The 1153433-nt window shown below is 28.6% G+C and overlaps 32 protein-coding genes, 3 long non-coding RNA genes and 1 other non-coding gene across 76 annotated transcripts in view; 18 read left to right on the plus strand and 18 right to left on the minus strand.

The window, feature by feature from the left end:
* LOC127283981 (zinc finger protein 629-like) overlaps positions 1-28777 on the plus strand; it is a 103951-nt gene extending 75174 nt beyond the window's left edge. For all 6 annotated transcript variants that reach the window (XM_051309205.1, XM_051309209.1, XM_051309208.1 and 3 more), the window contains one exon: positions 13411-28777. In XM_051309205.1, the coding sequence (XP_051165162.1) occupies positions 13411-14361 (951 nt within the window). In that variant the 3' untranslated portion in view covers positions 14362-28777. The remainder of the gene's footprint in view (positions 1-13410) is intronic.
* LOC127283982 (uncharacterized) lies at positions 12855-37718 on the minus strand. Its single transcript, XR_007843414.1, has 4 exons — positions 37472-37718; positions 36373-36579; positions 35463-35536; positions 12855-13060 (listed from the first exon to the last, which is right to left on the minus strand). It is a non-coding gene; the product is annotated as an uncharacterized LOC127283982 (long non-coding RNA).
* Positions 37719-40635: 2917 nt separating this feature from the next.
* On the minus strand, positions 40636-45911 carry LOC127283983 (ras association domain-containing protein 4). Its single transcript, XM_051309211.1, has 10 exons — positions 45698-45911; positions 45179-45273; positions 44730-44860; positions 44309-44384; positions 42592-42732; positions 42249-42425; positions 41674-42174; positions 41209-41491; positions 40871-41090; positions 40636-40719 (listed from the first exon to the last, which is right to left on the minus strand). The coding sequence occupies exons 1-10, from the start codon at positions 45735-45737 to the stop codon at positions 40659-40661; spliced, it is 1725 nt and encodes a 574-aa protein (XP_051165168.1). The 5' UTR covers positions 45738-45911; the 3' UTR covers positions 40636-40658.
* A 591-nt stretch (positions 45912-46502) lies between these two features.
* Positions 46503-53226, minus strand: LOC127283929 (prosaposin). Of its 2 annotated transcripts, none has more exons than XM_051309070.1 (14): positions 53059-53226; positions 51258-51363; positions 50670-51039; positions 50157-50450; positions 49774-49962; positions 49505-49624; positions 49199-49429; positions 48780-48914; positions 48462-48629; positions 48069-48303; positions 47540-47854; positions 47178-47317; positions 46946-47102; positions 46503-46756 (listed from the first exon to the last, which is right to left on the minus strand). In XM_051309070.1, exons 1-14 carry the CDS (start codon positions 53096-53098, stop codon positions 46731-46733), a joined length of 2526 nt encoding a protein of 841 aa, XP_051165027.1. In that variant the 5' UTR covers positions 53099-53226; the 3' UTR covers positions 46503-46730. The 2 variants fall into 2 exon arrangements, with proteins under 2 accessions (XP_051165027.1, XP_051165026.1); XM_051309069.1 differs by having other exon boundaries at positions 46878-47102.
* A 1388-nt stretch (positions 53227-54614) lies between these two features.
* On the plus strand, positions 54615-88824 carry LOC127284020 (receptor-type guanylate cyclase gcy-23). 5 transcript variants are annotated; one of them, XM_051309287.1, is made up of 14 exons: positions 54615-54757; positions 61307-61601; positions 74767-74864; positions 77617-77769; positions 82915-83040; positions 83577-83816; positions 84859-84987; positions 85986-86115; positions 86392-86514; positions 86712-86801; positions 87354-87477; positions 87915-88133; positions 88484-88575; positions 88684-88824. In XM_051309287.1, the coding sequence occupies exons 1-14, from the start codon at positions 54750-54752 to the stop codon at positions 88822-88824; spliced, it is 1968 nt and encodes a 655-aa protein (XP_051165244.1). In that variant the 5' UTR covers positions 54615-54749. The 5 variants fall into 5 exon arrangements, with proteins under 5 accessions (XP_051165244.1, XP_051165245.1, XP_051165246.1 ...); XM_051309288.1 differs by lacking the exon at positions 54615-54757 and adding an exon at positions 57386-57510; XM_051309289.1 differs by lacking the exon at positions 54615-54757 and adding an exon at positions 57386-57510 and having other exon boundaries at positions 61312-61601.
* A 132-nt stretch (positions 88825-88956) lies between these two features.
* On the plus strand, positions 88957-91152 carry LOC127284021 (uncharacterized). The gene has a single exon (XM_051309293.1). It carries the CDS (start codon positions 88957-88959, stop codon positions 90901-90903), a length of 1947 nt encoding a protein of 648 aa, XP_051165250.1. The 3' UTR covers positions 90904-91152.
* Positions 91153-93378: 2226 nt separating this feature from the next.
* Positions 93379-119193, minus strand: LOC127284022 (probable serine/threonine-protein kinase DDB_G0267686). 7 transcript variants are annotated; one of them, XM_051309299.1, is made up of 12 exons: positions 118585-119191; positions 115417-115563; positions 114673-114801; positions 114206-114372; positions 113900-114116; positions 111398-113830; positions 110855-111133; positions 107474-107857; positions 103626-106154; positions 101858-101975; positions 101400-101713; positions 93379-99091 (listed from the first exon to the last, which is right to left on the minus strand). In XM_051309299.1, the coding sequence occupies exons 3-12, from the start codon at positions 114797-114799 to the stop codon at positions 99033-99035; spliced, it is 6627 nt and encodes a 2208-aa protein (XP_051165256.1). In that variant the 5' UTR covers positions 114800-114801; positions 115417-115563; positions 118585-119191; the 3' UTR covers positions 93379-99032. The 7 variants fall into 7 exon arrangements, with proteins under 7 accessions (XP_051165256.1, XP_051165255.1, XP_051165253.1 ...); XM_051309298.1 differs by having other exon boundaries at positions 110855-111187; XM_051309296.1 differs by having other exon boundaries at positions 110855-113830; positions 119035-119193.
* Positions 119194-120225: 1032 nt separating this feature from the next.
* Positions 120226-121728, minus strand: LOC127284028 (uncharacterized). Its single transcript, XM_051309312.1, has 3 exons — positions 121481-121728; positions 120556-120713; positions 120226-120465 (listed from the first exon to the last, which is right to left on the minus strand). The coding sequence occupies exons 2-3, from the start codon at positions 120711-120713 to the stop codon at positions 120378-120380; spliced, it is 246 nt and encodes an 81-aa protein (XP_051165269.1). The 5' UTR covers positions 121481-121728; the 3' UTR covers positions 120226-120377.
* Positions 121729-122083: 355 nt separating this feature from the next.
* Positions 122084-132002, plus strand: LOC127283970 (uncharacterized). 2 transcript variants are annotated; one of them, XM_051309179.1, is made up of 9 exons: positions 122084-122704; positions 124206-124383; positions 124886-125125; positions 125703-125942; positions 126030-126125; positions 127553-127824; positions 128100-128478; positions 128981-129225; positions 129466-132002. In XM_051309179.1, exons 2-9 carry the CDS (start codon positions 124243-124245, stop codon positions 129623-129625), a joined length of 1773 nt encoding a protein of 590 aa, XP_051165136.1. In that variant the 5' UTR covers positions 122084-122704; positions 124206-124242; the 3' UTR covers positions 129626-132002. The 2 variants fall into 2 exon arrangements, with proteins under 2 accessions (XP_051165136.1, XP_051165137.1); XM_051309180.1 differs by having other exon boundaries at positions 122084-122676.
* Positions 132003-132776: 774 nt separating this feature from the next.
* Positions 132777-140219, minus strand: LOC127283971 (serine/threonine-protein phosphatase 2A 65 kDa regulatory subunit A alpha isoform). Of its 2 annotated transcripts, none has more exons than XM_051309182.1 (7): positions 140132-140219; positions 139883-140053; positions 139310-139501; positions 135758-136761; positions 135387-135630; positions 134933-135176; positions 132777-133168 (listed from the first exon to the last, which is right to left on the minus strand). In XM_051309182.1, the coding sequence occupies exons 2-7, from the start codon at positions 139964-139966 to the stop codon at positions 133164-133166; spliced, it is 1773 nt and encodes a 590-aa protein (XP_051165139.1). In that variant the 5' UTR covers positions 139967-140053; positions 140132-140219; the 3' UTR covers positions 132777-133163. The 2 variants fall into 2 exon arrangements, with proteins under 2 accessions (XP_051165139.1, XP_051165140.1); XM_051309183.1 differs by having other exon boundaries at positions 139883-139981; positions 140132-140205.
* Positions 140220-140748: 529 nt separating this feature from the next.
* LOC127283973 (ubiquitin carboxyl-terminal hydrolase MINDY-3 homolog) lies at positions 140749-146305 on the plus strand. Its single transcript, XM_051309185.1, has 5 exons — positions 140749-141331; positions 141646-142015; positions 143886-144154; positions 144296-144593; positions 144693-146305. The coding sequence occupies exons 1-5, from the start codon at positions 141238-141240 to the stop codon at positions 144994-144996; spliced, it is 1335 nt and encodes a 444-aa protein (XP_051165142.1). The 5' UTR covers positions 140749-141237; the 3' UTR covers positions 144997-146305.
* Positions 144918-151818, minus strand: LOC127283972 (chitinase-3-like protein 2). The gene is made up of 6 exons (XM_051309184.1): positions 151609-151818; positions 151007-151267; positions 149188-149469; positions 148532-148768; positions 147950-148373; positions 144918-147654 (listed from the first exon to the last, which is right to left on the minus strand). The coding sequence occupies exons 1-6, from the start codon at positions 151665-151667 to the stop codon at positions 147523-147525; spliced, it is 1395 nt and encodes a 464-aa protein (XP_051165141.1). The 5' UTR covers positions 151668-151818; the 3' UTR covers positions 144918-147522.
* Positions 151819-152098: 280 nt separating this feature from the next.
* LOC127283974 (transmembrane ascorbate-dependent reductase CYB561-like) lies at positions 152099-156046 on the minus strand. 4 transcript variants are annotated; one of them, XM_051309187.1, is made up of 6 exons: positions 155722-156046; positions 154989-155050; positions 154232-154450; positions 153805-154007; positions 153362-153531; positions 152099-153155 (listed from the first exon to the last, which is right to left on the minus strand). In XM_051309187.1, exons 2-6 carry the CDS (start codon positions 155026-155028, stop codon positions 152990-152992), a joined length of 798 nt encoding a protein of 265 aa, XP_051165144.1. In that variant the 5' UTR covers positions 155029-155050; positions 155722-156046; the 3' UTR covers positions 152099-152989. The 4 variants fall into 4 exon arrangements, with proteins under 4 accessions (XP_051165144.1, XP_051165143.1, XP_051165146.1 ...); XM_051309186.1 differs by lacking the exon at positions 155722-156046 and adding an exon at positions 155274-155567 and having other exon boundaries at positions 152100-153155; XM_051309189.1 differs by lacking the exon at positions 154989-155050 and having other exon boundaries at positions 152101-153155; positions 155722-156038.
* Positions 156047-156303: 257 nt separating this feature from the next.
* On the plus strand, positions 156304-159963 carry LOC127283976 (HIG1 domain family member 1A, mitochondrial-like). Of its 3 annotated transcripts, none has more exons than XM_051309192.1 (3): positions 156304-156559; positions 157777-157887; positions 159288-159963. In XM_051309192.1, exons 2-3 carry the CDS (start codon positions 157788-157790, stop codon positions 159488-159490), a joined length of 303 nt encoding a protein of 100 aa, XP_051165149.1. In that variant the 5' UTR covers positions 156304-156559; positions 157777-157787; the 3' UTR covers positions 159491-159963. The 3 variants fall into 3 exon arrangements, with proteins under 3 accessions (XP_051165149.1, XP_051165148.1, XP_051165147.1); XM_051309191.1 differs by having other exon boundaries at positions 156304-156482; positions 157749-157887; XM_051309190.1 differs by having other exon boundaries at positions 156305-156559; positions 157749-157887.
* Positions 159964-160138: 175 nt separating this feature from the next.
* On the minus strand, positions 160139-162975 carry LOC127283977 (asparagine-rich protein-like). The gene is made up of 2 exons (XM_051309193.1): positions 162728-162975; positions 160139-162664 (listed from the first exon to the last, which is right to left on the minus strand). Exon 2 carries the CDS (start codon positions 162661-162663, stop codon positions 160582-160584), a length of 2082 nt encoding a protein of 693 aa, XP_051165150.1. The 5' UTR covers position 162664; positions 162728-162975; the 3' UTR covers positions 160139-160581.
* An 81-nt stretch (positions 162976-163056) lies between these two features.
* On the plus strand, positions 163057-168933 carry LOC127283978 (glucose-6-phosphate isomerase). The gene is made up of 11 exons (XM_051309195.1): positions 163057-163294; positions 164186-164279; positions 164460-164651; positions 166049-166129; positions 166267-166482; positions 166571-166810; positions 166903-167083; positions 167497-167615; positions 167712-167940; positions 168159-168225; positions 168495-168933. The coding sequence occupies exons 1-11, from the start codon at positions 163164-163166 to the stop codon at positions 168616-168618; spliced, it is 1674 nt and encodes a 557-aa protein (XP_051165152.1). The 5' UTR covers positions 163057-163163; the 3' UTR covers positions 168619-168933.
* A 1070-nt stretch (positions 168934-170003) lies between these two features.
* LOC127283979 (uncharacterized) lies at positions 170004-175179 on the plus strand. 2 transcript variants are annotated; one of them, XM_051309196.1, is made up of 9 exons: positions 170004-170292; positions 172420-172539; positions 172612-172729; positions 172895-173150; positions 173538-173654; positions 173976-174066; positions 174173-174309; positions 174708-174843; positions 175002-175179. In XM_051309196.1, the coding sequence occupies exons 1-9, from the start codon at positions 170149-170151 to the stop codon at positions 175053-175055; spliced, it is 1173 nt and encodes a 390-aa protein (XP_051165153.1). In that variant the 5' UTR covers positions 170004-170148; the 3' UTR covers positions 175056-175179. The 2 variants fall into 2 exon arrangements, with proteins under 2 accessions (XP_051165153.1, XP_051165154.1); XM_051309197.1 differs by lacking the exons at positions 174173-174309; positions 175002-175179 and having other exon boundaries at positions 170006-170292; positions 174708-174831.
* Positions 175180-175365: 186 nt separating this feature from the next.
* LOC127283980 (apidaecins type 14-like) lies at positions 175366-181178 on the minus strand. Of its 5 annotated transcripts, XM_051309198.1 has the most exons (14): positions 181021-181177; positions 180576-180669; positions 180318-180398; positions 179817-179894; positions 179595-179675; positions 179368-179442; positions 179117-179197; positions 178650-178733; positions 178398-178478; positions 178178-178258; positions 177952-178032; positions 176152-176238; positions 175896-175976; positions 175366-175723 (listed from the first exon to the last, which is right to left on the minus strand). In XM_051309198.1, the coding sequence occupies exons 2-14, from the start codon at positions 180654-180656 to the stop codon at positions 175715-175717; spliced, it is 981 nt and encodes a 326-aa protein (XP_051165155.1). In that variant the 5' UTR covers positions 180657-180669; positions 181021-181177; the 3' UTR covers positions 175366-175714. The 5 variants fall into 5 exon arrangements, with proteins under 5 accessions (XP_051165155.1, XP_051165157.1, XP_051165156.1 ...); XM_051309200.1 differs by lacking the exons at positions 179368-179442; positions 179595-179675 and having other exon boundaries at positions 181021-181178; XM_051309199.1 differs by lacking the exons at positions 179117-179197; positions 179368-179442 and having other exon boundaries at positions 181021-181178.
* A 3784-nt stretch (positions 181179-184962) lies between these two features.
* On the plus strand, positions 184963-190650 carry LOC127283935 (dolichol kinase). Its single transcript, XM_051309079.1, has 7 exons — positions 184963-185307; positions 186326-186579; positions 187626-187846; positions 189327-189515; positions 189655-189864; positions 189945-190272; positions 190477-190650. Exons 1-7 carry the CDS (start codon positions 185228-185230, stop codon positions 190608-190610), a joined length of 1416 nt encoding a protein of 471 aa, XP_051165036.1. The 5' UTR covers positions 184963-185227; the 3' UTR covers positions 190611-190650.
* A 2272-nt stretch (positions 190651-192922) lies between these two features.
* On the minus strand, positions 192923-230924 carry LOC127284025 (synaptotagmin-11). Of its 2 annotated transcripts, none has more exons than XM_051309308.1 (5): positions 230789-230924; positions 200164-200861; positions 199933-200091; positions 196127-196444; positions 192923-196002 (listed from the first exon to the last, which is right to left on the minus strand). In XM_051309308.1, exons 2-5 carry the CDS (start codon positions 200797-200799, stop codon positions 195883-195885), a joined length of 1233 nt encoding a protein of 410 aa, XP_051165265.1. In that variant the 5' UTR covers positions 200800-200861; positions 230789-230924; the 3' UTR covers positions 192923-195882. The 2 variants fall into 2 exon arrangements, with proteins under 2 accessions (XP_051165265.1, XP_051165264.1); XM_051309307.1 differs by lacking the exon at positions 230789-230924 and adding an exon at positions 202311-202514.
* Positions 203918-212023, plus strand: LOC127284026 (arrestin domain-containing protein 17-like). Its single transcript, XM_051309309.1, has 7 exons — positions 203918-204379; positions 205669-205824; positions 208649-208860; positions 209060-209242; positions 211132-211343; positions 211442-211674; positions 211817-212023. The coding sequence occupies exons 1-7, from the start codon at positions 204265-204267 to the stop codon at positions 211945-211947; spliced, it is 1242 nt and encodes a 413-aa protein (XP_051165266.1). The 5' UTR covers positions 203918-204264; the 3' UTR covers positions 211948-212023.
* On the plus strand, positions 213077-219863 carry LOC127284023 (arrestin domain-containing protein 17-like). Of its 5 annotated transcripts, none has more exons than XM_051309305.1 (8): positions 213098-213412; positions 213601-213791; positions 213973-218326; positions 218433-218653; positions 218761-218940; positions 219081-219298; positions 219367-219461; positions 219572-219863. In XM_051309305.1, the coding sequence occupies exons 3-8, from the start codon at positions 218239-218241 to the stop codon at positions 219703-219705; spliced, it is 936 nt and encodes a 311-aa protein (XP_051165262.1). In that variant the 5' UTR covers positions 213098-213412; positions 213601-213791; positions 213973-218238; the 3' UTR covers positions 219706-219863. The 5 variants fall into 5 exon arrangements, with proteins under 5 accessions (XP_051165260.1, XP_051165258.1, XP_051165262.1 ...); XM_051309306.1 differs by having other exon boundaries at positions 218198-218326; XM_051309304.1 differs by lacking the exon at positions 213601-213791 and having other exon boundaries at positions 218198-218326.
* Positions 222322-229442, plus strand: LOC127284027 (arrestin domain-containing protein 17-like). Its single transcript, XM_051309310.1, has 7 exons — positions 222322-222680; positions 223779-223907; positions 224194-224402; positions 227411-227590; positions 228128-228336; positions 228499-228662; positions 228944-229442. Exons 1-7 carry the CDS (start codon positions 222566-222568, stop codon positions 229078-229080), a joined length of 1143 nt encoding a protein of 380 aa, XP_051165267.1. The 5' UTR covers positions 222322-222565; the 3' UTR covers positions 229081-229442.
* A 537-nt stretch (positions 230925-231461) lies between the features above and the next one.
* On the plus strand, positions 231462-251751 carry LOC127283958 (chromatin assembly factor 1 subunit A-like). The gene is made up of 10 exons (XM_051309166.1): positions 231462-231754; positions 231831-231961; positions 232330-233123; positions 233201-233319; positions 233400-233836; positions 233901-234073; positions 245908-246056; positions 246139-246184; positions 246269-246407; positions 250321-251751. Exons 2-10 carry the CDS (start codon positions 231886-231888, stop codon positions 251442-251444), a joined length of 3057 nt encoding a protein of 1018 aa, XP_051165123.1. The 5' UTR covers positions 231462-231754; positions 231831-231885; the 3' UTR covers positions 251445-251751.
* On the minus strand, positions 235319-245292 carry LOC127283963 (transcription factor Sp1-like). 2 transcript variants are annotated; one of them, XM_051309175.1, is made up of 5 exons: positions 244816-245292; positions 237297-237552; positions 236869-237096; positions 236514-236662; positions 235319-236301 (listed from the first exon to the last, which is right to left on the minus strand). In XM_051309175.1, the coding sequence occupies exons 2-5, from the start codon at positions 237550-237552 to the stop codon at positions 236002-236004; spliced, it is 933 nt and encodes a 310-aa protein (XP_051165132.1). In that variant the 5' UTR covers positions 244816-245292; the 3' UTR covers positions 235319-236001. The 2 variants fall into 2 exon arrangements, with proteins under 2 accessions (XP_051165132.1, XP_051165131.1); XM_051309174.1 differs by lacking the exon at positions 244816-245292 and adding an exon at positions 239202-239683.
* Positions 251752-252360: 609 nt separating the features above from the next.
* LOC127283968 (uncharacterized) lies at positions 252361-255734 on the plus strand. The gene is made up of 2 exons (XR_007843410.1): positions 252361-252901; positions 255364-255734. It is a non-coding gene; the product is annotated as an uncharacterized LOC127283968 (long non-coding RNA).
* Positions 255735-287576: 31842 nt separating this feature from the next.
* On the plus strand, positions 287577-292644 carry LOC127283936 (cilia- and flagella-associated protein 43). Its single transcript, XM_051309080.1, has 4 exons — positions 287577-288877; positions 288972-290389; positions 290455-291161; positions 291238-292644. Exons 1-4 carry the CDS (start codon positions 287577-287579, stop codon positions 292642-292644), a joined length of 4833 nt encoding a protein of 1610 aa, XP_051165037.1.
* Positions 292645-360212: 67568 nt separating this feature from the next.
* LOC127283956 (zinc finger protein basonuclin-1-like) lies at positions 360213-888481 on the minus strand. Of its 3 annotated transcripts, XM_051309165.1 has the most exons (6): positions 869458-870802; positions 780343-780528; positions 686762-686864; positions 372370-372737; positions 364180-366556; positions 363736-364057 (listed from the first exon to the last, which is right to left on the minus strand). In XM_051309165.1, the coding sequence occupies exons 1-6, from the start codon at positions 870028-870030 to the stop codon at positions 363879-363881; spliced, it is 3786 nt and encodes a 1261-aa protein (XP_051165122.1). In that variant the 5' UTR covers positions 870031-870802; the 3' UTR covers positions 363736-363878. The 3 variants fall into 3 exon arrangements, with proteins under 3 accessions (XP_051165121.1, XP_051165120.1, XP_051165122.1); XM_051309164.1 differs by lacking the exon at positions 869458-870802 and adding an exon at positions 888265-888481 and having other exon boundaries at positions 360213-366556; XM_051309163.1 differs by having other exon boundaries at positions 360213-366556; positions 869458-870795.
* Positions 508098-621516, plus strand: LOC127283969 (uncharacterized). Of its 3 annotated transcripts, XR_007843412.1 has the most exons (10): positions 508098-508230; positions 524748-524825; positions 548325-548755; positions 550047-550669; positions 550918-550983; positions 581605-581682; positions 585744-585877; positions 605781-605925; positions 617282-617715; positions 620583-621516. It is a non-coding gene; the product is annotated as an uncharacterized LOC127283969 (long non-coding RNA). The 3 variants fall into 3 exon arrangements; XR_007843411.1 differs by lacking the exon at positions 508098-508230 and having other exon boundaries at positions 524654-524825; XR_007843413.1 differs by lacking the exon at positions 508098-508230 and having other exon boundaries at positions 524654-524825; positions 620588-621516.
* Positions 568782-572331, minus strand: LOC127283960 (uncharacterized). Its single transcript, XM_051309170.1, has 3 exons — positions 572050-572331; positions 570860-571190; positions 568782-570753 (listed from the first exon to the last, which is right to left on the minus strand). Exons 2-3 carry the CDS (start codon positions 571172-571174, stop codon positions 568819-568821), a joined length of 2250 nt encoding a protein of 749 aa, XP_051165127.1. The 5' UTR covers positions 571175-571190; positions 572050-572331; the 3' UTR covers positions 568782-568818.
* LOC127283966 (uncharacterized) lies at positions 667329-668780 on the plus strand. Its single transcript, XM_051309177.1, has 4 exons — positions 667329-667543; positions 667656-667727; positions 668136-668462; positions 668576-668780. Exons 1-4 carry the CDS (start codon positions 667405-667407, stop codon positions 668683-668685), a joined length of 648 nt encoding a protein of 215 aa, XP_051165134.1. The 5' UTR covers positions 667329-667404; the 3' UTR covers positions 668686-668780.
* Positions 727918-728035, minus strand: LOC127284029 (5S ribosomal RNA). Its single transcript, XR_007843425.1, has one exon. It is a non-coding gene; the product is annotated as a 5S ribosomal RNA (ribosomal RNA).
* Positions 888482-936814: 48333 nt separating the features above from the next.
* Positions 936815-941117, plus strand: LOC127283959 (probable serine/threonine-protein kinase nek3). 2 transcript variants are annotated; one of them, XM_051309167.1, is made up of 4 exons: positions 936815-937072; positions 937375-937452; positions 938347-940766; positions 940863-941117. In XM_051309167.1, the coding sequence occupies exons 1-4, from the start codon at positions 936961-936963 to the stop codon at positions 941073-941075; spliced, it is 2823 nt and encodes a 940-aa protein (XP_051165124.1). In that variant the 5' UTR covers positions 936815-936960; the 3' UTR covers positions 941076-941117. The 2 variants fall into 2 exon arrangements, with proteins under 2 accessions (XP_051165124.1, XP_051165125.1); XM_051309168.1 differs by having other exon boundaries at positions 940868-941117.
* Positions 941118-1070399: 129282 nt separating this feature from the next.
* LOC127283961 (spermine oxidase-like) lies at positions 1070400-1073170 on the minus strand. Of its 2 annotated transcripts, XM_051309172.1 has the most exons (9): positions 1073096-1073170; positions 1072729-1072884; positions 1072367-1072625; positions 1071974-1072184; positions 1071663-1071899; positions 1071461-1071583; positions 1071187-1071389; positions 1070992-1071106; positions 1070401-1070868 (listed from the first exon to the last, which is right to left on the minus strand). In XM_051309172.1, exons 3-9 carry the CDS (start codon positions 1072615-1072617, stop codon positions 1070746-1070748), a joined length of 1263 nt encoding a protein of 420 aa, XP_051165129.1. In that variant the 5' UTR covers positions 1072618-1072625; positions 1072729-1072884; positions 1073096-1073170; the 3' UTR covers positions 1070401-1070745. The 2 variants fall into 2 exon arrangements, with proteins under 2 accessions (XP_051165128.1, XP_051165129.1); XM_051309171.1 differs by lacking the exon at positions 1073096-1073170 and having other exon boundaries at positions 1070400-1070868; positions 1072729-1073085.
* Positions 1073171-1113687: 40517 nt separating this feature from the next.
* On the minus strand, positions 1113688-1117973 carry LOC127283962 (lipase 3-like). Its single transcript, XM_051309173.1, has 7 exons — positions 1117763-1117973; positions 1117542-1117627; positions 1116973-1117150; positions 1116782-1116896; positions 1116379-1116715; positions 1116042-1116266; positions 1113688-1115724 (listed from the first exon to the last, which is right to left on the minus strand). The coding sequence occupies exons 2-7, from the start codon at positions 1117623-1117625 to the stop codon at positions 1115542-1115544; spliced, it is 1122 nt and encodes a 373-aa protein (XP_051165130.1). The 5' UTR covers positions 1117626-1117627; positions 1117763-1117973; the 3' UTR covers positions 1113688-1115541.
* Positions 1117974-1130022: 12049 nt separating this feature from the next.
* LOC127283964 (uncharacterized) lies at positions 1130023-1131474 on the minus strand. Its single transcript, XM_051309176.1, has 4 exons — positions 1131260-1131474; positions 1131076-1131147; positions 1130341-1130667; positions 1130023-1130227 (listed from the first exon to the last, which is right to left on the minus strand). The coding sequence occupies exons 1-4, from the start codon at positions 1131396-1131398 to the stop codon at positions 1130118-1130120; spliced, it is 648 nt and encodes a 215-aa protein (XP_051165133.1). The 5' UTR covers positions 1131399-1131474; the 3' UTR covers positions 1130023-1130117.
* Positions 1131475-1153433: the final 21959 nt, after the last annotated feature.

The following is a 1153433-nucleotide window of genomic DNA, read 5'->3' on the forward strand; positions in this document are numbered from 1 at the left end:
ATAGCAATAAACATAAATAAATTAAGGCCGAGCGGTCCAAGTGCACCGAGCGTATAATCTCTTTAAAATTTTAAAGATTTTTTGTTTCCGAGTCAAAACCGCGGTGCGCTTTCACCCCTTGGGCGACTATATACTATATACACACTATACATATATAAATAAAATAAATAAATATATATTATAAATATATGAAAATATATATATTATATGTCAAGAGATATTTATACTAGTATTTTAATAGTTTAGCACGTAAACACAATATAATATATATTACAAAAAAAATATATATATATACATATATGTATATATATAATATTATTATTAAAAAAAAAAAAAGAAAAGAACGGATGTATTATACGCGAGAGAGTGATAGTGTTGAAAAACCGCTGTAAATATATACGATAAAAAAAATAGGAAATACTATTCTGCGATATATACATATACATATATATTTGCATTAGATGTACAAATATGTATATGTATTTATATCCATCGAAGTATGGATAAAAATAGTGATAAACAACGGATATTGCATATAGAACTATTATATACACATGGCATATTGACATAATTAAATAAAAAATTATGTGAATAGGAGTTAATCTCACTAAAAAAAAAAAAAAAAAATTAATTAATTAATTAGGCATATGAGTATATGTAGATCTAAGGTGCAAAACTTTATTATATGTAAATCGCGCAGCATCTACATAGACAGTACCACAGCGACGCGTAATCACAATTAAAGACATTATAATAGGGGAAAAATTAGGCGAGATAGTGCCATGAGAAAGAGCGTTGAGACTTAGCTAGATTATAAGTTTTATTGTTTTTTTTTTTTTATATAAATATATACGTACGTTGGGCACGATGTCACGAAAAAGAAATAAACGACGTGATATATGTCGTTCAAAATTTTAGAAAAAAAAGAAAAAACACCATACGTGGCAGAGAATGATTTTACATTTTAATGGCACTTGAAAAATTTCTTCTACGATTTGCAAATTTTTATTTAATTTCTCTTTTTAAGGTATAAAAGAACAAATAAATATTGAACATAGAAAATATTTTAAAAACAAGTAGATTTTTTTTATACGTTATTTATTGTTTGTTCATTTTTCATGAAAATAAATATTCAGTACCAACAAATAATTTTTTTGTAAAAAGTTTCAAAATTCTGTACACTTTAATTCTCGATTCGTTATCGAGAATCCCTTTTTTAAATTCATGTTTCTATTTACATTTAAACAATTTCAAAAATAAGTTTTTGAACTATTTGCTGGTTTTAATATTATATTTATATTTATATTTATACATATTTGGTTTTTTTTAATTTATCTTCGGGATTTTTTTCAAACCAATAAATTTCTGCAGTTTTCAAACCAAGAAAAAAATATTTATTAGTTTTTGATTTTAAAAAAATGTTAAAAGACAGATTTCGAATTTTTTAATAATGATACTTTTTATTTATTTTGATGATGATTTAGAAATATTGTAATAGTAATGAAAAAACTTATCTTTTATATAAAAAAAAAATACATGTACCTTAAAGCCTTAATTATTTTAAGTATACATAAAAAATGTAGAAACTAAAAAAATGGCAAATAGTAGAAGCTATTTAATAAAGTGACAAAATAAATGACAAATCTTTTCTTGCCACGCCCCGCAAATAAACTCATTCAGAATTCATTTCCTTCAAATTTTCATTTTTAAATTATATATACAGCCAACCCTGATAAAAACATTGTCAATAATAATTGCAATCACATGGAATCTCATTTCACAGAAATATTCGGTGCTCTTAATTATAGATAATAAGAATTTAACAATGAAATAGAAAAAAAAGAAATGATTGTTAAGCGGCGAGATTATTTAGCAATTTTTAAATATATATACATACAGTGAAACATATTTTCACAAAATGTGTTTTTAAATAAACATTTTAAAAAACTATTTGTGCACTTGTGTAAAAATAACTAAAACATTTTTATAATATTAATAAAACAAAAAGAAAATAGAAAAAAAAAATTGCACTCAATTTGTAATATATAAAAAAAATTAAGGGAAGAAGTGACTAAAACAAAAACAGTTTTTAACAGTACACTGACAAAAAAAATTTGATTCAAATAATCGGTTATTTTATTATTAAATAAAGATTTATTTCATTATTATTTGAATCAATTAAATGGTATTTGTTTCAAGTACAGAAATTATTGGTACAAATACAATTTATTTAATTCAAAATAAAAATTATTTAGTTCAAGTAAATATTTATTTGCTAATAGTCGAGTAATCGATAATTTGAATTAAATAAATTTTTTTTCATTGTAGCAAATAGATATAAAAATTTGGATAAATTTGATACTTTTAAGTTAACTATGAAACAAAAAATTAAAAAAAAATATTAATTAAATTATTATTTTGCTTTTATTAAATAAATAAATAAACGAGAATTTAATAAAATATCTTTTGAAGAAAGACTATTAATCATTATATACGAACTGAGTTTTTAAAGAATATGAAATTATATAAGATACAATCTGTGTTGATCAAGATATATAAGTAAAGCAAACTAATAATTAGAGTTATGAGTTCATCCTTCATTCTCGGTTTCCCTCAAGCGAGATATTATCAGTTTAAAAGAAAGTTATGTTTTCAACAAGCGCACAAGCATATTTATTGTACTTATGTTACACTATACATATATATGCAATGATAAGAATATATATATATGCAATATTCTCGCCAGCTTGACAACCCTTTTGAAACTGGACAGATATAGTAAAACCCATGGCATGTATAATCGTATATAGTCACGTTCCTTTTATTTCCGCGGTATAAAAAAAGAAACCGATTATCTTTTAATATAAAACACCCTACAATACTATAACGATAAAGGAAACATTGTGCTACCTCGACGAAAATGTCATTCAAAATTTATATTTATATTATTGCGAAGTATAATGTGTATAATTTTCATTACGATGATTATGCAAAAGTTTATTAATATAATCAAAGAGTTGCTTTACTGTTTTAGTGTCAATTTTCTTTGAAGCCTTTTAAATGGTTTTAAACCTCTTTGTCTTATAAGACACACAATCGACATAATATTATTTATTTGCTTTTCCTTGAGAAAAAAAAATTTGTTTTAATTTTCATTTATTTTCACATTTAAATTTTGTAACAAAGATATTTTGAAAAAAAAATTATGTTCACACATTGAGAGAAATGATTGGCTGAGAGTAGACTATATTTAGTTAGTAAAAAGGTTGTTGCTAAATTTTTTTTAGTTTCTCTTAAATAGTGGGAATTGCCGGCGAATCTTTTCAGTAAGATTCCCACTGAAATTCAGTAAAATGTGACTGAAATTCAATCAAATTGTTACTGATTTAAACATTGAAATCTGCATTATCATTGACCGGTAAAACAGATTCCGCTGTTTCCATTAGTTAAGAATTCTACTAATTTTCAGTGAAATATAACTGAATTTCAGTGGACACTGATAAAATTTAGTCAGTTACTCTAACCATTTAGTTAGTAAAGTAACTAAACATAATTTAATAGGTATTCCAAACAAACAAAACAGTTAAATTAACTAACAAAATAGTTAGGCTAATAGAAATTGTAACCCTAAGTAGTAAATTAGCAGCAACAAATACTAACTAAAGATATTATTAGTAACTCCTAATCTTTTCTCTCAGTGTGCATTTGTGGAGAAGGCTCTTTTAATTAAATTTTATACCTTCTCTAATATTTTTATTAACGGTATATATGAGAATCATTTCTGTAATATTTATTAATATTGACAATCGCGTCAAGTTAAAAATAATTTTTTTTCCTTTAACCCAGATTCCATTGAGTCTAACCATAATGTCAGGGAGACACATATATATATATATATATATGTATATATAAGAGCCAAATGTGATAATCGAGCCATGAATTTGTTATTAGCCGAGAGTTGACATGAAAACTTTTAACGAGTTGTATGTATATGTAAATCAGCAATGCGTATATAATTTGGCAGAGATCTCGACTTTTGGTGCGTTATTGGTCCCAAAGAGAGAGGGGTGAGTATCAGACAGAGCAACCCCTCTCGCATGGTACACGGCTACACACATTCACATCAACATCCGAGAACATCAACCCAATGTCAGTGTACTGTACTAGCTAAATTTCCCTTCACACACCGATACTTAACCACATATAGATATATACATATGTATATTTACACTCGCAGAGCAGGTATATATATATATATATATATATATATATATATATATATGGGTCCTGCCAAATTGGAATTTCCTCGCTGTTTCGAGTGCCCTAATTTGTTATTGCGTCTCTACTCTCTAAAACATTTCCGATATACGTGAAATGCGAATATTATTCCCGACTTGTACTCGATTGTGATAAATTATTTTCGGATCCCTTAGCTAAAGTATATAAACTGAAATGGCACATGCAACCGTATCTGGGGATATATATATTGAAAGTAGTGTTTCTGTAACTGAAATCAATCAGGAAATAACGGATTATGGGGTATATATATACGGAGAGGCTAACAATAAGACAAAAGGTCCAAACGAAAGTGTCCATTAAAAAGTTAATAAAATATAATCAAAGCATCATATTCATCTTAAATATAATATATTGAAACAATTTGCGTTTGTCTTTTTAGTTTGGACATTTTGTTCCTGAAACGAAATATCTGCTACTGTCCAATTATTTCAAAACCTAGAAAAATTATTTTAATTTTACAGGAGAAAAATTCCTTGAAAATATATTTTAGAAGTTTAAGGTCAAAAAATATAATTTCAAAATCTATTTAGTATTATATCAAATAAATTTTCAAATTATTTTTGGACTGTTTCCAACTTTTGAAACATATTTTCAAAAAAGTTTTTCTCCTGTGAAATTTATTTAAATAGTTTTACTAGGTTCTGCATAAATGGACAGCGACAGCACATCCATTTTGACTAATTGTTAATAGAAAACTACTAATTAAGCAAATTAGTAGCTTCTTACTAAAAATTAATAATTTTTAATAAAAATTGGTCAAAACGGTTACTAATTCAAAATGGAGTTTCTGTACTATTTAGTCGTATATAACACAGTTTCTGACCAAATACTGAAAACTAGTATGAACCATATTAATTATCTGTATTATTTGGTTAGAAACTATATAATATTCACTTTTTCTTATATCCACTTTCGTGTCCATATTATAGAGGACCCAATAATTGTTTTTCGTTAATTTAATTAATTATTTATCCTCAATATTAAACACACTTTTCTTTTGAAAACTATTGTTTAAAGTATTTTGGTGCGTATTGCTTTCGTGTATTCATTTTTTAGTGTTGGCAATTATTCTTTTGATTGGGTTGTTAAATTATTTAGTGACATACTTAAAAGTACACTCTTGTGTACTTCATACTTCTTTGTATTGACAAATAGCTTGAGCCCCCCCCCTCGCGCTTCACTTTTTCTTATATCCTCTTTCGTGTCCATAGTATACTGGACCCAATAATTGTTTTTTTTAATTTAATTATTCATCATTAATATAAAACAAACCTTTTCTTCTGAAAACTGCTTCAAAAAGCCGTTGTTCCATTAACAATTCCAAGTATTTTGCAAATCGCATAGAACATATGAAAAAAAAATTTGACCTGGAAGACAAACTATGCAACCATCAGCTGAGTCTATTTGTCCCATACTAAACTTTTGTCATCTGTAACAAACTATTTTCTATTACAATCCTCTACATAAAAATAAGTATTTCTCTACCGAAAATAAAAATTACAAGTATAGATTTTGATTCTTCAGAAAGTACTGCCTTCCTTATTTCATGGTCATTGTCATACATAGTTTCTGCATATGTATATGTAATTTCACTGTGTATTTTACATGATTTTAATGTGACGCGTGTCGTTGGGGTCAGGGGTGTATTTACCTGAGACCGCCCTAAGGCACGCCTACCTGCGCGATTTTCTACTAAAGTAACGCCTACACACCCACGCACTTACACACTAATAAAACGTTTGTGCGCCTACTCTCCAGTGTATATATATGTATATGCCTATATGTATTCTGTACCGAGGCGCCTACACACACCTTTCCCTTCTTCACCCATGGATTTAACTTCGTGTCTCGTCGTCTCTCCTTTTTCAAACTCACCCCCCAACACATACAGAAGTCACTATTTTCATTCTCCTCACTATATATCTGTATATATATATATATATATATATATATATATATATATATATATATATATATATATAACTCCCACCCATAAACCTTGCAGACACAGAATTCGCAGGGGTCGCTATACTACCCCAGTTTATACACCATTTGCTCCATGAGTTTAGAGATCAGGTCACCAGGGTAACATTCAACCATGTCAAGAGTCTCACATTTTACAAATATGACAAATATTCATCACATATTGATTGTACTTTCAAAACTTCGCTTCTCGTGTCAAAAAAAAGCGTGAAATCAATCTTTTGTTTAAAAAAAGGTGGAAAGTAATTATTTAAAAGAATAGTTTTTTTATGAAATCTGAAAAATTATTGGTAATTTCTATATAAAATATCATATTAAAACTATATATACTAAAATTGTGAAAAATGTCCACACACACGCACGAAATCATGTATGTAATTGGCTACACGGGATTCGAAAATAATTGAAGCCTTTGTTTGACAAATCAAATGTAGATGACAAGCTCGAAAAAAGCTTCCATTTCAAGAGAGGTTTTATATTTATATACATACATACAATACATGTTACGGAATGAAAAAAGGGGTCTAAATACATGACACGAGAGCTTTTTTCCAATCAAATGTTTTTTCATTTTAAAATAAAAAAAAAAAATTTCTCTACAACCTATTTTGTATGATACAGCTTTTCATTTTGTTAAATCTTACTACATGAATTGTTATATTTGTTGGTTATAAATACACAATTTTTTAACAAAGAAACAAATAGTAAGAAGTGAAGTTGGCTCCATAAAATCGACAGAGGATTTTTAATAATTCACGTCTCATTCTGACTTTGCAGAATCAAAACTCATTTTTTTTAGCGGTGTTACAGAAATAATACTAATTTTCAAAAAACTCGTATTTCAATAATAAAGGCATAAAACAATGAAGCACACTATTCTCTATATCGGAGATAAAAAGAAAAAAAATCGCTGAATAATTCACTAAAGCACAAAGTTTCCTTATCGTTTGTGAAATTGTCTCCGCCATCTCTATATAAAAAAAAAATTCTTTCACCCATTTATACACACTCATAACTACAAGTACACATTGATGCACATATGTAGTACTATTTGCAAAAGATTATAAAAAGAAAAAAAAAGTGAAGAAGAATTAAATAGGGTTTTCCGTAAATGTAAAACGATAATATGATGAAACCTAAGAATTGTTATGTTTTTCTACGCAGTAACGTTTGTACCAATAAATCATGCAACAATATTTGTACAATATAAATTATAAAGTGTATACCTATACGACATAGGTTACCCAGATGCAATAACTTTTTTAAACGGTGTTACCAATGGAATATTTTTCATACCGAGTACTACTACTACTACTATACCCCTACTACTAACAGACGATTTATAATCCACGGGAAAGCAAACACACGCACCCGTCGATAATAAACCTATACACATTTCGTTTTGTGCCAACCAATCTTTAAATGAAAAGAAAAGAAAAATAAAAAACACTTCAGTTCCAGATTATAACATACCTCTATCCGTATATGTTACATTATCATCATTAATCATCATCACGGTCATTATAATTGATATAATTAATAGTCTGCTCATAGATATCATTATAATAAGAGAAAGTACTCTTGCTATATATTTGTTATTATAATTTTCCCATAATACATTAATGCACAAAAAAACGATATTCTAATATTTTAAGAATTATATCTATTAATATTTTATCAATATTTCACTCTTTGTCAACAGCAAAAAAAAAATGAGAAAACTTTACAGGTATTCAAACAGGAATGCATTAATACTTCACACATTAGACCTGTCGGAATTTTTATGGTGTCTAATTAAAAATTATCGAATTTTATTTAGCAGAATTTTATAAAGTGTATTTTTTAAAGAGGATTTTATAATGAGCCTAATTTTCATATCGAAGAATTTTTATTTAACTAAATTCTGATTTAACAGAATTTCCCTTTAACTGAACTTTTATGAACCAGATTTTCTTATATAACGATAATTTTCGAATAACACACAGAAAAAAGTTTGAGTTAACAAAACTTTTTGTTTAATATACGTGCAACCAAATTTTTTATTAAGTCAACAAAATTTTGGTTATCCCAATCAGACTTTAGTTGACACAACAAAATAAAAAAAAATTAAGGAATTTTGTTGTCTTAACCAAAATTTGATTGGGACAACCAAAATTTTGTTGACGCAACTTAAATTTCTATTTATCCGAATTTATTTTCCAAATATTATTTTCAGTAGCTGAGTTCCCATTTAACAGAATTTCTATGGGTATATTATAAAATTATTATTTAGCAAAACTTTTATTAAAGAAAATTTCTTTTCCATTTCATGTTTATTTAATAGAATTGTCATTAAACATACGTAGAAAAATGAAAAAACGAATAAAGTAACTTTTACTACTTTAAAAGTAAAACTGGAACTGTCCGTATAGTTTCTGTCAATTTTTACTCCATAAATAGTAAAATTTACTATTTTCGGAATAATTTTTACTATTTCAGGAGTAAATTTTACTGTTTCTGGAGTAAAAATTGTCAGAAATGCGCAAAAGTTGCGGATAGTTCCGGTCGCAATTTTATTGATAATTTTTGATTGGTGGATTTTAAAACTCCCGCTGAAATGTTTCGGCCAATTCGGACAAGTGAAAGTTCGGTCAAATGGCGTTTCAGTGAAATATATTATTTGAAAATTCGATATATTCGAAAATCTGCTTTATGAAAGTTCAGTTAAATAGAAATTCTATTAAATCAGAATTTAGTTAAATAAAAATTATTCAATATAAAAATTAAGCTTATTATAAAATCTTAATAAAATCTGCTGAATAAAAATTTGTTAATTTTTAATTCGACTCCGCAAAAATTCCGACAGGTCTGAAGTGGGGAATATTTATGCGACCCTCTTAATCCACTTTTATGAGTTTTATTTTTAATTAAAAATTGATTTTTTTTCAATTTTCAATTCATTGTGAAAATAAAATATTTCAATTTTAGTTAATTTGGAACCCATATATAATAGAATATCGTCTTTTTCAGTGCATAAAATTTGGAAACAATTCAATTTTTTCAGACATGCATTTTATCATTGCAAGACGAGAGCCATTTTCCATTATAATTTTGAATATGCGAAATATAGAGAAATTTTATATCCTAAACCGAAGACAATACCAGTTCTTAAATAATTCTGCAAAATATCATGCAATGTTACAAAAATTTTGGCACTACGTCTTGCATTGATATATATTCAAATTCAGATCCAACGAACAATTATTGTATTAGAGATGATGAATGAAAGAATTACTGTATATCATAACGCAAATAATTTATACAATTGTATTTTTCTTGCGCGAAAGATATATAAGATCCAGCGGAAACGCATGTGTATTTTTTAATAATACTAAAAAAAAAGTACATTTTCTTCTTTTATCTGATTATTATAAACGTTTACATATAGAGATAAATCAATTTTTTTTCCTAACAGTTTCTATTTAAATATATATTTTTTTTTTTAAATCACAAACTTGCAAAGTTTAGTTCCCCTCTGGACATGAAGAAAAATATATCGAAGAAAAGATCGATTCTGAAGAACACATTTTTCTCTTTGAGAAACTTGACATTTTTGTTCGATACTTCTGACACCTTTGGGAATAACTTCGTGTGAACATAAACTTTTGTATATCTCGGACAATGTATTTTCACTACTCGAAAAAAGAAACAAAAAGAAAAAATGGAAATGCTTAAGAAACTAAAAATACATGAAAATTTAGACATATATATATATTATATATACATATAGTTGCATTCGTTTCCGCGGAATTTTAAATACTTTGAATTTAAAAAAAAAATTTAATTTTCAAAAATGTATCAATCCGCATTTACCCCTCTGAATGCACTTACGTAAAACTCGAAATTTACATATTGTCTAAACAAAAAAAAAAAAAAAAACAAAAAACACTCTAAAGCTCGTCCCAAAGTACTTGTAATCACTTAACTTGTAAATTAATTTTTTAGGAATACGCGTATCTTTGCGTGTCAACAAGAACACAATGGTAAAATTAGACACAAATATTTATTGTAAAATATATTTTTTTCTTAGAAATATATAATTCGTTTTTTCAAAAAATCATCTCTTAGCAATTTTTATTGAGTTTACAAATTCATTACCAAAAAAAAAAAAAAAAAAAAAAAAAAAATACAACTAAATTTTCTAGAAAATCCAGAAAATGCTATTATAAAAAAAATTAAATATGGAAAATTTTTGTTGTAACAATTTAAAAAATTATTTTAATGTGTGTGTTTACTCGTTCATTAATTCACCCGCACGATACGCGCTTTCCTTGCTATATATGGGTACTATTAATTATTAATTTGAATTAAGACCATTTATTTCTGTTCTTAGAAGAACGAATGCATATCATAGTTGTAAATTAACAATTTGTGAAATAAAACTGCAAACTGTTTGTGTTAATTTCATTTTGATTACTGTTTTTATTATATTATTCCTATATATCCCTCCTCATTCGCTAAATAAAAGTAAAAAAAAAAATAAATAAAACTACTACACTTAAGGAAGAATTAGACAAAAATCGGAACAAAATTTAGACCAACTGTATGTTTGTATTTTTTAAAGAAAAAGATGATTTAAATTTTAAAAAAACTTCGGTGAAATTTTAAATAATTTATGTTGAAATTTTTAAACAATTAGAAATGGCATTTAAATCAAAAGTAAAAATTTTTATGCACAGGAAACGATTAGGTAACATAACCTATAAAAACTACGCATGTAACGCATAACGCTTTGGTATGATCTTTTTATAATAAGATCTTTTCTTTTTGCCAAAAAAAGTAGAAAAACAATTGTATGTAAATTTGTAAAAAATATAACACTAACCTTAGGCTGCAATTGATGTATCATATGATTTGGACGATAAGATCTGACGGAAACACAAACACACGCGATTTAAAAAATTTCGTACACTCCCGAAATCACGTGTTTAAAAATTAAAAAACAAAATTACTTTTTATAAAAATTTAAACGATCGCGATTTTAAGAATTTCGAACACTCCCGGAAAAAAAACATTTACTAAAAATAACAAAACAAAAAGTTTCACACTATAAAATTTTTTTCGTTCATTAATTAAATAATTTCAACACTCCCGTAGCAATTTCGTTCAAATCTGAAAATAACAAATAAAAGACGATAAAGAAAAGAAGAAAATCAGACAAATTTTGTTTTTAAAAATTACAAAATTTACATCTATAAACAGGTCAAGACACAAATTACAACTTATTTAATTACCATTAAAAAATAAATACTAAAAAAAAAAATTAGAGGGGGACAAGGGGGTTAAATATTAAAATAGGGGTTAATTTTAAAAAACAATGGGATCGAAAAGAATTTTTGGTGACATTTTTCTTCTCAGAAAATGCGTTATATATTTAAGAAAAATTGAATATTAAATGTTCTTTTTTTAGTTTTGTAAATTTCTCAGGAAATAATTAAATTTTTTCAAGTCAAAGTAAAAAATGAAAAATCTGTCTTTTACATTTCAATGGTAATTAATTATTAACGGTATTCAATTATTAAATACCACCGAATGATAAATTCAAAAGTTTTAAGAACTTTCATACCTGGAAATGCAATTAAAAATTATTTTCTGAAAAAATAAGCCATCATTTATTTGAATCTGATCATTTTTACAAAATTTTTAGTAAGCGGTATGAAGAAAATTTTGATTATATGCAAAATGTATTTAAATAATTAATTTTTGTAAGATACAAATTTTTTTCTTGAAAATTGATATCTGTCTTTCCAACGTATATTACATTAATAATAATAGAATTTTAATTTTTTAAACGTCAATTAAATAATTATTTCTGAAGATCTGCATTTCTGAATATGAACGTTCTTAATTATTAGTAAATTTTTCTCTGCAACTAGAAATTTAAAAAATTTTAATTTTAATTTAATTTTAAAAATTAGAAAATTCGTCTAAAAAATAATTATATCTAACAAAATTATTTAAAATTAAAATTCTAAAATTAAAAACAAATGAAATTTAAAAAATTAAAATTCACTTTAAAAAAATGATATTTCCCTTTTAAGAATTAGAATTTTATTTTAATTATTATTTTTTGAAAGAAAATTTAATTTTTTAAGAAAAAAATTTCCAATTTAAAAAAAATTGTTTATTCACACATATTTTTAGATAATCAAACTTATTTCTTATTTAGCAATTACTAAATTTTTTAAAAATGATACAATTTTAATTTACTGTGCCGTATTTTCAGCATAAACATATCAACTACAACTTTACAGAAGAGAATTTCCAAAAAATGCACCGTTTCAAAAATATGATTATTTGTTTAACAAAAAAGTGCAATTTTCGTAAAAAATTTTGAAACAGTGCATTTTTAGGTAATTTTCTTCGGTGAAGTTGTAGTTTATAATCTTATGCAGAAAATAAGCCATAGTAAACAAAAATTGTATCATTTAAAAAAATAAATAAACAATGTTTTTAAATTAGAAATTTTTTTCTTAAAAAACTACATTTTTTGTAATAAAATTTTGTTAATAAAATAAAATATTTGCCTTAATAAGGAATTTTCAGCTTCAAGGAGATTCTTTCAAACTAAATAGCCCTCGGAGATCCCTACTTTCAAGTTAAATTTCCATTCAGAAAATGTGAAGAATAACCGTAAAAATAGACAGAATTCTAAAAAGTCTGTAACTGTGTCCTTCAAGATACCCTTTTTTACTTTTGCCCTTATCTTTGAAGTACGTGAGACACAAGCCAATTGAATCTGCAAAAAGAAAAATTAAAGTAGAGTCAGTAAGAAAAATACCTTAATTCAATGAAATGCAAGCAATTGCATTTTTGATTAAAACTTTCATTCTAGTGTTTTTGGTTTTGATTTTTAACAGAGTGTATATAGGAAAGGGACTGATCTATGACATTTCCGAACTTTTAAACTTAAGTTATTAATTTTAATACTAGTTGAAAATTTGATATTTCACAATGAAAAAAACAAGTCGAACCTGCTCTATAAATAATAATCATTAAAAAGGACCCAAAAATGGTAAATAACACGAAAAAAAAAATTCTCAAAATTTTCTAACAATAAATAAAAATAATAAAATTTCTATTTCACAGGTTTCACTTGCTTTGGGCTTGGATGCAAGCAGTTGGAACGCTTTGATAGAACGTACAGCATCAGGAATTGCTGGAATCGCAGGTTTTGCTCAAAGATGTGGAGTATGTCTCGCAGCATTTCCCGATGCCCTTCTTCTACAGAGGCATGCAATTCTTAAACATCCATGTCCACCTGGAGATGACAAGCCATTTACATGCGAGCAGTGTGGTCAACGTTACCGCTATCGATCAGCTTACGTCAAGCATCGTGAGCAAAATCATCGCGCTCGACTTCCTGCCGATAAGCTTTTCACATGTGAAGTTTGCGGCATGCAATTCAGGTATCTTAAGTCCTTTAAGAAACACAGGTTAAATCATCACCTAGAGCGCCTTCAACGAACGCCCGAATCCCAAGGAGCATTGGCCGCCGATAGAAGTGATCAAGTCTCAAGTACTGGTGAACCATTCCAAATGGAAATTGGAGGTGATCTAAGTCCCGTTGATGTCGAGGATTGTTCAGGTGAGAATTCCGAGAATACATGTAAGGAGGAAAATATTTCCGAAACAACAAGTTTACAAGGTAATGCAGAAACAGCTGATACAATGATTGGTATTAATGAAACAATAAAAACAGAAAATGGTAATATTCACGATGATATTCGACCAAAAAATATGATGAATTTATCAAGGACACGCGAACCAGATCGAAAGGATAAACGATTTGCTTGTCTCTATTGTGGTAAATGTGTGAGATCTAAGGAAAATTTAAAATTACACATTAGAAAGCACACTGGCGAAAAACCCTTCCAATGTCTTTTTTGCCTCAGGGCATTTGGTGGTAAAAGTGACCTCACTCGACATCTACGAATTCACACTGGTGAAAAACCTTATGCATGCGAAGTCTGCGGAAAAAGATTCGCCCGTGCGGATTATCTTTCCAAGCATCTTACAACCCATCTCCATCAACGCTGATATAAACAAAAATCCGACTAGCTCCTTCCTTCCACTTCATGCCAAAGCACCGGATCTTTTCGCTTGGGCCACATTATTAGCATTAAAAAAAAAGAAAATGCTTTCCTCAAAGCCTCTCAGCTCGGATGTACTGTTCCTTGAAAAAAAAGCGCAAAGATCAATAACAGCAGAGGGAAATTAATTTTAAAATTTATCCACAGGGAGGAAAAAGGAAATTTTTTAATTTCTTAGAAAATTACTTCCAAAAGTCTCTAAAAATAATTTCTAAACAGATTTACAAAAATACAAGTTCCTAAAAGTTAAATAATTTTCAAACTGTCACAAAGACATTACAGATATATTCGACATGAAGGATAAAATTTGAATCCGCTAAAAGATAAAAAGCATTCTAAAAAGAGAAAGTAACAAAAGGCATAAAATGCCAACGAAATCATAAAAATGATAATTTAAGTGAAAATAATTACTTTTTCCAGAATGTGCACTAGTATTTATCGTTAAATACTTCTAATGCTTTCTATGCTCCAAACCCATAATTGTGAACAATAAAAAGACTAATAGAACCATTAGGTTATTCACAATTGGATTCAACAGATAGTGCATTATCCATGTCGTGTCATTGCATAATAAATGTGACATAAATGTTTTAGTTTCTGCAAACATTATTTAGTAATGCTCACCATAAAATTATTTTAAATAAAATTTCCATTGTATCTTTTGGAAGTTTCTAATCTCTAAATTCTTCAGAAGCAAAATTTAATTTCAAACTTTAAAAATTCGTCATCTTTTTTCCTCCCATGATAAATATTAAAAATTCTTTGTCAATTGAAGAAAAAAATAATCCACAGCCCAAGCTTTGGCATCAATTGGAAAGTTTGAGATAGACGCGGAAAACAATAAGTAATACCTAAGAGAGAAGAAAACGGAATCGTATCCATCCAGCCAACGGCCCAACAAGACGCGTCAATTACGAATTAAGTAAGTGATTAAAAAAAAAAAGAAGAAGAAAGAGCAAACCCACACAAAATGTCGTGTGTCCTCCGACTTTTGTTCCTAGCGGCAAAGGCCAGGAGCCTCTAAACGTAGGCATCAGAAAAAGATTTCTATGTACATACATATAATATATGCTAGTGAGAATAATTTGTGATAAGGATTTAATTAAACCAAAGAACACGACGACGCGGCTAAACAAGACGATGATGGTTATAAACTCTATTTCCTCTCCTTATATTGTATAATGATCAAATACAATATTAGTTTCTCTCTTTTTTATTTTTTGTCGTTGTTGTTATATCGGTCTTCTTCTTCTTCATCATCTTCTTCTTCTTCTTCTTCGTGTAACGAATATCTCGAAGAGTGATATGTATATGTTATTCTACCTATCCTATAATAAGTACTTGTATATTATAATCGAGTGTAACTCGTAGTTTCTCCCAACGAAAGATCCGATCTAATAATTGGAAGTAAAAAAGAAAAAAAAATTGGATCGGTAGCGATTTTAGACATAAGGACGAGGTCGTGGACAAAAAAATAACCGCGACATGTGCACTAAAACGGAAGTACATATAAAATTAGGTCTTCCAAAATTCTCCGTTTTACTTATATGTATGTTGTAAAAAAAAAACAAAGCAATGCTTTACACTATTGACACTAGTCAAACTTTTGTGTCATCTAAATCTGAATGAGAATCGAAATATATAGTTTCAATTACTGTACTTCCGGAAAATGTGCCGGTGCCTTTTAATTCCAAATCAATCCCCCTTCTATCAATAAATTCATTTTTCTTCAATATTCGTCTTCAAAGTAGATTATTGTAATTCGCTTTATCTAATATATAGATTCGTCGTCAAAAGTCGCAAAAAATACGTCTTTAACTGCACGGTCTATAAAATCCTTTATTCCTTTATTGTTGTCCGTTGTAATATAATAAAATTGCCGCTAAACGCTCAAACAATTTTAAAAAGTACCAACTATTTTTTTTTCCTATTTTTTCGGTTATAAAATGTCTTTCAATTCTTTTACAGATTTTTTTTCCGGTTTATACTCCGGAATGCATTATGTCCTTAAATGTAAATTAATATTCTTTCCGTAACGATATCAGATTATCGATAGAGTAAACTTTTACCATTTACCAAAAAGAAAATTCTTAGAAAAAAAAAATAGTTGGTGCCTTTTAAAAATAAAGTCCAACGCGTTTTCAAAAAAAAAAAGCGGCAAAAAAATTGAATCACGAAGGTGCTACCTAATGATTAGGGTCACTCGCGAGATGCCGGTCAGTTCTTGGGGTTGCAAAATGAAAAGCAGTGCCAAAGAAAAAAAACGAAAAAAAAAAAAAAAAAATAGTAACGGTTTCAATTTGCGAACAAGTGGAATGAAATTATTTTCCTCCACTATACATAAAGACTGACCTGGCTTTGCGAATGATCACACTTTAAACTAATTAAACGTCCTATGGTCTTAAGATTGTAAGAGAAAACTTTTTTATCCTCGCTTCGCAGGATATATAGCTACATCCGCTAAATTATAACAAAAAAACTGACGAATCGAGAAAGGAGAAATTCAATAATCTTAAAGCAGATACTAAAAAATCATTTACAATTTTTTCTGATCATTTGAAATATAAATTCGAAACAAAATTTTATGAATCAGAATTTAAGCGAACAATTTTGTTGATTGAAATTTTACTAAGAAAATTGAAGATTTCAGAATTCTACAAATGGAAGGTCTTAAAAAAGTTCAATTTCTCCATTTTCTTTTCGTCGATTTTTGTTCATTATTCGTCCCTAGTAATAAAAGAAGTAAAAAAAAAATAAAAATAAAAGCAGCAACGAAACAATCGCGACAATGCGACGAACGAGAAACTCAAAACGTCCGTCGTTTAGTCGTTTCTTGAGGCAAAATAAGAGACGATTCCCTGGCGCCTGGAGTCTGACATTTTCGATCATTAATTCAACTTAACGTCACTATACATAGCTGCACACCGCATCCTTTTCTCCATTTTCCCTCTTTTGTCAAGAAAACTCAGCACACACACACACAAGCTATACCTTTTCCTGCTGCACCCAAATAAAATCGCCACTATAAACTTGTGACAGGATATTTCTCATGCGGTAATAATAATTACAGAATGAAGAATAACCTACTTCCTCCCGATCGATATTATTTTCAGTGTGCAGCACGAAAGGATAATATATATAATCTTTATCTTCTAAGGAAAAAAACAAAAAAAAAACTATGATTAAAGACCTTTTTGAAATATATATATATATATATATATATATATATACATCTGAGGAAATCCCTTTGCTTCAGGATAAGAATAAGATCTCTTCAATCTTAACAATATTATATAAAAGTAATAATTCTTTCGTAAAAAAAAACCAGAAATTAAAAAAAATAATTTTCAGATAAAATTGTGAGAAAAAAACACTTCTGCCTTTTTGTAACGCAGTTTTTTTCACGCAAGATTAAAAAAAAAATGATAAAGTACAAAAAACTAAACGCACAAAAAGACATTTTTGTACATGATCGCAGAATACGGGTGCTTTTCTATTTTTAGCAATAAATAATAATTGATATATAAAACAAGAATAATTCGACTAGATATATGTATATACTATAGAAAACAATTTATTTTCCCTGAAGCAATGAGATTTGAACAGATGTTTTTTAATCGAATAAAATCTCGACTGATGCTGATCAAAAAATGAAAAAAAAATGAGTAAAGGCAATTTATTCCAACCACTGGTTACAAAAAAAAAAAAAAAAAAAAAAATCTGTTGACGGAGATGAGTCTGCGAGTGATTGTATATATGTGTGAATATCAAAATCAGAACCAAAGTCATTGTGAAAAAAAAAAATTTTTTTTCTTTGTCAGTGTACTCTATATAAACGGGTAAATCCACTCTCGACATTACTCTATTAACAAGTGACAATCCAATTGCGTTAATTGCAACAAACGCACAAACGGTTCCTTTCTCTTTTAATCAATTGTCAAATCGTTAATTCATTATTCAATTTCAAGTATTATACTTTAAACACTTTACTGCTTATTAATTTAACATTTGTCTATAGGCAAATGCAAAGAATTTTTAAAAAGTTAAAAAAAAAATTAAATTAATTAAAATCTCTATTAAAATATAAACACGGAGAAAAATAGAAAAACGTATAAAGTAACTTTTACTATACTTTAAAAGTAAAACCGGAACTGTTCGCAATTTTTGGGCATTTTTTGGCAATTTTTACTCAAGAAATAGTAAAATTTACTTATAGAATAGTAAAAATTATTCCGGAAATAGTAAATTTTACAATTTCTAAAGTAAAAATTGCCAGAAATGCACAGAAACTGCGGACAGTTTCATTTTTACTTTTAAAGTATAGTAAAAGTTACTTTATTCGTTTTTCCATTTTTCTTCGTGTAGATTCTTTAAAAATTATAATAAAAAATAATTCCTCCTCTTTTTTCTATAATTTTTTTTTTCTTAATTTTTAATTAATTTCATTATTTATAAAATCAATTATTCATTAAAATTATCAATAAAAATTAACATAAAATTATTTCAAAAAAATAGATATAAAATTTGCTTACAATTAGTAAAAAACAATTTTATATATTCTTTATAGACAAAAGAAAAACGGAAATTCACATTAGATGATTATATCTTTTGCCTGTCTTGTGTGGATTGCGTGATACCCAATCGTCTTTCAAAATAAAATTAGCGAGTATTGAATCACGGTTTAGGAATTAATTTGAAGATTGCTCAATTCACTTTGCTTTCCTATAGGGAAAACGCAGTTTTGCAATTTTACCCTATATATATATTATCACGGTGGAGAAATAAAGTCATTGTTTTAGTATATATATATATTTGTATAAATTTCAAAGTATATGTGCCTTTTATGGCGAAACTTGTCAACGATTTAACATACAACGAGTATTCAACTTTTTACAATAAAAAAAAACAAAAATAATTACAATGAAAAAATTTAAATTCTATATTGTACGAGAAAAAAGAGACCAAAACCGCAACGATTTGATATTTTTTTTTACAATCACTCAATGACTTATTCCTCAATAATTTCAGTACCTGATTAAAAAAAAAAGCCAAACGATTTCAACTATTAGGAATTATTTACAAATTTACAAACTCAAGGAAAAATTAGAAATATTTGAAAAGGAATTAGGTATTTTTTGAATTTATCTTAAATTATCTTATTGTAATAATGAACTTGGACGAATTAAACTATAATTACGAATTATGAATTGATTATAAAATATACAATTAATATTCACAACAAAATGAACGATCCAGGCGCCATGGAATTTATGGGCATTTTAAATAATTAGCTGATTATACAACACCAAATAAGTTGTATATATAAATAAAGATAATATATACAAACGAGAAAAATTCTAATATATATAAATATTATATTAAGAAAAAAAATTATCTATTACTGAAAGCATTAACTCTTTAATATTTTTTTTATAATTAAATAACATTATAATGTAATTTGATTTCACTTTGACGTCAAATTCACAGTTTTAAATTTGTATCTAAATTCAGTTTACAACTTATTTTTTTCATTAGATTTTCTTTAATTTAATAAAATTTTTACCTTTTAACCTCTAAATTTAAATTAGTGAAGATATCATAACTAATTTGAATTAATCTATTAAATTAAAATTTAATTTAAAATTTAATTAAATTAAATTTTAATTTCTTTCAATAATTTTTCATAAAATACTGAATGGATTGAGTTAATATTTTGTGAAGATGTCTAAAATATAATGAAGCATGTCTGTTATGTGCGAAAATTGTAATATTTGTTGAATTAAATATTATAAAATATTTGGAAATTGTTTAAAAAAATTTTGAAATTAGAAATGACGTTCCTTCGGATTTTTTTTAATGATTTCAAAGTATTTATTGAATTAATTATTATAAAATACGTTTTAAATCGTTAGAAAATCCGAAGAGACGTCACTTCTAACCTCAAAATTTTTTTAAACAATTTCCAAGCATTTTATAATACTTAATTCAACAAATATTACAATTTTCGCACATAGCAGACGTTCCTCATCATATTTGAGACTTCTTTACTAAATATTAACCCATGACTGCGGTCCAAAAAAATGACTTTTGACGTTAAAAATTGTTAAAAAAAATAATTTGTTTAAACAAATTGTTATAAACAAATTAACAAAATTGATGTATTTTCAAAAACTAACAACGCCATTCAATTCTACGGAAAAAATTGCTAAAGGAACGTGTAATCATACGTCGTTAGTTTTGAAAAATATATCAATTTTTGTTAATTTGTTTAGAACAATTCTTTTAAACAAATTATTTTTTACCAATTTTTAACATCAAAATTAATGATTTGGATCATTTTTAAATATCTAACCTTTACTTTATGATATAAATAAAAAAATTTCTAACAAAGTTATTATCACTAGAAGTGAGTTTAGATTAAATTTAGACAAATAAAAATAATACCTTCTCATTATGATGAGACTGTAAAAATTGAATTTGACTTTAGAGTGAATTTTAATTTTACCTCAAAGTGGAATCAAATTACTCAAACGACAGATATTATGTATTTATACAAATAAAATATTCCATTAATATTATATTTTTACACCCGCAGAGAAATGATATATTTGTCTCACAGCCTAATAAATATTTATTTGATTTAAATAAATTTTTATTACAATTCAAATAACAAAATTTATTTACGCCAAATAAATAAGCTATAGTATGCTGTGAAACAAATAAACGTTTATTTAACTCAAATATATTATATTTGGTTCAAATAAAACATTTCTCTGAGTGTACAATACCGAAAGAAAAAAAATTCACCTAAACTATTTGTCAATTAAATTAATGATATTAAATTAATTTTGTTAGTTAATATTTCTCTTTTTCCAAAAAAACAAAAAAAAAAATTAACGTTTTCAGTAATAGAAAAAATTTTGTGAACAATGACGATGACGGGGATAACTTTATTACATATAAAGATATATTTAATGAATGTTCCTATATTTATACTATAAGTACATAATAAGTGTATTGAATTAATATTCGATGGTGATTTCAAGTTTTTACGACAAGAAAAAAAAATTGAGTGTCTCTCTAGATAATAGCCGACGTGATGTTAGTATGTAAAAGCGCAAGTGATGAGTGAAAGTTGTTTAAGAAAAAAAAAAAAAAAAAAAAAAAAACAAGTGGAATCCTAGATATGTGTATAGGTAAACTATATATAGAAGAAATAGAGGGGAAAAAATATTTCTTTTTTCTCCCTTTTTGAAAAAAAAGCGGTTGGCGCGTAAAAAAACGGGGCATAGGGCGAAGCGAGGGTCTTCCTATACTGACTGAACGATCAGATGTGATATACGCGTAAGAAATAATTAATTGATAAATATTTACTGTAATCGTATATATATAAATATAAATATAAATATATAAATGTAATTAATATAATTAGTATGGTTACGATATACAAACATTATATCTATATATTGTGTATAGGTAGATAGGTACATATACAATGTTTTTAACCAGTTTATCGATGTTCCGAGGATCTAGCTATTACACTAATAAGTGGTTTTACTCGTGATATTCTCACATTTCGCGTTTAGAAATTTTTAATAGCCAATGATCTTTCAAATCACGTTAAATAAAATTGTTTTCAACATTTCAAAAATTATCCAAAAAATTGAAAACAAATAATTCAAAATAATTGAAAAATTTCAAAAATGAATTTCATTTTTAAAATTAAAAATAAAAAAACGTCCATGACTTATTGTCAAAATGAAAAACGTGTTCGGTAGATCGTTGGATATTATGGAATATTTCGAGTTGATTGTAAAGAGTGGTTGATTATTATTAATAATAATAATAATAAATTAATTTAAACAAAAAAAAATTGTTCTTCAGAAAAGAAAACTCAATGTCCAAAATGACAAAAAAAAACAAAAAAAAAATATGGCGATTTAGGCGCTCCGTGCAATAACAATTTGCTCAATCCTCAGCGTCCGTCGGTCCGTCCTTCCGTACGGAACGGCTAATATATTAGAATGACAGATCTTAGGCAATTATAGTAGAAAATATATAGCGAATCTTTAATATAAAATATGACTTTAAACGTAGCTGAACGAACTTTTCTCTCTATTTTCATTCTCCTCCAGTCTCGGTGTCTTCGATGTCTACTATTCTAAAGAAAGATAAAAAAAAAAATAAAATAAAATAAAAAAAGTTTAATATTCCCCGTGTCTGTGTATAGCGGAGTCGATTCTCTTACGCAGCGCGGTTGCAAAATGTGTGTACCACCATTGAAAATGTTGCACCAGCCACGCTTCGTAAAATTTAACGAATGAAAGTTTTTCTTCTGAAAATACATATAGCTTTCTCCACCTCCCCACCCCTACCCTCAAAGGACAAGCGACAAAAACACTAAAAAAAAAAAAAACAAACTTTCCTTTCTTCCAACAATGCTCGGTTGAGACTATCATACCTAAGAATTTTTGCAAATTTTTTTTTTCCTTTTTTTATATCATTAAAAAAAATTCCATTATTTTTATAGAAAATAGTTTTTTTTTTTTTGCATCAAGCCAGAGAATTAAATAAAACAAATGACTGAAGTCGATTAATGAAATATATTAATTACCGACTATAATTGAAGGAAACTATTTTTATCATTTAGAAAAAAAAACCAATTAAAGAAAAGCTAATATTTTTTTAAAATATTATTAAAACACATAAATAACCATTAGCTATCTCAGATAAATATTAATTTTTCTATACTGGGATCACTTGCCATAAATTTTATAAATAAAAACTAACATTTAAATCTTGATTTCAAGATATTTTCTCTCCTTAAAATGAAAAAAAAAAAAAAAAAACCGAAATACAATATTTAAAAAACATTTTTATGATTACCTCAGAAATAGAAATAGAAATTATCATAAGAAACAATCGAATATTTGTCACTTTTTATCCAACGTGTATTTTGTATAAAAGTTTATGATAGTCTAGACCTTGCTATATAGGTTTGATAAGCCCAACAAAACAAAAAAAAAAAAATAGAAAAATAGAAACGACCACTAAATTTACGTTTCATATGACCAAAATAGTTAAAAGAAAAAAGAAAAAACCAAAGTGCAAATACTCTATGATATAATAATGGCACTCGTGTCTTCCGCAAATAATCTTCAACAGTAAAAAATCATCGTCGTTTGTTTCTTTTCCTAATATTTTCGAAAGTCAAAAAAGGGAGAATTTTTTTTTAAGATGTTAAAATTATTAAAATAACTTAATAATATAATTTTACTTATTATTATTGTTAAAATTATGAGAATATAATTTTTTTTTTAATAATTAGCAGAAATTATAAATTAATTAGTTTTAGTCATTCACAGTGCCACCAAAAAAACAAATTTTTTTTAATTTTATTTTTTCATATCTATTTGTAGAATTTTTAGATATGGATGCGGGTGTTTACGGTATTTCAAAATATTGTCGACTTTGACATTTTTGATTTCACTAAAATTGTTTTATCTTTTTTTGTACTTTTACGAAGAAAATTTGAATTTTTTTAATCAAGTCATTTACGAGATATGAAGTTTTTAAAATTTCGAATTTTTAAAAATGAAAAAAAATTTACTTGAAACAACCAAAGGTTTCACTAGAATAATAAATGATTTAACTGAAGCAATAAAAACTTTTGCTATTCCAATGAAACTTTTCGCTATTCCAAGTGATTTTTTTTTATTATTTATTTATTCAGGGTATCTAACAAGGATTGACAAAAAAAATTCCCTGATTTTTCCCTGACATTTTTTGATTTTTCCCTGACTTTTTAATAACCTTAATTCTGCTTTCTTTAGACAAAAATATGGTTACTGACATATTTAACAATAAATTAATTTCTAATGGTAGTAACAAATGGTAATAATAAACATTAATGTTTTTTTTAGATTAAAAAATTTTTAAATTCACAAAAAATTTTAATTTTTGTAGAAATTTACAGAAATGTCTCTGTCTTTGAATGAAATTTTCTGAAATTCCCTGGCTTTTCCCTAACATTTCCCTGACCAACAAAATTCCCTGACTTTTCCCTGACCGCTAGACACCCTGTTATTTTATTCCTCAAAAAATTTTTTTGAAATTCTTATAATCTCGTCTCAAGTCCCGTATGGGAGCAACAAATTTTTTTAATTTTTTAATGCTTTCGAAAATTAAAATTTTTTTTCAAAACTACCTCTGACAGGATTGCTGCTACAATTTCTCTCGAACAAAATTCCATGATTTTTCCAAGTTTTCCAGAAAATAATATGATATTTTTCTATACTCCATAAAACTATGATTTATTTTTTAAAAAAAGTTATTAAATGTACAAAATTCAGTAAAGTTTATTATTATAATAAATATTTTTTAAAAATTAATTTTTTGATTTCTCAACAAAATTTTAGCTTAATCTATATTAAGTTTTTTTGCGAAAAAATCTGCGGAGAATATTTTCATCTAAAACCACAAGAATCACATGACCTTAATGAATTTTATGACTTAATTTTTTTTCAAATGTTTTATACTTTTTCCCTGACTTTTCCAGGTTTTCCAGGTTTCGAGAAAGCGTAGAGCAACCCTGTCTAATTTTATATCCTATTCTATTTTAAAAGTTTTTTTTTGAGTAAAAATTTCCGAAACGTGCCATCTAAAACTGAAAAAATTTATTTTTTGTTAAAATGTTATTTTTCTTATAGTACTTTATTTGCACAATCACCCCTTAAAACGATTTTATAAAAAGAAATTTTTTGTTACTAAAAATTAGATATTTTTAACTCTTTTTTTTAAAAAAAATTAATTACAAAGAAATTTATCGATCGATTTTAATGATCAAAATTATTAAATAATTATGAAATAAACTCTGCGAAAGACTAAAACTACAGTTATAACTTATCATTTCCAAAAAATGTTCCATTGTAAAAAATAAAAAATGATAATGTTTACAATATTAATATTAAAAATTAATTTTTAATTTAAAAAAAATACTAAATTAATATTGATTTAAAGGAAGAGAAACAACGACGACAAAATTTTTGCAATCACTCTGCTATAATGTGAAGAAAAGAAAAATAGAAAAAAATTTGTGGCCGTACTATCATTGTTTATCGTACCTATATTAGATATATTTACACGTATATATAGCATATGTTACGAGTCAGATTGTAACGTACGAATATACATTGGGTGAATTTACAAAAAAAAAAAGAAAGAAAGAAAGAAAAAAAAAGCAATTTCCCTTTGTATATATCGTAATACAAACGTGACCTGGATGTTAGAGATATTTTTCAACTTGTATTAAATGTGATAATTGATGAATTGACAATGAGCAATCTAATTGTAATATATGAATAATATTAAATATAAATATATATTATAAATATATAAATATATATAAATATATATTATATACATAAATGTCAATGTTTATCGTACAAGTCGTAAATATAGATTTTAAATTTAGCTAGTACGTGTGTTATGTGGTAAGAGAAAAAAAAAAAAAAAACCGAACGCGATCAAGGAAACACATTTTGGGAGGTTGTAATTTTTTCTTGCGTATCGATTTTATATCATACGCCAATGTCAGATCTGTCCACAAAATTAATCCATTGACGCGAATTCTGTGTTGATTATAAAAAAAAAAAAAAAAATTTAAATCCATTCCGACGATTTTTGTATTATTTTATAGGAAAAGACCAGTTTTGCTTTTTGATCTTCAAAACACAACTTCTGTTAATTTTATTACTAATATTTCAAAAATTATCACTTATTAAAATTCAGTATGTGAATTTTAAGGGTAAGAAAAAGAAATTTAGTCAAAAGATCTTTATAACTAAAATAAGATCTTTTACTATATATGTAAATTTGTAAAACATTGATTAATTAAGAAGATGTGATTTGAAGAATAAATGAAAAAACTTTGCCTTAAAATCGAATAAGAATATAACCGTATATGTACAAAAAAAAAAGAAATGAGACCACAGCTTGCGTCAATGGATTTAAAAAAATTAAGATAAAAAAATAAAAGTACATTACTATAATAAAAATCCTATTATTACCGGTATATTATTAAATACAATTATAACCAATTGTTGTCTACGATATAATGTTATTTTTCTAATTCATATTCAATTGTTATTGTTGAGGACGAGCACACATCGAATTTTAGACGAACAATACGAATGCGATCTACGCAAAAAAAAGCTCCTAACGTTAAAATATTTGAGCATGCTTATTTAAAAAAAAAATAAATAAATAACCACCAAAAGAAAGTAATGTCGACGGTAATTTTCAATATTTTTTTTTGAATTCACTAATTAATCGACGTCCTTTCAAATTAAAATTAACGAGTGATTCCAGTGCCAAGAATTTCACAGCTTTATATTTGGTAAAAATGATACAAATTTTACATTATTTTATTAATTTTTATTTCATTTTTCTCATGTAGAAAAAATAGTAAATTATAAAAAAAAAGTGTATTTTTTACCCAATATTCAGCTGGATTGGAAATATACTTGTTCGATGTATTAAATAATTCAAGGGATTGTTCAACATTATTATTATTATTATTATTACGAAATTGGTTAGATGAAAATGTAATTTATTAATTGCAATATTGTGAATCAACCCTTGAATTTCTTTTATAATAATAATATTTTCATTTTCGTACGTTGCAGTAGAAATGAGTGTAGAAATGTTTGAATAAAACATAAATAAGAAATGTGAAAAAAAAAGAACGGAAGCGAATTCTTATTTGAGGTTGCGGACGCGTACTGTATTTTTTGTAAGGTCCATTTTGCCAGATTGTGATAAGCGAGTCCGCAGCTTCATCGAAAATCGACCTGTTTCTGGCTCATTATAGCTGGCTATTTATAACAAAGAATGCAAATTTTTTTTTAAACTCAAGAATAAGTAATGATTACAATATATATCTGCAAATATTTATTTCCTCCAATTTTTTGTTTTCCAAATCCACAATTTTTCTTTAAAAAGAAAATATTTTTTTATCTTAAATTTGACAAAATCATTACTTATTCCTGAAGGGCAAAAAAAAAAAAAAAAAAAAAATTGGCGGCAAAGATTTTTTTTGAAAAATGTAACATCGACTTTAAAAAGGAATTGTGTATGATTAAAAATTTTTCTAATATGCAATACACATTATATAAATAAGGCTTTTTTGGCGATCGTTTGGTATATAAATTTTCCCAAGCATGAATAATTAGCGTCTATTTTTTCACTTTAATATTGGATTCGTCTAACAACGAGAATTCTGAATGTGATCGGGAAAAGATGAGCGGATTCCGGAAACAATTGGAAAAAAAAAAAAAAAAAAAAAAAGAAAAAATGTTTCAATGGCCAAATGCATTCTCTTCCCCTCCGAGAGGTAAACCAATAACTACTCCTCGATTCGGTTGTACTTGTGTAACTCTGTCGAAAACACCAAAGCGCACTCCAAACTTTCACCAAACAACGCCTATAAATAAAAGCGCTCGAGTACTTTCAAAAATGTTATTCTAGTAAATGCGGCGGCACACACACACACACACGAATACAAAGGTGGAATTGTTTGGATTAACTGACCACTTGCTCTATTCTATACATATATATATCATTTTAAAGATATATCCTTTTTCAATTTTCTCTATACTCAAATGATGATCTAAATGCCGCATTTTTAAAAAATTTCTATTCATTATGAAAAAGGAAGTAAAATTAATTTCAATTTTATGTTCATTTCAACAATATTCTTCTTTTCATGTTAAATAAAATTAAACAAATTTTTTTATCTTCAAATATTATATAAAGACATTTTTTCCAAAATTTAATTTTTTCAAAAATAAAGAAATCTGTATAAAATTCTATCGAAATGGAGCTGAAAATTGAAGTTATTTTACATATTGTTCCTCCAATATGAAAAAAAGTATTTAATCGAGAAAAAAAAAAACACACACACACAGTGGGAGTTATGACGATACAAACGAAAGTAGAAATGTATATTGATGTGAGACTATCTGGTCCTGGTAATTGTGATGCCAAAGACAAGTCATGCAGTATATGATAATGCCTATGATACTAATAAAAAATATATATAAAAAAAAAAAAAAAAAACAGTGATTTAATCGATGGCAATGGTGATGATAACAATCGTTATTATTATCGTGTAACATTTTTCGTATATAAGTGTCGTGCAAAAAAAAAAGGGCTGAAATGGCCCTTCGGTGTTGTGGGTATGCATACTCGTTCCTAGCAACTCGTATGATAATTACTACTCATACTACTCATAACATTGCATTGATCTACTTTACTCTACTTACTCTAAAGATAAATAAATGCATTCTGTCCAACCTGAAAAAGTTGTTTTTTGTCTCCTTTAATTCCCTATGTCCGATTTATCCGTTATTTATCATTTAATTTCCCTTTGTTTTCTTTTAATTGATTTTTTTTAATAACATTAAGGATATAACCATCTCTGGCTTCGAAGCGTAGTAAGAGACTAAGTATGAAAGAGTATCCCCAAAATTTAAATAAAAAATTAAATTAAATTAAAATTTACACAGATTTCTCTAAAGCTTTCGATAAAGTTGATCATGAAATTTTATTTTCTAAATTATTAGATTTACATTTGCCTAGTAACTTTATTAAAACGCTCTTTTCTTATCTAACTAATCGTAATTGTTTTGTTCAATATGCTGGTTTCTCTTCCCCCCCTTTTACCCCTACTTCTGGAGTACCGCAGGGTTCTACACTTGGGTCAATCCTTTTTACAATTTATTATATTAATGACGTCGTCGAAATTATCAATGTAAATAATTCACTTTTTGTTGACGATTTAAAAATTTATCCAGTTATTAAGTCTGATGCAGATTGTCGTACTTTACAAAAAAACATTATTAGTTTGCTCCAATGGTGTAATATAAATAAACTTGATCTTAACCCGTCTAAATGTTCCGTTGTAATATTCGCCATTTCTAATAATGTCTTTCTTTTTTATTACAAGGCTTCCGATGATTTGATTCCTAGGAAAAATATTATTCGTGATTTAGGTATTACTTTCTCATCCAATCTATCCTTCTCTAACCATATACAAATAATTTATAAAGAAGCGTCCAGATCTTTGGGTTACCTTATTCGATCAACCAAACATATTAAGTCAGCTGACATTTTAATTCTTTTATTTAATACGATCATTAGATCTAAAATCGAATATTTAGCCTTACTTTGGGACCCCATCTATGATAAGGATATTTTAATGTTTGAAGGTCTACAAAAACGATTTTTAAAATATTGCAATTTTCGGAAATATAATTTTTATCCGCCTAGAGGGTCGGATTATCTAGAGCTTTGTACCAAATTCAACGTTGTTACATTGAAAGAAAGACGAACAATCGCCAAATGTAAATTTATATATGCTTTATTAAATTATAAAATCGATTGTTCTGAATTACTTAATATAATTAATTTGAGAGTACCTCGCATAACCAGTAGAATGTGGTTACCTTTTTAATTTACCGAGGCCTACTTAATCTATAGGTTTTATTTCACCAATGTATGTCATGTGTAATGAATTGAATGAGATTTGTAGTAATGCGCAATCCGACTTTGATTTTTTCAACACAAATATTAGTGCCTTTACTAAACTTATTGTCGCCTACATGTTACAGAAAAGATAGGATCACCTTTTTTGAGTTTTGTTTAATATTTTACCTTTATTTTTTGTTCTTTAAACTGTTTCTTTTTTATCCTTATTTTTTTTCATTAACTAATACTATTTGGTTATTACTGTATTTTTCATTTTTTTTTTTTTTTACAAATTATATGTTTTTATTTTTATTATCCTTTCATAAATTAATGTATACACATAGTGCCGAAAATGGTATTCCTACGGCTGTATTCTTTGCTACAAATAAAAAAAATAAATAAAATATCAAAAAAGTCGCATCTTTAAAATGAAGTTTAGTTAATTCTAAGTTTGAAGTTAAAGTGTAAATATTTTCTTGTCTAAAAAAATTGAAAGAAAAATTCTGAGGAATAAAAGTAACATCATTTTTCTCCTGATTATTTAAAAAAAAACTATCTATTGTTAAATTTCGATTAACTTTTTGTTTTTGGCACAACGGTAGTAGCGTGTGATTATTCCATAAAAATGATTTTTTACTTAAATTTTTATTTTACAAAATAACATTTAGTATAGAATTTTTTTTAACGGAATTTTTAAAGTAACGAATTTTTTATTTCAAAAATTTTTATTTTACAAAATTTCTCTTTACCCAACTGTTTCTTGAAAATAATTCTATTTTAACCTATTTTTAATTTATTAGAATTCTCATTCAGTAGAATTTTAAGTAATTTGAATTTTTAAATCCTAGAACTTGGAATCGGAGGCTTATATAAAATATTTAGTATTTTAAAACAACAATTTTAATTAAAAATTTCCAAAAATTTAATTATTTCTAAAAATCTTAATCCAAAATTCATTTACTTTTTAAAATTTGTATCTAAAATTCTTTACTAAATTAATAATTTCAATAAATGTTATCCAATTATTTAAAAATTCAATTAAATAAAACATTTTTTAATTAAAAATTCTACAAAATTCAATTACTGTTTGAAACTTTGTTAATAATTTTCAGCAATTCTAATTTATAAAAATTTTAATTCAAAATACTACAAAATTCAATTATTGTCTGAATTTCGATTAAGCCATTAACGCCCATGCTTAGACACATGGAAATATCTGCACAATCAAAATTGGAAAGAGGACTGCGATCCAAATAATGACTTTTGACGTTAAAAATTGTTTAAAAAGTAATTTGTTTAAACAAATTGTTATAAACAAATTAACAAAATTGATGAATTTTTAAAAACTAACAGCGCCATTCGATTTTACGGGAAAAATTAAGTAAAAGAAACTAAAAGAACAAGTATGACTTTTTCAAAATTTTCACGCCATTTGTTATAAATAATTTATAAACAAAAAATGCACTGTGGTGCACCCATCAGAGCCCATGCTTAGACACATGGAAATATCTGCAAAATCAAAAATGGAAAGAGGACTGCGATCCAAACAATGACTTTTGACGTTAAAAATTGTTTAAAAAATAATTTGTTTAAACAAATTACTTTTTAAACAATTTTTAACGTCAAAAGTAATTGTTTCAACCGCAGTCCTGTTTCCAATTTTCATTTTGCAGATATTTTCATGCGTCTAATCATGGGCTCTGATGGGTGCATCGCATCATAGTGAACTTATGGTTAATAAATTATTTATAAAAAATGGATTGAAAATTTTGAAAAAGTCATACATGTTCCTTTAGTAATTTGTACCGTAGAATCGAATGGCGCTGTTTTTTAAAAAAAATTCACCAATTTTGTTAATTTGTTTATAACAATTTATTTAAACAAATTATTTTTTAAAAAAATTTTAACGTCAAAAGTCATTGTTTGGATCGCAGTCCTCTTTCCAATTTTGATTTTGCAGATATTTCCATGTGTCTAAGCATGGGCTCTGATGGGTGCACCACAGTGCATTTTTTGTCTATAAATTATTTATAACAAATGACGTGAAAATTTTGAAAAAAAAATACTTGTTCTTTTAGTAATTTTTTCCGTAGAATCGAATGGCGTTGTTAGTTTTTAAAAATTCATCATTTTTGTTAATTTGTTTATAACAATTTGTTGAAACAAATTATTTTTTAAACATTTTTTAACGTCAAAAGTCATTTTTTTGGACCGCAGTCCTCTTTCCAATTTTGATTGTGCAGATATTTCCATGTGTCTATGCATGGGCGTTAATGGGTTAAATTAGAATTATTCTTTAAAAAACAGTTGGGTAAAGAGAAGTTTTGTAAAATAAAAATTCTGTCAAAAAAAAATTGCCAAATTAAAAATTCTATTGAGTAAAAAATCGTTTAAAAAGAAATTATGTTAAATGCTATTTTGAAAAATTAAAATTCGTGTAAAAAATAATTATATAAAGCAGTAGTTCACGCGGTCAATAATAAATCATCAACTTGTTGAGCTTTTTGGAATCAAAAAAATTCTATAAAATTTAAAATTCTTGAATTCTGTCATTTTTAAAATTATTTTTTGAAAAAAGTAGCATTTAGTGGCTTTTGGCCAAAATTATTGGTAAAAAAGTAGTCTTGTTGAAAAAGTATCAAAAAAGTAAAAAAGTGTGTTACTTCGAAGCCTGCCATATCTAACACAACCAATCCACCATTTTGAATTTTTAACAACCGACCTCAGATTCGTAATCTGCGACTCTGAAAACCTCCGAGTAACGATTTTCGAGTGGATCCGATAAATTTTTAACGTTTATGTCCGCCATATTGGATAGGCCATTTTGAATTTTTGAAAATCTACCTCAGATTCGTAATCAACGACCCCGAAAACCCCCGAGTAACAATTTTTAAGTAGATTCGATATTTGTTTTTAAAAATTAAGCTTTAATCGACAATATTATTGCGCCATTTTAATTTTTTTTAAATCTACGTCACCGTGTCAAAGGTAAGTGTACTAATTACGGCGCGTTCATAAAAAATAATTATTACTACTATTATATGTAATATAACTGTTGCAAACTGATTAAAAACAATTATTTTAATCTTTTTTTGATACAATTACTTATAAAGACGCACGTTTAAACAATTATTAATTTAATTATTCAAGATCAAATTTTTTCCCTCGCCGTAATTGAAACATTTTTAAGATTTCCATTGGCTTCAATTACGGCGGGTAAAGTATCTTCAAAATACACGTAATTTTGGTCACCGAAATTGATATACCGAAACTGATACAAACGCGCCGTAATAGAAAATTACGGTATTAGTTTTTATTTCTCATATTTGTTTAAATAATCGATTTTTATAAAATTACATTTTTTTTAATATCTAAATAACATAAGCTCTTAGTTTAATAAGTCTTCAATTGACTTTATACAATAGAAATATCGAATTTTCTATTTTAAAAGTATTTTGACTCGAATCGCGCCTTAATTAGTACATTTACCCTAACTAAAAATTTTGCTATGAAAAAATTCGTATAAACAGAAAATCCGTCAAATTTTAATTTGAAAATTTAAAATTCGTCTAAAAAATAATTATTTCTAATAAAATAGGGTCAGTTTGGGTAAATGGGGACAAGAGGTTTTGGAGCCTTATTTACAGTTTAAAAATTAAGTTCAACGTCAATATTTTAACCTCAGATCACCTGCAAGAGGTTTTGAGTATTGCCAAGCTTTTATCTTGACAATTGGCAGCAAGATCAAAAAAGTTATCGCTCAATGCATAAAAACTTGAAAATCAAAGTCAAACTGTTTCAGTATTTTGTCGAGCATTTCAAAAAAAAGACTTAAAAATCATATCAAATTTTTTTCTTATTCCTTATGACTCCTATAACAGAAATTCACTTGAATTTTTTATTTTTGTCATTATTAACCAAATTAACAAAAAATCTAAAATTCAAGTGAATTTCTGTTATGGGAGTCATCATAAGGAATAAGAAAAAAATTTGGTATGATTTTTAAGTCTGTTTTTTTTTCAAATGCGAGACAAAATACTAAAATAAAAAAAAAATAAAAAAAATCTCAATTGGTTCAACTATTATATATCTACTACAAATTTTTTTCAAGTTTTTTCATCCCTTAATACAGTAATATACTTAAGGAAACTTTTTTCTTAAAACTTTCTTAGAAACTATGCTGTCCGCATTTACCCCAAATTTTATGACATTTTCTAAATTTTGGGGTAAATGGGGACAGTCAGTTTCATGCGTTTAAAGCTTATCTAAAATTTTGTCTGCTGCATAAAATTAATCCTAGGAACGTAAATAACAACTTAAAAAAAATAAGCCAGCAAAATTTACCTTTTAAAGGAAGAAACTTACGTAATTTGTGAAAAATAGCGATTTTGTCCCCATTTACCCCAACTGACCCTACTTTAAAATAAAAATTCTAATTAATGATTTTTGTAGGATAATAATGCACCTCTTTTTAAAATCTTTAATTTATAAATTTTTAAAAAAGAAGACTTGTGTTTTTAAATTTTTTAAACTTTAAATTAATAATAAATAAAAATGTTAAAAATTTGAATTATTATTGTACATTGAATTTTTAATAGAAAAAATAATGTTTTTTAATAATAAAATGTCAATAAAAATTAAAATTTAATATTTTTTAAATATTTTACTAAATATATAATAAATTTGTGATAATACACTTATTTTGTTCCATTTTTTCTGTTTTTCATTTCGTTTGGTGCAGAAATAACACAAGTCCAAAAGTTAATTTAATTTTTTTTTTATACTTTTATAATTATTAATTAAAAAATGAATAAATCATAATTGATAAAAATATTCTTGTATTTAAATAAAAAACAGTTTTTTATTGATTCGTCAATAATTTTATTTATGAACTTGTGCTGTTTCTGCACAAAGTGCCTCCGTTATAAAATTAATTTCTTTTTTAATTTAATTTTCTTTAAATGTTCTTTCATTTTTAACTTATAAAAAAAGTATTATAATTTCAAAAAATTCTTAAATCATAATTTTAATTTAGTTTGAAGTTAATTTAAATTTTATAATTTTTTTTAAATTTTTAAATTGTTCAATAATTTACTCTCTAAATTTATATTAGTAAAAAAAATTTAATAATGTGAATTATTCAGTAACTTTTAGATTTTTAATTAGTTGAACTTTACTAATTCAAAAATGAAAAGTCACGTCAGACGTCACTAATTTAAATTATCTAAATCTTTTACTAGATTCAGGTTTAGAGATAATTTTTATAATCCTTTACTTTCAAATTTTTAAATCATATTTTTTTACATGTTAAATAATATTCAACTTTTACTGTTTTCATTCCCTTTGTCCATTTATTAGAGAAAGAAAATTTGAATTTATTTGTATTTTAAAAATTGTATATATTAGAAAGTAAATTATTTTCTTTTAATATAAAAAAACTTGCCGGCTTTTTTTCTATATATACCTATTTGCAGAATTTTGAATATTTTTTTCATTGAGTTAAATAATTGAAAAACTAACCTTTTTTGAAAAATTTAGATGTAACATTTGATATCAGTAGGAATTTTTTTTTGTCACTATCTTCATTTTTAAACCTGTTGAAAAATATATAGAATATTATTTTTGTTAGACTTTTATCTCTTAAAGTATAAATTAAAAAAAATAATATTTTTTGTAGAATATTTATTTGTATATTAATTAAATAATTATCTGACAAACAGCTTCGAGCTGGAATTGTGTATTTTTTAGTTTTATTATTTTGAAATAATAATTAATTAATGATAAATAATAAAAAAAAATAAAGAAAATAATTGTGTATATATAATTAAAATTATTTTCTTATTTTTGTTTGCCAGTTAAAATAAATAAATAAATAATAAATATGAAACTACATATTAAAAAAAATTGTATTAAAATATAAATTTATTATATAAATATATTATATTAAACAATAATATGTTTTAATATAATAATCGTGAACTATTCATATTGAAAGTCAAACGTTAGTAAATAAATTAATGTTTAGAATGTTATTCTTTTTTCAGTGGTAACAACGTAAAATTTTTTTTTTTTTAAATTATTTTCAACATGTTCTTTTTTTCCACTAAAGCAACAATATAAACAATTTAAATGTTAAAAATAGGGCGAATGATTATGATATGATATTTATAAAACTTTAACAATGAAAAAATAAAAAAATTAATATTAATATTTAAAAATTGTAGTTTTAAATTGAACATTAAAAAAAACAGGTATGATAAAAATAATTTTATTTATTTTCTTTGTTTTTAAAAATTTTTTAACTTATTTTAAAATAAATGAACAATAATAATTATAGTACATATTTAAATAAAATGAAAATAATTAATAGTTAATTGATATTAAAATTTATGTAATTTAAAAATTAGTTATTAAATTAATAATTACTCACCATTTCAATTTATTCCCTCTAACGAAAAAAATCAACCCCGGCTAAATAATAGTCTTCAAGTTATTTGTCCCCGGAGATCCCTCCTCTAGATTAGAATCCAAAAATTTGGAAAATAATCCTTTCAAGGAGACCGAGTTCTAATAACTTGAATTTCTCATTTTGCTATCGGAAGTTGAATTTTCCTAGAATTTTCAACAATAAAGGGAACTGAAACAAAGAAAATTAACAACTTAATTCATGGGAAAATCCTCGAAAATTTGAGAGAAAAAAAAAAAAAATTTTTTGTTTTTTAATCTATAGGCATTATTTAAGTAATATTTAACCTCAAAATTGCATGTGAAGATAAAAAATTTTTATAGAATATCAAGAAAAATTAAATTAAATTTATTTACTATTAAAAAAAAAAAAATTTCAAGAATTTTTTTTCAAAAATAATTTCAGAAAAGAAAATTGCACAAAATACCATCAATATATATTTTTCAGAATAAATTGAGATATTAAAATACCTATTAAATATCGACTGTAAAATGTTCGAAATTATTGAATTTATTTATTATTATTATTTATTTATTTATTATTTATTGAGAAAAAAATCGAACCCACTGAAGAATAAGTGTAAAAAAATCAAATATTTCATGACTTGATAAACTTCTATTCTACATTTATACAGGGAAAAGAAATTTAGAAAATTACATTTCTCAAAAAAATGAAAAAACTTGAGTCATCGAACTATTAATCAAATATTTCCTGTAAAATAGTTCGAAATATTCTTAAAAATTCGACAAAATATAAAATATAACGCGTCATTTACATGCCGGTGATCACATGGCAAAAAAAAAAAAAGAAATCTAACCTATACAAAATACGCGTTATTGAAATTGAACTTAATTTATTTGTACACTTTCAAAAAAGAAATCCTCTCCAAATTTTTATGAAATACATTTAATATTTATCTCAAAATTCACATTGTATGATCAGAAATAAAAGTCCGGTAGCGGAAAAGGAGAGGAAAAAAAATTGAATACACAGAAAACAAGTCTATTTTTCACGCACATTTCCCGAACTATTACACATTGTCAATATAAATTATTCTACTCACCAATTGAAATGATTATTATTTTACTCAGAAAGTTAAAAAAAATTTCACAAATCATCTTATATTCACAACAAACTAATAGTTTTTAACAAAATTTACGCAGGCACTTTGGCGTCACTATGGCGAAAAAATGCAAATGGCCGCCGCACTCATGACTGGGAGACGAGTGTCCATCTTGTTTTCCCGCCATTCTGTTTAAATTGTTACCGACGGTAAAAATTTTACCTACAATTTTATCACTTTTCATATTACCGACGAACTCTTCAGTTGTATTTTAGCGGGAAATTCAAAAAATTATTATTTTTAAAAAGTGAAAAAAGAAAAATAAAAATAGTTTGAACAAAGATATTATTAATATAAAATTAATATTTGTAAATTAATTAATACATCTATTACGAAGCAACAATTATTTATTACTCGTATACAACTTTTCAATACAACTTTTTCAAATAAAGAATTCATATATAAATTTTTTTCACTTTTTTTTTTTTTATATAACATCCACTAGTTAATTTTTGTAGGTACATGTCAATTGGAATTCGGTAAAATTGTCATTATGGAACGGAGTAATTTAAATTGACTATACTTGCTCAAAAATTCGATGCTGATTAAAATAATTTTTTTTTTATAATATTCGCCGTACAATATTTCTCGGTAAATAAAATTTCCATTCTTTTAATTCCAAAAATTTTATTTGCATTTTTTTCCAAAGAAATAAAATTTAATTTTTGTTAAAATTTTTTTTTTATTAGACAATTTTGTATTTAATTCCTGACGGCTAGCCCTCAAAAAAAAAATATCGAATTAAAAAAAAATCTTATACAAATTATATTGATCAAATTTATTGACTAGAAACCAGTAAATAAAAAACAGATTTCCGCTACGAATTTGCTTTAAAAAAAAAATTACTAATACATATATATGTTAATAAAAATCATATTACAAAATTCTAATTCTATAAAGATATGAAATTTGTTCAATTATCTAAATTTCCTCGTTTAATAACGAGATTTAACTACAATATGAGATTCAATCAATTACAAGAAAATTGATTAATCAATATTGCTTAACTATATAATATGTATATTTTTTTAAATTATATAGTAATTTTTTTGTTTCACAATGATTTCTTCCAAAAAATAAGAATTTTAATTTATAAATTAAAATTTTGTAATTTTTAAATTAAAAAATTAAATTTCCAAATTATTTATATTTAATTTTGAAATTTAATTTTGAAATTTATTTATAAAAATTAAATTTTAATTTTTTTTTAATTTATAAATTAAATTTTCCATTTAAAAATGAGACATAAAATCATTTGATTTCGTTTTTTTTTTTTTTTTGTACAATTAAACACTTTCAATCGTATAATATTTTAAAAAAAAAACAACTTTTACAATAGTCGTAACAATTTCTGAAATTATATTCAATGTTCACTTAAAAATTGTTCTAAAAAAACTATTATCTAACGATTGATAATATATTGATAAATGTTACGTTTTAAACTATTCAGCTGATTGTTAGTAAATGCAGACAGTCAAAATAAAAGCGGCAGTGTTACAAATAATAATATATAATAAATCGTAAAATTAATTTTACAATAACGAATCTTATAAACTTATTTTAAAAAATTTTCCAGTACTTTTCTTTTTTTCTCTAAATCTTTTACATAATATATATTTATATATATTTATCACTAAATATATAATCAGCTGTAATTATTAAGCGTTCCACTGACCATACAAGTTTCGAGATCACAGGTTGTTCTTATTGTAGAAAAAGAAAATCTTGAAAATTGAATTTTAAACAAAATGAAATATAATTTTGCATCCAGTATTGGATAAAGTACAAAGAAAAAAAGTTAATTATTTTTTTTTTTATTAACTAATTTAATTAGATAATTAAAAATTATTAATATTCTTTAAAGTGGAAGTTCTTTAAAATTCTTTAAAATGGAAGAAAATTTTTTTTTTTTAATAATATGGAACAACTTAAGATTAAAAAAAAAAGTTACGATAAATTCGATTATATTTGTTATAAAAAAAGAAAATAAAGTAAATATGTTAAAAAATCGAGACATTTAGCTATTTTATAAAATGTATAGTTATTCAATTTTTTTTTAGTAAAAAAATTTTAGTATCAATAAAAATAATTTGGATCTTTCATTTATATGTATTATCTTGAAAAGTATCGGTTTTTATTGTACTTTCAAGTTTTTTTTTTATGGATTTTAAGTAATGGATTTGCGTAATCACAGTTGTTTACGTGAAAAAATTCATTTTCACAGACCACATTTTCGGTATTATTGAAATAATAATTATTATTACTTTTCTGTAATATATTAAATTTTAAGAAACGAGATAATTGTATTGTAATAGGGAAATGATTTTCAATTTAAATTTATATCAAAATTTTTAAATTACAAAAAATATTTAATTAATATTATTAAACTATATATTAATTATATTAATTATTATTATATTATTAATATTATTATTAGTAATATTTAATAATTAATTATTTAATAATTATTACTACTAATAATATGAAAAAGTAAAAACAAGAGAATTATGAAAAATTAGAAAAAAATTAATTCAATTTAAAATTGAAAAGCACCAATTTCATTTTTTTTCTCTGGCATAAATATAAATTTTATCGTAGAATAAAATCAAGTTCCCATGTAAGGTTAATTTTCAAATATATGATAATGTTATCGATGTAGACATGCATTTTTTTTTTTTTTTTTTAATCGCACATAAATCTAAACTAGATTAAATGTTCCTGTGAATAATTATTATAATACACGTATTTTACTAAATGATTGTCGACTCCATGCCAACAATAATTGTGCAAGAAATTCTACTTTCTTCTATAGATAAAAAATTCTAAAATTTTCTCACAATTATATATTAATAATATTGTGAGTCAAAAAATCTATGTTTGGAATTCAATAAAATTGGAGCGTTTTTTTGTTTGTATCAAATTATTTGGAATTGCGATAATTTAAAACCTTTTTCATAGGCGAATTGCACTCTTATTTTGTTTTTTTAAACAAAGAAAGAAAATTAGAGAAATGTACAATAATTATTTTTTGAGTCTCCAAATATTTGAAAATATTCAAAAAAAAAAAAATATTTCAAGACTTTTTTCATACGTACGTCAATCCATTTGTTTTTTTTTTTTTTTTGTCTTATAATCGAACTTTAAGATCTTCCATTCTTTGTTTTATTCGTCGACGCATTTCTTTGTATCTAAAAATAAAAAATTAATTAATTTTTTTGCAAAATTAAAATATTTTACTAAACATAAAACAAAATTATTTTTTTAAACAAATTTTTTATTTCTTTTTATTGTAAAATGATAATTATTTGAAAAATTAGCCTAAAAAAGGGGGAAACTTACTTTTCTTTAAGAAGCAAAATATGTCTTTCTTCCTCATGATGATAACGTTGTAAAATTCCTTGACACTCGGCGAGAGATAAATTCAAAAATTGTGCAACATCGGAACTTATTTCAGGTGTTGAGAGTTTATCGACAAGAAAAAGGCGGGCAATATTTTCATGAGGTCCCAAAACAACTCTTACTTCCAATGGATATTCTTCGTCACGCAGTCTTCGTTGTTCTAAAATAAAATTTCAATTTTTAAACAAATAAAAAAGAAATTCCAAGTTTTCAAAAAAAAAAATAATTTTTGATTTTCTTAAAATATTTCTTTCGAGAATGAAAACAATAAATCTCACCTCCATTATCACGAATGACAAAGAGAGCAAAATTATCAGGTTTAGCATCGACCTTGTATTTGTCAAGCATCAAATTAATAACTTCCTGAGAGCTTACGAGACTAGTGACCCAAACGGACATTTGTGATCCATGTGGTGGTGTAAAAAAACTTGTTTCACGATTATAAAAATGTCCATTAATCGAACAACGTCGTCGCAATCGATTACGCGATTGACGTCTTCCTCCGGGTCGACGTCTTATTGCTGTCGATCCTTGTTTTCGACGCAAAACAACGCCGTCCAACTGAAAATAACAATTGAAAAAAAATTGCTTATTTAACTATTTTAATAAATGAATTCAAATTTTGTAAATTGTTCCGTAATCTTATATTTAACGTTAAAAATAATAAATCAATTATTAATTCTTTTAAAAAAAATTAATTTTTGTAACTATGTATGATAGATAAAATAAATTTAAACAAGAACCTCTAATCCACTGTCAGTTGACATGGTCATATTATCATCGTCACGAAATTGAAGTGAATTCACCGAATCGGTATCGCTGTCGTTTCGATGCCTCTGTAAACAATCGGGACCTGACATTGATCGATTTAATCCCTTTTCTATCCAACTTTCATCACTGTCAATCGATCTATTACTAGCTATACTTTTGTCTAAACTATCAAAATATTCGACTTGACGTAGTGTGCCATTTTTATTTGGTGTTCCATGATAAATTGGCGTATCAGTACTGGAAGAACTATCACCAACACTATGAGTTGGTGTACTGCTAATACTACTTTCACTTCCTTTATCCAATTTATGATTTGGACTATTTGTTATCGAACCATTTTTCACGTGTGTTTCATTATTTGAACGAGCAATTTGCGGCGATGTTATTTCATTACTGGAATGTGAACTTATTGATGGTAAACTTTCAGGCATTGTTTGATAAAGTTTATTACCCTCCTCCACTTTTCGTTCCACCTGAAAAATATTTCAATTTTCTTAATTAATTTTCATTTTTAAAAAATTATTTTTTTAATTGACATAAAATTTACCTGAAGAAGTTCATCGAGTTCGTCCCATTCTGAAGTTTTAACTTCCAATTTCATGGGTAGAGTTAAACTTTTTAAATGATCAGGAGATGGTGGAACTGATTCTGATTCACTTTCCAAATTATTTTCAACTGTTGACAAATTCTTTGTTGTGTCTATTATTTCACCTTTATCAACTTCCTAAATTGAAGGAAAAAATTTATTAACTAATCAATTGTTATGAAATAATATTTTAATAATTTATAAATATTAAATATTCATAGAAAGTTAAAAACAAAATTTTTTTTTCCTTTAAAAACATAAAATCTCTATTGAATTTAATTAGAGAAAAATGAAAAATACAAACATCAGCAACACTTCGTCTACAGGAATTTCTATGTCTAGCAGTGACAACCGTTCGTTGATCGTCATCTTCCTTTAAGTGAATAACACCTCGTACACCCCAATAAATTCTTAATGCTCCTTCCAAAATTAATCGTCCATTCACCTATTAAATATAAATTATTTATTATTTTATCAGGGTTTTTTTTTCTTTTTTATCAAATGTGAATTCTATTTTTAAAAAAATTGTAATAAATGAAAATTTGATCGAATGAAAATTATCTTAAACAAACATTTATTTATTTATTAAACAAATATTTAAATATTGTATAAAAAACATTTCAAATTCTTTAAAAAAAAAAAAAAATCAATTACACATTTTCAAAAGTTTTAATGAAATTCTTTTTAAAAATTCCATAATTTTCAAAACTTACAAAAAAATTTTACGAATTTCAATTACTTACAATTCTTTTAATTCAATATATTCGAAAATTCTATTATTTTCAAAATTACAATTTAAATTATAATAATAATAATTTATTTCATTGCATGTCCTTTTCATGGACCTTTACAATTTCCTTTAAATCCTCCTCCTGCCTTACAATTTAAATTATTGTTATTTAAAAAAAACTTAATTATTTCATAATTTTGAATAAATTCTTCGATAATTGAATTATTTTTGAAATTTTTAGTTTAAAATCTGTAAAATAGTAGAAAAAGGTCAAAACTTTTAATAGCAATTCTTTTAAAATTGATTTATTTCTATTAAATCCATATATTTATATTATTTACAAATAAAAAAAGTTGACTAAAACTCTTTGCAAATTTTATCATTTTCAAAAAATTCAATAAACTTCTTCAATAATTTAATTTTAAGCAATAACAAACTTAAAATTATTGCTTTTAGCACATTAATTTTAAATTCCAGAATTTATTTGTAAAAAAGTTAAATTATAAATTTTTCAAAAATTCCATTATATTAATAAAAACTTTGATTGCAGCTCTTCGAGATATTAATAATTTTCAAATATGTACATCGAAAATAACATTTTTACAAAAAATTTGTATCTATAAAATTTTTTATTACTTTCAAATATTTTCTAAATTTTCAATTGTAAATCTTTTATAATTTAGTGATTAACAAAAAATTAATAATAATTTATACTCAATTATTATAAAAAATTTGTAAGAAAAAAAAAATCTTCAGCCATTGAAATTTACTATTTTCAATTTCAAATCTTTTGAAATTCAATTAATTCTAAAAATCTTAATAGGAACTACTCCAAAATTTAAGTATTTATAAATTTTTATCTAAAATTCTTCGCCAAATTAATCATTTTTAATAATTTTAATAGTTTTTTAAAAAATTAATTATTTACAAAAATTTTTAATCCAAAATTTCCTAAAATTTCATCATTGACTGAAATTTGTATTAAAAAAATTCAAAAGTATAAATTTACAAAGAATTTCAATTTAAAATGGCCTGAAATTCAATTTTTTCCGAAAAAAAAAATAAATGTTAATTTTAAAAAATTTAATTATTTTGATAGATTTTGAAAAATTTCGTACATTTTTGTATGCTAATAATTGTAAAAAAAAAAAAATTAGTCGATTTGTTGTTGGAAATCAAAAAAAATAAAATCAGAAAGAAATTTGAAAAATGAATATTCTTCAACATTAGATAATTATTTCATTATTTTAATATTTATTTCCTAAAAAACGAAATAAATTAATTAAAATACCTCTCGGCTTCGGATTCCTCCACTTTTTCCTTCATAATATTGATTAAAAACTTTTAGTTTCGATTCCAAATGCGATCTAAAATATAAAAAATAATTTCCCAAAAATTTGATTAAGATAAGAAATTAAATTTTTAATTGTAAATAGATATTTTTATGTAATATTTAAATCTCGAAAAAATATTGAACAAATTTTTTTAAAAATAAAATATATACAATTAATTTACATAAAATAATAAAATGCACTATAACATTTTTAAGATTAAAATCTAGAATATTTTTTATTTATTTTTTTTTAACAAATTATTTAATTTCTTTCAACAACTTCTATTAATTTTACTTTTATTTAACAAGTGATTAAAAAAGTCGATTTTTTGGGGGGTAAAAGGAGAGAAAAAAAAATTATAGCTTTTAAAAAAATTACCTTGGCAATGTCGAGCGAAGTTCTTTTTTTCCAAAACTAGTATGAGATTCAACTCGTGTACCATGACCAAATAATTGAGGACCAAAAAGCGCTCCATAACAAGGGACATGACAATACGGAACACCTTTATGCTAGTAAAAAAATATTAATAATTTTTAAAAAATTGTACAGAATAAAAACTTATTCATAAACGAAAAATTACGAAAGAATAAAATGTATAATAATAATAATAATTTAAAGTATTAATAATAATTATTAATAATTAATAAAAATAATAATTATAATTAATCTTTAATTTAAAAATAATGATATAGAAAGAAAAAAAAATATACATTTTTAAAACATCTATTTTATTTATTTTACTAACATCTATTCCATTTAAATAAGATCGTAAAAAAAATCTTTTAATTTCGCCCACAGAATAAAATTCAAAAATAACAATTAATTACCTCTGCATGCTGTCCTGGATTTAATCGTTTTCCACACTCCTCACATCGTAAACACTCGGGATGCCAATCGTATCCCAATGATTGTTTACGTTCCGCTGAAATTACATTTTTATTTTCTTAAACATATTTTCCCCCCTCAATTGAATGTTATCATAAACTTACTGTTTTATATACAATTAATTATATTTAATATAATATTCCAATAAAATATTTTTATTACCGATATATCTAGCATTGAAATGATATATTCGACACTCAGACAATAATATTCAAAAAGCAAAATGTATAAAATTGCAGAAATTTTGACATTCCGAAACGTCAAAAAAAAAGATAACCTAGAAAATAGTACATTGACCTGAATTTTTCAAACATTGTTGCATATTTAATTAATAAAAAAAAAGAAATAATAATAATCGAAAGAAATGTTGTCAAATGAAAATTTAATTTAATAGATTTGTTAAAATAATAACAAAGAATTGTATTTTTATAATTAAAAGAAAATGGATGGCAATTACTAACCAAAGTAAACGGGTTTTCCACATTTGTGGCACTTCCACATGCTGATAAAATTATTTTTATACTAAAAAACATTCGTTTTAATTAATTTTTTTAATTTACACATTCACTGATTTGTTCGAAAAAAAATTCTATTCATAAAATAGTCATACACACACACAAACAATCACAAAAGAAAAAAGAATGATTATAAAGATCTTTTTGATTGATAAAAGAATTCACTGAGTGCAATGAGCATGCGCGAAATGTAGAATTTCCAAAGTATGACACAAGGACAATGCGCATACTTCACAACAATTGCGCTCATTGGTCACTTTTGGCGCACGAAACTATAAAATCTCCATATATTAAATATAATGAAAATTAAATTTACAACCTGATAATAATTTTTTTCAAATGAATTTCTAAAAGGTAATGTATTTTTATTTCGTTAATTTTGAAATATTAAAAAAATTAGATAACATTATTTAAAAATATTTCCCCAATTTTTGCGCTTTTAATTGAAAAAAATTAACAATTACTTTACATTTTAAAAGAATTTTTATTTATTCATTATCACAGTAAACTTACAGTACTAAAAATTGAAAGTACATTTTCATGGATTCTTATGCTTCCGAAAATTAAGTGAAATAAAAAAAAATTGTTTTATTAAAGAAAAAAGTAATTATTAAAAATTTATACCTAATTTTTTTTTTTTTTTGTATAAATTATTAAAGAAAATTGGAAGAGAACTTAATTTAAACAATGTCTACTAAATAAAATTTCTAGTTTTTTTTTACTTATACGTTAATGTTAATATATATATATATAAACGATATAAGATTTATTAAGTAATTGTTATACATTGATGCAAAAAGTTTTCAAATTATGAATTACTTTTTTCATATTTATTTAAAAAAAAAACGTTTTTGTCATCGAATTTTCATTTCAGTATAAAAATTATTTTAATATTTGATCTATATTTTGATCGAAAAGTTATTTTCGCATTTCGCGTTATTGCGAATTTGTTTCTTTAGATGTTTTATCATTGAATTCATTAATTCTCCTGCAGTACTCTTCGACCTGTAAAAAATAATTTGTTTCATTAAATATTCTAAATTAAAGTAAATTAAAGTGAAAAAAAAAAGTTTTTTCTTTTTTTTTTATTATATTATTAAAAGGTAAAAATATTTGAAAATATTACGTCGCATTTTTTTGTTGCTTCTTTGCTGGAACACAAATAACTAATACCCCAAGTGCAATCTTTATTACCTTCAATGATATCGCGCCTTTCTCTATGTTTATCGACTAACATCAAATATTCATTTTTTGAACAAAGGGCAAGTTTACTACAAATTTTTGGCGATTCCTCATAATTATTCATTATATTAATCATACTTGGTTCGTATATTTCCATCATCATCGTACACTGGAAATTAAAATATTTTTAATAAATTTAAAGAAAATAACAACAACAAAAATAAATAATTTAATATTTACTCACTTTATGTTCATGAACTGGTGATAAATATTTACAAACTTTGGAAATAATTGCCTCAATCTCATCAACGTCTTTTGTATCGCCAACTTTTTTGTAAATGTGCGATTCAATATCCATACATAGAGCACATTCGCTAACTGATTCTAAAAGAAAAATATTCCATTTAATTTCTCAAATTTTTTCTTAAAAAAAAAAAATTTCGACAAAAATTACTTTTAATTCATTAAACATTTAAGAATAAAAAATGAGGAAATAAAAAAATAGAGAAAAGCATCAGATAAAAGAATTTAATGAAAAACGTAATTTTTGTTATAGAAATAAAATTCTTTAAAAAACTAAAAATAATTGAATAAAATTTATTTTACTTTTAAAATCTTGCATAGTCGTATTGCAAAGGCTAATCATTGAACAAACTTCCTTGGGACTAACGTCTTTTGATAAAAGATCAATTACAACTTCCGCATAATCATCAACAAATTGATTACATTCCTTGGATACTGTTTTTGGCAAATGATTACAAATCACATGTACAACGTGTTCAATTTCTTCTTTTGTTTTTTTATTACTCAATGCTTTCTCCAAGTATTGCATAATAAATTCACAAATTACACATTCGGTGTCATCTTTCAATGATTTCTTTACAGTTGGATGTAATGAAAAATTGGGAATTTCATTTGTAACTAAAGAAAATGAAATGAATGATGTTTTTTATTTTATTAATATTATATTTTTATTTTATTTTCTAAATTTTTAATCGATTAATATTAATATTAAAAAATTTTTAATACAAATAAAAATTAAATAATTGATAATAAACTAAATAAATAAGAAAATAAAATGAAAATTCGATTTAAATTGAAATTAATTAAATTAAGGTAAGATTTTTGTACTCACTGATTTCTCCATTTTTATCAACTGGATAAGAATTAATGACAGTATCAATTGTTGGACCAACGTGTTTTTGAGGATCGCATAATTTAATAGAGGTGCAAACTTCTTGTGGTGTAAGATCAGCGAGTAACATTTCAATAAGTTCACGACTATATCCCTTAACTAAATCATTGCATTCTTCAACTAAACTCTTTGGTAAATGAGTACACAATCTACTTAATTGATATTCAATATTAGCCTGCAAACAAAAATTAATTTGATTTTAATTTTGTTTCAACAATTATTATAAAATTTATAATTATAATAATATAATAATAATAATACAATTAAATTGAATATAATTCAATTTTCTTGAATTGAAAAAGAAAAATACAAAATATTATGTAGTTTTCTCACCTCAGTTTTATTATTTTTAATAGTATTGTAAATTTGTTCCAAAGCAAGTAAACAAAGTGGACAACTTGGTTTGTCATTAACTTCAGTTTTTATTATCATTTCAGATGGAATTTTTTCCCAAAATTCCAATTGTTTTTGTGAGGGACAGACGTTAATCATTGGACATATCTATAAATAGAAAAAATCGAAAAAAAATGTTATTTTTTTTAATATTACGTTTTTTTGTATGTAAATTGTAATGAACTATTTTTCAAAATTATTCTAAAATAAAACATTTAAATTAAAATCATCATAAGAGTAAAAAAAAATATTATTTACTTTTACTGGATCGATTTCTTGAACGAGAATTGCTATAACAGCGTCGCCGTAAGCGTTGATAAATTCATCACATGTATCTTTGACTGACGATGGTAATTTTATGCAAACTTTGTCAAAAACTTGCTTCACTTCCTCCTTAAAAAAAAAAAAAAAAAAAATGTACATAGGATATATTAATTTAATAAAAAATATTGTCATTCAAATTAATAAAAATGAAATTCACATAAATTGAAAATTCAATTTTTTAAAAATATTTTTATTATTTAAATATATTTAATTTTATTAATTATTAATGAAAAAAATTTAATTTATTTTCTTATTTTAATTTAAAAAGAAAATTAATTTCTTAATTAAAAATCTATAGATTATTTGTTTTAAATTTTATTTTAAAAAATAATTTAATTAAAAAAATAAATTACCTCGGTTTTTGGAGTCGTGAGAACTTCTTGCACGTAATGTATAAGCATCTCGCAAAAAGCACAAGTTGTTTTGCCTTCAACGTCCATTCGTGGTGATAAAATACTAGAAAATGACAAATGTCTCTCAATTGGCAATTGCATTTCTTCAGCTTCTGAGTGATGTTGATTTTGGACAAATTTCTCAGCAATTATTCTCGTTGTTTCAGGCAAAAGAGGTGCAATTGGTCCATTCTAAAATTGATTATATATATATATATTTTTTTATTTATAAAATTAATTTTTATTTTTCAATTTTTAAATACTCACATAAACACTTTTATCGGGCATTGGACAAATTCCAGCTATTAAACAAACTTCATTGCCATTTAATTTTGACGTTAGGAAAGAATAAATTTCAGGATAATATTGATCAACAATTGATTTACACTGAAAAGAAATAAAATAATATTTTGTAAATACTAAAAAAAAAGAAATATTTTTTACAAATTCTATATGTAAAACATAATAAGACTAAAAAATACTAAATACTTAATAACAAAATTTACTAAATAATTTTAAACATTTTTTTAACTTACTTCAGGAGCAAATGAATGGGTCTGTTTGCAAAGTCCATCGAGAACCGTTTTAAATTCAGCCTCAGTTGTATTTGCAACCAAAAGTTCTTTTAAATGTGTAACTAATTGTTCGCACAATTTGCAAGGCAAATCATCGCCGATTTCAACCATTCCAACACTGGACAATGGACGAATTTCAACTTCCAAATTCTATTTTTGAAATTAAAAAAAAAAAATTATATATAATTTAAAAAATATATATTTATTTTTACAAATAGTTTAATTTTAATTAATTTAAAATAAAATTCTAACAAATATATTTTTATAATTTAAATTAAATGTTAACAGAATTTTTATGCTTTGTGTGTCAGAAAAATATATATCTATATAATTAAATCAATTACCTTCTCGTCATCGTGTTTGTGGAATTTACTGCTACATTGTCCGGAGAGATGACAAATATTTTGAGCTTTCAAATTATTTTGCAAATGATCGTAAATAGTTTCAAAATGCATTAAAACAATTGATGAGCATGCATCTGAAAATGAACTGAATTGTCCGCAAATATTAAGTAAATGTTGAAGGAAATTATCGCGTGACGTTGTGTGAAATTTATTTTCCATATGAGTTGCAATTGTAAAGCATTTTGAACATTCGTTTGGATCAAGTTCATCATCACCAAATGGCCTCTTCTCTACCTTTAATTTCAATAATATAGAAATAAAAATTATGCAAAAATTGACAAAAATAAATATTTTAATATGAAATTATTAAAAATTCGTTGCCAACTAAGTTTAAAGAAAATTTTACTATATTTTGGAAATTAGAATGTAAACTTTTTTTTCGAATAGTCTGCAACAGTTTTTTTTTTTTTTTTTTTTTTGGATAAAATATGTAAAAATAAAACGTTTATTTGCCTTTGTTTCGGTATTGGCTTCTTTATATTCAAGTAGCAATTGATCAATATGAGCCGAATTACAAAGACCAGCGACTGAGCAAACAACTGATGGATCCATTTGTGATGCCAATGTTTCAACAAGATCGGGAACAAATTCATCGGCAAGTTTAATGCATTCCTTTACAATTGGCTTGATGTGAATTAATTTACAACTACCCTCAAAAACATCTTTTAAATCTTGTTGTGTTTGATTGCTTTCCAATTGATCACGTGCCTGCGTAACCATATCCTTACAAATACCACAAACACTGTCATTATCCTCAGGTACTTTCATGTGTATCCATTCTTTTTGTATACAATGTTTCGTCGCTCTACATCCTGCCGAAGTCCTGTGAAAAAAAAAATTCCAAAATTACTATTTCTCTATTATTTAATATTTTACGTCCAAAAGTGGTGAAAATATACAAATTAATAAAAATTGTTACTGAAAATTTTGAAGTAAATTTCTAATATAAAAATAATTTTCATTTATTTTTTTTTAATTTAATCGAAATTTTTTAAATTAAAAAAAAAAAAAAAAATTGTTTATTAAATTCAAAAAACGTACGTGAGATTCTGACACCAATAAGAAGGTCCCCATGTGCAAGCCTTTGCACCCAAAAGATGAGGTGTCTCTTGTCCCTCAGCTTTGATTATCACTGCTGCCGATGAGACTGAAAAAATATATTTTTTTTTTTCTCAAAATTTTGAACTTTTTTTATTATTTTAAAAATTTAATCGAAACTAAAAATATAAAATAACCAATGAAGGATATAATTAAAATATTACCTTCGAAAAAAATAAAAATTCAGTCATTTGGTGAAAATGAGATAATTTATTTACATTTACTGCATTTGACCCTATTTCTGAGTATTAAAAATAGTTTAATCTTATTATTCTTAATTCAATTACGTAAACATATTATGATAATTTATTATTCCTCCAGAAACTACTACATAGAAAAAAATTAATGATAAAAATAAATTTATAATAAAGAAAAGGAGAAAATTAAAAAAAAAAAATAAAATAAAAATTCAAAATAAAAAAATGGATAAATTATTTAGAAAAGGAAAAAAAAATTATATAAATTTAAAAAGTTATTAATGGCATTTTTTTTTGCGCACAACTTCTAAAAGAATGTTCTTTATAAATACTTAAAATGAAATATAATACTACCTAATTGATAAATAATCTTTTTTTTTTTTCATACAAGAGATTTGTCATTCTTAAAGAGTGAATTTCAAAATATTCTCATGTTTCAAGAATCTACTTCCCCTTATCAATAACTCGTGTGTTATCAAGTATTATACTCCCCTTTCCGTGTATGTGCATCCAACAAAAGACTTTGTTTTGAAAATTAACAAGTTCCTCTTTTTGAAAATTACATTATACGATTTTTTTTTATTTTTAATTCTAAAATATTATTTACCTCAGAATAATATTTGTATTCATAGAAATAATAAATTTAAAAAAAAAGTGGTTTTTTTTATCTAAAATGACCTATAAACATAATATGTATATAAAGAAAAAAAAATTAGAGCTACAAAAGTTTTAAAAATAGTTCACTTTTAAACGTAGTTTCATTCTATATTTTTAAAGATGTGATAACTTACAAGAACTTTGGACTTTCTCGCAATCCTCGATGAATAAACTATATTATTTATTATCGAAAGTAAAAGTTGCATGAGAAATAAAAAAAATTAATATTATAAACAATTGATTTAACTATTTTACAAAATTAATTCGACATTTGTATGAAAATTAAATATTTTTTACTTATATTTAAAAAATTTTTTTGCTAAAATATAAATTTGGTTAGTTTAGAAATTGAAAAATAAATAATTAAATATTATTCTTAATATGCCTTTTTTGTGATTAGTCATGAAAGTAATTTTTAAAAAACTTTAAAATGACGAAATTTCTTCATCTGGTAACAATGAAGAGTTACTTGAATTTCTGAGAAACAGAGAAAACAAGTTACTTTTTTCTGAATCATCTAACCACAGGTTATAATATATGCTCAGTACTTCCGGGGACGAATCCAGTTAATAAATAAATTATAGAAAAAAAAATAATAAAATAAAAAATTCTCGAAACTCTAATATTAATTATTACAAGTTGCATAATTTTCTAGAAGAAAAAAAAAATTATAAAACAAATGATCATGGAAATCAGAAAGATTTGCTAAATTGATTAATACAAATCGTTCATAAATTCAGTGATTTCTCACCGGAAACTACTGAAGAATGCAAGTATTTATGTAGTTCATTAATGAGCTTTTGTTTAAAACAAAGGAAATACAAAACAAAAATAGTGCAACTAAATCTTAGGTTATAGTAAAGGGGCAAACAAACGAAAAAAAAACTCACCAGCTATAATCGCGAATAACGCGATTAGAATCTCCTTCATTTTTTTTCCACAAGCACACAGGGATTTTCTTTTAATGGAAAAAAAGTATTCAAAACAAGACGTAGTATGTTCTTTTTCAATCGAATCAGTCAAAGAATCACCAAAGAATGACGTAGTATTTAAGTAGATTGACAGATGAATGCAAATGTCGATAATACAGATGTTTACTTAAACTCGAATGGTAACATAATTGAATGTCGATAAAACAGATTTTTCGAAAGCGCATCTCGAATGATAACAATTATTTCGTTTTCAGTCTCAGTCGGTTCAACAATATGAACAAGATCAAACAAGATTGAACGTTTCTTTTAGAATTTATTCTTTATTTTCTCCATAAAAATCATAAAAATGATTATTTTTCACAACTATTGGTTATGGTAAATTCTTTATATTTTTGTATAAACTAATATTTCTACTAATTATTTAGTTATACAAATAACTATCAATCCTATCAATTAAATTACATTCGTTTTTAGGTTATGTGAAAATTGAAAAAAATTTCGGTTATAACTTTTAATTTATTTTCAGTTAAATTTTTACTGATAATTATTTAATTTAATAACAATTTGGCTTTCAAAATACAACTACTTTTTCATATATTAGTGCTGCAATATAAATATATATATAAAATTTATTATATATTTTTACTATATTTAAAATTTAAAAATCATATTTGAAAATATAATTTCGTATTATTTTAAAATTATTTACTTTTCTAGAATAATTTTGTTGATTTATCGATTTTTATTTAATTAAACTTGTATAGTAAATTAATTTTAAAATAATCGAATTTCAAATTTAAAATAATTATTAATTTTAAATATTTATGTGAATTTATTTTAATTTAAAATTTTGTAAAACAATTTAATTTTTTAGTACTTCAAGAGAAGTACTAAATTTATATATATTTATTTTTATAAATATTTAAATTATTCATCAAATTATATTTTTTAAAAATTACAATCTCATCAGTCAATTATCCTTTTAACTATTTTTAACTGTTAAATTTTTTTTCAATTCATTTTTATTATGGATTTTGCCAAAAAATTGCAAAAAAAAAAAAAAAACGTTTCTCCTTACAGCTCAACAGAAAAATTAAAATACTACGAGAAATTTATAGAATATTTTATAAAATAATTGACAAAAATGTATCAATATTAGATACACATTACAATACAGGACATTCCAAAAATCTATAAAGTAACAAAAGTTTCTAAAAAAAAAAAAAAAAAAAAAAATATTCGGCAAAGACTTTGACATATATGGAATATAAATGAAGTGACCCTGAAAGGTTAAAAATTCAAATACTCATTTTTACTTTTTTAAAAATATAACATATTGAAGGTGAAATTTTAGAAATATATATATATATATGTGTGCTCGTGATTTCGGATGATCCAGCTCATTGTTGTTCATTATATGTCTCCTCTACTTCTATATATATGTCTAATAATCACAAACGCAAGGGACAGTGCCGCAAATGAGTGCGTCGACAGTCAGGAAAAAGCAGGAAGAAGCTCTCGAGCAGTGATTTGCAGCATTTGTTGTTTATATCATAGAGAGAGAGAGAGAGAAGGAAAAAAAAAGAAATATACATATATTCAATTTCTTCGCGCAATTAATCATTTTCTCCAAAAGTTAAAATAATCAAATGTTTGGGTAAATATAAAAAAAATTTATTATTATAATTATATTATTATTATTATTATTATTATTATTATTATTATTATTATTATATTAAAAATTAACATTTTTAATAAACAAAGCTGAAGTACGCAACGTTTATGATAAACGAATTTTAAAGAAATAATTTTTTAAAATGAAAAATTCTATAATTTTTTGCCTAAAAAATATTTATTGTATTTTTCATTAATCAACAAATTGTAAAAAAATATTTTTTAGGCAATTAATTAAAGAATTTTTCATTTTAAAAAATTATTTCTTTAAAAATCGTTTATCATAAACGTTGCGTACTTCAGCTTTGTTTTAATAATCCATGAAGAATTATAAAGATAATATAATTAAAAAAGCAAAGAAAGTTTAAAAAAAAAAAATACAGAAAATTTTTTTCTATATACTTAAAAGAAACTTATTTTATATATCTTGAAAAAACTGTTGCAAAATAGGTTCAATTTATAAATTATTATTTTTATTTCCTTATTTAAAAAAAAAAAATAATAATTTTTTCCGACTTTTTTTTCGAAAATATACGACTTTTTTCGAGTTAATAATTATTATTATTATAATTATTAACATTATTTTTAAACAAAATACGCCTTTTTTAGTGTACCATGCTGATATTCTTCAGGACTTTTTTTATTTCAATTATTTAACAAATTTTTAACTTAAATTCTTCTTTTAATTTATTATTTTTAATATATTTTAATGAGCTTCTTCATAAATTAAATTATTTTAAAAACTATTTTTAATTAAAAATTTTTTTTTTTAAAGAAATAATTTTTTGAAATGAAAAATTTTATAATTTTTTGCTTAAAAAATATTTTTTTTTATAATTTATTGATTAATGAAAACTAATTTTTTTGGGCGAAAAATTTTAGAATCTTTCATTTTTAAAAATTATTTCTTTAAAAAATCGTTTATCATTAAACGTTGTGTACTTCAGCTTTGTATTATTTTCAATTCTTTTTATAATATTCTTCAAAAATTAAATTATATCTGTAAATATTTTTTAATTAAAATCTTTTAAAATTCAATTTTTTTCTGTTATTTCTATAATAAATTCTTCAGCAACAGAAAAATTACTGAAAATTTCAATAAAAAATCACTTAAAAATTCAATTGTTCTCAAAAATCTGAATTGTAAATCTTTAAAAATTTAATTATTTTCAAAATAGGGTATTTTTAAATAATTTGATAAATTATTTTCAATTCTATCAAATTTAATTATTATAGTTTGAAATTTTACAAAATCTTTTGAAATTCAATTATTTCTAAAAATTTCAACTGTAACTTTTTCAAAATTCATTTATTTTTAAAAAATGTTATATTCAAATATTCAATAATTTAAAAAAGTTTCAAATAAAAACTCTGACATTAAATTGTTGTCTGAAATTTGAAAAAAAAAAAAACTATAGCAGTTTAAATTTACAGAAAATTTATTTCAAATTTCAAATCTTCTCCAATTTAATTATTAAAAAAGAAAAAATTTATTTAAAAATCTGTAAAAATTAATTATTCTCTAAAATTTTAGTGATAATTAAAATTAAAAAGTATGGAAAAATTTTAAATTCAAATAAATTGCTTAAATCAGATTTAAAAAATTTATGAAAATGAAACATTCACTGAAAAAAAATTCTAGTTAGAATAACCAGAATTCTAGTTAGAATAACCAGAATTCTGGTTAGGGTATATTTAACATTTTGATTCTGGTTAGGTTAACCAGAATTCTGGTTATTTTAACGAGAATTCTAGTTAATTCAACTAGAATTCTGGTTAACATAACTAGAAAGTAATGTTAAATATACCCTAACCAGAATTTTTTTTCAGTGTTAAGAATTTTTTTTTTTTAGAATATCCTACTTAATTAAAATTTTGAAAATTTGTCTCATTTCGATTCTAAAATATTGGATATAAATTTTCTTGATAATAATCTTGTAGAATTATTCTTATTAAGAAATTAATAAAATGAATTTAACATCTATTGACATTAGTTGTTTAAAGTAAAATATTTATTAACTAATTAAATTTAGTTAAACAATGTAGTTTAAATATTTTTGCAACATTTCTCAATCAACAATTTTAAATAAGAAAAAATTGAAATACAAAAATTTATTCATTATATTTTCCGAATAAAAAATATTTTCTTTTCAATCGTATAGTGAACTTGTGAATTTCACTGATGTATTTAGTAAAATTTGAAAATTACTACATTTTCATTAAAAAGTTTTCTTTTATTCCGCGTCAAAATAAAAGGATTTAAGTTAAAAATTTACCTCTAATGAAATTCTTTTTTTTCAGCTAAACAAAAGACAAAATTTGTTTTAGAATTTTATGAGCAATTTACAATAAAAAAAAGGAGATTTTTAAAGAAATAGAAAATAGAAAATTGTGTATACATATAATAGAATGTGGAAAATAAAAAGAAAAGCCTGATGGTTTGTATTCTTTTGTAAAAAGTAAACTTTGTTAGGTAAACAAGAATCGACCATCAGCGAACCAGAACGAGTTCATATAGGCAACCAAGGCAAAGGGGTGGTTTTGTTGATACCGGTGTGGTTGCGCGGTAGACAGAAATTCTCTCGCATCATCACCATTCTCAGATCACCTTGCTCCGTATATTTTCAGTCGACGATCGCGCGTTACTCATGAAAAACACACCTGTTCACTTTAAACAAAGTATATAATATAGTCGATTTTCGCTATCTTGACATCGACTGCCCTCATTGAAATCACGTAATAACGCGTTTTACATAAAACTACAAATCTTTTTTTTTTTTTACCGAAAACGAATTTATTATTTTTTGCTTTTAATTTAATTATTTTTTACTTAATTTCTTTTTTATTTAAACAATTTTTTAAAATGAAAATTATAAAAATAATCGAAGAATAATTAAATGTAAATATGCTGATGAGGAATATTGGAAAAAGTAACTTTTAAAATTGGCGCGTGCGAACAAATGACGCCTGTTGCTTACTTTTAACATATATATATAGTATAGATACTTGGAAAGAAACTTATTGAAATAGTTGAAGATTTTCCTTTTTGTTCGTAAACTCTTTGAAATAAGTGATTGATAAATTTTAATTTTTGCAAAAATTATTAATTTTTCATTTTATTGAAATAATATTAGGTGTTTTTTTTTTTTTTTAAATTAAAGAAAAATATTTAATTATTTTTGTCTGGAATATAATTTATTTTATTTTTTAATATTTTTAATTATACTCTTTTTTTGAAAAGCGTTTTATTAATTTAAAAAAAAAAATAATTTAAATTTATTTCAATAAACGCTGTTTTAGAATTTTTTTTTTATTAATTTCACTTTTTATAAAAGAATATTTTATTAAAAACTTTTTTAAATTCTATTTTTAAATTTTATTTCAGATTAAATTAAATTTTATTTTTTGTTTTGCAATTTTATTTCATTTTAATGAAAGGCGTTTTTTTAAAAACCTTAAATTTTTAACCACATATTTTTTTTTTTTTATTTAAATAGAAAATCACAAAAAAGCAACATAATTTCAGTTTTTCTCATTCCACGTGTTTGACATTTTTATATTATTATTATTATTTTTTTTTTTTGAATAATGTGAGAAGAGAGATGAAAAAAAAAATATCGTGGAACATCAGCGACATTTTATACATATGTATGTGTGCGTGTATAATAAGCCGAAGGATTAAAGTGATGACTTATATATAAAATATTTATAAAATAGAACACACACACAAAATGTGAAAAACCTTTAGAATGAAAAGAAAAACCTGTTTTAAATAAAATAATTATAAAAAAAGAGAGGGCTTTAAAAAAAAAACATTTTCAAAAGGGATTTTATCGAAAATAATTTTTACTATTAAAAACATGTTTACAAGAGAATATTTTTTATATAGAAATTTCTATATTTCAATAGGGGTGTTTTTTTTGCAATAAAAAGAGAGCAACCGATTCTATTGCACTCACAGTGTTCCGATTATAGAATTAGATATGTATGTTATTTTCAAGGACAAATCGAATTCAAGAGATGAAAGAGAATCTTGCGTGGATCCATTTACTATTATATAGATTCTCGATAAAAAAAAAAAAAAAAAAAAGAAGTCAAAGAATGCAAAAGACTTTTGTAAAAAAAAAAAATTCAAATTTTCTTATACTCTCTTTGAATTATGAAAAAAAAGGTGAATAAAAAATTATGAAATTAATATTTAAATAAATATTTATTTATTAAATAATTAATAAATTAATTTTTAAATATTTATTTATTAGATAATTTATATGAATTTCAGAAAAAATTCAATAATTTATATAATTACAAAAGTGGAAAAAAAACTGTCTTTAACACTCGAATTATAATAATTTTTTTTTTTTTATAAAGGAAAAAAAAGGTTTTTTTCTAAAAAGAACAACTAGAATTAAATCCATTATTTCATTCCAGTAAAAATTCCACGAAGAACATAGAGGTTCGTTAACATCAAAGGAAATTCACATTTTTGTCTGGGCTCATAGTTAACAGGGTGAAATGGTATAATAATTAAAAACTCATCGTTTCATGTCAAGCGATTTCTTTCTTTTTTTTTTTTCTTTTTTTCTTCTTTTTTTTTATAATCAATTAATTTTAGCGCGCGTGTGTTTTTCTGCTCTGCTTTACATTTACATTATTTTAATTGTCTGCTTCATGAAGCATGTGACAAAAGGCAGCAAAACTAATTTACCTCGACAGCTTAGAAAACATATTAACCCACGTATTTTCGCTGCAGTGAACTTTACTCTTAAAAAAAAGAGAGAATAATCATATGTATTTATTTATATAAAAAAAAAAAAAAGAAAAAGAAAAACTTGTACATCATTTGACAAAAAAAATGTCATTCTTTATAAATATAAAATGTATGATATTTAAATAATTGAATCCTTTGATACTGACACATTCGTTCGTTAATATAATCCGATTCGATGAAATGTGGAAAAGAAAAAAATTTCGTTTTAAGTTTAAAAAAATATTTTTCCAATTAGCTAATTTTTTTTTCTTTTTTACTGATTTCGATTATCAATAAGTGACAATTTTTTACATTTATGAATATTTTGATATGAAAAAATTAATAATAATCGTATTAATAATAATAATAATAATAATAATAATAATATTGGTAATATTATTCGAAAATATTTTATCTAATGGAAGAATTTAAATTGAGTCTGAACTAAAATAATTATGCAATATATTATATATTAATTTTATTTATTTATGTATGCAGGATTGCTTTAGCTGAAAAATTATAAACAAAGTTATTTAAAATTTTTCTCATATTCAAGGAAAATTTGATTAAAATTGAAATTTTAATCCAAACATTTCAATAATTTTTTAAAGGAGGAACCGATAAAATTTCAATTTATCGAAATTAATTTTGTTTAAGGTTGTCAATTTTTTTTTCCTGACAATATTAAGTATTTAAAATTATATTATAATATGAAAAATTAAAAAATAATTAATTTATTAATATTTTTTTGAAATAAAAGTAAAAATTTTCCAAAATAAAATATTGAACTTCACTAACAATTTTTTTTTAATGTTTCATTGACGATTTTTTTTAATTATTTAAAATTATCTAATGAATGAATTATTATCAATTAAAAAAAAAAATGAAAATATAATTTGAATTATGATTTTTTTTCTTCTTTGAATTCTTAAATCTAATAAATGTGCAATCAATGGCAATTTATTTTCAAATATCAATAAAATTGAAAATCAGGTCAAAGTAATCGAGATGAAATAAACTTAACATTGTCAGGCTCAATTCATATTTTAAATGGAAAAAGTTATTTCTATTGGAAAATATTTGATTTTTCTTTTTTTTTTGTTTTTTAATTTAAATATGTCAGTTGACAGTTTGAAGGTAATTTTCAAACTTCATTGGAAGACGGGCGACTATATAAATATAAATCTTATTATACCATCTTGTGTCTTGAATCGAAAATTGACGACAAGAAAAAATTATAGTTCTTGGAACCGAGACGCGATTGAGTCCGCCGATGGGAAAAGTGACATTTGCGTGTCTCCCACTCTCTCGTAGAAATATTAATTAAAGGGAGGAATGTGATTCGCAATAACGCCCTTTCAATTTTACAAGGTATACAAAAAGTGATCATATCGAAGTTCAATATTCAGTATACCCTAACGATATTGTATTTTCATTCGTTTGTGGAAAAGTTTTCTCCAAACACGTTTATTTCCCTTGAATTGTTACCGAGAGGACGCAATATTTCAAACCTTTGTTGACATACACTATAGAATATATATAATAATAATAATAATAATAATAATAATAATAATAGAATCTCAGTAAAATAAAATTTTTAAAAATTTCTTCATTTAAAAAAAAGGTTTTTTTTTTTGTAATTTCATTTTTGTTTTCCTTTTCAATTTCTTTTTTCCCTTAAAAACTTTATTTTAATTAAATATATATTTTATTTCTCCATTGTTCTTTTATATTTTTTTTTTTTTTAATAATAAAAGTTCTGTTTTTTTTTATTTATTGTGTTAGAGAAGAAGATTTCTTTGTGATTTGTAAAATGAGCCAGCGAAATGGAAATTATATAACTGAAGTAAGTTCCGTGAGAAGTCTTTCGTCAGATGATGTATCGCCAACTAAGGGAAAGAAGAAAAAATCATGTTGGGCGAGAGCAACAGATCCAGCCCATCGTCGTGGCCAACGAATTCAACTTCTTCAAATGCTCGTTCTTCCATTTATTCCAATTTTGGCACTCATTGTTCAGACTGCCAATACACTTCACGATATTCTTATTTATCGTCAAGAAGTTTCTGACATCGAAACGCAGGTAAGATTTAAAAAAAAAAAAAAAATATTTTATTTTTATCAAGATTATAATAATATTACAGACCTTGTATAGTAGACGACTTTTTCCGATTTTTTTTCGATTTATTTTAATAAAATGCGATTTTTTCGATTTTTTTTTACATTTTTTTTTTTTTTACAAAATTTTTAAACAAAATACGTTTTTTTTAGTATACAATGCAGATCTTCTACAGATCTTTTTTATTTCAATTATTTAACAAATTTTTAACTAAAATTCTTCACTAAATTAATTATTTTTAATAATTTTAATGAAATTCTTAAAAATTCAATTATCTTAAAACTATATTTTAATTCAATTTTTTATGAAATTTAATAATTGTTTATAATTTAAAAAAAAAAAATTAGCAAATAAAATTACCAACAATTTTTAATTTAAAATCACTTAAAATTTAATTATATGCAAAAATTTCAATTATTTTTTAATGATTTTTATAATATTCTTCGAAAATTCAATTATCTGAAAGCATTTTTCAAATTAAAAACTTTTGGAATTCAATTTTTTTAAGTGATTTCTAATAAATTCTTCATCAACAGAAATCACAAAAAATTTCTCTTATTATAATTATTGTTTGAAATGTAATAGAATTAAATTCAATTATTTTCAAACATTTCAATTTAAAAGCTTCTAAAATTTAATTATTTTTAAAAATTTCTATCTAAAATTTTTTTGAAATTTAATAAATTCAATTATTTTTAATGATTTTTACAAAATTCTTCGAAAATTCATTTATCTGAAACCATTTTTCACTCTTTAAAATTATCAAATTCTATTTTTGTCTGCAATTTCTAATAAATTTTTTAGTGAAATCATCAAAAATTTTAAATTAAAAACCACTTGAATTTCAAATTAATTTCAAAAATCTAAATTCTAAACCTTTGAAAATTCAATTACTTTTAAAAAATGTTATATAAAATTATTTGATAAATTATTGTTAATTCTGTAAAATTTAATTATTGTCTGAAAATTAACAAAATCTTTTGAAATTCAAATTATTTCTAAAAATTGCAACTTTAACTCTTTTCCAAAAAGATTTACTATTTAAAAAAAATTTTTAATTACAAATCTGTAAAACTTGATTAAGTATTGCCTGAAATTTTTTTTGACCATCAAAACTAAAAATTATGACAAAATTAAAAATTCCAATAAATTGCTTAAATCAGACTTGAAAAAATTATAAAAATGGAATTTTAAGAATTTTTTTTAGAAATTTGTCCTACTTAAATAAAATTTTAAAAATTTATCATACAATTAGTTCGATTCTAAAATATTTGAAATAAATTTTCTTGATAATATTTATTATAGAATTATTCTCATTACGGAATTAATAAAATGAATTTAATGTCTAATAACATTAGTTATTTAAAGTAAAATGTTTATTAACCAATTAAATTTTGTTAAAATAAAAAAAATCGACTTTTTTTACTTCTTTTCGAATATAAATCGACTAAAATGTCTTTTTTGTGCTTCTTTGAATCATTTAAAATTCCTATTGGATAAAAATTAAAAATTTCAGTATAAAAAATGATAAAAAAAAAAATATATTAAAATTATTTACTAATCAGAGAAATTTTTTAAAAATGATTCGAACTTTCAAAAATAAAAATTGTTCAAATTTTTACTAAAATACATTTTTTAATAATATGCAATTTATAAAGTCGCTTTTTGATTGAAAAATAAGAAAATAGTTAAACCAAATTTTGATTTGACTGTCTATTCCATTTCTCTTTAAATTCGATCAATTTTAAAAAAAAAATCTTCTTTCATATTCCTACAATTTTGAATAACTGACATCGAATTCATATTCAACGATTCCAAAATCCCCTACTTAAATAAAATTTTGAAAATTTGTCTAACAATTAGTTCGATTCTAAAATATTTGAAATAAATTTTCTTGATAATATTTATTATAGAATTATTCTCATTACGGAATTAATAAAATGAATTTAATATCTAATAACGTTAGTTATTTAAAGTAAAATATTCATTAACCAATTAAATTTTGTTAAAATAAAAAAATTCGACTTTTTTTTAATATAAATCGAATAAAACGACTTTTTTGTGCCTTAAAGTTGATCCGAGTCCTGAGCTAAAAATTTAATTAAATTAATTGGATATATTGATATTCATAAAAAGGAGAAATAAAATATTTGATAGATCCAATATATGTATTGCGGATGGAAAATTTATCTTTTTACTTTTTCTTTCAACAGAGAAGCTTATTATATTATTAATAAATACATGAAAATAAAAAATATGTATCTATGAGAAAGGATGATGACCTGTTATGTAAATATTATAATAGAATCATAATTCAAAATGAAAAAAAAAAAAGTTATATATAAACTCTCATGATACACTGTGTTCCTTCATCAAACTAATTACGATCAAGCTTGAGCTTTTATTGAAATCGCTCAATTACTCTGCACTTCGTACATTGCATTCGATTTCACGTCCTTGTGGAAACTTACCTCTAATTAAAGACTTCAGAGGTGGTGATACGAATAGAACTCAGGGGGGTGTGGTGTGTTTGTTCGGTTCTCGTTATATTACGATTCTTTATCGATCGCTTTGAGTTATGCGAAACCAATCTGCTTTATAGAATATATATATATATATATATATATCATAGGCAATCTGCAATCCTTTCCTCACCATCATTATTATATATCACTTTATTAATATTTATATATTATTATTGTTAATCCAATTATTATTTATTATTCAAAACTAATCTCTCGACAATATTTCACTAATACACACTCTATAATATATATTATTATAATGAATTATGCAAAATTTATCTCCATAAAATAATAATAATATTAATAATAATAATAATGACAATTCAATTGCTATATATTCGTTTGAAATATCAGAAATGATATCAGTATGTTATTAAATAACTAGTATTATTTCAATAGTTCGCTTATTAATTTTCCACACAAATGCTTCTTGTTAATTTTGTATTGCTCACATTTAATTTCAATATATATTGTATATAGATGGCAGAGAAACGTTTTGTAAAATTGTCTATCAAATTGTGAAAAAATAATAAATTTACTCAATTAAATGCTTTCGTTAAATATACTTTCGTTGAATAAATATTCAATATTGAAATATTAATTGGATTATGAGAAATTTGGAGTAATTATACATTTTTTTTTATAATTCAATTTCATTTAATTAACATTTCATTTACTTTTGAAACAAAAGTTCTGAGTTTCATTTAAATTTCAGTAAATTATTAAATTTATTTAAAAAGAAAATTTTGTAAAAATTATACATTTCTGAATTAAACATATTTGAATATTTAAAATCAATAATATTTATATAATTTTTGATAAGAAATTATTTTTTAAAATCAGAAATATGAGAATGGAAATTGAATTTTTTTTTCTTTTTGTTTAGAAAATTTATGTCTACTAGTTTTTTCTTTTTCCAATTTATTTTTAAGTTTTCTATTCTGCATTTTTTTTTTTTTTTTTTTTTTTTTTTTTTTGATAAATAATTGTAAAAATTATAAATTCTGTCAAATAAAAAAAAAAAATTGATTAAATAAAAATTCACAGATAGAGTTTCACTTACATTTATTTTTAATTTTTCATAAAAAACAATCACCGAGATATTGACTATATTATAAAAGTACTTTCAAGGGTCAATGAACAATATTTTTTTCCAATTTATTTTTAATTAAATTACCTGATTTATTTTTATCATTTTATAAAAATAAAACTAGAATTCAACCAGAGAAAAATACGTTACATTGTTTTTTATAATAATAATAATAATAATAATAATAATAATAATAATAATAATAATAATAATAATAATAATAATAATAATAATAATAATGTAGAGGTGAAAATGATCTCTGTGAGAATTATAATATTAACAATTATATTTGACTAGCATTTTGAAAAAAGGCTTTTTATAAATTATTTTATATTATTTTTTTTTATTTATTTGAATATTTAAAATAAATATATACGAGGAAAAAATATTGTTACTTTATTATTTATTAAAAAAAAAAAAAATAATTCAGGAACTAGCCTTTAGTAAATTTATCAGATTTATTTGCAACTCGTTATACTCAGGGGGTTTTGGAATCGTTGAATATGAATTCGATGTCAGTTATTCAAAATTGTAGGAATATGAGAGAAGATTTTTTTTTAAAAATTGATCGAATTTAAAGAGAAATGGAATAGACAGTCAAATCAAAATTTGGTTTAACTATTTTCTTATTTTTCATTCAAAAAGCGACTTTATAAATTACATATTATTAAAAAATGTATTTTAGTAAAAATTTAAACCAATTTTTATTTTTGAAAGTTCGAATCATTTTTAAAAAATTTCTCAGATTAGTAAATAATTTTAATATATTTCTTTTTTTCATTTTTTATACTGAAATTTTTAATTTTTATCCAATAGGAATTTTAAATGATTCAAAGAAGCACAAAAAAGTCATTTTAGTCGATTTATATTCGAAAAGAAGTAAAAAAAGTCGATTTTTTTTATTTTAACAAAATTTAATTGGTTAATAAACATTTTACTTCAAATAACTAATGTTATTAGATATTAAATTCATTTTATTAATTCCATAATGAGAATAATTCTATAATAAATATTATCAAACAAATTTATTTCAAATATTTTAGAATCGAACTAATTGTAACACAAATTTTCAAAATTTTATTTAAGTAGGACAAATTTTTAAAAAAAATTCTTAAAATTCCATTTTTATAATTTTTTCAAGTCTGATTTAAGCAATTTATTGGAATTTTTAATTTTGTCATAATTTTTAGTTTTGATGGTCAAAAAAAATTTCAGGCAATACTTAATCAAGTTTTACAGATTTTTAATTAAAAATTTTTTTTAAATAATAGTAAATCTTTTTGGAAAAGAGTTAAAGTTGCAATTTTTAGAAATAATTTGAATTTCAAAAGATTTTGTTAATTTTCAGACAATAATTAAATTTTACAGAATTAAAAATAATTTATCAAATAATTTTATACAACATTTTTTAAAAGTAATTGAATTTTCAAAGATTTAGAATTTAGATTTTTGAAATTAATTTAAAATTCAAGTGGTTTTTAATTTAAAATTTTTGATAATTTCACTAAAAAATTTATTAGAAATTGCAGACAAAAATAGAATTTGATAATTTTGAAGAGTAAAAAATGGTTTCAGATAAATGAATTTTCGAAGAATTTTGTAAAAATCATTAAAAATAATTGAATTTATTAAATTTAAAAAAAATTTTGGATAGAAATTTTTAAAAATAATTAAATTTTAGAAGCTTTTAAATTGAAATGTTTGAAAATAATTGAATTTAAAAAGATTCTATTAAATTTCAAACAATAATTATAATAAGAGAAATTTTTTGTGATTTCTGTTGATGAAGAATTTATTAGAAATCACATCCAAAAAAATTGAATTCCAAATGTTTTTAATTTGAAAAATGCTTTCAGATAATTGAAATATTAATTAATTAAAAAAAATTTTTGAAAAAAGACGATAAAATTTTTTTTTTTGGTTATTTTCAAAATCCTTTGGTCAAATTTGAGATATTAATATGATAAATGAGCCTACCAAATTTTATCTAAATCCATTAAAACCTGTTAAAGTTATCTTCTAAACAAAAAAGGGATCCACACACACACACACACATACATACATCCGGACAATTGATCAGGATCTCATATAACATGTTTATATAAAGAAAAAAATTTGTTTCCACCACTTTGAAAAGTTTTATAAACGAAAGGACTACAAAGCTTCCTCCACGAGGAAGCAAAATAATTGAAATTTTTGCAAATAATTAAATTTCAAGTGATTTTGATTTAAAAATTTTTGGTAATTTTATTTGCTAATTTTTTTTTTGTAATTATAAACAATTATTAAATTTCATAAAAATTTTCATTGAAATATAGTTTTAAGATAATTGAATTTGTGAAGAATTTCATTAAAATTATTAAAAATAATTAATTTAGTGAAGAATTTTAGTTAAAAATTTGTTAAATAATTGAAATAAAAAAGATCTGAGTAAGATCTCCATTGTATACTAAAAAAACGTATTTTATTTAAAAATTTTGTAAAAGAAAATGTAAAAAAAAAGAAGTCGAAAAAATCGCATTTTATTAAAATAAATCGAAAAAAGTCGTATTTATGAAAAAAAAAAGACGGAAAAAGTCTTATAATCGGAGGCGTGTTAATTGGACAATTATAAAAATTGTGCCAAAATCTTTCTGTCGATTGTTTATTTGGCAATTTATAATTTCGGATAAATGAAAATTCGACTTCTATAAAATTCTATCAATTAAAAATTCGTATAAATCAAAATTCAGTGAATTGGTATTTTTGTCATTTAAAAATTCGAATCACAAAAAATTATTAATTCAAGTACAATTTATTTAATTAAAATTAAAATTATTTGGTTCATTTAATTATTTATTTGATAGTATTAATTTATTAACAAATAACAAATATTGTTAAAAGCAGAAAAAAAATTTGAAAATTTTTTTAATTAAATCGTATTTTGTAAATATTTTATCACTCTAAATATTTAAAAACACTGAAACAAAAATTAACAGATGAAAACTTAATTAATCCCATATTGTATGAGAATAAAAAATCATTATTATTAATAATTAATTGTTCTAATTTGAATTTTTAAACAATTTGTAGAGGTCAAGGTCAAGTACGTAATTGTTTTTAAAATTTTTGAATTTTATAAATTGGAATTTTTATTTTATATGATTTCTTTGAAAAATTTTGTAATGAAAACTTTTTATCAACTTTATCGTGTTTAACTTTTGTTTTAGATTTGAAAGCATGAAACATTTCTCAAATTTAGTTCCATTAAAGGGTATATATGATAACATACTCTCGTCTACTAAAGTGTACGGTTTTATATATATATCTTTCTCATATATGTATTAAGATTCTTTTTTTTCTTCTTTATCATCATTCTATTCACACATACACTATACACATTATATAAATCAGTATTTTATGTTCTTACTTTCTTTTTTGCAGATTTGTAGTTTTTCAGGTTACAAATAGAAAAATTTCTCATTTAATCGTTTGAAAAATGGATATCAATAAAAAAAGACCTACATCGAATAACTTATTGAAAAATAATTTGTGAGGATTGTCTATACAAAAATTTGCATGGAATAGAAAAATTATTTTGCACTAAAAAAAATAACAATGATTATCTATATTTGTAAATTCATAAGTATTTTATGAACTGAATGCGTCAATGATTACAGATTTATTTATTTCTTTCTTTAAGAATAAATAATCGATATGGAATTAAAATTATTGGCAAAAATTTGGAATTCGACATAAAAATTAATTTTGGTAAATTAATTAATATTAATTAATTAATTTTTTGTGGCTTTATATCAGGAGTAAAAAAGATTTTTTTTTGTTCAAAATTTAAATCCAGTGAAGTAATGGAAAATCAGATAAATCATTGAAAAAAAGGCGATTTTAATTTAAAATATTAATTGAATATAATGATAAATATAAACAGAAACAAATTTCTATTGGGATATTTAAAAAAAAAATTAAATTAGGATATTTTTATTCAGCTGGTGCATATTATATAAAAATAAGTAACTATTCTTTCAATCTTCTCTTCGCTATATAACTCTCCTAACAGATACATATTAGATATATTTTTTTCTATCCATTATCCTCAGATTTCTTTAAAACATTCCCTTATATTATGCTTTACAATGGAGGATATTATTTTTCCTGTAAAATTTGTCCTCTATTTTATAACGAAAAATGAATTTCAACCCATTTTTTTTTTTTTATAATCTTGTATAATAAGGGAATTTTATTTCTCGTCTCTCTTGTAGTAAAAAGTCCTTCATGTTTATCTCTCCCAAGGAAACAAACAAAATTTATGATCGATATTATATTATATGCATATATTATTTTCAATGAAAAAATTATTATCAACGAGAGATTTCTTTTTATTTTTTTTTTTTTTTTCAAGAAATTTAAATTTCAAAAATGAAAAAGAATAAAATTATAATTATTACATTATTTGCAATCATTTTGGGCACATAAATATTTGCAATAATTAGAACATTTCAAAGAATTTTATTGAATAATATAATTATTTTTTAAAAGAATTTTCAATTTTCTTATTAGCATTTGACACAATCATAGAAATATTTTATTGACGTTTGTTTGAGACAAAATTCATTTGAAGGAAATAAAAATATATTTGTCTCAAAAGCCTAATAATTTTTTATTTATTTCATAATAAAAAAAAAATTTATTTAGCAAAAAATAAAATTTTATTTTAGCGCGAGTAAAATTTTTATTTATCTTAAATTAAAATTTATTTGACAGTTGAGACAAATATTTCTTTTCTCTGAGTGCAGAATTTCTTTTTAAACAAATTTTTATTTGACAAAATTTTTCTTTTCCAACTTTTTGTTTAAAAAATTATAATTTAATGTTGAATATTAATTTAGTTGAATTCTCATTCAACAAAATTTTATGGGATTCAGATTTTTTAAATGACAGAATTTCAAATTCAACAATTATTTATTTGTGCAAATTTTTTATTTGCACAAATATTTTTATTTGATAGAATTTTTAAAACGACGAATTTCTATTTTTTTCAAAATTGCAAATAGCCGAGAAACAATCGATAATTTTTTTTAAATTCGCACCGAAATCTTTCTGTCGTTTGTTTTTCGGTTATTTAAAATTTTGGACAAATGGAAATTTGGCGTTTTTTCAAATATATATTTTTTATTTTTTTAAATATTTTATTATCAAATATTTTTTTTAGTCGTGTAAATAAAAATTCAAATGAAGTTTCGGTGAATTAGAAATTCTGGTATTTAGAAATTCGAATACCTTAAAATTAACTTGATTGAGAATTCTGCTAATTATATAATAATAAAATGCTTGGTCTGTCCTTATGTCCTAACTTGAAGTTGGCCTTTTCTGATTTCACGTGTTTTTTTGAATAGTAATAAGTAATCTTATGACGTGTCAAATTTTGACAATTATTTTTCTCATTTTTGCCAAAGTTGTATAATTGTGTTTCCAAATTTCGGAATAAGTTTCTTTAAAGTTCCAAATTCAAAAATTCAATTGACGAAGCTGAAGTACACAACGTTTACCAACGAAATTTTTTTTAAAGTTGTATATTGATTCAAAAATTGTATACAAATACAAAAAATTTATGATGAGAAAAAAGATGCGCCAGGAAATTTCGTACAAGATAGTAATTTGAAAAAAATTTATTTTTAATGTACCAGGGACCAACGAATACCTATTAAATATTAATTATAAAAACACAGGCCTCGAATCAACTTAAAGACACAAAAAGTCTTTTTAGTCGATTTATATTCCAAAAAAGTGGATTTGTTTTTTATTTTAACAAAAATATTTTACAGATTATTAAATGAAATTTTTTTTTTTAATAATAATCTTTTTCGAAGGGTTAAAGTTGAAATTTTTAGAAATAATTAAATTTCAAAAGATATTGTTAATTTTCAAGCAATTATTAAATTTTACAGAACTAAAAATAATTTATTAAACAATTTTTGGAGAATATTTTTTAAATTTAATTGAATTTTCAAAGATTTAAAATTGAGATTTTTGAAATTAATTGAAACTTTAAGTGATTTTTAATTAAAATTTTAGATGATTTCACTAAAAATTTATTAGAAAATACGGACAAAATAAAATAATTAAAAAATCATTTCTAATTGAAAAATGGTTTTAGATAGTTGAAATTTCAAAGAATATTATTAAAATAGTTAAAAATAATTAAATTTCCTTAGAGTTATAATTGAAATTATTAAATTTCAAAAAAAAAAATTTTCGATAGAAAATTTTAGAAATAATTAAATTTTAGATGCTTTTAAATTCAAATTATTGAAAATTCAATTAATTTTGAATTCAAATTTTTGAGAATAATCAAAATTTTATTTGATTTTAAATTTGGAAAATAATTGAATTTCAGTTCATTTTTAATTGAAAATTTTTGAAAATAATTGAATTTTAATTGAAATTTTGGATAATAGTTTAATTTAATTTCATTTTTGATTGAAAATTTGGATAATTAATTTTGAATAGAAATTTTAGAAAATAATTGAATTTTATTTCATTTTAAATTGAAAACTTGTTAAATAATTAAATTTTAAATTGAAAATTTTAGATAATTATTGAATTTTAATTGATTTTGAATTAAAATTTCGAGTAATAATTGAATTTTAGTTTATTTTGAATTAAAATTTTTAAAAAATAATTCAATTTTATTGTGATATTTTTTTTTAAATAATAAACAATTGTTAAATTTCATAAAAATTTTAATTAAAAAATAATTTTGATATAATTGAATTTGTGATGTATTTCATTAAAATTATTAAAAATAATTAATTTAGTTAAGAATCATTTTAGTTCAAAATTTGTTAAATAATTGAATTGAAGAAGATTTGAAGAAGATCTACATTTTATACTAGAAAAATGTATTTTATTTACATTTTTTTTCAAATGTAAAAAAAATGTCGCATTTTATTAAAATAAGTCGATAAAAGTCGTATTTTTGAAAAAAGTCAGAAAAAGTCGTATAATCCGAGGCCTGTAAACATATAATTTTCATTATTATCATTTAATATGTAATAATATTCTAATAAATTAAATTATTATTAATAATATTAATCTTTAATTTCTTTATAATAAACAATCAAATACTCAATTTGGCGCGCGTTTAATTTTGCTAGTTTAATATTAAAAAATTAAGAGAAATTCTGTAAAATAAAAATTGAGTAGCAATAAAATTATATTGAATAAAAATTTTAAAAAAAAAAATCTATCAAATGCTAATTTGTGCCCATATCAGTTATGAAAAAATTTAGTCTATTATGTAAAAGGTTTTTTTCAATTAACATAAAATATAACCAAAAGATGCTCGTGTTGCTTTCAAACAATATTTGTTATTGCTATGTAAATATACCTATATATATAAGTGATGAAGGTAAATCTAAAAACCATTCGGTATTTATTGAGAGTTTCCTGGAATTTATGACCACAGTGGGAATGTAGTTTCAATACCATAAAATATCAATAATTTGTGCTAGGATCATGTCGATCGATTTGACAACGTGACGAGAACAGGAGTTTTCCTCAATTATTTCACATTCTATATATGCAAATAACTTTGATTAGAAAAATTTTTGACCTAAATAAATTTATTATTTTTTCATTTTTTTAATTCGTAAGATATTATCCGAAAATCTTATATATACTGTTTTTTTTCTCTACAAAGAATAATTCTCTTATTTTACGCAATTATCTTTCATTGAAATATTTATTATTATTATTTTTTTTTTTTAATAAATAACCATTTCCTGTGTATTATTTATAATAATTTATTACATCGATGTCATTCTCGTTTATAAAATCCTTATTAAAATAGAAAAGCAAAGATAATTCTTATTGAAATTTCCCTGCAATACAATTCAAAGTTCCGGGCAAAACAATACCCACTGAAGTTAGGTGGACAATATATAATTCTTATTCAAATGCCAGTGCACAAATAATCCTTATATATTATATTCTCGACAAGATAATTCCTATTTAAAAATAGCTGGTGAAAAAGATAATATTAATTATTATTATTATGTCAAAAGAGATTGATAGAAATTAATTTCTTAATTAAGATGTAGAAAACACGTATCTTTTTCAATTAGCGTATTTTGCGATTTTTTAATATATTTTTTTAATACAAAAATACATTTTTTTTCTCCTCTTTTCGTAGAGCCCAAAAAATTAAAAATTTATCATAAGCAAAAATTTTCGAATTAAAATGTAACGAAATAAACTTTTTTTTTAAATATTTTTTAAATGTTGTTTATTATATATATATATATATATTTTTTTTTTTTTTTGAAGAAAAATAATTAAATGAAACTATAAAGAAGACAGAAATGTTTTTTTATTGCGATAACTCACGAAATGCGCGAAAAAAGAAAAAAATTTTCATACATCGATGGTCAGTGTTAATTAACAGAAATTGTCTCATTGTTTAATTAGTATTATGAATAACTCAAGGACAATGTTATCAGAATACATTAGTTTAATAAAAAAAAATAAATTCAATACTTCAATATACTCTGATTATCACAGTTTTAGAATAATATTTATTATATAAAGTTTAATATCATTTTTTTTTTATAATTGATAATTATTTATTTTGAAATAATATTATATTTTTGATTTATTTATTTAATTTATTTATTTATTTATTATTTATTTATTATTTAATACATGTATATTTTAATTTTAAAAAGATTTTTTTTTTGTAATTTTTGTAATTTTCAAATTTTTAATAATTCGAACATTTGAAAACTCAATCTTTTGATAATTTGTACTTTTAGAAATTTGATCCTTTGATAATGCGAACTTTTAGAAATTCGATTTTTGGGAAATTTGATCTTTTTGTAATTCGAATTTTTAAATATTCGGATCTTTTTGTAATCTAAATATTTTAAAATAATATATTTTCAATAAATAAATAAATAAATAAAATTCAATCAACTAGACATTCGAATTTACAATAATTTTTTATCTTTTGATAATTTGAATTTTTAGAAATTCCATTTTTGGAGAATTCGAATTTTTGGATATTCATTTTTTTTTTTGGTGATTCGAACATTTTTAATAATTCGAATTTCTAAAAATTCAATCTTTTTGCATTCTGTATAGAAAATAAAATTCTAGATAATATTATTTTTACAGAATAGTAATTTTAAAAAAAAATCCTAATTTTGCAAAAAAGAAATTATAAAGAATTTTAATTTTACAATATTTCTATTTTAACCAATTATCAATTTCGCAGAATTTTTATTTAGACATTGAAAAGTTTCACTAGAATAGTGAAAGATTTAATTAAAATTTACTTTGACTATTTAATTAATTTTTACTATTCTAGTGAAATATTTCGCTGTTTTAAGTAAATATTCTTTTCTGTATTGTATATATAAAATTGTCAAATTAAAAAAAAATAAAAAAAAAATTTGTTTTTGAACAATTAATCGCATTTTTAATTTTTGAAATAAATTAATGTACTATTAATTTTTTACAGGTGACAATAGCAACAGATTTGGGTAAAGTGGTGACAAGAATGCAACAAGAAAGATCAGAAGTGGCATTCTACATTTACACAAATGGAAGTACCTTGAGGTATAAAAATAATGTTGTATTATTATTTCGGACTATAACAGAGAAATCCGTATGTCTGTAAATATTTTAGAGGGAATCGTATTTTATTAGAGTCAACATTTTATATAGTATAGTCGCTATATATATAACTATATTACATTCGTCCAGATGATACATCTTGTCTCATTATTTTTTCCACTATCGCGTTTCAATCTCGATATATATATATATATATATATATACGTATATAGTAAACGATCAATTAGAAGGGAGTTCGTATAACCTACTGCTTCCGTAAATGAAAATAGATGGAATGCTGCAACTTTTATTTAGAAACTGAAGCGTCAATGGTGTGTGCCAATAGAAAAAAGAGAAAAAAAAGAAAAAGGACAAAAACAAAAGCTTATAAAGAAACTTTTATGTAGGTGTGATTGCTTCAATTAAAAGATCTTATCATGTAACTTGAGAAGGTTACCCTTAAAAACAACAACGTCCCCTTGAGAAATCTAATAAGAAGCTTTTTTTTTCTTATACAAAAATTTTTACTAAAGACTATCCCAACATCAAAGGTCATTGACATCAATTAACTTTTCCAAATGATAAACATTCTTTTCTTTTTTTCACTATAAACACTCAGAAAAAAATTTGTTCGAAACAATCAAATTTTGCTTGCATCAATCAATAGAGTTTACTTGGTTCATTCCAATTTTTTTCTTCAATTGCAAAATTTATTTAAATAAATCCATTTATTTAGAGCAAATAAATATTTCTTTGATTTCATTTTGTTTGAAATATACGAAAAAATTGTGTACAAAAAAATTGTATATTTGATTCCAAAAAAAATTTTTTTCGTATATTGAAAAAAAAAAATGTATTTGATTTAATCGGTTACTCGTTAATTATCAAGTAAATATTTACTTAAATTAAATAATTTTTATTTGAATTAAATAAACTGTATTTGAATCAATAATTTCTGTATATTTGAAACAAATACAGTTTAATTGATTTAAATGAAAATTATTTGGTTCAAGTAATTATTTAATTTGATAATTGACAAGTAATCGATTCTTTCAATAAAATAAATTTTTTCAAATTAATCTTTGTTTCGATCAAATTTGTTAATTTTTAAATAAAGTAATCGGCGAAATTTCAATCCAACGAACTTAATATTATTTAGAAGGTATCAATTTTCTTCCTGAAAATATTTAGTATTTAAAATTAAAGTTTATAATTTAAAACATTAAAAATCAAAAAAATTAATAATTTTTACCAAATAAAATTCGTAATTTTTGCAAAAAATTTCAATTTTTCTCATAATTCCTATTATTTTTCAAAAATGGTAAAAACTAATTTTTTTTTGTTGAAAATTTTAACAATATATTTAATAATTCTTGGTCCTAAATAATGTCAGAAAAAAATTGACACCCCTAAACACCATTAATTTTGCTAGATTGAAATCAAAAATTTATATTTTTTTTTAAATTTTCATCCATATAAATATACATTTTCCCTTGGCCTCTCAAGTTTTCAAATCCGTTTAGTTGGAAGTATTACTCATTATTGAATTGACCTCGAAGTAACTCTGATTCATTCAGTTAAAGATTTCCTCTCCTTTTTTTCATAATGCTTTGCCTGATTAAATTGATATTACGTAAATTTAAAATTATATAATTTTTATTCTCAAATTAAAAAAAAAAGTGTAATTTTGTTTAATATAAAAAATAAAATAAATAATATATTTTAAAAAAAAAAAATTTTCTTTTCTTGTCATGAAAAGCGTATAAAATATATATAATATATTGAGTGGCTTATTTTTGATATGAGCTTTATCATCCAAGTTTTTTGATCCTTTGTAAAGGATTTTCACACATATGTTCTATTGCATATGGATTGAGATATATACACATCTTTAGAACGTCTTCATCCTTTTTCATCTAAAATATATAAGGTCACCCAACGAAGACGATCACTGATGTGTTATATACTTATATCGACCCAGTCTCTCCACGTGGACACACTATAAAATCAATACCAACGTCTTGCTACAATGTAAATATCTACCTGTGGATTCATGATAAGAAATGTGTCTTCATTAACTCTGGAAGGCTTCTTTTTTTTCCTCCTTCTTCTTTATCTTCATTTTTTTACTTCTTCTTTTCTATAGTAAAACAAAAACATTTTTTTTTTATTTGCAAAAAAATTGAAAATTAATTTACCAAATTATTAAAATAAAAATAATAAAATTTCAGATTAGGAATAAAGTTTTTTAATTTGATTCTTTTTAAATTGTATTTTTAAAACGGTTAAATTAAATTTAAAAATTCAAATATTTTACAAAGGAAGATTTAAAGTGCTTTTTTTTGGCAAAAAATTCGAATTTAATTTACTCTATTTTATTAATAAATGATAACAGTAATAATATATCAAAATAGGAATAAAATTTTTTAATTTGATTTATTTTGAAATGAATTTTTTAAAACGACTAAATTAAATTTACAAAGAAAGATTTAAATTGCTTTTTTTTTTTTTTTTTTTGCTTTTCTTTGCAAAAAATTCAAATTTAATTCACTATTATTAAAGTGATAATAATATTTCAGAGTAAAAATAAAAATTTTAATTTGATTTTTATTAAATTGTATTTTTTAAAAACGGCTAAATTAAATATAAAAATGCATAAACTGAAAATTCTTAAAAGTAAAATTAAAATTATTAATAATTTAAAATAATAATTTAGAGAAAAATATTTACTTTAAATTTATTTCAAATTTTCCAGGTCCAATTTAACGCAACGTTTTTTAAAAACTGACGAGACACTTTACAACATGACAACATGGCCATTGGTTTCTGTACCAAGTGATGAAAGCAAAACTGCAACCTATGATGTTGTTACGAGAGAAGCATTTCTAGAGCAACTCAATGATTTCAGGTAATTTTGAAAAATAACAAATTTTTCATTTATTTTTCCCTTGTAAAATATACACAAGAGAGTATAGAAAAATTTTATTATAAAGTAAATATTTACATTTTTGTAAAATATTGAATTCTTTTATCATATATGGTATTGTGGTTTTATTGATATATTAAAAGAGTAGAGAGAGAGAGAGAGAGAGAGAGAGAGAGAGAGAGAGAGAGAGAGAGAGAGAGAGAGAGAGAGAGAGAGAGAGAGAGAGAGAGAAAACGCTTTAAAATTTCAATTAAATGCCTGAATTTGCAAGAGCAAAAACGGAAAATTGATGAAATAAAAGTCCAACAAGCTTTGAAAATTAACAAACAAAAAAAAAAACAAAAAAATACGCACATATCAAAGGAACATGAAAGTTCAATTTAGAAAAAAAAAATTTAATATATTTTTGAAAATTGATACAATGACATTTTAAACAAAAACGTTTATATATACGTGTCGAAATCGACATTTAAATATTTATTTTTAAATATTATTATAAATAAAATATATGGGTCAGAATTCTCCAAATGGATCACTTAAAACTTTTAAAAAGTAATTCATTTTCAATGGTAAATCTTTTTTTTTTTTTTTTACTTTTACTGTGATCAAAATAAGTTTCCGAAAATAGATCAAAAAATTTGCTGTTAAAGTTACAGACAATTTGCAATTTTTAGCTGTGTTCGATAAAAAAAAAAAAATTTTCTCGAGAGATCTAATTGACAAATTTAATAATAAAAATTTGGTTTTTTTTGTCAGCTGGATCTCGAGAATTTTTTTTTTTTTTAATTTAAAACAACTAAAAATTTTAATTGTTTATAACTTTTAGCAGGTTTTAGTTACAAAATTACGACACGCTGACCAGAACTACTAGAGTCATTCGGTCTGACTATAAATCCGTTACATCACTATATTGAGGCCTCTCTCTTCATCTTACGTGCAACTCACCCAAAAGTTCGATACTTAATTATCCGTGACTAATTAAATTAGTAAACAACTAGCAAAATTAAACGCGCGCAAGCGCGCCAAATTGAGTATTTGATTGTTTATTATAAAGAAATTAAAGATTAATATTATCAATAATAATTTAATTTATTAGAATATTATTACATATTAAATGATAATAATGAAAATTATATGTTTACAGGCCTCGGATTATACGACTTTTTCTGACTTTTTTCAAAAATACGACTTTTATCGACTTATTTTAATAAAATGCGACATTTTTTTTACATTTGAAAAAAAATGTAAATAAAATACATTTTTCTAGTATAAAATGTAGATCTTCTTCAAATCTTCTTCAATTCAATTATTTAACAAATTTTGAACTAAAATAATTCTTCACTAAATTAATTATTTTTAATAATTTTAATTAAATACATCACAAATTCAATTATATCAAAATTATTTTTTAATTAAAATTTTTATGAAATTTAACAATTGTTTATTATTTAAAAAAAAATATCACAATAAAATTGAATTATTTTTTAAAAATTTCAATTCAATTATTACTCTAAATTTTAATTCAAAATCAATTAAAATTCAATAATTATCTAAAATTTTCAATTTAAAATTTAATTATTTACCAAGTTTTCAATTTAAAATGAAAGAAAATTCAATTATTTTCTAAAATTTCTATTCAAAATTAATTATCCAAATTTTCAATCAAAAATGAACTTAAATTAAATTATTGTCCAAAATTTCAATTAAAATTCAATTATTTCCCAAAATTTCCAATTCAAAATGAACTGAAATTCAATTATTTTCCAAATTTAAAATCAAATAAAATTTAATTATTCTAAAAAATTTGAATTCATAATTAATTGAATTTTCAATAATTTGAATTAAAAGCATCTAAAATTTAATCATTTTTAAAATTTTCCATCGAAAATTTTTTTTTTTGAAATTTAATAATGTCAATTATAACTGTAAGGAAATTCAATTATTTTTAACTATTTTAATAATATTCTTTCAAAATTCAACTATATGAAACCATTTTTCAATTAAAAGTGATTTTCAAATTATTGTATTTTGTCCGCATTTTCTAATAAATTTTTAGTGAAATCATCTAAAATTTTAATTAAAAATCACTGAAAGTTTCAATTAATTTCAAAAATCTCAATTTTAAATCTTTGAAAATTCAATTAAATTTAAAAAATATTTTCCAAAAATTGTTTAATAAATTATTTTTAGTTTTGTAAAATTTAATAATTGTTTGAAAATTAACAATATCTTTTGAAATTTAATTATTTCTAAAAATTTCAACTTTAACCCTTCGAAAAGGATTATTATTTAAAAAAAAATTTTTATTTAATAATCTGTAAAATATTTTTGTTAAAATAAAAAACAAATCCACTTTTTTTTGGAATATAAATCGTCTAAAACGACTTTTGGTGTTGTTAAGTTGATTCGAGGCCTGTGTTTTTATAATTAATATTTAATAGGTATTCGTTGGCCCCTGGTACCTTAAAAATTAATTTTTAAAAATAAATTTTTTTCAAATTACTATCTTGTACGAAATTTCCTGGCGCATCTTTTTTCTCATCATAAATTTTTTGTATTTGTATACAATTTTTGAATCAATATACAACTTTAAAAAAAATTTCGTTGGTAAACGTTGCGTGTACTTCAGCTTCGTGAATTGAATTTTTGAATTTGGAATTTTAAAGAAACTTATTCCGAAATTTGGAAACACAATTATACAACTTTGGCAAAAATGAGAAAAAGAATAATTGTCAAAATTTGACACGTCATAAGATTACTTATTACTATTCAAAAAAACACGTGAAATCAGAAAAGGCCAACTTCAAGTTAGGACAGAAGGACAGACCAAGCATTTTATTATTATATAATATAATTATTAAAAATCACCGTTTTTTTTTTTTTTTTTTTTTTTTTGTGAAAAGAAAAAATAATAAAAAATGACGCATTTTCTCTTACTTAAATATTTACAAATTTAATTTTAAAAATATTTGGGAAAATGAATATAAATGTTAAGAAGGGGAGCATAATTATTCCCATAAAAATAATTAGTTACAATTTTCATCTCCAAGAATTTTATTAGATATCATTTTATTTTTTAAATAAATTTTTCTTTTTCGAATTATCATTTAAGAGAATTTATTTTTAAACAAAAAAAAATTATATCAAAAAAATAAAATTTAATTAATGAATAATTTTACACTTCCAATAAATTTTTATTTGTTAATTAACTAAAATTATATTATATTGAGCGAAGATGTTATATTTGATTAGTGTTTTAAAAAAATCTCGTGGGGATATTTAATGTGTTTTTAAAAACGTAAATTTGTCGAAAATTGATCGTTTCATGTATACACAACGGGGCGTAATAAACTCGTTCAAAGAATTACTCTCTATAGTGATGATACTTTCGAGTAGACCAAGAGCATTTATATAATCAATGTATTCGTTGTATATAATCTTTGTATATATATATACAAGTGAATATTACAGACACATTTTTAAGTTCGGAGGGGTGTTATACATGATTGCACATTCGGAGCATCTGACATATATTTTTAGAAAAATCAACCCTTCTCTATGATTGGTTGTTACGTTATTAATTTTCGTCATGCGCTTATATTGTCGTCGCACCAAGTTATATCATATAAGAATAAAATATATAATAAATTTTTGGTCGCCGTTTCATATCATTTTGTAATTAGGTTTTTTTTTAATATAGAATTTTTCTAAAAAAAAATTTTTTATCCAAAACTCATTTTAGTAGAATAACAAAAATTCAATAACAAAATATCATTTATCACAATTTAAGGCTTCCAAGTGACACATTTTTTTTTTACTTTTTCGCTATTTTTTTCCAACAAAGCTACTTTTTTACTACTAATTTTGGCCAAAAGCCACTAAATGCTACTTTTTTCAAAAAATTAATTTTAAAAATGACAAAATTCAAGAATTTTAAATTTTAGCGAATTTTTTTGATTTTCTAAAAGCTCGCCATGATCTATTATTGGCCGCGTTAACTAATGCTTTGTATAATTATTTTTTAACACGAATTTTCATTTTTCAAAATAGCATTTAACATAATTTCTTTTTAAACGATTTTTTACTCAATAGAATTTTTAATTTGGCAAATTTTTTTTGACAGAATTTTCATTTTACAAAATTTCTCTTTACCCAAACGTTTTTTTTTAGAAATAATTCTAATTTTACCGAAATTCAGACAATAATTGAATTTTGTAGTATTTTGAATTGAAAAATGTTTAAAATTAATGAAATGTCAAGATCTTAATTAAAGTTATTAGAAATAATTATTTCAACAAAAAATTTGAATCAAAATTTTTAAGAATTGAATTTTAGGAGTTTTTGAATTAAAATTTTTGTAAATTAAAATAATTGCTGAAAATTATTAACAAAGTTTTAAACAGTAATTGAATTTTAGAGAATTTTTAATTAAAAAATGTTTTATTTAATTGAATTTTTGAATAATTGGATATGAAATTATTAATTTAGCAAAGAATTTTAGATATACAAATTTTAAAAATAATTGAATTTTGGATTAAGATTTTTAATTAAAATCTGTTGTTTTAAAAGACTAAATATTTTCTATAAGCTTCCGATTTCAAGTTTTAGAATTCAAAAATTCGAATTACTTAAAATTCTACTGAATGAGAATTCTAATAAATTAAAAATAGATTAAATTAAAATTCTTTTCAACAAAAAAAAAACAGTTGGGTAAAGAGAAATTTTTTAATATAAAAATTCGGTTCTTTGAAAATTTTGTTGAGTAAACATTCGTTTAAAAAAAATTCTGTTATTAAATGATATTTTGTAAAATAAAAATTTATGTGAAAAATAATTTTTATGGAATAATTATTCGCTCCTATACCGTCGTGTCAAAAACAAAAAGTTAATCGAAATTTAACAATAGATAGTTTTTTTTTTTTTAAATAATCATGAGAAAAATTATGTTAATTTTATTCCTCAGAATTTTTCTTTCAATTTTTTTAGACAAAATATTATTTAACGTCAAACTTAAATAAAATATAAATAAATAAACTAGAAATTACAAAAAGTCATTTAAATTTCAAAATTTTGAAATAATATCTCTCATCTTTTAAAATAATAAAAAAATTATTTAATTCGTTTCAGAAAGAGAATCAGTTCCGAGGAGAAAAGCATAACAGAAGTGATGACTTGGTATACGAGTGTAAACGCAGCAATGCTAGATCATTTAACTAATCAAATTAAAGAGACTGATAATAGTGGTGTATGGAGGTAATATTTTTCATTTAAAATAAAAATATATATTATATCTTAAATGAATATTCTGATAAAATTCCACTTTTTCGAAATTGAATTTTAAAATACAAGATTGATTTATACTCAAGGGAGAAAAAAAAAGACTATGAAGATGAGCGAGTCAAGTGACCATTCATCTGTGAATACTTACGCTCAAAAGGTTACAATGTCTAGTATATAAGCTGGAAGAAATTGAACAAAAAAAAAAGTCCCGAGCACGTCAGAGAAAATGATCTATTAATAATTGAAAAAGTCTCTTACCTCTTCGATTAGAGGAAATCATTAAATTCAAAAGATTTGAGAGTAAAATAAGAAAGGATTTTTTTTTTTTTATTAATTTATCCTTTTTTTATTTAATTATATATTTTCACCAACTTTTTGCAAAATTTTCTCATTCTTTTTTTTTATTCAAACAATAAAATAAATTTTCTTTTTATAGAAAATTTTGTAATTGAATTTATCTGAATTAAAAAGAAAAACAAAAATAATATAAATTTTTTTTTTGATTTTAGATATCTTATTGCGTTCAAAAATTTGTTACGAAGCATCGAAAGCCTTGGCATAGCCTCGGTTTACGGAATCAATTACTTTGGCCGAGGAATCCTTGTGGGTGAAAATTATGTCAGCTACGTACGCCACGATTCAATTGGACGAGATCTTCTTAACGGATCTCTCACCTACGTGCCAGGCCTCAAACAATTTTACAGTAATCTCACTCGTACTATGGATAATTATGGACTTATTAAATCAAGGCACGTTTACAATCGTTTTCTCGAATAAAATTCAATTTTTTGATAAATAGACGATTTTCAAATTTTTTCAAGTAATAATAATAAATGAATATTTTAAATATGAAAATATAAAAATATGAAAAATTACAGGAATTTTTGTCTCAAAGATATTTTTTAATTTATTGATAAAAAAAATTATAAAAAACATTTTTTTTTTTTTTTTGAGAAAAAATTCCATAATTTTCCCTTTTAAAAAATAATTTCTTATAATCGTCGGTCATAAACGTTGTGGACTTAAGCAACGTAATGAATGCGCTTTCAATTCAATTCATTATATATCTTTTCATCTTTTATATATATATATATATATTTATATATAAATGAAATCAGAGAAATTATAAGAGAGAAAACCATTTATATTTTTAAAAAAATCAAATTTTTTATAACAATTATTTTTCTAAGCTTCTAAAGAGATTATTTCCTTTTTTTTGTATATCAAAAATAAAGATTTTTAAAAATTTGTAATTTAAAAAATAATTAAATTTTTAACAATTATATTTAATTCAGGGTATCTAACATTCAGGGGAAAAATGTAAAAGTCAACGGAATTTAAATTTTTAGTAAAAAAGTCAGGGAATTTAAAAATTTTTTTTTTTGCAATTTCCGGTCCAGCGGACCTTGAAATCCTTTGAATTTTTGTTTTTTTGACCTTGAAAATTCTTGCAATTCCTTGAATTTTTGTAACAAAATCTTGAATTATTAAAATTTTTTAAACTAATAATATTTATTTTTAAAAAGCAAGACATTACCTTATTATTTTCACCTCTTAAATTTAAATGATCGTAGAAATTTGTAATATTTTATTTTGTGTCATTAAATTCCTAAAAAAAAAATAGTCAGTAAGAGAAAATATTAATTTTTGACCATTTTCGAATTTATAATCGAAAAATTTTACATAATTATACTTTTTCACAATTTTTACTATTTATTTTATTGACATTTTTTTTTGGGGGGGGGGGTTTAATGACGTAAAAAAATTAATAATTTGGATTTTTTTTTGCAGACGTGAGGAGATACTGAAAAATCGAAAACGAGAGCCGAGTGTAAATGACGCCATCGATTATTTTGATTCGATGGCTACATATATTGACGAACTTCGTAAACTTCAGAGAGAACTACGACGTATGATAAGGTATATGCTTTGGCTCACTTTGAAAGTTCAGACTTGTTAGAAGGAAGGGTTGGGGGGGGGGGGTAGGTAGGGTTAATTATTTCAAAAACATAGACCACAAATTTCCTATATATGCACCCTGCAGGGATGAAGGATGAAAATTGGAGACCACCCTTCTCAGTATATATATATATATATATATATATATATATATATATATTGTTTTCAGTTTAATACAATTATTTTTAAAAGAATAAAAATTTAAAGAATATTTTTAATAAACACATAGACTCAATTTTTTTAATTAGTTAATTATGTATATGAAATTAAAATTCATTTTATTAGTTTAAAAAAAAAAATTATTGCGATATATTATTGGTAAAAAGTTTTATTTAAAAAAAAAAAACCATAATAGAAAATATTTTTCTCCTTTTTTTGATATAAAAATGTCAATTTATAATATATAAATTCAGAAAAAATGCAAAATGGTTTTTTAAAAATATTTTTTTGTTTGTAAACATCGTATTGGTAAGATTTTAATTTTTTATTGTCCTTTTATTATACTGTTAATAAATTTATAAAAATTGAAAAAAATATTGTCTGCCTAAACCCGACGTTAGCTACTGTGATATTAAAATTTTAAGAATTGATATCGTCTGACTAAAATTGATTTTTTTTTTTTTTGGTAGTGATAAAAAAATTATTAGAGTGTAGAAAATTTATATGTTTTAATTAAATTATAACTTTTATCCACAACATCATATTTAGAAATTACAAATTATCTTTCTTTAATTACAAATAATTTAAGAATTTAAAACATTGTCTGACTACATAGCTGACTTTTACTACTGAATCTGGATAATGAATGAGAAGAGTAAAAAATATATAGAGAAATATTTATATTAATATATATACATATATATAAATAAATTTGTATAATAATTTGATATATACAATTTATATTAATTATATTTCACTGAAATATTTAATTATATTAAAATTATTTTTTGAAATAACAGAGAGTACGTTAATTCGAATCTGAAAGATGCAAGCAGCAGTGAAGTGGCTGGAATCGCAATAGTGGTCCTGGTTTTAGTAGTTTCACCAATTATTATATTTTTAATGCGAAATGCTGTTGGCACCATTCAGGTAATACTTTTAATTATAAAATTAATTTTTTTAAATTTAAAGTAACGAATTTTTTTTTCAATTTTTCTTTTTATTTATAATTACTTTATTGTTATTGTCAAAAATTGCATATATATATATTAATTTATTTCCGTATATGCGCATTTTTTTATTTCTTTTTTTTTAAATATTATTTTATTTCTTACAGAATTTAATAATTTAATCGCGAATATATATATATATATATTTTTTTTTAATTAAATAAACGGCTAAAAATATTTTTCTTTTTTTAAACAGATGTATGCTGCAAATTTGGCGCAAAAAGCACGTGAATTAAAACGCGAAAAAAGAAAGAGTGATACACTTTTATTTCAAATGTTACCACCAAGTGTTGCTCAACAATTAAAGCAAACTCAACAGGTATATATTACATGAAATTTAATTTCAAAGAAAAGGAAGCAAAAGCTTATAAATTTTTATTTTTTTATTTTATTCATTTAAATAAATTTTATTTGTCTATTTTCAATATGATATTTGCAGGTCATCTTGAAATTAATTATTATCGTAGTATTATATTAGCTGAAATTAATTGAAAATTAAGACAATTTAATTTACAGGTACCTGCCGAGTATTACGAAGCTGTTACTGTATATTTCAGTGACATAGTTGGTTTTACGGAAATTGCTGCAGAAAATACACCTCTCGAGGTATGTTGTATTTTATATATATATATAGAGAGAGAGAGAGATAAAAAAAAAAGACTCTGGTAATTTGAGTATATACCTATGTGTCAAGAAAAACGGCATGAATTCTTTTTGAAAGAAGACACGCACCTGAATTTGATTAGATTTATCAAAAGTTTTATATTACAGGCTTTTTTTCGCTTTTTCATTATTTTTTTTTTACTATACAAGCATGTGACCTATTTATTAATATTTAATATGAATTTTAACGAATTTCAATTTAATTTAATTAAACAAATTTTAACAATAAAAGAAAAATGCTAGGAATTTGCAAAACAATGTTTTGAAAAAATTATTTTAATTAAATTCAAATTTTTGATTTAATTTCATTGTAAAAAAATTGAAACTTATTTAATAATATATAAATATATTTAAAAATTAATTAAAAATTTATTTAAACGTCAAATTAATTGAATTCATAAAAGAACGATTATTATTTTTTCTTTTTTTTTCTAGAGCATGAGTTTTAATTAAAAATATATAAGGCTTCAAGGTTCTTTTTACACATTTTTCTAGGTTGTAACATTTCTCAACTCAATTTATAAACTCTTTGACGCGCGAATTGAGTGCTACGATGTTTACAAAGTTGAGACAATAGGCGATTCGTACATGGTCGCTTCAGGCTTACCAGTTAGAAATGGTAAGAGAGGAATTCTTTTTTTTCTATTTTTCTATTTATAATTTAATGAAAAAGAATATAAATTAATATAAAAAAATTAATTAATAAAATTAAAAAAAAAAAATTATAAAAATTAATTTATGAAATTATTTTTTAACAATTTTCACTTAACAATAACAATTATTATTTTCTTTTAAAATATTTTAACTTCATTTTCTTATTATTTCTTTAGTTCTTTAATTTTTTTTTTATTTTTTAATTACTTTGAACAATTATTTTCTTTGGTAATTAAATGAATATTAATATTTCTAATAAAAAATGAAATGAATTTTAATACCTATCTATACATTTAAATATCTATTTATAATATTTATTTTTTGTTAAATTTTTTAAAATTGATTTTTATTTTTTTTTCAATATTTAATTTATATGAAAATAATTTGAATATTCTTTTAAAGGTGATAAACACGTTTCGGAAATTGCAACAATGGCTTTGGATCTATTGGCAGCATCTTCTGTATTTCAAGTACCAAAACGACCTGGAGAACGACTACAAATTCGAAGTGGAGTACACACGGGGCCAGTTGTAGCTGGCATTGTTGGGACAAAAATGCCACGTTATTGTTTATTTGGTGATACGGTCAATACCGCGAGTCGTATGGAATCGACTGGAGAAGGTAATTTTTTAATTAATTACTATTTTTAATTATTATTCAGTCTTTTTGTAAATTTGAAATTAAATTTAATTTTCGTATCTTTTATTATTTATTTTTGTTCGACTTTTTTTTTTACAAAATTTTAAAATAAATTACGACTTTTTTTTAGTATACAATGAAGCTCTTCCAAAATTTAATTATACAAATTATATACAAATTTTTAACTAAAATTCTTTGCTAAATTAATTTTTTTTCTTTAAAATTCTTCATTTAAAATTAAATTCTTATAAATATAAATTTTCATACAGAAAGAAAAAGAATTTGAGATAAGTTTTGATTAAAAAAAAAAAAAAAAAAAAAAAAAATTTCAGCTCTGAGAATTCACATCAGTTTGGAAATGAAGAAAGCATTGGATGCAGTCGGTGGATTTAGAATTGAACATCGAGGACTTGTTGACGTAAAAGTAAATAATTATCTTATAATTAAAAATAATTTTCAATGATAATTTATTATTTATTTGAAAAAATTGAAATATTTTTATTTGAATTAAATATTTTTTTTTTTTTCCAAGGGCAAAGGATCAATGGACACTTATTGGCTAGTTTGTAAAGACGGTGGAATTGCACGAGCAGCTGAATTAGATTTACCAACATTTTTCGAAGATGTAAGGCCAGTTTTTATGCGTCGTCTTCGTGAGGAAGGCACTCTCTGATGTGAGCCATATTCCCGTCGGGATCTTTGGTATTTAAATCTAAGACCACTACCTCCAAATCCATGTATTCGCCTATCACAACCCAATCTTGATGATCATTTACGAAAGTACCAAGGCACCGGACGAAAGGGAATGACACGACTCTCACATCCCGATCTTCATCCTCTGCCGGAGAATCCACGAACACATCTCGAAGTTGAAATTGAAGATTCCTCATGTACAGCAATGAGCAATTCCGAAACAACAAGTCAACAATCAGTATCACCATCACCCGGTGGTGGTGGTGGTCGAAGTCGTCATTCACAGCCAAATCTCACAAGCTTCCTTGGTCCCTATACCGATAGTCGTCGTGCCGATCGACGATTTCGCATGTCACAACCAACACTATGTCCCAGCAGTTTTCCCCTAGCACTTGATTGTGCAATTGGAGCTCGTCAATCGTTCTCCAGTTTACAAGAAGAAGATCGTCTACTCACCGTCAAGGAACCAGAACGTGGAAAATTAATGAGTCCACGTTTATCGCGTGTTTCACGTAGCAATATTCAAGGTGGCCGGCGAGAACGTCTCTCACAACCAACATTAGTTACTGGCGATTATTATCCCGTTAGTATATCACAACAAAGACTCTCTCAACCAACATTGGGAATTGCCGATCGTGATCTACAATCATTTTTACGTTCGCCAACGTTTGCCAAACAAAAAAGATTCCCCGCCTTTACAGCCACATCGCAAGGCACTCATATTTCAAAACGTGAACGTCTATCGCAATTGGATTTTGGATCTGTGGCTCGTTATCGAGTACAAAAAGACTGGTCCAATTATTTGGTACAATTTAATCGCGATCGTTTTTCAATACCCGAATTGGAAACACAAAATGATTTAGCAGCAATGGCTGGTACGCCAAAGCAAAGATTTAGTTTGGATAGCCAATTAAATCCACAAACAGGAAGACGTAGATCGTCACTATTACCAATTGCAAGTTCACCAGTTGATAATGTACATCAAAATAAATTATTTGGCACGGCACAAAATTTAAAAGCCAAAAGTCCCACTGTTGAGGGACTTGAGAATGTTTTAAAAATTACAACAACACCCATTTTACATCCGTCCGATCAAAAAAATATTGTACCATATCGTAAGCATTCGGCAAATTTACCCCTATCATCGCCGCCAATGCTTATTTTACCAAAACCACCGCCAAGAGAGAGGCTCTCAGTACCGGAAATAAGAAGTGCAAGTCTACGTCGTCTTCTCGATCCACCGATATTGAAACAAAGGCATAGCATCACTGCTTGTACCTTAAGGCAAAATTCACTTTCACTTGCACTTGGTAAAGTGGCGGATAAAAATGCAAGAATGTCAGTAAGTGAGGAATATACAATTGAATCATCTGGCAAAAAGGAAAATCGTGGAAGAAAACTTTTACTTGGCAGAAAGGAAAGTTCAGAAAAGAAAGACTATTTTTTAAAACGTGAAAGTACATTAAAAAATGAAAATACAGTTAAAGAAGAACCAGTTCATATACAACGTCATTTTGCCTATACTTATGAAACAGAAACAAAATTTGAAGGCGGACGTTCAACAACTGGATTGGCTAAAGTCAATAAAGTAACAATACCAAAGAAAAAATATCTTGAAAGTAATTTTGATGAAAATGAAAAAGTCATAACAACAGTTATTGAAACTGAATGTCCATTAATTTTATCGAGTCCAAAATATACAAAAAAAACTCATGCCTATGCAAGTGAACCACCAAAATGGATGAAAAAATATTTAAATGGTGATACATCGCCAAAAAATGGTAAAACATCACCAATATTGGATATTAAAAAAAATGATGGAATTCTATTAAAAAAAACATCAATGAAAAATACAAATAATTCATCATTGAGAAATAAAAAAACAAAAACACCCTATATTAGATTGGAGACTGCTGATAATTATGAAAATTCATCAACAGTTTGTGAAATTGTTTCAACAAATTGGCCTGAGAATAGTAGTGTTTTAAAAAATATTAATAATGAACGTCGTAGTGATGGCGACACGGACACTGATTCAGAGCCCTCAACTTCCATTTGAAACTATCATTATCATCATCGTCATTGTATTAAAAAAATTGGAATTTGGATTTTGGTCAATTTTTTGGGGCCTACAAATAAATAGGCAGACGCTAATTTGGGAAAAAAATAAATAAAATAAATGTGTGGTATAAAAACTGTATTATATGTCAAATAAGTATAAAAGTCACTGTCTTTAATATCATTGAAAAAAAAAAAAAATGTTTTTGTCTATCAGAAATGAAAAATAAATTAATGTTAGTTTTGTCAATTGTGAATTTTTTTTTTTGTATTTTAAATTAGTATTTTTTTTATTAATCCGCTATGATCAACGATTATAAAAAAAACTATTTTTATAAAACGGAAAAGTTCTAAAATTTTCTATTTAAAAAAATGTTTTTTTAAAGTAATTATATAGCAATAAATGTGAAAAATATATTTTTGTGACGGAAATTTGTTAAATTTTTTCATTCAAAAAATATTTCTTTAAAAATCGTTGATGATAAACGTGAATTTCAGCATTATTTTTTAATGAAAATTTTTTCGAAAACTGAGTAATTAAGAAAAATATATTTATATTTTCATAATCATAATGTGTCAAAGTTTTAATTGAAACTTTTTTACAATTAAATTATTACTATTCTATATCCATAGAAATATTTCAATTTACAATAAAAATTTAAACTAAAAAAGTTCAACGTACATTAATTTTAATTCACAAAGAATTTTAATTTATTAAAAAAAAATAAATAAATTTTTTTTATAAATTTAATAAATGGAAATAGGGATTTTTTTTAAAAAAAAGATGAATATTAAATTTAGACTTCATTAAATAATAAATTTTTAATATAAACGGAAAAAAAATTAATTGAAGAAGGTTAATTATAATAAATTGTATGGAATAAGAATATAATTAAAATTAATAATATTATGTAAAAAAAATTTTTTGGTATTTTAAAAAGTAGCAATAAAACAGTTTGAAATTTAATTAAGGAGGAGGTAAATTTATTTTTTTTAAATTTAAAGTAAATTTATCAAAATTTTTCCTCTACGTCACAACAATCACATGACCTTAAGCAACATTGACGGTAAGTTTTCTTCATTTATCTCAAATAAAACTTCAAAATTAATTGAATATTTTATTGTAATTGTCTATTTTGAAAAAAAAAAATTATATTTTTGGCTTTGCCGTATATTTTTCAATAAATAAATAACTATTTCAATATTTAATTTCAATAATCTCGTTAAATTTTTTAATATACATTTTTAAAATTCTTAAAAAAACGTTAATTTAAAAGAATTTTACATATTTAAAGAAATGCATTTATCTTTTTTAATATTTTTCCTTTTTCCTGTTGGTATGTCAATTTTTCAGAATTTTATCGAACTTCAACAAAATTAATTGAAATATAAATTCATTAATTTAACTTACCTTATTAATGGCAATTTCAATAATATCCAACGAATTTTTCTTCAAATTTTTGAATTTCGACTAATGTTTCTAATTGTTATGTAATGCAGACTTTTATTTTATAATCCTTTTTTAAATTCAAGTAAATATATATATATATAAAATTTCAATAAAATTAAAACGTATGAATTTTTAATTGATAATTTATATTTAATTTATTAATTAAAAATTAAAATAAAACTGAATATAGGGAATAAATTTATATAATTTCTTTTTAAAAGGAAAATATTAATAATATTTTTAATGAAAATTGATAAAAAAAAAACCATATATTTACAATTAAAAATTATTTCTTTACTTGAAATCCGAATTTAAACTTCAAAACCAAAAACATAAGAATATTTTCTTTTTAAATTTCAATTATATTAATTAATTTAAAAAAATTGGAATCATACAATTAAATAAAATTAATATTTACAAAATCCCGATGACCTAATTATGAATTGTTATTAGACAAAAAAATTCTCTTTTTTTCAAACAATCGCAATAAAAGAGAAAAAAAATTATTTTATATTATGATTAATGAGCAACAATATGTAAATTAATTAAATAATTTATATCTATATTTTTCATGATATACAGTACACAATTAGAGACCAAAATGAAAAATGAAATGTCTGTACGTTTTAAAATGTTGTGAAAAATAAATAAGTACTTCGCAAGGATAATAATATTAATATTAATATTAATAATAATAATAATAATAATATATCGTATACTCTAAAAATAAGCGACAATTATTGAAATATAGTAATCAAATATAACATTTAACCATCGCACAAAAAACAATCGACTCTAAAAGAATTTATAAAACAGTGTATAATAAAAAATTCCAACATTATAACATATTATAAATATGTTTCTATATAAGAATCGAGACTTTTTTCGTCGTCTATATATTTAGGAAAAAAAGAAGAAAAAAAAAAAGAATTTGTCCCGCACTTTTATTATTGTTTTTTGGTCGTTTTGAATTTTTTCTTTTTCTTTCTGTGAAATTGGTGGGAATGTGTAAGACAGAACAAGTGATTGTAATTTTTTATAACACTTTTTTTTCATTTTCTGATAAGTCTATGGTAATTAATAATTAATAACAAGAAAAAAACCTTTTTTTCATCAATGTGTCTACAGTAATTATTAAAAGGTACAATTAGCAAATTACTATGTTGTGTATTCACTTTGTGTAATAATAGATAATAATATAATCGTAATATTTTTTTTTTTTCTTTATAATTATAGCGCGATTTTTTCTTTTTTTTCTCACGTGCTCGATCATTTCTACAAATATAATATTGTATCTAATATTTTAGTTTTTTTTTTGTTTTTTTGTTGTTGTTGTTGTTTTACATTATCCTCGTGGATTATTATCAATCAATTTTACCTTCACACCTAGTTGTTGTTGTTTTATCATTTAATCGAATACTAAAAATACAAATTGTTTTTTTTTTTTTTTTTTTTTTTGCATATATAATTAGCATCAAAATCATCGGAACTTTTATTCTCGCTTTATAGTTGTTCCGGTGCTTTTGTCGCGCATTCTCCTTACGCAATTATAATATTTATATTTATATTTATATATTTATATATATAATATATATTTTCAGTAATTCTTATAAAATTAAAAGGCTCGAGAACAAAAATAATGTTTTTTTTTTTTTTTATATATATAATAAATGTTACTTCGCACTTGTCAAGATTTATTTACAAAGCACTAAATTTGCGTCGTACAATTAATCGCGTGCTTATTTTTGTTGCTTCTCAATGAAAAGAAAAAAAAAAGTTGTTATTCATCTCTCAATTTGATTTATTTTGCTATTAAATCATTTGAGATTTTTCTTTTTTTTTAATAAATTTTATTTGTATAATTTTTGTCCATTTTCAGAGAAGCAATTCACGAGCCTCTTAATATTATCTAGATTTCTCGAATAAATTCACTTATATCAATATTAATTATTTGTATTTACAGGTGAAACTTATCCTCTGTTTTTTTTTTTTTTAATGGTTTATACAATCATATGTAATGTAATGTTCAATAATAAAATTGTAACATAATAATGCCTAACCTACCTATAGTGTCAAAAAAAAAGAAGAGAATATTTTACAACGAAATTACAATTCTTTTTTTTCTCGTAGCGATCCTTCTTAAATTTAATTTTCTTTTCTTTTACTTCTTCGAATAATATAATCCTAGCACTAGATTTTACATTACACTTCATCCCATCACAATGTAGAGTATGGACCAAAAATTAAATGTGATTCTCTCATTTCTCATACAATATACACACAAGCTCTTTTTTGCGGATCGATTTCTTTTTTTTTTTTTTACTTTTTAATAAAATAAGCACGCTACTATTTACAAAAGTGGATTTTATTATATAATTAATATTATAATTATTATCATTATCATCCTCACGATTATCATCATCATTATCAAATTATTATATCATCCTTGTCATCGTCATTATTATATTATATTCTTATATTCTCAATCATTATTATTATTTTTTTTTTTTTATCATCGTCATCATTAAAAAATAATAATTTTCCGATGACGAGTGATGTAATAAACTAAATAATTTAAGCTACTATTCGTGGCGGGAGAAAATTATATATATATATATCATGTATATATATATATATATATATATATATATATATATAGTGACTCGACTCGAAGTGATAAAACCGCTTCAGTCTCAGTATTAGAACGAATCAAAGAGTGCGAGTCAAAAATCTCGTAAAAATTCACCTAAACGTCAATTCTAGATCTCTAATTAGATTCAGTTCTTAATAACACTTTTATTTCATTTTTTTTTTTAGAGACCACGGCTCTTTAGATATTATGCGATACAACGATTAAATGTAAACCTATATTGGAAATCAAAAATCACATCAAAAACCAAATTTTACAAAAGAAGATAATAAAATCTTTCCAAATTTCTTGTTAAAATTACAAATTGAAAAAATATTTTTTTGCCAAAAAGAATACTTTGCAAAAAAAATATATTTTATTTATTTATTAAATATATCAACAATATTCAAAATCTGATTTTGTTCAAAATTAATTATTTCAATATTAAATCTTTTCAGAAAATTAAAAAAAAAAAAAAAAAATTCACAAAAAATTAAATATAACAGTTGTAAAAGCTGATAACAAAAAAAAAAAAGACAAAAAAGTAAGAAAAAATAATCAAAAAAAAAAAGAAACCATTAATTATACTAATTCAAATCAAATGGAAAAATTTGGAAAGATTTCAAAATTCTATACAAAAATAATCATCGGAAACAAAAAATCTATACAAAAAAATAAATTCTAAATAAATTTTGAAAAAATCAAAAAAATTTTAATGTAAAGAGAATTTTATGAATTTAAAAATAAAAAAAAAAGTAGTGATACAATTATTAATAATAATGAAACAATGAGATTAATGGCTTTCGAAGCTGCTTCGATCCGTAAAAACAGTTTTTTTTTTAATAATCTTTTTCACTATATGTTTTATTTTTCTTTTTATAATAACATAAATCTAGTTTCGTCTATTTACGAAAAACAACTATACATCAATGTGCAATACGTATACACATACATACGTATCGCAAATATTGCTCGTCTGTATATATATATGTATATAATTAATAAATTGATGCTATACGCGAGGAAGATTTCAAAGATTTGTAAACTCTAAATATAAGAATATTACGAGGAAAAAAAAATAATAATTATTATTATTATCGACAAAAAAAAAAGTTGCACATTTTTTTTTTTTTTTAATTTTAGAGCTACTTCAATTATTTTTTTTTTTGTTTTTGTTTAATAATAAAACTTTTAAACAATTTTTTTTTCTGCATATATACAATGAGAAGTGCTCTTGTGTATATGTATGTGTATGTGTGTGTGTTTATGTGTGTGTGTGTATTTTTGTGTAAACTTTACAAGAAATTATTTACAAAATATATTCATTCATATATTACCTATCAAATTAACATTGTATTAATTATTTTTTTTTTTAATAATAATTATTCTTATCATCATCTCCGTATTTATTTATGCTTGATTCATACCAACGTTCTATTGTTTTTTTTTATATATAAATAAAATAAATCCTTTTTTTTTTTAATAATATTCCTATATGTCCCACTGTTGAATAACTCAAGACGACATTCTAACTGAAAGACTGTGTTTACAGAGTTGAATTTTTTTTTTTGACTAAACAAATAAATTATTTTATTTTATTTTATTTTATGTATTAACGGACATTATAAAAAAATTTTATTAATTTTCTTTTTGTTTTTTTATTATCGAACGAGTTTTTCTCAGTGACTGTATCGAAATAATTTTGACAACACACTTAGAATAATAATAATAATAATAATAATAATAATAATAATAAAAAGACAATTTTCAACATGAGATCTTTCGATATTGTGAAATATTTTTCATTTATAAATAAATAAATTGACAAAAAGAAATTCGAATGAAATGGGCGATTAAAATACGTAACAAATGAAAAAAGCGAAAATAACAAAAAAAAAAACAAATTAATTTAAAAAAATATATGATCGAGAAAAAAGTGATAAAAATTTTGAAAAATTAACATCAAACAAAAATATAAACAAAAAATAAAGAAAAATAATAATAATAATTTTACTATCTGCAATTTAAAAAAAAAAACAACTTTTTTTACAATTCAATTTCATTGTTTCAATCTTTACCGCAATTATTGACAATTAATTTAATCAAATTTTTGCAAAGTTTTCCAATTTTTCCAAAATTTATCAATTTTTAGAAAAATGTTTCGAATTTGTTAAAGTTTCTTAATATTATTATTATTTATAGAAATTGTTTTATCAAGAACTAATAAGATCGTTTTAAAATAAAAATGTCTAGAAAAAAATTTTTTTTTTTTTAATGAAACAAAAAAAAATTATTATTTTCACTTTTAATTTAAATCATTTTAAATTGATATTGTCTAATTAATTGGAATAAAATGTAATCAATGATATTTAAGTTTTTTTGATGAAAAAAAAAAAATTTCCCCAATATTAAGAGATATACACAAATTTATGAATCAATAAAGAAACCCATTTGCAGTTCGAAAGTCAAAAATTCATTATTAAGAAAAAAAAAAGACATTGAAAACGGAGATGATTTAAAAATTTTGTACTAAAAAAAAGAGAATATTCTTAAATATTTACAATTATAAGGACAAAAAACAATCCAAATGGACATTTAAACTGAAATAAATAACACAGAAATTATTATTTTTTTTTTTCTAAATGGAAACAAAGTCTGACAGTGTGGAGTCGTCAGAAGTCTTATTAAAGTCCCCAGCGGTCAATAAACATTATTATTTTTTTTTTTTTTTAAAGAAACATTTTTGTTTTACCTCCAACAATTCATTGGCAGTAAATTTTTTGAATTATTCACACATTTTACAGCTCACATTGATTTCTACTCGTATAGAAGAATACAATTGGCTTTTTATTTATATTTTGTTAATTAAATATCGAAAATTCTTTGATATAGAATTATATATATATAATATAAATTGATGACATTATTTGCAAGATTCTTTGATTTATTTTTTTTCTTTGTTTCTTTTTTTTCATTGTTTTTTTTTTTTTTTTTTTTTTTTTTATTATTATTATTTTTTCTTGAAAAAATATACACATTTGAATCTCGGCAGATGAGAAACCACCGCGAACGTCTTTTTTTCTTCTCTTTTTTTTTTTTTTTTTTATTTTAATAATCCATTTTTAATCGAAAACGTTTTCAAGAATAGAACGTTTCTAATGCACTGAAGTCTACAGTCTATTAATTACCACCACACACACATTTTTTTCTCTCTCTTTCTTTCTTTCTCTCCTTTTTTTTTTATTTTAAAAAAGAAAAAAAAACGAGAAACGCTTACGGGAAAAAAGAGACAAAAGAACGGAACGATGCACGAACGGATGCATTCAACAATAAATTTTGAATCGACTTGGCAGTTTTTGCGATAAAAGATTTAGTTATTTAATTTTGAAAATATTCGTCGTCCATTACAATATTTTTTTTTTTTTTTCTTTAAAGTTTGAACTTTTTTTTTAATTTAAATATTTATCATTGAATTAATATTTTTCTTTCAATTTTAATTTAATATTTTATTATAATTAAATTTTAAACTAAAAGAATTTAAAAATACTTTCTCATTTATGATGAGAATGTAAAAATAATTTTAATAAATTGAGTTGAGAATAATTTTTTCGCTAAATAACTAAATCTTGAATTTTAGAGCAGAGAAGATTAAAGCATAACCAGAGTTTATTTGCCGTGCAAAAATCCGAATTTTCATTTGTTCGTTTTTTTTTTTTTATTTTTATTTTTTTTTTTTTTAATAATGAATGAATGAATTTGGATTTATTTAATTCTATATAGAATGTTTTTTTTCTTCTTTTTTTTAAAGTCTCTGGAGTTCCTCTCATTTTTTTTTTTTTTTTTTTTTGGGGCTGCTCTTCTCTCCAGGGACTTGGTAAGCAACATATATATGTTTACATTGTGCGCTAATGACAGATTCACCGCATGTGGGGTCCAGCCACGCAGTGATCATCGAATAATCATTTGATAGCAGACAGACAACCAGAGTGTCAGGGCCTTGACGAGAGAGGAGCAACGGTAGCTAATCACTGTCAAGGTCACTTTCCGAACGTCATTTGTTTTCTCGAGATATTCGCCTCCGTTTCGCCTGCTCTGCTGTCTCAGCTGTCACTAAAAAATCGTTCCCGCTGTACGAGGTGTTTTAATTAAAGAAATATGCGATATTTATGATATTACTATAAGCTATATTGTTATTATAATTATCATTTAATATTATTTTGCAATATTTTTTTTTTGGTTTTATATCACAATCGATGGAGAAGCTATACAAAAATGTATCTTTCAAAACAAGAACAAAAAAAAATAGGGAATTCACTATTAAGTAATGAAAATCGAATAAACAGTTTTAGAAAATTTATCCAATAATTTAGGTACTAATTATAAATATTTTATTTAATTATTTACAAATTCTTTCACTTTTGCAGCTTATTCATCGAATGGCAAAAAAAGTTATTAAATACCAAAATAATTTATTGTACAAAAATTATCGATAATTTCTATATATTTTCTTTCCTTTATTATTTCTTTTGACGAATCTCGTAATAATTTACAAGAAATGAAAATTTGAATTAAAAAGTTTAAATTAGTTATTAAATTAAATTTTGTAAAAAAAAGATTCAAATGATATTTTTTATATTTTCATTAGAATATTTCCGTTCATAATTTTATATTCATAAAAAATGTTTATGTAACTCAAAAAAAAAAAAAAAACAGAAACTTTTCAAATGTAAATTCAAATTTTTTCATTGAAAATCATAAAAATTTCAATATTTAATTTCATGAAATTCAATTAAATTTTTTGTAAATAATCAAATGAATAGAACTTTCAAAGTTAACATTTGAGGATCAAATTTTTTCTTTAAAAAACACACAATTTTTTATTTTGAAACACATTATTTTACTAATAAAAGTTTCTTGTCTGAAAGACAGAATTTTAAATTGAAAATTTACTAGAACAATGAATATTAAGGAGTTAATTTTTATCGTTGTATTAAAATTTAATAAATTGTATTTATTTTTAATAATAAAAATGATGATGATTAAAATGATTTTATAATAATTAACGTTATTCTTTTTGTGTATATTTTTATATTTTTCTTTTTCTAGTATTTTTATAGGAATTAACTATCTCAGCACGTGTGTATTTTGTTAAATAAATAAATGAGAAAATTATACAAATTACCGATAATCATTGTAGATATAAAGCGCATGATTAAATAATAGAAAAAGTTAAATAAAAGAATATATATAAAAAAAAATATATTTGTAACAGTCATTTTGATTATTATATTTTTATCAAAGTTTTTATCCATTAATTTTTTTTTTAAATTATGATACTTTTAAAAGAAAAATAGAATTTTTAAACTTTATTATCTCTACATTTTTTTCTTACTGATTACAATTCCGTAAATAAAAATGTTCTATGTTTCAGAATAAATTAATGTCAAAAAGTAAAAAAAAAATAAAAAGAAAGTGATTCTAAAAAATATGTGATTAAAATTTTATTTTTAAAACAATTCAGATTCAATTTGTTGAATTTTATTCTTCATTTTATTATTGAATTAATTATATTATTATTATTATTATTATTATACTTTTTTTTTAAATTTTGTTCATCTATTTACATAGTTTATTTATGCGCGTGCTATGTATTTAATTAAGATTCAAATATTCTTAAAAACTTGTAAATTTGAATTTAATTTAACTGTTTAAATATAATTAATTATATTTAGATATTTAATAAAAATATAATAAATATTTTGTATTTTATTTATTCAAAAATATATCTTTTTAATTTACAATTATAATTTTAATATATTTTTTATTTTGAATAAAACTATCAATACGATTCTAAAAACTAATTCATTTCCTGACTTTTCCCTGATTTCTAGTTAGAATTAAATTTTTTTTTCCCTAATCCTAATAAAAAAAATTTGAAGAGGTTTTCGATTATAAAAAATTAAGACAATAATTTTTAGTTGCAAAAATTTGATTCGAAAATTTGAAAAATTATAATTTTAGTAACATTTATTAGAAATTTGATATTTTTCCAGTTAGTTTCATAAAATTCACTGATCTTTGACAATCCTGGTAAATTATTTTCAATAAAACGAAATTCAAAATTTAAAACGATTAAAAAGAATATTTTCAGTTTTTTTTCTTTTAAGATATAAAATTGTTTCTTGCACAAAAGAAAATTTTTGGTTTTACTTTCTTATTACTTGATTTTTTAAAAGAATTTATTTTTATTTTTTGCAGTATTGCAATCAGTGCAAAAAAAAAAAATGTATAAAAAAATTATTATCGGACAAATTTTTGTTTAAAATCACTTTTGAGATTATTTGTTTTTTCGACAAATTTTCTCTTTTTGTACAATAATATAAATTCGAAATTATTACAAAGGCAACAATTCACTCACCAGCTCCACTACGAGTTTTTCTTCTATTTACATCTTCCAATGATCGGGAAGCGCCTCTTGTATTGCTCGCTGGAGTTGCTAAAGGCGAGGCTGTACTTTGTCGAACAGACCTTCGCGTCGTGACTTCGCCAATCGATTCGTTACTGGATACAGATGTGCCTCTTAGTCTTTCTTTGCCAACAGTTAATGTTGATGTCGTGCTCGGCTGTTTCGTCGTTAAAAGACGACTTTCTCTTTGCACTCGATTACTGGCACTGAAATTTTGCACACTGGAATGAATTTGGCTACCAGCGACATTTGTACCAGATTGAGACCTGAAATTTATCATTATTATTTTTCTATATGAGCAAATTTTTTTTTTTTTTTAATTAATAATTTAAATGACGAACTTGAAAATAATATTTAAAAGCAAATTATTTTCAAATAATTAACATACTATTTGTTGTGATACGACTTACTTTTGATCTTTGGGCTTTGGAGATCCTACCGACGTATCTTCTAACGTTCTCTTCATTTTTCCCGCGAGTTCAACGAGAGGTTCGTCGTCTGATGAATCAACTTCAACGACAATAGGACCTGAAATTTGAAACAAATAAAAAATGTTAATCAATTGTTACTTATTTTGTCAATTTAATCGGTATTTTAATTTATTTATTTCAATGCGTTCTTTTTTCAGTTTTTTAAAAAATAATAAAAAATAAAATTTTTATTGCAACGAATTTTCATTTTTTAGAATTAAAATTTTTTTAAATATGTAAATTTTTTCTAATATTTCGAAAAAATATCTTTTTTATTTAACTGAATTAAAATTTAACCAAACCAATTTGACTTGAATTTGTTTCTGGATTTTATTTTTAACTAAATTGTTATTTAATGAAATAATGAAATAATTGAAAAATAATAATAAAAATAATAAATAATAATAATAAGAAATAATTTTTATTTCACTAAATTTTCATTTTTCGAAATTTTTCATATATGACTAATTTACTTTTTTTAGCGAAATATAAATTTAACTTAACTCAATCGATTCAGTAAAAATTTGCTTAATTAGGTATTTTTTTTTTTAAAAAATAAAAATTATAAACTATTATTAGAATAAAAGAAATAATTATGAATCATTTTTGAAAAATTATTTTTGAGATAGAATATTAAAAATTTTTTATTAGTTTAAACCTGGAAAATTTTTTTTAATTTAAATTTTTTTGTAATTATTTGACTCAACAATTTTCTATAAATTAAGCTTAAACAATCTAAAATAATTCTGATTTATCATATAAAAGAAATAAAATAAAATAAAATAAAATAAAAATCCATTAGTACCAATTTGATACTATAAAAACCGAAATAAGACTTATTTTTTAATACAAAAGTAAAAAAAAAAAAAGTTGAAAAATCGAATAATTTGAAATATTTGTTGATTAAAAAAAAACGACGACATATTTTCATTTTTACTCAAAATTACGTAATTTTCGTACTTTTTGTTAAAATTTAAAAATTACGTACTTTTCGTTAAGAAAGAATTAGACAATGAATCGGAACAAAAGTTAGTTCAATTGTGTATTTCTGTAATTTTAAAGATAAAAATTATTTAAATTTTAAAAAAGCTTCGGTGAATTTTCAAATAATTTAATTAAAAAAATTTTAAACAACAAAAATAATGAGGCAAAAGTTTTGAACGTTCAAATGAACAAAATATTTTTTCAATCTTTAAATTATTAAAAATTATAATGGCAATGTAAAAAAAAAAAACATTAAATTAAACAATTATTAAATTAATAACTTCTTTTTAGATATTTAAAACAATATTTTGTAATAAAATTTGTACTTAAAAAAGTTGCAAAAAAAATTTCGTTCCTTTGAACCTACAAAAAGTTTTGGCTCATCAAAAATAATGTTTTCGGTTTTGTTACCTAAATCCTATGCATAAAAAAATTTTAATTTATTTCTAATTGTTAACAAAATTTAAATAATTAATTTGTTTGAATATTCACCCAAGTTTTTTTTTAAATTTAAATAATTTTTTTCTTGAAAAATTCACAGTTGAACTAATTTTTTTGGATTGGAATCTTTTAAAATTTAAAGAAATCAAATTTGAATTAAAATTTTGTCATATTAAAAAGAAAAAATGTTTTGTAGTAAGTACAAAATTTTTTGTTTTTCCAAAATAACGTTGCTTTTTTTTCTTCGAAATCTAATTAAATATAAAAAAAAAAAAATAAAAACCTTTCTTAGCCTTGGCTAATATGCCAAATCCCTTCTTCGATTGTTCCTCCTTAATAGGTACTTGTTTCTTGAGAAGTCCACTTTCCTCAACACCCATGCAAGCTTTAATAAGCTCAGCGGCATTCTCCGAACATTTTCGTTTACCAGGTCTTGGTTGTGAATCGTCAGCAGTACTCGACGCCACCGAACTCTCGCTCTCTTGACGTTTTCTTTTACCACCTTTACCCAATGATGTTGTATTTGGCGATAATTTCGATGCTCCCAATTTTGGACTTGCTTTTGCATACGGTGAAATACTTCGTCTCTCTTCAATTTTACCAGTCCCATGTGGACTGCTCTTAGGTGTTTTACTAATATCAGGACTATTAAGTTTCTGTGATCTTGTTCTCAATGATCGTTTCTCATTATTCTCACCGGGTATATCAATCAATAATTGTTCAAGTAATGATTTATGTGGCCTTTTCACATAATCATCAGCATTATTTGGATGATTTAATCTCTCGACAAATTGTGCCGCCGTTGTTGTTGTTGCTGTTGTTGTTGTTGTTGTTGTTGAATCATCATTATCCTCTATACAAATAACATCCTGACGTCCTTCCAATTCTTGTTTTCGTCGTCTTTTACGTTTTGCGTGCTCCGATTCACTGCCACCTGTATTATCAGGATCGGGATTATGTGACGCTGGACTTGGTGTATCGTCACGTGAATGTACAACTGGATTTGAATATGTATACAAAGGTGGCGTTATCCTGATCGGTTGTGGATCATCGGCCAGGGGAGATCGTACGCCATCATTTGTATCGGTCACTATTTTTTTTACCAAATCATCCGTTACTTTTTGTAAATTCACTGACGATTCCCTTATTAGCTGATGACTTTGTACACTAGCTTTTTGGTTTTCATCTTCCTCGTGTGTATTTTCAATTTTATTAATTTTTTCAATTTTCTCTAGAGGATTATCTTCTTTTATTTCTTGAACAATTTTCACATCGGCAATATTTTCCATTTTTATTTCCTGCCTTGTATCATCGAGTTTTGGTTCTATTTTAATCTCTTGATAATTGGGAAAATTTGAGCAGGATCCAATGTCTTTCTCTTGTTTTTTATTATCGGTACTATAAACGTGGTTCTGAACTACAGGCACACTTTTATTATTGTTTTGTCCATGAGGTTCATCACTTAATCTAATTACATTGTCACATTTGTCCTCGACAATGTTGTCACTTTTACCCTGATCGTGTTCTAATTTATCATTATCATTCGCGCACTTTATTAGTTTATCACTATCATCACCAACACTTTCACTTAGAGAAGAAGAAGAAGAATTTGTGATAATTGTTGTTGTACCAGTGATTAATGGACACGATGTAATTGTTCGCAAAGAATCCCTATCAATTTGTGTTCTTGTTATTGAATCGATATCATTGTCTTTGCTATTTATTTCGGCAATAATTGCCTCGTGATTCAAATGATTCTCGAGGTAGTTGGCAATTGGAACGGGACTTGATGATGAATTTTTTGTTGAATCACCGCGAGTTTTATTAACAATGTCCGAATGCGAATTTGAACACATATCAACACTAGTTGAGGAAGGCACGTTGTTCTTATTGATGATTTGCAGAGGTGGTTCCCCCTGAATTGGATTTTTATTTTGTGTCACTGTTTCCGTGGTGGAAGCGGGCCTATGTAATGGTGATTCACCTTGATTTGGTGATTTCTCCGAAAGTGCGTCCATTGATTCAATTCCTGAATCTTCACCACCACCGCTACCGCCACTTCCACTGCCACTTCCATTACCAACTCTCTCTGTATTTGTATCAACAATTCCAACAACAGATACCGTTGTCGTTGTCGTCGTTGTATTTTCCAAAAGTTTTTGTTTAACTTTTGCCTCGGTGACATTAATTTCACCAATTGGAAGAATTGGTTTATTCAACGATAAATCAGAATCCTTCAATTGATCCGAAACTGATGGAGTTGTTTTTAATAAACTTACACGTTGTACATCAACAACTTTATTAATCGATGGAACACGATCAATTTGTTGTTGTGGTTTTACAACATGATTTTGAATAATTTTCTTATGTTGTTGTATTTGATTATCTGCTTTGTGCCTATTTACAGGAACAACAACGTTTGCATCATTTTTTGTGATTATGTGATTTTTCATTTTTTGCGAAATACCCTGAACTTTTGATGATGCAAGTGTTGAATTTTTTTGTATACTTTCCAATTCTAATTTTGTTTTAGCTGGCACAAGCCTTGTTAATGACTGTTGTTGTTGTTGTTGTTGCTGTTGTTGTTGTTGCGATGTTCCTTTAACGGCACTTTCATTACGCGATGTTACTTTCACATCGGCGTGTGGATTATTTTGTAATGGTAAATTTGGAGCTTTTGTCGCCGCTGTTGGACTATCATTATCAAACGATGAATTGGTGTTTACTTTCAAGGCGGTAAGTGAATTTTGCGTTGAACACTCTGATATTGTCTTTTGACTATGAAAATATGAAGCCTCTACGTTTTGAGATTCTGTAAAAATAAATTTTATCAATTAATATAAACAAACTCTTAATTAATAAAGAAATCAGACCTCGGTTTGAGTTTAAGAATTTTTTATTTTAAATTTAATTAGTTAATAAGTATTTTACTTTAAATAATTAATGTTATTAGATATTAAATTTATTTTATTAATTTCTTAATTCTATAAACTTTTTTAAATAATTAAATTTTTAAAGAAATATTGAAATTTTCAGAAAAAAATTAAATTTCAAAAGATTTTATTAAATTTTACAAAAATGAAAAAATAATTTATCAAATAAAATTTTTGATAACATTTTTTAAAAGTAAATGAATTTTCAAAGATTTACACTACAGATTTTTGAAATTAATTGAACTTCAAGTGATTCTTAATTTTGGTGATGAAAAATTAGAGATTACAAAAAAATGGAATTTCAAAAGTTTTTAATTGAAAAATTCTATCAAATATTAAATTATAAAATTATTATAATTATTAAATTATTAAATTAAATTATAATTCAATTTTGAAAAAATTGTGTAAAAAAACATTTAAAATCATTAAAATTTGATATTTTTAAAAATAATTAAATTTTAGAAGATTTTAAATCGAAATTTTAGAAAATAATTGAATTCGAGTAATTTTGAATGGAAATTTTTTGATGATTTCTGCTGCTGAAAAATTTATTAAAAATTTAAGAAAAAAATTGTACTTTAAAATTTTTAAATTGAAAAATCCTTTCAGATAATTGCTTTTTCGAAGAATATTATAAAAATCGTTAAAAAAATGAATTTCGAAAGAGTTATAATTAAAATTATTTAATTTCAAAAAATTTTAAATAGAAAAATTTTTAAATAATTAAATTTTAAAAGATGTTAAATTGAAATTTTTTGTAATTTTATTTGATTTTTTGGAAAATTGTAAACAATTATTGAATTTCATAAAATTTGTAATTGAAAAATAATTTAAAATAATTGAATTTGTGAAGAATTTCATTAAAATTATTATAAATAATTAATTTAGAGAAAAATTTTATGTTAAAAATTTGTTAAATAATTGAATTAAAGATCTGCATTGTATAGTAAAAAAAACGTATTTTGTTTAAAAATTTTGTAAAAAAAATGTAAAAAAAATCGAAAAAGTCGAATTTTATTTAAATAAGTCGAAAAAAGTCGTATAATCCGAGGTCTGAGAAATAAATAATAATAACTAAATAATAATAATAATAATAATAATAAGAAATTAGTAATAATAATTAATTAATAATTGATTGATTAATATTTAAAATTATTATAGAAAAAGGAAAACAATTATGTTAAAAAAATATATCTACCAGATAAATTAAGATCCTTCTCGTCAATCAAACTCGAGCGTCGTCTTTTTTCTTGATTAACGAGATCCTTTCTGATTCCATTGACTTCGGCCAATCTCGATCCAACTGCATTGAGAACATTCGTTTTCTCGCTCATTGATCGTGTTAAATCGCCATCGCTTGTTCTTCGAATTTCACCAATTTTTCTCGTTGCACTTAAATCATTGCTGGATAAAATTGTATCTGTTTTCTTTATTCCCTGTGTGGCAGCATCACCTTTATAACCAAGTTTCTTCCACTTTGATTGATTATCAACAATTCTACCACCGGACAATAAATTTTGCTCACGATGCTGATTATCGCCTGTTTCCGATTTTTTCTTTGAATCTCTTCTTTTCGTCTTGCCTGCAAAAAACACAAAAAAAAATGATTCGAATTTTACTTTTTAAAAAACAAAATTTTCTTTTTCCTTTCGTTGTCAATTTTTAATTTTCTTTGAATCAATTTTGATCCATTTGTTGATAAATGAATATTTAAAAGAATTTTACTATTATTACTAAAACTAATTGTTAATGTGGATTTTAATTAATTCTGCACAAATTTTATCATTAAAATCAAAAACAGCTCGGTAACTGATATATTCAAAAGTTTTTGGTTGAAATTACAATTAAAAAATTTAATGTACTGTGGTGGGAAAAATTTTTTTTTTTTTTTTATTAACTATTTTGAAAAATCAAAGTTTCCTCTGTCTCAAAAAGAATGGAAAAAAAATTGTCCTTGGTGGAAATTAATGTCAAAAAATTGTTTTCAATAAATTGCCTGTTTTTGTCTAACTGTAAATTGTAAGTCTTAAAAATTTATTTAACTATTCAATCAGATTTTCAAACCCTGTATAATATGTAAAGCTTTAAAACCATTGTCCGAGACGAATTATTTTCCAAATTTTAATTAACTAGCGTTTAATTTACTTTAATTGACTAAAATAATTATTTTTTTATTTCAGCTACTTTTTTCGAAGTTCACAGATTTTTTTTCCCACTATTGAAGCTTTGAGAATTTACATTTAAAACAAAGAATAAATTTTACATTCTTTGGTAGAAAAATGAATTTTAATTTTTTAAATTTATTATTACGATTCTTTTCTTTTTAATAAAAATACGACAATATAAACTTGAACTGCCTTTTGTTATGACTGTTCATTCGATTCTTTTTTTTTTTTAATTTTGAAAAATCCTGTCTAAAAAAAATTCTATTTTTTTTTTAATAATGGGTCAGAATTTCTTAAACTGAACTAAATTTTTCAAAAAAAATAATTAATTTTCAATGTTAAATCATTTTTTTAATCCTGGTATCATCGAAATAAATTTTTAATAATATTAGTGAAGAAAAATGTTTTTTTTTCTTCATTTTTTTGAAGTTGATAGAGAAACTTGCAAAAAAAAAAATTATAGATACAAAAATATTTTTTCTTCTAAATCATTAATTATAAACGTTGTGAACGTCAAGGATGTTAATTTTTAAAATATCATAAAAAATAGTATAATTGTGGAGATTCTTTATACCGAATTGTAAAATTGCATCTTTAATGGTTTAAAAGTTATTTAATTTACAAAAAAAATTGTGAAGCTCGAATAAAGCTTAGCAACGTGAATTTCTAAGCCCAATTCATGACCTTTTTTTAAAGATTAAATAATTTTTAAACCATTAAAGATATTTTATAATTTGGTATCAAAGTCTATAAAATTTCAGCTATTTTTTACAGATATTTTTAAATATTTTAAAAATAGTCAAACTGTATGAAATATTTGATTTCTTTTTCAATTTTTGAAATTAAAATTAATCTAATCAAAATTAATACCACGACGGCAAGTCATTAAATTTACTACAAAATCCACATTTACATGTGAAATCACAATCACATGACCTTAAGAAGAGAGACCAGTAAAATTTCAATCCATCGAAATTACTTTTGTGCATAGGGTTGTCAATTTATTTTACAAAATTTCTCTTTACCCAACTGTTTTTTCTTGAAAAGAATTCTAATTTAATCTTATTTTTAATTTATTAGAATTCTCATTCAGTAGAATTTTAAGTAATTCGAATTTTTGAATCCTAAAACTTGAAATCGGAAGCTTATAGAAAATATTTAGTCTTTTAAAACAACAGATTTTAATTAAAAATTTTCCAAAAATTCAATTATTTCTAAAAAAAAATCTTAATCCAAAATTCAATTATTTTTAAAATTTGTATATCTAAAATTCTTTGCTAAATTAATAATTTCATATCCAATTATTCAAAAATTCAATTAAATAAAACATTTTTTAATTAAAAATTCTCTAAAATTCAATTACTGTTTGAAACTTTGTTAATAATTTTCAGCAATTATTCTAATTTACAAAAATTTTAATTCCAAATCTCCTGAAATTCAATTATTATTAAAAATTTTGATTCCAATTTTTTGTTGAAATAATTATTACTAATAACTTTAATCAAGATTTTGGCATTTCATTAATTTTAAACATTTTTCAAATCAAAATACACTAAAATTCAAATTATTGTCTGCATTTCAGTTAAATTAGAATTATTTAAAAAAAAAGAAAAAAAACAGTTGGGTAAAGAGAAATTTTGTAAAATAAAAATTCTATCAAAAAAAATTTGCTAAATTAACAATTTTATTGAATAAAAAATCGTTTAAAAAGAAATTATGTTAAATGCTATTTTGAAAAATGAAAATTCGTGTAAAAAATGATTATACAAAGTATTAGTTAACACGGCTAATAATAAATTATGGCGAGCTTTTAGGAATCAAAAAATTTGCTAAAATTTTAAATTCTTGAATTTTGTCATTTTCAAAATTTTTTTTTTTTTTTTCGAAAAAAGTAGCATTTTGTGGCTTTTGGCCAAAATTAGTAGTAAAATAGTAGCCTTATCGAAAAAAGTATCAAAAAATTAACAAAAAAAAAAGTGTATCACTTTGAAGCCTGCGTATGGATTTAAACAATTTTAATTTTTGCAAATAAAATTTTCGAAACGAATTTTTTTCAGAGATTCGCATTAGCCAGCGTAAGGCTCGCAAAATTCAAATAACCATCAAAAATAATCTTTTCTAATTTTACTAATATATAATAATTTTAGATTCTAAATAATGCCGGGGGAAAAAAAAAAAAAAATTTTGCACTTCTTATTTCAATAGGCTGAAATTTCACTGGTTAACAGAAAAAATTTAGTTGGTCTAATATTTTCAGAAACTTATTTTGATCACAGTAGAAGTAAAAAAAAAAAAAAAATCTAACATCAAAAGTAAAATTTTTCAAAATTTTAGTCCTTCTTTTGAAATAAGAATCCTAATTAATTGATTTCCTAAAGCAGGACATTTTTTTCTTTTCAAAATAAAATCCTTACCTCCGCCAATTTTATGTTCATTCGTATGATTTTGAACATCAATGTCTACTTGACTTTTGGTTAAAGCTTGTTGTGGGTTTGTTGTTGTTGTTGTTGTAGTAGTAGTAGTAGTAGTAGTTGTTGTTGTTGTGGTTTGATTTAAAATAGTCATTTTGTGCTTCAATGGTGAAGGTATTCTACTGTTCAATGGTATATCATCAACATCACCACCACTACCAACACCACTTTTACTCGAGCTTGCTTTTATATTATTTCCACTTTGTATCATCTTTCCTGCATCTAAGTTGACATCCGATTTTAATGTACTCAACGTTTTAGTCGCGATATTTTGCACTGATGATGATGATGTATTATTAATTTTATTAATTATTGATGATGATGATGATGATGATGATGATGATGATGATGATGATGATGATGATGATGATGATGACGAAGTAGAAGAAGAAGTAGAAGAAGAAGAAGTAGTAGTAGTAGTAGTGGTAGAATTATTAATTGCAAGTGAAGAATTTGACAATGGTAATTTGTTCGTTGCTGACGTACCTATTATCATATTCAATGGTTTCTTCTGCAGTAATTTATGTCCATCGACACCGTCCTTCATTTTCTTAAGTTTCCCACGGCGTTGTTTTAAATTAGATGATTCCTCATCGGTGATGCCCTCTTTTAATTTTTTCTCCTTTTTTCTTATTTGCACCACCGATGCATTACGACCACGCAATGAAATATGTAATGGAGGCACACGTGGTTCTTCACCACCCGATCCTGAATTTGATATATTTGTAAATAATTTCGATGATGTTTTATCAACTTTTCTCAATGGTGGCGTATTTACAAATGAGACATCAACCTTGTATGCTGGATTAAATGGATCTGATTTTTCAACTTTCATTCTTAATTTTATTTTTTCAGCTGGCATTGGACTTTCACGTGATGATTTAATGCGATTATGTTTTAAACTACCTTCGCTTGCTGTTGATTTAACAGTTGCTTCCGAATCAGATTGATCTGTATTTGTTGTTGTATCATTGCGTCGGGAAAAATTACTATCGGCATCATCATCAGAGAACATTGAATTTGAACGATCGTTCGATGGCGAGGGATATGAAAAAAAATCATCTTGATTGTCAACAGCACTTTCTGGTTCCGAATCGGAACTTTCACTTGGCATTGGTTCTATTTCACCAGAGAAGGGATTTATTAAAAATTGTCGTATTTTACCCGTTGATGTATAAACAGGTTCCGGTGGTTCCTCCTCTTCTTCATCTTCATCTTCCTCTTGTTTTAATTCATCTTTAATTTGATCTTCGGTTTTTATCGCCGAGACATGATTCAATGTTGAAAAAGTCCCGGCTTGATTAGAAAAACTTGTGGTTGGCAAACGTTGTTGTTGTTGTTGTTGTTGCGGCTGCTGTTGCTGCTGTTGTTGAGGAGTAGCAGTTACCTGCGCACCTTGAGGAACATTTGTTTGTACATTCCACGTGGTCCCATTTGCATTATCCGATTGATAATTTCTACTGAGAATATTTTGACTCTGTCCATAACGAAAATCGCTCGTTGTACTTGTATTAACGTTTATATTTTTCACTTGATTGTGATGTAATTGTTGTTGAACATTTAAATTTTGTCCCGTGGTGGCTGTGGTGGTTGATTGCCGTGGATATGGAGGCGGTGTTGGTTGACGTTGATTATTAAGAAATCCAAGTCTCTGTTGATTTACCAAAATTTGTTGCTGATGAATTATTTGATTTGTTTGAACTTGATTTTGAATTACTGGTGAATTTTGTTGGGATAGCTGCTGCTGCTGCTGCGTGAGAAGTTGGTGTTGAATTAAAAGTTGTTGTCGTTGTTGAAGGGGTGTACGAACTTGTTGTCCATTGACAGGATACCTGGCGGCGAGATTTTGCGTTGTTCTATAAGTCAGTTCCTGTCGAACGGGAAACTTTTGTTGTATTTGTACTTGCGTTGGGATATTTTGAGTTATGGCTGCGGTGGAACTGAGAAGTTGTGTGGTTGCTGCTGCTGCTGAAACAACGGGAATTGATGATGATGATGATGATAATGATGATGATGATGATGATGATGGAGCGATAACACTAGTAGCCGAATGCTGAGGCACTGTCGAGGGTTGGCTTGCGTTAACCGTAGCGAACGCAGAGGGATTTTGCGATGATAAATCAGGGACGGCGGCAGTTGTTGAACCAATTAAATCCTCAGTTCTTAATGAATCGAGATTTGGTGGCGATTCATTAGCCAATGATACATCTTTCCTTCGTACTGGTTTCTTGGTGGGTCGGACACGATTTCCAATTGCTGAGCCATCGACAACGGACGCTGGCGGTAGCATTTTTTGATCGGGAACGGAAATATTGTTTGGATGTGATGAGCCATCGTTTTGTAGAAGATTAACGAGAAGTGGACTCGAGAGAGCGACTTGGTTACCACCACTGCTACCACTTCCGTTTGATGTTCCCGTGAGAGAGCCGGCATTGTTGTTGTTGTTGTTATTACTGTTATTGTTATTATTATTATTATTATTATTATTACTCGGCGATGGACTAGAAACCATAATGTTTGGCGACTTGTACTGTGCTTGACTGACAGTTGAAATGGACTGCGTTGTCGTTTGAATGATGGTCGATGATGGGGAGGCAGTAACGTTTGCCACGGTGTCTTGAGCTGGATAAGGCGGTGGGGGTTGTGTATGATGTTTAAATTGCACGGCCGTTTTTACGGCTTGCGATTCACGTGAATGAATCGCTTGTGCCGCGTGTGTCATGCTTGCAAAGGGAAATGGCCCATTGTAATTTGTCCGTGGCGATGGATTTGAATTTTGTGTCACTTGATTACCAGACGCTCCACTACCGCCGGCCGTTGATTGAACTGTTTTTGGGAGGAGTAATGGAATCGGATCACAGTCTGTTGGTGCAACAACATTTGGAGAACGAAACTGGGGTGATTTTTCGGCTGATGTACCTACCAAAAAAAAAAATACAATTAAAATTCAGTTTTTTCAATATCAATAATTCATTTAATATTACATACCGGCTGTTATTATCTGAGCAACATTCCTTAATGTGGAGGAAAAACTTGATGCATTACTAGGACCAGGTATTGGAGCAGCGGAATCTCCATCTGCACTTGATGCACCATTCGCGGGATTATTTTGGGTTTTATTCCCAGTTTCCTGAGATGGCCCTGAATGCAAAACTATTTCTTGTGCCTCTCCTCCGAATCGACTTGCTATCCTCAAAGAGATTACCTATAAACAAAACAAATTTTTCTCATTATTAATAACTGTTAAAAATAATTTTGGAAAAATTTTTTTTTCCCAAAATTAATTAATTTTACCTGATCTCCTTCGACTTGAACTGAGAGGATACCCAATTGAGTGAGTGTCGATGATCCCTGCGAAGCTAATTCTCGCAATCGGAGAGCAGCTTCCTTGGGAATAGAAAATGTCACTCTCACTGAATTCCATGGTTCTACTTTGTCAATTCTCAATTTTTCACCCTTATCTGAAAAAAGGAACAAATTATTTTCTCTAATTTCACAAAATATTTTCTACAATATGTATTTCAATATTTTTATATTTGTATAATATTTCATTAATAATTTCTATATTTGTATAATTGTTAAAATAAATTAATTTTCTTGAAAAAAAAAAAAATTAAATCGATTTATATATAATTTTCAACAAAAAAAAAATTTCTTCTATACAATTAAGAGAACGACATTTGAAATAAAGATTGATGATCCTTGTAAATAATAGAAAAAATAAAAAGAAGGCAATAGATTTAAAAGAAATGTTCGTTTACCTTTACAGACAAGGGAACTGAGACGATTAACGATGACATGAAACTTGCGTGGAAAATCTGGATCACCAAGATCTCCTTCACACGTTACCACCGTCTCAATCAGATCACCATCACTGTCAGCCGCCATGACTGTAGAACAAAATGTGCGAAATTGATGTTAAACATTCCTCAAAAAAAAAAATTACGAGAAAAAAAGACAACAAAAAAAATGTATTTCATGTTTAAAAATTAATTAATATAAAAAAACATTTTTACAAATCGAAAAAAAATGATTTATTACACAATTAAATTATTTAAAAACATAAATCAAATTTACCATTTTTTTCATAAAGATATTATTTAAAAAAAATTGATTTTGAAAATATGTAAAATTACATTTTTTTCCCTTTTTAAATTGGTAAAAATTTTTCTTTTTTTAGTTTTCTTTTTCTAATGATAGAAAATTTGGTATTTAAATGCAAATCATGAAGTGAAAAAATAATAAATAATTAAAATGAATTATTTATTAAATATTGATGGATTTTTTTGTGTTAAATTTTGAATTTTTGAAAAATTAATAAACCCAATGTACAAATTGAAATAGACAAAAGTTGAGAAGCTGGAAAATTGCAGAAATTATCAAGGATATAAAAAGGAAATGTGTGCCATAGAAATAAGAAAACAAAATAAAAAAAAATAAAAAAAAAAGTTGAAAATGAAGTTTCATTAGAACGGAGAATGATTAATGATTATATGGTTACTTACCAAGCAATAATCACATAACTACCCGGGTAGCCTGGGAACGTCTATGGATATCAGTGCAATTTCTCTGTGACGAGATGTCCGTTTGACGAATATCAGACAAAAATCCCCAAAACCACTCCAGTGCAATGTAACTAACACCCTTTTTTACTGTCAACAAAAAAAGAAAACAAAAAAATTAATAAAAATTATCTTCAAAAATTATTTCTTTAATAAATAATGTAAATAAAAAAAATTTACAAAAAAAAAGACAAAAATATTTTTAGAATAATAATTATTCTGTAATAATTATTTATTTTTTTTTTTGGTTTAAAAAAAAATAATAACAATAAAAGTCAGACAATATTTTTTACGTAATATTTCAAACAAAATAAACTAAAATTGTAAGTTTCTTTTTCTATTTATAAATTTTATATTTTGTGACTTTTCTTTAAAAAAAAAAAAAAAAAAAAAAAAAAATGTTCACAACTGCTGCAAATATTTAATATTATGAAGATTAAAAGAATTTCATTGAACAAGCTTTAAATACAGAAAATGAATATTATAAATACAAAATTTAAATATAAAATATATAAATAATAATATATTTAAACTATAAAAATAAAATTTAATAATAAAAATATAACAAGATAAAAAAAACAAATATTTGTAATATTTGTTATATGAAAAAAGTTTTAAATAAGTTGGAAAAAAATAAATTTTAAAACAAACGTAGAAAAAAAAATTATGACATAAAACAGAAGTAAATGAACAGTTTGGTAATTAATTTTTACTATATGGGTAAAATTTACATCTAAACATAAAATACGGATATCAAAAGGATGTAAATTTGTTTAAGATGAACAGTAAACAACTAATTACGTTTACACTAATTATTTGCTCGTTAAATATCATAAGTGAATTAAATTTTCTTTTTTTTTTTGATCAAATCTTTATATAAATAAAAAAATTAATATATTGTTTTAATTTTATAAAAAAATGTAGTAATATTCTTTTATTTAAAAATTAAAAAAAAATTTATTTTCATTAATTAACTAAAATTCAATAAATTACATAATTAGCATAAATAAAATTTAATAACATGTTATCAATTTATCTGTATCGATGATTTAATTTCTTCTTTTTTTCATTTATTTTTAAATATTACATATCAAAATGACTGTAATAAAATAGTTTTAAACTTTTTGAAATTATTTAAATAAAGACAAAATAATAATTCAAATTTTTAAAAGAGAAAACGTTACATGAACGTTTACCTTCAAAATACAATATTTAAAATGTTTTTTTTATTCAGTAATTTCCTTTGGCAAAATGATAACAAAAAGTATTAATTTTTTTTAGTTCATTTTTTAAAATATTAATTTTTTTTAAACATGTTATCAAATTTGAAATTAATACTACTTGACCAAAAAATTATCAGTCTGATTAATTTCAATAAATATATATATATACAATTTACCGACTTAAAAAACTGTATTTGAAAATTTTTGGCATCACAATTTAAGGGCCGTTCATATACCACGTGGACACTTTACAGGGATGGGAGGGGGGTGGGGGGGTTAAAAATTACTAAAAATGTCCACGATTCAATAAATTTTAATAGAATTTTAGTTAAAATAAAATTTTTTTGAAAATAATATATTTATTACATAAATAATTAATTAAATAAGTAATTAATAAATAATTAAATTTAAGGTAATTAAAATGTTTAATAATATAAAATAACAATTTGATTAAAAGATTAATTTAATTTTGTAAAACATAACCATTTTTTTTTTATTAATTTATTATACAAATTTTTAATTATATTATAATTAGTTTAAACCAAAATGTAAATTAAAAAAACTTTTTAAGAAATAAAATCTAAAAAATAAATATTTAATTAAATATAAAATAATTTGAATATTTTCAAAATAAATTTTAATAATGTCTATTTGACTCTAAATAAAAAGAAAAGACTTAATAACAATAGACAATAATTCACTTAATTAGTCACGTCGTTAATTTACAAAATTTTAATTACCTTTAAATAGAATTTAATTCTCAATGAAAATGGCAAACAAAATTACATCTATCTTTAACTAATAAACACAATATTTACTGTTCATTCTTAGAAATTTTCTATTAATCAAAGGAAATAAAAACAATTGACTAAATAACATTTCACAAAATTAATTATTCTTATTTAAAATTATTTACATATGAAATTATTTTTATTTTCATCAAAAAAAAAAAAAAAAAAAAATTAATTTATATCTAATTGTCCAAATAACCAAGTTGTCTATAAAAAAAGGAAATAAATAATTTTCCAAAAAAAAAAAAAAAATGTCAAAACCAATCATCAATCGAAAGGGTAAATAATCAGACAAGTATAAAATTAAATGTTTACATGAAATGAATATAAAAATAAACAAAATAAAACAAAACAAAAAATATTGCAAATCTGATAATATATTTGTTCCGATTTGCCAATATTACTAAAGTCACTGATAAAAGAAATTCATATTGCGTGATAAAAAAAAAAAAAAAAAAAAAAACTATAGCTTTTATAAGTTTTATCACAAAACGTGACGAGGTAACCGGGTAAGAAGCTTAGAAACTAGAAATCCCTCCCACCCCTCTTCCAAAAAAAAAAAAAAAAAAAAAAACGAAAAAATTATTCTGAGAAAAAGTGCACAAAAACTCTTTTTTTTAATAAATGAAAAAAAAATGAAATTTTACCGACATATGATTACCACGCCTCGATTTTTTTTTTTTTTTTTTCATTAAACTCTTCAAATAAAATGTAAAAAGTAACAAGAAGTACAGGTGGCAGGTAAAAATAGTTCTATTTACGAAAACAATCACAAAAACACAGTGCATAAACACACAAGTGAGGCAACCGTCGCGTACTTAGGTTATACCTTGATGACGATTTTTTTTTTTTTTTTTTTTTTTTGATTTTAATTAATTTAATCAACAGAAAATGACTAAAGTTTAAGAAAAAATAAAGAGACAAGCGACTAAAGAGATTTTGAAATATGGCAAATTCACCAAAATCAGAGAAAACAGTCTGGGTGGTAAAGCTCATTGCATTGACGAACGGCAATTAAAATCTTTTGGGCCATAAGACAGGGGCTCGGGGTTTATCATATACACGATTAAAATAGGTTATAGGCAATAATTTCTCACTCAGAATTTTTAATCCGAAGATTTGTTTGGCTGAAATGCACTTGTTTATCAACAAGAAACTCCTGTTGCCGAGGTTTTTCGCGTTAATTTTCAGCAAAATAAGGCTCCCAGACCATTGGATATCGGGGGGCCACCATTTTGTCCCGTCGGGGGAGGTGTCGTGAAGTGGACTCAAGCATGCTGAAAACTCCAAAAAATTGTTGTTCCACAATAAATTTGCGACAATCGCACACCAAGTATACTAATGAAACTTGATAGCATAATCGCGACGTGCCTCACTTGGGTCCTTGTAACATCACAAAAAATTTCAATACCGTATGAGAACACCAGGAAAATTTAACGTTACCCCATTTCTCCTGCAATTCCGTAAGGGATTTAACGCGTCCAAATAATCACCACAAAAACATAAAAACACTTCTATTCACCTAAAGTACACAGAACTTAACTTACTGCACTTTTTGCACAAGGCGCGCGGCACAAATCGCGAAAAAACTCGACATAATCGGCAATATAAAGGGACAAGTCATAAAACGCCAGGAACAATAACAAGGTGCCGCCATTTTGCAATGCGAGCATTTGACATGCGCAAATCAATCGCGCGGGGCACACTGGGTAACTTATGCGCCATCTTGCCAATCGTTTAAAACCAAAGTTGTTGGTGAAAAAAGGTGATTTTTTGAAGACATTTTGTTGTTGGAAATTATTTAGCCAAAGACGCTGGGTGAAAGGATTTTTCAATATAGAAGAATAGTGATTGGTTATTGTTATCATTGATAGCCAATTAAAAATTTTCTGTCATTATTTTCCATTAGATTGTTATTTTGATTTTGTTCTTTGCTTTTTCGATTGTTTACACCTTTTTTTTACTTCAACTTTGTGTCTTGATAGCTGTCGAATTTAACCTCAATTTTATTTGTAGAGACCTTTGTCCTTTATTATTTAAATAATTTATTTAGAATGATTGCCAGAAAAATATCTACAAGTTTTAAGTTCTTTTGGATTTTATAAAAATTTTACTCTTTTTTTTTCTTGCAATAATTGATAGTTTTTGAAAATTTAAATGTCAAATGCAATTTAAACACATTTCTCTTGGAATTCAATTTTTTTTTTACACGCATATTAATATTATTATTAAATCGTGATGTGAAAAATTAAAATTATTATAAATAAAGAAAATTGATTTAAACGATTGCGATCGATTTTTTGTTAAATTATATTTTAAATCCTATCAATTTGTATTTTTTGGTTTCATAAAACAATTTTAGAACCTAAAAATTTTTTTTAAACATTTAAAAGTGTCTTTTTCAATGTTTTAGTAAAATTGGAATTACTCGTAAAATAATAAACGGTTTTTACAGTTCTTGATCTTATTTTAAAGGTAATTTTCCACATAATTAAAATTACTATTAATTATCGTGTAATTTTTTTTTCTGAAAAAATATAATAATAATTTTCAATACACTAATAAACAAATTTAATAAGATGGAAAAGTTGTTGATCAGGAACTCATATTTAAAGATAGATTTTTTATTACAAATAAAATTAAAAATAAAACAAACATAAACTATTTGATAATTTCAAATTCACAGAATTAAATATATGGTTATTATAGAAAACTAACCTTAAAACTAATAAACAAAATTTCAATTTTTATAATCCTGTATATTAACAAAAAATTACATTTTACATAGAATGGGAATAATTTTTTATATTATTTACTGACAGAAATAACAATAAATTATTCATAATATAGATATATATTTCTAATGTTTGACTTTAATGTGAAATGTTATTTAATTTCTTTTAGCAAGATTTTCTGGTGACGATCGCATATAACCGGTTTTATTCAAACGTTCACAAGCTGCCTTCGCGTCGTAGGTACTAAAATGAAGAAAAAAATTTTTAATTTAATTTAATTACAATAAACATAAATAAATAATAATTCTAATAATAATAGAAATTTTCAATTACGCGTAAAATTCGTCATATGTTTTCCTTCTTGCATCCATGACAAAGTGTTTAAATGTAAATCCACTCAATAATGCTACTGCAATTCCTGCATAGATACCTTTCGTTACATATGCTATATGCATTCCTCGCATTACTGGTTTTGCAATTGGCCCAGGCATCTAAAATAATTGTTAAATAATAAGAATAGCAGTTAAAAAATTTAAATTAAAATAAAAAAAATATCGATGTAGAAAAGGTAGAAAATTACTTGAATCATATATAAAATGGTAATTTATTTTCATTATATATAGTTATAAAAAAGAATTTAACAAAAATTTACTCCAATTTTACATTATTTTCGTATTTTAAAATTTTAAATAACCATTTATTTGTAAATGTAAGAAATATTTTACGAGTCATAGAAAGTTGTATTTGTATATAGAAACGGAAATTTTAGGTTATGTTACCTAAATTGTTTTAAAGGTTTTAAAATATACTTTTAGGAAATTTAGGAAAATTAATAATTATCTATTCGTTGTCATAAGGTAACAAAAATTGTTATATTATTAAATAAATTCATCTGTTATATATAAAAAAAAAAAAATAAATAAATTATTCAATTATTACTTATTAACAATAATCTGTTAATATATAAATTTGTTTCCCTTGATAATAAATAAATATAATGATCGATCATAGAAAAACATTTTTTGCATAGAAAATATAGATATTTAAACATATTGGAAACTATTTTCCAATAATTATAAAATTATACATAACATAAAACAAAGTCTTTGATCTTTACAAAAAATCATTATATTTTACAGTGTACCTTTAAAATTCCTTAAGATATCACAAAAAAGTTATGTAATAATTATTATTAAAAGTATTCAACAATTAGTAAAATTGACAATTTATAAACGATATCATATATTTTTAAACATACCTTAATTGAAAGATTGCCTTTTATATTAAAAAATAATCACCAATTTAATAAAAACACTGTTGAGAATAAAGAATTGTCACGCACACGATAATATATCCAGAGTTACAAAGGTGGGTGAGAAGAAGGGATTTTTTACCCCCTCCTTTTTTTCTCTAACTAAATTACAAAAATTATTTCCAACAAGTTTTTTATTATTATTTTTTAACAATACATTGATGAAGGATAATTTTAAATTTACAACAAATAATTAGCATTAAAATTCGATATTCATATTGTCAAAACAAGAATGGAATATAAATTATTATTTCTCTTGTATTGTATTCTACTGTACTGTGATTGGTGGATTTTGTTTTTCCTGACAAATTCCACTGTCAAATGAAATTGTTTCATTCAATTTCTTTTATTTTTCTTTATCAAATATAGTTTGTTAAACAATTTTTTTTTTTAATATAAATATACTTGCAAATTAAAAAGAAAAAAATGGAATAATTATTTAATATGTAAAAAATGATTGGTTACAGTATTGGACAAGTGATTTTTAATTTGTCGAATTAATGGACAAAATATTTCTCATTGGTTTAGCAAGTAATTGTGCGCAGTCTTCATTTTAGAAACAAATGAAATTTCTTTTTATTAATTTTTGAAAGATATTTTTAAAAAAGTACATAAAAAAATCAAAATTATTGTTACAAAATTAGAAATTAACTAAAAGGAGAATAGGAAGAATAACATGTTTTAGAAAAGTATTTTTGATTCGTGCATTTCAAGTGTCAAACACATACACACGTTTACATGTGTATATACACAAAGAAAAGAATTGTGTTCACATATGCAAGCAAGAATTGCATATATGTGTTTCAGTTTAATCAGTAAGCGTATATGAAAAGTAGTGGTGAGTTCTTGTACGTGTTTTATTCTTAAAATCGTCAGAAGCAGTCACAAGTCAAAAGTTGATGGAAGTCAAGTTGACGTGATTGTGATCGCGTAAATGTCATATCTTTTTTTTTAGTGGATTTTTAAGATTATTTTCCCCTTGTGTGTAAAAGATAAAAAAAAAATTATAAAATTGTGTTTCATTAAAAAAAATTTGTGTTGTGTGTGTGTGACAAACCAGAAGGGAGTTCTATAAATAAAAGGAAACGAAATTATTTTTCCCCAAGATTCAACAAGACAGCTGACGAATGTGAACCAAAGTGGTGACTAGACTTTTATAGTTTTCCATCGGTACTTATGCACTCAATTTTTATTTATAGCAATGAGAGTTTACTATATATTACGCATATAATCATTAATTGTCTTTTAAGGCAAATATTTTAATTTCTAAAATTATCGTCATTTTTTTGTTGTTTCGATTTTCTTTTTGTTGCATTCTCTCTCTTAATTGATCTCTCCTTTTTTTGTGTGTTTGTTTTGATGACAATTGTGCATATACATATACATATATGAAAGAGGCAAATTGATAAGAACGTCATTGCTGCGTTAAATGTCCTTCATCTGTACTTGTTTAGATTGAGTCTGTATAAAAAGTGTAATACGCTCTTTTTTAAAGTGAGGATTTCCTGTTTTCTATATATTTTTTCGGAAAAAGAAACATATAAACAATGGCGTCCCTTTATGTATACAAAGCATTATTTTGCTTTATTCGGAACATGAGATTAAAAAAAATAAATAAGGAACTACAATTTTATTTTATATTGACAATATTAATTTCTGAGATACGATAAGAAATTGTGAAATAGTAAAATTTATTATCAATATCAATTTTGGAATTATGTTTTTAGATATACGAACAAAGGAAACTATGGACCATTTTTTCTATATTTTTAATTCTCCAATTTTACGAAATATTAGAATTTTTTTCGAATAATTTTTTAATGTAGAATTTTTACTACTTTTTTTCTTATTGCACTGTTATTTTTATTACCTTTTTTTCACTGTACCGTTTTTTTTTAACTATCTTTTAATGTTTTACAAACAAAAGTACAAATGAAGGACATATTTATTTAGTATAAACATTTCACTGTTTTCTATTTTTTTTTTATCTGTTTCGTTATAACAATTAAGATTTTTCTTTACTTTTTTTTATGCGTTAACGTATCTTCGTTTTCGTTATTCAAAAACGTGTATTGAATATATTAAACATTTCGAGAGTCATTTTTCAATTCAGAAAATAAAGTTTCTAATTTACATCGATTAAAAGTTTTTTTTTTTTTTTTTTATGTAATGCAACACGCAATTAATTATATTTTGTTGGTCATCTTCCTCATTAAAGTTCCGTGAGAGAACAAAAAAAAAAAGAGATATACAGTGAATAATTAAAAAAAATGACTTCATTACATTTTTGAATAACATCTTTTTTCAAAGCATAATTTAAATTCAAGTGTAGAGTGTAAAAAAGTTATTAATTTTATTATAAAAATTTTTTTTTCTCTTGTAAATATATGAAGCTGAAGTACGCAACGTTTATAATAAACGATTTTTAAAGAAATAATTTTTTAAAATGAAAAATTCTATAATTTTCTGCCTAAAAAATATTTCTTGTAGTTTCATTAATCAACAAATTATAAAAAAATATTTTTTAGGCAAAAAATTATTTCTTTAAAAATCGTTTATCATAAACATTGCGTACTTCAGCTTCGTGTAAATATTATATTGGTAGATTAACAATTATAAATGATTATTATGATAATTTAACGTTTATTTATGTAAAATTCTTTTTTTTTAGCACTGCTGTTTGGCAGTTCAGATTGAAGGCAGTGAAAATGGATCAAATGATTGCTTTAAGCACTCAAAATCCATTATCACTGCTGATGAAATTTGGAATGATGGCGTGGAATAATACTTGCGGGATAGGAAATTGCTCCGGTCATGGAGAATGTCATAATGGCACTTGTCTCTGCGAGGTAATAATAATAATAATAATAATAATAATAATAATAATAATAATAATTCTCCTGTTTAATCATTTTTAATAATCTATATTGTCTATATGATACTGTGAAATTTCCCAATTATATATTCTTTATTAAAATAGAAAGTAAAATGAATAATCAAAAACACGATCATATATTTTATTTCCCAATGTTCAAAGTTCGTGAGTTTTTATTCTTTTTTTTTTTTTGAATTAAATTAAATTTAAACCAATTTCTCAATTTTATTTTAAATACAATAGAATAGTTTTGAAAAGACTAAAATATAAAGGATAATAATACATTTTTGAAATTATTTAATAAAAATGTAAATATTATATTTTTGTTTAATTACAAATTTTGAAATAATTTATTTTTAAACATAATTTTCTTATTTTTACTATAAAAATATAATTTTATTTTTATAAATTAAATTAATAATAATTTTTATGTTTTTAAGGAAAATATTGTTAATTTTAGAGTTCTTTATTTACAGATTCAATTCGATGGATCAGAATGTCATGTTCCGAACTTCAGCTATTATATTGGATTTGCATCAATGTTTTTCTTACTTGCCTTTGTTTGTCTATTACAATTAATAATGTGTATAGTTGCCGAATGGCAGAGAATGAAAACCCCATCTCTTCTGCGTGCTTGTCAAGTGACAACGCAAAAAGTTTTATATTTTGTTGTTTTTCTCGCCTCAATTATTCGTGGTGCTTACTTTACATCTCCTGTAAGTATTTAAAATTAAAAAAAAATGAAATAAACTTTTAATCTCGTTTTAAGAAAAAGATATATAATTTGATAAATTACTTAATTTTTTTAAACAAAAAGAAAAAGTAAAAAGAATTTTTTATTACGATATTCGTTTAAATTGTTGTTTTCTTTTTTTACTTTTATCGTTTTATTGATTTATAAAAATAGTTAAAATACCACGTTTTAAAATTGATATGATTTGTATTTATTATTTTTGGAAATATAGTTAATTGACTTTTATTATTTTTTTTTTACTGTTTTATCCAATATTTGAAATTGATTCGATTTGTATTTATTTGGAAAATAGTAAATTGACTTTTTTTTTTATTGTTTTATCAAAATTGAATTGAATTACGCTTATTAAATAAATGATCAGTATTTTAATTTAATAATCAATATCAATGAAATTTTCAATAATGATAAGAAATAATTTTCTTTTTACGTTTATTTATTTTTTTTTTTATTGATTAAAAATGCTATTTTATGAAATTGAATTATTCTTTGTAAATTATCAGTAAAATTAAATAATCAATGGAATTATTTTTTTTTTTAAGACTGCATTTGAAGAAGGATGGTCAAGAAGTCTTTTATCAGCGTACTATCCATTTCTTTTAAGTGGATCATCGTTAATTGTCTGTTTTTGGGCAGAAGTATTCCACTTACGTGATATTCGTTACGATAAACCACAGTTTCTTTCGAAATCATTTTTCGGTTTTCTTGTATTTAATGTCATTACATACTCATTATTGGTTGCGGAATTTGTCATTGTTCAAATGAACACGGATGTTGATAAAGTAAGTATCAAAATAATTGAAAATATATAAAAAAAAAATTTTTTTTGAAAGAAAGAAAATAATTTTTTCCCCTCTTTTTTTTTGCAGAGCTTCTACACACATGTTTTTAATGGGTGCTATGCTGTTCTTCTTTTTATTGTCGTTATATTTTTTTTGATTTATGGAGTCGAAGTCTTTTTCAAGGTAAAAAGAAAAAACAGTCATTAATAAATAATTAAATTAATTACATGAGTAAAGATCAATTTTATTGATTAGAAAATCGTATGACTGGGAGAGAAAAGAGATAATTTTGTCAGTGAAAATTTTCATTTTTATTTTTATTAGAAATAATATTTAATTTTTTTTTTAATTTAATGCAGGCTTTTAAAGCGAAAAGTTACACACTTTTTTTTACTTTTTTTTCGACAAGGCTACTTGTTTACTACTAATTTTGGCCAAAAGCCATTAAATGCTAATTTATTCAAAAAAAAAAATAAATAATTTTAAAAATGACAAAATTTACGAATTTTAAATTTTAGCGAATTTTTGGATTACTAAAAGCTCGCCATGATTTATTATTGGCTGCGTTAACTAATGCTTTGTATAAATATTTTTTACACGAATTTTCATTTTTCAAAATATCATTTAACATAATTACTTCTTAAACGATTTTTAACTCAATAGAATTTTTAATTTGGCAAATTTTTTTTTGACAGAATTTTTAATTTACAAAATTTTTTCTTTACCCAACTGTTTTTTTTTAAATAATTCTAATTTAACCGAAATTCAAACAAGAATTGAAATTTAAAGTATTTTGAACTGAAAAATGTTTTAAATAATTTAAATGACAAGATCTTGATTACATTTATTAGAAATAATTATTTCAACAAAAAATTGGAATCAAAATTTTTAATAATAATTGAATTTCAGGAGATTTTGAATTAAAATTTTTGTAAATTATAATTGCTGAAAATTATTAACAAAGTTTCAAACAGTAATTGAATTTTAGTGAATTTTTAATTAAAAAATGTTTTATTTAATTGAATTGAAATTATTAATTTAGCAAAGAATTTTAGATATACAAATTTTAAAAATAATTGAATTTTGGATTAAGATTTTTAGAAATAATTGAATATTTGGAGATTTTTAATTAAAATTATTGTTTTAAAATACTAAATATTTTATATAACCTTCCAATTTCAAGTTCTAGGATTTAAAAATTCGAATTACTTAAAATTCTACTGAATGAGAATTCTAATAAATTAAAAATAAATTAAATTAGAATTTTTTTTTAAGAAAGAGTCAAATAAAAATTTGGTACTTTGAAAATTCTGTTGAGTAAACATTCGTTTATCGAAATTTAATAATAGATAGTTTTTTTTAAATAATCAGGAGAAAAATGATGTTAATTTTATTCCTCAGAATTTTTCATTCAATATTTTTAGACGAGAAAATTGTTAACTTCAAACTTTGAAAACTAATTTTACTTCATTTTAAAGATTTCACGTTTTTGATACCTTTTTCAACTTTGGGGGTACTTTTTAAAAAAAAAATTATACTTTTTCATACTTTTCTTAGTCTCGAAGCTTCGAAGACAGTTAATGTTTTTTTATTTATTTTTTTTTTTGTAGGTTCGAGGAGGCTTTTTATTCGAGGATCATGTAACATCGATAGCGACTAAAAATCATATTCCTGGAGAGACGGCAGCAACGGAGGAGGAAGTTGTGACAGCGAAATTATTCGAAACTACTCCAACGAATGGAGAGACATTAAATTTAAAAACTCACGTCAATACATCTCAATTGCATCAATCTAGATTCGGATTAGTTTTTCAAGCTTTCATGTTGCTCATTGTTGGAGGATTTCTTTTTAGTGAAATGCTCAGTGATATTTGGAAGACCAAGTATGTTTATTTGGAATTATTTTTTTACTATTTAAAATAATTAAAATATATTTTCTCAATTATTAGTATATTTAATTATACAATTAATAAAATATATATATATATATATATATATATATATATATATATATATATATATATATATATATATATATATTTTAAATGAGTTTCAATTTTTTTTCACTATCAAGGCAGAAATATATATAATTCTTTATTATTAGAAAAAAAAATGGAAAAAAATTGCATTTACTAAAAATATTCTCCTTTTTTTCCAGAGTTCCTGTATATAGTAGAAATTGGCATGACGTTGTGTTTCGTGTAATTGAATTGGCAGTGGCAGTTTGGTTTCCTTGTGTTTTATGGAATTGCACAAGTCCCGAGAGATTGTGGATATTAAATCCAAAGCGATTGTTAAAAAAATTGGATCTCGATCAGGGAAAAGTTGCAAATGAATTTGAATTAAATGATAAAAATTGTTCACCCGATTCGGAATTATTGAAAGACGGCGCATGCAGCAGTGGCAGTAGCAGTAAAGATTGTTGGATTTGCTACGATAGTTATCGACAAGATGCTGGTCCATTGATTCAACCTTGTCAATGTCGAGGAGATGTGAGTGCCGTTCATCATGATTGCCTGCGTCGTTGGCTTGTTGAGGTAAATTTAAATTTTCATTCTTTTCTGTATATACATATTAGTTACACTTGACTTTTTTTTTCGTTCGTTAAATCACAACAATCTTTTCTTTTGTATTTTTAAGTTCAGTGTCGTGTTACTAATTTCTTTTCATTTCATTGCTCCCTGATTAGTTTCTCGGCGAAAAAAAAAGAAAGGAAAATATCCTCACTTACATTTTTAAGTAAATTTATATTTTTTTAGAATTATTATTATTATTATTATTTTTATTTCTAAAATATTATTATAAATAAAATAATTTAAAAAAAATTAAGAAATAATAAATACTACCTATTTAAAAAAAAATATTTATTAATGTTATTAAAATTGACATTTTCGACTTTTCAGTTTTTTGATATTTTCTATTTATTATTTAAAATGATTTAAATTGCATTTTTATTATTTATTTTTAATAATGTAGGATTTAATTTAATTTAATTTTGTTGTTTAATGGAGAATTATGAAACAAATTAAATTGTTTTAGAGCTCAATGAATTCGGATAGTTTGATTTGTAAAGTGTGCGGCACAAAATATAATGTGGAACATTCGAGAAGATTAGATTGGCAACATAGTTTGACACCTCGACATTGGCTTCAGACTTTTGCCATTGTCACGACAATGTGTGGTTCTGCTGCAGCTGCATGGATTCTTATTCAACTTGTTGAAAGTCCATTTATAAGAATGTTTTCAGCAGGCACTACATTATTAATTATTTATATTTGCATAAGGTTCGTTAAAATTAATATTAAAATAGTTTTTTTATGAGTTTTTTATATTAAAAAAAAAAAAAAATTTAATTGTAGCATATTAATTTCTCAAAGAGATTAAAATTTTTTTAATTCGCCTACAATTTTTTTTAGTTATTTAAATTATGTTCAGAAAAAGGAATTCTTGTATTTAAAATATTTAAATTCTAATTTTTGAAAAAAATTCTGTATTAATTCTTGTTAACTATTTTTTTTTTGCAGATTTTTAAGTTTAAACACAGTTGATGCGTATGAACGAGCCAAAATTTCATCGTTAAATATCGTGAATGCAGACATTAGTTCAACAAAATCAGATCAAGTTTCAATAATTAGCAATGTTGTCTGCGTTGATTTGGCAAAATCCGATGTAGCGGCAATTTAATTTTTAAATATTCTATAAATTTTAGTTTCAAATAATGATGATGATGATGAATCCTTTCAGGTAAGGATTACAAAAAAGAATGAGAGAAAAGAAAATACTAATATTGAGAATTGGTAATATTTTTTTGAAATTTTGACAACAGTATGAAATTAAAAAAAGAAAAAGAAAAAAAAATTACTAATAATTGCAATACCGGGAGAAAAATTGAACTTTCGACAGTTCAATTTTGTACAAATTGAAAGACTTTTGATGACAATGAAATGAAAAAAAAAAATTAATATAGCGTGAAAGATAGTATTCTATACTTTCTAGGACCCCAGTAAGGAATTTGTTCCTTATAAAATCAGAATATAGAGTGAAAAAAAAAATTTGCCTTCTTCATAAGGCAATATATATATAGTATATATAAATATAGCCTTTTATTTTTGTACAATTAATTTTCAAATCAATAATGTGCAAATTGATGAGGCATTTCTAAATTCAAGTCATTTAGAATTTAATTTTTATTTGTTTTTTACTTTTTCGAAGGGAGTGTAATTTCTTCACAAATTCTACTTTGATTTTCAAAATAAGAATTAAAAATTTTTCTTTCAAACTTTTTTATAAAATTATTTTTTAATATATTTTTCAATAAATAAGTAAATAAATATTGAAAATTACACGGTAAATAAGTAATTTAACAATATTAAAGAAAAAGTTGATATTTACGTTAAATAAATAAAAATAAAAATAAAATTTGTGATAAAATTAAAAATTAATTATAAAAAAGGGAAAAATGAATATAAACAAATTTTTTTTTTTTTTAAAAAAAAAGGTAGAATTTGTGTTTTAATATCATTCCGAATTGTTATAGAAAAAAATTATTAAAGAAAAATAAAAAAAATGGTTCTAGGCTTATTTATAGAAATTAGAAATTTAATTGTAATAATGATCCAGCCAAAGTATATAATATAATTAATAACGAATCCTTGACTTATAATGCGAGAGTGAGATCTTAATGTTTGAATTGATATTGTGCGTTCAATTTTCAGAGTTCATTTTTTTTTTTTTTTTTTTTTTTTTTAAACGTGACATTTCAATATGCTTTTTAGGTTTTATATCGAATTTTTTCAATAATGCTTATCATTGAAGAATTTTCTTGTTCAACTGCTTTACATAAATCACAATACATTGACCCTTCAATGTTGCATTTCCATAAAGCATAGACTGATTAGTTGAACTTGACACACCAATTATAATTATCAAATCGAATTTTATCGTTTTATCATTTTTTTTTATTTTATTATTATTTTATTATTATTATATTTAATTAATATTATTTTATTTTTATTATTATTATTATTATTATTATTTAATAATTACATCCTCAAGGATAATAATTTTTCAATAATTGAATTTCTCAAATGAGACATTTGAAAAAAAAAAAATTCTCTCTTTAGAGAATTCACAATCACTCGACTGTTTTGCACTTGTTTTGAGATGCAACATTAAAGGTGAAAATCATTTTTCAATTTCGTATGTTTGATTATTTGCGAACATTTTCAAATACTCGTATATACATAAAAATATTAAAATAGACAACTTTGTACCGTGTAAAGATATTATTAGTGATAACTATATTCAATAAGTTCTGTATTTTTTTTTTTTACCTAAAGCTGAAAATTAATTGTTTTTTTAATATTTAGATTTTTCTTTTGTATATTTAAAAAAAAACAAGTTAAAATTCAGAAAATGCAAATAATTTTGCCCTCTTCATATTTAATTGAGAGAAAAAAAAAACAATTTTTTTTCCCCTTTTACCTGCGTACAGAAAAAAAGTAAGTTACTCGAAAAATTCTTAAAATATCTATAGATAATAATAATGAATACAAGTATAAAATAATAGAAAAAAATTGTAAGTAGCAGTTTTTAAAAACAAAAAAAAAAAAAAGTTTTAAGCCTCCCCTCCCCCATTCTCATCTATATAATAATACACAATTAAATAGTTGCTCGTAGAATTTCATTGTTAAGATTTAAAAAAAAAAAAAAAATTTCGCGATTTTTCATATAATATGCTCGATATCAATTCTCTATTATAGAATTATCTACGTATATAATAAACTAAATTTTAATCTTAATTCAATTCCTTCAAGTACAAACGAGATACGAATTCTAACACTGAGAATTTGATTTCAAAACAATGTCTGGTACTTTTACTTTTTATTAAGTGTTAATTATTAATATTTCATTGTAATATATATTATATTTAAGGCTTACGTAAGTTATTACTTTTAAAAAGCGAATAAAACATAGAGATAAGCTGTGATAATATAAAATGTACTAAAAAAAAAACTCAGTAGAAATGTCCCTCAATAAATGCCATATAATTAAGTGTAAATATTGACTTTTTAATCTTTCATTACACAACATTTTTCTATTTTAGGTAAATTACAAAATTTCATCATTATAATAATCATAATTAATATTATTATTATTATTATTATTATTATTATTAATATTATTTCTTAATTATAATAATTATAAAAATAATTTTATTATAATGAAAATGACAATTTATTTAATTCAAACGATTTTTGATTTTCTGAAAAAATAGAAAATTTTAAGTTTCTATTTTATTTTTATATATTAAAAAAATATTTTTTTTAATTTTTATATAATTTTTCAAATTAACGTATTATAATATTTGCATTATTCATTTATTTATTCCATTATTTTTCATAGGAAATGTAAAGTTCATCGACCACGTAAATTTCAATTAAATTTTTTAAATTATATTGAAATAAATTTTAATTTACTTCAATAAAAAATAATTTAACTGCAGGCCTTGAATCGACTTTAAGGCACAAAAAAAAAGTTGTTTTATAGTCAAATTTATATTTCCAAAAAAGTCGGATTTTTTTTATTTTAATAATATTTATTTTTTAAATAACTATAATGTTATTGGATATTAAATTCATTTTATTAATTCTGTAATGAGAATAATATTATATAAATGGAATAAAAATTTGTAATATATAGTAATTTTTTATTTATTCTAAAAACAATGTAATGACGTGGAAAATTATCATTAAATTTGAATAAAATTAATTTTCAAAGAAATAATTTCAATGAGGCTTTGGAGGGGAACAAAATATTTTAAAACAAAACAAAATTCTGAGTCATTTTCTTTATTAATCGTTAAGACTTAAGTAGGTACGAGAGATACATGATACCAATAATTAAATTGATTATTCGACCTTAATACATCATTATAGATATACAAATACAACAGAACTAAAAATATTATTCAACGGTTAATCGCTAACTCGAAAAATTTCATGTTGGATTTTAACCTGCCTGTGCAGTTAATAATATACGCTTTTTTCCGTGTATAGCGAATGGAAATAGTGTGATCAGTGTATCTGCTTGTTTATTAATTATTATTATATATTTTTGTTTTTTGTTTTTTTTTTTTTTACTTTTTTTTTTCGTTATGTATTAAATCTGATGTCGCATGTTGTTCGTTACTCATACAATGCACTCGGTTGTCCTATTTCAATTATGCTGAAACACAAGATTTTTTACGTGATAAATGTTTTTTTATTTAAAAAAAGAAAAAGAAAAACTAAAAAAATATTTCTGTAAAATTAGATTTTTGATAAATTCCTGTAGAATTAGAAATATGAAAATAAATAGATCTTGAAAATTTTGATATAAAAACAAAATAACTGTTAGAATAATTTTACCGGATAATAAAAATTTCTTAATCATAATTATAATGAAATTAATAATCATTTAAAATCTCGATTCTTATTGAAAATAGAAAATATTATTATAATTAAATTAAAAATTAAATTTTCTAATTCTAATTATTAATAATTGAAATGATTTTTTTAAATTATCAGTAAAAAATTAAATTGAATAATAAATTCTCTTTCTATTAGACAATAATTTTTCTAATTTATATATATTTTACTTTATCATAAAAGTGTTTTATTATATGATTTCTATATTATTAATATTATAATAATTTCTACACTACTAATATAATATAATTCCTTAATTATATACAGAATTAAAAATTATGTTAGAATTACCCTTAAAAATCAGTGCAAACAATCAAATACAAATATTGTGATTATTAAATAATTTTACTTTTTATGTGTTTTATTTGCATCTATGTTATTTAAAAACAAAAAAAAAAAAAAAAATTGTTACCATAATATTGCAAAAGTATTCAAAGATGAAATTTACATAACCGGTAACTTGTTCAACTTGTTCCTCGCGATCAACGAACATTAAAGAATAAACTTGTTCTTTCTTTTCAAACATTCGTTTTTTCATAATTATATATTTATAACACTAAATTAAGCTTACAATTAAAATATTCATTTTTTTCAATATTGTAAAATAGAATTTCTTTTCCATAAGATAAGGAAAAGTTTTTAGAAATTTTCTAAGACAAAAATTTATAAATTTATAATAAAAATAGGAATTCACAGTTTATATTGATCCTCAGAGAAGAAAATATTAGATTAGATATTTCTTGTAAATAAATTTTTAATTATATTCTTTTTTTAAATTATTTAAATTTCCCCATTAGAAAATTTCTATTGGGTAAAAATTCTGTAATTAATAAATTTTGGAGGAAAAAAAAAATTTATAAAAAGGGATAAAAACAATTTTGCACTGATTTTTTGTTGTTATTGTTGTAAATATACAATTTGTATTTGTGAATATCAAGCAACTTATAAAATGTTGACCATGCACAAGAGAGGTTCAATACGAAACATCATATAAACAGAGGATGGGAATACAATTAGTAAATAGAAGGCAGCATGCAAGGATAATGTTGTTATCGCATCACGGTCGAATGAATTCCTCGAATCGCTAAAGTCACACACAATTTGTTTTGTTATTAAAATTCAAAACGCTTAGTCGCAAGGGAGACGCGTGACTATAATTACTAAAAAAAAAAAAAGAAGAAAATTATTTTCCCCTCATTCATTTATTTCACAGTTTAAAATTCTATTGTAATTTTTTTCAATGTTTTTAAAAATATTTCAAAATTCCGCAAATCGATTAATTTTCAACTTGAAAATAATGAAAAATTTGAATTAGAAAATTTTATTATTTAAATAAACAAAAAAGAATTGTAGAAATTAGTAAACAAAAATTGAAAATTTAATTAAATAAAAAATTCACAGTTATAATAATCATACGTCTCAATAAATTATTATTGAATAAAAATTGAAGCTAAAAAAAAAGGTATTATTTATAATAATCACCAATTAACATATTATTATTGAAATTTATTTATTTTTTTACCTGCAATTCCGGCGATTGCTTCCGAGGCAAAATACTTTACGTCGACATCACTGTCAGTGTTGAGTTTGTCTAGTACGGGTTTAACTTGCGTTTGCACAGCGTTAGGTTCTAGATAAGGTCCAATACGTTGAAGGGTTTTGGCAACATTAAACCTGACATTTGCTACATTGTCATTTGCCATCGCTAATACAGTTGGAAGCATCACTTTTGTTGTGATTTCTGGACCGCATACTTCAGCTAATACCTGCGTTATTAATTAAATCAAAATTTTTTACTAATTTTTATATAAAGCTAAAAAAGAAAGAAACATTTAAAATTATTTTACTTTTTCCAAATTCTAATTGGAAAATTCATCAATAACAAGAAATAATTTATTTTAAAAAATATTGATAATAAAAATTATTTTCACATTTTTGGTGGTGAAAACAACTAAAATTAAAAAATTTTTACTCACATTAATGCAGAAAAGGCATGTCATTCTATGAAGATAATTCTGGTCCCTTGACATTGCTAACACTTTGGGTATGACTGTATTCTGTGCCCATTCTGAACCGAATTTTTCTACTAATTTCTTTAAGTTGAGTGTCGCCGCTTCTCTGATCGCGTAAACATGATCGACGAGCCAAGTCATGCATAAAGAATTCAATTTCTCGTCAAAGAATTCAACGCCCAACTGACCGGCCAACAATGGCATATATCTAAAAAAAAACACGAAAAAAATAATCATTAATAATAAAAATAATAAAAAAAATTAAGAACAATTTAATTTTTTTTTTTCAAAATTCGTAATTAAAAATACGAAAATATTGTATTAAAAGAACTCACTCAATAATCGCCAAACGAACTCGCCATTTCGAATCCTCAGCAAGTTCAACAATGGCTGGCAGGAGTGATTGTGACAATTGTTGAATTCCAATGACTTCATTAACACAATCCAAATGACTGATAATATTAAGACGTACCTCGGGACATTCGTCTTTTAATTGCGACAAAAATAATGGTAATAAATGCTCAATTGTATTATGTTTACCAAGAATTGGACTGAGACCCATAATAACACTGGCCAATGCTGATTTAACATGTTGATTTGGATCGGCGACAAGCTCTTTGATATAAGGTAAAATATCAGTCATTATAATTGATTCTTGTTTTGATGCTTCTAAATTTTGACAAAAATCACGAACTTTATCGGCGGCAGCTGCCCTCACCTCAGCCTCAGTATCTTTAAGCAATAATTGAAATGCCGAGACTAAATCTGTTTTTGTTATTTCAGGACCAACGGCTTTTTGTAAATCTGTAAATTTATCAGCGACCATATAACGTACACGCCACGATTGATCGGATGCACATTGACGTAATGTTGGCATTACAAGCTGTTCAACGTCCTCTTGTTGTAATAATGTTGCAATATTAAAACATGCATCAACTGCCAATAGACGAACTGAATCCTGTTCATCTTGAGCGAGTATTATAAACATTGGTATCAAATCAGATTTTAAATATTCAATTTCAACGACTTTTGCAAATTCTCCTAATTTCGATGCGGCTGAACGCCTCACCATTGGTGTATCGTCTTGACATAAATTACGAAAATGATTTCGTAATTCTGCTTTTATTGTTGGATTAACACGTGGATAACAAACACTGAATAATCCACATGCTGATGTTCTCGACGTGAACCAATCGCCTGATGCTAAACGCTCAACAAGATGAACAAAATGTTCTTCCAAATCAGCTGGACTGTGTTGAAGAGCAATATTACGTAAAGATTCAACTGCTTTATCTCTTACAACTGTCTCTTCAACTGTTGCCAATGATTCCAATGGTGGCTGAAATTTTATTTTTCAAATTTTTATGGTATAATAATAACAATAATTGAATTTTATTTTCACATTGTAATGCGAAATAAAAGTGATGTAATTAATACTAAATAGAAAAATCAGTATCATATGAAAATATAGAAAAAAAAAAATTGTAAATAACAGGCATCATAGTACCTTTTACCTTCAAAGTAGGTGAAAAGAGTAAATTTTTATGCACCTAAAATTTTGAACGTTCAAATGAACGAAAAATTTATTTACTACTTTTTTAAATTCAAATTAAATAAAATACTTATTGCTTTCTATATCGAAAAATAAATTAATAATTTATTAAATGTTTAATGTAATATTTATTTTTTATTGCTGTAGTAATTTTTACAAAATTTTTAAAGAAAAAAAAATTATTTCCCTCATTTTAACGTTCAGGCATAAAAATGTTTTTTTTTTCAAAACAGATTTTAAATTTTCAACTTTTAAACTTAAATCATTTAAAATTTGAATAATTTTATAAAATTAGGTAAATTAAAATTTCGATAAATTGCAAAATTCGGTTAATTTAAAACTAAAATCGATCAATCCCAAAAATAGATGAAAATTTCGTTTTAAGATTCGATTGATTTAATTTGCATTTTGATTAAAATTTTAATTAATGAATTTAATTTGACAAATAAAAATTGGAATTGATTAAAAATTTCATCACCTAAAATTTAAATTAAATTTTGAAACGATTACAGGCTTCGAAGCGTAGTAAGAGACTAAAAAAAAAAGTATAAAAAAGTATCATTATTTAAAAAAAAGTATCCCCAAAATTGAAAAAAGTATAAAAAAAAGTAGCATCTTAAAAATGAAGTAAAATTAGTTTACAAAGTTTGACGTTAAAAATTTTCTTGTCTAAAAATATTGAAAGAAAAATTCTGAGAAATAAAATTAACATCATTTTTCTCCTGATTATTTAAAAAAAAAAAAAATTTCTATTATTAAATTTCGATTAACTTTCTGATTTTGTCACAACGGTAGAAGCGTATAATTATTCCATAAAAATGATTTTTCACATAAATTTTTATTTTACAAAATTTCTCTTTACCCAACTCTTTTTTTTGAAAAGAAATCTAATTTAATCTATTTTTAATTTATTAGAATTTTCATTCAGTAGAATTTTAAGTAATTCGAATTTTTAAATTCTAGAATTTGAAATTGAAAGCTTATATAAAATATTCAGTATTTTAAAACAATAATTTTAATTAAAAATCTCCAAAAATTCGATTATTTCTAAAGATCTTAATCCAAAATTCAATTATTTTTAAAATTTGTATATCTAAAATTCTTTGCTAAATTAATAATTTCAATTCAATTATTCAAAAAATCCAATTAAATAAAACATTTTTTAATTAAAAATTCTTTAAAATTCAATTATTGTTTGAAACTTTGTTAATAATTTTCAGCAATTATAATTTACAAAAATTTTAATTCAAAATCTCCTGAAATTCAATTATTATTAAAAATTTTGATTCCAATTTTTTGTTGAAATAATTATTTCTAATAACTTTAATCAAGATCTTGTCATTTAAATTATTTAAAACATTTTTCCATTCAAAATACTTTAAATTTCAATTATTGTCTGAATTTCGGTTAAAGTAGAATTATTTAAAAAAAAAAAACAGTTGGGTAAAGAAAAAATTTTGTAAATTAAAAATTTGTCAAATAAAAAATTCTATTGAGTAAAAAATCGTTTAAGAAGTAATTATGTTAAATGATATTTTGAAAAATGAAAATTCGTGTAAAAAATATTTATACAAAGCATTAGTTAACGCAGCCAATAATAAATCATGGCGAGCTTTTAGTAATCCAAAAATTCGCTAAAATTTAAGATTCTTGAATACTGTTATTTTTAAAATTATTATTTAATGGCTTTTGCCCAAAATTTTTATCAAAAAAGTAAAAATGTGTCTCACTTCGAAACCTGAAATTATAAATAATTAATTATTATTAATTTTTTTATTTACATGAATTATTATTGAATAGAACTTCTGAAATCGCAAATTTGGTTAATTTAAAAATTTGCCATTTAAAAATTTTGCTGATATGGAAATAAATAAATACAAATGGAAATTTTTTCAAATTAAAATGTTCTATAATAAAAATTTAGTTAAATAAAAATTATGTTAAATTGAATTTCCATTAAATCAGAAATAAATTAAATAAAAAATTCTTTTATGTGAATATTCGTAAAGAAATTTTATTGAAAAAAAATTCCTATAAATAAAAATTTAATTAAGACAAAACATTTTTACAAATAAAAATGTTTCGTAATAGAAATCCGATATAAAATTCATATAATTTCTACTTTATAAAAATTCGAATAAACAGAAAATCTTAAATTATTCACTTATTGAATGATTCATTCGATAATAAAAATTTTATATTTTTTAATTAAGTACAAAATGTTTAGAATTATAAATATATAGACAAAAGTCAATTAAAATTCACCCCTCCAAAAATAGAAAAACAAATATAAATAATTAACATGAAATAATTCAAAAATAAATATTTCTCTTACCAATAAATGATATACAAATTCCGGTCCACCGATGTAAGGCGTGAATGTTCCCAATTGTTCGGCAAGTGCCAAAAGTACTTCATCTTCATCATAAATTGTTTCTGTTAAGAATGGAATGAGCTCACTGCGTGTACGCTCAACACCCAAAGCAAGAGCAATCGTAGAAAGTTTCTTGATAGAATTCAAACGTAACTATAAAAAAAAAAAAAAAAAACAAACAAACAAAGAGTACATATTACAAAAATTATTATTTAATAATATATGAATCACTACAACAATGACGCATTCAATTTTATCAAAAGAAAAAGAAAATCATCTACAACTGTTATATTGATAATTAATTTGAAAAATAAATAAAATTAACACTTTTCTCTTAACGCCGCCAAGTAAATCTTTTTAATGACGTTTGAATAAGCGTTTATAACAGTGTCTGCAAACAAGGTTCTATATAATCACAACCTCAATCAACACATTGAAAATGACCGGTAAACTTTCGCTTCATCAATGCATGCTAGATGTTGAATAATTAATGCCGGAAATAATAGAAATAATAAATAATAAAATGCATAATACCTGAACATCCTCATTTTTTAATTCGTCAATTAAAACGGCAATAGGATAAAGGCTCTCATCCGATGTGGACTCGCTTGCTGCCATTTTGCTGCTATCACACTAATACGGTTCCAACGATTGTATATATAATAAACCGCGAAGCGTGCCAAGTTTAATCAATTTAAAACGCGGCTTTAACGCCAAATAATTCAATGAAAAATTAGATTTTTGAAAAACAAATATTAGTTATATACGTTACAGCATTATTACATGTGAATTGTTGATTTTTATCACCAAACGACAAAGCACCACGAACCTCCATGAAATCGTTGACCATTGATTTTCATTAAACTCGACAGATGACGCTGCGCTCGCCGAAAAAAAATGTTTAAAAAAAAAAATTTTTTTTTCTAATTTTTACAAAAAAGAAAAATAGAAAATAACTATTGTATAATATTTTAGCGTTAATAAATTCTTAATTTTTTTTCTTTTCTTTTTGTTTTTTTTGGTACATATTCAAAAAAAAAAAATAATACTTTTCCAATGTCACGTGACTAACGTAATTTCCAATTTGAAAAAGAAATTGAAAATATCTATATAAAAAATTTGTAATAATTAACATTTTTTTTTTTGTTTCTTTTTTTACAATAGATTTATTTGTTAACAAAGAAAATTTACAAATATAATAGTTTTTCCACATATTTCTAGGTTAGAATAAACATATTATAAAATACCTCAATGTTTATTGGTTAAATGTAAAAATATTAACCAATAAAATTGTATATTCCATTGAAATGAACGAATGGCATTGATTGTTACTTATCTTCTAATTTTGAGCTTTTCTTTTCTTATGAAAACGAGCTTTTTGCCCATCTTGTCACATAGAGAAGGACACAGTGATATGGATGATCTTGATATGATCACGTGGTCGATTAATCAAGCTCGGAGCTTGGATAAATCTGCGTTTCGAGCAAATTTCAACAAAATTTGATAGCAAAAAAAAAAACAAAAAAAAACAGTTAATTTATTTCTATGTAAGGTGTGGCAAGCGTGCGATAATTCTAATTTTTAATCAAAAAATCGTGGTCACTGAAAAAAGAGGGGTTTTTCTTTTCCTTTTTTTTTTGCTGTTTTTTTTTTTTTGGCATGGCGGCGTACTTTGCTGTATGTGCCAAATAGGTTATCAAACATTAGTACACTTGGAAAATTGAAATTTTATTTTTGACTAATTAATCAGTTACACTGCATCATGTCCCTTATAAAATAGAATAAAAAAGGGGAATACAAATTGTGGTCTTTTTCTTTTTGTAAATTTGTAACATTAGAAAAAAATAAACAAAAAGAAAATAATATATAATTCGTCCACGAGTTCGATAATGGCAGAGAATGCTGCAGAACTTTTAGAAAATATCAAAATCCTTCTTTGGGGACCGAGTGTTAAGGAAGATGTCTTTAGAAGATGGGCACAAGGTGAGTGTTATTTTATTTTTGCTTAAAAAAAGTAAAAAGAGGGAGAAAAAAAAATTCTCGTAATTTTATTACATAAAATGATTCACACATTTTGTTGTTACTTCATATATGTATATAAATACGGCTTTTTTCTTTATTACATCACTCCTCTTTCTCTGTTCGGTACCTCTATTTTGTATAATTCCAATACTCTTTTTTTTTTTTTTTTTTTTTGTTTATTTTTCATTTGTTTTTCATTGTATTTCAAAATATGTCTTGAAAAATTAATATTTAAATAATAATTATATTTTGAAAAGAAAATTTTTTTTTCGCAGGTTTTTATTTCAGTTCGGATGAACCGACTGCACTCGTACAAAGAGAAGGTGGGCCATGTGTTGTGATTGCTCCTGTTCAAGCATTTATAATAAAACAATTATTACAAGAATGTGACATTTCAACGTGGAAAGATATAAAAGCTGAAAAATGTGATCAACTACTTGTGAAAGCTATTACTGAAATTGTTGCACAGGCTGCTGATGTACAAAATCCAAAGTATTCTATCGTATTTTTAAGCGACTCTAGTGATATGGTTAATGGAGAAGTGCCTGAATGTTCATCGAAATCAGAGACTAGAATTCCTGTCAATGTCCCAAGCACAAGTGAAGGACAAGAAATTCTCTCTGAAAATTTTCATTCACGATTAAGGTATACAAATAAGTTTATTTTTAATTTATTTCAAAAATTTGTCAAAAATTTTGTACAATTTTTTTTTTTATTTTAAAAAAGAAAACAGCGATCACAAATTTTTTATCTATTCATCATTTTTTATACCTATATCGAAAATACAAATTTATTCTATTAAAATTCTGTTAAATTAAATTTTAATAATATTATACCTTTTTTTTTAATCTTTTTTTAAATTCAATTAATTTGCGGATTATTTCAAAAATAATGAAATTTACAAATTTAAAAACATTGTTTTAAACTACAGAAATAATGAAAAATAATTTATTAGTTTAAAAAGAATTTTTTTTTAACATTGTTGATCTTGTATTATAATTTAGAAAACATAAAATTATATTTTTATTTCTTTCTATTTAAATAATTCAATTAATCCACGATTCTATTTATTAATTTAAAAATTATTTAGCCTTAATTTTAATAATTTTTAATTTCTCTAAAGTTTTAAACGCTTAAATGAATGAAATTATTTTTCTGTTTCGATATTTTCAAAAAATTATTTCATTCTTATATAGGTAATAAAAAATAAATACAATATTTATTAAATAAGTCATTTATTTTTTACTGCGTGTAAATTAATATTTTGTACAAAAATCCAAACTTACAAAAAGTAAAAAAATTCATTCATTTAAACGTTCAAAACTTTTAGTATACATATATTTTAGTATCAATTAATTGAAGCAATTATTAATTAAAATTATTATTTAAAAATTATTATTTAGGCTAAATTTCAATAAATCTTAGTTTAAATTAATTGAAGCATTCATTGATTAAAATTGTAATCAATATAAATTTAAATTCGTTCTATTTCTAATTAATCATAAATTCAATTGGAATTCCTTCAAATTTTAATTAATATAAATTTCAATTAAATTTAAATTTCAACTGATCCAACTTTTAATCAGTTTTAATTTCTTATTGGTAAAAAAAATTAATTAAAATTTCAATCAAATGTAAATTAAATCGATCGAAATGTAAAATTAAATAAATTGTAATCTAAATATTAATTGATTTAAGTTTCAAATTAATTTGATTTTAATTTATTAAAATATTAATTGAGTTAAGTTTAAAATTATCAGAATTCAAAATGATTTAATTTAACAATTTTCTAAATTTTAACGAAGCTGAAATACTCAACGTTTATGATAAATGATTTTTAAAGAAATAATTTTTCATTTTAAAAAATTTTTTCTTTAAAAATCGTTTATCATAAACGTTGTTTACTTAAGTTTCGCAAATTTTAATTAATTGATGTTTCAAATTATTCGAATTTCAATTTATCTAAATATTATTTGATTTAAGTTTTAAATTATTTGAATTTCGATTTGTCCAAATATTAATTGATTTAAATTTTAAACTATCCAAGTTTTAATTTGTCCAAATATTATTTAATTTAATTTTTCAATTTATCCAAATATTAATTGATTTATGTTTAAAATCATTCAAATTTTAATTGGTTTAAGTTTTAAACTATTAAAATTTTAATTTGTCCAAATTTTTAATTGATTTAAGTTTAAAATTATTCGAATTTCAATTTGAGTAGCAGTTTTATATTTAAAATTAAAATTGATCAGCAAAAATTATTTACCATAAATTATTTTATTATTAATATAGAAAGATAATCTGAATTTAAAAAAAAAAAAAAATTATAAATTTAAATCTTGAGAATTATTCTATAACTCAAAAAAATTTTTTATTTGTACCAAAGAATACAGTCGTTAAAAAAACATTATTGGCATTATTATTATTATTATTATTATTATTATTATTATTATTATTTTGTCTAATGAAAATCTATAGAAATTTTTCTCTAAAAATCTAATAAAAATTTCAGGATACTTCCGGTAGAGAGCATTGGCGAAGTAGAAAATTTTTTTATGGAAAGGATCAATTTATTAAAAGAATCATTTGGTGTCTTTGTGTTACTTTATACAGTAATATGTACAAAGGGAATGGTTGGAATGCAATCGGAAATGTTAGACTCATCGGAATGTTTAATTGAATCGACTTTTGGCTACGGAAGTCAGAGTTTAATAAATCTTATGCTAACTGGTCGAGCAGTTGGTCACGTTTGGGATCATGAGCAAGACGTCGGTGGACTCAGTAAGAATTGAAAAAAAAATAATTTATCTCTCTTTAAAGTTCATCATTTTTTTAAATTATAAATTATTTTTTAAAAATTTAATTTTCTATTATTATTAACTTTTTTCCGATTTTGTTTTAATTTATTTTTATTTTTTTCAGAATTGCTTGGTATCGAGAAACAAAATTCCGTGGGATTTTTAGCGTATCTCGAACATTTGCAATATTGTGAAGTGGGCGCATTTCTCAAATCGCCAAAGCATCCAGTTTGGGTTTTAGGATCAGAGACACATTTGACAGTTTTATTTTCGCCCGAGAGAGATCTTGTGAGGCCCGAAACACCCGCGGAGAAAGCTAAGCGAATTTTCAATAAATACAGTCCGGATGGTAATAATTTCATTCAAACAACTTTATTACAAGATGTTCTCGCTGAATTGAATTTAGTTAATGATTCTGAATAGTAAGTATTTTGTTTTATTCCCAAAAAAAAATTTTTTTTTAGAAAATAATTATAAATTATTTATGAAATATCTAAAAAAAAAAAAAAATTCCCTTGCAGCGTGGATATAATAAAACAAAAATTAGACAAGGAGAATCTAGGAATAATTCTATTTAATGCATTCATGGAAGAATTTTTCTCAGAGCAACAACCAACTGATCCTGATACATTTACACTTTATCATTACAATGGTTTATCGCGTAGTAATCCTGACAACAAAATTATTTATCACAAAGGTCAAGTGGTGTTACTCGAGAGTAATTTAAAATGCGTTTCAAATAATAGTATGTTAACGGTTCTGCAAACAAAGTGGCAAAATCTCGAAGTTGAATGGGACAATAATCGACAACCGAGTTTAAATTGAGAAAGACTGTAACAAAAAAAAAAGAAGCAAAAATTCAGAGGCCATTTTAGATGAGAAAAGATGAGAAAGATCATGAATATAGAAAGCAAGATTTTATCTTTCAAAAAATTCTTGCTTCTTAAATTTTTGCAAAAAAAGAAATGGACAGTCTGGCGGAAGGATCGGCAAAATTGTCCATTATATTAAATTTCGTTTTTTTCTATTTTTAAAATTTTTTCCCTCCCCTTTCTATAAATAGGTAAATTAATCTTAGAAACACAAAAAAAAAAAATTAATAATTGAAAAATTATTCAAATGAAAATATAATCACCTACTTTTTATAGTCTTTCTCTCTATTTTCTGCATGACATCTTAAGCCGCGATTCTTTCGCCTATCCTTTGTAGACTGAAAATACAAAAATATATTATAGCGGTATAGAAAAAAAACGCTGCTTTAGATTCACAAAGTAATATAACACACAAAGAGCGCCTTCTTAATAAAGTAACGTAATTATTTAAAAAGAAAATGAAAAAAAATTTGTTATAACTTAGGCTGTACAGAAATAATTCCTGGATGTATCTCAAAAAAAAAGTAATGTGATTGAGAGAAAGAATTGTGAAAAAATAATGAATGTTGAGAAACTTTCGAAAATTCGATTTAAATAGAACTTTCTGTATAAAATCAATTAAAATATATTCTGCAGAGGGAAATACGTAAATTTTAATTAAGTATGTATAGTAATTTCTGCCGAATTTTTTTTATACAGAAAGAACTACCTTTTTTTTAATCGAGTATTTTTCCTATGGAACAAATAATTATTTCTCATAAATGTTTGTAGATAATAATTTTATAAGAAAACAAAAATTATTACTTTTCAGTAATGATTCTATTTTATTGTCGATTCCACGTGAAATTCATCCATGTCTTTTAAATTATGTATACTTTTAAATCTTATATTTGAAAAAGCTCTTGACTAAAAAAAAGTCAAACACATTAAAATAAATAAAAAAAATTTATTTTACTATTATAATTAAATAATAATAAATTATAAATATAGAATTATTTGTGCAAAATTTAACAACGACTTTGTGTGAAATAATAATATGGATTCCATATTGAAAAAGAATTGTTTCTCGCAAAAATCACGAAAGTATTTAAAAATTACCGATTCCAGGACTAATATGGATATTTTAATAATAATAATTATAATAGAATTTTTTCAATCGTCGTGTTCATTTTGACATTATATATTATATATATATACCTCTCTGTTCGATGTGAAAAGCATAATTATTTCCTAAAAAAAAAAAAAAAAAAAAAATAATTCATCCTACACATTCTTTGTAATTTTCAATTGACCTAAAATCGCAAAAAAAATTAGTATTTATTTTAAAATTTAATATTAGTCAAATCTGTCGTCAAAAAGAAAATTCGAAATGATAATTTGGTAAAATAAAAAAAATGTAGTTTCCGGTAAAATGAAAATACAAAAATTCAGGATTTATTTTTGCGTCTCTTGGATGTTTCCTTAAAATTCCCTTATTATAAAGTTTTTTTTTTTTAGTGAAATTTAATAATAAAGCAGTTCCTAGACTTTGTCAGCACTTTTTAAGTTTATTTCATATTTAGTGAAATTTTACATATTTTTTTTTTTTTGCTAGAGGAAAAATTCTCTTTGTTAGTTATATAAAATGTAAATAATGTCTTTTTTTCCACGAAAATTTCTAATATACCCAAAATGTGTAACAAAAATTGATGAATATTTCCAAGATTTTTTTTTTTTCAATGGTAATAATTTCTTATTGTAGAAATTAATTAAAAATATAAAATGACTATTTTAGAAGAATTGAAAAAAAGTACTTTTTTTCTGGCTTGTATATATTTCCTTCAATGTAATGACGATACATTTTTTATTTTATTTTTGTTTGGTTTCAAGTTCAATGAATCTGAAATAATACTGTGATGGACTTAATATACGTACAAAAGTACATAACAATTATTTATGGGAAACGAAGATTTTTATACTTTATTTTTTTTTCAACTTCCCAATTCCTATTATCCTAAACATTAGATATTTTCAATAGAAAATGGCAAGAATTGAAAGATTTTTCTTTCGAAAAAAAGTGGAAATTTTCCAAATTTTTGTTGTTATTTTCAAAATGTGAAGTATTTACATGTTTCATTAAATAGTAGTAGTAGTAGTAATAGCAAGTAGAAATAAACTATTTAATTTTATCTATATAAATATAGGAATAAATAGATAAATTGGTAACATTTTTTTTTTTCTTTGGTTGAGTTTTTTTTTGTTGTAAAAAACAAAAAAAGAAGAGAAAATAATATACAAATTGGAATGATTAAATTAATTGTGTACGTGAAAATTTTCACGTATCACAAAAAATATAATACTGTCTATATATATATATTTATATATATATATATATATATATATATATATTTATATATAAATTAATTTGTACGGATTTAACTGCATTGAGAGTTGAATCACAGTCTATTATAATTTAATTTAATATAATTGATCTAAATTTTCAATTCATTGCAAATTTAATTGCTCGAATCAAAGGAAATGTTTCATTTTTCGAACATGTCGAATTCCAATCCTCACAGTTTAATGAAAAAATCATTGCACCTCTGTAGTCATTTGACTTGATCCATTTTGCCTGCGAGAGAAAAAATAAAGCAAATTAATAATATAATTTTTTCTCTTTCGACAAAATAAAAGTTTAATGACATTTTCAGTTGAATAAAAAATTGAATAAGTTAAAAATTTATCAAATTGAAAATATAAATAAAAATTTTTCATTATAAATTAATTGTTTTTTTTTTTTAATAAAAAAGTTGAATAATTAGAAATTTTGTTAAATAAAAATTGAACATTAAAAATAATTTTTCGCATTGAAATGTAAAATAAATTATCTATTTTTCTTTCTGAAATTAATGATATTAAAAACTTACTTTTTTAATTACACTATTAATATCATCGTACGATATCCATTCGTCATTTTGATAAGCGTATGGCACGAGACTGTCATTAAGAAATTTAAAATTGGCACCGCCCTGAAGAAATTGACAAACCGTGTAATATGGTACAAAACTATGACGACCAAGTGTACCAATTCCTTTTGCCGGTGCTTGCACATCATGATTCAATGGATTAGTTAATTTATACGAATGTCCATAAGTTGGAATTCCAATAACAATTTTCTCTTTTGGCATACCCTTTGATATCCAATAGTTTGCCGAATAATTTACATTTAAACTTGCCAAAAATCCAATTTCCGTTGAACGATGAAAAAGTGGCGAATTCAAACCAGTCACTGGATAATACCACACATAGGAATGATAATCGTAGGACATTAAATTTATAAAATCAACATATCTGAAGAGAAAAATTTTAATTAATAATATTATTTTTTTTTTTTAAAGGCGTTTTATATTTTCTATTTTATTTGCTTTTTTTCTCAAAATTATTTTTATATATCCATTATTATTAAAATATTTTATATACGATTATTGATTAAATCACGTTTGACTTACTTAGCTATTTCTGGAACATTATAACTTTGATTAATAATAGAATCAGGAGCAGCGACAGCTGCTGAAAGAAGTAATTTTTCATCACTTCGTAAAAATTCTTTTTTCAATTCTTGAAGAAGTTGAATGAAATAAATTTTTTCACGACTATTTGCTCCATTCCATGCAGGAAATTCCCAATCGATATCAAGTCCATCGAGTCCAAAAGTTTTTGTGATATTTAACACTGATTTAATGAAACTGTAAAATATTGTCCAATATTATTTATTATTATAGATTTAGAAATTATTATTTTTTTTTTAAATAAAATAAAATAAAATAAAATAAAATTGCAAAATTCCATTCTGATTTTTATCTCAATAATAAATTTATCTTTTGATAAACATTTCTTTCGACATTCATTATTATTTACTTCCGCATATTATTGACAGTCGATTAATTTTTTTTTTTTATTCTCATGTTTGATAAATATTTTCCTTTTTCCTTTAAATAACATATTTCAATAAAACGTAATTTTCAACAATTTTCTGGATAATAATAATAGCAGCGATTAAAAAAGAATTTATCAATTAGTAACAAAATTAAATAGTTAAATTCAACAAAGATCGAAAAATTTAAAGATCTTTTAAAATTAAATAGTAATAATTAAAAATTCATACATTTTTCTATTGGCGTGTGTTCTGACCATTTCGGGAAATCCTGCATTGAGCTCATTTATTCCGCCTGCACTTATCATCACCTTGAGATTGGGCTCTTGAATTCTTAGATCGGCAATTTGCCGATAAACCCAAGAGTACTCGCCCAAGTTGAGACTGCAATTTACCACGCTTGCAAAACCCACGATAATATGCGTACAAATATGAGGGTCAACGTGCGACGGATTGAGCTCTTGCGACGTGTTCATGTCTTGTGATATGGAGAAATAGCAGACCATGATTTTCCTAAATATATAAATATATAATTTAAAAATATTTCATTTTTTTTTTGTACAAAAAGAAATTTTACAAATTTCAGACCTCGGATTGATTTTAAGGCAACAAAAAATTCGTTTCAGTCGATTTATATTAAAAAAAAGACGATTTTTTTATTTTCACAAAATTTAATTGGTTAATAAATATTTTTCTTTAACTAATGTTATTAGATATTAAATTCATTTTATTAATTCTGTAATGAGAATAATAATTCTATAAAAATATTACCAAGAAAATTTATTTCGAATATTTCAGAATCGAATTAATTGTAAGAGAAATTTTCAAAATTTTATTTGACAAATTTCCAAAAAAAATTCTTAAAGTTCCATTTTTATAATTTTTTCAAGTCTAATTTAAGCAATTTATTCGAATTTAAAATTTTTCATAGTTTTTAGTATTGATGATCAAAACAATTTCAGACAATATTTAATCAAGTTTTACAGATTTTTAAATAAAAAATTTTTTTTAAATAATAATTTTGAAAAAGTTAAAAGTTGAAATTTTTAGAAATAATTGAATTTGAAAAGATTTTATTAATTTTCAGACAATAATTAAATTTTACAGTAACTAAAAATAGTTTATCAAATAATTTTAGATAACATTTTTTAAAAGTAATTGAATTTTCAAAGATTGATTTCAAATTGAAATTTGAATTTTCAAATTTTGATTTTGGATATTAATTAAAAAAGTAATTTTTAATTTAAAAATTTTGATAATTTCACTAAAAAAATTTAATAGAAATTGCAGAGAAAAATAGAATTTGAAAATTTTTAAGTGAAAAATGGTTTTAGATAATTAAATTTTCGAAGAATATTATAAAAATCATTAAAAATAATTCAATTTCAGGAAAGTTATAATTGAAATATTATTAAATTTCAAAAAAATTTTAGATGGGAAATTTTAGAAATAATTAAATTTTAGAAGCTTTTAAATTGAAATTTTTAAAAATAATTGAATTACAAAAGATAGTGTTAAATTTCAAACAATAATTATAATAAGAGAAATTTGTCAATTTTATTTGCTAATTTGCTTTTTAAATTATAAACAATTATTAAATTTCATAAAAATTTAAATTGAAAAATAGTTTAAAATAATTGAATTTGTAAAATTAAATTAAATTTGTAATAAATTAAAATTATTAAAAATAATTAATTTAGTTGAGAATTTTAGTTAAAAATTTATTAAATCATTAAAATAAAAAAAATCTACATTGTATAGGTACTAAAAAAACGTATTTTATTGAAATTTTTTTTTTTTTAAATGTAAAAAAAATTCGATAAAGTCGCATTTTATCAAAATAAGTTGAAAAAATCGTATTTTTGAAAAAAAGTCGTATAATCCGAGGCCTAAAATATAAATTATATTTACAAATATAAATTATATTTACAAATATAAATTACAAATAAAAATAAAATTATTGTAAATTACAATAAATGAAAACTAACTAACAGTGAATTTGAAAATTGTCAAAAAAAAACAAAAAAAAAACTATGAAATAAATAATTACCCTGAGGGATCTTGGGCATAATCATTGGTTGATTTAATGTTTGCATCCCGGGACGAATTCTTGTTCTCCTTCGTCGATTCGGCATACATCCGTGCCCGATGTAACCACGCAGTAATCTGGGCATTTTCAATTTTTTCACCAACAACAAATTCCCTCGCTGATCGCGCTGTTGAAATTCCAATCCAAATACGAGTTATGAATAATGCCCCAACTGTTGAAAATGTTAGGGCAAGACAAAGGACTTGCTTGCTCAAACGAGGTCTACAAATACAATATATATATATATATTTTTCACACAAAAGGCAATTTAATTTAATCAGTTTCCGCATAAAACATTTTATTAAATGTTCATATAAAGCCGAACTGTTTTTTTTTTAAAAAAGATAATACTAATTTCCAAGGTAAACAAAATGTGTCATAATAAACTATCACTATTGTCATTCACATTTTATCAATTCAATCAAGTTTTAATTCATCTATTTTTATTTATAGTATCACATAAATTTATAATAATTAAGTAAAAGTGTATCAAATCAATAATATTATATATGGAAAAAGTAGGAGATATTTATAGTTTTTTTTTTTTTTATGTATATACTTACTTTTGTATGTCGACTAATAATTCATATTTTGATTGAGGATCAGGTGTTTGATTAACCATTGAATTGTAATTTTTTTTAAATTACAGCTAATAAACAACAACAACTTCAATTTAAAACAAGACAACAATGATACAACACTTCTTGACACGACTCTTCTTCATTTGTGTCTGCTTCTGTCAGTGTCATTCGCAGCTGATTGGGAATACAAAACGACAATAGCCAATCAGAATGCTTATGCAAGTATTACCAAATTATAAACCTCAACATTGCGCACGCGTGCGTGATTTCTTAATTTCAAGCGCGTATTTCAAATTCTATTATTAAACGTTTTTGTTTTACTAAAAACGATTAACCTTAAAAAGTGTAAAAAGATTTTTAGGCATATATTGGATCAACATTAGTAGATAATAATAATATAAAGTTAATTTATAATTGAAGAACTAAATTTTAAAAAAAAATTAAATTCTGTTAAAATTTTTAATACAGATTTTATTTCGACACAGTTTGTTCACAATGAACAAAAAAAAAAAAAAATTTTTTTTAATTACAAATAAAATATTTGTGTATATTGTAAATAAATATTTTTTGTTTGTAAATAGTAAAATTAAAAGCACCATCAGTCTCTTAGAAACTGTATAAATCACAAAGAAACAGAAACTAAAATCACGAAATAAAAAAAAACGTAAATTTAAATACTAAATACATTCTAAATAATAGAATGTATAAGAAAAATATTTCAAATTTACGTTTCTTTTACAATTATTGCTATAATAATGATAGTAATTAGTTACCGTTGATAATTAAGTTTAAAAAAAAATTTGTTTTTCTCCATATAAATCAAATATAGAGAATTTCATCTATAAATTAAAAATAATTAATAATAATGACAAAAAAAAACAAAAATATTAATCAATAACCAGTCAAAAATTTCACGATATCGATGATACTTTGATTACAATCATTACGTGATCTTCTTATCACTTTTTCACAGTTATAAATCTTTCAAAATTCTGTCAAAAGTACATAATAAACATTGATTTCTATCTTGTGATAATTTTACATTTTTCAATATATTCAAGAATATATAATAAACTATATTATATATATATACATAATGCATATAAATATAAACACTTTTGTTTTTTCTTCGAACTTTTTTTCATATTCGTAAATATTTAAAAATTTTTAAATATTTTTTAAAAATATTTTTTTTTTTATAACGTAACTTCAACTTTCTGTTATATATTAAAAATTAACAGGTAAAATACTTTCACATTGAATTGATTCGTTGTTTAAAAAATGACAGTAAATTGAGAAATAAAAATTAAATGAAATGAAAATAAAAAAGTTTGCGTTTTTAGTTAGTTGATTTTTCCTCTTTTCAATTTGATCGGCTTGATAATAAAAAATCATCTTCAGGTCGAGGTAATCGTTTATAACGCTCTTGGGATGATAAATAAACTGTTAGGGATCCAAAAATAACGAACAATAATCCAATTACATTGACAAGAACACCTTCGGGTGGTAAATTTTGATATTTCAAAGCACTAAAAAATAATTATTCTAATTAATTTTTATATTGTAGAAAAAAAATATAATTTAATTGTTTATTTCTAAATTTTTATTTGTATTATATTTTTTTAATTTTATTATTATTATTTTATTGTTTTAACTAAAATATATTTTCAAAGTAATTAAAAAGTTAATAATTATAGTTAATTTTTTTTGTTTTTAATGAAATTATGATACTTACGATTCTTTGCCGAAGTCAACGAAGAGAATTTTTTCAGTAAGTCCCAATAAACAAGAAGCAACGCTGGCAATGAAACCAGCAGTTCCAAAGTAAACGTGAATTGGCATATAAGCAGCTCGCAAAGTAATTTGAATTCCTGGATATAAGAATGAGACACAACCAGCGATCCACTGCAAATGAAATTAGAGAAACAATAGAAAATTTACTTAGGAAATAATAAATATTATCAAATGAATTTTGAAAAACTATTCATTAATTACTATTGCAAAATGATTATTTAAAAATATTTCTTTACTAATATTATTATTGTAAAAAGCGATTTTTTCTACTTCAACTTAATTTTATTTTTAATAATTTAATAACTTCGATTTATTTTTTTCTGTAATTTTTTTTTTTAAATTACAAAATTTTTATAGCAATTTATATTCTCAATCACTGCTCACCTGTCCTGCAAATAGAATAACAGCCGATAATCCAACCCAACTGTGCAATGAATATAAATTTGGAATATTCATTTTATTATGAAAACTGAAAACTGCAACTAAACCAATAATCGTCATTATAAGGACAAACAACATTATTCCACCGTGAATTAATTTCAATCGCCTTTTACGAACATTTCTTTGGGTTCTGTAAATTAGCATTCCTAAAATATATGAAAAAAAAGAAATTAATTAATTTAATTAGAATAAAAATTATAATAATAATTTAATTATAATTATTTTCTTACAATTTTTCTATTGTTAAAACAAAAAAAAAAAAATTTTTTTTTCATAAATAGATTAAAATATAAAAAATGGAGGTATTCTACGTTATATTTTTTTTTTTTTTTTTTTGATAAGAATTGTAAGTAAAAATTTTTTTTTTTACCATTAGCGTAAAGAAAGACAAGTCCAAGTGTCATTAACATTGGATGCCAATTAAATTGTAATTTTGGATCTGAAGACCATGCAAAACCATCACGATAACAAAAATTCCATGTGGCCATTAAAATAACCAAAAGAATCCCAAAGGCTTGAGTCACAATCACTAAATATTTAAAACCCTCGAGTTTTTGCGATTGGGCTGGTTCTCCTATTTGATCCATTTCTATATAAAAAAAGATCGTAACGTCAAAAGAAAAAAGTATATAACCAAACGTTTCTTTAAAATAATAATAATATAGTACATGTGATGTGATAAAAAAATGCAAGATAAAAAAAATAGATTGAGAGGTCAAATGTCTCTCATGTGAAATACTGACAATAGAATAGATTGTACTAATTAATAATAATAATAATAATAAATTATTTTTATATTAAAAAATAAATTAAGTAAAAAAATAATATAAACAAAAATAAAAAAATATTCAAATTAAATATTTAAATAAATTATATTTTATAATATTATTATTATTATTTAATAATAATAATATTAAATAAATATTTAAATTTCTCTTATTATTCTGTTGATAAATATTAATGAAAAAAAAGAAATTACATACTTTTATCGCTAAATAATTAGAATTCTATTTTTAGTAACGATTATTCAAAAAAATATATAAAATACAAAAGTAACAGAAATTTTCGTAAGTAAAATTTTTTTTTTTAAGTGCAATAAATAATATTTAATAAAACTAAAAACATACCTGAACACAAATGGTATTGATAAGGAAAATTTTGGGACATATATTTTGCAAGCAATGATTACCTAAAATTATATAATCAAAAGGGAATATAAAAAATTTATTTTAAAAAAGCGCAAAAAAAAGCGCAAAAAAAATCACTTGACAATTAAATAAGACATCTGTATAAAATTATACGTTTGTATAAATTAAAAAAAAAATCCGCTTTAATTTGTTTACAAAAAAAACACAGTAATGCAATAAAGAAACAAGTTTTTGATTAATATAGAAATAAGAAATTATAAAAACCTGATGTGAACTTTTTAGAGAAATTTTCACAGTTCCAAATTCAACAGGTGCGGTTGCAAACCTTGCGAACTAGTTGTATATTATGATGATAAACTATATAGAAAATATATTCTGACGTGCGCTAAAAGCTTCTGCGTTTTCATTTTATTGATTTTCTAAACGCCCGGTTGTATTCTTTATTACTATTTATATGAGGAGCAATAGATTAAGAGAGAAAAATTCTTCGCATTCTTTTAAGATAGTCTTAGAAATCGTTAAAGTGACTTAAAATTGCGCAGGAGACAATAAATTGAAAAAAATTTCTATTATAAAGATTATTATCAATTATACGTTGTGATAAGAAATTTTTGAGGTTAGAATGCAATTTTTTTTTTCTTTTTTTTTTTAGTGATTATAAAAGTTAATTCTAATTTTTAATAGAGCTTAGAAAAAATGAAAATGTTTGTACCTTATTATTTTACAACAATTAAGAATCTCTTACTGCACGAGATGCTTTTGTTTAAAAATAAAGATTGACGTTTGTGTTTATTTTGACAGCTGTCTAAGTATACGTTTACTATTGCACTCATATGTCAGTCATTTAGTTTATATTACATGTTTCTTATATACACTTTTAGAAATAAAAATAAAACAGAAAATTTCTTTCTGTATTCTATTTGCCAAAAAAAAGGTTTTCTTTTTAAAATTTAAACTTAAAAATTGTTTATAGAAACAGACTATATGATAAAAATAAAAATATGAAATTTAATTAAAAAAAGATATAAAAAGTATTTTATTAATTATACAATTTTATACTTATAAGAGTAATAAATAAGATATAAAAAATAGGTAAAAGAAAATAGAAAATTGTAAACAAATATAAAGGCTTAAGCACAATAATTTTTATGATGTCATTAATTAGGGAAATTATGAGATAGAAAAGAAGAGATGTATATTTGTGTCCTTTTTAGTACTTTGTAAATGACCTTAATTGCTCGTAACTTGTATTTATACGTAAAGAGCATTTACGTAGGTTTACCTAACGACGTGTATTTAGCTGTACCTATCCAACCCTGTCGGCACTGTGACCTTGCTTTCCTCCTACCTTTTTTTTTAATTATTATTTAGTATATATTATTAGAAGAATGTTAACTTTTTTTAATCCCACCTCCTATTTTTAAAGTAACTCTTGGCAAAAAATATATTTTAATTATTTTTAACTTCTTCTATGTGAGTACTTTGTTACTTCAAACAAATTAAATAATCAATCATTTCTCGATTTTAAAGTGCTGCATAAAATTTGACAGGCAAGGACACTTTTCCTATAATTTTTTGATTTAAAATTGCATGCTTTATTGAATGATTTAACAATTTTTCTGAATTACACAGCATTTCTAATATTTTTATGTAATAAATAATTCTTTTAATTTATACTTTCTTATTAGAGAATTTTTAAATAAATTGCTAATTTTTAATCACGTTTTAGCATATTTAATACACGTCATTTTATTCACTAAATTATTTATGAAGTTGGCTATAATTAATTATTGTTGTACTTTAAAATAGATAAATTATAACTTTTGTTTGAATTATTTTTTCTATTAAAGAAATAATAAATAGTTGTATATGTCATTTTTATTTAGATAATAAAATAAGACCTCCACGGAAGGTGATCCACATTTATTTGAAATCGAATTTATTAATTTAAAAATTTATTATTTTTGCACTTTAGTTGAAATAACGATCTATAGCAGAATCAATAAAAAAAAATCATGTCTCCTGTAAAATTCCTCAATTTTTTCATTGATTATTGTTATTCCGTAAAGGTCCTTAATTATAATTTTATTTGGAATAAATTGATTAATAACATGTGACTGTTAGCTAACATGTAATGATTTACAAATTTTTCTCATAAAATACTTTATACATAGACTACCAAGCTAAAATTTTGCGAAGTAGTCAAAAATAGTATTACGATTCACAGTCATGTTAAGAGTATAAATATTTTACCAACAAAATTTATTTTCGAAAAAATCAAAATAGTATTTTAAAAAAGTTCTGAAAATCACAAGGCCGCCATATGTAATTTTCCATCATTTTTTTTAAGAATAAATTTTTTGAAAAAATATCAAGCCAATTTTTTTTTTTGTTCACTATTTTTTATTTCTCCATTAAATTTTAGCTCAATCGCTATTATATTTGAAATATTTTATGAGAAAACTTACGAAGAATATTTACATGTCTATAAATCTTGACATATTTGTCCTCCATTCATTATGAAATATGACCTAGTAATTAATGTTTATCATTTTTCGAGAATGGGATTCCTATACAGTTTATCTGTATCAGGAAAAGTGTATTTTCAAAAATAAAATATTTAAAAAGTGACGCAATATAATTTCACATATATTATTTATCGCAATTTTTATCGCAATTTTATTTATATTTAGTATGATATATATGAAAATTATATAATTAATTATATTATTGTTACAGTTTGACAAATTTTTAATTAAATTAACAGAAAAAACAAAAATGAGTGACGATCCTTATGATTTTCTCAAAGAGGAGCCTGAAAAGTCGTTTACAACACGAATTGTTGAAAAATTTAAGAGACAACCGTTTCTTTTTGCTGGTAAGTACAGTGGCAAAAAAATTTATTTGAACCAAATTGAATATTATTTGAGTCAATTAAATGGTATTTCTTTCAAATATAGAAATTATTGGTTCAAATACACAATCGAATAGTAAATTTCGAAACTCTGAAAACCGTAATTGTCATTTTCACTATTTATTGTTATGTGAAAAAGGAAACTTATGCTTTTTCAAGTTGACCCCTTTTCGAAATTCACGATTCAATTTATTTATTTCAAATAAAAATTGATTATTTTAATCAAATAAATGTTTTTTCAGTGTATTATTAATTTTTACAAATTAATTTGTTTTGTTTTTAATTCTGAATAATTCCAAATTTATTTTATTACAGTGAAAATTAATTATATAATTTCTATAATTTCAGGCCTCGGATTATACGATTTTTTCCAAATTTTGTTTTTTTTCAAAAATACGACTTTCTTCGACTGTTTTTAATAAAATGCATCTTATTCAACTTATTTTTTTTTACATTTTTTAAACAAATTTTTAAATAAAATACGGTTTTTTTAGTATGCAATGCAAATCTTCTTCAGATCTTCTTTATTTTATTTGAACCATTTTTCACTTAAAAATTTTCCATTTCTATTTTTGTCTGCAATTTCTAATAAATTTTTTAGTGAAATTATCAAAAATTTTAAATTAAAATCACTTCAAGTTGAATTAATTTCAAGAATCAAAATTGTAAATCTTTGAAAATTCATAGACTTTTAAAAAAAACTTATCTAAAATTATTTGATAAATTATATTTTTAGTTCTGTAAAATTTAATTATTGTCTGAAAATTAACAAAATCTTTTGAAATTCAATTATTTCTAAAAATTTCAACTTTAACTCTTTCAAAATTATTATTAAAAAAAAGGTTTTATTTAAAAATCTGTAAAACTTGATTAAGTATTGGCTGGAATTTTTTTTCACCATTAAAATTAAAAACTATGACAAAATTTTTAATTCGAATAAATTGCTTAAATCAGGCTTGAAAAAATTATAAAAATTGAAATTCAAGAATAATTTTTTTTTTTTTTTTAGAAATTCGTCCTACTTAAATAAAATTTAAAAAATTTGTCTTTCAATTAATTATTTAAAGTAAAATATTTATTAATCAATTAAATTTTGTTAAAATAAAAAAAAATCGACTTTTTCTCCTTTTTTTTGTGCCTTAAAGACGACCCGAGGCCGGTTAATTTTTACAACTATAGTATGTTTTGTTGTTAAATCTGAATAATTCCAAATTTATTTTATTATAGTCAAAATTAATTATATAATTTCTATAATTTATTAATAATTAATTTTATTTAACTTGAGCCTATTTCTATAATTTATTAATTATTTGAAAAAAAGTAGTTTTCATGACTAGGTATTTTATTAAAAATTTAATTTTCAGGATGGTTGGGAACAATAGGTGCTGTTAGCTATGGAATTCACAGATATAGAACAAAAGGTCCTACAGCAAATACAAGTGTTTTTGCCGTTCAATTAAGAGTTTTAGCACAAGGAGTAATTGTGACAAGTCTCTTTTTGGGTATGCTTAATCATTTTTATGATGAACATTTTGCAAAGAAAGAAACACAATTGAAAAAGGATTGACTTTCATGAGATTTAGTAGTAAATTCTAAAAAAAAGAATATAAATATACCTACACAGCACCTAAACTTGCAGCAATATTCTAATATTTCAGTAACACTTGCAAAAATAATGGCAATATTGATGAAATTTTATGTGCTGTGGTAGTAGTAAACTCAATTTTATCGAAACTTAATCTCATTGGTCTGTTGTACATTTATAGAGTTAAAAATAAATATTTTTGCTATATTTTTTTATTCAATTCCAAAAAGTACAAAGAAGAAAACTGTAATCAACTGTATGAGAAGTACAAAAATAGAAAAAAAATTTTTTTTCTTTTAATAATTTATAACAACCATTGTATTTTAGTGTACATAAACAGACCTTTTTAACATGATACTCTATATTGCAATAATTATGAATTTATGTAAAAATATTATTTATTAACTGATGAGTGTAAATGAAAATTAGAAATAAAGAAATATTATTTTAAAAAATCTTGATTTCGAATTAATTTTATTTCTTGTTACAAATTTTATTGGTTTTTATTTTTAATTAATGATTTATAACAAATATTTATTAAAAAATTGTACATAAAATATTATAAATAATTAAATTATTAATTATAATTGAATTAATTGTTTAAAAAAAAAATTTTTTTTGTTGTTTTATGATTTTTGATAATGTGATAAAAAATTCTGTTTTTAATACGTTTTTGCATTTACGCGCCGTCATTGTTTTTAATTGTTAGGCTGCGTTTACATGATTTAATTCAAACCGCTCCGTTTTACGTTGAACAATGAGTGTAATAAGGATGAAAGTATATATTTATCTTTCTATCTGCCTCTTTGTTCAAGTACAAAGTTTCATGCAAATTTAAACATTTTTAAAAAAGTTAGTGGATTATCCCATAAAAATCATTAGTTACAATTATTTTTGATTTGAAAGAATTATATAAGATAAAATTATTTTTTAGAGGAATTTTCATTTTTTGAATTTTTATTTGACACAATTTTTCATTAAATGAATTTTTATTGTACAGAATTCATAAAACACTCGAATTCAATTTGCCCTAAATCAATTGAAATATCAACAAAATATTTTTTTACTCTCTATTACTTTTTCTTTTTTTTAAAAATTCTAAAATATGGTTTAGATTTTTTTTTCTTCCTCACTGTTTGATCATGAGTTTCTAATTTCTTTTCTGACATACTATTAGTAGCTGTCGATTGAAAATTATTGCAATTTTCTTCTTTATTTACTTGCAATAATTCATTTAATTTCATTTTCTCTGAAGAAAATTCAAAATTTTCTAAATTCAACCAAGGTATTGGAACCAAAGTTGGTTTTAAATGAAAATAATTTCTTTTCAACAAACATTTCAAATTCTTTTCAACTTCCGGTGATGAGGAATTGAATAACATTATTATTTGATTTTCCGGAATTTTCATGCATGAATATTTTAAATCACATGTATTAATTGTTTTAGATTTTGGAGAATGTGATAAATATTTTTCAGTAGGCGAAGAATTGACTTGTCTCTTTTTTTTCAACTTCATTGGCAAATTAAATTGTTCACAATCTGACGATTCGGGAAAACTTGAATTACTCGTCGATTCAATTGAATAATTTTTTTTTCTTTGATTTTTTTTTCTATAATTTTTTCCTCGAAACCAATTGTGCTTTCTTATGATTTTTTTAAAAGTTTCACTATTGAATAATTCATCAGTTTGTGTGGAATTATTTTGAAATTCACGTAATTCCCTAATGGAATTTTTTTGTAATAATTCATTTTTTTGGGGATATTCTTCTAATTCTTCGGGTTTTTTAAAAATTCGTTTTCCAATAATATAGTCATTTTTATTAAATTCTATATTTGATGATTCTTTCAATAATATTTCGCCTTCACTATTTTTATAAATTTTATATAAACAAAAATTTTTCGAATCAATAATAAATTGAATATTATCAAATTTTTTAAAATATTCAAAATTTGGACTTTTAATGAATTCTAAGAAATTATTTTTCATTTTTGTTATTTCATATTTATTATTAGTCTCGTTAAATGATTGCTGATCGTTAATTATTTCACAAGTTTGTTCTTTTATATTTTTTAACGAATCGTATCCACTACTTTCACAACTTGAATCTATTTTTATATTTTCCTTAATTTTTACACAGGAATCAATTTTAGAAATTTTGTAATTTTTACTATTGTCATCAATTTTTTTATTATCTTCATCGTTAATTAGTTTTCGTAGAAAATTCACCAGTTGAGAAGTTTTATTATTATGATTTGAATATTCATATTTTCTTTTAGTAATTTTATTCTTTTTGGAAATTCTTGATTTTATTTCATTTTTGTGATCTAAATTTTTTGAAATAATTTCTTCTTTATTTTTTTTTTCATCGTTTATTTTATTTTTTAAATTATTTTCCAATGAAAATTGTTCTTTCGACAGTTTTGATTTTTCTACATCATTTTGAAATGAATAATCGCTGGATGATTGACTTTTATTTGATTTATATGAATATTTTGTATTGAAATTCGTTAGTTGTTGATTTGAAAGATCAAGTAAATTTTTAATTTTTTTAATTTCTAAAATTTTAGAATCACATGAATTAATCGAATTTATTGAATCTAAATATTTTTTTCCTTTTCTACGAGAATTGAAATCTTTTGATCGTTTTTCAAAATTTTTCTTTCGTTGATTGTACAATTTTGACGCGTTTTTCAAATTCTCAAGTGAATCTTTTTTATTTTGAATTTCAAATTTTTTCTTTTTAGGAGAATAAAATCCTCGAGTTCGAGCTGATCCTTCAAAATTTTCTAATTTATTCTCTATATTTTTATTAGAAGAAATAAAATTCTGATCCAATTTGAAAAATTCATTTTTCTCCTCTCTCTTTTCTTTTTTTCGATTTTTATTTTCATCTTTCATCAAATTTGAGAATTCACTTTTTGATGAATTATTTTCTTTTGATTTTATTTTATTGTCATCTGTAAAATGATGTAGGAAATAATCATTGTACCTCAAATTGTGATGACAATTTTTTCTTAATAATTTATCACAGTATTTTCTAGAATTGAAATTTTTATCTATTACTTTTTCGTTTTTATGATTTAGAAAACAATTTTTTCTTTCTTTATTTTCTCGAGAAGAATTTTCTTTATCGATTTTTCTTCTTTCGGCCATACTGAAAAAAGTATTTGAATTTTAAAAAATTAATTTCTTTTACAAATGTTTGATTACTATATACCTTGAAACATTGTGAAAATATCCAACCTATTTCAGTCATTTCGATCAATCAAAAGAATGAAATATTTATTCTTTTTCTCAAGAGTCGAATTCATTGCGCTTAGAAATCATAAAAATTGATTTTCATATGAAGAAAAATATTTACCATACAAAAGAAAATGAATAAAAATTAAAAAAAAAATCACATTAAATTGATACATAAAAAAACAAAAAACATTCTAATTCACTTTTCTCAACATTCAGAGAATTAAATTTGAAATACGTGCCTCCTGAGAAGAGAAATTATCACAGCGCGCATGCTTCACTTTTACTGATCACAAATATCACAAATATTCTTCTCTTCATTCACATTCGTTCGTGACTCTAGTCTCGTGGTGATTGAGCATTTGAATTATTCAATATAATTAAAAGGAATTTGTTTCAATATTTATTTAGTCATGGAGACAAAACCAAAATTAACCGAAGAACCGGTTTGGAGTAAATTGCAAACATATTTCAATAATAATGGTCAAAAAATTAAAATTTTGGATTTATTTCAACAAAATCCAGGACGTTTTGAAAGTTTAAGGTGAGCTGATCATCCTTGACATGTAACCTTGGAATGACCTCTTTTGAATTCAATTCAAAATTGCTCTATTCGTTCTTTGGGTCATGGAACTTTGACATCTTAATAGTTATACGTGTCATGTGACTAAAGTGTAATTTAAATCATTCTTTAAAGTGAATTTTTATTAGATGATTAAATTTAATTTTATTCATTTGCTCTAATACATTGAAATTTAAAAATTATTTTATTTTTAATATTTGTAAAAATAATTCAATATTTTGAATATTTTTTCAATTCTATTTTTTTTAATCAATTTTTTAGTACAAAAATTGTTTATTTATTTAAATTATGACAAAATTGCATCAGCTTTATACAAAATCATAATCATTTTTTGAAATTCTATCAATATTTAAAAATTTTTAATTTATTAAAAATTTAAAAATAATTTCATTTATTTTATTTAGAAAGTAATAATAATTTTAATTAATTAATTAAATATTTATAGAGATCATTTCAATTATTTATTTGAATTGTAGAATTTTAATTGTATTTTATTGCATAATTACAATTTTTCATAATTTAAGATAAGATAATATAAGATTTATTTTCTTTTACATCTTTATAATTGAAATTCAACAATATTTAAATACATTTCTCACACAATCGTTTAATTTCACAGTTTTTTAAAGATTTTTTTAAATCCAAAAAAAAAAAAAATTTTTCATTATTTTTTTTTTGTGGTAAAGTTTTAAAAAAAATTATTTTGTCACGTCTTGAATAGTATTCTAATTTAAAAATTATTTTAAATATTTGAAACTTTTAATTCTTATTAAAGAATCAACGAAATTAATAAATATTTAATATTTAACTAAATTAAAGTAAATATCTTACATAATTTTTTTTTTTTCTAAGCTTAAAACTTGAAACTCCCGAAGATGGAACAATTCTTCTCGACTACTCGAAAAATCGCATCGACTCTGAAGTACTCGGCCTCTTATTTGAATTGGTATGTTAATTTAAAAATTAAATTAAAAAAAATTAAGTTTTTAAATTAAAAATTTAAAAAAAATTTTAAATCATATACAATATTGTGTAACTTATTTTTATTAGTATAATAAAATATGCATTATCTTTAAATTTTCTTGTATTGAATTTTAATTTTCAAATTTTTTTTTTTGTCAATTAGGCTCGGGCTCGTAAAATTGAAGCAGCTCGCGATGCAATGTTTTCTGGACAGAAAATTAACTTCACTGAGGGAAGAGCAGTTTTGCATACAGCTTTAAGAAATAGAGCCAATACTCCTATTTTGGTTGACGGTAAAGATGTGATGCCTGATGTCAATGGAGTTTTGGAGCATATGAAGCAATTTACCAAGCAGGTATAAAATAACAAAAAAAAAAAAAAAAGAATTGGGTTCTTATTAAAATTTAAAGTTAATAATTACTTAAAGTTCAGGCTTCGAAGCGTGAATATTTTCTTTTTTAAAAAAATTGAACGAAAAAATTTTGAGGAATAAAATTAACATCACTTTTTTCCTGATTATTTAAAAAAAAAAACTATCTATTGTTAAATTTCAATTAAATTTTTGTTTCTGACACAACGGTAGGAGCGTATGATTATTCCATAAAAATGATTTTTAACATAAATTTTTTTTTTACAAAATAGCATTTAGGTAATACAGAATTTTTTTTAAACGAATGTTTACTCAACGGAATTTTCAAAGTTCCGAATTTTTATTTGACAGAATTTTTATTTTACAAAATTTCTCTTTACCCAACTGTTTTTTCTTGAAAAGAATTCTAATTTAATTTTATTTTTAATTTATTAGAATTCTCATTCAGTAGAATTTTAAATAATTCGAATTTTTAAATCATAGAACTTGGAATTGGAAGCTTATATAAAATATTTAGTATTTTAAAACAATAATTTTAATTAAAAATCTTCGAAAAATTCAATTCTTTCTAAAAATCTTAATACAAAATTCAATTATTTTTAAAATTTGTAAATCTAAAATTCTTTGCTAAATTAATAATTTCATATCCAATTATTCAAAAATTCAATTAAATAAACTTTGTTAATAATTTTCAGCAATTCTAATTTGTAAAAATTTTAATTCAAAATCTTTTAAAATTCAATTATTATTAAAAATTTTGATTCAAATTTTTTGTTGAAATAATTATTTCTAATAAGTTTAATCAAAATCTCGGCATTTCAATTATTTAAAACATTTTTCAATTAAAAATACTCTAAAATTCAATTATTGTCTGAATTTCGATTAAATCAGAATTATTAAAAAAAAAACAGTTGGGTAAAGAAAAATTTTGTAAAATAAAAATTCTATCAAAAAAAATTTACCAATAAATTAAAAATTCTATTGAATAAAAAATTGTTTAAAAAGAAATTATCTTAAATGCTATTTTGAAAAATGAAAATTCGTGTAAAAAATAATTATACAAAGCATTAGTTAACGCTGGCAATATTAAATCATGGCGAGCTTTTAGGAATCAAAAAAATTCGCTAAAATTTAAAATTCTTGAATTCTGTCATTTTTAAAATTATTTTTTTTTGAAAAAAGTAGCATTTAGTGGCTTTTGACCGAAATTATTAGTAAAAAAGTAGCCTTGTCGAAAAAAAAGTATCAAAAAAGTAAAAAAAAACTGTGTCACTTCAAAGTCTAAAAGTTTCTACAGTTTTCAAAATTTCAAAAAAAGAAAAGAAGAAATCACATTTATTTTGATTTGTGGAAAGATTAATAAAAAAAAAATTATATTTCAGATTTTATCCAAGGAATGGAAAGGTTTCACTGGCAAACCAATTGAGGATGTTGTCAATATTGGAATCGGAGGTTCCGATCTGGTAAATAAAATTTAAAATAAAAATCAAAAAACTACATATATAATTAAATAATACAAGAATAATAAGAATAAAAATAAAATTAGAAATATAAACTTAAAAATTGAATATAGAAAGATTATTTTTAAATTTTCTTAAAGGGACCCTTAATGGTGACTGAAGCTCTGAAACCATATCACGTTGGACCACGAGTTCATTTTGTCAGCAATATCGATGGAACTCACATTGCTGAGACTTTAAAAAAACTTAATCCCGAAACTGCACTCTTCATTATTGCTTCAAAAACTTTTACGACTCAGGAAACAATTACAAATGCGACCTCAGCGAAGAAATGGCTTTTGGAACATTTAAAGGACGTTAGTATCTTAATATATATTTTTTTTTATTTTTGTGTCAAAAAATAGACTATTTTTTGAGATAAAAAAAAAATGTTTTATTTATCAGGACGCAGCAGTGGCTTTACATTTTGTTGCTCTTTCAACAAATAATCAAAAAGTGAAAGAATTTGGAATTGACGAGAAAAATATGTTTGGTTTTTGGGATTGGGTTGGAGGTCGATACTCTCTATGGTCTGCAATTGGATTATCAATTAGTTTATCAATAGGTTTCGAGAATTTCGAGAAATTACTTAGTGGAGCTTTTTATATGGATCAACATTTTCGCTCAGCTCCTTTGGAAAAGAACGTATGTTCCATTATTATAGAAAAAAAATCCAAAACATGCTCTAGTTTTTAATTTTTTTTAATGTATGTTTAAGAACGTTTATTTATTTGCAGGCTCCTGTAATTCTTGCCTTACTCGGTATTTGGTATCATAATTTCTATGGAGCGGAAACTCACGCTTTACTACCGTATGATCAATATCTTCACAGATTTGCTGCTTATTTTCAACAAGGTGATATGGAAAGTAATGGAAAATATGTCACACGATCGGGAGATACTGTTAATTATTCAACTGGTAAGTTCTTTTCTTTTTTCACATTAAAAAAAAAAAAAATGTAAGTGTTAAAGAAAACGAAATATTTAAATTGAATTAAATTTGAAGATAAATTTTTCCCTTACATAGTTTTATTTTCTAAACGAAGCAAAACATCTTAGTCAAATTTTAATAGAAGATAAATAATATTACTAAAAAAAATTATGTGCAAAATCTCAAATTTTTTCATAAAAATATAGTGCCAATGAAAATTCAAATAATTTATAAAATAATACTGAAAAAAACTTGGGAAATTTAATTTTATTCTTTATTCTACATTTATATAAGTAAAATATAATAATAAAATTAGAAAAATCATTTAATTCGACTTTGTTCTCCAAGCAAACGGATCAATATTATAATTTTGTGAAATTATTTATTAAATAAATATTCAGGTCCAATTGTTTGGGGAGAGCCCGGTACAAATGGTCAACATGCATTTTATCAATTAATTCACCAGGGAACAAGACTCATTCCTGCTGATTTTATTGCTCCAGCTTTGTCTCACAATAAGGTACAATTATTTTTTTTTTCTTTCATTCTCCTGGCATTGAAGAAGTAAAACAAAAAAAAAAAAAAATTATAAAATGATAATTATTTTTATTTTAAGGTCCAAGGTGATCTTCATCATAAAATTCTCCTCGCCAATTTCCTTGCACAAACAGAGGCGTTAATGAAGGGAAAAAATAAGGAGCAAGCTAAGGAGGAACTTGAAAAATCCGGAATGTCTTCCGAACAAGTTAATCAAATTCTTCAACACAAAGTGTTCGAAGGCAATCGGCCAACGAACAGTATTGTTGTAAAAAAAGTTTCACCATTCACATTGGGTGCTTTGATAGGTATGTAGATTATAAAACTGATTATTTAGACAAGTGTCAGAAATTTTAGGCTTTGAATCGAATAATAATAAAATTTTTGAATCGAAAACAATTCAAATTCGAATTAATTAAAATTTTCTACTACGATGATTTCAATTCGAATTTTGCCGATTCGAATTTAATTCGAATTATTTCCATACATTTATAATTTAGATATAAAATTAATTTTTCACTTTCAGCAATGTATGAACACAAGATTTTCGTTCAAGGAATAATTTGGGATATTAATTCCTACGATCAATGGGGGTATGTGCAATTTTTTAATTATTCAATTTATTATATTAAATATTGATAAAATTAAATAATCATTAACGTTTCGAATCCTGTCAATTTTTTTTTATTTTAAAATCGAAATAAACAAATAAAATTCTAGGTCTAGAATTTAATGATTATTAATATATTAATTACATTTAAATAAGTATTAAGATAAAGAAAAAAACTTTTATGCACCCAAATAAGTTTTAGATTTAAAAATTTTTTAGTTCTTAAATTTTATATTAAAATTTCTATTACAGTGTGGAATTGGGTAAACAATTGGCCAAAGCAATCGAGCCAGAATTGAATAGTGCTGATAAAATCTCAAGTCATGATTCCTCGACGAATGGATTAATAGCTTTTATCAAAGAAAATAGTAAATAAAAAAAGAATGATTTACGTAGCATCGCATTGAGAAAAAAAATTAATCAATTTTAAATAATTTATGCGCGAAAAATATTTGACAAGAATCTGTATAATTTTCACAAGTGGCCTAATCGCCTTTTATTTTTAACTTTAAAAAATCAATTATAAGACTTTTGATTTGCGATGTTGACGTTAATTATTATTATTTGTTAATTTACAAATATCTGTGTCAGATGTGTTGTTATTGTATATTCTGTGTTGAAAAGTATAAAAATTTGTCATAAAAATAATAAGAAAATTTGTGCAGTATAAGTATATAATTAATAATTAAAATGACGAATAATAATAATTAATTTACAATTTTTTTTTTTGTTTTTAAAGTTTCAAATATTAGTCAAATTTTTAATTTTTTATCAACATTATTCTAGTCACATTTTATTCATATATTGAAATTAAATTTCCATTTTAATTTATTTATTTGTAAAAAAAAAAATATTTATACAGTTGTTGTGCATAAAGGAACTCGGAAAATTTATTTTGTAAACCTTATTCTTAATGCTGATATTTTTTAAATTGAAAAATGTTGAGAAAAATATATACATCATTATTAAAGTTGTCGATCAGTCACACAAAGTTGTTATATATATACAATAAAAAATTACGATTTGAAACAACTTTTCTCATTTCAAACTATTATATATTCTCTCAATTTTAGATACGAAAATTTGTCGCGTTTATTTTTTATTTTCTTTTTTGTATCAATTTGAACTTTGCTTAATTAACGAAATAACACAGGAACATAAAAAAAAAAATTTTTTTTGGCCCAGATACTGTATTTTCGCCCGCTGAATCCAAATCTGCAATCAGAATTGTCAAATTGTTTCAAATTTTACAGATAATCTCAAAAAAATTGCTCAAAAACACAAATCAAAGGAAAATTTTTTTTTCCAAATGAATTTCTATAATTTTACCCACTGAACCTGAATCTGATGGCAAAATTGTCCGATTGGCTCAAAATTTTGAGATAATTTCAAAAAAAAAAAAAAGAACAATTCCTACGTTAAATGTTGCTTTTATAAAAATTGTAAGACAACTGATCCCTTCTTTATTTTAATCGACAGGATCTAGGGACACTATAAGAGAATGATATTGATTAAATTCTGTTCCTTATACATAGGTAAAATCTATTCGACATGTAATTATTATAATTACAGTGTGTACACTCTTTAGGCGTATAAATGTCGAAATGACAATTATTTTAATTGCAGATGTACTTTTAATAATTCTTCGGTAATACTTAATAAATATTTAAATAGAAATTGATTCACACAAAGAGTAAGAACAAGAAGGACTATAAACATTATTTTTTTCTTAATATTGCGAAGGACAATTATTTTAATTACACGTACTTCTAACAATATTCTAAGAAAACACTTTAACTTAAGATAAATGTTTAAGTGAATATTGATTCATATCAAAAAGTTAGGGTGCAGAAAAGAAAGACTTTATCATACGAAATTTTGCAAATATTCTGTATGCATCGAAAAGATGGACATAGTTAACAAATCATACTTTAATGTTATTAAATATAGTATAATTGTAACAGGTTTGAGTCGACATCATCCTATGTGGTTCAATTTCTTGGCAAAATCATTTACTTTTTTTCTAATTTTTTCATTATTAAGTGCTCAGGTATATATATTTAATTTTTTATTTTTAATTACCCGTGTGGAAAAGTGATGTGGGCCCCCAGCGGGGGCCCTTATGGATCGCCCTCATGCCATGAGGGCCGCATATGGATGATCCATAGGGGCCCCTCATGGAAACGACATGCTCATCGATGAGGGCGCCCGCATGGGCGATCCATGAGGGTGCCCCTACGGGCGCCCTTATGGGCCCTCACGTTTGCCCTCATCTTGCCCTCAAGTTTGCCATAATGTTTTTTAATCAATAATATTAATAATAAAAGTTAATTAATAATAAATAAGCTTAAGTTATGAATAAATAACATATTTATTTAATAATTATTCAATTTTAAATTAAATTCTTACTCAAATTCAATTTATTAATTAACGTTCTAATTAATTAACTGTCGGATATAATTAAAAGTAATAATAAATTAATTAATTAAAAAATTAAAAAATATTTAATTTATGCATACTATTAACGGATATTTTCATTTTTCAATTAATTCATACATAGAATTAATGATTAAACGCAAACCTGAGAAATAAATAAATCTAACGCATGGGGGGAATCGAACCTACGACCTACGGACTATGAGTCTAACGCTTTACCAACTACGCTACGTACGCTACTTCAAAACGAATGCTAACTTCTTGATGCTATTTAAACTTCAAAAATACCTAACAAAGAAAAGTGCTTAACATCATTTAGTTAAATTAAGATATTAAATTATATTTTCCAATCAAATGCAATTTATAAAATATAATTAATTATATGCTTTATGATTATTATCATGAATCATCTCAGGCGAATTTTCAAAAAAGTGTAAATATATTTTTATTAAAAACGCGTTTTTCGTTGTTTTAAATCATTGGAAACATTCATTTTTTGTTGATAAAAAAATATTTGATTTTTGGACTTAGAAAATTTTGCTAATCGATCATGAGGGCGATCCATGCGGGCCCCTACGGTGGCCCTCATCTATTTTGCCATAAGTGTGAGTGTTATTTTCAAAAAAGTGTAAATATATTTTTATTAAAAACGCGTTTTTCGTGGTTCTGAATCATTATAAACATTAATTTTTTGGTGATAAAAAAATATTTGAATTTTGGACTTAGAAAATTTTGCTAATCGATCATGAGGGCGATCCATGCGGGGCCCCTACGGTGCCCCTCATGGATTCGCCATAAGTGTGAGTGTTATTTTCAAAAAAAGTGAAAATATATTTTCATTAAAAACGCGTTTTTCATTGTTGTGAATCATTATAAACATTAATTTTTTGGTGATAAAAAAATATTTGATTTTTGGACTTAGAAAATTTTGCTAATCGATCATGAGGGCGATCCATGCGGGCCCCTACGGTGGCCCTCATCTATTTTGCCATAAGTGTGAGTGTTATTTTCAAAAAAGTGTAAATATATTTTTATTAAAAACGCGTTTTTCGTGGTTCTGAATCATTATAAACATTAATTTTTTGGTGATAAAAAAATATTTGAATTTTGGACTTAGAAAATTTTGCTAATCGATCATGAGGGCGATCCATGCGGGGCCCCTACGGTGCCCCTCATGGATTCGCCATAAGTGTGAGTGTTATTTTCAAAAAAAGTGAAAATATATTTTAATTAAAAACGCGTTTTTCATTGTTGTGAATCATTATAAACATTAATTTTTTGGTGATAAAAAAATATTTGATTTTTGGACTTAGAAAATTTTGCTAATCGATCATGAGGGCGATCCATGCGGGGCCCCTACGGTGCCCCTCATGGATTCGCCATAAGTGTGAGTGTTATTTTCAAAAAAAGTGAAAATATATTTTAATTAAAAACGCGTTTTTCATTGTTGTGAATCATTATAAACATTAATTTTTTGGTGATAAAAAAATATTTGATTTTTGGACTTAGAAAATTTTGCTAATCGATCATGAGGGCGATCCATGCGGGGCCCCTACGGTGCCCCTCATGGATTCGCCATATGGATCAGCCCTCATGGGCCCCCGCCGGGGGCCCCGAACTCTTGAGGGCAAGATCGTGGCTTTTTCCACACGGGTAAATTTAAAATTAAATTAATTTAATTAATTAAAATTTTAATTAAATTTAATTATTTTAATATTTAATTTAATATTAATAAAATTAGATTGCAGGTTTTGTAAAAGTATACGGTGATATTGATTTGGTTTTGGGATGCTGTCCACCAATATGTTATTCTTCAATAAGTGCAATTATTTATGTGAATAGCAATCTGCATGTGAAACAAGTAATCAGTTTAAATTCTTTGCTTTGCTTCTGTAAAGGAAAAAATTAAAAAAAAAAAAAATTTTTTTTGTAGATAAATATTGTTTTTGAAAAAATTCGAGAAGACTGGAACCTATTGACATCGGAAAGTGAACTTGATATTCTTCATAAATATGGAAGAAAATGCAGAGCCTATAATTTACTATACACTTGTAGTTATTTTTTTTTATTATAAAAATTTTTTGATATTTAGAAAATTATATTTAATATTCTTTTATGTTTTTATAATTATAATTTAATTATAATTTTATAATATTATTTTTATATTATTATTTATTTTATAAAATATCTACTTTTTTGATAATCACAATTTTTAGATGGATTATTTATACAAGTTGTCCTTTATCATTCAGCACATGGCATTCCTTTGCTGATAAATATTTTGAAAAAGAATAATAAACCTAAACCGCTTATGCTTCCCGTTGAGTGTGGTTTAGATTCAGAAAAATACTTTGGTTTAATAACTCTTCACAGTTATGTGTTTGGTTATTTTTCCACAACTGGTATTGCAACTGGGGGTACACTTCTTGTAATGTTTCTTGAGCATGCTTGTGGAATATTTGACATTATAGGGTAAATTCAAATTATTTTAGATTTGAAAAATAATTTTAAAAAATTTTAAACTGCATTTAACTGCTGTTCATTCAAATTTATTCTATTAATAAAAAAAACCATCAAAACGGCTAATTTTGAAAAAAAAAAATTTTTTTCGATGAATAAAAAAAAATTGTTGAAAATTACTTTTTTTTTTATTTTTTATAGTGAAAAAAATTTTTTTTTTTTAAATTTTGATAAGTCATAATAATTTTAGATCACTAATAATGCCAAAAAAAAATAATTGACATCCCTTAACAATACATTAATTTCGATAACCGAAAAATGTTTATAACCATATATAGACCATAAAGAAATTTATCATTCAATTATTAAGAATTTTACATAAATATTTTTTCTTTACAGACATAAATTGATTCATGCCATAAAAGAAAATATCAATTCTACAAATAAAGTTGTTTCTAAAAAAAAATTCCGGCAAGAAATTAAAATTTGTGTTGCAATGCACAAAAGAATTGTATTGTTTGTATAAAAAAAAATTTTTAATTTATAAAATAAACTAAATTATTAAGACCATGAGATTTAATCAACAATAGACAAATTTTTCTTAAAATGCAATATATTTTTTTTTTCTTATCAATGCAAAAAAAAAAAAACTAGCTGCATCAGTAATAATTAAGAAAAATTCATCTATTGTGGATTTAATCTGAAATACAGATTTTAAAATGACGAAATGCTTTTTTTCATTTCTGAAATGCAAATTGTTCTTGTGTAGAGATAATTTTACATTTTATTTCATATTTTATATAGTAATTAAAATATTAAAATATTTTACTTTTCAAGATTTATCACTGATATACAAAATGTTTTTTCAACTGCTTATCTTTTTGTATATGGAATCAAAATAATTTTGCTAAGCGTCACTGCAGTTCAAGTAAGTATTTTTGTTTTATATAACAAAAAAAAGGGTTTTTCTTCCATAAACATGTAAAATTAAAAACGAATATTAGTTTAGATTCTAATCTTATACTATGATTTAGTTTGTGATGAGTACAAAAAATACTGAAAATAGAGTAAGATTTGGATTTTTTGGATTGTTTCAAGTGATGCATATTTTCTTTTTAACTATCCCAACGCAACATTTATTGGATAACAGCTTAAATCTTTCTACATGCATGTACAACTCATTTTTAATCAATTTAATATATTTTTTTTAATTAAAAAAATTTTTTTTAAATTAATTTTTATACTTTACAAGAAATCTAGTTTTGTACATAATTTTAAATATTAGATAGTCAGTATTTCAAACAAACATGTTTGCGAAATTTTTTTTCTTTAATTAATATTTTAACACGCGAAACACCAAGGTGATATCTTCGGTCGTCCAAAAAGTCGCGCCTCAGCTAAAAAAAAATAAAATAAAAAAAGAAAGAAAAAAAAAATACAAACTTGATTATAAATTCATCTGAATTTTGTTATTCGGGGATTTTTTGATTATCAGTTTTCCAAAATTCAAAATACAATGAAATCAGTATTATAATTATTAAAAACTAAACTAAACATTAATTTTATTAGATACAACAATACAGATTGGTACCATTTGCCAGATGAATCAAAAAAATTGTTACTTATAATAATGAGAAAAGGATCTCAACCCGCTACATTTACCGTTGGCAAAATATTCGTACCTTCGATACAGTTTTTTACAAAGGTATATAGAAATTTTTTGAAATAAAAATGTTCCAATCGCGAAAGATGGGGGAGATTATTGCAAAATATAAAAAAGTAAATGGAAAAAATGTTGGCAGATATTTTATTAAAAATTATTATTAAAATTGTTTTTATTTATTATGAAATTTGTTATTAAAGGTTCTTCAAACATCAGTGTCATATTTTACTGTATTGAGATCTGTGCAAGAATAGAAAAAAAATTTCTACTCCTATATTTAAGGATAATGGTTTAAATATTTGAATAGTATTTTTTTAATTTTTTAGTAGTAGACAACATCCTTAGAGTATCACAGATTGTAAAAAAATCATGTAAATAAAATCAATTTACATAAATTGGCATTGAGTTCATTAAACATTAGTTTCCATTTTAAATTTTCATATGAAGAATTAAAAAAAAAAAAAATTTGTAACGATTTGTACCGTGCCAGAATTTTTTTTTAAATAATTAAAAAATTGGTTACAATTTTGGAATCAAGGGATAAATTTATTAAACTAAAAAATATTATTTTCTCACTAAATATATTTTTATTTCAATTAAATTTTAATAGAATTTTTATTACAAATATTTACCATATTTACAATATGGAATTTATAATCTATTATTTTTTCAATTAAATTTTAAAAGAATTTTTATTACAAATATTTTACCATATTTAAAATATGATAATTATAATCTATTATATTTACAATATACACCTTCGTTGAAAATTGAGCCATAAATACTGACAAATATATTACATTTTTAAGTTTTCAAAAAGCGTAAAACTTTTTTAAAGAATAAAATCAATTCACAAACTTACAGCTTCTTGTAATACAGATCTTCAAATACGTATGGAAATAATAATGTCCATTTAAAGACGCTGAAATAAAATAAATAATAATAAAATATATAAAAGTAATTAAATTTTTGTAAAGTATGAAAAGAAAGTATAGGATAAAATTGAAATAGGTATAGATAAAATATTGAAAGAACATTTAAGGAAATTAAGAGAGATTTAAAAAAAAAATAATAATAATAATTAATAAACTTACCGGATGTGGTGGTCTAGGTCTAATTGGTATCGGACGAGGTCTTGGCATATTTCCTGGTCTACCTGGCTCCCGTCGAACGCGCTTAAAAAAATTAAAATTTATTAATATATTAATATTTTTTTTCGTTCATATTATAATAAAGAAATTAACTAAAAACTTAAAAATTTTCCTTAATTTATATATAAGAAAAAATGATAAAAAGAAAACGAAAATTATTAATGTGACTAATATTAAGATATATAAAATTTCTTTTCACCTCCAAAGCAAGTAAGGACTCTTCTTCATCTACAAAACTTTTGAATTCTTCATCTTTTTCTTCCTCCTCAGCTTCACGGCGAAGACGCTGAAAAAAATAAAAAAAAATTTATTTTTACATTCGTTCTATAAAAACAGTTAGTATAAAATGTAAATCTTCTTCAGATCTTCTTCAATTCAAGTATTTAACAAATTTTGAACTAAATTGATTCTTCACTAAATTAATTATTTTTAATAATTTTAATGAAATACATCACAAATTCAATTATATCAAAATTATTTTTCAATTAAAATTTTTATGTAATTTAACAACTGTTTATAATTTTAAAAAAATATATCACAATAAAATTGAATTATTTTTTAAAAATTTCAATTCAAAATAAACTAAAATTCAATTATTACCCGAAATTTTAATTCAAAATCAATTAAAAATCCAATAATTATCCAAAATTTTCAATTTAAAATTTAATTATTTACCAAGTTTTCAATTTAAAATGAAATAAAATTCAACTATTTTCTAAAATTTCTATTCAAAATTAATTATCCAAATTTTCAATCAAAAATGAACTTAAATTAAATTATTATCCAAAATTTCAATTCAAATTCAATTATTTCCCAAAATTTTCAATTCAAAATGAACTAAAATTCAATTATTTTCCAAACTTAAAATCAAATAAAATTTCATTATTCTCAAAAATTTGAATTCAAAATTAATTGAATTTTCAATAATAATTTGAATTTAAAAGCATCTAAAATTTAATTATTTCTAAAATTTTCCATCGAAATTTTTTTTTTTGAAATTTAATAATTTCAATTATAACTCTAAGGAAATTCTATTATTTTTAACTATTTTTATAATATTCTTTGAAAATTCAACTTTCTGAAACCATTTTTCAATTAAAAATGATTTTCAAATTATTGTATTTTGTCCGCATTTTATAATAAATTTTTAGTGAAATCATCTAAAATTTTAATTAAAAATCACTGAAAGTTTCAATTAATTTCAAAAATCTCAATTTTAAATCTTTGAAAATTCAATTAAATTTAAAAAATGTTTTTCAAAAATTGTTTGATAAATTATTTTTAGTTCTGTAAAATTTAATAATTGTTTGAAAATTAACAATATCTTTTGAAATTTAATTATTTCTAAAAATTTCAACTTTAACCCTTCGAAATGGATTAATATTAAAAAAAAATTTTTATTTAAAAATCTGTAAAATATTTTTGTTAAAATAAAAAACAAATCCACTTTTTTTTTTATTATAAATCGACTAAAACGACTTTTTTGTGTCTTTAAGTTGATTCGAGGCTTGTGTTTTTATAATTAATATTTAATAGGTATTCGTTGGCCCCTGGTACCTTAAAAATTAATTTTTAAAAATAAATTTTTTTCAAATTACTATCTTGTACGAAATTTCCTGGCGCATCTTTTTTCTCATCATAAATTTTTTGTATTTGTATACAATTTTTGAATCAATATACAACTTTAAAAAAAATTTCGTTGGTAAACGTTGCGTGTACTTCAGCTTCGTGAATTGAATTTTTGAATTTGGAATTTTTAAGAAACTTATTCCAAAATTTGGAAACACAATTATACAACTTTGGCAAAAATGAGAAAAAGAATTGTCAAAATTTGACACGTCATAAGATTACTATTCAAAAAAACACGTGAAATCAAAAAAGGCCAACTTGAAGTTAGGACAGAAGGACAGACAAAGCATTTTATTATTATAAAATTTGTTTAAAAGAAAGCTAAAATAAAATAAATAAAAAGAAAATTAATATTTTTTTTTGTACTTACGGGATGTGGTGGTCTAGGTCTAATTGGTATTGGGCGAGGTCTTGGCATATTTCCTGGTTTACCTGGCTCTCGTCGAACACGCTAAAAAAGGCAAAATTTATTTATAAATTCATTTAATATTTTTATTATTCTTGATCCAAATTTTCAATTTTAATCTCTTATATTTAACAAAAAAAAAAAAAATTATTCGATTCTCCAATAATTAGGTTTTAAAATTTGTTTTCACCTCCAAAGTATTTAAGGATTCTTCTGCCTCGTCAAAATTTTCTAAAGCTTCATCTTCTTCTTCGGCTTCACGACGAAGACGCTAAAAAATTGAAAAGATTTTTACTTTTATTTCTTTTTTTCAATAGAAAAGTTTCATTAAATTTCAGAAAAATTAAAAAAAAAAAAAACTAACTTTACTTAAGTAATGAGAAGATTAATAAATCCTTTTTTTTACTTACTGGATGTGGTGGTCTGGGTCTAATTGGTATCGGACGAGGTCTTGGCATATTTCCCGGTTTACCTGGTTCTCGTCGAACACGCTAGTAAAAGAAAAATTTTATTTAATAATATTTTTCGAAATAGTCCAAATATCGACTAAAATATTTATTCAAAAATCGGATATTTAACAAAATAAGAAGAAAAAATTTTTTAAATTCTAAAAATTTAGATTATTTGGACTTCTGAAATTTAGATATAAAATTTATTGTCACCTCTAAAGTAGTTAGAGATTCTTCTGCTTCTTCAAAATTTTCTAAAGCCTCTTCTTCTTCTTCTTCAGCTTCACGACGAAGACGCTAAAAAATTGAAATGATTTTAACTTTTATGTTGGTTTTATTTCTTTTTTTTTTCTTGAATAGAAAAAATTCATTAAAATTTGTCAAAATCTTAAAGAAAACAAACTTTTCTTAATACATTGAAAAAAAATTTCCTTATCTCAAATAATCGGTATCAATATCTAAAATAAATAAATTTATTTGAACCAAATAATTTTTATTTGACTTAAATAAATAATATATTTGAAATAATTTCTGTATTTGAAATAAATACCATCTCAATAATTATTTGGTACAAAAAAATATTTATTTGATGTCAAGTAATGGATTATTTGAATAAAAAAAATTTTTTTTTTTTAAGTGTAATTAATGAGAAAATGAATAAATCATTTTTTTTTACTTACTGGATGTGGTGGTCTAGGTCTAATTGGTATCGGACGAGGTCTTGGCATATTTCCCGGTTTACCTGGTTCTCGTCGAACACGCTATAAAATTGAAAATTTATTTAATTAATATTTTCTCGTTTACAGTAAATTATAAAAAAAAAAAAAAATTGGAATATCATCAAAGTGATGGGTTTTTAAAATTTTTTATTAAAATATCGTTAAAGATGACAAAATTGAATCTGATTTTTAGATATTCAATTTTTATTCACCTCCAAAGTAGATAGAGATTCTTCTGCCTCTTCAAAATTTTTTTCCTCTTCCTCCTCAGCTTCACGACGAAGACGCTAAAAAATTGAAAAGATTTTTACTTTTATGTTTGGTTTTTTTTTTTATATTTATATTGTTTTGAATATAGAAAAGCGTTAAATTTTACAAAAAAAAAGTAAAGAAAACTAAAAATAATTAAGAAAATTAATAAATCCTCTTTTTTACTTACTGGATGTGGTGGTCTAGGTTTAATTGGTATTGGACGAGGTTTAGGCATATTTCCTGGTTTACCTGGTTCCCGTCGAACACGCTATAAAATTGAAAATTTATTTAATTTATATTTTTTCAAAATAGTTGAATGATAAAATATTTATTCAAAAATCGTATATTTTACAAAAAATGAAGAAAATTATTGGGTTTTCTAAAATTTAGATATAAAATTTATTTTCACCTCCAAAGTACTTAATGTTTCTTCTGCCACTTCAAAATTTTCTAAAGCCTTTTTTTCTTCAGCTTCACGACGAAGACGCTGCAAAAACAAAAAGATTTTTACTTTTTATTACTTTCGAAATTTCCAAAATTGGTTTTTAATTTTTTATAGTGAAGAAAGACTCCATTGAATTTATTATGAAATATATTTTAATGAAAACCAAATATTGAATATTGAATAAATCATAAGAAAATTAAATTATATAATGAAAAAAAAAAGTTTATTTGATTCTAATACTCGATTACTAGACTATTATCAAATAAATATTTATTTCTATCAAATAATTATTATTTGAGATGGTATTTGTTTAAAATACAAAAATTATTGGTTCAAATAGAATTTATTTAATTCAAATAAAAATTATTTGTTTCAAAAGTGAATATTTATTTGATAATTAGTCAATTAATCGAGTTTTTGAATCAAATAAATTTTTTTCTCAATGTATATATTTTTTACACTTACGGGATGTGGTGGTCTAGGTCTAATTGGTATTGGACGAGGTCTTGGCATATTTCCTGGTCTACCTGGCTCTCGTCGAACACGCTAAAAAAAAAAAAATAAAAATATATTTTCTTTTTTTCATTAACAAGAAATTTGAGAAAAAAAATGTCAAAATAAGTAATTTTAATTTTTATTCAAACATTCTGTATTTAACAAAAATTGTAAAAAATTATTAACTTTGTTTATACCAAAAAAAAAAGATGTATTACTACTGTTTACCTCTTGTGGTTCTGCATGAGATGCTAAGACGGCAAATGCAAAAAGTGCAACTACAATTAAGGCACCAGTAGTTTTGGCCATGTTGAATTTTGTTCTATAAATTAAAAATAATTTAATTATTAAAAATAATTAAATAATTAATTTATTAAAAATAATTAAATAATTAAATTCAATATTTAGCAAACGATAATTATAATAAAAAATTCTTTAAATACCAAATTAAAAATTTCTCATTTTTATTTATAAATTAAATTTAATATCCACAAAATATTATTTTTTTGACTACAAAATTTTTTATGCTAAAAAGTTTAATGTACAATAATACTTTTTCAATAAAATTATTTAATTAGAAAAAAAACCATTTTAATTTAAAGAAAATGTTTTTATTTATTTATTTTTTTAAATAGGAGTTTATAAAATATTAATTAAAAACTATTATACTTACTATTTAGCACTTTAATGTAATATGTTCGCTCTGTCGTAAATCTGACTTTAGAATAATCTCTTTATTGAAATAAGAAGCTTTATATATAGTGTGAGAACTATCGAACATTTATATGTATAGATATAATACATATGATGCATTTATTTGTATGCACAGCTTAAACTCTGCGAATCGGGGAATCACAATTCTTGTGAATCATTTTTATACAAATTAAATGAATTTCTTTTAAAAAGTTTTCCTTATTGCTCTTATCTGACAGACATCAAAAGTAATTCAATATTATTTACACTTCAGGGGATCCCATTTATTTGTTTATTAGAATTTATTATTATTAATAATAATTTTTTTTTTATTTTAAATTTATAAATAATCTTCGTATTCCATTAATTTCGTCTGATCATAATATGCATTTATTCTGTTTTTCCCATTTTTGAAGTTTATCATAATTGATAAATAAATAAATAATTACATATGCTTTTATTTTTGATTTTTTCAAAAATCAAAATTTCTAAAAAATATAAAAAAAAATTATAAAATTACCCGTGTGGAAAAAGCCACGATCTTGCCCTCAAGAGTTCGGGGCCCCCGGCGGGGGCCCATGAGGGCTGATCCATATGGCGAATCCATGAGGGGCACCGTAGGGGCCCCGCATGGATCGCCCTCATGATCGATTAGCAAAATTTTCTAAGTCCAAAAATCAAATATTTTTTTATCACCAAAAAATTAATGTTTATAATGATTCACAACAATGAAAAACGCGTTTTTAATTAAAATATATTTTCACTTTTTTTGAAAATAACACTCACACTTATGGCGAATCCATGAGGGGCACCGTAGGGGCCCCGCATGGATCGCCCTCATGATCGATTAGCAAAATTTTCTAAGTCCAAAAATCAAATATTTTTTTATCACCAAAAAATTAATGTTTATAATGATTCACAACAATGAAAAACGCGTTTTTAATTAAAATATATTTTCACTTTTTTTGAAAATAACACTCACACTTATGGCGAATCCATGAGGGGCACCGTAGGGGCCCCGCATGGATCGCCCTCATGATCGATTAGCAAAATTTTCTAAGTCCAAAATTCAAATATTTTTTTATCACCAAAAAATTAATGTTTATAATGATTCAGAACCACGAAAAACGCGTTTTTAATAAAAATATATTTACACTTTTTTGAAAATAACACTCACACTTATGGCAAAATAGATGAGGGCCACCGTAGGGGCCCGCATGGATCGCCCTCATGATCGATTAGCAAAATTTTCTAAGTCCAAAAATCAAATATTTTTTTATCACCAAAAAATTAATGTTTATAATGATTCACAACAATGAAAAACGCGTTTTTAATGAAAATATATTTTCACTTTTTTTGAAAATAACACTCACACTTATGGCGAATCCATGAGGGGCACCGTAGGGGCCCCGCATGGATCGCCCTCATGATCGATTAGCAAAATTTTCTAAGTCCAAAATTCAAATATTTTTTTATCACCAAAAAATTAATGTTTATAATGATTCAGAACCACGAAAAACGCGTTTTTAATAAAAATATATTTACACTTTTTTGAAAATAACACTCACACTTATGGCAAAATAGATGAGGGCCACCGTAGGGGCCCGCATGGATCGCCCTCATGATCGATTAGCAAAATTTTCTAAGTCCAAAAATCAAATATTTTTTTATCAACAAAAAATGAATGTTTCCAATGATTTAAAACAACGAAAAACGCGTTTTTAATAAAAATATATTTACACTTTTTTGAAAATTCGCCTGAGATGATTCATGATAATAATCATAAAGCATATAATTAATTATATTTTATAAATTGCATTTGATTGGAAAATATAATTTAATATCTTAATTTAACTAAATGATGTTAAGCACTTTTCTTTGTTAGGTATTTTTGAAGTTTAAATAGCATCAAGAAGTTAGCATTCGTTTTGAAGTAGCGTACGTAGCGTAGTTGGTAAAGCGTTAGACTCATAGTCCGTAGGTCGTAGGTTCGATTCCCCCCATGCGTTAGATTTATTTATTTCTCAGGTTTGCGTTTAATCATTAATTCTATGTATGAATTAATTGAAAAATGAAAATATCCGTTAATAGTATGCATAAATTAAATATTTTTTAATTTTTTAATTAATTAATTTATTATTACTTTTAATTATATCCGACAGTTAATTAATTAGAACGTTAATTAATAAATTGAATTTGAGTAAGAATTTAATTTAAAATTGAATAATTATTAAATAAATATGTTATTTATTCATAACTTAAGCTTATTTATTATTAATTAACTTTTATTATTAATATTATTGATTAAAAAACATTATGGCAAACTTGAGGGCAAGATGAGGGCAAACGTGAGGGCCCATAAGGGCGCCCGTAGGGGCACCCTCATGGATCGCCCATGCGGGCGCCCTCATCGATGAGCATGTCGTTTCCATGAGGGGCCCCTATGGATCATCCATATGCGGCCCTCATGGCATGAGGGCGATCCATAAGGGCCCCCGCTGGGGGCCCACATCACTTTTCCACACGGGTAAAAAAATTTTTTTTTTCATTTTTCATAGTGAAATATATAATTTCTAAGTTCTAAAATTTTTTTTTTTTAATTGTTATCGCTAAATAAGACCAATTATTTTTTGTTTAAATTTTATATCAATAATTCTTTAATAATTGAACTTCTTCATAACAATTTTTATTATTTTTTATCGGCACAATTTTTTTTCTCGATTCTGAACAATCGCAATTGTATGGATTTTTAAAAATTTTAATATTTTCAAAAAATAAAATTTCTAAAATGGTATAAATAAAAAAAAAAATTTCTTTAAAATTTTAATAATTCACAATAATATTTTAGATCCCAAATATAATGCAAGAAAAAAATTGACACCCCTTAACAACATTAATATTTCGATGAGCTGAAATTTCACCGGTACCTTCCCATTAACTTCAATTTTGCATTTACATCTCAAATTTTTTTGAAACTTTTTTTTTTGGAACTATAATAATTGAGACACTAGTATTCAAGATTTTTTTCAATTTTTTTTTTAGCAAATCGTTTACGAAATATAAATTTTTCAAAATCTCCGAAATTTATGATTTTTTATTTTTGAATGATCATAATTTACTCAAAAATGTATGAATAAAAATTTTTTTTTTTAAATTGTGTATTTTTTGTGAACTTTTTCGAAAATTCGGTGCTAAAAATTCTAGAAAAATAATTTTCTATATATTTTTTGAAATTTAAAAATTAAATATTCTTTTTTAAAATTGTAGTGTTCAATTTTTTTTTCAATATTTTCAAAAAAAGTTCTTCAAAAATTTTAAGTCTAGTCCGGTCGTGGACAAATTTTTTCAATATTTTCAAAATTAAATTTTTTTTTTTTCAAATTACCTCTAATTCTTTTTTGCTACGTACATTAATATGTATTTTGATATATTTGATATTTCAAAAAAAATATAAAAAAAATAAAAAAATTGAACACTACAATTTTAAAAATAAAATTTTTATTTTTAAATTTCAAAAAATATAAAATTACTTTTCTGAAATTTTTTACACCGAATTTTAGAAAAGTTTACGTAAAAAAACATACAATTAAAAAAAAAACTTTTAAAAATGATGTATTTTTAAAAATTTTATTTATCATAAAATTTATTTTTTATTATTAATTATATTTTGTATAATTTTTATTTTACATAATTTGTAAATGTTATATTTTTTACTTCATCGAGTTTTTACATATTTAGTATATATTGTTTATTTACTGTAATAGAGTTTCAATATTTAAATCTCTATTTCGTCTAATTTTTCATTTAAATATTAGTTAATTTTTGAAATTACCGCGCTTCGACTTTGTAATTTCTGGTACTTTTTTTTTTTTTTACTTTCAAAACTAGAACTTTTTGCGGCCACCTTGTTGGTCACCCTGCATTGCACCAACAAATTGCAAAATGCAACAAAAATGTTGATTTTCTAACTTTGCATTTTCATATATTAGTGTAGGTGTAGATATATGCGAAGTTTTTTTGAAGAAATACCGCTGATTTTTATAAATTCCTTACAGTCAACTATTTGCTTACATGTATTTTTTACACACATAGTGTGTGGGTGTAATATATTGTGAATGAATCCCCATATATAGTTAATGACATTGTCATTTAATCATTATAATTAAAAAAAAAAAAAAAAAAACACCATGGATGCTGTAACCAAAATATATGTAAATATGGGAGAAACAATTATAAAAAACTTGGAATTGAACAAAATACGTCACCGGTATGTATATTTATATATATTTCAGGCAAGAAATTTTTTTTATTTCTATAAACAAAGTTAACATAACCTAAAAAAGTATTATTCATTCATAAACTTTTTTATTCGTGATATAAAAGTTTTGATTTGCGAAAGAAAAATTCATTTGGTATAATTGATACAGTAATTTGTGTACTTAATTCTCAATAATTTATTAATTTACATTAAATTAATTATCTTTCGTTGCATATATTATTGAAATTTTTATCAATGCTTTTACAACTGCGAAAATTGTGAAATTTAGAACTCAATTGAATTACAATAATTTTGTTATCGCCAAAATTGATTTACATATGTTTAATTTAATATTTATTATTTATTCTAATAATAATAATAATAATAATAATAATGATTTTATTTATAGTTTTTAATAATGAAGTATGAATATAACGATTACTTCGAGTGAATGTAAAAAATATTATGAAGGAAACTGCAAATTTATTAAAATAAAAAATTAAGTTGTTAATAATAATTTATTACTTTTTTTCAATTTTGAAGAACATTTACAAACATATTTTAATATTCATTTCAAACATAATTATTTATTTCAAACAGTTTTTTTTGTTATTGTTTTATTTTATATCTTTATTCATCGAACTAAATAATAATAATAATAATAATAATAATAATAATAATAATAATAATAATAATAATAATAATAATATATCGATGACTGCACTTTGTTATATAAATGAAAACGATGCTAATTTATACATTATAATACCTGCAGTTTTTTTTTTATTTGATGAAAAACAACTTTTTTTTTCTGAAATAATTTTCTTTGTCAGATTTTGTATGAAACAAAATGTTATTATTTAATTTCGATAACAAAAAATAATATTAAAAAAAGAGAATAATAGTAATAAAAATAAAATTAACTCACAAATATGAAAAATAATTTTTTTTTTAATCTAAAAAACTTTTTTTTAATTATCTTAAGGTATGATTAATTTGAAAATAATTATTTTTAATTTTTTATTAGAACAAAAAATAGTCCTGGATTATGGATTGGTCCATTAATGGGTTTTTGTGCGACATCAACATTGTTATATGAAGATCATAGTTATTCTGAAATCTGTTTATTGGAAGGATTGACTGGAATTGGATTAATTATAAGTTGTTTCATACTCTATATACTTTTATCCACAAAAAATGTAGTGGTTAAAGATTTTCAGGTGGTTTACTTTCTTCCCTGTATCGTAACATCCACATTGTTACTTCTTGTTGCTAACAAAGGTATATCCACTCAAAAGCTTTAATTTATTTTCAGCGTTCTACTAAATATTAAAAAAAATAGATCATGAAGAATCTAATTTTGTGATTTAATGAAATAGAAAATTGGAAAATAATTTTGCATTTAAAATTAAATTAGATTGGAGCGCATTAATTTCCTATAAAAATAATTAATTCGAATTTTTATTTTACAGTATTTTATTAGAAATAATTATTTTTTCGATGAATTTTCAATTTTCAAATTTAACAGATTTTCTTTTTATACAAATTTTTACATAACATTTTTAGGTACCGAATTTTTATTTTACAGTTATTTTCTTTACATGACTTTTTATAAAAAAGAATTTTAACTTAAGCGAATTTTAATTTGACAAAATTCTCATTTAATCGAATTTTATTTGATTAGAATTTTTAAATGACAAAAATTTCAATTCACTGAATTTTTATTTATACGAATTTTTAATTGATAGAATTTTTAAGACGCCAAATTTTTATTTATCCAAAATTACAAAAAATTGCGCCAAAATCTTTCTGTCGATTTTTTCTTCGGACATTTGTAATTTCGGATAAATAAAAATTTGGCATCTTAAAAATTCGTACAAATAAAAATTTGGGCAAATTAAAATTCAATGAATTGGAATTTCTGTCACATAAAATTCGATCAAATTAAAAGTCTTTTAAATAAAAATTCATGTAAATTAAATGACTATAAAATAAAAATTCTGCTAAACAAAAATTGATATATAAAAAGCAATTGCTAATTTGGAAAATGAAAATTTATCTAAAAAATAATTATTTCGAATAAAATTCTTTAAAATGAAAATTCTATTTAACGTTTTTTATGTTATTCCAAATATTCGCAACATAAGATTCTTTGTGAAAAAAAAAATTCAACTCTCAATGAATTTGTGCCTGTTCCCTTTTTGATTTTTTATATCCAAATAGTATAATTATAAATATTTAATTATATTAATGTAATTTAAAAGACGACATCAAATTACGTTACTTTATTTAATAAAACTGTGATATATTTAATTAATCAAGAGCAGGATTGCTAGTGAGTGTAGCATGGGGTTCAAGTGTTGGAAGTTTAAGTACCTGGGGTGTTGTTCAAGTGATGTCAAATTTTCCTGGTTGTTTTACTGTTGGCGAGGCTACAGCAGTGACACATGGACTTGTCCTGTTTTTATTATCAGCCGCCACAAATATTCCCCTTAGATATCATTTACCACCAATTCATGATAATGATATTGCCACAGTAATATTGCAAGTGAGTTGAATATTTCCAAAAATATTCCCATTAAAAACTCAATTTTTACAATATTAAAAAAAAATAAATAAAATCCACTGTTATTAATAAATATTCTTTTTTTAAAAATAAAAATTTGCAATTAAAAAAAATTTTAATTTAAATTCAGGCCTCGGATCGACTTTAAAGGGCAAAAAAGTCGTTTTAGTTGATTTAAATTTCAGAAAAGACGATTTTTTTTTATTTTAATTTTTAATTAGTTAATAAATATTTTACTTTAAATAACAAATTTTATTAAATATTAAATTAATTTTATTAATTCCTTAATAAGAATAATACTATGAGAATATTATCAAGAAAATTTATTTCGAATATTTTAGAATGGAACTAACAATTTCAAAATTTAATTTGTTTAAACAATTATTATTTATAAACAGTTAAAATTTAAATACAATAAAATACAGGTAATTCTATTTTTGATTTTCTTTTGGATTCATTAGCTAATTTATTTAAAAAATAATTAATTTATCCTTAAAATTTGATGGAACAAAAAAATTTAGGTCAATAATTAAGTTTTACAGATTTTTAATTAAAATTTTTTTTTTTAATAATTGAATTGCACAAGATTTTAAATTTGAAATAAATTTTTGCAAATTTAAACTGCTGTAGTTTTTTTTAGATTTCTTATTATAATAATTCAATTTTAGAGTTTTTGTTTGAAACTTTTTTAAATAATTGAATTTTTAAAGAAATATTAAAATTATTAAAAATAATTGAATTTAAAATCTTTTAAAATATTTTGTTAAATTTCAGACAATAATTAAATTTTACAGCTAACTGAAAATAATTTATCAAATAATTTGAGATAAACTTTTTTTTTAAATAATTGAATTTTCAAAGATTAACAATTCAGATTTTTGAAAATAGTTAAATTTCAGAAGTGTTATAGTTTTAATTATTAAATTTCAGATAATTTTAAATGTAAAATTTTGAAAATAATTAAATTTTTGAAAATAATTGAATTTCAAGTGATTTTTAACTAAAATTTTGGGTAATTTTATTTACTAATTTTTTAAAAAATTTTAAACAATTATTGAATTTTATACAATTTTTAAATTGAAAATTAATTTAAAATAATTGAATTTGTGAGGAATTTCATTAAAATTATTGAAAATAATTCATTTAGAGAAGAATTTTAGTTAAAAATTTGTTAAATAATTAAAATAAAGATAATCTGAAAAAAATCTGCTTTGTATATTAAAAATGACGTATTTTGTTTTAAAATTTTGTAAAAAAAAAGAAAAATATAAAAATGGTCGAAAAAAAGTCGAAAAAAGTCGTACATTCCGAGGCCTGTAAATTGTACAAGATTTACTGAAAAAAATAATAATAAAACATACTAAATCATTTTGTTTTGTTTTGAATGCACTTATAAATAATGCATGATCCTCTTTAAAAACAGGTTTTTTCATTACGTTTGAATTTTTAACAAATCTTTCAGGTGGGAATTATTTATGTACTGTCCCTTTGTTTAGTGTGTAAAATTTTCCCTCAACTACGACAAACGAAACAATTTTACGCATGGATTTTCATTACAATATCATTATGGATATTTCCATCTCTACATACTCTGTTAGATCGGAGTCCAATTCTATGGATATTCTTTTATATATTCAGCAAGTCGTCAAGAGTAAGTATTTAATAATATTTTATAAAACCAATTATCATGAAAATTTATTTTTCCATTTACTGATTACATTTCTTTTTTGTCTTTTTTTTCTCTCTCTCTCTCTCTCTCTCTCTCTCTAAAAAAAAAACACATTTTTCAGATATTCTTGATGATCTGCTGGTCAATATGCTTTTTATTGGCATGGTGTTTTATAATGTATAAACTTCATTCAAAAACAAAAGCAACAACTTCGGATAGAAAAGTTTTTCATATTTTAGCGTCAATAGTTTTTATAACAGGACTAATTTGGGAACCTGTCTTACTGTACATGGCTAGTGGTGTTGCTTTTGCTCTACTAATTGTGTTGGAAGTAAGTTTTAAAAATATCCAATTAATGTGAATTGTGTAAAATTTTTTTTAAATATTAATTAAAAAAAAAAAAAATTTTAGCTGCTTAGATTTTTAAATATACCACCATTAGGGGAAATTATGCGTCAAGGATATAATTTGTTTGCCGATGAGAAGGATGAATTTATTTCTTTAACACCGCTCTATTTGCTGTGTGGTTTATCTTATCCTTTATGGATGCCAGCCAACGATACAGCACTTTTACCATTACTCAGCGGTGTTCTCACAGTTGGAATTGGAGACGCGGCTGCCAGTTTTGTTGGCAGCAATTGGGGCAAACATAAATTAAATGAATCGAGAAAAACAATGGAGGGTTTAGTTGCCTGTATTATTTCACAATTGATTTTAATTTATTTTCTTGCATTTTTTGGTGAGTATTTTCTATTATATTTTAAATTTTATTCAAAATATTAACAATCGATATTTTTTTTTTTTTCTATCTAAACAATAAAATTTCCAAATTTAGATACAATTTTTCAATTGAAATTTCGAAAAAAGCAAAAGTTGAGCTAAATAACCAAAAAAATTAGAGCTTTAAATATTTTATAATTATGAAATAATAATTTATTTTTAGGTTTAATTGAAGATAACAGACATTTGCTTAGAAGTACATTTGCTGTGATTGGAGTTTCTATTGTAGAGACAAAAACCGAGCAAGTTGATAATTTGGTTATGCCACTTCTTATGTACCTTTGTCTTTTGTTGTGAAAAAGAAAAAAAATTTGTCTGTTATATTCTTGAGTTAAAACTCGTTATTTATACATATATAAACATTTATATTTCAACACGTTGCTTTTGAATGAAAAATTTTCATTTCTCGTGTATAATAATTTTTATGTTTTTCTTTTTTTCGAAAAAACATGTTTAAATATAATATTTTATACATTTTATTTTTTTAACTGATATAATTGAAAAATTTTACTATAGTATCTAGAAATATATGTACTACATTAAGTATATATATATGTCTAATTTTAAAGGCTGATAACTACAAAAAAGCTTTTAAACTTTAATACAAAGATTCATCAACTTGCTTGCAGGTTGAAAAATAATATTATACGCTTAAAATTTGAAATCTGCATTAATAATTGTAAAAAAAAACATGTGCCAGATTTTCATTAATGAAAACTTTAGAAAAAAATCGGATTTAAAAAGTGAGTTTTATTTTAATATTTTTGTTTAAAAAAATTTTTTTTGTCAATTTTTTGTCCGATTCTTCCTTATTAACTTACTTTCTTTGAATAATCGATGCTTTTTAAAATATTTTTTGTCGTAATTAATGTTTTTAATATTTTTTAATTTTTGTAAATTTTTTAAAAATATTTTTAACATTGAAAAAAAAACAGTGTGAATGATTTATGAATTTATTTATGAATGGTTTGAAAGAATCAGTTTATAACAATATTTGAGCGTCATGTGAAGTTATTTAAAAAATCTTCATATTAATATTTATTGTATAGTTGGGTGAATAATGATAATTTTTTTTAACGTTTATTGTATTTTCTGATTTCTATGTTTAACAATAGTTTATAACAAAGAAAGTGTTTATTAATGATATAATCTAACTGTTGCAACGCAGCATTCCTTGTGAAAATTTTGTTATATACATATACATATATATATTTCGCCAAAAATTTGTAAAGAAAAATGATAAAATTTAAATAAAAAATATTTTTCTACTTCATATTTATACTGTTTATGTTATTATTGAAACCATTGTTGAAACAAATTTTGGAATTCTGAAAATATCACAGGATCACAAAATTAAAAAAAAAAAAAAAAAAAAAAACTAAAATAATACAGGCTTCGAAGTGACACACTTTTTTACTTTTTTTGATACTTTTTTTAAACAAGACTACTTTTTTACTACTAATTTTGGCCAAAAACCACTAAATGCTACTTTTTTCAAAAAAATAATTTAAAAAATGACAGAATTCAAGAATTTTAAATTTTAGCGAATTTTTTTGATTCCGAAAAGCTCGCCAAGTTGATGATTTATTATTGAACGCGTGAACTACTGCTTTATAATATGTAATTATTTTTTACACGAATTTTCATTTTTCAAAATAGCATTTAAGATAATTTCTTTTTAAACGAACTTTTACTCAATAGAATTTTTAATTTGGCAATTTTGTTTTGAAAAAAAATTTATTTTACAAAATTTCTCTTTACCGAACTGTTTTTTTTTTTTTTTTTTAATAATTCTAATTTAACCGAAATTCAGACAATAATTGAAGTTTAGAGTATTTTGAATTGAAAAAATGTTTTAAATTATTTAAATGCCAAGATATTGATTAAAACTATTAGAAATAATTATTTCAACAAAAAATTAGAATCAAAATTTTTAATAATAATTGAATTTCAGGAGATTTTGAATTAAAATTTTAGTAAATTAGAATTGATGAAAATTATTAACAAAGTTTCAAACAGTAATTGAATTTTAGAGAATTTTTAATTAAAAAATGTTTTTATTTAATTTAATTTTTGAATAATTGGATTGAAATTATTAATTTCGCAAAGAATTTTAGATACAAATTTTAAAAATAATTGAATTTTGGATTAAGATTTTTAGAAATAATTGAATTTTTCGAAGATTTTTAATTAAAATTGTTATTTTAAAATGCCAAATATTTTATATATAAGCTTCTGATACCAAGTTCTAGGATTTAAAAATTTGAATTACTTAAAATTCTACTGAATGAGAATTCTAATAAATTAAAAATAAAATTAAATTAGAATTCTTTTCAAGAAACAGTTGGGTAAAGAAAAATTCTGTCAAATTAAAATTTGGCACTTTAAAAATTCCGTTGAGTAAACATACGTTTAAAAAAAAATTCTGTATTAAATGTTATTTTGTAAAATAAAAATTTATGTGAAAAATCATTTTTATGGAATAATCATACGCTCCTAACGTTGTGCCAAAAACAAAAAAAGTTAATCGAAATTTAACAGTAGATAGTTTTTTAAAAAATAATCAGGAGAAAAATGATGAAGGATTGTTAAAGAAAAAAAAAACGACATATTTTTAAATTCTTTATTGACCGCACAGCCTTAAAATCTGTTCACACAGTTTTACAGTTCGCATTGATTTCTGTGTGTGTTGAAGAATTTTAGGAAGCAATTCATCAAACCATTCAGATTGAAAGAATATACTTTATAGAATTTTATGATTTTTTTTTTCAATCAGATTAAGAATTTTTATTATTTAATAATATGCAAAAAATCACTTATTCTTTTGTTTTGAGAAAAAGTTGAAATCAGTGAAATAAAATAGTCTAAATGGTTTTGATGTTTCCTAAAAATTCTATTTCAAAAATCATTGAGTGATACAGCTGAATTATTTTGTGATTTTGCAGAGTGAGATTTTTTTTCGTTATTTTGCAGAATTTTTCATTGAAAATCTTTATAATTACTATTATATTATCTCAAACTCTGTAAAAGCAAAAAAGATGAAGCACAATTTTTATCTAAAGTAATTATTTCTACTTGTTACAGTCGTACCTTGTAATTGTTTTTTTTTTTCATTATTAGCAATTAATTAAGTAGGTAAATCTTGATTACAATACATTTTTTGCACTTCATTAAGTTTTTTTTTTTTCTTTTTCTTTTAATTATGTCTATTGATATAATTCAGTATTTTGTTTTCTTTAATCGTTTATTCGATAAAATCCATTGAGTCTTTTTATGATTTACATTTAAACATTCGACTTATACTTTCAGCTTTGTTACCCTCAAAGGTACTTTTTATTTTCTTACCAATACAATGACTAGAGTGACTCGTCCCTCTCCAATAGAAAATCTATTCTTCTCTTCATATATATTAATTATTTACCAATATTATATTTAATTACCACTTAAAGCAAAAAAAAATAATTATTATAGTTCTTAAATTTCAATTAAATTGGAAAATAGTGCTAAATTAATTTAGCTTCTGTACACTTATTTACCAACTTTCTTTTTTTCTCAAATATATGCGAAATTAAATAAAAGAAAAAATTATTTCTTCCTGGTAGCGTAAATCTCATTTTTCTGCAATAAACTGCAAACAATTGACTATATAAAAAATACACAAGAGTGTTTATTTCGTAAGATGCGTTGCTATGAAAATTGACATTCGTGTGAGAACAAAAAAAAAAAAAAAATGAAAATTTTCATATTTTTCCATAAAATAATTTTCAAATATTTCATTTGTGTTAGAAAAACTTTTCAGAAATTTTACTCATTAAAATATTTTGATCCTTGCGATAAATGTATTCTAGAGATTTACAAAAAAAAAAAAAAAAAAAATCGAAAGAGTGAAAAATATAGATAAAATGGACTTAAAAAAAAACTTATTTTTCTATTTAAGATTAGAAAACAGTGTCAATAAATATATATTTATATATATATGTTAGAAAATAAATTAACAAATAAATAATTTTCAATATCACTTACATATTTACAGAAATGGTTGCCTATATATTATTCAAGAAAGGAAAGTTTCAACCTTTCGAAAATTTTCATCTCTCAAATTTTGCATTCAGAAGAAATATTCACCTTCAATATTTTATCACTTTAAAATTATTTTCCATATTGAGAAGTAAATATAAAAAAAAATTCTCATTTGATGAGACAATTTTTTTTTTATATTTAAATGAATTTATTTTAAATATTTTTTTCAAATTAATTATTAAATGAGTAAATTAAAAAAAAACTAATCGAGATAATAAAAATACAAAAAAAATTATACAATTTTAAAATAGTGATAATATTGGCCATTGATATTTATTTTTATTCTTCACCGTTAAAAATTTCTCCATTATTGATAATCGTCTTGTTTATAAACGATTTTTATCATCTTAAGCTTAAATTGAAAATTCGTCTCATCTTAAAATTTTATTTTCACTAACAGGGGAAAGAGAATTGATTCTCACTAAGGAGAAAGTAATCTCTGCTGATTATTTAATTATATATATAGTAATGAAGTAACACTCTTGGAAATAATTTTTCCAATTTGCATTTAGAATTTTTTTTTTTTTTTTTTGCGTCACATTGATTACTATATATATATTATTATTTTTTTAAACAGCGAGTGATAAAAGTTTTAAATATCTCTTACAACATTATTCCAATGACTAGTGGAATTAAAGGGAGTTTCGCATTATTATTAATATCATCATTGAAACTCCCCTTTGACAAGACACCAATAGAAGTTATTTCATCAGTGAAGAAAATTATTATTTGAAAATTAATAAATTATACCTATTTACAAATTAAAATAATTTATTTAATAAATATTATTAAAATTCTCAGGAATAGAAAATAAAAACAAAACAATAATAATTTATAACAGTAAGAATATATAAAATATAAATAAACTATTTTTTTAGTTTAATAATAATAATAATAATAATAATAATAATAATAATAATTAAATAATTAATAATTGCATATAATCGAAATAATTTTCTTCAATAATGGAACAACTTATGAAAATTCGAGACAAATTTTATTTTAATTTTTTTTTTTTCAAAAATGATTGCGCTTCCTGATGGTCGTGAATCCTTTCAAATCTCAAGAGATGGATATATTTTTCTTATTTATTTCTATAGAAATATTTGTGACGTCGTAACCTTTCAATGTGTTAGGCATTTTCTTGGAAGTCGACGCTTTTCTCTATTAACCTTCATAATTTTTTGTTATTCTTCGATCGACCTTAGCTTTCAGTATATATATATGATATAATATCTATTATACAATCGGAAGCTGCACAGATCTTGAAGCCTTAATATCGGTTTACACAACGAGTATAGTATAGGTTTATAAAATAAGACACCTTTTTTTTTTTTATCTGTGCTCTCCAAGAGATGAAATCACCATTGTTTTCACGGGTTTTCTTTTAGATATGGAGAAATGTTTTGGGCGCTGATGTGATTTTTTTTTTTTACGAAACTGATAGAGAATAACTGTGAAATTTCTTTTTTTTTTTTTTTTTGTTTTTTTATTCCCTCAACTTGTGCCAATCAGCAATTTGACGTTTTGGCGATGTACAAACTTCATTCCAATGATTGAGAGCCGATCCTTGACATTTTGGACCACCGACATCCAATCTTCCAATGACCTGTGGAATAATGATGATTTGTAAAAATACTATTTATGAAAAATTCCCTTTTTTTTATTAGTTTCCTCATAGAAAAAAAGTATTTTTAAAATTAATGTAAAATAAAGAAATTTTTTTTTTTCACCTCATTCTTTGTAACACGGTCCCAATCAAGAAGAGCAAATTCAAGACTTGTCTTGCTGAGTCCCTCGGTGCCATTTGGTATTTCAAAAACAAAGGATTCATTGAAAATTGGATCCAAAGTGCGTTTTTTCACATGAGTCTTTCTCTTGGCGATGCGCTGTGAATTGTAGAGAAGATAAATTTTCACATAAGGATCAGCCAATCCAGTGACATCCATTTTTGGTAAATTGCGAGCTTTCAAAACAACAACTGTTAATTTACTTGCCGCTGGTTGCCAACACAATGACACCAATAATTCTCCCCTGCCCTGAGATTGTATCTGGAATAATGTTTTTTAATTTGTTAAAGTCAAAATTTCCACTTTTCGGATGATTTTAATTTCTAATTTTTGCATTGTGTTAGATTTTAACATCAATACAATTTACTAATATCAGATTCGTAATCAGCGACCATGAAAACCTCTGAATAACAAGTTTCAAAGCAAAATAGTCAAATTTAAAAAAATATATCCACCATATTGGTTCCGCCATTTTGAATTTTGAAAAAGAAACATCAGATTTGTAATCAGCGACCCCAAAAACCCCCGAGTAACGATTTTCAATCGATACCGACCGATTTTTTTAAAATTCTTCCGCCATATTGGATCCGCCATTTTGAATTTTGAAAAACGGACACCGGATTCGTAATCAGCGACCCCGAAAACCTCCGAGTAACAATTTTCAAGCGAATATGTTGAAGAACATGAAAAAAAAGTTGTCTGGGTCCGAGGGACCCAGCTTAGGCACGCAACGATTAAGAATGTTTTTTTGGAACAAACATGGTTTTTTACCCACTACACTGAAAAAGTCTTAAGCGATCAGCAGTTCCAACAGTGGAAATGCAGTAACTCTTTGCTTTGGAGTATCTGGAGCATGATTTTGAGCAACCTCTATGCTAAATGTTTGGGCGAGCAGATGTTCCACGTTATTGTTACCAAGATTTGGTGATGCTGCAGCATCAGACTTAGGCACTCAGAGCACCCAAGATGGGAAACAGTTAGCCCCACAATGAAGTTGTGCAGAATCTCTTTATTTGGTGCTTCTCATACATGTGTTGGGAATTCTAAATGCCCAAGACTTCTTCAGTGTAGGAATGTTGCCAATATTGCTGCAAATTTAGGTGCAGTGTGGGAAAAGCGTTACTAAATACAGTGTTACTGTGTTTTTGTTTACAATAAGAAAAGTTAAAAAAATCATTTCATAAAGATTCAATATGGATTCTATGGGACTGAACGGATTATTTCTGTAATCACCGTTACTGTACTAGAAAATCCATTCTATTTAATTTTTGTCGGCAGACATCGACACCGATTTCCCCGGAATCACTAAAAATTTCGTAGGATATCCTGAATATTCAAATACTGTTAGGGAAGATTTTATGAAATTTTTGGATCACCTATACAGATCCTCAGGCTTTGTAGATGAGGTTTTTTCCCTTACACGATTCTTCAATACCGTTCTTGTTGCTTGACCTATTTCTTTAGGGTATTTGCGAAAGTTTTATTTGCTTCCTCTAAATTTGACCTAAAGTCTCCGTATCCTGCACTGCCTGTAATGCAGTTGGAATTCTCCTTTCCGTACAATTTTTTCTCTACATAAGAAACAGTTTGGGCTCTTCTTGTAATCTATCAATTTATGGTCGGCTTTTGTTCCTTGATGAAAATACCTGTAGATTTTACGAGAAAATGTACAAGTCATCAGCAGCTGAAGTTCTGGTCAATAAAATGTACAATTTCGGCATACAAGGACTTGTTCCAAATTTGTAGATTTTCTGTACCAGAACTGGTACAAGTTGATGACTTATACATTTTTTTGTAAAAGATCTTGTACAGGAATTTTCGGTAGGGTTTGCTGTCTTAAATCTCTTCTTTTGGGGCTACATACCAAATATGGTACAAACAGTACTTTTCCTCATCGGGCAGCATATAAAATCAAATTTTCCAATCTGTCCGCTTGTTCTTGGTCGGAGACTATAACTGCTTGCTTTATTCTCTGGCTATTGAGTCTTAAAACTATCACCTACCTGCTTTTCTTTGACGTTACAGTCGAAGCTTTTATTACTGTTCTAGTGTAAGGTGAGGCAGACATTTGAATATTAGTAGAAGCTTTTATACTATGATCGTTAATTACTGTGTCAACTTAAAGCATTAGCATCATCAGTGCTTTTTAATGCTATATGCGTCTTTAAACCTACGTTCAGCGTACTTTGTAGTCTGTTCTAATTTTCCATTACACTGTCTTTTACGGTTCAACTATTTTTTTCCTGTACCTACTAAACTTCTGCTTCTTGGGAAAAGCAATACAAGACGCGAATCTAAAAAATTACTTTTTAAACCACCAGTTGCACCATTACTCATGCTAAAAGGCAACTAATAAGGCCAGGCTCGAGGCTTGAATAAAATCCTCAAACTGGTACTCGTACCAGAGTCTAATGGTACCACGGGGATCGGGTGCCCACTTGGACTTGTGTTTGCTCTGGCAAATACATCGCTCCTTGTTCTGGTCATCTGGTATTGGACTCGTGGGGCAGTGGTTAAAAACTCACATCGCTTAAAGCGAGATATTAGAGAAGAAACTGATCAGATTTCTTTAAAACTGTCGACATGTGAGTTGCGGCATAACAACTAGAGCAAGAATCTTGTAACGATCGAAATCGTTTTCTTTTTTTTATGATAAATATGCTGTTCCTGGTGGTTTTTCCCATTTCAGAACTCATCGCGCCAGGCACTAGCCTGATAGCTACCGCGACTATTGGTCGTTGAACTAATTAAATATTCGGGTGTTATCGGACCCCACACGAAGGGTCTTAAAGATTGCGATTATGATTGCGCTTGATTTTAAAAATCAGAGAGAAGCGTTTGTTTTTTTTATTAATTTCTGCGCCTTCATTAATATGGATTAATGATAAAGGAATCACCAGCGAAACAGCGATCTGCGAATCGGTAAGTACGATCAATCAATATTCTTATTCGCAACTGCTCAATGGATTTCGCCGCTGGTCGAATCTCTTTTTAAATCACATGGATTTCAGGAGTCTTCGTTCAAATACATTGTGTCGATTTTCATGAGCTAAACCCTTATCCTCTAAAATATTAATTAAAATCAAAATGTCGCGAAGTTCCCCACAACCTGCCTAGTTCCTAGGGATTGGAAAAGTCCCGCCCTCAATCGAGGGTGTTCGTGGTGTCCTATCCTTACTATTGGAAAACGATCACTTTAATTTACAAACTGATAGTCAGTGTTGTAGAACGATGACTATGTTGAACGAATGTTTGAACGACGATATATACAGTAAGAGACACGAATAATCAATTTGCGAATTTCTGAAGAAAAGAAATAAGTTGAACGAGGATTATTGTCCACAGGAGTCATACCGTTCGCAAGCCGATAGACCAGGCCAGATACCGTCTCACTTCTTTTTCGAAAAAAGATTTTCTACATTGTAACGCAATTTCCCGCTGTCCTTTCAAAACATTCTATTTGATATAAAAGCAACTAAACCGTTTTGGGTTGTGACTAGTAAATTTTTTTTGTCGAACCGTTAATAACTTTCGCTCGAATTATTTAAAAAGCGTAACCTAATTTTTTCAGTTCAATACATAAATTAGAATAAAACAATGTTTCGTTGGCGTAAATAAAGTTTAGTTAAAATTTAGGTTCGGGAAGAGCTCTAATGTCGGAAACATCAATAACGATATTACTATATTCAATTCCATTAATTTTAACCCAAGATACTAAAATTCGTGTTTTTATTTAGAGTTTCAATTACCTTCAAACTTCGAGGGCAAATTTCCCGACACAAAGATATTTGTCGATTCATCGCTTCTTCCAAATCGCTCACCGATAGCAAAGGACAAATTACCTCGCCAATCACATCATCTCGTGAGTATCTATCAAAGCTCATGATGACAAAGTGGAGACTAATTTTCTGCAAAATATTTTATTATAGTTTGGCTTTAAAAGTAATATCTTTAAGAAAAATTTTCTTTTAAATTAATACCTGGAGCTGACTCTTTGAGATTCCAAAGAATGTGAAATCCTCATCATAAACTGGATCCCGGGTATTTCTCAAGACTCGTGTTTTGGTTCTATGTTGCTTGTCCGGTAGAAGTTGAAGTTTCACATAAGGATCACTGCTACCACTATGTTGACCTCTTGCCGGTAAACCTTTGCACTTGACAACAGTGACGGCAAGTGCATTTTGTTCGCTGAGATAACGTAATTTAAAAACCAATTGTCCAAGACCATCCTTTCCAATATCGGGGAAATTTCCATTTCCTCGATCAACCTTCTCGCTATTCTCCAATTCAGCCTTGTCCCTTTCATTTTCAATGGCCATTGTCGTTTCACCAGATGGCGTTTGAATTGGTGATCTCGAGTCTTGAGGTGAATGAACTTGTGGTCCATGACCATTGGATTGAGAATGCTGAGAACCTGGAGGACTCGGTGTTTGACCACCTGAACCGGGAGGACTCTTTGACGGGCCAGTGGGACTTGGACTTTTCTTTAGATAATGAGTTGTACTTCCTGGACTCTTAACAGCTGTTGGTTTCCGATGTGGTGGTCTAAATGCAAGGGACTTGTCGGAATTTAATTTTGTATGTTCTCTACGTCGTCGGCAGAGCCACCAGGTCATTACTACGGCACAGACGACGGCCGATGTACCGAGGCATGCTCCAATGAGTGCCGCTGTTGAGACTGTAATAATTTTTTTTTAATGAATTTTTCTTTTCATAAAGCGCACTTGTATTTCTCACAAATTCTGAGTATTTTTGAAAATTGTCAGAAATTTCATTAATTTTCATCGAATAGAAGATTTCTAAATTCTTTACGGAAAATTGAAATTAGTAAAATCTCTGCCAAATTCCGAGTATGCTCAGAAGAATCTGAATTTAGTATTCTTTAAAAGAGATAAAAACTGCAAATAACTGGTAAATTTTTTTTTTTTATATATTCTGTTCTAATTGGGTTTATTATGCACAATTTATTATTAGGCATTAAAGCCACAAGCAGAAAAAAATTTTTAATCAAAATTATTGGAATTTTATTGCCTTAAAATTTAAAGCCAAAATTTTGTGTTAGAGTTTAAAAATTGGTAATTTTCGAACTGTATTGTAATTTTACTGCCTTCCCAGTGGGCAAAACTCCATGTTCGTTCGCTAAAAACGTTCATAAAACGTTTCATGTCCGTCAAATAATGTTCTAAAACATTTTAAGAACATGGATATTTAAATAATGTTCTAGAACATTTTTTGGCTGGCATGAAACATTCTAAAAATATTTTTGGAACGAACATGGTTTTTTGCTCACTGGATTAAATATTTAGAAGGCTTAAAAAAATATGTTTGTGTATCATAAACTTTGTTTTTTAGATATTTGAGCCAAAATTTATTGTTGAAGTTAAAAAAAATAACAAAAAATTGAGCATTTTTGAACTGTATTGGAATTTCAGTCCCTTATTAAATTTTAATTAATTTTAAAAATATCTTTCGCTGAAAAGTGCAATAGAGATATTTAATAAAAAAAAAAATTATAATTCATGCTTTAAAATCATTTTATTTTTGAATAAAAATTATTTTCTCATTTTTAAAATTGAATTTCAGAAAAATAATACAACTCTCGTGTGATATTCAATGAAAAGTTGAGTGACATGCACCTTTGACATATGCATCAAAGGGTGGGTATATATATAATATTGTAATGGCGACGTCTTGAAGTTTTCCATGTGTTATTGCCTTCAATAAGAAATAATCCCATAAAATATACAAAATCACCCAAAAAAATTCATTTTAAAAATTCATTTCCTATTACGTAGTCTCAAAAATTATTATACAGTTGCAAAAAAAAAATTCTCCCCTTTCAATAAATGACTCATCCAGGGAATTTGCGGGTACAATATATATCCCACGCAGACTCTTTGATTTTTTTTTCCAATTGAGTTTAAAGATGATTTTTTTTTTGAAAAATAAAGCGAAAGTAATTTGTACCAAGAAAATATGCCAGTTCTTTTTTTTTTTGTCATATTGAGAGATCGATGTGCCACTTATTTTTGTTTCGATTCTTATATTTGCCATGTTTTATGTCATGGTTTATCATCAACCGGTTGGTATTGTAATATTTTATCAGTATCATCATAAATAGACTCACCGGGCTCGACAGGTTTGATGCTTGGGCCGTCATCAAAAAACCCACCGTCAAAACCCCCCATCGTCGTTCCTCACACTTTTTAGGAGACACTTTATCCTTAAAAATTTGGTTTTTTTTAATTCAATTTTTATTTTTTTCCAGAAACACAAGACTTGATTTTTAGAGCGTACACCTTGCACTGGCACAAGATCATATAGAATGTTGGAAAAACGGATCAATAGGCCGTCTGAGCTTGCGCGCGTGAGCTTTCCATCAAGAAAAAGATATACTCTTTGAGACGCAATGTCACTTATATGACAGTTTTTTTTTTTTTTTTTTTAGAAAATTGCTCGTTAAAAAAAAAATATGATACATGAGAGAACTAAATTTTCACCCCCAAGGAATGTTTGAGTTAAATAATTTCTCTAAAAAGTATACCTATGGTTTTTGAAACGAATTTTATTTTTTCTACAAAATTTTTTCATAAACGCTTTGTCTGGGGTCAAGCATCTAAAAACATATATAGAATTTTTTCTCAATTCACAAGTAGTTTTTAAAATGTAAACCGATTTTAATCCCCAAAAAGATTGGATTAGTAGAAAAATTTTGTTTGTTAAAAAAAAAGTCTTAAAATTATTTTTTTTTTCAGTCTAATATAGTAATTTCAAATCAAAATTGAAATCGATTTAGCTATTTTATATTTGTATGTAATTTAATTAGAAATCATTTTGATTTTTTTAGTATATAATATTTATTGAAGAGAAAAAAATTTTTTCTTCCAAGTTGCACATCAATATTGGATTTCAATTTAAAGAGAAATTTAATGTTCATTAAATCATACTCGCACTAATTTAATATTCTTTTAATAATCTGTGACAAATTGATTGGAAGAGAATATTAAGTTAAAAAAGCAGATGAAAAAAGTTTTCTTTTTATCGCTAAATGTTCTTTTTTTATAAATAGATAACAATTTTATTATTTTTTTCTAATCTTTTTTTATTACTTATAATAATAATAATAATAATAATAATAATAATAATAATAAAAATAATAACAACAATAATAATATTGTGTTGGTGATTTTCATGGGCTTTAGGATCCAAATAATTAAATCAAATAATTATTGTTCAAACGTTTCAATTCATATATGTAGATCTTCATCAGTGAAATTTTTATATTATTCTGTTTAGATAATAAAAATTTCACTGATGAAGATCCACATATATGGATTGAAACGTTTGAACAATAATTATTTGATTTAATTATTTGGATCTTAAAACCCATGAAAATTACCAACACAACAATAATAATAATAATTATAAATTTTAATTTCTTTAAAATTTGGGCATTTTTTTAAGAATAATTTTTAAAAATAGAAATAATAATTATTTTTTAAATAAAAAATACAAATAATTAAAAAAATTTCGCATTTATTTATATCAATAGATGAAAAAAAAAAAAAAATGAAATGCAAAAATTTTTGGAATTGTCGAGAGCGGTCAGTGACGTCAATTTCATAACACATCACATTTGTCTCTCATCTTCTTTCTCCTGCATCTAAGTGGGAATACATTTTATTTATCACTAGGTTGACTGACGTCATGGTGTAGAGTATGCGCAGAAAAAGAGAAAAGACCCTCACCCAAGTTTGCTTATACGACTAACTCCGAGCTGCATAGTTACACATATACCCACTATTGATATAGTAAAATACTAAAATTTTTACCTCTAACAATTTATTTAGTTATAATTTATTTAAAAAAAAAATAAGCACATATGATTCCATTTTTTAAAAAAATGTAACTTCAGTGCTCGGCGAGATATAGTAATTTAAAAATTTATATATTTTTAAAAAATAGTATATACGAATTTATGTTTTTCAACATTCGGTGTATATATAGTGTGTGTGTTATGATTGTATAGAAAGACACCGATAATAATTTATAAAACCGGTTGAGTGATATTTCAAAAAAATATGGGATTAAAAGATTTTAAAATTCTCTTCGATAATCCCTGGAAAACTTATTATCCTGGACAAAATGTCACGGGACGAATTCTATTAGTTTTAGATTCACCGAAAAAAATTCGTGGTTTGTATTGATATATTTGTTTACTATATTTTATTTAATTATAGTATAATAATTCTCATATTCTATTCTTAATATTATGTTTTTATTAAAAAAAAATATATATATATATATATATATTTTATTCGACATTTAAAATTAAATGATTAAATTCGAGTTTAAAAATTCATGCTATTTACTCTCTAAATCTGAATTAGTAAAAATGTTTACTAATTTGAATTAGTGACGCAATTTTTGCTTCTGAATTAGTAAAATTTTACTAATTATTAGCAACTTTTACTAACAATTAGTAAAATACTAACTAATTCTAAAGCAAATAGTGCGAGTCATTAATTTAAATTAGTAAACATTTTTACTAATTCAGATTTAGAGAAAGAAAATATTTCTTAATTTTATTAATTTAATTTATTAATTGCCTTTCTTTATCAAAAATATATAAGATTTTCGAGGAAAATGAACATTGAAAAAAAAATTCTAATTAAAGTTACTAGTTAATAAAACTAGACTCTGTAAATCTGAATTAGTGAAAAATGAGCTACTAATTTAAATTAGTAAGAATTTTCACTAATTTTTTACTAAAACTTTAGTAAATCAAAAAGTAATATTTTACTAAAAATTAGTAAAACTTCTTACTAATGAAAATTAGTAGCTCACTTTTCACCAATTTAAATTTAGAGAGGACAGTTCTATAGTTGAATAATTATGGTTAATTTCTGGTAATATTAACTAGAAGATATGTGAATAAGTAACCAAAGATTTTTTTACTAGAAAAATTTTGGTTTGTTTAACAAATTTGTACAATTTATCAGAAAATAATAATAATTAAAAATAGTCATTACCAAATATTCTAATGATGATAAAGAAGACAATAATTGCATTTAAAATTTAAAAGTTAATAAATTATTCAGTAAATGATTTTCAATTAATGATTAAAAAAAATTACATTATTGAACAAACAATATATGTAAAAATAATTCACAATCTAAAAATACATTATTGTCTACGGTATAGACGTGAGTAGTTTTCTATTTGTCGAATTCCATATACTAAATTGTCGGAAGTAGGTAGCAAAAAGGTAATAAAATTATTCTAGATTTAGCTAGAAATCATAAAATTTTATTAGTTTCCCAATGCTTTCACTTTTTTCAAATAGATATAATATTTCAAAAATTGAATTTCCAATTTAGTTTCAATAAATAAGTGCAAATAAAAAGAAAACCATTTTTTTTATTTCTATTATTAATTAAAATTTAGAAATAAATAATTAATTTTGTTTTACATATATGTATTAGGAATATGTGTAAAGATGAAAGGAGAGGCCAATACTTCTTGGACAGCGGACAAACAACAATTGAATAACGAAGGTCGTTACGAAAATGAACAACAATTGCTTACTGGTCACGAAGAATATTTTTCTATAAAATATAATGTCGTTGGACAATCATCTGGTGAGAATTGCATAATTATATTTATTTCTATTTTTCTAATTAATGATTCATTGTATTACATAAATAATTATATATACAGATTGTAATATGAGTTACATGTTGATTTATTTTATCTTTTAGTTCTCATCTTTTCTTATTATAGATATATTTCTTCTTTAAGTGTTGATATTTTTCATTGAATGCTGATGATTTAAAAATTTTCAAGATCATAGAAAATGATAAAGATTGTAAAGATATACACTCAATCTGATCTTTATCGCTCACTAGATTGATCTACAATTAATTGCCTTTAAATGTAAACAAATATTTTACTATTTCCTTCTTTACGATTCTGTAAATACTGAATTAGCAAAATTACAAGAACACATAAAATTTTTTGGAAAAAGGTTTTAAAAATGGAGAATTTTTGTTAATGAATCCAAGTTTATTCTCATTTTACATTCACTATACGCGGAAGAACACGTGTCTTCAAATAAAACTAAATAATCAACTTCTGCATGGGGCTGGTATTGTTTTAACATCTTGGAATGCACCTTAATAGAAGATTAACCTAGAAAGCATTTCTGGAATGAACGAAACAACTTGGATTGAAACTCCAAAACTTATAACCTACCAAGAAAAATTAAAAAAACATTCAAATATTCAGGCTACAAATTTTTTGCAAAAACAATTTATTATAAAATTTTATTCATACAACATTTCGATTGTTGACTTTGTGAGTTAGGAAAAACACGTCATTACAAAATTTTATTTATGGAACATAAATCCTCAAGGAAGATATAATTGTACTACTGACACACTGATCAATCATTGGGAGTACTGATTTTGGACCATTGCTGAAAACTTGCCAACCATGGGAAAATTAATTTTTTAAATTTACAGTTTTTGGACCATTGCTAAAATCTTGCGAACCATGGGAAAATTATTTTTCTTAATTTACGGATTTTTGACCATTGCATTGCTAAAATCTTTTGAACCATGGGAATTTTTTTTTTAAATTTACGGTTTTTAAACCATTGCTGAAATCTTGGAAACCTTGGAATATTTTTTTTAATCGTTATCGGTCTAATCGTTTTTTCCTTGGCAATCGATTTCGCCCATGGTTTTTATGATTTTGTTTCATTTCCACATTGTTATATCAAAATCTGCAAAAAAATTAATTAATTTTTGTTCCTTGGAAAAAGTCTTTAAGGCTTTGTGAGATAGAAAAAACACCTTATTATAAAACTTTATTTATAGAAAAATTCGGTTGTTGGCTTCGTGAATTTGGGAAAACACATTACGAAATTATTTCTGTGGAACAATTCGGTTGTTGCTTTTGTGAGTTAGGAAAAACATTTTATTATAAATTTTTATTTATATGGAAAAATTCGGTTGTTGTCTTTATGAGTCAGGAAAACCCCCTTATTATAAAATTTCATTTATGGAACAATTCCGTTATTGGCTTTGTGATTTAGGAAAAACATCTTAATATAAAATTTGATTTATAAAACACTTTGATTGTTGGCTTTGTGAGTTAGGGAATACACTATTATAAAATTTTATTCTTGTATGGAACAATTCGGTTATTGGCTTTGTGAGTTATAAGTCACTTTAAAAAGAATGTAATAAAATAGTGCCGATTTTAGGTATCAAAATAGAATAACCAAATAACAATTTGTACCTAAAGTCGATATTAAATTAATACTTTTCGTTTCACAGTGTAACTAAAGACCAAACTATAGAAGATTAAAGAGATTTAAACTTTCAGATTTGTCGAGCAGATTTTAGTGGACTATTTAGTTATAAAAACAAAATTCATCTTTAAAAAAACATTTGGAAAAAAGTAAAAAATCAAATGCGCGTGTCGTTTCGGTATTAACAGAAAAGCAGTGTACTGTTAACATACACGTTTGATCGTACTCAGATCAGCAACATCTACACTGAGAGAAGAAAAGCACGGAATCTGAAATAGAGAAGTTCAGCATCTGTACACCAAGTTGAGCGCAGCAGCAGCGTCACTGTGTGATAGACGCCGTACTAAAATGTGAAATGAATGTTGTACTTGGCTTGAGTATAGATACTGTACACAGTTATGAACTGTTCAGAAGTACAGTATCTGTCGGTCGCTATGAGACAGATTCCGTATAACTTAGTTCACACCGCTGCCGCGCTGCTAGAGCTTAGTATCTGAACTATGAACGACACCAACTGAACAGAACTAAAGAACTGATACTGACACCCTTATTACACGGCCGGCGTTCGTCACAGTACGGATTCTGTGCTTTTCTTCTCTCAGTGTACTTGCTGTCAAAAAATACCTGCCCACAATCGGCGCACTTCCCCTACCTATATCTCTAGGAAGCTCGATGCAAAATAACCTACTCAGATGTACGTCCTTTTTCAGAAGGCCAAAATCTCTATAACTGAGAGACTATGAATCCATTCTCGGTCCATAAACGCTTGTGCCCAGTATTGATGTCTAATTGCTGCAAAGGCAGTGACATACTCTCTAAATTTGAATTCGCTGATTACTAGCGAATAGTCGCTATTTTAATTATCCCAGAGTATGCAGCTGGGAATCAGCGAATAGTTATTAATTCAAATTTAGAAAGTAGAATTTGAATCGATGATTCTTCATTATAATCACAAAGTCTGCATCTTGATGAAACTTGTCTACCTATTTTGTGCTGATGGTATATCTTGTTAAGTTTTAGGAGATCGACAGCAAAGTTCCTCTTGAATTTTGATTCCAAGAGAGTCTGTTTTCCTAACCGAGCTCATAGATTTCATCAGTAATTAGCCTTAATTGAGCTAAAATTAAAATTAAATCTTTATTTTTCAGATGGTGAAGTTGAATTAAAAGCTGGTGAACATTTCTATCCCTTCATGTGTTCATTGCCACCAAATATACCCAGCAGTTTTGAGTCGGATTTGGGTTACGTTAGATATACAATAAAAGCCATTCTGGATCGACCTTGGAAGTTTGATCATGAAACCAAAGATGCTTTCACAGTTGTATCATCTTTCGATCTCAACACTGAATCCAGAGCAATGGTAATATTTTCATAATTTCTATATACATTATATTTACTTTTTTAGATTACAAATCAAAATATTATTCGGAGAAAAATCAAAGTGATTTTTGAAATTTAAAATAGAAATAAAAAAAAATAAAACAATACGGTAAATTTCTACTTGATAAAATTTTTACCAGGTATTTTTTTTAACAATTTTTTTTTTATTTTACACTCAGGAACCAATTATGGAGGAAAAAACAAAAACTTTTTGTTGTCTTTGCTGTGCTTCGGCGCCTCTTTCCGTAAACATTTCACTTCCAGTGCGAGGATATGTTCCAGGACAATCGATGCCAATTAAGGTCAATGTTGAAAATCAGTCTGGTGTTGAAGTAACAACTGTAAAACTGATACTTCAGAAGGTACACACATTTTCCTTGTAAATAATTTTTTTTTTGGTCAATTTCAGATTTTTGTTTAGAAACTATTTTTCAGCCTTAAATAAAAGGGAAAATACAAAAAAGTTAAAAAAATTAATTAAAATTTAACTAACCCTTGGGTATAAATATAATTAAAATCCTCTAAATGTAATGTTAAGTTTGAGATTGAATTTGAGAGAATGAGTTTAAATAGTCCTTTGTCCAGTTGATGGACAGTTTGGTCACCTTTGGTGCAGCTGCACTTTTACTACATGGCAATAAATAGCAATTACTTGAATGATTGTCGGGCTTCTATAGAACGTGGCTACCAGTGTTCTGAGTCTGAATGTTCTTGATGAAATGCAAAGTTTATTTTAACTTTGTTAAATACATTGTTGTTCTTATAGAAATAATCCTCTCTGTAGGAAGTTGATTGGTGCCACACTGTAGAGAGAACGTAGTCACAGACCCAGAGCTTCTACCATTACTTAAGTCCTGCCTATAGTGTAAGGAACTTCATACTGGATAATTTAATCGGCATGATGAATATCCACATGAATGGGCTTAAGAATAACAAAAGCCAAAGTCAGAGATCGGATTACCAACTTAGCAGAACAGAGATAGCTACCAAACTTTCTAACGACCTCAATGTCAGGAGGAAAAAGGAGTTCGTTTAGAGGGACTTCATTCGTTTCCAAATTGGGACATCTTCGTCTCAAAAAACTTAAAAATTTCGGTCTAAACGCTTTCTACAACGCATTTCTTCTTCGGTGGCTCAAGTTTTGGGCAACTTATTTTTAGAACTGCAGCAACGACCATTTCGGGCGGTCAGCCTGCTCAAGCAAGAAACATTGCTTTTCCAAATTAAAGTCGTGCTACACTTCGTGCATTTTCGTCTCATTGGAACATTTATTCGCCCAAAATTTTTTCCGTGTATAAGAGAAAGAACTTCAGGATACCAAGGGCTCTAGTGTCTCGATTAGTAATTTGCTTTACATGGGAAAGTTATGTGAGTTTTCTATTTAAGAATAATATCTAGATATTTCAATGTAAGCGGAGCGTAGTTCGGAGACGGAACCTCCATGAGGTCCTCGCTGGGTACTTTGCCACTCTTTTCCTACTCAAGATCCTTGAATCTTGTCTGAGCGAAGGACGACAATACTAACCATTTCCTCCTGGAAGGGCGCTCGGTCTTCTTAATACCACTTTGGTCTTAAGGCCATACAGCAGCAATTTTCCCATGAACGTTCCCCTTCATCGGTAGTGAAAAGGCTTGCTAAATCACCGCCGTTTCTCTATGTCGTGTAGTGGTTTCGCTGAAAAGTAGATACTGCTTCAACATCGGGATTATAGTCCTACATGGGCCCAGGTATCCCGCAGTCTGTGTCACATCTGATAAGAGTATTTCCTATATGTGTATCCCGCAGTTCTCAAAAAAGAGTCTAGATCTTGAGAAGATGCAACAGGTTTTATTAGGAGCAACCTCCATCTCCAAATCTCTAACAATAAGCCATAAATTATTCAGGGCAAGAGAGACCTCCTTAGATATATAGAAGCAAAAATTTACCAATATGAAGCTTGATGAATCATTGGCTAAACTTTAGGATGTCCACACTGTTGCGAATCATTGGCTTCCAATGTTTAGCCAATGGTAAATTTCCCACACTGAAAAAAATGCCTAGGCTCCTAGTCACGAGAGGAACCCACTAAAAATCAGAGTTACATTAACTAGAATTCCTAGTTATTATGGCAAGGAATTTGTTGCGATAACTAGGAATCCTAATTAATGTGACACTGATTTTTAGTGGGTTCTTCTCGCCTAGCTAAATTGCCTAGGAATTTTTTTTCAGTGCATAGTACTACTTTAATGTTAATTTAACTTGTTTCCATAGGTTGTTACTTATCGAGTTAATACTCCTCATACGGATACAAAAACAGAATATATGACAATAGCAGAAGTAAGCAAAGGTCCAGTCGACGGTAATGGAAACGTTAGCTATGAACAATCTTTGGATATTCCCGCACTGCCACCTTCAAATTTAAATAATTGTGGTATCATTGATCTTAAATACGAATTGAAATTTGAAGCTTGCGTCGATGGATGGTAAATTTAATATATTTCTATAACTTATTTTTAATTTATGTCGAATTAAATAATTATTAATAATTGACAACAAAATTCATGTGGCATTTTCACATTAGGTATCGCAAAAACTTAAGAAAGAGTACTCTAGTCTTTATTGGAACTGTTCCATTGGCGAATTATCAGTCTTTAGTGGCTCCTGCAAAACCGGAATATCCAATAAAAGATAATTCTTATGGATGGAATCCAGAGAAAACAGCTGCTGGTGATTTTACACCGTCAGCTCCACAATTAGCTCCGGAGTACGCTGTTCCCGACAGTTCACCAATTGGAAATCTTTATCCCAATTTGCGTAAGTGGATTTTTTTTTTGACACTCTAAATTTTAATCAGTGAAATTTTACTGAATGATTTGGTGGTAGAGTTTTCATTATTTCATCAGTAACTTTTAAAATTTAGAGTGTATATTATTATATTTTTTTCTTTTTTATTCAGCTCCACCATCTTATGAAGAATCAATGAATGGAGCACGAAGTCTACGTGATCGCGATGAATCCGAACATGTTATGGGTACCAGAAATCACTTTGCACCTCGATATCCGGTTTATAATTTTGCCCAAACTTAATAATTTCAAAGTTAATCATAAAATCATTAATTTCTATGGAAATTAAGAACAATTCAATAAAAGTGATATTAATTTTTTCGTTATAAATTTTCATTATGAATACATGACAGAATTGATTGCTTACGCTTAATTAAAAGAGCTTAAAATGCAAAAAGAAAAATGCACAAAGAAATTTAAAAGTTTATTTACTATTTATTATACAATAATAAATTTAATGTGTTTTTTTGATACGATTGTATATAATTTTTTATATGGTAACAAAATTAATTGTTATTTTTGATAATTGAGTATTTTATTAAATTTCTTAAATATATTATAAATATTCAAAAAAAAAGACTTTTATTACATAAATAAAATTGTACTGGATTTAATAATTATATTCAAATAAGGGACAAAAATTAATGAAAGTGTATTATTATATTTTGACACATTAGATACAAAAAAAAATCTTTAAAGATGCTTTAACTGTCACTGCCTTGGGGCTTTTATCACAAAAAGAAAAAGCTCAAAAATATTTTGACACAAAAAAAAATATATATATAGTTTATACTATTGGTATGTTCTTTTTACAAAATTCTTTCCTATTTGTTGGATATATAAATGTAAAATAATTTTTGATAACATTTTTGACGTAGAATAATTTTGTATTAAATAATGAAGCTTAATATATACGTTGTTGTGTTTCCAAAGATATTGTTTTCATGATAACAATAATTTTCTTCAAACTAAATTATAAGAGTGTAATTGAACTATTAATAAGTCATTAAATAAAAAAATATAAAAAGGCTGAGAAAAATTGCAGATTTTTTTATTTATTTACCATTTACCAAAGAAGGATTTTTTTTATTTATTTACCATTTACCAAAGAAGGGAATATTAATTAATTAATTACCTAATTATATTAAAAAAAAAATTTTTTGTTTTATTTTTAAATTTATGTTTATACTTAAAAAATATTTCTATAAATATTTCCAAAAACTCTTATTTAAATATATTTTTTATTTTATTGAATGTAATTGTTTTAGAATATAAAGATATTGTAAAAAAAAGTCAACAATTAACGTTTTATCTATATGATGACATCATATGAAAATAAATTGAAGAATATATACTAAGAGTATGCGCAGAACTTTAATGCGACAATTTAAGTAAAAATACCAATAGATAGTTTGCAGTTTTATTTGATCCGAATGCAGTATGAAAAATATTAACTCAGTTATATAATAATATCATTTTTTTATATATATATAAATTTCTGCAAATATAAAAATCAATTCATTAATTTTACAATCTGAGCAATATTATTATTTTTGTTTATTTACCTATATACACTTCTTTATATATATTAAAATGGGAATAAAAGAATTTAAAATTCTCTTTGATAATCCTGTTAAAACCTATACTCCTGGGGAAACTGTAAGCGGACGAATTCTATTAGATTTAAATTCAAGTAAAAAATGTCGAGGTATGAACAACAAAATTTGTATTGATGTTTAAAAGCAGTGATAAATTATGGCTTTTTCTTGACTTTGCTTTTAAAAATTGATTGTTCGATTTTGTATTTTATGTAAATGTGTAGTAATTTTATTTGTTCAATAAATAATTATTTACTAATGTTATTTAATAATAGATAATTAATTGTATATTGTTTAGAATTTTAATGTAAAAATCTTAAAGAAAGCTATGTCGAAAAATATTAAAGTTTAGTTCAGACAAACTGGCGCCGATATTCTCATTTTGTATCTCTGCGCATATCCTGTTGTAAAAACACAGGAAAAATAAATGCAGCTTGCGCACATGTGCTTTTTATTTAAAAAAAAAAAAACTTTTCATTGGCTTTAAATGTAAGTATGCAAAATTTTCAAACAAAATTTTAGAAGTAAGTTGTAGATCTCATTTAAATACATTTTTTATATCCTATGTACTTTTTCAAAATTTTTCATATTTTACCCCACCTCCCCAAAAAAACCATAAATTTTAGCACTTTTTTACGGTATTTAGAATAAAAAAAAATTAAATTTGCAGGTATTTTTACTATGATTTTTGCAATCAGCGAATCAAAAACTATAGATATCAAGAAAAACTGTTCAAGTGATACTCGGCAAATTTTTGATTCTAAAGTTGGATTTACATGTTAATGTAAATGCAGAATGCAAATCGAAAATAATGAAAGTGAAAAGGATAGTGATATATCCCTGTCCTTTTCACTCTCATTATTTTCGGTTTTGCATTCTGCATTTACATCAACATGTAACTCCATTCTAAGAGTAGAAATAATTTTTATTGAAAGAAGGGTTGAAATAAATGAATTTAAAAAAATTATTAAATTCGCTTGAAATTTAATATTTAGGGATTTTTGAGGTAGCTGATTACCATTCTGAAATCAGATTTTAAAAATTCCAAATGTCGAATACAGTATGGTGATAACAAATTTAAAATCTGATCAAATTCGCTCAGAATTTGGTTACATTTAAAATTTGGCATCAAATTTAGATTCAGTGTCCCTAAAACCACCTCGATTAATAAATTTTGAGCGAATCAGATATGAAATTAAAATTTTTTTTAGTCGACATATTGGATCCGCCATTTTGCATTTTTGAAATCTAATTTCAAATTCATAATCAGCGAACCCAAAAATACCCTTAAAATCGAACTTTTTGCCGATATAAAAAATATGTGTCTATTTTTTTTATATTTTTGATTGCAATCGAAGCATAACACTTGGGTATAGCTTTACTGATTAGTATAAAAAAATCCGGAGATATTTTTTTAAAAAATTTTTTCTGTAAAGATGGACAAAAATATATTTAGCCGAATTTAAAAGGTTGATTATTTTGTTATATATAGAATCGCCCATATGTGTTAATTGATTTTTTCATATCGAACCATTATTTTTACGATTGTTACTATAGAGACCATTCAATAAACAAATATAATGAAAATCAATCCATCTTTTAAGGTTGAACTATATTATTTTAATAATATATTGTTGCTGTAGCAATTTTTTACAAACATAAAGAAATAAAATCAATAAAAGAAAAAAATTTCCTAACTTGATAACGAAAAACTACTTAGGATAAAAATGTAATATACTTTTTTTTAAATACAAAATATATTAGGTCTTCCTGTAAAGCTTATACAATAATTAACAGTAAATCATTGAAAAAAATTTGTCTTATTGAATAATTAACGAAATACTTCTCTTTTTGAATTTAATTTTATAATATTTAAAAAATAGCACATTGGATTTGAATATTAAATTGAAAGCGCGCGCTCTAGTGATAGCGTCGGTGAACTAAAATCTTAATTCCCTTCTCGGAAAGAGATTTACTCAGCAATAAGAAGAATAAGAATTTACAATTACTATATACTGTAAAAAATATTAGAAGAATATTAGTATTATTTTTTGAAATTATTATTTTATATTATTATAAATATAGCGGAACCGATTCGAATTAATTTAAACTAGCGATGTATTCCTCGCTCGCTAACGCTCGCTCGGTTAAAATTGTACTTATTGTTGTTTACTTATTGTAGTTTATGTATATTATATATATAATTTATGTTTTAAATTAATATCTTATTAATATTGTATAAAATTTATCTTAAAATTGAAAAAAGATGTTACATAAAAATAGTTTGTAAGATTTTTTAAAAGCATATATGCAAAGTATTTTGATTTATTTGAAAATAATTGAAAATAGATTTTTCAAGGACGGTGTCGAGGTCACGGGGTCGGTGTCGTTTTTCGAAATTTGTTAACTTAATATAATAAAAGATATCATTTTTCAGGAAAACTAGTTTTTTCCAAAAGACCAATTTTAATTTAACAATATCGATTTAATTTTTTCTCCCCCTACCATAGAAATGAAAAAAAAGGTTATAAGTTCATGGATTTTCGATTTTTTTACAACACAAAAAGTAGTTTAGATATTTTGATAAAATGGCAAACATTCTTTTTTTTAAATTAAAGAAGATAATCAGAAAACAAGAACATTTTTTCCTTACATTAAATTCCTTTCTTTGAAATAAAAAAAAAATACCTTTCAAGTTATTCCTTCTATAAAACTTGAAAGAAATAGTTCTTCTGTTAAATGAATTTCACCAAAGTGTATTATTTTGCTTCCTTATTTTGTGCAATAGAAAAAGAGATTAGAATTATTTTTAAAAATAATGAGAGCAAATATATTTTAATTTTTTTCCAAAAAGGTGAATTTATAGAATGATGCTACAAAATTTGGCATTTGTGTTCTCTTTAATAATCTTGACATCTTCTTTTCCAAATGGTTCTACAAATTTATTTTGGCTAAATCATTTGACAAAGTACATAGAGAAAGATTCGAAAATTTCACAGGTACTTTTAATTATTGATGATGACAATAATGTTACAACAAAACATTACATAATCGATAATGTTGTTGAAAAACTGAAATTTGTTCCACATAATGTAATTGGATTGAAAAATGCTACATTACAATATGCAAAGAAAATGTCTCAAAAGACACAATTTAAAGATTTACAGTCAACAACATTAATTCTAACAATTATCTTTCTTGAAAAAAGAAATTTTTCTAAAGTTTTTGAATTAAACAAATTTTTAATTCCTCTACATGCATATGAATCGCGTACAAAATGTTTAACGATAATTTCAGCCGGATTTGAAAGATTTAGATACAAAAAATTTCTAGAGCAAATGTGGTTAAATGATTTTTTAGATTTTACAATTGTTGAAATTAGTCAAAATCGATCAGAAAATATCAAAATTCATTGGTACAATCCGTTCACTAATGTTTATAAAGTAAAAAATTACAGCGAAAGAAAGCAACAAATCTTTGTCAATAAATTGCAAAATATGAATGATTTTGAAATGAAAATAGGAACATTTAATTTGCCTCCATTTGTTTTTGTAAAAAGAAATTCTACTGGACATCCCATTCAAGTTTCTGGACCAACTGTAAAGATAATACGTGAATTTGCAAAAAAAATGCATTTTAAAATAGTAGAAGTTCCATCACAAGAGGAATGGTTTGGATGGATCAGTAAATCAAAAAACAATAACAATGTTACAAGTCTTATTGAACAGTTATTAAACAAAAAAATTCGATACATTACAAATTGGGGAACTTATCTTGAAAAATCAATATTTCCCAGAACAAAAGTCATTGATTTTGATCGATTCTGTGCTTTGATACCAACATCCGAGAAATCAAAGTGGAACATACGCTATCAATGGTCTTTTATTTATTTTGTAATTTTTATATTAATTCTAAAAATGGTGACATCGATTATCAAATTTGATGATCAATTTTGGTCTTTTGACTATATACTACGAGGAACGCTTGGTTTCACTGTACCTGGAGAACCTCGAAATATAGGTGAAAAAATTTTCTTTACATCAATGTTGATTGCCGTAATGATATTTTCATCTTCGATTTTTGCAATTCTAACAGATGTAAAAATGACAATGGATCCAATGATAATTGTAGATACATTAAAAAAATTAAATGAAACAAATCTTACGCCAATGATGAGACAAAGTTATGCATTAGGATTTTCTAGGAGTAAAGAACAAATTATTAGAGATTTAGTGAAGAAAACATTGATTTTAATGAAAGAAGAGGAATGTGTGGAAATTTTAATTCAATACAAAAATGTTATTGTTTCCTTAGACAATCTATGGCAATGTTGTTCATTAAAAAGTATAAAAATTCTGATGGTAGTCCACAAATGAAAATAGTTGATGAAGCTTTCTCTTATTTACCCCAAAGTATGCTTCTAGAACCTGCATCAACATTTGTTAATGATTTTAATAAAATTATAACAAATCTCTTAGAATTTGGTCTAATATCACATTGGATGAAACCATTTGATGTCATTTTTATAAGAGATGATGTAAATTTGCTAAACCTAGAAGAATTTTCTTTATTACCTTTTTTGCTCCACATTCTACTTGTTGGATATTTCATTTCATTTGTGATTTTCGTTGGCGAAATTGTTTCAAACTACATTGAAAGGATTCGTTAATATTCTGCTGGTCAATCAATTTTTTTCAATTCCAAAAGAAAATCGTTTCTGAGATTGAAACCAATGGTGCTTTAAATTAGGAAATTTATTATTGTTTGATAAATTGATTTTCAAAATCATAGCAATGGGTTAGCTTATGCATGCAGAACATAATTGTTTTTAATTCTTTATTTAATCTTATTTATTGAAGTTATTTAAACATTGTTCATGCAACACATTTGTTAAGGTATTAAAATTAAAATAAAAGGAAAAGCTTTGACACGTTGGATGCTACCATCGGCCAATGGAACCCAACAAATTCGAGGTCGTGAAAAATACTTTTCATCCAAATTTTACATTGCTGGAGGAGTATCAGGTAAAAATTTCGATATTACATTTTTAATTTCTTATATTCGAAAATTTTGTTTAAAAATTGTATTCAACAAACAATTATGTTGATATTAAATATTTATTTCTTTTAGGTGAAATGGAACTACATACAGGTGAACATACATTTCCATTTGAATATGTTTTGCCACCAAAATTACCAACTAGTTATGAATTGAAATTGGTGAATACTGAAGGACATATTCGATATATTATTAAAGCTATTATAGATCGTCCATGGAAATTTGACAATGAGACAGAAGCTCCTTTTACCGTTATATCTAAATATGATCTTAACGCTGATCCTACTGCATCAGTAATATATATATATATATATATATATATATATATATCTAATTTAAATTTAGTTTTAAATTAGTAGAAATTTAATTAAAAATTTAGTTTATGTGGAAACTTTTTCAGGAACAAGTTTGCGTGGAAGAAACTAAAAAATTTGGAATTTTTTCAAATTCACCACCGCTGAGTGTTACTTTGTCACTACCATTTAGAGGATATGTGCCAGGTCAAATAATTCCTATCACAGTTAATGTAAATAATCTATCAGGCGTTGAAGTTAATGATATAAAACTGAAATTAGAAATGGTGAATATTTGTTAATAAAATTTTCTTTTTATCAGATAAAGCAAATTCCATTAGTAGTAGTTCTTTAGGCAATTAAATTTCTGCAAATTTTTGACTATATTTTTGAGCAAATGTTTGATGAAAAATTATTTGTATTGTAGTATGCCAGATACTTACAAGTAGAAAATCCTTATCGATCACTGAAGAAAAATGTTAATATAACAATTATCGAAACGAAAAGGACCAAAAATAATGAAGCTGTGTTTAGTTTTAATCATGAATTTCGAATTCCACCGATTCCACCTTCAAATATTGGATACACTTGCAGTATAATTTCCATTGAATATGCAATTGAACTTGAAGCAGAAGTTGACAGAATGTATGTTTAATTATTAGAAAAAAGAAAAAATATTTTGACACATTTTTTAAAATTTTTAATAATTTTAGGTTTAGTAGAAATTTGAAAATTTCTACTCCCATTGTAATAGGAACTGTGCCTCTAGCGAATTATCTATCATTTGTAAATCCTTCGTTGTTAACAAGTAAGTTACATATATATATATTTTCTAACAATTGTATACATAAAAATGAATATGTACGAGAAGACGCACGTAATGGAAAATTTAAAATTACAAAACTAATTTTTTTTTAGTTACGCCAGTTTATGAGAAATCAATGTTTGTGGTTGAAAATCTTTGGGAAGAAGACGATTCAAAGCATGTGATGAATAAAATAAAATATGCACCAAAATATCTTTTTTATAATTTCTCTGCTTTTCAGGAATGATAGTACTTTTTTGGTTTGCTTTCACTGAGAAGATACCAACAATTGCGAATCAAGTAATTAATGTTCTATAACTGCTCTCTCGAAAATTTTCTGTTAAATTGTATTTTTTAGGGTTCACTTTGATTGTATAAGATATTTAATAAAACATTACACAAGCACTTAAGTACCCATTAAATTATTATTTTGAACCCTGCGCTTAAAATGTCGGATAAGAACAGGACACAAAAGTCGGATAACATTTAAGACAGAACCGTATATAAAATAGTCTTAAATTTTGTCCGTTTCTTGTAAGGTTTTGTCTGTCTTTAATCTGGTTAAGAGATTTTGTAATTAATTTGAAAACACGACATTTTTTCGGTTTAACACGAATCCTGTTCGTTAAAAAACATCTAATTCAGATGAATTGAAATGAATTATCTTTTTATGGCAAGGTCCAATTCGTATTTGTTGCTAAGCAATATTCAATGAAGCCCAAAGTGTATTTATTTCAATTCAATTGAATTAGCTTTCATTTTCTGGGTCCGAAAGTTAAATACTTTTTGTCCGAATTTTGTACGATCTTATTCGAAAAGTAATCTGACGTTTGTGTCCGTTTCTTATCCTGCATTTTAAGCCAGGTAATCATTTCTGAAGTATACAAAACCCCAAGTAAAGCAGTCTGCAGGGCTAGAAATAAAAATGCACCTTAAAATTATTTTAATTTCATGAACTCTTCAACTACGAGTTACTAGTGACAATTAACAAGGAGAAAAGGAAGTGTTTAATTATTGTCAGGTATCTTTTAAATCCGGAGGACAACCTGGTTTCCAGTTGTATTTTGATTTTTGAACAATATTTCTTTGGGGAAATTTTTGTTAAATAAACTTTTTGAACATCCGGATGACAAAAGTACACAATTTGGTATCCAAGGGTTTTCCGGACAACTTCTTTGATAAGTGATCTTTTGTTAAATCGAGCTTTTTGATGAAATAAATAGACTGAGAAAAATATGCTATTGAATAAACAGCATTTCTGCCAAAGACATAAAAATTATTGATTTAAAATCATATGCTATATAGAATCTATATAATATTTTACAAATTCTATAGCATATGCTTCAGAATCAATAGTTTTTATGTCTTTAGCAGAAATGCTGTTGATTCAATTGCATATTTTTCTTAGTGTAATAGTTAAACTGGTGTCCAGGGGTCTTCTGAACAAACTCTTCGGGAAGTTTTTTTTTTTTTATTAAATCGACTTTTTTCAAAACATCCAGAGGACAAAAACAGTCAATCTGGTATCCAGAGGGGTCTTCTGCACAACTTCTTCGGGAAGTTTTTTGTCAAATCGAATTTTTTCAACATCCAAACGACATTTAAAATCGAAAAAAAATTTAAATAATTCCTAATTTCTAAAATGCGTATACATTCTACATAATATTATTCATTTCAAAACATCTGCGTCTTTGTGCGTATATTTTCGTCAATAACCGAAAACTACCGAGAAGAGGCATAAAAATTGCTTTCACGAAGTAGTGTATAGAAACATATACTTATATCTATATACATACATATATGTTCATTTTCCAGCAAGCTTATAATAATCTATGACTCATATGAGAGATTCTTTTTCAATCGCCCCAGCCCAAAAAGTCAATGTTCTGGGATTGGCTTCATACTTTGGTAAATTGTTGTCCTATATGATAGTAATAAATCCCTAAAATATAAACTCATTAAAAAAATATTTGTAGAAAGTAGAGGGGGTTGAAGTTTTGACGTTAAGGGTAACCTTGTCATTTTCAAATCCGTTTAACTATGACAAAAGTTAATGGATTTTAATTTATCTATAATGAATTTTATTGCATTTTTCACGTACTTTTCAAAAATGTATACAAAATTTAAAAAAAAAAATTTTTGACCCCTTTTTTTCAAAATGAACCCTTATTTTTCGATTTTCACCCCTTCGGGAATTTTTTTTTGTTTTTTTTTTATTTTCATTGGAAAGCTGAGGTTTTTTCCCATGAGCTATGTAAATATAAAAATGGGACAACAATAATTTTGTGAGAAACATAATATTAAATAAGGCGGTGCCTATCTAAATCCTCAAAGATGATCTCCAGGTACACCCCTTATCGGCACCGCCTACTTTAATATTCTGTTTCTCACAAAATTATTGTTGTCCCATTTTCATATTTACATAGCTCATCGGAAAAAACCTCAGCTTTCCAATGAAAATAAAAAAAAAAAAAAAAAAAATACCCGAAGGGGTGAAAATCGAAAAATAAGGGTTGATTTTGACAAAAAAGGGGTTAAAATTTTTTTTTTTTAATTTCGTATACATTTTTGAAAAGTACGTGAAAAATGCAATAAAATTCATTATAGATAAATTAAAATCCATTAACTTTTGTCATAGTTAAACGGATTTGAAAATGACAAGGTTACCCTTAACGTCAAAACTTCAACCCCCTCTACTTTCTACAAATATTTTTTTAATGAGTTTATATTTTAGGGATTTATTACTATCATATAGGACAACAATTTACCAAAGTATGAAGCCAATCCCAGAACATTGACTTTTTGGGCTGGGGCGATTGAAAAAGAATCTCTCATATATATATAGTTATGTTTTGGCATCGAACGATTCAATACAGTATACTTGAAGTTTCAGTACTGTGCTGACAATGTGGTCGGTAATGTTGTGTATTAGCTACGTATTGTAATTTAACATATATAATTATGTTTATACTTCAAATTTATAATACATAATTAAGTGACTTAAAAAAAAACAAAAACAAAAAAATGAAACAATTTTGAATTTTTAAATTATAATAAATTAATTTAAAAATTCTTTATATTCCAAATATTATTGAATATATTTTACAATGGGAGTAAAAAATTTTAATATTATTTTTGAAAATCCTGTGAAAACTTATTATCCTGCAGAAATTGTCAGGGGTCATATTTCTCTAACTCTCGATTGGCCAAAAAAATGTAGAGGTTCGTACATAAATAAAATAGTAAAATATAGTGATAAAACTATCAATAATTTATAAAAAGAAATTAATAATTATATAAATATTAATATAATTACTATAATAATTATATGATTTAATAATGTAAATGTAAATCGATTTTTTTTGTGACCCAATAAAGTTTTCCATAATATAATAAAATTATTATTATTTTTATTATTATAACTATCCTAAATATATACTGAGAAAAATATGCTATTGAATTAATAGCATTTTTGATAGAGGTAAAAAAAAAATGATTCAATATGCTATAGAATCTACATTTTTACAAATTCTATAAATACTTTTGAATCAATAATTTTTATACCTTTGTCAGAAATGTTGTTGAGCCAATAGTATATTTATTTTTCAATTTATAACATAAATAACCCATTTGTTAGTTTAATATAAAAAAAAGTTTTTATTTCATATTTTATGACATTTTAAAAAAATAATAAAATTCAGGAAATTTTTTATTGAAGTTCTTAAGATAATTAAATAATAATTTTTCAAATAAACAAATAAAATTTGCATATTTTTTTTTTAATTGAACTTCAATTTTTAGTTACAAATAATTTCCTACATTTAAAATAAAAACTTTATAAAATATTTTCCATTTACTTTTGAGTTAATATTATAACGAATGTTTCTTTAAAATGTGTATATATATATATATATATATATATATATATATATATATATGATTAATATTGTATGATTAGATAAGAATAGAAAGAATTATTGTTATTAATATTACGAGGAAATAAAAATTTTTTTGCAGATAACGGGAAGTGTTATTTCATTATCAATAGGTTTAATTATATATGTAGATATATAATTAAAAAATTTACAATATTTTAAACATTGTATTTTATATATATATATATATATATATATATATATATATATATATATATATATACCCAGTGTCGTATTTACCATAAAATGTATTTTTCTAAAAAAAAAAAACTGTAATAATCTGCTTATTAAAATTTTCTATATCTGACAATGATCTTTTATTTTCAATATATATATATTAATTTATTTATAATTTTTATTAATTTATTATTTGTTTCTAAATAAGGATTAAAGATAAAAGGAAAAGGTGAAGCAAAAACTTCTTGGAATACAAGTGCGGGTAAAGGACAAACGCGATATACAGGTCACGAAGAATATTTTTCTATAAAACAATATCTTACTGGTGGTGAAAGTGGTAAGTTAATTTTTTTTTTTTTCAAAACAAAATTTTTTAATTACGTATTAATTTATTAATAAATAATGCTGTAATGGCTTTTTAAAATAAATAATTGTTAAAATAATTAAAATAATTTTTTGAAAGCAATAATAATTTAAAAGTATCAAATTTGATACAAAAAATATTAAAAATGATATAAAAATTTGTATCAAATTTGAATATTTTAAATATTAATTTGATATTATTTAAAATTAGTGTGAATATAATAATGAGTAAATAATAAATTTTCTTTATAAATTCACAGATGAAGTGGAATTGGCTCGTGGTATACATTCTTTTCCATTTGAATTTATTTTACCATCAAGATTGCCAAGTAGTTTTGAATCGAAATTAGGATACATCAGATATACATTAAAGGCCATAATTGATCTACCTTGGAAATTTGACATTGAAACAAAATCTCCCTTCACTGTGATTTCTAAATACGATTTAAATACCGATTCTAATGCTTCCGTAAATATTTTCTTTATCATTCTCTTCGTTTCTTTGACATTATGTAATGTTCTAAACTTTAATGTCCGCATTATTAAGTATCTCTTTAAAAAAAAAGTATAGATTTTTTTTTATTTTTGTTATTCTTTGACTACTTACTATTGTTGAAAAAGAAACGATTTTATCTAAATATTCTTCAAATTTTAAGAACCTATTCAATTTCAACTTCTACACTGAAAAAAAAAATTTATTTGATTCAAATAATCGGTTACTTGATTATTATTAATTAAATATATATTTACTTGAACCAAATAATTTTTAATTGAATTAAATAAACTGTATTTGAAAGAAATATCATCTCAAATAATAATTATTTGATACAAATAAATATTTAATTGATAATAGTCAAGTAAGTAATCGATTATTTGAATCAAATAAATTTTTTTTTCAGTGTACGACCGTTAAAATTGCAATCCTAACATTTTATTTTTACGAAACTGAAGTACACACAACGTTTATGATAAACGATTTTAAAAAAAAAAATTTTTTTTTAAATAGAAATTTCTATTAATTTTTTACCTAAAAAAAATAATTCTCGTAATTTTTAGTAATCAACAAATTTGTAAAAAAACAATTTTTTTTAGATAAACAATTAAACAATTAATATATTAATAATAAACAATTTCTTAAGGTCGTTTATATCCACGAAGGCTAAGTTTTATTAAAAAAAATTTAAACTTTCAAAAATAAATTTATTTAATTTATATTTTGCAAATAATAAAAATTTTCTTAATATCGTTTCTTAAAAAATATGCAAAATATATAAATAAATAATTTTTGAGTTGAAAATTTTTTTTATTAAAACTTAGTATTTTTTTCTTTCAGCAGATATTATTAATAATAATATATTAATTTTTTAAATGCGTCAAATAAATATTTTTTTTAGAGGTCTGCATTCCCTGATACAAAAAATTCTTAAATAATAAATTAAAATTCTTTATCTTTGAAGAATGGTCTTCAAATTAAAATATTATCAAAATTTTATTATTTACTAGCAAAATAAAACGCGCGCCAAATTGAGTATTTAATTGTTTGTTATAAGGAAAATTAAAGATTAATATTATCAATAATAATTTAATTTATTAGAATATTATTACATATTAAATGATAATAATGAAAATTATATGTTTACAGGCCTCGGATTATACGACTTTTTCCGACTTTTTTCAAAAATACGACTTTTATCGACTTATTTTAATAAAATGCGACATTTTTTTTTACATTTGAAAAAAAATGTAAATAAAATACATTTTTTTAGTATAAAATGTAGATCTTCTTCAGATCTTCTTCAATTCAATTATTTAACAAATTTTGAACTAAAATGATTCTTCACTAAATTAATTATTTTTAATAATTTTAATGAAATAAATCACAAATTCAATTATACCAAAATTATTTTTCAATTAAAATTTTTATGAAATTTAACAATTATTTATAATTTAAAAAAAAATATCACAATAAAATTGAATTATTTTTTAAAAATTTCAATTCAAAATAAACTAAAATTCAATTATTACCCGAAATTTTAATTCAAAATCAATTAAAAATCCAATAATTATCCAAAATTTTCAATTTAAAATTTAATTATTTACCAAGTTTTCAATTTAAAATGAAATAAAATTCAACTATTTTCTAAAATTTCTATTCAAAATTAATTATCCAAATTTTCAATCAAAAATGAACTTAAATTAAATTATTATCAAAAATTTCAATTCAAATTCAATTATTTCCCAAAATTTTCAATTCAAAATGAACTAAAATTCAATTATTTTCCAAATTTAAAATCAAATAAAATTTCATTATTCTCAAAAATTTGAATTCAAAATTAATTGAATTTTCAATAATTTGAATTTAAAAGCATCTAAAATTTAATTATTTCTAAAATTTTCAATCGAAAAAATTTTTTTTTGATATTTAATAATTTCAATTATAACTCTAAGGAAATTCAATTATTTTTAACTATTTTTATAATATTCTTTGAAAATTCAACTTTCTAAAACCATTTTTTAATTAAAAATGATTTTCAAATTATTGTATTTTGTCCGCATTTTATAATAAATTTTTAGTGAAATCATCTAAAATTTTAATTAAAAATCACTGAAAGTTTCAATTAATTTCAAAAATCTCAATTTTAAATCTTTGAAAATTCAATTAAATTTAAAAAATGTTTTTCAAAAATTGTTTGATAAATTATTTTTAGTTCTGTAAAATTTAATAATTGTTTGAAAATTAACAATATCTTTTGAAATTTAATTATTTCTAAAAATTTCAACTTTAACCCTTCGAAATGGATTATTATTAAAAAAAAAATTTTGATTTAAAAATCTGTAAAATATTTTTGTTAAAATAGAAAACAAATCCACTTTTTTTTTAATATAAAACGACTAAAACGACTTTTTTGTGTCTTTAAGTTGATTCGAGGCCTGTGTTTTTATAATTAATATTTAATAGGAATTCGTTGGCCCCTGGTACCTTAAAAATTAATTTTTAAAAATTAATTTTTTTCAAATTACTATCTTGTACGAAATTTCCTGGCGCATCTTTTTTCTCATCATAAATTTTTTGTATTTGTATACAATTTTTGAATGAATATACAACTTTAAAAAAAATTTCGTTAATAAACATTGTGTACTTCAGCTTCGTGAATTGAATTTTCGAATTTGGGATTTTAAAGAAACTCATTCCAAAATTTGGAAACACAATTATACAACTTTGGCAAAAATGAGAAAAAGAATTGTCAAAATTTGACACGTCATAAAGATTACTATTCAAAAAAACACGTGAAATCAGTAAAGGCCAACTTCGAGTTAGGACAGAAGGACAGACCAAGCATTTTATTATTATATAATTATTTGTTTTTTGTATTAATAAAATTATTAATTGATTATTCGATTATTCAAAATTACAAGAAATTTTCCATTTGGATTAAAAAAAAAAAAAAAAAAAAAATCATTTTCTTAATTTTTCAGCGTCCCATTGTTGAATCAAGAACACATAATTTTGGTTGTTTCTCAACTACACCACCTCTAACTGCTACACTTTCCATGCCAGTTGGAGGATACGTCCCAGGACAAATAATTCCAATTAATATAAGTATTAATAATCAATCAGGCGTTACTATTTATCATGTGAGATTAAAATTAATAAAGGTGAGATACAATTATTTTTTTTTTAAGGACTGTTATTCACTGAAATGCAAACCTCCAGAAAAAAATAATTTATTAACATTTAAATAATTTAAATAATATTATTAATTATGTATATTTTCTGAATGAAAAAGCAAAAATATCAATTTTCAAGAAAAAAATTTAAAATCTGCCAAATTTAAAAAAAAAATTCTGTAGAAGCGATATAACAGAAAATTTCTATCTAATGCAACAATAAACAAATAAATTTTTTTGGTTTTCAATTTTTTTCTTTAAAATTGATATTTTTTCTTTTAGAAAATAATACAAATAATAATATATTATTTTAATTATATATTTAAATGTTAATTAATTATTTTTTTCTGGTGGTCTGCATTTCCGTGGATAAACGTCTTTGAATTCTATTTTTATATTCAATTTGTTTTATATTTATTTTTCTATTTAATTTAATTTCTATTTATAATTAAATTAATAATTTAAAATTAATTATTTAAATAAAATTTAATTATTTTATACAATTTATATTTATATTTATTCTAGAAAGTGGTTTTTAAAGTGACTAAACCACGTTCACAAAAGAGAAAAAAGAAGACGACAATTAAAGAAATTCATGAAGGTAAAATTGAAAATAATAATGTCAGCTTTGATGAATTTATTGAAGTGCCTTCTCTTCCGTCTTCTAATTTAAATCAATGTGGTATCATTGATGTTCAATATGCAGTAGAATTGAAACTTTACATTGATAAATTGTATGTATTATTTTATTTCTTAATTTTTACTATTTTTTTTTTTTTTTTTTTTTTTTTTTTTGATATTCCTTCGTTTTAATATCAATTTAATTTATAATAAATTATTCATAATTATTATTAATACTATAATTAATTAATAATTAATTAATTTTCTTTCTATAGATGCAGTCGTAATTTGAAATTTACAACTCAAGTTTTAATAGGAACGGTTCCATTGAACAATTGTCCTTTTTTTACATCAGTACTTTCTTCGGTAACACAATCTTCAATTTTACCTTCTTCTTCTGCGCCTCCGAATTACTCATCAGTTATAAACTTCGAATTACGTAAGTATTTTTCTATTAATTTTTCAATTTATAATTTTTTTATTAGATTTTTTTTGTTAGATTTTTTATTATATTCTTTTATTATATTTTTAAAACGTACGCTTATTTAAATAATTATTTTATAAATTACCTTTAAAAATTCAAAGTACATTATAGGAAATATTATTTTTTCTATTAAATTGAAAAAAATTTTTAAAATTTTATTTGGGTGAAATTTTTTGATAAATCTCATGAATAAATTTATATAGGTATTTTTATTAATATTTAAATATTTTTTATAGCTCCACCAACTTATGAAGAATCTATTTTTGCCGCTGAAAATCTTCAGGATGACGATGATTCTCAACATGTGATAGGAATTAATGATCATTTTGCACCACGATATCCAGTTTATAAATTTCCCTCACATCGTCCATAAAATATATATATATATTTTTTTTTATGAGCCAAAAGTTCTAAACGTTCAAATGAACAAAATATTTTTTTCAATCTATAAATTATTAAAAATTATAATGTCAATGTAAAATAAAACAGTAAATTAAACAATTATTAAATTAATAACTTCTTTTTAGATATTTGAAACAATATTTTGTAATAAAATTCCTACTTAAAGAAGTTGCAAAAAAAAAAAATTTCGTTCAAAACTTTTGGCTCATTTTTTTTTTTACCAACATATTTTTTAAAAATACTGCAATATAGTAAATATCTCAGGGATAAAATTAAATTTTAATTTTTTATCATAATTATTTTAATGATGAATATAATTAGGTTTTGCAACTATAATATTAAAATAGAATTATACTATATTATAATAATATATTATAATATAATATAATTATTTATTATTATAAAATATCAATATTTTTTCTTGCCGAAAATTTTTTTAAATTATTAAAATATTAAAGTTTTTAATTTAATGTCATTAATGTCAAATTGTATAATTAAGAGTAAAACAAGAGATTTTATATAATACATTATTTTTATACTATTTACTTTTTAAAGATATATATTTTATAATACAATTTTAAAAATTGAAATTGTATTGTAAAGAAATTTTATTTACAGTCTAAGTATACGTATAAACTATAATTTTTATTTTTATATTATATATATATAATTTATAAACATGTTTGTCATAATTTATTATATTATAATAATATAATTTATTGTATGGACAAATCTCAGGAACTTTTAATGTTTGTATTATTAAAAACTTTTTTAAAAATTATTTTTAGTGAGCATATATTTTATATATTTATAATATTATTATTTCTTATTGAAACAAAAATTTTTTATTTTTCATATATTTAGTAGATTTTTCTAATAAACCCCTATTTATTTTGTAATCAAAAAACTTATTTTTTTATACGTTTAATATATGTAAGAAATTTTTATTTGGTTAAATTAAATAAATTTTACATTGCCTGTCAAATGATATCTTTTTTGATTTTTTTCATTTACTCTTTAGTATTTTTCTTTCGATTTTTTTTTTGGTCATTAATTTTCTTTCAAAAACTAAATGTAGAGTCAAGACCATTATATGTTTCGAATAATTTCGATGCGGCTTAATTTGAAAAAAAATAATACTTTCAAAAATGAATCTGTATAATATCTAGGGAACGAAAGAAAAAGAATTCTGTTAAAATTTTTCTTACTTTTCTTAAAATATGCGTTTAAAGTTGAAAAGTTGCGCAAAAGTGTCACTTATTTTTAGCAATTAGAAAATATACAAAAAAAAAAAAATAGAAAAATTCTTAAAAATGTAAACAGAATTATTAATTCATGTTTAAAATTAGTTAATTATTTTTTTAAATAATTAAACTAGTGAAAAAATCATAATAAAAACATATTTCTAAAGTTGGTTTGTAAAATAACCTAAAAATTTTTACGATTTTTATCAATTAATTACAAGAAAGTGAAATTATTAAATTAAATAAAAACTCACCGAATATAGAATATTTGTGATGAACTTTCAGGTTTTCTTAGAATTTTCTTCATTTTTATTTTAAATATACAAGAAATATTAAGTTGAATGTACTCGATTTCTGAATTTTTGTCAACTTTTGCATCTCAATATTTACGTGTTAAAGAAAAATAAATAAATTTAACATTCTCACAACTTTTACCTAATTCGACATCTGCATCAAAATTTTCCTTTTGGTCCCAAATCTAGTTTAAAAGATATAAATGTTTAAAAATTGTACTTTTTTTCAGGTTAAAACTGTTTATTTGCTTCTAACTTGAAGTTAAGATTATTTCTCCTTCAGGATAAAAAACCAACTTCAAGTTAGAAGCAAAAATTTTTTTTTATATTTCATTCCCTGGATATCATACAAAATTATTTCTGTTATCAATTTTTTTTTTAAATTACTAATTATTTTTTTGTATTAAAAACAATTAATGAATGTCAAGTTTAAAAATGTTTTCACAAATTTTGTTTCTAATTTTATTTTGAAATTTCGCGCCACACGTTTCAGGGACGCCAACTGTGCGGCTATTTTCCAAATAATTTGAATTCTTGAAATTTGAAAATCTCATAACAAAAAAAAAGAAAGTAATAAATTAAATTTACAAAGAAATTGATAAAAGAATAGCAAAATTTTGTTCGTAACTTGTAAAATTTATAAGGAAGTTAAAAAAAACTCTTTTTTTTTTTTTAAATAATCGAATACATTTTCCCGCCTTTGCGATTTTATCGACTATAGATATTAACGTTTTAATTTTCAAAGATGTCGCTGCAGAGACTTATTTTACCCATACACAAACCCCTCTAGATACTATTGTATTTATGTGTTCCCACCTCAAAAAGTTGTTTTCCCGCGAATTTAATAAAGTTTATAGTGTTCCGGGTGTGTGACATTGATAAGTTTTGTTAATTTATTGAAATAGATAAATATTTTGTTTTATTATTGTTTTTTGTTGATTGTCAACGTTAGTCAACATTGTTTAGATGAAAATGCGCTTTCTGGGATAGATGAAATTTGTGTGTATATAACAATTTTCAAAGGTTATGTCAAGTTTAAACACGTCAAACATACATTAAAAAGTTTCTTTGTGTGTCTTATCATAAAATATCCTTTTTTTTATGAAAGGTAAAATTTTACAATTGGTTACTTTATTGTAAAGTAAAGAATAATTAATTGTTATAGAATTACTCTTTTTTTTTAGAACAATTTTTTTGATTTTCTTTGGTGTCCTTGAATTTAAAGTGATTTAATAAATTATGGAGGAGCCTGTTAAAGTTGAGGAATCCAGTGCAGAAATTGTTGCGATGCCGAAAAAAAAAACTCTAAAGCAGGGTAATTAAATGTTATTTATTAATTTAATAATTTTTCTTTTAACTTTTCATAATTATTTATCAAAATTCATTTTAATAAAATAATTATATTCAACATTCTTTATGTAATGTTTACATTAATTTATCTGCCTTATTTTTAATAGATATTTCATATAAAAATTTTAATAATAATAATTAATAATTTTGTTAAATTAACTTTTTAAAATTTTATTTTAATTTTATAATTAGCATTTTTTTTTATATTAAAATAAATCATTGGCTTATTAAATTCCATTTGTTTTTCGTTAAAACCGTTTTTTTTTTAATATAAAATTTTCATTTATTTATTTTATTATTTTATTAATATTAAATAAAAATTTAATTCACCAGCACGATTATCATTTCAAATGTTGAGTTCTGCTGAATCGCCAAATGTGAACAAGAAGCGTAAACTCGCGTCTCCAACACTTGTTGAATGTAAAAGTCCAAAATTATTGAAAACAATGAATAAACAAAATTCATTTGACTCGCCAAAAACAAATGTAGTAATGGAAGTTATCGATCTTGATAATGACGATGAAAAGGCTAGTGAACAATTAAATAATGAGAAATCAGTAAATGATGAAACAATCGACAATAATGAATCGTCAAACATACAAATTACTCCAAAGTCAAAAACAAAAAAACCCGATGAAAAATCAACTGTTAAATTGGGTTCGCTAACACGTTATCTCACTAAAACTGAGAATAAAGAGTTATCGAAAAATAAATCTGAATCACTTAAAGAAAATGTAAAACCTAAATTGACGAATAATTCTGAATTGGAAGAAATGAAAACACCAATTGTAATTGTCGAAAGAATTTTGGATAATACAAAAGTCACCAGTGAATCAACAATAGAGGAGAATATTGAAAAAGATGAAAGTGAAAAAGATGAAATTGATTTGGAACAGGAGAATGATATTTCGAAATTTGAATCGGATAGTGAAAGTTCTGATGATGATCAAGTTACGGATAATAAAACAGATGTGGATGAATCTGAAGAGAAGAGAAAAAATAATGAATTATTGACACCACGTTCAAAAAAAGAAATTGAATTGAAACAAAAGAAAATGACACCAAAACAATTGGAAAAACAAATGGAGAAACAAAAACGTAAAGACGAGAGAAAACAATTAAGACTGGTAATTTTTTTTCAAATATCCATCCAAAAAAATATAAAATTACTTTTATTAATATTTCTTTTTTTTTATATATATAGGAAAGGGAAAGAAAAAGAGACGAGGAACGTGAAAATCGCAAGAAATTAAAGGATAAATTAAAGGAAGAAAAAAAGAAAGAGAGAGAAGAAAAGGAATTAAAGAAGCAAATGGAAATTGAGTAATAATTTGTTTTTTTCAAATTCCTAATTTTTTGATTTAATTTTTTTTTTTAATTTATAAAAAATATATATTTTCCAGACAAAAGCAAAAGGAGAAGGAGGCAAAAAAAGAAGATCAACGAAAACGCGAAGAGGCAAAAGAAGAAGAGAAACGAAGAAAAGAAGAAGAGAAATTGGAAGCCGAACGAAAAAAGCAAAAAGCCGCTTCAACTTTTGTCAGTTTTTTTGTGACAAAAAAACCATCATTAGAAATCAAGACTGAGCAAAAAAAGATTATAACAAATAATTTTATGCCATTTGAAGTGAAAGCCGATATGAGAATTGCACCGGTTTGTCGACGATTTATAACTAACGATGAGAGGCAAAAATTTGACGAAAATCATGAGAATCAATCATTGGATAAATGTAAATTATATTTGGGTGAAATAAAAAATAAAGAATATGTTAGAAGAAAATCGGGAAAAACATGGCCACCGGAGACAAAAGAGGAAGACGACGATGACGTTGTAATATTAGGTAAAATTAAAATAAAATTTAATTTTCTTTAAGTATGTTGTAATTGTTTTTTTAATTTCCATAGAGAATGAAAACAAGGAGGAAAAATATAATGTTGTGGATCGTGGAAATGTCACCGTGGAGAAACATCGTGCAAAATTGCTCATGTTCAATGAAAATCGACGACCTCCCTATCGAGGAACTTGGAGGAAGAAAAGTTCTTTAATCACTCCACGAAAACCATTCACCAAAGATGTGGTAAGTTTTTGTTTTAAAGAATTATTATTTAACTTTTTTTTTTTTTTTTAATAAAGCAATGATTTTCTTTTCTTGATAATAAATTTTCATAGACAAGAGGAGAAAATATTCTTTAGAGATGTATGATTACAAAAATTTCAATAATTTTACTCATTATTTTATTCACAACGTTTATGATCAATGATTTAGAAGGAAAATATATTTCCATTCAAATTATCATATTTTATCGCTAAAAAAAAAAATTTGCAATGTTTCTCGATCAACAATTTAAAAAAAAACAAATTGTAGCTAAAAAATAATTTCCAAAAAAAAAAAATCAGAAATTTTTATTTGATTTTTGGTAAATTGTAAAATAAAAAAAATTTTTGGAGGGTAGGAAAAAGAAATTCATTTATCGATTCTAATTCAATATTTTAATATAAAATAATTATTTAAAATATTGAGTTTGATTATATACAGAAAAAGTTTTCAATTTTTATGAAAAATATTTTCCATACAAAAATTTCCGTCGAGTAAAAATTATTTAGAAACAATTTATGAAATAGAATTTCGTTTTTTAATTTTAAAGTTTTTATTTAAAATTCACATAGTTTTTTGATAAAAATAATAAAATTTTTGAAAAACTATTAAAATTATTAAAAATAATGGATTTTGCGAAGAATTTTAGATAAAAATTTATAAATACTTTAATTTTTGTATAGTTCAAGATTTTTATAGTTACTATTAAGATTTTTAGAATTAATTGAATTTCAGAAGATTTGAAATTGGAGTTTTATGTAAATTTGAGTTGCTGAAGATTTTTTTTATACAATTTTTTTTTAACAAAAATTGAGTTTTAGAGAATTTTTAATTAAAATTTTTTGAAAGTAATCGAAATTCCGAAGAATTTTCGTTAAAATTTTTTAAATTAATTTTTTAAGGTTTTTCAGCTAAATTTTTGGTTAATGATAAAATTTAAAACAATTTCTAATTGAAATGATTTGAAAATAATTGAAATTTTAAAAAGAATTTCATTAAAATTTTTGAAAATATGTAATTGAATTTTTTTTTAACAAATTATACATTGTTTGTTTAACATAATTTTCATTTGATCGAATTTTCATTTATCACAATTTTTATTTTAAAAATAGAATTCACATTTAATAGAAAAAAAAAACAAAATTCGAAAAGTTGGGGAAAAACGCAAAATATTATCTGGAAGTCAGGGAAAATTATAAAAAAAATTTTTGGCAACACTGTATCTAATTTAGATTTTTTGTTTTTTTTTATTTCTTATAACTTATAATTCACTGTAAATTTTTTAATATTCCAAATTCATCATTACAAAGATTTTATTTATTTATACATAATCTCTTGTCACATACAAGCTAAAAACGATTTTTATATTTTTTCATTCTTTGCGACTTTTTTTTTGTATTACTTAAAATTATATTCTCTGTAAGTATAACTGCCGCAAATGGAATCACTTTAAATTAATTTTTTAAAATACGATGACACTACCATTCGGAATAATATCGCGCTTTATTTTTAGCATTTAATTTCATCGAGATTTATTTAATTTTATTTTTAAAGTTCAGTATACATTTTATAAAAACTAACTATAGATTTTTAATCTCAATTAATTATTTAGAAGAATGTATGATTCTCATACATAATTATAAAAGGCACTTTTCACGCTCCTGTTTTCTTTATTATAATTCTAAAAAACAGAAATCTACGAGCAGCATCGAAATTCTATCACTGTCTACAATACTTTTTTTTCTAGTTTACAAAAAAAAAAAAAATTAATTTTCTGGCACAATTTTATTTTCTCATTATTTTCTTATATATTATCAGTTAACTAGAGTTTTTGTTTTCAAAATCCATTTCGCACTTGTCTGCATTTCTCTTTGGCAAATTTTTAACTGTGGTTTGCAAATTATTGTCTGTTAATTTTTTGCTGGTAGTAAATTTATTTTTGAAGTGCGAAAATTTCTTCCCCCTTGAAACACGGCAAAGGAATTTTTTCGATGAACCTTACGATGTTTCGCTAAATGATCACTGCGGGCAAATCGTTTTGAACAAAGTTCACAGGGATATGGCTTAACTCCGGAATGTGATCTTCTATGCCTGGCTAATTCGTCAGATCGACTAAATCGCCAGCCACATCCTGCCCACGTGCAAGCAAATGGCTTTTCGCCCGTGTGTCTTCGTAGATGAGCTTTTAAATGTGAAGCTTTCGCGTAAACCTAAAAAGAAAATAGTTTTTTCATTTATTTCTATTTATATCTGTTTTTTTTCGATTATTTAATTCGATTTTTGTTAAAATTTACATTCGTATTTAAAATTTAAATTAAATTAAATTTAAATAGATTCGAATAGAAAATAATTCGTTTGATTCTGTGTTCTTTGGAACAGAAAAAAAAAAAAAAAAAAAACGAAGAAATTTGATTAAAATTACCTTTACGCAGCCTTGATATGTGCAGGGAAAGCAGCGATCTTCAGCCGCTTGCGTTAAACTTCGATTCGTATAATCGTGAGTCGCTAAAGCCACATCCGCAGATGAGGGTACCAATTGATTATTTTCTTCTATTTGATTGTTATTGTAATCTGCAATTAAATTCTTTTTAGAAATCCAAAAAATTAAATTTAGATTTAAAAAAGGGGAATTTTTCTAATTTTTTTTTTTTTTATAATGAATTTACCTGACGTAATATTTTTCCTATTTTAATATGCAAATTAAAATTATTTACAATTATTAATTATTTAATTTTGAAATTATTTTTCACATTAATTTTTCTTTATTTTAAAATCACCTATTTCTGTGGAACTTAAAGAATCCTCCAATGTCCTGAGATCGATACCAAGAACTAATAATGGCTCATCATGCTGAAATGGCTGTTGAGGTTTTGGTAATGGAAGATGCAAAAATCCCTCGCATCCTGGTGTACAAAGTGGTGTTCTTTCAGGAAGTCCCACATTCCATTCTCTGTCTAAACACCAATCTAGTTCTGTATCAAGTTCACTTAATTCACTGAAACAATCTGTAAAAAAAAAAAAAAAATTCCAATGAAAAAATTAATTAATTTTGAAATTTTTAATTTAAAAAAAAAATTAATTTTTAATAGATATTTCTTCAATTTTGAAATTAATTTTAAAATAATGAAATTTATTAAATTAATTGAATTATTTAGTTGATTTAATAATATAAGTGAATTAATTTTCAGTTATAATTATTATTTACTTGAAGAAGTAAAAGTATTTGTTGACCAATTGCTCCATTGTACTTCAGGTGAATATTTTATATCCGTGTAACACTCGATTCCATTATTATTTGTTAGACTAAATGAATTTTCCGTAAATTCTGAATAATCACTAATTGATGTTGTGCAGGAAGTTTCATATTCATATGAAAAAGACGTTGTTGGAGATTGTAATTGTTTTTCATTGAGAACATCCATATCCAATCCTAATGCCGAAAACAGTAATTCGTCTGTCATCTGAAAGAATTGAAAAAATTCATTGTTGAAAAAAAATTTTCTAAAAATTATTTTTCATTATCTTATTAATTTCGATTTTTTTTCAAGGAATTTTATTTTTTTTTTTTTTATTAATAAAGGCAGTAGATTTAAAATTGAATGAAATTGTTCTTTATGTATAAAAAACAAATTTCTTTTTTCAATCATTAACTGGAAAATAAAAATTATTGATTTCGAGAATACAATCGATTGGCATTTCTATTATTTATATCTAATGGGAATAATGGACATTTTTTTTATTTTTAAATGACTAAGAACGTGTGATTGTCAAGTCACTCGATATACGTTCGCCGTATGTGGTAAAAATTAATCGTATAATGAATTACGCGGCTTTTAATATCGTTGAAACAAAGTCATTGCTGCCACGTTGTCGACCTTTCTGATATATATATAATATATTTCATGACATTCACGCCAATTAATTAATTATATCGTGGAAAAAAATTTAATTTCAAAACAATATTTCGATTTAAATAATACAGACAATTTTACACATTATAGGTATATTATTAACTTTTTTTTTATTTTCAAAAATTAAAAAAAAAATCCGTATGCTTTTTAAAATCAGTACAATTTTTTTTTTAATAAATAATTTTTAAAATTAAAAACTTTTTTTTTAACATTAGCATTTTTAGAAAAAAAATTTTTGTCATGAAAAGCTTAAATGGAGAAAATATAACAATAATATTAATTAATTTTAATTTTGAATGAATCACCAATGGGAATTTATTTTAAAAAATATTCATAATAAAAACAAATTTTTTTTATTTTTCTTTGAACAAATCAAAATAAAATCTTTCAAATGAAAAAAATTTGCTTTTGTTTATTAAAATTGGTTAAAATATATGACTTTACCAAGATTTTAAGACAAATTTACAAAATATGGAATAATAATGATTATTATTATAACAATCATTGTAAAGTTGGAACTATTTGTTATTTTTTAATCGTTTTGAAAGTTCTTTCAAAATTTTTAAGAATTAATATAATTTTTTATTTTTCAGTATAAAATCTTTTTTTGGATATGCGCCATTACGTTTTAGTATTAAAATTCATTAAATAAAATCAAAAACTAAATTAATTCTATAATAATAATAATAATAATTATTATTATTATTATTTTTATAATTGTAAACGATTTTTATGCAGTAATATTTTTTATTTAAAAAAATTTCTTTTGAATAATTTTTAGTAGTTGAAAATACAACAATACTCATTTTTCAAAATTTGTAAAAATATTATTTTCAATTAAAAAAAATAAGTAATTTTGAAAAATGATTTTTGTAATTATTATTTTTAACTATTTAAAATTATTTGAAATTATTATTTGAAAATAATTTTATTTTTTTAAAATAAAAAATAACAAATCATTAGAAAAATAATCATAGTAGGTAAATTTCAAAAAAAATATTTTATATTACTTTAGTTTTTTTTAAAAAAAGTTTTCAAAAAATTGTTGAAGTAATTTCGAAATTATTAAATTCAAATATTTTACAATTTCTGACTTTTTCATATCAAATTTAATTTTGAAATTCCAAACTTTGCGCTCTTTTGAATTTTGAATAAAAATTAAATGTCTTTTGAAATTATTAAATTCGCGCAGTACTTACAGTAAAATTTGAACTATCCTCGATCATTTTGAAAATGAAATATTCCCAATTTTACTATTGAATCACCAAATTCACTTGAACTCAAAAAATTAAATAAAAAAAAAAATTATTTTATTTTTTTAATTGAATTATTTTTCTTTTTTTCATTTATTCGAATTCAATGAATTAAAATTTGAATTATTAATTTATTATTTTTTTTTAAAGGAATATTATTGTTGATATTTTGTTTCTTGATAGTCGGGGGATTTTAGTTGTTGTTTTCACGTTAGAAGAATATTTATTAATACCGAATAACGAATACCATCTCGCTCGAGGGTCGTTTGAAAACTGGAGGGTTCGTCAACGGAATTCAAGGAGAGACGATCTCGCTTCGAGATTTGTGATATCGGTGTTTGTACCACCCGGTACCGTCACCATAATCTCCCCTGGGACCAGAAATGGTCCAGGCTAATCCCAGATCTCAGGGACCATGCGAGACTCCAGACGCGTGGTACCATCGTCGCTCCATCGTCTCTGCTAATTATTGGAGAATTAATTTGCAATATTTACGAGCACAATTTCTCGATAATTCAGAGCGTGTGTCTCTCTATCTCTCTCTCATGCATTCGATTCTCATTATAATCATTAATTTGACATCTGTCATTTTTTTTCCACCTTCATATATTCAATCAAGCGTCTAATCTTCCGGGGCGCGTATGAATATCCCCCCCCCCCCCAAAAAAAACTCATTAAAATTTCCATTTCAAAGAATTTTATTAGAGTTTTTCTTTTAGCCGAATTTTTTTTTTTAATTTGTGTTTAATTTGAATTTAAATTAAATTTAAGAATTCTTCTTTATCCATTTGGTTATTTGAAAGAATTTTAATTTCACCGACATTTTTAGCAAAATTTTCATTTCTTTGAATTTGTATTCAATTTGAATTTAAATTAAATCCGAATTTTTATTTGGCAAAATTTTTGTGTCACCAAATTTTTATTTTAACAGAGTTTTTTTTTTATCCATTTGTTTATTTAAAGGAATTTTTAACTTTATCAATTTTTTTTTTAGCCGAATTTCTGTTTAATTTGAATTTAAAATAATATAAATTTTCCAGAATTTTTGGGACACTAAATTTTTATTTAACAGAATTTTAAATAATTGTTGTAAATAAAAATTCAAATAAGTGAAGAGATTTGATGAAATGAAAATTTGTGGAATTTAAAAATTCATCTCAATTAGAATTCTGTTGAAAATTCTGCAAAAAAAAAAGAAAAAAAATTTGCTTCATAATTAAATAAATAAATTATTCATAAATAAATAAATATTAAATTAGTTAATAATTTAATTTATAATAAATAAATTTATAATAAATAAATTAATAATAAATTAATAAATAAAATATTTAGTTTCTATAATTCTGAGTATATTAAAATTTAATTACGATTCTTTTTCTTATGGAAATCGTTTAATGAATTGAAACTTCCATTTTATTGTTTTCATTTTTTTTTCTTATATTATCAATAACTTCGTTTTTTGATTTAAATTTAATTGAATACTTGATAATTACGTTGAAATTGTTGTTTGTTATTTGCCGAGAATTTTTTTGGAAATACACACTAAAATAGAGTTTATATAAGATTATTATTTAATGATATTTTTAATCTGCATTTATTAATGAGAATTACGAAGAGAATTATGGCTCTGATTGTAACAATGTATGATAATTTCTTTTATGAAATCTGAGTATCGCAAAATATTTCCAATCAGTTTTATATATATATATATGCATATAGTAAATTATTATTATTTATTAAAATACCAAATATCTAAATGAATTTCCAAATAATTTCAATGAAATTCAATGCCACATCGGATTTTCGGAAAAAATTAATATTTTGCTGTTTTTTTTTCATTTCAAAAAAAAAAAAAAAAAAAAAAAACAGTTGATTTTTATTAAAAATTTATATTTAAAGTTTTGTTTTTAATTGCTGTGGATTATGAGAGTAGAAAAAAAATTTCTACTTAGTCTGATTTGTTTTCAATTGGCTCGTGACTGATCATCAGCACGTGGATCTCGATTTTTTTATCTACCTCATAAACACCCATGCTATGAGTTTTATTTTACGATTTATAGAAGCAGGATATGAAATATAAAGATAATTTTCTTGTTTAATTCAAGTCATTTAATTACAGGATGACATATATGTATCAATGAACGATACGAGATTATTTTTATTCCGCAAATGATTTTTAAATTAAAATTTTAGTGAAAACGTTTTGTTTATATATATTTTTTTAAATAGTTTTTTAATTAATAGTTATTTTACTAATAGTAATAATAATTTTTTAAAAGTTTTTTAATAAATTAAAAAAATAATAAATATTTTTATTAATATATTATATATTATTATATTAATATGAAATATTTATATTAATAATATAATAGTAAAATTAATAAATTAAAAAAATTAATCAATTTTTTTTCAAAATTAATTTTTATATTTTTCATATAAAATTTTCACTAATTCTATTTAATTATTTTAATAATTTAATTTTAAAAAAAATTTATTTATTTATTTATTAAAAAAAAAAAAAAAAAAAAAAAAAAAAAAAAAAAAAAAAAAAAATTGTCACAAATGATGAAATATACATAATGAATAAAAAAATGTTTCTTATCGTGAAAGTTTTTAACGTAAGTTTGAAGTAGCACGTTATAATTTATTATTTACTATATGTGTTGTCACACGCCGGGCCATCTGTAATGACTGTTTTATGCCCTATTGAGATTAGTTCTGCTCCTCTTAGTGCAAGGCTGATTAGGTCAACTAATCAACTCTGAGTAATTGCTGAATACCTCCAAAATTCCCTGCGATATCTCTACATAGACATTTAACAAATATTAAAAAAAACTAAATTAATCATCAATTTTATTAATAGAATATTTATCACCGACTTTTTTTCCATAAATTTATATTTTATATTTAATTAAAAATATTAAAAACGGATATTTCGAAAAAAAAATGAAATTTAACGTTAAAAAAATATATTTTTTTTTAATTCTTCGACAAAATTATTTATATATATATATATTATTTTTATTTAATAAATAAATAATATTACTTTGAAAATAATAATTTTATAATTTATAATTTTTATAAAAATTATAAAATTATTGTAGATATTAAAATTTTGAATTTTTTTTTTATTTTTATCAAAAAATTGAAAACGTGGATAAAAAAAAATATTTATTATTTCAATAGTAGTAATTGGTTTATATTCTTTATTTATTGGAAAATGTTATTTAATATCTAAAAGCAAAACTATTAGAAATATAATTCCTTTTTTCTAATGAAAATTTTTACATTACAAAGTTTTATCGGTTTTGTCTCACTTACATTGAGACATTACAGTAATGCATATCTGGCTCGTACGTCATATTTTTTAAGTTGATTGCATCTGTTTCTATATTAGTGTGTTTCAAGGCACTCTCTGGTACATTTTTTTTTTTTGGAGGCTGATAATTATAATTTTACTGCACTTCAGCCAGACGATAATCACTTAATATTATAATATTAATTGGAAAGAACAATTTTTAATACATTTTAACTATAGGATATATAAATAAGTCTTTAAATCTTACAAAGAATTATAAAATAGAGGTGTCAATTTTACTTCAATTATTTTCATATAACAAAAACTAAAAAAAAATCTTGAATTTTCGTGAAAAAAAGAAAATTATACGCAACGAAAAAAATTATTTTATTCAAATAATTATTTGAATATCAAATAAATATTTATTTCTATTAAATAATTATTATTTGTGTCAATTAAATGGTATTTGTTTGAAATACAGAAATTATTGGTTCAAATAGAATTTGAAATATTTATTTGATAATTGTCGAGGAATCGAGTATTTGAATTAAAATTTTTTTTCAGTGTAATTACAGTAATTAAACGAATTCGATCGAAATTAAAATTTTTTATTTTTTGATAAGGACTGAATTTGATAGAAACCAAAATTGACATTTTAAGTGGATTGCATCTGTTTTTGGTATTTCATGGCACTTTGATATTTTTTAAGGAGGGTTGATATTTAATACTACTTTATTTAGACGATAATCATGTCGGCACTAACATTAACGTCAAAGGGTTTTGTAAAACATAATTTCACTACGTCGAAAAATTATTATTATTATTATTTTTATTTGTCTAAAAGTAACGATATCTGATTACTTAAATGGATTAAATAAAAGAGGATTAAGAATAATTTATTTGATTAAACTAAAAATTTATATAAAAAATAATGTAGAATAATAATAATTAATAATTAGTAATTAATAAAATAAAATAATGGTATAATTATAATTACATTATATTATTATATTATTATAATTATTATAATAATTATTATTATTATATAATAATTTACTAATTTAATTAAAAATAATTTCATCAGGAAATTCTGCATTAATATATATTTCTATTTCACATAAAAAGTTTTTGTCTTTACTAGTTTAAATAAAAAAAAGAAAAAATTATGAAATTAATTTGTTTTTGTAGAAATTATTTGGTTTAATTTATTTATTTCTAATTATAAATATTTACTTGTCAATACTTTTTATATTTGTAAAATCAAAGAATTATCAAAACATGTAAATATTTTTTTTTTGCAAAAAAAAAAATGCGATTTTAAAATTAGCATTGTTTGGCAGGATAAAAATTAATTTTTATCTCTTCGATACTGTGCATTGACTTCATCCCACTGACTCGGGATGTTTCAAGCAGGACGAATCTAATCTTGTCTATAAATGATAGCAAAAGAAACTTTTCATGGTCATTGTAAAGATTGGAAACTTCACAATGATAACAAACGCTAATCATATATTATTACATCCCATAAATTCCCATAATTGTTTTTTTTCCTCCTTTTATTTAGACAAAAAATAATCATTAAATAAAAATATAAAGTTGATTTTCTATTTAAATTGCAAATAATTAAATTTCAACAATAAAAATCAATGTTTTTTTTTTTTTTTGTAAAAATGAATTTTTATTTAGAAATCAAAAGTTCTTTGATTACACCAAGAGAAAAAATATGTTTCTTTCGGAGCGAAATAAATATTTATTTGTTTCAAATCAAATAAATTTTGTTTGGGTTAAATAAAAATTTCATTTGTTTTAAATCAAATAAATTTTGTTTTGGTTAAATAAAAATTTTATTTGTTTCAAATCAAATTTTGTTTTGGTTAAATAAAAATTTTATTTGTTTCAAATCAAATAAATTTTGTTTTGGTTAAATAAAAATTTTATTTGTTTCAAATCAAATAAATTTTATTTTCGTTATATAAAAATTTTATTTGCGCTAATTAAAATTTTTTATTTAAAACAAATAAAAAAATTATTAGACTCTGAGATAAATATATTTTTATTTTCTTCAAATAAATTTTATTAGAAGCAAATAAAATTTATTTAGAGCATATAAAAATATATTTGTCTCAGAGATTAATAATTTTTATTTATTTTTATTCAAATAAATTTTATTTGCTTCAAATAAAATATTTCTCTGGGTGTAGATTCAATTTATTCATTTTTCATTTGTTTTCGAAAATAATTAAATTTAAAATATAAACTTACGGTATTTTACTTCCGAATGATGCACTTGATTAAAAAAAAAAAATCTAATATCCTTGTACAATTGATGGCAACAGGAAAATTTCAGAAAAAATTAATTCACATTAACACTTCTTATTTTATTGTCACTTGTACTAGTATTGTAAAATAAAATTCCAAAGAAAGGAAATTTTATTTTGCTTCTACATTTTTTTGCTCCAAAAAAATCCAATGATTGTTTTGTCATTTATTTTTAATTAAAAAACTTTGGATATTTAGTAGATAATATTCTTTTTTTTTTCTTTTTTTTTCATCTTTGGGAATTATTTTGGAAAATTTCATTTTTTTCGCAAAACATTGTTATTGGCAATGATGTCATTTAAATTTGTTATGTTTGTTTATATAGAGTATGTCACGAATGTAAAATTGTGCTTTTCAAGACGACAAGATGTTTGCTGTATCGCGTGTCACACATGAGTTTGAGTTGTGAACTGCTTTAAGAAATATTATAAAGTCTTCGACTATTGTTTCGTGACTAACGAGAGAGAGAGAGAGAGAGAGAATCGTTATAAACACGTGCAAACTTGGAGCACATAAGCAGATATCAGACGTCAAGGAAGTGGCTCTGATACCGACGTCCTGCTTATTCATGTTCGACTCCATTTATGATCTCAACTGAAATTCCAATTAGATAAAAAAAAGCACACTTCTTTAACAGACGTGAGCTTTTAGTTAAAGAAGAGAAAAAAAAACTAAATGTCTCATATATTCGCGTAAATTTTGAATAACACCATTTATTTTTTTTACTTCATCAGAGAATCGTAGAAATTTATTTATTATATTTTTGTAATTGCAGAGTAACCTTGAATTTTTCAAAAATTATATTTCGATTTTTTTTGTACATTTTTTTTTTATCAATTTTTTGAAAACCTAGTATTAATTTCCTAATTAGGAAATCCAAAAATCCCAGGGCAGCAAATTTGAAGCAAAAAGAAAATCTTCCCCTATTCACAAATTGAAATATTTTATAATTTAATTTTTTTGTTTTTTAATAAAATAATATATGAATTTTGCAATTTTTATTAAATCGTTTTTTGGTTTGATTTTATTTTACAGAAATGGTTCGACTATGAAGTTGATTCCGATGAAGAGTGGGAGGAGGAGGAACCAGGAGAGTCTCTACATGGTTCGGATGACGAAAAAGATGAAGAGAATCCTGACGATAATGAATATGATGTCGATAATGAATTCATGGTTCCTCATGGGTTGGTTTTTTTTTTAAAATATAAATATATATTTGAATTTTCATAATTTGCAGTATATTGTAAAATAATTTATATTTTTCAGATATTTATCAGAAGAAGAAGCACAGGCGGAAGATGACGAGGATATGGTAATTTTATTTAATGAAAACTTATACTTTTTTATCTAGATAGCAAAAAAATATGATTTATTTTATTTTTATTTTATATTCTAGAACCCGGAAACACAAAAATTCAAACTCAAAATTTTGGGTGAACAATTTGAAGCTGAAAGAAATGCTAAAACAACTCAACTCAAGCCAAAAGTTATTGGTTGCATTTGGCAAAATTCTGATAATTCGTATGCGTCAAACAGTAAGTACTATTTATTTATATCTTATTAACTTTATCGTTAAATTATAAAATTTCAATTTTTTCTAAGTTTCTAAGCAAAAAAAAGCGATTTTTTTTTAATTAGGGCCTTTTTTGACAATTAATTCCTTTTTTTCTCAATTAACTTGTTTATAATTCATAAAATTTAATTAATACCTATTGTTATAATAATTTTTGGTTTTCATAATTATTTTTCATTTATTGTTAATAAATTGTTTATTCACAGAAACAATTAAAAAGTTTGCAATTGTTATTGGATTTACATTAAAATTTTTTTGTTCTTTCTAATGCATAAGGATCTGAAAAAATAATTATTACTAATAAAAAAAAATTGTTCTTATTCTAACATTTTTTTTTTATCGTTTACAACTTAATTATTATTTTATATTCGATTTAAATATAGAAAAAAAATTTATTTTCCTAATTTATCAATGTTGGATACAATTTGTCGTGAAAAAATTTTATCGACAGTGAATGATGTAGAAAACTTCCGTTTTATCTGTTAAAGAAATGCAAAATATTCAAATTTTTTTTTAATTTTATTTTATTTTCTTAAATTATTATGTAGTTTTGTGAAAAATAATCTGAAAAATATATAATTCGTCTGTAATAATTTAAATTATTACAATGGTAAAATATTAAATTCTATGATAAATTGAACGCTCCTTAAAGTATGCAACCACAATTACACGTGTGTTTTCCAGCCTATCACCTAGCAGGCTTTCATATTTTATTAGTATAAAAACTTTAATTTACTAATTGTAAATATTAATTTAAATATGGTTATATTATTCTAAATCATATATTTTTTAAACATTTTTTCATTATCTCTTTCAATTTTATTTTCTACTAAATTTTACGAATTCCACACAGAAATGTTAATTACATTTTTGACGAATTTTCAGAATATTTGTGAGGGAATCATTTTGTGAAATGTAAATATTTTAATGTTTTTATTTAAAATTCACATACTTCTTTTTTTTAGTGAAATGTTTAATTAACATTTTTTTCACTGACACAATTTTTATCTTCCTTTTCAAAAAAAAAATTTTTTTTTAAATTTCTAAATTAAAACAGTATTGTCACAAATCAGGAAAATATCAGGGAATTTAAAAAAATATACTGGAAAAATGTTGTAAAACATAATTAATGAAAATGACGAATTAAAAAGAAATATAAAAACTGCTCAAGTAGCTTTAGCATCATCATTTGCTTGCCATAACATTTCTATTCATGTGGTTTGAATTTTAGTAATTCTTCTAAAAAATAATTTTTTAAAGATTCAAAAATTGATGTGGGGATAAATTTAGAAAAAACGAAATGTGCACAAATTATAAAAAAAATGTTTTAAGTAAAAGAGTTGAAGGAAAAACAGTAGTCTTTAAAAAATACTAATTTTTCTGTATTAATAGACGAAAATACAAAAATTGATGAAAAACTTTTATACGTTTTGGTTCAGTATTTGTCTCCGGAAAAAAATTTTTATAAAATTTGTGTGATTTAATAGAACTGAATGCTAAAGACTGCAGAGCAGAAAATAATTATTTTCAAATAATTTGATGAAGTTGAAGCGTAAATACTTTTTTGAATTATTTGAATTTATTTAATTTATTTAATTATTTTTGAATTACGCGTAAATTTTAACTAATTTAATGCTGAATTTCAGTGAGAACGTACTCTCGTTGACAAAATTTCAGAACGCAATGGATTCTTAAACTAGAGTAAAATTTCCTGATTTGTCAAATGTATCTATTTTTTTTTTGATATTATGATGAAAATGATTTAAAAGAAGAATGGAATGTTTTACCTCAGTTATTTTAAAATAATTTGGAAGACGGTTCACTCAAAAATGATTTAGTTAAATTCTGGTCGAAAATAATTGATTTGCGATTAGTAACTGGAGAAATCATGTTTTAAAATTTACAATTGATAGTAATAAAAGCTCTCAGTTTGTCCAATACAGGCGCAGAACATTTATTTTCTATTGTCACAGATGTGTGATCAAAAGAAATAAATAAATTGAAAAATGATAAATGTAACTGCACTTTGCAGATTTCGAATTAGTTTAGAATGTTTAGGTTTAGAATGCACCTTTTTTCAAATAAATAATTGGCATTTAGAACTCATGGAACGTTCAAACTTATTCTAATTTTTCTCAAATATTTCTCAATTATTTTAAAATAAATATTTCAAAAATAATTCAATTATCGAAAAATTTATTCAAAATTATGATACAATTAAGTTTTTTTTTTAAAATAATAATAATTTAAATTATATTTTTGAATAAAATTGAATTTTCGAATATTATATAATAATAAAATGCTTGGTCTGTCCTTCTGTCCTAACTTGAAGTTGGCCTTTACTGATTTCACGTGTTTTTTTTGAATAGTAATCTTATGACGTGTCAAATTTTGACAATTCTTTTTCTCATTTTTGCCAAAGTTGTATAATTGTGTTTCCAAATTTCGGAATAAGTTTCTTTAAAATTCCAAATTCGAAAATTCAATTCACGAAGCTGAAGTACACAACGTTTACCAACGAAATTTTTTTTAAAGTTGTATATTCATTCAAAAATTGTTTACAAATACAAAAATTTTATGATGAGAAAAAAGATGCGCCAGGAAATTTCGTACAAGATAATAATTTGAAAAAAATTTATTTTTAAAAATTAATTTTTAAGGTACCAGGGGCCAACGAATACCTATTAAATATTAATTATAAAAACACAGGCCTCGAATCAACTTAAAGACACAAAAAAGTCGTTTTAGTCGTTTTATATTCCAAAAAAAGTGGATTTGTTTTTTATTTTAACAAAAATATTTTACAGATTTTTAAATAAAAAATTTTTTTTTAACAATAATCCTTTTCGAAGTGTTAAAGTTGAAATTTTTAGAAATAATTAAATTTCAAAAGATATTGTTAATTTTCAAACAATTATTAAATTTTACAAAACTAAAAATAATTTATCAAATAATTTTTGGAAAACATTTTTTAAATTTAATTAAATTTTCAAAGATTTAAAATTGAGATTTTTGAAATTAATTGAAACTTTCTGTGATTTTTAATTAAAATTTTAGATGATTTCACTAAAAATTTATTATAAAATGGTTTCAGATAGTTGAATTTTCAAAGAATATTATTAAAATAGTTAAAAATAATAGAATTTCCTTAGAGTTATAATTGAAATTATTAAATTTCAAAAAAAAAAAAAAATTTTCGATGGAAAATTTTAGAAATAATTAAATTTTAGATGCTTTTAAATTCAAATTATTATTGAAAATTCAATTAATTTTGAATTCAAATTTTTGAGAATAATGAAATTTTATTTGATTTTAAGTTTGGAAAATAATTGAATTTTAGTTCATTTTGAATTGAAAATTTTGGGAAATAATTGAATTTGAATTGAAATTTTGGATAATAATTTAATTTAAGTTTATTTTTGATTGAAAATTTGGATAATTAATTTTGAATAGAAATTTTAGAAAATAATTGAATTTTATTTTATTTTAAATTGAAAACTTGGTAAATAATTAAATTTTAAATTGAAAATTTTGGATAATTATTGAATTTTAATTGATTTTGAATTAAAATTTCGGGTAATAATTGAATTTTAATTTATTTTGAATTGAAATTTTAAAAAAAGAATTTAATTTTATTGTGATATATTTTTTTAAATTATAAACAATTGTTAAATTTCATAAAAATTTTAATTGAAAAATAATTTTGATATAATTGAATTTGTGATGTATTTCATTAAAATTATTAAAAATAATTAATTTAGTGAAGAATCAATTTAGTTCAAAATTTGTTAAATAATTGAATTGAAGAAGATCCGAATTAGTTAATATTCTTTAAATTTATTAATGTGACATTTTTTTTTTTTTGTAATTTTCAGTTCACTCTCAAGTTTTACAATTGCTGAAAGATCGTGAAATTTGGATAAACGAGATACCAATAAATTTACAATCGACAGCCGACAATGAGAGTTTGAATGGAAGTGAATGTGGAACACCATCGGGACGATTGAGTACGGGTCCGGGTGCAAAAAAAACCCGCGTCCCCGAAGAAGCATTACCTGATTTAATTCGATTAGTTCATGGAAATGTAAATGGTCGTGGATTTCTTGTTAAAGAATTCATGTGCTTTTGGACAAAGAAAAATGAACTTCGCGTCTCAAAAGTGAGTGTATCGAAAAAAATTCGCGAAATAGGAAGATGGACCGCATGCCTTGAAGAGGGTCCAATGCATCAAAAAAATTGTTGGATGGTCAATGAGGAGGTACGTAAAAAATATTTAAACACTGAAGATTGTGGTTTGCCAAATCGATGGAATTATATTTTAACACCGAAGCGACGAATCGAAGTTGTGACAGCGGCTGTGGCAGCTGATCTTCCGGAAAAAATTGAGAAAGACGACAAGGAGAAGGATAAAGAAAAGGAGAAAAAGAGCGTTCCACTAATTACTCAATTTACTAAGAAGTTCACTCAGGAAGAAATGAAGAAACAACTGTCAGAGATAACGGCTACAAAATCAACAACACCAACAGTAAATAAAAAACGAGTCGCTTTGATTTCCGTTGGTAGAGGTGAAAAATTTCCCAAATCACCGCGAATGAGTTTACTTAATAAATTTATGGTTGGCGATAATGCAAATCAAAGTAAAACAAATGCAAAAAAAATTGATGACAATGATGATGATATTATGATAATAGAGGACGATAAGAAGACAAATGAAATAAAAAATACTATTGAAAAGGAAAAAAAATTATCAAATAAAGAAAAAGAAGAAGAAGAAGAAGAAGTAGCAACAAAGGTGGAAAATACTAAAGCAAAGGAAATTGAATCAGAAGATGATTGTATAATGATTTTGGATGACTCGCACGAAGAGAAGAGCGAAAAAGCAAATTTAGATATTATTGATAAAAATGAAAGCTCTTTAAAAATTGTTATTAACGATAGTGAAAAAATTAATGAAACAAAAAAGGATGAATGTAAAATGGAAACATCGACTTCTGAATGATATTAAATTTAAAAAAAATGATAAAAAAATTTTTTTTGTAGAAGATCAGAAAAAATGTTTTTAAGTTGGAAAAAAAGAAAATGGCTTCTTTAAAATTGCTAACACGATAAATTACTTTTTTGTATATTATATTAAAGTGTAAAGCGATTTGTTATTTGTAACAATTAGAATATAAATGTTACTATTGTTTTGTCGCATTTACGTCGTTAAACGTAAATTATGTATAATTTTCAATTTAATTATATAGTTATTTCTTCAGCTTCATCAATTCGATTACAGTTTATAAATGTTATTTTATTAGGTGTTATATTCTTCTTTTTTCTTTAAACAAAATTCATTTTTTAGTTATTTAGATTTCTACATCTTAGACGACATTTCATTGCTTTTTTTTTGTACTCGTTGCAGTATATATTTTTTTGATATATGCGGATATTTTTAATAGATGTCTGTCGTTTACTAAAATATAATAATTTTAACAGAATATCATGAAATTAATATGTATGAAATTTTTTTTTTGTGATAATTGGTTAAAATTATTGTCATATAAACCCGATATTATTATATATATATATATGTATATCTAGACAATACATTTTTTTTTAGAAAATTATTAAATATTTCAACTATATATGTTTTATTGGAATATAGCATAAATCTTTTAAGATACGATAATTTTAATTTGTAAATTAAGAATTTTACAAAACTGAACATTTTTTTTTTTTTACTGAAAATGATAAAAATGGCCTTAGTTTTAAAAAAATTGCCAATTTTCAGTATTTTCTACATTTTCAACAATTTATATTTTTAAGAAATTAAATAGTTTTATTATAATGTATGATAATTTGTTTTAGACCTATCAAAAGAAATATAGTTCGTATTTATTACTTAAAACAATGAATATATCTTATATATTAAAGAAATTCATATAAAATATTAAAAGATTTACTACAATTTATTGAAATATTAAAAATTTATAGGCCTGCCATTTCGGCCTTTAGAATTGAATGGACGTATCTCACCGCGTGTCGTAAAAGGCGACTAAAGGGAGCACGAAATAAAGTTTGACACTCAAATATAGATAATCCTCTAATTGCTAAAATAATTTCGTTGTTGAAATAGTTTTGTTAAGTTTTAAAAAAAAATAATATTAATTCTTAATATTAAACATGATGCCAGTTAAATACATTTTTGTAATTTAAGGTGATAAACAAAAATATAATCATAATTGTTTTAATTTCGACATGACTAAAATAGCTGATGAATTATATAATATAGTTCGATTCACAAATTTGGGAATTAATTCGTCAAACTCTATTTCGCGAATTAATTGATACCACAGTACATGGGCTCTCAAATTCAAGAAAACTTATCACTTGCAATATGGCTATAATCTTCTCTTTTTTATAAGATGTCCTGTCAATGATGAAAAAAATGATCAATGATATTATATTAGCAAAGTAAGTATGCATATGATTCATAAATAAAGTCACTTTAGAAACATCATTTTTTATCCAAAGTAATTGAATTAATATTTGCAATAAAAAATACGTATTACCCCTCATAACAAAAGGATATTCCTAGGATATCCATAGGATATCCATATCAATGGTCGATATCCTAGAATAGTCCCCAGGATATCTTGGGATATCCATAGGATATCCAAACCGCCGGTCGGTGGGACATAAACAGGATATACACAGGATATCCCTAAGACATCCACAAAATATCTATTGGATATTATATCTATTGGATATCTATGGGATATCCTCAGGATGTCCGTGTGATATTCTTAGGAATAAAGGAATGAATCAAGAATGAAAAAAAATTAGTTAATAATTTTTTAAATTAAACAACTTTCTCGAAAAACAAGTTGCATTTTATTTTATTTATATAAAATTCAATTCACAGAATATTCTCACTTGTAGTCTCATAATGGCTTTAAAAACAGTATCCTGAGAATATCTTCTTGACATCCAGAAGATATACTGAGAATATCCTGAAAATATCTGTGGGATATCCTGACGATATCTATGGGATATCTGGAGGACATTTATGAAAATCTATAGAGATATCCAGAAGATATCCTGTAAATATCCTCAGATATCCATGGGATATCCAAAGGATATCCAAACCGATTTTTTGGATATTCTTAAGAGATCCTTTTGATATCCATAGGACATCCCTAGGATATCTGCGGGATATTATCAATATATCCCAAGATATCTTGTGTTATTAGGGTTGGTATATATCACCGTCCGACAAAATTCAACTTTTTTTTCACACACGAAAAAATCAATGATTTTCAGAAACTAGGACCAAAAAAAAGATACCCGTGTCTGGCCGTTTTGCTAGATCAGGTCATTTTTTGCTTTTAGGGGTAAAAACAACCCTTAAATGAAAGGTGATAGGAAATATTGTACAAATTAATAATTTTTTATGAAACCTGGTATCTCGGGGTTTTTGGGGTCGCTGATTACGAATATGATGTCAGATTTTCAAAATTCAAAATGACGGATTCAATATGGCGGTCGAAATTTATAAAAGTTCATCGAATTCACTTGAAATTTGTTACTTGAAGGTTTTTGGGGTTGCTGATTACAAATTTGATGTCGGGTTTTCAAAATTCAAAATGGCGAATCCAATATGGTGGTCGAATCTTTAAATCGTAAAAATAAGCGTTTAAAATTTACAGAAACGTAATACAAGAGTTGTTATGAAATGTTTCTATTAATTTTATTTTATTGCATATTTGTTTAATAAATTTTGATTATAAACTTTTGAATTTATTGATTCTAATAGAAACTTAGTTAATAAATATACAAATTTTCAGATTAAAAATCACTTTAAATAAAAATTTTAAAATGTTGGCTTGCAAATTTTAACAAAAAATTGATCGAACATTTAAATTTTCCAAATTATTTTTCAGATTTGTGATCTTTACCTTTATTATATTTGGCGTTTTTATTATTCTTATCTGACATCATTATCGTACTCAGAGACGCCGAAAGCCCTTAGATACCAAGGTTTTATAAAAAATTAACAATTTTTATAAATTTCAACCGTCATATTGAGTCTGCCATATTGAATTTTAAAAATCTACAATCAGATTCGTACTCAGCGACCCCAAAAACCCAGAGATACGAAGTTTTATAAAAAACTAATAACATTTATAAATCTCGACCGCCATATTGGACCCGCCATTTTGAATTTTCAAAATCTGACATGATATTCGTTATCAGCGACCCTAAAAACCCCTAAGTAACAACTTTCAAATGAATTGGTGAATTTTTATAAATTTCGATCGCCATATTGGACCCGCCATTTTGAATTTTCAAAATCTGACATCATATTCGTTATCAGCGACCCCAAAAACCCCTAAGTAACAACTTTCAAATGAATTGGTGAATTTTTATAAATTTCGACCGCCATATTGGATCCGCCATTTTGAATTTTGAAAATCTGACATCAAAATCGTAATCAGCGACCCGGAAAACCCCGAGATACCAGGTTTCATAAAAAATTATTAATTTGTACAAGATTTCCTATCACCTTTCATTTAAGGGTTGTTTTTACCCCCAAAAGCAAAAAATGACCTGATCTAGCAAAACGGCCAGACACGGGTATCTTTTTTTTGGTCCTAGTTTCTGAAAATCATTGATTTTTTCGTGTGTGAAAAATCGTGTCGGACGGTGTATTAATTGCATCATTTTAAATGATGTAATTAAAAATCTGTTTCTTTTCACTTGTTTTTCAATAAATGTAAAAGACGACGGAGAATTTAAACTTTCAAGTCAGACTTGCGTTTTAACGAGTACTGACGATTATTATTGGTCATTTGAAAGTATCTAGATATATATCTGAAGCTCGTTTCAATCTCAGAGCTGTGTTGCTGATGGTTCAGAACTCTTGGAAATTTTAGTTGCAGGCGAACAACATTATCGTAAAAAAGTCTTCTTACACCTCGTTTACCAGTAGACTTTGGCTGTGTTAAATATCCAAGGTGATTCCACTGTGGCATTATAATCTTCGTCCTAGCGTAACGCCTAACGCTCTATCTCAAGGACTGCTATAAAAGAAGTGAGGATAATATTCCTTCTTTACAGTGAATTTTTTTCCTGCACCCAAGTGAAGTGGAGGAAGTGTCTTTAGTATAAATTTTTCAATTGTTGACGAAAGAAAATTACTCTCGAGTATAACTATACCAGTATATTATTTTGTACATCAGAAGGATTAGCTTTATTTTATCTTTGTCCAGTGATTTAAAATAAATATATAGTTCTTTTTTTATGACACCATCGTTTGTTTTGAAAGACGCATATCTGCAACTGAATTTTCCAATATTTTGGAAATTGTTCTTTTTATAATCCATATATAAACATTTTTTTTATATTAAGTTTTATTTAATTAGAGCTTTAATTAAATAAAAATTTTATATATATATATGGAAATTTTAAATTTAACTTTTCCAGAGACTTTTTTTTAAAAAAAGCAAATAAAGAGTCAACCATTTTAGTTTATTGAGTAAAAATACCAATGAATGTAGTGGACGAGTGGTGTTCCACTAATTTGAGAATGAAATTCCAGTGGAGAGTTTAGCGAGATTCTCCTCTATGGTCTTTTCCCAATGGAATGGTATGAAATGGAATCACAGCAGTCTATGGAATTAAACGAGGAATCATTGGATTTCCAGATAATTGAAAGTTGTTGAAAAAATCCTGTTATATTTAGTGCTTGAATGTTATTCAAAGAATGTTGCCAACTAAAATCACAAAATAAATGAAATAATTAGTTATTCATAAAATTCGTCCATAATTAAAATTGATAAGTTAATTAAATTGAACATAAATTTAAAGAAGAAGTAAATAACTAATTTTTTTTTTAAATTTTCTAAAAAATGCCAAAGCAGCATAAAATGTAATGAATTGATGATCAAATGATTGAAGAAATTTTACCTAGTAATTAAATTATTTATGTTTGATAAATATATGTATATATATTCACTTGCAATTTTTTTTTTTTTTTGCTATACTGAAATTAAACTTTTTTAAAATATATACATTGAAGTTAACTACCTGCAATAAATTCACATTGTAGTATCTTCACACTGTCTAATAAATTGATGTTAAACAAACAAATGCAACAATAACTCAATTCCTAAACAAGTAACACACTCGACCATCAATCATGACGAAATTCTGACCATCAAGCATAAACCATCAAACCCAACAAATTTTTTTCCACAAGGATACTATACTAAATTCACCTGTAACTCAGCTAATAAAGCATCAATCAAATTCTCCGTCTCTTGTATTTCTTTTTATTCTCTCTTCCTCACTTTTTTTTTCATCGGATGGAGAGAGGTCTGAGGATCAGAGAATACCTCCCTCCACCCTTATCTACAGATGTCAAGAGCGAGAAAGAGTCAGAGGGGAATTGCAGGGGTTTGAGAGGGTGAAAAGAAGTTGGTCTCCACCCTGAGGAGGGAGGACATTGCCGGGTCACGAAAGAGAGAAGGAGAGAGAGAGAGAGAGAGAGAGAGAGAGAGAGAGAGAGAGAGAGAGAGAGAGAGAGAGAGAGAGAGAGAGAGAGAGAGAGAGAGAGAGAGAGAGAGAGAGAGAGAGAGAGAGAGAGAGAGAGAGAGAGAGAGAGAGAGAGAGAGAGAGAGAGAGAGAGGAGAGGAAAAAGCATAGGATGAGGTGGATCAGGATACGCCAAGTGCAGGTTTACTGGAGGGGTAAAAAGGAGAGAATGAGAGAGATGGAGAAAACGAGCCAGCGAGAGATATCTGGACCCCACGTAGGAGACGTTCAATACTGTAGCTGAACGACGCTGAGCCAACGCCATTGGCTACCATTTTCTCTATCTATATCTTTCTAGGTGTACCCCCCAACTACCTATATATCTTTGCTATGACTCTACTCTAGGGTTCCATGTCCTGAAAGCTTGCTCTCTTGGTCCTGCGTCCTTCCTCGGACGTTCTTTTGACCCTTGGACCGCAGCATCCAACGAACGGGGGAAAAGTTTCTTTTTTTTTTTGTCTATTTTTCTTCTCCTATATATATATAGCTGTGCGGGTATTATTTGCTGTTCAGATATATTTTGCAGTCTGGGTGTATAATATTTGTCCTGAAAACTTTCGACTATAGTTCTCGAAAATATTTTTGATTGTATTCTTTTTTTGATGTAAAAACTATATATTTTGAAATTTCTCAAATTTCTAATCAGTATAGATTATTTATTGAATAATGGCAATTGACCGTAAAAGATTCGGTAATATGACGATTATATAGCATTCTAAAGAATAAAAGCATCAGTGGAACTGCGGTTCGCTATTGCTACCGACATGAAACATCAATCGTATCCTATCCAAGTATTCAATTATAAGCATCGACCACCACCCTTTTTAAAGCCGGAGGCACGGTTCTTATACACACATATAGAAAATTTGAAAGGGTTTTCTGTACACTGTATATACCGCAGTTATATACACAAGACCTCCTAAGGTTATATGTCTATAATGATATTAATGACTAATATGAGACAGGATTTAAAATACAAAAATAAGTGTCTGCATAGGACGAAATGAAAGCTTAAACATTGCCCTTTAAAACCCAAAAACAAAAGACTATAAAGAGAAAAATTTCTGTCAATTTTTGCTCTGGAAATAGTAAAAAATACAATCTCCAAAGTAAATTTTACTTTCAGAAGTAATTTTTCTATTCCTAAAGCAAAAATTTCCAGAGATGCACTGCAAAAAGAAGTATATCTCATATTTAAGATGTTTTGGTAGTTATATTGAAGATATTTTGGTAGTCATTTTTTAGTTATATTTGAAATGTCTTGTATCAAGATGTTAATAGTACTGCCAAAGTACTTCATATTTTAGTAACTTACATTTATGACGTATATACCCGTGTAGAAATTGATCTAGTTATATCCTATTTGCTATATCTGGCCCTGATAAGGTTTGCCTCATTATAGCCTGATCGGGGAATTACCGGGACCTGATAGGGCCCTAGACTACAAAAATCATTTTTAAAAAAAGTAATAAATGAAGTCTTTGGTATTTCTTTTTTTAATGACCACATTCAAGTAATAAAAATAAATGTCAGATTGTCAGTGAATGTCTTTCCTGAATGTTTAAAATAAAGAAGTGTTACAATAAAATGGCAAAGGAAAAAAGTACAAAAAGAGTGAGGAGATATCGATTTATAAAAGGACTTAAAAATTTAATGCAAAACACTAAAGAAAGTAAGTAAATATTTTTAATTAAGATTTTCTAACAATTAATTTTAGAAACTTATTCTATAATTTTTCTTTATCTGAATATCATGTTGCAAAGTTAAATTACACCAAAATTATCTATGCGGCCCATTTCTATGACTGGAAAAAATTATTTATTTTTTAAAACATGTTTCTTGAAATTATTTCTCTTTAAGTTAATGATACCTTTTGAAATTTTGCAAAAAGTTATTTTTAAACGAAACAAAATTATTTAATTTTTAAATAAAATATTTCAAAAAGCTTTAAATTTGCATTATATTCATGAAATTAATATTGCTTAAGTATTTAACATTTTTTAAATTACAAATTGTTGAAACTTTTTAATTTTCTTATCATTAAAAAAATAATTCTAATAAGTAATTATATAAACATATAAAATTTTATTTTATTAAAATTTAATCGATGATATTTATTTATTGAAATTTCGAATTTTTTTAATTATTCCAGATGTACTGATGAAAAAATTTAACTTGAGCGATGACAGCGTTCTATAGGTCTCTTCGCAATTGCGTTTAACAATGCAAAAGATATATTGCATCCTCTATAATCTCATTTTGTTTGAAAAAATAAAAATTTACTATAACTAAAATGAAAGGATTAACAATTTTGTTCATTTCAGTATTTTATTTCGATTTTCAATAATTAATAGTAAAAATAATTTATATAAACAAAATTATTACAAAATTTAATTGTATTGATTATAAATTATAAATAATAATTATTATTTTAATATTTTTATTCATGAACCAGATATATAATAAAAGCACTGATTTAAAACTTTACCAATTAGAAATTAAAGTAAACAAACATTTCTTTATATAAAATTTATATTTTTCAGTCTAAGGAATCACTAAAATTTCAATTATTAATTATAATTTGTGATTTAATTATCTTTATATGATTAAAATGTTATTGTTGAGCAGGAAGAAACATTTGTAGTTTTTTCAATACTGTCAAGCCAAACTATTTTTTTGTAATTTAAACAAAATGTTTTACTTACTATCAATACATCATAATTTATATAATTTTTGTTCACTTAGTTTGTAAAATCTCAAATAATTTTAGGACGAACGGCACTTTATTAATTGCTGAGCTAGAAAATACATGCAAACGTGTCTTTTTTTAATGATGTTATTGACAGGAAAGAGGTTATTAACTGAATTAATTCAACATAAAAATGACATCTGTGGCCCCTTTGATAACCCTATTTGGCCCTTAATTTCAAAATGTATTGTCAGGCCCAGTTCAGGTAAGGTGTTTCATTTGATCATTTCCCTCACTAGGGCCATATTTCGCCTAATCTGGTCCTGATCTGCACCATGTTTCAATTTCTACACGGGTATCTTAATACGATTCACAAGTGTCTTATTTCCAAAACATCTTATGAAGACGCAAATATCTTAATCTAAGATATAGAGTGTATCATTACAAATACTTTTAAAACTTCAAAAGTGAAAATCAAAGAATTAGAAGTTTTCTTCAAAGTTAAAAAAAGCGTAAACAGTAAAGATTTGCATACATGTGCTGTATATATGTATATAGGAAGAAATACGTGAAGTTTTAGAGAAAGGCACATATATATACAATGCAGATGGAGCATGTGGGAAGGCCAGAGGCGTGGGGTTATTATGGAGATGGATCTTCCTTCGAATAAAGCCTCCTCGTGCGGCAAGGGTAGTTTGAAGTGGCGGCGAAGGCCTCACACAGGCAAAAGGCACATATGGATGAAGGGTATAGGAGGGGGTATAGTTCGCGGTAATATATCACCCCCTTGTCGTTCGAGAGACGCGAGTATAAGCCTGTCGACCAATGCCCACCTCTTATTTCCTGCGTCTTTTTCTTCAAGACCTCTTTTATACCAAAGATAACATGTTACAGGAGCAAATGAATCGATACATCTAAAGAAAAGTTTTCATACTTATATATATCTCTCGAACTCTTGATTTTGTTTTTCTCTTTATCTTTTTTTAATCTTTAATTTTGAAAAAAAACTCAACTAAATAAATGCGATTGTAATTACGAACTAATCATGACCAATTATATTGTTTCTTAGAAACTTTTGGTCAATGATCCATCATCCTCTCTTCTCATTTTTTTTTTGGTAGCGTGCCAAGTGGACGTTTTAGGTATTTGAAGAGTAAGGAACGCACGAGAGACATGAAGAGGAAGAGAGAATAAATATACTTGAAGAGGGAAGGGCAAGAGACCTATTGGCAAGTGGAGAAGGGATAAAAAGCCCCCGCAAAATGTCTCCCGCGACCTATAGCGCATCAGCCTCTCTTTCTCTCTCTCTCTCTTTCTTCAGAGAGGTAATATCTACATTTGTCGGAGAGTAGGATTCCACGCGAACCTCTCTTAAATGCTTGCTGCTCGACGTTCTCACGCTATACACAGGGCGCCTTGCTCCTCGTCGTTCTTAACTACTTGTTTTTCGTTCTCGTCCACACTGGGACACGAACCAGTCTATAAGGACTATCCTTTTTGAGTTTGTTTCCTTTTTTGCAAGTGGTTTTATAATTGTGAGAATGTGAAGATCGAAGAAGCTGATGGGTATTTCGTCCCGGGGTTGCACCAAATTAATAACCTTATAGTTTGCTCCTCGCCATTAGCCTACGGTTAGCCTATACTATCACTTTCTCCAAGCATCAGGCAAAAGCATTTATACGTAATTAAGAACACAAGGCAAGTGCCCAAGCAATTTACCTGATTTTTTTTTCAATAATTGCTCTCGCATCTTCAAAAGAGATTTTTTTTCTTCTATCTCTTTTTAGAATTATTTTTTGAAAGACGAATTTTTCATGTAATAAAATATAATATGGAAAATTGTATACGCGCGAGGGTAAAAATTTGAATGTATCGAAATTCGAATACGCAATTATGAAAATCATGCGGCAGCCAGAGAATATGACGTTACAGCGCACGATGAGTGTGGTACACCTGCCGCCGGAGTTTTCCGCGGTAAAGCTCGCAAGAGAGGCGGCTAACAGATTAAGCTTAGGAACGAGATTTATGGATGCGTGAGTAACGAGCACCTTTTTCATACAATGAAACGAGGAGGGTTAGCCTTCAGGGGGTGAGATTAGCATAAAATTCAACAGCTGCAAATACTGCCCGCGCGCTCGTATGTTGAAAGATTTTACACTGTTTTGAATGACGCGATTATACCATGATGACCTCTGATATTGTTATTCTCATCAGCATGATCTAAAAATAAAATTATTTTTTAATGCAGTTTCTGTTTTTAATGCAATTAGATGGAATTTATATTTAAAGATTCCGTAAACAGGATCTGTATATATCCAAAAAGCTTCTAAAAATTAAGAACCATATCCAAGGGATGATCCTAAAATATCCGTTACCTTAAGTACGATTGCAAAGATTATATGGTCGCATCAAATCTTTGCCATCATATATACTTAAGGCCAACGGATATTTTAGGATCATCCCTCGGAAATGGTTCCTAATTTTTAGAAGCTTTTTTGATATCCAGATCCGTTATGGAATCTTTAGATGTTTTTAAGATTTAGGTCATCAAATCTTTTCCATCGTACTTAAGGTAACGGATATACTTTAGGATCATCTCGCGGATATGGTTCTTTTTGGGACATCCTAATTTTTAGAAGCCTTTTCAAGAATCTTAAGGTCGTTAAATCTTGGGCCTAATTGAGAATTCAGATTCGTATAATATTGGCGTCATTTTCCATTTATGTTGTATACATAAAGCCATACAGTTATTGAAGGGGTTGGGGATGATGGCATAGAGCAGACTGATACTTTCGTAAAAGAAAACCAAGGCGAACGCGGTTTAATCAAGGAAAGGAGACGGAGGTGGAGATGTGGCGAAGAAGGAGGTATATGAGGAGAAGGTAAAAGAGGTGGAGGTTTGAGGTATATAGAAGTACCTCTATATAGGAGGTTGAGGTTGTAGAACCGTGGATCGATGTGTCGCCTGCTCGTGTCCAGTGGTCGCAGGCGCTTGCGCTCTTTTCACCTGAAGGACAAGATGGTTTCTGATTCGTCGGTTAAGACGACAGTCCTCAGGCTTTTTGTCACTCCCCTCGCATATTGTTATATCTCTGTCATATATATGGTTAGTCCTTTTTAGTCATCAAATTTTTTATTTTGATACTGTTTGCAATTTTTTATCGCATCCCTATATAGTTCTCCATATATTCATGATGAATGCGAATATACATATAATTGATTGATGGTCAAATCCTAGATTTTTCAAATGATAAAAGATTATTTAACTAAATTATGACAATAGATGTAGAATTAATGATTCAGAAATTGAATTATTTAGTTGAGGGTCAATGGTCTTGGAATGTATGTGCGAGAGCTATAATCGTTTAACTCCAGGAGAGTATATATTAATAATAACCGGTAGCCAGTGACCGATAATCTGACCCCACGTGAAAACGAGCTATCTAAGACGCTGAGCTTCGACACGCTTTGCTAAGTACAAGTTAAGCTTCCTTATAGAAATTATCAACTATATCAAGTATATGTTCAACCAAAGGTTAGAGATCTTGTGGCTACTATATGCGCGCCTCTAATATATAAAAGCAAATATCATTCCTCTTTCATTTATTTAGTTTTCTCATTTCTATTGGAAAAAGAATGATATATAGTCACGCATATAGTCATTAATTATTTTACAATTGAATTGAAATTAAAAAACTGGAGATAACTTCTGTTTAGGATGTTTGTGGTTTCTTTTTTTTTCATCTTATAAAAATAATGAGATTTCATGAGAAGAATAAATAATTTATAGTTTCTCTTTTTATGAGACACTTGTTATGATCCGCCTACCACCCTTGAATCGAAAACATGTAGTGAGGGAGTAGAGGTGGGGCAAATGTCGTGTTTCCATGGGGGACGGAGTGAGAGGAGTTGAAGCTTCTATATAGAGACACAGTCTTTCTTTCTCTCATCATGCTTTCATCCTCTTCGACTCGGGAATGTCGTTTCTCGCGTCGCCACTGCAGGGGGACATCAGGCGACAGTTCTGGTTGGTTACTCATGGGGACAGAGGCGTGGCTAACCTCCATTGCAAACTTTCGATAATTATCTCCTTTATAAATTCTCAAATTTCTTCATTTTTTTCATTAGGTAAATAATATTTCTCATCTTCTTCTACTTTTACTATAATTTATTATGAAATTATCCATCAAATTTCTTCTCTTTTTTTTATAATTTCTAAACTACCGTTCGATTAATAAAGTACTCCTTTCAGGTCACAATATTTTATTTTCTCATGTATAATGTTTATAGGTATATATATTTCCTTGGGAGGTCTTAGGGCACATTTTGCAAATGACGTACTTACTGATTCATATTTTTGTCGAATCTATGTAATTTTGTGATAATAATTTGTGCACACGTGTGAAATCGCTACCGACCCGCACCGATATATGCGCATAATGCAGCCGCGTGAACATTGCGAGAAGGTCACGATTTCATCAGTGATTGAAGCACAACGATTACCAGCGATTTGCGCGCGAAATCTTCGCGTGGGTTTTCACTTTAAGTATATTGCTACCATCCCGCGCGTATATATATGAATATCGCTATAAACATGCAAAATAGTCCTTCGAAGAAATCTATACCTAATACTATATTTGCGGGATGATTAAATTCAAATTACATATCTACTGAATCAACTTTAAATGTATATCTATATTTATATATATATACATATCCGCGTATATGCGCATCAGACATGTGTATTGACATTAATTACACTTAAATGACAGGAAAAAATTGATGTAGTTTCTGTGAAAATCAAATTGAAAATTGTTTCTTCTAATGAAATTATCATATATATATATTAGAGATGTTGGTAAAATTGTTATTTGTCGTAAAATTATTTATTAATATTTATTTATGCAAAAAAGATGTAACTAGAAATTATTGTCAGGATGTAATTATTTGATTTTTTATTTTAATATCATTTTTATTTAATTAATTTCTGTTGTAATGTAACGACAAAATCTTACTTGAAAAAATATATATTTATCAAGTGCGGAATAGTTGCTGCCCAGTAAGAAGCGAAAAATTAACCCTCATATATAGCACCGAATATTTAAGAATTTCCCTGAAACATCCACAGGATATCAATTTGCTTGCGGCAGTTTGGATATCCCTACTAGGATATACTAATGATATCTTAGGATATTCAAACCGCCGGAAGCAAATAGATATCCATAGGATGTCCCAGGGATATCCTTAAATATCCGATGCTGTGAGGGAAAAAGAATTTAAAATTATTACAGAAAATAACAAATTAAACAATCTTTTATTGAATTCCGTTTCGGTTCAATTCTTATTTATTTTCTGTTTTGGAATTAATGTTTCACATATGCAAATTCATTCCAAAATTTATTTCATTTTAATAGTTCCGTTAAATTTTTAATTCTTTTGAATTCCACAACACTAAAATAATTAACTATTATTATTATATGATTAATGATTAGACCATACCAAAATCTGAGATATTGTATAAATAATTCATGCAAAAACACGATTACGCAAACTTAAAAACAGGAAATAAGTAATGTAATGACAACTGTGACTTTGTGCTCCCTGCATACTTCTGCCATCTGACGGCGACTGGACGTAATGACAGTTATACTTTGATATACTTTTTGGTATTCTAAAAAATGATCCCAATACTTGGATGAATGAAATTTTAATTCTAATTTGATACCAAAGTATCGAATCAAAACGTTTTATTTCAAAATTAAATTAAGGGGGAGTAATTAATAATTAGTAAGCTTTGAAGAGTAATTTTAACTGTTATTTTGTGAATTTTTGATTTTTTGTGCCTGGTACATATATAGAAGGCGCAAAAACTGTCGTTTTGTTTGCCCCGGCTCTCATTGCTGCGGGCATGATTGTCGTTGAACAATTAATATATGAGCTGAAACAAAAATACAAAGTTTTTTCTGAATTTATAATAAATTTAGCAATACGTAGGATTTTTAAAAAATGTTTATTTTTGCGAAAGTGATGATGTAAACTTGAAAAAATCGGAATCTGTTAAAAATTGTGAAGGAGTTATTATCATGCTCGCACCAACTTGAAAAATGTTATGTTTCAAGAAAAAATGCATATGTATAGGAATTTATGTTTAAAATCTCAAACAATAATATGTTATGCCTCTGTGAAGGAGATACTTTTTGAGAAAGGCATTTAATCAAAAAACTATTTTTTGAAAGCTTCCGTTATACAATACACATATCAATAAGTATATAGTGCGGTTTCGCGTATACCATAATTTAGTAGCATATTATTGAAAACCAAAATTGATTCCAATTAACTCTTTTTTTCCTATATATATATATATATAGTGGTACTATATACATTTAAGATTCTTATTTTTTTGTTTAAATTCCTGTGGGTTTTTCTAGTTTGTTCCAGATTCTCACGGGAACCCACATCATTGAATGACTAGGCCGCATTTACGTCTTTTTTCATATATACATCATCCAATTCCATTTAGACATTTGGCCTTCATCTTTGATTTGGATAGTGGAAAAAAAAGAATCTCGAAAACGAAACCAATACTCTTTCTTGCATGAAAGAGAAAAACCGTCTCGCGGCAAAAAACGAAAACGCAGCGCACACGCGAGAATAATTCTCGATTCTAGAAGTATAATATTGGTCTGAACGACGTGCAACCGAATATATGCGGATGAGTCTCATCATCATCATCATCTTCATATATATAATATTATAAGGTTACAAGAACAGTGGGTGTCCGGTTTGGTAAAGAGAGGGATTATAACCCAGGAGGAGTTGAAAATACTCTCACGATATATATATATATATATATATATATATATGACCATATAGTATATGTCGTGTTGGAGGATAATTGGGACACTGTGTATTATCGCTTGCGTGCCATATACGCGCGCGGGGTGCATAGTGTGTGATTGGATAGGCGGAGATGGGTCGCGCGAGATAGCTGACCCTAACTAAGGTAGAAACGGAGGGTATATCTCTGAGGACCATCTTCTCCATCTGCAGCAGCGTTATACCTATCTACGTCACGCTTGATGCATGGCGTGGGCGTTACTACCTTCGTACCATCCAGAGGTTCTCATTTAATTACTATCTATATCTTTTGCGTTAAGGAAATTTCCTTTTCTTTTCATAGGGTCGCAACCATTGAAAGTGTTAAAAAGAGTTGATGTAGAGCTAAAACAACCTTGGGTTAACCTTTAGACACTTTTTACTTTTTTATTTGTATGCGTCATTCGCTCTATATATATACATACATATATATATATATATATATATATATATATATATATATATATATATATATATATATATATATATATATATATATAGTGAATGCGTTGGAATCGCAACTATATTTGCGACATACCCTCACAGCACCGGATATTTAAGGATATCCCGGGGACATCCTGTGGATATCCATTTGCTCCCTGTGGTTTGAATATCCCTATGATGTTTAGATTGTATCCTAGAACTTCCGTAGGATATCCTAGGGATGTCCAAACCGCCGGAATCAAATAGATATCTTTAGGATGTCCCAGGGATATCCTTAAATATCCGGTGCTGTGAGGGTGTATTTAAATGTGCTATTTAGAAAAAGCACAAAGGAATCATTTATGACCATATACACATAGAAAAAGTTGTGGGTAAAATTTTTGATCGATGACCAGAATCTGAAAATCCGTTACTCATCTATCAGAAAATTCTTAGAAAAATTTATTTTTTCAATTTTATTATTGAACATCAAGTATTTCTTTGTTATTGTCAAAGAAGAGAGAAATTAAGACCACACAGAAAGCCACATGTGTGAAGCATCAATTAACCATCACTTATGTTTTTTTTTCTTGACCCTATTATAATATACCAAGGCAGTAAATATCGTCAATGTGTACTGATCTATGTATATGTGGTCATATATATATATATATATATATATATATATATGTATATATATATATAATAGAGTATACAGAATAACAAGTGAAACGCCATATACCAAAGATGTTGCCACGATGACATATGGAGCTACCGGCGTCTTTGTGTCTTACTGAATACCTCTTAAATTGAGGACCATCAGAATATATATAAGCTACTGTGAATATCGTTATATTCCATTTCTTTTCTGCGATTTATCACTTACCAAAGATGATGCGAGAGTCACGAATATAATATATATAAGTTATATGCGTGGCGTATTTATGGTTGAAGATTATACTGACGTTTTCTCTTCTCTTTTTGATGTATTTTATTTTGTGCACTGGATTTTCTTTAGAGATGTATATAGACAAATGAGAAAGTACAGTGACGAGGGAAAAATAATACAATTAGTGTTAAGGAAGAATTATAGATAAGTGCGCGCCTTCAATTTTATTTAATTATGCATGGTAATTTTCTCTGTGGAAAATGTTAATGTCTACTCTAGTAGACAACTATTGGTATATATTACTAATAGTTTAAGAAAGCAAATAATATATATATAGGAAAAATCTGAAATTATCAACAAGTTCATTAAAATAAAAAGACTATATAGTTTTAGAAGATAATTATCATACAAAAGTATATATTTCGTTTGGATATATATTATTATAAACAGAAGGTCCAAACCAAAAGATCCAATCCTAAAATTTCAAAAATTTAAAGGTTTCACAAAAAATGTAATGATGAAAAAAGTAGTTCTCCATTTTAGTGGTTTCGTACTAATAGAGTTTCAATGAATTTTAAGGAATCAGTGTAATTTTACAAAGTGTTATTATATATTCCGTAAGTAGTCCGATGGCCACAGAAAACCTTTTCGGAACGTACTTGGGACAATGTTAAAAAGACGTTCTAAAATATCCCACGGATATTACGAAAGTAACCTCAAAAAGGCAACTAAAATTTAGATGTCAAAACGGGAGATGCAAAGAAGTTCTGTACGAGTTCAAAGAGTTTATTACAAAGAAGTTCATTGGACATTTTTAGAACATGTTTGATACATTCTCAGGAACATTCTGAAGACATATTTAAGACTTTTCAAGATATTCTTATTCTATAGAGATGTTATTGGGGCAGACATAGAACATACTTTGGGGGTTTTTAATTTGTCTTTTTTATATGTCTTCGAAATAATGACTCAATTTCGTAGGACACTTTGGAACGTTCTAAAAGTCATCTTTAAGGCGTCTTGGTGCCCATTAGTAGCGTATATAAATTAACAATAATTAAAAATTAATTTAAAATTTATGCCATTGTATTTTACTTATAATAAAGAAAATTGTCTACTCTTCTCTCTTTGATAAGTATCAAATAGTTGTTACATTTCCCCGACATGCGAACACACAAGTCGGTTCAAACAACCAGCAATCCATATTAATTGTCAACCACCGGAATAAATATATTTAGGTTATCCTCGATGCTCTTTCTTGACTTGAATCTGTAAATACAGATATGATGATTCATTCAATTTTACGAGATTCTCTTCGATTGTTAAGGGGGGGAAACCACATTACGGGGTTCAAAAAATCGAATTGTTTTTTTTTTGCATAAATAGTCAGCTTATGTATTCAAAATAATAATAGAATTTATATAAAATGTGAATAACCTTCATTTTTTGCTTTTGGCTCAAATTTGTGGACTCCACCTTGCACAGCAATCATAAACTCAGACGCCACAGCTCCAGGTTTAATGGCTGCTAACTTGGAATGTTTTTAATAAAAATGCTTAAATAAATTGTGAGACACAGATAAATATATGTGCAACATAATGTCATTCTTGCATTTCATGTAAAAAATGTTATCCCTTTTGAAAAAAACCCCGAAAAACGGCTAAAAACCAGCGTCATAATGTGGTTTCCCCCCTTAAAAGAATTAGGCTTTTCTTGTTGTAAAAGATGTAGAAAAACTACACGTTGACGGAAAGAGAGTATTAAATATGTTGGCGCAGAGAATACCGAAATGAGAAACGTATATCATATAATTTTTGGATGAAACTTGGATTAATACTGGTGAGATATTTGCAACAAAGTTTAGTATGATAATTCTATCACATCAGGAAAAAATGCTTTTCTACGAGCACATTTTGAGGACAACCGTATTGGGCAATAAACTTTTCTGCAAAAGCGTTTGCATAGAAATAGAATCGATTTTTCTCTAGAGGGATTGCAACAGAATATTTTGTTAAATTATCTTGAATATTCAAAATATATTTATTGTTGTTTTCTGTTTCAGGTAATGGACCTACGATGTCCATTTCGATTTTTTCGAAAGCTTGTGAGGGTGTGTCCGTGATCGTCATCGGTTGTCGAGTTTTTACTATAACAAACTTATTCATTTTACAGGTTTCGCAATTACGAACGAAATCTCTATAATAGAATTTTCTTATCACTCCGTTAAAGGATAAAAAATACCATAAAACTGCAATGGAAAAAACGACATCCTTAAGTGAGGCTTTTAGAAAACGAAGTGACCTTTAAAGTGTCTGCAAATTAAATCTCATTGAAATAAAATGGTCAGTTATAAAGGGATATGTAAAAATAATAATACAATTTTTAAGCTTCCGAATGTATTAATAAATTCGGAAGCTTAAAAATATTCCATAAAAGAATACAGCGAGTTACTCTACAAATCAAAAGTAACTTTGTCAATCATGTTAAAAATTAAATAAACTAAATTCTATACATATAGATAACGGATGTGCAATATATATATATATATATACTTGATATGTTAAGTTTTTTTTGGTAATAATTAAGTCGATCACGTGGACGTCAAAAAGGGGCACCGTATAGTTGTTATAAATCCCGTTTATGAATGTGCACTTATAAATATATATATATATATATATATATATATATAAAACGTATGTATGTGTTAAGGTAGATAGATTGATGTATATTGTATCATGTGGTGAAAGTATATGGTATATTCAACCCTATTCGTTCGTCCCAAGTTGCACGCACGCATATATGTACAATAACGATATATATACAAAAGGGGGAGGTCCGTGAATCCTCATTAACGGAGTTATTAATAGCTTTCATGGTTCATATTAATGACAGACGCATCTACTCCTCGATATACAGATCCGACACAGCTATATATATAAGTTTCATTCTTTTCTCACATCTTGCAAAAAATTATCTGATTTTTGGCGTCGCGTGACCACTGATGAGATAAATGCAATCATATATAAGAAGAATTTTTTTTTTTGATTTGGACCCTATCTGGTGTTATAAGCGATTGAAACTATAACGATGTTGATGAAAAATAATAAAAAAAATTTTCCTTTTTTTTATATATTCCTCCGGTTAAGAAATTAATATGCATATTTTTTTCTGAAAACATTTTTAGACTCCGAAATACTTATCTAATTTTAAAGAAATTATAATTATTTTATCGTGAATAATAGTGGAGAAAAGTACAGAATATATATGTTAGATTGCAAAATGAATTTAACTTTTGCTTCCCCGGTGTTGTGTGCGCGAGGTTTAGTGCAATTATCGAACTGTCACTGTCATAGCAATCGTCGCGATAAGTTGTTCGAAGTAAAATCCTTATTTCCATCGTGTATATGTAACTGACACAAATATATACATACACACACAAGAACGCACTCGCGGAAAATGTCGGGGATTTTGCTGTATATCGTTAAATTGCTGACTGCCATTCACGCGGAAAACATGTAAGTTGACTGGTTCGTGAGAAAGACACGCCTGTAGCTGCATTGCATTATTATGCGGATAATGTAGACGTCAACTAATCGCCGACGGGATGTTTTTTTTCCTTATACTCTTAATTAGATATAACATTTGATAGAACTATTAGTGCATCGTATAAAATACAATAATATCTCTTGTGTCATATATGTCTTATGTAAGACATTATGTTTTTGAGTTATCATCTTTTTTGATATTTAATAGTGACACCGGTCACTGTAGAGGGAGTAACTGGGCAACAGCCAAATCTATTTTGCTTCATAACCAATGGGGAGTTTTTCAAAGGTACAGCGAAATAGTGGCAAAGTAACTTTAAATTCATTAAAGTTGGGTAAAGAGAGAGAGAAAAACGATTGTTTGATGGTTTAATTAAAAAAAAAAAGAAAGTAATTTGTACTCTAATATCGAGAGGAAACCAACTCGATTATGTGTATCTGTAGTACAGCCGAGAGGAAAACCAGCTCGGTAATGTAGGTGTGTAATGTATCCGAGAGGAAAACCAGCTCGGTATTATGTCGTACAATATACTACTATTGAGAGGAAAACCAACTCGATATAGTAGTGATGTGTGAGAGGAAAACCAACTCGACACTGTGTATGTGTAGTGTAGCCGAGAGGAAAACCAGCTCGGTAATATGTTGTACAATATACTACTATTGAGAGGAAAACCAACTCGATATAGTAGTGATGTGTGAGAGGAAAACCAACTCGACACTGTGTATGTGTAGTGTAGCCGAGAGGAAAACCAGCTCGGTAATATGTGGAATATACTGATATTGAGAGGAAACCAGCTCAATATAGTATGTGTAGCTAGGTATCGAGAGGAAACCAACTCGATACCGTGTGTGTGTAATGTATCCGAGAGGAAAACCAGCTCGGTACTATGTTGTACAATATACTACTATTGAGAGGAAAACCAACTCGATATAGTAGTGATGTGTGAGAGGAAAACCAACTCGACACCGTGTATGTGTAGTGTTCCGAGAGGAAAACCAGCTCGGTCGTAAGCCTATTCGAGAGGAAAACCAGCTCGATTTTGGATTGTTGAGAGGAAAGCCAGCTCAACAATGAGTGTAGAAAAGCTCTAGTATCGAGAGGAAAACCAACTCGATACGTAGAGTGTTTTGCGGCTGAAAGTGTAAAACGTTAGAGTCGGGGGGGGGGGTAGCGTTGATTGAAACGAGTCAATGTATAAGTGATCGTTTATTTCAAAATTACAATGTGTCGAAAAAGTTTAAGTCCCACAAGGGCGAAAATTTCTAAGTATCAATATCGAAGAAATATTCTAAGTCGAAGATTCGGAAAAATTTCTAAGTTCGATGACTCGAAATTTTTCTAAGTCCAACAACTCAGAATTTTTCTAAGTATTGAGTAGTGTTAGCGGTAGGTCAGGCTAGGCAGGGGAGGAAAGCCAACCCCAAGTGAGCTCTAAGGAGAACTGACGTTTTGGTCCAGTGCATGGACTTTTATCATCCGCGACTTTTCCAAAAACGGCAAAGTGGGAGAATTTTAGAGAGAGGGCAAAAATCAGCGTTCGCGTTTCTTAGGCCCGGCGCAATCCGAATGCGCGTACGGTTCACGCGTTTCGCTTGAGCCAAGGGTCAAGTCGCGCGTCTTTTCGCGAGACTTGCTCTATCTTCAAGATTCTCTCACATCCCTGCTTAACCATTCCTAATTAACCTAATTAATATATCTAATTAATTATTAATCTTACTTAATAAGTGTGATATATGATAATAATACATTTATATTAAAATATAGTTTATGAATATAATATGTTACAAATACCGATATGTATGTGTAACATATTACATATTTACCATAAGTTAACAATATAATATTATCCATATTAACACACACACACACACACACACATATATATATATATATATATATATATATATAACATTATAAATTATAAATCACTATAACAATAATATCTACCATTAACAATTAACAAATTATAATTATTGTAATAACAATTATAATTAATAATTAGTTAATAATAATTTATTATGATACAATAATTATTTATAATAAATTATGCTATAAATGATCTACAAGATATAAAAACCACATCTAACTTCGAACATAACCTTTTATTTAAATAAATAATTGAAAATTCGGCTCGGAAAAGTATCCGGCGAACAGAGGGTTAAAAGAAGTGGCGCGAGGAAAGCAAAGGGCCTGTCGCGTTGAGAGTGGGAGGTGCAAGGATGAATAGAGATGGGCCGTAAGGCGAAAGTGGAGAGAGCGAATGGGAAAAAGAGTGGAAAGCGTAGAGTGAAAAAGGGGCGCGCCGATATTTGGAAAAAGTATAGAAAACGCGTTACCAATGACTCGGCTAAGGACAAGAAATTCATGAAGATATAGCAACGTGTTTTGCATTCTTCATGATTTTCTCGTTACCCCCATCAGTGACATGCATCAATCCCCCCCTTAGGAAGGCATTGGTCACGATTGGTTACTAAAATTTACTAAAGGTTGTTCGAAGTTCGAGTGATGTCGATGTAACAGAATTTTTTAGACATGATTTTGATGAGTACAAAATTTTCGGAGTTGTTGATCCCTTTCTGCATCTGCTGAATGGATGTTGAGTGGTTGGCTGCTTGATAGCTGAGCTTTTTCAGCCACAGGTATCGCTGTAGTCATCCCCCTTAAGAGAGCGTTGTTCGGCCTTTTCCATGAAGATGGGTGATGGAATTTGTTTAGAGATGTGCAACGAGCTTGTTCAGCTGCATGTGTTGCAATGGTCGCCTCGTCCGAGGGACCGAAAGCTGCTCTATCCTAGTGTTGTGGGATGGGCAACTGCGCTGGCAGGGGCAGGAGTTGTCCCGGTTTAGACAGGGGGAGAGAGTCGACCCGCAGTCTAAGGCTGAGAACTAGGAGTAGAGGCGCTTGTAAATTGTGAGGATTGACGGCTTAGGCTTGTTCAGCTTCATGATAAGATAACCCGTCCGGGTCATCTGTCATCCCCCTCAATTTTGATGGAGTCTCTTAGAAATTACTCTAGCAGGAGTAACAACGTAATGGTGGTGATTTGGCCGTCGACAAAACCTTATCATAGGTTCGTGACTCGCTGGTAGATAATAGAAATGGGATCGATCTGTAACTACAATGGTACGTGTTTTGAATGTTACTGATGAAGTCTTCTGCATCCGTTCCTTATTCAGGAAATAAGACTAAGAATGTTCGTGGTAACACTGTTTGACATTGAAGAAAAGAAGATATAGTAAGCAGAAGTCTCAATTGTTGGTAACTATCTGGCATTGAACTATCCGGTTCCTGATGTCCAATCGTCGCAGGTGAGTAGGTCATCGAACTTGTTCAGCTCATTGTGACTTTTGAAGTTTGGACCATGCTTGGCCCAACGGAAAGGTAGAGATAGCTACGTCAAGCTGGCGTGCAAGGAAAAGTTCCGAACAGAACAGTTTCGCTTGGCCATGAGCCGTGTAGGCGATATCCCCCCTTTGCCGGAGTTGTTGATAAAAGGTACCTTTGAGGGTGATTGGTCAGGGTAGCCAAAATTTTCAATCACAGACGCATGAGATAGAGTTTCCAGAAGTTGGATTACTCACGCCTGCTTAGGTATAGAACTTGAGTTGAGGTATGGTGAGAAGAGAGTGTGAAGAGGTGAGGTTTGAGTGCTAGGGCTCCTCGACGCATGATGAAGAGATCGAAATTTCTTAATGTAGACATAGAAGAAAGTAGATTTTCTGACTGGAGAAAAGCTCTGGGTTGAGATAGAAGGAAGAAGCTTTTCCGACTGTAGAAAAGGCTTTTTAGTAGAGATAAAAGCGAAAAACTCTTTAATAAAAGAGATTTGTTTGAGAGATATAGTGGCAGAAACTTTTATAACATGAGAAAAGCTCATGATTGTGATAGTGGTCAAGCTTTTCTAATTGGAGAAAAGCTCGTGATTGAGACAGAAGAAAAAAACTTTTCTGACTGAAGAAAAACTTTTCATGGAGATAGAATCAAAAGCTCTCTAATGAAGAAGCTTTCGGTTGAAAGAGATAGCGACAGAAACTTTTCTAACACGAGAAAAGCTCACGGTTGAGATAGTAGACAAAGCTTTTCTAATTGCAGAAAAGCTCGTGGTTGTGATAGTAGACAAAGCTTTTCTAATTGGAGAAAAGCTCGTGATTGAGATCGAAAGAAAAACTTTTCTGACTGAAGAAAAGCTTTTCGTGGAGATAGCATCAAAAGCTCTCTAATGATGATGCTTTTGGTTGAGAGAGATAGCGGCAGAAAACTTTTCTAACATGAGAAAAGCTCATGATTGTGTTAGTAGACAAAGCTTTTCTAATTGGAGAAAAGCTCGTGGTTGAGATCGAAGAAAAACTTTTCTGACTGAAGAAAAGCTTTTCGTGGAGATAGAATCAAAAGCCCTCTAATGAAGATGCTTTTGGTTGAGGCAGATAGCGGCAGAAACCTTTCTAACATGAGAAAAGCTCCTGATTGTGATAGTAGACAAAGCTTTTCTAATTGGAGAAAAGCTCGAGGTTGGGATAGAAGAAAAACTTTTCTGACTGAAGAAAAAGCTTTTCATGGCTATAGAATCAAGAGCTATCTAATAACAAGCTTTTGGTATAGAGAAATAGACGCAGAAAGTTTTCTGACTGGAGAGAAGCTCGCTATTGAGATAGATGACACGGATTTCCTGATTAGAAGAAAGCTCGTGATTTAGATAGAGAGAAAAACTTTTCTGACTTAAAAAGAAGCTTTTTGGTTGAAATAGAAGCGCAAGCTTTTTAATAAAAAAAGCTTTGGGCGAAAAGAGATTGAAGACAAAGCTTTTCTAATTAAAGGAAAGCTCGTAGTTGAGAGAAGAAAAAAAACTTTTCCGACTGCAGAAGAAGCTTTTTTGAAGAGAAAGGGGTAAAAGCTTTTCCTTATTGAAAAAGAAGCTTTTCATGGAAAAAGTGTAGACAAAGGGGGAAAATGTTGAGCGCCACCGGGTTTTAGTGAACACTCCCGGAAGTGTATTCTTGAAAAGAGTGGGGTTAATGGGGTCAGTCAAAAGACGACTGTCCCCCCCCTTAAGAGAAAGGAATAAACCTGAAAGATAGTCAACGTCAATTTATAAACTATTTGAGACATGGGTTAGGTTAGCTCAGCAAAGGTTGTGAGACATCTCATTGATGGGAGGTCCGTCTGAACATCCGTTCAGACCCGAAAGAAATTCGTAGCCCCACGTTGGGCGCCAATATTGACACCGGTCACTGTAGAGGGAGTAACTGGGCAACAGCCAAATCTATTTTGCTTCATAACCAATGGGGAGTTTTTCAAAGGTACAGCGAAATAGTGGCAAAGTAACTTTAAATTCATTAAAGTTGGGTAAAGAGAGAGAGAAAAACGATTGTTTGATGGTTTAATTAAAAAAAAAAAGAAAGTAATTTGTACTCTAATATCGAGAGGAAACCAACTCGATTATGTGTATCTGTAGTACAGCCGAGAGGAAAACCAGCTCGGTAATGTAGGTGTGTAATGTATCCGAGAGGAAAACCAGCTCGGTATTATGTCGTACAATATACTACTATTGAGAGGAAAACCAACTCGATATAGTAGTGATGTGTGAGAGGAAAACCAACTCGACACTGTGTATGTGTAGTGTAGCCGAGAGGAAAACCAGCTCGGTAATATGTTGTACAATATACTACTATTGAGAGGAAAACCAACTCGATATAGTAGTGATGTGTGAGAGGAAAACCAACTCGACACTGTGTATGTGTAGTGTAGCCGAGAGGAAAACCAGCTCGGTAATATGTGGAATATACTGATATTGAGAGGAAACCAGCTCAATATAGTATGTGTAGCTAGGTATCGAGAGGAAACCAACTCGATACCGTGTGTGTGTAATGTATCCGAGAGGAAAACCAGCTCGGTACTATGTTGTACAATATACTACTATTGAGAGGAAAACCAACTCGATATAGTAGTGATGTGTGAGAGGAAAACCAACTCGACACCGTGTATGTGTAGTGTTCCGAGAGGAAAACCAGCTCGGTCGTAAGCCTATTCGAGAGGAAAACCAGCTCGATTTTGGATTGTTGAGAGGAAAGCCAGCTCAACAATGAGTGTAGAAAAGCTCTAGTATCGAGAGGAAAACCAACTCGATACGTAGAGTGTTTTGCGGCTGAAAGTGTAAAACGTTAGAGTCGGGGGGGGGGGGGGGTAGCGTTGATTGAAACGAGTCAATGTATAAGTGATCGTTTATTTCAAAATTACAATGTGTCGAAAAAGTTTAAGTCCCACAAGGGCGAAAATTTCTAAGTATCAATATCGAAGAAATATTCTAAGTCGAAGATTCGGAAAAATTTCTAAGTTCGATGACTCGAAATTTTTCTAAGTCCAACAACTCAGAATTTTTCTAAGTATTGAGTAGTGTTAGCGGTAGGTCAGGCTAGGCAGGGGAGGAAAGCCAACCCCAAGTGAGCTCTAAGGAGAACTGACGTTTTGGTCCAGTGCATGGACTTTTATCATCCGCGACTTTTCCAAAAACGGCAAAGTGGGAGAATTTTAGAGAGAGGGCAAAAATCAGCGTTCGCGTTTCTTAGGCCCGGCGCAATCCGAATGCGCGTACGGTTCACGCGTTTCGCTTGAGCCAAGGGTCAAGTCGCGCGTCTTTTCGCGAGACTTGCTCTATCTTCAAGATTCTCTCACATCCCTGCTTAACCATTCCTAATTAACCTAATTAATATATCTAATTAATTATTAATCTTACTTAATAAGTGTGATATATGATAATAATACATTTATATTAAAATATAGTTTATGAATATAATATGTTACAAATACCGATATGTATGTGTAACATATTACATATTTACCATAAGTTAACAATATAATATTATCCATATTAACACACACACACACACACACATATATATATATATATATATATATATATATAACATTATAAATTATAAATCACTATAACAATAATATCTACCATTAACAATTAACAAATTATAATTATTGTAATAACAATTATAATTAATAATTAGTTAATAATAATTTATTATGATACAATAATTATTTATAATAAATTATGCTATAAATGATCTACAAGATATAAAAACCACATCTAACTTCGAACATAACCTTTTATTTAAATAAATAATTGAAAATTCGGCTCGGAAAAGTATCCGGCGAACAGAGGGTTAAAAGAAGTGGCGCGAGGAAAGCAAAGGGCCTGTCGCGTTGAGAGTGGGAGGTGCAAGGATGAATAGAGATGGGCCGTAAGGCGAAAGTGGAGAGAGCGAATGGGAAAAAGAGTGGAAAGCGTAGAGTGAAAAAGGGGCGCGCCGATATTTGGAAAAAGTATAGAAAACGCGTTACCAATGACTCGGCTAAGGACAAGAAATTCATGAAGATATAGCAACGTGTTTTGCATTCTTCATGATTTTCTCGTTACCCCCATCAGTGACATGCATCAATAGTTTTATTTTGTAATTTGCATATATACAGTCCAGTGGGAAATATAACAATTGGGTTTGAATTTTTTATTAAAAAAATTATTTGGTATGCAAAGAATTATTTTAAGTCTATTTCTTTAATGACTATAAAATATGATGATGATTCATAGAGCATATTAGCCTCCACTCTTTAAAGGTCATACTCCTTTTTCTAAAAGCCAGTTAAGGATGTCGTTTTTCTTCCATAGCATTTTTGGTATTTTTTGTCCTTTTACGGAGTGATAAGAAATATAAGATTATCCAATGACAATGACATAGTTTGCATCTAAAGAAAGTAATATTTCTTCAAAGAATTATATTTAAATGTGTCTACTATTCATTTCGCGTCAGGGTAATTAGATGAATTCTACTTTGAATCGAAACATTTGGTAATCCACCGGGAACAAAACCTCCTGCTTCACTGAAAATGTTTAAAATAATTAATCTCTTGCCCCCTCCAGTTGGATTCGGTGCATATAGATATCCCGGGATAAAATGAATAGTATTCGAATAAGTATACGCAGTAATCGGAATATTCGAAATAGTATTCCAAACGTATTGAAAGTATATAAAGTATATCAAATAGTATTCTAACTTGTATACATAATCTCCAATGTATACCTGAAAGTCTTCCGTAATATTCGAAACGGATATGACAGTACACTGAGAAAACTAAGCTGAATCTTCAAATGGATCATCTTAGTTTCCTAAGTATACCAAAGTATTCAGAGTAATTTCGAAGGTCTTCAGAAGTCTCTTAAAAGTATGAATATCTTCCGGAGTTAATAAAATGAATACTGCAGTCTCTGAATTTTTGGATACTTAATTGGTGATACAACACATAGATGGCAAGGGTTTCTCGATACAAGAGATCCTATTTTATGAGTTTTTCGGTACTTTTTTTTTCTTATAGATTTATTTAGATAGAAAATGTGTGAATTTTGAAGATGCAAAGAGAGGAAGAAAGCGTTTTTAAATGTTTAGTATTTTTCAAAAATTTTCCTAAGGCAGACCTGCAAGTTTTCAGTTGCTTTCTATAGCATTTGCCAGGAACGAAGGGGAACCTACAATCGGTAGTTAGTGAGTTAAAGTGAAGAATTTATTGAGAATTTATTTATTAATTATTATTTTAAGGTAATATTTAAAGTTTTTTATTAAACGAAATAATTTGAAGTGTAAGATAATTCTTTAACTAAAAAAATCGTGCACTAAGTGACACAATTCATTAATGACAAATTACCCATCGAATGGTACGAAATCATACGCTGAAAAAATTATAAGCAAATCAAGTAAGTTTTTCATATATTTTTTAATTACTTAAACTAGAATTTTTTATTTTATTAAATATTATAATATAATATTAATATTATAAATGTTAACCTTGTATTTACTGCCAATTGTAATAGTTTATTTAATAAATTATTGTATAAAATATTATAACAAAAAAATTTTTTATAAAAAATAATTTAATAACATTAAAATATTTAAATATTTCATTGATTAGAATGCAACTTAAAGTTGACATTTTTTTCAGTTATGGAATTATGAGTTTTATAAAGGATATACCATATTACTTATCGCTTCAAATATTTAATTCAGATAGTTATTTTTCTTTATGTTTATCTATTTATTTATTTAACTTGTATATTAATTAATTAAGTATTACATATTATGTATAATTATGTTATTTAAGAAAAAATTTTGTGTATATTTGGTGTTTATATGTTTAAAAAAATATTCAATGAATAAATTAATTATCAATTAATATTATTTATTTCTATTCACATTTATTATTAAGAAGAATTTTTGTCGATATGACAATGCGACATCTAGTAGACACTATTAGAACTCTATAGTTGGAGTTCATTATAAAATAATTTGGAAAAATTCATATAATATCCCAATATGTATACGAACGGTATACTCTCCTCTCTATGTGTTAAATCTTAGTATACCATCAGTTTACTTTAGTAACTTTTCTCAAACTATTCCACAGTCTACCTTTTGGCACGGAGGAATACTTATTCGAATACTATGTGACTCAAGTTTACTTTTGGAATACCTACATTTTTCATCCCGGGATAAGGCTCGTAGAAAAGCATTTTTTCCAGATTTGATAGAATTATATCATACTAAACTTTGTTGCAAACATCTCACCAGTATTAATCCAAGTTTCATCCAAATAATATATGATACATTTCTCATTTCGGTATTCTTTGCGCCAACCTATTAAATCCTTTCAGTCATTGTAGTTTGTCTACATATATTTTACAATAAAAAAAGACTAATTCTTTTAACAAACGAAGAGGATCTCGTGAAATTAGATGAGTCATCATCTGCATTTACAGATTGAACCCATAGAAAATGATCAAGGAACCTAAATATTTATTCTGGTGGTTGACAAATAATGGATTACTGGTTGTTTGAACCGACATAGTTGTATGTTCGCTTCTCGGGGTAATGTAACAACTATCTGAATTATCAAAGAGAAAAGAGTAGACAATTTTCTTTATTATAAGTAAAATGCAATGGCACAAATTTTAAATTATATTTTAATTATTGTTGATTTATATATGCTCCCAAAGGTCACCAAGACGTCTTTAAGAAGACTTTTATAACGTTCCAAAGAGCCCTACGAAATTGCGTTAATATATGTTTCGAAGAAAAGACGACTAAAAGACGCCCAGAGTAAGTCTTATGACTGCCTCAGAAAAGTCTTTAGATCGTCTTAAGAATTATTTGAAAATATTTCCCTTAAAAGTCTTAAATATCTCTTTAGAAGGTTCCCAGACCTAAAAATATTCCCAGAGTATCAAAAAACGTTCCTAAAATCTTCTAGAAATGTTCTCAGAGTATCCTAAAAATGTCCCAACCATGCGTCTTGATAATGTCCGAAACATATATGTCCTGAGAATGTACCAAACATGTTTTAAAAATGTTCAATGAACTTCTTCGTAATATCTTGAACATGTCTAAAAAATCAACGGAAAAATTCAATTTTTTTTTGATATTTGCAAAAAAAATCCATAAGGCTTCTTTAAGGGTATTTTTGTTACGTCTTTTGGCCAGATAAAAGACGTCTTTATACGTCAGTAATTTGACATCTAAATACGTTGCCTTTTTGAGAATATTTTCGTAATATCCAGGGGATATTTTTTGAACGTCTTTGTAACATTGTCCTAAGAATATTCCGAAAAGGATGTCTCTGTGTCCATTGGACTACTTACGGAATATAATGACATTTTGTATAATTACACTGATGCTTTAAAATTCAATAAAAGATTATTGGTACAAATCCATTGAAATGGAGAACTATATACGATATTCATTGATCTGATGATCTTCTAAGATTTTTGAGCTTGCAAACACGATGCAAGCACTAAAATTAGGTTCTTGAATTTTACTATTTCTACATTAGACAAATTATACAATATGCAAATAAAAATTAATATAATTGGCTTTTAATAACTTGTTTATTATATTCAGTTAATAATAAGGTGAATATGCCACAATTATTGGCAATGTCGTGATCCACCAATGGTGATCTATTAATATATCCCCGCAATATGGTATAACTATTATTAGGCGATTTTCTAAAATTATTTCCGAATTTGAAAAAAAATTCCAAAATATAATATTTTGGAACAATCAAATCTATGCAAATAACTAAAAGTGACTAGTATTTTTATTTTACTTAATTTGCATATATTTTATTTTCTAGAAAAACAAAACCACACAGATGGCACCATTTGGTATCTATAACTTATACATATATAAATAGAAGGCAAAATTAGTGAGATTTGAATGTTGCGTGATTTTTGAAAATAGAGATTATAGAATAAGGCTCTCAGAAAAAATAGTCAAATATTTAGGATCTCTACTATATGGAAATTAGAATTTTAATGCAGAAATTGGACAAACGCCTACGGTTAAATATATATATATATATATAACCTAATACACACGAGACCGCCTCTCTATATCTTTTGTCTGTCATGCTGTGTGTGTATCTCATTTTCTCTTTCGCGAAACTTCCAATCAGTCATTGGGTCAGCGCCATGAATTTTAATCGTCTCTATCCTTCTCTCTTTTAAAACGTCTGTCAACGATGTTGGATATATATCTTCCCCAAAAAGGAGAGAGAGAGAGAGAGAGAGAGAGAGAGACGTGTGAGATTGTAGAAATCTAGGAGGCAAAAAAAAGGAAATTAGAAAAGATTCTTCCCTCCCCGTGTGTATATGGCAGCTGCATTTTAGCGTGTTGCATGCGTTCCCGAGGTTTCGAATTGGCTCAAGATTATAGATGCGTCGCGGCGATCACAGACAAACGTTTAAATCGCTAAACGTCAAATTACGCGGTTCTCTCGTTCTGGCAACCATAAAAAATAATAACATGCTCCGTATAGATTCGAATAGCTTTCTGTCGGGTTGTCTTGCAAACAGCTGCCATAAGAATATATATGTATAGTCGACAGAAAAGACGCTTTTAGGACTTTTTTTTCACCCGTTTCGAATTCCGTATATATCTATGATTATACCTCTCTACTGTATATCCAGAAGTTATATAGATATGATGAAGTCGCTCTTGTATATAATTGCAATATTGAATCTTTATGTCCCTGTAGATAAACGATAAACTTGCGGTTTTCAAATGGAGGCATCAACTTTCCAAATGGATAAATGTACATCAGCGATTTTGTATGTGTCTCTTTATAATATCTAATGTTGACCAATGACATAATGATAGTATATTCAAATTTTGAAATGGCAATTCAATAAGAGTTATGTTTCATAAATGCGCCTTTTATCTTACGTAACGTGAATTGACCTCTGTGAACTAGAAGCTCGAAAGATGTTTTGCAATTTGTCAGGAATTTATGTTATAACTGATGATGAAGTGGGATATAACACTTATTGAAGAAAAGGAAATTTTCATTGAAGAAGGTGTATAGACATATATACTTTATAAGACAAATTGAAGAGTTCTTCTAAGATCTGATATATAGAAGGAGGAAATATTTGCTTCGGATGAACTCGGTACAAATCGGATTTTTGATGTTTGTGTGCGGAATAAATAAACCAAATAGAAAAAAATACGTAAATTAAAGAAAGTTTTTTTAAGGAAAAAAATGGTAATATTCTTAATATTTTGAGGAATACTATATATAGATGTTACGTCTCCTTATACTACTTCGAGCTTAACTCCAATAGGTAGGAGCCAAAGAATTTTCCTTTTTTGAAGCAATTTTATTTCAGACCCTATTAAGAAATTGACAATTACCAATGAGAAATAATACAAATCATCAAATTTTATTTCCATCAGCCCGGGATGAAAAATGTTGGTATTCCAAAAGTAAACTTGAGTCACATAGTATTCGAATAAGTATTCCTCCATGCCAAAAGGTAGACTGTGGAATACTTTGAGAAAAGTTACTAAAGTAAACTGATGGTATACCAAGATCTACCACATAGAGAGGAGAGTATACCGTTCGTATACATATTGGGATATTATATGAATTTTTCCAAATTATCTTGTAATGAACTCCAAAGATAGAGTTCTAATGGTGTCTACTAGATGCCGCATTGTCATATAGACAAAAATTCTTCTTAATAATAAATGTGAATAAAAATAAATAATATTAAATGATAATTAATTTATTCATTAAATATTTTTTGATACATATAAACACCAAATATACACAAAATTTTTTCCTTAAATAACATAATTATACATAATATGTAATACTTAATTATTTAATATACAAGTTAAATATATTACCATATAATATTTAATAAAATATAAATTTCTGTTTATGTAAATAAAAAATATATGAAATACTTACTTGTTTTTTTAATAATTTTTTCACCATATGATTTCGTACCATTGGATGGGTAATTTGTCATTAATGAATTGTGTCACTTAGTGCAGGATTTTTTTAGTTAAAGAATTATCTTACATACTTCAAATTATTTCGTTTAATAAAAAACTTTAAATATTACATTAAAATAATAATTAATAAATAAATTCTCAATAAATTCTTCACTTTAACTCACTAACTACCGATTGTAGGTTCTCCTTCGTTCCTGGCAAATGCTATAGAAAGCAACTGAAAACTTGAAGGTCTGCCTTAGGAAAATTTTTAAAAATACTAAACATTTAAAAACGTTTTCTTCCTTTCTTTGCATCTTCAAAATTCACACCAGATGTGGCAAACCTTTAAAAATGAAAAAATACTCCAATCTCTGCTTTAGAGTAAAAATATTTTGCAGTATTAATAAAAAATCTTTCTTCTTGTTATCAGTTATGTTTAGTAGTTCTTACTCAAAATATAATACTAAAATTTAAATAAAATACTGTAAATCTCAGTTCATTATGTATTATTTTATTTATTTATTAGTGCCATTCTAATTTTTTACTTCTGCTATCTATGTGTTGTATCACCAATTAAGTATCCAAAAATTCAGAGACTGCAGTATTCATTTTATTTACTCCGGAAGATGTTCATACTTTTAAGAGACCTCTGAAGACCTTCGAAATTACTCTGAATACTTTGGTATACTTAGGAAACTAAGATGATCCATTTGAAGATTCAGCTTAGTTTACTCAGTGTACTGTCATATCCGTTTCGAATATTACGGAAGACGTTCAGGTATACATTGGAGATTATGTATACAAGTTAGAATACTATTTGGTATACCCTATATACTTTCAATACCGTTTGGAATACTATTTCGAATATTCCGATTACTGCGTATACTTATTCGAATACTATTCATTTTATCGCGGGAGACACCACTTTTGAAGACCAGTTCCATCTCCGCACCTTTGCGGAAGATTTATCATATCAGACACACCATCTAGATCAATCCTCATATATACTACTTGAAAGATTCTCTGCGGGGTTACTTCCATAGCTTCCTCAAGCACAGTAGAAGAACATACATATATATATATATATAAACAACAAATGTAGGTACTACTTGTATCGAAGGTTGGAGGAGGGATGATAGGAGAGGGTAAGTGGTAATCTTTTTTAGTCGTGCCTCCCAAGCACACTATGATTATACACACGAGTTACTGCAGGTTCTAAGTTGGTGTCCGTCTTTTCTGGACCCAATCCAACACCAGGCAGAAGTGAAAAGGGAGGAGGACACAGTGGACCTGAGAAAAAGGGAGAGAGAGAGAGAGTTAAGTAGAAGGGGAGTGAGTTTAGGTCGTGAGGAGGAAGCGGGAGGTCAAAGAGGAAAGACGAGGAGGAGAAGAAGAAGAAGGAGGAGGATATTGGAGGAGAGGGTGCACAAGAGCAGAGGTTACTTTTAATGTCTCGCGTCACGCAGCCCAAGGCACAAGAGTGAGCCTCGCCTCGTCTCCTTACTAATTTGGCGCCAATTTCCAAGCAACCACCCAAGCAAAAACTAACCGAACCATATACTGGTACTCTCACTCTCTCTTCTTACTCCCTGGGCTCTGATTAAATGCTACCCGCCAATGCCTGACTGTTCCCACACTCTCTGATATTTATAAGTATTGCTGTGTGTATATATCTGTGTGCATCATGCCCTTGCTCCTGAAGAGATCTCTTTCTTGTGCGTGTTGTGTGTACTATACTCTCAAGAGTCCAGGACACTGCACCGTGTACCACGTGCGTGCAAACCAAAACTTAGTGTACTACTACGATCCTCCCTCTTCTTTTGCTTCTCTTTTTCCTCCAGCCACCTCCTCTTCTTCTTCTTCTTCTTCTTTGGTCTCCAAGCGACCCGGATTCACGACCTTGCCCTTCTTCATGCCCGCATAATATATATTCCCAGATGGTCTGTTCTATTGGTTGCAATTTACATTTATAGAAATTGAATTTATTTTTTTCTTTGATAAGACTGAACCAGCAGGGAGTCATCTAGAGCGAAAGATATTGCGATTGAAAACCTATACAGCCTAGAGTTGTTTGTGCGGTTTATACCTCTGATTCTATCCTAGCGCCTGCTTGACTGTTTACCCATTTTCAATGCGTGCATGTTCTTTTGCCTGCTTATGTATTCTCATCCTCTTGAAATGTGCCTCAAGCTTAAACCTTGATTCAGAAATATACTACTATATGCGCGGCACCATTACAACTCTTGGAGACAGGATTGCCATTAAAATTGCGCCTTCTGCTTTTGTTATTTGCATAATCATCAATATCATCAAAGATCATTGTGTCGAATGACCTCTAATTTTTTCTTATTTTGTAACTGATTTTTTTTTTTAAATAGTTGCCGTATGTATATCTTTGAGGCAAATAACTCTACAAGGTTGCAGTTTTTTTGATTTATTACTGATTGAATCGGTATATATTTAAAGATTTGAAAATTTTAACGACATTGTTAGAAAATCTGGAAATCTATAAATACACTATTTTAAATATTATGAAAATAATAAAATTTAATTAATTGTCAATATGAAGTTGACTGACGCCAAAGAAACCAATTATTAAATTTAAATATTTTCGTAATATGAGACAATAATAGAGATTTTAAATGTTAATTTTTGAAATTTTCTATTTTAAAAATTTTAAAGTCGCATCCAGTGTTAAATTCAATTTCAACAATTTGCAAAATTTAACAATCGATAATCGACTGTCAAAGGGAGGTTAAACTTCCATCAAAACGTAAACAAATATTCGTTTAAAGAATGACAACAAAAGAAAATTGGAAACCAAATTGGCACCGAGGTGGTAAAGCCACAGACGTTACATGGATTGGAAAATACACAATGGCATGGTGTTCTGGTTTATATATTATATTTTACAATATTAAAAAAAATCAACAATTTCTACGATGGTGTTCAAAATCGTCAAATGGCGAAGGTGCTTGTTGTATATCAAGTCATCCAACATTAAGTATTTTTGCATATGCAGAAAAAATTATCAATCCTCGAATACTTGTCTATTCATATCCATCGATGACTAAAATAACGGAATGCAATGAAGCAAATAGAATAGGTTATTTGGCGACAATATTTACAGAAGATTTTCTAATATCATTGGATACTTATCCAAATTTTACTCTCACTATTTGGTCCTGGAGAACGGGGGAGCAATTAAAATCAATTAGTACCACGATACAAGATGACGAGTGTCAGGTATTACGTAAAAATTATCAACAGACAATTCTTATTGCTCAAATGGGTCAAAATTTGGGAAAATTGTGTATATGGGACGTTGCTGTTGTGGGAAAGATGATAATTTTAAAAGATTATAAAATTGTTTTACCCAATGAGGCATTAGTGAGTGACGTGAATTGGTGTCCAAATTCTGATGATTTACTTGCCATCACCGATAGAGATGGACATATTTATTTGTCAAATCGAGATGGCAGTGTTATTGAACGAATTGTCCTGTCGCAACATTGTGGTGTTTGTCCAACAATTGAACCACCGGCTATTTGTTGGTTTGCCAATGGTATTGTTCTTAAAACAACATTTTGTCAAATTCGTTATTATAAGAAAATTAATGATTCTGTTTGGCAGAAAAAGTGGTATGTTAAAACAACAACAAAACCTTGTGTTCTAACTTCGTTGCCATTTAGAAATGATAGATTATTTTTTCATACTTTGGAAGGACACTTGATGGAATTATCTTTTATCGATGGTGAAAATACACCTTTAATTGAAACAAGAATTTTTTACGGAGGATTTGTAAAATATGTTGATTTCATATATCCCTGGGGACATCATTTGGTGATTGTTGATAATTTTGTATCAATTGCTATTATTGATTCTGATGGTGGTATGGAAATAAGTAGATTCGATTTAGATTTGGAGAATATTACTTGTGTTACATCACATCCGGATTATCCAATGGTAGTGGTGACATCTGAAAATGGAGAAGTAATTTTGATAAGTGTACTTGATCCATTGAAACCGAGGATATTTGCTCGTTTTCATTTGCAAAAGGAGAAATTGGATTTATTGAAATTTTCCCAATCTGGCAGGTATTTATATTTGTAATAAATATTTCCGATGTTATTAATATTAATATTCAGATTTTTTTAAATTCCTCAGAATTTGAAAATCTGTTCTTTACAGATTTTTATTAGTGGGAAATAAAGAAACTGGAGTTTTATATTGTATCAAATTGTCTAAAAAAGAAACCTATTCAATAATTGGAGAATTGTCAGTAAAAAACTTAATTTCCGATTTGTTTGCATTCGAAACAACAAATTCGTTGAGAGTTTATCTTCTACAACAAACAGAAGATATACCTGCTAGTAATCAATTATTTGTCTACGAAATTTTCCAAAATGAAACCAAATTTAGAAACAGTTTTAAAGTCATAAACTTTAGGGATTATTTTTGTAATTTGGAGTACGTTCCTGAAAATCCGTTTCTACTGATTGGTACACCTTATCTAACAAAGCAGCTTCATGTTTTGAATCTCAAAAATTGGCAAGATTTAAGTATCGACAGTGTAATGAATTCTTGTCATCAGATGAAACAAAGCTCTGTGTTTTCTGATCGAAATTGGATCACAACTAGTGGAGCCGATGGACTTGTTATTGTACGAGATAAAATGATAGAAACTGCAAAAATAATTCTAATGACTCATCATAGAAAAGATTATGGTGTTACAAAATCAATGATGAAACCTTCTGGTGATTTATTAATAGCCCTAGGAGCTGATGGTTCACTTGTAGCGTTGAAATATTCCGCAAAGGATTCAAAAGATAAGGAACAATTTCATGAAGTATTTTACAATAATTATGAGAATTCGAAAAATTTTACAGATTATCGTTCCTTGGATTCGGTGATATTTGATATGCTTTCACGACCTCTTCAGGAATTTGCACCATTGGAAGAGCGTCAAAATCTAACATGGCGGGAGTGGATTCAAAAAAAGATAATCCAAGAAGAAGAACTTACGTGTGCAAACAATAGAGCGGCAATTTTATCAGAGTTTGAAAATATCAAAACTAAAATCGTGAAATTAATAGATGAAAATGAGAAATATTTGGATATTGAAAAATTACCGATATCGGCTTTTGATTTGGATAAAGTATTACGTGAACAAAAGACAAAAACCGCTAAGGATGAGAGAGAGGACACTCGTTTGGAATTGGAGTACAATTGTAAAAAAATGGATGAATTGTCCGATTGGCTAAAGGCTAAATATTGGGATTCACAGGTGAATTTGTCAAAATCGATATTTTCCATTTTTGGTACAACGGAAGTGGAGAATTACACTAATGACTCGTTTAAGCCATATCACAAGGAACAACAAAGATGGGCTGTTTTTAATAATGATATAATTAATCAATTGAGAAAAAAAGATTCATTTGCCCCTTGGCGTTTGTATACTAAAATGGAGCTCAATTTAGAATTGGAAAAAGTTGGAAGACTACCAATAGAAGATGAAAAAGAACGAATGGATGCTCTTTTAGAAGCTCATGATGAAGAGGCTAAAAGTCAAAAAAACAGAGAATTGGAAAATCAATTGGATAGTGAAGGTATAAAAATTAAATATATTTTTTTGTATAAATATGGTGAATTATTAATTCATTTTTGTTTTAAGGATTAACAACTCATCGTTACGTGGAGCCATGTAATCAAATTTCTCAATTTGCCTGCTACAGTTATTCGCAATATTATTTAGAGAGTATATTTCAAGAAATTGATGCGACAAAATTACGTGATTTTTGGAATAGTCAATTTGAAGAAATGTTTGAAATGAAGGAACGCGAGATGTCATTGATTCGTGAGAGAATAGAGAAAATTGAATATATTGACAGTGAATTGAGATTAATGTTTAGTCAAACTGTACCCGTAATGCCAAAATATCCAAAATGGGAATTGAAAGAAAATCCTGAAAATATTATCACTGTTTACGATTCTGAGGTATCAGTAAAACCCTATATTTCACCATCGGAACAGGAAATTTTAGATCAAAAATTAGCCGAAGCGGAACATATTAGACTTCTTTTGTTGGCTGATGATTTTCGTGAGAAGGCACTGATGAAAATGATGGATGGTGTTTTGGAAGTTCGTTGGGAAGATATTATCAAAAAAGATATTCCAAAACCAGCCTGTTTGCTAAAACCTTCTGATCAGTATACAAAAGAAGATATTCTCACCATTAAACAATACGAAAAAGATGTCGAAATTTTAATTCAAGAACGTGATAAATATCGAAGAATTTTAGAAATGGATTTTGTTAAAATTAACGAAATACTTTGGGAAGGAATTGATAAATTTAATTCTCGTTTGGAAGAAGCATTTCAGGTGAATTTTCTAAAATTTTTAATTTTATTACTATTATTATTATTATTATTATTATTATTTTTTTCCCCCCTTATAGCTAAGAATGAAAGTCGAATCAGCAATAAAACAACAAAATTTAAAAAACGTTCGCTATTGTTTACGACATTTACATCGACTTGATTTTACAAAAAAAGAAGATGAAATTAGGGATGAAATTGAGATTGAACAAAAATTATTGACTGAATTAAATAATGATATTCATTTAATTCAAAATGAAATTCATGATCTACAGATTGTTGAAGATAATTTTCATCTTCGTGAGAAAACAATGGAGAAAAAATTTAAATCCGAATTTCCAGGACTTAAGAAAGGTGTCTTGGAAAAACTGAAAAATCACTATAAACGAAGACCTCGTATAATTTGGAAATATTTCAGTCCTAATGATTTTGTCGATCTTGGAAATGCCATTGTCATGCTGACAAAACTAGTACAATTATCCCCTGAGTGTATGGATTATCTGAAGGGTCTCAATCATTTGGATACTAAACCAGGAAGTTTACCATCTTCAATAACTGATAATCATTGGGAAACTTTTGTTCATCTACGGAGACTTAAGATTGTCATTGAGATGAATATTAAAGCACAAGAATTAAAAATCAGCAGGGCAAATAATATACTATTGGATTTTAATAAAAAAGCAACAAATTGTCGACTTCAAATTGAAAATCTCAAGAAAAAATTAAATGCCTCAAAGCAAGAACGAATTGATTATGAAAGTAATATTGAAATACAATTGGTTTTAAAAATGGGACAAGTTGAAATTAAATCACAATTAACGAGTCAAGATACAATGAATAGTGTTTTAATTCCAAGATCAGAGATTTTGATGGTGAATGAAAAAATTTTAGAAATTGGAACACAAAAGTTGAATGCAATTAAACGAACATTGAATTTTAAAAGGGGTATTTCACTTAAAGAATGGGAGCATAAATGTTTAAAAATGAAAATTGACGATTTAAAAGAAGAATTACATTCAATTGAACGAATTCAAGTTACCAAACAAATTCAATTGTTTCTCAAGCGTAAGGCAAGGGGTTTTCCCGATGATAAGACACCACAAAATTTAGAGAGACAATTGGAAGTCACGAGACGAGCTTCGGAAAAAGTTTTAAACGATTGGATTATAAAATTGAAGGATGTTGAGAAACGAATAGAACAGGTGCAAATGAAGAATGAAACGCTCGATAGTATGATTATGAAAATGAATGTGGTTAGATGTGAGATGGAGATGAAACGAGATCTTATCGGTGAAGCTAAGCATCGAGAAGTGTTGGACAAAAAGATGACGATATTTATGAAAAGATCAAATCTCATTCAAAAATTACAAGATGGTTATGTTGAATATTTGTCACTTCAAAAGGAACAAGAGTCGTTGAGAATGAAACAATTTCCTGAACTTATTTGTAAAGCATTTGATAATAATGAAAATGTTGATAAAGTGTGATATAGATGTGTTAGTTTTTCATATCATTTTAGAATTTTGAAAATTATTAAACTTATATTTTGAAAAATAATTTTCTTTTTCTATTACAATAAATTTTTTTCAACCATCAAAATTGATAAAAAAAAGAAAATTGAAATTTTTTTCAAAGTATGAAGAATAAAATATGAGTGTTGAATGATGCAAATGATGAGAGGCGTAAAAGTGTTATGCTACATATCAATTTAATCTGAGAAGTTCCAGGTGTTCCAGCTACTTTATAAAAAAAAAAGTGGAACATCATCCTAGGACGATTAGATCTTAGGGTACCACACAGATATATATATATTTTTTTTCACTTTTTCCTCTTCTTCTTCATCATCTTAATCTAAAAGCCTTGATCCGTTGATCGAGTGACCTTAAAGACACATTCCATCATGAGATTGAAGGTAAGAAATATATTATAAATAATGTTATTAACGATGATATGATTTTTATTAATGATCATATCGTGATAAGCGTTCACGCTATAAATATTTTGGTTGTTGAATTCTTCTTTGTCGCGTCTTTTTCATTCACTGGCTAAGTGACACTCTTTATAGAGGGCAGTCGTTGTCGTCTTTCGATTCATTTATTACCACTAGTTCCCTGTCAACAAGCGGACAATGTAGTCACCGACCGGAAACATGAAAGAGGATTTTGAAAAAGGCTTTAAAAAAAATTTTTTTTTTTTTCAACCTTGGCAGGTAGTTTATATGCGTATACATCAATTTAAATGTGATATATAATTTTTTTTTTTTATCAATTTTTCAATTGAAAACGTTATAAGCTTAAAGTTTATTATATTGGAAAAAAATTTATTTTTTCAGGATATATATATTTGATACAAGCAGCCTACCACCATAGGCAAATTTATTTAATTTTTATCTTTATAGTGCTTTTCAATATTTGAAAATTTAGGGTCAGCCGGGGTAAATCCGAACGCTTTTATTTTAGTAAGTTTCAACAATAACATAAGTTTTTTCTTTTAAAAGACAATACTTCCGGTATACGAACGCCGCACTGTATTTCAGAAAAATCTTAGGGAAAATAAATTTAAAGTATTGCAATTGTTAAACTTATATAAAAACTCAAAAAAAAAAATACGATAATAAACCTATTATGTAATAATGCATCATATATAAATACAAAAATCAAACAGGTTAAAAATTAAAATGCATTACACAATTAAAACCTTCAATGACTTTATCAAATCATAAAGGATTTTTGCAAAACTTGGTACAGAAAGTATTTTGGAGTGATTGAATGTAAATACAAAAATAAAAGTCAAATTTTTTAAATTCAAAATGGCGAATTCAATATGGCGGACTTTCCTAAAACTTGTTTTTAAAAATGATCAAATTTGCTAACACCAAATTCGTAATCAGCGACCCTGAAACCCCCCGAGTAACAATTTTTGAGCGAATCCAATGAATTTTTTAATTCTCGGCTGCCATATTGGATCCGCCATTTTGAATTTTGAAAAACTGACTTCAAATTGGTAATCAGCGACCCCAAAAACCCTAGAATACCAAATTTTATTAAGATCCTGAAAAACTTTTTTCTATAAACCATTTGGCAAAAAAAGTGGAACACTCCTTCGAGAGAACAGAGATTAAGTTTCTGCTTATTAATTACTAAATAGTATACATATAGAAAGAAAAACTTTTTTCTATGTACTTTTATAATGTTAAAATAATAGTGTAATCAAATAAAAACAATTTTTGATATAAGAAAAAATTATTAAAAATACCGTTCGGATTTACCCCGGTTTTCCAATTTTCCGGGGTAAATACGAACGGTCTGATATTATTAATAAAATTTTACAGAAGGCAAAAATAAAAAATAGTTTCTGTTCTAGTATTCATAACAAACAATTATAAATAATAAAATGAATTTTTAGCTTCTTTTTCTTCAAATACGAGACAAAATACTGAAAGAGTGTCATCTTTGATTTTCAATCTTTTTTTGCAATACTCGTTATCTTTGTTTATGCTGCTGCTAATTAACAAACGAAAAATGGGATAATACTTAGAATCTCTTGAAGAGGATCTGAGATAAAAATTCTCATGTCTAACTTATTTTTTTTTAAAATTTTAATTAAGCTGAAATAATTAGCGTTCGGATTTACCCCGACTGACCCGAATTTTTAATTAATAGAATTGTTAAGACACCGAATTTTTATTTATCCGAAATTATACAAATGACCGAACAGAAAAAATCGACAGAAAGATTTCGGCGCAATTTTTAAAATTAACTAATCACAATTTTTCTTGATAATTTCTATAATTAAGTTAATTTTTGAAAATTGTGTCGAAATCTTTCTGTATTCATTTTTTGTTCGGTCATTTGTAATTTAGGACAAATAAAAATTCAGCGTCTTAAAAATTCGTCTAAATAAATATATGAATTTTTCTTTGTATAGTCATATAGGACGAATGTCATAAATAATTTAAAAGTTTGAAAAAGAATTTTCGTATGGTAGACAGCAAGTGGGTTTAGTTAAACGAGTGGCCTGGATTTGCAGTTTTCAGTTTGTGTTTCCCAGTGAATATATATATATATATATATATTTCCTATGGGCAAGTATAGCTGTGCGGATATATCGGAAAACCCGCAGCACTGGCACGGCACTCCAATCAATGCAAATCAAATCGAGAGCCGTGAATACGAAGCGCGTATAGTCAAATCAACCGTATAAAAGCTTCATGAATGTAAAAGACTGGTGAATGTTAACCGTGCGAGCCAATCTGGTAATGCGGCTCCCCCCCGGGGAAAAATAACGCGTTACTGCGAACTTAACACCGTGGACAAGTACCCCATAAAATGTAGAACCTCTCTCGACTTGCCTTGTCTGTGCCCGAAGCGACCTTCATATCGAAAAGAGTTGTACTCCTTGATTCAGATAGCTGCCCTGCTCACTTATTTATATATATATATTATAGGTATAGTGATACTTGAAAAATTTAATATATGTGTCATTTTAAATTAAGTTCATGCGGTACTTTTGATAAATATATATATATATATATACTTTATTTCATAATAAAATTTTGTTTTTTTTTACTAATATCCACTGGAAAAACTTATTGAAATTATTTAGGATAAGTGTATGAATTACTGCTGATGCGCCAATTACTGCGATTTTTATAAAATTAGTAAAATTTAGTAATTGAGAACATAAAACTGTTTCAAAATGACTTTAAAACTTATTACAAATGATATTTGATATTATATCCACTAATGATGCATATTTCGACTATTATCAAATTATTTATTCAAGTTACAATTGAACCTATCACAGTAATATTAGAGAATGCGTATATTTTTCGCATTCTGCTATTACTGTGGTCTATCCAGTCAACCTAACCTCTAAATCAACACTTTTAGCGTTACAGTAATTGGTCCGCACCATTCGCAGTAATTCATGCAAACTTGCAGTAATACCAGCATATGCCATTTTTAAAAAAGTTAATATTTTTAATAATATATTTGTTATTTCTTCAAGTTTAAAGTATCGTTTTTATTTTAAAATAGACACTAATAGTGATTTAACAAAAAGAATTAAATCATTATTTTATTTACACTTTTATTATTTTATCATTAAAGTCGGTCTTGGGTTGTACATCACAGTAATTGGGACATTTACCCTACCTAATGTGTAGGGAAAAAAAGATTTTTCAGAATTCTTAAATTTTCTCTAAAATGAAAAAATATTTCCAGAGGTACAATTATTTAGAAATGATAGGTGATGAAAGGAAGAAACATTGCTTTTTTATTAGTATTTCGCGCAAAAATTATAAAAAGAAAGCAGAAAATAGTAAACTGTGTTCTTTTCTAGTTCATTCAGTGGCCACTAGCTTACACTGGCGCTGCCTTCTTGACTACTGCAACGTCTGTTATTCGCCTCCATGTTTATTGTTATTTTCGCTAACAGTTCTTTACAATAATAGAAAAAAAAATTTATTTCTTAACTTTACTGCCTTTTTTATTTAAATTTACCATTTTATTAATATTCATATTTTAAATTTAAAGTAATTCTTTAAATAATTTCATTTTCGTTATTTAACCATTAAAGTTTGGTGGTTTAATTTTAAAAAATTTTAAACATTGCATTCAATGAAAAATTAAAAAATTATTAAAAATTATTAATCTTTATAGGAGCATTCTTCATAATCGCATTTCCAAAATCTAATTCTCCTCTTATTGGGTGGAACAGTGTGAAAATCAGTAGCATCCTTGTCAATTTTTTCCACTGCCATTTCGCCTTCCACTTGTTGATAATAATCTTTTTTACACAAAAATCACAAATGAGAAAAATATTCTATATATATATATTATATACACACGCGTGTGTAATAATGAATATGAATTATTTTAATTTTAATTTTTTTTGAAAATATTTTTTTAAAAGCCATGGATAATATATGTAAAGTACCGTTTTCAGGCCTGTATTTCAAATTTATGTCCTGCTTGTTGCAAACTATGTTTGACTCATCTTCCACTGACTTATTGTGAGTTGTACTCCACCTTACTGTGGAAAGAAAAATGTAAATGACAGTGTGCAATTATATGGGAAATTTTTTAAAATAATTTTTACTATAATAATTATTATTATTCATAAATATGTAATTATTATAGTACATCATGAAATTTATAATTATATATTCTAAATTATAAAAATATTTTTTCTTAAATTGCAAATCATATATAATATGTAGATATAGAAATCGTATAAATGAAATTTTTTATATTAATTAAGTAATTTAAATTAATTTTTATTTTATTAAATTGATAATATTACTTTTATTACTATTTTTGTAGGGAACAAATCGGAAAATTCTACTAAGAGATTGCATTTTAAAACTGTAATTTTTTTTTGGTTATATTGCCAAATTGTCAAAGTATATATTTTATAATAACTGCGACGTTTGACGCAATATTGAAACAAAAAAAAATTCAAATTAAAAAAAATTAATTTGTTTATAAAAAATTGCTTTTTTTTAATCCCTTGGCTATCCATGAGATTTCCACTGTTTGGGCAAAAAGTGTGTTGAAAAAAAATTTTAATAGATCTTTTTGAAACTTATCACTCTAAATTTGAATCAGTGAAAATTTCACTGATTTCAATTCAGTGGACGAGTTTTCTTTGATGAATCAGTGGAATTTCACTGAGAATCAGTTAAAACCACTATAATTGTCAGTGAAATTTTACTGATTCATTAAAAAAAATTCGTCCACTGAATGGAAGTCAGTGAGATTTTCACTGATTCAGATTTAGAGTGAGCATAAGAAAATTTAGTTAATAAGAAATAAATTATTATTTAAAATCGAAATCATTTAACAAATTTACGCAATAACATTTTTACTAAATGTTAACTTTTAAAAACTTAATTAGTTTGAATTTTTTTTAAACCAGGAAAACTGAAAATGCCCTTGACAGGGCCATATATGGAATACCCTATTTAGAATTTTGGTCGTGAATTCTGGTGAAAACCCTAAAATAAAAAAATATCTATAAAATTCTTGTAAAACTATTTTATTTGATTGTTAATAACACTTTATAAAAAAAAACTTTTTAAAAAAAATTTAATTTCTTCACATTCTACTTCAACAGGGAAAACTGATGAGGCCCTTACCAATATGCATTACCTTCAAATAGGGCAAAGTCAGGCAATTTCTACATGGCCGAAGGCCGTCAGAGGTGCTAGTATTAGGATAAAATGAACAGCGAATTAGGATTTTCATAATTTATTCAATATTTTTCAAAAATTTTTTACAACCAACCCCTCAGTTCTCTCACGTAGAATTTGAATGATTCTCCTATTACCCGTGTGGAAAAGTCGACTGGGTCCCAATCTTGGCCAGACTGGTTTTCCTAATGTCCAAAGTGGGCAACCCAGACAACGCCCAAACTGGGCGCGTAACGCTGATCCCAAAGATTTCCCAAGGTTGAGAAATCCCAGCTGGGGCCAGATTGAGTTATTCCATTTTTATTTATAATTGTTAATTAAGTGTTTGTGTCCAAATTTTGAAAAATTAAATTATAATGTTAAAAGAAGGATTTTAAGAGTGACAAAATTTATTTAAGAGAGTCAAATGATCTCTGAAATTTTTTGGCATGAAGAGACCTTTAATTATCGCTCTATAAAAACGGCACTAAACGTGAAAATAATAAACATTGATTTTAAAATACTTTCTTCTCGAAAGACAGACACTTTTTACAAAAGCAGCTAGAGATCCTTATCTTTTATAAATTTTCTAAATCCAAAAGATTATGCGAATCCATACAAAAACACGATTGCAAAACGAAAAGTAATATAATGACAGCTACATTACCTCCTGCCGCCGTCAGATGGCAGCAGCATGCAGGGCGCACAAAGTCGCAGCTGTTATTAGATTACTTTTCTACTTTTTGTTTTGCAACCATGTTTTTCTATAGATTCGTACAGTCTTTTGGATTTAGGAAATTTATACGATGTGGATTTTGGCTGATTTTATTAAAAGTGTTCGCGTTTCGAGAAAAAAGTATTTTAAAATCAATACTATTTTACGTTTAGAGCGATAATTAAAGCTCTCTTCGTGCCAAAGAATTTCAGATACCGTTCGACACACTTAATGCATAAATATAAAAACGAAACAAGAAAATAACTTCATTGTTAATAAATTTATATGAACTCAAATCTGAAACATCTATTATCTAAACGTATATAAGTATACATTAAACAAATTTTGGTTCCTCGCATAAAACACTATTTTTAAATATTTAAAACTCAATTTTATTTAAATCGGGCACGTAAACTGATTTTAAAAACTATTGAGAAATGTTTGTTATTCATCTAAGAATCATAATCAAAAAGAATTTTTAAATGCCAATTCAGTTTTATTTAAACCTCCTTCTGGCGCACCGTGGGTTGGGTTGACCCAAACTTTGCTCAAGTACAATGAAAAACAAAAATTTTTTTCAGCTTTTCACAGTTGCGCTTTTTTGTATATTTATTCAGTATATTATTTAAAAATAATAATTTAATTAATTTAATTCTTTTATTTCTTCATTCTTCAAACTTTGGGAAGCCAAGTTGGGCCCTGATTGGCGCTCAGTCTCACATTGTGCGACTTTGGGAAGATTTCCACACGGGTATATACATACCGCAACAGCGGTACATATGTTGCATATGAGAGAAGTTATTTTGATGGCAAATATATCGTAGCAGGTGAGGCCATATAGGCTTGTTTGTGCATAAAAATTTTTGACACCGTGCCGTACATTCTAGCAGTGGCAAAATAAGAAAAAGAAAATCAGAAAAAAGGTTTTAGAGAGAGCTTTTACGGCTTGCGCGCCTATACATGCGCTCGCCCCATTCTCGAAAGGGACCCCACGACAACGAAACTCGTTATTATCTGACCGTACTTCTTCGTCGTGGCGTCGTCATACCATAGCTTCAAGAAGAGACTCTTCTCTTCAGCTTGAACGGTGAGCTGAGTGCACTTGGGCTATGCTCGAAGCAACCTCGCTGCCCACTTTCAGATCATAAAGAGACAAAGAAGCGTTCCAAAGTCCTACCTTGTGGAAGGCAGTAAACTCTCATTTTCGCAAAAGAAGAAGAAGACGAAGAAGAAGAAAAAAAAAGTAACAAATAAAAAAACATTACCGCGCGCGACCGAGCGAGCAATGAGCGTACAACCAAGTATATATATATATATATATACCAAGAGCCAAGGAGTCTAAATCGTCGCGATCCACACGCGGACCTCTGGGGGATGTCCAGAGGTCCGTTTTCTTTCTTTCCTTCTCATTATTTCGAGTCTTTCGCTCGTCGCCTCTTCTTTTTTTCCTTGGCTGCAATAAAATAAACGGAGGTAGAGAAAATTGCGAGTGCACACAACTGATCATTTTCAAATGCAGTATGTGTATATTTTGCTGACTTTAAAAAAATTGCTGTTATTTACTCGCAATTTATATTTTCGTCTTGTGTCTGTTGTTATATATATATATATATATATATATATATATATATATATATATATATATATACATCTATATACCAAAGAAATACTCTCGATTCGACGAAACCAAATGTTTCAATTGTTTTTCCTTTTTGTGATTTATCCATACAAAAAAAAGTTGTTTATTCATGGGAATATATATATTTGTATGTGGTATATACTGTAATATATGGCTTGCATATATAAATATATATAGAAAGAAATATGTTGAGCAAGAATATCGAACTTTGTATTTACGTGTAAAAATTAATACAAAAAAATAGAACATTTCTTTGTATGAAACCCCTGATATTGATAACTTCACATTTTTTATATAAGAGATTTTATAAGTGAAATAAGTAAACCTCTTAAATTAGGTAATATACATTTTTGCTTCCTCGTGGAGGAAGCTTTGCAGTCCTTTCGTTTATAAAACTTTTCAAAGTGGCGGAAACAAATTTTTTTCTTTATAGAAACATGTTATATAAGATCCTAATCAATTGTCCGGATGTACGTATGTGTGTGTGTGTGTGTGTGTGTGTGTGTGTGCGTGGATCCCTTTTTTGTTTAAAAAACAACTTTAACAGGTTTTAATGGATTTAGATAAAATTTAGTAGGCTCATTTATCATATTAATATCTCAAATCTGACCAAAGGATTTTGAAAAATACTACAAAAAAAAAATTTTATGGTCTTTTTTCCAAAATTTTTTTTTAATCGAAAAAAATTTTTAAATAGAAAAATTTAAGGATATATATAATAAAATCGTATTCTTTACATCAAGACGAATCTATCGATATATATATATATATATAAAGTATTCATTTGAGGTAAATTTAAAAAATTAATGAAAGTTAAAAAATCAAAAATTCACATTTCGTCAATAAAATTTTGCTTTCTCCACGAGGAATCAAATTTTTTTACTGATCGTAAAGAGAAAGCAAAATGTTCGTGTAATGAACATCTGAATTTACAAATTTTTTGTAAGTTTTTTATGCTTTTGGATGCGTTTTTGTTTATAAAAAGGGTGTTCCTCTACTCGGATCTAAGTGTCAATTTTTTTCTACACATTTCGGTGTATTCTGTGAAAGAATATGCAATAAAATCGTCAGCCTAAGAAAAATTGAATTTTTTTGGTACGGTTTTTATGCTTTCGGATGCGTTTTTGGTCATAAAAAGGGTGTTCCTCTACTCGGATCTAGGTGTCAATTCTTTTCTACACTTTTCGGTGTATTCTGTGCAAGTATATGCAATAAAATCGTCTGCCTAAGAAAAATTGAATTTTTTTGTACGGTTTTTATGCTTTCGGATGCGTTTTTGGTCATAAAAAGGGTGTTCCTCTACTCGGATCTGGGTGTCAATTTTTTTCTACACTTTTCGGTGTATTCTGTGCAAGATTATGCAATGAAATCGTCTGCCTAAGAAAAATTGAATTTTTTTAGTAAGTTTTTTATGCTTTTGGATGCATTTTTGGTCATAAAAAGAGTGTTCCTCTACTCGGATCGGGGTGTCAATTTTTTTCTACACTTTTCGGTGTATTCTGTGCTAGAATATGCAATAAAATCGTCTGCCTAAGAAAAATTGAATTTTTTTAGTAAGTTTTTTATGCTTTTGGATGCGTTTTTGGTCATAAAAAGAGTGTTCCTCTACTCGGATCTGGGTGTCAATTTTTTTTTACACTTCTAGGTGTATTCTGTGCAAGAATATGCAATAAAATCGTCTGCCTAAGAAAAATTGAATTTTTTAGGTAAGTTTGTTATGCTTTTGGATGCGTTTTTGGTCATAAAAAGAGTGTTCCTCTACTCGGATCTGGGTGTCAATTTTTTTCTACACTTTTCGGTGTATTCTGTGCAAGAATATGCAATAAAATCGTCTGCCTAAGAAAAATTGAATTTTTTTAGTAAGTTTTTTATGCTTTTGGATGCGTTTTTGGTCATAAAAAGAGTGTTCCTCTACTCGGATCTGGGTGTCAATTTTTTTTTACACTTCTAGGTGTATTCTGTGCAAGAATATGCAATAAAATCGTCTGCCTAAGAAAAATTGAATTTTTTAGGTAAGTTTGTTATGCTTTTGGATGCGTTTTTGGTCATAAAAAGAGTGTTCCTCTACTCGGATCTGGGTGTCAATTTTTTTCTACACTTTTCGGTGTATTCTGTGCAAGAATATGCAATAAAATCGTCTGCCTAAGAAAAATTGAATTTTTTTAGTAAGTTTTTTATGCTTTTGGATGCGTTTTTGGTCATAAAAAGAGTGTTCCTCTACTCGGATCTGGGTGTCAATTTTTTTCTACACTTTTCGGTGTATTCTGTGCAAGAATATGCAATAAAATCGTCTGCTTAAGAAAAATTGAATTTTTTAGGAAAGTTTTTTATGCTATTGGATGCGTTTTTGTTTATAAAAAGGGTGTTCCTCTACTTGGATCTGGGTGTCAATTTTTTTCTACACTTTTCGGTGTATTCTGTGCTAGAATATACAATAAAATCGTCTGCCTAAGAAAAATTGAATTTTTTTGGTAAGTTTTTTTTGCTTTCGGATGCGTTTTTGGTCATAAAAAGAGTGTTCCTCTACTCGGATCTGGGTGTCAATTTTTTTCTACACTTTTCGGTGTATTCTGTGCAAGAATATGCAATAAAATCGTCTGTCTAAGAAAAATTGAATTTTTTTGGTACGTTTTTTACTCTTTCGAATGCGTTTTTGGTCATAAAAAGGGTGTTCCTCTACTCGGATCTAGGTGTCAATTTTTTTCTACACTTTTTGGTGTATTCTGTGCAAGAATATGCAATAAAATCGTCTGCCTAAGAAAAATTGAATTTTTTTGGTAAGTTTTTTATGCTTTTGTATGCGTTTTTGGTTATAAAAAGAGTGTTCCTCTACTCGGATCTGGGTGTCAATTTTTGTCTACACTTTTCGGTGTATTGTGTGCTAGAATATGCAATAAAATCGTCTGCCTAAGAAAAATTGAATTTTTTTGGTAAGTTTTTTATGCTTTTGTATGCGTTTTTGGTTATAAAAAGAGTGTTCCTCTACTCGGATCTGGGTGTCAATTTTTGTCTACACTTTTCGGTGTATTGTGTGCTAGAATATGCAATAAAATCGTCTGTCTAAGAAAAATTGAATTTTTTTGGTACGTTTTTTACTCTTTCGAATGCGTTTTTGGTCATAAAAAGGGTGTTCCTCTACTCGGATCTAGGTGTCAATTTTTTTCTACACTTTTCGGTGTATTCTGTGCAAGAATATGCAATAAAATCATCTGCCTAAGAAAAATTGAATTTTTTTAGTAAGTTTTTTTTGCTTTCGGATGCGTTTTAGGTCATAAAAAGGGTGTTCCTCTTCTCGGATCTGGGTGTCAATTTTTTTCTACACTTTTCGGTGTATTCTGTGCAAGAATATGCAATAAAATCGTCAGCCTAAGAAAAATTGAATTTTTTTGGTTCGGTTTTTATGCTTTCGGATGCGTTTTTGGTCATAAGAAGGGTGTTCCTCTACTCGGATCTGGGTGTCAATTTTTTTCTACACTTTTCGGTGTATTCTGTGCAAGAATATAAAATAAAATCGTCTGCATAAGAAAAATTGAATTTTTTTAGTAAGTTTTTTTTGCTTTCGGATGCGTTTTTGGTCATAAAAAGAGTGTTCCTCTACTCGGATCTGGGTGTCAATTTTTTTCTACACTTTTCGGTGTATTCTGTGTTAGAATATGCAATAAAATCGTCTGCCTAAGAAAAATTAAATTTTTTTGTACGTTTTTTATGCTTTCGAATGCGTTTTTGGTCATAAAAAGGGTGTTCCTCTACTCGGATCTGTGTGTCAATTTTTTTCTACACTTTTCGGTGTATTCTGTGCTAGAATATGCAATAAAATCGTCTGCCTAAGAAAAATTAAATTTTTTTGGTAAGTTTTTTATGCTTTTGGATGCATTTTTGGTCATAAAAAGGGTGTTCCTCTACTCGGATCTAGGTGTCAATTTTTTTCTACACTTTTCGGTGTATTCTGTGCAAGAATATGCAATAAAATCGTCTGCCTAAGAAAATTTGAATTTTTTTGGTACGGTTTTTATGCTTTTGGATGCGTTTTTGGTCATAAAAAGGGTGTTCCTCTACTCGGATATGGGTTTCAATTTTTTTTTACACTTTTCGGTGTATTCTGTGTAAGAATATGCAATAAAATCGTCTGCCTAAGAAAAATTGAATTTTTTTGCTAAGTTTTTGATGCTTTCGGATGCGTTTTTGGTCATAAAAAGGGTGTTCCTCTACTCGGATCTGGGTGTCAATTTTTTTCTACACTTTTCGGTGTATTCTGTGCAAGATTATGCAATGAAATCGTCTGCCTAAGAAAAATTGAATTTTTTTAGTAAGTTTTTTATGCTTTTGGATGCATTTTTGGTCATAAAAAGAGTGTTCCTCTACTCGGATCGGGGTGTCAATTTTTTTCTACACTTTTCGGTGTATTCTGTGCTAGAATATGCAATAAAATCGTCTGCCTAAGAAAAATTGAATTTTATTGGTACGTTTTTTATGCTTTCGAATGCGTTTTTGGTCATAAAAAGGGTGTTCCTCTACTCGGATCTGGGTGTCAATTTTTTTTTACACTTCTAGGTGTATTCTGTGCAAGAATATGCAATAAAATCGTCTGCCTAAGAAAAATTGAATTTTTTAGGTAAGTTTGTTATGCTTTTGGATGCGTTTTTGGTCATAAAAAGAGTGTTCCTCTACTCGGATCTGGGTGTCAATTTTTTTCTACACTTTTCGGTGTATTCTGTGCAAGAATATGCAATAAAATCGTCTGCCTAAGAAAAATTGAATTTTTTTAGTAAGTTTTTTATGCTTTTGGATGCGTTTTTGGTCATAAAAAGAGTGTTCCTCTACTCGGATCTGGGTGTCAATTTTTTTCTACACTTTTCGGTGTATTCTGTGCAAGAATATGCAATAAAATCGTCTGCTTAAGAAAAATTGAATTTTTTAGGAAAGTTTTTTATGCTATTGGATGCGTTTTTGTTTATAAAAAGGGTGTTCCTCTACTTGGATCTGGGTGTCAATTTTTTTCTACACTTTTCGGTGTATTCTGTGCAAGAATATGCAATAAAATCGTCTGTCTAAGAAAAATTGAATTTTTTTGGTACGTTTTTTACTCTTTCGAATGCGTTTTTGGTCATAAAAAGGGTGTTCCTCTACTCGGATCTAGGTGTCAATTTTTTTCTACACTTTTCGGTGTATTCTGTGCAAGAATATGCAATAAAATCATCTGCCTAAGAAAAATTGAATTTTTTTAGTAAGTTTTTTTTGCTTTCGGATGCGTTTTAGGTCATAAAAAGGGTGTTCCTCTTCTCGGATCTGGGTGTCAATTTTTTTCTACACTTTTCGGTGTATTCTGTGCAAGAATATGCAATAAAATCGTCAGCCTAAGACAAATTGAATTTTTTTGTAAGTTTTTTATGCTTTTGGATGCGTTTTTGGTCATAAAAAGAGTGTTCCTCTACTCGGATCTGGGTGTCAATTTTTTTCTACACTTTTCGGTGTATTCTGTGCAAGAATATGCAATAAAATCGTCAGCCTAAGACAAATTGAATTTTTTTGTAAGTTTTTTATGCTTTTGGATGCGTTTTTGGTCATAAAAAGAGTGTTCCTCTACTCGGATGTAGGTGTCATTCTTTTTCTACACTTTTCGGTGTATTCTGTGCTAGAATATGCAATAAAATCGTCAGCCTAAGAAAAATTGAATTTTTTTGGTACGGTTTTTATGCTTTCCGATGCGTTTTTGGTCATAAAAAGGGTGTTCCTCTACTCGGATCTGGGTGTCAATTTTTTTCTACACTTCTCGGTGTATTCTGTGCAAGAATATGCAATAAAATCGTCAGCCTAAGAAAAATTGAATTTTTCTGGTACGGTTTTTATGCTTTCGGATGCGTTTTTGGTCATAAAAAGGGTGTTCCTCTACTCGGATCTGGGTGTCAATTTTTTTCTACACTTTTCGGTGTATTCTGTGCAAGAATATGCAATAAAATCATCTGCCTAAGAAAAATTGAATTTTTTTGGTAAGTTTTTTATGCTTTTGGATAAGTTTTTGGTCATAAAAAGGGTGTTCCTCTACTCGGATCTGAGTGTCAATTTTTTTCTACACTTTTCGGTGTATTCTGTGCAAGAATATGCAATAAAATCGTCAGCCTAAGACAAATTGAATTTTTTTGTAAGTTTTTTATGCTTTTGGATGCGTTTTTGGTCATAAAAAGAGTGTTCCTCTACTCGGATCTGGGTGTCAATTTTTTTCTACACTTTTCGGTGTATTCTGTGCAAGATTATGCAATAAAATCGTCAGCCTAAGACAAATTGAATTTTTTTGTAAGTTTTTTATGCTTTTGGATGCGTTTTTGGTCATAAAAAGAGTGTTCCTCTACTCGGATCTGGGTGTCAATTTTTTTCTACACTTTTCGGTGTATTCTGTGCAAGAATATGCAATAAAATCGTCAGCCTAAGAAAAATTGAATTTTTTTGTAAGTTTTTTTTGCTTTCGGATGCGTTTTTGGTCATAAAAAGAGTGTTCCTCTACTCAGATCTGGGTGTCAATTTTTTTCTACACTTTTCGGTGTATTCTGTACAAGAATATGCAATAAAATCGTCTGCCTAAGAAAATTTGAATTTTTTTGGTACGGTTTTTATGCTTTTGGATGCGTTTTTGGTCATAAAAAGGGTGTTCCTCTACTCGGATATGGGTGTCAATTTTTTTTTACACTTTTCGGTGTATTCTGTGCAAGAATATGCAATAAAATCGTCTGCCTAAGAAAAATTGAATTTTTTTGCTAAGTTTTTGATGCTTTCGGATGCGTTTTTGGTCATAAAAAGGGTGTTCCTCTACTCGGATGTATGTGTCAATTTTTTTCTACACTTTTCGGTGTATTCTGTGCTAGAATATACAATAAAATCGTCTGCCTAAGAAAAAATTAATTTTTTTGGTAAGTTTTTTATGCTTTCGGATGAGTTTTTGGTCATAAAAAGGGTGTTCCTCTACTCGGATCTAGGTGTTAATTTTTTTCTACACTTTTCGGTGTATTCTGTGTTAGAATATGCAATAAAATCGTCTGCCTAAGAAAAATTGAATTTTTTTGTACGGTTTTTATGCTTTCGGATGCGTTTTTGGTCATAAAAAGGGTGTTCCTCTACTCGGATCTGGGTGTCAATTTTTTTCTACACTTTTCGGTGTATTCTGTGCAAGATTATGCAATGAAATCGTCTGCCTAAGAAAAATTGAATTATTTTGGTATGTTTTTTATGCTTTTGGATGCATTTTTGGTCATAAAAAGAGTGTTCCTCTACTCGGATCGGGGTGTCAATTTTTTTCTACACTTTGCGGTGTATTCTGTGCTAGAATATGCAATAAAATCGTCTGCCTAAGAAAAAATTAATTTTTTTGGTAAGTTTTTTATGCTTTCGGATGAGTTTTTGGTCATAAATAGGGTGTTCCTCTACTCGAATATGGGTGTCAATTTTTTTCTACACTTTTCGGTGTATTCTGTGCAAGAATATAAAATAAAATCATCTGCCTAAGAAAAAATTAATTTTTTAGGTAAGTTTGTTATGCTTTTGGATGCGTTTTTGGTCATAAAAAGGGTGTTCCTCTACTCGGATCTGGGTGTCAATTTTTTTCTACACTTTTCGGTGTATTCTGTGCAAGAATATAAAATAAAATCGTCTGCCTAAGAAAAATTGAATTTTTTTGGTACTTTTTTTATGCTTTCGGATGCGTTTTTGGTCATAAAAAGGGTGTTCCTCTACTCGGATCTGGGTGTCAATTTTTTTCTACACTTTTCGGTGTATTCTGTGCAAGAATATAAAATAAAATCGTCTGCCTAAGAAAAAATTAATTTTTTTGTAAGTTTTTTTTGCTTTCGGATGCGTTTTTGGTCATAAAAAGGGTGTTCCTCTACTCGGATCTGGGTGTCAATTTTTTTCTACACTTTTCGGTGTATTCTGTGCAAGAATATGCAATGAAATCGTCTGCCTAAGAAAAATTAAATTTTTTTGGTATATTTTTTATGCTTTTGGAAGCATTTTTGGTCATAAAAAGAGTGTTCCTCTACTCGGATCGGGGTGTCAATTTTTTTCTACACTTTTCGGTGTATTCTGTGCTAGAATATACAATAAAATCGTCTGCCTAAGAAAAAATTAATTTTTTTGGTAAGTTTTTTATGCTTTCGGATGAGTTTTTGGTCATAAAAAGGGTGTTCCTCTACTCGGATCTAGGTGTTAATTATTTTCTACACTTTTCGGTGTATTCTGTGTTAGAATATGCAATAAAATCGTCTGCCTAAGAAAAATTGAATTTTTTTGGTAAGTTTTTTCTGCTTTTGGATGCGTTTTTGTTCATAAAAAGGGTGTTCCTCTATTCGGATCTGGGTGTCAATTTTTTTCTACACTTTTCGGTGTATTCTGTGCAAGAATATGCAATAAAATCGTCTGCCTAAGAAAAATTGAATTTTTTTGGTATGTTTTTTATTCTTTCGGATGAGTTTTTGGTCATAAAAAGGGTGTTCCTCTACTCGGATCTGGGTGTCAATTTTTTTCTACACTTTTCGGTGTATTCTGTGCAAGAATATTCAATAAAATCGTCTGCCTAAGAAAAATTGAATTTTTTTGGTAAGTTTTTTCTGCTTTTGGATGCGTTTTTGTTCATAAAAAGGGTGTTCCTCTATTCGGATCTGGGTGTCAATTTTTTTCTACACTTTTCGGTGTATTCTGTGTTAGAATATGCAATAAAATCGTCTGCCTAAGAAAAATTGAAATTTTTTGTACGGTTTTTATGCTTTCCGATGCGTTTTTGGTCATAAAAAGGGTGTTCCTCTACTCGGATGTAGGTGTCAATTTTTTTCTACACTTTTCGGTGTATTCTGTGCTAGAATATGCAATAAAATCGTCTGCCTAAGAAAAATTGAATTTTTTTGGTACTTTTTTTATGCTTTCGAATGCGTTTTTGGTCATAAAAAGGGTGTTCCTCTACTCGGATCTGGGTGTCAATTTTTTTCTACACTTTTCGGTGTATTCTGTGCAAGAATATGCAATAAAATCGTCTGCCTAAGAAAAATTGAATTTTTTTGGTATGTTTTTTATGCTTTTGGATGCATTTTTGGTCATAAAAAGAGTGTTCCTCTACTCGGATCTGGGTGTCAATTTTTTTCTACACTTTTCGGTGTATTCTGTGCAAGAATATTCAATAAAATCGTCTGCCTAAGAAAAATTGAATTTTTTTGGTAAGTTTTTTATGCTTTTGGATGCGTTTTTGGTCATAAATAGGGTGTTCCTCTACTCGGATATGGGTGTCAATTTTTTTCTACACTTTCCGGTGTATTCTGTGCTAGAATATGCAATAAAATCGTCTGCCTAAGAAAAATTGAATTTTTTTAGTAAGTTTTTTCTGCTTTTGGATGCGTTTTTGTTCATAAAAAGGGTGTTCCTCTATTCGGATCTGGGTGTCAATTTTTTTCTACACTTTTCGGTGTATTCTGTGCAAGAATATAAAATAAAATCGTCTGCCTAAGAAAAAATTAATTTTTTTGGTAAGTTTTTTATGCTTTCGGATGAGTTTTTGGTCATAAAAAGGGTGTTCCTCTACTCGGATCTGGGTGTCAATTTTTTTCTACACTTTTCGGTGTATTCTGTGCAAGAATATTCAATAAAATCGTCTGCCTAAGAAAAATTGAATTTTTTTGGTAAGTTTTTTCTGCTTTTGGATGCGTTTTTGTTCATAAAAAGGGTGTTCCTCTATTCGGATCTGGGTGTCAATTTTTTTCTACACTTTTCGGTGTATTCTGTGCAAGAATATGCAATGAAATCGTCTGCCTAAGAAAAATTGAATTTTTTTGGTATGTTTTTTATGCTTTTGGATGCATTTTTGGTCATAAAAAGGGTGTTCCTCTACTCGGATGTAGGTGTCAATTTTTTTCTACACTTTTCGGTGTATTCTGTGCTAGAATATGCAATAAAATCGTCTGCCTAAGAAAAATTGAATTTTTTGCTTCCTCGTGGAGGAAGCTTTGTAGTCCTTTTGTTTATAAAACATTTCATTTGGATTAAAAAAATAAATTTAAATATTCAAATATGTACAAATTGTAAACTTATCTTTAATATGTTGTGACAATCATCAAACAGAGGTTAGTGTATATTCGATTATATCTTCTAAAAAGTATAGGGGAATATACTCAGGGTTGGACACTTCGTTTTTTTAAAAATAAGAACACTAGCGCCATCTATGTAGGGACTTGTTGAAGGTTCTCGTAGTAAAACCTAACTTTTTGTGCCATTACATTTTTGGAGGATCAAAAGTAGCGTCTGCTGTGACGTCGGTGCATTTGTAGGAATGAAAAAAGTTTTGTGAGCGATGTGATTAAACATAAAAATTGAATAAAGAAAACAAAAAATCGGCAATGTAAGTTTATTACATGTATTGTGGGGTTCATGATTGAAGAAAAAATGAAGTGACAAATCGAATTGCAAAACATGTCTCGTTATGGTTAGCACAATTCGAAAATGTTACTTTTACTAAAGGTTCTCTAAGTGTTTCTCTTTTGTACATCTTTCTAACAATATAACTCAATTGACTAAATTTATTTTTTTAAAAAAAGATTATAAACAAATTCCAAAACAGTGTACAATCCTGAGTATATTCCCCTATTTTTTTCGACTGTTTATGTTATAAATTTTTTCTTTTGTTTTACGTCTCTAAATAAAAATTTAGCTACCTCATTGTAGCTACCTACATTGTATAATAAATATAGACTGAATTTCAGGATTGAATTAATATTCTATTTTTTGTATTTCTGTGAAGTTTTTGAGGTTATGTTATGCAACTTTACCAATAATAATAATAATTCAGTATTTAATTTAGCCAAATAATTAATAATAAAATAAAACACTAAATCCTGTATAATATATATATATATATATTACTTAAATTTTTCAAAGGTCAATTATCATTTTTCAAACGAAAAGTTCAAGTTTTATTTATGACGATGATCTTGGGCGTTGAGTCAAGACCTGAGGCGATGTAGAGTGGCAATTTTCGCTGTCCAAGGGTTCCTCGAAACTGTGGGAAATTGCAAAATAATTGAAAGGGTCACTACAAAAACAGAGTAATAACCTGACATTGCGCTTAGTACGTATATAAGAATAAAGTGGAACCCAATCGTAATTTTATTTTACCTTGTAGAAGCTGAAACTGAAGGTTTTATTGTTCGGCTTTCAAGAATATATATATAGAACATTATTTAAGGGCACGAATTCTAAGCTTTAAAAGTGTAATATAATATTGTAAATTGAACGTCAGCCTCTTTATTGAGATTCCATCATTTTATTTGCAACTGCAAAATAATCTCGATATAAAAGCAATTGAAATGTAAAATGTTTTTTTTTCTATAATTTTTGCATGACCCTCTATTGTGTATAGCTTCAACATTTTATTGTCCAATTGAATTTTCTATAAGAATAACATTTCCTTAACGACATATACAAAGAAATGATATCTTTTATAGTCCATAATGCTAAAAAGATAATATTTATACTTTTATTGTTCATCAATTTATAGAAAATAGTAGCAAAATTTTATTTCCTTTTTTTGAAAAGCAAATTTTCTCACCTCGTATATATTGCCATATATCAATTTAAATGCTTTAATGTTGTATAACATTTACAAATCTTTCTATTATAAATATGAAAAAATATAGAAAAAAAATACATTTTTTAAGAAGGAAAAATCTGATATATTAATGAAAACGATTTTCAATGAGGAAGCAGCGTTTATCAATCAAATGATTATAATTAAGATACACCCTGAAATTTCGTGATCTTCTGATAATAGTCAATATACACTATCTTTCACATATATAATAATTATTATTCCAATCCAAGTATTAATCATGAAATATATATATAGCAACCGTTATCATCATTATATATATTAAATTTTTCACGAAGGAATATTACGCACGTATTTTAAAAAAAAGAAATGACTGCGAATTAATAAGAAAAATAATAATTATAATTACGAGTATATATATATATATATATATATATATATATATATATATATATAGAGAGAGAGAGAGAGATCCGCGTATTGCACCAATGAGTTTAGTATACACGCGTCTATCATTTTCATCATCATGGTAGAATTTTTCCGATTGGAAACAAGTATCTTGCGATACTTGAGTTGCAATATGACGCCTCCTTATATGCGATTCAACTACAATTCAAGCAATCCGATTCCAATTCGATATCACCGCGCCCTTTCAGTTTCTGCCAGGTTGCGTTTCCTTCATATATATATCTATATATATATTTATCGGTCATCGGTAATAAATTCCAAAATAAATTGCCATAGCCCCGGCGACCTGAACGAGAGATCAAGCAAAAGCAAACAACAATAATAATTATTTGATATAGGCAATAAGTTAGATCCGCGGCCGCTGTCGCGGTAGAAAACCATAGCCAACGCGATTCTCTCTTTTTATCTCATTCAACATGATACTTGGTAATATCTATAATGGGTTGTTCTACTCGAGTGACCTGTCGGTCGATTCAAAATTAATGGCACTTGAGATTTCGCGAGAAACAATGACCTTAAGGACCAAGGATGCTCTTTTCTGCAAAGAAGAAGAAGAAGAATCTATAAAGATGGGGTTCAAGAAGCAGATTGTATTCACGAACTAAAGGAATATGTAATATATTTGTTTGATAAAACGAATTTTAATATTCTTTTTTATTTATCACTGCTAATTTGTTGGTATTATTTTGAAATGCAATGTTTTGATTCGATATATATGGTATCAAATTTATTCATAATATTGGGATCATTTCTTAGAAACGATCTGGAAATTGGGATATATTTTTTGTTAACTAAACGCCTGAGCAGAATAGAAACGTAATCGGAATCGTAACCGGAATAATGACTTAGAGAAGGACAAACAATATATCTATCTTTCTCTAACTCATTCTCCCCGTTGCGTTTACGATTACGATTCTGGTTACGTTTCTATTCTGCTCAAGCCTTAACCCCTTCGCAGTCCCAGACCTAAATCTCATAAGTGGGCCCAAAATGTCATTAAATTTTTGGAAAATTAAAATTTGTGCAACCGATTATACTACTATCTCTGAGGTTGCTGATTGCGAATCTCGAATCAGATTTTGAAAATTCAAAATGAAGGATCCAATATGGCGGGCGACTTTTTCAAAAATTCATTGGATTCACATAAAACTTGTTACCTGGCGGTTTTCTGGGTCGCTGATTACGAATCTCGCATCAGATTTTGAAAATTCATAATGACGTATCCAGTATGGCGGACGATGAATTTTAGAAAAAGTTGCCCGTCATATTGGATACGTCATTAAGAATTTTCAAAAAGTGACGTTGAATTCGAAATCAGCGACCCCGAAAATCCTAGAGTAACAAGCTTTGAGTGAATCTGATGAACTTTTAAAAAGTTGTCCACCATATTGGATCTGCCATTTTGAATTTTCAAAAAGTGACATCAGATTCGTAATCAGTGACCCCGAAAACCTCCGAGTAACAATTTTGGGACAAGTATGTCTGTTTATCTAGCCAAAAATCTGCTTGCGTGTATACACGTCATCGACAGTTTGAGACCACGTATTTCATGACGTGCGTATACACGTCATCGACTGCCAAGGGGTTAAATTGGTATCAATGTATAACTGTCATGGCTGACATGTTTATGTCATAATTCTCAGTCAACTACCGCACCCTGCTCTAGTGAAAATTTAGTGACTTTATAGTAACTTTTAATTTTACGTACACATGGAGAAAAATAGGATTGTTGTATAAACAATTTTTGTATTGTTGTCAGTAGTTTTGTTGATATTACAATTCGAAATGTTAATATTACAATTTGGATTATTGTCAATACAAATGTATGTTGTTTTAAAAGCAATACGAATTTTTTGTTGTCAGTTTTGTTCAGTTTGCAATTCTGTACAGTTGCAGAAGCAAACTTTCTGTCGATTGCTGATGGAACAATCCAGATTTGTTCAGCTGACAGGTTTATTGTTCCATGTCACGTGATCATCTTGAATTCTCGCAAACTGGCGTGCAGATCGCGGCATCGTTTGCTTCTGGCACATATGCTGTTAAATAATGAATCGCGGTTAAAGTGAGAAATCTATTGCAAGTGTAGTGAATGGATGAAATGACAATTTCATCGTTTATCGGTAAGTTAAACACGGTTACTATTGAACATAACCTCACCTTAAAAAGTACAAAATGTATTTTGAATATTATTTAATAACAAATTTTAACTCAAAATAATTTTTTAAAATTTCTAGGTTAAAGCCAATATATTTTAATTAAAAGATTTTTTTTTATTTTTGGCCTAAATGGCAATAAACTAAAAGCCATTTAGGCCAAAAATGAAAAAAAACATCTTTTAATTAAAATAATTTTTTGGTTTCAGGTCAAAGAATTTGATTCAGAAGCTGCATGTTCCATAGATTTTAATGCAAATGAAACTGGTGATATGACCTATACGGAAATCTACTATCAATTATTTTAGAAGGCAAAGGAACAGAACAAATTGTATTAGACGGATTAAAGCTTTGTTAATACAACAAATTGTATTGACGATTTAACAATTTAGTTTTGTTATTTCAACTGTTCCATAACAATCTTCTTTGTTTATCAAACAATTTTGTTTGTTCACCGAACAATCCAAATAGTTGTAATAACAATCATATTTTAACAATTTTTTTTTTGCCCTAAAAACAAATAGAACTGCTGGTTCTATATTGACAATCCGGTTTTATTGCGTGGACTTAATTTTTAGTAACCACAACAATTCTTTTTTCTCCGTGTAGAATTTCACTAATTTTTCACTAGAGCAGGGTGCGGTAGTTGATCTAATTATGATAAATAGCATCTTTCTCAAAACAGTTGAAAATTTAAAATTATTTTTATGGTTCAAATGGCTATCAGTTCAAGTGCGCAGGACGCGTTTTTTTTTGTTCTGCGCATACCAATCAGGGATGGGTAGGTTAATGTTCTGCTATATATAGTTGAGCATCCGAAGTGTGACACACAGTCTTTAACGTTTCGAATTTATGGAAATGATTGCAAAATGAGTTTAAACGGATGAAATTTAAAAAATGAAATCTAAAAAGTGTCTACAAAAACATCTTTAAAAAAACTATACCAAAATATCTTAAATTAAAACAATTTTTTTTTGTGCAATGGCATCCAGAAAATATTCAATTTTGAAAAGAAACATAGACATATAGAACTCATATTTATATTACAGTTACGATTCCAAGGCTGATTAGATGGTTTTGCACTGGTATTTATGTCGATAAACTCAATAAAGCGTCTGTGCTTTTTGGACTCAAGAAATAAGAAAGACAAAAAAAAAAAAAAAAATAGCGGTTCTCACGTTTGCGTGCCGCGGGAGAAGGACGCTATGAAAATAAGAATGAAACGATTTGACTCATCCTTAGGATCGCGAGGAGGGCTTCACGACTTAAACACAGGTCACGTGTGCGATCACGCGTGTGCTCTCCGTTTTTTTTGTCTGTATATATATGCCTCTTTCATCTTTTCTCACCCTCTTACTCAAACGACCCCCCTCTATCTTTTTCTTCCCTTTTCTTTTTCTCTTCATGTATACATTAAAGTCATAGTTAGAAGAGGAGAAGATTCCACAAGTCTTCCCTCTGATTTCTTTCCTCTTTTTTTTATTATCCCTTTCCTTGTTTCTGATTTTGTTTCCTGGAAACGATATCATGGACCATGGGATCCGCCTGAGATCACGAAAGAATAAGGCATTCCCAAAACGGTGGGAATCACGCCTCTCTTTCTCAAAAGAATGATGCAAATTACTAATTCTCATCATCATCATCATCATCATTATCATGAGTAGTGCGGGGAGGATATTTAATTAAATTGTCTCGATTTTTTTTTAATTTTTAGTTTTTTATATTAACTATTTGAATCTTTTTTTTTTCTCTCTTCTTCTAATTTGAAGAGCGCGTTATCTTATGCTTGAGTGAGATTTAAAGAAAATAAAAGCAAAAGATTATGTCGGCAAATAAATTAAAAAGAGATAAGTTCCGGTTGAAAGTTACGTTACTTATAAACGCAATAAAATAAAAAGTAATAAAGAGTGAGTACACGCTGCAATATCGCACGAATGCTCAGCATCTTGTGATAAAATTTATGTCTACGAAGTTGCATCTGCCTTCGTGGCTATGTACTTAAACCGCGGCAGGTAGATGCCCCATGATATACTCAACTTATACTCATCGAACGAACCCTAAACAGCATTTCACGCGTGGCAATGTAATATCTATCTATATATATATATATGTATATATATACATACACATTTTCTACGATTATACACATGCACTTGATTTTCTCGAGTTGGCAATATAGAAAAAGTCACAGATCCAGGAACAAGTCGCGGACATGACTGAAAGCAGGGTCAGCGCAAATATCTAAAGTCTATATACTTCGCCTATCACCTTATGTAAGATGTAATAATTTAGTTCACATAGGGTGGAAATAATTATTTAATAACTAATATTGAATGACATTGAAAAAAGTGTTAAACATTTAAAAAATATTCGAGATTTATTTATTAAGTAGAAATTAATGTTGAACTTTCTGAAATCATCATTACTCTATATCACAGAAAAAAAGGTGGGTAAAAAGTTGTAAAGATAGAGGATAAAAGTCGTTAGGATACAGGGTAAAGGACAAATTTGTGGTGGATAAAAATGTTACTAAAATATTACTAGAAAAATGGATGTCATATTTGAGTAAACTGTCTAATATTAATAAAAATATTAGTAATTTTACACTTAACTTATTAAATCCACAAATTTTATATAAATAACACTGAGAAAAAAAATTTAGTGTTTGCAACAAAATTGTTTGGTTAGGCAATTTTGGTTCTTGTAACCAAATTTTGGTTGTCTGAAACTAACTCATAGAGTTATCTCAAACAAACATTTGGTTAGGCCAACCAAATTATTTAATTGAACATTTTTAAATTCCAACCAAAATTTTGGTTACGACAACAAAATAATTTGGTTAAAACAACAAAATAGTTTGGTCTAAAAAACCAAATGATCGTATGTTGTCCTAACCAAAATTTGATTGCGACAACCAAATAATTTGATTCGCTCTCAGCTTATAGCTTAAGAGAGAACTGTTAGTTTAAATCTCTCACAAAGATGGGTAGTCCAGTGGTCAGAGCTCCCGACCTTCAGTTTTAAAACAGAGGTTCGATCCCAGGCGGAGATAAGATTTTTCAAATTCCACACAAATATTACAATTGGATAAATATAAATTTAATGTTAAATTCATAATAAATGAATAATTAAATAAATAAAAAAGAATAAAAAGAAAAGAAAGCAGGTAGAATAAAAATTTTTAATTTTACAAAAAAAAACTATTTGTTTGATCAACCAAACATTTTTGTTGACCTAACAAAAAAATTTGGCTGAGCTAACCAAACATTTTTGTTATGTCAACAAAAAACACTCAACCAAATTTTTTGGTTGACTCAAACAAATAGTTTGGTTGCTTAAATACCAATAAAATTTTTTTGTTGGCCCAACCAAATTTTGGTTGCTCTGACTAAACATTTTTCTCAGTGAAGTAATTGCTCGTGGGAATATTTTTCCTATAATTATTGTCTATTGTCACGTCACCGTAACTTTTACATTCATCCTTTTAATCAATACCGAGTTATATGTCTCTGCGACAAGCACACGTGTGCTTTTCTCTTTCCGCCCCTTTTTTTTCGTGTAACTAAACATCTTTCTTTTATATATAAAAGACCCCTGCGTTTAGTATCCTTCTACGACAATCTACTGTATTTCTATTTCTGTATACATACAAATAGAAGCGAGAAATCTTTTATGATACCAGAAGAGCTCACACCCCCACAAAACAAAATGATCCCTTTCTAATTTTCCCTGTGCTAAAATCAAACGATGTAATAAATGCGCTCTTTCCAATTATCCTATGTGACGAACCCCTGTGGTATCACCACATTAGAAGAGTACAGCTGCAAATAATCATAGTCATACTTTCGTATCCTGAAGAAGCTGGTTCACACCCCCCTTTTTACGTTCAACTGAGAGAGAAGGACTGAACTTTGACTTCCAAAATTAGGGTGAAAATATATAGTAGGACAATAAAATTTTATCTATTCTCTTACGAAAACTCAGTATAAAAGGGCTACATTTTCATGGAGAGATCAGTTCTGGGATCCTCTTCATACGTATAACATCAACTAGTTCTGGGATCCTCTTCATACGTATAACATCAACTAGTTCTGGGATCCTCTTCATACGTATAACATCAACTAGTTCTCAAATTATCTTCATACGTATCAATCTCATTCTTGGTGCCAGTCGACGTCTTATAGTACAAGTGCATAATTCTCTTATATCAAAGTGAAAATCAAGCATCAATACCCTCTACATAAAACGAGGATCATCACTACTTATTGCATTGGGCAATTATCTATTTATTTGGAAGAGACTCATTATTCGGACATTCGTCATGCCTAATAGAACTCCGGACCTGCGGTTATACCTGGGCCCGTCAACCTTCCGGACGTCATAACTCACGCTGGTACCAGCTCTTTTTCCTGTGTCAACAAAGGACACAGCAGTGGTCCTTTTCTTTATTGAAACTTATCTACTACTGAATTTTAAGGTAAGTGTCTTATATTTTTACTCCTAACTTTCTAAACTTGTCGTATATTTGTGGTAACCCTTACATTCCTTATTTCAGTTGAATGCTGAACTCATTTCCTGGATTGGTTGGTTTGAGATTCCCTCTCTCTCGCATAAGAACGAACTATTTTAACCCTAAAAATTTGTCTAAATAAAATTGTAACTTAATTATAAAAATTTCTATTCTCTTTCTTACCTGTACCCTTAGTTCAGAGCCTTCTGCTCTGTAAATGAAACAGGATTACCCTGAATCACCGAAGCGGAAATAAATAAAAATAAAATATAATTTCTGAAGTTATTTCTTATATTTGAGACGTAACAGAGGAAGTATTATTTTTGGTGCATCGGCCGTTGTGAACAGGAAAGAGAATATAAATTTAAAATCTATGCACTAAAAATATAATTTTTGGTGTATTGTCCGTTGTGAACAAAAAAGAGAATTTAAACTAATAATATAAAAATCGATGCATTAACAGTATAATTTTTTGTGCATCATTTGTTGTGATAAAAAAAAGAGAAATTAAAAAAAAAAATCATTTTTCCTTAAATAATTTCAAATATATAAATGAGAGAGAAAAATATTCTTGAACCAACAAATCTAGAAATTCCTTTATTAATTTTTTTTTTATTTACACTCATAAACACAAATCAAAATTCTAAATGAAAGTGATACAAAAGTGAAATAAAAAGCTTAGTTATGTCGTTACCTAATAATCAACAAGTATCTCTTCGCGACGCGTTAGAATTAGTGCCTGTGTTCGATGGAAAAAATATTCCAGTAGTTTCATTTATAGAAGGTTGCCATGAAGCAAAATTAATGTTGCCAGATTCATCCCAAGTGGAGGAAAATTTAGTAAAATTAATTCGTGGAAAGTTAATAGGAGAAGTTAGAAAATCAATATCGGGAAATATTTTTAAAACAATTTTGGAGTTAGAAGCTCATTTAAAGAAGATATATTTACCAAATAAAAGTATCTATCAATTGCAAGGAGAGTTAGGAAATATTTTTATGAAGGAAAATGAAAGTGTCATATCGTATGCGAATCGAGTAAAAGAATTATCGGATCAGATTTTTGACTCATACAGATTATCGAGTAAAGACGGTAAATTATCCAAAACGATGTTAGAAACTTTAGAAGTAGATATAATGACCTGTTTTCGTCGAGGACTACGTCCAGAATTAGAAATTCGAATTCCAGATTGCATAACTTTAAAAGAAACAACAAACAAAGCATTAGAGGCAGAACGAAAATTAAATGCGGTTGTAGAGCTTAGAAAAGAAAATTCTTGTAGGCCAAATAATGCAAAAATTACATTTGCTAGTGCAGATATAGTAGTATGTCAAAATTGTAATGTAGAAGGACATACTTCACGCACTTGTCGTAGGTCAGAAAAAAATCAATACTCATCACAGCATAGGTACCAGCGCTCCGTATTCCGCATGAAGCAGAGACCACCTGTCTATTATCTAAGAAGAGGGATGTCCCCCTCGTTTAGTGAACAAAAGCATTCCCCTTTACAATTACGATTCTCGGGTTTTCCCCAAAATTTACATAATAAAACAAACTCACAATTTCCAAATAAAAATGATTTTCGTACTAATCAACAAAACAGATTTTTTAATGTTACTTGTAAATATTGCAAAAATCGTGGGCATGTTATTAAAAATTGCAGAAAAAGAGAATATAATAATTATAATCAAGGTCAACAGTATCGATCATCCACTTTAATGAACCAGGGAAACGAATAATACCTTCCCATATCAGGTACGATGGGACAGGTGCTAAAAGAAAAAGCGTGCCTAAAAAGCAAATATCTGAACATTTAGAAACCATTCAAATCAATTGTACTAAAGGAAATATGATACCATCTATTTATGTTAATACAGTTTCTAAACCACTTCATTTAATGATTGATACAGGAGCAGGATTAAATCTTTTAAAAGAAAAAATGCTTGATTCTACAATGACTTTAAATAAATTAAAGAAAATTCAATTAACAGGTATAAATGAACACCCAGTACACACATTAGGACAAACAAAATTAAATATTTTCGGTTATCCCACAACTTTTAACATAATACCTAATGAAGTTCCCATAGAAGAAGATGGAGTTTTAGGATCAGAATATTTTACAGATAATAATGTCAAAATTAATTATGCTAAAAAATGTTTAGAAGTTAAAGGAAAAATGTTCTATTTCGCATCAAGAAATTTTATTACTCTCCCACCTCGATCAATATCTGACATATTTTTATTTGTTGAAAATTCTAATTTAAAAGAAGGATATGTTCCACTTTTAAATACTGAACCTGGAGTTTACATAGGAAACGCTATAGTCACAAATAATAATGGTAAAGCATACGTAAAAGCAGCAAATACACTATCAAATTCAGTAAAAATACAAATTCCGAAAGTAATGTTACAAGAATATGACGAAGTTTTTAATAACTCCTCTGATTCAAATCAAATTAAAAATAATAAAATAAATATTGAAAATAACACCGCGGAAAAATTATTTGACAATTTTGTATATTCAGAAACCTTGTGCGATAAGCAATTTGGATTTTATAATATTACGGGTAAAGAAAGAATTGAAAAAATATTAGATTCACTTCGTTTAGATCATTTAAAACCAGATGAATTAAAACATGTAGAAGCATTAATCGTGGAATATTCTGAAAGATTTCATTTACCAGGTGAATATTTAACAGCTACCAATGTTCTCCAACATAACATCCCTACTAAAGACGACGAACCAGTATTTACGCGACAATACAGATTTCCCCCAGTGCATAAAGAAGAACTTTTAAGACAAACAAGTGAACTTTTAAAAAATAAAATAATCAAACCTTCTCAATCCCCATATAATACACCAGTATGGATCGTGCCTAAGAAAAATGACAGTCATGGAAATAAAAAATGGCGAATGGTATTAGACTTTCGCAAATTAAATGAAAAAACAATAACCGACTTTTTTCCCCTACCGAATATAAACGAAGTGCTCGAGACCCTTGGAAATGCGCAATACTTCTCTGTGTTTGACTTAGCTTCCGGTTTTCATCAAATTAAAATGAGCCCAAAAGATTCTCACAAAACAGCCTTTTCAACCCCATATGGTCATTATGAATTTGACCGTATGCCTTTCGGTTTAAAGAACGCGCCAAGTTGTTTTCAAAGATTAATGAATTGTTGTCTATCCGGTCTTATTGGTACAGATTTATTTGTATACCTTGATGATGTAGTAATTTTTGCAAATACTCTTGAAGAACATCAAGAAAAATTTGATAATTTTATGTCTCGACTGTGTAACGCGAATTTAAAATTGCAACCAGATAAATGCGAATTTCTCAGACCCGAAGTAGTTTATCTTGGACACATAATCGATAAAAATGGAGTCCGACCTGATCCGAAAAAGATAATTGCTGTTAAAAATTTTCCAGTTCCCAAAAACGTAAAAAATATAAAACAATTCTTAGGTCTTGCCGGTTATTATCGAAGATTCATTAATAATTTTTCAAAAAAATCAGGTCCTTTGACGCAACTTTTAAAAAAGGACGTAACTTTTCAATGGACAGATAAACAACAAGTAGCTTTCGAAATTTTAAAAAATGAACTTTGCGAAGAACCACTCCTACAAAGACCAGATTTTGAAAAACCTTTTATACTTACAACTGATGCATCCGGTTATGCTATTGGCGGCATATTATCACAAGGCGAAATTGGTAAAGATAAACCCATTGCTTATGCGTCAAGATCTTTAAACGAACATGAAGTAAAATACGACACTTATAATAAAGAGGCCCTCGCGATTGTATATTGTGTTTTACATTTTAGACATTTTCTCTATGGTAGGAGATTTAAAATTGTTACCGATCATAAACCATTATTATGGTTTCAAAAATCAAGTGATCCTTGTTCTCGCGTAACAAGATGGAAATTAAAATTAGCTGAATACGATTTTGAGATGTTATACAAGGCAGGAAAAATGAATGTTAATGCGGATGCATTATCCCGAAATCCAGTAACTTATGTGAAAAAATTTGATCGCTGCATCCCAGAATACGAAGAAGAAGAAAAAGAAGAATATGACGAAGAAGAAGACGACAATGAAGAAAACGAAAATTCAGATGAAATCGAAGATGATGGTGTTTATTGTAATGAAGAATTTACTGACAAAATAAATGTTGAAAGTGTATCTACGAATAATGAATTAAATCTTGTTAAAAAAATAATAAGTTTGATATCTGAGAGTACGAAAAATAAAAAAGTTAAAAAACTTTGTGGAAAAATTAATAATGAAGAGTATCCGATAAATCTTGAAAGTGATAAATGTATTGCAGTGATGACTAGAAGGAAATCGAAAAAATTAAGAGAAGAAGCTACTAGTTCCAAGAATTTAAAAGGAAAAGTGCAACGTTCGTGTCAAAAATCAAGTGAAAAAGTGAAAAATTCAAGTGAAGAAATGAAAAATTCTAAATCAAAGAAATCTAATTCTAGTAATAAAATCGATGAAATTAAATTAAGGCGAAGTGAAATCAATGTGCGAAATTCGAAAAATGTGAAAAATGCAAAATCTATTCAAAGTCCGCGAAATCAAGAAATTATTCAAAAATCCGTTCGAAATCTTAGAAATCGCGAAAATTTGCAAAAGATAAATTATAATGAAGATTTAATGACTGATGAGGATGAAAATTTCATCAAAAGAAAAAGAGGTAGGCCTAAAGGATCAATTTCTAAACAAAAAACGCGTAAAATTAGTGAAGATAATCAGTGCGAAAGTGAAGATTCAGAAGAAAATTCAGATCCAGAATATATTAAACAAAATCAATTTTATCAACCTTTTAGTGCGGAAGAATATGTAAGTTCAAGTGATGATAGTGTTGAAGATTTTCCTCATGAAGAAATTATTGAAGATAGTGCGAAATCGAAAAGTAAAGAATATATAGAAGAAGAATATGAAAGTGATTCCGATGATTTAGAGGAAATATATTTTCCTTATGAAATTTCAAATTCAAAACAAACTCAAAGAAAAATCAATAATGAGCATGAATGTCAACGCCCTCCTGCCGAGCCCCCTCCTAAGTTCCCCCTCGACCCTTTTCTAAACGAACAAAACGTGGGTGAATTAGAAAAATCAATTGATGGACCCTTATGTACTAATGTAGTGGAATGTAAAGACCAGTTAAGAATGCGGAAAGATAATTATGCGTACTTTTTATCTACAACAGGTGTCCCTTTAGATAATGGTTCTCGAAGTCTAAATAAACAAAATGAACTTCCTCAATTCAAAAATTTGTTAATTAATGAAGCTAAAGAAATTAAAAAAGGAAATTTTTTACACATTGCTTTACCAATTACTACAGAATCAAGTGAAAGTCTTACTCAAATAACAAATAATATCAAATTAACAATTAAATCATTCAAAAATTTAACAGAAAAATTAAAATTAAAATCAGTTAGTATTGCAAAAACAACAGTCATTAATCACGTAAATTGGCAAGATATCGAATTAATTCTTAAAGAAACTTTTCAAGATTCTTGTACTAAAGTTATAATTTGTAAAGGTTATGTTCAATATGCAACAAATGAACAAAGACAAATTTTGATTGAAGAAGCACATTCCTCTGCTATAGGCGGTCACAAGGGAGTTACGAAAACTTATAACAGAATTCGGCAAAAATATTTTTGGGAAAATATGAAATTAGACATTCAAAAATATATTCAAGCATGTTTACAATGTCAGTTGAAAAAGTTAGTTCGAGTAAAAACTAAAAACCCAATGGTTATTACTGATACACCAGGAACCGCGTTCGAAAAAATTTCTATGGATATAGTAGGACCTTTGCCAGCAACAGAATCTGGAAATGAATGCATTTTAACTATACAAGACTGCTTAACAAAATATTCTGTAGCAGTACCTTTACCAAATCAGCAGGCTAGTACAATTGCAGATGCTTTTGTAAAGAAATTCATTTGTACTTTTGGCTCTCCAAAAGGCGTTTTAACAGACCAAGGTACAAATTTTTTGAGCAATCTTATGAAGCGATTAGCAAAACGATTTCGTATTCGACAATTTAAAACTACTTCTTTTCACCCTCAATCAAATGGTTCATTAGAAAGATCGCATCATGTATTAGCAGAATATCTTAAACAATTCATCAATAAAAATACTCAATGGGATGATTTATTAGAATTAGCTATGTTTTCTTATAATACAAGCGTCCATGAAGGTACTAAATGTACACCCTATGAGTTAGTTTTCGGTAGATTACCAAGATTACCTTCAAGTTTACCACTTTTGGAAGAAGAAAAACTCGAGACTTATGATGACTATTTAGTAAAATTAGTTACAAAACTACATGATATTCAATCCCTCGCACAGAAAAATCTAATCGAATCTAAAGAAAAATCAAAAACTTACTATGATCGCAAAGCTAACCCTCAAAATTTTAAAATCGGAGATAGTGTATTTTTATTACAAGGTCCTAAACCGAAAAAATTAGGTAATCAATATACAGGACCACATGAAGTGTTAGAAATATTGAGTAAAGGAAACATAAAAATTAAAATAAATAAATCACCAAAAATTGTACACATTAACAGACTTCGCTTGTCTCATATTCATCATGCTAACCAAAATTAATTTAAACATTTATATAAAATATAACAAGAATAGTGAATTAATTCAAATCTTAATACATATCCTTCAATATATTCACTAAATACACATAAACAAAACAATTTGCTTTTGCAACATTACTGTTTGCTCTTATAATTATAATTCTCCATTAATACAATTAACTTTTTATTAAAGTAAATAATCCAGTTTTGCATATTCTTAAGCATTAAAATACGAATAAAAAGGCATTGTCAGTAACAACATAAATAAATATTATAAAAAATATATAATTATCTGTAATAAATCAAGATGACTCGAATTTTATATTGAACAACTGGAGTATTTTCTTAAGCATACATTTTAATTTTTAGATATAATAAAAAAGAAACATTAAATAATTGATAATAATATAGAGATATTTCTGTTTCAGGTGATTAAAATATATTATGGACATTCATTATATTAATATTTGCTATTTTTCTTCCAGGATCTATTTTTACATTATAAAATTTACTTCTTTTTTCTTTTAAATATTTCATATAAGAAAGTTTCATATTAATATTTTGTTTTTTTTCCTAAATTCAAATATTCAAAAATTAAAAAAAAAAAAAAAAAAAAATCAATTTTTTTTAAATTCTTAAACTTCATTTTCTTGTAGTTCGTATAAATACCGAAATTTGATTACCACAATGTGACACGAAATTTTGGAATCTAAAACATGTAAATCGAGATTGAATTTTTTTTTTCCAAATTCAAAATATTCGAAAATTTATATAAAAGATGCCAGATAAAATCGTAAATATCTCGTAAACTATAAGCCTAATTGAAAAATGTCATCGATTTAAAAAATTATTTATTTTAAAAAAGAAAAAAAAGAAAAGAAACATGTAGTCTTGAAAATGAGAACAACGTTACCTGATAGAATCTTATATTCCTTTAGGTAATATGAACGGGCATGGTAAAAATAAATAAATTTTCCAATTCGTGTTATGGAGAATTTATCAATCGAATTTAGTTTTTTAAACCAATATATTGATTACCGAAGTCGAGAAATTAAAAAATAGCAATATGTCATTTAAAACATGGAATGATTATATCGAAATCAAAAATTGAAAAAAAATTCTATTGATAAAGATAAAAGGAAGGATTGCAACTAATGTCACAATGAGTGTGTAAACAATATGATTATAATATATCGACACTTAGAGTAAAAAAAGAAAATTTTAATTAAGCAAATGCAGCTTATCTTGTGAGCAATGTTTCGAAAAATATCATATAGCAAGAAATTGTTACAATAAAAAAAAAGAACGAAAATTATCCAATTAATTAATATTAAAGCAAAAATTCTTTAAATCAATGTTGTAAATTCTATTCATGTCAAAACTTCGAATGCTTCTCGTTTTTCTCTTAAAGGAGGGAGGGATGTATAAGCTTATATAAATCTGTTTCAAAAATTATACCTGCGTTCAGAAAGGAAAATGTTAGAAATTTTTTTTTCTGCCTTCCTCCTTTTCGTAAATATATGTGGATGAAAATCTTTAACAGAATAATATAACATTTCAAAAGTATAAATTATGTATGAAAAAAAAATAGTTGAACTCTGTCATCATCAGAATGTAATTTATCTGTATGCACTATTTATTGAAAACTTATATCTTATTCTAAATTAACCAATGTGTAAAGAGCAAATAATAATAATGCATCCTTAAAATCTTGTATAATACATGGTATGAGTGTCTTTATAAATATAATTAAAATTCCTTTTTATATACTACTTCTACTAATTCTGTGAGCTTTTACGAAAGTATTTCAAATTTGTATATGCTTCTATACATAAGATTCTAATCTCTATAATTAAATCAGTTTTAAATCACGTATGATTATTAAATCAAAAATGATAGTATGGGATATGTGTGAAAATCTTTGAAATCATTAACAATAATATTCGTATGTATTTTTCAATATATATAAACTTGTATCTTAACTTGGTGTGAATAAGGTGTGAAACTATATCATGTGTATGACGTATTTTCTCTTAGGCCTTTTAAACATTGATGTCTAAAAACTTTACATAATATAATCAAAATTGTAAGTGACATTTCCCTCAAATAACTTAACTCTTCTCAAAAACTGAATTCGTAAATTATTCAACTTCATTTCTAATTTCCGAATTTTAAAGGGGGGAGGTGTCACGTCACCGTAACTTTTACATTCATCCTTTTAATCAATACCGAGTTATATGTCTCTGCGACAAGCACACGTGTGCTTTTCTCTTTCCGCCCCTTTTTTTTCGTGTAACTAAACATCTTTCTTTTATATATAAAAGACCCCTGCGTTTAGTATCCTTCTACGACAATCTACTGTATTTCTATTTCTGTATACATACAAATAGAAGCGAGAAATCTTTTATGATACCAGAAGAGCTCACACCCCCACAAAACAAAATGATCCCTTTCTAATTTTCCCTGTGCTAAAATCAAACGATGTAATAAATGCGCTCTTTCCAATTATCCTATGTGACGAACCCCTGTGGTATCACCACATTAGAAGAGTACAGCTGCAAATAATCATAGTCATACTTTCGTATCCTGAAGAAGCTGGTTCACACCCCCCTTTTTACGTTCAACTGAGAGAGAAGGACTGAACTTTGACTTCCAAAATTAGGGTGAAAATATATAGTAGGACAATAAAATTTTATCTATTCTCTTACGAAAACTCAGTATAAAAGGGCTACATTTTCATGGAGAGATCAGTTCTGGGATCCTCTTCATACGTATAACATCAACTAGTTCTGGGATCCTCTTCATACGTATAACATCAACTAGTTCTGGGATCCTCTTCATACGTATAACATCAACTAGTTCTCAAATTATCTTCATACGTATCAATCTCATTCTTGGTGCCAGTCGACGTCTTATAGTACAAGTGCATAATTCTCTTATATCAAAGTGAAAATCAAGCATCAATACCCTCTACATAAAACGAGGATCATCACTACTTATTGCATTGGGCAATTATCTATTTATTTGGAAGAGACTCATTATTCGGACATTCGTCATGCCTAATAGAACTCCGGACCTGCGGTTATACCTGGGCCCGTCAACCTTCCGGACGTCATAACTCACGCTGGTACCAGCTCTTTTTCCTGTGTCAACAAAGGACACAGCAGTGGTCCTTTTCTTTATTGAAACTTATCTACTACTGAATTTTAAGGTAAGTGTCTTATATTTTTACTCCTAACTTTCTAAACTTGTCGTATATTTGTGGTAACCCTTACATTCCTTATTTCAGTTGAATGCTGAACTCATTTCCTGGATTGGTTGGTTTGAGATTCCCTCTCTCTCGCATAAGAACGAACTATTTTAACCCTAAAAATTTGTCTAAATAAAATTGTAACTTAATTATAAAAATTTCTATTCTCTTTCTTACCTGTACCCTTAGTTCAGAGCCTTCTGCTCTGTAAATGAAACAGGATTACCCTGAATCACCGAAGCGGAAATAAATAAAAATAAAATATAATTTCTGAAGTTATTTCTTATATTTGAGACGTAACACTATTAATAAAAATATCTTTGACTAATACAACTGACAGCTGACGACAGTACGTAAATAATCAGAACTGGGAAATTACAACTCAACGTCTGTATTGTTGCACGAAAGCAGAGTTGGGTAGTAACTGAATTTTTTGTGCATATTAGGCTTTGTCACTTGTGACGTCAGAGTCGATTCTACGTGTGACGTCAGAAGCCTGGAGGGACAACAAACAGACGACACAATGTTATTCTTATGGGGAAGAAAATTAGTTTCCACTTTCATCAATTTTATTCATACTTTAAACACGGAAAACGCTTGTTGACATCTAATAAAATTAAAATGTGTGTTGATAATTAATTTTGTTAAATATTTGATTCATTTGCATTTATAGATTCTCTGAATTCGTGATAAAATATAAATTTTGAGATTAGAGGTGTTTGTTTACTAAATTGTAATCTTTTACTGCTGCGGTAATTCCCACTTAAAATATATATTTTATATCTTTTTTAATAACATGCATACTGGATATTGTTTAATAATGGTAAAATGTGATTAGTAAACAAACTTTTCTAACCTCAATATTTATATTTTATCACGAATTCAGAGAATCTATCAATGCAAATGAATCGAATATATAACAAAATTAGTTATCAACACACATTTTAATTTTATTAGATGTCAACAAGCGTTTTCCGTGTTTAAAGTATGAATAAAATTGATGAAAGTGGAAACAAATTTTCTTCCCCGTAAGAATAAGATTGTGTCGTCTGTTTGTTGTCCCTCCAGACCTCTGACGTCATATCTTGAACTCGAAATATCTCGATGAACCGACACAGCCTAATATGCACAAAAAATTCAGTTACTACCCAACTCTGCTTTCGTGCAACAATACAGACGTTGAGTTGTAATTTCCCAGTTCTGATTATTTACGTACTGTCGTCAGCTGTCAGTTGTATTAGTCAAAGATATTTTTATTAATAGACAATAATTATAGGAAAAATATTTCCACGTGCAATTACTTATTTATATAAAATATGTGGATTTAATAAGTTAAGTGTAAAATTACTAATATTTTTATTAAAATTAGACAGTTTACTCAAATATGACATCCATTTTTCCAGTAATATTTTAGTAACATTTTTATCCATCACAAATTTATCCTTTACCCTGTATCCTAACGACTTTTTTTCTCTATCTTTACAACTTTTAACCCACCTTTTTTTCTGTTTATAAGTGAGCCTAATAACGTCCATTTCCGCTTACATATTCATTACACAGCCATAAAAAACATAGGTCTAATCAGGGAGACAAAAAAATGTGTCTTTCCTAATCAGGGCCACATTAGACACGGCGTTTCATTCCCTAATAGGGCAGCCTAATACAGCCCCGATCTGGGCCCTGGCAAAAATGCTACACGGGTACATATAGTATCAACTTGAAGAAATTTTGCCAGGGCCCAGATCGGGGCCGGATTAGGCTGCCCTATTAGGGTATGAAACGCCGCGCCTGATGTGCACCCAGAGAAATGTTTTATTTGAATTAAATAAAATATATTTGACTTAAATAAAAATGGATATTTGTCTCAGAGCCTACTAAAGTTTTCTTTGTCTTAAATAAATTTTTATATTTAAATTTGAGACAAATAAATTTTTATTTGCTACAAATATATTTTATATTTAGGACAAATAAATAAAAAGTTTTGAATGTAATATATTTAATTGCAAAATTGCCTGGTATTCAGACAAATATTCTGGAATTGATATAATTAAAATTTATGATTCAAATTGAAAATCTTAAATTTTTACATTTCGTGGTTATTTTTTTGTATGTTCCGTGGATATTGTTGAAACATAACAATTTCCATTTCTCTGCGTCAATGATAAGTTCATTTGAATTCTGCTTCACATTTAAGACACAACAGGGAGAAAGGCACTCAAAATAAAAGGAAAGTGTGATTTAATTAATAAACACTCGCGAATAAAAACATTTCTTTAATTATCCTGAAATTAGTATTTGTTTTAATCAAATAATAATCAATCCTTGTACAAACAACTGCTTGGTCGCGTTAATCTGTCACCTCGTTTTCACTACGTCCGACATCTTTAAAGTTATATCGTATACAGTATTCTGCGCATGCTTGCGTTCAACTCGAATAAACTTTTATTTGAATTAAATATATTATTTATTTGCCACAAATGTACCTTTTTAAAAAGTACTAATAAAATTGTTTATTTGTAAGAAACATATACGACAATTTCAAACAAACATTTATTTATTTAATTTAAATAAAATATTTATTTGAAATAAATAAAAATGATTTAAATATACGTTTTTATTCAAAACTAATAAATTTTTTCTCTGGGTGTGGCCCTGATTAGGAAATCCACATTTTCCGGTCGCCCTAATTTGGCCCTGATCAGGTGTGGAATTTCATTCCCTACTAGGGCTCTGGTAGGGCAATTTCTACACACATATATATATATATATATATATATATATATATATATATATAGCTTTTTTCACATAACAGAAACAATAAAAGAAATTGTCTTCAAATAAATAATGTAAGAAAATGTCAACAGTGATTATGGCAATAAATTTCAAAATTCACATTACACACTCAATTCATGCATATAAATTTTCAGTGAAATGATGGATCTTTCACAGAATACATTAAAGTGTGTATATATATAATTCTTGAAGCATATATAGTATATAGTAAAATCAGAGGAACTCCTCTCTATCACTCTCATATGAAATTCCAGATTCGAGAGAAAAATCGATTTGAGTAAATTCACGAACTGAAACATGTCAGACAATCTAGTGGTTGTCCGAGTTTGACACTTGACATTAATCCTCTGTAAGTCGGACAGTGTGGCGGTATTACCATATCGTAGCATTACGTATGCGCGAGCCAATATGCCCTGAGTCGAATATGCGGGGTGAATGGAAGGAAGAACAGTCACCCTCATCGTTTTCGGGGGATTTCACTAAATTCAAGCGATGCTTGTGTATTTTCCCGAGTAAATGCGTGCCCTCTCTATATATATCTCTCTCTTCTCTCTCATTTCAATTCGAGGGGTGAGTGTCGGTTATATAATGCATGTTGAACTAAATCAGCTTACATTTCATTTTCTACTTATTCAAATTAAGTACCATGCAGTAAAATACTCTTGAAAAATTGTTTTTGAATGAAATTATCCTCTTATATATATATATTCTACATTGGTGACATCTTTTAAGAAAATTTAGCGGAAAAATTGAAGGTAAAAAATTGAAATTAAAAAAAATAATTATTTGACACTAGGATGTTTTGACTCAAGGCCATTCTTTCTGAAAGAAGTATAATAACTATAGATCTTCCAAAATTGATTCAAGTTAATTTTTCTTATATTTCACCGTCCGACACAATTTTTGACCCACAAAAAAATTTAACATTTTCGGAAACTAGGACCCAAAAAAAAAATACCCGTATTTGGCCGTTTTGCTATAGATCAAGTCGTTTGTGGTTTTTAGGGGTGAAAACAACCCCTAAATGAAAAGTGACAAGATATCTTTTAAAAATTATTAATATTTTATAAAACTTAGTATCTGGGGGTTTTTGGGGTCACTGATTTATCAATCTGATGTCAGATTTTCAAAATTCCAAATGGCGGATCCAATGTAGCGATCAAATTTTTAAAAAGTTATTAATTTTTATTTTATATCCGCCATTTTGAATTTTGAAAATTTAACATCAGATTCGTCATCAGCGACCCAAAAAACTCCTAGATACCAAGTTTTATAAAATATTGATAATTTTTAAAAGATATCTTGTCACTTTTTATTTAGTGGCTGTTTACACCCCTAAAAACCACAAACGACTTGATCTAGCAAAACGGCCAGACACGGGTATTTTTTTTTGGATTAAAAAATTAATTATTTAAAGCTTTTTGTTTCAAACGCAAATTTGAATTTAAATAGTTTTCGCGCCACAATAGAGATGTCTAACGTGACGTCACCATGGTCGGTAAAGTTACAAAAAGTAGAGCGATTACCACCGTGGCTCCAAATTTTCATTGGCATATTATATTAGAGATTTCAGAAATTAATTATTTTCTCTGGAATAAGAAAATAATTCATAATAATTATTTTTGTATCAAATAAAGTAATAATTTATAATAATATATATAATATATATTATATTTTGATGTTATTATTATTATTATTTTATTATTATTTTTTTTCATATTATTATATTTATTTATTATAATTTATTTTTCCCTTGTAATTGCTTATAATTTTGTCATAAATGTCTCAAAGATTAATTTTGAAAATTTAACATCAGATTCGTCATCAGCGACCCAAAAAACTCCTAGATACCAAGTTTTATAAAATATTGATAATTTTTAAAAGATATCTTGTCACTTTTTATTTAGTGGCTGTTTACACCCCTAAAAACCACAAACGACTTGATCTAGCAAAACGGCCAGACACGGGTATTTTTTTTTGGATCCTAGTTTCCGAAAATGTTAAATTTTTTTGTGGGTCAAAAAAAAGTTGAATTTTGTCGGACGGTGTTTTAGGTTGCGTTAGTAACAAATAGTTAAAAATAGTTTTTTAATTTGATGTTATGTTGCGGTCACCATTCACCTTATACATTTTACAGTGTTACAATGACTCTTCTATATATCCTCTTAGAAGCAAACTAGTTAGCCTGAATTTTATTGTAAGCAGGCAGCATTCTTAGTCTTATGATGGTTTTTTTTTAATACTTATTCTATATAGCATGACAAGGCCTGTAATAAGTGTCTATTGGATTTTTCGAAGAAGAAATAATCGTAACCTCTAATATAGGTACACTTGGTAGTTTTATCATTCAATAAGTTTATTTTCTTTCACATTATATTTTCTTCAATAAAATATTTCCTCTCTGCCTATTTCACTATATATCTAAGAATGCAATAACAAGCGATGACTCGAAATATTTGTTACTCACAGAGGTTATGTTTTTATGAAACATAATGCAATTTTTTTTTAACAATGTATAGTAATTTCGGAGAAGTTGGACAGAGTTTTTTTTTTAATGTCCATAAAAATAAAACAAACGCGATTTTTGTATTTATTTTTATTGTTAATTAAAATTATTTAATTTAATTTTGAAAATGTTTAGAAGGTTGCCATTGTACACACTCGTTATTTATTATAATTGTCATTAACTACCCCACCTTGTTCTAGAAAAAAATTTACTGACTTTATAGTAACTATAATTTTAATTATAAAGTCACTAGGTTGATTTCCATTGTCCTCACTCGCCAAAATCCCCATTCGCCATTTGTCATAATTCTCGTCAACTACCGCACCTTGCTCTAGCGAAAAGTTAGTAACTTTATAGTAACTTTTAATTTTAACAATAAAGTCACTAAATTTTCACTTGAGCAGGGTGCGGTAGTTGACGAGACTTATGACAAATGGCGATTTTGGCGCAGTGTTGTTAGATGCCTATGGCGCTTTCCCCCTAGATGGCTAGATATTTTCCACTAAAAAAAAATTTTTTTCCCTAATTTTCACTAGAAAAATAAAAAACGTAAAAATTCTTAACTCAACGCAAAATTAAAAATTTTTGACACTAATTATGCAAAAGTTATTTAAATTTAGAGAATAGTTTAATAAAATTTAATATAGTTCAAGGTAATAAATATATAACAATAATGATAGACATTTTTTTGGAATTTCATTTATTTAAATATTAATTCCAGTTACAATTTATTTATAAAAATTTATGAACTTAAGAACATGGAATAGACTTTGCATTAATAAAATAAACTTCACGAATAAACTGTACTAAACAGCAGTGCAGGGCTTGGCACGTAAAAGAGCATCCTTTCTTATAGAACTATGTGACTAATTTTGATTGGCCCAGTCTGAATTGCCATCAGTGTAACCAATCAAATTCACTTAAATAGTTTAAACTTAGTGACCACACTTTTAATACTTCAGATACAATTTACGTAGAAAAAATTACATTTAGGTAAAAACACTAAAAAAAAACCAGTAAAGAAAAAAAAAGATACTAAATTTCCTATTAAAATATTTCTCCTGCTAAAAATGTTACTGAAGGACCAAAATCTTACTAAATTTTGTGGGAAAACCATACTAACTTGGCAACACTGTTTTGGCGAGTGGGGACAATAGAAACGAACCGTAGTGGGTTGGTTTCCATTGTCCCCACTCGCCATTTGTCATAATTCTCGTCAACTACCATACCCTGCTCTAGTAAAAAGTTAGTAACTTTATAGTAACTTTTAATTTTAACAATAAAGTCACTAAATTTTCACTTGAGCAGGGTGCGGTAGTTGACGAGACTTATGACAAATGTCGAGTGGGGACAATAGAAACCAGCCATGGTGTTAGTGTATTCTATTTATGCGCGAAATTCAAAATCAATATATAGAATTTTTTAATTATGCGCGCAAGTAGAATCTACTATATATGGCTATATAAAACATAGAAAGTAAACTCACATGAATAAAAACTGTCGAACTTTTGCAAACATTTGAAAATGCGATCTTTTGATAATTCCTACTTTTAGAAATTCGATTCTGATAATCAATAAAAACTGATTTTGATATTACAATAACTTATCGAAAATACTAATATTTAAATTTTCTTCTAGTAAAAAAGAAATCCACCATATATACATTGTGTATGGTGTTTCACTTGTCTTTGAGAAAATTTTTCAATTCTTTTTTTTTTTATCTCCCAGCCACAGGAAATTATGTTGAATTGTGAAGGCAAAGAGGGTATTAAAAGATTTCGTGTTAAGTGACGAGACACTTGGAAGTCGTAGGTCGCCGAGTGGTTTTGCTTTTTAATGGAAATCACATCAGGTATAAGTTTTGGAGGGTCTATTCAAGATTGCATGGTGATCATCCGCAGGGCGGACACGCACGGGCGTCTCTCATTGCATGCAATTGGTAGTATATATATATATATATATATATATATATATGTATATAGATAGGAGAGGTACGTCCAACTTGAGTATTTGCAAGAGGGCAATGAAAATCACATGTGGCTTGATATTTCCAGTGATCGGTGAAGTGTGACAATTGTGATCACAAATTTGTCAAAGGAAATCCAATAACTTGGCGAGTCTTCTCTTTTAAGGATTTTGCAGGATTTATCATAAGTCAATTTGAGGGTGAGTCAATTTTGTTATTTATTTAAATGTATATTTCCATTGTTTTTCCTATTATAGAAATTATCTTTGATAATTTTTTTTTGTACATTCTCAATTCGAAATTCTTTTCTGAGAATGAAAAAAATATTATTGTAGAATAATAAAAAATCAGAATCAGCAGATGAAAATTTCGTCTGCTAGAACTGATTTTTTGTTATTTTTTTAATCTTTGAAACATTAATGATAAAATTATAAGCAATTAAATATTGCACAAATTAGTAATTTATTCGAAATAATGGAAATTTAGAGCCAGTGTGGTAATCGCTTTACTTTTGGTGATTTTACCGACCAGGGTGACGTCACTTTAGACATCTCTATAGGTGGTGTGTGTGTGTGCGCGCGCGCTTCAGATTAGGTTAGGCAAAGATTTTCGGTGACCGGCGTCTTGGTGAAAAAGTTGCACGTGCTAGACATTTACTATTCTTGTGATCACAAATTTGGAAAAGGATTCTAAATAACCTGACGAGTCTTTCCTTATAAGGATTTTTGCAGGATTTATTATAAAAAGGTGAGTCAATTTTGTTATATTTATATAAGTGTATATTTCCATTGTTTTTTGTTAATTACGGGAAGTTTTCTTTGGTAATTTTTTCTGTAAATTTCCAATTCGAAACTCTTTTCTGAATGTGATAAATTCTTATAACAAGCCAATATTATTTTTGTATCCGGTATAATGATTTTGAGTTTTTTTTTCCTTGTAATTAAAATCTTTTCAGAGTTATTTTTTATTGTTGTTGCTGACATGACTCAATGATGAGTCTGGCGCACAACAATTTTACGGTTTTGTGAATTTTGATGAATAAATAATAATTTTAATTATTTTTTGACATTTATTTATTATAGGTTAAAATTTATAAATTTTGCTAATTGTCACTTTCATAATATTTTAGATTAATTTTGTCATTTTTAAAAACTATATTACTGTGTTATAATTTTTTTAATAATTTTAATTTTATTGTTTTCATAATTTTTCTTTATAATTGACGTAATTTTATATTTGTCATATTAAAAATGTACAATATTACATATAGGTTCCTAATCAAAAATTTGGAAAATAACAATAAATTGCAAAAAATCATTAAAAAATATTTTTTTTTTATTGAAAATTGAAAAATAAAAATTTTTTCTTTGAAAAAAAAATTATTTTGAATAACTTTTCAAAATAAGAATAATTTTATAAGTCGGGAATTTCACATGAAGTGATCAAAGGGGAAAAATGGCTTTTTTTCTTGTTATTATTTTTTTTCTTAACTATTAAAATAAATATTTTTTATTAATATCAGTTACGAAAGCTTTTTTGATATTCTTTCGATTGGTAATATAAATTTTTGAGAAAAAAAAAATGTTGACCAAAAAAAATGAAACTCAAAAATACATTTTATTCTTTCGTGGTGAAAACTACGATTTTTTTTTCAATCGAAAGCTGAGGTTTTTTTCCTACAAAAATATATATAGTTGGAAAAATGGAACATGAATTTTTAAATATTGATAATTAACATTTTTTCCTTTTTTTTTACAAAATTTTGGTATTTTTTGTTAATTTTTACTATTTTTTTTTTAATATTTAAACATTTTTGTTTCATTTTTTCAACTATATTTTTTTTATAGGAAAAGACCTCAGCTTTCGATTATAAAAAAATCGTATACCTTTCACTTCAAAAAAGTTAAATTTATTTTTGAGTTTCATTTTTTTGGTCAAAAAACTTTTTTTTTAAAAATGCATATTACTAATCGAAAGAGTATCAAAAAAGTTTTCACAACTGATAGTAACATTTTTTTATTATAAGTAATAATTCAAAAAAAAAAAATTATTAAATTATACGGTGTAACCCCCTACATAACCTCAAAATTTATGTGAATTTCGATTGTGAATATAGCTGCAAGTCCTCAAGATTATCGCTAGGTTCAATACTATGTCCGACAAACATAACCTTAAATTCCCTTTCATTGTTAACTTAAAAGAATCAAATTGCAACGAATTGATACCCAAAATGTGGATCAAATAAAAAATTGATACAAATTTTGGTATCAATTTGATATTTTCAAGAAAACTATGTAACCAAGAAACGAACATAATCTGAAAATTACGAAGCTGAAGTATACGTAACGTTTACGATAAAAGATTTTTAAAGAAATAATTTTTTAAAATGAAAAATTCTATAATTTTTTGCCTAAAAAATATTTTTTGTAGTTTTCATTAATTAACAAATTATAAAAAAAATATTTTTCAGACAAAAAATTATAGAATTTTTTCTTTAAATTATTAAATTATTATTATTATTATATTATTATTATTATTAAATTATCTTTAAATTATTTCTTTAAAAATAATGTATCATAAACGTTCCGTACTTCAGCTACGTTCAAAATTTAGGTATAATTTTAATAATTTTAATATTTGCAAACCTTTAAAAAATTAAGCCTTAAAGTGTAAAGTAATGGAGCTTAGCTCGAACATATATATACAACGCTTTAAAAAAAAAATAAGTTAGCAGAAAAAATTTTTGAATTCAATTATAAAAGAAGACAAAGGGCTAGCATATAAATCAGAGCAAAAAACCTCCCACGATACAAGATTAAAAATCTGTCCCAAAACCCTTAATTTTAACTGCGCGGCAACCCAAAAAATAATAATTTTCAATATAGAAAAATGATGACTTTCTAAAAGCCAGCAATTTCTCATATATATATATATATATAATATAAATGTTGCTTCCCTTTTTTTTCTATATGCATCTCCAACAATATAAGTAATTGAGAACCATTTCCAAGTACTACTTGAGTGATAGCGCTGTCGAATGATTTCTTCGCGCAATCTGGCATATACGTGGCCCACAACGCATTCACAGGACTAATCTCATTTTAATGACGGGGTCCCACGTGGTACGCGAATAATGAAGTGTCAAATCGGTTCTTGGTGGGCGTTGTTGTTTTCCAACATCTCGTGTCCATGAACCAAGGTATAAATTCCCCGGGCGAATTTTAATTAACAGCGGGAGGATCTCGTTCGTTACCGTACACACACACACACACACACACACACATTGGTCCCATATATACTATCATATATATACGTCTTTTCTTCTTCATGAATATTGGTGCATTTCGGAAACAGGCTGCTAGTTAGCGTGCAATCCACTCGTCACGCATCAGAAAATCGAACTCTGAAAAATTTTCCCATTGACGCCTCTGAATCTAATATGTTGCAGACGGGAAACGAACATGTGATGTAATTAATCAAAATGACGCCATATCTATTATATATACAAACGTTGAATAACCGAAAGGAGATGGATTTTGAGATTTTTGGAAAATGTGTTTATTATTTCGTTTCTCAAATAACAGGTGTTAGGTATTTCATTATAGATTATCAATCATATATATATGTATGTGACTTACTAGAGACGGGTCCACAAACGAAGAAAGAAAATATACATATTTTCGAAACATACACGGAAAAACTTTGTTCAAGAATCATTCCTGAATTTGTTCAGGAACTGAGGACGCGAGAAAAATTCTGCAAAATTTACAGAAAAATACATAAATCATTCAAGAAAATACTTGTATTTTTATTATGACATTGGAAGACTTTTTGTTAATGCCGCGATCGGAATATCTCAGTCACTGGGTGTTAAAAGTTTCTTGAACTGTTTTAGAAGACAAAGTTCAGCAACCAAGCACTAGGCAGGGATTGGTTGCGTCAAATATGTTTCCAATGCAAAATACCATAAGCTGCTAAGGTAGCTGAGAAATGTAAAGCGGAGTTTTTGGACTCTCGAGGACGTGGGATCGAGTCCTTTTAGAGTAAATTTTTTTTCTCGCGTATTCTAAAACAAGTTCAAGACAATGTGTAGTGAGTTTTGGAAGTTTTCTTGAATTTCTCTACAATTCTTATAGAAATACTGCTTAGAATTTTTCAAAGAAAATATAAATAAGATTTCTTAAATTATTCTCATATCCTCAGTTCCTGAACAAATTTAGGAATGATTCTTGCACAAAGTTTTTCCGTGTAGAGGAAATATAGTTCTTTCAATTAAAATTTGAACCAATGATTAAACAAAATTTTTGAAGATTTTTTAAAGTGTCTACACTGAGAAAACTGTTTGGTACCATGTATCAAAGTTTGGTTGTCCCTACCAAATTTTTTATTTGATATATGTGCAACTAACCCGTTTGGTTGGGAGTACTAAATTTTTTTGTCCAACCGTTAAATTTCGCTCAATTGAATTATTTAGTAGGTGTAACCAAATAATTTAGTCTACGTAATAAATACATTTATTAGAATGAAAAATAATGTTCTGTTGACGTAAATAAAATTTAGTTATTTCAACCTACTGTTTTCGTTGATTAAAAAAAATTTTTTTGTAGAAATAACTAAATAATTTATTTTATATAAAATAGTTTATTTGGTCATTTTTACGATTTTGTATAAAAAATAAGGTATTTTAATTCAATAGAGATGAGATTAATAATATAACTTTATTAAATTCATTATGCTTAGACATTACAAAAATAATTTATCTTCCCGTAAGTACACACTACGCGCGTTTCATGAAATATCTCAAAATGATATCGCATAAAATTGAGGAGCAAGTTTTCAAAAGTTGATACAGAATGCCACGAGGCATTCTAACCCCCATTCTCTTAGCAAACGTTTTGTCACTTCGTCAGCCATTCTTTCGAAATAAAAGAAACACTTTCAGTACACTTTTAAAAAATAAATATTTATAAAACTTTAATGACACTGCTACGATAATAGACCAGCCGAACAATAAAAACACATGACATAAATGATCGGATAAGCATAACGCGGAAGAGGTCCACGACTGACTAGGCCCTACGACCGACGCCACATTTTCGAGAACAGCGCGTGCGCAATTCTGCGTGCCAGCGATTTAGTACGGCGAACCAAACTGTTTAGTTCGTAGACATGAAACCTTCAAAAATATTTTTTGGTAGAGCAAACTAAATTTTTCGATTGATTGCCACTTTCTTTTCTGTTGTGCCAACCATACTTTAGTAAGGCCAACTAAAAATGCTTAACTAAATTATTTTCTTATTATTACGATATTATTTTTCTCAGTGTAATATTGCCAAAAACGGCATTTTTCACGCTTTTGAGTTATAGAATATCTCAAAACGCTGACGTGATGGAACAATTTCGTTGTCATTTTTGGATTTAGCGTGACAAAATACATCGGAAATGACTATTCCGGTTTCTGGGTCTGAAATTTGTAGACATGTGTAATGTATTTTTAAATGTTCTATTCTTAAAAATCAATCAAAATCACTCAGAATCTGCTACTCCGGGGTTTATGGGGTCACTGATGACGATTTTGAAGTCAGAATTTCAGAATTCCAAATGGCGGATCCAATATGGCAGACAAGTTTTTTGAAAATCGCTCGAATTCACAAGAAACCTGGTATTTGGGGGGTTATTAGGTTCAGAATCGTCATCAGACCCAATAACCTCCGAGTACCAGATTTCGTTTGAATTCGAGAGATTTTCTAAAAACTTGTCTGCCATATTGGATCTGGCATTTGGAATGAGCGAAAAATTCATAATAAGGAATTCTGAAATAAGAATCGTCATCAGGGACCCCAAAAACCTCTTACAATTAGTAACAGATTCTGAGTGAATTCAAGTGATTTTTCCAAAGCTTGTTCACCATATTTGATCTGCCATTTTAAATTCTGGAATTCTGACCTCATATTCGTTATCAGTGACCCCAAAAAACCCCGGAGTAACAGATTCTGACTGATTTTGATTGATTTTTAAGAACAGAACATTCACAAAAACATTATTTTTTATGTCATTATTTTTCAACTTTGAGTTACTGTATAGCTAAAAAACTGGCCATTATTTTGAATTTTGTCATTAACATTAATGCTAAACGATATAAAAAGTGGCGCCACCAATTTGACTCATTTTTGTTGCACTACAAAATGAGTATACGCTATATATTTTAAGTTAAGGTTTTTTCTTGGAATGAATTAGGAAAATTTATTTAGAAAAAAGTTATTAAAAAAGATGGTTTTTAGGAATATGCAATTAGAAATCTAAAATTAGGAAATTCGTTTGGAAACGAATTGGGAACATTTACTTTAAATATATTTCATTTTATAGAAACTACAAAATGACAAATATATACCCTTGATCTTCTTTTGAAAAATGAAAAAAAGAAATACGTTGAGAATTTTTGCGCATAAAAAAAGAATATAAGAAGGCGCCAGAGTATTTTGAAACGTTATACTGTACCTATTTATTGTATATCCTGCGACGGTCTGATGTTTCTTCTCTTTGGCAAAGGGGTATCCATTATATAGTAGTAAATATCGTAACGACTCCTCCAGCCAGGCCGACTATAAGAGAAGTACAGGGGTCTGACCGCCGCAGTAATTATGTAATTGCTGAAGAATTACTTACCGGGGATGGTCTCGCGGTCCGTCATTCAGTGACATTCCCGGTGCCTTTTTTACGGCCTCTTGAGTGGCGGGTCGTTGTCTTTTCGAGAGTATTCTTTGCGTGATAACTCGACGTTGCTGTGGACGCAATGGCTCGAAAGGCGGCAGCTGCAACGGTTTTTCAATGTTTCGCTGCTGCTGCTGCGAGAGAGAGAGAGAGAGTTTAGCTTCTCTCGCGCGTCGCAACTAACTCCTTCCCTCTTTCTCATCCCCATTTACTTGGGTTTTATACCAGCACTTTTCTAATTTCACGAACGAGAACCGAAACGAACGTACACCGCGAGAGACAGAGTAGAGCCCGAGAGACAAAGAAATAACACTCAGAAAAAAGCGGATAAGGTGTGCAAAAGAAAAGAAAGGAGATACTGATTTTTTTTCCCCCATCCAAGCAGAAATACAATTGCTGACTGTCAGAGAAGTCATTTTATTTCTGTTCTAAGTGATCTTTGTATAGAGAAAGCTGATAGCCATATCTATAATATCGGTAAATAATAATTGATGCTCTATTTTGAAATAATTATTCCAAAAAAAATCTCTTTTTGGGTTAAAATTTAAAAATCCAGATTGAAACGTCGGATCGTAATTTTTCGAACAAAAGAAAATAAATATATAAAAAAAAAAAAAAAAAAAATATGCAGCAATTCCATAGTAAATATTTATAGGTCCGTCGTTAAAGTCAACGTTTCATGTTCGTGCAAGATGGTAGCTTTTGCAATGGCTTTGACAGTTAAAGTGAGAGACGACGAGATAGAGTCTCCTCTTTTCTTCTTCGTTGGAAGCGCATTTTCCATAGAGAGGAAAGAGAGATACGACACTATGGCCTACTACTCGCCTCCTCTCTCGCTTATATGCGCTTGAAAGTGATGGTGCTTTTAAGCCAAAAGATAAGATCGGCCCCTCGCGAAAGGACTGCGGCAATTTTACTGTCAAAGCAAACCTCCTTACCTTGATGCATTAGAGCGATTAAAGAACCCCAATTTGTTGCTGTTACGGATAGTGGCTCGTTATCGGTTTAACTATCGAAGAATTTCACGCAAAACACGAAACGAGAGAGAATAAGAGAGAAAGAGAGAGAGAGAGGGGGGGGGGGTTACATCGGTGTGGGGACCTATTGAGTTTTTTGTTTATATATACTGTAACAAAGTAATAACCACGTTTTGTACAACATTCTTGTTGTGTTAAAGAGTTTTTCCGCTTAAGTGTATATTCTCTTGGATTTTAAGTTTCATTTCTAAAAAAGAAGAACGAGTTCCGTGTTGAGGAAAATCAGTATCGTGATTATTTTTATAAGTGGAGAATTAATTTTATTATTTCTGATTTAAGAGAATTAGTCTTCAATTGAAAATCTGTAGAATCGAAAATTGAGTTTTGTACAAAAAATTTTAATTTATTAATTTACGTAAACGGAAACAGATTGAAAAACTAAAGGTTATGTTGTTCCGCGTCACAACTGACGTTCGATATCTCGATCGATTGTAAACGCTGATTGGTTCTATCTCGCACCGCAATCACGCTCAAAGAGAAAAGGGTCCTTAAAGGTAAAGATCCTATAAGGAGAGTTGGAGTTCAACTACTTTTTCGCCTAACCGGAAATAGAGTTCTGTAGAGTTAAAATTTTATCTAAATTTTGAGGTTATATGCGTTTCTTGATTAGGGGAATTTGAAGTTATGTTTATCGGACATAGCCTCAAACCCAACGGTCTCTTGACCTATGTCCTTGAATTTTGAGGTTATCTTTGAACTATAAGGCCTTGAATCCTAGAAATCTACGCCCTTGAATTTTGAGGTTATGTTCGATCCATGACCTTGAATCCTGGAGACTTAGGTCCTTGAATTTTGAGATTTTGTTGGTTTAATACTATAATTCCACGTCAATTCGCTGCTGGGTTTGAGGTTAAAATCAGAGCTAAAATACTAATATAGGTATATATGGGTCATTCCATGTCAAGAGTAACGAAATTGTACTTTCCTTGTGAAAAACATGGGTCTTAAGTTGGTTACTCTTGACGTGGAATGACCCATATGGAGACAGAGATAAAATTTTTCTGTAATATATAGAAAGATAATAACTTTATATACACGGAGAAAAATGGAAAAATGAATAAAGTAACTTTTACTATACTTTAAAAGTAAAACCGAAACTGTCCGCAATTTCTGCGCAATTCTGACAATTTTTACTCGAGAAGTATAGTAAAATTTACTATTTCTGAAATAATTTTTTGACTATTTCAGGAGTATATTTTACTATTTTTGGAGTAAATTTTACTATTTCTGGAGTGAAAATTGCCAGAAATGCGCAGAAATTGCAGGACAGTTCAGTATTTACTTTTAAAGTAATAAATAAATTACTTTATTCGTTTTTCCATTTTTTACGTGTATGTATTTGAAATTTGTTGTAATTCCCGCGCAAATATAAGATCTTTTGTTTCCGGTTAGGCGAAGCCAATCAAATTCAATATGGATAATTTGTCTCAACTCTCCTTTGCAGAAACTCTACTTAAAGGTAAAAAATTTTAGGTTAGGTTTAGTGATAGTTTTAGCTTGATCTTATGAAGTATTAGGAGCTCTCATTGTAGAGGCAAACTCCAAAAAAAAAATGGTGAATAATTTTCTCTTTTTATTTTAACCTCTTGACTGTCGGTGGCCCATATATGTCCAAAAAAAAATTGTCCCACCTTTGTGATTTTGGATATATATGTCCATATTAGAAAAAAATACTAAACATAATTAGAGAGTGTCCATGTGTATATTAAGGGTTTCGGGGTCGCTGAATCCAAATTTGAGGTCAGAATTAAAAAATTCAAAATGGCAGACCCAATATGGCGTCCAAAAAAATTTAAAAATTACTTGATTTTCCTAAAAATGGTTCCTTTAGGGTTTTTGAGGTTGCAGTATCCGAATTTGAGGTCAGATTTAAAAAATTAAAAATGGCACACCCAATATGGCGGAAAAAATTTAAAATTGATTCGATTCGTTCAAAATTTGGTACCCGGGGGTTTTTGGGGTTGCTGAATCCAAATTTGAGGTCAGATTTGGATTCAGCAAGCCAAAAAACCCCTAAGTACCGAATTTTGAACGAATCGAATCAATTTTAAATTTTTTCCCCCATTTTGGGTCTGCCATTTTTAATTTTTTAAATCTGACCTCAAATTTGGATTTAGCGACCCAAAGAACACACGAGTACTAAATTTTTTAACGAATCGAATCAACTTTAAATTTTTCCTCCATATTGGGTCCGACATTTTGAATTTTAAAAATCTCACATTAAATTTGGATTCAGCGATCCCAAAAACCCCCGAGTACCGAATTTTGAACGAATTGAATCAATTTTTCCAACATATTGGGTCGCCATATTTGATCCGTCATTTTGAATTTTTTAAATCTGACATCAAATTTGGATTCAGCGACCCTAAAAACCCCCGAGTACAGAATTTTGAACGAATCGAATTAATTTTCCATTTTTCCACCATATTGGGTCCGCCATTTTGAATTTTTAAAATCTGACCTCAAATTCGGATTCAGTGAGCCCAAAAACCTTCAATATAATGATATAAAATTTTTTTTGACCGTTTTGGGCCCTCAAATGATTTTTCTACTCGACTCCAAAGGGGTTAACAATAATTCTGAAATATATAATTTCAATTTTTGGATTTCTATATGACAATAACGATGAGAAAATAACAAACACAATGGATGTTTAGATGCCTCTGTGCATCAAAAAAAAAAAAACTTCCTGTCTTGATCTACGATACAATTGTTGAGGTTGACCCTTTATTTATAAGCAGAGTATATAAGCGAAATTGCAAATCAGTGTTGTGGGTTTCCGCAAAACTTTTATTATAATATTTCCAAATAAAAGGAAGCAAAAAGAGGATATATATATACATAAATTGCGTGTGCCCAGAAAAAAATCGAAGCTTATCCGGAATTGTCGACGATTACAAAATTTGTCGCGTCCTGGAACAAACAATTGACGAGAGCTGCGACAGATGGCCTCTCTTATTGCCTTTGCATGCGATGTCATTCACCGGTGACATTGAAGACCCACCGGAAAAAAGTGGTCTCGAGATTTTTGTAAAACCTCGAAACCAAATCGCATGTCAATTACTCACACGGGACAGTCACAACGAAAATTTTCACTTTTTATTATTATACAGCAAAAGGGGTAAAAAAAAATATGAGAGAAGCAGGCACATGGCGCCTCCATTGCAGGGTTTTGTAGCCTGCTAAGGTAACGTTCAATACCATGGTAACGGTTGTTATGGAAACGGTTGTTATGGTAACTGTTGCTATGGAAACGGTTGCTATGGTAACTATTCCCAGTAGGAAATTTACCATTGTCAAAAGAGTGGTCATTGGTCCTATAATGGCCCAATGGTTACCATTGGCAATTTCCCACTGGGTTGCTATGGTAACTGTTTCTATGGCAACTACACGATTGTACGACAGACAGATGGACGGACGGACACCAAACGAAACTATAACGCTTTCGGGCCTGAGCCATGAAACCCTAAAAAGGATCTAAAAAGTAGCACAGAAAATTAAAAGGCATTGAAATAAGCTGCAACGCTTATTATTTTAATCCAATTTTGCTTATTTTAATACCAAAATGGATTAAAATAAGCATAATTGGATTAAAATAATAAGCGTTGCAGCTTATTTTAATGCCTTTTAATTTTCTGTGAGATTAATGTTAAATTTTGTTATTGTCATGCGCGAATCTGGCGCATGCGTACGTTGGATTACGACGATTTCTGCTTTAGGCTGATAGGTATATATATTTTTTTACTGAATTATCATCAAAAGAAAAGGATATGTCTCATAGTTTATGACGTAGATAAAATAATAAAAACTATTGAGGTAATTGTTCAATAATTTAGTTTCTTGGTATTTTATAGACGAGATGATTTTTTTTTCTTCAAGTCTATATAACCTTTGGGTTATTTCGAGAGTCTGTCGCTGCTTGATGTAATTGTGTTCGTGGCATCGTTGCGTCTCGTCGCTCTAGAATAGATCCTTGGGGCGTTTCAGGTGCCAATGGAAAAAGATCCTGGATTCTGATTAAGTGTATATAAGCACGCTTCACTCTTCTCTCGCATAGATCGTTCGTCGTCATCTTCTTTTCTTGTTGGTATAATTCGTTCGTCAGAATAAGCGGCTAATTCAGTTAGGTAGCAGAGTGTATACGCGCCAACCGGATGGACTCATATACGACATGTGCACGGACTCCTAAAATTGCCGTGCAAGATTTCTATCTAAGTCAAGATACCATAGGCCGATATTCACGGTTCGACATGGAACTTCGCCCCACAGTCACTGATTAAACGGACCACTGACTACATAATATTGTAATATGTAGTTATAGAGTCCTAAAGACCTTAGGTGAAAAAGCGTATAATATATTTAAAAAAAAAAAAAATAATAATAGAAATATGACAACGCCAAAAGTTAGTCATTGCCTAATAACATATGAGAGTGAATTTATAGACACGATGAAAATTTACATATCTACCATTGTCGGCATAAATTAAGGTCCTTTTTGTGTCACTTTTTTTGAATATATTGAAACATAGGGTGCGTGTCAAAACAGTGATACTTCCATTTCTCTTGTGTACTATTTAATTATATGTTATGTTTTGTTTTTTTAATTGATAAACAATTTTTGAATTTTAATTTTTGTGAAAATTTATAAATTTACTTGAGAATAATTATTATAATTATAATAGTAATAATAAAAATACTATTAATAATAAAAATAATAATAATAATTATTAGGTACTAATAAAAAGATGTTATATGAAGCTGAAGTACGCAAAACGTTTATGATAAACGATTTTTAAAGAAATAATTTTTTTAAAATGAAAAATTGTATAATTTTTTGTCTAAAAAATATTTCTTTTAGTTTTCATTAATCAACAAATTATAAAAAAATCTTTTTTAGCCAATAAATTATAGAATTTTTCATTTTAAAAAATTATTTCTTTAAAAATCGTTTATCATAAATATACGTTGCGTACTTCAGCTTATTCGTGTCTAATGTCTTCATTACTTTTAAAATAAATTAAAATATTTACGCGTTTTGACAAAGTAAATTGTATCTTTATAAGACCTTTAAATATTATCATATGTCCTCCATATTGCATCAGCCATTTTGAATTTTAAAAATCTGATGTCCAATTCGTATAATTAAGAACCCTAAAACCTATATAAACTTAAAAAAAAGTCCGCCATGTTGAATTTTGAAAATCTAATATCAAATTCGAAAAATTAGCGATCTCAAAAAACCCTTTAAAACATAAAATGTGATGAATTTTTAATCATTTTTCCGACATATTGGATCAGCCATTTTGAATTCTGAAAATTCGATTTTTGATTCGTAATCAACTATGCTGTGAAAATCCACCGAGTAGTGAGTTTCAAGTTTTGTGTTAAATTTTTAGGTTAGGTATTTTTTTAAAAAATAATTTATGAATTATTTATGAAAAAACGACAAATTAAAATATAATAATTGTTATTTCACAATAAAGGATTCTTTAATTATAGCTTTGTTAAAAAATTTTATTTTATTTTAATTAATTTTAGAAAATTAAAAAATTTAATTTCAATTTAATTAATTTTAGAAAATTAAAAAGTTTAATTTAAAAAAACTATTATTAAACAATTTTGTATCTTTACTGTGAAATAACAATTGGAATTAATTAGTTATCTAAATAATAATTTGTCATTTTTTTTAAAATTATTAAAATTTTTATAAATAATTCTAGTTCTTCCTTTATTTATCAGGGTGGCGCCACTGTCAATTTGCCTCGCCGATTATTTCTCGGGAAATTTTTTAAAACTTCTTCTTCTCTCTCGCTCTCTCGCTCTCTCTCTCTGTCTATATATCCAATATATATTGTAAAAACGAATATATATTGTAATTTACTAACGTGATGGCGCGCGCAGTAACTTATAATTTGTGGGAAATACTGTAAAGTAAGTACACTTTTCATTTTGAAAACATTCCATAAAACTATTTACAAGTGTAAAATGATACCAATCTTTGTAAGTTTTATTAAATATTACTTTCATAATAGCAGTAATCGTGAGGTAAATAAAATAACTTTATGAATTTAATTTACCTTCCACAGTGCATACTATCTATATATATATATCTATAATATCTATATATTATTATTATATTCTTCTATACATTTTTCACCATATGCACAATTTTTGTGCATTTTCAAGTTGCAACTGGAGGTATATAGTTAAAACTTCACTATATATATAAATGAATTAGTCATTATAATTGTTTTTTCAACTATAAAAAAATGATAATATTATATATAAAATATAATATTACAATTATAATATAAATCTTATAATTAAATTTCTATATAACGCGATTTTTCATAGTATACAGAAACTTTTACTTAATCGAAAATTTATTTAACAGAATTTCTATTTGATCGAATTTTTATTTGATATAGAACTTTCATTTGTTTTGGAATATTAACATTTAGTAGAAACTATATTTGGTGCGAATTTTAAAATTAACCAATTAACCAATTAAAATTTTCTGATTGGTTAATTTTAATATTCGCACCCAAAAATTTTTGACGGATGTTAATTCGAACAAATGAAAATTCGATAAAATAGAAATTCTGTTAAATTAATTTTCAGTTAAGTGAAAATTTAACTGTAATATGAAAATTCGGTTAAATTCGAACAAATAGAAATTCAGCTAAAAGAAAATTCTATCAGATAATAATTCGTTAAAAAAATTAATTTTATCCATTATTCATATGGCGCGCTTCATTTTTTCTTTTTAAAAAAAATTTTAGAAGCTCCCAAGTTCTAAATATATTATATATATATATATGTACGACTTTAAAAATTAATTTTAATTTCCTTTTTTCATTTTAAATTTCTCGTGTCATATATTTCCAAGATTTACAACCAAAAAAAAAAAAAAAAAAAAAAAAAATTCTTAAAATCGGTTTTAGAACAAAAAATCAGGTCCAAAGGGAATATATATATATGCATATATAAAAAAAATCCAAACAAAAAACTTGAAGAAGAATAATCAGAAATGTCTTTTCTTTTTCAAAAGAGACGACTCGTCTCCTATATATGAATAATTCTCCCAACTCACATATAATATATTTTTTTAGAAGCATTTTTATTGTTAAGAGACTAGTTTTCGTGTGTATAGTCTTTAGTGGCACGTCAATTTTCGTTAACGACTGGGTGTCTATATAGAATGACTCAAGTCAAAAATGTGTGTTTGAGAAGGCGAGTATGGTGGCCGAAATCGATATAGGTAATCGAGGTATGGGTCACAATTTTTCGGGGTCTAGACAGAAGCCAGGTGCTTTTTTGGACATTATAGTAAATAGGTAGGTGTATCATGTATATATATATATATATATATACATATGTGCGACCTATGAGAGAGAGAGAGAGGGAATGCTCAAGCACGCGTGGACCCATACACACACATATATGATCACAATGGTACAAAATATAGTTTTATAGCTGCCTATTCTTTATAGTTTCGACACGCCCATTCACGTCATTACAGGGTCTACTCCTAATTTTCAAACAACCGACACGTTCGCTAAAGCGACTCTAACTAAGTTTTGCCCTGAGGCATTTTGTGACTTTATGAACCTGCCATTACGAATATATATAGTCGTTGCGCGCGTTGGGAAGAAAAATCTTATTTTCATTCTCCTCGAGAGTGGTAGCCAGAAGTTGCATATATATATATATTTTACTTTTGTATTTGTGGCGTGAAGTTCATATATATATATATATATATGGGAATTATTATGTCTATATGAAATTTGCTGTCAACTCACCTATATACTTAAATGCATATAAGTGTTGGTAATGACAGTATTGCCTTATACCTCTAATATGGCACTTATTGCCTGGGAAAATAATAGGGAACTGACCGATCGGCGAAAATGACGAGCAACTATATATATATATATATATATATATATGTATAATGAAAGTGAAAGCGAAATAGAAAAAGTCTTTCAACTTGCCGAACTTCTTATTATTATGTATACATGCGCATAAGAAAACGAAAAGGAATTTTGCGTTGCTTTTCGTTTATTATATATATGCGATTCTTTAAAGTAATTTGTTTTTGTTGTAGACGGAAGTATTATTCCGAGGTATTTTATAAAATCAAAGAAATATTTCTTTGAGTCAACAAAAAATAAGTATAAAGTAATAATTTCTTTAAATCAAAGAAATTTTTCTTTGACCCTATAACAAAATGCACAAAGAACCCCGCACCATTTACATGGGAATTTGGGGTCCGGTGAAATTTTCTGCAACTTTGAACTTTTGTAGTATTTGACCACCTGAACAAAAAATGTAAATGGCAAAATTCCAAAAAATGGACAGATTTTTTAAAAATTGAGGTTTAATTTTAAAAAATAGTGTTAAAAGCGAAAAAAATTCAAAAATGAGAATTAAACAAACTTTCTTAAAACTCGCTACTTGGGGGTTTTCGGGGTCGCTGATTACGAATTTGATGTGAATTTTTGAAAATCCAAAATTGCCGACGATTTTTTTAAATATACATTGAATTCCCTTAAATCTCGTTACTGGGGGGGTTATCGAGTTCGCTGATTACGAATTCGATGATAGTTTTTCAAAATTCAAAATAGCGGATGTAGACTGGCGAAAAAAGGTTTAAAAATTATTTTTTTTAACGAGTTTTAAGAAAGTTTGTTTAGTTCTTTTGGTTTTACTCATTTTTGAATTTTTTTCGCTTTTAACACTATTTTTTAAACTTAAACCTCAATTTTTAAAAAATCTGCCCATTTTTTGGAATTTTGCACATTTACATTTTTTGTTCAGGAGGTCAAAAACTACAAACAGAAAATTAAAAGGCATTAAAATAAGCTGCAACGCTTATTATTTTAATCCAATTTTGCTTATTTTAATCCATTTTGGTATTAAAATAAGCAAAATTGGATTAAAGTAATAACCGTTGCAGCTTATTTTAATACCTTATAATTTTCTGTGTGCAGGTTAGATCTAAATAACTGTTTGGTTTATTTTAATAAATTTTTTGAACAAAGAAAAAATTTGATTGAGGTAAATAAACGTTTGGTTAATGCAACCAAATATTTGGTTAACTGTATATCAATGCATTTATTTTGTTGATTTAACCAAAATTTAGTTGCTTCAAACGAATTTTTTTCTGAGTTGTAGGTTAAGTTAGTTTAGGTTAGAAGTTATAGGTTAGAAATGGTTAGGCATGATCACAATTGTTAGTTAAACAAGTTTCTAACCTAAAAGTTTTGTTAAAACAATTTTAAGTAAAAAAAATTTCTTAAGTAATCTTCTATATTTGTATTAAGTTAACAAATTTCCAATAGCGACACCGACATCGAAAAATTTTTTTTTCTCGATGTTGTAGTACCGTCAAGTCATATGCATGTATATAATAACACTTGATTATGGCTATTATGAACAGCAAAAATTTATATTGTTCTATAAAGTAGAGCGAAATTTTTTTTAATAGCTTTTCGGTATTTAGAATCTCTTATTTATATTTCTGGAGTAAATTAAAAAAAAGGAGTAAAAAATAATTTTTTAAACGGAATAATATGCAACAAGTTTAGAAATAGTCGTCGATTGAGGGCAGAAACACGCCAATTCAGGCGAATGTTGAGAAACATGACAATATAAAAAATATTATAGGGAAACCTGCCATTCCAGTGAAGATTTCAAAAACATGCCATCTCAGATATGTCAAATTTTTGTTGATTGTTTTAAGTTGGTAACACTGTAAACGAAAAATTGATAAGACAAAATAATTAATATTTTGTTAAATATTGATGCGGTTAAGTCGGTAGAACCTTTAATAATTTTATTATTAATAATTATACTTTTCTTAATTTTTAATATTGATTTCAAGAATAAAATTTTGTTATAACTATAATATAACATTCACAAAAAAGTTTAAAAAATTCTCTAAAATTTGTTTAAAAAATTTTAACATAAGTTTAATATATTTTCAGTATATTATACTAAATATAAAAAAATTTTTTTTTAAATCAAATATTTTTTTTTATGATTTTTAATAAAAAAAAAAAATTTTTTTAGCAATTTTTTTAATGTTTGTTCATTAGAAGCAATAATTCTAATTCAAATTTTTATAAATTATTATTTGATGACAATTGTTTGAGCTTTAGCGAGCGAGGAATATATGACTATATATATAGTTATAATAATAAAATAAATAATCTTTGCATTTGTCCGAATTTTATTTGCACAAATTGTTATTTGATAAAATATATTCTCAAAACGCCGAAGTCAATATTTGTCCGAAAGTGCAATTTCTGGCCAATATAAAATCGACAGAAAAATTTTGGCGCGAATTTTAAAATTAACCGCAATCACAATTATTTTTTTAATATAGTTTCTGATTGGGTGGTATATTTTTAAAATTCGTGCCGAAATTTTACTGTTGATTTTATATTGGCCATTTGCAATTTCGGACAAATATTGAAATTTCTTAATTTGGAGAATTCAATTAAAATAAATAATTAGTGTAAATAAAAATTCGGACAAAAATGAAAATTTGCGTGGTAAATTATGAAAAAATTATGTTATGACATTTAAAAATGATCGAATCACTTAAAAAATTATCTATTTCATTGTCAAAATGCTTGCGAATACAAAGTCAGTGCAAAAGTGACCACACGAAGGTTTAGGTGGGGTTGAATGGTATTCCATAGCGAAGTCGGGGGTAAGAAAAAGGATAGGGGGACCAAGAGGGGTCGATGGGCGGCCAATGATAACCGAAGACCGCCTTCTCGTTCTCGTGCAACTCTCTCTCTCTCTTTTTACTCTTTTGCCTTCACTATCTCAGAGAATTCTCCCTCTACTCCCTGGTATGTGTGTGTATGTAACTCTTCTCTCCTCTCCTCTCATTCTATATCCATCTTTGTTCCTACCTGTCTTTCTCACCCTCGTTCTCCCACGCTACACCTGTCGTGCGCACGACGAGAGTCGCAAGTTAGTAGTGGAGCTCTAGGCGCGAAATACGTATATATATACATATATATATATACTCTCGATATCTTGCTAAGGTCGATGCCACGACAAATCCATTTATCTTTCATGTAAGTTTCACATCCATGAGCTTGTAGCCTTTACTGTGTCTACAAACTTGTAGAAAATATTGTATAAGTATGAAAAAAAAGAATGAATAATTTCTTTCCTGATGATGTACATTGAAAACAAATGATATATTAAAGCTCATCTCTTTAACTTCATCAATACCTAAAAAGGAATATTTTAATAGACAGATGGAATTGTATATACCTTAGGGGGCGCATTTTATTTGATTCAAACGTATATACTAAAAGGGTATATAGGACTTTTTAACATCAGTGCTATAGATTTTATCACTGTAAAAAAAGGAGTTGAATTTTAACTCCCCAGGGGATACTATAAAAGTCCCACCCATTGGGGAGTTAAAGCAAAGGGAGTTCAACTTTAACTCCTTACACGAGTTGGAGAATATGATCCACCATTATAAAATAACTCAAAAGGGAGTTGATACTGAACTCCCGAACCTAAACTCCCTTCCACTCTTGGTTAACTCCTTTTTCGAGTTGATTTTTAACTTGAAAAATCGAACTCCCAACTCCTATAGTGCTGTTAACTCTCTAAATTTTTTACAGTGTAATACAGTAGTGCGCAATCCTTTAAAACTGAGAAGAATCTTTTAAAATTTTGAGATATTAGTGTGAAGCTAATTTTTTTTTTTTAACTAAAACCGTTTACTTAAGAGTAAATAAATTTTATCCTTCACAACATAATTTTAATAAAACGGCTGATATTTTCAGTCATTTTAGGTTTAAGATTTAAAAGGAGTCTATATGTGTAATGTTATTCGATACGAATAAAAGCTCAACACCCTATAATAGCATCTGGATTTCCTACTGACGTGCTAGGGATATCATTTTGTCCGGAGGAATTAGGATTTCCATAGGAAGTCCACCAACATCCCTGTAGGACATCTTAGGGATGTATCCTAATTTCCCCCAGACCAAATGTTATCTCTAAAGGATATCCTAAAACCAAAATTAATATTAAAATATTCACTGCAAAAATAGGTGATTTATTTGGTATCTCACAATAAGATGTAAGATGGAAAAATTATAACTTCTATTTTAGAATAAGATATATATGTTTTGTAAAGTATTTTATTAATCCCTTTAAGATACTTTATAAGTTTAATCAGAAATTAAAATGTTTTTTCCATCTTAAAATGTAAGTTCCTTTGGAAAGATTCGTAAGATATATACGTCAGAATTGTAAGTTACTAAAATACAAGATACGTACGTATATAGAGTATTTTACATAACAGCCTATAGTTAACCTCAAAAATTTTTTCATCAAAAATATATGCAACTCTTTATGGCAAAGTTACACTATTAATATCTGAAACTAAGATATTTAAAATAACTAAAAAGTGGCTATACCAAAATATCATAAAAATGACTACCAAAACATCTTAAATTATAAGATATACTTCTATTTTTGCAGTATTGCTATTAAGCAGAAACATCAAAAACATATAATCAAAGAAAAAACGCTGCATACGAAAAAAAAGAACTTTTACCCCAAAATTGGTATAAAAATTAACTGCAACAAATTTTATCCTATTTGAGCGCGTCACTTCACTATTTGTGAATTAGCGCGCATTGATTAAAATTACCCGCAACAAAATTTACTTTTACCCCAAAATAGGCATAAAAATTAACTACAACAAATTTTATTCTAGTTGGGAGCGCGCCACCATCTTTGTGAATTATCATTGATCAAAATTATCCACAACAAAATTTATCCATGGATAAATTTTGTTGTGGGTAATTTGAATGCTAATTCATATATACATAGACGGTGTAGCGCTCGCCCAAATAGAATAAAATTTGTTGTATAGTTAATTTTTGAGGTAAAAGTTCTTTTTTTCTGTGTGATAATTTTAATAAATTCTAGTTTTTATTAAAGTATAATTATTTACTCTCTAAATCTGAATTAGTAAAAATGTTTACTAATTTGAATTAGTGACTCACTTTTTGCTTCTGAATTAGTAAAATTTTACTAATTATTAGTAACTTTTACTAACAATTAGTAAAATTTAATTATTAGTAACTTTTACTAACAATTAGTAAAATTTAATTATTAGTAACTTTTACTAACAATTAGTAAAATTTAACTAATTCAGAAGCAAAATGTGAGTCACTAATTCAAATTAGTAAACATTTTTACTAATTCAGATTTAGAGAGTAAATAATTATAATTTAACAAAAACTAGAATATGTTAAAATTATCAGGGGCCATCCATAAATAACGTTGCACTATTTTTCACCATTTTCGACTCCCCCCCTCCCCCATGTTGAACATTTTGCATAGATAAGCGCCATTTTTTCTATTGAATGTTGCAAATTCTTGACCCCCCCTCCCCTTCAAGCGTAACGTAATTTATGGATGACCCCTCACACAGAAAAAAAGAACTTTTACCTCAAAATTATTAGTAACTTTTACTAACAATTAGTAAAATTTAACTAATTGAGAAGCAAAAAGTGAGTGACTAATTCAAATTAGTAAACATTCTTACTAATTCAGATTTAGAGAGTAAATTTATAATTTTCAACTTACAAGTATAAATATATGTGTATATAGCATATTTGCATATTCTATTAATTGCTTTTTCTGTAGTACCTTTACTAATGAGTTGGTGTGTTCTCAGTTAAAATACATATTCGTTATTAATGTAAAATAGGAGGGGGCGTGACCGCAATTATTATTAATCCTATAGAGACGAAACTGTGCATCAGATTATATCTATTTACACTGTAAATGCCCTTGTAGAAATTGACCTATTTTTCGCCCTATTTAAAATAGAGGGCTCTATATGGTGAGGGTCATCAATTTTTGCAAAAAAGTTATCAATTATAAAGGGAATCATTATACTAATTTTTAATTATTTTTTATTTTATAGGGATAGGCTGCATCAAAGGAAATACTTCAGCTGTTAGTGCGCCATTAGTAGGCCGAGATTCGTCTCATCATTAGAAAAGGTAAGATACTACAGATTTGCATGAAAATCTAATATTTTTTTTTAATAGTCCGCCATATTGCATCCGCCATTTTGAATTTTGAAAATCAGAGATTCGATTCGTAATCAGCGACCCCAAAAACCTCTGGAACGCACACAGAAAAAACGTAATCTCAAATTGAGTTCAAAATTTATACTCAATTTGAAACGCATCAAAAATGAGACAGGCAGATGTCGCCACGTTCTATGTCATTTAACAAGAATTCATTTTGAGATGCAACAAATATGAGTCCAACATTTTTTTTTGTGCAAGCTCACAAAAATGTTGAGTTACTTGTTTGATTAGACATGTTTTTTGAGGTTAGAAAAAAATCCTAACCTCTGATGGAACAAATCGTATTTCAAATTCGTGTCCACACCGGATAAAAATATACGTTAGAAAATCATATTCCGCTTTGCCGTGGAAAAAAGTTCCATTTTTTTTTTTTTTTTGTGATCCTGTGCGTACAATTTTATTTTTCCCTTTAATATTTTTTTAATAATTCGTTATCAATATAAAAGTACAAGAAACTCACTGAATTCGATTTTAAGGGTAACACCTGTTATTATATATTCTTTGCGGCGAGTAGAGGAGAGGTTTACTATATATATATATAGGTATATATAGAGGTGTCGGAGAAATCGAAGGTGCTAATCTAATCTCTTTGGGCGATTAAGGCCCTGGCAATATAAGGGTATAAGCGAAAGAACTGAATTGGAAAGAAACTGACGAGAGTATATAGAGAAAGAGAGCCCGCAACTTACGTGTAATTAAGTATCCTGGCTCAAATTACTCGTGGACCGAGATTCACTCCTAATTATCGTCGTCTCGACCGATGTCAGTGTTTTGCTTTTATATACTTTTTGTTTGTTTGCAGAAGAATTTAAGTGTTGTTAGCTTTCGCGAAATATATATATATATATATATATATATATATATATTATTTTTTTTATTATTTTTTTTGTAGGCGTATATATCATTCAAATTTAAGCCCCAAAGGAGATCACTGATAAATGAGAGGTTATATTTCTCATTTCCAAAAGACTCGCGCGCTATATGGATGGATCTTTATAAAAATGAGGGCAGGTCTTGGGTCGAACGTAGGCGTGTTCTTTCGATTTATTTCGTCGTGACCTTGAATCAAAATTGTCTTCTTAAATAACTTTGGTTGCATACTTTTCAAAATAATCGGAAAAAAATTTTCACATATAGAAATATCCAAAAATTATAGAAATAATCTCTCTTTAAATTTGAGTTAGTGAAAAGTAAGCTAATAATTTAAATTAATAAGAATAATTTTTACTAATGTTTAGTTACTTTTTATACCCAGAAAAATGATATATTTGTCTCAGAGCCAAATAAATATTTATTTGATTTAAATAAATTTTTATTTGATTTAAATAAAAATTTTTATTTACACCAAATAAATGCGGGCTGTAGTATATATAGGCTCTGGGACAAATATACGTTTATTTTTAACTCAAAAATACATGGAAAAAAATAATTATAGCTAAAACAGCGATAAGTTTCACTAGAATAGTGAAAGATTTAACTGAAACAAGTATAAAACTTTTGCTACTATAGTGAAACTTTTCGCTGTTCCAGGTAAATTTGTTTTCTATTTGGTTCAATTAAAACATTTCTCTGGGTGTGTGATAAAACTTTATGTATAAAACTTACTTATTTAAATGAAATAGTAATGTTTTACTAAAAATTAGTAAAAAAATTCTTACTAACGTGAATTAGTATATAGCTAATTTTCACTATAATTCAAATTTAGAGAAATTTTTTGCTTTAAATTAATCTATCATTTTAATTAACAGACGAAAAGTATATATAAGAGAAATAAAATAACAAATAAGAATAATTTTTCATATAGATATTTATTTTCATAATGATGAGTGTTTTTTTTTTTTTTTTTTCTTTTTGTTGTTTTATAATTGTTCTATATAATATACACATCGTAGCGTTTCAATTTTTATACATAATTACAATTGTAGAGTTTTTTTTTCGTTCGTTCTCCTTAACATTTATAGTAAGTAGTGTGTGTGAAGTCGATTTTTTTTCAATAACCGGGTTTCGATTACACAAAAAATTAACGTAAAACTCAGGTAAACACGTTTAAAAAAAAAAAAAAAAAAAAAAAATTGTGAAAATTTGATACAAATTATAAAGCGTAATTCCATAAACATAAAGTTAAACGGAAATATATATATATATAATATTAAATACAATATTCAAGTGATTAAGAAATTCTTCGAAAGAATTCTTAATTTTTATATATATATATATAGATATATTTAGCATTAACAAGCTTGGCTCAGGGTGATTCAATAGACAATAAATAATAATAATAATTATAATAATAATAATAATAGTAATAAAATACATAGCACCGAAATGAAAATTTTGTGTCCGATTTGTTTTTTTTTATATATATGTATATAGTACGTGCTACCACAAAGTTTACGATTTAATTCTATTTAGAAAGGGGGAGGAAGTTCCGCGCGGCAGTGCCCGCTACTGGCCGCTGTTTTTTTTTTTTTCTTTTTTTTATAATCAAGAGTATCGTGTTGCAATAGGCTTGCTAGGAAACAATAAATAAAATCTATCTATTCTCATTTATCTATATATATAGCGTGAGACGCTCGTCCGTCACTTTGATTCACTGGTCGATCTTTCTTTTTTTTTTTCTCCTTTTGTTCTAATATAGAAACTGCACGACTTGGGACCACGAAATGATAAAATATATTTACATCAGGAATTTCATGATGAAAAATTTTTTTTTGTGCTTAAAATTCAAATTTTTTAGTATTCTAAAAATGCAAGTTTCTTTTTGAAAAAAAAACTATTTTTAAGGCCATGAAAATAAATAAACACGTAACAATTTTTTTGAGCACAATTGAAAATTTTCATCTGGAGCAAACTCATCGTTGAGAAATCATTTTCTAAATCCAAAGTTGAGCAGTTTCTTTTTTTTTTTTTTATCAACATTCTTTAAAATGTAAACAAAAAAAATTCGACTTCTTAACGAGTATATTGTGTCGTTGAAATTTTTTTTTTTTTTTTTTTTTTACAAAATATGCAATGAACATTATATATGTCCAGGCTAGTCTTATTATTTTTATAATACGCGGATACATCGATTAGGTAATTTTATATATATATACAAGAGCAGTGCTAATTGATTTTTTCTTTATAGAAGGATTAAATATTAACATATTTATTATTTATTATTATTATTTTTTTTTTAACTATAACGTACGTTATCACAACGACGATAAATTTACCGCGCGCAAGTCGTGACCCGATGCGGGGAAAGTAACGACGCGTCGCAATTATCGCAATCTTCTTTCTCTCATATACATATATATATTTATATATATCTCTTTTTTTGCCTTTTCTTTTTTCCTCTCTCTCTTTTTCTTATCACGACGCGCTATAAACAAAACGAAGGGAGTCACGAAATCAAGTCGCGAAATTTGATTTTCTTTTTCTTCGGGAGAGGGAGAAAAGAGGTGGGGGTTTGCTATTTAAAAAAATTCTTCGTTTGAGAGGAAATTTTCTCTTTTTTAAATTTTTTTCTAATTTTTAATTTTAAAAATTATTTATTATTTATTATTTTTAGAAAAAAAGAATTTCCTAATAATTTTCTTGAAAAAATTTACATTTTTTTTAGTTTTGGGAATTAAAATATTTGGTGCCGACACTGAAAAAAAAATTATTTGATTCAAATAATCGGTTACATGACTATTTAAATAAATGTTTATTTGTATCAAAAATAAATACACGGAAAAAAAGAAAAAGTAATTTATACTACTTTCGGAGTAAAATGGAAACTGTCTAAAGTTTCTGCGCATCTCTGGCAACTTTTACTTCAAAAATAGTAAAATTTACTCCAAAAATAGTCAAAATTACTACGAAAATAGTAAAATTTACTACAGAAATAGAGAATTTTACTATTTTTGGAGTAAAAGTTGACAGAGATGAGCAGAAACTTCGGACAGTTCCCATTTTACTCCGAAAGTAGTATAAATTACTTTTTCTTTTTTTTTTTTTGTGTATGTATTTGTATCAAATAAATATTTATTTGTATTAAGTAATTAGTATTTGAGATGGAATTTTGTTTCAAATACAGAAATTATTGGTTCAAATACAGTTTATTTAATTCAAATAAAAATTATTTAATTCAAGTAAATATATTTATTTGATAATAATCAATTTTTTTCAGTGTAGTAGACATTTTTCGCTTTGTTTTAAAATATTTAATTCAAAAAGAAAGAAAAAATCGTTTCAAACAAAGAATTATTTTTTTCCGCTCACTTTTGGGAGAAGAATTTCTTTTTTTTTCTCACAAAATATATAAATATTTGCACAAAATTCAGGAATGGACATAAGACATTGAATATTATGCTACATATACTTTCCTTTCTTTTTTCGTCTAATAATCTCAAAAAGGTAAATGGGTGATTAGATATCGAATATTACAACAATTATTATTGAACACTTTTTTTTTTTTTTTTTTTTAAAAAAAGCAACAAATTTTCCTTAGGAAATACTTGCTTTATCCATTCCTGATCACAGTATACATAAAAGCATATATGATTTTAAGCACCCTGTGCAGTCCATTGTTTTTTAGTCCCCCCGAAATAAAGAAAATAGCTAACACTTTTGATATTGCACACGTGGCTTTTTTTTTTGAAAAAAAAATTAAGCCATTCGGGCGACAAAATTTTGGCATCACAGCAAAGAGTAGTCTTCTCGGCCAAAGGCACGATAGGACAAAAGTGGTCACGAACCACTGGTCGAAAGAATTGGTAGATCACGATGTGCTTGAGGATCACGTGAATGGGCATCGCGAACAGCACGTGAACCAAAGATTCTGTTACATCCTGGAATTGTGCATTTATTGGCCTCTTGTTTTTGATCGTCGGGAGGTGGCGATGATGAATTGGAACGGAGATTTAATTGATGATGTGTGGTGAGACCATTGAGACCGGCAAGATGACTGGCGAACGTTGAGAGACCTGGAAAACCAAGATGAGGAGGTAGAAGTAGAGGATGGGGTGGTGGAATTCGCGCTGCAAGATCAATTGCCGATGGTCCAGTTAGTCCACTAAGGGGAAATGTACCCAGTGCACCGATACCAGCGTCAGCGTAGAGTCTAGCGAGAAATTCATTGTGAAGTAAAGGATTTAAGGAGTCTTCAATTGAATGATTTGATGTTAATGTAGTGGTGGGATTGGTAATTAAAGGAGGACTCGTTGATGTGGATAAAAGTTTTCGATGTAGATTCAAATTTGCCGAATGACGATCGCGAGATCTTTTTGATGGAAATGCTGCATTACAACCATCAACGCTGCAACGATGCATCAATTTTAGATGAACATTTTGATAATGTGTCTTTACCCCAAAATGATTTTGAAAAACTTTGCCGCATGCGGTGCAACGACGTGGATTTTCCCGATCGAGTGGCACCTCCTGAGTGCTGACAAAGCCGCCATTCTCATAGCGTGCATAGGTGATGAGGCTATTGTCCGTATCCATGGCCACTGGGGAGGGCGAGCCGCTTGATGAATGTGAGCCATGAGAGGAGTTGTCCAGTGTTGTATCCTGGTGCATCGTAAGGCTGACGGGGCTGGTAGAAACTCGGCCAGACCTCGATGGCTGCTCCTGCATTCCCGTGGTGTACGGCATCATGATGTGACCCTGCGACAAGGACTCGAGTTGACGCAAAGCATTCGAGGAGTCGAGGGAGAGGTCGTCGGCAGTGGTTGGATGGCTGTCGATCGAGCTCGGGACACGGGGGGGATCATCATCGGGACGCTCACCTTCTTGATTGCGTAGCGTTGTTGCGACCTCCTCATCCTCCTCGATTTCCATTGGCTCGTCATCGTCTTTCGGCATTAGTTTTGGCAATTTTTCCTCTGGTTCACCATTGTCATCATTCTCGTTACGTTCCTCCCTTGATGGTCGTGGTGAAACAGCCTCGGAATTAGGTGAATACTTTGGTTCGGGTGATGTGGTTTGTCGTTTTGGTGATCTGACACTGCTTGCTCTGGAACTGAGATCCCTGGGTTCATCATGATTGTCATCTGATTCACGTCGATTTCTTGTTAATTCCGGAGAACGTGAATTTGATTCATTATCAAAGGACGTTGAATTTCTTGGCGATGGGGAATTTTTTCTCTCCTCTGCCTCGAGACGTGACATTGACATGTCCTCGGGTTGATCTTGAAATACGGCGTCGTTTGATGAATCGCCATCAGTTGATGAGGAATGTACCTCGGCGGGAATTGTACATCTTGTTGGATGTTGGGATTTTCTTTTTCGAACACCTCTATTGTGGAAGGTTGAATTCATTGTATGGGGATTTATTGAGAAGGTATTGTGTTGATCGAACCTGCTTATTGAGTCATTGTCTTCGTTGCTTTCGGCATTACTGACTAATTCCTCATCGGGATTATCGCCCAATGAGAGTTTTGTTCTTCCGGTTAGACTAAAATCAGCGGGCTGATCGTCGTCGGACAGTCTTGTGGGTAAATTGCACTCATCCTCGGCTACAACGACAATTCCACCGTCATCATTGTCATCGTCGTCATCGTCTTCCATCATACCGGCTGTTTGTGAAGAGGGCGAGACACCCGATATACTTATTGTACTTGTCGAACCTTTTGACATTGTTGACGTTGCCGTTGTGGTTGAAAATGCCAAACTTGCACTCGATGATGCTATCGAGACTCTTTGCTGTAAGGCTTCTTCGTAGGATCTTACATTTGATGATGAATCAAGATGTTTGAAATCGAGACCGCAGAGGGATGCCGGTGAACGGAGATCTGGTGGTGGTGTTAGTAGAGGGAAGGATCCAAAGGATAAATGATTCAATCCACTTGATGGTACGGGAAGGCCAACTTGTGGTGGTAGTACCAGTGCGTGTGCCATTGATGATCTTCCATCGTGTGGTGATATTTTTCTCCTTAAATGCGGTGAATGTAATTTTGGATTTGGATTGGCGCTGTGTCGATTTCTCGATCTTCGGGAACTGAACATCATGCTGCAACCTTTTACGGTACATTGATGCATTTCACGTAAATGAACCGCACTGAAGTGTATTTTCAATGCTCCCTTGTCACAAAATGTCTTGTAACACACGTTACACTGAACTCGTTTCTTGCCAGTCGCTGGATTAATGAATGGTGTACCAAGATTTGGTGGCATGTTGTGTGCAGCACCCCATTGATGACGTTTACCAGGTGAATGTGGTTTTCGAATACCTGAGGGTCTTCCCAATGATGACGCTTGCAATGAGAGGGATGAGACTCGATGAACCGTGTGTTTTGAGCCAGAATCTCGTCTACTGAGATTTAGAGCGCTGCCAGAATTTTCCTCATCGTCTTCGTCGTCATCGGAATCGAATTCACTGCTCTTTTCACCGCCACTGTGTGTGTCTAGGCCGGAACCACTGAGACCGCTACCAGTACTGTTTGCCGATGGTTTGCTGAGTAGGGGATAGTGTCCTGGAAAACTGGGTGGTAATGCTCCGGATGAGACAGCAACAGCTAGGGAGTGACCGTAGGTGAGTCCAGATGTTGAAACTGGTGCAACTGGTACAGAGTGCCTTAATTGTGACGCCGAGGTGAGTTGAGTTGGACTCTGTGGACTGTGTTGATGTCGTGATTTTCGTGATTGATGCATCATTGATTCGGATGGTGGCGGTGGTAGGGGAAATGCAGGTAGGCCTAGTGTGCCTAATTTTCGAAAATCGAAGGGTTGCATATTTTGAAGTCGATTTAGAGGCGAGGGAAGATGTGAATTTGATTCTAGTTGTCGTGGTGGTGAACTGGCGGTACTCGTTGGTCCATGATGATTGCCAGCTGATGATGGATAATGCTTTGGGGTTGTTGGTGACATGGAGTGATGTGACACTGGTGGCAGTGGCGGTGGTAATGGATGTGGTAATCTTGAGCTTGGTGGCAAACCACAATGAAGAAGATGAAGAGGCGGTGGAAGGTGTGCTAGAGGCATCGTCGGGGGCGAAGGTCGTCTGCTAGGTGACATAGCATCCGAACCTGGCGTTCCCGCGGCCAGTAGCAGGGGATGCACGAACGGACGCGTCTCGGCGAACTTGAGGAACTGCTGAACGATCAGCGGTTCCTCTTCAGCCGAGCAAATACTCCATCGGTCCAGCACCGGGCCGTTCTGCGAGTCCTGTAATCAGAAAAATGGAAAAAAACATTTATTAATTATTTTAAGTAAAGTGCTTATGCCATCTGTATCGGGTATTATTTTCATTTTTATTAAAGAATTTCAATTATTTATGACGAAATAATTATTCAATGAAACTTGCCGGACATAATTTTTAATAGTCTTTGTAAGATTAGAAAAGACAATGAAACGGGAAATGGGTAATTTAAGGAGTTATATATATGTAAAATATAAGTGAGACGGGAAACTACAAAGTCGCGCAAGTATAATGTGTTATATGCTTCTTGGTATTTGGAATACTAACTCGTTTTCTAAGAGTTGTATTTAGATCCCATTCTTTATTTTGATGTCTCAGTGTAATGTAAATAAATTGAATTTATTGCTTTGGGAAAATTTTCGTTGAAGGCATATGACGTGAGGTCCTTTATAAATTTCGAGCTTCAAGTCTCTTTTCCCTTTACTTTCTTGCTTTTGTTTATTTACACACATTCCAGGCCTGACTCGCGATGTAACGCAGGACGCCTTGCGCCGCGACGCTTTTTCGTCTCGTGTATCTTTATTGTATATTGCTTTAACGTATATATATAAGTATAGAAGCGACCGCACACGATTTTAGCTCGTGCGCGTGTGTATTTTGAAACGGAAACTCTTATAATCCCATTATGATTTCCGTTTAGAACTATTTCTAGATGATTGGCTAATTTTTTCAATAGGACACGAAATTTCCAATATATTCAAAAGAGAACAATTTTTTTCTACTATATATTAAATTATAGAATGAATACTATTTCTTTTGTTAGAGAAATAATATGAAAGGATTGACTTTCCCATAGTGTTTTTTTTTTTTTGTTATTCTTTTGAGATTTGGATTGATCGGGTGTGGAGGTGCGTGACGCGCACACCCTGAATGATTCGCGCAGGCAGAAGAGTTCCGCGAAACAGCTAAACGCCATAGTTACGTAAAGGTGTGCATATATATATATATATATATATAGTGGAGGAACTTAAACGACCCAAGTCTGAGAATGCAAGAGGACTACCGTACCGTGGGACTTGAATTTCAATCTCGCACGCGAATGAGGTTCCTTTCAGAAAACGGCAGCGCATATTCGTCACGCGCGACAAGAGAGGCTCTCCTCGAGATATGGAATTCGGGTCGCACGCTGTATGGCTGCGTAAAAAAAAATTATATATACCTTCAACTTTGTTTCGCCAAATAGAAAGATTTTAAAAGTCAAAAATTATTTTCTTTAATGAAAAACAATAATTATATGGTATAATTTGCGCATAAAGTGAAATTCAATCTTCGTGATGAAAATAGAATAATTTTTTTTTTTTCGAAATCAGGGAATATTATCTTAATCCAGTTTTGATTTTAATTTTATATAAGCGTTTATATAGTTATAAAAATAATATTCAGATTACCTAAGACTTATTCTAAAATTGTTATCGTCATTATTAGGAGTGAAGCTTCCTTTGATCAAATCTGTCAGAATTATATGTTGCGATCATCCAATTAGAGATAAAATCATCCACTTAAATGTTTATCGTTAAGATGAAGTTTGCCGTCGGGTGAATCAATTGACTCATGAACATCTTTGTGCGCATCTCGGGAGTTTCTGTGCAAGAAGCGGGCGTTTTTAAAGATTTTTAATAAGAAAAAAGAGAATAAATTTTTAAAATTCACTCTTGGAATTTAAAAACTGAATTTGTTTTTTAATTTCAAAACGCAATTCTAAGAAAAATGATTTTTTGCGGTAATACAATATCGGTAAAAAATTAAGAAAAAATTACTTTTTCCAAAAAAGTTGTATTTAGTATGAAAGTTCCAGTTAGTGGCGCCAACTGGTGGTTTCATGTGACGGTGTGTGTGCGACTGTTGAGAGAGCGCGTTTTCCCCTCAACGCGAGAAAGAGAGGCAATCGAAGGTGCCACCCGTGACTGGACATTGCATATGATTTTACGCTCGCTAGTTCTGTCTTATTCGTGTGTAGAAATCGTGAAGATCTTACTTGGATATCCGCCTTTAAATTGGATTGCAACCACCGCTCGTCCTCTCTTTCCCTTCTTTTTTTTTTATCCGTCATGCGGTCTTCCTTCTTATATACATATTGTATATTTCATTTATTCCCTTTATATATATGATTCCCTCATTACAAACGGAATAATCTCACAAATATAAAAATTCATTTTAAAAAAATTCTAATTTTACAAAAACTGATTTTTTAAAAAACTAAAAACGAATTTTGAATAAATTATCAATGGGCCTCGGAAACGGAAGTATGTATACCAAGCGGAGCGAAAATGAGAAACGAAAATAACCTTCCGTAATTTTAGATGATCTTTTTCCGCGTTTTAGGTAATCGTATACATATAGGATAAAACGAGGGTATTTTATTCTTTTTTTTCTCCTCAGAGTGCGCGCGTCACTGGGAAAGGCATTTAATTCTCCAATGTCATTTTTACAAGAACAATTTTCCGTTTCTTTCCGGTAACCGCGCGCGGTCATAAAGATTTATTATCCCCGTAATAGCAATGTGCGCGTTTAAATCGTTAAATTTTATTATCCGTTGAGTATACTTGTTTTTTTTTTTTTTTTTTGCTGTTTTCTTCAGTCGCGTCGTCTGATTACTGTTTTTTTGCGCTTTTCCAAATGAGAATTTGGTTCCTTTTCGCGAATCTCTGTGAAGAATCAATTTTAAATATATTGATGCATTATAAATTTTAATAGCCGCGGGCTTATAATCTCTTGAAAAACGTAACTGGCTGATAAAAGACCCGAGACACGCGCATTTACATATAAAACACGTTTTTTATTTCTCAAATGTTCGCTCTATCTTAAAGGCGCGCGTACTTTGAGAATTGATTAAAAAACACTTTTTTTCACCCTAATTAGTATCAGTAACGTAAACAACGCATTTATCATAATTTCACGCATTTTTAAAAATAGCATCAAAATTAAAATAGAAAAACACTATAAGAAGAAAGTACCGATTTTAGGTATCAAAATAAAAACCAATTTAGTACCTAAAATGTACCGTATACCTTTTGTTTTATGATCTAATTTCCAAAAGAAAGAAGAAATTTTGTGCTATAATGAGATGATTGCAGAAAGTGGTAACAGTTGCAAAAAATGGCTTACTTTTGATAAATTTATAGGATTAGTCACCATGTTACTATATATATATACAGAAAGAAGAAAGTTCTCATGCAATTTGGATATAATAATTTTTCAAGAATTCTCCCGGAACTGAATTGTATTTTTATCTTCATCTTTGGCTTGCTCTGGATCCGTTATTAGGTTCTCTTCAATGTGCGAAAAAGCAGAAAGGAATCCTATTCAAAATTCCTTGGGGTTTTATCGCGCAATGCTGGAAGCACCGTCGATTCGTGACGCGCGTATACAGAGAGCAGAGCGCAAAACGAGCGTATAACAGTCGATACGTTCGCTCGTAAATCTTTTTCTCTCTTTCTCCATTGGGGAGCAGGGAAATGCGCGACTCTCTTTTATACTTCCATCCGCTTCTTCTTCTTCTTCTTCTTGGATGGACCAACTCTTGCAATATAAATGGCCACTTTGCCGCGTGTAAAATCTCTGAATTCCGCTCTGACTCTCGTGCGAAACTGGTTTTTCACCTTCTCTTGTGTGATTCCTCTACATATATATATATATAAAACGCGCAGCACTATTTTTCGCAATCATTATAAAGGGACCAATTTCCTCTTCCGGTATCTTCCACGAAATACGATTTTGGTATTAAAAATTGCAGTTTTGTAGGAGAGTTGTGTGTAACACAATTTTTATTACTGATGTATCTTTCTTCATTGGGTTTATCATAATTGTGTCCTTATCGTCAGGGTCGTGAACGATATTTTTCGACTCTTTGCGTTTTTAGATGATAGAAAACTGGCGAAATATTATATCTTGATGATAAATTCCAACCGGCAGGTAGTAGTACAGTATATGTACCAAGAAAACCGGTTTTTCATACGCTTAATTTCACGCTAACGTCAGCGCAATTCAGTTTACATGGATATACTCCCCGTTTTCTAATGTTCCTCGGCGCGCACGTTCACTATATCCTCCGTCCTAAGGATCGAAGTGCAAAGTCTTCAAAGGGCATGAGAATCCTCGGCAAATTCGCTTTGATCCTTCGAGGATGCGACGACATCCAATCTCCATTGACATGCCATAGTTTTTATGATGATCCGAATACACTATCTTCATGCAATAACTATTGGAATTTGACATCACTTTATCACTAAATTTTGTATTTTATAGGTAGTTTTGTCATCGAATTTCAAATTTATTGTTCCCAATTCTGTGTTATCACTTGTTGATGATATTCCGTAACTTATTCCGATGGAAATGATAAAAGAGAACGCACTTATTATTTGCTCCGTAGGGTTTGGTCATCACTCGCGAATTATCCAAAACTTTGGGGGTTTTGTTTTCAATGAAACTTAAGGCAATCATAATCTGCTTTTGAGAAAACTTCTGGGTGATCCAAACTTAATTAATCTGCTAATTTCACTTAAGTTACTTAAGTGTTAATTCACTTTCAAAGTCATGTTAAAATTTCTGCCAATTGCATTTGGTGACAAAAGGGAAAAGTCATTTTTGAAATTTCTGCCAATTTCCGTTGGTGACAATACAAGGGAAGTCACTATAGGATTTACAATTTCTGCTAATTTCAATTATGACAATAGAAGAAAAGCCACTTGAATGATTCTAAGTTTTTGTAAATTTCACTATTGGTGACAATAAGGATTAAAGTATCATCTGGATGAGTTAAAATTTCCCTCAATTTCAATCGGTGTAACAATTAGGCGAAAAATTACCAGGAGTAAAAGTGAATTTTAATTAGTGACATCAAAACCAATTCTGAAGTTTCGCCATATTTCCATAATACTTCAAATATCGATCATTTGAAAAAAATTGTGGCAACTTACCGATCTGTTCATAATCTGCAACTTTTTGTAAACACTTTCACTACTATCTGAAATTGACAAACACGCACACAATTTTTCTAACTTGGACCCCAATTTGGATCACCATCAGTATAGATTTTTCCTTTGGTAATAATTGTTCCCTCTTATTTCCAATCAGCTACTAAATTATGATATACATAATTCGTCTTACAATTCCTACAATATATCTTGAAAATGTTGTTTTTTCCTCGACATTTGTCTTCTTATTCATTCGACGACTATACCAACCAGTTTTTAATCTTGATAACTATTAAGATGACGATGTATATGTAAATTCCCAACAATTGCACACATAATTTTGTATATAGTAAAAAAGTAGTTTCCAGATTCAAAACAGTGAAGAAAGAAACAAAAATTCTTTTGCACTTGCAGAATTATGACAATCCAAATCCAAACCGTCGGGTGATAAATCCCAACTATGAATATATATGTGTCTTCAAAAAGAAGAAATCTACCATCCGTCGCTTACTCTTTTCCTCTTCTTAATGTCAACATCCGGATTCTCATGTGGGGGAATTTAAATCCCTTCGTTGCACAAAATTCACTTTTGAAAACACTCTTTCCATTATCATGTCATGTCACTAAAATTTCTCCCCTAATCTTCACTCGCGAATAACACAACACTATTGGTCCCTTTCATAAACGAATCCTGACTCTTGTTAGTATAATTAGTAAACGAAATTTTATATGAAAGTTACAAAAAATGAAAATAGAAGTTTCTAAAGAAATTAGTGATTTAAAAAGTGTTACAGAAATGATTGGACAGACAGAAAGGAAAAAGTTGGGGGAAAAAAAATTTAAAAAAAAAAAAAAAGGAATCTCACCTGCAGTATGTATCCTCGAGAATAATCCTCGTGAGTCCAGCCAAAGGCGGCTAGTAGTCCCGTAACTTGTGTGTGGGGCAATTGGTTGAACAACTTATCGAGTAAATTCTTAAGCGGTGTGCGTAAAGCGCGCGAGCCGTAGAGAACGAGAGATGCAACGTCAAACGCGGCCGTCGGCTCGACAGTCTCTGAAGCCGGTGGCCTCTCCTTCTTCTCCGTGACATCAGTTGGCTCCCCACCACCAATGCCACCGGCTGCTTGCCTTACCCTCCCGCCGGCGCTTTTATCCTCCCCACCAGTGACTCGTGGGCTGGAGGCGACATCCCCACCAACGCCGCCTCCACGGAGGCTTGACAGTCGCGCGAGCGCTGCAACACACAAAAGAGAGAGAAGTTATACATATATATATATATATATATGTGTATGTGTGTTGATTTGACCCCCCACTCCAATTGAAAATAACCGAGTCTCTTCTCTCCCACGTCCGCGCGGAGCTGTCTCACATTCTCTCTTTTTCCTTTACACACGACGAGAGGGAGGGGGGGAGGGTCATTCTCTGTCACGCACACACATTCTCTTTTTCATCCTTGTTCTCTCTCTCTCTCTCTCTCTCTCTCTCTCTCTCTCTCTCTCTCTGCACTACTATACTCTCTTGGTGCCACCTAGGATCGTCGTAAAGAGTCGTGCCATACAGATACTCACTTACCCCCCCCCCCTCCCCCTTCCCTCTCCCACACGCCTTCGAGATGGCCATCCCCCCACACCCCCACTACCACAAGACTTTGTCATCGTATCCCTACCACATGGATTTTCTCATGAGAAGACGGTATCCATCAACCTGCTGCTGCCCCCAACGCCAATGGACCAAAGGAGCTTCTTTATCGATACTCCCCGACACTTTGAGTATATATATATTACAAGAACGTTTTTTAGACATATATGATTCTTTTTTTTTTTAAATTAATTTCAACAGAAATTGGTATTTTGGAAACATTTAAAAAATTTTATCTCTCCTTTGAATTGGTAGAAATTTTAATAAGTAATTTGAATTAGTAATAAGACACTTTTTGCTTTGGAATTGGTAAAATTTTCTGTGATTTCAAAGCAAAAAGTGAGTCATTAATTCAAATTAGTTAAAATTTTTTGACTAATTCAGATTTAGAGAGTATACAGGGAAAAAAAATCTTCATATGAAGTTTCACTGGAAGCGCGATATGTTTCACTAAAATAGCGAAAGTTTTCGTTAATCTAGAGAAATATATATCGCTGTTCCAGATAGATTTTTTTCCGATACTCTCTAAATCTGAATTAGTAGAAAACATATTCTCGCTAAGTCTGAATTAGTAAAAATGTTGACTAATTGAAATTAGTGACTCACTTTTTGCTTTAGTATTAGTTAAATTTTACTAATTGTTAGTAAAAGTTACTAATAATTAGTAAAATTTTACTAATTCAGATTTATAGAGAGTACTAATTATAATACAGTAAAACCGTGAACGAATCGGCCCTATTTCAATTAGTAAATAAATAACTAATTTTAAGTAGAAAATAACTAGTTTAACAATCAAATTTTACTAATTATTTTTAAAAATTATAATATAACTTTTCATGTGATGAAAATGGAATATTAAAATAATTGGTAGACATAAATCTACTATTTTAGTCATGTGAAATAACCTAAAAAATAGATTAACTATAATGAATTAGTTAGTTTTTACTAAAAATTAGTCATTTACTGTTACTATAATTCATTTAATAAAGGAATCAGTGCAGTTAAATTAGTCAAAAGTGACTATGATTAAGATTTACAGAGTATTATTATTGGTGCACCAAAAACGAAATTTTTAATTTATAAGAATATACAAAAAACGACATTTTAAAAAAAATATCCTCTAGGCGCCTATTCAATGGAAAAATTGCATCCGCGCGCACTTTAACATGACCGCATAAGAATATTTCCCCAATTTTGTTCATAGAATAAAAAATATACTCTTAAAATAAGAAAAAATTCGTTTTTGAATTATAATATATATCTTAATTTAAGAATTCTTATATATACATATTTTAAGCGCACAGAAAATTAAAAGGCATTAAAATAAGCTGCAACGCTTATTATTTTAATCCAATTTTGCTTATTTTAATACCAAAATGGATTAAAATAAGCAAAATTGGATTAAAATGAGAATCGTTGCAGTTTATATTTTAATGCCTTTTAATTTTCTGTGAGAGTATATATTTTATTCTAACTTTAAGAATAAAATGCATGGAAAATATTCTTAAATAAACGCCAAGAAGATATATATTCTTAAATCTAGAATTTCGTTTTTTCGCTCAAAAATTCTTGCAATTTTTTTGTATCAGTATAGTATAAAAGACCCCGTTTCGGCCAGACAAAACTGTTCAAATTGTTATAAAATATATCTAAAGTAGTAAAAATTTTAACTATACTTTGAATTAGTACACTTTTTGCTTTTGAATTATATAATTATAATATAGTAGAAAAAAACTTGTATTACTAACAAATTAGTAAAATTTAAATAATTCAAAATCAAAAAGTTAGTCACTGATTCATTATGTTAAAATTTTTTACTAATTCAAATTTAGAGAATATACATAAAAAGTGGATTATATATGCATATATATATATATATATATATATATATATATAGTCCAACTCGCGCCACTTTCTTATTATAACTTATAAATATATTATAAGTAGTAAAAGAAAATTTTAGTCAGACAGAACGTTTTAACTTTATAACGCAATATATTGTAATTTATTACAGTTGTCAGTATAATTATATACTACGGTTTTTTTTCGGACAAAACATTTTAAAATTTTGTCATTTGAGAATCATATGCGAATTTCGTACACTGAAAAAATTATATTCTAAATTTAAGAATATCTTCTTCGCGCCTGTTTGAGAATATTTCCCATGAATTTTATTTTTACATTTATAGAATACCTATATAATATTCTTAAAATAAGCAACACTTTTTAAATTAAGATAATATTTCCTTTGTCGTGTGTAGAATATTTTTTAATTTAAGAAGTGTTTTTTTTTATGAATATTATATTCTATAACTATAAGAATAAAATGCATATGGCAAATATATTTAAATAGGCGCCAAGAAGATATTCTTAAACTTATAGAATATAATTTTTTCAGTGGTGCAAGTGCGTTTTCGTTGATAGTATCACTTTAAAAAAATTTTCCAAAATTTTCGGACAGGGACGAAACAGAAAAAGAACGGAAATTTTTTCACAAAAAAATTGTGCTATTAAAAAATGATCCGAAAATTTCTATATCAATTTGATACTTTTAAATTAACTACGTAAATTATAATTTACTATAAATATTCCTTTAAAATAACAAAACCACATATTCACAGTTCCATTTTTAAAAAAAAATTTTATATATTAAAAGCAAAAAATAAACTGTCACTATATGTGAATTGTTATATTTATTATTTTCCAATTTAAAAAAAAAGGAATTTTTTACACATACGCATTTTTTTGACATTTTAGTAGTACATGAACCGATTACGCACGCTATTAATATATATATATGCTCATATACATATATATTGAAACATACATATATATACAAAAAAAACTGTGTGAATAGATTCGTATGTGCAAATGGATGGATTATTTGTTTTTACAAAGAGCCATCGTATTTAAAAGTCCAGTGAGGATTTATAAAAAAATATATATATATACATATAGTAGTCGACGAGAAAAACAGAAAATATTGTGAATTTTTTTAAAGTCCTTTAATAATAACAACGAATTATCTTTTTTTAAATTAATTTTTGTTTTCAAATCCTTTAATAACGATGAATAATTTGAAATGACACAAAATAACATCGTCATTTTATTCAATATAAATAATAATTATTTTCTTTTTTTATTAATTTCTTTGTGTGAAGATGATAAAAAAAAATGTTAGAGCATTATACAAATCATTAATTTTTTAAATCAGATTTAGACACATCTCTCAGTTATATATATATATATATATATATAGGGGAAATACGTATACACTTGAGTGCGGAACGTGGCGCCATCTGGATAGAAAGTTCTAATTGGACACTTGCACACACACACTCAATATGCGGATATTTGTGTATTAGCAAAGGGAACATTTCACTATCAGTTCGAGTAGATTTTTTCATTATCTTAAAAATGTTTTTCATAAATATCCGCGCAGGTGGAAGAATTATCAATAATTTACGCCTAGAGTGCGACTATATATATATATATATATATATATATATATATATATCGATAATTAAAAAAAAACCCGATAATTTTTCAGGGAATATTGTAAAACGCATAAAGGAGAAGGATTTATTTTTTTGACATGACATTTGTAATTACATGACCTGTTTTATATATTGTAAAATTTAATTATTAAAAATTCAAAAATTTACTATCATAAATTTTGAAATTTACAATAGTAAATTTTTAAATTTTTATCTATACGGAAAGAAAGTTATTATCATATAAGTTTTTTTTAAGTTTAGTATTTCTGATGAGCTTAAAACTTCGCTTTGTCGCATTTTGTCCCATATACAATTGTAAAATACTTTTATTAAATTTGATATTAACTTTCTTTCTGTGCTCTTTACTAATTTAAATTAGTGACTCACTTTTTGCTTTAGAATTAGTCAAATTTTACTAATTTATTAGTAACTCCCAATTAGTAAAATTTAACTAATTCTAAAGCAAAAAGTGAGTCACTATAATTCAAATTAGTAAACGCATTTTTACTAATTCAGATTTAGAGAATGCGATTTATTTGTTTCAAACAAATTATTTTTTGATTAAAAAAAAAATTATTTTTGTTTCAAAGAAATATTTATTATTTAATTCAAATAAATGCGTTTCTTTGTCCCTATATATATCAATGTTAGAATTTCTTTAATTTAATGAACAAATTTCTTTGATACAAAGAAACTTTTATTTTGAATGAAAGAAAACATAAGTCAAAGAAATTGGTTTCTTTAAATCAAAGAAATTTTTTCTCTGAGTGCATATATAGAATAGTACAATAATTATTATATATAATATGGTCACTCCTAAAATTATCGATAACTTTTCCTCTCGTGTGTAATGAATAATAACATTAATTTTACAAAATAACAATATTAATACTAAATGTTTTTAATTTTTAATACTATTATTATTATTATAAAAATAATATAATGATAATAATAATTAAAGTGATTTCCTGTACTATATGTTAGTTTAATTAAAAAGAATTATTTACTGGTTAATGAACTTTCGGAGGGGGGAAAAGAAGTATATATATATATTTATATGACCATGCGTCCTTGTCTGACGATATAGTGTAAAAGTCGCGTCTTGAAGGCACCTGGACGCTTGAGGCGCTTTCCCTCGAGAACCGTCACGCTTTTCGCGCGTTACGATTCCATCGCGAAAGGCACGAAAGTTTACGGACCCTTCCACCGCGCGTAAGAAGCCGCGATATTATCGTTGCCGTTATTCGTTTGCGATGAAAACACCTAATCGGATGCACGCGCTAATCTTTTTCGTTGAATGTTCCTCACACACACACACATCCACACACTATATATATATATATATATATATATATTTGTATATCTCACTATATCGATCTCTTTATGCGCGCCTTCAACATTCGAGAGATGTTCCTCTGCGACTAACTTGTTCTCGCCATCACTCCTTTCATCTCTCATATACATACCTATATATACATATATATTCTTCGCGCCAGTCGCACATTCTTCAATATTTTTGATAAGAATAAAATTAAATGCTATTATTCATATATAATGTAAAGAATTTTTTTTTTAATATGACACGAAAATATATTATAAATAATTTTTAGAAATGAAAAATACTTAAAGTTTTACTAGAATATATATAGTGAAAGATTTAATCCGCAAGTAGAAATTCTGACACTATTAATATATATTTTATTAATGATTTGTTAATTTTTTATTTGTTTAAACGATTTACTGTTAATAATTTATAACTTTTTCAAATATACATATATAGAATACCCAAGTGCGAAATGCCACTCTCTAAATCTGAATTAGTAAAAATGTTTACTAATTTGAATTACTGACTCACTTTTTGCTTCTGAATTAGTAAAATTTTACTAATTATTAGTAACTTTTATTAACAATTAGTAAAATTTAACTAATTCAGAAGCAAACAGTGAGTAACTAATTCAAATTAGTAAACATTTTTACTAATTCAGATTTAGAGAGCAAGACTGCCAATACAACATTGGTCCATAGTAATGTCTGCAGAAGTACGACAAACATTATATTGGATCAGTACTGGCGATCAATTCGTCCCATTATTGGGTCAATATTGACACCGATTCTCGGTTACTCTAATTTGCCATAATTGGACCGAACTCCGTCACATATTACTGGATCAATATTGGCACCATTATACAAATTTTCAAATGTTTAAACAATTGCGTTTTCTGTCAGGACTTATATTATAAACGTAATGGCGTCTGACACCTGGCTGCCGACGTCTAACCGCAGTTAACACCACAAGAGTCGGCCCAATATTGTCTGCCAAGGCTCGGTGCCATCATTGCCAATACTGGGCCAGTATTGGACCGTTTTGGTTTCCGCTGGCAATTTCATTAGTATTATAGGGATTAATTTCTTTTAAGTTAGTTAAAAAAAATTATGAAAAATAAAAACGAAAAATTGCGTGCTTTTATTTAAAAATTCATGAGTTATTTAAATTTTAATATATTATGACTTAAAAATTTAAGGTTATGATGTATTATTCTTTAAGGAAAAAAATTACCACAACAGCAGGACTTGCAAAAAAAGTATTTATTTTGCAGAATAAAATGTAAGTTTTTAGGTTAAAATTAAAAATTTATAATTATTAATGTTTGAAGCTAATTTATTCTTCTGTATCGAATTAGTTGTATTAAAAAACTTAGAAAATTACTAAGAATATGTCAAACTAATATATATTAAAATATAAAAAGTATTCAAAAGCTACACATTCAATTACAGCTTGAAAAAATGCTCAGGTCTACTAGACCCATGGTGCCAGTTAAAAGTTAATTACTAACATATAAAAGTTAATATAAATATTATTAAAAAATAAATTAAAAGAAAAAAGAAATAAAAGACAATTTATTTACATATAATCTATATTCAACAAATAATAATCGTTAATTATTACATTCCTGAAGGTTCTTTTCACAACAATGAAAAACGATATATATAAGAAAGAATTTGAAATGTCTGAGAAAATCTATTTCGATTTGTAGATTCGATTTGGGGTTTTTTTTTCTTCTTCTTTTCTAAAAAGAGGATTAAAGTGTGTTATTTTTTTTAACCTGACATCATATTGAAAGAAGGTGCGGTACTTATATATACAAAATGGTATCTTTGCTATTATAGCTCTACGTCTGTTATTGTCATCGTCACTATATATATTGGTGTGTTATTGCGTCGGGTCTCTCTCAAACCCATAATATCCACTCAACAATCTCAGCGTGCGCTCCTAATAGAAAACATTGAGTCATCGCGATTGGGCGCCACTTGTCATTAATGACTCTCCGATTTTCGATTTAATTAAAGTCTCGCGATGACGATCTCGCCACCTATTGCCTGCTTTCAAGGCACCTTGTTCCTCCCCCTTCTTTCTCTTCAAAAAGAAATTCCGTGTATATTATGCTCGCTTTTGTGTCGCATCATATATATATATATATATATATATATACTAGGGGGCTATGCCCCCTGCGCGCTTCGCGCGCCAACCCCCATTCCCCCTCCTCTCTTCCGCTCCCCTACCCTAAATTTAAAGGTTAAGATCGTTTCAAGACTCTGAATATAGCCTCAAGTCCCCCCCCCTTCTCTTCTACCCCCCTTCTCTTGACTTGCGGCTATATTCAGAGTCTTGGAACAGCGGCGGCGTTGGCGGCGATATCTTTTTGTAATATAGGTAGATATATATATATATATATATATATATATATATATATATATTATACAAAGATTTCGCCGCTGTCTCCAGTATGGGATATTCCATGTCAAGTGTACCAACCTGTGTTTTTGATAAGGTTAGGTTAGGTTAGTTACTCTTAACATGGAATTACCCATATAAATATACCTATATTAGTATTTTAGTTCTGATTTTAACCTCAAACTCACAGGCGAATTGACGTGGAACGACCCACATATATCTAACTATATATTACTATTAAAATGAACATAACCTCAAAATTCAAGGTCCTAGGTTTCTAGGATTCAAGGTCAGGGTTCAAACATAATTTAAAATTCAAGGGTACCCGATTTGGTATAGGGTATAGGTTTTTAGGATTCAAGGCCTTAGTTCAAACATAACCTTAAAAATCAAAGGTCATAAGTCAAAAACATACCCGCCGTGTAGAAATTGCCATATTTAGTCCAAAAATTGCTTGAAACGCCGCACCTAATTGGCACATATGGGCCAGACCTGGGAAGCGTCAAAATGTGGCTTCATCTTTTGTATAGCCCAAATCGGGTAAGGCGTTTCATGCCAATTTTATGAACGCCCGATTTAGTCCAGGTTTGGACCATGAAAAAATTTCTACCCTGGTAGGTAATACCGAACATAACCTTAAAAATCAAAGTCATATGTCAAAAACATAGGTTAAAGACGAACATAACCTTGAAATTCGAAGTCAAAAACATAAGTTAAAACGGATACCTATATATAATCTCAAAATTAAAGGTCGTGAATACAGCCGCATAAGTCTATAATACCATCACTGATTAGTGACGTGAATATAGTCACAAATCAAACATAACATCAAAATCAAACATAATTTGGGATCTTATAAGCGATTCTGTTAATAGTTCAAAAACTACCATCGCATAGTTCAGTTCAAAAATCACAAAACATAACCTAAAATTTTTTTCTCATCCCTTTTCTCATATGGAGCGTCAAATATTTGGCGTGACAGATTTTTTTCCCCTAAAATATATAGGATGACCCATAAAAAATATTTTCAGGGATTTTGATTAACATAAAAATTTTTTTATATCCCCAAAAAATTTGTAGATTAAAGTTTTTCCATTAATGGTATTTATATATATATATATATATATATATATAAATTAAATGCGGAAATCGTTAAATAGAAGTAAAGTTTGTAGCGGTGGATAATGGCTTTAACGTGCCGTGGCAAATGTAGTGCTCCAATTAAAAAACGCCGCGGGGTCGAAAATATATATATATATATATATATATATATATATATATATATATATATATATATATATATATATATATATGTATACATATATATAGAGGGAGACAAAATCATATTCCACGAACAGTGTAATAAACAAACAGGATTACGTAGAGGCATCCAACCACAATTTACTGAATTGTTTGGGTATTTTCTTTTTTTTTTATGTATGTGTAGGTGTTTTTTTTTTGTTTTGTTTTTTTCATTTGGTTTTGCATCAGAACATTTTGCGGTGCGATAGGACACTGAATTTTCCATATACGAATATCGAGTTACCCGATGGCGCGCTCAGGATTTACTCTCATGTTATATACAGGAAAAGCCAGATTTTTCCAAAAGTGTTATATATGTGTGTGTATGCATTGGGCGCCCATACCGCTGTAACCAAATATCGGATTTGCAAATTCTATATGTGTCTCGAGTATCTGTCACTACACATATATATATGTGTAATGCTGTACCCACTTCCCCCACTCCAATTCATCACTCACCAACAGATAGAAAAAAAAATTCAATGATATAGAATGGAATCCAATTCTCGATGGTATATCATTGCTTTTAATTACTGCGCTGTGTAACGGTCTTGTTTCAATTTGTAGAAATCCAATTCTACAGATGTTTTTTTTTTATTTCCAATTAATATTTTGACAGGACTTTTCAAAAGTTTAAAATGTAAAAAATAACAGTAATCTTTATATATATATATATATATATTGTTGAAAGTACATTCGTGGTCAGATATGGGTACACATTTTTGTCCTTTTCTTTTACGCATGTATTTTGCCATGACAACAGATGAGTTAGAAAAGGACAAAAATGTGTATAGGCTTATACGCGGACAAAAGTGTATATTCATTTGGCCATATAGTAGAGTATAGAATTTTATGTTTCAGAGGAGCATGCATTTTCTCTAAATTTCAAATGGCCTAACACTTAATTGACCTAAATTCAATTGGCCTAAAAGTCTTATGGACTAACTATTACTTGGCCTAATCTGTATATGACCTAATTCTTATTTAGCCTAATCCGTATATGACCTAATTCTTAATTGGCCATATCTGTATATGACCTAATTCTTATTTAGCCTAATCTGTATATGCGCCCAGAGAAATGATTTATTTGAACCAAATAAAATATATTTGATTTAAATAAACGTATATATTTGTCTCGGAGCCTACTAACTTATTTATTAGGCGTAAATAAAAATTTTATTTGTCAGAAATAAATTTTTCTTTGGCTCAAATAATTTTTTTTATTTCAATGAAATAAAATATATTTGCAACAAATAAATGAGTTAGTAAGCTCGGAGACAAATATACCATTTTTCTGAGTGTGACCTAATTCTTATTTGGCCTAATCTAGATTTAATCTAATCCTCATTTGGCATAATCTTATAATATAACCTAATTCTGATTTAACATATAATATTTAACTGCCCTAAATCTCACTTGGCCTAATACTTTTTTAGCCTCATTTTTATCTGACCTATAATTATTACTTGGCCTAAACAACCATATTTACCATAATTATCATTTAAAATAATTTTCATCTGGTCTCATTATCATTTGGATTAAACGCCGCTTAAACTAAAATTTTCATTTGATCTAATAATCTTTATAAAACCTAATTCTCATTTGGCCTAATCTTACTATAACCTAAAATTATTATTTGTTCTAATATTTACATGACCCAATTCTGGCCTAATTTTACTATATATCATAATTTTTACTTGTTCTATAATATTATTCTAATCTAATTCTCAATTCGCTTAATTTTAATTGTAATTTAATTCTCATTTGGCCTAATCTTCACTTGATCTAATTCTCATCTATGGTCAAAATTTTATTAGTCACCAATAAGGTTAGGTCGTTATCATCTATATAGTTAAATTGTCTAGTGATTTTTCCTTCTATTAGTTTTTATTACATATACATTCGGTAACAGATTTTCGAAAATTTCAATATTCGCGGTAAAAATGCATTCGGTAGAATGGCTTTCGGAAAAAAGATTTTTGGTAAAATGAATTCGGTAAAATGTATAAATATACGGTAATAAAAAAACGTCTAATCACAATTTTTTTTTTTAAATGCCCTTTTGTAAAAATATATCAAATGATAAAATTTTTATCTTGTATATTTTTCATCAAAGAAAATGTTTGAAGTGAAAAATCGATTCTAAAAAAAAGTATCAAGATTTACAGTAGTGTTATTATATAAATGTATACAATAAATTTGACAAATATTTATATATTTGACAAATGTTAATCTAATGAGTTAAAAATAAATCGAATGAGAAATGAATTAAAGTCACTATACTGCGTCGCATATATTTGAAGAGAAGAAAAACGCGTTTCTAAATTCCTGAAAGAATATATTTTTTTTTTTGTGTCAAAGCAGAAATATTATGATCATCCATTGGGAAGCGTACACAATGACAATGAGCGCCATTCAGATTATTTGAAGGGTCGGATATGCATTACATCGGAAAAAAGGCTATACGAATCCAGAGTTTACATCTCTCGACTTTTAGGGCGTGAGTCAGGGGGTTATATACATTTGACGACTCTTCTATATATATATATATACAGCCATTGTAACTCTATACACTATGCACTTGAGAAAAGAATGACACCCACAAGAGGTTCCTTTTTGGTGCGGATGCATGCATTGTATTCCTCGAGTGTATCTCGTTATGTGCATCCTAGAAGTCACTGTTACTTTTACTACTATACTACTACTATTACCACCGCATCCAAAATGGTAAACTGTCACCAGGATTTCTTTTCTTCATAAATTTACATTTTCTTCATTTTTATTCTTTTCCCATTTATATAATGCGGATCTCGATTTCAGTCTGACAACCTCGACGTATTGTCTCACGTGTAGCGCGCACACTATTGTTAATGGTACTTCCGTCCATTGTTGGTGAGAGAGAGAGAGAGAGGAGTCCTCTGTCAACCTCTCTTGCTGACATTATATTGTATAGAAAAGTCGTCGACACGCCGCGTTTTCAAACAAATCGCGCGCGCAATTCCCAAAAGTTATTTTGCATTTTTAGACAATATAAATTCTATGCACCTGCTAAAATCGAGGTCCATTGACACTTCTGAAGGACTCTTGAAAAGGTCCCACACAAGTGGATATTTCGTTACGCTCGTTACGCATCCACTATATATATATATATAAAAATACAATAAAGGGATTCCCCTTCTTTCTCTCTCTCTTTACTTTTGTAGCTATTCAAAAAAAAAGAAACGGCTAATTATTGAAAACTATCATTTATTATATATATAGACAAGATATTTTCAGAAGAAATAAAGAGAAATTGAAAAATTCTTAAAAGTTCGCGGCTATACATTTTAAAAAGTATATATTATTTTAAAATTATTTTTCTTTTCAAAAAAACAGTTTTCGATTTTATATTTTTTTTTTTTTTGAAAAATATTCTAAATTGGAATAGTTTTTCATGTAAAATTTGCTTTCGCATGTATATATGTAACGCTTTATGGTGAAAGTGACCTTAGTTGAAAAACAAATTTTAGGTTATGTTTGGTGATAGTTTTACCTTATTGATTAAACGTTTATTTTTAATTATAAGCCTATTTTTATCGTGTGGATAAATTTAAATATCTTCCGAGAGGTTAAAGGCAAATAGATATATATTCTGTGTCTGCGCAGAATGCTTGTATACAGCTTCTGCGCAGATGCAGAATATATTTACTGCCTTTAACCTCTCGGAAGATTAAATTTATATCCCCACGATGAAAACGGGCTCATTATTAACAAAATAAGGGAGCGTTCACAAATTACGTTAACGTTTTTTTTTTTTAATTTTGACCCCCCCTCCCAATGTAACACGTTATTGCATACATTAGCGCCATTTTTTCTGCTGTCGGGAACAAAGTGCCTTGACCCCCCCCCCAAAAAAATGTTACGTAATTTTTGAACGCTCCCTAAACGTTTAATCAAGGTAAAACTATCATCAAACATAACCTTATTTGAACTAAGGTCCCTTTTAACGTAGAGAGTCACATATACCTAAATTATAAATAAGTATTCAAAAGATTATTATTATTATTATTATTATTCATATTATTAGTATAATATTAATAATAATTCTAATAAAATAAATAATAATAATAATAATGCAGACAAAATGCATAACAAAAGCCTTAGAAAAATTCACATTTATAAAAATTATAAAGAAAGCAGAAACTATATTATATATATATGTATAAATATAGACAGATTGGCGCCGAGAAAAACATTAAAGATTTCTAAGATCAAACGCGTTAACTCATCCTATTCGAATTATACAAAAGTAAGTCGAATTGGGTCGGTTTTGAAAACGTGGCGCGGCGCGCGATGGACAGAATGGGTCTTCCATCTCATCTTCGCAGTGAACAATTATTTTGCGGGTCCTTTTCTCTTTCTCTTTCTCCCTCTTTCTCTCTCACTTGAGTTAGAGGTCCCGCAGCGCGACTTCTCCGCCGACGCAAGGGAAGACAAATGGCTTCGTGACGTCGGCGATATTACGTTTTAAAACTCGCCTAATCGTCGGCTTTCGAAACAAGAAAGAAACTTCGATACACCGGACAAAATCGGGCACATCGTTACCACCAACAGCAGGTTGTTCCTGGTGGGTATACTATATATATATATATATATATATATATATATATATATATACCTGTGCGCCTCGCGCGCGCGTGTATATATTAAATCTTTCTTTCTTTTTATTATTATATTTATTTCATTTTTGTCTCATTGTTGCCGTTTTTTTTTCTTTTTCTATACAAGACTCGGGAAAAAAAGTTTTTTTTTTTGGACTCAATTTTTGCTACTAAACAGGAAAAATAATGAAATTTTTAATCTATTATATAGGTTTAACTTAGGTTCAATGTAGGTCGACATTAGGTACAAAGTAAGCCCATAGTACTGCAGTACGATGGAAATACTTAATTCAGTCATACTATAACTTAACCAAGCTTAATCTAAATCGTAAAAGTAGGTTCAAAGTAGGTTCAATGTAGATCCAATATACGTTTAACGTAGGTCGAAAGTAGTTTAAATGTAGATCCAGTATAAGGCCAACTTAAGGTCAATGTAGAAGTAAAGAAGGTCTAATGTAGGTTTAAAGTACTTTCAATATAGATTCAATATAGGACCAACTTAGGGTCAATGTATGAGTACATTAGGTCTAAAATAGGCTAAAGTAGACGTTTAAAGTAGTTTCAATATAGATCCAATATAGGTTTAACTTAGGTCTAACTTAGGATTAATGCAGGTTCATAGTATAGGTGCATAACAGGTACAAACTGAATTCATAGTTGATCCTATAAGTAAGTCCAAAGTATGTCTAAAGTAGGTTCAAAGTAGTTTCAATGTAGATGTAATATAGGACCAACTTAGGGTCAATGTATGAGTATAAATTAGGTCTAAAATTGGTCTAAAGTAGATTTAAAGTATAGGTCCAACATAGGTTCAATGTAGGTCCAAAGTAGGTCTAAAGTACGCTGCCACAACAAAATACTATTTCTATATATGCTTGTGAAAAAATAAATAAAAATTTTAATTTCTTTTTTATTTAATTAAATTTAATTACTTGTATTTTGAAAGTTTTTTCCTATTATATATACCGCAAATGATATTTTAGATATATGACTGTGATCGATTTATCATTTATTATATAGATATTAATTTTTGAGAGTGACAAATCTATATTTTCCGGTTTAAAATTATATGAGACTTATTCTATTCCTCCAATTTTACATTGTTTTAATATAAACGATTATCATTTCAACTAATAGGACCTAATGACTAAAGTTTTTTTAGTGTATACTATTGTTTAAATATTTTGAAAATAAACATCATTATTTATTGTAGATTAAAAAAATTAACGATGACGAGTTATGAAATATTTTAAATGTTACATTTTTTAATCGACTAATGAGATATTGGAAAGTAGATAAAAAAAAATTTGATTTAAAGTTTCTTCCCTTCTAATTAAAATATTATGCTATAATAGTTATTAAAAAAAAGAAATTTCCTCGTTCATCTATTAATTTATATATATATATATATATATATATATATATCTTCCTATATTACAAAAAGATATCGCCGCCGCCGCTGTTTCAAGAATTCTTGACCTAGGAGGGGGGAGTCCTAGGAGGTTATATTTCGTTTCAAGGCTCTGAATTTAGCCGCAAGTCCCCCCTCCCTCCTCTCATTTCCCCTCTTCCGCCAAAATGGCCTAAATTTTGAGGTTATATTCGTTTCAAGACTCTGAATATAGCCGCAAGTCGCCTCCCCTCCTCCGTCAAAAATGACCTAAATTTTGAGGTTATGTTCGTTTCAAGACTCTAAATATAGCCGCAAGTCCCCCCTCCCTCCTCTCATTTCCCCTCCTCCGCCAAAAATTGACCTAAATTTTAAGGTTATGTTTGTTTGAAGATCCTAATAAAGCAGTAAGTCCTTCCCCCTTCCCTCATCTCTCTCTATATTTCCAACCAAAAATGACATAAATTTTAAGGTTATGTAAATTTCAAGACTTTCAATATAGCCGCAAGTGAAGGTGGAGTTTCCGCCAAAAATGACTTGAATTTAAAGGTTATGTTCGTTTCAAGACTTTTTAATAATTTATTGGTTTTTAGGCAATTTCATTGAAACTATTTTTAAAAATAATTTTTTAATGTCGATTTTAATTTATTTAATTATTTATTTATTATTAATTTAATTAATTTATTAATTAAAATTTAATAATTTTAATTTTAATAATATTTATTCAGATTTCAATGAATTTGTAATAATAATTCTTTGAAATAGGTGGTTCATTTGGAAAAATAAGATCAATGGAAAATTAAAAAGAAATGATTAAAATAGGGGGGTTGGCGCGCGAAGCGCGCAGGGGGGCCTAGCCCCTCTAGTATATATATATATATATATATATATATATACTAAAGTTTATTTTAATCGAAAAATAAGTTAAAAATTATGAAAGCAAAATTCTTACAAATATTTAAAAAAAAATGTAATTAAAGGTAGGATAAAGTAAAAAAATATTTCTTGAATAAAAAGTAATTAAAGATGAGGATGAAGAGTAATTTGATATGAATTTATAATAGAAAATTCTGACAATGAGTTTGCGAGTATAAGTTTTAGATATATCCGGATCTAAAAAAATAATAATAGATAATCAGGGCGACCAGAAAATGTGTATTTCCTAATCAGGGCTACATCAGGCGTTGCGTTTCATTCCCCAATAGGGCAGCTTTATCTGGCCCCTGCAAAATTCGCCAACCTGGCCCTGACCTGGTTGAAACAGGGATCCCGACTAGGCTCTGATCGGGCCCCTGTTTTAATCAGTCTAAAATAGGGCTTTCGTTGTGGTCCCTAACGAGTTCTCTATTTCATAAGGATTTGGAGCTTCCCGACGTGGGCCCTGCCAGGTACGTCCCTTTAAAATTTTCTGCACGGGTTATTACCGAAAATCCTGAAGTAATGTTTTTTTTTTTTTTTTTTGCAACTTTTGCTCAGGAAATAGAAAAAAATTAATATTAAAATAGTATAAATTTTATTTCGAAAATAGTAGTTTTCACTATATATTTACTGAGAAAAAGTATATTGCAAAAAAAGCGTACACGGAGAAAAAGAAAAAGTAATTTTTACTACTTTCAGAGTAAAACTGGACCAACTCGAAGTTTCTGCGCATCTCTGGCAATTTTTACTCCAAAAATAGTAAAATTTATTATTTCTGTAGTAAATTTTACTGTTTCCGTAGTAAGTTTTACTATTTCTAGAGTAAATTTTACTATTTTTGGAGTAAAAATTGCCAGAGATGCGCAGAAACTTCGAGTTGGTCCAGTTTTACTCTGAAAGTAGTAAAAGTTACTTTATAAAAGAAATCTTTTTTCTCCGTGTAGAAATTCCGGACTCCTTATAGAATTTATAGTATACAGAAATAGTAAAAATTATTTTATTTTTGTTCTCAATTTTTCTCCGTGTAACAGCAAGAAGTAAGTAAAATTTCGTAGGCCGAATTTTAGAAACAGCGATTCTAACATTTGTTTCTCGAAAGTTTCCGCGGATATAAACATATGAAAATCACAAAAACAATTGAAATGAAAAGTATATTCTGAATAATTTCTCTCTGTTCTGCTGTTTTTACAATATATATAGATGTATATATATAGTTATTTATCAAGTTGTAAAATATGGAAAGTTTGAAGGTTCGTTATATTCGTTGGACTGAAACTTAAGTTTAATCAGAGTGGGTTGAAAAAACAAGAGCACAGGAAATTTACTCTCTCTCTCTCTCTCTTGTGAAGGTATATAATAGCAGTAGCGAGAGCGAGTTCTAAAATACAGCCACAATGAGAAATTCGCCGGACGAACAAGAGATGCGAGAAGCAGAGAGAGAGAGAGAGAGAGAGAGAGAGAGAGAGAGAATAGAGGAAGGTAATATCAATACGTTTATACGAAGGCTTGGAATACATAGTCGCATCTGATTTTCCGAGCGCATCGGCACGTGCATAATGTTTTAATGGAGTTTGTGGAGCACGCCGCGCCACGCCATGCCCAGGGTTGAGGCCAAGGGTGAAGTTGGAACGGTTTACATACCATTTACTCGCGCTCTGTAAGCTCCACGGCCCCTGTTTACAGTGCTGTACAAACCAAACCTCCAATTGGTATACTACTATCCTTATATATATATATAGATATATATCTCACACGCTTTTTCCCCTTAAATCTTGAATCGACACACCTAATAATTTTTTATCTTTCAGAAAGGCCAAACTGAGGATAAGGAATTATAATGTATATCTTCCTCAAATATTTCGAGGTCATTAAATCATCTTAAATGTTGTAAAAATTAAATCGTAAATCAGTATGAAACGAGTTTTAATCCTATGACGGTTAAATGTTGGTTTCGTTTAGGTACAAATTAGATCCAAAAAATCTTAAATGTAGGTGCAATAAAATACACGCAATGAAGATTAAACGTATAGGTTCACAGTAACTCCAAAATGTAGCTTTAAATTAGGCTTAATCGTAGTTTGTATGTAAGGCAGGTTCAATATATAGGTCTAATAAGGTCAGTTTTTAGGTAGGTATAGGTCCAAAGTAGTTTCAATGTAGATCTAACATCGGTCCAACCTAGGTTCAATATAGGTCCACAGTAGGTACAAAGTAAGCTCATAGTACTGCATTGTAAAACTAGGTTAAAAGTAGGTTCGTATTAGGTCCAAAGTAAGTCTAAATTAGGCTAAAATAGGTCCAAATTAGATTCAAAGTAGTTTCAATGTAGCTCCAAAATATAGGTTTAACTTAAGTTCCACATAGGTCTAAAGTAGGCTAAACTAGGTAAAAAGAATAGGTTCAAAGTAGGTCTAAAGTAATTTCAATGTAGATTTAATATAGGACCAACTTAGGGTCAATGTAGGAGTAAAGTAGGTCTAAAATAGGTCTAAAGTAGACTTATAGTAGGTTCAAAGGTTTTTTAATGTAGACCCAATATAGGTCCAACTTAGGTTCAATGTAGATCCAAAGTAGGTTCAAAGTAGTTTCAAAGTAGCTCCAAAATAAGTTTAACTTAAGTTCCACATAGGTCTAAAGTAGGCTAAAGTAGTTTCAATGTAGATTTAATATAGGACCAACTTAGGGTCAATGTAGAAGTAAAGTAGGTCTAAAATAGGTCTAAATTAGATTTAAAGTAGGTTCAAAGGACTTTTAATGTAGACCCAATATAGGTCCAATTTAGGTTCAATGTAGATCCAAAGTAGGTTCAAAGTAGTTTCAATGTAGATCCAACATAGGTCCATCTTAGGTTCAATGTAGGTCCGTAGTACAGGTGCATAATAGGTACAAATTAAATTCAAAGTAGGTCCTAAATAAGTCGAAAGTAGGTCTTTAGTAGGCTAAAGTAGGTCGAAAGTAAGTTTAAAGTAGTTTCAAGGTAGATCCATTATAGATCTAACTTAGGTTTAAAGTATAGTCCATAGTAGCATATACTTATAAATAAATTTTTTATCGATTACGAAATTCGAAATTTTTGTACATAAGTTAAATAAATTTTTTAAATATTATGGTACAAAATTTGTTATACGGACGAAATAAATGAATAACTAAAAAAATAGAAATTGAAATAATAGAAAAAGGTTGGAGATTTAAACAAATATATAGGTACATGATTCATTCCTTAAGGAATTATTATTATCATCATGAAAGGGTTAACGACTGCGTATATATCCTATTAACAGGATGCCTGCGTGCGATTTTATGCCTTTTTTGCTCCATTCATTTCGTAACACTTTTTAAGTCGAGGATAAAGGCCATATTACGCAAACGGCAGTCATTTAACCATATAGTTAAGAATCTTCTCATATATATATATATATATATATGTGTAAACACTGTACGATTATATATATAGGTATACGCACATATATGACGATCACATCGATTTTAGTTTCAAATTAAAGATTTCAGAAGAAATTATCACTCGTAAGAAAATCAAGATCAATATAAAAGAATTATCTTGAAAATCTCGAATAAAAATGTACAACATTAAGATATGGTTGTTTTAGAGACACACTTATATATTGTTACAAAAGAAGAAAACTGAAATAGTAAAAAAAAAAAAAAAGATATTTTCTTCCACCGGTTTAGCTCTTTAACAAGTCAACCAGATTTGTCCAACAAAATTGGCTTTAACCGCGCGCTCAATGAAAGGTATATATATATATTTTTGTCCGACTCACAATATAAGAGAAAAAAATATCTAGTGGAAAATCCGGCTAATCCAGATTGTCGATGTTCGTCGAGAGTTGTCAAGCAAAAGAAAACAGGAAAAGAAATGCAAAACAGCGAAAGAAACATGACAAAAAAAAAAAGAATCTCTTTTCTGCCCGATATGCAACAAGTGGAGAGAATGATTTTGAAAGTGTAAATATGTGGAAAAATCGAGAAAGACATCGGCGCACGTCCTTAAGATATAGTCTTTCCAGACAATTTAAGAAGAATATATATACACATACATATATAGTTTAAGCTTGGGACGAAGTTAAACCTGTTATTACCATACTTCATCCCCCGTAGTGAAAATGTCAAACGGCCATCTTGCATCAACGATTCACCTTTCCTGAGGGGAGATACCAACAGGCGGTTTCATCAAAGCACCGTTCATCTCGCGACCGTCACGCGACACTCCATATATATACAAACCATGGGAACATAGTATATTAAAATCTACCTGTGTCAGTTTACCAGTTCACCAACTAAGTCCAGAGGGATACAAACGACTTGATGACTGTCAAGGCAAATTGAGCTTAATGATAATAACCCTTTTAAAAGAGAGGAATCTTTTTTCCAAAGACCCGCTTTTCGACAATGAAACGTTTTACTTACATGATTTTAGTTTCACTAAAGACACACACATCTTTCTTTTTTTTTTTTTTTTCTTCTTTTTTTTTTATTAGTTTTTAAATGTGTCTAGACTTTGGAATTTCCGCTCGTTGCGGTTATAAAGATAATTTAGAATATATATATATAATAGAAAATGCAACAAAGATGTTTTTGTCAAAAAAATTTAGTTATACTTAATATTATACTTTCAAGGAGAAACATGTATTTTTTTTAATACAAAACAGTGACGCTTTTAGCTGATTTTTGGTGCTTCCAATTTTAAACTCAGTTTTTTTTTTAAGTTGATACCGGAATTGGATCAAATTGATAGTAATATTTTGTTCAAATTATGTTTTGATTATGTTCAAATTAATGTTAAATAGGTCAGAGTGTTCTATATATGTATAAAGGAGCATAAGTTTTGACTACACAGAAAATTATAAGGTATTAAAATAAGCTGCAACGTTTATTATTTTAATCCAATTTTGCTTATTTTAATACCAAAATGGATTAAAATAAGCAAAATTGGATTAAAATAATAAGCGTTGCAGCTTATTTTAATGCCTTTTAATTTTCTGTGTACAGTTGAGGCATTGTTTTAAAAAGTACAATCGGTAGAGTTAAAAGTTACTAAAATTTTTAAAAATTATTTGTGCTGAGTCACGGAGTGTCCAATTTAGCCGAATAAAATTCAACTGTGTAGGAATTAAAATTTTTTATTTTTTTAATCCTATACTCTCCAAATCTGAATAAGTGAATTTTCACTTATCAAGATTTAGAGAGTAAGTATACAATTGGGGTACGAAAGTACCCCATAGAAATTTGAATTAAGGACCTGCCTCTGCTCTCTAAATCTGAATTAGTAAAAATGTTTATTAATTTAAATTAGTGACTCACTTTTTGCTTTAGAATTTAGTTAAATTTTACTAATTGTTAGTAAAAGTTACTAATAATTAGTAAAATTTTACTAATTCAGAAGCAAAAAGTGCGTCATTAATTCAAATTAGTAAACATATTTACTAATTCAGATTTAGAGAGTGTAACCTTAACTATCATGCACGGAGAAAAATGAAAAAACGAATAAAGTATAACCTTTTACTATATATTTTAAAAGTAAAACCGGAACTGTCCGCAGTTTTTGCGCATTTTTTACTCAGAAATAGTAAAATTTACTCCTAAAATAGTAAAATTTACTTCTGAAATAGTATACAAATTATTCCGGACATAGTAAATTTTACTATTTTTGAGTAAAAATTGCCAGAAATACGCAGAAACTGTGGAAAGTTCTGGTTTTATTTTTGAAGTATAGTGCGATTCCCAGATGAGATTTTGACTTTTTCGGAGTAGGTTAACCGATTGTAATGAAACTTTGGAATTTTGTTATATATAGTAAAAGACTAATCTTTAACGTAAATTTCAGCTTAAAATATTTGTTAGTTTACGAGATTTGCAATAATAACAAAAAATTTTTTAACTGCTATATCTTCCGTTCTATAATATAATCGGATTGAGGTCTACTTTTTTTTAAAATGTCAAGGAAAATGAGAGGAGTAAATCTCTTTTAGAATAATTTTTTATAATTTTACAACTAATAAAATTATTAAATAATAATTGAATAAATTTCACGCGACAATCTAAAATTCAATCACTTAAACGCTAAAATGATCTTACCAGTGTTTTCTTTAATGTTCCAAAGGAATCCAATTGTAAATGCAAGTTTAACTTATTTAATTTTAATAATTTACGAGTATAAACAATAACGATATCTGCTATAGTTGACGACATTTATTCCTCTCATTTTCCTTGACATTTTAAAAATAAGTAGACCTCAATCTGATTATTATAGAACGGAAGATATAGCAGTTTAAGATTTTTTGTTATTATTGCAAATCTCGTAAACTAACAAATATTTTAAGCTGAAATTTACGTTAAAGATTAGTCTTTTACTAATATATAACAAAATTCCAAAGTTTCATTACAATCGGTTAACCTACTCTTAAAAAGTCAAAATCTCACCTAGAATCGCACAGTATAGTAAAAGTTACTTTAGGATATTCACTGTAAAATGAAAGGTATTAACGGCATGTGGGAGAAACCCACGTGACCTAGTATGGGAAAATGTGTTTTGCAATATTCCAACTTTTTCTAAAATGAAAAAAGATTTTAGGCTAAAATTTTGAGGGTTGATAGATTTGGGTACAATGCATCGCGCTGTTCTCCTGAAAAACTTAATTTTGCGTTAAATTGTTAAAAAACTAAGTTTAAAAAGTTTAATTTTTAAACGAAAATAACAAGAAAGATGGCGGCGCATACACAGACGTTACTTGAGTTTGTCAGTGCTCCAGTAAACAGCGACAATTCGAGCAAGTGGCCGCTAAATCAACTATGATATATAATACTTTATTTTCATGCTTTATTTTCATTATTTTTACGTTAAGTGAAGAACAGCCCTATGTTTTGCACCTAAAATCGGTACTGTTTTAGTACTTTTCAGTACGGTTTTAGTACCTTTTTTTACAGTCTTCGTTTTTCCGCATTTTTCTCCATGTGGCGACTCATCCCTAACCTTAATTCAGTTTAGTTACCAAACTATTGGTTGAATTTTGATTTTGGTATATATTAAATTTGATACATTGTCATTTTCGTAAAGATTAAATATTTTCACAGATACGTGTGATTTAAAATTTAAAATAGTTATATAAGTAAACTTGTTTTTTCATACATTTGTATAATCCTTAAATATATAATTAAAATTCTAAGTGTTCAACAAGTGGCATCACTTGACACAGAATGTTCTCTTAAATACACTGATTGTTGATTCATATGTACACAATTTTTTTTTTTTTTTTTATATTGAAGAAGCGTATCGACATTCTTTAGATGTGATACAAAAGAAAACAAGGCTGTTAAACTATATGATGGGGATATATATGAGTCTAGAATAGGTGTCACGGTTCTTAATTTCTGCTCTCGAGATTTTTCAAGTGTTCCCGAACGAGTTTTGGATCATTTTTTTTTTTTTTGTGCTGAGTCGCTGGCTTATATATATTACAATATCGTCGCGCACTTATCCGGCAGTCGGTAGGTCTCGGCACCCATACATATATAGCCCTCTCGTAGACAATGAGAAACAGGGGCCAAGGAAAGAAATCAGAACCGAACCTAATAAAAAGATATGGAAACGATAATGCAGTCCCAGAAGGTCCTTCCGAGACACAATGGGGTGTATCATGCCGGGATGACACGGCTGTTTCTGTCAATGGCTACCCACAGACTTTGCATTGTACTTAAGGTCTTTATATCTCTACTCATCTCAACATCTCTTTGATAAATCACGTGTCATTCTGCAAATTCTCTTTCTCCAATATATATGACTTTCTAACTTTTTTTAGGGGGGAAATTAGAAAATTTTCCCCTTGTATAAATAATTAATTTGGAATTTTTTTGAGGTTATGTACGTAACATACTTTAAGATTAAGAAAAATTTTGAGGTTATACCAAAAATTTAAAAGTATTTCTTGTTTCGTTTTTATATTTATGCATTAAGAGTGTCGAACGGTATCTGAAATTCTTTGGCAAGAAGAGAGCTTTAATTATCGCTCTGAACGTGAAATAATATTGATTTTGAAATACTTTTTTCTTGAAACACGAACACTTTTAACAAAATCAGCCAAAATCCTCATCTTATAAATTTCCTAAATCCAAAAGACTGTACGAATCCATAGAAAAACATGGTTGCAAAACAAAAAGTAGAAAAGTAATCTAATAACAGCTGCGACTTTGTGCGCCCTGCATGCTGCTGCCATCTGACGGCGGCAAGAGGTAATGAACCCCTCATTATATTACTTTTCGTTTTACAATCGTGTTTTTGTATGGATTCGTATAATCTTTAGGATTTAGGAAATTTATATAAGATAAGGATATCTAGCTGCTTTTGTAAAAAGTGTCCGTGTTTTGAGAAGAAAGTATTTTAAAATCAATGTCAATCATTTTCACGTTAAGTGACGTTTTTATAGAGCGATAATTAAAGGTCTCTTCTTGCCAAAAAATTTCAGAGACCATTCGACTCTCTTAAATAAATTTTGTCACTTTTAAAATCGTTCTTTTAACATTATAATTTAATTTTTTAAAGTTGGACACAAACACTACAGCAATATAATTATTTATATGTAAAATTGAAAATAAGTAATTACTTTATCATTTATTACAGTATTGGTTTTAAAACCAATTTGAAGATTGTAAAATAAATTTGAAGGTTATATATTATCATTAAAGTTTTAAAAAACCGTGAAGGTTGTAAACCAAATGTTTTACAATAAAGGTTGTAAAACATCAAAATTCTATAACAAACCTCAAAATACTGTAAAATAAATTTTGAGGTTATGTAATAATTACGTTTTTTTTTTTTTGCTTAAATTTTAGGCAAATATATTAAAATAATTCACCTATTTAAAAGTGAGATAGGGTAAAATAATAATACAATACATTTGAACGATAATAATGGCTAAGGCGAGAGCATGAACTCAACAGTATATCTGGGTGTTTATATATATATATAGGTATACCTTGTAAGTATACAAACTTACATTGGGTCTCGAGTAATAACGTTTCTACAGGTTTTACTCAGTGAGAAGATCCGTATCTTTCTACTCGGAGCCGCGTTCTCTTGCTGCGTGCTCGTGTTGCTAGAGATGGAACGCCGACAGCTTGACAAATTACTCTCTGATTCGCGTTTTCGCTAAAATCAATCACCCCACGAGGCCTCTTGTCACCTTTGCACTTCCCGAGTCACGATAATTGCTAGATTTTTTCCTATCTTCCGTCATTAACCAATTGCCACTTAGCCTCAAAATGCCGGAAGTGAATATAGCGCTAAAATCATAAAATTCCTCCGACATTTACACTTTTGTAATAATTAATTTTCAAAATTATTTTTCTTTTCTAATTAATTTAAAACGAATAACGACATTTAAGTAGCACATTTTTTTCTATTTTTGTAATGTAAAATTCGAATCGAAAAATTTTAATTATATTTTCCTTTTTTTACTCTCTAAATTTAAATTGTGGAGAATTCGTTTATACTTATTCAAATTAGTAGAAGTTTTCACTAATTTATTACTATTATTATTATTACTATTATTTGATATAGTTATATTTTTTTTTACTTAAGTTTTACTAAAAAAATGACTAAAAATTAGTTCGAAATTTTTACTAACTAATTTTTATTGTTATTATTATTACTAGGGGAGCTACGCCTCTTTTTTTTAAAGGCATGCAAGTATTACAATTATTAAAATTTTATCTAAATTTTGAGGTTATGTTCGTTTCTTGGTTAGGGGAATTTGATATTATATGTTATTGTCGGAAATAGCCTCAAACCCAACGGTCCCATGACCTATGTCCTTGAATTTTGAGGTTATATTAAAAATAAGGCGTTGAATTTTGGAAACCTATGACGTAGAATTTTGAGGTTATGTTTGTTTTAATACTAATATTATACTAATTAATACTAATTTTTAGGTAATTGCATATATGCTATATTAAGTATAAATAAAGAGGCTAATAAAAAATTTTTTATTCACTTGTATTTTGGTTATATCCCATAGTTATTATTCTCAATTTAAATATGATTAATAAGTAAAAACAAATTGTCTTTTTATGACCAAATTAAAAATAAATATTTTAATTCAAAAATAACATTTACAAAGTAATAAAATAATGAATTAATTAAAATGCTATAATTGGAAATAAGAATTTGTTCAAAAATGAAATAAGGAAAGATGTGAAATTCGATATCTATCGAATACCTATATATATGTATATATAAGGTAATGGAGTATAGAAAATAAAAAAATAAATAAATTTCCTGCAGATGGTCGCATAACAAAACCGCATATATATACATAACATTCGATAAATCGACGGTTTTGCTATTAATTTTTGTTATCAGTGCCGGAAGTAAAGAGCGTCGATACAGATGGCGTGCGTGTGTGACGTCATTGCCGGTCAACTATAGAACAAGTATTTCGCATTAGAGCGACCCTCCGCAAGTTCGACTGTGCTAATTAATTGAGTTAAAAAGACGTTAGGTGAATTGATCGAAACTATGCCGTTCATTCAAAGTTCAATTTCAAATGTCCAATTTTCAGATAAAGTTATTATTCAACCATTTCTGCCAATTTATTTATATATATAGATATACACTATCGATATATACGTATCAGAAAATTATTGAGGCTTTCTTTCTCAAGTCACTCGTGGGAAAAATAATTTTTTATATCATACTTCCTTAATAAAAAGAATAAAAATCGAAAAAATATGAAATTTTACTCTCTAAATCTGAATTAGTAAAAATGTTTACTAATTTAAATTAGTGAGTCACTTTTTACTTTAGAATTATAGTATTGTTAGTAAAAGTAAAAGTTACTAATAATTATAGTAAGATTTTACTAATTTTTAGTAAAAGTTACTAATAATTAGTAAAATTTTACTAATTGAGAAGCAAAAAGTGAGTGACTAATTCAAATTAGTAAACTTTTTTTACTAATTCAGATTTAGAGAGTACATTATTAGTTTTAATAGAAATAAAAATAGTTTTTCTATATTTTGAGGTTAGGTTTGTATATCTTAACAATACAGATTTATTATCCACACCCGCAGAGAAGAGATACTCTTTAAATTTGAATTATAGTGAAAAGTGAGCTACTAATTATATTAGTAAGAATTTTTACTAATTTTTAATGAAATTTAGTATACTATTTGATTTAGTAGTTTAAAATTTTTTTACTATAAAGTTTTAGTAAAAATTGACTAAAAATTAGTGAAAATTCTTATTAATTTAAATTAGTAGCTCACCTTTCACTAATTCAGATTTAAAGAGTATATATGTATATTTATCTCAGAGACAAATAAATATTTATTTGTTTCAAATAAATTTGATTTGCGCTAAATAAAATTTTGTTCTAAATAAAATTTTATTTATACTAAATAAATTTTTTTATAAATAAATAACAATTTTTTCAGATTTTGAATACTTTTATTTGCTTCAAATAAATTTAATTTGTCTCAAATAAACGGCAATAAATTTTTTTCCTGTATGCAGATATATTTTTAATAAACAAATTAAATTTTTTTTAACTTTGTGCCATATTTTTTATTTTCACATACCTATGTAAATACTAAGAATATTTTTCAAAAAGTTTAAAAGTGCGTCTGATGATCCTTTTCTGTTTTTAAGTAATTTAAAAAAAAAATATTCGTACTATTTCCGCAGGTACGTAAAAATAAAAAAAAAATGCCAAAAATTGGACTCAAATTTAAAAAAATTAATTTGTTTATAAAAAATCGTTATTTTTTATCTAAAAATTCAAAACTTTTCTTTTCGTTAACATATATACATATTTTGAAAATCGTTGAAAAACTGAAATTTTTTCTCTTATCAATAATTTCTAAATTTAATACTTTTAGAGTTAGATGTCATTAAAAATTAAATCTATACTTAAAAAAGAGAACTTTGAAAAACCCAGATTTTTGAAAAATAACTCTAAAATTGGGACACTTACAAAAAAAAAAAAAAAAAAAATTAAAAAAATACCTATACTACTTTTTTCTGCAAAGAACGAAAATAAAATATATTTATCCAAATTAAAAATGTCTAAAGTATTATTTTCACGTGTAATCGTCCGTATGTAAAACTGATTATATTCCAAAAAAAAGAGGTATATTAAAAAAAAATGAAAAACGAAAAAAGAACTATTATAATAAATATGACGAAATAAGAAGAGAAAAATCGATACAAAAATACAAAGCTGAAAATTTCAAGGTGGCGTCTATGATGGTTATATATATGTTTTTCATTGGGAACCGGTCTCGCGAATAACAAATAACAAAAAAAAAAAAAAATGACAATGGAATTAGCAAATTACCGAAGAGCGACCAAAGTATTATATATATATACTGGTGGAACCAAAACACTCGGCGCGCGGTATTTCATCTTTTATAAAGGCACTCCCTGGGTTGTAGGGACAATCGTAGCCTGCTGCTATGAATTTTGGAAAACAGTGAAGCGCCCGCAAAAGGCCCCTTGGGACCTATAAAAAGCCATTGTCTACCTGTCACCGTATCCAGAAGGGATTCAAAAAGATCGAATCTTTCCTCCATCCTCCTCCTCTATCGGCATCTTTCAAAAGAAAAAGAAAAAAAAAATCATGTCCAAAGTCGGAAAAACCCCTCAAATTCAATATATACAATTATTATATTGTACCTATACAAAAATATTACGTGTAAAATATAAAAACAGTGATTTTGTACAAATAATTTGGCGTATACAAAATTTTTATATTCTCATCATTTAAATATTATGCATTTTAAAAATGCGCGCAGTAATTTTACTTTTCTTTTCTATTGTAGGTTTTTTATATTTTTAAATTTATTTTTAAATGAATTTTAAAATTAATTAATTTTTATTAAATATACGTCAATAATTATTAAAGACTGGTGTATCTCTTTTTTAATGGATTAAAAAACAGTGGTCGTAAAAAACGACAATAAAAACAGATACTGATTATGGTAAAGAAAAATAAGTGAACAATTATCAATATTTTTTTTTTTTCTTTTTTAATTGCAAAATTATTAATGTTGACGCGAATAGTGTCGACTTAATGGTCGCTAATAACAAACCTTGCGTTTACTATATATATTTCATTGTTGGAACATCGTGTATCATGAAAAAATTATTGTTTTCCGCGTTTAAATTTAAATTTGCATACCGTTCTTGCAATGACGACGATACATCCCGACTCGTTGATTTGCTTAATGTTTAACTATATACATATATACACTCGCATAAATAATTGTTAGAGAAAAGTCGCCTTATTTGAATCAAAGATACCATTTTTTTCTATTAACACAATTTTTTGGGTTATTTTAAACAAAAAAATTTATTTGATTCAAATAAATATTTATTTGAACCAAAGAAATATTTTTTTAATTTAAATAAATATTTATTTAAACCAATGAAATATTTTTTTAATGTAAATAAATATTTATTTAATTTAAACAAATATTTATTTGATTTAAATAAATTTTAGTTTGGTCAATTAAATCAATCAACCAAATCCCAGTGGGCAATTGACAATGATAACCATTGGCCCATTATATAGGACCAACAATGATGATGGTCCAATATTGGGCCAATGCTCCCAATATTGGGCCATTCTTTTGCCAATTATAAATTTCCCATTGGCATAACCTATGGTTGGTTTAACAAAAATTTTGGTTAATTATGTATATATAGCAATACTCTAATTTGGTTGATTCAATTTGGTTGTTATAAACAAATTTGTTTCAGAGTACATTTGTATATATAAATCGAATTGAGTGGCTGCGTTCAAACACCATAAATTGTGTTAATTAAATTTCACATATGAGACATTTCACGATTGTGTATGTATAAATAAAATTTATGTATAGGAAATGTTCACGAATCACGCATATAATAGCGGTATATATATATATGTAAAGGATTCTTATCTGTACGCTTGTAACATGGTGTCAAGAAGTTAGTCGACACAATGGGGGGTGTTTAGGGGTTGGAAAAAAGTGAGTGTGAACCTTTTTTTTCCGGAAACCCCCCGGTGTCTTCGCCACAACCATTAGCACCCCCTTGTACACTATATCTTCAATCAGAGTTTATTAAAAACGAAATGTGATGAAAGCCGACTATATATAATATATATATAACAAATATTGATTGGATTTCCTATATGTGCCTTCGACTGCCGTCTGTCGCTGACTTTGTATATATAAAAATGTATCTAATAGAAATTTGTTTAGCACATATATTACAACATATTTATATTATAATTTTTTTGTTTCAGGAGATTCAACATCATTGATACAAAAAACAGGTATTTAGAAAACTAAATCATCAATTTTTCCTTAAATATAATCAAATAAAAATTGTCTAAAACACACTTATTAGGTTAAAGATTAAAGAACCAACAGTAGAACTACATTGACCCTACATTTGACCTATCAAATGTAGGGTTAAAGTGGGTCTAATGTTGGTCGAATTTAGAAGTTCAATGTTGGTTCTAATATAGGTTCGACGAATGGTTAAAGTAGGTTTAATGTATAGGTTTAAAGTTAGTCCAATGTAGATTCAAATTAGGTTCAACGCGTTCAATGTACACTGTTAAAAAAATCTGTATATTAGATTTAATAGACATGCGTATATGAAGCGAATATGCACTACAGGTATTGAAATCTAAGATACATATATATTTAATTTAATGTGCCAACATGGCGGCTGTAGATACCTATTTCACCAAACGGTCATTATTTCCTTGATATTGAAAATTTATATTTCAAATTGAAATAACAGTGCTTAATTCTTTAATTAATATGTTGTTCGTGTCAAACAAATAATGTTTCATAAGGTAAATTTTTTCAAAAAATCATTCTAAATACCAGAATTTTAATGCTCATACGTGACATTTAGGTTAAGTACTCTAAATGTCGAATTATATGCATTTTGACAATGTAAATTGATTTAAACTTGAATTTATATGAAAGAAATTATTTTGCTTTATTAATAAAAACTTATTTTGTACACAAGAACATGTATAAATTGAGTAAAATGCAATTTTTTAATTCTGATTCCTATAGGTAATGAAATTTAATATACTTTATATATATAAATTCGCTTTAATATACGCAGTTTCTTAAATTTAAGTACTTTATGTATAAACTACGAATATTTTTAACAGTGTAGTTTCAATGTAGAGTCAATATTGATACAATGTTGGTCCAATGTAGGTTTAATATGGGTTCAAAGTTGGTCCAATGTAGGTTCAACGTAGTCATAATGTAGAGCCAAATTAGATTCAATGTTAGGTTTATTGTAGCAGTTAATTGTAGGTTCAAAGTAAGTCTAGTGTTTGTTCAAAGAAGATCTAATTAAGGTTCCTTGTAGTTTCAATATAAAGTCAAACGAGGTTTAATGTAGGTTTATTATATAGTATTAGTTAAATGTAGGTTGAAATTAGATCTAATGGTATGTAGTCCAATATATAGGTCTAATTTATATTCAATATAAGTCCAATGTATATAGTATCAAGGTAGCTTTAAAGTTGTTGGAAAGTAGATTTAAAAAAGGTCTAATAGCACAGAAAATTAAAAGGCATTAAAATAATCTGCAACGCTTATTATTTTAATCCAATTTTGCTTATTTTAATACCAAAATGGATTAAAATAAGCAAAATTGGATTAAAATAATAAGCGTTGCAGCTTATTTTAATGCCTTTTAATTTTCTGTGAGTCCATTGTATAGGTTTATTTTAATAATTAAATGTAGGTCCTTTTATGAAGTTCAAAATAGTTCCAATGTTGGTTGGTGAAATACATATGCAGATTTAAGTTAGAAAATTATTTTTATAGAAAAATATTTTAAATGCGCAAAATAATAATATATAGTTTAATAAATATGAATCGAGTTGAAAGTTATATTTGTTATTGATTTTGACAAGAAATCAATAATAAGTGATTTCAATTGAGAGATGTTACAAGAAAGTGATAATGAATTTTTTTTTTTTTTTAAATCATCGAATTGCGCGCACATTAGCTCTTATAATGGGAGTCGATGGCCATGTCGTTGGGTCCATTAACACGATAATTAATGAGTTGCGTCGCCATGGTTATAAATATGACACTCTTTGCAATATGTGGTCCTGCGGCTGAACCAAACTGCGCGTATATATAGTGTCACATTTGAATAACACGCCGACAAGCTAGTGCATAAATTTCTAATTACAAGAAAGATTTTTCTGTCCGCTCAGTTGGCCCCTATACCTCATTCTATATTATTGCCGTATATCTCGTCGTCTCTGTGCTATACTCGAACCATTCGAAGACAATATATATACATATATTAAATATTTGTATATAATATCATATCGTTTGTATATTATATATGCAAACAACGAATTTCTCCATATTAATTAATTTAAGAAAAAAATATTCAATATATTTTAAATAAGTAAATAACATATTGAAAACTCTCTAAATATGAATCAATGAAAAAATGACTGGTCTCAAATCAGTCGCTAAATTCTAGCTATTTGAATCAGTGGTTTTTACTGACAGTTAGTGACATTTCACTGGAGAATCAATTACTTTGACTGAAAATCAGTGAAATGTTACTGATTCAAATATAGATAGAATTTAGCGACTGATTTAAGACCAGTGACTTTTTCACTGATTCAAATTTAGAGAGAAATAATCTAAATATTACTAAAATATTTTAAAATCTAAATATTTATAATTTTTTTTTTTTAAAGTTCATTTTAACTGTTACTAATACAAATTTTCATCTATACTAACACGCATAGAAAAAATTTGCTGTGGCAGTGAATTATTTGCTGTCACATCAATATACGTTATATATATATAGCTATATAATATAAGAACATAGCGAAAAAATTTTCTGTGGAGTCAAAAAAAGTTCGCTATATGTGACAGTAAATTTTAAAAAATTAAGACTGATATTGTTTATCATAGCAAACTTTTTCGTTGTCATAGCAAAGTATTTAGCTGTGGTTTACTAATTTTGATAGATCTAATAGCAGACATTAGTTAGCATCTGTAAGCAATTCCTATTTTTTCCGTGTAATTGTAAGTTTTGAGAAGCAGTAAAATTGATTCTATATAGTTTTAGGCAAAAAACAAAAAAAAATTTTAGGTTAAGAACTTGTGAATTAACAGAGTAGGCGCGTTACATAAAGTAGAAGAAAATAAATGGCGCCACTATCTAAAAGCCATGAGAATAGTGGCGCCAAATTTAAATATCATATACAATTTTCTACATTTGATAACTAAATTTTCTGCAAAAAATTTTTTTAAATATAAAATTTTAATCAAAAGAGAAAAATAAATAGGAAAAAAATTCTTGGCGTTTAAGTATATATAATAAAAATTCAACTGCATATAGGTTTACAATAAACGATGTATAAGTGTGTGTTAATTCGTATATTTACGATTTAGGTTATATATGCGCGCATACGGTCCTATATATATATAATAGTAACTAAATTAGGTATAAAGGTATTTATAAAATAAATACGCATTAGATTTTACGGGGGCATTTTTCGAGAATCTCATAAACAGTGGAGGTTATGAGGACTAGAAAAAGAATCGAGTGACACTAAAAATGGTGAGTTTACACACCCGTATAACCAATCTTAACGGTGCGGCTTTGATCGCAGGCCGCCATTGATGTCTCTGTCATCCCAATTAGGATCCTGTAGAATTTCCTCCCTTTTTTTTACCTCATTGACCCAACCATTTTTTAGGGTTGAATTCGACGAGCTCACTATATATACATATATAGATTTCTTTTTTCATGTATTATTATTATTATTATTATTATTATTATTATTATTATTATTATTATTATTATTATTATTATTATTATTATTATTGTATGTGTATTTCGTCTATACAATATACAGAAAATAAGAATCAATTTTCCACTATATTGTATACACTTACATTTATACTTCTGTTATATATTTTCTATTATTTTCGTTAAAATATAAATTCTATATTCTTTTCACCAAAGTTCCAATGATTTAATTAATTGTAAAATTTATCTTTCTCTATGATTATACTCTCTAAATCTGAATTAGTATAGAAAATTACTAATTAACAGTAAAACTGCGTGAACGAATCGACCCTATTTCAATTAGTAGAAAATAACTAATTTTTAGTAGAAAATAACTAATTTAACAGTAAAATTTAACTAATTATTTGTAAAAAAAATTATTAAAATATTTGGTATAAATCTACTACTTTTTTAGTCATGCAACATAACCTAAAAATTAGATTAACTAATGATAATTACTCTTTAAATCTGAATTAGTAGTTTTCTACTAATGAGTATAGAGTGCGTATTCGTTTACCAATTGAATTAGTAAAAGTTTTGACTAATTTTTAGTAAAAAAAAAACTGGTACAAAACTACTAATTTATAGAGTATAAATCGGCTTACTAATTTGAGATAGTAAAAAATACGACTCACTAATGAATTAGCAGTTTCCTACTAGCAATTAGTAGTTTTTTTTTACTAAAAATTAGTCAAAACTGTTACTAATTCACTTGGTAAACGAATACGCACTTTTTCATTGGTATAGAAAACTATACTAATTCAGATTTAGAGAGAAGTCATTTTTGACTTTTTATGATTATTATAATTTTTGTTATTATTATTATTATTATTATTATTATTATTATTGTTATTATTATTATAAATAGTAACAGTATTCTACAATTTTTGCTATAGCAATATAAAATTATAGAAGAAATTACTTTATCTTGCAGTACAAATTGCCAAAAGAATTATTTTTTTAGAAAAATAAATGGTGTTGCTAAATTTTTGGACATGTTTAAAATTACTTTAGAAAGTTCTGCGCATGTGCAGTAGATCATGCTTATATAATAGAGTCAAATATGACCTTTCAGAAAACCAATTTGTTTTATGTTTTTGTCTCAAAAGAAAATATATAATAACAATTTTCACATGAATAATAAATTTGCGAACACTACTATATATATATATATATATATTCTATTTTACATTGAGATATATAACAATATATTCTGTCAGCGGTGTAAAATCATTGAATAAAATTTCAAAATCCAATTTATATATTATATATATATATAAGGATGTGCGTCAGACAGAGAAATTGCATAAATCGTGTTGAGAATATTGTACTATTTTGCGAAAAGTAGAGTGAATGTGCGAGATTAGAAATTCAAACGTCACTGCACGCGCATAAGATCGGCGCGGTAACCTTTGGAGTGATTTTCCCGCGGCAGGTTCAAAAAAAAGTAAAAAAAAAAAAAAAAAAAAAATCATCAAGAATGAATCGCGAGTATACACTGCGGGGGTCTTGAACAGAAAACAGGATCTCATCATAGATAAGAGAGGAGAAGCTTGCATATATCGAACATTTATATGATGGGTGCGAGCCTGGTCCCTCTTTTCTTCTTTTTCTTTTTCTTCTTTGCAACTGCCATGCAGCCATTAAACGATGAGACAACAAGGAAACTCGTTGAAAAAAAAAAACAAAAAAATATTTATATATTACGATTGAGCTAGTCACTTTTCTTTTTTCTATGCCGGTCGATGAATTTTTCACGAGATTCTTTATATATATATATATATATCGATAATATACATAATTAGGGGCTTGGCCTGCTCCAGTCATTATCCAGCCAGCTGTGAATCCTTAATAATCATAGAAAGAATAAGGAGATCGAGGCGAGTTGTTCTTTTGTCCCTTTTTCGGCTTTGTCATTAGGAGTGAGAGTGACAAAGCCTTTTGATAATATCATTCCATATATACATAATAAATTGTGTTAAAAGAAAATAATGGAGATATGTCTTTTAAATTCGAAGACTAATATAAAAATATTGATTTTAATAATTGTGGGCCTGACAAAAATTCTTTAAATCTGAATTAGAAAAATTTTAACTAATTCGAATTGGTGACTGATGCATTTTTGCTTTTGAATTAGTAGGGTAGAAGTACCATTTGTGGACACCTTTTGTCCCGACACTTTTGAACACAGGTTTTTTTTTTTTTTTTTTTTTTTTATTAATATTTTAGGTTATTATTTCAAAAATTAATTTTTTAATTTAGATAGGGGAATATATCCATGAGTGGACCAGCTTTCCGATTTTTATGAAACCAAATGCGAAATATTTAATATGAATTACGGTGACCAAGATTCCCACCGTAATTGGAGCCAATGAAAATCTTAAAAATGTTCCAATTACGGCGAGGAAAAAAATTTGATCTCAAATAATTAAATTAATAATAATTGTTAAAATCAGCATCTTTATTAGTAATTGATGCACTTACCCTTAGTAGAGAGTAATAAACATTAAAAATATTTAGATTTAGAAAATAAAATTTGCAATTTTCATTTTTGTTTAATTTTTTTAAATTTCAATTGACAAATAATTTGGAAAGTCGTGCGAGAATATAACTGTGACAATATATATGAAAGGAAAGAATGCACATCAGAATGGAACCTGCGAGAGTGGCTCTCGAATGTATATATATACATATATATATGTATATGAGATGTTATCTTACTTTGGTGGGAGGAATCAACTGATGTGTATACAATATGTAGAGGAATATTACAGCCTTGACAAATTGCTGTGCTGAAGGCCGACCCTGGTAATTATGGGGCAGAAGAAGTAGATATGCCCCTATATGTGGATGCCTAGTTGGTATATATATATATATATATATATATACTGGAATATCTACCGCAACTATATAACCAACGTTCGAAATCGACTCTCAAACGCCTTACACACATATATACATATACATGTATGTGTATACCTTCCGACGCTGATTGGCGTCAATTTTTCCTCTTGCGGGAAATAACATTTCATCCCTCTTCAAACTTTTTTAAGCATTTTTTGCCGTTTCAATGAAAATAGTCCATTTTCTTCAGAGGAAATGAAAAAAAATTTTTTTTTTTTATTGAAAACTTTCTTTTCAAAAAATGTTTAAACATGAACCTTAAATTCTCTTAACAAAGAAACGAACGTAACCTCAAATATGTAATAGGTAAAATTTTAATAATTTTAATATTTGCAAGGTTTTAAAAAATTAACCCTTAAAGTGGAAAATCATGGGAGTTGGTATTATTATACATATATATATATATATATATATATATATATATATATATATATATATGTATATATATATATGTATATATATATATGTTTATTATACGTTTGCAAATATAATTTGCGATGGCCTCAATTTTAACACAAGTTTTGCAACTAAAAGATATAATATTTGGGAATTAATAATATTTGAGGACAATAATTTTTTTCAAGGTTTTTTTTTATTTGTTTGTTGAGGACTCAAGGATGCGTGTATACATATATATATCAATATAAAACGCTCATAGGAATTGAATTCTCGTCGTGTTTCAGAATTTGTGGAGGCGTTGTTTACACGAAAATCGACCCCGCAACCGAAGAAGAAGCTTAAAGTATATTAGAGGGTATATATATATATATATATATATATATATATATATATATATATATATATATATATATATATATATATATATATATATGTGAAAGGGTCACGGAATTATTACCTGCGCAACGAACCGTTTTTTTTTCTCCATAACATATTTCCTATATATATATATATATATATATATTTCAAGAGTGCGTGACCTCGTATAGGTCGACAGTTTCCTTCTTGAATTTTCAATTAACGAAAACCGGAAAGCAAACTTAAAATAATAATAATAATATTATTATTATTTAAAATGTTTAAAAATTATTTTCATTTTTAAATTTAGCGCCATATTTATACAAAGATTTGCATTACAAAGTTGGCACCCGTGTACTATATGCGCCATAATTCACAAAGATTCGCCTAACCTCTAAAAATAACAAAATTTCAGAATAAATAAAAATTCAAATTTTATACAATCAATCGCGTTCATTGTTCCCTCGGAGGGTGTCAGGAGGGGGGGTGGGGGAGTTTGAGAATAATTATTCCTTGTCTTTTCTCGAGTTATACATATCTCGACCTCGCGCCATTAGCGAACCTAATTTATGCATCATCAACGTCGACGGGTCCAACCCTTTCTCTTTCCTGCATCCATCTTTCGACTGAAAAGTTTCTAAAGATTTTCTCAACTCCGGAAAGCTTTTGGTCGGTCTTGTATATCTTAATTATGTGAAAATTACATCCTTTCATGCTATATATATATATATATATATATATATATATGATAAGAAAACAATTTTTAACTCTTTCCCTCTTTTTTTGCCTATAGCAAGATTTTTCTTTTCGATAATATTGCTCCTCTTTTTTTTCAAAAGACTGAACAATGTATAAGGTTCTAATAAAAAAAATCGTTTGGTACCTGTTCAGCTTCCGCAGGTCTATGTGAATATATACAAATATTACATCTGTAAGAGAGGCTAAGCCGATGGGACCATAAATTCATAAAAGTGTCACAGAAGCAAGATTTTTCTAAATTGTGAACGTCTGTGACAATGAGCTCGTAAAAGCGACCCACAATTATATTGTATAAATATATATATATATATATATATGTATACACGCCATTTGTGAAGACTGATCAAACAACATTTGATGGACTTGTGTTCCAAAAAACCGAAAGGTTCGGGACGATGCAATTAAGGACAAGAAAAAAAAGAGAAGCAGAAAAGAAACCGAAATGCTGCATTCTTACACGAATTGTCAATTTACACTGAATTTACACTTTGGTTTAAATGCTTACTAAACTGTTTAGAAGTATAGCGAGAGACAAACTTTGAGACCATTTAAGATTTTCAAATTTTTTTTTTCTCAACTCGACGCAAATTCATTCATTCATGAGTTTAAGTAATTTTGTAAATAAGAAAAAAAAAATATTTTTAAATGGTAACAGAAAAAAAAATAATAGTATTTTGAAATGGATTTTATGTTTTTTTTCTATTTTTTATATAATATTATTTAAAAGAGATACAAAAGATAAAACTCTAAGGAAAAGACGCGAAGTAATATTGGAATATTAAAATTAAGAAACAGCAATTTTAAATTTAGCGCCATTTATATAGTTTTTTATTGCAATGTTGGCACTTATGTATGCGCTAATTCACAAAAATTCCTAACCTAAAAATTATACATATACGTCAAGTAATTGAGTATTTGGATCAAATAAATTTGTTTTCTGTATAAATTCTTTAGTATACCACATAGTATCAGAGATATTATATTACATTCGGAATGAAGATTTTGATAAATATAAAAATCAGCAATTCCAAATGACATTTTAAGAGATTTTTCCGACAATATTCTTGTGTATTATATTGTTATGAGAATATAAACCCCCCCCCCCCCCTAAAAAAACTAGGAGCTGGCTACAGATGTTACTTGCGTATAAAATGAACGTGAAAAGTTTCTCTCTCTTTCACATATATAAAACCGAAGATAGGACTTAATATTATGAACCAAGGACCGCCATTTTTCTTCCGAGCTTAGAATCCCTGCATAAAATTCATGTTTTCGTCAATCTATATATACGTGTGTGGATACAAAGTATATATATACGCATACATCAGAAAAAAATAATGTGTCAGAGAGGTTGGTGAAACCCGACGTCCTTGTTAGCAGCTGCGTGTATAAACATATATATATATGAAATATAGCATCCCCCGCTTGTTATATGCGCGGTACAATGGCCTCACTCCCCCGAAAAAAACCTATACATATATAAATTTATATATATGGGTGGATTATAATGACGTCACATGATCCAAAACACACCTGGCTTTCACTACAATCCCACCAATAGGAATCCGATATATGTGACATCCAGCCCTTCAATTTGGTGACACAAAATGGCTCTTATATATACATTCGCCAGCCATTTGATTGCGTGTTTCTTTATTTAATTTTACTACTATTTTTTTCCTATTTTTCGCATATATGCTTTCTTTCTCTATTCTTTAAGCTCTATTGTTGTTTTTTAATTAGAATTTTTTTTTAAATAATTAAAAAGTTGTTTTTTATATCAGTGAAATTTTAAAGTTGAAGATAGCAAAAAATAAAATGTTAATTATAATAACAAGCAAAAAAATTAAATAAACATCTCATTAGAAAAATTGAACTCGTACTAATAAACAATTTTTTTTGTTTCAGATGACTATGAGGACACGAAAGGGAATATAAGAAGAAATGAAGCGGTTTTCAAAAGAAAAAGGTTTGTTTTATATAAATGATGAATAAAAATAATATTAACGAATAACAAAAATTAGGTCCATTTTACTATTAAAACGAAAGAGGATATAAAAAAAGGGAATAGCTTATTCTCAAAAAAAAAGTTTGTTTAATATTAATGATGAATAACAAATAACATTAACGAAAAACAATAATAATTAGAACCACATAGGGTAAGTGCACCAATTACGGCAAGTGCATCAATTACGGCGCGTTCATAAAAAATAATTATTATTCTCAAATAGCATGTAATATTACAGTAACATTACTCAGTAATATTACTGTAATATTACAGAAAATTTCAAAAAACACTTAAAAATATTTGGCTGATTAATTCTTGTCTTCTTGTGTTTTATCATAAAAAACTTTGAAATTGTTGTGTATTTCAAATAAATGTTTATAATATTACCGTAATATTTCAGTAATATTGTTTGGTAGTATTACTGTAATATTACAGTAATATTTACCGGTAATATTACCATAAGGCGGACATTTTAATATTACCGGGTAATATTACGTATACGTGTTATATGTATACTTGCGGGTTACTATTATATTTAATATATAACTTGTACAAAATGATATAAAAAAAATATTTTAATCTTTTTTTTAATACAATTACTAATAAAAGATGCACATTTAAACAATTATTAATTTAATTATTTGAGATCAAATTTTTTCCCTCGCCGTAATTGAAACATTTTTAAGATTGACTTCAATTACGGTGGGTAAAGTATCTTCAAAAATACACGTAATTTTGGTCGCACCGTAATTGATACACCGAAACTGATACAAACGCGCCGTATAATAGAAAATTTAGTTTTTGAATAATTTAATAGTTGCTTTGTCGGCGCATATATGCATCCGTCACTTTATCAATTTTATTCCGAAGGCTATAAATCAATCTTCCTATATCGCGTATATTTTATATGACCATAAAGAAGAAGCACTAGTAATAGATATCTATAATTTTCAATATACATTTATAGAAACCTAGAAGGGCTTCTACGATATTTAATATCGAGAATGAGAGATAGAGAAAGTAAAGATAGCGAAAGGTTCGATGCAAATCGTGAATTAATAAAGTTGCCATCATCCATATATATCGAGGGTCGTCCCACCATCAGAGGGACATGAAATGAAAGACTTAATACTCCATATACATTTTACATCCTATAAGATCCGTATATGTATATATATATATTGAAATCTAAGTGTATATTTCTACTTACGATTTGTGAATGTAGTGTCATACATACGTGTGTGTGTTGGTATTAATATATTTATATTCGCATGTGTATGTGAATATAAACGCAGATGCACGCGAGCATTGGGGGCTTCCTATATGGGAAGGTACTTACAACCCCGCGAGTACGAGTGATTAGCGATATTTTATTTCGCATGGGAAAGCAGACAGATGAGAAGTAGTTGAGTGGGAGCTCAGCTCTCTTTCATTAGAGAGACCCCTAAGCTTTGCTCTCTCTTTTTCTCTCTCCCACTTGCTCTTCCTTTCCCTCATATTTTCTCTATATATATACGCGTATATATGGTGTATATATGTATGTCCCCTTACAATACACCCCAATATAGTTCTTCTGACAAGTTACGTCCCACCGACCACTGTCACGATGGCGTGTTATATACAATCTGCCATGTCCTAAAAATTTTTTTTCTCTCCCCTGCAAAAAAAAACACTGAAAAAGGCGCGTGATTCTTTCCCATAAATCCCGGATCCTCTTTCATTCACGCACTAAAATACATTTAACAACAATCATCTTCTTTCTTTCATTCCAGTAACACGAAATAAAAATGGCGCCGAGCAATCAGCTGATCTCTCTCAATAACGACAAATCATTTTTTCTCATTAGAATTGATTTATGTTTATAGATTTTTTTTTCTCCATCGAAAAAGGAAAATTTTTTATTTATTTAAAAAGGTAAAAAAACTAATAGAAGAATTGTTTGAAATATATATTTTACTTTATTTTTGTATTTGAAAAATTTAAAGGAGACACAAAAGATAAAAAAAAAACTCTATGAGGGAATAAAGCGATAAGTAGGAAAAACTAATTTCAAAGTAGTTTCTGCGAAGACCAGATGCGTCTTCGATTCCAAGAGAGCGTGTGCGCGCACACGGCCAATGCAATGTACGAGTACTAAGTTTTCCTAATAAGTTGGGAGGGTCGGGAACATCGCGTGGCAGAGTAACGTTTCCTATGGTGAAACGAAACGCTTTCGCGATAAGACCTTTCGCGCTATTCGTACCTACCGTATATGTAGCTTATTTAGATATACTTTCGAGACTTACTTCTCCCTTTTTTTTCTCTTCTCTCCACCTCTCCGAGAGAGAAGAATGAAAAAAGAGTATAGAATGAGGTGCGGTGAACGAAAAAAAAGGAACGAAGGGACTCTTAACCTCCATTCGAAGGCCACAATGACCTACGACTTTACACAGTTTATACCTACCAACGGTATTTTAGGAAAAGTATAGAGGTCGAACTTTTGTTTCAAACTATAATATGAAACACGTCATTTGGCTAAGTAAGCGAAACTCATTCTTTACTCGTGTTTTCAAGTGTATAAGCGTGCGAGCATATAACTTCTAAACTAATTTAATATTAGAGAACCAATTTAGAGAAAAAGACACTTTTTTTTAAAGAATTTAAAAGAATTTTTTTCTACTATATAATTTACAAAGAAAATTATTCATAATTTTCTTTTTCTTATTACTGTACTTCCTGGTATTATTTATTTTTATTTTTTGCAATTATTATACGTATTGTTATTACGATTATCATAAATTTGTTTTTTTTTTGCTATTTTTAATTTTGTTAAATTTTGTACTATACGAGACCGATCACACGTATTAGTTACTTTGACAATTAATAGTAAAAAATATTTCGCAATTTATTTTAAAAAATAATAATATTTTGCCAAAAAAATATAGGGTAGCTCGATTCGAGTGAAAACACCTTTGAAATAAAAAATCCAACATTTCTATTGTATAAAGTAAATTTAAGACTTATTAAACTAAAAAGTTACCGTAATTTTCTATTATATAAAGTATGGAATATGTCAAATGTAACACTTTTTGGCATATCATATTCCCCGTATAGAAATTTCCCTATCAGGGCCCTAGTAGGAAATCATAATCTGGCCCCGATCAGGGCCAGATTTGGGCCAAGAGAGAATCTGGATTTCCTAATCAGGTCCCGATCCGAGCCATGGCAAAATTTCTACGCGGGTCTATATAAACTTGAATCAATGGAAAAGTCATTGATATATATATATGTCAAATTATTCGCTAAATTCCAGCTATTGAAATCAGTGAAAACCATTAATTCAAATAGCTGGAAAATCTTGTGGAAAATTGAAAATCTTTATTTCGATCCTCTAAATTTAACCCTCTTATTGTTTTTTCCGTATGTATAAAAAATTCATCTCTTAGACAAATGAAAGTTGTATTAATAAATAAATTTATTTTTGTTTCAGATGAATGTAAGGACACGAAAGGGAATATAAGAAGAAGTGAAGTGGTTTTCAAAAAAAAGGTTTGTTTTATATTAATGATGAATAAAAATAATATTAACGAAAAACAATAATTATAGTTCCACTTTAAAGTGAAAAAATTGCCCTAACAGGGCCTTATTAGGGAATGAAACGCCACTCCCGATCAGGGCAAGATCAGGGCGACTAGAAAATGTGGATTTTCTAATCAGGGCCACACATTAGGTGCGACGTTTCATTAATAATAATGAATTAGGGATGCCTTAATAGCGGCATTCCAATTTGGGCCATGGCAAAATTTCTGCACTGGTTACTATTGGACCCGAAAGAGAATATAAGAAAAAGTGAAGCGATTTTCAAAAGAAAAAGTTTGTTTAATATTAAAGATGGAATAACAAATAACATTAACGAAAAACAATAATTAGGACCACATAAATTTTCTTGGAAAATATTATTTATTAAAATGTATTGCTAAACATTTTTTTTACTATTTAATGTTAAAGAAACTAATACGTGTGATCGGACTCGTATATATAGTACAAAATTTAACAAAGGAATGAGAAAAACGTTTTAATTGCAAATAATATACCACATATAATTTATTTAATTTTTTTCGACCTGTTTTTTTAAATTTGCTAATAAATATACCACATAGAAAGTTTAATTTTTAATCACACATATACTTTTCTTTCTCATTAGAAAAAAAATGCACGCATTTCTTTATATTAAAAATTATATGCCATCAATGGATTTTCACAAAAGAAATTAACAATGCTTCTCCTGGGTCAAGAACAATAAAAAAATAAATTCTATACACAAATTGAATCATTTTATAATATGAAAGTTTACGTGCTCATATATATATATATATACAATTATATAAAAATCATAATATATGCGGGAATCGAATGGATATGACTATATATTTCATATATATAATATAAAGTAAAAAAATTTCATTAACCCCCTTTAAAAAAATAGGAATAAAATATACTTGATTGGTTTTACAACTAGATCTTAGATTTAATTAAAAATTCTCTGTGCAAGCAATTGGGTCGAAGTAATAAATTGGGTATGAGAGTGCGAGTATATTGCATGATCATACACTGTAAAAAATTTTGGGAATTATCACCAACTTTTTTTGGTGAATATTTCATATTTTTGGGGAAAATGTTTTCCCCAAAAAAATAAGTGATTGTTTTCCTAAATTTTGGTGAAAATTTCCTAAAATTCTAATGTATATATTTTCCCTAAAAAGAGTTGGTGAAGATTTCTCAAAATTCCAATGAATATATTTTTCCCCAAAAACAAGTGGTGAATATTCCTCAATTTTTTTGAAATCCTTCTTCAAAAAAGTTAAACTTTAAACTTACTTAAGTTACAAAAAGTTATTTGTAACTTGTAATATAATAAATTTATTCATTTCATAGATAAGTTAATTATAACTTAACTTAATAAGTATTTTTAAGTAGACAAAAATTTATATTTCTAAAGAATTAAATTAAAATTTAATCAATATTTGTTTAACAGATCTTATTTTATTTATTATATAACATAAGTCACAACTATTTTCAACGTGTGTTTCCTTTTTTTAAAGTTACAAAGCATGTTTACATAGTTTCATCTTATATATTGAAATTATCATTTTATTTTCATGAGCCTCCGTGGCGTAGTTAGTAGAGCGTTAGACTTCTAAATCTCTCCTAATGACGCTTACGTTCGAGACCTCATGATAATATTTGATAATTTTCAAGAAAACAAATTTTCATCAATAGGTACCAATAAATAATGTAAGTAAGATATAAATGCTACATGAATCAAATTTTTAAATTTTTATTTCAATTTTTTAAACTATTGATATTAATCTTTGGGAAAATTCACTAATATTTGTGGAATATTCCCTAAAATTTTAGGGAAAAGTTTCCCCAGAAAATTTTAGGGAATTTTCCACAAAATGCCCTGCAAATTTGCGTCACTAGAATTTTGGGGAATTTTAACCAAAAAATTTTTTACAGTGTATATATATAAACATATAGTTCTTGAAATGCATATATTATATATATATGATTCGTACTTGATTTCGCATATTTTGCCTCGATTCTAAATTCATAATGAAACAAATTAAAATGTATTGGGTCGACACAGAGGCAGCAATTATTAATTCTCCCGCAATTAGAATATAATTTATTTGGGTCGTTACTTTTAAATATATATATATATATATATATATATATATATACGTTTCTTAAGTTCATTGTCTGCGATTCATATATATTTTTTTCATCACAGATGAAGAATCTGTAATTAGCGCTGTACGACTAAAGTATATATATATTTTTTTTTTCAAATATTTTAATTATTGCAATTGACGTAAGAAAATGGATTAGGAAATAATGAAATATTAGTGATTAGTATTAATTTTTCTATATGCTGAGGTACTTGTATTGACATGCAATTAGTTTTGTTTAATATTATATATATATATATATATATATATATATATATATATATATATATATATATATATATATATATATATATATATATATATATATATATATATATATATATATATCTTTAGAGGATTTCTATATAAAATAGTTTTACAAATTAACGACTTTTAGAACCTGAATTCATCACGATTATACGGCGATAATAAATAATAATATAACAAATTAATAACTTTTCTATTTGAAATTCTATATTCAATTAAATCTTAAATTCTCGATAATATAAATTAGGGTCCCAGAGAAATTACTATTTAGTAACAATTTTTTTTTTACTAAAGTTTTAGTTAAAAAATAACTAAAAATTAGTGGAAATTTTGATTTCTTTAAATTAGTAAATATTCTAATTTACTTAACTTTTTTAGGTTATAAAATTAATTTTAATTAAATATAATATAACTTTTCGTGAAACTTAGTTAAAATTAGTTTTTATCAAAAATAAAAAAATACCTGTCTCTTTATTTTTAAACATATTTCAACGGCAGTTACATCTGCAACTTGAAGTTAGCATAATTTAAAATAGATTCTGCACTGTAAAACGAAAGGTATTAATTTAAGACCTAATATTTTAGGTACTGAATTGTAATTTGTTTCTATTTTGATATAAAATCGATACTATTTTAGTAATTTCTTTTTACATAGTGTGCCATTAACATTAAAAATTTGCTTTTATATTAAAAAAAAAAACTTTCAAAAGTATATGCGTGCTTCATTTCATATGCGGTATCTATAACAAGTAAGAGATAATGATTATTTTACCTCTCCCTTCACCCCCGGGGGGCATTATTTCAAAAATAATTCTTCCAATCAGACCTGCACCATCAGAAAAGAAATAATCACGATGCGATATTGATCCGGGTCCAATTTAGGCGATTTTAATATTCGGGCATACACAGAGAGAGAATGAGGGACACATCGCTAGTGATTTTACATAATGGCTGAGAAAAATCGCATGGCCGATTAGCATTTGCTCCACTTGGCATTTTTTGGGTGCCCTTTTCACGTCAATATGTCATCAACAATACACGCGGACGCAAAAAATCGTTTTTTAAGCCATGTGTCGAGATGAAAAAAAGGGGCGCGCGAGGGAGGTTTTTTTTTTGCAGAGACCTAGTTATGTATATAGTTAGCGAGTAAAAATAAGGAAAGAGCGAGAAATGATTTTGAATATATAGAGTAAGAGAGAGATGCTTAGTAGCGCGGTCTGTGATGGCCGCTTTTCTGTTGGACGAATAAAAAATTCAGTATTAAAAACGAAGGCAGAGCGTATAGTATATAGCTCGACAACCCTTTGTGTGTAAGGACATAAGGGCGCCCCTTCCGACAAGAATACAATGCAAAGGGCGTGTGTCTCTTCGTGTGCCCTATTTACTCAACGACAGCGAGAGCCCACACCCCTAAAAAACCCCCGCAAGGCCTATATATATAGCTCTCTTGTAAAAGCAAAGTGTGTATTTGTGTGGACAAACCCATATAATGCATTGTGGGGACCCCTCAAGCGATCCCAGCCAATCGTCTCCTCACGTCGTCGATTTTATTATGAAAAAAAGAAAGAAAAGTGAAACGATATAGGGTGCTTTCGAAGGACCCCTCTTGTATTGCAATGAACTTCACTATATATATATGTCCCCACTGTATGTTAAATGCTCCTATCAAGAACTGGTAATAAAAAGAGCTGCAAAGATATATATATATTCAGGAGTTGAGGACCTGTGAACATAATCTCAAGATTCTTTCGTATATGACAGGCGTTTTTTGTTGATGAAATTTATTTCTTTGTTATCGAAAATAATAAAAGAAGAAAAAAATGCGTTTAGAAGAAAATTCCGTTGCAGAAATAGTGTGCGTTCTGAGGAAGATTTTAAGAAATTTAAAAAAACGGAATTTATTAATCGCTGCGTTACTAGATGATTGAAGTTTTTTCTATTAATAATAAACATTCAAATTGATAAACAAAAAAAACAACAACATATTGAATACAAAATTACTGCATTAGAAAAAACAATATTTTCTCACCACGCAATTTCAAGTCTTTATAATATACATCGAAATTCGTCGTGATAATTTGAATTTCTCTTTGAATTTCAAAATAATGCGAGTGAACATTTTTGTTAACATTTTTCGATTTATTTTCTCAATACAGACAATATATATAGTTTTCGCGGTGTAGAAAATAAATGGAAGTTGTAGTAATAAATAATTTTTTCTGTTTCAGATGACTATACAAGGACACGAAAGGGGATGTAAAAAGTGAAGCGGTTTTCAAGAGAAAAAGGTTTGTTTTATATTAATGATGAATAAAAATAATATTAACGAAAAAAAAAATTAGGTCAACTTTACTGTGGACACGAAAGAAGATATAAGAAAATTGCGGCAGTTTTCATAAGAATAAAAGTTGTTTAATATTAATGGTGAATAACAAATAACGTTAACGAAAAACAATATTGTGACGCGATCTGAAGAATGGGATCTCAGAAGCGAATCACTTTAAGGTTATGTTTGTTTTAGTTTTTTTTTAATTATTGCAAATTAAAATCAGTGTTTATTAAATATTTTAATTGTAGTGACGACTTAAAAATATATATCAATGATTTATATTGACAGTTGATCATTGTTTTATATTTTCATTTAAAAAATTTTGCAAACATAACCTATAATTTTTTGCTTCTAAGATCCCTTTCTTCAGATAATCGCGTTTTCAAATACTCTCGGTTTATTTGACTATTATCAAATAAATATTTATTTGTATTAAATAATTATTATTTGTTTCAAAAACTGAAATTATTGCCTAAAACAAAAATTTATTAGATTCAAATAAAAATTATTTGCTTCAAATACCAGATATTTATTTGATAATAAACAAAAGTAACTGATTATTTGAAACAAATAAATTTTTAAAGTACAGGATTCAAAAAGAGGTATATATATCGCGGTAACTGATGGGATATATAATGTTTATACCGCAGCAAAAGGGTTATTGTACCGTTTCGCAAAGGCGCGCACCTGCCAACTCAACGCGATCGATGAACGATGATAAATAATTTCAAGTTCGATATTTTCTCGTCCCTTTCGCATAACTTGCGAGCACACGTATATAATATACACGCGCTCTTAAAGAATATATTTTCAACTTCTTAATTCTCTCTTTTACACACTAATACATATAACAATGCATCGTTTAATAGCGGAAGCGATAAGCATAAAAAATAATAACTGGGGACCGCGATTGCCACGTGTCATCTTTCCGGTGACGGTCAAATATAATGTTTTACGCTTGCAAGGTGGGCCTTGTAAAAAATCAAAACTCCATCTCATAAACGTATTTATTTTCATTTCTTCAAAAACCCACATTCAGAGTTTATTAATTAAGAGATAAACTTAAAAGTTTCTTTCATTTATTTTTTCATCATACCCAAAAATTAAAAATTAATGCTAACGACTTTTCTCCTTTGCTCTTGCGCTCTCTTCAAGATTCATAAAATTTAATTTATAATCGGTTAATATTTAATTTGAGAGACATTGAATCATCTTTTTTGGTTTATCTCATCTTTTTGGTATATATATATATATAGCGCCTGTTAAATAATCACGTCATATACAAATGTTCTTATAGATTTTATGATTCTTGTAAAATAAATTTTTTTTTCTCTCTAAGAATGAATAGTTAAATATTATAGTTATGAACAATAAATATTTTTTTGAATTTAAATATTCATGTAATTATATATACATACAGATGTAATAAATATATATGTATTTACGATAATAGATAAACAAAATCTGAATTAGTAGAATATTTTTATTTTTTCAATTATATACAGTGCATTAATAATTTACCATAACGAATTTTTATAGATTTCTCATCTTTTACTAATTAATTAATGGAATGATTATGAAAAAATATATAATTAAATAAAATTAGTAAGAATTTTTACTCTTTTTAATTGGATATATAATATTATAGTTTTGACTCCGTCAGTTATATTAGTGAAATAGTCACGTGACGCGGAAGTAGCGCTCCTGGTGTTCACTATCGGTAATACTAAACGTCGTATACAGCTCATCGTCAAATGGATTATTCTAATTTTGGATCGCAAATAATTATAGTAATATAATAATAATAATAATAATAATAATAATAATAATAATAATAAAAATTATTATTATTATTATTATTATTATTATATTACTATTAGTAAATACAGTTTGTGTATGTAAAAAATTTCTAGTCAATTTTGTCGCCTTTTGAAATTTGGTACCCGGGGAAATTACTCTATTATAGAGTCGGTTTTGATTATAATTAAAAAAAATATTGGTTTGGCCGAAGAATAATATTTCAATCTTTACTTTTGTGTTCCAGTTTTTGAAATCATTTTTAACAAATTATATATGAATAAGAAATAATTTCATCAACTTTGTATATATATAATATCTATATTGAAAGCGGAGTTTTGAAGAATGCAACTGGCGTTCGCAAACAAGCGATTATCAGTAAATAAGAAAGACCACAGGACGCCTGTCGTCACAGTAGTGTGTATATATATATGCTCTGAAAAAAGCAAGCAAACCATATGCGCCCAATACAAATTATTAACTCCTTCATTCTTTGCGACATCTGCTTGGCTTCTCGAGACTCGTGCTTTCCGGTTTGAAAAAAAAATATATATATATCCTTAACCTGGGATGTCAGGACCCGGCCCCCAATATTCCAAAAACCGATAATTAGAGGCCCTGAGTAATTGGACTTAAACAGCGTGCGATGAGTAGTGTTCCACAAAATTTTGCTGACAAATTTTTAAAAATCTCTTCCGAACGTCTGCTGTCACTTATATATATATTAGGTTTATACAAAATGTATATAAGGGAAGAGTGTCTCAATTCTATACTTTACGAAATGATACATATTTTCTGCTACGGAAATTACTAGTTTTGTATAATATAGTTCTGTAAACTCATTAAGAATGAAGTATATTATATTGCGAACCTTTTTGGTTTTATGTTTCACAACATAATTAACCGAAAGTTGTGTAAATTAGAAGAATTTTCTTTGTTTTCATTTTTATACGAAGATCCAAGGTTTGAAGTGACAAACTATATATAGGCAAAATCGGTATACTTAATTTTAAGGTAATGTTTATCTAGTCTCAATTTTAAGGTTATGATCGGCTATTAATTTGTTATTGAATATTTTTATATTTAATTATTTAATTTTTAGGTTATATTCTTCTTCATTGTCACTAAATTTAAAGATCTAATTTTTGAAGTCATTTTGTTCTTCTATTTTAAGTAATTTTTATTTTTGAATTTTGAGGTTATGTTCGCTGGCTTTAATCTAAAACCTAGCGGGGCCTTTGAAATTCGACCTTGAATTTTACGGTTATATTCGTCCCTTAATCCGGACCTTTGACCTAATTTTAAGGTTATTTGACTTTAACCTCAGATTTGTCAGCAGCATCTTGCGACCGATGACTTTAGACATTATAATCTTGAATTTTGAGATTATCTTCTTTTGGCATTAAATTTTATAGTCAAAATTTCGAACAGTTATATTCACCCTTTGGCCTATGACCTTAATCGACCTTAAATTTTGAGGTTATTTTTGTCCCCTTGATCCAAATCTTTGACCTAATTTCGAAGTTTTGTTTGCCGGTTTTAACCTACTGTCTCTTGATTTATGATCTTGAATTTTAAGGTTATTATGTTTCTTCGTTTTTTTGCCCTATAATTTTTGAGGTTATGTTCGCACAATGACCTTGAATTATATTCAATGTTTATGTTCATCTCTTGTATTTCTATTTATATTTCAGAGAGAGAGAGAGAGAGAGAGAGAGAGAGAGAGAGAGAGAGAGAGAGAGAGAGAGAGAGAGAGAGAGAGAGAGAGAGAGAGAGAGAGAGAGAGAGAGAGAGAGAGAGAGAGAGAGAGAGAGAGAGAGAGAGAGAGAGAGAGAGAGAGAGAGAGAGAGAGAGAGAGAAATGAATATGACGCTAGTGAAAATTAAAATCTAGAATTCAATTCAATAATTTCAAAACTAGAAATATGGTTTTGAAGTATTAAAATTAATTTCGTTTGTAATCAGTTGTAAAATATGAAAAACCGAAAGCTGTAAAATAGTATATAATATAATTATTTTGAATTAATGACAAAAGGGTTTATTTTTCGTTAATTAAATTGTTCGCGAGACATGTGTATATATATATATATATATATATATATGTATACCGTGAACTCGTTGGCAACTTTTCCGCTATATATACGTATATACATATATATGTTAAAGGAAGGGGTGGGGGTACATGTGTGTTGTTAACTTATCGAAACAAACGGACAGACATTTAATGAGTTTTGTTCCGAGGTTGTTGTTCCCGTCGTTCGCCCTACGGGCCACCAACGGCAAGATATATTCGTGATTGCTAATATAGGAAATATTCTCCTCAACAAAATTAACCATAAGTCCTACCCGGAAGACACATCACGGCACTCCAATAACGAAAAACATATATATATATGTATATATAGTCAATTCCCCCAGTGAATTATTATTGAAAAAAAAAAATTAAAATAAGTCTCAATTATTATTTCTTATGACATGCTCTGAAGACAAAAAAAACTTTAACAAAAAATTATACGTTATGTTTTGAAATTTTCAAGTGAAAATATAAGTTATTACAACTGTCAACAAAGTTGATAGAAAATCAGTGATTTTAGGCAAAAACACGGGTTATGATACTGCGCGGCGTATCTGCGTAATTGCGTAAAATTGGAACAACGCTTTAAGGCCAGATCCAAGTGAGGCAGCGCCATCTACATTGATACTAAAATTTTGGAAAATTTTCAACATTTTTTTCTTGAAAACAAGAAGGTAAAATGCTTTTTGCTTTTTGGATAATTGATTATTGGCAAGATATACACTAGCTAAAACTTTTTTTGAGTTAAAATAATGAAAAAAATTTCATGTCGTTAAATTAAATATGAGCACTTTTTCTCACAAAAACTGTAACAGTATCTTTCTCAGAAATTACAATCAAAAATGCAATTTCCATTTGGAAAATTAATAAACGCTAAAAAATACACCACCTAAGATTTATCAATCACGAAAATAACAAAAAAAAAATTTTATTAAATATTTAACATGTTGATACTGCTTTACTGATTGTGACAGCCCTTTGGTAGATTATGTATTTCAGGTGGTTAGCAACAGCGCCAACCTCCTCCTTTCGGCAAAACCGAGAAACGTCTGGTGACATATATAACCTGCCAAACGGCTGTCATAATGAGTAAAATATGTTATGTTAAAAAAATTTTTTTTTTTGTTATTTTCGTGATTGATAAATCTTAGGTCGTGTATTTTTTAGCGTTTATTAATTTTCCATATGGAAATTGCATTTTTGATTGAAATTTCTGAGAAAGTACTGTTACAGTTTTTGTGAAAAAAGTGCTCATATTTAATTTATTTTGATATGAAATTTTTTTCATTATTTTAACTCAAAAAAAGTTTTAGCTAGTGTATATCTTGCCAATAATCAATTATCCATAAAGGAAAAAGTATTTTACCTTCTTGTTTTCAAGAAAAGTCTGTTGAAAATTTTCCAAAATTTTAGTTTCAATGTAGATGGCGCTGCCTCACTTGGACCTGGCCATAATTTTTCATTATACATACTATGTGTAATGTTTTTTCCTTTTTTACATTTTTACAAAAAAAATTTGTTTAAAACGCTTACGGCAAAAATATCACCTAGTGAGTATTTCCGGTATTTCTAAAGTTCAGTCACGTGACATTGACCTAACCTTCATTTGGCGGTAATTTCAAAATCAAAAAACACGATAAAATTTTAGTTTATAAAAACCTCTGCTTAAACAATCAAGATCTTTATTATAAACTATATAGTATAAATAATACCGAAAGTTAGTAAATAAATAAATTATAATAATTATTTTTTTTTTTTTTAAATTATTCAAAAAAATTACTTTTCCATATAGAATCTCGGTAGAAATCGATATAGTTATATATATATATAGTTTATGATATATTTTTCCGCATATTTGCTGAAGCCAGTAAGTACAACTTCTAATATTGAAACTGTCAGAATTGTATTTTATATAAATCACCGGCGAAAGGTCAAGCGAAGATAATTGAAGTTATGCGTCGCGTGAGAGCCTCAGGTTCTTTTAGGGCATATAATAATAATAAAATTGAAAAAAAAAAAAAAATGCGTCATTCGTGGTCGCACGATTCTGGTGGTCAGGTTCTGGGATATGTCACCTGTCTCTTACATATATGTAAATATAGATACCAAAAAAAGGGAATTCACCCGGGGTTTTAAAAAGACGAACTTAAAAATATATCGAGAACGAATTTACGTGAATATCGAGCACCGCCTCATAATCTTCAGGTGACTTCAGGTCAAGGCACGACTTTCTCTTATTTTATCTTTCTTTTTATATATTTTTTTTAAAGTCATCAACTCATTTTCATCACGACAAAAAAATATATATATATGTAGGGTCAGAATTTTTCAAACGGACCATCTAAAATTGCAACGCATGATTATATGTTTTAAAAAAATTATTAGTTAGATTTTCCATTTTATGGAACTTCATTTGTCATAATTATTTTTGAGCCGAATTTTTATTTGTTCGAATTAGTATTATGCAGAATTTTCATCAAAACGATTTTCTATATTACACAATTTTTATATATCCGAAAATTGATTTGCTCGAATTTTTATTTGTCACAATTTTTATTTGCTCGAATTTTCATTTAACATATAATACGCATTTTAAAGAATTTTTATTCAGTAGAATTTCATTACATAGAATTTTCATTTTATTCTTTTAGATGAATTTTCATTTGTTCGAATTATTATTTAAAATAATTTCCATATAACCGATTTTTCATACTACCGAATTTATACTTAACCGAAAAGTCATTTAATAGAATTTCTAATTGATAGAATTTTCATTTGACCGAAATTGCAAATGGCCGAAACAACAATCGATTTTGGCATGATTTTTAAAATCAACCAATCACAATTTTATGAATAATTTTTAATTGGTTGATTTTAAAAATTGCGCCAAAATCGAATGTTTGTTCGGCCATTTGCAAATTCGGACAAATAAAATTTTTATCAATTAGAAATTCTGTTAAATGATTTTAAGGTAAAGTAAAAATTCTGTAGTATGAAAAATCGGTTATATGGAAATTATATCAAATAATTCAAACAAATGAAAATTCATCTGAAAGAAAATTCTATGCAATGAAATTAAAATAGGTTTTTGGAAATATTAGAACATAAAAACAAAAATTGTTTGTTAAAATTATATTACCCATAGAAAAAATTTCTTTGATTCAAAAAAATCAATTTTTTTGACAAATTTTTCATTGATACAAAGAAAATTTATTTATTTAAAACAAATTATCTTTGATTCAAAAAAAAAAAAATTATCTTCGTTTCAAAGAAATTTTTTTATTTAATTCAAATAAATGTTTGTTTGATCCTATATATCAAGTTAGAATTTCTTTGAATTAATGCAGAATTTTTTTTAGAAACTAAGAAGTTTTTTTTGTTTTAAATACAAATTTAATTTTAAATGAAAGAAAACAAATCAAAAAAATTAGTTTCTTTAAATCAAAGAAATCTTTTCTCTTGTTGTAACTATTACAAATTCATTAATAATCTATACAATTTCAATTGTATAATATCTAAAAACTGAACCTGAAATTTAAAAAAATAGTACAAAAAACAGTTTGTTATCATTATATCCGTTAAAATGACAAAATGTCTTGGTTCCAATTTATCTTTTATATATAAACGTGTAAGAGTATAAAGGAAACCGCGCACGTTTGGTAATAAATTGCTAATTTCCAACGAAAGACAGGTTTACAAAAAAAAAAAAAAAAAAAATTGAAAAAAATAAAAATTTTGATGCTGCCGCAATATTGAGCTGTCGTCGAAGATAAATGTATTTTGTCATATACTAATATTTAGCAGTGCATCATTTTTTTTCCCAACTGAAGCTGTTAATTTTTTTTTCTTCGTTTTTTTTTTTTTTGACCTCGCTAGTTGCCTTACAGTCGTTAAAATCTCATTGTCAGAGTTGGCGTGACAACGCTCTCGAGAGAGTCGTTGACGAATTGCCCGAGGCAATCTTATGTCATACCCGACAAAAATTTAAATTTAAATTCGATGACACAGAATCCCAAAATGAAAAGAAAAAACAACAAAAAAAAAAGAGAATGATTATAGATGAAAAGAAAATGTTGAACAAATATATAACTTTTTGAAGATTGATAAATATTTCAAAACAAATATATATTCAGATTCAAGGTTCATATCAATAAATTGACGTTTTTTTAAATTCTTTTCGGTCTAGTATAATTATTTTAATGATTCTATAATTGGATTTATATCTATAATTTATTTTAAAAATTAAATTTTGATTACAAGAATTATAAATACAGAAATTATTAAAAATTCCAGGAAATATTAAAGTAGATTTTGTCAATGTTTATTTTCTTAAAAAATTATGTTGTTAATTTCTTTTTTTTTTTGAATTTATATACATGTCAGCGGGATATTCATAATTTTTCTTGAAATCTGTCGACTTGTCCACGAGATGAACGCGTGACGAACATATTATACGATTATTAACGGCCATCGTAATCTGCGCCAGCACACGTTTAATGCGACCTTATTACGTTGAAGCTGTACCCAATACTTTAGTATATTGATGCTCAGAAGCGTAATTTCAAACACCGGAAAAAAAAATTCATTTCAATAAAAATACATCTCGACATAGAAATTGTATATATGATCGCAATAATATAATCAGTGACTAAGAAAATAAAAATAATTGTCTCACGATTTTTACCTTATGTAAAAAAAAAAATAAATAAATATGCGTCAGAATGTTTAAATTTCAAGAAAAGAAACCTATTTTCAAAGCCTCGAAATGTAAATCGTTTTCCTAACTTCAAAAATAATTTACATATGAAAAATACTTGTATTTTCTATGAATAAAAAAAAAACATTAAAATTAAAATGAAAATATTCGCACTGTAAAAAATATTAAAGATTCAGATAGTTTTGCGAATTCTATAACGTTTTAAAATCCGGAGATGCGGCGTTTTTAAATTTGCTTCTGTATGAAAAAAAAAATCGAAAAATATTAGCAAAATGTTCACTCGTACTCTTTTGAAAATTGAAGAGAAATTTAAATTATCACGAATTTTGAAGAATTTATAAAAACTTGAAAACGCGAGGTGAGAACAAGTTTTTTTCTACCGCAGTAATTTTGTATACAATGTGTTGAATGTTGTTTTTTTTTATGTAGCGCAGTAATTTTGTACACAATGTGTTGAAACTACTACGCCATTGAAGTTGCTTATCGATGGACTATGGATAGGATAATAACAGCCGGTGGGAATTTAATATATGCGCGATGTGCGTATATGAGGCCTCGTATATATCGAGTATAATATATATATATATATATATATATATATATATATATATATAGAAAATACTCGACACGAAGCATCAATCAAGCAAACTTGTTCAGGCGCCTCATCGCGGGACATAGTCACGAATAAGTCGCGGAACTTCCGAGCACTTTTGCGCCACACGACAATCTCCATTTCCCAGGGAATAAATTACAGATGGCTGATTCGTTTTATGCCGCCGGTTCGTCCCTCTCTCATCATCAAAGATTGAACACGATTGTCTGTATCTCACTTTTATCATCGAAGGATGTCGATTCAATATTCGCTTTTATATATATATCTATATTGTATATATATATATATATGTATATACACCTAGACGCGAGTTACTGGGCGCCGTTTATATTAATTATTTAAAGAACATAATGAATGGCTACACATCCTTATATGGCTGCTCGATAGAAAATCGAGAAAAAAATTTTCTATTTTATTATACAATATATATATATATATATATTGAATGAAATTAATTGCCGACTATTATAATTAGGAATAAATATCCCTTTTAACATTTAGAAGTAAAAAAATAATATATCCTATATATGTATATGAGTTTATTTCAACACTATATATATACTATTCTTTGGGGAGTTCTTCTATAGTTATTTTAAGACCAAAATGAAAATAATCGATGGAAGGAAATTAAAATTATCTTGATTTTTAACTTTTTTAATAGTGATTTTAAATGATTTATCAAAAAAAAAAAAAAACTTTATTTAAATTTTTTTCTTAATGAAAAAAATGTATTTTGATGCTAATAAAGAATATCTACAAGAATTAGTCGATTAAAATCACAGAAAAAAACTGAGTTCAAAATAAGTCGATCCACCGACTCATTTTGAATTGCAACAAAAATGAACCTCGAGAAACTCATTTTGAAATTCAGGCAAAAAGCATTAAAATGAGCTAGATCCGATTCATTTTGAGTTGAAGTTAAAATGACAATTATAGTCAATTAAGAAGCACTTTATCATAAAACCATTAATCAAAATCATTGTTTTCAATGAACAAACAGATTACACTTGAAAAAACTTTGTTTCTTAAATCCGATTCATTGAATTTAGAGAAAACAAAATAAATTATTTTTAGGTTAGAAACTTCTGAATTGACAGAAATTAATACCAACCATGCAACACGAAACATGAACAATTTAACGGCGCCACTGTCTAAAAACCAAAGATAATGGCGCCAAATTTAAACTTGAAACTATAACCAAAAATAAAGTGTTATTCATTATAATAATGTAATGATTGTTATAACATTCTTCAGTTTAAATATTTTTAAATTATGTAATATTTTTAATTTTAAAAATAATTAAATAATTAATTTAAGAATATTATTATGTGACAGATTATAATTACTACTTTATGTATAATTTAATTATTTTACATCCACAGTCCAGTTTTGTAATATATATATATATATATATATATTAATTTTTATTTAAACTTATTTTAATAAATTTATCCCATACCATTTTTTTAATTGTAATTCTTGTATATTTTACAATTATTATATATTATCTATTATTATATTTATATTATACTATTTTAAAATAAAATACATATAATAGTTTGTAAATAAATATTATAAATATAATATATAATAATAATTTACATTATACATTAACTATAATTATTCAAATTTATTGTTAAATTAAAGTAAAAAATATTTCTACTATTTCAATTTGAATATTGCGCCAGTGTGGCGCTGCATACATAAGTTGCAGTTGTTGCCAACATAATAATCTTAAAATCTTGAATTTCAACAAAATCTAACATAACCTGACATTTGATCTGGGTCCGGTTCATTTTGAGTAACTTGAAGTTAGTTGTTGTTCATTATTGATACCGAATTAAGAATGAACTGCAACAAAAATGAACTCAGTTTTTTTCTGTGATATTTTAAAATATTAATTTTTTTAAAAATTAATGAAAAACATGTCTTTTTTACAGTTTTTTGAAAGTAAAACTTCTATTATGCATTTTACACTAAAATCGTAAAGAATCGAATTAAAGTACATAAAATTTTTTGTAAAACGAAACAAAATAGAAAGAAAAGGTTCATTAAGAAAAAGGGCATTAAAGAAAAAAAAATTGAAATTGACCTCCTAAATTAGAATTCTACATCAAATATTAAGTTTAAACTGTCATATTTATGAAACGATAAAAATTAAAGCAGTCTATTTTGTTTCGTTTTACAGAAAATTTTATGTACTTTAATTCAATTCTTTACGATTTTAGTGTGAAATGCATAATAGAATAGTTTTACTTTCAAAAAACCATAAAAAAGCCATGTTTTTCATCAATTTTTAAAAAAATTAATATTTTAAAATATTTTAATCGACTAATTCTTGTAGAAATTCTTTATTACTATCAAAATACATGTTTTGCATTAGGAAAAAAAATTAAATAAAGTTGATAAATTATTTAAAATCACTATTAAAAAAGTTAAAAATCAAGATAATTTTAATTTCCTTCCATCGATTATTTTCAATTTGGTCTTAAAATAATCAGAAGAACTCCCCAAAGAATATCCAAAAGAAAATGTCGATGTTCATTAACTTTTGGGTTGAACTTCATCCAAGCTCACCGTGTAGGGAGTAAAATAACCTTTTTTTGTCCTATAGGGAGGAAAAAAAAATACATGCGCATAGGGCATTGATTCGAACCCCCAATTTCCTGCGCTATGCGCATGCGTTGCTAGGACACTGATTCTTATTGGTTGTATTAGCGCAAGCGCAGTAATTTCTATTTAATGAATTATAAATAAAGATTAAGGTTACGTAATTCTTGTAATTTTACGCATATGTAAATAATCTCAGTAGGTTTTCTCACAAAATATTTGACAGATTGAGAAAACCTTCGGCGAATATTTACATGTGAAAATACAACTATCACATGACCTTAACGATAGAAAATATTTTCAAAAAAAAAAAAAAAAACTTATTATTTTTGCTAAAAAAAACGATGTGAAGTTTTGGAACTTTCAATGGAGTGTATAAATATATTCATATATGTGTGATACTATTTATGACTTGTTAAGATTATGTATATATTAAAAATATAGCATTTGTTGAGAATCATAAGTATATACGTATGGAACATTCATCAATTTATTCATAAATAAGAACATTTATAGCTGATTGATGAATGGAAAAAAAAGTTTTTGCTTATATTTTATATGACTTATTATCCACGTAACCAATTTATATGTATATATATAAATTATTAACTTCTATTTCACTGATTATTATTGCCATATAGTTGTTTTTAAATACACGCAATATATATGATATATATATTGATCGTCATAAAATTTCTTTCTCTGACACTGAAACCTGCAGTGTGTGTATATATATGTATAATACTATAACATTGTATGTATGTGAAAAATTTTTTCCCACCAAACACCCTAAATCTTGAAGTTTTGAGGTTATGTTCATAATTTACTTTTGAATTTTGACCTAACTTTAAGGTTATGTTTAGTGATTTTTATTTCGTGATAATAACTTGAAATTTTCCCTTAAATTTTAAGGTTATGTTCGCTCTCGTAACTAAGAAATTGAGTGCTATTGACCTAATTTTGAGGTTAGGTTTGCCGATTTTAATCTCAAACCCACCCACACAGCACCGAAAGTTTCCTAAACCTGTATTAAAGCTGTGCGTGCCAAGTTGGAAAAATTTACCGTAAAGCTTAGCACAGGTTGTGTAAATATGTAAATGTCCGCAATTGAGTAAATGTTTAGCGTAAAACTGTACTGAATCTTTAAATTACGTATTTAGTACAGGTTTAGCGTAAAACTGTACTGAATCTTTAAATTACGTATTTAGTACAGGTTTAGCGTAAAACTGTACTGAATCTTTAAATTACATATTTAGTACAGGTTTAGCGCAAAACTGTACTGAATCTTTAAATTACATATTTGGTACCCCTATCGAAAATTCCGATATCGAAACCTATATAGGAAACTATATGGGAAACTATATTGTTTCCCATATAGTTTCCTATATAGGAAGCTATATATAGCTATATATAGCGTCAATAATATAAAAAAAAAAAAAATTCTTCCGACGTGTTAACTCTGAGACGCGAACCCTCGACCATCATAGCTCTCAACCGCACTGGGAGCGCCTTAACGGGCTCGACCAGGGGAGGCTATGAAATATCTTGAGAAAATGTCTCTTATAACGAAAATACTTTAAACAGATACTTATATTATTTTTTAAAGTCATCAAACAGTTTTTCAGATGTTTATTATTACAAAGAGTATATTATTGTATACATATATTTTTTTCCAATGGTATATGCGTTTTAATACCCAATTTTATATTCGGAGTTTATTAACTTCAACATTTTAATTTAGAATGACATGAATTTAAATTTTAATCAAGTGAACTCTACATAAATTTCAATTTTTTTGGAAATAAATTAAGTAACAATGTTCGTATAGCAAATTTTTTTTAATAAACTAATGTAAATTCATGTCATTCTAAATTAAAATGTTGAAGTTAATAAACTCCGAATATAAAATTGGGTATTAAAACGCATATACCATTGGAAAAAAATATATGTATACAATAATATACTCTTTGTAATAATAAACATCTGAAAAACTGTTTGATGACTTTAAAAAATAATATAAGTATCTGTTTAAAGTATTTTCGTTATAAGAGACATTTTCTCAAGATATTTCATAGCCTCCCCTGGTCGAGCCCGTTAAGGCGCTCCCAGTGCGGTTGAGAGCTATGATGGTCGAGGGTTCGCGTCTCAGAGTTAACACGTCGGAAGAATTTTTTTTTTTTTTATATTATTGACGCTATATATAGCTATATATAGCTTCCTATATAGGAAACTATATGGGAAACAATATAGTTTCCCATATAGTTTCCTATATAGGTTTCGATATCGGAATTTTCGATAGGGGTACCAAATATGTAATTTAAAGATTCAGTACAGTTTTGCGCTAAACCTGTACTAAATATGTAATTTAAAGATTCAGTACAGTTTTACGCTAAACCTGTACTAAATACGTAATTTAAAGATTCAGTACAGTTTTACGCTAAACCTGTACTAAATACGTAATTTAAAGATTCAGTACAGTTTTACGCTAAACATTTACTCAATTGCGGACATTTACATATTTACACAACCTGTGCTAAGCTTTACGGTAAATTTTTCCAACTTGGCACGCACAGCTTTAATACAGGTTTAGGAAACTTTCGGTGCTGTGTGGGCAGCGTTTATTTAATTTGTTATAGGATTTTTATTTGGAACACGGAGAAAAATGGAAAAACGAATAAAGTAACTTTTACTATATACTTTAAAAGTAAAAACCGAAATTGTCCGCAGTTTCTGCGTATTTTTGTCAATTTTTACTCGAGAAATAGTAAAATTTACTTCGAAAATAGTAACATTTATTCCTAAAATAGTAAAAATTATTCCGAAAATAGTAAATTTTACTATTTCTGGAATAAAAATTGACAGAAATACGCAGAAACTGCGGACAGTTTCGGTTTTTACTTTTAAAGTATATAGTAAAAGTTACTTTATTCGTTTTTCCGTGAACTTTGACTTAATTTTGAGATTATGTTTCAACGTCAGACCTGGCGGCCGCGTTTGTCTTATGACCAGTCAATGTTAAAGGCCAAAATATTAACAAAGCTGAAAACATAACCTCAAAATTAAATCAATTTTTAGTTTAAGAGGCCGCTGGGTTTATTTATATCGTTTACAGACCAAAGAATTCCATCCAAAGTAAAAAAAAAGAGCGTAAACAACAATGTTTGTATTATTGATTTTTTTACTTTCTACAGCAAAGAAAAAATGAATATAAAAATAGAAAATTAGAAAATAGAAAAATAAAATAGAAAATATAAAAATATAAATAAAAAAATAGAAAAAAATGAAAGATAACAAAAATCTAAAGTAACGCATTAGACATGTGTCACGTGACCACCGACAAGATCACGTAAAACCACACGATTTGATTATCGTATTCTTTCTATATCTTTTTTCTCTTTTTTAAAAGGACCTTTTTTGTTATATGTATAGGAAAAGAAAAGGGGAAATATATAGAGTTACCACCTGCGGCACGTATATATATAGTATACGAGAACATCATTGGTTTTGTATTGTATAAAAGAGAGACAGAGTGCATTGGATGCTGGTGATGGTTTGATGAAAGGATTATATATATATATATATATATATATAGAGACAGAGAAGAGAAGGAATGGAGAAGATGGAAATAAGAGAATGAGAGAATCACCGGATTGTCGCCGCACAAATTTCTCTTGGTAGCGGTGACTTTTATTCCCGATAATAACAGAGACCGGGTACATGGTGAGGTATACGTGATCAATTTTCAAGCCCTCAATGTGTATGCGGGGTATATATACGAATACCCCAACTATATACGATTTCGGCATAATTATATACGTCCGAATGTCTGTCTCGATGCGACGAAGACGACGACCACGGTCACACAAATATATATATATATATATATATATATATATATATATATATTGCGGATAAAAAAATAAACTTGGACCCATAAATACGTGGAATTTATACAACATAGAGTATAGGGGAATTTTTTTTTATTGAAAAAAGACTAAAAATTATTCAAAGAAATGATGGAGTAATGTTATTGAAATCCCTGAGGAATTCTAGCTGCTTTTCTTGGTATCGAACAGTAGGCGAACAAGAACCTCGGTTATAACAGTAGCATAATTAGAACAGGAACCTAGGTTGGAACAAAAGACTAGATTGTAATAGATACCTACATTGGAACAGAAACCTAAGTTGGAACAGTAGCCTAATTGGAACAGAAACCTAGGTTGGAACAGAACCCTAGATTATAACAGTGGCCTAGGTTGGAATAGAAGCCTAAGTTATATTAGTAGCCTAAGTTGGAACAGAAGCCTAATTGGAACATAAACCTAAGTTGGAACAAAAGCCTAGGTTGGAACAGAACCCTAGATTATAACAGTGGCCTAGGTTGCAACATAACCCTACATTGGAACAGTACATATCAGTAGCCTAGGTTTAAACAGAAGCCTAGTTTAGAACAGAATCCTATATTGGAACAGAAAACCTAAGTTGCAACAGGAGCCTAATTGGAACAAAAGCCTATGTTATAACTGTAGCCTAGGTTGGAATAGAACCCTACATTGGAACAGAAGCCTAAGTTAAAACAGTAGTCTAGATTGAAACAGAAACCTAGGTTTGAAACAAAAGCCTATGTTGGAACAGAGCTCAGTTTGGAACAGAAACCTAAGTTAAAACAGTAGTCTAGATTGGAACAGAAATTTAGTTTGGAACAGAACCCTAAGTTGGAATAGTAGCCAAGATTGGTACAGGATCTTAGGTTGGAGCAGAAGCCTATAATTTATATCTGTAGCCTATTTTGGTACAGAATCCTAGGCAATTAGTAAAAACTTCTATTTCCGAAGTAAACTTTACAATTTGAGTATAGTAATTTTTTCTATCCCCATTGCAAAAGTTGACGACTCTTTCTTAATTATTATTAATTCAATTTAAATAATAATTATTCAAAAATTAAAATGTAAATTCCCATTAAATTGACAATATCAAAAATGATATTGTCAGGGAATAGAGGTATTGTTGAAGTGTATTTTTATATATACTCTCGCTCTTTTTCTTTCAGTTCTTCTTATTTTTTTATTTTTTTTTTTTTTTTTTGTTCCCTCGAAAACATTGGTTGGGCAATAACGATCGGTCAGAAGGTGGCGAATCGAAGAAGATGCGGGAATGATGCCGAGAAGGAATACGCGGTCATGATGGTCTCCTGAGTAGAAAAGAGCAGATGGCCACGAGACGAACGTAATTGGCGAGAGCCATCCAGATTATTGCCTTTTGCTCTCTTCGCTGAGCGCGCGGCGACCAAAAAAAAGGATATACATCGATATAGTTCAGGTTCTCGAATCTCGATACCAATATAAGAGAGTTCGAAGGACCCAAGAGATGATGACGAGGAGTCTTCTTTATCTCTCTCTCTCTCTCTCTCTCTCTGTCTCTCTATACTGTATATAAAAGGTCGTGACGATCAAAATGAAGGGAAAGAATAAGAAATAACAGAAAAGGTCAGAGTCCTCGTCAGAAATTAATCATCAAAAACATATTTTTTTGGCGATATATTAAGCAAAAAAAAGGAGTCACATTTTTTTGAGCCACGTGATTACAAGGTTAGAACTAGAAAATTTTTACCGTAAACTATAGATGAGTAAACTTACATATTAATATAACATATTAATTTCACTTTGTCACATAATTTTACTCTACATTAGTAATATTAATTTTAAAGTCTACATTTGATATTGAACACTTAAATTTTTCTTATAAAAGAGAAGAGTAAAGTTTGATTATAACCAATTTAATGATGTAGAATTTAATAATTTTTTATGTAATTTTTTGTATATGCATTTTAGTCTGTGTATGCAATTAAGTGGATGACAATCTATAATAAAGAAGAATTAATTTTATAAGAAAAATTTAACAGTGTTATATTTCAAATGTAGAGTTTAAAATTAATATTCATAATGTAGAGTATAAAATGTACAAATTAATCGATAGAAATAAAGAATGTAGAGTCTAATCATGGGAATGTGAAATCGCTCAAAAAAATTTTCTTTAATAACTCTACATAAATAAATCCTACATCAGTAAACACTACTCATTCATAGAAAATAATGAATTACTTTTTTTATAATTCTACACAATTAAACTCTACAAATAAAAAAAATAATAAAAACTCTACATGTTATAAATTCTACAAATTAAATGAAAATTCAACAAAAAAAAACTCTACACATGGAAACTGTGTGCACAATAAACATATATGTAAGTTCAATACAGTTAAACCCTACAGATATTTATTTCAAGAAAAGAAAATTATTATCATAAAACTCTACACAGTTAAATTCTACAATTTAAAATTATTTACATTTTATTAGATTTGTTAAATTTTGCACTGTTAAACTCTACGCACGCTTATAAAGTAAAAAAAAATAATTTTGTTCACTTCTGCACGCAGTTCAATTGCAGACAGTTAAACTTAAATATACGTGTGTAGAGTTTAACAAAATTAATTTTTTTTATTATATAGAGTATAGAGTTTATCAGTGCAGAATTTAACAAAGCTAATAAAATGTAAAGAATTTTAAATTGTAGAGTTTTAGAAAAATAATTTTCATTTTTTGAAATAAATTTCTGTAGAGTTTAATGGTGTGTTGAATTTAAATGTGTATTCTGTACAATTTTCATGTGTAGAGTTTTCTTGTATCGAATTAAATATTTTCAATTAATGTGTAGAATTTATATAACATATAGAGTTTATATTCATTTTTTATTTTATGTGTAGGGTTTAGAATTGTGTAGAATTTTACGAATAGTACAAAATAAGGAAATAATAATTTTTATATGTAGAGATTAATTGTGTAGAATTTAACAAAGCTAATAAAAATGTAAATAATTTAAAAATTTAGAATTTAACTGTGTAGAGTTTTTAGGAAAATAATTTTAATTTTTTTTTAAATTTCTGCAGAGTTTAACGGTATTTAATTACTGAAAAGTGTAGGATTTAAACAAAACTAATTTTCTTATTAATTATAGTAAATGCTTTTAGTGTTTAATCATGTGCGATTGAATTGTGTAGAATTTAAACGATGTAGAGTTTAAATCTGTACTATTTGAACCGCGCCAAATTTTTAATGTGTTGAGTTTAAAAGTATTTAGTGAAATTGTGTAGAGTTTAAATTTGTAGCATTTGAAACGCGCCAAATTTTTAATGTGTAGAGTTTAAAAATCTTTAGTTAAATTGTTTAGAGTTTAAATTTGTAGCATTTGGACCGTAGAGTTTACTGATAAAGGATTTATTTCTGTAGATGAATTATTAAAAAAAAAATTATTTTCATTTTTATATTAATTTAATATAGAAACTCTACAGTTTGCGATGAGAATTTTGTATAGTTTACATTTTATTGTAGAATTGTCGATAGTCGGTAGAATTTTTGCCAATTTTGAGCCGTGTTAAATTTCACACTAGTTATAGTGAAAAGTTCCACTTTGTCCCAGCTACTACAATTTTTCTATTTAGATTATTTATTACAATTTAAAGTTGAATTGGGTATAGCAATTACTGCAAAACTCGTTCGTAGAAGAAAATGAGAGTTTAAAGAGCACACTACACCTTTCGCTCGATCATTCAAAGAGAGAAGTTTTGATTATTATTTTTTTTTTGTATATATACATATACACGCCTCGCAGATATCCTTCACTTTGTGCGAGCGCTTTTATTCTATTTTCACAAATGTCAACCATGGTCACCTGTCCCTTATTGCTTGCGCGCTGAGAACGTGTAAAATGGACTTTTACGATGTGCGCGAGCACAGTCATATTCAAACTGCGTGAATATGTCCGCAGGAGGTCCCATCGCAATATGTCTGACCTTTTGCGCGGCACAACGAGGTGTCTCGTTCGATTCCTCCTGACACCAATCTCGCACCAACTACGTAAAACGTCCTATAAATTTTATTCGGTGGTTTTTATCGTTCACAGCTGCTCGATAATTTACGGGTGTTCATAAACCACTTTTTTTTCCTACCCAAACAGTTTGTATGCAGTCGACATATATATGTATACACACACACATTGTTAAGAGAAGGATAATTAGATACCCTTACTTCGCTTCTTTTTTTTTTGTTATTCAGCGAAATTCCCTTAAAAAAAAAAAACCGTAACTGAAAATTCCCCTCAATTTGAACGAAAAAATCAGCCAAAAATGGCGCCATCTTACAAGATGGCAAAAAAAACCTCTCACTTCGAGTTTTCAAACTTATGTAAAAATTACAAAACAAATCGAATTATTAATTTCTGGATATTTTTGTTAAAATTGGAAGTGAACATTTCTGAAAATATAAACTTTTTTTCAATTAGAAAAAAATTTTTGTCATTTTTAGGAAAGAGAAAGAAATTCTTAAAAAGAAATGCGAATATCTAAACGCGAAACAATGCATATATCCGGAGAGTAAAAATATAATTTTCAAGAAAAAAAAAAGTATATATTATTCCCTTTATGGCTGTTCTTGAAACGGTCTCATTGCTCCCTGCTCGCAATGTCCGGAGAGTAACTCCTTCACTCCTTTGGTCTCTTTGATGTTCTTTTATTGCAATGTTGGTACGTGAGCCGTGAAAATATAATAGTCGGTTGTTTTCTCGACTTTAGAAAACTCATAGTTTTGTATATGGTATATATATAGTCGCGATAGCAAAATAATACGCGAGTCGTGCGCCATGCTCGACAAGCCATCCGATTTTATGAGCCTCGTGCGAGTGAAGCTTGCCGCTTTCTTGACAAGGACATTACGAGCATAGGCTACAGGTAGATATGGGTAGGTGTTGCGTACAGGTAGGCAGGCTGGCCATCCACCAGTTGGTCACAGTGGTTACTCTCTTTCTCTCTCTCTCGCTCTCTCGTTCTCCCTCGACTATCCATCAAGCATACATACAATTTCCATACAATGCCATATAGTCCGCCATATTTCCATACGCGAGGCTATAAATTGCGTTCACATGCGCCACACTTCTTTTGCAACCTGTCTGTCGTTTTAAAGTCACACAAGTAGCGGCCACTGTTTCCCTTTTTTTTACCACAACTTTCCTTTTACTCTATATTCTTCACCTATTCCATCATCCAAATATATGTATACTATAAGAGATTGTAAAAAGTCGTTTCAGAAAAAAACTTAGTGAATTTTTAAATAATACAGGAAATAATGGGCATCAGTGGGCCACTTCCATTTTTTAGAAAATTATTTAAAAAATTTTTACCAAAATCTATACATATTTGTTTGGTATATTTATGTTTTTCAAGTTTAGAGAAAAAATTTGTTTTTTACTTTTATGCATTCGATTATTCTTATTATAAAATGTGACCCGCTCCAAGGTAAGGTAACTAAGAAGCAAATCAGTTTAAGGTTATGTTTGTCGTAATTTTATCTTAATTAAAAGTTTATTTTTTATTATGTAAAGTAAAATCAGTTTTTATTGAATATTTTCAATGTTATGAAGATTTAAACACCAATAATAATTTATATTGAGAGTTGATTCCCTTTGTGTATTTTTACTTTAAAAATCACAAACATAACCTACAATTTTTTGCTTCTTAGGTACCTTTCCTAGGAGCGCGTCACAAATATTTGCTTAATATTTATTAAGTGACCCATTGTACACGAGCAATAATAATTTTTAAATATATGAAGTCGAAAATTTTTATAACCGTCTAAATTGTAATTTATTTTTAAATAATTTATTTTTTTAAAATTAAAAATTCTGTTACAATTATGTTATTTATAGGAAAACTACCAAGGCCCGGACCAGTTTTTCTCTAAGTTGAATTTCCGGTTTAAGAGTAAGTAATATAAATTAAAAATAAAAATTATGTTACCATATAGGATACTTTAAAGGAAAACTAACAAGGCCCTGATTAGTTTTTCCCTAAATAGGCGAAAAGTAAACAAAAGGCTGTTAAAAATAACAGCTTGAATTGTAATTTATTAAAAATACAAATTATGTTACAAAATTAGGTAATTTAAAGAAAAACTAACATGGCCCTAAACAGTTTTCCCCTAAGTAGAATTTTAGTTTAAAAATAACAGCCTAAATAGTTATTTAGTCAGCCTAACAAGGCCCTGACTAGTTTTTCCTTAAGCAAAGTTTCGGCTTAAAAGTAACTGTCCAAATTGTAATTTATGATTAAATAATTTTTATTTTGAAAAATGAAAATTATATTAAAAACTAGGATACCTTATAGAAAAACTAACAAGGCCCTGACCAGTTTTTCCCTAAATTAGGTTTTGATTTAACAGTAACAGTCTGAATTTAAATTTGTTCAAAATAAAAATCATGTTACAAAATTAGGTACTTTAAAAGAAAAACTATTAAGACACTGAACAGTTTTTCCTTAAGCAGAGTTTCGGTTTAAAACTAACTTGTAATTTATTCTTGAATAATTTTTATTTTTAAAAATAAAATTACCAAAAAATAAAACTAAAACTAGTTACAAAATAGGGTTAATTTTAGGAAACCTAACAAGGCCCTGACTAGTTTTCCCTACTTACAACTTTGGTACAAAAATAACAGCTTCACAGAGGGCGCTGTTATCAATTTCTCTATCGTGGTCCATATTGGAGATAGGGAAAACTGGATAGAACCCTATCAGTTCCACATTTTAATTTCAACAAAAGATTTCTTAAGCGTGTCCGTCGAAATTCGTCGAGCGTGTCTACTTTATATATATATATAAAAGTTCGATGTCTCAACCAGCGTGAAAGCGACACGGGCGCAATTCCTTTTGGTGCAGCATAGTCACCATCATTATCATCCACCTCATCATCATCATCATTGTCATTACTATCGTCACGATCATCGCCCGTTTCGTTTTCACACGCCGATGCCCCACGATCAACACTTCAACACGAAATATCTCCTTTTTAGCTCTTACGCAATTGCGGTAGTCAGTTATACCAAGACATGCTCCACTTCGATTCGTTTCTTACGAAATTGCAATTTTTTTTTTTTTATAAACCAAACATATATATCGAATTTTTACTTAAAATTTCATCATCGTTTATTCACTTTATTATACTCTTCTTTAGGTCAATTTGTTTTTCTTTCATCTCTATATCTGAATTAGTAGTTTTTTACTAATGAAAGAGTGCGTATTCGCGTTTAACAATTGAATTAGTAACAGTTTTGACTAATTTTTGGTAAAAAACTACTAATTGCTAGTAGGAAACTAATAATTCATTAGTAAGTCGTATTTTTTACTATTGCAAATTAGTAAGCCAATTTACTCCATGAATTGGTAGTTTTCTACTAGCAATTAGTTGTTTTTTTTACTAATAAATTGTCAAAACTGCAACTAATTCAATTGGTAAACGAATGCGCACTCTTTCATTAGTAGAAAACTACTAATTCAGATTTAGAGAGTATATATATATATATATATTAATTTATATATATTTTTTATCATTAATTTATTAAGGAACTTAATTAAAATAAGAGGAATCCTCTTAAAACAAAGAATATTTTTTTTCGGTGTATTAATTTTAGTCCAAATAATTATAAAGCCGCACATTTAGTTCCGCACTGAAAAAAATGTTGCCGAGAAATTCAACTACCATTGGGTAGTTGACTAGAAAGTAGTTAAAATAACTACTTTTTTAGTTAATCTAATCATGTTCGTAGAAAAATTAACGTTACTAACATTACTAACGTTACTAATATTACTAACGTTACTAACGTTAGTACCAATAAAAAAATTAAGAAAATGTTTCTAAATTGTATTTTTGCAGAAACTTGTCGAAAATCGACCACCAGGAAGTATTTAATGTTCTTTCCCGCACTTTTTATAATTTTCATTTCTATTATCACTTCCACTTCTTTATTTTCATTACCGTTTCCACTTTCACTTTTTCTAATTCTCATTCGCACTTCCATTCCCACTTCCACTTTTTCTGATTCTCATTTCCACTTTCACTTCCACTTTCACTTTTTTATTTTCATTACCACTTCCACTTTTTCTAATTTTTATTCCCACTTTCCTTTTTCTAATTTTCATTCCCACTTCTACTCCCATTTTTTCCACTTCTAATTTTCATTATAGCTGTTGCCATTTTGACTAAAACTATTTCTAATTACCATTTACGTATCCATTTCCACTTTTTTTAATTACCATGGATGGAAATTAGAATAAGTGAAAGTGATAATGAAAATTTAAAAAATTAGGAATGGAAGTGGGAGTGAAAATATAAAAAAGTTGTAATGAAAATAAAAAAGTGGAAGATGAAATGGGAATGAAAATCGGAACAAGTGAAAGTGAAAGTGTGAATGAGAATTAGAAAAAGTGGTAGTGGCAATGAATATAAAAAACTGGAAGTGGAAATAGGAATGGGAATGAAAATTAGAAAAAGTGGAAGTGGCAATGAATATAAAAAAGTGGAAGTGGAAATGAGAATGAAAATTAGAAAAAGTGGAAGTGAAGTGGGAATGAGAATTAGAAAGAGTAGAAGTGAGAATGGAAGTGCGAATGAGAATTAGAAAAAGTAGAAGTGGAAATGGGAATGAAAATTATAAAAAGTTTAAGTGGAAGTGAAAGTGGTAATGGGAAAGTAGTGGCAAAGTTTCTGTGAAAATATATTTTAGAAACTCTTAGAAGTAGAAGTGGGAATGAAAATTAGAAAACGGGAAGTGGGAATAAAAATTAGAAAAAGTGGAAGTGGTAATGAAAATAAAAAAGTTTAAGTGGAAGTGAAAGTGGTAATGGGAAAGTAGTGGCAAAGTTTCTGTGAAAATATATTTTAGAAACTCTTAATTTTTTTATAGGTACTAACGTTAGTAACATTAGTAATGTTAGTAACATAAGTAACGTTAGTAACGTTAGTAACGTTAATTTTTTCACGCATGTAGTTAATGTAACTATTTTTAAGAAGTTAATAAGTAATAGTTGATTTTAGGTAAATATGTAGTTAAAGTACAACTACAGGTCGGTAGTAAAATTAACTTTCTTATAGTAAAAACAAGTGAAATTGTAGTCAACTAAGAAGAGTATATAGTAAATCCAACTACTATTCATCAGTTATATGAAATGTAGTAAAAGGAATTATTTTCTTTAATTAATATAACTGCTTTTTAAGTAGTCAATTTTTTATTAATTTCTATGATTTTTTAGGCTTCAATAAAATTTCTTGTTGTAGAATTAACAAGTCGTCTGTAATTAAAACTACTACTTTAAGTAGTAGATTTTTACTATTTTAATTAATTCGATAAACTTAAGGAAGATTTTTGATGTAGAATTTACAAATCGTTTCCAGTTAAAACTACTACTTTAAGTAGTAGATTTTACTACTCAAAGTGGTACAATATAGACTTTAAGAATACATTTTTGTTGTAAAATTAACAAATCCTTTGTGATTAAAACTACTACTTTAAATAGTAATTTTTTACTATTTTAATTAATTCAATAAGCTTGAAAAACGTTTTTGATGTAAAATTTATAAATCGTTTCCAATTAAAACTACTACTTTCAGTATAGTAGCTTTTACTACTTAAAGTGGTTCAATAGGCTTTAAGGCCAGGTCCAAGTCGAGTCAGCTGTTCCTTTGAAGTTTCAATGGAACAGCTGACACGACTTGGACCTGGCCTTAAGAACATTTATGTCGTAGAATTAAAAAATCCTTTGCAATTAAAACTATCACTTTAAGTAGTAGATTTTACTGCACTATGCAATTAAACAACTTATAATATAATTAAAAGATGAAAAATTTACAAGTCAAAACTTAAGAAGGATAGTTCTAGCAACTAATAAAAGTAGTAAAAATGACTACTTTAAATAGTTAAATTACCAATTGGACAAGCAGAAAGTAGTCTTCGAGTAGTTTGCAGAGTGTCGTAGCGAGCGTGCGTGGTCAGTCGGTTAAGGTATCGGATAGCGAGCGTTAGGGTCGAGGGTTCAATTCCCGTCGGTTAGAAATTTTGTCTGTTAGTTACATAATCGTTAGGGCATAAAATAAGCGTCAGTATAGGAGAGAGGATGAAAAAGTCAATTCTACTGATAATAAACAATTATAAATAAAAAATAATTTTATTTTCCTATTTTAAGTAGTAAAATCTACTACTTAAAGTAGTAGTTTTAATTGCAAAAGATTTATTAATTCTACAAAAAAATGTTCTTAAAGCCTATTGAACCACTTTCAGTAGTAAAGTTTACTACTTAAAATAGTAGTTTCAATTGCAAAATATTTATTAAATGTACCAAAAAAATATTCTTAAAGCCTATTAAACCACTTTAAGTATAGTAAAATCTACTACTTACATCTTGAGTATAGTTTTAACATTTTTAAATTGAGTTAATACAATCACAAAATGTCATTCTACCAATTACATTTTTAATTTGTTTAACTATTTTTATATAGTTAATAGAACCGTTTAAATTCAGTTGAGGATCTATTGTACTACTCAGAGTATAGTTAAAAAGTAGTAAAACCTACTTATAGTTTTGTTTTCAGTGCGTAAGCTGAAAAAATTATTTATTTGATAATAAATAAATAAATAGTCAAGTAACTGATTTTATTTGAAACAAATAAATTTTTTTTCAATTTATATATTGCATATATACCTATATTTTTTTTAATACAAGTTTTTACACCTCATTTTCACACTGATTTCTAATCATTAATAAGCACCTAATTTTTCACAGAAGCTGATTCATAATTGTAAAAAAAGAAAGAAAGAAAAAAAAAATGAATATTTCATTCCGTTTAAAGTTACAGAGAGTATAATTATTAACTTTGTAGCAAGAATATTGCTCTGGGCTCGTATCTTTTCTTGAAATTAAATCACATGTACACACGCACTTTGGCACGCGATACTACTCGTCGCCTCATTCCTCCAATGGTCAAGTTGAATTTACAATAATTTTACATTTACATTTGTAATTCTTATATATATTTCCTTTATACAGAAATATATAATATACAATTTAGAGAGAAAATTTATATAATTTTTGGTAAATTATAAATTAATAATGTAATTACACTTTAGTTGCGTGTTTTTTTTTGTATATTTCATTTGTAAATGTGAAATATTGTACCAAAATTCGTTTTTACAAAAAAAATATTTTTATACTTTTCAAAATGTAATATATATTATATAAATAAGCAACATCATTTTTTAAATTGTCTATTTACAAAATTTAAGTTTTTATCAAAACTACACTAAAATTTTCAAAAACAATGTATAGATTGAACCAAAAAAAAAAAAAAAAAATTCTAAAATGGCGGAAATAACATGGCAATCCAATATGGCGGAAAATTTTTTTAAATTGATTCGATTCGTTCAAATTTTGGTTTTCAATCGAATTTGTCAACAAAGTGTTTTAAAAACTTTCAAAATAGTGACTAGAGTATACTTCAGGTCTATGTTTTAGATTCAGCGACCTCGAAAACCCACGAATACAGAATTTTGTCGCCATATTTTTGTCGTATTGTGTCGCCATATTGAATCCAACATTTTGAATTTGTTAAATCTGACCTCAAATTAGGATTTATCGACCCCAAAAACCCCCTAGTAACGAATTTTGATCGAATCGAATTAATTTTTTTTTTTTTAATTTTCCGCCATATTGGGTAAGCCATTTTGAATTTTTTTAAATCTGATATCAAATTCTGATTCAGTGACATAAAAAACCCCGGAGTAACGAATTTTTAACGAATCAAATTAATTTTAAAATTGTCCACCATTTTTAGTTGCGTCATATTGGCTCCGCCATTTTGAAATTTTTATTTGAGAACAAATTTGAATTTTGCGATTCTAAAAACTTTCAAGAAACGATTTTCAAACAAATCTGGTCAATTTCAAAATTTTTATTGGTCGCCATATTGGGTTCGCCATTTTGAATTTTTTAAATCTGACCTCAAATTCGGATTCAGCGACTCAAAAAACACTTGTATACCCATTGAAATTAAAATCGAAATACAAATAATAAAATATAATAATAATAATAGTAATAATTTATAATAATAAATATAATAATAATAATAGTAATAATTTATAATAATAAATATAATAATAATATTTAATTTAAAATTACATATAAAATACATAAGAGTGAGAGAGAAAACAATAGACGCGTCCTACCCTCTCAGTCTCGAATTATTTTAAAAAAAAAATTTGAAAGAAATAAATTCGAATTATAAAAATTATAAAATTTTATTTACAATATTTTTATATTGTAATTAAATTAATTTTTATCGCAGTAAAAAAAAGTTTTATTGCGTCACATTTAAAATTACTTAAAATAAAATTGCGCCAATTTAGCCACGTGGTCGCGTGAATATCAAACGTGCGTCTCTACTATCTTTGTCACTCTTATTGAATTGGAAATGGTGGGGATAAATTTTTTTTTGAAAATATATATTTTCGATTATTATATTTTAAAATTATGTTTATATACATTGTAATTAAAATATAAATATTTTTTTATTGACTAATTTGTATATATATATATATATAAAGATAAATATAATAATATTTAATCTAAAATTACATATAAAATAAATAAGAGTGAGAGAGAAAAACAATAGACGCGTTCCTACCATCTCAGACTCGGAATTATTTTTTAAAAAAATTTGAAAAAAAAAATAATTCAGAGAAATTTTATTAAAATGAAAATTTCATGAAAAATATAAAATTTTATTTACAATATTTTTATTGTAATTAAATTAATTTTTATTAAAGTAAAAAAAAGTTTTATTGTGTCACATTTCAAATTTATTTAAAATCAAATTGGGCCACGTGGTCGCGTGAATATCAAGCGTGCGTCGCTATCTTTGTCACTCTCATTTAATTAAAAATGGTGGGGATAATTTTTTTTTTTTTGAAATATATTATATTTTCGATTATTATATTCTAATATTATGTTTGTATACATTGTAATTAAAAACATAAATATTTTTTTTATTGTTTAATTTGTATATTTACAGATAAATATATTTCATCTAAAATTGGTGAAAAATTCAAAATTATCCTCGCGCGTCTAAATTTTCAACGACCACGTGGTTTCAAATTCACATTGTGCTTCATCAATTTTCATGTGGTGGGGAGTATCACTTCTCTATAGCGTCGACGCTGAACAGTTATCGTTTCGAGCGTCGCCATTTTTATCGACCACGTGTTCGTGAAATTAATTAAATTTAAAATTTCAATTCTTTAAAATCAGTGTTTTAGCTTTCGGGAGTGTTCGTATTTTTTTTTTTAACCCGCAATCGAGTAATATTTAGAAATTAAATTTTCTTTTTTTTTAATTTACTTTTTTGTAATAAAATTTTTTTAATTCTTTCGAGTCAGTGTTAGTGTCCGGGAGTGTTCGCAATTTCTTTAAACCCGAGATCGAATTTTTTTTAGGCAGTAATGTTTTGTTTACTTTTGTGAAAAATAAAATATTTTTTCAATTTCCGTGAGTGTTCGCAATATTTAAAACCGCGATCGTATTAAATTAAAGTTTTTTTTAATACAGTCAACACGTGGTCCGGGAGTGTACGAAATTCTTAAAACCGCGTGTGGGTGATTTATTTTTTTTTTTGCCAATTTGGAAAACACCGTTCGAGTGCCGCTCCAGGATGGAGATCGGGTATGGGCGAAGGGTGTCCACGGTAAGATATTTTTTATTTTATAATATACAGTTTTCATAATAAAATTTAAATTATTAAATAAATAAAAAAAATAAATTTTCATTAATTTATTTTTTTATTATTATTTATTTATTATTTCTATTTATTTTATTTAAATTAAATAAAAAAAACCCCTATAACAGATGAAATATTCCATTCACATTCCGGGAATATTCCATTGGAATATTCGGAAAATTCGAGGAATATTAAAATGTCCGACATTTGGAAAATTCCACTGGAATATTGAGGGAATATTCCATTATAGAATATTGATGGAATATTCCATTATAGAATATTGATGGAATGTTTCATTGAAATATTGAAGTAATATGAGTGGAATATTCTATCAGCATAATGAGGGAATATTTAATTGAAACAATGTACGAATATTTTTTCCGAATAGGCATTTGATATTTATTAAAAGGTAATCATAATTATTTGTAAATTTTAATTTAAAAACTATTTTTGTATTGTTTCAAAATTTATTTTTCACAATTAATTTATATAAATACAAAACTGAACGTATTTTATTTCAATAAAGACAAAATTAAAATATTTGATGAGTAGAAGGTATAGAAAACATTAAAAAATCAGTAATAATAGTTTGATTTTTTTAAATATTCTGATGGAATATTTCTCCAACATTCCAACGGAATGTTCCTTCAAAATTCTAACGGAATATTCCAATGGAACATTCCATCAATATTCCGATGGAATATTCCCTCAATATTTGAGTGGAATATTCCAATGGTATATTCCCGGAATGTGAATGGAATATTCCGTGTTATTGGGTAATTTCTACTTTAAAAATAAAACCAAAACTGTCCGCAGTTTCTGCGCATGTCTGACAATTTTTACTCCGTAAATAGTAAAATTTACTCCGAAAATAGTAAAATTTACTTCTGAAATAGTAAAAATTATTCCAGAAATAGTAAATATTACTATTTTTATATTTAGTATGTATACAAACTATAGTAAGTCTTACTATTTCCGGAGTAAAAATTGACAAGTTACTTTATTCGTTTTTTCATTTTTTTCCGTGTTGAAAAAAATGGATGTACAAAGAGTTTTATTAAAAAAATTGTATTTGTTTTTTTTCTAATATTTAAATTTTTCTTTTTTAGACTGATGGACAGGAAGGAGGATGCAGAGAAAGCATGGCCCCTGCATAGTTCCCCGGTCTCCCCGCATAGAAGAGGGGCCACTGGGGGACTGGTCCAGAAGAGGCGATGCTGCCATCGCTCCGTCGTGGTGAATCCGCGATCGGCAAGTGAATTTTTGTTTTGAACGTAGCGACACACCCTGAAATGTTTAATTTCTAAAATTCAATTTTTAGAAATTAAGTACCATAAATAGCAAAAACATTATTTCAAATGTATGAAATTTTTAATTTCTACAATTAAAATTTTGTAAATTGTTATTTATTTCAGGATTATCATTTCTTGTACTACCCACCGTTTTATTTATTTTTTTTTGTTGTAAATTATTAATATATTTTTAAAATTGATATTAATAAAATTAATTTTTTTTTGGAGAAAGTAAAAAATTAAAGTGAAGAATAAAAATTAAATTAAAGTAAAGAATTTAAATTAAATTAAAAAATTAAAATAAATAATAAAATGTAAATGAATTTTGTGTAGAAAATTCATGCATCAAAAAGTATAAATTAATCTAAATTTTTAGTTATTAAATTCTTCCCCCTGCATTGTTTTGAAAGAGAGTGAGAAGGAGAGAGAGATATTAAGCTCAGGTGTCGGATACGTCCCGGGACGTAATCCCTAGTGTAGGTCTTTTGCACCTGGGTGGTATGTAAACAAAAAATATTCGTCGTTTTGAGGGTTTTCGCGTTTTTTAGATATAGCTAGGGAGGTCGTTATTTTTGTATGAGTGAAGTAATTTTTTTTTTAAATATAGGTATAGGCAGGGAATTTTTTTTTTGTGTATGAACGTTTGTAGTTTTAAAAATTTTTCATGATGCATCTTTTTAGTGTCGCTATCTTCTATAATTATTCTGTAAAACATATATATGTATAGTTCATTTACATTTATATTTGGAAAAAGTTAATTTTTTTTGTAATAAACCTGTAAATGTAGTAGAAATTTTTTTTGTACTATTTACTAACTTTTCTTTCAGCAAAAACATCGTGGTGAGAAAAATATTTATTTATATTCTAAAATTTTGTAATCTTTTTTTGTGTAAATTGTGCCCATTGAAAATATTTTTTTTTTCATGTTGTTACTAATGAAACTTTTTTCCTTACATGTTACTAATGATAATTTTTTCTGTTTCAGGTTACTAATAATTAAATTTTTTTTTATTTTAGGTTGTTACTAATAAAAATTTTTTCTTTACAGGTTACTAATGATGAATTTTTTTCTGTTTCAGGTTTTAATAATTTTTTTCTTTTTTCGGTTGTTACTAATAAAACTTTTTTTCCTTACAGGTTTACTAATGATGAATTTTTTTTGTAATTTTTTTTCTTTTTCAGGTTGTTACTAATATAAATTTTTTTCTTTACAGGTTGCAGAAAATATTTATTTTTTGTGTTACTAATAAATGTTTTTTTTTACATGTTACTAATAATGAATTTTTTCTATTTGATGTTGTTACTAATGAAACTTTTTCTTTACAGGTTGCTAATCATAATTTTCTCTGTTTCAGGTTTTAATAATAAATTTTTTTTCTTTTTCAGGGTTGTTGCTAATAAATTTTTTGCTTTTTCAGGTTGTTACTAATGAATATTTTTTTCTTACAGGTTGCTAATAATAATTTTTTTCTTTTTTCAGGTTGTTACTAATAAAACTTTTTTTCCTTACAGGTTGCTAATTATAATTTTTTCTGTTTCAGATTTTAATGATAAATTTTTTTTTCATATTACTAATAATGAATTTTTTCTATTTCAGATTGTTACTAATAAAACTTTTTCTCATTACAGGTTGTTATTATAAAATTTGTTTTTCTTTCAGGTATCCCACAGTATAAAACTATATTTCAGCAATATTGAAAATATATCAACAATTATTGTAGAAATATATTTTGTCCTGTGGCGTGGTTAGGCCTAATGCACAGTTTATTCAATTAAAAATTTGAAAAAATGAATTTCAATTGAAATTAATTTTTTCAATTTATAATTGAATAAACTGTGCAATGGGGATGCACGTTAAAGAACGCGTCTAATGTTCCACCTCCTGGGTGATGCGGAAGAGAACATAGGTATTTTTTTCAGAATAGAATATGAAGCTTGGATTTCAAGGAAATTATATTTATAAATATTAAGTAATTAATAACAAATATCGTATTTTATTTTTCGCAATAAATTTGTATATTTTTGTTCCATATATTTTTAATAGGAAATTTTAACTATTTTCTTTATTATTTAAAATATCAAATCATATTCATATATTAATATTTGTTGGTATTTGAAATATATATATATATATATATATATATATATATATAAAGAAAAAAATATATTAAATTTTAAAAATTATGATCAAATTGCAACAAAAAAATTAACCCTTAACTGTCACAATTTAAACGTAAATGGTACAACGGGTCTGCTGGACCCGACCTATTCAAAGGTGTATTCTACAGTCTGTATTGAATATTTTTGCACAAAAATTTAATCTGTCGTAGCTTATGATGTGTTTTTTAAAATTTCATTTGTTTTACAGGGATTAATTTATTTTAAGTTAGTTAAAAAAACTTAAATATTTAAGGTTATGATGTATTATTCTTTCAGGAAAAAATTACCACAACAGCAGGATTTGCAAAAAAGTATTTATTTTGCAGAATAGTATATGACTTTTTAGGTTAAAATTAAAAATCTATAATTATTAATGTTTCAAGCTAATTTATTCTTTTGTATCGAATTAGTTGTATCAAGAAACTTAAAAAATTACTAAGAATATGTCAAAGTAATATATTAAAATATAAAAAAATATTCAAAATCTACACATTCAATATTTTGAGCTTGAAAATATGCTCGGGTCTACTGGACCCACAGTGGTAGGGGAACTGCGCGCGCAGCTAACCAATAGACACGCACTTCTCCCCACTCTTTTTTATGCTGCGCGCGCAGTATTTTCAAGGACAACGCTTCAAATGAACAAAATATTTTTTTCAATCTATAAATTTTAAAAACTTATAATGTCAATGTAAAATAAAATAGTAAATTAAATAATTATTAAATTAAAAATTTCCTTTGTAGATATTTACAACAATATTTGGTAATAAAATTCGTACTTAAAGAAGTTGCAAAAAAAAATTTTGTTCATTTGAACGTTGAAAACTTTTGGCTCATTAAATTTTGAAGGGTATGGGTATTAAAATTGCAAAAAAAATAATAAATAAATTTGGTGCTTTTTGAATAAATATAGATAAAAATATATTAAATTTTGAAAAGTATTTTAAAATTGAAAAAAAAACCCAGTGTGCTGCAGGTGAAGTAAATTCTCAATTTGCATCACTATTTATAAAAAAATATATATATATAGGTATATAAGATCCCACGAATCCGTTACGGGTGTACTTTTGCCCATGTAACCATGGCGCATAATGTACACTTACATTCTTGGAAATTTCTCACCTATATATACGTCGATATGCATATTCATGCAAACGCATATACATATATATATATATGATCCGTCTAAAATGCGTACAACAGTAGAAACGGGAATGGTTAGAAAATTATAGAGGCCGATTCATACGAAGGGGGCGTAAAGGGAAAAAAAAAATGATTACAATGTATCGGGTGAATACAATTAACCAAAATGCATATATGGAAAAAGTACATATATATTTATTTATTTATTATATATACTTCGAGATTCAATTGAAAAGAATCACCATTCAATCCAATTCTAGGTTAATGTCCAGTGAAACTCATTACCCTTTATGGATATATAACTATATACATATATATATACTTGGCACATTATTTCTGAAACGCGAGAATCAACCTCCCGAGGCTAATTATGAATTAATTGCTAATGCATATTTCATAACATCACATATATTTACATTGAAAAAAAATTACCAGGATTTAAAAAGTATTTCTCAGATTTTAGATTTTTTTTTTAAAAGTGTTTTGTAAAGTGTAAAAACATTTCTGTATAAGTTAATTATATATATATATATATATATATATATACTAGGGGGGCTTCGCGCGTCAACCCCCTGTTTTTTATTGTTTTTGTAGATGTTTCAGTTAATGTTTGGCCAATTTCTGGAATTTAAAACTATTATTAATATTTTATTATTTATTTCTTTAAATGTCATTTACGATTTTTATTAACAATAATTTTTAATTTTTAAAACAAAATTTATCTAATTTTTTAAATTTTCTAGCTAAAATTTGACCTACATTTAAGATTATGTTCGTTTTTTGGTCATTTTCCTTCAAAGTTTGACCTACATTTTGAGGTTATGTCTGTTCCTTTGTCTTTTTGCGCCAAATTTTGGCCTAAATTTTGAGGTTATATGTTTGTTTCTTGGTCGTTTCCCGACAAAATAACTTAACCTTAAAATTTAGTTCAATTTCGACGGAAAATCCACCTTTTCTTCAACGTAAGGTAGGAGGGGGGGCCTTGCGACTATATTCACAGTCTTGAAACGAACATAATCTAAAAATTAAGGTCACTTTTGGTGGGAAATACGGAGAAAGGGGAGGACTTTCGACCCTATTCAGTTTTGAAACGATCATAACCTCAAAATTTATTTATAATTTTTGGCGGGAGTCGGGGGACTTGCGGCTATATTGAAAGTCTTGAAATGAACATAACCTCATAATATATGTCATTTTTGGCGGTAAAAACAGAGAGAGATGAGAGAAGGGGGAACGACTTGCTACACTCTAATCAGAGTCTTGAAACAAACATAACCTCAGAATTTAGGTCACTTTTGGCGGGAAATACGAAGAGAGGGGAGGACTTTCGACCCTATTCAGTTTTGAAACGATCATAACCTCAAAATTTATGTCATTTTTGGCGGGAAATACGGAGAGAGGGTAAGGAAGGGGGGGAGGACTTGCGGATCTATTCAGAGTCTTGAAACGAACATAACCTTAAAATTTAGGTCATTTTTTGCGAGGGAGGGCTTACGCAAAAAATCTGCTTTTTTCTGCAATTTTAGCCAAAATCCGCTAATTTTCAGTTTTTTCCGCAAAGGTAGTCAATGTAATAGCCCTAATAGTTTCCGAGATACATAGTCTCTTAAAGATTGATCCTTTTTTTAAGTTAAATTACAAAGGTTCTGTTTTTTTTTTTTTTTTAATAATTATAATTTTGGTATATAAAAAGTCCCTTTCTGTTATGCTTCAAATATAGACATAACCGTTGTAGAAATTGCCAAATTTGGCCCAAAAATGTCTTGAAACGCTTCACCCATAATATGGGCCAGACCTGGGGGAAGCATCAAAATGTGTCTTCATCTTGTGGCCCAAATCGGATAAGGCGTTTCATGACAATTTTATGAACGCCCTATTATTGGCCCATGACAAAATTTCTACCCGCGGGTATACAACCGTTATTCGCAGCGATTATTATAAATAATGATAATTTTTCTAATACTATAAAGAAAAGATCACCTTTTTAATTAATTTTCCACGAGAAATTAATAAACATTAAATTTTCCTCCACTTATATACCCCTTCTCTCTCTCTCTCTCTTTTGCGAACGCTCTTTAAATGATTTACAACAACACCCTAGCCATTGGGTAGTTCCTCGTCTATTTTATATAATGTGTAATTCAAAAACGTTTGCGAACCTCTTTTAAATTTATGTATATCCATCAGAGTTTTTGAGATTTGTGAAATTGGTTCATAGATCTACGCGCAGTGACGTTGTTGTAAATAGCGTGTACCATGTGTGTGTGTGTATGTGGTCATTTGAGACTTTATATTACAACGATTAAGCGCAGGATATCATCATACCTCGCGTATCTTATATGAGTATGCGCGCGCACCACACGAATACGCGACTGTAACATTATAAATTTATCAGAAAAAAGAATACTACTTGGGACGACCAAAAGAAACGCGTTGATCGAAAGATGAAGGTATAGGGATTTTCACCTCTGACCCACCAAAGTATTTCGATATATACGCTCTCGTGCCGCGGAGATATTTATTGAAGATAATTACAAGAGCGGTCATAAAGTGTTGGACGGGGCCTGTTTTATGGCTGATATCTTACACTGTGGACTAACGTTTTTATATATACATATATACCTATATAGATATATATATATATATATATATATATATATATATATATATATATATACATAAATCTTATACAAGGTGTCTATGATTTCATCAAATCAACATTCAGAACAAATGGATAAATGTAAAATTATGAATTTAAAGTCCTTTTCTAAATTTCATTTTCTAAACCTTTTTGTGGGCGTTTAAAATTTTGTATTTTAGACCTTTATCGCTTCTTTCCGCAATACAGTAGGACTCCGGTTATCCGAGCTAATGTGGACCGGACCTACCTCGGATAATCCGAATTGTTATTACAATTTAACATTATTATTGTTTAAACAATTATTATTTATTACAAACGGGAAAATAATATTGTATATATTCCATAATAATTTAAACAATTTGAATTTATTAAAAATAAACTAGTTATAAAAAACTAACATTAAAAATAACTCGGATGAAGTAGACTAGACTCAGATAATATAGAATTTCCTACTGGGACACCGCACCTCGGATAATCGAGACCTCGGATAAAGCAAGCTCGAACAAATGGGGTTTTGACTGTATTTTGAATTTTTTTTTATTAATGTTAGTTTTAAAAATTGTACACAGAAAGAACTGGTCGCATTAAAATCATTCTAAAAATTATTCTGAAAATCCGTTTAAAAATCATTAGTTAGAATTTTATTTTATGAAATTTTATTTGTCATAATTAATTTTAAGCTGAATTTTTATTTATTTGAATTTTTATTTTGCAGAATTTTTATCAAAACGATTTTCTATATTACAGAATTTTTATATAACAGTAAATTCAGTTCACAGAACTTTTAGTTGTTTGTTGTTTGTTCTAATATTTCCAAAAACCTATTTTAATTTCATTGCATATAGAATTTTCTTTCAGATGAATTTTCATTTGTTTGAATTATTTGATATAATTTCCATATAACCGATTTTTCATACTACAGAATTTTTACTTTACCTTAAAATCATTTAACAGAATTTCTAATTGATAGAATTTTCATTTGTCCGAAATTGAAAATGGCCGAACAAACAATCGATTTTGGCACAATTTTTAAAATCAACCAATTAAAAATGATTCATAAAATTGTAATTGGCTGATTTTAAAAGTCGTGCCAAAATCGATTGTTTGTTCAGCCATTTTCAATTTCGCACAAATGAAAATTCTATCAATTATAAATTCTGTTAAATGATTTTTCGGTTAAATAAAAATTTTGTAGTGTGAAAAATTGGTTATATGGAAATTATATCAAATAATAATTTGAACAAATGAAAATTCATATGAAAGAATAAAATGAAAATTTTATGCAATGAAATTCTACCCAATAAAAATTCTTTAAAATGCCTATTATGTTAAATGAAAATTGGAGCAAATAAAAATTTTGACAAATAAAAATTCTGTGAAGTGAATTTTTGGTTATATAAAAATTTTGTAATATAGAAAATCATTTTGATGAAAATTCTGCAAAATACTAATTCGAACAAATAAAAATTCGGCTAAAAAATAATTATGACAAATGAAATTTCATATAAAATGAAAATTCTATAACTAATGATTTTTAGAACATAATCGTGCGTTTCGAAAAAACTTGGACTTATTTTTGTTGTATAACTCATTTTCAATTAGGTATCAAAATGATTATGGGACAAACTTCATGTTACTCAAAATGATCTGGAATTTCAGATTTCTAGATTGGCATCTTAAAAGGAAACTTGCCTGTTTCATTTTGATACTTTTACTTCAGAACTCGAAATGAGACAAGCGCAGTTTCATTTTTTATGCGTATCAATTTGAGTATTAAATTCATACTCACTTTTAGTTCAAGTTTTTTTTTCTGTTTGATATAGGTGTTATAATTTCCATCTGCGTGAGCAGCGCATGATTAATTTTCTTTTTTTTTTTTTTTTTTTTTCTTTGAACACCCTGTAAATGGGTAGAAATCATTGAAGGCAAAGTGGTTGAAGATAGTATACCCGGATAGCAAAAGCAGCCATGCAACACGCGCGGAATGAAAATCGATCAGAGAGAACCCGGTGCGAGGATCGAGATGATGCATCGATATCAAAAGTTGTAGAGTGGTTTCACGCGCGCGGAGCTTCTTTCACTCACTTCACTCTTTTCCACCTCTCATCGTTATCTGTCCAGCTCTCTCCCCTTATTTCCTTCTACTATTTCTTTTCTCTGTTTCTTTCCTTCTCGTAATCCTTTTTTTTCACTATATGTCTTTTTCTCCCTTTCATATATATACGATCATAGGCCACCCTTTTCAACTTCAATATATATGATCCTATGCTCTTTGTCCGTGCAGCAATTTGATTTTGAATTACGCAATTTTCTTTCTCTACAAATGCAAAACGGTTGCTATTTTTCATCAATATTATATAAAAAAATTCGGGATTCGTTTAATTAAACAGGATCAATTTCCCTCGAATAATATACTTCGTTGTAGATATATATATGTCGTAATTAATAAAATGTAATTTGATTTTCAATAAGGGGTTGTTGTTATAAAATAGCCCTAGCATGCATTCTCAAATTTAATTTATCTATACTGCTCTGGCAACAGGTTCGAAGTGAAATCTAATCTTAATATTTCTCCCCCTCATTTTTTCTGCAATACGTATATAATTTTTTCTTTTTTTAAATTTAAACTCTGATTTTTGATTTAGGAACTCTCTAAATTTGATTTAGCGAGAATTCGTTCACTACATTGAAATTAGTATATATACAATCGGATAAAAAGTTAACTTGACTTAACCAAATCTATATATTTTTTTTAATACAGTTAAAAAGTTTAGTTAATTTAAATAAAAATTTTGGTTCATTCCAATAAATGCAAAACTTTTAATTAGGTTAACAGAAACAAAATTTTTATTTAAAGGTGTTTGTTCCACGCTCAAAGAAAATATTTCTTTAATTTAAAAAAACTAATTTCTTTGAATTGTTTCATTTTATTCAAAATAAAATTTTCTTTGAAACAAAAAAAAAAACTTCTTAATTTCAAAGAAAATTTCTTTGATTCAAATAAATGGTATTTGTTTCATATACAGAAATTATTGATACAAATACAATTTATTTAATTCAAATAAAAATTATTTCTTTCAAATAAATATTTATATTTGATATTAGTCAAGTAACCGATTATTTGAAGTATTCAATTTTTTCTCAATGCAGAAAAATTACTTTTACACACAAAGTTTAAAAAAAATTAAATTAAAACTTCTGTATATCCGTTATGTAATTGAAAATTTGATGAATCAATGTATATAGTGTTTGACATAAACTTTATAATTTTCTTCTCTTGACGATGAGAAGCATAATGATGAGAGAGAGAGAGAGAGAGAGAGAGAGAGAGAATGATTCATCTTTTGATGCGTGACGCGTATCATCATATATATATATATATATATCAATCGGCGCGATGCGAGGTGAACGAACGGTTTTCTTCGGTGACAGAAATAATTTAAGTAAATTTCTGGAAGGCAATTTCACATGTCGGTGAGTCTGTAATTAAAGTCAATGTGAAGCCAAGCCATTTAATCTGAAAACGACTTTTGGATTTCGACAAACGACACGCGATCCTCTTTTCGATGCATCACACACACACTCGTTCTTCCCGTTTTTTTTTCTTTTTGAAAAAAATATACGTTACCCATCCATAACTATATATATATATATATATATATATATATATATATATATATATATATAAAGCGTTAGCTATTACCATAATTTCATAATTATTTACGAGATGCTTGAACTTGTAACAAATATCCTTTTCTTGCAATTATAATTGAAATCATAGTGAGCCCTCTTCGTATAAAAAATCCATTATATTTAAATTACAAATTCATTTTTCCACAATTACACGTGAACACGTCAACTTGTCACACACATGATTCTTTATGAAAACGCGCGGCTTGGATGGTATATATATATATATATATATATGTATAGTTAGAAAATGCAACACTATATAGCTCGTTAACGTGATCACCACGCTTCGAAGAGTTTACCTCGCATATATTGCATATTTTTACTTAAATTCATTATATACGCCTACATGCAAATAAATTATATATATACAGATATACACACTCACATATATGTGTAATTAAAATATTCACATAAATTTCTGCACAGTTAGAAATGATGCGAAATTGCGTTCACTCCTCACACGCGAAAGGATATGACTAAAGGGACCCCTTGAAAGTAGAGTTCCTCTAGGCTCACCTTTCTTGTAATATTAAACAAAACAAAACAAAAAAAAAAATAATAATAATAAAATAATATTCACATCTTCTCTATATAAATGAATATATGTATATAGCGGACATGAAAATTGCCCTTACCAATGGCAATGGAGAAAGTTTCATGTGCATAAAAGACCGCAGGAAGGTGTACGCCCTATATGGGTTGTACCCTCTAAGAAACCGTCATTGAAAACCATTGTCACACAATAAAGGGTGAGTGAAACTCACGTATATGTAAAACACGTTTTTAGAATGGCTGATATATAAATATATATACGTATATGCAAATATATTATATGTATATATACATATATAGGTCGAGAAATTGATGAATTACTTTATTGAAATTATTTTCTATAAAAATCGTTTTCTAAATAATTTATTACTGTTCGAGACAATTTTTAATAGTCTAAATATATTATGACAACGGAGATAAAAATTATATTAACTCGGAGAATTTTCGACAAATATCTTGAAAATACTTTCAAAGTACTATAAAACCTATATATATTAAAATGTTAAGGATCAATTTCATTTTAACCTTAAACCCTTTTTGAACCTTTTAACTACATTAAAAGTACTACAAACAGACAAAAAAAAAGTACTACAAATCTACAATGAACCTACTTTGACCTATCTTGATCCTGCATTACATTTACATAGTGCCTACATGGAATCTATTTTGAACCTATTTTGAACCTATTTTAAACCCATTTAAACACATATTAAACCTACATTGAATTTACATTAGATATTCATCAAACTATTGTTGGTTCTACTTTGACACGTAGAACTTATTTTGAACCTAAATTGAACCGTATTTCACATATTTTATAACTTTTACCCTACATTGTACCTATATTCGACCTATATTGAAACTATTTAAACATTCAACCAACAATAAAACAACTTTAAACATTCCTTGAACCTATATATTTGACCTTCTTTGAACATAATTTGAACCTACTTTGACCTTACATTGAACTTGGATTCGACCTGATTTGTACCTACATTGAACATAATTTGACACTACATTGCATCTACTTTGAACTACTCTTGAACCTATATTAGACCTATTTTGAACTCACCTTGAACGTATATTAGATCTACTTTGAACTGATCTTGAACCTATAGTAGACCTTTTTTGTATTCATTTTGAATCTATATTAGACCTATACTACTTTAAATAGACAGAGATCCTACCTTGAACCTACATTATAACATATATATACATTGAATAACCTATATTTACCTTACTTTGATCCTACTTACTACTACCCCACTTGACCCTACCCTAACAAACTTTGATTTGACCTATTTTGCAACAACATTTATCCTACATTGAACCTAAATTCGACCTAAATTGAACCCACATTGAACTTTCATTTGAAACAACTTTAAAGTTATTTTGATCCTATATTAGAAACGACTTTAAACATACAGTGGACTTACTTTGAACCTACATTACATTTAAATTAAATCTATATATTCGACCTAAATTGAATCTACATTAGATCTACATTAAAACTTTGAGGTTATTTTGAACCTGTAATGGATCTACTTTAAACATACATTGAATATATATTACATCTATATTGCACCTACTTTAAACCTACATTAGACTTTCCAATATATACCTTTCCTTCACTGAAAAAAAGATTTCTTGTTTCCAACAAAATAATTTGCTTATGCAATTTTGGTTGTCGTAACCAATTTTTGGTTGGCTAAAATAAAACTGTAGAGTTTTTCAACCAAATATTTGTTTAGGCCACAAAAATTTTTTGGTTCAACATTTTTAAAGTCCAACCAAAATTTAGTTACAACAACAAAATAATTTGGTTACGACAACAAAATAATTTAGTTAACACAACAAAATAATTTAGTCTGAAAAACCAAATGATCGTTTGTTGTCCTAACCAAAATTTGGTTACGACTAGCAAATAATTTAGTTCGCTCTCAGCTTGTACCTTATGAGAACAATTACAGTTTAAGTCTTAGTCTAGTGATCAAAGCTCCCGACACGTAATTTAGCAACAAAGGTTCGATCCCAAGCGGAAATGAGATTTTTTAAAGTCCAGAAATATTTGAATTGGATAAATATATAAATTAAACATTAAATTAATAATAAATAAATAAGATATTAATTTTTTTAAAAAATAGAAACAAGAGGCAGATTATTATCTTTTTAAATATATACATATAAAAAGTAAAACTCCAATATTATACTCATAATGCTTCTTTTATTTCCCGGTTCCAAAAATGTGAATAACTCGTCGTAGTAGAAAAAAAACGTATAGAACGAGAGAGATATATATGTGGTCCACCATATTTATTGTAACAGACGAGTGGCCGAATGACTCATTATTTTGACGGTTCTTCATATATTCATATTGTATAGTGGACCTCAATATCAGTCAAAAATTCTTTCTCTCTATCTTGCCCGTATCCGCGACTCAATACGCGACAAAGACAAAATGTATATATATATATATATATATATATGCAAGCACCGACCCTTTCGATTTGAATTCGGCATACTGTGTATTATAATTTCAATAATCCTGCGGCTTTTCTGCGCGGATTAATATCCCACCAAGAGAGATACTCTGCAAAAAAAAAGAATCTTGTCGAATATTTTTTGCTTTCTTGTTCCGTGAACAATTACTGCTTTTCTGCAATTAACTGTTTATGCATTTTAGTTTTTTACTTCATTATTTATTTTAACATTTATTTATTTTTCTTTTTTTGAATAATTTTTTTATTAATTTTTTTTATTAATTTTTTTATTTATTATTAAATTTTTAAAATTTATTTCAAAAAAAGCATAAATTTGTATGATCTACAATTGCTTTTTAATACGAAAAACGGACTAGCGTAGCTTGAGAGCCTTGTTCTTGAAAATACTGCGCGCGCAGCATAAAAAGAGTGGGAAGAAGTGCGAGTCTATTGGTTAGCTGCGCGCGCAGTTCCTCTACCACTGTGGGTCCAGTAGACCCGAGCATATTTTCAAGCTCAAATTAATTGAATGTGTAGCTTTTGAATATTTTTTATATTTGAATATATTACTTTGACATATTCTTAGTAATTTTCTAAGTTTCTTCATACAACTAATTTGATACAAAAAAATAAATTAGCTTTAAACATTAATAATAATAAATTTTTAATTTTAACCTAAAAATTCACATTTTATTCTGCAAAATAAATACCTTTTTTGCAAGTCCTGCTGTTGTGGTAATTTTTTTCTTAAAGACTAATACATCATAACTTTAAATTTTTAAGTCATAATATTAAAATTTAAATAACTCATGAATTTTTAAGTAAAAACACGCAATTTTTTGGTTTTTATTTTTCACAATTTTTTTTAACTAATTTAAAATAAATTAATCCCTGTAAAACTAATGAAATTAAAAAAAAAAAAACACATTAGAAGCTACCTTAGATTAAATTTTTATTCAAAAATATTCAATACACGCGTTTGAATACGTCGGGTACAGCAGACCCGTTGTGCCATTTACGTTCGAATTATCCCAGTGGAGGATTGAAAATAAATTATAAAATATAGATCTAAATTTAGAAAAAAAATGTCAGTAATAACAAAAATAAAGTTGTAACACTCGAGTGATATATTTTTTATAATAATGATATAATGCTTTTAAAATTTTGTAAAATAGAGACGCAAGGAATGATATTATATATATCCGTGTAATTTTCTTCTTATTTACAATAAAAGAAAACGCGCGCATTGTATTTTAACTAATTCAACGGCAGTAAAAAAATTTTTTATCGACTACTGCGCCAAGAGAATGATATTACACAGAGCTCACGATCCACACAGACGGTAAGTAAATTGTCGTTATTTCGTAGGAGCAGAAGCGTATCCAACGTCATTTTCTTCTGGCTGCAGCTTGTAGGGTTCGATCGTGCGAAACAAGAACTTTATGATCCGCAAAGAGGAATCGCTGAATATAAGTCGCTTATATATATATATATACGAACAGAATGTAACGGTTGAAAATATACTTTTCTTTCGCATTTTTCTCTCTCTCTCTCTCTCTCTTTCTTTTTATAGAAAAAAATTTATATATTATTATTATATTTTTGTACTCTATATCTATTTTTATTTAAAATTTTGTTAAATTTTAAAAATTTTGTTAAATTTTAAAAATTTACTAAGAATTTTTTTTACTTTTTCAAATTTTTATCTTTGACAAATAATTATATATTATTATAAATATTGCTTTAAAGAAAATATCGTTCCGAGAATGGAGCAAGATTTTAGTTCACTGACGCTATCGCTAGAGCGCGCTACTCTACCTAGGCATTAGTGGTACACTAGCGCGCTCTAGCGATAGCGTCAGTGAACTAAAATTTTGTTTTCCTTCGTAGAGATATATAGTTATTAGTATAAATATTATTATTATTATTATTACTATTATTACTATTATTATTGTTATTACTATTATTATTACTTTTATTATTATAGTTACAAAATATGAAAATAGTGTTCATTGTAAATGTTTTGTAATAGTTATGTGATAATTATAACCAACTTTGAAATAGCGTTACTTATAGGTTATGTAACAGTTATAGAGATCATAATAATGCTTCACTACGGGAATGGAGACGACTGAGCTTATGTATAGTGCACCTTCTTTTCTTTAATATCAATTTGAAGATTGGAAGGTGTAATTCGGAACAAGTGCATATATTTTCTTGTGGCAGCCGCGGGCAAATTGGATTACGTGCGGAACCCGCAGTGTAACCGCGCACTTCAAACGCCGATTTATATGAACTTTCTCTCACTCACTCACTCTCGGCTCCCTTGCGTCCCTTATGCGATAGAATTGACAATTGACAGAATTGATACAGAATATGGGTGGCACGTGTACGTTAAAATATATCGCTTCAGGGCCTGTTCAACTGATAAATTTTAACCTAAAATACTTTCCAAAACGCAGGCTTCACTGTGTGTATATATATCAAAGAACAACTTTTTTTTAATTTACACAAATTGGTCCTTTTTTTAAAAAAATTAATCCCTTCTTAACATGGAAAAAAATATTTATCTGGAACAGCGATATGTTTCTCTAGAATAACAAAAATTTTCGCTGTTTCAGTGAAACATATCCTTGTTCCAGTGAAACTTATCGCTGTTCCAGGTAAAAATTTTTTTTCCGTGAAATTTTTAAAAATTATTCCTTTTTTAAATTTTTGATTGTCATAAAATTTTTTTTTTTAATTTAATTAAAGTAGGTAATGTGGAAAATTTTAATTTCAAAGCGCAGCAGTTTTACATTTAATATAAATATATAATTATCTAAAGCTATATATTATATATATAAGAAATGTCTCGTTAAAATTCTAAATTATCTTAATTGACTTTATTTGCTTATAGAAATTCAATATTATAAAAAAGTGAAGTATATTGAAATGTTTCTGGGTGCGTTAATAATAATAATATATATATATATATATATATATATATATATATATATGGAACTCATTCATTCGATCCTTGACTGCTAACGAAGAAGCACAATAAAAATTGGCGGGAACGCGTTTCAAAAGCTTTTCATTCAAGGGTCATTCGCTCCTCAAGTGCTGCCGTTTCAATGGAAATTGGTGAGCAATTTAATTAGAAGCCAAGACATTCTAAATGAATTGACTATGAGTGCCATTCGGCGAAAATTCTCTCTCTCAAAAAAAAAAAAAATTAAATAAACGTAGAGTCAAATATTTTCTTCTTTATCGTATTATTATAATGAGATAATTATAATAATGAAAATTTCATTATATATTGACTCTTAACATTTTTTTTTTTTTTTCATTTAAAAGAATCTGTTCTTTTCTTTAAAATAATAACAATAATAATTAATGATATAATAAGTTTTTTATTATATATAATAACTAAGGAAATTTCTTTTTAAAAAGAAAAACAAAATTTTAGTTCACCGACGCTATCGCCAGAGTGCGCTAGTGTACCACTAGTACCTAGGTACACTAGCGCGCTCTAGCAATAGCGTCGGTGAACCAAAATCTTGTTTCTCTTCTCGGAAAGAGATTTAATCTGCAGCAACAAGAAAAACAAAAATTTTAAATTACTTTATGCTGTAAAAACTATTATTAAAAGAATATTAGTATTATTTTTTGGGAAAAAATATTTTCTTTTTTTTGTAACAGGCGCGGATCCAAAGGGGTTTTTTTTTTTTTTTTTTGACATTTGAAACAAATGTTTCTCTTTTCAAATAAAACTAGATTGTAAAATACAAATACTTCTTCTTTTTCTTTTGTTAGAAAATCGTGCACTTTACGGCGAATATTAATTCCAAAGAATAATCCGTTATACACTCGTAAATGAAACTGAAGGCGCGCGATCATTGGAGCGGCGCATAAAGGAAATATTCAAAAAGAGCGCGCAGAAATTCCACAACAGCGATAAATAACGCAATTAGAAATCAGATATAATGTCAACATATTATATACCACACGAATCCTAGGAAAGACTTTTAACGACGCGATAAAACTGGGTGACAAGTGTCAACCGAGGACCAAGTACATAAAAATGGAATTGGATTTCCATTTTTTTTTTTTTTTTTGTTCAAAGGATTATTGGACAATAAGGACAAAATTCCTTTAGCCCCTTCGGCTCTGTCTCGTGGTCATATTTTAACTGTGCCTATGATTCTTTCAAACTGTCAGTTTATTAAACGTATATTCCCAGGAAGCGTGATGCTTGCTACCCGTCTTTCGTCTCGCTATACGATCAAAGATATATATATACTTGTTTTATGGCACCAATAAAAAAAATATCTATGTCCTGTAATCACCCGCAGCTGATGAGCTTCGCCTTTTGCATCACTGCGCCTTAATAACCATCTTTTGATATATATTTATTATTATTTTTTTTCATTTTCAACGAAATTTAAACGACATAAATTTAGGATTTTTGGACATATATACAACATCCAATCGTATTTCTTCGTCATATTTTAAATTTAAATTCAATAACTCTTAGAAGGCAAATTTGCACATACAGAGAAAAATTTTTTTGAAACAACCAAATTTTAGTTGAAATAACTAAATAAGTGCATTGCTATACAGTTAAACAAAAACGTTTGGTTGATTAAACTAAATTATTCAATTGAATAATTTTATTTGCTTGAACCAAATTATTAAAAACTAATTAATATACGCTTAATCAGATAATAATTTTGTTAAACGGAACAAACACCTTTAACCCTTAACTGGCACAATGGGTCTGCTGGACCCGACGTTTTCAAACGTGTATTGAGCATTAAAAAAAACATTAAAAAAAATTAATTTTTTAAAGAGATATCACAAAAAAATGAAGAGGTTAAAAAATTACTTTGAAGTGCCAAAATCAGTTATTTTAATCTATACTCCACAATAATTAATGAATATTAATGAAATTTTGTACAAACTTACAGTTCATCAAGTACTTTAAGCAGAATAAAGAGGAAAATTAATGTAATTTAACACTTTTGAATAAACTCAAGTGCGCCAAGCAACCCCTGCGCAAAAAAGGCCCCGGTCTTCCCTACGCCCCTGGTTCTATAAAACATAACCTCAAAAAGTAATACTATTAATTTTACATGATTTTCCAGTTAATTTTAAAACTGTTTGATTTAAAATATAAATAACAAATATGGGCCTTATCTTCAGAAGGATGTTCACAACATGACTGAATAGTTAAAGCCTTAACTGGCACAATTTGAACGTAAATGGCACAATGGGTCTGCTGGACCCGACGAATTCAAACGTGTACTGTACAGTCGGTATTGAATATTTTTGCACAAAAATTTAATCTGAGGTAGCTTATCACGTGTTTTTTAATATGTATTAATTTTAGCGCGTTTAATTTATTTTAAGTTAGATAAAAAAAATTGTGAAAAATTAAGACCAAAAAATTGCGTGTTTTTACTTAAAAATTCATGAGTTATTTAAATTTTAATATATTATGACTTTAAAATTTAAGGTTATGATGTATTATTCTTTAAGGAATAAATTATCACAACAGCAGAACTTGCGAAAAAGAGGTATTTATTTTGCAGAATAAAGTGTGAATTTTTGGGTTAAAATTAAAAATTTATAATTAATTATATTTAAAGCTAATTTATTCTTTTGTATCGAATTAGTTGCATCAAAAAACTTAGAAAATTACTAAGAATATGTCAAACTAATATATTAAAATATAAAAAAAATATTCAAAAGCTACACATTTAAATAATTTGAGCACGAAAAAATACACCAGTCTACTGGACCCATGGTGCCAGTTAAGGATTAAATAAAAATTTTGTTTCTGCTATCTAAATAAATTTTATCTATTTATTGAAATGAAACAAAATTTTTATTTAAATTAACTAAATTTTTTTTCGAAAAAATTTCAAATTGAAGATGACATTACATATTTTTTTGTTGTAAAATATTCAAATCTACTTATTGTGATAAATTAAAATTTAATTTAACTTGTAATTCGAGGGCGATATATGCGCGCGTCTGATGTGCGTCAATCAGGAAACACTTCTTTCCAGTGAGCTGTTAAAAATGAGATTATCAATATATCCATGTGACTCGTCCCGACAGTAGAATTTTCAATTCACCCTCGAATTATTATACACGAATCCACTTTGGTTCGTGCGGCAAAGGACATTTGAGTCCCTAACAAAGTCATCCCATTCCTTCTCTCTGCCTCTCTCTCTCTCTCTCTCTCTCTCTCTCTCTCTCTCTCTCTCTCTCTCTCTCTCTCTCTCTCTCTCTCTCTCTCTCTCTCTCTCTCTCTCTCTCTCTCTCTCTCTCTCTCTCTCTCTCTCTCTCTCTCTCTCTCTCTCTCTCTCTCTCTCTCTCTCTCTATCTCACTCACTAGCCTCTATTATACGGCAACAATTGATCTCCCGCAGAATATGCTTTGCGATTTAAATTTTGTCACGAGCTAAATTGCTCTCACCAAATCCGATTTTCATCGACATCATATTCGTTCTTTTTCTTTTTAATCCTCTTCTCATGTATACTCTATTATATATCTATATATTTATATATTCCAATTCGAAAATTTAGTAAAAGAACTTGAATACGTATAATGCTTATGCGTCCCGAATTTTAAGTTACCTTCAACCGAGGCTATTTTGGTACAAAAATAACAATTCTTTTTGTTTTATATGCTTAACCAAAATTTTAAACTTTATCGAAAAATGTTTTAACCCATAACTGTAACCATAGGTCCAGTAGACCCGAGCATTTTTTCAAGCTCAAATTAATTGAATGTGTAGCTTTTGAATATATTTTATATTTTAATTTATAAGTTTCACATATCCTTAGTAATTTTCTAAGTTATTTGATACAACTAATTCGATACAAATTTGTTTCAAACATTAATAATTATAAATTTTTTATTTTAACCTAAAAATTCACACTTTATTCTGCAAAATAAATACCTTTTTTGCAAGTTCTGCTGTTGTGATAATTTTTTCCTTAAAGAATAATAAATTATAACCTAAATTTTTTAAGTCATAATATTAAATTTTAAATAACTCATGAATTTTTATGTAAAAACACGCAATTTTTTGGTTTTTATTTTTCACAATTTTTTTTTTACCTAACTTAAAATAAATTAATCGCGCTAAAACAAATGAAATTTTAAAAAACACATGATAAGCTACCTCAGATTAAATTTTTGAGCAAAAATATACAATACCAGCTGTTCAATACACGTTTGAATACGTCGGGTCCAGCAGACCCATTGTGCCATTTACGTTCGAATTGTGCCAGTTAAGGCTTTAACTATTCAGTATAGTCTTGTGAACAAACTTCTGAAGATTTTCTGTAAGTTTTATTAGAAAATTTTTGTTTTTTATCTAAGTTATATAAACTCAAAGTTTGAACCACAATAACCCCGCGGTTGGGGTAATTATGGTATAAAATTGGTTTTTTGTTCATTAAATACAGTAAAATTTTTTTTCTTCGAATTAAATTATATGAAAACTTTTAACAACCCATATTCTGTAAATAATTTTTAAAAAGTTCCTGAAAATTTTTTATTATATGTATTATATTACAATTACTGATTTTTTAGATTAGGAATGATGTTTTAAATAAATTTCAAATTAACACATTTTTTAGACTAAGTAAATAACTTAATAAGGCCCATAATTGTTATTTATATTTTAAATCAAACAGTTTTTAAATTAACTGGAAAATCATGTAAAATTTATAGTATTACTTTTTGAGGTTATGTTTTATAGAACCAGGGGCGTAGGGGAGACCGGGGCTGTTTGACGCAGGGGTTCCTTGGCGCACTTGAGTTTATTCAAAAGTGTTAAGTTACATTAATTTTTCTCTATATTCTGCTTAAAGTACTTGATGAACTGTAAGTTTGTAAAAAATTTCATTAATATTCATTATAATTATTGTGGAGTATAGATTAAAATAGCTAATTTTGTCACTTCAAAGTAATTTTTTAACCTCTTCATTTTTTTGTGATATCTCTTTAAAAAATTAATTTTAGAAGAGCTCAAATATTAAGTTTTGAACTCTATACATTTGTTATTAAGAAACAAAAAAAATTTTTTGATTGATATTAACAGTTTTTATAAAAAATTAATAAATATTTCAAAAGTACATTCGGGGTTAGGTGGCGCGGTTATCTGAAAATTTCGTTAAATATTATTAAAATGGAGTTGATTATATGAAATTTACACATTAATAAGCACCAATAACAATCCTATTCAAAAAATTTAACCGAATAATGGTTTTTAAATATTCACAGCGTTATTATCAAAAAAAAAAATATTTTTTTTGGTAATTTTACGATTTCATTTAAGTTAAATTTTATTTAATTTAAATGAAATTTTCTAATTTTTAAATTTAAAATAATTTTATTGTAAAATTACAGTACAAGACTTATTTTGTTAAGTCTTATATTATTTAAACTTAGATCATATAATTTAATTTTAATTTTACTGCTGCGCCACGCAACCCTGGACCGGGGTTGCTTGGTGCGCTTTGCACAGCTTCAAATAAAGTGGTATAAAAATAAAAGTATTAAATATATTTCAACTTTCTTTTTTTTCAATTAAAGCTGATATGTTACAACAAGTTTTCTATACATTAACTTTTTAAAAAAAGCAAAAATTAGTGAGTTACACAACAAAGAGTAAAAAGTGCGCCAAGTAACCCCGGTCTCCCCTACTTTGAAATTTCCCGCGGGTACTTTTCTACCCCAAATTTGTGCTTTCTAGGGTTAAAAAATGATAATTTTACTACCTACATGAAAATTCGGTTAAATTAAAGTTTATTGAAAATTAAAAACTTGTAAAAATTAAATTCTGTTTAAAAAAAAATCAGTGATCTCAAAAATTCTTTTAAGTAAAAATATCCCACTAATTTAAATTAGTTTAAATTAATTGACACAAAAAAATTGCACTAATTCTAATTTATAAAAAGAAAACAACTAATTAATTTACAATAAAAAAAAATCATTTACATGGTATTTAAAAGTTAACAAGGCACACCTTACTTTAAAGCAATATATATATATATATATATATATATATATATATATAAAATTGAATTTCGGCAAAGTTGATATTAATTGCGAATTGTTATTTCGTGAAGCAGAATGAGAAGAATGAGGCTGTGGCGGGGGGAGGGGGTAAAATGATTTAATTCTGAGTAATTATTCAATTATCGTTAGCCGCAAGCTGTGAGCGATCTTTTAACGATCGAGACGAATCTCGTATATATAATATATATATATATATATATATATATATATATATATATATATATATATATATATATATATATATATGTGTGTGTGTATGATGTACTGCAGCGAATATTACTTATAAAGAAAGACAGAGAGAAGTACCCTATTGTGGATCAACATCTGTAATTAAGACCTTTCTCTGACCACAGGCCCCGAGTTTGTAATTAGGGAACCACGCGTGCGTGTACACGCGCGTATATAATATTAAAAAAAAAATATATATATATACATATACACTACATGTTTTCTACAAAATCATATACAATATATTTTATATTGTGTACATGTCCATTATTTCAAAATCTTTTATTTATTATGTTAATAACATTAGCATTACTTTATAATAAATTCTAAATTACGCTTACAGCGCAAAATGCGTAACATTAGAAAAAACATATATACTAATTAATGACAAGTTTTTTCAAATATGTGCGTGTGTTTTGAATTTTAATTAATTGTTTGTTTTAGTTTTTAATTAACGCTCAATTCATTTAATTAATATTTGCTTTTGATTCATTTTTAATTATTAATTTTTATTATATTTTTTATATCGCATTTATAAATGTAGTTATATTAAAAAATTCATGAAAAAAAATTTAATTATTTTAATCCTTTAACGCCTGTGGGACTCAAGGAAAAAAATACAAACAATTAAAAAAAAAAAATTTAACATAAAAAAATAGAGAAAAGTTTCAAAAAGAATCAAAAATTCAAAATTCAAAATGGCGTATCCAAGATGGCGTCTAAATGATATAACAAATATCTTACCCCTACTTCCACTTATTTTATTTTCATTCTCACTTCCATTTCTATTACTGCTTTTTCTAATTTCTATTTCCATTTCCATTTCCACTTCCATTCTACTTTCATTTTTTTTATTTTCATTCACATCTCTATTTCTAATACCACTTTTTCTTATTAATTTCTTATTAAAATTAGAAAAAGTGAAAATTAAAAAAAGTGGAAGTGGAAATGGAAATGAAAATAAAGAAGTGAAAGTGGAAATGCCAATGGAAGTGGAAATGAAAATTAGAAAAAGTGGAAGTAAAAATAGGAATGAAAATTAGAAAAAATGAAAGTGGAAATGAAAATAAGAAAAAGTGGAAGTAGAAATGGAAGTGGAAATGAAAATAAGAAAGTGGAAGCAGAAGTTGGAATGAATATAAGGAAAAGTGGAAGTGAAATTGGGAATGAAATTTAGAAAAAGTAGAAGTGGAAATGGAAGTGAGAATGAAAATTAGAAAAAGTGGAAGTGGTAGTAAGAATGGAAGTGGGAATATAAATGGAATTAAATAATTGATCCCCTGGTAGTAAAGTATTTGATGATTTCCCTATTTTATTTCTTTATCATTTACTATATATTATTTCTTTTTTTTCTAAAGTGTACAGTTTTTACTATTTATTTATTTACCCTTTTATTATTATTATTTTTTTTTATAAAAAAAGAAATAAAATAGAAAAGTTTTGAAAAAAAATTTACGCGATGAAAAAAAAATAGTGCACACCAGTAAATAGATCGTAATCAGTTCTTCTTCTTCTTTCTTTGAGAGTTGAGTCGTTAAAATTCTGTAGAAGCTATAAAATTTTGTGAAACCATATTGACGAGAGCAAAAGAATTGCATCGTATAGTATATATATATATATGTGTGTGTACACAATTTCTCCCTTCCGCTCCGATTCGATTTTGATGACCTGCTTTTGCAAAGCTTTTGAAAATTTCTCAAGAGGTCCTGGTTTGACAGGAACATTTTTTTTTCTTTCTGTTTGAAGAGAATATTTGACCATATTCCATATATATATAATCCCTCTTCCTAATCCTTACCACAAATTGCCACCATCCATGAATCACTTCCGTAATCCAAAACATATTTTTCCGTCGTCTCTATACATTTTTTTTCGTTTTATTTTTATTTCAGTACAAACAATTTTTTTCTTTTTTTTTGCTATCCAAACTGCTGCCGGTTTCCTTTGATGATCACTCTCTGTGTCGTGTCGTTGAAAAAATGTTTTCATTTTAAAAAAGATTCATATTTTTAAGTAACAGATTTTTCGACGAGACGTTTTTATTGCTTTATTATATGGGACCTTCCGACAGTGGGTCACGTTTATAGAATGTATGTATTTTAATTCGTTACGGAATGTGGAGAAAAATTTTTATGCACACAAAAGAGTTGGAGGAATGAAATTTTTTTTCAATTTCAATTTTTTTTTTAAACTTGTATTTTTAAAATTTTCAATGAGAAAGAATTACCATTATAAGCATTCCACTTTCCTCATTCCAATTTCCGCATTCCGCTTTCCACTTCCGGCATTCCACTTTTCACATTCCGCATTCCACATTCCGCTTTCCACTTCCCGCATTCCACTTTTCACATTCCGCATTCCACATTCCGCTTTTCACTTTCTACATACCACTTTTGAAATTGCATATTTTATTTTTTAATTCGGAATCCGGAATTGTGATTCAATCGAATTTTATATGTGATACGAATTTTTAAATAACAGAAATTCCAATTTGCCGAATTTTAATAATTTGTCTGAATTTTTAATTGATAGTATTTTTAGGACGCCGAACTTTCATTTGTCCGAAATTACAAAAATGTCCGAACAAACAATCGACAGAAAGATTTTGACGCAATTTTCAAAAAAATTAAGCAATCACGATTTTCTTGATAATTTTTAATTGATCAATTTTTGATAGCCGAAAGCTTTTTGTCGATTGTTTCTTTGGCCGCATTTGTAATTTCGAACAAAAGAAAAATTCGGCGTCTTAAAAATTCGTACAAATGTAAAATTGGACAAATTAAAATTCGGTGAATTGAAATTTCTGTCCTTAAAAAATTATTATTGAATCACAAAAAATTCAATTCAATGAAAATTCTGCGGTTAATTAAAATTTTCTTTCAATTAAAAATCTTTTATATAAAAAAACATGTCAATTAAATGATTGTAAAACAAAAATTCTGCCAAACATAAATTCTATAGCTAAAAATTTTATTAAGTTAAAATTCGTATAAAAAGAAATAATTATATATTTCTAATAAAATTCTTTAAAATAAAAATTCTAATTAATAAAATTTTTATGGTAAAATCATGCGCCCCGAATCCGCAATTTCGAAAATGTAAATAGGAATTTGTAAAGTAGAAAATGGAAATGAATAGTAAATTCCAGAATGCGGAAAGTGATTATAGTGGAATATGAAAAATGATAACTGGAATGCAGAAAGTAGAATGCAGAATTCAGAAAGTGAAAAGTAGAATGTGAAACGCAGAAAGTGGAATGTGGAATGCGGAATTTGAAAAGTGTAATGTGAAATACGGAATGTGAAATGCCTACAGTAAAAAACGGAAAGAGGAATGAGAAAAGTGAAATGCGAAATATGGAGTGCAGAAAGTGAAAAGTAGATTGTGGAAAGTGAAATGTAGAATCCGGAATGTGGAAAGTGAAGAGTGGAATGTTGAATGCAGAAAGAGGAATCCATAATGCAGAAAGTGAGAATTTGATCATTATATTTCATTTGTCCGAAATTGCAAATGTCCGAACAAATAACAATTGACAAAAAGATTTCGGCGCGATTTTTAAAATCAACTAATCACAATTTTACCCTCATAACAAAAGGATATCCATATCAATGGTCGATATCCTAGAATGGTCCCCAGGATATCTTGGGATATCCAGACCGCCGGTCTGTGGGACATCAACAGGAAATCCATAGGATATCCACAGGATATCTCTAAGACATCCACAAAATATCTATTGGATATTATATCGCAGGATATCCATGGGATATCCTCAGGATGTCCGTGGGATATTCTTAGGATATTCACGGGATATTTAAAATCTCAACATATATTTTTAAAGGTTAAAATTGTTAAGCTAATATAATGAATAATAATATAATAAAAACAAAAATCTTATGAGCTTCCAATTTATTTTAAATGAAGATTTGAAACGCATTTTTCAAAGTTTTTAAATAAACTCATGCACTTAATGTATAATTAATATTAATAGTTATTCGTTATTTGCGGGGAAGAATTTATATTGTTTAAAGCCAATTTATTTTCTGACAATATTAAGCATATGAATAAAGGAATGAATCACGAATGAGAAAAAAATTAGTTAATAATTTCTCAAATTAAACAACTTTCTCGAAAAACAAGTTGCATTTTATTTTATTTATATAAAATTTAATTCACAGAATATTCTCACTCGTATAGTCTCATAATGACTTTAAAAACAGTATCCTGAGAATATCTTCTTGACATCCAGAATATATACTGAGAATATCCTGAAAATATCTGTGGGATATCCTGAAGATATCTATGGGATATCCTGATGATATCTATGGGAATATCCTGATGATATGTGGGGGATATCTGGAGGACATTTATGAAAGTCTATAGAGATATCCAGAAGATATCCTGTGGATATCCTCAGATATCCAAAGGATATCCAAACCGCCGTTTTTTGGATATCCTTAAGAGATCCTTTTGATATCCACAGGACAACCCTAGGATATCTGCGGGATATTATCAATATATGCCAAGATATCTTGTGTTATTAGGGTATGGATAATTTTTGATTGCACTAAAAAAAAGGTTTGGTATTGACAACCAAACGTTTGGTTGGTATTTAAGCAACCAAAATTTTTTTTGTTGAATCAACAAAATTTTGGTTGTCCCAATTAAACTTTAGTTAGGACAACAAAAATCGTTTTTTTTTTTCTAATTTTGGTTGTGTCAAACAAATTTTGGGTTGAGACAATTAAAATTTTGTAGATTCGACAAAAAAATTTTGGTTGCTTAAATACCAACCAAACGTTTGATTGTCAATATCAAACCCTTTTTTCAGTGTAGTTGACTTTAAAAATGGCATCAAAATCGAATGTTTGTTCGGCCATTTGCAATTTCGGACAAATGAAAATTCATCTGAATGAATAAAATGAAAATTCTATACAATATGAAATATTCTACCCAATGAAAATTCTTTAAAATGCCTAAAATGTTAAATGAAAATTCGAGCAAATGAAAATTCTGACAAATAAAAATTTGAACAAATAAAAATTCTTTGAAGTGAATTTTCGGTTATATAAAAATTCTGTAATATAGAAAAACCGTTTTGATGAAAATTCAGCAAAATGCTAATTCGAACAAATAAAAATATCGGTTCAAAAATAATTATGACATATGAATTTCCATAAAATGAAAATTCTAACTTATGATTTTTAGAACATAATCATGTATCCCTAAATAAATATATTTTATAAAAATAAATAAATTGTACAAACGCTAATTGCAAATAACGAAAACTACAATTTATGTATATAAATCGATGGTAGATTGCGAATATATATATATATATATATATATATAGACACCTTGAAATTCCTAGACATGATGTCACATATACAGCTGTGACGGGTGTCTAATAAAAAAGCCAGGGATTCGTTGACCCGTTGCAAAGGAGCGTCATTAATAAAAAAAAAAAAAGGAAAAAAGGAATAGAAAGACATGCAAAAGTGCATATTACAAGAGACTAAAGAACCTGCGATGAGGCCTTGTGAGTATATATGAGAAGTAAAGGTATAGGTCATCAGAGTACGATCGTCGATCGTGACTCATTGATCGACGACCCTGGCAGTAGCTCTTCTGCCTCCGTGAAAAGTCCACTTAAGAAGCGCTCGCGAATCTATATACAATCGCCTTTCCACCCAAAGTCATATTCTTCTCTCTCTCTATATATATAATATATACGATAGAGATATTAACAGACTGATTGTTGAAAACGAAAAAAAAAAAAGAAAAAAAAAAATAAATTCCAACACCAATGGCACTGTTGATTGATAAATCTCTTTCCTTTACGTCAGATTAATCGATTTCCGAGAAAGATTTACTCGACAGAAATCATTTTTTATGATCAGTGATTTGACTCTATATCTATTAGGCGTGGATATGACGACGTGTGTCTTCAATATATATATATATACATATGCGTAAATTGTGAAATACACAATTTCAGATATAAATTACTCATTAATGTGAAAGTTTTCTTTTGAGATTATTTATTTAATAGATTAACGGCAGTTTAAAAGCTTCTGTTTATAATGATTTATTTTCAATTGGGAAAATTTCTTTAGCAAATGTTTGTTATTTGTTTCTTTTTTCTATGTTAGATAATCCCTATATATAAACTATATAATAAAAAAAAATCCTGTATATACGACGTTTTATGACCTTACGCACAAAAAAATTGTAGGTTATGTTTAGTATTAATTTTACTTTTTTTTTTTTTGATAAAAAAGTATCTTTTTAATTATGATAAAATCAAAAATAGTTTTTTCATTGAAGTTTTCTCGAATGTAATGGAGACTTGAATAAAAATTAAGGCGTTATTGTATTTGCCATTTTGAATTTTTTAAATTTGATATCAGATTCGTAATCAGCGACCCCACAAAACCCCCGAGTAACGAATTTCAAGCGAATTTAATAAAAAAAAAAAAATTAATCCGACATTTTGGATCCGCCATTTTGAATTTTTAGAAACTGACAACAGATCCGTAATCTGCGTATTTATTCCTATTAGAAGCGACAAAAAAATGAATTTTTCGGTACAAATAATAAAAAGCATATTTTTATTTATGCGATTTGAAAATATTTCCATAACTGAGAAAAAATTATATTTTATTTTAATATAAATATAATTTTAGATGATTTTGTTTGGTTTAACTAAACTATAACTTTAATATTAATAAATAAAAAAATGTTTATACTGTACTTTGTATATTTATACAAATAATATTTAAAAATATTATTTGTTTGAATAATATATTTAATTTAAAAATATATTTTATTTCCATTTATCAAAAAATATATTTAAATTAAATATATTACATTGAATTAATTCAAAAATTGGTTTAAACAAAAAAATATAATTTTCTGAATAATAATTATAGAAAAAATTTATTTTACAAAGATATTTATATATATATATATATATATATATATATATATATATATATATATATGTATAACAGAATATATAGTTTCTGTTAATAATAATAATTATATATACTTGAAACTCAGAAGCTATGACCTTTTCTTACTTTTTAATAAAAATGATTTTTATTCAACGAAATTTTCACTTTTAAAGATAAGCTTGTGAAACGACAGTGATGAAAAAATTTAACGATGCACTTAATGAATATTAAATAACTATAAATAATGATAATGATTAGACTCCTTGCGCTTGTGATGTGTATATATGTGTGTGTGTGGAAATGCAATTATTGTATGAAATTTGTTTAAAGGCAAACTAAATATATTGTTAATGGTTGAATATGACGTAAGTCATAAATTTATTTTATATACATATATATATATATGTATATACAGAAAGAAAGACGACGCTATATGCTACTGCTAATCGGAACCTCTCTTAATCGAAAACGAAAATATTCTTTTTGACTTATCCCTTTTTTTCGAACAAAAAAAGAAAAAAAAAGAAATTACTTTAAAAGAAACACCGAAAAAAGAGGCGTATGATTGTCCCATAAAAATAATTAGTTAAAATTTTAAATTTCAAAGAATTTTATTATATATATAGGTAATTATTTTTTCGATGAATTTTCATTTTTCAAAATAGAATTTTATAGAATTTCTTTTTAAACTATAATTTTTACTTAACAGAATTTTTAAGCATCGAATTTTTATTGTAAAGGATTTCTAAAACGCCAAATTTTTATTTGTCCGAAATTCCAAATGTTCGAACAAACAACAATTGACAAAAATATTTTGCCGTGTTTTTAACCCTTAACTGGCACCATGGGTCCAGTAGACCCGAGCATTTTTTCCGAGATCAAATTAATAGAATGTGTAGCTTTTGAATATTTTTTTATACATTATATTATTTTAACATACTGTTAGTCATTTTCTGAGTTTTTTTATGCAACTAATTCGATAAAAAAGAATAAATTAGCTTTAAATATTAATAATTATAAATTTTTAATTTTAACCTAAAAAGTCAAATTTTATTCTGCAAAATAAATACCTTTTTTTGCAAGTTCTGCTGTTGTGGTAATTTTTTCCTTAAAGGATAATACATCATAACCTTAAATTTTTAAGTGATAATATTAAAATTTAAATAACTTATGAATTTTTTAATAAAAACACGCAATTTTTCGTTTTTATTTTTCACAATTTTTTTTAACTAACTTAAAATAAATTAATCCTTGTAAAACTAATGAAATTTTAAAAAACACATCATAAGCTACCTCAGATTAAATTTTTGTGCAAAAATATTCAATACCGGCTGTACAATAGACGTTTGAATACATCGGGTCCAGCAGACCCGTGTTGCCATTTACGTTCCAAGGCGGAATTGTGCCAGTTAAGGGTTACAATATCGTTCAATAAAAATGTCGACAATTTGGAGTTTTTACCGGTTAAAATTTCGAACATTTAGAATATCTACTATCTGCAGCTTCGAGTATTTTATTGGTTTTTTTTTTAAATTTCTAATTATACAAAATCTATTCAATTAAAATAAACAATTTATTTTTTATTTTTTTTATGGGGACGAGAGTCTAATCAGTAATTATATATAAATATATATTATTGAGTGCACTCAGAGTTGATTATGGCGCAATATACAGCTTCTAATCAACTAAGACCGTAGTAAATCCTACAAGAGGTGTCCCTGTTTACACAAAAAACTACGGATCTAGAGAAGAATAACTCGAAAAAAATCATTTATTAGGTAGGGGAGACCGGGGTTACTTGGCGCACTTTTTACTCTTTGTTGTGTAACTCACTTATTTTTTTCTTTTTTTAAAATGTTAATGTATAGAAAACTTGTTGTAACATATCATCTTTAATTAAAAAAAAAGAAAGTTGAAATATATTTAATACTTTTATTTTTATACCACACTGAAAAAAAAATTTATTTGATTCAAATACCGGTGTATTTGGTTATTATCAAATAAATATTTACTTGAATCAAATATTTCTTATTTGAATCAAATATATAATATTTGAATCAAATATTTCAGTATTTGAAGCAAATACCATTTATTTGATTCAAATAAGAAATATTTGATTCAAGTAAATATTTATTTGATAATAACCAAATACACCGGTATTTGAATCAAATAAATTTTTTTTTCAGTGCACTTTACTTGAAGCTGTGCAAAGCGCGCCAAGCAACCCCGATCCAGGGTTGCGTGGCGCAGCAGTGAAATTAAAATTAAATTATATGATTTAAAGTTTAAACAATATAAGACTTAACAAAATAAGTCTTGTACTGTAATTTTACAATAAAATTATTTTAAATTTAAAAATTAGAAAATTTCATTTAAATTAAATGAAATCGTAAAATTACCAAAAAATATTTTTTTTTTGATAATAACGCTGTGAATATTTAAAAACCATTATTCGGTTAAATTTTTTGAATAGGATTGTTATTGGTGCTTATTAATTTGTAAATTTCATATAATCAACTTCATTTTATTAATAATTAACGAAATTTTCAGATAACCGCGCCACCTAACCCCGAATGTACTTTTGAAATATTTATTAATTTTTTATGAAAACTGTTAATATAAATGAAAAAATTTTTTTTGTTTCTTAATAACAAATGTATAGAGCTCAAAACTTAATATTTGAGCTCTTCTAAAATTAATTTTTTAAAGAGATATCACAAAAAAATAAAGAGGTTAAAAAATTACTTTGGAGTGCCAAAATTAGTTATTTTAATCTATACTCCACAATAATTATAATGAATATTAATGAAATTTTGTACAAACTTACAGTTCATCAAGTACTTTAAGCAGAATAAAGAGAAAAATTAATGTAACTTAACACTTTTGAATAAACTAAAGTGCGCCAAGCAACCCCTGCGCCAAACAGCCCCGGTCTCCCCTAATATTAATTTTACATACTGTTAATATAAATATAAATTATAAATTCTTTCTTTTATGTATTTTTAAAGAAAAAGATGATTAAAATTTTGAAACACTTTTTTTTTAGGTTATGTTATACCTAAATTGTTCCCTATGCAAAAAAAACCTTTTAATTGTGATTTAAATGCAGTTTCTAATTGTTTAAAATTTTTTTAATTAAATTATTTAAAATTTGACCGAAAGTTTTTTAAAATTTAACCCTTAACTGGCACAATTCGAACGTAAATGGCACAACGGGTCTGCTGGACCCAACATATTCAAACGTGTATTCTACAGTCGGTATTGAATACTTTTGCACAAAAATTTAATCTGAGGTAGCTTACCATGTGTTTTTTGAAATTTCATTAGTTTTACAGGGATTAATTTATTTAAAGTCAGTTAAAAAAATTGTGAAAAACTAAAAATTGCGTGTTTTTACTTAAAAATTCATGAGTTATTTTTAATTTTAATATTATATCACTTACAACAGCAGGACTTGCAAAAAAGGTATTTATTTTGCAGAATAAAATTTGACTTTTTAGGTTAAAATTAAAAAATTTATAATTATTAATGTTTGAAGCTAATTTATTCATTTGTATCGAATTAGTTGTATCAAAAAACTTAGAAAATTACTGAGAGTATGTCAAAAACTATAATATAATAAAATATTTTAAAAAATATTCAAAAGCTACACATTCAATTAATTTGAGTTCGAAAAAAATGCTCGGGTCTATTGGACCCATGGTGCCGTATAGTTAAGGATTAAAAATTGCGGCAAAATAGTTTTGTCATTTGTTTGTTCGGCCATTTGGAATTTCGGACAAATAAAAATTCGGCGTTTTAGAAATTCAGTACAATTAAAATTGGATGCATATAAGAATTCTGTTATAAGTAATAATTATTATTAGTATAAAATATTTTAAAATATGTTCAAAATATAAACTATATTAAAAAAAATGACTTTCCTCTCAATATGAGATTATTTTGTTATTTCAAAAAAAACTGTCAAAAATTATTTTTTTTTTTTGAAAAAATCGTACCTAGAGTGAAAAGTGACATTTTTAAAAGTAATGAAATCAACTATTACTACTTGAACGTGTGGGACAGATTCGGGTCGCGTTTTACGATCACTGGCAGCATAACGTGCACCTGTAACAAGGAGAGTTCGCGTGATGCATATATATATATATATATATATAACTTTTATGAACTCGGCACCTTCCGTGACACAAGGAATAACCCTTCCTCGAACGTGCGGCCACTCTCGTATCTCTGGTTACTCGTAAAGCGACCTTATTTTTTACGACTTCTTCGTCACGACCGATTAGCGGAAGGAAGCTATGAGTAGAAATCGAAAGACGTCGCGACACGTATATACATATATATATATACGCCACCGACGTTCATCCACACAATATCTTTTGTCACAAAATTTGCATCGTTGTAATTTTACGATTCCAAGAACAATTTTCCTTCAGGATAATGAAACACGAATATGACTTTGCAGCTTATTATGTTTTATGCAAAAGGATGGCTTATATCTAAATTTTTATTAGAATCGATTTTAAAATAATAATAAAAAAAAATTATTCTCGTTTCACATTTTTTTTTTTTTTTTTTTTTTTATTTGACTAGTAAACTTTTACCTTTTTTAATTATATAATAACATGTTGTGAAAATAGTTTTCTTAATTTTTAACAGATCGTATGTGTTAAAATGTTATGCAATATATGTTTATAAAATAAGGAATCTTCATTGAAAAATACATTAAACCAATATTGAAATAGGGCCTCCATATACGTTAGAACTATTTTCGACCTACTTTACACACAGAGAAATGATATATATGTATATTTGTCTCACCAGCCTAATAATTTATTTGATTCAAATATACATTTTTATTTGATTCAAATAAATTTTTATTTAATTTAAATAAAAAATTTTATTTACGCCAAATAAATAGGCTAGTAGGCTGTGAGACAAATATATGTTTATTTAACCCAAATATTATATTTGGTTCAATGTAAAATGGTGTAAAATTTTATTGAACTTATTTTTGATGTACTTTAAACTTATAATAGACCCGAGGCGAAATTTAAGCCCTAATTTACAAGGAGTAAAGTAGGGTTAAACAGACCCTCTTTAGCTTCCTCAACTAGTCGCAAATTTACCTTTCTTCCACGTTTGGATTTAAAGTAGGGTCTAAAAATTGATTAAAATATTGAAAATTTTGAAATTGCTCTAATTCTATTAATTTTTTGAAAACGCTTCAAAATATGTCAATTCCAGTTTTTAAAGGGTAATTAAAGAAATATTGTGTGAAGAAAAAATTCATTTTGATTTAATCAAAATAATTAAAAGAGTTTTTTTTTTGCATTTTTTTGTACTTTTTTAATCGAACTAGACCCTCTTTAGCTTCCTCAACCAGTCGCAAATTTACCTTTCTTCCACGTTTGGATTCAAAGGAGGGCCTACGGGAGTCTACAAGATCGTAAAGAGGGCCTATTTAGGTTCTAAGGGAAGCTAAAGAGGATTCAAATTTCGCCTCGGGGAGCTATATTGGTATTTGATCTACCTAAAACCTACTTTAGACGATCGAAAATAGTTTCGATCTAGTTTAAACCTCCTTTGAACCTATTTTCGACCTATTATAAATCTACAAAAAAGTATAATGTAGGTTTATAATATGTCGAAAATAGATTCAAAGAAGGTTTAAAATAAGTCGAAAATATAAGTCTAATGTTGGTTTTAAGTAGGTCGAAGTAGGTCCAATATATTGAAATAACTTTAAACCTACATTAGACCTATTTTCTACCTACACATAAAACATTCAATTAAATTTACACAGCACCTATATTGAATCTATATTCCACCTAGTTAAAAACTACACTGAGCCTATTTTCGACCTTATAAGGCGCATATACCAAGTCAGAGCCGTCTCTAGGTCGAGGTAAACATTACAGTCATACCCCTGGCGCTAAAATTAAGTATAATAATAAAACATAAGTTCTGAAATAAATTATAAATATATATATATATACGAATAGATCTAATAAAACTATCAGTGTAAAGTATTTTAATTTACAATCTGATTGTAGACAAAAATAAATTAACAATTACTTTTCTGTGATTAATTCACTTGTTTGTGAATGTGATTATCAGCTATAATCGATTGAAGAAGCACTGTCTATTAATTACCTGCGCAATGTATTTAGAGGATAAATTTTTTTTCTTAAAGATCGGCGCCACTTGTATATATAGAAAGATATATATTTCTTGGAAACTATAATCAAAATAGTAACTGTACAGTAAACGTCTCGTGAAACTATGGTCAAGTAAAACTATATCGATATTGTCGAAAATCTTTATAGTTTATCACTATAAAAACGCAATTCACTCTTTTTCAATGAGAAACTAGATAAATTCTATCTAGGAAACCTATTCAAAAACTATTCTGAATAATCTGTAGATGCAGTAGATAGTTTCTATATATAGTTTAGTGTTTAGAAACTGGATAGTTTCCCTACAGTTCAACTGTTTTAAAAATAGATCATATATAACTATCGTGCTTTTATGAATTATTCAAATACACTAAATAGTTTCCACATAGCTTAACTATCCACAAACTTGTTGGTTACATTTCTAACTTTCTTTTCGGTATATTTTAACTTCTCAGTGACTATATATAGAAAATAGTACAACAGTACTGTAACTAGATAGTTTCTGTATAGTTCAATTATAAAGAAACTAGACAATTTCCAAATAGTTTAAGTATCTAGAAACTAGACAGTATAACTATCCTGCTCTTTCTGAATATTCTAAATATACTAGATAGTTTCCCCATAGTTTAACTGTCTAAGAACTAGGATAGTTTTCATATGGTTTAACTATTTAGAAACTAGATAGTTTATATATAGTTCAATTATATAGAAACTAGATAGTTTCCCTATAGTTTAGCTATCTAAGAACTAGGATAGTTTTCATATGGTTTAACTATTTAGAAACTAGATAGTTTATATATAGTTCAATTATATAGAGACTAGATAGTTTTCAAATAGTTTAAGTATCTAGAAACTAGACAGTATAACTATCCTGCTTTTTCTGAATATTCTAAATATACTAGATAGTTTGCCTATAGTTTAGCTATCTAAGAACTAGGATAGTTTTCATTTGGTTTAACTATTTAGAAACTAGATAGTTTTCCTATAGTTTAACTATTTTGAAACTAGTTCGTATCTTGCTCTTTCTGTATTATTCAAATACACTAGATAGTTTCCACATAGCTTAACTATCCAGAAACTTGTTGGTTACATTTCTATTTTTCAGTATATATTTTCACTATACGGGCTATATAGAAAATAGTATAACTGTACCAAAACTATATATTGAAAAAGTAAAATATTTCTAACGATTTCTTGAAAACATTTTTCTCAATATAGAAGAGGATTTATCCCCTCATCCTTAAAGCAGGTTAGCGCCACTTCTGAGAATATAATGTCATTGATACGCGCGCGGGTGTAGTCAATATTTCCCGCTGGTCGCGTCTGATATATACAAGGATCATCGTTTCAATAATTTTTTTTTTTCATTCCTTCTTGTCAAGAATATAAACTTTTAATGCTATATGGTTGGCGCTTTTCTGCGGTATAACATATATATATGTATATAAAATTAATAGTCAGAGATGCCATGGATAAATCCTTTTGATATATATCTTATTAGCATATATACGTGTGCGCAGATATTTTAACGAGACGCGACGTGTAGATGGCGATAATGCCGCCTCTCGCGCACACCGTATAGATGAGGATAATTGCTCGGATGTTAATGATATAGTTTGACCTCGCGCAAAGAGCAATTGTGTATTAACACGTTACGACCTTCGATCGATATATACGCAAAAAGATCGCGGCGATCTCCAATGATTATTATTATTATTATTATTATTTTTACATTTGGAGGTAAACGATATTCTTTTGCGTGCTCGCGATCGTTTCTAATTTACCGATTAAAGTTGTTTCCAAACGACTTTTTTCTGATGGATTATATATATTTTTTTACGATTTTTACATATATATATTTATAATAAATCGATAAATCGATCTCTTACGCTTATCGATCTATCGAATATTATATATCAGCATATGAAAATCTTTACTGTTGGTCAAAAGACACGTGCTTTCATTAAATGATTATATATATTTCCGAATAACCCTTATGATATCTCTAATGAAAATCTAATTTCTGAGATAAAATATATATTTTATATTTTTCTTTTTTGTATTCTTATATTTGCTTCATATAATGCCTAAAGAATTATCACTCAGAAAAATATTTTGTCTCAGCAACCAAAAATTTGGTTGAGCCAACAATGAAAAAAAATTTTGTGTTTGCAAGAAAATTGATTGCTTATAGGCAATTTTGGTTGTTGTAACAAAATTTTGGTTTGCTGAAACAAAGTCGTAGAGTTATCTCAACCAAAAATTTGGTTAGATCAACAAAATTATTTGGTTCAACATTTTTAAATTCCATCCAAAATTTGTGTTACGACAACAAAATAATTTGGTTAACACACAACAAAATAGTTTGCGGTCTAAAAAACCAAATGATCGTTTGTTGACCTAACAAAAAAATTTGGTTGACCTAACAAAACATTTTTGTTATGCCAACAAAAAAAATTGAACCAAATTTTTTAGTTAACTCAAACAAATAATTTGGTTGCTTAAATAACAATAAAAATTTTTTGTTTGCCCAATCAAATTTTTGTTGTTTTGACTAAAAATTTGTTCAGTGAAGAAAACAATTTTGATGGTATTTAGGCTACCAAACTATTTGGTTGAGTGTATTTTGTTGGCATAAAAAAACTGTCTGGTTAACTCAACCAAATTTGTAAAAATTTTTTTGTATGGGTTGTCGTAACCAAATGTCGGTTATGACAACAAATGATCATTCGGTTTTTCAGACTAAATTATTTTCTTGTGTTAACGTAATTATTTTGTTGTAATCAAATTTTTGTTGGATTTTAAAAATGTTCAACCAAATAATTTTGTTGGACTAACCAAATATTTAGTTAAGGTAACTAGAAATTCACCAAAATTTGGTTACGACAACCAAAATTGACTATATAACAAAACAATTTTGTTGCAAACACAACATTTTCTTTCTATATAGTTGGTACAAATTTCCAAAAAAGTTTCATTGGTCGCTGCACGTAAAATGAAATTAAATTGGTTATAGTAGAAAACTAATTTTTACTTTCAAAATTTGTTACAGTCACTACGAATGCACTGAAAAAAAATTTATTTGATTCAAATAATCGTTTACTCGATTATTCTCGAATAAATATATTTATTTGTATCAAATAATTATTATTTAAGATTATATTTGTTTCAAATACAGAAATTGTTGGTTCATGTATACAGTTTATTTAATCCAAATAAAAAATATTTGGTTCAAATAAATGTTTATTTGATAATAGTCATGTAATCGAGTATTTAAATTAAAAAAAAAAAATTTTTTTTACTGTCTTTACAGTAGCAAAGTTAACAATTTTGCAATTATGGCAGCAAAAAGTTCGCTACCACAGCAAAATTGTTCGCTGTACGTACATCAAGGAACATTAGTTAAAAATTCTTACACTGTTCGATAGAGAAGTGGAAATCGAGATCCATTCATAGCTCGCTGCTTCCCACTCCTCGCAAGTGGCGCGCGCACTCGACCTTGAGACGACAGCGCGACAAAAAAGTCTCGGTCTGTCAGACCGCCATTCATTCTTTATTAGCATATCAACAGCTTTTTAGTTACTATTTCAATTTTTTTTGCTATTAATTTTTTTTATATTTTTTATGTTAAAAAATATTTCCCTGTAGAAAATATATTTGTGTTTAAACTTCTTTTTTATTTTACAAATAAAAAAAAAATTTTAAAGGTTAACATATAAAATCCCTGAACGAGTTTGTAATATCGAAACATGTATAAAGCGAAAGCAATCGTTGTCGCCAATCATCAATTTTATTAATATTTTTTTTTTTTTAAATAGGTATTTAATCAGATGATATTAATAATCGGCAGTCGTTATATTGCCAAAGGGACTCGCGGACGCGCGCTCGCGACCGTTTATAAACGAAAGATAGAGAGAGAGAGAGAGAAGTTTTCAAAGAACGTATTCTCACCCGTAGCGCGCGTCCTGTTTTATGCAAATGAGACATATCGCACACAGGAGACATTTATCCCACGATATCGAGGCGCCATTAATTGCGATCGTGAAGATCACAAGTCGCTATCACGTAGTCACGACTTTGTTGCGCCTTGTGGTGTCACCATTATCGGAACAGCGGGCAAAATTTTTTTTTTTTTTTTTTCATATATATACATATATATAAACACCAATGAAAGCCTTATCGTAATGGAACCATTCACTATCGATTCATGTAATTTCAAGGACAATTGCCCCGCCAATGTGTGCGCGGACAAATCACAATTTTACTCTCCCGCACAAGAGCCTTTCCCTGTGAGGGGTTATTATTCTTATTGCTCTTTTCACTTTCATGAGCGCGGATTTATCGCGATTGATCTGACATTTTTTTTTGTCTCTTAAATAAAATAAAAAAAAAAAAAAAAAATTGTTAATGCAGTCGGGATTACTCACTAGTAATTTATAATCGAGATTATGCTTTCAGATCGAGGCAATTAAAATCGTTTAGCATTGTTGGAATTTAAATTATATATATATATATATATATACGATTGATGTCATTTAAATCTTTCATTATGTATATATATATATATGTGTGTGTGTTGAAAGTTCTCAAGATTATGAACTTTAAAGCGACATTTTTTCAAAACACTTTTTATTATAATAATAATAATAATAATAATAATAATAATAAAATACGAGTATACTATATTATATCCATATTTATTATTATTATTATTTGTTATAAGATGTTAATATTATTATTATATTATAATAATAATAATAATTATTATTATTATATAATTATATTATTATTATTATTAATATTAATATTATACCAATACCTTACTTAGGGAAAAACAAATTAGGATCTTATCAGTTTACCTATAAAATTCCCTATATTTTGTGAGATTAGTCTTATTTTTTTTCTAATTACAATTTTTGACGTGACAACGTCTTACTTCGAGGTCTAGGGAGACAGTCAAAAAAATTGGCATTTATTTTGCCGTCGATTTCTTGAAAACTATAAGTCATATTTTTAAGATTTTTGTGTTATTTGATTACTTTTGATCTAATCTCGATGCCAAATTTATTTTTGTCAAATTTTGAAATGAAATTTTTTATAGTTTTCTATGTTACCGATCGGTTAAAGATTTAATATGTTAGTATACAGCGCTACTGCTGACAGTATTCACTATACCTATATATATATATATATATATATAGACAAAATAAACATGGCTGCCAAAGCTGTCACTTTGTTTATTTGTTTTTGTATTTCGCAAAGAAATAATAACAAAACATAACCTCAATCATAGATGTATTCTGTTCAAGAATTGTTATAATTAACTGGTCCACCACAATTCTAGAACAGAGTAAATTCATAATTGAGATTATGTTTTGATATTATTCCGGTACAAAATTTCAGCAATTGGCAATAATGTGGCATTTAGTATTGAATAGTTTTAAATTTAATTGTTTGGAAATTATTGTCAGTTTATTCTAAATTAAGGAAAGAAAAATTTATTTGATTCAAATAATAATCGGTTACTTTATCATTATCGAATAAATATTTATTTGTATCAAATATAATTATTATTTGAGTCAATGAAATGGTATATTTGTTTCAGATACAAAAATTATTGGTACAAGTAGAATTTATTTAATTCAAATAAAAATTATTTGGCTCAAGTATAAATATTTATTTGATAATAGTCAAGTAACCGATTATTTGAATAAAATAAATTTTTTTTTTCATTGTGCTTATGTTACAAAATAAATACTAAATAATAATCATATAAAATATATTAATTAAAAAAAAAAAAAACGTTGTCACTATCGAAATTCTCCGCCCGTGTTTTAAATTTTTAACAATTTTTTTATTTCTAACTTATATTGTATTTAATATTTATTGCATAAGCATTATATAAAAGATAAGAATAATTTTAAAAAATCTAGAATGCATATGAGGGATTGAACCCAGGACCCTTGGGACGCGAGTCTTGTACTTTACCCACGTAGCTACGTTGACATTCTTTTACCTAACACTTCTTTTTGAATATTAAGCCTCTATTTTTCTACTTGTGTTAACAAAATAACTACATTATAACGAACTAACTGGTGTTTGCTATCGGATCTATCAAAATTAGTAACCACAGCTAAATTTTTTGCTATGATAACGAAAAAGTTTGCTGTGATAAACAATATATCAGTTTTAATTTTTAAAAATTTACTGTCACAGCAAACTTTTTAGATACCACAGAAAATTTGTTCGCTGTCCCTATATTAGCTAATGTAATTTGCTGTGACAGCAAATAGTTCGCTGCCACAGAAAACTTTTTCTATTCGTGTATTTTTATTATTATTATTATATAAAATATGATATGGAATTATGATTTTTAATGTGAAAAGCTATTTATTAGTGATAATAGTATATATTTGAGATGCTCTTATTGTTATATAAATTTTGGTTATCAGTCTGGAAGCTCTTTTGGTGGCATTGGAGGTGCAGAGTCATCTCCCAGTCGAAACCTCGGTGGCATGGATATATGCCGGCTCGTATTAGCATGACAAAGAGACGCTGGGACGCCTTCTCCGTGCTTCTGATGCTTATACACAAGAGGGGCTGCTGCTGCCGCTGCCGCCTCTCAATTCAAATGCGATGGGCGTATGCTATGCTAATATTCTGATCCACCGGCGTTAATGCATTATCAAACGCGACGAGATGTGTACCTACACCATGACCTCATGTAGCAATCTTACACATCAATGTATTAATGCATATACATATATACATGTTATATGTAACTGGTAAGCGAAGGAACCCTTTAACGATTATTGTCGTCTTTGCATTCTCTGGGTTTTGTCTTTTACGTCCCTTGGTATGTCGACAACATAAAAAAAAAGATATTTTAATTTTAACCCTTAACTGGCACCATGGGTCCAGTAGACCCGAGCATTTTTTCCCAGCTCAAATTAATTGAATATGTTTTGAATATTTTTTTGTATTTTAACACAGAAAATTAAAAGGCATTAAAATAAGCTGCAACGCTTATTATTTTAATCCAATTTTGCTTATTTTAATTCATTTTGGTATTAAAATAAGCAAAAATGGATTAAAATAATAAGCGTTGCAGCTTATTTTAATGCCTTTTAATTTTCTGTGAATATATTAGTTTGACATATTCTTAGTAATTTTCTAAGTTTTTTTGATACAACTAATTTGATACAAAAGAATAAATTAGTTTCAAACATTAATAATTATAAATTTTTTAATTTTAACCTAAAAAGTCACATTTTATTCAGCAATATAAATACCTTTTTTTGCAAGTTCTGCTGTTGTGGTAATTTTTTCCTTATGATAACCTTAAATTTTTAAGTGATAATATTAAAATTTAAATAACTCATGAATTTTTAAGTAAAAACACGCAATTTTTTGGTTTTTATTCTTTACAATTTTTTTGACTAACTTAAAATAAATTAATTCCTGTAAAACTAATGAAATTTTAAAAAACATATGATAAGCTACCTCAGATTAAATTTTTGTGCAAAAATATTCAATACCGGCTGTACAGTACACGTCGAGTCCAGCAGACCCTTTGTGCCATTTACGTTCAAATTGTGCCAGTTGAGGGTTAAATTATTATTTTTTAGAGGAATTTTCATTTTTCCAATTTGAATTTTACAGAATTTCTTTTTAAACTAATTTTTACTTAACAGAATTCTTATATATGTATCGAATTTTTATTGTATATTTCTGAATTACCGAATTTTTATTCTGTCGAAATTCCAAATGATCGAACAAACAATTGACAGAAATATTTTAACGCGATTTTTAAAATTTATCAATCACTAGCTCATTTATTTGGCGCAAATAAAATTTTTTATTTACATCAAGTAAAAATTTAATTGAATCAAATATATATATTTATCAGGTGAGACAAATATACCATTTTTTGGGTGTAAAAAGAAATTCTGTCACAGAGTTAGAATATTTTCCTTGCCTAAAAAAACTGTATTCATTAAAAGCAAACCAAAAAAAAAAAAAATCAGAACAAGTATGTCAAAAATATTTATTCGAAAAGAACGTTAAAACTTTTATAATCAATATTTACAGAAAGTTGTAATTTTTGAGTAAAATTGTTATACATAAATTGTAAATTAGAAAAGGTTATTAACACGACACTTTAGATAAACACATATGAGTTGAATATTTCATTATTTCGAGATGCTAATAAAATTTGGTATATTAAAATTTTTTTTTACATCTAATAGATGACCGTTAACTTTTACAATATTTTTATCTCTAAAAATATTGTTGACAAAGTTATATTTATCTGAAAGTGCTTTTAGATTCTTCAACATGCGCCTTTCACTAAAAGAGTTTTTGTCTCGAAATGGAAAATGGTGCATTTTAGGAAAAATGTTTTTACGACACTTTTGTGAGATGAAAGACAAACAAAAAAGGACGCTCTAAATTCTTCACATAAATCTTGAAATTAGTCATATACATGGAATTTATGTTCCAAGGTTAAAGAATGCAATAAAAAAATAACAACATATATATATATATATATATGTATAGGTATGTGAAATATTAATTTTTATAATATTGATTTTCATATTTTTAGTTCGGTAATTATAAAGAAAGAAATAATGTCTTCGTAAGTAGAATTTTTTTAAGACAAAATTTCTCAAAACAATTTTAGATTGAACAGAACATAAATATACATATTGTTATTTTTATAAACGATATTTTTTTACTTTTCTTATTATTTTAATTATTTCATTTGCATTTATTACATTGAAAAACATTTGTTCTTTATTATTGACAATTTTTTTTCCCTTTGTTATTTTTAACATAAATATTTTTTTCAATTTGTTAGCAATAATTTTTTTTAATTTCTTTTTTAGTACATACATTTTTTTTTTTTAATTAAAAAATTTTGTATACACAAAATTGAAAATTAAAAAAATTTATTTTACAAAAAAACTACAAAATTGAATAAAAATTATGTTAAAAATAACAAAGTAAGTAAAACCAAAAGTTCCAATTTTCAAAATAGCAAATAATAAAAATTATTTGCAACGTAAAAATAGCAATTAGAGAAAAATTATAAATAACTAAAATAACAAAAGTAAAAACATCGAATGTAACAATAATATTATTATGCTTTGTTCAATTTAGGGGAGACCGGGGGCTGTTTGGCGCAGGGGTTGCTTGGCGCACTTGAGTTTATTCAAAAGTGTTAAGGTACATTAATTTTTCTCTTTATTCTGCTTAAAGTATACTTGATGAACTGTAAGTTTGTACAAAATTTCATTAATATTATTAATATTCATTTATCTGAGTTATATAAACTCAAAATTTGAACCACAATAACCCCGCGGTTGGGATAATTATAGTATAAAATTGGATTTTTGTTCATTAAATACAGAAAAAATTTTTTTCGTCAAATTAAATTATATGAAAACTTTTAACGACCCATATTCTGTAAATAATTTTTAAAAAGTTCCTGAAAATTTTTTATTATAGGTATTATATTACAATTACTGATTTTTTAGATTAGGAATGACGTTTTAAATAAATTTTAAATTAACACATTTTTTAGGCTAAGTAAATAACTTAATAAGGCCCATAATTGTTATTTATATTTTAAATCAAACAGTTTTTAAAATAACTTGAAAACTATGTAAAATTAATAGTATTACTTTTTGAGGTTATGTTTTATAGAACCAGGGGCGTAGGGGAGACCGGGGGCTGTTTAGCGCAGGGGTTGCTTGGCGCACTTGAGTTTATTCAAAAGTGTTAAGTTACATTAATTTTTCTCTTTATTCTGCTTAAAGTACTTGATAAACTGTAAGTTTGTACAAAATTTCATTAATATTCATTATAATTATTGTGGAGTATAGATTAAAATAACTGATTTTGGCACTCCAAAGTAATTTTTTAACCTCTTCATTTTTTTGTGATATCTCTTTAAAAAATTCATTTTAGAAGAGCTCAAATATTAAGTTTTGAGTTCTATACATTTGTTATTAAGAAACAAAAAAAATTTTTTCATTTATATTATCAGTTTTTATAAAAAATTAATAAATATTTCAAAAGTACATTCGGGGTTAGGTGGCGCGGTTATCTGAAAATTTCGTTAATTATTAATAAAATGAAGTTGATTATATGAAATTTACAAATTAATAAGCACCAATAACAATCCTATTCAAAAAATTTAACCGAATAATGGTTTTTAAATATTCACAGCGTTAGTATCAAAAAAAAAATTTTTTTTGGTAATTTTACGATTTCATTTAATTTAAATGAAATTTTCTAATTTTTAAATTTAAAATAATTTTATTGTAAAATTACAGTACAAGACTTATTTTGTTAAGTCTTATATTGTTTAAACTTTAAATCATATAATTTAATTTTAATTTCACTGCTGCGCCACGCAACCCTGGATCGGGGTTGCTTGGCGCGCTTTGCACAGCTTCAAATAAAGTGGTATAAAAATAAAAGTATTAAATATATTTCAACTTTCTTTTTTTTCAATTAAAGCTGATATGTTACAACAAGTTTTCTATACATTAACTTTTTAGAAAAAGCAAAAATGAGTGAGTTACACAACAAAGAGTAAAAAGTGCGTCAAGTAACCCCGGTCTCCCTTACTTTTTTTTTATTTTTATTTTATTTTTTTTATTTTTTTTTTTAATTTTGAGTAGTTTTGATACCAACTCGTTTTAGTGACATTTTATCAAGTTGTTAAAACTAAAAAAGAGGAAGTAATTTTACAACAATAGATTTTAAATTCTTTTCACAAAGTGATTTAAACTTTGGATATAATGTGACACAGAGAGTGACTTGTGACGTCATTTCATGTGTATACACTATATGTAAAGAGGCAAAAAAGCGAGGGCCGTCACGACACGCACGTCAGACACGTGAATTTTCAAGCACCACATGTCAGAGTACCAAACACATATACTAAAAGCATGCAAAGCATTTTGGATATGTCATGCTAAAATCATGATTTTATATTTTATTATATATGAAATATCTTTATTTTTCAAATAACTAAAAATTTTATGTTATTTCTAAAATTTCCCATATATATTTATATAATATACAAGAGATAATTTACTTGATTTTTAAATCTAAATTTAGATGTATAAGCTGTTTATATATATTCACATAAAAGACATTTTACGTATATAATGTCCTATAAGTTGAAAAATTTGATTTTTTGAAAAAAAGTGAAACTTGGGGAAATTGTTGTCCTACTTGATAGTAAAAAATCCCCAAAAAAAATTTGTTGACTTTTTTGAAATTTTGGGGGAAATAGAGGAGGGGGGGAGGTCAATTTCATCAATTTTCCCTGACACCGCCGCTACTATTTGAATTTTCGCTGTCTATAAATGCAAAATAAACAAAATTTTGTCAGGAATTTTGTTTTTAAAATTTTTTTGAATTTTGACCCTGATTTTCTATAATTAAACATAAATTTGCTATTTTCACTAAAATCGGTGCCAATGTAAACAGCTACCGCGGTGCAGTATGAGTCGACCGCCTCGCCGCGCGCGACAAAATCTTTGATATTTAATATCTCGAAAACAAAAAACAAAACGGCATTCTGAAAATTAGACGGAAAAATGATAAAAGTAATAGAGCAGTAAATAATATGAACTAATGTGGTGTTTCCTAGTTCGTTCAGCGGCCACTATCGAACTGTGGTGCTGCCTCCAGGGCCAACGATACACTCACGCGACGTCTATATATATATATATATATATATATATATGTATTCGCTGCCATGTTTGTTGTCAGTTTTCTTTAACCTTTAAATTGCTATAACGATCTAAGAGACAGCTAATTAATTTATTTATTTGTAATTTATATTAATTAATAATAATAATAAAAATTAATTATTAATTTTTTTAAAAGTACAATAGAAACTTTAGCTTTTTAGTAGCTTTATATTTATTTCAAAATTCGTTAAATTTTACAGTACCATTTGTAGATATAATATATATATATATATACGCAAAATTACCACATGGTAGGAAAAATAACGTTACATTAATTTAAAATCAGTATAGAAAAACCTAAAAGCGAAATAGCGGTTTGACAGACCGAGAAAAGCACTATAAGCTTATAATTTTTCAGCATCTAACATAATAAATTAAATGTTCACGGAAAAAAAGATTTACTTGACAGCGAAAGGTTTCATTAGAATAGCGATATATATATATACACAGAAAATTAAAAGGAATTACAATAAGCTGCAACGCTTATTATTTTAATCCAATTTCGCTTATTTTAATCCATTTTGGTATTAAAATAAGCAAAATTGGATTAAAATAATAAGAGTTGCAGCTTATTTTAATGCCTTTTTATTTTCTGTGTCTTTAACTGAAACAAGTATAGAACTTTTGCTACTATAGCGAAAAGTTTCGCTGTTTCAGGTTAATCTTTTTTCCCCGTGTTAAAAGCGTGATTTTTTAAAACTTATTATTTATAAATAATTTAACGCAAAATATTTTTACAAGAGAACAGCGTTGTACCCTTTACAGTCCTTAAAAATTTTAGCCCAAAATCTTTTCTCATTTTCTAAAAAAAAAGTTTAGTTTTCTCAAAACACATTTTTCCGTACCAGGTCCCGTGGAAAGTTTCCACATGGCCTTAATAAAGACTTTTTTCTTTTAATATTATATATATATATATATATCTAACAATAAGACCTTACCTTAAACTTGAAGAAATAGTTTTTTTTTAAATCATAGGTTATAAAAATAGAATGAAAATTATGAAATATATACGTTTTCCTAGCCATTAGACATTTTACAATTTTTCCCCGTTTTTATTTTTGTATGTTCATTGGGGTGCAAAGTTGCTGTTATATGTGTGTGGTAGTCTCCATGTCGCTAAATTATTCATCTCTGCGTGTTGTGTGTATAACGAAAAAAGAGGGAAACGATATAGTTGCCAAGAGGAGAGAGAGAGAGAGGGAGAGTGAGTGAGAGAGAAGGAGAAGTGTGAGGGTGGAAAAGAGAAAAAGGGGAAGAGGGAGTGGGGGGAAGTCCCGACACCCCAACAATGCCATCCCGCGATACGCTTACACGATTCGGAACAATGGCGCAATGCATTGTGGTGTCAAAGTGATGTCAACTGTCAACCGATCGTTTCGCGAGGCGACAGACCGAGGCGAGACGCTCCAAAGAACCGACGAGACGTAACTTTGGCACTAACGGAGCGTAACTGAATATTGTATATATATATATATATTCACACCATGGTTTACATTTCAAGAAAGTCCATACCTTATTGTAATGTGATGCCTAATATGCCTTTCTCCATTATACTCTCTTGTACGCTTTGAAATTTCCGACATTTTTAGGTTATGTTGTTGAATGTAAAATTTTATATACTATTTAATTGCCTACTGTTTTTTACGCAGACATTTAAACACCGACAAATTGTTAAATTTTTTTATGCTTCTTTAATGAGAGAGACACGGAAAAAAGAATTTCGTAATTTTTACTCTCTCATAATTTTGAATCAGTGGAAAGTTACTATAGTTATATGGAAATTAGCAACGAATCGCTTTAGTAAAATTTACACTGAAATTTAGTAAAAAAAAAAAATTAGTAGAATTCTTTATCGATTGAAATAGTACAATCTGTTTTACCGATTAATGATAATGCAGATTTGACATATTACTCCAGTCTGTTTTACCGATTAATGATAATGCAGATATGATTGTTTCAATTTGTAATAATTGAATTGAATCCATTTCACTATGAGACTCAATTATGGTAATGAATTAATTTACAATAAAATTTTAGGATTTAAAATAATTAAAATTTAACTTAGGAATAAAATAAATTGATTCGGAATAAAATTTTAAGATTCAAATGAATTAAAATTTAGATTCGGAATAAAACAAATTGATTTGGAATAAAATTTCCGGATTTAAAAGGATTAAAATTGCGAATGAAGAATTTTTCATCTGGTATTGAATTAAATATACGATTCAAATATTAAAATTGGTACCCCATAACTAAATTTTATATTTATTAAAAGTAAATAATATTTTTAATGTTTGATATACGGACATTTCTTACGAAAATTTCGTTCTAAGGAAAATAACATATTTATCACAGAATGAAATTGAAAAAAAAATAATTTAACTTTGTGAGCTATATATATAAAAATTTTACTATATATGTTATTTGTAATACATTATTTGTGATAATTACCATATATAATCGATTTCTATATTAAATATAGGGAAATTAATATGACCATATTTCCATTTCCCTATATTTAATATAGAAATGAAACAGTGAAAGTTTAATAAGAATATTGATATCTTTATCCATTGAATAATTTAACATAACACGTTTCAGACACCGGTTAAAAATTAAATATACAACTATAACATGTTTATTATAAATTTTCTTTAACGTGCAAATTATATAACTCTTTTTTTAACTCTCCGTTTAGCGAAAAGAATTTTATCATCATCATTGCAAAAAGATAGAATCAATATAGGTATAGAGGTAAAATGTAGGTACAAAGTAGGTTTAACCTATATAGGTCCAATGTTTAAGCTACGTTTAAGGTTGTTTAAATGTAGTTTCATTTAAACATAAATTTTGTTTGATTCAAAGTTATAGTATATATTCTTTATATATGTGATGCTCCATGAGAGAAGGGAATTTAGGTGAAAAATTTTTTAGGTTATGTATGTGTTTTATAGAGTAATACTTAAAAAATGATGATTAAATCTTAATACGAATCAGTAGTAATGTTTAAGTTTTCATTAGATCCAAAATAAAAACTGAATTTAAATTTAAATTAGCGTTTAAATTAGCGTAAAAATATCACTAAACATAACCTAAAATTTATTTGCAGCTAAGATCCCTTTCAACGTGAAGCGTCACATATATATATATATACCCGTGCAGAAATTATGGTCGGGCCTCTCAAGGCTTTTCCCAGTACGCCTGGATTCTGGTAAGGGCCTGACATGGCAAACTGGCAAGGCCCTAGTAATGGCTTGAAACGATTTTGCAAGGATTTAACCTACTTAGGGATGAACTTGCCAGGGCCATAAGAGTTTTCCTCGGAATTACCCTATATATTTTGTGACAAAAATAAGCAATCAGTGAAAAATGTACTACAGGCTTATAATCAGTTGTAATGAGTAATTGATTGAATCAGTAAGCAACAAAAACTTGTAACAAAACAAAAACAGAAGAATGCACAATTATTCTAGCCTGACAAATAATAATCCCAAAGTCGACCCAACTTCAAATATATGTAGTAACACCAACACTAAACAAAAAAATTAAATATGGAATTAATTATACAATTAACACATTATTTATTACTGAAGACCTTATATTTACCCCTACCTATTATTATTTAACGCAATCGCTTACATAAATTTTGAAAAATATTTAACGCTCGCTGGGATCGAACCTCCTAACCTAACACTCCGTAATCTAACACGCTAACCATTACGCCAACTTAAAGTGAGAAAATAAATACAAAATTGATTTGATAAGTTGCGACTGAGGAAAATGAAGACTTGAGCAGCAGAACAGTAAAGAAACAATAATTATATATAAATTATAATTTATTTTTAATGTTAAATAATTTATTTAACATAAGTCAATATTTTCATTTTTTTATTTTATTAAAACTTAGAAACATAATTTTTCTTATTATCTAAAATATAGATAATATAGTAATAAAAAGACAAATAAATTTTAGTTTTTGTAAAGAAAAAATCACTTATTTCTTTTGAGTTGTTGATAAAATTCTTAGATTAAAATTGTTAAATTTTTTTAAAAATTTATTTATTTATTAAAATTATTAATTTTTTAAAAAATTAATAATTTTAATAAATAAATTATTTTAATTAATTAAATGAATTAATTGTTATTTAAATAATTTAAATATCATAAATATTATTATTAAATAATTATTACTTGATAAAATATTTTGCATGGAAATTTAATTTTCTTATAGTTTTATTTGATGTTAAAAATTATTTTTTATTTTGAGGTTATGTCATAAAATCATGGCAAGACCGAGTTGCTCTAAGGAATGCCATACTTTTGGACAAACTGGCAAGGGCCTTTCCACTGCCTTGATATGTAGTTTTTTAGGTTATATTACAAACATGGCATAACCAAGTAACATCTGGGAAATGTCAGACTTGTGGAAAAACTGGCAAGGGCAATGAGAGAGTCTTACTTAAAGTAGAACTAAGTACTTTCTAAATCTGAAGTAGTAAAAAAGTTTACTAATTTAAATTAGTGACTCACTTTTTGCTTTATAATTAGTTAAATTTTACTAATTTCTGCACGGGATTAATCATTAGTTATAATCTGGAAAATTTGGCTAGACTTTGTAATTTCAAAGTCATGATATGCTTGCATCGGAAAATAATCTATATGTGTGTATACAGAAAGATATATGTATATGCTATACACAATAAGAAATGTGAGAAGCTAAAATAGTTTGGGACGTTGGGTGAAATTGGTAATCAAGTTTTTCATGTGGGATTCTGTGTGTACGCGATGTTAATACGGCAACAGATACTTTGGAAAGGTCAATCCGCATTCGACGGGCTTTCGACCCGAACACACCCACGCTCGAGCGCCTCCGGTTTATTTATGTACGCGTTCGCCTTACGAATATAGCTATATATATACAAGTATATACGAATATGTATATATATATGTATATACTATACTAGTAGGTAATACGCGTGCACAAGGACTATCTCCAAGACCTCGAGGAACGACCGACCTTCTCGCAATCGTCCATTCTATTAGATGTACTTTACGGACATTGTACTCGGCAGAGAAACATGTTGCATATATATATATAGTGTATAGAGTAAATACACTTTCATCGAATCGATCTTGGAGAATCTCACGTTTTCTCGAATCACACGGGCCTGATAAGCGAGTCGTCTATATGTCTCGGCTCTTGCGCGCTAGCAAGTGTATATATGTAATCGCTATGGGAAAACTCGTGTGACGATCGTCGAGTAACTGGTTTCACGCCTGTTTCCGCGAAGAATGTGATATTACGGGTATATATATATATATATATATATAAAGCCATAGGCCGAAAGACACCGCGAGGTGAAATGCAAAATGAAGAAATCCTGCGACTGAGTCATATGTATATATATTTTACGACTATCACACTCCAGTGCACAGGATATATATGATACAGTACATATATATATATATATGTAGTCTTTGAGGGAACACCTATTATGTATTATATATACCCGTGTAGAAATTTTGCCATGGCTCGGATCGGGGCCGGATCGGGCGGGAATGTGACGCTACGCCTGATGTGTCCCTGATTAGGAAATCCCCATTTTTCTCGTGGCCCTAATCTGGCCCTGAACAGTCCCTGATCGGGACCAGATTATTATTCACTACCAGGGCCCTGGTAGGGAAATTTCTACACGGGTATATATATATATATATGTATAAGCAACTTTTATTTCTCTCAAATTCTTACGCGGTGAAATTCTACAACTGAATCTGAAACAGTTTATCAGAAGCCGATAGAAACTTCAAATGGTCGACATTTTATTTTTGAACAATAATACTCCAAATAGTCGAAATTTTAAAAGATCAAAAATTCTAATGGTAGAAACTTCAACTGGTTGAAATTTTTAATAGTTAAAATTTTATTTGGACGAAATTTTAAATAGTCGCGACATCACAGAAAATTAAAAGGTATATTAAAATAAGCTGCAACGCTTCTTATTTTAATGCCTTTTAATTTTCTGTGATTTTTTATGAACTACATTTTAAAAAATTTTATAAATTTAAATAATTATCTATATAAGGTAGATAATTCGAGTGTTAAAAATTCTAAATGGTCAAACTTTTATTTGATAGAAACTTCAAATAATAGTCTACATTTTAAATAATATATACACTTTTTTGATGTGAGATTTTCTTTTCCTTTACCTTTTCTATGGAAACAAATAGAGAAAAAAAACATTTATACATGAAAAAATGTCTATACTATTTAAAATGTTTAAGCTTCGAGTATTTTATTATTTTTTGTTTTAAATTTCTATAATTCTAAAAAGTCCATTTTATTGAAATAAACAATTTATTTTTTTTATGGGGGCGAGGGTCTAATCAGTAATTATATATAAATATATATATATATATATATATATATATAAATATAAATATATATATATATATATATATATATATATATATATATATATATATATATATATATATATATATATATATATATATTATTGAGTGCACCCAGAGTTGATTATAGCGCAATATACATAGCTTCTAATCAATTAAGACCGTAGTATGTAAATCCTACAAGAGGTGCCCCTGTTTATACAAAAAACTACGGATCTAGAGAAGAATAACTCGAAAAAAATCATTTATTAGGTAATATTAATTTTATATACTCTTAGAATAAATTATAAATTCTCCCCTATATGTATTTTTGTATTTTTAAAGAAAAAGATGATTTAAATTTTAAAAAAAGCTTCTTTTGCTTCCTCGTGAAGGAAGCTTTGTAGTCCTTTCGTTTATAAAAATTTTCAAAGTGTCGGAAACAAATTTTTCTCTATATAGAAACATTTTATATGAGATCCTGATCAATTGTCCGAATGTATGTATGTATGTATGTGTGTGTGTGTGTGTGTGTGTGTGTGTGTGGATCCCTTTTTTGTTTAGAAGATAACTTTAACAGGTTTTAATGAATTTAGATAAAATTTGGTAGGCTTATTTATCATATTAATATCTAAAAACTGACCAAAGGATTTTAAAAAATACCCAAAAAAAAAATTTTATCGTATTTTTTTCAAAAAATTTTTTTTAATCGAAAAAAATTTTAAATAGAAAAATTTAAGGTTATATATAATAAAATCGTATTCCTTACGTCAAGACAAATCGATCGTTATATATAAACTGTATAGTTTTAATTTAAATTTAAAGAATTAATGAAAGTTAAAAAATCAAATATTCACATTTTGGCAATAAAATTTTGTGATTATTTAAATTTAAGTTTATAGATGAAATAATTGTATATTCCTTGCATGAAAACGAATCGATTGATATATATAAAATTTACATTTAAGGTAAATTTAATAAATTAATGAAAGTTAAAAAATAGAAAATACACATTTTAGCTGAAAAATTTTATATTTATTTAAATTCAAGTTTAAATATAAAATAATTATGTTCCTTACATTGAAACGAATCGATATAATTGTAAATAATTATAAATTATATATTATTTTTCATTAATATTTAGAAATTTCGGTTAAAATGTAAATTTTTGATTTTTTAACTTCCATTAATTTTTTAAATTTAACTTAAATGTTTATATTATTATATTATTTTTGTATGTTTATTTCAATGTTAATGCTTTCTCCACAAGGAAGCAAATTTTTTTCCTGATCGTAAAGAGGAAGCAAAATGTTCATGTAATTTACAACTTGTTTAAGTTATGTTATACCTAAATCGTTTCTATGCAAAAAAAAACCTGTTAATTTTGATTTAAATACAGTTTCTAAATGTTTAAAATTTTTTTAAATCAAATTATTTAAAATTTGTCCGAAGGTTTTTTTGAAGTTTAACCCTTAACGACTTAACCTTTAACCCTTAATTTCTAATTCTTATTTCCTTTGGAAAAAAATTTAAAAGCTTTATAGTAAATTTCTGCAGAAGGTTATTGACAGTTTAAAATTATAAATAAATATTTAACTAAAATGTATAAGTAATGAAAAAAAATTGAACTAAAATTTCTAAATGATGGGAAACTTGAGTTTAAAATTTTTTTCGGTATATATATATAAGATAAAAGACACTTTTCCAAAAGATAGGCTAAGCAAATAATTAAGGTTTTCCATCTTCCGTCCATTTTTTGCGTTATATATATATATATATATATATATAGACAATAAGGAACCGCGCTATATAGAAAAAAAGGTCCTCTTTTTACATTATCGAATGACTGTATCTCCGATGAAGGCATAGATCTTTAAACGCAAAGTGACCCTAATCAGATAAAGATTGTTGCGATCAGAGACAAAAAGAGAACGCATTATAGGTATTAGGCCAACGTCACTAATTACTTTCCTTTCCATTTTAAAAGTTAAAGAACATATTATATATATATACTATACATAGTTTCTCTTATAATTTTTTCCAAGAGTCACTCTTTTTTTCTCTCCATTTTAATTTCATTGTTCACTCGTGTTATAATAGAATACAACTAGTATTACAAATCGTCCATAAATTAAATTGATGTCGCGCACACATATAACATTCCTGTCCGTACATTTATTTTCTTGTCGCATACATATTAGACAGAAATTACGCAACGGATTGTTATTAATTTTTTAATCCGGTATATTGGTACATTACATATTAGTATTTATGCTTTAAGCGCTTCAGAATTTTTCATTGCGAGAATTGAGAGAACAGACTTACGTGTATCTTTTTTTTTTTATTCCCTTACGGTGCGAGAAAAGACTTATATGTTAATCATGACGTTTTTTTTTGTCTTGAGGACGAACCTCGGGCTTACCTGTAACAAAAAATGAAATTGAAATTAGTTTTTTGTGCTTTAATTGATATATAGAGGCATATTAAAGAATCGTTATATAGAATGTAATTTATTTTTTATAATAATGAATTTATAAATATATATATTTGTCTTAAAGGGCGTATTGGAATTTTGTGTGACGAGATGACGCGCACTAATTTATACCAATGGAAAAAAAATTAAGTGGAATAAAAAAAAGATAATAATCATAGATTTGGTAAACATATAATATATAAAGAAGCTTAAACTTGTGTCAAAATCACTAATATTTTGAAATAATTTTTTTGTTTTTATAATGCTGCAATTTTTGTTCCCTGCTATTATTATTTCACTATATACTTAATATAATTTTTTTACAATCAACTTTTTTACAATTTTATAACTGATTTTTACAGATCAATAGAAGATTTATACGCAGTTACGCAGAATTAACGCAGTTAATTACACTTTAGTATGTCCCGCCATCTACAGTGAATCTTCAATGTTTATACCTTCCACCATCCTCGAAGTGGTAACATAAACCCTGAGATGCATATGCAGTAGCGTGAGTATTAACTGTTTTCATTTATTTATTTCGATGTTGTTTATTTATTTATATATGTTGACAAATGTGGTTTTATTAGCATAAAAAATAATAATTAATACTTTTTACACGAAAAAAAATAGTTCGTGAAACTTTCGTAAACTATAGTTGTTCACATTTGGACGGGCCCAAAGTTTGAAAATCTTCCATTAACCCATTAACGCCCATATGCTTAGACACATGGAAATATCTGCACAATCAAAAGTGGAAAGAGGACTGCGGTACAAAAAATGACTTTTGACGTTAAAAATTGTTTTAAAAAAATAATTTGTTTAAACAAATTGTTATAAACAAATTAACAACATTGATGAATTTTTAAAAACTAACAGCGCCATTTGATTCTACGGTAAAAATTACTAAAAGAACAAGTATGACTTTTTCAAAATTTTCACGCCATTTGTTATAAATAATTTCTAAACAATTTTTTTTTTTACAATTTTTAACGTCAAAAGTCATTTTTTGGACCGCAGTCCTCTTTCCACTTTTGATTGTGCAGATATTTCCATGTGTCTATAAGCATGGGCTCTGATGGGTGCACCACTGTGCATTTTTTGTTTATAAATTATTTATAACAAATGGCGTGAAAATTTTGAAAAAGTAATACTTGTTCTTCTAGTAATTTTTCCCGTAGAATCGAATGGCGCTGTTAGTTTTTAAAAATTCATCAATTTTGTTAATTTGTTTATAACAATTTGTTTAAACAAATTATTTTTTTTAACAATTTTTAACGTCAAAAGTCATTTTTTTGGACCGCAGTCCTCTTTCCAATTTTGATTGTGCAGATATTTTTATGTGTCTAAGCATATGGGCGTTAATGGGTTAACTTTTTTTTGCATCATACTCCACTAATTAGTTGCAATATTTTACTTCAAATCAAACTTGAAACTTCACTTGAAGTTTGATTAAGCTAATCCCACTAGGAATGTAAAATAATAAACATAAAACTCCCCGTGTGGAAAAGTCGACTGGGCCCCAATCTGGGCCAGACTAGGGTTTCCCAATGTCCAAAGTGGACAACCCAGACAACGCCCAAACTGGGCGCGTAACGCTGATCCCAAAGATTTCCCAGGGTTGGGAAATCCCAGCTGGGGCCAGATTGAGTTATTTTCCATTTTTATTTATAATAGTTAATTAATAATTATATAAATAATTTAACAACAAAAGAGTAAATTAAATGAATAAATATAATTTCCTTTTAAATAAATCTTCCTTTTTTTTAAAATTAAATTGTATTAAAGATGACGACTAACAAACAATGTATATATAGTAAAAAAAGTAAAAAAAATATTTATATAATTTAAAAATTAAATAATAGGCAATTACACTAAGTGTATGTATTTGATTTTCAAGTTTTGGTACAACTTATAAATTAAAATCTAGAAATAACGCAAATCTATTAAATAAAGAAAACTGCGCACGAGGGGAATCGAACCTACGACCTACGGACTTATAGATTAACGCTCTAACCACTATGCTAACGACGAGTACCTGCAGACAAGTTTTAATTTCTTAGTATCAAAGATGTGAAAAATATAATTAGGTTAGCATTAATATAATTAACTAAAGTTTTCAATTTCCTTATTTTTCCTTAAATGTGAATTTTGCTTTTCACAGTTGCGCTTTTTTGTGTATTTGTTCAGCATATTATTTAAATAATAATTCAATTAACTTAATTCTTTTATTTCTTCACTATATAGCTTTCGTACCCGCCTTCGGCGGGAGCGAAATCTATAGTGGTGTGCGCCCAACAGTATTTTCGTGCAAATAATTTTTTGTATAGACAGTTGATTGTTATTAAAAACTTGAACTAATAATTTTACAAATTTATTAAATTTTAAAATTGTTTAAAATTTTAAATCTAAAAAACACATACTAAATATATACTAACCTTTTATTTTTCTTTATCAACTTCGTAATTAATGATTTTAAATGTTTTGAATCTCTCTAACAGATTACCATGATTAATTTGATTTCGTTTAAGCCTTGTTTTGATAATTCTCGAATCAAATTTTTCAAACAGCATCATTATTCTATTACCTTTTTTCATTTTTAGATTCTTTAATTCTTAAAAAGAAACATTATTTAAGAAGTTTTATGTTCTAAGCTATATATATTTTTGATCATTTTCTATTTGTTTCAAATTTATTTAAATTAAATATATATATTGAATGCTTATATAAAAGCATTTCAATGATATTGTTTTTTAATTGGAAAGTTAAAATTTGATTAATTGGACTCAAAAAAGTAGCTAAAAAAGGTTTAGTAAAATATAACAGAAATTAAATTTAAAAAATTTGATTTTTAGAATTTTTCTTCACAATTTCAAATCTATCAGTTATTTTCTCAATTTTAAGGTAAAAATGCAATTAATTAACCTCAAAAAACTTCTAAAAAAAAAGTCTAGTAAAAATAAGCGAAAAAATTTTAAAATTTCGTTTTTTACAAAAAGTGCCATAACTTCCGTTCAAGTTAATATTTTTTAATGGGGTATGGCTAAGATTTTAAGCTAGTCTAATACCTAAAAGACTGCCAAGTTTCACATAAATCGGTCAAACCGTTTATGCGTGATTGGCGAACAAAATATTGTGCAGACAGACAGACAGACAGACAGAATTTTTTTTAATGCTATTTTTAGAATTTTGCTTTTCTAAGCAATGTACAGACAAAAGTCTAATTTTATTAATATAGATTTTTCAAACTTTGGGAAGCCAAGTTGGGCCCAGATTGGCGCCCAGTCTCACTTTTGATGACTTTTGGGAAGATTTTCACACGGGGGTCCTAAAAAAGGTCTCCAAAAACACTGTAAAACAATAGAGGTATTAATTTAATACCGCAACTTTAGGTACTAAATTGCCTTTTGGTTCTATTTTAATACATACCTATAAAATCGATACTATTTTAGTACTTTATATTCTTTTTATTTTGAAATAAAATAAATTCGTCATTCTCTTTTTTTACAAAATGGGATCAATATTGTAAAAGAGGATTCTTAAAGTCATATATATATATATATATATATGCTTTATTCAAAAAGACATATATACACACACATAGCTCAGATCTCGAGTAAATCTCAACTTCCTGAAAAGAAGCGTGACAAAAGTGACCATTGGAGATTCTTCTGCGGTCACAAAAACTTGCACTTGTCACACAATGCGAATGGTGTTTTGTGGTCAGGAGACAACACGACAAGGTTCGCAATCCATAATTTCAACAATGGTATCCCCGATGTTATTATTGGGTTAGGTATACATATATATATAGAAAGACTCCATCAGCAAAAGAGAAGGTTGTCTCTGTATACCTGGACAGGTGACATTATACCTCGACAGTTTCCGCCTGCTTAAACACGAAAATTCCAAGTATAAGAAAGTAATACTTATTTTATATATATATATATATATATATATATAGGAATTTTCGCCCCTGGCTTTCAGATAATATAGTGAATGACACGATTACATCGTATAGGACAAGTTTTGTTGAAAAAAAGCTAATTTTAGAGTTCCCCTTCGATATCAGAGACCCTTTTTTCTTATATATATATATATATATATATATATATATATTTGAGGTGAAACGAATCCAAATCACTGTGAAGGTTAAATTTAAAAAGGCGTATAGTGACATCATGTTAGTGATATTCAAAAGGGCGTAACAGGATTATTTACCCTCCCACAAGAGGGGTTTGTGCTCACTCTAGTGAATTGAAATGTGTTCTAACTACTGTATATAGGATTTTATTGTGTCAACGATATTGCTGTAAGGAGGATTAGGTTTTGTTGATCTCAATCTTGACTTTTTATGCCACACTTTGGAGTATAAGCGGTTTTTTTTTTCTTTCTTTAAGGAATATATGGATGCGCAGGTTTTTGCCAAGTGGTCTTTTGTCTTTCTAATCAGATAATGTAATTAAAGCTTTGAACAGATTCAACCACTCAGAAAAAAAAATTTTGAACCATTTTAAATATGTTCTTTCGATTAGATTATATCTTGTTATAAATCGTTTAATTTCAAGCATCAATTTTTGATCAAAATTGAATTTTGCTGTTTATAAAATCTATATAATTTATTTGGACAGAATATTACTGTTTATATTCATTTCGGAAATTGTATCTTAATTCGGAACAGAATATTGTATAACTATAGTATATAGCTTTAGATCGTAGATCTTGGAATGATATTTAGGTTTAGAATGGAAGAAGGTTTTATTATATTTAAAAAAAAACGAACATTTAGGAAAAATTTTAGCTATAAGGCGAGGCTTAAAATTCCGATATCTGACATTTCTGTTAAACATATTGTAATTTTTTAAATAACAATTCGACTAAATGAAAATTGGCTTCAATAGAAATTAGTTCAAATGAAAATTGCGAGAAACACAGAAAATTAAAAGCCATTTAAATAAGCTGCAACGCTTATTTTAATACCTTATAATTTACTGTGAATTCTTTGATTCAATGAATAAATTTACCCAATTTAAATTGTGTTTAATAAATTTCGTTTAAAGGACAATTTCGACAAAAAATATAACAATTTAGATTAAAAATGAAACAATTGAAATTTTGTTAAATTAAAATTTGGTCGAATGCAAATTTTTTTTAAATAAAAATATAGAGTCAAATAACCGTTTAGTTAAAGAAAAATTTGTTCGCTGAAACCGAATCAAAAGTCACTTTAACCCCATCCTGATATTTGAGATAACCTCAAAATTTATCAAATTTTATCTTGTAAATTTTTTAATTTTTTTAGACGCCATATTGGGTTCGCCATTATAAATTTTGTAAATCTGACATCAAATTCGGATTTAGCGACTCGTAAAACTTTAGTATATCGTTAGGTATTTGACATAACCACAAAAAACCTCAAATTATTAAAATAAAGAAAAATTTGGATCTAAAACTCTAATCATGTTTCTTTTATGTTTTTGGGGTCGCTGAGACCGAATCTAAAGTCTATTCAACTCCATCATGTCAAACTTTTGAAACAAATTAAAAAAAATTCTAAAATTGGACCCCAAAATTTTGATATATATCAAGAAAAATTTTGAATTATATAAGTGTCTTATATCATGTCTACTATTTTTTTTTTTGGTCGCTGAAGTCAAATCTGAAGTCTATTTAATCCCATCACATTAGGCTTTTGACATAACCTTAAAAAAATCCAAAAATTTGATTTTTAAAATATTTTTTTCGAGGTTATGTCAAAAGCCGGACGTGATGGGGTTAAATAGACTTCAGATTTGCTTTAGCGACCCAAAAAAATAGTAGACATGGTAAGACACTTATAAATCAAAATTTTGGCGTCAAATTTTGGGAGTTTTTGAGTTTTTTTCAATCGCTTGACGTTATGGAATTAAATAGATTTAGCCTCAGCGACCCCAAAAACATAAAGTAATCATATGATTAGAGTTGTAGATCCGAATTTTTCTTCATTTTAATAATTTGAGGTTTTTTGTGGTTATGTCAAATGCCAGACGATATACTATAAGGTTTGTGGGGCCGCTGAATCCGAATTTGATGTTATAGATTTACAAAATTCAAAATGGCGGAAAGTTTTTAAATTGATTCGATTCGTTCAAAATTCGGTATTCAGGGGTTTTTGGGGTCGCTGAATCCAAATTTGAGGTCAAATTGAAAAAATCCAAAATGGCCGAACTAATATGGCTATCCAATATGGCAGAAATTTTTTAAATTGATTCGATTCTTTAAAAATTCAGTACTCGAGGGTTTTTCGAGTCGCTGAATCCAAATTTGAGGTCAGATTTAAAAAATTCAAAATGGCGGACGCAATATAACAGAAAATTTTAAAATTAATTCGATTCATTAAAATTTCGGTACTCGGGGTTTTTTGGAATGTATCCAAAATTTTGAGTTTTTTGCTAAATCAGATTTTAAATTATAGAAATCATGCGGACTCCAAAAACACCCGAGTTACGAATTTTGAACAAATAGAACCAATTTTAAAATTTTCCGCCATATTCTGTGCGTCATTTTGAATTTTTTAAATCTCACCCTTTTTGGATTCAGTGACTTTAAAAATATCTTTTTTTTGGAAATTTTTTTTTTTTTTAGAACGTTTTGAGCACGCACAAACAAAATTTTTCTATACTTAGACTTCGAAGGGATTAATTGAGCGATCAAAAGGTAATACAAATAGAGATAACATTAATTTGTCAGAATATCTGAGTTTTCATGCCACACCAAAGGGACTATTAATTTATATTCTCTTTGCCTCGAATGTTGTAATGCCGCTCCGTTTTGCAGACATAATTCCCGCGAACTTTGAAGATCTTTACAAGTGGGTGTATACGAATTCTCGTGACACACGAGTGACGTATAACTCTGTGTATAATATACATATAAATTTATTAAGAGTCTTGCAATTCACCGTCAAGTGATGCTGGTATGTATATATATATATATATATATATATATATATATATAGTTAATTTGTCCCTATATATATATATATATATATATATATATATATATATATATATATATATATATATATACTTGATATAGCGTAGGCATATCTATACGGAGATTGGCCTCGCGGACGTTTGGGTGGACGTTGATATCCGTGCTCAAGCGGGCGGTTACCGTTGAATTTCGATTTAGAAAGTTGAGATTTTCTCCGAGGGTCAATTTGCAAGCAGACAAATTAGTTTTCTTCAACAGATATATACATGTGTACAATACCATTGTCAATTATTGTGTACAAATATCGAATGCTTTATTGATTGATTATTGATTTATTTATCGATTCATTATAAATAGTATACGCATATATATATACAGCATCCATGACGCAGTGAAAATACACTATTATATATAGAGGCTATGAGAAAATTGGATCACATTGTACTATTCATTCCCCTCCTGCTGTATATATATATATATCTGCAATCTTCAAAAAAATCTTTTATAAATGGATATAATATAATTGATTTATTATCTTTCAAAACAATTTACTATGAGAAGGTGATGTTTAAATTTCACTATAAATATAATAACTTGACTTTTCTTTTCACACCGCACGTAATAGTGATATGCGCGAGATAAATTGCCAATTTTCAATGTGAAATTCAATATATATTACCAATGTAAATATAGTATTTATTAAATTGAACATAAATTAATTATATACATCATTTATAATATAATAAGCAAAGTGCAAGGCGAGAATTTGCACGCTACACGGGTACTCATATTGTACACGCGTCTATCATTTAACTCGCGAAGCGTTCAAACTCGCGTACCGTTCAGAATTTGTCTCGAGAATTTCAGTGGATTGAATGCTAACACATATAGAATAGAATATAATAGATTAAAACGAACGTAACTTAAAAAAAATGTTCATATGTCAAAAACTTTGTTTTTTACGAAGTTGAGACGGACATAACCTCAAAATTAGTATATCGGAGATAAAGATATGACCCTCCCTCTTAAAATTTCAAAGATCATAGGTCAAAGGAAAACATAGCCTCAAAATTACGTCAAAGATTATAGGCGTTAAAGCGAACATAACCTCAAAATTTGATCAAAGTTATAGAAAAAAATACTGAAATAACCTCAAAATTAGGTCCGTAGATTAGAAGGACGTCATTCATGATGCATCTTGGAAACAAATTTTTTAAAATTAAATAATAAACATTTATCGTAAAAAATTTGGCTAAATTCAATCTTGGAAAGTATATATATGAAAACTTATTACGTTATTAGTGAATTTTTTAATTCCAGAATAGATGAAAATTTAGTTTACGGATGCAGATTTATGTTCTATACTAAAATATATTCATCGAATTGTTCAGTAAAAATCAGTGCGATATTATTTGTAAATATCCTAACAAAAAAACTCTTGATTCAGTGAATATATTAATCAAACAGAAAAATAATTTAAAATTATAATCAATTTACTCGTTGAAGATTTGGGTTAACTTTTTTTTTTGCTTTATTATAAAAGGCAATTTATAAGAAGCGTTGAATTTTGAGGTTATGTATATATGTAAGTGGACGGAACGGGTTCGTGTTTTCAAAGTTAGAGGAAAGTTGATGGGTCGACATGACAGGATATGGATGAAAGACAAAAAGTTGTTGGACACGAAAGAGTCTGACAGTGATGAAATCGGTGGTTTCAGCGATTATAAAAGGTTTATATATATATATATGTAGAGAGAGAGAGAGAGAGAGAGAAAGAGGGGTCCGTCCTGCAATTAACTTAAATGAAGCAGGAGTGCCGTGACACGTACTTTGTCGCGCACGTCTTTTGATATCACGAAGTTATATGAGAGAGACAATGACTTCTGAAACTTAGAATTTATAACCAATCTATAAGTAAAAATTTGTAGGAAAAAATAAATCAAAATTCAGAAACATTTTTAACATTTCAATTTAAAAATATTTTTAATATCTCAATTTAGAAAACTATTTTAATATTATCTTAAAAAATAGTTTACCAAGAACTTATTTTTATTAGTTTAATTAAACGAAATAGTTGAATTTTCAGATTTTAGGAATGATGGAAATATAGGTATAGGAAAATTTAGCGCTTGTGAGAGAAGTAAAAATTTGTCACCATATTAATTATAATCGTACAAAGAAGTTTTCAAGAAATATTTTCTTTTTTTTCAATTTGTGGTAAAAATGTATTATAAATGTTCGAAATGATTGAAGTTTTTTTTTCTATAAATACAATATATAGAATATAAAAGTGTTAGGTGATTGTCGACAAATCGAAAAATGAATAACACGCTATTATGAGGAGAATATATCGTTCCCTGCTCACTGAAGGTGCAAAATGAAAAGTCACTAATGTCGCAACTCGTATATATATATATATATATACTTGTATACGCGACGAACATTATCCGATGGGATCGATTCGATCAGGGTGTTCGTCCTTCGATCAAGGTCGAGTTGTAACCATATCTATACTGTCGATGTTCGTTCCATCAACTGCATTTGCACTTAGAAGCGTTTTTCTTCTTGTATTACTTGGCGCATAACTTCACGTTTCAGTGGCCCTTGTATTATAAGCTTGTAACTCTTTGAAACTTAAATTGTTGCATTGAAATGAATCTATTTAGTATATATATATAGAAATTTTATTTTTTTCTCGGGGAGAAAATAAATTTAAAATACCTAATCCATCGACTTTAAAAAAATTCGATATAATTTGTATCAAAAAAGCGAAGTTAGGCAACAATTTTAATAATAATAATACACGCTTTTTTTTTAGATATCAAAGTGGTTTCCAATGTATTTTTGTGTGCTGAACACGATCCCGAGTTCAAAAATTGCATATCAATTCACGATTTTGAGTAAAGGTGGGATAAAAACCCAAAAACCGTGTTTTTCAGGGTTTTCAGTATTTTTCCCCTTAATCTGACGTGCTTTAATTTAAACCTATTTATATATATAGAAGTCTCTATCACGTCAAGTTAAGGAGAAAGAAATCAAAAATTCTCAAAAACACGTTGTTTGGTGTTTTTAACTCGATTTCTTTCACAACTTAATCTATAATTTTTAGATGGTCACAAAACTTTCACGACATTTTTTTCGTGCGGCTGTATTAAATACAAAAATGCGTCGATTTACTTGCGGGTATCACACTAAAAATGTTTTTACGGTGTTATTTATTAGTTAAAACCAATATTTTAATATTTCGCATTTGGTTTCATAAAATGAAAAAAGAAAATAAAGAACATTTGAAAAATTTGATTTTATTAGATATAATATTTTATTTTATTTTAAATATGACAAATAATTAACTTAATAAATAATTAATGTCATAAATAATTATTAATAACATAATGTCATACTTAATAATTCATTAATTATAAAATAGAATATTTGAGGTGCCATTAGATTGGTATATAAAGCAGTGATCGAAAATTTTTTTTCTTGTCAAAAATTTTTTTTTCTGCCCGATGTCTCTCCTATTTATTGGATTTGAGACAAACTCTTTTTTGGAAGAAATGGTTTTACTAATACTTTGATGACCATTTTTTGATTTTAATTTAATTATGAAAAATAAAATAATAATAATAATAACTATTAAAAAATAATAAAAATAAAAAATGTTTTTTTAAATTATTATTATTAAAATTTTTAATATTGGCTAATTATTGGTTGTTAATAACTTGCCAATCATTGGCATCGGCGTGGACAGCCCATGACTTTACCAATAATGGTCCATTATTGGGTGCCATTATTGAAATTATATTGGCATCCCTGGCTCCCATTATTGGGCCATTAATACGCCAATGGTATTTTTTTCATTGGGTTGTTTTCTACTAATGAAAAAGTGCGGATTCGTTTACTAATTGAATAAGTAACAGTTTTGACTCTTTTTTTAGTAGAAAACTACTAACTGCTAGTAGAAAACTACTAATTCAGGCAAATTAGTCAATTCCTGCGGTATAAGGGGGTTAGGAATTTTTTTCAGTGTAGAATGAAAGTAAAAATAATTTTTCAATTCACTACAAAACATTTTCTTTCTTTTACATATTCGTTAAAAAGTGAACAATCATTTGTCATGTATTATCTCTCAACATATATACATATATATAGTATACAAAAGCAGAACATAAATTGCTCATGAAAAAAGAAAACGACAAATGATGTAACAAGTATATACTTAATCGTCGACTGGCCGCGATCGTATATATATACCTATATGTGCGGGATATATTATTAATGGACAATCATGACGTTGTATTAATCAAAATCAATTCTCATTGAAAAGTCACACACAGGTGATCTTAAAAGCGGATCGCTATATATTATATCTTGAGGCAAGTGTCGCCGTCCATTAGGACAAAGTGTGATCGCACGCATTCCAAGATGGCGTTTAATATTCGATCGAAATCAATACCAGCAGAATGAACCTTTCTTTTAGCCTGTAGATATGTCGTTTAGATAAATGTCCCCCGAGAGATTTTTAGTATATGCGCGCGAAGAGGTCGGCAATCTCTTAAAGAAAATCCAAAAAGGTATATATATATCGATATGTCTATGCAAAATGGGTGGGGGAGATACTTGATCTTTATTCCGTCTTATTTCTTCTTTTTTTGCCATCTCTCTCTCTCTCTCTCTTTCTGGCTCTCTTGCTCTCGCTGAGCTTCTTCCTTCAAGAAATGTGTTAATCTGATAATGTAAACGGGCTGAAGCTGGCGTGGCAGTATTAAACATAGATTTCAATAATGACAGGTCCCTGGCTACTAGCCTCGAGGCTTATATATACTGTATATACTGTATGTATCATCATGGAGTGTGTAAAACGGAATATTTTCGAAAAATGCGAATTTTACGAAGGGAACAAAATAAAAATGCCCTCACTTTTAGTGACGGGTATAATTAAATCAAATTATGAACTACAGAGGGCGAGCTACTGGTCAAGTTGGCCATTATATTAATAACCTAACCTTCAAAAAATTTTGTTTTCAATGTATTAATCAGAAAATATAAATTTTAAATGCCCAAAATTTCAGAAATTAAACTTATAACCTAAATATGTATTTTAGTATATAATTACATACAGCCCCACAAAAAAAAATTGTCATGTACTTTTGACCGAAATACCCTAGCCGATGTCCGTTTTGCTCCATCACGTCAGGATTTTTTTCTAACCACAAAAAACATGTCGGATTTTGAGAGGTAGGCGATTTTTTTTAAAAATTGATGGATTTACTTCAAAGTTGATGTCTGGGGGTTTTTTTGGGTCGCTAATTACGAATCTGAAGTTAGATTTTCAAAATTCAAAATGGCTGATCCAATATGGCGGACGAATTTTGAAAAAATTTTCAGATTTACTTCAAACTTGGTAACTAGGGGTTTTTTTTTGGGTCGCTAATTACGCGAATCCGAAGTTAAATTTTCAAAATTTAAAATGGCGGCTCCAATATGGCGGATGAATTTTTAAAAGATATTAAGATTTACATAAAATTTGGTATAAGAGAATAAAATGCAGAATGGAACAATGCACTTTCTTATTCGGCTTCAGCACCAAACATATCCAATCTGTAACCAAGAGGAATATTTTATGAAAAAATTTTAATAGATGCCATATTTAAAAATGTGAGAAATCCGCTTCGAAAACACACTCAGCAACTTAGAATACCTGTAGATATCACATTTAATAAAAATCTGACAAATTTTTTAAAATAATTCCTTAATATTGAATCAGACATATACCGAATTTCGAAAATCTGACGTCAGATTTGCAATCAGCGACCCAAAAAAAACCCCTAGATATACTCAGTTTCATAAAAAACATTAAATTTTCTTTTATAAAGTCCGCCATGTTGAATCCGCCATTTTGAATTTTGAAAATCTAACATCAGATTCGTAATCAGTTAGCCAAAAAACCCCCATATATCAAGTTTGAAGTAAATCCATCAGTTTTTAAAAAAATCGCCTACTATCGGTTCAAAATGTAAAGATCCCTGTTTTTGAAAGCTCATAACTTGGATAAAAAAAAATCGTACGTTATTAAGACAAAATGAAATAAGTAGCTACACTATTCTTAAGTTTCTATACAAAATTGCATATAACCAAAAAATTTTTTGTATTTGTTACAGATTTTTAAAGACTAAAAATACATGGTTTTTTGCATGGTTTTGACAAAGGGCAACTTTGAAAGCTTGTATAGCTTATTCAATTTATATGATATCTTTAAGCCAATTTTTTTTAATAATATTTGATTCCTTCTTAAACATATTGTATAAATAAAAAGTCATTATTTTATTAACATTACGCTGTTAATTAAAACAAAGATAAAAAGCTATCTCTATCAAAAATAAACGCACAGATTTGAGACAAAATTTAAATTATGTAAAATATGAAATTGGAAAAATTCTTCCGCCATATTGGAGCCGCCATTTTAAATTTTGAAAATTTAACTTCAGATTCGTAATCAGCGACACAAAAAACCCCCAAATATTAAGTTTGAAGTTAATACATCAATTTTTAAAAAAATTGCGTACACTTCTTAAAATCCGACATGTTTTTTGTGGTTAGAAAAAAATCCTGACGTGATGGAGCAAAACGGACTTAGAATTCGTGTTCAGCGCGTCAAAATACATAGGGTTAGGGTATTCCGGTCAAAAGTACATGACAATTTTTTTTTGTGGAGCTGTGTTTATCCCTTTTGATAAAAAAGATTCTTTCTTTGGGTCCCTTTTGTATGGAAAAGAAGGGAAAAAAACGTTTTTAATTTTAGATCACAGGTGCAATTATGTAATTTCATTTTGACTTTCACATCGACATTGACTTTCATTTTCACTTTCACATTAATTTTTACTGAAATTCTATTTTTATTGAAATTTTAATTTTTTAATGAGTTTTGTTAATAGTAAAAGTGAAAGTGAAAATCAAAGGAAAAATGAAAGTCATTTAATCATTAATCATTATAAGGTCCTCTAAAAAATACACTTTGATGAAAAAATAGAAAATATTTGAAATTAAATGAATTTTGTTTTTCTTGAGATTTCTCATACATATCCTTTCTCACACAGGTTGCTATATATATATGTATAATATATATAAAAGGAGGGTTCTGGAATGTACACGGGGGAATTTTAATGCGTTCTAAATTGCGGGTGAGAGAGATCACCTTTAATTGATTGACAAAAACGTTCAAAGAAAATCAGAGGGTTTATAGATAAGCTTCCTTGTGCCCTTTTTTTTGACATTTGGTTTATAAACCCAAACTCTCACACTATATGTATCCCTCTTTCTCTCATGCTACCTGCGCGCCTTTGCGACATCGTGACAAATCGAATTTTAATGCGAGAGCGCCGGCGCATTGGAAAAATCATTTATACATGTGTGTGTGTGTGTGTGTGTTGCGCCTTGAAGAAAACAATTTTTTGTCGCGTTTCGATTCTTCGCTCTACAAATTTCAATTGGATAGTGTTATACGCAAATCAATTTAGTTCCAGTGCGACAAAAAAAAATTACTAATTGAATGCATCATTCTTCTTCGTGGCTTGTTTATGCAATTTTTATCTATTTATAGGAATTACAATTTTTTTTTATTATTTTCAATACATTGTACATTTCTATTTATTTAAATTACATTCAGAGAAAAAGTTAATTTTACTTAAGGAAACCGTTTAATTAATTTGATACAATTAAAAAGTTTAGTTAATTCAAATAAAAATTTGGTTCATTTCAATAAAATGCATCTTTTATCTTTTTTCTGTGGTATTTTGGCAAATGGAAATTTAATTCGAAGCTTATTTGCAGCTATTATTGTAACTAACATAATAAAATTTATATTGAAATAAATAATTTTTATACATAATTTTTAAGAAAAATAGATAACACAGCAACACAAAAAAAAGTGCCTGCGGGTTGGGAGATCAAAGTGCCCTAACCTCCATGTATTTTGAGCCGCTCAACACGAATCTGTAGTCCGTTTTGCTCCTGCACGTGTACGTTTCTTCCTAAACTCAAAAAACATTTCCAATTTTTGGTAGTATATATGATTTTTTTTTTAAAATTGATGGATTTATATAAAATTAAGTATTTAGGGTTTTTTTTTGGTCGCTTATTACGAATCTGAAGTCAGATTTTTTAAATTCAAAATGGCGGATCCACTATTGAGGACGAATTTTTTAAAAATTGTTGAATTTTAATGAAACTTGAAATAAACGTATAAGAAGTATAAGAATACACTACCGTCATGTTGAATTATAAAAATCTGACTTCAAATTATCAATCAGCAACCACAAAAAAACCCTCGGTATCAAGTTTCATAAAAATCCAACAATTTTTTAAAAATTTATCCTCCATATTGGATCTGCAATTTTGAATTTTCAATATTTGACTTCAGATTCGTAATCAGCGACCTCAAAAACCTCTAAATACAAAGTTTCATATAAATCCATCAATTTAAAAAAAAAATCGTATACCACCAAAAATATGAAATGTTTTTTGAGGTTAGGAAGAAACGTACACGTGCAGGAGCAAAACGGACTACAGATTTGTGTTCAGCGACCTAAAATACATGGGGGAAAAGGTACCTTGATCTCCCAACCCAGGCACTTTTGTTTTATGTGACTGTGTAATGAAATATTAAATTAAGATAGATAATAAATTCACTTTTTAGTCATTTTTTCCTTATATTATTCTAAATCTAAAATAATTATAAAATATTAGATTTGTTTATTGAAATTAGTTTGTAAACAGTTTTCTTTTTATTGCAGTGTTTTACTTTTAAAACTAAATTTAAATGAATTTAAATTTCCCGCTTCATTTGTTAACGAAAACTGCTGAAGTCAAATGTAGGAATATTTTTGTAGTTACTCAACGACTCGTTTAGTGCTCTGCCTTCACTTTTACTTCAGAGTTGCCAATGACCCTACCTAAACGCTACTGCGCTTGCGCTACGACAACTCTCTTATAGGTCGAAAAAAGCGCGCTTATATAAAATGCTTAATAATAAGAAAACGTTAATAAAGCAATATAAAACTATTTTCACTATTGAATTTATTTTTTTTTGTTAATTATATTGCTTCTTAATAAAAAAATATTAATTTACTTAAGATACTTAAGTATGTAAAAATAATAATAATAATAATAATTATAATATTAATAATTTTATTATATTTATATCATTATTGTTATTACTTTTTTATAAAATATATAATCTATTATTATTATTATTATCAATATAATCTATTATTATTATTATCAATTTAATATTTATTAATTAATTATGTAATATATTATTTATTTTTGTTATTATCATTAAATTGTTATTTAATAATTGTCTATGATATATGACATATATATTTTTTAAAAACTTTAGCAAAATTTTTTTGTACTTTTTTATGAGGAAAATTTGAATTGGGGAAAAAGTACAAAAAAAATTCGATTCATTTTTTTGAAATATATAGATGTAATACATTCATAGATATTTAATAATAATTTATTAAAAATAATGATAATAATAATAAATATTATATTGATGATAATAATAATAGATTATGAATATTTTATTAAAAAATAATTACAACAATGATATAAATAAAATAAAATTATTATTATTATTATTATTATTATTATTATTATTATATACTTAAGTATATTAAGGAAATTAGTATTTTTTTTATTAGGAAGCAATATAATTAACAAAAAAAAAAATTCAATAGTAAAAATATTTTTATATTGCTTTATTAAAGTTTTCTTATTATTAAGCATTTTATATAAGCGCGCGTTTTTCGACCTATAAGAGAGTTGTCGTAACGCAAGCGCAGTAGCGTTTAGGTAGGGTCATTGGCAACTCTGTTTTACTTGCGTTTTACACCTGTGGTTGGCAGTTGTTAGCAATTCGGTTGGCAACACTGTAAAGCACGTTCATGCTCGTCAAGAAATGTCGTGATAAAACGTGGTCATTTGTGTTTATGTTCTTATACATTTTATATAATTATAAAATTTCTATATAAATTATAAATTATTTTGCAGAATGTTAAAAAAGTGCCATCGATTTGCGGAAGTTATTCATCTCATGGGGCTTTGAAGAATATGTATATCGTTTTGAATGTAAGTATAACAATTTAACCTATAAATTTTTTTTATTATTATTCCGCATAAAGAATATGTTTAATATAAGATTTATATCTCACTTGGTACAACAAGAAAGTTATATTAACGTTACAATAAACATATTTTTTTCAATGTGAATAATATTAAATAAATAATTGTGGTTGTAAGTATATTTTATTTATCGAATTACCTATTTTATTGGTAAGATGAATTTTATTAGTAAGGTTAACTTACTAAATGTTATCTGTTATAATATTTATTAGTTATTGTTACTAACAAAAGTATGTTCATCTTACTAATAAAATGGTAACTACAAACTATTTAACTTTTTACTATTATAAATGGTATCCCTGACTTTTAAATTAGCATAGCAGCATAGTTTACTAATCAAAATGGTATTTGTAACAATTTTATTAGTTGCCTCAACTGCTTTGTTCTCTCAATGTGGTTTTGATTAAGATTAAACTTTAGTCTAGTGCAATAAATCATTTGGTTGATTTAAATAAAAGTATTTAATTAATTATTTAGTTAAATTAACCAAACTTTTTTTTTAACTATATATAGTAAATGTATTTATTTGATTGAGTTATTTAGTCATTTTAGTTTAGATTGAGAAATTTAATTGTTTCAAACAAATTTTGGTTGCTCCAAACAAAATTTGGTTGTTTCAAAAAAAATTTCTTTTCATACAATGTCTTTTTGCATATTATTTTCAATATAAAAAAATAATTCACAAAAATAAAAATAGTAAAAAATAAAAAAGGTGAAATAAAATAGTAATTTTAGATAAATTTCCGTTGGATAAATATACATATGATTGCTATATAACGAGTCTATAGTAGGAAAATTACGCCATTAAAAGCCGACCAATTAAATTCTTTGATCAGTCGATATATCGAACGCAACTGTTGACGTAAAACGACCTAACCTCTATTTTTTCCTATTTAGAAAATCAATATTTTAAATTACTTTTCATATAATGCGAATTATATATTATTTGTTATTATTATTGTTATTATAATTATTTGTTACAATTAATTTAATTTTTTATCTATATCTTTGATTTTTGGACTTACGATTACTAAAATTTGTTTTCCTTTTTTTAAATTTTTATCTTTATAAATTATTTGAAAAAAAAAATTTTATGTCAGAAAGAAAAATTACAGTTATACAATATATTTTGTGTAAATTCTCAGAAGAATTAGACGCAGTATGGTGGCAAAAAAAGAAGATATAGTTATTTCTCAGATAATCGTGGGTTACGCGTCGAATGGAATTCGAGGACACGATGGCCAATAACAATCGATTGTTTTTTTAAGACAGGGACTCTCGAATCAAATTTCCATTCCTAATTGGACAGAAGTATACACATTTATATTTATATATAAATGTGTGTGTGTGTACACACATATACGTGAGAATAACAGATTTGAAGTCTGGTAACGATTCGCATATTATAAAAACGACACTATGTCACACTGGCCCGCGGTAATTTAAATCTCATTATATTGGACTGTGGTTTGCGGTTTTAATACAGTGGTTCTCATGATTGGCATTCTCAATATATATACAATTCCATTTCGTAATAATAAAAGAACAAAAATAACAAAACGTATTCAATTCTTAAATCAAACAAAATGACAAAAAAAATTTTTTTTTTTTAAATTTACATTCAAAATGAAAATAATTTACAGTTCTATAAATATACGGATATGTTTTCCATTTAATTAAAAATTATTTCTTGGAATGAAAAAAAAAAAAAAAAAATAAATGGAAATAATGAAAACCACGAATGAGACTATAACGATAGTTAGATTGTTAAATCTAGCGCGACGATATAACGCGTTTGATTTTTATTCCCTCGAGTTAGAAAAAAAAAGGAAACAAGAATTTAAAGGAATTGTATTTGATCGCGTCACCGACGACGACTTATTGCTCGATCGAACACTATTAAACAATGACTTCCTTTAGATATAATGTAACACGCTCAGTAAACTGCGCGGTTTAAAATTTTCAGGGATTTCCTTCTTCAATGATCCTTGACTATATTGTAGAATATATAAAAAAAAACATATTTTCTTCTTTTTTTGTAGAAAATTTTTAATTTTAATTAATTTAAAAAAAAAAATTTCATCATAATATTCAAATTAATTTAAAAAAATATTTTTTTTACTCTCCGGAAATAGTAAAAAAATATACACTATATATTTGGAGTAAATTTTACAATTTCAGGAGTAATTTTTTTTTATTTCCGGAAAAAAAGTTATTAGAAATGCAGAGAAATTTACGAACATTTTAAATTTTCCTTTGTAAGTATAGTAAAAGTTACGTATAGTATATATATGTTTTTCCATTATAGAGCACACTGAAAAAAATATTCTTGATTTAGTAGTAGGATTCCTCTTATTTTAATGCACATTTTCCTCTACAATATCACGTGAAAGGATTCCTCTTATTTTAAGAGGATTAAAATAAGAGGAAAATACTCTCCGATTGAGAGTAATATATTCTTGATTCCAGAAGATTTTCGCAAGAGGAATTTTCCTCTATTTTCGAGAATATTTTTTTTCGGTGCAGTATTGGAATCTATATATATATATATATATACAATATATCTGTAAAGTAAACAGTTATTGGAATTACAAAAAGCATTTATCGTAAAATTATATAATTTGGATAATGATTATTTTTTTTGTGGCATATATATATACATAATTGAGAAATCGCTCATATATTTAAATTGACCGAATAATTCGTTTTGGAGATGCGAGACATTATATACGAATCGGACAATATGTGTTTAGCTTGATGTTATATTGGCAATCAAGCACACAAAATATACGCGTGTATAACGACAAAATAAATTACGGTGCTTCTTGTTCGAGAGTATACGAAAATAATTCCTCTTATGGTTCCTTCTGCGGAATAAAAAAGTAAAAAGAAACGTGGGATTCACCTGACTCATAATCGTCGACATGAAAAATACATCAAATAATTGGAAATTTTTTTTTTTTAAAAAAAAAGAGTGTTACACGTGTTTATAATCATCCAAGGAAAATTTGGACCTTTTTTAATTAAAATCATAATATATCAAAAATTCTAAAAATTGGTGCTGTTAATATATTTAATATATATATTCGCCCTAATGCGCCCCAACTCTTGAATTTTTGAGATTATGTTTGTATTTTAGCTCTTGAGTTTTGAACTAATTTTAAGGTTATGTTTACTGATTTTAACTTTTTGATATAAAAACGCTATTTTTACCCAAAAAGTGGCCTAATTTTTAGGTTAGGTTTTGTCAATTTTAATCTCAAACCCAGTAGTATAGCGTTCTCTTGATATGTTATAGGATTTTGACATTGAACTTTGACCTAATTTTGAGGTTATGTCTAAACTACAGATCTAGCGGTTGCTTGACTTATATGACTTAGGTCCAAAATACAAACAAACCGAAAAACATAACCTAAAATTTAGGTGACAAATTAAGGTGAAGAAAGCATATATCCTCGCATAAATCGCATATGGTCAAATATTAAGGAGGTCAAGTAGCCTCTAAATTTGAGGTCAAAATCGGCTAACATAACCTCAAAATTAAAATAATTTATAGGTCAAGGGTCCGCTGGGTTTAAAATCGGCTAACATAACCTCCAAATTAAATCAATTTCTAAGTTAAGAGTTCGTTTGGTTTAATGTTAAAATCGGCTAACATAACCTCAAAATTAAATCAATTTCTAAGTTAAGAGGTCGTTCGGTTTGATGTTAAAATCGGCTAACATAACCTCAAAATTAAATCAATTTCTAAGTTAAGAGGTCGTTCGGTTTAATGTTAAAATCGGCTAACATAACCTCAAAAATTAAATCAATTTTTAAGTAAAAAAAAACCCGCTGGATTAGAGAATTTAAAATCAGCTAACATAACATCAAAATTAAATTAATTTCTAGGTCAAGGGTCCGCTGTGGGTTTTAGGTTTTAGGAACATAGATTCTTATAAAACAGTATCGACAGCGAAATTTTTTTTTGTAATATAGTAATTTTTTCGTATATAATTTTCTAATACCTAAATAAAAAAAAATGTGACCGTAATTTTTCCTCGTTATATATATATATATATATATATATATATATATATATGATTATTGTGAGTGATATTAAGTTACCAATTGGTATATATAATAAGTCCTTTTTCAATAGCGAATTTATATATACTAAAAGGGCGTCGCAAGGATAAGGGATGTGAGAGAGATGAGGAGGGGAGGGGGTATTAAATTACAGAGTAAGCGAATGAAAAATACTCTTCATAGAAGTGTCCGGCAAGCGATTTTTTTTTCATCGCGCGCACCACGACAAGAATTTGATCAGGACACGATGCGATGAGCAACAAGTGGCTCTATGGGAGAAATACGCACGGTGCGAGATCGGCGTATGTCAAGTCGAGGGAAATAAAAAAGTCACCCTCATATTCCTCGAGGGGTTCCGGACTAATAAAGGTCCTTGTGCGACAAGAACCATCTCCGCGGAGAAGGAAATATTATATATATATATATAAACAGCCAGAGAGAGAGAGAGAGAGAGACCGAAAAAACGCGGAAAATCATGAAGGAGGCTTAAACGATCTTCAAACGACAATACAAAAGGATTGGGATGGGGTGCTTTTATCTGCATTTTTTTTACTGGTTTACACATCACAAGAGATTAGAGTGAGGGAACAAGAGAATTTTTATGGAAATTCTATTTCTGACGGAAATTTATGTAACAAAACTTTCAATTCAGAAAATTTCCGACCAACGGAAGTATTTTATAGCAAAAATTTTCATTTGTCAGAATTTTTATTGGACAGAATTTTTTATCAATCAATTGTAGTATTTTATCGTTTAGGAAAATATATATATATATATATATATATATATATATATATATATAGCAGAACTTTTATTTGGCAGAATTTTTTAGGACAGAAATAGTATACTGGAGATTGGAAAAAATTCCAAACAGAGTTAGGAAATAATTCCGTTTATTTCACTGGAATTATTTCCAACCCTTTGTGTTTTGGCGCTGTCCGAAACTCTTCGGAAGAATTTCCAAATAATTTCGATTAATTATCCAAACAACTGGGCAAATTATCCAATTAAGATTAGAATTTTTTCCTAAAAAAAAATTTGGAAATAATTCCAAACAGTGTTGGGAAATTATTTCATTTGTTCCGCTGGAAAAATTTCCGACCCAATTGTGTTTCGGCGCTGTCCGAACTTTTCGGAAAAATTTCCTAAAAATTTTTTACAGTCTAGAGTGTCAGACATTCCGTTAAATAGAACTTTAATTGGACGAAAGTCAGAACTTCCGCCTGGCAGAATTATTCGGTGATATATATAAACTTTCCACTGGACCGAACTTTGATTAGACGGAAGTTATCTACATAACGGAAATATAATCTAACAGAATTTGGTAAAATATCATAATATATATATATATCAAAATTTTTATTGGTCAGAAAAGTATTCGATAGAAGATTTTCTATTAGATTGAACTTTGATTAAACAAAACCACAAATAATTATCCGAATTCGGTCGGAATTTTGAGAAAAGTCCTTTCGGCGGAATATTGTTGGAATTCTGACGAAATCTAAAATCTTGGGGAAATTATTTTCAATTGCTGGATATATATATATGTACTTTTTTTTCGACATCAGAAATTCAAAAACTATTTTCTTTTTTAGTCAATTATTTTTCTGTTTCGATCGTTAAAGACACAAGAGGATTATATCAAATAACTTCTGTTTTCTTCTTGGGAAAGGAAATTTGTTCAATTAATTCTCCCAAGACTTATATATATATATATATATATATATATATATATACACATATACATCAGTCGTAGTATAGTGTATGCTTTGATCTATCGGAATATCGCAGGTTCATCCTCATGGAAAACAAAAACAGGGACCCATGCGATTTGTGATTTTGTGTTTAACATTACGTAAAAAGCAATTAAGCTGGAATGCCCGAGTCGATAGCGATAAAGTATTATATACAATACGCCAGAAGACGCCGGGGGGCTGTGTTATTCCATCGAAATGTATCCAATGTCATGAGGGGTGAGGTCACGTGTCACTTTGTATAGCAAACGTCATGTCCCAGAGATGGAGAATCTGGTTTTTTTTTTTTTTTTTTATTTCAAACAAATCTCGTTAAGTTTTCATTTCCAAATGGTCCTGATATGTGTGAGTGTGTATGTCCATCGAAATATATATATATTGAGGATCAAAAGATTAGAATTGTAAAGAACAAAAAGGTATCGCGAATAGTAAAGAATTGATGCTTGTCTTTTGCAGATTATCAAAAAATTAGGGTTAGAATTACATAAGAAAATAGTTTAACATTACTTTCTAGTTATGTTAACCAGAATTCTAGTTGTACATATTAACTAGAATTCTCGTTAAAATAACCAGAATTCTGGTTAACCTAACCAGAATCAAAATGTTAAATATATACCCTAACCAGAATTCTAGCACAGCCCCACAAAAAAAAAAAAAAAAGTGTCATGTACTTTTGACCGGAATACCCTATCCCTATGTATTTTGACGCGCTGAACACGAATCCGAAGTCCGTTTTGCTCCATCACGTCAGGATTTTTTTCTAACCTCAAAAAACATGTCGGATTTTGAGAGATAGGCGATTTTTTTTAAAAATTGATGGATTTACTTCAAACTTGGAATCCGGGGGTTTTTTGGGTCGCCGATTACGAATCTAACGACAGATTTTCAAAAAAAAAAACAAAAAAATACGTGTCAAATTGTTTTCAAAAAACTACAAAACTGCCAAGTTTCAGAAAAAACGGCGTACGGCACTTCCCTATAGTGTTACTTGTCATCAACATAGAAAACCTGTAGATACCAAATTTCATAAAAATCTGACAATTTTTAAAAAATAATTTCTTAATATTTGATCAGACATATCGAATTTCGGAAATCTGACATCAGATTCGTAATCAGCGACCCAAAAAACCCCTAGATACCAAGTTTGAAGTAAATCTTAAAATTTTTTCAAAATTCGTCCGTCATATTGGATCCGCCATTTTGGATTTTGAAAATCTAACTTCAGATTCGTAATCAGCGACACAAAAAACCCCCAGATACCAAGTTTGAAGTTAATACATCAATTTTTAAAAAAATCGCCTACATCTCAAAATCCAACATGTTTTTTGAGGTTAGAAAAAATCCTGACGTGATGGAGCAAAACGGACTTCGGATTCGTGTTCAGCGCGTCAAAATACATAGGGTTAGGGTATTTCGGTCAAAAGTACATGACACTTTTTTTTTTTGTGGGGCTGTGTAGTTATTCTAAGTAGAATTTTTTTTCAGTGTAGGTTTCGATTAATAAAAAAAAATTAATTTAGAGATGAATTAAGTTAATAGAAGTGCACACAGATATTTGGACAAAAAAAACTGTCGTCCACTATATATAACTATATTGTATATATATATATATATATATATATATATATATATATATATAGCGGATGATGTGCGCGTATTATACTTCTATATAGTTGCGGCGTAATGCCGGAGGGAGTCTCGACGACCTCTGTGATCGGTGGACTGTGTAATCGGCAAGTATGCAGATGATTAAATTTGCAACATCATCGCGGCATATATCCCTAAAGCAATACGCAAGGTAAAGGGCCCTAAAGCCAACGCGAAGCTTTCCTAGTTAGATAGTACTACTCTCATCTCGCTATATATATATATAGGATTTGACTCGCGGTCAGATTCAAACCAAGTTTGTTTTGTTTCTACAAACGCTCAGAGATAACCGTATTTCAATATTCTGTTAAAATTATACAAAACAAAAGTTATAGGTATATATTTACAAAAAAAAAAACGTTATTTTTATTGTAGTTTTAATTTAATATGAAAATTTATGAATTTAACCCTATACCAGGGGATCGATTCAATAACTTTTCATCGCACTTTCGAATTTACTTTCCATTTTCTATTTTTCACTTTTTATACACTGATTTTGAGAGCTATACTACTTTTGTTTTTAGTAAAGGAGGTCCTTATTCTCATCCCTATTTACTTAGTTAGTTAGAAATTCGCTAATAAATATAGGAACGTTCAACGTCAAGTAATTGTATTGGGCCAATTGTTATGTTTAAGGTCTCAAAATGTTCGTCTTGAAGTACTTTTTCATTTAAAACATGGGGCCTTTTAAAAAATTCAAAATGTGACACATTATATGTCTCAAAAAATTAAAAATTTATTATTAAAACGTTAGAAAAGTACGCAAAAATGTTCAAATTATCTCTAAATTAAGCACTAGTAATGTTAAAGTATTTTGAATTTTGTATAAATGACGTAGGATTTGTATTCATGCGACCCCAAAAACCCCCGAGTAACAAGTTTCAAGCGAATATATTGAATCAATTTTTGAATTTTTTCCAACATATGGGATCCGCTATTTGGAATTTTGAAAAACCAACTTCGGATTCGTATTCAGCGAGCCTGAAAACCCCCGAGTAACAAGTTTCAAAGCGAATTCAATCAATTTTTAAATTTGTCTGACATATTTAATCCGCCATTTTGAATTTTTGAAAACTGTCCACATATTTTCATTTTGTAATAACTTTAACATTACTAGTGCTTAATTTAAGGATAATTTGAACATTTTTTTTATTTTTAAAAGTTTGAATTATAAATTTTTCAATTTTTGAGACATATAATGTGTTATTTATTATAAATGGTATCCCTGACTATCGACTTAGCAGCAATTTACTAACCAAAATATGGTATTCGTAACCATTTTTGTGAAGTAAATGTTCTCGGTTATATAAAAAATCTTTGATACTGGAAATCGGTTTAATGGAAATTTTGTCAAAAAATTCCTAATAATTAATTTTAGCCATTATTCATGTGCTTAAAATGAGTTACAACAAAAATGAGTCTAATTTTTTCTACTTATATTTGTTGCATACTATAAATATAATATAAAATTCTTGATCTTGAAAGAGGTATATACATAAACGACTTTTGGCTATGATGCACTGAGAAAACTGTTTGGTATCATGTATCAAAGTTTGGTTGTCCCTACCAAATTTTTTATTTGATATATGTGCAACTAACCCGTTTGGTTGGGAGTACTAAATTTTTTTGTCCAACCGTTAAATTTCGCTCAATTGAATTATTTAGTAGGTGTAACCAAATAATTTAGTCTACGTAATAAATACATTTATTAGAATGAAAAAAAATGTTCTGTTGACGTAAATAAAATTTAGTTATTTCAACTTACTGTTTTCGTTGATTAAAAAAATTTTTTTTGTAGAAATAACTAAATAATTTATTTTATATAAAATAGTTTATTTGGTCATTTTTACGATTTTGTATAAAAAATAAGGTATTTTAATTCAAGAGAGATGAGATTAATAATATAACTTTATTAAATTCATTATGCTTAGACATTACAAAAATAATTTATCTTCCCGTAAGTACACACTACGCGCGTTTCATGAAATATCTCAAAATGATATCGCATAAAATTGAGGAGCAAGTTTTCAAAAGTTGATACAGAATGCCACGAGGCATTCTAACCCCCATTCTCTTAGCAAACGTTTTGTCACTTCGTCAGCCATTCTTTCGAAATAAAAGAAACACTTTCAGTACACTTTTAAAAAATAAATATTTATAAAACTTTAATGACACTGCTACGATAATAGACCAGCCGAACAATAAAAACACATGACATAAATGATCGGATAAGCATAACGCGGAAGAGGTCCACGACTGACTAGACCCTACGACCGACGCCACATTTTCGAGAACAGCGCGTGCGCAATTCTGCGTGCCAGCGATTTAGTACGGAGAACCAAACTGTTTAGTTCGTAGACATGAAACCTTCAAAAATATTTTTTGTTAGAGCAAACTAAATTTTTCGATTGATTGCCACTTTCTTTTCTGTTGTGCCAATCATACTTTAGTAAGGCCAACTAAAAATGCTTAACTAAATTATTTTCTTATTATTACGATATTATTTTTCTCAGTGTGGGATTTTAAGGGGATTTGAAATAGAAAGTACATACATGAAAGAGGAGAGGGGGTAAGGTACGTAAACGTGTTGTTGGATTCGGATGAAGAAATCAAAATGAATTCAAGGGTGCGGAGATCGAATTTATATCTGTATATGTGCCTGGCTCGCTCAAAGGACACGCCGCACGCTACTGAGTGCGCGTGTGGACTTTGAAAACGACAAAAGACAGAAGCTCCTGTGAGAGAAGATGCGACAAGGGTCCTTCTTCTGCTTATACCATATATACATCCTGCCCGAAGGAAGGATGATACAAAATATTAATATTGCGTCCCTCATAACTCACGGGCGGCTGAACGCGTTACGCACGCTCCACGGTTTCTCCCGAGGGATATCTATATAGATATATATATACATATATACGCCACCAGGATAAGCAGGATGCGAATGTCTTTGTGCTTTTAAGGGCTCAAGGACCTCGCGCGGTCCATTGTATGTCCCACGAATCACCCAAAAAAAAAAAAAAAAAAGATTCGAGCATGTGTTTCGACGCAGCTGAATGCACATTTATGCCATACACTCATCATCATCGTCCAGCATATTCATCCGCTATTATATACTGACATAACTCGTCAAAAATATTGTGATTGGTTTGGTAAAGAATAGGTGATTCGAGACACTGAGATTTTCCTTTTTTTTTTCTTTTTTGAACAATATACGAATCATATAACAATAACGACAAATTATGAATCGTATAGAGAGGAAAAGAAAAACCGTTTTTAGGAATTACTTATATATGGGTCAGATTTTTGTTTACGTAAAGGATATGTAGGTAATATGACATATATCTATATGAATAAATCCTCTATGAGAGATATCCGGAACTTATTTCTTCGATTCTGGGAACATATCTTTTCTATATACACAGAAAAAATCTGAACTCAAAATGATAGCGTATGCTATACTCATTTTGATATGCAGCAAAAATGAGTCAGGTTGGTAGCGCCACTGTCTATGTCGTTTAGCATTGACTTATTTTTGCTGCATATCAAAATGAGACTAAGTTTTTTCTGTGTATTAAAAATTTATATACTGTGGCTGTAGTGAAGTCCAGCAATTTTAAGGTGAAATAAAATAATTTAATTGAATCAACCAAACGTTTGTTTAACTAGCATTTATTTGTTTGATTCAACAAAAATTTGATTGTTTCAAACAAATTCTCTAAATGTTATATACCTTTGCTTAATTTCTTTGTATTTTATTCTTTTTGTCATTGTGGTTTTAAAATTTTTGAACTTTGTTAGATGATATAGGAATCAGGTTTTTTTGGGGGGGGAGGCATGACCGGATCAGTATATATAGAGAGTGCGTATCAAAAAGTGGAACGAAATAATTTGAGACATCCAATCGCAAAGTTACGCTGCTCCCATAAGAAAAAATGGCACTGTTATATTCTGCTTCCTTGTCTCCCGATGAGACATATATATATATATACACAGAGAAGAAGTCAACTTTTGTCGAAATTACCCACCTTGGGTGACACCAGATGTATAATGATCGGTTCCTTCGTGGCATTCTTACACGCAAGCCCGCCAGGCGACACTTTAGGTAAATACTGGGTATATGAACCCGGACTTGAACGCGCTGCTTTTTTATATTATATATCCTCCCCTCAATGGCGTTACAAACACGCACGGATTTTTTCAATTCCGAGATTTTTTTTTTTTTTTGTATGATGTATATTTATTAAAATGCCAAATTTTCTATTTTTCAATTATTATTTTTCAAAGAATTGAAAACTTTGTACCCGCAAATTGCTAAATGGTGATGCTCTGACGAAAGGGAGCAAAATAAATTATAGGTTATGTATATAGGTACAAAATTATACAAAAGAAGATCAAAATACAAATGTTGTCTTTCCTCAATTCTAAAGAAAAAAAATTTATTTTTTATAAATAAAAATAAATTTTTAATCAAGAGATGATAAACTATCATAATTATATAATTTATGATGAAATGAAAAAAAATTTTTTACAACTTCTTTAAGTAGGAATTTTATTACAAATTATTGTTTTAACCCAGGTGGAAAAGTTCCCGGTAGTGACTACCGGTAGTCATTACCGCTCTCGCTACCGGAATATTTACTACCGATAGTCACTACCGGTAATTCTTCCAGTACTACCGGTAGTTACTACCGGTAATTTTTCCGGTCCTACCGGTAGGCACTACCGGTACTACCGGTAGTCACTACCGGTAATTCTTCCGGGACTACCGGTAATTTTTCCGGGAGTTACAATTAAAATTTGTTATTTGGTAATAAATTTTGATTCTAATTCCCGGAAAAATTACCGATAGTGACTACCGGTAGTAACGAAAAAATTACCGGTAGTGACTACTGGTAGTACCGGAAAAATTACCGGTAGTGACTACCGGTAGTAACGGAAAAATTACCGGGAGTGACTACCGGTAGTCATTACCGCTCACACTACCGGAATATTCACTACCGGTAGTCACTAACGGTAATTCTTCCAGTACTACCGGTAGTTACTACCGGTAGTACCAGAAGAATTACCGGTAGTGACTACCGATAGTACGGAAAAATTATCCCGGAATTGAATATTCCGGTAGCGGGAGCGGTAATGACTACCGGGAACTTTTCCACCTGGGAACCCTTAACTGGCATCATGAGTCCAGTAGACCCAAGCATTTTTTCGAGCTCAAATTAATTGAATGTGACGAAGGTGAAGTACGCAACGTTTATATAAACGATTTTTAAAGAAATAATTTTTTTGAAATAAAAAATTCTATAATTTTTTGCCTAAAAAATATTTTTTTATAATTTGTTGATTAATGAATACTAGAAGAAATATTTTTTGAGCAAAAAATTATAGAATTTTTCATTTTAAAAAAATATTTCTTTAAAAATCGTTTATATAAATGTTGCGTACTTCAGCTTCGTAATGTGTAGCTTTTTGAATATTAGGTCATTTGAAAAAAAAATTGGTCCCTCCCCATACGTAAATTAAATTTATTTAAAAATAATAAATTTTTAAAAATAGTGTGAAAAAGTTATATATACATACCATATAATAGATCTCGTGTCACTATGATCGCATAGTTCAAAAAAAAAAAATTCTTTTGTTTAAAATGATTTATTTATATATCTTTCCCATTGACTAAAAGAATCTTTTTTGTGGTTTTGTATACGTCTAATGATGAAAGTTGAAAATTAGTCATTAGGAGGAGGCGAAACAATTATGTTTCAAGGGTGTGAGATTTTGGTATATATATGGGAAGAAACCCGGATTTTACAGTTTTGGTTGTTAATTTTTCTTGACACGGCACCCCCCAAAGAATAACCAGTAGGGGCAGGGCTCGGTCACACCTTTCACAAGAGGGGCGCGCGATTTCCAATATTTTACCCGAACCATGACTGACAGTCATTCTACGTGCTTTGTTTTTGCAAGAAAAACCTCCGTGTCATCGTCTATATATATATATCTATGTGTGTGTGTGTGTGTGTGTCGGCGAGAAAAGAAAAAAAAATGAACCTCATCGAGATAAAATTTGAGCGCCCCACAGTAGGATTCAGGGAAAATTGAACTGATCCGCCGTTCAGTGTGAATTCTATATATATAATACTTTGTCTTTTAAAAGTGAATTTTCGGCGTGCGATGTACCCATAAAAGAATCGCTAATTTTTGCTTTGTCACTCTTTTTCTTCTTTTTTTTCCGTAAATGACTTTACGGACATTTCGAAAATCAACTGATGGTAAATTAAAAGACAATTCTTAACATTGGCAAAAGAAAGAGATGATGGATTTTTTAATTTTGAAACTTTTTTAGTATAATGAAAAATTGTTAGCTGACATTTGTATAAAAATTTTAAATCGCGCAACTATATATAGTTTCACTAAAATTTTTAAATCTGTGTGCACATAGGTTTTCGATTTTGCTGATTACGAATCTGAAGTCCGTTTTCAAAAATGAAAAATGGCGGATCCAATATGGCAGACATATTTTGCTAAATTCGGCAGATTATTTGCTTGAAACACGTTTACTCAGGGGTTTTTGGGGTCGCTGATTATGAATCTGATATTATTATGCTCTAAAAATCATTAGAATTTTGATTTTATAGAATTTCATTTGTCATAATTATTTTTGAGTCAAATTTTTATTTGTCAACATTATAGTTATTTTGCAGAATTTTCATCGAAACGATTTTCTATATTACACAATTTTTATATAATCGACAATTCACTTCACAGAATTTTTATTTGTTATAATTTTTATTTGCTCGAATTTTTATTTAACATAATAGGCATTTTAAAAAATTTTTATTGTGTATAGAATTTCAATGCATAGAATGTTTATTTTATTCTTTCAGATGAATTTTCATTTTTTCGAATTATTATTTGATATAATTTTCCAATAACCGATTTTTCATACTACACAAATTTTTTTATACTTAACCGAAAAATCATTTAACAGAATTTCTAACTGATAGAATTTTCATTTGTCCGAAATTGCAAATGCCCGAACAAACAATCGATTTCGGCGCGATTTTTAAAATCAACCAATCACAATTTTATGGATAATTTTTGATTTGTTGATTTTAAAAATCGCGCCGAAATCAATTGTTTGTTCGGTCATTTGCAATTTCGGGCAAATGAAAATTCTATCAATTAGAAATTCTGTTAAATAATTTTTCGGTTAAAGAAACCGACACAAAAATCTAACTCACCGACTGATGGTAAAACAGATTTTTGAAAAATAAAAATACAAAAATTACCGACACCGAAATCTACCTTACCAACTGATGGTACAATAAGTGTTGTTTTTTTAAAAATGAAATTATAAAAAATTACCGATATATAAATCTACCTCACCGACTGACAGTAAATCAGGTTTCTTGAAAAATAAAAATGTAAAAAATTACTGTTGTATGGAAATTATGTTAAATAATAGTTTGAACAAATAAAAATTCATCTGGAAGAAAATTCTGTGCAATGAAATTCAAACAAATAAAAATTCTGTGAAGTGTATATTTTTGGTTATATAAAAATTCTTTAATGTAGAAAATCGTTTTGATGAAAATTCTATGCAAAATACTAATTTGAACGAATAAAAATTCGGCTCAAAAATAATTATGCGACAAATGAAATTCTATAAAATAAAAATTCTAACGATTTTAAGAACATAATTATATGCCTCCCGGGGTTTTTGAGGTTGCTGATTACGAATTTTAGGTCAGATTTTAAAAATTCAAAATGACGGATTTAATATGGCGGAGGGAAATATTAAAAATCAAACAGATTTCCTTGAAACTTATTACTCGGAGGTTTTCGGTATTGCTAATTACGAATTTGAAGTCAGATTTTAAAAATTCAAAATAACAGATCCTATATCTTTACAAATATGTCTAAATATAGTTTAAAACATTTTTCTATAAACATTAGAATTTTGGTTAAGCATATAACAAAAAAAAAAAAAATTGCAATTTTTGTACAATAATAGCGCCAGTCGATGGTATTACACCAAATTTTATCTACATGTAAAATCCCAAGTTTTCAATTAATCTACTAACAAAACTTGTGCGATGAATAGTTTTTGTTCTACATTGAAAAAACTGATTTTTCATATTTTCCTCCTCGTTCGCCCCCATTGTTTTTTTTATATATTTTTTTCTTAAAAAAATAAATCAAGCCGCATTTAAATGAGCCAAATGTTTTGAAGAACGAACTCCAACATAACATATAAAAAAAAAGCTATTCTTCTATAATTCATTTTTTATTTCGCTCCGACATTTGTTTAGAGTCCTCATAAAAATCGAGACTCATTTTAGGGGGGGGGGGGTCGTCGCTAGTCGATATATTGCCTGTCCAGTGATGCGTTGAAAATGCCGCCCCAGAGGATCAGGGATGCGGCGAATTTGTCATATATATATACATATATATACCTCATAGAGTATCCGCGCAGGTATAGACGCCAGTCCCCGTTCTGTTTCTTTTCTGGGACATAATGCCGCCCAGCGGCAGGCAAGTTATTATTACCAGGTTGCCATTGTCCCGCTGTCAACAATTAGTTTAGATGATGCTTCAACATCAATGCCACCTGAAGCGGTTGCGCAGGTAATTCTCAGAATGTTGAAAATCGTTTCGAAAATCCCTTTTTTTTTCCTATATACATTTCCCTTTGTTCTTATAATATACCGGTCGTCGTTCTTTAATTATAATACAGATTTTATATACCAGAAAGCGTGAAAAACCAAATGGTGCGAAACCACCCCCCCCCCTCTCTCTCTCTCTTTTCAAAAAGAGAACAATGTGAAAATTAATTTTTCGAAAGAAAATTGTCTTTGCTCGGTAATTTGTCCCCGAAACCTGTAATTTTCTCACCTATGAATTGACACTTGCACCCTTCCCCCTCTGAAGAGAGAAAGAGAGGTTAAATTAAGGTCTGACGTTGTTTACATTATATGTTTTGCAAACGTGTCATAAATGTCATTTGTGTAATTGGAAAGTGAATTTACGGTCAAATTAAAAGCGTGTTTATGTTGTACCGAGAGTAAATTATCAGATTTTATCACTTATAATTAATGTAAAGTCATTTCAGTATTGGAGGATCAACATTTCTCATGTTTCTTTTCTCTTTTTTTTTTTGTGTGTGATATGTCGTTGGGTTTTAAAAACTATTATCTTGTTAATTTTTTTCTTGTACCAATAACAATTAACTACATAAATAATGAAACATTATTTCTCAATAACTCTTTTGATATATTTATAGATATGGATGAAGAAAAAAAAAACATTTTCTAATCATTATATATTTTTGAATGTGGTAATATAATTGTGAATTAAAAATAAATTAATAATATTATGGGAAATAAAAGAAAATTACTTATTACATAAGAGGTATATGTATATAATATTACGTATTATATATATATATATATATATATATATATATATATATATATATATATATATATATACTCTCTAAATTTGAATCAGCCATAAGTATACCACTGGTACCAATCAGCGGATATACGCTGAAAAATCAGTGAAATTCCACTAATTCATCAGTGCATATAAGCTGATTAGGTCAAATTTTAGCGGGAAATGCCCCTTAGCCAAGAAACGAACATAACCTCAAACTAAGCTCAAATTTGGTCGGGAAATAGCTTTTCCTAATAAATAAACGAACATAACCTCAAACTAAGCTCAAATTTGGTCGGGAAATACCTTTCCCTAATAAATAAACGAACATAACCTCAAATTTAGATAAAAATTTTGTCAGGAAATCTCCCCCCCCCCAGCAAAGAAACGAACATAACCTCAAAACTTATGTGAATTTTCACTGTGAATATAGCCGCAAGTCTCCAAGATTGCCTCTAGGTTCGGACTATGTCCCACAAACATAACCTCAAATATTCCTAACCAAGAAACGAACATAACCTCAAAAATCAGGGTCATGTGTAAAAATCTTTGGTTTTTGACAGAGTTGAGATGATCATAATCTCAAAATTAGTATTATAATATTTAATATTTTTTTGAAAATTTAAATAGGGTGTTGGCGCGGAAAGCCCCTTTAGTGTGTGTGTGATTGTGTGTGTATTTTGAATATTCACTTTTAATTTCGAGAGCTGATAATACTGATGTCAGTTTTAGGAAGGTGCAAAAGCAGTTTTCATTAGGGCAGCTGGTCCAGATTATATAAATATGTATACGTGTAAAACCTCAAGGCCCTGCTTCTATTCTCCTATCTTTTTTTTTGATCAAATTAATAGCTGTCACTTAACATTGTGAAAAATTATCTGTGCGTGACAACAATCTTGAAAAGCCTCCTGGCTTTTTTTCATCTTTTTTTTTTTTTTTTATCTCATCGAATTGCCTGTCGATGCAGATGGACCTTGCAACCGTCGATTTATTGGTAACCGCGCTCGATAAGATCAAATATACATTATTTCAAGCCGGGGATTGTAATTAGAACGAATGAGACTTTAACACCAAAAGAGTCAATTTGTCCGTTTAGCAAATTTTTTTATTTTCTCTTAGTCGTATAATATACTTTAATTTTAATTTATTCCTTTTAGTTGTTATTTTAAATGAGTTCCGACATAATGGATGTATAAAATAATGTACAATTTTCGAGACGGAATTCATTTATTGAAATGAACCAAATTTTTTTTTGAATTAACTAAACTTTTTAATTGTTTCAAAATAAATGTTTTGGATTTCCCACCAAAAATGATCTAAACATTAAGGTTATGTTCGTTTCAAGACTCTGAATATAGCCGCAAACGCCTCCCTCCCCGCCTCCCTTACGTTGAGAGGGATGTGGATTTTCCGCCAAAAATGACATAAATTTTGAGGTTTTGTTATTTTGGCGCGAAACGACCAAGCAACAAACATAACCTCAAATGTAGGTTAAATTTTGTCAGGAAAATTTAAAAAATTAGATAAATTTTGTTTTAAAAATTAAAAATAATAAAAATTATAAATAACATTTAAAAAAAATAATAAAATATTAATAATAGTTTTAAATTCTAGAAATTGGACAAATATAAACTCAAAATAGCAGTCATAAGGCCATCTATAAAAACAATAAAAAATGGGAGGTTGGCGCGTGAAGTGCGCAGGGGGCAAAAACCCCCCTAGTTTGTTAAAAATAAATATTTATTTGATAATACTCAAGTAATCGATTATTTGAATCAAATAAAAATTTTTTTTTCAATGTAAAATAAAGAATATTTGAATTCACGTTTTTTTTATCAGAATAATATAATATGACAGATTATTATACAACATGTACCAAACTGAAGAAAACCTATATAGTCAACATCCTTGTATAACAATTTCCGTGCATATGGCATCCGATATAAAAAACGGACGCTATTAATGTTTCTTTGCTTAAGTAAATGTAACATAGACACGCTATGTGAAGTTATATAGTTCACAGAATGTCCATGTGCTATATATGTATATATACATATATATATACTTGGCACCGACACTTTGGACAATGAATTTTTTTTTAAATTGCGGTCACTTGTATGTTATAATCTTTGGGTAAAAACGTTTAACATTTAAAGGCTTCGTAAACTTTTATAAAACGATCCAACATCCGCTCTGTATCACTCAGTCAAAATAAGAAAAATACCTCAATTGAAATCGTGTGACGGCCTTGATCATTCCATATACCAACAAAAGAATGTTCCATTTTCGTTATACCTGCTTTTGCATAATAACAACAATAATAATAATAATAATAATAATAATAATAATAATAATAATAATGGAAAATATAAATAGGCAGATATACGTATAACAGAGAAGATAAAATGGATCTGGCTTCTGAGATGCATATATGTAAAAGTAGGTGTTATCGGGGAGAGATATACTTATTTTCGGGAGGAACACACGACGACGTAATCGAAGAAAGAAGCGGGCCATGTGGAAAGAAGAAAAAATAGAATCGTGACAGGGGATGAACTCCCTATAGAAAAGAAACTCTCATGTGGTATGAGCACTTTGAAGGAGGATTTGCGCGCCTTTCAAATTTATACATATATATATATATATATATACGAAAAGGGCGAAAGTTGTGATAATTCTTTGAAAAAAAAATTTGCAAACAATATTTTTTATATGTGACACGCTCTCTAAAGAAAGGGACCTTAGAAGCAAAAAAAATATAGATTATGTTTTTAAATTTTTAATTGAAAATAAATAAAGAGAATCAACTTTGGATAGAAATAATTTTTATTTAAATCTTCATTAGGAAAAATATTTAATAAAAACTGATTTTAATTTTACAAAAGTAAAAAAAAAACTTTTAAATTAAGGTAAAATTACCGTAAAAATAACTTAAATTCGTTTGTTTCTATATATATAAGGTTCCTTTCTTTAGAGCGCGTCACATATGTTTTGCTCTAAAATTTTATAGGGAATGTATCCATCACTTTTTTATTTACTCAAATAATTTTTTTCATTGAAAGAAAATTTTAAAAATATAGTTTAAAGAAAAACCGACGAAATTCTGATAAGTTTTGCCCTAACTGATGGGTTATTGGTTGAAAAAAGCGTAACAGCCTTTTAGGAGACCACAGTGCGCCAGAAGGAAGTTTAAATAAAAATGAATTGGCACTTAAAAATTCTTTTTGATTTTGGTTCTAAGATGAATAAATAACTTTTCTCAATAGGTTTTAAAATCAGCTTACGTACCCAATTTAAAACAAATTGAGTTTTAATTATTTAAAAATAGTATTTTATGAGGAACCAAAATTTATTTAATTTATACTTATATGCGTATAGATAATAGATGTTTTAGATTTGGGTTCATATAAATTTATTAACAATGAAGTTATTTTCTTGTTTCCTTTTTTTATTAATGCATTAAGAGTGTCGAACGGTATCTGAAATTCTTTGGCACGAAGAGAGCTTTAATTATCGCTCTCAACGTGAAATAGTATTGATTTTAAAATACTTTTTTCTCGAAACACGAACACTTTTAACAAAATCAGCCAAAATCCTCATATGATAAATTTCCTAAATCCAAAAGACTGTATGAATCCATAGAAAAACATGGTTGTAAAACAAAAAGTAGAAAAGTAATCTAATAACAGCTGCGACTTTGTGCGCCCTGCATGCTGCTGCCATCTGACGGCGGCAGGAGGTAATGTACCTGTCATTATATTACTTTTCGTTTTGCAATCGTGTTTTTGTATGGATTCGCACAATCTTTCGGATTTAGGAAATTTATATAAGATAACGATCTCTAGCTGCTTTTGTAAAAAGTGTCCGTCTTTCGAGAAGAAAGTATTTTAAAATCAATGTTTATCATTTTCACGTTTAGTGCCGTTTTTATAGAGCGATAATTAAAGGTCTCTTCTTGCCAAAAAATTTTAGAGACCATTCGATTCTCTTAAATAAATTTTGTCACTCTTAAAATCATTCTTTTAACATTATAATTTAATTTTTTTTAAATCGGACACAAACACTACAGCAATATAATTATTTATATGTAAAATTGAAAATAAGTAATTATTTTATCATTTATTACAGTATTTATTAGATTAAATAAATTCTGATTCCCCATAAAACACTGTTGTTATATAAAAACTCAATTTTATTTAAATCGGGCACGTAAACTGATTTTAAAAACTATTGAGAAATGTTTGTTATTCATCTAAGAATTATAATCAAAAAGAATTTTTAAGTGCCAATTCATTTTTATTTAAACCACTTTCTGGCGCACCGTGAGGGCACTAGTTAGTTTCTCTTAAAAGGGCCACATTAAAAAAAAGGTAAACTGGTCAGAGCCCTATTAGGTCCACATTTCAATTTTCCCTCGGATTATAGTTTATATAATAGTCAATTTTTCATAAGAGGATTTTTCATTTTATGAAATTTTCAATTAACATAATTTTAATAAAGCGTAAATTTAATAAATATATTAATAAAAATTTTTCAGTTGAGAGAAACTTTCTGTATAACAGAATTTTAATTGAACACGGGATTTATATATGTATATATATATATATATATATCTAGCGAAAAATCGAATCGATACAAACTGGTAGTACAATGACGATGTGCTTTTCACGAGATAATGACAGCCGCAATTATTGGCTCGTTTTGCCGATTTTCGACGTTGTGGGATCATTAGTATCCGTTTACCCGTGATATCATTGTGTGGACGCACACAAGAAACAATAGGAGCATATTTCTAGAGTGCGGGTATTGAAATAATATTAATAATCACAGCATCGAGGTCATCATCAAATTTCTATAGAATTGTAATTATTATTTAATCGCAATTTTCCAAATTTTTCTTACACCTTTTTGATTTTTTTTAATTTTCATAAGAGTCAAAACAAAATTCAAAATCACTTCTGTTTTATGATTCGGATCAGAGATTAGCTAATTTAAAAATACTTTTTGATTTCCAGTTTTTTAGTTAAAAACTAAACAAGTAGCAAGTCCTTATTGCTGCTAACAATAATAATTTTTGCTTTTACTTATTGATATTAGTATATCTCTGTTTATTTATTTTTTTATTTACTTTCAAGAATTTCGTAGAAATTTTGAGCCGCAGTTAGCCTATTTAAAAAATAAATAAATATAGATGACAATAAGAAGAAAAAAAAACCAACAAAGAGTATATATAGGAAATTTTAGTTGGTCAAATAATATATATTATAAGAATACAAAATGGACATCCGACACTCAACATGAAGAGTGAAAAGCTGCCAATAAATGCCAAGCGATGATGAAATATTGTTTAGCAGGTCAGCTGCTGATAAATGAACAATGATTTTGCGGTTTTCTTTAAGTCAATATATACAAAAAAGAAGTTTATATGGTGAACAAACGAGCTGTACAATGAGCTGAAAAGTACTCTATATAAACTGTACCATCTCTAATAAATGTTCTAATTTGTTATTAAAGAATGGTACACGTTAACATAACCTCAAAACTGAGAAATTGTTTTTTAACAATCATAAAGTAGTGTAAGGAGCACTCAATGCTTGCGTTAAACATATAGGCCCCCTGCATGAGAATAAATCCAAAATTACATATCTCCGATTATTTGAAAATTGGTAAGTTTTTGCTTATTTATATACAAATATATAATTTAGATTTTTAAAATATTTGTTATCAATTATGTTTCGTAATTTATATTTATAATTATACACAAAATTAACTCGCAACAAAAACATTTCAAAAAAAAAAAACGCTAACTGACAGTTATACACAAACACTTATATATAACAATGTACCAATGCCTCACTTTTCCGCTAGGGTTGTTAGTATCGGGGATATGTATATGCTTCTATTAAATCTGGAAAGGCTGGGGAAGAATTTTCAAAAACTGCCTATAGAGTGAGTGCTCCTTATACTACTTCATGGGCATAAGTTACTATGGCATAAGTTACTATGGCATAAGTTACTATGGCATAAGTTACTATGGCATAAGTTACTATGGCATAAGTTACTATGGCATAAGTTACTATGGCATAAGTTACTATGGCATAAGTTACTATGGCATAAGTTACTATGGCATAAGTTACTATGGCATAAGTTACTATGGCATAAGTTACTATGGCATAAGTTACTATGGCATAAGTTACTATGGCATAAGTTACTATGGCATAAGTTACTATGGCCTTAGATTTTAAGGTTATGTTCGTTTTTAACCTATGTTATGTGACATTTTGCCTTGGATTTTGATGTTATATTTGTTTTTAACATAGTTAATACAATTACTGAAAGCGAACTGTTAACTTCATATGTTAACAAATTTAACGTAAACACCTGTGTATTTAAACATTAATCTCGAACTTAAAATAAACCTGACGGTGTATGGGATATTTATACCTTTTTTGAAAAATTAATTATTAAATTGAAATTTATTTTCATGGATATAGATTCTTAATTACTAATTTTTGTGTGCCTTATGTTCTTTGTGTTACAGTATACTATTATATGAACTGCAGATGCCAGATATATATTCTCGCGGGCTATGGCCTGTCGCTCCTTCAATTTACAACGGCACCTACATTTCTTCGAACCTCTACAGATTATCGACATTATATGCTATTCTCGTCATATACGTCTGGACGACGTGACTCTCTTCGATGCCACAAGCCTGCAAGACATACGTCTTAACATCGTCTATATACATATATATTGAAGCGAAGCAATAGACCAAAGTGTATATTCGAGAAACTGCCGTTTGCAAAGAAAGCTCATAAGTCTATGAAAAAGTCGCTCTCTTTGAGAGAGGGTAAAACATATTGCCAGGAAGTTTGAAACCCGCCGCCAAGAAAATATGGGACAAAACAAATTGAGCCATTAAAATACACACACACACATATTTCTTCACAAAAATCCACAAGTCTTATGGTATTGAAAATCCCGATTTTAGTTCTTTAATTTTTTTTTTAAATTTGCTATATATAATTTTAATCGTATTCTGTATTTTTTATACACTGAATCTGAATCAGTGAAAATTTCACTAACTTCAAATCAGTGGATCAGTTTTCTTTAATTAAACAGTGGAATTAAACAAAACTGAGCCACTAATTTGAAGTTAGTGAAATTTTCACTGATTCAGATTTAGAGTATGTATCATCTTTTATTTTTGATCTTTTTTTTATCATTACTAACCGGATTCAAAAATTAATTACTGTATCAGGGACATTTATATAATTTCCCATTGTAATAGGAAATTAAATACTTCAATTCTGCTGTCCAGAGTAAAAACCAAGAAAAGTCGCTTTTCCAATAAAAAAAAAACCAAATTTCTTTTCCAAAACCAAATAATTTTCACCCTTATGGAAAAGCGATGGTTACTACTTTGATGAACTGTAGAAATAAAAAACAGCCCCACAAAAAAAGTATGATGCATCTGCCCAGATAGCAAGTAAGCTTGCAGCAACCTTGCGGGAAGCTTGCCGCGCAATATTGCCAACCTTTCACGGCAAGCTTGCCGCAAGCTTCAAATGTCCCACCTAATACAAGCTTGTATGGTAAGCTTGCCGAAAAATTGCAGTGGAAGGTTACTGCAAGATTGCACAGTAAAATTATCGCAAGATTGCTCAGTAAGCTTGCACGGTAAGCTTGTCGCAACCTTGGAGCAAGCTTGCGGAATATAACAAAAAATTTTTTTGGAGAAGGAAATTTATTTTTGTATACATAAATTGAGCACCAATTCCTGGGAGGTTAAAGAAATTTACTTCTGTGCTGATTGGGGAAGGTTATTGGCAACCTTGCACCAATCTTGCCACAAGCTTACCGTGCAAGCTTACTATGCAAGCTTGTGTTAATCTTATCATGCAATCTTGCAGTAACCTTACACTGCAATCTTTCGGCAATCTTATCATGCAAGCCTGGGTTAGGTGGGACAAGTGAAGCTGGCTGCAAGCTTGCAGCAAGGTGCAAGGTTGGCAATATTGCGTAGCAAGCTTGCCGCAAGGTTGCTGCAAGCTTACGTGCTGTCTGGGTAATTACAAATCTAAAGTCAGAGTTTAGAAATTCAAAATGGTAGAAATTTTTTCAAAAAATTTGTTTTTGTACTCGGATTGGCTACTCGGGTCTGCCGCACATGATATTTTTTTTGTGTGACTGTAAAATTAATCAAAAACATTATAAATTAGTGTTTTTTTATCAAACTTTTGTATTTCACTTTCCGTAGATATTTATAATTACTCTTAGAAGAATATAATGAGAGAGAAACGAATCAGTATTGCTTGGAATAATGGACATCTATTGCCGACTGAAAATTAGGCATGACCTTATTCGTTCTGCACGTAAATTAAAGATTTTAAAATTACGTCACTTGGAATGGGATATATATACCTTACGCTAGTGTCTGTCATCTAAATGAGCAACGGGGTACCTAGTGATAAAACATACTTTATATATAAATAAAGATTGCTTTAGCTTCGCTGTTGGCGATAGATTTAGCGAAGAAACGATGATGATCCTGTATATACGCAGAAAACCCATGGCGTATCGAAGAATCGTCTCGGACTTTCCAAGAATCAACCTGTTCCTTGATATTGTTCGCTAAAGCTTCTCTAATTGGGTGGTCCCCTCCCCCCATTAGTGAAAGCTATTATCGACTGCTTCGCTGATTTTTTCGTGCACAACACTCTTGATGAGCGCAAAAGGAACTACATTATACACAGGTGCAACAAGGTGTATATGCCAATCGAAGTGCCCCTGGGGTTTCCTCTCGATGAGTCGTTTATATATATATATATATATATATATATATATATACCAAAGAGATCGATTCCAGAGACAATGATGATGGTAATTATAATCCATTAACTATTCTTTAATAAAATATATAATTTCACAATAATTGTATTCAAATTTTATTAACGTATACATTATCATTAATTTTCCTTGTATAATCAAAACAAAATTTTTTGGCGAATACGAAAATTTTTTGTGAAAAAAAAACATAGATTGTTTTGTGATTTGCCCAAACATATATGCATGTTGGAAACACTATTTTCTTTTTTTACAGTACAGTTTTTACAATTTATTTTTTCTAGATTATTGGAGTTGAGGTTGACACAACAAATTTTTTTCCGTGCAGCAGCAGCAGAAGAAGATTTAAGGTAAGTTCGTAATTACAATAGTTTAAATTTTTTAATTATTTTTATGGTTCAAATGACTATCAATAATTTAATTATAAATGAACAAAATTTAAACATTGCGCAATTGATAAATATATTTTTCATGCATTGTCAATTAATGCAATAATTAATTTCCAGTCGCAAAATAAAATCTTAAGTGTTCAGATAATATTTGTAAACAATAGATTTGAGAAGCAGAGGAGTCTAAAATATGTTCGTCCAATATTGGGTAGGTTTGAAATTTTGTCCAATTATAATTTTTGGAAAGTGTATTTAACTGTTTAGGCTGTGTTCACAATGTAATACAGTTAAAAACAACACTTTCTGAAAATTATTGTTGAACAAAATTACAAACCAATCCAACTCTGCTATGAACGAACATATTTTGGGTTCTTCCTTCCCAACCCTGTTTGTTTACAAATGTTATTTGACAATTTCCGAATTATTTCTAAAAAATAATTCCAATATTGGTATATCAATTATCGAATCAAGAATCAAGAAAAACAGTTTTCATTGATTTTTGAAGATACCCTGTTTCTGCACACTGAGAGAAATGAATGGTTGGGGCTACAACTCTTTTTTAGTAACGGAGATATTTATTCTTCTACCTATTTAGTTAGTAAAATTTAGTAATATTTTTTAGTGAATTTCAATTTTTTTGGTGTCAACCGCAAGTATTTATAATTAGTAAACGGGAAATAATAACCAATTGATAATAATCGTCAGTAAATAGCAATTTTATAATTCGAAAATTTTGGTAAATTCATACATCTTCATGACTGCATTAAAAAATTTTGTAGGTTAGAAAATATTTTTTTTTTTAATTTCTTTTTAATTTAATGAATGTAATTTAATTGTCATGTTAAAATATTACGTAAAAAAAATTTTCAAAAATATATTCGCAAAAAAATATTAAAAATATAAGAATCAAAGCAAAATAGATTTTATATCACTGAATAATATTTAAGATGTTGTAATTTTCTTTTGTGATTTAGTTTTTTTTCTGTGGTATTTTGTTGAATGAAAATTTAATTCGAAGCTTATTTCCAGCTATTATTGTAAGTAATATAATGAAATTTATATTATAAATAAATAATTTTTATGTATAATTTTTTGAAAAAATTGATAATGAAATATTAAATTAAAATAGATAATAAATTCACTTTTCAGTCATTTTTTCCTTATATTATTCTAAATTTAAAATAATTTTTTAAATATTAGATTTGTTTATTGAAATTAGTTGGTAAATTTCATGTTTTCTTTTTATTGCAGTGTTTTACTTTGAAAACTAAATTTAAATTGAATTTAAATTTCCCGCTTCATTTGCCACCGAAAACTGCTAAAGTCAAGTGTAGGATTATTGTTGTAGTTACTCAACGACTAGTATAGTGTTCTGCCTTCACTTTTACATTGCGTTTCACCCCTCGTGGTTGGCAATTGTTAGCAATTCGGTTGGCAACACTGTGAAGCACGCTCATGCTCGTCAAGCAATGTCGTGAGAAAACGTGGTCATTTGTGTTTACGTTCCTATACATTTTATATAATTATTTAATTTCTATATATAAATTATAAATTATTTTACAGAGTGTTAAAAAAGTGTCATGGATTTGCGAGAGATATTAATCTCATATGGGAGTTTAAAGAATATGTAGATCGTTTTGAATGTAAGTAACAATTTAAACAATAAACCTAACCTATAAAATTCATTTATTATTATTCGCATCATACAAAGAATATGTTCCCACTTGGAAAGATTCCCCGTAAAGTGCCCCCTGGAGGTTCTATCAGAATTCCGCCGGAACTTCCAACGTAATTCCGTCGGAATTCCATCAGAGTTCCAAAGAATTTCCGATGGGATTCCGATTAATTTTTTTCAAAATTTTTAGAGTCCTAATTCCGTCAGAATCCCATCGGAAATTTTTTGGAACTCCAATGGAATTCCGACGAAATTACGTTGGAAGTTCCGGCGGAATTCTGGTAGAACTTCCAGGGGGCACTTTACGGGGAATCTTTTCAAGTAGGGTTTAATATATCTCACTTCGTACAACAAGGAAGTTATATTAACGTTATAATAAACAAATTTTTGTGAATGTGAATAATATTAAATAAATAATTGCGATTGTAAGTATTTTATTTATCGAATTAGCTATTTTATTAGTAAGCTTACCTAAATTTTATTAGTAATGTTAACTTACTAAATTTTATCTGTTACAATATTTATTATTTGTTGGTACTAACAAAAATAAGTTCCCCTTACTAATAAAATGGTAACGACAACTATTTAAGGGGACTTTCTGGTTTAGAATTTCAAAAAAATCGATTTTTTTTTTTGCTTAAAAATGTTCCATAGTATCATAGAATTACTGTCCCAAAACGTTTTTTAAAAAATATGTACAAAAACAAAAGTTATAACAATATTTATGACGGTATGTATTTCAACAACAATCTACAGTTATCTTATTTACATATTTGGTGTTCCTCTTTTATTGATATTAGCTTGAAACATGTTACTTGAGGGTTTTTGGGGTCGCTAATTACGAATTTGATGTCAGTCTTTGAAAATACAAAATGGCGGATCCAATATGGCGGACGAAAAAATAAAAATTCAACCGGATTTGCTTAAAACTTGTTACTCGGGGGTTTTTGGGGTCGCTGATTACGAATTTGATGTCAGTTTTTGAAAATACAAAATGGCGGATCTAATATGGTGGACAAAGATTAAGAAATTAATTAAATTTAGTTGAAAATGGTTACTTGTGGCCTTTTGAGATTGCTAGTTATGAACATAGGCACAAAACATTATCGTTCTAGGAACATCAAATTCGTAATCAGCGACCCCAAAAACCTCCGAGTAACAAGTTTTAAGCAAATTCGGTTCAATTTTTATTTTTTTTTGTCCGACATATTAGATCCGCCATTTTGTATTTTCAAAAACTGACATCAAATTCGTAATCAGCGACCCTAAAAACAGCGGGATACGAAGTTCTGTTGTAATAAAAAGTTGTTTAATATTCATGACTCAATGAACTATGTTATAAAAACTTTGAACGCGTTTTTCTGGAAAACTCATTTTTCAAACTGGTACAGAGCTTTTCTCGAAATCTACCGAACCGATTTTGAAATCCCAAAAATTTTTCGATTCTTTATTTAAAAAACTGGGGCCTAAACCTCTAAAAACTCATATTTCTACCCCCTGTGTTTTTATATGGAGGTAAATTGACCCAAAAACATGGCGTTTTTGTTAGTTTTTGAGAAAAATGTACATAAAAAATAAAAAAACCTTTAAAAAAATCGTTTTTGAGGTTTAGGCCCCAGAATAAATCCTTATGAAGAGATTCCCGTTTGGAACTTGAATTTATGTATTACAGGTTGCCCGGAAACTAACGTACCAAAAAAAGGTATCTTTTGGAAGACGCCACCTACAGCTATGAAATTAAACTAAATACACTCAAACATATTTTTTAAATTTTCTCTACGCAATGTGCTACAATGTCCAAAAATAGTTTTTACAATTTCTTTAATACTGTTCTTACAATAAAAGTTTTAAAATCTTCCTTTTTTGTCAATTCTAAACCAGAAAGTCCCCTTAATGTTTTACTGTTACAAATGTTATCCCTAACTATAGAATTAGCAGCAGTTTACTAAACAAAATAGTATTAGTAACATATTATTTGACCCAACTATTTTGTTCTCTCAGTGAAGCAACCGATATTATAACAAAAAATTTTCCTTAGTATATTTACATATATACATTTCGCTAAATGATGAAAATTTGTAAAAAAATTTCGATATTTGAATTTGCGATGATCAACAGTCGAATGGAATGTTATTTCTGGCTGGGGATTTGGATCGTCACTTGCAAGTTTGTTTATACTGCTTTGGACAGAAATACAAGTGTCGCGGTACGGGTATATATATATATATATATATATATATATATATATATATATACGGATGCGAATCTTGACGCGAGCCATCTGTCGCGGTGGAGAAATAGCGCCCATGAATTTCTATTCCCAAACACTATTTTCGATTTGTGCGGTTTAAATTATATATGTATACATATATGTCCAGTCTTGTGACAACATCCAAAAAGCATTGCTTGCCTTCTTGGAAGTGACTTTCTTAGGTAACAAACTTCGTTCTGACTATAATATACTCTCCTAAACGCGCAGAAACATTTTCCTTGAAGTCGCGCGCGCTCACACACAGCAAAACTCTCTCGACCACCCATGCCTTCATCGCCTTTTGCTTTCGTTATTTACTTCCAGACTTTGAGCTTCGAACCCTTCTCATACGGCTGCTACCAATAATATTTTTCATGTCAGCTCAGCTCAATGGAAATCATTTGCGACCATTGCCAAGATATGTGTTCGTATACTCTCCTATTTCAATATCGTTTCCTGAAATTTGTCAAGTGAGTAGTGAGGAGAATTTCTTATGCGGTTGTTTTTTTTTCTCATTTGGAAATAGGATACGATATTAGTGATACTACAAAATTAGAATAGGTTATAACATTTTTAGAGAAACAAAAAAAAAAGGTTATAGATCTTATTTCTGAATCTAATAATTTAGATGGAAAAAAATGTTTATCTGAAACAGCGATATATGATAAACTTTTGCTGCACTTCCCGAGTCAAAATTTTAGTTCTCTTTTAATTTTCTTGGTCCTCTGTTGCTTCTCTATTGATGCTCTTGATTCTCTCTTGATTCTCTTATACTTCTCTTGATTTTCTATTACTACTCTTGGTTTTCTTTTACTTCTCTTGATCCTCTTTTGCTTTTACAGATTATATGATTTTGATTCTCAATTACTTCTCTTGATCCTCTTTTGCTTTTATATAATTTTGATTCTCGATTACTTCCCTTGATTCTCTTTTTTGCTTTTTTATATAATTGTGATTCACGATAAATTCTCTGCATTCTCTAATTTAAAATAATTTTATTTGCAATAATATACATTAATTGCAAACATAGAATCACAATCACACAAAAAAATCTATTATGACTTCTAGCAAACATTAGCTTATACTTCATTAGAGGAACACTCTTGCTTCGTATGGAACACCAACTAGTGTTTATCAGGATGAAAGTAATACATTTTTCGAAAGACAAAACTTTGTTGCTTTCAAACGGAACATCAACTTATTCCTCCATACCGTTAAATAGCAACCAACTTCTTATGTTGAACGAAACAAGATTTTAGGGTAAATATATTTTATAGTAAAAATTATTTTAAAATACTATTTTTTCTAGAGGGTATCAAAATGAAACCATAAATTGGTTCAATTCATGCAACGTTTTGATGCCCATATAATTGATATCAAATTGATACCAGTTATGTGGATTATTTTGAAAAATGATGTATAAAACGATGTCATTTTTTGATACTCACAAAAGGTATCAATGTTTATGTTTAACATGGCCGACGGGTACTTACTCGTAATTTGATGAATTATTTAAACGATAACAGTACACTTTTGGCTTTTGACATACAATTTTTATTGAAAATCACGTAGGAAATAAAAACAAATAATTTATATAAAATAATTTAAAAGCGTAAATAAAACATTATATAGTTAAAGCACATTTCACTATCGCAGTACATTCATGACTGTCCCAACATATATGCTTAAAGGCAAGTTCATTTTTATGGTAATATTGAATAATAATGTTTTTAAAACTAAAACACATTTTTCTCATACAGGTTATTATTAAAATTATTGTCAAGAAAAAAATGGATCATTTTTAATTTATTAAACTTAAAACTCTTGCAAGCAGTAAAGAATCAGCATTAGTGACGTCTTACGATTAAAAATGCTCATTAGGTTCGTATTGGAGACGCACCATTAAGGCCTAAGCACTGAGTCGGGTACGCAAGTCGGATACGGGATATGTAAGTTCCCGCAACCGACTTGCCTATCCGACTCAATTAGGCTATGTCACTTGTGACGTCAGAGTCGATTCTAGGTGTGACGTCAGAGGCCTAGAGGGACAACAAACAGACGATACAATGTTATTCTTATGGGGAAGAAAATTTGTTTCCACTTTCATCAATTTTATTCATACTTTAAATATGGAAAACGCGCTTATTGACATCTAATAAAATTAAAATGTGTGTTGATAATTAATTTTGTTATATATATTTGATTCAATTGCATTTATAACTATAATGTTTTATTTACTCTTTTAAATTATTTTATACAAATTATTTGTTTTTATTTCCTACGTAATTTTCAATAAAAATTGTATATGAAAAGCCAAAAGTGCACTGTTATGGTCTAAATAATTCATCAATTTACGAGTAAGTAGCCGTTGGCCATGTTAAACATATCCATTGATACCTTTTGTGCGAGTATCAAAAAATGAGACCGTTTTATACATCATTTTTGAAAATGATCCACATAACTGGTATCAATTTGATATCAATTATGGTCACACCATATTGATACCCTCAGAAAAACAGAGTGTTTTAGTGAAATATATCGCTGTTCCAGGTAGAGATTTTTTTTCCGTATAAAATTACAATTTAATCAAGTTATTGAAGAGTTTTCTTAGTGCATCTATACTTTTTTTCTCAATATATGAATTCGCAGTAAAAGCAATAATGGGAGACTTATAAGTTTCCTGTTTTTTTTATTTTTTTTTTTTTGGAAATTGGAAAACGAGCTTGCGCGACTATAGAACATATACATATGCAGAGTCAGTTACGGACGGTTGTAATTAACAAGGCTTGCTTTGTAAGGTTTTGTCGCCGGCCGCGACATGCCATGACGAGCGGGAGAAATTTCTACCATCGCGGGGGGACCAGACTATAAAACAGTCTTTGTGTGTGACCCCGTCGAACAAGCCACGTCAAGCTGCCACAGAGGAGACAAATGTAAACACTTCGCTGGCATTCCAAGGAGTCCTCAAGAGAGATCTCCGCGCTTTAGAGATTATACATATATATATATAGGTATACTATATGGATCTCCATTTTCCACGAGGCGATAGTCATACTTCCGGTGGCACTTCATACTCACTTCACACTAATATATTATACATCCTACAATTTTTTGATGTTTTAGACACACTTTTCAAAATATTCACCCGACAAGTTGAAAGCCTCTTTACATTCTTATTTCTTTTTCAAAAATATATTTACATGTGTTGGAATTTGAGGTTATGTAGTTTGAATGAAGATACTTTGTTCGATATATCGATTAATTCGACGGCATTTGATTGGTTAATATACACCTCTACTTTCACTAGAGCAGGGTGCGGTAGTTTAGTGAAAATTTATTGACTTTCTATAGTCAACTTTTAATTTTTTAACAATAAAAGTCACTATATGAGGCTGCGGCGATTAGAGACATTTATTAAAGTGAGAACACGTTTCTTCGATAAAAAAGCTGGGGGTCGTCGTTATAACCTCCTTGGGCGGTAATTATCGGACTCTCTTGAAAGAGAAAAGTAACTTGCCCCCTGGCGGGTTGGACACGAATTCCGAAAGGTGATCCGCATACGTCTCTGTGAAGCGCGCGCGGCTTCAGATTCAAAAAGTCGAAGGTGAACAACATCGGCTCGGCCTTTGCCTGATGTGGTACAGAGACAATACACCACCTGCGGTGCCACCGTATAAATTGTTTTATAGGTGGCCATATGCTGTCACGTGTGGTTCGTTTTCATATACTATCCGCGCGCAATAACCGTACTATCAATCAACAAGCCACATCGATCACTTTTTCAAACTATGTTTATATGTATATATGCGCATATATATATATATATAGCAGACGAATTGTCCTTTTGATTGATTTCTCGTCAAGGCCATACGAAATTACCTGTGTACTGCAAAAAAAATGCGTCCTATACGTTTTCACATTAATTATTTCTCAATTCTAAAGTATATATGAGAATTATTAAAAGATATATTATTCAATCTTTTTCGAAGCACTTGATGCTTTTGCTATATATGAAAATGTTATTATAATCTAGTTAATTAAAATAATTTGTGTGTTCGTTGAAAGAAATTATTGTGAAATAGTGTGTAATAAAAATTACACACAAAATTGCCTATACAAATTGATGTAACCTGCAACGTTTGAATTCGCCATCATTTTCAAAAGATTAAAATCAAATTTACCATTTTGATATAGTGTTAATGCACTAAGTCTGCGTAAACGCATCTTTAACTCCCCAAAACTTATGTTAAGCCCCGTAACTGGGGTGCGATTCTGTTATTTCACCTTCACTTCACTTTCACTTCACTTTTACTCGATTTTCACTTCATTTTTACTCGATTATCACTCGATATTCACTAGAATTTTACTTTCACAACATTTTCACTCCATTTTTACTCTATTATCACTTTACTTTCTTTTCACTTCACTTTCACTTCACATTTACTCTATTTTCACTTACCTTTCCTTTCACTTCACTTTTACTCCATTTTCAGTCGATTTTCACATCACTTCCATTTCACTTCATTTTTTCACTTTTATTTTTTTAATTAATATTCATTCTACTTTCACTTTCATTACATTTTCACTAGATTTTTACTTCACTTTCACTTTATATTTACTCAATTTTCACCCGATATTCATTTCACTTTCACTTAATATACATTTTCACTCGATTTTCACTTCACTCACTACAAAAAGAAGAATTTTATTTTAACATACATATTTTGATAGCGTTTTTAAGATATTAAGATGTCTTGATGTTTTGAAAACGCTACCAAAACATCTTAAAATAAGATACTTCTTTTTGCAGTGCTTTCACTTCACTTTTACTCGATTTTCACTACACTTTCATTTCATTTTTACTTTGTTTTCACTCAATTTTCACTTCATTGTTACTCGATTTGTACCCGATATTCACTTCACTTTCACTTCATTTTCACTTCACCTTACTTTTACTCAATTTTCACTCGATATTCACTTCACTTTTGAGTTTATTTTATTCACTTCAAAGTAATGCAGTGATTTTCGAGTGAAAATCGAGTAAAACTGAAGTGAATGTGAAGTGAAAATAAACTGAAAATAGAGTGAAAAAAAAAGGGAAGTGAAAATGGAGTGAAGGTGAAAATCGAGTAAATATTGAAACAAGTGAATTGATAATAGAGTCAAAATGAAATAAAAGGAAACGTTGAATGAATATTGAGTAAAAATGAAGTGAAATTGAAGTGAACATCTAGTGAAAATCGAGTAAAAGTAAAGTGGAAATTAAGTGAAAGCAGAGTGAAAATGAAGTGAAAGAGAAATGAAGTGAACATCGACTGAAAATGAAGTAAAAGTGAAGTTAAAGGTATAAGTGAAAATAGAGTGAAAATGAAATCGAGTAAAAAGAGAGTAATTTGAAGTGAAAGTGATGTGAAAAGAAAGTAAAGTGATACCCGTGCAGAAATTTCCCCACTTAGTTCTACTTTGAGTAAGGATCTCTCATGGCCCTTGCCAGTTTTTCCACAAGTCTGTCATTTTCCAGATTAAACGACAGTTACTTGGTTATGCCATGTTTGTAATATAACCTAGAAAACTATATATCAAGGCAGTGGAAAAGCCCTTGCTAGTTTGTCCACAAGTATGGCATTCCTTATAGAGCAACTCGATCTTGTCATGGTTTTATGTAATAACCTCAAAATAAAAAATAATTTTTAACATCAAATAAAACTATAATAAAATTAAATTTCCATGCAAAATATTTTATCAAGTAATAATTATTTAATAATAATATTTATGAATTTTATATAATTTTATAAAATTGTAATTAATTAATTAAATTAATTAAAATAATTTATTTATTAAAATTATTAATTTTTTAAAAAATTAAAGAAAAATTAATTAAGTTAATTTTTAAAAAAAATTTAACAATTTTAATCTAAGAATTTTATCAACAACTCAAAAAAAAATAAGTGATTTTTTCTGTATAAAAACTAAAATTTATTTGTCTTTTTTTACTATATTATCTATATTTTAGATAATAAGAAAAATTATGTTCCTAAGTTTTAATAAAATAAAAAAATGAAAATATTGACTTATGTTAAATAAATTATTTAAAATTAAAAATAAATTATAATTTATATATAATTATTGTTTCTTTACTGTGCTGCTGCTCAAGTCTTCATTTTCCTCAGTCGCAACTTATCAAATCAATTTTGTATTTATTTTCTCACTTTAAGTTGGCGTAATGGTTAGCGTGTTAGATTACGGAGCGTTAGGTTAGGGGGGTTCGATCCCAGCGAGCGTTAAATATTTTTCAAAATTTATGAAAGCGATTGCGTCAAATAATAATAGGTAGGGGTAAATATAAGGTCTTCAGTAATAAATAATGTGTTAATTGTATAATTAATTCCATATTTAATTTTTTTGTTTAGTGTTGGTGTTACAACATATTTGAAGTTGGGTCGACTTTGAGATTATTATTTGTCAGGCTAGAATTGTGCATTCTTCTGTTTTTGTTTTGTTACAAGTTTTTGTTGCTTACTGATTCAATCAATTACTCATTACAACTGATTATAAGCCTGTAGTACATTTTTCACTGATTGCTTATTTTTGTCACAAAATATATAGGGTAATTCCCAGGAAAACTCTCATGGCCCTGACAAGTTTATCCCTAAGTAGGGCAAATCCTTGCAAAATCGTTTCAAGCCATTAACTAGGGCCTTGCCAGTTTGCCATGTCAGGCCCTTGCCAGAATCCAGGCGTACTGGGAAGGACCTTGAGAGGCCCACACAATAATTTCTGCACGGGTAATAGCTAGAGTAAAAATGGATAAAAGTAAAAGTCAAGTGAATACCGAGTGAAAATGGACTAAGAGTAAAAGTAGAGTGAATATTGAGTGAAAGTGAAATGAAAATGGAAATCGAGTGAATATAGAGTAAATGTGAAATGAAAGTAATGTGCAAAATCAACTGAAAAGTGAAGTGAAAGGAATAGGAAATGAAAATAGAGTGAAGTGAATATCGAGTATATAAGTAAAGTGAAAGTAAGGTGAAAATACACTGAAAATGAAGTGTAAGTGAAGTGAAAATGAAGTGAAGTAGAAATCGACAGAAAATGGAGAGAAAGAAAAGGAAAGTAAAAGTGGAGTAAATATGAAGTGAAAGTGAAGTGAAAAATTACGAATTAGAATTAAAATTACAAAAATTGAAAATATTTAACACAAAATATATAATTTAAAAAATTGATCTCTTTCACTCTCTATATCTATAATTAATTTTAAATTCTACTCTAATTAACTTTCAAAAACAATAGAAAACACACCTCTAATGAAAATTAAACTCCAAAACTCTTTCAGTAGTGTGAAAACGGCAAAATGACGAATGGTGAAAGGAACGGGTAAAACCCCTCCAAAAAGGCCGCATAACACAATAACAGAACGTAAGGGGTGACGACAGAAAGACAAAAGGACTATGGTCTTTTAGCGGAAGACTCGTTAACCATTATAAATGGCGGGAAAATTGTTCGGAGGGGCACATACTCTTGTGAGCTGTTTTGTAGGCGACACACAATGGCATATATAACGCGCTCATCAGAGAATTTCCACCTGACGTTTTAACATATAGTGTTTCAAATAAACACTCCCATACACATGCGGTTTAACTAACACTCTCTCAGAGAGAGTAAAAGAGAGAAGCATATATATATATATATATATATACACGAATGAATCAGTTTTGAACATTTTAGTATTTGCTCAAAACGCGAGACGAGTACCAACGTCCGGCTTTTGTATGGACTGCGCTCTCTCTCTCGCTCTAACATTTACTCAATGGTCCCCCGGACTTGTTATATGCGCGGGATGTATAACGTTAACCTTCTGGCGTTAGTGCATGCATAATATGTATATGCGAGAATGGCCTTTTTGTATACTATGAGCGGGAATATTATTCCTCATATGAACTGTCTTCAAAGAGAGAGAGAGAGAGAGAGAGAGAGACGCCCGCCAAGTCAAACCTCGCGGGCTCACTATGGTAATATGAGCGCAAGGGACACGGACTTGAAAGTGGAGGATACAGTGGGATAAGCGTTCCAGAAGATGGCATGGCGCCTCCGGCTTATGTGAGTACGGTCAAGCCCAAAACATCTTTGAGAAATTCGTTATCATTGTTCATATACTTAATTTTTAAAACGGAGCATTAATTTCTTTTATTAGGGCATTAGGAAAAGTGTTTTTAATCATAGTTTTGTCAAAATTTTAGAAGCCTGAATTTTTCAGAATGCAATATGTTGCTAATTACCTAAATCTTAACCGAAAAACTAACCTTACAAAAATAACATTAGGGACAGTTGTACCAACTCTTATTAATCGGTGATTAAATCCCTAACCGACCAATCATAAGCGGTTAAATTTGTTGGTTAGGGATATTAAATCACCGATCAATAGGAGTTGGTGAAACTGATCCTATAAGTTAATATCAAAATTTCACAGTAGAAACCTGGGTTCACTTTTGCTGCGGTTCAAAATGAGCCAATGCTAAACGACATAGAACATGGCACCGTATCTATATACTTGACTCATTTTTGCTGCGGATCAAAATAATCCTGCTGGCTGGATCATTTTGAGCCCGGGTTTTTACTGTGTTAGGAGATTATCCTTTATTAGCATATTTTCCAGACACTGCAAAAAAATATATATCTTATTTTAAGATGTTTTGGTAGCGTCTTCACGACATTTTAAATGTATCTTATAATGCCTTAAAAACGCTAACAAAACATTTTAAAAGAAGATACTTGTTTTTCCAGTATGGAGATGATGAAAATCCAAACTAACTTCAGTTTTCACTATTTCTACAACTCTGATGTTTGTTTCGACTAGATCTATAATTTAGAAAAATTGCTTTAAAAATTCTTTTGATAGAAACTATATAATCATCATCAGGAACCTTAAATCTGATAATCATACCGAGAAAATTGTGGAGCATATATATATATTGTCGTACGAGAAAAACATCCGGATACCATATATACATGATTACTAATGGTATTTTTTCGTCTAGAAAATCTAATTGCTGATTGGATATACATCTATATAAGTACATCCGAGTATAGCATAAAGAGATTAAAAGAGTCGAACAATATGTACTACACTACAATTCAATAAGATTTCAATTTACTTTTCAATTGCAGAGTTAGAATGCAAAAAGACAAATTGGTTATTCGGATTGTACACAGGATCAAAATGTCAAATTTTTTTTTCTCTACAAAAATGTAATTCCATTTTTGAAATATATGTTCCCTAAAAACACTAAACAGATCCATATCAAAGGGTGCAAGATATACAATTTTAGATAAGGGATCTATTTTCCTAAGAGATTTGTTTTTTGACAAAAAAATTTTTATATGTAAAAGGGGTGGTGGAATCGAATCACTCTTGCATGTGGCTGTACAATACGAAGAAGGTGGACAAGTTGAAGTCCTGGGTCTCTGAAAGCGTGGGCGGAGCGGAGCACGCATAGCTCCCGGCCTCTTCTCTTCTTCCTCTCTCTCTCTCTCTTTCTCTCTCCGTTCTTCTTCTTTTAACTCTTTTCTTCTATATCTTGTCTTCTTTCCCCTTCCCTCCCTTTCTTGTATATAGAGACGCGCGCGACTTCTTTTATTTCTACATCGCGCGCGTTCCACTCCCGTTTTTCTTTCTTTGTTGCGCGAACGGTCTTCGCGTCCACTAGGATCAGGAAAGACGTCGGTACCTTATATAATGCTTCTAGGGCATATACAGTCGCGAAACCAAAGAGAGATTACACGTTAAGCCCACCTTGTCGTCTACACGCCGGAGGTTCTTCAGGATATCGTTATTCTCCCCCATAAACGCAACGCAACGACGATGAGGAAACCCCCAAGCTGCATAGCAAGAATCAGGGATGTTGCGAGTAAACTACTATATATATATATATATATATATATATATATATATACACGCAGTGTATTATAATATTTCCCACTGGTCGTAGTGTTTTCTTTTTATTCTCGCACATCCAGGAGGCATTTTCCTATGTTTACGTCTTACGCACCCCATTGCAAAAACTTCACTTGATGAAAGATATAATTTTCATCCTGTCAGGACTTCTTTTTTTTTTTTTTTTTCTTTTTTCACCGCTACGTCACAAAAATGTCCATTCGAATTAGATATGAACAGATATATAATATATGGGGCATTCTATTTTAAAATTATACCCCTAGTAAACAATTGACAATATAAGACATTTTTTAAATAATTATTTCTCCCATTTAATTAAATCAAATTACTTTTGCAATAAGTGGTTTCGAAAAAGAAATTTCTAAACTTTACAATTGTAAAAAAAAAATTTTCAAAAAAACATTTAAATAGTATAAAAAATTTAGTTTGAAGGTTAAATTTATAAATATCTCAAAACACGTGGTCTCCGATTTTGACAAAATCTGTGTCAAAAGAAAGCTTAAATATTCTATTTTTTATTTCCGTAAAGTTTATAATGGACATTTTCGAGGATTTCGAGAAATTAATTAAAATTCTCAGACGTTTCAAAGGTAAAAAAGGGTTAAAATTTGCATGAATAGAGAACCTCTGTTCAAATACAGCGGCATTTGTTTTTACAAAATTTTTAAATAAATAAATTTTAAAACTTCAATTTTAATCTTAATAATTTTTTTAAATTTGAAAAATTTTTAATTGCAAATAGCTAAAGATCAATATATTTATTGTTTATAATATTTTTTTTCTCTAATGTCAAGTGATGTAATAATGTAAGGTTAATGGAAATTAAATTTAAAAAACAAAATCCGCTCTTAAAGAAATGGTTCTCCATTCATACAAATTTCAATCTTTTTTAACCTCCGAAACGTCTGAGAATTTTAATTAATTTCTGGAAATTCTCGAAAATGTCCATTATAAACTTTACGAAAATAAAAAATAGAATATTTAAGCTTTCTTTTGACATAGATTTTGTCAAAATCGGAGACAACGTGTTTTCAGATATTTACAAGTTTAACCTTCAAGCTAAATTTTTTATACTATTTAAATGTTTTTTTGAAAATTTTTTTTTACAATTGTAAAGTTTAGAAATTTCTCTTTCGAAACCAGTTATTGCAAAAGTAATTTGATTTAATTAAATGGGAGAAATAATTATTTAACCTGGAAACCTATGCCCTAGAATTTTGATATTATGTTTGATCTCTGACATTGAATGCTGAAACCCTATGTCGTTGAATTTTAAGATTATGTTTGATCCATAACCTTGAATTCCGGAGACCTAGGACCTTAAATTTTGAGGTTATGTTCGTTTTAATACTAATATAAGTAGATATATGGGTCGTTCCACGTCAATTCGCTTGTGGCTGTGTGGTTAAAATCAGAACTAAAATACTAATATATTATATGTATTTATGGGTCATTCTATATCAAGTGTAACCAACCCATGTTTTTGACATTAATAGTACAATGGTTGGTTACACTTTATATGGAATAACTCTTTCCTTTTCTTTCCTAACCTAACCTAACCTAACCTAACCTAACCTAACCTAACCTAACCTAACCTAGGTTAAATACACTTGACATGGAATGACCCATACTGGAGACAGCGGCGAAATTTTTTTATAATCTATTATAATCTATTATAATCTATTATTCTTTATATCCCTTTTTGTTCAGGAAACATACCTCGAAAAGGAGATATATCTTTGAATATTCCGTGAATACAATCGTGAATTGAACATTTATTTTGTTTTTCATCAAAAAAAAAATTCTTTATAAAGAGAGCTATATATATATATATATATATATATATATATATATATATATATATATATATATATAATATTTTCGTTATCTTAAATCGTACTGTTTTATATCATATTCTCTCGCAACCCCAACGGGGTTAAATATTTTATATATAACTATCTCAGAGGCCATGGTTACACGTGTAAAATAATTATCGTACCTTGCCGATCGCAAAGCAGACTGCAATACATATATATATACAATGGTGGAAAAACAGCTGATCGCTGCGCCGTGTTCTCTCGGCAATATCAGCTATAAGCCAACTATTATGGTTCGCGTGCTGTTTTCGCGATTATGCAATTACCATTTCATTTAATTACTATATTGCCGCTCAAAAGACCTGTCTTGGCGTCGACAGGTAATTTTTTTTATATTGGTAACGCTGTAGGACCAATACTACAATATAAAACAAAAAAAAATATACAATTTTTTGTTTATTTTTCAAAAACTTCATTTTGAGATCGGTATCAAATTGAGTATATGACAAACTTCAAGTTACTCAATTTAAGAGTGCTTTAATTTCATATTTTTAGGTTGGTATCATTTTTAAACTGATTTACAATTTAAATAATTTTTTTCTAATATTTGAATAATATTAAATATAATTCTTAAGATCAGTGCGAATATTTAATATTTTTCAAGCAAAAAAATATTAATCATTTTTTATTTAAATAATAATTAATTTTTTTATCAGTTTTCAAATTTCGCGCCATTATTTAGGTTGTCAGTATTGTTTTTGCTGTCAAAACGCATGTTTTTATGTTCATAACCTAAAAATATGTTTTTCTTACTGAAAATTTTATTATTTGATTAAATTATCTTTTAAATTAAACAATATAATAAGTTTAGTTTGTTATTTTTAATAGAAATCTATTATATTTTTTGGGTTTTTATATATAATTACTTGTTTTTTTGATATTTATAAACTTTTATCTTTTACTCGAAATGAAACTGCCCTGTGTCTAATTTCAATACTTTTAGCATTATAAATCAAAATGAGGCAACCAGTTTGATTTTTGATGCGTCTCAAATTGAGTACAAATTTCCTACTCAATTTCAGACCAGATATAATATAATACTATAGGGGGGCTATACGCCTTCCTGCGTGCCCAACCCTCATTATTTTCCACTTTAATGATTAATTTTTTAAAGGCTTGCATATATTAAAATTAAGAAAATTTTATCTGAATTTTGAGGTTATGTTCATTTCTTGGTTAGGGGAATTTGAAGTTATATTTGTCGGACTCAAATCTACCGATCCAATGCCCTCTAAGTCCATGAATTTTAATTTTATGTTTGATTCATGACCTTGAATCTTGGAGAGCTAGGAACTTGAATTTTGAGGTTATGTTCGTTTTAATACTAATATAAGTAGATATATGGGTCGTTCCACGTCAATTCGCTTGTGGCTGTGAGGTTAAAATCAGAACTAAAATACTAATATATTATGTATTTATGGGTCATTCTATATCAAGTGTAACCAATCCATGTTTTTGACATTAATAGTACAATGGTCGGTTACACTTGTTATGGAATGACCCTTTCCTAACCTAACCTAACCTAACCTAACCTAACCTAACCTAACCTAACCTAACCTAATCTAACCTAACCTAACCTATAACATAACCTAACCTAACAATAACCTAACCTAACCAAACCTAACCTTGTCAAAAACATAGGTTGGTTATACTTGATATGGAATGACCTTTTCCTAACCTAATCTAACCTAACCAAATCTAACCTAACCTAATAATAACCTAACCTAACAATGACAGGGTGGCCACTAAATCTCGCGGATAAAATTCCAGGTCATTTCCAGGTTTTTTCCAGGTTTTTGAGAAATTTTCAAGGTTTTGAAAATAGTTCTTTATTTAGCACTTTATTTATATAAATGTTAATTATTATTAATTAAAGCAATATATTGTTTGTTTTAAAACAATTTTTAAATATTTTAAAATTAAATAAACTTTTTTTTAACTTCTTATTAACATTTAAAAGAGTAGATCATATACATAAAGAAAAAAAAAATACGAGATCTTTGGATCAGTTTCCTTGTTTTAACATACATATATTCAGAGACTATTTACTTTTTATAACTTCGATTTTTTTATCCAAAACTTGTGCAGCTTTTTCAGCGTCTTTTAAAACTTTACTTTTTTCGCTTTCTAAATTTTTTATTAGGAAAGAATTTTCTTTTAATTTAAGGAGTTCCTGTGATTCATCATCAGATGTTTTTTTTTTACGTTGCAAGGCTTCTTTGTACAATTTATTGGCGTTTCGAGCAGCGTGAATTAATGATTTAGTAATTGGAACCTTATTGATTCCACCCAAAGCATTTACCGCGTCATAGATTATCCTATTCGCTACAAGAGTTTCTTGCGTCATATTTTCGAAAATACTTTCAGCGTTGATGGAAAATCCTCGCTCGATGTTCGCGTTACCATGAGAAAGAATGAGTGTCGTTTCTAAAACGATTTTAAAATCATGGTATTCTCTGTCGTTATTAAGCACATGCCTCATCCAAAAAGAATCTAATCTTTCCTTTTTTCTGTTGAAAATTTTGCATTCCTCAATTACAGTCATTGATGAACATAATTCTTTGTACTGATGAAGTGCCGTATCAGCAGTCGCAGAATGAATCCAGTTATTATCATGTAATATGTGCAGGAGTTTTTGAAATCGCTCTTTTCCTTCGGGTTTCAAAAAGATGACTGGATCAAGAGAACTTATGGCTTCTGTTAGCTTGAATTTAAGTGGAGAACGCTCATTGATTTTTGAAACAAATTTTTGCAATATCCTTCTACAATCTCGACGAAAAACAGCAATCTCCAAATCGGTCACGCGTTTTCTGCACTTCTTGATTTCTTTTAATGATTCAAATCCAATTTCGATTTTCTGTGAATGAATAAGATTTTCTTGTTTATAAACGTCGACGTCTGGTCGAATACACGATGGTTTTACAAAGCGATCCATGATCTTCTCAAGCAAAGCATGTAAAGCTGAGTATAAAAATGGTGCAAGTGGCCAATCGGACTGGAATTCTCGAAGAAATGGCTCCACATCTGTTGCAATCGTTTTAAAGAATGCTAATTTCGGACCGATCATTGGATCTTGCATGCACTCTGTTACCTTTTTATAACTAGCTGAAGATGGTTGCGTTTTTTCATTCTCAGCGGTCTTAATAAATGTTTGTACATGAGGCAACATGTCAAGAGCTCTTTGCGCTACGTCAGCATTTTCTAACCATCTAATAGAACAGAACTTCATAGGGAAAATACTGGAATTTGTATAACACGTGTACAAAGCTCTTCGTGAAGGCACATCTTTGAAAACATTGTACAATCCTCTTAAAAACTTTACAATATCCCAATCAGTAGCGCTAAATCCAGCTTTGAAGCCATTATGACAAGTGTGAATACCACAGCTTCCCAACTCCAGCAAAACTGTATCGCATTCACAATTTTTCAAATATACTTTTAGATCTTTTAGAAACTTTAAATTTACATTCGGACCGTCCATCGATATTTGTAATATTAGTTGCACATTTAACGGTTTCAAAGCCTCTAAAAATGCTTTTAACAAATCGACAGCTTTAGTACTTCCTAGAAAGGCTGAAGTCAAATACCTGGTGCACACTTGATTCGTCTGATCATCCCAATACCTCACATTTATGTCCATTTGTTGTTGCTGGCATACTTTATTTAATGACTCATCAAAGCCAATCACGAAGCGAGGGCAGTTAAGTAAGACCTTAATCAATTCTTCCTTAAAATAAGGAGCTATGCCGAAAACGATGGTATAACCAATTTTTGTCCTTTGGAGCTGAAGTTTCTGAGCTATTTCGCTGTCAGAAAATATCATCTTAAATAAAGAAACATCCTTAGCAGCAGTTCTCATCGACTTATGAGTGATTACAGATTGCAGGCACAAAATAATCTCTGCTGTTGTGACATTCTCTTTAAGAAGATGCGCTTTTATCCCACGGACTTCGGCTTTCTTCGTCACTACAGGTTCCTTAACAAAAAAATACATATAGATAAATATTGTTATTAACAATTTGCAAATACAACATGTCGCTAATTTAAACCATAATGAGATTAAAATTAATGTAAAATCAAACCTGAAATGACTTTTCAGAATCATTTGCTTGAGGAATAGGCTCTGGTATGTAATTTTCTGATGTGGATTTGGGAGATGACAGTTGCGCTCGAATATCGACAGTCTTTTGCATTACTAAAAGTTTTTCTTTGTGTTTTTTACTTTTCATATGGCTTAGGAGACTCTGTCGACCCATATTATATACAGATATGTCTTTTAAACATAAAAAGCAATACGCATATTGACCATCTTTGGCACTTTTTTTTAACCAATTAATAAATAACGGATCAGTAAGCCACTGCTCTTGAAAAACAGATGTCGAGTGCTGGCGAGGCATTGCTACAATTGTAAATCTGAAAAAATATAACAATTTATTTAATAATGTTTCTCCTAAAAAAAGTTTAACCTTATGCTTAAGAAGTGAGATGTATGAAAAAATTACTAGCAATCTGTTGTCCGAAGTAAAAAAAAGCGTAAACAATAATATTAACATTTACAATGTTTTAATTATTTTTTAAATTGTTCACTTAATATATATTCATTCTTAATTAATTTTAATAACACATATTTCACAGAGAAAAAGTTATAAAAAAACAGCTTGTAAGTTTCCCTAAATCCAATTGATTTATTTTAAAGAGAGATTAAATCTCATGGCATAACCTCAAAGTAGAATTTAAAAATATCCAGTTGTGCAATTTTGAAAAAAATTATTATTACTCAAAATTTGCTGTTGAATAATAATTATTGAATATTTTGTATTTTTTATAAAAGTTATTTTACAATCGTAATTTGAATATTAATTTTTGAAAATATTGTTAACGTAATTCAACAAACAATTCATGTAAATGATTAAAAAACTTTATTAATTTCAATTATATATTTGTTGATAAACTTATACATAAATTTTTAAACTTGAAAATATCGTAAACACGAATCCTAAGATTGAGAGATCTGTCAGATACAAACATAACCTCAAAATGCGTCAGAAATATACTAGAAATATACATTCGAAACATTTTTCTTGTAATTAACTACATAATAATATAAATTTAATAGATTGTAAAACAATCTATAAAGACAAATTTATAATTAAAATAACACTTTCTGATGCAATGAGAATGTTAAAAAATAAAATTTATTGTTAACTGTTCGCGACTTTTGTAGTTATCAATTTAATAATAATGCGTGCATTATATAATAGGTAGTACTTACCACAGTAACTGGCGTATTATCTAAAAAAAACTTTACATTTTCACTAAAAACTCTGAGATCGAACTTATTTCGTTTTTGTCAAACAAATACTGTAGTAAAAAGATAGTTGCATGTTCACGTTCTACCCATAGAATGTTTATGCAGAGTTGGGGTATTAGAAGACTCAATTATGAGACAGGCACGGATCGGGGATCCACCTGTGAATTTCTTTCAGAATAGTCATATCGAAAATTGATTGGCTTAAAGATTAGGACGAACAGAAAGCAGACAATTTAATGATGCGCATAGAAATTGTAGGAATGTGATAAAAGCTTTATGTTAAATAGATCGGACCTAACCACATTTTCCGGAAAACTCGTTCACGAATATCAATTAAATTTCAGTTGGGAATTAAAATTCAAGGTTTTGAAAAAAATTCACGTCCAATTCCAGGTTTTTTCAAGGTTTAACAAAATTCACGTCCAATTCCAGGTTTTCCAGGTTTCCAGGTCAGGTGGCCACCCTGAATGACCTAAACTGACCTAACCTTGTCAAAAACATAGTTTGGGTACAGTTAAAATGGAATGACTCATACTGGAGACAGCGGCGAAATCTTTTTATAATATAGAGACAATATAATAATATGTTTATTGCATATTTACTGTCTAAAGTAAAGTCGCAGTAAATTAAGTTGCATTTCTGTAAGGGTGAAAATCGTTTGGTTAAATCTATCGTCTTTCAAATTTATATAGAAAAGCAAGTTTTACTTTGTACAGCAGATAGGAAATTAATTAAAAAAAAATTTTTATTTTAACATATAAAATTTTTTTTATATTGTTTTAGGTAAAAGAAGACTTTTGTTTGAAAAATAAAAAAATTCTTTGACCAATACAGGTGCCAAAGGCGCTTCTGTTTTCTCGGGATGATTGGATATACGCATATGGTTATACAAGATCAACGTTGTACCCGCGCGGTCTTTCCGCGCCTTATATGCGAAGAATATATCTCTACTCCAGTTTTATGAGCACACAGCAAGCATTCCGGTACGTATGTCGTTGTTGTTCAAGAGCCTCAACTCTTTTGTTATATACCCTTAAGTATAGCCCTGTGTTTCACTCGAAATTGGCGATGGAAGAGAGTATTTTAAAGTTTCTTCAGAGGACTTGCAAATCGTCCTTATACGACCAATCTGCGTGTGCGTGTATATATATATATACATATTTTTTTCCACTCATATATACTCAAGTTTCCTTTGTCTCGCGCGCGCGTCCAACATAAATAGATCAATAGCCTTCTTCTTCTTCTTCTTCTTTTTTTTTTTTTTACTTCTTCCAAACGGAAAAACATTGAGAAGCTAATAGGCATGTGTAAAAACAAGCCACACAATATTCATTCCCCTCTAAAGAGTAAAGAGGCAGAAAATTGTTTTCTGTTATTTAACACAGAAAAGAATCCACTGGCTTGATATACTTGTATATTTATAGAGGGAGATATAGTATATACAAATTGCACTCTTTGAGCTCAACAGTCCATAACCAAAAGACCCTTCATAAAAATGGGTCACTCTAAAAAAAAAAAAAAAAAAAAAAACAGGTTCTCTTTGACGAAAGAATAAACTCTTCCATTTTTTGATACATGTAATTTCGTCATTTTGTGGTGTACCAACCGCACTCGACAAAATTCCCTCTTTCTTTTATTTTTTTTTTTTACGATTGATCAACACAAAAGTTGAAAGTATTTTTTGATGTCCTGGGTGTATATTATATCGTGACCAATTTGCTTCGTTTTATGCGCTTGACCAATTCTATATTTGTTTGGGTAATATAAAATTGTATTGTGAAAATCACGAGTAGCGATGATTCTAGACAACGGGCATCAAGAAGTCGCTCTTCGAAGGAGAGAGAGAGAGAGGGGGGGGGTCTAACGTAATCGGACCCCGCGCGCAGTACTCGGGCCTCGGGCAAACAACAGATCACAGATTAAACAACACTCTACGAGTCCTTCTCCTCGATAATTACCCAGGCCAGGTAATTGCCGCAATCCAGGAACGGCACGCAGTTACCACGATAATTCAGCGAACGGTGATTTCGAGTCAGATTGCCGGGCGCAGAAGTTACGTTACGTGGGGCCAAACCGCTCTTCGCTCCGCCAAAGTTGGAATTGGTTGGAGGCAGAAATTGAGCCCCCTGGTTGCACCCTGAAAACACTCTTTCAATGTATTGTATATGTGTATGTTATACATTGACACGGTTTCTTCGTCACACTCGTCCATATTACACATACATATATATATATACTCTCCAAAACCTATCGCACATCGTTTACCTTTAAGATCATTTCAGTCGATTTTACTTGTTCATCTATATATATATATCTATATCTAAATGTATATGTGTTAGCTCACGCATTTACACCCATCGACCTACAATAACATCGTGTGTATAGCAAAAACGATGGAATCAAACGATAATCTTTGCACGATTACGTGTGGAAAAGCGTTCGCGTCACGAAAACCTCAATTCCTTATTCGTTTTGTAAAATACATATAGGTACATATATATATATATATATATATATATATATATATATTTAAGGGGGGCGCATGATTTTTTCCAAAAATTAAAAAGTTTGAAATTTTAATTGATCGAATTACTTTAAGTCGATATTTTATTGGATACACCCAAAAAAAAGTAATCTTACACTTAGAGGAAAATTCCTCTTCTAATATCCTCTAAATATTTCCTCTTAAAACAAGATTATTCAATTGAAATATAGAATATTTTTATTCTTTATTTTAATGGAAGAATGACAAAAGGATTCCTTTTGTATTTTCCTCTTTAATTAAGATTTTCCGTTTTAAATTTAGAAGATTTAAAAAAAGGAAACGGAAAAAAATAATGTAATCGTTCGATCCCTTTCCCTGGGTATATGATAGTTGTGAAGTTGTTTTTTAACCTTTCAGTTTTAATATTTCTGGTAAAATGTCAACAAAAAGGACAAAAAAATGGATTTGCTTTATTAAAAATACAGAAAATATAGTTAAATTCAAATTAAATGAATATTTTTAACGCTATTTTTAGATTTAAAAAAATTTGGATATTTCTTGTGAAATTTTACTACTCAGGTAAATAGAAATACTATAACTCCATTTTTGAATCTTTCGAATTTTTTAAATCTTTTTATTTACTTTTTTAAAAAAGTTTTAAAACGTTAAATAATTTCATATATGAAATTTTTTTCTGTCCTATAAAAAATGTTAACTTTTAAACATATCATCATGTTTTAAAATTATTTTTGCGCTGAAAATCTCGTTGATCATTACAACTGATTAATGAAAACTTATTTTTTGTATTTTAATTATCAATATAAAATGTTGATAATTAACCAAAAACATGACATTGTTAATGTTATATTAAAAAACAATTTTTATTATTATATTGAAATGAACTATTATAATTTTACTTAATTTTAATTTAAAAATGTATTTTCTGCAAAGATTTTATTATTTGATTGAAATTATAATTATTTTATTGATGGCTTTGACATTAAAAACAATTTTACGAGGTTTGGATGTCGACATTTAATTTAAGAGGAAAATCCTCTTAAATGAAGAATAATAATTTTGATACCAAAATTAAGAGGAAAATATGCATTTATTTTAGAGGAATCCTCTAGATTGAAAATTACTTTTTTTAGGGTGTAGAAATTCTAAAAGAATGACAGTTATGAAAGTCGACATTTTATTTAGTCGATATTTTATTTGATCGAAATTCTAAATGATCAATATATAATGTGGTCAACAATTTATTTAGTCGACATTTTATTTGGTCGAAATTTTAAATGATCGATATTTAAAATGGTCGACATTTTATTTAGTCGAGATATTTTATTTGGTCGAAATTCTAAATGATCGACATTAAAAGTGGTCGAAATTTTATTAGTTCGATATTCTAAATGATAGAAATTTAGAAGCATTGAATTTTATATCCATCGAAATTTAATTTGGTTGATATTTTAAAAGGAGACGCATGAAAATCCCCTAAACTTCATATAACAGAAATGCCATTTGACAGAAATTTATATAACAAAAATTTCATTGGACAGAATATTTATATGGCAGACAATTCATATAACAGACTTTTCATTGGACAGACGTTTGATTGGACAGAATTTTTATCGAACAGAAATGTTACTTAACAGAAATTTTATCTGACAGAATTTCCATTCAACAGAACATAAGTATAGCAGAACTCTAATTGGTCATAATTTAACTTTTGCATCATACATTCTCATCCCTGCTATATTTTTAACTTGTCGGTAAAGTAGACGTAGAGGTCAGTAGTTGCTATTTCTTTCTCGCGCCAAAGTTTGAATATTAAATAATAAAACTAATATTTTATTTATTTATAATTATTAGGTATTCATTATCAATAACAATGAAATAAAATATTAGTTTTATTATTTAATATTCAAAATTTGGCGCGAGAAAGAAATAGCAACTACTGACCTCTACGTCTACTTTACCGACAAGTTAAAAATATAGCAGGGATGAGAATGTATGATGCAAAAGTTAAATTATGACCAATTAGAGTTCTGCTATACTTATGTTCTGTTGAATGGAAATTCTGTCAGATAAAATTTCTGTTAAGTAACATTTCTGTTCGATAAAAATTCTGTCCAATCAAACGTCTGTCCAATGAAAAGTCTGTTATATGAATTGTCTGCCATGTAAATATTCTGTCCAATAAAATTTCTGTTATATAAATTTCTGTCAAATGGCATTTCTGTTATATGAAGTTTAGGGGATTTTCATGCGTCTCTTTCCCGCAAAATTTCAGTGTGCTTTACCGACAAACTACATAGAAAGGAAACTCGTAATAGCTAAAAAAGTGTCGAGCTTTTAAAATATCGACTAAATTAAATTTCGATGGATATAAAATTCGATGCTTCTAAATTTCTATCATTTATAGTGATTCATATGAGCAAGACGATCCGAGAAACGAGCGAGAAAATCGGACTTTTTAATTTTGACAACCGAGAATATAGTTTGTTTTGTTTTAATAAAACGATCTTCTCGGCTATCCGAGCGAGCTTCACGAGTATTTCGTTTTGCAAATTCAAACATGTAAAAATTGAACGGAGGTTAGTAGAAAAATGATTTTAACTTTTATGGTTAAAAGATTAATAAATTACTATTAATATATTAATAACTGTTATCAAAAAATAATAATTCTTTTAACAAATTAATAAAGTTATTTATTATTCTAACCATTGTTAATTTTGATAATTCCACATTGTTAAAAAGTATAAATCAAATAAATTTATCGAATTAGTGGTAATTTTTTTTATAAATTAAAATTAGTTAGGTATAATTCTAATCATGTAAATTTTAAAAATTACACATTGTTACAAACTATAAATTAAATAAATTGAAATAAATAATGAATTATTAAGGAATAAATCGTTAATTTTTATTTAATATATAATTTGGTTTAATTTAATGTCAATTTTTGCTAAGTATTATTTATTAAATAATACATTTAACCTACAATTTATTTGTTTATTAACCTTTAAAAACTATATTTATATAAAACTTTCAAACTAATAATCTTAACTATATATTAGATAAAATTAAACTTTTGAAAATGCTAATATACCTCTCTAAGGATCTTTTAAGATTTTGAGTTTCTTTTAATAATGTCGACCTTCATAAATGTCTATCATTTAGAATTTCGATAAAATAAAATATTGACTAAATAAAATATCGGCAACTTTAAATATCGATTATTTAGAATTTCGACCAAATAAAATATCGACCAAATAAAATATCGACCAAATAAAATATCCACCAAATAAAATATCGACCAAATAAAATGTTGACCATTTTAAATATCGATCATTTAGAATTTCGTTCAAATAAAATATCGACTTAATGTAATTCGATCAATTAAATTTTCGACCTTTTTAATTTTTGGGAAAAATCGCATGCTCCTTATTTGAGGCATTTTACGTGTAATATGTCCTAAGTTAACAAATTGATTTCTCGAAAAAAAGTAAAACTTGGGGAAATTTTGGCCCTTTTTTTATGCAATAATATAAAGCACAGTTTTTCTAATTCTCTCTAAATCTGAATAAGTGAAATTTCACTTAGAATGTGTCAAAAGTCTTCCACGTAGAAAAATAAATCTACTAGTGTAAGCTATTTTAAATATCATATTAAAATTTTTTCTAACGCATTTAAATAATTAAAAATTCTTCTTGTACACGCGAAAAAATAGTTCGTGAAACTTTCGTAAACTATAGTTGTTCACTTTTGGACGGGTCCAAAGTTTGGAAATCTTTCATTAACTTTTTTCAAGATTCCACAAACTATTTTTTTTGTGCGCGTACGCAGACATTGATTATCATAAAGAGAGTGATGAACGTTCGTGAAATCTTGGAAAAAGTTAATGAAAGATTTCCAAACTTTAGAGGACAGTCCAAAAAGTGAAAAACTATATAGTTTACGAAAGTTTCGCGATATTTTTTAATACCATTTTTTTCATGCGGCTGTATTAAACACAAAAATGCGTCGTTTTATTTGAGTATCACACAAAAAATGTTTTTATATAGTGTTATTTATTAGTTAAATCAGTAGTTTAATATTTTGCCTTTGGTTTTATAAAAATCGAAAAGAATACACTGCAAAAAGAAGTATCTTATTTTAAGATGTTTTGATCGCCTTTTTAAGATGTTTTTTTACAACCTGCTTCTAAGTTATCAAAAACATCTTAAAATGCAATAGTTTATTAAGATATAAGATAGATAGGAAGATATTTTTGGTAACTTGCTTCCAATGTGTCTTATAATAAGATACTTCTTTTTGCAGTGTAGATACATATTCTATCTAATATATATGAAACAAAAAATTAATAAAAACCTACAATTACGTAATCTTAAATATTTTTTAAAAAATATTTCGATCATTTTCATCTAAAAGTAATCTTTAGAATTTATAAAGGTGTCAAAATTATCCCCAATCTCTTTATATTATTTTTAACTACTTGTACATATATAGATAACACAATTTTTTTCCATAAAAGTTATAATCTTTGAATTTAATACCCTATAAGTTTTGTAAAAAAAAATTTAATCCAACAATTACCTTTATTCTATATATATATATAGGTACAACACGTCGCTATCTCCTATAATTTTTCCCGAAAATATTGAAAGTTTTGTAATTTTCCTCGATCGTAACTTTTCAAGAAAATTGGTTCTCTTTTTTTTACTGAAGCTTCTTTTTCCTGCTGCTCGTTTCTCCCTTTTTTCGACACTAATTTTCTCCGGTTGTATATATATATGCTTCTACGTAAATGTTGGTCTATACATGTATATTTACATATTCTTAAGTTATATACATATAAATATAGTATATGTGTTTGTTATCCTTATAAACATATACCTAAATACCTGTTATTATGCATGATAACTTTATTATTAAGAGCACTTAACAATTAGATATTGAGATGCATTTCTGATTTAATCTTCGCTACTTTTGCTAACATTTACAATTTATGAACACTTGACGTCTTTAGGTCAGTTAGTTATATACTTGAAATAAAGCCGAAGTTGATATACATGTGCTACAAAATCATATATGCGGTTTAAAAGTCATGAATCACGGTTAATATGAAAACTAACCGTGACGAAACACAAACAACAACAACAACAACAACAACAACAACAACACACATATATACACGAAAAAAACAGATTCCATCTTCAATTTTTATGTATTAACCAGTAGCCTTAAATTTCCAATGTGAATTTTCATCCTACTAACAAAAATCTATTTAAGATATTTTATTTTTGCTAAACATGTAATTTTGTAATTTTATTTTTTGTTCCCATATAAAGAATAAGAAAATGCATATAAAAAGTTTCATTCAATTTTAGTTCCTATTTTGATATATGCAGTCATTTACTGTGTTATAGCTGTCTGATTTGATTTCCAAATATGGAATATATGTGTAATTTTTGAAAGATAAATTATATATATATATATATATATATATAGTAGGTATAATATAGCTATTGGAGTAGGTCAAGGTTAAATTGAAATTAGTGCTAACATGGATCCTTTATATATATATACACCTTTAATATATATTGGGTATATGAAAATAAAAGAGTTGAAAGACAATATTTTTCGAATAGAGTCAGGTTATCAGTTGGTAATTAAAAGTTCCCCTGATGGGACTGTGGCCTGGCCCGTGTCATTATTTTGAAAAGCGCGGCGCCAGGATCCAGTATCTCATCCTTCTATTATAAACTAAAATACAACATTAGGGTTTCGCATATAACGGGTGTTCGAAATTTTTTTCTAACTTATTAAAAATATATATGACAGACCAAAAAAATTTTATTTAATTAAAAAAAAAATTTTTTTCTTTAAAAGAACTTTTTTTATTAGAAAAAAAATTAATAATAAAATAAATTAATATTAAAAAATTGTTGATACGTTAAAATAATTCTAAAACAATTTTGTTTAATTGAACAAATTTTCGGTTGGCAACACTGTAAAGCACGCTCATGCCAGAGTTGCCAATGACCCTATATAAACGCTACTGCGCTTGCGTTACGACAACTCTCTTATAGGTCGAAAAAGCGCGCTAATATAAAATGCTTAATAATAAGAAAACTTTAATAAAGCAATATAAAACTATTTTCAATATTGAATTTATTTTTTCTGTTAATTATATTCCTTTCTAATAAAAAAAAATATTAATTTACTTAATGTACTTAAGTATATAATAATAATAATAATAATAATAATAATTTGATTATATTTATATCATTATTGTAATTAATTTTTAAATAAAATATTCATAATCTATTATTATTATTATCATTATTTTCAATAAATTATTATTAAATATCTATGAATGTATTATATCTATACATTTCGAAAAAATGGATCGAATTATTTTTGTACTTTTTTCCCAATTCAAATTTTCCTCATAAAAAAGTACAAAAAAATTTCGCTAAAGTTTTAAAAAAATATATATGTATATATCATAGATAATAAATAAATAACAATTTAATGATAATAACAAAAATAAATAATATATTATATATTTAGTTAAGAAATATTAAATTGATAATAATAATAATAATAGATTATATATTTTATAACAAAATAATAACAATAATGATATAAATATAATAAAATTATTAATATTATAATAATAATTATTATTATTTTTACATACTTAAGTACATTAAGTAAATTAATATTTTTTTTATTAAGAAACAATATAATTACCAAAAAAAATAAATTCAATTTAGTGAAAATAGTTTTATATTGCTTTATTAACGTTTTCTTATTATTAAGCATTTTATATAAGCCCGCTTTTTTCGACCTATAAGAGAGTTGTCGTAGAGCAAGCGCAGGAGCGTTTAGATAGGGTCATTGGCAACTCTGGCTCATGCTCATCAAGCAATGTCGTGAGAGAACGTGGTCATTTGTATTTATGTTCTTATACATTTTATATAATTACATAATTTCTATATAAATTATAAATTATTTTACAGAGTGTTAATAAGGTGCCATGGATTTGCAGAAGTTATTAATCTCATAGGGGTTCGAAAAATTTGTAGATCGTTTTGAATGTAAGTAACAATTCAACTAATAAACCTAACCTATAAAATTTATTTATTATTATACGCATCATACAAAGAATATGTTTAATATAAGATTTATATCTTTTGGTATAACAAGAAAGTTAGAGTAAACATATTTTTTTGAACGTGAATATTATTAAATAAATAATTGCGGTTGTAAGTATTAATGTTATCTCTTACAATATTTATTAGTTGTTGGTACTTGCAAAAGTTCCCCTTACTAATAAAATGGTAACGACAACTATTTAACTTTTTACTATTATAAATGGATATTATTGACTTTCGAATTAGCAGAAGTTTACTAAGCAAAATGGTATTCGTAACCACTTTATTAGTTGCCTCAACTATTTTGTTTTCTCAGTGTAAAGATTATATATATACAAGTTTAGGATAAAAAAACAATATTATTACTGTAGCATTACTTAAAGTTAAGAAATTTTCCTTTTTTTTTTGTTGTTATAAAACTGAAGGTTTTTAATTAATTTACAGTAACATTTGAGTTTAATTCTTCCGATAAGTAATTATGATAATGAAGAAGATGGTTTATGATTATTATTTTTTTTATAATTCTTCACTTGTTTATCGTCAATCAAGATTCGTCATATTATTGTCTATTATAATTTTGCAAAATGACTGATGTTTTATTAATTGTTCTAAAGTTAACTTGAAATGACGTTACTTGAAGATTATAAATGTCATCATAAACGCGTTCTTCATTTATAAGAAAATAATTTATTTTCATTGTTTTTATGTTTAAGTGTAATTTTTTCAGGATAGCATTATTTTTAAACAGGTATTTAATTTTTTTTTTGTAACTTATTTATAAAAAAAAGATTATATTATCGTATTATGTTACTATAATAATAATAACAACTATTATTATTATAATTATTATTATTATATTTATTACCACTAATATTATTGTCGGCATTATTGCTATAATTATAATTATAATAGTAAAAACAATAATGTTAAATAATAATTATTATTATTTTTATCATTACAATTACTATTGTTATCATTACTGTTACTATATTATTATATTTATTACCACTAAAATTATTATTATTATTATTATTATTATTATTATTATTATTATTATTATTATTATTAACCTTCAAAGTATGATTGTCAAATCAAAAATACAAAATGTCAAATGCAGAAGTTTCTCAGACCGATGTTAGGTGTAACGTGTCAGTAAATTTCCATAGGTAACTTTTGCGCATATTTTATGCGCAACTCTTTCTATCAGTCATCATACAATTATTATTTTGATGTTTTATTTAATCCTGCGGTAATGCAAATACAAGAATTTCTAAACATATTTTCATTGACAATGTTATTTAAAATTTTACCAAATAGTTCCGAAGTAATTTAATTATATTAATTATTATTTTTCTATTAATTCTGATTATAATAATAATAATAATAATAATAATAATAATAATAATAATCTTTAGTAAGTAGCAAAACAGAATAACTGTACCTTTCAAGAAGCATTAGACAATTATGCAAATAGACGTGAAACTTGAAAGTTTTGGAACATACACTAAGCGCCACCTGGGTATAGAATGTCACAACCTTTTACTTTTTTTCGCGCCAAATTCAAAACTCATTATTAGGTTATTTATTACTACTGTAAATAATATAATTTATATAAACTTTTCGTTTTGAATTGTATATATAGCTTAATATAATACTTTCTCTCAAGAAAATAATTTTTTTTTTTTAATTATAAGAATATAATAAACCCTTCTCAAGATCCATATATAGAGTTATTCAGAAAACGTTTCTTGTCTTTACTAAACAGTTTTGAAATGGTGAGTATAGAGAGGATACTAAAAGAATACTACAAAAAAAAACAAAAAGCATAAAAATTATAAAAAAAAAAAAAATTTTTTGTGGGTCGTGACACACCCGGTATAGAGAACACTTAAGGTGCGTGTCTAGAGGCTTCTTTTTGTTTTTTAGAAAGAAAAAAATCGTACCCATATTGAGATGGGCGGAATGCCGGCCGCGTTTTATTTACGGCCACTGGGACAGTTTTTAATTTGTTCTCCCTCGAGCAAGGTTGAGGGCGAGAGAGGGATTTCTTGGGAGATGAAGACAGAGGGATGCCAGAGGTAATATAGAAACGCATAGGGGGTGAGGGGACAGGGGGGTAGATGAAAGAAAAGATGCTCTCTTGGTCCTTAAGAAGTCTTACCACCCTGTTATAGTTGTTATAGAGGGCATCCAAAAAAAGAGGCGTTTCTGTGGTTCTTGAGACCAAAAAAAGGGGGGAAGAGGCGGATACCATATAGCTACTAATAAATCCTTAATTATAATTGCGTGGACGCGTGACGGGAATAACTCTCGGTGATTTAATTATATCGATCGACGTCTGTTATATTAGTCTTATTTTTAAGTGCGTTATTTTTTTGGGAAGGTATCATTTTCGATCACTTCCTATATATATATGTATATATTTTTTCTTATATTTTCAGAAATTGTTTTTTTTTCTCTGTGTCTGCTTCAATTGAAAAGAAATTAAATGAATGATCATTTGGAATAAATTCCTTAATGGCTTCCGTTTCGTTATTTGAGTCCTGGGCTTTATAAATAAGAAGCAGAGGCAATTACTCGCGATGTTCTTCTGATGATCAGGGGCAATTTCAAATTGAAATTGGACGCCTTGTTTGTGCGTGCGCGGCAACTTATTTTCAAATCGATCCAATTTGAAAATGATGAATTCAAAAATGCAAATCAATATAATAATCAAGGCGGCAGATTCAAGAAAAAAAAAGAGTATATATATGTATACAAATTGGATCTAGTTACTTCTGTGGTTATATGGCGAAACAGTGATTTGGAATAACGGCAATATAACGGGAATTTTCTCTGTATATATCTATATAACTTTCGGTCAATTTTCATCAAGCGGAATGAACCCCTTGGTCGCGAATTACAACTTCACCCTAATGGATATAACGCCCCGTGTATATATATATATATATATATATATGTCGATGGACTTTAGGTTTCTTTTGTAATTGAGCGTGCCATCGGTCTCGTTCTCTTCGCTATGGTCAGCTATTTTTTATCATTACGGAGAATTCGGATCTGTCAAGATGTCCTGGCGAGGCTGTGTTAATTACGGTCTGCACGGCCGCGGTCAGAAATAATTATAATAATTAGGGAGCACGCCTCTTTGCCCGGTGAGATGGATGGACGGGTAGATTTTTTGGTATTGGAGCTGTTCCAAGAGACGGAGATAAAAGAGAGAAAGAAAGAAAAAATATATATATATATAGGAGGCGAAGAAAAATAACCAAGGCTCTTTTAAAACATTTACAATTTTGACTTTTGTGTACGCCAGCAACTAATGTTGTACACAACTTAAATGATGTCATATTTTCTGGTTTGAAAACTGATCACTGAGAGATGATGATTAAGTCCTCAACTTCCTGTAAATTAGTTTTCTTAATGTTTTTCAGTTTAATGAGTTTATTTTATAAAAACACCTGCGCGATTCTTTATACAGCGTGACAGAGTGTCCCATGTAATTATTATTCGATAATTGGTCACGCTGTAAATATTGTATATATATACATATATATAAGTTCACGGATAATTTTACAAAATTCGTTTACAAACGAGGAATTATAATTCTTCTCTGTTTATAAATAATTTTGTAAAATTATTAATGAAGTTATGTTTTTTTTTTTTTATTTTAATCGAATAATTATACTATAATTGTTATTAATTATAATTTAATTAGAATACAATCTTAAATGCGACAAAATTCAGTAAACAAAAAAAAACTATAAATTATTTTAGAAGTTGATGCAATAAAGTTTAAATAGTTCGCGCCAAAAAGGGAACTTTCCTATTAGACACTAGCGCCAGCGGTTGAGGAGTGAACTTTATTAACAAGCTGCGCGTGCCTCTCTCTCTCGCTCTCTATAACAATTTTACTCAATGGTTGTACTGTCTATTTGCACGTGTTATTTATTTTTCGTCTTTTGTGAAATTAAATTCTACTAATGTAATATTATTATTAATTACAGTGAGAATCGATACAATAAAGTGAGATAAAGTGAAAACGAATTAAGTTAAAAAACGGCGGTGTGGAAATTTTTAAAATAATTCTTCTAAGGCCTAATTTTGACAGTCTCAACCGTTTCAACCTCTGCAGTTAATTGTAAGTAAATAATATATATAGTATTATTAATATTAAGAAAAAAAATTAAATAAAAAAAAGTTCCTTTGAAAAAACTGAAAAATAATAGCTATCTGCCATGTTAATATTTGTGACCCAAAAACCCCTAGATACCAAGTTTTATAAAAAATTAATACAGTCAAACCCACGTACATCGAATGCTAATTATGCGATTCCGTTGAATATAAGTAAAAATTTTGGAAAAATAAAAATACAAACAATTACCGATCTAGAAATTTACCTTACCGACCCCCACAGCACCGAAATTTTCCTAAAGATTTATTTAAAATGTTCGAAATATTTAATTGAAAAGTTTAGTGAAAATTGTGTAAAGATTTAAATGTCCCGATTAAATAAATGTTCAGGAAAGTTTCGCACAATACATTTATTTAGGTCGGACATTTAAATCTATACACAATTTTCACTAAACTTTGCAATTAAATATTTCGAATATTTCAAATAAATCTTTAGGAAATTTTCCGTGCTGTGGAGGGCTGATGGTAATTTTTTTTTGAAAAATGAAAATATAAAAATTACCGACACAGAATTCTACCTTACCAACTGATGGTAAAGTATGTTTTTTAATTTTATCAACCTTTTCGAAACTGTTTTACCATCAGTATGTAAGGTAGATTTCTGTGTCGGTATTTCTTATACTTTAATTTTTCAAAAAAAATTTCTTTACCATCAATCGGTAAGGTAGATTTCTGTGTCGGTAATTTTTTATATTAGCATTTTCCAAAAAAACCTGTTTTCTTACCAATCGGTAAGGTAGATTTCTATGTCGGTAATTTTTTATATTAGCATTTTCCAAAAAAAATTCTTTACCATCAGTCGGTAAGACATACTGAATAATAAATTTGCTAAAACTTTTTTATTTAAATTTAAACAACTAATCCGATATATAGGAGAAAAATTTAATTTACAGGGTCTCAAAATTGGTGCGATGTAAGCGGGTTTCTTGAATAACAGGGTCCAATATACGTGGGTTTCACTGTAACTTTTTAAAATTTTGACTGCCATATTAGATCCGCCATTTTAAATTTTGAAAATCTGACATCAGATTCATAATCAGCGACCCTGAAAACCCTCAGATATACCAAGTTTAATAAAATATTAATAATTTTTGATAGATATCTCGTCACTTTTCATTTAGGGGTTGTTTTCTTCCCTAAAAACCACAAACGACTTGAACTACGAATACGGCCAGACGCGGGTATTTTTTTTGGTCCTAGTTTCCGAAAATGTTTAATTTTTTTGTGGGACAAAACACGTGTCGGACACAGTGTTATAGCCATACACTGAAAAAAATGTATATTCGATTCAAATAATCAGTTACTTGACTATTATCAAATAAATATTTATTTGTATCAAATAATTATTATTGAGTAAATTAAATAGTATATTTCCTTCAAATATCGAAATTATTGATTCAAATAAAGTTTATTTAATTCAAATAAAAATTATTTGTTTCAAATAAATATTTATTTGATAATAGTCAAATAACCGATTATTTAAATCAAATAAATTTTTTTTTCAATGCCGTACTAAAGTTTGCGTGCAAATTTCATCCCAATTCGAAAACCTTCATTTTAAAAATTGTATCACTTCAGAAATTTTGCCTCATATATATATATAATCGGCAAATTCATAACTAATTAATGACAAAGCAAAAAAAAAAGAGATAGAATAAAAAGTTGTGAGACAATTCTCGTCGTGTTTCACGGTCTTTTGTTCATCTCGCTATATATATAAATGCGTATAGGTTTTTCCTTCCACGAAAACTATATATATATATGAGGAGGTTGGTCACGCTGATACGCCCTCGGTGAAATGATTTACGACGAGAAATCGATTTGCGAGACCGAGTCTCTTTTTTCTTTCTTGTGTTGTTTTTTTTTTTTTCCTTGATGGTGGTATAGATCGATCGATTGGCGCTAACAGCCCTGCATAAGAACCACTAATGAAAACCACTGTCCACGGACCCCGATGTCATTAAGTCCCGGTGCTCTTTTAAGATGGGTCTCTTTTCTCTCTCGCTCTTTGTTTCATATTGGCCGAAGCGCGCTTTCAAGATAGAGGTTGGGGGTCCGAAACCGTCTGTCATCTCCCAAGAACGACTATAGTGGTCGCTTCACGCTGCTTCATTATATTTTTTAAATGTAAATTCGTACACGGAACTTGGCCCGTTGTATATATATATATGTTCGTAGCACAGCCCCCTTTTCTCTTCTTTATAAAACTCAAGACTTCGTATTACGAGAAAGCAGCCGCGGGCTAAAGTCGCGCTCCTCTGATTGCAGGCGACAGTTTATGGTCCCGCTTCGTCCTCAACACCAATTAGACCCCCTAGCTTCCAGGAATCATTGGTAATCTTTTTCATTTTCTTCTTTTTTTCACACTAAATCTCATTTTTAGCGTTTTATCATGATTTATAAAAGATTTTATTGTCTATAATCACTGTTGAGCTAAAAGGATAAATTTTTGGGTGATTATTTTTTTTTTTAAGGTATTGAAAATAATGTTCCATTTTTTTTTTTGATATTGTGGCCTCTGGTCTTTTTTATTTTTTGCACATATGGATCTATTGTCTCTCGAGAAAATTACAACACGTCCACGGGAGGACTGCGCGTTTATAATACAAGAGACTCGTAGCTGCCTATCAGGCTTCCTCTCCGATGAACAGAGAGACACACACATATATATATGAGAAGGCGGGGACCCGGGGGCCCCGGTTAATGGGATCGGATCTTTCTTCTCTTCACGTTAGAATGAGATGATGATATACATGCAATTCTCAGGAGGTACTGCGAGAGGATAAAAAAAAACAGAGAAAGAAAGAACCGACGACAACACCCAATGAACGACCGCAGAAAAACTCAAGCAATTTGAGTCCCTGTTGCTTATTACCAATCGCCTCGTCAGTCACAAATTGGTTTGGACCCCGCGTTCATCCAGTGTGGTATTCATGTATAGCAACAGAAATGCATATATTTTATGATATTAACGTTGACGAAAAATTTCGACAAAAGAAAAAAAAAAAAAAAAAATTCCTGTTAAACACCTCTATTTAATACTAATTTGTTGTTTACGGACCAGGCATTTACCACCTGGTTTGAAGATAAATTTTTTTACACACAGTTTATCACAATATTGCTAAGATGACAAACCAGTAGCGATTGGGATATGCTTATTATTATATAGTTACTGATCGGATATTTATTCAAATGAATGCAGATTACGGTGGCAAGGTTTCAATACCACCGACAACATCAGTTAATGGGAATAAATTGCTACCGGGCGTGTGCGTCAATACACTCGATTCTCCTGCTCTTACATATACTTAATTCCTTTTTCTTTTTTAGAGAGTGAAAATTTAAAGTCAATTATTTGATTTTGTTGATAAATTCTCAAAAATATTCCGTTTTTGAAAAAAAAAGATCTGTAAATAATGTAAATGAAGTAAGCAAAAGATTTTGCCGTAAGGGTCTGTGTAGGATAAAAAGAGATAGAAAATAGAACCAATGTTTGTCTCTTTCTAGTTACGCATGCGCAGTAGCTAAGAAACTTCGGATAGTAAAGTGTCATGGCTGACAGTATTTTTAAATCACCTGGGTGAATCGAATGATGAAAGGGGAGCATTTCGTGTGACGTCACTGCTATGTAAAACTACTAAATTCAAGTAGTGCTAGTTACAACAGTTTAATAGTAACTCGCTGACTTCAGCAGTAAATTGCACGTTCGGTACATTTCGTGTCGGCACGAATCATTGCGAAGCATTTTATGTAAACATATACAAGATTTAGATTGCTGATCGGTTTTAAATTAAAGTATTAACAATTTGTGTTTACGAAAGTTTGTAATAATCAGTGACAGTGCGAAAAAGACAATCTGTGAATTGTGAGGATAACAAGTGATTTTATTACTGGTGAGCAAAATTATTACTTTTATTGTGATGTCAAATTGTAATTTTTAGCGAATGTTATAGGTTAGGTACGTCACTTTTACAAGTTTCTTATTTCTTTATTTGTTTTTTGTCAATTTTTTTTAATGTTCACTTCATAGAAATTTTATTTGCTCGAATTTCCTTTAACATAATAGGCATTTTAAAGAATTTTTATTGGATAAAATTTCATTGCATAGAATTTTCATTTTTATTCTTTCAGATGAATTTTCATTTTTTCGAATTTTAATTTGATACAATTTCAATATAACTGATTTTTCATACTATAGAATTTTTACTTAACCGAAAAATCATTTAACAGAATTTCTAATTATTAGAATTTTCATTTGTCCGAAATTGCAAATGGCCGAAACAACAATCGATTTTGGCGTTATTTTTAAAATCAACCAATCAAAAAATTATCTATAAAATTGTGGTTGATTGATTTTAAAAATCGCGCCGAATTCGATTGTTTGTTCGGCCATTTGCAATTTCGGACAAATGAAAATTCTATCAATTAGAAATTCTGTTAAATAACTTTTCGGTTAAGTAAAAATTCAGTAGTATGAAAAATCGGTTATATGGAAATTATATCAAACAAAAATTCGAACAAATGAAAATTTATCTGAAAAAAATTCTATTCAATGAAATTCTACCCAATAAAAATTCTTTAAAATGCCTATTATGTTAAATGAAAATTTTGACAAAGAAAAATTCGAAAAAATAAAAATTCTGTAAAGTGAATTTTTGGTTATATAAATATTCTATAATATAGAAAATCGTTTTGATGAAAATTCTGTAAAATGCTATAATTATAGAACAAATAAAAATTCGGCTCAAAAATAATTATGACAAATGAAATTCCGTAAAATGAAAATTCTAACTAATGATTTTGAGAACATAATCATACGTCCCAAAAATAAATCATTTGTATATAAAATCGAAGAACAGGAGTTTTTTTTACATATTTGATAATGAATTTTCGTCTAATATTTATTAATATTGTTGTACTAGGTTGTACTAGAATAGCTCCGGTTGACGGTATATATATATCTTTAAAATAAAAAGAAATCTTTTTTTATATTTAAAAAGTAATTCTACGTATAAATTGTTTTTCATATTTTAACTGTGAGATAATAAAATTTTTTTATTTTAATATGTTAATACACTATATGATAATATATAAAAGTTAAATATCCCGCCGGTGCGCGCGCAACTTGACCATGCAAAACTACTGAAGTCAAACGAGCAACTATTTTTCCCATTGTCCAATAACACAGGCACACAAAAAATAAAAAGTTGTTTTGCCGAGACACTAGACTAGTCTATTTTCATGTATTTTTTCACGCTGAATCCGAATTCGAAGTCAGAATTGACAGATTGGCTCAAATTTTGAAGATAATTCCAAAAAACTGATTTTGAGTATTTTGAGTTTTTAACTTTTTGATTTTATTTTACTTTCTGAGCAGTTTTTTGAATTTATCTCAAAAATAAAAGCCAATCTAATAATTCTGACTTCAAATTCGGATTCAGCGTGAAAAAATACATGAAAATAGACTAGTGTAGTATCTCGGCCAAACCACATTTTACTTTTTTGTGTGCCTGCGTAATTAGCTCAGTACTCTGTCCTCTATTTTCGATTTCGATTCTGGGTGCTTTATACCTTGCCTACACTCAATATATGAAATCTGTACTTACATATAAATTGACATATAAATATTTAACACTCACCTGAAACAGAAAAAAAAATCAAAATATTATTATAAAGTATAACAAACAGTAATAAATATAAGTTTTGATTCACATATTTAACGTATAGGTAAAAAGTTTCTACAACTATTTATCAAAAAAACATGTTAAACCTATAATTAAGAAGAGAATCATCTTTTGTATAAAGCGTCGCGTCTCTAATATATACGATCATCGAAAATGCTTTTCGAACCGCATCGCTTATTAGAATCTAATGCCCTCTGGGTCCAGATGTAATTTGAACGCCACACCAAATCGGTCCTTGGACAATGGTACCCGTGTAATTTTGAAAATAAAAAAAAAACAGCCACAGGTTAGAGAATATATTGTCAGAAATGATCATACTATATGGGGGAGTTAATTTTAAATTTGTCTATAGACATATTAGATAGATAGAAATATAAAATCGTTGATTCTATTCTTTAGGCATGACAAGGTAGGAAAGAGAGAGAGATACCCATAATTCTTTGTCAAAGAAGGTAATATCTCGACTTGACAATACCGTGATGATTGTATAGTGGAAGAAGCTGCTCGTCGCGCATATATATATATATGACGGATCCTCAGTTTCACCTCGTTCAAGTCACAACAGTGTTTGTTACCGGTTCTACGATATGGCATTTCATATATAAACTAATGTTGCCTCATCAAACAGCCCATAAGACCTGGATGAATGACGTGCCGGTTCAAAACAGCACATTTGTTATATATGAAGGAGATGACCACAGAATCCCAAGTATATATCTTCCGTGTATAGGATTATTACAAAAAAAAAAGAAATCAAGTCCAAAGAGAGATGAAGGGAGAACCAGGGAGAGAGAGAGACGAAACAAAAGAAGAAGGAAGACCAATGTTCAGGGATAAATCAAGACTAACCAGCCGCGCAGGCTTTAATTCAGAGACGCGTGGGACGCAAAGTACGATACGATACTTTCGTATCATATATAGTTATATAGCTGATACATATATATATATGTATATATATATACACTCTCAGAAAATGTTGTTGCCCAACGTGCAAGGTGAGGGATGGACCAGTGAAGGTGTTCGAAGCTTCGCGCCTTCGGGAATAAAGACGACGACGTCCGCGCAGCGTCCTGTGGAGACTCTTACCGCACCTTCTTTGATCTCCTGATGGTGTATGAATCGCGTGGGTGCAATTTACGAAGATGTGTATGCACCTTGGACAAGCACTCAAGACATCTGTGGAGGCAGTTTTCGTATTTTGAATTTGGAAAGTATCTTTATCTTATTCGCGTTTATTGAGACGCAGGAGTTCTGTATAAATATATATATATATATATATGAACAAGCAACGCCATCTTTAGTTCATTCACATAAATTTTTTTTCATACTTCACATAGGGTATTTTTGAGACTCTCTGGAATCGTGATAGTGAAATGACAAAAATAGTTTACCTTTAATATTTTTTTTTTCTTCACTTTTATAAGATTGTGGATGTGGATTTGTATCCGCAAAAAATACTTGAAAGTGGTATATGTACTTTTCAAAATATGTGGGTGAAAAAAGAATTTTGGTTTAAATGATTGAAAAATGTTTATGGGAAATTTTTTATGTTCTTTAATAAGAGGTGCTATATTTTAATTTTACTTTTACATCAATTTTACTTTGTTTATTTTCACTTTAGTTCATTTTTTACTTGTGAGACTACACTTCACTATCAGCTCAGTTTCAATTCGGTTGATATTAACAGCACTTTCATCTCACTCCATTTTCAAATCACTTTCATTTTAATTTCATATATTCACTACACTTTCAATTCAGTTCATTTCCACGTGAAATTAACATCACTTTCACTTTATTTGCACTTCATTTTCAAATCACTTTCATTTTAACTTCACATCATATTCACTTCACTATGACCTCACTTCGATTGATATTAACGTCAGTTTCACGTCACTTTACATCATATTAACTACAGTTTCAATTCAATTTATTTACAATTGATATTCACTTAATATTAACATAACTTTCATCTCACTTTATTTTCAAATAAATTTCATTTTAACTTTACATCACATTCACTACACTTCCTTTTCATTTGATATTAACTTCACAATCGCCTCACTTTATTTTTAAATCACTTTCACTTCAGTTTCATTTTAATTTTTCATCATATTGACTATACTTTCAATTAAGTTCATTTCCACTTGATATTAATGTCACTTCATTTTCAAATCACTTTACCTTTCATTTTTAAAAGAAAGGTGCTGCATTTTCTATTAAAGGAGAATCAGAATTTTATGTTAAAATAAAGTAAATAGCAAGTGATTGGAAAAAAAACTTTTCACATCATATTCACTGGACATTCAATTCATTTCATTTAAACTTATTGATATTAACAAAATTTCATTTTCAAATCACATTCAGTTTAATTTCACATTATATTCACTATACATTCAATTCAATTTGTTTTTATTTAATACTCACATGATGTTAACATCACTTTCACTTCACTTCATTTTAACTTCCCTTTCACTTATTCACCTTACATTTTGTAAAAAAGGAATTTCATTTTTTATTAAAGGAAAATGAGACTTTTTTAAGTTTTTAAATTAAAATGAAGTTAATATCAAGTGAATTAAAAACAAAAAGGAAGTGAAGTGAAATTAAAGTGATGAAGATCAAATGAAAATGAGATTAAAAAAATAAAAAGTAAATATGAAGTGAAATAAAAAAAAAATTAAATAATTTGAAAATGAAGTGAAAGTGTAGTGAAAGTGAGTTTATTTAGAAAAAAATTTACATTATATATTTAAGCTAATTGTAAAATGATGAAGTGAAAGTGAAGTGAAATGAATATCAAGTGAATTAAAACTTATATTTTTATTTTTAACTCAATGTGAAATGAATTGAAAATTAAATAAAAGTGTATTGGAATGAAAAACAGGTTCAGTGAAAGTGAAGTGAAAATGAAGTAAAAGTGTAATGAAATAAATATAAGTAAATTGAAAACAAAATGAAACTGAAGTGAAGTGAATTAAAAATAATGTGAGAGTGAACTGAAGTGAATATGAAGTGAATTGAAAACGAAGTGAAATTGAAGTGAAAAGAATATCAAATTAATTGAAAATGAAATGAAAGTGTATTGAAATAAATAACAGGTTCAGTGAATGTGTAGTGAAATGAATATAAGTAAATTGAAAACAAAATGAAACTGAAGTAAAGTGAATTAAAAATAAAGTGAGAGTGAACTGAAGTGAATATAAAGTGAATTGAAAACGAAGTGAACTTGAAGTGAAATGAATATCAAATTAATTGAAAATGAAATGAAAGTGTATTGAAATGAATAACAGGTGCAGTGAAAATGAAGTAAAAATGAAGTGAAATGTGTAGTGACATGAATATAAGTGAATTGAAAACAAAATTAAAGTGAATTAAATATCAACTAAAGTTAAAGTAAACTAAATATTAATTGCAATAAAAATGTAATAAATATATCAAGTGACATGAAGTGAAATAAAGTTAAAAAAAATAGCACCACATTTCATTTTGTTCTGAATGAAAATTATTCTAACGCTTATAAAATATTTCAAATAGTAAATAAATTTGTACAAAAAAAGAAAAAGTAAATTACATTTTCCATGTATATCATTAAAAGTTCGCGAAATACAAAATAAGTAATAAACATTTAAATGTACAATACTTTTCTTAAAGATGAAGATAATACTAATTGGCCAGTCATAAACGATAAATGTGACACGCGGTTGACGCGATGGCAATACACAAATGACATGCCGTTAGTTTTGTCTTCTTTGATAACCTTAAACGATGAACTCTGGCGATATTTTTTCTTTTTGAGATCACTGATCATTCGAAAACAACGGCTTGTATATCATTATATTGCTATTTACAAAGATACGCATTTTTTATTGTATTAACAACGTTCAATAATTGACACTTATTTCATTTTTTTTAAATCTATATATTAATCAATTAGATTAACATAAAAAAATTTTCTATTAAATTTTTTTTTTTTTGGGTACAAATATTATTATTCTTCTATTAACATTTCAAACATAAATGTAAAACGATTTTAATATTCCCTTAATTGTTTTAATTAAATAATTAATTCTTAATACACTATTTTTTAAATCAAGTGAAGTTATCCGATAGAAAAATTATATTATTTTTGTGAATTATTCAGGGTCCACTTAAACAGTAGCAAAAGTGATCGATTAAGTATACATAAAATATGGATATGATTATTCTAAGGATACAAAGAGCTATAAAGAAATGTATCTTATCTTGAAACATTTTGATTGACAAGTCAGGCAGTATCATCTTCGATTTACGTAATTCATTCGATATAGTATATACATATATTCAGATTTCATATATTGAAATGTAAAAATCTTTAGAAAAAAAAAAAAAAAAAATGGGGACACGTACTCGTCACTTTGAGTTGTCATCATTTTCTCATAAATATATTTAATTTTGCGATATTGCAATAAATATATTTAACACGATGCAAAAGCGACGATATGTTTTTTTTTCAAAAATTTATAATTGCTGACAGAAAATTTTTTATACGATTTTGTTTTTCCTTATATATGTTTTAAATAATATAGAATCATCGCGCATATTAATCGCAAAGAACTTGTGACATGTGCTTGCGATTACTAAAACAAAGACTCGAAATGTCGTTCAAAGTTCATTTTATTTTTGGTATTTAGATATACACATTAAACTGACACACTAATTTTAAAAAAATATCAAATTGATATAGTGAAAATTTCAAACTGATACAAATTTTTATATTAATTTGATATTTTTGGTATCAATTTGATATTTTTAAATTTTATTTCCTTTCTGATCATTTAATGTTTCATATATAACATATGCCCGTCCATCCGACCGCCGTACACTCGAAATGGTTACCATAGCTTAGCAACCGTTTCAATATCAACTGTTACCGTAACAAGTGTTACCATAGCAACCGTTACCTTAGAAACTGTTACCTAAACAAACGTTACCATAAACAGCGACACCATAACAAGCCTTACCATAGCAAGCGTTACCATATCAAGCGTTACCATAACAACCGTTACCGTAGCAACCGTTTCCATATCAACTGTTACCTTAGCAACCGTTACCTTAGCAACCTAGTTTTTTTCTATGAAATACACTTTTTGGAAAAAATTATGTTAACTTAAAATCTTTTGTTAAGTAATCATTTTTTTTCAATTTTTGACTTTTTTCTTTTAGAACAGACAAAGAACACAATTTTTATCCAATTTTTATAAATAATGGCTTATTTTACTTAAGTGGAAGAATCTCTACAATTGTAAACTTTTTTTAATTGTAAAAAATATTTTGTTAAAAAATTATAAATTAAAAATTTTTTAACAATATTTTTAATAATTAAAAATTTTAAGACTGTAGAGAATGTTTCGCTGAGTTAAAGAAGCTATTGTTTATAAAAATTGGATAAAAATTGTGATTTTTGACTTTTATGGTAGAAAAAAAGCCAAAAAAATTAAAAATAAATTTATTATTTAATAAAAAGATTTTAACTCATCATAATTTTTTTCCAAAAAGTGTATAACTAGATCTTTTTAAATTGTTTGAAAATAATTTTTATTTCAGTTTTGTTTTTGTATTAAAAACCATTGTTCAGTTTTGAGGTTATGTTATAGTTTTTTTTATAATTTTTTACTCCTAACTTATACTCTACTTTAATTATTGCATATATAGTTTATAAAACACTTGAGAATAATTTTGAAAAATTTTTCACGCATGGGGAATCGAACCCAGGACCCTTAGAACGCGAGCTGTGTACTCTAGCCACGCAGCTATGTTGTCATTCTTTGACGTTTACGTTTTTTCAACGTAATTGTTATGTTTAGTAAATTTCTTACAAAATGGCATTTTTTCCTTTTTAAATGATAGTGATAGTGAAACGTGCTTTAACTACTTATAATGTTTTATTTACGCTTTTAAATTATTTTATACAAATTATTTGTTTTTATTTCCTACGTGATTTTCAATAAACATTGTATGTGAAAAGCCAAAAGTGCACTGTTATCGTCTAAATAATTCATCAAATTACGAGTAAGTACCCGTCGGCCATGTTAAACATATATACATTGATACCTTTTGTGAGTATCAAAAAATGAGACCGTTTTATACATCATTTTTCAAAATGATCCACACATCGAAAAAAAAATCCTCTTGTTTCAAGAGGATTCCTCTTATTTCAATGCATATTTTCCTCTAGTATATGCTGCAAAAGGATGTCCTCTAGGTTTAAGAGGATTGTCCTCTATGTAAAATTATTCCTCTTTATTTAAGAGGATACTCTTATTTTAAGAGGAAAATATAATTTTAAAAAGAATTCTGAAATAATAAAAATGCAATCATCTAATTTGTGTGTCATAGATATAATTTATAAAATTAAAAGGAATAAAATTTGTTATTCCATGATTTACATCTATTTGAGTATATAAATAAATTGAAATTGATTTTAATTTTTTTAAATAAATCAACTAAATCTATTTTTAATAATATTTTTATGCGCAAAACATATAATTCATTAAATTTGAAAATTTATATAAATAAAAATCGCAATAAAATAAATTTTTAAGTAGCATAACTTCAAAATTATTTAAATTTTCTTAAAAATTACTTTTAAAATTTTCTTTTACCTTCAAAAATAGGCGCACGTATTGTGTAAGTTGCAACTCTATCAAGATATTTAAAAGATTATTATCAATTTTGGTTTATTCCCCTTTTTTTTCACACAGAAATTAAAACTTTTTCACGCATGATATGCGATTTATGACGCGACGTAAATGATATGACGAAATCATCTTTGCGCATGAGCGACATTTTATGGGAAATCCTCTTAGAATTTAGAGGAATATTCTTAAACATAGAAGATTATTCTAAATTCTAAGAGTAATATTTTTATTCTAAAAACATTATTCTGAATATAAGAGAAATGCTCTAGATTTGTCCTTTTGTTCCGATCCTCTTGAAATTAGAGGATATTATTCTCATTTAAAGAGTAATACTCTTGTTTTAAGAATAAAATTCAAGAGGATTCTGTAAGAGGAATTTTCCTCTGAATACAAGAATATTTTTCTTTCGGTGCATAACTGGTATCAATTTGATATCAATTATATGGGCATCAAAATTTTGCACACCATTATTGATACCCTCAGAAAAACAGTGAAGTTAATGAATATACAATATACAAAAATAAAAAAAAAACGAATATGTACATGAAAAATCGATGATCCCCAAGTTCTCATTGATAAAGTGAAACAGCAACTTCCCACGTTGCGTTAGTATATGTTTCTTGTCTGTAAACGAATCTTATGTCGCTGATCGCGCCTTTGTAATGCAAATGGTGCGAAGAGAGCATCATACTCTCTTATAATGTACTCTGTCGTTATGTCTCCGAAGAAATCCAATTCAATTATCAGTAGGAGGGCGTGTCGGAGGGCCTTGAAAGGGCAAAGTACCTTTTTCTTTTTTTTTCCTTATACTTCAACCAGAGTGACTCAGTGATTATTGAAATCTTGTCGATGATCACTCGCGTCACCCTGACACTTAATATACAGATAGGCGCCGCAATTGTTTCGAAAGTTGCGGTCGTCCCAAAGTCCTGAGAGAAAGAGAGAGAGAGAGAGAGAGAGAGAGAAAAAGTTTTGGAGATGAGCCCATATAACTCATCAATATGGAGTAGCCGAGTGTCCAATCCCGCGGCAGCCCTCGGGCAGCCCTTTTTGAAGGTTACAAGGCGGTCTTTGGACTGTCATTCTTTGATTGGCTTTTAGAGTTGGCCATCTCTTTTTGGTTTTTTTTCTGTTCTTTTATTTTTTTTTTTTTTAATCTTCCCGCGCCTCGGGTAGACGCCTTTTTGTCTTGTTGCTCTTTTTTCGTCGCCTGTTTGGCAAAAGCTAGGTCGTTACTATATTGCGTATATATATATCCGAAATGGTTACCAGGAAATTCTTAATTGAATGATATTTTGAATTGTAATTAAATTTTTTTTCTTAGGGTCTATTTAATGCCTTTAATTTTTTTTTAATTTCTTAAATTGTTAAGAATTTTCACCGTCAATATTCAGAAACAAAACATATACTTATGGGGGAAAATAACCTAAAAATTGTTGTATGATAACAAAAGCCAATTTTGTTATCATACAACAATTTTTAGGTTATGATTCGTGAACCGCGCAGGCGCAAAAGAACGTGTGAATGAACCATTATGCGCAAGCGCAGCAACCACGAAATTTTAACCTAAAGATGAAATTTGTATAAGGGGGAAAATTCCTGAAGTGAACCGATATAAAAAAAAAAGTTTTTGGATCGGGCTAAAATTTTTCCTAAATTTAGTACTATGGGTGAGTACTTCACCCACCAAATATTATTAAGTTTTATTAAAAACTGTAGAGAGGGGAGGGGGTTGTAGTTTTCAGTCAAGCGTCAACATTGAGTTTTTCTAATAATGGTAGCTATTATATACTGAAATGAAAAAAATTTTGACATATATGTTTTTTCCTGCTCTTTCGAATGGTTTTAAATTTTTTTTTAAAAAATTCAAAATTTGACCCGTTTTTTTGAAAATTAAAAATATTTTTGACTGTATCTCAAAATCGGCATTTTTTTGAATTTTTTTTTTTGAAATAAAGCTTAAAATATGTATTTTTAGTAAAAAAATTTTGGAAATGTCCTTTTTTTTTGTTTTCCAGATATAAATAAATTTATTAACAAAAATTATTAAAAAATGAAATATTTCACAAAGGAATAAGTTTAAGGTAACTCTGAGATTAATATTTCAAAGCTTATGAAATTCCGCATCTAATGAGCTATGTGTAAAGTATTTTGAATTAACAGATTGTTAATAAATAATTATCAATGACTGCTAGTTAATTAATTAATTAAAATCTATTAATCCAAAATGCTTCATATAGGGCTCATTGGACGCGAAATTTAACCATCTTTAAGCTGATAATTTCAAATTCACTCTAACTTTATTTGCTTTTGAAACATTTCACTTTTTATAAATTTTTATTAATTTATTAGTTTATATCTCCGAAACAAGAAACAAGGACATTTTCATAATTCATTATTTTCTCAACTGTTCTCTATAATGCATTTTATTAACAAAAAATTGAAAAAAACTTATTCCTTTGTGAAATATTTTATTTTTTAATAATTTTTGTTAATAAATTTATTTATATCTGGAAAACAAAAAAAAGGACATTTCCAAAATTTTTTTACTAAAAGTACATATTTTAAGCTTTATTTCAAAAAAAAAAAAAAAAAAATTCAAAAAAAATGCCGATTTTGAGATACAGTCAAAAATATTTTTAATTTTCAAAAAAACGGGTCAAATTTTGAATTTTTTCAAAAATTTTTAAAACCATTCAAAAGAGCAGGAAAAAACCTTTCGAAAACATATATGTCAAAATTTTTTTCATTTCAGTATATAATAGCTACCATTATTAGAAAAACTCAATGTTGACGCTTGACTGAAAACTACAACCCCCTCCCCTCTCTACAGTTTTTAATAAAACTTAATAATATTTGGTGGGTGAAGTACTCACCCATAGTACTAAATTTAGGAAAAATTTTAGCCCGATCCAAAAACTTTTTTTTTTATATCGGTTCACTTCAGGAATTTTCCCCCTTATACAAATTTCATCTTTAGGTTCATAACCTAAAAATTGTTGTACGATAACAAAATTGGCTTTTGTTATCATACAACAATTTTTAGGTTATGTTTCGTTAAATCTTTTTTCAAACATTATTTAGAATTTTTTTTAAAAAAATGTATTTATTAAATTAAAAAAAACTGCCTTAGAATTCAAGCAGATTTTTCTAACAACACTGTATACGGAAAGTTTTGCTCCAGAAGAATATATATATATATATATATATATATATATATATATAGATAATAGAGACATTTTTTGTTAATCTTAAAATGGAAAGTTTTGCTCCAGAAGAATATATATATATATATATATATATATATATATATATATATATATATATATATATATATAGATAATAGAGACATTTTTTGTTAATCTTAAAATGTATATATATTTATAGAAAAAAAAATTGTCTCCAAGGAATGTGAACGAATAATGAAGAAGATCGATAAATATACATATTGCGTATAGGGATAAGAAAAAAAAATTGAAGATGATTTTATCATTTCAAACACACTATAGGGATAATATTCATGTTCAATGTCGTTATCTTGGAAAGATCATCGCTTTCAATAAATTCGCTTTGGATTCTTCCCCGGCCCCCTTTTTTTCTTATATGTATATATATATATATATATATATATATATATATATATATATATATATATATATATATATATATGTATTCAGAATCGATTGTGCGGCGTGCATGTTTACGATTCTGGGCGAGAAACCACACCACCACAGCAAGAGGTCCAATACTTTGGGACTTTATTTGTTAGGGCGCGACAGTTTCTTTAAGGTTTTTGTAGTCATATATTGACATGGCATTGCTTTTTACGATCGAAAGCGAATCGATCGACGATGCCATTAGAAGAGGCGAAAACATAAGTATACCGTTTTCTTTTTTTTTTTTTTCTTGACCTATTGGGAATTCTTGTAATTGTTATAACTTTTGGACGCGTGCTAAGAAACAGATAGCAATCTATATTATATCTTTCTCTCTTTCTTTAACTCTTATATTATCGTACATCTCTATATATAGAATGCCTAATAAATATACTAGGTGGGCATGGCCCTAAATCTTTTAAGTTTTGAGGTTATGTTCGTATATTTTAGCTCTGAATTTTGATCTAATTTTAAGGTTATGTTTATACTGATTTTAACTTCTTGATATAAAAACTCAAAATTTTACCTTGAATTTTGACGTTATATGTTTGCTTTCTTTATCAAGGAATTGACGTAATTTTGAGGTTACGTTCGGCGATTATAATCTCAAACCCAGCGTCCACTTTGACTCTGAACTTTAACCTAATTTTAAGGTTATGTTTAAATTTCAGACCTAGCGGTTGGAAACTAATGACCTGCCAATGTTTAGGACCAAAATACTAACAAATCTGAAAACATAACCTCAAAATTAGGTAAAGTAAACATAACCTCAAAATTAGGTGAATTTCTATAGAGATCAAGAAGTCTCTGGGTTTGAGGTTAAAATTGGCTAACATAAACACAAAATGACGTCAATTTCTAGGTCAAAAGGCCACTGGGTTTGAGGTTAAAATCATCGATGAAATACTAACAAACCTAAAAACACTGATTCTCTTTATAATTTTTTTTTTCTAAATCTTCGAGCCAAAATTTATATAATTGTTTATTGTGTGATTGGCAATTTGCATTTTATGATTAAAATAATCATATCTAAATAGAAATTTAATAATAGAAATTTTGTGAATAGAATTCGTTCACTAATTCAAATTTTAGAAGAAATTTTCGCTGATTTTTAGCACAATATTACTATTTTATTTAATAATATTTTTTTTACTTAATTTTTAGTAAAATATTACTATTTGATTAAGTATTATTTTGTCTTTATTAAAGTTTTAGTAAATAATTACTATTTTATTAAGTATATTATTTTGTTTTTACTAAAGTTTTAATGGAAAAAAAAAATGACTAAATATAGTAGAAATTTTTACTAATTTAAATTAGAGAACGAATTATCACTAATTTACATTCAGAGAATTTTCTATATAAAAATAAAATTTTATATAAAAAATTTTGTTAATGTAAAAAAATATTTACTATTATAAAATTTCTAACTGGTAAAAATAATTTCTACAATAAAATAACCCGCATATCACGCGTCGACTTCAAAAACAATTTCTTCCTTTATGGACAAGTGATATAGATGAAATGAAGTCGCGCCTGAAATGAAACACATATTTATATAATTTTTTCTACTTCTTCTATAATTATGTATAAAAAAAAATTTTAAATTCGAGATAGAACGAGAAAAATAAAAAAACCTACGTACCCGCAGGTTGAAAAAAAAAATTTTAATTTGTCAAAAGCATAAAAAATTGTCATTTAATAAATTATTGTAATAAACATAATTGTAAAATTTTTAATCATTTTGTTTTGTTTTTTTTTTTTTTTGTTAAACAGAAGCGCTAACTTTTCTAAACAAAAAAAAAAATCAAAAATTTTCAAATAGAACTTGAAGAAAAATCAGATCAAAATAAACTCGAGGGAATTCCCTTCGTGTTATTATAATATTGTTCATGTGGAAAAGTCAAAAAGAGGGAGAGGAATATTGGAGGAAAGTGAACTGAAAAGTGGCCTTTTGAGAGATATATATGACAACAACAACGAAGCATGACGTCCCGCGGGGGCGGCCGCTTTGACGGGGTAATAGCATGTCGAGAAGAATGGGAAATGTCACTAGGGGGTGACCACATCGACCAGTTCGAGTCAACCTTGATTCTTTTTTTGTTCGAGCCGACGTAAAAACCACATGGGGTTAGATCATTCTCTCTCGACGTCATTAGTCCACCTGTCGACGTAAGAGCATTCTTCATTTCGAGATGGAAATGTTCATCTCCACATATAACACATACATACATAACACAAAAAAAGAGAAATGCCTCTTGTCTTTTTACGCCCCTCCCTTGTTCATAGATGATTTCAATCTCCATGTAACAAGTGTAAAACGAAAGAGATTTATGTTCTTTAACGTTCTTTTATCTACTCTTTCTCTCTCTCTCTCTCTCTCTCTTTCACACACACATAATACCGCATAATTAAAGTGCAAAAAAAATTTCCTGATTAACGTTTACTAAAGTTTGAAGTAAATTTTCGAAAATTATTTTCTTTATTGAAAATTTATTTGTAAATGAAATATTTTAATTTTAACCCCTTGACTGTCGCCATGATTTTTAATGTTTGGGCTAAAAGTGTGTTGAAAACAATTTTAATGGATTTTTATGAAAGTTGGTATCTTAAGGTTTTCGTGGTCGCGCTGATTACGAATCTGACACCAGTTTTTTAAAATTCAAAATAATCCCATAAACCCTCGAGTAACAGGTTTCAAAGCGAATCTGATCAATTTTTAATTTTGTCGTCCGCCATTTTGATTTTTGAAAAACTAATGTCAGATTCGTAATCAGCGACCACAAAAACCCCCGAGTAACAAGTTTCTAGAGAATCCGATGTATTTTAAAAAATTGTTCGCCACATTGGATCAGCCATATGGAATTTCGAAAAACTGATGTCAGATTCGTAAACAGCGACCTCAAAAAAACCCCCAAGTAACAAGTATCAAGTGAATCCGATCAAGTTTTAATTTTGTCTTCCGACATTTTGAATTTTGAAAAATTGTTGGTAGATTCATAATCCGCCACCCCGAAAACCCCCGAGTAACATTTTTTTAGAGAATCCGATATATTTTAAAAAATTGTTCGCCATATTGGACCCGCCATTTTGAATTTCGAAAAACTGATGTCAGATTCGTAATCAGCGCCCAAAAAAACCCGCGAATAACAAATTTCAAGCGAACTCGTCATTTTTTAATTTTGTCGTCCGCCATATTGGATCCGCCATTTTGAATTTTGAAAAATTGTTGTCAGATTTATAATCAATGACCCCGCAAACTCCCGAGTAACCAATTTCAGGAATATTTAAGGAGTTTATTTTATCTATTTTTTTATTTAATTACTTTTAATTTTTACGATATAAGCGTCAGTGACATGCAACGGTTTAAAATTGATTATTTCTAGAAAATATTAATTAAATAATTAACTTAATTTAAAGTATCGAATTCATACTAAAAATAACAAATTGATATAAAAAATTTAATCAATTTGATACTTTTCAATTAATTATTTATCATAGAAATAGTTCAATATATTTATTTTTTATTAGAAAGCCTTACAAGTAATTATAAAAACAATAAATTTGATAGTTACAATTTTTTTTTACTATTCTTATAATATTTATTATATTTATGAAGTTTAAATAAGCGCGGTTTTTTACTATACCAATCACAAGTTTATTACGGCGCAAGCGCAGTTGCATTTTGTGACGGTCGCATTGTTGGCGTCTCAGTTTTACACGTGTTCGATATGTTATTAAATAGTTTATATTATAGACAGTTTAAATTATAATTGAAATGAATTCAAGCGAAGCGGAAAGTGATAATAGTAACATTTATTTATTTATTACAGATTATATGAATCCGAAGCGAAAAAAATTTGCGATCTTTCGTCACGTATCAAAGGAATGTAATTAGAAATTCAAAGTACGTGACACAGCTCCGACGAATTGGATTGACAAAAATATACCGGCTGGATCCACTGGTGAAAATTGCGAGTGAGTAGTTATTTATTTATTTTAATTTAAAATAATATTTAATATTTATTTACAAATATAAATATTCAGTTAGATAAGTTACGATATTCTTGACAGTTTTGAGGTTATGTGTGTTACCATAATATATGTATATTACACACGTTGATCAATAGATGGCGTTCAAAAGCACTTAGTGAATTTTATTTTGAGGCATAAAACAAAAAAAAACATAATAAATAATAAGAATACATAATAAAAAATTTTAATGAAATTATTCAACATTTTAGTTTGGAAAAATAATTTTTGTAAAATAATTTTATTTACCTGAATAAAATTTTTCCGAAACGAAATTTATTTAAAAAAAAATTTCATTCTTCAAAATTAAAACATTGAATATAGATAATTTCTATTAAATTTTTTATTATATTTTATGCTAAATTTATGCTCTACTTTAACATAATTTTTTTTTATAAATTAAAACGTAATTTGAGAATAATTCAAAAGTTTAAATTTTTATATACCAAAATTTAAAAAAATTATTTAAAATATTTTTATTAGTTAAATTTTTTAAGATATATATTTTTTTATTAGGAACTAATAATTTTTATTTATTTAAACAAAATTATTTTTGTACTTCCAAAAAAAATAATTTTATAAAATATTTAGGGAAACCTTGAAATTTTATTAAACCACAAAAAAAGCCGCAAAACGACAGAAATATATTCACAGAGTCCTTTTGAACGCCATCTATTGACTACACTTTGAATATGTTAATTGTCTAATAATAAGAGCTTAATAACCCCATAAGATTTTGTGCATGATTTTATTTTGTCCAATTTTTTAATTGATAGAATTTCTAAAACGCCGAATTTTAATTTTTCCTAAATTTTAATTGGCCAAACAAACAATCGACAAAAAGATTTCGGTCCAATTTTTAAAATTAATCGCAATTACAATTTTTTTTTTTTGATAATTTCTAATTAGTCAATTTCAAAAATTGTGCCAAAATCTTTCTGTCGATTGTTTTTTCGACTATTTAAAATTTCGGTCAAATGAAAATTCGGTGTCTTAAAAATTCTATAAATTAAAAATTCATAGAAATAAAAATCGGACAAATTAAAATTAGATGAATTAGTTTCTGTCCTTTGAAAATTTGTATCACATAAAATTCGATTGAATAGGGAATTCTATTAAATTAAAATTCGCTTAACATAATTTATTATCGAACTTGAAATTTCTGACCAATCAAATTTTAGTTTAAAGGAAAGTCTCTAGAATATTTCACGATGCGCCAGAAGGAGGTTTAAATAAAAATGAACTTAAAAATTCTTTTTGATTATGATTCTAAGATGAATAAAAAACTTTTCTCAATAGGTTTTAAAATCAGCTTACGTGCCCAATTTAAAACAAATTGAGTTTTAAATATTTAAAAATAGTGTTTTATGAGGAACCAGAGTTTATTTAATGTATACTTAAATGTGTATAGATAATAGATGTTTTAGATTTGGGTTCATATAAATTTATTGACAATGAAGTTATTTTCTTGTTTTATTTTTATATTTATGCATTAAGAGTGTCGAACGGTATCTGAAATTCTTTGGCAAGAAGAGAGCTTTAATTATCGCTCTGAACGTGAAATAGTATTGATTTTAAAATACTTTTTTCTCGAAACACGAACACTTTTAACAAAATCAGCCAAAATCCTCATCTTATAAATTTCCTAAATCCAAAAGACTGTACGAATCCAATGGTTGCAAAACAAAAAGTAGAAAAGTAATCTAATAACAGCTGCGACTTTGTGCGCCCTGCATGCTGCTGCCATCTGACGGCGGCGGGAGGTAATGTACCTGTCATTATATTACTTTTCGTTTTGCAATCGTGTTTTTGTATGGATTCGTATAATCTTTAAGATTTAGGAAATTTATATAAGATAAGGATCTCTAGCTGCTTTTGTAAAAAGTGTCCGTCTTTCGAGAAGAAAGTATTTTAAAATCAATGTTTATCATTTTCACGTTTAGTGCCGTTTTTATAGAGCGATAATTAAAGGTCTCTTCTTGCCAAAAAATTTCAGAGACCATTCGACTCTCTTAAATAAATTTTGTCACTCTTAAAATCGTTCTTTTAACATTATAATTTAATTTTTTAAAATTGGACACAAACACTACAGCAATATAATTATTTATATGTAAAATTGAAAATAAGTAATTATTTTATCATTTATTACAGTATTTATTAGATTCAATAAATTCTGATTCCCCATAAAACACTGTTTTTATATAAAAACTCAATTTTATTTAAATCGGGCACGTTAACTGATTTTAAAAATTATTGAGAAATGTTTGTTATTCATCTAAGAATCCTAATCAAAAAGAATTTTTAAGTGTCAATTCATTTTTATATTTAAACCACCTTTTGGCGCACCGTGATTTATTCTGAGACGCAAAAGTCCTACGACTAATGAATTCTGCTGGATGCAAATTCTGTCGAAGCCAAGTTGGACTTAGAATATAGAGCAAAAGAGCTGTTCACTAAAACTAATTGTATAAACGATGAAAAATATTTGGCTCGTGCGCGCGTGTACCAAAAGGTTCCGCATAGGAAAAAAAGTTAAAAAATAAGTGAGATGTTGAGAAAAAAAAGATGAGGGATGGAAAATGAAGAGCAACAAAGAAGATATATATATATATTGATGTGGTGGTAGCGCGAACCTGATAGAGCCATAAATAGCGCTATAGCTCATTGATCCGCATAATCGCATGCATTACCGCGTGCTCTTCTCCGGCGGCGTGTTCCTTCCTTTCTTGGTTCTTCGTTTGGTTCGCGGTTTTCGCTTTTCGAGCCGCCGGCTGTGTGCCGTACGTGTATTATTATATACGAACGGCAAAAGAATTCGAATCATGCCTTCGCCATAGGTCAACTGTATGTGCGTCATTCTACACAAAATCAGACCCACCACATGCAGATGAACAATAAAAAAAATTCGATTCCTATCAAATATTATAGTGTATTTAAAAAAACATTCTCGAAAATTTATTGGATAAATTGAGAGAAACGATTGGTTGGGATTACCATTTCGTTAGTGAGAGTATATATTTTAGCTAATTTTTATTATAGTTACTTTTACCATTTAGTTAGTCAGCCTGGCAATTTTCTTACTAAAGTATAACTAATTAAATAGTCATTCCAACAAACTAAATAGTTAAATCAACTAATAATATATAGTTATGCCAACCAATGAAAATAGTAACTACAACTAATAAATTAGTAGCAGTATAGTTTACTATAACTAAAAATGGTAACCCCAACCAATCTTTTCCATGAGTGTACCAAAATTTTTATTTGAAAGAATTGCAGAAGAATTTCTGCAGAAATATTTGAGGGAGTAGAAGGTCCAACTTCGGTTGGGTAGAATTTTTATCTATAGCAGAATTTGTTGGTCGGAACTTCTGTCTGGGATAAGCATATACGATATTTAGTATAGAGGCTTTTCGCTTGACCGAATTTTGATTGGACAGAATTTCCGTCTAAAACTGTATTTTCTGACCGTTTTAACTAACGGAGAATTTTTCTCATATATTCATTAGAAAATTTTGTAGGTTAGAAAATAATTTTTTTATTTCTTTTTAATTTAATGAATGTAAATATAATGAAATTTATGTTATAAATAAATCATTTTTATGTATAAGTTTTTGAAAAAATTGATAATAAAATATTAAATTAAGATAGATAATAAATTCACTTTTTAGTCATTTTTTGCTTATATTATTTTAAATTTAAAATAATTATTAACTATTAGATTTTTTAATTGAAATTAATTTGTAAATTTCAATTTTCTTTTTATTGCAGTGTTTTACTTTTAAAACTAAATTTAAATGAATTTAAATTTCCCGCTTCATTCGCCACTCAAAACTGCTGAATTCAAGTGTAGGATTATCTTTGTAGTTACTCAACGACTCGTATAGTGCTCTGCCTTCACTTTTACATTGCGTTTCATCCCCGTGGTTGGCAGTTGTTAGCAATTCGGTTGGCAACACTGTAAAGCACGCACATGCTCCTGAAGCATTGTCGTGAAAAAACGTGGTCATTTATGTTTAGGTTCTTATACATTTTATATAATTATAAAATTTCTATATAAGTTAGTGTAGAGAGTGTTAAAAAATTGCCATGGTTTTGCGGGAGTTATTAATGTCATAGGGGTTCGAAGAATATATAGATCGTTTTGAGTGTTAGTAACAATTTAACCATTAAACCTAACCTATAAAATTTATTTATTATTATTCGCATCATACAAAGAATATGTTTAATATAAGATTTATATCTCATTTGGTACAGCAAAAGAAAGTTATATTAACATTATAATAAACATATTTTTTTAAATGTGAATAATATTAATTAACTAATGGCGGTTGTATTTTATTTATCAAGTTACCTTGTTTTATTAGTAAGCAGAATTTTATTAGTAAGGTTAACTGTAACTAAATATTATCTGTTACAATATATTTATTAGTTGTTGGTATATTAACAAAAGTAAGTTCCCCTTACTAATAAAATGGTAACGACAACTATTTAACTTTTTACTATTTTAAATGGTATCGACTATTGAATTAGCAGCAGTATAGTTTTCTAACCAAAATGGTATTGGTAACCATTTGATTAGCTGCCTCAACTATACTTTGTTCTCTCAGTGTGAAAGTAGAAATAAAATGAAATAATCGTTTTTGAGTGACCCAAAAAATTTTTTCAAAGAAAAGAAAAAATACAATAATTGTGTTAATAGAAACTAATAAAAAATCCTTTTAAAATTGACCTGTTATAACAGCAAAAATAAAAAGTAGAACGACAATAAACGACCTATATATATATATATATGTTAACATTGTGTATATTACAAAAATTTATAGCGCATAACATTGGTATAAATCTCGTAAATATATATATATAAATAGAATGAAAGTAGATAATTGAATTGCAAAGCAAAAGTGTGTTTTCTTTTTGAAATTGCCTTTGGCACATGTCACGAGTATAAAAGCCGAAGTTGGTGTATGCGTGTGTGTTTCAAGTGTATATATATATAAAGCAGGCTGTAAACTTGCGGTTCAATTAGCACCGGGTAATTAGCGCAGCGCCGGTCGATTAGCAAGAGACAACGTTGTCTCGGGATGCTGAGCACTCAGTCATTGTTGGTAACCGCCAATGATCTCGTATTTACGCCATGAGTCTATACACACGTGCTAATCATGCCATTCACCTTCTTCATTTTCACGAAAAAAAAAAAAAAAAAAAAATTATACTCAGACAAAGAAGGCATGGCCACAAATTAACAGTTTCCTAATCAAGGATGAGCGCTTTATATATTTTTTGCTTTGTTACAGAATTAAAAGTTACAAAAAAATTTATTACTTATTTTATTTTAATAATAAGCAAGAATCAGACATTTGAAACAAATTTTCAGCTGAGTTATTGAATATTAATTTTATAAAAATAAACTTTTCAAATCAGTAAAAAATATAAATTCATTATTTTTTTTTTTTGAAAAACGTCGTTATTTTAATAAGCAAATTTTCTGTGATAAGATTTATAAAAGGAAATATATATATACGTGCTAGTAGACAATATTCTGCCAATATTCCGCCCACACATTTTGTTGGCCAGTTATCGTATTAGTTGTGCGTAAGTCATGGACGAAAGAGGTGGTACGTAAACGTATCCTGTAAAGTGCTATCGTGTACATATATATAACGCTATAAAGGTCCTCGTCAGCGTTTATGCAAAAATTTACCATATTGGTCTCTTGGTCCTTTGAATAATGCATGTGGCTTTTGCACCGTCACAGACAAAATATATACACACATCGAGAGAGAGAGAGAGAGAGAGAGAGAGAGAGAGAGAGAGAGAGAGAGAGAGAGAGAGAGAGAGAGAGAGAGAGAGAGAGAGAGAGAGAGAGAGAGATACGTTTTGCCAAACTGCAGGTGGAACCGCACAGTTATTAGAATATGATTTATACTACACTGTAAAAAATTTTGGGAATTATCACCAACTTTTTTTGGTGAATATTTCATATTTTTGGGGAAAATGTTTTCCCCAAAAAAATTAGTTATTTTTTCCCTAAATTTTTGTGAAAATTCCCTAAAATTCTAATGTATATATTTTCCCTAAAAAAAGTTGGTGAAAATTTCTCAAAATTCCAATGAATATATTTTTCCCCAAAAACAAGTGGTGAAAATTCCTCAATTTTTTTGAAATCCTTCTTCAAAAAAGTTAAACTTTAAACTTACTTAAGTTACAAAAAGTTATTTGTAAATTGTAATATAATTTATTCATTTCATAGATAAGTTAATTATAACTTAACTAAATAAGTATTTTTAAGTAGACAAAAATTTATATTTCTAAAGAATTAAATTAAAATTTAATCAATATTTGTTTAACAGATCTTATTTTATTTATTATATAACATAAGTCACAACTATTTTCAACGTTTGTTTCCTTTTTTTAAAGTTACAAAGCATGTTTACATAGTTTTATCTTATATATTGAAATTATAATTTTATTTTCATGAGCCTCCGTGGCGTAGTTAGTAAAGCGTTAGACTTCTAAATCTCTCCTAATGACGCTTACGTTCGAGACCTCATGATAATATTTGATAATTTTCAAGAAAACAAATTTTCAACAATAGGTACCAATAAATAATGTAATTAAGATATAAATGCTACATGAATCAAATTTTTAAATTTTTATTTCAATTTTTTAAACTATTGATATTAATTTTTGGGAAAATTCACTAATATTTGTGGAATATTCCCTAAAATTTTAGGGAAAAGTTTCCCCAGAAAATTTTAGGGAATTTTCCACAAAATGCACTGCAAATTTGCGTCACTAGACTTTTGGGGAATTTTAACCAAAAAATTTTTTACAGTGTATCATGTGAACTCTATACAATAATAAAAATGTAAACCCAAATTTAGAATTAAACTACTGTACAATTAGGAGATTTTTAAAATTCAAAATGGCGAATCCAATATGGCGGAACATTTTTTCAAAATTTGTCGAATTCACTTAAAAATAGTTTTAGCGTATATATTGATGTTTACGATAATTTGTTTTAACAGAAGTAAAAACATGAAATGTAAAAATAACAATATTTATTTTTCGTTTATTTTTTTTAAATACTTTGTATATATTTATGATACCGACTCTTTCTTTTAACAATTATAAATTGTAAATCATAGATTTTTTTCAATTTTTCAAAAACTTTTATTAAATGCATGTATATAATAAATATTACAATTGTTTGACAAACAAATACAATGTTTGCATGTGAAGTGATCCGTGAGCTTTGCATATGCGGGATATATGACTATTAATGCGAGTCGTGCCTTTCATCAGTTTATTGTTTCAAAGATTTATGCAAGAATTTTATAATAAGAATTATACGCCTCTAACGCTCGGAATACGCCCACACGACAGCAACAGATGGGACATGTTCGATATGTATTCGCGATGAAACAACCTAAAACAAACTTTATATATTTTAACATAACATTTTTTCTCATGTCAATATTTTATGACAATTTGAATTTTTTTTTTTTTTTTTTTGTATATAACAATTTTCAACTGAGGATGCAATTTTAGAAATGAAATTTAAAACAATTAATTAATATAATTAGATTTTAAAGAATTTTTCATTTGGTAGAATTTTCTTTCAGATGAATTTTCATTTGTTCGAATTATTATTTGATATAATTTCCATATAACCGATTTTTCATACTACAGAATTTTTTATACTTAACCGAAAAATCATTCAAGAGAATTTCTAATTGATAGAATTTTCATTTGTCCGAAATTGCAAATGCCCGAACAAACAATCGATTTTGGCGCGATTTTTAAAATCAAGCAATCACAATTTTATGGATAATTTTTGATTGATTGATTTTAAAAATCGCGCCGAAATCTTTCTGTCGATTGTTTGTACGGCCATTTGCAATTTCGGACAAATGAAAATTTTATCAATTAGAAATTCTGTTGGATGATTTTTCGGTTTTAAGTTAAAAATTCTGTAGTATATGAAAAATCGGTTATATGGAAATTATATCAAATAATAATTCGAACATATGAAAATTCATTTGAAAGAAAATTCTACCCAATAAAAATTCTTTAAAATGCCTATTATGTTAAATGAAAATTCGAGCAAATAAAAATTCGAACAAATAAAAATTGTGTGAAGTGAATTTTCGATTATATAAAAATTGTGTAATATAGAAAATTGTTTTGATGAAAATTCTGCAAAATAATAATTCGAACAAATAAAAATTCGGCTCAAAAATAATTAAGACAAATGAAATTCCATAAAATAAAAGTTCTATAATTAATAATTTCTAGAACATAATCATGCCTCCAATTTTTAATTGAAAAATATTTTTAATTAAAAATACAATATAATTTCAATGTCAATTGTCGCGAGTTAAATGAACGGTGCGAGAATCGTGGAAATATTTTGAGATTTCATAGTAATCCCTCGGGAAAGGGAATACTATATAGGTATAGAAGAAAAAAAAGGTGGAAGAGGCTTGGCAATCGCTTGAAACTTCCGGTGATTTTCCAGACTGCGGAAAGGCATCGTGAAGCGAAGTTTTAACGGGCTTGAAGCTAGTTTTCTCTCTCCCTCTCTCTGTGTGCTCTCTCCAGTATAACTTTGGCGTTACCACGATCCCTCTTTCTCTTTCTCTCCCTCATTCTTTCTCTCCGTCTTGCACGTACGACGTTGGAGTGCATGCCAACTTCCGGGGAACAAAATCAATTATGGAACCCGTCCGTTTTTGCAGCCCGGACGAGTCTCCCTCGATTATCGGACGAACTTGGAAGAGAAGAAGCAAAGTAATTCCCCCTTCCTTTGAAAGTGTTCAGGATTACTGGAGATTACGCCAAGATTCTCCCGCTCTCTTTGAAGTTAAGCACTGCATTTTGATCCATTAGGCGAAGCCTTACGGATTTTTCAGAAAATTTCGACGAAATTAAATTTTAATAACTTTGCACAACTTAACTTTTCTTTTTGGCTTCATGCAAAAAAAAAAAAAAAAAAAAAAACGACGCCAATTAAATATTCAACCGAAAAATCCAACTTTCCTTTCAATAAAATATGAATTTTCTATTCTAAAATCAATTGCATTCGAGAGACGATGATTCATTTTCAGTACAATATTATATTGAGAAAAATTTATCGTCTCAGCAATCCAAATTTTGTTGGTATACTTTTGGTTGTCGTAACCAATTTTTGATTGGGGCAACAAACGATCATTTGATTTTGTAGATCAAACAATTTTGTTGTGTTAACCAAATTAGTTTATTGTCGTAATCAAATTTCGGTTAAAATTTAAAAGTGTTTAACCAAATAATTTTGTTGGCCTAACCAAATGTCAATCAAAATTTGGTTACGACAACCAAAATTGCCTAACCAAACGATTTTGTTGCAAATACAAAATTTTTTAAAAATAAAAACAATAGCGTTTAGTTATAGGCAATTTTCTTTGTTGTAACCAAATTTTGGTTGTCTTAAAAAAATATTTCAAAATCTTACTTCATTTATTGCTTAGGTTCTTTTTTAAATTCAAAACCTATTTATTTACTTTTTATTTCTCTAAGTACGATGGCATCCAACATCATAATGGTTTTTTTTTCTTTTTTTAAAGAGATAATTTCTCTTATCTGTCGGTAGCACATGTTTAGCATTCGCGTGCCACGAATTGCACGCATCCGGCATATATATAGGGTCGCCCGCCTCTTAATCCAAGACTGTCAGTGATTCATAACCATACACCGGCCATTATTGATTCTATACAGTCAAAAAACTATCTATGCTAATGTCAAATCCTAAATTGCCTCTTAATTAACTCTTACAATTTGTTCAAGCTGGCAATTTTTTTCTATCACTTCCGTTTAACGTATACAAAAAAACTTGCAAAACATTACATTAAAACGAGGGGCTGATGTTCACTGAAAATCCAATTGAACAATATTTGAGAATTCATTAAAGATTTTTAAGGATTGCTAGTCATTTTCGTAATTCCTATTTTGAAATTAAGGGAAATAGTGCTTTCATTTTATTTGAAGTAATTGAGAGTTAATTGCAAGAAAAATAGATTAATTGTATAATTCGGTAGTATTTGAGCCATTGACTATACCTCGCGCTTAATTGCCGCCGAATTCGCTCGTATGTTTCCGTAACCATTCGTGACTCGCAACAATTCTTACTGCATGACTTAGGATTTTACTAGAATCGACGAGATTCGTTAAGATTCGAATCAAGAAATTTACATTTTCTTATGACAAATCGGGTATTCGAGAGTGAACAGCCCCTCGCATTAAAAAAAAATTTTATTATCATCTAAAAATATTGGGATATAGTTTCGACAACATCTCCACGCTGATTTAGTAAATTGGTAAATTTGGTAATACTAACGTACTTTTTTGAGCAGATTATAAAAATTATATCAAAATTTTTTTTGAAATTGTGCGATTTTTAAAAGTTAATTGCAAAAACCGTGATTTTATAATGTTTTTTGAATGGTTTTTTCACCAGGATAATCAAATTTGCACCATTTTTCAATATCGTTTTCGAAATCATCGCATTAAAATACGTTAGTATATCAAATTTTATTAAAATTGGAAATTCCTGTTTTGAAAAAGTACTCCCAAAAAAATTAAATTAAATTAAATATTACAACTTTCAATAAATAAAATATTTTTTCAATTTTATTATATATCTAAATTTGAACTCAAACTTACAGTATGAAAGAAATAAATATTTCAAGTAATATTACTATATATAATATAATTTCATTATTCAGGTATAAAAGGGCAACTAATACAATAGGGTGTCATAAATGGTTTATTATGACTAGACTGCCAGTCGTCTCTATTGTCGTTATGTCCCCTTCCCTCCTTACTTTTCTTTTGGAAAATTTTGATAAAATATATTTTCGTACAAAAATAAATTTAAAAATATTTTTCTAAATTTTTCTCACATCTAATAAATAAAAAAATAAGCAGAAAAAATGACACTACCATACGCAAATGTATATGTGATATGAGGAAGTAGATGTCAAAAAATGTAAAACAAAATATATGTGAGAATATTTTATGAACGGACACTATATTATAATTATGTTTTTTATATTTAAGCATATTTAATAAAAATTATTTAAATAATTTTGCGCTTTTATAGCAGTATTTTATTGAAGTCTATTTTATTATATAAACCTAAAATTATTTCCGATAAATTATTATAAATATATATTGGGAATTAAAAATTATTATTTTATTGTAAATAACAATTTTAAAGAGTCAAAAATAATAATTTTTATATTATTTGTTTAATTTGCAGAAATTTTTAAAGAAGAAAGAAGGATTCCGACAACAACATCAAGGGACAGTCTTGAAAATTATTGTATAACATCGTGGAAAAGAAATTATCTATAAATTATTAATAATTATAATTTTTAAAAACGGAAAATTCAAATTTAAATGGATCGCGCGCCTTTTCCAACAAATCAACGCCTGGTGTTCTGTATTACGTCAAGCGCGCCAATTCCAGTAGAAAAACATTTCCAGCCAATCAGAGGACAGCGTTCATAGCGAATAGTGTCTTCCACCACCTCCAACGTCGCGCGCCACTTCGCAAAATTGTCAACCAATCAACGCCCGGCGTTGTCAACAGAAATCTCCAGCGACATTTTTCGCGTCTTCAAGCATTTAGTCCGCCATTAGCCACGTGCCTGCATCGTCCTCATTGTGTGAAGACGAGGTTCCGGAATTTCGGTGAGTTTTCCTCAATTACTTTTCCTAAATACCACCCCCTTTTCCAGGAAGTTAACCATATTAAGTTCCTTTTTTAATCTGTTAACTTCCAGTTAAATTTCATGCATGTCTATATATTTCCCATTTTTTTCTTTCCTTTGTTAATTTTCTAGTACTTATCAATTATTTACTAGAAAAATGCAAAGGATTTTTTTTAATATTAATGTGCAAGTTTTAAAGATTGTAGTTTAAAATTTTTTAAAATATCTAATTAAATTACTTTAAATAATTACATTTGAATTTCCCAAAAAATAAAGTAATAAATTTCTTGAATATGGGACATTCTACTTAAAGCGAACAATCCCTTCTTGTTTCTTTTTAATATTATTACTTTTAAATATTATTATTTTATTAAAAAATCATTGAATATATTTTTCTTTGTTTGATGGATTTTTAATAAAATAATAATATTTAAAAGTAATAATATTAAAAAGAAACAAGAAGGGGGTTGTCCGCTTTATCTAGAAAGCCCCAAATGTTATTAGATAAGTTTAATATATATATTTAATATTTATTTATATATAATATATTGTTACATTATTTATTTAACTGAAATTTTTGTATGAATATTATTCATTAGAAAATTTTTTAAAAATCATAAAAATTTTGATAATAAAATGATGTATTTTTGTTTGTTTGGCCAATTGGCTTTGTAATATCTATTTAAAAGATATTTGAGACCTGGTCAGTTAAAAGGGATATTACGTCCGAAAAAATCAATTTTTTATTGATTGGTGATTCTGATAGAGAAAAATATTTTCTATAAGAATCACCAATCAATAAAAAATTGATTTTTTTGGACGTAATATCCCTTTTAATTGTCCAGATCGTTTTTAGTAAAAAATATTTATTTATTTAATATTTATTAAAAATTTCATCATTTTAAGAAACAATGCAAACAAACAAAAAAACATCTTTTTATTATTATTACTATGAATTATTATTATTTTTTGTTTTTTTTATTACTACTTATTTATTTGTTTAAATTTATTTAATAAAAGAAGTAATGAACAGGATAATTTTATGCAATTATATATGAATTTATTTAATTATTGTATTGTTTTTTTTATGAACCAATTAACAATCATCTGAAAAGAGGAAAAAAATTTCTTTTAAGATGCAATTGTTATCATTGGTGGTTGCAAATGTTTGGTGAATTCAAAAACTTTTTTTACAGCATTTTTTTTGCATTTTTATGTTTATTATATTATTATTATTACTGTGCCAATATTGTTATTTTTAAATTTTACTTTAACTAAAAAGAATTAAAATATAATTTTGATGGTGTTTTATGTAGGAGTATGATAGGGTTGTTTCAATAATATACTTATATTTTAAAAATATTTTTATTTTTTGTTTAACAATTATAATACAGCAGTAACTTAAAATTAATTAATAACAATATTAATCGCAGAAGTCATAAAATTATAATATACATAAATATACAAAATATTTTGACGAAAAAGTTTTCAAATGGCCGCTCCGTTTGTAAAGACCAATAAGAACACTTGCTTCTTCGAAAAATGATTTTTATTCCTCTTTAGATGGTTGAGTAGTAATCTAAAAATAAACAGAACAACAATATAATAATTAATTTTTTTCAAAAACAATGCATATAAGTTATCCTTGTCTCTCATCTTTTATAATAAATGAATTTAAAGAAATAAAATTTAAATAGTAAAAATAGCAATGAAATAGTAATAAAATACTTCTTAATATTCATACAAAAATATCAAAGTAAATAATGTAAGAATTATTAAATGTTATAAGTAAATGTTAAAAAAAATATATAATTAAACTTGTTTATTGAGGAAATTCAAATGTAAATAAACATTTAAAGTAATTTGAACAGATACTTTAAAAGAAAAATTTAAAACTGTAAACAATCTTTAAAACTTAAGACATTAATATTGCAGAAAGAATCCCTTGCATTTTTAAAGTAAATAAACAATGATAAGTAGTAGAAAGTAAACAAAGAAAAGAAAAAAGAGGAAGGAGATATATAGACATCCGTGGAAGGTAACTGGAAGTAGCAGAATTAAAATCGGGACAGACCATGGTTGACAACCCTGAGAAAAGGGGGACGGTACGAGGGAAAGTAAGAGGAAAACTTCACCGAGAAGAAGGAAGGGGACACGTGAAGGAAGGAGGCACGTGGATAATGAAGAGGACAAAGAATGAATACATAGAACAGACCTTAAGATAATATATATATAAATTTTTTCATCATTTCGTCTATCCGGTTCAATTGTTCATCATCCACGTGCCTCCCTCCTTCACGTGTCCCCTTCCTTCTTCTCGGTGAAGTTTTCCTCTTACTTTCCCTCGTACCGTCCCCCTTTTCTCAGGGTTGTCAACCATGGTCTGTCCCGATTTTAATTCTGCTACTTCCAGTTACCTTCCACGGATGTCTATATATCTCCTTCCTCTTTTTTCTTTTCTTTGTTTACTTTCTACTACTTATCATTGTTTATTTACTTTAAAAATGCAAGGGATTCTTTCTGCAATATTAATGTCTTAAGTTTTAAAGATTGTTTACAGTTTTAAATTTTTCTTTTAAAGTATCTGTTCAAATTACTTTAAATGTTTATTTACATTTGAATTTCCTCAATAAACAAGTTTAATTATATATTTTTTTTAACATTTACTTATAACATTTAATAATTCTTACATTATTTACTTTGATATTTTTGTATGAATATTAAGGAGTATTTTATTATTATTTTGCTGCTACTCTTACTACTTATTTATTTACTATCGCTTACTTAGTTATAATTAATTAAAAATTGTTTGTTTATTTATTTCATTGATGTTATGTTTATTTCCAGATTAGTAGTCAACCATCTGAAGAGGAAATAAAATCATTCTGTAAAGGTACAAGTGTTTTTACTGGTCATTACAAACGGAGCTGGAATTTAATTTTTTCATTGAAATATTTTGTATATTTATGTATATTACAGTTTTATTTATTATGCGATTATTGTTATTAATTAATTTTAAGTTACTATTGTATTAAGAATTGATGATAATAAATAAAAATATTTATACAATATAAGTAAATTATTGAGACAGTCCAATTACACTCCTAATCAAGACATCAAAATTATATTTTAAATTTGATATTTATTTGTAATCTTTAACTTCAGGCTACGTAATATTAAGTTACAAGGTTTAGTCAAAAGTTGTATAAATATTAAAATGTCCGCACTGATTATATTTTTGGTGAACTTTTGCACAATAAATTTAAACAAGTCCGACATTTTAGTAATTATAAAACCTTTACTAATCCTCGCAACTCAACATTCTGAACTTTGCAGTATTCTTATATATTTTTAAATAATTTTCTACTGAAATAGTAAAAACAAAGCTTATTAACAACAATATCGACACAATAACAATAAAAATGTAATAAACATATAGATACAATAAGTATGCTGTGAAAGGGGTTTTTGAAGTCACCAAACATTTGTAACAACCAATGATAACAATTGCATCTCAAAAGATTTTTTCCACTTTTCAGATGATTGTTTAATAATTTACAAAAAATACATCAATCAAATAAATAAACAAGTAAATTAATAAATAATTGAATATATTTATCCTCTTTTATTAAATAAATTTAAACAAATAAATAAGTAGTAATAAAAACAACAAAAAATAATAATAATTCATAGTAATAATAATAAAAAGATGTTTTTTTGTTTGTTTGCATTGTTTCTTAAAATGATGAAATTTTTAATAAATATTAAATAAATATTTTTTGCTAAAGACGATCTGGACAATTAAAAGGGATATTACGTCCAAAAAAAGTCAATTTTTTATTGATTGGTAATTCTTATAAAAAATATTTTTCTCTATCAGAATCACCAATCAATAAAAAATTGATTTTTTCGGACGTAATATCCCTTTTAACTGACCAGGTCTCAAATATCTTTTAAATAGATATTACAAAGCCAATTGGCCAAACAAACAAAAAAACATCATTTTATTATCCAAATTTTTATGATTTTTAAAAAATTTTCTAATGAATAATATTCATACAAAAATTTCAGTTAAATAAGTAATGTAACAATATATTATATATAAATAAATATTAAATATATATATATTAAACTTAGCTAATAAAATTTGGAGCTTTCTAGATAAAGCGGACAACCGCCTTCTTGTTTCTTTTTAATATTATTACTTTTAAATATTATTATTTTATTAAAAATCCATCAAACAAAGAAAAACATATTCAATGATTTTTTAATAAAATAATAATATTTAAAAGTAATAATATTAAAAAGAAACAAGAAGGGATTGTTCGCTTTAAGTAGAATGTCCCATATTCAAGAAATTTATTACTTTATTTTTTGGGAAATTCAAATGTAATTATTTAAAGTAATTTAATTAGATATTTTAAAAAATTTTAAACTACAATCTTTAAAACTTGCACATTAATATTAAAAAAAATCCTTTGCATTTTTCTAGTAAATAATTGATAAGTACTAGAAAATTAACAAAGGAAAGAAAAAAATGGGAAATATATAGACATGCATGAAATTTAACTGGAAGTTAACAGATTAAAAAAGGAACTTAATATGGTTAACTTCCTGGAAAAGGGGGTGGTATTTAGGAAAAGTAATTGAGGAAAACTCACCGAAATTCCGGAACCTCGTCTTCACACAATGAGGACGATGCAGGCACGTGGCTAATGGCGGACTAAATGCTTGAAGACGCGAAAAATGTCGCTAGAGATTTCCGTTGACAACGCCGGGCGTTGATTGGTTGACAATTTTGCGAAGTGGCGCGCGACGTTGGAGGTGGTGGAAGACACTATTCGCTATGAACGCTGTCCTCTGATTGGCTGGAAATGTTTTTCTACTGGAATTGGCGCGCTTGACGTAATACAGAACACCAGGCGTTGATTTGTTGGAAAAGGCGCGCGATCCATTTAAATTTGAATTCTCCGATTTTCAAAATTATAATTATTAATAATTTATAGATAATTTCTTTTCGACGATGTTATACAATAATTTTCAACATTGGCCATTGATGTTGTTGTCGGAATCCTTCTTTCTTCTGTAAAAATTTCTGCAAATTAAACAAATAATATAAATATTATTATTTTTGACTTCTTAAAATTGTTATTTACAATAAAATAATAATTTTTAATTCCCAATATATATTTATAATAATTTATCGGAAATAATTTTAAGATTATATAATAAAATAGACTTCAATAAAATACTGCTATAAAAGCGCAAAATTATTTAAATAATTTTTATTAAATATACTTAAATATAAAAAACATAATTATAATATAGTGTCCGTTCATAAAATATTCTCACATGTATATTTTGTTTTACATTTTTTGACATCTACTTCCTCATATCACATATACATTTGCGTATGGTAGTGTCATTTTTTCTGCTTATTTTTTTATTTATTAGATGTGAGAAAAAATGATAAAAATATTTTTTAATTTATTTTTGTACGAAAATATATTTTATCAAAATTTTCCAAAAGAAAAGTAAGGAGGGAAGGGGACATAACGACAATAGAGACGACTGGCAGTCTAGTCATAATAAACCATTTATGACACCCTATTGTATTAGTTGCCCTTTTATACCTGAATAATGAAATTAAATTATATATAGTAATATTTCTTGAAATATTTATTTCTTTCATACTGTAAGTTTGAGTTCAAATTTAGATATATAATAAAATTAAAAAAATATTTTATTTACTGAAAGTTGTAATATTTAATTTAATTTAATTTTTTTTGGGAGTCCTTTGTCAAAACAGGAATTTCCAATTTTAATAAAATTTGATATACTAACGTATTTTAATGCGATGATTACGAAAACGATAGTGAGAAATGGTGCAAATTTGATTATCCTGGTGAAAACCATTTTAAAAACACCATAAAATCAAGGTTTTTTGCAATTAAATTTTAAAAAACGCACAATTTCAAAAAAAATTTAATATAATTTATATAATCAGCTTAAAAAAGTACGTTAGTATACCAAATTTACCAATTTACTAAATCAGCGTGGGGATGTTGTCGAAACTATATCTCAATATTTTTAGATGATAATAAAATTTTTTTTAAAGTAATGTTTTACAAGTCATTTTTTCTACATTTTTTAGACATGAAAATAAATGATAAAAGACACATTTTAATTATTTTCTATTTAATATATTTTTTTAAATGCTGCAAAAAAATAAGGTGGGAGGGGGAAATAACAACAATAGAGTCGACTGGAAGTCTATTTATAATAAACCATTTATGACACCCTATTGTATTAGTTGCCATTTTATACCTGAATAATGTAATTATATTATATATAATAATATTACCTGAAATATTTGTTTCTTTCATACTGTAAGTTTGAGTTCTAATTAAGATATAATGAAATTGAAAAATTATTACATTTATTGAAAGTTAAAAGGGAGGATGGGGTAAGGATAGTTGTAGGTAAGACATTTTTAGATCTAGCAGCTAAAATTCAATAGGCATCGGAAAAAGAATAGTATCGTTCGAAAGCCTGTTTATATAGCTGCAATTTTGTAATACATTATTTTGCTGTGGATTGCAATGCCTTCGAGATATTAGCGGAAAATTAAAAAAAAATTTAACTATCCTTGCCCCACTATTGGGGCAAGGATAGTTATCAAAATTCTTTTTACAAAAAATAATCAAAAAAAGACATTAAATTTGGGGGTTTTTTAATTTCATTGTTTAAAAGCACCTCAAAACACTTCAAAGAACTACCAAAAAAATTTTTTGGAAATAAATAAATATTTAAAACAGTTAATATCTAAAACAGTGTTTGAAACTGAACTGAGACATTTTAGAAAAAACAGGATTTTCACAAATAAACACGTAGCTTCCACAAATGATATCTCATCAAGATCAAATTTTTCTTGACGTCTTTTGGTGTTAAAACAAGTATATATATGATGAATGGTGCCCTTTTTGAAAAAGCCGTATAGGCAATAGAGCCACTAACTATCCTTGCCCCATCCTCCCCTAATATTTAATTTAATTTTTTTTGTACACTTTATGCAATAAAAATAAAGAATAATTTGAATAATTATAATAAAAAATATTATATTTATTGAAAGCTGTTATTTGTAATTATAGTTTATTTGTATATCTATATATTTTACAAAAATTAAAAGAATAATTTTTATTTTATCCAAGTGCTTGAAATAATTCCTTAAATTAAACTTTTTCCTTAAAAAAATAATGATAACTTAAATATCACAATTATAATATATTGTAAATATAATATATACAAATATAATACATTTATAATATATATAATTATAATATATTAATAATTAATAATCTTTGTCTCGTTTGTGTCACGCATGCGCGACAGATAAGTAACTGCATCTTGAAATTTCATAAATATTTTTCTATTGGCATAGAACTACGTGCTTGCGCACTTGCGCAGTTTAGAAAAAGACAGCCTGTGGTTTTAGGCTCTAGCTTTCTCTTTCTTACGAGGATCTATCCTCTCACATGCTACTGTCTATATGTATGTATAAATTTTGGTAAACAAATAGCGGATTTGATATAATATTCCGGTATTTTTTAAAAATACACTCCGAAGATTGTTTCGCATTCTATGAAACAGGCCACGTCTATAAGTTATAGTTTTACGCAAACTCGATGTGCGCCCGTATCCTAAGCATTAACTATAGTCATTCTTACCTTATTGGTTGAAAAAGCGCGTGTTAATTTAAAATTATTTTACAAAAACTGTTTAATTTAATTAATTTAATTTAGTTATTATCTTTTCTTGTTAATATTATTTTTTATTATAACAATAAATATTAGAATATATTTTTTTTTGATATAAAAGCAAATGGATGAAATTTTTTCTTATATTTAAAATTCATAGAATCAATTTGAATAAAAGTACAGTGAAAAAACTTAATTCCTGATTTCTGAGTGTATTTTTTTTTTAATGAAATGGAGAAGAAAAATAAAAAAGTATGGGGTCCTTAGCTTCTTTGAATTTAAAAAGCTTATATCGCCGACATCGATATCGTATGAACCCTATGGTGTTTTCTCTCCAAGCGTAGCAGTTGCGCGTATATATAACGATAATATGTTAAATTTTGCTCTCTGAGACAAACGAACCACTGTGTGCACACTCATCTGTCTTTCAGCATCCACATGTCTCTTGTTTTTGTCATTCACTTGTTGACGGGGTCGGTGAATGCGCGTGAAAGGCCCCCTTACACGAACGACCCCGAATGTTACGCGCGCACGGTTCTTCTACTGTAATCCAATATACTTATACATGTCCAATAAGCCCGACAAAGATTCCTTTTTTCAAAAAATTTTCAAAAATAAAATAAATATTTTCAATCGTTGTAACCTCACTTTATTATTGAATCAAAGGAATATTTATTAGAAGAATATATCCATGAGTGGACCACTTTTTTATTTACTCAAATAATTTTTTTCAGTGAAGGAAATTTAAAAACTATAATATACGGTTGGATATATATTGTCCTCAGCTATAAGTTATATAAATTGAGATTTTTTTTTGCAGTTTCAATGAAAAATTTTTAGATCAATCTTCTGAAGTGATGTTTTTTTTGACACGAAAAAATTTATATCCATTAGTGGACCACCTGCTGAAATCGCTTAAAAATGATTAAAAATCAAATAAACATTAAAGGATTTCAATACTTATAGAATATTTATTTATTATAAACATTTCAAACAAACAAAAATATTAGTGCATTTCAATTAATTTCAGTGTTAGAAATGTTGCAAATTAAATATACCTAGTTTCTATTTAATTTACTGGGCATTGTAAACAACGAATCAATTTCAATTGCCTTTTTTTTCTTCGGCAGATTTCTTTTTTAATGCTTTTAATGACATTTTAAAAATTTGTAAACGGTCCATTCATGGATACAAAAGGTGCCGTCTACTAGTGTAAGAAATTTTAAATATCATATTTAAATTTTTTCTAACATTTAAATAATTAAAAATTCTTCTTGTATGATAAAAATAAATATATATATATAAATAACAAAAAGAAAATTAAAATTACTTTGAAAAAGTAAAAATTAAATATTTTTTTTAATCTCGGAAAAGATGGTTATAAAATTTTCACGATATTTTTTAACACAATTTTTTTCTCGTGCGGCTGTATTAAACACAAAAATGCGTCAATTTACTTAGGTATTACACTAAAAATGTTTTTACGGTGTTTTATTTATTATTATTTAAAACCAATATTAGTTTAATATTTCGCATTTAGTTTCATAAAAATTGGAAAGGTGGTCCATTGATGGATACATTTTCCTATTTATTATTTGCCTTCAAAACATTTGAAATTTTTTTTGTTTTCACCTGTATAATTACAATGCTAAATATTTAGTTAAAATAAACATATATACACTGAAAAAAAAAATTTATTTGATTCAAATACCGGTGTATTTAAATTATTATTATTATTATTATTATTATTTATTTTTACCGGTATTTGAATCAAATAAATATTTTTTTTCAGTGTATATAAATATGGTTCTGCTCATTACGATAGTGCATTCAAATTGTTTCTATGGGTGTAAGTTTCTGAACTCGTCAGTAAAACACACCCTTGGGGCAGACAAGCGGTGCGTAACTAACCTCACGCACGCTTCATGCATTGATGTGACCGCACACTGCCTCCATTCATAACTCCTTTCGCATGTACGCGTACACGCACTCATACCTTCGATTCCTCTTACGAATATATATGTATATATAAGTATATATATATATATATTCACCACACAGCCGCTCAATTGAAATTGCTAGAAAAATCAGTGATTCAAATCGAACCGTCAATATTTTCTGAAAATATTTTCGATATCTCTACCCTAGTTCTCTGACCGTAATTGATGACACAGATATATTTCCGTCTTTACATCAAGGGAAAATGAAAAAAGAAAACAAAAATTATCAAATTTTTTAAAAAAGTATTATAAACACACTTTTCATGTATATGACATATTTGTTTAAAAAAGGAACATGTGGGTTGGACAATCAAATGAAAAGTTAGTCGAACTCTCATTTTTTTTTTTTTTTATTATTTTTAGAAAAAAACCCAAGTTATAATTATAAAAAATGTTTTAGTCAAAATGTACACCGTAAAAAAAATATTCTTAAAATTTTTGATGTCTTATCCCATAATTAATAATAAATTATAATTTCTTTTAAAATTTTGTCAAATTTTTTAGGACAGGAAATATATATATATATATCAAAAAATATCTTTAACGTTTTGAAATCGGTACCGATTTCTCATCAGAATTTATAAATCTACAACTATATAAATGAGTTATGAATTTTTGAAAATCTGATTTTTTTTTGAGTTTTTTAAAAATACACCTAATTTCAATGACATCTTACTCTAAAAGCATTGAATTTACGAATTATGACCAAGATACAAAAAAGTTTCAGTTTTTCATCGACTTTCAAAATATGTTAACGAGTAAAAAATTTTTGAATTTGTTTATAAAAAACAGCGATTTTTTACAAACAAATTAAATTTCTTTAAATTTAGGGGCGATTTTTAAAATTTTTTTTTTATTTTTTATACACATGAAAATAAGGGGAAAATTTTTGTAATAAGTTTTGGAGTGGGCCTGATGATCCTTTTGTTTATATAATTTGTTTAAAAAAAAAATTTACTTTTTTTCGTTTTTTTTTTATTTTTCAAAATAAAATGTATTTTAATTTGCTTTTACATATGAGTTTACTAAAAGATCCTAGTGCCCAAAACTCTTTTCATTTCGAAAAATAAAAAAAAAAAACGAAACAAAAGTAAAAAAAAATTTTTTAAACAAATTATATAAACAAAAAGAATCATCAGGCCCACTTCAAAACTTATTAAAAAATTTTCCTCTTATTTTCATGTGTGTAAAAATAAAAAAAAATCACCCCTAAATTTAAAAAATTTTAATTTGTTTATAAAAAATCGCTGTTTTTTATAAATAAATTAAAAAAAATTTTTTTTTTCGTTAACATATTTTGAAAGCCGATGAAAAACTGAAACTTTTTTGTATGTTGGTCATAATTCGTAAATTTAATGCTTTTAGAGTTAGATGTCATTAAAATTAGGTGTATTTTTAAAAAAACTCGAAAAAATCAGTTTTTAAAAATCCATAACTCAGAAATTTGAGCACTTATAAAAATATAAAAAAATACATAAACCTTTTATTTTCTATAAAGATGGAAAAAAAATGTATTTACCGAATTTAAAATGTCATATGTAAAAATTTCACGTGGAATCGCCCATATACTAATTTATAAATTAATATAAGAAAATGAAGAATAGCATCTGTTTTTTATAAAATTAGTTAATTTATTTTCCTTAAATTTGAAATTCATAAATAAATTTAAAGCATAAAATTTTGAAGTTAACTTGGCACAGTAACTGTTAACAATGGAAGAATGTTTTTGCATTCAAAGAAATATTCAACATAATTTATTGCTCATAATAAGCATTATCCCTCTCGTCAATGTTCATGACGTGTATATAATAAAGCAAAGAAAACACTGATCCAAGAAACAATTATATATTGTATATATATATAAATACATTTGTTGAAATAATATTTGAATGGAACCGACAGTGTTATATAATTTTCATCGATAACGTTGCGGGCATTTGAACAATATTTAAAAAAATAAATAAATTAAAAAAAAACTCGAAAATGAATCGCTATTTTCTAATGCAAAAAGACGCGCAAAATGTGTGACATAACAAAAGTGCGGGCGACTTGGTGCGCCGCGCTTATTTATTATATATATATGTATATATGGACAAAAGATTATCTTTGAACGTAAATAACGTTTTTCAGTGGCTTGTATTTGAAAAGTGTCGAAGAGGCAATAATAATTAATGTTACGCGATATCGAGTTCACATATATATAAGAATGACACAGACTGATCGATGTCATAGGCCGGTTGTCTTAACGATAACCCCTTCTTCGTGACATCTTGACATTATCATTTCTCCATAAATATATACATATATATATATATACTCTAGCACATAATTTTTTTCCCCCGTTCATTATACACGATTATATTTGTCTTTTTAGAAGACATTCGAAAAATTCACCTTTTTTTATATATATATATATTTTTCCTTACACATTATCATAGATTATTTATATGGAAAAGTTTCGAAAAAAAAACCACTCAGGAAATGATGATTTCTCAATATTTCGATATATGTATATTTCATTTGAACTCTGGAATATATGTTATTTCTTGAAATTTATTTCAAGGAAGAATCAAAGTTCGAGAAATATTTATAATATGACAGAGGAAAAAAAAGAAATGGTAGATTTGAGTTTTTATTAAAAATTCTGATAAATAATAATAATAATAAAAATACATTCAATTTTGACGAAGAGTGTACAAAGTATAAAATTTATTCTTTATAATGTCATCGCAAGGTTTATCTTGGGTGACACGAGTATATAGAGACATGAAAAAAAAATGTGTCAAGACAAGTAATAATTGTTGCCAAGTCAGCGCAGATTTATGTCATTATAAATCGCGTAAACGATAAATAATATGTTTAAAGAAGAATTTAAAATATTTCACAACATTGTCGCAGTAGAGTTTATTATAATTTGTATTGATAATATAATTTTTGTAATAGAAAAAAAAAATGAAAAAATTTTCTTAGTAATTTAAAGTATACCCAAGAAGCACGTAATATAACCTCAATATCAAGGTAATATTACATGTAAGATTCGTAATATAACGTTGTAATATTACAGTAATCTTACAGTGATCTTAAAATGTCCGCCTCAAGGTAATATTACCAGGAATGTTACTGTAATATTACGCGCTAATATTAAGGTAATATTACAATAATATTGCAGTAATATTATACCGTAATATTAAGGTAATATTACAAGAGAATATTACAGTAATATTATGGGAACATTTCTTTACGAAAAAAATCTACCCATCCAGGGAATCGAACCCCGAACTCAAAGCACACGAGTCCAGAGTTTTACCAACAAGCCAAATTCACTTATAATATATTTACGTTTTTTATGCTTTATGAATAACTCAAATCAGTCTGTAATATTACTGTAATATTACCGTTAATATTACAGTAATATTCCCGGTAATATTACCTTGAGGCGGACATTTTAAGATCACTGTAAGATTACTGTAATATTACAGCGTTATATTACGAATCTCACGTGTAATATTACCTTGATATTGAGGATATATTACGTGCTTCTTGGGTATATAGCAAGACTAAGAAAAAAATTTATTTGAAACAAACAAATTTTGTTTCAAATATAAAATTTATTTAATTTAAATAAAAAATTATTTATTTTCATGTTACTCCGTGTTGAAAAAGACACCAAGAAATTAATAAAAAAAAAAAAATTAAAAAATTAATATCTCAAAAGGGGTGAGATGGAAATAAAAATGTTAATAAAGGTTTGAGCTTGCGATGCTAATAAAGGGAGATAAAAGACGTTCTCGTTTAGAAGCTCAGTGACCTTGTGAATAGTGTATATATATATATATATATTTACACCGGAAGGTGAACGGGTTGTATTCTATTAAGCCAAAAAGGGCTAAGTAGTGTCGCGTCGACGCACACCTCCCGTGAGGATCAACCCTTTGCTCACCCTTGCATAATCCACGACCCCGTGGAGACCGACACAAAATTAGAGACGCCCCCTTCCCCCTTTTGGATCCGACCTCCTTTTGCATCTGTACTGATGATTTAGGAGAGAATTATCAAGACTGAATCCAATAACGCGAACCGCGAAATTTGTCCCGCGGCAAATTAAGATCAAGGACCATATATACGCGTATATATGCATATATATATATGCGCCCAAGTCCCTTGAAATACGACCTATTATGTTATTTATTTCATTTCGAGAATGGCCATTATATCTTTACATGAATCATTTTTCAAGTACATATATATATATATATTGTGTAAAAAAAATGAAGAAAAGATGTTTGTAATTTTTAAAGTATATTTTTTTATGAAAATGCTTGGTAATATTTATAATATTGTCAAATAATTTAGTAAAGGGTGTAATAGACATCAGTTTCATATATCATTTTATAAGTCTATATATATATATATATATATATATATATATATATATATATATGAGAGAGAATAAAGTAGTTAAGTCAACTAATAAAATGGTTACGAATACCATTTTTAGTATAAACCGCTGCTAACTTAATAGTCAGGAATATACCAATTATAATAGTAAAAATTTAAATAGTTGTTACCATTTTATTATAGTAAGGGGAACTTACTTTTCTTAGTACCAACAACTAATAAATATTGTAACAGATTACATTTAGTTAGTTAACCTAATGAAATTCAGCTTTCTAATAAAAATTAGTAATTCCAATAAACAAAATACTTACAACCGCAATTATTTATTTACTATTATTCACACTTGGGGCAAAATTCCTCAACTGTTCCCACTACAAAAATTAATTTCAATCGATTCCTCTAAATTTCAACTTAACATAATTTCTATAAAACTTATTCAATTACAATTTTATTATAGGGTTTTGAAAAGAATTTTTTCTCTACTTTAAAAATATAATATCCAAATTTAAAAATTTTTTCTTTTAAAGCGTTTTTTCTTAAAATTTAAGGAAAAAATTTAATTTTCGATGCTTAAGGCCGTTTAAAAAAAAATTTTTTTGATAGTGGTGTTAAATAAGTGTATAAATTTTGAATTTGAAATTTTTAATATTTTTCGAGATATTTACAATAACAAATTTGAGCAATATTTTTTTGCTTTACTTATAACTTTTTTCCTATTAAAAATAGAGAAAAATGTTGTAAATGTTTTTAACGCGGAAGATCTTAAAACTTTTAGAAAAAAATTATTGTTTTAAAAAAATATTAATTTTTAAACAATTGGTTTAAAAAAATAAAATTTGTTTATAACTTTTAACCATGTTCTCCCTCATTTAGAAACGCGAAAAAATATCATGAATATTGTTTAAGTTATAATAAATCGATGATTAAATTTTTGAGATAGCATTATTTTTTGTTTTCGAGATATTAATTAAATAACTAACAAAAGTTAATAAAAAATGAAATATTTTACGAACAAATAAAATTAGAGTAATTTGAAAAACATTAGTAATTTGAATCAACATTAGTTGAGGAATTTTGACCCACATTCAAAAAAACTATGTTTATTGCAACGTTAATATAACTTTCTTGTTGTTGTACCAAACATATTCTTTGTATGATGTGAATAATAATAAATAAATTTTATAGGTTAGGTTTATTGGTTAAATTGTTACTTACATTCAAAACAATCTACATATTCTTCGAACCCCCATGAGATTAATAACTTCCGCAAATCCATGGCACTTTTTGAACAATCTATAAAATAATTTTTAATTTATATAGAAATTGTGTAATTATTTTTATAATTACACATAAACATAAATGACCACATTTTCTTACGACATTGCTTGACGAGCATGAACGTGCTTCACAGTGTTGCCAACCAAAATGCTAACAACTGCCAACCTCGGGCGTGAAACGCAATGAAAAAGTGAAGGCAGAGCACTATACAAGTCGTTGTGTAACTACAAAAATAATCCTAAACTTGACTTCAGCAGTTTTGAGTGGCAAATGAAGCGGGAAATTTTTAATTCATTTAAATTTTGTTTTAAAAATAAAACACTCCAATAAAAAGAAAACAAAAATTTACGAACTAATTTCAATAAATAAATCTAATATTTAATAATTATTTTAGATTTAGAATAATATAAGGAAAAAATGATTGAAAAGTGAATTTATTACCTATCTTAATTTAATATTTCATTATCTATTTTTTTATTAAAAATTAAACTTAAAAATAATTTATTTATAATATAAATTTCATTATATTACTTACAATAATAGCTGAAAATAAACTTCGAATTAAATTTACATTTGCTAAAATACCACAGAAAAAAGCTAAAACGCAAGAGAAAATCACAACGCACCTTAGATATTATTGAATGATAAAAAATCTTTTTTACTTTGCTTCTTATATTTTCCTTAATATTTATTTGTGAATATATTTTTTAAATTTATTTACGTAATATTTTGACAGCACAATTAAATTATTACATTCATTAAATTAAAAACCTCATGTAGGTCACTTTGTGTATTAGGAAAAACACCCTATTATAAAATTTTAATACACCAAAGTAACGCCAGTATCGGGCAACTTTAATTTTCCTACTTTTACTTTTTTGTGCTTCATTATTGATGGGAACACAATTACAACACAATTTATTAATGGAAAATAAGTATTATGTTCTTAATACTTTCTTAGAGTTATGTTTTCTATAAAAACATAAATTTCAGATAGCCAAATAAAATTAAGCAGTAGTCGTTTTTTGGGCATTTGTAAAAACACTTTATTATAAAATTTTAATAGTCATTAACAAAAAATAATTTAATAACAGTGAATAGTAACTACGATAAAGATAATAAAAAAATCCTAAGCTCCTAAAATTATTAATTCAATGAAATCTTCGAATTTGGTTTCCAACAAAAAATCAAGAACAAAAATATATACTAATCAATAACATATTATACTGTATTAGAAAAGCAAACTGAAATATTTGAAAATACTGATTTACAATATTAAAGAACAACAAGAAAGGGAGAGAAAGCCGCACAATGAATAGAATTCGATCAGAATATGAAAAGCCCTGAAACTCTTTTGTGTTATACACTCGAAGAAGAGAGTCACTTTTATTGCGAAGGGATTATTAATGGGAATAGATTTTTCGCCAATATGTCAGAATCGACGAATCCAAGACGTGGTTTGTTGGGAGAGAGAGAAAAAAAAAAGAAAGAAAGAGTAAGAGAGGGCAAAAGCGAAGTTGTTATGACAGTCAGCAGCGAGTCATCCATCACTGAGATTTGGTCCCGATGGGTCGACCTCGCGCGGACCAACTTATCCAATATTTAAGGTTTTGTCCCTCGCGGGCCAACTGATATATCACCCGCATTAATATATATTTGCGGGGGAGATAACTCCTCGGTGTGATACGGTCAAAGAAAATGGAATCGAGACAAGAGTGTGAGAGAGCTGGACTCGTAAATATATATATATATATACACCATACAATATCAAACCAAAATCGCCAACCTTTCAAGAACCTTAAATCAGAAACAACTATTCATTTCCTCATCCATCATATGACACGACGAGTTCACAAAATTTACGTTCCAATGTAATTTATGGTTGAAGAGTGAAATATTACGAAAAATATATTATAATTGTATATGCAGAGGGAGAAAATTCTTCTATATGCTACGTGATAATAATTACAATTTCCTAAAACTGATTAACAGTTTGTTGACTTTTACTAGAATATTGATTCTGGACTATTGGAGACTTTTTCAAGGCTCGCTTATGGCTCAAAATACTCATCGTAATGGCTATATATGAACAAAATCATATGCGCAAGTTAGAAGGAAATAATTGAACCTTGAGCAAATTTTGTGTCACAAGCTAGCCTTGAATTTTTAAAAAAATTTAAGCCTTACTGAACTAGCCTTGAAGAAGCTTTATGGAATCATTGAGATAATTTTAAGACTTTTAATGAAAGAATTCGAACAGTTTGCGATTTGCTCAGCTAACAGATTAATTGTTCAATGTTTCCTGCTCATTAGGATCACTTATTTGTGCGTTAGGAAAAACACTTTATTATAAAATTTTAATCAATCCTATGGATTTTTCAACAACATAAAAAAAACATTTTGACTAAATTATGCAAATCCGAAAAAATTATCATCTATAATAAAATTTTAATATACGCAGACGTACCGCCAGTATGGGTCAACTTTAATTTTACTAAACTAAGAGAAGTTATTAACTCATCCTCTGAACTTTTTGAGGCTAGATACTTGTATACTTGTGGTACAAATGATTTAGTACAGTATATCTGTTCACCAAAAAGCGTAGCTGCGATATACAGTTTAGAATTTCAGACAGCAAAATAAAGTAAGTAGTCGTTTTTTGTGCATTAGGAAAAACACCTTATTATAAAATTTTAATACATTAAGGATGGAAACTTAATAATGCTACAATATCTTGTTTCACTTGAGATAATAAATAAGTATAATAAATTTTTTCCAAAGACTCAAAAATTTATTTTGCTTCTATAAAGTAATAGTTCTCGGCCAATCTAATACATAAAAATGCTTTGTTCAAGAAATAATACAACTGCTACTTTTCTCACAAATTCAATTGAAAAAATATTAGCAAATATCACAGCACTAGAAAATATAAAAGCGGAATCAAGTCAATATAAATCGAAAATTTCTTTCTACCCAAATAATAATAATAATAATAATAATAATAATAATAATTCAAAAGCAAAAATTTCCAAACCAATAAACATAGAAACCAAAAATTTTCAACAAACTAAAAATAAAAAAAATTCTAAAAATATAAATCCAACTATTTCTCAAATAGAAAAAACAAAAATACACCAAATTCCAACATCATCATCGACTATAAAATCACCACAAATTATGAAAGAAACAATGTCACTATCGAAAAAATATACAAATTTACTAATTATTAAAAATATTCTCTTGGCTAATAAAGATAAATATTCAAATTATACAAATATTTATACAGATGGCTCTAAAACAGCATATGGTACTGGTTGTGCATTTATTGTTGAAAATGAAGTAGAAATTTCAATTAAATTACCAAATACATTTACTGTATTTTCAACTGAAGCTTATGCTATTCTTCAGGCATTAAATTATATTGAATATTCGGAAAAAAGTAATTTTATCATAAACACTGATTCAAAGAGTGTTATTAATGCAACACAAAATAAAAAATCATTGAATCCAATAATAAGAAATATTTTGGAAAAAATAGGAAAATTAAAATTAAAACACATACTATTACAATGGACACCATCGCATATTGGAATACAGGGTAATGAACGCGCTGATTTTGCTGCTAAAAAAGCAACAGAACTAATTTATTATGAACCAATTAGAATTCCCATTTTTTATCAAGATTTCGATTATTTAATTAGGCTAAAAGTAAAAGAACAGGAAAATGAAAAATGGAATAATTCAAAATTTATTTATAATAGGTAAGAATTACTAAAGTGTATATCAGCAAATTTTCAAATATACTATTTTTAATTGACAATATGTGAAATGCAAACGTGATTATGAACTTATCAAATAATTTGAAGGATTTTTCAAAAAAAAATTAAAATCCTCTTAGTTATAAACAATTGAAGTTTTTTTTACGTTTAATTAAAAAATTCATATCTTGGAATATAAAATGAACGGATTTTAGTGTATATATACGCGTTACGTTACATTCGCTACAATTTCGTGGTTTGTATTCCTATTATAAGTGTGAAATATTTTTTAAAAAAAACTTTTGTGTTTTTTTATTATTTAATATTTAAATATTTAGAATTGAACTTCCGGATCAACTTCACTCCTGTGTCTATTATTGCATCAACGCAATTTTGAGTTTTCTTTTAAATAAATAGAGTCTTTTTTGAATTTTAATATTTCATCTACTTTTACATTAAAAATGACACCTGTAAAATAGATGCTGTAATCCGTTATTAAAAGAATAACATATAAATCAATTTACAAAGTTGTTAAATGTGTTACAAAAGATTAAGTTTCCTAAATTTGATTAAGAATTAAAAATTCAAAAAATCAACAAAATTTTTTTATTTATTTTGAAACTTTAGGAAATTTACATATAGGGTCCCTTTTCTGTATATTAAAAAACAATGTACACTGAGAAAAAAAATTTAGTGTTTGCAACCAAATTGTTTTAGGTTCAATTTTGGTGGCAATTTTGGTTCTTGTAACCAAATTTTGGTTGGCTGAAACAAAGTCGTAGAGTTATCTCAACCAAACATTTGGTTAGATCAACAAAATTATTTGGTTGAAAATTTTTAAATTCCAACCAAAATTCGGTTACGACAACAAAATAATTTGGTTAACACAACAAAATAGTTTGGTCTAAAAAACCAAATGATCGTTTGCTGTTCTAACCAAAATTTGGTTGCGACAACCAAATAATTTGATTCGCTCTCAGCTCATAGCTTAAGAGAACGCAGTTAGTTTAAATCTCTCACAAGGATGGGTAGTCCAGTGGTCAGAGCTCCCGATCTTTAGTTTTAAAACAAAGGTTCGATCCCAGGCGGAGATGAGATTTTTCAAAGTACACAAATATTTCAATTGGATAAATATAAATTCAATGTTAAATTGATAATAAATAAATAATGAAATAAATAAAAATAAAAGAAATAAGGTAGAATAAAATTTTTAATTTTACAAAAAAAACTGTTTGTTTAATCAACCAAACATTTTTGTTGACCTAACAAAAAAAAATTTGGTTGAGCTAACCAAACATTTTTGTTATGCCAAAACAAAAAACACTCAACCAAATTTTTTGATTGACTCAAACAAATAGTTTGCTTGCTTAAATACCAACAAAATTTTTTTGTTGGCCCAACTAAATTTTGGTTGCTCTGACTAAATATTTTTCTCAGTGTATATTTAAAAAATTGTATAGTTCACTATCCTTTTCGAATTAAATTAGCTCAAAACACAATTTAAAATTACGGAATTTATCATAAAATAATACATTTTTAAAAATAATTTAATGATTTTAACTATAACTTCTTCCTCTTTTTTATCATGCAATTTTTTATTTTCACAAGTAATTATAATTAAATATTTGATTAAAAAAATACGATTTTGAGTTTTACATTCTCATTTTTTATATGTTTAAACTATTTAGGAATTGAAAATTGGAATATTTATGAAATACTATTAAAATTTCTTTTAAAATAAAAAAAAAATTAAAAAAAAACAGTTATTGGTAACCTATTACATAGGGGAATGTATCCATGAGTGGACCACCTTTTTATTTACTCAAATAATTTTTTTCAGTGAAGGAAATTTAAAAACTATAATATACCGTTAGATAGGTATTGTCCTCAGCTATAAGTTATATAAATTGAGATTTTTTTCCAGCTTCAATGAAAAATTTTTAGATCAATTTTCTGAAATGATGTTTTTTTAAAAAAAAAAAAAATTGTATCCATGAGTGGACCACCTGCTGAAATTGCTTAAAAATGATTAAAAATCAAATTTTACACTATACTTGGAATGTTATAAGTTATAATGAAGAAAATAAGGCCTTTTTTTAAGTGACAAAAATAGAGGATCTAATAGGTATAATTTACTTTTTTTGAAAGGGAAACTTTTTTTTCCATTTCAAGACTCTAAACACTCATATATATATAATACAATTATAAGAAAAAGTCTAGGAAAAGTATATATAATAAGATATATATATATATGCTGTATAGTGATTGATGAAGCTGTGTACAGTCACAATAAGCCAGAACCCGTAATAATCTGTTATATAGTAATCTATTAATATAACGCAGGGGAGTATTACCGAATATGAAATGGATCTTTAGGCATGAATAAATTAGCAATTCAAATGTAGTGTGTAAAGGTAGTAAATGTAAACGCAACTGACAGCGGTCTGAAACTCAAGATCTAATGTCGCTAGTCCTTTACTAATATACTATATAATTGGAACCAGTAAAGATGTTATATATTGAATCTGTAAATAAAATTTTGTAATTCTTAATTATTTAAAAATAAAATCATTAACAGGGGGTCGATTACGTAACTTTCCCACTTCCCACATCTCACTTCCCACATTTTACATTCCACTTCCCAAATCCCAGATCTCACTTCCTACATTTTACATCCCACTTCCCACATCCCATATTCACATCCCACATTTTACATTCCACTTCCCAAATCCTAGATCTCACTTCCCACATTTTACATCCCACATCCCACATCTCACTTCCCACATTTTACATTCCACTTCCCAAATCCCAGATCTCACTTCCTACATTTTACATCCCACTTCCCACATCCCATATTCACATCCCACATCTCACTTCCCACATTTTACATTCCACTTCCCAAATCCCAGATCTCACTTCCTACATTTTACATCCCACTTCCCACATTTTACATCCCACATCCCATATTTCACATCTCACTTCCCATATTTCATATCCCACTTCCCATATTTCACATCTCACTTCTTACTTCCCATATTTCATATCCACTTCCCACTTCCCATATTTCACATACCACATCCCACATCCCATATTTCACATTCTACATCTCACTTCCCACATTTCACATCCCACTTCTCACATTTCACTTTTCACACTTCACATCTCACATTGTACATTACACTTTTCTTATCACGCTTCCCACCTTTTATATCCCACTTCTCACATCTCTCCCATTTCCCACAAGATGTTGGATGTGGGAAGTGGTATGTAAAATGTGGGAAGTGAGAAGTGGGATGTAAAATGTGGGAAGTGAGATGTGGGAAATGGGATGTGGGAATTGAGAAGTGGGATGTAAAATGTAGGAAGTGAGATGTGGGATGTAAAATGTGAGATGTGGGATGTAAAATGTGGGAAGTGAGATGTGGGAAGTGGGAAAGTTACGTAATCGACCCCCTGATCCTACAATATTTTCTCGTTAATATTTATTTCCTGTTATAATTTTACATCTTCATTTATATATATATATTTACTATTGTAAATATTCGATTGTTTTTATGATAATACATATGTTATGAGATTTACGAACCTCACAAAAAAAAAAAAATAAAATTGTTGGAAGTAATATGGTAAGATGTTTAAATGCATGCAAAGTGAGTTGTTTCCATGCTGTGCAGTTATTTTTAAAGTATATTTTTTTTCTCTTTTTTTTTGAATAACAACATTAGAAAATAACTATAGCCTAGGAATAAGTTATCATGATGATAACGCGCTATTATTATCGTTATCGAGATGGTGGACGTAAGGACCAAACACGGAAAGTAGCATGTGTAGTGTGTTTGGTCTTCAGTGTTACCACCCACAGGTTAAAGTGAACCAACAATCCTTGCATATGCATATATATATATATATATATATATATACGTCCTCGAGGCATCGAGTTGGATTTACAAGCGCATGAAAGAGATTTACCGTCATGGTTTAACTCGCGGGCAATTAAACCGTCGTGTCTTGTCCGTGGACTCTGGACATCGTCATTCCTGTCTAGAATCGTTTACTTAACAAATTTAATCCCGAGAACTTCAATTTCAATGATAATTGTTATCTCGCACATTACGTAATCTTTTTTAAATTTTTTTCTTAAAAGACGACGCGCGTGACCTAAAAATATCGACTCGGATATTGTATAACTTCATTTTAACTTATAAGTTAAAATGAAGTGTTTGGCTCAATCCAAAGAAATGCGTGTCATTTTAAGAAACATAGTGGTCTTAAAGTCATTATTTTTTGCTTTAGCCAGATCAAAATTAGAATTTGTAATAGCAATATGGGTTCCATACCAAAGACTATACCAATTGTTAAAACTAGAGCGTGTACAAAATAAATTTCTCTGTTTTGCAGCAAGACAAGTTGGTGTATATATTACAAAATACTCAGTCATGATTATACAGATTTAAGAAAAACACTAATGGTCGCCAAAACTCTACTCCAGAATTATTTTTTTGGACCTATTATATACTATTGTTCAAAATAATTAACGGATTAATCGATTGTCCATCGATATTGCGTCAAACATAAATTTTATTGTTCCTTCAAAAGATTTAAGAAATCAAAAACTGTACAGAGTTAAATTTAACAAATCTAACTATTTATATATAACAGTAGTGTTATTAACAGAATTTGTACTAGAGGTAACAAGTACTGTCACGCGTTAGACTTCTTTGGTATATCTTTATAGGCAAATTCACAAATGATATACGAAAATTAATTTTGTATTAGTCTATCTGTCACCTACATGATTTTGTCATTTTGTGACTACATTCATTATATCTCCTTATACTATTAAATACTTTTGCACTAAAGGGTATTTTTAACTTTTTTATTTGTAAGCCCGTACATTGTAAATAAATAAATAAATTACGAATCCATTGTTAGATTTTCAATATTCAAAATGGCGGATGCAATATGGCGGACAATTTAAAAAAAATATGGATATACTTCCGAAGTAGGGGTACCTCCGATTTTAATAAAACTTGGTATACTAACGTATTTTGGTGCGCTGATTACGAAAATGATAGTAAAAATTGGCGCAAATTTGATTATCATGGTAAAAAACATAAAAAACACCATAAAATCACGGTTTTTTGCGATTATCTCGTAAAAAACAAAAAATTTCGAAAAAAGTTTTAGACAAAAGTTGTAGATCTCAAAAAAACACACATTTTATGTTTTATGCATTTTTTACCAAAAGTCATTATTTTTCGAGAAAAATCCAAAAAACGATCAAAAACGCAACAAAATGATAGAAAAATAGTAACTAGAGAGGAATTTGGTAGTTGTAAGTATACTAACGTATTTTGGCGCGCTGATTACGAAAATAATAGTGAAAATTGGCGCAAATTTGATTATCATATAGCGAAACCGTGGCGAGAGGGGGTGGATATGGCCGAAAGTATTTTGCGGAATTCGTTGGATTCTGAGTAATGGTGAATATGATACTATATACGAGTCAAATAATATGTCTAACCATGACTGTTGTACATATATGTTTTCATTATCATGGTGTTTTTGGTTTTTTGGATTTTTCTCGAAAAATAATGACTTTTGGTAAAAAATGCATAAAACATAAAATATGTGTTTTTTTTTGAGATCTATAACTTTTGTCTACAACTTTTTTTCGAAATTTTGCGTTTTTTACGCGATAATCGCAAAAAAACCATGATTTTATGGTTTTTACCATGATAATCTAATTTGCGCCAATTTTCACTATCATTTTCGTAATCAGCGCACCAAAATACGTTAGTATACCAAGTTTCATTAAGATCAGAGGTACCCCTACTTCGGAAGTACACCCAAAAATATTGCATCTGCCATTTTGAATTTTAAAAATTTGACATCGAATTCGTAATCAGAGTTATTTTTTTTCAAAATTATTCATAATAGCGGAAGAATTTAAAAACCCTTGAGTAACAAGTTTGAAGCGAATTGCATTATATATTAAACTTGAATTTTGGCTTACATTTCCACTTTTACAGAAAATTTTTGAATTAAAAATAAAAGTCAAAGTCAAAGTGGAAGTCAAAATAATATTAAACAACCGCACCCCTAGGATTAGACTTCTCTCTCCTTCGACACGAGTTTCAGCAAGACGGAACCTGCAGTTTGTCATCATATATCTGCCTCTGAAAATTGAAAGGTACTATTTCTGCTTTGCGGCCTCGCATGCAGAATGTATATATATATAGCACAAGAGAGAACCAAAAACCGTGCGGTTCACGGGAGTTAATATAATTATACGATAGGGTAATAACGGCCAATTTAAATAATATCGTCGTATCCCTTTATTTGGGTCGAGGGAAACAGAATAAAAGACACAGACGACGACGACGACCAAAAAGCGATATCTCCGGGCATCAAATTTCCGCCACAGTAATAATACCTCCGCCAATTATATATATATATATATATATATATATATATATATATATATATATATATATATATATATATATATATATATATATATATATATATATATATATATATATATATATATATATATATATATATATATATATACTATAAAGACAATAAAAGAGTAAATTTGTCGTATACAAAATTAATCAAATAATTAGTTGAAAATTTTTAAAAGCAACAAATTTTTCCTCCTCGATATCAAAGAAACGATTTCAAAAGAAATTCCATTTTTTAACCAGGGACTTGTAAAAAAAAGGCTTAAAAAGATATTAAGCGCTTAAAAGACTTTAATATATACCCCACAAAGAGATGATGATCTCCGATAGGAATAAAAATTTTCAAATGGCAAAAGTACAATAAATTTCAATAATAAATGAGCGATTAGGAAGCAAAGAAAAAAAAATTAATAATAATAATAACAAGAGTATATTCGAAGAGAGCCATTTGGTTGCATTAAGTGAGGATAGCAACTCTTTTTCTTATTGTGCGTCTCGTTAAACTCGCGCTTTTGCATTACGCAAAGAAGAGAAGCGAAAAGAAGAAAGGGGGACGTGCGCGCCTCGGATATAATCGTAACGCGGACGCATACAAACGGGTGCTAATGGCGCGGATGGCTTTTGTTGTTTTTAATTAACCCTTTCTTTCGAGACGAAAGAAGGGAACGTTAAAACCGTATATACATATATAGATATATATAAACACAAAGAGAAAAGAGGGGTTTTTGGCCTTCCGCTTACCGGAGTATCCCGTCCATGGAATTTCGTCCCTCCGCCTTTTTTTCTATCCCAAGGGGGATGTAAATACCCCAGAATTGCACCTCCGAGACGAAGACAGAATCATATTCTCTCTTGCAAATTACGTGCGGCTCATCTAATTATATCGCGACCGCCACACCCGACTAATTGTCACGACTTCAAAAGCAATCTAATTTTTTTCAATTCTTTCTTTGAAAGAACGTTTATATATTATAAGCGCGCGAATATTTCTTTTCTAAAGGGGAAATTTTTTTCGAATACAATTTTTTTTTTGTATGTGATTAGGGTATTAAAGAATGTGACTTTTGCTATGGGTATAATTTCTTTTAAATTAGGAATTATTCTATCTTTTAATAAATGTTGTCTATGATACTGTTTTTAACATATGGATAAATTTGACCTTTAAACTGTTTTAGCTGTCTGTGGGACCGGTATCTAAAATTTCGCTAATTATTCTTTTTCAAAGTACAATAGAAGGTTAACCTTTTTAGTTGCTTCGTATGTTATAAAAATCTACACTGAGAGAACAAAGTATAGTTAGGGTAAGTAGTTAGTTAACCTAACTGATAAAATTCAACTTACTAATAAAATAGGTAATTCGATAAATAAAATACTTACAACGACAATTATTTATTTAATATTATTTACATTTACAAAAATTTTGTTATTATAACGTTAATATAACTTTTTTGTTATATCAAGTGAGATATAAATCTTATATTAAACATATTCTTTGCATGATGCGAATAATAATAAATAAATTTTATAGGTTAGGTTTATTGATTAAATTGTTACTTACATTCAAAACGATCTACATATTCTTCGAACCTCTATGAGATTAATAACTCCCGCAAATCCATGGCAATTTTTTAACACTCTGTACAATAATTTATATAGAAATTTTATAATTATATAAAATGTATAAGAACATAAAAACAAATGACCACGTTTTATCACGACATTGCTTGACGAGCATGAGCGTGCTTCACAGTGTTGCCAACCGAATTGCTAACAACTGCCAATCACGGGGGTGAAACGCAATGTAAAAGTGAAGGCAGAGCACTATACGAGTCGTTGAGTAACTACAAAAATAATTCTACACTTGACTTTAGCAGTTTTCGGTGGCAAATGAAGCGGGAAATTTAAATTCATTTAAATTTAGTTTTAAAAGTAAAACACTGCAATAAAAAGAAAATTGAAATTTACGAATTAATTTCAATTAAAAAATCTAATATTTAATCATTATTTTAAATTTAGAATAATATAAGGAAAAAATGATTGAAAAGTAAATTTATTATCTATCTTAATTTAATATTTCATTATCTATTTTTATTAAAAATTATACTTAAAAATAATTTATTTATAATATAAATTTCACTTTATTACTTACAATAATAGCTGAAAATAAACTTCGAAATAAATTTACATTCGCTAAAATACCACAGAAAAAAGCTAAAACGCAAGAGAAAATCACAACACCTTAGACATATTATTGAATGATAAAAAATCTATTTTGCTTTGTTTCTTATATTTTTATTATTTTTTTGCGAATATATTTTTGAAATTTATTTACGTAATATTTTGAGAGCACAATTAAATTACATTCATTATATTAAAAAGAAATTAAAAAAAATATTTTCTAACCTACAAAATTTTTTAATATTAAGATGCGTGAATTTACAAAAATTTTCGAATTATAAAATTGCTATTTATCGACGATAATTATCAATTATGTCACTTTTTGATTTTAATATCACTTATTCCTTTACTTTTTGAACATCGTCAGTAGGGGAGACCGAGGAGGAAAGTAACAAAAATCAGTTTTTTTATGCTAACATTAAAAATATTTGTCGGATAAATTTGTCCAATATATTAAATGAAAGCTTGGACATTCACCTTTTAAATAAAATTTGAATTAAACATTTATAATAAATTGACAGTTCACAGTATAACTTTTACGCAAGCTCTTCATCTGTTACTTTCCTCCTCACCCCCGAGGAGGAAAGTAACAAGCTCCTAGGAGGAAAGTAACAGTATAAAATTATGTAAAATTCTTTAGTCTAATGACTATTATTAATTAGAAATATTTTTATTAGGAACACATGAAAGTTTAAGTACACTTTATACTTATTTGGCACATATTTAGCACATATTTCGAACATTTTATGAATTTAGCTCATTTTTTTTCTTAAAGATATTTTATGCTTACCTAGATCACAGGTTTTTCTTAAATAAATCTCTGTTATTCGTAAAATTAAATACGATTTGCTTCAATCATTAGTTAAAACATGTAGGCCAGTCAATAAAGACAAAAAGTGCCATTAAATGTAGACAGGCAACTCTAACCGGAATTTGGTAGTTTGGGGGGGTAGTATAAAGGCCCCACAGTTTGCTCTCGATTTCCGGTTGCAGAAGTTGTTGTAAACAATGGTTGAAGTTGGTGAAATGTGGTTTTTGCGTGCTCGTTACTTTCCTCTACATTTTAGAGGAAAAAGTTGTTATTAGAAAAAAAAGGTATTAAAAATACCTACAAAATGGTGGGTCGAAAGTTAAAATCGGATTATTTGTTTAAAAGTTATTGAATTTAAACCATTAAAAATGGTACTTTTTTAATTGTTTAATAACTTTATTAATAATAATCCGATTGAAGTGAAACTTTCTGAAAATATGCCCCTCATGATACTGAACAAAATGAAAAAACTTCAAGTTTAAACGGATGAATAGTTTATAAATTATTCCATTTGTTAATTAAAAACATGTTGTTTTTCAACATAATTTCTACAGAACGATATGGAGCGAATTCAATTTTTTTTCTTTCATTTTACTCTTGAAGAGTGATACTATCATGTACATAAAAGAAAGAATTGAAATTCATTAATTAATTGCATAATTATGGATAAAGAAAAAAGGGTACGTTTTTTCGTTATAAACAATTGAAATTACTCGACCAGTTTTTACTCTATCGGATTCTAATAAACGCCATTGAATTTCTTTTTTCTTTACAAAACTTTTTAAAAAAAGAAAAACAATCTAGGTCAAAGGGGGGGGGAGATAATTTTTTTTTTTCAAATAAATCCTAACACTATAATTATTAATATTTTTCATTCAAATTTATAGTACTTGTAGTTTAATATGTGTACTGTTAAATAAAAAATTGTAAACATTGAAAAAAATTTTTTTATTATTAATAATGACGGTTAAAGAGAGCTCAACATTTTACCTTGCTCCGGAAGGCGGAGTGGGGGAACTCGGTGGCGCGTGGCATACGCCGCCACAAAATCAAACTCACCCGATCAAAATTACAAAATTTGTTATAACTCGGTTAATTATTAACCGATTTTAATCTTTCTTTTTTTGAATTCATGTTATTTTTTCTCCTCTTTTCAAAAATAAATTTACATTTTAATAAAAAAATTTTTTTTGCTAATATTTAAACATTTTTTTTTTAATAACAATTTTTTTTCACTAATTCAAGTTTTTTTTAAATTTTTTTTTATCTGCATATAGTGACAGGTATTTTAGTCTCTTTTTATTTTTAACGTTTTTTATTGTCGGACCCAAAATTTTTAGTGACCTCGTGGTCACGTGAAGACAGCAATAAATAAAAAAATATATAACAAAAATTTGCTGTTAAATTATATAAATTATTATTAAAATACATTAATTTTTGTTATATACATTAAAACATCATTACATTATTTAAAAAGTAATATAAATCAAAATTTTTTAAATTATGAAAAAAATGACATAGTGCTACACGAATGTGTATAAATAATTTTAAAAAACGTTAAACATAAAAAGACACTAAAATACCTGTCACTATATGCAGATAAAAAAAAATTTAAAAAAAACTTGAATTAGTGAAAAAAAATTGTTATTAAAAAAAAAAATGTTTAAATATTAGCAAAAAAAATTTTTTTATTAAAAATGTAAATTTATTTTTGAAAAGAGGAGAAAAAATAACATGAATTCAAAAAAAGAAAGATTAAAATCGGTTAATAATTAACCGAGTTATAACAAATTTTGTAATTTTGATCGGGTGAGTTTGATTTTGTGGCGGCGTTTGCCACGCGCCACCGAGTTCCCCCACTCCGCCTTCCGGAGCAAGGTAAAATGTTGAGCTCTCTTTAACCGTCATTATTAATAATAAAAAAATTTTTTTCAATGTTTACAATTTTTTATTTAACAGTACACATATTAAACTACAAGTACTATAAATTTGAATGAAAAATATTAATAATTATAGTGTTAGGATTTTTTTGAAAAAAAAAATTATCTCCCCCCCCCTTTGACCTAGATTGTTTTTCTTTTTTTAAAAAGTTTTGTAAAGAAAAAAGAAATTCAATGGCGTTTATTAGAATCCGATAGAGTAAAAACTGGTCGAGTAATTTCAATTGTTTATAACGAAAAAACGTACCCTTTTTTCTTTATCCATAATTATGCAATTAATTAATGAATTTCAATTCTTTCTTTTATGTACATGATAGTATCACTCTTCAAGAGTAAAATGAAAGAAAAAAAATTGAATTCGCTCCATATCGTTCTGTAGAAATTATGTTGAAAAACAACATGTTTTTAATTAACAAATGGAATAATTTATAAACTATTCATCCGTTTAAACTTGAAGTTTTTTCATTTTGTTCAGTATCATGAGGGGCATATTTTCAGAAAGTTTCACTTCAATCGGATTATTATTAATAAAGTTATTAAACAATTAAAAAAGTACCATTTTTAATGGTTTAAATTCAATAACTTTTAAACAAATAATCCGATTTTAACTTTCGACCCACCATTTTGTAGGTATTTTTAATACCTTTTTTTTCTAATAACAACTTTTTCCTCTAAAATGTAGAGGAAAGTAACGAGCACGCAAAAACCACATTTCACCAACTTCAACCATTGTTTACAACAACTTCTGCAACCGGAAATCGAGAGCAAACTGTGGGGCCTTTATACTACCCCCCCAAACTACCAAATTCCGGTTAGAGTTGCCTGTCTACATTTAATGGCACTTTTTGTCTTTATTGACTGGCCTAATGGACAATATCGACAACAGGAGAAAAGTAGCGTGTTACTTTCCTCCTCGGTCGCTTTTTTCTTGTATGTCAACAAAAAAGTTAAAACTACACAAATGTTAAATTGTTTGTTTAAGCACAACTTAAAGACAGATAATAAGGCTACAAAATAACGAAAGGCACATTTTGAAAAACAATAAAATTAAAGAAATACGAGACTTTGAAAATTTAAACGAAAACTTACTTTTGACGTTTTTTCTGCACGTCACACCGGAATCAGACCTAACCTTTCCTGTCAGGCTCGGACACACTATGGAGGAGGAAGGGGGAACAGTGCCGACTAAAAATATGTTTGAACCATGTCTATCCGATAATTTGTTTAAAAGTTATAAGCTTTGTTACTTTCCTCCTCTGTTACTTTCCTCCTCGGTCTCCCCTATATATTTAAGAAGATCGCTTTGTTTACTTTTCGCCGAAAATACTCGTGTGACACGAAACATCTCGATTATATCAAGTACTGCTGGAGTCATAAAGCGTCCATTAATGGAGTTTCTACAATAGCTCCTATCCGTTTGGCAACTTCAAGTCCAATTGGAGTTGGTTGCGCGCGCATGGTGTTGCCAACTGTCGCCATGTTGAAAATAAAAAATTAAGGGCAGGTCAAAGTCGATGAAATTTTTACATAGATTTTCAGTGGAAAAATCGCATCGACTTTGACCTGCCTTAAACAACATTAATTTATTTTAATAGCTTGAAATTTCACCGGTCCCTCACGATAAAACGTTAGAATCAAACATAATTAAATTATAAAAATGGTAAACCCAATTACTCTATTAGTTAAACTAATGCATTGATGGTAACTGGAACTATTTTTTGTAGAAATGGTTATTATTTCCTGTTCACCAATATTCTATAAATAGTTGCGTTTGACATCGAAAATATTAAAATTCGATTAGTTAGAAAAAATATCTTATTATAAAATTTTTGTATACCATTTTTTTTTGTGTCTCTCGTTTGACAATTTGTTAGAAAGGCATCCCGTACAGGTATTCGGAGGTCGATTATAAACGCGATTATGCGAACAGTGATCCAAGAAAAGGGCCCTGAAGACAATGTCGGATGATGTTGACGTCGCGAAGAGATAGAGAGAGAGAAAGAGAAGGTAATACATAGTTTTCCCCTCCCCTCAAAGAAACATGAGGGGGTGTAGGGGGGGGGGTTTAGAAGTCGGTGCTTTGTCGTGGTCACGGCGGCTGTCAATCACCGGTGATAGGAGGCGACACATTAATCTCACAAGAGACCTCGTGACCACATCGTCTCTTCTGCGGTTAAACGGACCTTATGACCTATCTCGCATGCCGACTATATCCCACTCGTGTACCCGATATACTCTTTATAAGGCGCGCATCTAGTAATATTTTATTGCGCTTAGAATGACCCTGCCATTAACGGCCTTTCGTTATGCGGCTTTGAAGAATGGGAATTCAACAATGACTCAAATATAGTCCATCAGTCTTCATATAAGAATACATAATTTCGTCACACATAAATTTATAGATTTATAAATGTCGATAAAATTTTCGAGTCCTCTAATTTTCATCTGAATTTCAAAAAATTAAGGGAAGGTTCCCATTGCGGAGGCCAAACACAAACTTTGACAATTTTTTACGGGGAACAGTTAAGACTTATAGTGATGTAGTTTTTTTCTTAAATAAAGGTACATCTTTGAACTTTTAAAACATTTATTTCATTTTCAAAAAATAACAAAATGGCGACCAATATGGCGCACCTAGTAAACAATGTTGTTTTAAATAGGAAAAACGGTGGGCATTCTACAATACGCAATTTTAAGTCTAAAACAAAAACTTAACATTTTTTAGAAAGATGACATCCTAAAGAATAGGCTATACCTATAAAATAGTTAAAAAGTTAAACAAATGACAAAATGGCGGCCAATTTTTTAAAACACTGCGTTTTTTGCCTTATTTTTTTGTTTGACCTCTTGTAAAAAATCTTTATTGTTAACAATTATATCATATTAAAGGTATAACCCCAGCAGAATTTAGTTACCTTTAATTATCCGCAAACCCGAAGTTGATTGGTCAAATAGTTTAGACGCTACGATGCCCAACAGTTTGAAGAATCTTGTTTCGAGATCGAGAAAAACGCGCGTTTTAATGTTTTGGGAAAATTTTGAAGCATTTTTATATGTAATATTTGTCTACTCTTAAAAAGCGATTCAAATGCCTGAAATTCCTTACTCGGGAGTTTTTGGGGTCGCTAATTACGAATATGATATCAGATTTTCAAAATTCAAAACAGCGGATCTAATATGGCGGAAGACTTACGACCTCAGCGGTTCTCAGCTTCGGAACGTCGCGTCGCGTCGGTGAGTTCAAGACGCTATAGAAACGAAAATATTCTTTGGATCAAAAAATCGCACATATATAGCTTTAAAAAAAAGCAATAAAAAAAATATATTTTTTTTACTCCCGCAATGAAAATCTCCCCTTAAGTTCGTCAAAGCAAAGCAAACTTTTTTTTTATTCAAACAAATTTTATCTCACAGAAAAAACACTGGATAAATTTTGTTGCGGATAATTTAAACCAATGCTAATTCACATAGACTGTTTACTCCCCTCCCCTCCCCCAACTAAGATAAAATTTGTTGCAGTTAATTTCATAGCCCCACAAAAAAAAAAATTTTTTTTGTCCGACGAACTAGACTAGTCATTCCATACGTATTTTGGGTCGCTGAATCCGAATCCGGAGTCAGAATTCAATAGTAATCTTTTTTTGCATTTCTAATCATGAATTACTATTTAAAAGTTAATATCACATAACAATAGCATATATTCTTCAAATTAAAAATGGCGGATCCAATATGGCGAATACTCTAAAAAATGATTCGATTTGCTTGAAATTTGGTACTTGGGGGTTTTTGGGGTCGCTGATTACGAATCTGGTGTCAGTTTTTAAAAATTCAAAATGGCGGATCCAATATGGCGGAAAATTAATAGAATAAAGCTTGGATCGGACAACCAGAATTTTGTTGGCACAACAGCAAATTTTGGATGCTTGAATACCAACCGGACGTTTTGTTGCCAAAAGTAAACCCTTTTTAAGCGTGTATAATCACTGAGTACCTAGGCTAAAAATTTATTCGAAAATTTCTTAGTAACGATTTTCGAGTGTATTCAATAAATTTCTAATTTTCATGTCCGCCATATTGGATCCGATATTTTGAATTTTTAAAAACTGACATCAAATTCGTAATCAGTGACCCTAAAAACCCCCAATTACCAAATTTCAGGCGAATCCAATTAGTTTCTTAAAAATTTTCCGCCATTTTTAATTGTTAAAAACTGACACCAGATTCGTAATCAGCGACCCCAAAAACCTCCAAGTGCCAAATTTCAAGCAAATCGAATCATTTTTTAGAGTATTCGCCATTTTGGGCCGCCATATTGGATCCGCCTTTTTTAATTTGAAGAATATATGCTATTTTTATGTGATATTAATTTTTAAATAGTAATTCATGATTAGAAATGCAAAAAAAGATTACATTTTTTCATTATGTCACAAAATGTACCGAAAAAGTCAGTTTTTTGAGGTTAGAAAGAAAAAACGAACCAACTATTGAATTCTGACCCCGGATTTGGATTCAGCGACCCATAAATACGTATGGAATGACTAGTCTAATTCGTCGGACAAAAAAAATTTTTTTTTTTGTGGGGCTGTGTTTTTATACCGATTTTGGGGTAAAAATTCTACTTTTTTTTTTTAGTGTGACTTTGATTCAAAAAGTGAGTTTAAAGAAACGATTTCTCTGTTTCAAAGAAATCTTTTTTCTGGGTGTAAAACATAATTTATAATAATGACACAAATAATTCGAAAATATATTGAATTTTTATATATTTTCGGAAACTAAAATCAAAATTTTCCTTCTCATTTTGATATCATCATATTTTCTCAAGAGGCGATATTAACTCAACTTTTTGCCCCGGCATCTAAACTATATACAAGTATATACACATATATCTATAAACATACAGCCACACACAGACTCTCAGCAATCACTGGATTACGATTAAATATTGATAGCGTCTGCTGATACAGATTAATGTGCGTTCACTTGCTCCTCGATCTACGTTCTGACCCGTGGGAGCGTTATTTGTCTCTTGTCGTACGTCCCTCAGTCTCTCAGGACGAGTCAAAAGGGCGAGAGAAAGAGAGAGAGAAAGAGAGAGAGATAAATGCAACGAGAAGGAGTTAAACAAGGAAAGACGAGGGAGAAGGATAAGGTGAACATTGATAGAGGAGGACAGAACTGAAAGGAGAGAAAATAGTGGAGAAAAAAAAATTAAAGGATCGAGAAGCGAGTCACCGGGGTTGATGGGGGCAAGGGCGAAGGAAAGAAAGATTTCTGATTGCCACCTCGGACGTAAGGATTGTTGGTCCTTATCTTCTTCATTCCTTTCTCCTTCTTCTCTCTCTCTCTCTCTCTCTTTGTCTTTTTCCCTTTACTTCTCTTTAGATCTTACCTACTGGATATGATGAACGGTGTCGTTGGTAATAATGGAAGGGGAGGCGCATTTATGCCAAGATAGCGTTGTCCTCGAGGGAATTCTATTAACCCTCCAAATGAATAGTTTATTTACACTTTGAGCTAAAAATAATATTATTTCTTTTTGGTTTAATTTAAAATTATATCTCAATTTTCATAATTATCATCTCTTCGTAGGTTTACATGAACTTAAGATTCAATGTTTCCATATAATTGAAGAAATCAACGTTCTTTATTCCTATAATTATAAATACAGCCCTGAAATTGTCTTTTCTATTTCTTGCTCGTTTCTCTCGAAATTACCGTTTAAGGACTATTATACCAAGTAATATATATACTTTTTCCTCGCTTTTTCAAAAACTGATTAAAGACTCTGATTATAAGTGCGCGGCAATCGATTCTCCCTTCTTGCGCTTTTGTTTATATATCCAAACCAATTGATCCTCAGTTCGATATGGGCTTAATTGGCTCTTTTTCTTTCTCTCTCTTTGGAGATTAGAAATATATCGTTCATCGATATATACTAATCGATTCAATTTCTTTTTTTCAAAGGAAAAAAAAATCCAATAGAATTTTTCTAGCAAATTCGTAATTGTAATATTGATAATTTTGCTGAAAATATAACGAATGAAATTATTCAATAATCTTTATTTACAAAATTAAAAAGAGCATATATATATGATTGGTGCGCGCGCGCGAGCATTAAGAATTGCTGCGTAACGAGTGATGTGTTTCATCCGGTCCTTCTCGTAATTAATGGCAAACGGTGCATCTCAGGACAGGTCCGCCGTGTAATAATCGGTAATTACTTCAAGTAATTAAATAATGCGTTTATCGCTTCAAGATCATCGCCACAACGGACTGGGTGGCCCCGAGAGAGGTGACTGTAACTGAGCAGAGGCGCCTATCTTTAGCGAAAGAGAGAAGCATCCCGGCGACAGTCTCGATAAATCTTTGACCAAAATTTATTACACTATATATATATATATATATATATATATATATATATATATATATATATACAAGCAACAATCATCACTGTGTGCGTGTCTTAATGCGCGAATATATATTCGACAGCATATTAATTTATTGACAAAAAAAAACTTGTAATTAAAAAACATGAATTTATATTCTTTTTGTATATATATATAATTAATTAAAAATTTTTTGATATGATTTAAATTTTTCAATGGAGGTGAAATTTTTATCGTCATCAGTGTTAAAAGGTGAGAAAATATTTAAAAATGAAAATTTGAGTCACTTTGTTTTGGTCTAAATTAAGAAAAGATCGAATTGTAAAAAGTACAAATTACCAAAAAAAGATAGAATTTCTAAAAGTTCGAATTATCAAGGGATAGAATTTCTAAAAGTATTAATTATAAAAAAACTGAATTTGTAAAAATACGAATAACCAAATGTTCGTATTTTTAGAAATTCGAATTATTAAAATTTCGAATTATCAGAAAATATGGAATTACATAAAAAGATCGAATTTTTAGAAACTTTAATTACTAAAATTTCAAATTTTCAGAAATTCGAGTTACAAAATATTCAAAATTTAGAAATTCAAATTATCAGAGGATTCAATTTCTAAAATTACGAATTTTTATTGTATCGAATTTCGAAATGTTATAATTTTTACAAACTTCATATAATTATAAAAGTTCGGATTGTCAGAAAATTTTTCATATGTGCGAATTTTTATTTGATTAAATTATTATTATTTTAATGTCTCAATTAGGTAAACTTTTACATTCATCAGTGTGTTAAGATGAGCAAATATTCCAAAACGAAAGTTTGAGTTGCCTTATTTTCGTCTAAATTTCTATAATAATGGAATTAGAAGTTAACTTCACATCATTTTCACTTCTCTTTCACTTCACTTTCACTTCACTTTCACTTCACTTTCACTTTATATTCACTTTATATTTACTTTATATTTACTTTATATTTACTTTATGTTTACTTCATTCACTTCAAAGTGATAGAGTGAAAGAGCTTTAAAGTGGAGTAAAAATGGGAGTGAATGTGAAAGCGAAAATCCAGTGAAAATGAAGTGAAAGTGAAGTGATAGTGAAATGAATGTAAAGTGGAAGTGCAAGGGAGGTAAAAGTGAAGTGAAAATGGAGTAAAAATGTAGTGAAAGTAAAGTAAAATTTAAGTTACAGTGAAGTGAAAATAGAGCGGAAGTGAAGTGAAAATGGAGTAAAAATAAAGTGGAAGTGAATTGAAAACGGAGTAAAAAAGGGGGTGAATGTGAAGTGCAAATGGAGTTAAAACTAGAGTGAAAGTAAGGGGATAGTGTAGTGAATGTAAAGTGGAAGTAAAGTGAAAGTGAAAGTGAAAATGGAGTAAAAATGGGGTGAAAGTGAAGTGAAAATGGAGTAAAAATAATGTGAATGTGATTTGAAAATAGAATGTAAGTGAAGCGAAAATTGAGTAAAAATGTAGTGAAAGTGAAGTGGAGGTAAAGTGAAAATGGAGTAAAACTTGAGTAAATGTAAGGTAAAAGTGTAGTGAATGTGAATTGGAAATAAAGTGAAAGTGAAGTGAAAATAGAATGAAAGTGAAGTGAAAATAGAATGAAAGTGAAGTGAAAAAGGAAACAAAATGTAGTGTTTGTAAAGTGGAAGTAAAATAAAAGAGAAATGACAATGGAGTAAAAATGGAGTGAAAGTGAAGTGAAAGTGAAAAAAAAGTGAAGTGACAATGTAGTAAAGAAGGAGTAAAATTGAATCCATAGTTTAGTGAAAATGGAGTAAAAACGGGGTGAAATTGAAGTGGAAGTAAAGTGAAAGTGAAGTGAAAGTGAAGTGAAAGTGAAGTGAAAGTGAAGTGAAAAGAGAAGTGAAAGTGAATTGAAAGTGAAGTGAAAGTGGAGTGAAAGTGATGTGAAAGTGGAGTGAAGTGGAAGTGAAGTGAATGTGAAAGTGAAGTGCAAGTGAAAGTGAAGCGAAAGTAAAGTGAAAGTGAAGTGAAAGTATAAATGAAGTCAAGTTACAGAATCCCACTCCAGGTCATTGAAAAAATAACCTAACGCAAATAAGTAGCGAAAAAGTTTTGTGATTGACCAAACCACTATGGCTATTTAAAACATACAAATTAATATCACATGAGTAAAAATCTTCGATCTTTTGATAATAACTTAAACACTTGAAAATTCCGTTTTTTTGGTAATTAATTATATCCAATTATCCTCTTTACGTATATCGATCTTCTCTCTCTCTCTCTCTCTCTCTCTCTCTCTCTCTCTCTCTATATATATATATATATATATATATATATATATATATATATATATATATATATATATATATATATATATATATATATATATATATATATATATATATATATATATGTATATATATATATATATACAGGGTGATGAAAAAGTCGCATTCAAAATTGCAAAATGAGTTCCAGGAAAAAATTCTAAGATAGCACTTCTTGTTCTTTTTTCAAAATTCGCAATAGTTTTTAAATTAATTGAAATTAACTATATTGAAAAGTCACGATAAATTTGAAAAATTTGATCGCCATTTCTGTCACGCGGCCAACTTCTCTATTGGAAAAAAAATCAAAAGAATGACTAACTTTAGCCTAAATGTCATGAAGTGATTTGTCAATTTGTAAAGAAAATTAATTGAAAACCACATGCTTATTTTGGTTTTTAATTATAAAAAGAGGTTCTGTTTATTCAGATACTATTTTGATTATTATTGAATCTAATAAATATAAAATAAAAAGTGATGTGCCGGAAAAAGAAACAGGAATAACATACATATTGAGAAACATTGTTCATAATTAATTGTGTAAAGGTAAGTAGAAAACAATTAAATAAAATTTGCAGGTTAAAAATTGGGTTAATTTATTTTACATACACAGAATAAATTAAATTAATAATTCTGAATTTAAATTAATTAAATATTAATAAACAATAATAATAAAAAATTATTTAACGTATAAATCATTAATCATTTAACTGATTAATATTAATATGATATTAAATTAATTTGAACATTTATTATATTAATTTATATTTTTGAAATTTTTGCATATATGAGTAGCCCAATAAAAATTGTTTTTGCCACTTCAGTTGTCAAATTTCTTTGAATTCCGGTAATATCATCAATTTCAACCCAGATATTCTGTCTTTTACATATCGCTGTATAATGACCCATCATGCCTTGTGAATCAGCGCCAACTTTAAACCTCTTATTTTTGCATGTTGGTTCTAGAAGATTATTTATATTCCTGATTACGCCTAATAGTATGAATTCATATTCTTCATTTCCGGCGAAATCAGGGAAGCTGGATGGAATTTTTTCTAAATTAATTTTTTCATCGTCCTTTTCCATTTCCATGAACACAAATGTACCTTTATTTTTAACAAGTTGCATTTAATTAGACTAACTCATACTGATATTTTATGTAAAAACTTATTATTTAATCAAACAGTTTATAGAAAATTATAAAATTTTAATCATTTTCTATTTCAGCTTTCTTAAAGGATTATAAAACAGACAAGTTCTAAATGAACATTTGAAAAGTCATCAGAAACACATAATTGACATTGAATTTCCCAATTAATATATCTCGACTACAATGAAAAACACCATGACTACGGCGAGTACCACGGCGGTCACTCATCTGAAGTACTAACCATACTCAACCATACACCACCCGAGCTATATCAACTGTTTGAAAAAATATAATGTTCTTTTTTCTAGAATGTTTTTAAAAATTTTTGACTCAATAAATTTTTGCAGAAAATTTTCCAGGCAAAAATTTATCAATTTGTTAACCTAAAAATAATTTCTTCTAGAAATCATTCTATTATTCATCATTATTATGAATTTCACCTTTATGATGGTTCTTTAATCTTACCACTAGATTCATACGTGCTTGTTACAATTCCCAAGCATTTTGAGCAGGATTTATCAGGTTCAAAAAAATTGAACAAACTTCTTTCTGAACGGGGATTTTCCAAAAAGGAGTTATTCAATAAAAACTCTCTTTTTAAGTATTTTTTCATTTGTCCACATTTCAAACATTTTCTGCATATTTGCGACTGCGGTAAGTTTTCGAATAACTTTTGCGATAAATAAAACGCATTTATCGAACACTCGACAAAAATGCTATTTTTATACGAGGTTATTTTCTTCTTATCTAAATTATTAATTAATTCCTTCAAAATTATTCCTCTTTTTAGATAAGCCTCTTTAACACCATTCTGTTTTATGAATAAAACTAAATTCATGGTTGTATTCATTGCTTGAAGCTGAGAAATTAAATTTTCAACTTTTAAATTATCAATAGTAGCAACAATTAAAATCTCCAGCAACGAATCCATTCCACAAGTGTTTGAAAATTTATGGTTCACTTTGTTTATCATTACACTCTAAAATTGAAAAGAAATTGTACTATAAAATGTAAATAATGATAATTGTAATAATATAACGGTCAAAAATTTCTAGTGTTTTAAAAAATTGTTGGATTTTAATAAAAAAATTTTTTAAGAAAGATGTTCAAATTTGACTTTTAAAGCTACGAACGTTATAAGTTAAATGATTTTTTCAAGAGATGATCAATTTGATTGGAAGAGCCATACTAATATTCAAAAATCGACAGATGAGAATATTAGTTTGTTCATATTTTTTGAATTTAAATAATTAAAAGTCTTTACATATAAATGTACTATACCTTAAGGTTTGGATCATTTCCATTTTTGAGAATTGGAATTTCATTTGAATTTTTATGCAAAAGTGCATCTATTGTATCTTCATTATTAATATTGCAACATAATGAATTTTTTTCAATTTTCTTTTTTTTGAATAGTGTAGAAAAATTATCTTCCAAACTTTCTTTTTTTATCTTTAATTTTTTGACAATTGGAATTTTCTTTGAATTTTCAGGCAAAAGTGCATCTACCTTATATTTATTATTATTGAAGGATAACAACTCATTTTTCCTTTTCGTTCCCTTCACTTTTGTAGAAAAATTATTTTTAGATTCTTCCATTACCGAATCTAAATGAAACATTTCAGTTAAATAAGCACTAAATAAGCAAAAAAATTATGATATATAAAAAAAGTAATTTTGTCATCGTGCTTCAACTAATTTTAAATACCTTCATTTAAAAGAATTTTTTTAATATTTTCTGGAACAAATGCAAAATAAAAATTATCATCTTTATCGTCTTTATAATCATTATAGTTATCACTATCATCTTTATCATCATCGTCATCATCATCATCGTCATCATCATCATCATCATCATCATCATCATCATCATCATCATCATCATCATCATCATCATCATTATTATTATTATTATCTTCGTCAACATCATTTCTTATTTTTTTTGGTTGTCCTAATATTTCTCTAATCCTATTAGAATCAGCTTCGTCGTCCTCTTCAAAGTTATAATCCTCATCCATGTCGACACGAACCTTTTGAACCCTATAACTCTGAAATTGTCCTTTAGATGACAGATATTTTTCTTTTAGTTTACTTAATCTTGCAATTTGATTCTTTTCTTCTAGTAACAACTAGTATCAAAATAAGAAAATTAGAGACAAATTAAAAGGCTGATTATCAAATAAAATAATAAATCAAATAAGCTATGGTTTTGGGATTAGATTAGGAACTAGACAAAATAAAGCATTTTTAAAAGAATTTTGGCATTATCTTGAAATCTTTTTGGTTCAGCTTTAGGACTTGATGAATCACATCTATAAGGTTCAATTTTAGGACTTGATGGATCTCATCTTTTAGGATCAGTTTTAGGACTTGATGGATCTCATCTTTTAGGATCAGTTTTAGGACTTGATGGATCACATCTATAATGTTCAATTTTAGGACTTGATGGATCTCATCTTTTAGGATCAGTTTCAGGACTTGATGGATCACATCTTTTAGGATCTGTTTTAGGACTTGATGGATAACATCTATGAGGTTCAAGGTTAGGACTTAATGGATCTCATCTTTTAGGATCAGTTTTAGGACTTGATGGATCACATCTTTTAGGATCAGTTTTAGGACTTGATGGATCTCATCTTTTAGGATCAGTTTCAGGACTTGATGGATCACATCTTTTAGGATCTGTTGTAGGACTTGATGGATAACATCTATAAGGTTCAATTTTAGGACTTGATGGATCACATCTTTTAGGATCTGTTTTAGGACTTGATGGATCACATCTTTTAGGTTTAGTTTTAGGACTTGATGGATAACAACTTTTAGGATCAATTTTAGGTCTTGATGGATCTGATCATTTAGGATCAGTTTAAGGACTTGATGGATCACATCTATAAGGTTCACTTTTAAGACTTGATGGATAACAACTTTTAGGATCAATTTTAGGACTTGATAGATCTCATCTCTTAGGATCAGTTTTAGGACTTGATGGATAACATCTATAAGGTTCAAGGTTAGGACTTGATGGATCTCATCTTTAAGGACCAGTTTTAGGACTGGATGGATCACATCTATAAGGTTCAATTTTAGGAATTGATGGATAACAACTTTTAGGATCAGTTTTAGGACTTGATGGATCTCATCTATTAGGATTTGTTATAGGACTTGATAGATCACATCTTTTAGGATCTGTTTTAGGACTAGATGGATCACATCTTTTAGGTTTAGTTTTAGGACTTGATGGATTTCTTTTTTTAGGATCAATTTTAGGACTTGATGCATCAAATATTTTAGGATCAATTTTAGGACTTGATGGATCTCATCTTTTAGGATCAGTTTTTGGACTTGATGGTTCTCATCTTTTAGGATCAATTTCAGGACTTGATGGATCTCATCTTTTAGGATCAGTTTTTGGACTTGATGTATCACATCTTTTATGATCAGTTTTAGGACTTGATGGATCACATCTATAAGGTTCAATTTTAGGACTTGATGGATCTCATCTTTTAGGATCAGTTTCAGGACTTGATGGATCACATCTTTTAGGATCTGTTTTAGGACTTGATGGATCTCATCGTTTAGGATCAGTTTTAGGACTTGATGGATAACATCTATAAGGTTCAAGGTTAGGACTTGTTGGATCTCATCTATTAGGATCAGTTTTAGGACTTGATGGATCACATCTTTTATGATTAGTTTCAAGTCACATCTATAAGGTTCAATTTTAGGACTTGATGGATCTCATCTTTTAGGATCAGTTTTAGGACTTGATGGATCACATCTATAAGGTTCACTTTTAAGACTTGATGGATAACAACTTTTAGGATCAATTTTAGGACTTGATAGATCTCATCTCTTAGGATCAGGTTAAGGACTTGATGGATCAGATATTTTAGGATCCATTTTAGGACTTGATGCATCAAATATTTTAGGATCAATTTTAGGACTTGATGGATCTTATCTTTTAGGATCAGTTTTAGGACTTGATGGATCACACGTTTTAGGATCAGTTTGAGGACTTGATAGATCTCATCTCTTAGGATCAGGTTTAGGACTTGATGGATCAAATATTTTAGGATCAATTTTAGGACTTGATGCATCAAATATTTTAGGATCAATTTTAGGACTTGATGGATCTCATCTTTTAGGATCAATTTTAGGACTTGATGGATTTCATCTTTTAGGATCAGTTTTTGGACTTGATGGATCACATCTTTTAGGATCAGTTTTATGACTTGATGGATCACATCTTTTAGGTTTAGTTTTAGGACTTGATGGATTTCTTTTTTTAGGATCAATTTTAGGACTTGATGGATCACATCTATAAGGTTCAATTTTAGGACTTAATGGATCACATCGTTTAGGATCAGTTATAGGACTTCATGGATAACATCTATAAGGTTCAAGGTTAGGACTTGATGGATCTCATCTTTAAGGATCAGTTTTAGGACTTGATGGATCACATGTTTTAGGATCAGTTTTAGGACTTGATAGATCTCATCTCTTAGGATCAGGTTTAGGACTTGATGGATCAAATATTTTAGGATCAATTTTAGGACTTGATGCATCAAATATTTTAGGTTCAATTTTAAGACTTAATGGATAACAACTTTTAGGATCAATTTTAGGACTTGATGGATCTGATCTTTTAGGATCAGTTTTAGTACTTGATGGATCACACGTTTTAGGATCAGTTTGAGGACTTGATAGATCTCATCTCTTAGGATCAGGTTTAGGACTTGATGGATCAAATATTTTAGGATCAATTTTAGGACTTGATGCATCAAATATTTTAGGATCAATGTTAGGACTTGATGGATCTCATCTTTTAGGATCAGTTTCAGGACTTGATAGATCAAATATTTTAGGATCAATTTTAGGACTTGATGGATCTCATCTTTTAGGATCAGTTTTAGGACTTGATGGATCACATGTTTTAGGATCAGTTTTAGGACTTGATGGATCACATCTATAAGGTTCAATTTTAGGACTTAATGGATCACATCGTTCAGGATCAGTCATAAGACTTGATGGATAACATCTATAAGGTTCAAGGTTAGGACTTGATGGATCTCATCTTTAAGGATCAGTTTTAGGACTTGATGGATCTCATCTTTTAGGATCAGTTTCAGGACTTGATGGATCTCATCTTTTAGGATTAGTTTTAGGACTTGATGGATCTCATCTTTTAGGATTAGTTTTAGGACTTGATGGATCTCATCTTTTAGGATCAATTTTAGGACTTGATGGATCTCATCTTTTAGGATCAGTTTTAGGACTTGATGGATCACATCGTTTAGGATCAGTTTTAGGACTTGATGGATCTCATCTTTTAGGATCAGTTTTAGGACTTGATGGATAACATCTATAAGGTTCAAGGTTAGGACTTGATGGATCTCATCTTTTAGGATCAGTTTTAGGACTTGATGGATCACATCGTTTAGGATCAGTTTTAGGAGTTGATGGATCACATCTTTAAGATCAGTTTTAGGACTTGATGGATCACATCTTTTAGGATCCATTTTAGGACTTGATGCATCAAATATTTTAGGATCAATTTTAGGACTTGATGGATCTTATCTTTTAGGATCAGTTTTAGGACTTGATGGATCACACGTTTTAGGATCAGTTTGAGGACTTGATAGATCTCATCTCTTAGGATCAGGTTTAGGACTTGATGGATCAAATATTTTAGGATCAATTTTAGGACTTGATGCATCAAATATTTTAGGATCAATTTTAGGACTTGATGGATCTCATCTTTTAGGATCAATTTTAGGACTTGATGGATTTCATCTTTTAGGATCAGTTTTTGGACTTGATGGATCACATCTTTTAGGATCAGTTTTATGACTTGATGGATCACATCTTTTAGGTTTAGTTTTAGGACTTGATGGATTTCTTTTTTTAGGATCAATTTTAGGACTTGATGGATCACATCTATAAGGTTCAATTTTAGGACTTAATGGATCACATCGTTTAGGATCAGTTATAGGACTTCATGGATAACATCTATAAGGTTCAAGGTTAGGACTTGATGGATCTCATCTTTAAGGATCAGTTTTAGGACTTGATGGATCACATGTTTTAGGATCAGTTTTAGGACTTGATAGATCTCATCTCTTAGGATCAGGTTTAGGACTTGATGGATCAAATATTTTAGGATCAATTTTAGGACTTGATGCATCAAATATTTTAGGTTCAATTTTAAGACTTAATGGATAACAACTTTTAGGATCAATTTTAGGACTTGATGGATCTGATCTTTTAGGATCAGTTTTAGTACTTGATGGATCACACGTTTTAGGATCAGTTTGAGGACTTGATAGATCTCATCTCTTAGGATCAGGTTTAGGACTTGATGGATCAAATATTTTAGGATCAATTTTAGGACTTGATGCATCAAATATTTTAGGATCAATTTTAGGACTTGATGCATCAAATATTTTAGGATCAATTTTAGGACTTGATGGATCTCATCTTTTAGGATCAATTTTAGGACTTGATGGATCTCATCTTTTAGGATCAGTTTTAGGACTTGATGGATCACATGTTTTAGGATCAGTTTTAGGACTTGATGGATCACATCTATAAGGTTCAATTTTAGGACTTAATGGATCACATCGTTCAGGATCAGTCATAAGACTTGATGGATAACATCTATAAGGTTCAAGGTTAGGACTTGATGGATCTCATCTTTAAGGATCAGTTTTAGGACTTGATGGATCTCATCTTTTAGGATCAGTTTCAGGACTTGATGGATCAAATATTTTAGGATCAATTTTAGGACTTGATGGATCTCATCTTTTAGGATTAGTTTTAGGACTTGATGGATCTCATCTTTTAGGATTAGTTTTAGGACTTGATGGATCTCATCTTTTAGGATCAATTTTAGGACTTGATGGATCTCATCTTTTAGGATCAGTTTTAGGACTTGATGGATCACATCGTTTAGGATCAGTTTTAGGACTTGATGGATCTCATCTTTTAGGATCAGTTTTAGGACTTGATGGATAACATCTATAAGGTTCAAGGTTAGGACTTGATGGATCTCATCTTTTAGGATCAGTTTTAGGACTTGATGGATCACATCGTTTAGGATCAGTTTTAGGAGTTGATGGATCACATCTTTAAGATCAGTTTTAGGACTTGATGGATCACATCTTTTAGGATCCATTTTAGGACTTGATGCATCAAATATTTTAGGATCAATTTTAGGACTTGATGGATCTTATCTTTTAGGATCAGTTTTAGGACTTGATGGATCACACGTTTTAGGATCAGTTTGAGGACTTGATAGATCTCATCTCTTAGGATCAGGTTTAGGACTTGATGGATCAAATATTTTAGGATCAATTTTAGGACTTGATGCATCAAATATTTTAGGATCAATTTTAGGACTTGATGGATCTCATCTTTTAGGATCAATTTTAGGACTTGATGGATTTCATCTTTTAGGATCAGTTTTTGGACTTGATGGATCACATCTTTTAGGTTTAGTTTTAGGACTTGATGGATTTCTTTTTTTAGGATCAATTTTAGGACTTGATGGATCACATCTATAAGGTTCAATTTTAGGACTTAATGGATCACATCGTTTAGGATCAGTTATAGGACTTCATGGATAACATCTATAAGGTTCAAGGTTAGGACTTGATGGATCTCATCTTTAAGGATCAGTTTTAGGACTTGATGGATCACATGTTTTAGGATCAGTTTTAGGACTTGATAGATCTCATCTCTTAGGATCAGGTTTAGGACTTGATGGATCAAATATTTTAGGATCAATTTTAGGACTTGATGCATCAAATATTTTAGGTTCAATTTTAAGACTTAATGGATAACAACTTTTAGGATCAATTTTAGGACTTGATGGATCTGATTTCTTAGGATTAGGTTTATGACTTGATGGATCACATCTTTTGGGATCAATTTTAGGACTTGATGGATCACATCTATAATGTTTAATTTTAGGACTTAATGGATCACATCTATAAGGTTTAATTTTAGGACTTAATGGATCGCATCTTTTAATATCAGTTTTAGGACTTGACGGATACCTCTGTTGCTACTATTTCACAATTGTTACCTTCTCAGCGTGTATTCCTTCTTCAAAGGAGGATCCATCATTTATGTCAAGTTGTTTCATTGGAGGATACTTCAATCTATACTTATTTTTTCTTTCTATAGCCTTATATTTTGTGCCTGTTTTTTTCAAGATCATGTTTGAGAAAATGTAACAAAATATGAAAATGACAGTATGTGTGTTTTTAATAAAACTGTTTGTGTATTTGATAGTTAATTTATAATTTAATCAAACTATTATTATTTTTAACCAACAATTATTTTAATCATATAGTTTAATAGTATATAGATTAATTGGTTTGAAGTCTATTAAAGTATGAATTAGACCTGTTCCACATATACATATATTCGTATAAAATAGTCATATGTGTATTTGTAAAATAGAATTTTTATATTTTTAGTTTTGCACGTTATCATTCATTTTTACGATAATTTACATTTAATTTTGAACTCAAAATTAACCTAACATAATTGTATTTATAATTTATTCATACTTTAAATATGTTAATATATACATTTGAAATGAAAATTAGTCTATAAAACATGCTTAGAGTAAATTGAAAAATAAGTTACTGTTCTTTTCGATGAACGCAATTAGTGCACGACACCATTTATTCTTATTTCGGAAACATTTTGCTAAATATGTTGTTCTAGTATTAAATTCTTCGCTTTCAATTTCTACATCGGATAATGGTAAAATGTATGATTTGTTGTTTTTGTGTCCAGGGCATTCTTCAATATATTTTATACAAACCCAATCCATTTTTTTTATTTATTTACTTTTTATGTCAACTTAAAAAAAAATAACTGAAACTCTATGTTTTATTTCGATATTATCGATAGTATTAATAAAAATATAATATTCTACAATTTTCGTTTTATTTTTATTAAACCAATTATGTCTTAAAATACATTAAAAGCTTTTAAATGAACTACTGGCAAAATGTTCGATAAAAATATTTTGAAGTTATTGCATATTTTTGGCGCTGAAAATCGATGCTTTTTAAAAATTGCTGATATTTTTTTATCAAGGAACTTCTTTTTCATCCTCGTAACATTTAAATAGTGTTTTGTTTAACCTGTTTCATATTTTCAAAAATTTACTCTTTGAGTTTTCTGAAAGTCGCTTGTCAGTTAAAAATAAAGGTTAATAAACAAAAATGTTTTATCTTGTTTATTGGGTTTCCGAAAAAACTGTAAGCATCGTTGAAGAAACGGATATTGTAAAAAGGAAAAATTCTACTGCTTTCATTTCATGGGGAAGGAAATCTTACAAAGCAAAGATAATTGCGGTTAATGGTAACTTCTATTTCGCAGATATATTTTTAATAATTCAATTTTTGATATAATTTTTAAATTCCAGAAAATTTTGACAAATATTTTTACTTAAAAATTTCAACATTCTTATTAGATGACAAAGAGTGGTTAGAAACACTGGAAGTCAATGCTGCAGGCTACATTTGCGGACAAAAAATGCTGAATGGTAATTATTTATAATAATCTATGAATTTTGGTACTTTTTTAAACAGATAAAAATTTTTAAACTGATTATGATTTTATAAAACAAAGTACCTAAAGGATTTTATGATCGCTGATTATAATTTCAATCTCTAAAAACATTTAAATACTAAAATTTATAGAATTTTAATTTTTTGGTTATATTAAATTTTCAAAAAGAAATTGGAATTCAATTCATCTAAATAAAAAAAATTTTTTTTGACATTACAAATTTTAAAAAAATTGTAAATAAATAAAATTTTCATTTTCTTAATATTCAAAACATTTGAATTTCATAACTTAAAAAACTCCTACAATTTTTTCATATTTCTTGAAATTTAATTTTTTCATTTCTTATGATTTCTTTATAAAAAATAACCGTTTCATATTGCAGCTGCGCGAAAAGCTCCAAATGAAGAACCTGCAGTTGCAGAAGGAGCTATAAATGAAGAACCAAAAGATGACAGTTCGCTTCAAGATGCTGAAAACGATGCGCAGATTCCTGAAGTTAATGAAAATAAAGTTGAAATTATTGAAGGAAGTGGTATATTTGTTACTTTGATGGAAGAAAAAAATTTAATGTCCTTGAAAAATAACCCTAAAAAAATGACGACTAAATTATTGGTGTATTTATTTGGGAAAGAAAAATTAAAATCAATGTCCCGAACGGGAAAGGGGAATCATGAGGCTATCCCTGAAAACGTTTTAAACACTGTAGAAGGTAAAGTAAGATATCCTTAAATATCTGGAACTATAAGGGATCTGAGACGTTTGATGATATGATTATAATTCTGAAATTAAAACTAATAATGTAATGACTGTTTCTTTTTGCAGTTTTCGTATTTCGACATAGCCGTGAAGAGAAAAGGCTAACAACAATCAAATTTAATAAATGCGTCACGAAATTTTGCAACAATTTGAGGAATGAAAAAATGTCCAATTAAAAAAAAAATTACATTCCGTTGTTGATTGTTTCTTTTACAATGTTTTTAAAGTATTATTGTTTTTTATGTACTTTTAAATTCTTAAAAAATAAAAAATTGACACCATTTTTATAAAAATATTTTTAAATTTTGCAAAAAAACACTTACTTTGTTTTAAAATAATTTTATTATATAAGTGAAAAAATTATCAATCAAATAATAATAATAATTAAAAATAATAATAATGTTAACAAAAGTAATAATAATAATAATTCAAAAATTTAAAGTCATTGCAAGAGCTACAGAGAGAGCTGCAGAGAGCTACAGAGAGAGAGAGAGAGAGCTGCAGAGAGCTACAGAGAGAGAGAGAGGGAGAGAGAGAGAGAGAGAGAGAGAGAGAGAGAGAGAGGGAGAGCTACAGAGAGAGATAGAGAGAGGGAGAGAGATAGAGAGAGAGCTACAGAGAGAGATTGAGAGAGAGCTACAGAGAGAGAGCGAGAGAGAGAGCGAGAGAGAGAGAGAGGGGGTCGGTACTATTTTTGTGACAGAAACATGTTTTTCGTGATGCCCCGTAGTCATCAAACCAGATATGCCTTTAATTTTCAGATAAATTGTATCTGATGTGCCTTGGAAGCAAGCTTTCAAAAGTGTCTCCTTTCGCTTCAATACAGCACCTTGCCCGTCTGATTAAATTCAAGGTGCATCTCTGCAACATTTCAGGAGTAACAGTCAAAAATGCTTCTCTAATTTTTTGGTGTAACTGTTCTTCGCTTACAATAGGGTTGGCATAAATATGAGCTTTCACATGCCCCCAAAGGAAGAAGTCGCATGGGTTTAAATCGGGCGACCTTGGGGGCCACTCTCTTCGAGTTCCTAGTGCGATCATCCTTTTTCCATATCTTTTTCGAAGGGTTTTCATTACTTTCGCACTTCTATGGGATGGTACTCCATCTTGCATCAACCAATGCTTTCTCTCTTTCTTAATTCCACTGGCTCTTAATAAACGAGGAAGATGTCTGACTAAGAAGTCATTATATCGATCACCATTTAAATATCCATTAATTTGGAAAGGACCGATCTAAAAAGAAGAAATTAAAATTTTTTAAATGAAAAATCTGAAGGACGTATGAAAATGGAAAAAAAAATTTAATTTTCAACTATGTCTTAGGGTTGTTATTATTTCTTTAATGTTTTAGAATTATTAGTTGAAATTCTGATTGAATCCCGTTTGGAATTTTGCTAATTTTTTAAATCTTAATTTTTACATAATGATATTGGATAACATCCTTTGGATTTTTCTGCTAATATTATCATATATTAATAATAACAAAAAAATCCGATATAATTATGTAAAAATTAATATTTAAAAAAATCAGAAAAATTCCAATCGGAATTTAATCAGAATCCCACCGAATTTCCCAGGAGCACTTTCCTAGAAGTCTTTCCACGTGGGGAAAATCAAGAAAACGTTGCCAATGTTTTTCTCCAAGAATTGGTGTTGTATAAGATGCTTACCAATCGGCCATCTATAATTCCTGCCCACAGATTCACAGACAATCTGTTTTGATTATTACGTGGCATCTCTAAAAACAAATTTCTATCACTCCAATAATGTTCCGTTTTATAGTTGAACGGGCCTTCTCTAGCAAAACATGACTCGTCAGTGAAAAGGATGTTATTCACAAAACTGGGGTCACGCTCGTATCGTCTTACGAGCCACTTGCAAAATTTTAACCGTCTCCGGCAATCATTTTGATGACTTAAGGTTTGGACCCTCGTAAAGCTATAATCATGCAACCTGTCGATGAAATTAGAAAATTTATTAAAATATATTATAAACAATTAATTTAATTTATTGATTATTAAAATTATTTTTTAATTGATTTTAGTTTTGATGGAAAAATATTTTCTAGCACAACAGAGGTGCTATTTTATAATTTCACTTTACTTCACTTCACTATACTTCATTTCATTTCACCTCAATACACTTCACTATACTTCATTTCATTTTACCTCAATACACTTCACTTCACAACACTTCATTTCACCTCAATACACTTCACTTCCCTATACTTAATTTCATTTCACTATACCTCAACACACTTCACTATACTTCATTTCATTTCACCTCAATACACTTCACTATACTTCATTTCATTTCACCTCAATACACTTGACTTCACAACACTTCATTTCACCTCAATACACTTCACTTCCCTATACTTAATTTCATTTCACTATACCTCAACACACGTCACTACACTTCATTTCATTTCACCTCAATACACTTCACTATACTTCATTTCATTTCACCTCAATACACTTGACTTCACAACACTTCATTTCACCTCAATACACTTCACTTCCCTATACTTAATTTTATTTCACTATACCTTAACACACTTCACTACACTTCATTTCATTTAACTTTTACCCTTCCATTATTTCTCTATTTATTATTATATTTTATATCATCGCATTAGATGATGTGAGGTAAATTGTTGATAAATTGTTCTTTATTTCTTTTTATTACTTTTGTATTTTTCTTAGATTTATTGTTTTTGTATATAAATTTATTTTATTATTTTTGTATACTGTGTCCTATGTATGATTTTTGTATTTTGTATATTTATTTGTATATTATTTGTATATTTATTATATATTTATATTATTTTTGATTATTTTGATATTTTATTTCTTTATTTAACCTATTCTAATTTAATTATTATTATAATAATTATATGTATAATTAATAAATAAATTGTAATTTATTATTATTAGTATTATTATTATTTTAACTAAACTACCTTTCTTTTTTTACCGTCGCCTGCACTATAGAATAAGACACCTTGAATTTTCTCGCGACTTGTCTTAAACCAGTTCGAGGATGTTCGCGAACATATTCTAAAATATTTTCTTCCATGACCGCTGTTCTTTTTGATCTCGGTCTGCCGGAGATATTTTTATTGTCAGGCACCATTGGCCCTCCTTCGTTAATTCGAATAATTAACCGGGTGATGACTTGGTGCCCGGGAAACCGTTGATCATCGGCGTACTTTTCCTTATACATTTCAGCTGCACGATGACAATTACCGCCCGTTAATGTATGACATTTAAGCATATTTTTATATTCTTGATGTGTATACACAACCATTTTGGATTTGTCAATGAAGACTGAATTTTTTTTAATTGACAAATCACTTCATGACATTTAGGCTAAAGTTAGCTATTCTTTTGATTTTTTTTCAATAGAGAAGTTGGCCGCGTGACAGAAATGGCGATCAAATTTTTCAAATTTATCGTGACTTTTCAATATAGTTAATTTCAATTAATTTAAAAACTATTGCGAATTTTGAAAAAAGAACAAGAAGTGCTATCTTAGAATTTTTTCCTGGAACTCATTTTGCAATTTTGAATGCGACTTTTTCATCACCCTGTATATATATATATATATATACATATATATATATATATAGATGCAAAAATATATCAATCGTCGATTAAAATAATTTTTGAAAAAAAAGTAAATAAATAAATATTACCGTATATATACGAGAGGGACATACAGCGTTTTCCCATTTACGTACGTCACCCATTAAAAAGAAAAGGAGTCTTAATAAGGCGAACCAAGATAAATTGATACATTAGCATCTCGGATATGATTCATAGTGACGCGGGTCACGGGTTCGAATCCAAGGGGGTGCGCGCGTGAGCTTATGAAGAACTCGTGATATATCGCCATTAACATTGGTTTCATATTAGAACAAATAGGCTCGTGTTTTAGGCTTTAAAAAAAAAGAAGAAGAGAAAGAATAGGGAGACTCGGCGTCTTAATGGGGTGTAATGCTGGTGGAAAAAGAGACTATATAGTCACCCCAGTTGGTCTAAAATATATATATACATCGATGACTATAGGACACACATATATATGGGGCTATTATAATCTCCAAGTCATTGGCCGCTTTTCTCTCATATATTGGTGGCAGAGGGGGAGTGAGACACCCTGACATTGGTAATTTACAATTTAAAAGCGGACGTTTATTAACGCCAAAGCGAGTATGTCACTTTCGACTACGCCTCTGCTTTTGTGATTTATGCATACGTTGATGTAACGCGCGTTACAATACGGCCAAGGGGCAAAATAGTGTTCGACGTCTTCTTCTTCTTCGTCGTCGTCGTCGTTGCGTCGTTTTCTTATATATATTATACAGCTGCTGCAGATGGAGGAAGACGCGCAGATGGTACGCTTCAACCCTGTCACCCTGACTCCTTTCACTCTGCCAAAAAGACAATGCTCGGACATCAAAGAGAGAGAGAGAGAGAGAGAGAGAGAGAGAGAGAGAGAGAGAGAGAGAAGTAAAGAAACGAAGCCAAGAGTACTCTTACTCGTCATTCTCGATAATGTGAGATCCACGCTCATCAAAGTCGCACGCTTCATCGAATAACATCATCTGCTCGAAACATTTACACAGTACATATATTTGATGATGAAAAAAAAAGAATCTATAGAAAATTAAAAATCTTTTGAACCTTCCGTTAATTATAAATTTATTTACAGAATATTCTAAAATTAAAATTTTTTGTTTTTGTGGTTAAAATTTTTAAACATCATTTTTCTGCGATTTAAAAAAATACATTCTCTCTCCCCCTTCCCGGACAATATGTTCCTATTTTGATCCCCTTTGTTTAAATAAACTATGGATGAATTTCAAAAGAGCGGATATATCTCTTTAGCTTTTTTTGGGAGTCATATATATATCGGCTGTTGATTATTCTAAAGTCAAGCGATGAGCGTCGAAGGGTGATTCGTTTACGGAAGACAGTGCAGCAACCACGTTGTATACGTCAAGAAGAGACGACGTACACGCGATGTCGTTATATTGCAGAGTGAAAATTTGGCTATATTGTGTATGTGCCAGAAAGTCTCAGAGATAAGTTAAACATACCAGGAGGCGTCGTAAAGCGCCGCGGCGCCTTAGTGTTTACAATGCGACGTCGTCGTTCGCCCACCAACCGCGTCACCCTTCTTTTATATATTTATGCACTAAATATATATATCTATTTTATACCAACTCTCTCTCTCTCTCTCTCTCTCTCTTGTATTCTGTGTCGCTACATTGAGAAATTTCTCACTTATTTATCATCTATTTTTATACACATCGACACACGGCGCTCTCTTTATATAGTCATTGATGTGTATAGTGCGAAAAATGTCTTTAGCGGCTACCATTCAACTCGCGAACCATTCGATAACTTGCTTACCGTTCAAAATTTTTCTTGATTTCAGAGGATTGAATGATACGCGGGAATTCACTATATATATTATTATTTTAGTTCTGATTTTAACCTCAAACCCAGCTATCTCTTGACGTGGAATGACCCATTGCTGTCTCTAGAATTGTATTAACTATGTCAAAAATATGGGTTAAAAATTAATATAACATCAATACTCAAGGTCAAATGACAGAAACATAGATTAAAACGAACATAACCTCAAAAATAGGAAAAGAACTAGGCGCAATTGCGCCTACATCTAGGGTTTCGTAGCGCTGTAAATTTTAATTAAAAAAAAATAAATCAATGTCAACTACTGGGACATGGCAACTATAGGGACATGTCAACTACTGGGACATGTCAACTATAGGGACATGTCAACTATATGGAGATGTCAACTATTGGGACATGTCAATTACTGAGACAGGTCAATTATAGGGGGATGTTAACTAATGGGACATGTAATGTCCATTCGGGAAAATGTCCATTCAGTAAATGGAGATTTGTGATCTGTGGGGCCCCAAAATTTCAATTTGGGAGCTATGATGCCCCAAAAGTTTAATTTGGGATCTGTGGGGCCCCAAAATTCGAATTTGGGATCTGTGGTGCCCCAAAAGTTTAATTTGGGATCTGTGGAGCCCCAAAATTTGAATTTGGGATCTGTGGGGCCCCAAAATTTGAATTTGGGATTTGTGGTGCCCCAAAATTTTAATTTGGAAGCTGTGGTGCCCCAAAATATACTACGGACAGACGGACGCCAAAGTGAAACTATAAGGCTTTCGGCCATGGGCCACGAAACCCTAAAAATTAAGGACATATTTCAAAAACTTTGATTTTTGCCGGAGTTGAGATGGATATAACCTCAAAATTAGTATCAGAGATCAAGAGATGACCTTAAAATTTCAAAAATCATAGATCAAAGGAGAACATAGTCTCAAAATTACGTCAAAGGTCATATAGGCATGAAGGCGAACATAACCTCAAAATTTGGTCAAAGTCATAGTAAAAAATACTGACATAACCTCAAAATAAGGGTCAAAGGTTAGAAGGACGATAATCCGTGAAGCGAACTTGGAATTAATTCTTTAAAATCAAAATACAATTTTTTTTTTAAAAGAATATTTGGCTAAAATATAAAAACTTATATACGTTCTTAATTAATTTTTTAATTTCAGAATAGATGAAAATGTAGTTTACGGATACGAGTTAAAATATATAGTTTTGTGTTTTTATATTAAAATAAACAACAATAGTAAAGTCTATGTTTTAGCGACAACTGATAATGAATCTGAAGTCAGATTTAAAAAATTTCAAACTTGAAAATGGCAAATATACAATATACCAGACAAAAAAAAAATGAATAATCATTCGAATTCATTTTGAAAATTAAAAATTTTTAAATCTGAAATGATTTTTTCATTTTTTTTGTCCGCCATATTGTATTGGACATTTTTAAAATTGAAAATTTTTTAAATCTGACACCAAATTAGTAATTGGCGACCTCAAAAAAACTTAAATAGGACCATCTTTTAAAAAATAAGAAGCTTTTACAAAAAATGTTACACAAAGGAATAAAGTAAAAGTGTAGTGAAAGTAAAAGTGAATATTGAGTGGAAATCGAGTAAAAGTGAAGTGAAAGTGAAGTCAAGTTACAAAATCTCACCCTTATATTTAAATAAACTTCAACAACATAAGATTTTCACTCAAATTTAGTGATATTTCACTAAAAATTAGTAGAATTCTTTACTGATTCAAAAAGTAAAATCTGCATTATCATTAATCGGTAAAACAGATTTGACAAAATAATTCAAAAAGCAAAGCATAATATCATGTTTTAACTCAGGAATTCAAATTTTTTTGCTTAAACCCTCCATTTTTGGGGTAAAAATAAAATACCTTTTGGTACTTCGAACTCATAACGGAACCTAAAAATATTTTAAGAAATAGGTGCAAAAATCAGTATTTTTGCAAATTGACGCCTTCCATGATATTTTAGCAAACTCTCTAAATCTGAATTAGTAAAAATGTTTACTAATTTGAATTAGTGACTCACTTTTTGCTTCTGAATTAGTAAAATTTTACTAACAATTTGTAAAAAACTAATTCAGAAGCAAAAAGTGAGTCACTAATTCAAATTAGTAAACATTTTTACTAATTCAGATTTAGAAAGTAAAAATAGCTATTATAAAAAAGAAAGTGTATAAAATTTTGAGTAATTTGATAAAAAATTAAACACTGTAGCTCAAAAATTGAGCCAGATATATAGCTTCCGCAAAAAAAAAAATTTTTTTCGTGATTTTAGCCAAAATCCGCTATTTTTCAGTTTTTCCTATATTTAGCTATCAAACCAATGATTTTTTTTTAAAAATGATTAACAGAAAAGTTACAACTTTTTGAGATACAAAGGTTCAATTTTTTATCAAATTATTCAGAATTTTATCGATTTTTTTTATAATAGCTGTTATTATGCTAAAATGTCATGGAATGCGTCAATTTGCAAAAAATTAATTTTTTGCAATTTCTTTAAAAAAAAAAAAATTTTAGGTTCCGGTAGGAGTTCAAAGTACCAAATTTAGATACTTTATTTTTACCTTAAAATGAAGGATTTAAGTTCAAAAAAAAAAAAAAAAATTGAGGTCCTGTGTTAAAACATCTAAAAATGCTAACTTTTGACTGGACTATTAGTGAAATTTTGCTCATTCAAATTTATAGGTAAAGTATAGAGAGTGATGTGAAGGTCGATTATGTAATTTCATTTTTACATCTATTTTCACATACGCAAAAAAGTAAAGTGAAAGTGGAATAAAAGTGAAGTGAAGTGAACATCGAATGAAAGTGAAATGGAAATGAAAGTGAAATGAACATCGAGAGTGAAGTGAGAGTGAAATCAAGTTACAGAATCGTATCCTATAGTTAGGGAATGTTACTACCCACTTCTTTTTCAAATTGAAAACAACAAAAAATCACTTAAACTGCAATTTTCTGCGATGTTTATTGTAAATAAACAAAAAAAAAAAAAAACAAAAACATGTAATTCTTCAGGGTAAACTAGGATTACCCCTAAAGATAAGAAATTTATTAAATATACCTCGAGGAAATTGTCTCGGTGGCCTTCGCGTATATACTCGAATCCAGCATATACAAGATGTTCAAAAAGTACAAAAACTTGGAAATATCTCGAAAATTACGCATTTTCCTAAAAAATATTCAACACAAAAGTTGTTCCCAACCAAAAAAATCTACATTTTTGAACCTCAAAAATTGGACCCAGGACCCTATAGTGAAAAATAATGAATCAAGAAATTGCCTATACATTTCGAAATATTTCCAAGTTTCCATACTTTTTGAACACCATGTACAGACTCTGTTTACTTAGACGCGCTGAAATTGGCGTCAAAGGATGTACTCATTATTTAGCATCGGATAATGAAAGGCTGTAACATACATATATATATATATATATATATATATATACAGGCCACACTGAGACAGGTTTCTTCTCCGCATATTAAAAAGTGCTTAAGCAAACTAAATACTATAGATAGGTCCTTGTGACTTTGATCAAAAAACAAAAAAAAAAAAAAAATTGCTTAATTGCATTGGGCACGTAAAGTATATAGGGAACGTCGAAGTGAACTCTTTAAAATCCTATTTTCCTCGTTATAATCGCACGCGGGCTGTTCAACTGCTCGTATAACCGCTTGTAATAAATAATAATAAAAAAAGGTCGCTTCGTCGTGGTTCGTGGATTTCAATCGATTCAGGCCATATTGGTCGCGATTAAAGAGCACTTTGATAAAAGCAAATTACAAGTCGTTGCTTCACAGACAATGTTCATTGCAGTTCTCTTACTCGACAAATTTTCTCCATCTCTCTTTCTCTCTGCTCTCTATTATTAAACTTCTTTTATACAAAGTAACCTTTCTTGTCTTCTTTTTTCACAAAAAAAAATAAAAATTGTTTTCAGTTCCATTTTCTTATTGCAAAATCTAATTTTGTAATACTATTTTTGTAAAATGCCAAATGAGAAAGAAAAATAGGGTAAGTGTATCAATTACTGCTGATGTCCCAATTACTGCGATTTTTATCAAATTAGTAAAATTTACTAATTGTGAACATAAAACTGTTTCAAAATGACTTTAAAAATTATTTCAAATGATATACTTGATATTATATCTACTAAAATGTGCATATTTCGACTAGTATCAAATTAGTTATTCAAGTTTTAATTGAACCTATCACGCAGTAATTAGAGCATGCATATATTTTTTTCATTCTGGTCTATCCAGTCAACCTAACCTCTAAATCAACGCTTTAAGCGCTGCAGTAATTGGTGCACACGATGCGCAGTAATTCATGCAAATCTGCAGTAATACCAGCATATACCATTTTTAAAAGAGTTAATATTTTTAATAATATAATTGTTTTTTTTCAAGTTTAAAGTATCGTTTATTTCTATTTCAATAGATACTAATAGTGATTTTACAAAAAAGAATTAAATTATTATTTCATTTACACTTCTATTATTTTATTATTAAAGTCAGTCTTGGGTTGTACATCACAGTAATTGGGTCACTACATGCTTGCAAATTTTCGCCATTAATAAAAAATCATCAATTAAGCACAGTGCCAGAAGGTGGTTTAAATGAAAATGAATTGGCACTTAAAAATTATTTTTGATTATGATTCTTAGATGAATAACAAACATTTCTCAATAGTTTTTAAAATCAGTTTACGTGCCCGATTTAAATAAAATTGAGTTTTTATATGAAAACAGTGTTTTATGGGGAATCAGAATTTATTTAATCTAATAAATACTGTAATAAATGATAAAATAATTACTTATTTTCAATTTTACATATATAAATAATTATATTGCTGTAGTGTTTGTGGCCGATTTTAAAAAATTAAATCATAATGTTAAAAGAATTATTTTAAGAGTGACAAAATTTATTTAAGAGAGTCAAATGGTCTCTGAAATTTTTTGGTAAGAAGAGACCTTTAATTATCGCTCTATAAAAACGGCACTAAACGTGAAAATGATAAACATTGATTTTAAAATACTTTCTTCTCGAAAGACAGACACTTTTTACAAAAGCAGCTAGAGATCGTTATCTTTTTTAAATTTTCTAAATCCAAAAGATTATGCGAATCCATACAAAAACACGATTGCAAAACGAAAAGTAATATAATGACAGGTACATTACCTCCTGCCGCCGTCAGATGGCAGCAGCATGCAGGGCGCACAAAGTCGCAGCTGTTATTAGATTACTTTTCTACTTTTTGTTTTGCAACCATGTTTTTCTATGGATTCGTACAGTCTTTTGGATTTATGAAATTTATAAGATGAGGATTTTGGCTGATTTTGTTAAAAGTGTTCGTGTTTCGAGAAAAAAATATTTTAAAATCAATACTATTTCACGTTCAGAGCGATAATTAAATCTCTCTTCTTGCCAAAGAATTTCAGATACCGTTCGACACTCTTAATGCATAAATATAAAAACGAAACAAGAAATTTACATCATTGTTAATAAATTTATATGAACCCAAATCTAAAACATCTATTATCTATACGCATATAAGTATACATTAAATAAATTCTGGTTCCTCATAAAATACTATTTTTAAATATTTAAAACTCAATTTTATTTAAATTGGGCACGTAAGCTGATTTTAAAACCTATTGAGAAAAGTTTTTTATTCATCTTAGAACCATAATCAAAAAGAATTTTTAAGTGCCAATTCATTTTTATTTAAACCTCCTTCTGGCGCACCGTGTAAGAAGAAATGACACACGTTAACATAATCTCAACAATTTCAGAAAATCTTGTTATGCATTTTGCTGAAAAACGATTTTGATTCAAAATCTTTTTTTAAATAATTAGTTTTTTAAACATTTTATTGTTTTTCCTTTTAGCTCACAGACAAAAATCAAAATTTTTATCTAATTTTTATAAACAAGGGCTTATTTTATTCAGTAAGACATTATCAATACAATCGCTTATATTTTTATATTATTCAAAGTAAGTTGGTAAAAAATTATAAACAATTGAAATTTTATTTAATAAATAATTTTTAAACAACTTACTTTTAAAAATATAAACGATTGTAGATAATGTCTTACTGAATAAAATAAGCCCTTGTTTATTAAAATTAGATAAAAATTTTGATTTTTGCGTCTAAGCTGAAAGATAAAACATTAAAATGTTTAAAAAAATAATTATTTAAAAAAAAATATTTTGAATCAACATCGGTTTTCTTCAAAATTCGTTGCCATTAATTTTAATCATAATTTTGTTTGCGTTAAATTGCAAAAAAAACAATTTTAGTTTTAAGGTTATGTTAACGTGTACCATTCCTCCTTAAGGTCAGGTCCAAGTGAGGCAGCGCCATCTACATTGAAACTAAAATTTTGGAAAATGTTCAACAGCCTTTTCTTGAAAACAAGAAGTTAAAATGCTTTTTCCTTTATGGATAATTGATTATTGGCAAGATATACACCAGCTAAAACTTTTTTTGAGTTAAAATAATGAAAAAAATTTCATGTCAATAAATTAAATATGAGCACTTTTTTCACAAAAACTGTAACAGTACTTTCTCAGAAATTACAATCAAAAATGCAATTTGCATTTGGAAAATTAATAAACGCTAAAAAATACACGACCTAAGATTTACCAATCACGAAAATAACAAAAAAAAAAGTATTTTAATATAACATATTTTACTCATTATGACAGCCGTTTGGCAGGTTATATATGTCACCAAACGTTTCGCGGTTTTGCCGAAAGGAGGAGGTTGGCGCTGTTGCTAACCACCTGAAATACATAATCTATACCAAAGGGCTGTCACAATCAGTAAAGCAGTATCAATATGTTAAATATTTAATAAAATTTTTTTTTTTTGTTATTTTCGTGATTGGTAAATCTTAGGTGCGTTGTATTTTTTAGCGTTTATTAATTTTCCAAATGGAAATTGCATTTTCGATTGTAATTTCTGAGAAAGTACTGTTACAGTTTTTGTGAGAAAAAGTGCTCATATTTAATTTAACGACATGAAATTTTTTTCATTATTTTAACTCAAAAAAAGTTTTAGCTGTTGTATATCTTGCCAATAATCAATTATCTATAAAGAAAAAAACATTTTACCTTCTTGTTTTCAAGAAAAGGCTGTTGAAAATTTTCCAAAATTTTAGTTTCAATGTAGATGGCGCTGCCTCACTTGGATCTGGCCTTAAAGACACATAAATAATGCCTAAAATTTGATAGAATTTAAACAATTTTTTTTTTGCTCATTATTTTTTAACAATTAAAACCTGAACGTTTTAACAAAATATCAAAACATAACCTAAAAATTGTCTTGAAAAACTCATTGTAAATTGTTAAATGATGACAAAAAACTATTTTTATAAAATTCAATTACACTATATGATGGATCAGATTTGATAAACGAGAAAGAGAGAGAGAGGGGGGGGGGAGGGGGACACTTGAAAAATTTGTGTCAGACTTGTCCTGAAGCGACATAATATAAATAAAGAATATATAGTATACATATCGAGGGTTATAGACGTGGCTCTTTCTGACACAACGGCAAATGAAAAATGCCGAGAACGACGATCAATGTAAATATATTCATGACGTGGGGTGGCTAGGGGCCATGCGGCGATATATGGACTTTTATATATATAGGAGATGCGAAATTTTGCGAGGACCCGATGGCACTCGGACGGCACATAATTCACTCTTTGGCAGCTCATTACAATTTAAAAAGGCCTTTGTCAGCGCATTACTCGTGTTTTTGCTCCGCGAAACACTTCTGCTTTTATATATATATATATATATGTTCCAACAATATTCCAAAAAGAAGTAGATTTTTATTTTTCTTTTACTAAACGCAAAACGACACTTTTTTCCCCTCTTTTAGAAAGATTTCTTCGAATATAGACCATTAATCATATTTTGAAATTTCTTCAAAAGTCTTAAAATTTTTATTGCACTGAACTTCTAAAATGAATTTTTAAAAATCTCAATCTATATACCTTTTCGAAACTATGAGATTTAGAGAATTTAGAATTTTTGGCTCATTTATAAATCACTTTTTTTTATTCCTAATTTTCTATTCGATTAGTTGTAAAAACAAATCTCAATTACAAAATTACAAATTTTTAATTTTTTATAAACAAATTATATATATACAAATTACTAATTAAACCGATACCTTTTATTCATCCTTGTAAAATTCTTTACTTGCGGGTTTTCGGGGTCGCTGATTACGAATCCGAGGTCAGTTTTTTAAAAGTCAAATTGGCGGATTCAATATGGCGGACGACTTTTGAAAAAACTTAATATATTCGTCTGAATTAAGTAGTTTCCAGTGATTTTAAATATTTGTCCGCCATGTTGCATCCGCCATTTTGAATTTTGAAAAACTGACGCTGGATTCATTTTCAGCGACCCCAAAAACCCCCGAGTAGAGAGTATCAAGTAAATCCAAACGATTTTTCAAAAAAAGTCCGCCATATTGGATCCGCCATTTTGAATTTTTAAAATCTAAATTACTTTTTAGTTGATAACTAAATATGTCAAAATTAAGATTAAAAAAAGAATTAAATTCTGTCTGAACAGTTTTTATATTAGGCACTGTGGGCTTAAACCAATTTTTTTTTTAAGTTTTGCGAAATGGGATTTTTCTGTGGATTCCAACACTGGAGACATCCCTCAGTCTTTTGCAACAAAAATTAAAATAATCCATCGGACAGTTTTTTTTAAAAAACTAATTTTTCGTATTTTTACCATGTAAATTTAATATACTACATTAGAAAAACGAACTAAATTAAATTTAATTTCAAATTTCCATAAGTATTTTATAGTATTTTGAATCGCTAAATTTGAATTTGATGTCAGATTTAAAAAATTCAAAATGGCGGTTCCAATATGGCGACCAAAAAGTTTAAAAATGGTCTAAATTGGCTTGAACATTGAACATTCACATAATAAATTTAGGTAAATTACAAAATTCAATTTCGTACAATTTTAAAACTTTAGACAAGATATTGGATCCGCCATTTTGAATTTTCAAAAACTGACACCAAATTCAGATTCAGTGACTCCAAAAAAAACCCTCAAGTATTAAGTATCAAGCGAATCTAGATAATTTTAAAAAATTTTTGGTCGCCATATTGGATCCGCCATTTTGAATTTCTTAAATCGAACATCAAATTCAGTTTTTATGATCCAAAATACTATATAGAACACCGTCCGACAAAATTCAACTTTTTTTATGACCCACAAAAAAATTCAACATTTTCGGAAACTAGGACCCAAAAAAAATACCCGTTTCTGTCTGTTTAGCTAGATCAAGTCTTTTGTGGTTTTTAGGAAAGAAAACAGCCCCTAAATAAAAAGTGACAAGATATCTTTTAAAAATTATTAATATTTTATAAAACTTGGTATCTGGGAGTTTTCGGGGTCACTGATTATTAATCTAATGTCAGATTTTCAAAATTCAAAATGGCGGATTCAATATGGCCGTCAAAATTTTAAAAAGTTATTAAATTTTTTTTAAACCTTCGTATCTAGGGGTTTTTTGGGTCGCTGATGACGAATCTGATGTTAAATTTCCAAAATTCAAAATGGCGGATATAAAATAAAAAATTAATAACTTTTTAAAAATTTGATCGCCATATTGGATCCGTCATTTTGAATTTTGAAAATCTGACATCAGATTAATAATCAGTAACCCCGAAAACCCCCAGATACCAAGTTTTATAAAATATTAATAATTTTTAAAAGATATCTTGTCACTTTTCATTTAGGGGTTGCTTTCACCCCTAATAACCACAAACGACTTAATCTAGCAAAACGGCCAGATACGGGTATTTTTTTTTGGGTCCTAGTTTCCGAAAATGTTAAATTTTTTTGTGGGTCAAAAATTATGTCGGACGGTGGAATACTCATGGAAATTGAAATTAAATTTTATAAAACACACAGAGTGGTTTCCAGTGTTGGAATCCATAAAAAATCCCATTTTGCAAAACTTTTTTTTAAAATTGTTTTAAGCCCAATAGAATCAGAGAATCGAAAAATTTTTAAATACAATTTTTAAACAGGATAAACGCACACAATAGATGGAGAAAAGAAAAATAAATTTTTTTTCTTTAATATTCGCTTTTTTTGGGTTTGAAAAATCTCGCAGTTTAGAAAGGCGTGTCGATGATGGTTTTGAGCTACTTCCGCTACCGAATCGGTAGTCTATATACACAATGCGCCACTGGCTATTGGTGGTTGCGCTCTGTCGAGTTCGAAAATCAACCAGGCGTGCAGCAACCACGAATATCAGATCCTAAACCTAAACATCAATATTTACGTATATCTATATATACGTAAAAGAAGCAAAAAAAAAAGTTCTTACAAATTTTTTTCAATTTATTTGTTATTTTTTCAAAAATTATATGTCCAGAAAGTTAGACCAGTAAAGTTAAAATTTTCAAAAAAAAAAAAAAATATTGTGCTAAATTGTGCTCGACTTGTGCTCATTTGTACTAAAATTCATTTTTCGAAAAACTCAAAATTCCGGGCAAAAAAATAAAAAAACTTATGTAAATTTGTACTAAAATTCATTTTTTGAAAAGCACAAAATTCAGGGGAAAAAAACGAAAAAATTTTTTTATTCGTTTACGTTTAAACTTTTTTTAAAAAAAAAAAAACAAATTTTGTGCCGAGTTGTGCTCTTTTTTGCATAAATTCATTTTTGGAAAAACTCAAAATTCCGGGCAAAAAAATATTTGTAAATTTAAAAAGTTAAACTTTAAAAAAAATATATTGTGCTGAATTGTGCTTAACAAGTACATATACTATTTTGTGAAAAATTTCAATTTTTGAAAAACTCAAAATTCCGGGCAAAAACATAAAAAAAACTTTTTTTACACGACTATTAAGTTTAGAATTTAAAAAGAACAAACATTTTGTTGGAATTGTGCTCAACAAGTGCTGTTTTGTAAAGAAATTCAGTTTTTGAAAAACTTAATATTCCGGGCAAAAAAGTCAAAAAAAAAACTTTTTTTAAACGTCTATAAGATTAAAACTTTTCAAAAAACCTAATTTTCTGCTGAATTGTGTTCGACTTATTGTGCTCTTTTTGTTTTTTGAAAAGTTTAAACTTAGACATATTAAAAAAAAAATTTCGATTTTTTTGCCCGGAATTTTGAGATTTTTCAAAAACGAATTCTAGTACAAATGAGCACAAGTCAAATACAATTCAGTATAATATTTTTTTTTTGAAAACATTAAATTTTTAAATTTGTAAATGTTTTTTGGGTTTTTTTGCCCGGAATTTTGAGTTTCCCTAAAAATGAATTTTATTACAAATGAGCACAAGTCGAGTACAATTTAGTACAATATTTGTTTTTTTGAAATTTTTAAATTTACTAATCTAACTTCCTGGACATATATTGTATATCAAAACATCAAGTTTGGATAAAGTGACTTATTTGTAAGCGCCATCTACGAACAATTTGTCGAACTACAAAACAACGCGCAAGCATCTGTAAACTATCAGAATAATCCATTTAATGCGGAAAATTCCCATCTCGTATTGAGTTGTAAATTTTCAATTTTTTACCAAATATAATTATTGATTATCGATATAATTAGAAAATACAAAAGATTATTGAAAAAAAAAAATGATTGTAATTAGATATGATGCTTATACAATTTTGACGTATGTACAGGAACAGAAATAATGGACAATATATATTTAAAGTTCGTTTGCCCGGTGGCTATTGTAATAAACGCGAGCGCAAAGAAGGAGCAAAAAAAAAAATGAAGGTTAGAAGAGAGGAAAAATGCAGCCAGAACAGAAAAGTTCTTCCCAAGGGACATTGCCGGACGAAATTGATATGTATTCCACGCTGCCTCCAATCTATCGCGGGTCAAGCAGGCGGAATTTTAAACGCAATACGTTCATGGACGCTTTTACTCGATCCTCTCTTGTGTGTTTGATATATACCTTTTATTCTCTGCCTCTGCAAATTCAAAGTCTCTACAGGGTGACTTTTTTTTTAATATATTAGAAAACCTTGATTTTTACTCTTTTGTTTCCAACTTTTTTTTTGAACGACAAAATTAAAACCGAAATCAAAATTATACCTTATTTATGATTTTAGGAATTATTTTATAAATTAAATTAACCCTTAAGTGGCACAATTTGAATGTAAATGTCGAAAAATGCTCGGGTCTACGGGACCCATGGTGCCAGTTAAGGGTTATTATCAAGTAGGTGGCGCCACTTGCAACATGCTCATTTTGAACTGCAACAAAAATGAGTCCAGATTTTTTTTTTGTGTTCCATTAGATAAATATTCAAATTCAAAAAAAAAAAAAATTCGCGCAACTAATGGAATTAGTAGATGTAGTAAATTTTATTTTTTAACACCCAGTATATATTTTCCCGTGTGTCTATTGAAGTATCGCGAATAAAAATTGCTTCTATATACATTCTAAAACTTATGACCGCATAAAGTCCGCAGTCTTATGGCTTATATCGTATCGAATATAGAATGCCTCGAGACTATAGGGAATGGCACTGGTCATCGATGGAAAATTGAATCCTATCCCTTAGGACAGCTCTAAGTATTTTGGGATGAAGTATGCTGACACTTGGAAAATGTTTCTTTTTTTTTACCGCATATGAATATAAACGCACTATATTACTTTAGATGCAGATTTTATACTCGTCGATGATCAAACATTTTTTTTCCAAATCAAAGATTTCAGTTACCAAGTGGAAGATGAAAATTTTTATAAAAAATTGTCAAAAAAAAACTCACCATGTAGAACCCATCCATGATGGCATTTGTCGCAGCAGCGCAAATAATGTTTCCCTGGTACAAACGAGTCGCATGAACATCCTTTGACAGTGCATCTGATGGACTGAAAATAAATAGAAATTTTTTTTTTTTTATTAATTTTTAATACATGGGAAAAAATTTGTTTTTGGTCAAATAAAAACTATTTGGATCAAATAAAAATTATTTTGATCCAAATCAAATAAAGGGAAACAAATTTTGGACCCGGAAAAGTAAGAACATTTCTTAACGTATTTTTTTTAACGTTGAATTCAAATTTATCGTTATATTTTCCACAACACGTCAAATTTCAAAATGGCGGATCCAATATGGCGGACGAAAAAGTAAAAAATAAATTTTAGCTGAAAACTTGTTAATAGGGATTTTTTGGAGTCTCTAATTACAAATATGAAATCAGATTTAATTTTTATTTGAATCAACTATATATATATTTTTTTAGATATATAAATAAAAAATATCTTAAATCTAAATAAATTTTTTTTGTTAAATTTGAATTAAAGGAATTATTTTTTTCAAAGTTTCTTAAAAAATTATTTGCAAAATTTTTTTAATGAAAGATGTTTTTATATCGAAGCAGAAAACATATATATATATATATATAAAATCAAGTTTAGAATATCCTGAGGCTATACACATAGTCATGCTAAAATAATAGTTTAATATTTTGAGTGACCGCTTGGTATAACACCACCCTAGAGACGAAAGGAAGGACCTGCGAGTATAAGGAAAGGGAGATCTACGGATTTTAAGGAACCGTGAATATTTTCCACCCTTCGTCTCTGTGAAATTAACCCCCTGGGAGGCGTCCAATTTTACCGCGCCGAGTCGAACAAAATGCACGCTCTCTAAACTTTTGTCTGGTACAATATATATATATATATAAATTTCCACACAAAACAAAATCTAAAATATATACATATAGCAAACAAATTACAAGAAGAAATATGCTTTTTTGTTCTGTTTTTCAAATCTCAAACAAAAACTGTCAATTTTTAAAATATTATAAGGCATGGAATTTTGAAATTTTTGAAATATATAGAAAAATTGTTAAATGTCAACTTGATTTTTGTAATAAAATTTTTTGTGTAAAAATTTAAATATACGCTTATAGGAAAATAATTAATAAAAATTAAATTATTTTAAAATTTTGCAAATCCGTCAACTGGGGCTATTATTGTCAGCTTCTACGGTTGGGGCTATTATGAACAACTATACAAATTCTTTCTGCTTTATGTCAAAAAATTAAATAATTATATTTAGTGCCCTCTGTAAAAAAAAACAATCAGACAATATTTACCTAAAGCGACAAACTCAAATATTTGAAAACAAAGATTTTATTTATTAAAAACTGGTGTTGTTCATAATAGCCCCTGGGATGCCAAAATAGGCCCAGTTGACGGAAATATAAAAAGCAAATTTACAAAAAAAATGGTAAATATAGAATTTTTTTTCTAAATGACATCAATTTTGATTTTTGGGAATGAAGAAAAAAAAAATTAAAAATAAAATTTTGATACACTTGGGTATTTGGAATTTTATATGGGGATTAATATATAGAGACAAATGAACCATTCCCCTAAAAGCCATGTGTCTTTATACAGATACGAAGCATATACGCACCATAAACTGGAATATATTTTGTCTTCTATCTCTTGTAAAATTTGGTGAAAAAATTGGACAATAATTCGCAGGAGGCAAGTTTTATATTTTATATAATCTCATTGTCATATTATGCAAAATGATGACACATTTCAAAAGTTTTACATTAAGAAAGTGAATTAGAATACTTTATGAAGAATTTCAGTAAAATATTAAAAAAGAATTTTAATATATAAAAAATAATAATTTAAAAAATAATTACAAAATAATTACAAAATAATTTAAAAATAAAAATTAACTAAAAAATTAAGAAATAATAATTTTGAAAATAATTAAAAACGGTAAAAGCGAGGAGAAAGTAAATAGAGACAAAAAAAAAAGCAGACGAAAGTCACGTGATCAAACATGGCGGTAAAAAAACAGCTGATCCATATTTCACACTTAAATTTCAATTTAAAACAGGAAGCATAATATTATCATTATCGAAATATACATAAAACGATATATAAAACTAAAAGGGATATATAATTTTATAAATTTATAACCATTTGACATTTATTTTATCGATAAATCGTCTAATGAATCCTAACATGATACGGAGACATTTGGTCGCTTTTGCTGCGCGTTTTTGTTACTGTCTCCGTGTGGCATTTTCATAAACTATCTATTTGGTATCAAGCCGCCCAAGAGGTAATAACATTTTTACGAGTCACGAAACATTTATTACCGGTTATGCCTCCCGGTCAGTTTATTATATATCGTGTGTGCAGTTTAAGGATGCACAGGTGCCCAAGCGGCTTTTCGCGTCCCACCCAATCACTACAGCAAAGTGCCACGCGTTGCTTTAATCAGAGCCATGTATATAACGGCAAATTTTTTTTTTCCTTCCAAGGATCGTCCTTTCGCGATTTCAATATATATATATATATATACACCTGCAGTCTTAACGAACTTTTTCACTTCCGGTCGAGAAATATTCTTATATATATATACTTTCACCTTTCTCACGCTCTCGTTGACAGAAATTACAGGGTTTTTAATTTTATTTTTTTTATTGAATGTAGAGTGTCAGTTAATGCGATTTGATTATTAGGTATACAGAAACTTTCAGTCACTTAATTATATAATTAAAGATAATTTGATTCCAATAAATTTTTTTTATATCTGAATGAGGGACTTATATAATTCGGTGAAATTGAAAGCGCATCAAGCAACTTTGTGGAATAAGCGCGAGCAAATTCTCTGTGCCAATTGAAATGGGCTTAAATTTTGTATGTACTTTTACAGTCGTACTATATATATATATATATATATATAGTACAAATGGAAACGTTTCGTGTTTAATAATGAAAATGCGCGCAAGCTAATCTTCTGATTCGAAATGCAGTGTGTACTATTAGCGCCACTGAATCTATACTCGCTCACACATCGTTTCGAATTAATTTGACCCGGGGTTTGAATTAAACCTCAAGTATATACCCTATAATCGCGTAAATACGCGTGGTTCCAAAAGCTAGGCATATTAATGAGATCGAGAGGAGACTAGAATTTTGCAATAAATGTGTTTTCTAATCAAACATTCATTATATTAACTGAAGTTTAATTTATACAATTATTTAAATAAATAAAATTAAAATAGTTGAAAGAATTATAAATTAAAATCTCATTGTCATTTTTTCTATTTTTACTTAAAAGTTAGTTCAATTAATAAGATAATAATTATTTTTTTACTTTCAGATCAAATTTGTGGACTTCACACTGCACAGCAGTTATAAAATCAAACAAAACAGCTCCAGGATCAATAACTACTAAATTGGAATATTTTTCATAAAAATGCTTAAAAAAAATTATGAGAGACAGCTAAATATATGTACAACATAATGTCATTTGAAAACCGACTAAACACGATATCTATATATTTGGGAGATTCTTCTAAAAGTGCACCATTTCAACTTTGGATTTTGAATTAATTTTTTCTTTGAATTTTATATTTTTTTGTAATTTTCATTATTTGGTATTGATAAATCATTATCTAAGTTGCGCAAAATTAATTTTCAAAATTATAAAAGTTATATTACATTTATTAACCTCTTGACTGGGGCTATAATTTTACAGAAAGTAGCTAAAATGCGATAAGAAATTTTTTATTGGAATTTAATCAAACCTTCATCATAAGAGTTTTTCCGGTCGCTAATTACGAATGTGATGTCGGATTTTGAAAATTCAAAATGTACAATAATGTAATTCACAATTCACGGTGCGCCAGAAGGAGGTTTAAATAAAAATGAATTGGCACTTAAAAATTATTTTTGATTATGGTCCTAAGATGAATATAACACTTTTCTCAATAGGTTTTAAAATCAGCTTACGTGCCTAATTTAAAACAAATTAAGTTTTAAATATTTAAAAATAGTATTTTATGAGGAACCAGAATTTATTTAATGTATACTTATATGCGTATAGATAATAGATGTTTTAGATTTGAGTTCATATAAATTTATTAACAATGAAGTTATTTTCTTGTTTCGTTTTTATATTTATGCATTACCCGTGTGGAAAAATCTTGTGGAAGTCTAGCGTCTAGAAATAGTCTTTCCAGTCATAGGCAAGCCCGTCTAAACTAGTCGGTCTTGCTATTCGCTAAGAAGCGTTTCAATAGACGTAGTCGAGTTCGTCTTATCTAGACCGTTTTTCAAGACTCAGGCCAGCGACTTTACAGCGCTACTTGACAAACGTATAGGTTATGGTCGTTTGCGGTTGTCAGTGTACTTTTATAGTTGTTGAACTTTTGTGAAATTCTTTTTTTTGTAAAATACTTTTGTAAAACACTTTTGTAAAATACTTTTGTATAATACTTTTGTAAAATACTTTTGTGAAATACTTTTGCGAATTACTTTTGTAATTGTGTACAAATATTTTTACAATTTTTACTAATTACAATTTAATATATTTTATAATTAGTAATTAATATTATTTAAATTATATTTATATATTGCTGTTAATTTCAATAAAAATATTCTTTGTTTTTTTATAGATTTTTGACATTTATTTTTTTAATCGAAGAAAAAACTTTGTCACGAATTTATTTATTTTTATATTATATATCCATTAACATAACCTCAAACTAAAAAGTCGTTTTTAACAAAACTAAAAATATATTTAAAATTTATTACACCCAAATTCGACATATCCAGTTGTACAATATATATTAATTTAAATAATATTAATTACTAATTATAAAATATATTAAATTGTTATTAGTAAAAATTGTAAAAAATATATTATTTAAAAATATTTGTACACAACTACAAAAGTAATTCGCAAAAGTATTTCACAAAAGTATTTCCCAAAAGTATTTTACAAAAGTGCAACAACTATAAAAGTACACTGACAACCGCAAACGACCATAACCTATACGTTTGTCAAGTAGCGCTGTAAAGTCGCTGGCCTGAGTCTTGAAAAACGGTCTAGATAAGACGAACTCGACTACGTCTATTGAAACATCTTTATTATGGATTATTTCAATATTATTCATTATAATTATACCTATAATATTGTAATAATTAAAGAATTATTATTTGATACATTATAGAGATGATAAATCATAAATATAACGTAAAAAACAATATTATTATTAATATATATATTATATTATAATATTATTAACAATAAAGGCAATGGATATGGCTTTTATATAAATAGAAATAATTTTATAATTATATTAAAAATATATATATATAATTTAAGGATAAAAACATTTTGAATTTAGCATAAAGGCGCGCCAAAAACATCACCGGTATTAACAGATTGTCGCCAAGTAGCCAGCGTGGCTCCGTGGTTAGCGTAGTAGGTTTGCGAGTGTTAGGTCGTGGGTTCGGTGCCCAGTGCGAGCGAGATTTTTCAAATTAGATTAGGTGTTATTTCCACAGGTGTTGTTAATTAATCTTAAGTGATAATATAAAAATAGTAAAAAACTTCGGATTAAATTAATTAAATAATAATAAATTTTTTTTGAAATTACTAATAATAATTAAATGAGGAGATAAGTTGTCTTGACTTATAAGATTCCAATACAACTTATCTCCTTATTATTAGTAAATTAAAATCATATTATTAATGAATACTAATGTTGTTTTAATTTTATCTATAAATATAATAATACGTAATATTAATAGGATTATTATTATTATTACTATTATTATTAAGAATTATTGAACGCGACTATCAAGACCTGGCCAGCTTGTCTAACTCTAGACCGTATCATGGAACATTCGTTCCATTTCTGATCGGGGGCTCGACAAGACCGTCTGGCCTGGGTCTATAGAGACGTTAGACAGTCTGTCCAGCGTCCTACCAGCGCCCCGAAATTTTTCCACACGGGTAAGAGTGTCGAACGGTATCTGAAATTCTTTGGCACGAAGAGAGCTTTAATTATCGCTCTGAACGTGAAATAGTATTGATTTTAAAATACTTTTTTTCTCGAAACACGAACACTTTTAACAAAATCAGCAAAAATCCTCATCTTATAAATTTCCTAAATCCAAATGACTGTACGAATCCATAGAAAAACATGGTTGCAAAACAAAAAGTAGAAAAGTAATCTAATAACAGCTGCGACTTTGTGCGCCCTGCATGCTGCTGCCATCTGACGGCGGCAGGAGGTAATGTACCTGTCATTATATTACTTTTCGTTTTGCAATCGTGTTTTTGTATGGATTCGCATAATCTTTTGGATTTAGAAAATTTATAAAAGATAACGATCTCTAGCTGCTTTTGTAAAAAGTGTCTGTCTTTCGAGAAGAAAGTATTTTAAAATCAATGTTTATCATTTTCACGTTAAGTGACGTTTTTGTAGAGCGATAATTAAAGGTCTCTTCTTGCCAAAAAAATTTCAGAGACCATTCGACTCTCTTAAATAAATTTTGTCACTTTTAAAATCGTTCTTTTAACATTATAATTTAATTTTTTAAAATCGGACACAAACACTATAGCAATATAACTATTTATATGTAAAATTGAAAATAAGTAATTATTTTATCATTTATTATAGTATTTATTAGATTAAATAAATTCTGATTCCCTATAAAAAACTGTTTTTATAAAAAAAGAACTCAATTTTATTTAAATCGAGCACGTAAACTGATTTTAAAAACACAGGCATAACTTTTAATTGAGGTATTTTTCTTAGGAACTCGTCACATATTTAATATAAAATAATACAATAATTACAAACAAATTAATAATTGTTAGTTTTAAATATATACCACGTATTTCCAATATGAGAGATTAGTAGTTTTTAAGTGATTATCCTCGGTCAAAATAATAAAAGACATACAAAAAGCAGACAAAATACTAGTATTAATGAGAAGGCGACGGAGATGAAAATTCAGTGATTTTTAAAATTTTTATAATGTTTCATTAGCATTAGGATGTATTATTTTCAATAAAGTAAGTAAAATTTTATCATAACTATATTTTATGATGCTAATATATCAACAGAATTCAGTTATTTATTGAAAAATACATGGTTAGGGAGATGAAATTAATTTTTACTTGCGCGAACCTTCTAACTTTGATTATTTATAAATGCAACATTTATCCTTTTATTTACAAAAAATATAACAGAAAAACAAACTTTGAAACGTTAGCTTTCGTTTAAAATATATTAAAACTGTAATTAAAGTATTTTTCTGATTTTAAAATATGATTATTCGTTACTAAGAAATTTTATACCTAAAAGTGAATACAATAAAGTTTGAAGATTTTTATTAATAGTCAGACTGCAGGGTAAATAAGCATACGTATCAAATAGAAAACCTTATTTTATTTCTGAAACTATTTTTATCTAATTTTCAAAAGTTTAAAAAAACTTGAAAAAGTAAATATAGTGATAGAAATCGTGATGGAGACGTGTCAAATGGCTACAAAGATGAAATTGTTTTACCTTTTATATCAAAAATCTGTTCAATAAAATTGCTTAATTTTTTTACAACAATCTAAACTGGTAAATTTAAAATGTCACTTTCAGGAGAATCACCAATTTATATTTTCTCTGTGTTACGTATAAATAACATAAAAATTTACGATTCTAACTGATATTTTTGTTACTCTTCTCCTCAGTCATCCCTAATTATGTAGCATCCGCAAATTGAAATCTATTAAAAATTATTATTTCTTCTCGATTTGGTTTTTGGCCTTTAACGGTTTTAAAGAATATGAGTATAGAAGCAATCGGGGTGATATTATTTCATCGCGGGATATACCCACGTTAGCGTATAAGCCGTGACTTACTGCTCCTGGGGGTGTCGTCCGTCAGCCCTTGAGATCCTTTCTTATTTCGCGATATTTTGTCGCCTCGCATAAATTTATAACTGGTTGTGTGTGTGTGTGTCCCCCTTCTATTTTTTCTTTTATCCTCTTCTCTCTCTCATTCATTGCTATCCTTTTTTTCCATTCTTTTTTACTGAAGAAATGTCTAGAAAACATAATCGTCCCGAGCACTTTTTTTTCCATTTTGCACACGTATTCCTTGAAACACACTTAGGTCCTTTATCATCGAGAACCTGGGTTTTCTGCTGTGGAAAACCAACCAGTTAATTCCACTACATTTGAACGTATAGCGATAATGGGTGAGAATATATCATACAAATTGCCATTGTGGCCGCGACAATATGCTAAACTAGTGGCTGTTAGCATTTCGTTATTTCTGCATGTATAGACCCGACACTTACGGCTGTTTTTGTATGCGGCGTGTATTGCACAACTCTTCCGGTATAATATATGGTTCAAATAAATCATATCGTACGAGAACGACATTGCATGCGGTTTTATGTTGTGTAGATTTGAAATCAAAAATCAATAAAAAAAAAAAAATATATGAATATCTGTGAGACGCATTAATTAATTTGTTGGTGTTTTTATTTAATAGAATTTTATTTTTTTCAGCCTTTTTGAAGAGGACACGCCAAACTAGCTCCGAATTTCATAAAATATTTACTATTGGTGTTTTTCCTATGAAATTAATAACTAAAACAATCTACACATTTTCTAGTGTGTAGATTTAAAATAAAAATAAATTAAAACTGTAAATATTTTTAAGACGCATTAATTAATTTATTGGAATTTTTATTTAAAAGCATTTTATTTCTTTCATCCTTTATAAGGAATGAGGAGGAGACGCCAAACCAGCTCTGGATACCATAAAATATTTACTATTGGTGTTTTTCCTAAATTTTGCACTTAATAAAAAAGAAAAGGACGAGAAGATTATTAAATTGCAATGACTATTACAGTTATTGAAGAAGTAGCTCCAGATAAAATATTTACTATTGGTGTTTTTCCTAAATTTTGCAATTAACAAGCAAAACAATTTACACATCTTCTAGTGTGTAGATTTAAAATAAAAATCAATAAAAAACTGTAAATATTTTTAAGACGCATTAATTAATTTATTGGAATGTTTATTTAATAGCATTTTATTTCATTCAGACTTTATATGAGGAATGAGGAGGAGACGCCAAACCAGTTCTGGATTCCAAAAATATTTACTATTGGTATTTTTCCTAAATTTTGAAATTAATAACTAAAACAATTTACACAGCTTATGTTGTATAGATTTGAAATAAAAATAAACTGTAAATATTTTTGAGACGCATTAATTAATTTATTGTAATGCTTATTCAAATAGAAATTAATTTATTATTTTCAGCCTTTATGAGGAATGAGGAGGAGACGCCAAAGCAGCTCCGGATTCCATAAAATATTTACTACTGGTGTTTTTCCTAAATTTTGCACTTAATAACCAAGAAAAAGACAAAAACAAGTGGATTATGAAATGTCATGACTGTGAATTTTTACTAGTTATTGAAGAAGCAGCTCCGGATTTCATAAAATATTTTACTATTGGTGTTTTTCCTAAAAACAATTAATAACCAAAAAAAAAAAATCTCCAACATTTTTCCACTAGTGTGGAAAAAATTATTTCAAATATTTCTCATCAAAAAATAAATATAAAAAAAGGTCCTAATTGAAAAATCAGATTTACTCGCGAAAGCCCAAGAATTGTGCACAAGGGCGCGCAAAAGGAGATGAGAAATAAAAGCGAGCCAATTTAAAAAGAGGAAAAAGGGGAAGGAGAAGGCGAAGTTAATCCAAAGGCTTAGCCTTTTCAAGCAAGTCCGATTGCCTTGTGTTATATATCCTGACGTTGGGTTTTTCGGGCGCGCGGGTTAGAGGCACGCGTTAGAGATTTTTTTTTTTAAATGCCAAAAGGAAGAACAATACGACCCCGTTAACGCGTTAATACGCCGCTATGTCGACCGGGGGGGAAGACCTTTTTGGAATTTAATAAACGGCACGGGGCATTTGTTACTCGCGTATATTCGAGCGATATCAACCCTCATATATATATATGTATATACACGTATGTATATATAAATTTGTAAGTTGTGTGTGCGTGTACCGCGTATATAACGTATATGATATTTTAATTTACCGGAGAGCGCGCAGAACCAACTCCACTCTTCGCTTGCCATATTCACCTCTGAATATGTTTATTTTATCAAGCTTGTAACTCTCGTTATCCGACGTAATCAGATTATCTGAATTATACTGACGTCAACATAATGTTTTGCCAGAGAGTACAGAACTTATGCGGGGGGAATCAGAGGATTTGAGATTTTTTAATTTCAATTAATTTCATATGTTATGTATATTACTATATATATATATATATATGTATCGTAGATGCGTGTAAAACATTGCTATATTGATGAATATATATATACATTATTATTGTTGAGCTAAACAATTTAATATATTTGTAGATAATAAGTTATTGGAATAATAGGTTATAGTTCTTCCTAACAATAGAGAAGTTAATTTAGTTGGGATATTAAACAAGGAATAGTTTTCGAATGTTGATGCTAATTTTAGACAATAGTATTGTTTTAAACAATATTGTAATCTCATTAACACGTGTAGAAATTTTACCAGGGCCCAGATCGGAACTGGATCAGGCTGCCTTATTAGGGAACGAAACGCCGCGCGCCTAATGTGATCCTGATTAGGAAATCCAAATTATCTGGTTGCCCTGATCAGGTGTGGCGTTTATTCATATGAGCAAAAAAGTTTTGAACGTTCAAATGACCGAAATTTTGTTTGCAACTTCTTTAAGTAATAATTTTATTATAAAATAATGTTTTAAATATATATCTAAAAACAAGATATTAATTTAATAATTGTTTAATTTACTGTTTTATTTTACGCATTGCCATTATAATGTTTTTTCTCAAAATAAATAAATAGTTTAAAATTTTTTTGGTGCACGGAAAGAAAAGGAATGGTTGGGCCAACCATAGGTATTGATAAATACGTCCCATTAATATTATATGGTTACCACAACCATATCTTTAGTTGATACAACCATAGTATGGTTGGCCTAACCAAAGGTTAGGTTGTCACATCAAAATGACGAAAAATTGCAAATTTGATGTGTCAACCTGACCTTTGGTTGCGCCAACCATACTATGGTTGTATCAACTAAAGATATGGTTGTGGTAACCATATAATATTGATGGGACGTATTTATCAATACCTATGGTTGGCCCAACCATTCCTTTTTCTCCGTGTGGCAATGACAATTACATATTGTTATTTATAAGAAAATATATCTCTAACCTTATAGCTTTCAGTCGATGTAGCATATATATTTTGAACGATATAAGATTGTGCAGGAAACACAAGCTATTAAAAAAAATTCCGAACACTCCCGAAACAATATTTAAATATTAAGATACATAATATTTTTTTTTTTTTTTAATATTTAGGCGATCGCGATTTAAAAAATTTTTTAAACACTCCCGCAAAAAATAATTTTATTAAAATGACAAAAAAATTTTTTTCATTTGCGAAATAAAAGTTTCGAATACTCCCGAAGTTATTTTTTTTGAAACAGTAAAAATATCAAAATAAAAGAAAATAGAGGAAAAATATATTTGTCAAAGTAAAATTTTTTGTAAATTAAGGAACTCACACTCAAGTTAAGACGTCGCTAAACAGGTCAATGCACGATTTGCAACTGAATTATTTTTGGGATTTTCAATTCACATTGTTATTATGACCTTCGTCCTAATGTACACTTTGAACTTCAATGTAAACATACAGTTCATGGATGCAGGTATAATGAAAAATAAATTATGTTTTAAAATTTAAATATTATTATTATTACATTATATTATAAAAATATATATTATATAAAATATATATCTACCTATATTACAAAAAGATATCGCCGCCGCCGCTGTTCCAAGACTCTGAATATAGCCGCAAGTCAAGAGAAGGGGGGGTAGAAGAAAAGGGAGGGGGGGGACTTGAGGCTATATTCAGAGTCTTGAAACGATCTTAACCTTTAAACTTAGGGTTGGGGGAGGGGAAAAGGAGGGGAAAAGAGGAGGGGGGTGGGAGTTGGCGCGCGAAGCCGCTGTTCCAAGACTCTGAATATAGCCGCAAGTCAAGAGAAGGGGGGTAGAAGAGAAGGGGGGGGGACTTGCGGCTATATTCAGAGTCTTGAAACGATCTTAACCTTTAAATTTAGGGTGGGGGGAGGGGAAGAGAGGAGGGGGGATGGGGTTGGCGCGCGAAGCGCGCAGGGGGCATAGCCCCCTAGTATATATATATATATATATTATATATATTATATATTATATTATTCTAAAAAGGTTTCGCCGCTGTCTCCAGTATGAGTCATTCCATATCAAGTGTAACCAACCATTGTACTAACTAATTTAAAAACATGGGTTGGTTACACTTGATATAGAAATTATAGAATGACCCATATATACCTATATTAGTATTTTAGTTCTGTTTTTAACCTTGTATTAGTATTGAAACGAACATAACCTCAAAATTCAAGGTCCTAGGTCTCCAGGATTCAAGGTCATGGAACAAACAACCTTAAAATTCAAGGACATAGGGCATGGGACCTTTAGGTTTAAGGCTATATGTGGCCGACAAACATAACTTCAAATTCCCCTAACCAAGAAACGAACATAACCTTAAAATTAAGCTAAAATTTTGATATCTTTAATATATGCAAGTTTTTAAAAAATTAATCATTAAAGTGGAAAATAATGGAGGCGTAGCTCCCCTAGTATTATTATAATAATATTATTATTATTATTATTATTATTATTATTATTATTATTATTATTATTATTATTATTATTATTATTATATTATATATTATATAATCAAGTTAAAAAGAAATTTATATTTCTAAAACTATTATATATTATAATTAATAGAAATAAAAGTAAACATTAGAATCAATGAAAATATGATCTAAAATTTTCTCAATTAAATTTAAAAATACTTTAAATTAAAAATAAATTCTCAAACCCCTATTATTGAATTTTTTTCCTATATACATATAAATAATACAATGTGAAAAATGTTTTTTTTTTTTTAAACACGCGATGAAATGTAAAATTAAAATTTATAGGTTAAAGCTAATACATTAGAGATACATGAAAGCGTAGATATAATAGATTAAAGACAACGATTTAGAGTGTCACATTCATGATTGGTAATTTCCGATTGTGTCGTAGCGCAGGGGGACATCGATCGCTACTACAGCCAATGACTTTGAATCTCGAGACTGCCACACCTTTCAAAAAAAAAAAAAAAAAAAAAATCCCCCAACGTTGATTTATCCGTTGTTAAACTAAAATGAACCATAATGGCACATAATGGAAGGAAGGTCCTCTATTTGTTTCTCCATTGATGGTCACTTTCCTTCTTCTCGCCTGTTCTATTAAACCCTTTTTCATTACTCTTCCCTCGGTCATCAGAATTTCCTCTCTTTTTTTTTTATTCTTCATTATTCTCGTTCTATTCTCTTTTTCTTTTCTTTACTTCATCTCTGTGTTCATTTATTATTTCTCTGCTGATAGTATATTGAATTTTTCAATTTCAAAATTTATTACTATTATTATTGTTACTATTATTATTATTATTATTGTTTTTATTGTTATTATTTTTATTTTTATTAGTATTATCTGCAAAAAATGGAAATTTGTGACTAAATTTGATTTTGAATTGGCCGATTTTTATAAAAAAAAAGTCACGAAATGCAAATGTTTTTCTTTTTCTTTTAGTATATTTGAGCTTAATTCTCATGTGTCCGTTGTATATTGCATTTTTTATTTTTATATGTTTTTTTATGTGCATTAATGACACGCGGTATATGTATAAAAAAATATACGACACTCGGAGGCTATAACACTTCTTAAAATGAAGTGACACACGCGATCGTTTGGGACCGCCCACGATTTGCATTCGTCCTAAAATTCAATTATATCTACCGTTATTTGGCCTGATGGCTTTCTGACATGGGACATCGTTTCATCGCATGTGCGCCTTCTCTCTCTATGTCTCTCCAATAATTCCATTTATTGGACGCTTTTAAAATTTATATATATATATATATATATATATATATATATATATATATATATATATAGTGTGGTTCATTGAAAGAGGTCACGATCGTTAAAAGAGTTTAGATCTATTGCGTCTAATTTTTTTAACAATTTAAAGAGAATACAAGTTGAACCTCCGAAATGTGACAGTTTGCTGGGAGAATTTATCAGGATTGGAGAATTTATCTATGAGGTAAATTATGTTCACAACCCTGGGAATTATATTGCACTTTGAATATTTTATGTGTAACATTTCGGATGCTCTACTATATATAGCAAAGCATTTTAGTATATTCTACCTACCTATCCCTGAAATTGGTATGCGCAGAACAGTGCAAAAATGCCGAAATTTTATTTGTTCGAATTAATATTTTGCAGAATTTTCATCGAAATGATTTTTTATATTAAAGAATTTTTATAAAATTAAAAATTCACTTCACAGAATTTTTATTTGTTCAAATTTTTATTTGTCAGAATTTTTATTTACTCGAATTTTCATTTAACATAATAGGCATTTTAAAGAATTTTTATTGGGTAGAATTTTATTGAATAAAATTTTCATTTTATTCTTTCAGATAAATATTTTCATTTGTTCGAATTATTATTTAATATAATAATTTCCATATAACCGATTTTTCATACTATAGAATTTTTATACTTAACCGAAAAATCATTTAACAGAATTTTTAATTGATAGAATTTTCATTTGTCCTAGGAATAAAATGCAAATGGCCGAACATATCGGCAGAAAGATTTCGACGCGATTTTGAAAATCAACCAATCAAAAATTATTCATAAAATTGTGATTGGTTGATTTTAAAAATCGCGCTAAAATCGATTTTTTATTCGGCCATTTGCAATTTCGGACAAATGATAATTCTATCAATTAAAAATTCTGTTAAATGATTTTATTTCCAAGTTAACTCATTATGAGATAATTTTAACTCTGTTAGAAGAAAAACTTTACTCTGCTATTATGACATGGTAACTCGACATTTTGATTCGTCCAACTAAATATAGCATAGAAACAAACTAAAATTAACGCGCGAAAATTTAAAATTCAAATTCAAAATAAAGAATACTTTTTTCTAATATATTCAAATATATACGTTACCCACTTGGAAAGATTCCCCGGAAAGTGCCCCCTGGAGGTTCTATCAGAATTCCGTCGGAACTTCCAGCGTAATTCCGTCGGAATTCCATCGGAGTTCCAAAGAATTTCCGATGGGATTCCGACGGAATTTCGATTAATTTTTTCAAAATTTTTAGAGTTCTCATTCCATCGGAATCCCATTGGAAATTCTTTGGAACTCCGATGAAATTCCGACGAAATTACGTTGGAAGTTCCGGCGGAATTCTGATAGAACCTCCAGGGGGCACTTTCCGTGGAATGTTTCCAAGTGGGTATTCAGAATTTCCAGATATTTTTCCATGTATCAGCACTGCGTTTTGTTAGAAGGCGAAATTTTTTATCCATTCTTTAAAGGAAAATTGAAAATTATCCTATTTTTCGACTAAAATTTATCCTAACCGTTGGAGAAATTTATCTTACAAATAATTTTTACCCCAAAATCGAAGTCTTGGTATTTTATTTTACTTTTTATTTTGTCATTAGGTTCACATTGATACAAAATAATTGTTTTCTATATAAATAAAAATAATCGTACGTTCTATAAATGTAACAAACACACACACATATACAGTAAATTTTACTCATTTTCTCATTCTTAATTAAGTTTCAACCTTCGTCTGAGAGTTTCTTTTATTTCGTTTCGAACAACGTGTGTAGGACGTGCCAGACCTTTGTCTCTCGAAGGGGAGAAAAAAAAGCTTTCACTGCGCCATATAGAGAGCGAGAGAGACAGAGAAAACAATAATTTACCGATGATGGTTCCAATTTCGGCTGTTCGTTTCGTGACAAAGTCGTGTGTGACCATTGATGATGGGCAAGAATCTATAATAAATCCCACAAGGAAAAAAAAAGGGGCGTGATGTAACGATGGGACTATTTCGTGACAGAAGGTCATGATCCTCACGTGGATGAATGTTCAAAAAAGTATAAGGCGTCAAGGTGCGGATGAGTTCATAAGAAAATTTAGATATATATATTTTTTATTGTTGACCAAACAATTGATTTTAAATAAAACTATTATTATATATCAATTTAAATTATTTTCTATTATAATTTGCGTTTCTCTTGTTAAAATAATAATTTTGAATATACTTTCTTCTAGAGAAATATATTATATATACTTTCAAATAAAAATTAAAACTAATTTCTTCATTTCTCCATTTAACGGTTAGAAAAAATTTCATAGTAAAAAAACTACTTTAAAAAAAAATGGATAATAAAATATAACATGTTGAGAAGATATAAAATCCTTCAAATGGAAAGTAGGACAACTAGAGGTGCAATTTTAGTGGAATTTTCGCAATCACAGTGTATGTATATATATGTATATATACCCTTTAAAACTAGGCGATTCATGATGATAGAAAACCGTCAAAACCAATTAGTTTAAAGTACATGGAGAATTGAAAAGGTTGGCGCTGATATTCCTTTGACGATGACTCGTTAAAAACCCATGTATATCCAATAAGTTTCCCATAAGCTATATAGGTGTGCGCCTTTGCACTATATTATCTAAAAAAAAAAAAAAAAAAATGGGTGGTGGGGTGGAGAACGAGTTCCAAAAGTGAGTTATGAAGGCAGCTCTTGCTTCGTGGCACTTATGTGTGCGGTTACATACCCCAGAAAGCTCTGTCTGGGCGAAGAAAAAGAAATAAGGACATGTAGAATAAAAATAAAAAGTCACATATATATATATACCCAGATAACCAAGCGTACTAATCGTTATTTACGAGTACGGCGTACTAGTATTATACTAGTTTTATACAAGTACAAAATAATGATATATGTCGTACCAGTACGGTACTAGTACAATAAAAGTATGTCGTACTGTTAGAATTGTAAAATATGATTACTCGATAAAAGTATAGTACTAGTACAATACCAGTACGTCGTACTTCTGAAATAAGAAGCACAACATACTTGTACGATACAAGTATAATACTGGTACGTCGTACTGGGAGTCTTTGCTGGTAATGCCAACCCAACCTCACTTTCTTGACAATTGTCAAATATGAACGCGTCACTGAAAACGGTGCAATAAATGTTGGTGAAAAAAGTGGTTTATGATGCAGCAAAAGAGTATTAACGTTTGTAACTTGTGCTTCTGTACTTATCTTGAATATCCGAGATTAAATTTATATTAAATCATCGATCTTTATAAGATTTATATTCTTTTACTTTGACATGGTGCCGTGGTGTTATTTCATTGAAAAACATCAAAATCTTTTACATTTATAATGAGAAAAATTCATAAATTCGGTCTTGATCATATTGATATATTTTTAAATTCAATTGTGTGTTATTTCGTTATAGTTTTTCTTATACATATAACATATTTATAGGTTAGGATGTGATAATATGTTTTTCAAAGCAATTTATAACATCAAGTTTAAAATTCTTTTGAAATAATGTTTAAATGTAAAGAAATAATCAATTAATATTTGATAATATAAAACACCAGATATTTTAAGATAAGTGAGAATACAAGTTACATATATGATGTAAATAAAAAAAATGATTTTCTTTTGAATAATAAATGAAAATAATGAAAATACTATTGTGGGAAGAGAAAGGGGAGGGTATATAATATTTTATATTGTACATCATACTAGTATTGTACTAGTACAATAACAGTACGTTATACTAAGTCACAAAAGTTTTCAGTACGTCGTACTCGTATAGTACTCGTATTCTACCGATATTGCATACCGGTACGCCGTACTAGTACAGTACCTGGTACCGTGCGAAGGTACATGGCTGGTACAGTACTAGTACGTCTAGTACGTCGTACTAGTATTATACTACTACCGTACTAGTACGTGTGTTATCTGGGTATATATATATATATATATATAAATAATAAGAAAAGCAAAAAGGAGTGGAAATAAAAAATGAAACTTCCTGACAAAGAAAGTCTTATGTTCAGAATGTATTTGTTTAATCAATTATAAAAGAAGAAACTACTTTGTAAAATTAATTTACGAAAATTGACAAGTTAGAAATAGTTGTATTTTGAGGTTAGGAATATTGTGAATTAACACCCTGTGTTATGTTTGAACTAAGGCCTTGAATTCTGGAAACATATGACTTAGAATTTTGAGGTTATGTTTGATCTCTGACCTTGAATCCTGGAAACCTATGTCCTTAAATTTTAAGGTTATGTTTGATTCATGACCTTTAATCCTATAGACCTTGGAACTTGAATTTTGAGGTTACGTTCGTTTTAATACTAATATAGGTAGACATATGGGTCGTTTCGCGTCAATTCGCCTGTGGTTTTAAGGTTAAAATCAGAACTAAAATACTAATATAGGTATATCTACCTATATTACAAAAAGATATCGCCGCCAACGCCGCTGTTCCAAAACTCTGAATATAGCCGCAAGTCAAGAGAAGGGGGGGGGGTAGTAGAGAAGGGAGGGGAGGGGACTTGTGGCTATATTCAGAGTCTTGAAACGATCTTAACCTCTAAATTTAGGGTGGGGGAGGGGGAAAGGAGGGGAAGAAGGGAGGGGGGAATTTCGACACTACGCTGGAATTCGCTGTACTTGCCTACCATGCAATTCACGTACCGTTCAGAATTTGTCTCGAAAATTTTAGAGAATGGGGGTTGGTGCGCAAGGGGCGTAGCCCCCTAGTATATATATATATGGGTCATTCCATGTCAAGAGTAACCAATCTAACCTAACCTTGTCATAAACATGGATTGTGTACACTTGACATGAAATGACCAATACTGGAGAATTTTCGAAAAGGAAAATTGAAAACAATAATGAAGGTGTGTGTGTGTGTGTTGGAGATGAGATGTAAAGAAGATCACACCCTAATCCGTTCGGCTTTTGGCATACACATATATATACTATAATGCCAACCCCGTCGCGTTTTTTCTTGAGTCGATGTGTGATATATCGGCTCGTTAAAATCCTCGGGAATAAAATATCTTTGGAGGATCTTAGGGCGAAGGTCGTCATCGCCGAAAGGGCTCTCTTGCAAAAGGTATATAGAATCTGTGATACAGCCCAGAGTGAGAAAGAGTGTGAGAGGGACAGTAGATGTATATATATATATATATACACATCCCATTCGCGGCCTCTTACATCGTTGAAAGGTGCGAACATTGTTAACAAGTCCCGTATTTTATACGCTTCTTGTTGTTTCTGAACGCTAACTTCCATCAGTGGTGCTTCTTTCAAACCCTGGCATATGCACACTCAATGAAAAACTACAATGTCATGAGAGGGAATATTATATTAAACTATTTTTAAATTTTAACATATATCAAAAAGTACTAAATAAAATTTCAAATCAATAATTTTTACATAAATAATATGAAATCTCTATTTTAAAAGTATAAATCACCCTTTGGTAGGTTGCGCCATCTGTACAATATCGTCAATATAAATGATAGTTTCCACCTTTCTTAGAGTGGTATAGCTTAACATATTTAATTGTCACCACTCGCCATGTATCATAATTCTCATCAACTACCGCACTCTGCTCTAGTAAAAATTTAGTGACTTTATTGTTAAAATTAAAAGTTATTAAATTTTCACTAGAGCAGGGTGCGGTAGTGACAAATGGCGAGTGTGGGAACAATGAAAACCAACCATATATGAGACAAATTTATAAATTGACTTATTTTATTTTCTTTATATGTTCGCTTATTTTGTCAACGTTTTTCTTTATATTGACAAATGATTTTTTGATTGACGGTTATTGGCAATGTATGCGCGCGCATCATCTTGATCCGATTTAGCTATTGTGGAAGCAGCCTTATATAAAGTACCTAATTTATTTTTTCTTCAATCATATTTAAAAATTCATAAAAAAAATTATTTTAATTAAATATAAATTAAGTGAAAAAAATAAGCGGTAAAAGAGGGTAAAACAATTTTCACTAGAAAAAAAATGTTTAAATTAACATATATGAACAAAAAAAAAAAAAAAAAGATTGAGAACCGCGTCGCGGATATTTTCGAAACTTGTTACTAAAGCTGCCATAATTTTCAATATAAACAATGTTTTTGGCACAGACACATCAACTGATGCCATTTCTTACAAATCCTTCCTATGTAGAACAATGACGGTCGTTTACCATTAGTGATTAACTTTTGTGCGGTGTATTTTAAAGGCCGTCTCGATGCATCTAAACACGGTGATCATTCGTTGGTATATATATATATATATATATATATATATATATATATATTTAATTCCAGTAATAGACTGTGCGATGATAAATTACTGACATTTTGAGATGTGTATATATGTATATGTACTTTTAAACATACAAGGAAAATTTGTTTATATAATTATATGACCCGAAGGAAGTACATATATACTATGTAACATCATATATATTTACATGCGGGAAATTAAATTCACGTTATATAGTTATAAGCGAAACGATATCCCTCATCTATATGCGAGTGCTCTGATGCAATAATAAAATTCGTCACATATCGTAAAAAGCCATCTATATATAAATACAATAATAAATTTTTACCAGCTCCTATATACTTTAATATGTCGCGTTTATAATTTTCATAAAAATTGAATGTAAAATTGATTACGTGATGTGTTTATGATATTATATAGCTATATTTTAAAGATAAATCTAGAAATATATGTATAATTTAATAATACTTAACTATATATATATATATATATATACGGATAAAAACGGAACAATTTTCAAGAAAGTAAAATTTCCCCATGCAGAAATTGCCTGACTTTGCACTATTTAAAGTAAGGCATTTTGGTAAGGGCCTATTAGGGAATGAAACACCGTGCCTGATTAGAAAAACCACATTTTTGCCCTGATTTGGTTCTGATCAGATGTGGCGTTTCATTCCCTACTAGGATCCTGGTAGGGCAATTTATAAACGGATACGTATCCAACGTTGTATTGCGAAGTTAGCTAATTATTTACTTAAAAAAAAAGTTATACATATACAAAAAAACAAAACTTGGTCCACTGATGACTATACATTTCCCTATAAATATTATTTTCATTTTTATCTAAAAAATAGTGCATTAAAGATTTATTTCTCCTACATATATAGTGATTATAACTTCTTCCGCAAATTCTCATCAAAAAATAATTTAATAACTCTCAACCTCAAATCAAAAATTTTCTTCTATCATTTTAACATACACTCACGCAGTTATTCATTATATATATATATATATGAAAGAATAAAAATACAGGTTTCAAAAGGCAATAAAATTTCAACTATCGAATCTCTTTTGAAATCAAAGGACTCGATATCCGGTCGCCGGTTCACTTTATTTTCCGCAAGTGCTTCCGGACATTCTCCTCACGCTGCCGCCGTGTGGCAATGCCAGAAGGTTAGGTTAAGTAACACGGGAAGGGGGGTAGGGGATGATGATGGTGCTGCGCGGAGAGAGTACATGAATGGTTTAGGGTTGGGGTTAAAAGAGAGATAGAGAGAGAGAGACAGAGATAGAGAGGGAGGAAAAGAAGGAAGGAAGGAAGGAGCGGGAACGGTAAAGGGGGTGACACAGTCGAAAGGGTTCAGTTCAGATATATACGATTTTCGGTGAGACGATGTTGGAAATTGATAGGATGAGAGAGGGGGAGGGGTGAGGGGGGGTAAAGAGGGTAGAAGAAGAAGAAGGGTGAGTTGTGTGGCCAAGAGAGGAGTAGGGAGAAAGAGAGAGAGACAAGAGTGAAGGGGTGGTTGAAAAGGTGGATGGGTGGGTGCTGCCTCCTGCACACTTGCCCCAGGGGCGGCGTATTGATCCGGAGGCGGCGGCGGTCATCCGGCCGCTAATTAAATGCCAATCGCCAACCCCCTTCTCTCTACACTCGATTCACCCTCTACTTGCTGTGCACCGGGGTCTTCGACGATCCGCCCCCTTTGTACCCACACATACACAAACCAAAGCTATACATACCCCATTTCATATCCTCATACCAGTCGTTTCATCTTTGACTATGGTATGCGACGAGTTTACCTTTATTACCATCCCACAAACCGATATTTTATATCTACGAAAAAAGAATTCATTTTCGTCCATATACTTTCTCTAAATTAACTTCATTTTGTCATTATGGGGTAAAGTTGCACACATTTTTTTTTATGCTTTAGTTTCTGCAACTTGCGCGCGCATTATATATGTATAGTATATTAGACTATGTCATTTGTGACTTCTGAGTCGATTCTATGACGTCAGATAGTTGGAGGAACAATAAGCAGCGACGACAGAATGATATTGGGATAAATAAAAATATTATAGTTTAATCATATTTCTATACTTGGGTTTTAAATTTTAAAAAGCTAAGATAAAATTATAGTAAAATTAGTATTAATATTCAAACGAGTTATGGATTTAAGTGTAAATTTTCTGAATTTTTGATTAAATATAATATCCGATTGAATAAATACTGTCCTTCCGGTTTGACATATAACATTCTGGAAAGTTGTTACACTTCTTTAATAATTTTATTAGTTCATGGCGTTATAATTTAAACAAGTTGGTTTCCATTGTCCCCATTCGTCATTTGTCATAATTCTCGTCAACTACCGCACCCTGCTCTAGTAAAAATTAAGTAACTTTATAGTAAATTTTTATTTTAACAATAAATTCACTAAATTTTTACTAGAACAGGGTGCGGTAGTTGACGAGAGTTATAACAAATGACGAGTGGGGACAATGGAAACCAATACAAATTATACGCCATGAAATAATAAAATTGTATTATAAAAGTGCCACGACTTTTCAAAATGTAATCAAACCGGAATAACAGCATTCATATACGAAATAGTTGAGGCAAAATTGTTACGAATACCATTTTTTTTTAGTAAACTGCTGCTAATTCGATAGTCAGGGATACCATTTATAATAGTAAAAATAAGTTAAATAGTTGTCCTTACCATTTTATTAGCAAGGGAAACTTACTTTTGTTAGTACCAATAACTAATAAATTTTATAACAGATAACATTTAGTTAATTAATCTTACTAACAAAATTTAGGTATGCTTACTAATAAAATAGGTAATTCGATAAATAAAATACTTACAACTGCAATTATTTATTTAATATTATTCGCACGTTCAAAAAAATATGTTTATTATAAGGTTAATATAACTTTTTTGTTGTACCAAGTAAGATATAAATTTTATACTAAACTTATTTTTTGTATGATGCGAATAATAATAAACAAATATAGGTTAGGTTTATTGGTTAAATTGTTACTTACATTCAAAACGATCTACATATTCTTCGAAACCCCATGAGATTAATGACTCCCGCAAATCAATGGCACTTTTTTTAAACTCTAAAAAATAATTTATAATTTATATATAGAAATTGTATAATTATATAAAATGTATAAAAACATAAACACAAATGGCCACGTTCTCTAACGACATTGCTTGACGAGCATGAACGTGCTTTACAGTGTTGCCAACCAAATTGCTAAAACTGCCAACCAGTTACGCAATGTAAAAGTGAAGGCAGAGCACTATACGAGTCGTTGAGTAACTACAAAAATAATCCTACACTTGACTTTAGCAGTTTTGAGTGGCAAATGAAGTGGGAAATTTAAAACCATTTAAATTTATAGTTTTAAAAGTAAAACACTGCAATAAAAAGAAAACAGAAATTTACGAATTAATTTCTATTAACAAATCTAATATTTAATAATTATTTTAGATTTAGAATAAAAAAAAAGAAAAAAATGACTGAAAAAAGAATATATTACTTATAATAATAGCTACAAATAAGCTTTGACTTAATTTTATATTCTCTAAAATACCACAGAAATACAAGAGAAAATCACAACACTTTAGACATTATTCAATGATAAAAAATCTATTTTGCTTTGATTCTTATATTTTTAATATTTTTGAAATTTATTTACGTAATATTTTGACAGTACAATTAAATTACATTCATTAAATTAAAAAGAAATTAAAAAAATATTTTCTAACCTATAACATTTTCTAATGCATGCAATAAGACAATTATTTTATTAATTTTGTCACTTTTTGATTTTAATCTTACTTATTCTTTCACTTTTTGAACTTCGTTGGAATTTATTTAGAAAGATCGCTTTGTTTACTTTTCGTCGAAAATACTCGTGTCACACGAAATGTCCCGATGTTGTCAAGTACTGCTGGAATCATGAAGCGACCATTAAAATTTAGAAAATAGTAGCTTCACAATTCCAGCAGTTTTTAGTGGTAGTCACACATTTTACTATAATTTATTTCATATCAACAAGCTTTTTTAGAGTTTAAAATCTAAGTAAATATTATTAAAGTGACTTCAAATTTATTTCTCTATAAGCATAGCATTGTATCGTCTGCTTGTTGTTCCCTGAGATGCCAATCACTGAATCAAAATGCAACTGCGCATGCGTTACGCTAACTTTCTCATTGGCAAAAAGAAGCGCGCTTATATGAATGCTTTATTATAAGAAAATGTTAACAAAGAAATATAAAAATGTTTTCACAGTTGAATTGATTGTTTTTTTTTTTTTTTTTTGGTTAATTATAATACTTTCTAATCAATATTATAATTTTCTAAACGTACTTAAGTACTTTTTAATAAAAATATATACTTAATCGATGCACATGACTTATTTACAAATATTTAGAATTCTCACACAGAAATTTATATATAAAATTTATCTCTCTTTCTTTCTCTCTTTATATATTGAAAAAGATTATAGTTTGCGGACAAATCGTCTATTGCTGCGAATTATTTGCTTAGGTTTAGTTAATCCTCTAAAAGGGTTATAAGAATAAAAGTCTATCGAGTTGTCATACAATAATGATCGAAGTATTGGTAAATATTTATATTTTCGTTTGGAGAAATGAATGGCTAAAATTGATCTATAGAAATGCACGTGTGACGCATGTACTATGCGTTTTGGCGATAAATATTGATGCGCGCGTATAGTGTACGTATAGTGAACTATGGCCTTTTGTCTAAAACAGTGATCGTTTGAAAGCTCGCACAATCAGCGCCCCTTTATTTCTTCCTTACTTTTGCGGGTTTCAGAGAGAAGTGAAGAAAGACTGGTTGATTGACTTCCCATGGGACTTTTGGAAGACCACAGCTGATCCCTCTTGGCTATCTTGGCATATAGCCTTTACACGCCGACCCCTTGAGTCCTGGCAAACTCTATCGAACGTGACCAGATTATTTCGTTTCGTCCCCGATCAAAAAAAAAAGGCTTGGCTAATACCATGTGTAATTGAAATACTCTCTATATATATATATATATATATAAGATAAAAACTTCTAAATTTATTGTATTGGTTTTTTTTTAATAATTAGATGAAAATATTTATATAATTATTATTATTATTATTATTATATAATTTGTCGATCTTAATTAAAGCGAATCACGTTTTTATTTTCAAGAGGTTTTCAAACTTTGTCTCGCAGCGAATTAATAACGATAAGAGGACGTTGAAAAATTGTGGAAAACATACAAAAAAAAAAAAAAAAAAAGGAAAAGTGGCTTTAGGGTCGATGAACATTTTTATGAAGCTCAGTACGCGATTGGTAGTCGCGAGTATATATATATATACCCCTTCCCTGCAATCGAGGCGGTGTTAATTGGCGCGGAAGTAATTAAGAGATGGCCAACCGCCCCACAAAATTTCTGCCTCTCTCTCTCTCTCTCACTCACTCATTCATTCTGATGTTCAACCCCAAAGGCTAACGAGAAATGCTACTGTTATGCTTTGAGAGATGGATATAAGCATTGTGATTAATAATGAAGTATTCGCGAAAATCTTGGCATAAATTCGATTCAAGGTTAATCAAATTTCTCTCATTTGTATATATATATATATATATATATATATATATATATATATATATATATATGTAATTTTGAGTTTGTTAAGCGTTGAACAATTTGTCTCATGATGTTAATTCCATATATGTTAATTAGCTTCATTTTCACCTAAATTCATAATTACTTTATACTTTAATTCGCACTTGATAGTGTCTTTATTTTCACATCACTATCACTTCACGTAATTCTTATTTTATTTTGAATTCAATTAATTTCACTTCAGTTTATTAATTTTATTTAATTATCAATTAACATTAGTTTTATTTTGAATTAAATTAAATTCACTTCACTTTAATTTTATGTCATTTTCAAATAACATTGATTCTATTTTGTCTTCAATTAATATTCACTTTATTTTCACATCACTTTTACTTCATTTTTAATTCACTTTCATTATGTTTTGATTTCATTTTTACTTTATATTTACTTTACTGTCATTTTGTATTAGGTGAAGAATTTTATGTTTTAACTTATTAATTTGAAGTGATCATCAAAGAAATTGAATCACTTCAAATTATGTTAAAACATAAATTATGTTTTGTCATACAAAATGACAGTGCAGTAAACATAATGGGAAAATTAAAACAAAACATAATGAAAGTGAATTAAAAATGATGTGAAAATAAAATGAAGTGAATATCAATTGAAGTTAAAATATAGTTAATGTTAATTGAAAATGAAGTGAAATTAATGGAATTCAAAATAAAATAAGAATGTCGTGAAGTGATATAGTGATGTGAAAATAAAGACACTATCAAGTGCGAATTAAAGTATAAAGTAAGTATAAAGTGAAGTAAAAGTGGTGTGAAGTGAAAGTAATGTAAATTGAAAGTGATGTGAAGTGAAAGTAATGTGAAGTGAGTATATCAAGTAAATATTAAAAGTAACTAAATTAAATAACAAATAACACATGTAGAAAGTGAGAAGTAAGAAATAAGATGTAAGATATAAAAAATTATGAAAAGATACATATAATCGACCATTTGGTGCGTTTGTGTATATATATATATCGGAAGTGAAGGGAGACGGTGTTTTAATCGCCCCCCGTCAGTCGTAAACTACTTTGTGAAGGGTGCGGGAAAAATCGCGCCCTCGGGGCTAGACGCATCATTTTTTTTTCTTCTTCATACTTGAGCAACACGCGTATCAGGACGCTCTTTAACAAGGTGTATCAATCTCTTGAACTATATCCGACAGGACGATCGCAGACATATAAAAAGGATGGATCGTGGATCGTCATTAGAGCATATATATATATATATATATACGCGCGCAACTCCAGGGAGGTCACACCTGGCGCCCCCAGCTATGACTCCCCCCCCTCTCTCTCTTTTTGATTCAATGCTAAAATGATGAGGCAGATGTGAATCATACCCGCCATTATTCCAAATCTTCATAAAATATCCAAATCGATATTGCCCTTCTATCGTGTGATCGAAGTATATGTAGTCATCAGTGGACCACTTCCTGGTTTTTTCATGTAAAACCATTATTTTCCACTTTAATGCGTTTAACTTTTTAAAAGCTTACAAGTATTAGAATTATTAAAATGTTATCCGTAATTTTGAGGTTATTTTCGTTTCCTAGTTAGGGGAATTTGAAGTTATGGACATATAGCCTCAAAGTCAACGGTCCCTCGACCTATGTCCTTGAATTTTAAGGTTATAGGTTTGACTTAAGGACTTGAATTTTGAGGTTATGTTTGATCTACGACCTTGAATTTTAAGGTTATGTTTGGAAAGGTCCTTTAATTTTCTTTAGTAGTTTGTTTTTCGAACGCAAAAAGTAAATTTGGAGAATTTTCTATTTTTCCCTTTTAAGAAGAAATAAGAACGCGCGCCGTAAATCGATCGCGGAAGGAAAAAGTTCTTTCGCGCAATTACCCGCCGCCGCCGACGCTCTTTGGATGATGTTTGAATATGTATATATATCTATATATATATATATATATACGCATCCAGAGGGAAGTGCATTGGCCTTGGAGTCCTGCCAATAGATTGATAGCCCCAGGGTGATACTCGAACTTTTGCCACACATATATCGTATTACAGGAAATGACGTGACATTAGTGGAATGACTTCGCGAAGACGCGTTTGGCTCTATATATATGTGTGTGTGTGTGGTTTGGCATTGTGGTGAGATAGCATAATCATCCTGTTTCTCGAATGCCCCTCCTGTCATCGACTCCCGGTTTCTTATATTCACTATATATATGTGAATAAAATCACTCGAAAATTCCAGCAAATGAAAAACTACTTGAAACTAAATAAATCAAAATAACTGTATACAGAAATTCATTACTTATAAGAAAAAACAGACTTTGAATAGGAAATTTTACGTCACAAGAATTCTCACCTCTGTTTAACAAATGGTAAAACCACTCATACATAAGATGTCTAATGGTAAAACGCTAATCATGCGAAGATATATGTCGCTAATTAAAAGGCGAGACGCACAAAATCAGGCCAAGGTAGTCAGGAAAAATGAGTCTTGGTCAAAAAAAAATAAAAAAAATGGAGAATTATCCTGTTTTCTGCTATATAGACGCATCCGGTCTTAAGAATTATATCATATCAGAGTATATATAATATAAGGGAGACTCTCAAGACGCATATGTAATTATGAGCAATAAAATTAGCGACACGAAGCATATTAACGATAAAGTTGTACAACGACAAGTCATTTGCTGTCAGTTTATATATCGTAATCACTGCTTATATATATATACTTCTATACTTTGTTTCTTGAACGTCCCTATTTACCTTTCTCATTATACGCACCATATTTTTTTTGACAAAAAAAAAAAAATTCACGAAAAATTTATCAAAGTATCACTTTTGTACAATTAGTCCCCCGCTTTAAAAAGCAATCAAGTTGTTTCGATAAAAGAAAAAATTTTTAATAAGCTTGTTTATCAGTATAGAAAGAAAGTCAGTTTTAAAAAAAAAAATCAAAAAAGAAGTTTTCTTTTAAGGGAGATGACGACACTTTTTATATAATTATTTATTACTATTTATTACTATTTATTACTATTATTTATATTATTACCTTTAAAAACGCAATAAAATAAGAATAATAATAAAATGGTTACACATACCATTTCGGTTAGTGAACTATACTACTACTAATTCGATAGTCAGTGATACTATTTATAATAGTAAAAAAATCGGACTAACTAAAAACTAAAATCGAGGGTTTCGTACTTGAAGCGAACTTATTTGGTATAAAAACAAATGTTTAAAAAATATGTGTTGTATGGTAAATAATATATGTGATACAAAAAGGAAAAATTTTAAAAAGAAATTTAAGAAAATTGTTGCTTCTTTGGTATAAAAACAAAAAAAAAATTTTAAATATGTGCTGTATTTCAAATAATATAAGTGATACAAAAAGGAACAATTTTCTTAAATTTTACAAAATTCTTCCTCTTCTCCGCGAGAAACCAAAATTTTTATAAAATGAACCTAAAGAACCCCCTATTTTATTTTAGAGTTATAACGACTGAAGAAATAAACTTAAGCAAAAAAATCCACTGTTTCCACTTCTTATAATGTTTATTAAATTATTTCTATAATCTACACATAAAAATACGTAAAAATAGTAAATTTGAAGCCCTTTAGATAAAATTTTTTCCGTTATTGGGAGAAAATTCATGATTTTTTCTAAAATTATTAGTTTTTTCTTGACAGCTCCAGAAAAATCAACTCCAATTATCCTCGCTATATTTTTTTTGTAATCTACACATAAAAATACGTCAAAATATATAAATTTGAATCACTTTTTAGATAAACTTTTTTCGTTTTTTTGCGGAAAAATACATTTTTTGCTTAAATTTATCATTTTCCTTCAAAAATTTGATAAAAATTGATCATCAACTCTAATCGCGTTTACATTTTTTTCTTGTATTTTTCACGTAAAAATATAATTTTACTGCAAATATGAACAACGCTATGATAATCAATTCCTATCAGGTTCGCTATATTTTTCCTGTAATCTACACGCGAAAATACATATGTGTACCAAATTTCAGCTCTCCAGATAAATTCGTGTGGCCGCTAGGGGGGGGGGGTGGGGGTTACACGATTTAAAAAAAAACCGATATTAATAGAGTTCCGAACCGAGTACGGAACCCTAAAAAGGTAAATAGTTGTCGTTAACATTTTATTAGTAAGGGAAACTTAATTTTGCTAGTACCAACAACCAATAAATATTGTAACAGATAACATTTAGTTAGTTAACGTTACTAATAAAATAGGTAACAGATTAATTGCTTCGTGCTCATGCGTGCTGACCTCATGTGTGTCACTTATTTTGTGCGTTAGGAAAAACACCTTATTATAAAATTTTTGTATACCTACAAAACGCCAGTATGGACCAACTAATTAATTAATTATTAATTGTTCAATGTCATTGGTCATTCTAATCTAAATTTTATGATTTAAAAATTATTGAAATTAATTGAAAATAAATTAAACAATAATTAATTTAGTCAGTTGTTTTTAAATCAGCAAAATAAATTTTGGAATGATATTTTATAAAATTCTCAACATTTCATCAATTTGAATATTTTTCTTAAAATCAATAACATTTTCATCATATATAAATAAAAGATTAAATAAATATAACATAAAATGCCAAATAAAAAATAAAATTCTAATATTAATAAAATGATTCTTAGTTTCATGAATGATAGAATACTCACCCTAATGTTTACATTCCATTGAATTACAATGATAGAATCCCTCAAATGTTACGGCCCTTTAGTCAAGCCTGTCAACTTCAGTTAGATTGTCCATGTCATTGTCTCTCAATTTCCTTCCCGTGTGTGGACCAAATCTCACAATTCGAGGGCGCTTGGTATTTGCATCCCATGTAGTCGACACCCTGCTTCTTCCTTTTGAAGAAGCGGACGGATATGTATATCTATATATATAATATGCTTACGTAACAGACGTCAAAACATTTGTGAAATATGAGGATGCGAACGACGGAAGATCAATTCCGGGATGATGAGGAGGCACTAGTAGTAGTAGTAGTAGTAGAGAATCCAAAAGGAGGTTCATCTTCACCGTTATTGGTAGTGGTTTCGCTTTGTTAAAAGCCCGGTAATAGATTATGCATTAAACGTGTAGCAAGAATAGCAGAGATAGCACACACAACAATGGATCAGCCACTTGAAACTCCCAGGGGTATTCCGTCGTCCGTCATCTCTCCCCAACTTTTCTCAATGCTTTTATTATTATCGCCGATGGCACACCGATTTCTTAGCGGGTATATTAAACATCAAAATATTACACTGATTATTATTAATTAAAATATAAAATAAAAATTACATATTGCAACAGATAACAATCAGTTAGTTAAGCTTACTAATAAAATTTAGATAAGCTTACTAATAAAATAGGTAATTCAATAATTAAAATACTTATAATCGCAATTATTTCTTTAATATTATTCGCACGTTCAAAAAAATATGTTTATTATAAGGTTAATATAACTTTTTTTGTTGTACCAAGTAAGATATATATTTTTATACTAAACTTATTATTCTTTGTATGATGCGAATAATAATAAACAAATATAGATTAGGTTTATTGTTTAAATTGTTACTTACATTCAAAACGATCTACATATTCTTCGAAACCCCATGAGATTAATGACTCCCGCAAATCAATGGCACTTTTTTTAAACTCTATAAAATAATTTATAATTTATATATAGAAATTGTATAATTATATAAAATGTATAAAAACATAAACACAAATGACCACGTTCTCTAACGACATTGCTTGACGAGCATGAACGTGCTTTACAGTGTTGCCAACCGAATTGCTAACAACTGCTAACCACGGGAGTCAGTGAAACGCAATGTAAAAGTGAAGGCAGAGCACTATACGAGTCGTTGAGTAACTACAAAAATACTCGTACACTTGACTTTAGCAGTTTTGAGTGTCAAATGAAGCGGGAAATTTAAAACCATTTAAATTTATAGTTTTAAAAGTAAAACACTGCAATAAAAAGAAAACAGAAATTTACGAATTAATTTCTATTAACAAATCTAATATTTAATAATTATTTTAGATTTAGAATAAAAAAAAGAAAAAAAAATTGACTGAAAAGAGAATATATTACTTATAATAATAGCTGCAAATAAGCTTTGACTTAATTTTCCATTCTCTAAAATACCACAGAAATACAAGAGAAAATCACAACACTTTAGACATTATTCAATGATAAAAAATCTATTTTGCTTTGATTCTTATATTTTTAATATTTTTTTGCGAATATATTTTTGAAATTTATTCACGTAATATTTTGACAGTACAATTAAATTACATTCATTAAATTAAAAAGAAATTAAAAAAATATTTTCTAACCTATACAACATTTTCTAATACATGCAATAAGACGATTATTTTATCAATTTTGTCACTGTTTGATTTTAATTTTACTTATTCCTTCACTTTTTGAACTTCATTGGAATTTATTTAGAAAGATCGCTTTGTTTACTTTTCGCCGAAAAACGTTATAATTAAACATAATCAAATTATAAAAATAAATAAATGTCCAATTCTGAATTTTAATCATCGCAAAAGGACTCCTTTTTCGCAATGCAAAAAAATAATCAATGATATTCACTGTTAACTTAAAAGTACATATATCAAATTGCAACGAATTGATACCAAAAATGTGGATCAAATAAAAAATTGATACAAATTTTAGTATCAATTTGATACTTTCAACAAAACTGAATTTTTAAATATTTAAAAAATTTTTATATTGGTGATTTCATTTAATGAATGAAAGTATCAATTTTCATACATATATGTGATCTTAACGTATAAAAGCGGAGGATGAGATTCTCTTTAAAAGGTTATGGCGACTCTCGCATATAGGACAATATTAGGATCATCGTCTGATTATTATAGGCCCATAACATGTCAGGAGAATAAAGCGTAAAAATAATGCATGTAATCTAAAGCCGTTTGACCTCTTGGGTCTCCGAGTTTATATATATATATATATATACATATATATATATAATATCTAACCCTAGCATTACCAAAATCCCTGGGTGAAGAGGGAATGACGACGAGAGAGGCGACCATTACGAGGATTACGGCAACTCGACGTGACTCCACGTGTGGGATACGAACGTGTAATTTCACTATTACGGCTAATCTGTTGACATTAGACCGCGCCAGAGCAGAGTCTTCTGAAATTGTTAGGGTCCTCTCAAACTGTATAGTGGTCCATTATGGTAAATAGTTTAAACCATTTCAAACTGCATCTCTCCACAACAGAGTCGCGCGCAGTTAAACTCTCCATTTATAGGAGTGCACCGATTATTCTAATTTCTGTCTCTCTCTTTTGAAAAGAGAGAGAGAGAGAAGGGCGTTTTGGAAACCGTTTTCAGTATATCGTTAAAGACCTCGATTGGTTTCATAGCCCCGGGCACAATGGAGTTGAAAACAAAAAAATTAGGGGAATTGAGTTTTAAAACTGTTACTATAAATATACCAGTCGGAAAAAAAAGAAGAAGAAGAAGAAAAAGAATGTTTTAAATATTCACCTGCAAAGCGGATTTTGTTTATACAATATATGTATATTGAGTCTTTGAAAAATGGACACATCTTTAAATAAACATGACCATTTTGTATTCAATTATAAATATTGAAAGTATCAAGTTTCTTTGATGATGAATAATATTTTTTACACTGCAAATTTTTCTCTCACGTTGCCAAAAGGTGAAATTAAATAAACAAGGACAAGTGTCAATTCTTTAATTAAAAAAAAATTTTTTCTTTCGATTTCGAAATATGTTCTTCTGTGTTGAATTTTTTTTTTTTTTTTTTTGTATGCGGTCACATATGATTTGTTACGTCATTCTTGTCATTTCTATAAAGATATTTGAATAGTCATTGTCATTTATTTGATATTGATCGAAGACGACGGAAACAGTCATATAAATGTGTGACCTTCACGCAATTAAGGTAATTGAAATTTATTTTAAAAAAATTGTGACAATGTCCGTAGTTGGCGCTCCATTAGAGAAGGGATTTTAGAAATAAAAACATTTTAGGTTATCTTTGTAATTTTCGGATTGGAAATACATCAAAATTACCTCCTAATTGATATTTGCCTTTAATACATCAAAATATTCACTAAAAACTAATTTTTATTTTACATTATTAAAGTTGTAATCAACGTAAAACTATCAACCTACAATTTTTTTTGCCTCAAAGGTCCCTTTTCTCGTGCAGCGTCACTATATAATTATATAAACAGTTCAAAATGTTTTAAAACTCTTCTCATATATATATATTTTTTTTTTTGGATAAGAAACAATTTTCTGAAAACTTAACTTCCTTTATGGTAAAAATACCTAAAATAATGTTTCAATAAACGTTCAGACTCTCATTATTTATACATATATATGACCACAGGAACCCGGAATGAATATATATATATATATTCGTTAAAAAATGAAAAAAAAGTAAATGATGCATATAAAAAGACGGGAAATGACAAAAAATAAATGACCAGGACCACAAAATTACAGATGATTCTCGGATGGAAAAATTTCTTGAAAGTTAATTTCTTATGTGGGACACATCTACTTTGGTCCAAAAACCACTGATCTCAAATGTCCAACCTGAGCTAAATCTTGCTGATCTATTAGTAAAACTAAAAAGACACAGATTCGATCTGCAACATTGTATTTTTCTACTTCACTGATGCAATTATATAATTTATTCTTTTTGATTTCCATTTTGACTTTCATTTAAACTTTAATTTTCTATTTTTTGGTAAAAAATTAAAAGTTTAAATGAGAGTAAATGATAGTGTAAATAAAAGTGAGAGTAAAAAGTGAGAGTGAACATTATAATCAGTGAAAGTGAAAATAAAAATATACAGTAAAAATTATAAACAAGTAAATAGAAAGTTAAAATAAAAATACAAGTAGAAATTAAAATCATCAAAATCACAAATCCAAATGTCCTACGCCAGTGTTTTTATATATTGTGACGAGAGTATATATATAGGTACATATAGAGAATAGACAGAATGAATATAACGAAGTGTGAAGACGGTTAGGAAACTCGTTAGGTGGAATGATAAGTCGGAGCAATTTCACAGCTTGAATGCCGACAAACTAAAGGACAGAGGCGCCTAGAAACCTGTCTCAAAAATTTTTTTTTTTTCTCTTTTTTGAAATGTTATCTAATACTTATTAAGTGTCATGTTAGATCCAATCAAATTTGTTCTTCTCCGAATTATTTAAATTTCAATAATAGTTTTATAGTTCTTTTATAATATAAATGAAATTTCAGTTTTTGACCAATATTGCAATACAGAAACTAAAAAAAAATTCACTTGATTCTAATAAATATTTATTTGATAATAGCAAAGTAATCGATTATTCCGATCATAAAAATTTTTTTTTTGTAATTAAATTAAAAATAAATATTTTACTGACATTATTTAAAAATAAGAAAGTTTTCGGCGAAAATAAACAAATGGAAGCTTTATACATATAAGGAATGATTAATTTTGCAAAAAGGAAATAGAGAAATACAAACATTGAGGAAGGATGAGCAAACGGATTCATCTTATCTAAAGAATGGAGATGAACGAGTTGATGTTAGCAAGTCAATGTCCGCGCGGGAGCTTATCGTTCACGCGAGTGAACATGGAGGATTATCGCGGTCATACGGTAATGCAAGTTTGCAACAGAAAAAAGAAAGAAAAAAAAAAAAAAAAAAATTAGCAGGAATGCTATTCGGGTCGTCAGGGTCGGTGAGCAACCATCTCGTAATCGTCCTAGTGGCGACACGAATTCCGGATTCCATCCTACGAGTATGGAATTCAATGGTTCAGGTTCGTATATATCTATACATAAATAAAAAACATATATATATATATATATATATAAGAAAAGGGATACTTCTATCGCGATTTCGATTCAACTTCTTCCGGGAGTGAAAGAAGGGCGCAGATGAGAGTCTTCTATTGAGAGTATATATAGCGAGAAATCGGGTAAAGTGCGCTCTGAGGATCCCGCATATATACATACTTGTAGCGTCCGGTTGCTAGGCAACGCGCTAATTAGCTCACCCGGCTCTTTTGGAGTGGATACTCGACTATACTTGGTAACCTCTCTCTCTCTCTCTCTCTCTCTCTCTCACTCACTCTCCTTCAGCCCTTTCAGCGTCATATAGTGACAATCTCTGCCATCCTGGATCCAGGCGATCGTTAATTTTGCTCTTTGCTGATGGAATATTTTGCGCGAACCATCGACTCAATAACAAAATGATACAAATAACATAATGATATATATATATATGCTAAAAATTTTAACTTTTCTGTAGAAAACCTATTTTTTTCACGAAGTATAGTATAAAAAGTTTCACAATTCTATATATAGGTACATACGAAAAATTTTGATGATTTTTTTTCTTTCCAAAGTCGTGCTTAGTTAGCGATACTAGCGCTCTAGCGGAGAAACTGTTGCAACTCAGGTGAGAGACGAATGGCGGACCACGTAGATCTGCGCATGCGTTCTGGGTCTAACTAACGAAAAAAGGGAAAATTGCAACATTTTTACGTTAGAGGTACTCAAATCGCTATAAGTATGACGTAAAAGAGAAAAGAAAAACATCAAATCTTCAGTAACTACTTTAGCAATTTTTTGATAAGAAGTGAAATTCGATCAATGGAAGGTAAAGAAAACAGATAAAACAGATTTTTTTGTTATTTTGTCAAGTTGCAACGTTTCAATGGTTTGGTTTACCATCTTCTTCAGGCTAATTTATTAAACAAAACATTAAATTAATAAATACACAAAATTAAACACATAAATTGACACTAAATAATAAAAATACGTGAATATTTAAAATAATATTACATTGCAACTAGTCAATGTTAGAATCCATCTTTAAAATTATCGTTAAAAATCAAAAAAGTAAAACACTACAAAAATTAGATACGCGACAATTTTCGTCATTTCGATGCGAACATCAAGTCAAAATTGAATTAAAATTTGTTTTGGAGGAATACCACACGTGTTAAAAAAAAGGAAGTCAATGAACTCAAAGGTAAATAGTGTATAGAGGAAAAGACCTTCACGATTCTATTATGAATTTAATTTTCTAATAAGAGGGAAATACACGTTTTATTAAGAAGACAAATATCTTCTTTCTTATTAATTGTAGAATCGTTACTTAAAATATGAATCATTTCGGAAATAGAGCGTTTTTTATAATTTTTTTTCACGATCAAGTATAATGGTATTCTTTCAATCGAAGTCATGATCAAAATTTAGTTGATGTGCATAAACCACCGATTTATCGTTTTTATTATTTTTATATTCATTGATAGGTGTGTTACTCTCTAAATTTGAATCAGCTAAAATCCGCTGATTGGCAGCGAATAGTCGCTGATTGAAAAAGCTATAAGTATGCAGCTGCGAATCAGCGACTAACAACTATTTCAATCAGCGGAATACACTATTTTAAAAATAAATTTATCTTCCGACGAAAATGACCGACGTTCGCCGATTCGTGTTTCGCTATTTTATTAGCTGTATCCGCTGATTTGCAGTGAAAACTTTATTCGCTGATTCAAACAGTGAAATTTTAGCTAATTCAAATTTAGAGAGTTCAATAAACGTTTTGCTTGGCCAATGTAATTTGCAGGGCAACTCTTGCAATTAAATTTGTAAACAATACATTCGTTTCTTGCCGCACTTCTCGGTTTTATCTTTACCGAGTTTTGTTATAGATTTTAGATTTTTATTAACAATCCGAATGGAATGAATATTATGTGGTTTAATAATTTTTGACAACTTAGCAAAATCAGAATTGTTAAACGGTTAACAAATTTTAGGAATTTGTTTATAAACCAGGGATCGTGTTTTTTTTTTGGAATTCGAGTCTTTATTTTTAAATCTAATTTTGTTTAAACGGATTTTAATATTTTTTTTTATAAAAAAGGAGGGGGATAATCGTTATTTATCAAAATTGTTTCTACTTTTGATAATAGTTGTCTTTACGAAACGAATGGTGAGAAAGAAGAATCGCTCTGTCAACGAGATTGTATACAATGTTGATTTTTTGTTGAATTGGATGATTTGAGAAGTAATTGATAAGTCTACCTGAAGATATTGGTTTTTGGTACCAGTTATTTATTAATTTAGCAATTGTTGATGGAACAATTTCTGACTGTTGGTATACTTATTTTTGCGTTAGGAAAAACACTTTATTATACAATTTTTATGTAACAGTAGTATTGACAAAAAAAAAAGGCAAAAATATCTTCACCTGGAACAGCGATATATTTCTCTATAGAGTAGCGGAAACTTTCACTGTTTTAGTAAACCATATCGCTGATCTAGGTGCGTAGACTGTTTTGCGTGTAATATTTGAGCACTTATTTTTGCGTTAGGAAAAACACCTTATTATAAAATTTTTATCAGTATGGGCTAATTAATTATTAATTGTTCAATGTTCCATGCTCATGCGCACTGATTTCATGTGGGTCACTTATTTCAACGTTAGGAGGAAAAACACCTTATTATAAAATTTTTGCATACAATTTTTTCCAATGTCAGCAAATTGCTATAGTTCTATATTGCTAATAAGAATTTTTTGAGTCAACTTAATTTTTACTAACCCTAACAATTATTTTTTTTTGTATATTTTTACAATATATAACGTAGTAATTTTTTTTTTTTTTTTAAGGAAACAAAAGAAGGACTATATACAAAAGTACATAATAACCCGAACAGAAAATTTGCATTGACGAAGAAATAAACCAAGAAACAACAAAGGAAGATGACTCTTGACGAAATAAAAGCCGAATGAGATGAGCAAAACGGAAAGTGTTATTGGAGCAACACTTGAATTCTTCTAGTCATGTTGAAGTCGTACAATGCTTTCTCTCTCGCGGTTATTTATCTCACCCAAAGAAAATTCCCATGTCGTCAAGCTCATCTCACGTCCCATAAAGCAATATCCTCAATGTGTTTTTTTTCTTCTTCTTCTTTTTTTTTTATTCTTTCACTAAATTCACCTCAATATATACGCACGCCATACACGATGATGCAGAATGTGGATCAACGATGGCGCAATCAAGACTCCAAATGGATCCATCTCATTGTCCTCGCGTCCTGGTCCGCATCATCATCAGTATATATATATATAAGTCTTTTGATATCGAGCTCTCTTGCTGGATGTTGTATAGCTTCCTTTTTCGTTTCGATCTTGAAGCATCTCAATTACGTGCGAATGAGTGCTGCTTTTGGAACCATGTAAATACACACGCCATTACACACCTTGAAATGAATCGATACATTCATGTAATAAGTTTGAAAGTGACGAAAAAAGAGTAAGAGAGATAGATGCTTTGTCGGTATATATAGTAGCCAAGTGTGAGAAGAAGGCGTTACTTTGTCGATCGAGAAATTCCATTTCGATAGTGATGTGCAAGGTTCGCACATATATATTATATCTTTTGCTGTTCGCACGCGAAAGAGAAAAACGCCGATTATAATTATTGTTCGAAAAATAAAATTATTATATCGTTGAAAAAATGACAGTGCTCTATTTTTGAAAGTTGAAAAAAGGCAGAAAATTAAAAAAAATATTAATGGGAGGGTATACTTAAATTTTCAACTATAGTAAAAAATTAAACAAAATTAGTTTTTTTTTGCAAGGAATTCAATGGTTATAAAATAAAATGGGTCAAAAAATATCTTATCACAAAGTTTTATAAGGAGGTACACAGAAAATTAAAAGGCATTAAAATAAGCGTTGCAGCTTATTTTAATGCCTTTTAATTTTCTGTGTACTCTGTGGGTACATTCGAAAAATTTTTATGGATATTTTTAAATTCTATTTGGCGTCGTGTTTAGTAAGCGATACTAGCGCTCTTGCGGAGAAACTTTTGCAACTCAGGTGAGAGATAAATGGCGGACATGTGACGAAAAATATGAAAGAAAAAATTTTTTTTAAATTATGTTGAATTAAAATCTTTTGTTAAATAAATACTATTTTCAGTTTTAAGTAGAGCTGTGCAAATGTCAAAAATTTGATTCTCTCCATAAGAATTAACCTGGACTTGGTTCGGTTCGAATTTCGAGTCCATGTAAAATTCGAGTTATTGCACACCTCTAGTTTTAAGGTTATGTTAAGGCCTCCATCATCCTAAAATGGAAATCTTACTAAGGTGAATTCAGTGGCTAAATTACACTATTTTATTAATTAAATATCACACTAATTCAAATTTAGAAAGCAGAATTTACTAAACAAAAAATTTCCTTATTCTAACAAAATTATCGTCAGTAAAAATATTTTTTAAATAAATAATAATTTTAAAATTAAAAAATTTATCGTACGCTTCCTTCACTGATTACACCATATATAAATTCCTCTTTGGAAAAATAAGGTCGTTGCCATTATTATTCAAGAGCGCAATTCTATTTTATCCCTATATATATATATATATGAATATGTCGTAAATTCCTCGACAAAGCAAGATTAATGAGTAAATTTCATATTTTATAAACATAATCATATTAGCACGATAAAATTTGGAATTTCGTAAATATTATAGAGCGTGGATTTTTTTTTCTATATATACAAGAGGCAATTAATTTGTGAGTAAGTAATTGACATTTATCGTTGAGAGTAGGTATACGCAACAGAAGTGCGTTTTAATTCAAAACGTTGTATATATATATATATATATATATATATATATATATATATATATATATACAATATATATAGAATTGACTCACTCGCGAATACAAAATAATAATGACAAATACTAGGGATTAGGGAATTTTAATAAATTAACCTAATTTACATAATATTTTATCATATACAAAAAAAATTGAAATAATTTAATTAAAATAATAAATATATTAATTTAATTAAAAGAAAATTTATTTTTTTTTTAAATAATAATTAATTAGAAAAATAATTCTAATAAATAATAAAAACATAACAAATAAATTAAATGTAGTGCAATTTTAAAATATAAAAATTAAAAAAAAGGAAGCCAACACTACGCGGTATTCCCAAGCGGTCACCCATCCAAGTACTAACCGCGCTCAATGTTGCTTAACTTTGGTGATCGGACGAGAACCAGTGTAACAACATGATGTGAGCGTTGACTGAGAATCTAAGTTTTACAAATTATTCAAATAATTGACTGTCAGGCAAATCCTTTGTTTTTTTTAAAAGAGCTGACAAAGTGTATTGAATTTTAAATTTATAATCCAATTATTATTATTACTATTATTATTATTATTATTATTATTATTATTATTATTATTATTACTATTATTATTATTATTATTATTATTATTATTTAGCACTGATTCGTTTATTAAATGAATTAGTAACAGTAATGTTTAATTTTTAGTCAAAAATGACTAATTCATTAGTTAATATAATTTTTAGGTTATGTTACATGCCTAAAAAATTAGTAGATTTATGTTTACCAAATATTTTAGTAATTTTTTTAAAAACTATTAGTTAAATTTTACTGTAAAATTAGTTGTTTTCTACTAAAAATTAGTTATTTTCTACTAATTGAAATAGGCCCGATTCGTTTTAGGTTTTAGTAGTAGTTTACTACATAGTTAGTATTTTAGTATTTAGTATTTTAATTTAGTAGTTTTCTACTAATTCAGATTTAGAGGGTATTTTTATATCTTTTTTATATTTTTATAAATTTTCTTTTAAATTATTTTGTTTTTTTTTTTAATTATTAAAAGGCGGATTAAATAAATTGGATAAACTCTTTAGGATAGTTAATAATTCTTGAATGACTTCTTGTTTCACCAATTAGTAAAAAAATAACTAATTATTGGATATACTCTCTAAATTTGAACTGGTAAAAAGTGAGCTACTAATTTAAATTAGTAAGAATTTTTACTAATTTTTAGTAAAAATATTACTATTTGGTTTAGTAGTTTTAGTTTTTTAAAATTTATTTACTAAAGTTTTAAGTAAAAAGTGACTAAAAATTAATTAAAATTCTTTACTAATTTTAATTTTTTTTTTTTACTAACTTAAATTAGTAACTCACATTTCACTATAATTCAGATTTAGAGAATAAAATGTAACTAATTTTTAGTGTAAAAATAATTGCAAAAATGGTCAAATTTGACTATATAATTGAATTATACAAGAATTTTTTGTTTATTTTAACATAACCTAAAATTGAATTTAACTAATGGTTATTTTTAACCAAAAAGTAATTATTAGTAATTTTACTATTTCAATTAGTGTAAATAATAATAATTAATTTATAAATACACAGGCACACAAAAAATAAAAAGTTGTTTGGCCGAGACACTACACTAGTCTATTTTCATGTATTTTTTCACGCTGAATCCGAATCCGAAGTCAGAATTATCAGATTGGCTCTTATTTTTGAGATAAACTCAAAAAACTGCTCAGAAAGAAAAATAAAATCAAAAAGTTAAAAAATTTTTGAATGTCACTGCGACAGTGTAATTGCATGCATTTTTTGTCGCTGAATCCGAATCCAAAGTCAGAATTGTTAGATTCGCTCAAATTTTTTAGATAATTGCAAAAAAACACAAGTAACAAAAAACTCAAAATACTCAAAATCAGTTTTTTGGAATTATCTTCAAAATTTCAGCCAATCTGTCAATTCTGACTTCGAATTCGGATTCAGCGTGAAAAAATACATGAAAATGCACTATCGTAATGTTTCGGCAAAAAAAAATTTCTTTGAGCTAAAATCGCCAAAAACTGATAAAAATTCTGAATTAGGGGCACAGATAATTTTTTTTGCCGAAACACTACGATAGTGCATTTTCATGTATTTTTTCACGCTGAATCCGAGTTCGAAGTCAGAATTGACAGATTGGCTGAAATTTTGAAGATAATTCCAAAAAACTGATTTTGAGTATTTTGAGTTTTTTGTTACTTGTGTTTTTTTGCAATTATCTTAAAAATTTGAGCGAATCTAACAATTCTGACTTTGGATTCGGATTCAGCGACAAAAAATGTATGCAATTACACTGTCGCAGTGACATTCAAAAATTTTTTAACTTTTTGATTTTATTTTTCTTTCTGAGCAGTTTTTTGAGTTTATCTCAAAAATAAGAGCCAATCTGATAATTCTGACTTCGGATGCGGATTCAGCGTGAAAAAATACATGAAAATAGACTAGTGTAGTGTCTTGGCCAAACAACTTTTTATTTTTTGTGTGCCTGTGATATAATTTAATATTTCAACTATAATTAAAATTTAAACACTATAGTTTTTATAATATAAATGTCTTTTCTGAAATGCAAGAATTTTTTTAAACCTAATATTATCCAACCTAACATTTCCATATTTGACTACTTATACTCACAACTTAATTTTATTTTTCAATTTAAAAAATGAAAATTTTTTTAAATGCATGGGAAATAAACCCTATATATTTTTATTAGTCAAATTTTTCTTTTCCAAACCTAAATTTTTAACTACTATTTAACTATTTTAATAACTATAATTATTTCCATCGCTTATAATGAAGAGGCGCATTTCTCTAAAATGTCTTCTTATATATATATATATATATATAGTTGACAAGAAAAATGGCACAAAAGGAGAAAAATGTGTTTTTTTCGGTTAACCTATTATAAAATTGGAACCTCTATTATTTTAACAATTTTACCTACTCTCCTAACGAGGACAAACGATATTTTACCAATGGGAACTAGAATCTCATTAAAGAGTCCAAAAACGAAAAAAAAATCCAAACGACAGTTTAATTTCCATCTGACAACTGTCAAATGACATGATTGCCAGAAAATCATATATATATATGGCCTGCCTATATAGCTGACAATAATAATGTTTACGATACCTCAATTTTCAAAAGTCATCATTCCCTTTAGTTTTTCTCGCAGTTCCCATTATTCGCGCAGCTGCAGCATCACGATCCTATTGTACATCTGTCATGTTTTTCGCCTTTAAAACAACATCATCCTTATGACCATAAGAAGAAGACGACGACGATGATGACGACTATATGTATATATAGTATAAACGAAAAGGACCACAATAATGGGACTGACAAGTCGTCAAATGAGGTCCTCAGGCGTGTGACTTCTAGCTTAGAATGGGATATATGCCATATTATATATATTATAGTGTGATGGAGTGAAAAAGGTGCGAGGTAAGGGGACACTTTGAAAGAAAGAACCTCTTATTTATTTATTCTGATGATTCTTCTTCTAAAAGATGTTATAACGGGCCTCCACTCTCGACTCGTTAAAAAAAAAAAAAAAAAAATGTATCTTTCCAACACCATATACGAATGTTATATTTATCCTACGAGCACTAAATAAAGAGTCCATTCAAGTATATGATCTTTGACGGAAACAATTGGAGATGTCTTTTTTCAATAATAGACACATTAGCAAGAAAACGCTTCTTTTTTCTCAATAAATAATAATAATAATTATAAAAAAAAATTTCAATACTACGGATAACGTAAAAATTCTAATTTGAAGTAATTCACTGCTCTCTAAATCTGAATTAGTAAAAATATGTACTAATTTGAATTAGTGACTCACTTTTTGCTTCTAAATTAGTAAAATTTTACTTTTTCCCAACTTTTTCCCATGGTTCGCAAGATTTTACCAATGGTCAAAAATCAGTAAAATTAAAAAAAAATAATTTTTCCATGATTCGCAAGATTTTATCAATGGTTGAAAATAAAAAAAAATTCTTTTTTTTTATTCTCTCTAAATTTGAATCAGCTAAAATCCGCTGATTGGCAGCGAATAGTCGCTGATTGAAAAAGCTATAAGCACAGAAAAAACTTGGACTCATTTTTGTTGCAACTCATTTTCTTTTGGGTATCGAAATGAGTATGGGACAAACTTCATGTTATTCAAAATGATATTGGCTGGAATTTCAGATTTCTAAGTTGGTATCATAAGCAGAGTAATTTTGTATTTCAATTATTGTTTCTAATATTTCAACAACACCAGAAAGATTATTTTGACCAGTACGAATATTTAGAAGTTTTTAAATAAAAATTATTTATTATTATTTACGTAGATAATAATTAATTTCATAAGTTTTTAAATTTACCGCTATTATTTAAGTTGGCAGTACCGTTCCTGTTGTCAAAACACATGTTTTCATTTTTCTAACCTAAAAACATATTTCCTTTATTATTTTATTACGCGATTACAAGCAATTTTTAATCAAATATATTAAGTCTAGCGTGTTATTTACTTCTTTGTAATTATTATATTTCATGTTTTTGTGCAAAATTATTCGTTATTTCACAATATTTTTCCATTTTTCTTTTTCTCAAAATGAAACTTGCCTGTTTCATTTTGATACTTTTACCTTAGAACTCGAAATGAGACAACCAGTTTCATTTTTGTTGCGAATCAAATTGAGTATAGAATCTATACTCAATTTGAATTCAGGTTTTTTCTGTGAGTATGCAGCTGCGAATCAGCGACTAACAACTATTTCAATCAGCGGAATACACCATTTTAAAAATAAATTTATCTTCCGACGAAAATGACCGACGTTCGCCAATTCGTGTTTCGCTATTTTATTAGCTGTATCCGCTGATTTGCAGTGAAAACTTTATTCGCTAATTCAAACAGTGAAATTTTAGCTAATTCAAATTTAGAGAGTTTTCCATCGGTTAGCAAGATTTTAGCAATGGTCCAAAAACTATAAATTTAAAAAATTAATTTTCCCATGATTGTCAAGTGTTTAGCAATGGCCCAAAATTAGTAAAATAAAAAAATTAATTTTTCCATGGTTTCCAAGATTTTAGCAATGGTTAAAAATCCGTAAAATTAAAAAAAAAAAAAAAAAAATTTACCATGAAAAACGGACATGAGCAATGATTTTTAAAATTTTTCCCAAGGTTTAAACCATGGGTCTAATCGTATTTACCTTGGCAATCGATTTCGCTCATGGTTTTTATGATTTTATGCCCATGGTTCCATTTCCACGCGTGGCTTCAAGTTAACTATATATATTAGATGAATAAATATTGAATAAACGCAAACAACAAGAAATTACATCCCAAAATTATTTCAATATAAAAAGAATGCGAGAAGAATGTTTGATGAAAAACAATATATAATGGCTTTTTACATTTTTAAGGCGAAAATCTCTAAACAGTAGCATGACGATGAGTAAAATAAAGGGTTGTATAAGTAGCACACGTCTTTGGAGAATGTATAGAAAGAGATAAAGAGAGAAAGATTTTTGTTTACGGAGCAAACACAGCACAAGATTTCTGAGCATCATCAGTAAGGGTGGTCGAAAATTTTTTCTTTGTGTTTGCCTTTGCGGAGATGTGCGGGAAGAATATATCCTTTCGTGATCCCCCGCGCTCCCTTTTGCAATCGGACTTTTGACAGTCGCTGACGAGTCCATCCCGCCTGTGCGAATATTTGCATCTTTACGAGCACGCCGCACCTGTACCCTATATAGTATATATGTATATATGGTCCATACAAAGCTATGCCTCTGTCTGTCTTCAGGCTACGCGGTGAATATGGTTTTTCCCCCTTCCGCATATATATATATATATATGTATATATATATATATATATATATATTGTCGGCATGCAACTTCTTGTATATAAGAAAGTAATACTGTGAAAATAATAGCTCATCCTCTGGGCTAAACATTGTTGCCAACCGGTTGATCCGCTATTACAGAGTGTAGTAAGTGTAAATCGCAATGACTTAATTAAAAAATTTGATATACTCGTGCAGAAATTGAAATGAGGGCCTGATGGGGTACTGTCCAGATTTTACTATCTCTAATGTAGATTTTCTCAGAAAAACTTACTAGTGGCCTAAAAAAATGATTTTAACCAAGTTTTGACAAAGGGAAAAAACTTATTAGCGTCTTTTTAGATTTTTTTACCTAACACTTCTTTATTTTTGACGATCATTACATTTCAAGCTAGTTTCAGTATAGATCAACTATACAGAGTCTATATGGAAAACAGTATAACTGTTCTGAGCTTTCTAAATAATCTAGAAAAACTAGATAGTTCCTGTATAGTTTATTTATCTAGAAAATTGTTGGTAGTAGCGTTACATTTCTAACTAGTTTCAGTATAATTCAACTATACAGAGCCTATATAGAAAATAGTATAACTCTTTTGACTATTCTAAATAGTCTAGATTAAATAAATAGTTCCCATATAGTTTAAGTATCTAGAAACTTGTTGGTAGTAACGTTAAATTTCTAATTAGTTTCAGTCTAGTCTAACTATACAGAGCCTTTACTGAAAATAGTACAACTGTTCTGACCATTCTAAATATTGTAGATACAATAAATAGTTTCTGAACAGTTGAGTTATCTAGAAACTTGTTGGTAGTAGCGTTACATTTCAAACTAGTTTCAGTATAGTTCAACTATGCAGAGGCTTTATAAAAAATAGTATAACTGTCATGACCATTCTAAATATTTTAGATACACTAGACAGTTTCTTTATAGTTTAGTTATCTACAAATTTCTTGGTAGTAACGTTAAATTTCTAGCTAGTTTCAGTATAGTTCAGCTACACAAAGCCTGTATAGAAAATAGTATAACTGTCCTGAACATTTTAAATACTCTATAGATGCAATAAATAGTTTCCATATAGTTTAAATATCCAGAAACTTGTTGGTCGTAGCGTAACATTTCTGGCTAGTTTCAGTATAGTCCAACTATACAGTGCCTATATGTAGAAAATAGTTTAACTGTACAGTAACGTGAAATATTTACACACGGGAAAAGAAATGCATTTATTAACATTTGTTTAAAACTATAATAGGAAAACTGGTGAGGTCCAGACCAAGTATACCCTATTTGAGGTTTCACCTGGCAGAATTTTTAAATGATTTTTCGTGACTTTTCGTGGGATCATATTATAATAGAGAACAAGAGGGACCACACAACTTGCACGCGCGGTTATTACGCTCTGCTCGTCGGACGAGTTGAGGGCGCCACATTGGTGTTGAGGTTGATTAATTATCATTACCATGTCATATATACATATATATATACCTAATTTCTGTGCGTGTGCACGACATTGTATAACTCACCCATAAGGTGAGGTTCGCATAAACCATGCGGCATGATGCGCACCTTATCGAGAATTGCGTGTGCCTGCACCACGACTGGGTCGGTAATTGCTAATAGAATATTGAGAGGCGAAAGGAGACATGAGGAAGTGAAGGGCTCAGATGGAAGGTGAAAAAAAATACAAACAAACAAACAAAAAGAGGGTAAAAAAAATTACATATACGAAGGTAGAAATAAAGCAACGCGGAACAAGTGGCCTCTCTCTCTCTCTCTCGCTGAACAGTACACGCACGATTGTATATACAATTCGATCCCTTGTTCTATACTAATCGATAGATTGAGAAAACAAGTAAACATTTTCTCTCTTCGTGCGAGAGTGATAACATTTCATTCTGAATACTTATTTTTTCGAGTCACACCCTTTTGCTATATGTATAATACAATAATAATTCGAGATGGACTTTCATTAAAAATGCATGAAAATTTTATTATGAGAAATTTTTAAATTAAAATTATACACTGAGAGAAACTATTGTTTGTAATTACCATTTCTTTAGTAAGAATATTGTTGCTAATTTATATTAGTTACTGTTACCATTTAGTTAGTCAGCCTAACCATTTCGTTAGTAAGGTAACTAATTGAATAGTTATTTCAACAAACTAATTATTTAAACCAACTAATAAAATAGTTATGCTAATCAAAGAAGATAGTAACCACAACTAATAAATAAGAATAAAGTAACTTTTACTACTTTAAAAGTAAAACCTGAACTGTCCTCAATTTCTGCGCATTTCTGTCAAGTTTTACTCCAGAAATAATAAAATTTATATCAAAAATACGCAGAAACTGCGGACAGTTTAGATTTTACTTTTAAATATAGTAAAAGTTACTTTATTCGTTTTTTTATTTTTCTCCATGTATAAATGGTATAATGATAGTTAGAAATTGGCCGGTAAATATTTATACTAAATATTATTGTAAGTCGATAAATATGTTATCGACCGCAGAGAACAGCAACATAGTACTCAATTTCGCCGCACGGGCCGCATCCCTGAAAGCTCTCTCGCGTACGCTCAGCCCACCGATTGGCTATATAAGCTGCGCTCACGCTGAGGACCGTCACTTTCGTACTGCACGGAGTCCTGGAGGGTCTTACCGGGCCCGGTCAACTCCATTGAATAGAAATGGCAACATACAGCGCTTCTACAACCAACATTGCAACTAAATTTTACTCAGCTTGTATATCTATATCTATTGTATGTATAGATATACAAGCTGAGTAAAATTTAGTTGCTATGTTGGTTGTAGAAGCGCTGAATGTTGCCATTTTCAATTCAACGGAGTTGACCGGGCCTGGGTCTTACCCACCTGACTAGGTGTTTTACCCCTAAGGAGCTATACTCCCGGAGTTTTATTCCGAATAACTTTCGTAGAGAGTTTCACTCTCATTCGACGGGTTTTACCCGTTGAACATTTTATCGGTTTTTAATGTATATAGTGTAACGTAACGTAATCTATAGTAATGAAATGTAAAGTATCACAATGTATAGTAATGTAGGGGAGACCGAGGAGGAAAGTAACAGAGGAGGAAAGTAACAAAGCTTATAACTTTTAAACAAATTATCGGATAGACATGGTTCAAACATATTTTTAGTCGGCACTGTTCCCCCTTCCTCCTCCATAGTGTGTCCGAGCCTGACAGGAAAGGTTAGGTCTGATTCCGGTGTGACGTGCAGAAAAAACGTCAAAAGTAAGTTTTCGTTCAAATTTTCAAAGTCTCGTATTTCTTTAATTTTATTGTTTTTCAAAATGTGCCTTTCGTTATTTTGTAGCCTTATTATCTGTCTTTAAGTTGTGCTTAAACAAACAATTTAACAGTTGTGTAGTTTTAACTTTTTTGTTGACATACAAGAAAAAAGCGACCGAGGAGGAAAGTAACACGCTACTTTTCTCCTGTTGTCGATATTGTCCATGTTTTAACTAATGATTGAAGCAAATCGTATTTAATTTTACGAATAACAGAGATTTATTTAAGAAAAACCTGTGATCTAGGTAAGCATAAAATATCTTTAAGAAAAAAAATGAGCTAAATTCATAAAATGTTCGAAATATGTGCTAAATATGTCCCAAATAAGTATAAAGTGTACTTAAACTTTTATGTGTTCCTAATAAAAATATTTCTAATTAATAATAGTCATTAGTCTAAAGAATTTTACATAATTTTATACTGTTACTTTCCTCCTAGGAGCTTGTTACTTTCCTCCTCGGGGGTCAGGAGGAAAGTAACAGATGAAGAGCTTGCGTAAAAGTTATACTGTGAACTGTCAACTTATTATAAATGTTTAATTCAAATTTTATTTAAAAGGTGAATGTCCAAGCTTTCATTTAATATTTTGGACAAATTTATCCGACAAATATTTTTAATGTTAGCATAAAAAAACTGATTTTTGTTACTTTCCTCCTGGGTCTCCCCTAATGTAAAATAACGTAACGTAATGTACAGTAACGAATCGTAAGGCAACGTATCAAAATGCATAGTAACGTAAATTTGTATTCACGATGTTTAAACTAGATTTTTCCGTTCTTTTTACCTTTTTTAATCTCCGTTTTTAGATATATTTAAGAGTTTTACTCTTTGTATAATTGGAACACGAGTTTTACTCGTGGTTCACCAGTATATCGCGAATTTTTAGACAGTAAAGTAACAGATTTACGCCTCATCACAGCGAGTTGAAACTGATTTCGTTAATGCGCTGCTCAAATAAACAACGTTCCAGATTGATACCGATTTTCGATTCTGCGGCTCAACATACTTTGGATAGACGCCGACAAATTGTTACTTGAAACCGACTTTCGCGATTTACTTGTTAATCTTTGTCATTTGTATATATATATCGTGTAAATAAATAATTTGTTATCAGTTTGTAATTAACCCGTGGTTATTATTTTTTTGTTGGAATCAAAACGAACCCTGTCTCGGCGAGCTAAATATTGATTCTTTCAATTACAAACGTTACAATGGGAGAAATAATTTTATTATATTTTTAGCATATTATTGTAGTGTGTAATTTTTACAATTTTTGAAATGATTTTCTGTATAGGTATTGTATGAAGAAGATTCTTCTATTTTTTTTTTTTTTTTTTTTTTTTTTTGAGCAATGGAGTATAAAAAGGAAGGAGTGTATATATATTCCTTAATTTTCTTATTGTGTATTAACATGCCACACACGTGTGATCACGCGAGCCAGTATCGCGGTTTAGAGTTTTTGTTTTGTGCACCCGAAGGACCCGCGTGTGGGAGAATGCAGCTGCGCATTTCTGATAATGCGATTTACACTGAAGATTCGCTAAGGTAATGTGCGCATTTAGCCTTGTCACGTTATATCGATATTGCGACGTTTACACATAAAACACACGCGACATTCTACTTCAAATACCGCGCACATTTAACTATATTCTTGTATCGTTCATATTATATATATATATATGTACATATAAATTCCGAATCCCCTGGTAAAAAAGTTTTTAGCAAATCTAATCAATTTAAAAGAAAGTCCACCATATTGGATCCGCCATTTTGAAATTTAAAAGTCCGACATTAAATTCGTAATCAGCGCCCCCTAAAACCCCCGAGTAACTACTTTCAGACAAATCTGATCAATTTTAAAAAAAACTTTCGACATATTGGATCCGCCATTTTTAATTTTGAAAATCCGATGTCAAATTTTCTAAAATTGGACCCATAAATAACAAATTTTGATTTATATAGAAAATACGTTTAAATGTATATCAATATTGACTTGTGTTAATTTTAACAAAAGCAATTTTTTAGAAAATTTATATTTTTTTTTAATATTTCAAAATTGCGGAATTGATATGACATAATCGATCATTATGATCATATTATGGTCATTTGAGCATATTGTACCTATATATGGGAATTTATATATATATATATATATATATATATATATATATATATATATATATACACATATATATAAAAGTATATGGAAATCCAGTTTGGTGTGCGATCGTCGTAAATCGTTTGGTTCGACGCTCTCGCGGATGCGGATGTCGCGGTAATTGGTATTAAACGGTGATCGGATCGATTACGGTATCCAATAAATATCCAGCTTTACGACAACGCAGACCCTGCTCGTACGTTTATAAGCACACGGACACGTGTCTTCCCTTGAGTCTCGCGCCATCTCGAGAATTCAATTTGTAGAACGATCAATTTGAATATAACGCTCACCACCAAGCAAAAAAAAAATGCAAATTTTTATAATCTATACCCGCCAATATTGTCCAATTATTATATTATACCCGTCAATATCATCAAATTATATATTTAATAATGATAAGATAGAGAGAGAAAAAAATAAGTTTCAATATTGAAGTATAAACAGCTATTATGTATATGTATAATCATATATTAAGAAAGGAAAATTAAATTTAAATTAATTAATTCTAGAACTATTAATGTTTGTTTTACAACCTTAAGGAATATTTTACAAACTTGAAGGTTATTCTAAAATTTTAGAGCCTCAAAGTTATTTTATATAGGATTTTCAACAAGTTGTTGCCTTAATTTGATGAATTTTTTATAACCTTAAAATTTGATTTACAACCTTTAAAGTTATTTTACTACAAGTAATTATTTTACTACCTTCGAGTTTTTGTTTTTTTCTAAAGATTATTTTAAAATATTGAAGTTTGGTTTACAGCCTTAACAAGTTGTTTACAACCTTGAAGGTTATTTTATAATCTTACAGTTTTCTCTACAACCTTCAATGTTACTCTAGAAACTACAAAGTCATAATACGAAATTCAAGGTTATTTACAACCTTTAAAATTGTTTTACATCCTTCAAAGTTATTGGAAACCTTAAAATTTACATTAAAATTTACTTTATCACCTTATTCAGTGATTATTTTACAACCCAAAGATTAGTTTTACTTCCTTCAAGGTAATTCTACAATACTAAAGTTTGTTTTACATTTCTGTAAAATTATTCTGGAATTTTTAGTTTGCTTTACTGCCTTAACTATTGTTTTACAACCTTCAAGGTTATTCTATAACCTAATAGTTTCCTCTAGAACCTACATTGTTACTGTAGGAACTACAAACTTCTAGTACGAAGTTGAAGGTTATTATACAACCTTAAAGTTTGATTAAGATGTTATATAAATTTACTTTACCACCTTATTCAGTGATTATTTTACAACCTATAAAAATTGAATTTACTTCCTTCAAGGTTGTTCTACAACCTTAAACTTTGTTTTTCATGTTTTTAAGATTATTCTAAAACTTTGAAATTTGTTTTACAACCTTAACAATTTTTTTACCACCTTGAAGGTGGTTATTTTACAAAGGTTATTTTACAACCTGTTCGATGTAAACTTAAAACCTTAAAATTTGCTTTTGAACCTTCAATGTTGTTGAACGACCTTAAAGTTTACTTTATATTCTTAAAATAAATTTAAGAACCTTCAAGTTCGTTTTTGCCATTTTATTGAATAATTCACAACTTTCAGATGAATTTTACTTCTTTTAAAGTTATTCTACAACCTTAAAACTATATTTTACATTCTTAAAGTTTATCATAGAACCTCAAAGTTTGCTTTACAACCTTCAGATAGATTTTACTTCTTTTAAGGTTATTCTACAACCTTTAATTATATGTTTTACAAGTCCTCAAGTTTATAATAGAACCTTCAAGTTTGTTTTACAACCTTAAAGTAAATTTTAATTTTAAGTAAATTTTACAACTTTTAAGTTTATTCTACAATATTTAATTATACGTTTTACTAAAGTTTATTTTAGAACCAAGTTGGTTTTACAACCTTGAACAATATTTTACAACTTTTAAGTTGTAAATTAACTTCTCTAAATTTGTTCTAGAACTTTTAAAGTTATTCTACTGCAAAAAGTTATTGTTCGAAATGGAAGGTTATTTCACAACCTTAATTTTGATTTACTTCCTTCAAAGTTTAAATCTTAAAATTTGTTTTTCACCCTTAAAGAATTTTTATTTACAACCTTTGAAATTTAAATCTTAAAATTTTCTCAAGAACAACAAAAAATTATTCTAGTATCTACAAAATTGTACAAATTTATTTTAAAACCTTAAAATTAATTCTACTACCTTCCAATTTTTTTTCGCAATCATATATAGTTATACATTTCTAAATATAATTCTAAAACTTATGTTAGAAATACAGAATTATAAACAACTATTAAATACTGATATTAAGAGAGAAAAAAAATGAATTTAAATAAATTCAAAATAAAAATATAAAATTGCTTTTTAATTGTTTTTGCACAAATACACTCAAGAGCAATTATAATTTATCATATCAATTAACAAATTTGAATTACACATTCTTAACATATATTCTTCCTGTTTTTTTTTTATGCAAATTATAAGACATCTATGTGTAAAAAAAGTGTGTGTATGTGCGTTTCTTTTACAATATTATTGAATATCAACTAACTGTAAATAAAATATGCACATTGACTCCCGGGAAAAATGACTCATCGCGCAAGCAAAGAAAGAGAATTTACTGAATTAATTTACAATTTTCTTGAACCGATAGGATAAAATGATTTATCAGCACTTAATATCGCTGTGTTCTACCTGAACCAAGTAAAATTCACTTAATTCAAAGACCTGTATTTTTTCTTATTTTTTTTTTTTTTTTTTTTTATTCAAAGAGTGCTAGAGAGTCGAGAGAGAGAGACACTCGTAAAATCGTATTTACGACTAATTACAACATACTAACTCGAAAGCGGTCTCTTTGTGAATGCAAAAGTGTGCTCGACAAGGTATGGCAATACCTGAGCTCGCACAGGTGTATCAGGCAAAAGTCTCAGCGCGGTTTTCTTAAGAGAGAGAGAGAGAGTTAATCGCGCGTTAATTAATAGATGATAGTATGGTTAATTGCTCCATATGACCTGATATTGCTCAAACATCTCCCAAGACTCATTAGGAAAAAAAAAATCAATTAATACTCGATATTCTATATCGATATAGGGATATATTTATATGAAAAATTCAAGATATGATACAACAGAAATTTCTAGGACATTAGTTCCGTTGCATTTCAAGAGAGAGAGAGAGAGAGATTATAAATTTCATGCACGTGCATGAGAAATAAACATTTGACGATTTTCATTACTTTTATTATATATATATATATATATATATATATATATATATATTCCCAAGAATTGAAAAAAAAAATTGAAATAGTTCAACATTCTTGATAATTATTATCACACGAAGAAGAAGAAGAAAAAAAATTAGATTAACACGTTATAAACTTAAATAGAAATATGCTCATTACCGTGATTTTTTTTTTCTCCTTATTGGCATCATTTTGATAAAATTTGATATAGAGCAAGATTAACAATTTTTTTTGTCCATTCCTCTTAAGCACGTGCGCAACGAAAAAAAGAAATTAATCCTATTAAAATCCAATGATAATAATTATAATATATAAATAATCGTTTGGAGAATTAAAAAGTTTCTTTCAAAATTATATATATGAAACCAATAAGTATGTCTAAAATTGAAAAAAAAAATCCGTTTCAAAAAAATGTGATATTATTCTTTTGACTTTGTTCCTTTCACGCCTAACATGCAAAATGACAGGCTTGTAATCTGCACGTCCTCCCACAACATGGGCCTTGTCTTCTCCTATACAGCGCTTGCGTTTTTTTTTCTCTCTCTCCTTGACCCTCATCATTTATATCTTGAAACTTATTTGGCCCCCAAGTCTCTCTCTCTCTCTCTCTCTCTCTCTCTCTCTCTCTCTCTCTCTCTCTCTCTCTCTCTCTCTCTCTCTCTCTCTCTCTCTCTCTCTCTCTCAAAACTTTATGGAATTTTGAATTAATTTCAAAAATATTACACAAAATTTTTATTAAATGTTGGTGGGGGGGGGGGAGGAATTTAATTTTATAATAGAGAATATTTTAATAACTCAAGTGTCGATAACGAATTAGTATATAAATATATTTGTATAGGTAATAATAATTCACTGAAAAAATTATATTCTAAATTTAAGAATATCTTCTTGGCGCCTCTTTAAGAATATTTCCCACATACATTTTATTCTTAAAGTTAAAATATATAATATTCTTGAAATAAGAAACTATTTTTAAATTAAGAAATATTTTACAAAAATAAAGAAAAAAAATTCTTAATTTAAGAAATGTTTTTTATTTTAAGAATATTATATTCTAACTTTAAGAATAAAATGCATGGGAAATATTTTTAATTAGACGCCAAGAAGATATTCTTAAATGTAGAATATATTGTTTACATTCTATAGGTTTTTATAATATTGCCAAAATAAATTAATGTAAAATGACATAGAACTTTATACATATTTAAAAAAAAAAAATATTAAATTCATCAAATTGATGTATTTTAGAGATTAATTAATTGATAGTAATAACACAATTTCTATAATATTTCACAATACTAATGAAATTCAATATAATTTTTATTATTATCAATTTACTAACCTCAAAAATATATCAATTTAATGAATTTAACATTTTTTTAAAAAAATATGTAAAATTTTACGTCATTTTACATTAATTTATTGCAAATATTATAAAAACCTATAAAATATGTAAACATAACAAGTTACTTTGCATAATTTACGAGGTGCATGAAAAACATATAAAACCCAATAGTCCGAATGACCATTTGATCGAAAACCGCAGTTGTCCGAATTAAGTTTTATCAGAATTTTTTTTTGTCCGAAATGAGAATTACTAGAATATTTATTTCTCCAATTTTACAACGAATTACTGGGGGTCGACTACGTAACTTTCCCACTTCCCACATCTCACTTCCCACATTTTACATTCCACTTCCCAAATCCCACATCTCACTTCCTACATTTTACATCCCACTTCCCACATTTTACATCCCACATCTCACTTCCCACATCCTATATTTCACATCTCACTTCTCACTTCCCATATTTCATATCCCACTTCCCACATCCCACTTCCCATATTTCATACCCCATTTCCATATTTCACATCCCACTTCTCACTTCCCATATTTCATATCCCACTTCCCATATTTCACATACCACATCCCACTTCCCACATCTGACTTCCCATATTTCACATTCCACATCTCATTTCCCACATTTCACTTTTCACACTTCACATCTCACATTGTACATTACACTTTTCTTATCACGCCACCCACCTTTTATATCCCACTTCCCATGTCTCACATCTCTCCCATTTCCCACAAGATGTTGGATGTGGGAAGTGGTATGTAAAATGTGGGAAGTGAGATGTGGGATGTAAAATGTGGGAAGTGAGATGTGGGATGTAAAATATGGGAAGTGAGATGTGGGATGTAAAATGTGGGAAGTGAGATGTGGGAAAGTTACGTAATCGATCCCCTGTTCCTTGTTTCAAATTGTTGAAAATTCGATTAGATATAGTAATTCGGTATAAATAAAAATCGGATACTTTACACTTTTTGTAAAATAAACTTTCGAATTAACGTAAATTCGGAATAATAAATATTCGGATGAATCTATAAGATTCTGAGAAATAAAAATTCGGTCAAAAATGATTTCGGAACAGTAAATTTTATATTCATTGTAAAATCGGAGAAATAAATATTCTGGCAATTCTTATTTCGGACAAAAAAAGATTCTGACAAAACTTAATTCGGACAACTGGTTTTCAATCAAATGGTCATTCGGACAATTGGATTTTATATATGTTTTTCATTCACCTCATAATTTACATGAGCCAAAAGTTTTGAACATTCAAATGAACAAAATTTATTTTGCAACTTCATTAAGTACGAATTTTATTAGAAAACAATTGTTTTAAAAAATCTAAACGGAAATTATTAATTTAATATTTGTTTAATTTACTATTTTATTTTACATTGACATTATAATTTTTTAAAATTTATAGATTGAAAAAAATATTTTGTTCATTTGAACGTTAAAAACTTTTTGCTCATTAATTTTTTTTTTTATTATTTAATGCTTTATTTAACGCAATTATTACTAGAATTAAGTCTCTATAGATATTCATCTACCTTTTGCAATACTAATTTTTTTCATATTTTGTCGTTTCAACCTTTACTTTTTGCGAATTACCAAATTTCTACCCAATGTCTATTTTATAAAGTGGACGTTGAGTGATTTTATTCCGTCAGGGTAGGTTTTTTAAATCGTAATATTAATACAATTATTACCAATATTATCAACAATAGACAAAACAATATATCAAATATTTTTCGAATAACAAAATTGACACAAAGGCGCCAAAGGTACACCACAATGCAAAAGTAGTGAAAATTGAGGTTAGACGTCTTTTCTTCGAGTTCGATATATCGATATATTGTGAACGACCGATTACTTGATCTACTTTAAGCGGGAAAATTCAAAATTACTTTTTATATAATTCTTTTAAAATTGCAATTAAATATTATAATTTTCGAATTCTTTTCTGTAAAATAAAAAACAATAATAATAAAAATAAAAAAAAAAAGATAAAAATTGAAAGAATTGAGAAATATTTAATTAAATAGAAAAATAAAGTATTTTTAAAAAAGTTAAATTAGAATAACCATTGAGGAGCGGTAAAATGAAAAAGATAAAAAATATATATAAATGGCCTTATGTTCACACTTTTAGGACAATATAACGAAAGTTTCAGTTTTTTTTTTTGTCAAATTTAAGATATATACTTGAAATTCCTTATTTCTTTTTTATGTTGACGATGAGCGGTATTTGTCGAACTTGTTAGTTGAATCGAAACGTCGCCAAAAAGGAAAGCTTCGAGGCCAAGTTGACAATTAGCACCTCTACATATACATATATGTATGTATATATTATGTGCATATATATATAAATATATATATATACACGGTTAACGTTTCAGTGGCTCCCGGGCTTTGCCTTTTTGGTTCGGCTTTTTTCCAATTTTCATATATCCTGCACGCGGAGCTTCCTTTCTCTCTTTCTCGCTCGCGTATTTAACGTACGCGAAAAAGAGAAGTTGTTTCATTGTTATTCTTTGTCTCTCGTGTTTATCCTGCCCGGTAGCAAGCTTTACGTTAACGCTAAATGCTAAATGAGAGTCTGTTATTTGTCCAGAGACGAATCTTGAAACTTTGGACCTCACAAGTCATTTCGTCGTGTCTTTTGTGACACACACCGCGCATTAAAATTGACATACACACACACACACACACATATATATATATATATATATATATATATATATATATATATATATATATATGTTGAAGCTATTAATGCTCCTCGTTTACTAGCTTTGCCCGCAGTCCAGTCACGAATAGAAATAAAGTAGTGCTTTGATTTAAAATTCAGACCTAATTGGAGTGATAATTTACTTCCCGTAAAAAAATCAGACTATAACAGTAAGCAGCGAAATATCTTGATTTTTTTGTTTGATCGATAATTTAACATATATATTTTAACATGTCACAAAAATATATAATGAACAAATTTTGATTTCATCTATTTAAAATGACAATTATAAAGATTTCTTTGAAACAAAGAAATCGTTCCTTTAACATATCCCTTTGGGAAATCAAAAATGAAAGTTGTTTGAATTACAAAAATTGTTTCTTTGCTTTTACGAAAAAAAAATTTTAAAACATGTTTCGAATTACAGAAATTTTTTTCTTTACATGATATTTTTAATCTATACAGAAAAATTTGGTTTGGTTAGGCAATTTTGGTTCTTGTAACTTAATTTTTGTTGGCTGAAACAAAGTCGTAGAATTATCTCAACCAAACATTTGATTAGGCCAACAAAATTATTTGATTGAACATTTTTAAATTCCAACCAAAATTTGGGTTATACGACAAACAAAATAATTTTGTTAACACAACAAAATAGTTTGGTCAAAAAAAAACCAAATGATCGTTTGTTTTTACTAACCAAATAATTTAATTCGCTCTCGTATAGCTTAGAACAATTAGTTTAAATCTCTCACAAAGATGGTGGTAGTCCAGTGGTCAGAGCACCCGATTCGCAGTTTAAAAACAGAGGTTCGATCCCAAGAGATGAGATTTTTCAAACAAATATTTCGTAATTGAATAAATTTTTTTGTTAGTCCAACTAAATTTTAGTTGCTCTGACTAAAAATTAAATTTAGCAACTGAATTAGTTCAGTAAAATTTCCATTAAAATTCAGTCACATTTCACTGAAAATCAGTAGAATTATTACTAATTTAAACAGTCAAATCTGCATTATCATTAATCGGTAAAACAGATTTGACTGTTTCAAACAGTAATAATTCTATTGATTTTCAGTGAAATGTAACTGAATTTCAATGAAAATTTTACTGAACTAATTCAATTGCTTTCAACTATTTTATCAGTGACATCTCACTGATTCAAATTTAGAAAGTTCACTTATATGAAAGCAAAAAAAAAAAAAAAAAAAATTCCAGTATAAAAAATTAAAAATTTAGGTGTATTTTTCTAACACTGTGTTAATCAAAGTTTCTCACTACTATATGTATAGTTATGAGAATCAGGAAAGAAAAATTTTTGCTTTGTCATTTGACTTTCAAGAAAATTTCCATAATCCCAACGCGTGTGTCGCCTCATTAAGTAGACGATTAATTAATTTACTTTTCTTCATATATCGCTGGCTTTATTGCTGTTAATTATTAAAAGACATTATATGTGTTGGGAAAGTGTTTATATATATATACAAAGAGAGAGAGAGAGAGAGAAAGATTACGCAATGTGAATATTTAAGCAAGGCGCTCTCGCCTTGTAGTTCAGAAAATATAAAGTTGTTTTTTTTAAAGGGTTGTCCAATTGTGAAAAAGGGCATTTATGTATAATAATGCTGTTGTAGAAAAGTTAAAGAGAGTAGAGGGAGAGAGAGAGCACAACTTTCTTGGCTGAATATCGTTTAGAAGGGCTATATACCGCGACGACAAAAGAAATCATCCGGCACACCATCTATGAATATTCAAATACAAAAGTAAAATTTGCATTTATTAAAACAACACAAGGCGAACCCTTTACTCTCTTTCTACGTAGCAAGTGGCTCGCATATAATTGCCACCTTGGCATCTGCTTGTGTGTGTGTCTCTATTTTTACGAGAGGCTAACTTTAAATACCAGTCGAGGAAAATCTTTCCTAGATAAGTCACAATAAACACAAACGACTTGTGGTTTTGTGATCGTTAAAATGGAAACAGTAACGTCGCTCTCTCGAGACAAAGTAAAGTGGAACGTTTACAAATTGACTCGTGAATAATATTACAGAATCTATATAGGCGCGAGCGTTTACAAAAAAAAACAGAACCAGTCTCTTTTGCATTTTGTTGAAAATACTTTTTTTTCAAATTATAATTTATATTGAAATTTTCAAAACAAAAAAAAAAAATGTTAAATTACTTTTGTACGAAGGGACACTTTTTGTATTAGAAACTCAACATTGTATAAAGTATTAGTATAGTATCCCCTTCTAATTATATATATATATGTTTCATGGACTTGACCTTTATTGTAATTAAAAAAATCTGGCAGCCCCCTGCGGGGGCGGCCACATTCTCATCACGCGCTTCGCGCGTAGGGGCTCGCTTCGCTCGCTAGTTTGAGCGCGCCCCGGGGCGCGCGAAGGATAATCGTCCCGCTTCGCGGTCCGATATTATTACGCGCTTCGCGCGTTTTGTTTGTTTATTACAATTCAAAACCTATTAGCATTAATTACTTTTTAACTACACTCTGTAATACAAAAATTTTCCTATTAAATTTAAAAATTGTATTAATTGTACTACCAGAAAGTAGTTGAATGACCCAAGAATCTATTTGGTAGAATGAGATTTTGTAGTTGTTTTAGACTTTGTAGTTGATTTAATTAATTTTGAAGTAAAATGTCAAGAAGAAAGAAATTATTTTTATTTATTTTATTAAAAAGAATAAAATTAATTACACACAGAGTTAAAATAAGTAAAAAAGTAGTTATTTTAAAAGTGGATGTTCATATAATCGACTTGTTTTGAAAAATTTATTAGAAACAACTCATAGTCTTTATTAAAATGCGTTAAATTAAATTATAGAAATAGGTAAGGTTTAAAGGTATTAGAATAAATTTTTTATCGGGCACTGAAGAATGACGGCACTGTAGCTGATCAAACTTAGTTCCTTAATATTGCGCCGTGGATTGGCCAGGTCTTTGTAATTAACGAAAATCGACAAACCAAATTATTTACTAAAATAAGATATTTCGCTTTGAGCTAATTTCAATTGAGTAAAAGAAAAAATTAATTGAAGTGCGATTCCAGGTGAGATTTTGACTTTTTCGGAGTAGGTTAACCGATTGCAATGAAACTTTGGAATTTTGTTATATATAGTAAGACTAATCTTTAACGTAAATTTCAGCTTAAAATATTTGTTAGTTTACGAGATTTGCAATAATAACAAAAAATGCGAGTTTAACTTATTTAATTTTAATAATTTACGTGTATAAACAATTGCGATTTCTGCTAGTTGACGTGCAGACGTCATTGCGCACGCAGCATTCTCCTATAACTAGCTGACGTGATTCGTGGACTAAATTGGCTACGTGAGAATGCTGCGTGCGCAATGTCGTTAATGTTCCTTTGGAACATTAAAGAAAACACAGGTAAGATCATTTTAGGGTTTGAGTGATTGAATTTTAGATTGTCGCGTGAAATTTATTCAATTATTATTTAATAATTTTTTTAGTTGTAAAATTATAAAAAATTGTTCTGAAAGAGATTTATTCCTCTCATTTTCCTTGACATTTTAAAAAAAGTAGACCTCAATCCGATTATTAGAACGGAAGATATAGCACTTTAAAATTTTTTGTTATTATTGCAAATCTCGTAAACTAACAAATATTTTAAGCTGCAATTTACGTTCAAGATTAGTCTTACTATATATGAGGGGCTGATAGTAAAAATGGTTTAAAATAACATTGGGAGCAAAAGTGGGATAAGTGACTTGGGAGCAAAAACGGGTTAAAATGATTCGTGTAATTTATTGATAAATTCATTATATTATCGATTAAAAAATATTAATTATAATAAAATATGCATTTTTTCCTATTGTTAATATTTTTTAATCGATAATATAATGAATTTATCAATAAATTACACGAATCATTTTAACCCGTTTTTGCTCCCAAGTCACTTATCCCACTTTTGCTCCCAATGTTATTTTAAACCATTTTTACTATCAGCCCCTCATATAACAAAATTCCAAAGTTTCATTGCAATCGGTTAACCTACTCCGAAAAAGTCAAAATCTCACCTGGAATCGCACTGAAAATTTAAAAACACTAAAAAAAAAGAACTTTAAAGTAAAAGCATTTTTTAAAGCAACAAATTTATTATATGAGGTTTTGCTCTCATGTTTTTATTCATAAAAATTTTTTTGTACAATTTATATAAGTGAAATTTTTGGTTTTTATAAATTAAATTTCATTTTCTTAAAGTACTTTGACTTTAAGGATAACATTCTCATCACGGCACTCGCGTTTCACGCTCGAAAATTAGAAACATACAATAGGAAAAGGAGGCATGCATTAACCTATTAACGAAATTTTTACAGGTAATTTGAGGCTCTCTCAAATAGTGTACTAAAAGAACCGAAAATTTTTAAATAAACAATTTACAAGCATTAAAAAAAAGATTTTTTTAGAATTTTTGTTCAGTTTTTATAATTTTTCAAATCTTATCCCTTCAGAATACCTTTAAATGCTAAAAATATGGTGTCAAAAATATTCCAATACGCCATTTTGAATTTTTAAAAACTGACTTCAGAATCGTAATGAGCGACCTACACACCAAGGAGTAGAAAGATTTATTTAAATTTGTTAAAAAGATTGTTGAAAAATGAATTTTCTCTTAAAAAATATCAATGTTTATACTTAGTTAATTCATAATTCTTTATAATTTCGCCTGCAACACTTATTATTTTTGTTTCACTTCACAATGCTTCCGTTATAGTGGAAAAAATGTTTTAGGAATACTGCTTCAAAAACTTTAAATCTAGAGATGAAAGTTGCTAAAAGAAAAGGTGGCAAAATAGGTTAAAACTGGGACGCAAAAAATTAATGAGTAAAATAACCGAATTTTAAAATAATCGAATCAATGTTAAATTATTCCGTTATGATGGGCCAGCCATTTTGGATTTTTTAAATCTAACCTCAAATTCGAATTCAGGGACCTCGAAAACAACAGTGTACTCATTGATACTTAAATAGAAAAAGATTTACTATTTTCTTCAAAGGTGTACAAATACGTTCAAAATCACAAAAACGGAACGTCTTTTTATTGGAATATATATGAGCCATGGACTGTCAAGGGGTTAGATAAAAAAAAGGGCTAAAAATAAAAGAAGTTCACTAAATTCAAAAGTTAGCAATCGAAAACATACAATATTCTAGTAAAAACAGTGCAACATGAACTAATCAGAAACATTATGAAAAAAATTGCAATTTTTGGAAATGGATAGCAATGGTTCACTTATATAAAAAAAAAAAAAAAAAAAAAATAAAATTCGAAATATTATGAGTAAGTTACTTTAATTTATGTTAATTGAAGGTGGTTTAAAGAGAAATAATACATATTTGAACACATTTTTTCAAAATAAAGTGATTTTGCTCTGCATTTTACCCATTTTTCATAGGTTTTTGTCATTTTTTGTCTTTTTTTAAAAAAGTGGTATAACTTTTTTGTTTTAATCGCTATTAAAAATTGTCAAAAGAAAAAAGTGTTTATTTTTAGTCGTAATTTTCGAAAAAAAATTAAAAAAATTTTTTTTTTGAAAAATGTGAATTTTTGAAATTTTTAAAAACTCAAAATTTGAATAATTTTGTTGATTTTTGATGAAATCATCTGGCCAACGAACTCAGGCGAGATTTTGGTACACTTAAAGTGTATACCAAATTTGAGGTCGATTAATTAAAATTTACTCAAGTTATCGTCGAGACAACTTTTTTGTCTACAGACATACAGACATACATACATACATACATACATACATACAGACAAACATTTGTTTAAAACCTATTTTTTTGGCATCAGGATGTCTTGAAACGTGGAGATTCACAAGAATTAGATATTGGTCAAAATCGGGCAAATGTAATACTTTCTCATTATGATGAGAATGTAAAAACAAATTTTTAATTAAAAAAATTCAAAAAAAAAAAAAAAAAATAAAATTCGAAATATTATGAGTAAGTTACTTTAATTTATGTTAATTGAAGGTGGTTTAAAGAGAAATAATACATATTTGAACACATTTTTTCAAAATAAAGTGATTTTGCTCTGCATTTTACCCATTTTTCATAGGTTTTTGTCATTTTTTGTCTTTTTTTAAAAAAGTGGTATAACTTTTTTGTTTTAATCGCTATTAAAAATTGTCAAAAGAAAAAAGTGTTTATTTTTAGTCGTAATTTTCGAAAAAAAATTAAAAAAATTTTTTTTTTGAAAAATGTGAATTTTTGAAATTTTTAAAAACTCAAAATTTGAATAATTTTGTTGATTTTTGATGAAATCATCTGGCCAACGAACTCAGGCGAGATTTTGGTACACTTAAAGTGTATACCAAATTTGAGGTCGATTAATTAAAATTTACTCAAGTTATCGTCGAGACAACTTTTTTGTCTACAGACATACAGACATACATACATACATACATACATACATACAGACAAACATTTGTTTAAAACCTATTTTTTTGGCATCAGGATGTCTTGAAACGTGGAGATTCACAAGAATTAGATATTGGTCAAAATCGGGCAAATGTAATACTTTCTCATTATGATGAGAATGTAAAAAACGTTTTCTTATAGGTATAATAATTTTACATACATATATATATATATATATATACTCTGTCATTATTTCTCTAGTTAATGAATTCTTTTACTACTAATACATAAAAATGTTTCTTAAAGGAATTATATAATTTAAAATCTATTATAAATAGAAAAAAAAATATATTTCCTTCTACGACGTTCGTTAAATGTTCTTTATAGGAGATTTCGGAAAACTTTTCTATTCGTTGTCATGTTCATAAAACGATATAACTCGAAATTATTCTTAAATCTCCAAGACTCGTATTTTCTTTAAATTCCTAAAAAGTGAATAACCTATCCAATAATAATAATAATTGAAGTCATTATCTTCCGACGAAGGATTTTTTCTATTAACGAATTTAATTTAATTAGCTTAATAAAATTTAAAGGGAATATTTTTCTATAAAATATTTCATTATTTATTTACTTCTGTTAAATTAAATTTACTATTTAAATTGATTGTTAAAATAATTTTTTGATTCAGAAAGTGTTTTAAGATTTAGAATTTTTTTTTTCCTAACAGTGAACTAAGAGAACAAAGTAGTTGAGGTAACTAATAAAATGGTTACGAATACCATTTTGGTTAGTAAACTGCTGCTAATTCGATAGTTAGGCATATACAATTTATAATAGTAAAAAGTTATTGTTACCATTTTACTAGTAAGGGGAACTTACTTTTGTTAGTATCAACAACTAATAAATATTGTAACAGATAACATTTAGTTAGTTAACCTTACTAATAAAATTTAGGTGAGCTTACTTATAAAATAGGTAACAAATTAATTGCTTAATTTTTCGTGCTCCTGCGTGCTGAGATCATGTGGATCACATATTTGTGCGTTAGGAAAAACACCTTATTATAAAATTTTTGTATACCTATACGTAACGCCAGTATGGCACAACTAATCTTATATTAAACATATTTTTTGTATCATGCAAATAATAATAAATTTTATAGGTTAGGTTTATTGGTTAAATTTTTACTTACATTCAGAACGATCTACATATTCTTCTAATCTCCATGACATTAATAACTCCTGCAAATCCATGGCACTTCAACACTAAATAAAATAATTTATATATAGAAATTATATAATAACATAAAATGTATAAGAACATAAACACAAATAACCATGTTTTCTCACGACAATGCTTCACGAGCTTGAGTGTGGTTCACAGTGTTGCCAATCGAATTGCTAACAACTGCCAACCACGTTTATTAAAAAAAAATTAGATCATGTTGGGTGGGGGAAAATTCAAAATGGACGTAAGCCTGTACATAAACAAATATTTGAAATGTATATGATTAAATCGAATTTTTTTTTAATATCTCGCTTAAATAAAATTTTGGAACCTAAGTATATTAGGATTTTAGTTTATTTAATACAATAATAAAATTAATGAAAAAAATAGAATTATTTTTTATTATTGTATTAAATAGGCCATTTAAAATAGAAACTAAAATCCTAATATACTTATAGGTACCAAAATTTCATTTAAGCGAAATATTTAAAAAAAAATTCGATTTCGTCCCATAAATTTAAAATGTCTGTTTATGCACAGACTTACGTCCATCTTGAATTTTCCCCCATCCAACTTGAATTACCTACTGGTAAACTCTGGTTGATTTCCATTGTCCTCACTCGCCATTTGTCATAATTCTCGTCAACTACCGTACCCTGCTCTAGTAAAAATTTAATGCTTTTATTGTCAAAAATTAAAAGTTACTATAAAGTTACTAAATTTTCCCTAGAGCAGAGTGCGGTAGTTGAAGAGATTTATGACAAATTCTAAGTGGGGACAATGGAAACCAATCCTCCTGTTAGTAGAACCAAATATTAATTTCTCTCACAAGTGTGCAAACAAGAATTAAAATGGAGCTCTATCTATGAGATTATATTCTCGCTAGTGAGTTCGCCCATCTATGAAACATTTACATTTTCAATATGTTATAAAAAAAAATTTCAATGCGAGTACAAAAAATAATTCATAATTTGACAATTCTCTTATATCAACCAACATAACCTATAAAAAACGTTGAAAATTTCGAAACCGTTTTGTTTACATTTAAAAAATTAAAAATACTATTATGACACTATGAAATTTTTTTCTGACTGAAGCAACCTCAGGCTACTTCTACCAGTAGTTAAATCGCATCGTCTTGAAGACGATGCGCGCGCATCTATTGCCAACTGTCGACAAAAAATTTATTTTAATTCTTCTACTTTTCCTAAAATTTTATCTTTTTAATATTATTGAAATTGTAATCCTTTGAGATAGCATATTTTTTAAAATGTTTAGTACATAAATTTTTGTCGACAATTGGCAATGGATGCGCGCGCATCGTCCCGTCCTTAAAAAAAAATCGTCTTCAATACGATGCGATTTAGCCATTGTGAATGCAGCCTTAAGAAAATTGCCCATCATTTTTCTATGCAGTAAAAATTAATTAATCTATGAGGTTAAGCTTGTCTCACATTACCATTTGTTGCAAAAAAAAAAAAAAAATGGCACGAAATTCAAATTAAATTTCGTTCACAATAACTCCTACACATAAAAATAGTTAAAAGAAATTTTTTTACAAAAGATTAAAATTTATTATTAGCATAGTAGTATGTGCGGCATAAACAATAACAGACATTTATATATACATATATATACACAATCGTTTATAATAACAGATTCTAACTCTTAAATCACGAAATTAATTGCTGATGCTAATGAATTTAGAATTCAAAAGCCACTCTTTAGTATAATTACTACTTCCTCAAAGCTCTAAATCAATTTCACATAAAAGTTATTGAAGTATTAAGTAGGAATTAACTAGAACGAATTATGGCTTCTACCATCGCGAGAAGAGTAAATGAAGTGTTAAAACGATCGGATATTTTCTGAAAGCATATATGTATATATATGTATATATACTTATAGATATATCGTGAGAGAATTTCTTCTTTTCGATTTCTCAAGTAGAAAAGGCGGTGCTCGATATCAGTTGAGAACGCGAACATGCAGTATTTTCCCCCAGAGAGGGTGTAAGAGTATAGAGGATGGCATATGATCTACGTGGCATGAAACGTATATGACGGTCGAACACGATGTGGTAATTATCCCCAAGAGAGAAAGAGACAGAGAAAGAAAAAGAGAGAAGGAGAGAGCCAGGTTCGACAGCCTGCTCACAGTTGCCCAGGTGCTCGAGTGCACCTAATTACGAACAAGAACACTAAACTGCAATTAACAAGCTTCTCTTGGCCGCGCCATCTTGCATTATTGCCTTTCCTTGTGGTCGCTTTTTTTTATTTTTTTTCTTCTTCTTCTTCTTCTTCCCATGTGCCAGTAGGTGGTTATCGACGAAGGTCCGAAAGACTGACCTCCAAAGATGGATCACCACCTACAGGAAATCAGGTTTCACAAGGTGTCCACGAGACGGACTACCGCCTCATGAGAAATTCTCTCTTTCGCTCAATGCCGCTTCCGCGTCTTCTACTACTACACTACTACTACTTCTACTCACGATATTACCTCTCCCTCGACTTCTCTTCTATATAGGGAAAATAATTACTCCGTAATTGAGAATTTTCAAACACGATAACTTGAAAAAAATTTCTTAACAAAAAAAAAAATAAATTAATTTTGTCAGTCAATTTATTTTCGTAATTTCTATTTCAAGTTAGAAACAAGCGTCCACCTTCGGTATATTCTAATTAAGACAAGTAACAAAAATTCTCAAAAAATAATTATCACAATATATTGAAAAAAAATTTAACGATCGTGATACTGCGTTAACTATCACAAACCTTTAATTTTTTTAATGCAGAAAATAATGATTATTATTGAAAATTATAATATTTAATTATAATTTTAAAAAACTTCAAAAAAGTAGTTTTTAATTTTCTCTCTTTAATTTTCTCTACTAAGTAATCGATTGCTTACAATATCTCGATATATCGAACTCGAAGAGAAGACATAACCTCAATTTTCACTGCTTTTGCTTTGTGACCAGGTCTGAGTCAACTCCGTTGAATGAAAATGGCAACATTCAGCGCCTCTACCACCAACGTAGCAACTAATTTTTACTCAGCTTGTATATCTATACATACAATAAATATAGATATACAAGCTGAGTAAAAATAAGTTGCTACGTTGGTGGTAGAGGCGCTGAATGTTGCCATTTTCATTCAACGGAGTTGACCGGGTCTGTTTGTGACGTTACTTCGGTGTCTTTGTGTCATATTTGTCATTTGAAAAATATTTGATATATTTTTTGTTCTATTGTTTATAATATTGGTTTTAATTTTATTAATATTACGATTTAAAACACCTATATACAGTTTATCGACTGCTCATATGTGAATGTACGATTGATATTAAAAATTGTTTCGACTATCTCAAATCAATTAGATTTACACTTTCAGAAGTAAAATTTATATTAACAGAAGTAAAATTTATTTCAGAAAGGAACGAAAGTAGCTAATTACATTCAGAACATCAAAAGAAACATTGTCTAGTTAAAAAAAATTATATTAAATTGTAACTAAATGGCGAATAATTCGAAAAAGATTAAAACTTGATTAGAAAAAAAAAACAAGAAGTTAACATTGTTAAGGAATGGGTAGTCATCAATATTGAGATAGACAACGGCAAGGTTCGGTACCCACGCGTCGAACGTATTTTGATTGGTTCGTAAATTTCCGGAAATATTACCGACCAATGAGAATTGTCAAAGCGTCGTCGTTATACCTAACCTCGCTTTAAGGCCAAAACATAATAGTTTCGGGAAATTTCTTTACAAACTAGAAAAAATACACTTTAGGGGTAAACTATTATAGGTTGGCCTTTAGCGCTTTTAATAATTCTTTGATTTTTACTCTCAATTTTTTCTTATAAATGTAAGATTGCCATTGTTCTCATTCGCCATTTGGTTGGTTTCCATTGACCCCACTCGTCATTTGTCATTTATCTCGTCAACTACCGCACCTTGCTCTAGTGAAAATTTAGTGACTTTTTAATAACTTTTAATTTTAACAATAAAGTCACTAAATTTTCACCAGAGCATGGTGCGGTAGTTGACGAGAATCATAAAAAATAACGAGTGTGGGCAATGGCAACCTTCAAAATATGTCACTAGAATCGCAATGTTTTATTTGCAATCGGAAATGTAACCAATTAAAAAAAAACAACAAACGGAAAAAAGTAGAAATACACAAAGGTTAAAGTTTCTGTAACGAAAAAAAGAAAAAAAATTATCTCTTTGATATAATCATCTTAATCGATCAATCAGCAACAGAGTAAAGCCCATATATATAACCTGATCAGAACTATATAATTCTCACGGAAGCTATTAGTCGAAACGCGCACTTTAACAGTCAATTTGTTGGATTTTTTTTCCTCCTCATGGTTTGAATGTCGCTACTAAGTATATACCTATATATGTATATGCTTGCGACCGTATGTCTGATCCTAATCTTATTCTCTCTCCTGAGAGACTTTTGACAAGAGACGGACGGACAGGCGGACAAACGGACGGAGATGAGCGCGCTATGTATTATACACAAGGTGTGGCGTTTACAAAATGACACAAGCAGTGCCGAATCAAATGGTTTATTCTTGAGAGTTTGCGTCACATCAAATCAAAGAAGAGAGAGAGAGAGAGACGTCGCTTATTCTGGTGACGCTGCAGCATAAATATATTAAAGGCCTGCCATATCGAATAGAATCATTGTTCATATGGCAAAACTAGTACTTTGTAACTAAAGGTGCTATTGTTCTGATGCTCATATAATTTTCTTCTTGTTTTTCTTCTCTCCTGTCCAAGCAACATCACTATCGCGATAAAAGTTGTGTATATATATGTATAACTTCGTGTAGATAAAACATGTACTTGTAACAGCATGACTTGATTTTCTTGTTTTTTTAATTGTATATATTCTCCATTGTTTGCGATATTTGGAAAATCGATCTCGGAATCGGTTGGTTTCCATTGTCCCCACTCGCCATTTATCATAATTCTCGTCGCAGCTACCGCACCCTGCTCTGGTAAAAATTTAATAACTTTATAGTAACCTTTAATTTTAACAATAAAGTCACTAAATTTTAACTAGAGCAGGGTGCGGCAGTTGAAGAGAATTATGAAAAATGGCTAGTGGGTACATAACCTCAAATGTTAACTTTGCATTTATCATGAAGTAGTATAAGGAGCACTCACTCTATAGGCTGTTTTTGAAAATTCTTCCCCAGTCTTTCCAGATTTAATAGAAGCATTTACATATCGCCGATACTGACAACCCTAGTGGAAAAGCGAGGAATTACAGGTCACGTGGTACATTGTTATATAAGTGTTAGTGTATAACTAACTGTCAAAAAAAAGTGAAAAATGAGACTGCTAAATTGATCAATGATTAACACAGGCAACTTTAATTGATACAAATTATTTTTTATATCTTTGAATGTTAACAAAATACTTGCTGAACTTGTCATTATATTTTGTTTGTTTACATGTAAATATAACCTAAAAATAAAAATAAAAATTAAGAAATTTCGTTTGAAAAATAAACGCGGCTACAATGAAAAAAAATTATTTATATTTTTATTATTTTTATGTAACTTACAACAAATTATTACAATTCCTTTATTATTTCATTATCAAACATAATTCAAAACAAATATTTAAAAAATCTAAATTATATATTCGTATATAAATAAGCAAAAACTTACCAATTTTCATATATATTTTCAAAAAAAAATTATGTTTTATTTAAAATTTGTGTGTGTAACTTTTTTCTTTCTTTATACTTTTTGTAAAATTATTATATATCACTTTACACTGTTTACTATATGAGAACAGCTGTCACTAGGCGCAGCCATATTTTGAAAACTTCTAAGTACACCGCTTTGCCGCTAGAGGCGTCATAATCGGAAATATGTAATTTCGGATTTATTCTCATCCAGGGGGCCTATATGCTAAACAAGCAGTGAGTGCTCCTTATACTACTTCATGGCATTTATCTATTTTATGTCCCATACAAATAATTTATAAAAATGGACAAAACTGAAGAATAATTAAAATTTCAAAAATCTATTAGCTACAGTTCCTTACATAATTCTGTTATTTTAGAACTCCTTAAATTTACAAAAGGTACACTCTAAAAAGAAAGTACTAAAACAGTACCGATTTTAGGTATCAAAATAGAACCAAATGACAATTTAGTACCTGAAGTCGGTATTAAATTAATACCTTTCTTTTTACAGTGTAAGAAATCACGGTTATTATATAAAAAAATTCCCAGTATATATATATATATATATATATATATATATATACATTTTATCGAATAATTGTGTCAAAAAATTTAATTTCAAATTTATTTTCTTCTGAAACAGTGGGAAAAAATGCAATACCACTTCGTGCATATCTAATGATTACTTATAAGAATAACATTTATGATATTTGATGATGGTTCTGGGACGCGTGAAATTTTTATGGTTCAAGGTATGGATATATATATATATATATTTGAGTCTCGAGATCTTATTTCCCACGAGGTTCAACGATCATTACTTGAGAAGACTACCAGCGATACGAATGCATCGCGCACAATAATAATTGCGTAATAAGTTAGTGTGGAGTAGGCGTTGTCGGATATCTGTAAAAGATTTTACTCCAAAGTATGGATATAAAGCGCGATTATTTTACGATTGCGTTTTTGAAAAGGTCTCCCTCTGCGCTTATAATATATAACAACGAATATGTCCGCTTTATAACGAATAGATGGACCACACCCTATTAAGAATACACCTGCGTCTCTCTAGTTAAGACAAACGTGAAATTGCCCCTAGGGCTCTTCTGAGGAACTTTGTGAGTACGCGCGTAGGTGTGTATATATAGTGTGTTTTTGCTGAGGATTGGCGCGCCTCGAATCTGTTTAATTGTGCCAACTTAAAATGCAGGACGTTGTTAATATATAATCGGTTATTGTTTATCGTACTTTTTTGACCTTTCGGAAGTAGCAAAGAGAGAGGGACTTCATCTCTCTCTCCTTTTTCTCTCGACGATGAATCGAGGGCGAGAATTAAGGGTTATTGTTATTTCAGATGCACTATCTATCATCTTTTGAGCGCATGTTTAAAAAAAACCCCTTAAGGCGCTTCTAATTTTTTTTTGAAAAAGATATCAAATTTAATATTTGTTGTATATTTAAATTTTCTTTATTAATTCTTCTATATATGGTGGTTGTATATATAGCTTGTTTTAAAGGTGCAGCGCAATTTCGAAGAAACATGTGTGTGTGTGAAAAAGATAAACAGACATCACTGTCTTTTTTTAACTCACGCATGCGCTTTCTCATTTTACTCTTGTTGACATGAAAATGCGCGCCATCTGTTATTTACGATTATAACTATAAAACAACTTTCACTTTGTCTATTGCGAATCAGTATTATTTTGACTCAAAATTTTTTGTAACTACATTTTTGATTTTAATAGTTGTACTAGAACTTTTTTATTATTTGTAATTGATTAAAGAAAATTAATTTTCCGGACTAATAAATTTTTTCTGTTTCCAGATTCCAATTGGAGAATTTTCGATTTCAAAAGGCCTTGTTATCGATTTGATTAAACGCAATCAATGAGGGATCTCATCTATAAGAAGAAAAAGGATTTTAATGAAAACTAAATCGTAATTTAATAATAATGGAAAATATTTCCAGGACAAAATAGTTATACTGAAGAAGCAGCTCCGAATTTTATAAAGTATTTTACTATTGGTGTTTTTCCTAAATTTTGCAATTAATAACAAAGAAAAGGGCAGGTGGATTATGAAGTGCAAGAACTTTGAAGTTTTACCAGAGTTACTAAAGAAGCAGCTCCAAATTTCATAAAATATTTTACTATTGGTGTTTTTCCTAAATTTTGCAATTAATAACCAAAAAAAGAAAAGGGTGGGTAAATTATAAAGTGAAAGGAATATAAATTTTTACGTAATTATAATTTTTCATTGTAAAGTAAATTTGTGTAGAGTACAATTTTAAATATATATGTAGAATTTAAAAAAAATTCTGTAGAGTTTAACGTTGTGCATTTAACCGTGTAGAATTTTACCTGTAAAGTTTTAACATTTTAGAATTGAAATCCGTATAGTATTTGAATCGTCCCTTTTGCAATAAGTAGAGAAACTAAAAATTCTTTACCAAAAAAAAGGGTAAAGTTATTTTTTTTCTATTTCCTAACTATAAATATCGATTGATACAATTTATATTTCTTCTTAACTAAATCGATTTTAAATATATGAAGAATTTTTTAAACCTTTTAATCTGTCACACAAATTAACGGTATATATTTAAAAAAGGCGCTTCTATAAAAGTGGTCAATTATCATTATACGACATATATGTAATTATAACTTTCCTATATATAATCGATTAAACATAACTGATAAACTAAACGCATTTTAACGCATCGGAAAAATAATAATATAGTGAAGAGTGCCTGGGTATCAGTAGGTCAGATAATCTGAGGTATAATTAGAAGAAAATTTTCAGTAAATGCAGGTAATTAATTACAAATATAAATTAACGATCTCAGTATCATTCTTTACACGTACACTTCTTTATATATATATATGAAACAAATAGCACAAATAATGTTAAATTATAAAATTTATTTAATCCATTAAATAAACTAATTTCATTTCTAATTGGAACATATTTTTTTCAGTTTTTTTAATAATAAAGATAATAATTATTATGTCTTAATTTTCTTATAATCAAAATATGTTTGTAGAAAAATAATTTTATTTTTTAGTAGTAAATAATAATTTAAAAATAAAAAAAAAACTAAATTAAAATTCCAAAATGGGCCAAAACTAGCGCACAAAAAATTTAATTATCTAATTTGTATAAATATGAATAAATTTGAAATTCAAGAAGCCAATATTAGATAAGCGATCGTCAGAAGTGCAAATATTTCGATAGTCCAATAAAAGTGTACAAAAACCTCCCTCGTCATTCAACTCAAGTGCCATCGATATTCAATGGAAATCCTTTTAAATTCTTTGTACGAGCCAAGAGGGTGCTCAGAGAGAGAGAGAGAGAGAGCAGCCCTGCAAAAATATTAGAAGGGGGAAAGAACAATTCAAAAAATAATAATATATATAAACGACTAGCAAAAATCTAGTACAAAAATTTTTTTCCTAAAAATACAAAAATAATTTATTAAAAAAAATTTAATAAAAATTATAAAATCTAATTAAACTTTAAAAGTTTTGCAAATTCAAATTTGATTTAATATTGAAATAATAATTTATGGCAAAATCAATTTATATATAATAATAAACAATAATAATTATTATTATTTATTCATGGATAAATTCATAATATTCCTCTGCTCATGCAAATAATTGAGTAATCAAATTAACGTCATTTAAAATTATTCGTTGCGTAACCAACATGAATTATATTATATCTGACCGACAATTTTGATTATATTAAACACAGTAATTGTCACGCAGCTTTTTTGCGATTTATCGCATGTCGCCTTGTAACTCTTAGATTAATGACCCCTAACGACTTATATATATGCTGCTTTCGTGATTCTTTTTTTTCGCACGACTCTATATGACCATACTTTCGTCGTCAATTGTCGCATGCAATTTTATGTAAATGCCGTATAATCGAGGACACGAACCACATGGCAATAACTTCATTTACTCGCTATTACTAATTATGTGAAATTAGCGCCACTAATTGCATTGTCGAGCTCTCTCGTCAATTGAGATTTAATCGATAAAAAAATTCTACTCATTGAGCTTTATTAAACGCACTTCTGGTTATAATCTCTGCTAATGTGGTCACAAAAAAAAAAAAATTAATTAAAATTCTCAGTTTAAAAAAATCCTGAGAAAGAGGCAATTTGCTTTCACTCTTCCTCTATATGTTTTATATATAGATATTTATTTAATATTTTATGCGCGCAGGTCAATGTTATATCGTTTTGCAAACATGTATACGTTCTCGAATTGTTAGACCGTAACTTAATCCACATTGATGGCTTGCAATAATCCCAAGATTAAACGACTTATAAACATTGCTATTAAAATTTATACATTCTTTGTGTATATACACCGAGTTAATGGAATAAAATCTAATAATCCATTAAAGCGCCTCCTGTGTTCTTACATATGTTTCAAAAGTATTTTTTTCTGTTGATAAACATGATTTTTTTTTATTATTTGTATAATTGATTAAAGAAAATTAATTTTCCGGACTAATAAATTTTTTCTGTTTCCAGATTCCAATTGGAGAATTTTCGATTTCAAAAGGCCTTGTTATCGATTTGATTAAACGCAATCAATGAGGGATCTCATCTATAAGAAGAAAAAGGATTTTAATGAAAACTAAATCGTAATTTAATAATAATGGAAAATCTAAAAGAAAAAAAGGATTTTAATGAAAACTAAATCGTAATTTAATAATAATGGAAAATATTTCCAGGACAAAATAGTTATACTAAAGAAGCAGCTCTAAATTTCATAAAATATTTTACTATTGGTGTTTTTCCTAAATTTTGCAATTAATAACAAAGAAAAGGGCAGGTGGATTATGAAGTGCAAGAACTTTGAAGTTTTACCAGAGTTACTGAAGAAGCAGCTCCAAATTTCATAAAATATTTTACTATTGGTGTTTTTCCTAAATTTTGCAATTAATAACCAAAAAAAGAAAAGGGTGGGTAAATTATAAAGTGAAAGGAATATAAATTTTTACGTAATTATAATTTTTCATTGTAAAGTAAATTTGTGTAGAGTACAATTTTAAATATATATGTAGAATTCAAAAAAAATTCTGTAGAGTTTTACGTTGTGCATTTAACCGTGTAGAATTTGACAACATAGGACAATCATAGGAAAATTATTTTTCTTAATTTACAGATTTTTGACCATTGCTAAAATATTTCGAACCATGAGAATTTTTTTTTTAAATTTACGGCTTTTAAACCATTGCTAAAATCTTGAAAACCATGGGAAAAAGTTTTATAATTTTTTTAATTTTAAACCATTGCTAAAATCTTGCGAACCATGGGAAATTTTTTTTCTATTTTACGGATTTTGGAGCATAGTTAAAAACATGCAAACCATTGGGAATTTTTTTAAATTAATTTTTCATATTTCGCATGATTTTTGCAATTGTCAAAAATCCGTAAATTAAACAAAATAATTTTTCCATGGTTCGCAAGTTTTTAGCTATTGTCCAAAATCCGTAAAAAAGAGAAAAAAATTTTTCCCATGATTCGCAAGATTTATGCAATGGTCCAAAATCCGTAAAATTAAAAAATTGTTTTCCATGGTTCGCAAGTTTTTAACCATGGTCCAAAATCTGTAAAATTAAAAAATATTTTCCCATGGTTTGCAAGTTTTTAGCCATAGCCCAAAATCTGTAAAATTAAAAAATATTTTCCCATGGTTTGCAAGTTATTTTAACACCAGAATTGGTGTTAAAATAACATGCAACAAATTTTACCCTAAATCTGGGTTAAATCTTATGGGTTTTAGCATTGGAGAAAATTACCCGTAACAAAAATAACACCAGCTTTTTTCTGTGTATGGTTTTTATGATTTTACCCATAGTTTCATTTCCACGCGGGTGAATTCCATAGAGTTTAACGTTGTGCTATTTAATTGTGTAGAATTTTACGTGTAAAGTTTTAATATTGTAGAATTTAAATCCGTAGTATTTGAATCACCCTTTTTGCAATAAGCCAGAGAAACTAAAAATTCTTTACGAAAAAAAGGGCAAAGTAAATTTTTTTCTATTTCATACTATAAACATCGATTGATACAAGTTTATCGACGATTTGTTATTTGATAATAATCGAATAGTTGTGTACATATATATATATATATATATATATATATATTCTAACAAGTGAATTCGCGTCGACTTTTACTATGGTATATATGCGAACATAGTGAAGCCGTCGGGTATTCAGCACTATACTACAAACTTCACTTCCACGCCAACTTCGAGTCACGACCTACTAATGAATGATTATGCTACAATTTGCCCCGGGACGGCAGCAGCTATCGCAATTTATTAAATTACAGTGATTCCTACCTCGACGCGCCATCAACCCTGGCATCCGGTAGTCGCGTGTCGTTTTACCAAGATTTCCCCTTTGGATATTCTATCGATTTTCATTTTTAAAACAATATCAAATATAGATTTATAATATATATTTCCCTTAAATCAAGGATTTCTTTAGCATTCACTATATAGAAAAAAATACATATTCCATAATGCGCAGAAGGAATTTGTTATATTTTCATAAATTTCCTCTATTTTTATAAGCGGCAAGATTAAAGTTTTATTCTGTAAGGCTGATTTTTAAGGTCGCTGATTACGAATCGAAAGTTAGATTTTTAAAATTCAAAATGGCGAAACTAATATGGTGGTTTTTTCTTTTTTAAATTCTTATTATATTTTTATGAAACTTGGGTCTTTGGAGTCGATTACGGATCCGAAGTGAGATTTTCAAAATTCAAAATGACGGATTCAATGTAAAGGATTTTTTTCAAAAATTAATTGTTTAAAACTCATTACAAGGAATGTTTTAGGAGCGAATCGCTAATTCCGAATTCAATGAAAGTTTTCTTTTCTGATTACAAATTTAATGCAAAAGATTATGGGCTTCACTTATTTTTTATTCACATTAAATACGATTTTATTATTAAAACCACTTCCTTCATTAAAATCCAAGGACATATTGAATTTCATTGATTATAAATTAAAAGAAGATAGAAGAACGATGGATGCAAGGAGTATATATATAAAAGGGATGCGAGTACATATATATTGAAACTGAGAAAATACATACTTATGGGAATGCGCGACGAAATTGTTGCGTGTCCATATCGTAGTGTATATGCGAGCTCTCTGAACTTCTCATAAACAACGTGCCATTAATTTAACACGAAGGATGCCCAATATCCTTCGAAGGATTCACAAGCGCACAACCGATGCAACCGATAGGCAGCTAACGCGAGGATAAAATAAGTTTAGGGGCGTGAAATTGGTAGTAATTTTACAAGCCATAACGATCTACTAAATCTGTAAAATAATTAAGGGCGCAGATGTTTCTTATACCAAGTTCTCATTCCCCACCTCTCTCTCTCTCTCTCTCTCTCTCTCTCTTTACCCTTTTACAAAAATCACCCACCCCATATTCTGCTAAAAAGTGTATATCCGTGCAAAATTTAGTTTTATTTCTCAAAATCTTTACTTCAATCCAATTTTTTTAGTTTTGGTTTAACGAAAGTCAAAATATACGGATGAATCCCTATATAAACTGGTCATTTTCGAGGGAGTTTGTTTATAGAAAATACCACACTGAGAGAATAAAGTAGTTGGGGCAACTAATAAAATGGTTACGAATACCATTTTGGTTAGTAAACTGCTGATAATTCGATAGTCGGGGATAAAATAATTTGTGTACGTCCGCATGAAAAGGGACCACTTTGTCGATTACAATAAGAGCGATATTTGCATTAATGTTCACGCAAAAATAATCCTTATTGTAATCGACAAAATGGTCCCTTTTCATGCGGACGTACACATTTATTAACCCAATGGGAAACTGCCACGAGTAACCATTGGCGTATTAATTGGCCCAATGATGGGAGCTAATGAAAAAACCATTGGTACCCAATAATGGACCATTATTGTTAAAGTCATGGGCTGTCCACGCCGATGCCAATGATTGGCAACCATAATTGGCAAATTATTGGTAACCAATAATTAACCAATATTAAAAATTTTAATAATAATTTAAAAAATCAATAATTAAAAAAAATTTATTTTTATTATTTTTTAATAGTTATTATTATTATTTCATTTTTAATAATTAAATTAAAATAAAAAAATGGTCATCAAAGTATTAGTGAAACCATTTCTTCCAAAAGAGAGTTTGTCTCAAATCCAATAAATAGGAGAGACATCGGGCAGAAAAAAATTTCGACAAGAAAAAAAATTTCGATCACTGCTTATATACCAATCTAATGGCACCTCAACTGCGAGAAACAGTTATGATGTTCGCCCTCCCTGTGGCGTTGAGCGAACTAAAGTCCAGAGCTGAGCCATCAACGCAGCGCGGGAACATTTGAAAAATTTGATTTTATTAGATATTTTATTTTATAATTAACGAATTATTAAGTATGACATTATGTTATTAATAATTATTTATGACATTAATTATTTATTAAGTTAATTATTTGTCATATTTAAAATAAAATAAAATATCTAATAACATCAAATTTTTCAAATTTTCCCGCGCTGCGCTGATGGCTCAGCTCTGGACTTTAGTTCGCTCAACGCCACAGGGAGGGCGAACATCATAATTGTTTCTCGCAGTTGAGATGCCATTAGATTGGTACATATATAAGCAGTGATCGAAAATTTTTTTCTGGTCGAAATTTTTTTCTACCCGATGTCTCTCCTATTTATTGGATTTGAGACAAACTCTTTTTTGGAAGAAATGGTTTCACTAATACTTTGATGACCATTTTTTTATTTTAATTTAATTATTAAAAATGAAATAATAATAATAACTATTAAAAAATAATAAAAATAAATTTTTTTTTAAATTACTGTAAAAAATTACAAATTTTACATTTTGACTTTAGCGCCCTCTAGAAACAATAAATAACAATTTAAAAACTAAACGAAAATTGTTCCTTTTTGGTTAAAATATTATATTTTAAAATGTATAAAATTTTTTTAATTTAGAATAAAAATGAGTGACGAAAAAAATAGTAAAGATTTGCCTATTTTTTAATAAGACGTTTACACCCCGAGAAAAGATTTCTTAATGTCTTAAAAAAACCAATTTCTTTGATTTATTTTCTTTTATTTAAAATAATATTTTCTTTGAAACAAAAAAAGCTTTTTAGTTTCAATGAAAATTTCTTAGATTTAAAAAAAAATTTTCTTTAAATGAAAGAAATTTGTGCATATTAAATCAAAGAAATTCTAACATTATGATATATAGGGTAAAATAAACATTTATTTGAAGTAAATAAAAAATTTCTTTGAAACGAAGATAATTTTTTTTTTTTGAACCAAGAATAATTTGTTTGAAACAAATTAATTATCTATTAAAGAAAAATTTGTCAAAAGAAATTGTTCTCTCTGAATCATTTTTCTGATAAGAAATTTCATATTATGAAACATTTTCTTTTACATTTGATATATTTTTTTATTTAAATTTAATTCCTTTCTTTATAAAAATTTGAAAAAAAAACTTTTATTTATTCTAATTAACATGTATTATATAAAATATCAGTTAGAAAACGTTACGTTACGTTTTTTTTCTAGTCAATTACAATAATTATCATATTATTCTAAATGTACAATGAAAGGTATTTCGATTGGCAATATTCATAGAACGTGAAACACATAAATTCTTATCAAAAGAAAAAAAAAGTAATTGAAAAATATATTTTATGAGTCTGTCAGGAAAATAAATTTTTCCTAAAGACAAACTATTGTATTGTTCTTTTTTATATCAACACACAAATAAATATAAATATAAATATAAATATAAAAATTATAAATTGTAGAGATTTGAGAAAATCAGATAGAAATTGATTATGTTTTAACATAACGAAGAAAAATTTATTTATTGATTTTGAAATTTGATCGCAAAAGTTAAAGAATATATGCATTGAAGCGTGTGAGTACATACGTATATATATATACATATACGTGAAATTATGCTCGCAACAATGCAAGACGATATGTAAAAGCGATATTAGCGACGAAGTGTAATAGCTTATTGTTATATAGTATGCTGAGTATTATATTTTACAATATATATAATACACGCGCGGCACATGTTATTCATTCTGTCTCTAATTGATCCGAACGGCAATATATGTACAGATATATATGCATATATATATATATATATATATATTACTATAGACTATTCCCACGATTTCTCTATCCATTAACGTGATTGATTAATCGACTGCGCGCATGATTAAATGCGGATTAGCGCGCAATTTAAAATCGAACGTTTGGGAAATTTGACGATTTTTTTTTTTTTCATTCCTAAAATATATCGAAAAAAGCAAACCTTCGCAATTTTTAGAAACAATTTTTATGTACCAACTTGGATTTATAATAGAGAAACAATTCTAATTTTAAGGGGGCAACCCTAGTTGTATCGCCCTAGTTGTATTGACCATTTTCAGGAATTAAATAAAAAAAAAAAAACACTAACATTTTTAAATAAAACAATTTCTTGTCTAAAAGTACACATTCCGATATTAAATTTTTAAAAACATTCAAAAATTGAGGCGTGCTGCGCGATCTTGTCGACGTCTGCTTAGAAAACATGGTTTGCGGTGACTAAAATTATAAATAGTTGGTTCATCTAAAGCACAAAATTCAAATGAATTTAGTTAAAGTAGAAGATAATCTAGTCTTTAATCGAAGGATTAAAAAAAAAATTCATTTTTGACAAAATGGCAACGGCTTTGAAAAAATGCAAAAAAAAAGAAATCAATTTTTTTGAAAGTTACAACTAGGGTTGCCCCCTTAAAATAAGATACTTTTTTTTGCAGTGTAGAGAAACAATTTTAATTTTAATAGAGAAACATCCGAAAGGGGAATGTAGTCATCAGTGGACCACGTTTTGCTTTTCGTGTATAACTTTTTAGAAGTAAATTATTAAAGCTAACTTCAACACGTCTTTGTATAGGTAGTGAAAAAAGCTACAAGTTACATTGAGAATTTTTTTTTTTTTTTTTACTGTCATAGAAAATTTTCTCGACGTTTTTTTTAAAAAGTGTTTTTTCCTATTTTTTTTCGTTGGCATGAGAGTGGACCACCATGGAAAAATCATCTTAAAACTTCTCAAAATTCATTTAATATCATATACAATTTATATAATATTTATCAAATGATTTATTAAAAATACTTTTTAACATAAAAAAAAACTAGAAAGTGATCCACTGATGAGGACGGTCCACTCATGACTACAAAATTTTTTTTTTTCTAAAGAAGAATATTATATGCCTCTTTGTTTTTGTTGATGTGACAAAAATCGCATATATACTTTATATATATATATATATTCGTTTGGAATATTCTGTCTGGATTAGTATCATTTCTTGGAAATAATTAACGAAGATGATAAAGAATCTTAGGTTAATGAAACGTCGCTCTATGTCGCAACAAGGGAACCCTTATACCAGGCGGCGACATCCAACGAGCGGCAAATGACTTATTAGTAAACTCACTCTCAAAGAGAGAAAGAAAGAGACCCTAATAAAGGAAGCAACAAAATCCAATGGTTATTATATATATATATATATATATATCTATCCGATTGCCTGTCTCGAATCTTTAATTGTCCACGTAGTTGCTTCTAGTTGTAGATGCACACCTCAAATTATATTTTGATACCAAAATGCCAATCAGATGTAAAAAAAAACTTATATCTTGCAACACAAAAAAAAAATCGATTCCAACAAAAAAAAATAATTTCATTGTTACAACAAAAAAAAAAAAACCAATTTTTATTAATTCCCTCTACCTTGAACCGCATATGTATAAGAAATTAAATGTTCAATTTTTGACCAGTCACCAGTTGGATTTAATTTTTATCTCTCAAATAATAATAATAATAAAAGTAATAATAATAATAATAAATATAGATATAGTTAATACCCAAGATGAACGCTCAAAGAAAATTGCTTATTAGTAATAAGATGATGGAGTTATGAAATAGAAAGGCCACTGCGAGAATGACAATTTGATAGATCGAGTTTTTTTTGTTCTCAAGAACATCGTTAAAAGAAGCGGTGAATTGAGTTTTTTTTGCTGCGCCTAACCAAATAACTAACACTAATGCGCCTACTAGTTATATATATATATATATATATGCGTTCACAAAACTCTTTTGTCCCATTCTTAATTACAAGAATTTATAGTAAGCAAAAAAAAAAACTTGAGGAATTTTTATTATTAACTGATTAGGTAGTTGTCAATCAATTCTTAATTATAAAAAAACCCAAGAAAAATAAAACGAATTTTGAGTGAAATTTGTATAAAATTATTTTAAAATTTGTAAATTTATTTTAAATTAACAAAAAAAAAAGAAGAATTTTTAAAGTATTAATATTTTTTAAATCCCACTTGACATAAATCTCATTTAACATAAAACTCACTTTTCATTTAAATCTTACACTTATGTCATTAAATTAATTTGCCATAAACATCATTTCACATAAAATTGACTTGACATAAATGTCACTTGACATAAATCGTACAATTAGCATAAAACTTATTTGTTTTAAATATCATATTCAACATAAAACTTACTGAATTAAAATTCACTGGATTATCTAAGTCACACGGAGAAAAATGAAAAAACGAATAAAGTAACTTTTACTATACTTTAAAAGTAAAATCGGAACTGTCCATCGTTCCTGCACAGTTCAAGCAATTTTTACTCCAGAAATAGTAAAATTTACTCCTGACATAGTAAATTTTACTATTTTTGGAGTTAATATTGCTAGAAATGCGCAGAAACTGCGGACACAGTTCCGGTTTTACTTTTAAAGTAGTAAAATTTACTTTATTCATTTTTCCATTTTTCTCCGTGCATTAAATTTTATGTTAATCGTAATTGAAATATTTGAAAAATCAGATCTATCTAAATTAAATTTCAATGAATACATGTCTCTAGAATGTCAAGAATTTTCAATTTAAATCTTATAAAATCTTTTATAAAACGCATCAATGCACGATTATTTGCAATTTTGTCATTAGGAGAAAAATGCAGTTTACTTTTTTTTTTTTTTCTTTTCTTTTCCCCCCGATGGCAAAACTTATTAAGTTTAAAATTGACGGTGAAACTTGAGAAGAATTGCCGTGAGTTATATACTCTTGAGCACCTGCGCATTAAATGAACATCGTTGAGTGGACATTAGATGGCTCATTTCTCGGTATGAAATTTTTCTGTGACAAAAGTGCGATTCCGTTATGACGACCCGCTGCTCATAATTTCCTCACTCGCGCACTCATATAACATATATATATATATATATACCGTATATCCAACTGTATTCATTGGATATATATATATGACGACAAAAAGTGGACCGCGCTCGTATAGTCATTATAGCCATCACCTTGGTCACCAATCATCACTATGATGATCATCTTTCTCTATATATACCTTTCTGCTCCACCCGATTCCCCCCTTCATCCTCCCTTACGGTAGTAAAACGATTATCTCGAGTGGAAATATAATATATGTTACCATAGAATATAGATTCTTTATACATTAACCTTTAAACCGACTTTAAACTGAACTATAAGTGTTAAAAAGTTGCCATTAATCCTTTTCCCGGTATGGTAGACCGATATCAATTTTTTTTTATGTTTTTTGTGATTTTAAATCCTCTACTGATAACTGTTGTATATATGGGCCATTCTCTGCCAAACGGACACCCCTTACTGTCCAAAATTTGTTTAATATTAAAAAATCATTCGTTACTTGAAATTGTAGCTTATCACGGTGCGCCAGAAGGTGGTTTAAATAAAAATGAATTGGCACTTAAAAATTCTTTTTGATTATGATTCTTAGATGAATAACAAACATTTCTCAATAGTTTTTAAAATCAGTTTACGTGCCCGATTTAAATAAAATTGAGTTTTTATATAAAAACAGTGTTTTATGGGGAATCAGAATTTATTTAATCTAATAAATACTGTAATAAATGATAAAATAATTACTTATTTTCAATTTTACATATATAAATAATTATATTGCTGTAGTGTTTGTGTCCGATTTTAAAAAATTAAATTATAATGTTAAAAAAACGATTTTAAGAGTGACAAAATTTATTTAAGAGAGTCGAATGGTCTCTGAAATTTTTTGGCAAGAAGAGACCTTTAATTATCGCTCTATAAAAGCGGCACTAAACGTGAAAATGATAAACATTGATTTTAAAATACTTTCTTCTCGAAAGACGGACACTTTTTACAAAAGCAGCTAGAGATCCTTATTTTATATAAATTTCCTAAATCCTAAAGATTATACGAATCCATATAAAAACACGATTGCAAAACGGAAAGTAATATAATGAGAGGTACATTACCTCCTGCCGCCGTCAGATGGCAGCAGCATGCAGGGCGCACAAAGTCGCAGCTGTTATTAGATTACTTTTCTACTTTTTGTTTTGCAACCATGTTTTTCTATGGATTCGTACAGTCTTTTGGATTTAGGAAATTTATAAGATGAGGATTTTTGCTGATTTTGTTAAAAGTGTTCGTGTTTCGAGAAAAAAGTATTTTAAAATCAAACAATATAAAACCATATTTCACGTTCAGAGCGATAATTAAAGCTCTCTTCTTGCCAAAGAATTTCAGATACCGTTCGACACTCTTAATGCATAAATATAAAAACGAAACAAGAAAATAACTTCATTGTTAATAAATTTATATGAACCCAAATCTAAAACATCTATTATCTATATGCATATAAGTATACATTAAATAAATTCGGGTTCCTCATAAAATACTATTTTTAAATATTTAAAACTCAATTTGTTTTAAATTAGGCACGTAAGCTGATTTTAAAACCTATTGAGAAAAGTTTTTTATTCATCTTAGAACCATAATCAAAAGAAATTTTTAAGTGCCAATTCATTTTTATTTAAACCACCTTCTGGCTCACCGTGTTATATGATGTCTAGTTTCATTTGCCGTTTTTGAAAATATAAATATGGCGCCTGAAATAAAAAAATACAAACAAAAAAAAAAATATAATTTTTGTTGTAGAAACTTCAAAAATTATTTAAATTATTCAGACAAGCCATATTAACCATCATGTGCCTGAGTTTATATTTTGACAAACTGGGTCCGAGAGACCCAGCTATACTTAAGTTCCATAAAAAACAAGATTTAATAGCAGGATATGCAATATTTTAATTCTAAATTATAATTGTAATATTTTGTAAATATATAATTGCAAAAAAAATATTTAATCTTTTAACACTCTAAGGTACATAAATAGCCCACAAAAAGTCGCGTCGTGACATATATATATCTTTTTGAACAGGGAAAATTTGAGTATACAGTACAAAAAAAGTAATTAATTTAATTTAACTATTACTGGGTATTCTTAGGTTTTTTGGGTCACTAATTACAAATCCGACGTCAGATTTGGAAAATTCAAAATGGCGGATCCAATACGGTAGACGATTTTTCAAAAATTATACATATTTGCTTGCAAATTGTTACTCGGGGCTTTTCGGGGTCGCTGCTGGCGAATTTAAAGTCAGTTTTTCAAAATTCAAAATGTCGGATCCAAAATGGCACCCAAACTTTAATTTGATCAAATTTTCCTGAAACATTTTACATGTGAGTTTTTGAGATCGCTAAATACGAATTTCAAGTTGGTTTTTGAAAATTCAAAATATCGGATCCAAAATGGCACTCAAAAATATAAAAATTTGATCAGATTTGCCTGAAACTTTTTACATGAGGTTTTTTTTTTTTTTTTTTTTTTTTGGTGTCTCATATATATTTTTTAAATTGAAAATTCTAATTATTTTACACAGTTAATTTATAAGTATATCAAATTGATAAAAAAAAAAAATTATTAAATTAATATAAAAATTTTGTATTAATTCAATATTTTCAAATTAACTGTGTATTAATAAATAATTAAATACTGAACAAAAAAATTTTTTTATTTTAATTTCTCAAATTTAAAAATTAAAGACAGGAAATAAATCTTAAAGCTGACTTTAATAATATCAAGACAATGTTCAACTGCGGAACATTGCTATTAAATTTTAACGCAATTTTTTTTCTGCCCTGTCACACGTATATCACTTCATCTTTTAAATATAGTGTGGACTAACGAGCGCAGTGACAGTAGTCGTTTAACTATATAGACGCCCCATTCAGCCTTATGTAATTCACTTCGACGCTTTCGTCGACGTTGACGAACGACTTCCAGCAGGCGGCTTCGTTCTCCGAAACGCAATACCATTGTGACAAAACTGTAAATTGAATATCGACCAGTTAGCACGGTAGGTATATACATATATATACGGTTTTCTGTGCCGTGTCGCTGGCCATTAAGGGCGTTACTTCACTTTTCGCGATCGTTCTATTTTCAAGTTACAACTTTTCAGCTCTTCTGATATATACTTGTGTATTAAAAGTCGACAATGTGTTTCTCAATTACTGACTTTAACTTAAAAATTAATTAGTAATTTGATATCACATACATTCGAGAGAGTGGAAAAAATTACGGTAAATAGAAAATAATTGATTTAATATACATGAACCATACATTAAATCTACTTTGATGTTAGACTAAAACTTCTTTAACCTTTATTTGAAGATGTATTAGGTATTAAACCTATATCAAAATTTACTTGCAATATCTACCTTGAATATAGTTTGTTTCTGAGTTAAAACTATTTCTACCATTCTTGGAAATACTTTGATATTACATAAGGCCTACTGTGAATCATCCTTAAAGCTACTCACACTTTATTTTGACTCTACATTAAATCTTTTTTTAACTTTATATTGACTCTTATATAACTCTTTTCACCTTTACATTGACTCTATTTTAACTCTATTTTATCTCTACATTGACTCTACATTGACTCTACATTGACTCTACATGGACTCTACATTGACTCTACACTGGCTCTACATCAACTTAACGTGAACTCTATATTGATTCTATGTTAATTCTACATTGACTCTACATTAATTCTATATTGTCTTTACATTGAATCTACATTCGTTCTACATCAACTTTACATTAATTGTCTACTGATTCTACATTGACTCGACATTGATCCTACATTCTATAATGGAAATTGCATTGCGTAAAATCAACAAAGTTGCCTTAAAAATGTTGCATCTCAAAATAAGACACCGTTTCTGCCTTCAAATAAGACTTCCTTTTTACTGTGTATATTGATTCTACATCAGTTCTACATCTACTTTACATTAACTCTATATTGATTCTCTATTAATTCTACATTAACTCTACGTTGATTCTACATTAGCACTACCTCAACTTTACATTAAGTCTACATTAACACTACATTGGCTTTATCACCGGGGATTATAGTCCTCTACCTTAGGTCCCAGATGCCCAAAGACTTCGGTCTTCTTTCTCTTTTAGAGCATGAGCAATTGACTCTATATTGGCTCTACAATGACTCAACATTAGCTCTACATTTATTTTATACTAACTTTATAATGATTCTATATAATAAATTCTACATTAATGCTACATTGCCTTTACATTAATTTTATATTGAATCTACATTGATCCTACATTGATTCTACATTAATTCGATATTGATTCAGACTATTTTGACTCTACATTGACTTTACATTGGCTCTACTTTGACTTTATTAACATCAGGAGTATAGTCCTTAAGGACTCAGATATCCCAGTCGGTCTAGACGACTCAGTGCAATTCTGACTCTACAATAGCTCTACATCAACTTTATATTAATTGTATATTGATTCTATATTAATTCTACATTTACTCTACATTGCCTCTACATTGGCTCTACATCAACTTTACGTTAACTCTATATTAATTCTACATTAACTCTACATTGATCTTACATTGATTCTACATTAATGCTATATTGACCCTACATTGGTTCTACATTGACTATACACTGACTCTATATTAACTCTACATTGACTCTGGTTTGACTCTACATTCTGCTTTGGTTCTACTTTAACCGTACATTAAACCTACTTGGTCCTTATCTTAAACTTACTTTGATCCTTTTTGACCCTTTATTGACTCTACATTTAAGGTATTAATCTCAATCTAAAACCTACTTTGTCTTTAGTGTAAACTTTCTTTTACCTTCCCATTTTTTCATTTTAAAAAAATTTCCATTTAAAATCAATATCCCTTTTTTCTCTTTCTTTAAAAAAGAAAAGCTAGTATCTCACGGTGCGCCAGAAGGAGGTTTAAATAAAAATGAGTTGGCACTTAAAAATTCTTTTTGATTATGGTTCTTAAATAAATAAAAACCATTTAGGTTTTAAAATCAGCTTACGTGCCCAATTTAAAACAAATTGAGTTTTAAATATTTAAAAATACTGTTTTATGAGGAACCAGAATTTATTTAATGTATACTTATATGCGTATAGATAATAGATGTTTTAGATTTGGGTTCATATAAATTTATTAACATTGAAGTTATTTTCTTGTTTTGTTTTTATATTTATGCATTAAGAGTGTCGAACGGTATCTGAAATTCTTTAGCAAGAAGAGAGTTTTAATTATTATCGCTCTCAACGTGAAATAGTATTGATTTTAAAATACTTTTTTCTCGAAACACGAACACTTTTAACAAAATCAGCCAAAATCCTCATCTTATAAATTTCCTAAATCCAAAAGACGGTACAAATCCATAGAAAAACATGGTTGCAAAACAAAAAGTAGAAAAGTAATCTAATAACAGCTGCGACTTTGTGCGCCCTGCATGCTGGTGCCATCTGACGGCGACAGGAGGTAATGAACCCCTCATTATATTACTTTTCGTTTTGTAATCGTGTTTTTGTATGGATTCGCATAATCTTTCGGATTTAGGAAATTTATATAAGATAAGAATCTCTAGCTGCTTTTGTAAAAAAGTGTCCGTCTTTCAAGAAGAAAGTATTTTAAAATCAATGTTTATCATTTTCACGTTTAGTGCCGTTTTTATAGAGCGATAATTAAAGGTCTCTTCTTGCCAAAAAAATTTCAGAGACCATTCAACTCTCTTAAATAAATTTTGTCACTCTTAAAATCGTTCTTTTAACATTATAATTTAATTTTTTAAAATCGGATACAAACACTACAGCAATATAATTATTTATATGTAAAATTAAAAATAAGTAATTATTTTATCATTTATTACAGTATTCATTACATTAAATAAATTCTGATTCCCCATAAAATTACTGTTTTTTATATAAAAACTAATTTTTTTTTAAATCGGGCACGTAAATTGATTTTAAAAACTATTGAGAAATGTTTGTTATTCATCTAAGAATCATAATCAAAAAGAATTTTCAAGTGCAAATTCATTTTTTTTAAATCACCTTGTGGCGCACGGTGATCTAGTCCATTGTCGTGGTTTTGCGAATTCGTGTGGAATCTATGGCACTTTAGAGAAAGGCAAAAAAGGGGATAAATTATTTTTTTCCTTTTTTTTTTTCTAAAGTGCCAAACCATTTCGAAATCTTTTTTCACGGTTGTTTAAACAGCTTCCACAGTTTGTCTTCTCGCGCTCACGATGAGCGCGAAATAAAAAGCTCATTATGTTAAGGGGTGGGGGGGGGCCGTCGAAATAAACCGCCCTCGTATATTACACCATTCACAGGGCCACATAAAGCCGCAAAGTATCCGTAACGAATTTAATATTAAAGCATAAAGCGCGCTGTTACATCTTATTTTTATGAACTCAGCAAATAGAATTTCTAAAATCAATATAGACTGCGGAAACCATTTTTCAAGTCAAAATTTATGCTTTGTAATCATATATATATATAGTAAATGATGTTCGTTCATAAAAAAGAAATAGGAAACGAATTATCTTAATTTAATAATGACATGAGCAAAAATTCATAAGTGTATATACTGCACAAAATTGTACTAATACATTCGTAAACATTATTTTTAAGTGGTACAGTTTGGTAATATAATATACTGTATATGCGAGCAAATGTTTCTCATATTTATACTGCTAATTAGTAGTATATTTGTACAAAAGTTTTCATTCAACTATAAACACTGGAATTAATAATACCTACATATTAAATTATTAATTTTGATTAAATAATTTTAGAATATTTATATTAGGGGATTGTATAGTAATGAGTGGACCAATTCCTATAGTTTTTTTATGCATACAATAAATCTGTGCCTAAAAATATTTATTGTAATAGGTGCGTTAGAAAAAAAAAATTTTTTATATTTGCTACAAAATCGTTTGATTGGTCAATTTTCGTTGTCGTAACCAAATTTTGGTTGGCTGAAACAAAATTGTAGAGTTCTCAACCAAAAACATTTGGTTAAGCCAATAAAATTATTTGATTGAATATTTTTCCATCCAAAATTTGGGTACGACAACCAAAATAATTTGATTAACACAACAAAATAGTTTGGTCTGAAAACCCAAATGATCGTTTTTTGTCATAACCAAAATTTGGTTACGACAACCAAATAGTTTTAAATACCAAAAAAAAAAAATTTTTGCTCGCCCAACCAAATTTTGGTTGCTGAAATGAAATATTTTTCTCAGTTATGTAATTTAATTCATTCACTATAATTTATAGTGATAATTACATAATTAATTTCGAGTTAAAGTAAATAATTATAGATTAGAAAATTAATCCCTGTATAATATAATAATTATTATTTAAATTAATTTAGTGTATGTACATACCGTGCAAATTCTTGGTGTCTGTCCATGGACTTTGCTGCTATTCAGAGATGACGCTTGAGATAATTTCGTAGTGTCTTGATGATTTCTCGACAATGTTGAACTCGTCAATGTGAAATTGGAATTTGACACCTGATTCGAGAGAGGAACACTTACTGGGATTTCTGGTCGTAAAAACCAATTTGGCCACTGTAACAAAAAACATAAAGTGTTTATTAATTAAAAATTGAATTTTTTTTTTATTTGAATATATTTTTTTTAATATTATCTTTTAAAAAAAAATTAATAGACATCTGTCTTTTACAGATAGAAAATTATTAATCTGTATATACGCATGTAATACATTCTCTTTAATTGAGTAAATTTAATTTTTATATTAATTTAATAATTTTCATATATAACATGTATGCGTACAAATATATATATGCAGAATATTGCTAGGAGTAAGGGATCATTATTATATTGGAATTATTTATGGAATTCGATATCAGACCAATATTATTTTCCATATTAATTATCCAAATCCAATCATAAAATACCGACAAAGGATCACGTGCACACAAAATGTACCTCTGTATAGAAAGAAACCCGCACCCTTCAAAATGGCTGCGAAATATAGATTTAGACTTTTTTTTCATGACATTTACATTTATTTATTAAAAGTGTGAATTTTTGTTAATTAATTTTCGAATTTATAAATACTAAAATATTAATTAGAAAATTTTAAATAATTATTATTATTATTATAAAAAATTACATGCGAGGAAAATTCTGGGATGAATGTACAGAAATTATTAACATATAGGTACACGGTGTTTTTTAAACCGATTTAATCTAAATGTTCTGGCACCTGGGATTTTCTTCTTGATTTCAATTATAGATCATAAATACATCATTTTTTTAATAAAAACGAAAATCTTTTGTGGAGACATTTTTGAAAAAAGTCGATTTGAAAATTTAAAATGACAAAAATTCAACAACTACAATTAATAATTTACTGGAAAAAGGAAAAAAATAATATAATGACATGTTAATTACGTCCTGCCGCCGTCAGATGGCAGAAGCGTGCAGAGAGCACAAAGTCGCAGCTGTTATTTATTACTTTTCTAATTATCGTGTTTTTCTTATGAAATTAGGTATAATTTTTTAAGAGTATCGAACGGTCTTTGAAATTCCTGAACGTAAAAATGATAAACATTGATTTTAAAATACTTTTTTCTTGAAACAAGGAAACTTTTTACAAAATCGGCCAAAATTCAAAGGATCCTTATCTTATAAATTTCCTAAATCTCTGCAAATCCATACAAAAAACGCCATTGAAAAACGAAAATTAGAAAAGTAATACATAACAGCTGCTATTTTGTGCTCTCTGCATGCTTCTGCCATCTGACGGCGGCAGGACGTAATTAACATGTCATTATATTATTTTTTTCCTTTTTTTTTTGGAAATTATTAATTGTAGAGGAAATTGGTAAAAACAAAACGACCGCGGCTATCATAAATGAATAAATTTTCATTTCTTTTTTTAAATATACTAAAAAAAATAATTTTCTTGTACATCTTATTAAATAATTTATTCAAATTTTACTTTATGAAAATGAAAATAAACATTCGGTATTATAATCATTATAAATTACAATTTAACTTTATACACATTTGCCGGTGGTCTGCTTATGGTAACGGGGGAATAATATTTGCCTGTTTCTCATGACATGAACGACCGTCCTGTTATTGAATATATATATACATATATGTATATCAACGTATGGCAACTGAAGAAAATTACAGAAATTTATTGAGATACATATGTTTATAATGTATAGAATCGCGGTTTATTATTGTGGCGAGACGTTAATTCTATAGCAAAAAGTGACAAGAGACACTTGCCAGACTCACATCTTCGACATTTTCACTTTTGGTATCTCTAATGCTGATATATATTAAATTTTCACATATATTTTTCTTGAAATTACAAGATCTTTCAAATTTACAAAAACAGGAAATTGAACTAATTTATATAGATACACATACACATATCTTCGTCAAACAAATATTTATACCTGAGAATTGAAAGTGTTTTTGCGTGTGATTTTATAAAAAGAATTTTTGGGTGAATATATATATATATATATATATATTTTTTTTAAGAACATTGCGACATAGTTACTATTTTTTCAGAGCATATTTCAGAAGATCTATATTTAAAATGTTTTCTTTTACGATTATAGTTTATAGTTTAATGCAGATTCGTAGAAGCTTGTCATATAAGTTAAACTTGTACCAAATGTCCCGTGTTGGACTGACGACAAAAAAAAAAATTATACACTTTCCGGAGAAAAGGGACATTATGGTAAAGAAATTTTAGGTTTTGTTCAGTGATAGTTTTACCTTGATAAAGAATTTCTAATTAATTAGGTAAAATTAAAAACAGTTTTTTTGCTTTATATTTATTTCTTAATTTAATTTTTCAAAAAGTAAAATTTCTTGTATTACAATTTTATTATTTTCTTAATTCAAATTAGATTAACTTTTTATTATCAAAAAAAAAACTGTTATTACACTTTGATGATTTCGGATTAATTAAATCAAGTTTGTAAATATAATAGAAATGCGTCACACTTACGTGAACTAAGAAAAAGTATAGTAGAGAAAAGTCCCACGTTCTAGCTAATGAAACTGGCTATGCGCAACTCTTTTCACAGATGGCGCCACTAAACGCCCGCGTAAATTTGAAATTAACTTGAGCTTCTAAGAAAAACTCTCTAATGTTGACAGTTTTTTTTTTCATAATTACAATTCATTATAATTACAAATCTAACTGTATACTAAATTAAATTTTCGTACATACGTTTAAGCAGAAAAAAAAATCTTTGTAAATACATATATATTCTATGAGGAGATGTTATATAATGAATAAAATGATTTGAAGAGTGTTATTCATATCAAAAGGTCTTTAAGTTTTGCCTGATGAAGGTCAATGTGAACAAAATTTTTTTTTCTGTATAACGGAACGGTGACAATAGACCACACACACGCTACTACCAGCTTCCCTTCTTCTTAGGGTCAAGACTTGATCATCTATCTTATATACATTAAAGCGAGACTTATATTCAAGCCATGACACTAATGTTTCACTCTTTTTTTTTGTCGCACATTTTTTTTACGCATTACTTCATTCGATCCATAACAGTTTCAAAATGAGAATTATGTTTCAACATTTAAAAAGAGCAATAAAATCCCACATTTTATTTATTAGATATACAATGATTTAAAATATAAACGTTTTTATTTTTAAGATACAATAAATGTATTTTTAAATAAAAATATAAGACTTTGCAACAGAATATGAACTGAATGGTGTACCTCGCGATATTCACATGAAATGGTAATAATAATTTTTCAATATAATCGATAACAATCGCTGCTTATGGCTTGTTTGACGGAAGGCCCCTCGGCAGTGAGTTAAGCTCAGATCGATCGTAAGATGTATAATTAACATTAATTACATACTGATAAACGGGAGGTGGGGCGCGACACGAAAACCACTCACCCCCGGCGTACAATTAGAGTTTTTTTTTTTTTTTCTCTGTTCCCCACTGCGATTGATCGATAGATCGCTGTCGTTCGCACCTCTGACCTTTTCATTACCTTCGCAATTAGTGTAATCGTAAGCACGATGCGTGGCACGCAGTAGAGGATATATAAATTGTTCCTTCATATATAAGTAAAAGTATAGCAAAGAATTAAAAAAAAATCATATCGCTCGTTTTATTTCATTTTTTAAATAATTTACTTGATTTCAGAAATTATCGTGTGTTCATTTTTTAATGATATATAAACATTATTAAGTTTAATGTATAATAAATATCATATAACTATATATGGAAAAGAACTTGTAAGCCTATAATTGGAGTAAAACAAAAGAATTTAAAGTAATCGTTCTTTGGGCTCAAATAGATGACTTTGGCATGGTAATAAACTTTTCCTACTAATTCAACACATATGAGTTATATATGTATATAAATGTTTGTACGTTTCATATATGCAAATTCAAATTCCAAGAAACAATTTAGCCAGACCGTATTTGACGAGAGTTGATTTTACACGAGTGTTTAGGTCTATTTTCTATGCGTGAAGCAATTTCAGGAGTAATTTTCAAATGCTGAGTTAAAGGAGGCTTAATGTTATAAGGATCTTAATGTATATAATATATATATAGTTTAGGAGTGACCTTATACTGACAACGTTAGGGATTAACTGGGAAATTATTGAACGTTAAACTACTTTATTTATATCACAACGGTTTTCATAAACCACAATCTGTTTCTCGATAAGTCGATCCAATCCAGGTCATCATTTTATCACCTATTTTGACTGTCAAGTTTCCTGTTCCTTTTCTACTTTTCCCGAATTCTCGGAATTTGTATCCTTACAATTTTTGTTTGTTATTATACTTGGAATCGATTATGTAAATCCATTTCCACTTAAGCTTTTTCCAATTTCCATTTCCATTTCTACTTCATTTTCCACTTCAACTTTTTCCAATTTACATTTTTATTTCAATTTCAACTTCTACCTTTTTTTATTTCCACATTTTCCAATTTGTATTCCCTATTCTATTTTCGCTTCCACTGTTTCTAATATCCACTATCACTTCCATTCCCATTTTCTCCAATTTCCATTCCAACTTCCATTTCCACTGCCACTTTTTTCATTTTGCATTTCCATTTCCACTTTCTCCAATTTTCACTCTCATTTCCTCTTTTTAAATTCCATTCCCACTTTCTCCAATTTTCACTCTCATTTCCTCTTTTTAAATTCCATTCCCACTTCCATTTTCATATTCTCAAATTTGTAATTCTATTCCCACTTTCATTTTTTCTATTTTCCTTTTCCACTTCAATTTCTACTTTTTCCAATTTCCAATCTCACTTACTCCATTTCTGATTTTCACTCCTATTTTTCTTTTTCCTTTTTTACAATTTCCACTTCGACTTTTCTACTTTCCACTTCCACTTTTTTAAAAATTCGATTCCCATTTCCACATTCTCCAATTTGTAATTCTATTCCACACATCTATTCTAATTTCCTCTCCCACTTCCATTTCCGGTTCCACTTTTTCCAATTTTCACTAACTCTTACAATTTATAATTACACTTTTTCTAACTTCCATTTCCCTTTCCTTTCCGCTTTTTAAACATTCCTTTCCTTCTTCCACATTCTCCAATTTGCAATTCTTTTCCTATTTCTATTTCCATTTCCACTTATTCTAATTTTCTTTCACACTTCCATTTCCAGTTCCACTTTTTCTAATTTTCACCAACTCTTTAATTTCCAATTCCACTTTTTCCAATTTTCACCAACACTTTAATTTCAACTTTTTGAAAATTCCATTCGTATTTCCACTTTCTCTTTTTTTTTAATTTCCGCTTCTATTTCCCTTTTCACTTTTTCCAAATTTTCATTTCCATTTTCACCAATATCTATACTCACTTCCATTTCCGGTTCCAGTTTTGTCAATTTTCACTAACACTTTAATTTCCAATTCCACTTTTTCCAACTTCCATTTCCCTTTCCTTTTTTCTTTTTGAAAATTACATTCGTATTTCCACATTCTCCAATTTGTAATTCTTCTCCCATTTCCATTTCCATTTCCACTTATTCTAATTTCCTTTTGTACTTTTTTAATTTACAATTCCACTTCTTTCCTTTCTTTTTTCCACTCCCATTTTCCTATTTACTAATTTAAATTTTCCATTTCGACTTTTTTAATTTCCACTTGCACGTTTTCCAATTTTCTTTTAAATTTCTGGATGGATTAAAGTGGAAACAAGAAATGGTAGAAGTGGAAATGAAAGTAGGAATGAAAGTATTGATTGAATATAAAAAAGTCAAATTTGAAATAAAAGTAAGAGTAGAAATTAGAATTAGTAGAAATGGAAATGAGAGTGTGGAAAAGAAAAAAATTAGAACTGGAAATAGGTATAGATATTTGTAAAAATGAAAATGAAAATTTGAAAAAAGTGGAAAGAGAAATGGAAGCGAAAATTAGAAAAAGAGGAAGTGGAAATGGAAGTAGGAATGTAATTTAGAAAAAGTGGAAGTTTAAATAAAAGTGTGAATGAGAATTGGAAAAGTGGAAAAAAGAAAAAGTGGAAATGGAAATGTAAAAAAATTAAAAAACGTAGAAACGGGAACGAATGTTAGAAAAAGTGAAAATGGAAATGTCAAAAATAAGAAAATGTAGAAGCGGGAAATGATATTGGAAAAAGTAGAAATGGAAATGGAAATGAGATAAAGTGGAAGTGGGCATGAAATTGGAAATGATAATTGATGAAAGTGGAAACAAGAAAAGGAGGAAGTGGAAGTAGGAATAAAAATTAGAAAAAGTGAAAAAGGAAGTGGGAATAAAGATTGGAAATAGGGGAAATGGAAATTAGAAAACGTGTGAAAGGAAATGATAATTGGAAAAAGTAGGAATACAGTATTGATTTAATAGAAAAAAGTCAAATTGTAAATAAAAGTAAGAGTAGAAATTAGAAAAAGTAGAAATGGAAATGAGAGTGGAAAATAAAAAAATTGGAACTGAAAATAGGTGTAGATATTGGTAAAAATAGAAATTTAAATTTGGAAAAAGTGGAAAGAAAAATGGAAGCGGAAACTAAAAAATTAGGAAGTGGAAATAAAAGCTGTAATGTAAAGTGGAAAAAGTGGAATTTCAAAAAGAAGTGGAAATGAAAATTAGAAAAGTGGAAACAAGAAAAGGTGAAAGAGGAAATGGTAATAGGAATTGAAATTGTAGAAAGTGGAAATAGGAGTGGAAATTAGAAAAGTGGAAATGAAAATTGGAAAGTGTAAGTAGAAATGGAAGTGGATATTAGAAAAATTGGAAGTTAAAATGGAAGTGAAATTGAAAATTAGAAATAGTAGAAGTATAAATGAAAATTGAAATAGTGGACGTGGAAATGGATTTACATAATCGACCTCCTGATTCTTTCTTAATAAAACTCAAATGACTATATGATAATATTTATGAAAAAAACTTCCTGATTTCATCATTATACCTATAATATATACCACAATTTCACAAATGTCATTATTAATAACTTCACCATTATTGTAAAGGAATTAATTGTAAATTTATTTAAATGAATGATAATAGATAAATTGTTCTAAGGGAAAGCCATGTTTTTATAATGTTATTTTGCCATGGACTTTCGTGGGAACATGCGGGAAAATAGTTTCTTAGTTGGTGGGACCTCTTTATATATATATATTGCATTCGCGCCATGACGTGCCACTCCGTGTTTCAAGCGCGCCGTCAAAGCAGAGGGTGATAATTATGCATTTTACCAAACATCACACTTACATCGAGCAATTTTGCGACAGGCATCAATTTACCGGCGACACGCTACCACATGTACTTTTTACCACGATTGTTCAACATACATGTATATACACTGAAATCGCAGGTTTGTGTTCGATCTGCGAGTTTAAATTCCTCATCGTATATCCTTCGACCTTTGTGATATATTCAATAGCATATATAAGAATTTAAATGGGTTCATAAATAAATCCCACATCTTTCAATCATTTTATATATATATATATATATATATACAGGGTGATTCAGAATAAGTGTCCCCCACTATATGTACGGAAAGTTTGTTGGATTGTGGAAAAAATGTATAATTTACTTTTTTGATTGACCCAATAGATTTTAAATGGGATGAAATTAAAAATTTAACTTTTTGGTCCAATGAGAGAGCCGCCATTTCGCGGCCGGATGTGTTGACGATAAAAAAATAATAGCTGAAAAAAAATTTCATAACTTCTCCTGAAGCCAACTTCGCATGCGAAAGTTTGTATGTAATGTCAAAACAAACTCGCGTGTCAGTTTGAAATGTAAACAACACATTTAATAACCTAATTAAATGTGTAGTTTTTTGAAAAATTATTCTGTGCCTAAATTAAAAAAAAATCTTTTACTGATATTTATGAAGTGTGAAAAATTGATCAACAAAAAAAGTAAGTACAAAATTATTAATATGATTTAAAGAAAAAAAAATTTAAAGATAAATAGGGTTAACTTGTTTACATTTTTTTCCGTTTGAAAATATTTTTTGATATTAAATTATTTTCGTAATTTTTTGAAAAGTAATAAATGAACTAATATTTTATAATTAAGAATTGATTCTGGAATCAATTTCTGAATTGATTTCAAATCAATTTATTTTCGATTAAAAAATTTTTCTTAATTATTATTATCTGTAAAAAAAATTTATTTCAAAAAAAAAAAAATTAATGGGTAAAAAATTCAATAAAAAAAAATTTTGCAGGTTTTTCGATCATTAAAAAAAAACGAAAAAAGATAATTTTTTCCCTCTTTTTCATGAAATTTCAATTTTTGAAAAAAACGACCGTCATAACCTGCCATCTGGTGTCTGTTTTCATTAAACAACACAAATTATATTATCTTCTTTTAAAGAAAATTTGACAATATTTTAATTTTTTCAGGAAATATAATAAATTCTTTCATTTTATTCAATTAAAAGAAATTGATTCTGGAATCAACCTTGGGGTTGATTTCAGAATCAATTTTTTTTTGGATCGAAAAATTTTTCGTTCCTTAAATATCATCTGCTCGAAAATAACCAATACAAGGTCTAATGGACAAGTGGATAGTGCACTCAACTGCTAACCCGAAAATCGTGGGTTCGATTCCTCGTCGCTTCAAATTTTTTTTTTTTCTAAAATTATTATCTGTAAAAAATGTCTTTGAAAAATAAAATTTTTCTTAGTATGAAATTAAGTAGATAAAATTTTTTTATAGTTTTTGATTTTCCAAATAAACGAAAAAAACCTAAAAATTTTTTTTTCTCTACATCATGAATTTTCAATTTTTTAAAAAAACGACCGTCATAACCTGCCATCTGGTGTCTGTTTTCATAAAACAACACAAATTATATTATCTTTTTTTAAAAAAAATTTGACAATATTTTAATTTTTTCAGGAAATCTAATAAATTCTTTCATTTTATTCAATTAAAAAAAAATTGATTCTGGAATCAACCTTTGGGTTGATTTCAGAATCAATTTTTTTTTTGGAACGAAAAATTTTTCGTTCCTTAAATATCATCTGCTCGAAAATAACCAATACAAGGTCTAATAGACAAGTGGATAGTGCACTCAACTGCTAACCCAAAAATCGTGGGTTCGATTCCTCGTCGCTTAAAATTTTTTTTTTTTTTTAAATTATTATCTGTAAAAAATGTCTTTAAAAAATAAAATTTTTCTTAGTATGAAATTAAGTAGATAAAATTTTTTATAGTTTTTGATTTTCCAAATAAACGAAAAAAACCTAAAAATTTTTTTTTCTCTACATCATGAAATTTCAATTTTTGAAAAAACGACCGTCATAACCGCCCATCTGGTGTCCGTTTTCATTAAACAACACAAATTATATTATATTTTTTTAAAGAAAATATAACAATATCTTAATATTTTAATTTTTTCTAGAAATCTAATAAATTCTTTCATTTTTTTTGGATCAAAAAATTTTTCGTTTCTTAAATATCATCTGCTTGAAAATAACTAATGCAAAGTGTAATGGACAAGTGGATAGTGCACTCAATTGCTAACCCGAAAATCGAGGGTTCGATTCCTAGTCGTTTCAAATTTTTTTTTTCTAAAATATCTATCTGTAAAAAATGTCTTTAAAAAATAAAATTTTTCTTAGTATGAAATTAAGTAGATAAAATAATTTTTTTTGCTATAGTTCGCAATCTTCCCGCCCGGGTTCAAATCTTAAAATTGGAAATTTTTTTTTCTATAGTTGGCAAGCCTATTTTGTAATGACTTTTTTTTACACATAATAATTTTAGAAAAAAAAAAATTTGAAGCGACGAGGAATCGAACCCACAATTTTCGGGTTAGCAGTTGAGTGCACTATCCACTTGTCCATTAGACTTTGTAATGACGAGACCCATCAACGATGGCATATCATTTATTATATTATTGTGTTTAAGGTCTTATAAGTGGATTTATGCCTTACTCTTTGTAAACTAATATCTGTAAATTCAAAATAAAACTACTTTTTCAAACCAAAAAAAAATCCATTAGACCTTGTATTGGTTATTTTCGAGCAGATGATATTTAAGGAAAGAAAAATTTTTCGATCCAAAAAAAAATTGATTCTGAAATCAACCCCAAGGTTGATTCCAGAATCAATTTCTTTTAATTGAATAAAATGAAAGAATTTATTATATTTCCTGAAAAAATTAAAATATTGTCAAATTTTCATTAAAAAAAGATAATATAATTTGTGTTGTTTAATGAAAACAGACACCAGATGGCAGGTTATGACGGTCGTTTTTTTAAAAAATTGAAAATTCATGATGTAGAGAAAAAAAAATTTTTAGGTTTTTTTCGTTTATTTGGAAAATCAAAAACTATAAAAAAATTTAATCTACTTAATTTCATACTAAGAAAAATTTTATTTTTTAAAGACATTTTTTACAGATAATAATTTTAGAAAAAAAAAAATTTGAAGCGACGAGGAATCGAACCCACGATTTTCGGGTTAGCAGTTGAGTGCACTATCCACTTGTCCATTAGACCTTGTGTTGGTTATATTCGAGCAGATGATATTCAAGGAACGAAAAATTTTTCGACCCAAAAAAAAATTGATTCTGAAATCAACCCCAAGGTTGATTCCAGAATCAATTTCTTTTAATTGAATAAAATGAAAGAATTTATTAGATTTCCTGAAAAAATTAAAATATTGTCAAATTTTCTTTAAAAAAAGATAATATAATTTGTGTTGTTTAATGAAAACAGACACCAGATGGCACCCCATTTTACATTTAGTATTATTAATTATAATTATTTTTTTATTATTTATTAATAATTATTATTATTTAATAATAATTATTTTTTATAAATTACTAATATTTTTTTATTATTTATTAATAATATTAAGTCTTTTTTGTACAGGAGAAGCATATTTAAGTAATTTAAAAATAATAAAAATATAAAATTGAAATATGTGCGAAAATAAAATTTTTCTTAATAAATTTAAATTAATCTATCTTCGATATCTCGCAATTTTTATTATCAAAATTCGATTGTTTGTTCATTTGTTTTTTATACGTTACTAACTTCCCATAATTTAGTGTCATTTCTAAAGTGCGGCTGCTTATTTATTTTCTCTTTTATTCTTCTTTTTATATTATTTAATTGTAAAATTGTTTATTATTATTGTTTGTTTAGTTTATTGTTGTTCGTTATTTTATAGTGTTTACAATTTTATATGTTTCTTGTTGTTCGTTATTTTATGGTTTTTTAAAATTTTATATGTTTAATTTTTATATTTTTTAAAAATGCCGCAAAACGAGTATACGGCTGCGGACTATACCGATATGATAATTTTTTACGGAAGGGCAAATAATGATTGCCAACAAGCCGCAGTGTTATTTCGGGAGTTCCATCCAAATCGAGAGTTTTATCCAAATCGAAAAACAATAAACAGATTAGTAGCAAGAGCGCGAGAAAACGGCAATTTAATGCCAAATCACAAAACTTCGGGACGGCCCAGAAATGTAAGAACTCCGCAAAACGAGGAGCGCATAATTCAATTTGCGGAAGAGAACCCTGAGGAGGGAATAAGGAACATGGCAGCCAGATTAGATCTGTCGTATGGTACAGTGCAAAGAACTCTTAAAGCTGAAAAATACCATGCATACAGGTATCAAAAAGTGCAAAATTTACTTCCGCGCGATTTTGAACAACGCTTGCAGTTTTGTCGGTGGGTCGTGCGTTCTTGTGAAAGAGATAGAACATTCCTGAGACGCGTCATTTTTACGGACGAATCGCATTTTCGAAGAAGCGATATGTGGAACACCCACAATTTCCATTTTTGGGCTGATGAAAACCCTCATCTGACAACACCAAGAAGTTTTCAACAGCGCATTTCAGTCAACGTTTGGGCTGCAATGATTGGAAATCGCTTGGTAAAAAAATATTATTTTAACATAACCTCAATTATCAAAATTTTTATTCACGAAAAGAGTTCGAATCATTTCTCAAGGCTTGATTCAAACTTGAAGTCATGGCTTCAGGAATGATCAATGCTCGAGTCCAGATTCAGACATTGGATCATTTCTCAAGGCTTGATTCAAACTTGGAGTCAGAGCTTCAGGAATGATCAATCATCGAGTCCAGATTCAGTCTTTAAGTCATTTCTCAAGCCTTGATTCAACCTTTGAGTCATGGCTTCAGGAATGATCAATGATCAAGTCCAGATTCAGACATTGGATCATTTCTCAAGGCTTGATTCAAACTTGGAGTCAGAGCTTCAGGAATGATCAATCATCGAGTCCAGATTCAGTCTTTAAGTCATTTCTCAAGCCTTGATTCAACCTTTGAGTCATGGCTTCAGGAATGATCAATGCTTGAGTCCAGATTCAGACATTGGATCATTTCTCAAGCCTTGATTCAACCTTTGAGTCATAGCTTCAGGAATGATCAATGATCAAGTCCACATTCAGACTTTGGATCATTTCTCAAGGCTTAATTCAAACTTGGAGTCAGAGCTTCAGGAATGATCAATAATCAAGTCCAGATTCAGACTTGAAGTCATTTCTCGAGCCTTTAGTCAACCTTGGAGTCGTGGCATCAGGAATGATCAATGCTTGAGTCCAGATTCAGACTTTGGATCATTTCTCAAGGCTTGATTCAAACTTGGAGTCAGAGCTTCAGGAATGATAAATCATCGAGTCCAGATTCAGTCTTTAAGTCATTTCTCAAGCCTTGATTCAACCTTTCAGTCATGGCTTCAAGAATGATCAATGATCAAGTCCAGATTCAGACTTTGGATCATTTCTCAAGGCTTAATTCAAACTTGGAGTCAGAGCTTCAGGAATGATCAATAATCAAGTCCAGATTCAGACTTGAAGTCATTTCTCGAGCCTTTAGTCAACCTTGGAGTCGTGGCATCAGGAATGATCAATGCTTGAGTCCAGATTCAGACATTGGATCATTTCTCAAGGCTTGATTCAAACTTGGAATCAGAGCTTCAGGAATAATCAATGCTCGAGACCAGATTCAGACTTTAAGTCATTTCTCAAGGCTTGATTCAAACTTGAAGTCATGGCTTCAGGAATGATCAATGCTCGAGTCCAGATTCAGACTTTGGATCATGTCTCAAGGCTTGATTCAAACTTGGAGTCAGAGCTTCAGGAATGATCAATGATCGAGTCCAGATTCAGAGTTTGGATCATTTCTCTAGGCTTGATTTAAACTTAAAGTCATGGCTTTAGGAATGATCAATGCCCGAGTCCAGATTCAGACATTGGATCATTTCTTAAGGCTTGATTCAAACTTGGAGTCAGAGCTTCAGGAATGATCAATGATCAAGTCCAGATTCAGACATTGGATCATTTCTTAAGGCTTGATTCAAACTTGGAGTCAGAGCTTCAGGAATGATCAATGATCAAGTCCAGATTCAGACATTGGATCATTTCTCAAGGCTTGATTCAAACTTGGAGTCAGAGCTTCAGGAATGATCAATCATCGAGTCCAGATTCAGTCTTTAAGTCATTTCTCAAGCCTTGATTCAACCTTTGAGTCATGGCTTCAGGAATGATCAATGCTTGAGTCCAGATTCAGATATTGGATCATTTCTCAAGCCTTGATTCAACCTTTGAGTCATGGCTTCAGGAATGATCAATGATCAAGTCCACATTCAGACTTTGGATCATTTCTAAAGCCTTGATTCAATCTTTGAGTCATGGCTTCAGGAATGATCAATGATCGAGTCCAGATTCAGACTTGATGTCATTTCTCGAGCCTTGATTCAACCTTTGAGTCATGGCTTCAGGAATGATCAATGCTTGAGTCCAGATTTAGACTTTGGATTATTTCACAAGGCTTGATTCAACCTTGAAGTCATGGCTTCAGGAATGATCAATGCTCGAGTCCAGATTCAGACTTTAGATCATTTCTCAAGGCTTGATTCAAACTTGGAGTCAGAGCTTCAGGAATGATCAATGATCGAGTCCAGATACAGACTTTAAGTCATTTCGCAAGCCTTGATTCAACCTTGGAGTCATGGCTTCAGGAATGATCAATGATCAAGTCCAGATTCAGACTTTGGATCATTTCTCAAGCCTTGATTCAATCTTTGAGTCATGGCTTCAGGAATGATCAATGATCGAGTCCAGATTCAGACTTGAAGTCATTTCTCGAGCCTTGATTCAACCTTTGAGTCATGGCTTCAGGAATGATCAATGATTGAGTTTAGATTCAGGCTTTAGATTATTTCTCAAGGCTTGATTCAAACTTGGAGTCAGAGCTTCAGGAATGATCAATGATCGAGTCCAGATTCAGAGTTTGGATCATTTCTCTAGGCTTGATTTAAACTTTAAGTCATGGCTTTAGGAATGATCAATGCCCGAGTCCAGATTCAGACATTGGATCATTTCTCAAGGCTTGATTCAAACTTGGAGTCAGAGCTTCAGGAATGATCAATGATCAAGTCCAGATTCAGACATTAGATCATTTCTCAAGGCTTGATTCAAACTTGGAGTCAGAGCTTCAGGAATGATCAATGATCAAGTCTAGATTCAGACTTGAAGTCATTTCTCAAGCCTTTAGTCAACCTTGGAGTCGTGGCATCAGGAATGATCAATGCTTGAGTCCTGATTCAGACTTTGGATCATTTCTCAAGGCTTAATTCAAACTTGGAGTCAGAGCTTCAGGAATGATCAATAATCAAGTCCAGATTCAGACTTGAAGTCATTTCTCGAGCCTTTAGTCAACCTTGGAGTCGTGGCATCAGGAATGATCAATGCTTGAGTCCAGATTCAGACATTGGATCATTTCTCAAGGCTTGATTCAAACTTGGAATCAGAGCTTCAGGAATAATCAATGCTCGAGACCAGATTCAGACTTTAAGTCATTTCTCAAGGCTTGATTCAAACTTGAAGTCATGGCTTCAGGAATGATCAATGCTCGAGTCCAGATTCAGACTTTGGATCATGTCTCAAGGCTTGATTCAAACTTGGAGTCAGAGCTTCAGGAATGATCAATGATCGAGTCCAGATTCAGAGTTTGGATCATTTCTCTAGGCTTGATTTAAACTTTAAGTCATGGCTTTAGGAATGATCAATGCCCGAGTCCAGATTCAGACATTGGATCATTTCTCAAGGCTTGATTCAAACTTGGAGTCAGAGCTTCAGGAATGATCAATGATCAAGTCCAGATTCAGACATTAGATCATATCTCAAGGCTTGATTCAAACTTGGAGTCAGAGCTTCAGGAATGATCAATGATCAAGTCTAGATTCAGACTTGAAGTCATTTCTCAAGCCTTTAGTCAACCTTGGAGTCGTGGCATCAGGAATGATCAATGCTTGAGTCCTGATTCAGATTTTGGATCATTTCGCAAGTCTTAATTAAAACTTAAAGACAGAGCTTAAGTAATGATCAATAATCGAGTCCAGATTCAGACTTTAGATCATTTCTCAAGGCTTGATTCAAACTTGGAGTCAGAGCTTCAGGAATGATCAATGATTGAGTGCAGATTCAGACTTTAAGTCATTTCTCAAGCCTTGATTCAATCTTTGAGAAATGGCTTCAGGAATGATCAATGATCGAGTCCAGATTCAGATATTGGACCATTTCTCAAGCCTTGATTCAACCTTTGGGTCATGGCTTCAGGAATGATCAATGATTGAGTTTAGATTCAGGCTTTAGATTATTTCTCAAGGCTTGATTCAAACTTGGAGTCAGAGCTTTAGGAATGATCAATGATCGAGTCCAGATATAGACTTTAAGTCATTTCGCAAGCCTTGATTCAACCTTGGAGTCATGACTTCAGGAATGATCAATGCTTGAGTCCTGATTCAGATTTTTGATCATTTCTCAAGTCTTAATTCAAACTTAAAGACAGAGCTTAAGTAATGATCAATAATCGAGTCCAGATTCTGACTTTAAGTCATTTCTTAAGGCGTGATTCAAACTTGGAGTCAGAGCTTTAGGAATGATCGATGATCGAGTCCAGATTCAGACTTTAAGTCCTTTCTCAAGCCTTGATTCAACCTTGGAGTCATGACTTCAGGAATTATCAATGCTCGAGTCTAGATTTAGACTTTTAATCAATGCTCAATGCTTGATACAAACTAGAAATCACGGCTTTAGGAATGATCAATGCTCGAGTCTAGATTCAAACTTTTGCTCAAGGCTCAAGGCTCCATTCAAACTAGGAATCATGGCTTCAGGAGTGATTATTGCTCGAGTCCAGATTCAGACATTGGATCATTTCTCAAGGCTTGATTCAAACTTGGAATCAGAGCTTCAGGAATGATCAATGCTTGAGTCCAGATTCAGACTTTGGATCATTTCACAAGGCTTGATTCAAACTTGAAGTCAGAGCTTTAGGAATGATCAATGACTGAGTCTAGATTCAGACTATAAGTCATTTCTCAAGTCTTGATTTAACCTTGGAGTCGTGGCATCAGGAATGATCAATGCTTGAGTCCAGATTCAGACATTGGATCATTTCTCAAGGCTTGATTCAAACTTGGAATCAGAGCTTCAGGAATAATCAATGCTCGAGACCAGATTCAGACTTTAAGTCATTTCTCAAGGCTTGATTCAAACTTGAAGTCATGGCTTCAGGAATGATCAATGCTCGAGTCCAGATTCAGACTTTGGATCATTTCTCAAGGCTTGATTCAAACTTGGAGTCAGAGCTTCAGGAATAATCAATGCTCTAGACCAGATTCAGATTTGAAGTCATTTCGCAAGGCTTGATTAAAACTTGAAGTCATGGCTTCAGGAATGATCACTGCTTGAGTCCAGATTCAGACTTTGGATCATTTCACAAGGCTTGATTCAAACTTGAAGTCAGAGCTTCAGAAATGATCAATGATTGAGTCCAGATTCAGAGTTTGGATCATTTCTCTAGGCTTGATTTAAACTTAAAGTCATGGCTTTAGGAATGATCAATGCCCGAGTCCAGATTCAAACATTAGATCATTTCTCAAGGCTAGATTCAAACTTGGTGTCAGAGCTTCAGGAATGATCAATGATCAAGTCCAGATTCAGACATTGGATCATTTCTCAAGGCTTGATTCAAACTTGGAGTCAGAGCTTCAGGAATGATCAATTATCAAGTCCAGATTCAGACTTGAAGTCATTTCTCAAGCCTTTATTCAACCTTGGAGTCGTGGCATCAGGAATGATCAATGCTTGAGTCCTGATTCAGATTTTTGATCATTTCTCAAGTCTTAATTCAAACTTAAAGACAGAGCTTAAGTAATTATCAATAATCGAGTCCAGATTCTGACTTTAAGTCATTTCTTAAGGCGTGATTCAAACTTGGAGTCAGAGCTTCAGGAATGATCGATGATCGAGTCCAGATTCAGACTTTAAGTCCTTTCTCAAGCCTTGATTCAACCTTGGAGTCATTGCTTCAGGAATGATCAATGCTCGAGTCTAGATTTAGACTTTTAATCAAGGCTCAAGGCTTTATACAAACTAGAAATCACGGCTTTAGGAATGATCAATGCTCGAGTCTAGATTTAAACTTTTGATCAAGGCTCAAGGCTCCATTCAAACTAGGAATCATGGCTTCAGGAATGATTATTGCTCGAGTCCAGATTCAGACATTGGATCATTTCTCAAGGCTTGATTCAAACTTAAAGTCATGGCTTTAGGAATTATCAATGCCTGAGTCCAGATTCAGACTTTGGATCATTTCACAAGGCTTGATTCAAAGTTGAAGTCAGAGCTTCAGGAATGATCAATGATTGAGTCCAGATTCAGACTATAAGTCATTTCTCAAACCTTGATTCAACCTTGGAGTCATGGCTTCAGAAATGATCAATGATTGAGTCCAGATTCAGACTTTAAGTCATTTCTCAAGCCTTGATTCAAACTTGAAGTCACGGCTTAAGGAATGATCAATTCTCGAGTCCAGTTTCTGATTTGGATCATTTCTCAAGGCTTGATTCAAACTTGGAGTCAGAGCTTCAGGAATGATCTATGATCGAGTCCAGATTCAGATTTTAAGTCATTTCTCAAGCCTTGATTCAACCTTTGAGTCATGGCTTCAGGAATGAACAATGCTTGAGTCCTGATTCAGACATTGGATCATTTCTTATGGCTTGATTCAACCTTTGAGTCATGGCTTCAGGAATGATCAATGCTTGAGTCCAGATTCAGACTTTGGATCATTTCACAAGGCTTGATTTAAACTTAAAGTCATGGCTTTAGGAATTATGAATGCTTGAGTCCAGATTCAGACTTTGGATCATTTCACAAGGCTTGATTCAAACTTGAAGTCAGAGCTTCAGGAATGATCATTGATTGAGTCCAGATTCAGACTATAAGTCATTTCTCAAGCCTTGATTCAATCTTGGAGTCATGGCTTCAGGATTGATCAATGCTTGAGTCCAGATTCAGACTTTGGATCATTTCACAAGGCTTGATTCAAACTTGAAGTCAGAGCTTCAGAAATGATCAATGATTGAGTCCAGATTCAGACTTTAAGTCATTTCTCAAGCCTTGATTCAAACTTGAAGTCATGGCTTTAGGAATGATCAATGCTCGAGTCCAGATTCAGATTTGGATCATTTCTCAAGGCTTGATTTAAACTTGGAGTCAGAGCTTCAGGAATGATCTATGATCTGGTCCAGATTCAGACTTTAAGTCATTTCTCAAGCTTTGATTCAACCTTTGAGTCATGGCTTCAGGAATGATCAATGCTTGAGTCCAGATTCAGACTTTGGATCATTTCACAAGGCTTGATTTAAACTTAAAGTCATGGCTTTAGGAATTATCAATGCTTGAGTCCAGATTCAGACTTTGTATCATTTCTCAAGGCTTGATTCAAACTTGGAGTCAGAGCTTCAGTAATGATCATTGATCGAGTCCAGATTCAGACTTTAAGTCATTTTTCAAGCCTTGATTCAAACTTGAAGTCAAGGTTTCTGGATTGATCAATGCTCGAGTCTAGATTTAGGCTTTTAATCAATGCTCAAGGCTTGATTCAAACTAGGAATCACGGCTTTAGGATTGATCAATGGTCGAGTCTAGATTCAGAATTTTGATCAAGGCTCAAGGCTTTATTCAAACTAGGAATCATGGCTTCAGGAATGATTATTGCTCGAGTCTAGATTCAGACTTTTGATCATTTCTCAAGGCATGATTGAAACTAGGAATCACGGCTTTAGGATTGATCAATGGTCTAGTCCAGATTTAGACTTTGGATCATTTCTTATGGCTTGATTCAAACTGGGAGTCACGGTTTCAGGAATGATCAATGCACCAGTTCGGATTCAGACTTCGGTTTATTTCTCAAGTTTGATTCAAGCTAGGAGTCATGGTTTTAGGAATGATCAATGCTCGAATCTAGATTTAGACTTTTGATCAAGGCTCAAGGCTTGAATCACACTCGGAATCATGGCTCGTTGTTTAATCATGGGTTGTGTCAAGATTTAGAATCTTTATCTTGGCTCAAGAGATGATCATTGCTCTGGAATTGATTTAGTCACTTCATGATGGTTTAAAACTGGATCAAGGGTTATGTCTTGACTTACATATTTCCTAAAAATTGAAACTCATTTTGAGATTAGGTTTTTTGTGTGCATTCTAATTTGAGGTAATACTTATATAATTCAAATTGGCAAATTCAAAAAAAGTTTTTCTTTATTAATTCCTTTCCAGATTGGACCCTACTTTTATAATGGAAATTTAACTGGTGCCCGATATGAAGCATTTTTGCGGCAAGTAAGACGTCGGCTTAGAGCTGCTGGATTTACCGAGCAAGAAATTGATGACATGTGGTACCAGCATGATAATGCACCCTGTCATACTGCTGGAAATTGTCAAATCTGCCTACAAATGCTTTTTCCCAATCGTTTTATTGGACGAGGGGGCCCAGTTAATTGGCCACCCCGCTCCCCTGATTTGAATCCGTTGGATTATTTTTTGTGGGGACACATCAAATCAATTGTTTATCGGCATCCTGTCGAAAATAATATCGAGCTTTTAAAACAAAGGATTCGTGAGGCTTGTGCTACTATCACCGAAGAGATGATACAAAGTAGTATAGATTCACTCTTGCACAGAGCACGATTGTGCATACAAATGGGGGGTGGATTATTTGAGCACTTATTAAGTTAAAAATGTTTAAAAAAAATTTTAATTGTTCTTGTTCTTTAAGTTTAGTTTTCATTTCTTTTAATTCTTATAATTTAAGTTAAAGAAAAATGATTTAAATTATTTATGTTAACTTGTTAATAGAATACTCTGTTTTTTTTAAATAATGTATTGTTTCATTTAAAGCTATAAATTTATTTAATTTACGCACATAATTTTCTGATTTTGTGAGAAAAAAGAATTTTTAAATAAAAATTATGAATTAATATTCTTTTTAATTGAAATTAACTATTAAGTACTTAATATATCTCTCAGTTTTATATTAACCTTTTTCGCAATAAATAATTATAAACAATTAGCAAAAAAATTACGATACTCGCTTTGGTTTAACTTATTTTATTATTTCAAAAGAAAGATTTAAATACATTTATAAAAAAATTAGCATAAAATTTGAAGTTTCTGCGAAGCTCAAGTAGGACACAAACAATATTTTTTTGAACACATTTATATTCATCATTTTTTTATCTTGACAAAAGTTTATTGCTATCTTAGTTTTTTTAAAATTTTAAAACTCAAAATGAAAAAATTAAAACATTTCTGGAAAAATAAAAAAAAAAATTAAAATTTTCTAGTAAGATCAAGTAAGTTCAAAAAGAAATACTTTTAACACTCTACAACATATTTACTCTGATTTTTGTAATATTTTGTTTTGTAGTAGAAATTTATAATTTAATATAAATTATAAATAATAATGACGTACAAATTGATTTTACATATTTTCCATGCAGTGCAAATAAATCCAAGTAACTTTATCAACATAATAAAAAGCTTTAAAACATCTTTCAAATTCATCCTTTCTTTTACTTCATTAAATTTCTTATTGCTCGCTTTGGGATTCAAGGGCCTTGGAAAAACTTTAATATTTCTAATTCAAGTTTTCAAAACTTGGTTCAGCTAAATGTAGACTAAGTGGAAAAATAAGAAAATTCTAAATATTCTATTGATTAACTTAAGTTGCCAAAAGCCATACATGAGACTTTTATTTGAGTTCAGTTGTAAAGTTCAATTGAACTCGGCTAAATATTTTTGTTTCAACTTTCAGAAATTCTTTTTTTTGGATAAAAACTACGTGGAAAAGATGGAAAAATGATTAAATGACTACATGTACGAATTTACTTGTAGCTCTAATATTGATTAATAACGTTTAACGGTTAAAGTTCACTTAAACTCGGCCAAAGATTAATATTTTTGTTTCAACTTTGAGAAATTCTGTTCTGACTGATGAAAACTACGTGGAAAAGGTAAAAAAATATTAATTGCCTTCATATACTAATTTATTTGTAGCTCTAATCCTGTTTATTAACTTTTAACGGATAAAGTCCACTTGAACTCGGCCAAATATTAATATTTTTGTTTCAACTCTGAGAAATTCTGTTCTGTCTGATAAAAACTACGTGCAAAAGGTGTAAAAATTAATAATTGACTACATGTACGAATTTACATGTAGCTCTAATATTGTTTAATAACTTTTAACAGATAAAGTTTACTTGAACTCGGACAAATATTAATATTTTTGTTTCAATTTTGAGAAATTCTGTTCTGTCTGATGAAAATTACGTTGAAAAGGTGGAAAAAATATTAATTGATTTCATGTACTAATTTATTTGTATCTCTAATAGTGTTAAATAACTTTTAACGGATAAAGATTACTTGAACTCGGCTAAATAATAATATTTTTGATTCAACTCTGAGAAATTCTTTTTTTTGGATAAAAACTACGTGGAAAAGGTGGAAAAAATATTAATTGACTGCATGTACTAATTTATTTGTAGTTCTAATGCTGTTTAATAACTTTTGACGGATAAATTTCACTTGAATTCGGCTAAATATTAATATTTTTGATTCAACTTTGAGAAATTCTTTATTTTTGGATAAAAACTACTTGGAAAAGATGGAAAAATTATTAATTGACTACACGTACCAATTTATTTGTAGCTCTAATATTGTTTAATATCTTTTAACGTATAAAGTTCACTTGAACTCGGCTAAATATTAATATTTTCGTTTCAACTTTAAGAAATTCTGATCTGTCTGATGAAAACTACGTGGAAAAGATGGAAAAAATATTAATTGACTTCATGTAATAATTTATTTGTAGTTCTAATGCTATATAATAACTTTTGAAGGATAAAGTTCACTTGAACTCGGCTAAATATCAATTTTTTTTTCAACTTTGAAAAATTCTGTTCTTTTGAATAAAAACTATGTGGAAAAGGTGGAAAAAAATATTAATTGACTGCATGTACTAATTTATTTGTAGTTCTAATGCTGTTTAATAACTTTTGACGGATAAATTTCACGTGAACTCGGCTAAATATTAATATTTTTGATTCAACTCTGAGAAATTTTTTTTTTTTGGATAAAAACTACGTGGAAAAGGTGGAAAAAATATTAATTGACAACGTGTATTAATTTACTTGTAGCTCTAATATTGTTTCATAACTTTTAACGGATAAAGTTTACTTGAACTCGGCCAAATATTAATATTTTTGTTTCATTTTTGAGAAATTCTGTTCTGTCTGATGAAATCTTCGTGGAAAAGGTGGAAAAATATTAATTGACTTCATGTACTAGTTTATTTGTAGATTTAATGCAGTTTAATCACTTTTAACAAATAATGTTCACTTGAACTCGGCTAAATATTAATACTTTTGTTTCAACTTTAAGAAATTCTTTTTTTTGTATAAAAACTACTTGGAAAAGATGAAAAAAATATTAATTGATTTCATGTACTAGTTTATTTGTAGTTCTAATGCTATTTAATAACTTTTGAAGGATAAAGTTCACTTGAACTCGGCTAAATATTAATTTGTTTGTTTCAACTTTGAGAAATTCTGTTCTTTTGAATAAAAACTATGTGGAAAAGGTGGAAAAAATATTAATTGACAACGTGTATTAATTAACTTGTAGCTCTAATATTGTTTCATAACTTTTAGCGGATAAAGATTACTTGAACTCGGCTAAATATTAATATTTTTGATTCAACTCTGAGAAATTCTTTTTTTTGGATAAAAACTACGTGGAAAAGGTTGAAAACATATTAATTGACAACGTGTATTAATTTACTTGTAGCTCTAATATTGTTTCATAACTTTTAACGGATAAAGTTCACTGGAACTCGGCCAAATAGTAATATTTTTGTTTCATTTTTGAGAAATTCTGTTCTGTCTGATGAAAACTACGTGGAAAAGGTGGAAAAAATATTAATTGACTGCATGTACTAATTTATTTGTAGATCTAATGCTGTTTAATAACTTTTGATGGATAAATTTCACTTGAATTCGGCTAAATATTAATATTTTTGTTTCAACTTTGAGAAATTCTTTATTTTTGGATAAAGACTACTTGGAAAAGGTGGAAAAATATTAATTGACTTCATGTACTAATTTATTTGTAGATCTAATGCTGTTTAATAACTTTTGATGGATAAATTTCACTTGAACTCGGCCAAATATTAATATTTTTGTTTCAACTCTGAGAAATTCTGTTCTGTCTGATAAAAACTACGTGCAAAAGGTGTAAAAATTAATAATTGACTACATGTACGAATTTACATGTAGCTCTAATATTGTTTAATAACTTTTAACAGATAAAGTTTACTTGAACTCGGCCAAATATTAATATTTTTGATTCAACTTTGAGAAATTCTGTTCTTTCTGATGAAAATTACGTTGAAAAGGTGGAAAAAATATTAATTGATTTCATGTACTAATTTATTTGTATCTCTAATAGTGTTAAATAACTTTTAACGTATAAAGATTACTTGAACTCGGCTAAATATTAATATTTTTGTTTCAACTTTGAGAAATTCTGTTCTTTCTGATGAAAATTACGTTGAAAAGGTGGAAAAAATATTAATTGATTTCATGTACTAATTTATTTGTATCTCTAATAGTGTTAAATAACTTTTAACGTATAAAGATTACTTGAACTCGGCCAAATATTAATATTTTTGTTTCAACTCTGAGAAATTCTGTTCTGTCTGATAAAAACTACGTGCAAAAGGTGTAAAAATTAATAATTGACTACATGTACGAATTTACATGTAGCTCTAATATTGTTTAATAACTTTTAACAGATAAAGTTTACTTGAACTCGGAAAATATTAATATTTTTGTTTCAACTTTGAGAAATTCTGTTCTTTCTGATGAAAATTACGTTGAAAAGGTGGAAAAAATATTAATTGATTTCATGTACTAATTTATTTGTATCTCTAATAGTGTTAAATAACTTTTAACGGATAAAGATTACTTGAACTCGGCTAAATATTAATATTTTTGATTCAACTCTGAGAAATTCTTTTTTTTGGATAAAAACTACGTGGAAAAGGTGGAAAAAATATTAATTGACTTCATGTACTAGTTTATTTGTAGTTCTAATGCTGTTTAATAACTTTTAACGGATAAAGTCCACTTGAACTCGGCCAAATATTAATATTTTTGTTTCAACTCTGAGAAATTCTGTTCTGTCTGATAAAAACTACGTGCAAAAGGTGTAAAAATTAATATTTGACTACATGTACGAATTTACATGTAGCTCTAATATTGTTTAATAACTTTTAACAGATAAAGTTTACTTGAACTCGGCCAAATATTAATATTTTTGTTTCAACTTTGAGAAATTCTGTTCTTTCTGATGAAAATTACGTTGAAAAGGTGGAAAAAATATTAATTGATTTCATGTACTAATTTATTTGTATCCCTAATAGTGTTAAATAACTTTTAACGTATAAAGATTACTTGAACTCGGCTAAATATTAATATTTTTGATTCAACTCTGAGAAATTCTTTTTTTTGGATAAAAACTACGTGGAAAAGGTGGAAAAAATATTAATTGACTACGTGTACTAATTTATTTGTAGTTCTAATATTGTTTAATATCTTTTAACGGATAAAGTTCACTTGAACTTGGCTAAATATTAATATTTTTGTTTCAACTTTAAGAAATTCTTTTTTTTGTATAAAAACTACTTGGAAAAGATGGAAAAAATATTAATTGACTTCATGTACTAGTTTATTTGTAGCTCTAATGCTATTTAATAACTTTTGACTGATAAAGTTCACTTGAACTCGGCTAAATATTAATTTTTTTGTTTCCACTTTGAGAAATTCTGTTCTTTTGAATAAAAACTATGTGGAAAAGGTGGAAAAAATATTAATTGACTTCATGTACTAATTTATTTGTAGTTCTAATACTATTTAATAACTTTTGAAGGATAAAGTTCACTTGAACTCGGCTAAATATTAATTTTTTTGTTTCAACTTAAAATGTTAGTCCTTAACTTCGTCCACATATTTGTTTTTTTCAAGTTAGTCCTCATTTACATTCTCAAGTCAATTCTCATCTTTGTCTTGAATTCGTCCTCATTTTCGTTTCAAGTTAGTCCTCATTTTCATTCTTAAGTTAGTTTTCATCATTGTCCTCATTATCGTTAGAAGTTAGTCCTGAACTTTGTCCTCATTTTCTTTCTCAAATTAGTCCTCAACTTTGTCCTCATTTTTTTTCTCAAATTAGTCGGCAAACTTCGTCCTGATTTTTGTTTTTCAAGTTAGTCCTCAAATTCGTCCTCATTTTCGTTTCAAGTTAGTCCTCATTATCGTCCTCATTTTCGTTTTCAAGTTAGTCCTTCAATTCGTCCCCATTTTCATTCTTAAGTAAGTTTTCATCATTGTCCTCATTTTCTTTAGAAGATAGTCCTGAAATTTGTCCACATTTTCTTTCTCAAATTAGTCCTCAACTTCGTCCTCATTTTTTCTCAAATTAGTACGCAACTTCGTTCTTATTTTCGTTTCAAGTTAGTCCTTAAATTCGTCCTCATTTTCGTTTTTCAAATTAGTCCACGTTTTCGTCCTCAAGTCAGTTGTCAGCTTTGTCCTTAAATTCGTCCTCATTTTTGTTTCAAGTTAGTCCTCATTATCGTCCTCATTTTTTTTCAAGTTAGTCCGCAAAATCGTCCTTATTTTCGTTTTTAAGTTAGTTCTCATTTTCGTCCTCAAGACAGTTCTCATCTTTGTCCTCATTTTCGTCCTCATTTTCGTTTTTGAAGATAGTCTTCATTTTCGTCCTTATTTGTGTTTTTCAAGTTAGTCCTCATGTTCGTCCTCAAGTCAGTTCTCATCTTTGTCCTTAAAAATTCGTCCACATTTTCGTTTGAAGTTAGTAATGAACTTTGTCCTCATTTTCTTTCTCTAATTAGTCCTTACTTCGCCCTCATTTTTGTTTTTCAAGTTAGTCCTCAAATTCATCCTCACTTTCGTTTTCAAGTTAGTCCTCAACTCCGTCCTCATTTTTTTTTTCAAATTAGACGGCAACTTCGTCTTTATTTTTTAAGTTACTCCTCATTTTCGTCCTCAAGTTAGTTCTCATCTTTGTCCTTATATTCGTCCTCATTTTCGTTTGAAGTTAGTAATGAACTTTGTCCTCATTTTCTTTCTCAAATTATTCCTTACTTCGTCCTCATTTTTGTTTTTCAAGTTAGTCCTCAAATTCATCCTCACTTTCGTTTTCAAGTTAGTCCTCAAATTCGTCCTCATTTTCGTTTCAAGTTAGTCCTCATTATAGTCCTCATTTTTGTTTTTCAAGTTAGTCCGCAAATTCGTCCTCATTTTCGTTTTCAAGTTAGTCCTCATTTTCTTCCTCAAGACATTTCTCATCTTTATCCTTAAATTCGTCCTCATTTTCGTTTCAAGTTAGTCCTCAAATTTGTCCTCATTTTCGCTCTCATTTTCGTTTCATGTAAGTCCTCATTTTCGTCCTCATTTTCGTTTTCAAGATAGTCCTCAAATTCGTCCTCATTTTCGTTTTTCAAGTTAGTCCTCATTTTCGTCCTTATTTTTGTTCTTCAAATTTGTCCTTATTTTCATCCTCAAATCAGTTCTCATCTTTGTTCTTAAATTCGTCCTCTTTTTCCTTTCAAGTTAGTCCTCAAATTCGTCCTCATTTTCATTCTTAAGTTACTTTTAATCATTGTCCTCATTTTCGTTATAAGTTAGTCCTGAATTTTGTCCTCATTTTCTTTCTCAAATTAGTCCTCAACTTCGTCCTCATTTTTTTTCTCAAATTAGACGGCAACTTCGTCCTCGTTTTGTTTTTCAAGTTAGTCCTTAAATTCATCCTCACTTTCGTTTTCAAGTTAGTCCTCAAATTCGTCCTCATTTTCGTTTCAAGATAGTCCTCATTATCGTCCTCATTTTCGTTTCAATTTAGTCCTCAAATTCGTCCTCATTTTTATTCTTAAGTTAGTTTTCATCATTGTCCTCATTATCGTTAGAAGTTAGTCCTCAACTTCGTCCTCATTTTTTTTCTCAAATTAGACGGAAACTTCGTCCTTATTTTTGTTTTTCAAATTAGTCCTCATTTTCATTCTCCAATCAGTTTTCATCTTTGTCCTTAAATACGTCCTCATTTTCCTTTCAAGTTAGTCCTCAAATTCGTCCTCATTTTCTTACTCAAATTAGTCCGCAACTTCGTCTTTATTTTTGTTTTTTAAGTTAGTCCTTATTTTCGTCCTCAAGTTAGTTCTCATCTTTGTCCCTATATTCGTCCTCATTATCGTTTGAAGTTAGTAATGAACTTTGTCCTCATTTTCTTTCTCAAATTAGTCCTCACTTCGTCCTCATTTTTGTTTTTCAAGTTAGTCCTTAAATTCATCCTCACTTTCGTTTTCAAGTTAGTCCTCAAATTCGTCCTCATTTTCGTTTCAAGTTAGTCCTCATTATCGTCCTCATTTTCGTTTCAATTTAGTCCTCAAAATCGTCCTCATTTTCATTCTTAAGTTATTCTTCGTCCTCATTTTTGTTTTTCAAGTTAGTCCTCAAATTCATCCTCACTTTCGATTTCAAGTTAGTCCTTAAATTCGTCCTCATTTTCGTTACATGTAAGTCCTCATTTTCTTTTCAAGTTAGTCCTCAAATACGTCCTCATTTTCGTTTTCAAGTTAGTCCTCTTCTTCGTCCTCAAGTCATTTCTCATCTTGGTCCTTAAATTCGTCCTCATGTTCGTTTTTCAAGATTGTCCTCATTTTCGTCCTTATTTTTGTTTTTCAAGTTAGTCCTCATTTTCATCCTCAAGTCAGTTTTCATCTTTGTCCTTAAATTCGTCCTCATTTTTTTTTCAAGTTAGTCCGCAAAATAGTCCTTATTTTCGTTTTTAAGTTAGTTCTCATTTTCGTCCTCAAAACAGTTCTCATGTTTGTCCTCATTTTCGTCCTCATTTTCGTTTTTGAAGATAGTCTTCATTTTCGTCCTTATTTGTGTTTTTCAAGTTAGTCCTCATGTTCGTCCTCAAGTCAGTTCTCATCTTTGTCCTTAAAAATTCGTCCACATTTTCGTTTGAAGTTAGTAATGAACTTTGTCCTCATTTTCTTTCTCTAATTAGTCCTTACTTCGCCCTCATTTTTGTTTTTCAAGTTAGTCCTCAAATTCATCCTCACTTTCGTTTTCAAGTTAGTCCTCAACTCCGTCCTCATTTTTTTTTCAAATTAGACGGCAACTTCGTCTTTATTTTTGTTTTTTAAGTTACTCCTCATTTTCGTCCTCAAGTTAGTTCTCATCTTTGTCCTTATATTCGTCCTCATTTTCGTTTGAAGTTAGTAATGAACTTTGTCCTCATTTTCTTTCTCAAATTAGTCCTTACTTCGTCCTCATTTTTGTTTTTCAAGTTAGTCCTCAAATTCATCCTCACTTTCGTTTTCAAGTTAGTCCTCAAATTCGTCCTCATTTTCGTTTCAAGTTAGTCCTCATTATAGTCCTCATTTTTGTTTTTCAAGTTAGTCCGCAAATTCGTCCTCATTTTCGTTTTCAAGTTAGTCCTCATTTTCTTCCTCAAGACATTTCTCATCTTTATCCTTAAATTCGTCCTCATTTTCGTTTCAAGTTAGTCCTCAAATTTGTCCTCATTTTCGCTCTCATTTTCGTTTCATGTAAGTCCTCATTTTCGTCCTCATTTTCGTTTTCAAGATAGTCCTCAAATTCGTCCTCATTTTCGTTTTTCAAGTTAGTCCTCATTTTCGTCCTTATTTTTGTTCTTCAAATTAGTCCTCATTTTCATCCTCAAATCAGTTCTCATCTTTGTTCTTAAATTCGTCCTCTTTTTCCTTTCAAGTTAGTCCTCAAATTCGTCCTCATTTTCATTCTTAAGTTACTTTTAATCATTGTCCTCATTTTCGTTATAAGTTAGTCCTGAATTTTGTCCTCATTTTCTTTCTCAAATTAGTCCTCAACTTCGTCCTCATTTTTTTTCTCAAATTAGACGGCAACTTCGTCATCATTTCTGTTTTTCAAGTTAGTCCTCAAATTCGTCCTCATTTTCGTTTCAAGTTAGTCCTCATTATCGTCCTCATTTTCGTTTCAATTTAGTCCTCAAATTCGTCCTCATTTTCAATCTTAAGTTAGTTTTCATCATTGTCCTCATTATCGTTAGAAGTTAGTCCTCAACTTCGTCCTCATTTTTTTTCTCAAATTAGACGGCAACTTCGTCCTCGTTTTGTTTTTCAAGTTAGTCCTTAAATTCATCCTCACTTTCGTTTTCAAGTTAGTCCTCAAATTCGTCCTCATTTTCGTTTCAAGATAGTCCTCATTATCGTCCTCATTTTCGTTTCAATTTAGTCCTCAAATTCGTCCTCATTTTTATTCTTAAGTTAGTTTTCATCATTGTCCTCATTATCGTTAGAAGTTAGTCCTCAACTTCGTCCTCATTTTTTTTCTCAAATTAGACGGAAACTTCGTCCTTATTTTTGTTTTTCAAATTAGTCCTCATTTTCATCCTCCAATCAGTTTTCATCTTTGTCCTTAAATACGTCCTCATTTTCCTTTCAAGTTAGTCCTCAAATTCGTCCTCATTTTCTTATTCAAATTAGTCCGCAACTTCGTCTTTATTTTTGTTTTTTAAGTTAGTCCTTATTTTCGTCCTCAAGTTAGTTCTCATCTTTGTCCCTATATTCGTCCTCATTATCGTTTGAAGTTAGTAATGAACTTTGTCCTCATTTTCTTTCTCAAATTAGTCCTCACTTCGTCCTCATTTTTGTTTTTCAAGTTAGTCCTTAAATTCATCCTCACTTTCGTTTTCAAGTTAGTCCTCAAATTCGTCCTCATTTTCGTTTCAAGTTAGTCCTCATTATCGTCCTCATTTTCGTTTCAATTTAGTCCTCAAAATCGTCCTCATTTTCATTCTTAAGTTATTCTTCGTCCTCATTTTTGTTTTTCAAGTTAGTCCTCAAATTCATCCTCACTTTCGATTTCAAGTTAGTCCTTAAATTCGTCCTCATTTTCGTTTCATGTAAGTCCTCATTTTCGTCCTCATTTTCGTTTTCAAGTTAGTCCTCAAATACGTCCTCATTTTCGTTTTCAAGTTAGTCCTCATCTTCGTCCTCAAGTCATTTCTCATCTTGGTCCTTAAATTCGTCCTCATGTTCGTTTTTCAAGATAGTCCTCATTTTCGTCCTTATTTTTGTTTTTCAAGTTAGTCCTCATTTTCATCCTCAAGTCAGTTTTCATCTTTGTCCTTAAATTCGTCCTCATTTTCGTTTTCAAGTTAGTCCTTCAATTCGTCCCCATTTTCATTCTTAAGTAAGTTTTCATCATTGTCCTCATTTTCTTTAGAAGATAGTCCTGAAATTTGTCCACATTTTCTTTCTCAAATTAGTCCTCAACTTCGTCCTCATTTTTTCTCAAATTAGTACGCAACTTCGTCCTTATTTTCGTTTCAAGTTAGTCCTTAAATTCGTCCTCATTTTCGTTTTTCAAATTAGTCCACGTTTTCGTCCTCAAGTCAGTTGTCAGCTTTGTCCTTAAATTCGTCCTCATTTTTGTTTCAAGTTAGTCCTCATTATCGTCCTCATTTTTTTTTCAAGTTAGTCCGCAAAATAGTCCTTATTTTCGTTTTTAAGTTAGTTCTCATTTTCGTCCTCAAGACAGTTCTCATGTTTGTCCTCATTTTCGTCCTCATTTTCGTTTTTGAAGATAGTCTTCATTTTCGTCCTTATTTGTGTTTTTCAAGTTAGTCCTCATGTTCGTCCTCAAGTCAGTTCTCATCTTTGTCCTTAAAAATTCGTCCACATTTTCGTTTGAAGTTAGTAATGAACTTTGTCCTCATTTTCTTTCTCTAATTAGTCCTTACTTCGCCCTCATTTTTGTTTTTCAAGTTAGTCCTCAAATTCATCCTCACTTTCGTTTTCAAGTTAGTCCTCAACTCCGTCCTCATTTTTTTTTCAAATTAGACGGCAACTTCGTCTTTATTTTTGTTTTTTATGTTACTCCTCATTTTCGTCCTCAAGTTAGTTCTCATCTTTGTCCTTATATTCGTCCTCATTTTCGTTTGAAGTTAGTAATGAACTTTGTCCTCATTTTCTTTCTCAAATTAGTCCTTACTTCGTCCTCATTTTTGTTTTTCAAGTTAGTCCTCAAATTCATCCTCACTTTCGTTTTCAAGTTAGTCCTCAAATTCGTCCTCATTTTCGTTTCAAGTTAGTCCTCATTATAGTCCTCATTTTTGTTTTTCAAGTTAGTCCGCAAATTCGTCCTCATTTTCGTTTTCAAGTTAGTCCTCATTTTCTTCCTCAAGACATTTCTCATCTTTATCCTTAAATTCGTCCTCATTTTCGTTTCAAGTTAGTCCTCAAATTTGTCCTCATTTTCGCTCTCATTTTCGTTTCATGTAAGTCCTCATTTTCGTCCTCATTTTCGTTTTCAAGATAGTCCTCAAATTCGTCCTCATTTTCGTTTTTCAAGTTAGTCCTCATTTTCGTCCTTATTTTTGTTCTTCAAATTTGTCCTTATTTTCATCCTCAAATCAGTTCTCATCTTTGTTCTTAAATTCGTCCTCTTTTTCCTTTCAAGTTAGTCCTCAAATTCGTCCTCATTTTCATTCTTAAGTTACTTTTAATCATTGTCCTCATTTTCGTTATAAGTTAGTCCTGAATTTTGTCCTCATTTTCTTTCTCAAATTAGTCCTCAACTTCGTCCTCATTTTTTTTCTCAAATTAGACGGCAACTTCGTCCTCGTTTTGTTTTTCAAGTTAGTCCTTAAATTCATCCTCACTTTCGTTTTCAAGTTAGTCCTCAAATTCGTCCTCATTTTCGTTTCAAGATAGTCCTCATTATCGTCCTCATTTTCGTTTCAATTTAGTCCTCAAATTCGTCCTCATTTTTATTCTTAAGTTAGTTTTCATCATTGTCCTCATTATCGTTAGAAGTTAGTCCTCAACTTCGTCCTCATTTTTTTTCTCAAATTAGACGGAAACTTCGTCCTTATTTTTGTTTTTCAAATTAGTCCTCATTTTCATTCTCCAATCAGTTTTCATCTTTGTCCTTAAATACGTCCTCATTTTCCTTTCAAGTTAGTCCTCAAATTCGTCCTCATTTTCTTACTCAAATTAGTCCGCAACTTCGTCTTTATTTTTGTTTTTTAAGTTAGTCCTTATTTTCGTCCTCAAGTTAGTTCTCATCTTTGTCCCTATATTCGTCCTCATTATCGTTTGAAGTTAGTAATGAACTTTGTCCTCATTTTCTTTCTCAAATTAGTCCTCACTTCGTCCTCATTTTTGTTTTTCAAGTTAGTCCTTAAATTCATCCTCACTTTCGTTTTCAAGTTAGTCCTCAAATTCGTCCTCATTTTCGTTTCAAGTTAGTCCTCATTATCGTCCTCATTTTCGTTTCAATTTAGTCCTCAAAATCGTCCTCATTTTCATTCTTAAGTTATTCTTCGTCCTCATTTTTGTTTTTCAAGTTAGTCCTCAAATTCATCCTCACTTTCGATTTCAAGTTAGTCCTTAAATTCGTCCTCATTTTCGTTACATGTAAGTCCTCATTTTCTTTTCAAGTTAGTCCTCAAATACGTCCTCATTTTCGTTTTCAAGTTAGTCCTCTTCTTCGTCCTCAAGTCATTTCTCATCTTGGTCCTTAAATTCGTCCTCATGTTCGTTTTTCAAGATTGTCCTCATTTTCGTCCTTATTTTTGTTTTTCAAGTTAGTCCTCATTTTCATCCTCAAGTCAGTTTTCATCTTTGTCCTTAAATTCGTCCTCATTTTTTTTTCAAGTTAGTCCGCAAAATAGTCCTTATTTTCGTTTTTAAGTTAGTTCTCATTTTCGTCCTCAAAACAGTTCTCATGTTTGTCCTCATTTTCGTCCTCATTTTCGTTTTTGAAGATAGTCTTCATTTTCGTCCTTATTTGTGTTTTTCAAGTTAGTCCTCATGTTCGTCCTCAAGTCAGTTCTCATCTTTGTCCTTAAAAATTCGTCCACATTTTCGTTTGAAGTTAGTAATGAACTTTGTCCTCATTTTCTTTCTCTAATTAGTCCTTACTTCGCCCTCATTTTTGTTTTTCAAGTTAGTCCTCAAATTCATCCTCACTTTCGTTTTCAAGTTAGTCCTCAACTCCGTCCTCATTTTTTTTTCAAATTAGACGGCAACTTCGTCTTTATTTTTGTTTTTTATGTTACTCCTCATTTTCGTCCTCAAGTTAGTTCTCATCTTTGTCCTTATATTCGTCCTCATTTTCGTTTGAAGTTAGTAATGAACTTTGTCCTCATTTTCTTTCTCAAATTAGTCCTTACTTCGTCCTCATTTTTGTTTTTCAAGTTAGTCCTCAAATTCATCCTCACTTTCGTTTTCAAGTTAGTCCTCAAATTCGTCCTCATTTTCGTTTCAAGTTAGTCCTCATTATAGTCCTCATTTTTGTTTTTCAAGTTAGTCCGCAAATTCGTCCTCATTTTCGTTTTCAAGTTAGTCCTCATTTTCTTCCTCAAGACATTTCTCATCTTTATCCTTAAATTCGTCCTCATTTTCGTTTCAAGTTAGTCCTCAAATTTGTCCTCATTTTCGCTCTCATTTTCGTTTCATGTAAGTCCTCATTTTCGTCCTCATTTTCGTTTTCAAGATAGTCCTCAAATTCGTCCTCATTTTCGTTTTTCAAGTTAGTCCTCATTTTCGTCCTTATTTTTGTTCTTCAAATTAGTCCTCATTTTCATCCTCAAATCAGTTCTCATCTTTGTTCTTAAATTCGTCCTCTTTTTCCTTTCAAGTTAGTCCTCAAATTCGTCCTCATTTTCATTCTTAAGTTACTTTTAATCATTGTCCTCATTTTCGTTATAAGTTAGTCCTGAATTTTGTCCTCATTTTCTTTCTCAAATTAGTCCTCAACTTCGTCCTCATTTTTTTTCTCAAATTAGACGGCAACTTCGTCATCATTTTTGTTTTTCAAGTTAGTCCTCAAATTCGTCCTCATTTTCGTTTCAAGTTAGTCCTCATTATCGTCCTCATTTTCGTTTCAATTTAGTCCTCAAATTCGTCCTCATTTTCAATCTTAAGTTAGTTTTCATCATTGTCCTCATTATCGTTAGAAGTTAGTCCTCAACTTCGTCCTAATTTTTTTTCTCAAATTAGACGGCAACTTCGTCCTCGTTTTGTTTTTCAAGTTAGTCCTTAAATTCATCCTCACTTTCGTTTTCAAGTTAGTCCTCAAATTCGTCCTCATTTTCGTTTCAAGATAGTCCTCATTATCGTCCTCATTTTCGTTTCAATTTAGTCCTCAAATTCGTCCTCATTTTTATTCTTAAGTTAGTTTTCATCATTGTCCTCATTATCGTTAGAAGTTAGTCCTTAACTTCGTCCTCATTTTTTTCTCAAATTAGACGGAAACTTCGTCCTTATTTTTGTTTTTCAAATTAGTCCTCATTTTCATCCTCCAATCAGTTTTCATCTTTGTCCTTAAATACGTCCTCATTTTCCTTTCAAGTTAGTCCTCAAATTCGTCCTCATTTTCTTACTCAAATTAGTCCGCAACTTCGTCTTTATTTTTGTTTTTTAAGTTAGTCCTTATTTTCGTCCTCAAGTTAGTTCTCATCTTTGTCCCTATATTCGTCCTCATTATCGTTTGAAGTTAGTAATGAACTTTGTCCTCATTTTCTTTCTCAAATTAGTCCTCACTTCGTCCTCATTTTTGTTTTTCAAGTTAGTCCTTAAATTCATCCTCACTTTCGTTTTCAAGTTAGTCCTCAAATTCGTCCTCATTTTCGTTTCAAGTTAGTCCTCATTATCGTCCTCATTTTCGTTTCAATTTAGTCCTCAAAATCGTCCTCATTTTCATTCTTAAGTTATTCTTCGTCCTCATTTTTGTTTTTCAAGTTAGTCCTCAAATTCATCCTCACTTTCGATTTCAAGTTAGTCCTTAAATTCGTCCTCATTTTCGTTTCATGTAAGTCCTCATTTTCGTTTTCAAGTTAGTCCTCAAATACGTCCTCATTTTCGTTTTCAAGTTAGTCCTCATCTTCGTCCTCAAGTCATTTCTCATCTTGGTCCTTAAATTCGTCCTCATGTTCGTTTTTCAAGATAGTCCTCATTTTCGTCCTTATTTTTGTTTTTCAAGTTAGTCCTCATTTTCATCCTCAAGTCAGTTTTCATCTTTGTCCTTAAATTCGTCCTCATTTTCGTTTTAAGTTAGTCCTTAAATTCGTCCTTAATTTCATTCTTAAGTTAGTTTTCATTTTTTCCCTCATTTTCCTTTCAAGTTAGTCCTTAAATTCGTCCTCATTTTCGCTCTCATTTTCTTTTCATGTAAGTCCTCATTTTCGTCCTCATTTTCGTTTTCAAGTTAGTCCTCAAATTCGTCCTCATTTACGTCCTTATTTTTGTTTTTGAAATTAGTCATCATTTTAATCCTCAAATCAGTTTTCATCTTTGTTCTTAAATTCGTCCTCATTTTCCTTTTTAGTTAGTCCTCAAATTCGTCCTCATTTTCATTCTTAAGTTAGTTTTCATCATTGTCCTCATTTTTGTTAGAAGTTAGTCCTGAACTTTGTCCTCATTTTCTTTCTCAAATTAGTCCTCAACTTCGTCCTCATTTTTTTTCTCAAATTAGTCGGCAACTTCGTCCTCATTTTTGTTTTTCAAGTTAGTCCTCAAATTCATCCTCACTTTCGTTTTCAAGTTAGTCCTCAAATTCGTTCTTATTTTCGTTTTCAAGTTAGTCCTCAAATTCGTCCTCATTTTCGTTTTTCAAGTTAGTCCTCATCTTCGTCCTCAAGTCATCTTTTCCCCTCATGTGACAGGTTATAGCAAACCATTGGTTTTTAAAAGTTGTTTTGTTATGATAAACAGTTTCGTTAAATGGCAGCTCATGGTGAACTATTAAAAAAATATTTATTTATATGTAGTCTATTTCAAATCAGTTATAAACACAATTTGTGGAAAAAATGATGGAATATCCTAATTTAATTAATTTTTTCTTATTTTCTTTTTGTAAAAAAATATTTAAACATTTTTAATTTAATTGATTCAATTCATATGAGGAAAAAAAATTCATCAACCGGGAGTTGAACACACGCTTTCAACTTTCAAGTCTAAATTTACAAATATTGCACCTTAATTATCTCACGTGATTTTATTCATTAATGTTATTTATTATTTAAGTTAAATTAATTTTGACAATTAAAAAAAATTTGATCCTAAAATCAATTGGAGGATTGACTTCAGGATCAATTTTTTTATTTATTAGTAGACTGGAATTCAAAGCAGATGAAATTTTTTTTATCCATGTAAAGTAATTATTTAAAGAAAAGATGTTTATTAAGCAAAATTAAAAAATTAGTTAGTAATGTTAAACAATGCTCTGAGATGGCAGCCAAAGATGGACCAGTAAAAAAATATTTAGTCATAAGTAAATTAATTTTTCAACACAATTTGTTGATTAAATAATTGAATTTACTAATTTTATTTAATTGAACTTTTTTACTTTTCTTTTATGAAATTTAATTATTTTCGTATTATAATAAAGAAATATAACCTTTGAAAACGTATAAAGCGTTCTATGATTCGATAAGCTGATGGACAAATTTTAAATATATAATTTCGAAAATTTTTCCATAAAATAAATTCTAACTAAATTAAAGAGTAACTTAATTTTAAGAAAATTATATTAATAATTTTAATTTCAGTTTGAGAAATTCTGTTCTGTTGGATGAAACTTACGTGGAAAAGGTGAAAAATTTTGTTTGACTACATGTACTAATTATGTATGTCTGTAGACAAATTTTGTCCGACGATAACTCGAACAAATTTAAATGAATCGACTTCAAATTTGGTATACACTTTAAGTGTACCAAAATCTCGCCTGAGTTCGTTATCCAGATGATTTCGTCAAAAATCAACAAAATTATTCAAATATTGAGTTTATAAAACTTTAAAAAATTCGCATTTAAAAAAAAAAAAAAAAATTTCAATTTTTTTTCGAAAAATAAGATTAATAATAAACACTTTTTTCCTCTGACAATTTTTAATAGCGATTAAAACAAAAAAGTTATACCTCTTTTTTAAAAAAAGGACAAAAACGGATGAAAAATGGGTAAAATGCTGGGCAAAATTACTTTATTTTGAGAAAAAATGAGCAACTATGTATTATCTCTGTTTAAACCACCTTAAATTAACACAAATAACAGTGACTTAACCAGCGTGGAAATGGAAGTATGGGCAAAAGATGTCAAAGTATGGCCAACTATGGGTTAAAGATGGCCAAAAGCTGACAAAGTATGGCAAAAGTATTCCTAATGAGCGAATCCCATAGTTAAAGTATGGCTTCAAAAAAACCCTTTTTTTAAAAAATTTTGAACTATGGGCGAACTGTGGGCTAAGTATGGCGAACTATGAAAGGCAAAAAAAATTATTTTATTCCAATTTTACAACTATTAGCTAAGTTTGGTCAATTATGTGAGGCAAAAAATCATTTTTTTCCAATTTTCCAACTATTGGCTGAGTAAAAATATGATATTTTTCAAACTCTCCAAATATAGGCGAACTATGGGCCAAGTATGGCGAAGTATGGGAGGCGAAAAAAACACTTTTTTAAAAATTTTTGAACTATGGGCGAACTATGGGCAAAGTATGGCGAAGTATGGGATGCGAGAAAATCTTTTTTTTTCAATCTTCCAACTTTTGGCTAAGTTAGGCCAACTATGTGAGGCAAAAAAAATAATTTTTTTCAAATTTTCCAACTACTGGCAAAGTTTGGCCAACTTGTGAGGCAAAAAATGATTTTTTTGCCTTCCATAGTTCGCCATACTTTGCCCATAGTTCGCCCATATATGAAGAATTTGAAAAAAATGATTTTTTTCGCCTCCCATACTTCGCCATACTTGGCCCGTAGTTCCCCCATAGTTCAAAAATTCAAAAAAAAAGTGTTTTTTTCGCCTCCCATACTTCGCCATACTTGGCCCATAGTTCCCCCATAGTTCAAAAATTTAAAAAAAGTGTTTTTTTCGCTTCCCATACGTCGCCATACTTGGCCCATAGATCCCCCATAGTTCAAAAATTTAATAAAAAGTGTTTTTCGCCTCCCATACTTCGCCATACTTTGCCCATAGTTCCCCCAAAGTTCAAAAATTTAATAAGAAGTGTTTTTTTCGCCTCCCATACTTCGCCATACTTGGCCCATAGTTCGCCCATAGTTCAAAAATTTAAAAAAAAATGTTTTTTACGCCTTCCATACTTCGCCATACTTGGCCCATATTTCCCCAATAGTTCAAAAATTTAAAAAAAATTGTTTTTTTCGCTTCCCATACTTCGCCATACTTGGCCCATAGTTCCCCCATAGTTCAAAAATTTAAATAAAAAGTGTTTTTTTCGCCTCTCATACTTCGCCTTCCATAGTTCCCCCATAGTTCAAAAATTTAAAAAAAAGTGTTGTTTTCGCCTCCCATACTTCGCCATACTTTGCCCATAGTTCGTCCATATTTGAAGAATTTGAAAAAAATGATTTTTTTCGCCTCATATACTTCGCCATACTTGGCCCATAGTTCCCCCATAGTTCAAAAATTTAAAAAAAAGTGATGTTTTCGCCTCCCATACTTCGCCATACTTTGCCCATAGTTCGCCCATATTTGAAGAATTTGAAAAAATTGATTTTTTTCGCCTCCCATACTTCGCCATACTTGGCCCATAGTTCCCCCATAGTTCAAAAATTAAAAAAAAAATGATTTTTTTCGCCTCCCATACTTCGCCATACTTGGCCTATAGTTCGCCAACAGTTCAAAAATTTAAAAAAAATGACTTTTTTCGCCTCCCAAATTTTGCCATACTTTGCCCATAGTTCGCCCATATTTGAAGAATTTGAAAAAATTGATTTTTTTCGCCTCCCATACTTCGCCATACTTGGCCCATAGTTCGCCCACAGTTCAAAAATTTAAAAAAAAGTGTTTTTTTCGCTTCCCATACTTCGCCATACTTTGCCCATAGTTCGCCCATATTTGAAGAATTTGAAAAAAATTATTTTTATCGCCTCCCATACTTCGCCATACTTGGCCCATAGTTCCCCCATAGTTCAAAAATTTTAAAAAAAGTGTTTTTTTCGCCTACCATACTTCGCCATACTTTGCCCATAGTTCGCCCATATTTGAAGAAAAGGAAAAAATGATTTTTTTCGCCTCCCATACTTCGCCATATTTGGCCCATAGTTCGCCAATAGTTCAAAAATTTAAAAAAAATGACTTTTTTCGCCTCCCAAATTTTGCCATACTTTGCCCATAGTTCGCCCATATTTGAAGAATTTGAAAAAATTGATTTTTTTCGCCGCCCATACTTCACCATACTTGGCCCATAGTTCGCCCATAGTTCAAAAATTTAAAAAAAAGTGTTTTTTTCGCCTCCCATACTTTGCCATACTTTGCCCATAGTTCGCCCATATTTGATGAAAAGGAAAAAATGATTTTTTTCTCCTCCCATACTTCGCCATACTTGGCCCATAGTTCCCCCATAGTTCAAAAATTAAAAAAAAGTGTTTTTTTCGCCTCCCATACTTCGCCATACTTGGCCCATAGTTCCCCCATAGTTCGAAAATTTAAAAAAAGTTTTTTTTTCGCCTCCTATACTTCGCCATACTTGGCCCATAGTTCGGCCATATTTTAAGAATTTGAAAAAAATGATTTTTTTCGCCACCCATACGTCGCCATACTTGGCCCATAGTTCCCCCATAGTTCAAAAATTTGAAAAAAAAGTGTTTTTTTCGCTTCCCATACTTCGCCATACTTTGCCCATAGTTCGCCCATATTTGAAGAATTTGCAAAATATGATTTTTATCGCCTCCCGTACTTCGCCATACTTGGCCCATAGTTCGCCCATAGTTCAAAAATTTAAAAAAAGTGTTTTTTTCGCCTACCATATTTTGCCATACTTTGCACATAGTTCGCCCATATTTGAAGAAAAGGCAAAAATGATTTTTTTCGCCTCCAATACTTCGCCATACTTGGCCCATAGATCCCCAATAGTTCGAAAATTTAAAAAAAAGTGTTTTTTTCGCCTCCCATACTTCGCCATACTTGGCCCATAGTTCCCCCATAGTTCAAAAATTTAAAAAAAATGATTTTTTTCGCCTCCCATACTTTGCCATACTTTGCCCATAGTTCTCCCATATTTGAAGAATTTGAAAAAAATGATTTTTTTCGCCTCCCATACTTCGCCATACTTGGCCCATAGTTCCCCCATAGTTCAAAAATTTAAAAAAAAATGATTTTTTTCGCCTCCCATACTTCGCCATACTTTGCCCATAGTTAGCCCATATTTGAAGAATTTGAAAAAAATAATTGTATTCGCCTCCCATACTTCGCCATACTTGGCCCATAGTTCCCCCATAGTTCGAAAATTTAAAAAAAAGTGTTTTTTTCGCATCCCATACTTGGCCATACTTGGCCCATAGTTCCCCCATAGTTCAAAAATTTAAAAAAAATGATTTTTTTCGCCTCCCATACTTTGCCATACTTTGCCCATAGTTCGCCCATATTTGAAGAAAAGGAAAAAATGATTTTTTTCGCCTCCCATACTTCGCCATACTTGGCCCATAGTTCCCCAATAGTTCAAAAATTTTAAAAAAAGTGTTTTTTTCGCCTCCCATACTTCGCCATACTTGGCCCATAGTTCCCCCATAGATCAAAAATTAAAAAAAAGTGTTTTTTTCGCTTCCCATACTTCGCCATACTTTGCCCATAGTTCGCCCATATTTGAAGAATTTGAAAAAAATTATTTTTATCGCCTCCCATACTTCGCCATACTTGGCCCATAGTTCCCCCATAGTTCAAAAATTTTAAAAAAAGTGTTTTTTTCGCCTACCATATTTTGCCATACTTTGCCCATAGTTCGCCCATATTTGAAGAAAAGGCAAAAATGATTTTTTTCGCCTCCCATACTTCGCCATACTTGGCCCATAGTTCCCCAATAGTTCAAAAATTTAAAAAAAAGTGTTTTTTTCGCCTCCCATACTTTGCCATACTTTGCCCATAGTTCGCCCATATTTGAAGAATTTGAAAAAAATGATTTTTTTTGCCTCCCATACTTCGCCATACTTGGCCCATAGTTCGCCCATAGTTCAAAAATTTAAAAAAAAAATGTTTTTTTCGCCTCCCATACTTCGCCATACTTTGCCCATAGTTCGCCCATATTTGAAGAAAAGGAAAAAATGATTTTTTTCGCCTCCCATACTTCGCCATACTTGGCCCATAGTTCGCCAATAGTTCAAAAATTTAAAAAAAATGACTTTTTTCGCCTCCCAAATTTTGCCATACTTTGCCCATAGTTCGCCCATATTTGAAGAATTTGAAAAAATTGATTTTTTTCGCCTCCCATACTTCACCATACTTGGCCCATAGTTCGCCCATAGTTCAAAAATTTAAAAAAAAGTGTTTTTTTCGCCTCCCATACTTTGCCATACTTTGCCCATAGTTCGCCCATATTTGATGAAAAGGAAAAAATGATTTTTTTCTCCTCCCATACTTCGCCATACTTGGCCCATAGTTCCCCCATAGTTCAAAAATTTAAAAAAAGTGTTTTTTTCGCCTCCCATACTTCGCCATACTTGGCCCATAGTTCCCCCATAGTTCGAAAATTTAAAAAAAGTTTTTTTTTCGCCTCCCATACTTCGCCATACTTGGCCCATAGTTCGGCCATATTTGAAGAATTTGAAAAAAATGATTTTTTTCGCCACCCATACGTCGCCATACTTGGCCCATAGTTCCCCCATAGTTCAAAAATTTGAAAAAAATTTTTTTTTTTCGCTTTCCATACTTCGCCATACTTTGCCCATAGTTCGCCCATATTTGAAGAATTTGCAAAATATGATTTTTATCGCCTCCCGTACTTCGCCATACTTGGCCCATAGTTCGCCCATAGTTCAAAAATTTAAAAAAAGTGTTTTTTTCGCCTACCATATTTTGCCATACTTTGCCCATAGTTCGCCCATATTTGAAGAAAAGGCAAAAATGATTTTTTTCGCCTCCAATACTTCGCCATACTTGGCCCATAGTTCGCCCATAGTTCAAAAATTTAAAAAAAGTGTTTTTTTCGCCTACCATATTTTGCCATACTTTGCACATAGTTCGCCCATATTTGAAGAAAAGGCAAAAATGATTTTTTTCGCCTCCAATACTTCGCCATACTTGGCCCATAGATCCCCCATAGTTCGAAAATTTAAAAAAAAGTGTTTTTTTCGCCTCCCATACTTCGCCATACTTGGCCCATAGTTCCCCCATAGTTCAAAAATTTAAAAAAAATGATTTTTTTCGCCTCCCATACTTTGCCATACTTTGCCCATAGTTCTCCCATATTTGAAGAATTTGAAAAAAATGATTTTTTTCGCCTCCCATACTTCGCCATACTTGGCCCATAGTTCCCCCATAGTTCAAAAATTTAAAAAAAAAATGATTTTTTTCGCCTCCCATACTTCGCCATACTTTGACCATAGTTAGCCCATATTTGAAGAATTTGAAAAAAATAATTGTATTCGCCTCCCATACTTCGCCATACTTGGCCCATAGTTCCCCCATAGTTCGAAAATTTAAAAAAAAGTGTTTTTTTCGCATCCCATACTTGGCCATACTTGGCCCATAGTTCCCCCATAGTTCAAAAATTTAAAAAAAATGATTTTTTTCGCCTCCCATACTTTGCCATACTTTGCCCATAGTTCGCCCATATTTGAAGAAAAGGAAAAAATGATTTTTTTCGCCTCCCATACTTCGCCATACTTGGCCCATAGTTCCCCAATAGTTCAAAAATTTAAAAAAAAGTGTTTTTTTCGCCTCCCATACTTCGCCATACTTGGCCCATAGTTCCCCCATAGATCAAAAATTAAAAAAAAGTGTTTTTTTCGCTTCCCATACTTCGCCATACTTTGCCCATAGTTCGCCCATATTTGAAGAATTTGAAAAAAATTATTTTTATCGCCTCCCATACTTCGCCATACTTGGCCCATAGTTCCCCCATAGTTCAAAAATTTTAAAAAAAGTGTTTTTTTCGCCTACCATATTTTGCCATACTTTGCCCATAGTTCGCCCATATTTGAAGAAAAGGCAAAAATGATTTTTTTCGCCTCCAATACTTCGCCATACTTGGCCCATAGTTCCCCCATAGTTCGAAAATTTAAAAAAAGTGTTTTTTTCGCCTCCCATACTTCGCCATACTTTGACTATAGTTCACCCATATTTGAAGAATTTAAAAAAAATTATTTTTTTGCCTCCCATACTTCGCCATACTTGGCCCATAGTTCAAAAATTTAAAAAAAACTGTTTTTTTCGCCTCCCATACTTCGCCATACTTGGCCCATAGTTCGGCCATATTTGAAGAATTTGAAAAAAGTGTTTTTTTCGCCTCCCATACTTCGCCATACTTTGCCCATAGTTCTCCCATATTTGAAGAATTTGAAAAAAATGATTTTTTTCGCCTCCCATACTTCGCCATACTTGGCCCATAGTTCCCCCATAGTTCAAAAATTTAAAAAAAAATTATTTTTTTCGCCTCCCATACTTCGCCATACTTTGCCCATAGTTAGCCCATATTTGAAGAATTTGAAAAAAATAATTGTATTCGCCTCCCATACTTCGCCATACTTGGCCCATAGTTCCCCCATAGTTCGAAAATTTAAAAAAAAGTGTTTTTTTCGCATCCCATACTTGGCCATACTTGGCCCATAGTTCCCCCATAGTTCAAAAATTTAAAAAAAATGATTTTTTTCGCCTCCCATACTTTGCCATACTTTGCCCATAGTTCGCCCATATTTGAAGAAAAGGAAAAAATGATTTTTTTCGCCTCCCATACTTCGCCATACTTGACCCATAGTTCCCCAATAGTTCAGAAAATTAAAAAAAAGTGTTTTTTTCGCCTCCCATACTTCGCCATACTTGGCCCATAGTTCCCCCATAGATCAAAAATTAAAAAAAAGTGTTTTTTTCGCCTTCCATACTTCTCCATACTTTGCCCATAGTTCGCCCATATTTGAAGAATTTGAAAAAAATGATTTTTTTCGCCTCCCATACTTCGCCATACTTTGCCCATAGTTCGCCCATATTTGAAGAAAAGGAAAAAATGATTTTTTTCGCCTCCCATACTTCGCCATACTTGGCCCATAGTTCCCCAATAGTTCAAAAATTTAAAAAAAAGTGTTTTTTTCGCCTCCCATACTTTGCCATACTTTGCCCATAGTTCGCCCATATTTGAAGAATTTGAAAAAAATGATTTTTTTTGCCTCCCATACTTCGCCATACTTGGCCCATAGTTCGCCCATAGTTCAAAAATTTAAAAAAAAATTGTTTTTTTCGCCTCCCATACTTCGCCATACTTTGCCCATAGTTCGCCCATATTTGAAGAAAAGGAAAAAATGATTTTTTTCGCCTCCCATACTTCGCCATACTTGGCCCATAGTTCGCCAATAGTTCAAAAATTTAAAAAAAATGACTTTTTTCGCCTCCCAAATTTTGCCATACTTTGCCCATAGTTCGCCCATATTTGAAGAATTTGAAAAAATTGATTTTTTTCGCCTCCCATACTTCACCATACTTGGCCCATAGTTCGCCCATAGTTCAAAAATTTAAAAAAAAGTGTTTTTTTCGCCTCCCATACTTTGCCATACTTTGCCCATAGTTCGCCCATATTTGATGAAAAGGAAAAAATGATTTTTTTCTCCTCCCATACTTCGCCATACTTGGCCCATAGTTCCCCCATAGTTCAAAAATTTAAAAAAGTGTTTTTTTCGCCTCCCATACTTCGCCATACTTGGCCCATAGTTCCCCCATAGTTCGAAAATTTAAAAAAAGTTTTTTTTTCGCCTCCCATACTTCGCCATACTTGGCCCATAGTTCGGCCATATTTGAAGAATTTGAAAAAAATGATTTTTTTCGCCACCCATACGTCGCCATACTTGGCCCATAGTTCCCCCATAGTTCAAAAATTTGAAAAAAAAGTGTTTTTTTCGCTTCCCATACTTCGCCATACTTTGCCCATAGTTCGCCCATATTTGAAGAATTTGCAAAATATGATTTTTATCGCCTCCCGTACTTCGCCATACTTGGCCCATAGTTCGCCCATAGTTCAAAAATTTAAAAAAAGTGTTTTTTTCGCCTACCATATTTTGCCATACTTTGCACATAGTTCGCCCATATTTGAAGAAAAGGCAAAAATGATTTTTTTCGCCTCCAATACTTCGCCATACTTGGCCCATAGATCCCCCATAGTTCGAAAATTTAAAAAAAAGTGTTTTTTTCGCCTCCCATACTTCGCCATACTTGGCCCATAGTTCCCCCATAGTTCAAAAATTTAAAAAAAATGATTTTTTTCGCCTCCCATACTTTGCCATACTTTGCCCATAGTTCTCCCATATTTGAAGAATTTGAAAAAAATGATTTTTTTCGCCTCCCATACTTCGCCATACTTGGCCCATAGTTCCCCCATAGTTCAAAAATTTAAAAAAAAAATGATTTTTTTCGCCTCCCATACTTCGCCATACTTTGCCCATAGTTAGCCCATATTTGAAGAATTTGAAAAAAATAATTGTATTCGCCTCCCATACTTCGCCATACTTGGCCCATAGTTCCCCCATAGTTCGATAATTTAAAAAAAAGTGTTTTTTTCGCATCCCATACTTGGCCATACTTGGCCCATAGTTCCCCCATAGTTCAAAAATTTAAAAAAAATGATTTTTTTCGCCTCCCATACTTTGCCATACTTTGCCCGGTGTTCGCCCATATTTGAAGAAAAGGGAAAAATGATTTTTTTTGCCTCCCATACTTCGCCATACTTGGCCCATAGTTCGCCCATAGTTCAAAAATTTAAAAAAAGTGTTTTTTTCGCCTACCATATTTTGCCATACTTTGCACATAGTTCGCCCATATTTGAAGAAAAGGCAAAAATGATTTTTTTCGCCTCCAATACTTCGCCATACTTGGCCCATAGATCCCCCATAGTTCGAAAATTTAAAAAAAAGTGTTTTTTTCGCCTCCCATACTTCGCCATACTTGGCCCATAGTTCCCCCATAGTTCAAAAATTTAAAAAAAATGACTTTTTTCGCCTCCCAAATTTTGCCATACTTTGCCCATAGTTCGCCCATATTTGAAGAATTTGAAAAAATTGATTTTTTTCGCCTCCCATACTTCGCCATACTTGGCCCATAGTTCGCCCATAGATCAAAAATTTAAAAAAAAGTGTTTTTTTCGCTTCCCATACTTCGCCATACTTTGCCCATAGTTCGCCCATATTTGAAGAATTTGAAAAAAATTATTTTTATCGCCTCCCATACTTCGCCATATTTGGCCCATAGTTCCCCCATAGTTCAAAAATGTTAAAAAAAGTGTTTTTTTCGCCTACCATATTTTGCCATACTTTGCCCATAGTTCGCCCATATTTGAAGAAAAGGCAAAAATGATTTTTTTCGCCTCCAATACTTCGCCATACTTGGCCCATAGTTCCCCCATAGTTCAAAAATTTAAAAAAAAATGATTTTTTTCGCCTCCCATACTTCGCCATACTTTGCCCATAGTTAGCCCATATTTGAAGAATTTGAAAAAAATAATTGTATTCGCCTCCCATACTTCGCCATACTTGGCCCATAGTTCCCCCATAGTTCGAAAATTTAAAAAAAAGTGTTTTTTTCGCATCCCATACTTGGCCATACTTGGCCCATAGTTCCCCCATAGTTCAAAAATTTAAAAAAAATGATTTTTTTCGCCTCCCATACTTTGCCATACTTTGCCCATAGTTCGCCCATATTTGAAGAATTTGAAAAAAATGATTTTTTTTGCCTCCCATACTTCGCCATACTTGGCCCATAGTTCGCCCATAGTTCAAAAATTTAAAAAAAAATTGTTTTTTTCGCCTCCCATACTTCGCCATACTTTGCCCATAGTTCGCCCATATTTGAAGAAAAGGAAAAAATGATTTTTTTCGCCTCCCATACTTCGCCATACTTGGCCCATAGTTCCCCAATAGTTCAGAAAATTAAAAAAAAGTGTTTTTTTCGCCTCCCATACTTCGCCATACTTGGCCCATAGTTCCCCCATAGATCAAAAATTAAAAAAAAGTGTTTTTTTCGCCTTCCATACTTCTCCATACTTTGCCCATAGTTCGCCGATATTTGAAGAATTTGAAAAAAATGATTTTTTTCGCCTCCCATACTTCGCCATACTTTGCCCATAGTTCGCCCATATTTGAAGAAAAGGAAAAAATGATTTTTTTCGCCTCCCATACTTCGCCATACTTGGCCCATAGTTCCCCAATAGTTCAAAAATTTAAAAAAAAGTGTTTTTTTCGCCTCCCATACTTTGCCATACTTTGCCCATAGTTCGCCCATATTTGAAGAATTTGAAAAAAATGATTTTTTTTGCCTCCCATACTTCGCTATACTTGGCCCATAGTTCGCCCATAGTTCAAAAATTTAAAAAAAAATTGTTTTTTTCGCCTCCCATACTTCGCCATACTTTGCCCATAGTTCGCCCATATTTGAAGAAAAGGAAAAAATGATTTTTTTCGCCTCCCATACTTCGCCATACTTGGCCCATAGTTCGCCAAAAGTTCAAAAATTTAAAAAAAATGACTTTTTTCGCCTCCCAAATTTTGCCATACTTTGCCCATAGTTCGCCCATATTTGAAGAATTTGAAAAAATTGATTTTTTTCGCCTCCCATACTTCACCATACTTGGCCCATAGTTCGCCCATAGTTCAAAAATTTAAAAAAAAGTGTTTTTTTCGCCTCCCATACTTTGCCATACTTTGCCCATAGTTCGCCCATATTTGATGAAAAGGAAAAAATGATTTTTTTCTCCTCCCATACTTCGCCATACTTGGCCCATAGTTCCCCCATAGTTCAAAAATTTAAAAAAAGTGTTTTTTTCGCCTCCCATACTTCGCCATACTTGGCCCATAGTTCCCCCATAGTTCGAAAATTTAAAAAAAGTTTTTTTTTCGCCTCCCATACTTCGCCATACTTGGCCCATAGTTCGGCCATATTTGAAGAATTTGAAAAAAATGATTTTTTTCGCCACCCATACGTCGCCATACTTGGCCCATAGTTCCCCCATAGTTCAAAAATTTGAAAAAAATTTTTTTTTTTCGCTTCCCATACTTCGCCATACTTTGCCCATAGTTCGCCCATATTTGAAGAATTTGCAAAATATGATTTTTATCGCCTCCCGTACTTCGCCATACTTGGCCCATAGTTCGCCCATAGTTCAAAAATTTAAAAAAAGTGTTTTTTTCGCCTACCATATTTTGCCATACTTTGCCCATAGTTCGCCCATATTTGAAGAAAAGGCAAAAATGATTTTTTTCGCCTCCAATACTTCGTTATACTTGGCCCATAGTTCCCCAATAGTTCAAAAATTTAAAAAAAAGTGTTTTTTTCGCCTCCCATACTTTGCCATACTTTGCCCATAGTTCGCCCATATTTGAAGAATTTGAAAAAAATGATTTTTTTTGCCTCCCATACTTCGCCATACTTGGCCCATAGTTCGCCCATAGTTCAAAAATTTAAAAAAAAATTGTTTTTTTCGCCTCCCATACTTCGCCATACTTTGCCCATAGTTCGCCCATATTTGAAGAAAAGGAAAAAATGATTTTTTTCGCCTCCCATACTTCGCCATACTTGGCCCATAGTTCGCCAATAGTTCAAAAATTTAAAAAAAAATGGTTTTTTTCGCCTCCCAAATTTTGCCATACTTTGCCCATAGTTCGCCCATATTTGAAGAATTTGAAAAAATTGATTTTTTTCGCCTCCCATACTTCACCATACTTGGCCCATAGTTCGCCCATAGTTCAAAAATTTAAAAAAAAGTGTTTTTTTCGCCTCCCATACTTTGCCATACTTTGCCCATAGTTCGCCCATATTTGATGAAAAGGAAAAAATGATTTTTTTCTCCTCCCATACTTCGCCATACTTGGCCCATAGTTCCCCCATAGTTCAAAAATTTAAAAAAAGTGTTTTTTTCGCCTCCCATACTTCGCCATACTTGGCCCATAGTTCCCCCATAGTTCGAAAATTTAAAAAAAGTTTTTTTTTCGCCTCCCATACTTCGCCATACTTGGCCCATAGTTCGGCCATATTTGAAGAATTTGAAAAAAATGATTTTTTTCGCCACCCATACGTCGCCATACTTGGCCCATAGTTCCCCCATAGTTCAAAAATTTGAAAAAAAAGTGTTTTTTTCGCTTCCCATACTTCGCCATACTTTGCCCATAGTTCGCCCATATTTGAAGAATTTGCAAAATATGATTTTTATCGCCTCCCGTACTTCGCCATACTTGGCCCATAGTTCGCCCATAGTTCAAAAATTTAAAAAAAGTGTTTTTTTCGCCTACCATATTTTGCCATACTTTGCACATAGTTCGCCCATATTTGAAGAAAAGGCAAAAATGATTTTTTTCGCCTCCAATACTTCGCCATACTTGGCCCATAGATCCCCCATAGTTCGAAAATTTAAAAAAAAGTGTTTTTTTCGCCTCCCATACTTCGCCATACTTGGCCCATAGTTCCCCCATAGTTCAAAAATTTAAAAAAAATGATTTTTTTCGCCTCTCATACTTTGCCATACTTTGCCCATAGTTCTCCCATATTTGAAGAATTTGAAAAAAATGATTTTTTTCGCCTCCCATACTTCGCCATACTTGGCCCATAGTTCCCCCATAGTTCAAAAATTTAAAAAAAAAATGATTTTTTTCGCCTCCCATACTTCGCCATACTTTGCCCATAGTTAGCCCATATTTGAAGAATTTGAAAAAAATAATTGTATTCGCCTCCCATACTTCGCCATACTTGGCCCATAGTTCCCCCATAGTTCGAAAATTTAAAAAAAAGTGTTTTTTTCGCATCCCATACTTGGCCATACTTGGCCCATAGTTCCCCCATAGTTCAAAAATTTAAAAAAAATGATTTTTTTCGCCTCCCATACTTTGCCATACTTTGCCCATAGTTCGCCCATATTTGAAGAAAAGGAAAAAATGATTTTTTTCGCCTCCCATACTTCGCCATACTTGGCCCATAGTTCCCCAATAGTTTAAAAATTTAAAAAAAAGTGTTTTTTTCGCCTCCCATACTTTGCCATACTTTGCCCATAGTTCGCCCATATTTGAAGAATTTGAAAAAAATGATTTTTTTCGCCTCCCATACTTCGCCATACTTGGCCCATAGTTCGCCAATAGTTCAAAAATTTAAAAAAAATGACTTTTTTCGCCTCCCAAATTTTGCCATACTTTGCCCATAGTTCGCCCATATTTGAAGAATTTGAAAAAAATGATTTTTTTTGCCTCCCATACTTCGCCATACTTGGCCTATAGTTCGCCCATAGTTCAAAAATTTAAAAAAAAATTGTTTTTTTCGCCTCCCATACTTCGCCATACTTTGCCCATAGTTCGCCCATATTTGAAGAAAAGGAAAAAATGATTTTTTTCTCCTCCCATACTTCGCCATACTTGGCCCATAGTTCGCCAATAGTTCAAAAATTTAAAAAAAATGACTTTTTTCGCCTCCCAAATTTTGCCATACTTTGCCCATAGTTCGCCCATATTTGAAGAATTTGAAAAAATTGATTTTTTTCGCCTCCCATACTTCACCATACTTGGCCCATAGTTCGCCCATAGTTCAAAAATTTAAAAAAAAGTGTTTTTTTCGCCTCCCATACTTTGCCATACTTTGCCCATAGTTCGCCCATATTTGATGAAAAGGAAAAAATGATTTTTTTCTCCTCCCATACTTCGCCATACTTGGCCCATAGTTCCCCCATAGTTCAAAAATTTAAAAAAAGTGTTTTTTTCGCCTCCCATACTTCGCCATACTTGGCCCATAGTTCCCCCATAGTTCGAAAATTTAAAAAAAGTTTTTTTTTCGCCTCCCATACTTCGCCATACTTGGCCCATAGTTCCCCCATAGTTCAAAAATTTGAAAAAAAAGTGTTTTTTTCGCTTCCCATACTTCGCCATACTTTGCCCATAGTTCGCCCATATTTGAAGAATTTGCAAAATATGATTTTTATCGCCTCCCGTACTTCGCCATACTTGGCCCATAGTTCGCCCATAGTTCAAAAATTTAAAAAAAGTGTTTTTTTCGCCTACCATATTTTGCCATACTTTGCACATAGTTCGCCCATATTTGAAGAAAAGGCAAAAATGATTTTTTTCGCCTCCAATACTTCGCCATACTTGGCCCATAGATCCCCCATAGTTCGAAAATTTAAAAAAAAGTGTTTTTTTCGCCTCCCATACTTCGCCATACTTGGCCCATAGTTCCCCCATAGTTCAAAAATTTAAAAAAAATGATTTTTTTCGCCTCTCATACTTTGCCATACTTTGCCCATAGTTCTCCCATATTTGAAGAATTTGAAAAAAATGATTTTTTTCGCCTCCCATACTTCGCCATACTTGGCCCATAGTTCCCCCATAGTTCAAAAATTTAAAAAAAAATGATTTTTTTCGCCTCCCATACTTCGCCATACTTTGCCCATAGTTAGCCCATATTTGAAGAATTTGAAAAAAATAATTGTATTCGCCTCCCATACTTCGCCATACTTGGCCCATAGTTCCCCCATAGTTCGAAAATTTAAAAAAAAGTGTTTTTTTCGCATCCCATACTTGGCCATACTTGGCCCATAGTTCCTCCATAGTTCAAAAATTTAAAAAAAATGATTTTTTTCGCCTCCCATACTTTGCCATACTTTGCCCATAGTTCGCCCATATTTGAAGAAAAGGAAAAAATGATTTTTTTCGCCTCCCATACTTCGCCATACTTGGCCCATAGTTCCCCAATAGTTCAAAAATTTAAAAAAAAGTGTTTTTTTCGCCTCCCATACTTCGCCATACTTGGCCCATAGTTCGCCCATAGTTCAAAAATTTAAAAAAAAATTGTTTTTTTCGCCTCCCATACTTCGCCATACTTTGCCCATAGTTCGCCCATATTTGAAGAAAAGGAAAAAATGATTTTTTTCGCCTCCCATACTTCGCCATACTTGGCCCATAGTTCGCCAATAGTTCAAAAATTTAAAAAAAATGACTTTTTTCGCCTCCCAAATTTTGCCATACTTTGCCCATAGTTCGCCCATATTTGAAGAATTTGAAAAAAATGATTTTTTTTGCCTCCCATACTTCGCCATACTTGGCCCATAGTTCGCCCATAGTTCAAAAATTTAAAAAAAAATTGTTTTTTTCGCCTCCCATACTTCGCCATACTTTGCCCATAGTTCGCCCATATTTGAAGAAAAGGAAAAAATGATTTTTTTCTCCTCCCATACTTCGCCATACTTGGCCCATAGTTCGCCAATAGTTCAAAAATTTAAAAAAAATGACTTTTTTCGCATCCCAAATTTTGCCATACTTTGCCCATAGTTCGCCCATATTTGAAGAATTTGAAAAAATTGATTTTTTTCGCCTCCCATACTTCACCATACTTGGCCCATAGTTCGCCCATAGTTCAAAAATTTAAAAAAAAGTGTTTTTTTCGCCTCCCATACTTTGCCATACTTTGCCCATAGTTCGCCCATATTTGATGAAAAGGAAAAAATGATTTTTTTCTCCTCCCATACTTCGCTATACTTTGCCCATAGTTCGCCCATATTTGAAGAATTTGCAAAATATGATTTTTATCGCCTCCCGTACTTCGCCATACTTGGCCCATAGTTCGCCCATAGTTCAAAAATTTAAAAAAAGTGTTTTTTTCGCCTACCATATTTTCCCATACTTTGCCCATAGTTCGCCCATATTTTGAAGAAAAGGCAAAAATGATTTTTTTCGCCTCCAATACTTCGCCATACTTGGCCCATAGTTCCCCCATAGTTCGAAAATTTAAAAAAAAGTGTTTTTTTCGCCTCCCATACTTCGCCATACTTGGCACATAGTTCCCCCATAGTTCAAAAATTTAAAAAAAAAATGATTTTTTTCGCCTCCCATACTTTGCCATACTTTGCCCATAGTTTGCCCATATTTGAAGAATTTGAAAAAAATGATTTTTTTCGCCTCCCATACTTCGCCATACTTGGCCCATAGTTCCCCCATAGTTCGAAAATTTAAAAAAAAGTGTTTTTTTCGCATCCCATACTTGGCCATACTTGGCCCATAGTTCCCCCATAGTTCAAAAATTTAAAAAAAATGATTTTTTTCGCCTCCCATACTTTGCCATACTTTGCCCATAGTTCGCCCATATTTGAAGAAAAGGAAAAAATGATTTTTTTCGCCTCCCATACTTCGCCATACTTGGCCCATAGTTCCCCAATAGTTCAAAAATTTAAAAAAAAGTGTTTTTTTCGCCTCCCATACTTCGCCATACTTGGCCCATAGTTCCCCCAGAGTTCAAAAATTTAAAAAAAAATGATGTTTTCGCCTCCCATACTTCGCCATACTTTGCCCATAGTTCGCCCATATTTGAAGAATTTGAAAAAAATGATTCTTTTCGCCTCCCATACTTCGCCATACTTTGCCCATAGTTCGCCCATATTTGAAGAATTTGAAAAAAATGATTTTTTTTGCCTCCCATACTTCGCCATACTTGGCCCATAGTTCGCCCATAGTTCAAAAATTTAAAAAAAAATTGTTTTTTTCGCCTCCCATACTTCGCCATACTTTGCCCATAGTTCGCCCATATTTGAAGAAAAGGAAAAAATGATTTTTTTCTCCTCCCATACTTCGCCATACTTGGCCCATAGTTCGCCAATAGTTCAAAAATTTAAAAAAAATGACTTTTTTCGCCTCCCAAATTTTGCCATACTTTGCCCATAGTTCGCCCATATTTGAAGAATTTGAAAAAATTGATTTTTTTCGCCTCCCATACTTCACCATACTTGGCCCATAGTTCGCCCATAGCTCAAAAATTTAAAAAAAAGTGTTTTTTTCGCCTCCCATACTTTGCCATACTTTGCCCATAGTTCGCCCATATTTGATGAAAAGGAAAAAATGATTTTTTTCTCCTCCCATACTTCGCCATACTTGGCCCATAGTTCCCCCATAGTTCAAAAATTTAAAAAAAGTGTTTTTTTCGCCTCCCATACTTCGCCATACTTAGCCCATAGTTCCCCCATAGTTCGAAAATTTAAAAAAAGTTTTTTTTTCGCCTCCCATACTTCGCCATACTTGGCCCATAGTTCGGCCATATTTGAAGAATTTGAAAAGAATGATTTTTTTCGCCACCCATACGTCGCCATACTTGGCCCATAGTTCCCCCATAGTTCAAAAATTTGAAAAAAAAGTGTTTTTTTCGCTTCCCATACTTCGCCATACTTTGCCCATAGTTCGCCCATATTTGAAGAATTTGCAAAATATGATTTTTATCGCCTCCCGTACTTCGCCATACTTGGCCCATAGTTCGCCCATAGTTCAAAAATTTTAAAAAAGTGTTTTTTTCGCCTACCATATTTTGCCATACTTTGCCCATAGTTCGCCCATATTTGAAGAAAAGGCAAAAATGATTTTTTTCGCCTCCAATACTTCGCCATACTTGGCCCATAGTTCCCCCATAGTTCGAAAATTTAAAAAAAAGTTTTTTTTTCGCCTCCCATACTTTGCCATACTTTGCCCATAGTTTGCCCATATTTGAAGAATTGGAAAAAAATGATTTTTTTCGCCTACCATACTTCGCCATACTTGGCCCATAGTTCCCCCATAGTTCGAAAATTTAAAAAAAAGTGTTTTTTTCGCATCCCATACTTGGCCATACTTGGCCCATAGTTCCCCCATAGTTCAAAAATTTAAAAAAAATGATTTTTTTCGCCTCCCATACTTCGCCATACTTGGCCCATAGTTCGCCAATAGTTCAAAAATTTAAAAAAAATGACTTTTTTCGCCTCCCAAATTTTGCCATACTTTGCCCATAGTTCGCCCATATTTGAAGAATTTGAAAAAATTGATTTTTTTCGCCTCCCATACTTCACCATACTTGGCCCATAGTTCGCCCATAGCTCAAAAATTTTAAAAAGTGTTTTTTTCGCCTCCCATACTTTGCCATACTTTGCCCATAGTTCGCCTATATTTGATGAAAAGGAAAAAATGATTTTTTTCTCCTCCCATACTTCGCCATACTTGGCCCATAGTTCCCCCATAGTTCAAAAATTTAAAAAAAGTGTTTTTTTCGCCTCCCATACTTCGCCATACTTAGCCCATAGTTCCCCCATAGTTCGAAAATTTAAAAAAAGTTTTTTTTTCGCCTCCCATACTTCGCCATACTTGGCCCATAGTTCGGCCATATTTGAAGAATTTGAAAAAAATGATTTTTTTCGCCACCCATACGTCGCCATACTTGGCCCATAGTTCCCCCATAGTTCAAAAATTTGAAAAAAAGTGTTTTTTTCGCTTCCCATACTTCGCCATACTTTGCCCATAGTTCGCCCATATTTGAAGAATTTGCAAAATATGATTTTTATCGCCTCCCGTACTTCGCCATACTTGGCCCATAGTTCGCCCATAGTTCAAAAATTTTAAAAAAGTGTTTTTTTCGCCTACCATATTTTGCCATACTTTGCCCATAGTTCGCCCATATTTGAAGAAAAGGCAAAAATGATTTTTTTCGCCTCCAATACTTCGCCATACTTGGCCCATAGTTCCCCCATAGTTCGAAAATTTAAAAAAAAGTTTTTTTTTCGCCTCCCATACTTTGCCATACTTTGCCCATAGTTTGCCCATATTTGAAGAATTGGAAAAAAATGATTTTTTTCGCCTACCATACTTCGCCATACTTGGCCCATAGTTCCCCCATAGTTCGAAAATTTAAAAAAAAGTGTTTTTTTCGCATCCCATACTTGGCCATACTTGGCCCATAGTTCCCCCATAGTTCAAAAATTTAAAAAAAATGATTTTTTTCGCCTCCCATACTTTGCCATACTTTGCCCATAGTTCGCCCATATTTGAAGAAAAGGAAAAAATGATTTTTTTCGCCTCCCATACTTCGCCATACTTGGCCCATAGTTCCCCAATAGTTCAAAAATTTAAAAAAAGTGTTTTATTCGCCTCCCATACTTCGCCATACTTGGCCCATAGTTCCCCCATAGTTCGAAAATTTAAAAAAAGTTTTTTTTTCGCCTCCCATACTTCGCCATACTTGGCCCATAGTTCGGCCATATTTGAAGAATTTGAAAAAAATGATTTTTTTCGCCACCCATACGTCGCCATACTTGGCCCATAGTTCCCCCATAATTCAAAAATTTGAAAAAAAAGTGTTTTTTTCGCTTCCCATACTTCGCCATACTTTGCCCATAGTTCGCCCATATTTGAAGAATTTGCAAAATATGATTTTTATCGCCTCCCGTACTTCGCCATACTTGGCCCATAGTTCGCCCATAGTTCAAAAATTTTAAAAAAGTGTTTTTTTCGCCTACCATATTTTGCCATACTTTGCCCATAGTTCGCCCATATTTGAAGAAAAGGCAAAAATGATTTTTTTCGCCTCCAATACTTCGCCATACTTGGCCCATAGTTCCCCAATAGTTCAAAAATTTAAAAAAAAGTGTTTTTTTCGCCTCCCATACTTTGCCATACTTTGCCCATAGTTCGCCCATATTTGAAGAATTTGAAAAAAATGATTTTTTTTGCCTCCCATACTTCGCCATACTTGGCCCATAGTTCGCCCATAGTTCAAAAATTTAAAAAAAAATTGTTTTTTTCGCCTCCCATACTTCGCCATACTTTGCTCATAGTTCGCCCATATTTGAAGAAAAGGAAAAAATGATTTTTTTTGCCTCCCATATTTCGCCATACTTTGCCCATAGTTCGCCCATATTTGAAGATTTTGAAAAAAATGTTTTTTTTCGCCTCCCATACTTCTCCATACTTTGCCCATAGTTCGCCCATATTTGATGAAAAGGAAAAAATGATTTTTTTCTCCTCCCATACTTCGCCATACTTGGCCCATAGTTCCCCAATAGTTCAAAAATTTAAAAAAAAGTGTTTTTTTCTCCTCCCATACTTCGCCATACTTGGCCCATAGTTCCCCCATAGTTCGAAAATTTAAAAAAAGTGTTTTTTTCGCCTCCCATACTTTGCTATGCTTTGCCCATAGTTCGCCCATATTTAATGAAAAGGAAAAAATGATTTTTTTCGCCTCCCATACTTCGCCATACTTGGCCCATAGTTCCCCAATAGTTCAAAAATTTAAAAAAAAGTGTTTTTTTCGCCTCCCATACTTCGCCATACTTGGCCCATAGTTCCCCAATAGTTCAAAAATTTAAAAAAAGTGTTTTTTTCGCCTCCCATACTTTGCCATACTTTGCCCATAGTTCGCCCATATTTGAAGAATTTGAAAAAAATGATTTTTTTCGCCTCCCATACTTCGCCATGCTTGGCCCATAGTTCGTCCATATTTGAAGAATTTGAAAAAAGTGTTTTTTTCGCCTCCCATACTTCGCCATACTTTGCCCATAGTTCGCCCATATTTGAAGAATTTGAAAAAAATGATTTTTTTCGCCTCCCATACTTTGCCATACTTGGCCCATAGTTCGCCCATAGTTCAAAAATTTAAAAAAAGTGTTTTTTTCGCCTCCCATACTTTGCCATACTTTGCCCATAGTTCGCCCATATTTGATGAAAAGGAAAAAATGATTTTTTTCGCCTCCCATACTTCGCTATACTTGGCCCATAGTTCGCCCATATTTGAAGATTTTGAAAAAAATGATTTTTTTCGCCTCCCATACTTCTCCATACTTTGCCCATAGTTCGCCCATATTTGATGAAAAGGAAAAAATGATTTTTTTCTCCTCCCATACTTCGCCATACTTGGCCCATAGTTCCCCCATAGTTCAAAAATTTAAAAAAAGTGTTTTTTTCGCCTCCCATACTTCGCCATACTTGGCCCATAGTTCCCCAATAGTTCAAAAATTTAAAAAAAAGTGTTTTTTTCGCTTCCCATACTTCGCCATACTTTGCCCATAGTTCGCCCATATTTGAAGAATTTGCAAAATATGATTTTTATCGCCTCCCGTACTTCGCCATACTTGGCCCATAGTTCCCCCATAGTTCAAAAATTTTAAAAAAAGTGTTTTTTTCGCCTACCATATTTTGCCATACTTTGCCCATAGTTTGCCCATATTTAAAGAAAAGGCAAAAATGATTTTTTTCGCCTCCAATACTTCGCCATACTTGGCCCATAGTTCGGCCATATTTGAAGAATTTGAAAAAAGTGTTTTTTTCGCCTCCCATACTTCGCCATACTTTGCCCATAGTTCGCCCATATTTGAAGAATTTGAAAAAAATGATTTTTTTCGCCTCCCATACTTTGCCATACTTGGCCCATAGTTCGCCCATAGTTCAAAAATTTAAAAAAAGTGTTTTTTTCGCCTCCCATACTTTGCCATACTTTGCCCATAGTTCGCCCATATTTGATGAAAAGGAAAAAATGATTTTTTTCGCCTCCCATACTTCGCTATACTTGGCCCATAGTTCCCCCATAGTTCAAAAATTTAAAAAAAATGATTTTTTTCGCCTCCCATATTTCGCCATACTTGGCCCATAGTTCCCCATAGTTCAAAAATTTAAAAAAAGTGTTTTTTTCGCCTCCCATACTTCGCCATACTTGGCCCATAGTTCCCCAATAGTTCAAAAATTTAAAAAAAAGTGTTTTCTTCGCCTCCCATACTTTGCCATACTTTGCCCATAGTTCGCCCATATTTGAAGAATTTGAAAAAAATGATTTTTTTTGCCTTCCATACTTCGCCATACTTGGCCCATAGTTCGCCCATAGTTCAAAAATTTAAAAAAAAATTGTTTTTTTCGCCTCCCATACTTCGCCATACTTTGCTCATAGTTCGCCCATATTTGAAGAAAAGGAAAAAATGATTTTTTTTGCCTCCCATATTTCGCCATACTTTGCCCATAGTTCGCCCATATTTGAAGATTTTGAAAAAAATGTTTTTTTTCGCCTCCCATACTTCTCCATACTTTGCCCATAGTTCGCCCATATTTGATGAAAAGGAAAAAATGATTTTTTTCTCCTCCCATACTTCGCCATACTTGGCCCATAGTTCCCCAATAGTTCAAAAATTTAAAAAAAAGTGTTTTTTTCTCCTCCCATACTTCGCCATACTTGGCCCATAGTTCCCCCATAGTTCGAAAATTTAAAAAAAGTGTTTTTTTCGCCTCCCATACTTTGCTATGCTTTGCCCATAGTTCGCCCATATTTAATGAAAAGGAAAAAATGATTTTTTTCGCCTCCCATACTTCGCCATACTTGGCCCATAGTTCCCCAATAGTTCAAAAATTTAAAAAAAAGTGTTTTTTTCGCCTCCCATACTTCGCCATACTTGGCCCATAGTTCCCCAATAGTTCAAAAATTTAAAAAAAGTGTTTTTTTCGCCTCCCATACTTTGCCATACTTTGCCCATAGTTCGCCCATATTTGAAGAATTTGAAAAAAATGATTTTTTTCGCCTCCCATACTTCGCCATACTTGGCCCATAGTTCGGCCATATTTGAAGAATTTGAAAAAAGTGTTTTTTTCGCCTCCCATACTTCGCCATACTTTGCCCATAGTTCGCCCATATTTGAAGAATTTGAAAAAAATGATTTTTTTCGCCTCCCATACTTTGCCATACTTGGCCCATAGTTCGCCCATAGTTCAAAAATTTAAAAAAAGTGTTTTTTTCGCCTCCCATACTTTGCCATACTTTGCCCATAGTTCGCCCATATTTGAAGAATTTGCAAAATATGATTTTTATCGCCTCCCGTACTTCGCCATACTTGGCCCATAGTTCCCCCATAGTTCAAAAATTTTAAAAAAAGTGTTTTTTTCGCCTACAATATTTTGCCATACTTTGCCCATAGTTTGCCCATATTTAAAGAAAAGGCAAAAATTATTTTTTTCGCCTCCCATACTTCGCTATACTTGGCCCATAGTTCGCCCATATTTGAAGATTTTGAAAAAAATGATTTTTTTCGCCTCCCATACTTCTCCATACTTTGCCCATAGTTCGCCCATATTTGATGAAAAGGAAAAAATGATTTTTTTCTCCTCCCATACTTCGCCATACTTGGCCCATAGTTCCCCCATAGTTCAAAAATTTAAAAAAAGTGTTTTTTTCGCCTCCCATACTTCGCCATACTTTGCCCATAGTTTGCCCATATTTAAAGAAAAGGCAAAAATGATTTTTTTCGCCTCCAATACTTCGCCATACTTGGCCCATAGTTCCCCCATAGTTCGAAAATTTAAAAAAAAGTGTTCTTTCGCCTCCCATACTTCGCCATACTTTGACCATAGTTCACCCATATTTGAAGAATTTAAAAAAAATTATTTTTTTTGCCTCCCATACTTCGCTATACTTGGCCCATAGTTCAAAAATTTAAAAAAAGTGTTTTTTTCGCCTCCCATACTTCGCCATACTTGGCCCATAGTTCGGCCATATTTGAAGAATTTGAAAAAAGTGTTTTTTTCGCCTCCCATACTTCGCCATACTTTGCCCATAGTTCGCCCATATTTGAAGAATTTGAAAAAAATGATTTTTTTCGCCTCCCATACTTTGCCATACTTGGCCCATAGTTCGCCCATAGTTCAAAAATTTAAAAAAAGTGTTTTTTTCGCCTCCCATACTTTGCCATACTTTGCCCATAGTTCGCCCATATTTGATGAAAAGGAAAAAATGATTTTTTTCGCCTCCCATACTTCGCTATACTTGGCCCATAGTTCCCCCATAGTTCAAAAATTTAAAAAAAATGATTTTTTTCGCCTCCCATATTTCGCCATACTTGGCCCATAGTTCCCCATAGTTCAAAAATTTAAAAAAAAGTGTTTTTTTTGCCTCCCATACTTTGCCATACTTTGCCCATAGTTCGCCCATATTTGAAGAATTTGAAAAAAATGACTTTTTTCGCCTCCCATACTTCGCCATACTTTGCCCATAGTTCCCCCATAGTTCGAAAATTTAAAAAAAGTGTTTTTTTCGCCTCCCATACTTCGCCATACTTGGCCCATAGTTCCCCCATAGTTCAAAAATTTAAAAAAAAGTGTTTTTTTCGCCTCCCATACTTCGCCATACTTGGCCCATAGTTCGCCCATAGTTCAAAAATTTAAAAAAAGTGTTTTTTTCGCCTCCCATACTTTGCTATACTTTGCCCATAGTTCGCCCATATTTGATGAAAAGGAAAAAATGATTTTTTTCGCCTCCCATACTTCGCTATACTTGGCCCATAGTTCCCCCATAGTTCAAAAATTTTAAAAAAGTGTTTTTTTCTCCTCCCATACTTCGCCATACTTGGCCCATAGTTCCCCCATAGTTCGAAAATTTAAAAAAAGTGTTTTTTTCGCCTCCCATACTTTGCTATGCTTTGCCCATAGTTCGCCCATATTTAATGAAAAGGAAAAAATGATTTTTTTCGCCTCCCATACTTCGCCATACTTGGCCCATAGTTCCCCAATAGTTCAAAAATTTAAAAAAAAGTGTTTTTTTCGCCTCCCATACTTCGCCATACTTGGCCCATAGTTCCCCAATAGTTCAAAAATTTAAAAAAAGTGTTTTTTTCGCCTCCCATACTTTGCCATACTTTGCCCATAGTTCGCCCATATTTGAAGAATTTGAAAAAAATGATTTTTTTTGCCTCCCATACTTCGCCATACTTGGCCCATAGTTCGCCCATAGTTCAAAAATTTAAAAAAAAATTGTTTTTTTCGCCTCCCATACTTCGCCATACTTTGCCCATAGTTCGCCCATATTTGAAGATTTTGAAAAAAATGATTTTTTTCGCCTCCCATACTTCGCCATACTTGGCCCATAGTTCCCCCATAGTTCAAAAATTTAAAAAAAATGATTTTTTTCGCCTCCCATACTTCGCCATACTTGGCCCATAGTTCCCCAATAGTTCAAAAATTTAAAAAAAAGTGTTTTTTTCGCCTCCCATACTTCGCCATACTTGGCCCATAGTTCCCCAATAGTTCAAAAATTTAAAAAAAAGTGTTTTTTTCGCCTCCCATACTTTGCCATACTTTGCCCATAGTTCGCCCATATTTGAAGAATTTGAAAAAAATGATTTTTTTTGCCTCCCATACTTCGCCATACTTGGCCCATAGTTCGCCCATAGTTCAAAAATTTAAAAAAAAATTGTTTTTTTCGCCTCCCATACTTCGCCATACTTTGCCCATAGTTCGCCCATATTTGAAGAAAAGGAAAAAATGATTTTTTTTGCCTCCCATATTTCGCCATACTTTGCCCATAGTTCGCCCATATTTGAAGATTTTGAAAAAAATGTTTTTTTTCGCCTCCCATACTTCTCCATACTTTGCCCATAGTTCGCCCATATTTGATGAAAAGGAAAAAATGATTTTTTTCTCCTCCCATACTTCGCCATACTTGGCCCATAGTTCCCCCATAGTTCAAAAATTTAAAAAAAGTGTTTTTTTCGCCTCCCATACTTCGCCATACTTGGCCCATAGTTCCCCCATAGTTCGAAAATTTAAAAAAAGTTTTTTTTTCGCCTCCCATACTTCGCCATACTTGGCCCATAGTTCGGCCATATTTGAAGAATTTGAAAAAAATGATTTTTTTCGCCACCCATACGTCGCCATACTTGGCCCATAGTTCCCCCATAGTTCAAAAATTTGAAAAAAAAGTGTTTTTTTCGCTTCCCATACTTCGCCATACTTTGCCCATAGTTCGCCCATATTTGAAGAATTTGCAAAATATGATTTTTATCGCCTCCCGTACTTCGCCATACTTGGCCCATAGTTCCCCCATAGTTCAAAAATTTTAAAAAAAGTGTTTTTTTCGCCTACAATATTTTGCCATACTTTGCCCATAGTTTGCCCATATTTAAAGAAAAGGCAAAAATTATTTTTTTCGCCTCCAATACTTCGCCATACTTGGCCCATAGTTCCCCCATAGTTCGAAAATTTAAAAAAAAGTGTTTTTTTCGCCTCCCATACTTCGCCATACTTTGCCCATAGTTCGCCCATATTTGAAGAATTTGAAAAAAATGATTTTTTTCGCCTCCCATACTTTGCCATACTTGGCCCATAGTTCGCCCATAGTTCAAAAATTTAAAAAAAGTGTTTTTTTCGCCTCCCATACTTTGCCATACTTTGCCCATAGTTCGCCCATATTTGATGAAAAGGAAAAAATGATTTTTTTCGCCTCCCATACTTCGCTATACTTGGCCCATAGTTCCCCCATAGTTCAAAAATTTAAAAAAAAAGTTATTTTTTTCGCCTCCCATATTTCGCCATACTTGGCCCATAGTTCCCCATAGTTCAAAAATTTAAAAAAAAGTGTTTTTTTCGCCTCCCATACTTTGCCATACTTTGCCCATAGTTCGCCCATATTTGAAGAATTTGAAAAAAATGACTTTTTTCGCCTCCCATACTTCGCCATACTTTGCCCATAGTTCCCCCATAGTTCGAAAATTTAAAAAAAGTGTTTTTTTCGCCTCCCATACTTTGCTATGCTTTGCCCATAGTTCGCCCATATTTAATGAAAAGGAAAAAATGATTTTTTTCGCCTCCCATACTTCGCCATACTTTGCCCATAGTTCGCCCATATTTGAAGATTTTGAAAAAAATGATTTTTTTCGCCTCCCATACTTCTCCATACTTTGCCCATAGTTCGCCCATATTTGAAGAATTTGAAAAAAATGATTTTTTTCGCCTCCCATACTTCGCCATACTTGGCCCACAGATTCCCCATTATTCAAAAATTTAAAAAAAGTGTTTTTTTCGCCTCCCATACTTCGCCATACTTGGCCCATAGTTCAAAAATTTATAAAAAGTGTTTTTTTCGCCTCCCACACTTCGCCATACTTGGCCCATAGTTCCCCCATAGTTCAAAAATTTAAAAAAAAGTGTTTTTTTCGCCTCCCACACTTCGCCATACTTTGCCCATAGTTAGCCCATATTTGAAGAATTTGAAAAAAATGATTTTATTCGCCTCCCATACTTCGCCATACTTGGCCCATAGTTCCCCCATAGTTCGAAAATTTAAAAAAAGTGTTTTTTTCGCCTCCCATACTTTGCTATGCTTTGCCCATAGTTCGCCCATATTTAATGAAAAGGAAAAAATGATTTTTTTCGCCTCCCATACTTCGCCATACTTTGCCCATAGTTCGCCCATATTTGAAGATTTTGAAAAAAATGATTTTTTTCGCCTCCCATACTTCTCCATACTTTGCCCATAGTTCGCCCATATTTGAAGAATTTGAAAAAAATGATTTTTTTCGCCTCCCATACTTCGCCATACTTGGCCCACAGATTCCCCATTATTCAAAAATTTAAAAAAAGTGTTTTTTTCGCCTCCCATACTTCGCCATACTTGGCCCATAGTTCAAAAATTTATAAAAAGTGTTTTTTTCGCCTCCCACACTTCGCCATACTTGGCCCATAGTTCCCCCATAGTTCAAAAATTTAAAAAAAAGTGTTTTTTTCGCCTCCCACACTTCGCCATACTTTGCCCATAGTTAGCCCATATTTGAAGAATTTGAAAAAAATGATTTTATTCGCCTCCCATACTTCGCCATACTTGGCCCATAGTTCCCCCATAGTTCGAAAATTTAAAAAAAGTGTTTTTTTCGCCTCCCATACTTTGCTATGCTTTGCCCATAGTTCGCCCATATTTAATGAAAAGGAAAAAATGATTTTTTTCGCCTCCCATACTTCGCCATACTTTGCCCATAGTTCGCCCATATTTGAAGATTTTGAAAAAAATGATTTTTTTCGCCTCCCATACTTCTCCATACTTTGCCCATAGTTCGCCCATATTTGAAGAATTTGAAAAAAATGATTTTTTTCGCCTCCCATACTTCGCCATACTTGGCCCACAGATTCCCCATTATTCAAAAATTTAAAAAAAGTGTTTTTTTCGCCTCCCATACTTCGCCATACTTGGCCCATAGTTCAAAAATTTATAAAAAGTGTTTTTTTCGCCTCCCACACTTCGCCATACTTGGCCCATAGTTCCCCCATAGTTCAAAAATTTAAAAAAAAGTGTTTTTTTCGCCTCCCACACTTCGCCATACTTTGCCCATAGTTAGCCCATATTTGAAGAATTTGAAAAAAATGATTTTATTCGCCTCCCATACTTCGCCATACTTGGCCCATAGTTCCCCCATAGTTCGAAAATTTAAAAAAAAGTGTTTTTTTCGCATCCCATACTTCGCCATACTTGGCCCATAGTTCGCCCATAGTTGGAAAATTGAAAAAAATGGTTTTTTTTGAAGCCATACTTTAACTATGGGATTCGCTCATTAGCATTACTTTTGCCATACTGTTGCCATACTTTGTCAGCTTTTGGCCATGTTTAACCCATAGTTGGCCATACTTTGCCATCTTTTGCCCATACTTCCATTTCCACGCGGGATAGCACAGAATCTTCCCGCCGGGGTTCAAATCTTGAAAATTTGGAAAAAAAATCATTTTTTTGCCATAGTTCGGAAGCTTTCCGACAAGTTTCGATTCTTGAACAATCGCAAAAAAATAATTCTTTTGCCATAATTCGCAATCTTCCTGCCGGGATTTAAATCTTTAAAAAATCACAAAAAAAAATTTGCTTTGCCATAGTTCACAATCTTCCCGCCAGGGACCAAATCTTGAAAAATTGGAAAAAAATAATTTTTTTTGCCATAATTCGCAATCTTCCCGCCAGGGTTCAAATCTTGAAAAATTGTAAAAAATAATTTTTTTGTTATAGTTCGCAAACTTACCGCCAAGGTTTAAATCTTTAAAAAATCCCCAAAAAAAAATTTTCTTTGCCATAGTACACAATCTTCCCGCCAGGGATCAAATCTTGAAAAATTGGAAATAAATTTCTTTTTGTAATAGATTGCAAACTTACCGCCAAGGTTTAAATCTTTAAAAAATCTCTAAAAAATAATTTTCTTTTCCCTAGTTCACAATCTTTCCGCCAGGGTTATTTATTTTTTTGCCATAGTTCACAATCTTTCCGCAAGGATTCATATCTTGAACAATCGCAAAAAAATAATTTTTTTGCCATAATTCGCAATCTTCCCGCCAGGGTTCAGATTTTGAAAAATTGGAAAAAATAATTTTTTTGTTATAGTTCGCAAACTTACCGCCAAGATTTAAATCTTTAAAAAATCGCAAAAAAAGTTTTTTTTGCCTTAGTTCCCAATCTTCCCGCAAGGGTTCAAATTTTGAAAAATTGGAAAAAAATTTTTTTTTCATCAATCAAATCAATCAAATCTTGATAGATTGGAAAAACATAAATTTTTTTGACAAAGTTTGCGAGCTTCTCGTCAAGGTTAACTGAAAATTAAAAAAAAAAAAGATTCTTAAATGATTTTAAAAATTGATTCCAAAATCAATTTTTTTTTAATTTTATAGAATTAGAAAATTTATTAGATTTTCTAAAAAAAATTAATAGAATTTGTATTTTTAAATGAAAATAGTCTGGTTATGATGGTATATTTTATTAAAAATAAAAAATGTATGATAAAGTAAGAAAAAAATCTTTACGTTTTTTTAATTTATTTGGAAAATTCAAAACTATACACATTTTTTATCTACTTATTTTCATACTTAGAAAATTTTATTTTGTAATGACATTTTTTTACAGATAATAATTTTAGTAAAAAAAAATTTGAAACAATGAGGAATCGAACCCACGATTTTTGGGTTAGCAGTTGAGTGCACTATCCACTTGTCTATTAGACCTTGTATTGGTTATTTTCGAGCAGATGATATTTAAGGAACGAAAAATTTTTCGTTCCAAAAAAAAAATTGATTCTGAAATCAACCCAAAGGTTGATTCCAGAATCAATTTTTTTTTAATTGAATAAAATGAAAGAATTTATTAGATTTCCTGAAAAAATTAAAATATTGTCAAATTTTCATTAAAAAAAGATAATATAATTTGTGTTGTTTAATGAAAACAGACACCAGATGGCAGGTTATGACGGTCGTTTTTTTAAAAAATTGAAAATTCATGATGTAGAGAAAAAAAAATTTTTAGGTTTTTTTCGTTTATTTGGAAAATCAAAAACTATAAAAAAATTTTATCTACTTAATTTCATACTAAGAAAAATTTTATTTTTCAAAGACATTTTTTACAGATAATAATTTTAGAAAAAAAAAAATTTGAAGCGACGAGGAATCGAACCCACGATTTTCGGGTTAGCAGTTGAGTGCACTATCCACTTGTCCATTAGACCTTGTATTGGTTATTTTCGAGCAGATGATATTTAAGGAACGAAAAATTTTTCGATCCAAAAAAAAATTGATTCTGAAATCAACCCCAAGGTTGATTCCAGAATCAATTTCTTTTAATTGAATAAAATGAAAGAATTTATTATATTTCCTGAAAAAATTAAAATATTGTCAAATTTTCTTTAAAAGAAGATAATATAATTTGTGTTGTTTAATGAAAACAGACACCAGATGGCAGGTTATGACGGTCGTTTTTTTCAAAAATTGAAATTTCATGAAAAAGAGGGAAAAAATTATCTTTTTTCGTTTTTTTTTAATGATCGAAAAACCTGCAAAATTTTTTTTTATTGAATTTTTTACCCATTAATTTTTTTTTTTTGAAATAAATTTTTTTTACAGATAATAATAATTAAGAAAAATTTTTTAATCGAAAATAAATTGATTTGAAATCAATTCAGAAATTGATTCCAGAATCAATTCTTAATTATAAAATATTAGTTCATTTATTACTTTTCAAAAAATTACGAAAATAATTTAATATCAAAAAATATTTTCAAACGGAAAAAAATGTAAACAAGTTAACCCTATTTATCTTTAAATTTTTTTTTCTTTAAATCATATTAATAATTTTGTACTTACTTTTTTTGTTGATCAATTTTTCACACTTCATAAATATCAGTAAAAGATTTTTTTTTAATTTAGGCACAGAATAATTTTTCAAAAAACTACACATTTAATTAGGTTATTAAATGTGTTGTTTACATTTCAAACTGACACGCGAGTTTGTTTTGACATTACATACAAACTTTCGCATGCGAAGTTGGCTTCAGGAGAAGTTATGAAATTTTTTTTCAGCTATTATTTTTTTATCGTCAACACATCCGGCCGCGAAATGGCGGCTCTCTCATTGGACCAAAAAGTTAAATTTTTAATTTCATCCCATTTAAAATCTATTGGGTCAATCAAAAAAGTAAATTATACATTTTTTCCACAATCCAACAAACTTTCCGTACATATAGTGGGGGACACTTATTCTGAATCACCCTGTATATATATATATATATATATATATATATATATATATATATATATATATATATATATATATGTAGGTAATTATATACACAATAATGGAGGTCTTTGAAATAATTCACTAATTATGGAAACGTTCGTTTTTTTTGCCATATGTAAAAGGGTTTTATATATCTTAAAAAGTAAATTGTTCGCCGAACTGATAATTTCAGAAACGATGTATGGGAATTTAATTGAAGCATTTAAACGCAATTTCTAGGATATCAGTGTGAAAGTTAGGAATAATTATTATTTTAAACCCAACACTAAGGTTCATGTGGTGAATAAAATTATAATAAAATTTTTAGTTCCGTATTCAACAGTATTATCGAAATGACAACTTTAGGGCCTCAAGTTGATTCCAATAATAGTTTTATAGGTATATATACAGCGAAACATTATATACTGAAATTACTAATACTTAACGAAGGTTGTTTCAAGTTTTTCCTGATTATAGGAAAATCATCTTTGCAGAAAAGTACAAAGTCGTCATACTCATTTTGTATAACCTGTCATTTAGCGGCAATCGGTGCATTCGAAGAGTGTCATTTGCAAAATGAAGGAACGCCTCTACTTCCGTTGAGGTGTGGGAAACTCACATCCCATTTATAAGAAGCACTTAAATTGAAAATAGAAAAGTAACATGGTCACGATGATCGAGTGATTTATAATTAGACACTTTAGAAGTTCATTCCCTCCTTTACAATGTTTTTCTTATTGTATATTCCTCATTATAAATATTTCAACCCTACTGCACATTTCTTAAAATAGATTCTAATATCTAAAATAGAAATATTTATTACTGCGTGATAAAAAAAAAATGTGATAAAGAAAATAATAATCGCCTCAAAAGATGATATTTCTTCAAGCAATCCAATTAAAATTCATACTCAAATAAATAATTATCAATCTGAAATAAATCTTTGGCTGGATGAGAAAAAATAGCGGTCGGCACTGGGGTCAGTTTATAGAGTGGGGGAGGCGTGCGTAACCCCTCGGAGGCACGTGAGCGTGTAGCTACATCGTTATTTACCATTTTATTCATTATCTTTTCCACGGGGTTGCCGGACCATTCGTGTGTACATACATGCAAAAGAAAGAGAGAGAGAGAGAGAGAGAGAGAGTAGGGTTCCGCATCGTTGTGCCTCTTTGACGTATATGTGTGTATACCGAATACGCAATTACACAAGACGCGAACACCGTGGAACTTTATAATGATGGCGAGGCGAGGTCGCAGAAAACTGAGACTTGGTGGTATATATATATATATAAAGTCAGCAGCGCAAGGTTGCAATACAACGAAATCGATATTTTCAAGGCTCTCTCCGATTCATCCTTAAAATTGACGGAGATAATAATCACACCAGCTCGTAGTTCTTCGTCGACGGTATTAATTAACATTGTGTATAATAAAAGACAAGTTTTACGGTATACGTTAATTCTATGGCAATTACTTGGATTAACTGCTGTCGCTTCTTTTAGAATTAAATCATGTACCGCTGGATCTATAATGATATACCTTTAGAAATAGGATTAACATTTTTTTTTAATTCTATCAAAGAGAAAATTTATTGGTAATAGTACTACTGATTGCTTCAGTACTATTACCTCAATTGTATAACAAGTTAACGATTCTTAAAAGTTAAACAACATTACAAAAAAATTTACAAAATTGTTTTCTTCTTTGCAGATTTTACAAGCTTTGTACTCCCAAGGATTGATCAGTATATGTATCAGCAACACAATTATGTCCTTCCTTAGGAGATGGAGTTTCAGGCATTCCTAGAATTGGAAGTTGCAGATCGAATTGTTCCATAAATAAAAATTTATAATAAGGTGTTTTTCCTAACTCACAACGCCAACAATCCGATTGTTCCATTATTAAAATTTTATAATAAGGTATTTTTCCTTTAACCACATTGTTCCATAAATAAAATTTTATAATAAGGTGTTTTTCCTAACTCACAACGCTAACAATCCGATTGTTCCATTATTAAAATTTTATAATAAGGTATTTTTCCTTTAACCAAATTGTTCCATAAATAAAAATTTATAATAAGGTGTTTTTCCTAACTCACAACGCCAACAATCCGATTGTTCCATTATTAAAATTTTATAATAAGGTGTTTTTCCTTACTCACAAAGCCAATAACCAAGTTGTTCCATAACTACAATTTTATAATAAGTTATTTTTTCTATAACCAAATTGTTCCATAAATAAAATTTTATAATAAGATGTTTTTCCTAACTCACAACGCCAACAATCCGATTGTTCCATTATTAAAATTTTATAATAAGGTATTTTTCCTTTAACCAAATTGTTCCATAAATAAAATTTTATAATAAGGTGTTTTTCCTAACTCACAACCCTAACAATCCGATTGTTCCATTATTAAAATTTTATAATAAGGTATTTTTCCTTTAACCAAATTGTTCCATAAATAAAATTTTATAATAAGGTGTTTTTCCTAACTCACAACGCTAACAATCCGATTGTTCCATTATTAAAATTTTATAATAAGGTGTTTTTCCTAACTCACAAAGCCAACAACCGAATTGTTCCATAACTAAAATTTTATAATAATGTATTTTTCCTATAACCGAATTGTTCCATAAATAAAATTTTATAATAAGATGTTTTTCCTAATTCACAAATAGCCAACAACCGAATTGTTCCATGAACAGTCGCTAGTGAAGGTTTGTTGCAACCGATTTGTGATGCATGTTATCGTCGACGCAGTCAATTCCCCTATTTCGGAAGAAGAACCCTTTCCCCTATCTTCGCTTTCCCTCAACTAACAAATCTACCTAATTCTATAATAGACAAATAAAAATTACAATGACTACAAAAGGATTTCCAATCACTGTCTAAATAAATAAAAATAATACATCTATTTGATAGACGGATGGGCATATATGGAAACAAATAGAAATCAAACTCCACCCATCACTGCGTGTTTCATCACAGAGTGAACAGCTCGTCGCGATGTCAGTATATACTTGAAAAATGTCAGAGCAATGGATAGGCGAACGTTGTTCGGCAAATTAATTGCAAGCAGAAATTGTATGCGAACAATACTATCAGTAATCTGGTGTTGCCCCTCGAGGGAGAGAGAGAGAGAGAATGAGCAGAGGACCACACACAATACGCATTAATTCTCCTATTACGGGCATTGTATATGCCAAGTTTTGCGGGACATATCACGTGTTGTGGTATGTATTGGCATTGTGCGCGGTGACGCCCACGTAATGCACGTTATCCGATATCAACAGCGTCGCGACGCCATTGTAAAGCTGGGATGGCGCTAACGAGCTGTCGTCAACCCTATCTTCTCACAATTCCGCTACAGGGGTCCAATATTTGCCTTCCTCCTTCGATAACGCCCCACTTGCTTCCTATCGATCAGGCGCATTTTCCCTTGTGTAATTTCATATATTCTCACGTTCGAGACGCTTCGAAAAATAAATGTTTACTCCTTTACTATATAATAATAGATACTAGATACACGCCGTGAATACATGAGACATCTGATATGAAAAATTAATGTCTAAGATGTGACTATTTAATGTCTAAGATAGTGTATACCTAATACCATACAGCGATATAATAAATGATTCATTGTCTATATAATATTTCGATTAATTAATTGTTTACAAGATATGACTTTTGCAACAAAAAAAACCGCCTTGGGCACAACTGTTATTGCACTATAAGGTTTGCAAATCTTTTCGCATTTATAAAAAAATTTTAAATAATAAATTCATTGATGTGCATTGTAATATTATTAATATACTCCTGAATTCATTTTAATATATAACAAAGGGAAATTATTAAATTATATATGCGCGTATTGACCGACGTAGCCAATTAAAGTGCCAAACACGTCCTAATTAACTCCTCAATTACGTTATAGTTCCCCTCGCTGATTTTAGGGCAAACAAAGAAGAGCAGAGGGTCACGCAAAGAGTGAGACACTCTGAGAGTTACTTGACGTGGTCTGGGTACACATTATAATTGCGCATATTAAAATGGCGTCATAGCACTGGGAGTCAGCCATCCAACCAGCCATCTTTAATCAATAATGGAGCATCAGGGACCATGACAACAGATACCCTTTCCCCGGGTTACCGTCTCACGGACCCCCGGGCAAGGGTTGTCCGCCTTGCTTGCCAGAGGTTTGGATACCCCCCTTTAAAAACCCCCCCTCGTCGAACCCCACCTCCATTGGCTCCGGTTACATCCGCAACGACTCAACTCTATCCCCTGAATCTACCTAAACGAAATCCCATCTCGCTCCAGATTCCACGGACCTTAGCAGAGATATATATATTTCTCTCTTGACATATATATATATATATAGAGAGAATGGATATAGAGAAGGATGGGATTTAACAGATGGACATAAACTAAATGTTACATTATCTAGTTTAAGATAATAGTTATATGTCTTTATTTTAATTATAAAATTGAAAAGGTTTTATTATTTTTGTTAAATTAAAATTTATGATTTATCTTAAAATAAGATTGATACTTTGGAAAAGGGGAGCTTTGGTAAAATTATCAGTGTGTATATATGTATACTTCGAGAGTTAACACTTATCCCGCAAGAACCACAGAAACTTTTCTCTAAATCAACTTTGGACAACTGCTACAATAATAATTTTAGCTTAAAGTACTCTGTGTATAGACAATGCCACGAACCCTCCCCAACAAGAAGCAATTCAGCACGTGCGATAATCGCACGCGTCTTCCTGCACGCGATCAAGAGAGGTAGCGATATATATAAACACAGACATGTATATATATATATGTAAGGAAAGAAGAAAATTATATTCTGTGATTGCCTTAAGGACCTTCTCTAAGGAATATATATATTTTAATACCGTCGGAAATCGTATTAAAATTCTACGTAAGGTTACATCAATAATTCTCTAAAACTAATTCTAAGTTTAAGGGATACATTGTATGTAATATTTACAAAAGGTGTTGTTCGATATACTTATCGTTAAAATTCAGTTACGATAAGTATGATTGTCATCGAATTATAATTAAAATTTTATAGTAAGGTGTCTTTCTTAACGTACAAAGCCAACAATTTAATTGTTATATAAATAAAATTTTATGAAGTGTTTTTGATAATTCCCAATGCCAACAACCGAATTGTTCCATAAATAAAAATTATAATAAGGTGTTATTCCTAACTCAAAAAGCTTTTTTCAAGGAAAAACAATTAATTAATTTTTTTTTGCAGATTTTGATATAACAACCTTTGTCTTCCTAAGGATTGATCAGTGCATCAGCAGTACAATTATATGTTTCTTCAGGAGATAGAATTTTAGAAATTTTTGGAATTTAATCTTGCTGACCGAATTGTTCGAGAAATAAAATTTTATAATAAAGTATTTTCCCTAACTCACAATGCCAATCACCGAATTATTTCATAAGGAAAATTTTATAATAAGGTGTTTTTTCTAATTCATAAAGCCAAAAACCGAATTTTTCCACAAATAAAATTTTATAATAAGGTGTTTTTCCTATCTCACAAAACCTTAAGGACTTTTTTCAAGGAACAAAAATTAATTTATCTTTCTGCAGCTTTCTTTGATATTACAACCCTTGTACCGCCAAGGATTGATCAGGGCGTCAGTACAATTATCTCTTCCTTGTGGAGATACAGATTTAGGCATTTCTGGAATTAGAACTTGCAGACCAAAGTGTTCCATTGTTTTTCCTAACTCACAAAGCCAACAACCGAATTGTTCCATAAATAAAATTTTATAATAAGGTGGTTTTCCTAACTCACAATGCCAAGAACCGAATTCTTCCATAAATAAAATTTTATAATAAGGTGTTTTTCCTAACTGACAAAGCCAAGAACTGAATTGTTCCATTAATAAAATTTTTATAATTTTTATAATAAGGTGGTTTTCCTAACTCACAATGCCAAGAACCGAATTCTTCCATAAATAAAATTTTATAATAAAGTGTTTTTCCTATAACAATCCAATTGTTCCATATATAAAATTTTATAATCAGGTGTTTTTCCTATAACAACCGAATTGTTCCACATATAAAATTTTATAATAAGGTGATTTTCCTATAACAACCGAATTGTTTCATAAATAAAATTTTAGACTAAAGTGCTTTTCTTAACTCACAAAGCCAACAACCAAATTGTTCCACAAATAAAATTTTATAATAAGGTGTTTTTCCTATCTCACAAAACCTTAAGGACTTTTTTCAAGGAACAAAAATTAATTTATCTTCCTGCAGATTTATTTGATATTACAACCCTTGTACCACTAAGGATTGATCAGTGCGTCAGCAGTACAATTATCTCTTCCTTGAGGAGGTACAGATTTAGGCATTTCTGGAATTAGAACTTGCAGACCAAAGTATTCCATTGTTTTTCCTAACTCACAAAGCCAACAACCGAATTGTTCCATAAATAAAATTTTATAATAAGGTGGTTTTCCTAACTCACAATGCCAAGAACCGAATTCTTCCATAAATAAAATTTTATAATAAAGTGTTTTTCCTATAACAACCCAATTGTTCCATATATAAAATTTTATAATCAGGTGTTTTTCCTATAACAACCGAATTGTTCCATATATAAAATTTTATAATCAAGTGTTTTTTCTATAACAACCGAATTGTTTCATAAATAAAATTTTAGACTAAAGTGCTTTTCCTAACTCACAAACCCAACAACCGGATTGTTCCATAAATAAAATTTTATAATAAGGTGTTTTTCCTAACTGACAAAGCCAAGAACTGAATTGCTCCATTAATAAAATTTCAGTATAAAGTAAATATAAAATATCATACGGAGGCAAAAGAATTGTTATGGCTACTAAAAATTAAGCTTAGTCAATAATTTTAAATTGTAAATATAAAACTAACAATTTAATATTATCGAATCATTAAAGTCGCCTTTTCTTAAAATGTATATTAAAATTTTATAGTAAGGTATTTTTCCTATCTCACAAAGCCAACAACCGAATTGTTTCGCTAATGAAATTTTTAAGTTTGCGGCTTTAATAATTTTTAATATTCAAAGAATAATACAAAGAAAAAAATTGTGATAAGTAGCGCGTTGGAAAATGAAAATCTCGCAAATTTGGTATCTTGGCATTTTGCAGTGATAACTTAAAATGGCAAAAGAAATTGTAACATACAAAATTTCCTGTCGCAAAGAAAGTTAGTAAAAAAAAAAGCAAACTTATACGATTCAATAAAACAAATCAATTCCACATATTGAATTCACTTCTTGTAAATGCGGTAAGTTAAAGAAAGTACCAGAATTAATAGGTGTCCATATGTGAGGGAACAAGAAGAGCGGTCCCTCTCGTTTAGGCATTGGGAGCGTGTAAATGCATGATACAGAACCGTGCGGCGATGCGGTGCGTTTCAAAGCAACGATCAACTATAGCAGGACACGCCAGGGGCGCTTGATACATCGTTACACGCTGTTCCGCCTTTATCTGTGTACGTGTGTACCCTTATATATATATATATATGTATATTGAGATCTGTGAAGAACAGCCCCATACGAGAACCCCTGTTGTCGCCTTGGATCGACTCCAATCCTCTCTCTTTCTCACACTCGCATTGCGAGCTGAAAACACACCTATCCTAAACCCACGGCAACATGGTGCTTTAATACCATCTCACGATCAACGGCATCATATAATACATATATACATGTTGTAAAGCTCAATTTACGCGATCGGACCTTCGCGCCTACGTGTAGTTGACCCTATCCTTAAGTCGTTTGAACTAAAATACAAATCTGATTTTAAAAAAATTCAACTTTAATTATCTGATATGAGAAGTTTTGCAAAATTGCAGAATTCATGATTATGGAATCGGATCAAATTTATTAATACAATACTAAAAAAAAATAATTAAAGAATAATTTCCGTTATAAATGGCACTCAACGTGGGGAAATGAAAATTAATCTAACAATAAAAAAATATCCGTTATAATACTTATGCAAAATCTACTTGTGGGAAAGAGAAATTATTTCTTTCTATATATATACAAATTACAATTTTCATATATAATCATCACATAGGAGTCATAGAAGTAGCATTACTGTAACCCAATTTTAAAATATGATGCTGTATTTAATTTTTATTTATCCTAAATGATTTATAAATTGCAAACAGTCAATTATAGAAAATCAATTACACCTGTCAAATAAATTAACATTCTTCGTACAATATTTTCACGTTCATGTCTTGTTGCGACATATCAATAAATATATATATACATGAGCGCAGAACATCAGAGAAGTTATGCGTCGTTTAAAAGCGTCCTTATATATATATATATATATATATATATTATGGAATAGAATTATTCTCATGTTTCTCGTGCGCTGTGTAAAAATTTATAGTATATCTATTCATGTATCAAATGACTGAAAACCATCAAGATTTACTCACATTACTTTTCCTTTTTTTTTTACAATAAAAAAGCGCGTTACAAATTTTTGAATCTAATGAGAAAGAATTTTTTAAATAGGAATATCTTACAAGTTTCAAAGTCGTGTTTGGTATCACAATGGAAGTTTTCTTGTTATCAAAGTTTACGCTTAAGTGACTCTAAGTCTTGAACTTTGAGACAAGATACTCACGATCAGGGATGGAGGACAAGTGAGAGAGGATATGGCAGAGAATGCAGGGAAGATTTTGAAGAAGGAGAGAGGGATGGTATCTTCTCAATATCTTGATAGGATCAGGGATGTTTGCCGATAACTACAGTTTACATTCTCGAGGGGTTGCTGAATTTGGAGAAAAGTACTCAAACATAATTCACAGTAAAATCTGATTATACAGATTTCATTGCCTCCTATATGTGTGCTAATTTTTTTTTTTCAAATAGAATTTTTTCTCCGAAGTTCAATTTTTTTAATAAATTCAGGACAAAACCGACACAAACAGTTTGAATTTTAATACGATCGAAATTAATTATTTTTTATTTTAAAGAGTGTGTGTCATCATTTCCTTTCAAAAGACTTTCAGAAGCGCTTTTTATGTAATATGTAACCTCATCGATGACCTATGGATTCTTTATCGAAAGTCATCTAAACTTTCGCATATCGTATATATATATATATAAGCGAACAGAAGCTATAGGATGAAGTGAATTCTTAACCGTGACAAAAGCATATAAGTATGTCGAATATATACGAGACAGGTGTCTTTAGAAAGATCCTTGTATAATATTTGCGGCGCGTGAGTCCGAAGTTACACGCGGATAAGAACACAGGGACATCGACGTTTGCCGTTTTATGGCGCGGCATCAATTATTTTAATATTCACGGTCGTAATATTGCCTCTGCTGCGTTCCTGGGTCGGTGAGGTGTCAGCAATCGTAAAAGTTCGCTGACCAAAGTCATTTCGTGCTTTCTAACGTAATCACGCGCTTCTATATACATTCAACGAACACACACACCATGGTCGGATTATAATAATGTTTGCTATGCGCGACTATATGAGTTGTTCGTTTAATGACGCCATAAAGAATCACCGGGTCACGTTCAACCATACCATCTGCTTATGAGAGGTATATATATATATATGTATACGGCAGTCACAGAAGTCACTGACGATATACGCACATTGTATATGTATGTATGTAGTCTCTCATCTCTCTGTCTGTAAACGGGGACGAGTGAAAGACGATTAACGAGTCAATTCGTCAGAAAATCACAAGAAGATAAGAGATAAGAAATTATACATCAGCTTGGTGATATGCACCGGCTAGTAAACGTTCAACGAGGCCAACCGCGCACGTTGTAGAAATTCTATGTGATTTATAGAACACGTCTTATTTCACTACAAAGTATAATTATGAAGCTAGGCGAACCTAATCATTATTTAACCAGCAAGACATGGCCATTGGAAGATGAAAAGAATTGTGATGATGAGGTACCTGTACACGAGAGGGATGTTCATCAAACATCAAGACTTGGTAAAAATTATAAAAAGCGGAAATCTACACGAAGAAGTGATGTGGTTTAAGAATTTTTAAATTGCTATCATAGTTGAATTGTTGATCCAATTCTGATTATTGGAATTACAAATGTATTTTGCTAGGAAAAACACCTTATGTTCCATGCTCATGCGCGCTAAATGAGTCACTTTGTTCGTTAGGAAAAACATCTTATTATAAAATTTTATTTATGAAACAATTCGTTCTGTAAGTTCCAATTCCAGGAATGGCAGTGATTGCACAGAAGGAAGTACTGCTAACGCTCTGATCAATCCTTGGGAGTACAAAGGTTATAATATCAAAATCTGCAAAAAAATAAATTAATTTTTGTTCCTTGAAAAAATTCTTTAAGGCTTTGGTGAGTTAGGAAAAACACCTTATTATAAAATTTTGTATTCCTATACGTAACGCCATAGTATGAACCATACCTAATTAATTAATTTTTTAGAGTCAAAGTGAGTCACTTTGTGCTTTAGGAAAAACAACTTATTATAATTTTTTTATATATAGTAATACCACTATGGACCAACATTAATTTTAGGCTATACTATATCATCAAAAAAGTGCCTGTCATCTATAATGTATGCTATTCTCTTTATGAACTTTTGAAATCAAATTATAGAAGACTAATGAGCATACATCTCAATGCTTAATGATGAAATTATAATGCATTAAAATGATATTTTTTTTCAAATGTAGAAAGGGCGCATATCCACACAGTCAGTGACGACGCGTCGACAATCGTCACGCCACATCAAAAACCGAAACGAGGGCAAAACGAAGAATAAATAATTAGCGTGTGGTTTCGGTTTGCGGTTTTGGTGCGCACGCGCCCTGTCGAGTGCCTGTCGACGACTGACATCCTTCCTTTAATAACCTGAAGCCCGCTTTTTTATTTACCGCCGCGGAATTGAAGGGTTACTCAACCATATTACAAGTTCCGGAAGTATCAATATATTCTTTTTTTCCAAGTGTTTAAATTTTAATTAAGAAATTAATTATTATATATATTTATTTTTTGGAAAATCAGTTTCGATTTAGTCCAGTGTTGGATAAAGAAAATGATTCGATTATCTGACTTAAAATTTAAAGAAGAATTGGAAAAAAACGGTAAACAAACAAAGACTATTGTCAAATATGTTTACACGATGAAAGCGTGACGTATTTTTTTGGTATATGTATATATATATAAGATATACGAGACGAATTTGTTCTGCCTCGCGCCATAACGCCATGTGTTGCGTTTATTGGGTGATGTGCCCTCAGGTACAAAGAGGCTCCAAACTTCAAAATAGCAACGCATCTGGCGAGCGGTAACTTCCTATGATTTAAAAATTAACTGTCATATTCAGATCATCGCAAACAAATGCGATTATTAGTTTTCTGAAACTATTCACCGAAAGGCGTTTTTGGTAAAATCTGTCATTAATTTTAACTGCACCAAGGAATTATTATTATTATTTTTTTTTTTGACTATAGCAATGTCTTCATGAAATGCATTTGTTATATACGAAAGAATGTAAAACAAGATTATTATTATAGAAATTTGAATACATTATCGAGAGTTATATATTCAACATTAAGATGCGCTCTTCTCGTATACATGTTGGAAGAGAATGATGGACGTGCCCTGATGAGAAATAATATCCGGCACATATATACCTTCACATATGACGTGGAATCGTTGACGCGCTCACAGTGGGTTATCTTCTTGATGGCGCCCCATACGGCAAAGAATAGAATTATTAAGCATATATACATATATATATATACATTGACCGTCATAAAACGGCGCAAAAAAAATGCCACAAGCTCTTTTTCATCGACTAGTGATCGATCGTCTACCGTTTCTTCATTTCATATGACGATCCGATAAATACAAAAATAAAAGACTCATTTTGTATATTGGAGACCAAAAAAGGCATCGACATCTGGAGGTGAAGGAAGGGTCAAAATCTATTCGACAAGGTGAAAGTGACAGACTTTACAAAAGACTCATCATCATCATCACCTTGGTCATCGGAATACAAAAAAAAAATATAAAATATCATACGAAGACAAAAGAATTGTTATGGCTACTAAAAACTAAGTCCATTCAATAATTTTAAATTGTCAATATAGAAATAACAATTTAATATTGTCGAATCATTATAAGGTCGCCTATCCTTAAAATGTATGTTAAAATTTTATAATAAGATGTTTTTCCTAACTCACAAAGCCAAGAACTGAATTGTTCCATTGATAAAATTTTTATAATTTTTATAATAAGGTGGTTTTCCTAACTCACAATGCCAAGAACCGAATTCTTCCATAAATAAAATTTTATAATAAAGTGTTTTTCCTATAACAACCGAATTGTTCCACATATAAAATTTTAAAATCAGGTGTTTTTCCTATAACAACCGAATTGTTCAATAAATAAAATTTTAGAAAAAAGTGCTTTTCCTAATTCACAACGCCAACAACCAACCTAATTGTTCCATTAATAAAATTTTATAATAAGGTGTTTTTCCTAACTCACAATGCCAAGAACCGAATTCTTCAATAAATAAAATTTTATAATAAGGTGTTTTTCCTACAACAACCGAATTGTTCCATATATAAAATTTTATAATAAGGTGATTTTCCTATAACAACCAAATTGTTCCACATATAAAATTTTATAATCAGGTATTTTCCTATAACAACCGAATTGTTCCACAAATAAAATTTTATAATTAGGTATTTTTCCTATAACCGCATTGTACAGTTAATAAAATTTTATAATAATGTGTTTTTCCTAACTCACAACGCCAACTACCTAATTGTTCCATTAATAAAATTTTATAATAAGGTGTTTTTCCTAACTCACTAAGGCATTAACCGAATTGTTCCATACATAAAATTTTATAAGGTGATTTTCTTATAACAACCGATTTGTTCCATATATAAAATTTTAAAATAAGGTGATTTTCCTATAACAACCGAATTGTTCCACATATAAAATTTTGTAATCAGGTGTTTTTCCTATAACAACCGAATTGTTCAATAAATAAAATTTTAGAATAAAGTGCTTTTCCTAATTCACAACGCCAACAACCAACCTAATTGTTCCATTAATAAAATTTTATAAAAATGTGTTTTTCCTCATTCACAAAACCAAGAACCGAATTTTTCCATCAATAAAATTTTATAATAAGGTGTTTTTCCTAACTTACAATGCCAAGAACCGAATTCTTTTATAAATAAAATTTTATAATAAAGTGTTTTTCCTATAACAACCCAATTGTTCCATATATAAAATTTTATAAGGTGTTTTTCCTATAACAACCGAATTGTTCGATATATAAAATTTTATAATAAGGTGATTTTCCTATAACAACCGAATTGTTCCACATATAAAATTTTATAGTCAGGTGTTTTTTCTATAACTACTGAATTGTTCCATAAATAAAGTTTTAGAATATAGTGCTTTTCCTAATTCACAACGCCAACAACCTAATTGTTCCTATAATAAAATTTTATAATAAGGTGTTTTTCCTAACTCACTAAGGCAATAACCGAATTGTTCCATATATAAAATTTTATAATCAGGTGTTCTTCCTATAACAACCGAATTGTTCCATAAATAAAATTTTAGAATATAGTGCTTTTCATACCTCACAAAAAACCACTGCTGCTTAATTCTTATTTGGCTATGTGAAATTCATTTCCATAAAAACCGTAACCCTTAGAAAGTATTGAAACACATATCGCTATTTAGGATTCACAATCTATATAGATGTGAAATCTAAAATCGTATCGACGACCGAAAAAGGCAATTTCTGCAGGTGCACATCGATTCTAGGTTGCTATTTTGCATATGCAAAGAAATTCATCTTTCTTCCTTAATGATTCGCACCTAGGGGACTCTAAATTTCTCCGCACTCAATATAAATCTATGTACTTTGAGATTGGTTACAAATCGGGAGAGCGCGAGCGCGGCTTTTCTGGTATAAGAAAAACGAGGATGAAATGTATATATATATATATATATATACTAGAGGAGAACTCGAATCGGCATCGATTCAATGCCCTTATTTGTGGCGAGTATACGTTACACTAATGTCATTGCAATCGCGATACAAGTGGTGTGTGTTTAGTTCGAAATAAATATAAATACGATTTCTAGAAGAGCAGAGGACGCTCACGATGAAATAGAAGCGATGTAAAATTTTTCAAACTGTATATCAAACATTCCATAATATGAAAAACATATCCCTTTTATTCTAATTCTTTTTTGATGAGAAAATTTATCTTTCTCTAAATAGTGGTATCAAACATCCAAGTATGCTCTTTATGTATTATAATTTTTCAAAAATGTGTTAAAGTTCATTCAATATCGAAAAATTCTACTATACTGAATAGTACAGCTACTTTAAAAAAGAATTGACAAAAAAAAAACTATGAGCCGAAAGAGAAAATGGAAGCATACATCTTTATGCTTCAGAAAATGATAATCGTTGAACAAACCGTTTCGCGCACCATTTCCATTTCCCTTGTATTATGAGGCCTTGGGCGTATTTCCAATGAGGCCTATATTGTATACATGTATATAAGAGACCTTAAAGTCGAGGTGCCAGGAGTTTGCTCTCGGTAGACGCGAAGAAATAATGGACGAAGAAAGGGCAATAATCACTGTAATTTTGATCCAGAGTGAGTGTAGCATAATTTTTGACCCCTCTTCGATTTATGCGACACGTTCTCGCCCACACACTTTTTATATATATACTTTAAACTATTTATCCGATATTATCCACATCCTGAGTTATAAGGGAGAAAAAAATTTCCATTAAAATTTTTTTTCTCTTTTTGAATGAAAAAAAAATATATATATTTATCGCAAAAAATCTTCTAAAACTGTTAACAAGTGATATATTTCATGTATGGCATAATTATTCGTTATGGAAAATATCAATTTTACTGATTCAGATTCAATGAGATAAATATATAGAGGAGAAAAAAAATATATAGATCAAACTTGACCAATATATGCGCGAGTATTATAAAGGATATTGGAACGCATATGTCATTTCTTAGATTGATTACTTTAATGGTTCTTGATTTCCTAACGAAGTCAATCAATTATTCATGTTTCTTATTTCTTTGTATATAATGATTGAATACATTTTATGAACGTGATTATTATTTATTTTACTTTTTTTTGCGAGACAGTATTTATTTTTACATACGTTATTGTATATATCTATACGGTAATATATAGTATATAAAGATAAAGGTGTTTGCGATGACAGGCCAACCTTCATTTTTAGGACTCTGCTATTTTAAATCATAATATTCATAATACTCCATTCATATAATGAGCTTATACTGTACGTATAGTAGATATATATACCTTCATAGTTAGCGCCGATCAGCATACGATTATCTATATATATATAGTATAACAGAAGTAAAAAAAATCCGTTATCGCGATTAGCTGTCAGTCTGACAACCAAAGTCTACCGGTTTTGATAATGTTCCTTTAAACATATATATATATATATATATATATATATATATATATATATATATAATCGATATTCATGTGCAGAAAAATTGCTCTGACATTATTTAGTCCAGACGATAAATATAATTATGGTTAATATATAAATGAAGATATTTGCTTATTCCTCTAACCTGTTTTTTATATATAGAAATTAATTTATATATGAATATATAGATAATATTAATAACTTTTAGTTTAATTAAAAGCTTCTTCGGTTAATTAAAGAAAATTGTTACCTCTCTATACGTATATATGGGTAAAAAGTGATTTCAAAAATATTTCCTTCTTGATGCCGATGATACAAGATTCTGCGGGTTGATCGAAAAATTTTAATTATCAATTTAGAAAAAAAAAATTTAATTTAAAACTGTTAATTTCATTAATGACAAGTATATAAATTAATTACTAGAAAATTGTTAGTTTATCATTATTGAAATTGACTACTAAATATAAAAAACGTAAATTAATTTAAAATAAATATATATTTAATATTTATAATATCATTAAAAATTTATAATTTATTATATATAGGAAACTTGTGATTAATAAGTGAAAATTTCTAATGGTAATTAAGAAATATTGAAGATTATGGTTATTGACAATAATTATCGAATTAAGAAAAGAAGAACTGTTAAAAATAAAAATTGTGGAAGTGAGTTAAAGGAAGTTATAATGGACTATACAATCAAAGTAAATCATAGAATAATAATATTTCATTTGATAGAATTTTCATTTATCATATTTTTCACATATTTCCATATGTGAGCATATTTCAGAATCTTTTAACAGAGCACACTATATTTTTTGTTAGAAATTTCTCCTTTTATTATTTTTACATCTCATAAATTTTTAGGTCAATTTATTACATGATGAAAATGAGAAATTCTTTGTCATTTATTATTATTATTATTATGCATTTGTCTTATATGCTATTCTAAAAGAATTGCAGAAAACCTTGCAAATTTTTTGAGGTAGAATTACAAATATTTACAATTATAATCTTTTTCAGAATTTTTATGGATATAAATCCAGCAACAGGGAACAAAAGGGATATGGATCAAGAAAAAAAATCTTTTATTCCTGACTATATATGAATTGTAAGCGCGTCTACAAAAATTGAAAAATTTAATATATGGTTAATGTTTTCATAACTAAATTTAAATTTTTGCCAAACTGAGATTTTTTACTTGAAAATTATTAAGTATACTTCTGTAGTGTAAGTACGTTTACTATATGTAATTAAATATTTTAAAACCATATGATTCTAATTTATTTAATAATTTGTTTAATTCAAAGTATATATAACTATCTTAAATAATTTAACTATTTTTTTTTGTTAACTCTCTAAATCTGAATTACTAGTTTTCTACTAATGAATGAGTGCGCGTATTCGTTTACCAATTGAATTAGTAACAGTTTTGACTAATTTTTAGTAAAAAAACTACTAATTGCTAGTAGAAAACTACTAATTCATGGAGTAAGTCGTATTTTTTACTATTTCAAATTAGTAAGCCGATTTACTCCATGAATTAGTAGTTTTTTTACTAGCAAATAGTAGTTTTTTTTTACTAAAAATTAGTCAAAACTATCACTAATTCAATTGGTAAACGAATACGCGCACTCTTTTATTAGTAGAAAATTACTAATTCAAATTTAAAAAGAACCTATTAAATCAGTATAGTTTTACTAACTATAAATGACTAGAATAACTAATTAAATAGTAACAATATAACTAATTGAAATTAGCAAAAACCTTTTTACTATCTATATATATGTATATGTGGCTCTTCCAGTTTCCGTCCAGCTATAAGACCCAGTTTCCGTCCACTTTAATTTTGAAGATAACATTTATGAAAAAATTATTTTCTTTTATTTTTTTACTTCAACTAATAAGTCTATTGCATTTCCAAAAAAGAATAAAATATTGTTAAAAAATAATTTAAATTATTATATACGAGATATTTTTAAAATGGACGATAACTGGGACAACGACGCGAAAGAGTTAATAATATTTGTATATATATGTATATATCACTTATTTGTGCGTTAGGAAAAACATCTTATTATAAAATTTTTGTTTATACCTACGTAATGCCAGTATTGGCCAACTAATTAATTAATTTGTTCAATGTTTCGTGCTCATGCGCGTTGACCTCATGTGTGTGATATGAGTCACTTTGTGCGTTAGGAAAAACACCTTATTATAAAATTTTTATAAGCCACCCCGTTAATTTTGCTACTATTATACTTTGTGCTTTATTATTGTTCGAAACACATAATTTATTAATGAAAAATAAGTTTTTTAAAAGTTAAGTCCAGCGTTATCATGAACTCAGTGAAAGAAACACTTACATTTCACTGCGCCGCCGGATTATCTAGAAATTTAAATCCAAATATATTCCAATAAAAATGCAAGCATTACTTTTCGAGATTGATACTATGTATATAATTTTAATCTTTCTGGTTAAAAATTGACTTTTTTTTAGATTTAGCACTCACGGTGCGCCAGAAGGTGCTTTAAATAAAAATGAATTGGCACTTAAAAATTCTTTTTGATTATGATTCTTAGATGAATAACAAACATTTCTCGATAGTTTTTAAAATCAGTTTACGTGCCCGATTTAAATAAAATTGAGTTTTTATATAAAAACAGTATTTTATGGGGTATCAGAATTTATTTAATCTAATAACTACTGTAATAAATGATAAAATAATTACTTATTTTCAATTTTACATATAAATAATTATATTGCTATAGTGTGTTTGTGTCCGATTTTAAAAAATTGAATTATAATGTTAAAAGAACGATTTTAAGAGTGACAAAATTTATTTAAGAGAGTCGAATGGTCTCTGAAATTTTTTTGGCAAGAAGAGACATTTAATTATCGCTCTATAAAAGCGGCACTAAACGTGAAAATGATAAACATTGATTTTAAAATACTTTCTTCTCGAAAGACGGACACTTTTTACAAAAGCAGCTAGAGATCCTTATCTTATATAAATTTCCTAAATCCGAAAGATTATGCGAATCCATACAAAAACACGATTACAAAACGAAAAGTAATGTAATGAGGGGTTCATTACCTCCTGTCGCCGTCAGATGGCAGCAGCATGCAGGGCGCACAAAGTCGCAGCTGTTATTAGATTACTTTTCTACTTTTTGTTTTGCAATCATATTTTTCTATGGATTCGTACAGTCTTTTGGATTTAGGAAATTTATAAGATGAGGATTTTGGCTGATTTTGTTAAAAGTGTTCGCGTTTCGAGAAAAAAGTATTTTAAAATCAATACTATTTCACGTTCAGAGCGATAATTAAATCTCTCTTCTTGCCAAAGAATTTCAGATACCGTTCGACACTCTTAATGCATAAATATAAAAACGAAATAAGAAAATAACTTCATTGTTAATAAATTTACATGAACCCAAATCTAAAACATCTATTATCTATACGCATATATATATATACATATTAAATAAATTCTGGTTCCTCATAAAACACTATTTTTAAATATTTAAAACTCAATTTGTTTTAAATCGGGCACGTAAACTGATTTTAAAAACTATTGAGAAATGTTTGTTATTCATCTAAGAATAATAATCAAAAAGAATTTTTAAGTGCCAATTCATTTTTATTTAAACCTCCTTCTGGCGCACCGTGCACTATATGAAGTATAATTTAATTAGTTTTAGGATGAATTTCAAAATAATAATTGGATTAGAAAGCATATATTTTTAGGATTTATCTGATTCACGAACTTTTAAGATTATTAATTTCTTAATTTCATTGTTAATTCGCTCAGACTTTTTTTATCAAATTTTTTTTCACACGATATTTTTGTAATCGCTCAAGTTAATTCTCGAATTATATATGTTATTAATGTATCAGCAACAACAACAATTTTATTGACCAACAATTTTATATGAATAAAAATGAGTGTTGAGGAGTTATTATCATAAAAAAAATACCCGAAGCACACACACATATACATATATAAATATATATAATTCATATATATATTGGCTAAACTTGAAGACCAATTTGAAGTAGTGTCCCATTAAGAAAATGACACGCAATAATGCGACATTTCCGAGAATAAGGAACGCGTTTCACGATCATTCGCACGATTGTAACGACATAACGGAGCGACCCTCAAGCAGTTTCACGGTAACTGAAACCGAATCGCCTTGACTCACGAGAACGTCGCGTTAAGAAATACAGGGTTACAACTTTTAGTTTATATATATATATAAACCTTTATTTCGGCAAAATTTTAAGGGCTTTCGAAAGACATATTATTCAATGTTATAATTTTCCCCTTTCACTTTTTTTTAAAATTCTTTTGTTTCGTTTATTGACATACAATATTTTGCCATCACTTGAGATAAAAGAAAAAAATGTGTAATTTTTAAATATGAGAAAAAATTGAGTCAAAAGAAATATCTTTTAAAACAGTTAGTATATACAAATACATACATATTTATTTCTAAAAGAGAGAGATACCTGTGTTTGTCTATATACTTGGTTTCTGTTATTAAGTTCTCCTATACTATATATATAAGCTATTCTTCTATTATTACAGGAAGTTCCTTTATGCTGATGATCTTGAAACGTTTTCTTCGAGACAGGAGTTTTTTGTGGTCATAAAACGATGGAGGAAAATTGGTGGGCGTTTCTTTGAATATTTACTATCAGAGAGCACCTTTGACAGTTTGCAATATTTTCTTGTTTATTACCATTCATATAAGTGCAGACAATATCCGGGTTTTTGCGTAAAAATATTTCTGAATCTTGGAAGAATGTTAATATGTTGGGCGTTTTTTTTTTCTTGTAATTAAGAAATTCATGTCCTTCGCGCGGGTATTGGAGAATTATTACACAACGCGGGAGTAATAAAAAATAGAATATATATATGCTATAATTTTTTAATCTAATTGAAAACTTATATATATTAACTAACCTGTGTCGATGACTGTAAGGATCTATGAGTTGAACCACTCCATTTTCCTTGTCTAGATATATTATTCCTTTGATCGTGATAGGAGGAACGTTTTAACGGCAATGATGTATAATAAGGAAAACCCGATGTAAATGAATTCACTTTTCTCTGTTGAAAATCAAAATCAAAAAAATTATCCGTTCCAATTGTATTAAAAGCGCCACGATTCAATGATGATTGTTCATTTGAAAATGGTCTATAAAATTGTGAAAATCCAAATCCACTAGCGACGGGACGATATGTGGGATTAATTTGTGAATAACTGGGAAATTTATTATAATCAATAATTCCACTTGTTGGTGTCAATGTGGATTTAATTTCCTGATGTTGCAATTCATTATTTTGTTCACGATTAATTTCATTAGTTTTTATATAATTATCTTCGTCAAACACCTCAACTTTAACATTCACTTTATTTTGTAATTCATCATCATCTACTTCATTTTTCACTACTGTCACCAAATGATGACGGGAATTTGTTAAATTGTCTTCATTAATTGAATTTTTCTCAACACCTAAACTTGCCAGCTGCATTTTATTGATATATATGTCAAAAGACTGATATCATTGCTTTAAAATAATTCTCTCCATTAAAATTTACAGCATTAGGTATGGATAAAGGTTTCTGGAGCAATTTTCATTTCGTTTATTTTAAAATTATATAAACCTCATAAAATAGTACGGAGTGTATAAACGCACTTGTCTTTAAAACGAAAATCATCAAGGTTAATATATGATTTCGTGTGGGGTCGATAAAATAAAAAAAAAAAACAAAAAACAAGAGTTAAATCACTAAAACTATATATATAATATAAACAATAGAGAATCATCAGTATGACCGGAGATCCGAAGTACCGCTTCGGATCGGCTCGGGTTTTTCAGTCGATGGTGGGGATAGGTGGGAGGTGGGGGGGGGTGGCAAGGGCGGCGTGACAGTTTCCGTGTCACGTGTCTCCGACCTTAGGCCCCGCCTACGAATCCGATTTTCCCTCCGGAGGATCGTTACCTGGCCATACCACAATCCACTGGTGAAACGTCATTCGTCGCTGGCTCGTTGAATCGTAAGGACGAATGATATTATAACGCTCCTGATAATTCACACATATACACACACACACACACACAAACACGTATTTTCAGAAATTTTTTTTTCTCCACACTAAAACAAAAAACTATTCTATTTGCATTACACACACTAATTTTCAAAATTTTTATCTTCTTGACGTCACCAAGGGAGAGGGATTATTTTTCTATATACAAGGGAAATTGTAACAACAATCGATTGTTTGTTATCGACTGATGTCAATTGATTAAAAATAAAATGAGAAAAAGATTAATTGAACGCGAAATATATATATATATATATATATATATAATATGCTTTTTCATATTATAATGTATAAAGAAGCAGCCGGGCCCGGTTTAAGCTGATCGCGTACGAGTTTCATTCCACGCAGCGTGAAACTCTCGGTCGGAGGTGCACAGCCAGCGCCAAATAACGAGAAGCAACGAATCATACCGAACACACCCGACAGCATATTACCTTCGAGGATATCGCTCTATACACCGCCACTGTCGACCTTCCTTCCCGCCTTCCGCGCGCATGCCATTACACATACATATATATACACACACCAAATAGACTTGATATTTTACGAAAGAGAAAAAATCTAGTCCTAAAGTACATATATCGGAGCGTCTTGTAGGATTTCTTTTGATAGTTATTTGAAATATTATTATCATCATATTTCTCAAATCAAAGTGATGTCAAAATAATTACATGTAATATAAATAATTATAATTATAATCACACAAAAAAAACCGCTATATACCAGACAATAGATTTAAAAAAAAAAAACCCAAGACTCATACTTTCATCATTTACTATATATATACCAGATCCTAACGAAATCTTTACATTGAGTGCGTCTGATGATGACAAAATTGAATTTCAAAACACACCCTGGTTTAAAAATATTATTGATTGCGTAGGAAGAATTTTGCTTTAATGTGTAGTGTGAGAAGTGACGACAAGAGATGAAATTTTCAATCTTTTTTTTTACCTTTTTAATCTACTTCAATCCTAACTTAAACCTTTTGGTACTTTTTTCTTCCTTTTAACGCATGACTTTAACCCTTAACCGCATCCTTTGATTGTAAAATTTTAATTCTAAAATGAACATTATTAGACCTTATGATACTACTTGAAGTTTTTACTGTCAGGCTAATAAACTTTTCTGACTCTTTTTTCATCCTACTTGACACTATACATACATATATTCTTTTCAGAATATATATATACTCTCTCTTAATTTGAATCAGTGAAATTTCACTGGTGAAATAGCTAGAAGTCGCGGTTACTGAATCATTTACTGAAATTTTCACTGACAATCAGTCATATATCACTGATTTCCAGTGAAAATTTTACTAAATGAATCAGTCAATCTGTTTTACCCATTACCGATAATACAGATTGACTGATTCATTTAGTGAAATTTTCACTGGAAATCAGTGATATATGACTGATTTTCAGTGAAAATTTCACTAAATGATTCAGTAACCGCGACTTCTAGCTATTTCACCAGTGAAATTTCACTGATTCAAATTAAGAGAGTAGAGTTGATTTTAAATCTTTGAGGTTTCCAGAGTATTTAAAAAAAAAATAATAATAATCGCCGGAACCTTTTTTGAGAAAAATAAATTTTAATATTTTTTCATTGATAACACCGCAGCCTCATAAAAATAAAAGTATATATATATCATGTGCGAATGACCGAGTATCCTATATAGCCCGGCCCATACTTTTTTTTGGTAACATACAAATTTTTTTGAAAATTGCGGTTGGATTTACTATTAAAACTCGTTCCTCAGGATTTTTTGGGATTGCTGCATTTTTGAATATGAAGTCAAATTTTAAAAAATCGTCAGCCATATTGGATCAGCTATTTTGAATTTTTAAAATTTGACTTCATATTCGTAACCAGCAACCTCAAAAACCCCTGAGAAACCCCACTTCTATATTATAAACAATGACAGCAATAACCTTTTTTTTTATAAAATAGCAACTCGAAATGAAATATTTTGCTGTTATTAGTACATAACCTAAAAAATCCAATACTATACATTTATTTTTGTTTCGTTTTGAAATTATAATTTGTATACAAATTAAGATAGATATATCTATCTCTATCTTTATTAATTGCTGAATTCATTTTTAATTATAAAACACTTTTTATAATATAATGAAAAGAATTATTTACCTTAGAAAGCCAAAATATATATACTATATATATTGCGAAGGCAAAAAAAAAGGCATGTCAGATTCCCCGAAAAGTGCCCCCCTGGAGGTTCCAAAGAATTTTCGATGGGATTCCGACAGAGTTCCGACGGAATTAGGACTCTAAAAATTTTGAAAAAAATTAATCGTAACTCCGTCAGACTTATACGTCGGAGTTCCAAAGAATTTCCAATGAGATTCCGACGGAGTTCCCATTACTTTTTTTCAAAATTTTTAGAGTCCTAATTCCGTCGGAACTCCGTCGGAATCCCATCGGAAATTCTTTGGAACTCCGATGGAATTGCGACGGAATTACGTTGGAAGTTCTGGAGGAATTCTGATAGAACCAGCTCCAGGGCGCACTTTCCGGGGAATCTTTCCAAAGTGGGAGGTAATGTAATTAACAGAAAATCGTTATTAATTTTTTTCAAATTAATGTCTCCCTAAAAGATGATAAAGCTGGTGCATCAGATATACAATTCAAGAATTTTTCTTTATATATAATTTAAAGAAAAAGTGATTTTTTCTTTTTATTTTATTATATATATTTGAAAAGTGTGAAGAAGAGTGAAAGTATAAAAATTTTATATATATATATATAATAAGGTTTTTTTTCCTAATGCACAAAGTTCTCCTATATTACTTTGGTAATATAATTAACAGTAAATTGTTATTAATTTTATTCAATGCAATTAATATGTCACCCATAAAAATGAAACAGCTGATTCAAATACAATTGAAGAATTTTTCCTTAAGTATATATATATATATATATATATATATATATATATATATATATATATATATATAACATATATGAGAGATAGTATATATTTATTGTATATGAAAATAATACTTTAATTATATTAAAAATCATAAAATCAGTTAAGACATACCTTAAAAATGTTACATTTATTTTATGAAATAACTGTCTTTGATATCGTATTGTATCAAAAATTCTCATGTGAAAAGGAATTTTAAGGGCGCTCTTCTTTTCTCGTTAGACGCAGTTATATTTACTGGATGATATATATATATATATATATATATATATATATATATATATATATAAGTTGCTGTATTCATATATATTCTATATATAGGGTATATTATTTTATACACACATATGTATATATACCTATATAGGTATACGGTATACCCTTGTTGCGTCCGTTGTCGAGACAAAAGGAGATGAGCTATAGACGAGACAGAATAGGGTTCCGCGCGTCTCTTTCTTCCTTTCTCCTTACTTTTTTTCCTTCTTCTTCTCCTCTCGTGCACATCAGCTACGTCGATATCCTCTATATTACCGCGCGCAGAGGAGAGAATTGGCGCGTTGCGTATATAGGTATAAAGGTGCCTTTACGTATATATATACACACTTTATATATATATGTACTTTCGCAGCGGGATGACTGGTGAGAGAATTCAATTTCCGTCGTCGTTATCCGTGCCTCCATCTTCGGTTCGGACGAAGATCACCCGTCGTTTCATGTTTCCTCGCATACACACCCCTCTTGCATATATATATATATATATATATACCCGTGAAAAGCAAAAAGATAGAAGTCACTCTCTCACCAACTCAAAACCATATATATTTTGTTCCGGGGTTTTCGTTAAATAAATAAAAATATAATTTAATTAATAGAATTTAGAACAAAACAGCTAATTCGCTTTTTTTGGGTTTGCGAAGGTTTATTTCAATTTCAAAAGTGTGTTGCGAGCAATCATATAAACACCGTTATTTCAATATAAGAGAAATATAAATAGCCTCCTACAATTATATAGTGACACAATCTCAATCGGAAATTGCATGTAAATAAGACACGTTTCTAATTGTTCCTTAAACGGAAAAAATCGCGAAAAAGAAACACAAAACTTGTATATAATCAACTTTCGAGATTATTATACATATACATATATATGTGAATTGTGGGTCACACTGAAGATAGTGAGGCCAACGATAAGGGATCGACCCTCGACCGATTAAAATTCGTTTTGACTTAACGCTCTGGCGAATTTCAGCTTCATTACATAATCAAGTTTCTGCGCTGCCCAGCTGTCTGAATATAATAATAATAATAATAATATAGGGAGCAGGAATAACAAAATCCCTCAGGATTTACTAAACTAATTTCTAAGATCTATAATCTATCGATTTAATCTAATTAGAGATAAAAAATTAATATCAGAACGTCCGTTCTAATGTCGTCCTGGCAAATTGTCCAAGGACGCGACAGAAAAAGTGGGCGTGTGTCACCGATATGTTTGGGGACAGATACAAACCAATGGGAATTGAGAAGGCGTGGAACAGAATGTGGAGACACTCCGACGTTTTGTCCTTTCTCTGTCTCAATAGCGAGGGGGAGACTTCTCTGTCTCCGAATGTTGCGACGGAGGGGCAAAACAGAAGTGGGGAGAGTTGTGAAGGGGATGTAGGGGAAATGTCGCGAGGTGGGGAATAATGGACACGCCTACACGAAGTGTGGTGGGGAATAGTCGAACGCTGACAGCGCATACTGTGGCATCTGGTACAGATACGACGACATCCTCTACAACTTTGTGTATATATATATGTGTTCAGATCGTATACATGAATCTGCCCTTTCAAGTGTACTCGTGCGCACTTGTATCATAAATTTTCTTTCAATTGTCAGTGACAGGATGTGTTTGATGTAAAGCTAGGAGCTTGATGAGGAAAAAAAAACCCTGTCATTACTTGATTTGATATTCGGTTCAAGACAAAAGAAATGTGCCTCTTAGTCCTATGTGCCAGATGACGGCCGTGTACAGGTTTTCGAGAAATATGCGTGCAGGACAGTAATTAAGTCCATGAAGGTACTTGAAGAACAGGAACTCGTAGATCAGACACAAAAATAGCATTGCATGATTTTAGAAAACGAAAACTATATATTATTAGCACAAGGGATATAGTCGCGCACTTGTCTTGCGCGTCTGGTTTTTTTATGATCTTAAAAATAGGGCAAAAAACACATTTTATGTCCTCTTATGTAATCTATATATATATATATATATATAGGGCTAAATAAATAGAAAGCAGATGTTTGGGCCTATTAAAAAGAAGGTTTGTATTGGATTTTGAAAGTATATAGATGAGGGATAGCTCTAAACAGAAAGAGATGAGCAAACGATTACTTTTGGTATTAAAGGTCGATTGACGTCTCTTAATTGTGGATTTCTTTCTTATCTGCTGTCACCTTATCCTTCAAGTATAAAAGTCTTAGGATTAGTTTGTCTCTCTATCAGTGCCGACCCACGTCTAACGCTTAATCTTTCCCTGGATAGTTTACTTCCTACTTTGTGTCCATCGCATATACACCCTATTTCGAGGGTGCGATCACCCTCTAGTGACACGTTTTGTTCTTGAGCATTTATTCTCCTGTATTGTAATTACGGAAAAACTATTATAATTATTACTATCGGATTTAAAAATATAGCAGATAAATTCGATGCAGGAAAAAATAAAAAATAGTTCGTCGCCTTATTGTCGATAAATTAGAAATCGCGTCCTCTTTTGTGGATGATGGATGTCACACACATCAACAACTCGCACCCCAATCAAGGAAAAGATCGCGAAATAGAAAATGATTTATGTTCTGCCTCGACGCATTCTTTTATATACGAAGGTCAAATCCATGACTGATGTTTCTTTGATTGTTTATCTTTGTTTGCTTATTGCTTTTAGGCTATTGTTTTTTTTTCTGCATCAGCTGTTTCATCTTTTTGGGAGACATTAATTGAAAAAAATTAATAACAATTTTCTCTGTTAATTATATAACACACCACCTCATTTGGGGTGGGAATTAATCTTTGTGCATTAGGAAAAACACTTTATATTATAAAATTTTTATACTTTACACACTTTTCAAATTATAAAATAAAAAATCACTTTTTCTACAAAAAGTATAAGGAAAAATTCTTGAATTGTATTTCTATCAGCTTTTTGGGAGTAGACATTATAATTTAAAACAAAATTAATAACGATTCTCTGTTAATTAAATTATGCCATCTCATGTGCGGATTAGAAAAACTTTCTGAGTTAGGAAAAACAGCTTATTATAAAATTTTTATACTTTTTTTCTTCACACTTTTCAAATAATAAAATATAAATAAAAAATCACATTTTCCAAAAAATATGAATTTAAGGAAAAATTTTTCAATTGTATCTGAATCAGCTGTTTTATTTTTATGGAAGACATTAATTCCATTTAAAAAAATTAATAACAATTTACTGGAGGTCAATTATGTAACTTTTTCCGGATCCCACATTTCACATTCCGTATTCCGGATCTCACTTTTCCACTTTCAAAATTCCGTATTTTACATTCCATATCTCACATTCAAAATTTCGTATTCCACTTTACACATTCCGTATCCCACATTCTACTTTTACCCGGGATAAAATGAATAGTATTCGCGAATAAGTATACGCAGTAATCGGAATATTCGAAATAGTATTCCAAACGGTATTGAAAGTATATAGAGTATACCAAATAGTATTCTAATTGTATACATAATCTCCAATGTATACCTGAACGTCTTCCGTAATATTCGAAACGCATATGACAGTATACTGAGTAAACTAAGCTGAATCTTCAAATGGATCATCTTAGTTTCCTAAGTATACCAAAGTATTCAGAGTAATCTCGAAGGTCTTCAGAAGTCTCTTAAAAGTATGAACTAAGTGACACAATTTATTAATGACAAATTACCCATCGAATGGTACGAAATCATATGCTGAAAAAATTATAAGCAAATCAAGTAAGTTTTTCATAGATTTTTTATTTACTTAACCAGAAATTTATATTTTATTAAATATTATAATATAATATTAATATTATAAATGTTAACCTTGTATTCACTGCCTATTGTAATAATTTATTTAATAAATTATTGTATAAAATATTATAACACAAAAATTTTTTATAAAAAATAATTTAATAACATTAAAATATTTAAATATATCATTGATTAGAATGCAACTTAAAGTTGACATTTTTTTCAGGTACGGAATTATGAGTTTTATAAAGGATATACCATATTACTTATCGCTTCAAATATTTAATTCAGATAGTTATTTTTCTTTAAGTTTATCTATTTATTTATTTAACTTGTATATTAATTAATTAAGTATTACATATTATGTATAATTATGTTATTTAAGAAAAAATTTTTGTGTATATTTGGTGTTTATATGTATCAAAAAATATTTAATGAATAAATTAATTATCATTTAATATTATTTATTTTTGTTCACATTTATTATTAAGAAGAATTTTTGTCTATATGACAATGCGACATCTATTAGACACCATTAAAACTCTATCTTTGGAGTTCATTACAAGATAATTTGGAAAAATTCATATAATATCCCAATATGTATACGAACGGTATACTCTCCTTTCTATGTGGTAGATCTTAGTATACTATGTATAGAATACTATGTGACTCAAGTTTACTTTTTGGAATACCTACATTTTTCATCCCGGAATTCCACTTTTCACATTCTGTATATCCCACATTCTACTTTTAAAATTCTGTATCCCGGATCCTGTATTTCACATTCCGTATATTCCACTTTCTACTTTCAGGATCCCACATTGCGGATTCTATTTTCCATATTCTGTATTCTGGATCCCACTTTTGGAATGTGGGATGTGGAATCCGGAATTTTGTAAGTGTAATACTAAATGGAAAAAGTGGAATCCAGAATATGGGATTTAGAATGTAGAATCTGGAATGTGGGATCCAGAATACAAAATGTAAAATGTTGAATCCGGAATTTTTAAAGTGGAATCTGAAATATGAAATTTTTAAAGTAGAATCCGGAATGTGGAATATGAAATACCGCGAATTTTGAATGTGAGATCCGGAATGTGGAATCTGGCAAAAGTTACGTAATTGACGCCCTTTGTTAATTATATTATCCACCTCATGTAGGTTAGGAGGACTTATTGTGCGTTAAGAAAAGCACCTTATTATAAAATTTTTATACTTCCTCTCTTCTTTACACTTTTCAAATAATAAAATAAAAAGAAAAAATCACTATTTCTTAAGGAGGTTCCATCCCTTCACTGAACTAGTTAAAGCAATAACCATTTTTGTCTGATTTGACTTGCTCGGTATTTTGAAACGTCTGGCAACACTGCAACTCACGTTATGTATACGTTGTCAACAACTGTTGTTTTGTATTGTCGCGCATAACCTCAAAACTTTGACAAGCGCACGCGCACGGTGGAAACCGTGAAGACGCGAAATGCCGTGTTGCCAGATGCTTCAAGTTATCTTTTTTGTATCACAAAAAGTGGAAAAAAAATTTATAAATGAACTATTTTGAACTCTTACAAGAACCTATTGTCCTTTTTTAAATACAATACCGGTTCATTGCATATATGTCTTTAACTATACAAACTTTGATCAACATCTGTTTGTTTAATATTTCATAGTATGAAAATATATGTGACAAAGTAATGAATTCCCATAAGAATCAATGTTAAACAGTGAAAAAATAAATCAATCAGAACTTTTTTCTCCGGAACCTACAGGTCTCAAAAATTTAACTACAGAATTTTAGAAGCTTTATTTAGTAGTGTATCAAGTTTTACCAAAAACTGCTTGTTTATTCGATAATAGGTGGTACCTCCTTAAAGAAAATTTCTTGAATTGTATATCTATGATACATCAGCTTTTTCATTTTGTAGGGAGACATTAATTTGAAAAAAATTAATAACGATTTTCTGTTAATTAGATTACCCACCTAATGTGCGGGTTTGGAAAATTTTTGTGCGTTATAGGAAAAACACCTTATAATAAAATTTTTATACTTTCTCTCTTCTTCACACTTTTCAAATTCTAAAATTTAAAAAAATTACTTTTTTAGAAAGTTTACTTAAAAAAAAAATTTTGAATTGTATATCTAATCAGCTGTTTTTTTGGAGGACATTAATTTTAAAAAAATTAATAACTATTTTTTGTATACATTATCCACTTGATGTGGGTTAGAAAAACTTTAGTGCGTTAGGAAAAACACCTTATTATAATTTTTTTAATACTTTCTCTCTTCGCTTCAAACTTTTCAAATTATTAAATAAAAAATTCACTTTATACACAATAAGGTATATAAAAAGAAGAATTATCGAATTGTATCACGGCGGGTCATTCGCAGCGTCATAAATTGATACCGATTTTCTTTTTTGACACTTGACATATATTAAAAGTCACGGATTTTCGTGCAGCTACGTCTCCGTCACGTCAGGTTGACGGATCGTTGTGCGCACTCAGGAAATTAGGCAATTTCCGGTTTTGTGCTTGCTCGTGTCTGCATTTAATAGCGCGCACCTACAGTTACTTACAGTTTGGTATATATTAGGGACGCGACTATCGTTAAAGGTACTTCTTGGGGTAGACAGCCATTTCTAAGGCGATCGATTGAGGTACGTGTGGAGAGTCTCCGGTATCGTTCTCTCTGCCATATATATATATCGAAGACATAATATACAAAAACTATTGTAGACTTTCTTTCTACTCTACTTTTCTGTCAAAAGAATTACTACCTTTGCACCTAATTTTTTCTTTTTCTAAGAGACCTTGCTGAAAATACGTATATTGCGAAATAAGTCCTCGCGTGTCACGTGATGGGGTAATTATTATTCCTTAAAACATAGCTGCTCTACAATTTCGAGAGAGTTTTGTGTTTTATCTTCAAATGCGGCTCAAGGTAACCATGAAAAAATTTTTAACACGCAACAATCATGTTTGTGAATTTTTGTGCCATCATAGTATACTTATTTTTGAGAAACTTCCTGTCTCGCTATTTTCGAGCTTTTTGCTTATAGGCAAAAAAATACCTGACCGAATGAGAAAAATTTTGTAATAAAATTGGATGCGTAAAATTCTATTATATTTTTCAAGTTCCACCGCAAGATCATATAGTTACATAATTTTATCCTCATTTTCACGGGATGCGAATTTTTCTGTTGATGATGGGAATACTTAAGAGGACGGCATTCCATGGAGTAGTTGACACCAGGTGCAATGAAATCCCAAGTGTATATAAAACAGTGGTCGGTGTTGATAGTCCGCATATATATATATATATGCGCATGGTGAGAGCGAATCCTGGGGGTCACCTATGGGGTCACTAATGACACACGCAGACATACCGACTGCAACCTCGGGTTTGTGCCTACATATATATCCTATACGAAAACGCAAAACGTGAATTGGCCTCATCAAAGGGAACACAAACAATGTTGGATGCCACCGATGGCTCGACAAACGTGTGGTTAGTCAAATCATCGTACCGAAAATTGTGCTTACTATCTCTCTGCACGTCGAGTACCAAATGCCACGTCGGACAATATCAAATGAACTTGTGTTGGTTCTTCACATATATACATTTTCATACATATAAATTTTTCTTTAAAATATATGTTTATTTTTAAACGAATTTCTTTATTTTAAATATTAAGATCATCTTTTATGAATTATCTTTTAAATAATAGTAAAAGTAACTTAGCGTTGCAAACAGTAACGCCGCATGTGTAAACTTAACGAACTATTACCGACTGATGATAAGAGATTATCGACCGTCGATAAAATTTGGTAATAAAGAGGCGCAATAATAATTTTCAACTCTTGTCAAGAATCATAAATCAAAAAATTAGTACAATATATATATTGACGCACTGATCAACAAATTAAGAGAAATAATTAAAATTATTGACTAATTTAGTAAAATACAAAAAAATTAATTAAAAAGTTAAAATTAACTATAATATATATAGCGTGTTAAGATAATCATGTCTCTGGAATGTTTGTAACTTCCGCAACACACAAGAAACTATCTAATTTAATGTAGACTATTTTGCAAATCAAATTAAACTGATCTACACACTTTCGATTAATTGTGATAAGCTTCGATAATCTTGCTTAGATAGTGAACCTAATTGCAATCAACGATTTCTAACGAACGAAATTTATATCACTGTTTAAAAAAAAAAAAGTTTTATATTTATATTGATTAAATTCGACATTTATATACTTTTTACTGTGTATCTAAATAAAAATTGGGAAAATTAAAGTATAAATATTTATTTGTAGTCATGTAACCAATTATTTGGATCAAATAAATTTTTTTCCAGTTGCAAATTTATTTTAATTGCAAAATTTCAAAACATAACCTATAATTTTTTTTTTTGCATCTAAAGTCCCTTATATCGCGTCAGGACACAAATAATAGATTTATAAAAATTTATAAAATAAAAGAAACTCATTTCGTCCTTTTTTCTCTGCTTTAAAAAAAGTATAGATATGAATTTAAAGGATATGCGCCTCGCACATGAGATTATTGGCGACCTACGCGAATGCCAATCTCGCGTATAGTATAATTCCTGTTTGTTTTGTATCCACATATATATATATATATACAATTGAAAAACACGTAACGAGTGTCTTACCTTGCTATTGAACCTACACCAGATTGGCGACCATCATCACTATATATATATATATATATAAGCTATGTGAGAATACTTTCAAAGATAATGACTAGAATCATCATCTTCACCGGAAAATAATCTCATACTTATATATATAGAGAAAATAAAAAAAGAAAACTTCAATCACAGGTATTGGTGGCAATAAAAGATTAATCTCCTTTCGAAAGTTGTTAATATTGAACAAACAAAGAAAATATATATACAGTAAAAATTATTGTTTGAACTTGATTGATAAAAGATTGCGCGTTTATATAATTTTATAAAAACAAATCAATAGAAAATATGAAATTGCCAATGGAACCGAATAGCAAAAACCAGGAAATAAATTTTTGGTATTAATAAGAAAGGATTAAATGCGAGAAAGAAACCGTCTATTTAAAATGTTAATTGCGCGGCTCGTTAGAAGACCCCCTGCAATGTTTGCTAGAAGGTCATTGAGGGTCGCCTTGCAGGGAGTCCTTTAATATTTGCCTTTAGACTCCCAATTTTTTTTTTTCGTTATTTATTTATATCTTTCAAAACTGTACTGTCTATCGTCAAACAATGATCTAGATTGCGATTTTTTTTAATTACACGCAGGCCAATAAAAAATCATTTTTTTTTGGTGCGGCAAATGTCAAAGCTGCGCTTCTAGGGTTTTTAATGCTGAACACGAATCTATAAGGGAAAAGTTTCTATCAGTTCTAGTTTTTGAGGAAAACGGGTTTACACTCTAAATCTGAATCAGTGGCTCCACGGTGCGTCAGAAGGTGGTTTAAATAAAAATGAATTGGCACTTAAAAATTCTTTTTGATTATGATTCTTAGATGAATAACAAACATTTCTCAATAGTTTTTAAAATCCATACAAAAACACGATTGCAAAACGAAATGTAATATAATGAGAGGTTCATTACCTCCTGCCGCCGTCAGATGGCAGCAGCATGCAGGGCGCACAATGTCGCATCTGTTATTAGATTACTTTTCTACTTTTTGTTTTGTAACCATGTTTTTCTATGGATTCGTACAGTCTTTTGTATTTAGGAAATTTAGAAGATGAAGATTTTGGCTGATTTTGTTAAAAGTGTTCGTGTTTCGAGAAAAAAGTATTTTAAAATCAATACTATTTCACGTTCAGAGCGATAATTAAAGCTCTCTTCTTGTCAATGAATTTCAGATACCGTTCGACACTCTTAATGCATAAATATAAAAACGAAACAATAAAATAACTTCATTGTTAATAAATTTATATGAACCCAAATCTAAAACATCTATTATCTATACGCATATAAGTATACATTAAATAAATTTCTTTCATCATAAAATACTATTTTTAAATATTTGAAACTCAATTTGTTTTAAATTGGGCAAGTAAGCTGATTTTAAAACCTATTGAGAAAAGTTTTTTATTCATCTTAGGACCATAATCAAAAAGATTTTTTAAGTGCCAATTCATTTTTATTTAAACCTCCTTCTGGCGCACCGTGGCTCAGTTTTCTTTAATTCACCAGTGCAATTTCACTGAGAATCAGTGGTTTTTACTGATTCCCAGTGAAATTCCACTGGTGAATTAAAGAAAACTGAGCCACTGATTTGAATTCAGTGAAATTTTCACTGATTCAGATTTAGAGTGTAAATTGTCAAAAAATCGCGATTTTGGCAAACTGTGAGTATCTGAAACAAAAGATCGTAGAACCTTTAATTTGGGCTTAAATTAAAGCTTAATGTTTTTACTACAATCCCCAAAAAGCACCTTTCTGGCACCATGACCCCAAAGTCATTTGTAATCCATTTTTGAGTTCCAAAAATTAATTTTTGAATAATTTTGAGTGCGTACTTTCTGCGATGAAATGAAAGGTCATATAACCTATTTTTTGGGTTTAAACTAAATTTTGAACTTTGGACTACAATATTGTAGTTTAAAAATTAATTTCTGAAAATTAATTTCCTGCACAAAAAAAGCTATTTTAATCTTAAATATAATATATTTAATAATATATTATTTGGTAACATATAAAAATTTTAGAAACAAACTGGATGATTCCAAGTTGTTATTGCAATATGCAAAGAAGAAAACAATTGACCCACTTTAGATGGGTTCACGTCAACCGCGTATATAAAAAAATCTGCAGTCCGGCGAAGGTTAATCACTTCATGTATGGGTTAGGAGAACTTTGTGCGTTAGAAAAAACACCTTATTATAAATTTTTTTTATACTTCCTCTCTTCTTCACATTTTTAAAATAATAAAATAAAAATAAATAAATCACTTTTTGTTTACAAAGTATACATAAAGAAAAATTCTTAAATTGTATCTGATGCATCAGCTTTTTCATTGTTGCTTGTCTAAAGTTTAAACTTTAGTTTAAGCCCAAAAAAAGCGGTTATATGACCTTTTATTTCATCACTGAAGGTACGCACTCAAAATTATTCCAAAATTAATTTTTGGAACTGAAAAATGGATTACAAATGACTTTGAGTTCATGGTGCCAGAAAGGTGCGCTTTTTGGGGATTATAGTAAAAACATTTAGTTTTAATTTATGCCCAAATTGAAGGTTCTACGACCTTTTGTTTCAGGTACTCAAAGTTTGTCAAAAACGCGATTTTTTTTACCCGTTTTACCCAAAAACTAGAGCTGATAGGAACTTTTCGTTTATGGATTCGTGTTCAGCATGAAGGAAACCTAGAAATAGCTTTGAAATTTTCCGGCACTAAAATCAGTGTTGACTCTAAAAAGATCAAAATATCATCAAAAGCTCCTTAAAAATGTGTATTTTTTTGTCAGCATGGGAATCTTTTTAGTTTAATTCAAATAGATTCTGTATTCGTTGAGCGAGTCATCCTTTTTGAACATATAAAGAAAAAGAAATAAGGGATGTATATATATATATGACTTGCCGAATGCAACAGATTTTCTGTTTTTGGGTATTCAGTCGTATGCTCACTCGCGCATATATTCAGTAAATATATATGTATGTATATAGAGTATACATATAAACGTACGTACACGGGACAAGAGGGAGGTGAGGAGACCAATGGGAATTCTGACTAGTAGCCCTCTCATTCAGTCCATTGAGGCAGTTGAACCCTCGGCACCGGGCGGCCGCCGCGGTTGAACTGCCCTTTTCTTTTATACATGTTATATTCCCCGGGTTTTAGGCACAGAAAACTAAAAAGCTAATTTACTTTAAAAGTATCCGCGCGAGCGTTTCATCAAACGGACCCGTTTCAAAGGGGGGCCATGGAGTTAGGGGGGTACAACGGGGGGCTAATGTAACCAGCGACAGATTGGCGGTGGTAGATTCACTACATCCACCACCACCACCTTCCCTTCTATCCCAAAACATTTTGTATATATGTGTGTGTGTGTCTCTCTTTTGGTACTGGTTGGGTGTCTCTCTCTCTCGCTCTTTCTCTCTACATGAATCGTGGAATGGTCATTTCGCTGATAGCTCCCAACTAGTATCGAAAATGTCCAAAAGCTCGAAAAGGACGCATACCTTGTTCACGAGCCATGTCCGTAATTAGTAGAATGAGTCTGTAGAGACAGGGATGCATCAAGCAAAAAAGGGGATCAACATATGTATTACAATATATAGGGATTCTCTAAATCAGAATTAGTCAAATGTCCTTTTTCTTTCTTTGAGTGTTTGGCGAATTTTAGGAGGATTTGATTTATTTTGTATATATATGATGAAACCGATTACTATATATATAGGGAAGAGTGACAAACAGTGGGACACTTTTTTTTCAAAGACATATTAATATGTCAATTTTATATATTTTTGAACATTTTTTGGTATTACCATAAAGTTTCACCTCTTTTCAACACAATGCACATATTCTATTAAGATTATATTGTGATTAAATAAAAGAATTTAAAGTTTTTGAAACTTGATACATTTTTTTTTGTTTTGAAGGTTTGTGTTTAACAGTGGGACACCTATTATTAAGAACCGAATAATTATTTCAATAATAATATTCTGCTTCATACTTTGTAAATATATATTTTTTGCATTAAATAACGTTAACAAATGTTGCAAAACACTCATAATTTAATAATATTTTACATTTTTATAATACAATGTCAAGTTTCATATAAACTCTCTTAATTTGAATCAGTGAAATTTCACTGGTGAAATAGCTAGAAGTCGGTTACTGAATCATTTAGTGAAATTTTCACTGAAAATCAGTCATATATCACTGATTTCCAGTGAAAATTTTACTAAATGAATCAGTCAATCTGTTTTACCCATTACCGATAATACAGATTGACTGATTCATTTAGTAAAATTTTCACTGGAAATCAGTGATATATGACTGATTTTCAGTGAAAATTTCACTAAATGATTCAGTAACCGACTTCTAGTTATTTCACCAGTGAAATTTCACTGATTCAAATTAAGAGAGAAAAATTGCTATTATTTTTTTTCACGTTTACAGTACTGCTGATCATACGTCATAATTTTCTTTTTGTAAATAATGAATCAATGTGGCTAAAATTTTTGGAGATAGTGTGTGTTGTCATAAACATGGTTTACATTTAAATTTTGGTCGAGTTTCTTTAAGTATAGTTTTTCAGAAAATTAAAGTGTTCTACTGTTTAAACTGTACCACTGTTTGTCACTCTCCCCTATATATATATATATATATATATATATATATATAGTAGGAATTGTATTTTTTGAACCTTTAAACTGTTTTAGCGGTCTTTGGGACCGCTATCTAAAATTATTTCGCTTATTACTTTTTTTCAAAGTACAATAGAAGCTTGAGCTTTTTATTAGCTTCATATTTTATACAAATCTATTAGATGATAATTTTGTCAAAAGTTTAGAATTCGCTAAATTTTGTAAAATAAATAAAAATATCAAGTATAGCGGTCTGTGAGACCGAGGTGTTAATCGTAAGTATAAGTATATTTTCATAGGTGACTTATTCTGCGCATTGTCATGCGCAAACAATTATGTCTGCCCTCATAACCTGCATTTATTGTTTTCACTTTTTCGTGATGATGTAAACATATTAATACATACTTTTATCATTTATAAATTGAAATAATCAAATAACAAATAATAATTAAGAATTTATTAGTAATTTATTATTATTATTAATTATAGTTTTTTTAAATTTAATTTACATATCACGTTCATTTTTTATTATTAATTTATAAAAAAATATATTTATCACTTTATACTCACAAAAATCTCGAAAGAAAATTCATTTTTAATTCTAACCTAACGATATGATACAATTTCATTGCATATTGTTATATATGCAAAAATAATAATTATTATTATTATTATTATATTTCATCTCATGACAAAAACCATACTTTTCATTTTCATATTTAAGAAATTCTGAACATTGATTAATTCATAAATGCAAACATAACCTATCAGGTCACGTGTTTATGTTGTCACAAATGAAAGAAAAATTAATTAGAATATATTTGATAATTATATGTTAAAAAAATTTTCGAATGTGAAAGTACCTGTCTGTCCTATATATGTGATAACAAAACAAAAATTAAAACTGACAAATATAATAGTATGCAATGAAATTGTATCATATAGTTAGGTTAAAATTAAAAATCAATTTTTTCTCGAGATTTTTGTAAATATAAAATGATAAATATATTTTTTTTTGTACAAATTAATAATAAAAAAAGAATGTGATATGTAAATTAAATTTAAAAAAAATAATTTACAGGATATTGTCAATGACAAACGTGTGACTATAAAATTTGTTGTTTTAACAAAGCTTTTAACCAATTAAATTATTGTTAAATTAATTTTAATATTTTTGTAGACATAATTATTTTATAATTTTTAATTTGATTATAATCAAATTGATAATTTAAAAAAAAATTCGTTTAAAACTCTTTGCAATAATAATTTATAATAACAATTATATAATTATAGTAAATTTAGTATCATATGCATTATAAAGTGAGGTTGGGTTCAATAGAACACTATGCATAACTTACCGATAAACGAAGAAATTGTTTTTTCATCAAGTCCTCAATGTATTAATAATTTCGCGCACATTTCACTTTTTATTTGGCATCACAATATATATATATACACAGCACTATTATTCACTTTAATAAAAAGAAACAATTACAAAAGAAGAGCGGCACATGTATACCGAAAAATGAAACCACGTGCAAGTGCACGGAAAAAAATTTGCTATGTTATATTAATAGCATCTCTGGGCGCCATCTACAAATTACAGCTGAAATATTCACAAACAGCTGACTTTTGGGTATCAAATCTCAAGAGTGTGTCACATTTACATCTTTTGCGCATGCGTTATGCCTCTTTATAAATGCAAATAGAATTATGCTATTCTCAATTTATGTGTCGGAAACAATTTATACAATTATTGTCTATTCTGAAAAATACAGAAAAAATAAAAAAAAAAAATTTTGCCATAAAAAGTATACAAATAGAAATAATATCAACATAGACCTTTTCATGCTGATCGTTCTGTCCTTATCACACAATGACGCATGAGTTGGAAGAGGACAGAATGCGATCACTATTACCAGATGATCCCGTGTAGAAAAATATCGTGGCGCTAGGTTGGCACCATCCTAACTTTCCGTGGACACTGTAATGGCGCTAGGCCCATTTGTCACAATTTTGTATTCTAGCCACTAGCTATAGTATTGCGGGAATGATGATGTTTAAAAATTATGCCCACACATCACATAATATTTCCAAAATATTTTTAAAATATTTCACTGAAATTTTTAAATATTTTAGTGCAAAGTCCTTGAAATATTGCTGCAAACAGGAAAATGTCCGCTTATCAGAAATTATTGATGGTCAAATTTCATGTGTCAAAAAAATTTTGGACATTTTGTTAAACTTGAATATTTCAAATGTCGTTATTTTTGTAATATTTTTTCAAGTTGACCATCAATATTTCCTCATAAGCGGATATTTTCCTGTTTGCAGCAATATTTCAAGAACTTTGCATTGAAATATTTCAAAAATGTTTTGAAAATATTATGTGCTGTGTGGGTGATAATATTTTTTTGGAAATAATTTGCAACATATATTTTCATTAAATTTTCTTAAATTAAGTACAACATAAAATTCTGTAAATTATCCTATAAATTTCCAAAATTAGTTTCCAGTGGTGGCGCTAGCTGTAGCCTTAGACTTCCACGATTAAGGCACTCTCACACCTTTTTGGTTGCCTGCCTGCCTGCAGGTTACCATGGCAACGCACGAGTGTGAATAAGACAGAAAATTTGAATATTCAAATTTTTAAATTTTCTATCGCACTCACTCTCATGCGTTGCCATGGTAATCTGCAGGGAGCCAAAAAGGTGTGAGAGTGCCTTTAATTTTCACAAGGAATACGAATCGTCAGTCCAAATTCCGAACAGCGGAACGGCGCGCGAAATTTTGAAATATATCTATGAGTGTATTAGTATACATCCAAACGTTATTGAAAAATCAAATAAAAAAAAAAATTTTATTTAAAAAATTAAAACAAGTTAATAGCAAAAATAATTCAAATATATTATACATATATAGTAATTACATATTCAAGAACAGTTTTTCATTTTCAAAAAAAAAGAATCAATTCTCTCACTGCACGGTCACTGGACATACGTTATTATTATTATTATCATTACAGTTGCGAGGAGAGAAAACAATGGCATATTTAATTGAAATGTAAAGTTTTTTCTTTAATGTATTTAGACGTTTAATGTGTAATTTATGTTGATTGAGTTTGAATGTGCGGATTCTTAGGATGAAATTATCAACTTTTACTTTCATAAGGTGAATATAAAAAGTGCCGGCACACTGTGTGTTTCCCTTATATATATGTTTTTTTTTTTTTTGTTGTTCGGTATGGTACGCGACACGTACATCCCTCTCTCTCTCTCTCTTTCTGGTTTCTTCTGTATATACACGCTTGTTACGTAGTCACCATTTAAGTACACCATTATACTTGTAAATTCCAAATAATTAGCCGTAATCAAGTACAGGAAACCATTGCGAGCGGGTGCGTCGCAATTATTTTTAAATAAGATTCCTCGCAGCTCGCTGGACTCTTTCGACGATCGCGATTATTAATCCTCGGCTCGATTCGTTAACCAGATTGCACACACCGGACGTTACGCGCATTATGTCTCCTTTCTTATATTCAATATATGATATATATATATATATATATATATATATATATATATATATGTATACCTATATACTGTAATGCGGCATTTTGTTGTTTACAAATAACCTAAAATTATATAAATTTTTAAAAAATTTAGTAAATATAACCAAAAATTCACTTCACAGAATTTTTATTGGGTATATAATTTCATTGCATAGAATTTTCATTTTATTCTTTCAGATGAATTTTCATTTGTTCGAATTATTATTTGATATAATTTCCCAATAACCGATTTTTCATACTATAGAATTTTTAACTTTTTTTTTTATAGAATTTAACAGTATTTCTATAATTGATAGAATTTTTATTTGTCCGAAATTTCAAATGGCCGAACAAACAATTGATTTTGTCGCGATTTTTAAAATCAACTAATCAAAAATTATCTGCATAAAATTATGTGATTGGTTGATTTTAAAAATCGCGCCAAAATAGAATGTTTGTTCGGCCATTTGCAATTCTGTAGTATAAAAAATCGGTAATAGGGAAATTATATCAAATAATAATTCTAACAAATGAATATTCATCTGAAAGAAAATTCTATGCAATGAAATTCTACTCAATAAAAATTCTTTAAAATGCCTATATTATGTTAAATGAAAATTCGAGCAAATAAAAATTCTGACAATAAAAAATTCTGTGAAGTGAATTTTTGGTCGTGTATAAAAATTCTGTAATATAGAAAATCGTTTTCATGAAAATTCTGCAAAATACTAATTAAAACAATACATTCAGAAAAAAGATATGTTTGAACCAAATTTACCATTTTTTTTATATTTATCCAATTTTTTGGTTAGTTCAAACAAAATTTGTTTAATTCAAATAAATATTTATTTGATCTAAATAACTGTTTGGTTTATTTTAATAAATTTTTTGAACAAAGAAAAAATTCGATTGAGCTAAATAAACGTTTGGTTTATGCAACCAAATGTTTGGTTAACTGTACCTATATCAATGCATTTATTTTGTTGATTTAACCAAAATTTGGTTGCTTCAAACGAATTTATTTTTTAGTGAAACAAAAATTCGGTGATTTTATATAAAATAACTTGGTGTCTGGGCAATATTAAAATTAAATAAATACCTACATAGTGGTAATATAAAAATAAATTAATTAAAATAATAATAATTCCCAAATCTACGTTATAATACATATTCCCAGAAATTGTCAATTCAGGTAAAAAAAAAAAAATTAATAAAATTTATATTATAATTATAGTATAGAAAATCTTTATAATTAATTTTCCGAAATGGTTTTCGATTCTTATGAAGGAAATAATAAAAACGTAAGGTAAAAAAAAATGTCTGTGTTAACGGAAATTCATCATTCCAGTTTGGTTCGAGCAAAACCAATGATCCGACGACGTCGGCTTAGAAAAGTTTTAATCGGTAGTCGTCGCGACGCCGGCGTCTACTTTTTAAGCGTCTATCACTTATTTTTTGGAATAATAGAATAAATCGAATCCTATGGACAAAGTTTATTGATGATTTTTTTCTTTTTTATTAATACATTTAGGAGGACGTTATTTGAGTTAAATAATAACATTTGTTTGCATTTTTTTTTTCATTAGAAAAATTTTTCAATTTTTATGCGATTTCGCAAGGAAATACACTGGGGTCATCTCTAAGAGAAGAGCAACCTTCCTCTTTAATATCATGTGTTCCAAGCCGTGGACCAAAATATCGATTTGTAGAATGGTACCCTAACGTTGTGAATTACTTGAACATAGGGAAAGTCAATGACGTCATAAAGCATCCCCTTCACTAGGTCACTCGGTCTATTTTCAAGGTCCATTGTTTACCCTTTTACAATATTTATGTATATGCGATAATTTCAAATTTCGAATTATGCAAAAATACTTTTTTATCCACAAATTGAAAAATTTTCTCACAGATGAGAAATTAACAATTTTTTTTACAAGTTAAGTGTAAAACAAATTTCCAGATGACTTTATTTTGCCTTTTTAAAGTTGTGCGAAACACGTTTTAGATAAAAAAAAAAAACAAGAATATTATGCGGTACCAAGAATACGAGAATAGGGACGATTTTACCCGCAATCGGATTAACAGAGTCGTTCATTAAAGGATTGATTCACCGGGACGAAAAATGGGCGGAGGACAATTTTGTTCGGAGCTGGGTAAATCAATCGATTCGGAGAATTCACAGTGGATTCGTTTTGTATATAATGTCAAGCCTTGATTAAGTCACTGAAAATAAAAAAAAAATGTTAGATTATAATACGTGAAAGCCAAATAAGTAAATAGCCCAGGTAAAAACGTTGACACGATACTTTGATGGACAGAAGAGAAACGATTCGAGGAATTTTCTTATGGCTATATATATAAAAGCCGCGCGGCTATACGTGATGTCCTCTTTCGATTTCACAGTTTTTGCATTTTTTTTGTCACTTATCCAGGAATATAGCGATCAAAGAAATTCTGATAAAAATTATATACAGATGACCGTTTTTATTTAGTATGTTTGATAAACAATTTTCGCAAAGAATTTTATAGACCTAAAAAATAAATTTACTTTTTAGTAAGACAAAGTTTACTAGTTATACCTTCTCTATTCAATATATTTTAGACGGAAATTAATATTTATATGTAACCGATTATATATTTGTATAAAACAAAAAATTAAAATATAATTTCTATAGACCCCTTGGCGATCCACTGCTTGGGCCAAAAATGTGTTGGAAAAATTTTTAATGCATTTTTATGTATAACTTAGTATCTTAAAGTTTTCGGGGTCGCTGATTACGAATTTGACTTTAGTTATTCAAAATTCAAAATGGCAGATGAAAAAACTAAAAATTGATCGGACCCGGGATGAAAAATGTAGGTATTCTAAAAGTAAACTTGAGTCACATAGTATTCGAATAAGTATTCCTCCGTGCCAAAAGGTAGACTGTGGAATACTTTGAGAAAAGTTACTAAAATAAACTGATGGTATACTAAAATTTACCACATAGAGAGGAGAGTATACCGTTCTTATACATTGGGATATTATATGAATTTTTCCAAATTATCTTGTAATGAACTCCAACTATAGAGTTCTAATGGTGTCTAATAGATGTCGCATTGTCATATAGACAAAAATTCTTCTTAATAATAAATGTCAATAAAAATAAATAATATTAAATGATAATTAATTTATTCATTGAATATTTTTTGATACATATAAACACCAAATATACACAAAATTTTTTTTCTTAAATAACATAATTATACATAATATGTAATACTTAATTAATTACTATACAAGTAAAAAATAACTATCTGAATTAAATATTTGAAGCAATAAGTAATATGGTATATCCTTTATAAAACTCATAATTCCGCGTACCTGAAAAAAATGTTAACTTTAAGTTGCATTTTAATCAATGAAATATTTAAATATTTTAATGTTATTAAATTATTTTTTATAAACAATTTTTTTGTTATAATATTTTATACAATAATTTATTAAATAAACAAAAAATTCTTCACTTTAACTCACTAACTACCGACTGCGTAGGTTCCCCTTTGTTCCTGGCAAATACTAGAAAGCAACTGAAAACTTGAAGGTCTGCCTTAGAAAAATTTTTGAAAAAATACTAAACATTTCAAAACATTTTCTTCCTCTCTTTGCATCTTCAAAATTCACACATTTTCTATCTAAATAAATCTATAAGAAAAAAATAGGTACCGAAAAACTCATAAAATAGGACCTCTTGCATCGAGAAACCCTTTCCATCTATGTGTTGTATCACCAATTAAGTATCCAAAAATTCAGAGACTGCAGTATTCATTTCATTTACTCCAGAAGATGTTCATACTTTTAACAGACTTCTGAAGACCTTCGAGATTACTCTAAATACTTTGGTATACTTAGAAAACTAAGATGATCCATTTGAAGATTCAGCTTAGTTTACTCAGTGTGTACTGTCATATGCGTTTCGAATATTATGGAAGACGTTTCAGTATACATTGGAGATTATGTATACAAGTTAGAATACTATTTGGTATACTCTATATACTTTCAATACCGTTTGGAATACTATTTCGAATATTCCGATTACTGCGTATACTTATTCGAATACTGTTCATTTTATCTGACATCAATTTTTCAAAATTCAAAATGGCCCCAAAAACCCTCGAGTAATAAGTTTTAAGTGAATCCAACCAATTTTTAATTTTGTCAGCCACCATATTGGATCCGCCATTTTGAATGTTGATAAACTGATACCAGATTCGTAATCATCGACCCCAAAAACCCCTGAATAGCAAGTTTCAGATGAATCCGATCAATTTTGAATAATTTTCCAACATATTGGATCCGGCATTTTGAATTTTTGAAAAACTGATGTCACATTCGTAATCAGCGATCATGAAAACCCCAGAATAACTAGTTTCACGATGATTTAAGAGTTTTAGTTTATGCTAAGCGAAATTAGAAGAACAAAAAAAAATAATTTTTAATTATATATAAACCATAACATTGACGAAATAGGAAGTTTGAAAGTGCAAACATACAGAAAGTGCTCGCGCGTAATCAATGAAAGAATTCCAAGATAGAAAATCGCGCAAGAGTGGCAAGTCTCAATAATTGCTCATCGATCTCGTTGAAGAACTATATATATATATATATATATGTATGTGGAAGAAATAGAAGGAGAGGGAATTTCTTAGCCGGATATCGATTCCAAGCTTTTCCCGGACAGGATGGTGGCACTAAGAATACTCATTGGGGTGAGACTGGCCGCTAGAGGATATAGTATAAGGGTGAGGGTGTACGTTCTTCGCCAAGGGGTATATATATATAGTATCGACAAGCATTACTTTTATTCCGTGTCATTTGAGCTCACACTCGGTCCCCTCTACCATCACACTCATTCGATGCAATAGATTTTCTCGAAAGTGGTTTTTTGGCCTCTAGAAACATTTCTAGAAGGCCGCATATATATATTCACACATAAACATAAAAACATTCATGAATCTCAGTTATTCGTGAAACGCGGCAAATTTTCAAGTATCGCGCGCACCGCAGCCTTCCAGCAAAAGACCTATCGTAAATTCGCGAGCGTCGAAGGCCACAACAACTTGTTTACGAGTCGTAGAAATCCCCACAACAAAATATACAATTTTAGAGCCACGCGCATGAACATCTGGAATAAGGAATACATATTTTTAATGGAAAATATAGAAAAGTTCAATACTCCTCGTAATAATAAATTTTTCGGTAAAATTATTACTAACCCAAAAAAGGTTTTTTTTCCTCTCTTTTTGTATATATATATATATATATATATGAAAGTGAGGAATAATTATGTGTACAGTTTTGTGGGGTACTTGTCGGGAGAATCATATGAGTGGAATTGTATAAAGATGAAAAGTTAATGTGGATGGACTCGAAGGCGGCATCAAGGTGCCCTAACCTTCAATCACTGGGGCTCTTATGACCCCTGCCACGATCCACCAGGGAAAATTCCAGCGATCATGGAACATGCGACATCAAATATGCAGCGCGGTCGAATCTACGGTTATGTTCTGGGGTATGAACGGGAAACGGCGGCACGTCGACCTACCCCGATCCTCGTTTATGGGCATTAGTTTGTCAAAAAAGGGATCATGTTTAATTTTTTTTTTTTAATGTATTATAATTTACATTTTTATTATCCTTGCAAATAAAATCTGAAATAAAAAAAAAAAACACTTTTTTTAATAACTATAAATAATTTTTTTTAACATATTTCACAGAGAAACATGATTTAACTGTAGCAGCAAATATAACATCAGCAGAAACAGCTAATAAAATCGCTATCAATATAATAGGCAATTAAAATTAGTTGAAATAGCTAAAAGTTAGCTATATATCAGCTAACTTTTTTCTCCTTGTATGTTAATACAAAAAATTTTATAATAAGGTGTTTTTCCTAACTCAAAAAACTTTCCTAACCCACATGAGATGGGTTAGGAAACTAACTATATATCTTGCAAGACATTTAAAACACAAACTATATTTCAGTGGTATATTAACGAAAGTTTCCTTAATTTGCAAAGTCAAAATTAAACCCTAACATTAACGGCAATTTCAGAATTTTCTATTCCTACCCGGAAATTTAGATATCTTTAGGCTGTCCTCAAGGCTATCCCTGAGGCATTCTATGGATATCCTACTTTCCAGTTATTCCTGGAACATCCGTAGATTATCCGGATGCTGTTAGGGAATCATGTAACTAATTCTTTAAAAAAAATGATTAAGAATGTGCATCTTATTGTATAGGAAAAAAGTGAAACAAGTTTCTTGAAGAATATTACAATCATTGAATATATAGTGTCATTAAGGTTTTTAAATAGAATTCGAATGAAGTCACGGTCGATAGTTCCAAGGTCTTTTTTGATAAATAATAATAATAATAATAATAACAATAGTAAAATCCATGAATTGTAATTTCAAGATTCGCACTCTGTTATTGGCAATAGTTTTGCATCAAAGTCGGCGCGTCCATTTGCTCAAACGTTTAATGCGACGCGTGATGGCCTCTGCGCGCATTAACTTCCAAGCATATATATATATATATATACCTAACTACGACGTAACCTATTGGAGATGTGAATAATAAATGCACGCGGGACAGAGACGGTCACGCTACCTAGGAATACTGCCATGTCACTCGAAATGTCAGCTAAACGACGTCCATGGCCGACGACTGTGTAAGTAATTAATTAATTAATAATAATAATATGCCAGTCTAAATTCAAGGACAAATGATGGATATAGCCAAAAAAAGGTCTAAATTATCCTCTGAGATAAATTAGAATCAAAATTTAGTTTGGAAAATCTCTGGACAATGTTAATTTAATTTATTTTTTTTTTGAGACGAAAGGAAAATATTTATTTGTCCTTTACATCCGGTTGTATATATATACATGATAGTCATCGAGGCTATATAGGAGTCGTTTTTCCACGATCCATAGGAAGTCAATTCAACCTTATTCGAGAAGACCTTGGGATCGGTTGTGCGACGAACTTCCGTGAGAAAACGACAGAGCGCCTACCACTTTTGAAGAGAGAAAATCAGCATGTAATGTATGCAGATTGCCATAGTTTGCCATTATGTCTCTTTTGCGGTAACTTTATGCATTTCCTTCATTCATCTCGTATATCCACAATTATGCGATGAGTGTGTCCATCTTCGCAGTGGACATCTGTTTTAAAACAAAAAATGTATTCCAAAAAAAAAAATCATATAAAATTACTTCCCACGATTACTATCATTGTTATGTATATATAGAAATCCCATTGTTCTGATTCATATCTGAACATTTCCTTTATGTCATCAATTCATTACATTTGCTCCATAAGATCTAGTTTACGTAACATATATGAACTCATATCAATTTTCTTGTAACTTGATGACGTTTTTGATGACTGTATAGTAGCTATGATTTTATCTTATGAACTTGTATATAAAGTAAATATAAAAACAACTTGCTATACTTCTGGAATAAAAACCGAAAGGAACCGATTAAAACTAGTTGACTATAGAATCCACGGTGCGCTAGAAGGTGGTTTAAATAAAAATGAATTAACACTTAAAAATTCTTTTTGATTATGATTCTTAGATGAATAACAAACATTTCTCAATAGTTTTTAAAATCAGTTTACGTGCCCGATTTAAATAAAATTGAGTTTTTATATAAAAACAAAATTTTATGGGCAATCAGAATTTATTTAATCTAATAAATACTGTAATAAATGATAAAATAATTACTTATTTTCAATTTTACATATAAATAATTATATTGCTGTAGTGTTTGTGTCCAATTTTAAAAAATTAAATTATAATGTTAAAAGAACGATTTTAAGAGTGACAAAATTTATTTAAGAGAGTCGAATGGTCTCTGAAATTTTTTGGCAAGAAGAGACCTTTAATTATTATCGCTCTATAAAAATGGCACTAAACGTGAAAATGATAAACATTGATTTTAAAATACTTTCTTCTCGAAAGACGGACACTTTCTACAAAAGCAGCTAGAGATCCTTATTTTATATAAATTTCCTAAATCCTAAAGATTATACGAATCCATATAAAAACACGATTGCAAAACAGAAAGTAATATAATGAGAGGTACATTACCTCCTGCCGCCGTCAGATGGCAGCAGCATGCAGGGCGCACAAAGTCGCAGCTGTTATTAGATTACTTTTCTATTTTTTGTTTTGCAACCATGTTTTTCTATGGATTTGTACAGTCTTTTGGATTTAGGAAATTTATAAGATGAGGATTTTGTCTGATTTTGTTAAAAGTGTTCGTGTTTCGAGAAAAAAGTATTTTAAAATCAATACTATTTAACGTTCAGAGCGATAATTAAAACTCTCTTCTTGCCAAAGAATTTCAGATACCGTTCGACACTCTTAATGCATAAATATAAAAACGAAACAAGAAAATAACTTCATTGTTAATAAATTTATATGAACCCAAATCTAAAACATCTATTATCTATACGCATATAAGTATACATTAAATAAATTCTGGTTCCTCATAAAACAGTATTTTTAAATATTTAAAACTCAATTTGTTTTAAATTTGGCACGTACGCTGATTTTAAAACCTATTGAGAAAAGTTTTTTATTCATCTTAGAACCATAATCAAAAAGAATTTTTAAGTGTCAATTCATTTTTATTTAAACCTCCTTCTGGCGCACCGTGTAATCATCATTGGATCTAATTAATTGTGAAAATTAAAATCACTTATTTTTGCGTTAGGAAAAACACCTTATTATAAAATTTTTTTAGTAGAAGCCAACTTTATAATTTTACTATTAAATTGTAATTATATTGCCTCTTTTTCTAAATTTTCTAGAATTACACCAAAAATTCGCATAGATTCTAAACTATTTATATGTATATACATAAAACAGGAAGAGGTTATTCCGTGTTTGCTGGAATGTAACCAACAGGACTTTAACCATCCGCATTATCCGTGAGCGCATATTCCATTTCCTACCCCAAGAGAGAGAGAGAGAGAAGCTTTAGATTTCCCTGGGACAGAGATTTGTAAACGTGGTCACAAGGACGTTCTTCAAATTCTTCGCCTTCCTTCAAAAGTGAGCGCTTTGTTCTTTGAAAAAAGGGGATCCGACTTTTCATCAACATTGTTTTAGTGACATCTTTTAATAAAAAAAAAAAAATAAAAAATAAAAACTGCTGTTGTATTTTAAATACTTATCTGCAGGAAATATTTGTAATCTAAAAAATTCTAGAAATGGAAATGTCCAAACGCTAGAGGGCGTCAAAAAAATTAAACAAATCCTTTTTATTTTGAATAATTTTTTTCCTCGAAAAAAAGCTTTAAATAAATGTTAACAAAACATTTCTCCAAAAGCAACAGTTAATGATTACAGCAAACTAGAACGTTTCGCAGAAAGGAGAGAGATGTCCCATTTCGCCTTTGGGTTTTGGTTAAAGTTCCAAAGGAACTTGGCGGCAAGTCACAACATATATATATATATATATATATATATATATATATATATAAGGACACATAGCGGAGTCTGGCCGCAGATTACTTAGGTAATTGGTAAATACGAGGGGTTACCTTCAAGTTTTCACCAAGGGGTTGCCGAATGACTACGAATGGCCTTAGGATGCCTTGATACCTCGGGCCAACATCTTTTCACCCTTCGCGCCGCCAGGATATTCGCTTTAAGGGGGGAAATGAGCCCTAAAATTGTTTAAAGCGGTCGGAAAGAGTAGGGTCCTGAATCCCCTTATATAGCCTTTATATGCACACACACACACATACCAAAAACGCGCGTCCACGACCAATCCCTCAACACTTTTACTCACAAAAAATTTTTTTTTCTCCGATAGATTTACTTTTTCATTGCGCAGAAAAGAAGAAAAAGAAGAAGAAGAAGAAAGTAAAACTGATGATGGTGAAAATCTTTTTGAGCTATATAAGGTAAATATTTGTTTCCTTCTTTCAAGTACATTACGTCTTTTTAAAATTTTTTATAATCTTTATAAGCTTATTTTTTCTTAATGCTTCTCAATAATTTTCGAAATTAACTGTTTCATATGTCATTTTTTAGAAACGATATGAGAGTTTCTTACATAATTGGAAAAAAAACGCATTAGTAGTGCATTCACAGGAGAATCATTTAATAATAGAAGATTCGGTCTTACGGAAAGGCAAAGGAGAAAGTCGTTGGCTGGCAATTAAATGCGCGCGTGTGCGCAATTGTTAGGCGGACAAACCGCGCTGCAGAATGATTTACACGCCTTGCCAGTGTACTACTGTCCATCGTATAATACAAATGTACTTCACCATTTTCCATATAGTATATGAAGGTGTACACACATATTCAAGAGGCTCCGTATTTGAACCAACTTCTGTTTTGCTGGTGTTTTCAGTGATGATGTTAATAAACCCTCTAGGTAATATTAACAACGAGCGTCGTTAATACTAATCTTAAAAAGAGGAAGTCACGTGGGTCGCGATATTATAATATTTACATACATAACTATATACATATAAAGCCTATTATGAGATATCCGCTTATACAATTTTTCTTTGTAAAATTTCGCATAGAATGAGAGCAAGTGCATCTCTTTAATTAAAAATTAGTTGCGCTCCTCTGAAAGTGTAATGATAATAATAATAATAATGGCAATGATAATGCTTCTCTGCTACAAATGCGGATAACAGTAGTGCATGTGTATATGAATGTATGTATGTATATGTATATACATCTCCAACTGTCGGTAATTATTTCGAAGGAATTGGCTTTGAAGGGTTTAATGGCCGCGAGTCGCTTCCAGAGCACGGACAATTAATCACTATTCATTAAGAAGAGAGAGAGGACGAGGAAACGAAATTACTTTTCGTGACTCATTTCTACGCGCCCTCTGACGACAAGAATTTTTAATTGTACCACATTAAATAATATATACGCGAATTCGATTTTTGTTCAAGTTGGTAGTTTATAATATCTTTAATTAATTGATGAAGTAAACTTTAGGTTTACTAAAAGATATTAAAAATTTATAATAAGGTGTTTTTCCTAATACACAAATATAAATATTTTTATATTAATTAATGAAGTAATCTTTGGTTTACGAAAACTTATTAAAAATTTATAATAAGGTGTTTTTCCTAATGCACAAATGTAAATATTTTTATATTAATTAATAACGCAAACTTTAGGTTTACTAAAAGCTATTAAAATTTTGTAATAAGATGTTTTTCGTAATGCACAATATCTTTATATTAATTAATCAAGTCAACTTTAAGTTTACTAAAATCTACTAAAATTTTATAATAAGGTGTTTTTCCTAATACACAAATATAAATAGTTTTATATTAATTAATTAAGTAACCATCGATTTACGAAAACTTATTCAAAATTTATAAAAATGTGTTTTTCCTAATACACAAATGTAAAAATCTTTATATGAATTAATAAAGTAAACTTTAGATTCACTAGAAGCTATTAAAATTTTATAATAAGGTGTTTATCCTAATCCAAAAATCTTTATATTAATTAATGAAAGTTTAAGTTAAGTTTACTGAAACCTATTAAAATTTTATAATAACGTGTTTTTCCTAATACAGTAGTCGTTAGGGTCCCTATAAAACAATTATTGTTTTAGTAATTCGCAGTTGTAAACGAAAGCTAAAATGAACACATTTGCATTGTTAACAGAACAAAATAAATCTGCTCTGACAACAATCACATTTATAATTCAAACAATCAGAATTGTATTGCCAAAAAATCTGCCAATAATCAAAAAAATTTTAACACTGTTTTTCTCCATGTAGCTAACTTTGAAGATGAAAACAGTTTTGAGAAATGATGAACTCGTTTGTAAATATTATAAGTACTCTTTGGTGAGGATGTGACATGTCAATATCAATAGGACAAGTTTCTCGCTCGGTATATATATTTGTGAGGGGGTAGCGTTTGATACGAGGGCGTTGTGTACAAGCATTTACTATTTGCAGGGTGGCAAAGATAATAGGGGGTGAGATTTATATATATATATATAGCGTGTGTCTTTCATCCCTAGCTTGAGGGATGTCTGGTTCATCGGATTGACCCTACATTTAGAAAAACCTCTGTACTCACAACACGTACATACAATGTGCTTAAGTATTTTACCATCAAAAATCAACTTTTATATTGATCTTCCTACAAATACACTGATTAAAATTGAAAAAATTTTCAAAACCCCTTTATTTATACACAATCTCTTTACATTTGTTTTCGTTTCTCTGATAACAAGAAATTATTTCTTTTTTGGTGAAATTAATTTAGAATACGACTCCAATTTGTTTCTCCAACGTATTAGGATTGATTTTATTGATGTAATTAAAAAATTTATATTTTTTTAACTGTATTGTAATTCTTCTTTTTCGATAAATCCATTGAAGAGAAAATAATTTAGATTTCGAAACTTTGGAGTAAAATACTTTTAAACATTGTGTAAAATTAATTTTTAACGTCCGAGATCTTTTATAAAATTAGGTATAAATAAAACGAAAACATTTGGACATAGAACAAAAATATATATTTACTCCAACGTTTCGAAATCGAACTGATTTCCTCTTCTTGGGAGTCTATCAAACAATATACAAAATAAAATAATAAATAACAAAACGTTTACAAGTAAATAACATAAAATTTAAGTTGTAAAAAATTAATAAGTCAAACGAACAGAAACATTGATATTAAACACACTGACAATGGAGTAGAGTCCGGAGTCAGAAATTTATAATAGAAGTTAACATTAGTAAAGCAAAAAAAGAAAAAAATTGAATATAATTAAATAGGGTAACTGCACCAGTGGTGGATCAGTTAAGCCCCTTAACTTTCTTATTTTGACTTTGAAGTTCTGTATAGGTTGTTTTTAGACAAATTTGAGGTTATTCTTTATAGTATTATGGACCAGATAGTTCCAATAGACATTTCCTTCAAGGTTAGACTTAATTTTGACACCTACGTTTACTTTAATGCTCCATCAAAGATAATTTGTCAATGATCCTATTCTGGATCACTGTTTGCACCAGTCATGGTTATAGATTGCTCCAGTGGTGGATCACTTAAAAAATCATACTAAAAAACATTGCATTTTAAAATTACGAGACTGAGACGTTTTGCAACTTTTATAGGGCTTTACGGTATAATGTGACTAAATATTAATTAATCATCTTTTTATTAGAATTTTTGGTAATAAATAAATAGAAACTCTTAAAGCTTCAGTTTCAATGATAAATAACATTTATTAATTCTGGGTATTTTAATTCAACAAAAATTTAACAATTTGAAATCAGGGGGTCGATTACGTAACTTTCCCACTTCCCACATTTTACATCCCACTTCCCACATCTCACTTCTCACATTTTACATCCCACATCTCACTTCCTACATTTTACATCCCACTTCTCAATTCCCACATCCCATTTCCCACATCTCACTTCCCACATTTTACATCCCACTTCTCACTTCCCACATTTTACATACCACTTCCCACATCCAACATCTTGTGGGAAATGGGAGAGATGTGAGAAATAAAAGGTGGGAAGCGTGATAAGAAAAGTGTAATGTACAATGTGAGATGTGAAAAGTGAAATGTGAGAAGTGGGATGTGAAATGTGGGAAGTGAGATGTGGAATGTGAAATATGGGAAGTGGGATGTGGTATGTGAAATATGGGAAGTGGATATGAAATATGGGAAGTGGATATGAAATATGGGAAGTAAGAAGTGAGATGTGAAATATGGGAAGTGGGATATGAAATATGGGAAGTGAGATGTGAAATATGGGATGTGGGATGTGGGATGTAAAATGTGGGAAGTGGGATATAAAATGTAGGAAGTGAGATGTGGGATTTGGGATGTAAAATGTGGGAAGTGAGATGTGGGATGTAAAATGTGGGAATTGAGAAGTGGGATGTAAAATGTAGGAAGTGAGATGTGGGATGTAAAATGTGGGAATTGAGAAGTGGGATGTAAAATGTAGGAAGTGAGATGTGGGATGTAAAATGTGAGAAGTGAGATGTGGGAAGTGGGATGTAAAATGTGGGAAGTGGGAAAGTTACGTAATCGACCCCCAGGTGTTAACAATTAATAAACATTTGAATTAGTGTTAACTAAAATTTAACTCATAAAATTTTCAATAAAACAATGCGTCAACAGGCGAAAAGTAGGACTGATCCACCACTAGATTTTGTTACTTTTTTGGTTCCAGTCGTGGATCACCCCAAAACAATGGACACGCGCTACTTACAGACGTAAATATTGTTCTCAGGGCTCTATGGGGATGAAACGAAATGCCTCCTATTGTGAAAAGAATTAAAAATTGTCCTAAAATGGCTCCAAAGCTTTCTATTCCAAAATATACTCTTAACTTACATGTTAAGGAAAACTCTTGTTTTCTGTCACCACTTTAGTAATTGTTGTCCTGCTTTCTTCGCGATGAATTTAAAAATTTTTTTAAATTGTAATATTGATCTGTATAACTTTCTTAACAATTACCGACACTTGCGGTTCATTTATTTACAAACGTGTAAACACAAATGACCATTATTCTCGCAGTTGATCCACCACTGGTGCATGATCCACCACTGGTGCAGTTACCCTATAAAATTACTGTAAAAATAAAAATAATAAAATAAAAAAAAGTAAAAAAAAATTTTAAAGAATAATTAAATATATAAAATAAATAAATAAATAAAAATAATACAAAAATAAATAAATATAAAAATTAAAATGAAACTTTTAGAAATAATAAAGTTAGAAAGTAGTAAAGTAGTGAGATAAAATGAAATAACATACTATAAATAAATAAATAATTCGTCTTGTGTAATGACAATAAATAAAAAACTTTTAAACATATTTGTTAGGAAAAACACCTTATTATAATTTTTTCTGTACTTTCAAAATAAAATGTAATTGAATCAAAATTTACATCACCTTAATTTTCAAATTAGACTCATGATTATATTTTTATAGAAATATCACAGATGAAAAGGTGGGTAAAAAGTTGTAAAGATAGAGGATAAAAGTCGTTAGGATACAGGGTAAAGGATAAATTTGTGATGGATAAAAATGTTAGTAAAATATTACTAGAAAAATGGATGTCATATTTGAGTAAATTGTCTAATTTTAATAAAAATATTAGTAATTTTACACTTAACTTATTAAATCCACAAATTTTTTATAAATAAGTAATTGCATGTGGAAATATTTTGCCTATAATTATTGTCTATTAATAAAAATATCTTTGACTAATACAACTGACAGCTGACGACAGTGCGTAAATAATCAGAACTGGGAAATTACAACTCAACGTCTGTATTGTTGCACGAAAGCAGAGTTGGGTAGTAACTGAATTTTTTGTGCATATTAGGCTGTGTCAGTTCATCGAGATATTTCGAGTTCAAGATATGACGTCAGAGGTCTGGAGGGACAACAAACAGACGACACAATGTTATTCTAACGGGGAAGAAAATTTGTTTCCACTTTCATCAATTTTATTCATACTTTAAACACGGAAAACGCTTGTTGACATATAGTAAAATTAAAATGTGTGTTGATAATTAATTTTGTTATATATTTGATTCAATTGCATTTATAGATTTTCTGAATTTGTAATAAAATATAAATTTTGAGGTTAGGGGTGTTTGTTTACTAATCACATTTTGCACTTTAACATTATTAAACAATATCCAGTATGCATGTTATTAAAAAAGATATAAAATATATATTTTAAGTGGGAATTACCGCAGCAGTAAAAGATTTCAAATTAGTAAACAAACACCCCTAACCTCAAAATTTATATTTTATCACGAATTTAGAGAATCTATCAATGCAATTGAATCAAATATATAACAAAATTAATTATCAACACACATTTTAATTTTATTAGATGTCAACAAGAGTTTTCCGTGTTTAAAGTATGAATAAAATTGATGAAAGTGGAAACAAATTTTCTTCCCCGTAAGAATAAGATTGTGTCGTCTGTTTGTTGTCCCTCCAGACCTCTGACGTCATATCTTGAACTCGAAATATCTCGATGAACTGACACAGCCTAATATGCACAAAAAATTCAGTTACTACCCAACTCTGCTTTCGTGCAACAATACAGACGTTAAGTTGTGATTTCCCAGCTCTGATTATTTACGCACTGTCGTCAGCTGTCAGTTGTATTAGTCAAAGATATTTTTATTAATAGACAATAATTATAGGCAAAATATTTCCACATGCAATTACTTATTTATAAAAAATTTGTGGATTTAATAAGTTAAGTGTTAAATTACTAATATTTTTATTAAAATTAGACAGTTTACTCAAATATCACATCCATTTTTCTTGTAATATTTTAGTAACATTTTTATCCATCACAAATTTATCCTTTACCTTGTATCCTAACGACTTTTATCCTCTATCTTTACAACTTTTTGCCCACCTTGTTTTCTGTGATATCACTGTGACGTCAATTACGGTTAATTGAAAATGATGACGAACCAATTCATCGAAACGTCGTTGTTTTTTTTGTGAAAATAAATAACAATTTAAGGACAAATCTTTATGTTATTTTATGCTTTCCAAAGATCGAATTTTTAAAATTTTCTATATAACTAATTAATTGTTCAATATTCTGTGCTCATGTGCACTGACTGCATGTGGGTCGCACTTATAACTATATTAGAAAAAACACATTATTATAAATTTTTTGCAGTATGGCCAATTTTAATTTTACTTATTACTATTTAAGCAACAATAATAAAATTGTTATTTCTATATTGACAATCATAATTTTGTTGAGTGCATTTAAGTTTTAGTAGCCATTAAAATTCTTTTTTTTCCTGTACATACTACTCGGACGTTAAAGTTTAAAAAAAAATTTAAGAAAATTGATAAAGTTATATCAAAATCTCAAGTGTCAAACACTAAATTTTCAGAATTGTGACCCCATGATGACGGAAGTGCAAGAATGGAGTCGCAACAATTTTACGATACTCGATGGGCAAAAGCTATATAGAAGGTCTTTTTCACAGTTGAACGAGATCCTGGGACTATATATATATAGGAATATCCTTCTAAGGTGATCGTCTCTAAATAATGCGGATAATAAAAGTATAATGACCAAAGCGAACAAGATCACGGAACCGGATCGTGTGCCTAGACTTAGATCGACCGACAAATTTATATTACACTTTAAAAGTTACAGAAAAGTACAGTATATTTTCACGAGATTGTTTCAGACGTCGTTAAACACGGGGTATCACAGTGAAGGTGTGTGTGCGCCGCGTCACGAATCGCAAGCGGATGGCTTTGCGCTTATTTCTTCTCTCGCGTACGTGCGAGCTTCAACTCTATATATATATATATATATATATATATATATATATATATATATACATCCTACTTCAGACTTGAGTCGATAAATTATTTCGATCTATGTTTCTAAGAAAATTATATAGCTTCTTTTCAAGATGTTTGAGAAAGATTAGAATACTTGTAAAACAATTGAAAAAAATTTTTTTTTTTATAAATCTAAAAAAGATTTATGTTAAAATCATCAGATTTTTGAATATATAGAAGAGAAATTTTCTGAAATGGGAGATATTTAAAAATTCCTTGGATTCTGTAAATCAACCCCGGAAATTTTCCAGTAAACTGATAGGTTGCAAGTATGTAATTGTTTTGATGATTCTTGCGCACTGCAATTGCACCTGCTTCGATTTTGTTCGCTTTTTGCAAAGCTTGATCGTCTTATTTCCCATCCTTGTGGCGCGACCTCAGCACGCAACCTCAAGACTTGATTATGGTATAGGCGTTTCTATATGTATACGACGTTTCGATGTTTCTTTTCCTATATAAAAAATTGAGAAATTTATTTATGTAGTTTTTTTTTTTTTAAACAAGAGTTATGATACAGAAGGAAAATATTTTTGTCTTTATTTAGAAACTTTCAATTTTTAATGCGGTCTTATGTGAACTTGTTATAATGAAGTAACAATTTGAAATTAGGTAAACTTTGACATTTCCATTAAAAAGAAAGGAAGTCTTTATATAGCAGCAGAAGTGAAATGAATTTCACGCCATTTTGGCTAATGAGCGACTTCTAAAGTTCCATCATAGTAAAATGCGTTTTCCCTAGTGCAACGACCTTTACAATTGCATAAACGTATAAATGTTTCTTCGAATACGACGGGAGCCAGTGGGAGCGACTGCGAGGCCTACCGTTACTAAACACTTTTCTCGTCTTTCGGAATGCCTTCTTTATATATATATATATATATATATATATATATATATATATATATATATATATATATATATATATATATATATATATTACCATTATAGCAGTAGCGTCGTGAAACGATTCGTTGGTCACACGCGTTTTTCCACAAAGAAACCTTAAATATGTGAAACGAAATCTCTCTAATATAATCAAAACATTGTCACGGAATAGAATTTCATTTAAAAATTAAGTTTGACTAGAAACGTTGAAACTAACAATAAGTATAAAACTGAGCGTTGTCGATAATTGGTTTTAATAATCGGAAATTTATTTACAGTATACGTCATCAACTTCTCTATCCAGATGAAGTACCTTCGCAAAATGCATGCAATTATATAATATAAAATATAAATTTATCGATAGTAGACACTCTTTACAATGGTTGTTCCAGGAATGATTTTTTCTCGTCCTATCGGTTAAAATCGTTCTTGTCAGGATTCAGTGATCAACCCTTGCCCTTCTAATTTTATTCAACCATAGAATAAGTTTTGTTTAACATTTTAAAATACCATTTTCTGTTATAATCCAGATTGAACCTTTGGGAACTTGGAAGTCCACAACCGTACAAGGACGCGTTGAGAGTAGTTATGCCTGGAGGAGTTTGTATGTCGTTTGGTACTTTATTGCAAGGGCGTATTCCCATTTCTGTTTCTTCTGTGAGAGTGCTAATGTATCGTGAAGTGCTAATTACAGACTGCGTTCGTTGTTTGCCAGTAATAGCTCGGAATTTTATGGAGCTTGTTGTATAAGTGCGTATACCCACCCAACTTCGTTTAGTTCTAGCTTGACCCCTCTTATTCTTCTTCTACTTTTTTTTTTCTTTTTTATTCTTCCTTGGAGTCCTTTGCTCCATACCCCTGTTTTATAGTAATCGTGGACTTTCCAATTACCGAGTTGCACGACACGGTCGCCTTGATCCTGTTGATCGCCGGAACGAACTCCGTAAATAATCGACCCTGATAGAAGGACCTCTTTCTTTCTTTCTCTTTCTTATTCTCTCAGTCAGTCTCTTCGTATAGAAGTCGTGTTGCTGAAACTTACGCCTTTGCGATTCATGCTAATCGAAAGTGAACATCGCACACCTACCGGCTTCACCTTTCTCGCGAGTATAACCCATTCTCGACACCCTCCTCTATATACACTTGCCCTCATCGTGATCCAAGTCCAGATCGCGAGCTTCTTGTCGACGAGGGATCTGCCACCTTTGCAATCATCGAAGGAGGAGAAAAAAAAAATTTTAATTGTCTTTTCGTGAAGATACGCCGTTTAATTTCATTCTCTTGGCGAGCGGTTTTTCTCATTATTCCACCGATTTGTATTTCTTCAGCAACACGAGTAGAAATTGCAATATATGTATTCACGCTAACTCTCGTTAATTGTAAATTGTTCTAGATTTGAACTTGATTTTTTTTTTTTTTTTTTTTGAGTTAGAAGACTAAGAAGATTAGAGATTGGAAATTCCGTAGCTAAATTTCAAAATAGGATCATTAATCTGATACTATAATAATGAAATTATGAAGAAATACACGGTGAATAAAATTTATGACATAATCTTATTATAAATTGGTTGATAATTTAGAATCACACAGATGAAGAGAATACAAAAAATTTTATGAATAAAATGTTGCAAATCAGGGAGATTCTTTTTTTTTAATTTTACGGATTTTGAAATATTGCTAAAATCTTGGAAACCAAGGGAAATTTAATTTTTTCTTCTTGTATCATTGCAAGAATCTTAGAAACTATTGGAAAATTAATTTTTTAATTTTACGGATTTTGAATCATTGCTAATATTTTGAAAACAATAGGAAATTTAATTTTTTTAATTTTATCTTTTCAGAACATTACTAAAATCTTTAAAAACATGATAACTTTTTTTAATTTTAATGATTTTGGAACATTGCTAAAATTTTAGAAACTATGCTAAAATTCATTTTTAAATTTTACGGATTTTAGACCATTGCTAAAATCTTAGAAACTAGGAGAAAATTATAATTTTTTATTTTTGGACCATTTGCTAAAATCATGGAAATAACAGGAAAATTATTTTTTAATTTTACTATTTTGGACCATATTGATGGTTTTTTGGAAATCATGAGAAAATTATTTGTTTAATATTTCCCTTTTCAATCATGGCTAAAATTTTGAAAACTATGGGAATTTTGTTTCAATTTTATGGATTTTTGATCATTTTCTCAAAATCTTACAAACAATTACAATTTTTTTTACATATTTTGAACCGTTGCTTAAATCATGATAATCATTAGAAAATGTAATTCTTTATTTTACAGATTTTAAATCGTTGCTAAAATCTTGAATACCATAGGAATAATAAATTTAAAAACAAACAAAACATAACCTAAAAATTAGACACTTCAATAATAATATTAAAATATGTACTCAATTATGAAAAGAAATACCTTTAGCATTTTTTTTTCCCACAATACGCACATATACTAAAACCATTTTCACTTAAATGTTAATTTCAAATGATATTATAATATTAATAAGAAATTTCTTAAAATCTCCAAATAACTTGTCAAACAGATGAAAAACACTATGCAACCAACGCTACCTAGCGAATCACATGAACGTGCGCACACAATGACAGGTGTAAACAACAGGGAATGAACAATATGGCGATCAGTGTTTCAATTTGAAAAACGACTTTTTATTACACGGACGGAGAATTTTGATCGTGACAACGTCTTTTTTAATTAATTAAAATAAATTTTATCAGATTATTATTTAGTATTTATGTTGTACATACATTGAAAAAAAAAATTTATTTCATTCAAATACTTGATTATTTGACTATTATCAAATAAATATTTACTTGAACCAAATAAATTTTATTTGAATTAAATAAATTGTATTTGAACCAATAATTTTTTATATTTAAAACAAATACCATTTCATTTACTCAAATAATAATTATTTGATAAAAATAAATATTTTTTATTCGATAATGATCAAGTAGCCGATTATTTGAATCAAATAATTTTTTTTTCAGCGCATAAAATTAGATTAAACTGACAATAATTTCCAAACAATTAAATTTAAAAATATTCAAAACGAAATGCCACATTATTACCAATTGCTGAAATTTTGCATCGGAATAATAGCAAAACATAACTTCAATTATGTATTTACTATATTATTCAAGAATTGTGGGGGAACAGTTAATTATAACAATTCTTGAATAGAATACATCCATGATTGAGGTTATGTTTTGATATTATTCCAGGTGCAAAATTTCAGCAATTGGCAATACTGTGACTATACTATGTACACAGGTCAACATTACACGAACGCTCCACATTTTTTTCCTCGAATAACGACACGAAAACAAAACAAAGTGACAGCTTCGACAGCCATGTTTATTTTGACCATTATACATATATATATAGGTATAGTGGATACTGTCAGCAGTGGCGCTGTATACTAACATGTTAAATCTCTAACCGGTCGGTAACATAGAAAACTGTAAACAATTTCATTTCCAAATTTGACAAAAATAAGTTTGGCATCGACATTAGGTGGAATGCCAATTTTTCTGACTGGCTCCCTAGACCTCGTAGTAAGACGTTGTCATGTCAAAATTATTTTGTCAATTGAATTAGTTTTCATAAAAAATAATTACTCCTAAAAAAGAAAATAGTATCTTAATATATTGTTCCTCAGATTATTTACACCCTTGAGATTTATCAGTTTTCTATGTATATATATATATATATAAATTGGAACGGATGCTCTTTCGGGTATGCATGTTTGAGTACAATAAATATAATTCTCTCTCTCTCTCTCTCTCTTGGTTTTCTTTGGTTCGTGACCGTTAAACATATGCCCTCTCTGACTGCAGTTGGTAGTTGGTTAGTGTAGTGTGGTCTAACCCCGATCTCTGTCGTTCGAGAATTTCCAGAAGGGTGTTCCACTTATAACGCGCGGCGGCGGGTCTTCGTGACGGATGTCGGACCGTAGACCATTACAGCGAATAGAGAACCATTGGTCACTCCTGTGGAACGTACCTCAAATTGACGAATGGTAATGAGTTCGCCTTGTTAAACGACTATACGCAGTACTGCGCCCGCGAGTTTCCTGCTTGAATTAAACCTTGACTGTGTATATATATATCTATATGACTTCTGTTCTCCCAGACATTTTGTAGGGTTTATATACTATACTGTAATTAGACAAAGATCAATAAATATTCTCGCAATGAAATTGAAAGTAATTTTTTTATTATTGTCTTCAAGAGATAAATCACCGCGATTTATCAAAATTGAATATTGACAAAAAAAGGGGTTTTTCCATTCTTTCTTCTTTTTTTTTTTTATTCTCTTAAGAAATTGTGCTCGTCACTGTCGGTAAGCACGAGTGCGATAAATTATAAAGCGTTCGAAGAGAGCAAAGCAAGAATTCGTTTGGCGATCTATACCTTTTGAAAAGCGTACGCCCCTTTGGATCCCTTACAGACCGGGAGGCCGCAATACCTAACGGAGTTTATTCGACATTGTTGAATGGCGGCAGTTGTAAAAATGATAACGGATGACCCGTGAGGCCGGGGGCTCCTGGGTAATGAAGTACGGTCAGTATGGCCTGCCCCTTTTCGCAGGATGCCAAGACTCTAGGAGTAGAGAGAAGTGATATCCCCCTCTGGAGGACGTCTGTTCGAATTTACGCCTGGATATCTCGAAACTCGCTTTCTTACACTATGTATACATATATATACAACACTCGGAGAATTGAAGCCCGATCAGTTAGCTATTATTGCCCCCAGTGATACACCGGTAAAGTTCATCCCACACTCGCGATTGTTCAAATGAGATAAAATTACACACACGCCAAAGAAAGTGGAGTAGGTCACGTTTCTCACCAAATAATATATATATATATATATATATATATATATATATACTCTAAAAAGAATTAGGTATTATTGTTATCGGAAAATTTATAATACATTGTTCATAATAAAATTTACTTTGTAATTTATTATTGCATAAGAAAGATTCAAAAAAATCGGTTGTTTTTTCAAATATGTGAGCCTTGAAAACAAGTTTAAAACATCATTGTAAAGTAATTCTCTGCGAATTAATAAGAAAAATTGTAAATTAAATTATGACAGGATTCAAATTTGAATGGGTTACGCGCCACTTCCAGTTGAGGAATTCTGTTAACCAATCAGCACTCGGCGTTAGCAATACAAGGTTAGGCGTTTCAAAATCTTCAGTGAGTTTCCACTCTTCGATATATTCGTCAGTCTTCTTCGATTTTTTGTCGTGGCATCGTTATCACTGTAAGAAATTTTTATTGCACACAATGTGTAAAACTTTAATAGGAACAACCTATGAAGATTACTAAATTTAAGGAAATTTAATTGGTTAATCCTTGTAACTTTACTATATTTATTGAATTTTCAATGGAACAACGGTTAACGTAAAATTACAACGATACAACGATTGAAAATTCAATGAAATTGTAACCTAAAAAAATGTGTAAACTTTACTGTGATTGTTGAAAATTCAATATTTTTGTGTAATTTCATTATACGCAAAATGTAAAAAAAGTCAACTATGATATGAAAATTTAAACCTAATTTTCCGGTCTTTTTCTGTTGGACTTCTAACAATTGCATGAGATCTATAGTCAAATTTCTTCCAATCCAAAGAAATAATAATTTAAACGATATTTTATTTCTTTATTTCTATTCTAAGTGAATGAAACATATTTTAAGGTTATGTATCAAAAATTATTAAATATATATATAATTGGAATAATTTCTCTTTAAATCAAAATTAGTCAAAATGTTTATTAAATTACATTAGCGACTCACTTTTTGCTTAAGAATTAGTAAAATTTTACTAATTGTTAGTAAAATTTATTAATTAGTAAAATGTTACTAATTGAGAAGCAAAAAGTGACTGAATTTTTAAGTTAAATTTTAAATTACATTTGTAAACATGTAAATTAAATAACGATTTTTTTAAGTTATATTTTTAAATCAGTAAAATATTTCAATTTCCGCTGATATTTGACAAAAAATTATAAATATTTTTTACTTCTTCTTTAAACAAAATTAATACATTTAACATTATTTTGTAAAATAAAAAAAAAATTTGAAAAATAGTTTGTTACATTCAGGCAAGTTTTTGAAATAATATAATTTTTCTTTTAGTTCCAAAAATATAGAAACTCTTAATTAACACTAATCTTTAAATTTTTTATTACAGAAGAATTTCTTTATTATAGGGGAGACCGAGGAGGAAAGTAACAAAAATCAGTTTTTTTATGCTAACATTAAAAATATTTGTCGGATAAATTTGTCCAATATATTAAATGAAAGCTTGGACATTCACCTTTTAAATAAAATTTGAATTAAACATTTATAATAAATTGACAGTTCACAGTATAACTTTTACGCAAGCTCTTCATCTGTTACTTTCCTCCTCACCCCCGAGGAGGAAAGTAACAAGCTCCTAGGAGGAAAGTAACAGTATAAAATTATGTAAAATTCTTTAGACTAATGACTATTATTAATTAGAAATATTTTTATTAGGAACACATGAAAGTTTAAGTACACTTTATACTTATTTGGCACATATTTGGCACATATTTCGAACATTTTATGAATTTAGCTCATTTTTTTTCTTAAAGATATTTTATGCTTACCTACACAGGTTTTTCTTAAATAAATCTCTGTTATTCGTAAAATTAAATACGATTTGCTTCAATCATTAGTTAAAACATGGACAATATCGACAACAGGAGAAAAGTAGCGTGTTACTTTCCTCCTCGGTCGATTTTTTCTTGTATGTCAACAAAAAAGTTAAAACTACACAACTGTTAAATTGTTTGTTTAAGCACAACTTAAAGACAGATAATAAGGCTACAAAATAACGAAAGGCACATTTTGAAAAACAATAAAATTAAAGAAATACGAGAATTTGAAAATTTGAACGAAAACTTACTTTTGACGTTTTTTCTGCACGTCACACCGGAATCAGACCTAACCTTTCCTGTCAGGCTCGGACACACTATGGAGGAGGAAGGGGGAACAGTGCCGACTAAAAATATGTTTGAACCATGTCTATCCGATAATTTGTTTAAAAGTTATAAGCTTTGTTACTTTCCTCCTCTGTTACTTTCCTCCTCGGTCTCCCCTATAAGGAGTAGTGAACCGGTTTTTTTTAAAAAAAAGGTTTGTTTAATATTAATGATGAATAAAAATAACCTCAACGAAAAATAAAAGTTAGATCCACTTTACTATGAACACGAATGAAAATGTAGGAAAAAGTGTATAATTACTAAACATAACCTCAAATTTCTTTAACATAAGGTCCCTTTTCTCGTGAAACATCACAAATGCAGTTAATGTAAATTCTAAATAAAAACAATATTATTTAAAATAAATTTCGGTCAATCTTAAAATGTGCGAAGGGAATTTAAGTATATATAGAATGACATATGAAACATTGACATGAGGGCAAACGGTCATTGCTCGTATAGGCCGAAACGTGGCTCGAGGTTAAACGAGTTCCACTAACGAGTTGACAAATCGGGTCTCAGGGGGGTCGTGCCAAAGTAGACCTATAAAGCGAAGGTCGAGGGCCAAAGCGCGTTATACGTATCACCCGTTACTGCACTCAAGCACGTTTATTGCTCTTGTTCGCAGCCTCGTAACGAATGACTTTCGCAGCATCGTTGTGTTGTTCCTGACAAGAAAGGGAGAGACAGCAAAAAAAAAAAGTGGGGAGACACCTATAGAGAAAGAGAGAAAAGAAAGAAAAAAAGAAGAGAAAGAGAGTGAAAAAAAGAGTCAAAGTATAGTATAGCCGATAAGGCTCGTTTATTTTCACCCACAAGTAACCCTCGATGCCTCATTGCCCTTACGAGCTTCTATGCTTTTCCTCTCAGCTATTAATGAATGGCTTATTGCTTAAATTTGACCACACACACTGAATCACCAAAAACTATTTATATGATCGCAAATAATCTGTTTTTAGGTTTTACGTTTCGAAGCGAGTAATTCAGTAGAAAAATTAAGACATTGGTCAGACAAAACAGAAGAGAAAATAGTTACTTTTTCGCACGCTTCTGTGACTTTCCATATACAGATAGAAAAATTTGTTCCTTTCTTCAGTGACTGCTTTTCTTAGAATTGAATTGATTTTACAAAAAAAAAAAAAATAATAAAAACGGAAAATTAAATCGTAACCATTTGCATCGTTTTATTTTACTATATATAGCGACCACTAATATACTGTTGCGCTAAATAATTATAATCTACGTTTACATTCAGCATGAAAAATAAACTTGTAGAAATAATTAAATTGCTTTGCTTATTGCTTTATGGACGGCGAGCAAGTAACAATTCTCTTCAGGAAACACTATTCATTTTCCTCTATACAGTATAGAAAAATATTGTAGCCAAGAAAGTAATTTTCTTAAAACGTCTCTGAATGCACGTCACAGAGATAGAAGGTCGTAAGAAGACTACGGAGCCATATATAGAAGTGGCTTTAGGACCTATAGGTACTGTATAAGCATCTTATGATTGTGTGTAGTAGGGTTTGTATATAGAATCTCTTTCTTTCTCGTTACGTTTACGTATGGATCGCGTCGTTTCAGTATCGGCAGCAATAGAAGAAGAAGAAGAAGCAGAAGCAAGCAGTGCCGCGCGGTTCGCACAGAGCACACCCTGTTATTTTCTCTCCAAGGGAAAATTATCTTGGTTGCAATGCTCTTGATGCACTTTGCCGCGCGCACAAGTTGTCTGCGTGCTTCAAGAGAGGGTATTATATACCCATAGTTGCACATCGAAGAAGAAATAGCCTTGCGCCTTCTTTGCCACACGTATCTCGAACCACCACGCCGCATCAAAGCACGTCCTACTGGATTGCGGCTCAAACGATCTTTTACCGTGCTACACCAAGGCTACCAGCTCTTATATACTATCAAACTCTTGGGGGTGCCTTCACCCAGAGATATAAATACAGTCTAGAAATTGGACGTTAATATTCGCAGAATAGAAATAATATAAGGGCTGATTGAAAATTTAAGATAAATATTATAACCAAAAAAACAAAACTTTAGAATTAGCTGCTAATTTTGAAATTAAAAAAAATTATGAGAGACTGCTAATTTTACAACATAATGTCATTCTTCTGCGAAGAATATATTTTCTTTTTATTTTTTGTAATTCTCAATTTAATTGGAGAAAAATTCGACACTAAATTACTTACTCTGCTATCAAGATTGAATAATAGGGTTAAAAGGGATTAATTAATTTCATCCAAGTGTGCGCGGTGAAATTAGTCGAGGTGAATGAAATTGATTATTGGAAAGTAAAGATGGAACCGGAAGTAAATTGATTATACGATTTTAGGGTGAGAGGGGGGGGGGAGTTAGGGTATTCTCTCTCCGATCAAACGATGACTCCATCTTCTTGCTATTCCGGTAATTAAACTCTACAAGATCCGAAGACGTGGCCCGGAGGGGTCCTCTCTGCTTCCCGTTTGTAGTAGCTAAGTGCGTTTGACAACGGAAGCCTGTGCACATTCCCTTTACGTGAACTTTATAGCCCTAAGCGGAATTTCTCTCGAACAATAAGACGACAATAGCTAATTGTTAAATACGAATCTCTCTCTCTCTCTCTCTCTCTTGCGCTTTTTCTTCCTCTTTGATATGTGACTTACTTTACTCTAAAAATATAATCCCTATCAAAATAAATAATATTTTATGGAACAAGGATTTTAAATAGAAAAATTAATATATGAAATTAGTTTGTTAACTTTTTAGATTATTATAGGGGAAAGGATAGAAATTGAATTTGAATTTACCAAGAATGTATCGTATACGAAGAATTTCTGTTAGATTCTAACGTATATGTATATGTGTTTTACGACTCGAGTTACTTATTTTTAGGTCAAACATTGAACACGTGTGCAAGTGATTCAGAGAAAATTTTTCCTTATCAAATATGATTTCGGAGTTTTCCTAATTTTTGTAATTTTCAATATAGGTTGTATAAAATACAATTTTTATATATAAATGTAATTAACATTATTTTAATGATATTTTACAAGTATTACAAATATTTTTGATTCTTCAATCGTCAATAAGTTTATACTATTCAATTCTAATGGGTTTCCATTTAGTTAATTGATGCGTATCTAAAAACTGTTTAAGATGGTTATGATAGTTTAGAAGTTATATAAAAAATTTTTATTCATCATTAATATAAAACAACCTTTTCTTTTTAAAACCGCTTCACTTTTTCTTATATCTTCTTTCGTGTTCATTGTAAAGTGGGCCTAATTTTTATTTTTCGTTAATGTCATTTTTATTCATCATTAATATTAAACAACCTTTTCTTTTGAAAATTGCTTCACTCCTCCTTCTATCTTTTTTCGTGTCCATTATCATCTGAAACAAAAAAATATATATATAATATATGAATTAAAAATATATAATTTATATATAGAAAAATAGAAAAATATAGAAAAATTAATAATAGAAATTAAGTAAGAATAAAAATTCATGTTATTTCAAAATCACCATATTATTAGAGTCAGATTACAATTTATTGAAGTAGAAATATACGCGCGCCATTTCCGTTTTGTTACTAACCAATGGAGCCCCATTAAAATCTTCGTCTGACACACTATATGGTGTGTTATATATATGCCACCGCCAGTTTCTCATCGAAGTGAATTACAAACGATCCACCTTCGAAACATATCTAACTCGTCGAATATCCATTGAGCTGATATATTTTTGCTCATGCTAAAAAGGCACAGACACACACACCCACCACATTGCACCGTGTATTATCGACTCTTTGTCGAACGCATCGTCTCTTTTGACTTTGTGCAACTTTCCAGAAGTGGCATATTTAATCTTAACTTGACTCAGATATTTGTGACGCTACCACTAGTCGCTCTCATCTATATATGTTTTCTCTGTAATCATAAAAGAGTCTTTTGATATGCACATGAAGCAAGGAAAAACAAAATTTTAACGATGATATTATCCAACGATTTTATTCAAAAGGAATAACTATTTTTTATTCGTTAAAAATATTAAATTAATGGTTGATGATTTAATTCAATTTTCACTTTTATTTCCAAAGATTATGATTTTCACTTTCACTTCCATTTATTCCAATGAGAAATTAATAGGAAAAGTGAAAATAAAAATGATTAGAATAAGTGTAAGTGAAAGTGTAAAAGAGAGTGAAAGTAAAAATTAGAATCAGTGGAATTGAAAGTTAAAATTAGAATTGGTAGAAGTCAAAATGTAAATAGAATTGGCGCATATTAAAATTGTTAAAATTTATTGTCATAAAGCAAAAAAAAAAAATAATAATAATTGTTCGGCAATTATTGAAAATAGAATCCAGAGACAGTATATGAAGAGATAGAGTGTTTAAGAGAGCCACTAAAACAGCACTCTCTGATAGGATCCAGAGCATCCAGGTCGCGTATTTGGAAACGCTTTATCATCTTGGGCTTAATTCGGGACTTTAAATATTTATACCGTGTGACCTCACGACAAGAACCCCCCTCTCTCTCTCTCTCTCTCTCTTTGCACTGTGATGCCAGAGTTATTTTTCTCCATCCACCCTCTTTTCTCTCCGCGGGAGAGTGAGAGAGAGTGATTTGTGTCAACCAGCCTAGAAATATTCAAATAAATCTCCAACCATGTTAAACGCTTGTAAACATTATCATCCACGTGCCACTTGAACACTCTTTTTAAAACAACAAAATATTTTTCTAGAAGCGAGAAAAATTTTATAAACACTTGAGAGAGCACATGTTTCCTTTACGCAAATGTTATTTTTAAACAACTTTTTTTTTATTTCACTATATTTTATAAGAAAAAATTATAATTTTAATTAGAAAAAGAAAAATAATCCAAGAAGTTATTTTTGGGAAAAATATATATGATAAAGTTTGTCAAATTATTTATTATTAAGTTCGCAAAACTTTATGGAATCTCAATAAGATTATATTATTGCTACCCTTTTCCGAGCATGAACGTCAAGTTTTCTTGCGAAATAAATACACGAACCCTCCACAAGGTCCTTATGTCGTTTGACCCCTCTTTGAAAAGACAGAGGGGTTGAGAGCGACGTGAGATGAAATCAACAAGAACAACTACTATTGTTTGATACTAAAGGCACTTGGCCCCGAGTGACATTCACAGAAGGGTTGAACGTTTATCCCATTTTCTATCTCTTTCTCTCTTGAACCTAAATATATATAGTCATTTTATTCTTTCACATTAACTGAGGAATAAGAAAAGGGAAAGGGTTCCACTTCTAACTACTGGGGTGGACACGTCTCTCTTGATTGCCCGGCTGTTATTGCCTGTCAATTGTTCACGTTCTGCGTTATTAAATTAATATTAGAAGTAAACTTAAGCCAATGACGATGCGAGGAATGAGAGATCACACACAAGACTTACTGTTTTGTCCAGTTTTTCTTTATTTGGGAAAAATTTCCCATGGGAGAAAACCCTTTTGGACATGGTCACGTTTGAATTTATATATGGCGCAAACGATGCGACATGAATTTCACGACTTGACAATTGTTCGCTGAACTAAATTATTATTGTCCTTCGTCTTTCTTATGTATTCAAAAATTCGCTGGGGAATTGTTAAGCATTGTATTCTCTTTGGATTTTAGATGAATAATGATTAGAGGTATAATAATGTTAGTGCAACGTTTGCTCAAAATGTTGGGAAGAAATTGAGAATAGCAAATTTTTACACTAAGCTAGCGTAATTACAAGGAAGGGAATAAATAATTTTGCAAAATATATTTAAACTTTATATAAATTATATTTTTAATTTATACATATTTTTTTTTGTTTCAGATGAGAATGGACACGAAAAAAGATAGAAGGAGGAGTGAAGCGGTTTTCAAAAGAAAAGGTTGTTTTATATTAATGATGAATAAAAATAACATTAACGAAAAACAATAATTAGGCCCTCTTTATTATAAACAAGATAATTATTGTTTTTAAAGTTCGGGACAAGTGGGTGCAAGTCGAAAATGAAATAAATTATTCGCGGTAACTAAAAATATTTAGGCTAATTGCAAAAAAATCTTTTTCCATCGTAAATCAATTAGTATTAAAACATAATTTTTTTTACAAATTAGACATCAGAGGGTGAATTACGTAACTTCTTCCTTATCCCACATTCCATATTCCACATTTCGTATTCCAAATTCCGGATCCTACTTTCAAAATCCCATATTCCAAATTCCACATTCCTGATACCACTTTAAAAATTCTGTATTCCACATTCTGGATCCCACTTTTAAATCCACTTTCCATCCACCTTTTCACATTCCGGATTCTACATTCTGAATCCCATATTCCGTATATTACACTTTCCACATTCCAGATTTCACTTTCAAAATGCCGGATTACACATTCTGAAAGTGGAACCAGGGATCCGCAATGCGGGATCTGGAATGTGAAATACGGAATATTAAATATATAATTCGGAATGTGGAATCTGAAATACGGAATTTTGAAAGCTGAATCCAAAGTGTGGAATCTAAAATACGGAATTTTGAAAGTGGGATCCGGAATGTGAAATGTGGAATACGAAATGTGAAATGTGGAAACCGAAATTTTGAAAGTGGAATTCGAAATGTAGAATCCGGAATGTGAAAAGTGGGATTCGAAATTTGTAATCCGGAATATGAAAAGTAGAATCCGGAATACGGAATCCGGAAACAGTTACGTAATTGACTCCCAGATTCATAATCAGTAACATCAAAAATATCCAAAAGATAAGGAAATTCAAACATAAAAAGTAATTGTAATAAAAAATGATATTTATACTAAAAAGTGTGAAGTTCGGATTAGAAAGTAAAAAGTGAAAAGGATTTAAAATTACAGAATAATAGGAAGTGAACAGTTGAATACAATTTATTAGAAAATTAATTTCATTATCGCCATTACTAATTAAACTGCAATCTAAATTGTTAAATGTATATATATACAAATATATATATATACATATATAAAAGAGTAAAAGATTAAAGCGGAAGTTAAAATGCAGGGACATCCGGTAAGGAATTTACGAGAAATGGTCCATAGTGCTCTCCTACTCAAGTAATTCTAACGAGATATATCGGCAATTACCACTCTAAATATTCTCACACCAAAGCTCCGTGATCTATAGGCATCCGAGAACACACAGCTCGTGCTAAATTACTTTGAATCGCTATTTTTCAAGAAAGACACGATTGCTTTCGCGGATTGCAAATAGTTCTCTTTCCACTTTTACCTTCAATTTTTAAGATCTCTTCGTGTTCAAAAACATTACAAAACAAATTACACATTTCCAATTGTAAAAATATCGATAATTTTCCATGATGTTTTCGTGTCAAGAAATAATCGAATTCTAAAGTTGTATGTAATCTAAGCGCTCACACAGTAGCGTAAAATTTATTTCTACTATTTAAAGTAAAATAATAAATATTTTTTCAAAATTTCTTAATTTCTTTTTATAATTTATACTTGTAGAACTTAATTCCCAATATATTTTAAGATGCGGATTATTTTTAATTTTTTTTACAATAGGGAAAAAAAATTGGCTCTATCAATTTTCCCCAGATTCTTGTGAAAGAGGAAAGAAGGGAAGGAAAGAAGGGAAAGAAAGATGGTTTGATTTATAGAGCTGACGAATCTGAGAAAGTTTTTCTTCTCAAGACAAGGTAAGCCCCTCTAACTAGCACTTCTGAAGGGCTAACTCATTTTTCTAATTACGCCACCATTTCTGTCGCGTAGAGAGAAAGAACTCCTTTATATAAACTAAGGTGTGTCAGACCTTTAGAAAAATATAGGATATAAATAAATGAGCAAAATCTTTTTGTGTGAGTTAAAGGAAAAAAAAAGAATGTGTAGAGACTTTTTCGTAGATCAAAGCGCCCCCAAAAGATCAATACACACTGTTCGAGATAGGGCTTATGGGACGTTCCTAAAATCTGGGGAGCGAACGAAAGAGTGCGATAGCTTGATTGAGGGCATCGAACATTAGTGAGCTCTATACACACACTCTTCATAAACATGTCACGTACTTCTTTTTTTCGAACAGACCGGAACCAAAGAGGCATAAATAGACGCAATTAAGGTTCGAGTGTAGGGACTACTTCCTGCGACGTGGATGTGACTACTTACTGCACAGACACACAGATATATTTTCTTCCATATCCCAAAGGAAGTACTTGGAACTAATAGAAAAAAAAGGTTATAAAATACAATTAATCTACAAATAGAAACAAAGTAATTGCAACAAAACAGGAAAAAAATATCCAATCTAGAAAATTTAAATACTATGATATTGTAATGAAATATTTGGAGGTAAGTCATCTCATTAGGTGCACGTAAAGATGAATAACCGCATATCAAGGGCTGGGAGTATAAAATAACTCTGTTTGTACAAGATATTTAGTTAAATATTAACGACATCGTTAAAACAACGCATTTGCGGTTCGTTAAACCCGAGAGGGGTGCGTACATACCGTTGGCCCGTTAAGTCTTTCAGAGTGCTTGCTGTTCGGACCATAAGCACCCATATCCACTGATAATAGAAAGATGTGTGTAAATAGAAAAGTTTTTTTTTTCTTTCGTTTATTTTCACACTTGTAACTCAGAAACATCAGTTTTACTAACCACTTAAGATTTAATTCTCCACATAGATAATTGATTCAATGAATTTGTGTCAATATTAAAAACCAACTTCAGAAGTGAAATAACTCCTAAGCTAAAAATTAACTTAGCATCAATTCCAAAAGGGTGGGATTTAAAATTTAACATCGTTTTTACAATACTGGAATATTTTTGTAAAAACAAACTTTTTTAAAAACATGCTATATAGGAAAACGAAGTATATATTTCAAAGCAGGTCAAAAGTTCGATTCCACAAATTCTCGGTGAAATCGCATCGGTCAGTATCGAAACTCTTGATTCGCATCTCTCCTTCCCCCACGTCCTCGAGGGATGATCATAAATCGTTGCTTTCTGACCCAGTGTTCCTATATAGACACGAATTTTCTCGATCGTCCCCCTTTTTTAACGCTTTAATATCCGTGTGTGTTAGTGCAGCGATAAAACTGGTCAGTATATGTAAATTCCAACTTTACATACATGTATATCTCTTGACAAGAGAGATTGGTGTCTCGGTTTGATTTTAACAAAAAAAAAAAAAGAAAGTGCACTCACTTCTCGTATAAACATATAGGGGACTGATAAAGTCCGCGAAGTGATATTTTAAGGGTGTCCGCCCCGCAAGTCCTTGGGGTTGAGTAAGTAAGTGGGTGGACTAGTTAGGATGGTTGTAGGGACAACAAGTATAAATTCTCAGAAAAGACGAGGGATGATCATGTTGCACGCGAAGTCCCACAATCCCTTTCAGTCCCTTTCCTTTTACACCCCCTCCTGCTTCCACCACCCACTTACCCCTTGAAATGCCACCCTCTTTATTCCCTTCTCTCGAAAGTGGATGATGCCCGCTATATACAGTTTGCCTTGCAAATATGTACCATTTGGTTAAATTTTAATTTTTAAAAAATGATATGCAAATGGTTTGGAATAAGTTAGATGAGAAGACCGCATACTTCTTTCTTCAATAAGAAAAACTACCGAAGAAGAAGAACTGCCGCGCGTGTTTATACTTTCAAGATTTAATAATAAAAATGTATTACGATTAATATTAATATTATTATTTTACAAAATAATTTTTGAAGACTTCTTTTTGATAAAATTACTATAAAACAGAAATCTTTTCAAAAACCGCTTTACTTTTTCTGATATCCTCTTTCTTGTTCATAATTAAGAGGGCCTAATTATTGTTTTTTGTTAATGTTATTTTTATTCATCATTAATATAAAACAAACCTTTTCTTTTTAAAACCGCTTCACTTCTTCTTTTATCTTTTTTTCGTGTCCATTCTCATCTGAAACAAAAACAAATAAATTAATTAAAAATATTAAAATTCGTATAATGTTTAAATATATTTTGTAAAATTATTTATTAATACAACCTCTATTAGCCTACGTTTTGATAAAGGACCAATAGCCTCTAACCTATAATCACTCAAAGTGTGTATTTTTGTCCTTTTTATAATATAATCAAAATTAGACTGTTTTGAAAATTGATTTAAAAAACTGTCTATCATTTAAAAAAAAATCCGTAACAAAGAATGCGAAAGAACCTACAATCGAGATTCCAATCGTTTCGTGAATTCTTCGGTTGTAAGCGATTGCTTGAGGTTTGAGAAGACAGTAGAGGAGATCAGTCTTGAAGTCGTTATATAGAAACTCCAAGGGACGAAAGACGTCCAAAAGGGATAGTCTACTGTGAGACACGTTGTAACTCGTCAGGGTGACAGGGCGTTAAAACGTCACCTGGTGGGAATTCTCGGCACATGCCAAGCGTGGCACAAATGCCAAGCACCGCAGCTGATCCGACGCGTGTTTCCCATTGAACATATTCCGGATTCCAAGATGCTTTATCCACCCACGGACCTTGACCCCTTTCATCACATTAAGATGACATTTTTACCACTCCTCATCACTTCTAATCACCTTTTCTATATTTTCATTAAGAGAAAAGCATTTTCCAAAAAAAATTAATATCAATTTTGTCATCCTTATGATTTTTCTATTTCTTAGTGTCCGCGCGCATATCATATCAAATCCGTCAAGTTTTTGGGTTCTGGAGTGTTGATCGATGGCCACCCGTCAGTTGGTACCACTTTTAATTAAACCGCCCTCAAGATTAGTTCCCCTCACTTTTTGGCCCTCTTCTTCTTGTAATTGTTTTAAATCTCACCCCATTCCAATGTAGACGCACCCTCGGCAGTTTATCCGAGGCACAAAAAAAAAGGAGAAAAAAAACCACAAACCCGTCTAGGTGACAGATTTCACGGCTCAAGTGACATTTATAAGATGCAAAAAAAGGGTTCTTCATTTCATTCTCTTTACTTGAATGAAGCAATTTATTAGTAAATTCCGCCCTGATTGAAACATTTAATTTCTTTTTTAGTACTATTTCTAATTACTTTTACTAATGCTGATCGTAGAAGCTCACGGATAAGATGGATTTCCAACAGTCAAAGAGTATTTTACCATCTCACTTCTATACGGCAAAGTTTGCCACATGAATCCTTTTCTGAGAATAGCATCAAGACTTGGACCATTTCATGTGGGTGCAAGTTGGGGTATCCATCTATAACAGCCCGTCCAAACGTTGTAACAGTGCTACGAGTTATCCGGTACGAAGAGAGATGTATGGTAATTGTACATGGCTAAGTTACAGACTCTGAATGGCTTGGGGGCGTTAAAGTACCTTCGGCTGTATCACTGGCTCACACATTTATATATATATATATATATATATATATACACCTGCAAATTCTACCTACAAACTTCTGTAACGAAAACCTCTTGAGTTAACGTTGCCAGGTACGAGATGCTCACAACTTCTATAATATATACATCGACACCTATCTCTCTCTCTCCCTGCCTCTTTCTCTCCCTCGACATTGTTGAAATAAAACTAGAGATTAGAACAAACGTCTGTAAAAAAAAGTTTTTATATTAAATACTGATAACAATAAATTGCCGATGAAAGAAATTAGGAAAGAAGTAATAGTTTCGAAATTCTACTAAGGATCAAAAATGAATTTTCAAAATTATTTGTTACTTTGAAAATTTTTTAGCTATCATTTGAAGTTTAAAGCTTTTGGTTTCTTTTCTGATCAGAAATTCCAAGTGGCGCTTATCTACACAGAAAAAACTTGGACTCATTTTTGTTGCAACTCATTTTCTTTTGGGTATCGAAATGAGTATGGGACAAACTTCATGTTATTCAAAATGATATTGGCTGGAATTTCAGATTTCTAAGTTGGCATCATAAGCAGAGTAATTTTGTATTTCAATTATTGTTTCTAATATTTCAACAACACCAGAAAGATTATTTTGACCAGTACAAATATTTAGAAGTTTTTAAATAAAAATTATTTATTATTATTTACGTAGATAATAATTAATTTCATAAGTTTTTAAATTTACCGCTATTATTTAAGTTGGCAGTACCGTTCCTGTTGTCAAAACACATGTTTTCATTTTTCTAACCTAAAAACATATTTCCTTTATTATTTTATTACGCGATTACAAGCAATTTTTAATCAAATATATTAAGTCTAGCGTGTTATTTACTTCTTTGTAATTATTATATTTCATGTTTTTGTGCAAAATTATTCGTTATTTCACAATATTTTTCCATTTTTCTTTTTCTCAAAATGAAACTTGCCTGTTTCATTTTGATACTTTTACCTTAGAACTCGAAATGAGACAACCAGTTTCATTTTTGTTGCGAATCAAATTGAGTATAGAATCTATACTCAATTTGAATTCAGGTTTTTTCTGTGTACAAGAATATTAACCACATGGTTAGAAGTTATTTTCGTTATATATATATATATATATTTGCCCTCTCGACCTACCTGTCTCGTACTTGAGCTAACGACGCACAACGGACAACAACAATCGAGAAGCTTAAACACACGTATACATATATATATATAGATTATACTGTAGTTTCAAGTTTCGCCACGGTTGATTGTTGCAGCTGCATGTGCAATATTCGACCGCTCCCTGCACAATGTCCCAAGGCGATGCTTGTCCAATACAATGTCTATTCCAAAACTTCGCGTGCCACATAGTATTTCCCACCTGCAAGCACAATAACAGTACTTTGCTTATTAGTATCAGATACAAATAGAATACAATGTTTTTTACGATATCGCTACTCTTAACCGCAAGAGATAAAGTCTAAAAATTGATTTAAACTTTACTACCTATTGATGTTATAAGATTGTTATCAACTTTTTTTTCCTCGTGGCAACTTTAATGATGACGTAATAAATGACATTTTGCTTCTGTCACGATTTATTTACAAAAGATAATAATGAAAATAAGAATTGAATTTAAATTATTTCTTTGGTAGAATTTTTGAAAATTTATTAATTAAAAAAAAATTGGTAATTGCATTATAATTCTAAACAAAAGTGAGAGGGGGTCAATTACGTAACTATCCCACTTTTCGCATTCCGTATTACGGATTCTACATTTCAAATTCCCAATTTCACATTCCGGATCCCACATTTCACATTCCGTATTTCATATTCCACTTTTCACATTCCGGATCCCACTTTTTACATTTCCTATTCCGGATTCTACATTCCGTATCCCGCTTTTCACATTCCGCATTCGAAATTCCGGATTCCACTTTTAAAATTCTGTATTATGGATCCTATATTCCACATTGCAGATTCTATTCTCCATATTCTATATTCCGAATTCCAGTTTCAAAATGTGAGAAGTGGAATCCGGAATTTTGAAAGTGAAATCGGCTATGTAAAATGTGGGATCCAGAATACTGATTGTGAAATGTGGAATTCGGATACGAAATTTTTATAGTAGAATCCGCAATGTGGAATTCGAAATACAGAATGTGAAATGTGGAATCCGGAATGCGGAATTCGAAATACGGAATTGGAAAAGTGGAATACGGAATGTGGAATCCGAAATATGAAAAATGGAATCCGGAATCTCAAATAGGAAATTTTGAAAATGGGATTCGGAATGTGGAATCTGAAATATGGAATTTTGAAAGTGGAAAAAAATGATCCAGAATACGGAATGTGAAATGTGGGATCCGGAATGTCGAATATTTACCTAAAAAAGTAATACTATAATTTAAGTTTACTTTCTCGTAAAAAGAAATTCAATGCAAAGAAATGTTTCTCTTAATTTATTTATAAATACATTTCGTTACTATATACCAGGGGTATGTATATAACAAAGTTACGAGCAAGAGATTTTGAAAAGATTAAAAGAGAGAAACGGCGTAGACGACAAAATTAGACATTTATCCAGTGTTTCACTTTGTCATCTCCGGTTTCTCGACGAGCTTCTATTATGAATGGAAGTTAATTTAAAATTCATTACAAAGGTGAAGGAGCCCGAAAAGCACCCCCCAAGTCTCTACTGTCATTCGAGAAAGAGAAGGGTAGGGATAATTGTTCGTCACTAAATCGGCCGGAAGGGAAGATTTTCAACCAATCTCTCTCTCATGTCTTGTTTATTTAAATAATGCAGAGGGAAAGAGAGAGAGGAAGAGAGCGAGAGGGGAAGTTTATTTGGAAAATGGATGACTACAAAGCTCCAAAATCCGCGAAGCAATACTGCTAACCCCTCTGCGAAGAGATATGTTTTTGTGACAAGTGAGAGGAGCCAGCTGCTTGTCGAAAAGAACATTAGCTGCCACTTTTCAACTTTTTTCTCATATTACAACAGTTCCTGTTGTTTTCCGCGTTATTTTGGAAAAAGGTTTTTATACACTAAAAAAGCAAATTGGGACATTATTGGTACTATCTCTTGTTTCTTCCCTCGACAACTTCAATATGGAGAAAGAAACTATTTTTTTGGAAAAAGGGTTAACTCGTTTTTAAAAATTGTTTTTCTAGACATAATTATGGTAATTCTACAAATCCCTAAAAAAATAATTCTTTTTTTAGATAAATAAGTTTTTTTGAGTAAAAACAAAGTGGTGCGCGTCTAAAATTAATAAAGTCTTGAAGAAAGATATGACGAAGTGAGGGAGTTAATAATAAGGTTTAGGTATAGATTGCAAAATGGATCAATTGGTTTTCGCCAAGGCATCTCTTCTTCTTCTTCTTCTTCTTTATAAATGAGAAGGAACATCCAGGGGTTGGTATCGACGTTGGGAAGTGTTTCGAAACCAGTTCAGATATTCACCGGTTGATTACCATCCTTGTATAAAGGGGCAATACACAATTCCCAAGAGTATAAGCTAACTCGACAACTGACAAATTAGTCCAGCGTACCGACGACATTTGCAAAATGGGGCGACAAGAAGGAGCCGCATTGCTTTGAATTTGATAGGCATTGGACGAGAGAGAGACTCTGAAATAGTTGTCTCAACTCTATTTTCCTTGTTGACAGCGCACGTTCATTCCCCCGCGCACGTCATCTCTACTGTCAGCTGAGCCCACTTTTCAATTCATCTCAATTGTATCAAAGACACTGTCAAAATAAACTCTCGCCAACTTTAAAATTCAGAGAATATTAAAACAGGTCAAATCTATTTATTATTAACTATTTTATAATTTATTAATATTAGTATTATTTACTTCTTAGCAAAAATGTCCCTGCGGTGGTTTTTAGATGGTTTTAAAAATTAAAATTTATACGACAGCAAATGTATAATTATCTTGAGCATTGTTATAAAAAGATTGTTTTGCATATATATTTTTAAATAGAAAACATCCTGCAGTGTTGAATGTCATATTACCATTTCGACGGACGTTCGCGTTGTGTGACTGACAATGTACTTGGCGTTTCTCAGAAACTTTATTAGATCGAACGATATTCTACCGTAGATATAGTTGAATCTCATTACTATTCCTTTTTATTGTCTGATGTAAACGTAATAAAACAGCCTAGAACTCTATGTCATAAACAATGTAATCTGATTTTAAAAGGTACTTAGCAATATCAGAAGAGACTTATAACTAGTATCATGAAATTTTATCTTCGTCATTTCCTATTATTATTGTGTGTCCAAAAATCTAAACGATCTATTAAATAATTAAAATAATTACAGAAGGCTGAATTTATTTATGTGACTTAAACACTGTTTCTTGACTAGTGAAAATTTGTCCTTGACTTAAAAAATTTTCATCTACCTAATTTTTGTTTTTCATTAATTTTATTCATCATTAATATTAAACAACCTTTTTTTACCGCTTCACTTTTTCTTATATCTTCCTTCGTGTTTACAGTAAAGTAGACCTAATTTTTGTTTTTCGTAAACGTTATTTTTATTCATCATTAATATAAAACAAACCTTTTTCTTTTAAAAACCTTCTTCTTCTATTCTTTTTGGTATCAATTCTCATCTGAAACAAAAAAAAATAAATTAAAAATATTATAATTTGTATAAATTTTAAATATATTTAGCAATATTATTTATTAATTCAACAATTTGCCTAAGTCTTGATATAGGAACAACAGCCTCTAACTTCCTTCTGAAAACTATGCTTTATGAAAAATTAAATTTCAAGTGACAACAAATATCTATGTATAATTCAATCACCTATACCAAATCCGTAAAACTTTAAATCAATGTTTGCTTTTAGCGAACGTAACTAGAAAGTGGAATGATTCTTAGTAGCAAAGATTAATTCCAAACTCGTCGACGAGGACAATCGTTTCTAAGTCGAGAAACGATTTACACCAAAGCCCGCGAGCTTGGTTAAAGCATCGTATTGAAAGAAGGGTGAGTTTACATTCAGAGAGGGCAACGGGTAAATGTATAGTATACATATACATAGGAGAAGGGGGTAAAACCGCTCGTTTATCAGTAAGCGATTCTAGTGAAAGCGACACCGAGACCCTACGTGGTGCGAATAACAATCCACTTTTCCCTCAAACCCTATAGTATTCTATATACCGCCCCCACAAGTTCCATATAGTTCTATATATACACACATACCATGAGAACGGTTACCATGAAGCAATGCGAAAAGTATTGACGCAACGATTTCCCGACGGAGTCTCCAGAAAAAAAGGACGTCATTTATTCTTCCGCAGAATACCTTTTTTTTATTTTCAATTCACTTAAGCTCTTCCGCGAAAGCCCATGAAAAGTTCCCTAAAGTTTCATTTGACCATGTGGTTTATTCTCTGACAGAAAATGTACACTTGCGAAGATGTTCAAACACACCTTTTTGTGTTTTGAATTTGGGGGTCAATTACGTAATTTTTTCCGGATCCCACATTCCATATTAAACATTCCGGATACCACTTAAAAATTCTGTATTTCAGATTCCGGATTCCACTTTCGAAATTCCGTATTTCAGATTCTGGAATCCACTTTCAAAATTCCAGATTCTACTTTCAAAATTCCGTATTCCAAATTCCACATTCTGGATTCTAAATTCCGTATTCCGGATTGAAACGTGGGATCCGGAATTTTGAAAATTGGAATCCGGAATGTGAAAAGTGGAATCCGGAATTTGCCCTCTGGTTCTAAGCGCTGACATCATGTGGATCACTTTGTGTATTAGGAAAAACACCTTATTATAAAATTTTATTACTGTATTTTATCACAAAATAAATTAAAATATTTGGAAACAAAATAATTGAATATTTGAAAAATATTTTTACATACGTAGATTTACTCCTGAATTTTTTTGCAATTCATCGGAGATTCAATTGAAAAAGAATATATTTATACTTACTGAAAGAGACATATCCCCAATATAAGAAAATGGGCAAAATTTGCCAAAATCAAAACATTAAGCCATAAATTCGTGGGTCCCCAGTGCCAAATAGCGGGAAGCCATGCCAATTGTATAAATTGGCTATGACAAAACTTATCGTCGTCCCAATACCACGTACAGAAATTCTTTTTCTCACTCCCGACATATTTTTTTTTTGTCCTGCCTTGTATTTTCCGCAGCGTAAGATCGCGAGGGCAAATATATATATATATATTTTTTTTTTCGCATGGGAAAAGTCACTGTTATAGGTGCATGTCTTCCATGGTCCCCTGTGATCATTTGAGACATCGTTCCCTTGTGGTCTTCCAAGTACGTGACACAAGTTTCTTGTATACATATACACCTTTCGATTTCTCTCTCACGTATATATATATATATATATATATATATATATATATATATATTCATTCGGGTACAAACCCTGACTTTGTCATGCGACGTGACGCCTCGAATGGCCCATCGCAATCTCTCGAAATGGTTATGACCGGGTCAGAAACACGCATCGTGATTTACAGATCGTATTTTATTATTACGTTGATAAATGCTCAAGTAGCGGTTACTATGCCTCTTAAGTGTCATTCGAGACTATTATCTTTTTTTTTTTCTTTGATATATAAAATATACGGAATAAGGTGACAAACAACCCTTTTGGGAAATTATAAGAATACTCAAAATGTTATTCTATAAATGTTTAATCACTTAAAGGAGAAATAAAAATAATTACCTTTGTGCTAGAGGTGATAAAATTGATCTATTTTTATCTTATGCGTAATTTTACTGTGTAGTGAATAGTTTTCCAGTGCTGAAACTCTCCGCTAGGAGTAGCACATGGCGCTAGTTGTACTACTAAAGTCAAACGAGCAACTATTTTTTCCAGTGCTCAATGACTATAGCTCATTGCTCTGACTTCTATTTTTCACTGAGATTCACTGTATTAATTTTTATTATGTTTTTTATTTGAGAAATAAATTATTTTATAAAATAAAAAAAAGTAGTTTTTAAAAAAAATTTGATCAACCATTTTTATGTTTTATTTTTTAACTTTTGTGGCATATTTCCTTCTCTGTATACATATAGTGATGGAAATGTATTAGAAGGCGCATTTATATAATATAAATAGAAACTTTAAGAGGAAGTGAGGAGAAATGTATGTATCTCGTCCACATGAAGCATAATGTGTCGAGCGCGATAAACATTTATTTCCCATGTAGGAATCCCTTCGCCGCGTGACTTTTGCATGGTGTATATATATATATATACATATATAGGCAATTGGTATTCCAAACATAAGCCACGAAAACATATGTATATAGCAGCATTGGGGACATGTGTCACCCTCTATATACGCGATTGCTTTGGATATAGCACACAGTTGGAATAGCTATTTAAAATTGCATCTCAAAGCTCCGTAAAGGACACGTGCGTTTTTTTTTAATGTTCCTCTCAATGTTCACGATAATGCCCTTTAAATTTTTATTTAACGTTTTATCAGTAAAACGTGGTCCAAATGGCCTTGCATAGTAACAATTATTTTGACGCCATTGCCATATTATTTATATATATAACAGTTCAAAAAATAACTTTACAATCATTTTTCTCTTTTAAATTAGAAACGTTTTTTATTTTTTTACATTTATTAATATTAATTATTATTATTATTATTATTATTATTATTATTATTATTATTATTATTATTATTGTTATTATTATATTTTTATTTATAATATATTTTATTTATATATTTATTTTTACAGCGTAAATTAAGAATTTGAGGTTATGTTATGTGAAGCAGTTTTTTGAATTTTTTAATTCTAACTAATTTTTAGAGGCGAGTTTTTGATAATAAAAAAAACAAAGATTTTTTTGTCATTATTTTCAACATTTGATCATTCGCATTTGCAATAGGGGAATAATCGAAAAGAAAGTAGTGTCCATTATGGCATTAAGTTCAGTGAGGGTAAATCTACTTTTTCATGAGGGGAAAAAGTTTTAGTAATGATTAACCAAAAAGTTAGGTTGCAAAAATTCGATACAGTTACTTGAAGTGGTATTGGTTAAATGAATTTGATTTTTTTAGTAGGAAGGAAAAAAAATTAAGAAAACAGTTTTTTGTAATAAACAATAAAATATATTTAAAATAAATGTTTGTGTTTGTAACTAAATATAACTTGTTTAAAAAAAAAATGGTCAATTTTTGTTGAAAATTTTACCTAAAAAAAAATTGTTGAATAATTCGTTTCATCCCTTACCTTTTTTTTAGAAATTATAATTATTATTAATAATATAATAATTATAATAATTAGAAATAATTACAATATATAGAATAATATAATAATTCTAATAATTATTATAAAAATAGTAGTAATATAATATATTAATTATTATTAATAATGTAATAATATTAAAATTAATAATAATCAATTGATTATTATTAAATTAAAAAAAAAAATTTATTTATTTTATTTATTTATTTAACAAGAACAAAATTTTTATAGAATTTAAATTTTTAATCGATATTGGAGATCGACATTTGCAGCTCAATATAAACAACTTCATGACAATAAATTATAAACAAAAATATTATAATGGACATGTAATTTTTTATTTTTATTAAATAAAACGAATTTTCGAAATTCTCAGTATAATTTGAACATGTTTATACGTAAATTTATCAATGGACCTCTCCAATTTGTAAAAGTTTTCGATAATTTTTCTGGTACGTATATTTTTTTTCTTGATTAAAAAAAGTAATGTCTTCTCAGTTGAAAATTAATTTCAATTAAATTTTCAGGAATTAAAAAATTAAATTCAGAATCTCATGTGGTACAAGCAAAAATGTGGGACTATGTGAAAAATAAATTTGGTTTTTCTCAACAACGTAAGCAATAACAACAATAATTTAATTATGAATTATGAATGAAAATAATTAAAAATTGAAATATATATATTTCAGAAACTAACGAAAAAGTAATGACACCACGATATCGAGATGAATCCTATATGCGAGAAAGTGAAAAAGAATTTTCCCCTTACGATGAATTGTATAAACCTGGTTATCGAGGTCGGACAGATAATAAAAGATTTTGACATTATCAATAATTGTAACGTAATTAAATAAAATAAAAACATAAAAATCGACAAGTTCCACTTTTTTATTTTCTTTTTTTGCTAAATAAATAAACATTAGAAATAAAATTTTTGAAAATTTAAATTTACTGCAATTTTGTAACACTTGTAAATAATAACAATAATAAATTTTTAAAATAATAAAATATAATAAATTTTTGTAAATTTCGAAATAATATTTTTCTTTAACTATTTTTTTCTTTTTTATTTAATATTTTATAAAATCACGTTTTTGTTAACAAAAATAAAATCGTTTCTTCCAATAAAAAAAAAATCCAAATGAATTTAAAAAAAATTAAAATATTTCAAAAAAATAATATTGAAACAAAATAAATTATTAAAAAATATTTTTTGAAAAATATATAATATTAAATCAAAAAAATAAATATTCAAAAAAAATATAAAATGGTTATGTTGCGATTTTTTGAAAAAAAAGAGGTCGAGAAACAGTGAAATGAGTTGAACTTCAAAAAAAAAAAAAACATAAAATGACAGTTTGAAACGAACCTGGAACAAAGAAGGTTTGCTTTCAACCTAAAAAAAATTTTTTTTTCCTTTTCCTTTTTCATCAAACAAGTCTGAAAATTTTTAGTAAAATTTTTCGTTAACATTTTTGAGAAAATTTTTCCAGTGATTTTATCAAAAAAAAAAAAAAAAAAATGACTTCACTTTTGTCACCATCAAGAACCAATATGATTCGACGTCAATATAATTCAGCCCTGAAAATAAAGGGAATTCTATTTCCCGTCTCCCAAAGGACATTGTCTACTGGTAAGTTCAGCCCTCTCCCCAAATGCTTGTCGATAAGAAACCGTAAATAATGTGTCGATCTTACATATATATATATATGTATTGAATTTATTGAGTCGCCCTCCTCCCCCCCTTTTTTTTGCAGGAATCTGAAAATTTCTAAAATTAGGGTCATTTGACAGCCATATGAAAATTAAATTAAATGACAATTTTTCATTTTTTTTTTTTTTTGTTAATTTAAAGAAAACAATTTATTATTCTGAAATTTTTTTTTTATTTTTAAATTTAGTTTTTTTAAAATAATTTATTTATTATTTTCACAGCAAATATAAGATTCGTGGAACAAAAGAACAAATATGGTGGAATTTTGTCAAAAATAAAGAAAATTTTCAATCAGCCTGGTATGAGGTTTTTTTCTTTTTGAAAATTAATAAAATTATTGTTTCCAACAATTTTTTTGTTCACCAAGAAATGGAAAGGTGTATAAAATAAATTTCTTTTACAAAAATTAAAACATACAACGGTACTGTCGTTTAAAAAAAATAATAACAATTAATAATAATAATAATAATAATAATAATAAAATAATAATAAAATAATAACAATAATAATTATAATTATTTTTTTTATTTATTTATTATTATATTATTACATATTTTATTATATAATAATATTACTATTATAATTTATTGTTTAGTTTACTTTACAATTTATTAAATTATTGATTTTCTTGCAAAATTGGAAACAATAATTAATTATTTATTAATATTAATTATTACAAATATTAATTAAAAATGTTTTAATTTATTAAAAACGTTGCCTAATTGAAAATACTAATTTCACATTCATAGCATAAAATTAATATTAAAATAAAAATGAAAAAACAATAATAAAAATAAAAAATAGAAAAAAAATTTGTATTAATTTAAAAGAAAAAAAAAAGAAATTAATATACGTACTACAATTTACAAATTCAACAAAAATTTACATTCAAAATTTTATTTTAATTAAAAATATTTTAAAAAAAATTATTTACCTACTTAAATAATTAATACGTGATTATTTTTCCAATTTTATTGAATTCATACTTAATTTTTATTTAAATTTAATTTACAGTTTAATTTACTTTTTTTTATCAATTATTACTGTTTTTTTTTTAATTTCCTAATGTACAAAACAATTCGTGATTATTATAATGTAATTAAAAAAAAATATCCAAATTTAAAAAAAAAAATTTTTTTTTGTTTCTTTACTGAATTTTGCACTAGTTTTGTCTCTGTTAATTATTTTTGTAGAAATACGATTTCGAGAAGTTGAATTATTGCCAATCTGTTGTTCCAAATACAAAAAACGTTCGAAAATACAAAATCATCATCGACCCCTTCGAAAAATATTGGCCAACTATAGTATGGAAAATAATCTCCTGAGAAATAATAATAATAATAACAACAACAACAACAGTAACAACAACAATAATTCCTACTTGAAGTATATAAGAATCGACAAACTACTGAGCGAGTACATGTTAGCACAGTCGATGAGAAAAAAGAAGATGGGTCTCGTGTCTTTGGGACCAGTACGTGGAATTATGGGTTTGGCGTCTTATACTTCGAAACCGCCAATCACCGAACCCAACATGCCACCGCAGCAACGGGAGAAGAAAGAAAAGAAAGATGAGAAAAAAAGAAAGAAACCAGTCATCAAAGTTGATGGTAAAACTACTCAAGAATTAGAAAATAATCTCTTGCCTTTGGAACAAGAAAATTATCGATATCAATGGGGAGTTAAATTAATAGAAACACCACCACCACCACCTGTTGAAAATTTAAAAGAACAAATTGTTAAGACACCAAAATATATTTTACAAAATTCTTGGGGTGTTAGAGTAAAAAAAATTGAAGAGACTGAAGAAAAGAGGTGCAACAATTCTAATGAATCATTGAAAATTAAAGAATTCGTTGAGACTGAAGAAAGCAATAAACCTGAAATTTGTCAAATAGTCAGTACAGAGATTAATAATTCAAAGAAAATGGATGCTAAAGACAAAGATGATTTTAAAAATTGTAAAGAACAAATTGAAGCGAATATATCGTTACCAGCACCGGAGGACACAACAGCTGATAGTGATTACAATGTTCCAAAAGGACTTCCACAAAATGCTGAAATTATCGCCTGGCAGGATCTTGCAGAACGTTCAAAATCACCAATTGATGATGCACTTGAAACCAAGGAGTGCTTCAATCCATTGGAACCAATGTTAAATCCAGAAGCACCAAAATTGGATGTTGTAAAATTGGCAACTGATAAGGAAATAGAAATCCGAGGGATTTGCAATTTTAAAAAATCACCTGATTACACATCGTCAAGTAAAGGAATTCACACCGATAGTCATCTATCGGCTACAACTGACATTGATTCTGAAAATTCACTAAAACCCCCCTATTTGCTTCTTGAGAAAAACGAAACTGTTAAGGAAAAACTCGTCGAACCATTTATGATAATTAATAAACCAAAAAATGATTATCAAAAAGAAATTGTTTCAGCAAGAACAAGACCTCGATTACCGACAAAAATGCTCACCCTAACGAGAATTAATACAGATGACATGAGTTATTACAATGATTTAGAAGCTAAAAAAGTCGATGAAACATACGGACGAATGATTGAAATAGAATTATCATCACCCAGTAAAATAGGAGACAGCATTTTAGATGCTCCATTACCAACTGAAATTACAATATCAATGAAACCGTCTTTAAAAAAGAAAGTGTCATTCATCAAATATGCGAGAAATTCTTCATCATCGGGATTTAATACCAATGGTGGTTTCTTTGGTGGTTCATCAAGTGGTTCTTCGGGTTCAAGTACTGGTCGAAAAAAATCCAATTATTTTGCAACAAGTGCTGATGTCACTAGAGGAAAGGACAAGAAACCAATTGTAAAATCCACAGAAGATGATGAATCAGATGAGGATATTGCTAATTATTCTCCCGAAGGTGATTACATACGAGTTACTGGTGATCCTTATCCCTATAGTCGTGAGCATTTTTACAAATGGCGAGTAGCACCAAAATCAAATTATCCAATAAATTCATTAGCCAGCAGTGGTCGAAAACAAATGGACATTAAGGATTATAATTCTGATTTTAATTCCAATTATCGTGCAAGTAAAGGTTCTAATTCTTCAGATGGATATAATACTGCTGATTATAGTACTAATTTTAAAGCAGCTAATACAAATAATTATCAAGCAGATAATCAAAATGCAACTAATTATAATGTTGCTAATTACAATACTGCTAATTATGATTATCAAGAATACGGAAATACAGAATCCACTGATGATTATGAAGATGAAAAAATCCAAACAAGTTACAACAATGCCGCTTACAAAAGCAGTAATTATAATTCCGAATCCACTGCAGAATACAAAAATTATGAAACAGAGGAACTGGACGAAAATGAGGATTATTATACAAAAACTCCAATCAATGAAGATAAAGAATTTTCAGAATACGAAGAAGATGATGGTCCAATAGATACAACATCCAATAGACATTTAATAAATAAAAACATCCATCATTCCAGTAGGGCAAAAAATTTTACCAATACAGAAATTTTAAAACACTCTGATGTCAATAGAAGTTTAAGCAGGGAACATGCTGAATCTGATGTGGCGAAGAATAATTATGGACAGCAACATAGTCAAAATTTGGTTAGCATATCTCTTGAATTTCTGATAACAAAGGATTCATCTTTTGTGATTACATTTATAGTGTCAGAAATCTAAAATCTTAACCCTTTGTATCAGTGCAGACAACTCATCAATACGATTGACATGGATGATGATTGGAAGTATGAGAGGTGGCAATTCTACAAGGGTCAGGGTCTTTTTCACACTAGATTAAACAATTTGAATGGACAAATTGTATTGTCGAGTATCAATCAACAATTGATGTTGGAATCATTTGGATGGAATTTTTGTGGAAAGAATTTTGAAAAAATCAATGAACTACAGTGCTAAAATTCAATTATAAAATTATATCTTACTATTTCAAAATTCTTGGTGAGTATTTATTCCGGGTGGTATATTTACAATTTCTATTTTACATTTAAAAATTCATTGTAAAATTTTTTATGAAGAAAACTTTTTTTTTTGAGTAGAAATCCAATTTTTCTATTTCGAAAATAAAATTTTTTTTTTTATGATCATCAATTATTATTTAGTTTGAGTATAAAATGAAAATTGTACATAAAATTTTTTATTATTCAATTGTCGGATTAAAATTTGATTTTTTTCATTGTTATAAAATCCCGGAATAAATAACTATCAAGAATTTTTGTTTTTTTTTTTCTCGAGGGCATTAAAGGGTTGACAAAAGGATTCAAGTTATGCTCATCCGAAAAATAATTGATGCTGCTTTAATTGACATTATGATATTTGATATTTACTAATGGCAACAATAGTACCTACCTGTAAAATAATAATAATAATAATAATAATAATAAAATAACAATAATAATAAAAGTAATAATAAAAATAGTATTAAAATTACCAATTAAGATAATAATAAAAATACCAATAAAAAAAATAATAATAATAATTTATGTACCTAATAATTTTTGAAAATTAATTTTTATAAAATGTATGTTTTAGAAAAATCGAAATCAAATGCTGATGAAAAATTGAGTATAAAGAATCCTAATAAGCATCCGTGGTCAATATCGGAAGAGAAAAATAAGTTAGATCAATCAAAGAACGCGACCAATGTCGAAGAAACGGATGCAATCAGTGAACGAACGATTCATCCAAAAATTACACCCCAGAAAATTGCTAATAAAAAATCAATAGCCGCCAAACTAAAAGAACGTAAGTTTAAATGTGAATTAAGATTTTTTAAATTTTACCAAAAAAAAAAAAATTTTTTTTTAAATGAATTTTATTTACATAATTTATTAATTTATATTAATTCAATAAATAAAAACAATTCCTACCTTTGTAAATATTTATAAATAAATTAATAAAAAAATAGAAAATATTATAGTTATTATTAATTTATAAATAAAAAATTATAAATACCCATAATATGATTATTTATATGATAAATAAATTAATAATAATAATAATATATTTATTAATAAAAAATTATTAATTAGTGGTAAAAAATTTTAATTTTAGAAGTCAGCGAATTTGTCAAAAAGGAAAAATCCACTGAATTGAATAAACCTGGTCCTGAATCGTTGCAAGAAAGCATTTATGATATTAGATATCGAGAAATGAAAAGTAATGATCTTAAATTATATTTTATGATTTAAAAAATGATTGAAAATAAAAATTAGAATTAAATTTTTTTTTATATTTTTCATTACGATACAGTTAGAAAAAAAAAATTTTCCAATCACATTATAGATGAATTTCAATTTTATTAATTTAATAATTTTTCAATTAAATAAAAATATATTTCTCTCAGAGATAAATAAGTATTAATTTGTTTCATATAAAAAATATTTTTTAATACAAATAAAATTTTTTATTTCAATCAAATAAAATTTATTTAAGACAAATATTTATTTAGATTTGACAGAAATAAATTTTTTTTCTCATCTCAGAGTTTTTATTTATTTTTTTAATAAATTTATTAAAATTTTTTTTAATAATGAAAATAGTTTGTTAATAATTTTAAGGTACTTTTAATTATTTGAAATTATTTTTTTTTAAATTACACATCATAACTTTTAATTATTTTATAGTACAACTTTGAATGTAACTATATATAAAATAAATATTTATATATTAATATATTTTTTTAAATGAAGCAATAAAAATTTAGTAAAAATTATATCTAATAAAATAATAATTAAACAATGGCTAAATTTTTCAGTGAGCAAGGAAGACATAGATCAAATGCAAGAGATGAAAAATTACTCGTATCTCCGATTTGATAAACTGAAAGATACTCTGACTCCCTTGATAGATAGAAAGAATAAGAGGAAGGGCAGTAATTCGTCAATGTTTTGAATCTATATTTATATTCGGATATTATTAATTCTAAATTAATGTATTTCAATAATTTTAATTTGTCAATTTTTTACAGTGATTTTTTATATAAGTGAATTTTATTAATATTTTTAAAATTTCAAGTGTAATCGTATAGAGTTTTTTTTTCTAAATAACAATAGAAAAATAAATAAATTAAAAAAAAAATTATTATTCCCTCAATATTTTTAATTTTATTTTATTTACAGTATGAACAATAGCAACTAAATTATTAACATTATTTATAACAACAATAACAACAATTTATTAGAAATATAAAATTTTTATTTAAAATTAAAAAATTTTATTTATTATTTATTTTTAGAATTTAAATTTTAATTAATATTTCTTAAAAAAATTCAGTTTTATAAAATAATTTATAAGAATAAAAATAAGAATTATAATAATTGTTTACATAATTTAAAATCTTGTAAATATAATTAAAAATCAATTCTATTTAAAAAAAAATAATATAGTTTTTTAAATATTTAGTAAAATTAAAAAATATTAAAATTATTATTGTTACAATATGGAAAAAAAATTTTTAAATTCATTTTTTCCAAAAGTTATAAATAATTGATTGAAAACTGCAAACTTCATTCAATCATTTTTAGTTTTACGAAAATAACGTGACGATTGACAGTAATTAGAAGATTCAAAATACTAAATAATTCGGTAAATAATTTTGAAATATGAAAATTATGCCATAAAAATTTCTATAAAAAATTGTTATTTAAACAATATTTCAATTTATTTCTATATTAATGAAATTGAATAAAAAAAAATTTTTTAATTTTAATTCAACATTAAATTAAGGTTGTAAATATTTAAATTCATTATTATTTCTAATTATATTTCTACTTTTTGTAATACACGTTGCAATTTTTATAAAACTAAATTATTTAAAAGACACTAAGATATGTTTGAGTGTAAAAATTCTTTTATTATTTAATTATGTTAATTTTTAAATTAAAATTAAAGTTATAAATTAAAACTTTTTTAAAAAAATTTTTCATCAACATAAAATTATAATTTCAGGTTTCGTGTCGTGGATGTGTTTTAACATTCGTAAATGTTTATTGCCAGCGTTAAAAAGTTTCAATATCTTGTTTTGTAAAGTAAGTTTTATTTTGTCAATATTGGAATATAAAATTATATATATTTATTTCACAATTTAGTGAAAATATATCAGAAGCTACAAATTAAAAAAAACTACTTTACCGACATTTGCGCAGTGTAGTACAATTTTTCGCCACACTGCATATAGAACACACACCCTCATAAATACCAATTTATGAAAAATTAATAAAATACATTATAAATTAAATATTCTAAGCTCGTGTCTATTGAAAGGAGATTATAAAAATAACTTCTAATTCAATAAATTTCACCTTTTATCATTTACCATACAATCTCACAATACAAATTTGTCTATAATTACACACTCCCAACAAAACATTAATTTATCATCGCAACTGAATTAGAAAAAAAAACAAATTTCATGAATTATAACTTTAAACTATTCACTTGACATCGATAAATATCTCGAGTTTTATTCACTCCATCCATCATATCATATATAGATAAATTGAAAAAAGTTATTGAACCAAACATTATAAAAGTTGATCAGAACTTATATATGTTAGGAATATTTCTCTCTTTGCATTTAAAATGTAGATTAAATCTGTTATCCTTTTCCTCTGGTAATTATTTTTTTTTCTTTTTTTCCTTTTGAATGACTGCGTCTAGGTCGGTCACGAACACGGCACCCGAGGGCTGTTATTTGATCAACCGCCATGATTTCCGAATCGTCGACTGACTAATCATTCAAATCGGTGAATGGGGCTATATATACAGCCTTCTAATCGCCACATATATATATATATATATACACGGTTGTTCACTGAGATTTGGGCATTAATTAAAGTTAATGTCCGTAATAACTGCCGGAACCTCCATCATCAATATAAATTTTGATTGCTCCTCAGTGCGTTGACCGTGCGAGAAGACACTCACTTTTGCTTCTCAAAAAAAAGATGGGCAGTGCTTCCGAACGTCAAGAGAGGATATCAGCTGTTAAAGGATTCACCTGATCGTTTCTCTTTCGCATATATGAGAGACCAATTGAGATTTTGTATACACCTTGAGACGGCGCGAAATTTCCCCTCTCATTTTATAACCATATATATATACGTTCCTCGGTATTTATTAGCACGGAAGCAGGAGCAATTATTTTAAGTGGTACTTGTACATATTGAGGATTTTTGAATCTCTAATCTTGTATGTATATACTGGACAAAGTTTGGGAAAATTTTTCTTCATCCCATATCAAAACAGGTAAACAAAAATCATTTTTTTGTGACTGAAATTCGATTATTTAAATCCATTCCCAGTTTTTACGATTTATTTTGTAACGATTGAAATCATTCTTACCCACGTGTTCCACTCCCTGGAAATTCCAATCGGAAATTCCTGTTGGAAATTCTCGTTGGAAATTCTCGTTAGAAGTTCTTGTTGGAAGTTCTAGCTGGCAAATTTCTATTTGTATCAATTATTATTTCATCATTTATCATCTATTTAATCTTATTTTAGTTAAATAAAAATATGAATAAAAAAAATTATGTTTAATATACAAATATAATTATGTGAAAATTAGTTTTCAAGAAAATTTCGTGAAATAATTTTTAGGTTAAGTTTGTTGTGGTTTTGCGAGTTTATTTGGTTAAATTAAAATGTACTAATGTCTAAAATAGAAATATGCTTTAATAAAAATTCAGTTAAACAACAATTCTGTTATAAATGAAAATTCTGTCTAATGAAAATTTCGTTAAATGGAAATTTCATGAAAACGAAATTTGGTTTGATGCAAGTTTTGTTAAATAGCAATTTGAGTAAAAAAAAAATTTTTATTTTGCTAATTAAGCGTAAATTTTGTTAAAAGGGAATTTTGTCAAATGGAAAATTGATTAAATAAATGTTTAATACTGTTAATATAAAATAATATTTTGCATAAGTGAAATTTGCGTCAAAAGTAAATTCGATTATACAATTGAAATAATGTGAACAGCCAATACGTCGAACGGTCAATACATTGAACGGACATAATATCGATAAGCCAAAATATCGAAAAGCCAAAACATCGAACAGCCAATACGTCAAAAAATTTTATTGTCTTAACTATAATTATACTTGAGTCAATAAAATTTTTCGACATTTTGTCCGTTTGACGTATTGGCTGTTCGATGTTTTGGCTTTTCGATATTTTGGCTTATCGATATTTTGTCCGTTCGATGTATTGACTGTTCGACGTCTTGGCTTTTCGACATTTTGACCGTTCGACGTATTGGCTGTTCAACGTCTTGGCTTTTCGAGGTTATGGCTTTTCGACATTTTGTCCATTCGACATTTTGTCTGTTCGACGTATTGACCGTTCGGTAAAAAAGCAAGCGTCTCACAAATATGTCGTTACTGACATTTGAATGATCCCGCGGTAGGAATTTCGTAAAGTTGTAGATGGCGCTTTAAGCTTGCGTTTAAGCAGACGACAAATGAACGTTTCTTGTAAGACGACAAAAAAAGAGAAAACGACGCTCAGAGCGAAGCAATTCTTTGTTAATCACTGGTCCTAATTGTAACATTGTTATATTCTGCGGAATAATTGTAATAGAATCACCGATTATAATTCAAGATTTATTATAAAATTGTGTCGTTTTATATGAATTATATTTTATTAATATTCTAAACAAATTGAACGAGGAAATTATTGGTTTTTCGCAAAGAATAATTCCCGAATGTCAAATAACTAAAACGTTTTTAGAATCCTTTATGAAAATTTATATTAGGAAATTCCTAATAGGCCTATCATTGATTTTCTATTATATTTCCAAGAAGCACGTAATATAACCTCAATATCAAGGTAATATTACATATAAGATTCGTAATATAACGTTGTAATATTACAGTAATCTTACAGTGATCTTAAAATGTCCGCCTCAAGGTAATATTACCGGTAATGTTACTGTAATATTACGCGCTAATATTAAGATAATATTACAGTAATATTGCAGTAATATTATACCGTAATATTAAGGTAATATTACAAGAGAATATTACAGTAATATTATGGGAACATTTATTTACGAAAAAAATCTACCCATCCAGGGAATCGAACCCCAAACTCAAAGCACACGAGTCCAGAGTTTTACCAACAAGCCAAATTGACTTATAATATATTTACGGTTTTTATGCTTTATGAATAACTCAAATCAGTCTGTAATATTACCGTTAATATTACAGTAATATTCCCGGTAATATTACCTTGAGGCGGACATTTTAAGATCACTGTAAGATTACTGTAATATTACAGCGTTATATTACGAATCTCACGTGTAATATTACCTTGATATTGAGGATATATTACGTGCTTCTTGAGTTATTTTGACCTTCCAACCGAGTCTTATCTGTATTTTAAAAATTATTTAATAAAATAAATTAATTTCGAATTTGAGTTTGTCACAATTTATTATCGATGATTTTTGATAAATAGAGAAAGAAATATGAATTATTTAGTGAGAAAAAAAGAGAATTGAGTAATTTTTCGTTTTTACGATATGTCATTGATTGTTGATCAAGTTGCCGATGCACCTGAAGTGACACACGAGAAATACAACAGTATATGAAGTGGATTGAGAATGGTAGCCAGTCGTATTTATTTATGACTAGAATCGCTGACTGCTCCGGGTTCGCTTCTCCTTGACCCCCCCCCCTCTCTCTCTCTCTCTCTCTCTCTCTCTCTCTCTCTCTCTCCTTTTTCTCTTCACGCGGGGTTAGAAACGATATTATCTTCCAAACGTAGCGTGGATCATTCCCTTCGTGGTTGCTGCTGCACTATAAAAGATCACCCTATGGTTGTATATTACTCACGCCACCGTGTTTTCACTTGGCGCGGCGATCGCTGCCGATATCATAACTCCTTGTCGTACCGCCGTTCAAGCAGCAAATCTAACTCGAGATGCGGTTCATATATATATATATATATATATATAGTGGTTAGTGATAGTCATTCCAATGTAATGCTGACCAACTTGGACCTTGACGATAAAAAGAAAAAAAAAAGATGCACAATATTGCGCGAGCAAATCTTTGTATTAACGTTTTTCTTTCTGTAGATATATATATATATAGGCTTTTCTGAATTATATCTTGCGAACAATTCTTCGTATATTTTCTCAACGATGAAATTTTCAAGTATTTATTACTTAATAATGAGACACTATCTTGGGAAAATCAGTCCGCAAATTAGGAAACGTGATAATCGAAATTTAGAGCCTTGAAGCTCTAGTTAAAATTTCGGATTCAATCCGCAAAGATTAGTAGGGATTAGAGTGTCTGAAACTATAATCTGAATTCGGTTGTTATAGGAAAAACACTTTATTATAAAATTTTATTTATGGAACAATTCGGTTGTTATAGGAAAAACACCTTATTATAAAATTTTAATATACAGACGTAAAACACTTTATTACAAAATTTTATTAATGGAACAATTCGATTTTTTGCTTTGTGAATTAGGAAAAACACCTTATTATAAAATTTTATCAATGGACCAATTCAGTTGTTGGCTTGGTGAATTAGGAAAAACACTTTGTTATAAAATTTTATTTACGAAACAATTCTGTTGTTGGCTTTGTGAGTTAGGAAAAACACCTTATTACAAAATTTTATTATACAACCGTGTATTAATTCAATGACAATCAAACTGATAAAAATTAATTATGACATATGAATTCAGACAAAAAAAAATTTGTGTGAACTTTTTTTTTTTTTTTGATATTTCTGCTTTTTTACTGCGAATAATAATTATAATGATAATAATAATAATAATAAAAATAATTTACACTCTCTCTCTATATATCAAGAAATTGAAAATGTGGAGTTAAGGGCAAAAATAGTGGCATAAATCAACGTCGCGAACGATCAGAAAACTCTCCACATTGACTGTTACTACTGATCGGCGCGATTGGTATCGCAAGTGTCTGACACATATGGAAGTAGAAAAGGTCAGGAAATGTCTTAGCAGCGCCACACAACTATGCCACAATATAGAACTGAAATGTCTCTATTTACAGAAAACCATTTTATTGATTCAATAAATCTCAAACACACACATATATATATTCTTTAAATTGTTTAAATCGTGAGAAATATATAAAATATTATATTTATCACACGTCATGCAATGATTTTTATCTTTTTTGTTCGCTAATTCCAACGTTTTACTTTTATTGAAAATTATTTATTACTGATGATTTCCTTTTTTAAATTTTTTAAGTTCACAATTGAAAAATTCTTAATATTCTTCGAATTAAAGGTAAAATTTTTTTTTAAACATTTAAATGTATTAGAAAATATTAACATTGATGATTATATATACGCAATATAAGAGAGATGAAACTTTTCATTTTGCTGGCGCACGTCGGCTGGTCAACCGAAATAGATGGTTTACAGCTTCCCTTAAATACGTCAACGTTTATGCCTGAATTCCCGAAAGTAAATCGACGCCCGGAATGTTTTCATATGACTATACTGCCGCGACGCAAGACGTAGCCAACTTAAACTTTGAAACAACCGAAAATGGTTGCTATTATTAACACCCCCCCCCTCTCTCTCTCCTTTCTTTTACTTCTTTTACTCTCGATTATTTACGATCTAAAAAAATGCAGAACTTTAACAATTTTATATCTTAGATATTCTTTTAATTATATTTATAACGAAAATATTGTTCCTAGAACATTTTTCTTCAGATATTTTAGCCAAAATATAATTTGTCAAAAATAATTTCTTTTTAATATGGAGGAAACAATTTTTTTTATCTTTGGAATTTTAGAATACTCCCGCTTTACATAAATTGATCATTCAGAAATCTACTTTATCGACTAATAATCACAATTTAATATTAAAATTTTCATCAACTAGCAAGAAAATTATAATTTTTTTCCTCCTAAAAAATATGTGTTGACAAACATAAAAAAAAAGAAATTAATAGATTTCAAGCAATGGGAATAAATTTTCTACTTGAGTATATTTAACAAGCGGAGGAACATATTTAGATTAATTTACGAGACATAATAGGCGTTAAGCGAAGTCTTTTGCAAGTCATTTTGAGGTCGTTCGTCGCAGAATTGTAGTGACATTACGAAAAAAAAAAAATGAAAAACACATAACAGAAGAAAAGTTCAAATCACGGAGGAGAGCTTTCCGGCCGGATATCTTTCAATTACCCGTTAATATGATAGGCGGGCATTGTTGCAAGTCAGCGCCACATTGTTGCCCGCAGCACACGACCTTTGTGATTAATCGACGTCAACCACAGACCTTGCTAGCGACCTCCTCCTCCTCCTCAAAACCGCCAAAACCACGTCGCTCCCCGCGCAAATTGTCGAATTCATTGACACGCGCTCGTATATATATATATATATATATATATATATATAGATTCGTAAATCACAGGAACTTATATGCTGAAAATGGCATTATTTCTCGCCAGGTATTACATTGCACATCCGTCAAAATCAGTCAACAACATTACTATAGTCAATTATAATATTGGAAGACTTATTTTCGAAAATTCTACATAACATTTTTTTCCACTGAACATAAAAGTACATGTAGGAAAGAAAAAAAAATATAATTAACTGATAAAAAATTAGTGACAAATTATAAGCATAAATTGTAGGAATTAAAAATGGCGCTTTATGGAAGTTGCCTCTAGCGACCCTTGTGAGTAACATCTGCAACTGAAATTTGTATGGAAACACTTACAAAGCATTAAATGCGGAATTATAATAATAATAATATAATGAATCTCATGAATCTTACAGAAACGAAGAAATTCAATTAAAAAAAATTTATTAAAAGATTTATTTATTAATATTTTTATATTACTACTACTACTACTACTACTACTACTACTACTACTCGCCCGCCAACCTCTATTATTTTTCATTTTAATGATTATTTTTTTAAAGGCTTGGAAGTATTAAAATTTTATCTAAATTTTGTGGCTATGTTCGTTTCTTGGTTATGTTTGACCTATGACCTTGAATTTTGAGGTTATATTTGAACTAAGGCCCTGAATCCTGTTAACCTATACCCTAGAATTTTTAGGTTAGGTTTGATCTATAACCTTGAATCTGGGAAACCTTCGTCCTAGAATTTTGAGGTTATGTTCGTTTTAATACTAATATTGGTAGATATATGAGTCATTTCACGTCATTTCACCGCTGAGTTTAAGGTTAAAACCAGAAATAAAATACTAATATAGGTATATGTATATGGGTCATTAGGAATTTTTCAGAGAAATTTGCTAAATTCAAAATGGCAGGACGGATCATTTTTTTTAGAAATATTGTCAAATTTTTTTTGGAACTTATTGTTAGTATCTAGAAGTTTTTAAAGTTATTTATAACGAATCTAAAATCAAATTTTCAAAATCAAGAATAAAATATATAGTAGAAGAATTTAATTTATTTGATAATTTTTTTTTTTTTAATGGTTATCCTAATCTATTTGTTAAGTTATATGTTTACAATAACATACACAATAAGTTTCATAACTTTTAAAGAAGAAAGGATTGATTATTATCTTCTTGGTGCGGTACATACATACGTTAGACAATTATTTCTTTAAAAAAAATTAATTTCTCATGAAGTATATGGAATCATTATTTTCCAACACAAGTTTCGCATGATCGACGGAGATAAATTCATGTCTTATATATATATATATATATATATACTATCGTGACAACCGTTTAGAGGACTACGTTCGTTAAGCCTTGTAATTACCGCGTGGGAGAAACACCAGACGTCGAACCATGTGTTAAGCACGAGAATTCAGGCTGATTACGAATTGTCCACGTGTATATATAAATTTCCTTTCAAAAATGATTTCATTCTTTAATTAAGATGTCTTCCCATTAAAAATAAACCCCAAAAACCATTACTAATGAAAGATTAATCTTTTCTATTTATTTGCTTTATTATCACACCATTCTAAATTAATTATTACTATTATTATTATTAATATTATTATTATTCTTATTAATATTATTATTATTATTGTTATTATTATATTATTTAATTTTTTTTACTACTTATTTGGTATAAATGCTTCGAATTATATTTGAACATTCCCGCGCTTTATGAAAACATGCGTAGAAGAAAATAATTCCGAAAAGTGTCGCCAGGGTGCGTGCTAGCGAATTCTTCTCACTAGCTTATTTTATAAAAACCGAGTCTTTCACCGTCAGAAGCAAAGTATTTTATAATCTGAAACTATTTTTAAAAATTCTTTAAGAAAAGAAATTGAATTTGCTTCTTTCTTATTCTAAAATTGAAATTAAATGTTTCTTGTTTTGTTATTTAAAATAAAACAATTTTGTGGTTTTACATTTATTCAAATGTGTATTTTAAATATACAAGTTTTATCTTTATTTTCATGTTTGAGTGACTATAGGTAGGACACAGTTATACACCCAGAGAAATGTTTTATTTGAATTAAATAAAATGTATTTGACTTAAATAAAAATGGATATTTGTCTCAGAGCCTACTAAAGTTTTCTTTGTCTCAAATAAATTTTTATATTTAAATTTGAGACAAATAAATTTTTATTTGCTACAAATATATTTTATATTTAGGACAAATTGCAAAATTGCCTGGTATTCAGCCAAATATTCTGGAATTGATATAATTAAAATTTATGATTCAAATTGAAAATCTTAAATTTTTACATTTCGTGGTTATTTTTTTGTATGTTCCGTGGATATTGTTGAAACATAACAATTTCCATTTCTCTGTGTCAATGATAAGTTGATTTGAATTCTGCTTCACATTTGAGACACAACAGGGAGAAAGGCACTCAAAATAAAAGGAAAGTGTGATTTAATTAATAAACACTTGCGAATAAAAACATTTCTTTAATTATCCTAAAATTAGTATTTGTTTTAATCAAATAATAATCAATCCTTGTACAAACAACTGCTTGGTCGCGTTAATCTGTCACCTCGTTTTCACTACGTCCGACATCTTTAAAGTTATATCGTATACAGTATTCTGCGCATGCTTGCGTTCAACTCGAATAAACTTTTATTTCAATTAAATATATTATTTATTTGCCACAAATGTACCTTTTTAAAAAGTACTAATAAAATTGTTTATTTGTAAGAAACATATACGACAATTTCAAACAAACATTTATTTATTTAATTTAAATAAAATATTTATTTGAAATAAATAAAAATGATTTAAATATACGTTTTTATTCAAAACTAATAAATTTTTTCTCTGGGTGTAGAAAAGTTAAACAAACGCTTTAAAAGTCGGAAGTTGTTTGTACGCAAATTATAACTGATATAGTCGAACAACTATATATATATATATATATATATATATATATATATATATACAAAACATAAAAGAAACCTAAAGAAGTTTTTGTGATCTGAACAAAAACGTTTTTCCTATTTCCATAATATGCCTTCGTTAAAAAAAAATCCCATTCTTTCGCGAATTTTCCTAAGTAAAACAATTCACATAAAATAGCACAGTATATCTCTAACAATAATATATTCTTTTCCCCGTGGATGTAAAATTTGTGTCAAGTAATAAAAACGTTTATTTTCTTTTTCTATTTATTTCATGTCACATACACAGTATGTTTTACGTATCTTTTTTTTATAATTATATACAATGAAGAGAAACAATTTTTAGGTTATAAATATGTTTTAACATTTTACTGTTGCCTACGGTTGGTTTCCATTGTTTCCACTTGCTATTTATCATAATTCTCGTCAACTACCGCACTCTGCTCTAGTGAAAATTTAGTAACTTTATAGTAATTTTTAATTTAAACAATAAAGTTACTAAACTCTTAAGAGAGCAGGGTGCGATAGTTGACGAAAATTATGACAAATGGCGAGTGGGGACAATGGAAACCAACCTTACCTCATAGCGTGGGACTTGTTGAAATTAACGGCGCCACTGCCGAAAGACTTACCGCTAAATTTGAAAAGTTATGAAAACAAGAAATTATAAATATTTCAGTGTTAGCGTGAAAAAAATTAAAATTTTCCTTCATTTACTTGATACCCATCTTGAAATGAGTTGCACCAAAAATGAGTCCAGTACGGAAAAAATATTTACCTAAAACAACGAAAGATTTCACTAGAATAACAAAAAAAAAATTACCTGAAACAAGTAAAATTTTTGCTACTATAGTGAAACGTTTCGCTGTACGGAAAAACTATTTACCTAAAACAATGAAAGATTTCACTAGAATAACAAAAAAAAAAAAAAAAATTACCTGAAACAAGTTAAATTTTTGCTACTATAGTGAAACGTTTCGCTGTTCCAGGTAAATCTTTTTTCCGCGCGAGGTTATTTTCTGTGTAATAATTATTGTAAACTGAAAAAAAAATTTTCAATTATTTTTATTTGAAGAGATATTTTTTTTAGTGAAAAATCCTCCCTTCTCTTTCTCTCTTTCAGAAAAAGAAAAAACAATCGAAATTATGATGGTTAGGTGATAAATTTCAAAACTATATTGCTGCAAGGACAATTCGAGCACAGTATATATATATAGTAACTATATATAATACGTAATTCTTTGATATCGCGAGAATAAAAGAAGAGCCTGGGTAATTTACGGTCCTCGAACCACTCTCTTATTCTCTCTCGATTCGATGTCCCAGAGCGGCTGCCCTTTTCCCATGATCTTCGGTTCGCCGAATTAGGGAGGTACCGAAACATCCTGTAAATTTCGTACAATCGACGTTCAAATTTCTCGTCCACGCCTGTACTCTCTCTGTCTTTAAATGGGCGTGTAATTTATCCTTCACTTATTGCTAGTGCTTGTGCGACTTTTCTTTTCACCATCTCTTTTATTTTATTTTTTTTTTGTTGACGCAAATTATTGACTCGTTAAAATCAAAACACAAAATATGATACTTTAAAAAAAAGACATAATTTTCGAAGTTATATTCGAAAAAAGGTGCAAAGATCTAACTTCAATTTGAAAAAAAACTTAAAGAAAATATTTTTTTTCTTTGATTAATTAATCATTTTTCGTTTGCCATTTAAAATTTTTGAAAACTGACTTCAGATTCGTAATCACCGACCTTAAAAACCTCTGAGTAACCAGTTTCACGTAAATACGATGAATTTTTGAAAAAGTCCGCCATATTGGATCCGCCATTTTGAATTTTTAAAAACGAAGTTTATATTAGTAATTAGCGACCCCGAAAAGCACCAAATAACAAAATTCAGGCAAATCCGATGATATTTTTAACAATTTGAACAACATTAACCAATGTTTTCAAATTTTACAATCAATTTCAACGCCATATTGTGTCCGCCATCTTGAAATTTTTAAAACTTTTTCTCAAATGAAAAAAAAATTCTTTAATTTAAATTCAAAACTTTGAAACAAAATTGATCATTTTAAATAATTTATATCTGTAATTTAATAAAAAAAATTTGTAAGTTGATTTAAAAATGGTGTATAGTCAAAATTAATTTGTTTAGGATTATTTTTTCCCCCACAGTTAAGAATTAAAATTACATGAAGTAGAAACTTTACTAATATATTGATAATAAATAAGGACCAAAACACAAAGCCATAGTCAAGGTTCATCTATAATATGTAATGGCATAATTTGCTCAGATATTTAATCGCGTTATATAAGTTTCTTCAACGTTCATCAAAGTGGAATAAGCTTATCATATCTCAGACAAATTCCTCTTCCACTTACTGCTGAATCATTTTATTCCTTTCTAGGATTTTATTGAATTTCACATATTTCTAAAATTTGTACCAAAATTCAATAACAATTTACAATTAATTTATAAATAATTATTTTATTATAAAAATAAAAATAAAATTATTTATTTATATAATAAATATAAGAAAAAGTAAGCTTACAAGAAAGACAAAATTTGCCCTTTCATACTGAAAATATTTAACAAAAAAAAAAAAAATGGTAAATAATATTTCATCTTCTAAAAAATTAATTCTAAATTATTTTCTTAATTTTAATACTCTAAAAGAATAAATTTAAAAGTGTTTAAAAAAAAGACAATTTTATCTAATTTATTTATAATTTACATTTCGAGTTTTTTGTTTAAAAAAAAAAAAAAAAAAATTCCCAATTCTTTATAAGTTTAAGCAGTGGATTTGAAAATAACTACGCCAGCTAGAAACAGCTGTTGGCACAAGTTCCAATGTTGACATAACTTGGACAGATTCGTTGACAAAGTCTTCGAGTTAGCAGTAGTAGTTGTGCAGTTTTGCACTTTTTTTACGATTTCGAAACCATTAAAAGTCGATAAATTTACACCCCAACGATGCGCACAGCAACGAAAGAAAGAGAGAGAGAGAGAGAGAGAGAGAGAGAGAGAGAGAGAGAGAGAGAGAGAGAGAGAGAGAGAGAGAGAGAGAGAGAGAGAGAGAGAGAGAGAGAGAGAGAGAGAGAGAGAGAGAGAGAGAGAGAGAGAGAGAGAGAGAGAGAGAGAGAGAGAGAGAGAGAGAGAGAGAGAGAGAGAGAATCAAGTGTAAGAGATATATGTATAACCAGAAAAGTTATTTTCAGCGCTAATGCTCGCTTGTAAAAACACATGGGGGAATTGGGTTGAAACTGTCTCTTGTTTGTCAACTCGTCGGTCGTATAAAGATAAACAAACATTAGTTCCTGCCAACTTCATCTCTTTGGTGACAAGGTATTTATTGCTGAACACATATTTTATGTTCAGGGATAAAACATTAAATTATCAAACCCCTCACGTCTTCTACCAAATTGTTTTAGAATATATTATTCTTCTACTCAAAATATTTTGAATTGTATAAATAATAAATTTCACCAACTTTCAAATAACTGAAAATTATTATTTTTTATCATATTTCAATTTTTTATTTTCATTTATTTAGATTATATTACAAAAAAAGGAGAAATTATTTTAAAAAAAGTATTAATTTAGATAATTTTTTAGTAATTAAAAAGTTATATTAACAGAGTCGAATGTGAAATATTTTCATCGATCCCGCCCTCTGCAGGGACGCCGCAGAATTTTTTCTGCTTCTGCTGCCCTCTTCAGGGACGCCACAGAAGTTCCAGCGTTTTTCTCCTTTCCGAATGGTTATTCAAAATAACATTAATTATAATTATAATATAATAATAATATAATATATAATTATAATATAAATTTCACCAACTTTCAAATAACTGAATATTATTATTTTTTATCATATTTCAATTTTTTATTTTCATTTATTTAGATTATATTAAAAAAAAGGAGAAATTATTATTAAAAAAATATTAATTAATTAATTTAGATAATTTTTTAGTAATTAGAAAGTTATATTAACAGAGGCGCATGTAAAATATTTGCATCGATCCCGCCCTCTGCAGGGACGCCGCGGAATCTTTGCTGCTTCTGCTGCCCTCTTCAGGGACGCCACGGAAATTCCGGCGTTTTTTTCCTTTCCGAATGGTTATTTAAAATAATATTAATTATAATTGATTTTTTTCTAATCAATTTAACAATAATTAATATAATAATAAAATATAATTCAAGACTTTGAAAGTGTCAATGAATAACAACAACATTGGCAAACAATTCTTTTTATTGATTTAGATAATACAAAAAAAAAGTAAATTCACTTAAAATTTCTTCGTATTGGAAATGTGTCTTTAAAGTGCAGTATTTTTAGACATATTTTCTGATACTTGCAATATTACTGGTATCATTATTGCGTAGAAGCATTTGCCGATATTATATTTATAGCAGGAGACGAATTCTTTTTTTGTCCAGGAACGCGATAGGAAGCTTTGTCTGGCGCCAATGAAACTTAAGTGCGACCACGTGTCCCTAAACTAAATACACACACTCACACACGTGGATATGAAGCTTTTCAAATAATAGTAAAATATTCGTTACTAAATATATTAGAGGCACATTCTATTAGAATATATATTGCACTCGACACGCAGTCACTGTGTTGATTTTATTTTATGGGACACACAAGAAATTGAGGATGCTAAAAAAATTTATTTTAAAAATACTCTTGCGATGATAACTACATGTTTGTATATGTTAGCGATAACGATATTGATTAAAAAATAAATTTTTGTATTTACTGAAAAATAAAGTATATTATACTTTTATTTATGTTTCTCATATAGTACGTAATTTAATTAGAATAATGATTTTAGTAAAGGAAAATTTAAAAATTCATGTTACCGGTGCCCTCTGTAGGGACGCCGAAGAATCATTTCTGCTTCTGCTGCCCTCTGCAGGGACGCTATGCAAGTTTTGGTTCTTTTTTCTACTAAACAAAAAATTTGCTCTCTACAAACCATTAACTTTCAAAATTACTTTGTAACTAATATTTACTGAACGAATTTCTAATTGGAAGTAACTTAGTTGATTGAAATTTTTTAAAAAAAGTTTTTATTAAAAATTTAATTAAAGTTTCTAAATTACATAGGGCTATTTCTGTCAAAAAAAAATTTTAATTCAGTTTTTTTTTATTTTTCAGCAGAAGTATGAATTTGGAAAAGCAATTGGAATCACCAAGAACAATAAGCAAGAAAATTGAAAATTACATTACCAAGTAAATAGAAATATTATCTAATATATATATATATATAATTAAATTTTAGTAACGGGTGAACGAGATAAATTATAGCCGCAATGAAAGAAATAGAAATTCGTCAATATTCTTTTTTCTATTAGCGTTTAACTAACTCATTGGTAAAAGGGGTTACAGTGAAGTAGCCATGTCCAATCATCCTTGCTGCCTAAAGGCATTTCTTGATTACTGGTCGAGAAGGGCCACAGGATTTTAATTAGCGAAGTTTACTCTTCGCAAACATCGGTCAAACTACTCGCATATATATATATATATGCGAGTTGCTCGCTTTATAACGTCGATCAGAAAATTAAAAAAAATTCAATGATGTTGTTTTGATACCAGTCACAAGGGTAAAAGGCTCAAAGGTGGGAAAAAACGTAAACAAATTACCAAAATTACGTTTGTGCAGGCGCGAAAGTGTTTGTGTTGTATTAGAGTAAGAGAGAGTGACGTCACGTGAAGTGCTCTCTCTCTCTCTCTCTGTCGCATGGAGTGAAACAAGAGCGAGTGAGATGACGTCACCTGGTGGTTCCGGCATCCGTACCATAACCGACTCGCTGAGAGTGACTCCCGGTAACGGTGTAGGTGGGCCGTAAACGCTTTGCGGCTCTTCACGTAACGTAAACGCTCGATAAGAGTGACTCCCCGTACGTTTACGTTAGTGAGGCGGCACCTGGTGGTCACGTCACGTGATGACGACGATGAGAAGCGTAGCTTTCCGTATTTACGGATTGTCTGGCGAATATTGCTGGAGGGTTACCCGTAGCCTAACGACTCGCTAAGAGTGACTCCCCGTATCGTTAGGCGGGTTTATGTGTTCTCTGGGCCCGTACCGTAATCCGACTCGTAAAGAGTGACTCCCCGTATCGGATAGGTGGGCCAGAGACCCTGCACGTAACGTAAACGCCCGTAGAGAGAGACTCCCCGTACGATTTACGTTAGTGAGAGTGTGAAAGAGGGTTGGGGCCTGAAAATAGAAATTGATTAGTCGGCCTACGGTAGTAGGGTGAAAGAAAAGTAAAAAAGTTCAGTTGGAAGAACCTTTATTTTGAAAGTACGCAAGAGACCTACACGCCGTTAGGCGGCAAATCTCTGCTGGCTGGTGTTCTAACACTCAGACCTTATATACACTTAGCAAGTCATCTCGACTGCGAGTGAAATAATAACTACATATTTACTACAGAACAGCGCTCGTAGCGTTAAACAATAAGAACTAAATTGAAAACTTAAATGTAATACACACATACACACACACGAATATATATATATATATATATATATACATATACATACATATATATATATATACATATATATATATCTAACATTATAAATTATAAAATAAATTATAAATCATTATAACAATAATATTTATAATCAACAATAAATAAAATTACAATTATTATAATAACAACAATTATAATTATTAATTAGTTAATCACAAATTATTACAATATAATAATTATTTATAATAAATTATAAGTTATAATTCATATATATAGATTAAAAAACATTAAACCTCGAACATAACCTTTTTTATAAACAAATTAACTGAAGACTCCGCTCGGAAAAGTATCCGACGAGCAGGAGGTTTAAAGAAGTGACGCGTTGACAGCAAAGGGCCTGACGCGTGGAGAGTGGGAGAGAAAAGCGGGAAATAGGAGAGAGGCGCGGCGGTGGAGTTTGGTTGGGAAAGCGTAGCAGACCCGTTAACAATGACTCAGCCAAGGACAAGAAATTCATGAAGAATAAGCAATTTTGACTATCTTCACGAATTCTGGTCACCCCTATCAGTGACATGTATCAGTTTACAGTGACCTGTTTATTCCAATCATAATTCTAGCATAATTTCACCCCCTCCCTCCCCCTCACCCTGTTATTTATAAAATTTTATTTTTGAAAAAAAAATTATTTTAAAATAATTGTTTAAAAATGTTTTAATAATTATACTCGGAAATGTTTATGGGAAATAAAATTTTAAAAAAAGTTGTGTAGTACCTTTTATGTCTGATTTAAAAATTAATTTAAGTGTGAGTTGAAATTTTTTACTTTCACTTCACTTCACTTTTACTTCACTTTCACTTCACTTTTACATTATTTTGGCTATAATTTCATTTTCACTTTACTTTGCTATACTTTCATTTTCACTACATTTTCACTTTCACTACACTTTTACTTTATTTTCACTACATTTTCACGTCACTTTGACTATATTTTTACTTTCGGTTTAATTTAACTACACTTTCACTTCACTTTCACGTCTTTTTTACTATATTTTTGGTTTCACCTCACATTCACTTCGCTATCACTTTACTTTCACTTCATTATCGTTTCATCTTCACTTCACTTTCACTACATTTTAACTTCACTTTGACTATACTTTCACTTTCACTACACTTTCACTTTACTATCATTCCACTTTCACTTCATTATCGTTTCATCTTCACTTCACTTTCACTACATTTTAACTTCACTTTGACTATACTTTCACTTTCACTACACTTTCACTTTACTAGCATTCCACTTTCACTTCATTATCGTTTCATCTTCACTACATTTTAACTTCACTTTGACTATAGTTTCACTTTCACTACATTTTCACTTTTCTATCATTCCACTTTCACTTTTACTTCATTTTCACTTCGTTTTCACTACATTTTTACTTTACTTTGACTATATTTTCACTTTCACTTCACTTTCACTACACTTTTACTACATTTTAACTTGACTTTGACTATACTTTCACTACACTTCCACTATCACTCCACTTACACTTTTAATTCACTACATTTTCATTTTATTTTTACTATACTTTTCGTTTCACTTCATTTTTACTATACTTTTCGTTTCACTTCACTATCACTTTAATTTCACTTCACTTTCTCTACACTTTTTCTTTACTTTCACTTTCGCTTATATGTCAACAGAAAAAAAGTAATATTTGTAAAAATATTAAATTTAAAAATTTTGTTATTTAAATTAAAATTAATTTAAAGTATTAAATTTACAATAGCAATACTTTTACTCGACTATAACTTTACTTTCATATGCGAAGTGGAAGTGAAAGTATAGTGAAAGTGAATTAAAAGTGAATTGAATGTGAATTGAAAGTGAATTGAAAATGTAGTGAAAGTGAAATTCTCATTACTTTAAATTTGGATAGTTAATTTTTATTGTTATTACATTTCATATAATTTTCCAGTGCAAATGAAATTTTAATAAAGAGATCACTTTGATAACGTTTATATAATCAATAGTTGAACTATTCCAAAAATGAAAAAATTCTTTTCAAATGACAAAGCAATTTTTTGAAATTAATATATACTCATATGACGTTATAGAAGCTTACAAAGGCCTTGTTAAAATATAAATCAATCATTTTTTACATGCGCTAGGAAAATTTCTATACCTTTAGAGTAAATATACAAAATAATTTTTAAAGAAAAGTAATTGTTAACATATCAAATAAATTAAAATCAAATAAATTTTTAAATATCTATAAATACGAAGGTTCAACATAATTATTGAAAAAAAATTTCTTCAGTCATTTTCTAATAATACTGAAAGTATGATACTATTTGTGTTTTTCGTCTTACTCATTAGTGTACAATCAAAAAATACAAAAAATGAAAATTGGATTACACAATTATCGACTAATATTGAAAATAAAATTAATCCCTATCAAATAGTAATTTTACATCACAATAAACATAATGACATTGTCGATGAAGTGATTCTAAATATTGGACAAAAATATCCAATTTTTTGTATTGACATTAATAATTCAAATGTTTATCTCAAAAATTCTACATTATTACAAAATCCCTTGGTAACAACTTTATTTATAATAATTCAAGAAATTCACATCAAAACAGAACAAATTTTATCAAATTTTCTAAAAGTATTCAATTTTTTAGAAGAATTATCAGGAGCACGTATGCGACCAAATTGTTTAATAATTCATATAACAAATCACACACAATATGAAATTTATCAAAAATTATTATTGAAATTGTGGGAAAAAAAATTTTTAAATATTACTATTCTTAAAATTCTCAGAAGAAATCAATCAAATATCCTCAATTATTTACAATTCAAAGAAAATATCACATTAATCACTTTTAATCCTTTTTCAAAATGTTATTTAACTGAAAATTTTACCAACGACAGTATAATATTTTCTGATAAACTTCAAAATTTATATAATTATTCACTAAAAGTTGGAGAAAAAATAATTTGGTTACAAAATAAAAATAATTCTTTAACAACAACAAAAAAATATACATATTTTACAATTATTTCTGAGAAAATGAATTTTTCAATATCTAAACAATTTTTTAATGAAACAAATAATAGAAATATATTAGATCAATTAAAAACAGAAGAATATGATATTTTGAGATTATTTCGTCGAATGTTGGGTAAAAATGATACAGATTATTATGAGACGAGCATTTTTATTGAACCAATGGAATTGGTGATAGTGGTGCCAATTTTAAAAAAAGAAATTAATTCAATGATAAATGTTAATTTTATCTACGCTACAATTATTATTATTTGTTTAATGCTATTATTTTCAATTGTAACACGTCTATTGAAATGTAATGAAAACTTTTCCCATCCAATATTTATTTTACAATTTATATTAGGATTATCAACAATAAATAATTATTCAATAAAAAAACAAGAAAAAATCATCTTTATTTTTATATTTTTCGTATCAATGTTGTATTCGTCGTGGATTTTTTTAGAAATGACACAAATTTTTATATATTCACAAGAGGAATTAAAATTTTCAACAATTAACGATGTTAATAAATCAAATCTTATACCAATGTTTTACAATGAAATTACAAAAGAGGACGTTAGAAAAGATGCAAATAATATTGAAATGATATTTATTGATAAATCATTAATAAATAAACAGTGTATAAAAATTTTAATTAATTATAAAAATGTTTCTTGTATATGTCAAGAAAATTATGCTAAACGCGAGATTTATCGGCAAATAAGTATTTATTCAGAACGTCAAATGAAAATTATAAAAGAACGTTTTCGACAATATCCAGAATCATTTAAAATTGCACGTGGATCGCCATTTGTTGAGAAATTTAATAAATTAATATTGAGAATTAGAGAAACTGGTTTAAGAAAATCGATAACTCATGAATGGAGCCAAAAAATAATTCCATCAATGCTTTATGATCATCAACAGGAAACTGAAATTGTTGGAAGTGTTAAAAAGAATTTTATTTTTTTTTTAATTGTAGGACATTTGATTTCAACTATTGTCTTTATCATTGAATTAATATTTGATAAATATTTTTCTAATAAAAAGATAATTTTGAATAATAATAAAATTCGATGGATAAATAGAAAGTAATGGTAAATATGATTCATGTATTTTTTTATTTATGTATATTATATGAAACTTGAATATGTGCTAAATATTTAAAAAATTTGATTGAAAATGTATTAATAAATAATAATAATAATAATTAAACATTTATTAAATTTACAGGAAATGAACTTACAGGAACTTTATTTAACAGAAAATATTAATAATTATTGAATTTATTGTAAAATATATGAAGGCTTCATCATGACGATTTTGTGATTTTCTATGTAAAATTAGCGCTGTTGAAAATATAAAAATAATAAAATGAATTATAAAATGAAATTTTTCTAATTAAAATAATAGGAAAATGATAATAGTAAATAAATTATTTACAACATTTTACTAAAGACATAAATTTTAATTTTATAAGTGGTATGGGGACGCAGGCTTCAACATGACAATATATACAAAATTATATGTGCCTATTCACATATAGCCTAAAATTTTTAAAAATGAAAATCTCATCAATTTCGAATAACAATATTTATTTCTTCATAATTTGAATTATAAGTATCTGTCAAAAAAATACACGTGTAGATTTGGCCCCCATGTAATTACACGTGTATTTTGTACTTTGAAATTTCTTAAATATTTGATAAAATTTTACACGTGTAATTCATACTTTGACACCTTTTAAAATTTAAAGAATTGTTACACGTATAACGTGTAATTCATACTTTGAAATTTCTTAAATATTTGATAAAATTTTACACGTTTAACAAATTCTTAAAATTTCAAAAAAGTTTCAAAGTATAAACTACACGTGTAAAAGTTTATAACACTTTTGAGAAATATTAAAGTTCCGATTACACGTGTAAAATTTTTTAAAATATTCGAGTTATATGTAAATTATCAATTACACGTGTAGTTACACGTGTAACAAATTCTTTAAATTAGAAAAAAAATTTCAAGTATAAATTATCCACTTGGAATTTTTTTAAAAAATAACTTTAAATTTCAAAATTACGAATTACACGTGTAGTTACATGAGGCCAAATCTACACGTGTAATTTTTTGATAGGGATATTTTTATAACACTAATTTTTTATCATCGTCATAACTGTAGAGAATTTTCTAAAAATATATTGTAACTATAAAATATTTTACGGTATTAAAATTCTAGGTAATTTTCCATTTCCAAAACGTCAAAATTACTTTGTATTTTATTTTTATTAACATGTCCACTTACAATTATCAAAAACCAACATAACAATAATATAGTAATAAAAATAGTTTTTTTGAGGTTATGTAATATAAATAAATTTGTAAACATTTTATTGACAGATTTTTAAAATTACACATTAATAAATAATGTATTCACAACATTTTAAGTCTATTTAAAATTCCTACTGTAAATTATTATTTCACCAATAAATACAATAATTCCAATTAAATAACTAGTGAAAAGAAAATAAATTAATCCCTTAATTAATGATATTCCTTCATTAGATATTTCCTCATTTTTCTGATTTGAATAAATTAAATGTACCATATAATTTCTATATGTTTTTATATTAAGACCAGCTTCAATTATTTTTAACATTAATTCATCGAATTTTCGTAAATACAGCGAATTACGTGTCATTTTCATTGATATTGGAATTTGACCAAGTACATCACTTATTGTTATCTTATGCCTTAATTTTTTCTTCACTTCCTTTTCTATTTGAATATTTACATTAATTTTATATTTAAAACAAATTCTATCCTTATAATCAATTAATTTCATTAGACATTCTTTATCATTATCTTTAGCGTTTTCAAGTTTTTCATGTACTTCCGGAGAATTAATAGTAGCATCAACAAAATCTTTTTTAAAATCAGAATTAGGAAACGATAGCGTTAAATTTAATTTAATAATATCGTTTAATGTGGAAAATTTTTGTTCAACACGTTGTTTTATAAACATTGTTGTTAATTCCTCATAAATCCATACCGAATATATTGTCCACGATAGAAATATAAAAATAAAAAAAATTCGTTGAGAATTAATTTTTGGTTCATTTATCACTGACATTCCCAATGTTATTTGAAGAATATTAATAAATTTCCAAGGTGGATTAAATTTAAATAATCGATTTACAATCCATATGAGAATTATTAAAATAATTATAAATATACCAGCGTAGATGAAATTTTCTTTTAATTGAAATTGATATTTTGTATTGAAAAAAATTGGTATCACTGCAACAACTTCTAAATATTTAATCACATTACTATTCTCATTATTTTCAATATTAACATTATGCTTAACTATTTGTGGTTCTTTGAAAAAATCATAAGAATCAAAATAAAGAAAATGTTTATTTAAATTTTTAAAACCCATTTTCTTTGAAACCTCTTTTATTGAAGTGTTGAGTGTTTCAGAAATTAATTTTGTCATTTCACCAAAAAGTAAATTATTAAGTGTATTAGTTGTATTTTTATGAGATTTTAGAGCTTTCAATGGATATCTATGTAAATTATTAAGTTTATCGGGAAATAAATTTGTATCGATTGTAAATAATTGTTGAAATATTTTTTCACTAAACGGATTATAATAATAAAGTTGCACAATATTATTGTACCAAATTTCAAGTACACTAACATCTAAATATTTATATTTCCAAAAAATTTTTAACACTATTTCGGAAAAAAATTTCTTTACAATTACTTTTGTTAGTATAACTAAACATTTGGGTCGCATTCTTGCACCAGATTTACGATTTAATGAGAAAAAATAATTGTCTATTCTTTTTTCAAATTCACTTGCACTAGCGTTATTATCAATTTCCAATATGATAATAAACAATGTTGTTTGTCGAAGATTTTGATCATTTTTATTTATTAATATCGAATGATTTGTAAATTTTTCATAATCTTCACACAAGACGGGAGTTTTTTGCATTATTTGCCTTAACACATTGTTAGCAATTTTTTGATTACTATCACATGATATTAAAACTGTTCGATAGGGTTGCAATTTTTCTGCAATTATTATTGATAAATGTTTTTGCCAAATTTCTTGTGCATTTTGATATTTTATTGTTATTAGAAGGAAAAAAATGTAGAAAGAAAACATGTTACTATATTGTAGTAGACAACACGTGACACTAGAGAAATAATTTATTTTTATATAATATATATTATAATATTTTTAGAATTGTTTTTAGTAAGAAATTTTTATGACATTGCATTATTTTATCTTAAAAATCAATCAAATGGAATTTTTTTTTTAATTTAATTAAGTGTTTGTATTTTATGTTCCGAGGGGGTGTAGAAATCAAGAAGAAAAAGAAAATGAATTTTTATTGTTAAAAAAATAATCATACAAGGGATACAAAAAAAATTATTTTTAATTTATTTTTAGTTTGTTTATGTATATATATATATTGGATTATTGTAGATATCTTATGTAAAATACTCATTTAATATTTGATAAACTTACTTTATTTTCATTAATTTTCTCTTTATTTTCACTTCACTTTCACCTTCAATTTATTTAGTATTTACTTTCATTTTAAAATACGTAATATTCACTATATTTTTAGTTCACTTTTCTTTTTCACTTTCACTTTCACATTCGCTTACACTTACACTTACACTTACACTTACACTTACACTTACACTTACACTTACACTTACACTTACACTTACACTTACACTTACACTTACACTTACACTTACACTTACACTTACACTTACACTTACACTTACACTTACACTTACACTTACACTTACACTTACACTTACACTTACACTTACACTTACACTTACACTTACACTTACACTTACACTTACACTTACACTTACACTTACACTTACACTTACACTTACACTTACACTTACACTTATACCTATACTTATACTTATACTTATACTTATACTTACACTTACAATTTGCTACATATTCGTTTCTATTAATGTTCTCTTCACTCTCACTTCACTTTTACCTTCAATTTTTTTAATATTTACTTCAATTTTACTTTAGTTAATATTCTCTACATTTTCACTTCATTTTTTTCATTTCACTTCACTTAAACTTTACTTTCACTTCACTTTCACTTCATTTTACTTTCAATTATTTTCATGTTTTACTACACGTTTACTTTACTTATATTCGCTACAATAATTACATTTCACTTAATTTTTCTTTCTTTCCCTTACTTATAATTACATTTACTTCATTTCACTTAATGCTTACTTTAATTTACTTTTAATTTACTTCACTTACGCTTTTAATTTAATTTACATTTACTTCATTTATTTTGATTTTATTTAATATTCACATAATTGAATTTAAAGTGAATTAAAAGCGAAGTGTAAGTGTGATATAGTAAATTGAAAGTGAACAGAATATCATGGTATAAAGTGAGGTTAATTGAAAGAGTAGATAAATTGAAAATGAAGTGAAATTTAAGTGAATATTGAGGAAAGTTAATTGAATGTATGGTTAAAATAACTTACAGTGAAGTGTAAGTGTAAGTGTAAGTGTAAGTGTAAGTGTAAGTGTAAGTGTAAGTGTAAGTGTAAGTGTAAGTGTAAGTGTAAGTGTAAGTGTAAGTGTAAGTGTAAGTGTAAGTGTAAGTGAATACATGAATCGTGAATGTTATGTGATCTTAATTAAAAGTATGGTGAATTTGAAGTGAATGTGAATATTAATTGAATTGAAAATGAGTTAAAATAAATAGCAATTAAAATGAAGTGATAGTGAATTGAAAATCAAGCGAAGTGTAATGAAAGTAAAATGAAGTGAAGTTATACAGTAGAATACTACTCCAAGAGTTCTATTTAATAATTTCACATAATTTTACCCTATTTTCACATTAATTTCACTTGACTTTTACTTCAAGAAACAAGTGATATGAAATTCAAGTAAAATAATAATAATAATAATAATAATAATAATAATAATAATTAATTCAACAAAATATCAACACTTTCGTTGCCCATTCTTATCATATTTTAGATAACAATCGATTAATTTTAAACGTATCCGAATTCGATTAAATCTCTAATTTATATTCTTCAATATTAATAAAAATATATTACAATAAATTAATAAGATTCCAAAATGAAAAAAAAAAATAATTTCCAAATGTACTAAAGTAATTATCTAAAATAACCTATCATTTATTTTATAGGGAATATAATTTAATCAATGAATTCTATATTATTGACTCAATACAATAAACTATATTTCTTCAGTTACTATCAAACATTGTTCAAAGTATGTCCACTTTTTATATTCTTTTTATCATAATTCTAAGTATTCATTGTCAAAAAGCAAAAAAAATTGTTTGGATTCAACAATTGTCATCATATATTTTCAATGAAATTCAATCATATCAAACAGTGATATTGAGTGATGTTGATGAAGATAAAAAAATTGACATCTATCGAAAAATTCCTCTTTCTTCAATGAACATTGACACTAAAATAAAGCAGAGAAAAATAATTAATGATGTAATTTTTACAATTATCCAAAAACAACCCATTTGGCATCTAAACATTGACAATCGATTATTGTCCAATTTAGAGAAGTTACATCAAAATCATCAACTTGGATCATCGACATTTTTTCTTATAATCAAAGAAACTAATTCCAATTTATCTATGAACGAGACAATAAATAATGTGAATAAAGTGTTTAGTAATATAACTCAAATAATTAGACAAAAAACACGACCGAAATGTTTAGTTTTAAATGTAACGCCTCAAGTAGAAGGGAATTATAAAAATTTATTAAAATCCTTATGGGACATGCAATATTCAGAAGTGAGTATACTTCAATTTCTTGTTTCACAAGAAATTCTTACATTACATACATTTAATTCATTTTTTGACAATTATTCAATTTCAAATGTTTCATTTAACAATGATGGTTTATATCCAAATAAATTTAATGATTTAAATAAATTACCCCTAAAAGTGGGAATACATTCTTTCAATGATCCTCAATTATTGAATTTTTCTATTAAAAAACAAGACAATGAAATAATTGCCTCAGGACCAATTGCTCAGATGGCAATAGTTCTTGCTGAAAAAATGAATTTCAAAATGATAACACACACCGATAGTAATAGAAAAAATTTAGATCCACGTGCAACAAAATCATCAGATCATTTTAGTCATATGCCAATATTACTTGATTATTTAACTAAAAAAAAATTGGATTTTATCATGATTCCAAATGAAATGCATTTTGGAAAAGATATAAAATATGAGAGTACTATTTTTATAAAATATCTAAATACCGTTGCACTTGTACCAATTATAAAACAAAATAGTGAAATTAAATTAGAAAAAAATTTCTCCTACGCTACATTATTTATAATCATTTTAATTATTCTCATTTGGATTGTAGTTTATTTATTGAAATTTAATAATTTTTGGACTCTATTATACATTGTGAAAATAATTTTTGGTCTTTCCGTTGATAATGAACCAAAAAAATTTAAACAAAGAATTTTATTCGCCACATTATATCTTTCATGTATTGTTTATTCATCGTGGTTATTTTTATCGATGAATTGTATTTTTATTAAACAAGAAATAGATACAAGTGTATCGACAATAAATGAATTAAAAGAATCAAATTTAAAAATGACATATCCTAGTAAAACATTTTATCGTTTATTATTATCTGATATTGGTTTAATTAATAAAAAATTTCAAAATCAATGGATTAGTTCAGAGGTGGATTGCATTAAAATGCTTGTTAATTATAAAAATATTTCATGTATTGGATATGAAAGTGATATTAAGCGTTTGTTTTTTCAACAAATGGAGAATAATCCATATTCATCGATGAAAATTGTACCTGAAGTTTTTATTAATTTTCCACTATCAATAAAATTAGTTTCCGGTTCTCCATTTGTTAATAGATTTAATGAATTAATTTTAAAAATAAATGAAGCTGGTTTAAATGAAAAGTGGTTTAGTAATTGGCATAATGAGAGAATTTTGAATGATAAATTTCGTCAACAACAAGAAATTGAGAATGTAAATAAATTAACTGCTAATTATTTTATTTTTCTAATGATTGGACTTTTATGTTGTACTGTTGTGTTTATTGGAGAATTACTATTTGCTCGAGTTTTTTAAAAAAAAGGAAATGCAATTAAAAAAAAAATTTTTTATTAAAATTATATATTATAGTCGTTATTAAAAAAAAAATATAATAAAAAAAATGAATTTAAAAATGAAAATAATAGTACCAGTAATTTCTCTGTAATTTCGTTTTCGTTGAAGAATAAATTTGAATGGAAATATTTATTATTGATATTTAGAAAATCAATGAATTCAATTGACATTGATTACATTTTATATTTAGGTAACATTAAAGGATGTTATGTTCCAATGTATTGTATCGATTAGATAAGCATCTGAATTTTTGTTTTGTTTAAATATTCAATAAATCCATTTTGCAGGATGCTAATGACAAGTTTGGGAATAAGAAAATAATTCACAATATCGTATTTTGAAATACCAAGAAATTTCTTTCTTAAGGGTATGTGGGCAAAGGACGTTTTTTCGTGGTTTGAAAATTTCTCTGAAACCCTCACAACAAAAGGATATTCAGGATATCCTCGGGACGTCCTGGGGATATCGATTTGTTTTCGGCGGTTTGGATATCCCTGGGATATCTTAGAGATGTCCATGGATATCCAGAGGATATCTTAGGGATATCCGAATCGCCAAAAGCAAATGGATATCCCCAGGACGTCCCAGGGATATCCTGAATATCCTTGTGTTGTGAGGGAATAAAAAATGATTTTGGGTTAAAATTTTGGAAAAATGATTTCGTTTGGTGCAAGAAATCTCGCTGTTCTTCACATTTACTATAACATAACGAAAAAATAATAAAAATAAAGCAATAAATAGTAAAATAATGTATTATATCGTAGTTCATTCAGCGGCCACTCGCTCGAATTGGCGCTGTTTACTGATGCACTGACACACTCAAGCAACGTCTGTGTATGCGCCGCCATCTTTGTTTTCATTTTCGTTTAAAAATGCCACTTTTTAAACTTCATTTTTTAATAATTTAACACAAAATTATGTATTTTTTGGAGAACAGCGAGATTCTTTGAACCCAAATCTATTATCCCTCAAAATTTTAGACAAAAATCTTTTTTCATTTTAGAGTGAAATGTATATTACCAAAACACATTTTCCCATACTAGGTCACGTGGGAGGTTCCCACATACTCTTAATAATATATGTTTTCCTTGAATTTTCAATAAATGTACACTTTAAAAATATTTTATGAATTTATGAAAATAAATATTTAAAATTTATTTGTATTTTCTCATTTATTGAATGCTCCCCTATATATAACATTGATTATAATAATTGTTATATATCTACTTATATTACAAAAAGATATCGTTGCCAACGCTAACGCTGTTTCAAGACTATAAATATAGCCGCAAGTCCCCAAGACATAACCTCAAATTTACGTCAAATTTTGGCGGAAAATCCCCCCTAACTAAGAAAAACGAACATAACCTCAAAATTTAGTTCAAATTTTGTCGAGAAGTAACCCCTACAACCAACAAAGGAACATAACCTCAAAATTTATATGAATTTTGTCCGTGAATATAGCCGCAAGTCCTCAGGATTGTCGCTAGGTTCGAGGCAATGTCCAACAGACATAATCTCAAATTTTTGCAAGAAATCCCACCCCCCCCCCCCGCCAACCAAGAAATAACATAACCTCAAAACTTATTTGAATTTTCACTGTGAATATAGCCTAAATTCCCCAGGATGGAATGACCCTTAACGCTATTAGATTGTATTAACCACATTTGTTCAAAATTAACATAACATTAATAAACGTCAAAAACATAGATTAAACCGAACATAACCTCAAAAATCAAGGTCATATGTCTAAAATTTAGGTTCTTGACGGAGTGAAGACGGACATAATCTCAAAATTAGGATCAGAGATTAGAAAAAGACCATCCCCCTTTAAAATTCTAAAGATCATAGGTCAAAGAAAAACATAGCCTCAAATTTACGTCAAAAGTCATAAGCGTGGAGACGGACATAACCTCAAAATTTGGTCAAGGTCGAATTTTAACCGGAAGTTGTCATGCGAAGCGCGCAGCTTATATAATAATATTATTATTATTTTATTGATTGAAATTGATTTAATTTTTTTTTCTTTCAAATCAACATTTTAGGAGAATCATGCGCAAATAAACATTGACGTGTTCATTCTTACATAATAATTACGTAACTGGTATAACTGATGAAAAAGCAGTTCATCATGTGTGTGTGAGTATTGTTGGACTACAGTGTCACTCACTTCTCGTGTCACCTAAGTGACAAATGAGACGTTGTCGTACATTCGTTCAAATTACATACTATTTCACTTTACCCTCTCTTTCACTGCTTTGAAATATTACTCTTTGCATTTCAACAAAAATGTCAAGAAAATGTTCTAAACCATATTTTGTTATTTTTCAAAATTTTTCAATTACATAAATTATACTTATTTAATAAATAAAATATTTCTATTTTATAAAGAACTCTCAAAAATAATACAAAAAGCGCTATTATTATCCAAATTATTAAATAAATGTTTTATCAACAAAAAATTGATTTTTAAAAAATTAAGTTAGCGACACTAGCGCTCTTGCGGTGAAACTGTTGTAACTCAGGTGAGTGATGAATGGCGGATGAATAAATTCAATCTGCGCATGCGTTTTGTGTTTAGCAGACGAAGAAGGTGAAAATTTTTGAATTACAACATTCGTGATTTGAATAAATAAAGTACTAAAAATATATAAAAAAACGACTAAATAAAAAAAAATATCAGAACTTAAAATTGATTTTACTCTCAAAAAGAAAGAAAATCTCAAATTAAATCGCAATATAGACATGTTCTTTGTAATTTTTTTTTTGTTTTTCTTTCTTGATGACAAGTAATTGAGAATCAATTTTCAACACGTACTCGTTGAGGCAACAAGAAATTCTCGCTAGATCGAGTCCCGTTTTCAGAGTGTGTGTATGTGTATATAGAAGCAGAGGGCTCCTTCGTTGAGTTCCGCAGTAATCATTAATCACTTGCTTTTTAGCCGAAAATTCCCTCGCGCCTAGTTTACAAAACGAGGGTTGTCAAAATTGCCCCGTCATTCGACGACATAAGAGGGCTGCTTTTTTACACTCACTTTCAGGACAGAAGCAATCTTGTCAGGTAGATCAATCCCTTTCCGATACACGTTTCTGAAAAAGTATTTGTAACGTTATAACAATGACTAAGTGGAAGTTTATTTATTTATTTTTTTAATTTACTTTAATAAGCATTGAAAATTATATTTCTTAAAATTAAAATCACTTTATTAACTCTATAATAGATTATTACTATTTTAAATTGAAAATTGATATTTTTTTTAAAAAAAAAATTTCTCAGAAATTTTTGAAACCGGAAAAAGCGAGTTTTGTCATCTTTCATAAATCTGCGTGAAATTCATATACAGCGAGGTGTCAAATTAGAGTTGACAAGGTTACGAGTACTGAAATAACAAAGACGCATTAGCGACTATCGGTTAGGATCAAAGAAACGGGAAACGTGGTATGAAATTCTCCCCTTTCCCCCCCACCAAAAAAAAAAAGAAATAAAGAGAAAAGGTACAGAAATAGGAAAGCCACACGCAAGCTGGTCTTGCGAGTTTCACACGTGCTTATAAATATAAGATTCCTCTGAAATTGAGTTTCTCTAATTATTTAATTTTATTTCAAACGGGATTAGACTTACTTTCATTTTTTTTTTTTTTTTTGGAAACTATGTGAACATTTTGTCAATGTCAGGAAGAAAAAATTTGGAAAAAAAAGTTTTCTTTGACTTTTCCATGCGGAGAAATGTTTGGAACTTTTTTCTTTATTGTCCTTTTGCTGAGATATTCTCTGGGAAATTATATTTACATTGTCCCAAAAAGCAGTGGGTGGAATAATAGTCGAGAGTCAACTTCTAATCTTTTTTTGCTGCGTTCCTCATCTTCAAGGGTGAAAGAATTTCTTTTGAAGATTAAGAAGCATACAAAAGTATTTTTTGTGGACTGAAATATTTCAGCATAATATGTTTTAATTAATTTCTGGTAAGAAAAAAAAATTGTAATAATCAGAATTGCGAAATAAATTTAAAAATATAGCAAAAGAACAAAAACAAGATTGTATAGAAAAAAAATTATGTTTAACAAAAAATATAATTGGATTTAAAATCATTAAACAAATAATGATAATAATAATAATAATAAACTCATTAAATTTATGTTAAAGTAAAAATGAGTTTCATGTGTCAATTAATTTTGAATTTAGTTTACTGTAAAGTCTGTCAGGTGGCGCACCTCTATTGGCATTTTTTTTTGTCTGTTCTAACCACTCTATGTAAGACTATAAGTTCGAAGTTCGTTATATAGACAGATTAAAATTTAATTATCTTGAATATAATTTTATTCTCATTTCCATAATAATGTTATCTTTCTACCATATATATTTTTGTTCAATAAAGTATAGTTGATTAATCTAAAAATCTAACAATTTTTAGGATACGTCGATCCAAAGCGAGTTTTTCGTATGTTAAATGAATATTTTTATTATCTACATTTTGCAAAAATAATAAGACATAGAATATCCAGTTGAGACTCATGTCAAAAAAAAAAATTTCAAATATAAATTTTTCTGAGATAAGAAACTGAAGCACCGAAAAAACAAGGCGAAATTTTATTGATTGATTTTTACACTCAATTACCAACTTCTAAGGGAGGATTTAAATATATACTATCAACTATATATGCTTTTAGTAAATATGTAAAATTATATCCTATTAGAAAAATGACCACGAATTTATAATTCATAATAAAATATATCAATTAATTATTCATATAATTTTTATTTTTAATCTTTATTGAATTATAATTTTTTAAATAATTTATAATATTTTTTAATATAAATTTCTAACTATTCAAATACCATTTCAAAATCAATGTTTATTTTAATTTTTTAAATAGCTTATTTAATAGTATAAAATTTTTTGTTTACACGTTTTTACACGTACAATATTATTATTATTTATAATATTGTCATTCTGGAATTCGTGTAGATAAAATATTTTTGAAAATCAGAAGCGTTGACTGAATACTTATTGCAGTACAAAGGCCTTTTTATGAGATCGTCATGCACGAGCGGCCATGCATAATATCCAGAGATAATCTAATTTGTTGGTAATCAATTTTCAAAAGTTATTTTTTTTGTCCTTAACGTCATTTTTTCATTTAATGTATGAAAACAAAATAAAATACCTGCCAAAAAAGTAGATTTTCTATTTGCCACTTTATAATATTTTTTTCTTTAAAAATAAAATTTTTTTTTGATCAACGTATTTCATTAAATTTGTGAGGCATTTAATGTAGTACAAAACAATAATTCCTTTGATTTTTTCTCCTGAATATTTTTTAAATACCTGTAAGACATTAATTGGTCAAAATACAATTAGAATAATGTTTATTTTCACGCCTAATGTTTATTGCTTTATAAGTGCTTTCAACTAATAAAGACATTTTAAAAATCAAATGATAATAAACATGAAATTAAGATAACTATCTATTTAATATTCCGTTCACTTTTTCCTTACATGTGTATAGGTAATTAATTTCGAGTAAATTGCAGAGTAAGATCTGTTAAATATATCAGTGAATATATTTTTTGTACAAATTATTAAATTAAAAGTTTAAAAAAGAGAAAATTACAAAAATAATGTCACTAAAAACTTGTTATGAAAATGGTAATAGGCAAAAGTTAAGAGTGTAATAAATTTTTATATGTCTTACATTGAGGCCATTGTTGAAATTCCAATAATTTACATGTTTTTACTTTGTCCTACATTTAGTATCAGTGTTCATTCAGCTTTTTATCAAAAATAGTTTGTTTCTGCAATTAAATTCCATAAACTGCAATATATTATTAATATATAATTTGTCTTAAAATTCTTTTAATAATCTCTAAACAACTTTTCAATGAAGAGAAATTCCAATATCTTTATTTTTGTTTTAAATAAATAGTGATTTCTTTATTAGAATTTAGTTTAAATTAATTTTGAATATAAAAATTTGTTTACAATTTTTTTTAATCAATAATTCTCTACACTCTGATCGTCAATATACGCGAAAGAGAGCGCGATACATGCAACAATCCTGGTCCACTTGGAAAGACTTGGAGGAAGGAGAAGAAGCGCTTCAAGCGTCAGCAGCGGAAGAAGTTTGATTCCGTCTGACCTAGACAACAAGACAATCGAAGAAGAACGCGAAAAGTGTTTAAAAATAAGGCAGGAGAAAGCTGAATGTCTTTAGAGGATCGAAGAGGAGATCGCCAAGATGGTACAGTCTTGCGAAGTCCAGAAGAATGTCAACGTGACTATTAAAGACGGACTTAGGACTCTTCAGGATCTTGTCAGTGAGGCGAAGATAAAACACGCACTAGCTGATGATAATGGAGATAGCAACCTTGGTGGCGCTATAGATTATGCGGAGGTGAACCGGAAATAGCGTATCCAAGAAAAGCGGCTTTGGCGCGCAGAAACAAAAAAAATCGCTCCGGCAGTCTGGAGAGGGCTGACGCTGAGACAAAGAAACAGATGCAATAGGAGGCACCTGTCAAAAAGGTTGCGAATATGGTAGCACCGAATCCTAAGCAAACCAGTAAGAAAAAAGCGAAGAGTGGATCTACAATGGTAATCCGAGTCGTAACAGGAACAACGTATGCCAATATACTGAACAAACTTTGGAGGAATGTGAATCCGCACTTCAGCCATACGCAGATCTAGCGTGCAAGGCCTACAAGAAAGAGAGATCATCTGATCAAAATCGGAGAAGACTCCAATAAAGAGGCATTTACCGCTGATGTCACCAAAGCAGTAGGAAGCATGGAGAAGATGCAGATCGTGGATCGACAGGTCACACTGGAGATCCGCGACGTGGATTGTCTTACTTAGGAAGAAGGAGGTCCAACAGGCGTTGGCGGAAGTTCTCCAAAAGCCAGGTAGGTGACAATTCTAGGACCCAACTAACGAGAAATGAATCTCCCGGTTGTAGTCATCGACCCAGAGGAGGCGGACAGGCTGGAGAAATTGGAACGCATAAGGATTGGCTTTAGGCGTTACTCAATAAAAAGATGGTTATTTGGTAACACCGATGCTTGGCATACAGCCACATAGAAAGAGTTTGTAAGGAAGCGAACATATCTACTGCTTGCTTCAAGTGCGTTGAAGTCGATCATAAGTTTGCAAACTGCAGTAGAAGCCCAAGTTGCTTCTTATGTAGAGAAAAGTATGGCGATAAGGAGAACATCAGTTATGTCACAGACAGCGGAGGATTCAGAGTCTTCAGGTTAGCCCTTGAGGAGTCCAAGAAGACTCTTGCACCAACAAAGATTAAATAGATAAAAAAGATCGGAAACGGCAAGAGTCGAAAAAATCCCAGAGAACTTCACCTACGAAGTTTAAAGCTTGACCACACTTCCACAGTATGAGGATCAGTCCAGCCAAAGGGTGTGGTTTTTAGTAGGATCGAACAGCACGTAGTTTGAAATTCGAATTAAAACTTTTTAACAAGTGTAAAAAATAAATAGTGTTAAACGAAGAAGAACGCGAGAAGTGTTAGGCAGGAGGAAGCTGAGTGTCTTTAGAGGATCGAAGAGGAGATCGCCAAGATGGTACAGTCTTGCGAAGTCCAGAAAAATGTCAACATGACTATTAAGGACTGACCTAAAACTCTTCAGAATCTTGTCAGTCAGGCAAAGACAAAGTATGCTCTAGCTGATAATGGTGATAGCAACCTTGGTGATGCTATAGGTTATGCGGAGTTTAGATGACAATTAATACGAAGAGTTTACAAAAAACGACTTAAGGCGTTTAACCGTTTTTCGAGCCAATGGTTCATTTCGGAAAATTGATAAACATTTTTATAATTGTTATTCATATTTATGGAGAAACAAAACTAAATAAATATCTTTACTTAACTTATAAATAATAAAACAATTTAATAAATTAGTTAAGGAAGTCAATGTCTCTTTTATTAACTCTACTTTTTTCATACACATTTCTGATCTTAAAATTTATTCATCTCTGTCTAAGTCATTTTAATAGAAAATCAAAACTCGTCTGATTGAACATATCTCGCTCCATCACGATCTAATATGATCATTTAGAAAATGAATCATATTTGTCTGCATTCAGAATATTGACTTTCTCGCGCATCGGAAGCAATATGCAAGTAGCTTTAAATATTAATTTCCTCGATTCGTATTCTGAAGTCAGATTAATATTTCTTTGAAAAGAATTTTTCTTTCCGATTTAATACCTTCCGAGGACTTTATAGGAAAGGGGTCTCTCTCTAAATATAGATGAGTGTAAAGATGAATCTCTTTTGTATATTGGATCTATTAGATACTTCCTGACATGTATAATATCTTTAAATGTCCTGTCAAATGGGACAGGCTGACATAGGATATAGGTATGAATGGTTCGTTAAGAAGAAGTAGAAGCGATTTTGTAACGATCCCACCGTAGAGCCGCCGCGGGCACGTAAATACATCAGCATGCATCTCTTGCACACAGCTGCGACTAACGATGCACCAATGACTTTCAGAACTTGTGTGTGCGGAATCGAAACCGTAATTTAGAACATGTCCCACAGGTTTGAAAAAAGAATTCTTATCAGGCATTTCAGTTGTGGACACTTTATTCGAAAACAGAGCAAACATTAATTCTCAAAGGCAAAATCAAGCTTTTTATCGATTCGGAAGTCTTTTTCTGCTTCTCATTTAAGTTAATTATTTTTATTTTCTTTTGATAAGGAAACATTTTAATATAATAGATTTCTAGATTGTTTTTGTCTCGAGTCAAGAATGAAGAATTACAGAGTGGTGCAATTTCCTGATAGCATTTGCACAAACCTTGTAAATATCATTAGTAAAACAAGTTATATATTCTTTTTGATTTTATTCATTTTCTGTTTTTTTTTTTTAATTGTGGAATTTAGAACACACGTATATAGAATCTTTCTGCGATCTATGTGATAAACTGTCTTAAATTTACAAACTATTTTTTATAGATTCTATATATGCACCTTTAATTGAAATCTTGAAACCAATGCAAATTGCTTTTCTAAGAATTTATATGCGTCGCGCGACAAAAAAAAAGTCTATATGTTGACTAATGCATTCAACATTTCCCATTTAAAGAACGTGTGGTGAGGACAATTAATCTTGTCTCGTTTTTTTTTCGTAATTAGATATAATGACTTTATCATGCAATCTGCAGAACAGTGAATCTTTATTTGATTTTAAATTTTTTAGCTTGATTTTTAGTTCTGTTGATCATGAAATAAATTCGATTTGGAGATTTTAAGCTATAAATTTATTTTAATTAAGGGTGAAACATTAATAACTACAGATTAAGGGTAACATTAACAAAAAAAAAAAAAAAATAAGCAAAAAGGAAATGATAATTTCTGAATACGATTTTCTGTAAATAAAATTCGGTAGTATTTTTTTTCATAAAACTTGGAAATAATGTAAGTTTGTATCCTTTTATGTACGATTTAAGGAGACATTGTTCCTCGCGGTAATAAAGTTGCTTGGTTGGTTGAAGTAGGTTTTGTCCTGTACCGATAATGGCCACACTTCATCAACGCGTTCTCCTTTAGCTCTCCCTTCCCCATCCTGAGGGACAACGAGTTTTCTCTCTTTCTCTCACTTTACCCTCATCGTATAGGAGACCATCTGTTTCATCATTACCCGACTGGCAGTAAACCACCTCTCTTTTTCTCTGGTTCCTAGTTTTGGCAATACTAAACCGTGTGTCGTCTCCCTCGGGTGATACATTGTGTTTCCTTATTTGTTGGACGTGCCGCGGGAAAATCGTCCGAGAAAATCGAGTGATTTGTCCATGAGGTGTTAATGGCTACACCGCGGCCTCTTCGTCTTGTTTCCTTTTTTTTCTTCCTTCTCGCGTAGAATTCGCTCTTGGAAAAATAAAATCCCCAGTCAGGAGACCATCCTTGGCTCGAAGGTGATTTACCGCTGCTTCACAGTAGATGAAAGACTTTTTCTTTTTTTTTCTTACTTTTTTTTTTTAAGGAACGAAATTAACGAAGGTGGACTTTATGGTGCTATCAAACATGATTAGTTTAGAGAATACTTCTTTTTTTGTAGAAAAAAAATCGAGATTTAGAAATTTAAATTTTCATGGAGAAAAAGATTCTAATTAGAAACTTTGTGCCTGTCAATAAAATATGATGCTTCTTCAGTAGTGAAATATATTTAATATATATAGTTTAAAAGTTAAAAGATTACGTTAAAAGTCAAACTGAAAAACAAATAACTATATGAGTAGATTATCGACGGGAGTCTATAACCTCTTTTTAACCTCAGAAGCTAAGAATTGCCTCAACAGCATGACTTGCATTATTTGATTTCAGGTTAATCCCAACAACTTTTTTTGTTTCTTCCAATAGTAATTAGCTCCTTCTCTATCATTTTCATTTTTGATCGTTAGAAAAAGTATAGCGTGTTCATTTAAAAGTAAATCAATGATTTGTGATATTCGATCTTGATTCTTAACGCCTCCTTAAAATATGATTAGGGAACAATTTTTTTTTGTAATAGAATTCCTCAATATAAATTTTTATTCTATTTTACTAAATTTTATAGATTTGATCCGACCCCTTAAGTATTATTAGCCATTTTTTTTTTTTTTTGGTCATCATCAGTCATTTTACAGAGAATATTTCCGAGGGTCTATTTAGAAAACAATGTATTTATTTCATGACAATAAGATTTCAACTTGATAAAGTGGTACAATCGCTCTTGAGTCGAAGAATCTTGAGGATTTAAAAGAATAAGGGACCTTTGAATAATTCTTTGTGGCTCGCCCTTATTGCTGTTATACTGCCTTGCGCCGCGCCGCTTAACCGAGAGATCGTTTAGCGCAATTACGACTCTTGTCGTTAGACCCTCGAACGAATCAAGAGTATTTTCTTTTTCACTCTCATACACAAATTATTCTCAACAGTCGTTTCTATAGAATTCCTTTTGAATTTATTTATTTTTTTTGGCATGTATTATTATTTTGCTCAAGAAGACTTATATTCTAATTGTAAAAATTCTATCAAATCTTAATTTGTACCTACATCCAATGTCTAATTTTTGATAAACTAATCAATTTGATTAATTCCATTATTGTCATAATTAATAGAATTCCAGTGATGATTGGACTTATGAACTAATTCTTAAAATGGAGATTAAAAAGATTCTGGGTCAGTATGGAATTTTTTCCTCTCTCTCTCTCTCTCTCTCTCTCTCTCTCTCTCTCTCTCTCTCTCTCTCTCTCTCTCTCTCTCTCTCTCTCTCTCTCTCTCTCTCTCTCTCTCTCTCTCTCTCTCTCTCTCTCTCTCTCTCTCTCTCTCTCTCTCTCTCTCTCTCTCTCTCTCTCTCTCTCTCTCTTTCTCTCTTAATCTCCATGACATTTATTTTAATAAAATATCGATGGTAGATAAAAGCTTTGGGTTATGACTACCGGCACATTCTTTAAGACGCTTCATTAAGCCGTCTATAATTACAAAAAGAGGAGATATAAAGATCATTGTCGCGAGAGAGGTTGAGGTTTTTTTTTTTTTTTTGAAGTCTTTGCAGTGAATAGTCTCTGGGTCTATTCCAAGATGACACGTCCGATCATTTATCATCAGGCAAGCAATTATCGTAATTAATATCAGTGGCGTGACACAATTGTACCTATATCTCTGCTGCTCACTGCTCTGTCACTGGCATTTATTCTCTCCAGCTAAAACTTCACTTCCCTATTGTTCCAATTGATTGCAAACATCATGGTGGTCCAATATATAAGGACTTTTGTCCCACAATGACGAAAATAAATTTCTAATCAAAACGATGATTTATATTACGGATTATATAGAAGTTATATCTGCCGATTCAGCCTATATTGTATTTATTCATTATAAAGATCAACTTTCAATGAGTTGTAAATTAGTTTCTTGCATAATTAAAAGAAAATAGAATAGGAAATTTCGCGACGATAACAACCCTTTGGTTTAAGTTCATATAGAACAACGTCTTGCCGTTAATCTCGCTTTGTCTGTGAAGCCGAGGGAATCGGCAAAGCAATAACATTAATCCTGGACATGGCTTGGGCAAGAGAGGGCCACTTCCTCGTGGTTTTGTTGTTAGACGTGCGGCATAGACCTCGTAGAGTAATTCCCGGTGGTCAACGTTTTGGATGTCCGTATAAAGCAAACATATACCATCACCACCACCACCCCCTCTCCTTTCTCTTGACTTAGAGAGAACTCACCCTTGTCTTTCTATGTCCTGCTTCTGTCGCGGTTTGTCCCTAGACGGGATGCGGTTAACGTTCCGCGACCCTCCTTCTATAATTTCTGTAATTTTAATAAACCATATTACGAGAATTCATCCCAGTCAGAAACAATTCTCTTTCTCTTTCTTCAACTCAACAATTTCGATTAGAATCGATATAAAATGAATTGAAAAAAATAAATCCAAATTTTTAATTCTTGAAATTAATTCTATACTTATTTTTCGGGTTTTTCAGGGTCGCTGATTACGAATATGAAGTCCGATTTGCAAAATTCAAAATGGCGAATCCAATATGGCGGATGATTTTTGTAAATTCAGCTGATTCGCTTAAAACTTGTTACTCGGGGGTTTTCGGAGTCGCTGATTACGAATATGAAGTCCGATTTGCAAAATTCAATATGGCGGATGATTTTTTAAATTCAGCTGATTCAGCAAATTGGACTTCATATTCGTTTTCTGCAACCCCGAAAACCCCCGAGTAACGAGTTTCAAACGAATCAGCTGAATTTAAAAAAATCATCCGCCATTTTGAATTTTGCAAATCGGACTTCATATTCATAATCAGCAACCCTGAAAACCCCCGAGTAACAAGTTTCAAGCGAATCGACTGAATTTAAAAAAATTTATCTAAATTAAAACTTTACACACATTTGAGGGTTTTTTTTTATTTTAACCCCCATTTTCAACCCCTAAAATATCATGTCTGCCAAAATAAAAAAATACGTATCAAATATTTTTCGATTCTCTACAAAATGGTCCAAAGCAAAAGTCGATCCCAGTTTTAAACTTGGGTAGTGTTACTTGTAAGCATGGGCTCTGATGGGTGCACCACAGTGCATTTTTTGTTTATAAATTATTTATAACAAATGGCGTGAAAATTTTGAAAAAGTCATACTTGTTCTTTTAGTAATTTTTCCCGTAGAATCGAATGGCACTGTTAGTTTCAAAAAAATTCATCAATTTTGTTAATTTGTTTATAACAATTTGTTTAAACAAATTTTTTTTTTTTAACAATTTTTAACGTCAAAAGTCATTTTTTGGACCGCAGTCCTCTTTCCAATTTTGATTGTGCAGATATGTCCATGTGTCTAAGCATGAGCGTTAATGGGTTAAGAAAAGGAGTCGAAAGAATTAAAAAACTAAATATAAACGACCACAGCAAGATGAGCCAAAAGAAAAAAATTAAATTGAATTAGTATTTTTTTTTAAATTCTACTAATTATTTATTATCAAAACTACAAATTATTATTTTACAAGTTACAATTATTACAAAAGTTACAATTATTGGACTGTCATGATATAAATTAAATAAAATATTTTATTTCTAATTTTTATTTCAATTTGTTATTTATAAAAAAGCAGATTATAATTATGTAACAAGCATTTTATTATTATATAATTATAATTATGCTAGTTTTAAATTAATTCTTAATTTGTTGCTGCTACTAAGCTTTTAGAAAAAAAAGTAATTGAATATATAAATTATATTTCTTCAATATCATAATCGTAGAGAATACGATGAGAAAAAAATGACCTGATGTTGGCAAAATATAAGCTAATCCGACAGTATAATTCACCTATTACTCGTGCTCAACAAAATTCGACTTAATCGCTGCTTTGTACATTTATTATATTATTTAATTAGAAAGCAGAGGGACGCGCGGTCGCGTTACAAATGCGATGCCACTTTAATGAATTCCTAACTGAACATCACGCCTCGTCATCCCTGCACAAGAGCCTCTTTTGGCGAGGATTAAGTGGGAAAATCTGTGGCATTTTTTTTTTCTGTTTCGACCACCCTGGTTTTTATGCCTAATTAATTGTCATAAATCTGGCCCAACAGTGTCGGATTAAGGGAAATTTCTCCTTAAGAGAAGAAGAGCTCTTTTATCATCATCATCGTCATTTTTAACGTTTTTGAAAACACTTTTCTTAAATTTAAATTAATTTAACTTTACGATTAGATTTTTAGGAATACATTAGGAAGCTTCTTATAAATAATTTAAAACAGTTTTTTTTCTGAAAATTTTAAAGATCATCAATTTCGAATTTGTAATTAGAAATCCAGTACGAAAGATATGAACAATTTCGTTTTTTAATTTTTCGTTACAGATTATTATATTAGATTTCTAATAGCAAATACAGATTAAATTTTATATTTTTTGGTTACAAAAATGAATTGTGGGAAAATGTGGATTCATTCCTTTCATGGAAATTCTACTTCTGTTTTTTTTTCTTTTTTTTGAGACGGAGAGGGCAACGAGCTGCTGGAAACTCGAAGTTATTCCAAGTTTCGAGTGCAGAGGCAGCTGATTTATCGGGCTCATTACTGCCACGGCAAGAGGGAGGCTACAGAGCAGCAGCCACCCTAGCGGCGTGTTTTACAAGACGGCATTAATTGCTCGAATTAAATATGCACCTCTTTCTCTTTCGCTCCAACAACCCTTGTCGTTTGTCTCTTTTTCGCTCGACGCGATGCAGCAATTTATTTCGGCATCCTTTAAAGTACTTTCAGTCATCAGGAAATTGTGTTTGTGTACTTTCTATATTCAATGATAATATAGCTCAAAAAGTTATTTTAAAATAATCTTAGAAAAATTTATCTCTAAATGATTTTTATACTGATTATTAATTTTTGCAAATTTCTATTTTAGAAACGCATGGGATGACGAATGCAGAGCTCATAAGGCATTAGTTCTTCTAAAAGCACGAGACAAAAAAATTGCATTTTTAGAAAGAAAAATTTTTGAACTTGAAAATACAACTTCTCGAATGGAAACATTGTATCTTCAACAACCGTCAGGAACATCGAGTATTGAACTTTCTGACAAGGGTGGCTGTTTTAGACACTATCAAACAAATGAAGTTTCACTGGCTCAAGAAAATAAATCCATGTTTAAACCTATTTCAAAAAAGTTGTTCACAAAGTCGCGAACATCATCATGTTTATCTGAAAGGAAAAAACAAACTTTTTCAAATGGTAACTTGTCCCAATCTGTGCCTAGTTTACAACTTTTAAGCTCGTCAGCGTCTAGTACATCAACTGAGAAGGACGTTTACTCGACCCCAGCTACAATCTTTAAAAAAGGATATTTCAATCATCATCATCATCATCATCAGTTAAAAACTTTTCAAGAAAATAAAATAATAAAAAATTCCGAGGAATTATTTTTGAAAAAAAATATCGTTGATGATTCTTATGAAAGCTCAAATAATGTTTATGATACGAAAAATTTGGATGAATATTTATTGAGCAATGTCGAGGAGCAAGAAATATTAAAACAAGTACAAGGATGTGTGTCTGCAAAACAAGGTAACCCAATGGGAAACTGCCACGAGTAACCATTGGCGTATTAATTGGCCCAATGATGGGAGCCAATGCAAAAATCATTGGCACCCAATAATGGACCATTATTGGTAAAGTCATGGGCTGTCCACGCCGATGCCAATGATTGGCAACCATCATTGGCAAATTATTGGCAACCAATAATTAGCCAATATCAAATGGTCATCAAAGTATTAGTGAAACCATTTCTTCCAAAAAAAAGTTTGTCTCAAATCCAATAAATAGAAGAGACATCGGGCAGACAAAAATTTTGACAAGAAAAAAATTTTCGATCACTGCTTATATATCAATCTAATGGCACCTCAACTGCGAGAAACAGTTATGATGTTCGCCCTCCCTGTGGCGTTGAGCGAACTAAAGTCCAGAGCTGAGCCATCAGCGCAGCGCGGGAACATTTGAAAAAGTTGATTTTATTAGATATTTTATTTTATAATTAACAAATTATTAAGTATGACTTTATGTTATTAATAATTATTTATGACATTAATTATTTGTCATATTTAAAATAAAATAAAATATCTAATAACATCAAATTTTTTAAATGTTCCCGCGCTGCGCTGATGGCTCAGCTCTGGACTTTAGTTCGCTCAAAGCCACAGGGAGGGCGAACATCATAACTGTTTCTCGCAGTTGAGGTGCCATTAGATTGATATATAAGCAGTGATCGAAAATTTTTTTTCTTGTCGAAATTTTTGTCTGCCCGATGTCTCTTCTATTTATTGGATTTGAGACAAATTCTTTTTTGGAAGAAATGGTTTTAATAATAATTTGATGACCATTTTTTGATTTTAATTTAATTATTAAAAATATAATAATAATAATAATAACTATTAAAAAATAATAATTTTTTTTTTAATTTTTTGTTTTTTAAAATTATTATTAAAATTTTTAATATTAGATAATTATTGGTTGCCAATCATTGGCATCGGCGTGGACAGCCCATGACTTTACCAATAATGGTCCATTATTGAAATTATATTGGCATCCCTGGCTCCCATTATTGGGCCATTAATACGCCATTGGTATTTTTCCCATTGGGAAATATTCTTTAATTTCACAACAAAAAAAAATTTGATAACCAAGAAAAAAAATTAATCAATTTTTTGACAGGCAAAAGAACCTTATATTCGTTGAATTTGGTCGTCAATACACCCACTCTATTTCGATCCAAAGACGTTACATGGATACCTAACGAGGGATCCCCGATCAATGACGTATCTGGCAATAAAAACCTCGAGGAGAGTTCGTACGTGATTCCGCAAACTAAAGGGCATAACATGTTTCCCGCGAGGGTTTCCACTAGCGTGCCCTGGATTCGAATGAAGCGTAACTTCCGTAGAAAAAAACATAGTAGTTTGGCAGATTCCCGACATGGGACGAACGAAAACGTCTTGCAAGCTAGAGGTTACCAGTCAGGGTGAGTCGAACTTTCCCCTTTCCCTCAATTCTAGAATAAAAATCATAAATTATATCTTTTAAAATATTTTTTCTTCCAATAAATTTCTTTTTTCATAAGATATTGTCGATTGCAGTTAGTAAACGGGTTAAGGCTTTCAATTACAGTCTCTGAGAACAAATTCTTACTCTCCACTTCAAAAACAAAAAAAAAATAGCAGAGCATTTTGCAATTTTAGTAGATCCAATTGCCATAAAATTCTTATTGAAATCGTTTTAAAATTACGAAACTCGCGCAAATGTTGATCGCGCGCAGGGCGTTATATGGCAATAGAGGGTAACGTTGGGAGAAAAAAAAGCAGAGCGATAACAAAGAACGGCCGACACCTTAATCGGCCAAAGTTACGAGCACTTTCGCGCGAGTCCATCTTCCCCTGAATGGCAGAAAATGATTACCTGCGAGATATAAACCGCGCGTTGATGTATATATGTATGTATTACTCCAATGAATCGTCCAGGCACGTATAGATGAATTTTTCCGCGGATTGAAGCCTCTCTGCCATATGACCATGGACATGAAAATGCATGTAATTAGTTGAAATTGATGTTGAACACGAATATACAGGGTAAAAATTTTAATCGGCTGTCGTTTGATGATAATTACTGGACTGTTCACCCTTCGACCTGCACTTGATAAATCATCATCTCCCTGTGAAGTTTCTCACTTATATGATGATGGTATTCCAATACACGAAGAAGAAAAGTTATCTTTTAGCTATTTTGAATAATTTTAATTTTTATTATATGGGTGGTAATTTTATTAGCTATTTCTGCTAAATGATGTTAGTTGGATGCTGTTAGTTATGTCAACTAATAGTTGTCTTTTATGTAAAATTCCGCAAAGAATTGATTTCTGTTAGAACTACAACTATATTTGCGACATATTTATTTTCTATATACAAATAGTGAAATTCAAGAAAAGTTGTAAGGGTCCGTTTATGACTTCATGTACATCCCCGAACGAAGGTCCTAAGGTCTGTACTCAGGTAATTTGAAGCCAGTCCTCGTTTACCCGTTGTCAAAATAAAGCCTATACTATTTTTCATGACAAAAATCCTTGTGTACATTTTATTTTTCTATCCAGTCTTTCCGCGTATATTCTCTGTATTAAGTTAATATTCTAACAATTCCGAACATTAGTTTCTAAAATCAAAGTTCCGTATACTTTCAAAAAAAAAACAGTCTGTATCAGAAATTGTAATCTTGGCAGAAAATAAATTTGATAATGTCTTGATCCAAAAAAGCCATTATGGAATCCATATCGGAAATCTAACCTTACGACCTTCAATCTCAATCTGAGAGCATGTGAAAATATTATATATATATACATACAGATGATCAGTCTTTTTGAATCCCTTTTGGTCCATGCCCGTGGCATTTGTTGTGTTACGTGTGCCAGATTGTTCTCGTTGCAAAATGCAATCGCCGCTAATGGAATCAATTAGGTGTGGATTAATATTGACAGATTTATTGACTTTCCTTTTGTACGCGTCACACTGCACCGATTACACGCTGAGCAATTCATAATTGAAAACTGTATCGGTATACGCGCCTCAAGCGCAAACGTTGAATGAGTCTGCGCAATTGAAAATATTACCCCTTTACCATTCTTTCAAATCATCTTCCAATAGATTTTTTTTTTTCAAATTCCATAGGCGAACTATCCTTTTCTATATATAAGATTTAATTCCATTTTTTTTTGCGGCAAAACTTGGTTGAATTTATTGCGTCCAATTAGCTCAAGTTCTTGGCACTAGTAAAAAAAAAGAAAAACAAAAAGAAGAGAAAGAAGAGACTTGGACAGGATGACAAACCTAACGGGGACTCGAGGGCAAGGCATGTCCGGCATCTGGGACTTGAAAGATTCAAGTGAGTGGCACCCCGCATGCTCGTTCTTCTGCACTTTGATCGTTTACTGCACCGATCCGACAATTAAGATCCAAAAGCATCGATCGATGCAACGTGAAAGTAGAACGATGCAAATCTTTTTTCACTCTTTTTTTTTATCCCTCACCCATAACCCATGATTCAAGTAAATTGACACAGTCAAGGCAAAGAGGAGCCTTCTCCTGCATCATCACTTTTACTTTCGATTTAAATTAAAATCATGGTTTTATTTAAAATTTATTTCAAATAAATGCCTTTTGCAATAATAATAATAATAATAATAATAGTAATAATACTAATAATAATAATAATAATAATAATAATAAAATTAGAAACTACTACATAATTGAATGCAATAATTATGGAATTATATTTTTTTAATTGGGTATAATAATTATTTACCCGGCAATGTACAATTAAAATAAATAACTTACAAAATAAAGAATTTCGGGGAATAGAAAAGTAATTTTAAAATAGAAAAACGAAATATAAATTAACCTTGCATGGATCCTGAGAAGAAACTTTGTACAAAACAATATCCAAAACCATTTTTTTCTGCAACAACTTATATAGTTCTAAGAATTATCCGAAACTCAGGCGAAGAAGAAATGAGGGTAAAAAATCAATTTTTATAAAAAAGATGGATCAATTAAATTGCTGACAATTCGATGATCCTACCATATAAACTTTATTTGAGGAAAAAATTTGTAGATCATGTTTGTATTATACTATGTTGTAGTACAGATGGCATTAATTTTGATTGTCTTCTAATACTTTATACTAATTGGACTTTAATCCATCTAAAAGCTCGCACTATTAAATAATAAATAAGTTCCTCTTCATTTTCAAAACTATCCTCCTAATGATGGAAATCGTTGATCTTATCTAATTTTTATAAACTATTACCATACTTAATTTGTAGATAAAAGATAATTTTTTTCTTTTGAACCTGTGTTAGAAATTAATAAATAATTTGTCTGCTCTATATATATATATATATATAAAATGTTAAATTTTTTTAGCCACTGAAGTAGCTCATATCTTTAAAGTCATGATTCTTCTGAAAGATTAGCAATCTTTTGTCGGGTCTTTATTCACGAAAACGACTTGGCGAAAAGTGATTGAGGTGCTTTTATCGTGTCCACACTCTCTTCACCTGAACAATTTGCATACTTGCTTGAGACGTACGTCCATACGAGCTCACTCTTCCCTCACTGACCATTATTTCTCTTTTCCTTTTTGTCTCTTATTTACTTTCCTTCATAAAAGAATTACGGCAATTTTATCGATTTATCGACTTGTTACTTTGTTTTTTTTTCTATACCATATACCTCAGCTTTACAAATTAGGTATCATTCATTCTTTCATGTTTCTAATCATAAGCTTTCATTCAATTATTTTTATTTAACTATTTCTTTTTTCTCTCCATTTCCTTCTTCATTCTCATCTGTATTTCTTATATATATATTCTTGATAAGATATATATTCTTTTGAATAATAATCCAAACACATTGAAAGAATGAATTTATATTCATATGAGCATTTTTTATTTTTTAACATTGCATTTCTTATTAGGATTTTTCATATCAATTATTTATTATTTTAATTGATAGATATGGTGGGGGGAAATTTTTCTAAAGATTACTTTGAACACTATTTGATTTTTAATTATTAGCATACAGTAAGGGAGACTGGAATCGCTGAAATTAGTTTTAAACTATTGTTTTCGATTTAAAAAATTATCAAAGGAATGTAATTAGTTAACTCGGATAATAAAAATTATCCTTTGTAACAGATATTGGGTATAATATATTTTCCAAATAGCACAAACAAATTTACACGAAATACTAACTAATACATTTAATAACTACAAATTGATTAAATTTCAAGACCAATGGCTCCAATACCAAGATTTAATATAGTACATTTTCCTTCACGTGGAAAATTGTCTTGTTTCCCTTCCGAGTTCCCTATTCTTCATCTTTCTATGTCCTCGCCTTTCATTACCTGAATATGATTACCAAATATTTCCTGTTGATGATCGTTGATGTCATCTATTGCTTCCTAAAAAAAATCAGGTGCTAAATATAATTGAGGAACAAATTCCTAATTCAAAATTAATTAATATTGTACTAATGGTATTGCAATAATTTTGAAAAAATAACCGGCTCACATATCAGGCGATTAAAGATTTTTGTTCTAGATTATTATTAATACTTTTAGTACTCAATGCTTTCCATAAATTATTATTTATCTTTTTATATTTTTAAGGCATTTTACACTTTTAATAAGAATAATCAAAATCAACTCTGACTGCGGGGAATAATTAATAAACTCTACCACTCTTAGTGGGATCAACAATATACGATCCATTCAATCACCTGCTCTACTTTATAATTTTTTGTTAATATTACTTAATCTTCCGAATGGATTTAGTAATTCTTATATATTGAAGATCCACATTTGACAAATACAATGATAATTTAGTTCATGTTATTTCCCAAAACGAGGTTCATTATTTTGTAACTCATTTGCGAAATAACGATTCATTTGTAAATAATTTATAAGAAAAGACATTTGACATAATTATTAAATAATTTTGAAACAATAATTAAATATTCACAATTAGAATAATAATAATGTGTGTGTAATCTTCAAGCGCCTTTACTGAATTACTCTTTATGAACACAATATTTAATCATTTATTATGACTTGACTTCTTCACTCTTTCACTTTTAAACTATCACTGATTACTACTCAATAACCGAAAATCACTCTACTGATAAGTAAATTGGTAACTGCCTTGAAAAACTGAGTGCTATTTAATTACCAAATTGATGATTCCGCTGGTGGTAACAATATTAATTTACTCTATAGAAAAATAATTATTTTTTCAAATAATCAGAATTAGAACGAAAGACATATATATTACGACCTGAATTTCTATGCAATGAAACAAACGATATTGACTCGTTCGTTCTCTCTCTCTTCTTAATTCCTGATCGCAAGTTGACGACACATTGCCACTATAGCCTACTCTGGACAAGTAAATTACACCAGTTCTTTTAAAATCACCAAAAAACCGTTATGTGATACGTTGTCAGTTTAATATGTGAAGCTCATTTGTTTCTACAGTCAAATTATTATATTCCTGATAAAGTATATAGCAAACATGATACAAAAGTGGGAAGTAGTTTATACATATAACTTATATCTTAACACAAGATCGTTAATATTAAACTTGGAGAAACGACAATTTAGTTCACTTCACAAATCACCGCGTCCACATTCATAGAGATAAGAATATATTCTTCATCATTTCTAATTGATCCAGTTGGCTAATTATTATAAGAAATGAACCCATTAAACCAGTTCTGTTTTAAAAAGATTTTCCATCCCCGTTCTTTATGAGAATCATAATTATAAAATTACATCTAGAATAAAATTTGCAATAATTGTTCAAGGGACAAAGTTGAATGGATTCTCCGTAAAGGTTACAATAAATAACATCCTTCATATAATCTATTTCTGTTCTTTCAATATCGTTTCCAATTCTCATTGCCGCGTATATATATATTGGCAGATTCCAAAAAGATATGCCGCGATTGATGGCGTCTATGTGATAAAGCAAATACGTGTTAGACTCAACGCGACCGTACTAATAAATACACCTGTCGATTATTGGATAAATAGATACATTAGTGCAACGAGGTAGAAACATTAAGTGTACGATAGGTTAAAACGACTTGCACGATTAACAACTCAGGTGGCTTTGACGTAATTGCGTCATGAGTCACAGGTAATGGTTCAGACGTGTTATATTATACTATATATTTTATTGAGACGCTATCCACATATATATATACATATATACACACAGACAATATTGAAGTAGGCTTGACATTTTAATCGTCCCAACACAGCAAGGACTTCCGCGTTATTCTTCACCGATTAATCGGACCAGGGGGTTAATGACATAATAAACAAATAATGCGAGACATTTATGCATGAATGCGCCAAGACATCTGGGCAAGTTGACTATTACTTTGTATAATATAGGCAAGTTATTTCCACGTTACCATTATGTCCAGTAATTTATTATGCCGTCGATATATATATCCATGAAGATTTAATCGTCAAAGATGTGATTTCAAGTATGATGTTTATTATATAGTTTAAAATAGATGTGAATGAAATTAATTTTTGACATTTTATTTTTTAAGGGGCAGTATATTATTTTTAGTTTATTTTTTTCAAAATGCTCTAGCGCTGTGAAACATTTTCCACATTTTGATATGAAGTAAATTCGATCAATGGAAGGTAAAGAAAAACACATAAAACAGATTTATGTTATTTTGTCAAGTTGCGACGTGTCGATGGTTTGGTTTACCATCTTCTTCAGGCTAATTTATTAAATAAAACACCAAATTAATAAATACACAAAATTAAACACATAAATTAAAACACTAAATAATAATAATACGTGAATATTTAAAATAATACTACATTGCAACTAGTCAATGTTAGAATACATTTTTAAAATTATCGTTAAAAATTAAAAAGTAAAACACTACAAAAATTAGATACGCGACAATTTTCGTCATTTCGATGCGAGCATCAAGTCAAAACTGAATTAAAATTTGTTTTGGAGAAATACCACACATGTTAAAAAAAGGAAGTCAATGAACTCATAGGTAAATAGTGTATACAGGAAAAGACCTTCAAGATTCTATTATGAATTAAATTTTCTAATAAGAGGAAAATACGTTTTATTCAGAAAACAAATATCTTCTTTCTTATTAATTGTAGAATCGTTACTTAAAATATGAATCATTTCGGAAATAGAGCGTTTTTTATAATTTTTTTCACGATCCAGTATAATGGTATTCTTCCAATCGAAGTCATGATCAAAATTTAGTTGATGTGCACGAATCACAGATTTATCGTTTTTATTATTTTTATGTTCAATGAACGTTTTGTTTGGCCAATATAATTTGCAGGGCAACTCTTGCATGTTAATTTGTAAACAACATTCGTTTTTTGCCACTTCTCGGTTTTATCTTTACCGAGTTTTGTTATAGATTTGAGATTTTTATTAACAATCGGAATAAAATGAATATTATGAGGTTTAATAATTTTTGACAACTTAGCAAAATCAGAATTGTTAAACGGTAAACAAATTTTAGGAATTTGTTTATAAACCAGAGATCGTGTTTTTTTGGAATTCGAGTCTTTATTTTTAAATCTAATTTTGTTTAAACGGATTTTAATATATTTTTTATAAAAAAGAGGGGGGTAATCGTTATTTATCAAAATTGTTTCTACTTTTGATAAGTTGTCCTTACGAAACGAATGGTGAGAAAGAAGAATCGCTCTGTCAACGAGATTGTTGATTTTTTGTTGAATTGGATGATTTGAAAAGTAATTGATAAGTCTACCTAAAGATGTTGCTTTTTGGTACCAGTTATTTATTAATTTATTGTTTGTAACATTTAAAGTAATATCTAGAAAATTAAGTTTATTATCCATTTGTAGTTCATGAGTAAATTGTAAGTTATTATTTTTCTTCACACATTTTCTATCAAAATTTTCAGAAGGAGATGTACAAAACCTATATTATATTATTATTTTATTTACGAAGCGGATGACTTTGAACTGAGGGAACAGGAAGGTGCTTTTTGTAGATGAACCAAAGGTTTGTTTACTTTTCACACTTTTACAAATATCTTCCGTAGAAAATGGCAGGTTGATTTTTCCTTCAAATATCTGATCCCACTGAAAGCAGAATTAAACACTTGGAACTCACATTAAAATTTAAAAAGTAATATGAATCAGAATGAATTACTTTAAAATAAATGTAATTTTCGTTCCTCCGCAAATGGATTGGTTGAGGAATGGATCAAGATTGGCGATTTGCTGGTTCAAGTCTAGTAAAACCCCAAAATTTTTATGAATTTGGCAAAAAGTTACGATGACCCAAAATTGCCGTAAAAATGACTCAAAGTTATAAAAAAACGCAATATTGACTGCAGAATGGCTTGAGGCTGTTGAAGACCCAAAAATAGAGTAAAACTGGCTCCAAGCTGATGAAGATCCATAAATAGCAAAATTGGCTCCAAGCTGGTGAAGATCCAAATAGAGTAAAACTCGCTCAAAGCTGATGAAGATGCAAAAGAGTTAAACTGACTCAAAGCCTGCAATTGACGTTGAACTTGTTGAACCGCCAAGTTACAATAATATAGAATAACTTCTTGAGTAAGAATTTAATACTGCTCCCTAAGCAGGAGTTTTATTTGAACGTTGACACTTGTTGAACAGTAAGGAATTTTCTTGAAGAAGAACTGATGAACTGACACCCAAATAAGAACTTGAATTTTCTTGAAGAAGAACTGATGAAACTAACACCTAAATAAGAACTGATTTGTTCCTCGAAAATGTATGGTTTATATAGTGGAAAACCAATCGATATTTTTTTAGCAAGGAATTGGCCAGAATCACGCAATTACAATACCATATTTGCTATTCAGTCACTAGTTTTAATACTCAGATTAATAATTTTTTTTTAAATAATCAGAATTAGAAAATTACTGATAAATTGAATCAACCACTTAAATTAAATAAATCATTAAATAATATCCAGATTTTCGTATTTATTTCCCAAAGGGTCAAGAAGTATCCTTTCCTTGGGAATCATTAACTATAAATATATACAGTTGGTCTTCCAATAAGGCAATTCCATTAAAGCTCTTTGAGTTTACCCAACTTCTTGATTCTGCTTCAACTTTGGAGAAGTGAAGGGCTAGTGCGAGAACCAAAGTCAAGAAGTAACTCGAGAGCCTTCGAGAGTGTAGCATGGAGCTGTATCCCGTGGAGACGACAACCTAGCCGGAGAACTAATCACACCAAGAGTCTGACGTTCTTAGTTCATCACTATATAACCACTATACGGTTTTAATATATACCCCGGCATCTCTTGCTGTGCTCTAATCTAATGTGCAAGTCTCGATGTACATAGACACCATAGGACCAACACTTCAAAAGTGGTACACCTTAACTTTTACCTCACTTATAGAGGTAATTCAAGGACAATGGACGAGTTGAGGTGATGGTTGATTATTTCAAGCGATATATTTATATATATATCCCGCAAAGATAAAGCACACTGTGAAAAAGGAAACCGGTCACCGATCAAGATAGGAATCATAGGATCTTAAAATGACTACGACAGGTGTAAAAGACGTGATAAATTGTTCCTTATACAGTTCCGCTAATTTATTTTCTTTGGACATAAAATGAAAATATAAAAATAGAATATTGAAAAAATTAGGATAGGACTACGGTACGTCTGAATTCTGAAAATCAAATCTGTGGCGTCTGGAAATTTATTTCCACATTTTGGACAATATAAACTTTATAATTATATTTTATATATTACACTAATCTAAAAATGCACAAACATGTACACAAATACACACACAAAAAAAATATGTATTAATACAACATTTTCATTAATGCTTGTAATTTTATGTATTTGCAATATGGTTGTGCTCAGAATATTTAATGTATATTTTCAATATTTAAATTTTTTGGTATTTCTTAAAGTGAGCTCTCTTGCTGACCTGGCGATCATGCCATCTTTTCCTAGGTTCCTACGCCCGATCCTATTATAAAATCGGTACGTTCAAGTAGCCCGGCAATGTACTCTGTACACTACTTACCCTCTTTTTTTACACCTTTTCCATTCTTGTTCAACTACAATAATTTTCCTTAATATTATCGTTTTTCTCTTTTCCCAAGCGACGCTTTGAAAACCCTGTCGCCATTTTTTCATTTAGTCTTTACCTAATTCTCATCCTGAGCACAACCTCGCTCCGAGAGCAAATTAAATTTTATAATAAATATTTCTATTCTTGTTTTTTAAATAAATAATTTTTGTGTTTTATTTTCGAGAGATACCCGGGCGACTAAAAATCTTTACTTATTGACAATAGTTACTCGTCTAATCTAATAGATAAACATATTAAAAAACGAATTAATTTTCTAAGATCTAATAAACAACGACCAAATAATAAAAAAAATAATTTTTAATCGCATATCTTATTTATTCTAAATAATTTTAATATAACTACCATCCCTATAATAATTATTATAATAATAATATAATTAAAAGATGTAAAGATCCTGCCATAAAAGCTGATTCTACTAATTTAGTTTATAAGATTGACTGTTAAAATGGTAATTGTAATCACTACTTTGACTGGAATAATTTTAAAATTTTAGACAGATAACTTTCACTTAAAAAAAGATTGATTTCTGAAATGATCAACATTAATTTGCAACATAATGGATTAAATAAAAAAGATGATACTAATAAACTAAATTCTGAAGAGGACGGTAGTACTTTTGAAAAATTAAAATAATTGTGTTTTAATTTTCACCTCTTTGATTTGGAAAGATTGATAGATTCTATTTTATATTTACCAACCGAGTGACAACTTCATGAACTTAAATTAAATATTACGGTTCAATGATAATTCTTGATTTTGATTTATTTTATGTTAAAAAATGATTGAATTAATATTAATAATTTTCAGTTTGAATTATTATTTTTGAGTACATTTTGTTTTGTATTGTTATAGATGTAAAACCAAAGTCTGTATAATACCTGTGTATTTTTCGTTGTAATGTATTCCATATTCTAACAGAAAACAGCACAGTGTCTCTATTCTAAAATATTCGCTCAACTTTCACGATAACGAGCGGTTGTCAATAAATCATACTGCTTCGTGGCTCGCTTCCGACCATTAAAAGAAGACTTGTGTTCCTTCCGGAATTTTCACTCTTAGACACTAATGATTCTAATCCAACAAAATTGCGATTTAAATCCAAATTCCTATATGACGGTGAAAGGGACCATGCAAACAAATTTTAAATTATGTTCAGTGATTAAACGTTAATTTTTAATTATGCAAAAATCAATTTTAAATACTTTGGATCTAATTAAAAATTAAACATTTGTATTAAGATTTAATCTACTAAATTTATTCATAAAAGGATTTAGTTACCCTTATAAATGGATCTATAAATTTTTATCTATATAACTCTATTTGTAAATGAGAATGTTTTTTTCCATTTGCCAAGAAGATAATTTTAATAAAACTTTTGATAACTCAATGGAAATGACGATAATTTTACAAAATATTCTCTCCTCTTTCCTTGATGTATAATGACGAAGTCGTTTAAACTTTAAACTATATTTTCCCGTAGAATGAAAAATTGTGCACTTGAGAAACGAGCATTATAACGATCTCCACTTTGCGTTATGTTCTTGCATCTAGAGGAGAATATATTTAAGCGAATTCTCCAAGAGCTCCAAGTGTTTTCCTTGAGATGTCAAGTCACACACAAGACACACACCTTTCAAATCAAGATGATCGCGATAGTCATTATAATATCTCTTAAAATCAACGCCAATATGACACACAATCAATATTATTTCTTCGGACAGCAATTGTTAAATATTTTTTTTTAATCTCTTAGAAAAATATTGGATGTTAAAAATTATTTATTAAAATTTTTATTTAATAATTAATTGGCGGGACCTTATCTTCTCAAATTAAATACTTTATTTCATTGTGTTTTTAGAGATTCAAAATAATGATTGAACTTGATCCTGTGAGTGAATCTTGAGAGCATCAGTTTCCCTCCTTTGCAAGTTTCCCACGCATTAGGTAAATAGTAAATAAAATGAATATTGATATTGAATACAAGCGTGTTTTTAGGAGAAAGTTTAGGATCATTTGGATAGCTAATTTACGATAAATATCCTTAGGAGAAAGTTTTCATGACCCCTAAAGTGAGTTTGATATCGTGGTGATCGTTTCGCTTCAACAGTCAGACGTCACACTTTTGGTATACAATTAACTATTTATATATATATCAAAGGCGTCATATATAAATTCAAACAATAGAAAAATAGACTTTTGTTAATAAATCTTGCGTAATTTTCCTAATTTTTAATTGTCATAATGTAATTCTAACTAGAGCCTAGTTGTTATTAGCATAATTATTATTTGGTTTAATTTTTATATAACCTAATTCTTATCTAATCTCCCTTCTCTTTATTTTAATATACAGAGAAAAAGAAAAATGATTTTCCTATTGGTTTAAAAAAAAATTACCGACATAGAAATCTACCTTGCCGACTGATGGTGAAACAGTTTTTTAAAAATGAAAATATATAACATTACCGACATAGAAATCTACCTTAGCGACTGGTGGTAAGTTTTTCAAAACTTTTTTTTACCATCAGTCGGTAAGGTAGATTTCTATGTCGGTAATTTCATATGAAATGCCTCATATACATTTTACTTATTTACACCTAAAGATATGGGCAATAGAAAACTTCACACGCGGTTTAGCACGCGCCATATTTTGCTAGTTCTTAATTTTTTAATTAATTAATTTGCCCTAATTTTTTGGCCACGTTTTTTTTGAGGTTAGGTTTTCTATTTAATATCGACTAAATGATTAGCATTTTCGACTTCTATACAAGCGCTCTATTTAAATATCTATAAGAATATTAATATATCACTTAAAATAAATGTCTTTTTTAGCAGAAAATAATATATTTTCACCTATTATGTTTACATATTGTGTTATTTACATTTCTGTATCAATTTTTCTCCCTGAAGGGATTAAATAAATTTAATGAGATATTGAAAAATCAAACGAGATATTGTTTCTTTTATCAAAAAAAGAAAATTATATTCTTAAAAAGAGTATGGGGGGGGGGGTATATGAAATAATTATACGTGCAAATATACCATTATATGTAATTTTTCAAGTCATAAATGGATTGAATTTCATATTAGATTTCAATTATTATTATGTAATAAAGGTTTATTTACACACACATATATGTAAAACATATATGTGTGCATTTTCGATGACGGCACATTTGTGTATGTGTGTGAGAGAGTGATCCCACGTCATATTATATTACATGCTCGCCATCGTGTAGTGTTACATTGAGCTGGTAATTGATTCGGCGCATTTAATTTAAGATAAATTGCAAAATGGACAATTCGATGGTTGAAGCAGCGCGAATGTAAGTGGTTCTAATGATTGTAATTTAGTGAAAACAGGATTGGGTTAGTCTGCATTATAATGCAACTGAGAACATGCTTTAACATATATATATATATATATATATATATATATATATATATATATATATATATATTGGGGTGTAGATGCATTTTTTTAAATATATTGCTTTTATTTTTATAATATTACATATAGGTACAAATGAGCTTCAGTTAATTAATTTCTATGTTACTATACATATGAGGCAAAATTCCTGAAATGTCCGAACAAAAAATTAAAAGTTCTCGAATTTAATCCATACTTTTCTCAAATGTTGTTATTGTTGGTGAAAGTCTAAAAATCCATTATTATTGAATTCAATAAAATAGTTTTTGAATTACAAAGTTTTTAATTTTTGACTTTTGGAAAAAAAATTTTTTTCAATGTACAATATTTATAAGTAGAATGCATAAAAGTTAACATATATATAATGATTTTTAAAGCTTTTTTGACGAGCTACACGCTGTTAATAAAATTTTTTTTTTTAAATAACATTTGACCTTGAAATTCAAGGTCAAAATGTTAATTTACGTTTATCTCAAAATCGGATTTTTTAAAATTATTTTTAACTATCTCAATGGAAAGCTTGACTAATTTCCTACAAAACATGTAATTTTCAGAGTGGGATCTTTTAAAGTTTTTGAGATATTAATTAATTAATTAATTAATGTTTATAACAAATGAAATATTTTACAAACGAATAAAGTTACCGTAATTCTGAAGTTAGTAATTGAAAGTTAACGTAATTCCGCATCCAACGAGCCCTATATGAAGTATTTTGGATAAGTAGATTGTTAATAAACAATTAGTTAACATTGCAATTGTTTATTAACAATCTACTTATCCAACATACTTCATATAGGGCTTGTTGGATGCCGAATTAGCTTAACTTTCAATTGGTTAGTTTAGATTTACCATAACTTTATTTGTTTGTAAGATATTTCATTTTTTATTGTTAAATAACTGAAATTGAACAAAAATACTTCATATAGGGCTTTTGGATGCTTGTTGTTAGTAAAAAATAAAATATTTTACAAACAAATAAAGTTATGGTAAATCTAAACTAACCAATTGAAAGTTAAGCTAATTCGGCATCCAACAAGCCCTATATGAAGTATGTTGGATAAGTAGATTGTTAATAAACAATTGCAATGTTAACTAATTGTTTATTAACAATCTACTTATCCAAAATACTTCATATAGGGCTCGTTGGATGCGGAATTACGTTAACTTTCAATTACTAACTTCAGAATTACGGTAACTTTATTCGTTTGTAAAATATTTCATTTGTTATAAACATTAATTAATTAATTAATTAATATCTCAAAAACTTTAAAAGATCCCACTCTGAAAATTACATGTTTTGTAGGAAATTAGTCAAGCTTTCCATTGAGATAGTTAAAAATAATTTTAAAAAATCCGATTTTGAGATAAACGTAAATTAACATTTTGACCTTGAATTTCAAGGTCAAATGTTATTTAAAAAAAAAAATTTTATTAACAGCGTGTAGCTCGTCAAAAAAGCTTTAAAAATCATTATATATATGTTAACTTTTATGCATTCTACTTATAAATATTGTACATTGAAAAAAATTTTTTTTTTCAAAAGTCAAAAATTAAAAACGTTGTAATTCAAAAACTATTTTATTAAATTCAATAATAATTGATTTTTAGACTTTCACTAACAATAACAACATTTTAGAAAAATATGGATTAAATTCGAGAACTTTTAATTTTTTGTTCGGACATTTCAGGAATTTTGCCTCATATAACAATAGATTGATTTCTAGAATAGAATAGATTTAAAATAATGTTTAATTAAGGGATCTTGAACAAGAAATGTCCTTATTTTTAAAACTCTTTTTTCTGATAACAAAAATTATCCTAACCCACTTGAGGTTAGGAGAACTTTGTGAATTAGGAAAAACACCTTATTATACAATTTTTGCATACTTCACTAATAAAAAATAACTTTCTGTATCAGCTAAATAATCGTTAGTTAGCTAATTGGTTTCATCAAATGCATATTAGATTTAGGTATATGCTTCAATGCTTTAAAATTTTTGAATAAAAAATTTTAAATTGAATATCACTAAATTTCTTTTCACAATATAACAATAGAAAATTGCTATATCGAACAAATTGATTTAGCATCAGAATATGTTGTATATGTATAATACAATTATGGAACTGTATTATCAGATATGATTTTTATAAGTAAATTACATTATGATTGATAGAATTACGCCACTGTCTTCGTTTTGTCTTGTATCTCATGATTGAACATCAGACTATTTTATTTCTCGCGCATATAAAATAATGGCCTTGCTTAATTCCCTTCGTCACGATGTATTTTGTACAAACTTCAACTTTATTGTTTCATTCCAATCTGTATATATATATATATGTAGCGAGTGACTGGAGCGCACGTGCTCTCGCTGGTATCTTGATTTAATAACTGTTAATGTCATCCAAGTCAATCATCATCATCATCATCAGTACCGCGAACCAACATGAGATTGTCGTGTGCAGTGAACGAAACATGTACCTTTTGAACAATTGCAATTTTCTTCATGACGTTTACACATATAACCACATCAAGATCTCTTATTTGATTTGTGCGAAAAAAGAAAATACATATATTGAATTCTTTAAGTGTCTATGCTCCTCTCTTTCAATTGTTATACTTGTCAGAGATTGTCTTCTATTTATAAATTTCGAATTTTTCTTCTAATCAACAAATGATACAAAAGCAATATAAAAAAAATTTCTACAGTCCCCTTAATCAGAGGGAATATTTTTGGAATTAAAATTCAATTCCAAAGGTAAATTAATATTACATTAACTTACATTGCTTTAATTTCAAATGCGACTATAAAATCCCGTTAGAATTTAAAATCTAACTCCGTTTTTCAAGTATGTAGAAAAATAATTTAACTAATTCTATTTTGTCTCCTATAGAGTGAATTGAACAACTGTAATTCTATTATTAAATAAGTTAAAAATTAGAAAAAAAAGTGATGATTTAATTTGTATCTTTATCACACGAAGAAGGAAAGAAGAACATAAATCAGATCCAAATCGGAAATAGAAACATGATCCTATAATCTATGCTCGAGGCTACAAATCAAGATCTATGTCTTTCTTTGCGCGAGGAAATTGATGTTTTTCAGAATTGCATGAAAATTGCATTGATGTAAATAATATAGATGTAGAATTAAAATATATAATAAAAATTATTATCTAAAACTCCGAATATTATAATGTATATATATAATTTTTTCATGATCCAAATGACTATGTTCTTAACCCACATCTTGTTAAACAACACACAAGACATTATCAACGATCTCTTGTTTTCGATATACGTACGGTATTCTATATATCTTTATATATATATACGTCTGATCGATAATCTCCCGATTCTCTAAGGCGATAACTCCTCTATATAACACTATTTCGATAAAATTGGTCCTTTTAAAATCAAATTAGAAGCTCTTTAAATTTTTCAAATCTTCATCTTCTAGACCTTCACTTTTAAATCTGAATCAGTGAAAATTTCACTGATTCGGATTTAATTTATTTTGTTTACAATTCAATCTACTCGTTTAACATAACCTAAAAAATATTGCCTCAGGTCTCTTTTCTCATGGAGTGTCACGCTAAAATTCCTGTATATTTATTGACAAGAAATTTTATCAGTTAAATCTTTTTTTTTTTTTGGCGTAGAGCTGCAGTCATTCGGGCGGTAACAATTTGTTGTCCCTTTATCACACGTCATCTGATGGCGACCCGACACCGTATATACTGAATTCACTGCACTACCTTGAAGTGACACCCGAGTACAATGGGAACAAAGCGCGTGGCGATAGTATAGTTTGCGTTTTGTTTCATTCCATCCAAAGAGGAGAGACAACCCCGTTATTTGTCATGCATTTTGATTCAAACCGATTTCATCTTATTCATTTTTCTCTGCCTCCAATTCAAGACTCATCCTTATTTATATATGTATAAGTGTACATATATATATGTGTGTGTATATGTTGTAACGTGGCATTTTGTCGCGAACAAATGACTTAAAAATAATAAATTTTGTAAATAAACGACACCAGGGTGAGAATCCAGCTATAATGTCTGTAAAATGTTATAAATTATAAAAATTGTTTTCTTTTGATACTCATTTCATTTTGTTTAAATAATAAATTCACGTATTAACAAACAAAGTTGTCAGATTAATTTAACATCGGATAGTGTAGGGATCTGCGTTACCGACGACTGCGTATCGATTATCGGTCGCAGGTATTATATTATTTATATATTAATTGATCTCAATGACACCGAGAAGAGAGGCCGTTGTTTAGTGACGCTTTTGAGTTTGACTCGTCAGCCATTTTACTCTCATTCTCATTCTGGTTTTCGTTGAGTCAAGTTGTGTTCTATTCTCTTTTGTGTAAAATAATTTAAAGTTTAAAATTATAAAAATGAGACGAGGCATCATCGGCGTCGTCAAATGGACGGTGAATTACAAAAAATTAATTAGTAGTCGTTTTCTTCAGAATCGATTTCATTATTATTAAAGTATACTTGAATAAAGTAAAATATAAATTTTGTCATTCGGCCTTCTGCCATTATTTGACTTTTTCTAAAACTTGAAGTGACTATTAATAAACAGTGTTATTGTTATAGATTTTTTCTAATTGATGGTGTTCATCCTTATCACTTCTCTCTGCGGTTTATTGTTGCTGTAAAGTAACAATGGAATTCCTGAGCGGGTTTTAGTTTTTCCTTATTAGAATTATAAAATTTACTTGGTTTATTTAACTATTTTTTAGGTTTAGTTATTTTCCATAAAATAACTTGGCGTCTTGGCAAAATTAATAATTAAAAATTGTAGATAATGTTTAATTGTCTTGAAAAGATAATAATAAATAATTTAAAATAAAAATCAATAATAAATTAAATTCGACGTTATAATTTATATACTATAAGAAACATTCATTTAAGTACACACATAATAAAATCTCAAAAATAAAATGAGTCATTTTGATGTTAACGATTTCTTAACATTTAATTGGTAAGAAATAACCTAAACAGCTTGAAACAGCTAGTCATTGAGCACTGGAAAAAAATAGTTGCTCGTTTGACTTCAAGTAGTTTTGCATGGCCAAATTGCGCGCGCAACGGCGGGATATTTAACTTTTATATATTATATCATAGTGTATTAACATATTAAAATATTAAATAAAAATTATTTTATAATTTATTTATGATGTTAGAGTCATTAAATCTCATTCAATAGTAAAAATCTTAAAATTCAATATGGCGTCTACGAAATGGCGATTAAAAAAAATTTAAAGCATTTATTTATTTAAAAAAGCAAACACTAACATTTACGATCATTGAATTTTATCTGAAAGACAACAATAAATATTTGTGGAACATTTGTATTTAACTCTTGTATAATTTATCGTTTTATATATATATATATCTGTACGACTGCTTTTATAAAATATGAAGTTCAATTCTGTGGTCAATGGTTTACGAGTCAATTTCGATTGTTCCACTACTGGCAAACAGTTTATGTTTATAAAAGCAAAAAAAAATCAAGTTCTGGAAGCAGACGCGTGGCTCCGACGCTCTTTCTCTCCCTTGAGAGAGACTCCGCAAAGCGCCTCGAGGAACAACTTAATTGGCATATCAATTCAGAAAGAAAACGCGAGATATCCGCGCACACAAGAGATGCAAGGTCCCGCAGGTTAATATAGCCAACATCTGCCCTGCAAGTCGAGGGATTTCTCTGCCAATCAAAAAGAATGACATCCAATTCCACCGCTTAGAGGGACAGAATCATATATTTAATTTGCAAAAAGAAATAAAATAATTTTTTTGTTTTTTTTTAAATTTCACTTACAATATAAAGTCAAACCACGTCAATGAGGAGTAAAAATTTTGTAGATATTTGAAAAAGGAGAAGCAATTATCAAAATCTGTAGCTCCCAACAAAAACCAAAGAAACACTTTAAACAATTTTTAAAAATTTTTAATTTTTATAACCTTTTTTTATAATAACAAATTTTTGCATCATTTAAAAAAAATTCACAATTTAAACTGTAAATTTTTTAAATTATTTATTTAATGATTGTTATAAATGTAATTTACTAGAGAAAATTTAATTTTATCTATCTAAAATTATTCGGTTGAACTTTTCTAAGTTCACCGTGATTAATTTAAATTAAATTGATTACTCGGGGGTTTTCGGATCACTAATCACAAATTCGATGTCAGTTTTTCAAAATTCAATATGGCGGGTCCAATATGGAGGACGAATTTTTAAAAATCGCTTTCGAATCACTAATCACGAATTCGATGTCAGTTTTTTAAAATTCAAAATGGCTGATCCAATCCCACTTGGAAAAATTCCCCGGAAAGTGCCCCCTGGAGGTTCTATCAGAATTCCGCCGGAACTTCCAACGTAATTCCGTCGGAATTCCATCGGACTTCCAAAGAATTTCCGATGGGATTCAGGCGGAGTTCCGACGGAATTCTGACGGAATTCCTACGGAATTAGGACTCTACAAATTTTGAAAAAAAATTAATCGAAATTCCGTCGGAACTCAGTCGGAATCCCATCGGAAATTCTTTGGAACTCCGACGGAATTATGTTAGAAGTTGCGGCGGAATTCTGATAGAATCTCCAGGGGTCACTTTCCGGGGAATTTTTCCAATTGGAGATGGCGGACGAATTTTTAAAAATCGATTCAATTCTTTTGAATCTTGTTACTTGGGGGGGTTTCAGGGTTGCCGATCACGAATTTGATGTCGGTTTTTCAAAATTCAAAATGACAGATTCAATATGGCGGACAAATCTGAAAAATGGTTTAAAGCTACAGATTTTCATAATTGCTTTTATTTTTCCAAAAATTTACAAAATTTTTACTCGCAGTTGACGTGGTTTGACTCAATGTTTTCAAAAAAAAAAAAAAAATTCAATTATATTAACATTGAATAAAAAATTTTCCCACTGCATTTAAAAAATTGTTTCCTTTATTCTCCTTTATAAGTGAAAAGAAAAAATGTTCAAAAATGTAATTTAAAAAAAAAGAATCACATTCTTTTCCCTTGAATCAAGATCCTGGGAAAAGAAATTGTTAGATTGGCAAGAAAATGCAGAAACGATTAATTTACTCGGCTAAATTAGAATTACTATCACAAGCCGCCGACTATAAATGTCGAGCGTTCGATTGCATCGCGCGGTTTAATGCAGAAGAGATCGGTATCTACAAAAAAGCGACATACGCATATATATATATATATACATATATATATGTATGTATGCATATCGATATATTTATACTATAAAATCGCGAGTGTCGTAATGACTTTATAATAAATGCGTGTAGACAAGATCGCACGCGATCGAGTCAACGAGTTTTAAAAGCAGGCAAGTTTCGCTAAAATGAATGTTAATTATTTCCCAGTACTAATTCTCAAACTCTTTACCGCACTAATTTACAAGTAGTTGAAAATTATGACTTTCAAGAGACACAAATCATAAAAAGAATCATTTTTCATCATATAAATGAGAGATAGAGAGGAGAAAGAAAAACCAGAAGATAGAGAGTTGTCCAAATCCCACACCGGTTATGGAATTAATATATATAAATCACAACAAACTACCCAAGTCGAGAAATTTTCTTCATTTCAAATTGTAGTTAGTTAAAAAGATAAATTAGCAAAAAAAAAAAAAAAAATTATAATAACGAGAGATATAAAATTTAATACAATTTTAACTGTACTATATATACATTATATAGTTACGAAATAATTAAATATATTTTTATATTCTTTTTTTATTGAAACTTTTAATAATTTAGGATAATGGAAATATTGGTCAAAAACCCTTTAGAAAATAAAAAAGTTTTACAAATATTTATAAATTTATAAACATTTTTAAAATTGGCTGAAAATGTGTACTAAATTTTAAAGAAGGTTCTATAAAGTTTTGTGAAAGGTTTAGAATTCTGCAGGTTTTCATAAAGTTTCTAAAAATCCCAATCGAAACTTTTCAAAAGGTTGTACGATGTTTTTAGAAAGTTCCATAAAATTTTTGAAAAAGGTACAAGATTCTGCTATTTTTGTTGCATAATTTTAAAATAATCAAATCGTTTTCCTACCCTCATAACAAAAGAATATCCCTAGGATATCCATAGGATATCCATATCAATGGTCGATATCCTAGAATGGTCCCCAGGATATCTTTGGATATCCAAACCGCCGGTCTGTGGGACATCAACAGGACATCCACAGGATATCCCTAAGACATCCACAAAATATCTATTGGATATTATATCGCAGGATATCCTCAGGATGTCCGTGGGATATTTAATATCTCAACATATATTTTTAAATGTTAAAATTGTTAAGCTAATATAATGAATAATAATATAATAAAAACAAAAATTTTATGAGCTTCTAATTTATTTTAAATGAAGATTTGAAACGCATTTTTCAAAGTTTTTAAATAAACTCATGCACTTAATGTATAATTAATATTAATAGTTATTCGTTATTTGCGGGGAAGAATTTATATTGTTTAAAGCCAATTTATTTTCTGACAATATTAAGCATATGAATAAAGAAATGAATCACGAATGAGAAAAAAATTAGTTAATAATTTTTCAAATTAAACAACTTTCTCGAAAAACAAGTTGCATTTTATTTTATTTATATAAAATTTAATTCACAGAATATTCTCACTCGTAGTCTCATAATGACTTTAAAAACACAATCCTGAAAATATCTCTGGGATATCCTGACGATATCTATGGGATATCCTGATGATATTTGTGGGATATCCTGACAATATCTATGGGATATCTGGAGGACATTTATGAAAGTCTATAGAGATATCCTCAAATATCCATGGAATATCCAAAGGATATCCAAACCGCCGATTTTTTGGATATCCTTAAGAGATCCTTTTGATATCCATAGGATAGATATCTTGTGTTATTAGGGTAATAATAAAAAAAATTTATTTCACCTACTTATTTCAATGTAGAATACATATACCTAGTTTCTTAATATATTAAACAAATATTACACCTTTATAGAGATATATATGAATTACAATATAACAAGAGTTTTCATTTACATTTTAATAAACAGCCTGATAAAACATGGATGTTATCTGATATCAAAATTTTTCACGGTACCCTGAGTGAGCATAAAGGATTGCAAAGGCAATATTACCAGGTGTTTAACAAGTAAGTGGGTGAAACGTTAAAGCGTTTACACGCACGATAGCTTAACGACCGATTGCAAGGCGCTTTGTTGGCTAAGCTGAAGCGAGAACAGGACCGCCTATCGCGGTATTTTTGAGTAATTACTGGTATCACGCGACGCTGAAGGTGTTATATAGTTGCGCTTGCAATGGGTCGTTCTCGATTTTGTACCTCTCGCGCGCAACAAACAGAGTTTCAACCCTAACCTCGACAGTAGTTAGACGAAACTTGGAAAATAGGTAGTGTGTTCGACCGTCGCATGACTCCCGATAAGCGATTATACTTTAACGGACCAAACCAACGAGCACACTAACAACCGGTTGCTTCATTTACTTCTCACGACACACACACACACATACACACAATATATATATTTAGAGCCATTTGGCGCGTCGCATATACTACAAATTATATCGCCTTCAATTCCATTTATTTCATCAGAAACTTTCTATACTTTATAATGGTATATGTGTTAAAAACTCTTTTGAAATCCTTCAAACTTTTGTGTAGAAATTAAGTGCGAATTACTATTGTTACCGTGATTGGCTTCGCTTGGAAGAAATTAGATGATTTTTTGTTCATACAAAAAATTAATAACAAACAAAAAAGGGGTTGATGCTATCCCTACGATATCCTGAGGATGTCCTAAGATATTCTTAGTACATCCTAAATACTAACTAATACATTTTTCTTCACGTGGGAAATTTTCTTCTTCCTCTCTACGGAGTTTCCTTTTCTTCATCCTTTCTGTCTGCTAAGCGATACAATTGCGCGCCATCTACAACTTTGTGGCGCGTCATTTTAAATTAATAATATTAATTAAAAGTAATTTTCAATTAAAAGTTCATTACAATACATACATAAAAAAAATTGAATTCAACTAATAAAAAATAAAATACACATACACTTAAGAATTTACAACAAACAAAACAGATATAAAACATTTACATATGGTTATAATAATTTATTTATATCATTTTTTTTTCTTTAACTAGAAAAGGCGTTTTCTTGTTAGCAGTCTATTATTATTTTCAATATAGAAATCCCATCAGGAAGTGAAATTCCAAAAGATTTATCCGATCATGGCTATATTCTTAACCAAAACAGTACTAAGATAACAACATCACGAATTGGCGTGGCTTTTCGAAATGGCACACTCACACACACACATAAACGACAGTGTTTTCGCCATCCCAGCAAAGTGGAGCGTCGCAATCGTCGGCACCCTGTGTTGTGGTTCACTCTTATGGCGTCACGCATCGTAGACCACACGTAATAGAAGCTACCAATTCACCATGTATATATATATCCCATAAGAAGATCCTCACTCCTCGTGTCCATGCAAATTGATTGCACGGTTATTCGATACAGAATCTAAATACAATAAATCGAATTTGTAAAAGATACTTTTTTATAATTCCTAGAAAAAACAAAATTTAGATTCATTCCCCATTTGTCAGAATATTTAACATTCCGAATTTCCACTTTACTTAATATTCAAATTTCCAAATTTCTCTTATTTAGCATACCGAAATTCTAGTTGTCTAAAAAATTGAAATTACCATATTTGCATTTGTCCGAATATTTAACTTCTCGAATATCCAGGTGTCAGAATATATAATTTCTCGAATTTTCATTTATCATAATATTTAACTTCCAAAATTCAAATTGTCATCTTCCCTAACTTGTATTTGTCAGAATATTTTACTTCCCAAATATCCATTTGTCCAAATATTAAACATACTAGGTAAGGTATTACTAGGTAAGGTATTACTAGGTAAGGTATTACTAGGTAAGGTATTACTAGGTAAGGTATTACTAGGTAAGGTATTACTAGGTAAGGTATTACTAGGTAAGGTATTACTAGGTAAGGTATTACTAGGTAAGGTATTACTAGGTAAGGTATTACTAGGTAAGGTATTACTAGGTAAGGTATTACTAGGTAAGGTATTACTAGGTAAGGTATTACTAGGTAAGGTATTACTAGGTAAGGTATTACTAGGTAAGGTATTACTAGGTAAGGTATTACTAGGTAAGGTATTACTAGGTAAGGTATTACTAGGTAAGGTATTACTAGGTAAGGTATTACTAGGTAAGGTATTACTAGGTAAGGTATTACTAGGTAAGGTATTACTAGGTAAGGTATTACTAGGTAAGGTATTACTAGGTAAGGTATTACTAGGTAAGGTATTACTAGGTAAGGTATTACTAGGTAAGGTATTACTAGGTAAGGTATTACTAGGTAAGGTATTACTAGGTAAGGTATTACTAGGTAAGGTATTACTAGGTAAGGTATTACTAGGTAAGGTATTACTAGGTAAGGTATTACTAGGTAAGGTATTACTAGGTAAGGTATTACTAGGTAAGGTATTACTAGGTAAGGTATTACTAGGTAAGGTATTACTAGGTAAGGTATTACTAGGTAAGGTATTACTAGGTAAGGTATTACTAGGTAAGGTATTACTAGGTAAGGTATTACTAGGTAAGGTATTACTAGGTAAGATATTACTAGGTAAGGTATTACTAGGTGTATTATTACACGGAAAAAAATTTTCCGAGAACGAGATATTTGGGAATATAATTAATTTAAAGAACGACACATCCAACGCTGTGAATTAGTTTCACCGCAGTAGCCAAAAGTTTAGGCAATTTGGATATAGTGAATTTAGAGTTCAACCTTTCTGGTAAATACAATTTTGGCAATACAATATCGCTCGTTCATTTTTGACGAAATGTTTAACTGTTATCTCGAAAAAACTTTTAGATGCAGTTGTACTTTTTTTGGTGTAGGTATTACTAGGTAAGGTATTATTAAGTATTTCTAAGTATTACAAGGTATTACTAGGTATTACTAGGTATTACTAGGTATTACTAGATATTACTAGGTATTACTAGGTATTACTAGGTATTACTAGGTATTACTAGGTATTACTAGGTATTACTAGGTATTACTAGGTATTACTAGGTATTACTAGGTATTACTAGGTATTACTAGGTATTACTAGGTATTACTAGGTATTACTAGGTATTACTAGGTATTACTAGATATTACTAGATATTACTAGGAGTTACTGGGTATTATTAGGTGTTACTATGTAGTTCTAAATATTAGTAGGTATTATTAGGTGTTACTGGGTGTTACTACGTAGGAGCTAGTAAATCGAAGCAACATCTATTCTACCTTACTGACTCAATACAGACGAGAAACTGTATTCGAAAAAAATGTATCGAACGAATGTCAATTCTGCTAATGGAATTTGGCGATACCTATTACCTTTATCCTGTGAAAATATTATTTTTAATATTTCTAAAAATATTTATATTTAACACTTTAAGTTGAATTGAGTGATTTTCGTTAGTTTAGTATCTCGAAATTCGTCAGCTTTTCTCTCAGTGAAATATCATCTATGTATTTTTTTTTACTTTCTCTGATAACATGAAACTCAGTCCTTATGAAACTTCCTTGAAGCCTATATATACATATACACGACTCACCATTCCACTTGGAAATTACTCGAGAAACGAAGGTAATAGACGACAGCATGTAGCAGCACGTGCTCCTGCTTATATTCCATGTTCGCATTAGACTCTCTTCAACCATGACTTCTATACTTCTATATATGTATACACACATATATATATGTTCGAGTATAAAAGCGAATAAGGCTCGAAAAAAGAATTTCAATTTAGTAGCAAAATGAACCCTGACGAGAGATAACCATTTTGCTCTCACATCTTAATTTTGTACATGCAATATTTCATTTCAATGTAGTTTCAATCAATTCGGAAAATATAGACATTATAATATTATATAAGTTTCATATAAACGTGACTAAATGGGGGAGAAAAAATGTAATATGGAATTTTTATATTATAGTTGTTTTATTTATTTATATACAATTTCTGATAATAAGAATACTAACAGATTTAAAAAAAGGGATAGTAAAAACTTTGGTTGTATTCCGGAGTGATTTTCTTAAAAATTTTAAAAATCCACAAAATTTATTTTAATCTAGCTCAGCATCCGCTGGACCAATTAATTCTAAAAAATTTTTAGAACATAATCATGCGTCTTATATTTAAATGTAGAAGACATTAGATGTCAATAATAAATTCATGTATTTGATAAAATAATTTCATTTATTAGGACTTAGACAGTATATATGTATAAGCTAATCGAAATAAGATTTTACATACATATATTTCGTTATAAAACGAATATAAATAAATTCCATGTATATATTTTTTCTGATGAGACAACACACACTGTTCCATCTAAATTTTTTTTTTCAGTGAACAAATACTGTCGGTCTCTACTGCTGCTGGAAGAACTGCTCGCTGATATTAATTTGCTTGGTTGAATAAGACAAAGTAAGAAAATAAGAGTGTCGCCTTTTGAACAGATTCCCGGGAGCTGATAAGTCCCTTGAAAGTACGTCTATCCTTTTGGTCAAACGTTTGGCGGCTGTTACGGATGACTGCTTCGTCGACGGCGGTCTTTTGTGTGCCGTCCTCCGTCATAATGACACGAGGTAAAAAAAAAAAAGAAAAACTGTCAATGTCACTGTATCAGCTTCCATGCGTGCATTAGGAGTGTCCAAAGTGTTATTCTCGCTTCCAAGAATGTCGCCTCGAACGAAGAGTTCTTCTATACATTTTTTTAAGACAACGAAAAACTGGATTTTAATCCTGTATCTATAAAAAGTCTCTACAAATTTATTTTTTTAAATTTTATTTCTGCTTTTTTAAATTTATTTTAATGCATTTATTGTATATTGATTACAAGAGATCGTTAATGTAGACATGACAATTTTTTTTTCAATCATTACAGAGAGTGCAATGATTGCAACGTCATTTTATCTTTCTCTGTACCGTTTTAATGGTTGCAAAAAAAAAAAAAAAAAAAAAAAAAATTGGTCGACATGTGCGCATATCTTTCTTCATCGTCGTCAAAGGAGATTGGATTTGTAAGATCGATGGATAACATTGTAGAGTCCACATCTATAAAGTATAGCCGCCTCATGTCTCTTTTCCTTCACATGTTGTACTATATGTGCTCGTTGATCAAAGACGATTACTTGTTCAGTTCTCATAATTTTTCACTTACTCTCCAGAGTAACAAGATTAATAATATTAATTTAATTAAATTTTTTCTAATTCACAATTTTTAGGGTTTTTTTTTTTTTCAAACTCCGCCCTCCTTAGAAAACTAATACTTGGAAATATGTATAAAAACCGACCAAGAATTTTTTTTTTTTCTAAGAATTTTTAATTTGACTTGACATGAAGAATATTTAAAACAGGTACATCTACCTGAAATTTCTATGAAATGATATAGATTTTTAAAAATCCTTAACTTAGGAATTTTTTTTTTTGCAAAATTTTTTTTTTAACTTTCTAAATATATATTTAAGTATAATTTTAAGACATAAAAAAATCAATTGAATAAAAATGTTTAATGATTACATAATTGCGAAATGTTCTAAAAAAAAAACGTTAATGATTTAATTTTGAAAAAAAATTTTTTTTTTTATTTTTTAAAAGTGATGATTGGCATTGATGTCGACCTTTCAGGAGACTTTAGATCGTGTGAATTGGAACGTGAGTTTGTAAACGGGAACAATGTCCAATACTATTTTTTTTTTCTTATTTAAGTCTTTGATTCTGACCTATGAAGCACACACTACATCATCGACACTTGGGCCACACAGCTGTCATCTGTGATTCCGTCATCATTTTTTTTCTGCGGCCTTGATATGGATGAAAGTAAAGTTTGTGTATAATAGCGACTTAATCGAGTCTAGACTATTGTGCTCTCGGCACTTATAGCCGCGCACACACACATACACACGTTTGATCAGAAATTTTGTGATCAGATGCCTATCTCTGATTTTAATGTGCACTCATCTAATTTTGGCAGATATTGCAAAAAGATCACATAAAAAAAACAAAAATAATAAAAAATTTTTTTTTCCTGTTAGCTGAACAATATAAATAAGAAAAAGTTTTTCTCAAATCGATTCTAGGGAATAACGCCTTTTTCCTTTTTTTTCCTTCCTTTTTTTAACAGAGAATCATAACTCTGATGAAATCTCGTTATTGTATCTGCAGCTCGCACATCAACTCATCCCCTCGGTGCATGTATTTTCTCTCTCTCTCTCTCTCTCTCTCTCCAGGTTAGAAATATTAACGACACCCAGAAGATCGTAACTTTGTCACCCGCGCGAAAAAGGGGTTGCTCGAAGTCGTTCGATCTTTTCCCTTACATAAGAATACGTTTACAGTTTTCGCTCCAAGCTAATTGCATGCATTTTTAAAGAGCCAAGACGTCTTTATCGGCGTATTATATGATGGAAAAGTGCGCATAAAACTTGATGCTCTTGCACCCTAGGGAACATGGCGTATAGAAAGAAAGAGAGAGAGGTAATAATTTTTCAGTCTCTGCAAAAAAGAAAAGGGTAGTGAGAGCATTTTCTCGTAATTTTTTATTTTTAAATCAGAATTAAATCTGTAACAAATCATTAGTGAAATTTTGTCTCCGATTCTTAGGGTTTTTATCTTAGTAATCATTTAGAATAATAAAATTTAGTTATTTTTGAAATATATATCTTTAACGAATGAAGAGTCAAATTAAAGGATAAGGAATTAAAATACTTCTGTAATACGTCTTTCCTGTTAACCTACATAAACGCACACGTTTCGGAATTGAAGTTTTCCAGAGATGGTGGCTTTAATAGACGTTGATAAATCGCATTGGTAGTCAAGATTCGATGGCCGCATGGGTCGGTGGGTGATTAACGCAGTGCTACTGCCAACAATCGCGGATATAAAATCGTACGTATATGTCCAAGAAAGAAGTTTGCGCTCACTGAGAGAGAGAGAGAGAGATAAGTTATACGGGCGGCAAACTTTGCGACGACTTATATACACAGTCGGCCCTCTCCGATGTCGCGCTTCTATACGCCATATCGGCGACACTTGGACAGCCTTGCCTCCTTCGCCAAGGCCTTTTTCGACAAAAACCTCTTTCTCATCCTTATCGACCTTATTATGTTCAGTGTGCAAGCCGCATCTTTTGAAATGTGTTAAGAGCAATTCTCTTGTCGTTTTAATGGGGTCTCTCACTATATAGATAGTCGCCCCCCAATATGGGCCAATTTTAATTCTTATTTACATAAGAATTTGTTCTTCACTTATATTCTGTATAAACTGATGGTATAAATTTATCATTATTGTAATTTAATTTTGGATCAAATTAAATAATAATGACCTCATGTGAGTCATTTTGTGAATAAGGAAAAACAAGTTATTATAAAATTTTTATATACAGCTGTAACGACAGTATTTGCTCAGCTAAAAAATTAATTGTTCAATGTTTCGTTTTGATGCACTCTGATCTCATATGTGGATCATTTTTTGGGTTAGGAAAAACACCTTATTATAAAATTTTAATATGTGTAATGCTAGTATTTGCTCAACTAACAAATGTCTCAATGTTTCGTGCTGATGCAATCTGACCCTATGTGCATCATTTTGTGAGTTAGGAAAAACACGTTATTATAAAATTTGTTTACAGCCCGTCAGTATTTGCTCAGCTAAAAAATTAATTGTTCAATGTTTTGTACTGATGCACTCTGATCTCATGTGGATCATTTTGTGAGTTAGGAAAAACACCTTATTATAAAATTTTAATACGCATAACGCCAGTATCTCTAATAAATTAATAAACTTACAACTATTGAAACAATTTATTTTACTTACCTCACGAATGGGTAAATGATGTTTTCAGCTCCTCGACATCTACGAATGTGAATCCTCCGGAAAAAAACTGGAAAAAATTTGAAGTGGAATTACATAATCGACCCCCTGGAAAAGAAAACCGATACCAAAACTCAACAAAAATGATTCCAAGTTGTTTTTTTTTTCTTAAAAAATACATATTTTTTTAAATAGGATCGTGAACTTATCCGATAAATTACAAGTTTCAATTTGTCGCAATATAAAATTGTGCTAATCGAAAAATAACAATCAGCAATTTTGAAAGTTTAATCGACCAATAGATTCTTCAGGACTTCTTCTTCTTCTTCTTTTTCTTCTTGAATCGATAGATCATAAAATATAAGATGAATAAATGTGTCTCAAGTCGTGCCGTCATAAATCGCTTGGACACGACATAACCGAGCTAGAGAGGATGCGTTCTCGTGCGGTGTATATATATATATATATATATACATGCAGCAGGACGCTGCAAAGAATGTCGGGGCAATATAACCTTCTTCGCTCTCAGTGTAGATAATACCTACTACCTCCCTTACCTCGCAACTCTCTCGTTTGACGCCCCGAGTCCTTCGTTATAGCTAATGGAATTACTTTAACGCAATGACACAGCGATTACATAATTGCAAGACTTCACTGTCGTCGTTATTGAGCAAGCTTCTCTTTCTCTTCCAAATAACCTTACTCCCACCTCACCAAAACCCTTTTCCATTAACTCCTTCACTATTATTGCCAAAGAGAGTAAACAGGTCACGAGAATTGTTCTTCATCGGTGACAAATGACGAACACTATAAAGATTAATGATCTTTTGTAAAATTGCCAACATAATTTCCCTGGTAGAATTGTTTTATATTTTTAAAACTAGCAGCAATAATACAATGGAAAATTAAAAAAAAAAATTGCAAGTGTCTTAAACACGAACACGTTTCAAATTAGCTAAAACACTCTCACCACATGTGGATTATTTTGTAATTTAGGAAAAACACCTCATTATAACATTTTTATATAAGCCGTAACGCTAGTATTTGCTTAGCTATAACAAATGTTTCAATGTTTCGTGCTGATGCACTCGTGACCTCATGTGAATCATTTTGGGAGTTAGGAAAAACACCTTATTATAAAATTTTTATATACAGTCGTACTACCAGTATTTACTTAGCTAACAAATGTTTAATTAAGTTCAAACTGTCAATAATAACCTGAAATAATCGATGTGGGATAAATTCGCGTCTGCGCAGAACACACGATGATCATCCAATTATCAATCGCTTCTATCAGTATTCTGCGCAGACGGGAATTTAACCAACTACTTTATCAATTTTAATTTATCCATTCTCTACCTTACCCTTCGCGATGAAAACATAAATTGATGCACCAAATTGAAAATAATAATAATTATTATACTAATAAAATGCTTTGTCTGTCCTTCTGTCCTAACTTGAAGTCAAATTTTGACAATTCTTTTTCTCATTTTTGTCAAAGTTGTATATAATTGTGTTTCCAAATTTCGGAATAAGTTTCTTTAAAATTCCAAATTTGAAAATTCGTTAACCAACGAAATTTTTTTTAAAATATTGATTCAAAAATTTTATACAAATACAAAAAATTTCATACAAGATAGTAATTTGAAAAAAATTTATTTTTAAAAATTAATTTTTAAGGTACCAGGGGCCAACGAATACCTATTAAACATTAATTATAAAAACACAGGCCTCGAATCAACTTAAAGACACAAAAAGTCGTTTTAGTCGATTTATAATTCAAAAAAAGTGGATTTGTTTTTTATTTTAACAAAAATATTTTACAGATTTTTAAATAAAAAATTTTTTTTTAATAATAATCCTTTTCGAAGGGTTAAAGTTGAAATTTTTAGAAATAATTAAATTTCAAAAGATATTGTTAATTTTCAAAGAATTATTAAATTTTACAGAACTAAAAATAATTTATCAAACAATTTTTGGAAAACATTTTTTAAATTTAATTGAATTTTCAAAGATTTAAAATTGAGATTTTTGAAATTAATTGAAACTTTAAGTGTTTAGTAATTAAAATTTTAGATGATTTCACTAAAAATTTATTAGAAAATGCGGACAAAATACAATAATTTGAAAATCAGTTTTAATTGAAAAATGGTTTCAGATAGTTGAATTTTAAAAGAATATTATTAAATAAATAGTTAAAAATAATTGAATTTCCTTAGAGTTATAATTGAAATTATTAAATTTAAAAAAAAAAAATTTTCGATTGAAAATTTTGGAAATGATTAAATTTTAGATGCTTTTAAATTCAAATTATTGAAAATTCAATTAATTTTGAATTCAAATTTTTGAGAATAATGAAATTTTATTTGATTTTAAATTGAAAATTTTTGGAAAATAATTGAATTTTAATTGAAATTTTGGATAATAATTTAATTTAAGTTCATTTTTGATTGAAAATTTGGATAATTAATTTTGAATAGAAATTTTAGAAAATAATTGAATTTTATTTCATTTTAAATTGAAAACTTGGTAAATATTTAAATTTTAAATTGAAAATTTTTGGATAATTATTGGATTTTTAATTGATTTTGAATTAAAATTTCGGGTGATAATTGAATTTTAGTTTATTTTGAATTGAAATTTTTAAAAAATAATTCAATTTTATTGTGATATTTTTTTATTAAATTATAAAAAATTGTTAAATTTCATAAAAATTTTAGTTGAAAAATAATTTTAATATAATTGAATTTGTGATGTATTTCATTAAAATTATTAAAAATAATTAATTTAGTGAAGAATCATTTTAGTTCAAAATTTGTTAAATAATTGAATTGAAGAAGATCTACATTTTATACTAAAAAAATGTATTTTATTTACATTTTTTTTTTTCAAATGTAAAAAAAAGGTCGCATTTTATTAAAATAAGTCGATTAAAGTCGTATTTTTGAAAAAAATCGGAAAAAGTCGTATAATCCGAGGCCTGTAAACATATAATTTTCATTATTATTATTATTTAATATATAATAATATTCTAATAAATTAAATTATTATTGATAATATTAATCATTAATTTCTTTATAACAAACAATTAAATACTCAATTTGGCGCGCTTGCGCGCGTTTAATTTTGCTAGTTATAATAATAAATTGTTTCAATTCGTGAAATGTTCAATGTGATAATTGTGATTGTAAATAATCAGTGAATCAATAAACTGCTGACGTCAGTCGTCAAAATTGTCAAGAAGACATTTTTATGATCGAGTGTGTGTGTTTTTATTTTGCGATTAAATCTTGTGTCAATGTCACCTAAGGTATGTGAAGGGGTATATAAGAAACCTTGACAGGAGGTCACCAGAATCAAAATGGTCCCCCCCCCCCGTGGAGCTCATCACCATGTCTTGTCGTCCTGTAAAGAAGGTGACAGCTGTCAAGTGTCCCTTCTTTGTATATCTGCGAGATGCAAATGAAAAAAAAAAGATGTGGGAGGAGAAATGTTCCTTTCTATATACGCACAAGCGGTGCATTTTACACAATCACACACTATGTCATTTAAATATCAACAAATAGTTTTCAACTTTTTTTTCATTTTCCGATCTCAGTTTGGAGGAATTAATTTAAAGGTCATATCGACGCCAACTTAGATTTTTTCTTACACAGACTATATAATCGAAGCTTTTCAAAAAAAAAGATGCAAGTATTTGTATCCTTCCTACTTCCCTAACGCTATTGCCACAAATTGACCATACGATCTTGTAGCAAATATTGATTGATGTTGATCTGCCTTTTAATATCCGTGTTGTCTTATTCAATTACCTATCTGGTATGTCTCATAAAGTACATCTATTGAGAAAAAAAAAATTTTTTTCATCCAACGTATCTTGGTTCCTAATAAGGGGTTTCTCATCCTCAGAGATCTTCTCTAGGATCTCCCATTTATTTACTTTTTTTTTTTTCTCAAAAACATAACGATGGCATTAAATCATGACAAGAAAAAGATTGGATATACATAAGGGAAAGGATTTAATTAAGTTTCCAATCTTCCAAATGTCGCGTTTATTAGGCTCTAAGGTCTCATAATTAAGACCAATTGAGATAAACATTTATTTGATAAAATTTTATATTTATTTTAAAACGATAAATTGTAAATAAAAATTTGCGTCATATTCTAATGTAATAATTGTTAAAATTTATTAAAGTCATTACTGATATGATAATTATGATAATACTGACTTGTGCTACGAAATAAGAAATAGAAATAGAGAAGCTTCTAAAGAGTGTAAATAATTAGCAATATTGGAAAGTATGATATTCAAATGAAAATTGCCGTGTCTAAAAATGGAGATGCAATTTTGTCACGCTTTTAACGGTATTATTTGCCTTTCATCGTTATCTCTTGGTTAAATTTCTCTCTCTCTCTCTCTTTCATTCTCCTTCTGTACAAGTAGAGTATGCGTGCTTCTATATAGTTGCATGCACGCACACGGTTAACATTTAAATGCGATCGAGTCACGCTCTTGTATATACATAGATATATAAGAAAGAGCTACATAGTTATATTTGCCTTGACCCGCAGGGCACAAAATCCTCAATTGGAGGGATGTTCAAATCGCTTGAAATCACTTGGATACAAAATTAAGGTACACTGGATGACTATACGCATTTACACATTAATAACACCTTGACGCCGTCACATACAGTTTAGAGATCATCTTTCCCGGCGGCGTCTTCTTATATACCTTAAATTCACTAAACGAAAGATCGTTTACATAACAAAAGTTCACATATCAATTTTCAGTGAAGCATGCGTGTTTTAACAAAATTTTTGCAAATTTTACTAATTTGATATACAATGAAACAATTCTTAACAAAGAAAACTATTTTTTTTTTCTAATTATATATTAGGGAAAATAACCAATGCTTCGATTAATCTGTAATTGGTGTAGAACAAAAAGTAAAATGTGTTCTAGAAGATTTGTTTCTTAAATTGCTTTGGAAAAAATTATATTTTATCTTCAGCTTTTTGAGTTTGCAATTGTGTATTACTATTGGGATGTCCGCTGGGGGCATGGCTTAGCATTTTATCCTACGTTCAGTAGTACCATTTTTCACCACTATGTCTCAAAGTTACTCTGATTGGTTTAAACTGGACAATACGCGTAACGCCAGCTCTGACGACCTCATGTTAATCATTATGTGATTTACGAAAAACACATTATTATAAAATTTTAATACGCCTAACGCCAGCTCTGACCTCATGTTAATCATTATGTGATTTAGGAAAAACACCTTATTATAAAATTTTAATACGCGTAATGCCAGTATTTGCTCTGCTAACAAATAATTTGTTCAATCTTTCGTGCTGATGCACTCTAACCCAACATGAGTCATTTTGTGAGTTAAGAAAAACACATTATTATAAAATTTTAATACGCGTAATGCTAGTATTTGCTCAGCTAAAAAAATTAATTGTTCAATATATTTCCTGCTGATGTGTTCTGACCTGATGTGGATCATTTTGTGCTTTAGAAAAAACACCTTATTATAAAATTTTAATACGCGTAATGCCAGTATTTGCTCAGCTAACAAATTAATTGCTTAATGTTTCGTGCTGATTCAATCTGACATTATGTGAGCCATTTTGTGATTTAGGAAAAACACCTTATTATAAAATTTTTATATACAACCATACCGCCAGTATTTGCTCTGCTAACAAATTAATTGTTCAATGTTTCGTGCTGATGCAGTCTGACCCCATATGAGTCATTTTGTGAGTTAGGAAAAACACCTTATTATAAATTTTTTATACGCGTAAGACTAGTATTTGCTCAGCTAAGAAATTAATTGTTCAATATTTCCTACTGATGTGCCCTGACCTGATGTGGATCATTTTGTGATTTAGGAAAAACACTTTAATATAAAATTTTATTAATACGCGTAACGCCAGCTCTGACCTCATGTGAATCATTTTGTGTTTTAGGAAAAACACCTTATTATATAATTTTAATACGCGTAATGCCAGTATTTGCTCAGCTAACAAATTAATTGCTTAATGTTTCGTGCTGATTCAATCTGACATTATGTGAGCCATTTTGTGATTTAGGAAAAACACCTTATTATAAAATTTTTATATACAACCATACCGCCAGTATTTGCTCTGCTAACAAATTAATTGTTCAATGTTTCGTGCTGATGCAGTCTGACCTCATATGAGTCATTTTGTGAGTTAGGAAAAACACCTTATTATAAAATTTTTATACACGTAACGTCAGTATCTCTAATAAATTAATACACTCACAACTTTAAAACAAATTTATTTTACTTACCCCACGAGCGGGTAAATGATGTTTCCATCTCCTCGACATCTACGAATGTGAATAATCTTCCATAAAATCTAGAAATAAAAAAATTAATTGATTTTTATACGAGAAGAAAAACATTTTTACTTTCTCACCAATTCGAGAACTTGTTTTATTTTTTTCTAAAACAGTTATAGAACTATTTAATGTGAAAACTTAAATGACGTATTAAAAAAGAAGGCGTCCTCTATTTAATACGATTTAAAAGCCACACATACATATATACATATAACGAAATAAGTCCCATTATATTGGAAATTCGAAACAGGAATCGTTCTCGTCAGACTCGATTCGAGTGTCAAGATATCGGCCATCCTCTCTCTCTCTCTCTCTCTCTCTGCTCGTCGTCGATGGATTGAACGTTGAATTATTCTTATCGGCATATAAAATCTGGCGAATGTGAACTCGGCACTAAATTACCGGGTGGCACCAGGTTGCGCACACACAAGGACGATGAGAAAAAGAGATAAATAGAGTGAGAGGGGGCGCGTATACGAATGGTCCATGATAGACTCGCTAACACCAAACGCCAGTCACGATGCGTCTCCCAGTACAAGACGTTCGATGTCTCGATAATGGTTCTTTCAGGAAGACAAGTGAAGTTTTGCCCTGCATCACACAAGAATACGAGTTCATTGCTCGAGCCAATCTTGACTCTTGTACAAGCATCGTTTCTATGAAAGACTCACTTCGATGTTTGTAACTACGTACATATATATATATATATGTATATGATTGAACATATTTTTATACATTATCAAATGTATTTTCATTTTAGAATTTGCACTTTACATGACCTGCACGTGGTAAAATTATCTATGAAAAATTTCATCAATATCTGTCTTATATGAAATTCTGTCACGGCAAATGCAAGAATCCCTTTTTGGACATCATCAGTCTATTTTTGGTTGTATTTATACAATCTCCGTGTAGAAATGCTGCATTAAAATTTAGAGAGTCACAATTTTAATGTCACGTTATACATACTGGAAAATTTTTTTTCATAGTCACTTCCTAGTGTCGCGTTTTATATAGATGAAATACACAATGGCGATTCGTGCGATGACTGTTAATGATTAGCGTGTCCAACCTTTCATGACCTCCCCCTCATCTCCCCTGGTCTCTTTGACTCCTGCAGTTGGCAGAGAATATATATAGAAAGTGGTGTCATTCTGTCACGAAATAATGCTGCGCTTTTTTTTTTATACATGCAAACGCGATTGTGTGTTGAAAGTGTCCTATCCTCTCTCTTTCTTTCTCTCTCAGTAGTTGGTATACATGCTTCCGCCTGGCACGTGACTTATTCTGCACGAACTTGCTTGATCGCGACCCACAGGTGCGACATTTGAACCCACTACATTGAATTGCACTCTTTCCGTCTTTAAAATCATTTCTTGGACACATTATTACAGTATTTTGCGCGGGAATATATTTTATGCATTTTTTTTTTTGTAAATTTTAAGTGAAGAAAAGTGTAATGAATTAGAAGATTAGAACTATTATGTTATTATTGGATTATTAGTATTATTATATTAATATTACATATTATTATGTAACTGACATAATCTCCGTCTCTCTCGAATCGAGTTACAATCAATAAAGTAATTTCCGAAATTGGAAACATAAAATTTCAATAATTTTTTTTTAACCATTTTATCAAGAGAAGCAGAAAAATTATATGCATTGGAATTTTTTTTGATAATATACAGACTTGCGAATATATGTATAGCCGTGAAATATTGTCGTGAAATGTCAACGGATGCTTCTGGGTCAGATAAGGAGTGATAGGTAGACAGATATTTTGCTTTGCCAGAAGATTGTACTGTCTTGAATTGCTCATAAATAATGAGGTACGTGGCACTGACATTCAGGTAGGATCTCAAACTGTTAAGAGATGTGAAGCCTCTCAGAAGATTTACTGGATGTTTCGCTTCTGTTATATCTATTCTGTTATACCAACAAGAATAAGTTAATAATCTCTTCAGCAATCTTATCTGTACTTTTCTGACAAAAAAAGAAAAAAAAGAAAATTATTATAACTGTAGAAATTTGCACTATCAAAGATATCTAGTTCAGAATTTTTGTCGCCGCAAAAAAATGTAAAAATTAATAGCTACACTATGCCAAAGGTTAATCATAACTTTTGCCTTAGATGCAGTATTTTAAATTCCATTTGGTGGTGTGCTTTCTAAACCTGAATCAGTAAAATAAAAATATAAAAAATTACCGACCTAGAAATTTACCTTACCGACTGATGGTAAATAAACTTCCTCGATCCTGGGTATAGTGATTCCGACGTTTGGTGAACCGCGCAGCCTAGTGGAATTCAATCTCGAAGAAAGAGTCTTCCACCATTGTGGGAAGTCACTACGATTACGAATCTGAACTTCGTTTTCAGAAATTCTAAATGGCGAATTCAATTTGAAGGACAAAAAAATATTAAAAACTTAAAACTTGCTATTCGGAGGTTTTCGGGGTCGCTAATTGTAAAGGTAAAAATCATCATAGAACTACGAATGTAACCCCAGCGGAGATGGCAAATAATCAAGTTAGCTGTTTAAAAAAAAACCTCCTAACAAAAAAAAAAATTATGAAATATAATGCATCTCGCAAATAGGCCTCAGGGAAACGTAAATCGTATGAAATACGCGAAATGAACATGTCGCAATACTTCTCGAACAGATCCAATATCCCATTAGACTGTCGCAAGTTGATTCGAAATTCTCCTCTCTTTAAGTTTATGAAGTTCCATTAATAAGAGAAATAGTCAGTATTATGAGGGAAGGTGTGTGTGGATCGTATAAATATATATATATACATAAATACGTATACACATACTGGACAGCGTACATTACTATATGAACACGCGAATCGAACAGTGACATGGACGCGTCCGTAAATTTTCGCCGAGTTTGCGTCTATCGTGGGAACGTGACACTTTGGCGCGCTTATCTAATTTATCCGAAGGCCAGGGGAGAGTCGACGTTAAGCTGTAAGATGTAAGGTATCATATCCAAGTCTTACCGTAAAGTCACGCACATAATCGATTTACGTTCCACTTACCGCGTGTCGCCCGATGCAAATGGTTCGTCTCGCAGCGAGTGAACGGAGAGAGAAAGAGAGAAATAACATATATAAATCTCGTCGTGCCAGTATATGTATATATATATATATATAGAGAGAGAGAGGGAAAGAAAGCCTGAAAAGGACGAGATGAATATTTAATCCTTTTCCCGCGCGCTCTATGTTGTAAGGAGTCGCATCAACCATGTGTGCGATATATTGCCTCGACAAACCGTGTCATCCTGCTCTTATGGTCGCTTGTTCCGAAGAATCTATTGCATCTACAAACACGAATGATCTCGTTATTGCAGCTTGACGACAGCTGACAAAGTTTGTCTTGCTTCGTCGTGATTTCTGATGCTGTGTTGCAATACACGGGGATTGTAATATATATATTTCTTTTTATTTAACAACAATGGCAATAAAGTTCTTTCGCATCTTTGGAATTGTTTTAGAAACTTGCGTAACTATTTTACAAATACAAAGACTTGTTATGAAATAAATATCAAAAAGGGTCGAAGGTGATTTCCTTTATGAAATTTTCAATCTTTCATTGGGAATTTATATATTAGTTGACTTATTCTTTACTCGTTCACGTTTGAACTGTCACTGGCTGATTGCTACTCTCGATAATCGAAATTTGTCACTACTATTACGTTTCAAATAGAGAAAATAACTAAAGAAATAATATTTTATATGGGTGATTCTCCTGAATGTGACATTTAGCATGTCCCAATGGATTTAACAAGTTAGGATTTAAAGGATTTAAATAAAAAGTATTACGACTTACCATAAAAATTTAGAAGTAAGATATAATATATGAAAAAGGACCACTGCCGTGTCCTTAAATATGGGCAGGAACGACTGATAACAGACGAAAACCCAAACAATATAATTTTTCCAGAAAATGAAGAAAACATGATTTCCAAAGTCAAATCCTTGAATGACTTTTTCTTGATGTAGAAACTTTTTTATTTATTTTATATTACAGTAACGTGACAGTATAATGAATACAGAAAAGTAAGGTTAGGAATAGAGAGATTATACCACAAAGTACCTGGATTCCCATTTCAGTGCTGTTTTTCTCCACTTCGTTAAATTTTATCACTATTTGGTGTTCAACACTAGTTAGGAGATCCCTTAAAAATTAATTATCCTCTGTTTCACTAAATATAAACGAATAATTACTGTTTTTGATGATTTGTGAAATTCATTACAGTAATTGTTAATTTATATAACATGAAACATTTCCCTTGGATTTCATTCTTATATCATCAGCTTAAGAAATATATATATATATATATAAATCTCAGCCTTCAGGAGTTGGTTAATGGTCCAACGTTGTGAGTGACTCGTGACGGGAAATGGGATATAATTAGAAAAAGATGCTCCGATTGGCACATTACCGTTACAAGCGACACTGACTCTTTAAAGGAAGAGACGATTGACCATCCATATATATGTATATACAAACCACGAACGTAACCAATTATTTATCCGCGGACAATTAAGCGCGACCAATGCAAATTAACGATCGAATCTTTACTTGGCTGTCTAGAATGAGAGTACGGGGCTCGTTAATTCTTTTACCTACTTTTCTAAACACATATATATATATATATATATATATATATATAATATACGCGACTTATTTTACTTCTCCTTTCACGTCTTTTCACATATATATGTATCTCTTAATAAGTGACTATTATTAAAATTATCCTCGATACTTATAGTTAAATTTTCCATTTGTAAGAGAAAAAAAAATTAATCTTACATAATTGTAATATGAGATGTTTTTTTTTCTAGAATTATATAATAGCTTTCTTTTGTTATTGCAAATAGAATTTATTAGAAATGACATCGATTGAAGTAAAATTGTCAATTACGGAATGATAAGGATCTTTTCGAAAGAGGAAGAAAGGAAGAATTATCGGAGAAAAGGCCTAATAGAATCAGATGTTAATATTTACGATTATGAGATTCTTGAATAGGGATAACTGTAATTTGCATTTAAGATAGTGTATAGAGTGTAATTTGTAGTTTTTTTTTACTGCAGACATATTTTATTACTTGCAATTGTGACAGTAATTGAGTAAACTTAGAAACGAGAGGAAAGGATGCTTTTTTTTTAGGCGACTTATATGACAACTGATGTAACAACATATATTGCGACGTAGTAAAGTGTGTATGTATCGTAAAGTCTATGCAACCAGAAGAGTATCGTGATATCGACATACACTAATTACTCCAGTAAATTTCACTTTTTTCAAACATTGATGATTTTTATCATCTTTTGAAATTTTATACACAATCCCGTGTAGAAATTGATCTAGTTAAATCCTATTTGCTATCTGGCCCTAATAAGGGTTGCCTCATTACAGCCTGATCGGGGAATTACCGGGACCTGATAGGGCCCTAGACTACAAAAATCATTTTCAAAAAAAAATAATAAATAAATTCTTTGGTATTTCTTTTTTTAATGACCACATTCAAGTAATAAAAATAAATGTCAGATTGTCAGTGAATGTCCTTCCTGAATGTTTAAAATAAAGAAGTGTTACATTAAAATGGCAAAGGAAAAAAGTACAAAAAGAGTGAGGAGATATCGATTTATAAAAGGACTTAAAATTTTAATGCAAAACACTAAAGAAAGTAAGTAAATATTTTTAATTAAGATTTTCTAAAAATTAATTTTAGAAACTTCTATAATTTTTCTTTAACTAAATATCATGTTGCAAAGTTAAATTACACCAAAATTATATCTATGCGGCCCAATTCTATGACTGCAAAAAATTATTTATTTTTTAAAACATGTTTCTTGAAATTATTTCTCTTTAAGTTAATGATACCATTTGAAATTTTGCAAAAAGTTATTTTTAAACGAAACAAAATTATTTAATTTTTAAATAAAATATTTCAAAAAGCTTTAAATTTGCATTATATTCCTGAAATTAATATTGCTTAAGTATTTAACATTTTTTAAATTACAAATTGTTGAAACTTTTTAATTTTCTTATCATTAAAAAAATAATTCTAATAAGTAATTATATAAACATATAAAATTTTATTTTATTAAAATTTAATCGATATTTATTTATTTATTTATTAAAATTTCGAATTTATTTAATTATTCCAGATGTACTGATGGAAAAATTCAACTTGAGCGAAGACAGCGTTCTAGGTCTCTTCGCAATTGCATTTAGCAATGCAAAAGATTGGGAAGGAAGACGCAAGATGAGGATAAAGTTAGATTTTTAAAGTTCATTTCTGATGTGTTACTTTTTTTCGTTTATATATTGTGTCCTCTATAATCTCATTTTGTTTGAAAAAAGAAAAATTTACTAACTAAAATGAAAGGGAAATTTTGTTCATTTCAGTATTTTATTTCAATTTTCAATAATTAATAATAAAAATAATTTATATAAACAAAATTATTACAAATGTTAATTGTATTAATTATAAATTATAAATAATAATTACTATTTTAATATTTTTATTATAATAATTTTATTCATAAACCAGATATATAATAAAAGAACTGATTTAAAAATTTACCAATTAGAAATTAAAGTAAACAAACGTTTCTTTATATAAAATTTATATTTTTCAGTCTAAGGAATCACTAAAATGTCAATTATTAATTATAATTTGTGATTCAATTACCTTTATATGATTAAAATGTTAATGTTGAGCAGGACATTGTAGTTTTTTCAATACTGTTAAGCCAACCTATTTTTTTGTAATTTAAACAAAATGTTTTACTTACTATCAATACATTATAATTTATATAATTTTTATTCACTTAGTTTGTAAAATCTCAAATATTTTTAGCACGAACGGCACTTTATTAATTGCTGAGCTAGAAAATACATGCAAACGTGTCTTTTTTTAATGATGTTAATGACAGGAAAGAGGTTATTAACTGAATTAATTAAACAAAATAATGACATCTGTGGCCCCTTTGATAACCCTATTTGGCCCGTAATTTCAAAATGTATTGTCAGGCCCAGTTCAAGGTAAGGTGTTTCATTTGATCATTTCCCTAACTAGGGCCATATTTCGCCTAATCTGGTCCTGATCTGCACCATGTTTCAATGTCTACACGGGAATGTTTCTCTAAACATTGTCTTGTCATTATAATTAGCAATGTTAATTGATAGGAAGGATTTATTCTTGATTTTGATTTTAAATTACAGTTTCAAAAATTTAATGATGATTTTAAATAATTTTCAATTTGAATTATTATTTTTGAGTATATTTTCTATTGTATCGGTTAAAATAGAGAGATTCTGTTTGGAAACATGAGCCCTGGACGGAAGAGGTGAAATCTTAAGGATCTTGCCTCCGCCTTCGCAAGTTCCGTCTTTTGCATCAATGGCAAAAAGGCCATCGGCAGGCATCATCAGAAGGTGCGGGTTTACATATACCGCGGGGGTATAAGACAAGCCGCTCCCCTGAGTTTTATATATATATATGTATATGTATAGCGCTATCAAATGTGCATCTCCTATATACTATCTCGACTATATGGTCAACAACCTCTTTACCTCTCGCCGCACCTTGTGTATATCCCACTTTTATAATATCTCTCTTGTCGTCGTTTCTGTCGTCAACATCGCGTCATCTGCGTATAATGATGATACAGTTTCTTCAACACAGAAAGAGAGAGAGAGGGAAATTACCATACCTACCGGATTATCTTTTGGACGCAAAACATCTCCATTGGACGCAAGGGCTCGCGGAGTAATCCGATAAGCGAATTAAGATTAGCTGCGCTTTTGACGTGCCGCTAAGTAAAGATTGACGATTTGCATATATCGTCGCATCCATGGTGACAAGGTGAGATCGAAAGTCTTTGAATAACGTTGCAAACAGATTTTGTCGCCCTTATGCGCGCACGTTTATCTTTTTCCAAGAAATACGACGGTAATTTGAGACGATTGTATTACAGATTTTATTTATAATTTTTTTTCTTTTTTTTTCGAAAAAAAAAACCCGCAATCTTCTTGGAGCCTTAATCCTACTGTTTTTTTTTTTTTTCAAAAAAGAATCACGATTTTGTTTTTGATTAAAAATATCATACATTCAATGAAATATGAGTACTATTGTATACAATAAAACCATATTTGGCACACCCTTGGTTCCTTAACTGTGCACCCACGCTATAACTGACTCTTTGGATAAAAACACTCGAGTAGTGGAATATACAATCTCTATAGTATAGAATTCGTGGTAGATAGGAATGAGTTCTCAGTATATGACAACTTAGTATAAGGTTTGCAATTTCAGAGTTTTTTTTTTTCAGGAAGCTGTGCGTGAATGGACTAAAGGAAGTTAGATAACATTTATTACCTCTTTGGACCAAAATTATTTTTTAAGAAGAGGTTTCTTTTTTTGGGTATAAGAGATTATAAAAGTCAGGCATTATTTTTGGTCTAAATGTCGTAGCCTTTTAGTGAATTCTGACATTTCATGAAGCGCAGTAATTTTTGTGAAATATTTATTGCCTAGAATTTTATGAAATAAAATTGTTGAGAACATTGAGAGAACATCTAGAAAAACAAATCTAAAAAGATAGTGATAGTGTAGCATAGGCACGTGATGGGCGTGAAAAAAGTATACATGTTTTACTCCGAAAGGTTAATTAGTAAAGAAAATGAGTGTTCTGCAAAGCAATGCTTCAATCTCTATATCTAATCATATATATATATATATATGTAGGGGCAAAAAAACAAAGCGGTGAAACAGTTGTACAGGTGCACGCGCTCACAAGTATGCAGCTCAATTGAGGAAGTATATATACATATATAGTACAGGAAAGCATTGGGAAAAGATCGACAAGGCTTATAGTTCATCTCAAGTGAATTAAAGTAGAAGCATCAGCAATAGGTGATTAATACATTACAGTCAACGTATGTCACGATTCAAGCGAGATAATGATTAATTGACATGGCAAAAAACAGAGAATCAAGCGGAAATTATAAATATATAGTAAAAATCATAATTTCTTATTTTAATTTAAGAATCAATATTTATTACATCGATATAAAATAGATTCAACATGAAGACAAAATCATTTTATGATTAATTTAAAATATATTCCTCCATGCAATTGATAACTAATATTAATATAAGAATTTAAACTAAAATTATTTGTAAAAAATTGTTCACTATAATTATTTTATGATAACAAAAGGTAAAATAATTATTTTCTGATAAAATCATATTTCGGTAAAAATTCATTTAAAAACCGTTATAAGGGAATTCTTTGATTTGCGAAATATTTTTGTTATCTTAGAAAAGATATATATGTTTGAATTATAGGATTTAATCTAGAATTCAATGACAGTTCAGAAGGCTAATCACTGTTATGTTAATCACTGTAGTCTTTGTATATCCGACATTGCCTGAGGTATTTGTGTCTACGATAATAGGATTAACCGTAATTACCAGAGGATAGCAGTCTCGAGCTAATTACGCTTCCCCAAGTATATATATATATATATACACGTGATGGGAGGCCTGGAGCTTGCTAAATGATAAATCTACGCTAGGCATACGACAAACTTCTCCTTTAAGAAATGTTCACATGATCGTATAACTTCCAACCAGGAGGGTATTATTGCATAACGGTCTTTATATATGTATATACAAAAATTAACAAGCTAAAGTTCTTATATATCAGAATTTGTATCATAAAACTTTGTAAAAAAAAAAACTCAATTCGTATTGGAAAAGAAAATCTTTCTAAAAATTTTAATTTAAAATCACTCTGCAAATGATGATTTCTAAATTATTCCTAAAAATTCACTACTATCGTTATAACTTCCACAAACTGGAAAATTAGGGTTTTTTCATCATTCCTTTAGAAAAACAGTCGCAAGTACTTGTAATTCATATTTATTAGAATTTAAAATAGTCGGCTATATTCCCGAGATATTTTCATCAAAAAAAAAAAAAAAAAAAAAAAAAAAATGAACAATACTCGTGTCTCGATGATAGTTAGATAAATTATATACTTATAAACGTTGACCTAGCCAGAAGTTTACATCTGATGGAATATAGTGGACGGCAACTTTAAATCATGGTGGCCATACTATCTCGAGTCCTCCTTTTCGAATTCCTTTTGCGTCCTTGCCTTCACCGTATGGTTGTATATAACAAATGAGGCTGCTTTCAGTTACGCATTATGCATTGGTCGCGCTGTATTATATACGAGGGAAAATACCAAGCTTATCCACTCTGTCACCAGATTTGGAATTCTAATTTAACTCTGGCGCTAAGATTTCAAAATTTCCTAAAATTGTCAATCAATTCCCACCGTACAAAGTTTCACCCAACGCAGGAGATTTAAGGACTTTTTCTATTATATCATTTTTTTTTTTTCATTCCTATATGAGAAATTATATATTAAATTAAAAGAAATAATAATAACAATAATTTAAATCTTAAAGACCAACTTGTCCTAAATTAACAATTCTGCAATAATTTTCAACTTGACTTTCACAAACGGTTCTAATTAAATTGCACAAAAGTGAACATATATTTCCAAGCACTTAGAAATAAATAAACATGTCACGATTTGTGTGCGCCTAACAAAAGCCTTGTCAATGTAAATTTAGTACGAGTATTACCAATTCAAGAATGCTTTACATTGAATTTGCGCACTAGCTATTATTTTCAATAACACAACGGAAGACACACGGAACCGATTACCATCGGTTGACTTTCACCGATTCTACACGCCAATCCCTTCTCATTGTTGTATTAAAAAATAATAAACTTCCCCCCCTTACCACCACCATCAAAGATCGGGAGGCTTATTGGATTTAAATTTAACGAGCGATAAATTTTGTCACCGACACTTTAAAAGTTAGGCTATTATTGGCACAAATAGTGACGGGCTCTCTCGCGTGATAGTATCATTCATTAAGTTCATAATCATCGACCTATCGCTAACTCGTCCCACGCATAAGAGTCCTCTCTCGGGAAAGTTCTACCCACGTATATATATATAAGTGAGATACGTTTTTGCGCGTATATTATTTTGCGGACATTGAGCATATGGGATACCGTTCAAAATCCAGCTATAAACTAACGAAACTAAGTATCATTGCAAAATCGTCGGCGACTGCTCGTGTAAAAGGTTATAATGCGAAACCAATAAGAGAGAGAGAGAGAGAAACTAAATAAAATATTTATATATGTGTCTCTGATGTTTGATTCCGGTTCGCGTGAAGATTATTTTCAATTTTCTAAACTACATTCTAGTTACTTTCTATAGTGTAAAGAAATAAAAAAATTTTTTATTATCGGAGAATGACTTCTTTATATAAAATGTGACTATTTTTGTATTTGAAATAAGTGATTTGCCAGACAGTTCGCATTCAGTAATTGTATTAACTATGACAAAAACAAATATAACCTCAAAATCCAAGGCAAAATGTCACATAACATAGGTTAATAACGAACATAACCTTAAAATCTAAGGCCATAGAAACTGTTGCCATAGTAACTTTTGCCATAGTAACTTATGCCATAGTAACTTTTTCCATAGTAACTGTTGCCATAGTAACTTTTGCCATAGTAACTTTTTCCATAGTAACTTTTGCCATAGTAACTTTTGCCATAGTAACTTTTGCCACAGTAACTTTTGCCATAGTAAGTAAATGTTTCCATAGTAACTGTTGCCATAATAAGTAAATGTTTTGATAGTAACTGTTGCCATTGTAAGTAACTGTTTCCACAGTAACTGTTGCCATAGTAACTTTTGCCATAGTAACTGTTGCCACAGTAACTTTTGCCATAGTAACTTTTTCCATAGTAACTTTTGCCATAGTAACTTTTGCCACAGTAACTTTTGCTATAGTAAGTAAATGTTTCCATAGTAAGCAAATGTTTTGATACACGGAGAAAAAGAAAAAGTAATTTTTACTACTTTCAGAGTAAAACTGGACCAAATCGAAGTTTCTGCGCATCTCTGGCAATTTTTACTCCAAAAATAGTAAAATTTATTATTTCTGTAGTAAATTTTACTGTTTCCGTAGTAAGTTTTACTATTTCTAGAGTAAATTTTACTATTTTTGGAGTAAAAATTGCCAGAGATGCGCAGAAACTTCGAGTTGGTCCAGTTTTACTCTGAAAGTAGTAAAAGTTACTTTATAAAAGAAATCTTTTTTCTCCGTGTAGTAACTGTTGCCATAGTAAGTAACTGTTTCCATAGTAACGGTTGCCATAGTAACTTTTGCCATAGTAACTGTTGCCATAGTAACTTTTGCCATAGTAACTTTTGCCATTGTAACTTATGCCATAGCAACTTTTTCCATAGTAACTGTTGCCATAGTAACTTTTGCCATAGTAACTTTTTCCATAGTAACTAAATGTTTCCATAGTAACTGTTGCCATAGTAAGTAAATGTTTTCATAGTAACTGTTGCCATAGTAACTTTTGCCATAGTAAGTAACTGTAGCTATGGTAACTATTGCCATGGCAACGATTGCTATGGAAATTGTTGACATTGAAACGGTTACCATGTACGACGGACGGACATACGGACTGATGTCAAAGTATAGGGTTAAAACAAACATAACCTTAAAATAAAACGGAAAAATCAGAGAACATAGTTTAAAACGTAACATAACCTCAAAATCCAATGCGAAATGACAAAAACTTAAGTAAAAAAAAGAAACATAACCTTAAAATCAAAGGCGAAAAGTCAGAAAACAGTATAAAAACGAACATAACCTAAAAATTAAAGGTCAAAATGGGTTAAAAGCTCCCTCTTCAATGTCTTAATTAAAAACAATTCTTCAAAAAAAAAAAAAATGAACAGTAGAAAGTCAATTTATCTTTCTAATTGTCATACTAATAACCTCGCCACTGAGTCTTTTAAAGTGTCACACACACAAAGTATAATAAACCCAGCGTACACCGCACCATCATGAGCGTGAAAACGGAGGATTAACCTTTGTAATTGTAAAATTACGTGGCGATTAATAATCCAACAAGGCGTTGCGTGGGACTGTCTTTGCTTTGTAGTTGAAACCAAGCATGACGAGAGAGATAAGCATCGGTCACGATACGGCACGTTGAACATAGGAGACACTAGGTTGACATGAGACGACGAGGATGAATCAATGTCCAAACAGAAAGACATGGTCATATATAGATAAGAAACAAAATAGGAAGTGATATAGAGGAGAAAGAGAGACAGCGCATTTTTTTTTTTTTTTTTTTTTTTTTTGAAAAAGAAAATCGAAACAAACTTTAGAAACTTTCTTGGAAAATATTTATTAGACAGAATAACAACTTTATAGTAATGATATTTTTCTCTCTGACCTTCATTGAGATGAAATTTAACTGTCGATTGACGATAAGAGATATATACCTGATTGAAATTTTATTATTGCGATTATTTTATTCATGGCCATGATAAACAGGCATTTATGAGTGGAAACTAATGTTATGCTGTGGGTGGTTTCCACATGTTTAGGGGATAATCTTCAATATTTATCAATGCTTGAACTTGTAATAATCCTATATGTTTATAAAACAAAAATTTTAAATTGATCATTTAAATAGATTTTTTTTTTTTTTTGTCTAAATCTGGGTTTTTAATAAACACTGTTTCACTTTTGTGAAATACGATTCACTTAACAGTATGTGATTTTTAGGTCATTTTCTCGGGAAGTTTACTCTTAAAATATTAATTTGTATGGAGATTTCTAAAATGTGATGATAAAGAGCTATTAGATACAAAAACAGGACGATTATATTATAAAAATTATTTGTTAAAATTTTCATTTACCATTTAATTATTTTTTTGGTATTATTAGTCAAATAAGGTGTCATCCTGTAGATTTATATATCAATTTTCCATTTTCACATAGAGAAAGAAAAATTTCTATTTTGTATTTAAAAAAAGGCTGTTACAAATTGATCAATAGCTGACATTTTCGGTTTTTTTACATTTGACAAGTTTAACATACCTTTAATCACCACCAGTCTTTCTGGTCTGACCAAAGTCGTCCATTTCTACTGTGAGAATTTACTCCTGGATTACTATACACACACACATATATATAAATAGTGGAATAATTTATATCTTTGTTTCATTTTTGTTGCATACCATAATCATTAGGCTAAACATTCTTGTTTAAATTACTGGAGTGACAAAAATTGATATGGCTATCGCACAGTCCAGTTTTCTCTCAAGTTTTAGCAAAACATTGCGCATGTTTAAGAGAGAAGATCTAAAAGATTCTCTACTTAACTTCCTTCGAATGATAAAGATCAAAATCTGTGCATAGGGAAGTGGCAGTATCGCCAAGATAGCAAGCTGTTAACCAGTGGGTAATTCTCCAACGATCTTGTGCCTCGTTTTTCCTCTCTTCTTCTTCTTCTTCTTCTTCTTCTTTTTCTTCTTTTCCTTTTTTTTTATTTCTTATTACAACGACGACGATGCCCTGGGAGTAGACTTACTGTAGCCACAGCTGGAGAAATTGAGCGTGCCACTACCATTTGTGGGCGAGGCGATCCGATCTCAGTTTGTCCGCAACAGTTACGTACAAAATACTCTTTCAAAGGATATATGTATTCCTCTCTTTCTAGCCACTGAGCACTCGACTGCTCCGCAGTGTTGGCTCTTTTTCGGTCATTTTTTTCGTAAAGTCTTATAAATAAAAACCTTTCTTTTTACATTGTAGTTAATGTTATTAAAATGAGTTAATGATAAATTTACGTTAAAAAATGATAATTGCCGGGAATTTTTTTAGGTTATGTTAAGTGATATATTTCAGTTTAAGATTTTTAATTTATTATGTTGGCAGCAACTGTAGAATTTTTCTGTTGCGCCATCTACAGTCGCAAAATTGAATTACTGAAACTATTTTTTAATTTTGTAAAATGTAAATGATTCTTGTATCTTTTATAATAATTGTTTTTACTTAAACTCCAATTTCTAATAATTTTTAAAAAGAAAATTGAATATATTTGAAATTGTTTTTTTTAATTCCTTGTAACGCCTTATCTTATCAATTCATTTCTACAAGTTCCACTTGTACTGTCATGGAATTCAATGGTTTTTCGAATAAGTGCTCCCTTATTCTTGGTTTGTCTCCAGAACATAAATTAGCCTCGTTTGAAATGCCGCCGCGTAACTCAATATTGAATGCGCTTTTATATATATGTACCTCTAACCATAGAATCAGAAATACAGAGGTTATATAGTGAAAGCGAGAAGGATATAAAAGAGTAACAAAGAAGAAACTCTCTCACTCCTATATAATACACTTTGGTCCCATGGTTTTCTTCCAGGATTCTGCAAAACCTCTAATGAGACCATGTGTAGTAGCTTCATATAAGTCCCGGTTTATAACTTCTACTCGCGTGGGTGACTGTCTCACTAAAGTTGGATTAATAGTTCCGTGTGGTCGATATAAAAGGGTGGTAAAAGGAACTTTGTGGCGACAATGCACATAGCCTCTCTTCTCCATTCTGCGTATAATTCGTTCTTAATTAATTAGATGTTTAACTGCACGCCGCGGGAATTTATTTGCGAATGAATTCAATTATAGAAAGAAATAGTTCTATTTTACAATGAAGATTGTACAAAAATTAATTTAACTCTACAAGAAAATTGTTGAAAAAAAAGAATAACGCATTTGCAAAATACAAATTAATTAATTTAAATTAAAAGCATCGTATTATACTAATTTTTCTTATTTTCTAACTTAATTCTATGATCAGTAATACGTAAAAGGAATGATGTAACATTTTGCGGTTTGCGTTCACACGGAGACGCGTTAGTAAGTGTTATGAAATAGATATCATGTTCCTCGTCTATTTATTCTCCTACTGTCAGGACAACGGTTGGCTTTTGCATTTTTTTTACGGACACGATAGGACATGAATAGAACTTTAAATATGTGTAACTTTGTTGTGAGCTTATATGTTCATATAAACAGATAACGCGGTAGTGGGAAAGTTTCGACCTTCGTTTATAATAGCGATTTGTTTTTTCTTTCTAAATCACACTGGCGCCAGTTTATTATTCCACTCTGGACCAATTATTATTATTTCTTCCTCAAATCCATTTAGCGTGGTTTTTACATTCTTTTGCCATTACATTTATATATTTATTGAAACTAATTACAATTAGAAATATGAAATATTTTCTATTATACAAATCCTTTACATTGTGAAATTATTATTACAATACACATTCGATTTAGTTGTTTGTTTCTAAGTTTCGGAAACGAAAATGAAAGTAGTATATACTTTATCTGTAAAATTGTCATTGAAAGTGTATTAGAGTTTGTAAATGAACGCACAGATGGCGCCACCGACGATTTCTGGAACTTTTACCAAATCATGGATTTAAGAAAGTTTCGGGAAATAATTTTTTTTTTTTTTTTTTGACAGTGGAATAAGGAGGAGGAGGACTAAAGAAGATGAAATTATATTTTGTCGTGAAAGTCACTTGATTAATTTATACTTGGAAAATAAAATTATATTTTTCTCGTATCTTATATGAGGTATCAAATCCTTTGTTTGACGCACATAGTAGCTGTTTCTTTGGGACAAGATACGACATCCTAAATGCTTCCTTGTCAGAAATGCGATATAGGTATCGAATTTCGCACGGGGTTCCATAGAAAATGAAATGCCGCATCTTTAGCAGTAAATCCCCGCTATGTCGCCGCAAGCGTTTTATAAACGCAACCAACTGTGTGTGTTTGCGATTACTCTTCTATTTCAGTGAATAAGTTCCTTTCCGCTGTTGTAGACACACATACACATATATATATATAATCGTCCTCGGTATCTATACATTCACCAATGCAATATGCGAGTGAATATACATTTTATTACCGATCAATATATAATATTGAGAACTTGAGGAACGTACTGCCATCCTCTTCTTATACAGCATCCCCACACACACACACATATATATATATATATTTATATTTATAAAAGCATGTACCTTACACGAAGTAAAGTTGTCAGAGTTATTTTATTGCTGTGCGTGATTTACCAGCAATAGCACAACGTGGACAAAGTTATTGCGATGACTAACCTGAGAAAACGGTCTCCATAACCTCTAACTCGACCACGATTAATATATATCTCAAAAACGTTTTAATATTATCCCGTTTGAAAATAGAAGCTAGAATATCTAATTTTCATTTCTTTATCTTTGAAAATTATCGAAATATAGATTTTCTATTTAATTGAATTTTTAAAAATATTCTTTACATGTAAATCACGAATGCTGCTATTTTTTTTATCCTTTCAATTTCAAGTTGTGTCCAGGGGGTCGATTATGTAATTCCATTTCCACTTCCACTTTTTCTAACTTCCATTTCCACTTTATCTCATTTCCACTCCCACTTCCATTTCCACTTTTTCTAATTTTCATTCCTACTTCCATTTCCACTTTTTCTCATTTTCATTCCAACTTCCATTTCCACTTCCACTTTTTCTAATTTCCTCACGCACTTACATTTCCACTTTTTTCTAATTATTATTCCCACTTCTATTTCCACTTTTTCTAATTTTCACTTTTTCTTATTTTTCATCTCACTTCCAATTATAAGTGAAAATAAAAGTAGGAATGAAACATAGAAAAAGTGGAAGTAGAAATGAAAGTGGGAATGAAGATTAGTAAAAGTGGAAGAGAAAGTGGGAATGAAAATTAGAAAAAGTGGAAATGGGAGTAGGAGTGGAAATGGAAGCAGGAATGGAAATTAGAAAAAGTGGAAATGGGAGTGGAAGTGGAAATGGAAGGGGGAATAATAACTAGATAATGCGGAAATGGTAATGAGAATGGAAATTAGAAAAAGTGGAAGTGAAAATGGAAGTTGGAATGAAAATTAGAAAAAGTGGAAGTGGGAGTGGAAATGAGATAAAGTCGAAGTGAAAATCAAAGTGAGAATAATAATTAGAAAAAGTGGAAGTGGAAATTGAAGTTGAAGTAGAAATTAGAAAAATAAGAAGTGGAAATGGAAATGAAAGTGGTAATGAAAATTAGAAAAAGTGGAAGTGAAAATGAGAAAAAGTGTAAGTGGAATTACATAATCGAACCCAAGAGATGTATATATAATTTTTTTTTTTCACAAACAAGAAAATTATCTATCCTTATATTTTTGATTAAAGAATATATATGTAACTAGAATTTGATTTTATTTGCAGTAACTCTAATAAATTTAATATTGTGAAAGTAATAATGGGAAAGTTGAGAAAAAGTTGTCCAGAAGAGACTATTTTAACGCCGCAGTTTATGAAACACAAAGTTATATACATTTTTACGTCGGCATATATAATGTAAAACTATTTCCAACATTTTATTGTAAATTAATTCTGTCATTAAAAAGAATTTTCACATTTACTTTGGATTTTTTTGTGATATAAAGAACAAATACTATAATCTTTTACCACAGGAATATTTTAATTAATTTTTTTTTTCAGAAGACCAGATTTTATGGCTGATTTTTCTAAAGTGATATTTTAAATTTTAAATTTTATCATGTCCCACAGATTATAGCATGGGATTCAGAAAGTCAGATATTTTCAAAGAAATTAATATTTGAAGAGTGTTGTGATATGCGCAAAACTGACCTAAAAGTGTAATAAACCGAGTTGCCCATTAAAGCGGTCTAATTAATATTTGAACGATAAATTTTAGTTTTCTAAAAACGACGTTATATATGTGTGTGAGGTAGCACTGATACACAAATAATAAATATACATACATACATACATCGGGCGTGACCTTAAGCGATGTAACCGTTAGAACGGAATTAAAACCTGATGCCTTAAGGCAAGGCTCGTGTTTACGTATTTTTCACTGAGAAAGGAGAAATAGTGCATTTGGATGAGGATGACCGCGCACGCGATTCCCAGTCACGCATGGTCACGCACTCACCCAATGTCCCGTGCGACCAACGTAAACTCGACTTGTTCACTAGAGAGACGTCTCTAATTACGCGTAGGCGATATTTATTTATATATTTATAAATATATATGGTAAAATGTTAAATCTCAACATTCGTCACTGACCCAATTCAGTCTGTCTCTTATTACAAGTTTTTCTGTCAACAGTATAGAAATCTAATTGAAAATTTACTTATTCTGATTTAAATCGTGACACGTTTATCAATTGAAATGCCATTCATCATTCCCTTTTACTGGTTTCAGTGGATTTTTTTTCTTATTTCAGTATTTGCACTGCAGGTAATTTGTGAAATTAGATATTATTTGAAATACCAATTTTAGAGGGCCAATATTTATCGTTCCTTTGGAATTAAAAATCTACAAACCCACTTGGAAAGATTCCCTGGAAAGTGCCCCTTGGAGGTTCTATCAGAATTCCATCGGAGTTCCAAAGAATTTCCGATGGAATTCCGACGGAATTAGGACTCTAAAAATTTTGAAAAAATTAATCGGAATTCCGACGGAATCCCATCGGAAATTCTTTGGAGCTTCGAGGGAATTACGTTGGAAGTTCCGGCGGTATTCTGATAGAACCTCCAGGGAGCACTTTCCGGGGAATCTTTTCAAGTGGGAATGCAAATAATTCTTTTGATACAAAAATAAGTGGAGGATTTATCTTCCCTAAAGACATTGGCAAAAAATTACCTTTAAAATACTTGGAATTAGAACTACTAGTATTTAATTTTTTACTAATATTAACTAACCTCGTATCATCCTAATTACCATTTTGTCCATAATAACAAAAATTGGATAAACATAATTCCTTTCATTCAAAAATATTTATCCCAATTTATTAAATTCTTATATAATTAAATTCTGATGCACTCTATAAGTGCAATTACCTATACACAGTCAACATGAATATATAGAGATGAGAGTGAAAGTCAAGTCTGAACGCGCATTGAGTAAGGTTCCCAAGATTCTTGAAATGCGGAAAATCGTTTAGTACTTGGATGATTCTACAGAAGTCTCAATTAGTTACACATTACTGATGATTTTATATATAAATATGCACAGTGTTTTTGGAAAAAAAAAAGAAAAACCAACAAAAGTGGAATTTACGCTTAACTGTAAATAAATAATGAAGACGTTAATCACTAATTGCATATATATATAGTGAATAATTTGATCTTAATAATGTATTCATTCACAACGATACCTGGCAGATAATAAATTCCTATATATACTGATTCCAAAATCACTTATTTTCAAAATCCGTACATGTTCCATTATTTTTATAAAAGAGATATTTTCTCTTTAGATATATGTGTAACGGTTTTTGCAATGAATAAAACTATGAATTACGTGACCACGTATATCTTAAATGCAAATATGATGACATTTAAATTAGATATTGAGAGGTAATTTAGAAATTTAATTCTGTATTTTTAAGATTTTTTTCTGCTTGGTGAAAATAAAATGGGGTTTTGTAAAATTTTGTTGGGTGGGGGGGGCAAAAAAAAGGCAAAAATTTAGGTCATGTTCAACATGTACACTGCACAGTGAGAACTAATCGGAAATGATTCAGTACATAAATATGCTTATGGCAACGCCTATGCATGAGGATAAAAAAAAGGGGATGCTTTCTAGATAGTTGAAGTCATGCTGGGACGTCCTCTAGTCTCAGAAATGCTATTACATAGTATCCTTATCTCTTCTGAAGCTGCAGACCATCCTTTTATGGAACGCGAGTCCTGGTCAAAGGATGCGTTACAGCGTATACATACATACATATGTGATTCCGTTACGAAGCCCCGAGGCCCCTATCTTATAAGCGCTATTAATATGTATGATTGGCCACAATCGCATGGAAGTAGATTCCTTCTCGAATCGGGCGGGGGCAGAAGCCTCTTCTTCTTCTTCTTCCTTTTCTTTTTCTTCTTCTTCTTCTACTTCGTTGTGAGCAGATGTTCCTTTGCTCCTGTGTCATTGCATAAATCGAGCGAGCCCCGCCAATTAGTCCTGCTTGCCAATCGCCTCGATCTGTTTTATAGAAATACAGTTATACGTGAATGCTTAGGCGGGACCTCAAGAGTCCCATAACTATTATTCCCCGAGTTCTATTTTCCTCTGCGCTCGTTCACGCGAAACGGACAATCGTATATAGTTGCGTTTCAATCAGTGTTCACTGGTCTTATCATGATGCTTGCAACTATACATAAATACAAGAAAGTAACAAATTTTAAATTGATGCTTCAATATTGATTATTGGTTTATTGCGATGGCAATTTATTTCAAATATGTTTAATTGGCGAACGTCAATTGAAAAATTTCTCCAATTGGTTTTGAATTATATATTTCTGATAGAAATCTGTTTTTTTTTAAAAGATTCATTTTAATGAGTTTGGGTACTAGATGTATATTTAAAATATGCTGATGCTTTATTAATAGACGGATCAATGGAGAAATTTTTGTCTATTCGGTTTATCAGTAGGGGAGATGGTTTGGTTGTGAATACACCACTTTGTTTTTGACTTATAATTTGGGTCTAAGTAGATATTTTGCGGGTATATGGATATGCTATGGATAGATAGAGACCTTAGAGCTAACTATTGGTGTAGAAATTAAATTGATTCCGTCGATTAGAAAACTGTTAAAAATTTACTAAATCGGTTATTTTCATCAAAAACAAAATTTTGGTTTGGTTGTGGTTCAAAATCTACTAAAAATATGAATAAAATAAAGTTTATTTAGACAATTATTTAGAGTTATAAAATTGATCTTTGAGAGACAGTGAGAGTATCCTGAAGCTACCAGTCTGGGAAATAAAAGAAGTCAGCATTTTACTGCAACAAGAAATGTAAAGGTTACTAAAAAATTTTATAAAGATTGTGGCAAATCATATAAGAATTAATTAGTTAAAAAGGGGTCCGACTTATACGGATGGCACAAAGTTAAGAATTCTTCCGGAATAACAATTATAACTATTAATCATTAATTATATGACGGTTGAGAGACATATTTAAAAGAGAAATATAACCATTTCGAAAGGAATAAGTAAATTGGACTTACCTTGATTTATCGATGTAAGAATCAAAATTGCGCTATGGTCCTTTATTTATTTAATTAATATTATTTTATGATAGTCGAATAAATATTGCTCTAATATAGTATAAATATCCTTTATTTATTCTTAATTTATTGAATCTAAATAATAAATGTTAAATGCGCAGAGATAACTATTAATATTATATGTTGGTTAATACCACTTAACTATGAGAACGCTATTCTCTCAATGAATATGAATTTCCGGTGGCCGGATACATGTGCGTTTGTCGTCTGCTAATTTTTCACGCGTACCACTCAAGCATATTTAAGTTGGTAGTAGCGCGGGAAAACTATTTAAATTCAAATTATATATTATTTGGGAAAATCACCCGGAAGGGCAGCGAATAATATTTAAGTAACAAACTGGTTCGTTACAAGATTTAGGAAGGATTAAGATGTATGGTTTGATTGGTACCCAAAAAAAAGAAAGAAAACATGATTTCTAAATAATATGGCAAGGTTAAATCCTTGAATGAGTTCTTCTTGATGTAGAAAATTCACACAGAGATTCTTCTAAGTTCAACTTGAGTATTAATTCGGGCAGAGTAATACTACTTCTACAAAATTTCGTATATGAAGATGACGTGCTGGTACCAAAATCTGAACTGATCTCTTCTGAAAAATGTGGTCCTTTTATAATAAAAATAATAAACCTAATCGTTGTAAATTAGGGTGACTTCTATTTAAAGTAACAATAATCGAGGTAATAAAATAAGAATCATAGAAAAAAAACTCTCTCGATTGAACAATATACAAAACGTGGTTTGACAGATATTCGGAGACATTTTCATGTTACGTTATGTTAGTGACGTTTTTTATGCATGTGTTATAAAAAACTATTTAACATGATCGCTAGGGTATATCAACAACTTTACAATATGCGGAAGTGTAACAACAACGTTGAAGTTATAGAAAGAGATGTGTATGGTAGACGGCAAAGTCAAAGGGAAAAGGGGCAGGTGAAATCGACTCGTATATGCGTGTATCATGTTGGCATTTGCTAATGGCAATTTTGAAAAACATTACCGGCATTACACTTTTTTTCCGTTCCAATCGCGGTCTTAGCGCCAGGGGCTTACAAAATACCAAGGTGGCTATCTCTCCTCCTTGGCAAGAAAGTTGATAGAGAGAGAGAGAGAGAGAGAGAGAGAGAGAGAGAGAGAGAGAGAGAGAGAGAGAGAGAGAGAGAGAGAGAGAGAGAGAGAGAGAGAGAGAGAGACGAAGAGTGCATGTACTGTGAAGAGAGAAGCACACCCACCTATAAGGTAAGGTAACGATATATTACTCGCGCGCCTCGTGACACCTCACCTGCCGTGGCCGTGCTTCCTCGTGGGTGGATCGCTTAAAACCCTTAGGCTAAACTGCGGAACAAAGTGCGTCTCTTCCGCCACGCGGAATTGGCCACATTGAGAGATTTTGCTCCCACCCATGTTAAAGCGGTTCATTCGAATATTTCTCTCTTTCTCTCTCTCTCTCTCTCTCTCTCTCTCTTTCTCAATGTTTATAAGAATACGCGAACAATGTGAGAAAAGAGAGCCCCCTTTAGATAGAAAGTATAGTTATCCGCGTGCGCCGCTGACTCACCTAACCATTTATTATTACACGTATGTCGAGACTTGTAATATTACCGTAAATCCTAGACGAATTTCAATTTTTTATATCATATATATATATATAATGCACGCGAACCTATGAGAATTGACAGTTGTTGTTACTTAAATCGTAGTAGCATATAAACATTTTATCTGCGTGTATATACTCAGGACTGCAGAAACTACTTTCCTTTCTTATTTCATTTACTTTGTTCACGTTAAATTACATTTCATTGTATACTTATAGAGAAAACTACATCGAAGAATGCGACTTTTCAATTTTTTTTTTTTCCTAAACATGCTATAGAGTTTCACTCGCTACTGTTATTTTCAGATCTTATCGATATAAACTCATGAAGATATTGCACACGAAATGTCTTTGTCATAAATAGTGATTTGGAAAATAGAAATTGTTTTCTATTTGAAGGAGATATAATTAAAAAGTGAAGCAGCGTGAATTTTTCAATATTAATTAATTTCGATTGTTAGATGACGTAATCGGTACACTTTTAATTTTTGAATAACATTTTTTTGTAAAATACTGAATGAATTAAGTTGATATTTTGGGGAGAAGTCTGCATATATATACAAGTGTTTAAAATACAAATACAAGTGTTTAAATGCGGAGAATATATTAATTCTCACACCGGGAATATTTACTATTATACACGTATTTATATTTAATTTTCTTATCAAATTTTGCTCTGATTAATATCAATTCTGACAAATTAATAAGTTTAAAAATATGATTGTATTTAATATAATAGAATAATTTAAATTAGAATGATTTTTAAAATGATTTTCATATATGCATATTTAGAGAAAAATATTTATTCTGTTTTTATAAAATTTGTTGCTCTATTAACCAAATTAGAGGAAACTTTCAAATAATTGTTTGATTATAATCAGAGATGTTTATTTTCTTATTCACTTCTATTTGTATATTAGATAAATAAATGTCATCTATCGTTTCGAAGCATATTTTTACATGATAAAAAAAAGTAAATATTACTTAATAAAATAAATTCAAATATTAAAATAATAAATTATTAAAATCATTCATATGATATAGTTAATTTTTTTTAATATTAAATTAAAAATAGTAAAATCGTTCTGAATAAAATCATATATTCATTAATTAACCAAATTTTTTTAATATTTCAAAAGATTCGACTTGTAATATTTCTTGAATTTGTTATACGTGATTTTATTTAAATATTAATTTAAACGAATTTAATAAAATAAAAAAATCAATTAATTCCTACAACGTACATTACAACGATAAAATTCTCCTACTTTGTAAATTAATTCTAATAAATAAACAAAAGTTCTCCATTATTTCAACTTTAAATTTAATTTATCTAATTGTAAGAAGTTATTATTTTATAACATTACAGAATATTCAAATATTCTAATAAAATTAATAGGAAATTTATTTATCCCTTTAAAAATCAAACTAAATAAATTAATTTAAAGTAAAAATTTTACCAAGTGATAAATTCCAATACATAATATAATTTAAAGTAATTTATTTATTTCCAAAACTAACTAATAATTCGGTGGACAGGAATTCATAATCAATTGAATCTTACGCATTGCCTAATTGATTGCCTATTGCAATGAATTTGAAATACATATATATGCATTTTCAAGAGACTTACGATTTGCTTTTATTAACACTTAACGGATTCAGATATGTATTCAAAAAGTATACAAACTGTTTAATTTATTATTTTTTGAATAAATAATTGAATTTATCTCTCTTTAATAAAACTTATACCTAGATAGCACGGAAACTTGCAGCAAGCTTGTCTGAGCTAGAGAAATGTCCCACCCAGGGCAAGCTTGCCGTGAAAGCTTGCTGTAAGCTTTCCAGGAAAGATTGCTACAAGATTGCTGCAAGCATACTAAGAATGATAGCCGCAAACTTGCCGTGAAAGATTGCTGTAAGCTTGCTACGTAAGGTTGCAGGAGAATTTCAACAAGCTTTTGGAAAGGTTGCTGCAAGCTTGCTGCAATTTAAAAAAAAAATATTTGTTTTCTAAATTTGAAAATCCTTGTGACGTTTATTATTATTAATTATGTCCTGTTTATTTTCATTTGGAAACTTAACGAGAAAATTTTCGAAACAAATTTGAGGAACTGGTTCTCTGATAGTTGGTCGAGTAGGTTCTCGGTTAGGGTCTTTGGTTAGTGTCTGTCGAACCCGGGTTCAATTCCCAGTCCCCTCAAATTTGTTTCGAAAATTTTCTCGTTAAGTTTCCAAATGAAAATAAACAGGACATAATTAATAATAATAAACGTCACAAGGATTTTCAAATTTAGAAAACAAATATATTTTTTTTTAATTTAAAATGTATTCTTTAAAAATTGCAGCAAGCTTGCAGCAACCTTTCCAGAAGTTTGTTGAAATTCTCCTGCAACCTTACGTAGCAAGCTTACAGCAATCTTTCACGGCAAGTTTGCGGCTATCATTCTTAGTATGCTTGCAGCAATCTTGTAGCAATCTTTCATGGCAAGATTGCAGCAACCTTTCCTGGAAAGCTTACACAGCAAGCTTTCACGGCAAGCTTGCCCTGGGTGGGACATTTCGCTAGCTCAGACAAGCTTGCACGGTAAGCTTGCCGCAAGTTTGCTGCAATTTTCCGTGCTATCTGGGTAGTTTCTGAAGAGGGCATAGCTGCGCTGTCGAAACATAAAAAAATTGTTTTATTTTAAACCTGACTCGGAGTGATTGTTCAATTCAGTTTTTATATTTTTGTTATTATTTTTTAATTAAATTATTTCTTTTTTAAAAATTTATAAACTTCAATGAAATATGTTATCGTTTCCATAATTTTTGAACACTTTGTATTATGTGTCTTAAATAATTTGTCAAAGTTATTACTAGTTTCAAAATTTACTCTATTCGCTTTTTAAAATATTTTATTTATATTCCTTTGGGTATCCGTTTGACTTTTTTGCAATAAGAAATTTATTGACCTTTTGTAGCACTGATTTTATGTCTTTCAGGAAGATCACATTATTTAGATATGATGTAATCGGTGTGTCAAACAATTTTTTCTTTGGTTTTTGACAACTTTTACTAAATACAATCAAATCCGTTAAAAATTGTGATCTCTGGAGGATTTTTTGAATATGGTAATAATGAAATATATTAAAATAATGGAAATAGAAGACCAGTTACAAAATTAAGTAGCGATCACATGATATAACAATCAGTAGTGCACGCAAAGAAGACAAGTAATTCATCTCGAAAGTCATATACATATATATATATATATATATATATATATATTTATAAATATGAGACGAGAAAAGCAAAGGAATTCACATTTTGACGTATGGCTAATGATCAGTGACGGATAACCGATAGTTTATTATTCACAAAGAGAACAAAAAAAAAACAGGAAAAAAAATTATTTACATGTATGGCACTTGGATGCAGGTAGTTTGCGATGTAAACATAACCGAGGGTAGTTCTCTTCTTGGATGACTGTAAATGTCCATATGCCGATCTATCGGCACATACGTATATGTATATATATATAAGAATGCCATAACTCATAGCCCTCAAGTATATATACGAGACAGCGTAGCGAAACTTCCAGAGTACTATCAGTACTACATGCGGTCACACGCGATCGCTCACTGATTTTTAGTCCTCATACGTCCTACAAGGCAAAAATTTATTACTCCAAGTAATAAATAGGAGAAAAATTTTATTGCACACATTGCAGTGTAAATTAGAGGCGGTAAAAGTATATATAGTGAAAAATGAGATTAACCGTTAAGCTTAGGTGTCAGTGCAAAAGTTCAATCGATGGCATTAGATTCTATAAGATAAACGACATTTAGGTGTGAGCGACACTTGGATATATATATATATATATATATATGTAAAAGGTTTATAATAGTTTGCTATTAAAGCCTATAATATAGTTGACTATAAAAGACACATACACACACACATTATGGAATGTATTTAGATTGAGTCATTTTAATGATGTTGTGAAACTAATTTTTAATTATATATAAGAGAAAACTGGAACGAACATGGTTGTCGACTAAAATATTGCTTTATTAAAGTATATATATATATATATATGTATACTGCTTCTTTGTTATGAAAAGCAAAAATACAAGTTCAAAAAAGAAACTATAAAACTTTTAATATAAAATATGGAAAACATGACCGAACGAAGAAATAATAAAGTTGAAAAAAAGTAACGCAAAGTTTTTCGGTGAATACCATAGTTAATTAAGTATACTTTGAACAAAATAAATTTTGACTGATTTTCGTAGTAATTCATTTTGAGTTAAATATCGAATTAAGTATAGACGAAAAATTTCAAGATACTTAAAATAATCCTGGTTGAAATTTTTAATTTTTAGATTTGCAGCATTTGTAGAGTTATTTTAATTTAACATTATAACAATTATTTTTTTTGTAATATTTCTGTATAACCAGAAATATTTTTTTAACCCCCTAACAGCAACGGATATTTCAGAATATTCTATGGATGTCCTATATATACTTATCCGGAAATTAGGATATCTCTGGGACTACTATTTCGAAACAGATATACACAAGACTAATATTATCGTTTAAATAAAAAAATATAATTCAGTAGTTACAGATCAGTAGTTACAGATTATAGAAAATTTTTTTACCATGTTAATAATTAATTATTAATACTTTAATTAAAAAATAAATAATTTTTAATATTCATTTATATAATTATAGATTAATAAATTCTTATAAGGAAATCGTTACCGGCTGCAAAACGTTAAATTATGCAATTTTCGTCAATTTTTAAAAAATACTCCGCTTAATTGGATTCGTCATTTTGAATTGTTTAAAATTAACTCTGGATTTGTAATCAAGGTCATCAAACACCCCTGATTAACGAGTTTCAAGCAAATACTATTAAATTAAAAAAAAAATTCGGCCATTTTGGAACCGCCATTTTGAATTTTTAAAAACTAACACTGGATTTGTGTTTAGCGACCCTAAAAACCCCTGAGTAGCGAGTTTCAAGCGAATTCGATGAATTTTTAAAAAAAAGTCCGCCATATTGGATCCGCCATGTTTAATTTTTAAAAAAGTAACATCATATTCGCAATCGCAGCATCCCCAAAAACCTCTGAGCAAAGATTTTCAAACGAATCCAATATATTTTTAAAAAATGAGTCCACCATATTGGATCCGCCATTTTGAATTTTTTTTATAACTGACTTCAAATTCGTGAAAAGCAATTCCATAACTATAAGTACACACCTTAATATTATATAAAAATCATCAATTTAATTTTGGCCTGCTAAATTATTGATATATTCCATTATGCGTTTTGTGCCAAATTTATTATACCTTTAATTTAAAAAAATGAGACAAAACGTATAAAAACCCTCAAATCTAAATAAATTTGTCGATGTCTGTATTTTTGCCTCACATATTTAGAATCAGAAACTAAGTTCTGTAAGTAGAAGAAGTCATTTTATCAGACAGGTGTAAAAATCTGTCTGACGAAACTTGTTAGTTCTACTTAAAAACTTTGGTCATCAATTACTTTTTTTCTTGTTTAGATAAATTTGTCATTCTTAGGATATCCATGGGATATTCTGAGGATATTCACGGGATATTCTTAGGATATTCACGGGATATTTAATATCTCAACATATATTTTTAAAGGTTAAAATTGTTAAGCTAATATAATGAATAATAATATAATAAAAACAAAAATCTTATGAGCTTCTAATTTATTTTAAATGAAGATTTGAAACGCATTTTTCAAAGTTTTTAAATAAACTCATGCACTTAATGTATAATTAATATTAATAGTTATTCGTTATTTGCGGGGAAGAATTTATATTGTTTAAAGCCAATTTATTTTCTGACAATATTAAGCATATGAATAAAGAAATGAATCACGAATGAGAAAAAAATTAGTTAATAATTTTTCAAATTAAACAACTTTCTCGAAAAACAAGTTGCATTTTATTTTATTTATATAAAATTTAATTCACAGAATATTCTCACTCGTAGTCTCATAATGACATTAAAAACAGTATCCTGAGAATATTTTCTTGACATCCAGAAGATATACTGAGAATATCCTGCAAATATCTGTGGGATATCCTGACGATATCTATAGGATATCCTGATGATATCTGTGGGATATCCTGACGATGTCTATGGGATATCTGGAGGACATTTATGAAAGTCTATAGAGATATCCAGAAGATATCCATGGGATATCCAAACCGCCGCTTTTTTGGATATCCTTAAGAGATCCTTTTGATATCCATAGGACATCTCTAGGATATCTGCGGGATATTATCAATATATCCCAAGATATCTTGTGTTATTAGAGGCTTTTATGATTTATGAAAATACTTTCACCTGCTGCTTTTATTTTTTTATCTCCTTCTCCCAGCAAAAATTTTTTCATACAATGTCATATGGATTTCATTATATGAATATTTTACTGAAAAATAAAAAAATATCTCCGGTTTCAAGTTCCAATATAATAAATGTTATATTTTGGCCAAGACTGCACCAGTATATTCGCAATATTAAGATATTTCTCACAGCATTATGTCCTTAATATTTTTTCACGATGTCAATCGATAATAATGATTACACGAAGGAAGGGCGAAATTCCAAAAGATTTTTTTAATAGTATATATATATATATATATATATATATATATATATATGTATACGCAACAACGAATTTGCCTGCGGCTGACCGTGAAGGCGGAGTATGGGAAGAGAGCGGCATTTAACTTAGCAATCGGTAGGACACCTGTGACATTTCATTAAGTGCCGCGCTCGCAGCAGCGCTCGTGTGGAACGACGACTGGACTCGATCGTAAATAAAAATAAAAATTAAAGGAAATGAAACGGAAGAAAGATAAACTGAGATATAGAGGATAAAAAAACAGTTTAAAAACTATTTAAGAGAAAGAGAGAGAGAGAGAGAGAGAGAGAGAGAGAGAGAGAGAGAGAGAGAGAGAGAGAGAGAGAGAGAGAGAGAGAGAGAGAGAGAGAGGAAGAGGGAGATGAAGCTTATATGAGAGATTCTTTTTCAATCGCCCCAGCCCAAAAAGTCGATGTTCTTGGATTGGCTTTATACTTTGGTAAATTGTTGTCCTATATCACAGTAATAAATCCCCAAAATATAAACTCATTAAAAAAATATTTGTAGAAAGTAGAGGGGGTTGAAGTTTTGACGTTAAGGGTAACATTGTCATTTTCAAATCCGTATAACTATGACAAAAGTTAATGAATTTTAATTTATATATAATGAATTTTAATGCATTTTTCACGTACTTTTCAAAAATGTATACGAAAATTAAAAAAAAAAATTTTTAACCCCTTTTTTTTCAAAATCAACCCTTATTTTTCGATTTTCACCCCTTCGGGTATTTTTTTTTTTTTTTTTTTTATTTTTATTGGAAAGCTGAGGTTTTTTCCTATGAGCTATGTAAATATGAAAATGGGACAACAATAATTTTGTGAGAAACAGAATATTAAAGTAGGCGGTGCACCCGCGCTATCGACGCAAAGATGAGTACCCATCGTTGTACGCACTTATATTATTCCTGTTTACTTCAGTAAATATATATAGTCGAATTTTTCGTTAATTTTGAAAAATTTATAAATTGTTATAAACAAATGCAAAAATTTTTTTTTAACATTCGAGATTAGTTGCATTGTATTTTTAGGACCTTAAACTATAAGAAACCATTATAAAAAAAATTGATTTTTTGTTCGATAACATCGTTTTCTCAGACCCGGTCACATATATGCTTTTATTTAAAAAATATTTATATTTTTGTTTAAATTAAATAATTATGTAAATTAATCAATCAATAATTATACACTTGAATTATTTCTTTAATCAAGCTGCCTATTAAATATTATTATTAATTTACTCTTTTCAAATGTTCTCTTGTTTTCAAATTTTTCCCGCGTGTTAGTTAGTTTGCTGTCTTTTCGCTAGATGGCTTACGGCTTTTTAGTAACTCGCAACTAAGACTGATCGCTGCACATATAAAAGGGCTGACTATATTCAAATAATTTTCTTCCTCAATTTATTTTGAGAATATTGTGTTCAAGGTAAGTATTTTCGAGGTAAGTATTTTAGAGTTTAATTAACGTTTTATTTTTCAATTCGAGATTTTAAGTATAATTTACTTAAAATTATTATTTTCGATAAAATGGCAAAAGCCAAAGAAAGCTCCAAACTTGTTTGGAGAAATGAATGTGTAAATCCTTTAGGAAAAGAAAAACACAAATCAAATGATTTACGTCGCGTTTCAAATTATTTAAGAGAAAAATTTTCGACATTACCGGAAGATTCAAAAATTTGTTCTAAGTGTAGAAAAGAGATTTATAAATTAAAAACTACTCAAGATGATTTAAATTCAAAATTAAATTCTTCTGTTTCTAATATTGATTTTTCTGATCTTATTGCCTCTAATATTGAATCTTCTGATGCTGAAATTGACGAGCTGGATGATGATAAAGATGTTGATTTTGTGTCAGTTATGCCACAAAATTCTTCATTACCCCAATGTGATGACTTAAATCATAAAGCAGCTGTTGAAGTTTTAGAAGCAATTATTGAGAAATTTAAAATATCTCCTAATAGATCTGAAAGAATTCAACTTCTCACACTTGCACCAAAGTCATTGGGCAGAAAAAAAATTATGTCAATGTTTGGTGCATCCGAACGCAGCGTTAGGATTGCAAAAAAGTTGGTTTCAGAGCAAGGGATTCTAGCACTTCCTGCTCCAAGGAAAGGAAAACCTTTGGATTCTGACGTTGAAAAACTTGTAAAACAGTTTTATCAACAAGACGATAATAGTCGCTTATTAGCAGGGATGAAGGATTTTGTATCGATTCGTAAAAGTGATGGGAGTCGGGAGCATGTCCAAAAAAGATTGGTACTCTGTAATCTTAAAGAGTTGTACTCTCTTTTTAAAAGTGAACATAAAGAAGTTGAGATATGCTTTTCAAAATTTGCTCAGTTGAGGCCTGCAAATTGCGTTTTAGCTGGAAGCAGCGGAACTCATACAGTATGCGTTTGCGTGTATCATGAAAATGTGAGACTAATGATAGAAAGTATTGGCATTCAAGCTTTAATAAACGATTCACAGGTAAATGTTGAAAATTATAGCGATTGCATCAATCTCCTAATCTGTTCGCATCCAACAAGTAGTTGTTATTTAGGAGGCTGTGAATTCTGTCCTGGTGAGTCAAAAGTTGAAGAAAATTTAATTAAATATTTCGAGGAAAATGAAATTGACGAAATTAAATTTGATTCCTGGACGCAAACAGATAGGTGTGCTTTAAATACCATCATTTTAAGTACAGACGATTTTGTAAACGAACTTTGCCAAAAATTGATGAAACTGAAGTCACACCATTTTATTGCAAAAGAGCAATCATCGTTCATGAAAAGTTTGAAAAATTCTCTGCAAAAGGATGAATTTCTCATTACTTGTGACTTTGCAGAGAATTATGCTTTTGTTTTACAAAATTCTGCTCAGTCTTTCCATTGGAATAACGACCAAGCCACTATTTTCACAGTGGTGATTTATTATAAAGAATTTGAGAAACTGGAGCACAAAAGTATTGTAATAATATCTGACAATTTGACTCATGATACTGCTGCCGTTTATGTTTATCAAAATATAATAATAGATTATTTAAAAACTAATTTTCATCCTAAGAAGTTGTACTACTTTACGGATGGTGCTGGGCAACATTTCAAAAATAAAAATAATTTCGCCAATCTTTTGGCTCACCTGGCAGATTTTGGAATAGTAGCTGAATGGCATTTCCATGCTACAGCTCATGGCAAGGGTCCTTGTGACGGGGTTGGAGCAAGTATAAAAAGAAATGCTGCACGATACAGCCTCCAATGCTCCTCTGAAAATCGAATTTTGACTGCAAAAGCCCTTTTTGATTATACAAAAATATATTGCAAAGAAACCGTAACTTTCTACAGCAGTAAAGACGCTCATCTTGAGGCTACTCAAAATTTAAAAAGAAGATTCGACGATGCTCAAACCGTACCAGGTACACTACAATATCATTCTTTTGCAGTCACAGAAGATAATAAGTTACAATTAAAAAAATTTTCCACGGCATTGGAGTGTGATTATTTTACTAAAAAAACAAAAAAAATTCCTGCACGCGTTTCTCAACAAAAAATAAGCAACAAAAAAAGCAATAAAAAATCTAAAAAGTAATCAAATATCCTTCATTTCAACATAATTCAAATAATAAACATCCTTTTATTAGATTAAAAATAATTTTTTCTAAATTAATCCCAAAATAATATTTAAACCAGATTATATCCAATAGTTCATTTAAATTAATAATTTCATACCTATTAAAAACATGTTCTCTTTTTATTAATTTTTAATTTATCATTTTTCAAAATTTAAATTTCTTTCAGTAATAGTAATGCAGGCATTATTTTATGGACAGTCTCAACCCTGTAGAATGCAGAGAGCTGTTACTGAAGTAAACAGGAATAATATAAGTGCGTACAACGATGGGTACTCATCTTTGCGTCGATAGCGCGGGTGCACCGCCTACTTTAATATTCTGTTTCTCACAAAATTATTGTTGTCCCATTTTCATATTTACATAGCTCATAGGAAAAAACCTCAGCTTTCCAATAAAAATAAAAAAAAAAAAAAAAAAAATACCCGAAGGGGTGAAAATCGAAAAATAAGGGTTGATTTTGAAAAAAAAGGGGTTAAAAATTTTTTTTTTTAATTTTCGTATACATTTTTGAAAAGTACGTGAAAAATGCATTAAAATTCATTATATATAAATTAAAATTCATTAACTTTTGTCATAGTTATACGGATTTGAAAATGACAATGTTACCCTTAACGTCAAAACTTCAACCCCCTCTACTTTCTACAAATATTTTTTTAATGAGTTTATATTTTGGGGATTTATTACTGTGATATAGGACAACAATTTACCAAAGTATAAAGCCAATCCAAGAACATCGACTTTTTGGGCTGGGGCGATTGAAAAAGAATCTCTCATATGTGTCGAATAAAGAATATTCATCGGCGCAAAGTGGTTTCATTACTGCGGATATATAAAGACCGCGGAATCCTTGTATTTGCATCGCGGTAGCTGCAAGTAGAGAGGATACATAGTTACAAAGAAGCGAGCATTAGTAAGCGTCTCGGAAAACCGTGGGACGCATTTAACATCAGTAAAACGGGTCGAACTGTTGGTGGCTTCGGCGACATACACACAAGGGAATGGATTGTGGTTTATCAGGGCTGTATTTACCATTTAGGATTTTGCATATATAATTATACAGTAATCATTGACTGTTATAAATCTAATAATTAACCTAGTCGTTATCAAGTTGTAAAATCTACTTATTAATTTACCATCACGTCACGTTTTCGAGAAAATAGGGGTTGAAATCCCTAAAAAAAGGATTTTTGGTGTTTTTTTTTCAACCTCTATTTTCTCGAAAACGTGACGTTATATTGTCAGTTTTCAACTCTGGATTCGTGTTCAGCACAAAAAATCCGTTTGGAAACACTATGTCCCATGTTATTCGTAGAAAAAAATTTTGAATTTTGCAGGGCATATTGCAATACAAATATACATTTTAAACTTTACTTATACTTTACCATCTTAACTATACCTTTACTTAAAATATTATTTTTTATCATTAAAAAATACTTAAAGTATTATTCAATTTTTCTTATTAAAAATTAGAAATAATAATAAAATAATACTGAAAACATTTCCTATTTTTTATTACACTTCATTTTGTAACTATTTTATATTAATTATTACTATGTATTCAACTTTATGCCCATAATGATACTTGTGATTAAGAGCTGTATACTTCCTGTAAATAAAATCGAATAAAATATTTTAGGTTACCAACATAACCTCAAACACTCAAGATTATCGTAACTTATCTGAATATATTTTTATTTTAAAATAAATATTAATAATTTTTTTTTTATGAAAATTAATAAATTACTCGAAATTACACGTAATTTTTATTAGTGGATCTAGAGGTATATATTTGCCAACCCAATTTGTGGGAGCTGTGCCATTTTCTTTTGAATTTCTAATTACATTTCTGTCATGTGACGAAGGATCGCAAGTTTTTTTTTTTTTTGCTTCGGATTTATAATCGTCATTATTATCACTTTCTGCTTTGCATGAATTCATTTCATTTATAATTTAAATTGTCTAATATAAACTATTTAACAATGTCTAAAACACGTGAAGAATATTACAAGTAAATATTATATCGCAGCCACTGCGCATATTTGATGCGCAACTAGAGACTTCTGCTATTTCTCCATTAAACGAAAATTTGACTTTTCTAAACGATTAGGAGTTAAGTAATTTATTAATTATTTTACCAAATTGTAGAGCTTCATTTAAAGATAAATTTTCATTAAAAAGTGATTTTCGAAAAAACTGAACTTATGTGGCTTTAATTGTGTTCCAACCGAGTAAGAAGTAAGGAATTCAAAAGATTTGAAAACTTTTAACTTTCCATTAAAAAGAATAAATTAACAATTTTTTTAAAATTATGTTTGTATCAAATTCCTATGTATTCCTTGTTGATACTAAGATTGCTTAAAACTTAATTCCTATCAATTCCGTTTTAATATTTCTGTAATTTTTTAATTCTTTTGAATTCCAAAATACTGAATAAGTAATTCGGACTAAATATTTCAGTTATATTTGAAACTTAATTCCTATCAATTTCGTTTTGATATTTCTCTAAATATTTAATTCATTTGAATTCCGTATAATACTCTAAAGTAAGTACGTTTAAAATCAAATATCTACAGTTCCGTTGATACAGCTGCGCGGAACAGTGTTGTTTGGCTTCGACATTGAAAATCGAAAGTTCAAATCTTTTGACCGTCAAATTTTTTTCAAAATTTTAAAACGGAATTAAAAAGAATTTAACTGGCATTATTTTCAAGTATACCCAACACGAAGAAAAATGGGATTGTTGTGCAAACAATTTTTGGATTGTTGTCAGTAGATTTGTTGATATTACAATTCGAAATGTTAATATTACCATTCGGATTGTTATCAATAAAAATGTATGTTGTTTTAAAAACAATAAGAATTTTTTGTTGTCAGTTTTGTTTAGTTTGCAATTCCGTACAGTTGGAGAAGCAAACTCTCTGTCGATTGCTGATGGAACAATCCGGATTTGTTCAGCTGTATTGTTCCATATCACGTGGTCATTTTGAATTCTCGCAAACTGTCGTGCAGATCGTCGCATCGTTTGCTTCTGCCACATGTGGCACTTTTGATACTATTATTAGTTTAAAAAAAAAAAAATGACAAAGTGCTATTAAATAATGAATCCGGTTAAAGTGAAAAATCTATTGCAAATGTAGTAAATGGATGAAGAGACAATTTCATCGTTTATCGGTAAGTTATACTCGGTTACTATTGAACATAACCTCGCATCTTAAAAAATACAAAATGTATATTAAATATTATACAAATTTCAACTTAAAATAATTTTTTGGTTTCAGGTCAAAGAATTTAATTCAGAAGCTGCATGTTCCACAAATTTTAATGCAAATGAAACTGGTGATAATACCTACGGAAATCTGCTATCGATTATTTTAGAAGGCGAAGAAACTGAACAAATTGTATTAGACGGATCAAAGCTTTCTTAATACAACAAATTCTATTGTCGATTTTAACAATTTAGTTTTGTTATTTCAACTGTTCCATAACAACTTTCTGTGTTCATCAAACAATTATGTTTGTTCACCGAACAATTCGAATAGTTTTAATAACAATCCCATTTCAACAATTTTTTTTTGTCTAAAAAACAAATAGAACTGCTAGTTCTATATTGACAATCCGAAATTGATGTGTGGACTTAATTTTTAGTAACCACAACAATTCTTCTCCGTGAAGATGGATACAAAAGAATTGGACAGAAACAAAATTCAGAAGAATTAAAAATTTTCAATTCTTTTCGATTCCTTGCTTTTTACTGGGAAGTCTAAATTTTATATCATATGCTTTCCATTTATGGAGGAAATTAGAGACATTATATAGAAAATGAAATCTTTGTTCTATACGCGGCCCTGGTAGTTAGAGTCGCATAAAATCGGAGTCAGTGGCCGAGACCGCTGTGAGTGGAACTCCTCTCGCTATCTGTCTCTTTCTCCCAACGAAGGTGCAGGTAATTAAAGATATTATCGCCGGTGCGTGTCGCCAGCCGGTGGAGCACACAAGAGAGAATGAGAGAAAGAGAGAGAGAGGGAACTTGCACATAGTCGGTACGTATAAGTGAACTCGGTATATATATATATATATAGGTATGCTACATACCTATGACCGTAGGAAACTATAACGAGCACATCGCGTCGACCATTCCTTACGAAATCGAGGAGAGATCATTGAGTCGAGATAAGGACTTAGCACTTATTATCAGGAAACGTAGTGATTTAACGACACATGGTCAATTCTTCTAGCCTTTGTTGCACTTTTGCCTGTGTTTGGTTTTTACTTATACTATATCTATATATGCCTTTTGTTTTCGTGTGGGAATCATGCCATGAAAGGAGAATTTTCATCTTTACTAAAAATCAAGAAAGGAAATTAAAATATTAAAAGTATTATTTCTTTGATTCTTATCCTTATTCTCTTAATTGTGGGAAGTATTTATATATATATATTAGATAGTATTTCTGTTTTTAAATGTCACAATTTTTTTAAATATCCTGTATCTTCCGGCAATTAAAAATACTTCGAATTTTTACAAATTATTTTATTACGGCAAGCGGAAAAACAGTTTTTTTTTTATTAATTTTTAATGATTCTTTTATTGTTCGTCAAAAATTTGAATTCTAATGAAATAGAAACACTAAATTATTTTATATTATAATTTTGCATTGCAAATTATTTGTGAGGCGGTCGAGAAATTAATATACTTTTCCAGGTCAGTGAGGTGAACAATATTCATGTCTCGTAATTTGAAATTTTGAAAGCCACGAAGCATTTTAAGCTTGTTTAATGATTGTAGTTTATCAAATATAAATTACAAATTAGGTGAATGTAGCTTTTACATTTATACCTTTCACTTAATTCAAAAATACAATTATATATTATTAATGAAAAACTTATTGAAATTAAGAATTAATTAAAAGAACCGCTTCCTACACTTGAAAAATAGTCCACGCAACGTTTATAAGAATTTAAAATTATTTTTTAAAACATGAAATAAAAATTCAGTGAGCTTCATTTAGTATAAAATTGTAATCACTGACTTTCTTTTTCCAATAGGTTAAATGTACAACAATATATATCGCTTTCAATGATAATCTATTTATTATAAAACCCCGTTTGGTTTGTTATAGAATTGAAATATATCTCATAACAATCGCGTTAAACTTATTTGTCGAATATGAAAATTTTTGCAAATGTCGATCAGGATCAATGACTCGGGACTCGCGTGACCTTCGATGACCAGGTAGCGATAGCTTCCACACCATAGCGGCGTGTTAAGCAGAAGCTCAGAGTAGCTGCGAAGCAACAGCATCAGCTGAAACAGGAGCGCAGGTGAAAGCGAAAGATGGGAGTGGGTACATTAGCCAGTCTTTGCCTTTTGCATTGTAGGCTGCCTCTCGATATTCAGACGACGTCAATCACTCTGAAATCACCATCAGTGAGAACGACGATTCTCTCTCTCTCTCTCTCTCTCTCTCTCTCTCTCTCTCTCTCTCTCTCTCTCTCTTGGATCCTGAAACACAGCTGCTATTGAGCCATCAGAATATATCCGGGAATTGTGGCCTCACGGTCCATAAAATGCAGTTAGGTATTTCACCAGAATAATTTACAATGCTGGACATCGATGGGACTTATTTATTATATCGAAACTTTATAGATATTGAATAGGTCATTTAAAGTTATATCTATACTGAAACTTTATCATTGTGACCAAATAATTCTCCATTGTCCCACTTGGATGACCTCTCTTGGTTTTGCAATAGAGAATTGAGTCAGACATTGCCCAACATTTTCCCCACGAAGATATATATTTCCCTAGTGTTGATAGTTCCGATTTTAATAGACAGTTTAAAATTAGTTGGATTAATACTTTTTTGGGGTTCTGATTTTGATGGATAAAAAAGGTTTTGATGACAATTAAAAATTTTAAATTGTTAGTTCACATTGCGTTTGATGCTTGTTTCCATAAATTGTTACCTAAGGTTGAGAAGAAGAACCTTTGCTGTCATAAAATACCGAGATGGATAATGGTGGTGACTGAGTCTCATGGCAAAAATAAGGTTAGTATTAATCGAATACGCGTTCTGTAAGGAATGACGACAGAAATTGTCATAAGGAAATCTCCGGAATGATAACAGTATACCGTCCTGATGCTTCGTGTTATAATTATTATAAAAAATAATAAAAAAAAATTTTTTGAGTGAATTTCTGAGCTAAATACCCTGCTTCGTATTTCTAATTATTATAAAATAATAATAAAATAAATAATAACAAATATTCTTTGGTGAATTTCTGAGCTAATTATCCCCTAAAATTTTGATTTCGTTAACTATAGCATAGTGAAAATTATTTCTGCCAAAAGGATATCCCTTACTTTCTTTCAAGGAAGATTTTATTTAGCACGTGCGCTCTCGTCATATTTAAATATAGAGCAAAAGCATGATGCGACGAATGCAAGCGAAGGTTAAGAAAGAACTAGACTTTGGTCCCCTTAAGTTTTGCAACCAAGGCGAACCTATCGTTCTCGAGGATCATAAAGATCAACCTGCCCGCATAACTGAGGGGCGCTTCTGCGAAACTCGGCGACATTCTCTTGGCCAAGAACAAAATGACCCTTCCCCCCATGTAAGATCTGGAATGCATGCACGTCGCGAGGTCAAACGCCCACGAGCAGGAGGATTGGTGGGTCAAAAGCGCAAGCCGAACTTGCTTCTGGATCCTCTCGGTGTGTGTTGGAAATGGGTTTCATGTGGTGCGATATCAACCGACGTGGTATTATAGGCAAGGAAACAATATGTGTGGGTTCGCATCGTGCCGCCAGTCCACAAGGGATAAAGAGAAGAAGAAGAAGAACAAGAGAGGAGAACGTGGTAGTGGTATTAGTAGCAGTAAAGAAGAAAAGAAGAAGAAGGCGGATGTACACTTGCCGATGCGGTGTGAGGTCGCTTTCGAAGCTACCTGCATCTCTCGCCAGAGTCACGAGGCTTGGCCAGCAGCGACTACCACCATTGCCACACTAACATCGTATACACACGCTTAGATTGTATATTATACTATCTGGTCCCAACTACCAACTTCCAAGCGCCGACTCTTTACTATCACCGAGAGGGATATATAGGCGCGGTGGGTTGCCGCACCGTTGGGGCGTGTGAACGCTGTGACATATGCGATGTCGCTTTCTTTAATCGCTTTTGCCGAGGTTTGATGACTTTTTGTCCAAGTTTTTTTTTAATACTCCTCATTAGTGTATGTCTCCCATTCCAAAATTTTAAAATTGCATAATAATAAAATAATTCTTGGATGAATTTCTGAGCTAAACACTCTGATTAGTATTTCTAATTACTACCCTAACAGCATTCGGATATTCAAGATATCCAATGGATGTCTTAGGGATAGTCGGAAAAAGATATACAAATTTCCAGATACGGATAGGACGTCCATAGAATATTCTGAAATGCCTGTTAGGGTATAAAATATTTCTTGGGTGAATTTCTGAGCTTAATACCCTGCTTTTTATTATTATCATCATCATCACTATATTATAAAAAGATTTCGCCGCTGATTCAGCAAGTTTTAATGATCTGTCGGGTAAGTATATTTTTCGAGATTAGGTTTTTTAAACCATACGGATTTTACTTTACTGTAGCAACAAAATTTAGGGACATAATTACCAATCATAACTTTATATATCTGTTGAAAGTATTTCTTTCATTATATTCATGTTTCGAGCGAATAATTCGAAAACAAGACCAAAGAGAATGAAGATATAAGTCTTGTTGTACATCCACTGAAATACTGACTAGTACGCGACATGGCACGACACTTCCTTCTTTTCTTCACTCCAATGTCGCAAGGGAAAAGTCAAGCCGTTTGTTAGTCAAACCTTGCCCTACTGGCCATTGAGAAGTATATATACGATTTAACAGGATCGCGCAAAATGCGGAAGTCCTCGTACCGTTACATTGTAATTTAAAACGAGTGAAAAGATCAGAAACAAATTAGAGGAGGACAAAATTCTTAGCGCTATTTTCTTCAAAATACTTTTTTTTTAAAGAAAAGGCAATGCAAAAAAAATTGTAATTATATATATATATATATATATATATATATATATATATATATATATATATATTCACACGGTATATATGCGCAAAAGTCGTATACATATATGTGGGTTTGCCGCGCGGCTCGTAAAGAATAAGAATAATGAGAAAAGGTTTTATGTATACATTAGACAAGATAATAAGCAACCCCTTGACATTTTAGGCTTGCAGGTAGATCACTTAATAACTCCTTAATTATAAATCGGTATACTTTAATGTTATTTTAATGTTCAACATTTACTATATATGTGATTTTTAATTTTTCGTGAATATTAGGAACACAACATAAGAATCGGAAATATATTTAAACAATATATCATAAAATAATCTCCTATACTTATAAAATTACAACTAAAACAATACCAAAAATAAATTAAACTAAACGAAATAAATACAAATAAGATTATATGATTGTTCCTATTACTTTAGATAAATCTCCCAAAGCCAAACGATATTGAATAATTATTGAAAATGCGATGAGACAACAATTTTTATCACTCATATTGAAATAATGATATGAGTCATAAGTTACAAAATAGCCAACCGATTACAACAGAAACAATTATATTTTTCAGTGAGAAAAAAAAATTAAAGTCATATTGTAAATTGATGTAATCAACCGAGTAAATCTGCTGGGTCATTGAACTCTCTTGGATTAATAATGCGATAAATTTAACGCGACCATATACTGCAGGTGTGCCTTTAGTTGTACTCGGATAGTAATTCAAATCGCAACTATATATATATATGTAGAAACAGGTATAACTCCTCTTATAATAATAATCGAGGAAGTATCTTGTCAATATATTTGTAAAAAGGCTCAATTCCCTTTGGTAAGAGACGACACATTATGTCAACCGTTTATTACAGGATTACTCGACAAAAACAAATTTTGCATAATTCAAGATAATCAAAGAGGACAGGTTTTGGACAGGTGTGTAGCGATATAACCTCACCACCTTTTATCTTATAAATATACTTTCTCGTCTCGACGTGTAAATTAATAATCTATTAGGGCGCTGTAGTACTTAGCTCTCTCTCTCTCTCTCATCTTTGAAGCACTCTCTTCTTTCTTTCTACTGCTTCTTCATGAGGCGCATGCTCGCACGTGGTTGGTGAATATATCCTTGGGCGATAAATTAACTGACACACAAATACATGGCTCCACATGTATATATATATATAACTGGATGAGGATATATAAAAAGGACTCAAAATAGTATAGCGGTGGTAAAAGGAGGAACTGCCCTTTACTCTATTCCCTCTCGATCTGTATCTTTAAGTCATTTTCCTGCTGCTCATCCACACCACAGGTATCTACTATACCTACTATACTCTCTTTAATCCGGGAACATATAAAATTGCGGTAGACTCCACGATTTTGCTAAAATAAACCATTACTATAAGTTCTTCATTTTCCTCTTCTTCCTGTTTATAAATCAAACTATATCTGACAATTCTCAATACTGGCCATTGGGTAATTTACAAAAAAATTATGGAGCTTATCCAAAGGTAAATTTATTACTTCGTTTTAAGAAAGTTGATATGCAACTGCATCCCTCTTTTCTTGGATGAATTTCTGAGCTAAATATTCTAGAATTTTTAATTATTTTAAATTAATAATAAAATGGTGTAATGCACCTCTTAATTCTTGGGTGAATTTCTGAGCTAAATACTATGGAAATTTTTAATTATTATAAAATAAAAATAAAATGATGCAATTGCACGATGGGTGAATTTCTGCGGGGTCGATTATGTAATTCCAATTTCCACTTTTTCTCATTTCCACTCCCACTTTTTCTAATTTTCATTTTCACATTTATTTACATTTCCACTTCCACTTTTTCCACTTTTCCAATTTTCATTGCCACTTCCATTTTCACTTCCACTCCTATTTCCACTTTTTCTCATTTCCACATTTATTTACATTTCCACTTCCACTTTTTCTAATTTTCATTCCCACTTCCATTTCCTATTTCCACTTTTTCTAATTCTCATTCCCACTTCCATTTCCTCTTCCACTTTTTCTAATTTCCACTCCCATTTCCACTTCCACTTATTCTAATTTCCACTCGCATTTAAACTTTCAGTTTTCTCATTTCCACTTCCATTTCCACTTTTTCTAATTATTACTCCTATTTCACTACCACTTAATCTCATTTCCACTCCCACTTACACTTTTTCTCATTTCTACTTCCACTTTTTCTAATTTTCATTTCCATTTTTCTCTTTTCATAATTTGCATTTTCACTGTCACTTCCACTTTTTCTCTATTTTTATTCCCATTTCCCCTTTTTTTAATTTTCAGTCCCACTTCTATTTCCACTTCCACTACCACTTTTTCTATTTTTGATTCCCACTTTCATTTTCACTTACAATTGGAACTGATATGAAAAACGAGAAAAAGTGTAAGTGCGAATGAAAATTAGAAAAAGTGGAAATGGAATCGGGAGTTGAAATGAGAAAAAGTGGAAAGGGAGGTAGGAATTAAAATTAGGAAAGTCAAAATGGAAGTGGGAGTGAAAATGAGATAAAGTCGAAGTGAAAATGGAAATGGGACTTCAATTTTGACTACAAAAATTTTAATATCCGGTTAAATTAGAATTTTTTAAACAAAAAAATTGAATAAAGAGTAATTTTTTAAAACAAAAAGTGATAATGTAAATGGGAGTGAAAATTAAAAAAAGTGGCAGTGGAAATTGAAGTGGGATGATGGAAATTAGAAAAAGGTTGAAGTGGAAATAGAAGTAGGTGTGGGAATGGAATCATTAAAATAGAAAAAGAAGTAGACATTAGAAAATGTGGAAATGGAATCATGGAAATAGGAGTAGAAATTAGAAAAAGTGGAAATGGAAAATAGAAAAAGTGGAAGTGGAAATTGAAGTAGGAGTGGAAATGAAATTATAAAAATGGAAGTGGGAATGGAAATTAGAAAAATTAGAAGTGGACGTGAAAATGGAAGTGGAAATTAGAAAGAATGACAGTAGAAATGGAAGTGGGAGTAGAAATTAGAAGAAATGAAATTTGAAATTGAAATTGGAGTAGAATTTAGAAAAAGTGGAAGTGGGAATAAAAATTAGTAAAGTAGAAGTGGAAATGGAAGTGGGAATAAAGATTAGAAAATTTTGTAGTTGAAATGGAATTGGTAGTGGAAATGAGATAAAATGAAAGTGGTTATGGAAATGGAATTTCATAATCGACACCCTGAGCTAAATTTGGCTCCTAGAATTTTACTTCTGTCTGGCAACGTATATAATTTGAATTAATGCCTAACAAAGTAAATTTAACCATATCAATTTTAAAATAGTTCAATTATAAAAACTAGTATTTTGTTTTTAATTTTTCATTAGAATTATAAAATACAAAAACCATCCAACTATTAAATGAACAGAAATTTTTAAATAGCTAACATATTTAATAGACAATTTTTGTGTGTTGAGATTGCGTGACTTTATATACAAATAATGTATATATGTAGAGTGGAGAGAGAGAGAGAGAGAGGTTTAATATTTAAATTAACATTATACACGCAAAAGAAGCCTTCGACAAGGTATTTATTAAAGCCAATAACTAATTTCCGACAGAAATGTAAATTATTATACTTATAGGAAAGGTGAATTCCTATCCTTAGAAAGACAGTAAATTGATTTTAAAATTAATACTGCTACTATATTTATATTCACCTACAGGTAAAACAGTTTTACCCTGAATGTGATTTAGAAGGATTAGATTCTTATAGTTCTATTACTAATTTTTTTTTAATTTCTAATACATCAAATTCATGAGGTTTTTTTTTTTTAAATAATACATGTTTATTTAATTAGCTATCAATTTTACGCTACTTCGTTGAGAATTTATTACTTTTTAAGATGTGGATAAATTCTTATAAGCCTGTCAGCCTCTCGAAATCCTGATTCAATAGCGCCGTGAACAGTTGAAAAAAAATGCGAATGTGTCGCTTCGCCAGCAAATAAAATTTTCTAATAGAAATAAAATTAATTTTTAATTGATATTCATTGAGGAAAAAGTAATAATTTTTTTTTTCTCAAAAAGGGTTTCTTTTATTAATTGGAATCTTGTCAGTAAAATGAATTTTTACTTACTGGCTTTCTTTTTCCAATTGGTTGAGCCAATGTTGATGGTGAAATGTCGTCAAATTTTGATGTTTGTAAAAAGCTGTATGCTCCTTTAAAATTTTCCTTACTGTTCCATTTACTTCTGTATGAGGATAATTTGCATTATTTAAAAAAAAATCAGTTTACTATTTTTTTTTTTTTTTTGGATTACAAAAATTATACCTAATCATGCCAATTGGTTTTGTTATATTATAATGTTTTCCCATAAATCTTTGAAGGGCTTCAATTAAATGATTAAACACTTTCTCCTTTGGAATCATTTCCATTTCTTGTGAATAATTTCCCGACAACCATCCATACAGTAATCCATGTCTATGATCAACAAATGAAAATCTATTTAAACCAAGAAGCCATCTTTTTTCTGGCTAAAAAAAAGAAATCTTAAATTAATTTCTTAATTTCAAAAAAAAATTGTTTTTAATTTAAAAATTCTCACTTCTTTTTCAATTTCAACTCTGTCTTCATCTTTCCAATAGAAATAAAATCCAGGATCTTTATGTTTCCACCATGGTTTTTCGAATGCGAGAAAAATTTTTGCTTCATTTCCAAATCCCATTCCCTGTGACAAAAAATTTTTTTTATATCAAATAATTAATTTAGAAAATTTTTTTTTTTTAAATTTTTGATGAAATTATTACATTAATTGTTTTCACTTTTTCATTTGGCAAAGGAGGATAAAATAATTGATTATGCTTTTCTTTCAATACACCCAATGATACTGTTACTATCACATGATTAGCTGTATAAATTCCACCATTAGCTGTTGTTACTGTGACAGTTTCAAATTTTTCATTATTATAAATTAATGTCACTTGAGAATTTAATATCGTATTATTCATATTAGGAAGTTCTTCCTTTGGATTTGGAAATCGTTTCTAAAAATAAGAATTCTACATTAAAAAAAAAAAAAAAAAAAAAATTAAATACAATTTTTATATAAAATAGTTACCATTAGAATATCAAGAATAGTAAAGTAGGTACGATTTTTCCAATTAAGTTGATTAGCACCCGGACTCATTATATATTGAATTACATTTCTAGTTGAAACATCCCACCAACTATTACCACCGTCTTCCTCCATGTCAATTTTGTCAAATAAATGTAAAAGTCCATTAGCATCATTTTTCAAAAATGGATGTGCTTTAAAATATTTTTCAAATCTAGAAAATAAATTTCTCTAATTAATTCCTTCAGATCAAAATGTTATTATTGGAGAAAAATCTTTATTTGAAACAGCGATACTTTTCTCTGGAATAACGAATTCGCTATTACAGTGAAACTTATCGCTATTCCAGGTGAAAATTTTTTATTTAATTATATATATATAAAAGAATAAATATACTCATTATGAAAATGTTGACCAATTGGTCCATTTCTTCTCTTAGCATACTGATCCAAATTATCAATTGTTTGAAAAAAGAATCTCTTTAAATCATCAGCTATCGATTGATTCATTTTTTTGCCTGATGAATCAAAAAGTTCAAATTGTCCATCTAAAAAATTTCCCCTTTCCAATAATCCCTGAGGCCATGCTGTTTCAAATACAATATTACCTTTCTCCCCATGAACCCATTGACCACCCAAATCGACCATTTGATTATCTGGATATATCAAAAATTATTTTTTTTTTTTTACAATAAATCAGAAAATAGTATTAGAAAATCGTATTTTAATGTTTTACGCAATAATTTTGTTTAATCTTACGAAATAAAGTGGAATGAATTCGACCACCAATTCTTTCGTCTGCTTCAAAAATTTTTACATCCTTAAAACCATTTTCATAAAGTTTTGATGCTGCCGCTATTCCCGCTGCTCCAGCACCAATAATTATAACACTCGGTGATATTTCATTGTCTTTCACTATTATACCACCGTGAGTAATATTATAGAGACACAAAATAAATAATAATTTTAAACGAAACATTTTTTTTGACTTATTATTTTTAAACAATTACTTTAATGTAGTTAGACGGAATTTTTTTTTGTTTCTTTTTTTTTATTTAAGAATAGAAACAGGAAAACTAAAATGTTTGAAATAAATTTTGTTTTTAATTTTAACGAATGCACTTACCGAATAAATAAAACTGAAATCAAATTGCGAATTTAATGAATGTTAAGACGTGTTAACGAAGATAACGTAGAATGAACTGTTTACATTAAAGAGAGAAAAAACTAATTTTTTATCACATACCGACAAATCTGTTTGTTTAAGTTTATGACACAAGAGAATATTAATTAGGGGATTTTTTTTTACCAAGATTTATGACGAAAGGAAATTTAATTTTTTCTCATTTTTTTAAAGAATATTTTAGAATATTTTAGAATATTTGTTTTTAAATGTTTATTAAAAATAAATATTTACAAATATTTTTTCCTTAAAGCTTTCCAAACACTGAATTTATAATGCAAATATTGGCTCGATAACAGCTGACCTAAGCTAATCATTTTTATCATACAAATTCATGTATTTAAAGTTCATTACTATCCAAAATACTTTTTTTTGTTGTTATATTTGTTATAATTACAAAAAATAATACTTATTTAAATTTTCTCGAAAGATATATATATATATATATATATATATATATATATATATATATACGTCATTGATAATAATTGTTTGGGTTTTTTTTATCAGAATATATGTAGGTTAATGTTTTATAAGCAGGGGGTCGATTCCGTAACTTTCCTACTTTCCACTTCCTAATTTTCCCATTTTCCAACTTTCCATTTATAATTTTCCACTTTCCACTTTTTATTTCCCACTTCCTAACTTTCCATTTATCACAACTCACTTTTCCAGTTTCCTACTTTCCATTTCCTAATTTTCTCATTTTCCAATTTTCTATTTCTAATTTTCCACTTTTTATTTTCCACTTCCTAACTTTCCATTTATCACAACTCACTTTTCCAGTTTCCTACTTTCCACTTCCTAATTTTCCCATTTTCCAACTTTCTATTTCTAATTTTCCACTTTTCATTTTCCACTTCCTAACTTTCCATTTATCACAACTCACTTTTCCACTTTTCATTTTCCACTTCCTAACTTTCCATTTATCACAACTCACTTTTCCACTTTTCATTTTCCACTTCCCAGTTTTCCCATTTTACAACTTTCCACTTCCAATTTCCCACTTTTAACTTTTCATTTCCCACTTCCCAACTTTACATTTATCATACATATCTCACTTTTCAACTTTCCTCCTCCAATTTCCCACTTCTTAATTTCCATTTATCACATCTCACTTTCCAACTTTCCACCTCCAATTTTCCACTTTTCATTTCCCACTTCTTAAATTTCCATTTATCACATCTCACTTTCCACTTCACACTTTTCACATCCCTATTTCCATTTCCCATTTTGAACTTTTCATATTCCACCTCCCACTTTCCTTTTTTACATCACACTTCATTTTTCAATCAATTGGGAAGTGAGATTTGAAAAGTTGAAGGTAAAATATAGAAATTAGAAGTGTGATGTGAAAAGCGGAAAATGAAATGGAAAAGTGGAAGGCGGAAAGTGGAATGTGAAAAGTGGGTTTTAAAAAGTTGGAAGTAGGAAGTGGAAAATGGGATGTGAAATGTAGAAAATTGGGATCTGAAATTGGAAGTAGAAGGTTGTAAGTAGAAAGTGGAAAATGGAATGTGAAATGTGGAAAATTGAGAAGTAGGAGGTGAAATAAGGAAAATTGGAAAATAAAAACTGGGAAGTGAAAAATGGAATAAGAAAAGTGTGATCTGAAAATTGAGAAATGTTAAATTTTTGTGAATCAAATAAAAATTAAACAATAACTAATTGCAAATAAATCCGTTATTATCAAAAAAAAAATATCTCTTAGCAAATTATAAAGCTATATAACTGTAAATTCAAAAAAAAAAATTTCCGTATGCAATAAATAAATTTTCATCGGTCTTTACCAATCTGTCGATGGTTCATCAACATGCAAATCGTTTGAGCGAAGGGCAAAGGGTTCAAAAGTGAAGATTCATATTATCTGCAGGGGTTATATACCATTGCCTTGGTTACGGTTATAAAAGGCAAGAAAAAGGTTCCATCTTAACCATCGACATGAACTTCTCAACACGTGGTCGGACATCAGCAATGTCGATCACGCTCAGCACAATCATTATCATTGATCATCTATATACCGCCTTCGCGTATATATATATATATATATATATATATATATATATATATATATATATAGTGTCCAATCATTGCAAAGCTCTTTAATTGCCAGCGCGTTTCTGTTCGTATATAACTTTCGATTTCTCGTTTTTTTTTCCCGCATCACAAAAAGGAAAAAAAAAAAAATTTTACTGCCTTTGTGAAATCGTATCGTGATTTCCATTTTATTCGAGTTTTCTCAGACGATATACACTTAACACTCAACAGCATATATATATATATATATTCACATTAGTTGAGAGAATAACATTAAAGGCGAATTACTACACACACCACACAACATATATAGAAGTCTTATCCGCTGAGTCGCACGCGTGCTTTCAGTATATGCTTCAGGCACGTGTGCGATGATAGGTTTCGATATGTATATATATATATATACAGGTCGACATCGTAGGGCCCACGATTATTTTAATCCACTCGATCGTGGCATAATGGACATAAGAATAGACCTCGAGAACAAGCGACTCTAATCTATATTTGGGCTAGCATCTCGACCTTGATTCACCTCTTAGATCACTTATCCAATCTATTAAATATTCAAATGCACTGCCTGATATAAACATATATTTGCTCATTGAAAATGCCGCAGGTGTATGAAAATAAAAAATTTACATTCCTTGCGTCTATTTCTTTTTGTATATCTACAGTTTTGAAAATGAAATTAGTTTCTGTAGATTTATACAGATTAGTAGAAAAATTAATTAAAAATAAACAAATTCAAAAATCAGTCAGGACCAAAAAGAAAATTCGAGATCACTTTGGAATGGTCTGGAATTTTGATAAAATATCAATCCGTAACAAATCTGAAGTTACTTCAAATGGAAAATTTAATCCAATCTGGTTAATATAGACAATTTGCAAAAATAGTAAGCAACAAATAAAATTTTATTTAGAAAAATTTGATTCTGAAGTAATCCAAAATCTATACTTAAGAAATTGGTATTTTTTATATAGTAACAGTCCGAAATTATTCTTGCCAAAAATCCGTATCTAAAATAAGCCTGGAATAATTCAAAATCTGTATGTAAATAAATCCGCAATCAGTCAGCAACAATCCTAATTTATTTCGGTGAAAAATCGCAATTGCAAAATCTGCAATTAGTCCTCAATATTCCAAATTAAAAATCTTAATTCAAAAAGGATGCGGAATAATGGAGAATTAATGCAAAATCTACAATAACTCAACAACAATTTAAATCTAATTTAATCAAAAACTTAATCAGAAATAAGTAAAAAATTTTAAAATAATTCAATATCGGATGCAAAAAAATTTAAGTATTTAGTCCACGCAACAATTTGGATTTAGCACCTGGTCAAACATCCTAATTCAAAATGACTCCAAAATAATTCGGAATTTGTATGTTCGAAATCTGCAGTCAATTAGCAATAATCTACAGTTAATGGGGTTAAAAAATATATTTATCTTAATTGAGTTCAATAATTTATATAATTTAAAATCACTCCACAACAATTCGGATTATGTCCCGTCAAATATTAGAATTCTAAATGAATATACAAAATTTTAATGTTCAAAATCCACAATCAGAAACAATCTGTATTTTAATTAGGAAGGCTTCAAATCATTTCTGGACTTCTTTCGGAATCAGATTTTTCACCCTAATATAAATTCGGACTATTGTGCAAAAAACGCTGTATTTCTTATATATACAGATTTTGATTCCTTAACCAAACTAAATCCGAATTTTTCGCTTACAGATTTTCCATATCTGGATTTTAGATTATTTCCTACTATTAATTTGTTTTTTAAATAGAACTAATTGCGGATTGTTATGGATTAACTTCAAAGAAATTTCGAAACATTCCGATTCTGTATGCGCGACAATACAACACTTTCCTCGACGACTTCAGTGACGATCCGTATTGTAATAACGCGACCTTTAGACCATTTGATAAAGTAAGAGTTTCACTCTCATGTTTACATGAAAAAAAGAAATAATAATAGCAATATTCACTCGTCTGATGACTAACACATTGTTTACGCGTAATTAATTTCAAGTTCCTACACCCTTTTTTTATTTTTAGAGAAAAAAAATTAAATTTTCTTTTTTCTCCCCTATTAAGAAATAATTCGGTAAATATATAATCTTTAAAAAAAAAAAAAATTCATGCACGAGAAGATAATAATTCACAAACAAGAAATCGAAGTAAATTAATGATTTCCTCTCTCTCCCTGTATATAAGAGACTGTGTGTGTGTGATTCATGTTGTTCACCTGCAGATGTTAACATCCACACCGGAATATCTATCCCAAGACACCAAGTTGTATAAATCAGCAGCGTTTGAAAATTGTCAAGGATTTATAAATTTCCTATAAACATTTACAAACACGTCAACACTTTAAGAGCAATTTTTCGTTATCAGACAGCATTTTCCGGTATTGCCACCTGTTATTATACATAGTTCTGACATAATTTCCTAAACGATGAATTTTCTATATCTATGTACAAGATATTTCAAAATAGAACTATTATAAAAATTTAACAAATTAATTCTATATATATATATATATATATATATATATATATATACATCTGCCTTTAATATCTTCCTCCTTTGGAATAAATTAACTTCTTTCAATGATAAATTTGCAAACATTTATTGCTCTCGGTATTTGCAATCGGTATAGATGTCCAATATGTATACACACCCGGAAGTCGTTTTCCTCTTAACGGAATAATTCACATTGGAAGTGACCAATTGGTTAAGAAATTCCGACATTTTCTATAATTTTGAAAGAGAGGAACAGTATAGTCTATTAAATAAAACATAAATTATTAATTTAAAAATATATTTTTTTCTTCTATATTTTATATATAATTCAGCAATTTTTTGTTAATACTGCCACGGTGCGCCAGAAGGTGGTTTAAATGAAAATGAATTGGCATTTAAAAATTCTTTTTGATTATGATTCTTAGATGAATAACAAACATTTCTCAATAGTTTTTGAAATCAGTTTACGTGCCCGATTTAAAAAAAAATTAGTTTTTATATAAAAAACAGTAATTTTATGGGGAATCAGAATTTACTTAATCTAATAAATACTGTAATAAATGATAAAATAATTACTTATTTTCAATTTTACATATAAATAATTATATTGCTGTAGTGTTTGTGTTCGATTTTAAAAAATTAAATTATAATGTTAAAAGAACGATTTTAAGAGTGACTAAATTTATTTAAGAGAGTCGAATGATCTCTGAAATTTTTTGTCAAGAAGAGACCTTTAATTATCGCTCTATAAAAACGGCACTAAACGTGAAAATGATAAACATTGATTTTAAAATACTTTCTTCTCGAAACACGGACACTTTTTACAAAAGCAGCTAGAGATCCTTATCTAATATAAATTTCCTAAATCCTAAAGATTATACGAATCTATACAAAAACATGATTGCAATACGAAAAGTAATATAATGAGGGGTTCATTACCTCCTGCCGCCGTCAGATGGCAGCAGCATGCAGGGCACACAAAGATTACTTTTCTACTTTTTGTTTTGCAACCATGTTTTTCTATGGATTCGTACAGTCTTTTGGATTTAGGAAATTTATAAGATGAGGATTTTGGCTGATTTTGTTAAAAGTGTTCGTGTTTCGAGAAAAAAGTATTTTAATCAATACTATTTCACGTTCAGAGCGATGTAACTAACTCTTAGCTATTTCAGCTAATTTTAATTTCTATTATATGGACAGCAATTTTATTAACTATCTCTGCTTAAATGATTTTAGCTGGATGCTGTTAGCTATATACTGATAGTTGTTTATATTCATTAGCTGTGGCAGTTAATACTTTTCATCAAATGTAACAAATATCTATTAGCTGCATAAAAATATGTCATTTAAGTTTCCAAACATGTTTAAGTCTCCGAATCGTGTCTCCGAAACATTGTCGTTATAAATGTGAATATTTTCTATACCTGTCTTTCAAAAATCGATTTAAAAAATACTAAATAAATAATTCTTGCAGAAAATTCTAATATATATACGCACGATCGATTTTCACCTATATAGAAGAAACAGATAACCTCCGTTGTTCTCACGAAAATAACCAAGAAGAGAAAGGTCGCGGATTATCACCATATCGCGGTAGGTTCTATTCTCTCAATACAAGTTTCATTGTGCAATTAGGTCTATAAAATTTTTATAAAAAAAAAGCAGGCAAACAATTCATTGTTCTTGATATCGGATAAATGAGAGGCGGAATCTGGATGAGGGAACAGGTGCGGAGAACCACTGTGTATAGTCGCGCAAATATATATAAAGATATAGGTGATACATAGGTATAAAGACGAAACGACGCGATGCAATTCTCCAGGCAAAGCAAAGTGCATTTGGTGCCTATATGTGTGTATGTGGAAAAAGATAGCGGAGGCAGGCAGGCGTGCCCGATGGTTACGGCAATCACCGTGCACATTGCTTCCAAGCTTCTGACCCAACACAAACAAACCATATACATATACCTACTCTACTCCTATCCGTTATTATGTCCGGCATATAAAATCCTCGAGAAGTTCACATCCGCGTGTCGGCAAAGGGGATCGCCATCGGCCCGATGAGCGATCGTTAATTGTCCGCGCTCTCTAGTGTGCCTCTACCACCGTTTTTCAACCTTGCGCGACTGAATATACACACCGCTTCTGAAGAACTTTATGCATCTTCTCTCATCTATATAGATGAAAAAAAAAATAACCTACCAACTTTCCCCCTTCAAATTTCTAGAGATTATCTCGTTACTTCCCCGGAAACACGGGAGTCTTTTTTTTTGTTTCTTTTTATATTTCAAGGAACTACTCTGCATATTATATGAACTATGTAATTATAGTCTGGGACTTGGTTTTATAACGGAAGATGTCCACCTATGTAATGGGTTTACATGTGTGTTATGGAGGGACTTTTGTGTATATATATGTATACACATTGCGCTAATAAGGCGCGGTGCAAGTTACTCGTTACCCTACATATTATATTGAACAACTATACATATGTTTTACGCTGTTCCTAGTGCTGCTAATGAGGCTGTGTGTAATACAGTAACAATAAGTATAAAGTTGCTTGTTGCTTTACCACCTTGAAGGTAGTTTTTTTTTCTTTTGATTCGTTTGAAAAATAATTTTTTTGGGGAATTTTATTTTTTTGTTCTGAGCCTATCAGGATGATTATATTGAACAAAAAAGGTTGAAGATCGAAAGATTAAAATGATATACATCAATTAGGGGGTCGATTATGTTAATCCATTTCCATTCTTACTTTTATTTTTACTTACTCTTTTTTCAATTTCCATTCCCACTTTCATTTTTTCTAATTTCTATACTTCTATTTCCATGATTCTATTTCCCATTCAATTTTCACTTTCACTTCAATTGCTACCTCAACGTCTTCCAATTTCAATTTACACTTCCACTTTTTCTAATTTCTACACCCATTTCCATTTCCATGATTTAATTTACACTCCTACTTCAATTTCCACTACATTTTCCAATTCCTATTTCCACTTCACTTTTAACTTCTACTTTTTCTATAATTTCTACACCCGTTTTCATTTCTATGATTCCATTTCCACTCCTACTTCAATTTCCACTTCTACCTTTTTCTAATTTCCATCAACCCACTTCAATTATGTACATCTATTTCCATTCTCATTTTTATTTTCACTGTTTTCCAATTTCGATTCGTACTTTCATTTTTTCTAATTTCTACTTCTATTTCCATAATTCCAATTCCCCTTCAATTTCCACTTTAAAGTTTTCCAATTTCTACATCTACTGCAATTGACACTTCAAAGATTTCCAATTATCACTTCAATTTCCATTTCAACGTTTTCCAATTATCATTCACACTTTAGTTTCTTCTTTTACTTTTTCTAATTTACATTCCCAATTCTACTTTTTCTAATTTTTACTCCCTTTTTTATTATTCTATTTCCATTCCCACTACAATTTACACTTCCTCTTTTTCTAATTTCTACACCCATTTCCATTTCCATGATGTAATTACTACTCCCATTTCAATTGCCATTCCCACTTCCACTTTTTTTAATATTTATACTTATTTCTATTTCCATGATGTAACTTCCACTCCTACTCTGATTTTCACTACAAAATTTTCCACTTTCAATTCCCACTTCATTTTGCACTTCGACTTTTTCCAATTTGAATTCCCACTTCCACTTTTTTTTAATTTCTACTACAATTTTTACTCCCACTTTTATTTCCACTTCAACGATTTCTAACTTTCATTCCCATTTCAATTTCCACTTTTTCTAATTTTTACAACCACTTCCATTTCTATGATTTTATTTCCACTCCTACTTCAATTTTCATTCCCACTTCAATTACTACTAACATTTTTTCTATTTTGTATTCCCACTTCTACTATTTATAATTTCTACTCCCATTTCCATGATTCCATTTCGACTCGCACTTCAATTTTCACTTCCTTTTCTTCTAATTTATACACCCATTTCCGTGATGAAATTTCTACTCCTACTTCAGTTTACATTCCGACTTCCACTTTTTTTAATATCTTTTTAATATCTTTTTTTAATTTCTATTTCCATGATGTAATTTCCACTCCTACTTCAATTTCCACTACAAAATTTTCCAATTTCCATTCCCACTTTTACTTTTTTAAATTTCTAATCCCATTTCCACTCCCACATTTATTTCGACTTCAACGTTTTCCATCTTTCATTCCCACTTTCACTACTTCTAATTTCTACACCTTCTTCCACTTCCATTTCATTCTCACTACTACTTTAATTTCTACTTCCACATTTTCCAATTTCCATTCCCACTTCAATTTCCATTTCCACTTTTTCTATTTTCCATTACCACTTTCACTTTTCTTAATTTCTACTCCCATTTCCATGGTTCCATTTCTACTCCCTTTTCAATTTACACTTTCACTTTTTCAAAATTTCTACACCTATTTCTATTTCCATGATTTAAGTTACACTCCTACTTCAATTTACACTACAACATTTTTCAATTTCCATTTCCTCTTCAATTTCAACTTCTACTCTTTCTAATTTCTACACCCGTTCCCATTTCAATGATTCCATTTCCACTTCTACTTCAATTTCCGCTGTAACTTTTTTCTAATTTCCACCACCCCACTTCAATTTCCACTTCCACTTTTTTCAATTTCCACTCCCACTTCCATTACCACTTTTACATTTTCTAATTTACATTTATTCTTCTGTTTTTTTTCTAATTTTTTTCCAAGTTTATTAGATATAATTATTATTTATAAATTATCAAGAAAATTGTGGGTGAGGAAATTAGAAAATTGTGAATGGAAATAAGAAATAGTGTAAATGGAAGTGGGATTGGAAATTGCAAAAAAAATGAAAGTGTAAATGCTAGTGGGAGAGTAAATTAGAAAAAGTTGAAATGGAAGTGGGAATGAAAATTGTAAAAAGTGGAAATGGAAGTGGGAATGAAAATTAAAAAAAGTGAAAATAGAAATGGATTTACATGAATTAATTTTTTAAAAATTTATCGGTTTCCCTCGAAACACGTTACTCGAGGGGTTTTTTGGGTCGCTGATTGCGAATTTGAAGTCAATTTTTAAAAATTCAAAATGGCGGATCCAATATGGTGAGTGAAAAAATATTCAAAATTCATCAAATTCACTTGAAACTTGTCACTTAGAGGTTTTTGGGGTCGCTGAATACAAAATTGGTGTTGATTTTTTAAAATTTATTATCACGGATCTAATAAAGCCAAAAAAAATATTTAAACACAAAAATTTGTCAAACAATTTTATTGTAATAAAGTACACTATATCAAATAGAATAAGTTTTGATGTACAAAATTCTTTTTCCCTCTATATACATATATGAGAAAATAAAAATATTCCAAAAATCAGAGTCAAGTGGATAAACCATATATAGATATATATATATATATATATATATATATATATATATAAATTGACCTTTCATAAACGAAGTGAAGTAAAATAAATATATATGTGGTTTTTTTTATCCATGTATGCGGATTAGTTGTGTGTGTATGTGTGTGAGGCGCATATAACCACCATGGTGGTAGCGCCAGAGGGCAACCATCCACCTGCATGTTATTCGTTCGTTCGAAAGTCCATGCACAGTGATAACACAACGACCAAGTTTCCTCCTACACAGTACACTACCACATCTCAAACCATTCACAGACGCAATATTGCCCCAGGACTAAACTCCGTTAAATGAGACTGTTCGTGACATTTAGCAAAATGCACCAAACTCATCATCATCATACTGGCCAACAGCTATCGAAAAATGTTTCTATTCACATTTCTTTTTTTTTACAAATGAAAATTTTTCATATATATTCTGTCATTCAAATGTGTATTTAAAAAAATATTCATTTTCAACTCATTATTATTTTTTTTTTAGATTTTTATCCATTATTTTGTTTAATTTTATTATAAAAGTTGATTGTTAATTTAAGTGATTTTTATTTATTGGTTCTTTAGTAATAAATATTACTAAAGAAATAAAATTCATTTTTATGAATTTTTAGGTTAGGAATTTTATGAATTAAGAAAGCTAGGAAGTGCCAAACTTTTAACAAAAAACTAGAGAATAATGGCGGGAAATTTAAAAATTGTTTAAATAATCAGTTTCTGGAGAATCACACAGAAGGACATGTAGTGCTACCAATATAAAAATATTACAATCTAGTGGGTTTTTTTTCTTTTCAAATATCTTTGATCAATAGGAAGCGAATTGATTTTGCCGTTTTGCTATAAGGATATATGTAATTTGTTAGAAATCCACAAACTGACAACTTTCCAATTGAAATCATTAAAACCAAGTGCTGACGTGCCTTTTGATAACTTTAAATCATTACATGTTTCTGATCGTCCTGTTAAGTTTCTTTAGCTTCGTAAGTCACATCATAGTTGTCTATCGTTTTGACGAGTCATAAACTACAATCTGTGTTTGTGTACCTTCACTTCAATTAAGAATACAAGAATTACAATCTCTTCAAATGTACAATTCCTTTTTCTAATTTTTTTTTTTATTTTATACGTAATTCTTTTTTGAGTCTAATCTAATTTCTCCATTAAATTAAAATTCCCTCCAAAAAAAAAAATATAGTTTCTTTGTTCTAAAAAAGACAATTATTTCTTCAGCTGTAGGCATATTTTGATTTTAAGTATTTAAATTATTAATTAAATCACATTCTCCTCAATATATATATGAGAATAGTTTAGAATTTTTTTTTTCTTTTTAGAATTATTTTCCTATCGTAAGGATATTTTATAATCGTATATACGCAAAGTTTAATATATATATATTTATATTCGCTAAACATACGATACTCCGTTATCTATTAATAAAGAACAGTTTTGCAGTAATCTGCGGAGAGTTATATTCTAAAGCGACACGTAGTGCATCTGCAATTCACGATCTTGGTTTTATCTTTTCATATAATTTATCAACCATTACGGCAATGGTGTCATCTTTAGTGCCGTATACTTCGAGACTTTCGTAAAGAAATAAAAAAAATAAAAATAAATAAATCTATTCATTCGAAAAGCAACGTTCCGGGGGTTGAATTTCTTTCTGCACTATCGCAAAGTCGCGAATGTGAACGGCTTTGCCGGTATAAACTCTCGTATATATACATTTTATGTATAAGCTTTAAAAGCTTCCGTGTTCATTTCCGCGACATTTACGCCCATTGCACCGACATTTTTTTTTCTTCCTTTAAGAAAAAAAAAAATTATACAAGGAGGTTCAATTAAATGTAATTTGCAAATGTTCATAATGAAATCAAGTTTATTCCTTTATTTAACCCAATTGACATCAAACAACCTCGAAGATACCGTCTCTGTAATTATATATACACTGTAAGGGAATAAAGAAATATTGCATTAGAATTAAATTAAATTATCATTTTCTTAACTACTCTTTTTTTCCCGCGTAAACTATAGTGAGTGATAATCCAAATTCTTGAAACTTTTTCTTGACTTGCGCCGTACGTCATCGCTGATTGGTCGATCTCCTAGCAGTAGACTTCATCGGTCGCGTCAATTTGTTGCTTTATTTTGTTTTGATACAGTAAACTGTGAACATTACTTCCACAAATGGAATAAAATTTATTTTATTTGTGATTTTTTTTTTATTGTATTTATGATTTATTCCTGAGAAAATATTGACCTAACGAAATAATTGATATTAGTCTCATGAAAGGAATAGAATAAAAAAAATGTTTTGTTTTATATCGAGTCTATCACTCACTTGGAAAGATTCCCCGGAAAGTGCCCCCTGGAGGTTCTATCAGAATTCCGCTGGAACTTTCAACGTAATTCCATCGGAGTTCCAAAGAATTTCCAATGGGATTCCGACGGAGTACTGGCGGAATTCCGACGGAATTAGAACTCTAAAATTTTGAAAAAAATTAATCGGAATTCCGTTGGAACTCCGTCGGAATCCCATTGCAAATTCTTTGAAACTCCAATGGAATTCCGACGGAATTACGTTGGAAGTTCCGGCGGAATTCTGATAGAACCTCAAGGGGGCAATTTCCGGGGAATCTTTCCAAGTGGGCAATTAATTCTGGTAAAAAAAAATGTTTTGTTTTATATCGAGTCTATCACCCACTTTGAAGGATTCCCCGGAAAGTGTTCCTGTGGAGGTTCTATCAAAATTCCGCCGGAACTTCCAACGTAATTCCGTCAGAATTCCATCGGAGTTCCAAAGAATTTCCAATGGGATTCCAACGGAGTTCTGGCGGAATTCCGACGGAATTAGAACTCTTAAAATTTTGACAAAAATTAATCAGATTAATTAATCGGAATAATTAATTATTAACTTCCGTCGGAAGTTCCGGCGGAATTCTGATAGAACCTCCAGGGGGCAATTTCCGGGTAATCTTTCTAAGTAGGCAATTAATTCTGGTAAAAAAAAATGTTTTGTTTTATATCGAGTCTATCAATGATGATTATTTCTGGTAAGTTATTGACCTCCAGAAGTAAGTGATATTAAATTATTTATATTTAATTTTAACATTTAACAAACATATATCAATTATTCGTCATATTATATTTTACTTGAGTTATTTTAAATTAAAAGAAATTATTTGCTGATTAATATGTTTATTTATGAATTTGTATTCGAGATTCAAGTGAAAAGTTAAGTTTCTTGTCTTAACATGAATAAATTTAATCTTTGCTTTTTTGCATGCACGGTATTTTGATTAATTAATTATAATAAAGAAATGTTGCATTAGAATTAGCTTAAATTATCTTTTTCTCAACTATTGTTTTTTATTTCTAAATCACCAAATAAAATATAAATTCAAGCAATTAGTGCTGAAAAATCACATCGAAATTATAATTTAAGATATTATATATTTTTAATAATTCATATACTTTGTCAAATTCAGGTTCTTTTAAAAATAAATTTTTAAAAAAGTCATTTTCGTAATAAATGGACTTTTTGCATTCACTACAATTATATTTGCAAAAATGACATAAGGAAATATAGATGTTTTGTTTTTTTCTATTAATATTTAATTATGGAATATGAAGACATCGTGTCTCACCTTATGGATATATATATATATATATTTATAAAGAAAATGTCGACAATTATTTAAATGTTTAGTTTGATAGTCTTCACAAAGTTTATAATGGCATTACATTCTCACACTCTCTTACAATTCAAAAACAGAAATATTGATAATTCACCATTAAATTGTGAAATATATGAACACAACAATTTTAGAGAAAGTTTACAAAGTTGACTAAAGAATCGATCATAAAGTAAAGAATTTACGCTGTCCGCAATAAAAATGGATTATCCCAGCTAAATAACTATTAATAACGTCAAGAGAGAAGCATTTTATAACTTGGTCCGAAAGGTAATTGCAGTTATGTCCATCAAATTTAATATGGCTGTCATGACAAACAGCATATCGTGTACCTTGATCTATACTTCTACTAATATATTAGTATAGGCCTGTATGTATATATACGTAATTCTCTATATATACGATAATTGACACTCAACCACAATATCATCCAGATTATGACAATTAGAATCTCTCTCCTTCTTCGTTGATTTTGATGCGGGCTTGTAATTGGCTGGCACTTTCCCTTGCAGCCAGATTAGCAACATGTTTCGTATTTATATGCGTTATCTCATCTCATGAACCAACCTCCGCAATTGGCTTCATGTAACGATTCAACACACGGAAAATGTGTCCGGGATGGTCGAACGATTATTTATTGCGACGCGCGCCAAGATGAATGCTGCCAATTCATAAGCACTGGGTTTATTATATATATACATACATATAAAACGCTTTCCGTTGGGGCATTTTCCATGTCGCCAACATTGCGTGGCTAGTCGATTAATGACAGACAGCATTGCTTGGCGTGCGACTTAATAATAATAATGGCCAATAACTTGCAAAACTACAGACCGTAACGAGACGACACGCTCACTGTGTAACGATAACCAGAGGCAAATGTTACAAACATATATATATGAGTGGGTGGAAACACCTTTTAACATCCTGATGTATGGGAGAATAATTTTTCTACACTCTCAATTGCAAGCGCAAATCTCGTATAAAAATGCTATCGTATTAAAATTTTTTTAATTGGAACGAAAAGACAAATCTGACATTAGTCCGGAATTGAAGTGAAATCAATTTTCAATTAGTCTCTGAATTTAGTTTGATCAAAAAAATTTATCCAAAATGAGTTCATAATAATCAGAAAATCAAAAAACTGAATCCAAAAATGAGTCCGAAATAATCTGAAATCTTTATGTGAAAAATTTGCTATTAGTTTAAATTAATTTTTTGATTACTTTGAATTTGAATTACAGCAGCTTTTCCGCGGAAACTTGAATGACAGTCTCTAAACTGTTGACACTTTCTTGACTTGCGCTGTACGTCATCGCTGATTGGTCAATCTACTAGCAGTAGATTTCATCGTCGCGTCAACTTGTTGCTTTATTGTCTTTTTATACAGTAAAAGGTGAACATTACTTCCATAAATTGAATAAAATAGAATATTTATTTTATTTCATATTATGATTTATTCCTGAGAAAATATTGACCTAACGAAATAATTCATATTTGTCTCCTAAAAGGAATAGAATCAAAAAAAAAATGTTTTGTTTTACATCGAGTCTATCAATGATGATTTATTCCTGGGAAATTATTAATTACACGAGATAATTGATATCAGTCCCATAGGAGAAATAGAATAAAAAAAATGTTTTGTTTTATATCAAGTCTATCAATTAATTCTGGTAAGTTAAAAAAAAGGTTTTGTTTTATATCGAGTCTATCAATGATGGATTAATTCTGGTAAGTTATTGACCTTCAAAAATAAATATTAGATTATACGAATAGAATTTAATTTAATTAACGTCGCTGATTATTAATTTGATGTCAGATTTTCAAAATTTAAAATGGCGGATCCAATATGGCAGTCAAATTTTTAAGAAGTTATTATTTTTTTATAAAACTTGGTATCTAGGGGTTTTTAGGGACGCTGATGTGGAATCAGATGTTATGTTTTCAAAATTCAAAATGGCGGATATAAAATAAAAAATTAATAACTTCTTAAAATTTTGACCGCCATATTGGATCCGCCATTTTGAATTTTGAAAATCAGACATCAGATTAATAATCAGCGATGCCAAAAACCCCCAGATACCAAGTTTTATAAAAAATTAATAATTTTTAAAAGATATCTTGTTACTTTTCATTTAGGAGTTGTTTTCACCCCAAAAAACCACAAACAACTTGATCTAGCAAAACGGCCAGACACGGGTAATTTTTTTTTGGTCCTAGTTTCCAAAAATGTTGTATTTTTTTGTGGGTAAAAAAAAAAGTTGAATTTTGTCGGACGGTGTTATTCGTCATATTAAACACTTGAGTTATTTTAAATTAAAATAAATTATTTGCTGATTAATATTTATTCTATTAATTTGTATTCGAGATTAAAAGATGAGGATAGTTTTTAGTAAATCCGGAATTAATTTACTCTAACGCGAAATTTTTTGATCATACACAACTATAGTAAATACAAAATCTGCATTTACTATACTTTCGTTTAGAGTTTATGCACAGAATTGTATAACTATATTATTTAGATTAATTACAAAAAATTTACTTCCCTTATTTATTTCGTTTATAAAAACATAAGCATCCAAGAATTTGCTTTTGTCAGACGCCAGTCAATTTTTAAAAGAATTGACAAACTGAAAACTATTCTCGAAAACGCCCCCAAACTATGCTCAAAAAGTCAAACTAAACATTACTTTCAGAAAGGAAATTCCGTCAAGACCTTTAAAAAGAGAAAAACTACTAGTACAATAGAGACGTTCTTTTTTCTTTATTTTTTATAAAAAGAATATTTTTTTCCAATATTTTATGAATATTTTTTTTTATTTTTGTGATTTACAGGAAGAATGTCAGTTTATTAGATAAGTGACTTATAATAACCTCAATTATATGTTATTCTCGTTTCTTCTTTTTTTTCCAAAAAATTGCTTTTCATATAGAAATAAATAGCAAGATTTCGTGCAACACGCAAGGTCAAGAGTCTTTGGTTTAATCTGAATTAAAAGGAAGGTAAGTTTAATTAAAAACTGGTTTTTAGACATCTGATTGAAGGAAAAGAAGAGAAATTATTTTTTACTCGCGTCATCTCTCTTCGAGATTTGAAAATGAAATGATTTGCAACTACCTATAATTTTAACGGAAAGAAATTCTTTTTGAAAAAATTTTTCTAGATATACAATAAAATTAAGAATATGAGGTGATTTTTAGCTTTTTGAAATAGATCTAATTTTTAAACTGATGATAGTGTAAATTTTGCTTGATATTTAAATTATCTTCTAATCTTGACTTCCTTATTTTGATGATCTCCCAATTTCGTCTATAAAATATATGATTTTAGTTCACTAGTTGAATCTTTTTCTTATCTTTACTGGTTATATTATTTTACAATCTTGCATATACTGGAAGATTCACTTATAAAAATTTCACTGCGGGTAGATTATTATCTACTGATAAATTACATTTACTAGTTGGCTCAGCTTATTTCTTATAGATAATCATTAAAAAATCCGTTGTTTCATTTTCGTCTCGACATCTCTATAAAAAATGTTACAATTTAATTTTTTGCTTCTAATTTATTATTTTAAAACATAACCAAAGTTTTAAAAAAAAATATACCGATGCGTGGCATATGAGAAACTTGTATTTAGATCACATTGCGGATTTTGTGAGACTAATAAAGTTGCATACTATTGGCAGTAATCTAGTTGACATTTTACTATAGACTTAACAGAAACGTTAATTACTGTCGTTCATCTTGAGTCTCGAATCGACATTCAGGTACTCTTCTTCTTCTTCTTCCTCCACGGTGTCGTTAATTTATTGGTCCGCCTATGCGCTTGTCGTGATTCGTGATTCCATTAGCGACTTATTTATATATTAGCGGAGCTTAGATTTCTAGTAAGGAGACCACCGCATTGAGAAGACTGGTTCATTTGCATTCAGCACATGCAAATGAACTTCAAAAAAAAAAAAAAAAAAAAAGAAAGGTAGAAAACCCGAGGAACGATATTTTGCGAATTTCATCCATGTGATAAAATTCCTTGAATCATTTGCTCATAAGGAGCAAATAGAAGGAAAAGTTTATCCACCGTTTACGTAATTGCAGGTAATAGATTGAACGCAAACGATACCACTGAGTGAATAATGGTCTTTGATATTGATTTTATATTTCTTTATTTAATGGACATTAAGACTCTTCTTAATTGATTGTTCGACTGTTACACATTAATTAACTTGCTTTATATATATATATGGTTCTTCTTCTTTCACACATGTTTGTCAGACTTTTTTTTTAACTTACTATGTATTTTTTTTTTTATATAATATATATAATGTTACACTCATAAAATGTAAGTGTATTTATACTAGAATCGATGATAAAATTTCATTTAAATATTTTAGTGAAAATAAAAAAAAATTTCACTTTAAGTAGATACGATGATCATACAGTAAACAAAAAAAATAAATACTCTTATTTTTTGGAAGGAGATCTTAATTTTTGTTTCTATAGAATTTGAATAATATCAGTTTTACCGCGCAAACTATAATGAGTGACAATCCAAATTCTTGACACTTTCTTGACCTGCGTCGTACGTCATCGCTGATTGGTCGATCTCCTAGCAGTAGATTTCATTGTCGCGTCAACTTGTTGCTTTATTGTCAAAAAGTGAACATTACTTACATAAATGGAATAAAATAGAAAATTTATTTTGTTTCACATCGAATTTATGATTTATTCCTGAGAAATTATTGACCTAACGAAATAATTCATATTTGTCTCCTAAAAGAAATAGAAGCAAAAAAAAAATATTTTGTTTTACACCGAGTCTATCAATGACAATTTATTCCGGGAAAATTATTAATCACACGGGATAATTGATATCTGTCCCATAGGAGGAATAGAATAAAAAAAATGTTTTGTTTTATATCGAGTCTATCAATGATTAAATTTGATAATTTAAAAAAAATGTTTTATTTTATATCGAGTCTATCAATGATGTCTTAATTCTGGTAAGTTAAATAAAATGTTTTGTTTTACATCGAGTCTATCAATAATGATAATTAATTTTAGTAAGTTAAAAAAAATGTTTTGTTTTATTTCGAGTCCATCAATGATGATTAATTTTGGTAATTTAAAAAAATGTTTTATTTTATATCGAGTCTATCAATGATGATTAATTCTGGTAAGTTATTGACCTTCAGAAATAACTGATATTAGATTATACAAATAGAATTTATATTTAATTTTAACATTTAACAAACATATCAATTATTTGTCATATTAAATTTCACTTGAGTTATTTTAAATTAAATGAAATTATTTGCTGTTTAATGTTTATTTAAGAATTTTTATTCGAGATTAAAAGGTATAAGGATAATTTCTTATTTTGACATGAATAAATTTAAGCTTTGCTTTTTTGCATGCATTTGAATTAATTAATTTTTATGTTTGCTTAAATAAAAAGTTATTGTTTAATTTTTCTTTTTCAAAATTTCCAAAACAATTTCGAAATGTTAAATTAATACCTAAAGTGTAATTTTTTTGCATTTGTAGAATAATTTTTTAAATTTATGTCTTAATTCTTCATCAAAAACAAATATTGTTTTGGATTAAAATATACTTAACCCAAAAGGTAAAAAGGATTTACTGGATGTTATATATATCCAATCGATGAAAGAATATCAGGCATTTAATTGGACGTGCGTCACTGTCGCATTGAGATTAAGAAAGACAGAATGAAAGGAAAAGAGTGACGGGTTTAAAAAAAAAGAGACAAGAGGGTGTTTCGGAGATGGCGGGTTACGCCGTGGATTGAACGGTGCGAAAAGTTGCCTAAGGATACGTTCAAATTGGTGGCCACGCGTACATTAACTCAAGTTCGAAACTTACTCAGACCAATATACTCACAAAGTACCTGTCGATCTGTCGACACGCAGAGTTTATATATATATATATATATAAATTGACACCAATTTGGAATAATACATTAACTTTCATTTATATTGCATTTAATTAAGGACAGATTTATTTAAATCCTGAACTATATAGATATAAATTTTTTTTGTTTTCATAAAATTTCGAAAATTATTTTTCCAATCAATTGAAAAATTATTGTCAATTAAAAAATTGAAATATAAAAAAAATTCGAATTTACAATTTGGTCTTCCATAATTGAATCTCCATTACGGCGCCTGTGATTGCTATTTGGATGATGCTTAGTAAAACAGAAAAGATAAGATTGATCCAAAATTGCCTGAAGGCATCATTATGGACATTGGGAGCACTTGATCACGTAATACATGTAGAGAGAGAGAGAGAGAGAGAAAATTGTTGATGAACGGAACGGGCCTTCATCAGATGACGTGCGCGGTAGTGAATCGACGACCAGGATGAGAGAGGAGTCGAGACCAAGAGAGTAATACAGAGAGTAAACTAGGTCAACCAGTGTCCTCGCACAGGATTGCGCTGTGAGACACAAGAGAAAGTGTTCCTTTAGTGCAGTGCTCCCACACTATTTTATGTCCTGACTTATATATACTAGATGACCGTGTATGTAACCGGTATTAGATATTGCGCACACTTCGCGGGTGGTCCTCTCCATTTTTTTATATAACATTTTTCATCCCCACATTCTGTACTTGGAATTCCAGGGACACTTACTTTTATTTTTAGTTGAAACATTCGCACCTGTGAGAGAAACTGGGGTTTCCTTTATTGCAATCTCCTGCACTATTACTTGATGATTGAAATGTAAATTAAGAATGTCGTCATTTTTAATAAATACGATTTAAAATCGACGTTAACTTTATAAGGAATTATTGAAACATTTGAATTAATTATTAAATTAATATTCCATATATATTTAAGAATTAATAATATATTCCTATGATCATTGGTTTAACAAATTGTTATTACATTGTAAAATATTTTTTTCTATCAAATAAATACTTATCAATAAATGTAACAATAACGTAACATCAAACTAATAATATTAAATAAAAAATCTAATACAAAACGCATTAATAAACACAAAAACTACAACAGATTCTGTAGTATCAACAGACATTGTCTGCTTATTATAAAACTATTCAATTATTTCTATAATTAAAAAAAAATCTTAATTCTGTTGTAAAATTATGAAAAGATCAGACTTAAAAATGGGAACATATATACAATAAATTTAATTGTAATAACTATTCTGTTTTATATAATATAAGTCAATTATAGTGTATACAAAAAACATTTCCTATTCAATAAATAACTCTTTTTCATAATAATCTAAAAATGTACTACTACAAATTGTTGCATTTGGAGACATAAACTGTCCTTCTCCATACAATTCTATATTCACTTGATTCACATATTTAGCTAATATATCAAAATTATAGTTATTATTGGTCATCAAAAGCTGCATAGACCACGTAGCAAAAGGACTTAAAACATAATATTTTTCAAAAAAATGACGTTTTTTTCTTGATTCGTAAGGATTAAGTTTTACAATTTCATGTGGACCAGTTTTTATTAAATGTACCTTATCCATACATCTATAGTATGAATCACCGTTGTGTTTTAGACTTACGGCAAATTTTTTTAAGTCCTTCTTTAATTGCTCGTTTATTTGTGAATCTTCAGAAAAGAATGAAATACTTATATTTCGAAACTTTAAAGCATTATAATTGTCTTCATGAGAAATATTTGCAAATAATTTAACTTCCTTTCCTTCAAGTAAATCTTTAATTGCCAACGAATGCGTACTGTTATGCCAAGTATAAAATGGAGGAAAATCACCGCCATTTATAAAATTGGTTTGTAAAAAATGATAAAATAATGTATCCTGACCTTTCTTTTTTATCAATTTTGACTGTAAATTTTTCATTTTCTCAAGTGCAATACTTGCTTTTATTAAATTGCTATCAAAATACATTTTTGGAATTGAGATAAAGAATGAATATTCTTTTATAAATGGATATGTGTAGCATTTCATAGAAATGACTAATTTATTATAATCATCGAGAACATCATTTGAGTAATAAAGCTGCTCCACATTTTTTAAAGCTTTTAATAGTTTAGAATCTTTTATATTCGTGATTTGAAATTGTGTACTTGCAATATCTTTCAAATACTCAGCATTTTCAATTTTAAAATTGTAATCTTTAATGAGAGTATGCATATTAATAATCGCTTTTATTGCCTTTTTTAGTTTTATCATTAATTCTGAAACTTCATCAAAAATTTTAAAATTCTTAGTCCACTTTTCTAATTGTGATGAAATATTCGTTAAATAATCATCCATGTGGAATTTTTGATATTCAAGAAGAGCACTTGAAGAAATAGTAAATTCTTTAGATTTATTCTGAATGTTCATTCGAATCTGATTTATTTGCTCACCAAAATCTGCTTTAATCATATTCTTGAAAGCTTCCAATTTATTTATATCGTTTTTCTCTTTATTTATTTGTTGTTCGTTTTGATTTTTTGCTGCTATTTCTACGGAAATTTTGTTGTACCTTTCTATACCTGTATTTAAAACTTCTGTTACAATTACCACGGAACTAAGATACTTTGCTGCTTTTCCAGATTTCGTTTTTTCATTTTCACTTTTCATTGTCCATCTATTTTTTTCTATTTCCAATTCTTCGATCATACATTTCCGTTGGCTGGATATTTCCTTTCCTTTTAAAATGCAATTTTCGTGTATTTTTTTGTTAAAATCATTTATTGGTTGCACGTCTTCACCTTCTAAAATTAAATCTTTTCTCTTTTGCTCTATAAGATCTAATTGCTTTTTAATATCTTCCTCTTCTTTCTTCTTTTTATTATAATATCTATCCAGTGAATTTTTCAGTAAACTATTTACACCTTCGGGCATTTTAATGTCTTTAAATCCTGTATTAGTGTCAGTGTTGAAAGCAATGTCTTCAATGATGAAAATACCCGTGTTTAACATAGCAGCAACTATTGCACCAGCTGGACCCATTACAAATCCGACACCAATAAAAGTAAATTTTAATATTGAAAAAAGTATCTTTAACGCCAGTTTCCTATTGAGTACGCTTTTTTTCTCTTCCATAGTCTTGATTGCTACTTTCTTTATGGTTATCATTTCGTCAACTTCCTTTATTAATTCTGTAAGCTCCTTATTTACATCTTCAATTTTCTGATCCAAAAAAACTGTGAGATTTACTTCAATCAATTTTACTGCCTCCTCGATTTGTATGTCAAGTTTTCTTCTAAAATTGTTGCTAAATTCTTGTAGTTTATTAAGAACTTGGTATCTCCTTAATTCTTCACCATCTTGGATGGATTGCTTCAGATAGTAATCGATTTCATGAATTGATGAATAATAAATATTATCTGATATTTTGTCGACTTTTCTTTCTATCATATCGTACAAATTTGAAAACACTGACTTATATTCAATGATTTTATCAGCGTGATGTAATTCATTTGTAAATAAATGAATTCCTATTAATTGGACCCCTCTTTGCCATCCCTTGTACAATTTGTGAAAAACAGATTTATTTAAGCTCATGGAATAATTACCTTCCAAATCAAGCAATTCATTAACAAAGTAAAATGTGTCAATATTTTTTAAAAAATTTACATTATTATTAAGTTTTTCGTACAAATGAGCATTGTTTATTGAATCTGTTTCCATTGCATTTATCATAACATATTTTCTGTAATCTTTCAATGTTATAATAAAATCTTCTATGCCGGATAGTTTACTATTAATTCTATTTAAGGGACCCATTTTCTTTAACTCACTACTATTTGTTTTTTTAAGATACTTGAGTAAGTAATAAGTTAATTCATTTCTAGCGGAATTCTGTTCTATAAGATATAGTGAATTTCCTAATGAACCATTAGATCCATTTCTACCATCATTACCCTTTTCGGCAATTATTTCGATGTTCGAAACAGTAGAATAATTAAAATTGAAAATCATACCCATACCCGGAGGACCACCTTGACCTTTTTTGCCTCCTTTTCCTGGTGGTGGACCCTTAGAATCAATTATTTTATTTAAACCATTTTGTCCATTAGCTCCACTACCACCATTACATGTAATAATTAATTTTTCTCCCCCAATAATTGTATCAGCCATTCCAAAGAATGATCCTCCAGGTCCTCCGGGTGCACCTGGTAAACCATCTATATTTTCAATTGATTTTCCATTCGCTATCATATCTGATAGAAGTAGCTGAAAAAGTGATTAAATCTTAAAATTATATGTCTTACGTGAATCTAAATTATTGTATATAAATAATAAATATATTCTAAGAAGTTTAAACAGTTTTTAAAATAAACATATTTCTGTTAACTTACCAAATTTTCTATAGTGTGTATGTTTTTCCCATCAATACCTCGTAAATTTATATGTACGTTGTTAGTAATTTCCCAAACTGGTGCAACTATAATGAGTTGTTGAATTTTATTTTCTATCTCCAAACTATTATCAATGATAATTCTATCAAGAGCCATAAGCTCCAGAAATATCACTTCTCCGTCACAATATGATTTTATAAAATTCTTGTCAAAGAATAATGATTTTCCTTTAACTTGCAGTTTATAGCCGTATTCAGGTAATGGAAAGCATAAATATTCTGCTTGCGAATTAAATAAATCCATCACAACACGAAAAGCGCTAATCATTAAATGCCGCTTCATTCCATCATTTTTTGGTATTTCTTCGTACAAATTTTGAAATTCATTGGACAGTGTAGAAACATTCTTTACCATTAAATTTTCATACACTGAAGCTACTTTGTATAACCATACTTTTTTATTTTGCAAATAATAATCTATAATAAAAGATTGTAAATAAATCAAATACTTGTATGCCAATCCATCATTAACGGTTTCACCCATAAATTTTAAAAAACAAATTGGCCTTACGAACTCAAGTTTTTCCTTACTGTTACAAATATTGTTAATAAAATTCGCGATTATAATTTCATTAACATCTTCATCATCTTTTTTATAATCAATATCATTTTCCAAATAATCATAAGGATAAGGATCTTCATCGTCATCTAATTTTATTTTTGTAATTTTATTTATTATCTTAAACCAACTTGAAATGGATAACATATCGCTGAATAATGTGATATTAATTAATAAAGCTTTATCCATACTACTATTGAATGAATAAAAAACTTTGTCTTTTAAAGATTTTATATTTTCATCATTCTCTATCCATTTAATGGGACAATGAATCGATACTAATTTGTCATGTTTTTTAATATAATTATAAGATAGAATTAATTCTGGTTCTTTAAATAAATTATTATAGAACATTATATGATCTTTTATTATAATATATTCTCTTCGTTTTTCATAAGTGTCTAGTTTTTTTTCACTCTGCTCCATAGAATATCCTTTTTTGTAAAAATATAGTTCTAATTTTTTTAAATCGTCCTCAAATTTAATACTTGAATTCTCTTTTATACTTAATGGAAGAAAAATAATACCATCCGTTTTATCTGGATATGGAATGTACAAAACATTTAATGCAATATCAAACATAGAATCTAATATTTCATAAGAAATATCTTCTGAACATGTTAATCCAATTTTAAATTCTTGTGCTAAATTTAATGTCCTCTTTGTCAAATACGATGATAATACATCAGTTTGCAAATATTCAGGACAAACTAAGATGTAAGCCAATGTCTTTACACTGTAATATAGATAATAAACTTGCTCTATATCATTGAATATGGATTCTTGATCATTGGAAAGATATAAATTTTTATTAGGTAACACTCTATTATTGTCACTTAAGAATTCAGCTAGTGTTATACCATCTTTTAAATCCTTTGATATAATAAAAATTATTTTCTCGATGTTAAAGTTTAAAAAGTCATTTATTGTTTCTAAGTGATCGTAAATCTTAAAAAAGTTTTGAACAGAAGTTCTGAGATTCCATAGTTCTATTTTCTCTCGAAATATGATTGGCTGAAAATTTTAAAATTTTCTTTGTAGATGCATTCAATATATATATTAAAATAATTAATTAAGAGAATACAAATTCTTATCTCTTGAAATTAAAATTAAATTATTCACCTTACAACACTGGATTATTTTAGGATATATCTTAGACATCCTAAGGATATCGTTAATTTTTTGGCAGTTTAAATCAAAAAAAATAAAGTTGACTGTTAATTTAAAATTTAAACCTAATGAAAATTGTTTTGTTTTTTGAATATATTAGAAAAAGAGATTTAAATATTGGATACAAAAAATAAAATTTGATTTATAAATTTTCATTTATATATTGGGCATTGCATTAAAATAAGAAATTATATACGCTTAATTTTTCTATTTTAAACTTACTTTTGTCTCATTGAAAACGGAATTGTTTAAATTTTCTGATAAACAGAAAGTATTTATTTGTATGAGAATAATAAGAAACAGCAACATTTCCTTATGGACTTTCATAATTCAATAAGTTAACGAGCATTAAATATTGTAATATTTCAACTAAAAACACTAGAATTTATAGGTTTTTTTTTCTTAAAATTATTTCCATAAGTATATTGAAAGTAATCTCATTATTTTTTATTTTATACATTTATATATAACAATATCAATATTTAAACATGTTTTAGGTTCCAAAAAAATAGACATCAATTGGTATGAATATTTATTTGCATCACATTTGCGGCGTTACATGTTTACTTAATTACACGATATTCGATTTTGAAATTAATTAATTTCATTATCTTCAATTTTTTCAAGGTCCCTAATATTTATTTAATACCAACTGTTTCATATTACTTTTTATTATATTCTTTATATGGGCGATTCCACTTGACATTTACCTATGACATATTTTTAATTCGGTATATATATACTAGAGGGGCTACGCCCCCCTGTTTTAATCATTTTTTTTTAATTTTCCATTGATCTTATTTTTCCAAATGAACCACCTATTTCAAAGAATTATTATTATAAATTCATTGAAATCTGAATAAATATTATTAAAATTAAAATTATTAAATTTTAATTAATAAATTAATAAAATTAATAATAAATAAATAATTAAATAAATTAAAATCGACATTAAGAAATTATTTTTAAAAATAATTTCAATGAAATTGCCTAAAAACCAATAAATTATTAAAAAGTCTTGAAACTAACATAACCTTTAAATTCAAGTCATTTTTGGCGGGAACTCCACCTCCACTTGTGGCTATATTGAAAGTCTTGAAATTCACATAATCTAAAATTTATGTCATTTTTGGCGGGAAATACGGAGAGAGATGAGGAAAAGGGGGAAGGACTTACTGCTTTATTCAGAGTCTTAAAACGAACATAACCTCAAAATTTAGGCCATTTCTGGCGGGGGAAGGGAGGGGACTTGCGGCTATATTCAGAGTCTTGAAACGAACATAACCTTAAAATTTAGGCCATTTTGGAGGAGGAGGGGAAATGAGAGGAGGGAGGGGGGACTTGCGGCTATATTCAGAGCCTTGAAACGAACATAACCTCAAAATTAGGTCATTTCTGGCGGGGGAGAGGACTTGCAGCTATATTCAGAGTCTTGAAACGAACATAACCTTAAAATTTAGGCCATTTTGGAGGAGGAGGGGAAATGAGAGGAGGGAGGGGGGACTTGCGGCTATATTCAGAGCCTTGAAACGAACATAACCTCAAAATTTAGGAGGGGGGACTCCCCCCTCCTAGGTCAAGAATTCTTGAAACAGCGGCGGAGGCGGCGGCGGCAATATCTTTTTGTAATATAGGAAGATATATATATATATATATCAATATTTAAACATGTTTTAGATTCCAAGAAACTAGACATCAAATAGTATCATTATTGATTTGCATCACATTTGCGACGTCACATGTTTACTTTATTACACGATATTTCATTTTGAAACTAATTATTTTCTTTATCTTCAAATTTTTTCAAGGTTCCTATATTATATGTTTAATGCCAACTGTTTTCATATTATTTTTCGTTTTAAACTTTTAATAATTGAATATTGTCAATATTTAAATATATTGTGCGTCATAATGCAAATGTTTACTTTTTTTTGGGTATTGGGTGCTCTTACTTGAAATTCCAATAAAATGATCTAATTTCTATTTTCTTTAAATAACTTTTTTTTTATTTTGTCAGTAATATTGTTAATTTTTATTAATAAAAATAATTTCTTGCAAAACTAACTTTTAAAGTTTAATTTTACACATGGAATACCGAGGGGGAATTTATTCAGGGAGTCAATGGTACACTCATCTTGTAAGAATAGTGTAATAACGTGTAATAATGCTTTATTACTTAATCGTAAAATCCAAATATCCCATGTAATAACTCTGTAATAAACCGTAATACTTAGTAATAAGTGTGATCAGAGCGTAATAAGTATGTAATAACAGTGTAATAAGGGAATCAATGGTACTCAACTTGTTATTATTATTATTATCAAAATGATTAATAATTTAGAAAAAAAAAATTTTTTCTATGACAAAAATTCTATTTTATAATAATAATAATAATAATAATAATAATAATTTTCTTAATGTAGGACTCTAAAAATTTAAAAAAAAAATCAATCGGAATTCCGTCGGAATCCCATAGGAAATTCTTTGGAACTCCGATGGAATTCCGACGGAATAAAACAATCCTAAATAAATAAAAGAGATTTTTTAACATTGAACTTCATCCTTAGTGTTTCAAGATTTTTATTAGTTTTACCAAGCTTAGGACTATTAACTAAACAATTGTAGAATATGCTTTTACGGTGTTTTCATTTGGACTTGTACTCTTTTTGAATAAATCGCATCAAATGATTAGAGTACATTTATTTCAATTAGAATTTCTCCTAATAACACAAGATATCTTGGGATATATTGATAATATCCCGCAGATATCCTAGGGATGTCCTATGGATATCAAAAGGATCTCTTAAGGATATCCAAAAAATCGGCGGTTTGGATATCCTTTGGATATCCTATGGATATATGAGGATATCCACAGGATATCTTCTGGATATCTCTATAGACTTTTATAAATGTCCTCCAGATATCCCATAGATATCGTCAGGATATCCCACAGATATTTTCAGGATATTCTCAGTATATCCTCTTGATGTCAAGAAGATATTCTCAGGATACTGTTTTTAATGTCATTATGAGACTACGAGTGAGAATATTCTGTGAATTAAATTTTATATAAATAAAATAAAATGCAACTTGTTTTTCGAGAAAGTTGTTTAATTTGAAAAATTATTAACTAATTTTTTTCTCATTCGTGATTCATTTCTTTATTCATATGCTTAATATTGTCAGAAAATAAATTGGCTTTAAACAATATAAATTCTTCCCTGCAAATAACGAATAACTATTAATATTAATTATACATTAAGTGCATGAGTTTATTTAAAAACTTTGAAAAATGCGTTTCAAATCTTCATTTAAAATAAATTAGAAGCTCATAAGATTTTTGTTTTTATTATATTATTATTCATTATATTAGCTTAACAATTTTAACCTTTAAAAATATATGTTGAGATATTAAATATCCCGTGAATATCCTAAGAATATCCCACGGACATCTTGAGGATATCCCATGGATATCCTGCGATATAATATCCAATAGATATTTTGTGGATGTCTTAGGGATATCCTGTGGATATCCTATGGATGTCCTGTTGATGTCCCACAGACCGGCTGTTTGGACATCCCAAGATATCCTGGGGACCATTCTAGGATATCGACCATTGATATGGATATCCTAGGGATATCCTTTTGTTATGAGGATCAATTCCCTTCCTTCGAAATTTCTCGAAAATTTAATTTCTCCTTTCTATAGTGTCTAAAGATTCTTTTAATTCCTTCACCATGCGTAAATAAACGTCTTTCGCAAGACACTCTACCAATAAAAAAAAAAAAAAAAAAATTTACCAATGTAATAGCGTCCAGTTTCTCAGGCGCTATATATACTATTTCTCTATTAACAGTAACTGTGGCATTGTTCGGTCATGCGAAGGCTTTACCAGGGGAGAACAATTCCAGTTGAATTTTTTTCTTTTTTCACGAGGTTCCTTCTTCCCTTCCACCACATATATATGCTTTCTTACAATCTTTGGCCAGACAATGTAATAAAGACGTCCGCAATATAAATCAGAGCCGCTATGCCTGTTGCGGCATATCAACAATTCCCTCTTTGCATAAACAAATATGACACTTCCTCTTTCCCAGTATATATATATATATATATATATAGTGACTTCATAAACGGACATTGCTTTCGCCCACATTTGTCTTCCTTCTTCATGATGTTAAGGGGGAAAGGGGGAGTGCATCTCGACCGCGATCTTCTTTTATACCTCAGCGAGGTAAATCCTTCGTCCATATATACATAGGAATCTTGTCTTCTCTGGATTCCCCTTTTCGTGCGTGCAGTCATGCTCGATAATACCGTACGCGCATACCGCAAATTACTTCGTAGAGAAAATGCATATGTGAGCTTTGACTTTTTACAAATTTTTTTTATCATCTAATCGCTCAGTGTCCAACACTGTAAATTAAAAAAAAAACAAGTAATTATTATTATTAAACTCCAATGGCAAAATTCCATTTATGGTATTTTCACTTCTAATGTGACGAATGATATTTTACATTTTACTATATATCAAAATTGATAATGTCTAGGGAAAATTCCATTCATTTATTTTCCTTTTCCTGGATAATATTTTGTATCTGATATATAAAATTCTTTCAATCATTTACAATTTTCATTTCTCTCTCGTTAAGATAAATTTAATGAATTTTTCTTTTCAATTATGAATATATTGGGAATAATTAATCGAGTAAAAAATTTTTTGAAACCTTTGATCTGTTTAATGGCTCGTTTATAGATTATATATATATATTATATATATATATATATATATATATATATATATATATATATATATACTTTGAAGAAGTAAGGAAGATATTAATAGTTTGAAAGTATAAGACAAGACGCACACACAGTAGTCTTCAGATTTTGAAAGTGGCTTCAACTGTGGGAAATGCGCAATCCAAGTCATTCCACTGGAACGACATACATTTAATGTATCATAACTTTAATATAGCCAAGTTTATATGATTGCAAAACTTGTTTTTGATACATTCACCATTTCAATAGAATTAGTATAATTATGCAAAGAAAGTTTATTGTCAAGAGACAAATCATTAGGAATTAATTTTTGTTTTTTAAATATCAGAAAAAAAAGAATCTATTTTTAATGAAAATAATTTTCCACAAACTAATTTTTATCTCCCTAAGCTGCGTATTAATAAATTAACGTTTTGCTTCATATATTTGAATCTCATTATTCTAAGTAGACCCTGAGAAAAAAAGTTGAACATTATCAAGTTTTATTCTCTGTGCTTGAAATTATACTCGTTGAAGTATTAAAGAATTTCTAATACTCCTAAATCCTATTCTTGATGTTTAAATTTTATCCCCGTTTTAGGGGAATGTTTTCGCATCTACTGATGACAAATTAAAATTTTGAACTGATATAAAACTAATAGATGCAAAATTACTTCTACTAAATCCGAAATTAATTTCGGTAATCTGTAAATCTAGAATCTGCATTCACTATAGTTACGTTTGATCCAATTGACTTCGGATGAGATCTATAATTAATTCCGGATTCACTAGTTATTTTCAATTAAACTCTATTTAAATAAGGATCTAAAACTACAGCTCAAAATTTCCAGTAAATTACAATTTCATTTATATTCAATAAATAAATAATGTTAATACCCACACTGTAAAAAAATTAAGGAGTTAACGTTACTGGGAGTTAGGAGTTAAAATTTTCGAGTTAAAAATCAACTCAAAAAAGGGAGTTAATAATTAAAAATAACTCCTTCAAACCAACTCCCTAAACATAAAATTAACTCGTAAAGCATTAATTCCCTTCGCTTCAACTCCAAAAGGGTGGTACATTTATAGCATATCTCCTAGGGAGTTGAAATTTAACTCCTTTTTTTTACAGTATGCATTTAATATTCCAAAAATTAAAAAAAATTTAGAACCTAAAAAATCACAATTTGTGAAAAATCACTCATATACACTTTTCGTTATAGATGAAAACATATATATAATAAAAGCAGTTAATTTCCTTATAGCTTGACTTCCTCTTCCGCATTATTTTTTGAAGCAGCTTTATAATAACTGCTATTATATTAGTCAAGGTTCGCGGATCTTAAATCCTATAGGGAAGAAGCTCTTTGTAGAGTATAGTCTGTTCATTTTATTGAGTCTCGAAACCAATGTATATATATATATATATATACTATATAGAATAGAGAGAATCTAAGTGGAGTTAGTTGATGCATCTGTATCATCAAATCACGACGTGAAAGTTTAATTACCTGGGTGGTCTTCGACTCCTCGTTGTCGTGATGTTTTGAAAAGAAACAGAAAGAAATGGTTGGGCTCGAATTATAAATCATAGTGCCTGTCACTACTGACTTTGTCTTCGTGCATCTATATATATATATATATATACGTGAGACTTTAAAGTTTCTAAAGCCAAGGGAATAATTTACGCGATACGAATCACTTTTGTTGCCTCTGTTAATCTCCTCGTGGTCAAAGCTGCATAAGTCCGCGCGAATAAATCGCGATTAAGCAAAATTGATGGAACGAAACAGTGGAAACACCTCGAGAATTATATAATAATAATAATCGATTGGCTTTTAATCGAAATCGTCAGGCAAGAAAGGATTTTTATATTAAAATCTTGTAAAATTCAAGAAGACTATATATATTGCAGAAATAGTTTTAGAATAAATTTTCAACACTCTTTTTACATTAAAACAACTTGATTGTATTTGGCAAAAGGTTACTTATTTAAATTAACTACTTTTATTATTTTAGATTATCTAATTGTAGTCATGTTTTTTTAAAATTAATCTGATGAATATTATAAGATCCAAATTTTTTTGATAATTTAGTGAAATCATTATTATTAAATAGTAATATTTTATTTTATTTAAACTTAATAAATTTGTCAAAAAAAAAGGAAGAAGAGGAATTTTTTAAGAAGAATTTGTTTAACTTTTACTAAATTATCTTTGTGAAATGAATTATCAGAGAGAAGAATCGCTCCACAGTGCCACGCAGAGAAATGATTTATTTGAACCAAATAAAATATATTTGAGTTAAATAAACGTATATTTGTTTGAGAGCCTATTAACTTATTTATTTGGCGTAAATAAAAGTTTTATTTGTCAGAAATAAATTTTTCTTTGCCTCAAATAAATTTTTTATTTCAATGAAATAAAATATATTTGCAACAAATAAATGAGTTAGTAGACTCGGAGACAAATATACCATTTCTCTGACAAGTGTGGAGTATTTCAACGATTTAGCTGGCCGAGTTTCAAGCAAATATTATTAAATTAAAAAAAAATTCGTCCATTTTGGAATTGACATTTTGAATTTTTAAAAACTAACACTAAATTCATGTTCAGCGACTCTAAAAACCCCTGAGTAACGAGTTTCAAGCGAATTCGATGAATTTTTCAAAAAAAAAAGTCCTCCATATTGGATCCGCCATGTTGATTTTTAAAAAGTGACATCATATTCGTAATCAACATCCCCAAAAACCCCTAAGCAAATATTTACAAATGAATCCAATATATTTTTCAAAAATGAGTCAGCCATATTGGATCCGCCATTTTGAATTTTTTATAACTGACTTAAAATTCATGAAAAGCGACCCCAAATCTGGCTATTTGACCTCCGGGGACACAAGGCCATTAACCAAACCAACCAAACAACCAACCAAAAGCGACCCCAAAACTATAAGTATACACACCTTCAGATTATATAAAAATCATCAATTTAATTTTGGCCAGCTAAATCGTTGAAATACTACACTGCTGCGCTTTATCTAGAAAATTACAGTCGAACCTGGATAAGCGGAACCTGAAGGGACCGAAATTTTTGTTCCACTTATGGAGGTATTCCACTTACCCAGTTTTCCACTTAACCAGGTCGTTTGAGTTCTAGTTCCATTTAAAGAGGTTTATTCGTTTTGAGGTTTTTACATATGTTTTTACAATTATATTTCATTTAAAAAGACAAAAGTAAATAGTACTTAAGTAAGAAATTCATTTAACGTAGTTTGTGTTAGAGTGTTATGTGTCTTGTGTATGGATTTTTCTATGAAATTTAAATGATGGAAAACTTCACTTTCAGCAACATTATTTTCAAAATAGTGAGCAATTGTAGAGGTACAGTTATCAAAAGTTCCATTTATAGAGGGAACGTTCCACTTATAGAGGTAACTTTAAGAGAAAGTTCCACTTATAGAGGCCATTTTTCAAAATTTCAGTTCCTCTTATAGAGGTAGCGTTTTCCCACTTACACAGGTTTTTTTCAATATTTTGCATTGCTTGTGCAGGGACCGTAAAAAATGTTCCTCTTAAAGAGGAATTCCACTTATCCAGGGACCACTTATCCAGGTTCGACTGTATATAAAATATTTATTTTTCGTTGAATTGAATGATTTAAAAAGTAATAATTAATAAGTCTCCATTCAAAACCGCATCAGTAACCTTTAGTAAACAGAAAACAGACATCAAGAGACATTAAAACGAAATCATTCGGTATTATTAAATTATCCAATTTTTTATAACTACTAGCTGAGAATTAGTAACCTTATTATGTGCGTTTTTAATTTATTATGTAGAATTTTTGGAAGAAGATGTGTTTAACTATATTAATTAAAAATACAATTGGACGAAGAGTTCATTTTGAAATGTTAATAAAACACAGTCCGACAAAATTAAACTTTTTTTTTGACCCACAAAAAAATACAACATTTTTGGAAACAAGGACCAAAAAAAAATTACCCATGTCTGGCCGTTTTGCTAGATCAAGTCGTTTGTGGTTTTTTGGGGTGAAAACAACTCCTAAATGAAAAGTAACAAGATATCTTTTAAATATTAATTTTTTATAAAACTTGGTATCTGGGGGTTGTTGGCGTCGCTGATTATTAATCTGATGTCAGATTTTCAAAATTCAAAATGGCGGATCCAATATGGCGGTCAAAATTTTAAGAAGTTATTAATCTTTTATTTTATATCCGCCATTTTGAATTTTGAAAACACAACATCTGATTCCACATCAGCGTCCCTAAAAACCCCTAGATACCAAATTTTATAAAAAATTAATAACTTCTTAAAATTTTGACCGCCATATTGGATCCGCCATTTTGAATTTTGAAAATCTGACATCAGATTAATAATCAGCAACGTTAATTAAATTAAATTCTATTCGTATAATCTAATATTTATTTCTGAAGGTCAATAACTTACCAGAATTAATCATCATTGATAGACTCGATATAAAACAAAACATTTTTTTTAACTTACCAGAATTAATTGATAGACTCGATATAAAACAAAACATTTTTTTTACTCTATTCCTCCAATGGGACTGATATCAATTATCCCGTGTGATTAATAATTTTCCAGTAATAAATCATCATTGATAGACTCGATGTAAAACAAAACATTTTTTTTTAATTGTATTCCTTTTAGGACACTAATATGAATTATTTCGTTAGGTCAATATTTTCTCAAGAATAAATCATAATATGAATTAAAATAAATATTCTATTTTATTCCATTTATGGAAGTAATGTTCACCTTTTACTGTATAAAAAGACAATAAAGCAACAAGTTGACGCGACGATGAAATCTACTGCTAGGAGATCGACCAATCAGCGATGACGTATAGCGCAAGTCAAGAAGGTGTCAACAGTTTAGATTGTCATTCAAGTTTGCGCGGAAAAGCTGTTGTAATTCAAATTCAAAGTAATCAAACAACAAGCTCTGGGAGCGAAATAATAGTTCATAAATGGCCGGAAAAATCTATACACGAACTTTTAAATCAGCACCAACAATATATTCTTCCAACTGTTTGCTATTTTAGGTTCTATGAAACAGGGAGATGTGACCATAGCTTTACCATTGGTTTATGGATTACTAGAAAATAAACAACAAATTGTGTATGAAAAAATTTTCAAAGTTATATTAAAAAAAAGCAAGAGAGTTGAATATTGAAATCAATTTGCCGTCCCTACCCGGATAGCACCGAAACTTCCCTGAACCTTGCTTGACGAGGTTCGGGAACTTGAGTCGCGAGGTCCAAACGAGGTTGAGTTAATGTTTAAATGTCCGCGCATAATAAAGGTCAGTCACAGAGGTTGGCTGAATATTGGATTTGAATTTTTGTTAAATATTAAAATTAAAGATTCTTGGCATATTGTAAGGGGATATTTAAGGAAATTAAAAATTCAAGATTTGTTAAATGTAATCGTTAAATATTCTGGAAATTTAGAAGGAGCATAAATACGGAAAAATAAAAAAAAAGCAAATGAATTTAAAAAACTATTGAAAATTGCATTTTCTATGACATGGGAATGCGTAAATAAAACAGAAATTAATAGACAATAGATAATAATTCAGTCAAAGTTCGGTGCTGTCCGGGTAGTTATGACTGACTTCGAAGTGGAATTAATAAATGCAGCAAAAATGGCAATTGATGAGGATCGAGTTTGTTGCTGCTTCTTTCATTTATGACAAAGCGTTTATAGGCATATGTGCAAGCCGAAGGCACCCAACAGGCTTACATGAATGAAGAGGACAGAAACATTAAAATTGGGTGTCACATGCTAACAGCGTTGGCTTTTGTACCTCCTGATGAAATTGGAAATCATTTCAACACTTTAATTGACGAATTATCAGAAGACCTCTTACCAATTGCTGATTATTTCGAGGTAACGTATGTTCGTGGTAAACGAGCAAGAGGAAGAAGAAGAGCAGTTCCTACCCGATATCATCCACAATTATGATGTCAATATAATGCAGTTTTGGACAATACAGCTCGAACCAATAACATATCCGAGGGTTGGCACAATCGATTGCAAGTTATCATTGGTCGAAAGCATTCGAGTATGTACGCGTTTCTAAGAGAACAACAAAAAGAGCAGGCAGATACCGAAAGTATGTTAAGGCAGTTGGAATTGGATCAGAAAATTAAAAAAAAATGTTTCTTCCAAGCAAAAGAGGCTAATCGAAAGACTCCACACTATTGTATTGACGTATGATGACCACGTTGACAATGACATAATAACGTATCTACGATCAATTGGTCACAATATATATATACATTTTTAATAAATTATTATATTTACATTTAAAACAGAAAGTAAAAAGTTAAAATAAATTTTAGAAATCAAATTTTGTTAGAAAATTTTTTTTTTTTTAGAAAACCGACTTCATTAGAAAACGCTTTTTTTTAGAAAAAAAGGATTAGAAAATATTTTTTAAAAAAAGTGACCACCTGCCTAAAAGTCAAATGCAAAAATATTACAGATACATGGCAAAATAAATTTCATACACAAGAGGGTCATTGCCATCCGCAGCTCCGGATATCAGATGGTCATGTATAAATTATGCGTTGCAATTTCGAGATTGGACATCATCATCATCCTGACCAAGAGACCGGTGATCTTTAGCCTTCAGGCAATCCGCTTTAATGCTATCTTAACCTATAATGAGATATCCTACACTCTTTACTGTTACCATTTATTATTATTTGTCCCTTCAAGACTTATATATATATATAGTCGAATTTAAATCTATACCAACAGAAAATAAATTAACATCAAATCTACTAATTTTTTCTTTTTTCCTATTGATATTTATATTCTTTTTTTTGACGTTACGTAAAAATTGGCAACCAAAAAATTAAGTGCTCTTAGTTTCAGTTTAATGAGGAAATGATTATCTTATAAAGGACGACATGTATTGCTGTTTGCGCAGTGAAGATGAAAAGGTGAAGGCAAAATAAATAATGATGCTGGACATTGACTTTTTATTTTTGAAAGCTAATTTTAATTAAGTACTTTTAAACCAAGTAAATTGCTTTTTATGTCGCTGTATATATATAGTGTGGAGAGTAAGAAAGAAAGAGAGGCTGCATGCGAACCACTTTGGAAGATTCGAGACTTTGAGGTTACATCCTTTAAGAAAAACCCCGCCTCCTTTATCAAGTTATTAGCAGGAAATTGCCCCATAAATTACACAAGATCGGAGTGATTTTCATTGATGTGAGTGTCGCCCTGTTCTCTTAAGGTCGTGAGAGAGCAAACTCATCATTTTTTTTTTTTTTTAAAAAAAAAAAAAAACTATTTTTTCCAGAGTAGCAAATATTTTGTTTTTAATTCTAAATAAAAAAATTCTTTAGATGGGAATTAACAAGACTAATTGAAATTACTGATGTTTGAACTATATGGTTTAAATTCATTTCCTTATACTTCTAGGATAATTCTTTATTTTTTTTTGTTGTAAATTTTGCTATTTGCCGTGCGCGGTATACTATATAATTAACTGAAATGGGTGTGTTTGAAAAGTACAACATTGTTAATCAGAGTGCTTGGCTTGTGGAAGCAGAAAATAAAAGCTGATTGCTCTGGTTTACGAGTTGTCAGGATTGAAGGGCGTTACTAGAATTTTTTTTCTGTATATATATATATATATATATATAACCAGCATCATTGGATCTCTTGTGGTCGTCAGTTGAGTGAAGATCATTGGTATACGGTGTGCGGTACAGTTACACTACTTGACGCCACCTAAAGAAAATGTAGTGCCCGAAGTCACGCACCACCTTCGCGTGTAGTCAGGCTTCGGAGACTTACTCCGGTAATTAACCGGTAATGAGCGATGACCGACTCTGAGGTTACAGCACCGATATATATATATATATATATATATATATATACCCTACCATTTCTTACAAACATCATCCCAACTTGGGGATAAAGTCTTCCAAGCAATTGCGTACAATATATAAAAACCATCGAGAAGATGAAAACCTAATGGAATATAAATCACGTGAGTACATGGAGAAAAAAAGAATTGTTGTGGTTACTAAAATTTAAGTCCACACAACAATTCCGGATTGTCAATATAGAACCAGCAGTTCTATTTGTTTATGGAACAACAAAAATTGTTGAAATGGGATTGTTATTAAAACTATTCGGATTGTTCGATGAGCAAACAGAATTGTTTGAGGAACATAGAAAATTGTTATGCAACAGTTGAAATAACAAAAGTAAATTATTAAATCGTCAATACAATTTGTTGTATTAACAAAGCTTTGATCCGTCTAATACAATTTGTTCAGTTTCTTCGCCTTCTAAAATAATCGATAGCAGATTTCCGTATGTCATATCACCAGTTTCATTTGCATTAAAATCTGTGGAACATGCAGCTTCTGAAACAAATTCTTTCACCTGAAATCAAAAAATTATTTTGAGTTGAAATTTGTTAAATAATATTTAATATACAGTTTGTATTTTTTAAGGTGAGGTTATGTTCAATAGTAACCGAGTATAATTTACCGATAAATGATGAAATTGTCTCTTTATCCATTTCCTACACTTGCAATAGATTTCTCACTTTAACCGGATTCATTATTTAACAGAACTTTGTCAATTAAAAAAAAAAATAATAATAATAATAAAAGCAAAAGTGGCACATGTGCCAGAAGCAAACTACGTGACAATCTGCACGCCAGTTTGCAAGAATTCAAGATGACCACGTGACATGGAACAATAAACCTATCAGCTGAACAAATCCAGATTGTTCCATAAGCAATCGACAGAGAGTTTGCTTCTGCAACTGTACGAAATTGAAAACTGAACAAAACTGACAACAAAAAATTCGTATTGTTGTTAAAATAACATACATTTGTATTGACAACAATCCGAATTGTAGTATTAATATTTCGAATTGTAATATCAACAAATCTACTGACAACAATCCAAAAATTATTTGCACAACAATCCCATGTTTCTCCGTGTAGTAGCGTATTTTTTTTTATCCTGATTAAAATCAACCCGCGTGAATATCGAAGTATGGGAAAAAAACCATCAAAAGCCAACAAAGTATGGGAAAATTTTTTTATCAAACTTTTCAGATTTTTCGCGCACTTTAAAGTATGGGCAAAATTAAGCAAACCTTGGGTTATGAGCATTTCCTATACTTTGCTTTCACATTACAAAATGACAAAAATCTTGTCAAAATTAGTTCTTCAAAGTACGGCAAACATTGGAAAAAACTCAGGGCTAAGAAGAAATCATTTTTTCTCATTTTTTTTTACTTTTTAAAATTACACTTTTTAAAGTACAGTAAAAATTAGGAAAAATTCGCGGTCAAGAAAAATTCATTTTTCATCAATTTTTGACTTTCTAAAATTAGTTTTTCAAAGTACGGAAAAATTAGGAAAAATTCGTGGCCAAGAAAAATTTAATTTTCCTCTTTTTTTTTAATTTCAAAAATTAATTTTTCTTGGCCCCGAATTTTTCCTAAATTTTCCTGTACTTTGAAAAACTAATTTTAGAAAGTAAATTAAAAGAGGGAAAATGAATTTTTCTTGGCCCCGAATTTTCCCAAATTTTCCCGTACTCTGAAAAACTAATTTTAAAAAGTAAAAAATGAGAAAAAATGAATTTTTCTTGGCCCCTATTTTTCTCAAATTTTCCCGTACATTGAAAGACAAATTTTTAAAAGTAAAAAAATGAGAAAAAATTAATTTTTCTATCCCCGAATTTTCCCAAATTTTCCCGTACTTTGAAAAACTAATTTTCAAAAGTAAAGAATGAATTTTTCTACGCTGGAATTTTCTTCAAAATTAGAACTAAAATTATAATCATTAAAAGAATTGCAGATGTGATTAAGTAAAATTATGTTAAAAATCAAAATTCAGAATTAGGATTTTTAGAATTAGGATATGAAAACATTTCAAAAACGAGAATTTTTTAAATTTCTTTTTAATTATACTTTTTAATTCAACACTTTTTCGAATTGAAATTTTACAATAAAACGTTTTACATTGTATATATATATGAGGCATTCTTCGTCAACGGGACCCCCCTGCTCTCCAAAAATGGTTTATGTTTAAATTATCGGGCATAGGCTTAAAATTTAGCTAAAAAGGAATACTTTTAAATGCCGAATGGCACTTTTTGAAATTTCAAAATGGCGGCTGAAATATGTCGGGCGAATTTTCAAAAATTAATTTATTTCACTTGATACTTGTTACTCGGGGGTTTTTGGGGTCGCTGATTACGAATCTGATGTCAGAATTTCAAAATTCAATATGGCGAATCCAATATGGCGGACGAATTTTTAAAAAAGGCCTGGAGATACTTAAAACTTGTTACTCGGGGGTTTTTGGGGTCGCTGATTACGAATCTGAAGTCAGAATTTCAAAATTCAATATGGCGTATCCAATATGGCTGACAAATTTTTTAAAAAGTGATTGGATTTGCTTGAAACTTGTTACTCGTAGGTTTTTGGGGTCGCTAAATACGAATCTGAAGTCAGAATTTAAACATTCAATAGTATGGATCCAGTATGGCGGACTACTTTATTTAAATGTAATTTTTTAATGTCTTAATGTCTTTAATGTCTTGTGTAAATACCAGTTAAAGTTGATGCAAATTGATTAAAATACTCAATTTCTTCTAAAGATTTTGTTGAAGAATTATGTCATAAACTTGCGAAATTAAAATCATATTCATTATTACAAAGCAGCAAATTTAGTATATGAAAAATCGGAAAAGTAATATTTGTGACATTCAATTCTATACAAAAATATTCGCAAGAAACTTTACGAAAATTACAGAAAATTTCTCGGGAATCCATTTTTCCGATACTAATCCGGGATTTTCTAGGGAATTTTCCGAGAATCAATACCTTGAGAATATTCAGGTATATTATTAAGTAGGAAAAATCAGTACATTTATTTTTTTCTAGAAAATTATAATTTAGGACAAGTTGCTGTTCAAATACTCATTGTACTAAGATTTCTCATTAGAAAGATATGACAGTGACAGACCGTGTAACACAGAAACCTTTTTTTAAAATTTTTAAAGTTTACGAAAATCTAATAAAATTAAAAAATATCGTCCCATATATTTTACACAGTTAGAATTATTGAAAATTGACCTTATATTTATGTAATCAGCTAACCTAAAAACCAGTAACTAACATTTATCATGTAAATCATATAAGTTAAAATAATCGTTTGTTATATGTGATACAATATATTGAATTTTTTAAAAATTAACTTATATTCAAAAGCAACTACTCTAAAACATCCTTAGTAACAATTTTTATTAAAAAAATTACATTTAAATAAAGTGGTCCGCCATACTGGATCCATACTATTGAATTTTTAAATTCTGACTTCAGATTCGTATTTAGCGACCCCAAAAACCTACGAGTAACAAGTTTCAAGCAAATCCAATCACTTTTTAAAAAATTTGTCAGCCATATTGGATACGCCATATTGAATTTTGAAATTCTGACTTCAGATTCGTAATCAGCGACCCCAAAAATCCCCGAGTAACAAGTTTTAAGTATCTCCAGGCCTTTTTTAAAAATTCGTCCGCCATATTGGATTCGCCATATTGAATTTTGAAATTCTGACATCAGATTCGTAATCAGCGACCCCAAAAACCCCCGAGTAACAAGTATCAAGTGAAATAAATTAATTTGTATTCACGAAAAACGAGATTTCTTAGTTCTATATATATTAACGCAATATACAATATTATTATTAGATTTAAAAATTTCTTTTTCTCTCCGTTTTTATTTTATAATTATTTCTTTTCTATATTTTCTCTCTTTTCTTTTTCAAATTTTTTCAAAAAATCAAATATTTTCTCGTAAATATACTTCTCAGCATATTCTCCATACATAAAATCAAAATGACAAATTTTTTTACTATTTATAATTATTCCACCATAAACATTTGGTAATTGCTCATAAAGTTTTTCAACATTCTAAAAAAAAGGAACAAATTTCTAAAATAAATTACTCATTTTTTTATAATGAGTGTTATAAATAAAAAATAATTATTTAAAAAAACTAAACTTAAATTACATTTTTATAATTTAAAGATACGTTATCTTTAAAGAGCACACGCTCAAAGCATCATAATTTTTGGCCTCTGGTGTTAAAATTTTAAGATAAGAAACAATAATAATTGTTAAAATTTGATAGTAAACAATTTTAAAATTTTAACTCCTATGCCAAAAAATGATGTTAATTCGAGTGTGTGCCCTTTTAACATTCAGAGTCTCAATTAATTGTTAATTACCTCTGGCGTTGAAAAAACATCTCCATAAGAAGTAATTAGAACCACAGGAATTTTAATTTTCTTTAAATTATATTCTGGAGGGCTAGAATTATTATAAATTTCAAAATTTTTTTCACCATAATCAAATTGACGAAATTTCCCAGTGTCACGTTGTTGTGACAAATGTTTAATTGTTTTAACTGAAGTTGTACCAAATGATACTTTCAAGACTTGTTCAAGATAATTCTATAGATGTAAAAGAAAATATAAGTAAGTGTTACGTAATTTATGGACGACTCCTTATTGAAAAATATATAAAGAAAAAACATTTACTTTTAATAATATATTAAAATCTTACTTCTTTAATATGTTCTTTACTACACTTTGAGATTTTGTAAGCTATTTTATTTTTGAAAGGAATTATTGTCCATCCACTATTAGAACCAAAGCTTTTTTTACCCAAAAAAAACTTAATGGCAAAATTTGAGTTTGGTACATCTAAATCATCCAAATAAACAATTGGTGCAAGTGCAAATGCAAGATCTATTTTTGATGACATTTCTGGTTTTTCAGAAGCCATCACAAAGAATGATGTAGTTCCCATTGAAAAACCCATGTAAATTACATTTTTTCCCGTGTTACTTGTCACATAATTTATCATTGCTGGCAAATCTTGAGTGCCTATCTCATGAAAACTAAAATAAATTAAATTTCATTATTATTATTATCTGGTTTGATATAAATAATCATTTTTAAATTACCTATAATTCCAAAATTCTTCATCTGTATTTTCAAGAATAGTGTGAGTTCTGCTATAAACACTACTTCGAGAGTTACCTAACCATACATCGTATTCCAAATTTGCCAATTTAATAGCTGGATTATAAAATTTTATTTAATAATATCATATAAGGAATATTAGAAATTTTTTTTTTCAATTTTTATTCTTTACCAAGAGAATCATTTTCAATAAGAATCCAAGAATCAGAGCTTCCAAGTATGCCATGTTGCAAAAATATAGGTGTTGATCCTGGAGGACCAGGAATCCTGAACATTGTTAATAAATAACCATCTTCTGTTTGAACAGTATGTGATTGCAACGTATGTCCTGCATTGTTAACTATTTTCATCTTGCAAATATAAAAAATATATTATATTTTTTTTTATTCAAATTTTTTTTTTAAAAATAAAAAAAAAAGATTTGAAAAAAAAACTATACATTTGGATAATGAAATTTTTATTTTTTATTTCATTATGTTGGAATTTAATTTTAATATTGAATGTTCTTTTGATTGAAAAATAGTCAAAAAAAAGCAAAATTTCAAAAAAATGTGATTTATTTCTATCGAAGGTTTTTAATGTCACTGAATTTGATTTTTGGATTAGAATTTAAAAATTCTAAATAGAAGATTCAATATATGTCGAATAAAATTTTTATAATGCTTTTAATTTATTATTATTCGGCAAGTTTTTTTTTGGTGGTCGCTATGACCATTTAAGTATACAATTTAAAAACATTACTGGTAGAGAAAGCGTAGCATCAGTAGCACAACATACACTAATCAGGAACTCAAGAATCACAATGCTAAAAATTAATTGTACCATTTCTGAAATTAAAAGTTTTTTTTTGCAATTTTATTATAATTTTTTTTTTTCAACTACAATATTAATATTATATAATAATTTTAATTCTTAAAAATATTAAAATAAATTAAATATTCATTTATTAGTAAAATATTTACCGAAAATAAAGAATTGTAGTTTTTCAATAGCAGTTAAAACAGTAGAGCTTTACAATACTTTTTTAAAAATATTTAGCCATATATTTCATTAAATGACACGTGTCAAATGGTAGATATTTTTTTTAACTTATTTTTTATTTGTTGAAAAGATATGAGTATATACTTTTAAACGATTTTATGACATACTGCATATCGTAAATTATACGGAAATTCACGACATATCATGTCGAATAAATTTTATAATATACAGCTTTTAAACAACAACAACAAAAAAAAAAAAACTTTAAAATATTAATTCCGAACACATTATTTTTTGTCTCTTATGTAGTTAATTTCATAAAAAAAATATCAACGTGACAATACAATTTTATTTTCAACTGTAATCTCATATGTCACATGTGGTTTTTATTTCTTTTTCGTTACGATTTTACAGTTATCTGGAAGATTATTTTTTATTTTGCTGCAAAAGTCTTAAGAAACTTAAATAAGAAAAAATATATTAAATATATTTGTGACCTGGACAGTTAAAAGAGACCTTTTGTCCGAAAAAATCGATTTTTTATTGATTCGTGATTCTGATAGAGAAAACTTTTTTCTATCAGAATCACCAATCAATAAAAAATTAATTTTTTCGGACAAAAGGTCCCTTTTAACTGTCCAGGTCACATTTTAAATTACGTCACGTAAATTAAGTTTTATGTTAGACACATTTATTGAAATTTTATTGAACCTAATTTAAACCTATATTAATCTAAATTGAACTCTTATTATACACCTACATTCGACCTAACTAAAACAAAATTAAAACTACATTTGACCTACGTTAAACTTAAATTAAAATTAATTTAAACCTATATTTGACCTACTATAAACACATTTTGAACCTACATTTAACCTACGTTAATCCTACATTGAACCTGCATTGGAAATATTTAAAAGCAGCATTATACCTACTCTAAACATACTTTAAACCTTTTTTGAACTTTTATAAGACCTACTTTGAATTCACATTAAACCTACATTAGACCTACATTAGACCTATATTAAACCTGCATTGTACTTATTTTAATCCAGAGTCTGGACAAACTCTGAATATACTTTAAACCCTCTTTGAACCTTTATAAGACCTACTTTCAATCTACATTAAACCTCATTAAACCTATATTACAACTACATTGAACCTGCATTAAAAATATTTAAAAGCAGCATTGGACCTTCTATAAATATACTTAGAACCTAGATTGGACCTACTTTGAACCTTTATTAGATCTAGTTTGAATTTACATCAAACCTACATTAAATCTAAATTAAACCTACATTAGACCTACATTAGACCTACATTAGACCTACATTAGACCTACATTAGACCTACATTAGACCTACATTAGACCTACATTAGACCTACATTAGACCTACATTAGACCTATATTAGACCTACATTAGACCTACATTAGACCTACATTAGACCTACATTAGACCTACATTAGACCTACATTAGACCTACATTAGACCCACTTTAGACCTACATTAGACCTATATTAAACCTTCATTGTACTTATTTTAATCCAGAGTCTGGACAAACTCTAAATATACTTTAAACTTTCTTAGAACCTTTATAAGATTTACTTTCAATCTACATTAAACCTCATTAAACCTACATTACAACTACATTGAACCTGCATTGGAAATATTTAAAAGCAGTACTAGACCTACTCTAAACATACTTTAAACATATATTTGACTTACTTCGATCTATATTAGACCTACTTTAAACCTTTATTTCCTCTACATTGAACCTATATTGGATCTACTAAAAAACAGGATTAGTCCTGCTTTAAATCTACTTTGAACCTACATTAAACCCTTAATTGTAATACTTTCAACTTTTTTATACCTATTTTAAATCTACATTTGATTCACGTTGAATCTACCTTAGACCTTATATTTAAACGTAACTCAGACCTATTTTCACCTTCATTGAACCTACTTTAAATCTACATTAGACATTCATTTTACCTACATTTTGTCTACTTTTAACTTACTTTAAACCTTCATAAGACCTACTTTAAATGAAATTAGACCTACTTTAAACCTGCTCTAGATCTAAGTTAAACCATTATTTCACCTGGTTTGGACTTGTAGAGGTCCTAATATTTTGAATCTTCATTGGACCAAACGTATCCTACATTAAACCTAAATTAAGCATATATTGAACCAGTGTTGAACCTACTTTGATCCTACACTGAACTTAAATTCAAATTTTCTCAAATAAAATTAAATACATGTAATTTCTATATCCAATCAAAAATTATTTCTAATCTTAAAGTTAATCGATTTTTCTTTTATAGAATATAGGATTTATCAATTCAAACGAATTTTTTATTACCTACCTTGATTGATTACAGTAATTTTTAATTCAATATAAGTATATATATAATGAAAAAAAAATATATGTATATATATATGAAATAATAATAATATGTAACAACGCTCATGATATCGTTTCGGGTCATCTATTGAATTACTCATAAATTGAAATTAGAGCTTATCAAGTATATAATGTCAACAATTATTAGAAAGTCATTGAACATTGAAACCTTTGGAGTTCAATAGCACTCCTTGCATATACAATTTATGATTCTCGTTGCCATCGTTGACCATAACCGTCAATTTATTGTGAAGCATATTACCTTTCACACATATTGTTTTGCTCCAAGTTAATCGTTAATCTTCTCTTCTGTCTTATTTACATTGCTTAATTGAACATTGCTTTTTGCCTTGAAATAGAAAATGTGAGCATATATATATACCTGTAAGAGATATAACAAAATTTATTTCTCCAATTACTATAAATATTTGTCATCTTGTGAGAGAAAATAATTAAAATATTTATAAATTACGTTATATAATATATAAATTCTTTTAAAAAATTCTCAAAAATATTAAAATAACCTTTAAACTGATAGGTGCGACAAAAAATTATATTTAGTGCTTTCTTTGGTCTGTAAATTTTATTTACACATAAAATGGAAAATTTTAAACAAATAAATGAAAAACACTTGACAATAGAAGACCACGATCGATTGAGATCAATTTCAACTGATTACAGTGATTCAGTGTCACTAACCACTTGACTTGCGCGCCACAATTTTTTATACTTATACTACAATCCAAGATGGCCGCTACAAATCAAGTTCCATCAATTAGCATTGTCTATTGAGAGGTATATAAAGATCAGTGGGTTTATGCCAGTATGACGGTTGAGAAATAAGGTGTTTTTTAGGAATTTTTTTAATGAAAATTTTTCTATCGAATATTTTGAAAATGGCCGATTTTTTTTTTTAATTTAATAGTATTTGCTTGAAACTCCTTACTCAGGGATGTTTGCAGGCCTTGATTACAAATCTAGTGTTAATTTTAAACAATTTAAAATTACGTATCCAATCTAGCGGAGTATTTTTTAAAAATTTGAAGAAAATTGCATAATTATTTTTATGATTTGTGAGTCATACAAAAAGTTTTTTTATTTTATATCCGCCATTTTGAATTTTGACAATTTAACATCAGATTCGTCATCAGCGACCCAAAAAACCCCTAGATATCAAGGTTTAAAAAAAATTTAATAACTTTTTAAAATTTTGACCGACATATTGAATCCGCCATTTTGAATTTTGAAAATCTGACATCAGATTAATAATCAGCGACCCCGAAAACCCCCAGATACCAAGTTTTATAAAATATTAATAATTTTGAAAAGATATTCACTTTTTATTTAGGGGCTGTTTTCACCCCTAAAAACCACAAATGACTTGATCTAGCAAAGCGGTCAGACACGGGTTTTTTTTTTGGATCCTACCTAGATAGCACGGAAACTTGCAGCAAGCTTGCGGCAAGTTCACCGTACAAGCTTGCAGCAAGCTTGTCTGAGCTAGCGAAATGTCCCACCCAGGGCAAGCTTGCCGTGAAAGCTTGCTGTAAGCTTTCCAGGAAAGGTTGCTGCAATCTTGCCATGAAAGATTGCTACAAGCATACTAAGAATGATTGCGGCAAGCTTGCCGTGAAAGATTGCTGTAAGCTTGCTACGTAAAGTTGCAGGAGAATTTCAACAAGCTTTTGTAAAGATTGCTGTAAGCTTGCTGCAATTTTTAAAAAATACATTTTAAATTTAAAAAAAATTTATTTGTTTTTTTTTAAATTTGAAAATCCTTGTGACGTTTATTATTATTAATTATGTCCTGTTTATTTTTATTTGGAAACTTAACGAGAAAATTTTCGAAACTAATTTGAGGGGACTGGGAATTGAACCCGGGTTCGACAGACACTAACCAAAGACCCTAACCGAGAACCTACTCGACCAACTATCAGAGAATAAAAAAAAATCTTGTTCTTAACCCTCGACTGTTTTTATGAGTTGAAAAACAGTTGAAAAACGTGGATTAAGAGCAAGATTTTTTTATTCTCTGATAGTTGGTCGAGTAGGTTCTTGGTTAGGGTCTTTGGTTAGTGTCTGTCAAACCCGGGTTCAATTCCCAGTCCCCTCTAATTTGTTTCGAAAATTTTCTCGTTAAGTTTCCAAATAAAAATAAACAGGACATAATTAATAATAATAAACGTCACAAGGATTTTCAAATTTAAAAAAAAAAACAAATAAATTTTTTTTTAATTTAAAATGTATTTTTTAAAAATTGCAGCAAGCTTGCAGCAACCTTTCCAGAAGCTTGTTGAAATTCTCCTGCAACCTTACGTAGCAAGCTTACAGCAATCTTTCACAGCAAGCTTGCCGCAATCATTCTTAGTATGCTTGCAGCAATCTTGTAGCAATCTTTCATGGCAAGATTGCAGCAACCTTTCCTGGAAAGCTTACAGCAAGCTTTCACGGCAAACTTGCCATGGGTGGGACATTTCGCTAGCTCAGACAAGCTTGCACGGTAAGCTTGCCGCAGACTTGCTGCAAGTTTCCCTGCTATCTGGGTGGTTTCTAAAAATGTTGGATTTTTTTGTGGGTCAAAAAAAAAGTTGAATTTTGTCGGACGGTGTTATGAAATATAACCATACAAACTAAAATGTTAATTACTTGAGTTAAAATTTGTTTTATAATAGAAGAAAAAGATTGACATAATGTCAAAAAAAAAAAACTAACACCAAAGTACTTCCGATTTATTCAAAAAATTGAATCATCATTTCATGTGTGAAAATCGTGTAACTTGATTCAAAGATGTCTATATCTTGAATCCAATGAAGTATAGAGGGTAATGGATGTCCCAGACTCGCGTCGTCGTGCTCGACATCGTTGTTACGATCTTGAAATGGATAGTCAACATGAAAATGCGAGTCCATACAAGATGTGCCTTTCTAAAATAACACGAAGGCAATGTGAATTGAAAGAGGTCTTCTTGTTGTCACAAGAGAGGAATCCTCTTGTGTAAACGCATTTGAAAGGAGTCCCTCTATATATATATATTTATATATTGCACTATACATCTCGAATCAGAAACGAAAGTCACCAGAATGAATTGAGAAAAAAAATTGCATTCGATAATTTATTAATTAAATGTCATGATCGGTTGACTGAATTGTAAAATTACATTTGCAAGGATACATTTCACGGTTATATATATATATATGATATAAAAGCTCAACGATAATAATAATTTATGACCCACTGACATGGCGCGAGAGAAACATTTCAAGTCTTCTTTCAAAGTCGTGCAAGAATCTAGGTGAATTTCAGCATTAAATCTCGATGGGACTCTTATATTCTAGGTTCATTTTCACCGATCACGTAATTAGAAACCTATATATTTTATAAAATGCCAAGTTTCATTATAATTCACATTCCAAGAATATTAAAAAAAAAAAAAAAAAAAAATTCTATATAGCTCTTATATTGAAGTTCTAATGTCTACAATTTATCTGATAATAAACAGTGCTGCTGTTATTATTATTATTATTATTATTATTATTATTATTATTATTATTTTGTTAGTTACACTCGTTCATTGCCAGAAGGCAATTCAATTTTCAAGCGAATAATCTGTACTGCTATACAATAATCTGTTGAAAAGTCGAAAAATGTTAATTAACGAAATTCATCGTGTTAATTTGCCAACGACCTCGGTAATTGAGTCTCGATTTTAATTTGTATTACAATTTAAAAAAAAAAAAAAATTAAAATTGTAGTTGGCGTCAAACAATTCATGAAGCCAAAAAAACTTCGCTAATAACATAACAATTATTGTATTGTTACTATTAATTATACTATTTATAGTATAAATTACTATTACTATTCGCGATTACTATTCTTATTACTATTATTATTATTATTATTAATTCATGTGATTTACTATTTAATCAAATCAGTCGTTATTATTTACATTATCAATTATTTTATTTATGAGACCCAAGCTACCAGGTTATTTTGCAAAAAGATAATCAAAAGAAAATAGTTAAATAACCCGAAAAGTAAATTATTATATTTTTACCAATAACCAGCTCAGGAACTCTATTGCTATACCTTACAACGACAATATACATGATGCTGAAGTCCGCAACGTTTTTATAAACGAAAACGAAAAAATAATTAGACAATATCTCTTAATTTGGCTTAAAATTAAAGTTATTCGGGGGTAACTGGTTTTTATAAAAGTATTAATTTCTTGAAAGTTTGTGCAAATCAAAATTAGAGATAAATTGACATGAAAAAATAATTCTATTTTAATTTTTTGTTTTTGAAAACGTTGCGGACTACAGCCTCATATATACTATGGAGAGGAAGAGTAAAGAAGGAGCACTTACATAGAATTTACAATACAATGACATTATTCATTATTAACACAGCCACACAAAAAAAAAAAGTTTTGATTCTGATGAATTTTTCGAAAAAGTGTCCGCCATTTTGGTTTTTTGAGGTTAGGGAGCGTTCAAAAATTACGTAACATTTTTTGGGGGAGGGGGGGGGCCGGCAGTTTGTTACGGACAGCAGAAAAAATGGCGCTAATGTATGCAATAACGTGTTACATGGGGAAGGGGGGGGGGTCAAAATTAAAAAAAAAAAACGTTACGTAATTTGTGAACGCTCCCTTATCTCAAAATTCTGATCTGATGGGGTAAAACGGACCTCGAATTCGGATTCAGCGATCCAAAAAACATATAAAGTAGACATAGTCAGACCCCCAAAACAAAACTTTTTATTTTTGTGTGTGGCTGTTTAATCACTTCAGTCGGATTTAATTCCGTTTATTCATCTATTATTTACATTAAATTCGGCAAAATTTCGAGTGATTAAAATATCACCTAATTAATTTATTGGGACTCATGGTTTAGTTGACGATGACGCATTGTCTCATTATTACATGTTACATTTTAATTATTTCACAAAAAAAATATAACAATTGACTGTACTCTACGAACATAAAGATGAGAATAAAGATTTAATGGCCGCCGAGCCATGCTCGAACGCGTCGCCGATCAGCGCCCTCTCTTCTCGGTGTTATTCAGATTAATTAATATTCAATATAATATAATATGCGTTGTCTGGGTTGCCCACTTTGGACAATAAGAAACCCAGTCTGGTCCAGATCGGGGCCCAGTTGACTTTTCCACACGGGATAATTTTTTAAAAATAAAAACATATTTTATAAATTATTCCAACATCATTTTATAAATAACTTAATTGTTAAGTATGCAAAATATTATTTATTTTATCTTATTTGTAACGTAACAGTACTAATAATGTTCCGGAAGATCTTCCGAACAACAATTTCAAAATTCCCTATAATTTAAAGGGTAAATTTGAATTTTTCAATTTAAATACTGTTAGCTCAAAACTCTTAGAATGGGAGAATTTTGTAAAAAAAATTATTTATTTTTTAATATATTATTTAAATTTAACACGGAAACTGACGATGATCACGAATCTTACGTCAACTTTTAAAAATCAGGTCACATATCAGGATTTTGATGTAAAAGTTGTTAAAAATTCAAAATGGTGGAGCAAATATGGCGGTTGAAATTGTAAAATTTGTTTGCATTTATAAACTTAAATGTAATGAGGCTGATTTTTGAGGTTAAGGTTTTTAGAGTGAAGGACAGTTTTTGAAATTCAATTTGAGAATATTTGAAAGTTTCAGTTGTTCAGTTGTTAAGGGTGGCGAATCCATCCAATTTTTAAATACTTTATTAGCCATTTTGGAACCACCAATCTTATTTTATAATATCCAGATTCAAATTCGTAATCACCGACCCCAAAAATCCCCGAGTAACAAGTTCCAAGCAAATCTGATAATTTTTAAAAAATTTTTGGTCGCCATATTGGATCCACCATTTTGAATTTTGAACATTTTTAAATCTGACTTTAGATTCGTAATGAGCGACTCCAAATACCCCTGAGTAACAAGTTTCAAGCAAATCTGATTATTTTAAAAAAAATTTGGTCGACATATTGGATCCGCCATTCTGAATTTAAAAAATTTTTAAAATCTGACTTCAGATTCATAATCATCGACCCCAAAAATCCCCGAGTAACAAGTTTCCAGCAAATCTGATAATTTAAAAAAATTTTGGTCGCCATATTGGATCCGCCATTTTGAATTTTTAAAATCCGACTTTATATTCGTAATCAGCGACCCCAAAAACCTCCGAGTAGCAAGTTTCAAGCGAATCTGATCAAATTTTAATAAAAATGTCCGCCATATTGGATCCGCCATCTTGAATTTTGAAAATTTTTAAAATCTGACTTCAGATTCGTAATCAGCGACCCCAAAAACATAAGAGTGACCCATTATCCAACAAGTTGCAATTATTTTCTCAAGGTAATTAATACATTTGTTTGCTGAGTTAGAAAAAAAAAATTTGCAAAACATGGTACAGTAAGGACGCCATTTTGAATTTTGGATGGAGCTCTGGGCCGGTTGACGTGAAACGTCCCATATACAGGGTGATGAAAAAGTCGCATTCAAAATTGCAAAATGAGTTCCAGGAAAAAATTCTAAGATAGCACTTCTTGTTCTTTTTTCAAAATTCGCAATAGTTTTTAAATTAATTGAAATTAACTATATTGAAAAGTCACGATAAATTTGAAAAATTTGATCGCCATTTCTGTCACGCGGCCAACTTCTCTATTGAAAAAAAATCAAAAGAATAGCTAACTTTAGCCTAAATGTCATGAAGTGATTTGTCAATTAAAAAAAATTCAGTCTTCATTGACAAATCCAAAATGGTTGTGTATACACATCAAGAATATAAAAATATGCTTAAATGTCATACATTAACGGGCGGTAATTGTCATCGTGCAGCTGAAATGTATAAGGAAAAGTACGCCGATGATCAACGGTTTCCCGGGCACCAAGTCATCACCCGGTTAATTATTCGAATTAACGAAGGAGGGCCAATGGTGCCTGACAATAAAAATATCTCCGGCAGACCGAGATCAAAAAGAACAGCGGTCATGGAAGAAAATATTTTAGAATATGTTCGCGAACATCCTCGAACTGGTTTAAGACAAGTCGCGAGAAAATTCAAGGTGTCTTATTCTATAGTGCAGGCGACGGTAAAAAAAGAAAGGTAGTTTAGTTAAAATAATAATAATACTAATAATAATAAATTACAATTTATTTATTAATTATACATATAATTATTATAATAATAATTAAATTAGAATAGGTTAAATAAAGAAATAAAATATCAAAATAATCAAAAATAATATAAATATATAATAAATATACAAATAATATACAAATAAATATACAAAATACAAAAATCATACATAGGACACAGTATACAAAAATAATAAAATAAATTTATATACAAAAACAATAAATCTAAGAAAAATACAAAAGTAATAAAAAGAAATAAAGAACAATTTATCAACAATTTACCTCACATCATCTAATGCGATGATATAAAATATAATAATAAATAGAGAAATAATGGAAGGGTAAAAGTTAAATGAAATGAAGTGTAGTGAAGTGTGTTAAGGTATAGTGAAATAAAATTAAGTATAGGGAAGTGAAGTGTATTGAGGTGAAATGAAGTGTTGTGAAGTCAAGTGTATTGAGGTGAAATGAAATGAAGTATAGTGAAGTGTATTGAGGTGAAATGAAATGAAGTGTAGTGACGTGTGTTGAGGTATAGTGAAATGAAATTAAGTATAGGGAAGTGAAGTGTATTGAGGTGAAATGAAGTGTTGTGAAGTCAAGTGTATTGAGGTGAAATGAAATGAAGTATAGTGAAGTGTATTGAGGTGAAATGAAATGAAGTATAGTGAAGTGTGTTGAGGTATAGTGAAATGAAATTAAGTATAGGGAAGTGAAGTGTATTGAGGTGAAATGAAGTGTTGTGAAGTGAAGTGTATTGAGGTAAAATGAAATGAAGTATAGTGAAGTGTATTGAGGTGAAATGAAATGAAGTATAGTGAAGTGAAGTAAAGTGAAATTATAAAATAGCACCTCTGTTGTGCTAGAAAATATTTTTCCATCAAAACTAAAATCAATTAAAAAATAATTTTAATAATCAATAAATTAAATTAATTGTTTATAATATATTTTAATAAATTTTCTAATTTCATCGACAGGTTGCATGATTATAGCTTTACGAGGGTCCAAACCTTAAGTCATCAAAATGATTGCCGGAGACGGTTAAAATTTTGCAAGTGGCTCGTAAGACGATACGAGCGTGACCCCAGTTTTGTGAATAACATCCTTTTCACTGACGAGTCATGTTTTGCTAGAGAAGGCCCGTTCAACTATAAAACGGAACATTATTGGAGTGATAGAAATTTGTTTTTAGAGATGCCACGTAATAATCAAAACAGATTGTCTGTGAATCTGTGGGCAGGAATTATAGATGGCCGATTGGTAAGCATCTTATACAACACCAATTCTTGGAGAAAAACATTGGCAACGTTTTCTTGATTTTCCCCACGTGGAAAGACTTCTAGGAAAGTGCTCCTGGGAAATTCGGTGGGATTCTGATTAAATTCCGATTGGAATTTTTCTGATTTTTTTAAATATTAATTTTTACATAATTATATCGGATTTTTTTGTTATTATTAATATATGATAATATTAGCAGAAAAATCCAAAGGATGTTATCCAATATCATTATGTAAAAATTAAGATTTAAAAAATTAGCAAAATTCCAAACGGGATTCAATCAGAATTTCAACTAATAATTCTAAAACATTAAAGAAATAATAACAACCCTAAGACATAGTTGAAAATTAAATTTTTTTTTCCATTTTCATACGTCCTTCAGATTTTTCATTTAAAAAATTTTAATTTCTTCTTTTTAGATCGGTCCTTTCCAAATTAATGGATATTTAAATGGTGATCGATATAATGACTTCTTAGTCAGACATCTTCCTCGTTTATTAAGAGCCAGTGGAATTAAGAAAGAGAGAAAGCATTGGTTGATGCAAGATGGAGTACCATCCCATAGAAGTGCGAAAGTAATGAAAACCCTTCGAAAAAGATATGGAAAAAGGATGATCGCACTAGGAACTCGAAGAGAGTGGCCCCCAAGGTCGCCCGATTTAAACCCATGCGACTTCTTCCTTTGGGGGCATGTGAAAGCTCATATTTATGCCAACCCTATTGTAAGCGAAGAACAGTTACACCAAAAAATTAGAGAAGCATTTTTGACTGTTACTCCTGAAATGTTGCAGAGATGCACCTTGAATTTAATCAGACGGGCAAGGTGCTGTATTGAAGCGAAAGGAGACACTTTTGAAAGCTTGCTTCCAAGGCACATCAGATACAATTTATCTGAAAATTAAAGGCATATCTGGTTTGATGACTACGGGGCATCACGAAAAACATGTTTCTGTCACAAAAATAGTACCGACCCCCTCTCTCTCTCTCTCGCTCTCTCTCTCGCTCTCTCTCTGTAGCTCTCTCTCAATCTCTCTCTGTAGCTCTCTCTCTATCTCTCTCCCTCTCTCTATCTCTCTCTGTAGCTCTCCCTCTCTCTCTCTCTCTCTCTCTCTCTCTCTCTCTCTCTCTCTCTCTCTCTCTCTCTCTCTGTAGCTCTCTGCAGCTCTCTCTCTCTCTCTCTGTAGCTCTCTGCAGCTCTCTCTGTAGCTCTTGCAATGACTTTAAATTTTTGAATTATTATTATTATTACTTTTGTTAACATTATTATTATTTTTAATTATTATTATTATTTGATTGATAATTTTTTCACTTATATAATAAAATTATTTTAAAACAAAGTAAGTGTTTTTTTGCAAAATTTAAAAATATTTTTATAAAAATGGTGTCAATTTTTTATTTTTTAAGAATTTAAAAGTACATAAAAAACAATAATACTTTAAAAACATTGTAAAAGAAACAATCAACAACGGAATGTAATTTTTTTTTTAATTGGACATTTTTTCATTCCTCAAATTGTTGCAAAATTTCGTGACGCATTTATTAAATTTGATTGTTGTTAGCCTTTTCTCTTCACGGCTATGTCGAAATACGAAAACTGCAAAAAGAAACAGTCATTACATTATTAGTTTTAATTTCAGAATTATAATCATATCATCAAACGTCTCAGATCCCTTATAGTTCCAGATATTTAAGGATATCTTACTTTACCTTCTACAGTGTTTAAAACGTTTTCAGGGATAGCCTCATGATTCCCCTTTCCCGTTCGGGACATTGATTTTAATTTTTCTTTCCCAAATAAATACACCAATAATTTAGTCGTCATTTTTTTAGGGTTATTTTTCAAGGACATTAAATTTTTTTCTTCCATCAAAGTAACAAATATACCACTTCCTTCAATAATTTCAACTTTATTTTCATTAACTTCAGGAATCTGCGCATCGTTTTCAGCATCTTGAAGCGAACTGTCATCTTTTGGTTCTTCATTTATAGCTCCTTCTGCAACTGCAGGTTCTTCATTTGGAGCTTTTCGCGCAGCTGCAATATGAAACGGTTATTTTTTATAAAGAAATCATAAGAAATGAAAAAATTAAATTTCAAGAAATATGAAAAAATTGTAGGAGTTTTTTAAGTTATGAAATTCAAATGTTTTGAATATTAAGAAAATGAAAATTTTATTTATTTACAATTTTTTTAAAATTTGTAATGTCAAAAAAAATTTTTTTTATTTAGATGAATTGAATTCCAATTTCTTTTTGAAAATTTAATATAACCAAAAAATTAAAATTCTATAAATTTTAGTATTTAAATGTTTTTAGAGATTGAAATTATAATCAGCGATCATAAAATCCTTTAGGTACTTTGTTTTATAAAATCATAATCAGTTTAAAAATTTTTATCTGTTTAAAAAAGTACCAAAATTCATAGATTATTATAAATAATTACCATTCAGCATTTTTTGTCCGCAAATGTAGCCTGCAGCATTGACTTCCAGTGTTTCTAACCACTCTTTGTCATCTAATAAGAATGTTGAAATTTTTAAGTAAAAATATTTGTCAAAATTTTCTGGAATTTAAAAATTATATCAAAAATTGAATTATTAAAAATATATCTGCGAAATAGAAGTTACCATTAACCGCAATTATCTTTGCTTTGTAAGATTTCCTTCCCCATGAAATGAAAGCAGTAGAATTTTTCCTTTTTACAATATCCGTTTCTTCAACGATGCTTACAGTTTTTTCGGAAACCCAATAAACAAGATAAAACATTTTTGTTTATTAACCTTTATTTTTAACTGACAAGCGACTTTCAGAAAACTCAAAGAGTAAATTTTTGAAAATATGAAACAGGTTAAACAAAACACTATTTAAATGTTACGAGGATGAAAAAGAAGTTCCTTGATAAAAAAATATCAGCAATTTTTAAAAAGCATCGATTTTCAGCGCCAAAAATATGCAATAACTTCAAAATATTTTTATCGAACATTTTGCCAGTAGTTCATTTAAAAGCTTTTAATGTATTTTAAGACATAATTGGTTTAATAAAAATAAAACGAAAATTGTAGAATATTATATTTTTATTAATACTATCGATAATATCGAAATAAAACATAGAGTTTCAGTTATTTTTTTTTAAGTTGACATAAAAAGTAAATAAATAAAAAAAATGGATTGGGTTTGTATAAAATATATTGAAGAATGCCCTGGACACAAAAACAACAAATCATACATTTTACCATTATCCGATGTAGAAATTGAAAGCGAAGAATTTAATACTAGAACAACATATTTAGCAAAATGTTTCCGAAATAAGAATAAATGGTGTCGTGCACTAATTGCGTTCATCGAAAAGAACAGTAACTTATTTTTCAATTTACTCTAAGCATGTTTTATAGACTAATTTTCATTTCAAATGTATATATTAACATATTTAAAGTATGAATAAATTATAAATACAATTATGTTAGGTTAATTTTGAGTTCAAAATTAAATGTAAATTATCGTAAAAATGAATGATAACGTGCAAAACTAAAAATATAAAAATTCTATTTTACAAATACACATATGACTATTTTATACGAATATATGTATATGTGGAACAGGTCTAATTCATACTTTAATAGACTTCAAACCAATTAATCTATATACTATTAAACTATATGATTAAAATAATTGTTGGTTAAAAATAATAATAGTTTGATTAAATTATAAATTAACTATCAAATACACAAACAGTTTTATTAAAAACACACATACTGTCATTTTCATATTTTGTTACATTTTCTCAAACATGATCTTGAAAAAAACAGGCACAAAATATAAGGCTATAGAAAGAAAAAATAAGTATAGATTGAAGTATCCTCCAATGAAACAACTTGACATAAATGATGGATCCTCCTTTGAAGAAGGAATACACGCTGAGAAGGTAACAATTGTGAAATAGTAGCAACAGAGGTATCCGTCAAGTCCTAAAACTGATATTAAAAGATGCGATCCATTAAGTCCTAAAATTAAACCTTATAGATGTGATCCATTAAGTCCTAAAATTAAACATTATAGATGTGATCCATCAAGTCCTAAAATTGATCCCAAAAGATGTGATCCATCAAGTCATAAACCTAATCCTAAGAAATCAGATCCATCAAGTCCTAAAATTGATCCTAAAAGTTGTTATCCATTAAGTCTTAAAATTGAACCTAAAATATTTGATGCATCAAGTCCTAAAATTGATCCTAAAATATTTGATCCATCAAGTCCTAAACCTGATCCTAAGAGATGAGATCTATCAAGTCCTAAAACTGATCCTAAAACATGTGATCCATCAAGTCCTAAAACTGATCCTTAAAGATGAGATCCATCAAGTCCTAACCTTGAACCTTATAGATGTTATCCATGAAGTCCTATAACTGATCCTAAACGATGTGATCCATTAAGTCCTAAAATTGAACCTTATAGATGTGATCCATCAAGTCCTAAAATTGATCCTAAAAAAAGAAATCCATCAAGTCCTAAAACTAAACCTAAAAGATGTGATCCATCAAGTCCAAAAACTGATCCTAAAAGATGAAATCCATCAAGTCCTAAAATTGATCCTAAAAGATGAGATCCATCAAGTCCTAAAATTGATCCTAAAATATTTGATGCATCAAGTCCTAAAATTGATCCTAAAATATTTGATCCATCAAGTCCTAAACCTGATCCTAAGAGATGAGATCTATCAAGTCCTCAAACTGATCCTAAAACGTGTGATCCATCAAGTCCTAAAACTGATCCTAAAAGATAAGATCCATCAAGTCCTAAAATTGATCCTAAAATATTTGATGCATCAAGTCCTAAAATGGATCCTAAAAGATGTGATCCATCAAGTCCTAAAACTGATCTTAAAGATGTGATCCATCAACTCCTAAAACTGATCCTAAACGATGTGATCCATCAAGTCCTAAAACTGATCCTAAAAGATGAGATCCATCAAGTCCTAACCTTGAACCTTATAGATGTTATCCATCAAGTCCTAAAACTGATCCTAAAAGATGAGATCCATCAAGTCCTAAAACTGATCCTAAACGATGTGATCCATCAAGTCCTAAAACTGATCCTAAAAGATGAGATCCATCAAGTCCTAAAATTGATCCTAAAAGATGAGATCCATCAAGTCCTAAAACTAATCCTAAAAGATGAGATCCATCAAGTCCTAAAACTAATCCTAAAAGATGAGATCCATCAAGTCCTAAAATTGATCCTAAAATATTTGATCCATCAAGTCCTGAAACTGATCCTAAAAGATGAGATCCATCAAGTCCTAAAACTGATCCTTAAAGATGAGATCCATCAAGTCCTAACCTTGAACCTTATAGATGTTATCCATCAAGTCTTATGACTGATCCTGAACGATGTGATCCATTAAGTCCTAAAATTGAACCTTATAGATGTGATCCATCAAGTCCTAAAACTGATCCTAAAACATGTGATCCATCAAGTCCTAAAACTGATCCTAAAAGATGAGATCCATCAAGTCCTAAAATTGATCCTAAAAGATGAGATCCATCAAGTCCTAAAATTGATCCTAAAATATTTGATGCATCAAGTCCTAAAATTGATCCTAAAATATTTGATGCATCAAGTCCTAAAATTGATCCTAAAATATTTGATCCATCAAGTCCTAAACCTGATCCTAAGAGATGAGATCTATCAAGTCCTCAAACTGATCCTAAAACGTGTGATCCATCAAGTACTAAAACTGATCCTAAAAGATCAGATCCATCAAGTCCTAAAATTGATCCTAAAAGTTGTTATCCATTAAGTCTTAAAATTGAACCTAAAATATTTGATGCATCAAGTCCTAAAATTGATCCTAAAATATTTGATCCATCAAGTCCTAAACCTGATCCTAAGAGATGAGATCTATCAAGTCCTAAAACTGATCCTAAAACATGTGATCCATCAAGTCCTAAAACTGATCCTTAAAGATGAGATCCATCAAGTCCTAACCTTGAACCTTATAGATGTTATCCATGAAGTCCTATAACTGATCCTAAACGATGTGATCCATTAAGTCCTAAAATTGAACCTTATAGATGTGATCCATCAAGTCCTAAAATTGATCCTAAAAAAAGAAATCCATCAAGTCCTAAAACTAAACCTAAAAGATGTGATCCATCAAGTCATAAAACTGATCCTAAAAGATGTGATCCATCAAGTCCAAAAACTGATCCTAAAAGATGAAATCCATCAAGTCCTAAAATTGATCCTAAAAGATGAGATCCATCAAGTCCTAAAATTGATCCTAAAATATTTGATGCATCAAGTCCTAAAATTGATCCTAAAATATTTGATCCATCAAGTCCTAAACCTGATCCTAAGAGATGAGATCTATCAAGTCCTCAAACTGATCCTAAAACGTGTGATCCATCAAGTCCTAAAACTGATCCTAAAAGATAAGATCCATCAAGTCCTAAAATTGATCCTAAAATATTTGATGCATCAAGTCCTAAAATGGATCCTAAAAGATGTGATCCATCAAGTCCTAAAACTGATCTTAAAGATGTGATCCATCAACTCCTAAAACTGATCCTAAACGATGTGATCCATCAAGTCCTAAAACTGATCCTAAAAGATGAGATCCATCAAGTCCTAACCTTGAACCTTATAGATGTTATCCATCAAGTCCTAAAACTGATCCTAAAAGATGAGATCCATCAAGTCCTAAAACTGATCCTAAACGATGTGATCCATCAAGTCCTAAAACTGATCCTAAAAGATGAGATCCATCAAGTCCTAAAATTGATCCTAAAAGATGAGATCCATCAAGTCCTAAAACTAATCCTAAAAGATGAGATCCATCAAGTCCTAAAACTAATCCTAAAAGATGAGATCCATCAAGTCCTAAAATTGATCCTAAAATATTTGATCCATCAAGTCCTGAAACTGATCCTAAAAGATGAGATCCATCAAGTCCTAAAACTGATCCTTAAAGATGAGATCCATCAAGTCCTAACCTTGAACCTTATAGATGTTATCCATCAAGTCTTATGACTGATCCTGAACGATGTGATCCATTAAGTCCTAAAATTGAACCTTATAGATGTGATCCATCAAGTCCTAAAACTGATCCTAAAACATGTGATCCATCAAGTCCTAAAACTGATCCTAAAAGATGAGATCCATCAAGTCCTAAAATTGATCCTAAAATATTTGATCTATCAAGTCCTGAAACTGATCCTAAAAGATGAGATCCATCAAGTCCTAACATTGATCCTAAAATATTTGATGCATCAAGTCCTAAAATTGATCCTAAAATATTTGATCCATCAAGTCCTAAACCTGATCCTAAGAGATGAGATCTATCAAGTCCTCAAACTGATCCTAAAACGTGTGATCCATCAAGTACTAAAACTGATCCTAAAAGATCAGATCCATCAAGTCCTAAAATTGATCCTAAAAGTTGTTATCCATTAAGTCTTAAAATTGAACCTAAAATATTTGATGCATCAAGTCCTAAAATTGATCCTAAAATATTTGATCCATCAAGTCCTAAACCTGATCCTAAGAGATGAGATCTATCAAGTCCTAAAACTGATCCTAAAACATGTGATCCATCAAGTCCTAAAACTGATCCTTAAAGATGAGATCCATCAAGTCCTAACCTTGAACCTTATAGATGTTATCCATGAAGTCCTATAACTGATCCTAAACGATGTGATCCATTAAGTCCTAAAATTGAACCTTATAGATGTGATCCATCAAGTCCTAAAATTGATCCTAAAAAAAGAAATCCATCAAGTCCTAAAACTAAACCTAAAAGATGTGATCCATCAAGTCATAAAACTGATCCTAAAAGATGTGATCCATCAAGTCCAAAAACTGATCCTAAAAGATGAAATCCATCAAGTCCTAAAATTGATCCTAAAAGATGAGATCCATCAAGTCCTAAAATTGATCCTAAAATATTTGATGCATCAAGTCCTAAAATTGATCCTAAAATATTTGATCCATCAAGTCCTAAACCTGATCCTAAGAGATGAGATCTATCAAGTCCTCAAACTGATCCTAAAACGTGTGATCCATCAAGTCCTAAAACTGATCCTAAAAGATAAGATCCATCAAGTCCTAAAATTGATCCTAAAATATTTGATGCATCAAGTCCTAAAATGGATCCTAAAATATCTGATCCATCAAGTCCTAAAACTGATCTTAAAGATGTGATCCATCAACTCCTAAAACTGATCCTAAACGATGTGATCCATCAAGTCCTAAAACTGATCCTAAAAGATGAGATCCATCAAGTCCTAACCTTGAACCTTATAGATGTTATCCATCAAGTCCTAAAACTGATCCTAAAAGATGAGATCCATCAAGTCCTAAAACTGATCCTAAACGATGTGATCCATCAAGTCCTAAAACTGATCCTAAAAGATGAGATCCATCAAGTCCTAAAATTGATCCTAAAAGATGAGATCCATCAAGTCCTAAAACTAATCCTAAAAGATGAGATCCATCAAGTCCTAAAACTAATCCTAAAAGATGAGATCCATCAAGTCCTAAAATTGATCCTAAAATATTTGATCCATCAAGTCCTGAAACTGATCCTAAAAGATGAGATCCATCAAGTCCTAAAACTGATCCTTAAAGATGAGATCCATCAAGTCCTAACCTTGAACCTTATAGATGTTATCCATCAAGTCTTATGACTGATCCTGAACGATGTGATCCATTAAGTCCTAAAATTGAACCTTATAGATGTGATCCATCAAGTCCTAAAACTGATCCTAAAACATGTGATCCATCAAGTCCTAAAACTGATCCTAAAAGATGAGATCCATCAAGTCCTAAAATTGATCCTAAAATATTTGATCTATCAAGTCCTGAAACTGATCCTAAAAGATGAGATCCATCAAGTCCTAACATTGATCCTAAAATATTTGATGCATCAAGTCCTAAAATTGATCCTAAAATATTTGATCCATCAAGTCCTAAACCTGATCCTAAGAGATGAGATCTATCAAGTCCTCAAACTGATCCTAAAACGTGTGATCCATCAAGTACTAAAACTGATCCTAAAAGATCAGATCCATCAAGTCCTAAAATTGATCCTAAAAGTTGTTATCCATTAAGTCTTAAAATTGAACCTAAAATATTTGATGCATCAAGTCCTAAAATTGATCCTAAAATATTTGATCCATCAAGTCCTAAACCTGATCCTAAGAGATGAGATCTATCAAGTCCTAAAACTGATCCTAAAACATGTGATCCATCAAGTCCTAAAACTGATCCTTAAAGATGAGATCCATCAAGTCCTAACCTTGAACCTTATAGATGTTATCCATGAAGTCCTATAACTGATCCTAAACGATGTGATCCATTAAGTCCTAAAATTGAACCTTATAGATGTGATCCATCAAGTCCTAAAATTGATCCTAAAAAAAGAAATCCATCAAGTCCTAAAACTAAACCTAAAAGATGTGATCCATCAAGTCATAAAACTGATCCTAAAAGATGTGATCCATCAAGTCCAAAAACTGATCCTAAAAGATGAAATCCATCAAGTCCTAAAATTGATCCTAAAAGATGAGATCCATCAAGTCCTAAAATTGATCCTAAAATATTTGATGCATCAAGTCCTAAAATTGATCCTAAAATATTTGATCCATCAAGTCCTAAACCTGATCCTAAGAGATGAGATCTATCAAGTCCTCAAACTGATCCTAAAACGTGTGATCCATCAAGTCCTAAAACTGATCCTAAAAGATAAGATCCATCAAGTCCTAAAATTGATCCTAAAATATTTGATGCATCAAGTCCTAAAATGGATCCTAAAATATCTGATCCATCAAGTCCTTAACCTGATCCTAAGAGATGAGATCTATCAAGTCCTAAAATTGATCCTAAAAGTTGTTATCCATCAAGTCTTAAAAGTGAACCTTATAGATGTGATCCATCAAGTCCTAAAACTGATCCTAAAAGATGAGATCCATCAAGTCCTAAAATTGAACCTTATAGATGTGACTTGAAACTAATCATAAAAGATGTGATCCATCAAGTCCTAAAACTGATCCTAATAGATGAGATCCAACAAGTCCTAACCTTGAACCTTATAGATGTTATCCATCAAGTCCTAAAACTGATCCTAAACGATGAGATCCATCAAGTCCTAAAACAGATCCTAAAAGATGTGATCCATCAAGTCCTGAAACTGATCCTAAAAGATGAGATCCATCAAGTCCTAAAATTGAACCTTATAGATGTGATCCATCAAGTCCTAAAACTGATCATAAAAGATGTGATACATCAAGTCCAAAAACTGATCCTAAAAGATGAGATCCATCAAGTCCTGAAATTGATCCTAAAAGATGAGAACCATCAAGTCCAAAAACTGATCCTAAAAGATGAGATCCATCAAGTCCTAAAATTGATCCTAAAATATTTGATGCATCAAGTCCTAAAATTGATCCTAAAAAAAGAAATCCATCAAGTCCTAAAACTAAACCTAAAAGATGTGATCCATCTAGTCCTAAAACAGATCCTAAAAGATGTGATCTATCAAGTCCTATAACAAATCCTAATAGATGAGATCCATCAAGTCCTAAAACTGATCCTAAAAGTTGTTATCCATCAATTCCTAAAATTGAACCTTATAGATGTGATCCATCCAGTCCTAAAACTGGTCCTTAAAGATGAGATCCATCAAGTCCTAACCTTGAACCTTATAGATGTTATCCATCAAGTCCTAAAACTGATCCTAAGAGATGAGATCTATCAAGTCCTAAAATTGATCCTAAAAGTTGTTATCCATCAAGTCTTAAAAGTGAACCTTATAGATGTGATCCATCAAGTCCTTAAACTGATCCTAAATGATCAGATCCATCAAGACCTAAAATTGATCCTAAAAGTTGTTATCCATCAAGTCCTAAAACTAAACCTAAAAGATGTGATCCATCAAGTCCTAAAACAGATCCTAAAAGATGTGATCCATCAAGTCCTAAAATTGAACCTTATAGATGTTATCCATCAAGTCCTACAACAGATCCTAAAAGATGTGATCCATCAAGTCCTGAAACTGATCCTAAAAGATGAGATCCATCAAGTCCTAAAACTGATCCTAAAAGATGTGATCCATCAAGTCCTAAAACTGATCCTAAAAGATGAGATCCATTAAGTCCTAACCTTGAACCTCATAGATGTTATCCATCAAGTCCTAAAACAGATCCTAAAAGATGTGATCCATCAAGTCCTGAAACTGATCCTAAAAGATGAGATCCATCAAGTCCTAAAATTGAACATTATAGATGTGATCCATCAAGTCCTAAAACTGATCCTAAAAGATGAGATCCATCAAGTCCTAAAACTGATCCTAAAAGATGAGATCCATCAAGTCCTAAAATTGAACCTTATAGATGTGATTCATCAAGTCCTAAAGCTGAACCAAAAAGATTTCAAGATAATGCCAAAATTCTTTTAAAAATGCTTTATTTTGTCTAGTTCCTAATCTAATCCCAAAACCATAGCTTATTTGATTTATTATTTTATTTGATAATCAGCCTTTTAATTTGTCTCTAATTTTCTTATTTTGATACTAGTTGTTACTAGAAGAAAAGAATCAAATTGCAAGATTAAGTAAACTAAAAGAAAAATATCTGTCATCTAAAGGACAATTTCAGAGTTATAGGGTTCAAAAGGTTCGTGTCGACATGGATGAGGATTATAACTTTGAAGAGGACGACGAAGCTGATTCTAATAGGATTAGAGAAATATTAGGACAACCAAAAAAAATAAGAAATGATGTTGACGAAGATAATAATAATAATAATGATGATGATGATGATGATGATGATGATGATGATGATGATGATGATGATGATGATGATGATGACGATGATGATGATGACGATGATGATAAAGATGATAGTGATAACTATAATGATTATAAAGACGATAAAGATGATAATTTTTATTTTGCATTTGTTCCAGAAAATATTAAAAAAATTCTTTTAAATGAAGGTATTTAAAATTAGTTGAAGCACGATGACAAAATTACTTTTTTTATATATCATAATTTTTTTGCTTATTTAGTGCTTATTTAACTGAAATGTTTCATTTAGATTCGGTAATGGAAGAATCTAAAAATAATTTTTCTACAAAAGTGAAGGGAACGAAAAGGAAAAATGAGTTGTTATCCTTCAATAATAATAAATATAAGGTAGATGCACTTTTGCCTGAAAATTCAAAGAAAATTCCAATTGTCAAAAAATTAAAGATAAAAAAAGAAAGTTTGGAAGATAATTTTTCTACACTATTCAAAAAAAAGAAAATTGAAAAAAATTCATTATGTTGCAATATTAATAATGAAGATACAATAGATGCACTTTTGCATAAAAATTCAAATGAAATTCCAATTCTCAAAAATGGAAATGATCCAAACCTTAAGGTATAGTACATTTATATGTAAAGACTTTTAATTATTTAAATTCAAAAAATATGAACAAACTAATATTCTCATCTGTCGATTTTTGAATATTAGTATGGCTCTTCCAATCAAATTGATCATCTCTTGAAAAAATCATTTAACTTATAACGTTCGTAGCTTTAAAAGTCAAATTTGAACATCTTTCTTAAAAAATTTTTTTATTAAAATCCAACAATTTTTTAAAACACTAGAAATTTTTGACCGTTATATTATTACAATTATCATTATTTACATTTTATAGTACAATTTCTTTTCAATTTTAGAGTGTAATGATAAACAAAGTGAACCATAAATTTTCAAACACTTGTGGAATGGATTCGTTGCTGGAGATTTTAATTGTTGCTACTATTGATAATTTAAAAGTTGAAAATTTAATTTCTCAGCTTCAAGCAATGAATACAACCATGAATTTAGTTTTATTCATAAAACAGAATGGTGTTAAAGAGGCTTATCTAAAAAGAGGAATAATTTTGAAGGAATTAATTAATAATTTAGATAAGAAGAAAATAACCTCGTATAAAAATAGCATTTTTGTCGAGTGTTCGATAAATGCGTTTTATTTATCGCAAAAGTTATTCGAAAACTTACCGCAGTCGCAAATATGCAGAAAATGTTTGAAATGTGGACAAATGAAAAAATACTTAAAAAGAGAGTTTTTATTGAATAACTCCTTTTTGGAAAATCCCCGTTCAGAAAGAAGTTTGTTCAATTTTTTTGAACCTGATAAATCCTGCTCAAAATGCTTGGGAATTGTAACAAGCACGTATGAATCTAGTGGTAAGATTAAAGAACCATCATAAAGGTGAAATTCATAATAATGATGAATAATAGAATGATTTCTAGAAGAAATTATTTTTAGGTTAACAAATTGATAAATTTTTGCCTGGAAAATTTTCTGCAAAAATTTATTGAGTCAAAAATTTTTAAAAACATTCTAGAAAAAAGAACATTATATTTTTTCAAACAGTTGATATAGCTCGGGTGGTGTATGGTTGAGTATGGTTAGTACTTCAGATGAGTGACCGCCGTGGTACTCGCCGTAGTCATGGTGTTTTTCATTGTAGTCGAGATATATTAATTGGGAAATTCAATGTCAATTATGTGTTTCTGATGACTTTTCAAATGTTCATTTAGAACTTGTCTGTTTTATAATCCTTTAAGAAAGCTGAAATAGAAAATGATTAAAATTTTATAATTTTCTATAAACTGTTTGATTAAATAATAAGTTTTTACATAAAATATCAGTATGAGTTAGTCTAATTAAATGCAACTTGTTAAAAATAAAGGTACATTTGTGTTCATGGAAATGGAAAAGGACGATGAAAAAATTAATTTAGAAAAAATTCCATCCAGCTTCCCTGATTTCGCCGGAAATGAAGAATATGAATTCATACTATTAGGCGTAATCAGGAATATAAATAATCTTCTAGAACCAACATGCAAAAATAAGAGGTTTAAAGTTGGCGCTGATTCACAAGGCATGATGGGTCATTATACAGCGATATGTAAAAGACAGAATATCTGGGTTGAAATTGATGATATTACCGGAATTCAAAGAAATTTGACAACTGAAGTGGCAAAAACAATTTTTATTGGGCTACTCATATATGCAAAAATTTCAAAAATATAAATTAATATAATAAATGTTCAAATTAATTTAATATCATATTAATATTAATCAGTTAAATGATTAATGATTTATACGTTAAATAATTTTTTATTATTATTGTTTATTAATATTTAATTAATTTAAATTCAGAATTATTAATTTAATTTATTCTGTGTATGTAAAATAAATTAACCCAATTTTTAACCTGCAAATTTTATTTAATTGTTTTCTACTTACCTTTACACAATTAATTATGAACAATGTTTCTCAATATGTATGTTATTCCTGTTTCTTTTTCCGGCACATCACTTTTTATTTTATATTTATTAGATTCAATAATAATCAAAATAGTATCTGAATAAACAGAACCTCTTTTTATAATTAAAAACCAAAATAAGCATGTGGTTTTCAATTAATTTTCTTTACAAATTGACAAATCACTTCATGACATTTAGGCTAAAGTTAGTCATTCTTTTGATTTTTTTTCCAATAGAGAAGTTGGCCGCGTGACAGAAATGGCGATCAAATTTTTCAAATTTATCGTGACTTTTCAATATAGTTAATTTCAATTAATTTAAAAACTATTGCGAATTTTGAAAAAAGAACAAGAAGTGCTATCTTAGAATTTTTTCCTGGAACTCATTTTGCAATTTTGAATGCGACTTTTTCATCACCCTGTATATATATATATATATATATATATATATATATATATATATATATATATATATATATATATATTTCTTAAAAAGGAAACTTAAGAAAATAATGAACGTTATAATGTCATTAATAAAATAAATTTCCTGATTGCTGTAGGGTGATAACCTGTTTTCATAATAAATATATACATTCGTCACCTCGTGTGAACGACTTCTTACGTCGCGCTCGTGTTTACAAGCGTTGGTCCCACCGACACTCAACATGTTTCATGAATATGCAAAGCTTTTCCTGTCTTCCACCTTAACAGATGCTTTATACGCACGTATCGCCAAAAGAGATACCGTATAAATACACACATATATATAGGTAATAGCGTCGTGAGCGTGCGTTGCTCCCAATTTGTCACACACCGTGGCATTATCTCATTTTGTTTAATAAAGTAATATTACGCGTCGAGGAATATCGCGCGCGACGGGTGATTTACTTTTTTATTCTCTTATATATTTATATACATATATACAACGTTGCAATTATGCAACGTGTGCTTTAATTGCACGGCGCTTATACATAGAGTGAGAGAGCTCACCTGTGTATATAACGAGAGGCGGATTTATTGCTGCGCCTTTTCCCTCGCGTTTCATACAAAGAGGAATCGCTAAAAAATGATGAATGACGAAGAAAGTGACTCAAAAAAGGGAAATATCTGATTTATCGATCAATTTTCTAATTATTCTTTATGACCTCGTCAAAGTAATTTTTTATAATTATCTTCAGTAAAGATCATATATGCATATATATGTATATATTGGCGTAATTAATTTTAGTTGTTTATACCCATAAACACTGGTTTCACTAATTAATATAACAGCGGTCAATGTTTTGATGGTAAAGTTGTTTTTTTTTTATTCTTTCAAATTCCTCTTTCTTCCGGTTTTGTATTTTTATGGTTGCGATCTTGCAAAATATTCTCATATTATAATTCGTCTTCTTACAAAAATTTCTTGTTAGTAGCCTCTCATTGGTAAGAAGCGAGAAATTAAAAAGAATTGAAAAATTTATAATTCTTTTTACTAATGGAATCCCCTACCGTTTCTATTGTTGTCAGACGATAAAATTTTTTAATTTTTCTAAAATTGCATTAAATTTTAATTTTTGTTACATTAATGATATATATATTTTTTAAAACGAGAACGCTCAACGATAGATGAAATTTTGAATTAATTTAAGGCCAGGTCCAAGTGAGGCAGCGCCATCTACATTGAAACTAAAATTTTTGAAAATTTTCAACAGCCTTTTCATGAAAACAAGAAGGTAAAATGCTTTTTCCTTTATGGATAATTGATTATTGGCAAGATATACAGCAGCTAAAACTTTTTTTGAGTTAAAATAAAAAAATTTCATGTCAATAAATTAAATATGAGCACTTTTTTCACAAAAACTGTAACAGTACTTTCTCAGAAATTACAATCAAAAATGCAATTTCCATTTGGAAAATTAATAAACGCTAAAAAATACACGACCTAAGATTTACCAATCACGAAAATAACAAAAAAAAAAGTATTTTAACATAACATATTTTACTCATTATGACAGCCGTTTGGCAGGTTATATATGTCACCAGACGTTTCGCAGTTTTGCCGAAAGGAGGAGATTGGCGCTGTTGCTAACCACCTGAAATACATAATCTACCAAAGGGCTGTCAAAATCAGTAAAGCAGTATCAATATGTTAAATATTTAATAAAATTTTTTTTTTGTTATTTTCGTGATTGGTAAATCTTAGGTGGTGTATTTTTAGCGTTTATTAATTTTCCAAATGGAAATTGCATTTTTGATTGTAATTTCTGAGAAAGTACTGTTACAGTTTTTGTGAAAAAAGTGCTCATATTTAATTTATTGACATGAAATTTTTTTTATTATTTTAACTCAAAAAAAGTTTTAGCTGGTGTATATCATGCCAATAATCAATTATCCATAAAGGAAAAAGCATTTTACCATCTTATTTTCAAGAAAAGGCTGTTGAATATTTTCCAAAATTTTAGTTTCAATGTAGATGGCGCTGCCTCACTTGGACCTGGTCTTAACGCGCAGCATTACTATAAAATTTGTTAGAAATCGTTTCGTTTTGCCTATAATTTAAGAACATAAACAATATTTGCATATATTGAGTAAAATGTTTCTCTAAAAAAAAAAAAAAAATTTTCTCTTTGTTTCAGAATAGCAGAGACTCATCCACCATTCGAAGAAGATTGGAATAGCAACGAAAAACATATGGTAAGTCGACCTTTCTGGTCATATAATCCCCGTTATTCTTATCGTTTTTGTGTTGAGTAAAGTCATCCTTTACTGACATTGTATTACGATAACGCCCCAATCGTCGAATAAATGGGCAGGGCACGGCAAATAGTCTAAGTGTATATGTTCGTTAGCGCAATATCGAAGACTCGCGAGTAAAATGCGACTGTTTGCGCGCCTACGCCACCTGTGACCTGCAATCATCCGATTTATCGCAGCGCCAACCGCATTCTACCACTTACCACTTTTTTTTCTCTCTCTCTCTCTCTCTCTCTTTGATTATTTATTTTCACTTGCAGAAAAAAAAAGAAAATCTCCTTAAATGACCGGTTAGGATGCACCTGCTTATCCTGACGTAAACGAGTTTTTATCGCACAAATCCTTAAGGTCATAAGGTTCTTTAAAAAAATCGTTTTTAATTACAAAATAAAATTAATTGGTTCTAAGTGAATAATCTCAATTATTTTAAGATCGCGCATAAATGAGTCTTAGAACCAAGAAATCTCCATTAACTCGCGAGCAAAGATACATATATATATATATATATATATATATATATATATATAATTATAAGTTTCCTTTAAAGAATTAAAGTAAAAATACGCAGGCTGAGAAATTCCTGTGTGCTCTTAAACTTATAGAAAATTTTTTTCGAAATACATGTAGAAATTTTATGATATGATGTGGAGACTTTTTTTCATGTATATTTTAACACCGTCCGACACAATTTTTGACTCACAAAAAAATTTAACATTTTCGGAAACTAGGGCCCAAAAAGTACCCGTATTTGGCCGTTTTGCTAGATCAAGTCGTTTGTGGTTTTTAGGGGTGAAAACAACCCCTAAATGAAAAGTGACAAGATATCTTTTAAAAATTATTAATATTTTATAAAACTTGGTATCTGGGGGTTTTCGAGGTCGCTGATTATTAATCCGATGTCAGATTTTCAAAATTCAAAATGGCGGATTCAATATGGCGATCAAAAATTTAAAAAGTTATATCTAGGGGTTTTTAGGGTCGCTGATGTCGAATGAGATGTTAAATTTTGAAAATTCAAAATTGCGGATATAAAATAAAAAATTAATTACTTTTTAAAAATTTGATCGCCATATTGGATCCGCCATTTTGAATTTTGACAATTTAACATCAGCTTAGTCATCAGCGACCCAAAAAACCCCTAGATATCAAGGTTTTAAAAAAATTTAATAACTTTTTAAATTTTTGATCGCCATATTGAATCCGCCATTTTGAATTTTGAAAATCTGACATCAGATTAATAATCAGCGACCCCGAATACCCCCAGATACCAAGTTTTATAAAATATTAATAATTTTTAAAAAATATCTTGTCACTTTTCATTTAGGGGTTGTTTTCACCACTAAAAACCACAAACGACTTGATCTAACAAAACAGCCAGATACGGGTATTTTTTTTGGGTCCTAGTTTCCAAAAATGTTGGATTTTTTTGTGGGTCAAAAAAAAAGTTGAATTTTGTAGGACGGTGTAATACCTTTAATTCGAATAATCATTCATCAGAATTTGTCCAGAACATCTAGGGTTGAAGCGAAATTTAAAAATACCTTTAAAAAAAAATAATTTTTCTACATTAATTTTTTTTTATAAAATCAAAATCATAACATAAAATGCTTTTCAAATATTTATTTTCAATATTAATGTAAATATTTTACTGATGTCGCTTGCTGCCCTTTTTTTTTTTGTTCAAGTGTAAACAATTTTACTTTATATAGCTTCTGTTTGCAATATTAGTTTCATACATGCGTTCATTTGTAATTATAATCCGTAATTATTGATGCAGAATTTCACATATAATAATGTTAAATTAACTTCGAAAGGGATGTATATATACTCTACAGAGGAAATTGGTATTAATTTTTCAAATAAAACAATAGATAATTAATTAATTAAGACAGAATGGAAATAATATGTATATATATATATATTTAAAATCGATAGCTATACAAGTAATTCTATATAGTAAAAAATCTGTATTTTTCTCATTCTTTTTTTTCTGAATTCTGTAATGAGCATGGCCTACAAGTTTCGCAACCTGTTTCAGGTCAGAGGGCCGTAAAATAAAAAAAAAAAAATAAAAAATCGTCTGCATGCTGTAAATGCGTATATATCGTAACACTGAGAGGAGACATCGATTTTATGTGAGATACATTAATGCGACATGATGCACATATATATTATATATAGTCACCAAACTCTTTTCTTCGAAGTTTGTCTCTTATTACATAAGTACATTTTTGACATATAATGAACAATTAATGCTGAAAAAAATAATTTAATATTTTTTTTTTTTGCGAATTTAAAAAGTCAATGATAAAAAATTTAAGAAAAATATCGTGATGTTGTTCATTTGGTGTAAAATTCAAGCACAAAGTAACGACGTTTCGCACTTCTCAAGTATTTTCTTTTTTTTTTTTTTTTTCATCGCTTTTAATCTTATCAAGGGTACTCTTTTGTCAGTCGATGCTCGCCAAGAGGTTTCTTATCGACATTGGTCTCTGCAACCAGTTTCGATTCTTCCGCCTTGCTTGGTAAATTGCATCTAAGTTGTCCAGAACGCACGCATTCTCCAAGTATCGAGATTAAGGCGACATTCAAGTCAGATTACGGTTTCCTATATTTTTTGAGGCCTTTAATTTACATTTTTTTTTTATTTTTATTTTCTTTTACAGAATATCTGCAAAGCCATTTTCAACGATAAGAGACTTCACTTACATCAGATCGATATCAGTTGGCTTTCAAGGGCAACGGTCATTTTTTTTTTTTTTTTTTTTTGCAATCACGTGCGGTACATTGTTATGCCGTTATACAGAATAATTAAAAGATGCTGAGTGGATGAGATTTTAGAAATGGGTTGAAAATTGCTCTGATTTGTATTTAAAAAAGTTGCTTTTCAATTTTCTGTTAATAATTTTATCAACCTTTGTAATAAAATGGTGCTAGAATCAATGCTTAAGAAAAGAAGAATTAAGAATTAGTCTTTGAAGAATATCAATGAATTTACCCTTAATCTGCAATTCCTGCACCAAATAGCTATCCTCCTGCATTAAGATAGGTGCTAATTTGAAACCCATCTTTTAAATGATTGTAGTATTTCGTTTCTATTTTAAATAAAATCCTTAATTTTCTATTTCTAGTGTCAATCATTACCAAAATCACATGATACATTGTTCCACACAATAATTATATACACCAGTAGCACATTCTTCTTCCCTTAATAAAAGCAGGTCATACATTCTATTCTCAAGTGTTATTGTCTTATATATTATATATATATATATAATAAATATAAGTGAAAGTTGTTCTAAAATAACTAAACCATCATCAATCATCAACAATAAATAATAGACTTTCGTGTTTCGGTCCACGTGAGTGTTATTGTACATTCCTTATAAACAATCCATTTCTCTTGGTATATGTTTTGCCTCACGGTGTATATAAGCAACTTCCCTATTTGACCAGAGTATAGAGAGAAAAAGAAAGCCTATCACGCGATTCGTCGAGTGCATTACACCGTCAATTGCGTCACTAACAGAAAAGGCGAACACGACACTGGCTTTTTGCGGGATATCGGGTCCGGCAGGAGTCTGAGGTGCGTGTCACGACACGGGTTGCCCATTAGGTAGACCCAAGCTCCATCAGATTAGATTCCATTCCCTCTATATAGGTTTCTATATACAGTCCTCCTACAACAATAGTTTTCATGAAGTCTCGCTCTTATTTCCTGTATTTGTGAATCTTTTGGTTTTCTTTTTTGATATATATATATATATTTTTTTGACTGTAATATTTTGCAATTGAATGTAACAAGAATAAATCGATATTATTTTAATTTCCTTAGACTTTTCCGTTAGTTTAAAGTCTTCTTGTAAATAAATCTGTAATTGGTGACATTACGTAACTTCCAGTTTTTTTTGGGAATGAACCCTGAATTCAAATTTAAAAATTATTATAGAGTAAAAATCTTCTTTAGTTGAAATATTTTTCCAAATTATAAGATGTACTTATCTAATTTTTAACAAAAGTGACTGCTTGTTGTCCATAAGTTTCTCGTAGATCCTCGTAATATCCTATATAATTTATCCTTAAAGAATGTGATATTAAATTCAGTTTACGGTTTGTTTTAAATTAAAATTTCTAGGTTAAAGCCAATATATTTCAATTAAAAGATGTTTTTTTCATTATTGGCCTAAATGGCTTTTAAGTTTATTGCACCAATTGACATGACGCGTTTCGACACAGAATTCTGTGTCCTCATCAGATACATTTCTGCAAAAGATAAATTTTTAAAAAATTTTTTCAAAACGAAGATTAAAGCTCTTTTTATGAAGAATACATACCGACATTGTCACGTCTGTTTCATTTTAGTTAATATATACATAATGAATTTTTGTTATTTTAGTTATAATAATTTTAGTCATCTGTAAAAATGTAAAACTGTAAGAAGCAGCTATTACTTAAATTATTTTTTATATAATTATAAAACATGTACCTTTAATTAATTTTGAAAATTGAATTGAAAAAATATTATATGTGTTTAGTATCAAGCCAAGGTTCATATAAAAAGTGCTGAATATATAAAGGTCGGTTCATAAACGTATATTAAAAAAATTGTTACGATATTAACTGTAAATAAATATAACTTAACTTTTCAACATCAGTTTTAACGTTAATTGAACTATTTTCTTTTAAAATATAATACATTTCTATAATTTTTCGTTTTAGTAAATTTTTTTCTAAATGTAAAATTTTAACATCATTTGATGACATCAATGACTTCAACAATGGTTTCTTTTGAAACAAATTGGTATCAAAAGAAAACTTGGTCTGGCAATTATTTAAATTTTAAATCAAATCATCATATTAATATTCAAATAGGTATTGTTTATTTATTAATTGACAGAGCTATAAAATTATCAGAACCAAAATATCATTTAAATAATATAAACATTGTTTACAATACTTTATTAGAAAATGGATATCCTAGTGTTTTTTTTAAATAAATATATTAATAAAAGAATAGAATATTATGATAATACGATTAAAGTTGAAACGAACGTAGATTTTTCAAAAATTGTATCACTTCCATATATAAATAAATTTTCAAGTACTTTGGTTAGAATGTTTAGTAAACTTAATGTTAAAGTTGTTTTTAAAACAATAAATAAATTTGAAAATAATTTACTAAAATTGCCTAAAGACTGTTTTCTAAATTACGAAAAAATTAATTTAGTTTATAAAATAAATTGTAAATTTTTTTCTATTTTTAATTTATAATTTAACACATATAATATTTTTTCAATTTAATTTTCAAAATTAATTAAATGTACATGTTTCATAATTATATAAAAAATAATTTAAGTAATAGCTGCTTCTTACAGTTTTACATTGTTACAGATGACTAAAATTATTATAACTAAAATAACAAAAAATTATTATGTATATATTAACTAAAATGAAACAGACGTGACAATGTCGGTATGTATTCTTCATAAAAAGAGCTTTAATCTTCGTTTGAAAAAATTTTAAAAAGATTTATCTTTGCAGAAATGTATCTGATGAGAACACAGAATTCTGTGTTGAAACGCGTCATTTCAATTGTTGCAATAAACTTAAAATTATTATTGTCAAATCCTCTTGGTCCTTGATAAAAATCATAAATTATTCTTTTCTAATTATTGAAAATTCTTTCTTTTTTTTTTTTTTTTTGTTAAATAAGAGAAATTCCTTAGTGAAAGAGCTCTATTTTTTAGGTATAGTCAACTACAAAGCAAATTGCCTTGGTTTCCTTGATATATACCTATATAGACGGCTCTAGATCGTTTGAACTTTGAGGATTCTCTCTTCCTAGCGGCAAATCGTGTATATCTTCCGCATGTGCATGCGCTACTATTGCAGAGGACGCTCTCATCTAAGGATAAGAAGATCCGCCTCTATAGTTGATACTTTTCCACTGTATAGTGGAATTCACGCTATAGAGACTCTCACACATATACCATTATTTGTCCTATAGCCTTTTTGCGCCAGCGAGCATCTACACACCACTCGTTAAGTGAATAAATTCAATTGGAAACGTGTCTCTTTTTACCGATGCTGTGAACGGCACGCAATGCGTCTTTGCGACACTCGCGTGTGTTGCATTTACGACATTGCGGTATGTGTCGTTCTTGTCGTTGGATTTTGCACGTGTAGAAAAATAATTCTACAGGCCGTCTTCCAAGTTGACATAGGTCATATATACCCCAGGTTGAATGTGAATCAATGGGAAACCTTGTTTGTAAACGTCGACATGATTTATTTATTTGCCTTCTTCTCTATGGAAACGTTTTTTGTTTTTACCAAAACTAGAAAATTTTCCATAAATTTACCGTTGTGGCAGTTTTTGGTCATATAAGAGAATTTTTTTTTTTTGGTATAATTTATTATTCTTTGAAAATTAAAAAAAAAAATGTTTTAGGTTTATAGTTGGAATTTTAAATATATGAAAATATACATTCTCCACAATAATGCAGTGAATGACTATAATTTTCTAAAACAAGAGTATATGAAACAAAAAGTTGAGCTATTGTTTCTATTTATAAAATACCAGTGGTAAACTCAACTGCAACTGATGATGACGACGATATGTTTACAAAAAACTCGACATAGTTGGGAGAGTGTTATACGGTTCTTTCATATGTATGTATGTATATATATTTATTTAAGAGGTCGCCCAGTAAAGAATATAGTCGTCGTGTGTGGTAGAAAGGCAATCTTCTTTTCTGAACGTTTTTCAATGCTAACTACTTTAAGAAAATTGTCGAACATTTGAAAAATATGACCAATTTGCTTTATTTAAGGAAAAAAAACTTTCTTTCTTCACAATATAGTCATCTTTTCTCTATTCATCTGTAGAGCATATCTTTATACAGTTCTAATTAGATTAAGGTTTCTGAAATATATCAAGGAATTACCAAGAGTATTCCAATTTCATCTAAACTTTTTAATTAAATTAGTAAATATTTTGAAAAAAGAATTATTTTATCAAAAGTTAATTAATCCTAAAAAACAATTGTTTCCTTTTTCTTTTGATATAACAAATAAATTGCTTTCTGCATGCAATTTGTTGGACCTCAAGTCTTCAGTAAACCATATTAGCATATGTCTGAAAAGTAAATTCTACGCTGCTGTGAATGGATGTATACACAGAGAGAGAGAGAGAGAGAGAGAGAGAGAGAGATTTCTGTTGTCAGATGTTATCAGAGTTGTCTTTGCAGCTTCGCGGATGCTTCCTAGCAAGCCGTCTAGCTCCGAGGTATTTGATATTGACTTCGCGAGGTGCGGCTTTGAACTCTGAACGCATCCAAGAGAAACAGAACTAAAGGAAAGCGAAAAGGGGGTTAAATAGAGAATGATGTAACTAGTACTTTAGTCGGATTATATATTTAATTATAAAGCTCCCTAAACAATTAGAAATCTTAAATTCTATATTCTGTCAATTATCACATAATAATTCATTTAGTAAACAATTTGTTTTAATACCTAAAATACCATATATGACAAATAATAATTCTCTTATTTTTAAAAATTTTTCAATATTCCTCCAGGCATTTAGAACGTTTTCAATTTACATGTAATGTTCAGTACAATTTTTCCTTTACATATAAACACACATCACAAAAGATAAATAATCGTTAATATCGTTTTTCAACAAATTAACAATTTATTCAAGTGTGAAAAAATTTGTACAGAGTGAATCTGCAACTGCAT

The sequence above is a fragment of the Leptopilina boulardi genome, unplaced genomic scaffold (genome assembly GCF_019393585.1).
Source record: "Leptopilina boulardi isolate dan_hultmark-lab unplaced genomic scaffold, ZJU_Lbou_2.1 LbouV2_316, whole genome shotgun sequence".
NCBI lineage: Eukaryota > Metazoa > Arthropoda > Insecta > Hymenoptera > Figitidae > Leptopilina > Leptopilina boulardi.

Coding starts and splice junctions, on each gene's coding strand:
- LOC127283983 (XM_051309211.1), bottom strand. CDS start 45,737: ATGTGGAAGTGCCACAAATGTGGAAAACCCGTTTACTTTG. Junction 42,175..42,248: donor AACTCGATGAACTTCTTCAG/GTAAATTTTATG, acceptor AATATTTTTCAG/GTGGAACGAAAAGTGGAGGA. Junction 41,091..41,208: donor TGTCATTCGTGATAATGGAG/GTGAGATTTATT, acceptor ATTTTATTTTAG/AACAACGAAGACTGCGTGAC.
- LOC127283929 (XM_051309069.1), bottom strand. CDS start 53,098: ATGAAGGAGATTCTAATCGCGTTATTCGCGATTATAGCTG. Junction 49,625..49,773: donor CCCATTCATTTGCTCCTGAA/GTAAGTTAAAAA, acceptor ATTTCTTTTCAG/TGTAAATCAATTGTTGATCA. Junction 47,103..47,177: donor CACCAGTTCATGAACATAAA/GTGAGTAAATAT, acceptor TTTAATTTCCAG/TGTACGATGATGATGGAAAT.
- LOC127284020 (XM_051309287.1), top strand. Junction 77,770..82,914: donor GAGCAACTCAATGATTTCAG/GTAATTTTGAAA, acceptor AATTCGTTTCAG/AAAGAGAATCAGTTCCGAGG. Junction 88,134..88,483: donor TATGGAATCGACTGGAGAAG/GTAATTTTTTAA, acceptor AAAAAATTTCAG/CTCTGAGAATTCACATCAGT.
- LOC127284021 (XM_051309293.1), top strand. CDS start 88,957: ATGACACGACTCTCACATCCCGATCTTCATCCTCTGCCGGAGAATCCA.
- LOC127284022 (XM_051309296.1), bottom strand. CDS start 114,799: ATGGCGGCTGACAGTGATGGTGATCTGATTGAGACGGTGGTAACGTGT. Junction 114,373..114,672: donor CAGTTCCCTTGTCTGTAAAG/GTAAACGAACAT, acceptor TCCTTTTTTCAG/ATAAGGGTGAAAAATTGAGA. Junction 114,117..114,205: donor TTCAAGTCGAAGGAGATCAG/GTAAAATTAATT, acceptor TTTTGTTTATAG/GTAATCTCTTTGAGGATAGC.
- LOC127284028 (XM_051309312.1), bottom strand. CDS start 120,713: ATGCCTGGGCCAATTGCAAAACCAGTAATGCGAGGAATGCATATAGCA. Junction 120,466..120,555: donor ACATATGACGAATTTTACGC/GTAATTGAAAAT, acceptor TCTTCATTTTAG/TACCTACGACGCGAAGGCAG.
- LOC127283970 (XM_051309179.1), top strand. CDS start 124,243: ATGGATCAAATGATTGCTTTAAGCACTCAAAATCCATTATCACTGCTG. Junction 124,384..124,885: donor ATGGCACTTGTCTCTGCGAG/GTAATAATAATA, acceptor CTTTATTTACAG/ATTCAATTCGATGGATCAGA. Junction 129,226..129,465: donor ATTATTTATATTTGCATAAG/GTTCGTTAAAAT, acceptor TTTTTTTTGCAG/ATTTTTAAGTTTAAACACAG.
- LOC127283971 (XM_051309182.1), bottom strand. CDS start 139,966: ATGGCAGCAAGCGAGTCCACATCGGATGAGAGCCTTTATCCTATTGCC. Junction 135,631..135,757: donor GTTCGTTTGGCGATTATTGA/GTGAGTTCTTTT, acceptor GTTTTTTTTTAG/ATATATGCCATTGTTGGCCG. Junction 135,177..135,386: donor CATGCCTTTTCTGCATTAAT/GTGAGTAAAAAT, acceptor TTAATAACGCAG/GTATTAGCTGAAGTATGCGG.
- LOC127283973 (XM_051309185.1), top strand. CDS start 141,238: ATGGCAGAGAATGCTGCAGAACTTTTAGAAAATATCAAAATCCTTCTT. Junction 141,332..141,645: donor CTTTAGAAGATGGGCACAAG/GTGAGTGTTATT, acceptor TTTTTTTCGCAG/GTTTTTATTTCAGTTCGGAT. Junction 144,594..144,692: donor TTAGTTAATGATTCTGAATA/GTAAGTATTTTG, acceptor ATTCCCTTGCAG/CGTGGATATAATAAAACAAA.
- LOC127283972 (XM_051309184.1), bottom strand. CDS start 151,667: ATGGTTAATCAAACACCTGATCCTCAATCAAAATATGAATTATTAGTC. Junction 149,470..151,006: donor TATGCCCAAGATCCCTCAGG/GTAATTATTTAT, acceptor TTATATATTTAG/GAAAATCATGGTCTGCTATT. Junction 148,374..148,531: donor AATGTTCCAGAAATAGCTAA/GTAAGTCAAACG, acceptor TTTTCTCTTCAG/ATATGTTGATTTTATAAATT.
- LOC127283974 (XM_051309187.1), bottom strand. CDS start 155,028: ATGTCCCAAAATTTTCCTTATCAATACCATTTGTGTTCAG. Junction 154,008..154,231: donor TGTCTTTCTTTACGCTAATG/GTAAAAAAAAAA, acceptor CATATATTTTAG/GAATGCTAATTTACAGAACC. Junction 153,532..153,804: donor TTATTCTATTTGCAGGACAG/GTGAGCAGTGAT, acceptor TTTCATTTGCAG/TGGATCGCTGGTTGTGTCTC.
- LOC127283976 (XM_051309192.1), top strand. CDS start 157,788: ATGAGTGACGATCCTTATGATTTTCTCAAAGAGGAGCCTGAAAAGTCG. Junction 157,888..159,287: donor ACAACCGTTTCTTTTTGCTG/GTAAGTACAGTG, acceptor TTTAATTTTCAG/GATGGTTGGGAACAATAGGT.
- LOC127283977 (XM_051309193.1), bottom strand. CDS start 162,663: ATGGCCGAAAGAAGAAAAATCGATAAAGAAAATTCTTCTCGAGAAAAT.
- LOC127283978 (XM_051309195.1), top strand. CDS start 163,164: ATGGAGACAAAACCAAAATTAACCGAAGAACCGGTTTGGAGTAAATTG. Junction 166,811..166,902: donor CAGCTCCTTTGGAAAAGAAC/GTATGTTCCATT, acceptor ATTTATTTGCAG/GCTCCTGTAATTCTTGCCTT. Junction 167,616..167,711: donor CAGCTTTGTCTCACAATAAG/GTACAATTATTT, acceptor TTTTATTTTAAG/GTCCAAGGTGATCTTCATCA.
- LOC127283979 (XM_051309196.1), top strand. CDS start 170,149: ATGGACATAGTTAACAAATCATACTTTAATGTTATTAAATATAGTATA. Junction 170,293..172,419: donor TTTCATTATTAAGTGCTCAG/GTATATATATTT, acceptor TAATAAAATTAG/ATTGCAGGTTTTGTAAAAGT. Junction 174,310..174,707: donor TTAAATCTTTCTACATGCAT/GTACAACTCATT, acceptor TAATTTTATTAG/ATACAACAATACAGATTGGT.
- LOC127283980 (XM_051309198.1), bottom strand. CDS start 180,656: ATGGCCAAAACTACTGGTGCCTTAATTGTAGTTGCACTTTTTGCATTT. Junction 180,399..180,575: donor CTCATGCAGAACCACAAGAG/GTAAACAGTAGT, acceptor TTTTTTTTTTAG/CGTGTTCGACGAGAGCCAGG. Junction 176,239..177,951: donor GACCTAGACCACCACATCCC/GTAAGTACAAAA, acceptor TATTTTTTTCAG/CGTCTTCGCCGTGAAGCTGA.
- LOC127283935 (XM_051309079.1), top strand. CDS start 185,228: ATGGATGCTGTAACCAAAATATATGTAAATATGGGAGAAACAATTATA. Junction 185,308..186,325: donor TTGAACAAAATACGTCACCG/GTATGTATATTT, acceptor ATTTTTTATTAG/AACAAAAAATAGTCCTGGAT. Junction 190,273..190,476: donor TTATTTTCTTGCATTTTTTG/GTGAGTATTTTC, acceptor ATTTATTTTTAG/GTTTAATTGAAGATAACAGA.
- LOC127284025 (XM_051309307.1), bottom strand. CDS start 202,371: ATGGGGGGTTTTGACGGTGGGTTTTTTGATGACGGCCCAAGCATCAAA. Junction 200,862..202,310: donor CATCAAACCTGTCGAGCCCG/GTGAGTCTATTT, acceptor AAATTATTACAG/TCTCAACAGCGGCACTCATT. Junction 196,003..196,126: donor ACCGTGTTACAAAGAATGAG/GTGAAAAAAAAA, acceptor ATTATTCCACAG/GTCATTGGAAGATTGGATGT.
- LOC127284026 (XM_051309309.1), top strand. CDS start 204,265: ATGGGATTAAAAGATTTTAAAATTCTCTTCGATAATCCCTGGAAAACT. Junction 208,861..209,059: donor ACACTGAATCCAGAGCAATG/GTAATATTTTCA, acceptor TTTTACACTCAG/GAACCAATTATGGAGGAAAA. Junction 211,675..211,816: donor AAATCTTTATCCCAATTTGC/GTAAGTGGATTT, acceptor TTTTTTATTCAG/CTCCACCATCTTATGAAGAA.
- LOC127284023 (XM_051309301.1), top strand. CDS start 216,170: ATGATGCTACAAAATTTGGCATTTGTGTTCTCTTTAATAATCTTGACA.
- LOC127284027 (XM_051309310.1), top strand. CDS start 222,566: ATGGGAGTAAAAAATTTTAATATTATTTTTGAAAATCCTGTGAAAACT. Junction 223,908..224,193: donor TCTTACTGGTGGTGAAAGTG/GTAAGTTAATTT, acceptor ATAAATTCACAG/ATGAAGTGGAATTGGCTCGT. Junction 227,591..228,127: donor TGAGATTAAAATTAATAAAG/GTGAGATACAAT, acceptor TATTTATTCTAG/AAAGTGGTTTTTAAAGTGAC.
- LOC127283958 (XM_051309166.1), top strand. CDS start 231,886: ATGGAGGAGCCTGTTAAAGTTGAGGAATCCAGTGCAGAAATTGTTGCG. Junction 233,837..233,900: donor CGATGACGTTGTAATATTAG/GTAAAATTAAAA, acceptor TAATTTCCATAG/AGAATGAAAACAAGGAGGAA. Junction 246,057..246,138: donor GAATTCATGGTTCCTCATGG/GTTGGTTTTTTT, acceptor TATATTTTTCAG/ATATTTATCAGAAGAAGAAG.
- LOC127283963 (XM_051309174.1), bottom strand. CDS start 239,228: ATGATCGAGGATAGTTCAAATTTTACT. Junction 237,097..237,296: donor AAATACTTTTACTTCTTCAA/GTAAATAATAAT, acceptor TTTTTTTTACAG/ATTGTTTCAGTGAATTAAGT. Junction 236,663..236,868: donor TTTAAGTTCCACAGAAATAG/GTGATTTTAAAA, acceptor ATTTAATTGCAG/ATTACAATAACAATCAAATA.
- LOC127283936 (XM_051309080.1), top strand. CDS start 287,577: ATGACAACAAAAGAAAATTGGAAACCAAATTGGCACCGAGGTGGTAAA. Junction 288,878..288,971: donor AAATTTTCCCAATCTGGCAG/GTATTTATATTT, acceptor TGTTCTTTACAG/ATTTTTATTAGTGGGAAATA. Junction 290,390..290,454: donor AAATCAATTGGATAGTGAAG/GTATAAAAATTA, acceptor TTTTGTTTTAAG/GATTAACAACTCATCGTTAC.
- LOC127283960 (XM_051309170.1), bottom strand. CDS start 571,174: ATGCCTCGCCAGCACTCGACATCTGTTTTTCAAGAGCAGTGGCTTACT. Junction 570,754..570,859: donor ATTCTGAAAAGTCATTTCAG/GTTTGATTTTAC, acceptor TTTTTTGTTAAG/GAACCTGTAGTGACGAAGAA.
- LOC127283966 (XM_051309177.1), top strand. CDS start 667,405: ATGTTTTATCTTGTTTATTGGGTTTCCGAAAAAACTGTAAGCATCGTT. Junction 667,544..667,655: donor AAAGATAATTGCGGTTAATG/GTAACTTCTATT, acceptor CATTCTTATTAG/ATGACAAAGAGTGGTTAGAA. Junction 667,728..668,135: donor CGGACAAAAAATGCTGAATG/GTAATTATTTAT, acceptor TTCATATTGCAG/CTGCGCGAAAAGCTCCAAAT.
- LOC127283956 (XM_051309163.1), bottom strand. CDS start 870,030: ATGCAGCTGGCAAGTTTAGGTGTTGAGAAAAATTCAATTAATGAAGAC. Junction 686,865..780,342: donor AGACACCAAGAATTTGCACG/GTATGTACATAC, acceptor ATTTATTTTCAG/TCCATCAGATGCACTGTCAA. Junction 372,738..686,761: donor TCATGGATGGGTTCTACATG/GTGAGTTTTTTT, acceptor TGTGTGTTGCAG/CGCTCGCGCGACTGTCAAGC.
- LOC127283959 (XM_051309167.1), top strand. CDS start 936,961: ATGACTTCACTTTTGTCACCATCAAGAACCAATATGATTCGACGTCAA. Junction 937,073..937,374: donor CCAAAGGACATTGTCTACTG/GTAAGTTCAGCC, acceptor TTATTTTCACAG/CAAATATAAGATTCGTGGAA. Junction 937,453..938,346: donor GAAAATTTTCAATCAGCCTG/GTATGAGGTTTT, acceptor TTATTTTTGTAG/AAATACGATTTCGAGAAGTT.
- LOC127283961 (XM_051309171.1), bottom strand. CDS start 1,072,948: ATGTTTCGTTTAAAATTATTATTTATTTTGTGTCTCTATAATATTACT. Junction 1,072,185..1,072,366: donor GGTCAACATTTTCATAATGA/GTATATTTATTC, acceptor TTTATTTTCTAG/ATTTGAAAAATATTTTAAAG. Junction 1,070,869..1,070,991: donor CAATTGGAAAAAGAAAGCCA/GTAAGTAAAAAT, acceptor TATTTCTATTAG/AAAATTTTATTTGCTGGCGA.
- LOC127283962 (XM_051309173.1), bottom strand. CDS start 1,117,625: ATGGTACAATTAATTTTTAGCATTGTGATTCTTGAGTTCCTGATTAGT. Junction 1,117,151..1,117,541: donor ATGCTACGCTTTCTCTACCA/GTAATGTTTTTA, acceptor TATATTTGCAAG/ATGAAAATAGTTAACAATGC. Junction 1,115,725..1,116,041: donor ATGTTTTTTCAACGCCAGAG/GTAATTAACAAT, acceptor CCTTTTTTTTAG/AATGTTGAAAAACTTTATGA.
- LOC127283964 (XM_051309176.1), bottom strand. CDS start 1,131,398: ATGTTTTATCTTGTTTATTGGGTTTCCGAAAAAACTGTAAGCATCGTT. Junction 1,131,148..1,131,259: donor AAAGATAATTGCGGTTAATG/GTAACTTCTATT, acceptor CATTCTTATTAG/ATGACAAAGAGTGGTTAGAA. Junction 1,130,228..1,130,340: donor CGTTTTAAACACTGTAGAAG/GTAAAGTAAGAT, acceptor TTCTTTTTGCAG/TTTTCGTATTTCGACATAGC.